At 37.5% G+C, this 1,049,168-nt stretch overlaps 3 protein-coding genes and 3 pseudogenes across 16 annotated transcripts; 3 read left to right on the forward strand and 3 right to left on the reverse strand.

Annotated features, from left to right (window-relative positions):
* The first annotated feature begins 312,901 nt into the window (after positions 1-312,901).
* ACVR2A (activin A receptor type 2A) lies at positions 312,902-396,630 on the forward strand. The gene is made up of 11 exons (XM_045782255.2): positions 312,902-313,660; positions 362,034-362,241; positions 365,818-365,927; positions 366,123-366,277; positions 380,749-380,892; positions 382,752-382,895; positions 383,935-384,080; positions 385,979-386,093; positions 388,532-388,670; positions 391,809-391,939; positions 392,860-396,630. Exons 1-11 carry the CDS (start codon positions 313,606-313,608, stop codon positions 393,052-393,054), a joined length of 1,542 nt encoding a protein of 513 aa, XP_045638211.1. The 5' UTR covers positions 312,902-313,605; the 3' UTR covers positions 393,055-396,630.
* Positions 396,631-398,997: 2,367 nt separating this feature from the next.
* On the reverse strand, positions 398,998-485,495 carry ORC4 (origin recognition complex subunit 4). 8 transcript variants are annotated; one of them, XM_045782284.2, is made up of 16 exons: positions 485,259-485,406; positions 463,237-463,278; positions 461,080-461,135; positions 449,865-449,938; positions 447,272-447,348; positions 446,596-446,686; positions 426,150-426,225; positions 425,609-425,694; positions 422,711-422,759; positions 419,805-419,956; positions 417,113-417,286; positions 410,125-410,211; positions 402,851-402,959; positions 401,874-401,969; positions 401,727-401,794; positions 398,998-399,470 (listed from the first exon to the last, which is right to left on the reverse strand). In XM_045782284.2, exons 4-16 carry the CDS (start codon positions 449,919-449,921, stop codon positions 399,282-399,284), a joined length of 1,311 nt encoding a protein of 436 aa, XP_045638240.1. In that variant the 5' UTR covers positions 449,922-449,938; positions 461,080-461,135; positions 463,237-463,278; positions 485,259-485,406; the 3' UTR covers positions 398,998-399,281. The 8 variants fall into 8 exon arrangements, with proteins under 8 accessions (XP_045638240.1, XP_045638222.1, XP_045638257.1 ...); XM_045782266.2 differs by lacking the exon at positions 461,080-461,135; XM_045782301.2 differs by lacking the exons at positions 461,080-461,135; positions 463,237-463,278; positions 485,259-485,406 and adding an exon at positions 485,455-485,495.
* Positions 485,496-485,577: 82 nt separating this feature from the next.
* On the forward strand, positions 485,578-933,912 carry MBD5 (methyl-CpG binding domain protein 5). Of its 7 annotated transcripts, none has more exons than XM_087860618.1 (16): positions 485,578-485,694; positions 656,806-656,899; positions 690,638-690,783; positions 697,214-697,361; positions 794,908-795,026; positions 860,100-860,273; positions 871,337-872,010; positions 880,591-880,693; positions 881,771-881,951; positions 886,588-888,723; positions 900,892-901,917; positions 903,541-903,749; positions 907,609-908,817; positions 919,643-919,716; positions 927,669-927,744; positions 930,666-933,912. In XM_087860618.1, exons 7-16 carry the CDS (start codon positions 871,898-871,900, stop codon positions 930,735-930,737), a joined length of 5,199 nt encoding a protein of 1,732 aa, XP_087716744.1. In that variant the 5' UTR covers positions 485,578-485,694; positions 656,806-656,899; positions 690,638-690,783; positions 697,214-697,361; positions 794,908-795,026; positions 860,100-860,273; positions 871,337-871,897; the 3' UTR covers positions 930,738-933,912. The 7 variants fall into 7 exon arrangements, with proteins under 7 accessions (XP_087716744.1, XP_087716738.1, XP_087716736.1 ...); XM_087860610.1 differs by lacking the exon at positions 485,578-485,694 and adding an exon at positions 485,731-486,315; XM_087860609.1 differs by lacking the exons at positions 485,578-485,694; positions 690,638-690,783 and adding an exon at positions 485,731-486,315 and having other exon boundaries at positions 871,337-871,447; positions 871,732-872,010.
* Positions 641,518-641,903, reverse strand: LOC123783325 (small ribosomal subunit protein eS24 pseudogene; annotated as a pseudogene).
* On the reverse strand, positions 689,451-692,287 carry LOC123783317 (prefoldin subunit 5 pseudogene; annotated as a pseudogene).
* A 21,147-nt stretch (positions 933,913-955,059) lies between the features above and the next one.
* On the forward strand, positions 955,060-955,881 carry LOC123783311 (large ribosomal subunit protein uL1 pseudogene; annotated as a pseudogene).
* The last annotated feature ends 93,287 nt before the right edge of the window (positions 955,882-1,049,168 follow it).

The raw sequence follows: 1,049,168 nt of genomic DNA on the forward strand, positions 1-1,049,168 counted from the left end.
ATGGCTCCTATCGGAGAATACCCCCCATGCTCCATTCACTACTGGTAATTGAAAGTCAGTACCTTTGCAAGCCATCTTTGCAACATGCTGTATGTATGCCTCAGAAGAGTTGGGATGGGGAATAAACATTGATACAGCCAGGGAAGAAGTAAAAAGGAGGTGAAATATGGTGGTAAGAGTGGAGATAAACATGGGCATAAGAGACATTGCCCAAACAGGACTTAGAAAGTCCATTCTGAAATATCTGGGAGCTGGTGCAGAATCAACAGATGTGGAGGAGTCAGATGGGGGCACAGTCAGGAGCAGAGGTGATTTCAGTGACAGGCATGTAGAATCTGAAGGGTCAAGCAGATTGTGCAGGTGAAGAGCATGCCAAAGACTGAGCACGTGAATCTGAAGCTTGAAGGGTTTAGGGTGAAGTAGAGATGTGGGCATCATCCAAAGGGAGGTGATGGTCATGGACACCATTCTGCTTCAGGTCACTGAGAAAGCATGTTCAGAGAGAAGTAAGTCCTTGAGGACCAGTCAAGTTTTAGTGCCATAAGAGGAAAGAGAACCAAGAAGGATCAGTTAGAGAAGAAAGGAGAGAAAAATTAACTGTCCCAGAAGGCAGGAGTCAGAGTAAAAGGGGCCAACAGGGAAAGTTTGGTCAAAAACCAAGGACTGAGAAACAGGTCTTTATACTGAACAAAGATGTCACTGCTCACCTTCGGGAGGACAGATGGGTTATAGCAGAACACAGACTGTGAGGGATGGAGGCTGAGCTGGGTGAGGAATTGCAAGTAGCAACTGTAAATCCTCTTGAGAAATTTGGGAGTGGTTTGTTCCTGGGATACTATAAATAACAGGAATGCAGGAAGCAGGAAGTGGGGAGATGAAAGGGACATCTTAGTAACAGGAGAGGAGTTTGCACTGGACAGTGTTAGGGATTAACCAGGCCCAAGGTTACAATCAGCCCATGGTGTGATGTGCAGGCCTTGAGATGTTTACCCCATAGAATATGGTGGGTTCTGGCTTTCAGTGGTGGGACAGCTGGCCAGCAGTCCCTATCATATCATCAAGAGTAGTTAGAAAGCCCCCGAGTGCGAGTCACATGCAGTTTGCTTAAGACAAAGTGTTTTAAACACTTATAGTGTGGAGAAATTAAGAATCTCAGAGAGAAAACACGAACTTTGACATACATATTAAAAAAAAAAGCAGTTGAGAACACATTGGCTAATTGAAATAATAACTATATATTATAGGCAAATGATGGAGACCATTCATTTTGTGAGGCGGAATGTGAAGACAAAGTTATAATTTGTACATGATTAAGCAGTGTTGTTGGGGGGTGGCTCCAATCCCTTTAGGGAGCCCAGAGAGTGTCATAACTGCCAGCCACCCAACAATTAACCAAAAGGATTCACAGGCCAGCTCATCTCAGTCGCTGTGTCAGATTTCTGGGTGTCTTGCCTGTCACTGCTGAATTCATTCCAGCCATTTCAGCTTCCTATTAGTTTACTCTTCTACAAACTCGTTTTCTTTTCTTTTTCTTTCTTTCTTTCTTTCTTTTCTTTCTTTCTTTCTTTTCTTTCTTTCTTTCTTTTTCTTTCTTTCTTCTTCCTCTCCTCTCCTCTCCTCTCCTCTCCTCTCCTCTCCTCTCCCTCCTTCCTTTTCCTCTCCTCTCCTTTTCTTTCATGTAATCAGAGCCCACCTGGACCATGCAATCAGAGTAGTCGTGGTAGGTAACACAGACACTAGGGAGAAAGACATTTCTAAAACACATTTCTATTCATTTGCCATTTGTTCAAAAGCCCCTGATCCTTGCCGAGAAAAGGAGTGTTCAGGATGCTGGGAATTCTGTGCTGTAATCGCAGAGCTCTTTCAGGGAGAGGTAAAGAAGCTGCTGCCTTTTCTCACTGGTCAGAAAAAACTCTTGAGTTGTGATGTGAGCCAAAGCATTTATTCTGTGTTCACTTTTTCACTTTGCCACAGTGTCCACACAGCTGAGCTGGGCAGATCTTAACAGCTCAAGCAATGTTGACTCTAGGCTTGCCATTACAGTGTTCACTTTTCCCTGCTAAAAAGTCTTCTTTCTCTTAGTTTTGTGGATAGAGCCTCCTAGATGGGGAGAGTGCTGGGTCTTCCCATCCCACCAGGCCGAGGCCTGGGGGATGATGACATCATGCCCTCTGACTGACTGCTGGGTTGGAATCAGTTGCATGATGAGGCAGACCAGACTGAGTGATATGTTGGAATGTTCCAAATGGTCATGTAACATATAGGCCTTCTGCCTTTGAAGGAGACCTTTAACATCCCTTTGTTCCAAAACATCCTCAGGCACCGCTGTCCCTACCCTGATCCAAACCATTCATTTCCAGGCCGGGTCACTGAAAAACTTCCAGATGGTGCTCCTAACAACAGAGCTCCATTCTCTTAGCATCTCCACCCATTTCAGTGAGATTCTGTCCTTCCTCTGAACAGAAATAATAGTAAACTCCATAGCTAATGACCTCTTCTGTACTGGATACCAGCCATATACCCTTGTTGGTCTTACTGGGAAGGCCAACAGTTTTATATGTGGCCTGTCATGGGGCTCTTTATATTCTTGGCAGAAGTGGAGAAGGCAACCATATAGTGACCACACAGCAATCTCTCCAAGACCACCCAGCAAGCAGCTTAGAAGCACAGCTCATCCACAGATGGCCTCTCGCAGGCTTGCGGGATATTCTCCCGTCCTGTGAGAAATCATGGGAGAGGCTGGGAGACACTTTCTATTATAGACTCATTAGCAAATGATCCACATACACTTCTGTCTCTTGGCTGCTTCTAATCCTCACTGAACTGATCTTGGTACCAAAATAAAACAGAAGCTGAGGCCCAATCTACCATCCCAGTATCTCTCCAATCGATCACTTCATGAAAAAATTTTAAGCTTCTGCAGAGCAAAAATAGCATAATTTCAGAAAAAAGAAAACAACAGATTGTCATCCATATTTGTTGAAAATATTTTCCCCAAAGAGTTAATATTTATATTACATAAAATCTCATATAAAATGATGAGAAAAAATATCTAACGACTGCCACTTATCAGCAATTCAACTTTGGGCATAAAATTTAATTTCTGCAAGACTCAGTCTTCTCATCTATAAAATGCAGTTAGGAATACCAACCTTCCTGAAGACGTATGTAGATTAAGGAGATAATGCATCTAAAATGCCAAGAACAAAGCACGAGCATAGTAGGTTCCTTTCTTTACCCTTCAAGGGCTTCAACATCAAAGTGGGGGAAATACCTTTATATTGGAGAGAATACAGTTAGGGGGAAAAAATGAAAAAATATTCAACTTTAGTAGCTATCCAAGAAATACAGATTAAAAGATACTTTACGTCTTTCACAGAGGATAAATTAAAAATAATGATACTGTGTTAACATTGTCAGTGGGGTTGTCAGGAGGACTGTACATTCATTCATTCTCTACTAGTGTCCACGCAAGTTGGGAGACCCTTCTGGAAAGCCATTTGGCAAAACCCTTAAAAACATAAAATACTCCTATCCTTTGACCTGTACTTCTATCCCAGAAATTCCTTCTAAGGAAACAGCCTGAAAAATTAGAAACTACAAACATAAAGATTTTCATTGCCACGAGAGTCATTAGAATGAAAAGATCTAGAGGGGTGCTTGGGTGGCTCAGTTGTTAAGGGTCTGCCTTCAGCTCAGGGCGTAATCCTGGCGTTCTGGGATCGAGCCCCACATCAGGCTCCTCCGCTGGGAGCCTGCTTCTTCCGCTCCCACTCCCCCTGCCTGTGTTCCCTCTCTCGCTGGCTGTCTGTCTCTGTGTCAAATAAATAAATAAAATCTTAAAAAAAAGAAAAAGAATGAAAAGATCTAGAAACAACTGAGAGTATAATATCAGATTATGTGATTTAATTACATAAGGGAAAAACCAGAGAATGCAAAATCATATCTGTCTTATGGTTATGTTTTCATCTGTGCATTAAACAAGGGGTGAATAACATGAACAACTTTGAAAGGACTGCTAGAACCTGAGGTAACAATTGTATTGGGGTAATTTTTGCTTTGACTTGATTTCTTGTATTATTGTTGTAATAGTGTTTGTACAATAAGTAATTCTTCTTTAAAAAAGATAACATCATTCCCATTTTCACAGCCTTTACCTTAACTAGGACCTCCTCACCCCTCGGCTGGATCAGGTGCTCACTCCCTAATATTTTTTCCCTCGTTGTGTTTCTCCTCCTGCCAATCCAGGCAACAATCACACCCATCATTGACTGGATACTTTCTCATTTGTTCCAGGCACTACATACAAAACCTTTGTCTACATACATCTTTGTCTTATGTAAAATCTTCACAACTCCACATGAGGAAGGTATAGAGAGAATCTTCATCATTCAGATGAGGAAGATGAGGCTTAACTACCCTGCCTGAAGTTGGAAAGTCTCTTGTGTTCTAGGATCTGAAGTCGAACCTATACTTATTTATCTAACCTCAGGTTTAAGGTAGACTTTTAGCTTATAAAAATTGTTTTAACTAGCAGTAAGCAAAAAGGGGTTTATCTTCTTATTTCTATAAAGACAAAATAGAGGCCTAATGCTATGAGGCCCACTTCAGGGATCTAAGGGCAAGAGAGTTTCCCAAAGGATTATCTTTATCCCTTTAACCCACAATCTCTAGCCTCTTACTTAATTACTTAGTCAACAATCTGGTCCAACTGAGAGGAAAATGGCAGATAATTTTGAACACACTTCTGAATTTAGAGTAGGTATTTAATAAATATTCCCTGGTAGAATGAATGACTCCAAAGACTTGCTTGAAGCCCAGGCAGGTTTATGAAGTCAGTTTTCAAAGTCCACAGCCTCCCTTGTTTCCCTGCTCATCTCTTTCCATCAATTCTATTTCACTAGCTCAACCTTTGCTAATGCCCATTATCCACATACTCTGTCCTCAAACCATAAGAGAATACCACAAGGAAAGGAAATATTAAACTTGTAAGTGCTCATGTGTGACTTTTTAAAAGATTACTATCACTTGAGGTTCAAGTCAAAGAAATAAATCTCTAATTGTGAAACATCAGCTTCCCAGGTATCAGCTGAAGAAAGAAATAGCTGGAGAGAGTCAGCTGTCAATAAATCCATTAAATGATAGTTGAAAGTATCCTACTTAGTTAATAAGGGGCATAACAGCTCAACCTGTTACCAAATGCATGCATTAAATCCCTTTCCTCAAACCATAAATAAATATAGTCCCCCAACTATACTTGGGTATCTTAAATATAAATTGTTGTGTACTTTAAAAAAAAAAACTTTGTGTTACACATTCGCTCTTAAATTTTAAAAAAATGTAATGCACCAGGAAGCATTTCTATTACACTGTACAAGTCAAACTAATAGAAAAATAAAAACTTCCCTGATTATGTATCTATGAAGGATAATTATATCTATGCAAACAGTGTGATGCATCAACTGAAAACAGCAGTAAGATATAAAAAAGGACATTTGCCAAAGTCCTTAAGGTCTGCAGATTGACTAAACCTGACATCTGTCCAACTTAATAGGACTGATCTTAAGGAATTCAGCTCAACTTCCCTTACCCATTGTTGCTCCAGTTGGACCTTGTCAACGGCTTTATTAGTGTCAGACTAGATAAGAGGGATTGACCTTTCCACCTTCATCCACAGTGTTTCCTGGAGTGTAGATTCAGGTGACGAGAAAGACCAAGCGCTTTTAGAATTTGCTTTCTCTAAAGAAAAATTTTCATGAAACCATTTTTGGATCTTAATTGGAAATACTGATTTTATTCAACCAAGAGAGTAGCCAACTATGTGAAATAAAATATATTTTCTGATGAAAGAGGTTCACCTGACCAGGATGGCATTCACATTTCGGGCGGAGGAGGGACTCAGTCAGAGACTGCAGGTGTGTGGTTGTTATCTTGAGACAACAGTCTGCTTGACAGGATGGGCAGTAATTGACCATCACGTTACACTAGCAGAACAATCCATACCAATGGATTGAGCCAGCTCCCTTCCCAGGGGCTCAGAGCATGAAGCAGACATCCTCATTACCCACGGCCAGCTGAAACCACACATACTGGGGCTTTTTCCTTTGGCTTCTTGGCTGTAAGAGATGCGGACAAGCACACAAAGTGTCCGAGCAGATGTTAGAACTACAACATCAACACCCAAGGAGTACGTAGCCCCATATTTAGCAGGGTGTTAGTCTAGTAGTCCTGGAGTCCGTGCTGGGTCTCTTCCCCTTGCCTCCGCAAGACCTTGACTTTGGAAGTAACTCCTGGAATAATGTCCAGGGCTAACTTATATACTGAAATTGAAAAACATTGCTAGAAATTCTCTCCATATACTTATTAGCAATTGCCATCAGTGTTCTCTTTCTCCAATCCCCCCCTCAGAGACTTTGACCTACACACAAATTACATGGAAGTCACAGTAATAGATAATCTTATGTTGATCTCAAAAGATAAAATAAGAACCCTAGCTTCTCACATAAAATCCCACTTACGATCTGACATTTCCATCCAGTGACCCCGCAGAAAGCTAAATGTCACAATGTACAATGTTTCTTAAATCCTTACAACCATGGAAACTCTAATAAGTAATCTGAATTTCTTTGTTTACAAACAAAGACATATTGTGAGCCTGTTCTCACAGCTCTATTATGATCAGGTTTTTTCCTCCAGCCTCACCTCAGACTCTAGCACGGCTGCTCTTCTTTGTCTGGCTCTACCTACCTATCCTTCTAAATGCCCCTCCTCCAGGAAGCCCTCCATGATCTATTTGCTTTTAGGCTTCTATGCATTACCATTGTGCTCTTTGCATTCCTCTATGATAGTACCCATCATGTTTATGGTGACAATGTGGCTAAATTTTTTGCCCACCTACCAAATTATGACTGAAAAAATCTATTATGAGGACTCATTGCTATGTCTGGCTTATACTAAGGACTCAATAACTCTTTAATCAATGAATCCTAACCCTCTTGCCTCTAACATCCTTTCCCTCTTCCTTTATCCAGGTATTGAAAACCTTCTCTCATAGACAAGCAAGTATGACCATACTAAAAAAACCAGAAGTGTTAAAACAATGCAAACAGGAATAGAGTTCTAAAATTGGATTACAGTGATTCTTGCACAACTTTGTAAATTGACTAAAAGATATTGAATTGCACCAGGGAATTTTAGTATGTAAATTGTACCCCATTACAGCTATTTTTTTAATGAAGCGAAAATAAAGGGTTTACATTACAGAATGGCCCAAAGTGAGAACATTTCAGAAGTAGAAAATGATGGGACATGAAAAGTGAAAGAAGTAATTATGGAAATTCCTCATTGAGTTTTTTTGTTTGTTGGCGAAATTGCTTTTCACCAGGACAAGAGGTTGCTAGGAACTTTGCATTAAAAATATTTAACGAGACTGTCAGAAGTCACATGCTGAAACTGGCCTATTTCCAAATTGGCAGAAGGGACCCACCCAGTTTCAAAGTTTGGTACATACATGGTTTGAAAAACAACAACTTTTGTTTTATTGGATTAATGAACTGAGTTCAAATTAATTTAACTCTAGAAAATGTATTGACAGGTAAATTAAAAAACAATAAATTTTTGTAATGAAACTTTATTGACATAATTTTTGTAGTTTGCTATTTCTAAGCAAATAAAGTGTTATCTGGTTTTAATCAGCCTTACCACCTCCTAATTTCCATTAAAATTTTCTTTGGGGTGTGCCAGGTCTTGTCTGCTGAGTTGCAGATGAAGGGATTTCTTCATACTGTCTCTAACATCTCAATTACATAAAAGTAGCCCTGTTTTCCTTTTAAGTTCTTAACTGTCTTACATTGAGAAGGGGTCCATTTTAAATAGATCCTCATTTATAAATAATAGTAGATGCTTTTATCTGTCCATCAAAATCATGTTGAAAATTCCCTTTCAAGCTCATTTTTATGACATCTCCACCTTTTCCGATAGAATTTACTATTAGGAAGGGAAATCACACCATAACAATAACTTCAGACCTCTTTTCATCATAGAGATAGCCCGAGGTATAAATTCAACATGCAAATAATTCTTTTCATTATCTGCCTGTTAAAACATAGAATAAAAGTTAAAGACAATGAATTCCTGTTGGAAACATGAAAGTTAAATACACTCTTTGACAGACATTTAATAAAATCAGATATGAAGAACAGGAAGGCTAAGTTGTTATAAACATCACTTGGCATGTCTTACAGTTCTTGGTGGTCTAAGATCACCGCTTTAAATTTCAAAGGATTTGAATAAAGACAGCTTCACAGTTGCTCTGGAGTCTTCAGATCTGAAAGAATCCTTTTACAGATCTAAAATGGACCGATTTGATATTTATTACAGCGCCATCACGGTCTTGCAAAAAATCAGTGATTTATATTTGTAACCATATTTCCAATGAGAATATCTTTTTTATGGGGTGGGGGAGGAGGAGGTGGGGCACGTAGATCATTCACAGCTGTCGTTGTCAAACAGTTGCTTTTTATTTGTGACCATTGCTAGATTCAACACTCTACTAGCATTTCCATGCTTGTCTTAGTAGGTTTTCTTGTTGTTACTGTTGTTCTGATGGAGAGCATGCATTGCATTCTTTCTAAATTATGTGTCACTTTGTTGTGATTGTTATTTCTGGCAATTTAACAGTCTGTGAACAGGAAAGCTTTGAAATGACTGTCCTCTGTCCTTTGGCATAAACCAATTACCAGGATTTAAACTTCTCTGACAAATCTGTAGTGACAGATTTGAGAACAAAGTGGTTTTAAATTGTCATTTTTGAATATTTAACCTTTCCTGTTTTCTATAACTAGACGTGTTCAAGTACAGTATGTAATCATGAAAACAGCACTGGCTTTTCTTATTTCCTTCATAAAGAGTGCGTCTTCCAGACTTTCCCATGTACTCTTTCACGATGAGCAATAGCTTCAATTCATGTAAATTAACTACTTCCAATTATTACAATAGCAATGTGTACGAAAACTTCAGAACCAAGATTGGTTCCTAAAAACAGAATTTCATTCTGGAAGAAACATGTGCAATCGTTTTTCAAGTTTTCTTTAAGGGAAAAGAATTAAAAGTAGAAATAATTTTTCTCTACTTAAAACTAGATCTGAGAGATAGGCAAACCAGGTTTAGAATGTGATGCTCCCAGGTTTTCCTGCAGAAGTTAGAGTGTTTTGTTAGCTGTGGCCGATTGTTATTCACGATGCACCTACAGCAGAATTCTTCTGGCCCTAGCTCACCAGGCATGCTGTCAGGTGAAGCAGCTCCTGGGCAATTTGACACAGTAACAAAAGTAGCTGAATTCCTTCCCAACCACATATTGCACAAAAGTTGACATCACTTTCCCAAGCCATGAAACTGGTGAAACACTAAAAGATATGTCTGGCTAATAGGATACGAAGTAAAATAATGAAAAGCACTTTTCTTTGGTTATTCTCAAACAGGTCATAAATATTTACATCCCATTATAAAACACCTTAATAGCTTGGTGAGATTGAATGCAATAGTGCTTAATGCAATATAACTCCAAACGCTTTACAACTCCAATGGACTTTATAATTACCCTTCAAGAGTTTACCATGCAGGGAAATCTGTGAGTTGACTGGTTAATGTTCTTTGTTTAAAAAACATGCAAAAGAAACACTATGTTCACTATACGGGCAGTATTTATTAAAATAACAGCTCTAGTTTATATACAGTTTCATCTAGAACGCCATGTGAGTCCTCAAGGAGTCAGACAAAGGCACTAGGTTTCTTTCCTAAGGGTTACTGCACTACTTATTACACATCTTACAAAAGGGAAAATGCATGTGCTTCAAGCAAAGCACCTTATGTCTCATGAACCTTATGTCTAAACGGTGCCTTATGGTTCACCAAACATTTTCTTGCTCTGAGATAAGCCTCTGAGATAAGTAAAAGGAGAAGGGGAGAAAGGGGTGCAGGAGGGAGGGAATGGATAATTATTGAGCACGTACTACGAACCAAACAGCATAGGAATGTAAAAAAATCTACTCGTTGGTTGCATTCTGAAGATCACATGGGCTACATGTTTTCATTGACATTTTATAGGTGAGGCTCAGAAATATTATCTCAGCTACTGTCGTATAAGTAATAATTCACTCCCAAATCTTATTCCAAAAAGAAAAGTATTCTTTCCTCTATTCAATTAATTGTCAATATTGACTCTTGAATAATTCTGAGGTTGTGGTCTTCCTAAGATTTTGTTGTTAAAATGTCTTTTCTTCATTAAGGAAGGTGCTTGTTGTGATGAGCGCTGGGTTCAACACGTAACTGGCGAATCCCTAAATTCTACTCCTGCAACCAGCGTTAATGCTATATGTTAACTAACTTGAATTTAAATAAAAACTTGGAAGGAAAAAAAAAGTCCCTTCTTTAATGAAGTGTGAAGCTTCTCGAGTACCCTTTAGTGGCTGCTCTTAGAAGTATCCATTCTTGGCAAAATAAGACATTGGGAAGCCCATATTAGTCTTTCGTGTTTCTTTTGCATTCCACAGTCCATGAAATACAGAATTCTGACAACGAGCGTATTCTGGTTTTCTTCACACGATGATCTGGCACAGGTCTGTCAAGTATGATCACAGACTAGAGTCCTCTACAAATAGGATGGGGAAAAGGGAGTCAAATTCTCTTTGTTCATGAGTAACATATGAATGATTCACAAGCGGATCAGCAAAGGGAAACTCTCTTTATCTTTTGACCCATTTACTACTGGCCCAGTTACCTACTAACTGTATGTGAGAGAAGGACGAGGATTCCACATCAAGGAGTTGTTAAAATTCCCTTCTGCACTTTTTGTCTCTTAGCCCAATGAAGCTCAAATTATGTTCCTTAGACCCCAAGAGTTTTGTTGAGGTACCTTCAGAGCCATTAAGAGGCAACTGTAGCAGGCAAAATTAAAGAGCTCTTCAGCCATTTCAGCAATATTTCTAACTATTTTACGTATGGAGGTTCATATTATGAAATCTTTCAAGAAAAAGCTTTGTACTATTTAAGCACAAACATATATGAATAGATATGTGAATAGATAAAGAAAATATCGAAAACAACCAGCCTTAGCCCTACGCTTATCAGGCTGAGGTCCTCACATGCTGAAAGATCTGCAAACCCGCAATAAAGTCTGGGAAACTCTTTTTAATATTACAAAAACACTACCAGTCAATTTTGGCATAATGAGTTAACTTTTTAAAAAAGGATACTTGTGAGTAAATGCTTGGTTAACTATTCTGCTTTATGTGATTTACATCTCAGGGTGTTCAGAACATCAATTACATAGGTCTTTGATGGCCAAAAAGAATAAAGGGATTAATTAACACTTTAAATAGAGAAGTTAGTTTGAAAGACCAAATGATTTAAAACATGAAATCTATAATGAAAGACCATTAAAAGGTCAGCAGATTTTCTCCATCAGGCTCTCTTCCTTCTCTATCAGGTTGATTTCTACTTTCTCTCTTGATCCTCACTAAACTCCAAAAGTTACTCAGAGCTTGCCGGGCTGTTAGATGCGAAAACCGGCATCCAAAGACTTCTGACTGGATCCATCCCAGAGGCAACTATGGGCAGAGCCAGGAATCCTCAACCTTGTCCTGAACACTTGTCCAAGGACTTGTAGAAATCCCCCCTTCTGGAGAAGTAATCAAGCAACCACCAGTACTGTTTAGCTGCGAAATGGGATTAAAGGTTAACATTAATGAATTCATATGAACAGTGCCAACAGTAACTGTAAATTCTTGACAGAGATTTGATATGAGTATCACAAGCCATAGGTGAAGAATACTGTTGACGTAATTACATTAGGACTTCACAGCATCCACCATCAGGTTTTCTCCTCCTCTGACAACAGAAGAAAAAGCCTTTTCCACCGTAAGTCAAGTAAATGCCACTGAAGGGCTTGCTCTCTGAATTTAACTTCTATATGTGACAGTCATGATTTGAGAGGCTTAAAAACGTTTTTAAAGTGTTTTCCTTTTAGAGAAGAAGGAAACTCACATTTCTTGATTTCCTAATATGTGTCAACCTGATTTAGTTTTCATGAATCCCAGTATGCAGGGGAGATTATTAAGGTTTTAATTTAAGGATGTGTTTCTATTACTGTTACTGTTGTGGTGGTTTTAGCTCAGTTGGCCAGGAGTGCTATTCTCAAGCAGCCGTTGACAAGGAGAACTGTGGATTGCTGAAACAATTGCAGCAGCTACCGCTGCCATTTCTTCTGCGAGGACCCTCACCTCTTCAACCGGAATGGGACTCCATATACTATCCCAACGATCATGTGACAACAGAGTGTCCAAATCCTTCTTTCCTGAGAGGTAGGTCAGGGTCAATCCCTGAAGGGGACATGGGGCTAGAGCAGGGACTCGGTGAAATTAAGAACACATCCAGAACCAAGAAGTGAGCGGACCAGAATGTTAGACAAGGAAATACACATGAGTCACCCAACCAAGTGGTATTTCCTGGCAGAAATCAGAAATTAGGACAATGGGCCAGGATGATGACAACCATGAAGCTGGCCTTTTTGACTTCAGGGACACAGTGAAATGCAGAGCAAAACGAACATAATTATTAAATAGACCCTCCACCCAGTCCCCAGAGCTCACTTCCCTACCTTGGCCGTTATGCCATCCTTTACTCTTTCCCTTTTGAGAGTAGGGAAAACTAAGATTGATTTGCCTGGACATGGCTCTGGGTCACAAGTAGAAAATGCCAAATCATTGCATAACTTTTCTCTAAGGATCAGAGATAAGGGTCTCTGCTGCATTAACTTCTTGTTAATGTTTTTCAGCAAAAAGTTCAATGGTTTATTTTTTAAGGTCACGAAATACTGAGAAACTCTCGTCTACTTTCTGTTGTTACCGTACAGCCTGATTTTATTATTTGCACTTCAAAATGTGGTCAGCACTGAAAGAAACCCATCAGGGAGCTATGGGATGAGGGAGTTAGAGGGTCCTGGGCAAAATTTGCATAATGCAAGCACCAGCCTCTTCCTCTCTGCCTTAGAATGTGTGCCTCTAGTAACCTCTGGAAAGGAATTCCAGAGGATTGACTGGCCTTACTAGTTCTCCAGCTTGGATGGCTGTACATATTCCCAGTTTCCTGGTTTGTTTTCTCATCTTGTAAATTTCGCAGCTTCATGTATTTGTTGAGTGTCCATTCTGCTGACTTCATTGAAAACCAGTTCTACCAAGAGTAAAGTTGATCTCTGGTCCGGGAAAAATGATTTTGGGTTTCTCATGTTGGGGAAGCCACCTTATTTAAATAACAAGGGACAGGCCCATAGGTAGAGCAGCTAGTTGAACCTCCATTATTAAAAATGTCAAAAATGAAGTGTCGAGAAATTGAATGACTTGGCCATGTGAACAACTACCAAGGAGAAAGATTTGGGTCTAGAACCCAGATTTCCTAACAAGAAATGCAGTCCTCTACCCATTATAGTCTTCTATCCATTACAAGACACATCTTCACATTCACTTCACAGAATACCTTTGTAAAATGCAGTGCTTTCACAGAGACTAGTAAAACAGAGGAGAGAGAGCGGAAGCCGCAAAACAAAATTTGGGGAGATATTTAAACCTTTACAGAGACCAGAAACCTCTGCTTCATCCACTGCAATAGCATAACATAATCCTATGAACTCTCTGAGAAACAAAGAATTTTCTGTTTGCTTTTTAGCAAGAAGGGATCAACAGTGGACCTGAAAGCACTGGGCTCTTTCTCCAGCCCCAGGGTCAGGCTTCCCTGGGAATCAGCTTAAGCCCAACACTAGTTCTTGGGGCAAAGTTTTATAGTGCTCTCTCTCAGTTCAAAGGTGTTGCTCTCAACTCAAGAATTGAGATAAAAATATTTCTCCTAATATAAGTTGCTTAGATATCCCTCTCCTACCCCAGAGGCACCAAGATGATGGAAACCTATAACCAAGAATAAGCTATACAATAGGTATCTAAGGCATCTGGTTTTCCCGGCCCCAGGCATAGATTAAATTTTTATAGGTCACTAGTAGCAAGATGAGGACTATAAATGTCTAACCTCAAGCTATAGGAACGTGAATCTTTCAACATTTAATCTACTTCATTATTCTCCTTGGGATGATAAGATAACTTGGCTTGGAGGAATTTTTATTATTTTCCAGGAAATGTAGACAACCCAGGATCAATACCATGAAAACAAAAGTCATTGAGAAACAATAATTAACAAAGGAAGAAAACAAGGTTTTGGACTAGCACCAAGAATGTAACAAAAAAGCTAAGGGAGTTTTATTTATCCTAAAAAATAAGTAGACAATTCTTAAGGTTTTATACACCAGTTAGCTACTTCTCCCTTCCCTATAGCTCCCCATTTCTCAGTGTGATATTCCTGCAAAAATCATTACTTTACTGCTATGACTAATTCCATAACTATTCTCAAATAATGCAGTTGACTATTAAACCATGACTGTGGCCTAATTCTTAACTGATTGACAGTCAAAGAAAGGTCATTGGTCACAAAAATACTCACTAAAGTCCTAGAAAAAATCACTTGACATGCACCGCATCTTTTGGTGACTTACATTTACAGTTGTTTCTTTTTTTTTTAAATTCAAAGGCATGAATGCAGATAGATTTCAGTTGTCCTTGAATTTCTTGCCTGAAAGAACCCTTTAAGTGCTCTTGAAATGGTTAGATGAGTAGCAGAAACAATTGCATCTTTTCAACTCTGTTCACAACAGTTCAAAGATTTTGATGAGTAAAAAGAATTGGACAGATTTTAAGTCAATAGTGGCCCTCCAATTTCTAAAGTTCTTCCAGAGTACAAACTATGTCGCTTGTACTCTTCTGGCATGGTTTTGCTCATTTGCAGGAAAACCATATTTTGCACCACATCCTCACATATTGATATGTTGAGGAAATAAACAGCAAACATCATTTCCCATCCATCTGCTAAGCTTGTTAGAAAGATGAACACCCAGTGTTCAGATGTTTTGCACTCAGGTTTGAAACTCCACACTCAGCATAATTTTCTTTAACTTTTCAAGACATATTTTAATCCAATAAGAGGAAATTCTGGTCCTTTGTTGAAAACAAGAGACATCAATAAAATAGAAAGGCCAGCCATATTGGACATTGTCACGATACACCTACAGCTTGGTTTCTGTTGAGACGCTAGACACATAAGCAACAATTTTGACAGAAGACAATTTTTTCCATTTTCTGATAAGCAAGTCTAAACATTACTGTTTATGTCGTGATAATGTAAAGCAAATTACCAATTGAAATACGAAAATGAGAGTAAAGCACTTAATCTATTATTTCTAACAAATTGTTTTCAGAAGAGCTTTACACTCATGCATTCATAGCCAGAATTACACAAGTTATTCTGGGGTTGCAAATATTTTTAAAAGTGTGAAACAAAGCAATAAGTCAAAGGAACAAGCAAAAACCTTGCAGTCACAGTGCCCAGCGGAAACTGAGCCAAATGCTCTTGCATAAAGAGAAAGGAGAACAGAAAGTACATGCAGTCCTGGGTTTATCCCTTCGGATATTTTTGCTTCCTTTTTTATTTGGAATTCCAACTCTTCAGGGGAAGTTTGCCTTTCTCTCCTGCTTTTGATTTACTTCTCACACCACAGAAGATGGAATTGGCGATCTTGAAATTATGTCAGTGGGAGAGAAAACGGCAACGAAGCAGATGCACAGCTGAGAATTTCTAAGTTATACCTAACACAAACCCTTGGGGTCCTGTGCGACATAATATTTTTATATCAGTGTTGGTTTTCTTTATGTGGTTATAAAATGAATATATTGTAGATCTTTTGCTTTTTTCATAATGACATGAAGAATGTCGGTTGAATGAGTACAGGCACATCTACGATTTCATAAAATTTAATATATCAAACTTTGTCATGGGGCAATGGTTCCTGGAAACACCAAAATGATCTTATAGGAGCCAGAGTGAGGGTCTAATGAAGAAGCAAAGAACAAGAAAATGCGGAGTTCTGAATAGGAAAGGATTCCAAAAGGTGCCTACAGTCCAGTGCTTCTCAGGCTGTAATGTACACTCAGATCACATAGAATCTTGCTACAATGCAGATTCTGATTCAGTAGATGGGGTAGAGGCAGAATTCTGCACTCTAGCTCCGGCACGATATGCTGATGCTTCAACTCCATGGACCCCATCTCGAGTGGCAAGTGTCTAGTAGCCCATCCCCCAGGAACCAAGAAATTCAAAACAGAAAACTATTTAACAGCAATTATTTATTAAATAATCGCTATGGATTAGACCTCATAAACTTTGCAAGGAAACAGAGGAAGTGTAAGAAAGATAAGCAGGTGAGTTTCGCACAAAAAGAGTAAAATATTATAAACCAACACACGTTCGTTACGGACTTATTTTGCGTAAGGCAATGTTGTATGAGAAATAAAGGATTAAAATATAAGTAAAGAAACAGTCTCTACTCAAACTGCTTGAGTCCAGTACTCTAGCTTGTCAGTTCTCATCTTTTTTCAAATATAGTACATAAACCTCTTTAGGGAGAATCCCTCTTATCTCTTGTACTGGATTGGATGCCCTCCTGCCTATTCTGAGATCTTGCTCTACCAATTGTCCCTCACTTTCTTGTATTGTTCAAATGTCCTCCCCGCCCTTTGCTTTCTGGCTAGTTACTCTCCCTAGCGTAATCTTATCTACCCTCTGCTGCCATGACTTCTAAGGCAGGGGTACCCAGCTCGCCATCTAAGCAGAGACTTCTTTCCTAAGATCAAGTCCTTATTTGTACTTGCCCATTGGACATCTCTTCCTGGCATGCACAACTGAACTGAATTTATTATCATATCTCCAGAAGGTTCTCTTTTTTTTTCTGTTTCCCAGAATCCAGCCTTTCTTCTGCATCTCACAGCTACAGTTTAGTCTCATAACTGGCCTCCCTGCCACCTGTCTCTCTCCACTGTGTCCATAATCCATATATGTGCCAAAATTCTCTTCCCATGAAATAAATCTGAATATGTCAGTACTTTTCTTATACATTTCAGCACTCTGAAAGCTAAATGTACAAACTGCTTAGCTCTGCATGGCAGATAAGGACCCTGACAAGCTGGCCCCCAGCTATCAATTTAATCTTCTTTCCCACCCTCCAAACCACATGCACACAACATATGCCTAAGCTCCAGCACTCAGTTCACCAGTCACCAACAACATCATGCCCTCTTCTAACTTTGCCTCTGCACATCTTGCTCCTCTGCCTGAAATATCTTTCCTCCTTCTCTGCCCGGAAAATTTCAATCCATTCTTTAAGATCCAGCCTAGTCCCCATGCAGCCTTTTCTGTTGGAGTTAGATATTTCTTTTAAGAGCCTATAGCAATCACTCCATACTTCTCTTAAGGGGCACACTAGATTGGAGAGTGCTACTAGCCTCTGTTTTCTCCGCGAACACAAGAACTCGTTGAGATCAGACACAACGCCTTACTCTTCTTGTTACCAGTGCCAGGCAGAGTGCCTGGATTAAATCAAAAATTCAGTAAATATTTATTGAATGACTGCATGGATGTAAAACAGAACCTAATAACGCAAAACTGCACATGACAAATGACTGGTACACATTAAAGGGGTTATAAGCACCCCAAGGAAGGAGCATTTGTTGTGTATAATTAATTACTAAAATGCATGTAGTCTGACCTTCCGAGTAGACATTCAAGGACAGCCTCACGCAGGAAAAGGAAATGTGAGCTGGGCCGTGAAGGATGTACCCTCAACACCCAAGGGTAGGTGGCATTACCTACCTCCAAAGAAGCCAGAGGGCAAGGGAAGATAGGCAATCATCTACTGTATGTAATAAGGTGACCATCCTGATTAGGGCGGGCAGTATTTTTTTAAAGAGAAATACAAGGTAAAGTTGAATAAAGGGCACAAGAAAGGAGGAGATAGGTATCAGACTTCAGAGGAAATTGGCTTGCCTGCGGTGGGATACAGGACTGTGGGTGGCACGCCACACCCTCCTGTGGTACCAAACCACATTTGTCATCAGGAGTTGTTGCTAGTTTCTTGACATCATTCTTGCAGCAGTGCATGTTTGTTCTTTCCGGTTCTGCCTCTCTCTACCTGCAGTCATAAACCCTCTCTGTCATCAACTTCATAAGAATGGAAACTCATTTAAAGTTAGCTTCACTTTCCTTCCTCAAAACGTACCACCACACATACAAGAGCTCATCATGGGGCCTTCCGTCCTCCATTCTTTCTACTGTTTGTTCCTGCTCCTAAAACATGGAAGCCCTACAGAGATTTGAGCGGAGCTGAGGAATGCTGACACAGACGCTGCCTGTCCAGCCACTTGGTTGACTGTGGTACTGGTGGCAGAGACTAACGCTGTGAACAGAGCCCCCGCCAAACCCCGCTTCTACCTGGGTGCCTGGGAAGCTATCTTGGTCCTGGAAATCTCCACGCCAGTCACTCTACTGGATTAAAGCTCTGAAGGCAGCTTCCAAACTGCTAATGACACCAGAGAAGAGAAAGAGAGTAAGCCACCGTCAATTATTCCTTCATTCCTGATCACTCATTTTTTGGGTTAGATGCAGCAGAAAGCAAGCCCTGTGGAAACACGGCACATGAAAAGTCAACTTTCAGGCATAAATAATTATCACACTGTGCAAAAAGCTGTCCAGATGCAATTAAAAGTGTACCCTCGGATCATTTGCTCTCTTTTTTAAAAAAAATCTTGGTTATGTAGAGGCTGGAAAACTGCCATTTCAAAAAACAAGGCAATTTTCTTTCAAAGTAAAAGGACTGAATTCACCTTTAGGATTGACTGTTCCTTTGATTTGGGATAATAGCTTCAAGTGGCCCCTTCAGCGACATGAATATAAAGGAAGTCCCCACCCATTATTGTCCTTGGGGAAAACTGTGAAGTAAACTGAGTGCAGGTGTTTTCAACTGAGAAAATAAGTGTTCTGTTTGGTAATATAAACCACGGGCTACAGGTTTATAGCCAGATTCTTCACACTCGTTTCTTTCAGGGAATGTTTCTTTTACCCTACTGTTTGATGCAGACAACCTGCCGCTGGTTCTTGTGGAGATGTGAGTATGCGCATGTGTGTATGAATGTGTGAGTGTGTGTGTGTGTGTGTGTGTGTGTGTTTTCTTGACCACTCAAAGGAGACAAGTTGGACAGAGTGAGAGAAAGCTCACACCAGCCCAGTCTTGACCTCATGATGGATGAGAGACCATGAAAAGAACTGGACTGGGAAATCTCAGAGAAACTTGGACTGGATCTTTGAAGCCTTTTATGAAGAATTGTTTGACTGAAACCAGCAGAAAGAGCTAATGTAACACATAGATTTTTAGATTTAATTTATAGTTTTTATTTTTTGTTGGAATTTGAGGACTGAGCCATACTCACCTGAGGGGTGGGGCTTGAGTTTCTTCCCAAGAGAGCAGCTATTGTCTTTGTCAATCACCCTGGGAAGATACAATCTGAGACTGCAAATAAGGTCTGAAGAGGTGAACCTTAGTCCAGAAAGGAGAAGCATTTTGGTCTCTTTGGGATACCTGCAGATGTGAACTCCAAGACCTAGACAGCTCTGAGCATTCCAGGAGGTATGAGTGGTGACAGGCTGGACGGGTGGGCAATAAAGCCGTGGGAAGGGGATTTTGAGGGTACTCCTGGTCTGTGGACTTTGAGGGCAATTCCATTAGGTCACAGTTATATGCTAGTATCTAGAACGTATTTCCCTCTCATTGTTCCATGGCTTTAGTAAAGCCTTGTGAAATTTTCCAACTTATTCTCAGCTATGCTTCTGGGGAATTTGAAGGATGATCCTAGAACATGCTGAGGAAAGGGGTAAAGGAAGGAACAGCACTCCTCTCTCCTGCCCAGGGCCATGGTGCAGGTCAGCAATGTCACCAGGACAGGCCAGTTACCCTGCACTGTAAGAGTACCTGCCTGTCCACTATGGATTGACAGGGAAGTAGGAAAGGAAGAAAGTACTGGAAGGCTTCTTATAAATACCTAGAGAGCATTTGAGGAGCCTAAGTTCCTGCATGGGTGGGGCAAAGTCATTATCATTTGCATATGAATAAAATACCATCTAGGTCTAGACGCACAGGCCAATGAGGGCGAGGCATACAGCAAATTGGACAGTTTTTGTTATTTTTTTTTTCTGTTTCTAAAACTTACGCATGTTCATTGCTAAGAAATTAGAAAATAAAGTTTTTCAAAAAGAAAATTAGAACCACCACAGCTCTACCAAGAGATGACCATCATTACTGCTGTACAGGTTCATAATCTACTTTCTTGATCAGTCATTTACCTCTAGGTTAAAAGAAATCCAAAACTATTTTCCACAAAAATTCTTTACCCCACCCATAGATATTCCTTTGATTCACCTCTAAGCCAAAGTGAGTCTTTTATTTCAGCCTCCATTCTAGTAAGATTCCTCAGTTCTCGAACAAGGATATCAACCAACCCCGCCTCAGCTCTACCTTACACTTAACCAGCAACATAGAAAGAGTGCATTCCAGGTGTCTGTGAAAGAGAGTGTGAGCTTGAAGTCATAATCCCCCACCCCTATATTTTCAAAATCTCCACTTAGAGAAAAATTCTTGACCAAGGATGCTCTGAGGCAACTGTAATCCAGTAATTCCCCTTCGCAGTCCAAAATCCACTCTAATGTGCCCACAGAACCACATGTCTAAACTATATCCTATTTTCTCATTTGACTCAAGTGACATGGACATTTTCTCAGGTTATTAAATATTTTTTTAAAACGTCATCTGTAATAGCTGCATGTTAGCCATTTGAGACCATCTCATAATTTTTTTGGATATTTAGCTTCATTCCATTTTTCCATCATCATAACGAAAGCAGCCAAGAGCACCTTTGTACACAAATCTTGTGTCAAGACAATTAGAGGGGCGCCTGGGTGGCCCAGTCAGTTAAGCATCTGACTCTTGATTTCCTCTCAGGTCACGATCTCAGGGTTGTGAGATGGATCCCCACGTCTAGCTCCAGGCTGGGTGTGGATGGAGCCTGCTTAAGATTCTCTCTCTCCCTCTGCCACCCCCTCTCTGTGCTCTCTTTCTCTCTCTCTCTTTCTCTCTCTCTCTCTCGCTCTCACTCAAAAACCCCCCCAAAAACCAAAAAAACAAAACAACAGCAACAAAAAAACTAATTAAAAAAAATTAGGGAGTGGAACAGAGAAAAAAGCAACCTATGGGCTGCTGTAGCAAAGGGCCTTGTCCCGCAAGGGCAGTGTGAAAGGTGAAGCCCTCACCAAGAGGCGGAGAGCTGCACAGGAGAGAAGTGTGAGTAAGAGCAACAAACTCTGCTCTCTTCTCAGTTTCCTCTAAGGGCAATATTGCCCTCCGCTTGTGAGGTATGAGATACCAACCAACAGTGTCACCTAATTCTATAAATTCTCTGTTATCCAGTACAGCCAGGAAATGGTATATCTATTTCGATCAATAATATATTCTGGTTAATAAAGTACTGCCACCAATGACTAAGCTTACAAGGGTTAGAGTATAATAAAGTTTACTAGCACTAAAGCTAAGATGAATAAAATTTACATTTTTGTCAGTAATTCTAAGGATTTGTCAGAATCTACCCATTAATTCATTCATTTCCCAAATATTTATGGAAGATCTATAATTATGTAGGGCACTGTATTAGGTGTTATTACGTCAATGATCCACTGCCTATTTATTCATATTAGTACATATTTCAATCTGTCTGACTCTACATAAGATTTGAGGTGGCCATGTCATGTCAGAGGGTAAAAGTCATAATTTACAGAGAATCAGGCTATTAAAATTATTTAAAAATCAAAGAGACTACTTTATAAAGCTGCCAAATATGTAAATCGAATGGACCTAATGTTATATTATTTTAAAAATTCATCTTCCCTCAAAGCTCTTAAACAGTGTGAAATATAGCCAACATCTAAGTGAAAATCTGTGGTGGATTTAATATTTTTAAGAAATATTGCATCTCTTTATTTTCTATAAAACAATTTAATTTCAAGTTCCCCTCCTGCCTGGGGGATGGGAAATACGGCTTCGGTCATTCTAAGGGTCCCCAGTGTTGGGCCAAGTCGAAAGGTCTTTCAGAGTTCCGAGGCATCATGAAGTCCCTTGGGGACGGCCGGCCCTCCGGGCAGAGCTGTTGGTGCTGAGACACCCACTGCCCCAGCCTACACAGTCTGTCTAGATCCATGGCTCCAGGCTTCTGAGTACCCTTGGGCCTGGAAATACTGAGCCAGGCCAGGACTCCAGGCCCACAAACTGTACGTCTGACCTTTTCCTGAGACTGTGTTTTCACCTCAAGATACAGACGGGTAGTAAGATATATGGCCCTTTGTCCCAGGCCCCAGAGATCTGCTCTCCCTCTGTATCCCCAGAGGGTACGCCTTTGGAGTCTCAGATCTCTACCTGTTTCCCCCAAAGCAGTCAGTCCTCCTCAGTGGGGTTCACTGGACATGTGCTAAGTATAAGCACGGTTTCAAGGCTATGTGTGTATCATCTCGTTGAATTTCGTTCATTCTTCACCACAGCTCTGTCTGTTAGGCCTGATTCCTAACATACAGGTAAGGAAACAGCAGCTCTGCGAGTTCAGGTAACTTGTCAGAGATCACACAGCCCGCGAGCCAGCCCTGCGATAGTCATCCCCTATTACTCTCAACCTGACATTTCTGTACCTTCTAATCAGTCTTCTCATCCTTCTAAAAAGACAGAAGAATTGAGACACCAAGAGTTTCGGTGGTTTATTTTGGGGCACACGATCCCATGTTCCTCTAGTTAAACATTTTTTAAAAAATCATAGGATTTAAGCTCATAAGCACATAAAATTTAAGTGAGACATCATCATAGTAGCGGTAAGAATCTAAACGTAGCCAGACTTGTCAAGAGAATAGGGGCTTATCAAAAGGACCAAAATGCATGACTTTTTAAAAAAATTATTACTATGTGGCAAATGTCTACCCAGTGGTTTCCTTGGGCAAAGTTCTGTGTTCAGAGCTCTGAGAGATAAAAAAGAGACACCACCCCTGTCTTCCCAGAGCTTATCGGCGATGGGAGACGCATAGGTATACAAATAGATCAGGAAAGTGAATGAAGGGAGGCAGGAGGAATGCCGAGAGTGGCACAGTGTAGGCTGAGCGTGGACACAGCCAGCTTCAAGTTTCCAAACCAGAGTGGAGGAGCGTGGGTATCAAGGCAAACAGTGTGGGTGACCCCGCCTTTCTCCTCCTCCCAGAGGATGAGAATGCTGGAAGCTCAGCTGTTGCAGAATGTAAACCATACGATTGCCCAGAGTTACTGACTTGCCTAAAGCCATAAAAAAAAATTTTTTTATGAGTTATTTTTCACTTCTTTTTCTGCCAGGATCAAGTATCAGCATTGTTATATTCAGAAACACACCACTTTTAACACACTAAAGAAGAGCTGGCCCAACCCGGGTAGGCATAAAACAGTTGTCAGAGGCAGGAAGTCTCCCAGACTCCAGCCCCAAGCTACAGCAGAGTAAATTTGAGACATTCAACAGATTTCTAATGCACTGAGATGCCTGAACTAGCCTTCATATTTACTAGTAAAGAGACAAAGAATGTTGTTTTGACAGAGCCAAAAAGAGATTTCAGGCAGATTTGGAATACTCACTCAGATGAGTTTTTCTAAACTCATCTAAAAATCTAAAAATTTTTAAAATCACTCTTCAGAATCTTAAAACTATTGCAAAGATTTCTTCTCCATCGCCGGTCTTCCTGAGCTCCTTCAGGGTGTCCCTGACAGGACCGGGGGCTTCATACTATTAGAACAAATCCTTACACTCCATCTGCCCCCCACCATTTGTTGAATTCTTCACCAAAGAGAAAAAAGTCAAGAGACTCCAGTTGCTTGGGTTTTAAGTTTTGACTGAGTCCTACCCCATCGGGGCCCAGGATCTCCATTTTCTTTGTCTTTGACTTTTCAGGAGACCCAGAGAATGAAATCCAATACTTTTGTCTGCATCTGCTGCTAAAAGCCTTTTTTCCCTGGCCATGCCACAGCTCCCTCGAGGCTCATTAAGCACATTTACATTTGGCTCTTAAAATCCTAAATAGCCCATTTCACGCCTAGCAATGGTGTATTGATGAAAGAAGCACTCAGTGATGGCCTGTAGGATGGGAGTGAGGACTCCTTTGACTCTAGATATCTCCCACAAAGGATTTGTACATGCTGTTAAGGACTTAAACAGAATCATGTGAGCAATAGACTATTGTTAGAAAGACACATGCACACAAACTGCACCGTTATATCCTGTCAAGTATACCCGTTCGCCTGCAGACAAAATGAGCAAGGGCCTAAAATTTAGTGGAAATGCAGAGGTGTTAGAGACAGAGAGAGAGTGAGAGAGAGAAAGAGAGTGAAAAGGAAGAACCAGGAGAGAGAGAAGAAAAGTAGAGAAAACAAGGAGTGTGCATAGGAAGGAGACTGTGCCTTGGATTTTAGTGTAAATCTTCGTCTCAGAGCTGTAAGGATAACAACGAGGAAATAGGGTAGGGCAACGAGTAGAGGCATACAAATGGTGTTTCGACTGCATGGTGGTGAGCGAGTATGACTGGAACATGGAAGGCCAGTGAGGGACAAAGGGGTCAAATCATCATGAGATTCAGGTGGAGACACTTGGGAAAGAAGAGGAGACCTAACGGTTGGGGCTTGACAATCTTTCTTTCCCACGTACACCTACATCAAATGCCCCGAATAAAGTGATATTTGTTTCTGTGACGTCATCCCCCCTGGAGGGAACTCAGCACGCACGAGAAAGTGACCTCTCACTCCTTCTAGCCTCCTCAAAAGACATTCAACTCCACACACTTTTCTCAAGGATAAGCAAGAAACAATTCTCGATGGTGGGGGCTTAAGATGGAAAAGAGATCTTTTATTTTTCCTTGTATACCTTTCTGTATTTTTTTTAAAAAATAAAAGTAATAGATGCATAAGTGTAAAGTTCAAAGTCAGTAGGGGTTTTCTGTGCATTTACAGATAATTTACATTTTGGTTTTCTTCATTATATTTTTCTGTATTAACAAACTATCAGTGAAATGTTTTCATGGGTAGAGTAGAGGGCTAGGGCTGTCCACTGTATCACCTGCATCTCCCTCTGCTGCGTATATAAGCTGAATAAAATGTTACTTCAGGTGAACTTCCAATTACAGAATAGACATGTTCCCGAAGATAAATGCATAAATCAACCTTTTGCCAACTGAACCTTATTTTCAATGTGCCAAGAGCATTTGCTATTTACAGAAATATTTCATGAAATCCTCCTATAAAAGTGAATAACCTACCTTTATGTATATAAAGCTGCGGTTGGTACCACTGTTAAAATGGAGTTCCTGTGTGCAGCGTAGAGAATTGATTATGAGGGCTGGTTCTGGAGTCAGACCACCGGGGCTGGAATCCCAGTGTTGCCACCGCCTCCGTCTATGTGCCCTGGGAAGGTGTTAACTTCCGTGCCTTCTCATCTATGGAATGGACTCAACTATTCATCTATAGAATATCAGCAACTTTTTCATGAGGTTTATGTGAGGATTAAATAACATAATCTACTTAAGTAACTTATGAGTTGGCACATAGTAAACGATCAACGTTAGCTATTATCCTTAGTGTTATTTCTATGACTTTTACTGTTCTGGTCACACTGTTACTAATTCAGCCCTTGGGAAGGTGGCAAACCAGTCTTTTTCCTTCCTCCAAATAGATCGCAAGCCTAGGAAGGCAAGACCGGTCTCCATCTAGGCTCTACGCCAGCTCTGGCACTAGAATGGAAACACAGTGACATTAGACGATGACTACTGAAACTGAATTAGTTTCAGCCGCCATGTAACTAACACATGGTACCTAGCAGCGCTCCTGGACAGAGTAGGGGCCCAACAAAAGCAGGCAAGTGAAAGAATAAATGAATGCATGCAAATATGGTGCGCCCCTGAGAGATCCTAATATATATGTCGTATTTTCATTTAATTAAACACTAATTTTATTTTTCTTAACAAGGCCTTTAGGAAATTTAGGGCCGTCAAAGCTTCAGCTAAGTGAGGAAAGGCAAAAGTGTAATTAGCAAGCCAAAAACAGATGATGTTTTCAGTAAGGTTTTTGTCTTGTTAAAAGGAAACAATTTGTAGGATCCTCACTAAACACACCTCATCTATCACTCTCCCCAACCCCTCTGTCCCCTGAGCTTGGTAGGCTTTCCCTCTGCAGTTCTCCACGTGCAGCTAACACACTTTAAGTGTCCGCCAACGGACAGTGAAGCCTGGACTTTGAAACTGGCCTCCCCCTCGACATCTACTGCCAAGGGGTCTCCTCAGCCAAAGCACGTGTTTTATAAGATGTGCCCCCCAATCCAGTGATTCCCACATCAATAAAGTCTTGGGCTGCCAAGGCCACAGTTTCCACATTAGTTGAAATTATCGAGGGTAAGCCAGGCCCTTGATGTTGCTTTTATTGAGCTGATTATTTTGTGCACATGGTGCCTGCGTGTAAATTGTTAAGACTGTTAGTTGTAACTCTCCTTGAGGTGTATTCTTCATGCAGCTAGTGTTGAAAACAACGGGGCTCTTTAGAAAGGAGGGGGTGGGAAGCAGAACTTGAGAGGGAAGAACCAGGCGTGGTCGGCCCCGTCCCCAAGGGAGTGTACCAAGCAAGGCAAATTCGTCCCTGTCTCCATTTTACAGAGGAGACTGAAGTACAGTAGGGGGGATAACTTCTCCAAGGACGCCTAACCAGCAGCAACAAGCAGGATTCGACCCCCACCTGCGCTCCCTCTTGCTTCCCTCGGCAGGATGTCAGAGTATTACCCAGAAAAACGAGGACGAGCTGAGAGGAGAGCCTAGGAGAAGGACACGTCCAACTTCACTGACACTCAGCTGGGCTTTGACAAAATTAATTTGTGTCTGTGTTAACAGAAGCCAATATTTATTGAGCAGCTACCATGTGCAACACTCAACGCTCTCTGAGATGGTAGGAAATACGGTCCCTACCTTTTTCAAAGGCCCCCAGAAACAGTCTCCGGTTCAGAGGCAAATGCAAGGAGATAATTACATTTCATGTTGATCGCAATCTTCCGCTGGCCTCTTTTCAAGGGTGACCTCACTTCGTCTTCACAGCATTACCAGCAGATGAGAACACTGAGTCTCAGGGAGATTAAGGAACTTGCCTCCACAGAACCAGTAAGTCAAGACACAATTTTTTAAGTTACAATGTCTGGCTTTGGAGCCCGGACTCCTCACCTGAGTTAGCTTCCTGGAGCTGCCGTAACAAGTGCCACAAACCAGGTGGCTTCAAACAGTAGAAATTTATTTTCTCAAGTTCTACAGGCTAGTTCAAAATCAATGTGGCAGCCCTTCTAAGGCCCTGCGGGAGAATCTGTTCTATGCCTCTCCCTAGCTTCGGGTACAGCAGACCACCCTTGGTGTTTCCTGGCTTATAGATACATTACTCCAATCTCTGGCTCTGGCTTCACACCGTGCTCTCTCTGTGCATCTGTGTTCAAATTCCCCTCTTCTTACAAGGACACTAGTCATTTTGGAGTAAGGCCCACCCTACTGATTTCATCTTAAGCTGACTGAATCTGCAAAGACCCTATTTTCAAATAAGATCACATTTATAGGTACTGAGGGTTAGAACTTCAATACATCGTTTTTCGTGGGACACAATTCAGCCTATAACATAACCACTACATCATGTGCTTCCCATAATCCCACTTTTGGAAAATATCTCCCATCAAATCCTTTCAAGGAGATATTTTGTACTCTTTGCATATTCTTTTTTATTTAACAAACATGAGATCACATCCCATCGTCTACACCAGCAACTAAACGATTTTCAAAAAAATACATATGTATATATTTATACATATATACATATATAATATAATCAATATATATATAAAACCTCTCTGCCCCAAGGCAGTAGTATCCAAACCCCTGATTTTGGTAGTGATTATTTGAAAATAAGTTGTCCATAGAGCCCTGAGCTTACTCTTGTATCTAGTTACCTTTCTAAAGCTGATTTAGCCCAAAGCTACTATAAGATATCTGGAAGCAAGTCCTACATAGAATTCTAGAATATCCCAAAGCTCCTGATGGGTCCACCCACAATATTTTGTAAGCGATTACCATGGAACCTATGACCTGTCTGAAGTCACGTGGCTAACTGGGCAGCAGGAGGAAGAGGAGAATGCAGGTTGACTGGCCTGCAGCTTGAATCTCTTTTCAGAACTCATAGGGCTGCTGGTTTTCTGTCTGTTCCAGACGTGCCCAGACGTGTTCCAGGAGAGGTGGGTATGTCCATCGAGGGGCACAAACATGTTCTGGGACAAGCAGGCTCTGCCTCGCACTTTCTGAAATATCCTGTTTGACTGGTGAAGCTGAGCAGCACCGGTCTGGGTGGCTCGAAAGTTCCAAGCGCCCGTGTTTTGCTCTCAGTCCCAGGAGCCTACTTTCACTCTAGAATCCTCCTCTATAAATGACACCTTAACAGCACTTCCTTTCTTCATTTCTTTCAATTTGACAATTCAGATACGAAAACATTTGCCAAAGAGAAGTGTAAAGTAAAAGACTCCAAAGAGAAAAAGTACACAGCTTCACTTTGGAGAATAGGATTCTCTTCATTTAGGCCCAGTTGGCAGTGTCTGATCAGAAGGCTGAGAGGCAGAGATCCTCAGTGACTGCCACTCTGAGATTCCCCAGGCCGGGACAGCAGGGGATAGAAACTTGCTCTCTCCAAGACTGTCCATAAGAAGCAGGGTGTGGCCTGGAGCAATTTCACCGTCCAGCTTTACGGATCATTCTCTTTCCCAGTGGCCTTTCCACCAAGGGCTTGGTTGCATAAGCCAATACTGAAAAGCTCTAGTGTACGACACCACAGAACTCTAGTTAATGGTCACTCAATAGATTGATTTAGATAAAAAATGTCTATCTCTATGGTTCTCTTCAGAGAGGCAAAACCCCAGTCCCACCTTACCTCATTTTCAGAATTCCGTCCTGTAGGGGTCAGGATGGCAGATATATTTATGCTCAGGTAATAAACTGGGATATGGGATTTGGGGAGGCTCGAGCAACTGGGGGGGGGGGGTCACAATCTTGACGTGACCCTCAGCTTAGTCATGCTTTGCCCTTTGCCACCTGAAGAGTGAGCAATCTATTCCTGGGGAGACAGGATGTACTAGAGTAGCTGTGGGTTGCTCTCCTGACTGGAAGTCCCTCCCAGTCCTTCTCCTGAAGAACGCCTGCTCAGCCCCGATGCTTGCTCTCCTGAAGCACTCCAAATGCTCCCACAGCCCTCAAATGACCCTTCCAGCGCTCAGGGGTCATCTCTCCCCAGGGAATGAGGATGGGGGCCTGCGGGGAAGCTGGGGGCTGCGTGGGTAGGAGGAGTTAGAGGGAGTAAAAGCAGCAGCATGCATCGTGCCCAGAGGCATGTCCAGAGTGAAAAAGCAGCCCTACCTCCATCCAAGGGGCTGGCACAGAATTGAGAGCAGAGCTACAATCAGAGATCGAGGGTCAGCTCCATGGAAAGCTACAGAAGGCAGAAAAGAGCATCTAGTGGGGAAGGAGAGGGAGGCAAAGCTGAGGGACTACGAGGTCCTGTAAGCAGGCTGTGCAGGTGAGGCCCAGGGTGGGCGGGGTTAGCCGCAGGCCTGAGTAAAGATACTCCTGGTGGAGTCAGGCAGGGCGTTGAGGTGGGTTGGGCAAGAGACTGAAGTTGAAGGCACAGCAGGTGTGACAACATTTTCCCCAGGGCACCCTATTTTTCCCTGCCTCTTGACATGACCGGGTCCTCTTTATCAGCTCTGTGTTCCCGAAGCCTAAACAAGCAATGCCTACTTTACATCGGTGCTCTGTAAGCAGGTATACGACACACTGTCGAACTCCCCCAACGTAAGAACTCCCTTTTTTTTTTAATTTTTTTTAATGTTTTTTTATTATATTATGTTAGTCACCATACAGTACATCCCTGGTTTCTGATGTAAAGTTCGATGATTCATTAGTTGCGTGTAACACCCAGTGCACCATGCAATACGTGCTCTCCTTACTACCCATCACCAGCCTATCCCATTCCCCCACCCCCCTCCCCTCTGAGGCCCTCAGTTTGTTTCTCAGAGTCCATAGTCTCTCATGCTTCATTCCCCCTTCTGATTACCCCCCCTTTCTTTATCCCTTTCTTCCCCTACCGATCTTCCTAGTTCTTATGTTCCATAGATGAGAGAAATCATATGATAATTGTCTTTCTCTGCTTGGCTTATTTCACTTAGCATTATCTCCTTCAGTCCCGTCCATGTTGTAGCAAATGTTGAGAACTCATTCTTTCTGATAGCTGAGTAATATTCCACTGTATATATGGACCACAACTTCTTAATCCAGTCATCTGTTAAAGGGCATCTTGGTTGCTTCCACGATTTAGGTATTGTGGACAATGCTGCTATGAACATTGGGGTGCATATGGCCCTTCTCTTCACTACGTAAGAACTCCCTTCTGACAAGACAGTCCTGGAAGGTGCTCACCGGCCTGCACTTGACCCTTTCGCAAGAATTCAGGTAAAGCAGCTCTCCTCTCCCAGGCAGGCAGCAGGCCTTTCCCTCACCTGGCAGTGCTAGCTGTTAGGAGGACCTCTCATCCCTTCTGCGTCCCTGAAACGTGCACGCTTGAGTCCTAGCTCTGCTCTCTGCAGCCGCTCAAAATGATTCTCACCCTATCTTTTTTCTACAGGGCAGTGCCCACCGTAAGGACCGAGGCCCATGGAATGCCCCCAGAGTTATCTTCAGAAGCTCACATGACTGTGTAACCTCACTCCTTTAAAGAGGTTGATGGCAATAAGTTCAGAAACCCATGATGGAGCCTTATCTCCCACAGTCTCCTCCTCAGCCCCTGCCCTTCACGCAGACCCGCCCCAGGGGCCCTGCCACTTCCCATCTCAGGGCCTTCTTGCCAAGTGTATTCTTCTAGTAGCAACATAAATGTTATTTCCCACAGGAGGTCTTCCCCAAGCTCCCCTGTCCCTCAACCTCAGAGGGTTCTCCTATTTTGTCTCACTTCACCCTTTCTTCTCTTCTGTAATGGGTCTCACAATCGCAGTTGAAGTAATCAGACATGGAACCAGTCATTAACATCTATACCCTCCACTAGGAGGCAAGCTTTACGCCTGTTTTACTCATCTTTGTATACACATCTAACGTCTGGCTCATTTTATTAGGTACTTAATTTTTTTTTATTGAACTAAAGTTTCTCAACTTTTTCCCAGAGGATCAGCCTCAGATTCACAGTCTTACAGTTTTTTCCAATAAATGGCATTGTCCCCGAAGCAGTTTATCAACTTCTGAGCTCTTAGCAGAAGGAAAGGTCAACAGACACCTGGACAGTAGAATGTGCCCATGGTGCCGCCATGTTTGGACTCTTCCAGCTGTTCCCAAGAGCACATGTCTGTTTTCACCTGGCCAGGGACTTACAACGTGCCCTCACCCCCTCACCCCAAATCACTTGTATTCACTCTCCTTTAATGTTTAATAATGTTCTGCACGTGCATTTATGCTTCAGTTGTGTAGATTGCCCAGAAATAACTGAGGCTCTAGGGCATGTCCATCATTTCTATTTCACTGGCTTCCTTTGAGCAAGACAAACCTTTGCATGTCATTCTAGATTCTAGCCCATAACATCCCAGTGTTCTTTGTGGCATTGGATTTGGTTCCAATGTTAAAACTTCAGGTTGACTTAATTTATTCCTTATAATCTGAGCTCATAAATATAGGTCTCCAACATCTCCCCTGTTATTTTCTTCCGTAAATTACTGAGCACCTCCCTCGTCACTGTGCATCCTGTGCTGTGCTGACTGCCTTCCTAATGTCTAGTTTATGGGCCTTTGTCCTCTTTCCCCTCAAATTTCATGTGCAAGTCTTCTTAATTAGACTGGTGAGCCTTCTTGCCCTTCTGTGTTATTCTTTACTCTTCCGGGTGTTTTGGTGTGTGCTCAGCCTGTTGTCATTTTGCTTTCATGAGCCGCAGTTGAGGAAACTCGGTCTTTGACAATGTCTCTGGGGCTAGCTGATACCTGTGCAGATTTTGTTTTCTCTTTAAAAATTATGGTCATTACCTTAGAAGGAGAAATGAAAATGGCATCCATGTTCAGGAGCTCTTGAGATTCCTGACCCTGATTTTTACAGATAATGGAGAAATTTGGGGCATGGAAAAGTACAAGGGAGGGTAGCTGGTGGAGCCCACCAGCAGAGAGAGAATGGGTTCGTGGAGTCTCTAAGGCCCCACCTCACATCCCAGAGCCTATGAAGGAAAAGTGATAATAATGAAAAGAATTCACACTTACTGAAGACCCGCCACATACCAAACACAGCTTTAAATACTTCCATTCACTAACCTGTCTCGTGCAAGTCATGGGAGACAGTGCAGTCTTCTGTTAAACCATTTTAGGTCCTTCATGCACCTTCTCATATCCCTCTTGGATCGGTAATGGAGTCCTAAAACCTGCTACTTGCTGTTAATCCTCTCCATTGCTCTGTAAGCAGAGACTGCCAGTTCTCACAGAGGATTCAGCTGCACCCCCTGAGAGGGATAAGCTCAGCCTTTCCCAGACCCCCAGGGGTACAGAGTTGAATATTACTCATCTTCCTTCTCCATGTCACATTCTTCTAATCGCCAACATATTGAATGCTTTTCATTCCCTCCTACAACCTTCAGTATCTTTTTTCCTTCTGGGATCCTCCCTGGGTACAACTTCCTGCCTGTGCAGAAAGGGTGCTTAAGCCCTTCCAAGCAGCCAGGTTTCAGAGCAGCTTTCTTCCTGGTGTTTGATCTTACATTTGTGCAGGGGATGGACATGCAGCAGTAGCACAAGAATGTCCATCCCCTGAAGCCACAGAGATGTAAAGAGCTAACGTAATTTCTCAAGCCCGAGAATGAGAATATCACTTTTCCAGTTAATCCTCTGGGATAAGCTATATAGACATGAAGAGGTAGCAAGAAGGAAGGAAGGAAAGAAAGAAAAGAGGGAGAGAGGGAGGGAAGGAGGGAAGGAAGCAGTCAAGATTTAAAAATCGTATTTCTTCTATCCCTCCAAGAGAAAGTCTCACCTTAGTTCTCCACTCACCAAAGGCAGTTCTCCAGATACATGTATAACTCACTGCCAATTGCCCAGACCACTTCTCAGTTATTATTTAATTGTTAAGAATTCCTTCCTTTAGGTTTACTCAGTTAGACATATCTACAGTCAAAGGTGCTCTGGAGGCCCTGCCGATTTCCACCTGCCATACCTTTCCTCAGGGGTTCCTAGAGGGAGGGAGGACGAGGCCACTGTGTGCTTCTGAGAGGAGAAATGGTAACCAGGTGACATGGGCGCTCCCTGCTTCTACACTGCCTCAGTCATCCTCCTTTGCTTTTCCCATTGCAGAGCAGGGTTATATTTAATAGCCAGTCCGTTCAGCCAACAGTAGTCACAAAGCTACCGCATGCCAGACTGAACTGAGGTGCTAGATACGAGAATGAATACGGTAGGCAAGTAAGGGCATCAACAAATGAACCTAGAGCTTAAAGAATTTAGCTGAAGAATAACACCATAAATATGCAACATTTTTAAAAACTTTGAAGGACCTAATATAGAGCCTAAACACTGCAGCTCCTCTGTGAATATTTCTTGAATGAATAAATGAATGAATAAATGAACTATAAATGTGGAGGACTACCTCTCTGATGAGCCTCCTGCCTGCTTGAGAACAGTGACGACGTTCCTCTGGGAGGGCTAAAGTGACTCACATGGAGGTGTTTCTCGATACATATAATGTTTGCAGGTCCTCTTCTCCGTGATGGAAACACCTTTTCAAAGCCCAGTAATGATTTTCCTGTTTCAAACTGTGGCACCACTGACATCGTTCAGACCCTGATCCGTGCAAGGACGCGCATCTGATGACGTCATTTCCTGTTCATCATTGCCATTAACCAGTTCTGCATCCCACATCCCCATCACATACCAACTCTGTATCAGTCAGGGTAGAGTCCTCGACAAGGCTAAGTGAGGCTCGAGGAGGTCTGTCGCAGGGAGCTGCTAAATACCCCCTACGTCTCTTTTCCCGCCCCCCTTACGATCAGCCAACACTTCCTGAGAATTAATAGTTCTGAGAGACAAAATAATGTTCTCACTTCTCTCTGTGTCTTTACATAGTCTGTTTCCTTTCTCTCCTGGGTAAAACCACTGGTCCTTGAAGATTCAACTTAAGCATCACCCCGCTCAGGAAGAAAAACCCAGACTGGCTTGAAGGCCTCTTTTCACAGGCTCCCAAAGCTTCCAGTACACAGAGTATTCTGAAATTGTCAGCATTTTTAAAATATATCTCATCAATTATACTAGCTGCTAGAGGGCCTGAACTGTGTCTTTTTCTTCACTGTACTTCTAATGTCCATTTCGGTGGCTGGCACACATTCGGGGTATGTGTGCCTGTGTGTATCCACACACACATATATGTAAAGATAATAGAAAAGAAATGTAAGAGGAAAAAGCACCTGGCCCTGGAATCTTTGCCTCCCGGAGGTAGCTGGAAGGCAGGCAGGAAATTGCCAACGTTGACTGAGTTCTCACTCTAAAGACTGGAAAGAAGCCAAAGGAATAGAATATTCTGGCACTTAAAGATGTTGCAGGCAAAGAAGGAGAAAGAAGTCAGGTATTTTCTTAAAAAGATAAACCTTGGAGAACCACAGGGATGGAGAAGTACAAAGTAACAATATGCAAATTGCAATATTATTTTGTTACCGGACTTTGAGAAGATATCTAGTGATACGCCCTTTGGCATTATTCCCATGTTGTAGGGAATGAGGAGCTGTAAGAAATACAGACCATCACCAGAGCCAACCTGCAACATCGCTGAGAGATAATCAAAGTCCGTGTTCAGAGCCATCAGCACCCTCTGGCAGCATTCATTCTCCTCACCCAGTGAGCTGGTCGGGGAGGGGGGTGCAGACAGATGGTCACCCCATAGTCAAAGCTGCCCTAAGTGGCGTTTCACTGACAGGGATAGTATGCTCTGTGCCACCAGCTTCCTGATCTCCCGACCTCTCTGCTCCTAAAATAACTTGCATGTCCAGCTCTTTTCCCGTGGGCCCTGTTCTCTGAAGGGAAACGGAACATTTGTTGAGCACGATCTATGTGCCACGTACATCTGATTTAATCTCCAAACACCTTCTGGTACAGAAGAATATGGCCATTTTATGATGATGAACCTTAGGCTCTGAAAGATGAATAATCCGTCTTTGATCACATCGGTAGTAAGCAGTAAAGCCAGGATCTGAACCCTACAGCTTGATTCCAAGGACTGAGCTCCTTTCATCATAAGGAGCTATGCTAAGGTAGGCTTAATGTTTCTCTTTCCCCTGGTAAAATTTCCACTGGGACCTTTGGTTCCTTACCCCCAAAAAGCGCCCAGCAAAGCCATGCCCGGTACCATGTAGGGCTGGCAGATGGGAGAATTTGGGACATAAGTGTCTTGCGGCATCTCCTCCAGTGACATCAGGCGGGCACCACAGACTCTAATGATCACTGTACCGAGTTTCTTAAAATTGTTCAGCATGTGCAATCAAAGGCAAAACTATATGGAAATTCATAGTAAGATAAAATAGAACACCTCATATATCCACAAAACTGCCTTTGTATTTATAATTTCATCAGGAAGGGCAAACTTATAGAAAGATAATGGCACCATTTATCCTCAAAAGCAGGTTTATACCTGTGACTACATATGAGTTAAGGTTAGTTTAAACATTGTAATCTCTTTTCATGCATTTTTAAAATTTTAATTTGTGTTTAAAATATTTAGATGACTTCTTTGTACCCATGAATAAATAATCCTATATACGCTTTTTTGGCCCACTTAACAAAAATTGACTGATCTATATTTTAATCCTTTCTTATAATATCACTGAAATCATGGCTTTCTTAGGAATGCAGAAGAGGAAATGTGGGCTCTGCCCTTTGCCATCCATTACTCTCCTCCCTGACTCCAGACCCGGGAAGAAATAAAAGCATGATCCTTCTGGACAGGGAGGGGAGCTTCGTATCTTGGGAGCCTCTGGAAGGATGATGTCACGTAAGAGAAGAGCCGCTTCCGGTCACTTGTCCATGGCAATTAGTTGTCATGCAAGGATTATCATGGAGCATTCAAAGAAACCTTACGTCACCTCTTTCCTCTAGGACTAGGGTCTAAACTTCTGTAAAAATCCTTCTAAGATGTGTCTGTTAGAATCACACTGTGGACCAAGGTGGTTCATTAGGACTGAAAGCTCAGAATGCACATGAAAGAAATGTGAGATACGGAGGGAGGTGTTAATTTGAGGCCTGGCGCTGGCATAGGATTACTTAGAAAAGCAGTCGGAGTTCAGTGTGTGAGCCAGGTTTATTTTTGCACATGACTAGCTTAGTTAACCAACATCAGATGCCCTGAAGCCAGCCCTCCCCACTCCCACCACCCAATCCCAAACTCAGAGTTTCAAGAATCAATAGTGGTAAAAAAAATAATAATTAGCTCACAGACATGATTAAGGAACTTCCCCTTCTTCTGAGAGTCTCTATACACCATGGCAAAAGAAATCTATGTGGCAATTTGCACAGCCTAAACTACAGTCAGGGAAACTGTTTGTATCAGAGCTATTCACAGTCATAGGTTCTATGAGATCCACAATTCCCACTTTACAGATCAAGGTTCGTGAGTCTGACACTCAAGCAGTTATTTGAGGGAGGTCACATTGCCAGCTCCCAAATAATGCCCCTTCTATGAAGGGTGGCACCTTTGTTAAGAAGTTGTGGTTTGATGACAAAGCCTAAGATTCAGCTAATCAATTCTCTAATCAATAGCTCTTGTCAAAATAAAACTCTTCATTAAAACAGGCCTACTGATATTAAAAGGCACTTTAAGAATATAGATATTTAGAGTAGGATATAAAGATATATTTTCATTGACTCAAGAACAGATTTTACTTTTGTCACTAATACCTCATTGAGGTTAAACAGAAAGCAACAGAAATTTATATAGAGATATAAAGTGGTTTTATTTAGTAAGAGCTTATGATCCCCCCTCCAAAAAGTTATACAAGGTCCTGAGGGAATGTGTTCCACACAAGGAGGAATTATAATTAAAATTGACAATATGCTCGACAACATGACAACATTGGTCTCAGGCTAATAATAGCTGGTATTTAAATAAAATAAATGTTATGAATGCACACTGCCTTTGATAAAAATATATCTCATCTGCTATTTTTTATATTTTTATAAAATTTCTCATGTTATATGTTAGGCAAATGTTACCTTTTTCAATTTTATAAATAAGAGTTACAAAAGACTAGAGGAAAAATCTAAAATGCGTAATAGTGTTAAATAAAAATACCTGCACAATATTACACAGATAGTTATTATAAGAGCTGGAACAAGATCCCTGGTCTCCTAATTCTCATTTGCTGATCTTTCCACCAGAGCAGACCAGCTGCTTGTACCTCTCATGTTCATTGCCATCACAGGGCCCTGGGAAAATAGTAGTGAGATGAGCCTAATAGTGTTAAATATTTCTAAATATGACCCTTGCACACTAAAACTGCATTTGACATGAGGCAAGGACACAATCACTGAAAGGTGGACGATAGAATTATGATCCAAAAAAGATCCTGAGAGGCCAGAACATAGAGCATGTTGAAAACACTCTCTTAAAGAGGTCCATCCATCCTTCAGGAGTTCTGATTTTCAGTTAGTGACCTACACTCTTTCTTTACTGTATACTTTTCCTCAAAAAATATGTATTAAGTGCTTACTCTGTGATAGCCAGCCATTTGTGCTAGGTCCTAAAGACACAACGGTGTATCAGTTAGCTATTGCCGTATAACAAACTACCCCAAAACTCGGTGACTTAAAGCAATAAGCATTTGTTATTATTGACAAATCCATAGGTCAGCTGGGTGGATCTACTGATTTGAGCCAGCCGCAGTTTGGACAGCTGGCAGTTTGGTTGGTTAGGCTAGTTCAAGACAGCCTAATTCACATGTCTGGCAGTTGACTGACTATTAATTAGGGCAACCATGACTAGACACATACATTTCTTCCCCCAGCCGGTAGTCACAGGGCACCAAGACAGCAAACAGAAGCATGCAATGCTTGCAAAGGTCTAGTCCCCGAAGTTATACACCATCCCTACCACTGCCTTCTATTAGCCAAAGCAAGGACACATCCAGTTCAAAAACAAAAGATGAGATGATAGACTCCATATCTTGATGGGAGGAGCTAAAAAGTCACATTGCAAAGGGTGTGGGACCAAAAAGGCATGAACAACTGGGATCATTTTTGTAATCAATCTGCTGCAAATGATGAGTCAGACAATTATTGCTCCTGTCCCATCAGAACTCAAGAACTAAGTTGCTATAACTTCCAACCATAAACTCTGGTTTATAGAACAAATCTAATCACTTTCCACATGAAAGGCTAATTATGTCAAGTTCCTTCCAACTGTCATGATGCAGTAGTAAGATGGGACTCTGAAGTAGTGAGAATGTTTATTTCATAAGGCTTCTGAAAGCAGAGAGGGAGAAATTATGGCAAGGATATGTTGCAACTTGTTTCAGCTTAAGAGATACACTCTCAAAGTAATACATAGCTGCCTGGCAGAATAGCTCTGGGACATATGCTTGCATTGGTAGATTTTTAAATGAAAACTAATAATGTCAAATAGCGGGTGAAATTAAATAAATCTTTAAGTCAGCCAGTAGAAATCACCTTCAAAAATGTCATGAGAATAAAGTAATCTCGAGAGAAAGATATTTTCACAGAAAAGATGTACATTGTATTGATTCATTACCTGTACACAGGACTAATGAAAAATGGCTAAAAGCTAAGAGATCTGGGGTCTTTCAAATCCGGAGCTGAACATGAGAATTTGGGCTCACTAGGTTATAGTAAATAAAGCAATAGGTTCACGGTAGGGAAAAATGAGTCAATTTGTTGTCAAGACTGTACCACTCAGAGATGACAGCATGTGTTTTTATCAATCAGGGAAAATTAATAACAACACCCTGTTTTTAAGAGCTGTAATAGTGATGAAACATGGAGTTTCCAGCATGACCAGAAAATAAACCACGACAGATTCCAGTAGAAAGCCCTAAGAACCCTTCAAAATAAAATGACTACAACAAAAATATATACCCAAATCACAAATACATGCGATGTTGAATTTGTTTCTCTGGTTTTCAGCGGCATTATTTGAAAGCGAATATATCCTTAACGCCAGATGGAGTATCGAATTTAATCTGAAACCATTTGAAAGGTTTGAAAGTGTGCCCCATACAAGACAGTGAACCTAATATGGGGCTCTGGCTTGCAATGAGCTTTCCCTGAAAACATTTTTGAGGGAAAACACCATGACCTGGCTTGATCACCCATGTTATTCATCAGCTGGGGCTCTGAATGACTAGTACAGGTATTTCCAAACTTCACATTCAACTTAAAAGGCACAGAAACGCCCCCACTGTCACCTCATCTCTGAAGGGAATTCCAAAGGATAAAACTTTCAAAGCATTTTGAAAGATAAAGCAGCATTAGAATTAGTAGGTAGCCCCCTCTAGGAACTACTTTGAAGGAAGTTTTGGATTATAGACTGGGTTGATTTCCATCTAGTAGACACTGGGAAGACATGCCAGGCAACATTCAGTTTTGAAATTTTTAATTAGGGGTCAGGAAATCAGCACCCTTAGGCCAAATCCAGTCCTCAGCCTGTTTTTATAAATTAACTTTTATTGGAACACTGCCCTGCCCATTTGTTTACATATTATCTCTGGCTGCTTTTGCCTACAGTGGCAGAGTTGAATAGTTGAGACAGAGACCTTCTGGCCCACAAAGCCTAAAATATGTATTATCTGGCCCTTTCCCAAAGTTTGCCCACTCCCGATTGAGATCACCACTGGTGTATAAACTTAATTGATGTTTGTGAGTTTCCAACCATCTCTTTAATTTTGTATTTCTAGCTCTATGTAGTTATTATCTGTTGGTTGGCTGGGTTATTTATTTGTATTGTTTTAGTTTGTTATGTTTAAAGCATTTTATTGAAAACGAAAGGAGAGATACAGAAAAGTAGACAAGCAAATATACAGTGTGGTGACTTATTATAAGATAAAAACTCTTGTACCACCACTCAGGTCCAGAAATAGAATATTGTCAGCCATCCCAGATGCCCTTCCATGTGTCCTCTCCCCAAATGCATTACCAATATCCTAACTTTTATGGTAATTCTTTCTTTGCATTCTTTTTTTGTTTTGTTTTGTTTTTTGTTTGTTTTAGATTTATCAACCCAAACACGCACCCCTGGGCACTAATTTTCTATCTGGCTCATTTAAAAAGTTGATATAGGTTTTAAGTTGTTTTATTTGTTTGTTTGTTTTTTTAAGATTTTATTTATTTGAGAGAGAGAGAAAGCATGAGCTTTGGGAGAGGGGCAGAGGGAGAGGAGCAGAGGGAGAGGGAGAAGGGCAGAGAGAGAGAGGAAGCAGCAGACTCCCCGCTGAGGAAGAAGCCTGATGCCCTGCTCAATCCAGGGACTCCAGGATCATGACCTGAGCCAAAGGCAGCCGCTTAACAGACTGAGCCACCCAGGCACCCCCTTTTGAGTTATTTTAATCTACAGTCACAACCACTGTCACCACCACCTCTTTGCTTCCTTACAGTTTGCCTGTTGAAGGCTCCAGGTCATCTGAGCCAGAGGATTTCACAGTTTGCATCTTTCTCACTGCACACTCATGGTGCAGGTCAACATGTTTCTCTGTCCGATGTATTTCCTACAAATTAGAGCCTTGAGCAGACTTCTTTGATTTATTTTTCTTATGCAACTTTAGAACAGGCTTTAGAAAGCAAACGGAGAACAATATACCATTTCAATAAACATGAAAAAATTATGAAAACCAATAAAAAGGTAAGACAGAGTGGCCTCTTGAGCCCTTCTCTCCGCTTTAAACAGTCCTCCCAGTAACTTTTAGGATGGATATGCAGTTGTTTATGTCCCTATTTACAAATGAGGAAAGGGAGGCGAGGAGAGGAGAGTAGGGGGCTTGCGCAACACTGCTCAGCCCATGGGTGAGGGAGGCAGGACCAGGACCAGCAGCCAGACCTGCTTTCCAGCCATCTGCCTTCATTCCACAACCTCACAATGTCTCCCTGCTTGTCTGTCTCCAGTTCTGATGATTAATTTAACTTCTTAAATGTGGCATGTATTAATTTAGTGCCTGCGATGACCTAGCGACTCTGCCAGGTGCTGAAGGCCCAGACAGACGTGGTCCCTACCCTCGAGTTACACAGCCATCTAGCGAAAAAGAAAAATGTCTTCATTATTCAAATAATCATTTAATCACCAATGTGCTTTGTGCAATAAGAGAAAAATACAGGGTGCTTTTGGAGTGAGTAATACGGTCAGTAACTCAGTTTGGGGTAATGGTTAGGGAAAAGTGCTATTTAAACGGACAGCTAAAAGGGTGATTGCAAGAGGCAGGCTGACTGGGAGGGAAGGAGGTGGTGCTGGTGGGGATGGGAGGAAGCAGGCCCTTGGATTCCTGGCAGAAGGAACTTATCTGTGAAGTCCCTGAAATGAGTAAGAGGATGGCAAAGCCCTGAAAGCAGCAGACACGTGCAGTGGCCTGGGGGGCGGGGGAGGGGTGTCTCTGGAGTCGGGCTGCTGGGTCACGCTACACAGCCTCTGAGGTTCTGGGCCCTACTCACAGCCTGACCTTAAGCAAGTTACCCATTCTGTGCTGCCTCTCCCCCAGTGGTAAGAGGGTACGAAGGAGGAACACAGTAACAGCCCTACAGGATAGGTATGGGGCCGAAAAGAGTTTACTGGATAAAAACACTTGGAACAGTCCTGGCACCCAGTCAGCCGCATATAGGTACTTGGTGGATAAAAGACGGTGAGTGTACTGAGCAAACAGAGGAGCTGGTGGTGGTTACATTGCCATTCTTGGACTTTATCCTAAGAACAGTGGCAGACCTTGAAGGCGTTACGCAGGAGAGTGACAGGATCCAAACGGCTGGAAAAACAAATGCCTCAGATTGCGACAGCGGGGAATTGAACACAAGACAGGTGATTATCCGACAACCCTAATATTTTTATCTGCCACAAACTGCTGAGGAAAAGAGCCATCATCGATTAAATAAACAAATGACTGGGTTAAAAATGAAAGTATCCGCATAAGCACCATCTCTTTCTCCACAGCTAATGAATCATCAACTGTAAATTCAACATTCGGCGAAGGATGACTTAGATGCTAGACAAGCCTGATAATTGAAATGTGATGTTTCTGTTTTTGCAAAAGAGTTATTGGTATGTGCGTCCCAAACCCAAGCTAGGTTATTACCCCCTTTCGGGGCAAAGATGAAGTCTTCCCTGTTTTTGTAACCTGTTCTGCATCTCGGGAAGGGTAGGCACTCAGGAAACTCTTGCGGCAGAGGGTTGAACAATTCTGGGGTGTTTGCTCTCAGAACTGTCTCCGTGCGTGCTGCTCCACGCCAGAGAAGAAGCTACGCAGCGCCCTGCTGGGAAATTCAGCTGCATTTCAGGGATGTGATCAGGCTAGAAGCCTAAGTGATTACAGCAAGTAATGGGAATTTCCAACAGGAGCTGCTGCTTGGGGGAAGTTCTAGGCTCATACTACACTGCCAGACTACCCCACTGACATGTTATAATCTACCCAGAAGCCTTTTGAGAATCAGCCTAGCATTTGGTTGTACTCTTGTGTTGAGCATAACTACGAAATGAAGAACACTTTCTTGATGAGCCCAGTACTTTCCACACCTTCCAAAAGTGTAGTTTTAGTAGCTGTGCTTGGTCCCAGGAGCCTTGATGTCATTAGGAAAACAGAGCTACCACCGGGCGCATGACCTCTCTTGTAGGCCTCAAACACAGTAAATGCTTTCCCTGCCTGAAGTAGGACCAACTCATCCTTCCCACTCCAGATTCGACATCCATGACCACTGCTGGGTGACCTTGCTGATGGACCTCGCTTCTTTCTGCCTGAAGTTTATCTTCTTTGCAATAGCGCTCATATACCCCATGAGGGGTATATGAGGTATATATCCCCCCTTGTAGGGGATAAGAGGATATAAATTGCTTTGACCAATGCCAGACATGCAGGCAAGAAATCAATCAATGTAAGCTGCTATTACCATCCCATGTTGTTTGGAGCAATGAATTCCAGCCCCAGTTTTATATTGTCCCAAATTCTGAAAACAAACCGTGTTGATCCACTTTACTTTTAAAAATGCCACACAGCACTTTTAAGAGGAGGGGGTGGGTGCCGTGAAGTCAAAAGATCTGGTGCTTGTAATTCCAAAAGAGATCAGGAATCATAGCCTGGAGGGGCCTGTTTACGTCTGGCCCCACTGCCCTAACGAGACACTGCAGAAATTATCTTTCCGGGTGATAGCAAAACGAGAAGCGACCCACAGAGAAAGAGACCTCTTCCAAGATACACAACGAGGACATTGTAAGAGGCGGAATTCCAGAAGAACGATGTGGAAGCTCTGGGTCACACATTGATCAATAAAACCCCAAACGTGCCTTGTCGATAGCCCATTTTTCGGTGTAAACTGAACACGCCTCATAAAGGAAGATAAACCTAACAAACACATACACTAATGCTGTAGTCTGTCTGTCTGTCGCTCTCTCCAACAGTTTAAGAATAGAAGATCATTTCTTACATCTCCTACAAATAGATAGTAATGCATTCATCTTTTGAAACTCTGGACAACAGAAAGCCCTGGAAAAGCTATCATGACAGCACATGTATTTACATTCAGTCCTTAATAAATTAAATCTGTTTTTTATTCACAAAAGCACAAATGTGGCCACTGACACATGGCACAATTTTTGCCTTTTGATTAAATTGTCATTTCTGACTAGGCTAACATTTTTTAAGCTTAGAGAACCGGGGTATTTTATTCTCAATATTTTCTAGAAGAGAAAATTCTCTATTTCATAAACTTTAAAGCCTGCAAAGATTAATGATAATACAGCTTAATTTGCTGCGTCAACCAACAGTGATTATTAGCATAGTGATAGTGTTTTTAATCTAAACACACAAAGGCACCAGCCATCCTTGCTGTTATTGCTTAGAAATTAAATGAGAGAAAAGCTAAGTACAGAGGAGAAATTTGGGCACAAAATCCTTTTCTTTTGCCCTACCTATTTTCAAATTTCCTGGAAATGCAAATGTTGGCCTTTAAGAATTTCAAAGGTCCCTCACGATTTTACACCATTTTACATCAACAAATCAGTGTGAGCAAGCCCGTAAATTTTTGCCAATGTTTACCCAAGAGAGTTGAACATAAGCAAATGTAGTTGCAGACTGAAACAAGATTAGTGAAGGGGAAGGTCTAAATACTCTTACAATCAGGTGGTCCTAAGGACAAATTAATCCCTTATCTTTGTAGGTAAATGAATAGACAGACAGACAGACAGATAGACGATCAGTATTGTTACCAGGCCAATGTGAGATGTTGTGCTGGAAGGTCCCTTTCCTATTCAAAGGACTAGAGTGTCTTAGTGTTTTCATTAAGGTAAGGAACCTCTGTCCATTGCCATAGGGCCCAGAACAGCTCTGAATCTGAGGAGAGCCTGGGGGATTTCAGGGATTGACAGACCTATTAGATAGCGGATCAAACTATGGTACTGAGACCTAAGAAGGAAAATGGGCACCCAACACCCCAATTACTGGCCTTTCTTGGCTGCTCACTGTCAGAGTATGAGGAGTCAGCTACTGGGCACAGCCGCCATTCTGTACAACTCCTAAGGCCCTGCATGCTTCAGAGTCAAGGTGTGCAGTCTACAGTCTACATGGCAGGTTACCACAGTTCTGACCAGAAATCTGTCCTCTGTCCAGTTAACATGATGACCAGAATGAAGCTCTACAATGGGCAAAGACACCCCAGAAAACACACACCTCTTCTGTAAAAAAAAAAAAAAAAAGGGACAAGATAGTCCAGTAAATGCTTACCATGTCACTCCTTCAAAGACAGTATTGCACTAGCCTAAGTAAGAGCTAAGAAAAGACATTGGCACACAGGACTCTCACAACTCAGGTAGCTAATCTCCACGTTTTCCAAGTAAAGTAGGAACTGAAGGACAATTCCCTGAAATAATCACCGGGCCCCCCTCACCTCTGGTTCTGATTCTGATCTCAAATTTCTGTATGAGTTCAGGGAAATCACTCAACTTCTCCTTATGTCATTTATACCTACCTTATATATGATGGAAGTAAAGATGAAACATTTTGATGGTTAGGGTTGTAAGTAATAAATATATATCAACTATTATTCTTACAATGGTGTTATTGCCATGGTCAGTATTAGACGGACCAAGGGATTTGAAAGATTTGCTTCAACTCAAATTTTTCCACTCAGTTCCTGGATAATTTACTTTTACCACTCCTTGACTCAATTTCCTCATTCTGTAAAATAGGGATAAAAACGACTCTATAATTTATCTCATTCAATCCTCTGTGAACTAAATTCTGGATGCAAAGGTAGGATTTCTTCTCTTCCTTTTGTCAATAGTATCCCAAGAAGGACTTCTATTTAATAAGGGTGATCATTCCCTCCCTCAGGAATCTTGTTTCAGGGAGCCCAGTGAAATCCTCCACAAAGGGCTGAGACCAGCTGCATGAAAAGGAATTTCCCAGAACTTGGCTCTTCCTCCACAGTCTCTTACTTAGTTGTGTTTTCTATCCCAGACATATTTAACACAAGCAGCTCAAGGGAATTGCATGATATCTCTGGCCTGGTTGAGACACGAAGCCATCTGGAGAACATAACTTCCAACACTCATTCCTGGTTGCATCACACCTAACCACAAAACCCCATCCAAGCCCAGAGTTTCTCCACCACTTTCCTCTCTCCATGGACTTAAATTCATGGGCCTGCGATGACCTTTTAAAGCTTAACAAAAGGAAAGCCATTCTCCCTTTAGTCTCCTCTGGCTGTTTCCCTAATTAGGGAACAGAAATATGGAGAAGGCAACATAGGAATAAAGCCAAACCATCCAAAGTAAGTCATTTCTGCATTGTTCTGGAATGTATGGCACATGTTTTCCTGGGAGCAAATTTTTCTTCTTAATTGGGTTTTACTTAGTCAACTATTGAAATTAATTTCCATTCTCTGAGCATATTCCATTTGATAACAATGGCAGGCAGCCTGAGATTAAATTTTCACTACGAAAAAGCTACGAAAGAAATAGTTTGTGTGGCTAGTCGAGAACAACACATCTTTGATAGAGACCTAAAGACTTCAAAACTCTAACTCAGAAACAGCAATCGGTGTCCTGCTGAGCAACCAACCATCCATTGATGTCTGCCTTCCTGCCTGCACATTCAGTCTTTATTCTTATTCTGGTGCCATTCCCAAACTTTCCATCCCCATTGGGCTAAAGTTACTTCAGAAATCCTTCCCCACGAAATGCAGTCATTCTGGTCTCTGCCACCCTGGCCCAAGCCAAGGAGAGCTGGCCCACTTAAAATGCCTGAAGGTGGCTTATTGTTAATAAAACACATTTTTCAGCACAGAGAATGGCTGAGTCTCCTGCAGTCCTGAGGTTTGGCTCTATTTGGTGACTGACTCTGCTTGTGACCAAAAAAACAGCTGAGTAGCAAGTAGCAAGGTGGTGAGTGTTCTGTATCAACATAAGGCAACCAGACATTTAGGAAAATGCAGTTATGAAATATATCCAATAAATATCCACATCCAATTGTGGTCTCTTTAGTTGTGACAGAGGGAATACAAACAAATCAACAGCACACAATTAGTTCTTCATGCATGGAATGGAATTTCTCAAAATTTCCACTTGTGACCCACTCTAAGACTGCCACATAAATCCAGACACTTGAAAGATATTGTCTGAGCTGTAAACAAGGTACTCCTTTGGTTGCTTATGCTCATTGGTCCAATGTATTCTCAGACTCTGAATTTGTTAAGCCTTCTTTGCCCTGGTAGTTGACAAAGGGCAAGATCTGCAGTTGTTTGAAAGAAACTGATTAGAGCATTGGGGATGTTTTTCCCAGAGCAAAAGGAGAGAAGCAGCTCTAACTGTATCAGCAGTTATCAAGAGATACGTCCATAAACATATAACACAAATAGGTAGTAATAGAACTAACATGGTAAGTTCAGCAGTCTAATTATCATTAGACAATTTGATCCAATGTACCCATGTGTTTTTATTCAGGGATTAGAGGTTGGGAAGAAAAATATTAGGAAGTCTGTAAAGACAGTGGTTAAGAAATGGGCTACCAGGTCAAATCTGGCTTCAAATTGAAACTCTACTATTTATCAGTTGTGTGGTCCTAAACAAGTAATTTATCCTCTAAGCCTCAGTTTTCCCTTTTTTAAATGTACTTAGTGGAAGATAACACATATTAAGAACCCAATAAAAGTGAGCGATAATAAGCTCCAAATACCAGAATGTTATGGAACTCTTTTGGTCTTAGTTTTGAGTGAGCTTACTAGAGGGGTACCAGTTATTCCCAATTTTCAAAGTGAGATACCACACAACCTAAGGAGGATTTGCAAAGGAGTTCTCAAATTGTTTTTGTGACCTTGTCCCCTCAGCCACTCATGGCATATAAAGAAATCATTTGCCAAGCCTGGGAGAATGGAAGGTTGTAAATTTCTACCCTCACCTCAGTACTAATGAGAGAGACTTCAAGGAGATAACCTGGTGAGCTTGTTAGCGGTCTCCTGGACAGTGAGTGACATAGTGAATGGAAACTGGGCCATACATGGGAAATATAAGGGGCCATACCTGGCTACAGTGGCCTGTTGAAGGAGAGTTGAGAGCTATAGCTGGAAAGTAACTATATTCCACAGAAAGAGAATCGTAAATGTGCGCCACAGGAGAGATGACGGAGGGGGTGGAGGAACTGTAGACCCTTCCCAAGAGAGATATGGACAGAATTCTAAGCCTTCAAAATTCCACTCCCTTGTGTCCACTCCTGTATGATCGCCTCTCTTTGTATAATCACCTCCATTGAGTAAGACCCAGGAAATTGATAGGATATCACTACCATGATTAGGCTACTAATCCTCTGAGTTATCAAAGGAGAGAGTTCCTGATTCATCTGACCTAATTAGATGAGCCTTTAAAAGATTACAAAGTGTCAGAGAGACAGCCTCCTGCTGGCATAGAAAACGCAGCCTCCGTGAGATCTAGAGATGCAATTGGAAGAGGACCCCTAGCAGCATTTGAGATCACCGCTCTAGCCAACACCTCGACTTCAGCCTAGTAAGACCCTGAGTGGTGGACTCAGTTAGGCTGTGCCTAGACTTCTGATCTACAGAAACTGTAAGACAGTAAATTTACATTGTTTTAAGCCACTAAGTTTTTAGTAATTTACTTCATGGCAATAGAAAACCAATATGAGGACCTTCCAGAGGAGCAAGGAAACCTCAATAAAAATGTGCTGGAGACAGATCACCAGATGCCTAGAGCTGAGGAAGGTAACATAGGCAACCAGTCAGAATGTACCTCACTTGTGAGGGAACACAGCAGGCAAAAGATCTCCAGTGATGCATTCATTGTTGAGAGAGGGTACTCCCAAAACCGAAAAGTACCCCACAGGGCTCCAGCACCAGCTGATAATATTCTAGTCATTCAAGACCTTTCCTCTCCTTCTATGACCCTTTTCCGTCATAGTCATTCTCCAACTTCAAGCTGACATTGTGGGGATGAGGGTCAGAAACCATGGTTAGCAAGCTGGGGGGAAAGGGGAAAGAATGCAACATGGAGAAATACAGAAAAAACCATTCTGGAACCCCAACTGAGCCTGCTTGCCCACTACTAGCTTTCTACTTGCATAGGCCTAAAGTTTTACCTTTGAGAGAGGTTTTCACATTTGATCATTACTCTAAACTAGGACTAAGAAAAAGAACTGAATTTAGCTTTTGGGCTTGTCCTAACTAAAGTGACTACAGAACATTTTATTATCTGAAAATAAGAAGATAAATTCTGAGCTTAGCCAAGATTTTATCCAAGGGTAGAGGAAGGACCAACCGCATTTACAGAGGCATTATTTTTTTTAAAAAAAATAGAGTTGGCTGTACAGTGGCACTATGCTAGTCTGTTCTTGGAACATAAGAGTTAATGAGATTTGGGGGCACCTGATTGGCTCAGTTGGTAAAGCATGCAACTCTTGATCTCAGGGTTGTAAGTCTGAGCCCCATGTTGGGTATAGAGTTTACTTAACAATACAATCTTAAAAAAAAGAGAGAGAGAGATTTTAATGATTCGACACACCAAGAAAAATCTTTCTGTCTTGTTTCTAGATAGAAATCATCAGGTTGGGAAAATGAAGTAAGAAAATTTTGTCCATGTGAGCTGAGGAGAGCCTTGAAATTGATCAAGTACAATGACGAATAATACTGATCAGGCCATGATCAAAAGTTCTGCCATTAGGTTGTGCTGAATTCTGTTCCAATGGGGATCTCAGATTCTTGATTTCCACCTTAGTGGGGAAAGGGAAGAAGGTTGGGGTACTCAATACCACTCTCATATTCAAACATAACATGGTGATGACAGTTCTCCTAGCAATTCTGCTGCCCCACTGAAATGAAAAGGATTTCTTGTACACTAAGAATTGAAAATTCTTCCACAGTATCTCATTATTTGTTCAGTGCAGGTACACTTGAGAGCTGTCCAAATAAGATCCATAATTTACTTAAAAGTCATGGTCCTCACTCTTGAAAAGACTGTTGTCTAATAAACGGTTTTTATTTTTTTAAAGAGAGAGAGCACAAGCAGGGGGAGCAGTAGAGGGAGAGGGAGAAGCAGGCTTCTTCCCCACCAAGCAGGGAGCCCCATGGGGGGCTTGATCCCAGGACCCTGGGATCAGGACCTGAGATGAAGGCAGACACTTAACCATCTGAGCCACCCAGGTGCCCCAATAATAAACTGTTTTTACTATAAATTATATTTATATTAAATTTATAAATTTATATGTATAAAAAATTATATTTAATATAAATTTATATAAATTCCCCTCCTGAAAAAAAGATGAGCATGAATGATAAATACAAACACACACTCAGAGACACCCCCTTATTAAAAGATGTCCATGTTTCATTGAAGTATGAGAAGTGGCAAAATTGCATTTTTATTTCTACTCCTACAGAGGAAAGTTGGAAGACATGTAAGGCCATTGGAGAGATGGAGGAGTCTCAAGTAGTAAGCAAAGAAAATAAGGATGAAGCAAATGGCCTAAGAAGAAAGCCTGAGACTACAACAGAGAAGAGAGCAGAGAGAAGCAGGCACAGAGAATTCACCAAGCCAGAAGCAAAGGGACAGTGTGAGGACCAAGGACCCCAGCACCCCACCGATCTCTGTGACTTAACTTCTGGTGAGGACTAGGCCTGGAGGGCAGCAGGGCGCTGGTGGGAAGGTTTTATCACTGCATTTCACTTCTTGGCATAAAGGAGGTGGCCACTGAGGAAGCCTCCTTCCGAGCAGTTTTATCTCCTGTCTGAGGAGCTGGGGCTGATCACTGCATATTTCTAACAGTGAGTCATCTGAAGCCTTACTCTAAGTCTCTGGCCATAGTCACGCTTCCTCCCACCTACATTCCCTGCCTGGAATGTCTTTCTACGACACCCTTTCATCTCCCTATTGAAACCTTGCCCTACCTATAAAACCCAACTCAAAACCCATCACTCCACAAAGTCCACAGGCATGTCCCTCTTTTCTAACATCCTATTGAATTTAGAAGGAAAGAAGGAGATGGACATACTCAGATCAGCTACCTTATACAAAGGACTGTGTTGGATGGTCTTCATCTGTTCCAGTTATCTCTCACTGTGTAACAAAGCATCCCCCAAGCATAGTGACCTGAAACAACAGCTGTTATTTATTAGGCTCATGAATGCTGTATGTCAGGGACTGGGAAAGTACACAGTGGGGACAGTTGTCTGTTCATCTTGTTTGGGGCCTTGACTGAAGTGACTTTCAGGTTGGGGATGACGCAATAACGGAGGGCTGGAATAGCTTGAGGATCCATACACAAGATGGCTTCTTCACTCACATAACTGTTGCCTAAGTTGGGATGGTGAAAAACAACCAGGACTCAGCCAGAAGGCCTACATGTGGCCACTCTAGTATGATGGCCTCAGGGTAGTAGTCAGACTTCTTATGTGGGAACTATGGCCATTTATCCCTCACTTTGGAGGTCACATAGTATCACTTCTGCTATACTCTTTTGGCCCAAGGAAACACAGCCCATCCAAACTCAAGGGGAGGGTACATAGACACCCCCCCCCACCTCTCAATAGGAGTAACAAAGAATTTGCAGATGGATTTTAATCCCACCACAGATAGAGTGACACATTTAAATCTCCCAGAAATGTTTAGAGGATATTAGTATTTGTATTTCACAGATGAAAAAAAGACAAGATTCAAAGAAGTTAAGCCAATGTATTATTAGGTCACATGCCTAGAGAAAGGTGTCCAAGTTTGTCTAATTTCAGTGCCATTGATAATTTCATTTAGACTTTCCGCCACCCTTGAGTCATCATCACATTGACATTGTCCTAATTCTAAACTCTTTGAGAGCACAGATTGTATCATTTCTTTCTTATTACATACATATGGCCTAAATACAGAAGTCAATAGTGAGACTTGTCATTAGTATTAGCCAACTGATTTTCAATCTTTTCCCCTGCCAAAAGCATTGTATCTTTCATCTTGCTTTCCATCCTTATGTTGCATAGGTAAATAAACTTGACTGACACCAAGGATACTCGCTCTCCAGGGAAAGAGGAAAAGTATGGCAGAAAGTCAAGTACACAAAAACAGAAGTTGTTTCTTTCTTTCTTTTTTTTTTCTGTCAAAGAAAACAGTGCAAAATGTACCATTCATTAATTCAACAAATATTTATGGAGCACTGCTATTGACACACACTGTTCCAGGCAATGAAGATAACTGATGGACTAAAGCCCCTACCTTCATGGACTCACACTCTAGAGGCTGAGTTAGACAAATCAATAAAAATAAAATATGTCAGGTAATGATGAGTACATAAGAAAAATAATGCGGGATAAGGGTGTAGAAAGTAACATGGTACTGTTTTAGATAGGGTGTCAGAGAACACAGTGTGAAAAGGTGACAAAGGAAACGAGGTTAGAAAGTCAATCAAGCGTTCTGCTGCATATGATCTGAGTGTGATGGGTAGACCTATAAGAGTTGTAAAGCAATGCGGAGTGACATGATTTGATTTACATTTTTTAACTTTGGCTTGTGATACTCTGAAAATAATTGATTAACGAAGGACACAGACTATTGAGGACAGTTACAAATTTTTGACACTCCTCTCATTGAAGGGTAGGATCTGTTTTTCCTCTCCTTGAAACTGGGCTGGCTCTGTAATTGTTGGACTAATAGAATGTAATGAAAGTGATGCTTTGCCAGTTGTCAAGATGAAGGCATTCAGAAGCTGGCAGCTTCTACTTCTGGTGTCTTGGAACACTCATTCATGTAACCCAGCCACCACGCTGTGGAAAGCCTCAAGGAAAGACCCTTTTTGGAGAGGAAGTGAGGACCCCAGATGAGAGCCCTGGATGAGCTCATAGCTTACCAGCTATATGAGTGAACCATCTCGAAAGCAGATCCTCTAGCTTCAGTCCAACTGTCCTGGGTGAAAATGCAAGACGTAGAGAAAAGCCATCAGGCTGAGCAGCTCTGAACTTCTGACTCACAAAATTGCGAGCAAACGTTTCAGTATAGTTTGTTAGGTAACAATTAATGACTAGAACAAAGACTGAGAAAGGAGGCAGGAGGACCAAGGAGGGAACTCCTGCAATAATCTAAGGGGCTGAGTCTAGGTTGTTGTCAGTAAGAGGCTGAAAACTATTAAGAGTCAGGATGTGTTTTTACACAGAAAGAATTACTATTTACAATGGCCTAAAATATTGCGCCCAGAGTGAAAGTACAATGATCTGAAATTAATGGTAATGGGTTGCATTATTAAGTATTTTACTAAATGTCAGGTATTGTTCTAAAAGTCTTTTGTATGATTTACCTGATTTAAGCCTCGTGACAACCTATGAAGTGGGTACCATTATTACCCTCAGTCCCATATGAGGAAACCAAGGAATGAAGGAATTAATTAACCCTCTGAAATTTCTTATTTGGGGACGAGTTTTCCTGGTAACTTGCATACAGGCTGGCTGTCTCCAGAAACTGTGTTCTCAACCAATTTTAACCTCTGTGTTATACAACATACACTGCAATCTGAGTTATTCCAGCAACTAGCTCTCTGACCTCTGATGAGTTACTTCACCTTCCTGGGACTCAGTTTTGTGATCTGTAAACTGCAGAGGCTAAAGAAGATGATGTATAATCTCTGAAAACTGTAACATCCTGTGATTCTAAAAGCCAGAATTCCTAGAATTGAGCCTGTTTTTTTCTGGAATTCAGAATGGATAACCTCAAGTGCAGTCACAAGAAATAAGAGACAGAAAGTTTATTACAGACCCTAGAGATACTCCAGGACCAACTCCCTCAAGACAAGAGCTTGTACCTAGAGCCAGCTGCAGCTTGTCTCCCTCCCTTCTTTCCTTCTGGCTCTATAGCTCAGTGTGACAGCAAGATCACCCACAGTTCAGCTTCTTCCCACCACTCCCCCCACCCCTTCAGGTCAGAAAATGCTGTTGAAAAAACTACAAGTTCTCTCTGGGGCCCAAAGACCAGACCAGCTCATCATGGATGTCCTTTTAGAAATTACCCCATTCCATGTAGAATGATTATTTTAGTGGGGAATGGAAAGATCCTGAGCCCTCCCTACCCACCCCCACTCACAAACCAAGAGAAAGCGTTGCTAATATTATTGGGCAGATTTCAGGTTACTGACAAAACCATATCAGATAGGGCCATTGTGCATTAAAAGATTCCACTGAAGGAATCACTTTTTTCTACTTCCAGCTTTTATGCCTTTGGGTAGTTAAGACCTGAACTGATTTGGTCACCTTGCTCTGGCCTCTGTCATTATCATGTTATATGGCCAGCAAGCTGAGCAAGATCTCCCCAGGAACCTGGCCACCTTGCTGTCTGTCATCCTATTTCCATGTGGCTAAATGGCCAGATAAGTAAGTCAGGCTCTACCCTAGACCCATGTTATACTTTGCCACTCTCCCCATGAGGTAGGTTTTATTGAATGGGCCAAGATCTACTTGGAAACTGGTCTTCTTAATGCTTTTCCTCCTCTTCTGTCCACTGAACTGTAGCATTCTCATTCCTCTGGTCAAGGTCCTAGCTGGCAATGGTGGAGTCATGGTTCAGTGGGTGGAATCCCTATACATTCTGAAACAGAAAGACTGCCCACAACCACCTCTGGAACTGGTCACTAGGCTCTACTTTTCCCACAACTGGACATGTCTGGGCTTGGAAACATTTTCATCCTGATCTGTCTCCTATGCCTGTCCTCATTCTACTCTAGAAGGCATCAAAAAATAAATCTAAGCCTTCTTACATTTCTTTTTGTCTCCTGGAGCATTTTAAATTAACCACTGTGCCCTTCTTGAGCCATCACCCTGAACTATCATCAAGTCTTCTCTTCAGAAAAATTAAAATTCCCAATTTGACTGAATGCCTTCTCATGGGACATGGTTCCAGACCTCATGCCATTTTGCTCACTCACCTCTGGATGTGCTCTACGTTGTCAAAGCCCTTGTTTAGGTGGAGAATGAGCTTCCACAAGGGAGCACAATTCCAGATATTCTGTGGCCACCACAGAGCAGAATAGCACCTTCCCCTTTGTTTATATAATTCCTAATTTCTCTTTTGTGCAGTCAATGATTATGTTGAATTTTAAGCAGCTATATGACACTGGTGGCTCCCTATCGGCAGGTAGCTAAGGACTTGGGCTTAAAAGGGATAATTTAAGAAAATGACTAGGTCCCTGACTCCTTCCTTCTCTGAGCCTAAACTCTTTCCTGGTCTAAAAGCCAATTTCTGAGGCTTCATGTACAAAGGCATTACCTGTTCTTGAGAAACATACTGTAGCTGGTTAGAATGGGAATCCAGGGACAGTATGGGGTAAGACTATTGAAGGGACAGGAGGGACCTCTAGAAGCAAAACCAGTGGAGCATTAACAGGAGCTTCTAGTAGCATTTCATTGGTCCCCACCCAGCCACTCACAGAGTTTAAGAAACTTGCCCCAGATTACAAAACTACTCAGTAATAGAGCTGAATAAATTTGTCTGAGTAGTGTTCTTGTTCACTACTCTATACTCTCTAATCTGCTAGTTTAAAACTTCTCAGATCACAGTCCATGGACCATTACATCAGAACCATAAAAATATGCATTCTTTGAAGCCATACCAGTCTTCTTGAATCAGATTCTCTGATGGGACCCTGAAATCATCTTTTTTCACAAACTGTCCAAATGATTCTTAAGTGCATCAATGTTTGGGAACCAGTATCTTAGGTAACTCCAGTTAAACCATTCTCCATCTGGAAGAATAAGAGGTTAAAGACCAGAAAGCCCTTCAGCAAACTAACAAATTCTCCCAGGTGTGTAAGTGGAACCCCCTTCTCTCCTAGTCTTTAAGATTTACTAGATGGAAAAACAAAAACAAAAACAAAACAAACAAAAACCCCCTAACTTATTCCACAGAACATCCAATAGGGGTTAAGCAATAGTGCCAACGATACTTTTTTTTTTTTCTTTTCTTTTTCTTTTCCTTTTTTTTTTTTTTTTTTTTTTTGGTGGGAAAAGTGTTGATAAAAGCCAGTTGGTCTCATGAGACTAAAGATAAGAAGATCAAAAGATTTGAATAATTGCTAGTTACTGTTCTACTGGCAAACAATATTATTACCTGAACTATCAACACCTCAGGATCTCTATGATTTAGTGACTTGAAATGGGACAGAGTTCAAGAGACAAGACACAGCTCTAGAGGTAAATAGGAACAAACCATAAATGACCTTGTAGTCCTTGATAAAGAGTTTAGACTTTATCTCCTTTGAGATAAAGAGCTGTGACAGAAACTGGTTAATTGTTCCCCAACTCTCTTTTCTTTCCTTCTAAGTAAGAGACTGCAACTGGACTACATTTCCCAGCCTCCCTTTGGTTAGATGTGGTCATGTGGCTATTGTCCAGCCAATGGGCTATGGGTGAAAGTTTTATAGTCCACTTCCAGGCCTGGGACATAAAAACCTCCCATTCTATCCTCCAGGTTCTTTTTCTCCCCATCCACCAGCTAGAAGTTAAGGACTACAGAAATCTAAAAGTTGGTAGAGTCAAAAGAAGGAAGGAGACTGAGTCCCTGGCTCACCATGTTGAAAGCGGCCTATTTGAACATTCATATTACACTATTGCTTGAACAAGAAATAAATTTTATTCCTTACTGACATCTGAGAGTTTATTCATTACAGCTAGCATTAACTAATACAGGAATTATAACAGGCCTTCGGTTAACATGATGAGTTCTTTGTATACAAAAGCCACCTTGATGTGACACCACTTGGCAAAAATTAGATTCAAAGGTAAACAAGAACTTGAGTTGCTTACAAGGAATCTTTCTCTGTTTAAAATAAAAAAGAACAAAGATCAAACATACTAATGATCATGTGGCTCAAGATGATTTCTATGGGTCATTTACTTTAGTAACCTGCCTGTGGGCAGGTGAATATCCATCAACCAACAAATCAAAGGGTTGTTTACATAATTTCAAAGAGCTCCGATAATTATACTACCTCCCATAGTAACTCAGAATTGTTGTTTGTCTCAAGATATTTTTCTTCATGTATATAATTTTGCTACATTTGAAAAATATTTTCTGAACAAACAATTGGTAACGGAAGTCTGCTAGTTTCTCCCAAAATCCATTCTTCCTTTCTTCTAAACTATCATAGCTCTTGAAAGGCCCAAGACCAAGCAGTTAGAAACTGTTTTGCAGCCTCTCTTGCAGCTAGGTAAGACTATTTGACTAAGTTCTTTCTGATAGAATGGAATGAAATTCTTGAATGTAACCAACTCCAGCCATAGAGAACATTTGTTCATGTAATTGACAGCAGAGTGCCCTTTCAGACTTCCTGGCAACTAGGTGCACTCAATAAATGTTAAATTACTTTCTACCCCTTGTTATCTCTGTCATAAACTCAAAACAATATGATTAATGTGATACTAGGGGTGCCTGTGTTGCTCAATCAGTTAAGCTTCTGACTCTTGATTTCAGCTCGGGTCATGATCTCAGGGTTGTGAGTTTCAAGCCCCTAGTCGGGTGTGGAGCCTGCTTAAGATTCTCATTCTCCCTCTGACCTTACCCCCACTCGAGATCTCTCTCTCTCTTTCTCTTAAAAAAAAATGTTTAAAAAATATCCTTAATGTGATACTATTTTCTGAGTGGGAGGAAATGGAAGTAGAGGAACGAGAAATTAACCTTTCTGGTACGTAGTACCATATTTTAAGATTCCCATTTGGTGCTCCATTTCTAGGCCCACAGTGTCTCCTTAAAAAAAAGAGAAACATTATAAAATATGTCTGAAGCAGCCATCAGTTATCCCCTCTTTCTCACATTTATAAATGACATTCATCTTCAAATCTTTATAAAACTAACCAGCATAATTTTTGTAATTGGGAAAAATACAGCAAGTACAAAGAACTGGAAAATGCAAAATTCTTATAATTTCATCCATAGTGGTAACTGTATTATTCTGGTTTTAAAATATATATGTATTTACATATATATAAATATTATATATATATATAATATATAATTATATATATTAAATATATAAGTGTATATACATATATATTAATATATTTAATTCCTTTTTATTAATATCTAATATATACATTTAAATATACTATATCATTTTTTCACAAAAATAAGATCATAAATGCATGGAGATAGGTAACTGTTCTTTTAGCCCTTTTTTTAAATAACAGCTTTATTGAGGTATAATTTACATAGTGTGCAATACAGTTTTAAAGCGTACAGTATAGTTTTTTTTAGTATATTTAGAGTTTGCAGGCATCCAATTGCAGAAAATTTTCACAACTCCAAAACAAAACTTAATATCCATTAGCAGTCACTCCCGATTCCCTCCTTTGCCTAGGCCCTGGAAATCACTACTTTCTGTCTCTATGCAACTGTCTGCTATAGACATTTGTATCAATGGAATAGTATATTATGTGGCCTTTTGTGGCTGTCTTCCTTAACATGTTTCCAAGTTTCATCCATGTTGTAGCATGTATCAGTATCAGTACTTTATTCCATTTTTAGGCCAAATAATATTCCATTGTATGGACAGACCACATTTTATTTACCCATTCATCAGCTGATGAACATTTAGGTTGATAACTTGCTTTTTGGCTTATCAAATTTTTATTAACATGGAATTAAGAATCTGTTTCATGCCTGTGGAGTATTCCACTGAAGAAGAACCAATGCATTGAATGAGACCCACCATGTTTCTTAATCCAATTCCCTGTTTACAAAGTATCTTGCAATAAACATCCCAATAGACAAACCTTAGCAATTCTGTCTCGCTTTAAGTTAGAGTTGGGCACCTAGAATGGGATTGACATTTTCCTTAATGCCACTGTATTCTGGGAGGGAAGGTAAGTGCAAATATGGGGAGTAATAGGGCAATGGGTAAGAGATCCAGGCCATTTTCTTATCCTCCATCAGGAAAAACAGTTTAGGAAGACACCCCTGAAAATGGCTATAATCCTACAAATAAAATTATTTGCCTGACCAAGGGCAGACATAGGTCACAGACTGCCAGCGTGTGGTTCTAGCCTCTTTCAGACCTCAAGCAGCCTGAGGCAGTACTCTCTCAGCCCCAAAAGGCTGAATATAAATTGTGCTTGTTGGCACTTTCTGCTGACATGCTGCCTGACACATGGCTAAAAGCCTTTCTCAGAGCCGAGAATAAATTCCAAGACAGCAATGACAGCTATAACAATGATGCCACATGTTAAAGCGTTTAAAAACCCTCATCAGGAGTAGTCATCCAACACAACATCCTTTCCATAGATGGATCCCGCGCACTGGAAGACAATGGGGAGGAGGCTGTGCGCTGCTAAAGAAGGGGAGAAGAAAGATTGTTCTGCAAAAGGTTATCAGAGGGAGGTTTTTAGGCACTATTTAGATGAAGTTGTCCCTGTTCCGCCCTTACCTCTCCAAGCCCAAAGGGATCAAGTTCTTCTAAGGCATTTCAGTCATGAGCAGATGTCTACTGTGCAACAAGAAAATGAGACAAAGGGGAATACAGCATCGCTTGAAAGAGCATAATAAACACAAATTATGCTGCCTCCAATGGACCGTACGGCTTTCATTTGCAGTCTGGCTTATTCCACGTGATTTGTTTCAGAAGGATTCAGGTTTGTTCTGGGAGGGGATGGCGGGAGGTGGGTAAGCTGACATTGTGTCCTGAGGATCAGCTTCTGTGGGGTGTCCACACAGGACATGTGCTCTAAGAGCATTTTGAGGGCTTAACATTAAGGTTTTGCAAAATCACGAAAGGGGAAAGTTTGCCAGCCTCTTTGAAGAGAGAAAATTTATCCCTTTTTAGCAAGAACTTGCCGCAGACTAATTTTTTAACCAATAAAACTATGTGTGTGCATGTGTATGTGTGTGTGTTTTCAGAGAGTTGTTTTGCAAAAGGAACATGCCTTGAGATTTACAAGAAGAATTGGCAACATGAAGCGAACTGAGGGACCTTCTTGAGTCAAAAGAAAAAAAAAATCCCCGGTGGTTTCTGGCTCACAGATACTCTGCAAAATGTCCTGGGATGGGGACCATCTGGACAAAGATATTCCCACCCCACCAAACAAAATGCAAGTTAGAAAACAGGAAAAACACACCCCCACACACAAAGCGAGCCAAGAAGCCAAATGATTGAAGGGCAACAACTTCGCACAATGCAGGAGGAAGTGGAGCTCCCCAGGCACCTTGGGAAGCAGAACTGCTCGCAATCCTGGGGGATGCCCCCCAGAACACCTCAGGAGAGGAAAGGAGCATAAGTCCTGAAGAATGTGGGGCTAGAGAAGACTGCCTGGCAAAAAGAGAAATGGGAAGATAGGAAACGGAGAAATCTCATTTTCGTAACCATCTTCCATGCTGTCTCCAAGCACTCAAAAACTGGTCAAAATAAAGGCTACTTTCTGGAATGCTTTGAATGATAGAATGACCATTTCTTGGGATTCTTTAGTATGTTTAAACTGTTATGAGGTCTAAAAGGGTGCAAGATTTCCTCAGCTGAATCAGATGAACAGTCAAGTTATCAAACATATAAACAAGCATGCAAGATAGTCACAAACACCCAAGAAAATTTCATCGGCATGATATACAATCTGTAAACCTAACCAAACCTTTTTATTTTGCTAGTGTTTACTATAACACTTCTAAAATTCTTCTACTGGACTAGATTTTCCAAATTTATAGATTTGAAAAAAAAAAAACTTTCATCGTAGTCATTAGAGGTCAATGGGAATAACACACATATGTGTGCTATGGTATTACTGTTGTTTTCATGGTGCTGGTTTTCCAAGTACAGTAAAGATATCAGGCTCCCCATTCTTTACATAGAAAAATTACCAATGATTTTATTTGGAGTGGAGTCTAAACACATAAAACATTGCTTTCCCATCAGAGTGGTGAAGGCATGCCTTCCTCTGCATCTCATAGCTGAACACCTCAATCTTCCCCCTCTTCCGATAAACCACTTCAACATCTAATTCTTGTCACTGTATCTTTGAACTGTGTAATCAGAGTCTTTCCTGCCCATCAGCAGCCCATCCTTCTCCATTTAAGAAAGCTGTTGATTATGGACTTCTGCTTTCTAGAACAGCTATCCGCAACTTGTGGTCCACCATTCTGTGCTGGTCCAAAAAGACTTGGCAAGTGATCCAAAGTGTCCTCCCTACATAGAGGCGAAGTAAAGGCAAGTTGACTGTGTCTGTCAAATGAAATAGCCTCACAAAGACACAGAGGGAATCACTGATCCAGACCACAGGATAGTCTCCAGCTATTATCAGAGTTTTAAAAAAGAAAATCAATCCATATGGCCCAGCCAGAAACACTGTGGTCCTGGTTGCTAAGCATCCACTTTCTAGTCAGGAATTTTGCCTCACCATCCCCCTTCCATTACTTTGTGATTTTTTTCTAAAATGCTTTTGTGTGTGTATGTGTGTATCTCTCCATCTTCCCCTCTGATAGGAGATAAAAAGATACAGGCACTTTAAGACTAATCTATTTAGAAAAAAGAAAGTGAAGAAAGTTCTGTGGTAGTCTTCCTTCCTTCCTTCCTTCCTTCCTTCCTTCCTTCCTTCCCTCTTTCCTTCCTTCCTTCCTTTTTTCTTTTTTGGCAATGGAATGCTTTTCCCCAGAAGAATATTAAAATTAACCCCACTATATACAAAGGTAAAAGTGGGAGTGCTCTGGTCAGATGGGATAAAGGAGCCTGGTCCTTACTCCATCTCCCCCTTCCCGTACTGCTTTCCTCTGTCAGCCACAGAGACTAATCCACTGAGTCCTAGGGATCCACAAGAGGTCTGAAAACCATTGGTTTAGTAGAAAGATCATTGGGTGGGTGTCAGGAGACCCAGATTTTCATCTAGAAATGGAGCTCAGGCCATTGTCATCCCATGTCAGGAACCAGAAGGACCAGGATTATCTAAGAGGTAAGAGACAGTCTCAACAGTCACCCTGGTGGAAGAGAGTTGGCATAGCTCCCATACTTCAACAAAAGTAGCTCTTCTTACAGCTGGTTCCTATATTGGGGTTTCACAGTGAGAATTTGTAAAACTCATCGAACAGGTGATCTCTAAGAGCACTTCAAATCATGAAATCCTATACTAAGGTTCTACTTAATTGTAGTCCATCTAACTTTTTTTTGGAGAAAATACTATCAGAATGGCCACAGAATATAGCCAATTTATTCATTTGTCAGCTGCTGAGCAAATATTAATAGTATTTTCCGTGCTCCCTCCTTTGTTATGCTTAAATTACCATAGTAAAGATATCTGGCTACTTCTTTCAGAAATGAAAGATAATCATGACAGTTCAGGAAGCAAGGTATTACTTAATTCAGTTCTCTTCCTTAAAAATGGTTTATTACAGCCATGTACATAAGATGTAATCACTTTAAACCCAGTTAACTTTATGAGTTTGACCCAATTCAAATTTCTTAGCTGCAGTGCTGCTCCCAAGCACACACATATTAGAAACTCATCTTCTTTGTGGTTCCTCAAATTATACCAAACATTAGTAGGTTGTTTGTATAAAAATTACATATTGAAGAAACGATGGAAGTATCATAAATAACTTTTTGGAAAAAAAATTAATCCCCAAATAAACTAACTTTACCTTTGACTATTACCTTCCAGTTCCTCTGTATACTTGACAAAGCTATTACCATGCTGTCCATATCAATTTGCAATACGATTTTCAATTATTTTGTAAAGAGTATTAAGTTCCTACATTTTCTTCCTGGCTCTGACTGGTAAAGACTGTGGAATATCCCATTGTGTTGATGCATTATAGTTTGTTAACCATTCCCTGGCTGTATTTCAGTCAGAGATCAAACAGCAAGAAAAGCTCAGAATCATAATGTCAGAGGTTGTAGTTCTGCTTATGAAGGCCTATCTCTGAACCACCAAAATACTTTGTTAGTCTCTGCTTGTCTCACATTACCACTGGGTCCAAGGGTCAGCAGGGCCTCGCTTAATGTTCTCAAGGCTAGAAAATATACATGGCAAATAGGGTGCAAAATGCATACCATAGAGGGACTTTTCAGCCTGCCTTGGTCTCTAAATACAGAGAAATTTGGAAATGTGAGCCTGCACATTTGCAGCAGGTTTTGATCAAGGATCCCAGGTTGTAGACACTACCATAGCCAGGCCATTCTTGGTTACCTCTGATTCTGCCTTCCAGGAAAATCTAAGTCAGAAATTTCTATACAGGTAACTCAGTTGCGAAGTAATTTCTTCTTTTAGGAAGGATTTTTGTCAAATATCATGTGAACTATTGTGAAATAAATTCCCAAGCTTTGGAGCTGGAAATTTTTAAGGATGGATCCACGGGTGGTAGCTAGGAAATATGTCCCCATCTAAACACACTTCGGTTTGGTGTTCTACGAGCAGTTGGACATTGTGAACAAAGCTTTTGTCACCTGTTAAAACATCAGGTGACACTGAGCCTTCAGAATGGATAGGCCTTGATTTCTTCTTCAACCAGAATGTGGTTTTCAGATGTAGTGGGTGATTATTTTGGTTATGTTCCACATATGTTCAGAGGGTTTGTCAACAAGAGCCTAAAAATGTCGCTTTTTAGAAACCTTCCTTTTGTTCTTCTTTTACTGTTAGTCCCTGTCATTCTTGCTCTAAAACATGCTAAAAAATTCCAACCTTCTAATGCTGTTTGCACCTTTCTAATGCTCGTAGCAGGTACATGGGGCTGTATAAATACTAACGAGGAAATCAGCCTCTGAAAAGTGCTAAATAATCACATTGTTGGAGTTATAACAGCAATACAAAGCACTTTCATTTTCACAAGTACATTTTGAATGTAATAAAATAAAGAGTGTTAGTTAAACAGAGACATTTGCACCATGGGAGGTTGTAGAACTATTCAAAGGTAACATTGATAGAGGTTAATATATGAAAGAGGCTGTTGGGAACAGATTATTATTATTTTAAGTGGAAATATACTTACATCATTCAAAAGGAATAGAACTGCAATCTTATTATGACGGGTCCTCAAGTTTGTGATTTAAAAAAACATACAAATTTGCATGTGATTAATATATCATTCACTAAAAGCTGAAATGCCTCCAGCATTTTCCCATCCTCTTTCTTTTTTCACTAAAAGACTTCCAAGTTCAGTACATCAACTTGGGACAGACTACTAGCTTGGACTGAACTTTGATTCTCAGCAACCACAATCATGCACAGAATAATGACCAGTTTCCTCAGTGGCCCCCAGAGCTCACGTGTCTAAGAAAATGGAATTCTGGCCTTTGTCTTCCCCTAGGGTATCCATTATTGGGACTTTGAAAATGAGAACTCCATTGTAATCAACAACAACAACTACCCAGCAGCATTTTGTGCCAAAAATAAGTATACTTTAGGCCTTCCTCTACACCCCTTCTTTTAAAATTTCAAAACTGCATTTGGACAATCGCTAATTTTTTTGAGAATTTTATTGACTCATCCAGTCATAGCAAAGATATACGCACAAAGTAGTACTTACCTTTCCAGAATTGTCCTAAATGCATTTAAAACTCTCTTTTTACTTTCCTTGCCTCCCAACCTTATGCTTTATACAAGGAAAATTTAAAGATATATTGGGTTCTTTTAGTACCTTGGGCCAGCACGATCTGTCCTTAATGAAGAGTATTCCTTCAAACATGTTTTTTAAAAACTTTCCTTGCCAAAGTCATTGTATACTAGAAAGGCAGAAAATGTCTTTATTATTGCCTCTACTCTTTCTTTGCAACCCTCACAACTCCTTAGTCATCAACTACTTCATTGTCAGAATGCTCAAAGATGTGTCTTTAATACTAGATATAATAATAATAATAATAATAATAATAATACCCCCTCAAAAAAGTTATAGTTCTGGGCCTCAGGGAGCTTACAAACATGCCTTATTATTCTAACTCGTAGGGTGTTCATTGATGGGCAAGAATCTCTAATTCTCTATCAGTTTGTCCGCATTGTAAACAGTTTAAGTTTCAGTAAACAAACATCTCGCTAGACCCTAGGAAAACAGCAGAGCGTATTAATCTAAAACAGACATTAAATCAAATTGCACTTTAGCTGTTTGATATGCCACAATCACTTCTCCAATCCTCAGTGTCATCATCTGTAAAATAGGATAATTATGCTTACTGGGATTCTTGTAAAGATTTAATAAAATGTTTGTGAAGTAGCTACCTCCAGACTTGACACAAAATAAGGCAAAAAATAAGGTGGTTTTTTCATTAGCTTTGTATTTAATCTTATCCGTGATGGCCACTTGCCCAAGACTAAATGATTATACCCTCTATGCGTGTTGAACTCCACCTGTCTTGTTATCTTCCTTCTGATGGTCTGTTAACTTATATTCTCAAATTACTGCTTGTTTGAACTTCTCAGCTGGATTATAAATGCATTTAGGAAAAGGACTGTATCATATGCTTTTCTGCGGGAGAATACCTGGGGAGAAGATCACTCGTGGAGCACTCTTAGGTACAAAGTGCTCCACACACTGTCAATCACACAGCAGGCCTTCCTGAGAGCTTGCTGTCTACATATGGATATATCAAGATGGCTCATAGGCCTCCAAAGGTTTACCTTGGGTAGAAGTAACTTTTCACATTTGGGTCCTTTTTTTTTGTAGAAGACTCGTGTTTAAAATAATGGTACCACTCCTTTCGGTGTAGTTTTACACTGCCAGCGAATCTTCCTGTTTAAGTGTAAACATCTCAACGTGAGCAGGAAGTTCAAGCTCTGCTAGAAAACGTTCATGTACAATAAACACAGAGTAATAAAGATATCACAATTTTAATGCAAGTCTGCAGGGAGCCCAAGGATCTCACAATCATATAATGTTATAATTGCAAAATACTTTTAATGAGCATCTGTAGGAATTGAGTTATAATGCCTTTTTTCAAGAGATTTGCAACATGACACGAATTCTTCATCGAAGTGAACCTCACGTTAGCATCTAACTTAAAGCGTTACAAAACCGACATTATTGCCCAACATCTGTTTTATCATCTGATGATTCTGTTGTAAGATTATAATGGTGAAGTTATTTCAGCAGAAGCCAAGAGAGACCTTTATGCTGCCATTTTCCTTAGATTACTTTCCCATTACTCCCACATCAGGCTCATGGCTGGGAGCATAGACAATCATCTGGTCAGAGGAGATAGTAGGATGTAACCTTAGCCCGTTCTCAGATTCCACGCAGGGCCCTACCTTATCTGCTCTAAAGAAATGATTGTCTATTTGTTAAGCAATATAGTTGTTGGGATGCTCTGAATGTTTGTGTCCCTCCTCCCCAGTTCTCATAGTGAAATCCTAATACGCAACGTGATGGTATTCAGAGGTAGGGTCTTTGGGAGGCGCCTAGGTCCCTAGCACCTAAGGGTAGCGCTCACATGAATGGGATTAGTGCCCTTGTAAAAGAGACCACAGAGAACCTTTGCCCCTTCCACCATGTGAGGATGCCAGGAGAAGGTACCAGCTACGAACCAGGAAGAGGGTCCTCGAAGACAACCACACTGGTGCTTGATCTTAGATTTCTCAGCCTTTCAAACTGTGAGAAATAAATGCTGGTTGTTCTTAAGCTACTCAGTCTGCCGTATTTTGTTATGGCAGCCTGAATGGACTAAGACAGTTGTCATTATCAAACACAAATTCTAGAAATTCAGAAAGAAAATGTGTTCTGATTTCAATTCTATTTTAATAAATTATATTTCTTTCTTTGGCCCCAAAGTGTCATAAGTTGAAAGATCCACAATAAATGTGATGATCTGTTTACTGGTAAGATATGGAGATATTCTTTCATGGATAGAGGTTGTTACTAAAAGCCATCATGCTGTTCTTTGGTAAAAGCAACTACTATACATGTGATTAGTAGAAAATTCTTTTTGCATATTTAATCTGTTTGAAATAATCCACTCACACTAAATTTGTAATCAGTGGCCTCCACTACCATACCTCATATATAAATGGGATTCAATTACATGCTGAAAAAATAAGTAACTTATATATACATGGAACTTTTATTAAAGCCTTGAATTTTATATTCTTGACATTAACAAACCAAACCTCACTAACTTTCATGGTGACACTAAATATTAAACACATATTCGCTCATTCGTATTTTTGGAAGACATGTTGTATGAGGAAAGGAATAGATTTCATGAATTTCTTGGAAGATACAAGGCTAAAGTATGAGCTTGGTATTTCCAGAATAAACAAGAAGACGGGAAAAACTTTTAAGGTAATGTGAGCATATTGCCATTACTGGAGAGAATAGAGTCACTCAAATAGAGGGACTGATTTTTCACCTCAGTTATAATTTTTATGTTGAATGTGTTCTGTTATTACATATAGGGACAGCCTATAGCATGCTGCCTCAGACACAGGAAAGACATGCAATAAATGCTAAGTGTCATCTTCCATTCAAAATTAGGGATGTCTGGGTGGCTCAGTCAGTTAAGCGTCTGCCTTCGGCTCAGGTCCTGGGATCGAGCCCCATGTTGGGCTCCTTGCTCAGCAGGGAGCCTGCTTATCCCTCTGCTTGCAGCTCCCCCTGCTTGTGCTCTCTCTTACCGTCTCTCTGACAAATAAATAAGATCTTAAACAAAAAACAAAATTAAAATAAGAATAGGAGCAGCAAAGTTCTCAAGCTATAGATGCCCTGCATCTTGCCCCCATTTTTCTGGTTAAGAAGAGCCAAAGTCAGCTGCTGGAGAGCAGGGACTGCCTCTTTTATTCCTTGCTGCATCTCTAGGATCCAGAGTGGTGTCTGGCACATAACAGGCATTCAGTAAGTGATTGTTGGCCAACTAACCATCTCCTCCCCTCCCACCCCCAATCACCCCATCCTTGCCTCTCCTCCTCTAATACCATTGGATGCTACACCCAAGAGGAAAGAGCAGGCAAGGAAGAGAGAGGAACGTGGGTCAGGGCTGGGTATCTGGATGAAGGAGGCATCAAGTCTTGGGACTATATCCTCTGACTTGGATTGTATGGTCTCTTTTTAGCTCTAAGTCACCTATAAAAGCATTAAAAATTAATGCAGAAATGCACATTAGGACTTGACTGTTCATTCTGGTAAGTAACACTTTGATTGAAAATTTGTTAATAAAAAATATTTCTTCAAACTTCACAGAGGTTTCCATCTTAATCAATAAGACCTTTGGGATAAGTCAGAATGGCAGGAGATTCAGATGAGAAAAACATTTTAAAATCAAATCAATATAGGAATCCCATAAAAAGATTGAAAAGCAGTGTTAGAAAAGAAAGAAAGAAAGAGAACGAACGAACAACTAAGTCCTTACTCTATTTTCTGAAACAAAAATTGAACCAGGCATGGTGTATTGAATCACTTCAAAGGGTCATCCATCTCCAGATTAGAAAAACATCACATTCTGGGATGCCATGGTATTGGCAGGTTTAGAAATCAGCCTCGTTTCTGCTCAATCATTTAAATATATATATATATATATATATAAGATTTGAGCCTGTAATCTTTGCGGCTGCTCCAGAAAAAAAAAAAAAGCAGTATTTATACACATTGTTATTTACACATGCTTACACAGAGACATATACACACATACATAAGGAAAAAATGTGCCTACATTTGATCCACGTTCTTTTTTTTTTAAGCCAATATTCAGAAAGATCCAACTTGAATTCTAAACTCCATCAGCATGGTTTTACTGCCTATTATTCCTCATTTCAGCCCACTAGATATAATACGTTTTTCCCTACAAATAATGCAGCACAAATACTCTGTCGGCAATGTGGGAATAATGCTAAATACAGCCAGAACTCTATTAAAACACACACACACACATACACACACACACACACACACACACACACACACACGTGCATGAACGCTTGAGCTTAAGCAACATGTAAGCCAGAGATTATTTTCTTCATTGCTTGAATCAAGAAGAATTTAACTTATTTTATAATGTTATATTCTTATGAGACATTCAGAATTTTTAGCCAAAAGAACGTTTATATTCTAACAGTTATATTTGATTTTTTAAAAGTCAGCTTAATAAGCCAGCCACATTTCTGGAAACATTTAGGTCCTCTCAGCCTGGTATTGTGGGGAGGAGGAGGAGGTTGCATTGCAATAATGAATTATAGATATTCTCCACCGAATTGAAATTTCACTGCTATTAGTAAAATAGGATATAATTCTAAAGGAATGTTGGAGTATTCTTGAACATATGGGGCAAATTATAAGATAAAATAAGTCAAATGAGAGATGTACTGTCATTATGTAGAAAGAATTGGCTGACTTCAAGAGATGTGAGTCCTGAAATCAAAGGCCAAAGGTCACTTACCCCACATGTATGCACTCAGTAAATGTTGCCTTAAATAATGAATAAATGTTAATTCAAATAATAAGTCTCCGCTTTACAGACTAACAAGTTGTGATGCAGAAAATACAAATATCTTGGCCAGATCACACTTTTGGAAGCTAGAGCTTGAAGCCCAGATCTGAGTCCCCAGCAGCAGCATGGCTCCCCACCATACAGACAGCTCAGGTGTAGACACACCCAATCTTGCAATGGGAAGAGAGGAAAGAGCTGTAGGGAAGGAGACGGGGAAAGAGAAAGGAAATGTATAGGATCATATGGGGAGGAATGGGAGCAGTCAGAGTCCAATATGACAAGCCCAGAGGATGGGAGCCAAATTCAAGTCCATCTCAAGCAGGAATGGTTTCCAGGCAGGAGAGAGAGGACTTCAAGACTTCTACAAGATGGTAGTGCTTGTTAGGGAGCAGGGTAATACAATAGAGATAAGACAGGTGAAAGCCAAGTCACGAAGAGACTCCTGGCCTACTGGCAAGGGGTCCAAAGTAAACCCCCAAACTCTGAGTGCATTCACCTTCCACATGGAGGAAATGCAGCAGAGAGAACAGAGGCCAGGACTCTATGCAGAATATCAGTTGGGATAGCCTGATCCCACATGGATGGTAAGGCCTCAGTATGAGCCATTGCTAGACCAAGACTACAATAGCTTCAAGACACTTGGAAAGCCTGTCATTTTTTCCAAACCCTACTTCTAATAGGAATGTGGCTACAGACACCATAACCATTTGGTGCCCACTGGTTCCACGGCTCTGGAAGGGCTGAGCCTGCCAGGGTGCAGGTAGGTAGGACTGATGCAACCCATCCAGAACCGCTCCCATAAAACACATGGCATCCGATGTCCCCATGTCACAAAAATGGGCATAAATGTTGGCTTGGTAATTTCAAGGCCACATAATAATCAGTCAAAAGGTACAGATACTAAGATTGCAGTAAAAATTGAGTTTCATTATAGAAGTCAACTAAAAGAAGCAAAATGATGGACATGGTGCTGTGGAAGACGGCATGAATGGAAAAACATGGAAAAGAAAGTTTAAACTCGGTCTTGCTAGTGTGAACTATCAATATGCATTTTAACCAAAAATTGTAAGGGACTTTTAATAATAATACTATACGCAGAGATTGATTCTGATACTCTCTTATTTGAAAATTAAGTGCATGTATTGGGAATACAACTTGACTATAAGTATACTAAGCCTTAAAAGTTGTGTTTATACCTAGTAATTCTGCTTTTAAGTATCCATCATGAAGAAATAATCTGGGATTCAGATACTCTTAAAACTACAAGGTTCACCACACTACTACAATACTGAAGAAAGCTGAAATCGCCTAAATATCCAAAACCAGGTGAATTACAGTACATATGTTCCATAAAGCATTAAGTAATCATTAAGCACGTTGATTTTGAAGAATTTTAAATACGATACTGTTTGTTAACATGGACTATAAAATTATTATATGGCACATGATCCCCATCACGTTTGTGTATGTACACAAAGAAATGTGTCCCTATGCTTTTGTCCATATATATTTCATACACATATATATTTATATACATAGATATAAAACAGATATAGATGAAAAAATTTATTTATATAAGACACAGGAAAAGACTAAAAGGAAATTAAACAGAACTTCATCAAAGCATAGTACTTTTTTAAAAAAAGGTTTTATTTAAATTCCACTTAGTTAACATACGGTATAAGATTTGTTTCAGGTGTACGTATACAATATAGTGATTCAACACTTCACGCAACACCCGGTGCTCCAGCAAGTGCCCTCCTTAATCCCCATCACCTGTTTTACCCATGCCCCAACCCTCCTCCCCTCCCCATCAGTAACCATCAGTTTGTTCCCTATAGTTAAAAGTCTGTTTCTCGGTTTGCCTCTCTCTCTCTCTCTCTTTTTTCCTTTGCTCATTTGTTTTAAAACATAGTACTTTGGATGATTTTTATTTTATTTGAGCAAAGTTTCCTACAATGAACCTTTATATATATTGCTTTTCACAGTCATAAACATACAGTACGTTGTTCCTTTATATTGGTCTGTTTTTCATTTCAGATGAAAGACATACCTTGGACTTTGGAGCCATGTAGCTTTGTGCTAAAGTCCTATTTTGTCCCTTACACCACCTTATGATCTTGGGCAGATTATTTATCTTCTCTGAGATGAATTTGCCTCATAAGTAAAATAGAGATAATATCACCTCAAAGACTTTTGCAGATTAAATAAGAACAGGAAAATATAACATCTATCATGATACCTGAAAACGGTTTAAAGATTCAATAAATGGCAGCTATTATAATATTATTCTTAGTGACCTTGCCCCCACAAATCTACCATTCTACCTCATTTACTTTTCAAATGTAGTCCTCCAGGTTTATAATAATGTTCAAGGGATCCTGGGTGGCTCAGTCAATTAAGCGCCTGCCTTGGGTTCAGATCATGGTCCTAGGGTCCCGAGATTGAGCGCTGCATCAGGGTCCCTGCTCAGTGGGGAGTCCCCTTCTTCCTCTCCCTCTCCCTCTCCCCCCTCCCAATCATGTGCTCTCTCTCTCTCAAATAGATAAAAATCTTTAAAAACATAATGACGATAAATTAGCACCCTATCCCAGACAGTATATTGCCTCCAGGGTTATAAGGGACTTGACTGTAAGGTGAGAAAAGAAATCTATTTAGAACAACATTATATATACAACTAAGTTCCAGCAATTTCCCTGGCAATTCATCCTAGCCCCGTGATTACCTTCCTCCATATCTGAGGAGGGATTTCTTTTCTTTTGTTTTAAGATTTTATTTATTTGTAAGTGAGAGAGTGTGCACAAGCAGTGGGAAGGGGCGGAGGGAGAAGGAGAAACATAATCTCCACTGAGCAGGGAGCCCAACATGGGGCTCTATCCCAGGACCCCGGGATCATGACCCGAGTGGAAGGCAGACACTTAACCCACTGAGCCACCCAGGCGACCCCCATATCTGAGGATTTTTAAGATCACTGCTACAGTAGTCCCCCCTTAACCACAAGGGATATGTTCTAAGACCCCCAGAAAATGCCTGAAACTGTGGATAGTACCAAATCCCATACATACTATGTTTTTCCTATGTACCTATACACAGCCTATGACAAACTTTAATTTATAAATTAAGCACAGTAAGAGATTAACAACAATAAATAATGATAAAATAGAATTATAAAAATATAGCATAATAAAAGTCATGCCATTATGGTTTCTTTCTTTCTCTCTTGAAATATCTTACTGAACTGTAGTTACCCTCCTCCTTGTGAGGATGTGAGATGATAAAATGCCTATGTGATGAGATGAAGCGTGGTGAACAACAGGCACTATCACCTAGCACTAGGCTGTTACTGACCTTCTGACAATACAACAGAAGGATCATCTGTCCCTGGACCGCAGTTGACCACAGGTAACTGAGATTGAATAAGGAGCGGGGGAACTGCTGTACTTATAAACCTAACTCATTGTTGAATTGCACAATGTCCTATACTCCCATACTCTGTAAGGTTACATTCATATGCCATAACTTGACCTCCATGCTAAAAATGTGATCTCCTTCATTTTTCTTTTTGGACATTTATTTGCTCTTTACACAATTCTGGGCATATGTTGAATTAAACAATTTGATCAACACACAGAGTCCCAGTTGCATTCTCCCAGAAGTAATATATCCAACCTACTGCTTCCCTGCGAAAAAGAAAGGTACATATAAAGACTAAAGACAATTCAGTTGTAAATAAATATTCAGCAAAAAAAACTCTGACACACACTGTTTCACCTGGGAAAGTGAAGACTATAGCCTGTTAGCCTAAGAGGTTTTGATGTCTAGAGCTATTGCTTACCCTGGCACAAGAGGGGAAGGGGGAGAGGAGAAGGAATAGGGGGAGGAAAGGAAGAGAAACAAAAAGACACAAAGAGAGAGAGACAAAGGGAAAATTCAACAGACAGTAAGATAAAAAGCTCTCAACAAAAAAGAAAAAATAATAAAATTTTTCAGGTGGCAGAGCTCTTTAAATACTGACAGAAAAGCTTGGGAAAGTTGTGGGTTCTTCTTAATTTGGAGAGGTAAGAGATGGTAGAAAATTTGGAGACAGATTTTCACCTACCTAAGTTGATGGCTGAAGTGAGGCTCATTGATCCCAGAGAGCATATTTATTTGCTTATTTTACTTTAATCCTCTTCTTGGAAGACTGTGTGCAAAAAATAACCTACACAGTGGAGATATGTTTGGATTTCTGAGATGTTTCTACCTGAGGTCAATATGAGAGAAAGAAAAACATGCTATTCTATGCAACAAGTGCCATTGGCAATACACTCTGATACTCTCAATGACTATTTTTTGAGCACCTACTCTTGTCTCAGGCTCTCTTTTCTGGCTAGGAATATAGCAGTGAATAAGACCTGCAAGTCCTTGTGGTACGTGGATGGCTCAGATGGTTGGGCGTCTGCCTTCGGCTCAGGTCATGATCCCAGAGGCCTGGGATCGAGCCCCATGTTGGGCTCCCAGCTCAGCGGGGACCTTCTCCCTCTGCTTCTCCCCCTGCTCTCTCTCTTTCTCTCATGAATAAAGGAAATCTTTAAATAAAAAAATAAAAGGACCTGTAAGTCCTTGATCTCAGGATGGCATATTTTAAATAGTCTTAAGTCCAGGATAATACAGTCACATTTGCCATATAGATTACCCCCAAATAAAGTGGCTAGGAATTCTCAGTATGCTTTATGTCCTGAAAATAAATAAAGGGATGGATGGATGGATGATAGATCGATGGATGGATGGATACAATCAATCCTAATTATTTGCAGATTCTGTATTTCCAAATTTGCCTGCTCACTAAAATTTATTTGTTACCTCAAAATCAATACTTGAGGTATTTTCACAGGTATTTATGGACATGACGAAAGCAGCAAAAAAAATGAGTCACCCACATACGTGTCCCCAGCTGCGGTTGAACAAGGCAGCGTTCTACCTTCTTGCTTTAGTTCTTGTACTGTAGACATATCCTTTCACATTCTACTTTGTGGCATATTTTTTACCTTTTTGTGCTTTTCATTGATGATTTCAGTGTTTTAAATAGCCCCCAAGCATAGCGGTTAAGTGCTGTCTATCATTCCTAAGTGCAAGAAGGCTGTGATGTGCCTTAAGAAGAAAATACGTATATTAAACAAGCTTCATCCAGGCATGAGTTATAGCGCTGCTGGCTGTGAGTTCAATGTCAGTGAATCAACAATACATACTAAATGAGGTGTCTTTAAACAGAAACACACGTTGAACAAGGTATGTAATAATGAGTTGGTGTGCATGGAACCAAACCTTGCATTTCCCCTACGAGCAATGGTTCAGCATTCACTAATTCAGTTTCGCAGCAACTATACAGAACATAACTACCATGTATGATAAGAATAGATAGATAAGGGGCGCCTGGGTGGCACAGCGGTTAAGCGTCTGCCTTCGGCTCAGGGCGTGATCCCGGCATTCTGGGATCAAGCCCCACATCAGGCCCCTCCGCTATGAGCCTGCTTCTTCCTCTCCCACTCCCCCTGCTTGTGTTCCCTCTCTCGCTGGCTGTCTCTATCCTGTCGAATAAATAAATAAAATCTTTAAAATAAAAATAAAATAAAATAAAATAAAATAAAAAGAATAGACAGACAGACAAATGAGTAGTGTTTAGTGATATGGGAGAGATCATATACAATGAGATAAAGATGAAGGGTTTTTGTTCTGTAGTGAAATGTCTTGCTTCTGAAATAGAAGTTTGCCTTGAATTCTTCTGCGGCAATCAGCCCCAGTTAGGAGGCTGAATGTCCTGAAGGAATATTCTAAAAAAGAAGGTCTAATCCTTAAATTTCTCCATGTGTGCCAGCTGTTGGCCTCTCCTGCCTGCCCCATCAGAAAGGAATATTTTCCCAGGCATGTGTTTGATTTCAGCACAATTATTTTCTTCAACCTCACCCACATGCTAGTACATGTCCAATAAAGTGTTGAATTTTTTCTCTTTAACTGTAAACAGTACAAATCCAACTCCCACATAGACAGTATCTGCTGCAAAATCATGTAGCACCCACATATTTGTTTAATGAAACAAGGCCCACATGGAAAAGTTACAATCTCATTTAAAGTTGAGATGCCTGGGGATAGTTCTGATAATGTTTAGAGGTAGGTAATTGTGGGAAACAGAAGAAATGAAAGATAAATATTGGCAGTGGCTGAAAGAAAAGGAAAAGTCTGTATTCAGATTCATGAACAACAGGAATAAGAGGCATGATGGAAAAAACAAGGGATTTCATGAGTATTTGATATCTAGGTATATATTTCCCTCAAGTGCCAGGAGCCTTCTGATTTCTACAAGGACAACTGCGTATGAAAGGAATACAAAGTATTTATTATTGCAGAGCACTCAACAATAGCCTTGCATTTACAAAATTTAACTGGATGTCCTCCTAAGAATATAAGGACTTCCAGGTAGATAACGAACACTCTACGAAATCTCGATATTGGTAGCTGGATAATGTCACAAGGTAAAAACAAGAGAAGATGCTTTGGAAATGCTCATTCCCAGAGAAAGCGACACCACATTCTACAAACTTAAAGTCACTGAGAAGCTAACACTTGGTAAGTAGATGAAGTACAAGGACTAATCACAAGGATCTCCTTTTGGTTTGGTTTTGTTTTTCAAGATTAAAAAAAAAAAATAGAAATTATGTAATTGGGCCTAAGTGTTTATGTAGTTTAGAAGATGACTTATTGCAACATTTTGACTGGTGTTTACAAGAAACCTTTCAATTTACTTACTTTCATTGAAGGATCCAAAAAATTCAAAATTTACTTGAAAGGGGAAAAACTTCTTGGAAGCATCTTCTGACCAGATTTGGCTTTAGCTAAAATTACACACTTCTATTATTCCTGTTTTTGCATCTGGTGTGTGTATATCTGATGGACACTGATGATTTTCCTCTCAGAAAAGGCCCTCTAAATATCCACTTGAATTTCAATGTTCAGTGACAGGGAAGAACATCACAGAAAAGCCAGTCACAGGGGGAGCAGGGAGTTAGGGTTTGCTGGAATGGGCAAAGATCTAGGATAAATAGATCATTAAAGACCACGGATTTAAGAAGTCAGTCTCAGGGACATCGGCTATGCTGCTTGGTTAAGTAGACCAAACTACAGGCTCTGAACTGATCAAGCACCACCCCTGTTTTGCTCCCAACTGTGGCTATAACAACCAGCCCCCACCCTAGTGAGGTCACAATGCTAACAAAACCAAGGTGCCCAACTCCTGTTTCACAACCAAAGACCTCCTTACTCTTGCCAGTACATCACTATCACCACTTTACCAAAGTCTTTATCACTCTACAGCTTCATTAGAGGATATAGTGGCTCAGAGTATGAGTTCTGGAGTCAGACTTCTGTTCAGGTCCTGCCTTTAGTACTTTATACCACCGTGGCCTTGGACAAGTTACTTTCCTCACCCATAAAGGACAGTCTATGAACAGTTTTCTTTTCTTTTTCAGCTGATTAAAAGCTAATCATTATTTGTAACTTTACTTACATCTGGAGAATCTCTACATTTAGGAGTCTTGATGCAAGGCAGAGAGAGCCTCCCAGTATGGAAACGGGGAAAGTGGGACATCCATCATGCCAGGCTTCCTTGCAGGAGGGTGCAGTCCCATGGTCAGACCTAGCTAACCAGACTCACTCCCTCAGGACTTTGACTCCAAGAAGCAGGCCTGGGAGAGAATCCTTCCAGGGTTAGGTGGCACAACTCTGACAAGAAGGTCCACTTTCTCAGGCAGCAGAGACAAAAGGGCCAGTGGGGACACTGGAGTTGTCAACAGCAAAGCGCAATTCGAGACATCTGGAGTTTAGTGGTGTCACTTCTGAGACATAATTTTGGCTGAGGTGAAAAGTAGTTGCTTAACAGAAATATATTAAGACTAGAAGGCAAACAGAAATAGAGCAAGAAAAACAGAACTGATCAAATCAGTCCTCTATTTTAAAAGCGTTTAAAGCTTTCTATCCTATAGAATAATATTCAATTAGCTTAACCATAAATCCCTTCAGAATTTGGTCAACCCAAACTTTCCGAACTGAAATCCTGGGGCTAGATCCATACAACTTAGTCTCAAACCACAACAGACTCCTCTCCAGGTTGCAAACATTATCATTCACATTCATGCATTTACCACCTACTCCCACTCACCCTTAAGGGCCCTTCTCCAAAACACCTTCCCTGGTGCAGCCTTTTATAACTCCTTTACCAAGGTAGAATCCATTGCTCCCTTCCTCAGTATTCCCCTAGTTCTCTGCAAGTGCCTAATGTAAGCATTTACCACAGGAAATTATGATTTGCATGCCTGCCCCAGAGTACATTAGTTTTTAAGTTTTCTTATTCCTAGAATCTAGCACATTGCCAGTCAATTGATAGGTATTCAACAAATAACTAAGTGTAAGTATGAACTGCAAGAATCTAGTTTGAAAAGAAACCAACAAGAAAAAAAATCTTTAATAATTAAGGCTTAGTTTGGTCCTAATCAGGAAATATATTTGGGTATAGAGGGTCTATTTAGGAAAAGCAGCAAATGTGATTTTTTTTTTTTAACACACAACTTGCTGATGGGGGAACCACATAAATACATAAATTCAGCTACCTAACTGGAAGCAGAATTAAGTGAACAGATCCTGACATTCCAATAAACATTTTTCTCCAACAAACACATGATCAGTGCTCCTCAGGCCACAGGAAAGTATGTTAAGACAAGAAGGCAAGACTGAGTGAAATTTAAGATAAGCTTATTTGTTTTACTCTTCTACTTTAGTTTGGAAACATGAGAATTTGCGTGGAGGAATTCTAAAGATATTTTGTAATACATAATGCAAATAAGGACATAGGGCAGTTGAAAAAGGAAGACCCTAGTATGCATGGATGAAGCCAACGTCTTGTGTAGGAAGTCTTGTCCAATGCACTCACTGTCTTCATCAAGTCTTCAAATCCATACACTTCTCCATTTCTCTCTATTCATTAATGCCCTCATGTCCTCACATCCTTCCTTACCCAGATCAAGATCATTGATCTATCACTAAAATCACTCCTTGGCAAATATCTGCAAACCCCCTGCTCCTTTTGTAACCCCTGCCTAGCAAAATCCCAACTCTGTTAACTATGGCATTTTGGCAGGACTCACTCTTGATCTACCTACCCCTTCCCACCTTCTCAGAGGGGCTGCCCCATCATTAATCCCTCTCTCCTGCATCCTCAAACACCTCCTCTTTCGTTTTCATTCCCATCAGTACTCAAACATTCTCTAATATCCCGCATCTTTTTAAAAGTCCTCCCTTGACCTGCAATCCTCACCAGAGACCACTCTTCTCTCTGCTTCCCTTCACAGCCAATCTTTCCCTAAAATGGGTTTTCTACACATTCATATCCACTTCCTCACTGCCCATTTACTATAGTCTAAACCCTGCCTCTACTTCTAAAATTACTCTTACTAAAGCCACCAAGGACTTCAAAATCATTAAGTTCTCATCTTACTAAACTACCAACCACATCCAACCAAATTGACCTCTCTATTCTTATTTAAACACTCTCTTCGAGCCCTTCTATGACACCATATTCTCCTGGATGTCTTCTTATTTCTTCTACTTGTACCTTCTTAGGCTCATTAAAGAACAGGACCTCTTTTATGTGGCCTTTAGATTTTAGAGTTTCAGGGCTCAGCCCTGGGGCTTCTTCCTTTATTTCCTATATGCCATTTATTAGTAATATCTTATATACTCATTAGTAATATCTTATACACTCATTAGTAATTTCTTACACACTCATACACTTATACGCTCATATAGATGCTTTAAGTGGCATCTATGTATACTGATCGATTTTCAACTTGTATATCTAAACGGAGACCCTTTTATCTAACTACATCTTTAACATTACCACTGTAATGTCTCAAATACGTTTCAACCATAATATATTAAAATTAAATTTTGATTTCCCCCTCAACTGTTCCAACTCCAGCCTTCCCTATTTCAGCAAATGGCATCTTTTCCACCCTCTTAATTGCACTAGCCAAAAATCTGGAAGTCACACTTGTCACTTCCATCTTTCTCATCCCCTCCTTCAAGGCATTTCCAAGTCCTGTCTACCTTTCTGACAAAATATACATGAATCCACCAATTCCTGTCCATCTGCATGCTATCCCTGGAGTCCAAGCTGCTATGATCTTGTCTTGGGCTAGACCAGTAATACTCCATTTCCCATTCTTGCCACCTCCAGTTGATTTTCCACACAGTAGCCAAAGTGGTCTTGACTACTTAAATCCAATTGTGTAGTTCCCTTGCTTAAAAGCTTGCAATGGCCTGTCATTTTTGTTAAGATAAAATCCAAAGTCCTTAAAACAGACCACACACCTTGCATGATCTGGCCCCTTCCCTTAGCTCTACCCTTATCTCCTCACCCTCACTCCCACACGCACACCACACTCCAGCCATACTGGTCACCTTTTCCTTCCTCAAATGCTCCTAGTTCTTCTCCTCCTTGGGGCCTTTATTCTTGTGCTTCTATCTACCTGGAACAATCTTCTCTCCAAGTCACTCCTCAGCTAATTGCTACTCATCCTTCAAATCATCTTCATGTCATTCTCAGAAAGGTTTTCCCTGACTTCCCAAACTAACATCAATTATAATCTTCAAAGACTGTACTTTCCAATTTTCCACTGCAATTCTTACATCAATTTGAAATTACATAATTTTACATAGTCTGTTTCTCAAGTAGATCATAAGTTCTATGAGGACAGAACTGTGTCCATTTTGTCCACTGTGATGTTCTCAGCACTGATAAACATTTGTTGATGGATGGAAAATGAGCATTTTTTTTTTAAAGCTGTGTTTCACTGTCCTCACCTGATTTAGGAGGGTAGGAAATTGCTGATGTCTAAAGAAGGCAAAATTGACTACACACCTTTAAGACACAGAAGGACAACACACAGAGCAAGGGACATGGCCAAGACAATGTGGAATAAAACCCCAGCTCAGTTATCTGAATGACTGCCACAGAGACATGGGGTCAGAATGTGAGATTAGAGCTGATTAAAGTTACACATTCTATTACATGGAGTTGCAACTATTCATTTTAATTTCTGCCCCTCAGGTCTCTCTTCCTATTGTTCATGAACTTAAAGATTCTATTAAACCACCAGACTGAAAGCTTTAAGTGCATTTACAAAAGTATGTACTTTTGTACTTTTGGCATAAAAGTATTAGGTTTACTGCTTCATTTCACTGAGCTGTACACTGGTTCCTCTGTCCAGGAGTGCAAACAAGAACATTTTGCTTTTGATTTTATGACTCATCTTGTTACAGACATAAAATAATGAGGCTGAAAGAGATGCTAGATGGATGGGGGGGGGAAATCCAGAGCTATGAATAATATTCTTGTAGACTCTCCAGTAAAATGAAATAATAAACAAATTTCATACCATTCTTGGGCCAGTCCGGATCTAAGGATTAAAATGTTATATTCCAGAAATCCTACCAATGATCATGGGAATTACATGAACCAATAATCAAAAGAGTCCTCAGAACCTAAAAATCATAAAAAGTTTGTTTCACTTTCTTGTTTCGTTTCCAGATACTTTCTCATTCTGAAGCTGAAAAACTATGTTAAAGGTTCTTCCTTTAGCCTGTTGGGTATTTCCTAAGCATAATTTCCTTCTGTTCTGCAGAATACTCAAACCAAATAAATTAAGAATGAAGTGGATATTAATTCCTTAGCTACCCTGGCAACTAAATCTAAATTTATATTTTAGCCTTCAAAACACACCTTAAATAACTGTCTTTCCTGCTAAATGGGAGGTCAGATACCATTCCATTCAAGCACCTAGCTTAACAGGATTTGGCTCTTTTTCTAAAGGGTAATAAAACTTAAATCAATCAGCATATTCAATATAAGATTTGATAATGAGGGTTGTTAAGCAAGAAAAAATGAGTTTCAAACTTTGCTATTCTTAAACCTTTCTGGATCTTTAATGATTTGAGGTTTTGCTTTGCCTTCAGTCATTTCTGAATGTTAATCATAGTCATAAAGTATAGTCAGAAGATAGCAGGTACAGGAGATTAAACATATTTCCACTAATCTCAAATCATGATCTGAAAGATGGTTTTTTGAACAAAGCACCAATAGGTAATTCATTGGCATTTACTTTTTCTCCTAAAGATAGATTATATGAAAATTGCAATCAACTAGAAATTCTGTTAAATTAAGGCCTTTGTGCTCTAAGAACAAACAAAATGTTCCTAGGCAAAATCCTGTAGAGCTGGGGAACTTCTAACACAATAATCTTTTGCTGCATTAAAACCAGTCCAAGAGCTCACCAGCAGTTTCTTCCCCTGGAATTCAAGAGCAGAGATGTAGTTGTTAGAAAGAGGAGTGGGCTTCAGATTCAGAAAGCAACTGAAGCTATTTGCTCAGACCACTACGATCTCTGCTTCCTGAGTCAAGGTGTCTCCATGAAGTATTATACTGTAAGCATTGTAATATTGCCATAAATTGATATGCATATTGAGAAACCACACATTTTCCCAACTAAACCCAAAGAAACCAGGACATTACACTTCAAACACTGCACATTTTTCCTTTGTACCCTATCTACTTCCCTAGCTTAGGCCATAAAAACCTGATCTGAAAGGCTTATTTTCATCCCCAGAGCTGAGTGCATGAGAATGAGCAATTTTTAAAATCAGCAGAAGTAAGGCAAAAAACTAAAAATAAATTAAAAAGGAGACAGGCTATGGAAAGTAAAGTAAGCAATAGGGAAAATCACGACCATCTGAACAGGGCTTACTCTTGGGCCCAAATAACCTACTCCTCCGCTCTGACAGACACAGATCAGCCATCCGAGAGCACGGCCGGGGAGGACTCCGCTTTCCAACGGTCTCTGTGAAATGGAATCTGCGCTCCCTCACTGGTGACATCGTTCAACTTTTCACCTTTGAAGACCCAAGGAAGCTAATGCCAAAGAGCCTCCCAGTGGTCTCTCCTCACCCGGCAGACCTTGCAGAATTCTAGAACAGCTTTCAAGAGGCTCCTGGGAAGCTGAGTTCCAGCCATTCTCTCCATTCCTCTTGGCGTACGTCTGGGCTGTCAGGGAGCCGGAGACATCAGGAGCAAAATCCTGAGCCCTAAAGAACAGCTCCACCTTGACCAGCACCCAGGACCCAGTCAGAATCAGAACTGGCCTCTCATTTTAAGATGATGAAATCCACAGTCCAGAAAGGATGTGATACTTAACCAATGTCACACCGCCAAGGAGCACTTATATTGGGAGATGAAGTGACAGTTTGACCCTGACCATCTCTTTTTCCTTTCCTTCTTTACTGCCATCCCTCAACCAAACCCGCCAGCTAGAAGAAAGGCTGGCTCCTGCAGCCCTATATTTTGCTAGCTTATTTGTCTAAAACTTGTGTTAATATGACATGAGCTGAGAAGCAGAATAGCCACGGAGGAAAGGCAGCAGTCTGCAACATGATACAATTTTACAGAAGTCACTTCTCCTTGTAAGATGGTCCAGCCACCAGCTCTCTGTTTCTCCATGTTTCCCAACCATTTTGGCAGAGTGTCATCTCTCCAGCCTCTAGAGTTACATATGGTGTAAGATCTCACTGTGTAAACTGACAGCAGAGCCACTCCAAGTTCTCCCCCATAGAAAGGGACTGGTAGGATCCCCCGTGTCAGAAAAACAGAAAGAATTTGGATTGCAAATAGCAAAGTATTCACCAGGAACAAAAGGTTCCTCTTTCTAAGTAAGGGTCCCTAATCATTTTGTGCATAAACTCCTTCGCAGTCAGGTAACGTCTATGATGCTTTCTCACAATAATGTTTCTTAAAGCATTAAAAAAACCCTAAAAGGAATACAAAGAAAACCAGTTATATTTAAATACTAATATCAAAATGTTAAAAAAAACTAATTACTGATATGATAACATACTCTTCAATGTAATGTAATGTATGAAAAAACAAGATCTATTTGTGGACCTAATTATCATATTTTCAAAGTAGTGTTGAATGTAAACAATATCTTAGGATATTGGAAACAAACGTAATGTGATACAAAAATATCTGTCGTTTCTATTAATGACTAAGTCACAGTTACCTTGAATACCATTGTAGGTAGGTGCCTATATTCATAATGAAAGAAAATGCTAAATTTCATTAGAAATTCAGGAAAATCAAGGTGTTCTCTCTTTTCAGTCCAAGTCCACAGAATGTCTGAATTTTTCCATGGACCTCAGGTGAAGAACCCTTGCTCTAAAGAATCATTATGACTTACTGATGGCCATTTGCACTGCCTAATGAGTACATATCATGTACACTTGAGCATACTCAGTTTAACATTTCTTAATGTCATTACCTTTAAATTGAAGGTTATCCAGGAGCCAGTAGGAATTAGATTACTCTGCCATCACTTTCACTAGACCAATAGCTAATATATTCTCATTAGCTCAATTAGCTCAGAAGCATTATTTCCCAGAGTGAGATCATTGCACCAGCAAATATTGATTATTCACATGGATTATAGCAGGTCTTAGGTGCAAGTCCGTCTCTGGGGTTGTATATGCAGGCCAATGTCTCAGCTGAGAATGTGGTGGTGAAGCACTGATTAAATGAGTTTAGGGGTCTCCATTTATCACAGGGAAGTAAAGAAAGATCCCCTACACAGGAAGTGGGGACCAGCTGTTGCCCGCCTCCATGTTACAGAGTTAGACAAAACCACAATGCTGACAGAAATTCAACTTGGTTCATGAAATTCACATTGCTTTCTTTGTGTTTACTAATACTCCTATTCCATTCTGCTGTCTTGTCTGTAAGCTTCAGTAGATAATAAATGCATTCTTCACTAAACACTATCCCTAAATCATTCTCTCTTTTTACCTCTGCATGTTAGTATCTGCTACACAACTAAATCATAAGTCATGTATAAGGCAGAATACACACTTACTTGCCGAAGCACTGAGCACAGCTCAGCTCTGGGCTGATTGTAGAAGTCTTTATAAATGTTTGCCTATTGACCAGAGGAAATGGGAAATACTGAAAAAGACAGGAGCAAATATATGACCTTCTTTGCTGACCACTTTGTTTATATGGGTGTTCTGTTTCTGAAAAAATTAAATACATCAGACAGGTCAGAGGGAATTGGTGCACTGGGGTTGTTTAGATAATAGTGGCCAAAGATGGATAACATTCTCTTTGGGGAAGCCATAGGAGCAAAATATTACTTAGAATCCATGTATACGTTGGTTCTTCGCAACCATAGCCAAAGCCTATAGCGTTCATTTACTCATTTATTCATTCATTCATTCATTCAACAAACATGTAACGAGGGCTCACTGGGTATGAAAGAGAAAGAAAACTTAGTGCAGGGCTTTAGGAAATCAACCTTGAAAAGCTAACAATAATCCCATCTGATTCCCTCCATTCCTTCCTTTGCTGCTACCCAAATTAGACATGGGATCAATGAAACTTCTTCCGGTCATTGCCTCCCATCTCAGTTATGTGGTATTTGTGTAACAACCTTCTTCTCTAAATCATGTTGCTCCCAAATGAATCTTAATTAAATGATTATAACAGTATTTAATAATAAATAGATAATAACTCAAATGTTCACAACAAGCAAATGGTTGAGAAAAAAAGTATTTCTACAAATACGGTACAACTAAAAAAAAACTACATTCATGAAGAGTTTTTAACAATGAGGGCATTAGTGTTGTTATATGAAGTACATAAACTGAAAATAAATTGTATACACATTGTAATCTCAACCATATAAATACACACAAAGAAATAGAACTGGACAGAAACAGCAAAATATTAACCAAGAGTAGGACTCTTGGTGACCATAGACATTTTTTAAATGTAGAAACTTACAAACAATAATGAGAATGTACAACTTTTAGACATCTTTAGGTCCACTATTTCCTTTTATTGACCAAAAAAGAATTCCCAAACTACAAATCTGATTTTGCGAATCATAATCCTGGCTCATCATCCTTCAGGGCCTTACTAGGACTTAGTGAACAGAGGCCAATTCTCTTGGACTAGACTAGTCTTCAAAAGCCTCTACACACTGACACCCCTCCTTTGTAGCAGTTTCTCCCACTGCTTCCTTACGGGTGATACTTCATATCCCGGTATGTCACCCCCAAGCTCTCCAGTCTCTGAACTTTTGCTCAGGCTGTTGCTTCTTTTCAGAAATGGATTAGGGAGAGGGCCAGATGGCAACTACTCCAGCAGTGTGCAAGAATGTAGTGAAATGGAGCAAACTGTGTTTACTAGGACTCCATTCAGAAACAGCACTGTAGGTGTTAGGAAGGAATAATTTAATAAAGCCACTTGGGCTTGGGGAGGATTGGCAGGGGTAACTGTGAATAACCACAGATGGCAGGTGGCTAGACTGCCTTCCAGGGGGAGTGGATCCAGGTAACCACAGGGCTTTTACCCTGCTAAATAAATAAGATACAAGCTGGGGACCAGAGCTAAATGACTTGGGGGCAGTAGAGAAGAGGCTTCTGCAGGTCTTATTTTCTCTACCACACAAATGTTGAACAGATATTTTTAAACCACCAGTTAGAAGGACTACCAAACCATAAACCCAGTCATGGGGCTTACACCTTTGTCCAGCTTCTCCTGGAAGGCTCTCAGTTCCTTTCTGCTCTGTCGTCTCCTCCTTACCTCTCCTACCCCCCACCATCTGAACACGGCTATTTTCTGAACTCTTCTTGCTCTTGGCTGATATGGCGCTTCTCATCCCATTTTGTTTTAAGACTATTTGAGGATGTTCCTTACCTCCTTTATCAGAGTAAAAATTTCTTATTTATTTTTTTTAACTGCACCTCGCAGACCACTCAACACATATTAAATAAATGAATGACTGAATAAAGTATCAGGATGCTAAGCCCAGAAGACAGAGATTGGTTAAGAATAAGAAGAGGTCCTACAGCTATGTTACAAAAGGGGATTCATTTGGACCACCTTGACTTAGGATGTGTGGGAAAAAAAGGCCGAGTTGCTGAAGATTCTACCTTGGTGTGACCATAAGCTAGAGAAATAAACTCTGTAGCATCCAGGGCTCATCTCAGAGCATGTGTCTCTGTCCGACAGCTGACTATAAACAGTCCTATATCTTTCGTGAGAAAATGTCATTGAAATGTGAATAATCTGAAGCTCCACTGGGATCCCCTATGTAATTTCACCCAGAAGAGCATCTCTCCAGCCTGATGTCACATTGAGTTCTTTGGGTGGAGGTGGGAGCTGAACAGACGCTCAGAACAGCGAGTTATAAATAGAAGACTGCCTCACACATTCTAATAACAATAACCACCACTGAACTATTTAGCCATCGCCTGCTATATTTCACACTCCCCATATTTCCCGACTCATTTGCAAGAGTCAGGCCTCTGCCATGAATCACAACTGTGTTGCTGGCTTAATCTATCCTTCCAGAATTAACCTCCAAACTCAGCAGAAAATCACAAGTCCCAAAGTAAATGGTTCCTCACACAGGTAAATTGGATCATCTCCCTTTTCAATCCTCTGGGGGTCGCATCTCCCCTGGGAAGCTGTTCCCAAACAAATGGCTGGCCAGCTCCTATCACAATCCTTCCACAATAGCTCCAGTGCTCTCTCTAGCCATGGCTGCCAAGACCCAATGTTATCATTTCCTATAGCTTGTGCGGTAGGAACTTCATTTGTATGGGCTCTGGCTATCCAGTTAGACTGGGATTTTTCTAAGATCCTGCTCAGATCTTCCCTTTCCCTCTCCATCCAGAGCCCTGTAAGTAATATCTGCTTAAAAGAATTAAATACTAATTTATAGTATCATTTGTTTTCAGTCTTGTGAGACTCCCATTAAAAATTCTATTTTGAAAGCAATTCAGAAACAAAGAGAAAGGAAAGTACAGTCCAAAGAAGATGTTTGGTACACATTAGGTTACATGCTGCCTATTAACTACAATTTATACATCTTAGGCCCATTTTGTCCGTGTCTAATTGGCCATTCTAACTTTCACAATGCTGGTGAAAAATATCCAAATGGACCCTCTTAGAAGGGCTGGATGAAGTCAGTATTTTCAGGTCTCCTAAAGTGAATATTCTGCTAGATAAAAATCTTCCTTCACTAAGCACCCGAAGTCAGGCTTTTATGAATCTAATTAGGTATTGGGATTTATAGGAGCTCTGAAGAAATTCACAGTTCTCATGTCTCTTTCCTACAACAAAAAGCTGCCATGGAACTAGAAGCTGCTCTAACCACATGTATTCCTTTTGAGTAGAGGCAGTGGGTTTCCCAGAAGCCCCTGCACTGGGTGTTTGGATGTCCCCTACAATATCCTGAACACTGCAGGAAAGGGAAACAGGCTGCCTCTTGACTCATTTCATCCTCTTTGAGACATTTCCAGTTAAAGAAAATCATTCACTGAGGTAGAGTAAAATAAAACACTCAAATTCCTACACTTAGATTCTACATTTTGATATTTTATCTTTTTTTCATTGTTATAAAAGAAATTAAATATTACAGATAAAGTTGAAATCCTTCCCCATTGGTCAGCCTATACTTCCTTCCCCAAAGAATTTAGTGTGATAAATTCATAAATATATAGAAGTTTTTAAACTTCTATACAATTAGTTTGAATAATATGCATTTGCTAATCTTCAACTGTTTTTGACCCAAAGAATGCAATTTCACATCGTTTTGTGAGTGTGGCTTTTAAAATGCACATAAATGATGTTGTACCATATATATTACTCTGTAATTTGCTGTCTTCGCTCAGTAGCATGTTTTAAAGGTCTCTGTATACATTTGGAGAGTTAGTGCATTCACTGTAACAGTTATATGGGGTCCTGTTTTATAATGGTGCTGCTTTGTATTAGTTTGTTTGCCGTTACAAATAAAAAAAAAAAAGGCTCACAATGGGCATCTGTGCCCATTCTATCCTTGAATACAACAGTGACAGATTCTCAAGAATATGTAATAAAAAGTAAATTTGCTCAATTATAAAATGCATTTTCAATTAAATAAAAGAGTGTCAATTTGCAGTCCCCAGTGACTGTACCACTCAAACTTCCACTAGCAATAAATGAGAATTCTTACTTTCACACATTTCCACCAAACTTGATACCATTCGAGTTTTTAATTTTTGCTGATGTGAGGGATAAGAAGTCATTTCTATCTGGTATTTTAACTTTTTCTTCCTTTCTTTCTTTCTTGCTTGCTTACTAGTGGGATTGTGACAGCTCTAATTTTCAGATAGTACTTCTTACCTTAAACTAAAACCTACAACTTACACCATTTCCTATGCCAGTAATTCTCAACCTTTCGTCCTTAGAACCTCTTTATAATCTTTAAAATTATTGAGTACTCCAAAGAGCTTTTGTGCATGTGAGTTCTATCTCCTAATATTTACTATGTTGGAAATTTTTATGGCAAATTATTTAAATATTTAGTAACAAATATAAAAATAAGCCAATTATATATTAATATAAATAAAATATTTTATTAAAAATAACCATATTTTCCAAAACAAAAAATTGAGTGAGCAGAGTGACATTATTTTGCATCTTGGAAAATAACTTGAATGTCTCTGACTTAATAGAAGACAGCTGGATTCTCATACCTGCTTCTGTACTCAATCTGTTGTGATGTATAAAGAAAATCCAGCCTTACATAATAGTTGGAAAAGGGAAGAGAATTTCAATAGCTTTTTCAGATAACTAGAAATTCTTTGATACTACCCAAAACTCAATTCATGATAGCGTTTAAAGGTTAGCAGTAATATGGAACCTGAAACCATATCAATGACCATTTTGTCTTCTGTTGCATTGAAATCCACTGATCTATCTTACACTTTAAATGGATCTTTGATCCATGAGTGGTTTTATGACGGCATGCATTGGTCATCTAGAAAACATTAATTCACTGGGTTATCAGATCTTCTAAATGTTGACACATTTCCTTATATAATGTCAAAAAGTCGTATTAGTGATATTGCTGTTAATCTTGCCAGAGAAGTCTTTAAGGATTAGGAAGCTGTCAAGTTCATGATGGGAGATATAAGTTTTCCAAAATTCTGATTTCCACTTGAAAGCCTGAATTTTTATCATTGCAACACATGCTCAGGTTTCTTTGGATGGATAGGCTCATTTTGTTCACTTTTAAGAAAATGTGAACCAAATACCCAAGTCTGCATAACCATAATAGGTTATTAGTCATTCTTCCCACTTAAAATACCATCCCATGATAAAAAGTAGCCAGTTCAGCTTGCAAATAAAACACCTGCACACTTGCTTTTCCTCAGAGCAATCATTATAATTGGATATACAGAAGACTCACTTTATGCATTCTTCCCATTCCAGCACACAAAATATTAAAAAGATGTGTATTCAAGGTTTGAAATTTCGTAAAATTAATCATTCCTACTGTTTCATCAAGGAGACTTTTAAAAGAAGTTATTTATTTGTATGTCCCATGGATGGTATTAAAGACTGTAATGACCATTAGTACATTTTTTTTGTATTTTTTGCTAAAGTGCCAGCAGTTTTACTATCATTGTTTTTGTACCATGAATGCCAATACCGTAAATAGGCAAATAATAGTTCAAAATTATCAAGAAAATAGTTTTGACCTCACAGATGCCCTGAAAGATCTCAGGGAACCCAGGGTAGACTTCTGGAAAGTTCCAGAGGACAGATTTTCAGCAAGCTCCACCAGCAAGGCACCACAACAAATGTTATCCAATGAGCCACAGCCATGCCCTCCAGCAAGATCTGGATCTCAGCCCTGGGGGGACTTTTCCTTGGGTGCTCTGGGGGTAGTGCCTGCTCTTTATATGTGTTTTTTCTATATTCTCTAGCATTCTTTAGTTTTTCTAATTCCTCACAACTCCAACCCTCTCGCTATAGCAAATAATTCCTTATATGCAACTTTACATGGTTCATACCTTCATATTGGATCCTGACTGATATAGACCATATAGAACAAAACTAAATTTTCCTATTTCTGAAACATCACCTTTCATAGTTACTGTCAGGGATGTTCTAATCTGTAGACAATGAAACTCAGGTAATTTTAGGGAAGAAAATAGAAGATACAGAGAAATTAAAAGTCCATGGCATAATGTTTAAAATGGGGAGGATAAGAATAAGGGCTAATGAAAATGCCCTCAGGAAATTCAGGCAATTTGAGGGATCCAATCAACCAGGAAGGGAATTAACTAGTAACCTATTAGAGTGACCCATTTTGTGTTCACCTTGTGTATTAGTTTTCTATTGCTGCAATGTATTACCACAAAGTTATGTACTGAAAACAACAAAAAATTATGATCTTACTATTTTGGAAGTCTGAAGTCTAAAATGGGTCTCCCTGCACTAACATCAACATGTTGAAAGGGCCACATTCCTCTCTGGAGGCCGTAAGGGAGAATCCATTTCCTTGCCTTTCTAGCTTCTGGAGGCCACTCATATTCCTTCAAAGCCAGCAATGGAGGGTTATGTCCTCATGTCACATCTCTCTGACCTTTTCTGCCTCCTTCTTTTGCTCTAAAGGATCCTTGTGATTACAGTGAATCTACCCAGTAAAACAGGATAACCTCCCTATTATAAGGTCAGCTGATTAACAACGTTAATTTCCCTTTGCCAAATAAGGTAGTATATTTACAAGTTCCAGGAATTAGAATGTAGACATCTTTGAGGGACCATTATATTGCCTATCACACCTTAGTGTAGGACGTCTTCTGGAGCTCACTCAGTCAGGCTTAAAGGAAGGAATGTTGAAGGCAAAAAAACGGTATCAAAGAAAGTCACCATTTTTTAAGACATTAGCTTTTTATGAGACTGTCTTGTGTTTTGTTTTTGTTAAGTACATTTATGACTATAATGCCAGTTTTTACTTTCAAGGAGGTTAAAATTTAACATAGAAAAATAAAACAGTCAGAGGGGTTGTTCAAGATGGTGGCGTAGGAAGATCCTGAACTCACCTCCTCCCACAGACACAACAAATTCACAACTACATATGGAACAATTTCCTCTGAAAAAGACCTGAAAATCTATGAACACAGCCTCCACAAGAAAGGATAAAAGCTCAGCATCATAACAGGTAGGAGAGGCAGACACAGTCTCACCAAAACAAACAACACACACACACACACACACACACACACACACACCAAGTTCTGTGATCCACAACTGGGAGGGATCTCAAAAATATGGCATTTTTTTTCCTGAGAAGTGAGGGGTCTGCACTCCACATCGAGCACCCCAATACCTACATACTACATAGGAGTCAAGACCCCAAAACACCTGCCATTGAAACCCAGTGAAGAGTATGTCCAGGAAAACCACAGAACTGTAGGGAACAAGAACCCCCTCTTAAGGGGTTCACACACAGACTCACACAACCCCAGGACCCAGCACAAAAACAGTGGACTGAAAAATGCCTACACTATCTGTGAAGGACCCACACTAATCTTGAAGTGTCTGCCGGAGAGACAGAATCTTATTGAGATGCCTTCTAGGAACAGAGACACTAACGGGGGCCATTTTTGTAATCTTATTCTTACTTGCTGGTGCCAGCGTTGGTGGGCACCGTTTCAAAACTCTTCCTCTGGCTTGTTGTTATGGGAGGAACCACCTTGCTCAGGGCCTTGCCCACCCGGTGCCACAGCTGTGCACTGTGGCCAGATCAAATGAAACTTCACCCACCCTCATCCCACAGTTGCCACCCCACCGCAGCAGGCAGGCACACACAGCTCACATAGGCCACACCCCTCGAACACCTGGCCCAGGTAGGGAGGAATAGTACTTTTGAGCCCCACGGGATATCTCCTTATCAATTGCAAACACAACAGTTAGAGACATACCTTTCTACTTTAGTTACTGCTTTACTATCCCAGTAGGAGGAAGAAACAGCTCAGCCAATGAGAGACTGTCACAGCTTAGCCAAGAGACAAACCAAGAAACAAACTCTTAATTATAGAGAACAAACGGATGGTGACCTGAAGGGAGGGAGGTGGGGGGTTGGGTTAAACAGGTGATGGGGATTAAGAAGTGCATTTGTGGTGATAAACACTGGGTAATGTATGAAATTGTTGAATCACTATATTGTATGCCTGAAACTAATATAACACCGTTTGTAAACTAGCTGAAATTAAAATAAAAACTTAAGAAGCCATTATACTTCAAACTCCCAGTTTACTCCAATGGACCTTTAGTTTGTAACAGCCCTCCTAACTTCCTTTTTTGCTCTCTAAAAAAATACCTCTTTTTTGTTCTCCAGACTTGCTGATCCTTTTACAGTAGCTTCCTTGTCCCAGATTGTAATTCTCTGCTATTCCCTATTAGACCCATTTTTGTTGGAAAAACAACTGGCATTTTTATTTTTAAGGTTAACATACTGAAAGGAAAAAAATTCCAACCAAGAATTCTCTACATGGCAAGGTTATCATTCAGAAGGGAAAAAGAGATAGTTTCCCAATTTTGCAAAAACTAAAGGAGTTCAGCACCATTAATCCAGCCTTACAAGAAATCGTAAACTGACTTTTTCAGGCTAAAAAGAAATTAAGTAAGTAATAACAAGAAAACATATGAAAGTAAAAATCTCACGGGAAAAGGTAAATATATAAAAAAGATAGTGGATCAATCACTTATAAAGCAAGTATAAAGGTTAAAAAATAATATCAGTAAAATGAACTAAAACTACAATAATTAGGTAAGGAATGCAGAAAATAAGATGTAGAATCTGATATCAAAATATAAAATGTGAGCTAGTGGGGAATAAAAATGTCAAATTTTGGAGGGTATTTAAATGTAAGTTCCTGTCAACTTAAAACTGACTGTTATATACTTAAAATGTTATACATGAACCTCACAGTTACCACAAAGCAAAAACTTATAGTAAATACACAAAAGAAAATGAGAAATTCTAAACATAACACCAAAGAAAGCCGTTAAGTACAAGGGAAGAAAGAAAAGAAAGGAATAGAGAGGAACTACAAAAACAACCAGAAAACAAATAACAAAATGGCAATTAGTACATACCTATCAATAATTACTTTAAATGTAAATGGACTAAATTCTCCAATCAAAAGACACAGAGTGGCTGAATGGATTAAAAAACAAAACAAACAAAAACAAAACAACAACAACAACAAAAACAAGACATCTATATACTGCCTTCAAGACTCACTTCAGAAGTAACAACACACACAGACCAAAAATGAAGGGATGGAGAAAAATATTCCATGCAAATGGAAACAAAAAGAAAGGTGGTATAGATATACTCATATCCAACAAAGTAGACTTTAAAACAAAGACTGTAATAAAAGACAAAGAAGGGCATTACCTAATGATAAAGGCGTCAATCCAGAAAGAAGATATAAAATTTATAAATATCTATGCACCCAACACAGGAGAACCAAAATATATAAAGCAAATATTAACAGAACTAAAAATTGACAGTAATGCAATAATAGTAGGGGAAGTTAACAGCACATTTACATCAAAGGATAGATCGAGAAACAATAAGAATATATTGGCCTTGAATGACACTATAGACTAGATGGATTTAATAGATACACAGAGAACATTCCATCTAAAAGCAACAGAATACACATTCTTCTCAAGTGCACATAGGATATTCTCCAGGATAGATCACATCATGCCAAAAAACAAATCTCAAGAAGACTGAAATTATATCAAGCATCTTTTCTGACTGCAATGGTATAAAACTAGAAATCAATTATAGAAGAAAATTGGAAAAACCACAAAAACGTGAAGATTAAACAACATGCTACTGAATAATCAATAAGTCACTGAAGAAATCAAAGGATAATTAAAAAAAAAATACCTAGAGACAAATGAAAACAGAAAAATGGCATACCAAATCTATGAAATGCAGCAAAAGCAGTTCTAATTGGGGAGTTCATAGTAATACAGGCCTACCTCAAGAAACAAGAAAAATCTCAAACAATCAAACTTTACACCTAAAGGAACTAGAAAGAGAATAACAAATGAAACTTGAAGTTAGTAGATGGAAGGAAATAAAAAAAATCAGAACAGAAATAAATAAAATAGAGACTGAAAAGACAATAGAAAAGATCAATGAAACTCAGAACTGGTTCTTTAAAAAGATAAACCAAATGGACAAATCTTTAGCTAGATTAACCAAGAAAAGAAGAGAGAAGACTCAAATAAATAAAATCTGAAATGAAAGAGGAAAGGTTACAACTGATACCACAGAAATAGAAAGCATCATAAGACACTACTATGTATAAGCATACACCAACAAATTAGAAAACCTAGAAGAAATGGATAAATTCCTAGAAATACACAATCCTCCAAGACTGAATCATGAAGAAGTAGAAAATCTGAATAAACCAATCTCTAGTAAGTATATTGAATCAGTAATCAAAGATCTCCCAAAAACAAAAGCCCAGGACCAGACCATTTCACTGGTGAATTCTACCAAACATTCAGATTTAATACCTATTTTCAAACTTGCAAAAAATTGAAGAGGAGAGAATGCTCCTATACTCCTTTTACAAGGCTGGGTTTATCCTGATACCAAAAATCAGACAAGGTTACCACAAGAAAAGAAAATTACAGGACAATATCCTTAATGAATATAGATGCAAAAATCTTCAATAAAACATTAGCTAAGTGAATTCAACAATACATTAAAAGGATCATACAGCATAAGCAAGTGGGAAAGTGGGATTTATTTCAGGTATATAAGGATGGTTCACCATCCACAAATCAATCAACATGACACAACACATTAACAAAAGGAAAAATAAAAACCATATGATCAACTCAATAGATTCAGAAAAAGCATTTGACGAAATTCAACATCTATTTATCGTAAAAAATCTCAACAAAGTCGGTGTAAACAGAATGTTCCTCAACATAATAAAGGCCATATAGAGCAAAACCACAGCTGATATCATACTTAATGGTGTAAAGCTGAAAGTGTTTCCTCTAAGACCAAGAACAAAGCAAGGATGTCAACTCTTGCCTCTGTTATTCAACATATTAGTAAAAGTCCCAGCCACAGCAATAAGCAAAAATAAATAAAATTATTCCAAATTGAAAAGGAAGAAGTAAAACTGTCACTATTTGCAGATGGCATGATAGTATATGTATAAAACCTTAACATCTCTACCAAAAAAAAAAAAACCTGTTAGAGATAATAAATTCAGTGAAGTTACAGTATACAGAATCAATATACAGAAATCGGTGGCATTTCTGTATACTAACAACAAACTATCAAAGAAATTAAGAAAGCAATCCCATTTCTAACTGCGTTAAAAAGAATAAAATACCTAGGAATAAATTTAACCAAAAAGATGAAAGACCTATGAACTGAAAACTATGAGACACTAACAAAAAAAAATTGAACATGACACAAATAAATGGAAAGATATTCCATGCTCAAGGACTAGAAGAATTAATATTGTTAAAATGTCTATACTACCCAAAGCACTCACTCTGCAGATTCAATGCAATCCCTATCGAATTTCCAATGGCATTTTGCACAGAACTAGAATAACTCTAAAATTTATATGAAACCACAAAAGATTGTGAATAGCCAAAGCAATCTTGAGGAAAAAAAACAAAGCTGGAGGTATTTACACGCCCTGGTTTCAAACTATAATACAAAGCTATAGTAATCAGAACATTATGGCACTGGCATAAAAACAGATTACACAGATCAACGGAACAGAAATGAGGGCCCAGAAACAAGTACAAGCAATTAATTTGCAACAAATGAGCCAGGAACATACAATAGAGAAAGGACAGACTCTTGGGAATGCTGCTGGGAAAAGCTGGGAAGAGCTTCATGCAAAAGAATAAAATTAGACTACTCTCTTACACCATACACAAACATTAACTCAAATAAATAGATTCGATAAAACTACATTCGATAAAAGATTTGAATGTAAAACCTGAAACTATGAAATTCCTAGAAGAAAATTTAGGTAGTAAGCTCCTTGACATCAGTCTTAGCAATGTGTTTGTGAATATATCTGCAAAGACAAGGAAAAAGTAAAAATAAACAAATGGGACTAAATCAAACTAAAAAGCTTCACACAGCAAAGGAAACCATCATCAAAATGAAAAGGTAACTTACTGAATGAAAGAAGGTATTTCCCAACTACATATCCAATAAGGGATAATATCCAAAATATATATTTTTTTAAAAAACTCATACAACTTAAGAAAATGAACAACTATACATGTTATATATGGACAGAAAATTGTAAGTTCTAAATGGGCAGAGGATCTGAATAAACATTTTTACAAGGTCCTATACATATGGCCAACAGGTACATGAAAAGATATTCTGGGCAGGATAGACATGGATGGAACTGGAGGGTATTATGCTAAGTGAAATAATTCAGGCAGAGAAAGACAATTATCATATGGTTTCACTTACATGTGGAACATAAGGAATAGCATGGAGGACATTAGGAGAAGGAAGGGGAAAATGAAGGGGGGGGGAAGTCAGAGGGGGAGAAGAACCATGAGAGACTATGGACTCTGAGAAACGAACTGAGGGCTTCAGAAGGGAGAGGGGCGGGGGGATGGATTAGCCTGGCGATGGGTATTAGGGGGGCACATATTGCATGGAGCACTGGGTGTTATACACAATGAATCATGGAACACTACATCAAAAACCAAGGATGTACTGTCTGGTGACTAACGTAACACAACAACAACAAAAACAGATGTTCAACATCACTAATTATCAGGGAAATGCAAGTCAAAACTAAAATGAGATATCACCTCAGCCCTGTTAGAATGGCTGTTATCAAAAAGCAAGAAATAACAAGTGTTGAAGAGGATATGTAGCAAAGGGGACATACTGTTGGAGGGAATGTAAATTCATACACTGTTGGTGGGAATGTACATTGGTGCAACAACTATGGAATACAATATGGAGTTCCCCGAAATATTAAGAATAGATCTACCATATGATCCAACTATTCCACTCCTGGGTATTTATCTGAAGAATACAAAAACACTAATTCAAAAAGGTATTTGCACCCGTATGTTTATTGCAGCATTGTTTACAATAACCAAGATACAAAAAAAAACCTAAGAGTCCATCAAGAGTTGAGTAGATAAAGAGGAAGTGCTTTATGTGTACGATGAAAACTATTGAGCCATACAGAAAAATGAAATCTTGCTATTTGTGACAATATGAATGGAACGTGAGGATATTATGCTAAGTGAACTAAGCCAGAAGAAGACATATATCATTTGATTTTACTCATACGTAGATCTAAAAATATATATAAGAAATGAACAAAGAAAACAATACAAAAATAAACTCATGGGGCGCCTGGGTGGCACAGCGGTTAAGCGTCTGCCTTCGGCTCAGGGCGTGATCCTGGAGTTATAGGATCGAGCCCCACATCAGGCTCCTCTGCTATGAGCCTGCTTCTTCCTCTCCTACTCCCCCTGCTTGTGTTCCCTCTCTCACTGGCTGTCTCTATCTCTGTCGAATAAATAAATAAAATCTTTAAAAAAAAATAAAAATAAAAAAAAATAAACTCATAGATACAGAGAACAGATTGGTGGTTACCAGAGAGGAAGGGGGTCAAGCGTGTGGTGGCGAATGGTAACTAGACTTTCGGTGATCACTTTGTAGCTCATACAAATGTCCAATGACAAGCACAGCGGAAACTTACATAATGTTATGTATCAGTTTTGCCTCAATTTAAAAAAGAAAGAAAGAAAAAAAAACAAACCAAATGTTTCTCCAAAAGAAAAGAAATTTGCTATTAAGGACAGAGACTATTTTATCATTCTTTGTTTTTCTGAGCCCAAAGCACACTGCCTCGCAGATAAGAACAAGTGTTTGGTCTGAGAGGAGGTGGAGAGAGGATTGATATAAAGAATAATATATTTTATACACACAAGCACACACATTCTGGAAGGCAAAGAAGAAGATGTAAGTAGACAGCATTTAAAAATAAAAGGGAACTGTGGAAATAGAAAAAATTTTAATGCCAAGCCCACATTACATTATCTTATTTCAGAGGTCTCTCAAAAATAGCCAAATGAAGTAGGGATTCTATGTTTCTTTTCTAATTTTAACATGGCCCAGGAGGGGCCTTCTCCCTCTTCAAAAAAAAAAAAAAAAGCGAAATATCATCAAAATAAGTTTCAAGGTGATAACTTTCAATTCAGAGGGTAAATGTTTATGGTAGCTTTAAGTTACAGTCACCTGAGGTCTCAGTAATGAAAATGATGATAGGCCCTGAAATACAGCCTGGTACCCAGGGCCTGCCTCTCTCAATATCTCTCTCTCTCTCTCTCTCTCTCTCTCTCTCTCTCTCTCCCCGTTTCTTTCTCAACTACCTTCTCAGTTGCTCCTCCGATTTCCACTACCAAAAGGAAACAGAGCTATTTTTTTGACGAGCTTCTGATTTCTGTACTCAAAGAAAACCCTACCTTGTATCAGTAAAACTCATAAAAATATTATTCATTTGCCAAAAGCTACAGTATCTTTGACTGACATGTCTGTCCTGGAACATGCTATCCAACAACATCTCCTTTGTGTGACCCTGACAGTCCCAGTTAAAGATTCGAAAGGGCAAAAACAGCAGCAATAACGGCCAACCCTTTATATCTGAGTCCCTTGCTAACTGTATAAGGGCCTCTGAAAAAAGGCAAGGGAGGAGCGGCGGAAGGGGGTCGTGAAGGATGCAGAGGGAGGTGTCTTGGGACACATTGCCTGTGACTGTTGCCAGAGTTTCCTTCCTCTTGGAAAGTTCTAGGATTATTATGGTCCCTCTGGATCACCCTCTGGGTTTGCATCCTGCTGAAGTCTTTTGGAGGATTTTTAAGGAAGTGAAAGCTTTTTAGAAATTCCTCCTATGTATAGAATCAACTCTTGCTGATCTGGAAAGAATGAATGTCCTCACAGGTGGTAGCCCACCCGGCCTGACAACAGGTGTCTTCAGTTCTGCCGGGAGTAATCATAGGGGCGGCACACAGGTGTGGCTGCATACATTTAGGGGTCTAGGTTGAGGGGTGGCAGTTCTGCATGCAGGCTTCAGACTGCATTGCAAAACTTCACAGGCAAGACTTTCTAGTTGCCCAGTGTTTTAAAAATCTCCATCTCTTCTGCCGGGAATCTTACAAAAGATGCAAAAAATATCTTTTGATACTGTCTCTTAGCAGCATCTTCCCCCAGGTGCCCTCTGTGTGGGACTCTGCCTGCAGGGCTCCAACTTCCCATCCTTCCCACAGGCCTCTCCCATTCAAAATGCATCCACCTGTGTCCCCCGCCCTCGAGGCCCTATTCCCAGGTAAAGGTAACACACTCCCTCCTCTTGAGAAAAAGAATATCTGCCTATATTAAGGGTCAGTTTCAGGCACAATACACATATAGTTGTGATTACTCTTTCAGCTATGCATTCTGGTCTCACTGGAACCCTAGCAAAGCTTAACCCCCGTCTCTGTTTATGGTTTAATGGCAGTAATAGCAAATGGAAGAAGAAAGTTATCTGATGAGAGAAGAAACACAATTATACAGCTTATAAAAGACCCAGGATGATTTTTTTTTCCTTCCTAGCTGTCACTGATCTCAAAAACAAAAGACAAATCTGTAATCTGATAAAGAAAGCGGAGAATTGAGCACTGATTTGATTTTGTAGGAGATTGAGAACATTTTTAAATGCATAGAGGCTCTTTATACTTAGTGTACTTTGGCCAGCCTGAAGGGCATCAGAAGCTTGTTTTACTTAGTTCTGCTTATCTCTATGTAGCTAGGATAAAATTTAAAATATGCATCAAAAGTCCATTTGGAAATATTACTGGTAGAGGAATAGCCACCCAGGCTTCTGGATAGTTTATTGTTATCATTTCAGAAATCTCACCTGCCTAGCAGATTGCTTTGCTTAAAGTGAGAAAAAAAAATTGTGGAATCTATTTTAAGCATGATCCTTAATTTCCTAATCTTCTGTTCTTGAGTTCTATAATAAATCCATTCAAAGCTGCACATATGCATTAAGAAGCATACAAAAGTCACCTTTTCTTTTCTCTCCAAAACATTAAAGCCTTTTCATTCCATTTTAAAAGACTCTTTTAAAGCAAGTTCTCTAAGCCAACTTTCTAACCCACTCATCACAGAACACTAGGGCCCAGTTTTTCTGGATGCGGTACCTGGTATAATATCGGGTGTAATTATTTCACCCATCAGCATCTCAAGGAACAGTAGCTTTGAGCAGGGCCCTTGCCAACTCAAGGAAAAAGGGTGGGAGTGTTGGGTTTCGGCGTGCACGCTCTCACGAGCGCACTCTCTCTGTCTCCGTTTAAAAAGAGCTCAATTTTCACCAAACCCCCAAAATATTAGCAAATAGTTATCTACTAAGAATTCATTAGAAATGCCTGAAGATTCATAAAGATTTCACGATATAATCTGAGAAGATGTCTCGAATCCATACAGGCTCCTTCATATGCCCAAACCCCTGATATGCCAGAATGCTCCCAGTACATTCTGGGATAGGTTCATCCAAAGTTATTGACCAGGGCAGAAAAGTTAATTTTCTGGATCACTAAATTAAAAAAAAAAAAAATCTCTCTCTGGAAAAAAAATAATAGATAACTATCTTGGCAATAAGGTAAAGAGAGAGACAAAGATCTGCAAACACCTCCCTATTGCTCCGTAGTAATAACATTTGCCTATCTCAGAAATTCAGAGATAAATTTTCTAAAAAACTGGCCTCTTTTTGCACCTCCAGTATTCGTTTGACATAATGCACTGTCCTTTAAAGGTTGCTGGAGCCAAGAAGCTATACCATTAAAGCAAGCCCCCAAAGCAATTTATATTAATAAGTAATACATACATTCGCACAATTGATAATTACAATCACTATTATACAGTGAAGTACATTCTAGGCAACCCTCCGTGGTTTGTCTCATGCTTTGCCTCATTAACTCTTCTGCTCTCATCACTCTATAACCCTCCTCTTAGGCCAGCCCATCAAGAATCTCTCCTGCTTTCAGGCTCAGCTCAAGTGCCACCTCTTTGATAAACACTTCCCTCATCAGTGCCATCCCCTGCCTCTTACTACTATCATTTAATAATTGCCCACAGGTCACAGCTTGCTTTGTGCAAGATCTGGTATAATTTAGAACATCTCATTCAGATCACACTCCTTCCACCCACTCGAGGACACTTCCAGAAGTCCTCATACTGGGTTCCTCTGGCAGCGCCAACATACTCAGTGACCGCAGGGTCCACACAATGATTCCTTCAGTCATTGGAGCTCCTCACTGATAAGCTCCAACCACTCCCTTGGGCCCCTGCAGTCATTCCCAAGTCTTGCTGCAGCCAGCACCTCCCAGCTTCCAAACTCACCACTCTGCCGCTGTTTGTCCTCCATCTGACACCAGCCATGCAGGCCTCCCCAAACTCTAGTCTATCAGCTTCACTTTTCTCCACATCCAACATCAAGATCAGGCATCACAAGTATGTTCTTACCAGAACCCCTGGATTCCTCAAAGTGTTTACCTTTCCCACCTACATAACCCAGTTTGCCAGCCCTCCATCCTGACACCAGCAGAAAAACTAGCAGCCAAGGGAGAGCTAACTGGCTCCTGTGCAAATGCACACCTGAGCGTTGAGAAAGGTCACAGGTTGCCCTCCACCTCTGGACAGGGAAGAAACGCCCTGAAGTGTTGTGCTAGCTTTGCTGACTCTCTGAAAGTCTCAACTTATTCTAGCTCCCATAGCTTCTTTCATCCTCTCCTTCGTACGGTAGACTTTCCCAAGGGTCACAGCTCTCCCTTCTCCTCTGGGAGATACCACCATGAACTTTTTCTGCAGAAGCCCAGCAGGAAGAGAGAGCACAGCCGTGTGAACAGTGCACGTCTTTCCAACCAGCGCCCTGAACGGAGGGACAGACTGTGTACCTAGCGCCGAAGCCCCAAAGACAAACTGCTGAGTTCAAATCCTGGATCTGCTGCTGCTTTGCTGTGTAACATTGGGCAACTGACTTCCCTGGGCCTCGATTTTCTCATCTGGAAAGTGGGAAAAGCAATAATATCTAACTCATTGTGTTGCTGTGAGGATAAAAGGTTAAATGTTAATACTTATAAGCCTACGGAAAGTGCTTAATAAGTGTTAATTTTTAACTAGCAGAAAGGAGCATTCATTTTACTGCATGAACCTTCAAAAAAAAAAAAAGAAAGAAAAAGCCATGTCCGCATCAGTGAATATCTTCATGCACCTCAACCCCCTTACCTTGTCTCCCAGGATTCTCCAGGGGGGCGCAGGAATCTCCCTTCGGAAGGCTGGATTTCTACAAAGTCTCTCTCCACCCATGGGCGTACTGCAGGTTTTCCCCAGCTGCAGCAGAGAAGAGGCTCGGGCCGGTTCACAGGCTCCTGCTGGTTCCACAGCCCAAACCAAGGTCTGTCTGCCCATGGCCAGATGCACAGGCAGGCTGCAATCCTCCAAGGTCCCCGCATACGTGGTGCTGTATCCCACAACTCTCACAGAAACCCTTCTGTTCATGGACGGATCCCTAATTAGTTGTTAAATAGGGGGACAAAAAGGAGCGACCTTTGATGAAGCTGACGTCACTCCCCAGGATTCTCAAGTGCACATTTAAATGCCCCTCCCCCCATACAAGACGATGTTCCCCATACTCCATCCTCCCTAAAGTTTTACTTATTTTTAATCCTTTGGCTTACATCAGTAAGTCTTATGTCTGCTGCTAAATGGAAGGCAAGAGCTTGCCTTAGACATCTTCATCCCCCAAATCACCATGACCATGGTAGGTGTCAGTAAGTATTTCTTGACCTGGCTTTAACTTGATTTTAGTACTTAAGTTAATGAAAATTCCCTAGGGGGTTCTAGTTATTCATCCCTCACATCTGCAGAAGCCCAGCCAATCACCCACAAGCCCAGGTAACTCCAAAGTCAAAGATTTTGTCCCTTAAGAACTCAACAGGGTTTGTTCCCAGTTGGGACACACAACTGTCCCTCCGTCTCTAACCAGGAATCACAAGACTCTCTCATATACCTTCTCTCAAACTTTATAGAAATTAACCTGGGAGGTTTGTTTTAACAGCAGTTCCCTGGGTTTAACCCCCAGAGACTCTGATTCCCCAAGTTCAGAAGTTCACACTGAAGCTCAGGTGTCTGGACTTTTATCAGGTCTCTCCAGGTGATGCTGATGAAGGTGATGGCCTTTGGAGGACAAGGGAACCGGTCTTATCCTTGGCTGTTTTTTCCAGCACCTAGCACAATGTCTGGAACATGTTTGCTGCTCTGAGCCCAAAGCAGCCAGTTCTATCTAGGGGCAAACAATATGGCATTGAATTAAAATAGGGGCATTCAAGATGAGATTAGAGACGGCTGGTCCTGCGCTTTACCTGTGCCCTTCTTTTCCCTGCTGGGAGCCACTCTCAGCCTCACTTTGCACTTTGTTTACAACCATCTGTCTGGTTCTGGGAGCATCCAGCAATCTTACATCACCATCTTGGCCCCTGCAGTTACACGTGGGCACACAGCTCTGCGTATCTGCGTTCCACCATCCGCACAGCCTCGAAAATAAACTCAGGTGACTAGAGAGACTACAAGCAATCTGGAGCAAAGAGAAGAAACTTGGGCCAGTTCCAAGAAGAAACTAAGCTGAGAGTGCTCAGCCCTCCTTTCTGCTTTCCCTTGGCTCTGCAGGAACTGGTGGCTTTGGGAAAATTGAGGCTATGGCTGCTGGCATTTGTAACGTGCTGTCTGATGGGGAATAAGATGATTAGGTGGGCAGGGAGGGAAGCCAATGCAAATGTTGTGGGCTGGAAAAAATGCTTAAGGAGTTTTGAAATCTTTTACAAGGCTGACTCCCATTGTGTCCTGACTTCCGCACACCCACCGTCCCTCACATACCCCAGCTCCAGCCAGAAAGCGAAGCAGTGGCCCGGAGAGTGGCCTCCATGCATCATCACGCAGAGCTTGGGGTAGCTCAGGGTGAGGCACGCTAAAGTTGAACAAAAGTGCACTTCAAGAAACAGTACCAGGGACGCCTGCGTGGCTCAGTCGGTGAAGCGTCTGCCTCCGGCTCAGGTCGTGATCCCAGGGACTGGGATGGAGTCCCACATGGGGCTCCCCGCTCAGCAGGGAGTCTACTTCTCCGTCTGCCTGCAGCTCCCCCTACTTGTGTTTGATCTCTCTGTTAAATAAATAAATAAATAAATAAATAAATAAATAAATAAATAAATAAATTTTAAAAAAGAAAGAAACAGAGTACCAGGGTTCTACCCATAGCTCTTCCACCCCCGAGTTTGTTCATTAAAACTTCGGTTGTCTCCTTTGAAAAATGATATGGTAGGAGGCAGTGGACTAGGGACTCTTGCATGTTGGACACCAAAATAAACCTAAATTCAAGTTTTTTCATCCACCCTTTCTTCAAAGTATCCCATCATAGGAAGCTCACTTCTGTGAGCTGCAGGATTTCTGGCTCCATGAAGTAAGAACAACTTTGATAGCCTCCATTTTGCAAATATTGATGTGCAGAAAACTAATATGTGAAAGTAAGCACCGAGAAATGATAAATTATTATAAATTTGTACAATCATCTCAAGAATGATGGTGTTCTGCTGTCTTCTTCATTATTAATGAACTAGACAACCTTATTTAAAATAGACAATGGTGAGTAGCAAGAAGATAAATATTTTACATTTTGCATTCAGGACCTTCTCTCTAGGAAGAGAAATTTCATCTTATAAATATCTCATGTTATTTATTCAATTACTTCATTGTATACTGCTCTTTCCCACCTGAATTTATATGGAAGACGAGCTCAGGTTGTTTTTCTTTTGTACTTGAAGCTCAGGGTCATTCCTGCCTTTTGCACTAAATAATAATTTTAACATGTTTTCCTTTGCCTTTTTTAGATTTTAATATTTGAAAATGGGCAAATGCTTATCGTCTACAAAGTGGTAATTAACTACTCATAGAGCTCAACTTCAAAAGTGTGAGTGCATAGAACTCATACAAACAATGTTACCGTTTTGCTGTGACAGTTTCAGCCAGCCCTTATACTCATTATGCTCCAGTTCTCAGGAAGTAACACAAGAGCACTAGGTGGAAATCTATCATCGCCCAAACTCTGCAAACAGTCAGTCTTAATAGAAGGCTTCGGACACAGCTGGAAGCCACTACATGCCCTTTAGCTAACCTGACCACTCTTGAAGCAGGTTCTAAATGAAGTGAGAGCGTAATGTCTTGTATTTAAATTGAACTTTCCAGTTAAGAAATGCTTTAACCTATCTCATTTGAGCCCCACATTAATCTAGCCATTAACCCATTTTACAGATTAAGATTCTGATAAGAAAGAGCACAAAGTCATTTCGCTGCTTTCCGTAAAAGTCTAAAATCGTGCTACGTGGCAAGTGGGAGATTTTGGTAACCCTCCCACTTCAAGCAACGTTTATATCTATAAGGCAAAGCAGAGTTCACTGTGCCGAAAGCCATCGGATCTGAATTTAAGTTTGGTTTGGCTGCTAACTAGCTGTGTGACCATGGGCAAGTTACCTAACCCTCCAGAAACCCCAATTTTTCATCTGTAAAAAAACGGAGCTAATAATAAGCAATCTCTCTGGGTTGTTATAATGGTTAAATAAAATAATGCAAGTAACAAGCCTTGCTTTGATGCCTGGCACTCAGTAACCACTCAGAAAAGGCTGCTTTATATCAAATCTACACAGTGCCACCTGCTCCTGCTAATTAGCAACCCTCCTAAACACACCCAAATGAAATAACAAACCAAGTAAGATTCCATCCATGTCCCTAGGAAGACATACAAACATGCCACTTTATAATCAGCAACCCTGTTCCTATATCTTTTATAATAATGAGGTCTTTTTTCCAAAAGGCGTACAAAAGCAGGTCTTCCTTAGGCTAGATGCAGGGAGGAGGGTTTGGAAGATGAGTCTCCTCCTAGGGCAATTTCCTTTGCATATTTGACCTACACACAGAAGCATTCTTGTTCCTCTTTACCATTGATTAATGGCATATTTGCAGGTGATTTACAAGTCTTTAACTCATGCTGTCCTGGGTGAAGCGTGACAAAGCCATAATTTTTGGTTTATCCACCCGTCACATTGCACTCACCTAACTTGGGAAACAGGTATCATTCTTTGTCAAAAGGAATCGCTTCATGCACTTGGGCACTCCGTGCCTAGTTCCAGGCTTCCTTCCTCCCTTCTTGGCCCCGCTCAGACACCAGGTAAATGGGATTCCTTCAGGGAGGGCTTGGATGGAATCCAATTCAAAGACATATAATTGGCAGTTTTTTCATCTTTCAAAGGCCTTTTCAATACTCACGCTGCTACAGTCAGACTTGCTTTGATTCTCACAAAGCATTGCCTCACCTCCAAGACTGTTGCTAGGATATAGGGATATCACAACTCCCGAATACATAGGCGGAAGGAAAAGATTTTCCTCCTCCTTACAAATGTCACTCCAGTTCTCGCTCTGCTTTTCTTCAAGGCCAAACTGAGGACAAAGAATAGGATTACCGGGATGAAGTATTCAAAATAAAAGTCAGAAACCAGAGCGACCAGTGCCTGACTGGGAATGGGGGTGGGGAAGGCCCTGTGGGAGAGAAAGTTTGGCTTGCAACAGCGGTCAGATGACTCACCAGATGTGGACCAGATCCAGAACTAGCGAGGGTGATTGCGTGTGTGTCCGTGGGTGTGTGTGTGTGTGTGTGTGTACATATCACGTACAGGGGAAGATATTAAAAAATCAACCAGAGACTAAAAGGTCCCCATTATTCCCTCTCTGAAGTCAGTAGGTCAGAGAAGGGAGCTCTAGCATTTATTAGCATTGAACAGCTTGAGGCCTTATTAATATGCAAATATGCTACGTGGAAGGGTTAGTATATTAAAGGATTATCCACTGCAATAGTTTTAAAACACTAGGTAAATTCTTTGATACTCCTCCCTTCAAAAGGTGGAGCCTAATCCCCCTTTGCTTAAGTGCAGACTGATTTTCGTGACATGTCTAGCTAAAACAATGTGGTAGACATAAAAGGAGGTGTGGCTTCTTCCCTACCCTCTTTTTTTTGTTTGTTTTGTCATTATTATTACTATTAATATTTGAGTAGAATTGACACGCAATGTAACAGTTTCAGGCGTACAACTCAGCGATCTGACAAGTTTATACATTACACTGTATTCCCACAAGCGTAGCTACCACCTGTCCAGTTACATCACTATTACAATATCTTTGACTGTATTACCCTCTTTTCTGTCACCCACTCTGTGGGAAGCCAGCTGCCGTGTCATGAGGGCACTCAAGCAGTCCTGTGGAAAAGGAGAGGAGCTGAGGCTCCAGCCAAAGCCATGTGAGTGAACCATCCAGGATGCTGGTCCTCTAGCCACGGTCAAGCCTTGAGATGATAATTGACAGCAATGTCATTAAAGACCCAAAAGGAACCATCCAACTAAACTCTTCCCAAATGCCTGCCCCAGAGACCTTCCCAAATGCCTGACCTGCTCAGTATTGGCTTAGTTTGTTTTGCAGCAATAGAGATCTCAGATATCCACTTTTCCTCCACCAACAGATTAATTCAGATTGGCTAACCACCCAGCCACCGAGGAAATCAGGCCTAGGTTGAAAGAATTTTAAAGACAGGGCGAAGTCAGATCGTTTGTTTCCTTTGACCATTTAGAGCCAATTCGTACTCTCAGAGCCAGGGTGGAGCACGGTGGGAAATTTCATGACAGCGGAGAGAGCAGGGCCCAGAAGGAGACACAGGAGGGATCCAGAGAGGAGCTTTGGCCTTTTTCCAATGTTGCCTAGAACTCGCCTTGTGGTCATTCCAGGTAGGAGCCCACATTCTAGTTCTAAAACATGAGGCTCCCCTGCACCCAATGAGGCAAGGCAACAAGCACAGAAAACCATCTCTACAGACAACCAGAAGCAGGAAGAGGACCAATCATGACCAAAAAAGTCCTGAATATCCCCATTTAAGCTACCTTAAGATTAAAGGACTGACATTGTTAAGAACACAAAAATTTCACAAACGCTAGTATCTAGCATGTACCACATGAGTTTAAATGAGACTAGTTAGTGTGACCATAACAGGGTTCCTACCACAACAGTTCCCAGACCCAGCTCCGTATCAGCACCTGAGTGGCTTTGGGAAAATGCAGATTGTTTGGCCCCACACTGGAACCTACTGAACTAGAATCTCTGGGAGCAGGGCCCAGGGCTGCAGTTGAGAAATCATAAATGTCTCAGAGTTAGAAAGCATCAGGGGATGTTGGTCATGTGGTTACCTTGCGGGTCCCAGATGCCCCATGTACAAAGAAGGAATGAAAACAGCCTCCCCACTTCCTCACAGGGACAAAAACACAAGGAGTTCGATAATACCAGACACCTTGAGCTCATCCGAAAAAAAGTAGCACATACGTACAGAGTGTGTTATTGCTGTTACTCTGCTCAAGGAACACATTTGTTTGTGGCCTCCTAGAGTTGCTGCACAAGCCTGCTTCCCTCTGGAAAGAAATCTTCGGAGCCTGTCGGTATCCACCTGCAGTGGACACTTTGCAGCTGGCACTTCCTCCAAAGACATTTACCTTGGAGGTGGCTTCGGGACAACTGGGTTTGGTGGTGATGGTGGTGGTGGTGGTGTGCACGTGGGCACATGTGTGTGTGCACATGCATATTTTGTTAGAGGGTCAAGAGGTCAAGAGGGTCAACTTGCCATATCTTGGCATTTATGCCCATCATCCTGAGAATGGGACTAATGTTCTGATAGCAAAGCTTTTATCACAGAAGCTCATCCACAAATTATAGCCCCAAGAAGCCACTAATAGCATCTAGTTGATGTTTCCAAAAACATTCCCAGGTTATATGTATTTATAGCAGAAAAACACAGGAAGGAAACAATTAATATGCTGATTATGGTTATTGCTAGATAGTGGGATTTCAGGTAATTCAAAATTTTTCTTTTCATAGTTGTTTGTTTTTTCTTTTTTGTTTTTTTTCCACAATGGTCATGCAAGATATGTAATCAGAAAATAATGGGGTTTTTCACTACAGATGGGAGGAGGGAGGCAGGAGGTAGTATTCTCAGATCCCAGAGGCTGGGGCAGCCTGGAGACAGCTGGATTTAGACAAGCCTGCCTGGGGAGGGAGCAGCTGGGGTCACCAAGTGGAGGTGTTTGGGAACTGGAAACGCTGCTGGAGTTGCTACCTGAGACAGAAAGAAAGCAGAATACCCAGGTCTCTCCCTCTCTTTGGCTGACCCTGATGACGCAGAGCAGAGCCTGAAAAGGGCAAGGAATAGGTCTGAGAGCAAACAAGCAAGTGACCAGCACCATCATTTCTCATAATTATTCTCCATTTTATCTTTGGACGTTTGGAAGCATAGAAAGGGAGGGATAAGCCCACACAATCCTACGGCGCTCCTGGCACCATCACACCAAAAGAGAATGCATTTTTAAAGCATGTGAAAACCACCAAGCTGGATTGCATAAGATCATTTTTTATGGAAAGGCCCTAAGGCATCAAAACCAGAGGTGGGAGGAAGGAGTACAGTTCACAAAATGAGCTGTATTGCTCATTGGAAATATTTTATACATAGGCTTAGATATTTAGGCCTATTCATAAAATGTATAAACAGAGAGCTCTTGTGGATAAGATTTCATCACTCTTTGCAAGAGGAAGGAGACAGTGAAGGACACAATGCTAGGTTTTCCAGGCAGGACATCACTGTCTTCATTGTCTTTGTTCTTTGTATAATCAGGCGGTGCTTTGAAACATTCAGACCCCGTTGCAACAACAATAATGATCCACTTGAAAGAAGGAGACAATCAAATACTCCCCAAACCAACTAAGAACATGCAGACTCCGTGGTTTGTGCTAGTTCTGGAAGAGGCGTAATTTATTTCTCCAGCACCTAGTCATGCACTGCACCTTCTAAAACATCAGATTCTATCATGTTTTATGAAATTCTCTGTAGCTGTGAGTTAACTAGGTTTCAGTTTTAATTCTCTCTATACACATCTCTCATTCATTTATTAGAATTTCTTAAACTGCAGCCTTTGCTAAAAGCCAGTCCACAAACACAATAAAAATTTTCATTAAAATATTTAAAACCCAGAACAGCAGCAATAACATCACACTGAAATGCTAGCAGCCTGCAACAGCAAATCTCAAGAGACCCTTCTACCACGCAGCACTGTGGAAAGAGGCAGCGGTTCACACTTTGTCCTAAATGTTATTGAGCCCAGCGTCTTGAAGGGGCGTGGTAAGAAGAGCTATCGAAAGTCTTGACCTGTCTAAAGAAAATGTCTGAAAGCATTCCACTCTCTCCCTCTATTTTCTTTATAATGGATAGTTGGATAGATGACAGATGATAGATAGATAGATAGATGATAGATAGATAGATAGATAGATAGATAGATAGATAGATAGATAGATAGATGATAGATAGATGATAGATAGATAGATAGATAGATAGATAGATAGATAGATAGATAGATAGATAGAGGCATCTGTGTGGCTCAGTCAGTTAAGTGTCCAACTCTTGATTTCAGCAGCTCAGGTCATGATCTCAAGGTCATGAGATAGAACCCTGTGGAGGCTGCTTAAGATTCTCTCTTTCCCTCTCCCTCTGCCCCTCCCCACTTCTCCTACCCACACTTGTGCACATGCGCACACTCTCTCTCTTAAAAAAAAAAAAGGTAGATAGGTCAAGAGATAGATGAAATTGCTGCATGGGGTTGAGCCCGCTGTGAATATGCCTAGCAAGGCACGATGAACTGTTGATACTCCAAGAAGGACAGAGGGTCAACACAGCACCAACAGATAGAGGCACCTGGTATGCTGTCTCTATACACTGCCATTTAACAAATCCACTGAAATGAGAATTCAGTATCTGCTATACACCAGACATAATTATGTTTCCCAAACCAAATCCAGCAAACCAAGAAAATGGGTTGATATGCGGAGTAGTATTTGAAATGAGGACTGCTCTGGTAAACATTGGCCTTGAGGGTTGTAAGGACAGGCCCAGAGAGCTAGCCCATGAGGCATGAGGACATGGCTCATTTCCAGGCTTCTGCCTATAAGACCCTGCTCCCTTGGGCTCTTTTCCAGAAAATTCTGGAATTGTCTGTAATCCCTTTAACAGGAGCAGAGTTCCACAACTTGCAATAAAAACCTCAAGTTGCAAACACACCTGGGAAAGGTAAATCTGTTAACTTGATTTCACGCGAAGTCTAAATAGCTGCTTTCTTGAGACTGGTTTGATGTGAGGATGCAGGGTGAGTGATCACAGGGAGGAGACAGAAGACAAGGATCCTGTGTACCTGAAAAGGAGTTGTCCTGCGGAGGAAGAAAATAAGGCAAAAAGGATGTCTGAAATAAAATTCCCTTATGCCACAGTTTAGTCCAGGGAAGAACTTCTCTTGCTCACTTTGAACATTCACTGACAAGCTGTAGACATCACAGCAACCGTTTTAATGACCCCACCCCAATTGAGCTTAAGCCTCAAAGTCAGTCTCTGGAGGGCGGCCAGGAGAAGATTCCCGAGCTTGGTGCCACAAGCTCACAGGGATGCTGCAGCCAGGGAGAGAGCATCGTCAACAAGAAAGACTGAGGGCTGCTAAGGAAAAGAGCAAAGAAACACGTTCTTTCAGACTATCTGTTGGCCTTGTAAAAAAATCAAAAACAACACCAAAAAAACCACTTTTCCTCCTTTGTTTTGGGCTTGGGTGACCCCAGCTCCACAGTGCACTTGTTCGTCGTGCTGCCGCGGAGTTCCTACCTCCCCTCACGAACCAGCTACCATTCGATCCATGCAGCCATCCTGTCAGGGAAGCTGCTAGCATTGTATTTCACAGGAAGCGTTCCACGACGCTCCCAAGGTCACAGCGCTAACTGCAGGTAACAGTATTTGAGCCCAAATCTGCCTTCCCTTTTGAAATCACCAAGCCCGTGAGAGCAAACATTATCAGGACCTAAATGATCTGTATTTCAACATACTTAAAAGCAGTTTTGTTAATACCAAGTATTCCATAAACACACATATTAATTCACCATGTGTTTTTACATCGTTCTCTATTTCCCTCCTCTGATTCTGTGGGATTCCTCTTTCACTTGTATCCCTCCCTGCCATTTCAATGCACTCATTCCCTTCTCTCCACCATCTGCTCTCTTCTTTCTTACCTCTCTCTGATGTTTCTTCCCTTTCTTTACATCACTGAATGTTCTCAAAGCAGAGATAATTCAGCCAATAAGTTTGATTTGACCAACAACTTCAAAATCCTTTCTCAACCATGATTCCTCATCTGAATCACAGAACACAGAGGGGCCTGGGTGGCTCAGTTGGTTAAGTGTCTGACTCTTGATTTCAACTTAGGTCATGATCTCAGGGTCCGGAGGTCGAGCCCTGTGTTGGGCTCCATGCTCTGTGCCGAGTCTGCTTGTCCCTCTCTCTCTCTGCTCCTGCCCCTGCTCACATGCTCTCTTGCTCCCTCTCTCTCTAAAATAAATAAATCACGGAACACAGAATGACTGTTTACAAGTTTCCCCAAAAATAAATAATATTATTCTAAATGCGTAAGTGAAAAGTTTATTCATTATACATAGTGGACGCTCAACTCCGTTCCAGAACCTTTACTCAGAAAAGGATGATACCCTTTTACCTAGTCAGTTAGTAAGAAATTAGTAGAAACTAATGATTTTGGCCATTTATATACATATAATTTAGGGGTAGTGAGAGGTCAAATTCACATTTAAAAAGTAGCAAGCAACTCCGATAAAGAAATAAGAGAAAATGAAAAGAAGTGTTAGGTTTAGCAATAAACCCAAAGAGTAAGGGAATCCGGTCATTCTCATAGACTAACTCTTATGACATACACGTACCACCTGTGCAGTTGTTTATTTAGTATTTTCTCTAAATATCTTCATTTTTTCTACCTAAATTTATTTAAAAGATACCTTATATCATTACCGAAAATGGAAAACCTGTATCATTTATACCAAAAACCAAACAATGCTATATTAAACAATGTTATATTAAAGTCTCTCTATATTCTATTGAGTCAAAGGCTGAGGGTTACTTTTTTTGTTTCAAAGGTGGTGCCGTTAAAGACATACTAGCACCCAGCTAAGCCTGTCTCCTTTACATAATCAGAAAAATGGAAGGAGAATTGGAAAAAGAATAACTTTCTATGTGATTCTGTTTTATGAAATGTAGGGCTCCAGCCCCATCTAAAATCACTCTGACCATCACCGTGCTACTCATCTCACTCTGGAAAATCCTGTATTAAGAAAATCAATCAACAAATACGTCCTGAGCCCAGTGATTTTCATCGCACCGTACTTGGAATTACAAAGTCTCTTTGGATAAAGAGCCCATATTCTAATTTTGGAAGACCTACTCCACTACAATATGGCAGGCGCTCAAAGTCAACTCCATCTGGCTCTTCAGAAGATACATAAAACCTTGCTACATGTAACTTGTTTCAAGTCTCAAGGACCCCGGGGCGGTGGGGAAGTGGTTGCCTAAACAAAACCCAGCTCCACAATAAAACTTCTAAGTCCAAGTGCTAAGGAAGGGGCTCCAAAGCAAGGGCTGCACAGGTCAAATTCGAAGATTAAGTTCATGTAACCAGTCTTTGATGACACGGATCATTTCCATGAATCTCATTATTAGCCAAAATTCTGAAACAAAATCATCTTATGTCATAGCTTAGCCCAGGGAAGAACTGACTTCTCTTACTCTCCTTCCCCAGTCCTTTTTATTACTCAGAGATGATACATATTCGAATAAAGAGAAACAAGAAAATTCCAATAAACAAAACTTAAAGTAAAACTCACTCTTCCTCCTCACAATTATTCCTATGATAACTAGAAACATAAATACAAGGATCCTTCTATTTCAGCAATTGTCATGGCGACAAAGTAATGCCAGACAGCTGCATATGATGTTTTTAAATGTTTTTATTTGTTAAAATAGTTTAAACACTGTTTGGATCCTTATGCTAGCTGGCTAGAAATGAATTGCAGTTCACTTCATGTTGCAATGTCTCTAAGGCCAAAGAGCCTCAGACTTTTTGAAGTTCCCCACACTAACAGGGTCCACATGTATAAATAAGGAAAGCAAGCTTCACAGCTTGGGGGTTTGTAGCCCTGGATCTCACTCCCACAATGATTGAAAAATTCCCAACTTGATTAACTTTCAGAGCCCGTAAAGTGCTTTGAGCACCTCCAAGAAAGACGCTATATAAATACAAAGTATTATTATTAGGTGGCACTGGAATTTATTAACAGCTTAGTTACTCCATCAGTTTCTGTTCTGGCTTACACAAATCCACCTGTAGGAATAAAACAAAATTCAGTACAACGATTCAAAAAGCCACCCTCCCTCGGATAATAAAAAAAGCAAAGATAACCTCATTAGAAATAATGAACTCCGTGTGCTATTGCAGCCTCTTGAACCAACTACTTCTCATAAGTAAAGTCATGCTAAGCCACTCCAGAGTCGGCCCCTCCCAGTTATTCCATGCCTTTCCAGTGATACATTTGGTGAGCCATCGCAATTACTCTCCATTATATCTACTGCAACAGTGAATGCAGCCCAAATACTCTTTATTTCCTAACTTGTTGTGTTCTCACCCCATAGCTTAGCTAAACTTTCATGGCCCACCCTTTTCTTACAGACATTTCTGGATATAATGATTTTTGTAACTTTAGTATCAACTATCAAATGTCACATTTTATTTGCCAATTAAGGAAGGGATATCTATGGATTTTCTATATAGTAAGTTAAAGAAAAACTCCCCCATGCACACTTCCATGTGTAAGGTATAGTGCTGTGTATTGTACCAGACAGTAGGGACTATGGAATAGAAAACACATCCACGGGAGAGAGGGTTCAACTAAAGAAGTGAGATGTATGTCCCTGGAAAGATGATTAACAGTACAAAGCAGGTAGTTCTTCCGTGCTGAATGAATGAAATCAGACATAATGTTAATTAGAAGTGAGTTTCTCAGCAGGAGGTCAGAGGAATAAGTGAATGAGAGCAAGGCGCTGCCACAGTACAGCTGGGACCGAACTGGTGGTCCTTCACGCCAGGTTTCCATTAAAATCACCTGGATAATAAAATAATACTGATGCTTGGGCCCCACCCCAAACCAACTACATGAGAACCTCTGGACGTGGAGCCTAGGCATAGCCTTTTTAAAAGCTCTCTAGATAATTCTAATATGCAGCCAAGGTTGAGAAACACTGGGCAAGACTTTGAAGGAATCAGTTGGACAGAAAAGCAGTAGGGACAATATAAAGGTGAGGGAAAGCGCCGCAGGTGCTGGGAAGGGTGAATCTGGGGAACAGTGGGCCAAGCCAGGGATGGCAAAGGGTTCTGATATAGGAGCAGAGAGGAATAGCCGAGGGAGGTGGTCTGGGTCGATGTATGGAGGGATTTAAAGTCCAGAAACATAGCTTGACTAGTCATTTCTTCCTTGGCCATAGTCATTCTGGGCCTAATCTCTGCTCCAGGTGTTAGACATTTTAATATTTAAAAAAAATTTTTTTAATGTTAAAATGGCACCCTACCTATGTCTAGAATCTTTACTTTTCTAGGCTGAATCTCTCCCAGTTCAACTACTTCTCTAAAGACACTCAAACACTCTAAAAACTCAAAGACCAGGAAACCTTGGTGTTGGGGACGTGGCCCTCCTTCAGGCTCGGTGCTGGATGCTTTCTGGGTGACACTGAGACACCCGGCACTTTCGCATTCAGGTCACATCGCTGCACGCACGTGGAGCTTGTAGTCAGCTAAAGCCTTTAAAGCTGGGCGGGGGCTGTTTGGTCTTGCTTTGTTTTCATAAACCACATAGCTGTTCTATGTATGTGCAGTTGATTTTTTTTAACTGCAGGACTTTGCATTCATCTCTGTTCTATTTCAGCGTATTTGTTTTGGCCCACTCTTCCAGCCTCCTTCCTTGAAAGTTAATTGTGTTTGATTAACATGATCTGAATGTGTCTATTTCCAAGTGCCAAAGTGAAGTGTTCATTAGCCCTTTAGTGAGATGCACAAATTACTCCACCAAACAGTAAGAAACCAATTTGGACTCTTGGGAATAATTTAACTCAACTCCAAGACACATCTATGCCATTTCCCTGGTATTACTGCCACCTAAGCAATTTATATTAAGGCAAGAAAGCAAGGAATCAATGTGCTAAACAAAGTGAGGACTCATGAGGTGAGAGACTCCTCTATGACTTTCCGCGAACTTGGATCACTCAGGCACCATCCACGCTTCCTCTGTAGAAGCCCGGCGTGCAATGGCGATGCTGGCCCCGAATCTTCTTTCTGCCCTTTAGAGTCTTTCTCACCACACACTGATTTATTTCATTCCAAGATCCCAAGCCTTCCTGTCTTATTTATTATAAGCCTCCTCGAAATTAAATCTATAAGAAATGTGATTTCTGTTCGGAAGGCAGATTGGAGAAAGGCACTGCCTCCGATTAGCACTACCGTCCAAATAGCAACCTCCATCCTCACCTGGACTTGGCTTTGGCCAGGGCCCGCTTTCCTCGACCTGTACATCAGAAATTCTATTGACCTACTTTACCCAGCATAGCTAATAAAAAGTTGTGCCATCCAGATACAACACGGCCCGCAAGTGCGTTCTGCTCTGCAAGCTGCATGGGACAGCCTTGCATTTTCTAAGGCTCAGGAGCCATGTGCCTCCAACGTTGGCATCTCAGTTACAATTAAGAGAATTCGCTATATCTTCCTGTTTACTTGGCAGGACCATTTCCTTCAATAAATAACATAATCCGAAGAAGAGTGGTTCTTTTTGTTCTTGTTAATTTTCTACTGTGTTCTTCTAAAATATGGAACAAGAAATGTTAAAGAAAATGCGAAGTGTCGGAACCTTTGGAACATCTCAGAGTTCAGAAATATACCCGAGCATGACCTCACACTGAAGGCTGAGCTTGCTGTGAACGTGCATGTACGTGAGTACGTTCTCCAGCAGACATATTTGGGGTGGTGGTTAGCGTAAGACTGACTCGCGCTTCACGTCTTTGAACAGTGATGACATAGGACAGGGAAGAAGGAAGGAAAGGCGCTCTAGACACCCAAACAATGAAGACAAAAGGCTACTTCACATTCCACCAGGAACACATGAGATGGTGCAACCAGAGAGTCACGTGGCACTATTTCAAACTTCAATTCTGCAGCCTCCAAAAGTGTTCATCGTGCTTACTTTTCCCGCTTTGCTGATATTAATAATGATAGCATGTAGCATTTCTAAAACACTTTTCATCTTCAAAGCACTATATGAACATTACCTAATTAACTAACATTAACTAATTATAATTAAACTTGCCCTGGGCTCACAAATCAGAAGAACTTTAGGAAGGGATGGGGGAGGAAGAAGAAAAGAAGAGAAGCTTTCTAGCCAGACAGGTTTTCCAAGTTTTCTCCAGATGAAATTTTGATTCAAATTATAACAGATTTTTCAACAATCCTTGAGACGATCTAATAGGGCTGCCTTGCTTCCCAATGTTTAAATATTGATGAGAACGGTAGAAAACAGTCTCCAGAAATGAAAATTGCCATTCTTACACCAACTGGTAATAGAAGAGTTTAAATGCCAATTAAAAGGTGCTTCTCTGAGGCAACATGCTCTAAAATATTGAGCCAAAGACATTGCTTTTCCTACAGCAACCTCCCACTTCACACACACACACACACACACACACACACACACACACTCTCACTGCTGAGTGGCGTCAGAATTCTGACTTCCAAGCTTTAAGTGCAGTGAGCTCAGTGTCCTAACTCATGAGCCTATTTCAGACATTTTAATGTATCTATTGAATTTCCTTTTTATTAACCTTAGCAAAAACTTTCAGTAATATTATAACCCAAGATCAAATAAAGCATCCTGTTTCCATAATTCCTAGACAGAAAAGCCATATAATCAAATGAGTCTATTTGGATGCTTATTTTCTGTACATTACACTTATCTAAATTTAAACTTGAAGGAGCGGGTGGGGAAATAGGGTTTAAGGCCTCTTAAAACTTCTCTCTCGTTTTCATTCTAGAAATGTCTAAATGAAATATGTAGCTATGCCTGACCGGGAGCCACCTCTAAGACTTTGTTCTAGTCAGAATGTGCTCAGAGTGTTCTCAAGTATTCGCTTTAGTAACCCGCAAGTTCAGTATTGTATCAAAAATAATGTTCCTCTTTATATAAACTCCTCTTAAAATGCCAGTGTTTAGTAGGGCGGCTGTGAAAAATGTGGCAATAATGGCATAATTTATCTTGTTTTTTTTTTAATTCACACTGCTTTGCATTGGTGAAATTATTCTATTTCCATCAATAAGGCAGACCTTCAAAATGTGATAGAGAAATCATCGTAGCATGCCTGTATCCCCATAGGTTTTCTGGCTTTAAAGGCCTCCCAGCCTGGAGGGGACGTACTCTTCACTCCTGGGTGAGGCTAGGAGAGACTGATCCAGCTCAGCTCACATCGGTTACTCTCAGAAGCTGCTTACTGATCAGTTAAGAGGATGGACGGGGTTTATCTCTGCTGAATGTGATCTTTTTATTGTTCTCCTCCAGCCTCGTTGTAATGAGAGCCTGCGGGCCAGTGCTTGGTGGATCTTTACGCACTGAAGTCACTTCCACCTTCTCATTCCGCAGGTGCCTCCCCGCTGAAGATACACTTCATCTTTCCCCTCTGTAGACGCAGTCTCTGAGATAAGAGAGGGCATGGGCGTGAACAAAAGCTGGAAGCACCATCAAACTGTCATCCGTGAAGAGGCCAGAGCCTCTCATCTTGGGCTGGATACGTGTAGTTATTCAACTGATACTTAGCTTCTGCTTTGCGAAGACACACAGCCATATCTGAGGGGTTGGCTCTCTTAAGAGGACTTTTGTTTTTGATTTGTTTTTTTAAACAGCAGAATTTATTCAGCGCTTGGAACGTGTCCAATATCCAAGAAAAAAAATGTGTGGATTATACAAAATTCAACATGTCAGATTATAAGAGGGGTGATCCCTTGGGCCCCCTGTCACGGGCCTCTTTCAGAAATATGAGACAAATAAAAGGGACCACAGAATAAATCAAAAGAGGACATAATTTTGAAAAAAGATATTTAAAACCCTCTCTCCATAAGGCTAATGGCATGTGCCACTTCTATTTGATAGCCTGAAGCAAAATCACCTCACAACTCATAACGCTCACAGAATCCATCTTTCTTTCTCGGCTTCTGCCAGGAAAGTTCTACAACTCCTTATGGCATCTTCTGAAAGCCCGATGCACAGTGCATACAAATCTGCGAGAGCTTGCTCTGCTACCTTAATCCCTTAGAGACATTTATTCACTACTGACGAAAACGAAAACCGAATTGGTGAGTCCCGCCTACCTGTGGAATCCGAAACCTCAGCCACACTCTTGATAACTGCTCTACATAATTCCAGTTTCAAATGGCATCACCTCTGTCCACGCAGCAAACAGCCTGATCCTGTGAGACCTTCCTCAAACATTCTTCTACGTAGAGAAAGAAAGGAGATATTTTGTACGCCATCTGTACTGAGCTTGACAATACATAATAAGACACAAAGATTTGGTGGGCAAAAGTAATACAAACCCAGTGTAAATACTTGGAGGCCAAAACTTGCAGGCGTAGATTCAGTACAGAGCCTATTGCAAAATGTTTTTATATTATTTGAATTTCTATACTCGATGCTGTGTGTAATTCCTGCAAAAAACTCATGGAGCTGTGACATGCCAAATCCACCTTTGTTTGATCTGTGCCGTTTGAGAGAGAATGAGGACTCCCATTAGAAGTTGAGTTTAAATAACTTTTTCCAAATAGAAGTAAAATAACTTCAAGAAAAATGAAATCGTCATCTTCCAATGAGAAAAAGTCTCAAGATCAAGGCTGTTTGTTCGAGGGTTTTGAAGCAAAGAGGGGTTGTGTGTGTAAAGTGGCTAGGAATGGAGGAAAGATCAATTTATAAGTTTGATTTTTCAGAACAAACTATCTAAAAATCCAGACTATCTGAATAACCCACACATTCCATTTGCCAGGATTTTCCCCTAAAAAGAGACTTTATGCTCAGAGCCTCCTTCAACCTACAATTTGCATCAAAGCAGAGAACAGAAGCCCAGCCAGGGAGTCATGCACACAATAAGGGAAATGGAGGACATGGATTCATGTTTAGTAAATGAACTAAGACAATCTCTGTAATGACTGTTACATTTCATTTGTGTACTCCAAGCAAAATCTGTTAAAAATAAATTATATATGTTTAAACTGGAAGTGTTCCTAGCATAATGGTATAAGGTACCCAGGGCTAAATTGAAATGATCATTCTAAAACTACAAAAATCTCAGGAACATAAATTATAATTTCACGGTATGCCTTGAAATGGTAGTTTTGCAATAAAATTAAAATATATATTCTCAGTGTTTGTCTGGCAAATGCAAATACATGAAACAAACATGGTTAGTAAATGAACCAACAATTTGCTACATTTGGAGAAATCTGTTTTTACACTGAATACTTCAATTGGCAAAAACCTAAAAATTTTATCTTTCTAAAGGAATTACCATTGGTATAATTCACATGATGGTTCCAAAATGATCAGTGAATAGTAACAATAGAGATTTGCTGTTGGAAGGAAGGAAGGAAGGAAGGAAGGAAGGAAGGAAGGAAGGAAGGAAGGAAGGAAGGAAGGAAAGAAGAGGAAGGAAGGGAGGGAGGTGGAGGAGAAGAAGGAGAGAAGGAAAGAAGGAGGGAGGGAGGGAAGGAAGGAAGGAAAGAAGGAAGAAAAAAGAAAGAAAGAAAGAAAGAAAGAAAGAAAGAAAGAAAGAAAGAAAGAAAGAAAGAAAGAAAGAAAGAAAGGAAAAGAAGAGAAAGAAAGGTGGGCAGAAAAGCCTTCAGCAACAGGAAATACTCTTCTCTACAGTAATTTTCTTGTTGTAGATACATAGACTTCAAACAAGGGCAAACCCAAACCAATTTAAGTTCCCTAGTGAAGGATCAAAAAGAGGTAAAACTAGAGGTTAGAATTACAAAACAAACAAAAACCAACCTTAAATTAAGAAGACATACTGCCCAGATGGTTTTTGCTTTCTTCTTACCTATCTTGTTTCCAAGTGTTGGTGGACAGCCCAAGGGCTAGGAAAGCTCAAATTGGGATTGCTAATGCCCCAGCAAGCCACCCATTCAACCACCTGCCACCCAAAGTGCTTATTGAATGTCGGTATCAGCAATTCTGGTTTTAAATGTAAACAAACAATCTTGATTGGCTCATTTTTAGAGTAATGATACAAATTTAGTATTCTTGCAATGGAAAAATCGCTTGGAAGTTACTTCATTCTTTTTTCCTTTCTCAAAAGTACATTTTATATATAGTACCAGCCGCTTTTCTCTGAAGGAACACTTGTGTTTTGGCCAGACATACTGGCCAGATCACACCGGCATCAATTCTATTTTAAAAAAAAAGATATTAGCTCATTAAAAAGATGCCGATTTATTATTGTTGTTGATATTTCCTGAGTTCTGCACCAACCAAGCCCAGATCCTCTCGCACAGACACTGTACAGACACCACACTATCCCATCACATGGATCCACAGAGTCATGGAGGGGAAAAAAAGGTCTCAATAAGCATACTTGTTTGACCTTTCCTCGAAAAGTCTTAAGACCATTGTGTTTAAAACTCTATGTAGTTCCAGCACTCTTTGCCAGAGGCAACGGTGATGAGTGAAGAGACCAGGAAGCTACTAATTTAGAGACCAACATTCAGGGGCCCAGCTCCTATAGACTGCCAGTGGAGTTTTGGCCATGAAGCTCCCACCCTTTTCGCCTCAGGACTGTCATCTATAAAATGAGGAGGTGTGACAGACTAACAGCGTAGCAGGGCCTCTGATCAGGGACGTGAGGAAAATGACTAACTAGGTTCTTTTTTTTTAAGACATAATTTTTTTAGAGCAGTTTTGGATTCACAGCAAAACTGAGAAGAAGGTACAGAGATATCCCGTGAATCCCGTCCCCACACTTGTATAGCCCGCTCCATGACCAACATCCCAACCAGAGTGATACATTTGTTACAACTGATGAGCCTACAGAGACACATCACAGTCACTCAAAGTCCATAGTTTATCTGAGGGTTCACTCATAGTGTTGTACATTCTATGTGTTTGGACAAATGTATAACGACAAGTACCCATCATTATAGAATCACACCGAGTATTTTCACCACCCTAAAAATCCTCTGTGGTCTGCCTATTCATCCCTTACCCCCTCCCCCCACACCAGTCAACCACTGATCTTACAATCTCTATGGTTTCACCTTTTCCAGAATGTCACATAGTTGGACTCAGATAATGTGTAGCCTTTTCAGACTGTTTTTCTTTCTTTTTTTTCTTGAATATTTTATTAGAGAGTGTGTGTGTGCGTGCGCACGCAAGCAGGGGGAGGGGCAGAGGGAGAAAGAGAGAATCTCAAGCCGACTCCACACTGACATGGGGCTCAGTCTCATGACCCTGAAATCATGACCTGAGCAGAAACCAAGAGTCAGATATTCAACAGATTGAGCCACCCAGGTGCCCCTAAGAGTGATTTTTTTTACTTTGTAATATGCATGTAAGATTCCTCCATGTCTTTTCATGGCTTAATAGCTCATTTCTTTTTAGCACTGAATAATATTCCATTGTCTGGGTGTGAAACAGTTGTTTATCCATTCACCTACTGAAGAAGACCCTGGTTGCTTCCAAGTTTTGGAAATTATAAATAAAGTTACTATCAACATCAATGTATCGGTTTTTGTGTGGACATGTTTTCAACTCCTTTGGGTAAATACCAAGGAGCATGATGACTGGATTCTATGGTAGGAGTATGTTTCATTTTGTAAGAAACCACCAATTTGTCCTCCAAAGTAGCTGTGCCATTTTGCAATCCCATCAGCAATAAATGAGAGTTCCTTTTGCTCTATATCCTCACCAGCATTTGGTATTGTCAGTGATCTGGATTTGGGCCATTCTGATAAGTACGTAGTGGTACCTTATTGTTTTAATTTGCATATGATGTGAAGCATCTTTCCTACATCTGTTTACCATCTATATCTCCTTTGGTGATGCCTCTGTTAAGGTCTTTGGCCCATTTTTTTAAAAATTGGGGTGCTTGTTTTCTTATTTTGGAGTTTTAAGAGTTCTTTGTATATTTTGGATAACAGTCCTTTATCAGATGTGTCTTTTGCAATATTTTCTCTGGTCTGTGGATTGTCTTCCCATCCTAACATTGTCTTTTACAGAGCATAAGTTGTTCACTTTTAATGAAGTCCAGCTTACCAATCATATACTTCACAGACCAGAACTTTGATGTTATTATATACAGTCATCACCATACCCAGGCTCATCCAGGTTGTCTTCTATGTTACCTTTTAGGAGTTTTACAATTTTGCATCTTACATTTAGATCTATGAACCGTTTTGAGTTAATTTTTTGTGAAGGAATGTAAGGTTTGTGTCTTGATTTGCTTTTTCCATGTGGATGCCATGTGATTGTCCAATTGTTCCTGTACCGTTTGTAAAAGACTATCTTTGTTCCACTCTTCCTTTGTCAAAGATCAGTTGACTATATTCATGGTTCTGTTCTAAATAAGTTCTTGATATTAAGCCTTTTTAAAAAAAGGTTTTTTTGTTTGTTTGTTTTTTTCAGAAGTCATTAATATTCTAGGCTACTTAGAAGTGCTGATGGGTAATATAAGTGGTGCCCTAGTAGCCTGGAGGAGTCCGTACATGTCAGGTGGTGAGTGGTTTACTCCTAGGGAGAATTGTATAATTTGATGTACACTACATTTACAAACTCAGAATTTTTGGCATTGAGAAAATACAACTTCCTGTTTTCATTCAGTAAATCTTTCCTTGGGTTTCTAGTGTTTGAATTAAATACTAGCTTGTTTAATAATTAACATAATAGTTTAACCTTTGTTGTAGTTTAAAGAGGAGGGAAATAACCCTACCATAGACCTACATCTTAGCACCTTTACCCCATCACTATAGGAGACCTATATTTAGTGACCAAAACATGTCCTTCCTCCCCTTGTTTGCTCCCAGCAGCCATAGCTGAGTGGAAGGTGATTCCTGGTGATTTTCTTTGGGATCCCTCCAGTGTGATTAAATCAGTTTTACCTCCAGTGCCTGTCTTATAAGATCTAGAATGATATCAGAAAACGGTCTTACCCAGTTTCAGAAAGATTCTCTTGCTGCTTAATGATGCTTGAAATTCCTTTAACAGAGGAGAAGAGCCTTTCATTTCCCAACAAGAAATAAAAAACCTAAAGTGCAAACACCAAGAAAAGGTAAAATATAGACAGCAACTTGATCATACTAAATCCAAAAACACGAATAAAAGACTGATGGCAGATTTCTGCAGATTTTGCTAGGGAAGAAGGATTTGAGAGAGAAGAAAGATATTCAGTGCTTGAAGGCTGTATACTAGGGAGATAACATGACAGAAAGAGGGGAATGTAGGAAAACAGAATTTAAGGCATGACGATTTTTGTTGGGCAAACACTACTTTGAATTGAAAAAAAAAACTGTTCACATAAATTTATGAAGATTTTTTAAATTCCAACTTTATCATCAAAGTACTTTATTCCCACAGTTTTGATAATCCAAGTATTATCCAGTAAACAAAATAAACTTACAGCACAGTGAACTACAATCTTAGTATCCACAATCCTATCTATCTGAGGGCAGCCTATTCAACAAGAGGAAGAGATAGCCCCGGGAGGCCATGTTGAAGAGGAATGCCCTAGTGGGTTTGCCATTTGGAGAAATTAGGACAATGAAAGCACACTTTTTCTGGAAACTCAACCTGCCACCAGCTGATAGTCATCTTAAGAGGCACTTTTCTATAAATCACTATAATTTAAAAGCCAAATGCTTTGAAACTCCTTTTGCCAGATCAAATCAAACGGACTCTCAGTTGGTGGAAGGCCCAGATGTGAGTTTCGTAACACACATCAATTACTACCTAATCCATCACTTTCAGATGCTGAATGTGCTGGTACCATTCCCAGAACCAGTGTCATGGACACAAATAACAGCATCAAGGTAGGAGTGGAATTAAAAAATGCTCTAGTCACTGTCTGCAAAGCACAAGTAGAGCATTTGTAAGCACATGCTTAGTTTGGCCTTTCCATCTCAAGCCATATCATCTCTTGAGCTACTTAAAAGCCTAAGTTGTAAGCAGTGATGCCTTATGTAAAGAAAATGTCAATTTCTCTACTAGCAATTTTATAATAGCTCCTTGCATAATTCCTCTGGTAATAGCCGAAATTTTCCAGGTAATGGAATGGTCCCTAACATGATCATTAACCCCACTGGCAGAGGTATGGGCTTCCTCCCACATGAGGAGTGTCGGTTTATTTGTATCCTTCACATTGCCACAGGGTGTTGTCAACAGAAAATAACGTCGTAAGTCTATATAACGTCAATAAACTGTCATAAACATGAAACAGTATACAGACCATCTAAACAACCAAACCACCCTTACAGCTGAATTTGTAATCCCACACAACCTGGTGAGGGGAAGGGGTTTTGTGTCAGCCATAACTTCATATTCTGCTTGAATTGGCTAATTCAACCAAGGTTAATTATCCTAAAGAGAGACCATCATCGTCACCATCACTACAATTTATCTAGTGCTTACTTAGTATGTGCAGGTACTGTTCTGTATGTTTTACGTGTATAATTCTTTATGCATATGTGGTAAGTATTGTTTGTGTCCCTATTTTAGAAATGAGGAAACTGAGGACAGCATGGTTAAGGAACTTGTGCAAGGTCATACAATTAACTGTGTCAGATGCTTAACAAAGTACAGGTCTCATCTTCCCACGTTGCATCTCCAACAGGTCCATATTTTGACCACCTCCTCCCACCCCCCGGTTTCCCGGACCAGCTAAAATGTTATCAGGAGGAGAGCCAAACAAAAAAATCATAGAGAGAGAAAATAGAATGTTAGTTGCCAGGGGCTGGAGAGAGGGCAAAATGGGGAGTTATTGTTTAATGAGTATGCAGTTTCAGTTTTACAAGATACAAAGAGCTATTTGCAGATAGTGATGATTATTGCCTTACACTAGGAATATATTTAATATCACTGAACTGAACACTTAAAAATGGTTAACATGGGGGGTACCTGGGTGGCTCAGTTGGTTAAGTGTCTGCCTTTGGCTCAGGTCATGATCCCAGGGTCCTGGGATCGAGTCCGGCTTCAGGCTCCCTGCTCAGCAGGGAGTCTGATTCTCCCTCTCCCTCTGCCACATCCCCCTCTCATTCTCTCTCTCTCTCTCTCTCTCTCTCCCCCCCCAATAAATAAAATCTTTTCAAAAATTTTAAAAATGGTTAACATAGTAAATTTTATGTTAATGTGTATTTTTACCACAATAAAAAAAATAATTGAAGGAAAAAAAAAAAAAAAGAAGAGAGCCAGCTGAGTAGGTGAGATGCGGAGATGCCCCTGGGGAGATTCTTTGCACCAATCAGTGAAGCTATTTAAAGAGAATGTCCACGGGCTGGCATTGTACATGTCCAAGTCTGAGGCTTTGGAGACACAAAGAATGACTGGGAGGCTGAACCCTCCTTGGAAAAGCTGCTTAGGAAGATGGCCCATATAGTAAAAGCACATGGAATTCACCCCAATAAAAGCATGATCCCACCAAGAATGTGCTCTTGTCCCCCTCGCCACTGGGCATCAGGGTCTTAACTATATCACTTAGGAGAGGTACACCAGGCTAAAGATTTCATGGAGACTACAAATGATTATCTGCGATGACAGACTTCTTTCTGCGGAATAAGAACCATGAGCAGTGTTCTATAAGTTTAATGTAAGCAAAAATTATACAAAGGAAATATAAAATTCATCTGACTTTGGACTGCCTAACAGTATATGGCCAATAGTATTCACTCTACAAATACTCTTGCTTCATCAACTCCACTCATTACGAATTGGTGAAGGCTCAGCCAGGAAGGCATGAGAGAAACGCCTCTGCTCTGAAGTGCCTGTCGAGGTCTCCCCTTACACTACGCCTCACGTTCTGGGTGTTCCACGCCATCCTCATCAGGCCTGTGTCCCATGACTTGGAGTGTCATTTCCTCATGTAAGTTCCCTTATGATGAACTCTGGGCAAGTTTTAGTCTTTCTTTTTGCCTTGCATGGGGCATAATTTCAGTGTGGAGTTTATAGCAATGGTATCTCTGAGAATGTTCGCTTCCTCCAGCATTTTTTACTGAGTTTCAATTTGGGGAAGACTCCTCTTCCCGTGTGCCTGGCCCTACAGTGCTGTTCTTGTCTGCATGTTTCTGCCTCGGGGGACTCCCAGTCTTGCCCCCATGTTTGACCACTCTGAGGCTATTGGAGAAATGTTTGTTTTATTTTGCAGATCATTTCGTTTGGAAAAATAATTTTCCCATTGGGGTTTGCCCTCCCCTAGCTCTGTTTAGGGAAAAATATACTGTCTTTCTTCACCTGCCCTTATACTTTATTTCTACAATAATTAAACATTGTTATTGGTTCTTATAAGACAGTTATATGATCTATCTCAAGCTTAGAGGAAATAATATTAAATTCCAAAGCTGCTTTAGGTGCCTGGAACAAGACACAGCGAAACACAAGCTAAGAAATCATTTGTGATTCACTCATGGCTCCCCGAAGGAGGAACCTGGCTTCGGTTAGCACTCTCGGTACCTTTTGCTGTGTTTTCAGCCCCCAGGGCAATATTTAATGTGCTGGGGTAATAAGCTTCCGTATGCTATTATCTGAAGAACTGAAAACATTTTTAAAAAATCCCATGGAGTTGTTAACTTTGACCAGGGAGGAAGGAAACTCAGGTGCCAACATCTGACCTAAAAACTAAACAAACTCACTAGAAAACAAGAGAGACTAACTTTTTATATTTGCGGACCTGCCAAAGAGAAGCTCATCTCTCAGCATCTGTGTATCCTTATTTAACCTAATTAATACTTTGCATTAGAAGTTGCTTGAAAACATCTTTGGTTATGCAGTGAAACAATGAAGCCACTGAAAAATCATACAAATAAAGCAGTAGAAAAATCAGAACAATTTAAAAACCTAAATCAGTTAGAATTCAACTGGATACAAGTAAAAGAAGTCATTCAACTCCGAACGGGCGAAGTTAAAAATAAGGAAAAGGAGGGAAACAATCGGCTCACACAATGGGAAAGTCCATAGACCCTGAACCAGAAGCTCAAAAGCGGCCTCAGGACTCAAGTTCTTTCCACCTCTTGGGTCTGCAAACCTCTGGGTTGGCTTCACTCTCAGGTTGACCCTATCCTTTTGGAGATTTATAGCTCAGCCTACCTCAGCCTAGAGTTAGCAATCACTGCAGAAAGGGATGGTGTCTTCCCTATAATCCTAACGAATGTCTCTGAACTGAGTGTCATCATCCTGGGTCAGGTCATATGCCCACCCCTCAACAAACCATATGCCAGGGGAGCAAAATAGACTAGCTCTGGGGTGGAGAGAGGTGCTGCATGCAAACCCCATCCTTGGAATAAAGGAGAGAGGTTCTGGGGAGGGGGGGCTCCCCAGATTAATATCAAGGTGCCATTACTAGAAAAAATGAAATAATTGCCAGACACCCAATCCAGCACTCAAATTAATAACTCCCCAACCTCAGCTTATGAGATATCAATAAGAATTTCTGAAAGAGGAAATTAAGTCCAGTGATACAATGTCACAATTCCAACTCTTGAGTGGTCAACAAACACAGACATGCATAAGTAAATATATTAGGACAGTAGCCCCTCTGTTTCAACAGCAAGAAAATATGTGGGTCAATCAGATGGAATTAAAATCTGAATCTATTCAGAAACAATTGTTAAGTCGGTTCTAAAGCCATAAGCATCCAAGTACATGATAATGCACTCTCACGTCAAAGAGGTCCTATTCCTCTTCACTTCCAATTGCATCTTGTTCTGACATTACACCATATGGCGTGGGCCAAGTGCTCTTGTATGCAAAGTGAGTTCAGAGTAAATGAGCTAAAAATGTCTTACATACATAATGGCTCTTGTTTCAACTTAGCTGTGACTACTAGATTGCTGCAAACAGCAAAATAATAGTGCTGCTAATGAGGAGATTTGTTCATAAGTTACTACACTGTCAAGTCTAATGTTCAACCGTAATGGTTATTATTTATTGACATGTGTGTATACAAAGCAATGGTGGAGGCCAAAAGCAGCCTCCTAACAGAACCCAAGCCTATTAGATCATGAATAATCTCCTAAAGATAACTATTTCTTAAAAATCTGCCCAAAGTCCCTGTTACTTGAGACATCTTAATTGAAAAGACAGAAGCCTGGCTTTACAGTCAGAATGCCAGGGTTTCTTCTGCGGGAGACCGGAGTGACAACTCCCAGTGCTGAAGAGAGTGCAGAGAAGCAGGCACTTCCAGACATCAGAGTGGAAAAGTGTTTGACCCAGCCTTTTGGAGAGGAATCTGACATGATATATTAAAATTTTAAAAGCACATATCCTTTGACTCAGCAATTTTACTTCTGGGAATCAACCCTGTAAAAATCAAAGTACCAGTACATGAGGACATACATACAAGGGTGTTTATTGCAGTTGTGTTCATGATGGCAAAACTTGACACAACCCTCATGTCCACAAGAATAGAATAGTTGAGGGGGGCCTGGGGGTGCAGTCTATTAGGGTTCAGGCTCTTGGATTTGGCTCAGGTCGTGATCTCAGGGTCCTGGGATCAAGACCCACATCAGGCTCCAGGCTCAGCATGGAGTCTGCTTAAGATTCTCTCTCCCTCTGCCTCTGCCCCTCCTACTCGTGCTCTCTTTCTCTCTCTCAAATAAATAAATAAATCTTTAAAAAAAGAAAAAGAATAGAATGGTTGAATAGACTACAATGCATCTCGACGGTGCAGGTTATGGTGCAAATACTAAAAGAACAAGTCAGATTCACATCTTAGCTGTAGAGATGTATATGACAGAGCAGTAAGGGACAAGAGAAAGTTGCAGAGAAATTAGATGACAGTTACACAGATACAAAGTACTAGGTATATATACACAGTATGTTTACATCTTTGTGTAAAAGAAGAGAATAGCAGGGCTTGGATTCAGGTTTTGCAATTTGAGTGCTCTTTGAACGTCTCTTTCTTCATCTGCAAAATAAAGGTAATCTTTTTGTGCAGATCAAATGCGATGATGAAAATGATGTGTGAACTGCAAATAGCAATCAAATGTCACATCATAATATTATTATAAGACAGTCTCATGTGAGTCTGAAGTTTAGGCTCTGTGAAGTACTCCAAGGGTACTATCACCTTGCAGAGTTGTATTTGGCTCAACCCACACTGATATCAGCCACCTCTTCCGGTCTCCACTTGTGTGTAACCAAATTCACAAGAGAGAAAACAAATGGTGAACTATAGTTAATACTACCATTGCAGATTATCCACACAGAGCCAGGAAAGCAATTGCATGCGTTCCCAAAAGGAGCCACACAACCCCTTTGGCACCTGGAGCCTTAACAAGGACCATGTTCCTTTACCTGGCTAGTGAAATAGATGACCACGGAAGATAACCGCCCTGCAGAAATATGGTTATATATAAGAAGTGTTTTCACTGTTTAAAATCAACATATTCACTCCTCATATATGCTTTATAAATAGTTTTAATCATACAGTAGATACAGTTTTATGCCTGTCTCTGAGGCCAGCTGGCTCTACTTCTTTCTGTGTAACCTTGGAAAATTACATAACCTTTCTGCCTGAGTTCTTTCATTTGCAAAATAAGGGAGATAACAATACCCCCCACTTAAGATTGTTGTTGATAATTAAGTGAGTTAAAACATTTAAAGGACTTAAAACAGAAATACTACCTAATAGAGGCTAACTAAATGTTAGTTATTATTATTTTAATCTTTCCATGTAACATAAGTTTATATGCTTTTTCCATGTTTCTTATATAGTTCGTATTACCATCATTTTGTTAATGGTTATTGGAACATAAATAGCATGCTTTATCAAATGGGTATTGCTGTAATTTCAAATTTTTTGCTATTTCACAATGGTAAATAATATGTTAATCAATATCTTTGTACATTGATTTTTTTCCATATTTAGATTATTCCCATAAGATAGACATCCCCCCCCCCCCCCAGACAGAGTTTAGAGAAAGAAAGAGTACAACAATCTTTGGGTATTTTGATATATCTTGAAGGTAGGCCTTTAGATTATAAATGTATCTTTACTTATTTCTTTCTGAACCCCCTTCAGAACTTGACATGATGTTCTTTACACAGCCACTCAGCACCTGCTGGTATTTTTATCCAGGCCATTTAAGAAAGGTCATTATAAGAAATTACCATATTAAAATTTATCTACAAAATTAAGTGAATTTCAGATTTTTGAAACATAGTTCCTTAAATATAATCACATCGTATTACAGTTTTGCTGCTAATAAGGCAAATTTGAACTCCCCCCCCTCAAAAAAGGAAAGCCCACTTACTCAAGACATTTATAGCACATAAAATTCCCCTTATGAATCATACGCTCACAAACCATGCACCCCTAAACATTTAGCTCCTTCTGACTCATTCTGAAACACTTTGACAACTTCTCCGTTGAAATTCAAAGTGTCCCAATACTGTAAGATCCTCTGTTCCTCTAATTAATTAGTTCCCTTTCCCACTGGCAAAATGCAAGAGTAATAATCTATTTACAGATTGTGGAATGAAGCACACAGCTGGAATCTTCCGCTGCCCACTAGCCTAATTCATTCCCATCTTGCAAGAGTGCCTCTCTTTAACCTAACACTGGACTTCGGTCGTTCTCCTTCCCTGCCAGCCCACCACCACTGCCCACAGGTAACTTCTGATCCTTCGAAATCCTGGGTGTTTCCTAAACCCTGTTTCCATCTACAGATGCTACCATTTCTGTGCTGTCTCTGCACAGTTTAAGGAGCCGCGCTGACCTCACTCATCTAGGTGGGTTGATTCAGGCTTCGAGCACAGTTAGCTGTCCCCGTAACAACCATGTGTTTACTTTGCTCCTCTACCAGTGCACGGAGCGCTTCGTCTTGAGCAGGGGGTCGCTCCACAAGGAGAGCTCCCATCATGCAAGAGAAAAACTGAAACCCTCATGTTTACTCTCGTTGGCCCCTTTCCCTTATTGCTGATTATTACTGTCCCCCCAAAATAAACATGAAACTCATTCCTCAGGTATTTTTCTGTTCTGTTGCTACAAATCACACTGGGCTGCTGGTCTGGCAAGCTTTCAAGTTCCTTTGCCACCAATTATTGAATTAATTAATTTTCCAGCAAGCTTGCTCTTTGTTCTGAATAGCACATAAGTGGCACTCAGGGATGGCAAGTTTATACTACGAAAGCAAGACAAGTGCTAATTTAAGTCAACAGGAGAAGCACTTAGAACCCCCACACCTTCCGAGTAGACTCTTACTGACCATTACCTACCTTCCAGGCAGGACCCAGTGAGTGACTCCACAGACATGGAAATTCCACCGAAGTGGCCTTACATGAACCCAGACTAAATCTGAAATTAAAGTCATCCTTTGAAGCCCCACTGGAAATTCTAGCAATATGGCTAGGGTGATGCTACTAGTTGGCAAAATGGCAAGTCACTTATCCTCTCTGCCCTTGTTTCCTCACACGTGAAATGAGGAACACTGACTCACTTCACAGGAAGGCTGAGTGCATTTCATTAATTAACAACACACATCAAAAATACAAACTGCAGAATACCTTTGCTCAGCCCCTAAGCTCAGTAAATCAGCCAACAGTATTCACTGCTTAGTTGATCTAACCTAGATCTTTCCTTAAGTGTGGTCTAGTCTGGCCCTGTAAACATGCTTTTGTCTATGCTTACAGATACTTACAGACACACGTGTGGATTTTAATTTCCTATTTTAATGTTTTCTTTCCATTGCTGCAATTGTTGAGGTCTTATGTTTTCTTCATCAAATGCGCACTCAGCTCCCCATTCACTGCAGAAAACGCTAGACACCCATGCCAAAAACTTGCATGTCCGACTAGCATATATCTAGCCAAATGAGCCCACATCAAGCTCGGTTTTACTTTTCTTACTCCAAAGTACCTTCTGTGACTAGACAAAAGATGATGGAAACTTCATCCTAGAACATCAAACCCTGCCAGGCACATTTCCATCTGTCCTATTGAAGATTGCCAAAAGCATTTTTTGAGGGTTTTTTTTTTTTTTATAAAGTCAATCAAAAATTCTCTCAGGCAGAAGTTATTTGAGGACTAGGAAATGTCGTGTTTCCTACCCTGACTGACCCCCTAAGGAAGGCACACCTGACCAAAATAGAAGGAAAAACAGCTGATACACACACATGGCTCCTTCAGACTCTGTCTACTTCCTTCCTTGGGCCACACACGACACTCAAAGACATTAAGCCCAAGTGTTGAAGAATCATGGCCATGAGGAGAGAGAGGAACGCAGACCTCTTAGACCCTAATGAGGTAAGGAGCTTCCCAGCTAGAGCCTGGAGCCAAGAAAGTTAGAAGAGAAATCACACCAATGCCAAGGAGGAAAGGTGAAGGCCAAGGACCTGGGGTTCAACAGCTCAGTAGCCTGTCATCAAAGTCAAAAAGTAAACTCACCATTTTGACACTGGGGCAAGGGAAAGTGTTACTGATAAGCAGGGGCAGAGATAGAAAACATTCATGTTAAACATGCTTGTCCTCTTCTTTAGAGAACACTAAGTTGTTAAAGGGAAAAGTTTTCTTAATTCCTCTCCTCGAACTAGCACTATGCTCATTCACTTACCTGTGCCAAGTTAATAGACATCTCTCGTCAATGAACCCTTGTTGGTCCTACTTTTCAACTTTCCCCAAAGGTTCTCAGGACCACCAAATATCCCCATGACCAGATGGCATCCTAGTTTAGGCCCTTGTCGCTTCTGACTGCTCTGTCAGTCTGTTCTCATGTTTCTCCTAAGTAGCCATACCACGATCATGCCCGCACATTGTCATTTCTAGATGCACAAAGATGTTCACGAGTCTCTACTAAGAAACCACGGAGCGTGGATCACCATGTTAAGTGCTGTGAGAATGTTATATATATACGGTCCTTCCCTGCACTAATAAAATTTGATTTTTAATTAAAAAATCCCTACTCCCACAAATACAATAGCACTGAACAAATGCGTTTCCCAAAGCAATTTATAGTCAAATGGAAGTCAAGATAGTACTGAAAAAGCAGAATCCAGAGGTCCTGAATGAGCACCCTCCAACCACAACCCCAGGAAATGAGATCAGGCCTAGCAGGGGAAAGTAACCACTCCAGCTGCCTTTATTTCTTACTTCCCATTCACTCCTTAACCCTCTAGAATCTGTCTTCCTTCTGCCATATGCTCATTACATGGAAGCTGGTGGTTCCCAAACTTAGTGTGCATCAGAATTACCTGAAAAGCCTGCTAGAGCACGGATTGCTGGGCCCCAACCCCACGGTGTCTGACTCAGTAGGTCTGGAATGGGGTCCAACAATTTGCATTTCCAAGTCCCCAGGCGAGGCTGCTGCTGCTACAAGAGGCCCCTCACTTTGAGAACCACAACTCTATGGAAGCTATCATGTGGCCTTGAGGAGGTCTATTTTCTGAAAGTGAAAATACTGACCCTCTCCCTACCTCAGAGAATTGCTAAGAAGACCTTAAACTTGTAAATGAAATGAAACACTGTGAAAGCACTTCATAAACTAAGCAGATATAGCATTAGTGGTCATCGATACCCGCCATATCGCCTCTTGGTTGCATTTGATCCCAAGGAACAATTTTTTCTTGAAACTATGTTCTCTATCCCACTGTTCTTTTTTGTCTCCTTCCCTCATTCTTCTCCTCTATGCCCTGCTTTTCTCTCTCCATATTTTCTCTCTACAAATTCATCTAGTGTTACTGGCTCAAAAAACACTTGTAAGAAAATAACCCCCAACCCCCAGTTCCATGTCTCTAACTTACCCTGTTCTGGTTCACAACTTCTCCAAGCTAAAAAATATATGCCCTCACCCCTTCCTAACACTTCCTCCCAGATATCAACCATCTTAAATGCTTCCTCTTACAGCCTTTAATGTCATCTGCCACGTTGCCTCCCTTCCTCCGCAATCCCAGTGCCACAACCCTGTTGGCCTCTGTCCCACGGACCTCCCACCTGGCCTCTCCAGCTCCCCAACCTCCTTGATCCAGTCCTCCTAAATGCTCTCTCCTTGAGAAGCTGCTTAAAATACTGTTTTCATCAAGTTCCCCTGCTCTAAAATGCACTCTGGCTTCTCATGGCCTAAATAATGAATTCCCAAAGGTAATTCAGATATAATGGACTTTGCAGTCTGCCCTCACCTTTGAGCAGAGGCCAGATAGATGCCTGTCAGGGCAGTGCTAGCACAGACTTCTGCACTCTCCAATTGTATAGGTATTTCCAATTTCAGTTGTATTATTTCCCTAATAAAGCCATGTCGTTAGTCAACCAATCCTACTAATTGTTTTTCACCAAAATACTATCTTAAATATCACAAATACACCTTTGCTGATGATGGTCCCACTTCTCTCAGCCCACACAAATTCTAATCACCCACTAAGGTCAAAGTCAATGCCTTCTTTTCTACTGGCATTCATAACTCCATGTGCTCTAAGTACTTTATACTTAGTCTTTGTCTTCTTCCCCTCCTTCTCCTCCCTCCTCTTCCCCTTCCTACCCCCTTCATTCTCTTCCCTGAATTCTTCCCATTACCATACAATGTGCTTTAGAACCTCTTATCCAAAAAAAAAAAAAAAAAAAAAAAAAAAAAAAAAAACCTCCATTGACCCATATGCACCATTATCTACCCACCATCTATCAGACCATTTCCTGGCTTTTACACCTTCTCTGCATAGCTTCTTTACTTTTTCACTTTGAATTCATTCCTTCTTGAACCCTTGCAGTCTACATCCAGCTCCAATGAATTTGCTCTTTTCAAATTACTAAGCACCAGGTCAGCTCCAAAATCAGAGAAAAGATCTGTCTTCTCATCTTACCTACCTCTCGGTAACAGTCAACACATCTAACCATTCCTCCTTTCTTAACTCTTCTCTTGGCATCCGGCACTCCACACTCTGATGTTTTTTTTCTTACTCCATGGGTCACTCACTCCCAGTCTTCTGTCATGACTCTTCTACTCAGCCTTTAAATTTGAGAGTGCCCAGGGACTCAGTCCTAGACTCTTCTCTTCCTATCTACAAACATTCCCTAGATGATCTCATCTACACACATGACTTTAGATGCTGTTTACTGGGGCTCCCCATTTTCCCTCCAGGCTTAACACCTACTTTAGGTCCCAGACTCTATCTTGGTATCTTAACTTAGATAGCTAGTATGCACGTTATACTTATCTAAACAGAACTCTTAGTTCACCTCTCCCATCTTCTTCTTGTTTCTACTCTAATCCTCTCTCTCTTAGTAAATGACACTATTTAACTCAAACCAAAAATTTAGACACCATTCTTAATATCTGCCCACATTCAATCCATCAGAAAATCCTGTGCGTTATACTAGCAAAATGTATCTCAAATATGCCCAATTCTCCCCATCTCCACTGCTGCCGCCTTAGACCAAGTCCCCAAAATCGGTTTTCTGAACTGTTGTAATAGTCCTCTAAGTGGCCTTTCTGCATCCAGGCTTGGCCTTCTTCCATAGCAAACAGAATGGTCTTTTTAACACATAAATGACATCACTCTCCCACTTAAAATATTGCAACAACCTTCCATTTTTACCTAAACTAAAAATTCAAAACTTCTCACTGCAGCCTACAACACTGGGCTCTTGACTCTCTGATCTTAATTGGTACCACATCCGCCTCCCTATAAGCACCTTGTTTAGACCATTCTGTTCCTCTTTTATTGCCCATATAAGCCAACTTCTTTCTTGACCTCAGGGTTTTTGCTCTTTTCTCCTTAAGGAACACTCTCTGCTAGGTTTTCACACGGTTGCTTCTTCCTCATCCTTGAAATTTTAGCTACAAATATCACCTTCTCAGAGAGGTATTTTTTAATCACCCTGTCTAAAACTATCCCTATTAAAAGGTATTCTCTATCTCACCAACAGTAAAAGTTACCAGAATCAAAATCTTACTAATTATGTGTTTACTTGTTTACCTGTTTGTTATTTGCCTCCAGCTTCATCTCCTAGCCTCCATGCAACCAGAATATAAGCTCTAGAAGAAAAAAAACTTGTGTGTATTTTTCTATGATTTATTCCTAGCACCTAAGCATAATGCTCAGAACTCCTCAATAAATCTTCACCAAAAATATAAATGAATGGAATAGTCAGAACGGGCTACAGAAACACACAATTCCAAAATCTCAATAGGCTAAAACCACAATATAGACCTTATAAAGGCTAGAGGACTGTATTCATCATGGTCCTATGGGGACCATGACCACCGGAGGCTTCCTCTCAACATATGGGTCTATGAGGATGAGCACACCGGTGGGATAAGGTGTGATTAATAGAATGAGGCTTTTAAAGCTTCCAACGAGAAGTGAAACATATCACAGCCACTGTGAAAAACAGCATGGAGTTTTCTCAAAAAATTAAAAATAGAATTATCATATGATCCAGTAATTCCACTATGAGTATTTGCCCGAAGGATATGAAAATACTAATTCAAAAAGATATGGCACCCGTATGTTTACTGCAGCATTATTTACAATAGCAAACTATGGAAGCAGCCCAGTGTCCACCAATAGATGAATGGATAAAGAAGAAGTGGTGTATATATACAATGGAATATTACTCAACCATAAAAGGAATGAAATCTTGCCATTTGTAACAACATGGATGGAACTAGAGGGTATAATGCTATGTGAAGTAAGTCAGCTAGAGAAAGACAAATACCATACGATTTTACTTATATGTGGAATTAAGAAACAAATGAACAAAGAAAAAAGAGACAAAATAACAGATCCTTAAAATAGAACAAATGGGGGCGCCTGGGTGGCACAGTGGTTAAGCGTCTGCCTTCGGCTCAGGGCGTGATCCCGGCGTTATGGGATCGAGCCCCACATCAGGCTCCTCCGCTATGAGCCTGCTTCTTCCTCTCCCATTCCCCCTGCTTGTGTTCCCTCTCTCGCTGGCTGTCTTTATCTCTGTCAAATAAATAAATAAAATCTTTAAAAAAAAATAGAACAAATGAATGGTTATGGGGGGGCGGGAAAGATGAGTGAAATAGGTGATGGGGATTAATAGTACGCTGATCCTGATGAGCACTGAGTAATGTATAGAGTTGTCAAATCACTATATTGTACACTTGAAACTAATACACTACTGTATGTTAACTATACTGGAATTAAAATAAATTTTAAACAAAGAAGTGACACATGTCAATCGTGTTTGCTTGGGACAAAACAAGTTGGAATAGCCAGGCTTAACTTCAAAGAGGGTGGGAAAGTATAATCTTCCATGTACCCAGAAGAAAGAGAGGTGGAGATATTTGGTCAGCAGCACTTATGATTCCATACCCACCTTCTACTAGAAAATTTCTTCCACCCAGAAGAAAGATAATAAAAATATTTGGTATTGCGCATTTTTGACTTTCATGTCTAGTCTCTACTTGAAGCTTTCTTCCACCAACCCAGAATAATATAACCTCTCCAAACACTTCTAGCAGTGATTTCTGTAATTCTCACTTGGTGTAACTGTTCGATCATCTGTCTCCCCATGTACACTGTAAATATGGAGGGCAGGGACCCATATCTCGTTCTCTCTGAACCTAGTATTCTGAGAAACTGGCTCAGTGCCTTTCACATAGTAGATTCTGAGCAAACATTCGTTGGAGGGACGTCTTCTAGTTTGTCATGTGTATGTGTTTTTAGCTGCACAATAGACTAGATATTTCTCTGCATATAGAACACAAAGGCAAGGATTTCTATTTCCTGTATCTTCCAGCTGATGCATCACAGGGATAGCCTCATATTGGCAAGAACACAGTATATAACTGTTGAACTAAGTTAATTAATAGTATTAACACCACTCGTTGAGGTGCAATGTGCAAAATACCCCTATAACAAAGGTACTCTCACAGCCCCAGCACTACCATCTTTTGAACACACACACACACAGAAGACATACATTGCCATCCCTGACTTCTGGCAAAAGGTCCACAGCCAGTTTTCCTTGGTAGAGAAAAACCAGCAGATGATTGCATGGGTTTTCTTGGGTCTGTCAGTGGTCAATCTGTGTCTGGAAGTGAAACTCCCCTCTCCACAGGATTTCATCACAGCAGTAACCGCAGGACTCAAATTTTGGTCATTGAGAGTATCTCAGCTCAGCTGTGTACCCTAATGTGAAAATGAAACTTGTGTTCCACTCCCTTATGTTCCCTTTCCTTACATTGCCAATTTCTAAAATGATGCTGACATTAAAATCTGTTCCTTCTCGAGTGGGGTCATCGTGTGTGATGACAGATTTGTCTCTAAGACCCTCACTAAAGGAGAGAGAACAGTGGTGGTGTTCAGATTTTTACATCAGAAAATATCCTTTGGTTACCAGGTGGTTTCTATTTCTGAGGAAAAGTTCAAAGTACATATATTTGGACATCCTTCCCTACTGCAATACCATGGGACTCGTTACCTTCTTCCTTAGGAAAATGCCATTTTGACTCTTAGTGGAGTATTCCAAATCACACAGGGCAGTGTGGCATAGTAGGAAGAGTCAGAGAGGCCATCTTTAATTCCACAGCACACCTTGGGCAAATTGCTTAACCTGAATTTCAGTTTCCTCATCCAAAAAAAAAAAAATTGAGGATAATAATGCTTACCTCATAGGATTAAATAACAGAGAACTGGAAGTGTTTATCTCTATTCTTGACACTTAGAAGATACTCAATATATGTTCTTTTCTAACAGCCACTTTAACTATTAGGCAAGGTACCAATTTAAAGTCCCTTCAAATAAAATCACCGAATAGTTACAGAACTGTTTTGAGTCAGTGAATCCGAGAGCCCACAACAGAGCCTGGAACACATTAAGCTCTATACATGAGTGTCGCCACCCACATCTTCTTTGCAACATGCTACTCTGCTATGATCTAATTTTCATACCTTCCCCTGATTTTCGTCTCTTATAGATGGCTTTTCTAAAATGTGCTGTTCTCTCTTCCATTGTAGTTGGGAGTGTATATCAGTTCTTTTTCCTATGGGGAGCAATTAGCAATAAGCGTCAAAATGGTAAAGCCACAAATTCTTCAAACCAGCAATTCTACTTCTAGGAATTTGCACACAGGACATTGCACATATGCAATATGACATATGTAGAAAAGCATTTATTGTAATATTGTTTATAATAGCAAAAGATGGAAAATAACCTATTGTTCATTAGTAGGAGAGTGGTGAAATGATGGTATGTCCACATAAAGACTGTTCCCATACTGCAAATGGGGCAACTATAAACCCTGGCATGAAACAATCTTCAAGATACATTATTAAGCAAAAGAGCACAGTACAGAGCAATGTCTGTGATACACTACCATAAAAATTATACCTTAAAAAATTATATGCATACACATTCCTATATAAGCATAGAACATGCCTAGAAAGACACAAGACTGGTAATGACAATTGTCTCTGGGAAGGGGGAGCAGGTAGCCCTGGGAAAGGGTAGAGGGATAGTTATTTTTCACAAAATATCCTCTTATAAAACCTTTAAAATTTTGTGGTATGCACATGAAGTTATTTTTCCAAAATACATTACTAAAACTGTTCTTCATCTTATGATACATCAATTAAATCCAGGAAGAGGGTGATAAACAAAGGAAACTTCTAGAATGCTTTAGGTTTTTGTTTTTTTTTATAAAAACAAGATGTTCAAATGACTTGTAATTATTTGAAACTCACTAAGAACAAGGAAAATACCTGGAATGTGAAAATACATTAACACCATAATGAAAATACATTAACCAAAGATATCAAACAAATATATACCAAACAAATATTTCACTACAGCTAGTGAAACCTCTGTCGCTTCCACACTACAATGACTATGCACCAGTCCACAAACATTTACTGAGTACTTCCTAAGACCCTGATGTTCTGTTGGGTGTAATAGGGGGGAGAGATGCAAGGGATGGGAGGCCCAGGCTCTCCCCTCACAGGTGAAATGGTGAACAGCGTCCAGGAGTAAAGGATTTATCGCATGCAGCAGTGAGGCTGGCCTGTGTGAGGACACTTTCTAAAGGAGAGATTTGTGGGATCTCAGCAAGAGATAATGATGATGTTGGGGACAAGTCATATCTCCTCCTTTCTCCAGTTCCTCGTCTTTAAAGCGGAATAATCCGCCTTGGCTCTCCTCTCCCAGGGATGCTGTTGGATTAATGAGCTAAAGTTTGTGCTTATGTAGCGTCTTTCTTCTGAGAACTCAGAGTGCTTTGCAAAGTATTCTTATTAATATTCATAGGGTGGTTTATATACTTTTCCACCTTTCACTTTGGAAGTTGCACATCTAAACCTAAAGACTCCGATTCTTCTCTCACTCTTCCTCAACATCACTTTCTCTTTTGCACCAAAATAGTGCAGTTTCAAGTCTTGCTGGTTTTATATAGCTTAGGGCTAATGACATCACACAGCTTGCCTGCAGGAGAACCCACCTGTACCTTCTAAAGTTTCTACAGTTTCCACTATATACATATGCATTATAAACCTTAACTCATGGTAAGATATCAAACAAATATATACCAGGGAAGAAAAAAAGCATCCATAGCCAAGACTGCTTCCTAAGAAGGGTGACTCACAAGAGCAGTAAGTGGTTTGAGGTTGGGCTTGCAGGTTCAGGGATAGAGGCTAAACCCCACCTCCCTCCATCAACCCCAGAAACAAACTGCCCTGCATAACAGTCATGACTTGGGGTTGGGGGTGGAAGACAGGGAGTGCAGAAGGAGAGAAGAGGAGGGAGGAGAGACAGGAGGAAGGGAACGGAGCCAGGAGGGTAGAAGGAGGCCATGCCTAGCAGGAAATGACCCCTCTCCTATACCCTCTCCCCAGTTATGAATAAATTCCATCAGTTGGCAAAATCCTAGGAGTAAGTGGGTTTCTTATGTAAACTGGGCTGTGTTTATAGCCAGAGAGATGGAGGTAATGAAACAGAGATGGGGTGATGAGCCTGAGAAATGATAGAAATCACGGGAGAACTGTGGACTTTCAATGCCTGCGGACTGACTACGATCCAAGTTCATTAGACTACATCTCTGCGGGGAAAAGGAGCCTTGGCTGACGTGAGGACATAGATATATGGTGTCTGTTGATGCTGGTTATTTATGCATGTATACCAATGTTTTTAAAAAAAGCTTTAAAGAAGAAAAACTTTAGGTTTCGAAAGATGGCCCTGTTCGGCTTGGACCAAGGGGAGAATGGGAGGCAGAGAAGCTTCCCAGTGCGTGGACATCCTCCCAGTGCTTCGACCGGCCTCGATCCCAGGTCTCCTGGGCTCTGGCCGCTGCTGGCTATACAGAACCAGTCCATGCCACCTCTCATTGTATCTTTCCTCAGGCTCGTTTCTGCCCTGTTTGGATGTTTGAGAATAGCACTGGCTGAAGCCTTCAATTTAAGAGTTAGTAGGAGGGCTGCCTACTCATATCACGCTACCTGTTTGGCCCTAGGCCAATATCACCAAACAAAGCTTCTTGCAGCAACTGAGAAGAAACAATTTGCATAACTTAAAGCTATGTTGGAGCGTTGTGCTTCATGTCTGAGCAGCATAAGTCTTGAGCTTTAAATAGCCCAACCCTAACATATATTTAAGAGCAATGTTCTGAAGACTGTGTTACATAAAGTGAAACACTTAGTGACACCACAGCAACGTGCCAGGTCCCCTTTCTTGCAGACTGACAGAAGCCAGCCGCCGTTAGGCAGCTGGGACGAAAACTTTCCCAGCATATGAAACCCAAAAGAGGTCAGCTCTGTCTACAGTTTGGAGAGTCCTACAGTGTTCCACCAACCACAGATATATCCTCCCCCGGTCTACAATGGCCTTGACAATCCACCGACAGTCACCACAAAGTCATTCCTCTGGGTCGGGCAATAAAAGAAGAGATGTGATTCCTGGAAGGACACTGATGGCACATTTAGGCGAACCTAGGTACAACTAAGGGCATTTAGTTGGTGGCCAAAGTTATAGACAACATCTTTCTCCTTCTGGCCCTCTCCCACTTGAGTTTCTTTTTGGTTTGCAAGTAATCACTTCACACATTTAGAAACAATGGAAGACCAGGTTGTATACCATAATAATTTCTGGAACTTTTATAAAATACAAACGCCCAGGATCCACCCCAAACTTACCAAGTCAGAATTTGGAAAGTAGTAGAGGTTTGAACAAATATGTTTTAAAAATGCTCCCATAGGGACTCTGACGCAAGCTTCCACCTTACAACTGATGGAGATAGAATAGGATGTAGGTCAAGGTTAGGGCTGGGAAAGAGGTATCCTGAAGATCTGGTGACTGGAAAAAATGGCAGCTGAGAAGCATGGTTCCCAAAGATTGCACCCCAGGCAAGTCTCTGATCTGAGGAAAGCACAGTCATTGAAATGATTTTCACTCTGGAAAGAGGCTGAGCGTTCCTGACCACACTGAGGACAGTCCCCACAAACGGACCGCCCGAAACAAATAGGAACCTTTGTCAGTGTATACTGCCATATGTATTTACATTTGTTTATGCATTCAGTTTAATATTTACTAACTACGAAATACCAGGCACAAAGGCACGTGTTGGGGATAAAATATGGAGCAAAACAGGATGTGATACCTGACCCCAAGGAGCTTACATTCTAATGAGGAAGGTAAAGAATTAAAGTAGTTACAGGAGCGCCTGGCTGGCTCAGTCAGTAGAGCGTGTGACTCTTGATTCAGGGTCATGAATTCAAGCCCCATGTTGGGCATGGAGCCTATTAAATAAATACCTACCTACCTACCTACATACATACAACTAAAGGTGACAAGTGGTATGATTCGGAAGTACAGGATGCTAAGGAATACATAATGAAGAAACCAACCTAGTCTAAGGGTAATCAAGAAAGGCTTCTGGAGCAGGTGTTCATTACAGACCAGAAGGGTAAGTGAGTATCAGCCTGAAAAACAGAACAGGGGATGAGAGTGCAAAGTCATGTGCAAAGCCGCAGTTTCTCAGCCTGAATTGGACATTAGAATCACCCAGGGAGATTTTAAAACTCCCCCACTGCACCCCTACAAGTTGAATAATAATTTCTAGGGGTGGAACCCAGACATCAACAATTTTTAAATCTCCCCAGTTTATTCCAATGTGCAGCCAAGGAAGGGGACCACTGGTCTACAGACAGGACTTTATATTCACAGTATGGAAAGAAATTCAGAGCACTTGATGAAGGTGAGAGATTGACAAGAGATGAGGCCGGAGTGACCAGATGATGTAAGCAAAGTGCCTTAGAACTCTCCAGAGAGTCAGAACCAAAAGAAGATGATAGATAGACAGATAGATATATGATAGATTAATTATAAGGAAATGGCTCACATGTTCATGGAGGCTGAGAAGTCCCCCAATCTGCAAGCTGGAGACCCAGCTCCAGTCTGAGTGCAGAAGATGATGTCCCAGCTGATAAACAGGCAGTGGCTTGAAAGACGAAGCTCAGGAAAATAATTGTGTTTGTTTGGGTAAAGCACCTAAAGCTAAGGTTATTAATGATTAGAAAAAAATTGTTGAGCAACTATACTAGTCTTGTCGAACTGCCATAACAAATTACTACAAACTTGGAGGCTTAAAGCAACAAAAATTTATTTTCTCACAGTTCTAGAGGCCAAAAGTCCAAAATCAAGATATCAGCAGGGTTGGCTTCTTCTAGAGGCTCTGGGGGAAAGTCTGATCCATGTTTGTCTCCCAGTTTCTGGTGGTTGCCAGCAACCCTTGGTGTTCTTTGGCTTGTAGATAGTGGACTCCGACCTCTGCTTCTGTGTTCATATTACATTCTTCCCTGGATCTCTGTGTCCTCTTCTCTTCTTATAAGGACACCAGCTATTGGATTTAGGGTCCACCTTAATCCATAATGATTTCATCTTGGTCCTTAACTAATTACATTCAAAAAACCCCAATGTCCAAACAAGGTAACATTTTGAGATTCCAAGCGGTCAAGAATTTTGGAGGGGTACTGTTCAACCCACTGTAGCTACATATCAATTTTTGTTATTGTTGAATAATGGCCACAACCAATTACATCTGCAAGTTCTGAAGCTTTTCTAAAAAGATGTCAATCCTACTCACCCTAGGTATCAAACAGGGAGTTTCAAAGAGCCTATAGTGTTTATTTCTGGGACTAGAATAAGACCAACAGTCCTCTTTTCTGGCCAACCACAATCTTGGCCCCCCTCCCCTCCTTTTTCCCAAATAGCCTTTTTTGTATGAATTAGAAACTTCCTTATTCTGTTCACCCCATCTGTCATCACCTTTCTTCCCTGGCCCTAAATTCCATTCTCAAAGGAACAAAACATAGCTGAGGTCAGGGGCTAAGCATTTCTGAACTAATCAAACAAAATAGATTGCCATGAGTTTTCCACTTCTCATATTAGTGAAACTATCTTAACATCTTACTGTCTCTTTTTTTTTTTTTTTTTTAGAGTGAGAAGGTTTGAAGATGTGCGGGGGTCACAGAATCTCTTCAGTAAGAAAGGGTGTTCAGAATGAAAAGTATGATCATCTGTCTTAGAAAGTATGACCCTCGTGTGGTAATACCTTCGGATACAGAGAGCAATGTTATCTGAAGCTATTCTGGTTGAAATGTTGAAATAGTCTAATACATCATGGTCTGTTTTAAATGTAATACATTAAAACACACCTCAACACAAGCCCATAAATGAAACAAATATGTCTTCGAGGAGTCGTTTAGCTGTGCTTCCTTGCGGCCTCAATGTAAACTCTCCTTTAGTCTAAAAGCATTAAAATCATAATAATGAAATTTTCCCATTAAGAGTCAGAAAGCACTTTTCTCTTTAAAAAGACAGCTGCATTAAAATTTAATTATTGTCTCCCTGATTATCAGACAAGAATAAAGCACATGTGGGGGGAAACTACACATATGTTCACCCAGCACAGGAGTGTTTTTAAAGATTCTTCAAGGAATTGTTCCCCAATACCCACCCGAGTAGGGGGGGAAAAAAACCCAAAACATAATTAGATAGATATGTGTTAAAACAAAAGCGTCAATGTACCAACTGGGTAAGCACACAGTTACAGATCAGGTGCCGAGGAAACGACTTCGGTTTCCTAATCCTGTCGTATTCTCACTGTCTCTGAAGAGTGTATGCGCAGTTGACTTGCTGTGGCGGCCCATCAGAGGGTCCTTGCTCTACATTTTCTTCTTCTTCGGGATAGGTAAGTAAAGATTCCTTTCTGGAGTGTGAAAGCTCGCAGCAGCAGGAACACAGCATATCTCATCTCTAATTTATGACTGACTAACTGAAACTCCTCACTGTCAGCAAACTCTGCTGTGTTTACTGGTTTGACAGCATACACACATATGGCAGAAGCCAGATGGACCTTCTCCCCCAGCTTCAAGCTAAGGGTGCTTCATTAGGAAAGAGATGCAGGCAGTCTTTGAGATCTTTGAACAAGGCTTTCCAGCACCACGGGAAGGAAGTCAGCCAGCAAACTGGAAAGAAAATGACCCTCCCCTAAGCAAGCTATTAGGTCAGAAGAGAATTTATAGTTGTCCCATTGAAGCCCATCAAGTTTTAAAGAACAAATGGCCTGTCCTCCCAACCAGCGAAATTGGGAAACTGCTTCCAAAGAAATCAGTTGAAATGAAGTTTGCATTTCTTCTACTTGGACAAGGGTAAATAGGACAATAAATCCATTTCCTAAGCTCTGATTCATAGTTAAGAGCTAATAGTGTCAAAAAGTTCTCATAAACTCCAAGAAAACAGTAGTGTCTTTTGCAACTACAAAGACTGTAGCGAAGAACCTTCCTGCTGCAATGAAATATTGTTCAGAGGTTATAAAATAAAACATAACCCTCTGAACCCAACTTTTCTTCTAAAATTCTGAGGAAAACAACAATTTTCTCAGTTTATCTAAAATTACTGTGTTTGTTTCGTTTTCTTTTTTCCTGGTGATGTCCTCTGTACTTTTTGACCTCTCAACGTGAGTTGTTTTTCTCTTTATTCTCTGGCCTTTGGGTTGTGGGGTATGTCTCAAGAGCAGTGGGCTTAGGTTCCCATCAAAGTCCTTATTATCCACACTTGAACCATCTGGAACAGAGATCTCTGCAAAGTAACCAGAGATCCTTCTTCTTCCTAAACCTGAAACAAGGGTTCCTGGAGAAGTAAAGGAGAAACAGGTAGAATTGAGAGAGAATGGATCCTTAACCAGGGAAGAAACTGTCCCACTCTCTAACCTATGAGACTGACCCTCTGATTCAGATCAATCCATTAATTCCATAGGTCTCAAACATTTCCAACAGAGAAAGATCTAATCCCGGGACCGAAGCAGGTGGCAGGGAGGGAAGAGGTTCATGGTTTAAGGGGATGGCCCTTTCTCTGGGACCTGGTACATTTTATAGGAAATCTAGACACCCATCTAATGCCTCCAGGGTCTTCTGGTAATTAAGCTCTGATAAAGGGAAGTAGTGTGGAGGAATCACTGGACTTTGCTGAAAACTACTTATACCCTACAATTAGTTCACACTGACTTAAAATTCTCCTCTCTCTTTCGACGAGGCAAAAAATTACATATTGTTACAGAATGGGCTGTAGAAGCAACTAACAATTTTCTCAACATTCTACACCACAGTTGTTTTAAAAAAAAATCTATTTCTCAAGAACAACCTTTTAATTGAATGTTGGAATATATAGGGCCACTTCTAGTTTCTGCTTTTCTATGAAGAGTAATTAGAACTAATGCTTTTTGTAGGCACATCAGGACTACAGGTTTCGTGTAAGGCATTAACCTTCTGTTTAAATGTTATTTCACAGCACTGGAGAGAAGCCCCTAGTGTGAGTCCGTAGGTGGATTTTAACCTGGTCCTTTTTACCTCTGCTAATGGGAAACTTTGATATGATTTGAAATACAGTGGCCATTGTTGGTGAAACTCCATGGGACCAAAGCTCTATCATCAACCAAACAGAAGTTAAACAGAGTGCTTAGGGGCAGTGCTGCCTGGGGTCCTCAGGGCACTGTACTTGATATGGGTCCAGAATATGATACTCCTCAAAGGGTTCCACACCCATCCTACCATTTGTACCCTGGAAGAACTCTGAAATAGCCAGAAACACAGTATCAGTCCTCTTTCAACAGGCAAAGAAACCAAGGACCAGAAAGCTACATGATATGTGTCCAAATGGTTAGTGGTAAGGACAGAATTAAATCCTTAGCTTTCTACACTCCGGAACCTAATAGGATCCTTGTACATAAGGTTTCTTCTGATGAGTGAGTACAACTGCTGTTTAAAGGTTAATGGGATTAAGTAACCAATGGATCGGAAAACATAGGCTATGCTTGATTAGTTTAGAGCATCTAAATATAATAAGACAACTCAGAATAAGGGGAAGGGAGAATAGGATAAAACCAGCGCAAGTTTGCCACTTAGCAAACATGTTCCTGAACGTCTCCATGGTTTACACCTCAGACAGCCGCAGTCCATGAGAATGGAAGTGAAAAGAAAATGCAAATTCAGCTGCATGTTACATCCACAGTAAATGCAAAGACAAATTAAGAATTAAAGACAAATGCAAATTACTCTGCTCATAAAAGAAACCTATACAAAAGACAGGGAATGAAAAGGCTCTGACAGTTATGGATGAATCTCTGAAGAGGCACACAGCGACCGTATTTCCAAATTCAAGCTTTTTAAAACTGGTTAGAAGAATGAGAACAGCTGCTGCAAAGAAGGGGGGGACGGGGATCTGCGGTTAACAGTAAACCAAACTACAGAGTAAAACTGAGAATCCTGTCCTTATTGTCAAGGTGAGGATGAAAAGCAACAAAGGGACGAAGCCAAAAGAATTCTGTCTCCAGAAATTCTATGGCAGACTTTAAAAGCGAAGCCCCTGGCAAGCCTCAGGCTGGGGGAGATGGAAACAGGAAGAGAACAAAAGAAAGAGGCAAGGTAGCAGAAGAGGCAGATGCTGCCTAAGAGAGAAAAAACGCAGGACATCCTAGCAGGAAGGGGGCCGGGAGTCAGGGGTCATTCGCTAACTCGAATGACCGCCCGGCTAGACAGGTACTAGAGAGCCTGCCTTCCTGGGAGTGATGGGGACTGTGGGAGAATGGCCACAGGCATTCACATTCATCCTTTTAAAAGAGGTGTTAGACATGGACACAGAGCATGTCTGCACATCAGTCTGTTTCCTTTTATAATTGAGTTCTCTGGCGCATCTGCAATTCTGTGGCGAATAGGGGTGCCTTCAATGGTCAGTTGAATGAATAAATGAATCAACGAGCCTTTCATTTTACAGATGAAGAAACTGAGACTCAAAAAATTGTGGCTTTCCTGAATTCACTCAGATAAAAGAAATTATCACCAGAGCCAAGTCCCCCACCTCACTCCAGGACTCCTTCATCTATGTTGGAATGCCTTCTCAAGAAGGAGAAAAAGAAAACAATTGTGTTCATCAGGGAGTGAAAGAAAAAGACTCAACTTGTCTCAGGGGGCTCCTATGGGCCTTCCTGCCACAGGCTGCCATCCCGGTGCTAGAGGGAGGCACCCGGGCTTCGACTTTGGTCAAAAAAACCAAACACCTACAGGGGTCAAGGAGGTGACATAGGGGAGCAAGGTGGTTCTCAGCCCACCTGTGCCAAACTGGAAAGGACGTGCGCCAGGTAAGGAGCAGCCGCTACCCACTTCCAGCGCATCAGCCCCAAATGGGAATGTGGCCAATTCTTTTAGAAACTACCCATTTTTCAAGAGTATCCAGAAATCTGCATTTTTATTTGAAATATCCTCATTTTAAGATGTTGTAATACATTCATTTCTAAACACAGTGAGGGCCAAACGAAGGACAACTTTTGGGTCAGAGACGGCCCAAACCTGAGCACTGCCACTTGACGACCTCTGACTTCAGTCACCATAAGCAATTTTAAGACAAGGTACAGTGTATTTGTTCTAAAACACTCCAACACTTCAGCTATTTAGAAGCTCTTGGTCTAAAAATGTCTACTTCTATTAAAGGATCAAATACATGAAAGCTGCATTTTAGCTGAAACAAGCACCTTCGATGAGGCCCCAGCATTTATATACTTGTCTATCGTATTTCCCGGAGGCTCACGTTCTCTTTATCCCCGGGCGGCATTAACCTCTGTTTGCTTTTCTTATCTACCTACAGTTAGTAAGGTTGTCAAAATGAGACTCTGTGGCTTCTTCCTTTCTAGAATTTGTAAAATACTTCACCAGCCTTTACACAACTTATTCAGTCAAGTTCAGGCCGCTGGTGGGTACAAAAGCAAGACAACAGAAACTTAATTTGAGTCCAGTCTTTGTAAAAGTACAATTTTTATTTAGTAAGATTGGATTTGAAATGAAAACTTGTTGCATTTATTATGACACAGACAGAAAGAATTCCAAAACTACTATCCAACAGATAGCAACTTGTCTTTTAGGACTGGTAATTTACTTAATTTAAGAGAAAAAAAAAATTTGTTCTCACCTGAAGCTATTAGAAAGTCAGTTTCGGGAATTACCTGAAAAGTAGAATTCAAGTTGTTTATGAGGTGATCAGACCCTGAAGAATGATGTCCATACAATTAGCTTAGCCCTCAGAGAGTTCGAGAAGCTGCAATTTAAAACCTGTAGGAATGCAGTTAAGGTGCCTGTGCCTTTCTCCTCACAAAATCCTGGGCTGTAGAAAATAAAAGTGGTAAATGTTATATAAATAGTATGTGACATTTGCAAAGGTTAAGAAGAGTCTCTTTACTCCTTTTCTTCTTTTCCCAAGTATTATATTTGAGCAGTGAACCCCAAGGTTTCAGCATTCAGGCACAAGCCCGCAGGTCAGATTACCGGTGATACAGAGGTAGATCAGGAATTTCCACCCGTTTGTTACTCGGAAGAAAGCAAGGCCTCACCCAGGAAAATTTTGCACAAACATCGCTCAAGCAAGGGGTGGTATGGCGTCCTGCCAAGGGGTCCTGGTGCTGCTGAATTTGCACAAAGCAGACTTGGCTTTATCCTCCGTTTCCACAAGGAATATGGGCACAGTTTGAGGCACTGTTTTACAAAACAAGCTCCATTCTGTCTATTCGTGGCAAGTCTCTGATTTTTTTTTTTTTTTTTTGTCTTTAATCCTCCTTTTCAAGTGACTAAACAAAGAGGGAGGGTGTTCCTGCTACCAATTCTGTGAAAAACATTCAGTGTCTAGGCTCTCTGAGCAGTTAAGGTGCTGGGCTTTCCAAGCCATGAACATAGCACTAACCTTGGAGCTGAAGATCACCGCGAGGGGCCATCTGAGCCCTGCCCTGCCTCCAGGCCAAGCAGAGTTTGAACCTGAAAGAATACTTGGAAATTTGCAGAGTAAGCCTCTACAGTGCCTTCCTTGGTGGCCCATCCTCAAAGTTTGGTTCCTCAAACTTTGGGGGAGGAAATTCTCCCTAATGTCTAATTCACTTTAAATTTGCTTTCTGCTTTTTCCCTAGAAAGGGACAAATGTCACTCTCATTGGTGATATGTCACTCTCATTGGTTCTGATCCGCGTCCACGTTCGTGCCCAGATGTGACTACGGAATGCCAGCAGATTGCCCCAGCACAATGTAACAGCAGTCAGTAATGAATCACCCGTGTGTTTTCACTATGAAGTGGCTTGGCGGATTGATTGGGAGCTCAGGGTCCACTCTCGGATGCAAGCGGGGTCTCTGCAAGTCAGGTTTCTTCTCTGACTTACAAACATTTACATGAATCATTTATCCCACACACACCCTCCCACAGAACACACAGCCAGCTCAGGACTGGTAGGTAGTAAATAGTGAACAGCTGAATATTGATTGATTAATGATTGCTGACAGCTTGGCCTCTTGAGACGCCATCTTGTCTCTTTCTAAGCCCTTGGTTAAACTTTAACAATTCTCTAACCCCTTGCCCTCACCTTCCTTTGCCCTCTTAACGCACCCATTACTGCGCTAGCTTCTAGACCCCAGCCTTTCCATACCCTCCATTGCCATACCCTCCATTGTGGCTTACTCTGAATTCCATGGTGTTTTGGTGGATACTATCTGCTGCCCTGATTGTTAGCCAAGGTCCTTTTTCAACTGTGCCCCAAGCTAGGTCTTTTCCTACTTTGCTTCCTAATCTCTGAAAACCAATTAGGAGACAACCACAGCCAACCGCCAGACCCAGCAGGAACATGATGGTGGTCAGGGCCACTCGGGGTCAAAGACCGTAGGCGCATAGAAGCTGAGTTGAACGGACAAAGGAAGCTGCATTTAGCTGTGTAGAGCTGGTGATAGCAACAAGTACCTTTGTTTGGGTAATTTAGATTTGGTCAGGTAGGATGCAGCTATACCCTCAGTATAGTCAGAAAACCTGTGAGAATTGCAGCATCTAGAGCCCCGCCTCCAAATTACTGAATCAGAATACTTCATTTAACAAGATCTCCAAATGAGTTATATGCATATTACAGTTTAAGGAGTACTGAGTTAAAGTAATGCTTCTTCGTTCTGGCTGCACATTAGAATCACCTGGGGAGCTCTGAGAAAGTACTGAGGTCCTGGCACCACCCCCACACCAGTGATACCGGCATCTCTCAGTGTGAGAGCGACACGTCCGTATCTTATAAAGGCTTTTCAGGGGATTCTAATGTGCAACCAGGGTTTGAGAACTAATTCCTTAGAGTTTAGCTTGCTTGGCAGCTGTGAAAATCTGACCATAATTTAGAACGGGAAACGAACTGCTTTGGATCATAGCTCGTCAGTAGCAGACTAAGGCTCGGATTCACATAGACTCTGCAGTTCAAAGGGCACAGGCGTCAGAGCCAGGTTTGGATCCTGGTTCTGCCACTTTCTAGAAGGTTAGGGCAGGTTTTTTAATCTCTCTGAGCTACAGTTTCCTAATCTGTAAAATGGGATGGGTCATAAACATCTCGCTTGGCTGCTCTGGGGATTAAAGGAGATAATGTCTGTAAAGCCTCACTTTCCCTGCAGCCCACACTGTACCTGCCGATGCAGTGTTTCGCAGGAGTTCCAAATTGGAATTATTTATTTATATATTCGTTTAAGAAATAAATATTGAGCACCTATTTGGTAACCAGACTGAAGAATCAGAAACAACGAAATAGTTCTTGCCCTCTAGGTGGAGAACCGACATGTAAACCAATTACTATGTGGGGGTGTAGAAGCAATACCAGGCGCTCGGGAAGGCTTAAAGGTATACAGAGAACAGTTTCCGTTTGTGATTTCAAAGAAATCCATTCAAAATGTAACATCTGAACAGAAGGAAGGAAGAGAAGGTTTCTAAGCAGACAAGGGAGAGGAACATTCCAGAAGGAAGGCATAGCATATACAAATGCAAGTAAGCATGAAATGTTAGTGTGTTAAAAGAACCACAAGCAATTCAGTGTTGCTGCAGGTGAAGTGAAGCGGGGAGGGGAAAGGGAGGGGGTTGGCAAGTAGGCGGGAGCCAGGGCACTAAGGGCTTTCTTTGCTATGCTAAGCTGCATGGACTTGACCCCATGCAAGAGTGTGAGAAGTCTCTAAGAACCAGCTTGTTCTGGTGGTGTCTTACAGAGGGAGAAAATCCATACCAGATCACTCTGATGTTTTTCCAAGAAGGGGGCAAGTCAGAGAATAGATGCAGCTCAGCGTCTCAGCTTGATCACCTGGATATCACTGAGTGGTCAGTCCTACAACATGGGATGCCGTAGGACTGACCGAATCTCAGCCAACGGAGAGCTGCACAGGCAAAGCAAGGGGAAAAAGAAAATCCAGAGACCCAGGGAGCATGTCCTTATTATTTGCAGATTCTGTTCCTAGGATGGTATAAACAACTATCTGAGGATATTTTCTTGAAAACCATTGACTAAATGGAGAAATAAAGAGCCAGCCCTTCTTTGTGGGTGAAGTCTTTCCTGCTACCTTCTCCAGTGCGGTTGGCCACCACCCTCGGTAAGCCCTCCCTGCCTGCACCCTGGATCTGGCAGATGCCCAACACACTCTTGGGTTTAGTCCTAGACCACCTGGATGTACTGCATGTATTTCACCTCATCATTTTATTCAATAATTTTTCACAATTACAAAAATACTGCATGGTAATGATGGAAAAGTACAGACATACTCAAAGAAAAAAATTTAAATCACACATAATCCTATCACATAGAGATAACCATTAAAAACACTTCAGTGTGGTTCTTTCCTTTCTTCTAAGCATACATACACGTACTAAAACTGTTTATAGAATAGGATTACACCATGTATGTTTATTTATAACTTGCTTTTTACATGTAATTATTCATTGGATAGGACTAGTTCTAGTGAGTCTCTTTTTAAGAATGAACAAGGAAGTAATGTACAGACAGAAGCTAGAGCAGCCATGTGCTCAGAGAAACCTAGAAAGCCACCCTTTAGAGAGAGGCACACATGAAGCAGATGAGCAGAAAGAGGCAAAGACAAGAGACTATGAGATTCCAGAGACCTAGAAAAAGTAACTCCCATTCTTGATGATTTTCCAGGGGGGATTCCAGCATCATATGAGCCCTGCCTGACTTCCTTCCCTTGGGTTCCATCCTATTGCTTTGTATGTCCCTAATAAATCTCTCAAGTCTGTCTTAAGGTTGTTTGCAACCTAAAAAAAAAATTGCTAACCAAGGCAAAACCTGAAACATACCAGAGAAGATTCAGACAGACATAAGAAAGCAGATGGATAATGGCTTGCTTAAGTAAACAAGTGATTTTGGTCTTGAAGGTAAAAATTCCACCAAATAGCCATTCTATTCCTGCTGAAGCTTCTATACCACGTCACTTCTCACCCTCAGATGTATAGATGAGAAATTTTATTTAACACACCATGACAACCTGTCAAAAAGAATGACTGCAGTATATTGTGTGGTCCAAGCATCTTGATTTGTTTTTCCCTGGAGCTGGATAATTGCCTTGCTTGTTCCTGACATCACTGGGGACCAGGTGCAATGAGAGACTAAATCAGTGTCCAAGCTGGGATTGTCCAGTGGTCCTCAGCATCACAGATTCCTATTATTAGCAAGGCTATAGAACTCTGCAGTATTTCAAGGCCAGGCTATGGTAGCTTTCTGTCATTGAGACCCTGTGACAACTCAAGGGTCTTTTCTGAATATCCATTTAATACTGTAGCCAAGTTCACATGAATTCCCATGAACTGTCTCCCTTAGCCATCCTATGACCTGCGTCCATAATCACACAGCACTTGTTATTTTGTACTCCACTGAATTTTGGTACAGACCAGTCCTTTATTCAAATAGTACCATTTGGGGACACTTGGGTGGCTCAGTCGGTTGAGCATCTAACTCTTGGTTCTTTTGGCTCAGGTCATGATCTCATGGGTTGTGAGATTCAGCCCTGGGGGTGGGCTCTGTGCTCAGTGGGGAGTCTGCTTCAGATTCTCTCCCTCAAACCCTCCCCTCACTCATGCTCTCTCTTTCTAATAAATAAATAAATCTTAAAAAACAAAAATCGTACCATCTCAGAGAGCCCTTCTCTAATCACTCTGTAAAACAGCACCTCTTCCCTCAACGTCTCCCTCAGCCTATTTCTCTCCCTCTCTCTTTTTTGAATAGCACTTAGCACCAGCTGACATAACACTCTATCTGTTGGTTGTTAATCTATCCCAACAGAACGTCAGTTTCTCGAGGACGGGGACTCCATCTAATTCCCGGCTGAATGCCCACTGCGTCCCCCGGAGCCCGACACCTAACAAACATCTGTTGAATGAACAGTCTCCTAGATATAGCATCATGAGACTACCGCAGGGATGACATTCCTGACAGAATGAGATGCCAGAGACTTCTTCTTTCCTGCGATTACAACGTTAATTCCTACTTCCATTTGGGCAAGAACCTCCAAGGTCATCACTCTTTCTACTGCTCTTTTCAGACCAGTCCTTTCAATCACCGAGTTTCCTTCCTTTTTTATCCTCAGCACTTAAACACTATGTCCAGCTGTTTCTTCTAAATTAAAAATGGAAGGAGGTAGCACGTGGGGTGTATTTCCATAATGCCATAATTCCCAGCCCTGGGACACCTCCCACCACAGAATGCCTCTAATTACCTCAGGGGAACATCATTAAAACTTCAGAGAAAGAATCATTTTAATTCATTTGAAGTTTTAAATAAACATAGACCACATATGACAAAATCAAACAACGATGCAAGTATTAAAATGGTAAAAATGCTAGGAAGCCCGGCTCTAATGGACTTCAGAAGTGAGATCCACAATTCCGAGCTGCAGTTAGTGTGATATATGCCTACTATCCATTTCCAAATGACTCACCTTTGAATTTTCTCTAATTTACACACTTCACCTACTCTCCTTCCAAATTACCAGGTCAAGAAATACCTCTCGTTTTCCTCCGTTAATATGCTGCTTTGCTCATTCAGCTTCACACATTAAGTTTTAACTTATTGGCTTCAGTGACACGCAATGATCCCAAAGGGGGTGGGCTAAAATATGTGTTTTTCCAAGATGCCTTCATGCCTGGATTGCAATTTCTAATCTCTTACTTGCTCTATGTGGAAGAGCTATTGATCTGTAATCTCACCAGTGCATTTTCCCCTCCTTATAAAATCCCAGGGACATTCTAATTAAGGACAGAGTCTGGCTACAAATTCCAGAAAAGGAGGCACCCAGGTACCCAAACAGAATTCAGACCTTTGGCCGTTCACACCCTGGGCAACCGAGCAGCAGGTCTGTGCTTAAACTCTCCTCAATTCGCCAGCCTCTGCTATGTCCCAAAGACAAGGAGAGTAGATAAATAATAAACAAATAAATAAACGCAATCAGACACTTGTGTTACTGCAGACAATGCTATCGATCCCCTGGTCTACAATTTGTGAGTTATGAGAGGCAACATGAGATAGGAAAACACAGGCTTGGGTGTCAAAATAATCTGGGTGTCTTTGAGTCCAGACTCCTCTGCCAGCTGTACGTTGATTTTCCCTCTGAGCCTCAGTTTCTTTACATGTAAAATAAAAATAGCAGTACTTAGCTCAAAGACTTGTTGTGTGAAAATTGACTGCATTATGTGTAGAGAAGTACTACCATGTGGGCTCAGTAACTGATGGTGACCGCTCTCACTTCAGTCTCCCAGGTTCTAGGCTCCAAGTCAGAGACTGTACAAGTACTTACATTCTGATCATTCAAAAGAATAGAAAAAACATGTGAAACAGTGGAGATGACTGAAATTGGCCATAGGCATAGGAATGTGCTGCTGAAAATACAGAAGACAGTTGAGGAAAGGAGGCTAGTTGGCCTGGAGTGTGAGTCGGTTGTCTGAGGCTATGCTTGGAAAAGGTGGCTCACCTCCCTTAGGCCAAGATGATGGGGCAGGGAGGAAAGCATTTCAATAAATGAATAACCACAGTTCTTCAGCGCGAAGCAATGTGACCATCCAGGTTACTAGTGACCTTGACCACAGGAGGGGTTGAAAGTCAGGCTGCAGGGGGCTAATGCAGTAGGAGAGGAGGAAGCAAAGTCAACAAGTGGAGACTATTTTTTCAAGTAGCTGAGTTGTGAAGGGAAAGCAATTCTCACCTTCCTCATTTTGAGTACTAGAAATTTTAATGCCAGAGATAGTGCAAATGGGAGTGTTGAGCTACCGAGGTCTCAATTATTAAGACAGTCTTCCTCCTGCCCCTAGCAGTTCCTCAGCTAGCGTTCTTTGGGTGCCACGAGTGGTTGCTTGAATCTTCCTTACCTTTCTGGAAACTTCTGAACCTCACTTGCCTGCCATTGGCCGCTGGCTGGGATCATCCCACAGTGTAGTGAAGGTGCTGGAAGTTTGGGGTCAGGAGTAAGACAACCCTGGCTTGTATCCCAGCTTACCACTCATGAACTGTGTGGCTTTGGACAATGTGCTAAAAATCTCTTAGAGCCTCAACTTCCCCAAGTATAAAATGGGAATAACAAAAACTCTAGATAAATGTGTTAGGAGGATTAAATGAGTTAATACTTATAAAGCACTTAAGATCAGTGCTTGGCACACTGTAAGTGCTCGATAAATGCCAACTATCACTGTTGTTGGGAGGAGACCTGTGCCAGTGTATGTGCCTGTTGCTTTGATGAGTCCCTGGTCTGTCTGATCCTGAGTCTTGTCTTGCTATAGTCTACTACTTAATCCTGTGACAGCTCTCTTTTCTTTCTGCCTACCTGAGCCAACCTTTCTCTTGCCCAGCCCTCCGCCTGGTAAATCCAGTCTCCAGCCCAGGTCCTGTGCCACAGCAGCATCCCATAATAAGAACAACTACAAGAGCTGCCTTTTATTATTGCTTAGCACATGTCAGGCATGGTATCTAAGAGTTTTACACACATATAATCCTCGCAAAAACATGAGATAGTCATTATAACTAAGAAACCCAGCTGGTCAACAACACAGTAAGGATTTGAATCCAGTTCTGTCTAATCGCATAGCCACACTCCTAACCTCTGGGTTACATTTCCTACAGAGGGGGTTCAGTTATCTTACCTCATTTCTACTTTAAATTAGATCTTTAGATGTCTGTGTGGTATATTGCAAAAACATCTACAAATTCACCTGCAATTTCCATCAAGAAATAAAATTTATTTTTTCACCTATTAAATCTGGGCTGGCTTAGTGACTTGCTTTGGCCAATAGATGAATGCAGATGCTTCTCTCTGCTAGTTCTAGGCCTGGGTTTCAAAGAGTGTCACACACTTTCACTCACTCTTTTGAGACCCCTGCTGCCATCACCATGTGAACAAGTTCTGGAGAATAAGAGACTGTATAGAGCAGAACCGAAGCACCCGGCCAAAAGTCAGTCAGCCCCAGCTGACTTGGCACCTATCACAGATGCCTGAATGAGCTCCAGCCAAGAGCAGCCCAGCCTGACCCAGATCCTCAGAGCAGCCCAGCTGAGCCCAGCCCAAATTTCCAAAGTGCAAAAGCATAAACCAAATACATGGTTATTGTTTTAAGTCGCTAAATTTGGGGTAGTTTGTTAAGCAGCAAAACTCACTGATACAATCTGTAAATTCTCTTTTTTTTTAATCACAAAGTAATTCATTCCTTTCTTTCTTTTCTGTTGGCATTCCTATTTACTATTCAATCTCAGTTTCTGATCTGATCTCCCTGGTCCCTGTCTTTATGCTGCTCTTGATTGGGCCTTGGGCAAGAGATAAAAGTATTAAAACAAGATTCCATTAGCATTCCAATAATAAACTTTTTTGAATGAGATCCAAACCTATTCTCTTCACACCAAATTTTGCGTTGCAATAGGTTGCATTACAGTAAAATATCCAGATAATTGCCAAATTTAGAGTAAATGCACCTCTTTTTAGGTAAAAGAAGACATACTTTAGTCAACCTAAGGTTAATATTTGGGGCTCCACAAAGTCATCAAGGACCCAGGCTCCTTCTTTTGTTCTACCACATAAGAGTTTCATAATCCAAAATGACAGTTTTTTCCATCTGGATTCCAAGCAGCTGGCAGGAGGAGATGACTTTCTTCCCACCCCCACCTCCCACTCATTAATGTCTCTGACCACACAGTGCTATTCTCTACATCTCACTGGCAAGCACTTCACTCATGGGGCCATATATCGCTCCAAAGGAGGCTAGGCAGGGTAGCCCAGATTCTGTTACTAAGGAAGAAGGGTGAATAGACATTGGGAGGCAGCTAGCAGGATCTGCAGTAGACACATTTCATTATCATCATAACTGGGTATCTGGTTGTTGGCAGTACAGAGCAATTTGGCATCCTACATCTAAAAGCCTGAAGTTTAACATGGAAGCATTGTAAATGTCTAATAGTCTGTCAAGAGGCATTGAAAATAATGATAATTGGAACACTCATTTCATGGGGAGGGCTGATAAGATGCTTTTGCCATCAGTCAAGATCTGAAGTATTGTTCCAGTATCTGAAGTGTTTAGCCAACAATGATTGAGGTAGTTAGTAGCAGCAATTTGCAGCCCAAACTTTACCTCCTGACCTATCCATCCACTTACCACAACATCTCTTTCTGTATGTTTTAAAGGCAGCACAAATCCAACATGTCCAAAACGAAAGTCATTTGTCCCCAAAACCCATTGCTTTTCTAGTATGTCTCATCTCAGTGAACCATACCACCTTTTACCCAGATGCTCGAGCCAGAATCCTGGGTGTCATCCTGGATGACCAATATCCACTCAGTTACCACATCCTGACAATTTTTACTCCCCGATATCTGTTAAATCCATCCACTTCTCTTTATCAGGCCACTACCCTAATCTAAGCTAACTCCATCTCTTGTTCTGGACAGCTGTGATAGCTTCCCACTTGATCTCTCCATATCCATTTTTGCTATAGCTCCAACCCATTGTCTACACTACAGTTTGGAAACATAAATGAGATCATACCACACCCGAGCATAAAACACTTCAACAGTTTTCTATTACTTTTAGAATAAGCATCAAATCCTTTACATGGCCTGCAAGATTACATACATCTCCAGCTCATCCTGTTCCCTGATTCCACTCACTCTCTGTGATTCAGGAATACCAATCTTTTCCTGTTCTTCAAATATGCCAATTTCTTTCCTGCCTTGGAGACTTTACACATGGTACTCCTCTGTATGGAATGTTCTTATTCACCCCCACCACCGACTAATTCCCTCTCTTACCCCTTATTATCCAGAACTCAGTTCAAATGCCTTCCTCAAGAAAGTGAACTAGTCAGACTAGTCTAAGTACCCCTATTAGAGACTCTACTAATATGGCACACTCTCCCTCTCTAGTCCTCTTCGTAATTATACTTGAATATTTAATTGTATCTATGGGCTCCCCTGCTGGAAAGGATGATCCATGAAGACAGGAACATTCTCTATTTTGTTCATATCTATAGCGTCATATCCTAGCATAGTGACTAGCATAATGTTCTCAATATATACTAGTTGAAAAAATGAGTGAGTGAATGAATGAATGAATGAATGAGTAAAGGAATAAAGAAATACCATGCTAGCAGAAGGTCTTTTCCCAGGAGATCAGAAGTAGATTTGACATATTCATGAGAGAAGACTCAATCATTGGGGAGGGTAGCATGAAGAAGACACCAGAAATGGGTTAAATATGGAACACTTTTGCTTACTGTAAGATCAGAGCTGTACAAACAGCATTATAGGCAGCAAGCAACTGAAACAGGGATCTTCATACCTATCCCATGTAGGACCTGCTAGGTTTCACATCCAAAGGCAAAACTGATGGATATTTGATAGACCCAAGCATAACCAGGAGGGTCACTTGAGCTTACTAAAATTTAAATTCCATGAAAATAGGAGCTTGGGGTCTGCTCCATTCACTGAGTACCCCAAATACCAAGATTGGTGTCTGGTATAGAGTCAACGCTCAGTAAATATTCATGGAATGAATCTCAACATGCACGGCCACGTGTAAGAAAGAAGGGACTACTAGCAACCACAAATTCAAAACAAGAGGCGGGGGGTGGTTGAAAGATGCACAGACTAGCATTAAAACACGCGCATGCACACACACACAAGTATTTACAAGGGGGCACTGTGCAATCTTTAGTCCTTTAGACCCACGCATAGAAGCTGTAGAACATTGCATTTTAATCACACTGTTGACATCTTTCACTTTCTCCCTTCCATTTTGCCAGTTTAATTTGCTTTAAGTGTAGTTTTTAAATGCCAGTTACTTCCTTTCACTTTATAGAGCATTCTTACACCATCTGGACCACACCACAAACCAATGAGTAAGGAATTTTCAGTCTTATGTGGTGTGTGAAATAACTGAGTGTCAGAAATATTAAGGCACTGGCCCAAGCGAGCACAGCTCACAGAAAGGCACAGGTGGGGCCTGATGAGGTCTTCTCCTGCCATTTTCTACAATATTCTCACTTCTAGTTAATGGTCATGGCAAAGGGAAGAGCACATCCAAAATCAATGACTAGGTCTGGGGAATGGGCAGAACTATTAAAAACAGAACGAGATCATAGATGAAAACCTGCCTATAACATTTGTATAACTTCTGACCCTCTGACAGCTTTTTCCACTGTGCTTTAAAAAAAAAAAAAAAACAATGCATGTGAATCTCATCTGAAGTTTACCGATGTGCAAAGGTCATAGTGATCAAATGTCCTACAATGGCTGATATAAGATATGGTCACGTTGGGAGAGATATTTACTTTCCCACAACATTCTTCAGTTCATTTCAAAGACCCAGTCCTCTAGGGCTCAGCTACCAGATATCCTAAAATAGCCAGCAGAGAGGCAGTGTTCTGGCTCTTATACCTGAATTACCCTAATCTCCACCCTCTTCTTCGCATTGGCCCTAGAGTCTGCCCTGCAGTGTTTGCTCAGGCAGGATAAAGAAGCAGGCATTGCAAAGTTTCTTCATTTGAATGGAGCTGAGATTTGGGGCCACCACTGATTCTGTACAATCCCAATAGACTAGAGCTGGGAGGACTATGTTATAGTATTCAGACTGAAAGTAGATGCCTTCCCTGGGTCACTCCTCTGAGCTGGGCAGTTTGTTACAATGCTGATTCTGAACCAGTTGTAACTGGGCTAGGGTCCGAGACTCTTCATTTCTAATAAGCCCTCAGGGGATGGCAATGCTCACTTGGAGTAACAAGACCTTAAACTACATCAACACAGCTTCCCACCCAGTTACATGCCCTCCTTGTACCTGTACTTCATAGCATGTCACAGAATACCATTATACATTTGTAGGACTGTTTGAATAATATCTGTCCCCCCCCCAAAAAAATAAAAAATACTGAGATCACATCACTCAAAATCTAGTCAGGAAAACAGAGAACACATAGGTAGTTTAACAGAAGGCATTTAATTTAGGAAAACAGATGCAAAGTTGTTGAAAAAATTGAGAGTGAAACAGTCCAAAGTTAAGCAAAAGCAGGAAATACCTACCACCCCTAGGGCTTGAAGGACAAAGGAAAGAAGGTCTATTACTTGATCCCAACATCGGGGCTGCCTAGTGGGAGCAGAACTCATGACAGAAGGTAATATCAAGAGGTGGGACACAGAGATGTAGCCACTTCCCAAAGTGGGAGATGGAAGCCACGATGAGAAATACCATTGCTTCTCCTCTTATTCCTGCTTAACTGTCTTCTAGTACCTCCCATTGGCTGAATCTAGCAAGAAGCCACTTGCAAGGGAACCTGGAAAATAGAGTTTGCAGGAAAAGATCAGGAAATGAATCTGCTTGTGAATCGAATAGCAGTGGGACATGTCTACTTTACCTTATAGCAGAGTACCTAGCATACGGTAGATATTTAGTAAATATTTGTTGAAAGACTAAACAACTAAAGGAGAAGTTGTCACACACATATATACATAGAGGCATACCTTGCACTTATTAAAACTGTGACACTAGCCATCTGTGGCCACTGGCCTGTTGAAATATACAGCCTCTATATCATCCAAAGTTACCATCATGCCAGACTCCAGCCAATGGGAGTGAAGAGTGGTCCAGGACCATGAATGTGGTAAGCAGCTTCCATAGTTGAGCAAATTCCTTTTCTGGTAGACTGTGGTACAACTTTGGGAGAGTAGGCATAGGCAAGCATCAAACATTCTCAGAACAATTTGGTTGCCACCCACACTGCACAGCAATGGTGGCATGACAGCATCATCTGCAGCCAACACAAGCCTCGTAATGGAATAAGCAATTCACTGTTAAGCTAAACCTCAGCTTCCCCTAAAGATTCAACTCTTGCTGACACAGAGTTATGCCAGTCATTCTCTTTTAGGACAAACTAGACCAGTATTGCTTACTCCCTGGCTCTCAAGGTCATCACACAGTGCAGAAATCACTAATAGTCAGCCACCATTTACTGAGAAATTATAATATACCGCACACCGTGTCAATAACTTTTCATGCTTTATCTCATTTTGGCCTTGCCTCAACTCAGTGAGGTTGGAACTATGTTCATTTCCATCTTCCAAGAGAGGAAATTTACCAAGAGAAAACCTAGAGACAGTCTCTAAGTTTTCCTGCTCAAGATCATGTGGCAGATAAGTAACAGAGCTGATTCAAACCCAGACAATGTGACTCCAAAGCCATTTTTCATCTCTGATTCAGAAGGAGGACTGTCATCATAAGGGCAGGGATTTCCTCATGTAGGCTTGGGTATGTGATTTCATTCTTCAGACCACAGCACTGCACCGACTTCACAAAGTGGACCGATATTCCTCACATCTGCCTGTGTGTGCCTTTCTCAGCATGTATGTATCACCCTGGCCTATTGACTTAAGAAAGGACTTTAGATGTTCAGTGACTCTTGATGATCTAGGAAAGTTTTCCACGAGATCTGAAGCAGAGACTAGCATCACTTCTTAGACGTCTAGTGGCATTCTGAAGTATAGCTACACAAAACAGAGTGTAGCTGGATCTTTTGAGCAGCCTCCTTCTCTCCTTTGGTGATGGAAAATGACTATGACACAATGCCATCAACTCTGACCCACCTGACCAAAGTCCATGAAACTCAGCAATTTTCTCTGGCAGTCTACTTAGCATCTGTCAGAGCCAAGCATTACTGGGAAGGACGGGCATTCTAGAAGAGCTGTCAAATAAGATTTACATTCCAGAAGTAGTACTGGACATTTCTCCTATGTCAGCTGCTTTTTAAAGACTGTGTGTGCCACCCTGTAAGGTCTCTTAAATCCTACTAGTACCTGGGGGTGGGAGCGGGGGGTTCTCCTTCATACAGAAAAGCCACTAAGCAATCACACTCGGCCTCCACATCTTTCCTCCCTCAGGGGCTGCCACTGGGGTCTTTAATAGAACAAAGGAGGAGGAAAGACTAGGTGCTGTCTTTCTCTTTGATGGAAAGTTTTAGCCAGGTCATCCACATTATCTTGAGAAAGCTTCCATTTTTTTCATTAAACCATGACATTAAAATCTTTGATCAACCCAAGAAAAGTTTAAATCTATCAATTACTACCTGATTATTGAGCACTGGGAAAAAGGTAGAAAAGACATGGTCCTGCCCTCAAGGAGCACACAATCGAGTTGGCTAGTGTATCAGTTACACATCCCCACGATAACACTGAGTAACAAATAACCATGCAAAATAAGCATTTAGTGCTCATATAGCTGGGGTTGTGAGGTGAATTTGCTGATCTCGGGTGCATTTTCTCACATGTCCAGGGGTTGGCTGACCATAGGCTGCTCAAGTATGGCCTTTGCTACGTTGACTGGGATGACTCAGTTCTGCTCACATGTGTTTCATGTTCCTTCTGGGACCAGCAGGCTAGCCTGGGCATGTCCATTTCATGGCAAAAGCAAAGTGCAAATGCACAGGCAAAATGCACAAGCACATTTTAAATGGGATCTGCTGATATCTTAATAGCCAAGGCAAGTCATGTGTCCAAATCCAGATTCGAGGGTAGAACACAGATGCTGCCTATTTAATGAGAGGTACTGCAATGTCACATGGCAAGGGGCAAGGAAACAGAAAAGGCTGAGAAGTGGGTCCATGAATAGAATCAATCTACCACAGAGAGCTAAGAGAGAAATCCACAAGAGTATATACGACCAAGCTCCACAGCACGGCTTTCCTGATCTGGCCATCTCTGACCTATAGCTTCAATTTCCTGTCTCCTTTCCCACCCATATCACTTTCTTCATCTCGCGAAGAGACCTAATGTTCTCTCACTTCCTGGCCTTAGCCCAATTTCTATCTGCCTGGAAGGCCATTTCTTCCCCATCTCACCTGACATTTGCCCGGCAAACTCCTACTCATTCCTCAGGTCTCAAGTCAGGCTTCAAGTCTTCTGCTAAGTCTTTTTTAAACTCTTGAACCTGAGCTGGGACCCATCTGTGTCCCCTCCTGCACCCTGTTCTCACCCCCAGTGGCACTAATAACCCATATTGTCATTTACTGTTTACTTGTCTCTTTCTTCCTCTAGACTGTATATTCCAAGAGGGGAGGACCGTAGCCCCAGAGCCCACGAGTAAAACCAGTAAATGAGAGATGAAGGAAACTGCTCAGAGCCTTGGCACAAACAGGGAAGGAGAGACAATGGACAGTAAACACCACCACCATCAAGGAAGGAAGGGGTAACTTCCTCCAAAAACAGTTAAATAGGAATGGTGCAGATGAGAGATGGCCTTGGAAGCTAACGTGTAGGTTATGTGGCTGGGATCAGAGTAGCACTGACAATTTCTAAGAAAGAACATGTAGACAAGATGCATTTCCAGCGGATCTTCAAGAACAGCGCCATCCAACAGAAATAGAATGTGAGCCGCAAATGCGGGCCCACGTAGGTAATACGACATCTTCTCAAATTCTGAGAATTTAAAATGTAAAAACAGGCAGGTATACTTTACTTTGCTAGCATGTTTTATTGAATCCAACATATCCAATATCCTATCCTTTCCACGTGTCATCAACATAAAAAATAGTACGGAGTTCATTTGCTCTTTTTTGCACATTACATCTTTGAAAGCTGCTGGGGGATTTTACATGTGAAGCGCGAGCCCATTTGAACTAGATACATTTCAAGGGCTCCACAGCCACTGTGGCTAGTGACTCCTGTATCGAACAGCTCAGGTGGGGGCAAAGAAGGCATCCAGGAGTAATCCAGGGTGATGAGAGCGCTGAACATGATGACAGCGTTGAGAATGGAGAGAAACACAAGTGTGTGACATTCCCCTGGCAGAATTAGCGTGTCAGTTTGTCTGAGAGCGAGCCTTCGCGCTGCTAACGTGTATTTACACATTTGGCCTTCAGTGTGCATTGGAAAGGAGAATCAGTTCACATACAAGCTGTGATTTTGTTTATATTTCCGTTCTCGAAGATAGCTATTTGTGAGTGAAACCTACCACCTTTATCCAAGCCATGAAAATAGAGAAAATACGTTCCGGAGGCTGATTTCCCTAGTGTGGAATGCAAGATTTGTGAAATTCAAGCATACTTGGTAGAATTCAAGCCCATTTTTATGTACTACGGGTCACAATCAATTCAATTCCACAATCATTGAATGAGTTCCCACTAATTGGAAGCTTGAGCTGCTGAGCAATTATCCTTTGCAGAAGAGTAAACAAAAGCATAATTTATTAATTTGCTATTTATTCTCCCAGTTATATAATTAGCTAACTGCTGCAGACTTATATTGTGGTGTGTCTGTGTGATATAAAGGTATGTATAGATACATTTTATTTAATTTTATGTTAAACCATACTTCGAGATTATCCATTCTATGTCCTTTCAGCTCTCATTTCTTCATTTTACAAATGAAAAAAATTTAAAAAAGAATAAAGGGCTTGCCTAAGCATAGTCAATGGAAGATTTAATGAGAGAACCCTGGTCTCTTCCTCCTTCCAGGCATGTGCCTCTGCTGGGGTTTGCCTGGATTTTTACTTAATGCACTGAGCTTTATAGGCTTTGCTCAATGCCATCCATTTGACATGAAAAAAAATTAAACATTCACAGGCATTAGGTTAGTTTTAAACATATTTCTATGGCTGAATGTGTGGTGTGACAAATGAATAAAACATACTAATTTATTAAATAACTTCCTATCTAGGGGACATTTTTAAGTGTATATATTTCTAATAAAATAGATTTCAAGCAAGGCTTCAAGCTCTTAAACAACACCAAACTTGATTTGTCCCAAAACTGTGTCTTCACATTAGCAGATAACTCTCTCATTCTTATGAGCATCTTTAACATATCTTTTTAAATGATCTGGATTGACTGTCTAGACTGTTTCAAGTTCCCTGGATAATTTCACAGCTCCCTCTTTGCTCTGACAATGTGCATATGACCTTGAGTTAAATTAGAGAGATTTCTTTTCTTCTAAATGCTTCTTATGCACTACATACATTACTTAATACTGGAGATTTTTGCTTTAAAAGTACTAGGGAAAAAAATTTCCTGTTGAGCAATATTAAATACCACTTATCTGAGATTATCAGGTTGCATGACTACACATTTTCCAGCCCTTTCTTTCTGAAAACGAATCCAGTTATTGAAATTTAAAGAAATTAATGCATTTTTAATCAAATCAATATACATTTGCTATAACAAGCACACAATCCATTTTTCAGTTGAGCACTCTGTTTTTTGAAACTAATAGAATCACTGCAGGTCAAAAAACAAATATATTGGAACTTAACTAAATGTGTATATTTTTGTTGCTAACACTAATGTGATTTCATCAGGAGTATCCGATAAATCTCAGGATTTGGACATTCCCTTTTCTGCTTTTTCACATAACAATGTGGGCAATTAAGAATTCAACAATTAGTTTAAGACTTCAGGAAATTACTTTCTCCCAGGATAAAACTCATCTCATGAGAAGTGAGGACCTGCAAAGGTGAGACCCTTTGGACCCAATAGGGAGTCTCCAATTTTGACCCTGAGGAACTTATATTCGGGCTCTGAAAGGTAGGGATGCACTCAGAAGCATCCCACAATTTTTTCACTAATTACATGCAAAGCCAGAGAATGTCAGAGACTCTTGACTCTTCTCTAACCCAAGTCTTTCAGGTGCAGATTCAGTGTGGAGCACAGACCTGAAGTCTTTTGCAGTTTATTCGTATGTCCAGTGAGCACCCCTTGAGGTAAACTCCCCATCAGCCTCTTCAAATTCGACTGTATTTTCTTTGTAACTAAAGAATGTTTGTTAAGGTGCAATTAAGTGCAGTGAGTTCTCCCTTTAAGCTTGAAGGCATTGCCCTTGGCTTTAGCTTTGAGATTTGGTGAGCAAATCTGTATTCACCCTGCTCAGACCCTTCGTGACTTTACAGACTTCAATCACATCCCCGCCAGCCTTCATCTTTCATATTATTCCATCCAAACTAAAGACATCTGAAGATTTGAAACATTTGGAAGCATTCCCTTTCAATTCCAGCCAAGATAAAAATAGAGGGTTCCATTGTGCTCTCAAGGAAAAAAAGTCTATGTTTTCAGTACTCGGGGCTGTCTCAAAAAATGAGATCTCACAGAGTATATCTCTATAGCAGGCATAGGGACAGGAGACACATAGGCCTACAAGAGACCCAAATCCAAATACCTACATCCACTCTCACCTTAAAAAGACTCCTCTTGCTAGCAGCAAATATTCCAGAGTGGGGATGCTGACCCATTTCCTTCTTTTGTATGTATTAAGGGAAACGTTGCCAGAAGAGGAAAGTATACGGTCCCAAAATATTTCTTCTTCTCTTTATATTCCACATAGATATTGCTGATTTCTTTGAATTAACAAATTCTACAGATTTTTTTTTTTAGGTAAGAATATTTCTCCTAGCATGAGTTGTAAAATACCCATATCTCTGAGTTAATCCGCCAGTTATCTGCATCTAGATCGTGAATTGCTTTAATCAGATCGCTTTCCTTGCTGATACTCATGTAAGATGAGCACTAAAAGAATTGTGAGTTTTTGCCCAGAAGAATCAAAACGGAAGCACAGGGCACTCACAAGAAAGTCAGGTTTGAATGGGCAGATCAATAAGGAGAATTAGAGCACCAGCAGATAACCTGAGGTCTGTGGTCCTCGGATAGGGGAAAAGAAGAAAGAGGGAACACAGGCAGAAGAGACGAAGGACTATAGAAAAGAAGCCAATGCACCCAGACTGTAGGTATTTTCAAAAGAACATTTTTTGAAAGTTTAGTTCTTATAATTGTCTTGCAAATTCCAGATTATTATGACAATTGACAGATGTGAAAACTGAGGCTCAGAGAATCTAATGACATTTCAAAGGCTACATCTACCACTTACGAATATTATATACTAAATATATAAATGTCCTCATAGAATCCTCATAATAATTCTACAAAGGAGGTATTATTACCTGCATTTTAAAATTGAGGAAACGAAGAGAGAAAGTAAGGTTCCAGGGATCCAGAACCAGTCAATGACAGAGCTGGGGTTAGAACCCAGGCTTTTCTGACCCCACAGCCAAGGCTCCCAAGCCCTAAGCAGCACAACCCTCTACCTCCGAGGCGAAACTTTTCTGCTACACCGCAGCAATCCAGTGCCTTGATGGTGATAACCGTAGTTTGCAGCTTGGGATGTTCAGTCAGTGATTTTTCTAGCAGGCTTTTTTGTAACTCCACTTCCCTTTTTTTTGTCCAGTAAGATTACCCAGTAAAGTCTCACACTATCTTCAGTTATGCAGGTTTGTTCACAAAAGCCTTTTCCAAGAAATCAAGTGTCCTGGGTATTGGTTCCAGACTTTCCAATGACTGGTTGTATCTCTTTGTGTCAACCACAGGGACCCCTAGGGACAAAGTCACATGGATGAAATGAGAGCACTAGAGCCCCCTTAGCACCAAAATTCTATAATCTTTTTGCAGTCTTCTGTCAACTTGGCGAATTGCAAATCTTCTCCTAAGCATTAAAAGTTAGCATACATTTAGCCTGAACTGGAGAAGGTGGAGAACAGGAGTTGAAGATCTGTCGTGAAAGCTTCATTGCTTCCCCCACCACACACAATGTAATATGGGGGCAATATATCTGTTGCTTCTTTGCGTGGATACTCCATAATATTAGCTTTGAGGCTTTGCTTGTGTTTGTTTAATTTCTTTTGCAAACTGGATTCCACACTGTCACCAAGAGTAAAGCATTTTTTTCATTCAACATCTATGGAGTCCCGGATATACGCCAGGAACTTGAGGAATAAGTATGAATATGAACATATAAATTGCACCCTGTGGGAACTCACAGTGCAGAGGAAGGGCCAGACAATTATCATAGCCAGCTAACTTTTAATGAACATCCAATATACGCCAAGCAGTTCTCTGAGCACCTTACGTGGATTGGTTCATTTAATCCTCGTGTCAGCACTGGGAGGTAAGTATTAGTGATACCCTCATATGACAGATGAAGAGACCGAGTCTAAGGGAGTTAATTAATTTTTCTAAGGTCACAGAGATGGCAAATGCTGAGTTTGGATTAGACTTCAGGCTTCAGATTTTAGCTTATATACTTGCCCTTCCTGCTGTGCTACTTTCTTTGAGTACTTTAGTAAAATTTGTGATAAAGGTTACCATGGGAAGCTGTGGGAGCAGAGATAAGGAACATATGAGCTAGCTAGGGCTTCAGAAATTTCTGGAAAAATATGTCTTGAGTTTGAGGCCATTGATTTTTTTCTTTGGAGAGGCTCTTTTCCCTACTATCGATTATAAAATAAATTTGAATTAAATATACTATTTATTTTTCATAACATTAATATTAAGAATGAGAAAATTTTCATTTCATTCCAAAAAAGGGATTTGGGGAAAGCCGTCCACATTGGATTTATTCAAGTTATTTGTTTGAATTCAACCCAAACTTTAAAATTATTAGAACAACTTACCAAGAGAATAAATTCTGCATAAGTGCAGAGCTACAGAGTAAAGAATAAACCAAATGACTTCACATGTAACATTTAACAAACCAGCAAAATGTTTCTTCTTAGAGCTCTCTTAATTGTACTTCAATAAAAAAAAATTAATAATGTGATTTTGCTTCATTAGGAAAAAAAAGGAATAAAGGAGGTGGCAAATGTTTTCTGAAAACACCAACCTGAGACTCTGGCAACACTGAAGTTTACTTTCGACATCCTAGGCCGATCCTATCTGACCAATTTCTGTTATTTTCCCTAAGCACGGCTCTCAATTCCAACTCCATCTTCTATTATGTTATGTTGTTCAAATCAAAATCAAAGATGAAGTTCAGACTAGAGAGTAAAAATGGACTTGTCCATGGGACACATTTGCAGGGGTCAGAAGGGCAAAGGACTGAAAGTCAGAACTCCATTGTCTATAATACTCTGCCCTCTGATACTACAAAGAACAGCCCTTCATGTAACCACTGAGAGATGATGAAATTGTGGAGAGCATTCTCACTACGGGAAGGTGGCAAGGAAGCCAAACTAAACCACACAGCTTGTAGGCTCAAGCCCATGCCTGCTTAGGACAAAAGGTATTGACAAACTCATCTTCTCTACCATCACCTCCCACCCTCCCCTGTACCCTAAGGCAGAGTTGCGAGCCATGCCTGACCTTGAAAACAATTCTTAGGTCATTAGGTACCCTCTGTACACCAAAGCCTAGGCACGGGCTACCTGGAAGCTTAGTGGTACCAAGTACCTATGGGTAAGAGCTTTAAGATTGATTTTCTTTACTTGCCTTCTCCTACTCAAACTGTGGCCCATCTACACCTCCACAAATCCCCAAGGACAGATTTTCCTTACCCACCTTTTACCCACCAACCTTCCAGGCAGCTGTTTATTTTTAAAGATGATTCCCTAAGGATAGCTGACCAGGAAAACTGTGTGCCTTGAAATGTCTCTAATTGCTTCCTCGTTTTTGTCTAGTTTTTTGTGTGCTCCAAAATGCCTTTAAGGCCTTTTACCAAACAAATCTTTTTATATTAGCTTTCTAATCATTTCACTGTGTTTTTGTTTTTTTTGTTTTTTTTTTTTATTCCACTCTAGTCTAGCCACAAAGCAGAGTACTAAATAAAACCATCCCTTGGTGTCACTTTCAATTCCAAGATCTCATGATCCCATAAAAATTTTTACTGGAAGTATTGGGGCCAACAAATAAAAGCAATTAGAAAAGTGAAACTGGATTTGTCTTAGGTTTAACGCAAAGAAGGAATTCCTAAAGATTTGGATAGATCAAAAGTTGGACTTTGTATAATACCTTTCTATGGTGGACCTTGAGAATGAATCTGTTCTGTCTTTGAGGATAGATTGGACTTGATTATTTCTTGAGCTCCTTCCTATCCAAAGACAATTTTATTTATACCTTAAATCAGTGTTTCTCAAAATGAGCTTAGGGACCATTGCTTTGGAATTAGGATGTTCATAAATATTAAGATTCCTAGGCCTCACCCCAGAATGCACATTTTTAGCAAACCCCCTAGCTGATAGATATTTATGCATCCTAAAATTTAAGAACCACTACTGAATTAAGAAGAGACTTTCAAACAGTATTTGAATGTTTCTAAAAAGGTGCAAATTAGGTATCCAGGTGGAAATCTGAGTTCTAAAGATTGGCCCCTTCTGTCAAGACCAAATCACAATGCTAAAGATCTCTGAAAAAAGAACGTGATCTAATAAAAATCCCTTAATCTTTTTGTATGCTAAAGTACTAAGTTGATTTTTTCTAACTCACTATGGAAGGTTTAAGCTCTAAAGAGCTCAGAGTTTGTTCTGATCCAATCCACTCACTTTACAGAAGAAGAAAGCGAGAATAGAAAGGTCACAGCTTACCCATGGTCAGTCAGCTAGGAAGGCCAAAAGAAGGCTTACAATTAACCTCTTGGCTCTTGTTCCAGTATGCATTCTACTTCCCAAGGTGAAATTCTATCTACATGGACTATTCCCACAATGTGTACTTTCAAAAAAAATTGCTCTTTATTTGTCTTCATGACAGAGATTTATTTTTAAACTAAAAAATGAGCAAGTCACAAAACGTACCATGCAGTATTACAATTAAAATTTTACTAAAATTTTACCAAGGTCATTCTGTAGCACCCAGAGTGGGTGGCAGCTACAACTCTATTTTAGATAAACTGATCTATCAGTCGGTCAATAGATACAGAGACGATACACATACATATATGGTGGCTAGGGCAACTCATAGAGACATTTCTAGCAGAGCTATTGAATATTCTAGAAAAGGGTCCCCTGTCTCTCTGCTCCTCTGTATCTAATTATTCCTACATTCATTCATTTAACCAATATTTGCTGGTTGCCAGCCACGTGCCAGGCATTATGCCATCCATTGCAGTTGCATCTCTTATAGAAGTCAGGTTCTAGGATCAACGCTAGAGGCAGAACTCGTAGAATCAAACTTACCATTGGGAAAAAATCTACTGAGAAGGTTTATAACCACATTTCCTCCTAGTTCCTTCTCTGATTGAGCACCAGATGAAGTTGTTAGCTTGCTTTTATTTTTTTTTATTTTATTTATTTATAGTCATTTTGTTATTGTTGTTAGCTTGGTTTTAGGGGCATGTTGTTATGAAAATTAAGTCTCATTAAACATTTGAATCAGGTAGGAGTTAAGATGGCGGAGGAGTAGGGGACCCCTTTTTCAGCCGGTCCCCTGAGTCGAGCTGGATAGGTACCAGACCAGCCTAAATAACCACGGAATCAGCCTGAGACGCAGGATGATGCATCTGGATCTCTACAAATGAACATCTCCAGCGCTGAGTATTGAGGTACCAAGAGGGGAGCTGTAAACCGTGCACAGATATCGGAAGATAAACGGAAGGGGGAGGGAGCCGCCGCGTTTGGGCGCCGGGAAGCGGCAGCCACCTGCACGGGGGAGCGGGCAGACTCACAGAGGGCACCCGCGAGAGAGCAGACTGAGACCGGTGAGCCGTGAACGCGCGCGCCACCAGGCATCTCCCGGAACACCGGAATCCCGGTGTGCTCACGGGATCCAGACTGAGACCGGGAACTCCCGGAGCGCGCGCGGGGCGGCTGGCGGCTGGCGGGCCACCTGCACGGGGGAGCGGGCGGACTCGCGGTCGGCACCCGCAAAACAGCAGACTGAGACCCTGAACCGGGTGCGCGCGCCACCAGGCTTCTCACGAAACTCCGGAATCGCGGTGTGCTCACCGGGCGTAGACTGAGACCGGGAGACCCGGGAGCGCGCGGGGCGGCCTGTGGCTGGCGGCATTAGAAACACAAAGGACAGAGACGCGCCGGCCCTGGAAGTGAGGGCAGGGACGCAGGGTTGGTGCGCACATCCCGGGACGCTGCAGGGTTGAGCAGCACCAACAGTAACAGAGTTAAAGTGGCCAGAACATCAGTGGAGAACGGGCCGCAATCCCTCTGTTCTGCGACAATGCAGCCTCTGCTGCTCTGACCCTCAGAAGAGGCATAGCCGGCCGCCAGGGAAAGCCGCCAGAGAACAAAAGCCTGGAAATACCGGCTCACAGCGTGCCCATCCCCATCCCCCCTCGCAGGGGACACGGAGACTCTACCCAAACAGGGCTGCCTGAGTATCGGCGCGGCAGGCCCCTCCCCCAGAACACAGAAGGCAGGCTGAAAAATCAAGAAGCCCACAACCCGGGCGCCTGGGTGGCGCAGTCATTGAGCGCCTGTCTTCGGCTTAGGGCGTGATCCCGGCGTTCCGGAAAGGAGTCCCTCATCGGGCTCCTCCGCTGGGAGCCTGCTTCTTCCTCTCCCACTCCCCTGCTTCTGTTTCGTTCTTGCTGACTGTCTGTCTCCCTCTCTCAGATAAGTAAATAAATAAAATCTTTAAAGAAGAAGCCCACATCTCTAAGATCCTTATAAAACAAGGGGCACGGCCTGGGACCCAGTCAATAATTTTGGGCTCTGGAAACCCCGCAACCTCTCTTCATCAGAATGACAAGAAGGAGAAGCCCCCCCCAGCAAAGAAAAGGCAGTGAGTCAGTGGCCTCTGCCACAGAAGTAACGGATATGGATGTAACCAAATTATCAGAAATGGAATTCAGAGTAACAATGGTCAAGATAATGAGTAGACTTGAAAAAAGTATTCAGGAAAATATTACTGAGAATATACAATCCCTAAGGGCGGAAATGAGAGCGAATTTGACAGAAATTAAAAATTCTATGAGCCAAATGCAGGCAAAACTAGAGGCTCTGACGGCCAGGGTCACGGAACCGGAGGAAAGGGTTAGTGAATTGGAGGATGGGTTAATAGAGGAAAAAATAAAAATAGAAGATGGTCTTAAAAAAATCCACGCCCACGAATGTTGGCTACGAGAGATTACTGACTCAACGAAACGATCCAATGTTAGAATCATCAGCATCCCCGAGGGGGTGGAGAAAAACAGAGGTCTAGAAGAGATATTTGAACAAATTGTAGCTGAAAACTTCCCTAATCTAGCAAGGGAAACAAACATTCGTGTCCAAGAGGCAGAGAGGACCCCTCCCAAGCTCAACCATGACAGACCTACACCACGTCACGTCATAGTGCAATTCGCAAATATGAGATCCAAGGAAACAGTATTGAAAGCGGCCAGGGCAAAGAAATGTCTCACGTACCAAGGCAAAGGCATCAGAATTACATCAGACCTGTCTACACAGACCTGGAATGAGAGAAAGGGTTGGGGGAGCATTTTTAAAGCTCTTTCAGAGAAAAACATGCAGCCAAGGATCCTTTATCCAGCAAGGCTGTCATTCAGAATTGATGGAGAAATAAAGACATTTCAGAATCGACAGTCACTAGCCAATTTCGTAACCACGAAACCAGCCCTACAGGAGGTATTACGGGGGGTTCTATAAAAGTAAAAAGGCCCCAAGAGTGATACAAAACAGAAAGTCACAGCCAATACAAACAAAGACTTTACTGACAACATGGCAGAATTAAAAGCATATCTCTCAGTACTCAGCCTGAACATTAATGGTTTAAATTCTGGTTTCAAACGCCACAGGGTTGCAGATTGGATAAAAAGAAATGACCCATCCATTTGCTGTCTACAAGAGACTCATTTCGAACCCAAAGATGCATTCAGACTGAGAGTAAGGGGATGGAGTACCATCTTTCACGCAAATGGACCTCAAAAGAAAGCTGGGGTAGCAATTCTCATATCAGATAAATTGGATTTTAAACTACAGACTATAGTTAGAGATGCAGAAGGGCACTATATTATTCTTAAAGGAAGTATTCAACAAGTGGATATGACAATTATAAATATATATGCCCCCAACAGGGGAGCAGCAAGATACACAAGCCAACTCTTAACCAGAATAAAGAGACATATAGATAAAAATACATTAATAGTAGGGGACCTCAACACTCCACTCTCAGAAATAGACAGAACACCCTGGCAAAAACTAAGCAAAGAATCAAAGGCTTTGAATGCCATACTCGACGAGTTGGACCTCTTAGATATATATAGAACACTACACCCCAGAACCAAAGAATACTCATTCTATTCTAATGCCCATGGAACATTTTCAAGAATAGACCATGTTCTGGGACACAAAACAGGTCTCAGCCGATACCAAAAGATTGAAATTATCCCCTGCATATTCTCAGACCACAACGCTCTGAAATTGGAACTCAACCACAAGGAAAAATTTGGAAGAAACTCAAACACTTGGAGACTAAGAACCATCCTGCTCAGGAATGACTCGATAAACCAGGAAATCAAAAATCAAATTAAACAATTTATGGAGACCAATGAGAATGAAAATACAACAGTCCAAAACCTATGGGATACTGCAAAGGCAGTCCTAAGGGGGAAATACATAGCCATCCAAGCCTCACTCAAAAGAATAGAAAAATCTAAAATGCAGTTTTTATATTCTCACCTCAAGAAGCTGGAACAGCAACAGAGGGACAGGCCTAATCCACGCACAAGGAAGCAGTTGACCAAAATTAAAGCTGAAATCAATCAAGCAGAAACCAGAAGTACAGTAGAGCAGATCAACAGGACTAGAAGCTGGTTCTTGGAGAGAATCAATAAAATTGACAGACCACTGGCAAGACTTATCCAAAAGAAAAGAGAAAGGACCCAGATTATTAAAATTATGAATGAAAAAGGAGAGGTCACGACGAACACCATTGCAATTGGAAGGATTATTAGAAATTTTTATCAACAGCTATATGCCAATAAACTAAGCAATCTGGAAGAGATGGAATCCTTCCTGGAAACGTATAAACTACCAAGATTGAAAAAGGAAGAAATTGATTTCTTAAACAGGCCAATTAATTATGAAGAAATTGAGTCAGTGATAAACAACCTTCCAAATAACAAAACTCCAGGCCCTGACGGTTTTCCTGGGGAATTCTACCAAACATTCAAAGAAGAAATAATACCTATTCTCCTAAAGCTATTTCAAAAAATAGAAACAGAAGGAAAGCTACCAAACTCATTCTATGAGGCCAATATTACCTTGATCCCCAAACCAGGCAAAGACCCCCTCAAAAAGGAGAATTACAGACCGATTTCCCTAATGAATATGGACGCCAAAATCCTCAACAAGATACTTGCTAATAGAATCCAACAGTTCATTAAAAGGATTATCCACCACGATCAAGTGGGATTCATACCTGGGATGCAAGCGTGGTTCAATATTCGCAAATCAATCAGCGTGATACATCATATCAACAAGAAAAGACTCAAGAACCATATGATCCTCTCAATCGATGCCGAAAAAGCATTTGACAAAATACAGCATCCTTTCCTGATTAAAACCCTTCAGAATGTAGGAATAGAAGGTACATTTCTCAATCTCATAAAAGCCATCTATGAAAAGCCTACTGCAAATATTATTCTCAATGGGGAAAAGCTGGAAGCCTTTCCCTTAAGATCAGGAACACGACAAGGATGCCCACTCTCGCCACTATTATTCAACATAGTACTAGAAGTCCTTGCAACAGCAATCAGACAACAAAAAGGGATCAAAGGTATTCAAATCGGCAAAGAAGAAGTCAAAATGTCTCTCTTCGCAGACGACATGATACTCTATATGGAAAACCCAAAAGAAGCCACTCCCAAACTATTAGAAGTTATAGAGCAATTCAGTAACGTGGCGGGATACAAAATCAATGCTCAGAAATCAGTTGCATTTCTGTACACGAATAACGAGAACGAAGAAAGAGAAATCAGGGAATCCATCCCATTTACAATAGCACCAAAAACCATATGTTACCTTGGAATTAACTTAACCAGAGACGTAAAGGACCTTTATTCTAGAAACTATAAATCACTCTTAAAAGACATTGAGGAAGACATAAAAAGATGGAAAGATATTCCATGCTCATGGATCGGAAGAATTAACATAGTTAAAATGTCCATGCTACCCAGAGCAATCTACACTTTCAATGCTATCCCGATCAAAATACCGAGAACGTTTTTCAAAGAACTGGAACAAATAGTCTTTAAATTTGTATGGAACCAGAAAAGACCCCGAATCTCCAAGGAACTGTTGAAAAGGAAAAACAAAGCTGGGGGCATCACAATGCCGGATTTCGAGCTGTACTACAAAGCTGTGATCACAAAGACAGCATGGTACTGGCACAAAAACAGACACATAGACCAATGGAACAGAATAGAGAGCCCAGAAATGGACCCTCAGCTCTTTGGGCAACTAATATTTGATAAAGCAGGAAAAAACATCCGGTGGGAAAAAGACAGTCTCTTCAATAAATGGTGCTGGGAAAATTGGACAGCTACATGCAAAAGAATGAAACTTGACCACTCTCTCACACCATACACAAAAATAAACTCCAAATGGATGAAAGACCTCGATGTGAGACAGGAATCCATCAAAATTCTAGAGGAAAACATAGGCAGCAACCTCTACGACATCAGCCAAAGCAACCTTTTTCATGACACATCCCCAAAGGCAAGAGAAACAAAAGATAAAATGAATTTATGGGACTTCATCAAGATTAAAATTTCTGCACATCCAAGGAAACAGTCAGAAAAACTAAGAGGCAGCCCACGGAATGGGAGAATATATTTGCAAATGACACTACAGATAAAGGACTGGTATCCAAGATCTACAAAGAACTTCTCAAACTCAATACACGAGAAACAAATAAACAAATCAAAAAATGGGCAGAAGATATGAACAGACACTTTTCCAATGAAGACATACAAATGGCTAACAGACACATGAAAAAATGTTCAAAATCATTAGCCATCAGGGAAATTCAAATCAAAACCACACTGAGATACCACCTTACGCCAGTTAGAATGGCAAAAATAGACAAGGCAAGAAACAACAATTGTTGGAGAGGATGTGGAGAAAGGAGATCCCTCCTACATTGTTGGTGGGAATGCAAGTTGGTACAGCCACTCTGGAAAACCGTGTGGAGGTCCCTTAAAAAGTTAAAAATTGAGCTACCCTATGATCCAGCCATTGCACTACTGGGTGTTTACCCCAAAGATACAGACGTAGTGAAGAGAAGGGCCATATGCACCCCAATGTTCATAGCTGCAATGTCCACAATAGCTAAATTGTGGAAGGAGCCGAGATGCCCTTCAACAGATGACTGGATTAAGAAGTTGTGATCCATATATACAATGGAATATTACTCAGCAATCAGAAAGAATGAGTTCTCAACATTTGCTACAACATGGACGGCACTGGAGGAGATAATGCTTAGTGAAATAAGTCAAGCAGAGAAAGACAACTATCATATGATTTCTCTCATCTATGGAACATAAGAACTAGAATGATCAGTAGGGGAAGAAAGGGATAAAGAAAGGGGGGTAATCAGAAGGGGGAATGAAACATGAGAGACTATGGACTATGAGAAACAAACTGAGGGCTACAGAGGGGAGGGGGGTGGGGGAATGGGATAGACCGGTGATGGGTAGTAAGGAGGGCACATATTGCATGGTGCACTGGGTGTTATACACAACTAATGAATCATCGAGCCTTACATCGAAAACTGGGGATGTACTGTATGGTGACTAACATAATATAATAAAAAATCATTATTAATAAAAAAATAAAAAATAAAAAAAAAAATAAACATTTCAATCACCCTTTGTGCCGAGAAATACTCAGTGTGAGAAGCACAGAAGGACTGAAAAACCAACCCAGGAAAAACCTGGGTTCACATCTCCTATGTCTCCCTCATTTATTAGATAAAATGGCAAGCAGATTCATCCACACCACTTAAATTATGTTTTCCCTCTCTTTTTCTTCCCCAAGTAGACCAAGTTGAATTCAAGTGATTTAAATCCAAGTACTTGGGCACCTCCGTTGTTATTTTGCATCGTCCTGCTCAGTCTACACACTGTTTTCTTAAACCGGCTCATCAACTCCCACTGCAAGGAAAAAACGTAAGAGGCTTTCTGTCAAGAGGGGGGGCCTCATTTTAGCCTCTCTGTTACTAAGCTCTTCAGACTGCTATTCAGGTAATTACTCTGTGTTTTACTATCTTTTTGGCCTTGACCCCCTGACCTCGCTCTGGCAACTCAAACAGCTGCTGACCCCTGGAACGAGGAGTGAGTTCCCTGGCTTGGAAAGTGCTGACCCCTTTCCACAATGCTCCCTATGCCATGAGGTCAATGGTGAATCCCAGTTTCCTTTGACTCTCACAGTATTCATTCGCTTCCTACCATTGCCCCATTCTCCACATGAGCCCCCAATCCTGGAACAACTCCAAATAACATATTTAGACCAGTAATAAAGTTTGGTGACACTCCTACAGTTTATCCTATCAAATTGCCTAAGCTTGGAGAAGGGAGGGAGAAATTGTTTCCAGAAACCGTCAATTCACAGCCCATTTATCAACCCTACAGAACAAAGGGTACCATGTGGCACTGAATTATGGGGATTCTTGTCCATTAAAAATAGGATTGACAGCAACAGCTTATTTCACAGGATCCTCTAACTGGAGGTCATTAAATCCAATGACTTCTTGATTGGCTCTGAATTAAGAACCAAAAGATGAAAGACTCCACATTTCCCATCTCTAATCTTATGAGCCACTCAACCTAAATCCTGGGCTTTATTGTCAAGCATGACACTACATGGAGCAGCATAACAACCCCCTACCCAGATCAGGCTCACTCAAGCTACAGCCTAACAGCAGCAGGACGAGAAACTTCCAGGCTAGTGACCACAGGCCACGAAGAGCTAAGATGTCTCTAGTTTGGGAAAAATCTGAAAATATCCTGCCACCAAGAGAAATAGTAATGGCAAGCACTGAAACTTGGGACTCAGTCGTATTTTATTTTGCTTTCAGTCCCCAGTTCTCATTATGTTTCCAGCCCCCATCCTCTTCAATAAATATATCTTAATGAAAGCCTTTAAGAAAAAAAAAGTTACTAGAAAACATGTAAAGAAATATTCTTTAATACGTAAGTGGTAATTAAAATGTGAGCATGCCCTGAGGGCAGAAAATGGATACCTCTGTTAGGGAATTTCAAAGCTAATAAATACGGCAATATAAATACGCCGTTAAATTGCATTGTAACCAACAAACAGACATATGAATTATTGAGCCATACATAAACTTTAGGACCTGACTGCAGAAAAGGCCAAAAGCAATGAAAAAAGGTCCAAATTAGTTGAGCAAGTAATAGGATCCAGGAGGGTAAAAGGTTTAAAAATGGAACAGCTGAAGCCCTGAAGTACGTCCTCAAGAGAAGAGTGCCCTGCGGAGAGAGGGAGCAGAAGAGAAGCCAGTGGGCGAGTTCAGAGGTTATTCTGCTAAATGCATACCTTGTGGTTTAGATCTCAGCACTGACGCCAGTTTGATTCTGAAGATGGGCTATGCTTCTGGAAACACAGCTGTAGAAATAAAATGGGATTCTGTTTGAAATGTAATATATAGCACTGTCTATGCACCTTTCTTCAAAATCTACTGTGAGCTTCCCCTTCTGATCCTGATGGAGTATCAGGGACCAGATTTACCCTCTCACCCCAAATAACTAAAAAAAACCAGATTAAACATACAAAACAGTAGTTTCCAGACAATGGATAACAGGAAGCACAGGTCAATGATGCCCGAGTGAAGGAAAACACACGGGTGAGTTCCACCTCGATTGCTCACTTTTATAGCCTCAAGAGGGTTTCTAGGCCGTAAGGAAAAGAGGAAACCCAAACAGAGCCTGGCTTTCCCCCAGAGCTGGGAAGATAGAGCTGGCTAAGAAGGGAGGCCAAGGTGGCTAAAATTCACAGCACATTGTAACAGAGAGGGGATCGCTGCCCAGCCTCTGTGCCTGGGAGATCTACACACCGTTTCTCTGTGTCTTCCACTGACAGCTGACCAGCCCATGTGTGTGAGGAAATAACTGAGGCCAGTTAAAGACTGCTAACAAGAAGCAATTCACAAGGCTCACACACATCGGAAAATAGTTCCATTTCTCCCCTGCCCCCACCAGAGTAGAAAACCTTATAATACACAGAATAAACAGGGCATCGGGCAGAGTGCTTATAAGGCTAGTGACTCAGTAGTGAGAATAAATTAACCCTAAAGGTTACCCCACTTAGCAAATTTTTAAAACAAGCCCACAGGATCAAACTGTTTCCAAGTCACTTAAATGTGTCCAGAACAAAGTACAAGCGTATTTAAAAGAATCAGCTCCCAACAAGATAAAATTCACAGTAACTGGCAGCCAATGAAAACTCACCAAGCATGCAAAAAAACATAATGAGGAGAAAAACAATGAAGAGAAACAGATTCAGAAATGACACAGATGATGGGACAAGTGGACAAAAATATTAAAACAGGTACTATAACTGTATTCCATATATCAAGGCCGGGCAGGATCTCTCAGCTTCGACACGACTCACTGACTTTGGGAGCCAGGTAACTCTTTGTTGAAGGATCTGTCCTCTGCATTATGGGATATTTAGCTGCATCCCTGGCCTCCCCCCCTACTAGATTCCAGTAGCAGTCCCCAACCTCCATTGTGACAAGCAAAAAACACCTTCAGACATTGTCATATGTCTCCTCAAGGGCAAAATTACCTCTGGTTGAGAACCACTAAGTAGAGGAAAGCATGACCAAGTAAGGAGAGACATGGATAATACCCCCTTCCCAAAATTAAAATTTCTGTAGATGAAAAATACAATGAGATGAACAATACACTGAATGAAATAAAGAGCGGATTAGAGGAAAAAACTTAGTAAACCTGAATCTGAATAGAAACTCCAAAATGACACCTGAATAGAAACTCCAAAATGAAACACAGAGAGAGTCTACCACGGAGCGCAGTTATTCACCATCATAGATGTTCCATGGATGGAGTTCACATATCAGCCCCAGGGCTATTGTAGCCAAGCAGTCTAATGAAAAAGGATGGGAGGGTGAACATAACAGCAGTGATGGTGGGAAACTAACCCAACAACTACTCCCACTGATAATAACGTAGCAGTATAAGGACTAGCTAACACTGAGGTTTTCGTACCACTTTGCTAAGTACTTTATATGCGTGTTTTCATTTAATATTCACAGCGATCCTGAGAGGTAGGAGTTGCCATCCCTTTTTTACAGAGAAGGAAGCTGAATTTCAAATACGCTAAATAAATAGTAGAGATCACACGATCATAGGTATCACAGGTCACAGATCACAGGTCACAGATCACACAGGTACTAATGGTAAAGGAGGAATTTGAACCTAAATCGAGTCTACGCTAGAGCCTGCACGTCTAACCACTGGGCTTCCTGATATGGAATGGCGGATGGAAAGGAAGACATTTGAGAGAGAATTCAAAGAAGAATCAAAGAGGAATCTGATGACTGACTTGGATATAGAAGAAAGAAAATACAGCCAATGGAAAGTATATTATCCAAGAAATAGCAGAAGGGTCAAAAATATAAATAAAGCTGGATACATGTACAGCCCATAGAGCCTTAGAGCTGGACAAAATATGAATGGTAATCTCTTCCAGACACAGACGCACATGCGTGCACGCACACATGCACGCACGCACACACACTTTCAAACGGTAAAATAAATACAGATCTAGAGGCTTTGCTTTTCTTCCTTACATTTGTTGAGTGTTTTAAATGACTTGTTTAGTTTTCCCAGCTAGTTAGACGCTATGCCAAGACAAGCTCTAATGGTTGTGCTCTTTCCACTCTGACACCCTGTTTCTCCTGATAAATATGTAAACATGCCTACCCCACGCCTAGCACGTGGCAGATTCTTAATAAATATTAGATGTTTCTATTGACAACCAATTAAGCTATTCGAACGACTTGTGCATGTAGACACAGCATTACTGCATGGGGGAAGACCCACTCCGAAAGTGCCTCAGCTTTTTCTTCATGGAATAATCATATTTACTATCAAATGATGTGGCCAAGTCACAGTGACTGGGGAAAGAACAGATGTTTTAAAGCTTATTTCCCCTCACATAGCGTGTCCTGAAACCCTCTCATGCGGAAGCGCCTAACAGCCGAGCAGAATGGAAATAGAATAACCGTGTTCACATAGACAGCATTACCCGTGTTTGCAATCCTTCACACAGGAGGGATCAGCTGAGGCAGCTAGCCTGAATGTACAATGCTAGGAGCATGATGAAAACCAGGTGAACCGTTCTCCGCAGGACCCTGTATTATTCAGACCCCGTTTCAGCCCCCCACACCAAAATGCTGGCCTTAATCCCTTTATCCGCACATTCTGCTCACACAATCGCTATGCCCGGTTAGAGGTGGCTTTCTCTGCATGCGATTGCTGTCCTGAGCCACATGTGACATGATTTGCCTTTAAAGAGCCTCTCCATCGCCCTTGGCACTAACATTTCCTAATGTTTATGTTTTTGAGAGAAGAGTGTTGGTGATAAAGCTCCCGGTCACGCGGAGGTGCCTTTTTGCTCTGGCGGTTCACAAGATATTCAGTTTTATTTAATGGCTTAACTGCTTCATAATTGCTCATATTCAGCTGCTCCTAAGCCTGAATGATCTCAGCTTTTAATATGCCTTGTCTAATTTTTAGCCACATCAATCTATACAAATAGCTCATCACTACTCTGAAATGCTAATGCTTGTCACATATTTCAATCGCCTCTATAAGACCTTGTTCCTGTGTTCATAAATCTTGTTAACATTTCAGGACCTTTATTTTCTTGTCCAATGATTCAAAGATATAGATACATATATATAAAAGGCCTCATCTTCTCCAAGGAGTCAGTATTTTTAAAATATGAAATAAAAAAAGATAAGTGACTTCTTTTTCACTAAATCTACATAACACTATTTATAATTATTTGTAGCATTTTACACCTTCTGCCTTCTTTTCCTGGTTCTTCACATATTTTTCTTACCTCCTCTTCTTGTTTGTAAACACCTTGGGATAAACCAAGGAGACAAGGCACAACTCGGTGGCGGTTGGGGGGTGGGGGTGAGTTGGGAGGCCAGAGGCCACTTTTCAAGATATTATCTGAGTGAGAGCTGAATAGTAGGCATAGTTAGCCACAGTGAAGACCGGTCCAATACTCTCACTTTCTGTAGGAGAACAGCAAGCTAGTCATCAGTCAGATGTGACAGTGACCCATTTCATCAGGATACGATTTTCTTCAGGAAGGTAAGTAATTACATCATCAGAAAGGGGCAGGGCAATAACAAGAAAACGTTTCCAGAGACATCTGAGTCAACTTGAAGTGTAAGGACTCCATTATAAAATGCCCCACAACAGGATACACTGGCTATCAAGTAGAGATCTACAGAGGTCCTCTAAATTGCTGATACTGTATTTCTATCTTATCTGATAAGTAGATGCTGAAATATTAGTCTCTCCAATTACATCAAGAGCTCCTCCAGGGTAGACACTATGTCTTAAAAGTAACCTCTATATTTGTATGTACTGTTTATGGTGTATCACCCCCACGAAAATATAAGCTCTGAGAATTCAGAAACTCTGTGGGTCTTTTTCACAACAGAATACCAAGCCCCAGAATAGGGCACATAGTAGGGACTCAGCGTGCCTAAGAAACAAGTGATACCAAACTTGTGCCAATGTGAGCTTAAATTGTTTGCCAGTAAGACCATATGGCCATTGGGTCTAAAGGGAGCTTTTTATAACTGATTAAAATAGTGGGTGTCTATTTTTAAAACCAATAAAGTGCCCCTCCATCATAGCAGCAATGTCCACAATAGCTAAATCGTGGAAGGAGCCGAGATGCCCTTCAACAGATGACTGGATTAGGAAGTTGTGGTCCATATATACAATGGAATATTACTCAGCTATCAGAAAGAACGAGTTCTCAACATTTGCTGCAACATGGACGGCACTGGAGGAGATAATGCTAAGTGAAATAAGTCAAGCAGAGAAAGACAACTATCATATGATTTCTCTCATCTATGGAACATAAGAACTAGGATGATCAGTAGGGGAAGAAAGGGATAAAGAAAGGGGGGTAATCAGAAGGGGGAATGAAACATGAGAGACTATGGACTATGAGAAACAAACTGAGGGCCTCAGAGGGGAGGGGGGTGGGGGAATGGGATAGACCGGTCATGGGTAGTAAGGAGGGCACGTATTGCATGGTGCACTGGGTGTTATACGCAACTAATGAATCATCGAGCCTTACATCGGAAACCGGGGATGTACTGTATGGTGACTAACATAATATAATAAAAAATCATTAAAAAAAAATAAAAATAAAAAATAAAGTGCCCCTCCAATAAATGACTGTTACAACGGTCCTATATTCTCCAGGCTACAAGTGCTAGACGTGGGAGCCCTGACCAGCACACCATACCTATCCCTCTTCCGACTCCATGCAGCCCAGACACCCAGGCTCAGGAAGAAAGCAAAACAACAGTGGCCCAAGGAACACTCTCACAGCAGCTGATGCTCTTCCAAAGCACCACTACTGCTCATTGGAAGGGTGACTGTCGGGCCCCTTCTCCCAGCTCTCCTTTTCCTTACACCCTATTCTAAAAGCTGAGAATATACAGCGTTTCTCTTCCTTTCCAGTAACGTCATAGCATATAGCACTGCAGATTGAACCTTCAATGTTTGTTTCAATTCCTACATGTAAATATCCATTTTCCTTAAACTCAGGGTCATTACCTTCAAGGGCATAATCATCCACGGGACCGTTTCAGTTGGATCTACCAGAATTCATCACTACCCAAGCACTATAAAATCATTCACAGATTGTGGTCTTCCCTGAGAGCTGAAAAGTAAGGTACTTGACATAATTCTTAACTGCATTGACTGGACTTTCCACAAATGTTCCAATAAAAGAATTGTTCTTTCTTCTTCCTCAAGTACTTATTACCCTTAATAACACCTGTTATGACTGAGGCCTTTAGCAAAAAGAATGTTAGCTTAAAATTGTATGTTGTTAGTTATAATTTGCCTGCTGGGAAAAATGTTGCCTAAGTAATAAATACATTTTATTAATAGAAAACTAGGTCAGAATTTTTTTTAAAAGTCCGCTCTCCAACTACCTTTCTTCTCTTTCCCCTAATTTGTGCTACTTTCCAAAAGCTGCAGGTGCTCCCAGGAATGGTTATAGCAGCTGGGGCAGGGCTCTCCTTACAAGACCAGCCATAGGAAAAATACTTAGATCGGTCAAATTGGTCTCCTGCGTTCTGGCTTCCCTTTCTGCAACAATTCACCTTCGTTTAGCCTCTCCCCACTTTCATGAATGTCATGTGGCATCGTGATCTATAAACTCATTTGTGGTGGGGCGCCTGGGTGGCTCAGTCTGTTAAATGTCTGCCTTCAGCTTAGGCCATGATCTCAGGGTCGTGGGATTGAGCCGGGAGTCAGGCTCCCTGCTCAACGGGGAGTGTGCTTCTCGCTTTCCCTTTGCCCTTCCTCCCCACTAGTAGTTTCTCTCTCCCTCTCTCTCTCTCCCTCCCTCTCTCAAACAACTTATTTGTGGTAAAACATCAGAGGACTGCCATGTCACCTTGCTCAGGGGTATTTGTGTTTCAAAGAAGGTGTAGGGAGGAAAGGAAACAAAGTAATGAGTTTCTAATGGAATTTCAAGTCTTTTCCATCTACCGGTAAGGTCCACCTCTGCGCAGATCTCAGAGATCCATTTTTTTATTCATTTATTCAGTCCATCACCAAATATTTATTGAGAGCTTACTATGTGCCAGTCACTGAGCAAGGTGCTAGAAATGTTCTAATATGGCAGACCTAGCTCCTGACCTCACGGAACTGAAAATACACAATTCTCTCGATCTTGATTCACAGAAGAACACTGAACCCTGATTCAGCATGTTAGCCAACACACTTCACATACCCTTACTTCTGTGGAGACCCCCAAACTCCTGTAAGTTTCCATCACAATTTTAGCTAAAAAGCATTACCTAGTTCTGATATCTGTCAAGTCTTTCATTTCTTTCCAGCCTCTACGACTAAAAAGATGATCTGCCAGAAATGTTCCAAAGCTCTTCTCTAAAACGCTTCAAGGTCAGCTTCCAATTTACAAACTGGGAAGGCCCCTTGAATAGTTTCTATGTAAAATGACCCTTGAGGTAAAAGTAGCAGCTTTCTTCAAAAAGGAAAGTCGTTCCGTACTTTAGAAAGTGAGACACCCCACATTGCAGCAGCCCATCCCAGAAATGAGTAAGAGACCAACTGACCAGAGCTGAAGAGACCCCAGGCAATACCAACAGTCTGGTAAAGGCAACCAGTATCCATAAGCACGAGAATAATTGTTCCAGATGTTTACACCCTGCCTCCATTCTGATTGTCAGCATCTGTGCCTTGCCCCTGGATACGCCCCTTTTAATCATTTCTCTTTAACTGTCATATAGATTCTTTCAGTTTCCACTCATATCACGAAATATGTTTTCTATTTTCTTCAGCCTCATCAATCTAAACATGGATAGTGCGTCTTGATCCCATCCTGCAGGAGATAGGGGAAAAGGGACAATTTGCCAGAGTTTGCCATCAAAATATGATGAGATTTATTAAAGAAGCCAGTGACAGGCAAGAGACTCGTTCCCGGATGATCTGAAGGTTACAGGTGAAATGTTCCGTGGCGATCCAGGAGCACTGTGAATGGCAATAGTGGTCAAAAGGGCACTGAACCGAAGTTGTGGTTTTAGCAAAGGAAAAGGATGTCATTTTGGAGCAAACGCCATTTGTAAATTTGGGGACGGCTGAATTAAATTAGTAGGCTGCACAGAAACTTATTTCTGGAGACAATTTTCAGGGCTGCTTTAGCAGACTTTGAAGACCAGGAATTAGAGATACTTTTAAAAACTGTTTGATCTATATATAGGGACAGCAGCCGTATAAAGGAAAAGGAAGTGAAATACTCGGCCGGTTCTATGTGGAGCGGAGCAAAGTCTTTTCTAGTAATTTTTTGCATGTGGAACCATGCTATAGTTACTTTAAAATGACTAAGGTTAATAGTTGGGGCATCCAAAAAACACTACAAGAATTTAGACGGCTATAAGTAAAGAGTTAAGAGGACATTTGGGAAATAAATTTAGACAGGTGTACAAATCTTAATGATAACTTAAAAAAAATAATGCTGGCAGGAGAAATAAGCCCTGTAGATAATAATACAGATTTTAAATTTTCCTCTGGATTTAAGCCCAAAAAAATCCACATCTAAATTTGACCTACAACTGTGGTCTTCACTGATCTAGTTTCAGTGGGCATCATCCATTTTCTGTGTTACGCTTTTATGATTACTTAGAGTATATGATCTTTTTTCACTACTATTCCTAACTTCTTTCTTGCAAGGAGAGAGACAGGCCATTTTCTTTACATAAAGGAAATTCCTCAGTGCCCCCTCCCTCACATACACACACGTCTCCTTTCCCTACAATGACCCTTTCCAGCCATGAGGAAGAGGTAGGCCTTGGGAACGGAAACTTTGCTCTACCCTGACCACATACAACCTCAGGAATCACAGTCCAAGTGAGTAAGGGGTCAAGAAATTCATTTCTTCAGAATAGAGTTGTTAATTCACGGTCCTTGATCATGAATTTTTCCCATCTCCAAGATCCAAAACATTCTACTCTGTCCCCTCCACCAGGCGAAATTCCGGCCCTATTTCAAGGTTCCATTCAAGTTCTACTTCATCCGCACATATTCCCTGACCCATCCAAACAACTTAAACACTTTCTTCTCTCTGAGCCACATGACTCTAAGGACAACACCATCAACAACAGAATTTGGGGCAAATCCAACCAGAATGAACGTTCCTCAACCACAGACTGTGCGGGGTTTGGTAGTGTCCATCCAGTACCTCCGAGTATGACTTTATTTAGAAATAGCGTTTCCAGATATAATTAGTTAAGATGAGATCATACTGGATTAGGGTGGGCCCTATTCCAATGACTGGTGTCATTGGGAGAGACACAGATACACAGAGGGAAGAAAACACAAAAAAATAGAGGCAGAGTTACACTGCCACAAGCAAAGAAAGCCCAGGATTGCCAGCAACCATCAGAAGCTAGAAGAGGCAAGAACAGATTTTTCCCAAAACCACAATGAGATACCACCTCACACCAGTCCGAATGCCTAAAATTAAACACTCAGGAAACAACAGTTATTGGCAAATATGCAGAGAAAAGAGAACCTTCTTACACTGTTAGTGGGAATGCAAACTGGTGCAGCCACTCTGGAAAACAGCATGGAGGTTCCACAAAGTTAAAAATAGAGCTACCCTACAACCCAGCAATTGCACTACTAGGTATTTATCAAAAGGATACATAGTGATTCAAAGATACATAGTGATTCAAAGCACATGAACCCCAATGTTTATTGCAGCAATGTCCACAATAGCCAAAATACAAAAGATGTCCATCGACAGATGAATGGATAAAGAAGATGTGGTATACATATACAATGGAATATTACTTGGCCATCAAAAGAATGAAATCTTGCCATTTTCACTGACATGGATTGAACTAGAGGGTATTATGCTAAGTGAAATAAGTCAGTCAGAGAAAGATAAAGATCATATGATTTCACTCCAGTGTTGAATTTAAGAAACAAAACAGGTGAACTTAGGGGAACGGAAGGAGAGATAAGACAAAAACAGAGAGGGAGAAAAACCGTAAGAAACTCTTAACTCTAGGAAACAAACTGAGGGTTGCTGGAAGGGAGATGGGTGAGGGGATGGGGTAACTGGGTGATGGCCATTAAGGAGGGCACTAGATGGAATGAGCACTGGGTGTTATATGCAACTAATGGATCACTAAATTCTACCTCTCAAACTAATAATATACTATATGTTCATTAAATTGAATTTAAATTAAAAAAAAAAAAAAAGAATGGATTTTTCCCTACAGCCTTTGGAGAGAGCCTGGCCCTGTCAACACTTTGAGACTCCTAACCTCAGAACTGCAAGAGAATACATTTCTGTTGTTTTACAAATTTTTAAGAATTTATTATAGCAGCTCTAGGAAACTAATACATAGACCTTATCTTATACTTGTATTTCTCCAGATTTCACAAAATTTGGGGTTTATGACTGGTAATCAATAATCAATGCTTACTGACCAACAGGAAGACACTTTATGATGATTGTAAAAGTCAGGGCAGCTGGTCCATTCAGCCATAACTGAGAGCTGGTCTTTAAGTGGAAATAATGGACCATCTCACGATACTTGCAAAGCCTAAGAGTCCTACTAGTGATTTCCCAGTGTCAAGGATAGATTCAAGTCTGAGGGGTGGAGAAGAGCAGGAGTTTTTACAGATTTCTTATTAGGAGAGGGGGATTACTACATCAAATATATTTTCTATTCAAAAGCATTTTCTCTTACCTACATACTATTTGTTTGACTCCTCTCTTAAATAGGAGCTATAAGATTGTAAGCAGAGGCAAAGATTCTCTTTAAGAATAATTTTGCTCTTAGCCTTTGATATGCTAATTTGATCATTAACTTCCACAAACATATATAGTTTTCAAATTTCCCACATTTATTTGATCATGGATTACTTTGGGTTGGAGAGCATATCTAGAGAGTAATATTTTGAGTTATACATTTTGCAAAGCTCACCTAATTAAGAACTCTTGCCTCTTGTCTTCAGATTCTTTGGACAGAAAGTAACAGAAAAAAATGATTCAGAGTGGCTTAAACAATAAGAATTATTATTCATATTATAAGTTCTTCATTAGGGGTCTTCAGGGATAGTGAATTCAGCAGATCAGAGTTGTCATCAGGCACCATGAACTTTTGTCTCTCCCTTTTCCTTTCTCAGCATGTGTGTGGTTCCCCTCATGACTGCAGCAGCACCAGCCATCACACCGTATATGCCAACATCCTCTGGAAAAATCAAGTATTCTTTTCCCCCATGTGTCATTTTTAGTCAGAGAGGCAAATCTTTCCCAGAAGCCCCCCGTCCAATTCCTCTTCCATCTCATTGGCCAAAATTGTGCCACACTTCCATGTTTACTCCAACCACTGGCAAGGGAATTGGGCCATCCTGATTGGCTTAAATCACTCATGATCATGATTCATTCTCTAGGACTGGGAAGGAAGCCCCCCAAAATGAACGAGTCACACTCCCGTGACAGTGTGGGGGAGGATAAAACAAAACCACAGTTCTGTTAGTGTGGCAGAACTGTTGCCTGGCCCCTCAACAGCCATCCACCCCTTCGTCCATACCAACAGAACCACCATTTTGCGCAGAACAATGATGTGTTCTGCCCCATCATTTGAATCATGATCAGTTAAGCCATTGCTAGCAATCCCATTCATTTTTGCCCAATACTAGCTTTCTCAGACTTGTCCTGTGAGTGGTGCAGGACATGATTCTGGTCAATGAGATATGAGTGAACATCTTGGGGGGGCTTTTAATATATCCATATACATCTATCTATCTATATATCTATCCATCTATCAATCTATCTACAGAGAAAGAGAGACAGAGACAGAGAGGGAATTACCTGAAGCCATTTCTTCTTCCACCTACTCCCCTCCTCACTCCCTCCTTTCTTTCTTTGAACATGGCCACGTTGCCATGAGTTGTGACAACCATCTTATGGCCCCGAGGTAACCAGCACGAGAGGCGAATACCAACACATTGAGAATGACTGGGCAGAAAACTGAAAGAGCTTGGCTTGCAGATGTCATCCCTGAGCCACAGAATCTACCCTGGATTCTTTATATGACACCGATTCGCATCAGGCTGAACCTCCCAGAACACAGAAAGGAAGACTCCAGAACGACTAACTCCTAGAGTGAAGATACTGTTACAGCTGAATCCCCTAAGCCCCACCCCTCAAGAAAAAAAGTGGTGGGGGGGATACTGGCTTGGGGAATAGTATGTCAAAGGCAGCCAGAAAAGCACCCGCAAAGGCAGGGTTTCCTAGGGCTTTGGCTCCCCCTGTGCAGTTTGGAGGTGCATCAGGGAGACACTCTCAGAGACACCTCTGCACTCCCCGTATTGTAGGGAAGGGATGCAGAGAGTATTGGGAGGGATGCTTCTCTGCTATGAAGAAAGGACTTGGAGCTCCAGGGACATCATGGATGGGGTGAAGAGGCAAGTGTTTCTCCTCGGGATTCCCATGATAATCATTTTAACCAGATCTTGTCTGTACAAATCTATAAGTAAAAAGAAGAGGCCCAACCGAGACCATCAGCACTGGTTCAACATCACCCACCTACCCCGACCTCCAGGATGGTCCTGGCAGCGAACTGTTCTTTGGGGTACCTCCCATCACTACCTTTCCCTAAACTCCTTCCAAATCTCCTACTTATCTGTGACCACAGTTTTATAAAGTACAGGCAAAGCACAGAACTTCAAAAGCATGCTTGGAAAGAGGAACTGAAAATGTCAGTAATGCAATGACATGAGCTGGCAGGGCAGGCACACGCTTGGTGCTGTACCAGCAGCGAAGAGGAACTTAGCAAGCACACAGGATCAGCCCGCTCACTTTCCTCAGTGTATGACCAGACCTACATTCTAACCAATTACAGAAACGTCACATTATACCTCCACTGTGCACTTTCAGCATGGGTCATGCAAGTTTCAAACACTTTCATTTATTTGTGTATTACATTATTCTAAGAAATACACATATGATTCATGGCTTCTGAAATTTTAAAATCTGAATTCATGTCAAATGAAGGAGGAGGAGAAGGAGTACAAGGCAAGAGTCAGAAATGGAAGATGAAAAGAAGGAAAAGAAACAAGTTTTCCAACTAGAGTCCTCCCTATAGATTTCCTCATTCCACACCCTTTCCTATTCAGAGAGGGACAAAGAAGTTAGTCTTGCAGCAGCATGAAAATCCCTATTTCTATCATTCTTTTCCAGTGCTTTTCTCAAGGGACTCCTTGTTTTCATTTCAACACCGAACTGTCAAACTGAAAGTGGGAGAATTTTAATCATAAATTATTTGCACGGAAGCACATCAAGGATTTGCCACCAAAATATATATTTCTTAAAACATATAAAATATTGCTTTTCACACTTTCTAGCTCTTTGATTGTATATCAGTGATATGTCTTAAGCTCATAATAGACCCATGGACTTAAGAAGGCTTCTCAGGCATGACCATGTCATCCCACACTGGGCTTTCCAACCAGGGGATAAACAAGACTGACAAATATTCAGCCAAAAATACCATCCAGAATCACAGTTTTTCTGGTAAAGGAGGTTTCTGTTTTATTTAATCACTGAGGTCTTGTGGGTACAGATCAGTTCCCCCACATCCTCAAGGAGGGGTGCAGGCAGGGGGAGTGGGAAGGAAGTTCCCCAGCTCTAAGGCTTCAGGCACTTCCTCCAGCTCTTCCTTCCAGAACTCCCTTCCCAGCTTCCTGCTCCTTACTGGTTTCTAGTCTGCATCATATGGACTTTGATCTCCAGCTCCGCTCAGTTCCTAGAAATGGAAATTTCAGTTTGGACTGAACATCAGATCCTCATCCGGACAGGCTTTGCGAGGTCCCTTGGCTCTACTTCAGGCAATCAGTGAGCCAATCCCACCTACCCAATGCTCCCCACCTCCCCTGGTCCTACGAGCCCAGGTCAAGCTCCTTTAACCTAGAGGGGGATCAAAAATTAGCAAAACCGAGTTCTGTCAGCTCTGCCTTGAATGGTAAGCAAAGGAAACAAATGCAGACTGAACATAAACTTGGCATTGATTTATGATCACCAGATCTAATTTGGAAAATCCTGTGTTTTCGCTGGAAATAGCACCGTCCTGGGAGACAAAGACCTCTAAATGGCTGGGACCCTGATCAAACTAGCTCAATTTCCTAAGGTCTATGATGAAAAGATTTGGACCATTCAGTCCCTGAAGTCCCTTTCAGATCTAAAATTCCACGGGTAGATAAAATGAGTGGCTCAGAAAGCACAGGTATATAAACTTTCTAGTAATAAATGCTCCTTAAACAACACAAGAGGCTGGGGGAGGCTTCGAGAAGGCATCAAGCAAGCAAAACTCGGGATAGCTGTGTTCTCTTCGGTTTTTCCATTTCTCTTCAAGAGAAAGAGACAAAGATTTGGTTTTAGGCAGGCTGATTAGCAACCAGGAGAAAATAAGGTACTTATTTACGGGATTCCTAGCCCCAGCCATTTTCCCAGTTTAGTGAATGTTAAATTGCAATGAGGAAGGTAGATTTGCAACATTGTAATCTGGTTCTTTTAAAGTTCCGGAGGCTTTAGTTCGAAAAGAACATCTTACCAATTTGCATCCCATTTGGAGTGTCTAAATATTAAGTTTTAAAAGGCCTAAACTTAAAGTATGTACAATAAAATAAACAACAATCCCCTGGGCTCTATTCAAGTACAGCAAAGAATATATATTTTGTTTTAATGTAATCACACTCGGTAGGAAAAGAAGTACAACAAACATACAAATGCCCGGATTTACCCTGTTAAAGTAAGGAGGACATCCAGAAAGCAGGGCTTGTCCTTGACAAATTCTGTCTTCCACTTCCTTGCCTTACACATCAAATTTCTGCTTCTCTCCAACTAGTTTTCATTTCCCAGAAGTCTTATCTTAGCTGTCAGCTAGTCTCTCTACAGATAATGGCTTTTAGCTGATATTGGTTTAAGGTGTTTCTTTTCCCAGGTGTATTTGCATCTATAAGTGAAAGCTTTAAAACCATCAGCCTTAGGTCTAAGGAACTAATTATAATATGGGGGAGGGGAGTGGAATGGAATTTAGGAAAGTGCTTTGGTGGAAAATGCTCAGTTGGCCCACTCCACTTGTCAAAGCTCAAGGGAGAGTTGTAAACAAATATCGAGATACTTAAGCCAGAAACTGTCACCTGCTGGACTTTTTTATTTGTTTTAGTTGCAAGTGACAAAAACACAATTCAAATCCACTTGAGTAATTATGGGACTTTGCTGGTGCATGGTATTCAAGAAAGGAAGAACAGCAAGACTTGGCAAGAGCAGGGATGCTGCTGACCCTCGGAAGTTACTGGAATCGGGGACTCAAGTGCACACTGCGCTTTTACTCTGTTCCTCATTCCTGCCTCTCTGTCCATCCACTGTATCCTCTCCCCCTGCAGAATGATTTTCTTTGAATGAGAGGATCCATGACCTTTGAGAGTTGCTAAGTTTTACATCTTACAGATTTAATCCCTAGAAAGAGACCCTCAAGCTCTCTGGACACCGGTCCACCCAAGGAAATGACTCATTAGCCCAGTTTGAATCAGCCTTGAACCATCTGGGTCCAGAGGGAGCATTGCTGGGATTGGCCCACTTTTCATGGCGGACGTGCCAGGGGGCCTGGAAAAGGATACTAAGGTGTTTACTCCTATGTTAACGATGAGGATGGAGGGAAGGGGTGGGGTGGGGGCACCTTTTAGTAAAGGGATCCTGGCAGACAATCCCACATGCCAGAATTCCTCTACAGCTGGGCACAGCACAGTGCTGCTCAAAGCCCCAAGTCTCACACTGGCAGAAAATCCTCACTCCTTCAATATGGAACACCACATGCTTTGAGCTCCCTGGGGACTATAAAGAACATAGCTTTCTTAGGTTAAACTGTTGTAACATAGAGGCAGCAGCAAGATAATATCCAGGGGACACCCAAATAGGAGAAAGGGATGTGGTAGGTACTATACATTACACTGATATGCACTGGTCCACACCTACTTAGTCTCTGGGAATTCCCAGAAATAATTAAGGGCGGGAGCAGTGGGAGCTCTGCTGGAGACTGGAGTTTCTGTAACAGCAGTTAGATGGTAGAGCTAGCAAAGTAAGAATTCATGCTGTCAGTATAGAACAGAAGGGCATGGGGCTAAGAGCTGGGGCCCTGGAGCCACACTGCCTGGGTTCAAATTCTTGCTCCACCACTTGCCAGCTGTAGGATCTTGGGAAAAGTGGCTAGCGCCTCTGTGCCTCAGGTTTCTCATCTGTAAAATGGGAATCATAGTAGTACTTAACTCACATAGTTGTTTTAAGGATTAGATTAATATATGTGAAAGCACTTTTAAATTTTTATTTCCCAAAGAGATGTAGATGAAGACCTTTTGGAAACTAAAACATCTCCAGATCCAAAGAATAAGTCTCCAGTAGTAAAATTACAGATATTAAGAGACTATTTCAGGGCAGCGAGCTATGCCTAATACCTCAGTCTGCCCACTATACGGACACCTCCTCACCCCGATTTTGGGTTCCCTGTGCCAGGCAAGAAGCAGGTATTTCTAACTCTTCCTGTCCTCTTATCATATCTCTAAGGGTCTAGTCTCAAGTAGCTTTCTGAAGGCTTAGGAATTCTTAGGCCCGAGCCTTGAAGACCACTCCCTCAAAGTTTGAGCCCCATCCCCACTGATTTTAGTCTCTAGAACCTGAGACTTCAGAGTCTCTAAGAAGTGTTGGGGAGGGGTGGGCGAGGAAGGGGAAATAAGTCCTGAAAGAACTGGGGAATAACTCCCAATGGCCACTGAGGGAGATGGAAACAAGAGAGCGTACACCTGCATGGCGGGGTGCCATGTGCAGGCGTCTCGGAGACAAACGCTAGCACCCAGCTGCCCCCCGGGACAAGGTCAGGGCAAACAGATTCATCCTCGGCTACCTGTCACGGCTCAGACGTAACAGGGAGGCAGAAGACCGGCAGGTTACTCCAGGGCCCTCAGATCAGAGCAGCAATACCCAGGCCCGCAGTCAGGGAAACGTCAGCGCACACACAACATGGAAAAGTGGACTCCGAACTGTTGACTGAAGATAACCATTGGTTGTGAGTGCAGTGAGTGTTTTTCTTTCTCTCTCTCTTAAAAGGAAGTTGCTAAACTTGTTACTGGAAAGAGTCAGATCCCTTAGATTGTTCCATATGCCCAAATCTGACAGTTACACTGGCACACTTTGATTCCCCATTTCAAAAACGTGTGTGGAGACACAACTGAGCGACTTGCATGTCACATCCTGTTCTCTCAATCCAGCTTTTGACATTTGCAGAGTACTCTTCCAAGGGAATAAACTCAGCGCAGATAGAACTCCGTCTTTTCCCTTTAAGCCATCTCTTCCTTTAACATATTCTTCATCAAAGATGCACTAGAAAACACTGTCTAGTGCGTAGAGAAGGTGTAATTTTTCAGTTTCTCACTGAGACGCAGGTTGGCAAATAGGTTAATTTTAACTTCACAGATTGCAAGGTGTGTGAATAGAACAGCTATATCAAGAACAAAATAGAGCTGAGAAGAAAGAGCTGCTCTGAACCACCAAGCTGTTTCATCCCTAAGGTCATAAAGGGCACCGGGGGCTACTGCATTAACTCCTAAAACAGCACCGGGGTGAGGAATTTCAACAACATGCGCCCCTTTGATTCTTATCAGGAATAGAGACTGGCGTGGAACATGAAGGAAAGAAAGGGACATCCGAATGTTTCATAGATAATAATTGTAACTGACACTGATTAGACGCTTACTGCATGCCAGGCAGCAGACTAGGAATGTAACACGCATGATCTCATTTAATCTTTACCACAACTGTTTGAGAAAGGGACAATTTCAGTCTCTTTTTGTAGATGGAGGAGCTAGGGCTCAGAGAAGTTAAGTAATCGGTTGAAATCACATAGCTGATAAGTAGTTTTCGGTGAGATTTGCACCAAGGTCTGTCTGGGTTCAGAGCCCATACCCCATGTCTCTCTCCTGGCTTGTGCCATAAACCCAGTGAAAACAGATCAATGGCTGGCAATCCACAGGTGCCCAAGGCCTCTCACTATGGACTACCCATCCTCACCATTTTCTTCTCAGCACGCATTGTTAGACCCTCCCTTACAAGAGCAAGCCCACAGTTGGGGGGGGGGGTGCCGAGGGCAGGGGAAAGAGGAAGAACAGAGTGATTGACTTGATGCACCTGGTACCAAATCCATGGAGGAAGTAATTAAAACCAATGGGTAGACTGAGATTTAGGGATTATCTGCATGTTTCAGTTATCCAAAGTATTCACTGTTCTTCATAAACCTGCATAATCAAGTTGGCTCCCAAGCAGTTTTGTTTGCTTTGCCCTTTTACCCACCTAATTAGCCTAGACAAAGACTTCACCTCTGATTTTAGATGAACAAAGTCATTCTATATGAAACATAACTGGTTCTGCAAGTCACACAGCAGCAAGGGCCCACCCTTAGATTAAATACAATTTAAGGCCAGTAATGAACAAGGTCATTAAGTTATTTTAAGGTCTCTTACTCCCACTGCCTATCCAACCAGGGTGTGCTTATTCATTTTCAAATGCCAGAAAAGTCCAAAGGAGGATATTATGTTCATCTTACTAATGAGTGGACCATAAAGGGTGTAGCTTCCGTACAAGTGACGTGGGTTCAGAGTTATGTTATTCCCTGGGTATAGACCCTAGTCTCAATGACAGAAAATACACACACACACACACACACACACACACACACACACAAATACATACTCAAACAAATGTTTTCAATGATACTGTATTGAATTAAGTGAAGCTTTGTTAAAGACTTTGTTAAAAAACTGAGTATTAGGCTCAGGATATTAAATGGCGGCCTGCTGCTCCCGCTGGGTTTGGACATGACAGAGCTGGGGCAGCACGGAGTGCTGATGTTTTGTAACTTTGTATATTAAATAAATATTTCTCCTTGGATGACGTCTCAGTTATCTGAATGCTTTGGAAAAGAGAGCTCCCTTTTACATCTTTTTGACAAATTTCCCTCTCTTGAATGAAATATGTCTATTCCTGGAGGTCACAACAGCCGCCGATTGATAAACAGACACTGGCAGAGCCTGCCGGCTGCTCACTCGCACCCAGGCTCTCCACTCCTCCCTGGGAGCACAGATAGACCCTGTTTCCCACCCTCCTCTGCAGTTAGATATGGCCATGGAGCCGTGAAATGTGGGCAGAAGTGACGCGTGCCACTTCCAGGCCCGGCCCACGAGAGCCTTCCATGCGTGCTCCTCTGCGCCTGTCCCCTACCAGCTGTGCACTTGGAAGCGCTAGAAGATGGCACAGCCTCCGTCGGCCCGGGCCCTACATGACTTCATGGAAGAGGGCCACCCTTCTAGCTTGTACACTTGCCCAGTAGCATCACATGAGCACGAAAGATCCTTCTACTGTGTCGTAGCCATAATATATTTGGGGTCTATTCTTATGGTGATCAGCCTATCCTACCTAATACAGACACATTTTGCAGGCAAAAATCAGCTCCAAATTTGTTAAATCCTTTCAGTTTTGACTGACCTAGGTATTACTCAGCAGAAGCATTAACCACCTATAGATAAGTTCTGTTATTTACCTAGAAGCCCAGCTACACAGAGTAGCTTGACTCTGAATCAACATCTATAAATCAGAACATGTGCCCTTGAGACTTTTCAAGTAAGACTCGTATTGAAACAACTGTTGGTTTTCTCTCAGGGAACCTTGACACATGCAAAGTGCCCTTCTTAATTCACAGGCCAGGAGTTTTCTAATGATGCCTCCGTTGCAGCCCGTCTGGAGAATGAATACCTATGTCTTTGAAGTGGCCCCCAGGAACCTCACAAAGTGAGTTTCTGTGATGCCATGTAGTAACTGTTTGAGTGAGATTATTTTATTTACACACATTATGCATCAATTCCCACCGCAACTGAAGACATAAAAAGGATGCTCCGTGTTTTGAACAGTGTAAAGACCAAGTCGAAAACAATGTGCATATAACCAGCGTAAGGTAGATGCTGTTTTCTTCAATATTCCATGCAATTACTCTGAAGTATTTTTTAAGTGGTTTCAAAAAAACGTTTTCAAATGATTTTTAAAATCTGCATCAATAGCATGCTTAAATTATCTGTTAAAGTATGCAAATTGCTTTTTTTTCCTACATACAAGAATATCAACCCCCCTCTTCCTCATTCTTCCCTCCCCATTACTGAAAAACAAGTATTTTGAGGAAGTTATTTGATTTCCTAGTTTCTGACCTCACAGATTGTTGGAAGAGGAAATCAGAATAGGGACCTGAGTAGAGGGCAGTCCTAGAAATTGGGGAGGGAGATTAGGAGGAAGATAGAAGAGAAGATGGAGGGGAAGGAAAGGTTATCTAAGCTTAAAAACAAGGGAAAGAAAGTGCCATGATCACACAACCAGGGAACATGGGGTTAGAAGGGGGAGCTGAGGGTGTGTCCCAGCTAGTTGTACAGTGACTGAAGGGAGGATGAGTCAGTGGACAATCCCCTCATAGGCTGCTTGAAGCAGTTCAGTAATGACACCAGTAGACTAAGATTTTGCTGACCTGGGAATTATAAATTCACATACTTTCAATTTTTTTTAGAGTACATTTACTTTAAATGCTCAAATCATGTTAGTACTTCCTACAAATGAAGTTCTCCGCCTAAACCCTGCAAAGTGCTCCCCCCACATTTTGGTGGAGCCTCCGAAGGAGTGAGTCCTATGTGCTTAGAAGCAACTGGCTGCTAGTCACCAACGGATGTCCTCTCTGGTTAATGTCCACTACCCTATCCCAAGAAGCCTCTTGGTTGCCACTGGTAACAGAGCTCTTACGAGATCACCAAAGAGCTCCCGGGTGGGAAAGTGGGGGCACTGATGGCTACCAGAAGATGAAAAAACCAAATGAATGACCTGGGGCTGGACGTCCACCTGCCCTCTCATCCAAACGCAGCTCACGTTGGTCACTGGCCAAATTAAGTAGCCCTTCGGTGATATGTTCTCTCTACACTTCAGTTCTTCCTCTGTTTCCTCTAATCTTGATTTCTTTATAAACATGTCTTGAAGGCAAAAGGAATCTGATCTCAAAATGGATTCCTGTTTTGGTTTTTGAGGTCTGCCAGTAATTTGTACCATCTAAGGACATCAGAAGCAGCTATTTTGACCATAACCAGATGGCTGCAGCTTCCCAAATTATCTGTATCTTCAGTGTAACATTTTTTTCCCATTTGTTTTATGGAACTTTTTGTGAGTCTATTGGTATCTTTTATTTCAGCAATGAAAATTCCCCCAAGGAACATCTTTTCAGCCTCCCTCTCAGCTTTTTCCTAATAGTTGTAAATTGTGAGGTTAAAATATGAATTGAATAATCTGTTTAACTTATAATGCTGCGAAGAAACATTAGTAACTTCCTGATAGGCCATGCAAATTTATACAGAAAAATTAGTCTGGGTCCAAGGCTTAATGCCTCAATCAACGTCCCTCCAACACCCCCAAAAACCAGACTCAAAAAAAAAAAAAAAAAAAAGGAAAGAAAGAAAAAGAAAGGAAATTTGAAAAATATTATAGACTGTGTGCATAAAGTTTTATATATTATATAAGAGGGGTGTGTGTGTGTGTGTGTGTGTGTGTGTGAGTGAGTGTGTGTAAAACTTTAGGGAAATAAGGTCATATAAGAATCTAAATTTCAACCAAAATTGGGAAAAAGATGAAAAGAAGACCCTAAACTCTGGTAATTGGATTTTATTTGGAGTTATGAATAAGAACTGGTTTGATTAGGAAAGGATTTATGTGGAAACAATGGGAAAACAGAAGTGACCATCACTGAACTGAAGCTTACTATGAGATTATACAAACTCTCTCTCTGCTTTCTTAGAGATATGCTCCTCTTTAGAAAGACAGCGAGCTTGATCAATCTCTTTTCCTCACGCAGGCCAAGGGTAGGAGATGGGGACCGAGCAGTCTACATAAGCCCAGCAGAACTATCTTTTGCACACATGCCAGTTCTTCAACTGCATCTTTGGGCACTGGTGTTACTCTGGTAACACAGCGATAAATAATAATGCCTCTTTCAACATAGCCTGTGCTGGTAAAGGCTTCAACTGGCCGCTAAGTAGGAAACCAGACAGAAAAGGGAAGACGGCTGTGAAGCAGGGTGGAGAGCTGAGGCTGGAGGAAATTATTGAACAAGCAAAGAGGGTTGCAGTATTAGTCTGCATTTTTCTGCACCTGATTTACATTTCTTATATAGTAGTCCTTAAGTCCGTGTGGAAAGATTCAACTTGGATTAAGAGACTGACCTGAGGAGTGGCTCAAGGTCATTCCTTTAACCTCCCTGTGCCCTTGGTTTTTTTCCAACCATAAATTAAGAACAATTCCTCATGATTTTTCCAGGGCAACTCTGAGAGTTTGAGATGCTAATGGACTGGCCATTAAACATTTCCATGTTGTACTGTCAGAATAGGGTAGATTATGCGGAGGTTAAAAGAAAAAACTAAACTAAAATCTTTGGGCTTTAACATGATACAAGTTATTTATCTCACAAAGTCCATAGCAGACCTGGGCCACTCTCCAGGGTAGCTGTTCTCCAAGGCTCAACGTAGCATCCGTGATGCTCAGATCCTCGGACTCTACCATCTCTATGCAAATCCCCTTCCATGACGGGGGTGGCAGGAGAAAAGAGACTGGAGAGATCTGTGGCACCGCCTCTCACAGCCTGTTGGCCAGAACTCGTCATCTGACCTCTCCCAAGAGTGATGGGGAGGCAAGGAAGGTACAGTTTTCTCACGTACCTAGAAGAATTAGGTGAGAACTAAAAGTGTCTTCTGCTGAGTTATGTGAGGAAACACATGAACTGTATATAAAATGATTTAAGTATTTTAGAAACCATGGATAACAGTGCAGTGAATTATCAATCAGCTGATAAGTACCTTAGGAAACAGAATCTTTGCGCCCAAGGCTCAGCCATATGCTAGGGTTGCGAAGATAATTCTTGTATTTCCTTCTCTGGGAGAACTTCCACTCTTGTTGGGGAGACAAGATATGCCTCAAAGAAATGAGGCAGCTAGACACAGTGCAAATAGCTCTGTGTTAGGAGCCAGAATACTTGGATTCTACTACCAGGTCTGTCACCGCATCACCTTGGGAAAGCACCTCGGTCATTCTTGGGTTCAGCCTCTGAAAACCATATGTAAGAGCATCTCCTTTATCTACCACGCAGGGCTGTGGTGAGGACCAGTTGAGATGACTTCTGTGCCTGAGACCTGGGAATGACAATGTGTTCTCCACATACAAGCTGTAACTTCAGACCGAGACAAAACAGAACAATAGTACTTCAACTTGAACCATTTATTGAGCACCTACTCTTTTATAGACTTTACAGAGGATTTCTCTTCTTGGAGTTTGGCTGTGGATTTAAACAGGAAGAGAGAAAGAAAAGAAACTCAATTCCATGTGTGGCAAGTGGTTTGAAACAGATGGAGGGGCTGGATTTGTGAGGAAGGCCTGGTGTTAAAGACAAAAAGAGATGAAAAGTTTCTGGAGATTTGGGGTTGCACAACTATGTGAATATATTTAACACTACTGAACTGCACACTTAAAAATGCTGAAGACGGCAAATTTTGCACTATGTGTGTTTTACCACAATTAAAAATTAAAAAACAAAGCAAAAGACAGAGAGAAGGTGGATGTGAATAGCACAGATGGTTTCTGAGAACCTGAGTGGTTCGTCAGTGGGAAAGGCCCATTGATAAAGAAATTTTAGATGCAGGCTAACAAGTGACCTAGACCCAGGTGTTAATACAAGCCATGATAGGTTCTTGAATAGGAGAGCGATATAACAAAAATGTTGTTTAACAAGATTAATTGGGCACAGTATTGAGGATGAATATTTACATCCAGAGAGAGGCTGGGAACACGGGCCACATGTGATTGTTTCCTGAATCCAGGGGAACATGACTAGGGCCTGAGCTAGTGAATGCAGAGGAAGGAACTTTGGTGGTGATTAGATAAGGAGGGTAATGGGAAGAGGAGAATCAAGATGCCCCGAAGTTTAAATGTGGAAGGTAACAAAAATGACTTTGCACCCTCTGCCATCATACAAGGAGAATCATCTTAAATACTTGATAAAATGGAAAATTTGTGATTACTTAATAATAAAATGAGAGCTATAGACTAATTATTCATTTAATCTATTTGAAGTGGCCACACGAGCTCTTTCTCTTGCAGGGTTAAACTAAGGTCTGAGAAGTATATGTCCTAACTCTGTTCCGTCCCCTCTCAGGGCCATCTCCTCATTACCTCTGAACAAATCCACAGTCCTCAGACTAACACTCAAGGCCTTGGACAGTCTGGCCATCCCATACTCTTTTGAAACTTTAACTCACTACACCCTCTCATATGCTCTTATGCTTCCCACACCAGACTGCCTAAGGCTTCCACAAGCAGGCCATGAAGTCTCTCCCCTCCATGCCTTTGCTTCTTCAGTTCCCTCTGTATGGAATGCTCGTTCTTCTTCTCTGTGAAGGAATTTGCCATGCATTGCCCTATGTCCCAGTATAACTTCGTTCTTCTAGAATGTAATTTCATTCATTGGATTTGGGATTAAGACTAACTGAATATAGGGGCTCCTGGGTGGCTCAGTCAGTTAAGCGGCCCACTCTTGATTTCCGCTCAGGTCATGATGTCAGGGTTGTGAGATCGAGCTCCACATAGGGCTCTGAACTCAGCTCAGAGTCTGCTTGAGAGTCTTTCCCCCTCCCTCTACCTCTCCTCCCTGCGTGTGTGTGCGTGCTCTCTCTCTCTCTCAGATATATAAATAAATCTTAAAAAAAAAAAAAAAAGACTAACCGAATATATGTTCTTCTATCGTTAGGGTGACCGCTTCATCCAGATTTGTCTGACACCAGTATGGTGGCTGGTCACCCTACACTTCCTCTGTTATATCACAAACCAAAGGACAGAGATCATCTGAGCTATTTCTATAAGCACCTTATTTATATTGTCTCAGTCCCCACAGCCTCCAATGAGAATGGCATTATTAGTCCCTTTTACAGATGAAGAAATCGAGGCTCAGAGAAGGTAAGTAGCTTGTTTGGGAAATGGCAGAGAGGGACTGAACCCAAGATGTCTGATTTTCTAGCCCATTCAATGGAAAGTCAGATATCAAAAGGAGTTGGAGCAGGAGGCTGACAAATGTTTCCCCATGTCTGTCCTTTAGCCAAACCCTGCTTTGCTTTAAAAAAAAAAAAAAAAAAGATATTATTTACTTATTTGAGAGAGAGAGAGAGAGCACACATGTGCAAGTGGGGGAGGGGCAGAGGCAAAGAGAGAGAGAGAATCTTAAGCAGGCTCTGCCCTGAGCACAGAGCCCAACTTGGGGCTCCATCCCACAACCCCAAGATCATAACCTGAGCTGAAATCAAGAGTTGAAGGCTTAACTGACTGAGCCACCCAGGTGCCCAAAACCCTGCTTTTCTTATTAAAGAGCTATTTATTCTACATTCCACATATGGCAATGACTAGTTAATAAGTGCTCAATAAATGTTCATTGACTTGAGGTTAACCAATTGATAGACACCAAACGTGAAGAGTACGAGAAGTGGACAAAGAATAAGGGAGTAATAAAAGAGAAATATGAACTAATTTTCAACAGTACACAGGAGAATAGACGGATAGCAATGGTGCTGCTAGTTCGAGCTTATGGTAAAATTATATATAGTCTGACTGCTCTCTCAAGTCTCACCTCCTTTCAATCAGATGGAAACCAGGCCCTTTTTCAACATTTTCTCAGAACATTTCCAAGTATTACTTCTCATTATTCTTATATTATTCCATTTGCATTTTAAGCATACAGTGTAAAGGCTGGAAAACAATGAAACATGCAAATAAGGAAGCTGAAAGTGTTCTTTGAAAAGTTAAGTGATGAAAAATAATGGCATTCGAGTTCTTTAAATGCAATACATTATCTCTTAAATCCACTTTTCTGTTCCCTTCCTACCTTCCCCCTGCTTTTGTTACTCTCTGCTTTGAAAAAAAAAAATAGAATTCCACAATAGTATTTTTGTAGGGAAAAGTAACTTTTAGAGCTTGAATTATTTGTTTTTAATCTTATAAACATACTGCTTTTTTGGAGAAAAAAAATTTAACCTGGATGGAAAATTTTATGACAATTCTCCATCATTTTTATCTTAAATGGATTATCAAATTAATCCAGATGCATTTAGTATTGAATATTCTGGAAATTTGGGCTACCAAGGAGGGGGGGGTCAAGGCAAAAGTTAGTGACCTAAACTCAATTAAGGGATGTTTGTAACCAATTGGATCATCACACAGTTGTTCAGGCAGGGCTTCCCTGAGAGAAGCTACATTTTATAATTTCTGTTTACACAAAGTAAGCTTTTAAACTATTCTCTTTCACAATCTGCAAGTTCTTAGGGGGAAAAAAGAAACCATTTCTACTTTATTAACCTGCCTTTTAAAGTGCCCAAAATAGCCTTCCCCGTGGATCAATTGAGAATGAATGTATCTTCATGATGACAATAGGGACAACGGCCACAGAAATATTCTTTCAGGATGCTGGAATGGTCAACAAAGCATTCTGTATCTATTTTCAAATAAATTTAGGAGAACTTGAAAGATCTCTACGCTCACAAATGCCTTATGTGAGCCAAGCCCCAACCACCTCATTGTAAACCCTGGGCTCCTTCCCTTCCCTCTCACAGCTGAGCCCTGGCCAGACTCTTTCCAGATATGGTTCTGTTTCTTCTGCCCCTTAGTAGATAATCTTGGATAGCATCAGCCCTCAAGCAATGAGACGTCAATGTAAGAAAATTATTTATCTCGGTCCAGAAATTTGTTAAGACAGGTCTTGCATGAACCGTGAGGTAGATGAAGCTTAACTTTAGCTTAACCTTTGGGGGTTTACAACCTCCCCATTCTGCACAGTTTCTCCCGCTCCAGGCCTTCTTTCTCAGCACCCTGAGGGGTATCTCCTACTCCTACCTTCACAAGATACTCTCCTCAGCTTTTCACCTTCTTCTCCCAAGAGAATTTGCATTTTAAATACAGAAAATTCCCCACACCTGGAAGCAAGTTTAGTATTTTTATTTGTAAAACAAATACACACTTATTTCATAAAATATAGGAAATTATAAAGAAGAAAATAAAAATCACCCATCATCCCGCCATACAGAGATGGGTTATAGCCTTCTAGATTACTTTCTAAGCTTGCATGCATATACAAGTGAATGAGGCCATGAGCACATTCTCTGCAGTAATCTGTTTTTTCCCTGTACTCTTGAATTAATAAGGGCACTCAAAGCTCTTTCTTTTAAGTGCCTTAATAAATGCTAGCAGGATCTGAATCTAACATTTTTTGTTTTCCTGGACTCTCACCCCACCACCACCACCATTTGGTCAGAATGATAGAGAGAAAGAAATCACGACCCACTCTACAACTAGATTCAGAACAATCCACCAAAAGGGCCAGGTCTAACTCCCGCCTACTACTGGGCTCTCCAAAGATACGGCTCCAGGCCCCACTCTTCCCCTTTGTCCTCCTGAAGTTCTCCAAACGCAGACTTTCTTCATTCACTGAGTAGGCCCTTCCAAGGTGACTCTGGGAAATAATTTTCTCTTACTGCTTTGGTTATTTCTTCCCCTACACTTTCCCTGTTCTTTTTTTTTTTTTTTCCTTAAGAATTTATTTATTTGAGAGAGCGAGAGAGAGCATGAGCTGCGGAGAGGAGCAGAGGCAGAGGAAGAAGCAGACTTTTCACTGAGCAGAGAGCCCAATGCGGAAATTGATCCCAGGACCCCGGGATCATGACCTGAGCTGAAGGCAGATGCTTAACTGACTGAGCCACCCAGGTGCCCTCCCTGTTCATTTTCTTCAAAGATGTTAGACCTCCTGGTTTGGCCACTTATCTCATGCATTTTCATCTATTCCATTTCTTTGTGTTACTGCTTCACATTCCAGGAGATTTCCTCAACTTCATTTTCCAGTGCTTGCACTAAATTCTTTTTATATAGGCAGTAATATTTTTATTCTTTAAGAGCTTTCCTTCCCTGATTGCTCTTATTTTATGTAATATTTTCTTGACTATGAGTATTTTTCTTCTCAAGTTTTATTCTGTTTCCTAAATGATCAAGGTTTCTTTCCAGGTTTCATTTTTTGTTTATCTTGGTCTTTCTTTTTCATGCTCCTAGATTTCTCCGTGTTCCTTGGCTGTCCTATCACACTCAAGAAAAAAGGATTGAAAGTCTGCTGAGTGTCCCACCGACTGCACAAAGCAGTCTACTTCTTGGGAGAGTTCTTCGCTGAGTAGGAAACCTAATAGAGACCTAAGACAGAAACATGCAGGCTTGGTTCAGGGAGTGAGGATAAGAGCCAATTCTGAGGCTGCAGACCCTCTCCCTACCCACCCACCCCATGAGCACCAGCACCCATGTCAAAAGCCTCCACTTTCCTCCAAGGTTCGTTCAATTGTGTAAGTGGTGAGGTCTCAGAATATTTCCCTGGGAGTAAATGACGCTAGGTTTCTAGCAATAGAAAGACGCCGCCTTAGCACCGGTGCGCGATCTCTTACCCCATTCTGAAACCCAAGGCTCTCTAAAAACCAAATGTTATTTTCCTAAGTTTGGAGCTGACTCATTAGGTAGCAAATCTGACCCAAACAGAATGCAGCGGCATATGGTCTTTATTGATTTACTTAGGCGTAGAAATACGAGTTTGGTTACGCGGTGCTGTCCCAGACCTACATGAAATATATATTTCTCTAAGACCCCATTCTTTCCAAGCGTTTTCTCAAAACAAAAGACTGGTTGCTCAAAAGGTAAACTGAAGAAAAAACTTATTCATACTTTTAAGTAGTCCTATCTTAAGAGCAGTTTTGTTGTGGGAGGTTTTTACTGGTTGTGGCTTGTTGTTTTGTGGTTGGGTTTTTTTTCCACCTACGCCTATGAAATGTAAAAAAAAAAAAAAAAAGTCTTAGGACTCAGTTTTAGCCAAGATACCCCACTTATACCCAAATGGTAACATTATCGGTGATCTATTCATTTATTTGTTTTATCACTTAGAGTTGATTGTACATTGAGTTTTCTTGTTCTCTCCCTGATTTCTTTTTATGCCTGGATTCGTTCTTTAAAGAGTAATTTTCCTGGCACATGTGTAATGGTGAGGCAAATGAACTTAAAATCTATAGTGAAATACCATAGTGAAAAAATGTGAAAAGGAAATATTCATTTAAAAATGATTCCTCAGGGCGCCTGGGTGGCTCAGTTGGTTAAGCACCTGCCTCTGGCTCAGATCGTGATCCCAGGGTTCTGGGATCAAGTCCTGCCTCCGGCTCCCTGCCCAGCAGACAGCCTGCTTCTCCCTCACCTTCTGCTGCTCCCCCTGCTTGTGTTCACTCACTCTCTCTGTGAAATAAATAAATAAAATCTTTTTAAAAAGCAATAATAAATAAAAAAATAAAAATGATTTCTCACCCAGAGCCATTTGTATTGGCCACACGTAATTCACCAGTTATCTCAGCTGGGCAGAATCATTTTTCCAGTTGTATGTGGAGTCATAAGGTGGAAATCAGATTAGCCTCCCTCCTAATAGAGCCCAAAGCTATTAATAATAAATCCTAGAGACATAGTTTAATTAAAAAAAAAAAACTAGAAACTATTGTCAGACAGAAATCACCTAATAAAAAAGTAATTTATAATGCACACCCTAATTAATAATTTACCTCCTAGGGTAAAAAAAAATTATCAAAAGTAATTACAATTAAAACACACTATTTCTTTTTTAAGGATAATAGGATAACACTAAGAAGCTAGGATAATCTTGAGCAACAAATTCAACTGCTGCTATCACCACTTTCTGTCAAAAATTATAATTAATTTTTAATGCCTTTTTTTAAAATACAGAGGCTCCTTTCCCTCAGCTCACAGTCCATTAAACTGGTAATTGTAACTTTACGAATGGTAAAAACTTCTAAACATTGTCTAGTATAATTCTAAGAAAGATATCCTCTAATTTAAAAGGATTTGGGAAACAACAACTAAGTGCTTAAGGCTCGGATGAGAGATTAAAATTGGCTTAAATTAGGCCACATTGAGTTACCGACCTAGAACCAATTTCTGATTAAACAAGAGACTTCAAGGAAGAAAATTAAATACAAATAGCCTCCCCCAAGCTATAAACATTATAAGAACAGGAACTTTGTAGATATTTTTCATTGTCATATCTTCAGCCTCTCATACAATGCCCGTGTAAAACTTTCACACTTAAAAATTATGTTGCTTGACTAAGTGAAAGAATAAAGAGCTACGATACATATATCAAATCATTATAATGTACACCTAAAATGAATACAATATTATGTCAATTATATCTCAACGACAACAAGAAATCCTTTTCCCAATAAGCAATTTTGCCAAATTAAAAAAATAATAATAATTACAGAAAAAAAAATGTATGCATATAAACAGTTGAGCTAGGCACTCCAACCAACTGCCCAGATCTTCCTTAAGGAACAAAAGATGTATTTTCCCCAGCTGGGACCAGGTGCTGCTGGCTGATAACTCCCAGTGCTCAGCCCCCCTCTGGGAGTGCTACCTCATCCCAAGCCACACCCCATCCTCCCAGGGTGGCCCATACCCAATGACAGATCTTTGTGGGTATAAAAGGTCCAGCCACTACCTCCAAACTCTAAAAAGGTGACACTAGCTTCAGATCAGGGCTGTCTGAGAACTCTGTTGAAATTCCATCAGAGCTCCATTTCTGTCCTCTGCCCAGGTCTGCCTCCTTCCATTCCCTTTTAAGGTGTCGATCCCAAGAGCACTCCCTAATAAATCTCTTGTATGCTTATCTCCATTTTAGATGCCACTTCCCAGGGGACCCAGCCTGTGATAAGATGTGCACTTCGGTTGAGAAAATTAAAGATTTAGAAAAATAATGTATTGTTAAGCACAATTCCTTGAAGCCCCTCCTCCGTTACCCAACTTACAACTAAATTTAGTGAGCCAGGAAAGAAGGGCTGGAGGATTTCGGTTGAAACAGACAAGAATCACCATGGGCAGTTCATCAGCGATGCCGCCTTATTGAAAGACTGGCTAGTTTCTCAAAACAAGTGTGAACCTAATTTGCTGGCTTGATGTCTGGGAGTAGTGATGCCTCAAAGAAGTACTAGCCTGGTCATTAGTAACATGGGATTAGGCATCCAACGGACCTGGATTTGAATCCTTCTCCACAACTTGCTGGCTGAGTGGCCTCGGGCAAGTTACTTAACTTTACTAAGTCTTATAATGAAGATACACAAAGTTGTGAAATGCTTAACAAAGTACCCGGCACATAGTAAGCTCTCACTAAATGGTAGACATTATTACTTTTTAAATATTTATCACTAAAAAGCAGAAAGATAATGCCCTTCCATTGTCTTCTCTCAACCTGCAAGCTACATGACTGCTGTTCTTGCCAAGGAGAAGAATCATCCTCTGCACCTTGGCTATCAGGACTCAGAAATGAAAACGCTCCATGTTCATTCACAAGGAAATAGAGGCAGAGGTGTGGGTAGAGCCTCAAACCTGTCTGCTTGTTAAAAGCTGGCTGATGAATGGAGTATTTCCTGGTTTGGGACATAATATCAAATACAGTGCATGACCTTTGGAACATGTGCCGAGCTCTTACACCCACATGCAAAGGGTATGGGCCACTTATCTTCAATGCAGATATTGTCATTAAAATAAAGTGTAGGAGACTTCCAACTTCCACCGTGACAAATAAGTCAAGATTTTTTTTAAAAAGTGAAAAAAAAAAATCCTCTCTCCCAAAAGCAACTATAAAGCTGGACAAAATAGTCAAAACCAATCATCTCAGCACCCTGGAATTTGACCAAAGACATATAACAAACTGAGAAGCATTTATTCATGACAACTACTAAACTTTGGGTAAGAACAGGACAAGTCTGTGGCATTTTGCCCGAGGCTGCAATCATCTCTCCTCAGTTCTCAGCCTGGTTGTACAACCAGAGTGGGTCAGGCCGTGAAAATTAGAAGTTGCTCTTCCTGCTGCTGCTGGATGGGGTTCGCTGGTGGCAAGGGAGGGCCAGGGCACCATTAGCCTCAGGTTGCTGGCCTGTTTGGGGCAAGCACTGGACTGGGGGACTAGCCAGAGCTTAAACAGATAGTTGTGGGAAATGAGACATCCATATGGGGTTGTGATAAACTCTGCAAATATCCTAAATTGACCAGAGGCTGTGCACATACACGGCCACCTACACGGTTCCTAGTTGACACAGCTGAGTCTGGGCATATGAAAAGGACATTCAAGAGAGGTCAGCAGAAGGCAAAAGATGATGCAGACTTGAAGGTGACCTGAAGTCTGAATACACTCCCGAGCCTACACAGATCCATCAGTGGATGATGGAAGCCATACTGATTCAAGGTGTTTGAGCACAACCTCTGACCAATTATTGGCTAACCCTAAGCTATGAAGGCATATGCCAGAATTGAACTCTCTTTCCTTCTGATAAAGATGATCCCTAGAAAGTCAGACTGAAAAATAAAAACAAGGAGGAGAAGAAGGGAGAGGTGGAGGAGAAGAAGGAGAGGAGGGAAGCAACAGAGTAGAGGCATCAAGGCCCACACCCTGCAGAGGAGAGAGACTTCATAGATTTAGACCAGGCAAGTTATTCAACCAACAAAAAATCCATCAGGGGGAAAAAGTCAGAACCCAGAGTTGCTACAAAAAATTATCTAAAATGTCCAATATTCAACAAAGAAATTATGAGACATGTAAAGAAATAACAAATTATGACCCATACTTGCAGCAGGAAGGGAAGGGGGAAGTAGTCTATGGGAATTATATCTGAGGGAATCCAGCTGTTGGATTTAGCAGACAAAGACTCACGAGTGGTATAAATATATTTAAAGAATGAAAGGAAACAAGAATTAAAGGAAAATATGATGACAATGATTCAGCAAATAGAGAATCTCAATGAAGAGACACAAATTATAAAAAGAACTAAATGGAAATTCTAGGGCTGAAAAGTACAATAACTGAGACGAAAACTTCACAAACAGGTTTCACCTGAAAATGTAATATGAAAGAAAAATGTGGGAATTTGATGATAGATCCGTAGAAATTCTCCAATCTGGAGAACAGAGAGGAAAAGACAACAATGCAATTAATGACTAACCTCTCATTAGACACAATGGAGGCCAAGTGACAGACTTAAATGACAAGCTCAAGTACCAGAATTATTGAATCGTGCAAGTACAACAGATGAAGTTTGAGGCAAATAAATGATAACTCAATAAAACTGTTTAAAAAAAAAAAACCCAAGAGTAAGAGAACACAGCACATATATACATATTTGGAACCATTTCTGGGAGTACTCTGCCACTCCCATTCTCTCCTGTTATTCTCCCCTTTGTTGTTTGTTTTTTTGTTTTAATCCTCCATCACAACATTTTCCTTTAACCAGACCATTACTTTTGTGGCACCCAAAACCCATGAAGCTCACTCAGGCCCAGAAATAATACTCAAAGACAGTCTTTGAGTCACAGCTATTTTCCAATAGACTTTCTCCATGTTCAGATCTCCTCCCTTCATTTCTTAAGAAAGATTTCTTTTTCCCACTGAGCAGTCTGACTTTATAAATCTTCAAAATAAAAAAAAAAAACAGAGATAAGTTGGACACCCAAATCGACAATTGTGAAAATTTCAAGATGCCTAACATTCAACAGATAGCTTAAGAAATCCAAAGGCTAGGTCTCAGATACATACTTGGCTTTCGCTCCGTGATTTAGCACAAGAGCAATTTTTATGTCAACTTAGATGTCTCAACATAACGGCCAACTAATTTGTTATTTATGTTTTTGTTATTTATGCCGAAGCTTTCTGCGGAAAAAATACGTGCATTACTTATATGCATTAATTTGAAACAGGTTTTGGGGGGGGGGAGGATTCCATGAAAATCACCATACACTAAAGGCAGCATCTTTCTGTAAGATTAGTCAGATACAGGAGGAATTGGGCAGCTTCTCAAAACTGAAGCTGAACATGACAGATAGGGGCTAGCATCAGGTGGGAAAAGTTACACAGTGTTCTTGGAGCCTGGTGATAATACTGTACTGGCTGGGCTGGTACACTTTGTTGGTGCAGTCTGCTACCAGGACATTCAGAGAAAGCTCCTTTTTACAGTGCTGAAAGGACATAATGTGATGCAGGCTTCACAAAACAAACTTTTATCAAAAATGAAATATCAATTATTAGAATTCTACCCCAGCCAGCAGCTTGATCCGGTGGGAAAATCTGAGGCAGCATGCCCTAATAACAGAGCCTTGGGCTGGGAATCAAGAATTCATTCTGGTTCTGCAGCTAAGAAGTTATGTAACCTAAATTATGGCATTTATGTTCCTCGGTCCTCAGTTTTCTCATCTGTAAAATGAAGGTGTTAGTCCATCTGCCTCCAAGTCCTCTTTCAAACTTAAATATAAATGAAGCTTATAAAATAGTATCCAGCCTCCCCTCCCCCCCGATTTTTAAATTGCTAGTTGATAAAGCATTTTTAAGTGTTTGCCCGGGACTGATTGTTACCCTTCCTGAACAGTTGGGCACATGATAATCCTACAGCAGATCATGAGGTCTCCAAAGACAACAGGGAGCAACTTACTATAAAATTTTACCAAATTCTTTATATTATTAAGGAACTTCCAGAGTCACATCATGACCGGATATGAAAAAGCTTGAGATTAACATCCACAAAAATGCCTTCTTCCAGACAACTTCCTCTTCTGTGGAATCATTGCTGAGTGTTCATAACAAGATACTCAAAATATTCTACCCACTTTCCATGGAGCTCTGTTTAGTCAGAAATGAAGCAGGGATCAATTCACCAACCTTTTCTACCCAAGTTACTCACCGCCTGTGTGCCTCACAAAATGTACCCCCTTATGGCTCCAACATTATTTTGGAATGCAGCTCCGAATGAGAGACTCAGGGAAATGCATTCTGTCAAAGCAGAGGTAGAGGGTCGACCCTAAGGTGTTCTCACTTTCAGCAGTCAATGTTGAGCAAGGAGAAGCCAGACAAGAGATGAGGAGGAAAACAGCCAGAGAATAAGCTCACAAATTGAGACTCTGGTCAATCTGCTCCATACAATGAGTAATAACCCTACAAAAGACATCTTGTTGCCCCCAGTGCTCCTTAGCTCAATCAAAGCTCCTACTTTTGTATTTTTCTGCAGAACCTCATTGCTGAGAGTTTTATTTTTCAAGCTATCTATTTCCCTGAGTCAACTGGTGGAAATTCTCTCATTTGTATTACCTCTTGCCTAGTCCTGGGAGCCTATCCAGTAAAACAGGAACAGGGAAATTTGCATTTGGGCTCAGATTTTTCACAATTTAATCAGCAGGTGAAAGTGAATCATCTTGCAAAATAGGTATTATTTTTAGATGGTCCTTAGCTGTCAATAACCAAGCTCAAGGATCACATTTGACAATAAGCAACATTTGTTTTGTTCTAAAACCATTGAAGAGTAGCCATGTTGTAAGAACCAAATAAGAAACCGAGGCTTTATTTTAGCAAATAAGCATTGTCTTTCTCTAAACCATCTAATATTAACTGTTTTTTTCTGTACAAATTCAACTCTTAATAAAACAATTAAAAATAAACTTAATTCATCAATCACTCTCCACCAGCCCCCCTGTAGATCCAAAGTTATCTTACTACCCTGGATTTTTATTGACTATATTCGTTCTCTCCAAGAATCTGGGATGGGGATTCAAGAATCTGGTCATGGGGATACATGGCCATTGGACATGATTCAGAGATGTTGTGCTTGAAGAAGCTCTTCGTGGTCATGCAGTCCTCATGCAAGCCTGACCAAAGCTTACAACAGGTCTTGTACTAAGATGGATATCCGACCATCTGCAATCGTTAATGAAAGCTGATCCCAGGCCATAAGAAGCAACTAACCCTCACCGCAGCAGCTGGACTCCGTCTCCAAAGAGAGTTATAGGAGAATTGTTGCATGCATAGCATTGCTTTGCAAGAATCTGATTAGATACAGTGTGGTAACCAAAAAATATGAACAAGCACAGCTTCAGAAAGTGAGATTTACTACTCTATTCTCAGTTCCACATACTTTCTGAATTTCGTGAGCAGAGAGGCATTGTTTCTCTAATGTCCACAGAAGCAATGATAAATTATTTTACATTATCCACCTGGAAGTAAAGTTATGGAAGGAGAAAAGTTAAATGGCATGACAAAAAGAAAGCCAAGGTCACTCCCCACCACTGCCCTGAAAGAGGCGGCAGGGAAGGACAAGCCATACGCAGGCGGAACAGAGCATACGCAGGTGGAGTGCTGTATCCTTTGTCAGAGTGTCGAGGCAGAAGGGAACCACAGGAGAACTAAGGCTTCATAAGATAGAAAAGAAAGGAATGTGTCTAATGAATTTTTCCCACAAAGTTTCTTGAAACAAAGCCCACAGAATCGCACCATTTTAGAGGATCAAGGGAACAAAACCTGGTCAAGTACAAGGATAGCAAACTGAGCAACGTACAGAGCCCAGAAAACTGGTGCTGTCTGAGAACGCAGGCCCCATGCTGCCAGGTCTTCCCATTTTATGCTAGAAATTATATGTTAAAATCTCCTGACTTTTAAAGCAGTAAGTGGTCCACACGAAACACCTAGATTTAAGCCATGAGCCAGCAGTTCGCAAATCTCTCCCTTCACACCATGAGGACACTGGGGCTCAAGCAGTTTACATTCAGGGTCCGATAACTGCCTGTGGGCAAGTCCAGGCCTGGAATCTAGATCTCGGTGTTCAGTCCATCACGCTCAGTAAAACTGGCTGACCCTAAATAGGTCAACAATACGAAGACTGCGGAGAGGAGAAAAGAGGAGAAAAAATACAGGTGGATGCGGACCCTTGCATTCTTTCATATTCGCTACTCAATTAGCAAATGCACTGCCAAAGAAAAGAACGGGAGTCTTCCCGACACGCGTGTGCTCTGCTCTGAGAAGCAAGATGCTTACAGACGTGCAGCCACAGAGCCGTTGAGAGATACGCAGGGATACACAGAACACTTCTCAGATTAGAATCAGACTCAAGGAGCGCGAACCATCTTCTTCTAGGATTCTGACACTTTCTCAAAATGACAAGCGTGTTGACATAAGGCAATAAACACAACTGACCAGTATTTTCTAAGAAGTTTTACTCGTTAATGCCTTGAAATAACAAACACTATTTAAAAGCCTTTAAAAATAACTCATACTGCAATATTTACTTGTTCCTGTTGAGAACGGAGAACAAAAATAGCCACTCATGGAGACTTGCATCAGAATAACGTGCTGCATTTTTTCAATAAAATCACAACCAGTTCTCTCAGGTCATAGGTAAAATTCACAAAACTTGCACAAAACAAGATAAAGCAAACTCAGGAGGATATTTCATTCCTACAAAGGAAAAAAAAAAGTAAGGCTGTGTGTAAGAATGTTACTGGGGAGTAGTGACTTGCATCTTGCAGGAGTGTGGAATGCATTATGCATGCATAACAGGTTTGCAATAAAGTTGGGGACTGGTATTTAACAAGCTTGCCTTAAAGGAACCTTCAGCCATGAGTTCTAGGGTAAGAATTATAGTAACTAAGACTACAATACTCTCAGTAAAAAATGTTTAAAATTTCTCTTAAAGGGCATATATTCCTATGCAAATAAGATGTGACGTAACTGATCCATAGACACTTAACATATTTTTACAATAAAGTTGACAAAGCACGGCTTTGCACATTCACTGGCTGCATTTTTTTTTTTTATCTATTTCGTTTAGAACTATATAATCAATAAGGGGAAATAGTTGGAAGAAATTCCTTTACAGAAAGGCTGATTTAATTTCTCATAGAATGTTACTATTTAGTTGGTCTGCTTTCTGCCATCGCAGTCTCAGAAGACTCTGAGAGCACGAAATAAATTATACTCACCACAGACCATACAACTAAATGTTCTCTTATGTTATCAGAAGGAATCAAATTAGAACAGCAGTACTTTGTAAATAGCTGATCACGTGATCAGACATTAAGCTAGGAGGTCATTCTGTAAGGACGTAGGAGCTTTAAAAAGATCTAAGAAGACAGGAAACTGAACCAATAACTAAATACTACCATGATCTCATGCTTCATTTTGGGAAACAGAGTAGTGGCAATAAAGAGAATTTTAGGACTATTTTAGATACAAGTATGCAAGGATGGTGAGCTTGCTGTCTGCAGAGAAGCTAACTGCTCCCTTATAAATGTCAGAACCGACTTCAGAAGGATCCGGGCCAATATAACATCATCTCAAAAAATAACAGCTATTATTATAGATCATACTGCAAATGGTAGTTAGAATCATACCATCCGTGCCAAATTCAGTTTCCAAAAGGTAAGTCATGTAATTCCATAATTTTGGTGGCAGATTCCTCACCAGGTTCTTAAGGCCGAGCATCCTCGTAAGCAACAAACGTTTGCTCACTGTTTTATGATTCTGTTTCCCATGGTGAGAAATAGTTTTGTTCTCCCAAACATGTCATACTTCTTTAATGAACATGACAGTTTTCATCCTTGTATTGCAGCATTTATCATCTCTCGGGGGTCAGGATTTATTCATCTTCGTATTTCTTACTATCTAATGATGCTTTGCACTCTAGATGCTTAATACATGTCTGTTGATTAACAGTCATCGAATCCCCTTTTCATGCATTAAATCAATCAGTCAATCTAACATGCATTTAGATAACTCAAATAAAAAATTGAAATATGAAATGTGTGCTGTTTGTTTTATATGCTTTCTTTGATACATTTTTACCAATTAAGGGTTTTTTGGACAAAGTTTTCTGCATTCCATGAAGTACATTCTCTCCCTCGACATTCCTAGATTTAGTGCTGCAATCAAGGGGAAATGAAATACCTATTTCTAATACGGTTTGTAACCGAAATATGGTCCTTAAATCGCTTCCTTACACGTAATGACATGTAAGAGTTCCATCTTCTCACGGAGAACCTACAAGGATTACAATACCAACCTCCTGTGTCATGAAACTTAATCCCCCAGTGTCTGGCCAAGTTTAAATCAGAGCGCATCCACGGTGCTTTCATAATCCAGCAAGATGCAAGTAAGAGTTCTGGGACCATTTATCTCATCCTTCTCAGTTAATGGGGGTCCCTTTCCCTTTTTACCCTGAGAAATACTATTTGGCATGGTCCTTAAGCCATCGCTGCTTTTGGATTTTCAGTTAGCAGCTTGAGCTGACAGTGTCAAATTCCGACTGTGTTAGGGCAGGGAATGTTCCCGCTCTCTGAGAATCACACCTCTATTGAATGCCTACCTCGTACAAAACCACATCAATTTTCTAAGCAGCATATGGCAACGGGGAGAGACCAGAGTTGCAAGATAGAAGACCTGGCTTTTGGCTCCAGCTGTCAGTACTTTCAATCAAAAAGAGTAGGCCTTTAAACATATTTCTTCATAAGTCAAATGCTGAGTTTGACCCAAAATGTTTTCTAAAGTACCTTCCAGACTTGAAAATCTATAGTCTCCATCTCTTAAAATCTCTTAGAATCATTTTCTCACCTATTAAATGGGGGCATTATAAAGATTAAACGAGACAGTAAACCTATTAGGTCAGGGACTTTATCTGTGTTGTCCCTCCTCTGGCCCCAGCGACCAGAACAGCACCTACCACTTTGCAGGCATCCAATAAGTATGTGTGGAGTAAATCAGTGGATGCTTTGAACAGGAACAACAGGAATGGAATTCCTTCTTAATAGTTGGCCACACTGATGCTAACCAAGGGAGGACCCGGTAGTTCTGCCCCTCTACTGAGCAGTACCAGCCACAACAGCTGTCCCACTTGACATCTTGCCTACTTATCTCTGATGCAATTTAACGTCATGCCTATTTTTGAAAGGCCCCATGGTTTCTGTTCCAAATCTCTTAACTCCCTAGGCAACAGCGACAGGGTTAGGGGATTGGTCTGGATCACCCCATTTTCAGTACTGTGCACCCACTTTTTTGATGATGCCGCCAACTGAGGACAACAACATCAAAGACCATTGTTTTCTGGTGGCTGCCTGGGAAAGGCTGTGCTATCCCCCCGTCGCCCTCGTGGCATAAGGTACTTGTTGATCCCACGTTCTGAATTATTTGAGGCAGATCCAATTTCAAATTGTCTTATTATCTGACAATATGTCAGATCATGTGTATCAGTTTTTGTTTCAAGATATGTCTCTTCTTCCTTTCCTGTTCCACGGTTCTTGTTTAAGAAATTTAGGACACCGTTTCCCAAAGTGTTTTCCCCAAAAACCTAGTCCTGAGAGATGCCTCTGCGAATAAAGAGAGTTTTATGGGAAAATATTGCCTACGTGACGAATACTACCATGTTAAACGTTTCTACAGAGGAGAAACCAACTTGTATTTCTAGTATTTCCCCAAGCTTTGTTCACCAGGAAGCATTTCCCTTTTTCGGTAACACTTATAAACACCCCTGGAATGAAGGAACATTTTTTGAGAAATGCTCACAAGTCTGTTTTAATTTTGGCCAAAGAAGGAAATACAACATAATCTATGGCGGAAAAAAATGACAGCCTTCAAATTAGTACTGATAAAAACATTGCAACCTTAAAATTTACCTGTGAATAAACTTCATAGGGAGGAGGCAGCTCTAGCTGTAATAGAGGCTGGCGTTAAGCTGTTAAAAGGCAAGGGCCCCAGTGAGGCATGCTTTCCTCCCAAGGGAACAGGCTGTAACCTAGGCTGTTACAGTTCGGGGGTGGAGGAGGGGCGTGCCTTTGATAACTTGAAACAGTAAACTGCCGCAGAGAAAAGGGCTTCTGACCAATAAGGGGAAATCTTCCAGGAGAAATGCAGACAGGAGATCATCTCCTCTCTGCCCAGTTAACTTCTCACAGATTTATTTCAGATATGGAAGAAAGTTTTGGTGTAAGCCTGTTTGAAAGAGTTATCCACATTAGAGGGAAAACACACATCCTACATTCCTCCCATTCAATACATTTGTACAAGAGCAAAGGCAAATGTTTGAGTCAAAGACAGATGCAACTGACAGAGAGAGGTCCTGGGGGAAGCAGAAAGCACTGTGCTGGGGAGGGAGCGTCCAAACAGGACTGATTCCTCTGCGGGTGCGCCAGCTCCGAGAGTGCATGTAGAGCATTGTAACTACAGGGGGACGCTCACAGCTTTCCTGGATTGCTTAGTACAGTTGTAGGTGGTCCTTGGCCGCTGCTGGTCTGACAAGGACCCCAGAGTGGAGTTCTAGGGCGAACTGGGTGAGCTGCCCTCCACGCTTTCAGCAGCAGGCACCTGGGCATCTGCAATTTATTAACGGCTCTATAACTGATCGGTCTGCAGCCAGAATTGAGGACCGCTGCTCTAGTCTCTTCCAGAAGACGCTTAATTTCCCTGGCAATGCAGGTTAAGAAAGAAAGGAAAAAAGAGAGGCCAGAGATGAGCAAAACCAGAGTCAGGATCCTGGGCAGACCCTTCACATGTCCTGTAGAAATGCCCCGTGCAAGTTGGTAATTGGTTGTGGGTGAAGGGTGATCAGAGACGGAGACGGAAAAGGACCTTAAATGACAGCAGTTTATAGAATGCTGTTGAACACGGTGAACCATGAGCGGAGGGAAAACAACAAGACTTTAACAAACCCCAAGAATGCTTTTGTAGTATAAGCTTATTCCTTGTAGCAGACTCATTGTAACCAAATCCCCAAAGACCAATTTCTTAATGCCGTGAACAGGAAAACATCTTTGTTTTACAAAGTCCGTCATTACAGTTCTCTAGTTCCAACGTAGTCTTCCCATCAGATAGACACTAAGAATACCAGCTAGCATCTATTAAGCTCTCTCTCATTACATGCCAGGCAACGTGCTAAGCACGGTAAGCACCGTGGCTGTTCCTCTCCACCACAACCCATTGCGATGAGTAATGTTCTTCCCCTTATACGGAGAGAAAAGTGAAGCCTGGAGAGGTTAAGTAACTTACTCAAAGTTACACTGCTGGGAAACGAGGCAGGGAGGCAGGGCCAAGCTGGACCCTGTCTGCCAGCGTCCCTGCTCTTAATCTTCGTGTGTCAGGCTGCCTGGAGAGAGCAAGCTCAATTCCTACCACACCACCTCGAGGGTATGTGTCCGGGTTCGTGGTGAGACGAGGCAGGGTCACAGCTTTCCCACTGTAAGAGAGTGGTAGAGCTGGTCGACTCTCCTTATCCCTCTGCTTTCCCGAGGCAGGATCGCCTTCACCCTGAGGGTCAAACATCTTCAGAATTTACACATCCAGGTGATCCGTCTTGCAGTTTTTCTTGGATTTGTAACCAAGAGCCTTACACAGCATCACGTGATCAGCATGTCTAGGGAGCTCTAGTGCATCCCTGCTGGGCCCGGGTTATCTTCCGCTCGACTTGCACCCCAGATCTGTATCTGGTGGTGTCCCTAGTTCCACCAATAGTCCGCTTTGATGCTCCCTCTGGCAGGGTCCCCTTTCTTCTGAATGGGTCCCCTTCAATGTTCACAGTTTGCATTTACCCAGTTAAGGAGGGAGCATGTCTGTAGACACAGATCACAAATCTCAGTTTCAGATACCACAAATAGTATATTCCTCTTCTCAATTACCTTTAGCCGACTAATGGCAACAATTTTCGGGAACAGATTGTGAGTTTCATTCCAAACAGGTAAAATACCATTTAATCAGTTCTGCTTAGTATAGCAATTTCCAGGTCTCTAAGGATAGACCATGGTAACAGTGCTTTGCTGATCTGGTTTTCACAAAAAAAAAAAAAAAAAAAAAAAAAAAAAAAAATCTATTAAAAGAAAATCCTTTAGAACAGATGTGTTGACAAATCCCTGTCCACAAAGCAGTCAAGCTATTTAACAAAAATGTTGGTTCAGTATTTGTTCTATCTGTTGTAAGTGTGTGGGTTTGCTGAGTCTCAGTGGGGGGTGGGCTGGAGGGGGTGGACTGGAGAGAACGGAGAAAGAAGCATTAGCAGAGCCAGTTAAGGATGAAAGAAAACGGCAGTGGTGCAAGGTGAGAGGAAGGGGGGGACAGGGAGAAAGGGAAGACAGGGCAGGACAACCACCGCCAAAGTTTCAGAGACAGGTACCAGAAAGCAGAAATCAGGAAACACTGGTGCTTACCCTTCCAGGCCCTGCTAATTTCAACAGTTCTAACCCCAACGCAGTCGTCTTAAATCATCTTCTACCTCACTCCCTCTCCTCCCCCAGGATATCTCTCTCAACTAAAGAAACCACTGGATTCTCAAGCCTTAAATCTGTGAATCTTCTAGACTCTTCCCTCTCACTCACTGGCTTTGAGTCAATCACCAAGTTCCAGTAACTCTTTCCCTTTACTGTTGCTCAAACCTGTTCCCTTCTTCCGGTTACTGCCCTGACCTCTTACACAGATTCCTCCCACCACCTCCCACTGCCCTCAGTCACACCCTTGTCCGATCCATTCTTCAGCCAGCAGCCCGGGGGGCTTTTATTTAAAATGCAACATTTATCACCTAAGTGCATCTACACCCACTCTTTCTACTCCCATCTTTTTGCCGCTCCTCCTGCCTCCAGTGCTGATATGATGCCTCGATGCCTTCAGTGTCACCCCTAGGGCATTCCAAATAAACCTGAGACTTTTAGAATGACAGACAAGACCCACTAAGACTGGACCCCACCTACGATACCAGCTTCATCTTTCCTTCTGTCTCTTTCCAGTTCCTATCTCCTCTCCAGCCGGCATCCTCAGCTCCCAAATGCTCTCATCTCTCTAACTTCGCACATGCAGGGCTGTCTGCAAAGAATGGCTCATCACCCTCTCCAACTCATCCTCCCAGGCGCAGAGCTAGGGCACAGATCGAGCACATTCTCCTGACTGCCCCTCCCCTCAGTTCCCGTCGTCCTTTAAGCCTGTCTCTCTAGAGGAGCCCTTGTCATCGTCACACCGTTTTTAATCTCCAAAAGATTTTAATCTCCTCAGGAGCGGGAACTCTGTCAGGATTTCCTCAACATAAACCTCAAGCTCCCCACACAATAGCTACTTAATGGTTGCGTGTAGAAGGAAAGAATCCATGCCCCCATCACCACTTTCAATGTTAGGAAGCTGTTATTTGCAAAGAGTGCACACCAAAGCAAAGGGGGAACAAGTAAACTTTCCATACCCTGCAGCACAAGGTTTTTACTTTAACATAATTTGAATTTAACAAAACCCTCTAAATAACCCATCTAGTTAATTCAAATGGAATTTTTACCTGCAAATATGAATAGGGGTTTAAAATAACTTTGTATACCATTTGAATTGGTCTCTCTGATGGAATCCTCTCTGCAGTTTAATCACAGTGTTTATTGATGTTTCCATAAATGTATCTGTACTGAAGCACAGTTTATTTTCCGGACCACAGGGCTCTAATTTCAACCACCCCAGAGAATACCCATCATTTTCATCCAATTCCTTGACTTCATAGGAGGTCTTCCTTTCTCCTCAATGGGACAAATGAACCATTTCCCATCATTTAAGCTCACAGTTGCTGTAGTGGAAGTCCTTTGCACAAGAGAGAACAATTCATTAGGCACTCAACAATACTACACTAAACACCAGGAGAAGAAATTAAGGACCTAGATAAAGACCCTGCCATTGAGGAACCTCCACTTTCAGAAGTGAATAGTCAGCATCTTGGGAGAAACTGCTGTTAGCATTCTATTCTTCTCAGACTGCCCACCTCCTCTCCCTGTTTGCTTTGTCTTTCCCTCTGCTGGCCTCTCTTGTCTACTCTCTTTTTTTTCCTTTCTGAAGGTTCCCTCATCCCTGTCCTGAGCCGTAGACTTGACACTGACAGTCCCAAAATCTCCAAACTCCCAGGCTAATACTAAACTTTTCTCATGCTCCTTCCCTCAACTTCTCCTGCCCCAGGCCCTTGGGAAGTCCTTGCATCCCCTCCCCTTCTCCTGCAAATGATTCGACTTCTCTGTGTTACAATTTCTATTGATGGAAGTCACATCTGCACAATCTTTTGCAGAGTATTGCTACATCAGACGAGATGAACATAAAAATATACTAACACCATAAAGTGCTACACCAATCTCATCATCATGATGACGTTTATGATCATTTTTTAAGTAAAAAGATAATAAGCATATGACTGTCACACAAACCAAAATAGCTCATTTGGTCTTGATTTGTAACTCTGCTTAAATTTACAGTCCTAAAGCCAACCTTGATTCTGAAGAATACGTAAGGGTGGGTGGGTGGGAGTGGTACAGGAAAGAGTAAAAGGTTGGGGGAGGGGTAAATTCAGAGGCAAGAGAGGGTTTTCCACACACTCCCTTTCAGAGCATTGCATAATTGACTATAGAGACTATCGTAATAATGCCATTAAGAATAATAGATAATATTTATTAAATAATTTACTATGCACTAGGCACTCTTTTCAGTGCTTTACATATACTAACTATCCTCTCCACAGCCCGATGAGCTAGGAAGTGTGACTACCCTCATTTTACAAGAAGGGAAACTGAGGCATGAGGTCATATAATCAGCAACCTGAATCTGGAGCCCACACTCTTGATCAGCGTGCTCCACTGGCTTGCAGCGTAGAGCTGTGCTCAATACACGGGTTACAGAGTGAAACCACCCAGCACTGAAGCTGCCGCAGCACTTACAATAAACCTCAGATTAATGAGTTAATAAATACCCAGCACATGATAAGCACACAGTAGAGGGTAGCTAGCAACACACTGCTTCAATTTGCTTTCTTTGCTTCCCAAACAATGAACTGGCTCTGCTGATTATCCCAAAGCAAAACAGTTTTTGAAGCCGATATATTTAAAATAAGATGTCAAGTGGAAACCTACACAGACACACAGTGAACCAAGTGAACTGGGATCATTAAATATGTCAGGCTCAGTCCCTCCCAGACTTGACAGCGGAATGGGGCAGCAAGAAATCAGAAGCATTAATTTTGCCATTTGCTCAGTACCACGACGGTCCTCTGTGAATAGAATTAATTGAATTTTTTGGCCCCAAATCAATCCATACAGGGTGAAGCAGACACAGCCTAAGGTCTGTCTCTCTAAACAGATAAGGTGAAATAGAGAGCAAGGCAATTTTAGATAATTTTAATGCAGTTAGTCCTGTTGAATAATTTAAGCCAAAAATCCCTGTTTAGATTTAATGAAGGTTTTTAAAAATGAAATAATTTAGGTAATTGTCCCAGATTTCCATTGCACTTTGCTTGTATCCACAAAACTTGAACTTGAAATGGAGAAACTCATTTTAATAAAGGATCGGGAACCCGGCGTCTGTTCAGGTGGAAGGAGAAATCCTCTGCTCACTCTACTTTGCCTGATCAGGACCCTTCTTAGCTACTTTCCTTTCACAGGTCCTGTGGCGGTACTTCCTGCGCAGTTCCTCCCATCATGGAAAAGACATGATCAATTATGTCATAATAGGGTGTGAGTTACTTGGTATATTACTCCTTCCTGGAGTATTTGCTTTAGAAAAGAACCACTATATGAGGGAAAAGCTTAACAGAAAGCAGTAAGTCATTATTGGTGGCATTTCAAATATCCACGGTAGGCCTATATCTTTGAGCAGCGAAACTTCCCAGCTTCCTGTCAAATCCACAGGCATCTACTTACGCCATATAAATTGAAACACTTCTAACTTTTGGGCATTTTAGGAATTAGAAATAATACATTTTGATATTATAAAAACCAAAGCAATATAAACTTTCCTTAATGGAAAATAAGAGATAATGGGAATATCTATTCAATATAATAAAAACTATGAAATAAAGGGCAATTCCTCACTAAAAATGTAGATTTTTTTCTCTATGTTATAATGTATTATATCAGCTTGAGAAGATATTCTTTTCAAATGTAATGAAATATGTAAGTCTAACCACAATATTTGACATCAGATGTGTAATGTTTCCAGATATTAGAAAAGAAAGTGTAAACAAGCACATTTGTCACACAGGGAAGGTACTGACTCACTACATAATATACATTTGCAGAATAAGTTAAAGGGTCAGAATATGTGTTCTATGGCTATGTGTCTGCATGCACATGATGGATATATTTATGTGCCCCCCCAAAACCACCTCTAAACAAGTTTTAGAGACATGAAACAGTGTCTTGAGCTTTCACTAATTTTTCTTAACAACTATTCAACACCATGATGATATTATAAAAATTGCCCATATGCATTTTTTATATAGTAAATTTTAAGTCCAGAATGTAGAACAATTGCACTGTATAAGGATTTGACTGTTGTCATCATGAGAACTACCATCTTTAATAGCAAAATTACATTGTGTATGTATTGTTGGACATAGCACAATACTGTATAGTATTTCAGTCTACCTTCTATGTGTAAGAATTTTTTAAATTGTGGTAAGATACACATAACATAAAATCTACCATCTTGACAATTTGTAAGTGTACAATTAAGTATACGTGTTTTCACATTGTCGTGCAACAGGTCTCCAGAACTTTTCATCTCACAAAACTGAAAGTGTATACCCTTTAAATAGCAACTTCCCTTATATTCACACCTTCCTTATAAGATCATTCCAGAGACTAAATAAGTTATTGTGAATCAAGTGCTTAGCACGGTGTCTAGCATAGAATAAGTGCTCAAAAATGGTACTTGATACTGATGTTGGAAGTGATGTTGGAATAAGAAGGCTTGAAATATACACTTGCAAGAACTTTACCATCTTGCTGGGAAGACACCACCAACTCACATGGAACATCTAAGCGAGGACAGTACACTTTGGGACATCCAGAATGTGCTGCAGGAGTTCAACAAAGGCAGAAAGCAATCCACAGAGTTCAAAGCAGTTAATGTTCATAGACCTTGTGAAATTGGTTGAAGGAGAAAGAGCTTCTTTCCTTCATCTCCATGATTTTTTTCCTCCAGGATCACACCCAGGCTAAAAAGAGATCAGAGTTGACTTTTTCATTCATTGTACCTCAATATAGGGAGTCAAACAGGAAGCCAGAGGAGGCTGACTGAAAAGGCAAACCAGAGGTGGCAGGACTTGGAGACATAGACATGGCTGGGAAGGAAAGAAGGAAGCCTGGGATGATGGGCAAGTTTTAAGGAGTCAGGCAATAAGCATGGGTCTAAGAAAAGAGATGATTAGGTCTGCTACTTAGTATGAGTATTCAGCCACAGGTGTGGAGACCAAAGGACTCTAGAAACCTGGAAATGGTTCAAAAGTAAGATATATCCCAGAGCAATTGCTATATCAGACAAACTATCAAAGTAGTCCTAGGATGACAGGGACTTGGTTACTGAAATTGGATACTGAAGCAAAACAAGAGCCTGGTTATTAATCCTACCACAGAAGGTAAGAGGTGGACCAGCAAGCTGAACATTTGAGTTCCTGAATCAATCCCTTAACAAAAATGACCCTAATAAAAACAGGCTCATGATGGCAGACTTAATACAGATTTTCAATCTGAGAGAATGAAAGAACTATGGAGTTAAGAAATCAGAATGCTTTGCTCTGATTGCCTGTGCTTTCTGCTAACATTAAATGACCTGGAATGCAGACTGTGAGGTGAGCTTATGCTCTAGACACTTACTAAATATCTGTTGAATGAATGGTTTGTGGCCAATAAATCATTAAGCTCTCTAGCATGATGCCTGTCACCTCCTACCAATAGTCTGGTCATTCATTCATCCATTCTACCAACATTAATTGAACTACATACTGGTCCCTATTCTGAGTGCTGTGGATACAGAGATGAGTAAGTCAGTCTTGCGTGTCTCTCAAAATGCTCCCAATCTAACAGGCAGTGGGAATCTTTTGCAACCAGGAATCTGTAGATCAAGCACTCTTCTTCATGTGTTATTTCAGCTTCCTGCCAATGTTCCACAATGAAACGGAGCATGTGGTCGGTGATTCTTTGATCCACGTGAGAACACACACTGTATCTCTGCACATGGATAAATCTGCAACAGGTTGGTTGGACTGGACTGCTGTAGTAGATGTTGCAGCAGTAGTAGAAGTGATGGTAACAGTTGTAGTCATCAGAATTGGTAGGTTTCAGGATATATTCTAAAGTTAGAGATGGTAGACCTACTGATGAATTGGCTGTTGGGAGTGAGACGGAGCGAAATCAAGGACAAGTTGTGTCTCAGCTTGCTCAACTGGTGGAGTGGCAGTTCTCTTCACTGAAATGAGGACTTGGAGAGAAAAGGGACTAACCAAGAGTTATACTTTAGACATGTTAAATTTGAGATGCCTATTAGACATCTAGGTGGACAAGCAATTAGACAAAATGCTGGGGAAGAGACCGGAGTTGAGGTGTAAGTTTAGAAAGTATCAGCTCTTAGATGGAACAGGAGGAGATCTCTAGACAATGAGTAGAAAATAAAAGAGGGCTGAAGACTGAGCCCTCGGGCATTCTACCATTTAGAGATCTATAAAAGAGGAAAGCCCAGCACAAGAGACTAAGAAGGAACAACCAGTTTAGCAACAGCAGGAAAACCAGGAGGGTAAGAAACGAAGAATTATAGAGTATCTAGAAGAAAACAAATGAGTAAAGGATATGGAAATACAGTGCATGCAAAATGAAATACAAATGGATCCTGGAAAAGAAGAGATGCTCAAAGAAAACAAAATTTAAACACCATTGCAAGACCATTGTTCACCCATTAGATTAGCAAAGATAAAAAAATTTAATAATATACCACATTGGTAAGATTGTAGAGAAGCCGTCTCATGTATTGTAGATGAGACTACTAACTGGCACATTCTCTTTGGAGAGCGATATCAAAATTTTAAGTGTGAATATACCCTTTGACCAAGCAATTCTATTTCTGGGAATTGCTTTTGTATATTTAGACTTGTGCAAAATGATAAATGTATGTGGGCATACATTGAAGAACTATATTCAACAGTAAAATGTTGGAAACAACTTGTATAGATCATCAGGAAACTGGCTAAATAAATTATGACTCATCCTGAAATAAATAATAAAATTATGGGAACTGGTTAAATAAATTGTGGTTCATCCTAGGATACTATTCAGCTATTGAAAAAAATGAGGAAAAAAAAAATGAGGCAACTCCATAGGTACCATATGGAAGGCTCCTGAAGACACACAATCGAGTGGAACAAGTCACAGTTTAGATTAGTATCTTTGGTATATTACCTATCTCTTGTATAAGTAAATAAAATAAATAAGCAAATATACACACACATATACATATATCTTTGTATATGCCTAGAATATCTGTGAAAGGGTATACAATAATCTTATGACAAGGTTGTCTCTGGGCATAAGAACTGTGTGAGGTGGAAGAGAGACCTACTCTTGGTTTATATTCTCTCATACTTTTTGAATTTTATAACATTTACATATACTATCTATTTTTTAAGTATTCTTAAAATTTTGAGGAAGGAGTGTTGCCAAGAGGTCAAATAAAATGAGGATTGAAAATCATGAGGCAAGATGGAGTTCCTTGGTGATCTTTGTAAGGGTGAGTCCGCTGGAGTGGGATGGATGAAAACCCAGTGACATTTAAGTGAGTGGGAGTTAAGTGGTGATTGTGAATATAGAGTTCTACGCTGAAAAGAACACTGGATATTCTCTCTACTTCTGACCCAGCCATTTCTTACCCTTTCAACCTGAACAAGTCGCTTACTTTCTGTGAGCCCCAGTTACTTAATTACTAAGATGAAGAAAGTTACATTTGCCCTGCCTACTGGAGAGTATTCTTGTTGGGCTCAAATAAGAGAATGTTCTTTAGCTGGTAAGCTATGAAACCCAATTAAGTAAGACAACATTATTGTTATCACTACCTTGTCCTGAAGAAAAAAATCCTAAAAAATCCTAAGGGAAACATTTTGGAAAGTTTGAGATTTAATGTCTGTTCTACCAGTCCATTTTTATAATGTAATCTATTTACATTCTAGATGTGTCTACATTGTGATATTTCTGCTTTCCCAAATGCCTCGTTTTTCCAAATGAAAATATATTTTATTTCTGACATTAAACTCATTGATGTTAAAGGTATAGCTTAAAAAAAAAGCTAAAAAATCCTCTTGGTTCTCTTTCCTTTGGCATTAATTTGATAATAGAAATATACATAAATCATAAAAAATAAAACGTTATAGTATCTCATTTCCCAGAGAAAACCACTATTAACCAGCACACTTTTTAAATCTTTTCTTTGATAAAGCAGGAAAAAACATCCAGGGAAAAAAGACAGTCTCTTCAATAAATGGTGCTGGGAAAATTGGACAGCTACATGCAAAAGAATGAAACTTGGCCACTCTCTCACACCATACACAAAAATAAACTCCAAATGGATGAAAGACCTCGATGTGAGACAGGAATCCATCAAAACCCTAGAGGAGAACATAGGCAGCAACCTCTACAACATCGGCCACAGCAACCTTTTTCGTGACACATCTCCAAAGGCAAGAGAAACAAAAGATAAAATGAACTTGTGGGACTTCATCAAGATAAAAAGCTTCTGCACAGCCAAGGAAACAGTCAAAAAAACTAAGAGGCAGCCCACGGAATGGGAGAATATATTTGCAAATGATGCTACAGATAAAAGACTGGTATCCAAGATCTACAAAGAACTTCTCAAACTCAATACGTGAGAAACCAATAAACAAATCATAAAATGGGCAGAAGATATGAATAGACACTTTTCCAATGATGACATACAAATGGCTAGCACATGAAAAAATGTTCAAAATCATTAGCCATCAGGGAAATTCAAATCAAAACCACACTAAGATACCACCTTACGCCAGTTAGAATGGCAAAAAATGACAAGGCAAGAAACAACAATTGTTGGAGAGGATGTGGAGAAAGGGGATCCCTCCTACATTGTTGGTGGGAATGCAAGTTGGTACAGCCACTCTGGAAAACAGTGTGGAGGTCCCTTAAATAGTTAAAAATTGAGCTACCCTATGACCCAGCCATTGCACTACTGGGTATTTACCCCAAAGATACAGACGTAGTGAAGAGAAGGGCCATATGCACCCCAATGTTCATAGCAGCATTGTCCACAATAGCTAAATTGTGGAAGGAGCCGAAATGCCCTTCAACAGATGACTGGATTAAGAAGATGTGGTCCATATGTACAATGGAATATTACTCAGCTTTCAAAAAGAACGATTTCTCAACATTTGTTGCAACATGGACGGCACTGGAGGAGATAATGCTAAGTGAAACAAGCCAAGCAGAGAAAGACAATTATCATATGGTTTCTCTCATCTATGGAACATAAGAACTAGGAAGATCAGTAGGGGAAGAAAGGGATAAAGAAAGGGGGGGTAATCAGAAGGGGGAATGAAGCACGAGAGACTATGGACTCTGAGAAACAAACTGAGGGCTTCGGAGGGGAGGGGGGGTGGGGGAATGGGATAGGCTGGTGATGGGTAGTAAGGAGGGCACGTATTGCATGGTGCACTGGGTGTTATACGCAAGTAATGAATCATTGAACTTTACATCAAAAACCAGGGATGTACTGTATGGTGACTAACATAATATAATAAAAAATATTATAATAAATAAATAAATAAATAAATAAATAAATAAATAAATCTTCTCAGATATTTCTCTATTATAATCAATATTCTTACACACATTTATTCAGGAATTGACCCCTCCTGACGCTTCTCAATCCAAAACTAAAACATTAGCTACAGTGTCCCTTCCAAACACATTAGTCATCGAGATTTGACTGACAATGAGAAAATCAAGAACACTTTTTCTGTTATGAAGAAAACCCACATAAAAAGTTGGAAAGAAACCATTTTGATTTTAGTTCCTTCATAAATGTTTAGACTTCCTACATGTTGAGCAGTTGTAGAGCTAATTTTACCTTGCTAGCTAATTCCTGTCTCATTGGAAGCTGGGGCAATAGTATGAATAGATGCCCTGCAGAATAAAAAATGTAAAACTCCCTTTGCTACTAACCCCTTTGACCAAGATAATTAGGAAGCACCTAATTTAGCCTTGAACATTCAGTAGTGAATAACATATTCCCACTTGAAAGAGAAATTTTAAGACATAATAAATATTCTTTTTAATCAAATTAATCTGTGTTTGCATAAGCAGCTCCATCTCCAGGGCAGGTCCAAGATAGAATTTGCACATGAATCACACAACACGTCTGTATCTACGAATGTGAATTTATGAGTTACAGAAACTTAGCACTGTAGGAACAAAGAGAAAGATAGAGACTTCTGTTTTCCTTCTCACCTTCTAATTGTATTTCATCAAGGCAACATCAGTACTTCCAACAACTCTAAACCAATGGGAAAGTAGCCAAATTTGGCCATATATAAAAAAGTATTTTTTCTTTTCTTTGTTATATTAGTCGGCTTGGGCTGCCATAAAAAAATAATATAGACTGGGTGGTGTAAACAACAGAAGTTTATTCTTTCATAGTTCTGGAGGCTGAGAAGTCCAAGATCAGTAGGCCAGCCTGGTCGATATTTAATGTTGGCTCTCTACTTGGCTTGCAGACAGCTGCCTTCATCTCCCTGTGTCCTCACATGACAGAGAGAAAGCCAGCAAGCTTTCTGGTATCTCTTTTTGTAAGGGCACTAATCCCATCATGAGGGCCCCATACTCATGACCTCATGTAACCCTAATTGCTTCCATAAAGGCTCCACCTCCAAAAACAGTCACACTAGAGTTTAAGGCTTCAACGTATAAATTTTGGGGGGATAGAAACATTCAGTCCATAACATTGGTCATTTCTGATGTACTCGTACAATTAAAAGAATTATAGAGCACAAAAAGTAGTGGAAAATGCCCTGGATTACAAATCAAGAGATTTGAGTTGTATCACAGCTCGCTGTGTGTCTTTGAATATCTGTCTCTTGCATGTGTAAAATGAGACAGGTGGACCACAGACTCACCATCAGAGTTAATATTCCATTTATTCAGAGCAAAAAGAATGTTACAGCACTTAATTTTTCTGACACCAGCTAAAATTAATTTCTGTCCAGCTGTGAAGAGATGATTGAATTATGACTCCCCTTCCCTTTCAAAAATTATCTTTTCCAAACAAAAATCCAGTTTTGTTGCGAGAAATAAGTAAATTCCAGTACCTATAGGAGAGATGGTTTAATGTTGCAAAACCATGTATAATGTATATCACATGATTGATGAAAGAGAGACATTGGGGAACAATCCACCAGAGAAAAAGTTGAAATGATTTCAGGTTTCTTATTAATTTCCTCTCATCATCTCACCTTCATCTCTGAATTTACTCCTTCATACTATGATAATGTTATCACCACCAGACTTAATACAATTAGTTAGTAATCTTTCCACTGTCATAATGATACATAATTGCCTACACCTCATCTGTGAGGGTAATATATAGCTCACGTGACTGTTATAAGACACTTTTCAGACTCTGTGAATTTACATAGTAAATATGTAGCAATTTTGTTAGACTTAGCGTTCAGATATCTTATAAACTGTAAGAATAATAACATAAACTCCGAAGTTATTCAATAAGTATTGAAAGTTTAATAGTGTCATGTAACTTAAGCAATGCTTAATTTCTTTTTTTAAAATTAGAGGTAAGCATAGAAGATGTTTGACTCTGACACCCAGGAAGCCATAGAAATTATTTCTACACAACAGCGGATTCTTTCTCAGGTTGAGTCCAACCACTAGCCACTCCATTATGTCACAAATCCATGAAAATACATATGATTTTTTCCAGTCCCACAATATAGGGCAAATCAAAAAACTCTTAGAGAAAGCAAGTTGCAGCATTGCTTTCAAAGAACAATCCTACTCCGAGGACTTTGTAAAATAAAGGGGAGGCACAGGAATCCCCTTTACATTTGGTGCAATAGTGAATTTGATGCAAATATATCTGACACGATTACCTAAGAAATGGCTTATGAAAACTCTACTTAAAGGCTTTCGTATGCAACTGTAAATGTAGCAAACATCCTCTCACAACAGTAATCTTGAGTCTGAGGCAATACACTCCCATTCCGAGGCAGGCAATTGTAGTACATGTGGACTGTAGGACCCAGAAATGGAGCCATGCAAAGGGACCAACACTAGGTCGGAGATACTTCTCTGATCCACACGTACCTAAATATTCCACCGATTCCTTCATGTGAAGAGATGAATGTCACTGTCAGAATAATGTTCAATATTCATTGTAATTTGCTGTATATGTACATAAGCTCAACTTAATTTTAAGTATAGTAGTACTAATTTCACACCATGGATTTAGTTATTCTCAGCTATACACAATTCTTCCAAACCTTATTAAAGAATGTTGCTTAGAAGAGGTGATTCCCAAGACCCCTCCTAACAACCACAGTCAAGATTCAGTTACCCAGGGGCTCCTGGGTGGCTCAGTCAGTTAAGCATCTGACTCTTCATTTTGTCTCAGGTTATGATCTCAGGGCTGTAGGATCAAGCCCCTGGTCAGGCTCCATGCTCAACATGGAGTCTGTTTGTCCATCTCCTTCTGTGCCCCCACCCTGCTTTTGTTCTCTTTCTCTCTCCCTCTCTCTTTCTCAATAAATAAATTAGTTAAATCTTTAAACAAAAAATAAGTGTCACTGCTAGCAGAGGGTGCTTGAACAGGTCGTATTCCTACCTGGGTAAATACATATTATGCCAGCCTTAAACTGGGACTAATCATGTGTCCTATAGTATATGTGGCATTGTCCCTGACTGTTTCTAGAGGCAAAACTGATATACACACATGCATAAATTTAACAAACAGGGGCCTTTGTACAGGACATTATGCTAAGCAGAATACAAAGAGGACTGAGATTCCATGCTCTTGACCTAAAAATGACTATAATCTCTAAGTAGGAAAGGACATAATAATAGCAATAAAATAATAATTTCAAACATATGTTGGGCCACATAATGGGTCAGGGACTACACCAAGAGCTTTATTGCACATTGAAGGATTTCATTTAATCCTCATAGTAACAGTACAGGATAGGTATTCTTATGCTTATTTTACAAATAAGGAAACTAGGCTCACAGAGTTTAAGTAAGTGGTTCAAGATTGTAAAACTAGTAAGTAGGACTTGTTGATCTGACCCCAAAGAGCATTAGCTCCCCTCTGTGATATCACACTGCGTCTCCCACAACACACAAACTGTTGTTACGTGGAAAACATCCTAAAGCACACCCATGAACTGCAGGTTTTTATAGCAGTCATCTGCAGCCAGAGGGAACTGGAAGTGTTTGGTGGAGGAGAAAGCCTTTGAGCTGGCCCCTGAGCAATGGCAAGGAATCTATTAGGAGCTAAGTAACTATAAGAAGTTGGGTCTTTCCAGGAGGCAAGAGGCATAGAGGTAGGAGAACATATGCTTTGTAAAAGAGACAATAATCTTTTGGGGTGGTAACCTAGAAATAATATTTGGAGCGGTGGGAAAAGTCAGTTGGAACCAGGTTGGAATCAAATGGTAATAAGCAGGAATTGAATGCTACTTCAAGAAGTTTAGACTGTGTGGTAGATACCAGTGATCTATTGAAAGGTGTTTGAGGAAGAAGGACATGAGCAAACACTGCTTCAGTGTGATTACAAAAGGAGACAATAATTAGGTGATGATACATGACAATCATGAGCAAATATCTCAATGTGGAGAAATATTCTGGCTGAAATATTAGGAGAGAACTAGTAGACTGTTTCAGGAGTGGCTAGGTAAATAACGGATCACATCTTGACCCGAACCATAGCAGTTTAGACAGGACCAAGAAGGTTTATACATTGTTTCATCAGTAACACCCCCAACAGTTTGATCACAACTGCGAGAAATGATCAAGTAACAAGGAAAATAAATAATAACTTATAATAATAGCTAACCTTTGTGGAGCTTATATGATGTGTCGGGCACTGCCCCTTAAGCTCTTCAAAATAATAATGTGGTGTCTGCTGAGCCCAGATTCCCCGCAGAAGAGGTTGGATAGTTCTGGGAACTATTTAAATCAGACTATCTGAGAGATCAGAGAATTCGTCACTTTTCAAGGGTTCCGATTACTAGTGATGTCAAATAGAGTCTCTTCCTCCTGTTGAGTTGTTATGGATAAACATACTTACTGTCCATCTTCCCCTTTCCTAAACTCCGTAAGGGCTATTTACCACGAGCACCCTTCCACCTCCAAGATTACAGTTTCTTTTACATGGGCTACATTTTACGGTGCCGTCTCTCCCCCACTTCCGTCTCTTCAGTGAACTCTCTCTCCTCCACATCCTAGGAGAGGTTATTCCTAGGAGAAGCTCTTCCAAGTAAACTGATGTTTACCCTGCTATGTACTCACTCTGGAGTTGTATTTCTGCATTTTGAAGCATTTCTGGAACCCTCAGCTCACTGTGATCGCCTAAACTTTCTCAATGTAAAGAGAGAAAGCCGGTGGGAAACAAAAAGCAAGAGAAAGATTTTATGGCAGCTCTCAACCTTGACTAGCAAAGGAGACTTGATTACCTGTGTTCTCGCTCACAAAACACCTACTGTAAGTAAGTATATGCTTGATAAGCCACCTTAAGACAGGATGGGGGCACTAGTTTGAGCCGAATTATTATACGTAAGTTCTTTAATGATAGAAACTATTTCTTAATAATCTTTGTATCTCTGAATTGCCTAAACACTCTAGACACTAAATAAATATCTGTTGAATAAATACATTTTTTAAATAAACCATAGATTGGTGAAAGGGAGAGGAAATAAAATTTAAACATGAATAATTGACTTGTTTTAACAGTTTGAGGTAACATACCTCATAAAAAATGAGGACGATGGCAAAATTTGAGCAGAATATTGGATTTTTTTTGAGGTTTAATAATCTATTCTTTTAAATGACCAATATAATGAATATCTTTAATAATAATACCTGGTTATTTAATTCAACAACTCAGGCTGTAATCAGGTCTTCTGTCAGGTAAAAGAAAAATTATATACATTCTTCCCTTTTGCCCACCCCCTGCTTTACCCACAATCTCCTCTATTTCCATGAATGGTGTAGTAGTTTGAATGATACCCTCTGCCAAATAGAGCCAAATCCAAATCCTGGAACCTATGAATGTTACCTTATTTGGTAAAGGGGACTTTGCAGGCATAATCAAGTTAAAGATCCTGTGATATGATCATCCTAGATTTCCCTAAAAGAGCCCTAAAAGACAGACGAGCAAGAGGCTACATGACCACAGAGGCAGAGACTAGAGTCATGCAGCCAAGGAACGCCAGTGGAAGCCGACAACCACCAACACAGGAAGACACAAAGAATGGCTTCTCCCATAGAGTCCTCAGAGGGGGTGCAGACTGGCCAACACCTTGTTTTGCAACCTCCAGACTAGGGTTCTGTCATTTTAAGTCACCCAGTTTGTGGTAATTTTTTTTACAGCATCCCCCCAAATCTAATACAAACGACAACTCTCCCCTTCAAGGGGCTCACCCAAACCCCCTGAGTCACCCTGGGCTTGCTTCTTTTATTCATACTGCCAATTCATCCAACAGCAGTACGTTTAACATACGCCACGAGTCTGACCACTTCTTAGCACTTCCACTTCTCCTCCTGGGCGAAGCCTTTGTCCTGTATCAGCCCCTTAAAGAGTCTTCATGATCCCACCCATGCCCTCTGCAATCTACTCCCAATGTACCAGGCAGACTGAATCTTTTAAAACTTACTTCAAAACACTGCAAGTGCTCCCCATTTCACACAGAATAGAAGCCCACATCCCCATGTTGACTTGTACAGACCCCCGTTGCCACCTGACCTCCCGTCCCTGTGCGCAGCTCTGCTCCAGCCCACAGCCTCTGCCCTCTTCCCTGCGCCACCTCTGAAACCCCAGGCCTGATCCCTCCCCCACCACAAGGCCTTTGCAGTTCCCTCTGTTTGGAAAGGTGTTTCTGTAGGTAACTGCAAAGTACGCTTTGTCATCTTGTTTAAGTTTTACTCAAGTGTCACCTTCTCAGAAGCGAGTAGAAACTTATTGAATAAATAATTAAGTGAAGAGAATTCAAATCAATCAGCAGGCACTTTTACTTTATAATTATTCTCTTTTCCCTATCGTTGTTCTTTTTAAAACCTGTGACTGGGTCTCAATGTCCCATGCATCTTTTCTCAACTTGTACAAAATGAGAATCCTTTATGTTTCGTACATTAAATCCACAATTACTTAATGACCTTGGATGTTTTGGAAACCTACAATAATGTCCAATATTTTCTGAAGTCGTATGGCATACTTTGGCCAAGTAATTAATTAGTTTCAGTTTGTGAAGTAAGTGAAGGAGTCTTTTCTTCACAATCAGGCAGACAATTGTGTATCTCATTTTTTCCAAAGTTACAAACTACTGTCAGAAACGTGAATGGTGATTAGTTAATGAATAATGTAGGAAAGTGGTTAGAATAACATAGAAAGTTAGTTTCAAAATGAACAAACCTATGAAAGCAAAAGCTATTTCTCCAATATGGTCAGGATGGTCGCAGGTATATTATCACCACAGGAAGCAAATTTGACTGTCAAGCTGATGAAGAATAGTTACAATTGTCAGGCAGAGAAATGATGAGATTGTGGGAAATTGAGCATTCCAAAATTCTCACAAAAGTGTTGACTTGACATTATAGTCCCAAAATTCATCTTAATGCTATAAGATCCAACTCACTTTTCCAGAAGTCATTGTTGCCAGTTTTCACCCTGCCAATTGTGAAATGTTCCAATGTGATTCTTGTGTTTGTTTGTTTTATTTGTTTGAGAATTCATTATCGCATTGTCAGATTTCTAGGTCATCTCTTGGAAAGGCAATTTTAGTAGTGTTTTAAATCACCCATGTGATAAACCTTTTCTTTGGAAACACTTCTGTCTCAATCATCCAAAATAATTTCATAATCTCTCTTGGATTGAGAGTTTATAGATTTGAGGCCTATACATAATTCTTTCCTTGGCTAAGATAATAAATTTTCCCAAGCTAAAAGGAAATTTCCCAAACCACGTTGAAAACAAAATTGTAATGCTCTGTCAATTTCAACAGCTCAAACACTTTTTAAAAAATTTCAAGCCGATCAAATACTTCTACAAATTAGGCGCCATGGGTGCCTTTCTTGTTTTGCTAGGTACATGGTTTGTGGTGTTCATAACAACACAGTACTTCCTTTGAAGTCAGTATTCTTGAAGTATCTGGAGGCACTGGGCTGGGAGAAGTTTCTCAAAGACAGACCTGGTATAATTTGTATAACAGCCCACGGCATTACCAGTTCACACTGTAATTTTGCCAGATTTTATAAACTAAGCAGGCTTGGCCCTAGTCATTAGAGAGATGGACAGCCTCCAGGGTAAACCCAATTGCTGTAGAAACTATCATTAAAACTATTATTGAACATCTATCTGGTGCCAAAAATACATCCAACTCATTGTAGTCATTCAGATCTGCAGCAAGACAATGCTTCTGTGCTTCACAAGGGACACATGAATGCATTGGAAATTTTAACCCAGGGAAATACTGAAATGGAAAAGCACTAGTCCCAGTAGGCACTCAGGCAACATCATCCTGCTCCCTCTGATTCTGGACCACTTCCAGCTCCAGCATCCTTTATCATCCTTCATGTAGTCAAAAGTCTAAAGGGAGGCCCAGATGTAATTTGATCATTTTTGGCCAATTTTATCTCCAAAACACTTCTCAAATCTATCTCCTTTTTCTCCATGCAAAATACCACTGCTTTAGTTCAGTCCTTCATTCCATTGACCTGGAATAACACAAGAACTTCCAAACAAGTCTCTCTAACTCTTATCTACCCCCAACCAAAATTTACCCCCCTACATACATCTTCCACATTGCAGCCAGGGTGACCTGCCTAAAACACACACCTGATCCTTTCACTCCCAAGTTCTGAATGGCTCTGAATTCATTCATCAATTTATTCAACAAATCCCCAGTGCTCCAGCACTGGCAATACAACAGTAAACAAAACACACACCTTTGCCTTCTCGAAGCTTACATCCCTGTAAGACAGGCAATAGAAGACAACTATACAATGACAGATATATACATATAGCAGAAAAAAGAGACAGAGAGTAATGGAGGTGGAGGACAAGTTTTACAGAGGGTAGTCAACGAAGGAGGGCCCTTTCTCAGCAGAGGGGAACAAGGGGAGAGGGTCAGCCATGAGAAGGAAGAAAGGAAGAGCACTTCAGGCGGAGGGATTAGCAAGTGTGAAGCCCTAAGTCAGAGATACACCAGCATGTCCAAGGCACGCCAAGGAGGCCTGCATGGTTGGAGCGCAACGTGGAAGGAGGGAAGGTGAAGTGAGGAGCCAGGCAGGGGCCAATTCAAATAAAGTCTTACCTTTTACACCTTGGTAAGATGTGGATTTAATTCTAAATGTGCAGAAGTCTTTGGAGGCTTGAGTATGCACTGGGGAATGTCATTATCTGATTTACATTTTAGAGAGACTGTTTTCACTTCTGTGAAGAGGGTAGACCTCAGAGGGGCAGAAATGGAAGGACACTGAGTCTCATTATCATTGCTGAGCTACTGCCATGATCCATGGTAGCTTGGACTAGTGGGTTATGGTGGTGGGTCAAGACAGTTTGCTGAAGGACTGGAAATAGGTATGACAGAGAGCAGGGAATGAAGGACTTGGCATCGCCTGTAGAATAAGGCCCAAGCTTATAGCACAGCACCCAAATCCTTCCCTACCTGATACCTGCTTCCTTCTTCAGCCTCATCTCTCACCATTCCACACCTGCTACATTTCCCTTCAATTACTGAATTCTGGGAGTTTCCATGCCCATATCCCCAAGCCATTTCACATCCTTCTGATATTTTTCAGGCTTTACTTTTTGCATAGATTTCTTTTCTCACCTATACAATTCTTTCTCAATCTTCCAGACTCCGCTCAGATTCCTTCTCCCTGGGAAAACTTTTCTGGATCCCAGGTTAGACTAAGTACCTTTCCTGTGCTCAGAATCCAGGAGTCTTATCTTGGCATTAATCACACTACATTGAAACTGTGGTTTTGTCTGTTTTCCCACTAGGCAGTCGCCTCTACAAAGGAGGGAGCTTGCATTATATGTCTCGGTATCCCCAGTGCCTCATTCAGTGTTTAAACACAGTAGAGGCTCAATAAATGCTTGTTGATCTGAACTGAATCTCCGAAGAACTCTTCATGCTGGCAGGTCAGCCTGATTATGGACCAGTGGGAATCATATTGCAAACAGAAATGGAGAGTGAAGCTCTTCTGGAAAAATCACATTGCACAGAAGGGCATGCTGCCCACATGAATCGCGTGTTCTTGGGGAGTGCTCAGGGCCTTTGGTCAAAGAAAGCCATCCGTAGACATCTCTACATGTGATAAGAACAGGGATCAAGGAGGAAAGACTTGAGGGGAAAAGAGAGAAAGAAGACAATTACCTGTCTTTTGCATATGAGGTAACAGGCTTCTAGAAAAATGAAACTACCAGGCCCTAGCCACTTGTTATCTCTGCCTGGGTCCTCAACATCAGCCCAAGCTGCTTTTTGTGGTGATTATGTCTGATAGAGAATACCAAGAGAATCAGTCTGCAAGTTGCAGGTACAGAACAGTGTTCAGGGGATCTATAATCATATTACATAAAGTAGGGTTTATATAAAGTTGACAGAATGTGCTGATGTGAGCCATTTACAGTTCAATTGTAACAGAGCAGTCTGGCAAGCAGCTAGCTTTATTTGGGAGATGATGTTCTTTGGATTCTGCCGTCAAGTTGGATTTAGAATAACAATCTGAAGGGAACGCGATCCCCCTTTTAAAAATCCTGCCTTCTCTTCCTTGGGTCCAGGAAAGCAAAAGAAGCTAGAAGAGTCTGCATGACCCCAGAAGACTTTTCATTACTTTTTACAGAAACGTAACTCATCTGAAGATTTTTTGTTAAGGGAAACATATTCAATATACAAAATTTGATTTAATACAATGAACCACAACTCTTTTTTTTTTAAAGAAGTATGTTCCTTGAACTTAAAAAAGTTGTCAGATGAATTAACCAAATCTTTTAAAATTTTTCAGCATAGCTGCTTTATTAGGTACTATAAAACATTCAGCCAATGGCAATTCTGTAAAGGGACTAAATTATGGAAGAGACACAGAGTATGTAATACGTGTAATATATATATGTATGTGAAGTGTATGTGTGTGGAAAGATTGAGAACTCCTTAAACACAGGACTGTACTGTCACCTGATTTTATTTTCATACACATTCTCAAAACAAAGTTTCAAATCTTTTTCCAATTTGTTCCGTAGTCTTTCTGTTTTTCATGGTTCCTTTGCTATACGGAATTTTTTTTATGTACTTGAATACTTCAATAGTTTCCTTTAGTGTATATGAGGGGGAGTGTGTGTGTGTGTGTGTGTGTGTGTGTGTGTGTGTGTGTGTCTATGTGATAGTTAAAGGCTTTTCTCACCACAAGAGTATAATAACACGAGCTTCCCTAGTTTTTGTTTTGTTTTTGTAATTCTGAGGTCTAATTTTTGAACTAAATCTTTGATCCATTTGGATTCTCTATTAACACAGTGATTGAAGTCAGTAGTGAGCTTTTTTTTTCTGAATGACTAATTAGTCTCCTTAACAGGATTTATTAAATAATCTATCCTTTTGGCACTGCCACCTTTGTCATATCTTATTCCTCTACTAACTTGAGTCTTCTTCTAAACTCACGGTTTATCTCATCTTTCTAGGCATTGCTGTGTTGGCAGGACCACACTGCTTTCCTTCCTAATGCCTTGACACCAGAGACAATTACCCCCGTTACTTTTCTTCGTCAGGATTTTGTTGGCTATTACATTCATTGACTATTATATTTTTCAGAATATTGTTGGCTATGTTTGTGATCCAATACAATCTTTCAAATTATTTAGTCAATTTCCCTCCAAAAAACCCATTTGGAGTTTTGATGGGGATTACCATTCATGCATTGAGTGACTTTGAGATCATTGACATTGTCACATTACTGAGTGTTTCCAGCCAAGAGAAGGTGTCTTTCATTTTTTTGTCATCTTTTATGCTCCTCAGCTCATTTTATCACTTTCTTCATAGGTCATGCATATTTCATGTTAAGTTTATCCCTAGGTATTTTGGATGTTTGCAATTTAGAAATTGTAATTTGTCCAAATCCTACACATCAAGATTCAAAAAAGATTTTAGCCTCCAACTTTTAGTCAGCACATCTGTTAATGTGTCACCTAATTTTAATTTCTAGCTCATCCTGAAATAAATGTGTCCTCACTGAGGTTCTTCAGTCATAGCCTTTGGAACTTTGTCATTTGTAGCTGTCTGATATCTTTCAAACGTTCTCCATATTTTGTTTGATTCTCAGATCATGAATCCAGGCCTGCCGAAGTGAAGTAAAAACAACAACAAAAAAACCCACTACTTCTTCCAGTCTCACTTGTAGCTACAGTGCAAGCATCAGACCTAGATTGCATCAAGCAAATACACCTATTATAAGACTCCGAAGTCAGTTGTGGACGGTAGCAACATGAAGCAGCGGCCACACGTGGGGAGATTAACCTTCAGGCAAACACGGGAGTGGAAGCATCTGAGCCTTCAGGAGGTGCGGGCATATGGCACCCAGGACACTCGCTGAAGGGAGGCGGCCGCGGTGTCGGTGTCGTGGTAATAACAATCCTGCAGCAACCAAGCAGATCTCCAAGCCGTACTGTTGGAGAATGTGTTGCATTCAAACCTGGTCCGCCTTGCAAACATTCTTTGAGCTACCTGAAATACTTTAATAAATCTTTCTCTTTAAACTAGCCAGAGTGTATCCTGTGGCTTGCAACTAGAAACTCTGCACAATTTATAGATGAAAGGTGGACATTCATGTAATAGCCACTGAGGAAAAAGAACTCGAAGCAAACAGGAGAGATTGTGCCTGTGTTGATCTTTCTATACCCTAGGCATTTATCTGATTTTGCCTTTACATCCCCCTGGCTAGTAAACACACGTTCTGTTTGAATTCCTCAAGTGCTGCTAAACTTGGCTCCCTGGTGTGGAAAGCAAACATACTTTCATAGCACAGGACTTTGATCCCTCAGTTGTGTAATGAACCATGTGTTATGGAGAAAATGTGTGAATTTGCTAATTTGGTGGTTTTTAATCCTTATGGATATTGGCCATCAGTATATCTAGAGGAGATTGAAGTAAACATATACTTGAACACAGAAATTAAGGACCCATACACAACTATTCATCCACGATAAAATAATATAGAAAGAGAGCTAAATTTCATATATATTAGCAATACATATTATATTAGTATTATGTTAGTATTATAAATTATATATTACATTAGTATTACATTAGTATATAGCTAAATTACATACTGTTCTCAGCTACAACATTTACCACCAATAACTCTACGTATTTTACTGAGTTTCCAAGGTCATTATTTCCAAGGTCATATTAATAAACTAAAAGAGACTAAGATTTCAGAATCAAATGGGGTTGGGATTTATTGCCTTTGTTATTGGCTTTTCATACTGGAACACCAACTGAAGATAGAAAAGCTTTCTTCAAGATTGCGAGGTATAAAATATGGACACATGAGGCTGAATATATATATTCCATTCTCTTTTTTTTTCTAATTCCATTTTCTTTTCCCACCTTATACAAATGATGACCCAACTTCTCTTGGGTCTCCTTTCCACTTCCTCAACTAGATAGTGAAATATCTGTTCTGCCCTTCCTTAGTCCAAGTTCAAAGATATCTAAAGCTTCTTTTCTATTTGTCTTCACCAAGACTAAGATAACCCTACTTGTGCCCGGAAGTGCACCTCATATCCTGTTCAAGGCATCTGTTAGTATTGGAAGAACAACTATTAACAGAGGATTAATTCCCTGAATGCTCACACACATCTCAAGTGCCATTTTATTTCTCTACTTTCAGAACCTAGCCTATAACCTCCATAAGGAAAAAACATTGTGTCTCTAGAGGTTAGCATAGGCCTTGGTACCTATAGGGTGCACAAGCATTAAATACTAAATGATGTTTTTGTCGTGGATTATCACTGATCAATTTTGCCACTGTATGTAAAAATGCATTATAGCTAAATTTCCGATTTCCAAAATGTTTAAAGTGGTCTGTGATCCGAATAGCAAAATGTTCTGAATAACTAGATATTTTTCCTTCTGAAATCTATTTTTATAATTTACTTTAGAACAAAGAAGATGAGGGAAAAAATTCATGTTCATTCCACAATTGCCTTAACTGAATACTTGTATAAGCAGAGCATTGTGCTCTGCTTATACAAGCCACTATATGCACTAGGGAAAGCATCTTCAAACGACGTAATCAACAGGGACCATCTAACAAAGAGTTGAACTAAAACATTTAGCCGGTGAGAGTCAGTGGGATTATCTTAACTATTTTATGTACTGGAATAAGTATTTCTAGACTCCATATTACAATATAATTATGTGGGAAAATCTCTATCAAACTGAAAAGTCTGACTTTTTCCTGACCTAATAGGCCCTGCTGTCTAGACAGGCTTTTCCTGTGAGGACATGGCTAAAAAGGGGTTTTAAATACTAGTTTCTTTGGCTCTAGATTTATCCAATTGCCCTCAGAAAGATAAGCCATAGCTCAGGTAGCTGCTACAAATTTTCTCTTTTGTGCAGTGATTAAATTTACTCCTAGTGACCTTCCTTTTTCAGTAATAATTGCAATAAAAATTTGTAACAATTGGGAAATCAAGAAGGATTTTACCCAAGAAACTTGAGTATGTGAGAAAAACTGGAAACTTCAAGGGTAGTGGCCTTTGTAAGTATTTTCTTGAAGTCATTTATTTATTGCTTTATATTAATCATGTTGCTTGGAATTATTGGCTTGCATATAAACACAATTAAGAAACCTTTTCATATAAAAAACAGATGGTACTTGTTTTCTAATAAAGCAAAAATGATGACAGAATGAAAAAGGAAAAAAAGGGGAACTCTCCCAAACCTACAAAATTGTAATTGCCTCTTCCTCTTAAAGAATACTAAAGAGTCTTTTTTTTTCTTTCTTTCTTTCTTTCTTTCTTTCTTTCTTTCTTTCTTTCTTTCTTTCTTTCTTTCTTTCTCCTCTCTCTCTTTCTTTCTTTCCCCCTTTCTTTCTTTCTTTCTTTCTTTCTTTCTTTCTTTCTTTCTTTCTTTCTTTCTTTCTTTCTTTCTCTCTCTCTCTCTCTCTCTCTTTCTTTCCCCCTTCATTGCACTGGGAATTTATCTCCTTGGCTCCAACCACATTTAACAGGAATCTTGCAGTTTAATGCCTGTATATCACATTGAAAAGAGGGTAAAACTGTGAATAAATAAGCATTGTTAAATGATGAGTTTGCTCTTAGGGGTCTTTCAAAGCCACTCCGAAGAAAATCAAGTCCATAATAGTTGGAAACAAAAAATAAATGACAGTTACTAATAGTAAGGGACCACTTACAAAGCAGGGGCTTCTTTTATGCATAAAGTCTCCACACTGTTGACTTCAGTTTGGATGACCCATTTCTTTGCTGTTTCAAATTTGTGTCAACTCTAGTGATCTCTTTTCTTTATGCACCACACTGCAGATTAAGGTCACTGATTTTGCATAGAGCAACATGAAGCAAACAAGAAAAAAAGGAAAAAAGGAAAAGGAATACAATTTCAGTCCGTTCCTGGGAAGGAAAAGATCCGTCTGTTAATAATTATCTATTAAGTTGACATTATGTGTGAAGTACTGGAATAGATTCTGCAGGAGGAAACAGGAAGCAGAAGATAAGAACCATACCTCTTGAGGAACTCAAAATCGAACAGGGACAGACCAAACCAAATGGAGACTGAGCAAATACAAAAACAGTGACATGCAAAAATCTAGGGAAAATATGTATGGCCAGCCTGAGTCTCCACGCAGGACCCAAATCAAAGATGAGTCTGATTTACCCTCCTCACTTCTGCGTGCCACGGTTCACCCCACTTCTCACTTCCCTTAGAGTCTTACCGCTTGACTGTACTTATGGAATACATCATAGGACAAGAAAGCAGGGTCAAACAGATGCAAGCCACATGATCAATCTTTCATCACACAGCTGTCTCAACTATCCAAATGTCACTGCAGATGTGTGCATTCAAAGGGTTTAAAGGAACTTTTTAATCCCCAAACTCTACTCTAGAAATTAATTCAAATCTTCATTGGAACGTGAATACCCCCCTCCCCACTGGTTTAATAAAAACAAAATTCATTAATATATCTCATTGGATTCCTTAAGAAAAAAGAATTTTCAAAAGAAACAATTCTCCGTTTGTGAATCTGGGCCAAGCAAGCAGAAGACAATGTGAAAAAATGAAAGATGGCTCTGGCTCCCCCATGCAGCATCAGAGACAGTGTGGTGTTACTTCCCGTTTCTCCTGATAGGGGGCTGTCCAAACAGGGCAATTTTTAAAAAACATTAGAAGATGAACACAGAAGAGCAACCTGGGAAAATCACCAAACATGCCAAACAGCGAGTGCTCTTAGCTTTTCCTTCCTTCTTTTTCTACATTTGTTGGCAATGAGAGTCACCAAAACACAGAATCACATGCATTAAATTTTTTCAAGATAAAGTTCCTATCTCAAAAATAGTAAATTCCTAGTGGGAGCAGGATAAGAGGTATGTTGATTCTTTTGCAGATAGACGGTTACTACCGTGGATGCCAGTGTTTTGTTGATTTTGTTTTTTTAAGTGCTTAAAAAAAAATGCCATCCATCTGTCCTTAATTTGGAAATGACTCAATGATTTAGAAGCTTTTGTTTAACACTCACTGAATTGCTATACATTGACTTATCTGCCTAAATGTGAAACTCAGGCCTTCAATTAGATACCCAAGTGAGAAAATTATAAGAGTAACAGAATTATGTTCTTTAATAACCATTTATTGTCATCCAGTGTATTTAACTTAATATCTTATGTCTTCCTTGACATCTAGTTAAAATGTTAGTCTCATCTAACTGAAATTGATGAAATCTAAAATGTATAATTAATGACCTCCTTTGCAGAAGAGTAGAAAATTAACTTTATTTCTTTTAGAAAAGGTGTTATTCTCATGAATAACCAAATTTCTCTAAGTTGTTGGAAGTAGTTTAGCTTAATAGTCTTATAAAAAAAGATCACAGAATTTTTATTCTTCCTTTTGCAAAAGAAATAAAAGCCACATGCACTGTAACACTAATGCTCAAAATTAGAAACTTTTGCTGGCTACTTCCATTCTCAGCCTCCACACTCATCACTTGCCATGCCCCCTTTTTTACCCTTTTGTATTATTTCTGTGCTTATCTGTCTCCCCCACAAAACAGGAAACTCTTTGGAAAGCAGGGAATAGAATTTGTTCATTATAAACTTCAGCACTTCCATCTCCCAGCCCAATGATGTATATATATATATATATAGTAGGTGCTCAATAAATGTTTCCCCACAACTATTTTAAAATCAAATAATTGTTCAAGATACCGCATTTGTTTCCATATGTACATACATAAGGGATTATTGCCATCATAGACCTGATGACATCAAGACTCCCAAGTGGGCATATGATATATGAGTAACCCTCACCCACTTCCCCCACCCCCAACCTGGCCTGAGAGCTGCTGTTTGATTGAAAGATGTAACATTCCTCCTTACCCTTAGTCTGCTCTTGATACCAAATATGTGCCATGTGCCCCAAGGTTGAGAGCCCCTGGGGGAAGAGCTGAGCTGTGAGCAATGCCTTACTCCAAGGACATTTAAAGTCCCAAAGAAAGCCCCCTGGGCTACCTCAGCCCTGTAATCTGTGAGGGAGTCAACTGTTGCCCCGCACAAGAAAAGGCAGAGTTTGTTAGGCAACATGCATGTGCTTTAAGAAGATCGTCCCATAGCCCAGGTCAAATTGGAGAAGGGGAGATTTCTCTGCTGAGAGTTGGTCTAGGGCGATGCTGGCGGTGAACAGCAGAAGTCTGCAGAGTGGTTGTCTAAATTTTCTTGGGGTTAACTCTGTTTCTGCCATCAGCAGATCCAGTGCTCCAGGACACATGGATTCAGGTGTTGATTTCTCATTGTCCATTTCTATTCCGCCCTAGTTGAAATCAGCCATCTCAACAAGGACTGAAAGGCTTCAACCCTTTGGGTTGAACCTCCTGAGCTCCAGGAGTAGTAGCGTCTTGGAGAACAACAGTCAGGGCTAGCTGGAGGCTGTGGCCAAAGGGGACTCAGAGTCCTAATTCCAGACCAGACGGCCCAAAACATCTAGCCCTGAGATCAAGCATAGAACCAGAAACAGTTCCAAGCACAAGATTTGCAGTAGGAGGCAAAGGGCCAGAGGGGTCAGAGAGAGCACTGGGAAGCCAAGAGAGGCAGTCTGTGCTGCTGTGCCATAAACAAACCCACAGGTGGGCAAGGAACTGTTAACGGCCCTGGCGGTTTGGACTTTCTGTTTTCTCCATTCCCAAGGATTTCATAACGAGAGTGGGAGCATATAGAATCCATGTGCATGCCCTTCTAGGAACAGTTTTTTGCTTGGACTTTTTGTTTGTTTCCAAACATCTGAATCAGGGAAGCATCCATTAGCCCTGGGAAGGAGGAAGAGCTTTGATGAGGGAGGTGGCAAAGATGATGGTGAAGACGACATTGGTGAAGACAAGCACAAAAAGCCCCAGGAGGTCAGACCTATCAGTGGTTCAAGGAGCAACACCTCTGACTGAGACCATGAAGGGGAAGGCAGAAGAGCTCGAACGGTTGTACTAACACATTACGTTCAGCAAGTACTAGTAGGTATCTGAGCAGGTGAGAGGCTCCTGAAAGTCCAAAGGAGCCACAGTAACACAGAAAGCAGAGTTTGCTAAAGGAAACTATGGTGCAAAAACTGAGCCTGAGAAGAATATGACTGTCACCATTGGATTGGATGGCTCAAACTAACCTTCAAGGAGTTATCCCTGTGAGACTGGGACTCACCTGAACATTGCACATAACGAAAGGGAACAGGGACTTTCATTTGTCAACTGCATCAACATTCCTCAGACACTCGTTGCATGACCACCAGAACAGGACATTGCTCTAGACATTGGAAATATACAGGAGTGAGCAAAAAAGATAAAATCTCTGCCGTCATGGAGCTTTTTTTTTATATGGAGAAATAGATCAGCGAGTAACATACATAATGCACGGGAATGGGAATAAATGCAATGGGACGAATATATCGGGAAAGGGGGTAAGGAATATTGGTAGAGGAGAGGGAGCAATTATGAATAAAGTGTCCAGGGAAGGTCTCACCGAGAAAGTGATGTTTGCAAATAACATTTTTTTAACATGAAAATTTATGGTATCTCTAAATGAACATTGAGGACAATCTAGAAGATAAAAGAAGAGGAAGAGATGTCACATAGAGGTAAGATGTTTCTTGAGAAGCATATGAGGAAATGGGGGAGGAGATGGGTTGCCCAGCAACCAGCAGCAGGTCAAAACTAAAGTATTTATAAGGAAACCAGAAGTTCCCTGGGGTTGCTACCTCCTTCAGGAAAATGGTGGCGTCTGTCCTATGGCTGCAATCACAGCCCGTTCTTACTACCATGTCCTCCCCAGGAGCTGCTCCTTCCCTGACGGTTTCTCTGTGGGATGCCCTTCACTGCTAGACCTCCATCCGCAACGCAGAGTATTCCTGGGAGAGGAAGACATAAGATGGATCTCCCTTCCTTTTGCCACACTAGCCTTTCTGTATCCACAAGAATAACTAACCAGGCTGCACAGACTCCGGCAAAGTTCCTAAGGAATTAGTGGAATTTCAGAAGGGAATAAAAACAGGCAGAACCAATATTAAAATTCCAGCAAACTGGGGCGCCTGGGTGGCTCAGTGAGTTAAGCATCTCCCTTCGGCTCTGGTCATGATCCCAGGGTCCTGGGATGGAACCCCGAATCTGGCTCCCTGCTCAGTGGGGAGCTGCTTCTCCCTCTCCCTCTGTCTCCTGGCTTGTACTCTCTCTATTCCAAATACATAAATAAAATCTTTAAAAAAATAAAACAAAATAAAATAAAATCCAGCAAACTTAAGACTTCCTCCTTGAGTGTCCAATGCACCTCACAAACAACATCTCAAGAATTAAACCTTCACAAAGAAAGGCTCCCATACAACCCTTACTTCAGCTCCTACCTTGGTTTTCTTACACATGCATATGCGCGCGCGCACACACACACACACACACACACACTCACAGACTCACACACCCACCTTCCACCACCAACTCCAAACAGATGCCTGTTGGTTCTAGAGAAAAAGGCAAAACAATAGAAACCAACCATCTCTAGTTTTTTATTGACTCCCAAACATTACCTGGCTAGGGATAGAGGGGTTAATTCCTCACTAATGGCTCTTCTGAATCCTTTTTTATTTCTTTATTGTTTAGTATTAGCAGATAGAACCATCTCCTTATTTATACTATCTCCAACCCATAACCAGTCATTTTTAAAACTCTGGGGCTTCATCCTTCCCCAAACTGACTATATGTATTTGAGAAAAAACTCCATGCAAAAGAATGAAACTTGACCACTCTCTCACACCATACACAAAGATAAACTCCAAATGAATGAAAGACCTCCTTGTGAGACAGGAATCCGTCAAAATCCTAGAGGAGAACAGAGGCAGCAACCTCTATGACATGGGCCAAAGCAAACTTTTTCATGACACATCTCCAAAGGCAAGAGAAACAAAAGATAAAATGAACTTGTGGGACTTCATCAAGATAAAAAGCTTCTGCACAGCCAAGGAAACAGTCAAAAAAACTAAGAGGCAGCCCACGGAATGGGAGAATATATTTGCAAATGATGCTACAGATAAAAGACTGGTATCCAAGATCTACAAAGAACTTCTCAAACTCAATACGCAAGAAACAAACAAATCATAAAATGGGCAGAAGATATGAACAGATACTTTTCCAATGAAGACATACAAATGGCTAACACATGAAAAAATGTTCAAAATCATTAGCCATCAGGGAAATTCAAATCAAAACCACACTAAGATACCACCTTATGCCAGTTAGAATGGCAAAAATTGACAAGGCAAGAAACAACAATTGTTGGAGAGGATGTGGAGAAAGGGGATCCCTCCTACATTGTTGGTGGGAATGCAAGTTGGTACAGCCACTCTGGAAAACCGTGTGGAGGTCCCTTAAATAGTTAAAAATCGAGCTACCCTATGATCCAGCCATTGCGCTGCTGGGTATTTTCCCCAAAGATACAGACATAGTGAAGAGAAGGGCCATATGCACCCCAATGTTCATAGCAGCATTGTCCACAATAGCTAAATCGTGGAAGGAGCTGAGATGCCCTTCAACAGATGACTGGATTAAGAAGTTGTGGTCCATATATACAATGGAATATTACTCAGCTATCAGAAAGAACGAGTTCTCAACACTTGCTGCAACATGGATGGCACTGGAGGAGATAATGCTAAGTGAAATAAGTCAAGCAGAGAAAGACAATTATCATATGGTTTCTCTCATCTATGGAACATAAGAACTAGGAAGATCGGTAGGGGAAGAAAGGGATAAAGAAAGGGGGGGTAATCAGAAGGGGGAATGAAGCATGAGAGACTATGGACTCTGAGAAACAAACTGAGGGCTTCGGGGGGGGGGTGGGGGAATGGGATAGGCTGTTGATGGGCAGTAAGGAGGGCACGTATTGCATGGTGCACTGGGTGTTATACGCAACTAATGAATCATCGAACTTTGCATCAGAAACCAGGGATGTACTGTATGGTGACTAACGTAATATAATAAAAAAACATTAAAAAACAAAACAAACAAACAAACAAAAACTCCAAGCACAAAAGCAGCATAGAAATCCAGACACATGAAGAAAATAACTTGAAATAAGAAAATTAACTTACATTTTCCTCAGTAGTTAGAAAATATAGTTTGAAATTTATCTCTGAAATTCCTTCCTTGAACGGACACCCAATGAATAAAGAAATTAAAGTTACCAATATATCAGGAGTTGAAGAGCTCTTGAATACTCAGAAGAGTGAAGGCAGAATGATTTGGTATTTTTGACCCAATAATCTATTACAGAGAAAAAAGGCCAGTTTAAACAGAACTCTCACTGGATCATGCCTCAGCATGGGAAAACTGATCAGCATGGCCACTCACATTTGTCAAGAATCATTTTAATGTTTAGTAGAGGAAAATTTGACAATTATTCTGACATTTAATGAGAGGAATACCACGTCTGAGAGCTCAGGACACTCATATATTCAGCTCTGTCTGATTTGATGAGCACTGTCCCTTTTTCTTTCTACAGATTGTTTTCCTATAAGTTTTTCTTGATAAAATTGCATTTTAATCTAACTAATATTCTCTTTATGCAAATGAATGTTATTTACATGTATAAAACTGGTTAAAAATCAAAATGACATCCAATTGATATTTACAGGCAATTTCATCTGCTTATTTTTCAGTTTCACAGAATTTAAATTTAGCATTTTCTGACTTGGATTCCATTAGATTGGTACACTTAAGAGTTAAGCTGATTTTCTTTCATTAAAGTTTAGTTTCTGTGGTTTAATCAGTGAACATGTAATTGCTTAAAGTATTCATTTTATAAGATTTTTCAATAAATTATCAAGGATGTTTAAATCTAAAAACTGGTGCTATTTCTGTACTTGTGGTCATAGATACACAGCACAAGTTTTGCAGCTCGTCAGCTTGCTGTACTTTAATCTAATAAACCAGCTGGAAAAAAAAATGGTTCTGGTTTCTCCCTGCTGAATTTTTTTCTTTCTTTTTTCTCCTATATGAATATGCCCCTTTCATACCTTATCCTTGTGTCTCAAAGGACACGAGCTTTTATTTTGAACCATTCCTTGATTCATCAGGTAATTGTTAGTATTAATGGAGGGCTTACTGTGTGCTAGGCACATAGTAATAGATTAATTCATTTAATCTTTATAATAATCCTAAGAGATACTTACTACTACTATCCTTATAAAGATAAGGAAAGTAATGCACAAAGAGGTCAACCTTGGGAAATAATGCCCACTTCCCATCCAGGTTCACCATATTCTCATGAAGTGAAGAGTAAATACATAAAGCATGTATCTATGAAGGTCTGCTATGTTCTTATTAAATGCAATGTGATATGTGAAGCATATAGCGTATGGCCTAGGATATTCTTTGTACTGTGTTTCAATTATTTACTAAACTAAATCACTTTGAGCAAAGTGCTTAACAGCTAGTAAGTAGCTTGGCAGAATTGTTACTCCCAGGCAGTTCCTGTAGAGAGCCCAAGTTCTCAATCAATACAATACACTGCTAGATAAATAATATAGCATTGATAATTCCAACAAACAACCACTATTCCACCTTATTACATTAGTTAAAACACACAAGAGATACCTCTCTTACAACATCGATTTGAGACTATCACCCATAGTTAAATCTAGATGATAATATATATAATAAATGTGGAAAGAGATATGAAAAAGAACAAGTACACACAGGAAAGGGTGTGGGTCTGCAGCAGGCATCTCATAAAAGCTGGGGACCTCGACTCAAGACTGGCTAGGACCAGGGCCTGAGTCAGCTACCCTGGAAAAAAGGGAAAGTACAGAATCTAAGTCCCAAAAAGAGAGAGGGCGGACTAAGTACCTTGTTCATGACCTTCATCTTGGTGATGCTTGTGAGTCAAGAAAGAAAGTAGCATTGTGGTTGTAATTTATACAACTCTTTAAGATATAATCATTCTTCTTAACTGCTACCAGTCTGCTCTTTCTGAAAAACAAATCTGATGTTCCTTTGCCAAAATCTTTCAATGGTCTCTCACCGCCCGCAGGGTTCATCATGATCTGGCCTCGTCTCTTGCAGTTCTCCCTCGTTACGCTAACCTCGCACAGACCATTCGATGTGGTGAAGAAAACTTGGGTTTTGAAGCCAGAAAGATGCAGATTTACATTTCTTACTCCACGACTACAAACTGAGTGATCTAGAGGAATTTACTTAACCTTTCTGAGTCTTATAGTCCTTCTGTGTAACTTAAGAATAATAATACATACATTTGGGGAAATACTATGTAGAGTCAATGCAATACTTATAGAGTATAATGCCCAGCGTACCACAGGCATTGCAGGCATTCAATTAGCTTTAATCCTATTGTCTTTTATTTGCATATTTTTTCTATAGCAGAATTTGAAATACTTACAAGTTCCTTAACTTCTTTCAACCCTGTGTTCCTCCCCTTCAAAATGGGCCTAGGAATAACTACCTACTAGAGTTTTTATGAGGAATAAAGAAAATAATGAATGCAAGGCATGCAGGAGTCACTCAATAAATGTTCTATTTTTCACTGTTGCTGCTATTAGTTCATGAACTCCTTGAGGACAACAACTGTGTCTTCTTTATTTTTTTTTAATATTTTTTATTATATTATGTTAGTCACCATACAGTACATCCCTGGTTTCTGATGCAAATTTCGATGATTCATTAGTTGCATATAACACCCAGTGCACCATGCAATAAGTGCCCTCCTTACTACCCATCACCAGTCTATCCCATTCCCCTACCCCCCTCCCCTCTGAAGCCCTCAGTTTGTTTCTCAGAGTCCATAGTCTCTCATGCTTCATTCCCCCTTCTGATTACCCCCCATTTCTTCATCCCTTTCTTCCCCTACTGATCTTCCTAGTTCTTATGTTCCACAGATGAGAGAAACCATATGATAATTGTCTTTCTCTGCTTGACTTATTTCACTTAGCATTATCTCCTCCAGTGCCGTCCATGTTGCAGCAAATGTTGAGAAATCGTTCTTTTTGAGTTTTTATTTATTTACTTATGTATTTTTAGTAATGGCTACACCCAGCGTAAGGCTCAAAGTCACGACCCCCCAGATCAGAAGTCTCATGCTCTTCTGACTGAGCCTGCCAGGCACCACTTCTTATTCTTTTTTTATCCCCAACATCTTACATAGCACCCGCTTATGCAGTGGGTATGCAACAAAATTTTAAAATCTCAACAAAGGAGTTTTCTCTGCTGTGCTCTTGAGGCAGGATTTCTTGGGACCCACCAACAACACTGGACTTAACAGCAGTTTCAAATCTTATATTCTTAGTCCTACTAGAGAGTTCAAAACCCAACTTCTTTAGTGAAGGTAAATAACCATAGTTGCTGTAACAGAAAAGCCCCAAACCTCAATAGTTCAACACAAAGAATTTATTTCTTACTCCTGGTACAATCTAAAGCACTTTGGATTCTCAGTCATTTGTGAGAGAATTGAAATTTCAATTCTTCCATAAGAATTGAAAAATTATTTATCATTTATTAATTGAACTACACAAGTTGGGCTTTTATCCAAATGTTTTAGGAAAAAAAGAAACTCTTATTAAAGAAAAATTGGGCATAAAAGCCTGTATTTGGTAATATTATTTAAATTAGTTAACCTTTTAAACAAATTGCTTAAATCGTATCCACATTGAAAAAAATCATTTTGTACTAATTTCTAGGATTTCTACATTAAAAGAAAATTCTCAGCTAGCTTAGTACGTGTATGACTTTATATGCACAGAAGTCTGAATCTTCCTGAATTCAATGCAGAGAACATATCAGAGTGTAATAAATACTGAATGCTTTCTATTTGTAGGCCTGAGCTAAGTGCTTTGCATGTATTGACTCAGTTACTCCTGTCAACAAACCCCATGAAAGAGGTGTCATTACTATTCTGTTTTACAGATGAAAGAACTGAGACATAGAGAGGTTGCAAAACCTGCCCAAGGACTTAGAGCTGGGCAGTGAGAGAGCCAGAGTATGAATTCAGGAACTCTAACCTAGAGACTATGCTTGTAACTACTTCCTCTCCTGTTTCTGTAACAGAGCAGAGACTGAAGAAAAAGAACATATTTTTGGTTTCCGATTAACGTCTAATGCCACACAGGCAAATTGTCATTATAAACAATATAGGCACAATTGTCTTTTTTTTTTTTAACTTTAAAAAAGCTAAAGCTTTAATATCGCCTAAGCCGACAGCACTTGAGTTATGAAGTAGCTTGGAGCTGCTTACTCTGATGCCAAAAAGGCATTTGATTTGATGTGGCAAAATAATACAATCCAGTTTTAAGGGGAACATTTGAGCTGAACTCAAGATTTGCTTTTTAAAAAACAATCTGTAATCTTCAGTTACCAATGGCTTATTTCCAGGTTCTATTTTGAAAGTGATAATTAGGCCTAGAAATTTTTTGCTAACTTTGTTATGTAAATCACACCTTTGGGGGAAAAATTGGACAAAATAACACAATAGCAATAGAAAACCATTTTACCCTGAATGATTTTTTTTTTATCTATTCAATCAGATGAGATATGTGCCAGGCTTTTGCCATACTCAATGATTCCTAGACCATTTAAAAATTCAGTGCCAAACTGGAAAAAGAATGGTCCTTACTTTAGTCTATTCCAACCCCAGATAAAATCTTGATTTCCTCAGATCTTGGGTCCCCACCTCTTGACAAGCTGGTGGCTCATTATAGAATCTTGAACCGCCAGAATCTTCATTACTTTTCTTCATCACATCCCCCACATCCCCCACCATTGTCAACAGCTCTTCTCTGGAAAGAATACAAATTAAACTCCAAATAATGCTTTTTAATTCCTATTTCTACACTTTTAAAAACTTTGAAAGTGATTAAATTACATGGCTCCTTAAGACAGGCAATCCCCAAACAAAACTCGGTAGCCTGCACAACAACTGAAGGTAGCTTCTCCGGGCCAGACAGAAAGAGGAGAATGGTATCAGCTCTTCCACTGCCATGCTGCTTCACACAGTGGAAGGCAAAATGAAAATGATCCCACCAAATAGCACTGAGCACCCTATTCTGGCTTCTCAAGAAGCAGTGTCTGGTTTTGATGGGAAATACCAATTCCAATGACAGACTCAAGACATTCACACAACTAAACACATCTCTAACTAAATACAGCACAGCTTAAAAAACAGATCAGATCTGGTTTCGAAACACGGTATCGCTAATCCTTTTCAAGTTGTGGAATTCCTTGAAATGATTATCCTCAAAGTTGAAGGGAAAAAATATCACAGAAAATCATTTTGTATCCAAATATTTGCTCGTATCTCAACATAAGATATTCGCGCAGGGGTGGCGGCATTCTACCTTAAATTACTTATTGTATGGCATCCAATGGCTTACAGATTGCTGAAGCCAAGAACAAAAGCAAATTGGATATAATTCTCCTATTCATATGTCGAGGTCAAAATAGAGGCTGACTCATCATAGAGTCCTTACTTAGCAAGTCACAGTCCTTTATGCCACCCATTTGTTCATTTGTTATTATGAGCTATTCGACTGCTGTTTTTCTTTCTTCATTCAGGGCAGAAACATAAGGTCTGGGCCAGCAAGAGCAGAGTCCTTAATGGCTCTTTCTCTCTCACTTCCCCTCTTGACAGGATAGCCAGTTGGACACAAACAATGTTGTCATCTCGCTGCCTCATGCCCTCCCACTTTACCACTTGTCAGTGTGCTTTTGTTTCTTGTCTGTTCAGAGGGTAGGCTTCTTGAGCATGCATGCCTTCTTTGTTGCTAGCTATGGCATGTATCATAATGCAGTTTGAGTTTAATGTATATTTTCACAATTTACCTACTTTAAGGAATTCACTTTCCCTTTATTCCTATTCTTCCCAATGATAAAGGTCTCACAAGAATAAGGGGAACCCTTTTCTTCAAACTCCAGATCCCAGTGTACCTTGCTTTTTGTAAACATGCTAACTCAAACAAATCTTCCCTGGTTTCAAAATGATATTTCTCTCTTTTGTCCCTTGGCAGTATTATTTGGAGTACATATTTAATGCCTTATTCTACTCTTTCTAACAGTGCACATCTTGCTGAGGTCACAGTTCAATGAGAGTTAATGAGGTTCAGAGGGAACAAAGGGTTAGGGGAGGCGAGGGGCTTGACTCTGCTCCATGTACCCATTCAGGGGCCCCAACTTCTTCATTCTTCAACTGTGGTGTCAAGACCACTCTGGTATCACCCAACAAGAGGATGAGGAAAGAGGGATTGTGGAGAATTTATAAGACATTTTAGAGGTTAGGCCCAGAAAAGATATATATTTTTTCCATACACATTCTACTGGTCAGACCTCGGTTATATGGCTTCATCTAACTGCAGAAAATGCTGGGAAAAATAATTTTGTTGCAGGCCAGTTGGACAGAAGAAGAAGAAGAAGAAGAAGAAGAAGAAGCAAAGAAGAAGAAGAAAAAGAATAGATTTGGTGAGCACATGAAAATGTTTCTGTCACACTCTGCCTTCCTGGTCATTGCGTATTTATTTCATCCTCTCCTCCCAAACACAGAACAAAATCACCACCTCCCCATATGATGCAGCCCAAATCCCCATTTAATCACTGCATCCAGCCCAAAGACCAGGATCTTTCAATAATGATCAAGCTGTCCATCAATTCCAGTGGATTTCTCAAGTTCTTACAAACTATGAACTAAAAAGAAGCACAAGTCATCTGCCTCTCAACTCACATACTCCCAAAACTCAGTGGTGGAATAGGCACAGAATCACACCAGAAACACTCCCATTTGGGAAACAGAAGCTGACTTGAGTTACAAACAATTCTTAAATCCTCCTGGTCAGACACTATGAGGGCCTTCTAGCATAGAGTAGGGGGTAGAGGAAGATTTCTCGTAAAGACCCTTACTCCCCTCTTTGGGAATACTCCTTTGACCATCTAAAATCTTCTTCCTTATGCAACATCTTTGGTCATGTCTAAAATTGGGAGTATTCCCTTCTTTTTTATAGGCTGCATTTTTTATAGGCTGCTTCCTGTTAGAAAAACTTGGGAGTCCAAGGTGGTCTTACTCCTTAAACAGTGAAGATTTTTTTGTTTTTAATCCAAGCTTGAAGTTTGCAGTTTCTCTGGTAATGCGGTTCACTCAAAAATATAGAATGTTCCTAATCTACTTTACTCATGCCATTAGCTAAGTAAGCACCCCAAAATTATATTCTAGGCATAACTCTCAAATACTTTTTTTTTTCTTCATTCTGCACCTGCTGTCTCAATTTAATGGCAGTTACCTCAGTGCCATCAAGCTCAGTTGGAAAACCCCATTCTTAATCTGATCTTTGCCAAATGCTTGGCTATTAATGGGTTTTTAATTTTTTCAATCTTATTTTCTACTGATTGGGGCTTAGAAATGGTCACCTTTGCCAACCCTTTAAGGCCTCAAAATTCTAAATTCCATTTGTTTCATTTCTGCCAGTTTTTTCCCGACTTACCTATTTAGCCAGCAGTAGTCAATACACATTGATAGTTCGATTCTTTTTACTATTTTCTTTAGAGCTATTTCTCAATGTAGACTTATCTGCTGTCCAAAATATAAGAGGTGACACTTTACTTCACTAAATAATTTGCCACTATGTTACATGGATTGCCATTTTTTCAGTCTTTAATACTAGTGTCATTGTTACCTACACCACACCACACCCACTGGTATGACGATACAATATATTTTAGGTTTTTATTATATATTACACAATATCTGTATTAGTCAAGATATCCTAACTGCTACAATAAATTAAACCTCAGTGAGTTAAATAATAAACTTTTCTAGCTCATGTCATAGTCGGTGCATGTTAGGGACACGGAGTATCTAGGCCCCCCCCTAACATTAACACATAGCTTCTGTTATGACCTTACTTGTATCTCGAGACCCCAAAGTTCATCTATTTGAGTACTTACTGCCGGTTATCTCAGGATGTGACCATATTTAAGATATGGTCTTTACGGAGGCAAGTAAGTGAAAATGACATTATTAGGGTGGGTCTTCATCCACTATGACTGATGTCCTTAGAAGAGGAGGAAACTTGACACAGACACATACAGAGGAAAGATGTGAAGGTACAGGATAAAGGCGGTCATCTATGCACAGTACAAGCCAAGGAGAGGCCTGGAACAGATTCTCCCCTTACAGCCCTCAGAAGGAAACAACCCTGCCAATACCTTGGTCTTACATTTCTAGCCTCCAAAACTGTGAGAAAATAAAATCTACTGTTTGAGCCACCCAGTCCATGAGACTTTGTTATGGCCATCCCAACAAACTAATATGGCTTCCTAGTCCCCAGGTGTCATCCAGCCAGCAGATTCGGAAAGAGAGAATGTAGAGAATCTTGCAGGACACTTCCGGCTCAATCCCTGGAGATTTGAGGGGCTATGGTTGTATATGATATCCACCCACATAACATTATCTATGTAACTCAGTCACATGGCCTCACTTTACTGCAGGAAAGGTAAGAAGATGTTGTTTGGCTGTTTGCCAGGAATAAAAAGAAAGGGTTTGGTGACTCCATGAAAGTGTCCTTGCTTTAGCGGCCTATCTCAAGTTGGGTAGCCTGAATATGAGGTGGAAATGAATCTCTGCTCTGACCAGAATTAGTAGAATTTCTGCAGAGACCTGGGACAGAAGCAAAAGATTTTTCCTTCATTTATGTATTACTCCCCTGTTTATACTTTTCTCAGTTGGTACTCAAGTCACTTATTCCTCCAAACAGCCCACTCAAGTATCCACTGAACAAATATTTGTTGAGTTCATTATACATGCTAACCATAAAGGAGACTCTCCCTTAACAATTTCCCAATCCATTAGATGTATGAGTGGACAGGTAGGTACATAGTTGGAGGGATATTATTATCCTTACTTTATATACAAGTAAATAGAGTCACAGAAAGATTGACTTGCATAAGTCATACAGTTAGTAACTAATAGTCAGTATCTTTTAACATATATATATAGTGCCTGGCAGGCATATAATAAATGCTAGTCATCTCACTCCACCCTTCGCTTTTATATCCAGTGTAGTTTTCATAGATTACACAGGGTAATCAAGTATATTAAAACCGTAAGTGAAAGGCGCATTACGAGAAGCATGATTATTTTAAATGCTTCTAACTAGACATAGATCACCTGTTCTGTGGCACCACCATTGCGTGCAGACTCCTCAGCTGTGTGATCAGACATGACTTCCACACGCTGGCCCATCCCACCTGAACTGCCCCACTGAGAAGACTGCTGTGCTCACCATTCTGTCCACAAAGCATGCTATGGAAAACCCATCCTCTTGTGTTTGCTCATGCTTTTCTTGCCTTCTGGAATATCAGCTCCTTTCCTCTCCGCTGATCTATTTAAATCCTACCAATTGCTCAGATCTCTTATGTGGCCTCCTCATAACTTCCCCTGCATATTTCAGCCTACCTCAAGCCTCCACTCTCTGATCTCACTATTTATATTATTTTGGCATACCATCCTTAGACTTACCTTATATAACTTTTTTTTATGCTCAATGGACTTAGAATAAAGCATATATTTATATTTCTAAACTTCTGGGGCTTTCAAAATTCATTTTGTGGTTAGAATAAATTTGCATGAATCATCTGCTCATTTACTTCTTACAAAGTCATAAGTTGGCAGATCTTTTTTCAGTGTGGTGTCTAGATATGGCCTTCTCTGGTCAGAAATGTGAAATAGATAACCTTGTGTACCCTTTCAAATCTCTTTTTTTCTGCACTTTTTGCCTTTTTTTTTAAATGAACTTTATAGCATCTTCCTCCCATTATCAAGGTAGCAGGGCTTCCTTGGCCCCATAAGAGAAGCCTTGTGGCCACAAACATTCTCATTTTTTCTCATCTCTTTCCCAACAAAATGTACCTGTCCTCTCCCCCATTTCCAGGTGTCCAAATTTAATCAGAGAAATTTACAATAAGATACATCTGCTGAGGGGCGCCTGAGTGGCTCAGTCAGTTAAGCAAACGACTCTTGGTGTTGACTGAGCTCGTGATTTCAGGGTCGTGAGATGGAATCCCGTATCAGGCTGCACACTCCGTGCAAAGTCCGCTTGAGATTCTTTTCCCCTCCCTCTCTCTCCCCTTCTGTTCCTCCCCCCCCCCCGTACCCACTCTCTCTCTCTAAAATAAATAAATAGACAAAATCTTTTTAAAAAAAGGATACATATGCTGAACATAGTTTCACGGTTACAATTTTATGATATACAGGGTTGTTTGTGCAAATTGTGGTCAGTGAAGTAACACTAGAGGTAAGGAGGCAGGATGTGAAGAACTTTTAATGTCCTTCAAATGATGAAACATATGTATATAATCAAAATTCTGTGGTCCAGTAGAGTATCATCAATGTTGGGGGGAAAATCCTCCTTAACATTGATTTGAGTAGTAAAACATCATAAAGCATGGAATCTATAGAAATTATTTTAGTTTTGAGGTTTTGTATCCCTATTGTAGCTTTTCACAGTTTTTTTTTAGTTTTTGTGCTTTTTACGGTTATACGGCATAATTATATAGAAGCTGGCCAGCTGCTTGATATAAAAAGTTCATTCTTGCAACAACAACAACAACAACAACAAAAGAAAACTGTTTTCTGACTTAGCATTTAATGAGAAAGACACAACAAGCAAGGCTTTAGATGATGACTTTCTGTTCAACAGGAAATAAGTCTAGTAAAAAAGTAACGAATAGATTTAAGCAGGAAAAGCATCTACTTTCTCTGCAAGTCTGCTGGCTGGCAGGGCCACAAACATAGTGGTCCAAACCCTAGAAGTCATCTAGGCAGGCTCTGACCACTTCTGAGAGAGAACTGGAAATGGGCAGGTTGTATTTTTTTAATATGAGCCTCAGTTAACTGGAGATCATGTCTTGTTGATTCTCTTGGCACGCTCCCGAAAGTACCATGTGCATTTTTGATACTCAAATGTCCTTCAATACTGATACCAGAAACCCTTCCATATTTGGTCATGAGCCTCAAGAATAGAAGACAAAACCTCACCAATACTCAAATGTTCCTATTACCATTTACAGCCCAGAAGCTGAGAAGTCTTTTCCCACTCCATCATGAAATATTTTATTATGCAAATACGGGAAACCCAGTCACTCAAATAATTCATGGTGAGATGGAACAAAGTACCTGGAGAATCATTGGGAATAATCATAAAACTGGCCACGGATGTGAATACAAGGACATATATCTCAATAATTTCTAATTCCTGAAAATAAAGGAAATTAATCATTCATTCCTCTCTTTTAAATACAAATACAGATATAAAGGCATTTAGGGGAGTTAGCTTATGCATAATAATCACAAATTTTCATTAGGATGAGGCCAACTCAAAGAAAGAGGAAAAGGATAAATACTAGCAGCATTCTCTCCCTCTCTCTTTCCGATAGTATAATAATTTACTATAAATATAAAGTAAACCAAGCTTCACAAATTTTTATTTAATTTTTAAATAAAATAATTTATGTGTCCTCATTATGAAGTATTATTAAACATCAAGATGAAAAAGTAGAGTTAGGCTATTTATTTATTTATGGAACACGCCTACCCATTTATAGGTTATTTCAAACACATCAAAGGGTAGTTTGTTAAATACAGAACTAAAGCTCACACTGATTACCTGAAAAGTTTCTTAGTTCTATTTTCTTCTACCACATAAAAATGGAGAAAACTACTCTTTTGGTTTTTATTTTTCCTTTTGTTTTCCAATTTAACAACTTTACCACCAACTGAATTAATATTAACGTTTGTGAATCTTAGAAACAAACAAAACCCTGTAGTCTGCTTTAAAAACAAAAAAAGTCTTCTTAATAGCTTTTTGTTAGAAATTCTATTCTGCATCTCTGCTGTGTTACAAAAAAGGCAATCTGAAATCTTATTATAAATGACAAAAAATATTTAAAAAAAACTCATTTCAACGGTCTCTTTCCTATTCATTGCAATAAAACTTCTCTGATACACCAATGGCAATGCTTTTGCACAATTTCTCATCAGCACTTTCATCTGTCCATTACCTAATGGCTAGCTCTCTAGCCAAATATGCTAAAAGATGCAAAATCGCAAAGAAGCACCCCTCTGTGCCTTTTGGGACAGGAGGAATGAAGTTCTGGGGCTCCATCTCTGAATGGGAGATGAGTTTTGTCTTCCTTGTATTTGCCCCTCAGCCCTGTGTATGTCCACAAATGGAGGTGGTAAAAACAGGTAGGGGGCTGTCACAGGATCATCCGCACCTACTAACAGCTGAGTAAACGGGATCGGTTTACGGCTCCATACATGCGTGTGAGGGCAGGAGAAAGAAATACAAAGAAGGGACGTCTCCAATCCTGGTTATTGGGACACTTAGAGATGCCTTATATTCACCTCTGACAATTTACTTACTGTACATTCCTATAGATCTCTTCGCAAATGAAAACGTTAAGCCCCAAAGAATGGCTTTGCTAATGCTTCCAATAGACAACCCACATCCTCACAAGGAAAATAAATTCTCGTTTATTTAAAAAATGTCTTATGTGCTTGGAACCAAAACACTACTCTAAACAATATCATGTGGTGGAAACGAAAGACACAAAGGATGTTTTAGTAACTGGGTCTTGTTGTGTTAAATAAATGCAGCATGAAGTTTACATATCTATGTGGGCGTAATGATGTAATTCAATCTCAGAAAACTCATACATTTACAAGATGATGTTGGGATATATGCATTCCTGAGCACTAAGATTAACCATACATTTATATAAAACTATACACGTTGTTTATAAATAAAAATATTGCCACCTTCCTGAAAAAAATGACAAAGACAGCCATTCATGTAAAGTATTTTGATCAATTTTCTGTTAGATTAAAATTGAATTACTCCTTTTTCTCTTTGCAGTTTAAGAGAGTCCAACAAATTCTCTCCAAGCCTTACTAACCCAGACTAAATCTTGTTTTCCTATTCTTATTTCTTTAATTTTACTCTAAGATTTCCTCTACTTTTTGTCCTATTGTGTTGTGTAGATGACATTGCAAATCCTTTTTGCATACGTATATGAAAGTATAAATAATCACATTTATCTTTCCCCAGTCCTAACAAGCAGGTGGACTTGACTCTACCTTGTTCAGAGGGTCTGTGACCAAAGCTTACCACCAGCTGCCTTAGGAAAACTACTCAGTCCCATGTCAGCACATTTAGCTTCACATTTGCTGTGAAGGATTTTGGCGTGGTATATGTGTGTGTGAGTATCAAAAATCAGCAGGCTTAAAACAATCTTGAAAAAGAAAAACAAAGCTGGAGGTATCACAATCCCAGATTTCAAGTTATACTGCCAAGCTATAGCAATCAAAACAGTATGGTACTGACACAAAAAAAGACACACAGATCAATGCAACAGGATACAAAGTCCAGAAATAAACCTTCAATTATATGATCAATTAATTGTTGACAAAAGAAGCAAGAATATGCAATGGGAAAAAGATAGTCTCTTCAACAAATGGTTTTGGGAAAATTGGACAGCTACATGCAAAAGAAAGAAAATGGACCACTTTCTTACACCACACACAAAAATAAACTCAAAATTGATTAACCTGAAACCATAAAAATCGTAGAAGAGAGCACAGGCGGTAATTTCTCCGACATTGGCCATAGGAATATTTTTCTAGATATGTTTCCTAAGGCAAGAGAAATAAAAGTAAAAATAAACTATTGAGACTACATTAAAATAAAAGCCTTCTGCACAACAAAGGAAACAATCAACAAAACTAAGAGACAACTGAGAGAGAGGGAGAGAGAAACAAGCCAAGATATAGACTCTAAACTATTGAGAACACACTGATGGTTACCAGAGGGGAGATGGGTAGAGGGATGAGCGAAATAAGTGATGGGGAATAAGGAGTGCACTTGTCATAATGAGCACTGGGCGATGTATGGAATTGTTGAATCACTATGTTGTATACCGGAAACTAATATAATACTATATGTTAACTGTATTGGAATTAATAAATTAAATTTAAAAAAATTAAAAGACAACCTACTGAATAGGAGAATATATTTATAAATGATATATCCGATAAAGCATTAGTGTCCAACTCAACACCCAAAAAACAAATAATCCAATTAAAAAATGGGCAGAAGACACAAATAGACTTTTCTCTAAAGAAGACATACAAATCGCTAACAGACACAGGAAAAGATGCTCAACATCACTCATCATCGGGAAATGCAAATCGAAACTACCGTGAGATGTCACCTCACGTCTGTCAGAATGGCTAAAATCAAACACACAAGAAACAAGTGGTGGTAAGGATGTGGAGAAAAAGGAACCCTTGTGCACTGATGGTGGAAATAGAAACCGGTGCAGCCACTTTGGAAAACAGTATGGAGGTTCCTCAAAAAATTAAAAGTAGAACTACTCTACAACCCAGTAATTGCACTACTGGGTAATTACCCAAAGAATACAAAAATGTTAACTCGAAAGGATATATGCACCACTATGTTTATTGCATCATTATTTACAATAGCTAAATTATGGAAGTAGCCCAAGTGTCCTTTGATTGATGAATGGATAAAGAAGATGTGGTGTATATATACAATGGAATATTATTTGGCCATAAAAAATGAAATCTCGCCATTTACAACAACATGGATGGAGCTAGAGAGTATAATGTTAAGCAAAATAAGTCAGTCAGAGAAAGACAAACACCGTATGATTTCACCCATATGTGGAATTTAAGAAGCAAATAAGCAAATGGGAAAAAGAGAGAGAGAGAGAGAGACAAACCAAGAAACAGACTCTTAACTACAGAGAGCAAACTGATGGTCACCAGAGGAGAGGGAGCAGGGGAGATGGGTGCGATAGGTGTTGGGGATTAAAGGGTACATTTATCACGATGAGCACTGAGGAATGTCTAGAATTTTTGAATCACTATATTGTACAACTAAAACCAATACAACACTGTATGTTAACTATACTTGAATTAAAATCAAAACGTAAAAAAATCACCAGGCTTGAGGTACCTACACAAAACCTGGCTTGAAGTCCCTAGAGAACCAGATAGTGTATGTTAGATTGCTACAGTTAAGACTTACCTCAGTTCTGTCCCTTCTCCCAGGTAACTTTAACAAACTGAATCACCCCCTTCATGCCCCTTCCCCCATAGTGTTAAACCCCTAAGTGGCAGGCTTATGGCCCTAACATTCTTTGTATCCCTCTTCACATTCCCAGTCATTCATCCAGTGCTGTATACATATTAGCTAATATTTATTAAGCTGTCACTAAATGTTCTACACATTTAACATACATTATCACATTTAATCATTTCAACAGTGGTATAAAGTAGTGTTATTTTTATCCCCACTTTACAGAGGATAAAACTAAGGCACAGAGATTTTCAGTAAATGGCCTAAGTACAAATCCACATTTGTAAGTAGCAGAGCTAGAATTCAAAGCCAGAGTATACACTCTTGACCACTAAGCAACACTTCCACTAAGCATACCGTAGATGTTTAATCAGACTTTGATATGAGAATAGATGATTTCAGTGAACAGGTTCATGAAAATGTGGGAAAGCAGTTGAAAGGCCAATTGTTCAAGTAAAAAGAGGAATTTGTCCTTGATAACTCTGAAGCTCTGCCTTCTATCATATTTGGCCACTGAGCAATGCCATCTCTTGCGTGAGACTGTAGTGTAGACACTGCCCTTGTCTAAATGATAGCAGTAACTTCCTCCCTGGCCTCCCTGCCTCCAGTCTCTCCACCTCCAGACCACAGCTTTCCAAATCAATGACATTAAGGATTCTAATATAGAATGAATCAGAATGATTCAGTAAAATCATTTGTCTCTCTTACTTGTCTCAAAATTCAAGCTTACTGATGTAGGGACTATATTTTATTCATTTTTATTTTGACTATATTGCCTTTTAAGTAGTAGACTCTCAGTAAAGGTTGAAATTAGTTCAATGAGGGCCTTGTCAAGTTCGGCTACTCTTTAGGACACAGAGTAGGGTGATCCTGATTCACAGAATATTCTGGGAAGATGAAGGCATAGACACAGACATAGGCAAAATTATGCATACATAGGAAATTTTCCTTTGATTCTATATTGTTAGCAATGTGTTCAGCTAGAAATAATAGAAAACCCAACTGTCTCAAATCAATAAGGAGTTTCTTTTTCTCACATAACAAGATCAAGGGTAGCAGTTGCCAGAATTAATTTGGCTGCTCCAGGATGAACTGAGGTTCAGACTCTTTCTATTATTCCTTACCATACTCAGTGTACTGGCTTTTCTTTGGCATGATTTTCGTCCTATGTTTTAGGATGGCTCTGAACATTACATCTATACTCAGGGTAGGGAAAAGGGGAGTGGGCAACATCATGACTTTTACCAGGAGAGCAATATTTTACCAGAAGCCTCTCCTCTCACCCAGGGCAGACTTTCACTTCTATCTTACAGGTTAGCATTTTGTCACATGGTCACTCATCTACAAGGAAAGCTGAGGAAGTCAATTAGTTTTTTCCACTTCGTTAGTGAAAGGAGACAAGAAGGGAGGGGGTTGGAAATTGCTGTGGGTCAGCCAACCAACAGTACCTGCCACACATAGATTCTTCCCTTCTTATCTTCTTTGCTCCCATGAGAGCATTATTCCCAAGAAATTAATTTACATGTGCTCTTCCCACCAGCTCTTACCAGTCTGTTCATCAAAACTAGTTCCAAGGAAAGAATATGGCATTTATGATAAGTTCTGAGTGACAACTCCGGTACAGTAGGTCCACCTTGTCCATCCGGGTGCATTCTAAGTCCCCTAGTGGATGCCTGAAACCGCAGAAAGTGCGGACCCCCGTATATACCATGTTTCTCCCATACATACGTACCGAAGACGGTTTAGTTTATAAATTAGGTAGAGTAAAAGATTAACAACAATAACTAATAATAAAATATAACAATTATAACAATATACAGTACTATAATAAAAGTCATGTGACCGTGGTCTCCCTCAAAATATCTTACTGTACTCACCTTTCTTCTTGTGATGATGTGAGATGATAAAATGCTTGCTTGATGAGATGACGTGAGGTGAAAGATGTAGGCTTTGCGACATGGTGTTAGGCTACTGATTGACCTTCTGATGATTCGTCAAAAGGAGGATCACATGCTTCCAGATCACAGGTGAATACAGGTAACCAAAACCACGGAAAGCGAAACTACAAATAAGGGGAGATTGCTATATTTACAAGTTAAAAGGAACCAAAGTTTTAAGCTAGGCTCTGTCAGTGTCTCTCACTCCGTGCACTCTTAGCATTTGGGTAGGATAATTCTTTGTCCTACATGACTGACAGCTCATGAAAGACATTTATCTTCATCCCTGCCCCCGCTCCAATTGACCGTAGTAATCCAAAAGGTCTCCTCTCCGTACCAGATGCCTCATAAGGAACTCCTGGTTGAGAACCATTTCCCAGGTGAATGTCAGAAACCAACAGCTAAGGGACTGGGTAAGAAACTGAGTTGGGAAAGAGTGTGAAAAGGAAAGTTTGATAGGTTAGCAGGACTTCTTCAGAACCCCTGAAAAGTCAATGCCGTCTGATAAAGAGAAAAGCCTAAATAACCTTTCTTCATCGCTTGCCTTTAGCTCTTAAGAAAGAAGAGATCATCTAGGGTTCTTGTCTGACCAACATCACTGCATTCCACGATACATCAAAGACCACAAATGAATGAGAACAAGGTCAGTGAAGTAGGTTTGCCATGCAGTTTAGAGAAGACCCAAAGAAGCAGACATTTATACACACCACACAAACGTATTTGCTCATGCAAGTGTTTTTTTAAAAACCAGTTTTATCGCCGTATCGTTCATATACCATACAATTCACCCATTTATGTTTTTTAAAGATTTTATTTATGTACCTGAGAGACTAAGTGGGAGAGAAACAGAGAACAAGTGGGAGGGGGGAGGCAAAAGGAGAAGCAGACTCCCCACTGAACAGGGAGCCCGAGACCAGGGCTCAATCCCAGGACTCCGGGGTCATGACCTAGGGCTCCGGGATCATGCCCTGAGCCCCAAGGCAGACGCTTAACCAACTGAGCCACCGAGGTGCCCCTACAGTTCACCCATTTAAAGTGTACAATTACTGTTTTCTTTTCAAAGTGGATTTTACTTGTGTCTGGGGAATGGGAAATGAAAGCTTGGGCTTCGGCGGTCTCAAGGCATTTGCAGCTCAGGGATTCTCCATCTTGCTGGGCTATCCCACTCACTCTCCTTCTGAGGTGTTGGAAGGTAATGGACAGGAGACTGCCTGGTCCTACAATCAGCGCTGTAGGCAAAGACCCTTCAGCTGCTTCAACACCCTTGCACCAAATACACGGTGATCGCGGTGTCACTGAGTACTGATCACAACAATTATAAATTGCCCTGTCCTGCAAAGAACTCAAAGCGAATGTTAGCTAATACTTCCAGGAGTCTTTATTTTCATGTCTGCGTTAAGTAGGTAGGGGTTAAGTATGATTATCTTCACTTCAGTAATAATGAAAGTAAAAGACATTGGTTTGGGGTGACTTAGTCAAAGTCCCACCATTATCACTGGGTTAACTGAGCTGAGCTTTTCAGTGGGAGTGCTCTGCTTTTATCTCTTACAAGAATAAACTTTAATGGCAGTTTTGTACAAAGTTGAAAAGCAAAAATTACAATAAAATACAATTCCTTTGTAAAATATGCTTGATGTGTTCTTTCAAACTTGGTCTTTTGTTACTAACAATAAAGATTTAGCACTTATGTAGCACTTTTAATCCACAAAGCACTTTTCAAATGTTAACTAATTAAACATCACAAGCATCCTGGGAATGAGAAAGTTATTATATTAGACTTATGTGCTTCCTGTAACATATATATTAAATGCTTTGTTTTTTAGTTCCTCAGAATATTAGTGACACAGATGAAGAAAATACCATTTTCACTAATTGATTATCTTCTTTCCATAATGCAGTAGAAAGTGTTATTGAAAGTATTGATTAGATATTCTTTAATTTCATTTAAATAGAATAACATAAGGCTTGAGACTCAATGTATATTTGGTGTGACATACTGTGATTTAAAAGCATAATAAAGTAGTAATAATTGGATTAGTTTAAATCAACCCTTGAGAGAAGGTAAAAATCATCAAAATTGTTAATATTTATTGAACCTCCTTTATGCCAGGCACAATTCTAAGTGGTTTATATTTATCAGCTCATTTAATCCTGGCAACAGCCCTATAATGAAGTATAAGATTATGTCCATATCGCAGATGAGGAAACTGAGAGAAAGGAGGTCTAATACTATGAACTTCGTTAGATATCTAGTAGAGAGCTCAGCCAGGCAGCCTAGTTCCAGACTTCTTGCTCTTAAGTAAATGATTTTTTAAAAAGATGGTAGGTTAAAGGTTCATGGACAGTTATTAGGATACAATCTGTTCATGCCTCTTCAAAGTCTTAAATATACTTAATTATGAATATGGAAAATGAGCTAAAGTTCTGGCACCATTTCAGATTTGGGGAAAATAATGATAGATTTCATATTTTCAGGATGGATTTTAATGTTCAATAATTATTTTAAATGCACATATATTAAAAATATTCTCTGATACTAACCACAGTTAATTTTATGAATTTTTATGTGTCAATTTGTTAATAACTTCTAAAACAACTGTTAAACTTAACACTGAGTGGGGAAAAAATGCCATATGTAAAATTTTTTCTTTAGTATGCAAAGTAACCTAAAGATGTGTGTGTGTGTGTGTGTGTGTGTGTGTGTATTATATAGTATAAGCTAAGAACAAGTGGAATAGAACCCTCACGTCAGGAAAGAATGAAATCTAACTAACCTTGGTCAACATTTATGGTTTCAAATTTCATAGTAAATTCAGTGGATACTCGATAAGCCTCCTCCATGCACAAAGCATCTATTGAATTTCTGTTATGAATCTTTGGCAAGAAAGAAGAAAATTGTTTAAAATTTTGCCTATCATCTTATCTATAATTGAGTATATTACTACAAATATCTTGATAGAAAAGGAAATGCTCATTTACCATAATTTAATGTGCCAAGATACATGACTTAACATCTAGGCAGAATCAAAGTATAATATCATCCTGCAATAATTCCATTTTACTGTGGATCAGATTTATACTCTAGTTCAAATAATGACCTTGAGTACCTTTCTCATTAAAATGCAGAAAAAACCTAAATGATGAATGTAAATTTTATCTCTGTCACCATTGTTATAACAGTGGCTCCATTGTATCATCAGTGCTTTAAAAGTCCAACTTTGAGAAAGCTACATAATTCTCCCTGTTGAACCAATACAGAGCAAATTCCCAAGGCTCCCTTCTACTTCTCTGGTCTTCCTTCTCTTAGCACATTCCCCCCACTCCCACCACCTCATCCCGTTAAAGGGCCAGGGGTGCAACCCTAAGAAGCCATGTATGGTCAAAGACATTAGAAAATAACTCACATTTTTAAAAACACCCTAGTGATTCTATCACTCACTAGGAAGGTGTATGACTTATACCCTTTTGTTACTTTCTTCCCTCCTGGTAACAATTCCATCACTTCATTTGTACTCCTAGAAGTGTAAACATACTCTCCTGGCAGGTAAAAGCAACAAAATTAGTCATGGAGCTTACAAATCAACCATGTCAATGATATTTCAAAATTCTAATTAAATTAATGTCAGCTTTATTAGCCCTTGGTTTGGAATAACTTATTTCGTTGCTTTGTCAGAACAGCAACTCTTTTAAAGATATATGTCAAGATAGGAACAATAAAATTTTGTAGTGATTAGAGAGTGTATATAAAATAATTAAGACATTTTATACTTACCTTCAAGTGGAAAGCTTCTCCTTCTCTTTCTCCTTGTTTTTGAACTCACAACTTCAGGAATAAGAAGTCTAGTAGCTGATACGTGTGTTAGGTAAGGCCAGTGAAGATAATGCCATTCTCAGGCTCTTATAAATCTTAAGCAAAACTCTCTAAGTCAAGATATGGAGCCTAACCATCAAACAAATCTTCCAATTTAAGAGTCAATCATTTTGATAAAAGCACCAAATTTGGTGATGTTAAAAGAAAGTTACAATAAAAAGAGGAAAATGTGACAAAACAGCAGGGCACACTATATTCTAACTTGTCTCACTAGGGAATTAATGTGCTGTAATGTTTGATCACAATCTAGTTGTTAAGAGAAATGATTGTGTGACAAATGAGCATAACAGAAGTGTCACGAGGACCATCTAGATAGTGAGGGGGTGTTTCATGCCTAAAAAGACAACATCCTATATTACTAGTGTCATGGTAGGAAAGAGTATTTTTCATAATATTAATTTTTTATTATGAAAGTAATATTTTCCTATGTGTGTCCACATAGTTGAGATTATACTATGTATAGAATTACACATGTATTGTATATGTGTATGTATATATGTATATAGATAGAATTTTTTTGCCCTGCTTTTTTCATATAACATTGCATTTTACATTCTATTTTCTTAAAGCATTTTGAAAGTGTGATTAAAGGATCCTTATTCTGCTATACAACCCAAGTCAAAAGGAAGGAAAAAGAACAGCACAAAAGGGGGGCAGCCAGCTGAATGTGCCACAGTGCTAAGCAGGACCTTTATTTATAAAAATTCATTAACTTCATCATTATTATTGATCACCTGAGCTCTTCATGGGGCCTATGAATAAGGGTGTGGCATGTAGGTACATTACTCTTTATGCTGCAGATAACAGAAAACCAAATTTAAACTGCCTCAAACAGTGCTTAAGGAGCACTGACTTCAGGTAAGGCTGAATTTAGCAGCTTCATTGATTTTATCAATGAGCCGATTTGTCTCTATTTCCCATGCTTTTTCTTCCTCGCTGTTGATTTTATTCTCCAGTTCCACATATTTGACCCTGGTGGCCCCCTCTACAGCAGCTGTAAATGTGGTATCTTCATATCACTCCAGCCTAGAAAAGAAGGCCTCCAACAGTCAAATACAAATTTTTGTTTCAGGATTTCCTTGGCCTAGATTGGATCATATGCCTAACTCTGAACCAATCACAAGGGCCACAGCAATGAGATATTGACAAGCCAAACAAGACCCAGTCCAGGGCCAAGAATAGGGCCAATGCCACCTACCACATCTTTGACTAAGAATAGAGAAGATACAATGGTAATGAATACTGCATGACAAAATAAGACAAAATAATAAAATTAGGTAGTAAAGTATGTACTCTGTACCCACCTGTTATTGTTCAGCCTTGGTTGGCTCAAATCAGACCTTCCTTAGTCTTCACAAAATAAATGAGAAATATGAAAAATCAATAGGTAATTCATAGGTGAACAACAAAGTTAACAAATGTATTTGGATTCCTTAGCCCAAGGAAAGGAAATCTGAAATCTGATCCAAAAGGCTCCATTAGAATACTTATAAAAAAATTATAATCCACATTATTTTCTCTTTCATAAGAACTAAATGCTGCTCTCCTAGTTTGTCCCCTTAATGAATTCTTCTTGCTATGAGACTCCCCGTCCAATCATGGAGCCAAGCTGGAATGCTCTATCACTTCGCTGTGTGAGTGGCTTCGAGTGGCAGAATTAGCCTGGCAACTTGCCTAAGCATTCTGCCACTCACAATAATAACAACTGTAACAAGGGCTAACTTCTATTGACTGCTTATTATGTGCCAGACAGTGTGCTAAGAGCTTTGTATGCATGCTTTCATTTAGGACTCACAATTCCATTGGGTGGTAACTATTATTATCCACCTTTTAAAGATGAGGAAATGAAGTTGAGTTTCTTCTCCAAGGTCACAGCCTCTAAGTAGTGCAGAATTCTTTCTACATGTTTAAATGATAAGCAACACAGTGACCCTATACTGAGCCACTTGCAGAGCTCTGAGATGAGGTACATTTTAAAAGAAGATTCCCACTTTTCTTGAGGACATATTCACGTACTCTTTGAGGATGGCCACCAACTCTTGTGCTCTTCAAATACACGTTACAGCCATGCCAGAACTAGCACCAGAATTGTACTCATGGATTATGTTAGTGGATGGATTAATCTGGCCAAAGACTGTTCTAAACTATTGTTCAAATCTGTTTATCTAATTTATAATAGGCACATAAACCCAATCGAGTTTTGAAGTTTTTTTACATGCTAAATCTATAAATATTGATTCTATCTTTATAATTAAGCCCCTCTGCATCAGTCAGCAATTGTTCCATAACAAACTACCCAAATACTCAAGTCATAGAATAATAAGCTTTGATTCTTAGTCACATGTCTATGGGTCAGTTGGAGTGTCTTTGCTTCAGACTGGACCAGAAATGCTTTGTTTTACTCATTCAGAAGCCCAGTCTGAAGGAGCAGTGGCGATTTGCTGTATATTCTAACAACCCATTGGCCAAGGTAAGTCACATGGCCAAGATCAATATTAATGAGACAGGGAAATCTGCTTCTCCCTTGGAGGTTTTTTGGGGGAAGAAACTAAATATAATCTAAGAAATAATTACTCTACCATAACTCCTCAAATAAAGAATGAGGAGAAGAAATTAACACGTATTAAGTACAAACCTCTTTATCCATCAATTTAGAAAAGATTGTGAAGTAGGTACTATGTACTGATTTTTTAGCTAGATGCTAGGATTACAATAGTGAACAATAGTCCAGTGGCAAAACAGATGTTATTTCCTTGTAAATCTTAATACCAATCCCATTGTTAGGGGGATTGGTATTGTTCATATATTGTTAGCTCTTCCCCATTTGACAGCTAAAGAAACCAAGGCATCAAAAGATCAAACAACTTGGTCAAAGTCATACAGACTGCAAGTGGAAAAGGTAGAATGTGAAGAGTGAGTATAAAGCCTAAATTCTTTCAACCTCATCAAGGTTGATGCCCAATAATAAATAAACTCTTATAATGCTTCAGAAGTAAATAATCAAAACAGGCAACCCATCAGTTAGAGTTCAACCAGGCAGTCAGAACCAATGAGCAACAAAAAACAAGGCATTCACTCTCACAGGCATTAGCCCGTACACAGTCATAGATATCTGCCGCCTGTAGGTCTGGTACCGAACCTGAGCTCAGCAGTCAGGAAGAAAAGGTGGGTGCAAAGTAGGGGAAACCAAGGACAAACCAGAACGTGTTACGAGAAACTGAAAGATCACCTAATCACTGCCTTCCATCCTGATAATTTGGGCAACTTGTGGGATCAGCCAGCACCTTTTACCAGAGCTGTCCATGCCCCTAGCCCAGGATTCTCAGAGGCTGAAGGAGTTGGATGGGAGCTAGAGGTGCCATGGGCCCAGCAGCTGTCCCTTGTCAACAGCAGATCCATGACAACGTGCTACCCCAACAGTGTCTGCCCTGCAGCAAACCTCAGAGCCTAGAAATGGGTGTCCTTCAATGCCAAATCCTGCACAAATTTCTGTCGTGGCAGATCCTAACCCGGAGCCATTATAGGAAGAGAATTTGGGGAAATTGACATGGTACAAAGCCATCACACCATGTTAGTACTTTTGTTTGTGAGTTAACTGAAAGTCTGTTATCAGGTGCTTCTTTATGTCACTGTCATGCTTTCTAGAAAAGAGAAAAGGTTAATAGCATAAACTTCAGCATCTTCCTTAATGAAGACCCTACAATTATTTGATTTAAGGTACATTTGCATTAAACATCCGTCATTTTAATATGGTCAGAACCCCCTTCCTATGGGTTTTGGTGGAAAGGACAGTCTCAGTATTTGAAATATTGAATTTGAAATAAAATGATTTTCTAGAACTTTCAAATGTCTAGAGTAGAAAATACTGAGAGATGTCAGGGAATTCAAGTCCAGAAGCTTCTTCCCATGCAGTGACAGATCGTGAGCACTTTGTATTTATTTAACCCTGACATTTCATACTTAAGGAGCCATAACACTTAGTTTTTCTCAGCATAATGTCACTCTGATATATACTATTTTGGCTGGAAGAATTCAAACCAGCTTAAGCAGAAAAGAAGGAATTTATTGGCTCATATACCTGGAAATTTAAGGATGACTCTCACCTCAGGAACGGCTAGGTACTAGGGTGTAAATAGTATCATTAAGGTTTACTTAACATCTCTCAACCATGCTAGTCTCTGCTTTCTTTGGTATGTAAGGTACATGTTTTCCTACTCTGAACAGACTATCTTCACATGTCAGAAAACATAAGTGCCAGGATTTCCAAGTGTGCATCTTAAAATCTGGAGAAGCAAAAAATAAAAAAGCCCTTTCTTTCACCACATGCACACACACACACACACACACACACACACACACACACACACTTTCTAAGTTGCCTTGTCTGGGTCACATGCTCACCACTTGCATCAAACACTGTAAGGCGGAAGGGTGAGATAGCATGATTGGAGAGGCTTGGGTCTCCTGCCCACTCCTGCAGCAGGAGCTGGCAAGACACTAAGACTGTCCTTTCTACCAAAACCCGTAGGAAGAGGGAGAAGCCACTCCTCAAATAACATGGGGGTTCTGGCCAGATTAAAATGATGGATGTTTAATGCAAATGTACCTTAAATCAAATAATTGTAGGGTCTTCATTAAGGAAGATGCTGAAGTTTATGCTATTAACCTTTTCTCTTTTCTAGAAAGCATGACAGTGACATAAAGAAGCACCTGATAACAGACGGAGTGTAGAAAAAAAAAATGCAGCACATATTGGCAATAGAACCAAATGCAGTTTTCTATAGATAGCACTGGCCTGCTGCTATCTCAATTTAAAATACATTGAAAAAATTGCCACCAGATGAACTTTATGGCCAGCTTTAGCTTTGAGGGAAATAAAAATTCAAATGTCCAGTAGATATCCTGTAACGGTTTGCCTTGCTGGGGATGTTTTCTTAACAAATCACCATGCGTGCAGGTATTACCCATTGGTCATTCACACCTCACATTTTTTAATACCAAAAAAGGAAAAGAAAAGAATCCCTAAGGATGAAGAGGCTTTCTAATAATGAAGAATGACCTCTCATTGTAATGGATGTTACTTTCAGGTAAATTGGCTAAAAGCTAATTTTTATAGCATGACTTAATATTATTATTTTTCTTAATGGTTTTGTTTCAGACAAAATGTGAATCCATGAGTAATAACACTGAAATTGGTTCTCAACTAAAAGTACTAAAGAATATATTCATTCCCTCATTCCTTCACTCTGTATTGACAGCCCACTGTATTGTCATGTACTGAACTAAGCACTAAGGATACCAAAAAGAATGACATATCCTTGCCCTAGCGAAGCTTCCAGTGTAACAGAGGAAAGCTCGAGAAACACAGACAGTACTACAAACCTCTTATGTCCAGACAGCTATGATAGCACAGAGGAGCAAGCAATGAATTTTGCCTGGGGGTGTCAGAGAAGGCCTTTTAGATCAAGGTCTTGATGGAGAAATAATAATTTTCTAATCGGAGGCCCTAGAAAATGATATTCCAGGGAGCAAAGGCAGCACCCACTATTACTGGACTCTGTGAATTAATCGTGTCACTGGCCAGACAGTGCACAGTGGAAAGGAATGCCCAGGAAACTAACAGGGTGAGACCAGACAAAATGGGACAGGAATTGTATGTCATGCCAAGGAGTTTGAAAAAGTAACTCTGGAAGCAGGGAAGAGGGTGGGTGACAAAGGAGAGAGACTAATTACGCTGGGGCCTTGGGAGGGTACAAAGAAGCCGGAGATGGGGCTGGAAGTGAGACTGGAAATGACTAGCAATGGAGTGAATGAAAGGGCTAAGGAAGAGGAAGGAATCAAAATACCTCTCCTACACTCAGTTTCGGAGATTAGCTGGATGGAGAGACGATGAAAGATAGTAGGGAAAACAGAAAAAAATGGACATGGGCAGGTCTGGGGTGGAGGAGGAGAGAAAACGGAGCTGTGATTGCCTATGTGCCCAGACATTAATTGGGTGTCTTAGTACATAGCTATCTAAAATAATCTGTTTTACCCATACCATGTTATTATTTAATAGGTTTTGATTAATGCCTCCCTTTAAATGTATTCATCCTGTCAAAACATATGTTATTAAGTAACAGTACAGACCATGTCTTCTGTTTCTATATTTCCAACATTGCATTATTCTGAGTAGCAGTACAGAAATCTCATGTTTAGGGGCACCTGGGTGGCGCAGTCGTTAAGCATCTGCCTTCGGCTCAGGGCGTGATCCCGGCATTCTGGGATGGAGCCCCACATCAGGTTCCTCTGCTAAGAGCCTGCTTCTTCCTCTCCCACTCCCCCTGCTTGTGTTCCCTCTCGCTGGCTGTCTCTCTCTGTCAAATAAATAAATAAAATCTTTAAAAAAAAAAAAAAGAAAAGAAATCTCATGTTTAGTATTCCAGCTTTATGAGTGTATTATAGATGGTTTGGGGGGAAAATACTGTCTCCATGTGACTGTGTAATATTTTGAGACAAAAACCATTTTCCTAATCTCAACTAGTGATCTCCTCAAAGCTGAGAACTGATGCAGTTCATACTTCCTAACCTTCCCTTTTCATGTGAAGATATGTTCAGCTCCAGGAGTGTAACAATGCTAAACCTTTGCAAATGATGTCTTTTGGTTTGATTCACAAGACTCCAAGACTGCAGATGCTGACAGATTAGGAGTAAACTATTCGCCAGAAACAATAATAGCTACTACTTGTTGCATATACATTGCATTTTTCAATGATGTTTTAAGAAACTTGCTTACTACTATATTATAAAACTTTTACAGTGATTTTAGCTAAGGCATGAACATGAATTACAAGAAAGGAAGCTGAGTTTTTTTCACATCAGATGTCAGGGGTGGGGGGTTTGGATGTCGAGTCTTTTTTCACACTGAGTCCTTTTCATTTACTTTTCTTAATGCATTCAAAAGTTGTTAAAGTTTCTTATATAAAAATATGATTGATTGTTACAGTGACAGTAATTGCATTTTAGCAAAAGTAACCATTATAGTAATTTTCTTCAAGGAAGAGAAATCTAACTAACTAAAGTAGCTAGTTACTTCCTCATACATTAACTTTGAAATTTTTTAACATAAAAATACTTGATAAGGAAAGTACAGATTGAAGAACATAAAGTGGCAAGCAATATTTATAAAACTTCTTCCATTAGATGGCTCACAATTTTATGCAGCTGTTAATCACAGATGAAGTGAAACAAAATAAAGTACAATTTCTATACTGGTCGGTCAATTAAAGTAAGGCCTCAACTGAAGCCTTTTAAAAACAACTCTCAGGTATCTCTTATTTTCATTTCTAAGCTACAGAAAGTAATCATTTATTTGTAACCAAGATGAGTTATTCATATCATGCCCTTAGAAGATTGAATCAAACGAATACATGAAGATATGATGATTACAAAGAAAAAAGAAAAAAGCAACAATTATACATGTGCATTGACAGGGTAATGTGCATATAGTAATAACTTGTACATGTTAAATCACAAATGAAACAGCATTAGCATTTAATTTCATGTATTCCACTGCACACCTGAATACTAATTAGCAACTAAAATAGGAAATGTGTGGTACTGCATGTATTGATAAAATCTCAGTTCTGTATTCTTCAGACACCAGCGATTTAACATGAATTGCATACTAAGAAAAGCCACTTTACCATTTTTACAGGCTCCTTTCTGAACTTTTTTTCCCCTTATTATTGAAAGCAATATCCTAATTTCAAAATCAATCAAAGATAACTGAAATGTTGGCTAAATCTGGAATTGAATTTTCTAATATTTATTGTTAACGATGTATAGACAGTAACCGCCACGAGGAGTATAAAGCAGAAGCCTCAAATTCAATATGCAAATAGATGAACAGTAATCCAAGGTAACCCAAATCAATTGGCTCACCTCAAATTTTTCATTTTTAGGGGGCCACAGAGGACACTAGTACCTTGTTTCTGCCCCTCCTTAGCCCTGAGTTTGAAATGGCCACTATAACTGCAAAAGAAAGATTTATTTTGAAGGCTGAGACAGAGGAAAAGGAGTTTAAACCTAATGATTTTTCTCTGGCTGCCTCTATTCATCTCTCTCCATCTCCATTCCCTTGCTAGCCTCTGTATTTAAATTGGCCCTTGCACTACCATTCAATTTATTCTGGAATTATTCTTATAGAAGAGAATTTCATTCACAAAGCCATATTTCTTTGAGTTAATACTTTCCTTTATTTTTCAACTATCTCCCACAGATTCCAGATCCTCTCCCGTGTGTTTGTACCATTTTGCCCATCAGTAGCAACTGTAATGCAAGTTAGTTTTTATTATGTATGGTAAGGAATGCAGTGAGGGAAATTGCAGGTGTGTGTGTGTGTGCACACACGTGTGTGTCTGCATGCACATGCGTGTGAGTGCACACATGTGCATGTGTTTGTGTGTCTGTTTGATTTTAGGTTGTATTCTAACATAAGGATTCAGTATAAAATTGATGATAATAGACTTTCAGCAAAATCCTATTTCCTTGAAACTTGGCTGGTGTTTCATTTACTAACAGAACACAAACGTAAAAGGTAATTACAAAATAATTACACTAGCAGATATCAAAATAAAATGTTTCAGAGGGAAGGACCTAATAAATATCTGCTAAGAAAGTCACAGGGACTGTATCAGTTAGGGTGGTTCTAGTTATAAACACAGAAAATCCTACCCAAACTTGCATAAACAATAAAGAGCATTTGCTGGCTCATGTAACTAATGGTCCAGAGGATGGGAGAAACTCAGTGCAAACGACCAGAGTTCCAGATGATTTAACTGCAGTTGTCTTGGCTCTTTCCTTCTTTGATTATTGGTTGTGCCCTTAGGCTTACAAGGGCAGGTTACAAAATTTTAGCTCACAGCAACCAGGATCACCTTCTTTCCCATTCACACCTCCCAAGACAGGGCATGTTCTCCCAACGCAGAGAAGGAAAGTCCTGAGCTTCATTCTGACTGACCCAATTTGGACCCGTCCTGAATCATCTGTAATGGCAAGAAGAAAAGATGTCTTGGTTTAGACCAACCAAGACATGTGCTTGGCACACACTGACATAGCTCCATAAGTTTTTAAAATACTGAAATGCTTCTAAACCAGGTGATAAGTAGCCAAGGTTCTGTGACCCCCTACGTGTTCCTTGCTGCACAAGCAATCCATCCTGGAATCCTCCTGACTTACCTCTCTCCAACAATGATGAAGTTAACATCTGCACAGCGAGGATCCAGTCAGTCCCTGCTCCTACAATGCAGAAGGCATCTCTCCTGTTTGGATGGCTCATATCCTGGTTGTGAAACATATTGAATATAATCTCAGCCTACACCTGAGGGCATTGCCGGCCCCACTGTATTAGTTTACTAGGGCAGCCATAAGAAAGTACCACAAACTGGGTGGCTTAAAACAACACAAATTTATTCTCTTATAATTCTGGAGAAATTCAAAATCACGGTGTTGGCTGAGCCATGTTCCCTCCAGAGCCTTTGGGGAAGAATCTCTCCTTGCCTCTTCTAGCTTCCGGTAGTTGCCAGCAGTCCTTGGTGTTCCTTGTTTTACGGTAGCGTAACTCCAATCTTGGCCTCTATCTTCACATGACGATTGTCTATGTGTCCATGTCTAAATTTGCTCTTCTTATAAGGACACCAGTCACTGGATTAAGGCCCACCTTAATCCAGCATGACCTCATCTTAACTTGATTTTATTTACAAAGACCCTATTTCCAAATAAGGTCATATTCACAGGTTCCAAGTGAACATGAATTTGGGAGGGACACTATTCAACCCAGTATACCGGTCCAAGTGGGAGGGCTGCTATGCAATGGGAAAGTGGTGAAGTGATGGGGAAGTTCCCACAATGTCCACCAGATGTTAGACCCTCTGGTCCTCAGCATTCTTTTTACCTGCTCAAGGGAACAGTTGCATAGTTGCCTGACATTTGAGATTTTTTTCGCACCTTATGAGCTAGATCCTATTCTGTCTAACCTCATTTTTAACTCTAATGCCTAAGTCCATGGACTTCAAAAAGTAGTTTGGTGAAGGGGCCTGACAAAGAGTCCTCAAATCCACATACCAGTCCAAGCATTATCAAGAGAGTGACTAAACAATATATTTCACCTAGGTAAGGACTATAGTTTCTCAAATGTACAGAGCTGGGATTAATGAAATAAAAATCCATTTAAAGTCTTCCTGTATTTATAATAGCTCTTTGTCATTATGTATGTTCTCTATCAACAGATAATAAAGGGCGACCACTATTGTATTTCAGCACACTGGCCTCTAGTAGAAGGGCCATGAGTAAACTGGAATAAAAGTTGGCCTGCTGTCACAAAGGCCAAAAAAATAATAGCTCAAACAAATAGACATTGATTTCTTTCTCACATAAGAGCACAAATAGTCCAGGGGTTGTACGGTAACTCCTCAGTCTTGAGGACTTAGGTACTTTCTACTTTGTTGTTCTACCATCCTCAAGACGTGGCTTTCATCCCCTGGGCTAAGATGGCTTTTGCAGTTCTCACCAGTGTGGCTGGATTCTACTCACATGCCATTGGCCAGATCCTAAAATTTATGGCCAAACAAGGCAGCAAGAGTAGCTGGGAAATGAAGTCTTTATCTAGGCGGCCAAATGCTCAGCTTAATGTGGAGGGTTCTAATACTAAAGAAACAAGGAGCAAATCAATATCAGGGGAGAGTCAGCAGTCCTTCACAAAAGCTACATGCACATGGGAGAAAATATGGATCTTTGCAAATTATTTGCATATTCTTAATAGGTTATGAAGTTTGTTCTAAGACAATTTTCAGGATAACTTTATACATTCTTAATATTATAATTTTGTGATATGTTTTCTTTAGCCTCTACCTCATCTTACTAATTCTACTTACGTAGTTGGCTGAATATGTTCATTAGATGTCTATGGAAAGAAGGTTTTAAAGTCATAAGGAGAATGGTTGCAGATATTGGAGTTAACAAGAAACAGTGTATGGAAGGGGAGACATTACAATTTGGAGAATGACTATTTTGCTACCATGAGACTTTTAACTCCCTATCTCTCTTTACAAGTTATCCAATTACAGCTAACAGGAAGAAAAGTTAAGCTAGGGTATCAATATTGAAACTATCTGCACAATGCTGCAGCCAACCAAGACTGTGTATTGCTTAAAACCTGGTACCTGTTTAGCAGATTCTTTTTAAATGGGAAGAGGCAAGTCAAGGTCTTTATAAATGTTGAACAACAAATTCAGGCAGAACTTTGCCTAAACAAAATGAACGAACAAAACAATTAAAAAAAAAAAGGAAATGGAAATGGAAAAAAAAGTGGATGATTTTTTTTTTAATAAAAAGAATTAACATTGGAGATTGGGAGTACACTATTCAATTTACAATTGTTCAAATGTCTTCTGCTGCTGAAATTGTCACAATCCTTTGACTTTTCACAGAACATTATTATAACTTTTTTATGGAAACAAGTGTAAAGTGAATATGGATAAATTTCCTCAAAATGTATTCCTCTACACTTACACTGTGAGAAACAGATCAGATAGTTCCTCTCCTCTCTAGCATCTCTTAATGCAAGAGAGACCCAGGACTTAGTCTCTTGTCTACGTATACTCTTTCCCTGGTAGTTCTCATCCAGTCTCATGACTTTTTCAAAATTATTTATTCATTCATTTATTTATTTATTTATTTGAGAGGAGAGAGAGTGGATGTGAATAGGCCAGGCAAAAGCTAAATGGCGATTAGAAAGGCAGAATCACACACTCAAGCAGACCAAGAGATTGTAGTTAGAGAAACTGCTCTGAAAACTCCATCTTTTTTTTTTTTTTTTTTTTTTTTATGGCCATTGCTGAAGTCGCAGTAACCAAACTGAAGTTCAATCCCTTTGTGACTTCTGACCAGGGCAACAACCATGAAAGGCAATTTCAATGCACCTTCCCACATTTGCAGGAAGATTGTGTCTTTCCCACTTTCCAAAGAGCTGAGACAGAAGTACAATGTTCCATCCGTGTGCATCTGAAAGGATGATAGAGTTCAGGTTGTATGAGGACACTACAAAAGTCAACAAATTGGCAAAGTAGTCCAAGTTTACAGAAAGAAATGTGTCATCTACATTGAATACGTGCAACAGAAGAAGCCAATGACACGACTGTCCACGTGGGCACTCAGCCCTGCAAGGTGGTTATCACTAGGCTAAAACTGGACAAGCACAGCAAAGAGATCTCTGAATGTAAAGCCAAATCTTGTCAGGTGGAAAAGGAAAAGTGCAAATATAAAGAAGCAACAACTGAGAAGATGCAGGAATAAAGTAATCTTATATACAACCTTCATTATACAAACTGCTAAAATGAAAAACAAAACAAAACAAAAACCCTCTCCAACCTTATCCCTGTGATCTGCCAGCTGCCCTGTACTCCCACTGCACAAAAGGATGGAAGATGTTTCCAAGTTCTTGCTAATTGATTTGATATCAATTTGCATCAGAAAACTGAGATAATCAAATAATCAAATAATTCCAGAAATTCTTTTTATTAAAGAATTCTTCTATCTTGGTCAATTAGAAAATAGTAGAGGGAGACTTCCTTTACTCTTCTGCTGACCATGTGAATAAACCGGGGAGTGCTTTGGCCTCTTCTTCTTTGTCTTCTTTCTTTGAAAGATGCACTGTGTTCAAAAAATAATCCAGAAAAGAAAAAAATAAAATAAAATAGGGTAAATGTCATAGTAGACCCCAGACACAAGGAAATGTTCTTGGGAAACATAAGTAAATATCTGAAACTTTTCAAAACCACATCAATTAAAAAAGAGGTTACATGAATGACTTCTGAATATTGAAACTTCAAGTGTGTTAGCAAATCAGAAAGTCTATAAAACAAGACAACATTCTTCCTAATATCCCCTAAGATCTCTATCATATAAACAGAGGTTCTGAAGGGACATTTACATAAGTAATTCACGTTTGGAGCCAACAGAAACCTCCAATTGATAAGAATATTTCAATTGCCAGCATCTCTCAACACACACAGAATAAGTCCCTTAAGATTTTAGTACCTCATGTTACTCGATCCAAAGTTTCACTGGTTTTTGGACAGAATTAACACCTTAAATAAAACAGAAATTTATATAAAACTTAAGGATTTTAAAAGCATTTTGTATTTTGGCTTTTTAAAAGAGAATTTTGTAGAAGAGAAGTAAACTATTGAGATTCAATCATACCAGAGGGAAGGTAATAAAGTTGAATTACTAGGCAAAGTCAGGGTTTCTGTGCCAACAGGTACAAATGTTCATACTCACAACCTGTGGTTTCTCTATTGTACATTTTTACGTTCATTGACATACTGCCCAGTATGTATATTTACATTTTTTCTAATAGTTAGAAACATGGCACAACTTGTGATGTACCTCAAATTTCATGTTGTAGTGGCTAGCCCAGTACTGAGACTTGGGGGACAGATGCAGCTCTTCAGACACTAACACTGAAAGTACTAATATCTTAGGAAGCACTAAAAGAAGATTGAAAATTGTCTCTACCTAATCTAAGGTTGAGTACAGTATGTACAAAAAAGGCTGGCAGAAATTCAGCAACCAGAAGTCTATGTCTCCTGGCAAAAGACAGCTGGACAACTCCTCTAAAGGACAGCAAAATATTACTCAAAGGTCAAGCAGTTACTTCTCCATTTACACGGGGAAAATTATATTCCCTCATCAAATCTAGTATGTGTTATTTTAAAAAATTTTATGCCTATCACTAAACGGCTGAGTTCACCTACATATTTGAGCTAACATATCAAACAAAGAAAACAGGCTTGGCCGCAAAGTCAATGAAAGTCAAATAAAAGGCCAAACTAAACAGATGAGACACCGTGCCCTGAAGATCAACAAAGAAGATCATTGTTAGTTGAGGAGGGTTTAGCAATCAGCAAGGAGGATTTGCTGTGCCCATCATAAACACAAATCAACTCATTTAAGCTACTTAAATACAAATCCCACTTCGAGACTGATGGGTAGTTGCTTGCATACAACTGGATTTTTTCCTTTACCACACTGTTTTAAACTCCATGAGCCATACGTGAATATCCTAAAGGTGTTTTTGAAATGCTTGTAATAACAAAAGTGGTAACAAATAGGTAGCTTTGTATTAGTGATGTTTAAAAATAGAGTGCTCTGTATAAATTTAAGATGTGATGGCAATTATGATGACTGAGATTAAGATAATACTGAATTACTTGTTTTAAAAAAATTATTTGTCCTCATTCTCGTATATCCCTTGTAAAATGATAGTACATTTTTGAACACTGGACATTCATTATGTGGTCTGGTCTAGAGCACCCAAGAGTCCAGAATGTATCTGTATTTGTCCTTCCCGAGATTTATCAGAAGGAATTTCCATCCGCTAACTGAAAAGCACAATTTCTTCTTCTCCACAGTGTCCATTAGGAAACTTCCTACCAGGTATTATAATTATATACCTGGAAAACTCAAGAGACTCAAATGAAAAGCTATTTAGCAAAGTAGTTGGGCACAAAATTACTATACAAAAGAAACACAACAAACAGTATGAATATAGAATGGAAAAATACTCATCTAAGAAAGAAAAGAAGATAAAAGGCAGGGGAATAAACTTAATAAGAAGTCTTAAAACCCTACTGGAAGACACATAAGAAATTTTGTACAAAGGGAAGATGTATCTAGTTGGTAGAGTTAACAACAAAAAGATGTCAATTCTTTCTGCGTTAATTTATAAGTTCAACAGGAGCCCAAAAGAAAAATATTGACAGTGAGTTTTTTGAGGCTAGGCAAAGTGATCATAAAGTTTATATGGAAAAATTATCAAAAATGGGAAGGAAAACTGGAGGAGGGGAGGGGCAATGAGGGGGAACTACCACTCTATGTTTTATAAAAACATAAACATAATAACCTGAACACTTCAAACAGTGTGGGACTGGTTCATCATTAGACAGACTGACCAATAGAATATTATACAAAGTCCAGAAATAATTCCAAACGCATACTGCAATTCACCAGATGAAAAAGATAGTGTTTTTAATCAGTAGGGAAAAGACAAACACTTCAATAAATGGTGACAGAATGTGTGGGGAAAAGATATTGTACTCATACCCCATATCTAGTGATCTAGTCAAACTAGGATAGATTTCATTTGAATCGACGATGGACAATGGATAAGTATTAGAAGAAAGCACAGGAAGTTTCATTTTAACATTTCAATGAAGAAGGTCTTTATAACTCAAAAATCTAGAATCCATGAATAAAAAATTAACAACATATGAAATTATAAAAAGATAAATGGCAAACCGAGAAACCTATGTCATAGACAACTACTAACCTCCCTAACATATGAGGAGCTACTAGAAACCAATAAAAACTAACCACATACTAGAAAAATAGGCAGAAATACACACACACACACACACACACACACATATGTCATAGGAAAAAATCAAAATGGCTTGTACATATAAATAGATGATCAAGTCCACTTATAATAAGAGAAATACATTGTTAAAACTACACTTATATATCACTTTCTAGTTTGGTAACGGTCTAAGAGCTTGACAACACATTTCATTGTTTGTAGGAAGACAGGCCTTCTCATACATTAGGGAGAATTGAAATTGGTACGGCTCTGATGGGAAGACATTTTGCGAGGTTAATCAAAACTGCGTATACACGGCACTTTTAGGAATTTATCCTGCAGATATACTGGCCCACACGTGAAATGACATTATGTGTAATGTTATCTAGACCACTATTGCTTTAAAAACTGGAAACAACTCATACACCCATCAATAGGAAACTAGTTAAAAAGTCATTGAGCATTTACAGAGTGAAGTACTACACAATGGTTTAAAAAAAAAGAGGACGCTCTCTAGTATTAATCATCAAAATGTATTGTAAAATGCAAAAAAATGTATAAAACAGTGCATATTGTGTGCTACTTTTTATAAAAAGAGGAAGAATAAGACTATATATTCATATTTTCTGGTCAATGCGTAAAGAAATCTGCCAAGAACATGTAAGAATTAATTATGGCTCTCTGTGTGTGTGCGTATGTTTGTGTGAAGGGAGCTGTGTAAACAGTGGACAGGATGAGAGCACAACTTTTCACTGCATGCCTTTCTACATTTTTGAAAAGTTTGCACTATGTGAATATATGCCATTTTAGGTCGAGGGAGGCGGGAAGCCAGCGCTTGCCTGGAGGACCTGCTCTACAGCCCTAGTTACCAGCAAATCATTTGCTGCTGAGGAGAGTGGGAAGTCAGTTAAGACTATCAGAGAGCGAGAGAAGCCATGAGGGACTCTGGACTCTGAGAACCAAACTGAGGGTTACAGAAAGGAAGGGCGTGGGGGGATGGGGTAACTGGGTGGTGGGTTTTAAGGAGGGCACGTGTGGTGAAGCACTGGGTGTTATACTCAACTAAGAAATCACTGAATACTACATCAAAAACTAATGATGTACTATATGCTGGCTAGTTGAACATACTAATAAAAAAAATTTTTTTAATAAAATAAAGAAGGACCAAAATTGACCAGAAGAAGAAGAAGAAGAAGAAGAAGAAGAAGAAGAAGACTATCTTTTTCATTGACAGAGGACTCTTTCTATTAAAAAGTACACCATGAAAGCCACACGTTGGAAGGAGAACCAAGGAAAACACCTTTTTCGCTTATTTTTGCTGCTTTATTGAAAGATAAAGGGAATTAGGCCCCAATACAGTGTGTCCTCCTGTGAGTCTCTTGTTTTTAACCCTTTTTAAGCACACACACACAAACACACACACACATAAAGCAGTCTTTTCCTTGTCTTAGTGCATTTGGCTGCTTTAACAAAATATTACAGACTGGCTTATCAACAAGAGAAATTTATTTCTCACAGTTCTGGAGACTGGAAGTCTGAGATCAGTCTGCCAGAATGGTTGGGTGAGGACCCTCTTCCAGGTCACAGACTTTTCATTGTATCCTCACATGGTGGAAAGAGCTGGGGGTATCTCTGGAAGCTTTTATAAGGGCACTAATTTCATTCGTGAGAGCTCCACCCTCATGACCTAATCACCTCCCAAAGGCCCCACCTCTTAATACCACCATCTTTGGGGGGGGTACGATTTCAACACATGAATTTGAGGGGGATACATACATTCAGACCATAGTATTCCTCCTTATGTACTTTATGCATTTAAAATTTTATTTTGTAAGCTGAATTTTTCTCTACTTCTGTTGCTTTTGCCGCTAATCTTTGAAACTCCTTAATTTTGTCTACAAAATCTTAAAGTTTTCTGATCCAGTTGTATGCATTGTTTTAGTATGAGTCTAGCAAATGAAAAGTATGGTGGAAGGATTATCTTTCAACCTGATTCATGGGAGTGTCTTTGAAGTTAAACCTCACCTTGTGTTTGTGACCTCTGATTTCAGACTAACATAACTTTCAAGTCCTTTCTCTCTCTGTTCTAGGATATGAGTAAACCACCTCATTCAGTTCCCGTGAGTCTCACAATATGCTCTGAATCTTTTCTCCAGAATATCAATAAAGATAGGAAGAAAACTATCCTTATAGCATGTTTCCACTAATTGCCATTTGATTCACCTCATCTAGAAACACAACCATGGCTAACTACTCTTTGTTGTAACTTTGTCAAATTGTTCGGGTGCCTGGAAGTGGCACAAACTAGACCTCATTACTTTAGTTCTTCGAAGGCTTCTTCTCTTCCTGCAGATGCTGCAGATATCCCCAGCCTAGATATAACCTGCCTAGATTGAAATGGATTCAATCTTTGTCCAGAGGTTTCACTGAAGAGTACAAGGTAGGGAACTTATGACAACACTAGTGTGCTAAAAGAGAAGTTACTCCAGTAAGATAGAATTCCCTTCAGCCATTGAGAATTTATAAGACACCCAATCTGCAACTTGTCTTATATGGTAAAGATAATATGGAAGAGATACTCCTGGAATTAAAAGAACTGTATTCAATTTGTTCTTTTTTCTTTTTCTACCCCCCCCTTTTTTTTTGCTGTGTTTAATTTGGTTTCAGGACTGGATTTAGGATAAAGAGCTGATTGGTCATGGGGAATAATAATTCTTAAGAAATCAATATTAATACAATATAGTGACCAAAAATATTTCTTTTAAAAATAACATAAACAGACTATGATAACTGTAGAAGTTGGGTGATGGATACCTGAGAGTTCAATATAATATGCCTCTACTTTGGTATATTTTGAACATTTTCCACAACAAAAAATTAAAATAAGTAAACATTAAAATATATTCCCAATCTCTTTTGCTGTGGCACATCTTTTCAGATATCCTCTAAATTATCCTTGGCCTCATCCCCCAAACTGGATCTATGTTCAGAGACAGAGATGAAAATATGATTGAAGTAAAATGTGTTATTATTTTTCTATATTTAATAATATCATTAGAAAAGTAGAGAGATTTAGCAAAGTGGGGGTATCCCTGAATGTCAGAAACTGGGGGCTACTGTGGTGGGTTGATGATCTTGTTTATATGTATAGAGGAGGGGAGGAGGAACAGCGTACGGACTGCACACGCGTGCTACAAGGAAATAAAATTTTAAAGAAACTCTGGGTCTAGATGGTAAAGAACATGAGAAAGGAAGGGAAAAAACAAACCCAGGAAGGGCTAATAACTAAAAGCTGAACTTCGGCGATCTCTGCATATTATCATGTGTGCAGAGTAAAGGGAAGAAGGTTGTAAAGGGATTTCTGTGGGTTCGATCCTAATGTCCCTACACAGGCCGAATACTCTGATGACTACAACAACAGCAGTTGTAAGCCTAAACTGATCCAGGCAGAAAAGAACCCTGCCTTCAAGGATAAAGTTTTCAAGAAAGAAAGAAAGAAAGAAAGAAAGAAAGAAAGAAAGAAAGAAAGAAAGAAAGAAAGAAAGAAAGAAAGAAAGAAAGAAAGAAAGAGAGAAAAAGATCCATCTGTCCTCAGTTTGGGAATGGAAGCAGACTGAATTAGGAAAAAAGGCGGTGACTTCAAGGGTTTAGACTCAAGGAGAGAGCAGCAAATGAAGTAAGTGAGCTCGCTTGGGAGAGAAGAGTTACTGCTTTCAGGCTGTACTGTGCTGATGAAGCAGTTACCCCAGTAACTCACCTCATCTATCTATAGCTTTTCCTAAAATTGCCCAAGTGGATAGTAGTATTAGTCGTGGAACCAAACAGATTCTGTGTACTGTATTTTGGTGGATGTAATGGGAAAGGTGTGCTCTGGGCGGGGGGTGGGGGTGGGGCGGGGGGAAGAGTATCAGGCTGCAGAGATATATTTGAAGGAAAAATTGCCACCACCCCCTTAAATCTTAAGTGATTGAGAAGTTAAGTTTTTTGCTCAAGATGAGGGGCAGAGAAAATCCAGCTAAAGTTGCTTTCTGTTTGGGATCTGGACTGGCATTTCATCAGCCATTTAGAACTTAATTGCAAAAGCATAAATAAATTCTCCAAGCCCCTTATTCTCTTTATAAATAGCACTTTCTCACTTGTATGCTATTCTTCATTTTCCTGAAAAGCAAATTAAGGCTTTCTAGTAGCTATTCACAAATACATAGCAGCTTTGTGGGTCCTGCTTTATTTATTATTCTCATTTGTGATCCCAGGATTTATGTTGAGAGTATACTTATTAAACTAATGAAAGATGCAAAGTTAGCTGGCATGCCTATTTCTTAAGGAAATACAACTGAATTCAAAGTCATCTTCACAAATCTAATGACCTTTAATTCAGGGAACAAATGCAGATTAAATCACCTAAATAAAAGAAATAGATGTTAGAAATTTACATAAACATGGCAGAATATTATATAGTAATCACAATATATCAGAAACAATAAAAGAAACAAAACCTTTACATTAACATTGACCAGGTCTTAATCAGAGCACTGTTTTCTAGGATAAAGCTTCATAGCATAGAGGAAATTTCAAGACAAGGATCTTTTCTGATAGGGAGAAATTCAACCAATATGCAAATGTTTAGTAAGTAAGAGGAGGAAAGCCTAATTGAAGTAGGGAAAAGATCGCTAATGTGAGGATAGCTTTAATATTCCTCAGATATTTAGAAAGGAATCATAGATTGTGATCAATTACTCTGTATTTGAGTAGAAGTCAGGGTAAAAGCAAGCTGCAGAAATAGAAACTTAGTATAACAATGGGAGGAGATCTTTATCATAAAAAGTATGTGATATGTAATAAGTGAGCATTGTGAAATCTCATCAAAAGATATGTTCAGGGAGCCTTGGTGGCTCAGTCAGTTGAGCGTGGGACTCTTGGTTTTAGCTCAGGTGGTGATCTCATGGATCGTGGGATCAAGCTCCATGTCAGGCTCCATGCTCAGCAGGGAGTCTGCTTGAAGATTCTCCCCCTCTGTCCCTCCTCCCACTTGCTCTCTCTCTTAAACAAACAAATAAATCTTTTAAAAAATATGTTTAGGTTGTATAATAAATACTCTTGTATCTCACAGAGAGACTTAACAGAGGAAGTTCAAAATTCTATTTCTAGAATCTTGTAATTACCTATAGAGTCAAGAATTAATATCATCCTTTAAGAATGATTTAAGAGAATTTTAGAGAATTCTAAAAGCATGGGCACACATCTAATTTTGATAAGTTGGTGGCTAGCAATATTATGAAGCCCATGTGATAAAGAAACATAATAATCTAAGAGCTAGACACGTGAAGTATCAATTCTGACTCTATTATTCACAAATTCTGATTCTACATCTGAGTCTCCTCATTTGGAAAATATAGCACTTGACCTCCAAACTTCAACGGCTGTACAGATGACAAGATAATGTATATGAATACAGTTTAAGAATCAGAGCTTTGCAGCCATATATGCTTCTATTAGCACTAGCAACAAGATTAGAAATAAATCATTCCTATGTTTCAGTGGTACATAGACAACTCTCTTAACTACAATATGAGAACTTTCACTCCTTGCATAACACTCTGAAAGGGAATCTATATCCAAGAATTAAAGAAGGGCCTGAGGTTGACCATTTACTTTTATTTGTTTTTAAAGTTTTTTTTTTTTACAAGAGTATACATTCATACGATAAAATTCACATTGTGTATTGCTCAAAAAATTGTAGTAAATGAAAACATCTATGTAACTAGCACCCAGGTCAAGATATAGAACATCACCAATATCCTACAATATTCTTTCATGTCCTATTCCAGTTAACCATCCCAAAGATAACCAATATTCTCACTTTCATCACTATAGATTCATTTTAACTCTTCTTGGAAGGTCGCATAAGTAAAATGAAACAATATGTACTCTTTCTGCCTGGCTTCTTTGGCTCAATGTCATTTCTGGGAGATTCATCAATGTGGTTACATGAAATATTATTCATTATTTTTATTTCCTTATACTACTGCACTTCAACAAAATCTCAAAACAAAAGCACTTCTGGAATGGCAAAGTAGGGACCTCTGATTCTCTTCTATAAAAGCAATGAGAACACTCATAAAAATTGTCAAAATTAACTTTTTCAGATCTCTAGAAATAAACCAAAGACTTGCAACAATCAAAAAGCATTTATTCAAGAAAAACTGCCGAATTTTGGTAAAAACAGTGAGCTTTGTGGCATTTTAACTTGCCCTGGCTGGTTACCCTCTCCTCAGGTTGATGGTAGCCCTGAAAATCAGCAGCCTATGACCATAGTAGCTATGAAAACCACCCAGGTAGACACTGAAGGGGGCAGAATGAGTTTGGAGATCCCCTCAAATCTCCAGGCAGTTGTCATTATTTGACCTATCTCCAACTCCCTGGAAGAGCCCCATTCATAAGACTTGCCTTTATTTTACCTGAACCAGAGTTTGTTCAGTGAAGAGGTCTCTATCCCCAAGGCATTGTCAAAAACATTCAGCAGCAATTGTTTAACATCTCAGCTACCTAAAATAGAAATATTACTTGACAGGAAAGAAAGAAGAAAGAAGAAAGAAAGAAAGAAAGAAAGAAAGAAAGAAAGAAAGAAAGAAAGAAAGAAAGAAAGAAAGAAAGAAAGAAAGAAAGAAAGGCTGCTTGACAAAAATAAGGGGCTTGCCAAAAGTTGAAAGGGGGGGCACCTGGGTGGCTCAGTCGTTAAGTGTCTGCCTTCCGCTCAGCTCATGATCCCAGTGCTCTGGGATCGAGTACCGTGTCAGGCTCCCTGCTCAGCAGGAAGCCTGCTTCTCCCTCTCCCACCCCCTCTGCTTGTGTTTCCTCGCTCACCGCCTCTCTCTCTGTCAAATAAGTAAATGAAATCTTGAAAAAAAAAAAAGTTAAAAGGGAAATCTGGAAATGAGATGTGCATAGTGGGTTTTGAAAAGCTTCAAAATATTTCTGGGGATCTAGATGACCACATGCTTGTGCAGGGTTGTGTGCATACCTCACAGAAGACAAAAGGCCCTATTTTCTCACCTCTAACACAGCCTGAGGCCCTGTGCAAACAGGAAGTGAAGTTAAGGCAGACTTATAAAATGCCAGAGCATTGAAGGCATACCCCAACACAAACATATACAGAATCTCTTGGCAAAATTTTGGACATCTATTGTTTCAAGGCTTTTAAAAAAATCATCCTGCAGTTGTTAGATGACCACTAAGCTCACCAAGCAGACTTCAATGGCTACATATAACAAAAATTACAAATTTTATAGAATTAGTCCAGGAAAGTCACTAAACAACAACAACAAAAAAGCAAAAACAAATAGCAACTACAGTAAATCCTGGGGTATGAAGGTATCACAGTGTATTACATAAAATTCTAGTTTTCAACAACAAAAAATAATTACAAGATTTTCTAAAACACAGGAAGTTATGGCCCATACACAGGGGTAAATAGCAGTTAATAGGTCCTGCCCCTATCAGAAAGAACGAGTTCTCAACATTTGCTACAACATGGACGGCACTGGAGGAGATAATGCTTAGTGAAATAAGTCAAGCAGAGAAAGACAACTATCATATGATTTCTCTCATCTATGGAACATAAGAACTAGAATGATCAGTAGGGGAAGAAAGGGATAAAGAAAGGGGGGTAATCAGAAGGGGGAATGAAACATGAGAGACTATGGACTATGAGAAACAAACTGAGGGCTACAGAGGGGAGGGGGGTGGGGGAATGGGATAGACCGGTGATGGGTAGTAAGGAGGGCACATATTGCATGGTGCACTGGGTGTTATACGCAACTAATGAATCATCGAGCCTTACATCGAAAACCGGGGATGTACCGTATGGTGACTAACATAATATAATAAAAAATCATTATTAAAAAAAAAAAATAGGTCCTGCCCCTGAGGACTCTTAGATGTTAAATTTACTAGACAAAGAATTAAAATCAGCTACTGTAAACACGTTTAAAGGACTAAAGGAAATCATAGCTAAGTAGTTAAAGAAAAAGATGACTCACCAAATAGAGAATATCAACAAAAAGATAAACACACACACACACACACACGGTAAATATAAATTTGGAATTGAAAAGTATAGTAACCAAAAAAAAAAAAAAATCACTAGAGGGGCTTACGACCATTTTTAAGCTGGCAAAAGTAGAATTGGCAAACATGAAGATAGGTCAATAGAGACTGTCCAGACTGAGAAACAGAAATTTTTTTAAATGAAAAAAAAAAAAAAACAATGATGAACACAGCCTCACAGATCCACAGAACACCATAAAAAGTACCAATATATGCATGATGGGAATCTCAGAAGGAAAGCAAGAGAAGACAGAAAGAATATTTGAAGAAACAACAGACAGACATTAAAACATTAATCTATAGATCCAGAAAGCTCAACAAACCCAAAGTATGATGAATAAAAAGAGATTTATTCTTTTTTTTAAAAGATTTTATTTATTTATTTGAGAGTTAGAGTGTGAGTGGAGGGGAAGAGGAACAGGGGAGAGGGACAAGCAGACTCTGCACTGAGCACGGAGCCTGACCTGGGGCTCAATCTCACAACCCTGAGATCATGACCTGAGCCGAAATCAAGAGTTGGTCACTTAACCAACTAAGCCACCAAGGTACCCTGAGATCTATCCTTTCACATAGATAAATGATGGTCATACTGTCAAAAGACAAAGAGTAAAAATGCATTTTTGTTTAATAACATTTTTCTTCTTTTGCATGAATTAAAAGATATGTGCATAATTATGAAACTTTGTTAATGGGCTTTAATATATAAAGATATAACTTGTATGACAATAAGAACACCAAAAATGGGGAGCAGAAAGGAACTAACTAAATAAATAATTTTGTACATTATTGTACAATAAAAGAACTATTTTATTATAATTTTGTACATTATTGCAATTAAGTTGGTATTAATCTGAAGTAGATTGTTTTAAGTTAGCATGCTAACTGTAATTCCCATGCAAACCACTAAGAAAATTAATTCCAACAATATAATAGAAGATAAAACAAGAGAATTAAAGTAGTACACAATAGTACATAAAATACCTAACACAAAAGAAGGCAGTGACTGAGAAAGAAAAAGACATAAGACATAGAACACGAATAACAAAATGATAAATGTAAATCCTACCTTACCAGTAATTATGTTAAATGTGAATGGATTAAGCGCTTGAATCAAAAGAGGGATATTGGCAAAATGTATTTGGAAAAAATGACCCAACTATAGGCTGGCTATAAAAGACACACATTTGATTCAAGAAACAGAGGTTGAAAGTAAAAGAATGGGGATGAAAATCTCTTTAGTTACTATAATCAGAGACCTAGTAACCAAAAGAGACCTGGAATGGCTATACTAGTATTAAACAAAATAGACTCAAAGAACAAACTGGTGACTAGAGTCAAAGAAGGCCTTTTATAATAAAAAGTGAGTCAATTCATCAGGATGGCGTATCAGTTATAAATACATATGCACCTAGCAGCAGGGTTCCAACGTACACAAAGTAAAAGCTTACAGAACTGAAGAAATGGACAATTAAAAAATAATAGTTTGAGACCTCCATACCTTACTTTTAATAATGAATATAACAAAAAGAGAGAAGACCAAGAAGAAAACAGAAAAGTGTAACAACATTACAAGCCAACTAGACCTAACAAACATCTATAGACCACTCTACCCAAAAACAGAAGAATTCACATTCTTCTCAAGTGCACATGGAATAATTCTCCAGGATAGACCATATGTTAGGCCATAAAACAAGCTGCAGTGAATGTAAAATAATTGAAACCATACAATATAATCAAAGGGTTGATACTAAAAATCAATAACAGGGGCATCTGGGTGGCTCAGTTGGTTAAGCAGCTGACTCTTGATTTCAATCCAAGTCATGATCTCAGAGTCCTTGGATCTAGCCCCACACCAGCCCGGAGTCTGCTCTAGGATTCTCTCTCTCCCTTTCTCTTTCCCCCATCTCTGCTCTCTCTCTCTAAAATAAATAAATACATATTAAAAAAATTAATAATAGAAGGTAACATTGAATGTCAAGTACTTCAATAAATAAATCAATAAATACCAAAAAAATCAATAACAGGAAAAAAATTAAGAAATTTACAAGGATGTGGATTTTAAGCAAAACACTTCTGAACACTGAAGGGTCAAAAAAATCACAGGGAAAATTAGAATATATTTTATAATAATTTATATATTTTAAGACTGTGTTATTAGGTACATTTAAATTTAAGTTTATATTCCTATTGATTCCTTTATTATTATGAAACACTGTGTTTTACTATAGTAATACCTTTTGCCTTAGAGTTTGCTTTGCCTGATATTAGTGTAGCCACAACATTTTCCTTTGGATTTCATTTCCTGTTATATTTTTCATACTATTACTTTCAACATTCAGTAGCCCTTATATCTAAGGTTTATCTTTTATGAGCAGCATACGATTGGTTGTCTTTCTCCTTTGACCATCTTTGTCATTTAATTGGAGTATTAATCCAACTACTTAAGTGTAATTATTGATGTATTTGTATTTAAATGTACCTTCTTACTATATATTTCATACTGTACCATCTTCTTTTAGATTAATCAAGTGTTTATCATTCCATTTGTCTTGTCTATTAGATTGTTAGTGATATATTTATTATTTTACTGGTTACCCTAAAATAAGAGTTTCCAAGATTCATTCTTTGTTCATTGTAGTCTAGTTTAAGTTCGTACATTTACAATTTCTTGGATAATATTTTTGTGTGTTATGTATGTTAATCCTATAGCTATTTTAAATCCATAGTGCATTACTTACTATTATTTGTATTTAGATTTACTCATTTACTGTTCCCTGTGTTAATATTTTTCCTGAAGTTCCATGTTTAAATCAGAAAAAAAAAAAAAAATCCCTTTAGACTTTTGTAGTGTAGGACTACTAGAAACAAATGTTCTCTGCTTTTGTTTGTCTGAAGGTGTATTTTACATTCCTTTCTGATGAATATGTTTGTAGGTATAGAATTCTTAGTTGGCAGTTTTGGTCTTTCAGAACTTTAAAGATGTCATTCCATTGTCTTCTGTATTCCATGGTTTCTATTAAAAAGTCAGCTGAAGTCTTTGCTCCTTTGAAAGTAATATATATATTTTTTTCTCTATTTTCAATATTTTCTTTTTATCATTGTTTTTTAGATGTTTGACTATGATACTCTGGGTGTCGCTTCCTTGTATTTATCCTGCATGTGGTTTGTGGAGCTTTTTGAATTCATGACTTGATGTCTTGATGACTTGATCAGTTTTGTAAAATTAGTTGCCAATAGATTTGAAATGTTTTTTTTTTTTCAATTCATACTTTCCAATTCTTCTGGGACTCCAATTATTGGTATATCAAACTTTTAAAAGCTTTTCCGTATAGCTCTTATTTTTCTCTTCTGTATTTTTCATCACTTTTAATCTTTATACTTAAATTTGAATATTTTCTACTTCTCCCTTAGTTCACTATTCTTTTCTCTGATGTGCCTAATCTATTATTAACCCATCTTATATTTGTTTTAGTTCTTGTAACTTTTCCTTCTAGCATTTCCATTGGTACTGTTTCTTGCACACTTGGAATTTTTTAAATTGGATGCTAAATGTCATGTGTAAAAATTTGCAGACTCTACATGAAGTTATCCTTTTGCCAGAAAGGATTTAATATGCTCCAGTTATACAATGTATGGACTGATCACATTACTCAAGTCAATGCTCGGTTTCAGACTTTGTTAGCCTTATTGATTTCCAGTTTGTTCTAACTCTTAAAACATAGCCTTTAATTTTTAAGGAGTAGCATACTTAGATTCTCCTCTAAAATCCAGAAGTGTTTACTTAGGCTCCAGCACCTTGGTGGTTTCCGAATTTTCACCTCTGTCTCCCAAGTTCTCCAAGGCTGCCAAAATCTCTGCTCAGTTATTTAACACCCAAGCTATTTATTCCTTTACACTTAGTTTCTCTGCATTTTACCTTGCACATTTAGAAGTCAGCCCATGCCTTGAGGGGACATTATTCATAAGTTTGAGCTCACTCCTCTGTGGTTTTCTCGACTCCTGGATATTAGTCTCTCAAGTCACAATCACCTTGGTAGTCTCAAACTATAGCATCTGTCTCCCTAACCCAGTGAGACTGCTGTAAGCCCAGGCTGACCCTTTCTTATCAGGCTCTATTACCCATGCCAGGAGTCTGCCAATACAAGTGAAAAGCTGAGGTGAATGTGGGCTTGACTCATTATGGTTTTCTCTTCTCTGGATCTTGGATCCTCCAGTCCTGGCTTCCTTAGCTCTTCTCTAGTGACTTCAAATAGTTGTATATATTATTTTTAAATAGTTCTTCTCAAAAGGAGTTAAAATATCATAGCTAGAAGTGAAAGTTGAATCATTCACTTTTAATTTGCAATTTCCATAATCTCTACTTTCAATATAGTCTTTCCTTTGTGGTTTTAAAACTGGAGAGTTAAAACTGAGTCAGAAAAAGTATGTACCTGGATGAACTTGGAATAAGAAAAACAAGTCAAGGGGCGCCTGGGTGGCACAGCGGTTAAGCGTCTGCCTTCGGCTCAGGGTGTGATCCCGGCGTTATGGGATCGAGCCCCACATCAGGCTCCTCTGCTATGAGCCTGCTTTTTCCTCTCCCACTCGCCCTGCTTGTGTTCCCTCTCTCGCTGGCTGTCTCTATCTCTGTCAAATAAATAAATAAAATCTTAAAAAAAAAAAAAAAAGAAAAATGAGTCAAGAAAGCATTTATTCAAATATTAAATAAAATTTACACAATTGTTGTTTATCTATGGTTAGCCTAAATAACAAAGGGAAATGGATTTCTGAATTATGTAGGTATTAGTCTAATGCTGCAAATTCACATTCTGTGTATCCCAGGTCTAATGTCAGTACTGAACAACAAAATTAAAACACCCTTTTGGTTTTATAAGTATAAAATTAGGTGCCTTTCTATAGCATATATTTTGTATTACTTTTTGAATTTCTAAAATATATCGCCTCTTTACAGAAAGGTAAGTTTGACAATTTGGTATGTAAGTTTTTTTTAAGTGAAAGAAATAGGTCTCCTTACTATGTTGTGTAGGTCTTCTGGATGGGACATGCTCCATTTAGCGCTCTGTTTCCTGCTTGGAGGGGCAATTAACATGCTTACTACTTGAGAAACAGCATGGCTCATTGGACTAAGCTTTGAGTCAGTAGTTTGGAGTTATAATCCTACTTCTGCTACTGATTCAATTTATGTCCCTGGGCAAACCATTTAACCTTTGCATTTGTTCACCTAAAAAATGGGATAAGATTACCACTTATTTGCACAAGTAGCTAGTAATAACTGAATTTGAATATAAAGAAATGCATACAATATATTGTGACTAGTTAAAATTACTACAAACATTCCTACAATTCAGTTTCCCCTAAAGCCTCAGTATTGCTTTGATTAAAATTCTTCTGATCTAAGTTAAAATGAAGCACAATAAAGTGCAGTTAAGTGTTTTAATTTGCATGCTTAAACAGATGGGAAAATCCAGTGTAGTCTAGCCAGAGAAAACAAAAATTTTTTAGAAATAAAAAGAAAAATAATTTTTCCTTCCCCACTGTTTTTTAATTATAAAATGTATTATATGGTATACACATGTATTATTCTCTATTGCATAAGGGCAAAAATTCACATTTACACACAATAATAACAAAAAACTCACATCTACTCTTTTCTTATTTATAATTCTTTAGAATTGGAGTTGTAATAATAATTATTGTTAAATTTTATGATAATTTTATCTCAACACAGATTTTTTTTTTTTAATGCCCTCACCATATCATAAAAGGGGGAAATATTCAGATAATTCCTTTGCCTGGTACTTTGCATAGTACATGCTTCTGAAAAAATGTAAAGATTGACTTTTTTTTTAATACAGAGAAATTTAAAATATCCTTGTACTTAGGAAAGGTGCCATTGAAAGGAAGCCTTAAAAATAATGCCTTTAAAAATTTAATAAATGATCCTCAGTTTATTTCATAAATTTGAGTTCAATTTAAAATAGAGGACAATAAATTGACTCTCTTTACCATGTATCTCCTTATAACCATTTTTTTAAGATTTTATTTGTTTATTTGAGATAGAGAGCAAGCCAGTGAGAGAGCATGAGCTGGGGGAGGAGGAGGGCAAAGGGAGATGGAGAAGCAGGCTCTCTACAGAGCCGGGAGCCCAACCTGGGGCTCAATCCTAGCACCCTGGGATCATGACCAGAGCCAAAGGTAGATGCTTAACCTACTGAGCCACCCTGCATCCCTCCTTATAACTAATTCTAGTACACTTGCAGTTACTCTGAGACTAATTTTTTTTAATCTACATAATGCTAGTAATGTTATCAAAGCTACCTATTTAACAAAGTTGTAATGAAAATCAAGTAAGTATGTAAAACAAAACTTTGAAAACTTGTTGAAGATAACATTGAGGAATGCCGTCATCCAACAGACTCCAAGAAACATCTCTGTGTTCTTGAAGTCTTAATGTTTTTACTCACTTGTCTGATATTTGTCACCACTCTAGGTAGTTTCAACCTCCTGATCACTGGATGCTTTGACATCCCATTTTTGGATCTCCTCATTGCCAGTGACCATTTTTTTTTTCTATCACTGCAGTGGCAACTCCCCGGCCAGATACAACTCCCTTCCAAAACTTTGAATTCTTATTCTTAGATCTTAGCTCCTATCCTTCTGGTTGCTTAAATATTGACCAGGAAGTAACAAATCCTCTTAATGGTGCCAGCCAGGCTTCTAATCCGTTGCTCCTACTACTCCTCTACCCACAACAGCCTCTTCGACACTACACTTTCTTCCTATCCAACTCAAATTCCATTATTCAGTGTTTCAATTCAATTCCCATATGTTTCTTGTTTTCCTCTTCCTCAAAATCACTTATTTAACAAACCCAACCATGGTAGAACTCAATGATCTGCCTGACAACTCTGTGCCTGAAAACCACTGTGCATTTCAGGAAATAACCACATACACAGCTGGACAGACTGGAGTAATGACAAACGTGATCTCCAACTTCAAAAAGGTAATCGACCCTGAGAATTCTATAATGCTTTGCTCTCCAACCTCAGTTAGGACTATTTCGCAATTTTTCATCATGCCTCCTGCACTTTAAGCTGAAAAGTTGCTTCATAATTTGTGGAAATTAGAGCTCTCACTGGAAATACCATCACCCTGCAGTGTCTAGTTCTACAAACTCAACTGCTTCTGCTTGCGCTTTCTTCTTCCTGCCTGCCTCAATCTGGCTTCTGCTGAAATGGCTATCAAGGAGATAGATTCTCTCTCCATGATGCCACATCCAATGGCTCCTTATTTTTTTGCTCTTCAATTTATTGATGTCTCCATAGGATTCAATACTGTTCCTATCTCCCTTTTGTAGAACACTCATGTATGACATCTTTCTCAGTTTTTATCTCATCTCTCTGGCTGCGACTTTTTCATCCCTTTTCCTGGCTCTCACTCCTCCACTTGCTAAATTTCTTCTCTGTCCACTCTCTATTTGGATGCTTTCATTCATTTCCATGGCCTTAAATATCATTTATGGGCTGATAATTCCAAATTTATATCTGCAGCATTGCCTATACCTCCAAACTTCGATCACATCCAATTGCTTACTTTACGTCTCCATTTAGATGTCTTGCAGGCATCTGAAATTTAACGTTTTCAAAATTGAGTTTTTTCATTATTCATCTCTTTACTTCCTTCTCTATAATATACTCCCTCTAAATCTTCCCCATCTCAACAAATGACACTACCTCTGCACATTTGCTTAAGAAAAAATTTGGAGTCATCCAATCCATCAGCAATTCCTGTTGATTCTTCTTCTAAAGTATATCTTGAGTCTGTCCACTTCTTTCCATATTAGTTCACAGTACCATAATCTCTTGCCTGACTTACTGCAACACCTTTCTCACTAGTCTCTCTGCTTTCTTTGTTAATTTCTTGCAACCTGTTCTCCATATAAAAACAAGAATAATCTTTAAGGGCCTTAGTTAGAACATATAACTTCCTTACTTAAAAACCTCCAATGGCTTGATACTTACTTTGAATAAAGTCCAACGACCTTACTTTGGCCTACTGTTGTCTGGTGCTTGTATTCTTCTCTCTCCTTATTCATGCCACTGTATTCATAGCCACAAGAACCCCCTTTCAATTTCTGGAACACATCATAGGCTTCATACATACTGTTCCTCCTTAACTAGCTCCATTCATGGCTATCTCCTTTTCATCTTGTGGGTTCAGCTTAATGCCACTTCCTTAGTAAGTCCTTCCTGAGTCACTCTCTCTAAATAGTGTCATTTTCCTCTCAAATTCCACCACTCTTCTTTATCTCGGCACCCTGTCTTTTATAAATAATCCTTCCCATTTCATAATTACTTGTTTACTTGCTATTTTTCTGTCTTCCTTATGATACTATAAGCTCAATGAGGGCAGAGACAATATCCATTTCCTTTATTGCTATACAACTGATACCTAGGACAATCCTGCAGCTAATAACTACTTGTTGAATAGATGAATACCATAGATAAAGATGGATAATGTAATGAAAATGAATGATTCTTATGCAGGTTTGCATTATAGAAAATTTTAGGACAACAGCATCAAAGCTTTATTCAAGATTAAGCACTTGTCAAAATGGATGGAAAGTACTACTTTTGAGGGAGGATCTTAGGTATATAGTCTATTTTCTACTCCAGTGCCTCTCAAGTTATCTATGGTGAATTCCCAACCTATGAGACTTTTATAAAATGCAATAAAATTGAATTACCAAAAACATGAAATAAAAACAAAAACAAAATATAAGCCCAATTTTTTTTTATTAACTTTAACAGACTTAACATCATTCTGTTAAGTTTCTACTTTTTTTTTTTTAATGAGAGGGAGGGAGAGAGGGGAGGGAGGTAGGAAGAGAGAGCATCTTAAGCAGGCTCCATGCTCAGTGTGGAGCCCGACCCTGGGCTCTATCTCCTGACCCTGAGATCATGAACCTGAGATCATGACTTCAGCCCAAATCAAGAGTCAGCCACTTAACCAGCTGAGCCACCCAGGTGCCCCTCTACAGAACTTTTTATCGGTTGTTGTCTATGCTAATCTTATTACAGATCATTAACAAAGTTTGAGACCAACGTTGGTTTGAGAACTGCACTTTTGAGTAGTGTTGTTTTACTCCAACTTGAATGAATGGCTGAGGTCATTGGGATTGATTTACTCACTGTATCTCAAAGCTGAATCTGTTCTGTTACAGAAAGAAGAGTTGAAAACTATTAGAAATAAAACAAAACTAAGAAATAGAAGTTGTAAAGTTTATAAAACAGTTGAAGAATTTAGAAGTAAAATAGAAAACTATTAGAAATTAAAGTTCTAAAATTGTAGAAATTAAACAGAAAACTAAGTCTCTGTGGTCACGAATACAAATTGGAGGGTGGGAAAATACCTTCCCCAAGTACCTTGACTGGATTTTGAAGGAGGTGAGAATGAGAGAAAAGTCAAATAATACCCTTGGGATGTTCCACAGGAAACAACTGGTTGTTATTTCTATTACTAGTTGGGTTAATACAGCCTTTTTATCAAAGTGCTAGACATATTATTTTTACCACAGCTAGTTTCTCCTAACTCATTTATCTGCCCTAAAATAATCTGCCTTAATGTTTTGTCCCTCATCCATTCCCACATCCTTATTCTTCTCATTACATCTCTCCCCCCACTCCACCATTGGCGTAGTGCAATGCTATGATTAGACCTAAGTAAAAAGGGAGGAATAAGAGTAGCAAAAGCTAGGATAGAGGGAATTTAATTCCCACCTTGAGCATTTGGGGAGAGGAGAATGTTCATGAAAGATATGCTATTATTTGCCTTCCTTTGACTTACCACATTACCAAGTTTTTCCCCATGTATAAGAAATTCATTACTTATGTCACTTCAGAAATATGTTATTTGAAATTTGAACACAGGAGTAGACTTTTATAGTACCTTTATAGTATACTTTTATATACTTGCACAAATGTATACTTTTATAGTGTGTAGAAAGCAGCAGAAATTTTTAAATCCTTCATCTAAGGGAAATCCAACATCCTTCATACTCCAAAGGAATTTAGTCATCTTTCTGAAGATGAAGGAGAGAGATCTGGCATACCTATACTTATATGTGGCTGTTGGTATGTCCAAAAGCAGGTGAATACCTTACAGTGAATTTCTTCACAATATATGGCATACCATCCAATATCAAAGGCAAGTTCAAATCTGGCCTAATTCAATTCCAGCTCTATTTCAGAGGTGAAGCTTTAAACTTAATCCATAACTTTTTGAGCCATACGAGTTCCTAGCAAAAGAAGTCATCCTTTATTTTGGAAGCAGTCTTTAACACTTGTTTACCTCTGTCTCCTCATCTAGCCAACACCCACTTGAATTTCTAGATTAAACTGGCCTCTCAAGATTCTTCCAGGTGGGAAAGACTTGCAGTTCAATTGAACTTCTTGTCAGAACTCTGGACCTGAAATTCTAGCATTGTAGTGGCTATAAGACTGAGTCTCAGGTATGGGGATTGAGTGATGTTAGCTAAAGGTGTTTGACACGTAATTGTCTAATGCTCTGGCAGACCAGAGTTCCTTTCATGTTTCCTTTCCCTTTCTTCTTCCTCCTTCCTAAACTCAGCTTGTACTGCTTGTACTGTTAGAGAGATGTTGGATTTGTAGATGAAGAGAAAGTGATTCTAGAATAGGAAAGAAAGAGGTGCAGTAGGGTTAGCTGCAGCTACCTCTGTCTTCTTTTTAAGCTTTGGAATTCCAGTGGGAATTAGTCACATACTCTCATGTCTTATTAGGTTAAATTATTTTTGAATTTTTAAAAATATACACAGGATGGGGGATTTTAGGAAGAAAATAGGTAACTACTGCTACTGGATATTAATAACTTCTCCCATGGGGTTAAACTCTCTATAAGAGTAGTTTAGTGCGGACTTCAACTTGTTGCTCCCCTTTCATACTACAGAAAAATGATTTCCTTCTTCTCTTACATTCTTTTACTGGCATATTTAGGTGGTAAAATAAGGAATATATTTTTGAGTTTTGGTCCTACCACTGGTTATTCCAGTTATTCCACTTGCTCTGGTTTCACAATTCAAGAAATATGGAAGTGATGCAGAGATAAGACAACAGTGAGGCCCGATCCAGGGTATAACTGACATCAAATTCCTGAGTGAACTAAATACACGCTTCCATTTCAGAAACATTAGTGGCAACTTTTAATGCAACTAGAGAATGGATGAGGGTTTATATCTATTCCTCTGACCAGCTCATAAAGTCCAGAGAATTACATAATATGAGATCATTTAGATACCCTGAACAACTTGGGACTTTTCTTAACTGTTGCACAATATCAGTCAAATTCTGAGCACCACAACTTGAGAACTGGAAATCTTGGAGAGAGTTTAAAGAGTCACAGTAATTACTAATAACCTTGACAAGTTGTAGAAATGGGCAGATAATTACAGGATGAACTTAATAGACAGAAATATAGAGTAATTTAGAGGAAAAGAAAAATAAAACACTATAAATACAAGGGAGAAGGCTTGGCTTTGTGGGAAAAATGTGGGAATCAGTAAACCACCAGTAAAACATGAGTTAGACATACGGTACAGTTGGTTTATTATTTTTTATTAATAAAAATCAAAAATTTGTATCTAAGAAAAATGCAGTAATCCCCTAGTCATCTATACAATTATTTAGTAACCCACCTATCACATGCTAGATTCTTTTGAATGCTGGCATAAAATGGAGAATATATAGGATCCCTACCTTCACGGAGCTCGCTAAAGTGTGGTAAATGAGAAAGCTATTACCCTTGACACTGTAGTTAGTTCGTATTCTGCAGCAACTTCAAGTACAGCAAATACTGTTGGTTCCTTGAGGTAGGGATCCTATTTTCACATTTGGTATCCCATTCTGTGCCTAGCACAGCACCTTGTAAACAAAATCACCTTGCATTAAGAGGTAAAAATAAGCCCCCAAAGAACTAAAATTTGAAAAAGTAAACACTTGTCTGACCATCAAATATGTCGATCGAAATCTGCAGGTTTTCTCTTTGGCACGTACTATTTGCGAACCCATTACGTGGAGAACAGTTCTCAACACAATGCTTTGTGTATAAAAGGGATGGTAGGAATGGACTCAAATTGCACACCGTGATAATTGCCATGGACATCCTGACCGGGTGACAGCCCATCCTCCGCGAGTTTTTTCCCTTTTCTCTTTTAGCCGAAAGACAAAACGCTTAAGCAGCGGCTACAAGGGTGGGACGCGGAGCTAAGGCTCGGGGCACAGACACCACCAGCTCGCGCACACCGAGCTCGCTAGGGCAGCTTCGCGGGCGCGGCGGACAGGCTCACACCCCCCAGGCTTCCCGGCACCCGGAGTCTCCGTGCGGACGAGGCGTCCCCCCAGAGGAAAGACAGGGCGCCGCAGACGCCCCTCGGAGTCGCTGGCCACCCGCCCCGCCTCAGGCTCCTGTTCCTCTTAGGTTCCCATTGATCAGGCGGGTGTACGTTCCAGAGAGGCCAGTGGGGCTCAATTAGAAAACCAGGCGCCCCACGACCCCGACCGCATCTAATCACCCACTCGAGCCCCACAGCCCAGCAGGCCAAGCAGGCCGGACGCCGAGGCCTCGCGGTAACGAGTCTCCGTCCGCCCCGCCTCCTCGCCCTCCAGCCGGCCCCGCCCTCGCACTCACCCCTCCCCCGCTCCCGCCTCGCTTCCCCGACAATCTCCTCGCGCTCCCGGCCCGGCACGCGCGCTGCGCCCGGCCGCTGCCGCCGCTGCCGCCGCCGCCGCCGCGGCGGAGCGTTTCTCCGCGGTGCCTGGCTTCCAGCTTCGGGCCGGAACCGGAAGTCTGGGGGGCGGGGCCGGCGGAGGCCAGGGGACCGAAAACGCGGCCGAGCCCGGAGCCCGGAGCCGGAGCCAGAGCCTGGACCAGAACTTGGCCGCCGCTTGCACGGCTGCTGCCGCCGCCGCCCGCTGCTCTTTCCCCGCGCGGCAGCTGCCTCGACCGCCACGGCCGCGAGTTCGGCCGCCAGTGGTCCGCGGACTTTGGGTGTCCGGGTTGAAGGTCGGTCCGGACGTCGGACCCAGCTCGGTTCCCGAACTGTCCGGGCGGCAGCGGACGCCACCGCCGCCGCCTCCTCGTCGCCTCAGCCTGGCGTTTTGTTCCGAGAGACCCGAGAGGCGAGCGGAGCTGACAGTGATTTTGACAGTGATTTAAACCCGCTTTTGTTGTTGTTGGCTTTTCGTTGTTTGGTTTTGTGTGTTGTGCGTGTGTGTGGCGGTTTTTCCCCCGTGGTGCATTTTTTTTTTTTATTGTTGTGCTCTCCCCCCCCCCCTTTTTTTTTCTTTTTCTTAACCCCGTGAACGTTTTTTTGGTCGGGGCTTCCGAATATGTTTTATGACGGTTGATTTTACACCAGGAGGTTTGTCTCCGAGGAAGACCCAGGGAACTGGATATCTAGCGAGAACTTCCTACGGATTCCCCGGCGCCTCGGGAAAATGGGAGCTGCTGCAAAGTTGGCGTTTGCCGTCTTTCTTATCTCCTGTTCTTCAGGTAGGTGCATGGAGCGCGGCGCGGCGGGGCTGCTGCTGCTGCTGCTGCTGCCGCTGCCGCCGCTGCTGGCGGCCGCGGTTGTTGTTGGCCGCGGTTGTTGTTGGGTCGGCGAGCTTCAGTGGAGCCCGGGGAGGTTTTCCCGGACCCGGAGCCCCTCGGCTGCGACCCCCCAGGTCTGATTGTGATCTGGAAATCTCCATGAATTTTTCTCGTTTTGAGTTAGGTTGGCGAACTGATAAGAGTGACTGCTCTGTTGTGGAAGTGAGAAAGTCATGGTTTGTGGCCATAACATTGGATGACAGCGCTGGTTGGGTTGCAGTTAAGCCACATATACCACAAGTGACAATCCATGCAAAGGTTTGAGACCCGAAAGGCGTTTTCCAAAATGTCATTTAGTGTGGCATCTCCAAAATAAGGGTGTTTTATTTTAATCGTCTTTTAATTAGTGCTTCACCAGTGACTATCACGACAGAGATCTAGCCAGTTGTTACTTAATTTTGACCGTGAGAAACAATGCATCATATCAGCAATTTCATCTGGGTCTCCCCTTACGTTTTCTTCAACTTCAGTGTCCAGCAGTGTTAAAAATAGTTGTAGTTGTTGTTGTTGGAGTATTAACAATAACCCAGTGCAGAAGAGGTATGCCGCTGTGTGTTGGTAATGTGCTGGCTTTCAACCACCATTTATGTGCTCTTTTCTGGCATAGATTTTGCTTACCTACGGAATACTTATTTTAAACGCGTTGTATTGAAGCATTGTTTTTGGTTTAGAGCAGCCATTTGAGATTGTTCATACTGTCAAATACATTATAATCATAAAATAGGTTTTGGCCCAAGGTTGAAAGAATAATTTGGTCCTTTTATATTTGAAATTTGATTTTGTGAGAACGTTCTATGCTTGCAACCAGTGGTTGGAAAACTATCTAGTCTTTTGTATTTGAAATTCCGTAAATGAATACAACCTAGCTCAAAGGTGTGCAAATGTACGTAACAGGAGAGTTAGTTTGATATATGAAACAATTTTAAAGTCGCAATGGATCTATTTATCATAAAATTCAATATTCAGTTACTAGGTTGTGAGAGAGAATTAAGGGGGTGAACGAATTGACAGGTTTCATGGCTATGTCTTTATCTCCTTTGCTACAGGGAAATTAGAGGGTGTTAGTCTTTTCTTTGTGTACCTCTGTGGTGTGTGTGTGTGTGTGTGTGTGTCCATCCTCCCAGCCCCCTCTTTTAATAGAATCTTTTGTAATGTATAGAATTTTGCTGAACGGTACATTTCCTTGTGGTTAATAAATGGATAAAGTCTAGTCTTATGTCTGTAGTGGTATTGATCAGTTCCGGGTGGGCTAAATGTGTTGTGAAATGGCGATCATTGCCAGAGATTAACCAAAGAATCATGTCTGTTTAAATGGAAGAAGGAACATGCTTAAGGCAGGCTGACAGTTCTTTTTGTGCACGGTTTGGGGAGGAAGATAAACAATGGTGTCTCTGAAATGAATGAATACCTTGATAACATTAAACCTCTTGCTTTTGTGACATGACTTAACTGTGTAGTTTTTATTTTTCCTGTAGTACTCTCTCTCCTGTGTTCCTGTATGTTCTGGTTGGTGAACTCCTCTTGTTCAAATCCCTTTCTCTGATCTCCTGCCCTTGAGGAGGAGGGGCATCATGGCCACTGACCAAGGAATTGTGGACATTATTCCCTCCCAAACCCACCTGAGTCACACTAATTGGTGAAGGAGGTTATTCTTGAGCAGTCTCAAGGTATTACTTCTGGAAAAGCAGGCTGTCGCTACAGATCTTACAGCTTCCTGTGCTTGGTTTAGAAGTAAAAAGAATGGAGCATTAGTTTTTTGTAGGATTACTTTCAGTGGGCCAGGAGGTTAATAGCTAAAATTTTGAAACACAGTAATTTTTATTGCTACAGAGCATATAGATATATATAGCAGAATTACATAAAACTGGTAATAAATATTGTTGCATAGTTTTTTTCAAATAATTCCTAGTTGAACTAAAATATAATTCTATTGAAGATAATTGAAATCATCTTAAAAGACTTTAATCCATGTTTATGTGTGAAGATTTTTAGTACTTAAAATATCTGATTTTTAAAAAGGCTTTTGTTATGAATCAAATGTACTCTAAAAGATTATGATGTTTCTTTTCCTAATTGATTTTTCTATGTAATATGTAATCTGGCATGCTGGAAGTATGAGGATGGCTGTTTTTATGAGAATTTAAAAATTTTTCAAGTTGTTTTTTGTTTCTGGATATTTGATTTTTTTTAAGCAAATTAAAAATAGTAGTAAAGAGCTGTTGTATTTCAGGTTTTTAGGATGGATGTTTACTGTTAGTATTTTGCAGACTTTGATTTTTCTGTTTCCATCCCATGGTATGTATACTGGAGACTGATTTTGCAGACTGTTCCTGTAGGATATGGCCAAGTATGTAATTTCTTAATGTAATTCTAGGGGAAACATTTTTGAGTTTTGCTCTCATCCTCGAATACCTTCAGATTCCTTTTGTATTTGAATTTTTTCATTCTTCTTATCCTTCCTTAGATTCTGTTTCAAAACACAGATGTATTTCTTAGGGTTTTTTTGTTTGTTTTTAAAGCATTGTAGTTAATTTGTATCTTTCTTCACCATTTGTAAACTGAGTTTAATACTTGCTCTAATACTTAGGTTTATCTTACCTAGAATGATGCAGCTATTGTGGTATTTGAGTTGCACTGAATAAGTTGAGAATTTGTTTGAATTTCTGTGGGAACTGGAGCAGTCTGGTCCATATATTCGATGAAATAAGAAATGGAAATAAAGTAATTATGTGCATTTCCTTTACTTCAGCTAGGCAATAGTGTGTGTGTGTTTGTGTGTGTGCGTGTGTGTGCGCACACGCCTGTGTATGTTTCTGTGAGTGAGTATATGTGCTGTTGGAGGGAGAATTGGCAGTAGAGTGAATCTTCTGGGACTCGGCTGAACTTTGGCTAACAAGTGATAGATATTAAATGCTTTGTTTTCTACAGGCAGAATCTCTTAAATGTAGTCTGTGATCAAATTCAAATACAATATATTAGAACATCAAAACCAGAAGAGAAAACAAACGCCCTCCCGCACCAATTCTTGTTGAAATTTTTTCTATTTATAAGCCAGTAGTTCTCAAGCTTGGGTGTCTTTTGCTCCCTCCCCTGCACCTCTCCCCCAGGGGACATTTGAAGACATTTTTCGTTGTCACAACTGTGGGGGATGGTATGCTACTTGCATCTAGTGCATAAAGGGCAGGGATGCTGCTAATCATCCCGTAATGCACAGGAGAGCCTTCCAGAGTGAACACTTATCTGGCTCAAAATGTCAATAGTGTTGAGGTTGAGAAGCTTTGTTTTAAACTCTTCATTTTTAAAAGTATTAGTATATTAGTAAAAGGGTCGTGCTTCCCACTCCCACAGTCAGTCATCCAGATTTTACAAGGATATGCTATTGATCTTCAGGTGACTTTATACTGAGAGCTTTCATCTTTTCATTATCTTTTAAAATTAGAATGATTATGTTAGAAAAACAGACTAAAGGTGTATACATTATTTCATCTTATTATAGTTTAATAAAAATATTTTACTGAGTTATGAATAAACTCTCCATACCCATTGCTTTGCTATAATGGAGAGCCCATGAAGACTCTATATTCCTGAATAGGATGAATAATTGGTCAAAGTATCAGGTTTAATTATATTTGCTTTTGATCCAGTAGTCTCTTTGCTGTGATAATCATCTTTAAGGATATTTCCTTTTATCCTTATTAAAATCACTGTCTGGACTGTGTGGTGGCAGCTGGGTTGTGTGTGTGTGTGTGAGAGAGAGATTAACATGGTGCAGGAAAGTTTTGTAAGTTTCATATGAAATATGTACACTATTACATGTGTCTGAAAGGTTGCAAAGTATGAATTCAGGGTCTTTTTTTTTTTTAAAGGATATTTCTTCTCTTCTTCTTTTTAATGACTTTAATATGAAGAATGTTTTAAAGCGGTTTAATTACATAATTTTCTGGAGAATTATTGGCTGGGTTTTGGTTATCATTAGACTCATTTAGGCTATACTAATTAATATTCTATGATCTATGATAGACCCTTGTCCTTTTTAAGGTTAAAATTTGACCATAATTAATAAGTGCTTACCTTGTTTTGAACTCTAGTTTTAAGGAAGTGAACCAGAATTAAAGTGAAAAAGTGTAAGTAGCATTACACCATTGAAAGGAAAAATTCTGAAATCACTCCCACAAAAATATGCAAATAAGCCTCATACTATCTTTGTAACACACCTTCTCATACTCACATATCTCTGATACTACTGACATCTTCACCTTTTGGGTTCACTGTTTCGTGAGAAGTAAAGCATAACTAAACCAAATGAGATTTTAGTAATCTGTAAACTTTCCTTTAGATTCTAAAACTATTTTTTTGCTTTTTTACTTTTGTAAGTAGTGTACTCTTATTTCTCATCTTTGGTGTCTCAAAAATCTGTGATTTATATTTGTCTTTTCATGCTCTCTTATGTTGCCACTTGTCCTGCATGGTTCCTCTTAGATATTAAGTTAGGTAAGGTTAGCAGTGTTTGATATTAGGGGCACTAGTACTCTTTCACTTTTTATTCCATATTCTATAACTCATAATTTCTTCCATTCCCTTTCATTATGCTTCCCTTTCCACTTCATGCCTTCTTTGTTTATATTCTTTTTTCCTTCGGTACTTCCCTGTACTGCAGGCTGCTTGCTTATGGAACCTACTTGTTGCTTAGCATCAGGGGTGGCTCAAGAGGGTTCACACATGGTTTAAATGAAAACAGATTCAATTTAGAGTGTTTGAGAATTGACCAGATAGTCTTTTCCACTGTTCTTTCATTTGTTGGTTTCTGGACTACCACACACACACTTGGGAGTAGTTTTACTCTTTTGGAATCAAATGGCTTCAATTGTGGATTGCTCTTACTCCCTCCCCCACTACCTTTTTTTGGGGGGGGGGGAGGGGCAGAGGAAGAGAGAGAATCCTGTGTGGGACCCAACATAGGGCTCGATCTCATGACCCTGAGATCATGACCTGAGCCGAAATCAAGAGTTCAACACTTAACCCATTGAGCCACCCAGGTGCCCCACTGTTATAACTTTTTTAATATTTCGGTTTTCTTCAAATCTTTGCCGCTTTCAAAAAGTCTGTGTTTTGTTATTGTTCATTCATCATCTCTGTTTAAGCCAAAATTTGACCAGACCAGAGAATATATTTATTGCCACAGCTGGGACCACATCAGACTTCCTCTGTGGTAGATTTAATTTTGTTAGGTTATAATAGTCATGTCTAGACAGAACATTGATTTCAAATTGACTATTGAACATGAAAGTTCCAGGAATAGTGTATAGAGGAAGGAGAAGGAGAAGTCAAGAAGGTAAGAAAACTACTGTAGATAGCAATTGACTTTCTGTCATTCTCCAGCTGGATTTCTGTTAGTCACTTGCATATACCCAAATGCATCTAGTCGTCACATTTTGTTTAATTAAGGGTCTAAAGGAAATGTATTATCTCTGAGGTTGGATTTTTAAAAACTGTTAGACTAGTGGGCTTAAAAGAAAAAATTTGGAGGTTCTTATGGATACTGGGCAAGAATGTGATCCCAGTGGTCAGTGGACTTTGGTTCTGGTGTCAGCACTGCCACTGTCAGCTCATCTATTATTTTTCTTACCTGAATTATTGTAGTACTTTTCTAGTTAAGACTAGATCCCTGTCACTACTTCCTGTTCCAGTCTGTCGACATATAACTTCCAGATTGACCTCATTAAAAAATAAATCTAAATATGTCACTCCTGCTTAAAACATTTCACTGTGAGTCACCTTTAGCATAAAATCTAAAGTCTTAGAATGGCATGTACTTAGAATGGTGCTTTATCATTTGGTTCCTGCTTGTGTTCTCTAACCTCTTGGTATAGTGGCTTAAGAGGATAGGCTTTGGAGTAAGACTTCCCCGTTTTACATCCTGGCTTCACAGTTTAACCTTGGGCAAATCACTTCACCTTTTGCGCTTCAGTTTTATCATCTACAAAATGGGGATATTAATAGTGACTACCTCAGAGAGTGGTTTGGAAGATTAAATATCACATAAATACTAGGTATTTGGCTGTGGCTCCTCCTTAGCATGAGTTCTATGTTCCAGCTATACAAACTTGACTTGTAGTTTTTTCAATGTGTCATCCTTATTGTATATCAGTATGGTACCTTTGTATAGGTTAGTTCTTCCTCCTTTACCTGGCTAACTCCTTGTTTTTAAGACTGAGAAGTATTACCTCTTTAGAAACAATTTTTCTGCCACCCAACCCAGATTGAGTTAGTTGCTTTGTATTCTAAACGACCTTGATTCCAGTAATTACTACAAATGTTTATTTACCTCTATACATGTTAGACCATGAGCTCTTTGAAGACATCTCTACCTACAGGTCCAGTCCTAGAACCTGGCACACAGTAGGTGCTGAGAAAATGTTTAGTGAATGGATAAAATGAATATTTTTCATTTCTGGGCCTGGGTTTTCCTTTTTTGTATTAAAGCAATAAAGTTGGATTAGATTATTTCTGAACTTTTTTCCTCTCTAAAAGCTTTATGATTCTATAATCTTAAGGTTAGAGTTTAATAATGACATTTTATTAAGAAAAAATGATTTTGCTGGTTGTTTTTAGGGTATCCTTAAGTTCTGTTCATTTTTTTTTTTAAATGCTGTGTTTCTGATTCTTAGATTAAATCTTTTAATATAATTTGAATCACACAGATTTAGAAGGCATTTTAGAGATCTTCCAGTTCTGTTTGGTTTTTTGACCATAACCCACAGTAAGAAATACACATTGCATCATAACTCAGTTCCCATATAAAAAGAAGTTTTGTGAATTAACTCTTACTTTGTGTAAGATTTTTATTTATTTTTATCTTCTGTTTCACTAAAATTTTTTTTTATTGTGATCCATTAATTAATTCAGTGATCAACTAATGGGTTCTAAACTCCTAAGAAATAGTGACCTATTTCAACAGTCCCTTATTCTCTCTACCCAGTTCTCTGAGAAGGAAGCTGCAAAGTAAACATGTGCAGTGAAAAGTATGTGTACTGAAAAATGTACTCATTATTTAATTTACAATAGAGAATGTGTACTTAGATACAGAATATAGGGAAAACTGGTCCCCAAGAGAGAACATGGACCTGCCCTGGCTGAACTCTTCTCTCTTCTGGATTCTCTGGATAAATTAAGCACACAAAGGTGCTAAAACAAAATTAGATTGTAATTTTGAAGAGTTCAGATTTTTCTTAATTTAGAAAAGGCTTGCTGGAGGACATAGATCCTAATAATAGGGAAAAAAATGTCTTGGCAGTGGTTGAGAGGGATGTTCATCTTAATATGAAGGAAAAGGCACAAAACAGGATCCAGGAACACAGAGAGCGTTTGCCAGTAAACTAGACCATGGATGGAAGGCAAGTGGAGATGAAGGAATTTTGACTAAGTCTGAGGAAGAGATTTATGTGATGAGAAGATGTTTATAATTGCTTGGAGACGTAAAACAATCTCATTTGAGGGGGTTAAATCAGAGGAAAAGGAATTAAAACTAAGAGAGATACAGATCTTGGTGGTTGTCCCAAATATATACATGTGGAATATAAGATAGAAGAGCAGTTTGAAGATTAAGGTAGAATGGTAGGCTACTAAATAAAATTGGTGAAGAAATATCAAACCAGAAGAAAATAGGAAGCATTTTCATAACTAAAGAAATTCTACAGGCAGATATGGATTTAGATTATAAGCATGAATGAAAATACAGACATAGATTTGGAAAAATAAGAGTACATAGAAAAGATGAGCACGTGTATTCTTTTATGGGGGCAGAGACACTACGATGGATATGTCTTCATTGTGAAGTTAAACAATTCTGAGCACTTGTGGTGTGGTATGTTGCTTGTGTTTAAATAATAGTCACATTATAGTAATCGCAGTTACTGCTCATACTGGCCATCCAGATTACATTCTTTGAAATCTATATAAGGCATTTTCCTCACAGTAAATTAATTATACTGTTGTATAGAAGTAGATTTAGAAACTTTTTTTGACTTGGTATATGTTATTCATGCCTGAATCCTAAACCTTTTCAATATTGTTCTTTTGGACTAGATGCAAGCACTTTTTTCTTTGGTTCACTATTTTCTTAGTAGCTATAGTCACATTGGGAATCATTTTATTCTCTAATTTGCCAAAGAAAATAAATGTAAAGTAATAATGTAATTATTAGAAGTTCCCATTAAGGAAGTGGTTGCTTTTTAAAACATTTAAAAAATGAACCATCTTTACGTATTGTTATAAAAGTAAGCCTATCCGTATATAAAACTTGGAGGGAGGAGTTTCCTACTTATGATTAGTAACTTTGCAATATATATTTTATAGAAATGAAACCTTTATTAGGAAAAATCTTGGTCTTCACATCTTGATGATTATATGTGGTCTTCACATCTTTATGATTATACATGATAAATCAAGCTTCTTCCAAAGCATTATTTTAAGAGGAGGAGGCATGGGTAAATTATGAGATCTTGGCAAGTTTCTAAAACTCTAAGATTAATTTTTTAAATTTGTAAAGCAAGGTGTATTTAATGAAGTGATATGCCGTATAACACAGTAGCTGGTTCATAGTAGATGTTACATACATATATTCATTTGTAACCTATTTTAAGTCTCATTATTAACAATGTAGTGTGTAAAACATTTAAAAATATAGATTCAGTTCTTGGGAGATATTTTTAAATTTGCTGGTAAATTACTTATCAGTTAATATGAACTAATATTGTGAGTAAATGATTTAGTCATGATTTAAAATGATTTGCCAAAGAAAATATCAATATAGAGTGCCAAAAAGGAGCCAGGAAATATCTAGAACATTCAGATAAGATCTTTTTTTTTTTTTTTTTTAAACAGAGTTCTTTAAGGTCTCTTTGTTGTAGAATGCATTAAAAGGAAACATTGTAGTAAATTCTCATTTCTATTTATTGGAATTTAAAATATTTTCTTAGACAGTTTTACTTAAAACTTAAGTGTTTTAAAATTTTTCATGTAAAAGTAAAGTCTTGAAAGATCCTCAGGTCTGTTTTTGGGTAACACTACAAGCTTTGAAAACATAATCATTCAAGTTTTGAGATCAGTATTTTGAATGTGATATAATGATATCTTGAACTAAAACTTAAGAGTCTCAGTGAAATTCCTACTTTGCTACTTACTCTTCTTTGACCTTGGCAGCCACTGAGACCTCACTTTACTCAGCTTTAAATTAAAGAGAATGAAATAAGTATTCATTTATTAACAAATGTTGAACTACATGCTAGACACTACTAAGTGCTTGGGATGCAGCAATGAACAAGACAGATATGATTATGTGCTTATGGAGCTTATAGTCTTAAAGTCAGTAGCCAAATGAGTAAAATAATTACAGATAGTCATATGAGTTCTGACAGAAGCAAACAGGGTACTCACAGGATAGCTATTGGCCTCACATCCATACCACAAATCTCTAGTTACTTAGCTTATCTACATATTTATTATCTGCACTTTTCACTGCAGGAGTATAAGCTCTTAGAGGGGTGTGTCACCTTTATCACAATAGCATCAGGGGATAGCACAGTTTCTGGCACAAAGTAGAAACTCAGTAAATGCCTACTTGCCTGCCTGAAGAAGTGAATCCAGGCTTGTGACTGGAGAGATAGACAGGGACCAGATCATGCAGGGCTTTGATCTAATGTGGGAAGGAGTGAGAATAAAATTCAAAGGGCAGTGGGAAAGAGTTAAGGAGGAGCTAGATCTGGGTTATATGTTGAGATCACTTGGGCAGCTATCTGGAGAATATATTGGAGGTATGTAGGAGCGAAGAGGTGAGAGTAGGAGACTGTTATATCAACCTAAACTGAACTAGAGAGATTCTCCAAGACCCCTTCTAGCTTTGAACATTCTCTGTATTCTAAAGCTTGCCTACACTTAATCTTCCTCTCAGATTTTCATAGTCACCCCATATTTGTCCTACTTATTATTTCTTAAAAAGAGATGGATAGGCTTATTGTGTACCTGAAAACTTGGAATACCACATCTCAAAAAAAAAAAAAAAATCCAAAAAAAGGAGATAATAAAACACAGACCAGAGTTTATTGAATTTTTGTGGCAAGTTCCTATATTTAGATTTTGTGCATTTGCTAATTTATATTCTTATTTACTAAGCATTCCTATTTCTCTGTGAAACTTTGACTTTGCTTCTTTTCAATATGCCTGTTTTCTCACAAGATCATCTCTTTATTTTAAACATGTAATGTATTGTTGGTGTGGTTGAAAATTCAGAAGTAGAAACAGCATATTTTGTATCTTAATTCTTAGGAATTTGATACTTTACAGGTTATCAAGGTCTTAAAGGCTGAAAGGATAAATAGTTAATACTATGGGTTCTTATTTTTACTCAGGGCTATAGCTTCTAACTCTAAGTAGTCAGCTTGAATATTTTTATCTGTGAAAGATTTCAAGCCTGTACTGTTGGTAGGAGGGGGAGGTGGTGCTTGGCACAGGAAATCAACTCTATATTGGCAGAAGTTCAGCAGCATCATCTCTGACTAGGAAAAACTGTATTATTACATAGAGATAAAGCCAGAAGAGACATTAAACTGTACTGAATTTAAAAATATAATGGTGGCTGCCTCTTTTCATTTGGTTTCTCTCATTATGGAAGCAGGTAAAGATAACTGTCTTTGGTAAGCCACCTTCAATAAAGAAGTGCAGTTTCATCCTGTAAATATGATAGGCCATTTTATTTCTTATTACCATAAGTAAAGTAGTTCTAGAAAAATAACTGGTTTGCTAGGTTTTGTGTTCATTGGTACTAGAGTTTCATACTACATTATTTATGAATAGAATTTGCTAATTGTTTTTATTTAAGCTAAGACTTGAAATTACTTGTGCAGGTACACTTTAAAATGATATGGGGAGAAATGAAAAGTCAAAGTTAAAAGAGAATGATAAATAATGAATAAGGGCAGTTGTGAGATATTAACTTATGCAAGATAGGCAGGGTAATAGTAAAGCAATTTGATTAGTAGGCATTCAGAAGTAGGATAAAACACCTTTCTTTGTGACTGGGAAAATGATTAAATAGCTACTGATCATCCTTTTATTCTGCATAAATGTTACATAACAAATCTTACTGGCTGACCTTTTTTTATTCTCTTATTTCTTTAGAGATACATAGACCTGGTTTGGGTGTTGAATTAGGAAATTCATTGCTAATTGTTTGTTAAAATGTAAATAGAGATTGTCTACTGGCTGAGAGGGCTAGAAGTAATAGAAATGATTAAATTAGGAGGCTTTAATTGCTGAGAGGACCTAACAGACTGTCAGGTACAACTACCTCTATCGGAATGATTTTTATGAGGAATGAGCTACTCAAGCTGATCCTCACTTCAGAAAGATGGAGTAAAATTAAAAGGTTAGGGTCAGAGAAGAAGAGTGTTGGTTATACTTTTTTCTTTTTGAATCAGTGAAGGGTGGTTTTGATCTTTTATCCGCAGATCTTACCTTTCACTATTGTAGTCAGAGAATAGCCCCACATCAAGAATTGTAATTCCTAGTTAGCAACATATATTTAGCAGTTTTGATTAAACAGTATTTTTAAAGTAATAGTCTTGTTTCTGTGATAGGGAAAGATATCAGCTCACTAAGCCAGAGAGCAGATGAAATTAGAAGAGCCTAGTCTATTACAGAGTATAGAATTTTCTTCCATTGGAATCTGTTGTTGGCCACTAAGAGCTAGTTAATAGCAATAAAAGCTAATCTTGTTGGTACAAATGTAGCTGTTGGTTAGAAAGAATGATTTTCTCAAAAACAAACAAATAGCAGTAAGAAGGTCCTTCATCTCAAATTCAGTGAAGGTAATTAATTATGCAGTTTCTTGGACTGGTATACTAGAAAGAGCAGACATTCTGTAGGGAGAAAACTTGGGTGTTGGGCCTTTTTTTTTTTTTTTTTTTTTTTACCATGCTGTGATAAACCATGTGAACTTGGGAAAATTCTGTAACCTTAATTCTTCATCTGTAAATTGGAGTTTATAAATATTTACCTGATAAAAGTACAGTGAGGATCAAAGGCTACATACATAAACACAAGCACATTTCACATATACACTTGAAACTTTTTAAGTGTTGAATTATTATTCCAAGTATTAGTAATTAATGCAGTGATTTTTTTTAAGGAGAGCAATAGAATGCTAGGTTCAAGTGAACTGTAGTAACAGTTCTAATTCAGACTTTGTGATTCTTCATCAGTAGACATTTATCTTTACATTGTGAATAAAGGGGTTAATTCTATAAACAACTGAATATATAGTAAAATATTAGAGGATTGCCTGATCCTTACAGTGACCTTAAAGGCATTGCTTGATATAGCCCTTCTCCAGTCTCATCTTTTGCCATATTGGTTCCTACAACAAACCAAATGTTTTTTATTCCTAGGAGCTTTTGTTTTCACTTGCCTTCCGTGAATACTTATGAGTGGGGAACCATATCTGACTTATTCACTGTAGTTTCCTCAGCGTCTGACACATAAAAGGTGTTTAACCAATATTTGTGAATGAATGTTGAATGCTTTCAAATACTAAGGAGTTCACAAACTTTTTTTGTAAAAGACCAGATAATAAATATTTTAGACAATTTCTTTTGCAACTGTCAGCTCTGCCAGTTTTAACACAAAAGCATTATAGATAGTACATAAATGAATCTGTGACTGTGTTCTAATAAAACTTTATAGATACTGGAATTTGAATTTTATGTAATTTTCATGTGTCATAAAATATTCTTTTGATTTTGTTCAGCAATTTAAAAATGTAAAAACTATTGTTCAGGGGCTGTCCAAAAACAGGCTGCAGGCTGGATTTGACCCACAGGCAGTAGTTTAGCAGCCTCTAACATAGACATGGTGTAAATAGCACCCCTCCTCCCGACATAGAAGTATTTTATGTTTTAAAAACTTTGTCTGGAACCTGGGAAGAATTTTCTTATAGAATCATTGTCATATATGTTGGGTAAGTTCGCAGACTAATCTACAAGCCTTTTTTACCTCCAGTGTTCTTTATTCCAGCAGTACAATTTTGCCCCCCCAGCAATAACATTGTCTTTGAGAGAAAATGGATATAGTATTCTTTCTTGGACCAGAAGACAGACAGACTCTCCTCAGCACCTATCAGAATTTCCTCCTTCCGGGATGCCACTTTTTCTACCTGCTGGGCTTTGCATCCTGGAAAGTATCTGGCTCCTTGGGACTCCAGCAGGGTGGTATGATGACAAGACTAAAAAGAGATTTGTGTATGTGATTAGGGAGGAGGGCATGGAGGGAAAAGGGTTGCAGGGGGAGCAGAGAGAAGAAAGGAAATAGAAAATATTAGAGTGATCATACATAGTAAGGGTAGTATTTTGTGAAACTTCAGTTATGTGTATGATTATATGTATATGTATACTGGATCACAATGAAAAATGTATTTCTTACTGTGGTTTGTGGTCAGAAAGTTTGAAAGCCTATACTTTAAGGGTTTGAGGGACTGATCCTGAGATCTCCCCCCCCCCAAATTTTATTATATATGAGACCCAAATGAAAAATTGAAAGGAAGTCTTTACTGCTTGCTGTAGTGTGTTTCAGGTATCAAGTTACTTTATGAGGTAGTTATCTGTCTTATAGATGAGAAGACAGGGTCTTAAACTAATCAGCTTCCTAAGTGAGATTCATACAGACACCGTATTTTAGAATATGCACTTCTTCCATTATACCATGTTGTTTTTACCGTAGGGAAAGAAGCTATGTATGACTTCCATTGTGTTTCAGAGGACAAAAAACATCTTAGTAGGTGGCAACTCACCAGATTTCTTGAGACAAGGCATTGGCTTAAGTATTAGGACAGGCCACTGGAAGAAAATGGTTAGGAACGCTGTGTGAAGAATGATATGATGTGTAAGAAGGAAGAGGCTGTCATTTTGCCCGTATTTTTTCTTCTTCCCTCTCTGTACTGCTAGCCCTGCTCCTTCATACCTGAACACCAGTGTGGGCTCTTAACTCATACCAGAAGCAACAAGGGCTTGAGGATGAGGTTTAGTGAGGAAGAGTAATATAATCTTGTCTTTAGTTGAAAGGAGAATAAGGAGGGAAACCCAAGTAGCAGGGCCACCTGGTCACATGAATGGGTTGGCTATTCCCAGGTGGCAATTTATAAGTGGGTATAGGTAGAACAGGGACTGCTGTTAATCATGTTACAAGCAGAAGTCTTGGCGTTGGAGACTAGTAGCTTTGATATGCTAATTGAAAATAGTTCTTTTCTAGTTATTAAGGAAAGCTTCTCTTAAACAATACTCAGTCCAGATTTAGTTACCCATTTTAAGTACTTAAAAATTATATTAAATGTCTAAGACATATCTGTTCTCTTATATATTTTGTTAGCAAATATGGCGAAAACTAATTCATGCTAATTCTGACCTCTAACTTGATTTGGAATTGTGTTGGGAAGAAAAAGATTGGTAGGAAGGCTATTGTTCTTAACTAGAAAAGTAACATAACCTAGCAGACAGATAGATACCTGGTTAATTGAATGGAAAGATGACAAACCCTGTAAAATATGTTAATTTTTCTCAGGCTGATTTGGGGGTCTTGATTTTACAATGGGAATTACTAATGTATATAGAATTAGCTTCAGCTGGTAATATCTGAAGACTTGGACTTAATATTTTTATCCCTATGGTTACCCCTGTGGTACTGCTTACCATATTCTGTATTAGAATTGCTTGTTCATGTGCCCATCTATATCAGCTGATCCTGAGTTCTTTTAGATTCTTTCAGTGTAGTGCTTGGTGTTCAGTGTAGGTTAAGAGCATTGGAGCCAGAGCGCCTTGTTTTGTATCTTGGCTCCATTATTTTCTAGCTCTGTGATCAACTTATTTTTCTCATCTGGCAAATGGAGATAATAATAGTACTTTATACAGTTGTTATAAAGTGTAGATGAGTTAATAATGTACAGTGCTTTGAATGATATCTGGCATGTAGTAAGTGTTCTAAATAACTCAGAAACAATAGTTGAAAGATAAGACTGGGAGAAAATATTTGCAATATTTGATAATATCTGATGAAGGACTGTTGTCCAAAATAAACAAAGAACTCTTAGAACTCAATAAGAAGAAAACAAACAACCAGATTTAGAAATGGGCCAAAGACCTTAACAGATACCTCATCAAAGACGATGTAGAAATGGTAAAGAAGCATATGAAATGATGCTTTTACATCAAAGTCATCAGGCAAATACAAATTAAAACAGTGAGACAATGCTACATACCGATTACAAAGATCAAAATCTGGAGCACTGACACCACCAAATTCTGGGAAGGATGTGGAGCAATGTGAACTCTCGTGCATTGGGAATGCGAAATGGCACAGCTACTTTGGAAGATAATTTGGTCGTTTCTTACATTCTCTTGCCATAGGATTCAGGAATCATGCCGCTTGGTATTTACCCAAAGGAATTGAAAGCTTAAGTCCAAACAGAAATTTGTACATGGATGTTTACAGCTTTATTCATAATTGCCAAAATTTGGAAGAACCAAGGTGTCCTTTAGTAGGTGAATGGATACATAAACTGTGATGCATCTAAACAATGGAATGTTATTCAGCACTAAAAAGAAATGAGCCATCAGGTCATGAAAAGAGAAGCTTAAATGCATGTTACTAAGTGAAAGAGGTCCATCTAGAAAGGCTACATACTGTATGATTCCAACTATATGACATTTGAAAAAGGCAAAATTCTGGAGACTAGTAAAAAGATTAGTGGTTGCCAGGTGTGGAAGGGATGAATAGGCAAAGCACAGAGGATTTTGGGGGCTATGAAAATACTCTGTATGATATGCTAATGATGGATATGTGTCATCATACATTTGTCAAACCCGTAGAATATGCAACACCAAGAGTGAACCCGAAGGTAAACTATGGGCTTTGGGTGATTTTGATGTGTCAAGGTTCATCCTTGGTAACAAATGTAGCATTCTGGTGAGTGATGTTGATAATGCAAGAAGCTATACGTGTGTGGCGTCAGGGGGTATATGAGAAATCTCTGTATTTTCATTTTGTTGTGAACCTAAAGCTGCTATAAAATTAAATCTCAAAAAGTTGCTGCTGCTGATTTCTGTCTAGCACAGTGTCTAGCTTGAACTAGTTATTGAACATGAACAAGTACAGTGTAGTGAATCTAAAATTGAGGGAATTCTGGTATATTTAGTGAGAAACTACTTTTGCAGATGGCCATGCTGTTCAGGATACAATAGTGTTTGTTTTATTTATAATAGTTATATATATGTGTGTGTGTATATATATATATATATATATGTATTGGACTCTGGTTTAATTCTAGAATATCATTTGGTTTTCAGGGAAGAGTACTAACATTTTCAATTATGTAATTTGGTGTTATTTTGTATAGAGATTTGGGAGGGATCTTTTCAGAAAACTATAAAATAGAATGGAGTAGTGTGTCATTCAATAGTATATTCCCAAAGGGGAGCACCTCAAAATCTTTCCAAAATGAGATGAAGACAAAAGGGATGTGAGTGTGGTAGGGGAAATGAAATTTCCAAAAGTGTATCTTACTTGATTTTTTTCAGTATTTGAGTATCAACATTTCTGGGAGGATAACTTCCATTTATTAATGTTTTCTAATTTTCCAAGTGATTTCATGTATGTTCTGATGTGATCCTATTTGAACCTGTTTGAGATATGTTTTTGTTTTGTTTTTTAGTCATACTCTGAGATAACAGAATTTGCTTAAATTCACTAATCAGTGGAGCTAGAGCTTAAACCCTCATTTTTAAGTTCAGTGTTCTTTTGTAAAAGTAAAGAATGCTTACTAACTTTTTTTTTCTCATTCTCCTCTGCCATTCCCCACTCTTAGTGGGGGGAATCTTTACAGTCATTTACAGAGGTAGTTGTTTTGTAAATAATCCTTGTATTACACTTTGAGAAATCCGTGCTTGGTGGGGAAGTGGGGAGCTGGAAGTAGCAGTACAGCAGTAAAAAAACACCAAAGTGAGCTCTAATTCCAGGGCAGTGGTGGTTTTGCTCTTTGCTTGATAGCTTGCTTGATGGCAGCTGCAAATCCACATATGTTAATTGTTGCTTGGGTAAATCTTGCCTTTGATTGCTGCAGATGTGCTTTTCTCAATCACTTTTGCTTTTGATGAAGAATGGTTAAAATTTTTTGTCCTGGTGGGTCATTAATAGGTGAGTCCCATTACACATGTGCCAGAATTTTACATTATTACGTTCTTTGGTCAAATTGGAACTGGCAAGTTATGTCATAGCTCAGTCATTATGTAAAACGATAATGTTATTAATGATTAACATTTGTTAAAGCTGCCATTATTAATAGCCACCACTTATTGTATGCCCTGGGCTAAGTGCTTTTAAGTTTTAGTGATAATGTGTGTGACTCACCTTACAAGATAGATATTACTCCCATTTTATAGATGAAGAACCCGAGACTCAGTGGCTTGCCTAAGGCTACATAACTAAATAAATGGTAGAGCCAGGATATTTTACTAAGGGCTTCAATCTGTTCTTTCTATTGAATCAAATATTCTGAAATGTATATTAAAATAGAAGTTACCAATTACGGGGCAGTGTGATTTTCTTTGAACCTGTTCTGCCAAGGTTCCTGCCCCATGTTTCCACCCTGACAGTAGCTGTTGCTGCTGTTACCCCTTAAAACCTATGGTGTAATAAACAATGCCGAGTTATCAGATTGAGTTTTTGATGGTCTACCATGGTTCCTGTAAGCTGATAAAGCAGAGCTTTCTCCACCTCTTAAGTAAAAGTCCACAGCTGTTTAAAGACTGAGGAACAGACGTTGTTCCTTTTGGCTACACCATGAGCCAGAATCAGAACTAGGTCAGAATTCATTTGCTCTGATCACTACTTGAGTAATTAGTGAATGAAAGGATCAAAGTAAATGCATCTTTTAAAAATGATTATACTTTGATTCAGAGAGGATGAATTAATTGAAATTTGCTTCTGTAGAAGAAAACAAATCCAGATTCTTCTTGACTGATATTTGAAAAATAATTTAATGGTAGTAGCAGTTAATTGCTCACTTGGTGCCTGTTACCTATGTTGGCTGAGTGAGAAAGAACATATTAGGTAAGTATGAATGGTTCTGGCGTTTGGATTTGTGGTTCCCCTGCCCACATTCATATTAAGACAGATTGATAAAAAGATAAAACACATACTTTGTTTTGCAAAATCTAAGAACTTTATTTTTCTGTTACTATAACTTTTAAATTACAGGTTAGCCTGCAGAAAACTTGAAAGATGGTGAAGAGAATAGGAAGAAAAGGAAATCCCTTATTTATTCTGGGTTTCTTAGATTAGGAAGAATGAATAAAAGGTGACAAATGAGCAATCAAAACTAATAAATCCATAGGAATTTGGTTTGAATTTAAGTGACTGAATTTATAGATAAACGAATTTTGTCATACCCGTCATCTGTTTTTCTATAATGGAAATCAGCCAACATTTAAAGGGTACCTGCTGTGTGCTTCTGAGTATGCCAGGTACTATGGAGATTGTAAAAGGAATATGAAGTCTTTGTTTAAGAAATAATCACTTTGGGGGCGCCTGGGTGGCTCAGTCGTTAAGCGTCTGCCTTCGGCTCAGGGCGTGATCCCAGAATCCTGGGATCGAGCCCCACATCAGGCTCCCTGCTCCGCTGGGAGCACTGGGAGCCTGCTTCTTCCTCTCCCACTCCCCCTGCTTGTGTTCCCTCTCTTGCTGGCTGTCTCTCTCTCTGTGTCAAATAAACAAATAAATAAAATCTTTAAAAAAAAAAAAAAAAAGAACCCTAACTTACAATGTAATACAAAAACATTTGAGATAATTACTAAAATTAATGGTGTTAGGCACTAAGGGGCATTTCTCTCTCTCTCTCTTTTTTTTTTTGGAGTCTTTGGTTATCTTTTACAACTTTACTAGGTAAGGGATGCCTTTCAGATTCTCCTTGGTCTAATCTTTTTGAGTCCCTCTTGGCTTTGTTTCTTCCTGAATTTAGTGCTGCACCATGAGGATAGGGATTACGGCCTTTGTGTTTATCATTGCATTCCTACTGTCCAGTGCTCAGTATTTTTTGAATACATTAATGTGAAAGGGTCTCCCTTTTTCCTCTGTTGAAGTTCTTGAAAGGTTTTTATCCTACTTTGGCTTCACATCTGTACCTTTTGTTTTCTCTTCAACACATTGTCATCCTGAAGTAAGTAAAATAATTCTCTTAAAGATTAATGATTTTCTAATTGCCTAATCTAAAGGATTCTTAACCTGTATTTGGTTACTACTTGACTTTCCTATAACTTTAATGCTATGGTCTACCTGTTCTTGAAATTCTTTTGTTCCTTTATTCTCCCAGTTTTTCTGACTGAAGCCTCCTCACTACCTCAGTACTCAGTCTGCCCATTCTTTTAGTTTTATGTTTCTCAAGAGTTAAATCCTTATGGAATTCCCTAATCTACATACCCTTCCCTGCTGAAGTAATCCCATTTCTCATTTTTAACTAAATATAGATGTCCAAAATTATATCTCTCACTTTGATCTCCTTGAACTCCAGACTTATTTATTAGTCATCCAGTAAACATTAAGTACATGTCAGAACTGGGAATATGGGGATGAATAAAACACAGCCTCGATCCTAGAGGACTCACAGTTTTGTTGGGGAATGGAGATTAGTAAAGTAGCCATTATGCAGCACATTGTATCTATATTAGAGTGCCTTGGGACTACTGAAAAAGGTGGCCTAAATTCAATTTGGAGGGAGTCAGGTAATGTTTTCCCTCAATGATGCTGAAAGCATTTTTGAAGGATGATTAGGAGTTCACTAGGGGAACAGAGTGGGAGGAATATTTTACGTTGTCTTTGTCAGGTCTGGGGGGTATGCTTCCTGGTGTTGAGACATCCCAGTATGGAAGCCTCCAAGGTGTGGGAACATACAGCCTCAGGGCAGAGAGTGAGCATCTTTCAGTGCAGCCAGTGTCATGGCCAGCAAAATAGGATCGAGCACTAAATCCAGAGGGAGAGAAGAGACTGTAAGAAGTGGAGAGTTAATAACAAAGTCCATTACTACTCAGTCAAAAGCAGTGTGTGTAAAGGAATAATTTAGATTAAGACTCTGGAAGTAACTAACGTGTTAGATTTGTCCTTTTCTGTGTTACCTGTTGTATATTGTAGTAATGGTTTTGATAAAGCAGTACTTATCAGGCTTTAATATGCATATAAATCATTCAGAGATAATGTTAAAAATGCAGATTTTTGATTTAATATGTTTGGAGTGGGGCCTGAGGTTCTACATTTCTAACAAATTCTTAGTGAATCTATGCTGTCTGTCCCTGTACTTGGGAGTAGAAAGGGACTAAAGGAGACAAGAATGACTAGACACATGCAGAGGAAACAACTTATACATGGACATAGATCATTATTACATCTTTGAGGAACTGGAATTAGTTCATGAGACCTAGGTCATGAGACATGGGGCACGAAGCAGTGATAGGCTTAGTGATGGTGATAGGCTTAGTGATGAGTCTGCGGAGATGGACAGGGATCAGATCATGAAGGGCTTGTTTTGTGTGGGAGCGTTAACTTCGTGCTGAAGGCTGTGAAGGGCCATTTTGAGCTGGAGAGTGCTTTATCAGATTAGAACTTTAGCATAAGGATATCTCTTAAGTTTTCATCAAGTTGAGGTCAAAAAGTACTTGTAGCTTATCCTGGTAGGGATATCAAATCAGTAGTTGATAATACAGATCTTAGCTGGAAAGAGATTTGAGTCTTCAGCTAATAAATGTATAGGCATGAAATCAGCTAGGCAGACGGAAGAATAAAGAGTGCCAAAGATCAAACTAGGGAACACTAACATTTTCAGGGTAGGGAGAGAGGATAAAGGAAGAGCTTGTAGAGGAGACCAAGATGTGGTCAGGAAGGTAGAAGGAAACAAATATAGTGTCATTGTAAGAAATCTGGATAGAGGAAATATTCATCAGTACCAGAGAGACCAAATAAGACAGAGCCTGAAAAGTCAATACTAGATTTGTCAATTTGGAGATTATTTGTAACTTTAGCAAGAGACATTTCAGTGGAATGGTGGAGACAGGAACCACTGTAGAAGATGAGGAGTGAAATGTAGATGAGGAAGTGGGTTCAGCTGTGGTCCATAACTTAAGAAATTGTAAACTGAGAAGGGATGAAAAGAGATGGAGAGAGTTGAGATATTTATGTACTTAAGGGGTTGGTTTAGGAGAGAGATTATAGAAAGGGGAAGATTAAAATTGAAACCTTTTGGAAACAGAAACTTGGGTGCCATCTTCAACACTTCTTGGTGTTTTGCCAAATCCATGAAATTACTAAACCCTGTAAATTTTACCTTCTGAATATTTCTTGAATCTATTCTTGCTTGCCCATTCCCATTACCAGAGTGTTCTACCCTTATCATCCCTTCCCTTGACTCTTAAAGGGACTGGCCCCCTTACCCCTCACCAAAAAAAGCAAAAAAAAAAAAAAAAAAAAAAAAAAAAAAGGACAAGGGAAAAAGAAAACCTGTCTTCCACACAATTTGCTGGAAACCATGGAGACTACAGAAGCTGAGAGATCTGTCATGAATGTGCAGATCTGACCCTGACACTCACCTGCTTACATTCTCTGTACTGACTTAATCACCTACACAGGATGAAGGCCAGGCTTTTTAACATGACATACAGTACCCCCTGGGACTGTTCCTTTCCAACTTCATTTCCTGCCACTCACTGTCTCCTACTTTGATCCTGTGACACTAAAAAAATTTCTAATCTCTCCCCTCCCCCCATATACTTTGATTTTGCCTCCAAACTCCACTCATTTTGTACTTCCTGCAGTTCCTGTGGGACCTCCCCTAGAAAGTTGTTAGGTACTCCTTTCTGTGTTTCCATACCATCTTACTCATTTAGTTATTGTTATACTTCCTACATTATTGATATTTTTTCTTTTTACATTGGATCTGTAAGGGGTTTGTCTAATTCCTCTCTGAATTCTTGGTGCCTGGCTCAGTGCTGCTAGAGTAGGTAGGTAGGTGTTCAAGCTCATGTTCAGTGATCAGACATAAAAAGAATTATATGTGGAAGTAGTGACATTTGACCTAACCTGTGAAGAACAGGATTTCACCAAGTATAATCCCACTGGGCTTTGATGGGGAAGAAGATGGCCACAGAGTGGCCAGCATATGCAAGAGCATTGAGGCAGTAAATATGATAATATTTATAGATATGCTGAATACCCCTTTTAGACAGGAGAGAAAAGGTGGAAAATGTAATGGGAGATAGGGTTAGAAAAATAAGTTAGGTACAGATGAAATGGAGTCTTGGGTCTGTACTTTAAGATTTTACTTTGTTCCCCCTGTAGCAACCCTTGGGGATTGTTAAACTGAGAAGTAACACCAACTCTTGAATTTTGAGGAAAGACTCTCTATCTTCTTGAAATATTAGATGTAGATAACCTGTCTTTTTTGTTCAAGGTTTTAGTAATTTGTTTTTTGTTTTGTTTTTTATTCCTTCCTAAAGATTATAATATATTGCCCTTTATAACTTAGATCAGTTCTTTCTGTCATTGTCTTTTAATATCTTTAAAAGCAATCTTTGATGACTTCTAGATGTTTTTCCCTCAGGGATAATCAGTTATTAAATGGGTAAATTAAAAAGGTAGTTTGTATTCTTCCTTTAATATTAGAAAATATTCTAATATTACATTTTTATACCCTTTAAAAAACTTTGTAAAATTGCTCCCTTTTGGCATGGTAACTTGCTTCCTAGAATTGCATGTTGAAATCTCTAAGTCTGAAGGTTCTGCTATACACATACTTTTCCAGGTTATTTGTAAAAATGTTAAAATTGATTTTGCTTCATTCATAAGGGAGACTGTTCATTCTTGCCTTTTGTGTATTCCCTAAGCTGATGTCCAATTTATGACTGCAAGACCCTATTAGTTGCATGTTTAAATATGATATTGGGAGATTGCAGAAGGAAATTCAGGGATCGAATGTATTTGGGGAACTATTAGACAACAGTAGATCAAAATGGGGAATAGCTTATAGGGTAACAGCCCTTCAAAAGGGGTGTGTGTGTGTGTGTGTGTGCGTGCCCTGTATTGTGTTCCTGTAGAGAAAACAGAAAGCTGTCGTCTATGCTTATGCTCTAGTTGGAGAGAATTCTATATATAAATCAACAGTAAATGTTACAATATAGTTTATATTTAAATGCTGAATTGCTTGAGAAACTAGCTGAATACTAGCTGAGTAACTAAGAAATTCAGGACCAAGAAAAATCATCAAGAGGCAAAGTAGCTTGGAAAGCTTCATAAAGGAAATGGGACTTCAGTGGACCTTGAAAGATGAATTAAAATTTAGATAGTTGGGAAAGTGTGTGTTGGTGGCGGGAATGTTGAGAGGTGAGTGTAGGGACATGAGCTAAGATATGGATATTGGACATATTTGTGCTGAATGAGGTATAAATGTGCTCGGGGGTGTAAGAGAGGGTGAGTGTGGGGGATGTGAGAGCTCTTTGGGGGTGTGGAGGTTGGGTTTGTGTGAGAGGATATGAGGGTGTATGAGTTATGAAGGTGTGTCGGGGTCTGTAAGAGGAAGGTATGTATAGGGGTATGAGGGTATTATGGGCTATGTGAGGAGAGGTTGGGTGAGGGGGGTATGTGTGGGAGGGTGAGAGTGTGGGTGGAGGGTATGAGTGTAAGAGTGTACTCTTCAAGGCAAGAAAAAGTGGAATGAAAATGTCTCAAGTATAAGGAAACCTTTAATATTTAGACATGTCTGTTCGTCATTGTGGTTCTCTTGTATAGCATAACATCAAATTCAGTGTTGGCCTATTTCTTCCTCCCTTTAATACCTACTTGGTCATCTCTGCTACTTCTTTAATCAAAAATGTACCTTTCATTTCAAACAAATCTACCTATCTGTGCTTCTTCTCAATGTCTCGAAGTATACGTTGCCAGAATGCTAAATTTAATAAGCCACATCTGATTTTTCTTGTTTGCAATTTGAGAGCAGGTATCACAGTTTATTCAGTTCATGGGTCTTTCTATTACCTTGTAGGCTACCTAGGATGGAGTTTTACCCTTTACACCCTCTGGCCTAATTTATAAAGTCAGTGTGCAGCAACTCTGAATATCATAGGTAATTATCATAAGTCTCTTAGTTGCAAGAACTGTTTACCCTGATTTTTCTCATTCCTTTCTCCACTGACTCCCTTCTTCCTTCTTCCCTTTTAAAGAACGAGCTTCCTTTTTCATTATTTCTCAGTACAGACTGCTTTCTGCACATGGGCCCTTCGTTTTCCTGCATATGGGCCCTTCTTTTTACCATCTTCCTTCTTTAGATGATCAAATATCTTTACTTTTCTAAATATGGCAAGAGTCTTTTCCATAAACGTTTTCTATTAAACCTTTTCTAATTAATCCTTTATATTCTGTATATCCCTTTAAGTCTTCACCTTCCTCATGAAATCCTCACGTTTCTCATGTACTTGGTTTGCAAATAAGCACACAAATTACTTTAAATCACTTCTAAATTTTTGATATGTTTGATATGCAGAATGTATTGCCGATTCCCCAAGGGCAAAAATAGACTTGTGGTGTATTTCTCTAATGTTTTGAGTGTTCTGAGTACTTAGATATGGTTATTGTCTGATGTTTGGTACTCCTCTTTAGGGCCCAAAGCTCATGTGTTGGAGGGTGTTTCCCCTGTTATGTCACAAGTTCTGGCTCTTATACTTGTGGATTTTTATGATAATAGAAATTTATTAGGAAGACATTTTTTCCTTGCTTTTGGTCAATATTGAGTAAATGCCAAGTTCAATACATTATTACTAATTAAATTGAATAAATAAGCTTTTTCTAACACTTACCTTCTGCTAATCACTTTTGAATTCTAATACTTAAATTCTAAGGACCTCAAGGAACATCAATAAATAATTTGGTCAGCTTTTTAAATCAGGGTTTTATTTAAATAAAAATTTTCTGTGTTATCCCTCATAGGAAAATTTGCAGATATGTAGCCTAGGTGCCTGTGTGTTAGAGTATATATGATATATTTAATTGTAAATTGGTTTTGATAGATAACATATCAATATTTTGTGGAGGAAGAAAAAAGTAAAAAGTTGTGCTGTCTGCTTCAGGTAAGTCCTAACAACCAAAAGTGTGGAATAGCTGCTTTTAAGCCTTTAGTGTCAGTGGAATTGAGCAGATATATACTGAAGAACTCATCTTATAAATATTCTGAGGACTAAGTCCCCTACTTAACCATCTGTTAAGATTTCATTTTAAAGAAAAACTTGCCTCCTGCTTTTTGGGACATCTTAAATTGCTGCTCACATTGCCTTCTTGTTCTTCTTCAAGTTCACATCTTGTTAATTTTTCTGCTCTTTCTCTTGTTACTTCCTCCCGTTTACATATCTTATGACTTGATTTTGTTTGTTTGTTGGTCTTTGGCATAAGTAGGAGAAAAACAATTTGTTGAGCGCCTACTGTATTAGGGACTCTTACTGGTGGAGCTTGCTTGTTCTCTGATGCAAGGTTTTTTTTACCGCATATAGTGGCAGACATGATCACATACTTTCCATTCCAACTCCTCTGAATTCACATTGAAAACATGGAGCCCATGTTTTAGTATGTATGTACTCTACCACAGTAAAATTTTAATGATTGATAGCTAACTTCTGAAATGTGGCTCACCTGTGTTTTGTATCTATCAAAAAGGAGTTATGCATTATTTTTTCCACATAGACCATATTTTGTAAAGCTCAATTAAAACTGTGCCTCAATGCAAAAAAGCTTCTTATTATGTTTTAATGGAAAGTTGGGTTCCATGGATAATCAACACGTTGAGTAGTTGATTTAAAGCATTAATAGCTTGGATTTTGTTTTACTTTATATTTGCAGGGTATTTCTCAACAGAAACCTCTTTTGCTCCTTTTCCTTCTAGTGATAGCAGTTATATTTGTCTTTCTATAGTTGCTAGGATTTTCCTTTCTCCTTTGTTAGAGGTAGCATTGCCTTACCTTCTTGGGGTAGCTTGTAAGTACAAAGGAGAGAAGGCAATAAGAAAGGTTCCAAGTATAGGAGAGGATAGTTTTTAGAATAGGAAGGGTAGTTTACTTGCCTTTGAATAGCTCATTTACTTGACACCTAACTTGTAGTTCTCACTTTGGAGGCATTCATGGTAGCTTCGCTTCTAGGTGGTGTTCCTTGAAATGGACATGTATACAATTTGTAATGAAATATTGTTTTAGATTTTTTTTTAGAGGGATGAACTAATTGATATAGCTTTGAGGAGATGGTTGAATAGAGAGAGTGGGTATATTTTAAAAAGGTGTCATAGGGGGGCGCCTGGGTGGCGCAGTCGTTAAGCGTCTGCCTTCCGCTCAGGGCGTGATCCCAGCATTCTGGGATCAAGCCCCACATCAGGCTGCTCCGCTGGAAGCCTGCTTCTTCCTCTCCCACTCCCCCTGCTTGTGTCCCCTCTCTCTCTGGCTGTCTCTGTCAAATAAATAAATAAAATCTTTAAAAAAAAAAAAAAAAGGTGTTATAGGACGTGTTATAATGAGGGCATTGGGCCAGTCAGGCTCAGGATTTTGGAGTGTACAAAGCAGTACTGCAAAGGAAATACAATACAAGACATAGCTGTGAACCACAAAATATAATTTTAGATTTTCTAGTAGCCACATTAAAAAAGGTACAAAAAGGGGCACCTAGGTGGCTCAGTTGGTTAAGCATCTGACTCTCAGTTTCATCTCGGGTTATGCTCTTGGGGACATGAGATTGAGCCCCACGTTGGGCTCTGCGCTGAGTGTTCAGCCCACTTGAGATTCTCTCTCTGCCCCGCCCCCACTCGTGCGCACTCTCTCTCTCTCTAAAAAAAATAAGTAATTTTACAAAAGATACAAAACCAAAACAGAACCCCCAAAATGAAATTAATTTTAATAATATACTTTATTTAACTCAGTATATTACAAATATTATTTCAAGGTGTAATCAATATGAAAATTATTGATGAGTTTTTTGGTACTAAGTCTTTGAAATCTGGTGTATGTTTTATAGTTACGGCACATCTCAGTTCAGATTAGCCACATTCCTAGTGCTCAGTAACCACACATAGTTAGTGGCTACTGTATCAGATAACTCAGGTCTAGAGTGTTTGGTGAAAATATGGTAATGCCAGGAAATTGGTGAAGGCATAAGATGACGAACATGAATCTTTTAAGATAGACTTAGTTCAGGGAATTCGGTATGAAATGGTATGTAATTTCAGGAGAGAGACTGAGAAACTAGTGTGAAACAACTTTTTGGTAGATGGTGAGGAAATCATTGGGAAGATGAGAAAAAAAGAGATTCAAAAAGAAAAATTAAAATAGGAAATGGCAGGACTCGACAGTGGACAGTATTCTATAAGAAGAATAAAATAATTATCATTTTAAGGAAAACATCTTTCCCAACCAGGGGCTTTTTAGCCTAGGCTGTGCCACTACTGGAGAGCAGTAGTTACTCATAATGACATCCAAGAGAAATCGTTGAGATCAGCAGGTAAAATTGCAGAGAAATAATGTGGGTAGCAGTGAGGCAGGGGAGGATGATTTACAATAATATAGTAGAGAGGAAGGGTCTGAGGTGTAAATGATTGATTTTAATGAAATAACTGGACAGAGTTCTTGGTGACTGAAGAGCAAGTGAAAGATTATGCAGATTACTAGATCAAAATTTATTGCTTAGGCAGTGAATTAAGAGGACCTAGTGATAGGGACATTGGTCACAGTATATAAGTGATGTTAAGAGTTCATACTTTTAACTTTAGTCAGTCCTGGCCTGACCGCTGAATATATATTCCTTAGCAAATTACAAACATGCAAGTGTCAGTTTCTTCATCCATAGAATGGGCAGAAATAGTACCTACTTCATTGACATATGTGGACTAAATGATCTTGACTAGTATGATCTTCCTGTTATTTCTCTTAGTTTGGAATATCCAGATGGAGGAAGAAGAGTTACCATGGGCTTTTCTTGATATACGTGTTCATACCGCATCGTCTAACCTGTGACTCCTTAAAGCAGTTTTCAGAGTTCAGCTTGGTGAAACCTCTTGATTAATAGTTGATGAAAATTTCTTTACACAGAAGTCCTATTAAGTGGAGAAAGACTTTCTAAGTCTTGTTTCGTGAATGGTGTGCATAATGAAAATGAGAGCAGAAGTCTGGGATTGAGTCCCAATTCCACCATATAAAGACTTAATCACTTCATGTCTTTGGGACTCAGTTGGGACTGAATTTTTTCATGATTCTCAAACTATGGTTTGAGGTCCTCCCAGCATTAGAATCACCTTGAGTACTTGGATAAAAACGCAGATTCTTGAGCTCTTCCATAGACCCACTGAATCAATCTCTGAGGGTAGAGCTAAGGAAGTTTTATGTAGCGCTCAAGTATAACTGATCCATACCACATCCAATTTGAGAAGCACTGGAAATGATGTAATGGATGATTCTAAGATCTGTTTTGGTTCAAGTATGAATCTTCTGATTTTATTGAAGTCTACAGTAGGAGTTGGTAGGATTGTTGTGAGGATCAAGTAAGATATCTTTGTAAAAATCAGTTTAAGTAAAAAGATAATTACATTTCAGACCTCTGTAGGTCATAACATATAATACATAGTACATATGAATACACTGAAATATATATTGTGTATTTTATATGTGTATATGACAGTGACTCTTAGCTATAAATCGATCATGATTTCTGTATTAGGTGAGTCTTGGTGGATCACAGGTCTTATTAAGTATTTGATTGTAGATTTCTTAGGTACAAAATGATGAGTTTTTTAAATCTCCCCCATTTCCATTTAATTTTTTGCTTTTATAAGTTGTGTAGAGGCTAAGCAGGATTACAGATATTCAAACCAAGTGAACATATAATTCGAAGGAAAGACTAATGTCCATTCTAATTTTTAAATATAGAGGCTTAAAGTGTTTAATGTTAGGAATATTAGTATTAGTAATAATTACTAAGAATAATTTTTAAAAGTAATTTCTGTGACTCTTCATTGTTTAAATGGAAATCTTGTTTAGGAAAAAAAAAACCGGAAATCTTGTTTAGGGATTATTTGAAGTCTACCTTTAATACTCTTTACCATCAACAAACAGAAGATTCCAACCTAGAACAAAAAGCGACCCCTACGGATCCAGTACCTTGCAGGAATAATAAAATGTAATTCTGCATTTTCTCCATTTCCAGAGGGAGCAGATTATTATTAAACATCTATTCTGTGTTAGATTCAGTGTTTCATGCTTTAAAAATTGTTATTTTTGTATCTCATCCCTATGCAAAATATATAGAAATGCTTATTAGAAATGCAGCATAACAGACAACACACTTTTAATTTGATTTAGTGGGTCTGGATGGGGGTCCAGAAAATCAGCATTTTGGTACCCACTTTAGAAACACTGCTGAGTTTCTGGTTGCCTCCAGAGGCATAAATTGTAGGCCCTGGCTGCATGGCATAAATTAGGAAAAGTATGCTTTCAGCTTGAAAATGAACATAAAAATGTTGCACATCAGAAGTGTGTGTGTGTGTGTGTGTGTGTGAGATTGTGTGTTTTCCCTGGAGACTCAAAATGATATTAACACAGATGTCAGATTAGGGGACAAACCCATCATCACCTGCTGGTTAAAGCACAGAAAACATTAGTATCACAGAAACCATTTTATTTTAAAAAGAAAATCATAGAACATAGCTGGCTCTAAAAGGAGTCTGTACTTCTCAAGAAGTCTTCCTTTTTAAGTTAGTTTCAGGGATCCAAAAATGTTACAGTCCATTGGTGAAAACTTAAGATTATATGGCAAAATAAATAGGAAAGCAGAAAATAGGATCGACAGGCAGTGTCTGGTACTTCTATTAAGAAAAATGAGCATTATTGTATGTCTAGTTCTGGTTCCTCCTGCAGGCATCATCTGTGACACTGTCTCACTTCTTGAAAGGGTTAAATACCTTCAGTCCCATGAACAATCCTGGTTTTGGTCTTTTTTCCCCTATTTTTCATTTGAGCAGTCTGTTCACTGTTATTTCTGTTTTTCTTGTAAGGTGTCATTTTTTTGTTTCTCTTCTCCTTTACTGGTTTCCCTTTTTTACTGAATGAAATAATGATAAAAATGAGTGAAACACTTTATAAAAAATTTAAAATTTCTGACTACCAAAGTAAGCAAAAAGCTAAAATTTGAAATTTTCTTTTCTTATACTGGTGCTACTGTTATATTTCTCTTATTTACTCCCAAATGTCTCCTCAGGTGTTAGGAATATGCCATAAATGCTTATTTATATTTGAAAATGCTAAATATTAAAGACAAATCTTGGTTTATGTGGCTCCTAGGACATAATTCTCATCAGCCTTTCACTGTCATTCTCTTCATTAGACTTATGAGGCTTTTAATACCTAAAGATATGTAAGTCCCTGTTGGGTTCAAAGTTTCATTGCAGTTGTTCCCATTCTTGATTTGTTTTTAAAAAGCAAAATTGTTCTTCACTGAAAATTGGGGCAGGTGGGTATAAGTGCTAAACGGAAGGAGGGTGTGTGAATTCCACGAGGAATTGGTCTTCAGACTTAGTGGAAAGCTAGGGATTAGAATTGTTGACCCCTGAGTCAGCAGCCAGCCAGCTGCTTAACTGAGAACAACTATGATGGGTGCAGTTGTTGCCCATGTCCTTTCAACTGCTTTTTGTCTCCATCCTTTTCTTCTGTCCGGTTGCTCCTGTCCCTTCTCCGTCTCCTCAGTGCACAAATACATCACTGAGTATGGAAAGGGGTAACAATAGTAGCATTATTATTAAAGTTTCTGTGTCTCTGAATTCCTTTGCTTTCTGCTACGCATCTTGATCCCAGACTTCTATTCCGAGGGTTGATCTGAACCCTAACACTGGCCAGCTGTGACCCTTGTTTCTGGTATTGGGAAAGTGGCTTTTAACTTGGGAGAAAAGTGCCCTATATTTGGACGTCTTTGAATCTTATTTTATAAGTATCATTCAGTGGCTCATTAGTATTTTTGCCTTATGTTTTAATGTTTCACAAATAGAGGACTGCGAACAGTCCGAGTAATTTTTAGGGTTCTGTAGATCTTTGTTCTTGAACATGACGACAATGGGTATAAACATATCTAGGAGGAAGGATGTTGAAGAAATGGTAAAATGTCATTCAAGGTGGGCTAACAGATGTCTTTTCAAGATATTTAACTTACTAGAACGTAAGCACAAGGTGCTAACTCTCACACTATTGGATTTAAAAGTAAATAGTTTATTTACTATTCTTCAGTTTTACTTTTCTAAGGTGGTGTGTCATACTCCTGAACACAAAAAGTTCCTTTTACTATTAGTGTAAGTGAACAGTAGTTTTTCTGGTTTCATTAATGAGATATAGGTGGTGGCGTATTAGAAAATAATCATTCACATAGGAAGACCGATTAATTTTTTATTTTTTATTTTTTTTAAAGATTTTATTTATTTATTTGACAGAGAGACAGCCAGCAAGAGAGGGAACACAAGCAGGGTGAGTGGGAGAGGATGAAGCAGGCTCCCAGTGGAGGAGCCCGATGTGGGGCTCGATCCCAGAACACCGGGATCACACCCTGAGCCGAAGGCAGATGCTTAGCTGACTGAGCCACCCAGGCTCCCCAAGACCAATTAATTATTGATTATTGTTGAAGTAACCATGGCTTGTTTTCAGTGTAAACATGACATTTCAAGTGAACATTATATTAGTGAGGGTGATAAAATTTGTGTACTAAATGTAAGTAATAGGCTTTACAGATGTTTATGTGAAAGCTTTCTGAAGGAGGCTCATTGTAGATTATGTTTTGCTGTAACTTTGATCCTTGATTAAAACTGTTAGTGTTATGAAAAAAGTTGCTGTGGCCAATGTCAAAGAGGTTGCTGCCTATGTTCTCCTCTAGGATTTTGATGGATTCCTGTCTCACATCGAGGTCTTTCATCTACTTGGAGTTTATCTTTGTGTATGGTGTATGGTGTGAGAGAGTGGTCATTCTTTTGCATGTAGCTGTCCAGTTTTCCCAGCACCATTTATTGAAGAGACTGTCTTTTCCACTGGATGTTTTTTCCTGCTTTGTCAAAGATTAGTTGCCCACAGAGCCGAGGGTCCATTTCTGGGTTCTCTGTTCTGTTCCGTTGGTCAATGTGTCTGTTTTTGTGCCAGTACCATGCTGTCTTTGTGATCACATCTTTGTAGTATAGCTTGAAATCCGGCAATGTGATGCCCCCAGTTTTGTTTTTCCTTTTCAACAATTCCTTGGTGATTTGAGGCCTTTTCTGGTTCTACCTAATGTTCATAGCAGCATTGTCCACAATAGCTAAATCGTGGAAGGAGCTGAGATGCCCTTCAGCAGATGGCTGGATTAAGAAGATGTGGTCCATATATACGATGGAATATTACTCAGCCATCAAAAAGAACAATTTCTCAACATTTGCTGCAACATGGACGGGACTGGAGGAGATAATGCTAAGCGAAATAAGTCAAGCAAAGACATTTATCATATGGTTTCACTCATTTATGGAACATAAGAAGTAGGAAGATCGGTAGGAGAAGAAAGGGAAGAAGAAAGGGGGGGGTAAACAGAAGGGGGAATGAACCATGAGAGACTATGGACTCTGGGAAACAAACTGAGGGCTTCAGAGGGGAGGGGGGTGCGGGAATGGGATAGACTGGTGATGGGTAGTAAGGAGGGCATGTATCGCATGGTGCACTGGGTGTTATATGCAAGTAATGAATCATGGAACTTTACATTAAAAACTAGGGATGTACTGTATGGTGACTAACATAATATAATAAAAAATATTACTAAAAAATAAATAAAAACTTGAAAGAAACTGTTAGTGTTACATTTATCATGCTCCTTTTTTTATTCTTTGAAAACTCTATTTCTTAACTACTCTCTGGTTATACAGAGAAATATGAATACAGTAAAAATTGATGTCTGTAGTATATATACTTATTGCATTAAGTTGTGGAGGGAAAACTCTATTGAGATACTATTAAAATAATTCTTTTGTGGTGATTAGCATAGAACAAAATTGTTATATTTGGGCTAGTATTAATATAGCAAGACTATTAAAAGTGTTGAAGAAAAAATTTTTCTTTCGGTTTAGAAGGTAAAGATTTAAACTATGTTTGGAAGAAATGTTTTAAAATTGTAAATGTGAAGGATTTAGATTAAATATATTTTGTGATATTAAAAGTGTGTTTATTAATCTAATTGTATTATTCCTGCTACTCTTTTATAGCATCAGACAAGCGAATGTCTTAAAACAACTTTGGTAATTACTGAAAGATATTGGATAGATGTATTTGTCTTTAAAGAGGACAAATGTGACTTACAACTTTTTTATTTTTACTAATAAGCAAGAGGCCAGTGACTAAACTAGAGTCAGGTACTTCTTTGATTTGGAATGTTTATCTGAAATTTTTGCTTGGCTTTCTCTGGGTTTAGGAGAAAGAGTGCTTGTTTTGTATTATTGTGACTAGGGATTTTTAGAGAAAGGTTATTAGATTTAAGCACTTTTCGTTGTCTCTTATGAATCAAGTAGCAAATAAAGCTTTCTTTTTTAGAGGGCTAGAGAATGGGTATTAGAAATATCATAGAAAAATAACTGATTATTTTAGTTTTTTGAGAGCTTAGAGATCAGTAGTTTCTTGGGAATGGAAAATTTGATGGTAAATATATATTTTTTAAAAACTTACTGAATGTAATCAAATTGTGTTTTCAGTGGTTCAGAACTCAGTGATAGTTCTCAGAAGTGTCTCCAAATTAGAGTTGATATTTTGCCCTGATCTGGTAACTTTTCTTCAACTTTTTCAAGCATTTTTCAAAACATTTTCTTGATGTTTTACTCCACTCCATTATCTCAAACATTAAAAGGGGTCTGAAATGGGGGGGGGAGTGGCAGAAAGAATGTATCAAGGTTCGAAAGAGTTTGTTCTTTGTCTGGTGTGAATTGAGGCTGTGGAGGAGCCAGATTGTGGAAGGCCTTAGAAGATTTGTTCAAGTTTTATTTTAAGGCCCAGGGCAGTGGGAGACCATTGAATGGCGTTAAGTTGGGGGAGTGACGTGATTTTGTTTGCTTTAAAAAAGGATCTGACTTCTGGATGCGGAAGTGCTTGGATGAGATAGAAGTGGAAGCTGGGAAATTGTTAGGGAAGCCATTGCTCTAGCCTAGGAAGAGATACTGGTAACTTAAAGTAATAACCTTATTCCACTGACACCTCTTTCAAAAACTAGCTTAGACTTTCTCAAATTCTATTGCTTATAACTTAAATCTCTGAAGCTGATTTTGTTCTTTTCTTTTTAAAATTTTAATTATCTGTAAATACTCTTTTGAAAGCACAAGCTGGGTGACATAATTTTATTTTATTCAGTTAGGGGTGCTAATGTGAATGGATGGTTTCTTTATAGTTAGTATGAATGCATTTGTAGAGGGTTTATTTACTTTTTAAAGTGTCCTTACTACCTAGCAATAAGGAGTTGATGTGGCTGCTTTTAATATCAAGCAGTGATTAGTAGGGAGCACTTTTGTATGTATCTTGTTTGATTTATATATATATATATATATATATATATATATATATATATATATATATTTTTTTTTTTTTTTTTTTTTTAAGATTTTATTTATTTTAGAGACAGAAGTGGGGAGGTTGGGGGCAGGGAGAGGGAGAGAAGCAGACTCTGCTGAGCAGGGAGGCCAACACAGGGCTGGATCTCAGAACCCTGAGATCATGACCTGAGCCGAAATCAAGAGTTGGAGGCTTAACTTACTGAGGCACACAGGTGCCCCTGTATTTCTTTATTCATCATTTCGTCTTGTAAATTCAGTTCCAAGACAAAGTCTACATTTTTAGTGGCATTAATATGATTTTTTTCCTTTAAATAAAATACGTTGACAAAGAAGCATACTTGAAATCCCCTAGACTTTGTGATCTTCTGATTATTAACCTATCCTGCCTTCCTTTACTGCAGAAATTAGAATAAGCTTCAATTGAAGTTCAGAAGTATCTAAAGATATGTGTGATTCTTTCTTACTTTCTACTTTAGTGTCTTGTTTTAAAAATTCAGCCTCTCATTTTTTCTCTTCTTCCCAGGTTGAGGTTAAAGATTTCTCAAATTTTGAAAATACTGTATTTTTCACTATTTCTGCCTGGTATCCAAATGTCAAAGTGCCTGGCACATAGTATGCCAGCTCTCTATATATATTTGTTGGATGTAGAAGATGCTCTACCAGTGTGAAAGACATAATATCCTCTAAGATTCCATGTAGTGTGCCACCAAAATAGACTTTAAAGTGTCCTGCCAGGGACAGAAGGGGTAAAAGGGTAGAATTTTCTCATTGGGGAAGGGGAAAACATTGGGCTCCTATTTTTCCTGTTCTTTTTTGATGGAAATCTCTCCCCAGTAATGTAATAAGACATCTATTTATATTGTTTAAAATGAGAAGAAAGCCAGTCTTTTCTTATAACCATTACCCCTCCCCCCTTTTTAATTAGGAGGTTGAGGTTTGGAAGTTTGCCAGGCTTTCTTGAGCTATCCTAGAAAAGTGCTGGTCAACTGAATCAGAAATTTGGAGTTTTGTGATTTGCTCTTTTCTTGGTTCCTGTTACTCTATATATACTTTATGTATTTAGGAAAATGAAGTTCTTTGGTAGTGGATGATAAAATCAATGCTTTATTCCTGACGACCAACCAAATATACCAACTTGAAGTATTTTTCTTTTGGTAGAAAACATTATAATGGGTGGCTTTAGTTAGTTTAGTAATCAAGTGCAGGTTAGTGTCTTTTATTGAACAATCCCTTTGTAGAGTATATTCTGTATTTAGAGAAGAGTTTAAGAAATAAGGTCATCTAAGGGAGATTCTCAAGAGCAAGAAAGAGTCTGTTATCTGTGTCTTCCATGTGACTTGGCACAAAGTAGATTCTAAAAAGGTTTGATGTATGAATAAACATAGTGGCTTTAACTGGCATTAAAAAAAAAAAAGAAATGAGGTCCTCTAAAAGTTTTGCTAATAAGTGCACCTTTTTGTATGATTAAGTGAATCAAAAAACAAATTATTAGGAATTTATTTAAAGAGAGCTCCTTGCCTCTTTCATAAAAGGAAATCCTACCATTACAAATTTGGTGATCTCTTGGGTGGTCTAAAACTTTATTTATGTAGAGGCTTTTTAAGAAGAGGTTTGAGAAATTGAGAAATTGATGTTTTTCTTCAAATCTTCGTCTTTTAAAAAAAATATTTATATATTTATTTAGAGAGAGCACACATGCGCAAGCAGGGGTAGGGGCAGACGGAGAGGGAGAGAGAAAATCTTAAGCAGGCTCCATGCTCAGCGTGGAGCCAGACCCAGGGCTCAGTCTCAGGACCCTGAGATCACCCTGAGCCAAATCAAGAGTTGGATGCTTAACTGACTGAGCCTCTCAGGTGCCCCTCGGTCTTTATTAACTATGGAGAACAAACTGATGGTTACCAGCCGGGAGGTAAGTGGGGCCATGGGTCAAATAGATGGTGGGGATTAAGGAGTGCACTTATGATGAACAGCAGGGGATGTGTGAAAGTGTTGAATCTCTACATGGTACACCTGAAATTAATATAATACTGTTAACCATACTGAAATTAAAATAAAAAAATAATATTAAGAAAATCTTGGACCTTACAAAGTAGATATATACTTATTTTGGGAATATCTATATGGGAAAAATTAGTCACTTATGAGTTAACAGTGTTGTAATACATTTTGGGTGATTATTTTAGTAATTTGTCAGCAGTTAACATTAGGAGTCCTTAAATAACCAGTGGTTAAATGTTTACTTATAAGTACTTCTACTCTTATACATGCATGTACACACTGTGTCTGTTGTTGCAACATACAACGTTTAGATTTTTAGTTTATTCCATAGTAGTAGTGTTTCTAGTTGATATTACTTGAGCTAGGTGGACAGAATCTTGTAATATTGTGTCGGACTGCTAGTAAGTACTAAGCACAAAGTGTAACAGGTAAGGCAAAAAAAAATCTGGGAAGAATGCTGGAAAGTGTATTTTCCTTTAGAGGTGATTGTTTGGTAGTGAGGAGGTGCTTAGTTAAAAAAGATTGATAAGGCCTAAAATGTTTTTATTATCGTGCAGAAATTGTATTTGAAAATTTATTCTCCTTCCTCATATTTCTAGTATGTTTATCAGAGGGCTTTTGTCACATTGTGGATTTTTCTTCCTAATATATAAAAACAGCCCAGGGCAACCAAATAGGGAAGGTGATTTGTCTTCTATGATGTGTGTTAATATAGAAAAGAGAGGATGCTGGAAGACCTATGATGTGTTTACAGTTGCATAGAAACATTATTAAAATGAGTTTAGAAGTGGGACACAAATTACATAACACACAAAAGTAATAAACAAGAATTTTAGATTTTTTTCTTTTCTAATACTAGGAATTTTGGTTATAAATATGAAAAAAAGCTGTTGGTGATTTAAGGCTACTTAGGTTGATTCTATATCCATTGTTATTTAATGTCATAGTTTGTTTTCAGTGTGCATTCTTTCCTTCAGTACACTTGTATTACTAGTTAAAGCTACTCTAATAAGTATTGCTAACTTTTTTCACTTGCTGGTTTTAAACTACCAGATATTACTTTGATGAAAACTTTTGTGATGAGGTGGTTTTTTGTTTTTATTTTGTTTTGTTTTTTCAGTTTCTCACTCTTGATACTACTGGCTCCTCAAGGGTGATATTTCACATTACTTTCATAGCAGCTAAAATGATCCATTTTTAATCTTTTTACACCGGACAGAGTTTGATGGTTTACTGAAAAGAAGGCTGCATCTTCCCAAGTAAATAGAGCACTAAAAAACCTTAATATATGTAGTATATGTCACTGTAATTGAGACGTGTAGATTGTTTTTGGTAGGAACTACTCTGTGTGTGTTTCCTTAATCTATGTTAAGAGCTCTGTTCTGATTTTGAGAATTTACCTTTTATCTCTTCCTATTCTAAATTTATGCCCAGTTTTGGCTTTCGTACAGTTTCTAAAATAGCCCATTAATTCTGATGGGAGTACTGGCCTCTAGCTGAAGTCACGGTGATCTCCCCTGCCCTCACAAGATGAACATCTAATATCAGAAATCTATTTTACATAGTCTAGGTAATACTTGTATCTACTTGTATTTGTTTTGATGTAATTCATATTTCGAATGAGTGCCAGAGAACTGGGTAGAACTATTTTAATCTTGCATCCTGGGCATTTATAGATATCTCACACATTTTGTGGCTGTAGGCAAAAACATTTTGCTATTGTGCTTCATCTTTGAAGATATCTTACTTATCCCTGAAAATATGTATCTTTCATGACAGTAGGAATAAATATCAGGACGAGAGTTAGCAACAGAGAAACAAAGGGTAGATAGCATGGAAGCCAGCTTTTTTTGTCAGATGTTCTAAGATGAACTTTTAGAAACAGCCAACCATCTAAACCCAAATCACTTTTATCCCTTACTTTCTTACACTAAGAGAGACCAAATAAGGGACTATGGAAATCAAAAACTTGATCTCTGTCTTCTAATTTGCCAATCCTTTTGATACTTGTGGCTGTCTGGTCAGCATGTGATACTATAGACCCTTGGTTTTTATTGGGTAGTTGGTGTGGCTTACTGAGTTTTTTTCCATTCCAACACACTTTAATAGTCATTGTATTCAGATTGATCTTAGAAATATCACTTTTATTCTTTTTCTTAACTTCTGATGTCTTACAAACCTGCCTTGATAATACCCAATACTAAACAGTATGGAATGTGCATGTCTCTTAAGAACAGTCTTGTCAAACACTCTGATTAATTCACATCCCTGCTTATTTGGTCATTATCTTCCCTGCCTCTGTTTGCCATAGTTTTGTCTCTCCTTAATAGTTTACTTTAGTCCCACTTGCTTTGTAAAGCCTTTCTTTTTTCTTTTTTGTGAATTGATTTTGTGTACATTGATTGAGTTCCTGTATTGTGCTGGGCACTGGTGATACAGAAGGGGTAACAGGGATTATTCTAGAAAGCTCATAGTCTAATGGAGGTCCTAGGTTATCATCTCTAATTCCTACAGCATTTATCTGTAGCCCTTATCTTGGTGTGTTAATTTATAGTACAAGCATATGGTCAGGTTTTTTTTTTTCCATCTGTAAATGCTCAATATAAAGCATAGTTTTCTCTAAAAGATTATTCCTTAGAAGAAGAGTAATTTTTTATTTGAATCCTTACAAAGTTTTTCTGTATTTTGAGGCGCTCTCAATTTTATTTTGAATGAAAATATATTGTTAGGAAAAGGCAGACAAGCTTGAAATGATGCCAGTCAGTGCTAGATTGAATGTTTATGTCCGTTTCCTAAGGGAATAGGTAGAAGGGAATAAAGAGTTTAACAAATAAATTATTCTTGGGGGTGGTAGTAGTGTTGGTGCTTTACTATCATTTGTTATAAACTATTTACAGAGGATGTAAAAAAAAAACTTTAAAAGCTCGTTTTTAAAACAAGTAAAGTAAGTAGTTACTTTATGAAGATCACAAAATATACCTATAGAACAGTGAAAAAAATCACTGTCTTAATATTATGTGAATGGATATTATTGGCTTGGAAAGACATTCCCGGTGACAATATTATGTATGACTTTAAAACGTATTGCTTCTCAAGCAACTTAAATGGAAGTGAAGATGATTCATTTTTTGATAGTTTTTGATGACTCAAAAAGAATAATGAGATGACAGTTGTTGGGAGATGCATGTGAAATTTTTACAAAATTGTTTTGTAAATTTTTTTTTTCTTTTAAAAATTTTATTTATTTATTTGACAGAGACAGCCAGCGAGAGAGGGAACACAAGCAGGGGGAGTGGGAGAGGAAGAAGCAGGCTCCCAGCGGAGCAGCCTGATGTGGGGCTTGATCCCAGAATGCTGGGATCACGCCCTGAGCCGAAGGCAGTTGCTTAACAACTGTGCCACCCAGGCGCCCCTGTTTTGTAAAATTTTTGTACTTAATGATTTTTAAATATTTGTAAAACTAATATTGGCCTGTTTCATATAAATATACAAAGGTTTGTATATTTCAGGTTGGTCAAAATTTTAAAAATACCTTATTGGGGGAAATTAGGGAATCCTTCAAATTTGAGGGTTTGTATGATATTCAAGTTGCAAGTTTCTGGGTAGTTGGATGATTGATTACCTAGTGTAGTGAGACTGTTAAATAATATGTGTTGAACTAATAAAATGCTGTATATATTTACTTACTTTAGGGTTTCTTGGTGCTATGAAGGGTTGTACTATACTAGAATTTCCCAGTTACTTATCTAAAATCATTCTTTTGTATAATGCTTTTGATACTATTCGTTTTTTTTAAAATTTATACTATAAAATGTTTTGGATTAAAAGCATCATTCAGTTTAATCTACCTGCTGTTGCTGATTCTCTTTGGATGCGTGTTTTACCCCTAGAATGCCAGGAAGCAAAAATATGTGAAAGGGAAACAAGAATTGCTTATCAGGTTTTATTTATTATTTTTGACACTTCATTAACCTTTCCTAGAGGACTACGTTGCCTATAGGAGGAACAGGTTTAGGGAAGGCCTTCAGTTGCATGCCTGTTTATACTGTAATCTCAATGACTTACTGATAGTTTCAGACACCATTAGAAAACTTTTTCAGAAGTGAGCCTCAGGGTACCTGGGTGGCTCAGTGGGTTAAGTGTCTGCCTTCGGCTCAGGTCAGTCAGCCCAGGTCATGATCCGAGAGTCCCAGGATTGAGCCCCTTCTCAGCTCCCTGCTCAGTGGGGAGTCTGCTGCTCCCTCTGACCCTCCCCCCATCATGTTCTCTCTCTCTCTCTCTCTCTCTCAAATAAATAAATAAATAAATAAATAAATCTTTTTTTTTTTTAAAAAAAAGGAAGTGAGCCTCATATTTATAAGATGTCAACAATTCTTTCTGTTTAATGTTGGTTGCATACATAGGAGAATTGAGATAGGGTGATGCAGGTCACAGGACTGTGAAAAACATTATCATCATAATCAGAAAAGAAATTAATGCAATTCTTAGTTGTTAAAGATATTTTAATTCCAGCTACCTGTTTGAAGCTGGGAAGCAGCAGTAGTTGGTGGATTTTTTATTCAGTTGTCACATTGCTGTTTTGCATTTTATCATTCATTAAATACTGTTTGTATTTGGAGGGCAAGTAAGATGGATAGTTTTAGAACCACTGGCATTCTGATATGTAAATGAATGTATATAGGCAGTTGATCAAAAACAATAAATAAATGTAAAAGAATACATTTTTTGTTGAATTGCAAGTGGTGTACATTTGGGGGGAAGAAGTAGTTCTGATTAAAGGACTTCTAGGATTTTGTTATATCTACCTTGAGAAAACATGAAAATTGTCACATGTGAAATTTAGCCTGGGAGGTTTTTTGCAAGAGATGGGCTTTCAGGAACTATTAAAATGATGATAGATAGCAAAGGGGAGGGCATTTAAGACATATTTGCTTGAACCATGTCCCATTGCTCTAGCACTATTTATTGAAAAGGCTTTCCCTCCTCTATAGAATTGCTTTTGTTCATTTGCCCAAAATTAATCAGGCATATTTGTGTAGATCTCCTTCTGGGTTTTCTCTGTTCCATTGATATGTGTCTGTCCTGCCTCTATTACCACGTGGTCATACTTCAACTTTATGGTAAGGCTTAACATCAGTAAGCATGAATTCTCCCACTTTATTCTCTTTCAAAAATGTTTGGAATAAGTCCATTTATGTCTGCAAAGAAATTTGATGAGATTTTGATATGAATTGGGTTAAGCCTATACATTATCACAGTATGTCTCTCCAAGTGTTCAAGTCGTCTTTTTATTTCTTTCATCAACATTTTATAATTTTTATCACGTAGATTTTATACATTTTGTCAGATTATATCTTAGGTATTTTATAATCTTAGGGGCAATTGTAACTGGTATTACATTTTTTAAAAAAAAGATTTATTTATTAGAGTGTGCTCAAGCACACACAGATGTGTGCAAGACGGGGGAGGGGTGGAAGGGGAAGGGGAGGTAAAGGGCAAGAATCCTAAGCAGATTCTGCACTGATTGGGGGGCCTAATGCCGGGCTCGATATCAGGACCCCAAGACCATAACCTGAGTGAAAATTAAGAGCTGGATGCTTAACTGAGCCACCAAGATGCCCCACTGGCATTACCTTTTAAATTTCATTTCTACTGCTTCATTGTTAGTATATAGAAATGCAATTTTTGTGTATTGATCTTATGTCCTGTGACCTTATTGAACTCATTCTAACATTTTGTTTGAAGGTTCCTTGGGATTCTCTCCAAAGACAATCATGTCATCTGCAGATAGAAATAGTTATATATTCTTTTCCATTTGGTATGCCTTTAATTCCTTTTTCTTGCCTTATTGCAATAGCTAGAATTTTCAGTACAGTGTTAAGAATAGTGGGAGTAGACATCATTACCTCATTTTTGATCTTAGAGGGGAGGCATTCAGTCTTTAGCCATTAAGTATGATGTTAGCTGTTGGTGTTTTTGTAGGTGCTCTTTGTGATTTGGAGGAAGTTCCCCTCTATTCCTGCTGTACTGATAGATTGTATGATTTTTGTCTCTTAGTTTCTTGATTTGGCAGATTGCATTGATTGATTTTTGAATATTGAACCAAGCTTGGGTACCTTAAATCCTACTTGGTGTGGGCTATTATTTTTTTTTTTTTAGATATACCGCTGGATTCTGTTTGCTAAAATTTGCTGAGAACTTTAACATCTAAGTTAATAAGAGATATTGGTCGGTATTTCTCTTTTTGTGCTTTGTTTTTGTTATCAAGGTGATAGTGGCCTCATAAAATTAGTTGAAGTAGTCCCTTTTCTGTTTCTGAAAGAGATTGTGTAAAATTAGTGTTGGTGTATTGTATTAAAATTTACTGCTTTTAAAAAATAAAACCCTGATTGTCCTCAGATGTAGTCACTTTAGGGTGAAATCTGCTTTTTCAGAGGGGTATTTTAGATTAAAATATGACTTTTGCAGGCTATATTATGGTCAGATGTTCTAACAAATTTCAGATCCAGTATGTTGCTTTTTTTTCTTTTTCTTTTTTTTTTAAATGGTAGGAAAAATGGTACTAGTCATTAATGCATAAGTAGTACTTCGGAAATAGAACTATTATCTAAATTAACTCTGATACTGGATTCTGTGATTAGACTTACTGATTTACTATAACTGGGCTAAATGTGAATTATGAAATGATGGATAATAATTATGAAATTATTATGGAAATTGAATCAGTTGTGGAAACAGGGTAATGAAAGTTTTGGTAATTTACTCAAGACCACAGTTTGTGAACTAAATTCCAAATTCAGGTCACAATCTGGTAAGCCAGTGGTACTTAAACTAGGGAGGAACATTAGATCACCAGTGGGTCTTTGTCAAAAAGAAAAAGAAAACACACACACACACACATTCTCTGGATATATACCCCTCCTGTTATAGACTTTTCAGTTCTTCATTCCCAGGGCTACAAATGGCACTCAAACAGGAATTTGAGAAAACATAGAGGAGTCTGTTGTACATAATTAGTTAAGAACCATCATTCTAAACCATGAACACATACCTTTGATGTCTGTTTATTTCTTTTGAAAATAGTATGAACTATTTGGAGTTACTTTGATAGAATAAACCTATGGGTAGAAGTTTTAAGTTTCAGAAAATTTTTAATTGGAAGTTGCTGTTAAAAATTTGTACATATAAACAACTTTTGCCATTTTTTTTTTAGAACTGCACCTTTAAAGTCACAATGCAAGTTTAAGAACATAAAAAATGTGTAATTTTATTTTATTTTTATAATTATCATGTTATTTAGTGTTCAGTTAGAGATATGATGGAATGGAGACTGATTACAGGATCAGCTTGAGGAGGGGGTGATGAGATTGTCACAATTTTCCATATAAGCAGTCTTCTTTCTATCTCTGGAAAATATCAATCAAATGATAGTCTAGATCCAGAAAACCATCCTGCAATCTTATTTGCCTTTAAAACTTAAGCGAAGAAAGTATTTTTTTAAATGAAGAAATAGTCATTTATCTTTTCTCTAGAACAGAGTTGACAAATACTAATTTCAAGACCCTTTTACATCAGAATCCTTCTCAATATGCTACTCCAGGCACCTACGATTAATTTATTGGAATTGACAGCAAAGATGAAACCTATTTGGCATTTCTACTCTAGGCATTATTTTATTTTTGTCAGTTTCATTTGGTTTAAGTGGTGTTATGGTGTTTCTATGCTTCAGTGGCATCTTCTTTGGAAATTAATAATTAATAGTCTTTTTTTAACACAAATTACATGAGTGGTAATTTACAGAGGAACCATCCCCAACAAAACAAAACAAATCAAACAAAAGGCAGGTTAGCTAGACTGTTAGAATTAGGACATTGTTTTAAGAGATAGCTGACCACACAGCCTGTGAGCCAAATTTATAGCCTGTAAACAAAGAATGATTTTACATTTTTTAAATGGTTGGAAAAAGAATAGTATTTTGTGACATATAACAATTACATGAAATTTCATTTTTAGTGTCTATAAATAAAGTTTTATTGGAACATAACCATGCTCATTCATACACTGTCCTATGGATGCTTTTGTGCTATGATGGCAGAATGGAGTAGTTGTGGCAGAGACCAGGTGGTCTGCAAAGCATCCTTTGCAGGATTTTTCTTCCTTCTGGCCTTTTACAGAAAAATATTTACCTTCTGGCCTTTTACAGAAAAAGTTTGCCATACCTTGTTTTAAGATAATTGACAGTGAAAGATTGCTTTTGGGTTATTTAGTAAAGGAGGAAACTTATTTTGCTGGTATTTTCAACGGATTTCTGAAAATGAATAACTTAGAAAATAGCTGTTTCTTTTAATACAGGTAGATAGTAGAAGCAACTTTTTTTTTTAATAGAATACAAAGAACATGGAGTTACCAGCCTTAGTTTATAATGACTCCTGCTATTACTTCTTCCATAGTTGAAAGGAAGTCCATAGCACTAATACTGCCACAGATTTTAGCAGCTTATAATTCCATCTGTGTACCTAGGACATTGTAGAGCAGCAGCAAGTTCTCACACTTTTTGGCCTCAACTTCTTTTAAGACTTTTAAACATTTAGAACCCGAGTTTTTTTTTTAATAGGGGTTATATCTGTCATCCTTATCACATTAGAAATTGACAAAATTTTAAAATATTTATTTAACAGTAACAATAATCCATTATATGTTCACAAAAGAACATTTTTATGGAAAATATTTTCCAAAACAAAAAAAAATAGTGAAATTTTTGCAGATCTCTTTAATGATTGTTTTCGTGGAAGACAACTGGATTCTTGTATCTCTCCATTAAGTTTGCTGTGATATGTTCTTTTGATATGAAGGAAATCTGGTCGTACACAGATACATTGTTAGAAAAAAATGAGTATTTTTAGATAATTGTGGATGTTTTTCTTTGATACTACACCAAAACTCAACAGGTGGTAGACTTTGTGCTTTTTTTTTTTTTAAAGTCAGGCTTATTGAAGTATAATTTACATAGAATAAAATGTATTTTTTTTGATAATACAATTCTGTCAGTTTTGATTAACCCATAAGTCGTATAACTATACCTCTGACCACAGTTACCATGTGGAATATTTTGGTCGCTCCGAAAAATTTTCTCACGCCCTTTTGTAATCAGCCCTCTCCCCTCACTTCCAGCTTCTGGCAATGTCTGATCGGATTTTTGTCTCTCATAGTTTCGCCTTTCCCAGAAAATCATATGAATGGAATCACATATAGCATAATATGTTTGCAGTTCATCCATGTTATTACAGCTGTCACTAGTTCATTTCTTTTTATTGTATGAATGTTTGTTTATCTATTTAGCAATACTGGATATTGAGTTGTTTCCAACTTTGGGTTGATTGTAAATAAAGCCTTATTCTAAGCGTTCATGTACAGATTTTTGCATGAACATATGTTTTTATTTCTTAGGTAAATGCCTAGGTATGCTATTGCTAGGTAGGTAGTATGGTAGGTGTATGTTTAACTATGAGAAGCTGTCAAACTGGCTTTTCCAAAGTAGGTGGACCATTTTGCATTAGAGCCACCAATGTGTGAAAGTCCCAGTTGCTCTACATATTTACCAACATTTGAGATTGTTTTTGTTTTAGCCATTTAAATCAATATTAGAATTTCAGTTTGCATTTCTCTAATGAGTAATGATATTGAGAATCGTTCATGTTAGTGTTTTCCATTCATATCTCTTCAGCTAAGTATGTTTTTTTGAATCTTCTGCCCTTTTTTTTTTTTTTTTAGAGATTTGGTGCCTTTAAAAAGTTATTAGTGAGTTGTGAGAGGTTTTTCTATATATTGAATATCAGCTTTTTTTTAGAAACATAATTTGCAGCTATTTTCTCCTAGTCTGTAACTTTTTTTTCCTTGAACTTTCAAAGATAAGTTTTAATTTTAATGAAATGGAACTTAACAGTTCTTTCTTTTGTAGTTCGTGTTCTAAGAAATCGTTCATAATTTAGGATCACGAGAGTTTTCATGTTTTCTTCCACGAGTTTTATACTTTTAGATTTTATTTCAGGTCTTTGATATGTTTAGAATTAATTTTTGTAAATGGTGTAAGATACAAGTTGAAGTTTGTCTTGTTGTTTGTTTATTTTTGCATAAGATGTCCAGTTGTTCCAACATCAGTTGTTGAAAAAACTGTGTTTTCTCTATCAAAATATGTTGGCACCTTTGCTGTGTGTCGGTTGGTCATTATGTGTGGGTCTATTTCTGGATTCTCTGTTCTGTCCCATTGAAGTGTGTGTCTGTCTTTTCACTAAGACCACACTGTCTTGGTTGCTGAAGCCTGAGAGTGAGTCTTAAAAGCAGATAGTATGAATTCTCCTTTGTATATATTTTTCAGAATTATTTTGGGTATTCCAGCACCTTGTTTTTCCATGTAAGACAAGAGATAGTTTTTTAAAAAGTTTGCAGTGCAGAATTTGAAACCATTGATGAACTTTTTGTCCTCTGTAACATTAAAATCTATGGGACTATTTTGAACATTGAATGGATTTTTTTTTAACCTGCAAATGCTTTTATAACATCACACATAAATCATGTAGAGGATATTGGTTCTCTGAATTATATAGAGCTACTAATTATTAGCACATTTCATTACTTAATATTTAAAGTTTACATGTATTAATATCTCCACTGATCTCATGAGAGAATTCTTTTTTTTTTTTTTTAGAGAGAGAGTGCTCATGCATGCATATGCAAGTAGGAGTAGGATGGGGGAGGGGCAGAGGGACAAGGGGAGAAAGAATCTTAAGCAGACTCCATGCCCAGGGCAGAGCCTGAAGTAGGGCTTGATCTCATGACCCTGAGATCATGACCTGACCCGAAATCAAGAGTCAGACGCTTAACTGACTGAGGCATATAGGCGCCCCTCATGAGAGAATTCTTTAGGCTTTGGGAAAGTGTCAAGCTAATGGAGGTGATACAGATTTTCCAAAATTCTTCTTTTGCTTGAAAGATCAAATTTTATCATTGGCATTGCATACTGTCAATTGTTTTTCTTGAATAGGTTTAGTTGGTTCATTTTTGAGAACATGCCTGTCAGATACCCAAGTCTGAATAACCATAGTACATGTCTGTCAGATACCCAAGTCTGAATAACCATAGTACATGTCTGTCAGATACCCAAGTCTGAATAACCATAGTTGATTTAATTCCCAACTCAGTCATACACAGGCTTTTTCTTGAGGCAGCCATTGTACTTCAGTATGCAGCAGAAGTGCTTTTGCTTAGTTCCATTTTGTCACACAGGATATTGAAAAGAAATCTACCCAGCGTCAAAATTTAATTAACAATTTTACTGCTTTTCATCAACGACATTCTTAAATGAAGTGAAATGTCCTTTTTCAGAGAAATTTTTGATTTATTTGGTCACTTTCCATTATTATGTTTATTATACTTCAAGTACAGAGGTTGATGTGGAAACTTAAATCCAATGTTACAACACTAGGAGAACAGTAAGTTACTGACGTTTTAGGCACGTCTAAGTTTGGTATCTGGTGAGACAGTCTCTTAAGAGCTAATACAGTTATATTAAGTTCTTGTTTTATTATCTTATAGGTGCTATACTTGGTAGATCAGAAACTCAGGAGTGTATTTTCTATAATGCTAATTGGGAAAGAGATAGAACCAATCGAACTGGTGTTGAACCCTGTTATGGTGACAAAGATAAAAGGCGACATTGTTTTGCTACCTGGAAGAATATTTCTGGTTCCATTGAAATAGTGAAGCAAGGTTGTTGGCTGGATGATATCAACTGTTATGACAGGTAAGGAAACATTTTCTTTTTTATGAGAATGTTGAATAATCCCCCCCACTCCCGTTTTAAAGGGGGAAAGCTCAATGCATGTATTTTCACTTAAATGTTTCTTTTTAAGATGGGATTATGAAACCATTATAACATGCTCTAATAACAAGATACATGTTTTAAAGTAATAAGATAAATATGGCATGTTTATATTTTATCTTTGATACACTTTGAATAATCTACCAAGTAGTAAGAACTATAGATAAGAACCATTTTTTCCCCTATGTTATTAGGATGATAAACTTTTTTTTAATGTCAATTTTAAGGAAAAGGGATTTTTAAAATTGCTTTTTAAAAGACAGTATATCAGTTGAAAATCTATCCTGTATCCTCAAAGAGAGTAAAGCTTAATAATAGTATTTAATTTCCTTTTAGTTTCCCTCTTTATGTATCTGGAAGAAATTGATCTTACTGAATTTTTTTCCTTTTTTTTTCTTGCAAAGTAGGCCTTTGTTCTTTACCCCTGAGAGACATTTTAACTTGATGTTCAGAATTACATCAGTACTAACAGAGTCCTCATAGAAAGCTACATTTTATTCAAAAGATTTTGCTTAAATTGTTTTATCCTGTATTGGAAATAAAATACAGTAGACATGTTATTGACTGCCTGTGATCTTTCTGTAAGGAGTCCCACAGATGTTTGGCTGATCACTTAAACTGCCTGGGCCACAGGATTTCTACTGTGGGTGGGTGCTGATGACTGGCAGGGCTGCAAAGTCCTAGATAAACAGACATTTTGGAGCCAGAAAATACTGATACACTCACGGAACACTGGATACTTGCCTATCCACTTTCAGGGGCCTTAATTGATTACCATGAACCTGTGGTTAATTAGCCATATGCAATTAATAGCAAAATGTGTTGAATAAGCCCATGAAAATGGAATTATGTCAGTTTTTCATAAGAAATTAAAATCTTAGGTATATATTTAGTATTTAGGGTATACTTCTAAATCTCTGAATTTTCCAGGGATTAAATTTCTCTGTAATTACACATTTTAGCTACATTTCTGATTCTTAGCCCATCTATTAATAGTGGTGATCATCAAGTGATATCTGGTATTATGAAAGGTAAGTAGGGCCAGTAGGAAAACAGGATGGAGGTTCCTCAAAAAATTAAAAATAAAACTACCCTATGATCCAGCAGTTCCACTTCTGGGTATTTATCGAGGAAATGAAAATACTAACTTGTAAAAAGATACATGCACCCCTGTGTTTATTGCAGTATTATTTATAATAGCCAATATATGGAAGCAACCTGAATATCTGTTGATGGATAAAGAAAATGTGGTGTGCGGGGCGCCTGAGTGGCGCAGTCCTTAAGCGTCTGCCTTCGGCTCAGGGCATGATCCCTGCGTTATGGGATCGAGCCCCACATCGGGCTCTTCCGCTATGAGCCTGCTTCTTCCTCTCCCACTCCCCCTGCTTGTGTTCCCTCTCTCGCTGGCTGTCTATCTCTGTCAAATAAATAAATAAAATCTTAAAAAAAATGTGTGTATACGTGTACACACTGGAATATTAGCCATTAAAAAGAAAGAAATCTTGCCATTTGAGGCAACGTAGGTAGAACTTGAGGGTATTATGCTAAGTGAAATTGGTCATATAGAGAAAGACAAATACCATATGACCTCATTTATATGTGTAGTCTTAAAAAAAAAAAAAAAGAAAACAAAAAATAAAATGAACTCCTAGATGTAGAGGCCGGGAATGGGGGGGGGCGGGGGTGGGCGGTGGGTGGTTAGATGAAATGGTTGAAAGTGGCCAAAAGGTACAAACTTCCAGTTATAAAACAAATCCTGGGGTTGTAAGGTGTAGCATGGCAACTATAGTTAATAAAACTATGTTGTATATTTGAGAGTTGATAAGAGAGTAGATTTTCTTCTTCTTTTTTTTTTTGGAGAGGGGGCTGGGAGTGGCAGAGAGAGGGAGAGAGTGAGGCTCCATCTCACACACCGAGATTATGAACTGAGCTGAAATCCAGAGTCATACACTTAACTGACTGAGCCATCCAGGTGCCTTGATAAGAAAGTAGATCTTAACAGTTCTCATCACAAGAAAAAAAATTTGTAACTATGTGTGATGTTGGATGTTAACTAGATTATTGTGGTGATCATTTCACAGTATGTACAAATATGAAAATATTTTATACATGAAACTGGTGTAGTGTTATGTCAATTTTATCTACATAAAAAAACAGTGGAAAGCATTTGGGGGGAAAATCTTTATACAAATTATCTTTTATTAATTAGTTGAAACCAGGGATCGTTGTTCTTTTTGTGGTAAAAACTACTGTTTGTCTCACCTGAAGGATAGTTAAGAAAAAAGAAAAGATTCAAGAAATGTCAAAGTATGGAGGAAAAGACAATGATAAAAAGAATGAAATTGGATAGCAAAAGTACTTTTTTGAGTTAATTAGGCTAGGTGCCTAATCATTTTCACCTCCTAACTTGAAGCATGATTCTAAATATTAAAAATTTAAATTTATATATTTTTATAACTTGTTAATAAGATTTAGCTTTCAGTTGTCTTTTACTTTCTACTAAATAGATATTGGCGTAGATTAAATTTTAATGTTTGATTTTGTTAAAACAGACTTCTCCCTGAAATTTCTTAAGCTTTCCATCTTAAATTCAACCTTATTATTCTAACAGCCATCACAAAAGTTTGCAGTTTACTCGTAAGATGTCTTTAAATTCACCTGATGTTTATTAGCAGTATTTAAAGTTTTATTTTTATTTTTATTTTATTTTTATTTTTTTTTTTAGCAGGTATAGCTGTTTCTTAGGAGCTGATTAGGATTTGTTCTAGCAGCTAAATCCCTTTCTCTTCAGCTCCCCAATCTAACTCATATCAGTTTTGGAGTTACTAGGTTCTGTATGTTGTTACATATTTTTCTCTACTTGTTGGTTCTCTCAACCCTGTTCATTTTGTTTAGGGAATTTAAATCTACTCCAAAAATGACCACTCTTAATTCTCAAACCTAGCTTGGGTCTCTTTTGTTGAGATAGGTTCTGCCATGAGAGGAACTTGCATCATTTCGTGTGTGAGTATTTATATGTATACATATGTATATATGTATGTATTGATGTGTACACACACATAGGTTTATGTATAGTGTTCAGTTTTTGTATTCATGCAATGGGAAAGCTATATTTCCTGTAAGAGAAAGTACTGTCCTAAACCAAATTTCTTCATTAGTTTTATGTTCCTTTTCAAGCTTTTCTAATAATTAAAAAAAAAAAAAAAAAAAGATGGTTGCCTCAGATTGATCATTAAAAACCAAATTAAAGCAGTGGTCTCCTGGAGCTAGTGTGATTGCTATAAAAGAGCTGTTTTGTTTTTGTTTTTGATGAGATTTAGTAACAGGATTACTGGAACGTTTCTGGCTTTTAAGAATTGATCTTTGGATATTAATAAAAATCTTGAAGTTGACTAAGAATGACTTTTTCATTATTTTATCTCTGAGAAGAATTTTAGAAAAACACCCATTGTAGATTCAGTTTAATGTTGATTTTAATTATTTCTCCTTTGTTTATAGGACTGATTGTATAGAAAAAAAAGACAGCCCTGAAGTGTATTTTTGTTGCTGTGAGGGCAATATGTGTAATGAACGGTTTTCTTATTTTCCGGAGATGGAAGTCACACAGCGTAAGTTCACAGGGAATATACAGAGGTCTGTTCAGCTAGTGCACTGAAAACAAAGTATATTTGTGTTGATGGAATAATTTACTCCTGTCTTCTCCTATTCTTATTTTTCTCCTAAGATTTGATACTATATGAAATATTTATTGTGGAATTTTGTAGACCAAATCTGAATTGTTTTTTTCCTTCCGTTTTCCACAGCGACTTCGAACCCAGTTACACCTAAGCCACCCTATTACAACATCCTGCTCTATTCCCTGGTGCCGCTCATGTTAATTGCGGGGATAGTGATCTGTGCGTTCTGGGTGTACAGGCATCATAAGATGGCCTACCCTCCTGTACTTGTTCCAACTCAAGTAAGTTATCGCCTTGTACTGTACGCGGTTTTAAGTTGTATATTTTAAAGAAATATTACTGTGGTGAAACCCACTGGGTTGCTATAAATCATTTTCTTTTGGTGTTACTTTCTGAATGTTTATTGTTATGGCAACTATGGCTAATTTTTCAAATTTACTAACTTGCTATATCCTAAACTTTTTCTCACTTAGAAATTGAGGTAAAGTAGAACAAAGGGTATTCTGTTCTTTGGACAGTTTTACTGTCACTGTAGGACTTTCAGGTGTGAGATTCACCCTGCTTTGTTTCTTGAGAAGTAATCGATGATGGAGAAGTGATATCATAACCCATTCTTTCCGTTCTAGTCTTTCTTCCGTTCCTAAATTTTTATGCCTTTTTCAGGACTACTTGCCAAAATATCCTTTTAACCATAGGGAGGGATTTAGTAAGGTAATCAAGAAAGTGTGGAAAAGAGAGGTTTCACAAAGGCATCAGGAAGATACATCCCAAAAAATGTTTCTGGGAGGAGGAGCAGATGAGCAGTGCTTCTCATCATTTATTATTGGTAGTTCCAAGTGTTGTTTTTGTTTAGTTTTGTTTTTGTTTGGGGTTTTGTTTTGTTTTGTTCTGTTTGTAGCAGATCAATTGTGTATAGACTAAAAGCTTTTTTTTTTTTTAATACCCAAAACTTCTTTAATGCCCTTGATTCTGCCTCTCCTGACCCTGAATATACCTGAAAATGTAGATGTGGTGGGTAACCAGATTAAATTCATGAAATTTTCCTCATTCTTCATCATGTAGACAGTTGGCACTGGTACAGTGGTTTACGGGCTCTTATAGTATAAGTAGTTAATATTCTGCAGGCTGAGGCAAGGTGAAACTGTAGTTACACTTGTTCGAGATACCTTTAAATAGTTTTTACCGTGTTTCTTTTAACTCTTAAGATCAGATTACCTTGGCCTTCTGGATCTCTTGGTTTAACTTTGGTTCTCTAATACCACTAGGATTAATGGTTAAAACATGATAGAAGAATGGTAAAGTCCTATAATTTAATGACCAAAACAACTTCTTCCCTGTAAGCTTTATTTACATAACATACTTCTTTCTCAGTACTTGCAGCGATCTGTTAGCATTGGGTTATTGATCCACATAGTCTTTGTAAGATGTGTATATGGAGAAATAAACCCAAAGGTAGAATATCCTATTCAGTAAATTAGGTAAACAGTTGTGTGCAGCTAAAATATTTTAACTTTTAAACATTAGTAACTAAGTTGTACATTTATTAAAAATTATCTCTGAAAATATTTTTAAAAATAAATAAAAAGTATTTTAAAGTGTTAGTGCCTAATAAATATATGTAATTTATTCCAAATGGCCATAGGATCCACTTTATCTTCTTTTGGTGGTAACTATTTTTTATTTTATTTCTATATTTAGAAGAGAGAGTGTTTAGTACTTAGAGTAGTGTCTGAATTTACCCTGGATTTGTGTTGTGAAAGGAACAAACTGAAAACTAAATTTAAAAATAAATTTGTTGTTTTTTAATAGAACTTTAAAAATGACAATGTACTCTTATAGGTAATATTAATATTTATGTAATATTGGCACAAAGATATGGTTGGACTTTTTTTTAAAGGGCTCGGTAGCTACTTTATTTAGAAATGCTAATTAATTCAAGGGTTTAGACTTTTAAAATGGAAAGATGCAGTTATTATTCATAAAACCAGGAATCTTCAATGAATCCGTGGATTTTAGATATTTGTTGCCATGTTAATGTTACTGTACACATTTATTTAGCACTTGAATTGCTCTGTGATCAATTTTCATACATTGTATGAATTACTGAAAAACAAGAACTAGATTTAAGGTTTTGTGATGGAATGATCTGTAATGATCAAGCTTTGTTAGGAAAAATATAAAACAGGCCGAACTATACTTTCTTTCTGTCATAAACTGTGTTGTAGAAGAGGGGTTGTCATCAGTTTGGAGCTTCACGTATGTCATCTCTATGTCTCAAACGGTATAGTGTCGTGGTTTAAGTCTCGTTTTTGGTGAGAGGTTTATACAAAGTAGTTCTGCAACTGCTTAGTGCCCATCTTGTTCCAAAATAATTATTGATAATAACAGCAAGCATTTATTTGAACACTTAGTACTAGGGTACTGGTAAGTTACACATATGTATAAATACACAAGTTTTATAGAAGAATATGTAAAAACATAAAGTACATAATTTTTTCCCGTGATTCTCAATTGTGACTGGTATATAAGGCTCATCTTTAGAATTTGTTAAAAAATACAGACTCCTGGGCCATAGCCCTGTAAGTATGGAGTGGGGCCTGAGATACTATGTTTCTAATAAGTTTTCAGGGTGATTGTGGTGACCATCCAGGTGTGAAAAACACTGATTTCATTTTACCTCACAGGGTTGTTTATGTAGTTTTAATTTCCATTTTATTGATAAAGAAATTGAGACATAGCAAAACTCACAAGTGTCAGAATCTGAACCAAGGACTCCGACACTAAAGCTTTGCTCTTCTTACTGCTTATGCTGTTCTGCCTCTTTTTTTTTTTTTTTCCAGAAAGCTGTTGTCTCTGGTGTTTTAGGTAATTCAGTAAACATCCCTGCCATTTCAAAATCATTCTAATGATTTAGAATCTAATGATTCTAAATTAGGCTAATTTATTTTCCTACTTTGTCTGTTGAAAAGTTTGACCACTAAAATGAGCAGTAATATTACATTGTCTCACAGAGGACAAAAAAGAAAAGTCATGAATATATATAAGAGCATATTCATGTGTCTTTCATTAAAAAATTTTTTTAGCACATTTTAGAATAAGGTTTATCAGCATGAGTGGGATGTAGGTAAGGATTCCTGTGCCGCTGAGTTGATAGTGCCAATGCCTACTAGTGATTTAAGACTTTGATGAGGGATAGGAGTAGTAAGTAAGGGAGACATACATTTGAAGTTTTAAGGTGATTTCTGTATTTCACTCCATATTCATGTCCCTGTGTTCAAAGCTTAATTCCAAGACTAGTTAGGAAAAGATCTTATATTCTTGTGGATTTCTGAAACATTTTTCCCTCCAAAACTTCAAACACTTAGTGACATGAAATTTTTCATTCCTTTTCTTAGGGAAAGTTTTCTTTAAAGCTTTGGCTGAAGGCTGGTTTGTGAATTAACTGGTCTGCTATATGACAGTCTCATTGTGGTAGTATCTTATTGACAAATCTTTCCTACAATAAGAACTATACTTGAAGAGATTTTTATAATGAATCTCACAGAGCAAGCTGAAGTTATGTATACTGTGATCATTCGTTGGTCTGATTTCAGTCTTTTATTCTCATTGGGGGATAAAAGATCAGTCTTGTGGCATCCTGGAAGACAAGAGATATCCGCATATATCTTCTTACTAAGCTGATTCTGACAGCTAAATTGTGGGATTCTTTATTTCTAAGACACCAAGTTAGAATTTCTTCTGGTGTTAGTATTTTATTGTGAAGAAATAATGTAAGGATGTACGTGATTTAAAATCTGGTCTTATGGTTCTTAGTAACCAGTAAAAAATATTAATTCTCAAATCTAGCATAGTTAGAAGCATGGAAAAATAATTTTGATTGTTTTTTTAAATTGAAGCCATTCTTTTTTCTTTATAACCTATAACTATTATGTTTCTAGCATATGTTTCTAACTATTAGGTTTCTAACATTATAACCTGTAACTCTTATGTTTCTAACACTGTCTTCCTCATCACCCTGGATGAAAGCCTGGGAGACAACTACTACTTTTTGTGGCCCTGTCATTTACCAAGTCCTGTTCATTCACCTTTTCATCCTTCTTGATCCTATTGTAGTTTTAGGGCATTATTACATCTGAGGCTGAGATTATTTCTGTAATCTTATAGTTGGTCTTCTCTCTCTCTCTCCATCGTATATTGCTGTAGAATAGCATTTTACATGTCTGATTATGTTGCTTCTGTTTTTAAACATAGTTGAGGGGGCTCTCAGTGATCCATAGCAAAGAATACAAAGTTGGGGGTATGACACGGGGGCTTCCATACCTCCATACATTTACCTCTTTATTCTTCCCTTCCATTACACCCTAAGCCATCCGTCATATGCATCTAGAATGGTATTAGTTATGTACTGTCCTTGAAAGAATTGAGAAAATAGTGCTGAAGTCAGTTTCTGTTTTGTGTAGTTCAGACGGATAACCCCAGTTGAGAGAGGCTGTAGTCATTTGTGTACATGTTCCAATCTCCCACTTGACTGACTGTAAGCTCCTTGAAGACCAGCTGTGTATTGTAGTCACTGCTGTATTCACGCAGTGTTTGTGTGTATAACCGTTCTGTAAGTGATGAATTGTCTAATTTGACTTCGTTGCATTTAGAGTTATACTGAGATGATAATGTAGCATGCCCAGGGATTCATTTAATAAAGAGCTTTAGGGATTAGTTTTAAGATAAATCTAGAGGCCATATTTCTTTAGGGTAAAATAAGTTGAAGTATTCCAGGCTTTCATAAGACAATGCCAGTATTCAGTTCTTCCTGGAATCACAAGCTTGAAGCATCTTTTTAATTTGCATCCCATAGGTCCTTTTCTTTTACCTTTGCTGAAACTGTCTTTCCCCATGTAGGACTTTGCTCTGGTAACCTGCAGTGAGTAAACTGAACACAAACTCGTTTTTCTAGTGCCGGTGAGTCAAGAACAGGAGGGGATGGGTGCCTTGACTCTGTGATTAAGAAGTCTTACTGTGGTTAGAGTTAATGTGGTTTCAATAAAAGTGTTTGCATCGCTCTCAAAACCATATGTGAGCTGAAATTTCCTGTTAATAAGATCTATATTTATGCTGATAAAAATCACTTGATAAGAAAGCGGATTTTAGGGGCTAGAAATTACCTACCTTAAACAAGGTATGAAGTTAACTTCGTGTTCATTTTTAAAGGCTATTTAAGTAGCGCTATAGTGTTGCAGCAGTAATGCCTGCTTACATGACATCAGTCTCTTCAGTTCTTTACATCATGACATTTTGTCTAGATTTTGGTCTGATAAAGAGTTAAGACTTTCAGATGTTTGGGATACTGATTGGGGCATACAAAATAACCCTGCTGACCTTAATATTAAAGTAATAATAGGTTGTCATTTCATGCTATGTCAGATAACTATCCAGTGAGAAACTGAGCCATCTGTGAAAATGCTGTGTAGGATTTCCTGTTGAACATGAGTCTATATATGTACCCGTTTAAAATTAATAAGATACTGAAAGGGTAGCATAGCATCATTCAGCCAAGTCAGTTTAGGAAAGGGTACTGCTTATTTGCAGAGGATGCTGGAGAAATTTACTAAAATTAAATGAGTATTAATATGTTAATACTAAGTTATAATTGCAAAATGAGTATCACATCTATAGAAGCACATCTTGAAATACAGGTTGACTCACTTTCTCTTTCCTTTTAAATTTTTTTTCTTTTTAAGAATTAATTTCAAATACTTGTCTGTTATAAGACAAATTATACAGAAGGAAGTGTGTGCAAAAGAAAGGAGATAGAACCATTTGTTCTTCCTTTTTTTTTTCCTTTATCACTTTCCTGAGATAATCAATTTTAACAGGTTGGTATGTATCCTTTGACACCTTTTTCTAATCTCATTTGTTTGAGTATATGCTTTTTCCCCCCTTTTATAAACTGCAAAATGTTATTTCACAATTGGTTTCTTTTAATTTAACAGTATACTGAGGACAGCTTTTCAGCTCAATACTTTTCAATCTCATTCTGATTAAATGATGTGTTCTTAAGTGAAGTTTAGTGGAGCTTTAATCTAGGCTCATGAAATATCAAAACTTGATGTTGTATTAGCTTAGAGTTGGTGTTAAGTTTCTGCTAAGACCTGGAACCTATCTTTCACAAGTATTTTTAGGTGTCGTGCTTTATTTCAGCGTGTTCAAAGTCTGGTGATACGATGCTCTTGTCTTGCAGTTGATCATCTTGTTGGTTTGTTTTTGTTTTGGATATGCCTAAGAAATAGTGCAGGACTACTACAAACGTCTCTTTTCTTCTGTGTTCCGTGTGTGATTATTTTTCCTGCAACTTCAATTACAACTTAGTTTTTTGTATACTTCTACACTAATTGTGGGGGGGAAGTGTCATAAACTATTTGTAGACTTGCAGCTTGACAAAAAACTACTCTCTTAGGCGTATATGAGCTGTCTTACTTAATAAATGCATGGACAGGCCCACTTGGAGATTTGCTGAAATTCCGTGTCCAAAAGCAAAAAGGAAAGGAAGGGGAGAAGGAAAAAAAAATTCAAAGCTTTACCCAAAGCTTAAAACTACTTAAAGCTATATATTAAAGTTAATAATGAAAGCACTTTATTTCTAAAGATGACTTCCATTTAATTTTTAAAATCTTGAGTTCTGTTTTCCTTTGGACTCTGGAGGGCCCCATCTTCCAGTTTACAAATGGAACTGATGCCTGTAGAACAGAGTACATAATTTCTCCTTTTTTCTTGTCTGGCGAGGAGAGGAAAGATTGTAAGAAGGGACTTTGCTTTTCTCTCAATTCTTTATTTCCTGGACCTCATTGTAGATCTCTTCCTTCATTCCTAGTTACTTCATCACTGTCAAATCTTTTCTGTTAATCTGAGATAATAAAAGTGAAAGAGCCCATTTGTTAGTGAAAGCTGCTTGTATCACATAGGCTGGTGGGTGTTCGGGTTTGTTTGTGTGGTTTCAGCTCATCCACTGATCTAATGCCTGAGTGCCCGCTTTGTGCCAGGCATCATGCTGCTGGGTAGTGGCGAGCAGCAGAGGGACAGTTCTTGCTGGCCCTTTTGAAGCCCACAGTTAATATGTAAGTGAACAAAAAATAGGTTGGTTGGTTGGTTGTTTGACTTTGCAGCTTGGAAGTGAAAGGTAAAGGTTGTAAGAAAGGAGTTGCTTCAACAATTTTGGTCAGAGGTGGAGGAGAAGAGGAGAAATGTCTGACTCCAGTTCTGTAGTGACTGGAAGCCACACCCGGAGTGCCTGTCTAATGTTAAGTGCTCAAAACATGCTAGCTGTTATTACTAACAGAGTAGCAACTTGAAAATTGTACTCAGAAGGTATCATATTTATTGAAGCCATTGTAAATATGTATTTATATGTCAATACTTTGAAATTAGTGCAATGAAAGATTTCATTTTGAGTACTCTGTCAAGGACTACACAGAGCCCTTTTTTTACACTGATCAATCTTTCCACACCCCATGATACAGGTTCTGTTTTATTAAATCCATTTCATAGATAAGCAAGGCACAGATAGGTTGAAGTGTCTTGGCCTGGTGTCAGTCTGCTGAGTGGTAAAGTCTGGGCATTTAAACCCAAGGATTATTATTCATTGAAGTAATTTTAATAGAATGGCTTATTTCAGTAAATAATTGGGGGGGGCATAAAAAACTGAAGTAGGATAAAGGGAGGGATCAGTATATAAATTATATTTAAAAGTTTTTATTGTACATATAGCCTTGTTGATAAACATAACCATTTTATCACATCACAATTTATATAATGGATAGCACGATCCTTTTCCTTTTTTTCAGCTTTACTTGCAGAATACAAATGCTAAAATAAATAAAAATAAAATTTCTTTTACCAAACCTGACGCTTCTGAGCAGTGGCCAGAAGGAGAATGGATATCCCTTACATCTCGTTCAGACTTTTAAACCCCATTGCTAGCCACCCTGAGGAGCTACCTTCCTCTTAGGGAACTTACTCAGAATCCTGTTTCATCCACCTTGGTCTGTCTTTGCCTTGCTTTCAGGAGTTAGATGAGAGAAGTGGAGGAAGTAGGAGTTGATATATCACAATGGAATTTTGAAGATCTAATTGGATAGAATGATGGCTGTGCATTTGGCAGTATCAGTATTATTGAATCTGTTAATGTATAATGTCTTGCTCTCCCTAGCTCAGAAGCATTTGTTCTGATATACACACTATATTACTTCTTTATAGATTCTATTTCAGTCCACTTGGCAATAGTCTTTTTTAAAATTAGCAATTGTAAAATTTCTTAGAGCATGAGATAATTAGATGACTAAGATGAGACAAATTCAGAGTTTGTCAGTCTTCAAATACTTTGGGTTGGGGGGGGGTCTTTAAATCTTCTTGATCGTCCTAAGAAGATATTTAGTGAGGTATCGAAAAATATATATATATATAAATCTTAAATGGTTTAAATAGTAAATAAGAAAATTTATAGTATATGTCATATATGTTTGTTTATAATATATAAATGAACCAAAATCCGTATTTCTAGAAAGATTTCTTTGTGTTCCTGTTCTATACATCTAACTGCCTACTAAACATTAGCACTTAGATGTCTCCAAGCACTTAACATTCTGTGGTAATGAGCTCTCCAAACCGGGTTCTCAGTAAATAGAACCAGTAACCATTTGGTGGCACAAGTCAGAAATTTAGGGTGTATCCAGTACCATTTTCCCACCTCATCTGTCTCCCTCAAGTACTTACTGCATTTTCAAGGACGCTCTCCTTAGGAAAATCTTCTCTTATTTAACATGCCCGTGGAAGTCCGCTTTCACCTTACAGGTGCTGAAGGTACTGAATTCCTTTGTACTGCTCTTACTTTAAATTACGCATTCATCAGTATGGTGTCTTTGACTAGTCTTCCTTCCCCCACACTACAGTAAGCACCATGAGAACCTGGGTAGTCAGTGCCTGGCACAACTAGGCACTCAGTAAAGATTTGTTGAGTGAATGGAGAAGTTCTATTCATTCTTTTTTGATGTTTGGCAATATAGTTAAATTTCTTTACCCCTTAAGGAATAAGCACAAGTCTCTTTCTCAAACAGCAGCCTAATCACTTGACATTAAAGTGCTGATTTGGTTTTCAGTGTTATCTCCAGTTATAGCACATGATACTCAAGTTTCATTTTCCATGTTGTGAATACAGATGGTTTATTTGGTTACTTTTTATCTATGTATTTCAATGATTTAATTTTTTTGGATTCTTTTTTGACCCTTTTATTTTGTAACATAGTTTACGCATTGAGGCCTGTTCTTGGCGTCTCTTGTTTAGCTTGATCATTCTCTGACTTACTCTGATGTTCATTTGTTGGGAAGTATATTGAGCAGAGATACCCTTTTTGGTAAGATGCATGGATAGCACCTCCTTGCATAGTGTTATAGTGGCAGGTTTATCTCTGCAGTACCTGTAATGGAAACAAAACCTGAGAGATACGTAGGCCTTGGGAACCTGAAGTCTAGCTATTCATTTGGCATGTATTTCTTTCAAGGGATGAATTTTACTCTGGAGTACTGATGAGATGTTTTGATAGTAGGATTAGCTAAGCCTTTTAGATGAATTATAAATAATCCTGAATCATTATCACAAGAGAAAATCAAGAAGGAAGCAAAACTAGTTAAACTACTAGTACAGATAAAGGAGTTATCAAATTTTTTTTGTCAGTGCTATTCTCTGTATAAATATTGTAGAAATACTGGAAATGGCAGATATACTCAATGATTGGAGGGATTTGAAGCCTCCTTTTGCATTGGTGACAGTCTTTCTCTTAATTTTAAATTTAGGCCCTATTTTAGGATGACTGGGAAAATGAAAATCTTGTTCTCTATCAGTATCTGAGTGTCCTCAGACTGAAAAATATGTATGGATACTTGTTCCCAGGGCCACCACTTCTTGACTTCTTCACTCTTGATGTGGCTAGTAAGTCAGCAATGGGCCTGGCCTGTCACTGTATTCTACTTAATTCTCATTTTTTAATTCTTCCCATCTTATTTTCTTACCCTAGTATATTATGTTGCACACACAAAGACACTAGAAACATTCTTCTATTACGATTCTACTATCTTCCATGAAAAGGGAGTGAGGCAGTTCAGGAAATAGGAGATTTTAGAGATTCTTAAAACAACTGCGAGAGTGTGGGCCGAGGAACTTATTCTAGTTACATAAAAATTTCTTCTCTGCTGCTTCTAGTTTTTGTTAAAGGCAATACTGCCCTCTGGTGTCCAGAAGCCAATTGCAACGCATATTTTCTTAATTAAATTGCTCATTTTACTCTTCCAGTTTAGACTTTAGAACTTCTTAGAAAAACAAGTAACAATTATTTAAGATTCGGTGTAGTTTATTTGCTAGCTTGAAGTTCATTGGATCAGGTAATTTGGGCTCATACTAGACTCGTCTATATAATAATGCCCCTCATCTGAAAGGTAATACCCAAGTTTTTGTTTGTTTGATATTGCTTTCCTCTCTTTATAAGGAAAGTGTTCCCAATTCTCATTTTAAAAATATGATACATTGGATCATTGCCAACTTTTAAAAAGCTAAATCATTTTTCTCCTTCCTTCACTTTTGTAACTGATGTGTCATTTTTCATTTCATTCTGGATATAAATCGTAATTTCTTTTGCCTGTGTTTTTTCTTCACAAGCACGCCTTTCATATAATGATAGAGGTAAGATGCATCGATGTTTGTTTTATGGTTGTGGACTTTTTGTGGACGCATATTAACATTTTGTTCTTAGATTTTTGTTGTTGTTGTCGCTTTATTGTGCATCCTTTATAAATTTATGTTATGAATTTTGTTTTTACCACTCTTAGTATTAAAAACATGATTGATTTGCTACCGTAATAGTTTGGTTTTCAAAGAGTTGTTAACCGCATTTATACTTTCCTGGGTTGGAATGTAGAAACAACTGTTTTTAGTTGATGAGATGTTAACACCTAATGGCTAGTATGTCACTAGCTTAAATGTCAGCAAATGCTGGCATTTTTACCAGGAGCTGACTTTCTGGTGAAACCCATTATCCTTTAATGTGAAATCGGTATTTTCAGATAGTTTCTTTCATCCTTAGCCTCCTCATCAAACGGGCTAGCAGGAGAAGTATAAGTTGATCTTTTGCTCTCTAGAGATTGAAGGCTTTATTTTAGATTAGAATTCACCCTTCTCACCTGAGAACTCAGAAGAAATCAAATGATCACAGACTACTTAGAAGCTCTTGACTTCTGCTAATTTATTCCAGTCTTGAGTACAGTAATTCTGTTGGGTAGGGTGTTGGGATGGGGGCACGGTTTTCAGTGATTCTCAACATGATGTATTCGGATGGAGTAACTGTCATATACAAATGGGTAAAGAAGAGCTGTAAGTGGAGGCACGTTCTACTGCGTGTCTTCTTAACAGTGTAACACGGCGTGGGGATTGCAAGAGAACTGGAGACTTAGGAAAAGTTTTCAGGGATTCCCCAGTCCTTAACGGTTGATCCCCCAAAGCTGGTTTTCTGTGTAGCAGGGCAAAGTCGTGTTTTATGATAATATCAGAACATTGCTGTCATTATGAAGTTCAAGCCTGAATTTGTCTCGCCAGGTGTTGATATGTTTTAAAAGTATAAATCTTTATTCCTAGAATCAAATACAGTTGATCCTTAAAAAATGCAGGGTTTAGGGGTGCCAGTGCCATGCACAGTCAAACCTACATATAACTTTTTACTCCCCCAAAACTTCACTAAGTTTTGTGACTAATAACACAAATGGTTGATTAACATATATTTGTATGTTATAATATAGTGTATTCTTAAAGTAAGCTAGAGAAAAGAAAATGTTATTAAAATCATAACGAAGAGAAGATACATTTACAGTACTGACTGTATTGTATTTATTAGGAAAAAATGCACATAGAAGTGGACCCCTGAAGTTCAAACCCATGTTGTTCAAGGGTGAACTGCATTGAGTTTCTTGTGGGTAAATTAGTATAATGATGCTCATAATTTCAGATATTCTCAGAGGATAAGTAAAAGCCAGATATTAGCGATGCAGTTAAAGCTTCCTATAAATTTCATGAAGAACTGAAAAGTACGATATAGAATATTCTAGTAATTTTTCATTAAAAAAGCAAAAAGTTATATTAATTGGCATTATGTATTTCATAGTTATGATCTGTATTTTAGTTACTCATTTTGAGTCTCACCTTTTAAGTATTATAGAATATTATTTAAAAACACATAACATATTTCTAAGCGTTTGACATTCTATAGGAATGTGCCTTTGTAGACCTTTTCCTCACCCTTTAAAAATTCACCAGTATTCTTACTTTTAACAACAGCCTGTTTTCAGGCTGTTATGATATAAAGCTGAGTAGAATGGTAATATCATTAGGAGAGTGATCTAGGATTTTTTACTGATAATGGTAGCTTAGAAACTTGCCAAACAAAGACTTGGAAACTTATGGGAACCTTGAGGTTTATTTGTGCATTTGGAAAATATTCAGTGATCTTTTTCCTCTAAATATAGACATTGAAAGTTACTGTATGTTTCCTAAAATTAAGGTTAATATTATATTAAAATTGTATTTTGAAATGCTGACGTAGTCTTAATTTGAGAAGTGAATTAAGTCCTCTGAATCCTGTTTTATAGACTGCATCATATCCATGTGGTTGGTACACTTTAGAACACAGATGGGTAATGTCATATGTTATCAAGAGACATTATCAATTTATATAAAAGTTACTAAACATCTTAAAGTTAAGAGCCATTTTCTTCTTTACCTGGTAATTTTGCCTCTTCCGCTTTCAGCTCTTACCTGCATACTTTAGTTTTTGGTATCCCTGTTTTGAAAACTTGACATTTCTGACTTAGTTCTAAAGAAGGGGGGAATCATTGATTTTAACTTCGTAGTTAAATTTTTTCAGATTGAACTTTTTCTGTTAGCATGATTATTTTATGCAGTAATCTAATAATTCTTGGACTTGGAGCAAGAGTGGTTTCCTCTGTCTCTGCAGTCTTGAAAACAAGACTAGTTTTCAACCTTGTTTCCTCCCGTCTCCACATCCACATCCGCGGCCCACTCCTGTCAGTAGCATCTCTTATTACAGGTATAAATGACCAGTTGAGCAATGAGATAGGCTGGGTTTAAGTTTGATAAAACCTCTCCCTAGATTCTTGTGTCCCTTCCTACTGGGAATCCTAACTTTAGGGGCTGTACTTCTCTAAGATTTGTATCTGACTTTCTGGACTCGTCACTCTGTTAAACTACAACACTCTTAATTCTGCTACAACCTTTCATCTTTCGATCCTGTGAAGGCAAAGCAACTTTTTGTAGACCTTTTAAAAATAAATATCTGAGGTTGAAATGAGTCACAGGAAGTTTTCTGGTTTATCTTACTATTTTAAAGTAGGAATTCTCAAGCCATTTTATAAAGGATTGCCTACAAAGAAATTGTACGTTTGTCCTCTTTAATACCTTGCAGTGTTTCTATTTTTGAGGTCTTTCTAATGTAGATGTCAACTTTTTAAAATCTTGAGTGACTCTGGTGGGCTGAATAACGCCTAAAGGGAGCACTGACAGTCTTGGGGCATAAGAAGAGGGGATTTTTTTCTGAAAAGGGGAGGAAAGGGAGAGGGAGATGCATTGATACAGGATGACATACTATTTCCAAGCAACTTAGATGCCACCCAGTGTCACAGTGTCTATTGCTGTTGCCACAGAAATTTTAGTTCTTTCTTATAATACTCATTATGCAGCCCTTCATACATTTTTATTACTTTTCTCTGGAAGCTTTTCAAAAGGCTTCCTACATCTTGTTTTAGTTGCAGATATTGAACTGATTACAATGCTTCCAGTGAGGGGTTGCCTTTCTGCTTTGTATAGGAAGGATGCCTTTGTGTTTTGTAAATGTCGTACCCCTATTTATATGCTATTTTTGCTCCATTTTCAAAATTAACTATAGCAGTACACTTCTCTTTCATTTATCTTACCATCTACTACGATGAACACTCATTTTCTGGATTATAATTTGTAATTTCTTTGCCAATCAGACTAATAATTTTTATCTCAGGTCAATTTGGGGAAGTAATTATAAGCAAAGGGATAGTTAATAGGTTGAAAAATTAGAACGCATAGAAGAGTTTGGCTATTAACATTTATTTTATGTGCTTTGTATTTGATACACTTATCTGCAATGTCTTTGAGAATGATTGTGTGCATTTCTGAGATTAATGAAGAAAAGATTTAAAGATAAACAGTCACTGGAGGAAGTAGTGGATTTTGAGGAGTGTTTTCCTTTGAGAAACAGCCATAATTTGCTGTTGCTGCCACTTTTAAAATCCTCATCTTCTAATGAAGTATCAGCTGGATGAAATGGTTGAAATACTGTTAGTAATATCCTAAAGGTCACAGAAGATCTTAGTCCAGAAAATTAGTGAGACTGACTCAAAATGATTTGAGGTCATTTCTCCTGCTGTTCTTATATAGCAATAGTGCTGAATGTTATTATGAAAACCCTCAATTCAAGTGGCTTGCCTTACGATCACTATAAATAATTGGCAATGCTTGAGAACTCAGTTTTGGCAAGATTGAAGTTAGTGTCATTTGTATGTGTTTCCTGTTTCTGTCAATTGATTCCTCAGTATACTCACTTTTTTCCTTAAATTTAGCATTGATCTGTATCATGTGCTGCTTTCTAATACTATTATTATTGTTTATCTGTAGGACCCAGGACCACCCCCACCTTCTCCATTACTAGGTTTGAAGCCACTGCAGTTATTAGAAGTGAAAGCAAGAGGAAGATTTGGTTGTGTGTGGAAAGCCCAGCTGCTCAATGAGTACGTGGCTGTGAAAATATTTCCAATACAGGTATGTTATTGCATATATTTTGTAAAAGACACAACTGGCTCGGTTTTCATAATTCAGAAACAGTCCGAAAACACAAACCATATGTTTCCAGATGGCTCTTTGTGATATTGAAGAAAGCGGTTAGCCCTTTTGTCTGCCTTCTCATCTGAGAAATAGAACTCATGGTACAGCAGTCATTATGTCTGTTTGGAACAGTGAAATTCCAGTGAATGAACCTATAGGAGATCTTTGGCCAATAAAAATACTATAGGAATGCGAAGTGAAGATGAGTATTCCAGTAATAGAATTTCGGTGGTTAGCTTTTAATTATCCCCTGGACATTATCAGAAAACAGAAGAAGGAAAGAATGGCATACTTGTTTCAGAGTTGTTTAGAGGTATATTACCAGACTGATCCATTTTTGTCTTACTTTGAGTGCTCATGTAATCATTTCAGATTTTGTTTGGTGAATTTTCAGAGGCAGTGAATCAAGATTCCAAATAATTGGTTTCCTGTTGACTTGTTTTTCTTTTAAAGGGGGCTGACCTCATAAAACCTTGGTCTAACGCACCTCTGAGCTGTTCTTATGTTTTGTTTGAGTCCGTCGGTGGTATGGATCTATGATGATTTCTGTATCCCTGTCTCTTGCTTTACGCCCCTCGAGCTGAGAATGCGTTGTGTGCTCTTGCAGTCCTGCTTGGGTTTGGTGACAGAGTGGGTCTGCCTTATTCCAGAGTTATGGTGTCAGTTTTCTGTGTCTTTATGTACCTAGCTTTTATCTTTCTTCCCTCCTCTAAAGCCTCTTAGAGTTTGTGAAGAATGTTATTATTAGTATTATTTTTTTTGGTAGCAATGCAGGTACTTTAAAACTATAGTTCTCAGAGGAAGAGTCTAGTCTGTTCTGCTAAGATTGACAAATTCACGGTTCTTCTTTCAGTGTGGGAAGAAGCTTAAAAATTAGAAAGGCCTTTGGATATTAACATAAGGGTAACAACAGCAAGAGTAATAGTAGCTAATATTTTATTGAATGCTTCTTATTGTCAGGAAGAGGTGTTTACATAGGCGTACTCAGTGATAGGTGTCAGTGTATTACTCATACAGAGAAAATAACACACAGTATACATATAATACAACCACCCTGTGGGGCAGACACTATAGTCCCTGTTTTGCTAACGAGGAAACTGAATGTCACTTGGCAAAGGTTCTTAAGATAGTTTGGATCCAGAGGGTTCCTAACCGTTATGCTATGGTGCCTCCTGCTTTCATTATTCTTCCATTGTGAAGAGAAACTAATCCTTTGTAAGTAGACATGCAGTAGGCACGGGTCACAGGTGCAAATGAGTATATAGCGTTTTAAATTATTGTATTGCCTATTGCGCTCCCTGTTGAGCTTTCATTGACTTTGCAGGGTATTCTCAACATTTTGTTAAGAACGTTTGATACAGTGTTAGTCTTTGAACAAAAAAATTGTTTTCTACTGAGATGAAGTCATTCTACCTGAAATTCGTATCTCAGGGAGATTATTCTGAACAAACACAACTTCACACCATGATGAAATGACACTGTATTACGAAATTGTTAGCAGAATGTGTTGCCATCGTTAGATACAGATGTGCAGCATTTCCCATGATTATTCCTGGATTTACAAACTGGAAACAGAAAAGTATGTCTCAGGGAATGGGGCAGGGCAGGCATTTGTCATAGAGTTGTTACCTTATTCTTAGATTTATGAAGAAATAAGACAAAACCAAACCAAAGAATCTTTTCATGCTTAGCTTTATTTTTAAATTTTGCCTTAGAATCTACTCGAGTAATCTCTTAGATGTGGTTTATTTGCCTGTGTTATTTGCACTCTTACTACTCTTTCTTTTTAACTCTAGGACAAACAATCATGGCAAAATGAATATGAAGTTTATAGTTTACCTGGAATGAAGCATGAGAACATATTACAGTTCATTGGTGCAGAAAAACGAGGCACCAGTGTTGACGTGGACCTTTGGCTAATCACAGCATTTCATGAAAAGGTAAAACTACCTTCCGTTTTAACTCGGGAAAGTCAGGGTTGGTTTACCTACTTGATGTTGGCTACAAATCCCTCAGACTTGTTCTTTCTGGGAATAGTATGTTGTTATAGTTGGTTAATATTTATAAATAAAAGTCCTTTAAAAACTAATTCATTTTAATAAAAGAGCAAAGTTGGCAACTTTTTCACCTAATCCTCTGCTATATATAAAACCAGTCTTTCGTCCCTTATTTCTCGTGCTCCAGTTACCTCTCTTACAAGTAATTATTTCAGTGTTGCCGGTGCTTAGTCATTTTCATTTATCATTCATTTATCATTCATGATCCGTCTTGATTATGTGGACAATTTTTTAGGTTGAATTTTGTTTCTTAAAACTCTTTAATTAGGGTAGCCTAGTGATAAAACTAAAGTCAGGAGATTTATCTGCTCTTTGATCTGTTACTAATCTGTAGAGTAATTATCACCAAAACACAGTTGCTGTTTTTCCTCACTTTTTCTACTTTCGGAGTTAGTATGAAAGGACATGTTACTGAAATAGGAAATTGTGTTCTCCTTGGCATCAGTTTCATCATTGTCAGATACAAGGTGGCTCTTAAACTCTAAATTCTTGACCAGAAGGGTAGCAGTAATCTCTAGAGGAAGATTCTGACATAGCTGCTTATATGTCTTAATTTTGTGTTTTCCTAGTCCTATGATATAACTAACATCTTTGTAGTCAGTATATTTTAACTTTTTAAATATTTTCCTGAACTTTAGATTTTCAAAAAAATTTTTTTTAAACTTCTGCCTTCAAAATGGGAGGAAATTGACTATGCCTTGTAGCAAATCTTTAAAGATTAGAGGTATTCCATTCTAGTCAAATGTTTACTAATGTGAAACTTGAACCATTCCAGAAAGATTGCTTTTTTGGGGGATATTATTATTCAATAAAGTAAAGATATGTTGCCTTCCATAATCTCTTAAAAGTAAAAAGGAAAGTTCTCCATGTCATATGGCTTTTGTCCACAGCATAAGTTGTTTTCTTCCCCCCTTTTCTTTAGGGTTCACTGTCAGACTTTCTTAAGGCTAATGTGGTCTCTTGGAATGAATTGTGTCATATTGCAGAAACCATGGCTAGAGGATTGGCATATTTGCATGAGGATATACCTGGCCTGAAAGATGGCCACAAACCCGCCATATCTCACAGGTACAGCTAAATTTATATTATTTTCCCAAATAATTCAGTATTTATTATTTAAACTTTTAATCTGTGCAAAATTTATTTTCCCCCTAATTACCTAATCATGCTAGAGGAGGCAGTTGATTTTCATTTGTTTTTCAAATTAGCTTTGAGATTGGCCAGGAGGTATTTTGGGTAATGTATATATTTAATATCATTAGCAAAGTTTAATTACGGACCTGTTTTAATTTTTCTCATTTCTGAAAGCATGGTTAAGAGTGAAAATGTATTTTGTCTATCTCAAAGGAAAAAGAAATTTGTTTTGCATCAAAAGATGATTTACTTCAGTGATAACTGTAAGATGTAATTAAGGAGACACTTTGAGTATCTTTTTTTCTTGTGTTTGTAATGACCATGTGATCATTACCTGAGCTGAGGTGGAGGGAGGCATCATTTGAATTGGCCTTGAAACAATAGTACTTGAACCCAATAGTTGTCATACCCTCAAAAGGGAAAATGTTAGTTCTTTTCAACATGGGATCAGTTTGCCATTGTGTATTCAATTTATAGATAGTGGTTTTAGAAACAGACCCATAAATACAGAGAACAAACTGATGGCTGGCAGAGAGGGTGGGAGTGGGAGTGTGGACAAAATGGGTGAAGGGGAGTGGGATATGAGTTTCCATTTATGGAGTAAATAAGTCATGCAGATAAAAGGTAAAACATTAGGGAATATTATTAACGGTTTTGTAGGGTAACAGATAGTAACTGCACTTGTGAGCACAGCATAACGTATAGACTTGTTGAATCACCATGTTGTACGCTTGAAACTAACATTGTGTGTCTGTTATATACTCCAGTTAAAAAAAGATGGTTGCTTTAAAAGTAGATATGAGACGATTCATTTAACAGATAATTAATTGAGTGCCACCAGTTGGTGTTTTAGGTTGGTGGGAGGCATTGCTTTTAATCCAAATCTCATATAGATTCTGATTTTGCAAACCTTTAATGACTTCCGCCTCAGAAACAGCTCCCCTTTTTTCTCACCTTCCTGCATGCAGTCTGTCTCTTCCTGGATTTTTGCTCACCTCACCTAGTCCTATAGAGAACTAATCCTTTGGCACCCCCAAAGGTTATTAGGAGTAGGGTTCCTAAAAATCTTTTGAGGCTAAAACTGATTGGTTTTTGCAGCATTTGTGGGTGTCTGCCTGTGTCTCCTCTGTCCCACTCTTGGTCTCTGTGTGCACATAAATTTAAGCACTGCTCATGGCATAGATGTATGTAGCTAGAGTACAGTAATCTCTAGGATGAACCAGTTGAAGCTAGTGTATAAAAGAGGTTATCTGATTGCTTTAAAATGGTTACTCTTTTCAGAACACCAGGATCTAGCTGGAACAGTTTGTTTATGGTGAAAATTTTCTGATACACCTTCCTAGAGATGTTTTTCTACAACAAAGCTGATGAATCTAAGAACCCCTAAAATAAGGGACTGTTCTAATATGTAGGCCTGTACCATTAGACAAAAGGCCCCAATTCATTTTATTTGAATATTCTTTCAGTTTGGTTTCTTAAATTTCAAGTTGCAATGGGAGTTTCCAACTATAAACTCTGAAATACTCATTTTACCTTAAAAACCCAGCAATTTTATGATTGGTAGGTAGGAATGAATAGATCACATGTAGGCTAGACAGTATTTTTGGAATAGCAGCTCTTTATAAAACTGCTTTATGGAGAAAGTTCCTTCTTATTGTCCATGTTATAAATAGGAGTTTGTCACTCTGCTCTTGTGCTTCAAGCTTTTTTCCCTCCTTTTTCCTGTTTATCATACTTCTGTAGTGTTTTCTCCTTCTTTCCCACTTTCAGTGAAAATTTTTAAAAGATAACTTGTTTAATTTGAATACTTTGTCTATCTTTCTATTTGTAAGGGACATCAAAAGTAAAAATGTGCTGTTGAAAAACAACCTGACAGCTTGCATTGCTGACTTTGGGTTGGCGTTAAAATTTGAAGCTGGCAAGTCTGCAGGTGATACCCATGGACAGGTAAGGATGGTAACTATAAACTGTAAGAAAAAATAATCTTGTCCCATATTTTCTTAGAATAGCTTATCTAGATTGAATTGATCTAAAATTACTGTGATGGTTATTAAATCAGCATCTAATATAAAATGACTCTCTTAAAAAAGTACTATGTTAAATTTGCTGAGGAAGATATTTTCACGTGGTGGTGGAGGACTGTTAGGAACTCAGGTGGTTTAGATCAAGTCATAAAACAACCCAGACATGTGTCTTGGGATTGTGTTTTTAAAACTGATCAAGTTAGACTCAAAGACATTTATATAGACCTCATTCTTAGGGAGTCCTTAGTAATAATGCAGTTTTAATTTGTTAATTCTTTCATCATCCTAAGAGGAATGGCAGAATAATCAGTTACTATTCATGCTACTATGTTTTAATATCTATTGTCTGATTTTTCCACACAACAATTACAGTTTCTTGCTTCTTGGTCTTTAGTGCTTCATTAACTCTTTAACCAACTTTATAGCTTTTTCTTTGAATTATCTCCAGAGTTCAGAGCACAGTGGAAATCTTTAGGAAAGCCGAATAAAGGAAAAACATTATCCGTACATTTTATTCTCAGAAACTGTGAGGCGAGGAAAGGTGCTTTCATGCCTACAAGATCACTTTTTTATTAAGAAAACCAGTTTGGCCTGAAAAGTTACATTTCCTTACAAAGTTGGCATGATTATTTCTTTATCTTTCAAATCATGGAAATTATTTGGTCATCTAATTCTAAGCTTTGGTTTTTCCCAGCATATCCTATTGACCTTCAAGAATAGTTATTAAAGAATCACAGCATAACGAATTTTAGGAATACCGACTGATGATAAAAGAATTTCGTTCACAGCAGTGGTCAGCAGTCAGAGTTCTAGAAGAGTTGACACCAAATGTGTTTGGGAATGAAGGCATTCTTATGGAGTATATGATGGAGGTGGGAAACTGTGCAGGAGGCCTAGGGACAAACATCTGAGGTGACTGTGTGATCATCATAAAACTAAATTAGGGGAACAGTTTAATCCTCTCGCACCTCATAACCTCCCCCCCCTTAAGAAAAAATTGGGGACTTATTCCTATCTTTTACTGCCCTCTCAATTGGTTTACATGAGGAGGTAAAAATAATTTACTTACATCACTTGGTTCCTAGGCTTTAGATTTCATGGACCAGAAAATTTCAAAATTCATGTTATTGTACATTTTATATATTGCAAAGAAAGAACAGTGGAGAAAAATAAGATTTTTATCTTATTAATTCACAAAAGAGAGGACATTTTACACAAGAAGGCTGTTGTCACTTTATAAGAAAAGTACTTTGGATGGCATACATTCATCTTTAGGAGAAAAGTAAACTTTTGAGAAATGCTTGCTTATAGTACAGTTAAAGGAGCAAAAGAAGCAGAGCCACTATTCTTTTGTCTAAAGTGTTCTCCTTATTAAATGAATTAAAAACTTGCACCTTGGCTTCTTGGTGATCTATTCCTTTTTTTTTAGACATTTCTATTATATGTGTGTTCTCAGATAATTGTCTGACTTCTAGGCTAGAGATCAGTCACCTGAGGAGAGAGCTTTTTGAAATACCATTCTCGGCCACTCCCTAGATCTCCAAAAACTCAATTACAGTATGATCCACCCAGCTATCCTATAAGAATTTTTTAAGCATTCATATGTGAATATAGTCAAGCACCAACCAAAGCTAGCTGTAGTAGCTTAGTAACCATAGTTACGATACTAAGAAATACCAAATTGCTAGGGACAGATATAAATAAAGAATGCCAAGACAGAATTCATGAATAAATAAATATGTAGACTTTGTAGAAACAGAACTTTTAAAAGTTTATCCATTCTTTGCTTGGCTAATTCTTTTTAAGTTTTATGTTACTACTTTTTGTTGATACAGAGCAAGAGAAATCTCCCAAAAGGAGTGTTTTTTTTTTTAAAGACACATTTCAAACAGGATGCAAAGTTTCAATTGAGAAATAGTTTTCTTGTCCTTGTCTGCAACAAAACCACCATTGTTTTTGTGATTACTTGCAGAAGGGGGAAAAAATTCGAAGCCAACGCCAGCATAATGTCTGCCGATATTATTTATTAAGTGTACCCAGAAAGGATCTCAGTATATGTACTGCTTTGTTCCTTGCTGTACAGTGTTTTTGGAAATTCTTCCTTATCAGTTCAGATTTACCTCATGGTTTTTTAAGAGCTGCATAGTACTCTGTTTAAAGTCTCTACTGATGGAAACTTCCCATTTCCAGTGTCTTGGCTGTTATTACTTGAATACAGTGTTCCTTGACTCTGTAGTCTGGTGGTCATAATTTAGTTACCTCACCTGATATGATAGCAGACCACATTTGGTTTTGATTCTTTTTACAAAATGTTTGTGAAGTTAATGAATGAGTACTGTTTGCTTTCACCATCTTTTTCAGGTTGGTACCCGGAGGTATATGGCTCCAGAGGTATTAGAGGGTGCTATAAACTTCCAAAGGGATGCATTTTTGAGGATAGATATGTACGCCATGGGACTAGTCCTATGGGAACTGGCTTCTCGCTGTACTGCCGCAGATGGTAAGGGAAAACATATTTTTTTTAAAAGATATGCCTCTTGCCTACTACATATATATGAAAAGGGATGATTATACTCAAAAGGTAATATTTCAACGTACACAAATTTTTTTTTAAGTAGCCTCCAAGAGGTAGTGCTTAAAGAGAATTCAGGAGGCAGGGGACGGGGCAGGCTGGAGAGGGAAGGTGTGGGCATGCCCTGATCTTACAACCATGTAGTATTGCCAGGTACTTTGCACTAGGCACTTCTCATACCTTTACCTGATTTCCTAAAACTCCTTTGGAGATATATTAAGTTTTATACATGAGCAATCTGAGGCTCAAATTTTGAGTAGAAATTAAGCAGATTGCCAGTTTTAGCTTCAAGGGGGTAAATGGCGAAACCTCGATTTGAGACTCTGATCCCGATGCAGTCGGACAGGGCTACTACTTTGGTAGGTCCTGCAGGTCCTGCCTGCCCCCAGCTTGTAAAGTCAACTCTTGGCAAGAGGAGATAAATGAGGAGTTGGGGGATTTTCCCTCCCAGGACACTCAAGGCTGAGTCTATTCATCACTCCCGTAATGTCAACATATACCTAACCAGATTGAATTTCCAGTGCATCCCTCCACGACCCAAAATTGAGAATGCCTTTGGTTATACCACAGGTTAAATTCTGCCTCCTTAGAGCCTTGAGAGTCTGAGCTGATGTAGATGTTACTAAGAACTCTAGTTATATTCTCTCGCCCACCTTGGTTCTAAAGGATTCTTATTCTTTGTTTTCGTTGTGTAAGTCCTTGTTCAAGTCCTCTAAATATTTGCACTGATCGATTGATTATAAGCTTGCATATTGTTTTCCTGGTGTGACAAAATTATAGTGTGCTAGGTATTGTCTTTAGTGCCTCTCAGAAGGTCTCCATTCTCTTCACTTGTGTTACAGCACTTTGTTTTGGACGTGAAAATATAAAGCAGACATCTTGACAAATGTAAATTAGCTTGATCCTTTTTTTTTTAATTTATAATTACCTAAAAACTTCCTGCAGATTATGAGAAGACCATAGAAGAAATTGTGTAGAATATTTAAACCAGCTGAAGGTATATTTATAATACTTTGTTTTCTGAGTCCTGTAATGGTGTCTCAGTGTAGGACAGACTACCTCTGGTGTATGAAATTTGATTTGGGGTACTGTGCTTTTAAAGAGAACTTAGTAGAGTGTGCTCAGGAACGGACAGTTATTCATTCTTCTAGGACTGGGGGTTTGGCACGCTGGTGGATGCAGACCTAAGAAAGTCTGAAGCAGTTTAAGTTTAGATGTAATTCTAGCTTAGAAGTCTGTAGGAAGAGTATGCTGTTCAGTGTAGTTTGGCTCAAAGTGGAAGGGGAAGTACATTTATTATGTGCATTTATGGAAGCAGAAATAGGTTTGGATGGCAGATGTTACAGGAAAATATATTTTGTAAGAACTTTAATAATGTTAATTCTCCAAAGCCAACCATTAGATATGGTATCATAGGGGATATGTAAGGCCCTGCCCTTAAGCAATGTATAGTTTAATTAAGGGGATAAAATATATCCTGGACAATTGGCTCTAGAGTAAGGTAAGTGTGAACTGTCTAGCTCTGTGCTCAGTACATAGATAATAAATTATTTTCAATGAGTGTAATACCTGAGGAATATAAAAGAGGGTTATGGGAGTTTAGAGGAGTGACAAATGCTTTGTTTTGGGGTAGAGTGGTTATCAGGGAAGTTTTTATGAAAAATGAAAAGGACAGATGCTGTTATTTCTAAAATGCTTTGCATGTACTATGAAATAATTGCAGAGTTGGGGATTTCTGACCCTTAAGTCAGGAATTGGGGCAGGAGGGACAGTGTGAACATTGCTAAAGTTGATAGCTAACTGTTGATGGTTAAGTTCAGTGACTCTCAGACTTCAATGTGTACTTAACTCCTGATAAAGTTCATGTTCTGACTCTGGGGTGGGCCTGATACTTACCATTTCTTGTAGGCCACCTACCAGTCAGTGCCAGTGCTGCTGAGCTGTGGATCAGACCACATTTTGAGTAGCAAGAATTCAACAGACACTTTAGAACGTCAGTGCTCTGAGTCACTGGAAGTGCTTAAGCAGAGACGGACTATCCAGGCATCAAGGAGTTGGTGCAGTTGGATGTTCTCCTTCATGATTCATTGTTTATAACTTCTATCCTAATCCAGGAGTAGGAGTATCTCTACAGGGTTTAGGTCTATATACAGACCCTTTACATGAAACTGCTCTTTAGTGAACGCTTTCTATCAAGGGCAGACAGTACAGTGATTGAAAACACAGGCTTTAGCGGCAGAGATGGATTCAAATTCCAACTCTACCGCTTAACAGCTGTGGGCCCTTGTGCAAATTATGGAATTTTTCTGAGCTTCTATCTGTAAAATAGAGTCATGTCACCTTCACTCTGTGGAGGTGTAAAAGGGAAGGAAATAACATGTGAAGTTCCTAGTCAGGGTAAGTGCTTATTAAATATTAGTATTAACTCGTAACTGCATTTTCCTATTTGAGTATGCCTAAGAAAAAAGGAACCATTTATTTTGTTGAATAAATTTTGTCTGTGAAGGCACATTCCTGAAGGCTTGCAGGGAACCCTATTTGGAGTGTGCTTGTGATTTTTTTTAAGAATCATTTTTGGCAGCTTCTGGGAGGGCAGAGGTGTGACTCTGAGGTACGTAATTCCTCATGCAGAACGTGTAGAGGGTAAGGATTTCACAGAATAAAGATGGTTATGAGAGACTGGCCCGCAGATTGCCAGATGGAAGCACCACTATTTCTAGTCTGATTTGAATTGTAAGAAGTACTTAAAGGGATACTATAGCCTTGATTTGCAAATATTGTTGGTTCCCTGTGGTCCTGTCTATATGTGGAGATAGGCATTCCTCATACGGTAGATGAGAAAGCTCCTTACACAAACTTAGCAGGCTTATATGTCAAATTGTAGAGTTTTTGATTTCTCCTAAATTAGCATTTGGGTCATGCTGTGGTAGAAGTAGTTGAGAGTCTGTTTCTCTCCTGTCATTATAGCATTTAACAGTTGGAAAAAGGTGATACAGAGTATGTTTCAGAAAGGTTGTTCCAGTTCGGAAGTCAAGAAGATTTGAATTATTTTTTTTTCCATTTCAGGACCTGTAGATGAATACATGTTGCCATTTGAGGAGGAAATTGGCCAGCATCCATCTCTTGAAGACATGCAGGAAGTTGTTGTGCATAAAAAAAAGAGGCCTGTTTTAAGAGATTATTGGCAGAAACATGCTGTAAGTTACAGTTAGCTTTTCATTTGAAATTCCAATAAAATGCTTTTCAGAGGAATGATTCTAGTAGCTCTGCACACTTCTGGGACGATTTTCTGGGGAGGTTATCTTTGTACAGGATATTGTCTGGAGTTCTACAAACAATAGAATTTTAGAGCTATGAGGGAAGATGGTGAAGTCATAAAACTGAAGGGGCTCGCCCCGCTATGGTCCTGTGTTTGTCTCTTGTTTGGAAAGCCTCCCAGGGAAAGGAGTACCTGACTCTTGAGCGTGTGGATAGGTGGGTAATCTTGATGATCACCAGCTTCCCGTTAAGATGCTATTTTTTAAAAGTAAAGAAGTTTTCTGCTCTCCATGTTTTTGATTTCGGATCGGACATTGTTCAGATTCGTAAGAATGCTCTAAAACCTAGAGACTTAAGTAGGTGAAGAATGGAACACTATTGCCCTGGTTATTTTGGTCCAAATATAACTGGAAACATGGATAAAACCAGGTGGAGAATCTCAAGGATACTTTTCTAACCTTTTTTTCTATTTAACTGCAAGACAGAAATGCTATATTAACTAAGAAAACAATAAAAACTGGCAAAAAAAAAAAAAAAAACCCACAAAAAACCTTGGTTTTGAGTCCAGATCAGGGGTTAGCATCGAACTGACTTGGTTTATAAGCAATGGGGAATAAAAAAACCTGCCTACCTCCTGTGATAGTCTCGTGCGCTGTAAGAAGTTTGATTTTTCTTAGTGCTTTTCTTCCATTTCCTGCATACAATATTCATAAGTGAATGGTGACACACAACATCAGACTTGGCTAATCTTGGAACTCTGACTCAAAAAAACAGCAGTTTCTTTATGGACATTTTACTGTTTACTAATAAATAGAAAACAAAATCTGCTATGGTGTTTGAACATGTTTTTCCTTTTCAGGGAATGGCAATGCTCTGTGAAACGATAGAAGAATGTTGGGATCACGATGCAGAAGCCAGGTTATCAGCTGGATGTGTAGGTGAAAGAATCACTCAGATGCAAAGACTAACAAATATCATTACCACAGAGGACATTGTAACAGTGGTCACGATGGTGACAAACGTTGACTTTCCTCCCAAAGAATCTAGTCTATGATGGTTGCACCATGCGTACACAGTGCGGAACAGGACTCTGAACTGGAGCTACTAAGCTAACGAAACTGCTTACAGTTTATTTTCTGTGAGAGATGAGTAGGAGGTCTCCTGGACCTGTCAGAAAGAAGACCCTCATTTAAAAATGTGGCTCTGGGAGACTTACGGCATTGCCTGCGGCAGAGATGCGAAGGACACGAGGCTTAGAAAAGTTGCAGGCTCTATAAAGAAACTTTTGACGAAGTGTACATGAAGAACGTAGCCCTCTCCAAATCAAGGATCTTTTGGACCTGGCTGATCAAGTGTTTGAAAACTGACATCAGATTTCTTAATGTCTGTCAGAAGACACTAATTCCTTAAATGAACTACTGCTATTTTTTTTTAAATCAAAAACTTTTCATTTCAGATTTTAAAAAGGGTAACTTGTTTTTATTGCATTTGCTGTTGTGTTTCTATAAATGACTATTGTAATGCCAATATGACACAGCTTGTGAATGTTTAGTGTGCTGCTGTTCTGTGTACATAAAGTCATCAAAGTGGGGTACAGTAAAGAGGCTTCCAAGCATTACTTTAACCTCCCTCAACAAGGTATACCTCAGTTCCACGGTTGCTAAATTATAAAATTGAAAACACTAACAAAATTTGAATAATAAATTGATCCATGTTTTGTAACAAGGTATTTCAAATTCACTGTGTTATTTAAGAAAAAAAGGTAAGCTATGCTTAGTGCCAACACTAAGTGGCCATTCATAAAGCAGTGTTTCAGCTTTTCTTGTGCTAGCTTGTAATTTAAGGAAAAAAAGTGCTGTTTTTTGAAATGAAAAAATGATGTCATTTTCCCCTTCTTCCCATGTTTTAAAGCTTCATCTTCTATCCAGTTCCCAAATTATTGCATACTTACCTAAGTATTTTTTTTTTAGGTGTGCCGTGTTTGGGGAATATTTGAAAATTTAAAGCATGATTTAAATTTTTTAAAGTGAGCTGTGACACTGGAAAGCTCTTCATTTTTATTCTTTTAAAATAGATTTTTGTTTTCCTATTTATATATGTAAAATTGTAGTGTATTTCTTTTCACCAAACAGTGTGTGGGACATTCTTAATCACTGTTTAAGGATCACCTCAGGAAGTGTCATTACCCAGAATTCCTCACTCTCTGCTTTGAGACTTGTAACTTTATCACTATATTTCTGCTTGGTGCCATCTTGTCAGAGTAATATTTGATGTCTGTGATATGTAAAGAATTATCCTAGGATAGAGGTTTTAAATTTTAAGCACAGATTTCAGATGTTACTGCTTTAAAAAATCAGGGATAACAAGTTAAACTTATAAACTTAAAATATGCAATGACATTTAGAGGTAACCGATGTTGATATAGGTAATCTAGCCTAGTCTCCTCCCGCAAATTGCTTTCACAGCTATGATTTTTAGAATAGTTCATGCCTTATCCTTGATAAGAAAATGGAACTGATGGTAGGCAGGTGCCAAAGTGCTTTTCAAAACAATACTGCATTAGAATATAATTGGATTGTTCCTCAAATTTATATAGGCCAAAGTAAAACAGTAATTTCCCAAATTTCCAGATTACTGACCAACAAATAGCCAGTATTATGCTATGTACTTTTGTCAGGTCATTTGAAAATTCATACATTGATTTTATAAAAGAATTTTTTACATGTCACTACCAGGAGCTCACTGTGAATGTATTAACTTCAAATGGCTACTTAACCACACAGTACACTACATTTTACATATAATGTGCACTTAATCTCTGGGAATAATAAATTATATTATTTATAAATGATGCATAGGTCAACAGACTCTAAAGCAGGGAGGGAAAGAAGAGTAATAGCATTGTTGTCTGTGTGCCACACACCATGCAGAAGACCTTTGTGCTCTTGGGTCACATATGTACCCAAGTTTTCATTGTATTCCTAAGAATTCCCTTTTCAATGTTGAGTTCACCTCTTTATTTCAAAAAGTACTTGACATCTCAATTGATTTGGTTTAACTTCCACTTTGAAACTGATCAAGATGGGAAAGTGACAATGTTCACTGATGGAAATTGTCAATCTCCTGAAGACTAAGTTCTACCTGTTCTAAACATTTAATCCTATTTTTAAAAGTAAGAAAAACAAATCAAAACAAAAACAAGGAATATTATGATGAATGTTCGGCTTATGTGAGCACTAGTGATAAATTTTATAAGATCAGTTATTCAAAAGATAGTTTTCTCTTCATGTTAGAAAAAATTTTTAGAAATCCTGGGTATTGTACTTAACTCTAGCTAACCAACTTTAAGACTTGTATCCTTTTGAAAACTATATTAATAGAAAAACACTTTTTATAAGCAGTAAAATAAGAATGTTCCAGTGACTACCTGTCCTGATACCTAGTCTTGTTAAAACTTTCATTTGCAGGGCATTTTAATGTTTGGTTTACAGTCAGCGCAGAGTGGGCAAGCTTACAAAAAAGTTTGAGCTAGGGATACTGAAAGAAAGATCAAAGAATGAGAAAAACGATGACTTCTTTGTTTTGGGGTGAACTGAGACCCCAATTATTTTTCCTCATGTGTATGGTGCTCCTTCTGATTCGTCTTGTATTTTGCCTTTCTGACACCCATCAGAACTGCTGCTCTAACTTCCACTCTTCACCTTGCCCAAATCTCCGTGTAAGGAATGCTTTATGATCAACCGCCATAGGACTGACGGATCAACCAGTGTTTGGCTTTATTCGAAGTCTCTGCCCTGCACAGCTCTTGTATGTATTTTAGATGCTAGGAAGTTTTTAGCATGTGAAGTGTGACTCTCGTTTGAATGTTAATTACAGGTACCTTGTGAATTCCAGAACAGAGACTGTGCCTCAAAATTGTTGGTCCCATGAACTTGCACTATCTTTCATGGTGATGTTTTGAAAATAAGATCAGGAAAAACCCCAACAAGTTTTGAATTGAAAAATAGAATCATCTATCATGAAGTTTAAAAAGAACCTCTTCTTCCTCCTTTCCTCAGTCCTAAGTAACAGCTACATTTAACTAAAATGCAGGCGGATAGAGGAAAAAACGCCCTGGCCAGATGATTAGTTTAAGTGGAATTAAACTTACTATTAAAAAAGAAAATGCTTCTTCACAAATATTTTCCAGTTTCTCTTTTTTACCTTTTTAAAAAATTACTTTTTAGAAACATTTGGTATGATGTGCATAAAATTATTTACCGATTTATGGGCAAAATGATACAAAAGTAGCATCTTGATTGAACATCATTTACCTCAGATATTCAACCAGCAGTACATTTTTTATGCAGTCTCAATCCATATCCTATTTGTTACCTCTCAAAATATTGGTAAGCAATTATTTTAGCTTTACTCTGTACGTCTTGTCAGTGTTTTGGGCACAGGTTGTTGTACTACTGTCAAATTGTACTTGCTATTTTTTTCTGCAAGTATTTAACAAAAAGCTAAAAAAAAAAAAAAAAAAAAACCCCATAAAACCCCACCTTGGATAAGTGATTGTTAAATACTGTACAATAAAATGTATGCTATCCCCATTCCATCCCCGAGTTAAATAAAAAAAATGAATATGGTATATTATTTGCTTATGCCGTTTTTCTTTAGCTATACATTGTTCTTAAAGGAAACAGTAGCTTTTTCATTTATGGCAAGGCTCACACCTTGAGATATGCAAGAATGGGGATAGTGGTGAAAGAAGTTTGTCAAGGGTGGCGCTTCCCCCCTTTACTGTCTAAGCAGACTGTATTTGCAAAGTATGTATGTTAGTCCTGCCAGTTTTAGGAAACCAGAGGCTAGCAGCCATTAGTTACACCTTGTCTTTTCATATGGAAACAGAAAAATGTGGCTTAGGAAATAGTCATCAAAGATACAAACCACACTTCCTAAGGATGTTAACTGACCTACTGATTCAAGGGAAGAATTCTGGTATTTTTCACTTAGAGTAATTGTCAAGGAAGCTAGCTTTCATTTACATTTTTAATGTTGCCAAGGCTTTTGTTTATCCTGTGGCTTTCAAAAGAAAGGGGATGGAAAACCCCACGGTGGGAGCACTGTCACAGTTCACACCAGTGGGATTCTCAATATTTTTTAAGGTACAGGTGAAGGAAAGAACGCTTAGGTAACGGTGGTTTGAAAGAACATGCACACCTTCTAAACCAAGTGAAAATGTAAACTATGGTGGAGTATGCATTGAATCTCTACCAAAAAACTGAAATTGTTTTCCAGAGCATGTTCTGCAAAACGGATTCTTTCTTTGGGAAGTTAATACATAGTATATCCTCAACATACATAGCATTAGGATACCGTCAGTTTGGACCAGCAAGTTTTAACTCCTCAGAGCCATTCGCATGCACTGCACATGAACTGGGGGTGTGGGGTGGTTCTGAAGAGCATCCTCTTTTGGATAGGGTACTTGGAGGGGTTACATGAGTCAAAACTGCACTGAAGCCTCTAACACTCTTCACCTGTTGTGCTAACCTTTTTTTCTAATTTAAGAATTGTTTCACTGAAAATGAAAACCCACCCTGCTACTTAGAGTTTTATAATCTGTACACTGGGTGCTGATGGATCTTCTGCAGGTCTTCTGTAACCAGGAAGGCAGATGTGAGCTTTTGGCCTTTTAGTGGCATCTTAAGCTAATGATTTGCAATCTTGAAATCAAGTTTTTTAGATGCTTTTCACAGTGAGTGCCTTTAAAGCAGATAATACTTCCCTAAAATAGTTCAGAAAATTTTCTTAAAGGGAAAACTTTAGCTCAAGTGTAAAATCCCTGCTTCCAGTAATAGTGATGCTACCATGCTAAGTATTTTGGTAAAACTATCCCCTAAAAATCTGCAGACTATTGCAGAGAACCAGTATGCAAGCCTTACCTTTACTGAGACACTGCTGAAAAGTAAATGACAGTGATCTGAAGACTTAGAAGGCAGGGAAGAACAGCTACATCTGCAAAAAAATAGGTTGAACTGAAGAGCTACCTTTTTACGCACAGAAATATTAGATAAATCATTTCTTAGAGCATACTTTAAAAAATACGTGGCAAGAACCTGTTAATGAATTTTAGCTCTTGATATTGGGGCTTTGGTGTCAGTCAAACCTGAGTTGATTTCTAGGGTCTGTCGTCAATCATTCTCTACCTGCGTGATTCTGAACACTGCCACTGCTATGTTAGTTTTCTCAACTGTAAATAACACTCCCTGAATATCACAGGGCGTTTGATAGTTAAACGGATTATGAACTACACAAGGATAGGGACTGTCTTTTGAAAACAATATGCAATCAAATATTCCTGAATAAAGTCATTAACACTTAGCAAATGCTTATTAAATTTCATTTTAAACAGATACCTGAAGTAGTTCCTGGACTCCTGAATTTATAAGGTGAGCATTTCTACATTCCCTTTAAGGATTTACTTTTTGATACAAATAAGTTTAGTCAATAGTGCCAAACACTTCCATTAATTGAGGGAATGTTTTTCCAGGCATTTCCTAAAGTCCCTGTTAAAAAGACAAATTCTGATCTGATAGGCCCAAGAGTTTGTGGGGTTTTTTTGTTTTGTTTTGTTTTTTTAACATTTCACGAAATCTTTAATGAAACTGGGAAGAATGTGCTTTTTAAAAAAATTCTACAAGGGATTCTTCCGTAGGTGATATGAGTAAGTACCACCTTTTGAGAGGCCTGGAAGAAATTCATGTTCAAACTTTTCTCCTTTTTCTTCCATGTGAACTACCTTCTGGCCAAACTAGAAGACCTGGGTCTGGGATAGAATCCAAAATTTCCATGGATGGAGAAAAAAAAAATGCAGCACCTCCCAGTGGACCAACAGATTACTCACTACACCTCAACTCTTCCCATTGTTTCTTTACTGCTTTAGGATTTGTAAAAACACTTGGCTGCTGGGTTGAAATAAACTCTTCAAATATACCGCATAAATACTTGACAAGTGTTAAATAAGCATATGGTTCATTCCCTAAAACAGTCACATTTATTTCTTTGAACTGCTACTTACAACATAATCTCAATCACTGGAATTATAAATCCTGTAACTGCTCACGATTCAAAGGCAAGACACAGCCAAGACACTACACGTGTAACAGTCTCCCACAAATACAAAAATACAGATTTATAAATATTAAGAAAATGTAATAACATATCTTGTTAAAGGACAATAGCTTTGAGTTCCTTACAGAATAATGCCTGAAACTTTGTAACTGAAGCCGCTGGTTATATTCATAACCAGCTTAGTGAGGATGTTGCCCACTGCCTAACATCTGTAGGACAGTTGGGGTATTTCTGCAAAGCATTCATAATTTGAGTATTATCCAAAAGTAGTTTCATTAGCTGGTACTCTCTCTGTGTATTTACCGAAGTCCTTTCCATGGGCCTTATTAATTCTAATTGTTGTAAGTGTTCAAATGCCTGGAAGATGAAAGAAATAGTTTAGGTTGAATAGGGGAAGTAAAATAATAACGTTAATCCAGAGAACAACTAGGGTTGTGGTAACTATAGAACAGAGTGCCAGGAAACAAAACTTAACAGAAATCAGTAGGGATTGAAAACAACTCTCATCGACCTCATAAAAACTTCATCTATCAGGTGAAGCAGTGTCAACATACAGTTGTCTGTCCCTGCACTGTTGAATGTGAACAGGGCAAACTCCAATTCAGTCTGCACAATATGGTTTTTCTTCCAAACCTCATTCTGTATCATACCACTTGCTAGTACTTAAGGGAAGGGCTTCTAGTTCTCTCTAGAAAAACCTAACATCTGCTAAGACCAGTACTTTTAACTAATTACCTAGGTTATTCAAATTTGCATTTACATTCTCCTTCTAGTTTCGTAAGACTTTGCTACGTAGAAGGTTAATACTACTACAAAAAAAGCCCGAGGCAGGAAATACCCCTAGGAATACACCAAGCCTGTTCAGCTGACCTTATAAATAAACGATTCAGCAGAGTGGTATGGGCATGAAGGAAAGAAGACAGGATCCTTTTTCCCTAAGAAGTCTGAAGAGCATGCCACAACCTGTCAAAAAGTCCCTTTCTTCCATCCTCCCCACTTAAAAGGGTTGATTACTATCTGTTTCCTCTCACTTCTAATATTCATGTATTATGTCTTTTCTAACCCTGATTGTTGTTTTAGGTATTTTATTAGCGTATGAAAAAAAGGAAACCATTAAATCATGACATAGTAACCATTAAATATTGACACAGTGAAATAGATTCTGGAGTCTTCTATTCTTACCACCACATTGTAAAAAATATCATTGGACTATATTCTTTATGTATCATAAAAAGTCTTCTGATGAAAAGAAAAATAACTCAGATACCATTTCTGAAGAAGAAAATACCAGAGGCTGCAGGTATTATTGGGGCTGAATAAAATTGACATTTAAAATTTTTCTAGGCAGCAAAATACTTTATTTAAAATGGAGAAACAAGCAGGTACAAAATACAAATCACTCACAAGAACTGAAATGTTCATGTAACCCTTTGTACTCATACAACCTCCACAAACTATGACTATCAGACAGACATAGACATTAGGAAGGGGAAAACACCAGCCTCTAGTAGGATAAATACTTTCCCTGTTGTTCTGAAGAAATGGTAATGGCCTGTACTCACATTTTTATTTGGTACAAGAAATCAAATTCTGACCACTAAGGCCTATAAAAAATGATAAAGGACTTACGGGCGTACTGCTAGAAAGAAAAGAAGAGAGAGAGAGAGAGAGAGGGAAGGAAGGGAAGGAGGGGGATGTTTTGCTCCATAAAGTCCTCTAGAGCTGCATGGTCCAGTAAGGTAACCACAGAGGACTACTGCTCTCTGTGGAACTTGATTTTTAATTTTACTTATTAATTTTAACTTAAAATTTGATACTCGAGTCAATTAGAAAATTTTATGTTAGTTTGGAACAATTCAGAATGTAAATCTACTTTAGCTACAAATTGTATGAAATCTAAAGAGCAAGTATTTCCAATGAATATTTAGTGAATTAAGATGTGTTTTAAGTGTAAACACACATGAAATTTCAAAAACTTAATACGAAAGAAAATAAAGTAGTTCACTAATAATTTTCTGTATCGATTATAGATTAAAATGTTTTTGGTATATTAGGGTTAAATAAAATTTATCATTAAAGTTAATTTCACCTTTTTTAACTTTTTTGTTCCTACCAGAGAATCCAAAATTACACTATGTGGCTCACGCATATTTCTAGTGGACAACGGCAGACTCTAATGAAGTTCCTCAAGTTTTAAAACTCATGACTTAACCAACCGCTAATAAAACTTTGTATGCCCTCACCCACCCATATTTTATCCTTTAGTTTCTTAATGGCTAATATCTGCATTTTGTCTTTTTACTGCTAAGATTATAAAACCAGCCCTTGGGTTGTAAAGGGAATGAATTTTACTGATGAACTGTAATGTAAATTCTTTGCACCATGCAGTGCTAGAAACAGACAGTAGAGGGCAGTAAACTTGCACAAACTGAGGAAAAAACTGGCTGCTTTAGAATTATTCAAACATTTCATTTTGAGATTTTTGTCTATTATGCAAAAAATCTCTATGATAAATACCTAATGTTTCAAAATTAATAAGAGTTCAACTATTATACAAACTGGATGTAAAAATATACTTGTAGGCAGAAAAATAACAGTGAACTTAAATCTTACCTTCATGACAACAGGTTTCTCAAAATTATAAACAGAATGGGCCTTCCTTTGAACAAACTTCTGAAACTCTGGACAGAAAGCAATAACATTAACACCCTAAAATAAGCAGTGAGGTACAGTTAGAAAGAAACAAAAGTCTCATCTCACCATTATAGACCATTTGAAAATTAAAGGGCTCCTCTTCATATATGTCATTTAAATGTTTCATTGCTATTATAAGACAGATTTCCAAGACTGACAGACCTACGGTAAAAGGAAAACAAATTATGAGTTGTATGTTAAATTACTGATCCATAAGATTGAAATAACTGTCCTCCAAAGAGAATGATAAAGTGAAAGACCATGGTTTTAAGGGGTGACAGGAGATCAAGACCTCCCCCAGGTTCAAACGTGTTTCAGTTACTATTACTTCTACAATCCTAAGCGAACTGCTCAACCTTCCTGGGCTGAGCTTTCATATAAGCAAACTAAGAATCTTCTTAAGCTTACAGAGATGTTACAAGGAATAGAGAGAATATTATCAAGCACTTATCACATGGCCCATAATAAACATAAACTGACACTGCAATTATGTATTTTATTTTTTAAAATTTTATTTATTTGAAAGTGCGAGAGAGAAGCAGGTTCCCCACAGAGCAAGGAGCCCGATCCAGGGCTCGATCCCAGGACCCTGAAATCATGACCTAAGCCAGGCAGATGCTTAAGACACTGAGCCACCCAGGTGCCCCTGCAATTAGGTACTTTAAATCACAGGGGGTCCTTGATTATTCAGAGAAACCCTAAACATTTGGTCATTATATCTAATTTTTTTTTTCCCCTGGAGAGAAGAAAAATTCATTAGATTCTTAAAAGGGATAGTGAACCTTCAATGCCAAGGTTCTTTAGTAGCACTTGATGCAATGTGAACGCCTGCAATACAAGTCTCAGCTGGATTTCCAATGTAGTAAGGGAGGCAGAGCATCAAGATTCCTTCACTTGAAATGGGAGTGACAATACCTTTTGCACAGCTTAGTTAAAGGCTGCCTGGGTATAAAAGTATTCTGTTATACCCGATGTTAAGTGTAATTTTGAAAGAATTCCATTATATTAACTTAAACTTAAAAAAAATAAAGCATGCTTCTCACCATGTACAATATTTGCTTTAGAGTCCATGCTACACAACTGGTTTGCCTCCATCAGATCTGCTGCAGTCACAAACGGGTGTGATGTCGTTACGCGATTTAAAGCGAGCATCTAGGGAAATGTGGATCAGAAAAACATTTACATGTTTACTTAGGCATTCTGGAGATATTACTGGACAAAACTTCTTAATTTGGAGTCTATTCTTATGGGAGAATTAATACTAATGCTTGGGAAAGGTATTCTCATACTCGGCACTATTAAAATATAGTATTTCAATACATATGCTATGTAACTCTATAGATGTGAAGCATAAAAAAAAAGTTCTTGCTTTCTCTACCTCTTTCCACTTGAATATCTTACTTACAATTCCTCAAAAGAAAAACACTTAATAAAGGAGTTGAGCAAGAAGAGATCCAAAATAGGTAAGAATGCTATTCAAAGGTTATTTTGATTTCATGGGAAGTACCTGAGCTCACTTCCTCCCACGGACACAAGACTGCAACGACATACAAAGCAACTCTGAGAATGCTCTGAAAACTAGCAGCTGAGGATTTTGTGTGTGTTTGTGTATGTGTGTGTGTGTGTGCAGCTGACGATATTTTAAAAAGCCACATTGACAAGGGTAAGAAGAGGCAGAGATGTGGTTAGGGTAGGAACCAAAAATAGCCAGTGCAGCAACCCACAGCAGGAGATGTGGAGGTCCTTCTTGAGAAGTGAGGGGTTCAAACCCTACATTGGACACCCTCTGCCTTGGGTATCTGCACCAGGAAGATGAGCCCCCATCATGTCTGGCTTTGAAAATCAGTGGGGCTTAATTCTGGGAGAGCCAGAGGGACTACAGGAAATGGAGACTCCATTCTTACAGGGCCCACACACAATTTCAATTGCTCAGAGGCGGAAGTTTGAAAAACGTCTGGGCCATACATGAAGGTCTGCTGACTAATTTAAGGTATACACAGTGCTGGCGGGACAGGGATCTGTAGAAGCTTCCTTTGGGAATGGAAGTGCTGAGAGCACTATTTTTCCTGTTTTCCTTCAGCCAAGCTAGTTAGATGCTTCCAAGACCCAGTTGTGACACTATCTACCTACCATATTAGCACCACTGTCTATGCCAGGGGCATTCCCTGTGGAACTGCACTATACGACTCCACCCACCTGGTCCGTACCCCTTCCAAATAAGTCCTACCCAAGGGAAGGGGAGCCAACCCCACCTACTAGCAAGCACACGAGAGTCATGGTGGGATCTCACAATGAGCCACAGAGGGGGTGCCCCACCCACCGGCCCTCAGCAGCTGTAAAGGGCTCTCTCAGCCACCGGGGCTGGGGCCAGCTCCACACACTGGTGTGCCTGCAATAGTTGTGATGAGGCATTGCCACCATTTGGGCCAGGAACCAGCCCTAACAAGTGTGCCCTCAGCAGTACTGGCCCAGTGATGAGAGAGGTGCAAGCAGCCCAAATGAAACAGCCCTGAAGCTCCAGGTTCTAGTGACCCGAAAGGATTGTACTTCTGGGTTCCAGAGGATACCCTACACAAGGCCATTACTTTCAAGACCAGGAGATGCAGCTATCTAATATAAACAAACACAAAGTCTGATAAAATGAAGAGCCAGAAGAGTATGTTCCAAATGACAAAAGACAAAACTTCAGAAAAAGAACTAAATGATGGAGTTATTTAAGCAATCTGACTGACAAAGATGTCAAAATAATGGTCATAAAGATAATCACCAAACTTGGGAGACAAGCAGATGAGCTTAGAACGTCAATGAAGAGATAAGAAATATAAAAAAGAATCAATCACAGCTGAAGAATGCAATAACTGAAATGAACAACAGATTAAAAAATGCAGAAGCATGGACCAGCAATCTGGAAGACAAGGTAATGGAAAGGACCCAAGCTGTATAGCAAAGAAGAAAAAGAATTAAAAAAATGAGGATATGTTAAGGGACCACTAGGTCAACACCAAGCATACTGACGTTCACATTACAGTAGGAGTCTCAGAAGAAAAAGAAAGAGAGTAAGGAACAGAAAACTTATTTGAAGAAATGACAGCTGAAAACTTCCCTAACCTGGGGAAGGAAACAGACATCTAGGTCCAGGAAGTACAGAAAGCCCCAAAGATGATGAATCCAAGGAGGTCTACAACAAGATACATAATATTCAAAGTGCTTAAAGGAAAAAACCTACAACCAAGAATATTCTACATAGCAAAATTACCATTCAGAACTGAAGGAGAGAAAAAAGTTTCCAAGATAAGGAATTCATCACCACTGAACCAGCCTTACAAGAAATGTTAAAGGAACTTCTTTAAGAGAAAAAGAAAAGGCCTTAAGAGGAAATTAAAAAATTATGAAAGAAAAAATTTCACTAGTAAAAGCAAACATATAGTAAAGGGAGGAGAGCGATCAGTTATAAAGCTTATAGGAAGATTAAAGAGTAATAAAATCAACTATAGCTTAGTTAAGGCACCACTAAATAAAAGTATGTAAAACATGAGATCAAATACATAAAATGTGAGAATGGGATGAGAGTAAACATTTAATGCTTTTAAAATGTTTTGTTTGTTTCTTATGTAGGATCCATGCCCAGTGTGGTGACCAATGTGGGGCTTGAACTCACAACCCTGAGATCGAGAACTGAGCCAGGATCAAGAGATGGACATTTGACTGAGCCACCCAGGCGCCCCTAAAATGCTTTTGACTTTAAGCAATTACCAACTTAAAATAGACTGCTAACATACAGTGTTATATATATATGAACCTCATGGTAACCAAAACCCAACAACTTAAAACAGATACACAAAAAATAAAGAGAAAGGAATCCAAACATAATACTAAAGAAAATCATATAATCACAAGAGATGAGAGCAAGGAAGAAAGGAACAGAAAAGAACTACAAAAACAACCAGAAAACAATGAAAGGACAATAAGTACATACCTATCAATAACCACTTTTAATGTTAATGGACTAAATGCTCCAATCAATCTAATTCTTGTTTCCACTCAGGTTGTGATCTTAGGGTCCTGAGATCAAGCCCCCGTCGTGCTCCCCGCTCAGCGTGGTCTGCTTGAGATCCTCTCTTCCTCTGCCCCTCCCACTCGTGCTCACACCCTCTCTCTCTCTCAAATATATTAATCTTTAAAAAATAATTAAAAACTCCCAAGAAATAAAATTCTAGGACCAGATGGCTTCACAGGTGAATTCTCCCAAACATTCAAAAAGTTAATACCTATACTTCTCAAACTATTCCAAAATTGAAGAGGAAGGAATGGCTACAAGGCCAGCATTAGCCTGATACCAAAACCACTATAAAAACAGAAAATTACAGGCCAATATTCCCAATGAACACAGATGCAAGTATCTTCAACAAAATATTAGCAAACTGAATACAATACATTAAAAGGATCATTCATCATGATCAAGTGGGATTTACTCCAGGGATGCAATGATGGTTCAATATCCACAAATCAATCAGCACGATGCACCACATTAACAAAACAAGGCATAAAAATCATATAATCATCACAACAGATGCAGAAAAGCTTAGAAAATTCAATATCCATTCATGATAAAAGCACTTAACAAAGTTACATAGAAGGAACATACCTCAATACAATAAAGACCATCCATACATGAAAACCCACAGCCAGCATCATAAAAGCTGAAAGCTTTTCCTTAAAGATCAGGAACAAAACAAGGATGCAGACTCTCACACTTTTAATCAACATGCTACTGGAAGTCCTAACTGCAGCAATCAGACAAGAAATAAAAGACATCCAAAGTGTTTAAGGAAGAAGTAAAACTGTCACTATTTGCAGATGACATAATATTAGGAATAATATTAGGATAGGAAATCCTAAAGACTTCACCAATAAAAACACTAGAACTAACGAATACTTCAGGTAAAGTTGCAGGATACAAAATTAATATACAGAAACCTGCTGTGTTTTTGTAGATTTATAACAAGCTAGAAGAAAGAGAAATTAAGAAAACAATCCTATTTACAACTGCATCAAAAAGAATAAAATATCTAGAAATAAATTTAACCAACCAATGAGGTGAAAAACCTTTCCTCTAAAACCTGATTAAACACTGATTAAAGAAATTGAGGCTAACACAAATAAATGGAAAAACATATGATGCTCATGGACTGGAAGAACTAATACTGTTTATGTTTGTTCTACCCTAAGCAATCTATAGATTCAATATAATCTCTATCAAAATACCAACAGCATTTTCCACAGAACTAGAACAAATAATCCTAAAATTTGTAGGAAACCACAAAGGACCCTGGAAAAGCCAAAGTGATCTATCGTCAGAAAGAACAAAGCTGGAAATATCACATTCCCATATTTCAAACTATACTACAAAGCTATAGCAATCAAAACAGTATGTTATTGGCATGGAAATAAGACATAGGTCAATGGAACAGAATAGTGAAACCAAAAATAAAGCCACACATTTATTGTCAATTAATCTATGACAAAAAAGCCAAGAATATATAATGGGGAAAAGATAGTCTTCCATAAATATATAATGGGGAAAAGATGGTGCTGGGAAAACTGGACAGCTATATGCGAAAGAATGAAACTGGACCACTATCTTACATCATACATAAAAATAAACCCAAAATGAACCAAAGACCTAAATTAAGGACTGAAACCATAAAACTCTTTAAAAACAAAACAAAACACTGGTTGGTATCTGTCTCAGCAATATTTTTTTCTGTCTCTACACACGAGGACAGCAAAAAATAAACAACTGAGACTACATAAAACTAAAATACTTTTGCACAGTAAAGGGAACCAACAACAAAACAAAAAGTCAATCTAATGACTTCTCCCATATTTGCAAATATATCTGGTTAAGAGATTAAGGTCCAAAAAAAGAACTCATAGAACTCAATACCAAAACCTAAAAAAGTTGGATTAAAAAATGGGCAAGGAGCTGAACAGGCACTTCCGGAGACATACAGATGGCCAACAGATACATGAAAAAGTGCTCCATTATCACTCATCATCAGGGTAATAAGGCAAATCAAAATCACAATGAGATTACCCCATGCCTGTCAGAATGGCTAGTATCAAAAAAGGTAAAAACAAGTGTTAGGGAAGATGTGAGAAAAAAGGAACCTTCCTACCGTTTGTGGGAATATAAATTGGTACAACCGGTATGGAAAACAGTATGGAGTTTACTCAAAAAAACTAAAAATGGAACTGTACAATCCAGCAATTCCATTTCTGGGTATTTACTCGTAAAAAACAAAACACTAACTCGAAAAGATATTTGTAACCCTATGTTCATTACAGCATATTTACAATAGCCAAGATATGAAAGCAACCTACATGTCCATCAACAAATGAACAGATAAAGAAGATGATACACACACACACACACACACACACAATGGAATATTACTCAGCCATAAAAAAATGAAATCTTGCCATCTGTGACAACATAGATGGACAGAGAGGTACTACTACACTAAGTGAAGTAAATCTGACAGAAAATGAAAAATACCATGATTTTACTTACATGTGGAATCTAAAATAAAAACAGACTTGTAAATACAGAGAACAAACTCCTAGTTGCCAGAGGGGAGAAGGGTAAAGAGATGGGTGAAACAGGTGAAGGGGATCAAGAAGTACAAACTTCCAGTTATAAAATGAGTAAGTCTCAGGGATGTAAAGTATAGCATAGGGAATATAGTCAATTACACTGAAATACCTTGGTAAGGTGACCTATGGTGACAATACTTATTGTGGTGAGCATTTTGTAATGTATAAAAATGTCAAGTCACTATGCTCATATGACTGAAACTAACATAATATTGTATATCAACTGTACTTCAAATAATAAAACAAAAACACTATTATTCAAAGCCCTAGACCAAACCAAAAAGGCAGACATGTGACTTGTATAAGCTTTTTTACTAATTGTTACTGAATAATTAACCAGTTCAGGTTAGTGTTACGTGACAGAAGTTACCTACTTTATGTTCAACTGTACATAAAAGAAAAAAATTAAAAACCAAAATTATACCTAGAGACAACTTTTCATGTAACGAGTTGCCTTTCCAACAATTTGAAGATTTAAGTGTAATTTTCGTAACATTTGAGAATTTAGTCATTAAACAGGGTAAGCAGAGTTAGCAGATGAAAATGTATGATCCTTGGTTAAGTCTGAATTCCAGCTAAATAATGAGTAATTTCTTAGGTGTAATTAAGTACCATGTAATAATGAAGAAATATTTATACTAGAAACTCTCTCCCACGTTAACCAAGGCCCAGGATCCTTAGTTGAACAGAAGAGTATGGAAATCCTTGTCCTTCATTCCCCTACTGGGAGTGAAGCTGGTACACACTAACTCCTTCCCTTACTCTTCCCTTTACTTTTTTTTCCTATTACTGTGAAATATTTTTGACATAAAAAGGCAAGATAATGATGTACTGGATATCTATGACTACTTCCCTCAGCTTACAAAATATAATCTTATAGGATCTCTTTCTTTCCCTGGTTAGATTCTCTACTCTTCCTCACACAAAAGACCATATTGTTTTACTTTACTATGTATGTATATATTCCTAGACAACACAAAGTAATTTCCAAATACTTCTACAACTCTCTCTTCACTGAACATGTATTCTGAGAATTAATCATGTTGAGGTATCATTTCCAGTTCATTGATTTTTTGTTGTATTACATTCCTTCATGTATACTCACAATTATTCTTTCCCTTATTGATAGATATCTGTCATTTCCCTTTTTTTTGAAATTATAAACAAGGTTGCTGCAAACAATCTTATACATGTCTTGTGCATCTGAATTTCTCTAGAAATTTAATTTGCCAAATTGCTTTCCAAAGTACCCAGACATATTTACACTACTAGCAGCCATAAATTTTAAGTCACATTTACTATATCATTAAGACATAAATTTACCATTAGACATAAACATGTTTCTATATACTAACAATGAGCATGTTGAAAACATAATTAAAAACAAGATATCATTTAAACATGATATTTACAAAATATCGGTTCTAAAGAAAATTAAATACTTAGGTATACGTTTTAAACATATATAAAATCTGTGTGGTAAAAATTATAAAACGATGATTAAACAAAGAAAAACTAAATAAAAGGAGAAATGTACCTTATTCCAGATTAGAAGATTCAATGTAGTAATCATGTTAATTCTCCCAAAATTTACCAATTCCCATCAAAATACAATTACTTGGTGAAATAAAATGAGTGTAAAAACAAAACGAATACAAACCAATAGCATGTGTAATGACCGCAGGTTTTTGCTGACATTGAAATGCTTTTGTAGTACTTCTCGTACACTTCTATCTTCTGTGAGACACTAGACAGAGAAAAAAAGTCAAAACAGGTAAGGAAAAAGGCAGTCTAAAACTGCCTCACTAGTTGGTGTACCTCGTTAACTCTGATATTTATTCATTATTAAATAGGTGTTGGTTTTATTTGTAGAATACAAAAATCAAAATGAAATTTCCAGTCTATTAATTTTATTCTTATCCCTGTTAAGTAAATATACACAAAAACAAAACATAATACCTGTTACCCCAAACTTTCTGGTCTACAAAAGGAAACCATAGTCATACCAGTGGGATGATCAAAATTCAGCACAAAACACAACAGAGTAAGAGTTACCATATTTGGGAACACAAAGTAAAGCAATACAAAGAATGCTTAAACTATATGAGTCAGTGAGCTAAAAAGAAAGAGCATTCCAGTTATAGGGAACAATATGAGCAAGGTAGGAAGATCATGGCATACTGACAGAAAATGAGTAGTCATGTAACCCTGAGTTTCAGTTATTGGCGAAGTGATTTCATGGAAAGACAAGGACAGAAAAACATAATTGTAGGCCACTGCAACTGTCCATTTAAGAGACAAAAAGGATCTGAATTAATAGTGTGAATAGAGAATTAAGACATTTATAGAACACATAATCTGATGGAGAGTCAAATGGTGATATGTGGAGAAGCAAAGGCTTGAGAGAGGGAAGAAAAAAATTAGAAATGATTATTTTGGGGACAGAACGTCTCAGGAGGAATGAAGAGTGAAATGTGATCAAGAAGTAAAACCTGGTTATCAATATTTAAAAACAAAATGGAAAAAGAAGAGCAAAGAGACTGAGAAAGATACTGAAGACTGGAAGAGAATCCAAGAAAGAGCAATTAAATCAAGGGAAGAAAACTTCAAGAAGGAAGCAGTAATCAACAATGTAAATTACTCAGTATAATTAAACTAAAATATATTTTGAGAAGAAACTAATCGCGCTGGAAATTTGGAGACCAGTAAGGTCCTTTGAAAAAACAGTTGTGACTGCAGTGAATCAGAATTAATGAAAAGTAAGGTACATTTGGCATTAAAGAAAAAATTAGATGTAGGAAGAGTAAATTCACAGTTGGCAGAGCCAAAAACAGCCTGGGGAAGACTGACACTGATTTTCAAAAATCATCTGTAAGGAATGAGGAGTCTTTTTCTTAAAACAAACAAAAAACCCAGAAAACCTTATTTTCTAGAGGTAAAACTGTTATATCTCTACTTCTACTGCAAGATCCAGATTCAAGAGTAAGTTCTAGTATAATGGAATAAAGTTTTATGCTCTCAGTAAATACATTATCCTCGTTATAGTCCCCATTCCATTGTCATTATTTTCAGTACTCTCTTTAACAGCATTTGCTTGCTGTTACTATACATATGTTTTTATCATAAATAGGATCAAATACCCTTTGAGAGTACACAAGATGAACACAAAATAATAAAGCAAAGTAGTATGCATAAAAACTTTTGGGAATTAACTGTAGTCCTGTTAAAACTAAAACTAAAAAAATCACCTGGAACAAAAATATTAATAGAAGAAATTTTCAATTATTTCTAAGAACAGTTAGTTAACTGCTTTTCTTTTACAAGATGCTTCAAAGGGTCAAACTATACTCTGCTTTTCTTCTTATATTTTTAGAGGTCTGAATCCAACTCCCCATCTTTCTGAAAGCTATCACCTTCTTGTTTCCATAATTACTTAATGTCCTTTAAAAAAAAAGTCTAGAAGATCTATATGTGAGCCATTAAAAAAAATCTCTTAATACACTTTCACCTTGATCCCAACACTATAAACTACTTGGAGATAAGGCTATTATAAAAAACAAAACAAAACAAAACACTACTCTTTGGATGTCTATTGTATTTAACTATGATAGTCATTGAAGATACCAGATCTCAGGTTCTGAAACACAACTAAATTTATTTCTCTGGATTGAAAGTTCCCTAACAGTTGGCTCAGGAAATGATGCAAGGGAAATAAAGACAGAGAATGGCTGACTGACATCACCCCTTACAGGAACATGGGAAAATTCCCAGAAACAAAGCAGACCTCCCCTGTTGTTCAAGGAAGCTGAAACATTAACTTTTCACCGACGAACACATGAGTAGCAGTTGCAGAAGCAAGTCTTTACTGTACTGATTGTACAGTTTGCTTGGTTGGTGCCCTCTTCACAGGCAGATTCTAAGCAGAATGTAACAGAGTTTCAGTGGTACCTCAGAACTCATGATGCCCCAAGGGATAACTCAGCGGCAGCAGTACATGTACTAAATCTACCAGTCAGTTCCTGCTAAAGCTTCTCACCTTAACTACCAAGGAAGGTTATGACAGTAGGTAAATGTTCCTTGAACTTAGCTATAGTACTTTGGGGGAACTTCCTTCGAGGAGAATTAGTTATGATCTTTTAAAATGCTCTTTCATACAGGGATTTCTCCTTATACTGCCATGCTGAGATGGTATTTACTCTGCTTAACTTATTTGACTCATTTGGGATATGGCTAAAACATTCAAGTTAGGGAGACGTCCAGGTTCAACCCTATCCTGAAAATATTTCTTGGATGATTATTCCATAGGCCACCTGTTATCTCTACCATTGTTTTTATTTTAACCTGGGAATCAGAAAAACTTGCTTGGTAGTCAGTACTGAGAGAAAGGATAGCTCCCTCAATGCAACTCCCCCTTTGCTGGGCATGGCCTCTGGCCATGGTGCTGACATATATTTCAAGTGAAGCTCACATTAGCATACCAAAGGGAAGTGGCAAATTAGGATGAGGATAAAGGGAACAAAACACTAGAATAAAGGGAACAAAACACTAGAATTAAGAGACACAAACTCCAGTGGTACTAGTTCTACATTATAAAAGAACTGTAAGATTGTAAAACAAACAAACAAAAAAACCCTTAAGAAACAAAAGGATAGTGCTCACATTCATTTCTACCATCTGCCCCTAAATTCAGTGATACAGGATCACCAAAAAAGGACCAAAAACCTAAGGGTTAGCCACCCTCCTGCTACATGGTTATTTTCCAAGTCATCCAGAATTATGCTTCACCAGTAATCCCTTTCATCTAATTCCTTTATAGACCCACTCAGATGAACAGAATGCAATATTGTGTGAAGAACAGAAAGATGGGTGTCAGCACTGTACAACCTGGGCTGTGTAGTCATCTTAGGAAAAGAAAGGGAGCAGGGACAGAAATAAAAGTCATGGCAAAGCAAAGACATTTAAATACTATGAAAGACTGCATCTGAATCTCTAAAGCAGTCAGAAAAGCATACTGTTGTAACAAGATAATCAGTTCAGGAACTAAAGAAGGTGAAAGTCTGTGAGGCACTAAAAAGTGGATTCGGAGGCTGAAGATGCAGAGCTCTCTGTTCCACACCAGACCTAGGTAAGGAAAGGGACAATATGAGAGTACCAAATGAAAAGGGTTCCTAAAGAATAGAATCTTATAATGAGAGTATCAAAAAAACTTCTCTGGGCTAACAAATATCTGAGTCCCAGACAAGATTAATCTGTAGAGAAGGGGAGAAGGAAAAACCCACACCAAATTATACCATAGCACAATATCTGAAATTTCAAGATAAAGATAACCATTTTTACATACAATTCTGTATAGTTATACTATGAAAAATAATACAAAATTGACAATCAGAAAAAAATGGAAAAGGTAAAACAAAATTATATGCAAAGTTTGAACTCTTTCTGTAAAAATAACTTTAGAATGTATATGTTTGAAATGCTATAAGCCAAATAATTACTCTGTAGTATAAGGAAGTAGAATGGGCATGAATATAAGGGAAACTTGTATCTTTTAACATGTATTCTCATGCACTGATAACATTTTGATTAGTGAACTTTTAGTAAAATCTCTACACCCAATGTGAGGCTTGAAACCACAACCCCAAGATCAAGAGTTGCATGGTCTTCCATCTGAGTCAGCCAGGTGTTCTCTTGTTCAGTGAACTTTTAATAAAAAAAAAGTGCCAAAATTAGTAGTGCTTAGATGAGCAGACTATATTTTATAATCAAAACAAGAATCTGGGGCAGCTGGGTGGCTCAGCTGGTTGAGCGTCTGCCTTCAGCTCAGGTTATGATCCCAGGAGTCCTGGAATCGAGTCCCACATTGGGCTCCCTGCGCTCCTCCTTCTGTCCTTTACTCTGCTTTTGCGCGCACTCTCTCAAACTAAAAAACAAGAATCAAGTTTTAGTTATGCAAGATGAGTAAATTTTGGAGTATAACAGTAAAAATGTGACTATGGTTAACAATACAGTATTGTATGCTTGAAATTCACTTAGAAGACAGTTCATAAGTATTCTCACCTCTTCCCACAAAAGAAATTAAAAAGAGAAAAAGAAGAGAAAGAAAATGATAACTATTGAGGTGATGGATGTATTGAATAGCTTCATTGTGGTATTTCAGGATGTATATCAAAATATCAACTTGCACACCTGAAACATATAATTTTTATTTTGTCAATTATAGCTCAACAAAGCTGGGAAAAAATAAATTGTTTAAGAACAAAATAAATGCAAAGTTCTCACTTTAATTTGGTATTGATATTTAAGATTAAAACCATGTCTGCTTTTCGAATCAGTATTTGCATATCCTTTGGGTAAATACCTAGTAGTGCAATTGCTGAATCGTAGGGTAGTTCTATTTTTAACTTTTTGAGTAATTTCCATACTGTTTTCTACAGTTTCAATTCCCACCAACAGTGTAAGAGCATTCCCCTTTCTCCACATCCTCACCAACATCTGTTGTTTCCTATGTTAATTTTAGCCATTCTGATAGGTGTGATGTGATATCTCATTGTAGATGTGATTTGTATTTCCCTGATGATAAGTGATGTTCAGCATCTTTTCGTGTGTCTGTTAGTTATCTGTATGTCTTCTTTGGAAAAATGTCTATTCATGTCTTTAGGCCCATTTTTTAACTGGATTATTTGTTTCTTGGGTGTTGAGTTTGGTAAGTTCTTTATATATTTTGGATACTAACCCTTTATCAGATATGTCATTTGCAAATATCTTCTCCCATTCCGAAGGCTGCCTTTTAGTTTTGTTGACTGTTTCCTTTGCTGTGCAGAAGCTTTTTATCTTGATGAAATCCCAATAGCTCATGCTTTGCTTTTGTTTCTCTTGCTTCAGGAGATTTATCTAGTAAGAAGCTGCTATGGCCAAGGTCAAAGAGTTGCTACCTGTGTTCTCCTCTAAGATTTTGATGTTTTCCTTTCTCACACTTAGGTCTTTTATCCATTTTGAATTTATTTTTTGTAGCATTACTAACAATAGCCAAATTATAGAAAGAGCCCAAATGTTCATCAACAGATAAATGGATAAAGAAGTTGTGATGTGTACATACAATGGAATATTACTTAGCCATAAAAAGAATGAAATATTGCCATCTGCAATGGTGTGGATGGAACTAGAGAGTATTATGCTAAGTGAAATAAGTCTGTCGGGAAAGACAAATACCATATGATATGACTTCACTTATGTGGAATTTAAACGAAACAGATGAACATGGGGGAAAAAGAGAGGAAACCAGGAAACAGGCTCTTTTTTTTTTTTAAAGATTTTATTTATTTGAGAGAGTGCGTGGGAGCGAGAGGGAAAGGGAGACGTAGAGAGAATATGAAGCAGACTCTGTGCTGAGCACAGAGCCTGATGCAGGAATTGACCTCATGACTGCAAGATCACGACCTAAACCAAAACTAAGAGTCGGACACTTAAACGACTGAGGCACCCAGGTGCCCCCAGACTCTTTACAAACTGAGGGTTGCTGGTGGGGAGGTGGACAGGGGTTGGGTTACATGGGTGGTGGGTATTAAGGAAGGCACTTGCTGTGATGAGAACTGTGTGTTATATGTTAGTGATGAACTGCTGGATACTACACCTAAAACTAATATTACATTGTATATTAACTAACCGGAATTTAAATAAAAACTTGAAACTACAAAAAAATAATAAATTATTGCTTTGACATAAAACAATTTTTTTTAGAGACAGTGCATATAGACTTTGCAAATTTAATTATCCAAAGATTGAATCATCCTCATCAGTATTTAATATCATAGACTAGTTTTTCCCAATTCTTTCAAAACCAAGGACTCTACATTATTTTCTACTTTTAGAAGACCCATATTTTTGAAAGATTCTACCATGTGGGATTTATTCAGCAACACTGTTTTTCAATTGTGTTATTAAACGCACTCCCACACATATACCCTCTCCCTTCTCCCTGCCAACTGAAAATTCTTGATAGCATAAGATAAACCGATGCTAGTATGTTGAGTTGACATGACAATGGCCTATGTAAGTTAGGCTATTCAATTTAGATAAATTTACAGAGTCCAAAGGTTTAGTAAACCTTTAAATCAACATGTGTGTGTGCCTGGGTAGCTAAGACCCTGAGGGCTCCAGAGACTACAAGATGAGATTGCAATATAGACAATGCAACCACAGGTGTCAAGCCTGGTTTGACTTAAAAGACCTCATCAGATAAAAGCTGAAACTGTATGAGAATTAGGGGGAAAAATCCATACTGGATAGTTAGGTATGAATTACTAAGCTAAAAACACTGCTGAACTTGTAAGTAATGAAAATATTATTTTTTATAATATTCTAAATACTAACAGAATAATCTAAAATATAAGCCAGATAGAAATAGAATAAAAAACTTATTAAAGTTCTTTTGAGAGAAAAAATTTAGGATATGACATTTCAAATGTCTTTTAAAACAAAGTACCACACAAAAGTGTACAATTTGTATTAATTCAGTTTTATGCTACAATAACATTAGAAACTATGTGTTAATTTACAAATTTGTTTAAATTTGTAGGTTTTTATAAGCTTTCAATGGTATAGCAAGGGACAAAAATTATTTAAACATTATTGCCTCTGTTCCAAGTTACCTGAACATTCTCATTCCACTTTTCAGTGAAGATCTTGTCTGGAAATTCTGCAGGTAGAGATAATTGTTCTTTAAATATTTTAAGATACTGTGGAAAACCAAATGAATTCATTAAATGTATCTGCCGGTGAGAAAATCGTGACTTCACTCTTTTTTCTAAGAGTTCCAAAATATCCTTAAAAACGAACAAAAATCCATATAAGAATTATGTTTTAAAAAAATACCAATATTAGAGGTATACATATTTTAACTATCACTATAATTAACAATGCTTATCCTATAATACACAATTAAGCATTTTATGCAAGCCTCCAGAAACTCAAATCATTCCCTTGATTTTCTTACACTTACACAAGCCACTTTTAATAATCCCCTTCTAAGCATCTTTAGGCCTGGTGATATCATGCCTTTTTCCTACTATGCTCTTCTTAGTTAATCTTTAACATCCCACAACCAACAATTGCAAAAAATTTTAACTATTATTGAATAGCTCTCTGCCACAATAACACCAAGAATTTCAATAAGGAATTTCATACATTCTATGAAGAATTCAGATGAAAAAACCAGCAAAATGTAATAAGACTTATTACATTCCTGAATATTTAAAAATCTTCATTGTATTAGGTAACAAAGACTCAAGAAGCAGCATATGTAATGGAGAAAAATTCAGTTCACTAAACTATCTATAAATTCAAGCTGAAGCCATGTTGAACTGAAGGAACAAACTACAGAAGAGGAAACTTGCAGGAACATAGCATGACACTGGTAAGTTATTCTGTCTTTTGGCTTTTTTACAGTGATATTTTAGAAACTATTTGCATTCGTGCTATTTTTCCTTAAGTTAGGAACCAAGTTTACTGTCAATTTTCTAGAGGATAAAAAGTAAAAAAAAAAAAAGAAAAAAAGAAAAAAGAAAGGAAAAAAAGCTATGGTGAAGCTCTGAAATATGGATTTTTAAATCTACGTGCATGATTTTCAATAATAGCTAGGTTAAGAAATCAATGATATAGAGGAAAGAATTCAAGTGATCAAAATGGGATCATGGTTAGTCTGGAAAAGAAGACAGGAAATATTACTAGCTTGGGATTGGTAGGGAGAAAGTGAATGAAAAACCTGGAATGTTTTTATAGGTCAAAGAAAAATACAGTGCCAGCATAATTAAAAGAGAATGAAGTTAGTTCAGAGACAGCAATATTATAAATTTTCTATTAATGAGCAGTTCTAGATCATCCATGTAGGTAGGTGGCTGAAAGGTAGTGGAAACAGCACTCTATGCCAGCAATAATTAAGAGCTTGAACTTGGGAATGGAAAGAAAGGTGGAAGTAAAAGATATTTTAGTGGTGGACAGTCATGACTGAAGTTGGCAATGTGGGAATAAAGGGTATAATACAAAAAGAACTACTTCCACAGAGAAGAGGTTGTTTGTTAGCGAAGTCACTAATCCATCTATCCTTTTGCTTTTCCCCTATGAACATAGACAGACAGACAGATTTGCACTGCATAGTTGGGAGAATTAATCATACAGAATTTTTAAAGGGCACAATAACACTGCTAAAGAGCAGCTGATTCTTTATTTGGTCCTTCATTGGGTCAGCAACATTTGCCACTGCTACTTCCAGCCAAAGGAAGATTTTTTTTTTTTAACATGAATGAAGACGCTTCCTTAACTCCTGTGGTACGAACTGCTGCTTTTGACAAAGGAATAAAGATATGTAAAGAGCCAGGCAGATGTTCTATGAGGAAGTCTTATTATGAAGGCATATATCATAAACTCTAGAGCACTTGGGAAAGAGGACAGAGAAAGACACTCCACAGAAAAGCAACACTAGAAGGAAAGGCTGTTGAAAGATGACTTAGTAAAGCATTTCACTTTTCTAAGAAGGAAACAGCTACAGGAAAAGAAAAGAAGTAAATGGCGCTGACCACAAACCTGCCAAGAATGAAGGAGGGAAAAGAAGAATGAAAACAACATACTCATGGCAGCCATCTATGAGAGGAGAGATGACTCTTAAATACCAGTTTTATCTGAATTCAGTAAGAAAGTTTATGAGGTAAAAGAAGATAAACAAAAAAAGGCCTGTGCAGCCATCCGAAGTATGCAAAGTTGAACATGCAGAAAGTCTTCATAATGTAATGTGACAGTGACATTGAGACTATGGTTAAAATCATTCTAAAATCACCCCCAAGAAGCAAAGAGTCACTATGTAATAGCAGCTTGACAGAAGTAATCCCTTCCATTTCCGATATGAATACTTACAAAAATGGGATACTATCATTTTTACTCAATTCTAAACATTTTCAAAATATAGGAACAATCTTAAATCTAAAAGTAGATCATGATTTTTCTTTTTTTTATTATGTTCAAAAACTATTAATGAGTTTTTATAAAATAGTGGTATGATTAATTTTCTCTTTACTTGCTAATGTAGAAATTATACTAGCATCTGACTTCACATTTTTTATTCAGTGATTCCACTGGAGGGACAGAGGTTATTAGTTTATGAGCATGCGTGATAAATGTTTTCTTGTTTTCTTCAATCTGAGTTGAAAAGTAGGATAAATGCACCAGGAACTAGTGAAACACATTTGAAAAAATGCCTGATCTAATGACCTTCATAAGTGACGATATCAGTAATCAAGCTTTAATTTTCTAAATATGATAATCAATTTTTTAATAGAAAGAAAAACTTACCAATCTACATGTAAGACCAATAACTGCTAGTGGAGTCTGTGCAGACTGTGAAATGTCAAACAGATTATAGAGGAGTGTTTGATTTTTATGATGAGCAAAAAGATCAAATTCATCTAATATGAAGATCACTGGGCAACTACTAGACCGGTCACCTAAGATAAAATAAGAGTTTTATATATTAACAAGCAACTGTATCAGCCTTTCTTAAGTTTCCAAATTATTTACTACACTTTAATTGTTAAAACTCAATTCAACAAACATATATTGAAAACCTACTTTGCACAGGATACTTACCAATGCCTACACTTTTATTCAACAACAACAAAATTATTCACAGGACAAGATAGCCCCTACTGCCCTCAAGCAGTTCACAGTCTAATTACGAGACTCTAGTAGTTAACTGATGAAAAATTAAGAACATTATTTAAATGACTAGACTGTTGTTTTTAAAATTATGTAAATATAATCTTCTGTCAGAAAACTGACAAGGATCTCCTAACACCTATACAGACCAAAATACTTTGGGATTACTAATAAAGGGCGTCACTAACTTATGAACAAAACTTCTGCTTCAAAAGAGATTTGTTTAGTTAGCAGAAATGCAAACTACATCTTCCCAAGTATTTACAATTTTTATAAATAATTGTTAAACTATGAAATTCAACCAAAGCCACTTTTAACTCCTAACCACAATTTTTTAAGCCCCCCCCCCACCACCAAGTTTTAATACTTCAACAACAGGGGAAAGTCAACATGACTCTGAATTCATTTTCCTCATTACAATGAGGGAAACTAAGATGGCAGAAGACTCACTATTACCTTAAGGTTTAAGGTTTTATATTTACATAAACAAGTAAAAAAAAAATCTGGTAAGGGGACACTTAACAAAATGTATACAGTTAACCAAAACATCATGAAAACCATAAGAACTACTCAAAGAGTCTATAAAAAGAACTATATAATATAGAAATGTAGTATTTGAGGGACACCTGGGTGGCTCAGTCGATTAAGCATCTGCCTTCAGCTCAGGTCATGATCCCAGGGATCGAGTCCCACAGGGCTCCTCGCTTAGTGGGGAGCCTGTTTCTCTGCCTGCCGCTTCCCCTGCTTGTGCAGTCTGTCTCTCTGACAAATAAAATCTTAAAAAAAATGTAGTTTTTGATAAAATATACCATTATAAATCAATGGGGAAAAGTGGCTTATACAAGATTAGCTCTCCACTTTACACCTTATCAAAATAAATTCCTCCCAAATTATGAAATATATGTATTAGATGAAAACAGAAGTCAATGCCTTCAGAATCTGGAGAGGAAAAATTTGACTATGTAAAAAATTTAAAATTTCTTTTCAGCACAGAAGTCCAAACCAAATTTAAGAGAAAAGTGCAAGAATTCCCATAAATCAGTATGAGATAAACACCACCAAAATAAGGCAAAGAACCAACAAGAAATACATAAACCAGGAAATATCAGTGTCTAATAGAAATATGAAGTGATGAGCATTATCAATACCACAATAATGCACATCAAAATAAGAGATGTATTTTTTCCTTTAAAAGGCAGACATGAAAATTAATAATTGTGAATGAAAGTTGTAAAGGAATAGGTACTCTTGATTTGAAATGGAACTTCTAGGGTAGTTTAGTTATAGTCTTCCCTTTCCCTCTTTCCCCCTTCCCCTATTCTTTCCTTCCTTTCCCTTTTTTTTCTCTCCTTTTTTCTTTCCTTTCCTTCCTTCCTCATTCTTTCCTTCCTCCCTCCCTTTCTTACTTTCCCCACTTCTCTCCTTCCTTCCTTCCTTCCTTCCTTCCTTCCTTCCTTCCTTCCTTCCTTCCTTCAAGATTGATTGATTTATTTGAGAGAGAGAGAGACAGAAAGCAGAGCAAGGCGAGGAGCAGAGGGAGAGGGAGAAACAGATTCCTTGCTGAGTAAGGAACCTTCCTGGGGCTCAATCCCAGGCTCCTGAGATCATGACCTGAGCCGAAGGCAAACACAACTGACTGAGCCACCCAGGTGCCCCTATAATTATTCTTTTATTTTTATTATTATTTTTTAAAAATTTTATTTATTTGACAGAGAGAACACAAGTAGAGGGAGCAGCAGGCAGAGAGGGAGAAGCAGGCTCCCTGATGAGTAGGGATTCTGATGGGGGGCTCAAACCTAGGACCCTGAATTATGACCTGAGCCAAAGGCAGAAGCTTAACCGACTGACCCACCCAGGCATCCCTGTAATTAATTATTCTTTAAAATGTGGTACTGTTTAATCTAGAATTCTACTCATTAATATCTACTCTAGAAAATATCTAAATGATCATCTAAGCATTTCTTCCTAATTATACAAAGTTAGAAATCAAAGTTCCTAACTAGTGATTAATAATTTATAATTTATTATATTTTTAAGTATAGTTGAAAATAGAATATATGAGAACCATAAAAATGATGATGCAGCTATTTACTGACATAAACAGATGCTCACAACATACTGTGATGTAAGTGAACAAGATATACATTATACAATATAGAAAACCATTTTATTCTTATAAAAAATTATGTCCATCTGCATCAGTGATACACTGCAGGTGAATAAAGATATGAAACCAAATGTTAATTGGGATAATCATGGGGTGGCGGGGTGGCTCAGTCAGTTAAGTGCCCGACTTTTGATCTAAGCTCAGGTCTTGATCTCAGGGTCATGAGTTCATGCCCCACACTGGGCTCCATGTTGGGCACAGAGACTTCTTAAAATATAATTGGGATAGTCATTATAACAGTTATGGGATTACAGTGATCATTATATTATGGTTTTTTACATTATTTTTTTTGTAAAAATATGTAACGCCTTTATAATCAGGGGAAAAATAAAGCTAACAGATACCTTCTAATGGTGTTAAATATGCTAATATTTACCTCGTTTTAAAGCTTCCAGAAGAAATGAAAGGTTTTCAGCAAAACTTCCCTGAATAACAAAAAAGACACCATAACTAAAAGTTTAATGAAATAACAAATAAAAGAGGACTACCTGATTCTTAGACATTATATAGGCACTATGTCTCTATTTTTTCCTAGATTAGTCAGTAGCCAAATTCTGAGCTGGATACTTCCATGTGCACCATTAAAAACTTAAATATAAAAGGAAAGGTGGCATAGTTTTGAAAATGGCATTACCCTGTCATGCTCAAAATTTTGTATTTTCTGGAAAAAAGTCTGTAAAAATGTTAACTTCAATTTAAAGGTAGTTTTTAAGACTTGCTGTATTCTAAACACAGAGAACTAGAAATCACTGCATTTTATATTTTCAAATAGATTAAGCTCTTGCAAGTCTCAGATTAATTTGTTTCACTAAAAAATGACCATATGATTTCACTCATATGTGGAATTTAAGAAACAAAACAGATGAACATAGGGAAAGGGGAAAAAGAGGGGGAGGCACACCATAAAAGGCTCTTAACAACAGGGAACAAACTGAGGGTTAATGGAGGGAAGGGTGGGCAGGGGATGGGTTAAATGGGTGATGGGTATTAAGGAGCACTGGGTGTTGTATGTAAATGATGAACCACTAAATTCTACTCCTGAAACCACTATTATACTATATGTTAACTAACCAGAATTTAAATTAAAATAATAAATAAAACATACTATTAAGAAAAAAATGAGCACGAATTTAAATGAGATCCAAAAGGAAATGGAAGAAATTTACCTCAATTATTACATACTATGATAGTTTTTCCCTATTCAAGAGCTTATTATAGAATTTGTATATATCATATCAAATTTGGCTATGTTTACTTGGAACACAGCCAAAACATTTTTGGATACAACTTAAATGTTCTACATGGAAATTAACAGAGTACCAGATGCATTATCCAGATGTTCCAACTTGTGGGTAAGGGCCCTGTAAAAATATTTTTTCATTTAAGTCATTAATTTTTACTTCATTCAGATTTTTTAATTTAAAGAAATAGCCAACTTTAAATTTGTGAAGATGTACAGGAGAAAAGAAATCCACTTGTTTGTTTCCCAATTGACAGAACTGATATAAAATAGGCTAATAGGTTTTTAAGAACATCCACATATTTATAATAACTGTATGTTGTCAAATCAACATTATTTCCAAGGTAGTTAGGGCAAGAGGTATTTACATAATATAAACAAAAGCTCAGAGGCAATCTGTGGGTGAGTAAATCAGTGGCTGAAGTTATTCAAAGGTTGTTTGTGTTTTGCTTTTTTTTAAAAAAAGACAAGTTAAAATTGGCATTAAGTCTAAGTATGTAATTATATAAATACATATGCACATATTATAAGAATATCCTTATATAAATACACATATGTATGTCTATATGTATAGGAATATACAAATTTTCTATAAGTATATCAAAACAGAAAGGCTCTGGGTTAAGTGACTTAGGTTCTTAATGTCTTAATATCCATTTTATGATTTTAGGCAAGCTAATTCTGCTCTCTGAGCCTCAGGTGACTTACCTATATAATGTAGAGGTTAAACTAATAATCACTACATATGATGATTACGATAACAACAGTAATGACTAGGAAGATAAACAATTGTGCCTTTTATTATTTCCTATGAATCCAATAAGAATAGGTCAATTAGGAAAGTTAGAAACCCCAGTCTACATCAGTTGCAAATCAAAAGCCAAACTGAGCCTACATAATAGTAATCTCCTTGACTAAGTAGGCCCTGTATTCAACATTACGTTCTGAACAGGAGAAAGAACAACAGACTTATAGAAAGGGCATTCTGAACCTGCAGACAGTGTGGAAGGGTAACACATGATTGGCTTACATTTTTATAGGTATTATTAAAGAATGAAATTACTAAATGCTAAGAGGCTTACACAACAATGGCTGTGTTGTTGCAGAAAAGAGTAGACACTTAAGAGTGATAAAACTATGATCACCAGTGAGCAGAAAATGAACTTGGGATGCACACAACCCACTTCAACTGCATAAGCAGTATGAGGTTAAGTCATTTCATTATGAGAATTAAAGTAGCTGTAAATTAATTTAATCATATTTCTTTTCAACCCTATAAATCAAGTGATAGGGTAAAAAGTTTAATGAAAGTTCCAGAACATTTCTAATCAGTTTAAGTTACTGATGTTCACTACCCTGAGGTTCCAAACTGTTACAATAATGAGATATAAATTAAGTTTCTGAAAACATTTTAATAATAAGAGATAACTGATATTTGTATAGTACATTACCAATGCAGCATTTTTAAAACATGAATTATGTTTAATGCTTTCTTTTGTCTTTAGAATAAATCTGTGAAGTATAATAAAGATAATGCACATTTAACACAGATGAGAAATTTGAACTTCAGAAATACTCATTAGCCATGATTATCAAGTAGTCAATGGTTTTAAGACAAGACTCAAATTCACCTTTTGTAGCTTTAAATTCAGCACATTTTCCATTACTCCCAGGTACCCACGTCTAAGACTAAAAACAGGCTGCTACAGTGTAGTGATTTAAAAAAGATATTAAACTATCTCCAAAGATAGGAAATCAAAGTATTTATCTTACAGATAAAGAAACTCAGATAATATCTACATAAACATGGATTTCTGGGCTATTTTATAGTAAGTATAATCTACTTCAAAAAAATCTAAACATAAAGATATGATGAATAAATGCATCCTAGTACATTATACTTTCTTATGATAAGAATCTTTCATATTTCAATTTAGAATCTCTGAACCTTCCCTAGCCTTCCAAAAATATGAAAATATCTATGGCATATAAAAGTTAAAGCCTATTTAATAGAAGAACAGAAATGATACTCACAAAAACTTTATCTCCAACTACATTTTCCAGATTTAACTGCCTTGTGATTTCCTTTAGGGCAATTTTATCATTGATCTGCAGCAGTCCTGAAATAAAGCCCAATTAAAAGTATTTAATTAAAATGAAATATCTGATACAGTGCAGATTATTTTCCAGTCAAGTAAGCTTTCTAATGGTTTTTAAAATTTAACTAGAAAGAAAAAAGTCAAAAGTCTGTTAGTTAACATTACTTCCTTTTTGAAACTCAGCAATGAAGAGATTTGGTAAACTAAAAGAACTATCTTCCTTGGGGTTCTTTTATTTTACAAAAAGAAAAGAAAGACCAAAAAACAAGAGTCCTTATGTACCTCCTTTAATCTTATTTTTTTAATTTCTAAAAATATTGTGTAAGGTGTATTAAAGTGAAAGTTGTTAAACACTGATCAAGTTCTTAAATTATGACTATCACCCACCTTTAAAACATACCTGTAAATCAAATTTTATATATAAAAAGCTTACATAGCTTGTATCATTTCCAATGGCAAAATGATGACATACTTACCATTTAGGTGAACTTGTAATACATTTTCACTCACTTCTTCTACTTCCATTAGTTCTTTCAAAGCATGGTTTATTAACTAAATGGTATTAAAAAGTTTATAGAATATTTAATAATAGATAAAAAAGCCCATATTCTTTTTTAAACTATGAATAATGGGAACAGAATATAATAAAGATTGTCATTTTAAACTAACAAATAAATCTGCACAGCATTCACAGATAAAAGAAAGGTTTAAGGAGAACATCTAATGTCTGACCCAACATGCCAAAGCCCTGTTCCCAAACTAATAAATGTTTAGAAACAACCCTCAAGTTTTCAAAGACGTATTTCTCTATAAGTCACATAAAACTATAGCCACTTAAGAGCTTCATGTCTGAGTCAGTTCATTATCTATCTTTAACACTTATTCTATTAAATATTATTGAAATCACTTAAAAGCTTTTGAAAAACATGTTTTAGAATAATGTTAAATGATTATAAAAAGTCTACCCCAGTCAATATACCAATTTCTATGAAATACTGTTAACAACTCTGTATGTCATCATGAAATAAAAATTGGAAAAGAAATACCAAGGGGTAAGTTGAAAAAGAGTTTTCCTCTATTAGTTGCTAGGTATTAACAATCACTCCTTATCCGCAGTTTCAATTACTTGTGGTGTGGAAGCAGATGAATCCTCCTTTTGACATTTTGGGCAGAAGGTCAGTGGTAGCCTAATATTACATAATAATGCCTACATCATTCACCTGACTTCATCTCATCACAGAGGCATTTTATCATTTCACATCATCACAAGATGGGTGAATACAGTACAGTATGATATTTTGAGAGACAGAGACACCACACTCACATAACTTTTATTATATTTGTTGTAACTGTTCTATTTTATTATTAGTTATTATTTTAAATCTCTTATTGTGCCTAACTTATACATTAAACTTTACCATAGGTATATATGCATGGAAAAAAAATAGTACATATAAAGTTTGGTACTATCCGTGGTTTTGGGCATTCACTAAGGTCTTGGAATATATGTCCCATGGGTTGGGAGGGCTACTATATATAGAGAAAGACCTTATTAAAGAAATGTAGAGCTTGCAATGAAAATAAAATTACTAATAATAATATAATTACTACTAAAAATACACTCACAAGGTGTTATACCACCTTAAACTGTTCAATTATAAAGTTTCAGATTTTTATAACTACAGATTCCTATGCCACATACATCCCATTTTCTATTTTATTGACTTGTAACATCTTATTACAATTATATTGCAATAAAATATACATCTCTTCACATTAATATTGAACAGATTTTTTAAAAACTTAAAAATGAACAGAACTAAGAAAAGCCAAGAAGCTTTTAAAAGGAAGAAGAATGATAAAGGACTACTAATATTAAAACTACTTCTAGGATTAGAAAATAAATGGTCCCTCAAAATAGACTGTGTATAAAAAAAAATTAGTAAAGATTGCATCAAAATTTAGTGAGGACAAAAAGGATATTCAAAAAGGCACTGGAACAACTGGCAAACCATTTTGAAAAACAAAATACCATTTGTATTTGCAATATTGTACTTCTATTTGTCACTGCAACATCTCTGTGAAATAGGAAGAAGTATTTTAAATTATTAGGTTTCACAATAGGATATCAAACATACTAACTATTCTGATATATCTGTATTGTTTTTAAAACAAATGGAATTCTGGGCTGCCTGGGTGGTTCAGCTGGTTAAGCGTCTGACTCTTGATTTCTGCTAGTGTCATGATCTTAAGGTGATGAGATCCAGCCCCACATGTGGCTCCTTGCTGAGCATAGATCTCTCTTAAGTTTCTCTCTCTCCCTCTGCCCCTCCCCCGATGTTTGCTCTTGTGTGCATGTGTGCTCTCTCTCTCTCTAAATAAATAAATAAATAAATGTAAAAAAAGTGGAATTCTACCTCAGGTCATTGGTAACCTAAGTCCTCTTAAAAAGGGAAATCTCAAAATATCAAGTGCCATACTGTGAAATAAAGCCCAACTAAGAAGTGACATTCTTTATAGATAACTGTCCAAAAATGAAGTGGTACTTCTTGGCCTTCAGAGGAAGTATGAGTCTATCACAAGACTTTGCTCCCAGATGATACAAATGTGGTATCTCAAACTGTGGCCTTTGCCATAGCTTCTTAGTAATCTGCAATGTTCTTCCTCCCACCAATTGGTATCTTATTTACGTAATATTTCTATTTCCCTGGGTCTGATTATATGTTTTAAATTATTTTATGTTTGGCAAATTGTTGAAAACTATTTTAAAGTCTTTGCATAATGAAATGGGTGCAATAACAATACCTTCATTTTACATATGCACAGAGTTATAATAAGGAAGGAAGATGGCAGAAGAATAGGAGGATCCTAGGGTTGTCTCCTCCCACAAATACAAGTAGATGCCAATCAAATCATCCTAAATACCCCAGAAATCAACCTGAAAAGCTCCACAAGTAAGGGTAGAGAAGAGGACAGAGGACACATCAAAGATGGTAGGAAGTGCAGAGACTTGGCTTAGGAGAGAAATGAATCATAGCCAATACAGTGGGGAGGAAGGCACAGTCCCAGAAAAGTGGGAAAAAGAGACTAACATACAGGGGAGTACGCAGTAAATGAATCCTCATGGGATTAGTATGGAAAGCTAGAGGGCTTCAATTTCTTGAGTTCTTGCAACCAGGCAGGCTTAAAGTCTGGAGTTCTAAAGGTCAGCATGTGTGGTTCTGGGAGAGCTTGAAGGACACTGAGGATGCTTTTGGAGAGAAGGCAGGGAAACAGTCTGTGGACATACAGCAAGCTGAAGAGGGCCTGGGGCACACAGTGGTGAGGTTAGTTGCTCATCTGAGAGTGTCCCAGAGAGGGTATTCACAGAGAGAGACCTCTGGGTAAAAATGAACTGGCAGGTACCACTTAGCTCCAACGCTCATCAGCATGAACTACAGAGCTACCCACAAAAAATAGCCTAGCACCCACACTTGCTACCAAACTTGCTTACATTAAGCCCTGACCCACGTCCTGCACTGTGTTGGAATTGCCCTTTCCAGTCACTCTTGCCTCAGTCCCAGCACATGGGCCTCCTCCCTCAAAAGACTGGCTCAAACCCCCTGCCAATACAATGTTGCCCCACACTTTGTTCAGGTGGTGGTGGTTAAAGGTATCATTTCAGAAGCAGACCAGAGCACATCTACTTAAAATGCACCACATTCGGGCCAGGGACCAAATGCTACCCACACCAGGCAAAGAGCATCTGTGGTAGATGACTGCCCTGAAGGATAAAGCAGCCAGGACAACACAATAGCAGAGTACATATGACACAAACCAGAGACATTCCTGGATGTGTCAGGCCCTGGAGAAGAGGAGATACTACACGGCAGGGCACTACAGAATCTCTTATTCATAAAACCATTGCCCTCCATCAGGGAAATACAAATCAAAACCACACTGAGATACCACCTCACATCAGTCACAATGGTTAAAATGCACAACTCAGGAAACAACAGATATTGGCAAGGATGTGGAGAAGGGGAACCCTCTTACACTGCTGTTGGGAATGCAAACTGGTGCAGCCGCTCTGGAAAACAGTATGGAGGTTCCTCAAAAAGTTGAAAATAGAGCTACCCTACAACCCAGCAATTGCATTACTACGTATTTACCCAAAAGATACAAACATATTTATTCAAAGGGTATATGTACCCTGTTTATAGCAGCAATGTCTACAGTTGTCAAAACATGGAAAAAGCCCAGATGTCAGCCGACAGATGAATGGATAAAGAAGATGTCGTGTGTATATATGTATGTGTATGCACGCGCGCTCACACACACACACACACACACACACACAAAAGAATATTATTCAGCCATCAAAAAGAATGAAATCTTGCCATTTGCAATGACGTCGATGGAACTGGAGGGTATTATGCTAAGTGAAATAAGTCAGTCAGACAAAGACAAATGCCATATGAGTTCATTCATATGTGGAATTTAAGAAACTAAAAAAGTGAACACAGGGGCAGGAAAAATAAAATAAGAGGAAGACAGAGAGTGAGGGAAACCACAAGAGACTTTTAACTATAGGGAACAAACTGAGGGTTGCTGGAGGGGAGGTGGTTGCGGGGATGGGGCAACTGCCTGATGGGCATTAAGAAGGGCACCTGAAGTAATGAGCACTGGGTGTTTTATGCAACTGATGAAATACTGAATTCTACCTCTGAAACTAGTAATACACTGTCTGTTACAGAAAATTTAAATAAATAATTTTTTAAAAAGTTATTGCCCTCAAAAACATGAGATGCAGTTGACTTTCCTAACACACAGAAACAGATACAGAGACACAGACAAAATGAGAAGACAGAGGAATTTGTCCCAAATAAAAGAACAGGACAAGGCATGGCCAGAGAGCAAAATGAAACAGATGTAAGTAACATACCTGATAGAGAATCTAAAGCAATGATTATATGTATAACCCACTGGACTTGAGAGGAGTGGTGCATATCAGTGAGACTATTAACACAGAGATGAATAACATGGCAGAAATAAAGGGCTCAATAAATGAAATGAGAAAAATGCTTGATGGAATGAACAGCAGGCTGGAGAAGCAGAGGAACAAAGTAACAACCTAGTAAACAGAGTAATGGAAAATAATCAAACTAAACAAAAGAAAGAAAAAAGAATTATACAAAATGAGAATAGACTTAGGGAACTTCAGTGTCTCCATCCAACATAGTAAATTCAAATTACAGGAGTCCCAGAAGAAGAGGAGAGGAAAGACGCAAAGAATTTATTTCAAGAAAGAAACAGGTGAAAACGTCCCAAATTTGGAGAAGGAAATAGATATCCAGATCCAGGATGCACAAACAACCCCCAACAAAATCAACAAAATCAACAAAAGTAGATCCACACAAAGATACATATAATTAAAATGAGAAAATGTGATAAAAAAATATTAAAAGCAGGATGACAAAAAAAAAAAAAAAAAAAAAGACAGTTACATACAAAGGAAATACCATAAAGCTATCAGTGAATTTTTCAGCAGAAACTTTCCAAGCTGGAAAGGAGTGTCATGTTATATGCAAAGTGCTGAATGGGAAAAATATACAGCCAAGAATACTCTTTCCAGCAGGGCTATCATTCACAATAGAAAGAGAAATAAAGAGTTTCCCAAACAAAAACTAAAGGACCTTATGACCACTAAACCAGCCCTGCAGGAAATATTAAAGGGTCTCTTTGAGTGGAAAGGAGAGACTGAAAGTTAGAGGACAAAGGTAGGGAACACAAAAGCAGTAAAAATGAATATTCCTGTAAAAAATTCACAAAATAAAAGGATGTAAACTATGACACCATAAACCTAAAATGCAGGGAGGAGAGGAGTAAAGAGTGGGTTCAAACTTGAACAACCATCAACCTAATATAGACTGGTATATGCAGAAGATGTTATATACAAAGGTAATAGTAACCACAAATCAAAAACCACTAATAAATATGCAAAGAATAAAGAGAAAGAAATCCAAATCTATCACTAAGAAAAGCAGCAAACCATGAAAGAAAGAAAGGATAAGAGAAAATCTTCAGAAAAAAGCAAAAAAATGTTATAAAATAGCAATAAATACATATCTATCAATAACTACTTTGAATGCAAATGGACTAAATGCTCCAATCAAACGACCTAGGATAACAGACAGAAAAACAAGACCCATCCATATGCTGCCTACAAGAGACTCATTTTAGACCTAAAGATACCTGCAGATTGAAAGTGAGGGGATGGAGAAACATTTATGATGAAAATGGATGTCAAAAGAAAGCCAGAGTAGCAATACTTTTATTGGGAAAAATAAACTTTAAAAAAAAGATTGTAACAAGAGACTAGAAGGACACTATACAATAATAAAGGGGCAATCCAACAAGATATAACAACAGTAAATATTTATACACCCAATATGGGAGCACACCAATACATAAAACAGTTAAAAACAAACACAAAGGAATTAATAATAATAATACAATACTAGAGGACTTTAACACCCCACTTCCATCAATGGAGAAATCATCTAAACAGAAAACCAACAAGAAAACAATGGGTTTGAATGACACACTGGACCAGAAGGATTTAAGTCAGAACATTCCATCCTAAAACAGTAGAATACACATTCTTCTTGAGAGCACATGGAACATTCTCCAGAACAGATCATATATTAGGCCACAAAACAAGCCTCAACAAAATAAAAAAATCAAAGTCATATCATGAATCTTTTAGGACTACAACACTACAAAACTAGAAGTCAGCCCAAGGAAAAATCTCAAAAAACCACAAATACATGGAGGTTAAATAACATGCTACTAAACAATGAATGGGTCAATGAGGAAATCAAAGAAGACACAAAAAAGTACATGGGAACAAATGAATATGAAACACACAAGGGTTAAAAACCTTTGGGATGCAGTGAAAGCAGTTTTAAGAGGGCCTATAGCAATATGGGCCTACCTCAGGAAGCAAGGAAAAATCTCAAGTAAACCTAACCTTATACCTAAAGGAATTAGAAAAAGAACAAAAACCTCTAAAACCAGCAGAAATAAGGAAATAATAAAGATTAGAGCAGAAATAAATGCTATATAAAACAAACCAAAAAAAAAACAAAAAACAAAAAACAAAAAACCCCACTAGGTCAAATCAATGAAACCGGGAGCTGGGTCTTTGAAAAAAAATAAAAAATAAAAAAACCTGATAAACGTCTAGCCAGACTTATCAAGAAAAAATAGAAAAGACCCAAATACACAAAATCACAAATGACAGAAGAGAAATAACAAACACCAAAAACTACAAGCCATTAAAGAAGAATATTACAAAAAACTACATGCCAACACACTGGGCAACCTAGAAAATACGGATAAATTCCTAGAAACATACAACCTACCAAAACTGAAACAGGAAGAAATAGAAAATTTGAAAAGTCCAATCACCAGCAAGAAAACTGAACCAGTAATCAAAACACTCCAAAGAAACAGAAGTCCAGAACCAGATGGCTTCTCAGGCAAATTCCATCAAACATTTAAAGAATAGTTAATATCTATGCTTCTCAAAATATTCCAAAAAATAGAAAAGGAAGGAAAACTTCAAATTCATTCTATGAGGGCAGCATTACCCTGATACCAAAACCAGATAGACACCACAGAAAAGGAGAACTACAGGCCAAAATCTCTGATGAACATAGATGCAAAAATCCTCAACAAAATACTAGCAAACCGAATCCAACAATACATTAAAAAGAACCATTCACCATGATCAAGTGGGATTTATTCCTGAGTTGCAAGGGTAGTTCAATATCTGCAAATCAATCAACGTGATACAACACATCAATAAGAAAAAGGGTAAGAACCGAGAGAGGAGTTAAGATGGCAGAGGAGTAGGGGACCCCTTGTTCAACCGGTCCCCTGAGTCGAGTTGGATAGGTACCAGACCAGCCTGAACATCCACAGAATCAGCATGAGACGCAGGAAGATACATCGGGATCTCTACAAATGAACATCTCCAGCGCTGAGTATTGAGGTACGAAGCGGGGAGCCTTCAAACTGCGCACAGATATCGGAAGATAAACGGAAGGGGGAGGGAGCCGCTGCGTTTGGGCGCTGGGAAGCGGTAGCCACCTGCACTGGGGAGCGGGCGGACTCGCAGACCAGCACCCACAAGAAAGCAGACTGAGACCATGAGCCGGAGAACGAGCGTGACCAGACTGAAACGGAGCTCCGGTGCGCTCACTGGAAGCAGACTGAGACCGGGAGCTCCGGAGCACGCGGGGGGCGGCTGGTGGTGTTAGAAACACAAAGGACAGAGACACGCCGGCCCTGGAAGTGAGGGCTGGGACGCCGGGTGTGGTGCGCACATCCGGGATGCTGCAGGGTTGAGCAGCATCAACAGAAACAGAGTTAAAGTGGCCAGAACATCAATGGAGAATAGTCCGCAATCCCTCTGTTCTGAGACAGAGGCTGAGATTCGGCCAAAATCAGAATATGGACTCCAAAATTCTCAACAAGATCCTGGCTAATAGAATCCAACAGTACATTAAAAGGATTATCCATCATGACCAAGTGGGATTCATCCCTGGGATGCAAGGGTGGTTCAACATTCGCAGGTCAATCAGTGTCTTAGATTTTATCCAGAAGGAAAAAGTAAAAAATCATATGATTCTCTCAATAGATGCAGAAAAAGCATTTGACAAAATACAGCATCCTTTCCTGATTAAAACCCTTCAGAGTGTAGGGATAGAGGGTACATTCCTCAATCTCATAAAAACCATCTATGAAAAGCCTACAGCAAATATCATTCTCAATGGGGAAAAGCTGGAAGCCTTTCCCTTAAGATCAGGAACACGACAAGGATGCCCACTCTCGCCACTATAATTCAACATAGTACTAGAAGTCCATTGGCAAAGAAGAAGTCAAAATGTCTCTCTTCGCAGATGACATGATACTGTATATGGAAAACCCAAAAGAATCCACTCCCAAACTATTAGAAGTTATAGAGCAAAACCAGTGCGGAGGTCCCTTAAAAAGTTAAAAATTGAGCTACCCTATGACCCAGCCATTGCACTGCTGGGTATTTACTCCAAAGATACAGATGTAGTGAAGAGAAGGGCCATATGCACCCCAATGTTCATAGCAGCATTGTTATAGAGCAGTTCAGTAATGTGGCGGGATACAAAATCAATGCTAAGAAATCAGTTGCATTTCTATACACGAATAATGAGACTGAAGAAAGAGAAATTAGGGAATCCATCCCATTTACAATAGCACCAAAAACCATACGTTACCTTGGAATTAACCAGAGACATAAAGGATCTATATTCTAGAAACTATAAATCACTCTTGAAAGAATTAACATAGTTAAAATGTCCATGCTACCCAGAGCAATCTACACTTTCAATGCTATCCCGATCAAAATACCGATGACATTTTTCAAAGAACTGGAACAAATAGTCCTTAAATTTGTATGGAAACAGAAAAGGCCCCAAATCTCCAAGGAACTGTTGAAAAGGAAAAACAAAGCTGGGGGCATCACAATGCCAGATTTCGAGCTGTACTACAAAGCTGTGATCACAAAGACAACATGGTATGGGCAGAAAAACAGACACATAGACCAATGGAACAGAATAGAGAACCCAGAAATGGACCCTTGGCTCTTTGGGCAACTAATCTTTGATAAAGCAGGAAAAAACATCTGGTGGAAAAAAGTCTCCTCAATAAATGGTGCTGGGAAAATTGGACAGCTACATGCAAAAGAATGAAACTTGACCACTCTCTCACACCATACACAAAGATAAACTCCAAATGGATGAAAGACCTCGACGTGAGACAGGAATCCATCAAAAACCTAGAGGAGAACATAGGCAGCAACCTCTACGACATCGGCCAAAGCAAACTTTTTCATGACACATCTCCAAAGGCAAGAGAAACAAAAGATAAAATGAACTTGTGGGACTTCGTCAAGATCAAAAGCTTCTGCAGAGCCAAGGAAACAGTAAAAAAAACTAAGAGGCAGCCCACAGAATGGGAGAATATATTTGCAAATGATACTACAGATAAAAGACTGGTATCCAAGATCTACAAAGAACTTCTCAAACTCAATACGCGAGAAACAAATAAATCATAAAATGGGCAGAAGATATGAACAGACACTTTTCCAATGATGACATACAAATGGCTAACAGACACATGAAAAAATGTTCAAAATCATTAGCCATCAGGGAAATTCAAATCAAAACCACACTAAGATACCACCTTACGCCAGTTAGAATGGCAAAAATTGACAAGGCAAGAAACAACAATTGCTGCAGAGGATGTGGAGAAAGGGGATCCCTCCTACATTGTTGGTAGAATGCAAGTTGGTACAGCCACTCTGGAAAAGTGTGGAGGTTGCTTAATAAGTTAAAAATTGAGCTACCCTATGACCCAGCCATTGCACTGCTGGGTATTTACCCCAAAGATACAGATGTAGTGAAGAGAAGGCCCATATGCACCCCAATGCTCATAGCAGCATTGTCCACAATAGCTAAATCGTGGAAGGAGCTGAGATGCCCTTCAACAGATGACTGGATTAAGAAGTTGTGGTCCATATATACAATGGAATATTACTCAGCTATCAAAAAGAACGAGTTCTCAACATTTGCTGCAACATGGATGGCACTGGAGGAGATAATGCTAAGTGAAATAAGTCAAGCAGAGAAAGAAAATTATCATATGGTTTCTCTCATCTATGGAACATAAGAACTAGGAAGATCAGTAGGGGAAGAAAGGGATAAAGAAAGGCAAATGAAGCATGAGAGACTATGGACTCTGAGAAACAAACTGAGGGCTTCAGAGGGGAGGGGGGTGGGGGAATGGGATAGGCTGGTGATGGGTAGTAAGGAGGGGCATGTATTGCATGGTGCACTGGGTGTTTTACACAACTAATGAATCATCGAACTTTACATCAAAAACCAGGGATGTACTGTATGGGGACTAACATAATAAAAAAAAACATTAAAAAAAAAAAGAAAAAGGGTAAGAACCACATGATCATGTCAGTAGATGCAAAAAACGCTTCTGACAAAGCACAACATCCATTCAGGATAAAACCCTAACCCTCCACAAAGTAAGTTTAGAGGGAATACACCTGAATATAATAAAGGCCAAATTTGAAAAACCAACAGCTAACACCATCCTGAATGGGGGAAAAACTGAAAGCCTTTCCCCTAAAGTGAGGAAAAAGATAAGGATGTCTACTCTCACCACTTTTTTTTTTTTTTAAAGATTTTACCCATTTAATTTATTTGAGAGAGAGTGAGAGAGCACAAGCAGGGGGAGCAGCAGAGAGAGAGGGAGAAGCAGGCTCCCCACTGAGCCAGGGGCCCCATGTGGGGCTGGATCCCAGGACCCTGTGATCATGACCTGAGCCAAAGGCAGATGCTTAACTGACACGTCACCCCTCACTCTCACCACTTTTATTCAACATACTACTGAAGTCCTAGCCACAGCAATCAAAAAACAAAAATAAAAGGCATCCAAATAGGTGAGGAAGCAGTAAAACTTTTCACTATTTGCAAATGATATGATACTATATATAGAAAAACCCAAAAGACTGCAACAAAAAACTGGTAAAACTAATAAATGAAGTCAATAAAGTTGCAGGATACAAAAATCAATGTACAGAAATCTGTTGTATTTCTATACACTAATAATGAAGCAATAGAAAGAGAAATTAAGAAAACAATACCATTTACAATTGCACCAAAGATAAGATATCTAGGAATAAATAAAACTAAGGAGGTGAAAGACCTATACTCTGAAAACTATAAAAAACTAATGAAGGAAATTGAAGACAACACAAAGCAATGGAAAGAAATTCCATGCTGATGTACTGGAAGAACAAATATTGCTAAAATGTCTACACTATCCAAAGCAACTACACATTTAATGCAATCCCTGTTAAAATACCAACACATTTTTCACAGAGCTAGAACAAACAACTCTGAAATTTCTATGAGACCACAAAAGACCCCAAATAGCCAAAGCAATCTTGAAAAAGAAAAGCAAAGCTGGAAGCATCACAATTTGAGACTTAAGTTATATTACAAAGCTCTATTAATCAAAACACTATGATACTGGTAAAAAATAGACCATAAGATGCACAGAAAAGAATAGAAAACGCAGAAATGAACCCACAATTATATGGTCAATTAATATTCAACAAAGCAGGAAAGAATATCCAACAGGCAAACAAACAAATGGTCTTGGGAAAACTGGAGAGCCATATGCAAAAGATTGAAACTGGGACACTTTCTGGTTTCATACAGAAAAATAAACTCTAAATTGATCAATGTTCTAAATGTGAGACCTAAAACCATAAAAATCCTACAAGGGAGCACAAGCAGTAATTTCTCGGACACAGGCCATAGTAACTTCTTTTTAGATAGGTCCCCTGAAGCGAGGGAAACAAAAGCAAGAATAAACTATTGTGACTACACCAAAATAAAAAATTCTGCACAGTGAAAGAAACAACGAAGAAAACCAAAAGGCAACCTACTGAATGGGAGAAGATATTTGCAAATGAGCAATCTAATAAAGGGTTAGTATCCAAAATATATGCAATTCAACACCCAAAAACCAAATAATCTGATTTAAAAATGGGCTGAAGACAGGAACAGACGTTTCTCCAAAGGAGACATACAGATGGCCAATAGACACATGAAAGATACTCAACATCACTCATCATCAGGGAAATGCAAATTAAAACCACAATGAGATATCATGTCACACCTCTCAGAATGGCTAAAATGAAAAACACAAGAAGTAACAGGTGTTGGCAAGGATGTGGAGAAAAAGGAACCCTCTTGTACTAATTCAAAGGGATACTTGCGCCCCTATGTTTATAGCAGCATTATTTACAACAGCCAAATTATGGAAGCAGCCCAAGTGTCCATCAATAGACGAATGGATAAAGAAGATACAGTATGTATGTATGTACACACACACAAACACACACAAACACATGAATATTATTCAGCCATAAAATAGAATGAAACCTTGCCATTTGCAATGACATGGATGGAGGTAGAGAGTATAATGCTAAGTGAAATAAGTCAGTCAGAGAAAGATGAATACCATAATTTTACTCTAATGTGGAATTTAGGAAACAAAACAAACAAGCAAAGGGTAAGAGAAGGCAAACCAAGAAACAGACTCATAACTACAGAGTACAAACTGATGTTACCAGAGGGGAGGTGGATGGGGGCAATGGGTGAAATAGGTGATGGGGATTAAGGAGTGCACCTGTGAGCACCAGGTGATTAAAAAAAGAAATGAGAGCCGAAACAAGGTTATAGCACTCTTTCAACGGAATTTACTTCAAACAAGTTATTATGATTGGCCTAGATCAGCTCACAACTTTTTCATGATGTGTTTATATGGTCTGAAACGATAACTTAATGTATTAGCATATATGTCTTCAAATGATAATTTCAGTTCCAATCTGGATATGGCTAAAACTTACTCTGTGTTTAACTACCTAAGTAACCAATTATATAATTTCAGTATTTTTCACAAATACAATATCTTTCCAAATATTTTAAATTACATTATACAGTAAAAAAATTTAGTTGGTTATTTGATGTTACACCAAGCAGGATAACCAATACAGCTACTCCAATTCCACAGTCTTTGTAGCTAACAATTTTACGAACATACTGGCATAGTTCATTTAGACCTGCCAGCAATCAGGGATTTTTATGTTTATCTACTATTACTATTCCCAAATACTTGTTTCTTTGTCTACAGTAATTTCTATATAGAAAAGTATTTTCCAGGGTACAATCTGTCATTTGGAACCACATCCTGTTTTTTTAACAAAATGTTTGAAATACAGTAAGCCACACTAACTGTTACAGGCTGATTTAATACAAATCAATTAATTGTAGACTCCAAATTTTTGTACTTCAAATAACTTGGCCAAGGATAGTGTTATAAATATAGTGTAATCCTATTTCTTATGTTAAAATTTACACGAGAATTCTTGTCTAAAACACTCTATTTTATGTTTCAGGATACTCGACACACAACAAATTACAAAAGTGACAAAAGTTAAACAGTGCTCCTTAGCTCTTTGACCTCTCAATATTGGAGTGTAGCAGTCAGTATAAATCAAATAGTACTGAAATGGAATACAAAGTACAGGATTCTTCCATATGCCACTGAAATAACTACCTAAGTAACCAATTATAAAATTTCAGTATTTTTCACAAATACAGTATCTTTCCAAATATTTTAAATTACATTATATAGTAGAAAAATTTAGTTGGTTATTTGATGTTACACCAAGCAGAATAACCAATACAGCTACTCCATTTCCATGACTTGGTCAATGGCTTCAAAGAACCATCACAGGGTTCTCGTTTAAGATGTAACAAAAATAGGACAAACTGTCAGTATACCAAGAACAATCTGTCTGTTTTATTAACTGATAAATACTCCATCTTAATGGCCATCATCTTATTAAGCCCTAAAGAAACAGAAAAACTGACGTAGGCGTTTATATAAAGATGATGTAACACGAAAGAAAGGAAACAATAAACTGATGAAAAAGATTAATTACTACTGAAAATGTGTATTTTAGAAAATAACTATTTTGAGCCATTTAAGCCAGACTTAGATAAACACAAAACAATAAACTAAGAAAGTTCATGACAAGAAGGTAGACAAAGAAGGATTATTAGAAACTAAAATGCAGTATCACATTAGAAGAAGCAAACGACTGAACGGATGGTGAAGAAAATCACACTGATGATATGGCAGAATGCTGAGGGAGCAGAAAAAAAGAAAGAAACATGGAGAAATAACAGAGAAATGAGAACAAAGGCTTAATAACTGGATACTTTAATCCTAAGAAAGGACAAGAAGAAATGAAAGAGAGGAAATACTCAAAAATAAAATTATTCTTTAGTGAAAACAGACCTAAATTCGTACTAAGAGGGTGTGTATAATATCAGTTAATTTTATGATCAATGCTCAAACATAGCCTGTGAATAACAAATGCAGTAAGACAAGAGATAGAAATAAAAGGTATAAAAAGAAACAGGTATGAAAGAAATAAAACTTTATTCTATTTGCAGATGACATGACCATCTGTAGAAAATTCCATGAACTGACAAATTTTTGGAACCAATCATCAACTATAGCAAGATTGCAGGATACGAGATAACACACAAAAGTTATTTGCTTTCCTCTATATCAGCAATGAACACCAGGAATCTGAAATTTAAAACTTAATGCTATTCTCATTAGAATCAAAAATATTTAAAAACTTAGGTATAAACCTAATGAAACATGTGTAAGACTTATATAAGGAAAACCACAAAACTCTAATGAAAGACCTAAGAAAGATAAAAGGAAAGATATTCCATGTTCATGAATGTGAAAATTCAATACAGTTAAGAAACCAATTTTTCTAATGTGATCTATAGACTGAAACTACTGAACTAAAAAATTCCCAGTAGTTGGAAATTAACATATTAATTCTAAAGTTAATATAAAAAGGCAAAGTACCCAGAATAGCCAAAACAACATTGAAGAAGCACACAAAGTTAGAAGACTGACACTGCCCAACTTTAAGGCCTACAATAAAGCTACAGTAATCAATACAGGTACAAATAGACTGACACAAATACAATTAACTGACCTTTGAAAAAGAAGCAAAGGTAATTCAGTGAAGAAAAGATAGCCTTGTCAACAAATGCTGAAACAATTTAAATATTCATATGCAGAAAGAAAGAAAGAAAGAAAGAAAGAAAGAAAGAAAGAAAGAAAGAAAGGAATCTAGACACAGCTTACACGTTTCAAAGAAATTAACTCAAAATCAATCACCAAATCCAATGTAAAACACAAGGAACTATAAAACTTCTAGAAGGAAACATAGGAGAAAATCCAGAAGAGCTTGGGTTTGGTGATCAAGTTTTATTTATTTATTTTAAAGATTTTATTAATTTATTTGTCAGAGGGAGAGCAAGCGAGAAAGACAGAGAGCACAAGTAGAGGAAGGGGCAGGCAGAGGGAGAAGCAGGAACCCCACTGAGCAAGTAGTCCGATACAGGACTCGATCCCAGAACCCTGGGATCATGACCTGACCCAAAGGCAAGACACTTAACCAACTGAGCCACCCAGGCGTCCCAGTGATGAAGTTTAGATATAACACCAAAGTCACAATTCATGAAAGAAACTGCTGATAAATTGAACTTTTTTAAAATGAAAAAACTGGGGGCGCCTGCATCGCTCAGTCCATTAAGAGCATGGATTTGGCTCAGGTCATGATCTCAGGGTTCTGGGATTGAGCCCCTGCGTAGGTAGGGCTTCCTTCTCAGCAGGGGGTCTGCTTCTCCCTCTCCCTCTGCCACCCTCCCCCCACTTCTGTGTGCTCTCTCTCAAATAAATAAAATCTTTTAAAAAAATGAAAAACTGCTTGCCAAGGAAACTAATAATAGAACTAAAACACAAACCACAGACTTGGAGAATGTATTTGCAAGACGCATATCCAAAATATATAAATAACTCTTAAAACATATTAATAAGAAACAAATCAACCCAATTCACAGTCATAAAAATACCTTACCAAAGATAGATGAAAAATAAGCACATAAAAAGATACTTAATATCATTCATAATTAGAGGACTGCAAATAAAAACAGCATTAAGATACCACTACCTATCTACTAGAATAGCTAAAATTAAAAACAATGACAATACCAAATGCTAATGAGGATGCATAACAACAGAAACTCTTATTCAGTGCTGGTGAAAAAAAGCAAAACAGTACAGTTACTTTGGAAGACAGTTTAGTAGCTTCTTATGAAGCTAACCATGGTCTTACCAAATGATCCAGCAATTGGTGCTCCTAAGTATTTACCCAATTAAGCTGAAGACTGTCCACATATACAAGTGTTTATAATAGCTTTATTCAGAACCGCCAAAAATTGGAACCAACCAAGACTTCCTTTAATAGATAAATGGATAAACAGTGGCACATTCATGCAAGGTAATATTATTAAGCAAATAAAAGAAATGGACTGTCAAGCCATGAAATTACATAGAGGAATCTTAAACTCATACTGTTAAGTGGAAGAAGTCAATCTGAAAAGGCTATATATTTTATGATTCCAACTATGTGACATTCTGGAGAATCGAAAAATATGGGGGACAATAAAAAGATTAGGGATTGCCAAGGGTTGGGGATAGGAGCATAAGTAGGTAGAATTATTTGTATGACACTGTAATGGTGGGTACATGACATTATGCATTTGTTAAAATCCACAGAATTGTACATTACAAAGAGTGAACCTTAATGAAGACTATGGGACATTAGTTAGTAGTAACATATTAATAGTGATTCATCAATTTCAACAAATGTGCCATACTAAGGGAAGATGTTAATAATAGGGGAAGTTGTATATATGTGCATGGGGGGTGGTTATAATATGGGAACTCTTTTTATGCTTAATTTTCCTGGTAAAAAATAGATCTACTTTAGCCAATTTACTAATGAAATGGGGTATAGTTATAATTTGTATTTAAACATCTTTGTAAGTGTTTACTAACTCTATTTCCTTTTTTTCTGAACCTTCTCCATGCTTTTAGGGACAAACTTCCAAGATGAAGTTCAGAATAAATCCAGGCATTAGCTGTTCAAGTTATATAGGCTTGACACTTTGATGTACATATCACTGAGATTCAACTTCCCTGTTGTAATGCCACTTTGTTTCAAGAGGCATAGTTTAGTATGGAATAATAGGTCTAATGTACTGATCTCAAGATCTCATTTTCTCAGAGTATCACTATGAGCTTCTTGAAGAATTAAAGTACTACCTAAAAGTGTTTTTCAAACATTTATATGATGATGTATTTTCCAAAGATAATAAAACAATGAATACTGAAAAAAAAAAATCCTGTCCTGAAAAAAGATCTAAATTCATATTAAGGCAGTTTACAGAAAATCAGTTTTTATGACCCAAGCGTGGATACTGGTCTGAAATTTTCATACTGCTAAGATAAAGAAATTCTGTAAGTATCTAGACAGGGAAAAAATCACACACACACACACACACACACACCCACACACACACACACACACATGAACTCAAAACAAGTTAGCTGTCATGGACATCAGTGACATTCACCAAATATTTCTGGTTAACTTTCCTTCTAGTCACCTAGGCAGAATGTACTTCTTTACTCTCCTGAAATTCGGTGTGACCATATGACACATTGGCCAGTGAACTGTGAGGAGATGTGCTCTGTATCACCTCTGAGTAGGAACTCTAAAATGGAGTGTGTGTCCATGACTCATCATATGTTCCCTTTCCCTACATCAGCACTTGCTGCTTCACCTTGCACTTTTATGTTTTGGAGGCGGCTACTTTCCTTAAATCTCATGAACCAACTACTCCTAGCTTCCAACTTTCCTTCTGTAGCTTCCTCACCTCTTTAGGCCTTCACAGAATTGAACAGCATCAGGGCCTTGCTCTGCATTAGGCTTAGGCTAAGGGAATGCGTAGGCCACTAAAACTTTCTCCATATCAGCAATAAGGTTCTTTCATTTTCTTATCATTGGTGGGTTCACTGGAGTAGCACTTTTAATTTCCTTCAAGAACTCTTCCTTTACTGCTTGGCTGCTTGGTGTAAGAGGCCTAGCTCTCGGCGTATCTTGGCTTTTGTTATGCCTTCATCACTGAACTCAATCATTTCTAGCTTTTCATTTAAAGTGAGAGATGTGTGACTCTCCCTTTCATGTGAACACCTAGGGGCCACTACAGTGTTATTAATTGGTCTAGTATCAGTATTGTTGTAACTCAGGGAATAGGTGGGCCCGAGGAGAGGGAGAGAGATGGGGGAGTGGCCAGTGAGTGGAGCAGTCAGAACCAACACATTTATCCATTAAGTTTGCCATCTTACACAGGAATGGCTCCTGGCACCCCAAAACAATTATAATAGTAACATCAAAGATCACTGATCACAGATCACCATGACAAATATAATAATGAAAATGTCTGAAATATTTTGAGAATTACCAAAACGTGACATAGAGACAAAATGAACAAATGCTGTTGGAAAAATGGTGCATGCATACTTGTTCAATAAAGGGTTGCCAGAAAGCTTTAACTTGTAAAAAAATGCAATTATCTGCAAAGTGCAACAAAGCAAAGCAAAATGAAGTACACCAGTACAAACCAATAAAAATATGATTTCTTTTCCCTCATCCCTTTTTTTCTGGCCTACAGACAAATGTTTCTTTTCACTGATGCATAATAATCTACTATATGGATGGATGTACTAGCATTTATTAACCAGTACTCTGTTGATGGGCATTTATGTTGTTTCTCATCTTTCACTATTAACAAATTGTGTTGCAAGGAATAACTGTATATACATCATTTCACAAGTTAAATTCCTAGAAATACTGTTGCTGAGTCAAAGGGCATATGACTTTGTAATGTGGTTAGATACTGTCTCTTATTCTAGTTACGTCAATTTATACTACCAGCAGGAACACATGTCTATCTTCCTGTAAGTTCATAATTTTAGTGTGATTGATTTTATAGGTCTGTCAACCTAGTTGACAAAACTGCTCATGTTTTTAGTTAATTTACTTAAATATAAGTAAAACTGAACAACTTTAAAGTTTAAGACAGATCTGTATTTAATTCTCTGTGACCTTTCTGTGCATATCCTTTGCACAGTGTTTCTATTGTTAATAGTATTATTATTAAAAATTTAAAATATTCTAATAGCTCAAAGGCATACCAGTCACATGGTTTTCCTGTCAAAACCACCCAAACAGTATTGAAGTCAAATACAAAGGAAAATCATACTAAAGAATAAAGAAATAGTGGTTGTATAAAATGACTGAGCATAAGGACTGAATCACATTAAATACACTCAAAACTAAAAAATTATTGTAAATATTATAATATGATAAATGTGAAAAATTCTTCAAAGATTAAAAAAGAGGAAATTACCTAAATTTATCTCCCCACTGGGTGATACAGTAAAACTGTAAAGTCGTTATTTCCTTACCTCACCTAATATACAGTCAACATTTATTGCTTTAAAAACAATCTTACTTCTAATTTATATAACTTAATACAAAATTTTACTTCTACACATAATAAAAAAAAGTATGTTAGTAAGAAATCTAAATTCATTGCATGGAATATAGCAGAAAAGAGCTTTTATGCAGCCCAAGTACTGAAAGTTAATAGTAATATATTTAACATAAAAATCATAATTTATCTCATATACTGAATAAAGAATGTGAAAAGAAAAAATGAGGGGGAAAAAGCAAGAGTATCTTTTTGAGGTAACTAAGCAAATAAAGAGGGAAAGTAGAAAATAATTCTAGAAGATGTGACTGTACATATGAAAAAATTACTTGAGTTAAGGTTAAACAGTAAACAATAAAACAAGAGGGGAAAAAAGAATGCATGTTATGACGAGCTACCTAATTCATAAACAAACAATGCCTACCTTGCAGGGTCAGTATAAAGAATAAATGATAACACAGATAAAAAGTATAGGGTAAGGTAGAGAACATAGATAAAAGACACAAAGAACATGCTCAATAAATGCTAATCTGCTTTTTCTACTGACAATCACAAATTCTTCACGGACAAAAGACCATGACAGAAAAAGCATCAATTGAAAATTTGTTACTGAGGAGAAAAATGAGTTAAAAACGATATCCTCAACTCAAATATACCACCCTAATTTTTAAGGCCTTGCATGTCTTCTATGATTTAAAGAAAGAAAAAAAAGGAAATTAACAAGATAATGAAAATAACAAATATTTTCAGTACTGTCTATAAGAATTATCACATGCTACACAAACAAGAAAATGGCAGAAATCAATAGTTTTACCATGGTCTTTCCTGATCCTCGGGGTCCAATAATGAGAACAGAATTACTTTCTCCATGGATAGCAGTTCTTTTTAGCAGCTCAATTAAATGTCTGAAATGACATAAATAAGCTAAAGCTTAAAAAGGAAGCTGGAATAATTTGCTAGGTAATACTATTTAAAAGTTGAATCTGAATATGCACAAAAATAGGCATCCCCTTTTTCTCTCTTTCTGGGCACCTGACTTATGCTCTATATAGTCCTACACAGAAAAACACGGAAGAGAGGGTAGGTCAATATGGATTCTCTGGAAACCTCAAGAGGAAACCAAGTAAGTCTGAAATATCTTGGCTTCATGATAGTATGGGACAAGGGACGACAGTGGCAAATCTTGGAGCTTTTACTCTACAACTGGCTGTCAAGTATTAGGTGCAAAAAGCTCAGAATTCTCTCCCTAATACAAGTTGAAAGAAGCAACACAAGACTGAAAGGTAAGGAGCTTTCTCATTATGGAAATATTTATATCTGCTCTTGCTTTATAATATTCAGTGTTTCTAAAACAGAAAAAGAATTTTTTTTTATTTCTATAAAAATGTTTGTTAGCCTTATTCAAGATAAAATCTGTACGGATAATTTTTGCAAAACCTAAGGGCATCTTTAAGTAGGTTCACAGCAGACAAAAGGCTAGCTAAACTTACTTGTATTGTACTTGTACTCCAAATAAGTTACTATGTGGGCTCTGATGACAAAATCTTTCTCGTAAAATTCTTTGTACCTGATAAAAACAAAGTGAATAAATATAAATGAAAATGTTATATATGAAATAAAAAATGAATGACAATATACATTTACAAAAGTCAGAATTAGGTATTAATGAATCTATCCAACCCTCCCTAAATAACTTGTCTTCGCGTTCTGGTACCGTTTCATGAGTTGTAAAATTAACGGTTCTTTTAACCTATCTTAAGTCCCACAGGAAGGATGAGAATTTACTTGTGAGGTTCAACAAGAGAATTACTTACTTTGGCCACATCAGCAATTTGAGGGTTGTTTTATTGCATGTGAATAAATGAATACTTCACTTTGTATGTTACATATCAGCCAAGGAAAAAAGACAGAAGAGATGCAATACTGTAATCTTACCTAATAATGCTCATGAACCATACCTCAATCTCTAGAGATGGAACAAATCTAAACTGGCTTCGCCCAAGCCCTATCCATCTGCACTTGATATAAAAGTCAGGATTCTGAGAAAATAAAAGTTTAAAAGTCCATATAGTTACTGAGGACCTATCAGAAGCAGAGCATGCTACTATTTAAAAAGCATGACCCATGCTTAAACAGTGCAAATAAATTAGAAAGAATGACACACTGAAAAAAGTAGTAATTCGGCATATAAGGAAACGCTTAATTACATGGAAGAAATTAAATTCATCTGTATCTATAAAATAAGGAATCACTGGAATGAATTAAGAAAAAAATTCTTGTAAAATTTTGAGTTTGCCTTAGAATAAAGTGCTTAGACTGAGTTATGTCAGATAATCTAGCACATTCTTTAAAAAGACCATTAAAGGCATTCCTTTTCTGCATCTGCTGCTAATACAGAAATCTTTCAAAGACAAAAACCTTTGGAGGCTATTTCAGATCTGGTCCCATCATCAGAAACAAGAAGCTTCTAAGATTACTTGCTTCTCTCGGACTGACAGCATGGGACTAATTCTTCATGTACCGAAAAGATAAAATCTGAGCTCTGTTTATATATACCATAGGCTAAGCAAAGCAAATTATTCACTGCAGATAAAATAACTCTAATTATCATTATATAAGAAGGGGAAAGAGGAAGAGGAGTGATGCCTAAAGAACTGATTATGTGGTTTTAAAGTTAGCCTTATCTAAATCTTAAAATTTTTAGTCTATAAAATAGAGACAATAATAGTTTCTTGGCAGGCCTGTTCTCAAGATTAAATAAGGCAGTCGTCTGTAACATAAGTATTATACAGGTAATAGCCGATACCTATAAAACATTTAAATAAGCATATATAATTGTAATACTAATCATATTGTGTATTCCACTACCTAGATAAGATCATTAGAAATCAAAAGATAAACCTCAGTCCTTTTCTTTTTCAAACTTCATTAAAGTCTAATACAGAGTCAATAACTGTGTATAAAATCTAAGGGATAAAGTGAAGTGAAACTGTAGTAAACACTGAAAGGTTCAAAAATCTCAAAGTGATCCGAGATGAAGGTTAAATAGGTATACACGTATACAGAAATTAAGCTGTATGTGGAAGATCTGTACACTTTACTAGGATATGTAAATTATGTCAGCTAAAAATTTTTCATGAAAAGGAGTTAAACATTTTCTTTCCAAAAAAAAAAGAAAAGGAGTTAAACATTTTCTTTCATTTCTTACATGAAAGGATACCAATAACATACATTTAGTTTTGATTAGAAAAAACTATAGTTCTGATTTAGCCAGATAAGCAGAAATGCCAGGGCAAGTTAGTATAACCATTCCCTACTATATTTCTTAAGAGACAGACACATAGCTATATGCTCAACACTTGGAATACCATATGCACTTCAGATAATATTAAATTCGCATGATAAAAACACTCAACATACTAGGAAAAAAAGGCAACATCCTCAACCTGATAAAGGGCATCTATAAAAACCTATAGCTAACATCACATCAGTGGTGAAAGAGTGAATGTATTTCCCTAAAATCAACAAAACAAGAATGTCTGTTTTTGTCATTGTTACTCAGTATTGTATTGAAAGTTCTAGCCAGGGCAATTAGACAATTAAAAAAAAAAAAGTCAACCAGATTGAAAAGGAAGTTAAACTATATTTGCAGATGACATGGTCTTATTAAAAAACTAAAGAATAAAGTAAAAACTATTAGAACTAATAAGTAAAGCAAGGCTGCAGAATACAAGATTAATATATAAAAATCAATTGCATTTAGATACACTAGCAATGAACTAAAAAAATTAAGAAAACAAATTCCATTTATAACAGCATCACAAGAAATAAAATAGGAAGAAGTACAGAACTCTTAAGTAAACTAAAATTAGGACACATTTGGGAAGACAGGAATAAAGTTAGGATTCCCACTATCTAAAGACTTACAAAGGGTCAAAGTAGTGTAACACAGTCTCTACTTGAGAATGGAAAGGGTGATTCTTCATAAGTCTTAAGGGGAGAATTCCAATTAAGAAGATAACTATTTCTCTGATCAGCTTTGCATGATAACAGACTTTGAGGTTAACGAAAATATATACTAACCTGTGAAAGGTACTCTGCATGTATTAAGTTGTTACTCTTTGATTTACGACTGCTCATTTTAACAAACTGAAATCCTTAAAAAAAAAAAAAAAGCATGAATATAAAACATTACTGGCTTGAAGAGATTCTTTAAGAATTTACTATTACAGAATCAAAATAAACACAAGTTTTAAAACATGAAAATGTCCAATTTCTCAAACTTCAAAAACTCTCAGCTGAATCTCTTGGGGTAATCATTTCACAATATATGTATATCAAACCGTCATGCTGTATACCTTCAACTTATACATTAATACATGTAAATTATTTCTCAATAAAACTGAAAAAAATCTCAACAGTTCCTTAAGTACGGCTTATTTGACATTCCCATACCACATGGTATATGGTTCTTACAGACAACTAACTCCTACCTTTCGCTTCAATCTACTATTCACATTCCCTTCCCTTTTTTTTTTTTAAGCCGATATGTTTCCTTTATAGTGAATGTTTCCCTCCCATCCATCCCATAGGATCATCACCTTCCAGAAAGCCTTCGCTTTCTTGTTCTACTCATCATACATACACAATCATTAGAGGGTAGGTAAAATGCCTCTTCTGTGAACATCCATAATTGCCTTTATTTCTCTTCACCCATAATCAAATTATATTAAAAAAGACTGTCCATTTAATTGCCAGTATCCCCAAACAGGTTTTAAAATTCTGAGCATTTTAGCACAATATCCAAAACAAAGTTGGCAGTGATAACGTGAATAGAAAATATATATTATAATAATAATAAAAAAAGGTAACTTTTGTAAAATTCTTCTTCAGGGCAACACAGTCACAGATTAATACTTCTAGCTAAAAGATCTAATTTTCTTAGCACTGATTTCCAATAGCAATCCCTCACTAGTCCGGTAATAAGAACTTAAGCAATGTTTGCTTATATACCAGGAATTGTTACAAGTGATTTGTATTTAATTCATTTAATAACTCATTAATCAACATTTATTAATTTTATATACTGATAATTAGACACCACCCCCTGGAAAGCTGTTTTATTCTTCTCTGGAAGGATAGTATCTGAGCAAGGCTTTGACAGATTGATAGCAAGCAAATCTGTCCTCCCCCTTACTGTATAAGCCATGTAGCCAGGGCCTAGAGTCCAAAGGGCTTCTGGCTCCAAGATCCCAAACTGGAAACTCAAGAGCATTCAACTGTCTTATCCTTTAAGAATATTTCTTCTCAGGAGAAAAGTGGTCTTCTCAGCTGCCCTAGGGCACCTTCTAGAAGCCTAATGTTTATGCAAGGCACTTTGAGACTCTTTACATTAACTATTTTTACTTTATTCTACTTATTTTATTATATTTTCCCTTAAGTAAGAGCTGTATGCGGGGGGAAAAACCCTTCTGGCAACATGAAATGATATCCTCACTGTGGCTTAAAATACTCCTAACTGTGAAAAAGGTCTATAAATCAACATCTGAACTCACAAGTCAATTATTGTTAGACAAGGAGCATCAAGTATTTGTGTCTTTTTATAATCAATTGACAGCTTACTAGTAACACATTAAAAAAATGATTAGTAATATATTCTCCTTTCTGGAATTAGGGTAGTATATTTCATCTTTTATTTGCTGCCATCAATTAAGACTTGGGGCTTAAGAGGAGTATTTCAAATGAAGACTAAAATTACCAGTCAGTATATACACTTATACTTCTTTTAACATACTTCTGCCATGATTGTAACAGTCTCCCTACTTATTTCAAACTTGAAGTTACTAAATGCATTTTAGTATGTCTGAAAAACTTCTCAATATAGACTCTAAATTTTTTACTGAATATATGAAAAGGTTTTTGTTTTTTAAATTAAACCAGAAAAAAGTAAAAGCAAAGGAAGTGAAAACACCGAAATTTTTCTAGAAATTTTAAGTTTTAAGACAGTCGCAAGTGATGAAATTTAAAAAAATACATTATTCAAATCAGAACCGTAAAAACTCCAGAAAAAAAATCTGCATATCAAATTTGAGATAAATGCAAATTCTTACAGAGTAAGGAAAAGCAGAACTAGAGAAATGAGATTGATGGTAATACTATGTTTAAGAGCTTTGGTACTAACAGGGCCTAGATCTGGGTTCTTGTTCTGCGGTGTCACCTTCACAGATTAACTTTCCTAAGCCCCAGTTTTCTTCTCTGCAAAATTTGAGATAAAACTATTACCTCCTTCATAAAGTATTTTGGGGGCTAAATTAAATGGTTTACCTGATTTGCAATTCTGTCAAATCCATGCATAGTGATCAGTGTACCCGTTCTAAATTATCACATTACATTGGCGAGAAGAACCAAGAGGAGGATGGGGAAGAGTGGGAAGCGAAAGCACAGAATCTTGTTCTAAACAATTTCTTTGACAATACTTCTTTGACAATGCAATAAATTATCAAGTCCAAATTCAACTAAAGTACTTCAGAATTATGAGAGAATACTTCAATGGTATACATTCACTGAGATCTCCTTAATATAAAAAAATACAATTTTTAATACAGGTAATAAAAAGAAATGATGGGTGGGGCGCTTGGGCGGCTCAGTCATTAATAAGCATCTGCCTTCAACTAGGGTCATGATCCCAGGGTCCTGAGATTAAGCCCCATGACAGGCTCCCTGCTTGGGGAGCCTAATTTCCCCTTTCCCTCTGCCTGCTGCTCCACCTGCTGTCCTCTCTCTCTGTCAAATAAATAAAATCTAGAAAGGAAAGAAAGGAAAGAAAGGAAAGAAAGGAAAGGAAAGGAAAGGAAAGGAAAGGAAAGGAAAGGAAGGAAGGAAGGAAGGAAGGAAGGAAGGAAGGAAGAAAGAAAGAAAGAAAGAAAGAAAGAAAGAAAGAAAGAAAGAAAGAAAGAAAGAAAGAAAGAAAGAAAGAAAGAATGAATCTACAGCTACATGGATCTCAAAGACCTCAAATCACTAATGGTTTAAGAAGCCATTCAACACCTGGAAGAGATGATGATTGCTGGGCAGCATACCCAGAGTTTCTGATTTAATAGATTTAGGGCAGCACTTGACAATTTGCATTTCTGATAAATTCCCCGATGACGCTCCTACTGCCAGTCCCAGAACCATACTTCATGAGCTACTGAGAAAATTGATGATTACTTTTCATTCCATACCAAACCTGATAAAACTGATAAGATACTGCAGAAGATAAAGAAACCCATGGGTATACATAGCACCTCTTCAAGCTAAGCCTAAAGGTAAACAGTATCTAAGTATTATACTGAGGTAAACAGTATCTAAGGATCATCAAAAGAGGAGAATTTGGAATAGGAAAGACACCACGAAGCCAGGGGACTATCATCATGGTAAATGAAATAAGCTAAAAGGCTTCCTATTAGATAGAAAAATAGATTACAAAGCATAAGCCACAAGTGGAATAAACAAGTCAGTAAAGTTTTTCTTTCCTCCGTTACTGAAAAGCAAAAAAGTTTTTGTCTTCTCATCTGGTAATTGAGACAGCCTTCAGAGGATATTCATATAAACTCTTCAAACAGGGGTGCCTAGTTGGCTCAGTCGGTTAAGCATCTGCCTTCGGCTCAGGTCATGATCCCAGAGTCCTGGGATAGAGCCCCATATGGGGCTCCTTGCTCAGCGGGGAGCCTGCTTCTCCTTCTCCCTCTGCTGCTCCTCCTGCTTGTGTTCTCACTCTAATAAATAAATAAAATCTTTAAAAACATTTTTAAAAAATAAACTCTTTAAACAAAAGAATGAAATATAGAAACACACTTGGCTGGATGTTTTATATTTATATGTCATCCCCTGATCAAAAACAAAAGCCCTTCTTTCCTGCAAAGAATTATTAAATTGTTTTGATATATATGTTTTAACAGTTGTTTTTACAAATAGTTTTTGATTCATCATATTTCTTGGGAAAAATTAAAATCCCTAGACTAAAAAAAATGAGCAAAAGCAAAAATTAGTATGTAAAAAATACTTTAGAAAATAGTTATCGACTTTAGAAAATAGTTATCTCAGAGTGGTGTTAAACGACATGAAAGGCGCCTAATATAAAAAGAACAAAAAAGATGTGCTTGATTCAGGAGATGAGGACAAACATTTGCTCTGATAAAGCCAGCTAAATAATGGTGCTAACTGAAGATTACAGTCTCACAGTTCCAATCATAAGATGAAAACTAATGGTATAGCACTGTTGGACAGGCTGTGTCAGTTACTGTGATGCCAAGTGGGTGGTCAGTGGCAAAGAACAAGCAGTATTTAGGAAGACATGAGCAAAATGAATGAAAGCTCATTAAAAAAAAATAAATCCCTGGGCAACAGGGGATCTTTAGGGGTAGAAACCTCCTCCACTACAAATTATTATTCTAATATGCAGAGTTGGAAAAAAACTGGATTTGTGTCATAGAACATGGCTACAGGCTTCCTGGTAAATGACAAAAGGGTTCTTTTTATAAAACCTGAGCAACTTAGATCTGTGTTAGTTTGCCCACTTCCCTGGACATTGATCTCTTGAGCAGTGTCACATATGACATTATTATATCTGTAGTGAAAATATAGAGAAATTGATTGCTAATAACCACAGAAGGCAGATACTTTTCTTTGGCAAAAGCCAGGTGCTTTAAACACTGCCCAGAATAAGATGACTGCACCTGAAATCCAGGTAGACAATCACAGATATCCTGTTAAGAGCAGTAAAGTAGGAAAAAAATAAAACAAAAACCATACCTTCTCTTATTTACTTAATGTTTCAATGCATCGGTCTTGGTGAATACATATTTAACCTAGTAAATTACCTGCTTTTATTCACTGTATATTTTTATGTGAGAGTTAAAGTTGACTCTGGATTATATAACCTTTTCTCTATATATTACCACCAAACCAAATGGTTCAGAATACAAATACAGCAATGAGTACTTATTTTTTAAAAAAACTTCACATTTGGAGTGCCTGGTTGGCTCAGCAATTTGAGCATCCGACTCTCCATCTCAGTTCAGGACATGACCTCAGGGTCATGAGATCTAGCCCCACATTGGGCTCTCTGCTCAGTGGGGAGTCATCTTCTCTCTCTTTCCCCTTCTCCTTCTGCCCTTCCCTGCCCACCCCATTGGTGTGCACACTCTAAAATAAATAAATAAATAAATAAATAAATAAATAAATAAATAAATAAATAAATAAATCTTACAAAAAAAATAAAACTTCACATTTGGAGACATTAAAAACTCTTAGCCAGATAACTAAAAATAAACAATGTCATTTTACCCATGCATAAAATGAACTACCCAAGCCAGTATATTCATTCATGTAGCAGCCAAGTAAAGCACATCATTTACTGAATGTTCACACATACAAACAATGGATATAATTTGCTTTTCGTTAATGGTCTTCTACATGTTCTTAAATGTCCAGATCTAAGGCACTAAACTGAAAGGCTTCCTGGTTATGCTATCCAAATATTTTATTTTCATTGGAAGCTGTCTATAGAGAAAAAGCCAAAGCTACATAGAAAACTAACAAGCATCTTTAAAATATCTGAATGTTAATCATTCTTCTCCTCTCTAATTACACTGTTAACATGCTTCAGGACTATGTAGTATAGTGGAGTTAAACTACAGGGCAGTTAGATTATAGCCAATTCATCTATGATGAGATTCTGCTGTTTATAATTTCTTATATCCCCATGCACCCAATGAGGTACCTTTACTGTGGTACATTCAACGAAACGTGGTAGGCCCAATGAAAGCATTCTTCCTCATAAAGAGTACTAGCTCACAAATTGTTGAACTTTTTATTTTAAAAAGGCAAAAGAAAATCACCTGGCATTAATGAAATTTTGGACACAAGAGTAACATTAAACTATAATTAGAAACATACACAGAGAAATCGATTATTTGCTTTACTCTATGTAAGTTTCCCAAATATCTTAATCACCTGGAAAAATTTTTCTAAAACATTATTTCTGTGTCTTGGTCATAAATCTGGGATCTACAGAATATTCTCTGATTGATAGGCTGTACTACCAGGTCTAGGAACCACTGTTCTACACCACTGGCTCACGTAAGTGAGTTGCAATGTAGTTCTGACTTTTCCATCTTAGGTCATTCTACTCAGTTATGACACACACATAAAAATGGATACATATATAGGGTGGGAAGATTCTCACTACATCAATTCTAGAGTGCTTCCAAATTGTAAATCAGAAAGGTACTGGCTACTGAAAATTTGTTTCTGTGTTGACAAACGACAAAAATGACAGGAATTATCAAAATATGGCACATGAAACTGCCTGCTCATAATAGCCTATCTACATTTTCCATGAACCCTACAACTCACACTCTTATAATTGAGGAAGAAATATTAAAAGGTGAAATACTAAAATATATTCACTGACCACTACTTAGCATACTTATATTTGGAATTTTAGGCTTCTTAAAAAGATGTTAACCAAAGCAGGATGACTAAATAAATGAATTTAAGACCCAATCATGTGTACATTCAGTTTCCACTTACCAAATGAGGTGGCTTATTTATCACAATAATCACCCATTTCTATGCTTTCCAAAAACTACATGTTGATTAACTCCTAAACTTAATGAAGCATGTCCTTTACTGCTCCTGAGATTTCATCAGCACTTACAGCTCTTCTTTCTCATAGCTCCAAACCTCACTCAAGAGACTCTATATATACTTCATTGTCCCTATATCATACACTTTACTTATTTGAGAGAGAGAGCAAGCACAGAGGAGAGTAAGAGTGAGAGGCAGAGTCCCTGCTGAGCAGGGAGCCCCATGTGGGGTTTGATCCCAGGACCCTGAGATCATGACCTGAGCCAAAGGCAGACGTTTAACTGACTGAGCCACCCAGGTATGCCTATATCATATATTTTAAATTAACTCTGGCCAATAATAAAAGTGATTTAGAAAAATCTCTTAACTTGTAAAAACACAACAAGAAAAGAAATGACACTAATAATGTATTCCCAAATAAAGCTCAATATCCAGCCAGATGTCAAGTGTTTTCCCACCTTAGGGATGGTAAACAAAAATCTACCAGGTATGTACAGCCAACCTGACCTCTTCATCTTAGGCTAGTTCTAATGATGATTGTCCTTCAGACTAACAGAATACAAAACCATCCAGGGACAATCAAGGTGCACAGACTCCTAGGATAGCCCCTCAAATCAGATTTTTTTAAATTGAACTGTAGTTGGTACATTACATTACTTTAGTTCCAAGTGTAAAACATAGTGATTCAATTAAGTCTATACACTATGCTTTGCTCATGACAAGTGTACCTACCATCTGTCACCATACAACACTATTACAATACCATTGACTATATTCTCTATGCTGTACCTTTCACCTCTGTAACTTACACATTCCAAAACTGGAAGCCTATACCTCCTATTCCCCTTAACCAATTTTGCCCATCCTCTCACACCCTTCCCCTCTGGAAACCATCAGTTTGTTTTCCGTATTTCTTTGACTGTTTCTGATTTCTTTTGTTGTTGTTGTTGTTGTTTATTCATTTGTTTTGTTTTTTAGATTCTACATAGAAGGGAAATCATTTGGTATTTCTCTTCCTTGGATTTCACTTAGTATAATGTCCTCTAGGTCTATATATGTTGTTGCAAATAACAAGATCTCATTCTTTTTTATGGCTGAGTAATATTCCATTATAGACATATACCACTAATCTGAACAAAAAAAGTCAGTCTTCGGACGCCTGGGTGGCACAGCGGTTAAGCGTCTGCCTTCAGCTCAGGGCGTGATCCCGGCGTTATGGGATCGAACCCCACATCAGGCTCCTCCACAATGAGCCTGCTTCTTCCTCTCCCACTCCCCCTGCTTGTGTTCCCTCTCTCGCTGGCTGTCTATCTCTGTCAAATAAATAAATAAAATCTTTAAAAAAAAAAAGTCAGTCTTTTTTTAAGTCTAGACAATTGACAAAGTATCTTTCAGACTGCTAATTAGCAACAGCATACAACATCTGCATAAGATAAAACCTGATTTTGACTATCACTGTCTTAAAGAACCCAGAATTATCAAATCTTACAAAGGCAGAGAGTATGACACTAGCTTTGTTGTTTTTAACTTTTTAAAAGATTTTTATTTATTTGAGAGAGAGCACACTAGAGAGAGTGTGTGTGTGCAAGCATGACTAGGGGGCAGACAGAGAGGAAGAAGAAGGTTCCCTGCTGAACAGGGAGCCCAACATGGGGCTCGATCCGGGATCATGACCTGAACTAAAGGCAGATGCTTAACAGATTGAGCCACCCAGGCACCCCAATAATTGCTTTGGATAACCACTCGCTTTGGCTGAGAATAAGCTGCTCAATAAATTACTGAATTGATTTAATAAATATTTTAAAGTAAAAAACATACTGCTTCACCAAAATAATACTGTTAAGTCACTTATAAATCCTTTCATGCCACAAATTTCAGATACTCAACTTGTCAGCTGTGTAAACTAGATATAAATTTTTTTGGTGATATTATATAGTGATAACAGTTCATGACTAATTTGGCCCAATAAATTATAAGATGGCTATACAACATATATTTGGAATATTTCCAATTTCCATATGTATATGTATGAATTTCTGTATGTGTATGGGTGACACATATATGTGTGTGTCCGTGTGTGTGTGTGTGTGTGTGTGTGTGTGTGTATAAATGAGTTTACCACCTCAGTTTCCAGACACTGCTTAAAGGAATATTTTTACCATATTAAACACAAATTGTTACTGGGAATGACATTACAAATAAAACAGAAGATAAATGCAATCTTAAAAAGGATTAAACAGGGGCGCCTGGGTGGCAAAGCGGTTAAGCGTCTGCCTTCGACTCAGGGCGTGATCCCGGCGTTGTGGGATCGAGCCCCACATCAGGCTCCTCCGCTAGGAGCCTGCTTCTTCCTCTCCCACTCCCCCTGCTTGTGTTCCCTCTCTCGCTGGCTGTCTCTATCTCTGTCAAATAAATAAATAAAATCTTAAAAAAAAAAAAGGATTAAACATTTATTTATTTATGTAAAATGAATGTAGAAATGCCTCCCTGTATCATAGTTAATGAGAAAACCAAGAAGCATAAAACTGATATAAGGATTCTCAATCATACAAATATTTAGCCAATCAGTACTTATTACAAAGGCCCTGGGAAAACCACTATGGGAAAGATGAATATTAAAGTTGGTCTCTATCATCAAAAAGCTTAAAGTCTGACTGGAATAAGATATATGAATATTAAAGTAGAAAAGGCAGTACAAGTATAAAACAAGGGATAAACTCATGGATTCAGTAAAGAAAGGGGCCTTAAAGAACATACTGGCTGCTTTTTATTAGAGTAGAAATTGGGCAGAGAGATTTTTAAAAACCTGCCAAGATCACACAACTTACATATAAGCAGCAGCTGTTACCTCTAGTGACACCCAATGAAGTGTTCTGTTAATCTGAAGTGGCATTAAAACAAAAAACAACAACCCTGTAAACATCAAAAAGAGCCATCAAAATCATCACTGGGCTTTTCTTTAAGGGAATAAAAATACCAGATGAATGCATTCTGAAAGAAAATTGCTAGTATCCCAGATGTTCAAGACTGACAATCCAAATGTGTACCTGCATAATTTACATTAATAAACATCTGTATTTTTAAAATAATATACTTCTTTGAACATGAGAAAGTAATACGCGTTTATCATATGAACTTTGGAAAGCCAATAAGGAGTCATGTGGATAAGGATCACTGAGCAAAATGAAATCAGAGAATCCTTGCAATATCTAATAAAACAAACAAATAATTAAAAAGAAATGTCCTAGGGGGATTATGGGAAGATGGATTATGGAAAGTAGGAAGCACCAGGAATTTATCACCACTAGAAAGCAATTGTACAGGACAGAATGTGATATAACTATTTTGGAACTCTAGAGTCTATTTAAGGTTTGTAATATCCAGAGGAAGGCTTGGAAATTGCCATTAATTTCGGTTAATTTCAGCTCTTTGCTCAGTAGCTACCCATCTCCCACTACTGAATCCAATGAGAGGCAGCTATGAAGCTGATACTAGAGGATCTTACACAGCTTGTGGTGACAGAATGGGTAAAAGGGATCCTGTTGCCCAATGTCAGGGATTTGTGCTGATGGTGGCTTCTCATCTCAGAAAAACATATTACACAGGTTGCCATCGTTATTCCATTTCCTCTTATTGTTGGAAGTCCCTCTTCCTCCTGAGTCATAACTTCTATGGAATTTAAAAGGCCAGTGCCCCTTTTCCCTCCCTTCATTTTACTCTTCTTTTTTTTTTTTTTTTTTTTTTTTTTTTATGATAGAGTGGTTTTGGGCGTGCAGGGGCAGGGGTGGGGGGGTGAGGGGGTAAAGAAGTCAGAGGGAGAAAGAATCTCACGCAGGTTCCACGCCTAGCGCTCAGCCCAGTGCTGAATCCTACATAGGGCTTGATCTCAGGATCCTGAGATCATCACTTAAGCCTAAACCAAGAGTCTGCCGCTTAACCGACCGAGCCACCTAGGTGCCCCTACTCTTCCTCTTTTTGGGAGCCAGAGATTACAGACTAGGATATTCAAAAGAAACTGCATAAAATGAGAGGAATTAAAAAGTCATGATGCATGTCCAGGGGAAGGTACAGGCTCACAGACACCTGAGAGACCTTAATTTTATACCTCAAGCTGATCTTTGGTACAGAGACACACTACAATTAAAAAAGTAGAATAATAAACAAAGACAAAAAAGCAGCAAACCCTGCAGAACAGGAAAATCTGATTTCCAGAGCTACTAAATTATTAGTTTCAAATGACAGTTTTTAAATAGAAAATATCAAGACATACAAAAAAAAAGTATGCCCCTAATCCTCATGTTGTTCAAGGCCCAACGCTTCTATTTCAAGGGAATAGCCTGCAAAGTGACAAGGAGAAAAAAATTAATGAAGCCTATACTAGTAATGTGAACAGAAACTGTAACACTGTAAACCAAAGAAAGCATTTACAAGAGAAAACAGGTGAGACTATGTCCTATTTACTTAGTTTTCAAGTTGTCCAAGTAGGTCAAAGATACAACAAAGAATTTTTCCTGCCCTGCAGATGAATAAGCTCCACACTAGTTGGTGCAAAATAATCCTCTCAGATAAAACAAGTATTTAAAGGCTTTTACTTGAAATATTTACCTAAAAAGTTAGAATTACATGAAACTTAGATAATACTTAATATATAAATTGACATTAATACCTTCACTTGATTCTCAAGTCATGTCATGTCATGTCACTAACAGCAACCCAGGAGCCCTAAGGAAACAGTGGGAGTTAAGTAAACCATAGGGGTTACAAATGGCACCATCACATGTTTATTCATGTTCAGCTTATTACTATACAACACAGGCATATGGGCCCAGTTGGTGGAATTAATGAATGCAGCTAACTTGAACTTAAAGGTATTATGATGTTTTTAAATGAAAGTGAAATAATTCAGACATTGCAAAAAAAAACCAGTCGATCTTTCCTGGAAAGAACAGTGGCTGCCTGTCTAAAGCGTATTGCTTAGGAAAAGAAAGAAAAGAAAAGAAAAGAAAAGAAAAGAAAAGAAAAGAGAAGAGGACAGGAGAAAGAAAGAAAGAGAAAGAAAGAAACAAACTCTATGTAGAACTTTAAAATAAAGGTAGGCAAGAAACTGATTTTTGAAAGAAACTTGTGCTATGGAGAGAGCAATTTGAAAACGTTTTTATCTCTGATTTTGTGGCTGAAACTGATGTATTACCTATAAGAAATTCTCATACATAGGCACTTAAAACTACTTATAAAAAGAACTTTCTAACATATATTCCTACAAAGAGCATGAATAGGCTTTATTATGTCCATTTGTTAAAAATATAAAAACACAACTTTCCAGTTTGGAAAAACAATTTACATGAGAAAAGAAATTTACTAACAGAATTCCTACAAAATCTGTGTAAAATTGGTGAGATTGAAAATGAAAAATGTACAAATTATCATTATTTTTTTCAACAGCCCTCTTTTGGTCAAAACCCTAAAGTTCCAGTACAGAGGAGTAGGACTTTGTGACAAGAACTCATGGTAAAATAAAAAAAAAAAAGATTTCCCTCTGATAATAACTAAAGAAAAGAATATATACTATATACTATCAACCTTTGTTTAAATTAGGTAAAAGTGAAAAATACAAATTCTACTACTGTTTACTTAGTGTCTAACTCAATATGGCTGGCATTTTTCAAAGAACAGTAACAATGGACAAAACATTAGAACTTTGCCTCTCTTCAGTTAGAAAAATTATCTTGATTGGATAAACAGTCAAATAAAATGTAAAACGAAAGATATTTTAGGAAAATCTGTGGGTGGTTTCCACGTTTTGTTATTGTTCTTTGAGATGAAACTGAGGTAAGAATATATTTAAGCTGTTTTTCAGCCAGCTAGAATTAGTTTCCACACTTATCTCTTGTCAGCTGGAGTGTTTGTAGCAAGGAAAAGATTAAAATAGAATTAAAAGAAAGGCTGAAGGTGGGACAAATAAGGGACAAAATAGGTATAAATTCCAGTTTTAGAATTTATAGACAAGCAAACATATTCTTAGTACTTCCTAAAAAGATCAGGTGGAAATGCTGTCTATAAAATTATGTGGATTTAGTTAAGTCAAGTTGGGGCAGAGACTGGTGAGATGTTTCCTTGAGTTCATCAGAGCTGAAGAGTAATCCTAAATAATTGCGTTTTTGAATGTGATTTCTAGATAAACTTGTCCACAGTGGAATAACTAGTAACTCCTGACAACTTTATAAAATCTTTTTTTCTCTCCATTTGTTCCCAGTGAATATAGAGGTGACACAATTTACTTAGAAACTCACTCAGATCAAATGAATCCAAAGTTTAAGCACCTTTAGTCTAACTATATAATGACATGCTATTTTTTTCATTGTTATTTTACAATGTCGATTATTTTTAAAAATTTATAATGTCTAATACTCAAAACTCACAAAATAATTCATACAAAAAGTCTGTAATTCTCCAGAAAAGCCATGTTCTCTCTTGCATCTCAGTTTTCAATACTACATAGCAATGTGCCTGGAACCACATAAACACATGGAGACATATCCACACACTTATATGTGTATATACATGCATATGTACACACATGTATGTGCAGAGATACATACACATATGTATCTTTTAATAAATGTATTTACTTTGTAAAGAACCTATCAGAATCCTAACCTTAATGAATATGCCCCCAGAGTTGTTTTTAATAACACTGGTGGATCAATAGTCAACAAAATAAGTAAACAATCTCAGTGGGAAAATGATTAAGTTTAATGACACAAAATCTTCATGTAAAAAAGGCAATTACTTATAAGTTATTACAATATTTATAACTACTGACCATGAAACATCCCATGATGTATCCCATGTCAATTTTGTATTACTGTAAAACAATAAAAAAAATTGAGAGAATTTCCTTAAAATACACATTTAAAATATATTCACTTCTGAATTATATAGGCTAATGAAGACACAACACATTTGCAAATAATCTAGAAATCTTTTCAGCTTTTGAAATGTATTATATCTTTTTACTGGCACTGATTTATCTCGTAACTACATCTTAAACGTCATATTAGCCAACAGTACTCTGAACGCAGGAAATTCTCTGAGCACAGGGAATTTGACTAGAAATATGCGGAATAGGAAGAGGAATGAAGGCTGTGATTCAAAGCTAATGTGTTTACTTGGATGGCTAAACAGTATAAAGGAAACAAAGATCTGAATCAACAAAAACATCTTATTTTTGGATGGAGGAAGGTATCATACGTAGGACTCAATATTTAAGACCTGTGCACTAAAGTCAGTGAGTAAGAAGAGAACGAACACATAGAGACTTTCTTTGGAAAAGTACATAAGTATATTTCATACTCATAAAGTATAGTATTGTACAGTACTGTACTTACAAGAGCAATTACTCCAGGGCATATGTTCATTTAGGAAGAATAATGAATAGAATCCTTCCCACTATTTTGTTTTTTCCCTTTGACATACTCACAGTTGAATTCCTGTAAATGTAAATATTATATGCTACGACCCCAGTGAATCAATTAGCAAATATTAAACTATTTTAAGAAGACAAATCTGAAAATACTGCCTTAAAAAGAAACCACTTGAGAATTTCTAGAAATTATCCCATGTAAACCCGAAATCTTATAATTTACCCTAAAAACTTTAAGAACAGTTTGTTGTTTCTAATGAGACTCTTTGGTTTATGCAGGAAACAAAAGGACCATATCCTTACAATCTGAGTACTAAGCCTGAGATTATATTCTCCCATTGTGTCTACTAAAGAATACTAATGTATATACACCCCTTAACCTCCCCATCAACATGCTTAGATAACTTTGCCATGACAGTTGAAAAATCTCAGTTTAAACATTTATACCGTAATAAGATCTCCACAAATAGTTGGATTTTTTTTTAAAAGAGAGACCTTATCGGAAACATTTTTTTTTTTTTTTTTTGCTTTAAAAAGACAGCTTGGAATTTTTTCTTACACAACGTTGTACAATACACAGGAAAACTTTCTTTTTGAGACTCCAAACCAGAATTTTCAGTTACTTACATTATTCTTTGTACTGAAAAATAACTGTTCATCATGATGACTTTAAGATAAAATACCCAAAGTGTCTTCATAAAAGTTATAGACTCACTTATTTTTAGCAAGATCATCAAACACAACTCCCTCATTTTCACATATGAAAACAGAGACACAAATTTACTCACAGATCCAGTTACAGTCAGATTCAGGTTAAGCACTCAGATGCAATATATCTACCCTTCTCAGCAAACCACCCCCATCCAACCAAGGCTAACTTATGATCAATTGTGAACAGGCAAGTTCAAATATACTGTTTCCTATACTGATGTCATTCTTTATATACCTCTCATATATATACCATTCTCTGTTCTGAAAAAATTGCTATTCTTTTACCACTGAGGTAAGGAAAACAATAAAAACCACCCTCATTGAAACAAAACTCCCAACAATAAACAAAAGCACCAGTCTAATTAACTGGCTACAGGGAGAACTAACTCTTCTACCTGAAAAAAGTTCAAATACACTCAACCAATTAATTTCCTAATTCTTAAATAAAACAAACCTAACTCAATATACCCACATGTATTTCCTTGAAAAGGTAAGAGGTAAACAAACACAGAATGTCAACATTAGATCTGTGGTACAACATACTTGTGGTGCAATATACTTGTTAATAAAAAAATGGTCTTTTCTAAGTAAATGCACGAAAAAGCACATGCAGGACTAGTCTTTTCTTCCTGTGGAGGCAGACCACACTGCGTAATTGTGAGACAAACCATTAGGCTCCTGTTTAAGAAAGCTAACTGAGCACATCAATTTACCCTGACTTCCTTCAAAAATGTCACCAATGTCACAGAAAAAACAATAAATAGAACAAATCTATGCCATCAGGAAAGCTAAAAAGATGAGATGACCAAAATGCTGAAAAACTTCTATAAGATACAAAGCACACTGACTACACAAAGGGTATTATAACCTAGTATCTGTAAAAGACTTCTGTAACATGTAAGTTTTCTCAGAATTCCAGAATAACCATAAGATCTAAAGGAGCAGGACAACAATCATAAAACATGAGGAAAATGAATGGTAAAGGAGTTTACCAATCTCTAATTTTGGAAACTCAGCAGAAGTTCCATTTATCCTAACTGAAGGCCACAACTATAGTTCTCTACGTAAAGTGACAGCTTCTTCTGAAGATACCTGGGATAGCCACTGAGACCTGAGAAGGGGAAATGGTACCCCAGGTAACTTTCTGACACTAATAGGAGGAGGTCTCATACTCAAAATGCAAGGTTTTCCTTACATCCTAAAAGAAAACTTGGTAATCCCACTTTATTTTAACTAGCTTCCAAAATGGTCTTCGGTGGTTCTTACCTAAGAACTTACCTTCATATCTTTGAGGAATCCCCTACCATGTTATAGAGCTGACCAGTATAAACAAGAGGATATTGTAAATAATGGAGTGTGACTTCTGAGGACAGGCCTTGATTTCACTTAGACCACCTGCCCTGAGGGAAGTCACCTGCCATGTAATGAGGATAGTCAGGCAATTTTATAAAGAGGTTCCTGTAGTAAAGAACCGAGACCTCTTACCAAGAGTCAGTAATAACTTGCCAACCACATGAGTGAACTATTTTAGATGCAGATTCTCCAGCTCCTGTCAAGCTTTCAGATGACCGCAACCCAATTAACATCTTGACTCTAACCTCATGAGATCGGAAGAACCACAACCATCCACCCGAGCTGCTCTTGAATTCATGACCCACAGAAACACTGTCAGAAAATAAATGCTTTTTGTTTTAAACCACTACTGGTTGCAACTGTTCTGGAATAATTTTCTACATAGCAAGAGATAACCAATACATCCTGCTTTAAAATTTATAGGAAAAAAACCCAACCCACTAATAGTACTGATAATCCATGAGAATTAATCATAAATACTGTTAATTTTCTCTACCAAAAAGAAAAAAAAAATCACAAAATCCAGAGAATGGAATCAAGGTAAAATTTAGAGGAAAACGTAGGGTATTTGTGAGTTAATGAACAATACATATTAGTCTCTAGCCCTGGTTCCTGGCACATACTACTCCTGAAACACTTATAACTTCCTCAGTGTTAAGAGCACCAAAAGCATTTTTTGTTCAAAAATTTGATTTCTGACTCTGGTTCCTACACAAGACTCCTGAAACCCTTTTAATTTCCTGGTTGATAGGAATGTCTTTTGGTCTAATGAGGCAACTCTTGGATACATCCTGGATAAGGAGTGGTTATCAAAAGAGTAAGCCATGATTAGAAGAAGCTTGGAATTTTCAGCCCCAATCCCATTCTCTTGAGAAGGGAGAAGAACTGGAAATGGAGCTGATAATAGATCATGCCTATGTGATAAAGCTTCCACAAAAATCCCACAAGTACAAATTTCAAAGAATTTCTGCGTTGGTGAACACATGGAGATTTAGGGAGAGTGGCATGCTCAGCGAAGACATGAAACTCTACACCCCTTCCAACATTCCTTGTCCTATGCATCTCTTCCATCTGGCTGCTCCTGAGTTACACCCTTTAATAACAAACTGGTAATCTAATAAGTAAAATGATTCTGTTTTGGGAGCCACTCAAAAGGAGCAGATCGTTGGAACCTCTGATCTATAGCAGGTTGGTCAGAAGAACAGGTGACAACCTCGACCTGTAACTGGAACCTGAAGTAGTGAGCGCAGGGGATAGTTTTGTAGGACTGAACCCTTAATGTGTGGAATCTGATGCTATCTCCAGGTAAATAATGTCAGAATTCAGATGAACTGTAGGACATCCAGCTAGTGTCTGAGAATTGCGTGGTGGTGTGGGGAACACTCCCTTCCTAACACTCTTGCTAGAATTGGGTACAGAACTACTTGGTATTAGACAAACTTACACCCTTATTACTAAAGAAACTAAATATGAACTTTGCAACATGTAACTTATAAAACTAAACTGGAATTAAGATGAAATTGTGTATGATGAAAACGAAAAGCAGAAAAATGACAAAATAATTAAGACAAACAGTGAGAAAAAGTAAAGGCAGAAAACATTAAAAAAAAATAGTGATCACAAAAGAAATGGGAAGTGTGTTAAAAATATGCCAAAAAATAACTATAGCACCAAGAAGTTCTGAAATTTAATTTTTAACCAAACATTCAAAAAAGAAGTTGAAAGGGATTTAAACAATTTCAATATCTAGAAAAAAATACAAGCCTTTGGACTTTTTCCTATGTAACTGATACAACCTTTGTTAATAAAACTAGTCAAAAGACCAAAAAAAAATCATTATAGATATAACGCTCACACAAAATTCATAAATAGAATCAAAGATTCTGGATCAAATATTTATTAGATAATAGCCTAATAAATAAAGTATCTTTTGGAAAGTTAAAAATCTGGCTCTTTAATTTATAATAGGATAGGTATCAAAAACCCACTATAAATAATGTTACAAATAAAACCAGGAACAATATATCTGCTCTTACTACTAATAATAAATATTATTCTAGAGAAAGCAAGTAACAACAAAAAAATCCCACTAGAACAATTTCATGTGGTTCCTATATATTAAAGGGCGTTAAGCTCTATTTCTCTTCAAAACAAAAAAAGCTAAACTGCAAGATTTCTTCAATCTGCAAAATGCTAAAATTTAGTACCCCATTTTAATCACTGAAACAATGCGTTTACATATACTTTGTTAAACTATGCATGCTAATTGATGAAAACATGCATATTTCTTAATCAGAGATTATTGTTAAGTCAAGAATCTGTAAGAAGCTCTTATTTCAGTGATTGACTGTAACATCAGTCAAACCGACTGGATGGCTTAGTCGGTTGGATATCCAATGCTTGGTTTTGGCTCAGGTCATGATCTTAGGGTCCTGAGATAGAGCTCCATATCGGGCTCCCCACTCAGGGCACAGTCTGCTTGGGATTCTCTCTCTCCCTCTGCCTCTGCCCCTTCTCCTGCTCACATGCATGTGCGCACTCTCTCTCTAAAGTAAATAAATTCTTACCAAAAAAAAAAAAAAAAAGTCCAAGAGACCACTTTGGAGATGAATCCTACCAAACATTTAAAGAAGAGTTAATATTGTTTTTCTCAAACTATTCCAAAAAGTTGAAGGATAACCAAATAAAGACATTACAAAAAAAAGAAAACTACAAGCTGATACCTCTGACGAACACAGAAACAAAAAACCTCAATAAAATAATAGCAATACAAATCCAACAATACATTAAAAAAATCACTCACCATGACCAGGTGGGATTTATTTCAGGGATACAAGGATGGTTCAGCATTTACAAATCAATCAACATAATACTTCACACTAACTAAAGAAAGGATATAAACCATATGATCTCAGCAGATGCAGAAAAAGCACTTAACAAAGTACCACATCCAGTCATGACAAAAACTCTCAACAGAATAGGTTCTGATGAAACATATTTCAACATAATAAAGGCCATATATGAAAAACCCACACCTACCATACTCAATGGGGAAAAACTGGGAGCACTCCCTCTCAGGTCAGGAACAAGACAAGGATGTCCAGTCTCACCAATCTTATTCAACATAGTACTGGAAGTCCTAGCCACAGTAATCAGATGAAGAAAATAAATAAAAGGTACCCAAATTGGTAAAGTAGTAAAAAACTTTCACTATTTGCAGATGACATGATATTACATATAGAGAACCCTAAAGACTCCACCAAACCACTAGACCTGATAAATGAATCCAGTAAAGTCAGAGAATACAAAATCAACACACAAAAATCTGTTGCATTTCTATACACTAGTAATGAAGCAGCAAAAAGAGAAATCACGAAAACAATCCTATTTACAATTACACCAGGATAAATAAAATATCTGGGAATAAAATTAAGATTAATAAGTGTGTTACACTGAAAACCATAACATAATGATGAAAGAAATCGAAGACAACACAAATTAAAAGATATTCCATACTCACAGACTGGAAGAACTAATACTATTAAAGTGTGCATACTACCCAAAGCACTCTACAGACTGAATGCAAATCCCTATCAAAATACCAACAGCATTGTTCAGAAAACTAGAACAAATAATACTACGATTTGTATGGAATCACAAAAGATCCTGAATAGCCAAATCAATCTTGGGAAAGAAGAACAAAGTTGGAGATATTACAATCCCAAATTTCAAAGTATACTACAAAGCTGTAGTAATCCCACAGTAGAGTACTGGCACAAACATAGACAAAAGATCAACAGAACAAAATAGAAGATCTAGAAATAAACCCACACTTTTAGAGCAAATTAATCTATGACAAAGGAAGCAAGAGTATACAATGGGAAAAAGTCTCTTCAACGAATGGTGCTGGGAAAACTGAACAGCTACTTGCAAAAAAGAATGAAACTGGACCACTTTTTTATGCCACATACAAAAATAAGATCAAAATGTATTAAAGATCTAAATGGGAGACCTGAAACCATTAAAACTCCTAGGAGGAAACACAGGCAATAATTTCTTTGACATTGGCTGTAGAAACATTTTTCCAGGTATGTCTCCTCTGGCAAGGGAAACAAAAGCAAAATTAAACTAGTGAGACTATACCAAAATAAAAAGCTATTGCCCAGGAAAGAAAACCACCAAAAAAATTAAACAACCTACTGAATGGGAGAAGATATTTATAAATGATATATCTGATTAAGGATTAACATTCAAAATATATAAAGAACTTACAAAACTCAATACCAGAAAACCACAATCCAATTAAAAAGTAGGCAGAGGACCTGAGTAGTCATTTTTCCAAAGACATACAAATGGCCAAGAAACACATGAAAAGATGCTCAGTATCACTAATCATCAGGGAAATGCAAATTAAAACCACAATGAGCTATCATTTTATACTTGTCAAAATGGCTAAAATCAAAAACACAAGAAACAACATTTGGAGAACATGTGAACAAAAAGGAACCTTCCTGCACTGCTGGTGGGAATGCGAACTGGTGCAGCCACTGTGGGAACAGTACGGAAGTTCCCCAAAAAGTTAAAAATATAATTACCAAATGATCCAGTAATTGCACTACTAGGTATTGACCCAAAAAATACAAAAACACTAATTTTAAAAGATGTAGGTACCCCTATGTTTACTGCAGCATTATTTACAATAGCCAAGATATGAAAGCAATCCAACTGTCCGTCCACACATGAATGGATAAAGATGATGTGGTGGACATATATATATTGAAATATATATACATAACATAATGGAACATCACTCAGCCATGACGAAAAAGTGAGATCTTGTCATTTGCAACAACATGGATGAACCTAGAAGATATACCACTAAGAGAAATTAAGTCAACCAGAAAAAGACAAATACCGTAAGAGACCTCACTCATATGTGGAATTAAGGAAACAAAACAAAGAAAAAAAGAAAAAACCAAACTCTTTAAGTACAGAGAACAAACTGGTGGTTGCCAGAGGGTAGATGGGTTGGAGGATAGTTAAAATAGATAAAGGAGATTAAGCCTACACTTATCTTGATGAGCAATAAGAAAGGTACAGTGTTGAATCATGTTATACACCTGAAAGTAGTAACTGTATGTTAATTATACTTGGAAAAAAAAACTTAGGAAGAGAATAAAGTAAATTTCATCTTTAAAATGTAGTTCTTTCTCATTAAAATTAAATTTAAAAAGACTAAATGATATCATTTTTGGCATACAAAATTAAAATGTTTGCTCTGTTTGAGTTAAGACGATAGTCTGTATTGGTGAGGTTGTGGATAATAGAAGCAACACAGAAAGATAGTACAACACATATAAGTAGAAGGCTCAATTTTATACACACTTCAATCCTGCAATTTCACTTCCAGAAATTTACTCAAAAGAAATAGTTACAGACATACACAAATATCTAGCTATAAAAATGTTTATCTTTGATTACAAAAAGGAAAATTAAATATCCAATGATAGGACGCTAACTATGTTATACGGTACAATGAAACACAATTACTCTTCAACTATAATCTTGACTAACTTGGTTTTAAAATAAAAAACAAGAACCAAAAAACAAACAAAAAACCCAAAAAAACCCTACAATTTTTTGTTTGAAAGGATCAAAGCTTTCTGTTCAGCATTTAAGGAGCTTGGAGGCTGACACTCCTGTCCTCACAGCAAGAAAAAAACTTAACGAAGTGAAAAACAACTCTTCTTAGATCTGTAAGAATGAAGTAATAGGGCAAACTGTTTCTTCCAATATTAGATATACATAGGCATATAGAATAACAGCTTATTGGAGCAGAAGCCCAGGAACAGATACTGCATTGAAAGCAATTTCAAAGTACGAAAATTTAAAATGCAACTGACAAATTGCTGGAGGTTCAATGTTGATAAGTTTGAGAATTAACTCCAGGAGGGCCCAGTCTTAGGGAAGACCCCACACTTTTCTGAGTTTTACCTCCAAAAACCCTACTAGGTTTGCACCAAGGATCAGAAAAAAATTTCCTCCTGTTTTAACAGGGATAAAGGAAAAACAGTCATACTGAAATACATCTAGAGTATTCTGTCCTCCTTAGCAAGGCATGCCCACAAAGCAAGGTATTTTACCAGAGCCGAACAGACCTGGGGAAAGGAAACACCCAACTCCAGCCCCTTCTTGCCTTCCTGACTCACCTAAGGGGAATAATGTGTGTTTATTTATGGGGGAAGCTGAGAAGTACCTGTAAAGGTCATAGCCCAGGGGCACAGACTCTCTCACACACAAAACTGAAACCTAATTATAGTAATATATAATGTTTCCCCTCCACCAACATCTTACTACCATACTAATAGGGCTCCTGTATTAAAGCAGGAGTAAAAGAACTCTCAAGAATCTGTTTATGAAATCTCTAGGGAATTCCAAAGAAAATGATGGAGACAAAAGCAAAAACACAAGAGGAAATTTTAGCTTTTGACACCTATGGGTACAGCAAACAATAAACACAGCCTACCATTAAGCTGAATAAACACAAAAATCTCACACTAAAGACTTATTTACCTCAGTACTTTATACACAGTATATCATTTCTAGCTTTCAACATAATGTTACAAGGCCTACCAATAGGAAAAAAGAAAAAACATAGCTTGAAGAGACAGAATGAGACTCAGATGTGACAAAGATTTTGGAATTAACAGACAGGGAGTATAAAACTTTGACTAATATGTAAGGGCTCTAAAGGAAGAAGCAGGTAACCTACAATCAGAGAGGGACATTTTAAGCAAAGATGAAATTTCTAAGAATGAATCAAAAGGAAATACCAAAAATCAAAAACACTAAAAGAGAAATAAAGAATGCTTTCATATGGTTAACAGTACACAAATGACTAAGGAAAAAATATTGTAAGGAATAGTAGTAAGAAATTACAAATACCCTGTTACATGATACTAACCATTAAATGGTGTAGTGTTTTTTTGAAAATGGGTTTGGATTGCTCATACATGTAAACTGCAAACTCTACAACAACTGCTGAGAGAAATAAAAAAAATATAATATAGCCTGAGTGAGAGAGAGAGAAAAGCCCTGAATAATGTAAAATGCTCAAAACAAGAAAAAGCAGAAAAAGAGTAGAGGACAAAAAAAGAAACAAAGAACAAGGCAACAAAGGCAAAACAGCAATAAATCTGGTAGCTATTAATCCAACTATGTCAGTAAGGACTTTAAATATCAGTGGTTGAAGTAAATACAACAAATACAAAAAAGACTGTCGGAGTGGGTAAAAAAACAAAACCGAATTATATGTGGTCTCCAAGAAACTTACTTTAAATATAATGGAACAGATGAAAGTGCAGAGACAAAGATATACACCAATCAAAAGAAAATAAAAAAGCTGAAGGAACTACACTAATTTTGGACAGAACAAATTTCAAAGCAGGCAGACATATCAGGAATAAAGGGTAAAGGATAATGGAGTTAATTCTCCAATAAGATATAATAATACTTAATGTGTGCATGCCAACAGAGGGTCAAAATACATGCAGTAAAAAAGTGGTAGAAATGCAAGAAGAAACTGATGAATCATTCTTAAACTTGGAGACATCAATATCCCTCTATTGGTAATTGATAGAAAATCAGAAAAGACATACCTGAATTGGACAGGACCATCAGTCAAATGGATCTAATTGATATTTATAGAATACTGCATTCAACAAGAACAGACTACACAATCTTTTCTCAAGCTCACATGGCACATTCACCAGTGAAGACCACATTCTGAGCCATAAAATACACCTCACATTTGAAAGACTAGAAATCATATAAAGTATGGTGTAACATCATGATGAAATTAAACCAGAAAGAAAGAATAGAAAGACACCAAGAATATCCCATAATACAGAGATGAAATACATGACAGAATACAATTCTAAATAACACATGGGCCAAAGAAGAAAAACCAAGAAAAACAAAAATTGGGAAAGAAATGAAAATGCATACAGAATGCAACCAAATGTAAGAGATGTTGCAAAAGCAGTCCTTAGAGGACAACTTATAGTACTGAACAAATATTATCAGAATAGGAAAAAAAAAAACCCTAAAAAAGCAATAATCTAAGTTTCTACCTTAGGAAACTAAAAAAAGAAAAGCAAATTCAACCTAAACTATGCAAAAGAAATAATACAAATTAGAGCAGAAAGCAATCAGGAAAATCAACAAAATAACTGGATCAGTTTAAATTTAAAATTTATTAACATCTTGCCAGGCTAAGAACAAAAGATTTTAAAAAGACACAAATGACTAATACCAGAAATGAAAGCAAGACCATCAGTACTGACCCTATAAACATTAAGATGATGATAAGAGAAAATTATGAACAACTATGCCTGCAAATTTAACACCTTGATGAAATGGACCAATTCTCTGAAAGACAAAACCTAACAAAATATATGCAAGAAAAAATAAACAATTTGAATACATTTATATGTATTAAAGAAAGTGAATCAGTAAATAACCCTCCAAAACAGAAATCATCAAGCCTAGATTGGTCCACTGGTAAACTCTACCAAACATTTAAGGAAGAAATGATATCAATTCTCCACAAATGATACCAAGTCTCTTCCAGGAAATAAAGGTGAAGGAATACATTCTAACTCATTGTATAAGGTAAGCATTGCCCTAATAAGAAAACCACACAATGACATTACAGAAAGGAAACCTACATATCAATATCTTTCATAAATACAGATGCAAGAATTCTCAACAAAAAATTAACAAATTCAATCACACACTATATGCAGATAATTACACACAAAAAATAAGTGGGATTCATTCCAGGTATGCAAGGCTCATTCACCATTCCTAAAGCAAATGATGCAATCCATAACATCAACAAGATTAATAAAAAGAATAATATTTTATCAAGAGACGCAGAAAAAACATTTCACAAAATCCAACACCCATTCAAAAATACACTAGGAATTGGGGAACCTGGATGGCTCAGTTAGTTAAGCGTCCAACTCGTGATTTTAGCTCAGGTCATGATCTCAGGGTTATGAAATTGAGCCCAGCATCCAACTTTTTGCTGGAGGTGAAGCCTGCTGAAGATTCTCTCTCTCCCTCTTCCTCTGCTCCTCCCCCACACGCTGTATCTGTCTCCTTCTCTCTCAAAAACAAATAAAACAAAAACCACTAGGAATAGAAGGGAACTTCCCAATGGAAAAAAAACTTAAAAAAAAAAAAAAAAACTACAGCCAACACCATTTTTAATAGTGAGAAACTACATGCTTTCCCACTCAGATCAAGAACAAGGATCACCACTGGTATTCAAAATGTTACTTGAACCCATAGCTAATGCAGTAAGACAAGGAAAGGAAATAAAAGGTATACAGACAGGGAGAAAGAAAGAAAACAGTCTCTGTCTGCTGATAACAAGATCATGTATGTAGAAAATCCCAAAGAATACATACACACAAACAACTGAAGCAAAGTTGCAAGATACATAGTTAATATACCAATATCAACCACTTTCCTACACACCAAAAATGAACTGGAATTTGAAATTAAAAACACAGTACCATTTATATTAGTACTAAAATAGAAAATCCCACAAAAAACTTACATATAAATCTAACAAAAGATGTACATAAGGAAAAATACAAAACTCTGATAAAAAAATTAAAGAGGACCTAAATAAATGTACAGATATTCCATGTACATGCATAAGACAACTCAGTATTGTTACTATGTCAGTTCTTCCAATCTTGATTTATAGATCTATTCTGTGGATAAATAAACTGATTGTAAAGTTACATGGAAAGGAAAAAGACACCGAACAGCCAACACAATACTGCACCAGAACAAAGTTTGAGGCTGGAAACTACCCCACTACAAGACTTACTATAAAGCTAGGCAAATATATACAACTGACCTTTGAACAACAAGAGTTTGAACTGCTTGGGTCCACTTATACACACTTATTTTAATATATAAATTCAGTACCGTACTGTAAACGTATTTTTTCTTCCTTATGACTTTTTTTTTTTATTTTATTTTTATTTATTTGACAGAGACAGCCAGTGAGAGAGGGAACACAAGCAGGGGGAGTCGGAGAGGAAGAAGCAGGCTCCTAGCAGAGGAACCTGATGTGGGGCTGGATCCCAGAATGCCGGGATCACACCCTGAGCCAAAGGCAGACGCTTAACGACTGCGCCACCCAGGTGCCCCTCCTTATGACTTTCTTAATAACATTTTCTTTTCCCTAGATCACTTTAGGAATTAAGCATATATTACGTATAAAATATGTGTTACCAACTGCTTATGTTATAGGTAAGGGTTCCAGTCAACAGTAAGCTAGTAGTAGTTAAGTTTGTGGGGGAATTAAAAAGTTATACACTCATTGTGAACTGTATAGGGGGGCTGCAACCTGGGTTGTTCAAGCTTCAACTGCATAATGTCGCAATGGTGAAAGAATAGAAAAATAAATAAATGGAACATAACAGAAAGCCAAATATAGACTCACATAAATATTTTTGAAAAAGAAGAAAAGATAATTCAACAAATAAAGTCTAATACCACTGGAACAAGTGAACAGATGTGGGCAAAAAACTGAGTTGACAAAGAACTTAAAACTTTCACAAAAATTAACACTAAATGGATAATAGACCTATACATTAAATGTAAAACTGTGTAACTTCTAAAAAGGAACACAGAAAAAAATCTGTTACTTTGGGTTTGGCAATTTTTTTTTTTTTTTTTAAGTAGGCTCCATGCCGGGCTCCAATGCAGGGCTTGAATCCATGACCTGGAGATCAAGACCTGAGCTGAGACTGAATCAGACGCTTAACTGACTGAGCCAACCAGGTGTCCTTGGCAATGAATTTTTAGATACAACATCAAAAGCACAATCCAGGAAAGAAAACATTGATAAACTGAATTTTATTTAAATTAAAAACTTTTGCCCTGCAAAAGACACTGTTAAGAGAAGACAAGCCAAAGACAAAGAAATATTTGCAAAACACATATATGATAAAAGACTGGTATCCAAAACATACAAAGTACTATGAATTTTCCTTAATAAGAACATATCAATACTGGTTCATCAACTGCAACAAACATAACACTCTAGGCAAGATGTTAACAATAACGTAAACTGGGTTAATACTAGGGGACCTAGGCCAGTGGGAATATATGGGAATTCATTATACTCTCACGTCAATTATTCTGTAAATCCTAAAACTGCTCTAGAAAATGAGTCTATTAATTTAAACAAAATCCAAAAAGGAAAAAAAAAAAAAAAAAAAGGATGGATCAAAGTCACAGTCTTCACTTTTCCCTGCCGTCAACTATGGTGATTCTCAAACACGTGGAAAACTATAGGCCCAAAAACTCTTTACTCCCTTTAATGACAATTTGTGAAAAACCCAGGTGGGAACACAAACTTATGAAAGATTTGTGAAAATGAAATGTTAAGTACAAAAGGTAGTCACTTTCAAGAACATAAAACAAACAACCTATAAAATGAAGTAAAAATCTCTGTAAAATACAGTGTATGGGCAAAATCTGCTATGAGAGAATATGACCCTATAAGGATGTTTCCTGTAAGGATGTTTGCAAAACAATGGTAAAAACAAAAAACAAACAACCAAAAGAACAAAACAACAAAAGACAATAATGGTAATTCAAAGGAAATATTAACTACTTTAAAGATATTTTAAAATTAATTCATCTGTTTGTTCTTAAATCAGAAGACTAGAATATTTACATATGAAAGTAAGAATATTTATACATGAAAACAAGAAAAATTTCTGTATTTTATTCATCCTTGTCAACACTGATCATGGTACTATTCAGGAACATAACTAATATATAATTTGACTATATAAAGTTATCAGTGCTGTGACACTAAACATTTTATTTTAGCTTCTAAACATGTCACATATAAAATTTGTTTCAATATAATTTTTAATACATGATGCCCACCAGACATTGCATCAGAGTGGTCTATATATAACACATTGGACACGATTCAACAACAGAGGTCTAATGGCTATTAGTTGCAACACAGCTTTTAAAGGAAGTATTTTTGGTGTTTATTCATTGTAAAGTAAACTAAGACATACACAAACCTAGAAGTGATTATTTTAAGAAAACAACATAAGTTGACATTTCTAGGTCATCTACATAAAAAATGTATATTCTTATAATGGTGTCAAGATGAAAGCATATGGGAGTAAGTGAAAATGTACAAGTGCACTAAAAGAAAAGCTAACACACTTAGACCTTTAATCTTGTCAAATCTGACCTCAATCTTTTGGTCAAAACTTCATAGTAATTTCATTGCCTTATTAATCAAAGAAGCAGTAAAATATCTAAGATTTTATTGCGTTTTTACTGAAGATGAGAAGGGACATTGGAAGAAGAATGTGATATTAAGGGGAAAAAAGAAATGAAGAAAAACTAGCAACCCCATCAGATGCTTCTTTGAAGATAAGCGCCTAGGAAAGAATCTGGAGTGAAAAGAGGGAATAAAGCTGAAATAGAAAGGGAAAAACTGTCAATTCCAGATTTCATTTACCTCCTAATTTATAATGTTCAACTCATTTTCCAATTTAAGCATCTCGTAAAATGTAGTCTCATGGGCCAATCCTGTTCAAATAACATAAACACATAACAAGGAGGTCACTTAATAACCAGTATTTTAATTTGGGCTAGAATTCATCTTCAAAAAACTGAATTACTAAAATAGTTAAAATTAAATGGAGACCTCTATCCCACTCCATTAAAAGACAAGGTTCTATAGAGTAACAGAGGAGAACTCTACATTGGGGAATAGCAGGCACAACAGAAGATGAGAGTATCATTTAAAAAAAATCAGGGTGGCTCAGCTGGTTAAGCAACTGACTCTGGATTTCGGCTCAGGTCATGATCTCAGGGTTGTGGGATGGAGCCTTGTGGGAAGGAGCCCCATGTAGGGCTCCATGTGTGGAGTCTGCTTGTCCCTCTCCCTCTGTTCCTCCCTTCCCCCACCCCTCCACTGCTTGCTCACTCTATTGCTAAAATAAGGAAATAAATAAAATCTTTAAAACCAAAATCAAATGTTGTGATTCTTGTGCTGTTTTCACTTGGTTCTCAGGCTTATGCTACAAACAGGGTTTCTCATTGTAGGCACTAATGACATTTTGAACTAATTCTTTGATGTGGGCAGCTGTCCCATGCATTATAAGATATTCAACAGCACCTGCAGACTATCCAACAATTTTCAATAGCAATTCACACTTAATAATCACACATGACTCTAGACATTGCCAAACGTCTCCTGGGGGTCATAGTGTCAAAGCCGAGAAGCACTGACTTAGAGGCAAAAGACTGGAAAATTCTTTTCATTGGGCTCTTATTAGTCCAAGAAAAGGCTTCCAAATAACACCAAAAAGTGGTTCTTAAGGTTCCCCCACCAAATATGCTCTAGTCAAATACTTCCACAGGGAGATCCATTAATATCTAGCAAGCCTTAGTCAAATTCACAGAGCATGAAACAACTTCTTAAAGCTCTTTACATAAATTTGAACACAACCAAGGACCACAAGATAGCTGATGAAAGCCTTTAAAACGTCCTAACAGAAAGGATAACTTGGAGAAAAGAGAGTAAGTAGGGAGAAAAACTTTAAAACATAACTTTAATTAAATTCATAAAGAGAAAAATATCAGGATGACATTTAAAAAATGCAGAGATCAAAAAAAGTACTGCAAATTAAAAACATAACAATAGAAATTAAAGTCTCAAATGTTTAAAAAATTAAATAAGTTTTCAAGAAACGGTAAAGCTAAAGACTGGCAAAAGATCAAATATGGGAGAAAAGAAATACATTTAAGAATATAATGTCTAGGGGCACCTGGGTGGCTCAGTCGTTAAGTGTCTGCCTTTGGCTCAGGGTGTGATCCCGGAGTCCTGGGATCGAGCCCCACATCAGGCTCCTCCTATGAGAGCCTGCTTCTTCCTCTCCCACTCCCCCTGCTTGTGTTTCCTCTCTCGCTGGCTGTCTCTCTCTCTGTCAAATGAACAAATAAAATCTTTAAAAAAAAAAATGAAAAAAAAAAAAAAAAAAGAATATAATGTCTTACTGCTACTTCAGAACCAAAAACACAGGCAAGGAAATTATAGTAAAAGTATCAGAAACTTCCTCAGAGCTAAAGAATACAAGTTGCCAGACAGAAAGAACCCATGAAATGCACAACAAAGTGGATGTCTATAGACTCAAACTTACCTCACATCACTGTGACATTTCAGAACACAAGGTACAACAAAGAGAACGTTCTATAAGCTTCAAACAAAAAGGGTGTAGGAGCTTCCACTGGGAAAAAAAAAGTTAAATGCAAATTGCTGAAAATATGGCCTCAGATTTTATATCAAACACTAAGGATTCCTTCACAATTCTGAAGAAAAACATTTCCAACTTAGAATCCTACAGTTGAACTAAATTAGGGTAATCTAAAGATAATTAGAGGTACATAACGCCTCAAAACATTTGCCACTTAGCTACTGGAGACCGTGACCAAACAAAATGAGGATAACCATTAACCTTAATAGGTAACTATTAACCCTTTAATGATGATAACCTACATTAAAGAAATTCTAAAGCATGTACTCAAAAGAAAAAAGATCCCCAAAGAAAATCCAGAGATGCAAACATTAACACAAGCAAAGAATTACATGGGATATAGGAGAGGATCCATACAGAGAGGCTGCATGTGGGGCAACCACATCAAGCAGCCAGCCTAACCTGGAGATCAGAATGTTATAGGAGAAATTTTTCAATAATGGTTTAATTGATTAAAAAAAAAAAAAGATAATTCTGAACCTATGGAGAGCAGATGCTGACAACACGCAGATTTTTGGGGACTGAATTAATGATAAATATTGAGAAAATATAAAACATAAAATGGTTATCTACCAAAAACTAAGGTATCACTGGAATGATGGGGGAGGGCTTGGGTATTTGTGGGAAAAACCTAAATTTACACTATCCATAGACGAAGTCAATAGATTATACCTAAAATGGAAAAATCAAGTGGTGGCATATGTTATCTAGAAATATGGGAGTTAAGTATCAAAAAAATCTGCCAAAAAAGTTTAAAAAGTGTTTCCCCCTAGAGATGGGGAAATGGGGGCTTTAACAGCCACCCTGCCTAACATCACACCCTTCCTGGGGCTTAGCAAGATGTGGGCATAAAGGCCCAACCGTTTCGGTCCACCATGGTGCAACTCTGGTGGGCCACATTCTGGAGAATTAAACTGGTGATAAATAAATCTAAGCTGTTTTTAATAAGCCATGTAGAAGTAGTTAATATTTCAAGAACATGTTCTTTTACATTTTAAACTATTTAAACTTTTGAACTACCTAAACTATTTAAAATTTTACATTTTAAACTATTAACTCAAAAACTGCTTGAATTATTTTCTAAATTTTAAGTAACTTGGGGGACACCTGGATGGCTCAGTTGCTTAAGCGTCTGACTCTTGATTTCAGCTCAGGTCATGATCTCAGGGTTGTTAGATTGAACCCTGCGTGGGCCCCACAGGCTGAGAAAGTAGAAGAAAGGATGAACTCCTGGTAGCTTTCCTGGGCTAAGAGGGAAAAAAATCAAAGCACAGGACCCACCAAAAGTGGGATGCAAATAAACCATCACCCAATTTAAGTTGAGATCCTAAGGGCAACATCATTAGGATCAGGGAGAATTGAATGCAAAACAGAACTCATGACTCATGACTTGAAGCCTTGCTTAATGGCCTGTGTGTGTGTGTGTGTGTATACACAAAAAAAGACATATATATATGTACATATATATATATACACATATATAAAAACATATATAAAAATATATATATATAAATAAAACAAGTAATCTTAAGTATTGAACATGAACTAAGTGACTTGGGACTGGTAGCATGCCTAATCATCTTCCCTAGGAAAACATGCCTTCTTGAAAAAGACACCATTATCCTAAGATTTAAATAATCCTATAATTTTTCAAATCCAACAACTAGCACATAGGCACACAAGAAAAAAAATCATGAACCAGCAGAAAGAGACCCTTAAAAAATTAAGAAACTGAAATTATCAGTCAAAAACAACAACTTACAAATACTGTGCCAATAAAAGCCACAACTGTAATTTTTAGCAAGTAGCTAGAAACAGTAAGAATTTGGGTGATTTACTGCTTAAAAAGACACTGATCCAGAGATTCAAGCATCTCAACTATCCCAAAACAGGAAAAAGAATTCTATATAAAACATCATAAAGCAACAGCAGAAAACAAGACAAAACATTTTTTAGATATTTCTTTCAAAGCAGCAAATATTAGATTGACAGCTGACTTCTCAAAATCACTAATGGAAGCCAAAAAAATCAAAAAGCAAAAAACCCACAGTGGAACATTATCTTCAAGATTCTGAAAAACAACCACAATCTACAATTAAAAAGACCCAAAACATTCTTCAGGATTGAAGATGAAACAAGACACTGAAGGTAACCAAAAAATTAAGATAATTGGCCATCAGTGTATCTGTATTAAAGATATTCTAAACAGTGTATTAAAAGCAAAATGAAAAAGTTCTTCAAAGAAAATTCAGAGATTTAAAAATTAATGAACTGAAAATGGTAAAAGTATAGGAATATGTAACTGAACACTGATGTTCAGAATAGTACTGTCCAAGTGAAATACAATACCACTCACACATGTAATTTAAAATTTTCTAGTACCCGCATTAAAGAAAAACAAGGTAAAATTAATTTACTATAATTTCAACATGCAATCATAATAAAAAGCTGAATTATTTTATTGTTTCCATACTAAGTCTCAGAAATCTGGTATTTGGCATTTACAGAACATGACAATTCAGATGCTAAATTGTCATCAGAAATACTTGATCTTTATTTTTACAGTTTCCAGCTGAAATGTACATTTACATATCCAAGTTGTTACAAACAAACTTAAGGGTTTTTCAACACCTGAATCAAGTATCAATTTTCAAATTTAAATTAACACTACATAAAACTAAAAATTCAGTTCCTCAGCAACACTAATCACATTTCAAGTGGTCCATGCCAGCTACAAGCCGGCTACGGTACAGAACCTCTTCCTTTGAGTTAAAATTACAAATAAATTTAAAATAATACTAATAACATATAAGCCAGTAAGAAATGAAATGATAAAATCATCCAGGAAGCAAGAAATGCTCCAAGCACAGAGAAAGTATTTGCCACACTACACTGGTCAAATCTTTAGGTAATAGAAACATTGTGATAAGGAAAAGACATTTCAAATAAGAAATCAAAATAGCCAATAATTTTTTTACAAAATGTTCAAAGTCCTTAATAACCAGAGCACTGTAAATTAAAACAATAACATAAAGCCACATTCATCAGGTTGGCAAAAATAAAAAACATCAACTGTTGGTGAGACTGTAGAAAACAAGTTATGTATCATATACTGCTGGTAGGAGCATAAATTGATATATCTATTTTGGAAAAGTTTGACATAATCTACACTCTATAAAAATGAATGCTATGTGCATAGCATTTGTTAAACACTGGGCACAATCCAAAAGTCCATCAATCTTAGATTAATTAAATTGTGGTTTATTCATAAAAGGACTTACTACACCACTTACTATAGATATTACTATACAAAAAGGAAAAAAAAAACATGTACTACAGCTAAATCTACTAACAGGGTTAAATACTGGTAACATGAAAGGCAAGTAATACATAATGTTTAATTCTTTTCATATAGGTAAGATACAGGCAAAATTCATCTACATCGTGTAGGAATGCTGACACTGGTAGTTAAAAAATACTTGAAGTAAAAACAGAAAATAATTACGATAAAAAATGGGAAATAATTACCATAAAAATTCAGTTAGTGTTAACCTCTCCAAGTGGTGAGCAGAATATTCAGGAATGGATGGGGGGAGGAGGAGGTCTCCAGTGCCAAGAATGTTCTAGTTCTGACTTTGGTAGTGATCACCAGAGTGTTCACTTAGTAATTATTCATTATACTGCGTACCTATGATTTGTGCATTTTTTGCATATTTAGTATCTTAACATAAAAAATTTAAATTTGTTACTGAAGGCACTTAAATTGCTTTGCTATAACTTTTTTTCTTTTATAAAGTAGTAAATGTTTAGTTGCAATATGAACAAAATTTTAAGGCACAAGAATCTAGTTTTTATTCCATTTGACAAAACCACTACACACAGAGAAAGAAGCACTAGGCAATGATGTATAAACAGGGTCCACTGACAAAATGTAGAAAAGTAGCAACTTTGATAGTGTATCCTAAAGAACTCATCACAGAATTAAATAATACCAATACAACAAACATGAGGAATTTCAGATTATTGGTCTTAAAAGAAACCATGAAGGGTGATAATCTTTCAAAGTACTTTTACCAAAGGTAACTGAAAGACCGCAATGGTTCTAATTAAGATTGTGTGAAATGAATATGAAAAAGAAACGGTGATATTTTACTTAAAAAGCCTTACTAATGTAAATTCATGAATTCTTTATAGTTCGAATTATTATCTTATGAGGGAAACATTTCCAGCAAAAATAGTTGGCATTTAATTGAGAAACCAAAGGCTCTAAATCCAAGACTAGTAACCAAAGAAACTTAAAATATCCATTTAAAAATCTCTCATCTACACTACAGAAAAGGGAAATTTTATGTTTCTTCTCTATAAACCGTAACAACATCGAGGACAAAATCCCATATCCCTTTTTGAGAACAAGCATAGGAGCTGGGTTGCAGCAACAACGTCAAGACATGGTAGGGAAATTCCATGCAAGACTTCTCAGCTTGCTCCCTCCTCCCCAAAACCACTCCAGAATTCTAAGGAGCATAGCGAAGTAAGGAATGATGGTCAGAATACCCAATGCAAGTAATGCATCTAATGCCAGAAGTTGTCAAAATTCACACATGGAGCTTTTCTCTCCCCCTGCTATGAACTGAAGAAACAGTCAACACAGTCAACTGCAGAGGCTCCAAAGATCCCATTTCTCTTTAGCAGCAGGATCATCAAATTTCTCACCACCACCCGTTGTAGTCAAAACCCCGCCAGAGATCTACTTTCATGAGGAATCCCTGCATGCTTCAGGGACCTGTCGGTAACCTTACAGGAAAGCCACGAGACCGAAGGAGCCTGCCTGATTTCCGGCCTGCCTGGCCTAACCAAGCCTGCCCCCTTCCCGCATTCCCAGTCTCCGCAACCCTCCGTCCTCATTCTTTCCGATTCGCCTTTCGCCACCGGCTACCTTGGCCTTCGTTTTGAGGCCAGCCTACCCCATGTTACCTCTCACAGAAAAGTCTGCCCTTACGAGGGCAGACTGAATCTGGCGACCACTGGAATCGCTTCGCAGAAGCCACTCGCCGCGTTGTCTGCTCAGCTTCACCTGCTACTGCCAACGGTACACCACTACTCCCGGCATTCCCCGCGCACGCATCGCGTCTCCAACCCCGCCCCACTCCCGCCCAAACACGTGACTTACTTGCGTCTCCGTTCACGCCCACTTCCGTTCCTCCACTTTCCCTTAGGAGAGAGGAGGGGGCAGGGGGTGTTAAAGAGTAGCGACTTCCTCCTACTCCCCGCCCCCGCCCCTCTACCCCCCGCTACAATGTCTTCCGGGTCGCCAGTACCTCGGAGCCTTCTGGGAAACCGTATCATTTCCTCCCCTCCCCCTCCTCCTGCCTTCAACCAACCAGCCTCCCGTCAGGGAGGGACATGCGCAGTGAGTGCCTCCCGTCTCTTCTACCCGAACCCCCCCTCCCCCCCCCCCAGCAGAGAGACCCCAGCAGCAGCAGCAGCTGATGATGAAGAGAGAGGCAGTGGCAGAGGGGGGGCACCTTTTATTTCTATTTTTAAAGGGACAGGACACTAATTTTACCCCACTTCAACCTTGAATTGAGGGGGGTGGGGGGAAGGCGGCTGAGTTCCTTCCCCCACCCTCAAGCCCTGAGACCTGAGAGGGGGATTGAGCCTTAGAGAGAAGAAGAAGGAGTTTCTTCTTCTTCGAAAACCCCCATCCACGACTCCTACCCCCTCACCCCTCCACTAGCCTCCCTCCCGAGCCCCCTCCACCCTCCTCCTCTTTGGCCGTGAGAGGAGGAGAGAAAGAGACCAAAAGCCTCTTAGCAACACAGACCCTTCTCTGCTGCTGCTGCTGCTGCTGCTGCTACTGCTGCTGCTGCTTGGCCCTGGCTGGAGACATCTCACTACACCCAGGAGCAGCCACTTCCCCAGCTCTCCTCCTCCTTCGCCTCCTCCTCCTCCACTCCCCCCCCCCTTTATTACCCTTTGTGTCATCCTCCACAGCTCCAGGGAAGGCACTCAAAAGTGGGGGGCAGGAAAGGTAAGTGTGTCTGTGGGGGCTTCATTGCCTTCCTCTGGCTCTGACTTTAACTCCGGGGCAACAGTAGCACCAAACCACATACGCAGTGGAGCTCCGGGGTGAGGAGGGGGTGGTGCTGGGGGGGGGAGTGAAGGAGGGGTTGGAGTGGGGAGGGGTGTGTGAGGTGGGTGCCCATCCTGTCAGAGGAGGAAGGGCACTTTTATTTTTATTTGCTGTTGTCAAAAGTGGTTTCTCTTCTCCAGCTAACATCTGATTGTGTCTTGCTCCAGTGGGGGAGAATACAAAAACAACCCCCTCCTTCCTCCAATGAGGCGCCAGGGAAAGAGACAGAAAGAGGCACACTTTCTAGATGTCACTTGAAAAAATTCATTTGGAGAGCTTTTTTCCTTTTTCCCCAGGAAAAGCTCCACTGCATTTGTTTCTGAGTGGGAAAATGTCGGGATCTAGATTGTATTGGAACTGCTTATCCATTTGTAGACCTGAGTGTTTTCCCCTTTTTGGTTCTGTATGTGATTTGGAAATTGACTTCAGTGTTGGAACAGACTTGATTGGTTTTTGCTTTCTGGGTTTAATTTTCCTTTTTTTTGTTGTTGTTGTGTCTGACTTGCATGGAAGATCTCAAATTTTTAGTTGATAGAGGCCTTTGGTTAGGTTTTGACTTGTATTACTGCTTTTTTTTGTTAAATGTTTGTTTCATATATCAGCATGTAAAGTTCAAAGCTTAAAATGCTCAAAGTTTAAATACCACCGGTATTATCTCTCCCTACATACGTTCTTGATATTTGTTTTCCATAAGACGAGAATATAAGCTATTTCCTAATTAATCTGGGTATTTTTCTAATCTTTGTAACTTGCCTGAACAAGTAATCCCCATTGAAAACTTTATGTTGTTCTGGCTTCATGGAAGGCCAAACCTCTCCATCAATAGTTTGCTGGATTGGTACCACTTTCAGTTTTAACTGAATTATTTATTTAGTGTTGTAAATTGAGATGAGTTTTTTCATCTCTTGAGGTACTGAACCAAATTGCTCACTGTACGTGAAAGGAGACAAATTTCTAAAATATATTTTCATGAGTCAAATCATGAAGTCGTAGTTAGTATATTCATTGTAGTTAGACATAAATTGAAAGATAAATCCAGGTTTAGGTTTATAGAATAACAGTTTTCATAAAAATCACTATGGCTTTCAAATTCAGTGCTGTATTTTATTTTACAAATGCTAGAAAGTGTATTTCCAATGTAGGCCTTTTACTAGGGCTTACATTGGAAAGTAGCATTTTGTTTCATACATACATTTCTTTATTCTTTCCTTGAAGATGGATGCACACATTCATATATACACTCTCTCTCTCTCTCACACACACACACACACACTCTCTCTCTGTCTCTCTCACACACACACACACCCTTTTTTGTAACTGCATTGGTATCTCTGATCCCATAATTTATGTCAGCAAAAAATATTCTTCTGTAAAGCAGCAATTTTATGATCAGACTGGTAATATGAAAACAGCAATTTGATCAAATAGAAAGGATTGAAGAAAAATAAATCTAGATGGATATATTCTTAAAACATGGTAATACTTTTAATTTTTTATTTTCTTGATGGTAAAGCCGAAACATAATATGCTTCTATTTTAGTGCCAGAAACGCACTGCAAATGTAGAAACTTGTTCTGTAAAATTTTCATTAATGTGTGCAAAAGTAGACATTTAGACACGGAAAAAAGCTGTGTAGCAGTAAACAATATGGTCTTATTTCCCTCCTTTCTGACATCGATTTGAACAATTTCTTACCTTTCTCTGAGGTGTAATTGGTGCACTTCAGCAGAAATCTGTGTCAGGTTCAAGTTTTTCTCCCAACATCAATACTAACTATTTCAGGTCCACCTAGGATTTCTCGTCCTCACCCTAATTCCTCAGCAACCTTAACATAGAGGGAGAAAGTAGAACTTAGTGAAGAAATCAATTTTAAGTAAAGCAAATTGTGTATATAATTGGGTGGTAGTTGCCCCGTCGGCAGCTGAGTGAAAATTTACAGTCTTAAGTATAATACCTTTGCTTAATTTATGTCTGCTTTTCTTTTGAAACTGTTCCTTTATCCCACCACTCCTAGGGTAGCTCTGCGTGGTTTGAGAATTCTGAACTTCCTCTAAGTGGGATAATGATTTATATTTAGACAACCTTTTTTATTATGACTTATTTTTTAGACATTAAGACATTTTAGGATTGTAATTTTCATCTAAGTGATATCTTGGAGGTCACTGTATCCAGCTCTTCATTTTCCATATTGCTGAAGTTCAGAGAGCTTGAGGAACTTGCCTAGGTTCCAAGACCTCTGAGTGGACAGAGCATGGACCCGAGAACTTAGGTCTCTTAACATTCACTGTGCTATACTACCTCATTTTCTTTTGTCAGAAATGAAACTGTCATTCACAATTTTGTGTATACCACTTAGGGATTTTATATGGAGGCATATTATTCTAAGAATATTTAGGTAAATAGCTTTAAGCCAAAATTTTGTCTATTTATAATTCAATTATTTGTTGTTGATTTAAGAAGTACTGATTTCTCTCGTTCTGGATAGTTACTATTTTGAGAATTATTTCAGCTTTCCCTGATGCTTATTTTTTCTCTGCACTTCTAATTAATCAGTAAATATACTTCTTATTCTTGGATTAAAGACATATATATAAGAATGATGAATATTGTATTATAAACGTTTACCTGTTAGTCTTGCTCTGTGAACCACTTAAGACCAAGGATTTTTGTCATGTTAACATTTTATATCCCTCACAGCAGGGTCTGATGCATAGTAGGCCCTACTGGTTGTTTGTCATAATTAATAGTAGAGTTAGGCATGTTTGAATTTCTTTACTCCCATATGTGGGATTCCTTTCCTTTCTTCCTTTTTCCTTTCTTCTCCTCCCTGCTACAATTTCTCCACTACCGTGAATTTTTAAATTTATTTTTACTGTAGCTCTCACTTTTTCTGTTAGCCAAATTAAATCCCATTAACAATATAGTACTTATAGAAAGAAAAACATATTCCCTTTAATCCTTGTACAGGATGCAATTTAACAAAAGTAATTTATTTTTAATAAGAGATTTCAAAAAAATTCCAATTAAAAATATACTAGCAAATGTTCAAGATACACTTAAATTTCATTTCATTGAGTGACTAATGCAATAGGTTATTGGAATGATTAGGCCACTTTTACCAGCTCTATAAAGCAACTGTTACTTAGGTGACATGTTTCCCTGACTTTGTTTTTTTGGTCCTTACCCAGACAATTATCAACTTTCCAGTTTTCTATGGATATGAAGATTTACTCCTAGTCATCACTGGGACCCCATGAAGTCAGCCAGAAAGCCTATGTCCAACTTATGTACCTTTGCAAACTTGTCTGGATTTTGAATGTATGTGCAAAACAGATTGTATTTAGGTATTCGTTAAACATCTACTGAACATCTACTGTCTGTCAGGCACTGTGCTAGGCATCTGAGAATCAAGGATGGTCCCTACAGTTTAATGTGAAGAGATATTTTAATTGTATTCCACACGTACATTGGTCATAACTTTAGTTTGATGTTTTTTCCTAAATAAATTTTATATTAACTAAATGGATACTGTTAGGTGGAAAAATGCATATTTAAGAAGGATTTTGCTGTATTTTATTAAAATAGAAAAATATAAAGAAAAATTTTCCACTTAATACCGTATTCTGGGGATTTCTATTCTGTATATAATTCATTAATTTTAGACCATAAAATTAGTTTATGTGGCTATCATTGCTAGTATTTTATTGATATATACTTTTATTTGAATATTATCAACATTGTTCATTGAAATATCTCATTAAATTATTCCCCCAAAAAAACCAAATGCAAACTCTCCAAACTTAAACTTTTTTTTTTTTTCGCAAAAGTAACTTTTTTTCATTTACATTTCATATAACAGGTTATCTTTCATGGCTCATTGGAAGACATGGTACATTATCATTTTGATCATTTAGTTAATTTCTATAGTTTAAGCTAACAGTATAATTTAATTATAATGGAATAATTACAGTATATACTATTTAGGAGTTTTGGAATTTTCAGTGTGTACTAGATAAATTCCTCCAATAACCTTATTAGAAGCTTCCAGTTCTAGCTCTAAATTGATTAGTTGCAATTTTTAATCTTGATTATGTGATACAACTTCAGTAAAATGATTTGGAAGTTTCTTAGTTATGGATGTTTCAAAACCAAAGGATACTATCTTGGTTCCTATCATGGCTTTCATATGTAATTTAAAAATATATTAGAGAGAAATTTCCTGGATTTTCTTTGTCCCCCTTAAACTGTACTTTTTAGAATAATATTGATTCACAGTTTGAAAGGAGGGACTCTCTTGCTGGTACAGTATCTTGTGAAGGTACATAGACGTCTGAAGGTCAATTTGGATCTTTTTCAAATTCATTCATAACTTTTTATTCTAGTAATAATCATGGCTACTATTTATTCTAAGTGCCTAACACTGTGATAAATACACTGGTCCTGTGAACTTTGAACATTGTTCCCATATTACAAATGGGGAAACCTATTATTGACAAAATAGCATTTTACAGATAGGAGCAAAATAATCACAGTAAATTCATAACACTTTTTAAATTTAAAACACAGTCACAGTAGCTTTTATCAGTCAGTAAGTACGCCGGTAAACATTAGTAAAATCATGGCCCCAGCAGCTTATTGATAGAGTGATGGAAAATTTCTAAAAGTTTACAAGGACAGAAAAACAATAAACAAACCCAGTTCTTTATAAGGAACATAGATGCAGACCAGTGTGCAACTTGAAATAAAAATACACTTGACCCTTGAACAACACAGGTTTGAACTATGGGTCCACTTGTATGCAGAATTCTTACAGTACTCTAAGTATACTTTTTCTACCTTATGATTTTCTTAACACTTTTTTTCTCTAGCCTTATTGTAAGAGTACAATATGTAACACATGTAACATACAAAATATGTGTTAATTGATTATGTTATCGGTAAGGCTTCTGGTCAATAGTAGGCTTTTAGTAGTAAAGTTTTAGGGGAGTCAGAAGTTATACGGGATTTTCAGCTGCACAGAGGTCAGCACTCTCATTGTTCAAGGGTCGGCTGTATACATAAAGTCAGTCTTCTCTCGGGGCGCCTGGGTGGCACAGTGGTTGAGCGCCTGCCTTCGGCTCAGGGCGTGATCCCAGCGTTATGGGATCGAGCCCCACATCGGGCTCCTCTGTTATGAGCCTGCTTCTTCCTTTCCCACCCCCCCTGCTTGTGTTCCCTCTCTCGCTGGCTGTCTCTATCTCTGTCAAATAAATAAATAAAATCTTAAAAAAAAAAAAAAAGTCAGTCTTCTCTCTGTATGGCAAAAATTACATTTAGGCTTTCCATATATTGAACTTCCTTTCTCTTGCATGGGTTACATTTAGCATTTTGTTAGGTGAATCTTGAAGGTTCTAACAATTTGTGACCCAATGAATATTTACTGTAAATATTAATGTAAATGTTTTAATGGAAAACCTCTACAAGAGGGAACATATATTGCCTAGTGGTTGGGTGTGTATAGATACATATCTTCTGGACCCTGTACCTTGTAAGAGTTTCATAATTACTACATTACACATATAGAATTAAGTTTAATGTACTCTTTTTTTTTTTTTTAAGATTTTATTTATTTATTTGACAGACAGCCAGCGAGAGAGGGAACACAGGCAGGGGGAGTGGGAGAGGAAGAAGCAGGCTCCCAGCAGAGGAGCCTGATGTGGGGCTTGATCCCAGGACTCTGAGATCACGCCCTGAGCCCAAGGCAGACGCTTAACGACTGAGCCTCCCAGGCGCCCCTAATGTACTCTTTTTAGTACTATGTAAAGTCAGAAATATTTTTGGTACGAGAATGGACAACTTGCTGGATTCTCTAGATGCCTAAATTATTATATAGTTGTTCTTTAAAGCAGCTACTAAATTAAAAAATGTTTGACCCAGCTAACCAGATTTGCTTTTACATTCTTTGCTTCTGGGAGAAAAGAGTAATTTCTAAAAATTCTATGTTGTTAATCAAGTAATTTTCATATGCATCCTAAGTAAATACACATTCATCCTATATGCATAAATTGACTACATTATTCTATAAATAATATGCCGATACATTATGACCTGTAGAATTTGGGAATGTTTTTAAATGATAAAGAACCATTCTCTGTAATCTATTATATTTCAGAGAGGAAACTTTATAACAAATTGGTTTTATTGCTTTAACGAATAATCTCAGTAATCGGTGGGATAGAGTAAGTCTATGGTCTCAAATAGACCATATCCTTAGATAACCTAAAGGTGATTCCTAACAGGCAAAGGCAATACCTAAAGGTAAAGGTTGGAAGTAAAGATTCTAACTCATCATTGTTTCTGTTTGAGGTATTTCTATAATATCATGTAAGATTTCAGAAGTTGGAATGACTCATATAATTTTTCAGAGAGCCAGGGTGAGAACCAGGCTTGACATATATATATATTAAGGTATATCTTCTAATGTAGCTGCACATGATGGAAAAGAAAATCACTAATGATATCATACCTGGTGAAAAGCATATATTTCATACAAAGTTGTATGTGACTAATTCTAAATTGAGTCCTACTTCAGTTGGCCTATATAACCTTTTCTCAGAACTTGTAATTAAATTCTATGTTATTGAGTAATTAATAGAACATATTGTTTTAAAGGACTAAAATGAGTTATATAAATCAGTCACCTGCCTTGTAATGGTGAAAATTTTTGCACATCCATGCTTCGCTGAGTTCTTTGCCGACCAACCAAGGTTTAAGCAATTAGAGGAAAGATTTCTGTATGGTGCTAGTGTTAAAATATACATTCTTGTGCTCCCTTTTTTAAAATTTAAAGTCTGTATCTTGAAAGTTGGAAGTAAACCTAAAATGTTTCTTAAGGTTGACTGAATGCTAAATTATATTAAGATCCATCCTTATATCCAAAGCTATTATTTTTTATATACCTTGAGTCCAGAAATGTCTCCTGATTGGTTGGACATTAATTAACTCAATCCATACATTCTTAATATTACTCTCTAAAAATAATAATCTTGGCTGTATACATACAGTCACTAATGTTGGGGGAGGCAAGTATTCCACATTCAACAAAAGAAAAGTATTGATTTCTAAATAGCTTCTTTACTTGGAATATACTGATATAAAAAACAGCTGCTATGTAAGATAAAAAGGATTTTTACTTATTTGGAAAGTTAAATGTAAAGTTTATCATTAACGAATATTAAGCCAATATTTGAAAAGTCAAATACATGTTCCAGTAATGACAGAAATATAGAGACTATTTTTTAGCATTGTTCCAAAATCATTTTCCTTCTTCCACATTTGTCACACAGGAGTTTGTGCTGAAGGATTTCTTGGCCATTTTAGAGACTGTAATCTAGTTAAAAGGTTTGTTTATACTTCCCATCTCTGTTCTGCTGATGGTATTAGAATGCAGGCCAGAGCCAGACATCTAACTGTTTATAACATTCAAACTTCAATTAAAGCTGCAGTGTTCAGTTCACTATATATCAGAAAGCTTTATACCAGCTACAAATATCACCAATAATGATGGCAATGATTTTGTGTAGCCATAGGCTTTCCTAAATCACGCCATTCCTTCTGAATACTTTTTTCATTTGGGCGGTATTAACATTAATTCTTTCAAAGAAGTCTAAAAATGAAGCTTATTTTCTACCAGAAGTAATATAGCATTTCCTTCAGCAGTTTCTTTTGATAATAAAACCTAACAGCTTATATTATTACATATCTCATTTAAATGGCCCAGTTTAGTTTTTTTTTTAAATTAGTAAATTCTATAGTAGATGTGTTTGTTTGCTAATTGATTCAACTCCAGTTTCCAGTTTGAAGAGCATAGCAATATGTTGCCTATTAGAAAACAAAAGTAACAATCCCATTACTCCAGTGTTATATGTATGGGAGGAGACTAGACCTACATAATACAGATTTTAATTTAATTTTATGTTGCTTTTCTGGTCTGCTGCTCCTGCTGTTTGTGATTTCTGTGTTCTAAGTATGTTGGTAAACTGTTTTAAAAGGTTGTTTTCTTGTTTTATTTCGTTTTGTTTTTTTTGTTGCTGTTAAGAATTCTTTAAAAACATTTCTTCGGCAGCTTCAATGTTTTTGTGCAGTCTACCTCATTAATTTAGAAAATGAGTTATATGTGTATGTGTTTAATTTTTCTAATGAGTAGGCAAATTTGCTATATTTTTTCTCTTTTTATAAACTAAATTTTACTTTTTACTAATTTTGGACCTTGATTCCTAAATGTGTACATTCTTTATGTACATACATATATTTTTTTATTAAAATACAAGTTTATAAGAGGTTTAAACATTTAAGGAAAGATGAAAAATCATATTAAATTCAATGATTACTTGCTAAAATGCTTTTAATTAAAATATATTACGATGGAAAAAACTACATTACTCATTTTCCCAGGCACTGAAAGAAATGATTCATTTATTTTGAAATTTTATAAGAAAGTTAGAAAATGCTACCTGTGGTCTCTGAGGATAAGAACTACCAACAACCATGCAAAATTTGGATTTGTAAGCTAAAAAAACATGGAAAGATCTCTAAGATAAGCTAAATTGAAAACATGTCACAAAAAATATGTACACTATGATCCCATTTATGTAAAAAAATGCACACAGAGAATAATATGCATGTACTATATAAGACTATATACTTATGTACATATAATACATATGTTATACCATGTGCACATATATTTATAAAATAAAATAATGTATAAGATATGTCTTATGTTTATGTAAATACATTAAGAAAAAGTCTGGAAAATATGTAGCAAATTATATCCTTGGTTTATAGAGAGTGTGTAAATAGGATGCTGGAAGATTAAGAACTCTTATAATTTGTATACTTTAGCATTACTTGGATTTATTTTTAACAATAAGTTTATATTCATGTAGTAATTTTATAATGGAAAAATATACTTACATATTAAAGGAATGATCCAGGAAAATTGCAGTCCTATCACCTAATCGTCACATGAATATATCCCTTGAATATCTTGAAGAGAATTGAGTATTGGCTAACAATCATCATAGCTTGATACAGAATAAAGTCTGTTAGACTGATCTAATCTTATCTAACAGGGTGAAAAGTGTAGTCAGTTGAGGGAGGAACAATGGATATAATCTATCCTGACTTTGAAATACTTCGCTTCTTATTGCAAAATACATTTCTCACTTACCTGGGAAAATATTGACTAGGGAACTGATGGTGAAGAATGTCAGTCACAAAGTGGTGACAATAAGTCAGTTTTAGTCTGAGATAAGATATATGTTGGACCTAAGATAGACTTTTATTATTTTAATCAGTGCTCCAAATTATATGCTCATTCAAAATACAGATGGCATAGTCACTTAACATTTTTATAATTTTTCTGTATTCAGGTAGTGGTTTGAATAGAAGACAAAGATAAAGCAAGTTTTTAAGATTAAGTCTTTTTTTTTAAAGTGTCTGAAACATGTACTTGAAAAACACTTCAGGAGCTTTTGTAAAATAACATCAAACCGAGTATGAAAATATGCAGAGTAAAGAAGCAATTAGAATTCTGTAGAGTTAATCACAGTGGCTTCTTGGGAGGACATGAGTTAATCAGAGTTTAGGTAGAGGAGAAATCGTAGGTTGGTTCAGGAGAGAGTAATTCAAGTTAAGACAAAGCTTGCAATGCAATGAGAAGATGGGGAAGCTTATTTTTAGTAGCTTGAAAGCTACGATTAAAATTCAAAATAGCCTGGTAAATTAAAAAAGGTGTTAGAAATAATACACCTTGCATTTGTGTTTTTAACACTTTATTTCCAAGAATGCAGATCAGAAAAGAAATAGGGAAAAAATAACTTGCATGAAACATAGGGAAGTGAACAGTTCTTTGCAATTATAACTGGAAAATTTGTCAAGAGTCTAAAGCAAGTATATTCTGAATGAGTTGGAAATGAAACACTATGTAGTTAAAACAGGAAAAATTTATCCAAGGATACTAGCTGAGGTTCTTTTTCCTTTTATAATTAAAATTAATACCCAAGTTGGTCCCCAGGATCAATAGTAAATAGTATACAATTAAAACTATGAATCTTATATATAAATTCTAAAAATAGCAAAGGTATAGTTTGTTTTCTCCATTTACTTAAGTTTTACTTGCATCTGGCATAATTTATTTCCAGCTGGCCCCATCATGTCAATTACCATTCCCCCTCTTCCTACCATCACAAATTGAACTTTTTTTTTCCTGAAAAATGTCAGTCTTAAAGAGTTCTATCAAATATGGCTCTGTATTGTTTTCACTTGAAAAATCAGTGATTTTTCTCTTATGTAGGGGTCATTGACTCAGTATTCTATCTCTCTCTCTCTCTCTCTCTCTTTTTTTTTATCCGTGGTTTGCCAATGTCTTTTTTTCAACAAATATATGTTGAAATCTATTATGTGCTCACTGGAACAGTGACCAAAAATAGACATGGATCTTGCTCTTCTAGACTTATCCTAGAGATACGGATATTAATCCGATAATCATATAAATAAGTGCAAAGTTGGAACTATTCTAATTGCTGTGGAGAGATACATGGTATTAATATGAGCGCTTTTAGAAGAAGAATTTAACTGATCAGTGGGATCAAGGGAAGTTTGTTTTTGTTTTTTGGAGGAAGCGTTTAGTTTTCTGAAATCTTGATGAATTAGTTAACTTGATCAAGAGGGAGAAAAGTTCTCTAGAAGGAAGATTCGAATAGTATGTACAAAGGTACCAAGGAGGGAGAGAGCATAGTACCTAACATTAAATGATGGTCAGAATGACAGAAATTGTAAGAACTAGGAGTGCATGTTAAAAGGTGATGCTAGAGATTTATGTAGGATTCAAACTGCAAGATATTGTAGGCCAATGTTTTCTTTATCCTTAGGATTAATATTTATACTTAGTCTAATATTCTTTATGCTCAGTGCAAAAACTACTTATATAAGGGTTGTGTTATAAGAGTTCATTTTTATTTCCCCTTAAATTCACAGTGCTTTTTCCCATGGAATCATGGTTATAGTGGTCAGGTCGTATAAAATCCCTTTAACACAGAAAACAATAGAAAGTAGTGACCATAACATTTTGCCTTAAACATAAGTAGGTAGAGGTTAGAAAAGAAAAGCAAGAAAGGGCATTAAAATGAATATGTATTCAAGAAAATATCCTGGGCGTGATTGACTGACTTGTAAATAATGAAGAAAAAGAAAAAGCCTTCAAGTGTGCTAGGCTGGTGTAGGATATCATAGCAAATGATCTTAAGGCATATATTCAGTGGGACAACTTGAAAAGACCTTTAACTGGCACCTGGATATATTGCATTGTGATATCTGGAGCAAACCAAGAGAGACAGAGTAGAAGACAATATTCACAAATTGAGTATTCTGAATCTAGGGCATATTTATGTTGATATTATTAGAATACAAAAAATTTTTTAATTCCTTTAAGAAAAGCAAACTTACAAACTAATCACAATACAGTGCCAACTTTATTTTGATTATCTTTAAATTAATTTATATAGTCAGAATTAATTATAAATTATCAAGTTCCATTAACTATTTCAGGCCTCAATGTTATCCTTGAAAATATGTATCTCAATTGGAATAGTAGTTTTAAAGACAAAGTTGAAGAGATTTAATTTTTAATTGTTATTTTCCATTTAACTTATATTGCTGATAAAATATATTCATGTTGATCTTTAAGTTTTAAGCCTCTTTGAACAACAATTTCTGTGTTACGTAATAAACAATCTAATAACAAAGGTTCAAGAAATGCCCCCAATGCTAGAGCATTATAAAAAGTGGGTTAAGTCACTTGAATTTTATTTAGGCCAAAATATCGCAAAGATGTGTTAAATTGTAAGGATGATGTAAAATATATACAAGCATTCATCGAATAGACAAGGTGCATCACATTACTGTTGGTTGATAAATTCCGCCAGTGCGTCATCCATCAGGTTGATTTTGAATTTAACTTTTATGGCATTCTCAGAAATGGCAGACCATGCTTCTAAAGCAGGTTAACATCTAAAATTAAAAACTACAGAATTGAGTTTAGTGCTGCTTTATTCACTTACTTGCTTTTTTACTAATTTATAGGACATTCTTACTGAGACGCTATCACTAGCATTGGTTTATTTTTCATACAGTGTCTAGCAGACCACTTATGATTTCATTCATAGAACATAAGTGTTTGGGAAGCTTATTAGTGTTGAAAAGATGGTTTCCAAAATTTATTTAATAACTCTAGGGAGTCGGGATACCTTTTAAACAGAAATGAAGAATCACTTGGGAGTTGTTTAGGGATTGACATGTTCCTTGTTTTACACCTTCCTACTTCTCTTTCTGTCTAAGTGTATTCCAGAGATCCCTAGTTCTGTGATAAGCTGATTGGTATGAGACATACCCCACTAAAGTTCCTTTATCAAATAAAGTTTAGACAGTAACAATTATGATTAAAGAATGCTGGATAGGAATTTTTACTGCAGTAGTAATCACTAACATGTATTGAGTGCTTCCTTTTTGACACTCACTTTGCTAAGCATTTTACATACATTATCTTATTTAATCCCTTTAACAACCAAAAAAAAAAAATTGGAAGTATATTCTTCATATAATATCACTGCTTATAAGCACCATTGGCATAAATTCTGTTAAGAACATAAAAGTGAGACAAATACCATTTTAACCTGTTATAACCTTAGCTTTGGAAAAGGAAGATTATGAAATTTATGCTTAAAATTAAATATTGAATTTAATAGTGTATTTCTATATATTTTTTATCTTTGGAATGAACTGTGTAATTTTTTATCTGAGTGTAGTTGACACATTATGTTAGTTTCAGGTATGTAACATTGATTCAACAACTCTATATGTTATGCTCACTGCAAGTGTAGCTACCATCTGTGACCATGCAACACTATTAGAATGCCATTGCCTATATTCCCTATGCTTTACCTATTATTCCTGTGATTTATTCATTCCATATCTGGAAATTGGTTGGATTTCTATATACTAACAATGAAGTAGCAGAAAGAGAAATTAAGAAAAAAGGTCCATTTACAATTATACCAGAAAGAATAAAACACCTAGGGATACACTTAACCAAGTAGGTGAAACACCTGTACTCAGAAAACTATAAAACACTGATGAAAGAAATTGAAGATGACACAAACAAATGGAAAGATAACCCATGCTCATGGATTGGAAGAATTAATATTGTTAAAGTGTCCATACTACCCAAAGCAATCTACAGATTCAGTTCAATCCCCATCAAAATACCAACAGCATTTTTCACAGAACTAGAACAAATATATTACTGAAATTTGTATGGTTTCACAAAAAACAAACAAAAAAAGCAACAACAAAAATGCCCAAATAGCCAAAGCAATCTTGAGAAAGAAAAACAAAGCTGGAGGTATCACAATTCCAGAATTTCAGACATACTACAAAGCTGTAGTATAACTAGAGTATTCACAAATGATCAATGATAACCATAATTTTTTTAATAATAAGGAACAACTTTTAGAGCTTCAGAGAGTCCTGAGTTAGAACAGTGGCTCCATATACTGATTGTATAGTATGCAACCTTTGGTGAGCTGGTAAGGTTCTGAATTTGGGGTTATCTGTAAAATTTATATACTGACTCATTTCTCACAGAGTTGTGACTATTAAAAAATGCAAATGAAGTCCTAGCATGTTGTGGACAATCACTAAAATTTAATTTCCTTTCCTTTTCTTTCTCTGCTTCTATTATTAGTAATAACCATGTTTCAGAATCTTTGTGAAATTATGAAATAATTTAAATTTTTTTCTTTTTTAAAAAATAAAATTATCCATTATTCCTAAAAATATTTTAAAACTTTCTCTGAAATTTTACACATGGACCTGATCTACTCTTATCTTTTTGCTTTCCTGCACTTAGCTAATAAAATGGGCACCTATAATATTATGGAACTCAGATATTAGAGAAATTTGAATAAATGGTCACACTTTGTTAATTTAAATATTCTACTCCTAGCTTACGCAGTGTTTTTGGTAATTCTTAAGTGAAATAAAATGTAAATAGGTTACTTTTCTTTATCTAGTTTCCCCACATTAAATAGGCAGTATTAAAAAAAAAGTTAAGAGGGGGTGCCTGGGTGGCGCAGTCCTTAAGCATCTGCCTTCGGCTCAGGGCGTGATCCCCGCGTTCTGGGATAGAGCCCCACATCAGGTTTCTTCACTAGGAGCCTGCTTCTTCCTCTCCCACTCCCCCTGCTTGTGTTCCCTCTCTCGCTGGCTGTCTCTCTCTGTCAAATAAATAAAATCTTTAAAAAAATAAAATAAAATAAATAAAATTAAAAATTTAAAAAAGTTAAGAGCCTGGGCTTCAGGGCCTGGCTGTCTGGATTCAAATCCTCATTCTCCCATTTCCTATATGTATGACATTCTCAATTTCCTCATTAGTAAAATAGGTGTAACAACTGTGCCCACCTAGGGGTTATCTGATAAAAGATATATATATATACACATATATGTGTGTGTACGTATATATGTATATATGCACCTTTAAAAATGCCTGGCACATGTTTCTAAAAGTATTAACTGTTCTAGTGATTATATGTGTTGTCTGTATATTAGTCGTAATATTGAAAAATTGGTGACTTAAATGTCATGGTGAGTGTCTAACTTGGTAGTTTCTCATTTGGCAGAATAAATCAAATTCAGTTTAACTTAACGAACCAGTTGAAAATTATGTCACACTTTTATTTTATATTTTCCCAATTCTTTACATTACTTTTAAATTTTTTATCTTATTGTTGAAAGATAGTGGGAAAAACATCCCCATTGTTTCCTGTAAAGAAACAGACATACAGAAAGTGCAGACCTTTTAAAGCATGGCACTGGAAAAGTCAGTAGAAAGACTAAATTAGAATTCAGAATATTTCATGTGCCAGTATTTTGAGCCGAGCTATGTCTACTCCTTATTAAGTATTCAAACAACAAACCTATTAGTTGGCAAAATGAATAAAATAAATGTTAAAGTTATATTATTCTGTTCTTCAAAAATTTTTTTGGCTTGTGTTTCCTTTGGATGTGTCCTCTTAAGTTTTATTCACTGAAAACTTATATAGAAAAAATTGTTTTAAATGGGATTAGATTAATTATATCTCTTTGGATATATAAGGATTGAGTATTTTTTTTTAAGTTATCAGTGTCTTCTCACCACCACCCCCAACGAACTAGTTCAAAAACTCCTTCCCTATTTCTCATATTATCAGTGTTCTCATACTATATATTATAGGTTCAATGTGCTTTTCCAAGCGGTCCTAGAAACTTAACCATCAGTGTTAATATTTAGTTTCTATGAAAAACAATTCCAAGTTTCAGAGAATAAATTATTATTTTACAGTTAACTTTTGAAGAGCACTAGGATTATAAGAATGGCATATTTCTATAAAGATACATTAGAGGAACATTAAAAAGTTGTTTTTTCTTGTTTAAGATATTATGTAGTGTCTATAATTCATCAATTTAAGAAAGCAATAAACAGTTTTGTTGGGGTCTAAAAAATAATAACTGGTGATGACCAAAAGACTCAGAATTATTTCTTTTGAGAGATCTATAAATGATTTGTTAGACAAATAAGTAATAGAAGAGTATCTAATATCAAATTTGTAATTATTGTTCATAGTAGCTTAAGAGGTAAGATTATTATGTAAAATAATTTATTATGAATTTTCTTTTTAAAAATAGCAAAACTTAAAATTTAGTATTCCATTCTAATAATTTGCAAATATTTATTTACATAAATGCCACTTACATTATAGAAAATTAAAGATAATTCCATATGTTTCTAAAATAGCAAGATATTAACTCAAAGGCACAATAGCCTTACTGCCTTCCACATGAAATAATGTTTGAATTTTGTAAACAAGTTCTACAAAATGTTTATCTCTCTCTCTCTCATTCTCTCTCTCTCTTATATTTTGATACGTTAATTCTGCTGATTGAGGGCATAGACTCAGGGATCCAATCACCTGATAACCGAGTCTGAAACTCAAATTACTTTTTAAATCCTGATGTGATTAAACTACTTTTAAGTTTCTGCTAAAAAATACCAAGTTATGTTTAAAGTCTTTAAGTTCTGGCTTGTGAAAAGAATTATTCTCTTTAAATGAGATTGTTGTGGACATTTTAGGTTATTAAGGCTAACATCAGCTGCTAAGGGACATCAAATCCTGACTCAAGGGAGCAATAATATTTTTAAAAGCAGGAATTTTTCTGAGAGAAAGCATACATTGTTGTGTTTATACTTACTATATACATAGTTAGGTTAAGAGAGACCTAGGACTCAAGAAACAATCTTGGGATTTTCATAGTGGTATATAGAAGCATAAATATTCATTCATTCAGTTACTTGTTCTACAAATAATATTTGCTATATGTCAGTGATTCAGCAATAAATAAGACAGGCAGGGACCATGGCATTTAAGAGCGATCAACATTACAAAGTTTCAGGTACTTAGAGAATGGATATATGACTTGAGTTCTAAGACAGGCATTTCTAGGTGATAATAATAAAGTCATGTAATTTTCAACCTCTTAGTTTTATTGGTGAAGAAATAGAGACCCATGCCAGAAAAGATAAATGATTTATCCAAGATCATATAGCAAGTGGTATATCTAGGACTGAGGTCCCCTGCCTCTTGGTCTATCTACGTTTGCCACTTGGGTTAAAACAGGAAGCTGAAAGAGAAGAAAGGCAAGGTGCCTAGCAATTTGGACCATCCACTTTGGGCTTGAACATAATTAATGTAATATGAGAAATTATACTTTTTAAACTTATTTGTTTCTTTGTGCTTGTTTGTACTTTATTTGAATTTCCTTAAATTTCCTTTGGTTCTCCTTTAACATTTCCTTAAATAGTTTTTCAGGGTTTTGCTATGTCCATATTTGTATAAAATTTTTAAAAAGGAACTCTGTGCCCCTGGAAACCACATATGTTGGTTCTATGGTTCCTGAAGCTCTTGTCTGCTGTAACTTTTTAGGGGTATATTTGGGTTTTTTTCTCAGTAAATAAAGTTGCTTACTTTAATTACCTTGAATTTGCTAACCTATGGTATACTTGTTGCTGGAAAAAAAGAAAAACAGGATGGTGTAAGATTAAAGACACAATTTGTCCTGGGACACTTTTGATCTAACACTGGTTTGAAATCCTGTTCCCATAGACTAATCCTGGATATGTCTGATAAGAAAGGCTTCATAATAAATTATCAAAGGTTTTCCAATTACAAATAAAGTTTTGATTAAACTAATAAATAAGTTACAAGGATTTGTTAAAAAGTTATGTGGTTTCATCTTTGTTTCCATTGTAATTTTTGTATCTGTTTTTCAGTGTTACTGTTCCAATTCCTTTAAGTTAGCAAAAAGTTTGATTTTTTTCTTAAGGATATTAAATAGAAAAACTAAGTACACATCCTAGTAACTTACTTTGACTTGGGGACAATAAAAGCACAATTATAGGATCACATTTGAGAAGTAAATAAGGTGTTTGAAAGTTGAGTCTGCAAAGCTAGACATAGTAACAAGGGGAAGCATCCCACCTACAATGCATATGGCAAAGGAGAAAGATGGTGCAACAGCCAAAGTACCTGGGTCTTAAAAACACATATTCTGCTTTACAACCTTAGATACATCATCTCAGAAATAATAATACTGTCTTTCATCCAGGTATCATGATATGAACATATTTTTATTTATAAGAAAACTTTTCTAAAGTATCTACTTCATATTTATACATTATGTATAGTTAGGTTGTAATGTTTCCTGTATGTTTTATATTTTGGGGGGTATATATTTGTGCTTTTGCCTCTGAGGAATACATACTATAGTCACTTTATTTTGCCAAATTTTAATAAATTTGTTACATGAAAAATTGAACCTATAAAGCTATAAAGTAAATGATGAAAAGCTTTCACTGAAGAATTCCTTTAAATAGAAAGCTCTTCTGACGTACTTAACTGTTTTTAATATCACTTCCTACCCTGGACTAAAAGAGATACAGGAAAACTCAATGCTGAAATGTCAGAAGCCACTGCTGCTTAAATAGTAATCAGAAATGAGGGTAAAACATTTCTGAAATTTTAATAATAAACTAATGAAAAAATATTCTGCATACTCCATTTGCATCTAACTTCTGAATATATTCATTTTATTGAGTTACTACTGTATATTCTCTAATTTTGTTGTCTTTGAAATTTATACAGTCTATATGAAAATAATATATGGAAAAATGAGTTTTATATGTAAAAATGACATCATGTGAGTATCAAATAAGCAGAAGAGCACTGGACTGTTAGTTATGTTTCAAAATATTTAATAGTTTGGGTATGTGCTATTGCTCCTCATTTAATAAAAGGGAAAACAGTGGTCTATAATATTCAGCTATTGTCTGGTTCAATATTTAATCAGAGTACCCTGCTGATGGGTAATATCTTCTTTAAAATGATGAGTAAGTTCATGTCCATTAAATGTGAGCAGATGGTATATGTGCAGGTAAGTATCCAGTCCTATGATTCTGTTTCTATATTTCTGTAATCTAATTAATTAAAACTAACATGGTTAATTTGTAAATTTAATGGTATTCATAATCGTTGAAATTCATAATTAGGCAAATATAATAAATAATTGCTCTAAATGACAATAATAGTGTTTTTTTAATACAGCCGTGTTTTTCTGTTTGTCCAAACACCAGTATCAGTTTTTATAACATATTTTAATCTTTATCATATATATATATATCCATTATTGATTAATTGCTTATCCCATTCTTAACAGTTTGCCCTATCAAAGCAATACTTTTTGTATGCGCACACTTCTTTCTCCTAGATCCAAGATAGTGTTTCTAATGGATGCACATTAAAATCATTAAAGACCAACCCCTAACATTTAAATCAGAATTTCTGAGAATGAGGATCCTTGTATTGTTACTTTTAAAAGTTTCTCAGATGATGGTAGAGTGCAACCAGTGTCAAGAATTATTGTTTTAGGGCTAAGGTCTGCTAGGTTAACATTCTCATGCCTTGCTCTTGAGAGATCCTTAAGCACGAGAGTCACAGGTTGCTAGAGTGCTGATGGCACTGCAGAATCTAGACTCTTAACTTGTTTTTGGACTGACACTAGGATGTGATGAGGAACTCCTGTGAGGGTGGCTTCTGGATCCTCAGCTCTAGTTGCTTACGCTAAGGCAGGATATCTGAGAGCACTCCTCATGGCTCAGCCTAGGGAAGAATTAGAAGAGGGGCCTTCTGACTGGGGAGGTGAAATTGAAGTGAGTTGAGAAGTTCAGAAAAGTAATAGTTAAAAATAGCCAATTATATAGACATTCATGTCCGGAAGTTCCTTGAAATGGACCTCTAAAAGAGCTACCCCTTGCAGTAATGAATGGTCTTTCTTAGGGAGAAAGACGAGAACTGGGTATTAACAGACTGTCCTATTTAACAGTGCTCCCCCTCGTCCCAGTGCACACATGCACACTCACACATATCATACACACTGTCACGGTTATTCTAAATCAAGTATGGTCTCACATGTTTTGATGCAGAAATTGATTACTGAGGCAAAAGATTCTTCCTTGTCTTCTGCTTTCCCACGCCCTAAAAGCATAAACAAAAAACTTTTAATACCTGTTGGCTTGTACTTGAAATTCCTTATGGGAAACGGATTTTCTCCTTAAACAGAGGTGAAGGAAGCATACATATTGCCCTTTTCTCACAGGATAATGTAGTCTTTTAACAAGCTGAATGTGTCTTTATCCTTTCCTGTATTTTACTCCGAGAGAGAAGGAAAGGATAGAAAAGCTCTGGCCACTAAAGGAGATGGCTCACTTCCTGGTTTGCTGCTTATCTTTCACTGTGAACAGATACATAAAAGATATGTACAAAAATACTGTTAGCCTTCTTAACCTCAGGTGAGCAGTTGAGTTGCAGACAAGTGATTAGCATATAATATTCTTCTTAAAAAATGCAGAATTTCTCTTTTATAAGAATCTATGTGGGTTAAAAATAGTAAACACCATTATAATAAGAGTTATTAGGTGGATGTTACCATGGCTCAGAAAAAATATTTTCTTCCTTTTTTCTACATAATAGTCATTAGAATAACTAAACATCTATACCCTTTCTTGGCAATTTTTCCTACCATTTATTTTTAGTGCCTAAGTAACACTTTAAAGTTAAGTCTTCCTTTACATGACTGATGAGAAGCATATGCCTCTATGAGGAAGAAAAGGGGTGTATGACTTAGAGATAAAACATTTCTTAAGCTATGAGTAAGCTATAGGCAACTTCCAAGTAAAAAGCCAAAGAGCCTCCCCCCCTTTTTTAATAATGTCATTGGATACCTAAAATTATTAACCTCTCAAAAACAAGGACACTATTTAAAAGTTTACATTATCAAGGCACATTACATTATTTTTTTGAAAAAGCTATACATTTCTTTTAAAATCTACGTTGAATAAAGAGTAAAATGAAATTTATTTTAACAAATCTGGGAAGATCAGGAAGGAGCCACACACACAAGAAATTGAAACCCTGCAAATAAGAGAAGTTGCAGATCTCAAAATCTCTTGGAAAGAAAACAGTGATGTTTGATAAAGTTTCTGTTCTAGCATTTGGTAATTTTTATAAAAATTGCACAGTGGTGACTGCCTCTAAAGATAAAAAAGGAAAAGGAGGCCAGACTAGTAGTGCTAAAAGAAACCTTAGCAAGATGTGGGAATCCCATTGCTGGCCAAGGATTATTTTACTGGGGCTTCAGTGCATCTTCAGGGAAGGTGACTTTTGCCCTCTTGTGGGTGTTGGCTCCCTTTGAAAATCTGATAAAAGTATTGGACCCTCAAAGGAGGGTATCAATGAAAAACTCTGTATGACTTTTTTTTTTTAATTTAAATTCAATTAGCCAACATATAGTACTACATCATTAGTTTTTGATGTAATGTTCAATGATTCATTAGTTGCATATAACATCCAGTGCTCATCACATCATGTCCCCTCCTTAATACCCATCACTCAGTTATCCCATCCCCTCCACCCACCTCCCTTCTGAGACCCTCAGTTTGTTTCCTGGAGTCAAGAGTCTCTCATGGTTTGTCTCCCTCTCTGATTTCTTCCCATTCAGTTTTCTCTTCCTTCCTCTATTGTCCTCCGTATGACCTTCTTTATGTATCAGGGAGTTTATGAATCTGCTGAAGACTAATCATTAACCCCCTAGGCCACCTGCTTCAGAAGCACCTGCGTTGCCTATTTAAACTGCACACTATACCCCAAACCTACTGTATTGGAATTTCCAACGACTTGGCTTCTGGAATCTGCATTTTAAGAGGAATTCCCACATGATTCTTCTGTTCACTGTTAAGCTTGACAATCACTGCTCCAGAGCTTTATGTATTATGGGAGTTCTGCCCTTGGCCTAGGAACAAGGTTTTCAGTGATGCTTGACTTACAATACATTGCCTACTAAATTCTTGACTTACCTACAAAATATCAAATTGGTGCCATTAATGAGACCCAGGATTGTAAAGAAATGCAGTTATTTGTGCTGGGTTGATTATTTTAATTAAGTAAGTTATGAGTAATAAACATTTTAGCCTCTGGGCCTGTAGGTATACATAATATCCAAATTAATATAAATTTCTTATTAAGACTTTAAGACTTATTTTAGTCTTAGTATAATACACATATTTGCTCTTAAAATATATCTGTGGTTACTGAAGTGTTTAATAGACATCAGACTAGGATTTCCAATGATAGCTACTTGAGAGTACTGCTAAATCAGAATAATTGAGGTTGGATCCAGGACTTTCTCAATTGTTTAAAAATGTGTACAGCTTTACTTCAGATGTATATAGTGATATAACTGTTTCCAAGAAGAATCTTCTCTATATCTGAATGAATCAGTCTTACTTGTAATGCACATATTAAGTAGCGGTATGTAAATTAATGCTACTAAAAGAGTTTAAAGACTGCTTGAAAATAGTATGTAAAATTGGACAAACATTTCCTTCTAAATCTTATTATGGTCTTAATTTATTTTTGCTGGTTTCCTTCATAGATAAATTCAGGGTTGAACTTTAGACTAATAGGGACATGCTGTTATCTCATTTCAAATGATTAAATCTGGATTAATGAGCTAGTATGCCCATGTTGCTGAACTATTTAGTATTAATGCATAAACACTTTTGCACCCTGGCACTGAGAGACAGGTTATGAGTCCAGTTTTCTTATGACTTTTTGTTTAAACACAGAAGAAAAAAATTCCCTAGTTAAGGATTATAACATGTATTTTAGTCAACTTTCTCATCAGACATGTTGTTTGGAGTCAAGGGAGACCAGGTAAAATAATATAAATTGCTCAGTGAAGGATCTATTGCTAAGAGAAAAAATTATAAGGTGATCAATGATAAGTCAGAAATATCATGTCTGTGTGGGAAAAATACTTGTGCTATTGTTACATTATTTATTGGTAAAATAAAAAGACCTATAAATGTTCATCTGCGTATTTCTTTCTTAAAAGCAGATTAAAGTTAGTTGGGTAAATATTATCAGTGTATAATCTGTTATTCCTAAGGTCCTTATTTCTGAAAAATGCATGAAAATACCCTATGAAATTTTGTTCATGTCTCCTGTGATCATCCAAATTTACATAAAAATGGCAGCTAAATTGTTATTCTACAAAGGTTAAAATTTAGTTGATAATTTTATCACTGCATCTTATTTCTGACTAAAAATTCATTTGTTGTTTTCCTACAATATACAACTTTTTATAATTATTTTTTGGTGTATTGAATTTAATTTCTTGGTTCCCTTTGATTTCCTCCTCACATGCATGAGGGCATACACACATGCATCTACACACACACACACACACACACACACACACACATATATGCTATTTTATCTCTGCAATGAGAATTACATATATTTTTATATTTGACAAAATGGATTACAGTGGTTATAGTTGTGATGGCTAACGTTTGGATTAGCATACTAACTGGTATATAATATTACATACTTTATGTACTTCATGGTTATTTAATCCACACAGTCACCTTCTAAGTAGGTGTAATTTTTATTCCCATTTTATAGATGAGAAAGCTTATTTAAGTGAACTAACTCCATGAAGGTCACATGAAAATAAACTTTAAACTAGATTTAATATCAGTATTTGACTTCTTAACCAGTATGCTCTACTAACTTTGAAGATGACTTTAAAATATAATATCCAAAGTCTTACATTAAAAACAATATTTTAAAAATGTAGTCTTCTCTCTACTCATGAAGAACACATTTAGGCAAAATATTAACTTGCCTGCTTATTATATACCAGAGTAGTTATAGACACTTTTATATGTAGCATTTAATCCTTATTTATGAGATAGGCCTTGTTATCCTCTTCTGCAGTTTCAAAGGGTCCACTTTTTAACTTGCTTAGGGTCATACATGATCCGGCAGAGCCAATATCTGACACTATAGTCCTTGTGACTGGTGAAAAAAAGACTGAACTTGGATTGCGTCATCTTCTCAGGTAGACTGAATACTAATTATTCCAGGATAAAAAGCAGATAAACCAGGAGTTAGAGGGAAAATATCCTCTAGCTACTAGTAAATGTAAAGAAATGCCATTTTTCTTTCTTCTTTGTCTTTGTACTACAAAAGTACATTAGGATTCTTTGTATGTCCCAATCTAGAATTTTGATGACTTTTGCTTCTTAATCCTTTAATGGATAATAAAATTTTGTCTTGATTTAGGTACAGAATCATGCTCCATACAAATCAAATCAGTTCACCAGGGATTTGTTGTTATTGTTGTTTTAATGAAGCCTTTCTATATGCTAGTGATGTTGCGAAGGAAATAAAATACAAGGTCTTCAAAGATTTTAGCATTGGTTGAGAGGTCTACATAAACACATCAAATTAATTCTACAACATATGATTAAGTCCTATACTAAGTGGTTAATATTATGTCCCAAAAGTCCTTCAAAATCATCATTTATGTAATTAAACTCATTAGCATCTCTCATAAACGTCTCCTCTGCTTATATTTACTCTCTTGGATGGTGTCATTCTGTTCCCCCCCATTCCCAAGTTAGAAATGTCACAACCTTCTGCTACTCCTTGCTTTACCTCCATAGCCAACTAGTTATCAAATCATATAGAACTTGTTTCCTTCATAACCCCTAAGTCTATTCAGTTCTATCTTCATGTTATGCTTATTTCTGTTGCTTTAGCTCATTTCTTGGCTAGACAATAATAGTAAGTAGCCTCATTAGCTAATGTATCTGCCTCTGGCCTTCCCTCCTCTCCATATTCTATCTTTTGCTGAAGTTAGTTGTTCCCAAACATAAATCTAGTTATGTTGCTACCCTGATTAAAGACCTTCAGGGGTGTCCCTTCATCTCACTTTATATAAAATCGTATTTTCAGTCCAGCATATAAGTCCATTATCTTTATTTTACTCCATCTTAGACCTCCAGCCTCATCTCCTATTACTTTTCCCCTTGTCTTGTTGCAGCTCACAAAACTGCTTCCTCTTCAAGATTATGTTGTGCTTCTTCAGGTCTCCTTGCCTTTACACATATGCTATCTTCTGTACAATGCCTCTTGCCTTACCCATTCCTTGTTGCCTCCCCCCCCCCCACCAAATGAACATGTTTTACTATAAGGTCCAATTCAGATGTCACTTCCTATCAAATCATCCTAACCCTCCTCAGGCACAATTAATTTGCTGCTTCTTAGTTAAGGGCACACAGATTTATCTTTTTATCATCAGATAAAGTTCTCTCTATACCTTTAGTATCTACCAACCCACAAGATTATGAAGTGCTTGCTTTGTTTTTATTTGTGCTTTGAAACCTAGCCCAAGCCACAATAGATGCATACATGTCCTGGATATATTAGTCATTAAGGCCATGGCCTTTGCAAAGAGACAAACCTGAACTGAAGTAAGAGCTCTGCAACCAAAACGAATGGAATACATTTTGTGTGGAGAAAGGGGAAGTTTTAAGAAGGAACGTGGGCAATAGAAAGTGGATGTTTTTCACATCCTGCTTGGCTAGAGTTAGGGGCAAGTAATACCTCAAACCTACCCAAGGACCAAACGGAGACATAGAAATGCAGTTAGACAGATTTTTACTAAGCACCTCAATGTACGTGTGGTTTTGTGTTACACAAGGACTACAGGCACAAAAACGAGTAAGAAATGGACTCTGGATTTGAAAAAAATCAGAGTGAATAGGGAAAATAGGTAGGTAAATAAATATAATGTCTAGAAATGTATGTTAATAAACTAATTCTGAGTTACAGAAACCCCTTATGATGACAATAAATTCTTTGACAGAAAAACTTCAAATCCAAAGTGATGCCCTCACAAAGTTTTAAAGTATGAATTGGAATTCTACAGATGGATAAGATGGTGAGGACTTTGTAGACAAAGAACGCATGTACTAAAGTATGAGATAGAAAAGCAGCAAGACCAGAGAAACCATTGTGTGCAAGCATTCATACATATGGTGATTTATTTTAGAAAGCCTCACACAGGAACCTCCATTAAGATACCTTAGATAATTCCCAACTTAAATGTTTAAATATCTCTCTTGAAAAAAAAATCCTTTAGTATCTGTTTTCCTTTCCCTTTGAGTATAAAGTGGATAGGAGTTTGAACTTTGGAGATCAGATTTTGAGTTCAAATCCTGAAATAGTTTCTCTAAGCATCATTTTAGCTATTCAAAAAAAAGGGATATTGGAGCACTTGGTCAGTAGAGCATGTGATTCTTGATATCTGGGTTGTGAGTTCAAGCCCACACTGGGTGTAGAGATTACTTAGAAATAAAATCTTAAGGTGGGGGCGGGGATCGGCTGAGTGGCTCAGTTAGTTAGGCATCTGCCTTCAGCTCCAGTCTCAGGTCATGATCTCCGGGTTCTGGAATACAGCCCAGGTGAGGCTAACTGCTCAGCGGGGAGTCTGCTGCTCCCTGTCCCTCTGCCCCTCCCCCGGCTCATGCTCTCTTTCTCTCTCTCCCCCTTTCTCTCAAATGAATAAAATTTTTAAAAACAAAGTGGGATATTAACTCCACCTACCTCTCAGTGTTTTTAGGAAGATTCAGAGAGAGAATGCATACAAAGTTGTTGGCACAGTGCCCAGTCCATAAGAAGGTCTCAGTAGGACTCCTGATAGGCTTTTTTTCTTTTTTTTAACTCATGTATTTAAGAAGTGATTTATTGAGTGCTTACTATTTATTAGGTACTGGAATTACAAAGATGAGTAAGGCATGACCTCTGCCCTTGAAGAATTTGTAATTTAGGATACGTACTATATTCTACTTTATATTGAGAATCAACAGTTATAACCTGACACATACTTTAATGGGTTTTATAAGAAGGTAAGAATTGAGAAAGAGTACCTGAAACTACTTGGAGGCATTAGAAAAGTCTTCATCAAGGAAGACTGTGACCGAAGAACAGCTTGCTGGTTTAGAGTTGGAGGATGGAGAGGAGTTAGGCTTCCCAGGGAAAGAGAGAGCATATTTAAAAGGAAGGTTAAGGTAACATAATTTGTTCAGATAAAAACAAGCAATATGAAAACCGCTAAAAGAAAAGGATGGGAGTAGAAAACATACGGGGGACTGAATCTTCTCAGGTGGAACTCACTGGTTGAAACATCCCCTGGAGTGCCTGAAGTTCCACCTTTGCTCCTCTGAAAAAAGAGAAGTGAAAATCCCTCTGGGTGAGTATAAGAGAACCTCTCTGAAAAATTGCTCTGTCACAGCCTGGAATGCTGACATGGTCCATCCTAAGGCATGAAGTCTTGCCTGGGTCTGAGAAAACACCGGCAGTGCTCTGAACAGTGAGCATTGAGCACTGAGTCAACAGGTGAAGCAGGAGGAGCAAAGGAACAGGATTTCATTAGTGATACTACTTTCTGAGAGGTGGTGCCTGCAGCAGATATAAAAGTATGTTGTAGAAAGATGGTAAGAAAGAAATCTTTTTTTGTGGTTGCTGAAAGTTTCTGATGTGAAAGATTGACTGACTAGACTGTGGCTTGACTGGATGGTGGTACATTTACTGGTTTTCAGCAGCCCAGTGATTTGTACCCAGAAATTGGACAGCCCCTTAGCGGTCCAGAAGCTAGAAATCATGTGACATGTAGATGTGGTGGGATATCCCAGGGAGTCAGCTATTCTTTACCTTTCTTTTAAACCAGGGGAGGACTTTGGATAGCACCAGAAATCCCTGAAAATCTTTGAGTATGGACTATCCATAGAATAATCATGCTATGGTTTTATACTCCAACTGTTTCCAAACTATGAGGCCTATGGCAATATCTTTTAAACCGGAAAGCAAAGAAGAAAAAACAAATTTGTTGAGCATTTATCTTGCTTTTTTTTTTTCAAAGATTTTATTTATTTATTTGACAGAGATAGAGACAGCCAGTGAGAGAGGGAACACAAGCAGGGGGAGTGGGAGAGGAAGAAGCAGGCTCATAACGGAGGAGCCTGATGTGGGACTCGGTCCCAGAACGCTGGGATCACGCCCTGAGCTGAAGGCAGACGCTTAACCGCTGTGCCACCCAGGCGCCCCTATCTTGCTTTCTTGATTGGTTGGGACAGGAGTAGAGGAGGATTTATTGTTACTTCTTTTAATTGAGATAACATTTACATAATGTGAATGTCACCATTGTAACCATTTTAGAGTGTATTCAGTAGTTTTGGGTATATAAATGATGTGGAACCATCACCACTATCTAATTCCAGAATATTTCTATCACTCTATAAAGAAACCTGTTAACAGTCACTTAAAATTTCCCCCTCTACCACCCCTGGCAGCCTCTAATCTGCTTTCTGTTTCTATTGATATGCTTATTCTGGACATTTCATATTAAATGGAATGATATCATTATGTCTGGCTTATTTTATTTAGCATAATGTTTCATCCATGTGGTAGTGTGTATCAATACTTCAGCCCCTTTTATGGTTGAATAATTTTTCATTTATGGATATAGCTCATTTTGTTTATTCATCAGTTGATAGGCATTTGGGTTGCTTTCACTTTTTGGTTATTATGGATAATGCTGCTGTAAACATTTATGTACAAGTTTTTGTGTAAATGTATGTTTTCAGTATTCTAGGTATATACTTTGAAGTGGAATTGCTGGGTCATATGGTAACTCTATGTTTAATATTTGAGGGACTGCCAGACTGTTTTATGAAGTGGTTGCTCCATTTTACATTCCCACCAGTACTATATAAGGGTTCTAGTTTCTGCAAATGCTTGCCAACATTTATTGTGTACCCTAACCCTAACCCTAACCCTAGTTGGTGTGAAGTGGTATCTCATTTGATTTTGATTTGACTTTCCTGATGGCTAATGATATTCAACATCTTTTTATGTTTTTAATGGCCATTTACAGATCTTCTTTGCAGAGTTGTATATTCAAATCTTTTGCCCATTTTTAAAATGAGTCATTTATCTTTTTATTGTCTTTTTATTGTTGAGGTATAAAAGGATTTTTATATGTATACTTTGGACACTAGACTCATCAAATATATATATTTGCAACCATTTCTCCCATTCTGTGTGTTTTCACTTTCTTGAATATATCCTTTGATGCACAAAAGTTTTTAATTATACAATTTAACTATTTTGTTGTTGTTACTTGAACTTTTAGTTTCTTATTTAAAAAAACAATGCCTAATCCAAATCTGAGGTAACAAAGATTTATACCTCTGCTTCTAGAAGTTATATATATAGCTCTTACAAATAAGTCTTTGATCTATTTTGTGTTAACTTCTGTGTATGGTATGAAGTAAAGATCCAAATTCATTCTTTTGTGTATCCCATTCTCCCAACACCATTTGTTGAAGAAACTGTTCTTTCCCCCATTGAATGATCTTGGCACCCTTGTCAAAAATCAATTGATCATAATCGTATGGGTATATTTCAGACTCTTCATTCTTTTCCATTGATTTATAGGTCTCTCCTTATGTTACTACTATAGTGTTTTGAGTACTGTAGCTTTGTAGTAAGTTTTAAAATCAGGAAATGTGAATCCTTGAACTTTTTTTTTTCTGTTTCTAAGACTGCTTTGGCTGTTTAGGATCCTTTATATTTCCATATGAATTTTAAAATCAGCTTGTCTGTTTCTGAAAAAGAAGAACGAAATTAGAAAAGAAAAAGAAAAGGCTGGGAATTTTTATAGAAGTTGCATTGAATGTATAGATCAATTTGGAGATTTTTACAGTCTTAATAATATTTACCTTCCAATCCATCAACATGGGTTGTCTTTCCATTTATGTAGGTCTTCTTTAATTTCTTTAAACAATGTTTTGTAGTTTTCAGTGTACAAGTCCTAAACTTCTTGGTTAAATTTATTCCTATCTTTTTTATTCCTTTTTATGTTGTTGTAAATGGAATTATTTTCTTAATTTCCTCTTTGGTTTGTTCATTGCTAGTGTTGAAAAATACAACTGCTTTTTATATATTGAGCTTATATTCTATAACTTTGCTGAACTCACTAGCTCTAATAATTTTTTAGAGACTCATGAGAGTTTTATATAGATAGAATTATGTTATCTGCAAATAGAGATAGGTTTTTTTTTTTAACTTCTTCCTTTCTAGTGTAGATGCCTTTTTGTTTTCCTCTTACCTAATTGCCCTCGCTAGAACTTCCAGTATCATTGAATAGAAAAGAGGTACGAGCAGAGATCCTTCTCTTGCTCCCGATCTTAGGGAGAAGGGTTTCACTATCTCAGCATTAAGTATGGTCTTATCTGTGGGTTTTCTTGGTTTGTTTTTTGTTTTGTTTTTTAATGCTTCTTCAGGTTGAGGAAATTTCTCTTCTATTCCTAGTTTGTTGAGTGGTTTGTTTTGTTTTGTTTTTTGGTCATGAAAGGTTGTTGGATTTTGTCATAGACTTTTTTGCATTTATTGAGTTGATCATAAGCTTTTTCACTTTCTTCTATTAATATGATGTATTACATGCATTGAGTTTCAAATGTTGACCCAACCATGCATTCCTAGAATAAATTGCACGTGATTATCATGTATAATGTGTATAAGTGCTGCTGGATTTGATTTTCTATATTTTGTTGGTGACTATTGCATTTATATTCATGAGAGGTATTGGTCTATAGTTTCCTTGTGATTTTTTTTTTTCTTTTTTTGGCTTTGGTATAATGGTATAATGGTCTCATAGGATGAGTTAGGGAGTATTCTTTCCTATTCTTTTTTGTGGAAGAACTTGAGAAAGAGTAGTGTTAATTTTTCTTTAAACATTTGGTAGAATTCACTGGTGAAGCTATCTGGTCCTGGACTTTTATATTAGAAATTTTTTGATTATTGAAATTAATCTTTTAATTTGACTTAGGTACATTCAGATTTTCTATTTCTTCTTCAATCAGTTTTGGTAGTCTGTGTGTTTCTAAGAATTTGTTCATTTCATCTAGGTCATCTAATGTGTTGGCATACAGTTATTTATAGTATACTCTTATAATCCTTTTTTATTTAAATGTCCTGGCTTTCATTCTTGATTTTAGTAATTATAATCTTCTCTTTTTTTAATGTGGTCTATCTAGCTAAAGGTTTGTCAATTTTACTCATCTTTTCAGAGAACCAACTTTGGATTTGGTCATTTTTCTCTTTTGTTTTCTAGTCTCTGTTCTTTATCTCTCCTCTAATCTTTATTATTTTCATCTCTCTTTGAATTTACTTTGCTCTGTTTCTCATTTCTTAAGGTAGAAGATTATGTTATTGATTTGAGATCTTCTTTTTTAATGTGAGCATTTACAGCTACAAATTTCCCCTTTAACAATGCTTTTGATGCAAGCAGGCTGGGTCTGAGGACCCAGAGAGGCATCTCACAGGACCAGACAAGAGGATCCTTGGCTTTAAGCAGGCTGCAAATCAAACATGAGCCAGACAAAGTGGAAACAGAGTTTATTGAATAGTGTAAGCAGAATGTAGAGAATAGCAGACAAAATCTCTGGGAGGCCTGGAAAAGAAAGCAGAATGAGTCTCGTTGTCATTTGGTGCTAGGGGTTTATGTTGGAAAGGGGTCTAGGGTATGTGTTCCTTCAGGAATCCAGAGTAGGATCCAATCAAAGAAGAGTGTCAGGTGAACAATAGGTGTTATTCCATAAATTACTGAAGGTAGGAGGTTGATGCTAGCCACAACTGAGGTTTGTCTGAAGCTAATGTCCTGGAACATGTTTGGTATCTGGCTCTTCTTCTGGTGCTATCAGGTGTTCGGGGCCTAAGACAAAACTCAGAAAATGATTCATTGGAACATAGCTTCTTTGGCTCATTCACAGGCAAACTGTGGAACATGAGTAAATGGGGCCTACCAGAAAAACAGTAGAGAGGGAACCTTTCTAAAATGGAGACCCTTCAGCTTCCCTAGTTCACTCTCACCGTATATCGTAAATTTTATATGTTTCATTTTCTTTTGTTTCAAAGTATTTTCTAATTTTTCTTGTGATTTCTTTTTTGACCTATTGGTTATTTAGACATGTGTTTTCTAATTTCCACATATTTGTGAATTTTTCAAATTTCTTTCTCCTATTGACTTCGAATCTCATTCCATTGTGGTCAGAAAATACACTTTGATTTCAGTTTGTCAAGCTCAGATATACAAAATTTCTATTATCGGAGATTTTCTTGAATAGCACTGCTCTAACATAATGCTTTTTAAAATGTGTTTCATGAACCAGTACTGATCTGTAAACTGTCACTGTTTTGTGACAAAATAAGTATAAAAGTTGAAAAAGAGTAAAAACTTTAATGGCTGTAACATCCAAGCACATGACTAGTTATCTAGCAATTCATTTTTATTGTATTTTAGATGAGTATTGATCTGTAACAGATCGGAAATTTTAACAAATGCAATGGTTGTTCACAATGGATAGTTTGAGGAACACTACTCTAAGGTGGGTTTACATAGAATTGCAGAATCACAGTCTATGCATATGTTCAACTTCACAAGATCAGTTCATTCTGTTTTCCAAAATCATTGTATCAGTTTATTCTACCAGCAAGGTATGAAAATTTCCATTGCTCTGCTGTTTCTCTGACCCTTGGTATTTCCTCCCCTGACCCCCGTTTTTTTAAAGTTTTGCCATCTAGTAGGTGTGAAATTGCATCTTATAATTTTAATTTGCATTTCTTAAATTACTAATGAGGTTAAGTATATGGTACATTTGTGATTCCATTTTCATATTTTAGGAATTCTTTATATGTCTGGATACTAATTTTCTATGCATGAAGCAAATATCTTCTCCCATTTTATATTTTGTTTTTATAGTGCTTCAATGAAAAGAAGTTCTTAATTCTTTTTGTTTTGTGTTTAATAAATTTTCCTATAACATTTTTTTAAGTTTTAAACTATTGTCTTCTACATTTTTTTATACCTACCTGCACCTGAATATGATTTCTGTGTTGAATTTGAGATAAGGATCTCATTTTATTATTTCCTTCAGTGGTTAAGTATACCAGCATTGTTTATTGAATGGATTCTCCTTTTCCATTACTTTTCAATGCTCCATTGGTTTTAAATTGTGTTATATGTATGGGTCAGCTTCTGGACTCACTATTGCTGTTTATTGGTCAGTTTGTCTAACTCTTGCCTTAATTGTTACACCTTTAAAATAAATCTTGATAGCTGATAACAGAAGTGTTGTCACATAGTGCTTCCATGAAAATTTGATCCATGTGTCATAGTCTATAAGAAACCTCATGTGGATTTTTATTAGAATTGACATCATCTTTATAACAAGTCTTTAAGTATAAGACTATAGGATGCTTCTTGTATTTTAGTCTTTTAATGTTTCACAAAGTTTTGAGATTTTCCCTGTGCATTTTTTCTGTATAGTTTTGTTACTTTAAAATACATTGTATCTTATTTTCATACAGAAATGCAGTTCTCTTTTGTATATTTGTTATTTATCTAGGAAGCTTACTAAGCACTCTTTTTCATTCTAATTATTTGTACATTCTCAGAATATTTTAAAATAATCTTTCTCAGCAAATAGTAAAGCTTCGTTTGTTCCTTTCAAAGCCTTATACCCATTATTTCTCCTCTTTGCTTTTATATGGGGACTAGAATCTCCACTGCTGATGATAATGGACATCCTTGTAATTTTGCTTTTTTAAAAAAGTGCTTTCCACATGTCACCTTTTAAGTATGACTTTTTTTTGTGGATGAGTTTTAGATTTTTAAAGTCCTTTTCAGTTCCTAGTATTAAAAGTTTTTACCACGCACAAATATTGAGTCATATTAAATGCATCGAGTTGTTTATATGATTTTTCTTCTTAATCTGTTAATGCAAATGTTAAATTACATTTAAGTGATTTTCTAAACTAAACTGACTTGGCATTCCTGTTATAAACCAACTTAGTCATGTTGTAACAACTTTTTTCTACATCGCTGGATTAGATTTTTAAATGTTTAGTTTGGGCGTTTTGTATCTGTTCAGGAAGCAAGACTGCTCTGTATTTGTCCTTTTTTTTTTTTTTTAATTAGTTGATGTTTTCCCTTTTTCTTTTTTTTCTTTCTTTTTTTTTTTTTTTCATTCTCTGGAAGTGTTTTTATAAGATTAGAATTTTGTTTGAACGCATTCTAAAAAATACTTGTAACCCGTCAGAGCTGTTGTTTTTGTGTGTGTATGTGAGAGGTGTTTAACTTTAGATATAAGTACTTTAGTGGTTAAAGAACATTTAGAGTCTTAGTTTTATTCTTTAGATAATAACGTTAGAGTGTTCTAGGAATTCATCTATGTCTATGTTTTCTTGTTTATAGGCATAAAGGTGTTCCTGATCTCTTATCTAATATATGCCTTATTTGTTATATTCCACTTTTCATATATGACATTTTTTATTTATGCTTATTTGTTGTATATGATTAATCCTGTACTGGCATTATCAATTTTGTTAATCTTTTTGAAGGACTAGCTTTTGGTAATACTGATAGTATTGTGTGCTTATTTTCTATTTAATTTATTTCTATAACTATCTTTTATTATTTTTATTCTACTTTTTAATTTTAATGTAGTCATTATATATTCTGCTGACTTTTTAACTTTAGATGCTTTCTCATTCATTTTCAGGCTTTCATCTTTTTTAAGATAAGTATTTAAGACCATTAAATATCCAGTAAATAGTGCTTTAACTGTATCTCACAAATTTTGAAATGTAGGGTTTGGTTACTCTTTTCTTGTAAATACATTTTGATTTCTATTGTGATTTCTTCAGTGACTTCTGTGTTCTTTAAAAGTGTTTTGTCTTGTTTGCCTCAAGCCTTTGAAAATATCTTTTTTTTTTTGTTACTGATCTCTGTATTTTAAAGGCATGTGGTCATGGGATGTGAACAATATGAGGACCTTGTTACTTAGTAAAAGGATCATGATTCTTAGAATGACATACTGTACTACTGGGATCGATTTTTTGGAGTTTTAAATCTAATATGCTAAAAAAAAAGTACATCTAGTGTGCTTTAGGGTTTGTAATTTAGTCAAAATGCATTTGTTGTACTATCATTACTTAGGTTTCTCCCCTAGAATCTTACTTAGGTCCTAGATATTAGCAGCAGCATGAAGGAAATGACCACAAAATTATTCCCATGCTTAAAAAAAAATTGGATTCTAAAAACTATATTGAGTTGTGCTGTTGTTTTATTTTTTAATTGGTTTGTTTTGTTTTCTGGACCCTGAAATAAGCACTAGTGTAAATGTGGTTCAAATTTATTGATTAAAAAGAACAGACATTTAAATCTTCAGTGTTCCTCATAGTTCATTCCCAGAGACATTATATCAATGATGACATTTTTCACCCGGTATTTAAATACTTTAAACTCTACAGTGAATATTGTTCTTAGAGTGCTGTTTTAAGGGAGGGAATGTATAACTCTTATCTCCCTACCTTTTACCTCAGAGTTTGAGTCAGCATTTTTCCTCCCTCCCACTTCTATCTTACAATACATATCAATTATTTATCATTTATGTATCATTTAACAGTGTCATGAACTGTTTTCCCCAAACTATTTCTTGGATGCTCATAGATAACCTACAAATTAGGTAGCGTCTGTATATTCCAGATAATGAAACCGGTCTGAAATGCTAAATTTAATTGTCAATGTCCCTTAGCCAGTAGGTGGGAAAAGCGAGAATTCAAACCCATCTACCCCCAATGTTGTCAACTCTTATGTTTGTATAAGTTTTATTTTGTAGATCTTTTGTAATATGTGTGATCTTACAAGAAACAACTTTAAATTATGGATGGCTTAACATGTTCCAATATATGAATATTTATTTTTACATTCTAGATTGCTTTTATTTGCATTGCAAATGCTTTAAAAAAAAACTGTTCAGAGGTTCTTACTTGTTTACTACTAAATATTCTCCACTGTCATTTATCTTTAGTTTTATTACTTCATTAAAAAAAATGAGCAAAGTAATCACAAAATTTGATTCTGTCTCTGTACATACTTTTCCATTTATCTCTAACATCTGTATAGGATAGACACAGTGCTTAAAGTTTTCCTCAGGTAGATTTCATTACTTCTGTCTGACTTTAAAAGTGTGGTTCAAAGAATATCTGTTGGGCAAAAAGTATGAGTGAGTTAATAGCTTAAAAACTTCCTGCCAGAATGCTTTTTCTTTTTTTTCATTGAACGTGGCATTGCAGAAGAACATAGTAGCCTTATGTGAGCTTGGTCAGAACTCCTGGCTATTTCAATATTTAAGTCATTGGAACACAATGAAAGTGTTTTATAGAATGTATTGGATGGATGAATGGATGGATGGATGGATGGATGGATGGATGGATGGGTGGATGGCTGGATGGATAAGTGATGGATGAAACATTTGCATTTAAGTTTTTATAGTATCTAGTCTCCTGTATGTGTACTTTTGTGATGTTGCTAATGTTAAAGACACAGCAGAAGGAAGACTTCTGCATGAAGAACCCTGGCAAGAACTTACAAATCCCTGATGGTGGTACTGTTTGCTTGGATAAAAAGTTATGTATCTATTTCTGTAGTTTGCATATTTGCATCTTAGCATAATTTATAAATACATATTTAACTGAAGAGTTGTCAATGGCGTTTTTATTATGAAATGTTTGTACATGAATGAAAGCTGGTTCTGACAAGTGAAGAAAAGTGTAATTTATTATTTGCCTTCTATATATACAATAAGCTATAGTATTGACATATTTAGTAATGGAATACCCACTTAGTAACTGTTTTATCCTATTGGCATCACCATGGCCTTTTTTTTTTTCGGCTTCATTGAGATATAATTGAAAATAAAGATTAGTGTGTGATGTGATGATTTGATATACATATACATTGTGATTGGATTTCCTCCATTGAGTTAAGTAATACCCATCACCTCACGTATTTGTCTTTTTGGTAACAACATTTAAGTTCTACTCTCTTAGCAAACTTATGTTTTGCGATACATTGTTATCAACTGTAGTCATTATGCTATACATTAGAGCTATCACCATAATCAGGTTTGGATGGAGGAGTTTGACTTGATACTAGTAGAAATGTAATTAATATTAAGTGAGCTATGCAAATATACTAATATAATTAAAATGTTTAATAGTCTGAATTTAAATACATTTAAAATTACTTTTCAATTAAAAAATAATTAATGGAAATTCTTCTAATTCCTTAAAGGATTTCTCTAGCACAGGGCCAGGAGGAATCTTGGTTCTTGGTGATTGATGAGATGCTTTAAGATATTTGGAGGCCTCAAATGCATGGAGTCATGCCTTAAAATGCCCACTTTATAAATCTTTTAATTATATGGTTTGTATGAAACCAGTTTTCGTCATTCATTCTTGTGGTACTTGATAAATTTCCACGTTATGTTTTCTTTCCACAGTAGTGAGGGTTAATCGAACCAGTCTGTTTTTATGTTGCGTATACTTATAAGCTGATTATTCTAGGGCCTAAGTTAGGTATGGACTGCCAAATATTTCAAAATTCATTGAAAATTTTTAAGTTAAAAATGTTTGTTTTGGAGGCACCTGGGTGGCTCAGTCAGTTAAGCAGCTGCCTTCAGGTAATGATCTCAGGGTCCTGGAATTGAGCCCCATGATGGGCTCCACCTCAGGGCGGCATCTGCTTCTCCCTCTGCCCTTCCCCCTGCTCATGCTCGCTCACTCTCTCCCTTTCTCTCAAATAAATAAAATCTTTTTTAAAAATATGTTTATTTTGTTGTTAGTATCCTTAATAATGCCTAAAATTTTGTTAACGTGTTAAATGGAAGACTTCACAGAAGAAATAGAAAAATTTACTTCCAAGTTTCTTTTTCTTACGACTGATAGTGAATGATTATTTGTTCTATAAATATGCTTTTGTCATTTCTCCCTTAATGACAAAACCTCCCTAACCTCAGTCAAATCATATGTACCATTTTTGCCTCCTTTCATATACTTAGATATGGTTCTGCTAATGCTTATCCTATTTATTACTTTGATATTTTACTATTTGTTCATTACTTAACCAAAGAGGCTCTGCACACTTCCACCAAGATTATAAAAAGCTTAGATAGGACTAGTTTCTGATGCTGATACTCTTTAACTCTCCCTTTATTCGTTGTATTTTACATATTTTCTTCTCCATTGCAAAAAAGTTTCCAAATCTCAATCTTGAAATAGTTGACTCAATTTTTGAAATAGTTTCCGAGGTTTGATTTTGTCAAGGATTTTAAAATTTAAAGTAATATAAATAATTTCTTCCAGTTTTCCAATTTTTGGACATAATTACAATCCCTTAAAATTTTTATTTAGAATATTACTCTTTTACAAAATGCTCTTCCGTATATCATAAATAACTCTGGTTGCCTACTGGAGATGTAGGTCTGCCTGATCTGTAATTATAAGATTATTGTAATTATAAGTAGCTAGTAATGGTATTTAAATGATCGTTGGCACAGTGGCGAATTTTTCTTTTTATGTTTCCCTTTTCTGTTTTTAAGTGTACTTCATACTCACTCTGGTAAATCTAGGAAGTACATACAATTAGAAAGAACCACTGTTAAGACTTTACCATGTTTCTTTTCTTTTTTGAACCCTTTCCCTTTCATAATTGAGATCATATTGTGCATCTAGTACTTCTTATTCAAAGAAAGGGAGAAATTTACCTCAACATAAATATATTGTCATGTTATTCAACTTTTTTAAATATAGTATTTCTTGTGTGTACAGAATAATTTACTTAACCATTCCCTTAATGTTAGACCTTATATTGTTTCTAATATTTCATTATTATTACATAGGAGTGAATGCTTTATTGCATAAATCTGTCAACATCTCAGTGTCAAAAGACTAGAATTCTTGAAAATGAAATTTGTGTCAAAGTCTATGAAAAACTTTAAAGCTATTGACTCATGTTGTCAATTTACTTCTTAAGAAAATGAAACTGATATATACATCCCATCTGGTAATATATCAGCATGGCTTCCTGTACTATTGAAAGCTTTGGATTTTCTCCACTTAAGATCTTCAGTTTTTATTTATTGGCTCTCAGGATGTTAAATATTTCTCCTGTGTTCTTTACCATTAGTACTTCATTTTGTTTTAATAACATATTTATTCATGAAATACACTTTGTTCTTTTCATTTATTCTTTTGAGGCCTTAATTTTTTAATTTATGAATATGGAAGACTGTATTTTATAGTATGTGTATTAACATTTTGTCATGTTGGCTGAAAATATTTTCCTAGTTTGTACAATTGACCCTTGAACATGTGGAGATGAGAGGTGTCAGCCTTACACATAGTCGAAAATCTGCTTATGACTTTTGACTCCCCAAAAGCTTAACTACTAATAGCCTACTGTTTACTAGAGCCTTACCAATAACATAAACAGTTGATAAACACATATTTTGTATATGTATTATATATAGTATTGTTATAATAAAGTAAGCTAGAGAAAATAAAATGTTAAGAAAATCATAAGGATGGGGTGTCTGGGTATCTCAGTCCATTAAGTGTCCGCGTTTGGCTCAGGTTATGATCTCAGGGTCCTAGAATCGAGCCCTGCATTGGGCTTCCTGCTCAGTGGGGAGTCTGCTTCTCCCTCTACCTCTGCTTCTCTCTCCTGCTCATTCTTTCTCTCTCTGTTTCTCAAATAAATAAAATCTTAAAAAATCGTAAGGAAAATACATTAATAGTACTGTACTTTTAAAACTGTATATGAGTGGACTTGTGCAGTTCAAACCCATGTTCAAGGGTCAACTGTATATTAGATTGAAATCAGAATTATCATAAAATTGTTCTACAAATTCCCTTTCTTTTGGCAGTCTTAACCTTGAGATGGACTGATGTGTGTGGGGGGAGGCGCGTGTGCGCGCGCACGCACGTGTGTGTATATACACATCATCGTAGCTTTTTTTTGGAGAGAGGAAGGTTGCAAGATGTTAAAATTTGACGTTATTTACTAGAATCTCAATTTGTAAAAAGTAAAAACTACATGGTTCCTGCTCTTAAAGCATTTGTAGTCTTTATTCAAAATGTGCATACTTTTAAACTACACTCTTCAGAGCTTAAACCATAGAAAGTTTGGGTCCTTTAACATGTTTTCAAAATGTATATAACTCTATATGTTGCATTCAGTAATTTAAACATTTAACACTTAACTGTCTATATTCTATAAGCTCAGAGTAATATATAAACTTTTGCTAAAGTCGTTTTGTTTTAATTTCATGTAAACAATGTATTGTTTTATAGATGTGTGATTACTGTTCAGGCAGAGAAATCTAGTTTGAACTTTGGTTTAGGAGTTTTTAATAATTAATGGTATTCAAATTATAAAATCACTCGAGTTTTAACTGTTATGATTTTTTAATGTTATTTTTACTTCCTCTACTGACATACTCTGACAAGGATTTTTCAAATATTATATTGTATTTACAAGTCTACAAGGGAAAAATTTTGTAGACTCTTTTCTAGAGGATGTTATATATATATATATACATATATATAGAAACTTTTATATGTATAAATATATAGATATATTTATATATTTAAACATATATATATAAAGCAGGTATGAACTCAGTTTCTTAACTCTTACATAGCTGTAACTACCACCCCCTCCATTAACAAAATAAAGTACAATCTAAAAACAAAATTACACATTGTCTTGGAGACCACATGAATTTCTCTGAACATACTCACAGGTTCCTTGGGACCTATGACCCAGTTTGAGAAGCAGTTCACTTATCCTCTCTCTGTCTCAGTATTCTAATACAATTTTTGAAAATAATTATCTTGGTCACTAATAGGGAGAAAAACCACAACTATTTTTAAAGAAATTTGAGGTACATATTACTTTAAGAATTTATTTTAGGGATTGTGGATGGATTGAATACCAGTGTTGCTTTCATTTGTTTAGAATTTGTTGTTCAGGTGTTTTGAATCTGTATTTTTCCTGAAATCTTAGAACCTTTATTCATTTCTTGTCTCTCTTTTAGTATAAATCTTGCCTTTAAAAAACATCCAGGTTTTAATTTACCTGAGAAATAGGAGTAAAGAAATGGCAGGGATGGAAGTTGGAGATCCTTTGGATTTGTTCTAGATAGTATTACCCTAATGCACAATTCAACACACTTTTTCTGTAAAGGGCCAGATAGGAAGGCCATTTCTGCTTTCTGCTTTGTGAGCCAGATTCAGCATTGCTTCTGTAGTGTGAAACCAGCCATTGACAAAACACAAATGAAGAGGGTATGCCTATGTTCCGATACAATGTGTTTGGGGGGCGGGGGTTGTGTTTGCTTGTTTGTTTTTTGTTTGTTTTACAAAAACAGATGATGTGTTTAATTTGCTGACTCCTGTGCTAATGTATATTTTGGATGATACTGCCTATGTGTGAACAAGGGCTCACTTATTTTAAAAAATTGCAGTTCTTGATAGGGGCCTCTCTAATGGCAGGTTTTGCCACCAGTACAGTTTACACACCCTGAAAAACCCATGAATATACCAATTATAATATTGCTGCTTTCTTATTTATCAATATTTTAGACTTTTTACCTACATCCCTACCCAACCCAGTTCCTGAGCCAGGGTATTAGTGATCATTGTTTCATGGGCATTAATCTTTCTGGTTTTAGCCCAGTATCTAGGTGCTAAGTTGACTCCATAAATGCTCTAATGTGAACAGGCTATATAGCCTTCTCCCACCATTGCCACCTTGATTGCTCAGGTTGACTTGATAACTTGTTTAGTACTAGTAAACTTCCTGTTCTTGAGATCTGATGCTGGATCAAATCTATATTCTTTTCATAACACCTCGGACACTCTAATTTGGCTGATATTCACCTTTTTCTCATGATAGCTAATGCCCCCAATCCCAACTATTCCCAGCAATTTTGCATAGGGCCCATCAAGCCTTATGGCTGAACTCACCTTCCTTCTCTTACCTAATGACAAATCTATTAAAGGAGCTATAATTTTTAGGTAATACTGCAAATAAGTAGAGGCTATTTATATTAGCCAATTTTTCCAATATTCTGTCCCTTCTTGCTTCCTTCTTCCTTTTTTCTTCCCCTCTTTCCTTCCTTTGTTCCTTTAGTAATTGATGTATGAAAAACAGAATACTTAAAATATTGACAGCAATTCATACTTATATGTAGCCCACTACTTTTATATTAATGTATTTCTGATAACCTACTTGAGAGCTGAAATTATACCTTATGGTCGGTCACTTCCTGATACCTAAAATCATGGTTCCTCTTGTCTTACTTTCTACAGGCCCTAAAACCCAGTAGACAGTTGAGATTCTTCACTGCTTTGTAGTATAACAGAGGTAGAGTTGCAGAGCCATCATCTGAGACAATAAATTTAGGCATCACTACTTTCCAAAAGGAAAATTTGGGGCTAGATAACTCCCAACCTCATCCCCAGTTTTTTACATGTATAAGCCCCACCTGCTTTTAGCAGGAATAGGGAAAGGGTAAAACATCTTTGCTCTCCTCTGGAACATATATCAAGAAGGGTGTAGAAGGCCTCTTTCCAGCCATATAGGCCTCCATGAAGAGGCTTTCCTATTTCCAGATAGCCTAGTATTTCCTAGTATTATTAAAGTAGGAGGGGGAATAAGGTGAAGTAAGAATGGCTTTAAGATTGGAGGAAGCTGGAAGCAGTAGGCTGTGTGTAGGACCAGACGTTCTAGCTATCAGTTGAAAAGGGCAAACCTATCTATGAGTTTGTGAGGTGCTTCTGTGTTTTCCTAGCCTGTGAGCATTCTCTGTCCCATGGTTGAAACCAGACTGTTTCCTGTAACAGTAACAATTCTGAAGCAGCATCATGATCATTTGAAATCACCATTCATCAAAAGATGTAGGAAAAAACCAATCTCAGGAAAGGAAATTAATATAGGAATATCACAGTATAACGTAATAAAATACGAATTTTTTCAAAGTTGAATGTGTTAAAGTTAACGACTATCTGTTAGATAAACCAGGGATGACATGAAAAGTGAGGAATGAGAATGTCATAAAATGCTAAATATGAATTTTTGTGGATTTTTCAGTAGAAAACACTGTAAACTGAGCCTTGTGTGGTTTTTTTTTTAGAATTTATTTTTATTCTATTTTATTTTATTTATTTTAATTTCAAGTTTTTATTTAAATTCTAGTTAGCACACATGGTAAAATTGGTTCTAGGTTTAGAATTTAGTGATTCATCACTTACATATAATACCCAGTGCTCATCTTGTGTGAGTTTTCTTAAAAGTAGGAAGATTGTCTATGTATGCTCATTGTCTGGAATATATACAAAGCAAAGCTAAAAATGTGAACTTAGTATTTAATTGATAAGTGATTGTTAAAGCATATCTGTTATTTATATGTTCCAAAATTAAGCAGGTGCTGTTGTTACAGTTTTGGGGTGGGGAGGGGGCAAGAGACACGTGCAGCATTTTTTTCATTGGGTATATTTATAGACATTTATTCGTCTTAAATGCCATGTGCTAATAGGCAAATATTTTATGTTCATCTCATGATGAATCCTCATCTCTCACTACCTCCTCACTTTAGTATTTAATATTTCCTTCAGCAATACTAAGCTGTTTTTAGATCTATCACATATACTGTGTTTTTTCTCACCTTCAGGCCTTTGCTCAAGCTATTCCTTCAATGAAGAATGCATTTCACTTATATGTACTTTCTTTCTTACTTAATATTTAAGATTTGGCTTAGCCTGTGGAGCTTTCTTTTGTCCTTCAATGACCTAATAGCATCATCCAGTTTTGTACTTTTCTGTCATATTAGAATTTTCTGGGAATACCTAGAGACCAAAGATGGTGTTTCCAGCAACTAGCACAGATCATGGCACATAGAGATGCTTGATGAATATTTGTGGGATTGAATATAGATTTAAGAATATCTGTACCGATTCTGGTTAATGTTAAGAATACATTAGTTGATAGAAGTTTTGACTATTCATAGTAACTATGTAAAATAGAATGTAAAAGATACACTCTCTGAGTAGTCATTAATTCAGTACATATATTGAGCACTTACTTTGAACCAGACGCTATGATGGACATTGATATGTCTAGGAGCTTTAAATGTATTGACATCAAAGAAGTATTTTGAACTTCCCATTTAGAGTTACTCAGTAATTGTTAGGTATTTTTGTTATATTTTATTTTCTTTACAGATTATCATTAGACATAGATCAAGATACAATCTTCAAGAACTCAGTAAACATCTTATTTCATTTGCCAAGACATAAATTTTCCTTAAGTTCCAATACCTCTTAAAACTGAAGAGATGAATCTGTGTTTTATAGATTTATTCTAGATGACTTGTTTCTTAAGTGAATATAACTTAGGATCTCACTCTATCTGCTTACCTACAAAATAAGAACATTGAATTTAGATTCTGTTTTTATTCAAATGCTAACTAGAATTAAAACAAACAGAAATAAATGGTGTGCAGGATTACAATATAATTTCATTCATTTCTTTTCCCATATCTCACACTACTCCCTACTTCTTCGTGTTCCCATCCCTATTCCCCTCATCCTCCAAAGCTGACTTAAAATTTCATGGTAACTGAATGGTCATTCTTACTGTCATCTCTTACCAGTGCTACAAGAAAGTATCTTGCCCTATATAGGCAAAGGTTTAACAAAAACATTTTCCCCTGAGGCATGAGAGTTTGACCTTCTGTTAACTCTCTAGCTCTGTTTCCTTGGTTACATGATAAGAGTAGTATATCAGCTGAGTCAATAGACAACATTACTTGGTACAAATGTCCCCTAACTTCATTTATACTATTGCACTATAAATACTTGGTAGGAAGCCATATCTTTGGGTTTCCTTGCATGTAATGACTCTTATAAATGGATGTGTCCCTTGGACGAATCCTGGAAACTTTGTCTCTGAAGTTGTTACAAGAGATACTGACTGCAGGTGGTGCAGGAGACCTCTAAGTCAGTGCAACTTTCTCATCTGTTTGATGTGGGTCTCATCTTGTACCAAAGCTGTGATCTAGGAGGCCAGGAAAGAAAGCTCCCAGATGGCTATGTGAACCACTATGTGGACTGCTGCAAAGACTCCTGCAGAAGAGCAACAGCTGACTCTGCCCTGCTGGCAAGCATTGGTGCTTATCCTATAACATTCTGGATAGACTGGTGTTCAGAGTAGCCCATGGTTATCCTGAGTCTGCATCTTCAGTTGAACCTAAGAAGATTTCTTAGTGAGTATTGATGATCTGACTACCTTTGTTTCCAGAATTGTACTAAGGAGAGATTGTATTGAAGAATAGAAGCAAAGATCTTAGGTTAGTTATTTCACAGTGATGCTGTCTGTGATCAGAGTACCCATATCTTCTTGAATCCAAGAGTTCTTTACGCAGCAGATTGTAGAATACTTAAAACAAATAATTTCTGTTGGAGAAAGTCTGATGTAGTTGTACTTTGCAATATTTGCTTATTTATCAAATATTCCTACTTATAGTGCATTGATAGGTTCTTTTTGTTTGTTTGTTTTTATGCTACAGGGACAATCTTAAGAGGTGAAGAGATAATGGGTGATAATTGTAACTAATTAGCACTTTGTGGGTACCTTATTTCACTTTTCACTATATCATTGCTCTCTGTACTGTATTGATAGATTCTTCATCTAATTTTACTAGTAGGGTTATTCAATTATTTTACTTAAATCTTCGAAGTCATTTTTAAGAAGCTTTTCAGTCCTTGGTTATAATTTTAAGTGATGTGCTGTTACTAGTAGGTAAAGGAAAATGTCATAAATTTTTAGAAATTAGAAAACACTTTAAGACTAACACCCAAATTTTCAGCTAATGCAGGTTTCAGTCATTTAATTTTTTTTGATGTTATGGAAACTGTGTTCTCTTTTGAAAATTTTCTGTCTGGATAAATAAAAGTTTCAAAATGTATAATTCCATTGTTCAGAGATATCTAGTGGTTAGCATACACGTTTCTCCCTCAAAACCTTTTATATACATAGAGAACGGGGAGGGAGGAAAGAAGGGAAGAAGAAAGTGAGAGAGAGAAAGAGAGATGTATTTATTTCTATTTTAATGGGATCAAAATTGCATACTGTTATACAGCCTATTTTCACTTGATACATCATGAATATATTTCCATGCCAATACATTTTCATCAACGTAATTTTAAATTACAGAATAGAGTTCTAAATGGAAGAACCATAATTTATTTGACCAATCCACTATTGTTGGCATTTATGTTTTTTCCTTAGTGACAGGAATCTCTCTTAATAATTCACAATAAATGATCATCCAACCAATGCTTTTTGCTGGATTTAACATTTATATAAATGTCACTGTATAGTATGTCCCTGTGTTTAGCAGCTATGTCGCAGTGCTGGATAATAAGGAGCTCATGGGGAACTAGAGCAGGCAGTTCCCATTTATACAAAGTATTGCTTAATGATTTTCCCCCTTTCAGTTACTTCATTAATTAAATAATAAAAACTGAATAAGATGAAAGGACAAAAGTATGTGACACTTCCCTAAAGACCCCTCTCTACATTAACATAGCACTGTACTTTAGGAGTAAGATTATTAAGCCAGTGGTGCTTCTATATGATGATAAAAGTAGTATCATTCTAGTAATTTGATATTGATAGTCCATTTGCTATATACTATTTAATCCCAACGGCACTATCTGAAAATACCACCAGAATTGTTAGAACTTACATCATTATCAGATCCCTTGGAAAAACAAATCAACAAAAATTCCTCAGGCAAATTGGTCATTCTTTTTTATCATGGTGGTACCAAGGTTCTTTGATGCAGAGAAATTGGTAGGATACAAGGTATGAAAGTTTGAGGACCATATCTCTAGTTCACATTTCACCATTTTGTCCACAAGTATATTTTGGAAATTTTTTGCCCATTGCATTATTGAACTTCATGCCATTCTTCTGATACTACCGAATGAATTCTGGATTGTTAGAATTTAGGAAAGTCTGGCAACTTCCCTAGTATAAAAATTGGAAATACAGAAATAACATTAATCAAGATCTTAATACTATTTTCTTTATACAACAGCCTTTTAAAATGTAAGTGTAAAACTAAACTCTAATATTACTGTAAGTTCATAATAATTCTGAGTAAGGTAGTAATTTAACAAATTAATAGACATGCATGCTAAAATATTGAGAAGCATTTTCATTTAAAGTCAAAATCAATATTAATCTAGTATATATGATTTCTCTCTCTGACAAACTCCAACTATCTTACATATATAAACATACATAGATATTTATTTATAATGTATTTTTTCTCTATGTGTGTGTATACATGTAGATGTGGATTTATGTATTTGTGCATATAGCTATGTGAATAGTTAGTAGAGTACCAGTTTAGGGAGGCAGACTATGTGCTAAGTCCCTTTATAGTTTCATTTAGTGCAGCTAATAATCCAATAAAATAGGCATTATTCTTATCCCCTTTCTTTTGAGATAAGGAAACTGACGTGTAGAGAGAAATACCTTGTCCAAGTTTACACAGTCATCAAATAATACACCTTAGGACTCAAATTCAGGTCTCTCAGGGCTTTCTGGTATTGTAGCTAACATATACATATATGCTTAATATGTTCCTACCTGTTGGGGGATCTATTCATCAAAGATGATCTGAGATATTTTCTCTTTGATAATTTAGCATTGCCCATTTCTCTTCTGAGTCCTGTCTGGCTGGCCTCTGTCTTTAAAATGCCTTTGTTTTAAACATTTTTAAAGAACAAAGTTTACTGGTTTTCTCCTACAAGTTTTATATGGTTGTTATGTTGGCTATCTTTTTAGTTGAAAATGGAATAAAACATTAGCATACTCTGAGTTTTGGAATCATTAAGTTTGAAAATAATGTTCATGGTGGGTTCTTTTTTTTTTTTTTTTTTTTAAAGATTTTATTTATTTACTTGACAGAGATAGGAACAGCCAGCGAGAGAGGGAACACAAGCAGGGGGAGTGGGAGAGGAAGAAGCAGGCTCATAGCGGAGGAGCCCCATGAGGGGCTCGATCCCAGAATGCCGGGATCACGCCCTGAGCCGAAGGCAGACACTTAACCGCTGTGCCACCCAGGCGCCCCTCATGGTGGGTTCTAATACTAAATTTGAAAGATTATATGAAGAAAATTTTAAAAGTTCATTGGACAGTGCATTTTTACAAAACATCTCACATGATCAGGTGTTCTGATTGTCTGGAGTAACTCATAGTGAAGCTTACATGTCTGTACTCCAAGTTTTAATCACTGTATGCCAATGTACATTCACCTAGAGAATTTATGCTAACCGGAAGATAGGTTCTACCTTGCTTATACTCTCCAGTATAGTAGCATTTATTGTAGTAGATGTAATGTCTTGAGACGTACTGAAAATTCTAGTAACAAATACCTCTAAGCAATGGGACTGGGTAAACATAGTTACCTGAAATCTGCACAGTGAAAATGAGTCATCATTTAGTTAAAAATAAGTTTATTAAATTATACTGTCTTACACAATGTCATCCCTCGGGATAATATATTTTTTGATGCAAAACAGATTTCTGTTTTACCAGAAATCAAACATTTAAAAAATGTATAGGCTAAAATGCAGACTTTAATCTTTATGGGTAAAATTTCTATTTTTTTTAAGAGATTGATTGATTGATTGATTGATTGATTTGAAAGAGAGTGCAAGCAGGGCAGGGGCAGAAAGAGAGAGAGAGAATCTCAAGCAGACTCCTGGCTGAGCACAGAGTCCATCTCTGGGCTCAGTCTCACAACCCCGAGATCATGACCTCACCCAAAACCAAGAGTCAGATGCTAAACCAACTAAGCTACCCAGACACCCCTAAAACTTTTATTTTAGAAATTATCAACATGGTTTTCCCTGTATTAAAAACAAACGACCAAACAAAAAGAAAAACTTTTCCAGGCGCCTGGGTGGCTCGGTCAGTTAAGTGTCCCACTCTTGATTTGGGCTCAGGTCATGAACTCAGGGTTGTGAGGTTGAGCCCCACCTGGGACTCTGTGCTAGACGTGGAGCCTGCTTAGGATTCTCTCCTTCTCTGCCCTTTGTCCCCCAAAAACTTCTGAAGTGTGTGTGTGTGTTGTGTGTGTGTGTGTGTGTGTGTGTGTGTGTGTGTGTGTGTGATACATGATAAAGAAAAATACTAGCTCTTTTCATTAAAGTGATTTATTTAGGCTTAGCGTTATATTTTTTTGGAGACAGATCTCATATATGTACCAACCAAGGGTTTGATTGAGTGGTAAGTGGAATACTTTTAGAAATCACTTTAATTCTGTAGGGGGTACGTGAATTAGTTGTTTGAAAACTGAATAAAATGGCATTCAATTACTGCTGACAATAGATCATTACTTATCATGACAGGCTCTTGTATTATGAATGTATCAGATTTATTTATTATGTCAAAAGTTTTATCATTCCAAATTTTCATATCCCATGAAAGTTAGATCAGTTGGATCTGAGTGGGGGTAGTATTTCCTTTCACCAGTGGTAAATGTTTATGTATGCTTTCTATAAGCTTTCTAAACAACAGTGATTTGATTGAGAAATACAGATTTCTGTTTTATTTTGTAAATGTTCTGGGTTACACAAATGCAGCTCTAAAGTTTATCCTAGAATGGCATAGGAGATGAAATGAAGTGACAGGTGGAGTAAATACTCCATCTACGTTTCTTTGCAAAGAAATATTTTAGTTTCTTAGTATCTGATGTAATCTAAATATCCTGCACTCCTTAGAAGTGTGATATTCTCACAGTGATGAGTTTTTGTCACTGTGACAAGAAGATAGATAAGATTAAGACTCTTGCTGGGGTGATGAAGTCAATTTAGAAGAAAGAAAGGTCACCATTGTCTTAATTTTAGATTTACTTGGTTTGGGGTGGGTGGGTGAGATATAGGTAAGTGAGACCGCCCATCAAGCCTTTTATCTTGATGTACAAATAAAACTCTTGGGAGTTAAGGGGAGGGTACATTGCTAAAATTGGTGGATTTCAAGTTAATGTTAAAATTCAGTGTCCTAATTGTTTTTCATAAATCAAATTAAAACTGTGTAAATGAATTTGTTATCGCTCTTACTTCCTTGCTCTTACACTTGAAAATATTCCTTCAGTGGAAGCAATTTTAATGTCCATTAATAGAGGGTAGTTGAATACCTGTGGTTCATTCTTATAATGGCATACTATGTAGCATTTAAAATGGCAGATGTAGACTAATAATACAATAACCAAGACATGGAAACAACTTAAGTGTCATTAACAGATGAATTGATGAAGAAAATGTGATCATATATATATATATATATATATATATATATATATATGCTAAAAAATATATATGTATGTACACGCTCCAAGAAAAATGAAATATTATTCAGCCATTAAGAAAAAGGAAATCCTGGCATTTGTGACAACATGGATGGACCCTGAGGGCATTATGCTAAGTGAAATAACTCAGACAAAGAAAGCCAAATGCTGTATGATCTCTTATATGTAGAATCAAAAAAAAAAAAAAAAAAAAACCCCAAACTCCTAGATACAGAGAACAGATTGATGGTTTCCAGATGTAGGGGGTGGGGATGCGGCCGTGAAATGGTTGAAGGTGATCAAAAGGGACAAACTTACAGTTACAAAGTACATGAGTTCTGGGGATGTACTACTGTACAGCATGGTAACTATAGTTAATAATACTGTATTGTAGGGGTACCTGGGTGGCTCAGTTGGTTAAGAACCTGCCTTCAGCTCAGGTCATGGATCAAGCCCCACGGCAGGCTCCCTGCTCAGCGGGGAGTCTGCTTCTCCCTTTCCCTCTGTCACGCCCCCTGCTTGTGCTGCCTCTCCCTCTCTCTCTCTCTCTCAAATAAAATCCTTAGGGAAAAAAAAAAGAGAGAGATGCTTAACCAACTGAGCCACCTAGGCACCCCAAACCTGCCCCTTTTAAAGTGAAGTCTTCTGAGGATCCAAATAAACCCCAAATTTCTTTTAAAAATAAAATATAATAATAATAATAATAATAATACTGTATTGTATGTTTGGACATTGCTAAGAGAGTAGATCTTAAAAGTTCTCCTAAAAAAATTAGCTATGTGAGGTGATGGATGTTCACTAAACTTATTGTGGTAATTACTTGCAGTGTATACATATATCAAATCATTGTAATAAGTAATATGAAAATGACATTTAAAAATTAGTTATTGAGCACATATCCTTAATGTCTAGGTACTATTCTAAGCAATTAGCATGGGCTATATCTCATCCTCAGAACCCCATGACATAGGTACTATTTTTGTCATTATTTTAAAGATGATTTACCTTAGACAAAAATAACTTGCCAAAGATCACCTGGCTATTGAGAAGAAAAGCTAGGTTATGGATCCAGACATCTGATTCCAGAGCCAGTGTTGTTAACTATATTATATATAGATCTTTGTTGCTGATATGGAAGTGTGCATTATTTATAAAGCAACAGGTAAAAATAACATATAAAATATAGTATGATTCTATTTGCTTACAATTGTTGACCCTGGTTATTTTTGGCTTATAAGGCATCATAATTTTTTTCTTCTATGAATTTTTTTATAGTTCATATTTATGATTTTTCTGATCAGAAAAAGTAAATGAAGCCTCGTGTTTGGGAAATAAATAAACCACTGCCCAAAGCATCCTCTCTTCCATTTCTCCATTTGTGTTTCTTCCCTTTGCCATCAATCTTGGTGCTTTAACTTCTACAAAGCAGCAATAACACTGCTTAGTCTGCTTACCTTCAAGTCTGTCATTGTTACAAGGACCTTTTACATTTGTAATTTGTGTGTATCTTATTTCTTTCCATTGGATGCTTCCTCTTTCCTTTGTAAAACTCTGTATAATTTAGCTTGGTGTGTATTGGACTTCTAATAAATATTGAGGATGAGGAAAAAAACAGTAATGTGAGCTTTCTGATTAAACAGATTTATAGGTATGCTGTTTCCTTTTTAAAAGAGTAGTGAGTATAACTGGAAAATAATAAACCTCAAAGGAATAGAACTTTTTACATGAGGATATGGCAGTAATGATTTGGAAATGATCATGAGTTGCTTAAGGAATGCTGACCTCCTACTTCCCCCAGACTCTGTTATAGCATTATATGAGGGTGTTGGGAGAATAAAGATTTCTTCCTTTAGAAAGGCCCACCAGAGAAAGCTGTCCTCTGGGTTTCTACAAAGTCAAATAGGTCTCTAGAGGGAGAATTTTGTCAAGAAGATGAGGCACAAGGGGATTGTAAATTGTTAATTAGTAATTATAGTAGTAGGAATAGAGGTACAGTAGAAAAAACACTGTGGGAAGGAATTATTCAAAAGGTGGTTCGGGGAAGAAGCCCAGAGTAGAGTGAGGCAACTAAGGAAAACTCTTGAGGACTCTAGAAGAGGGGTTTATATTTCAGGGGGTGACCGAAGATGACAGGCTATGAGACATACTGGGATAAACCATACTTAGGTTTGTTTCTTTGGGGTTTTGTTGTTGTTATGGTTGTTGTTTATTTGTTTGATAATGATAGTCAGAAATAAAAAACGAGGTACTCTGTTTGAAATCAGAACGAGAGTCTAGAAGCCTGCCCACTGCACCTCTTTTCCTTGTCCGATCTCTATCCCATTGCCCTTGGCACTAGACTAGGCTAAGAGAAATGGGAATAATTGTCCTGAAAGGGTTATAACACTAGCTATAGGACTTTTTTCATCTATAGACATTTTTATGTGTATATCTAAAAGACAACTCAATTTAAAAATAACCACAATACCATTACCACACTTTAATAAATTGGACACAGTCCTAATTATCATTGTACATCAGTCAGTTTTCAGGTTTTTTCAGTTGCCTTATCTAGTCGGTATTTTTGTGATTTTTTGTTTTGTTTTTTTGTAGCTATTCATTTGAATCAAGGTCTAAATAAGATCCATACAATTACAGTTTGAGATATTTCTTAAGTGTTTATGAGTCTATAGGTTTTCTTTCTCCAGATTAATAATTGATTAGACTTTTATATTTACAATTTCTCTAATCATGGAAATTTTAGAAAGTAGCAATCTATATTGTAAGAATTAAATTTATAAGGAAGTACTTAGTTTTTTATACAGTCCTCACATAAATGTCTTAACAATGAAAATAAGTAGTTTGCAAGAATCAGGAGCCACTAGTAATTATCCAACTTATTTAATTGTAAATAATATCTATATAGTGTTTTCTTAATTTGCCCTACAAGTGTGTTCTTAGAATATAAATATGATCGTGATTATACTATCCTGGTTAGGAAACCAGGTCACAAAAATGAAAAAATTAGTGATTTATCCCAGATCACCCTTAGAAACTAGTTTGAAAAGTTAGAGCACTTGATTTTTTTAGCAGAGTGATAAAAATGCTTTTGTTCTGCTGTGTACTACAGACAGGTGTGAGTTTTAAAATAGGTTGCATGTAGCCTGAACATGAGAGTATGATTGGTAGTGTATCAGTCAGGATAGACTATATAATGAGGTAGTGAGAAACAACCACAAAACCTCAGTGGTTTCAAACAATAGAGGTGTATTTGTCATTCTTCTTGCATGTCCATCATGGTCAGAGGTATCTATGCTCATAATAGTCACTTAGGGACCTTATGGAGCAGCCACCATTCAATCATTGCTGATCATCACACTGGAAAAAAAGAAAAAAAAAAAAAAGAGCCCTGGAAGATCTTACAATTAAGTGTTCTGCCCCAGAAGTCACAAATCCAATCACAAAGAGGCTGGGAAGTTAGTCATCTCTCTGCCTCAGAGAAGAAACCAGCTATTGGTGAACAGTACAGATACTTAATGCTAAAAGTAATAATTTTGTTATTGAACTGCTAACAGATTTACTCATTCATTTATTCACTCAGTCATTTGTTCAGTGATCAAATATTTTTTGAATGGCTGCTATGTGAAAGTCACTGTACTAGACAGTAGAAATACTAAAGTGAATAAAATACATTCCATCCCTCCTCTCCAGAATCTCAGTCTAGTAGGGGCCTCTTGGCAAGTAATTCTATATAAGGGATCAATAGACTAGTGCCCACAGGCCAAATCTAGCCTGTAGCCTGTTTTTATATGGCCCTTAAACCAAAAACATTTTACATTGTTAAAGGTTTGAAAAAGTAACCAAACAAAAAGAATATGCAACAGATACTATAAGAGGTCCACACAGCCTAAAATATTTGCTATCTGAAACCCTTTACTGTAAAAAAGTTGTCTGGCATCTGTTCCATAGCATCTGCATTTAAATTGGAAGCTCCTCAAACTACTTGCTATCTAGCCCATTGTCAGATAAAACACAAAATTATATTGTAAGCTCTGGATATCTCTTAATAGTGTGCCTTTTGTTTGATCTGATACTGCATTTCTTTTTTTCCCCATATATATTTTTATCTTAATTCCAGTGTAGTTAACATACAGTGCTATATTCAAGTGTACAATATAGTGATTCAAGAGTTCCATATATTACTCAGTGCTCGTTAAGAGAAGTGTGTTTCTAATCCCCTTCATCTGTTTTCACCCATCTCCCACCCACCTCCTTTCTAGTAACCATCAGTTTGTTCTCTATACTTAAACAGTCTGTTTTTTTAGTTTGTCTCTTCTTTTTTTTTTCTTTACTTCATTCATTTGTTTTATTTCTTAAATTTCACATATGAGTGAAATCATTTGGTATTTGTCTTTGACTGGTTTATTTCACTTAGCTTATACTTTCTAGCTCCATCCATGTTGTTGCAAATGACAAGATTTCATTCTTTTTTATGGCTGAGTAATATTCCATGGTGTATATATGCCACATCTTCTTTATCCATTGATATATCAATAGACACTTGGGCTACTTCCATAATTTGGCTATTGCAAATAATGCTGCAATAAACATTAGCGGTGCATATATACCTTTGAATTAGTGTTTTTGTATTTTGGGGGTAGCTACCCAATAGTGCAATTACCCAATCACAGGGTAGTTCTGTTTTTAATTTTTTGAGGCATCTCCATACTGTTTTCCACAGTGGCTGCACCAATTTACATTTCCACCTATAGTGTAAGAGGGTTCCTTCTTCTACACATCCTTGCCAACACTTTTTGTTTCTCGTGTTTTTAATTTTAGCCATTCTGACAAATTTGAAGTGTGTCCTTATTGTGGTTTTGATTTCCATTTCCCTGATATTGAGTGAGGTTGAGCATCTTTTCATGTGTCTGTTGGCCATATATATGTTTTCTTTGAGAAATATCTGTTCATGTCTTCTGCCCATTTTTAAATAGGGTTATTTGTTTTGGGGTGTTGAGTTGTGTAAGTTCTTTATATATTTTGGATACTAAGCCTTTATCAGATATGTCATTTGCAAATATCTTCACCCACTCAGTAGTTTACCTTTTAGTTTTGTTGGTTGTTTCCTTCACTGTGCAGAAGGGTTTTATCTTGTTATAGTCCCAATAGTTTATTTTTCCTTTTGTTTCCCTTGCCTCAGGAGACATATCTAGAAGGATATTTTGACGATCATTGTCAAAAATTACTGCTTGTGCTTTCTTCTAGGGTTTTATGGTTTCACGTCTCACATTGAGCTCTTTAATTGATTTCAAGTTTAATTTTGTATATGGTATAAGAAAGTGGTCCAGTTTTATTCTTTTACATGTAACTATACAATTTTCCCAACACCATTTCTTGAAGAGACTGTCTTTTTCCCATTGCATATTCTTGCCTCCTTTGTCAAAGATTAATTGACCATATAATTATGGGTTTATTTCTGGGCTTTCTCTTCTGTTCCATTGATCTATGTGTCTATTTTTATGCCTGTACTATAATGTTTTGATTATTACAGCTGTGTAATATAACTTGGAAGTCCGGAATTGTGATACCTCCAGTTCTGTTTTTCTTTTTCAAGATTACTTTGACTATTTGGGGTCTTTTGTGGTTCCATACAAATTTCAGGATTATTCTAGTTCTGTGAAAAATCCTCTTGGTGTTTTTTTTTAAAGATTTTATTTATTCATTTGAGAGAGAGAGACACACCCACACCCACAGAGAGCACAAGCAGGGGGGAAGGCAGAGGGAGAAGCAGACTCCCCACTGAGCTGGGAGCCAGACATGGGGCTTGATCCCAAGACCTGGAGATCATGACCTGAGCCAAAGACAGATGCTTAACCATCTGAGCTACCCAGGTGCCCCTCCTCTTGGTATTTTGATAGGGATTGCATTAAATCTGTAGATTCCTTTGGGTAGTATAGACATTTTAACAATATTTGTTCTTCCAATCCGTGAGGATGGAATGAATGTCTTTCCATCTCTTTGTGTCATCTTCAATTTCTTTCATTAATATTTTAATCTTTTCAGAGTACAGGTCTTTCACCTCTTTGGTTAAATTTATTCTTAGGTATTTTATTGTTTTTGTTGCAATTGTAAATGGGATTGTTTTCTTAATTTCTATTTCTGCTGCTTCATTATTAGTGTATAGAAATGGAACGGATTTCTGTACATTGATTTGTATCCTGCAACTTTACTGACTTCATTTATCAGTTCTAGTGATTTTTTGGCAGAATCTTTATAGCTTTCTATATATAGTATCATGTCATCTGCAAATACTGAAAGTTTTACTTCTTCCTTATTAATTTGGATGCCTTTTATTTTTTTGTTTTCTGATTGCTGTGGCTGGGACTGCCAGTACTATGTTGAATAAAAGTGACGAGAGTAGAATCCTTGTCTTGTTCCTGACTTTAGGAGAAAATCTCTTAGTTTTTCCCATTTGAGGATGATGTTAGCTGTGGGTTTTTCGTATATGGCCTTTGTTATGCTGAGGTATGTTCCCTCTAAACCTAATTTGTTGAGGGTTTCTTATCATGAATGGAGGTTGTACTTTGTCAAATGCTTTTTCTGCATCTACTGAAATGTTCATATGATTTTTATTCTTTCTCTGATTGATTGGATGTATCATGTTGATTGATTTGCGAATATTAAACCACTCTTGCTGACTTGATACTGCATTTCTATGGAAATATAAATCTTTTCCTGTGTTGTTTGAATGGTGATTTTTATTGGTATCTTGAGTGATCTTGTTACTGGGCGTTGGAGACATTCAATGATGCATGGTTGACCACAAGATGGTCACACTCCTAAAATGTGTATATGCAGATATAAATTAATGATTTGTTAGGAACAGGAAGTGAAACAACCATGAAAATCTCTGTGTCTTTAGAGAAAGAAGACCTAAATTTTATGGACTTTAAAAAATCAAAATCAATGAATGGAAATACACATAAAAGTAGATTTTTAAAATTTTCTGTACTATGGACTGGACTACCATATTATAGAATATAATTTTAGATATTTCTGAAACCAAATAAGAGGCTGTGCTTCAAAGTATATAGAGTTCAAAGACTATATGTAGATTCCCTGCTATGAATGAGGCACCTGAGATAATAGGACAAGTGAGAATCACTCCAGATACTCAAGTTTGGAATGAAGGAAAAGGGTATTCTGATTCAGTTTGAGAGGAATAACATTGTATAAAAATAAATCTGGTTTATTCTAAAACAGTTTTGGAGGGAAAGCATCCACAGTATGTAACTTCTAAACATGAGAGAAAAGATGCCTTAAGCTTATACTTGATACAGTCTTGTACTGACCCTTAGAGCTCAATTCCATTATATACCTCCTTTTTTTTTTCTTCCATGTTAGATTGTAGATTTTACCAGATTCCACACCAGCTTTAGGATCCACTTGAGGTATTCTTTTATGTGGAATGTAGACTGTCAGTGCCACAAACACCTGTCTGACAACAGTCTATGGAACTCTAGTCTTGGTCAAGGTCAGCGTCTTTCCTGTTGAGTCATTTATAGGGACCAAATTTTTATAGATTTGGAGAAAACCCTCCTTCATAACTGGTGCTTCAGAGTTTAAACTCTTAAATGTTACTCTCAACTATTTTATAAGCACTCGAGATACTTTTCAAACAACGGACAAGCACATTTTTCCAAATGATTCCTGGGGTTCTTTCTAGTGTTATGACTGATTATGACTAGATGGCAGATGTGGCTCAGATCTGTGGATTCAAGTAACTAATCAGATTCTGAGCTTGTATACTAAATAGCCTGTGGTACCCACTGAGTGCTGTTTACTTCTGTGTCAGGTTGGCATAATATTTTACCAGCTTTCTATTTATTTTAGGACTGGCAGATTACTCTAAATACACTGAATGCACTAGTGTTTACTATGGATTTTGTATGGTCCATTTCTCATGGCTGTTGACTGCTGCCATATATAATTCTGAGATTATCATTTAAAATCACTTTTCCTTATGTAGTCATTTTGTTGTTAATTCCATAAAGTGAACGGCCCTACAGCTTATCCACTGCAAATGCGTCATTATATAACAGGGTCATATGACTGACTTCCCTTTCTACTGTAGCTAAAATAATCCAGTTTAAGTTTATATTATCCATTGATACTTAAAATACACACCTTCTTTGACCCTTTCAATCTTTGATTTCTACTTCACAAGTTTAGCTTTTTTGTTGGTAATTGTGAGCTTTGGTTAATGCTAATTACAAATGTAATTTTCACATAACTTGGTATCATAGCTATAATTTGGAATTGGCCAGTAATCCTGCCATTATGTTGGAAAATTTAATACCAGAAAAGGATAAGTTGTTAATTTTATCATCAAAATATTTTATTCATGGAGACGAGTGCTACGTAGACTGAAGCAAATGACTCCATAGCTAACTTTCTTAGACATGTATATAGAAAAATAATGTTTAATATTGTTAACTCATCTCTCTCATCTATTCTTGATGTATAGATTCATTTTGAGTGATCCACCGAAATATATTTCCAGGTTGACATCATTAAAGTTTTTAAAACAAAGTTGAAATGATCATGTTTCTGAAGTTATTCATTACCACTTATGCCACTTCTAATTCATGAAGCTGACTTGGAATCTCAGCAGAATTGAGAATAATTTGGCTCTATCAACCAATCTCAAAACGACTGCCTTTGTATCACAAACATTTTGGGTATTGGGTTTGGCCTAGCCTCATTCAGCCTGTCTTAAATCAGATTTTCAGGTGTTTTAGAGGGTAACAGTAGTGTTGTAAATAATAACAGCCTCTCAGGAGATTGTTGGAGTTAGAGAAGCTTCAGTTTCGCTAGTATAAACTAGCGAAAGTGAAGCTTCATGGAATTTTCTTGGCGAGTGAATGAGTACAGAAAATATACCATCTTCTATGTGCCTGAAATTCTCAAGTTAGAGAGGCAGTCCCTGCCCATTCACTGCACCCCATCTCAGTTACAGTTGTGACCACTCTTCCGTATTAAAAACTTGTCTGCCTATTTTCCTTAGTGTCCAGATCCTGAAGGTAGTAAATTTAATAAGCCATGTTGTCATGTTAATAAATATTACTTTATCTCTAGTGAATCTTTCAGAATTATTAAAATAAAGTCAAAATAGAAAAAAAAATCTCATTGCATAAAGGAAGGTTAGAGTCAAGATGCAGTCTGTAGTCTGGAGGTATGGAATTAGGAGCAGGTGATTAATCTAATCTATCCCTCAGAGCAGACAGATATCATATGCAGGCATACCCATTTTATCGTGCTGTGCTTTCTTGCACTTTGCAGATACTGAGTTTTTTTTTTTTTAAGATTTTATTTATTTATTCGACAGGATAGAGACAGCCAGCGAGTGAGGGAACACAAGCAGGGGGAGTGGGAGAGGAAGAAGCAGGCTCATAGTGGAGGAGCCTGATGTGGGGCTCGATCCCATAACGCCGGGATCACGCCCTGAGCCGAAGGCAGACGCTTAACCTCTGTGCCACCCAGGCGCCCCGCAGATACTGAGTTTTTGACAAAATAAAGATTTGTGGCAACCATGAGTTGAGCAATTCTATTGGTGCTATTTTTCCAATAGCATTTTCTCATATTTCTGCATCTTTACCACATTTTGGTAATTCTCGTAATATTTCAACCTTTGTCATTGTATTTGTTATGGTAACCATTGTATGGTTATGGTTATGTAATTTGTTATGGTAATTTGTTATGGTAATCTATATATGTATGGTAATTATGATTACAACTCACTAAAATTTAGATGATGGTTAACATTTCTTAGCAATAAAGTATTTTTTAATTAAGGTATGTACATTGCTTTTTAGACTAATGGATTGCACACTTAATAGACTACAATGTAGTGTAAACACAATTTTTATATGCATTCAGAAACCAAAAAATTCATTTGACTTGCCTTATTAAGATATTTGCTTTATTTCCTTGGTCTGCAACCAAACTTGCAATATCTGTGAGGTAGGTCTGTACTAAATTTATGAGTAAGTTGTGGTCCAGCTGAGGCATTTATATCAGGTAATGCAAGAGATTTTAATGATTTTAATAAAATCATAATTCTTCAGCAAAATCAGTATATATGGAAATTCACTGTATTCTGTATTTAGTTTTAAAGACGTCTTATACAGATAACTTCAAAAAATGATCCAGGAATGTTGAGTCATGAGAGAAGCAGAAGTTTAACTTAGATAAATATTCTTTTCTTAAAAAAGTGTAATCCTTTAGTTTTCTGAACTTTCAAGTTATATGTTTGGAACGTGATATTTCACTAGTTGCTAAATAAATGTTTATTATTGAAAAATGATCCCATTAATTTTCTCATTAACTTTATTCAGTAGCAGACCTAAAGTAGAAATTGTGGTAATGTAAATGCGGTATTTTGCCATATATAATAATGCTTTTTAAAAAAATGTGTAGCATCAGATTTGAACCTAGCATTGTTTAGGCTTAAAACCTTTAGTATTGGGCCTCAATTTAAAGACTAATTATACTTAAAATAGACTTTTTTAGTTTCATTCTTAAAGTTTTTATATGGTCTGGGAGGATGATAAATATATATGCAGTTCTTTTGCTAATATGTGGATCTACTAAGTTTGAAAGTAAGAAATTATGAAGTAATGAAAAATGTTTTTGAAAAATCACAATTATATAATATGATTGCAACTATGTAAATATACAACTATTTAAACATTAAAAATATTAGAAGAAAATGTATTAAAATGCTATATTAAGGTGCTAATATTAGGGCCTTTTTTTCTTCTAGATCCAATATTTCTATAATATGGTTGTTACTTTTATGATGGGAAGAATAAATATGTTTTTGTAAAATGCAATAAAGGAAGCTAAGATTAAATATAGAAAAGCATTTGCTGCTTCTAATTATGGCAAATGTTTCAAAGGCACTTACATTAACTATAGGGATAATTCATGTACCCAAAAGACTACTTTCTTTAGGGTATATTTCAGCCTAAGAAGCAGCTTACAATGTCGGGGTGCTAGGCAATTTTTAAAATTAAAATCAAATAAATTTTAATGCAAAAAGGGTTAAATAAATGTTAATTTATTTATTGTCTCCTTCAGCCTCCCCATTCCTCCAAACACCTTGAATAAAAACTACTCTTGTCTGTCATTTCAAATTGTTGTATCCCTAGCATTTAGAATAATTTCTGGGACATAGTAGGAGCTTAATAAGTGTATGTTGAATGAGTAAATAAATAACAAATGAGAGAGATATGCAATTAACTCCTAATTAATTATGTACAGATAGTTCCAATGTTATGTTATGTTCCATTCCTTCACCATCTCACTTGGTTTAAGCTATAAAACCAGAGGAATATGAAACTACTGATATCCTGAATTATAGGGTATATGGCAACTTGGAGCCAAGCAAGATCAACCTTGATAAGGAGATATATCCCCACCACTCATAGGAAAAGATGTGGCTCTAAGGAGGAATGAGGTACAGTAGGTAGGACAGAGAAGTGATAGGTATATCCCATAATCCTGGTCTGTTTTCCATAAAAGGACCCTGTAATTCAGCACAGTCCAAGGTGGCCCCATTCACAAGGCTTCCCAAGTGGTTCTGTGTACAGAACCATTAGATGACCTGTTGCAACCTACTCTCGGGTCTACCCCAGAATCATAACTTTAACCCTTTTGTTTCTTCTACATAGTGCCTACTACAGTGTAACTCATAGTTTTGTGGGTGAATTCCTGGTATCTTAGAACACAAACTATATAAAATATCAGTAGCTCCTCATTTTGAATGTGGTTGCATTAATTTAATTGGTAAATCATTTAATCTTGCTCATGACCAATATACTCATTATTTCCTTTCATTCACTTCAGCATGATTCTATTAAATGATTTTTAGACTCTTTTGAATCTTTCTGCTTTAATTTATTCTGTAGCCTCATTCTTTTTGGTTGTCGTGTCCTTCCATCCTTTCCCTTTTGAGAAAATATTTCACACTTCATATGCAAAATCAAAGGCATTTTTCATGGATCCTTTAGATTCTGAGACCCCATAATTTTCTTTAGTCCTAGACCTCTACAGTCTTAAACTAAAACTGCTCTTTCCAGAACTGTTTGAATATTTATGTAATAGCATCTTACTTTGAGTTCTGAGTTTTCCAGTTCTTGTCATTCCGTGTCTCCTGTGGTATCTTCTTCTAGATCATCTATCTCTCTGTCATGCTTTTCTCAAGTCTATTCCTTTTGGCTCTGATGGGTTCTCTTAAGCTCCTCAGGTCTCTGCCATTTGCCCAGGACCACCAGCATTTCATTCTGGATTATTCTTCATCTCAGATGGTTATGTTTCTCATTTTTTTGACCCTTTTATATCTTCTCTGAGTGACATTAATGCATTCAGTTATTTATTCAGTCATTCAACAGATATTTTTTGAGTCACTACTATGTGCCAGAGTTGTTCTAGGTGTTAGGATAAATTGTAAACAAACATGGTCCAAACCCTTGTGGAATTTTACTATCCAGTTGAAGCATAAAACATTAATCTCAGACATCTACAACTGTTACATTTCCATTACTGACTTTGCATGTGAATTCAGGGGAAGGAAGTTTTTATTACAAAACTGTGTGTACATTTGCAACCGAAAAAGGAATAAAATAATCTTGCCTTTTTGCTGGTGGCTTTGGCACAATTTCAAGACCATTTGGCATGTTTCCAACAAAAGGAGTCCGTTATCCTCTATAAAAATCTTGTTAATAACTAAATCTAATATTTATAAGGCATTGTGCTTATTACCCATTATTAGCATTATTTCCTATGATCCTCATAGCAAACATATGAGGAAACAAGCACAAAGAAGGTAAGTCACTTGACCAAAGTTATTAAGATACTAAGTGAGAAAGTGAGATTTCAAATCCAAGTCTGTTTGTTCCCCAAACCTGAGCTCTGTTGTCTCCTTTTTGTTGGTTTCCATCACTAGTGAAATTAATCAAAAGTCAAATGTGTAAAATTTGTGTTCCCTTTCTCTTATTAACTATCCAATACTTCTACTCTATGAAATGTTAGGGAATCTTAGTTTCAAAAATCAAGATATAACTATATTCACAAAGCCACTTTTGGGTTGGTTGGTTTTGATTATGAAAGAGATTATGACTTTTGGGAGACTGGGAAATATTTACTGTTAAGTGGGAAATGTTTTTGTGAAAAGATTGATTACATGTTAGTATTATATATGATTTTAAACCATAACCTCTGCTTAATTAGAGTCAGCAAACAAAACTTTCTTCATTTCAAATGAAATTTTTTAAAATGAGAAGATGAGAAGATTAAAAAAACACCATATATGATTTCCTCTGAACTATATTATGTTTATTTTTCATTTTTTAAACATTTGCTTAACATAGTTCATCCAAAAATAAGAAATAGAGCATCCCAATAAAGGCTATATATTTCACCCTGCCCCTACTGAAATTTCAAGTTCCCTTTTTATCCATTGTTTGTATCATTTATAAAAAATATTTTTGTATCCTTCACATTTTCACTACCAGGAGACTTTTTCTGTAGGGGTGCCTGGGTGGCTCAGTCATTAAGCATCTGCCTTCGGCTCAGGGTGTGACCCCGGGCATTCTGGGATCAAGCCCTGCATTGGGCTCCTCCGCTGGGAGCCTGCTTCTTCCTCTCCCACTCCCCCTGCTTGTGTTCACACTCTCGCTGGCTCTCTCTCTCTCTGTCAAATAAATAAAATTAAAAAATCTTTTAAAAAGGGGGGGGGCTTTTTCTCCGAGATAAAGATTGCCCCCGCCCCCCCGCCGCCAAAGGAAAACCTGGCATAGAAATACTATTATATAAACTCATTTATTTTGCTTCTTTGCAATTTAATACTTAGTTTTATGTTTTAGAATATAGATTTATGTAGTATTTAAAAGCATTGGACTGGAAATTAAACAAGATCGCTACCATGCCTTATCATTAATTCTGGGCAAAGTACTTAATCTTTTGCATGCTTTTGGTCTCCCTCATATGGGAAGTCACCAACTCATTGTGACATGCCTAACTAGAAGCTTCACCTTTTATGTTGGGATTATAAAATTTATTCAACCAGAATTTAATTCAAAGGATAAGGATTTATAATACAAAAGGTAATGTATTATAATAGCCATTGAAAAAATAAAACAATTTTGACACAGATCTAAGGTAATACCTACACTTATTTTCTACCTGTTAAAATAGAGTTTAAACATATTTATAGATATTTCAGTACAATGTTTGCTGACTTCCAAGTGATTTTTTTTCATCATTGCTACATTGATCTTTCAGTGGAAACTTTGGCCTATTGAAATCTTTGTCTCAGATGAAAAACAATATCTTTAATAGATTCTGCTTTTCTTTTTAGGACCAGGTACGCAAATATATATTTAAGATCAATTCAAGTTAATCCTATATTGGTTCATCTTTTTTTAAAAAAAAATTGTCTTCACTTTAAAAAATATATCACTATGAATTATTTGGAAGACAGCCATTATATAAATACAGGGTATCTTGTTACTATTTATAAAATATTTTTGCCATTTCTTTTAATGGTGGCTTTTTTCTCCCATTCTTAAGCAATCCACTCCCCTACCCCCACCCCCAACTAATATTTCCTTGTTGCCATCATTTTTCCTTATTTGGTTGGAAGTTGATACTGTTAGTGACAATGAGTTTTTAAAAAGTTGTATTAAATATTTTTGATTGTCTTTACATTTGTCCTTTACTTTTTTTCTAATACAATAATTTTGTCTTTTTTCAAAATATTGGCTTCCATTTTATTTGATTAAGGAGATTGATGGGACATCCATAAAGAAGAGAAAAATAGAAGGAAGACATATTTTATAACTATAAACCAATACTTTCAGAAGAGTTAACAGTGCTTTTATCACTACCCATGTTACAGGATGGTGCAGGCCAAGAGAAACAAGGATTAAAGTTGATTTAGGCTGATAAGAGGTTACAGAAAGTGATGGTCTCAGTGAACACAGAGCTTTAGTCAGAATGTGAGTTACTCTGGAAAAAAGGAGAATATAAATTCTTAAACAATGGAAGATGGAGTCTAATATGAAGTCAGAGAAGCTCCTGACAGCAGTAGTGAGTAGATTCCAACTATGGAAATAGAAATTGGCAGAAAAGGGGTCAGTAGGAAGGAAGGAGAAGGAAACTCTAGTCTGGTTGACCCAGGGATAGCAACCACTGTGCTATGTAAATATATTTTGTCTGTGTAAGCAACACAGCAGGTCATGACCACTGAAAAAGGGCAGGGTCGAACAACACTGCCTGCCTAGGTTTAGGGCAATCCACTTGAGTGTGAGGAAACAAGGAATGGCAGGTTTTGTTGGTAGGCGCTATAAAGCAAGGTTTCCCACATCATTATTATTATTACAGTAATTGTTGATTGTCCAGAGAGGCTAATCTAAATCTCATATTTTGGTTAATGGCATTTTCTAACATTCAGTTAAAGAGAAACTTTGTTCTCCTCCTATTACCTGAGGCCTTTTGAAACCTTTGCAAGAATCCTTGGGCACTAGAACAATTACAAGGGTTTTTTAGAGCTTTTTGTCTATTGTCAATTAGTCTTTAGTTAGGAAGCCCCCAAATTTTCTTTTTCAAATGTGGCAGTGGATCATCCATGCAGGTATGTTGAGAGTATTGACAAATACTGATATAAGTGTCCATAGTCCCTTAACTGTAATTCAGAGCTTCAAAAAGTTTGGAGGGAAAACCCCACACCTTTTTTAATAAGAAAAAATTAAATAAAAGTATTTTGGGTTCAGGCAGCAAATTCAAACTTGAACTTATTTGGTGGCAAATTCAGAGCTGAATTTATGTGAGGCTATTAATAGGCTTTGTATTTCCCCTATGTGAGTATTCCTGTATTTCACACATGTTTGATTCTCAGGTGCTGCTCCAGTCCCCCTGGGGATGTTATATCATATATAGTATAAATATATAGTATACATATTTCATACTTTAAATTTCTAAAATTAAAAAAATACATGTATATCAATTCTGAAATTTTGCTGGCCCCAAGCATTTTGAGTGACAGATATTGTGACCATTAGTAGTTTTACTCATGTGATCTTGTAGTCACATATTTAGTAACTGTTAACTATGATAGGCCTCATCATCCTAAAGAGACTAATACAGGTAATCTCTAATCTGTATATCAGTTTTCTCAGAATCTATTTATCACAGAAATGCTGTTTTACATGGTGGTTATGTTTGGTGGTATTATGTGCTTTAACCAATCTGTAAGGTATGTAAGACATAATAGTAACAGTTCTGTGGATCTTATGGCAATGTTTCTATGAAAATATTTTTGGAATGTACCTGTCTCCTTTACCCTAGCCTGGCCCATCCTCAAACATGAAAACAGACCTACTGCACCATTCACACGACTTCTCAGGCTCACTTATCCCATCTCACAATGAGAGTGAGTATTCCAACAGGCTGAGTCCATTGCTAGAGGCTCCTTTAACTGACAGGAAGCAGGCAGGGATGAATTGTTTTTTTGTTTGTTTTGTTTTGCTTTGCCTCTCACAGCTTCACTTGGTTTGCATTCTTTTCTTCTGTAGACTCTAGGAACTGCCCTACCTAAATCCTTTTTTCATTTATACCATCTATAGTTCTTCTATATATTTGGAAGTAATGGGACTAGGTTCCCTCCTTTCTTATCTACCCTTTCACTTTATCTTTAATTTTGAATTATCCAAGTCTCTCAATTTTACTTTCATAAGGAAGGCTAATAGTTTTTACTCAAAAACACATGATAGATGATTAGAGCTATTAAGTGACTGAGACTGGGTAGGAAGAATATTGAAGTACTACTTCCAAGAAGTTAGAAAAGCTGGAAGCATGACTTCTTGTCTATCATAACCTTTTGTTTTCTTGCAGACTATTAGTTTATAGGACATTCAGTTTCCTAAGGGATACTTTTCCTGTAAATGATCTTTCACTTTCACTCTTATGTTACTCACATACAAATAATGCACACATTGGTAGATTGCTTTTAAACAAATATCCTAGAAACCATCCATGCAAACAAATATCTGTTCTTAGAAAGTAATACATGGGAGGCTATGCACTTATTTCATTGCTGCTGCTTTGGTTAACTACTTTTGGAACTCCTTAGGTTGTCTTCACAGTCTGTGCCATTATTTTGAATGTTATCTGTATTATTAGTCACTTTTTGAAAGTTAATTGAGAATTTACAGACAACTGTCTTTCTGAGTAATGTCTGATGAGGAAGGTTTTGTGTTTTGTTTGTTTCATTCTTGGTCAAAAACAAGTGAAAGCTAAAAAGCAGATTTTTGGGGGGTCTTTTAAATTCGTTCATTCTTACACTAGTTGTAGAACAAGAGGTTTAAAGCTGTTTGGAACAATTATATTTCTGTAATCCTATACTTGAATGGAGCAACATTTATTTGGTGTGTAGATTAATGTATGTTGATTTAAAATACAATACTCTTTATTCTTAGGTTTATTATTGTACAAGTGTATTTAAAATTCAGATATAGACACATATATGGGATCATTGGGAAATTGAAGCTATGAAAATTCAGATACAAAAGAAAGTTTTCTTGAAAAACTAGCATATTTCAATTGTTCTTTCGTTTTTTGAGCTGATTAATTTTTCTGGAAGAGCAGAAGAGACTGATCTGGAATAACATTTTTATAAGTTCTATAACATTTTATAAGTTTTATAAGTTCTGTTTGTGAAGTACAAAATAACAGGTAATTATTGGGTATTCATTGCACTATTTAATATTCATAACAATTTTTAGAGATACTTGTTCTCTTTTAAAGATGGAGGAAAGTGAGGTCCAGAAAACTGAAGACTACCATGCCCTTGATCACATGGCTAATAAGTAGCTAAGCCTTCTGAGCTTCTAACTTTTTTTTTGAAACTGCTCTAAATTCCTTAAACCATGCCTACTGCTATGGGCATGATCCTTTGACCAATTAGAAGTGTATTCTGTTATTTATATGATACAGATACAGTGCCAAGAGATTAATTGCAGTATTCATTGTTTGTATGGTATATTGGAGCTCTCCAAATTTCTTACCCTGGCCCAAATGACACTACATGATTGATGTGACTTCTGACTATCTCTCCACCCTCAAGTGTAATCCAAATTAACCTCTCTCAACACACCAAATTTATTCCTCCTTTAAGGCAGTTATACAAGTTGTTTCTTCTGCCTAGAATGTTCTTGCCTTCAGTCTTTCCGTGGCTGACTCTTGTTAGTCAGGTCTCAGCTTAAATGTTAACTACTCAGAGAAGTCTTCTCCAACCACCACCAAAGCTAAAGAAATCACTCACGTCACATCACTTTGTGTTAATTCGGTTTACGGCACCTGCTACTATCCAGTATTTTCCTGTTTACATGTTTATTGTTTCTCTTACCAGTAGATTGTAAGCTCCATGACAGCAGAACCTTGAAACAACCTGGCCAAGAAATTGTTGTAGGAATAAATGAATAAATTGGGTCGAAAAAATTGTATAACAGATTATTCAGATTAAAGAAGACTAGGAATAATAAAGGTTTAGGGATATTTGGAATAATGGTTCTCAAAGCTTGCTAAACTAGCCAGCAGCAGCAGCATCACCAGAGAATATGTTAGAAATGTAATTCCAAGGACTTTCCCATGAACTGTTGAATCGGAAACTCTAGAGGTGGGGCCTTACAGTCTGTTTTAATCTCTCCAGGTAGTGATTTTGATGCAGAACCACTGAATTAGACATTTCTTTGTATCAGTTAGTTGTCAGAATTATCAGTTTTGTTTTGTTTTTAAGCCAGATTGCCATATTTAAAATGTATTTTTTTCTGTGCACAATTTTGTTAGTAATGTATTTTTTTAAATTTTCACACATGTAGAAGTTTCAAAAATGTACAACCCTAATGAGAGTCAATATAGCTGATTCAGTGACTTGAGGACATATTCTAAGGATTAGTTTAGTCTGGTATCTCCCATAGATCTTTAGAGAGCCCTGTATTTGAAACCTACTGCTCTAAAATGAAGGTTTACTCAGGGACTTTAAAAGTGTTTTCAAAATCCCACTTATATATTACCTCTTGAAATATTAATTTACACTGTCATTTTCATATGTACCCTTTAAGTAGTATTTAACTACCTTTAGTGGTATGAGTACATAATAAGTGGTTCAAAAAAAGAATGAGTCCAGAATAGCATCTGCATTAATATTTTGAGATATTGATGTTTTTCCTGTCAGGCACAGTAACAAAGACTTTTTTTTTGATCTAGAAGCGAATACTGTGAAAACTAGCATGTTTAATTTTCTGAAACTCTAAACATTTTTGAGGAAGAAGAACTACAACTTATGGAATGCTGGCCACAAACCAGTTATATACAGATATTAGAGCTAATAGTTCTAATAGCTATAGAATCTGCTATTCAGAGAGTAAGATAAGTGACTTAACTCAAGTTTATGGGTACTATGCTACAGAAACAGGATTCAAACCTAGGTGTGTCTAATTCCAAAGCAGTGCTCTTTCTACCTCTCAGTGCTGCCTTATAACGCTAGTGTATAAAAAACCAGATGAATCATCTTAAATCATTATTAGAAGCTAGCAGGGTGTAAATAATAAATGAATAAATAAAATTATGGGAAGTGATTGCTCTATACTCATTAAATGGAGTTAAAAGGTTGAGATTACTCCCAGCACATGCCTAATCACTTGAAAATGTTGGATCATGATTAAGAAATCCAGGTTCAGCAACTCTTTTTAACAGGTGGAAAAATGTTGTTTGTCATAGAAATGTTCATTTTCAAATTCCTAAAAGGACACAGTGAATATTAAAATAGCACTTTAAATATTTGAAAGTAAACAAATTTTCCCTTATTCTATTGCTTTAGAAATTAAAACTATAGCACTTCATTACATTATTTCTACGTTAGATCTTGAAGGGAATATAAAATTAAATGAAATTGCTGAGAAATGATGTAGAGTTGACTTCCTGTCATACTATATATTGTTGGTTGCATAATACCCTTTAACATATATACAATCTGCATTTAAGTAAAAGTGTGCTTGATTTACTTACCATCAAAGTGCTATAGTAATATAGGTTGTATTTTAAAGAGATACTTTTATTTGAAGACTCATTTTCAGATGCTTAAAATTTATTCCCCTCTTATAAAAGGTGGGAACATTTAATTATTAGATTTAACATTTATAAAGTGTTTTGAGAGTGTGTGGTGTAGTATAAATACAAATTACTTACTATGAGTAATATATGTCTGTATACATAATACTCATTTTTAAATTAATTCCATTACTATGAGTTAGGTTCTTTTTGGAATGTTCTTGCTACCTTCAACAGACTTGAAAAAAAAATGTTCTGAATGAAGAAACAGTTTTAGATGTTGTTCAGTGTTTGCAGTGTTAAATGCTAATTGGAATCCCTGAGCCCTAGCGCCACCTTAAATGGTCTTATGTGTGGGAGAGGGGAAATCGAGGTACTCTTTTCTTCTTAAAAGAGAACAGAGAAAAAAGTAATTGAAATACTGCTAAGAGTTAAAAGAGCAATATTATGAATATTTAATTACCCCAGGACAAATCAGTTTAACATTTACACTTTTCCATTTTCTTTCTTTGCTATGCTTTTGACTATTTAAAAGCAAATTACAAGAGACCAGAGAAGGAAAAGGAAATTACAGAGGAAGAAAAGGAAATACTGCAGACAGACTATAAACATTTAACCTAGTAATTTGTTAGGAGTTCTGAAAAAATTTGAGGGATAAGTTGCTGAAATAACAAAGCTATAGGATTATAAAGTATTGTTCTTATTTTAGGGCAGCAGTTCTCCACTGCCGGTGATTTTGCCCCACAGGGCACATTTGGCAGTGTGTGGAGATATTTTTGATTGTCCTCACCTGAGAGAATCAGGATGTTGCTCCCGGCAGTTAGTGGGTAGAGGTTAGGGAAGTTACTAAACATCACACGGTGCACAGGACAGCTCCCAGCAACAGTTTTCCAGTTTAAAATGTCAATACTGTTAGGGTGAGAAACCCTGACTTAGACACACCGCTCTTATTTCAAAAGCAACAGAAATACAGGGAGATATGCATAAGGCCACACACCTGTTAACTGAAGTAGCCAAAACTTGAACTTGGATCTCCTGACCCCAAGCTGTTGTGCTTTCCTTGTTTCTCATTGTTCTTAGAATCAAAACTTCAGTTAATTTCAGAGAATTATGGAGAACAAAAAGGAGCAAGAGAATTATCAGTCAAAGCTGGGTCTCCATTTCCGTTTCTCTTAACTGTAGTGTAACTGGGTTTATATTTGTTTGTTCAGATGTCTTGCTTATAAAATATCTAAAGTACCTTTTGCTTTGATTGGTAGCTTCAGTTTTTTTCTCCATTAAAAGTTAATCAATACGTATTATCCATGTTTATTCAGTTCCAGGCATCTAGCAAGGCATACCAAAAGGACCTAAGAATTTAAAGATGAAATTCTAGTTTTCAGGGGAACTACAGGATAAAAGAAAATGAGACCTTTAAAATGTGGGAGAAATTATTCAAAATGTAAGTTGAACAAGGATAGAAACTGTCTTGCATCTAAAATTGTTTGCAGGAAACCTTCTAAATGTCCAAGAATTGGAAATGTTTGGGTATATGACAGTATTTATATATAAAGGAATATTATGTACTTATTATAAATGATGTTTCTGATGAATTTGTTATCACAAAGATACATCCTTATGTTAAGTGAAAAAAATAAAAGATGCTAAACAAGATATACGATGCAAACTTCATACAGCTGCTTTTAACGAAAAGGCCTATAAAAATACTGGCAGATAAAATATCTGGTATATAGTATTACTTATAAATTCAGGGCAGTAGTACTACAGCATTCTATTTAATGCAATAGATTATACTGATCCATTCATTCATGTAGCAAATAATTCCTCAATGTCTTCTATATTTCAAACACTGTGCTAGATTCTAGGGACAAGGCACTGAGCAAGAAAAACACAAAATTTTTCCTTAAAATGCTCGTAGTCTTATCGGGGAAACAGATAAGCAATAACAAATTGTGTTAAGTAGTAAAGGGGTACAGTGGGAGTATATAGCTGAAGCCCTGTATTGTTATTAGTAAGGGTAAGCTAGGCCAAACTGGCTAGCAAATTAAACCAGAAATCTCCATAATTTATCATAAAAGGAATTTTTTTCCACTTAAGTAATGTCCAATTTGTATCAGGCGGCCCTCCATTATCTTGCAGAAACATGTGGCTTTTCACTCTGGAAAACAGTTTGGAGGTTCCTCAAAAGTCAAAAATAGAACTATCCTATGATCCAATAATTGCATTACTAGGTATTTACCCAAAGAATAAAAAAAAATACTAATTCGAAGGGATACCTATACCCTGATGTTTATAGCAGCAGTATCTACAATAGCCGAAGTATGGAAACAAGCCAAATGTCCATTGACTGATGAATGGATAAAAAAGATATGGTATATGTATACAATAGAATATTATTTGAGCATAAAAAAGAGTAAAATCTGGCCATCTGCAATGACATGGATAGAGCTAGAGAGTATTACGCTTAGTGAAATAAGTCAGTGAAAGACAAATACCGTATTTCATTAATGTGGGATTTAAGAAGCAAAACAAACTAGCATAAGGAAAAGGGAGAGAGGCAAACCAAGAAACAGACTTTTAAGTATAGAGAACAAACTGATGGTTCCCAGAGGGGAGGTGGGTGAGGAGAATGGGTTAAATAGCAAATGGGGACTAAGGAGGGCACTTGTGATGAGCACCAGCTGTTGTATGGAAGCGCTGAATCACAAAATTATACATGCGAAACTAATATTAAAAAAATAAATAAATGTGGCTTTTTCGGTTGTCGTGACAGTGAAAGGGAGAGCTAGAGAATCCCATTGGACATTTTTAAAGACCAGTCCTGAATGACTTTTTCTTCCACATCTTACTGGCCAGAAATCAGCCTCATTCCTCCAACCTAACTAGAAATGTTAGAAAATGCAGAAGAGCTACATTTGATTATTTGTTGAGCACCAGCTCTGCCACTGGTCTTTACCACAAATTGGACAAGTCAGGAAAGGCTTTCCTAGAAGCTGTGGCATCTAAATTGAGACCTGAAAATTAAGAAGCAGTTAGCTAGACCTGGAAAGATATAGGTTATTTCAAGTAGACATAATTTTGTGCCAATGCCTAGAGGAGAGAGAAGGATGACTCTTCTAAGTACTGGAAATTTAGTGCTTGAACATTGAATGTGGGGGGAGGGCAAGCAGGAGCACAGTCATTAAGGACTTTATAAGATGTTTTAAGGTATTTTATTCTGAAGGCAATGAGAAGCCACTGCAAGGCTTAAAGTATGACAAAGTTTAAATAATGTGAGTAGGGTAATGTAATAAGCTTTGCATTTTAGAAAGATCATTCTGGTGCAGTGAAGAGTGTGGATTGGAGGAGAGCAAAATTATAGGTGGGAGGCCAATTGAGAAACTCTAGTCTCAGTATAGTTAAGCAATAATGGTGACTTGTATATGGAAGGGGGAGAAAGAAATAGATTGCAGGGATATTTAAGAGGTATAATTATTGAAGTTTGGTGTTTGTTTATGGGCAGTAATGAGGAGTGGGTTATATGGGGGATGGGGAGTGATTGCTTCAGTTTGGAACATGTCAAGGTTGAGATATACAAGTCATCAAAGTCTTTATGTCCAAACAAAAGAGTTGAATACATAGGTCTGGTAATCAGAAGAGAGATCTGAGCTGAAGATATGGATTTGGAATTTATCAGCATATAGATCATAACTGTAACCACAAGAGTAGGGGAGTTTGCATACAGCAAATGCATACTGTAAGAAGGGAAGAGGGCCTGTGGCAGAGCCCTGCAGAAAAGATTTAAGACAGAGGTTCTTACTTTCTCAGTGTATCTGAAATGATTAGCTTTCTGAAAACATGGTATCTGGTTTCCACACTCTAGAAATTGTGATGCAGTTGGTCTCAGTGTGCCCTATTTCAAAGCTTCCTTGGTGATTTTAATGTACAACCAAGATTGAGAACATGCATGTAGGTTAGCCAGAGAATGAAGAGAACACAAAGGTGACTAATAATTAGTGAGATAGGATGAAAACTATCTGTTGTCTCCAAGCCAAAGAAAGAAAAATTTTGAAGAATGAGCTGAGTCAGAATTGTTGAGATGTGATGAAAAATAATGATGAAAAAAGTATCATTGGATTTGCCAATGAGTATGAAATAATGACTTGAAATAATGGTCATGGAAGCCTAATTGCTGTAATTTGTGAAGTGAGTAGTAGAGAAAAGGAGACTTGGTATCACCCTTCTTTCAGGGAGATTGATTATGAAAGGGAAGAGGAAAAAAGCGTAGTAGCTAGAGAGAATTTGAGGTTGGAGGAGGCCGCTTTTTCTAATGGGAGAAACTTAAGCAAGTTTAACTGCTAAGGGCTGTAGAGAGATGAACAAATTAGTATCAGAAAGGATAAACAGGTAAAGGGAGTAAAACTAGAAAAGCACGTCACAAGAAGAGAAACACCTTTCTGTTCTAAGAGGAGGGGAGAATTGGAAACATGTCAGTTTTTAGCATTGGTGGGAGAAAACTGAGAGTTGAATTCTCATCTCATTTAAAGGCAATTATTTTTTTCTGTTAACCAGCACTTTATATCATCTGCTAAGAGTGAGAGAAGACATGGTAAGGACAGAGTTTTTGAGAAGTGATTAATATTGGAGATGATCACCGTGGAGGAATAGAGAGCTAAATAGAGAAAGCTAATAGGATTACCTGGCATCATTGGGGCCCAGGGGATGCTGACCAAGGATTTATGGTGGCCACTACCTGTAGAGTTTTATATTTTGTCATTGTTCTCTCGAAGCACTCAGGACCCAGGTACAATGGAAGGACAGAGGGCAGGGGAATTGAAAATATTGACAGGCAAGTGGTTGAAATGATGAACAGTGTGATAAAAGCAGAGTACGAAAGGGACTGAAGGGAAAGGACAAAAGGTGGATATAGAGAAAGCCTCTGAAAGTAAGCAGGTTTTTTTAAAAACACACACCACCAATGTATATATGCAGTTATAAATTATGTGTATTTATCTCTATGCTAATATACTTTATATAAGCTTCTATCATCTTGCAAATCCTACTTTAGAGAGTACTTGCCTCGGGAATCTATATACTGGATTGTAATTAGAAGAGAATGCTGGACGGTTGGGAGGTCATGGTCAGAGTAAAATGTCCGAATATTATTTTGTGGGTATAGCAGTATGATATCTAGGCATGTCTATGGAAATGGTTAATTGAACCACCAAGAAAAATGAAGTGGAAGATAAGTATGGGGTCATTCATGTAGCACACTGAACTGATTCTGGTTGATGGCAATATTTGGATAGGAGGGAAAACCTTTGAACAATGTGCCAGAGAATAAAATATGAAAGGGGTTTTTGATGAGGAAGTTACCTTATAGGTGACAGTAAGAAAGAGAGGTAAATATAGGAACCTGGAAAAAAGCATGGGTTTGTACTCCCTGAGAGACTTTTTGTATAGAATACCAGGAGTACACAATGAATACTGACAGTCTTCCTAACTCAAAAGTAATTATTCACATCTTTTGTAGGTGTTTCATTGAGGTAAACAAGTCCCTCATCTCCTGTTGATAACCCCAGGGAGGGATAAAGTGATTTGCACTCTAGAGTTAATTGTTATAATGAAATCAATACTTTGTTTAAATCAGTATTAAGGAGTAGAAGTAAAAACTTACAAGAATTGGAGAGAGTAATTTTAGAATCATTAGTTAAATGTCCTTATTTTCTTTCTAGAAAATTGGAATTCATCTTACAGTTTTGTTGATTCATTAATGCGTTTATGTGATAGTTTTTATAATGATATTATTTCATTATAAAAATTGTAGACTGAGGTTTAACTTAATGGAGAAAAAAAATGAATGAAATCAATATTGCCTTGAATCCTACCAGGTGTGTGATCCTAAGTATAGAGCACTTATAATGACAAATCTGGATAAATTAAGAGATTTTGGATTTCTGGAGGTTATCAAGAGTCTACAGACTAGGGTAACATGAGGAAGTGAGAAGAGTGTTAGGAGAGACAGGAACAGAGGGAGAACTGTGTCTGATTTGCAAAATTTTCTAGAACCAGAATGGTTATTATTTTACCTCTGATATTCATCAGACATGATGCCTTTGGCATATTTTGGATGCCCTGAATTAGAAAGATTCATTTGGAAAGTTGCTAACTTCAGTGTATCTTTGTTCATTTCTATCTAACCTACTGCAGTTTCTCAATATCCACTTCTTCCAGTTTTCCAAGGTCTTCGCTTTCAATTCATGTGCTTTTACAGCAGGGTTGAGGTAGAAAAGAGCACTAATTCATTCATCAAACCAATGTTATTAATCATGTAGCACTATTTCATGCTTGGTATGCAGTAATATGTTCTCAAGAGCATGTATGTTCTCAAGGAGTTTTTAGGCCAGTGGGGTGAACAGATAAACAACTGGAATATGATATGATAAAATCACTGTAATCACACAGAAGGCACCCAAACCCAATCCTTAGCAGTTAGATGCATCTTCTGGGAGAATGTCACATTTCATAGGAGACATAAGACCTTTCAGACGAGGAGGAAATTGCCAAGTGAAGATCAGAATGAGTGTTGGGTCACTGGGGAGGATAAAGTTCAGGTTCAGGGAATATAGTAGAATGTTCTTAAGACAAGAGAAAGCAAACAGCCATATACTATGAAAATTAGATCAGATGTTAACGTCCCCTTGTTTCCCCCATCTCTAACATTGTATAAACAGTATAAACCTATGTCAGGGCCTCAAACTTGTGTGTATAGAAACACCTGTTCCAGTTATCTAATGCTGCATATCAAATTACTCAATGGTTCAGAATAATCATTTATTACACTCACAGATTCTGGATCAGGATTTCAGACAGGGCACAGTGGGGATGGTTTTTCTCAGTTCCATAATGTTTGGAATCTCAATTTGGGGACTGGCAGGCTGGGACAGCTAAAATCATCTGCATTATTGTTCATTCACCTAATGTTTGATTCTGGCTGTTGCCTGGGGGATTTAACTCTTCCCCAAAAGGGCCTCTCCATATGGTCTCCTCACGGGCTATTTGGTCTTCCTCACAGCAAGGTGACCAAGATTCAGGAGAGGTATCCCAAGAAGGAAAACTAGGTGGAAGCTTTATCCTTTTTATGATCTAGCCTCAGAAATTACATAGCATCATCTTTATCATAATATATCTACTGCAGTGGTCGGTCATGGTCATAAGCCCTTACCCATGTTCAAGGGACGGGACATAGAACCTACCTCTCTGTGGGAGGAGTGTCAGTCACATTGTAAGAAGAGAATATGAGAAAAGATTGATTAACATCTTTGGAAAGTAGTCTTGCACACTCCTCACTTAAGAATGTTCACAAATAAGAATGAAAATATGTTCCACTGTTCTAGTAACAGTCACTAATTGCCCTTTATAGCTTACATGTTGGTTATTCATCCATGATGTCTTTGACATTATTTTTGAGTTATTTTATAAATGTTAGTAGCCCCATCTAGTCCACTATGTACAAAAGCAGAAAGAAGGCTAAAAGTGGTACTAAGAAAAATTATATGATTCCTTTGGAAATCAAAGATTTTTAATTAAAACAGTAATAAAACTGTACAGCTTGTGTGTTGTCACTGTAGACATATAAATAAATGTAATTAAATGAGCATCCTTTCAGAACCTAAAACAGTTTTAGGTATAAAGGAAATTCAGTAATATTTTATCATCTTTATAAGTCTGCTAGCTAGGTAAGACAGTTCTAAGTTTGTTTTTTTAACCTCATTTCATTGCATTATACTGTTTACTAGCCTCAGTATAAGATTAAAAAAAAGAATACTAAACTTCAAAAAAATTGTGTTCTTTCACTAAAAATAGATGTTAAAATTAAAACTACAACTCATTACATTAGTTTGTTTTTCTCTGGCTGATGCTGATTTTCTCGTGTGCATAATTGTTTTATATATGTGTTTGTGCAAGATGTGTGTGTGCCTGCACGTGTGCACACATGCATGTATATATACAGAAATATGTCGAAGAATCTCTATATACATACATAATAGCCATAAACTCCCAAATAATCCCTTTCTTGTTTCACTTGCCTATCTTTTTTTTTATTTTAAAAGATTTTATTTATTTATTTGACAGAGATAGAGACAGCCAGCGAGAGAGGGAACACAAGCAGGGGGAGTGGGAGAGGAAGAAGCAGGCTCATAGCGGAGGAGCCTGATGTGGGGCTCGATCCCAGAACGCTGGGATCCTGCCCTGAGTCGAAGGCAGATGCTTAATGACTGAGCCACCCAGGTGCCCCTTCACTTGCCTAGCTTAACCATCTGCTGCATCCCCTGATTTAAAGTGATCCAGGAGGGGTGCCTGTGTGGCGAAGTCAGTTAAGTGACAGACTCTTGATTTTGGCTAAGGTCATGATCTCAGGGTTGTGAGATGGAGCCCCACGTCGGGCTCCGTGCTCAGCACAGAATCTGCTTGAGATTCTCTCTCTCCCTCGCCTCCTACCCCCACTCTCTCTCAAATAAATGTATGTATGTATGTATGTATGTATGTATGTTAAAAATACAATACAATAATCCAGGAAGGGGCACTTGGGTTGTTCAGTTGGTTAAGTGTCAGACCTTTTTTTTTTTTAATTTTTATTAATTTATTTGACAGAGACAGCAAGAGAGGGAACACAAGAGGGGGGAGCTGGAGAGGGAGAAGCAGGGACGCAGGGCACGATCCCAGGACACCGGGATTATGACCTGGGCCGAAGTCAGACACTTAACGACTAAGCCATTCAGGTGCCCCATAAGTGTCAGACTCTTGACCTCAGTTCAGGTCTTAATTTCAGGGTTGTGAGTTCAAGCCCTACATTTAAAATAAAATAAAATAAAATAAAATGCTCCTGGAAGGTTCGAATTAAACTGGAAGAAAGGTTTAAAGAATCATGTCTCTATTCTTGATGTCAAGTTTGCTGTTCTAATCCATCCCATCCTCCCTTCTTCTGCATCAAAAATATTGTATGAATAAGGGTGAACTGGGTGTGAAGTTAAGCAGGATATCACTTTCACTTACTTAGCCAAATTGCAGAGTCTCTGACCTAAAAAATACCTTCTGATCAGTCTATTTTGATAAAAAGTTGAGTTGAAAAATTGTGGTGTCCACTGTTTTTGTCGGGTGCCAAACATTTGTTACCTCATTTAATCCTCAAAACAAAGAAAGCAAAAGGCTAGAAAAAACGAAATAGCTTGTCTGTTACACAGCTGTGATATAGTGGTGACAGTAAGATTCTAAGCCAGGTCTAAGTCTAAATACTGTGTTCTTTCATTTTGTATCAGTATCTTTAGTTTTTCTACATTTCTCAGGTGAATATTACTTTGATTTTGGTTTAATATTTATGTGAATGATCAGAATTATATTGCTTGTTTCATTCAGCTAGATGTGTTATAAATCTGGATTATTTATATAGGACTTTTGAAGGGCAGGAGAAGACTTACAAGAGCAAGAACATCGGCCCTACTAGGAGCTCAGTCTGTTCATTGGTAAATTTTTTATGACCAAAAATTTATACAAAAGAAACTATAAAGAGCATAATTTAATGTGTTGAACAAGACCACAACATTCCAGCTCACCAAGAAAAAAAGGTGGAAAAATTTAATCAGAGCATAAAAAGTTGCCTGTAAGAAAATGTAACATTCTGTGAGAAATCAAACTGTTGCCTTAGAATAAATTCCTCACATATCCATGTAGGCAGCATGAAGAAAATAAAAAGTACATTATCCACTTGCATTATGTTTTTCTTTATTGTGCCAAAGCCAAACACAACCCCAGCTGTGTTGCTGCTTACTGCTTTCTTTCTATTATTTTTGCTTTCCATCAGTGTCTTTTTTTCCTTTTCAGAGTAACATATATCCCTAACGGTGGGGTTGCACTTCTTACAGAGATCAAAATTAATGTGATTGAAAACATTTCAGCCTTGGAAATATTTTAGTATTTAGTGTAGTGGCTCGTGGGTAAATATTACTGGAATCATAGAAAAGTTAAGATAGAAATAGTGGTATAAAATCACACCCCAAAGCTAATCACTGCCAGGACAGTGGCCTTAGTTAAGAGAATCTTTTTAGGAAGCTATATAGCCTATTGAAGTTGTGATACATGCTGCATGCTAAAGTGGCAAGTTAGTGTGTGGAAGGTCAACCCAATTCAGTGCAGTGCCCTTTCTTTGTTTCTGGACCAGAAATATGACCCATTTTCCCATCCCACCATAGATTCCCTGACTTCTTATAATTTCTAGCTATGCCAGTACATGGAAAAATGAAACAAGATGAGCATCCTTTTTAAAGATTTCTTCCTATTTTGGTCAAACATAGATCTCTGAAGTTTGATTTCAAAATAAGTTTAAGGTATCTTGTCAGAGTTAGAATAATTTAAATACATTATATAACTCCTATCATTAAAACCCATTGTTAACATTATTCAATAGTAAATTTAAAACCCTGTTCTTTATGAAATAATTTTTGTTGCAGGCACCATGCTTGACCAATGCAGTATAACATATATGTGCATGATGAGGTTGTAGGGAGGAATTTGAGGAGCAATGACAGCAGTGACCTGAGTTTCCTTCTTCTGGAATGGCTATCCAACTCCTCCCTTTCCCATAGCTCACTCTTAAGTTCTTCTTTAGTATATGGCTTAGAAGTCATCCCTTCAGGATATTCTCTGATCTTTTCATTTTGCATTAAGTGTACTCCTCTGTGAACATCTGTAGTATTCTGTGCATACTCAGGTACTTTCTCTCTCTCTCGCTCTCACTGGACTGTAAAATGGTTGTAAGCCTCACTGTTTTCATCTTTTTATCCTCATCAACTAATCCTGTGCCTGTAACTTGGTAAGCACTAACATCTTTGATGAATGAATGCATACATGAAAAAATGGATATGAATAGATTTATAGGTATTTTATGAAGCACACATTCATAGAAGATTGTGTTTCGGGGCAAAAAAACATTAACTCATTACCCATGAAACATTGAACTACTGTCTTTGTTATGCTGCTTCTTCCCATCCTGCAATATTATTTTTGTGTTTTGTATCTTAAGCCTATTGCACTAAAAAAAATTGCTGTTATTCATATTTTATAACTTAGTAAGATCTTAAGACACAATAGTGACTTTCTGAAAACATGAATTAAAAGTTTTTTTAGCATTCTTAATTTGCAGTTGTATTCTTTTGTGGCCAGTTTTCCTCCCAAAGAATATGCCCTTAGTTATTTAGTGGATACAGTAGCAAAATAAGATTTGCCTTATGGTGAAAACTTGACTTTTTGGTGGGTTCTTTGGAATGTATCTATTTTTAAAGTTACAGGTTTCCTGATTTAAATCCAAAGTTAGATAAATAATATAGTTTTTATAACACTCTAGAGTTTGGAAATTGCCTTCATGTACTTTATTATATAATCCTCAAATGTTTGTGAGAGAGTATAGTAATTATTATATAATATAATGGCACATTATAATATCCCATTTAATAATTAAAGAAAGTAAGACTCATAGAGATTAACACCTTCGATTATACAGCTGGGCCTGGAATTTAATTCGTGCGAAGATTTTTACTATTGATTCAATTTCTTCAGTAGTATTGTTCAGATTTTTCTATTTGAACTTGAATCAGTGTCAGTAAGGTATGTTTTCCTAGAAATTTGATCATTTCATCTGTTTTCAAATGCATTGGCACAAAGCTGTTTTAATATCCTCTTATGATTTTAATGTCATAAGCATCTATAGTTATGTAGTTTCTGTTAATAGCTCTTTCTACATATGTCTTCCTCCTTTTCTTCCTTTCTTTTCCTCCTTCGCTTTTTTCCTTCCCTTCTTACTGTTGCTGTATCTCTCCAGATGTTTGCAATTTTATTAGGCTTTTCAGAGAGTCAACTTTTAGCTTTGCCGTCAGGTCTATTTTATTTTTGTTTTTTATTTAATCAGCTTCACTTAATTATTTCTTGTCCTCTGTGTTTTAAATTTTTTTTGAGATATAATTGACTCTTCTGCTTTTTTAAAGTTTATTTTGTTTCTCTTATCAAGCCCATTTTATTGGAATGTCATATCACTGATTTTCATCCTTCTTTTCCATGGTAGGCAGTTAAGGTTATAAAATTTTCTTCGGGGCGCCTGGGTGGCTTAGTCAGTTAAGTGTCTTCCTTTGGCTCAGGTCGCGATCTTGGGGTCCTGGGATCGAGCCCTACATCAGGCTCTCCGCTCAGCAGTGAGTCTGCTTCTCCCTCTCCCTCTGTGATCTCTCTCGCTTTCACTCTCTCTCAAGTAAATAAATAAAATCTTTAAAAATTTTTTTTTCTTCAGTTAATTGCTTTTGCTATGTACACTTTTCATATTAGATTTTATTTGTTATTTAGTTCTGAATATTTAGAGCTAATGTTCATTTTGAGTTATTTAGAACTATGTTTTTTATTAAATTCTATCTTAATCTTATTTTGTTAGAGAATGTGGTTTGTATAATGTCAATTATTCAAAAGTTTCTGAACCTTGCTTTTATGGCCTAGTGTGTGGTCAGGTTTTTTAAATGTTCTATTTTGGAAATGAAATGTATTCTGTAATTATTGGTGCCATTTTGTATATATGTCCATTAGATAAGGGTAATTGTTCAAATCTTCTGTGTTCTTTTCTTGTCTTTTGGTCAGTTTTATTTTTTTAAATTTAATTTAATTTTATTTACATTTAATTAACATTTGTATATTATTAGTTTCAGAGGTAGAGTTCAGTGATTCATCTGTTGTTTTTAATATCCAGTGCTCATTGCATAATGTGCCCTACTTAATACCCATCACCCAATTACCTCATCCCCCTCCCCTCCTCCCCTCCAGTAACTTTCAGTTTGTTTCCTATGGTTAAGAGTCTCTTTTGGTTTTTCTCCCTCTCTGATTTCCTCTTGTTATTCTCCCCACCCCCCATGCTCCTCTGTTTTGTTTCTTAAATTCCACATATAAGTGATATCATATGATAATTGTCTTTCTCTGATTCAAATCTTCTAAGTTCTTATGACATTGTCTTTTTGACCTTTCAATTACTAAGCTATATTAAAAAGCTTCCATTTTGCAATATTTAGTTCTCCATGTCAAGTTTTCTTGATGTATTTTGAGGTTATGTTATTAGTTGCATATAAGTTGGATATTGTTATGTTGTCCTGGAGAATTAAACCTTTTATCATTTAAAAATGGTCCTTTTTACTTCCAGTATTGATTTTTGCCTGAGAGTACATTTTGATTGATATTAATATAATTTTTGGTAATATTTGCTATTACTGTATTTTTCTACTTTGTGGTTTTATTTATGTCATATATCTTTTAAAAAAAGACAACAGTATAGCTAAAAAAAAAAAAAAAAACCTTAATGCAACCTGACAATATTATCTTTTAATTGGAACATATAGTTCATTTACATTTATTTTAACTATTAATATATTTGGGTTTCTTTTTACCATTTTATTTTGGGTTTTTATTTCCCTACCATTTCTTTGTTTCTTTTCTTCCCTTTATTGCCTTTTTGTATACTTCATTATATTGTTCTCTTCATTATTTTGTTGTTGTTGTTGTTGTTGTTCTGCTAGTTTGGAAGTCTTACTCTCTACTTTTACTTCGTTACCCCAAAAATGTTATCAGCTGTCATTTCAAATTATGTACACATCCTCACTCTCTGCTCAAACAAAAAAGAAAAGTCTTAGAACATTTTAGGGTGCCTCCCCCCACACACACATACACCCACTCCCTCTTTCTCTAAAATAAATAAATAAATCTTTTAAAAAGAGAGAGAGAGAACATTTTAACTCTGCTCACCTTTTCCCAATTTATATATTTTTTATGTATTATGCTATTTTTAATTCTGTAAGAAATAAATATCATTGTTTTATAATGTTATGTTGCTCATATTTACCACCTTTTTCCCCCTCATCATTCCTCTGGCATTTCAGATCTTCCATCTGGTATTATTTTCCTTTCGCTTGAAAGTATATTCAGTGAGGATAGGAGAGTGACAAAGCCTCTCAGTCTTTATCTTTAAATAACCTTATTTCATTCTCATTATTAAAAGAATATTTTTGAGGATAGAATTCCAGGGTACTAGAGAATTTCTTTTAGCCTATAGAAGGTATTATTTCGCTGTCTACTGGCTTCTACTATTTTTTTCAAAAATTTAATTATTGGTTTGTCAGTCTTTTGAATGTAATTTATTTTTTCTTTGCTTTTGAGATATTTTCTTTTTCTTGTATTTTCTGTAGCTTTGCTCTTCCACTTCCTTCTCTTTTTGTTAGAAGTATAGCCTCCACTTCCTTCTCTTTTTGTTAGAACTCCAATTCAGACACATGTTAGATCTTTTCACTGTATTTCCCATGCCTCTTTACCTCTCAGGACTACATTTGACATGATACTCATTTCTCTATTCCAGTTTTCTAATTCTCATTTCAGCTATATTAAAATTATTGTCTAACTTACTGATTGATTTTTCCTTTGATTTGATTATCATACTTTGCATTTTTATTTTTAAAGCTTTATTTTGCGGGGGGGGGAGAGTGAAAGAGAGAGAGAGCAAGAGAGAGAGTGAGTGGAGGGGCAGAGAGAGAAAAATCTTTAAGCAGACTCCCTGCTGAGCAAGGAGCCCAACTCAGGACTCCATCTGAAGACCCATGAGATCATGACCTGAGTGAAAACCAAGTGTTGGATGCTTTACTGACTGAGCCACCGTCCTGCCCTGTGCTTTGCATTTTTAAAAATTCTTTCTTTTTCTAGAGTTCATGTTCTTATATTGTTAAATTCTTTATTTCTTGAAACATATTAAGCATATTTATGTTGTGTGTGTGTAGTAATTCTAATACCTAGAAATTTTTTAGGTATGATTCTGGCATATATTTTTGTTTTACAATATAGTGCTATGTTTTTTTTATGTATATAAGTGATTATTTTTAAAATCTTGGACTAGCTGTGATGAAAGTGGATTTTTCAAGGTTTAACTTTGTTTCCATCAGATGCCTGAGAACACTATTAGTATGATACCATTAATATAGGACCACTTTAAATTCTTGGCTTGAGTTTTTATGAAGCAAAAGAGTATTGAGTCTTCAGACTGCAGACTTCAGTGAGGGTTAGCTTGTGGTTGCAAATGACTTATTTTTCTCATCTACCCAGTGCCAAAACTCTGTATAGACTATTTCCCTCGCATTTCCTCTGAGTGGAATTGGGGGGATTGGTATGGCATAGTGCTTAAGAGCATTGTCTCTGGACCCAGACTGTCTGATGCATTTTGGCTTTACTACTAACCATGAACAAATTCCTTAACTTTTCTGTGCTTCACTCTCTTGACCTTTCAAGAAAGGTTATATTGGGGCCTATTTAATTATATTGGGTTCTTTTGAGGATTAGATGAGTTAATATCTTTGAAGCACTTAGAACCCAGTAAGTTCTATATGTGTTTGCTACTTTTATCATGATCATCATTATCCTGTGTAGTTTACTCTTATACTGAGTAGTGCTTTATGGTAGCAGTACTATAATGGGTCTGCTGTTGAATGTCCTACTTTTGAGGCCACAAAAATTAATACTCAGGTTCAGCTACTTCAGCAAATATTCTCAAGGTAAAAGACAATTTAAGTGCTTACCTTACTACTCTGAATACCAGTCTTCACTTAATCATCAGAATTCCTTACTTTTTTGTTAGCTCATGGGAATATTTGAGAAATACTTTATATGTTATTTTATTTTAGTTGTTTTAGTTGTTTTCAAGTGGTACTTAGGTGACAGGATATAGAAGCCCATTATATAGCTTGTAAATGGCAAAGCCAAGACTAAAATCCAAAATTGACTCTGAGCGTGTGCTTCAAGAAGTAACTGAACAAAGGACATAAAGAGACACAAATGTTTCACATATTCATGATCACTAGTAATTCAAGAAATACTGAGGGAAGTAACCATACAATGCTACTTTTCTTATCAAGTTAGAAAAGTAAAGGACGAAGGAAGGAGGAAAGGAAGGAAGGAAGGAGGGAAGGAAGGAAGGAAGGAAGGAAGGAAGGAAGGAAGGAAGGAAGGAAGGAAGGAAGGAAGGAAGGAAGGAAGGAAAGAAAGAAAGAAAGAAAGGGAGAAAAACAGAATTTGAAACCCTAAATTAAGCATTCAAGAATCTAGATAACTTTATATCTCTTACTGGCAAGAAGTTAATTGCTACAGCTCCTATGCAGAGCAATCTGACAGTGTATATCCAAGTTGTTAAAATATTTATATTTGTGACACATAAATTTCACTTATGAGAATTTATAAAAAATAAAGTTATGTGCAGAGATTTAGCCACAAGGGTGGTCATTACATCACTTTATAGAAAATTTAAATATTGGAAACAGGTAATTGCCTCACAAGAGAATGGGTTGAATTAGGTGTGAGTTGTCCATATAATAAGATGCTAAAGAGCAGTTTTTTAAAATGTCTTTGAAATATATTTATGCAATCAAAAGAAGTTCATGATAATTTGTTGAGAAGAAACGGAGATGTTTGCAAGCTGAGATAAACAATCTAATTTTGTTAAACAATAGAGTATATATAACCATTATCAATATCAAAAGTTTAAAAGTAATAGCTCTTGGGAATGAGGTTTTGGATGATTTTTAACACATTTTCTTTTTACTTATTTGTATTTTCTACAGTGACCTAAACATTACTAAAAATAGATAACATACCATTAAATAAATTCTTAAATAAGAATAATTTAAAATGCTAGTACTCTAATATAACTATTTTTGCATATGGACTTTTCAATTCTATGATGCTTAGGCACTGCATTTTTCTGTATTAAAACTATTCTGTACATATATTTTATGATCTCCCTTTTTCTTTGGCATTTTCTATTTTTTTTCATGTTTCTGCATGGCTTTGCAATTATCAGTTTATTAGCCACTTATACTGTATTTCATTAATTACTAAAATGTAATATACTTTCTTCAATTGTTTAAATATTTTTTTAGCATTTATCTAATGGTTGGGGCATCAACTAAATAATAAAAATGATTATTCTGAAGATAATAGTAACATATAATTTAAGTACTTTTTGTTGTTTTGTAAAAGTTATATTTAATTCTTAGGATAACTCTTTGAGTTAGGCATTATTATTTTTTATTAAGGATGAAACAGGTTTAAAGAGCTAAGTAACTCACTGATTACAAAGCTAGTGAGAGGTTGAGCAAGAATTCAATTCAGGTTTGTCTGATTGTTTTTCTGATTTGAGCTTTTTCTGGAGGTATTTCTAAAACTATTCTGTAATTGTTAACAGGAAATATTAACAGGAATGAAACTTAGTTTGCATTAATTCCTGAATACCATGTCTATTTCAGAATTATTAAGACCATTATCTTTTAGTTTCCAGTGTTGTTGAAAAGACATTCTCATCCTGTACATAGGAGCTCCCCTTCATACTCTCCGGAAGCTTTTGTAATCTTCTCTTTTTCCTCAGTGTTTTATACTTCCTTAATGATTCACCTTGTGGTTGTTCTATTTTCATCCTTTGACCTGGGTACTCCATTTGAAATTTCTCGTATGTTATTTTAATTTTGCTATTGGTAATTTTTTAATTTTTCTTTTAATTTTGCTATTGGTAATGTTTTTTCATTTTTTTTTTAGTCTGCATCTTTTTAAAAATTTTTTTTCTTATAATAATTTTTATTTTGTTATGTTAGTCATCATACAGTGTATCCTTCGTTTTTGATGTAATGGACCATTCTTCGGTCAAGGGTATACAAGTAGCTGCGCTCCCCTGCTAGAACCTCCAAACAAGCTCTCAAGGTCCATGGTAATGTTTTTTCATCCTTCTGGAGCTCCTATTTTTTGAATATTGGACCTCTTAGATTCTACTTGTTTTATATTTTGTTTCCTGATGTTCATTTCTCTTATATTCTTCTACCTTGTGCAAGCAGTCTTAGGTTTTATCTTTGAAACTTCTTTTTATACATTTATGGGGTTTTTTTTTTTTTTCATTCCTGTTCTTTATTCTCTGAGAGTTTCTTTCGTATGGCTTCTGATTATTGTTTCCTGGATGCAATATAGTTTCTTATTTCTGAGAGCTTTCTAAATATATTTTTTGAAGTTTCTTCTGTTTCCTGAATTGTATCAATTTCTCCCACTTCGCTGTTTTTCTTTCTGTGGTTTGAATCCTGTCTCTGTTGACTATAAGCAAAGCTTGTTCACTGAAGAGCTTCCCTAAAAGTTGAATGAGCAATGAAGTGATCTCTTTGTTGGGTGATCACCAAAAGTCAGTAACTCAAGGTATTTATTCTTGGGTATTTCAGATTATACTCAGAAATTTTCTAGTCTCGGGACACCTGGGTGGCGCAGTTGTTAGGCATCTGCCTTCGGCTCAGGGCGTGATCCCGGCATTCCGGGAAAGAGTCCCACATCGGGCTCCTCCGCTGGGAGCCTGCTTCTTCCTCTCCCACTCCCCCTGCTTCTGTTCCCTCTCTCGCTGACTATCTCTGTCAAATAAATAAATAAATAAATAAATAAATAAATAAATAAATAATCTTTAACCCCCCCCCCAAAAAAAAAAAAACAAATTTTCTAGTCTCTTGCCTCTGGGATAAAAGACTGGATGACAGCATTCTGGGAAGCAATCAATGGAAAGGGAGTGATGGTAAAATAGACCTTTACTTAAACCCACTTATTAAACAAGGCACATTATTCCACTTTCAGCTCTTCTGGGTGTCTCACAATGAGACCTCTCTGGTTCAACCTTCTAGAGAATAAAACTCCAGTCACCTACTCAAGTAGTCACTTGGCTCCATATTAGGGAAGGAGATTAGTTTATTTGGCATCCTCTTTTAAAAAAATTGTGAACAGATACTTACACTTAAAGCCTACCCTGTTATATACTTATATCCAGAAGGACAATTCCTAAGCTTTTCTGAGGTTCTACGATAGAATTTCTTTCTATCCCTTCCTTTTCCCTTCTTCCTCGCCTCTTTCTCTTTCTCTCCCTTCCCTTCCATAGCTTTCCTATCCCTTGGGTTATCTTTAATCAATCCAATTTCCAGTTTCCAAAATTGTACTGATAGATTTTATCTGTTTTTTCTTATAGTATTATAATTTTTCTAAAAATATGTTTACTGTTATTTAAATGGTGTTTCAGGAAGGAATGGAGATGAACACATGTGTAATCCATTATGTTTAACTAAAAAACTCATTTTGTAATATCATGGCCACCCATTCAAGAATATGACATTTTCTCCATTTATTTAAGAATCATAATTTAAATCTCCTAATTAGATTTAATGGTTGTCTTATATTTAATAAAGATTAAATGTATCTCTCATTAAATTACATTATAAATAATGCAGTTTTTCCTTGTTATTTGGAATGAAATCTTTTCTTCCTTTGGATTTTCTAGCTAGTTATTACTTGGTGATATTACTTTAGTATATTTAACTTATATCTGGAAAATATATTAAACTCATTAGTTCTATAACTTCTGTGCTGCTGATTCTTTCAGATTTCATAGCATATAATCATTTTATCAAAATAATATTTTGCCTTTTCCTGTTATATTAATTCATTGCGTTTCTTTTTCTTTTTTTGCATTTGTAAAAATATTTAAAACCATTTAAAATAACATTGGTAATAATTCATATCCTTATTTCATCCCTCAGAGGAATTTTCTAGTTTTCTAGTTTGGAGGGAATAATCTAGTAGAGGTCCACTATTGGATATAATATTGACCTCTGTTTTGAAGTAACTCATTATTTTTAAAGTATTTTTTAGGACAGGCTCAAAAACTGAGGAGACATGTCCAAAGGGCTCAGAAGCCAGCTTTCTCCCTCTGGAGAAGTTTGGGACAATCAGACTATGAAAATAAATAATGGTAGAAATGGATTATGACACAGTGAATTAAAGGTAGCAATCAGTGAGTCCGCACTGATACTTAAAAGAAATTAGAAGAAGGGTGAATGTAAAGTGCTTCTTTGCAGACAAATGCCAGCTAATAAATGTAGAAAGAATAATAGAAATAGGAAATCACCTTTATTTACAACCATTGTAATAGCTGATTCAAGCAACAGTCACCAATTGATGCTAAAATTATTGTTTACTAGACTATTTGCAAATAGGATATTCACATGGTCTCAGGTTATCACCTCATAGATTATTAATTAGAAAGGAATAGGTACCTTTAAATTGGAGAAATTTGGCAGATATCATCTAAATTAAATTAAACTTCAGAACACCAATAAAAGATGGTCTGGCATTAGGTATCTCCTAATAAACACTTAAGAAGGAAAAGCTGCCACTTTTGTTGTAGTCCTGCCAATAATGTTTAATCTAAATCTAATCATTAGGAATTAACCAGACACATTCAAATTAAAGAAGTCTGAAAAACAATTGACCTAGACTCTTCCAAAATGTCGTAATGTAAAAAACTAAACTAGCCTGGAGAATTTGCTCTAGGTGAAAACAGAATGAATATTGATTGAATCCTAATTTGGAAAAAAAAAGCAAAAATAATAAAAGGTTAGGATATTTTGGAGATAAATGGCAAAATGCAAATGTGGATTTTAAATTAAATCATATTAAATATCACTGTTTAATGTCCTGAATGTCATAATTATATTATCACAATTGTGTAGAGAGTATCATTGTTCTTAGGAGATACATACTGAGGTACATATGGGTCGAGTAGCACATTGTATACAACTAACTCTCAAATGTTTGAGCAAAAAAAGTACATGTATATGTACAGATATGCACACACACAGAAGCAAATACTCAAGACAGAGGAAGTGCAAATGTGGCAAGAGGTTAAAAATCATTAAATTAGGTGAAAGGTAATTGGGTGTTCCGTGGGGATACTATGATTGGAACTTTCCTTAAGTTTGAAATTTTCAAAAGGTAGAAATATTTTGGTAACTTTTGTATATAATGTCAAAAAATTTAAATTTAACTATCTTATACCTCCAACTACATCACCTTAGTAATAATTTCTCTAACCATTTGTTTTAGTTCATATTTTTTCATAAGAAGTTGTGCATGTGTATGTATACATAAACACTTGTGAGAACCTTTACTGTCTCTACAAATCCTATTCCCCAAGGAATCTCCTCAGCATGTCTTTTTTATTGGAGGTTTGGCTCTGTCATAAATATCCCGAACTAAAATATTCTTTCTTTAAAAAACTATACGTTTTATTAGCTTTTCCTGAAATGTTTTCCAAAACGGCCTAAGAAAACTTTGTACCAGATACTTTCTACTTGGTGCAAAATGAATATGTCTTTGTGAATTTTTCACACATTGCAAAACAAAATCAACATGAGGAATTGTCACATGAACCTCTTTGCAATTCCTGGTTTCCAGTACTTAATTTAAAAAGAATCTAAAATGCTTTTCTTAACAAATTTACAATTTTTAAATGCTTATCATTGAGTCATTATCTATTTTCTCTTTGCTTTTCCACACAATTATACTCATTTGTATTTAAATCTGATTCCCATCATATTCTGTTTATGGCTTGTCAGTCTCATTTGGTGTATTATAATAGTGCTGAACTTGAAGAAAAAAATCCTTCATTCAGACTCAAATCTTAGGAGGCCCAGTTCTGCCACTGACTCTCTCAAACTCAGGCATCTCTTTGGTCATCTAAATGTCTGGGTCTGTTTGGTAATCTGAAAACTTCATTAGATGAGATACGAGATACGTAGGTTAGAATCACTGATGTTACTTCTGATTGAGTCAGTCATGCAGCTGTGTGCTCTCAGACCTTACCTAAAAAACTTGCTCATTTTATTACACAAATCTTCTCCAAGTCTAACGCTTGAGGTGAGGTTGGGCTTGAGCAATAGGTGGTATGACTTGCAACTTCTTACATTTTTCGTAATTCATTCAATGATCTGGTAATTCATGCTCCCCTTTTGCACATAAAGTTTAACTCTTAGATAATGGCAAGTACATTGTATTTCATCTGCTGGTAATATTACCTTGTAAAACATTTTTTTTAAAACTTACTTATTTATAATATCTATTCTCAAACTTGTACTGTTGATATTTTTGGTATTTACTGTTAACAGCTTCTAATCTCTAATGAAAATGTTGTTGACATCACCAGTTTTGTTAGAGGTTTAGAGAACCCTAAAATGGAACCATTTCACTACCTTCCTGTGTTGCAGAAGAGTGTGAATAGCTTAAATACACCTTTTTCTGTTGTGAACAGCCAATTTTCAGCATGGAAAGAGGGCTGCCAGGAAAAGTAGGACAGGATGGTGAAACTGGATTAATAAATGATTGCCCATCACTTTGCTTTTGTATTCCATTTTTCTTCTCTCTACGAATAACTGAAAGATGACTGTATACAGCCATATGGTAAACATATCGCAATACGGGATTTTGATTTTTTTCTACTTTTAAGCTAATTTTGTTATTGCAAAGTAATATTTATTTCTTTTAGTAGATATGGAAGAGGAAAGTAAAGATCACATGTAATTGTACTCTATAGAGATAATCATTTTGGTTCTTATTCTCTCACATCTTTCTCTTTAGGGATTTTTCTCATTTAAAAAAAAATGAGTTCATATTGTATATGCCATTTTGTTATTTGAATTTTTTCATTAATAGTATATAGTAAACACCTATCCTTGTTATTTAGTTTTCTTGGCACTATAAGTTTATATGACTCTATGATATTTTGTAGTTGTACCATGACTTGTTTAAACAGCCCATTGTTGGTTTAAATTTTTTATTATACTAGTGCTCTTATGTCATTGATGAAATAAATCTTTGGGCACCATTTCTTTTGAATAAAAATGCAATAGCTAGATCAAAGAAGATTGAATTTTAAAATTTTTGGTACATATTGCTCAACTACTTTTTAACAGTACTCTGTACTGAAGTAGCTTAATATTTTTTAGACAAAAATCAATAAGGTGGCTGGTTTAAATACTGTCTGAGAACTTTAGATAACCTGTTAGCAAGTTGTAAAATGATTGGTTAATGATCTGGAGGTGAGAATAAGTTACTAACTGCTATCATTAGGAGTAACGTATTAGGAATTTCCAAGATAAAATAAAAGTAATACCTATGTGACAGCATTGGACATTTTACTAATTTATAAAAGCTTTAAGTTTCTATAGGAAATGATTTAGTTAGTGTAGTTTTCCCTTATTTTTTCCCCAATATAGAGGTGTTTTTATTGCCCCATTATAAATAATAAAATGTATGTATGCTATTTTAAAAAATATAACTATACAAATATAAAACAGTAGAAAGTAAGAATTCCTATCTAGAATTATATTCCTTAGTGATATCTCTAAGTTTATATATAGTGTATACACACACATATTTACAATTATATATTTAATTTTTAAAATTATACAAGTGAGATCATACTCTAAGTCTGTTGTGCAAGTTGCTTTTTAAAAAATCTACCGACAAATTGCTAACATCTCCCTGTATTGCCACATATATATTTACCTTACTCTTTTTAATTTCTGTATGATATTGCATGTTATGAATAATTATTTTTAGTAAGTAAATTTCCTATTGAAAATTATTTAGATTATTTCCTTTTCTTCTCATTTGCAAGTAGAGAGTTCCCTACTGCCTCATACAGATATCTATGTGCTTTATTATTAATTCCATAAAATTAATACACCTGCAGCAGTGAAATTGTCTGTTAATTGTAGAGAGAAATGATAAGACTCCGGGCTGGTATTAGAGCTTGAATCCCAGCCTCTACCACTAACATGCTGTGTAACATTGACAAGCTAATTGACCTTACTATAAAATTGATGTGAATCTAGAAACTACTTCAGAGAATTGTTGAGGACTCTCTATCCTCTCCTAATGAGGAAATTCATGTAAGGTAGCTACTAGGTACTTGTTGCACTGGCACATAGTAAGAGCTAATATATCTATGTAGTTCTAAATTTCCTTCTTTAGTGAATTTCCTCTTCATTTCTTTTGTTTATTTTTCTTTTGGATAGTTTCCTTTTCATGGATTTTATGGAAGAATTTTTTAATATTAAGAATATTTACTGGTCTCTTTTATAAGTATAAATATTTTTCCCAATTCATTGTGTCTTTTGCTTTGTTTTATATATTTTGCTGCATTTAAGTTTTACATTTTTGTTTAGTCAAGTGTATTAGTCTTTTATGATTTCTGGTCTTTATATCATGGTAAGAAAGGAAATCACTACTGCAAGATTATAGAATTATCTTCCTATATTCTGTTTTAGAGATTTTTATCATTTTAATTTTCTACACTTAAATATTAGCTGCATTTAAAAAAATATGGCTAGTTTGCTCTTCCTCTACTCTCCCAAGGGACATATTAGAAATGTTAGGGTCCTTTTTAGGTTTTCACTGACTGAGAAAGCACTGCTGGTATTACTGATGAGGAACCAGTGATGTCTGCCAGACTCCTTCAGTGTATAGCACTTCTTCCCTCAATAAAGAATTCCTTATTTGACTTTGAAATGCCCTGCTAGATCTCTGAATCTTACCATTGCTTTCTGCCAACAACAAACAACTGAAAACTAAACATTTAAGAATTTTAAATAAAAATGAGAATGGATTTAGTCTATTGCCTCTCCGATTAACTGAGTTTAAATAATAACACCTGAGTGGAGAAATTCTAACTTTCATGAAGTACTAGGGGAATATGTAGATTATATAACTTCTTTTGCTGTTTTACTGTTGATTATTCTGTTTCCGTGACAGTATATTCTTGTTTTATTGACATAATACCTTTTAAATATAACTGAAAACAAAATTAGAAAATTTCAATCACTTCTCCTGTTTCTTGCATAATTTCTCTTCATTGGGCACCATTTGCACATTTGTAGCCTTGGTCTTCTCTTTTGAACTGCTGATTCTCCTTTTATATTAAGTCATTCTTATTTGTATAGGTCTCCGTTAATAACTGTTGCCTCTGTTGAGCTTCTTTAGCACATAGGTACATATTGGCTGCAGGGGTTCCCTGGCAGGAGTGGGCTGGGAAACAGTGAATTTTTACCACTGAATATGATAAACTTGTAGAATAGAAGTTCAGTCCTGTGCATGCATTATAATGGTCAGAAAAATTGTTTCTTTTAATATATTTTTTATATATAACAGGTAAGATAATATAGTTTGAGTTTACAACTCTCTGGTGGTGAAAGTTTGTTTAAGAATAATACCTAAAAGAGTTGAAAAAGACCTAGCTTATAAATAATTTTCCACGAATATCATTTCTCTCAATTTTTTTAAAGTAATTACTCCAAGAGAAGCTAAAAATTTCTAGAATGTGAAAGCATCTTTTGGAGATTATGATGAAAAGGTATATAGCTATAGCTTCTACAGATTTCAATAACAAGTGCATAAATAGTTTTTTTATGGCACTTTATTCTTTTTCAATTAAAAATGGGGTTTCTGCAAATGGCTAAGATATATATATAGTCCAAGTTTGTAGCCTTTGGGAGTTGTGTTTTATGCAACCATAGAATTACAGTACATAGAAGAATGGAAAAAATTACATGACCTTCAAGTAATTTCCTACAAATCAGTTTTTGTTGCTAGACATAGCATAGAGGCTGGGTTGAAACCAGTTATACATAGTTGCTAATTCAGGATATATCCATATATTTTTGAAAGCCAGATGAACAAAGGATGAAATTATGTGTTTTTATAAATAAATAGCTGAACCAGAACACAGACCTGGAGGGAGATAGAATTCTCCCCTGTATATAAAGGAACACCCATATGTAAATTACTACCATTGCCACTGCTACCACCATCATCATCATTATCATCATTATGTTTACTGAGTCTTTACTCAAGTGCATAGGCAATAATCTGTGTGCTTCAAATGGATTATCTCATTTAATTCTCATAAGAACCTAATAAGGTAGATTCAATTATCCCCATTTTGTGGATATGGAAATTAAGACACAGAGAAAAAAATAAAGCCATGCAATCTGAATTAAAATTCATGTTTATAGCATGCTGCATCTTTAGTAAAAAGTAAAAATATTAAAAAAGAGTTTTGGATCTGCTCTACCACTAGGAAAAAAAAAATGTTGACTGAGTCCTGGGAAATTTTCACCATAAAACACCATAAAGCATCTTGTTTTGCTTCCTATCAGAGTAGGCATTACCATTCTTATAGTACACCCCTCAAAAAAGGTCAGCATCAAATACCCAACACTTATCACAGTACCAAGCTCATAATCAGTACTCAGTAAATATTCACAGAGAATGTGTGAATCTCTGTGATAATGTTCCCATGGACTTATTTAAAAAGATGGGTGACAGAGTCTCATTCTATCAAATAAGTTAGTTTTAAAATGTGGCCCCAAATTGCAAAAATGAATTAATTTGCCATATTAGATTATTGCTATAAATCAATTACATTTCCAAGAAAAACTATTAAAAGTTAATAATTTTAGTTTTACCTTGATTAATATTAAACCATTTTATCTGATGATTGTTCAATACTAGGATTGCTCTTGCTTGGTTTTGGTCAATCTAGGGAGCACATGTCAAAAAGGATTTAAACTTTTTATTCTCTTTCACAAAGGGAGTATTTCCCAAGGTCACCATCTAAGGTAGATACTATTCACAAGTAGTTTATATCAGGTAAAAAGATGATATTTAAGTTATTTTAACAGCTTTATTGAGATATAATCTATACCATGTATTTCACCTATTTAAAGTGTACAATTCAATGATTTTTAATATATTCATAGAGTTGTGTGATGAAACAACCAGTTTTAGAATGTCTTAATTAGCCCCCAAAAAATCCATGTACACATTAGTGATCACTTCCTATTCCTCCCCTCCCACACCTCCCAAACTTTAAGAAATCACAGATTTACTGTCTTTTTCTATAGATTTGCCTATCCTGGACATTTCATACAAATGCATACAAGATGTGGTCTTTTGTGACTGGCTTCTTTCATGTTGTCCCTGTTATAGTATATATCCTAACTTCATTCCTTTTTATTGACAAGTAATATCCCAATATATAGATATACCATGTTTTGTTTATCCATTTGCCAATTGATGGACATTTGGGTTGTCCCTTATCAGGTACATGATTTACAAAATATTTCTCCCATTCCATAGGTTGTCTTCATTTTCTTGATGGTATCCTTTACAGCACAAAAGTTCCTAAGTTTGGTGAAGTCCAATTTATTATTTTTTTCTTTTCTTGCTTGTGCTTTTGGTGTCATATTTAAAGAAGGCTTCACCTAAGCCAAGGTCACAAAGATTTCATTCCTATGTTTTCTGTTAAGAGTTTTATAGTTTCAGCTCTTACATTAAAGTCTATGATCAGTTTTCAGTTCATGTTTGTATATGGTACAAGGAAGGAGTCCAGTTTCATTATTTTTCATGTGAATCTCTAATTGAACCCGTCACAGTTTCTTGAAAAGATAATTCTGTTCCCATGAACAGTCTTAGTTTCTTTGTCAAAAACCAAACAGCCATAAATGGAAGGGTTTATTTCCTGACTCATAGTTCTGTTCTATTAATCTGCATGTCTGTCTATCCTTATGCTGGTACCACATTATTTTGATTGTGTGAAGTGTGCATTCTCTAACTTTGTTCTTCTTTTGCAAGATCGTTTTGGTTATTCCTAAATTTCCATGTGAAATCCTAATCACTATGTCAGTTCTATGAAATGAACAGCTGGAATTTTATACAGATAGTGTTGAATCCATAGATCAATTTCAGGAATATTATCATCTTAACAGTGTTAAGCCTTTTGATTCAAAATGTAGCATATCCTTTAACTTATTTGGGTTTTCTTAATATCTTACAACAGTGTTATCAAATTTTAAATCTTACACTTTTAAAAAAGTTTATCTCTAAGTATTTTTTCATGCTATTGTAAATAAGATTGTTTTCTTAATTTCATTTTTAGATTGTTTATTGCTAGTGTATTGACGTACAATTGACTTTTGTGTATTGGCCTTTTATCCTGCTACCTTATTGCACTCTTCTAATAGTTTTTTAGGATTCTCTCTCTATATAAGATCATGTCCTTGTAAATAAAGATCAATTTACTTTTTCCTTTCAAATCTGACTGTCTTTTCTTTCTTTTTCTTGCCTAATTGTCCTGGCTAGAAACTCTGGTACAATACTGAAAACAAGTGTTGAAAGTTTTATTCCTCATCCTAAGGGGGAAAGCATGAAGTCTCTCACTATTATGTATGGTGATAGCTGTGGGTTTTTCATAGATGTGTTTTATCAGGTTGAGGAACCTCCCTTCTATTTCAGTTTGTTTCATGTGATGTTTAAATTATTGAATTAAAAATGCCCAATACTCCATTTTTACACTGGATTCAATATTTTGTGTTTCACAATTCACACCATATAGACTGTACTAAGATATCCTTAAGTTATATTAATAGGTCTTCTATTTTCTATCAAACAGTGCCTCTACTTTCTAGTTGTGGGGTCTTGGGCAAGTTTAACTTCTGTGGACCTGAGTTTCCTCATTTGCAAAATTGGGTTTGACTATTATAGTACCTAACTTAAAGGGCCTTTTAAAGACTGAACTGTTTACAAGTAAAACATTTAGAATATAGTTGGCCCCATTGTAAGCACTAATATATCTAATGTTATTAAGAATATGCATAATTTATGCACAAAATCACAATATGTTCACAGTATGTTTTTTCACATGTGTAACATACATAGAAAGCATTTCTTTAAGAAAAAAAATGTTTCATTCAAAGCTTTACTTTAGTCTTTTGGTGTTTTGTTTTTCGTTTTTACAATGATATGCACATATTCCTCTTGGTAGAAGATTATTCAAGCAAACTTTTCTAAGGCTATTTTCTTGGCACCTACAAAATTAGATAATATAAGATTCAGAAATCATTGTTCAATTTTTGAAAAGTTTTTAAGTAAGTTTGTTTTGTATTTGTCCCTTGCCTATTATTACAGGTGACTTCAGTTCTTCAGATCATGTTTCTTTTAAGAAGCCATGCACCATGTCTGTAAAAAGACTTCAGAGGCATCTTCCCAGTTTTGATATTTAGTTTAGTTAAGCTACTTTTTTAGAGAACATGAATGAATAGCTGTGAAAATCAACACATCTTGCCATGAGGGACTAGATTCATTAAGGACATCCTAAAATTTAAAGAACTAAGTGTCTAGGCTTTTTATATCAGAGTAAAAAACACTTTGTATTCTGAAAATTCCTTTGGACATTAATTGAAAGAAAGAAGACAGATATAATGTTTTCTTATTTCCTGTTGTTGAGTTAGACATATAGATTTGAAGTTTCAAAATGAAATTCTTTGGCTTTCTTTGGAGTCAACTATGAAAGCATCAGTTTCAGTTTGTTAATTTCCTTGTGAACAACAATTGTATATGATTTACTCTCATCTTATAAAATTCGAATCCCATTTTGTAATCATTCTTTTAGCTACCAGATAAATTCTAGATTTAACTGACCTCCCCACTTTTTATAAGAAATAAACTTTAGCACAAGCAGCCATTTGAATACAACTCCTAATACAGAGATAAAATAATATAAAGACCCAGAGCACTGCAAATACTTATCACAAATTTCTTGTATTAAAGCAGCTCCCAGGGCTCCTGGGTGGCTCAGTCAGTTAAGCATCTGCCTATGGCTCAGGTCGTGATCCCAGGGTCCTGGGATCAAGCCCCACTTCTTCAGACTTCCTGTTCCATGGGGAGCCTGCTTCTCCCCCTCCTCCCTGATTGTGCTCTCTCTCACTATCTCTGTCTCTCAAATAAATAAATAAAATCTTTTTTAAAAAATAAAATAAAAATAAAGCAACTCCTTTTCTCCTTAGACCTTCATTAATTTTACTGACTCCTAACATAGTTTTCTAGTTTTTTAGAACAAAAAAGCTAAGAAGAAATACCTGAATATAGAGGAAGTATTTGGATAGAAAAGAAATGACTTCCATTTAAAGAGGAATCTAAAACAATTAGAGACACAAAATTTTATTATTATAGGGTATCATTGTAGATGTGCTTGAATTATTGAGTAAATTTAAAATTTTTCTTTGCTTTTCTACTTAGGAAGGCAGGAATGCATATGGTATACAGGCATACTTTGGAGATAGTATGGGTTCAGTTCCAGACCACCATGGTAAAGTGAATATTGCAATAAAGTGGTTCAAATGAGTTTTTTTGTTTCCTGGTGCATATAAAATTTATGTTTATACTGTAGTCTATGAAGTGTGCAATAACATTATATCTAAAACAAATGTACATACCTTAATTAACAAATACTTTATTGCTAAAAAATGCTAACTGTTGTCTGAACTTTCAATGAGTTGTAATCTTTATGCTGGTGGAAGATCTTGCCTCAAAATTGAATGGCTGCTGAGTGATCAGGGTGGTGGTTGCTGCATGTTGGGATGGCTGTGGCATTTTCTTAAAAAAGACCATAATGAAGTTTACCACATCGATTGACTTTACCTTTTATGAACAATTTCTCTGTAGCATGACATACTGTTTGATAGCATTTACCCACAATAGAACATCTTTCAAAATTGGAATCAATCCTCTCAAACCCTCCCGTGCAATCAACTAAATTTATGTCATATTCTAAATCCTTTGTTGTCATTGTAACAATCTTAACAGCATCTTCAGCAGGAGCAGTTTCTATCTCAGCCATTTTCTTTGCTCATCCATAAGAAGCAACTCCTCATCTGCTCAAGTTTTATCATGAGATTGCAGCAATTCAGTCACATCTTTAGGCTCCATTTCTTTTTTTTTTTTTTAAGATTTTATTTATTTATTTGACAGAGATAGAGACAGCCAGCGAGAGAGGGAACACAAGCAGGGGGAGTGGGAGAGGAAGAAGCAGGCTCATAGCAGAGGAGCCTGATGTGGGGCTCAATCCCATAACGCCGGGATCACGCCCTGAGCTGAAGGCAGACGCTTAACCGCTCTGCCACCCAAGCGCCCCTCCATTTCTAATTCTAGTTCTCTTGCTGTTTCCACCACATCTGCCATTGCTTCCTCCAAAGTCTCGAACCCCTCAAAGTCATCCAGGAGGGTTGGAATCAACATCTTCCAAGCTCCTGTTAATGTTGATATTTTTACCTCTTCCCATAAATCATGAATGTTCTTAGTGGTATTCAGGACAGTGAATCCTTTCCAGAAGGTTTTCAATTTACTTTACCCAGATCCATCAAAGGAATCACTGTCTGTGGCAGCTATAGCTTTACTAAATGTATTTCTTAAATGCTTGAAAATCAAAGACTTGAAAGTCTTTTTTAAAGACTTGAAAATTAAAATTACTCCTAGATCCATGTGCTGTAGAATGGATGTTGCATTAGCAGGCACAAAAACATTAATCTCATTGTACATTTCCATCATAACTCTTGGTGGCCAGGTGCATTGTCAATGAGCAGTAATAATTAAAGGAATCTTTTTTTTCTGAGTAATAGGTCTCCACTTCGGGCTTAAAATGTTCAGTAAACAGATACAATTACAAAATATTGTAAACAGATGTGCCATCATTCAGGCTTCTTTGTTCCATTTTGCTCAGGCAAAAGTGGATTTAGCATAATTCTTAGGGGCCCTAGGATTTTCTGAGTGGTCAGTGAGCATTGACCTCAACTTAAAAGTCACCAGTGGCATTAGCCCCCAACCAGAGAGTCAGTCTATTCTTTGTATCTTTGAAGCCAGGCACTGACTTCTTCTCTCTAGCTATGAAAATCCTACATGGTTTCTTTCAGTGGATGGCTGTTTTGTCTACATTGAAAATCTAGGGTTTAGTGTAGTTACCTTCATTACTTAACTAGATCTTCTGGACAGCTTGCAGCTTTTGTATCAGCACTTGCTGTTCCACCTTGCGCTTTTATGTTATGGGGAAGGCTCTCCTTAACCCTCACGAACCGACATCTGCTAGCTTCAGACTTTTCTTCTACAGCTTCCTCACCTCTCTTAGCCTTCATAAGATTGGAGTGTTAGTGCCTTCCTCTGATTTAGGCTTAAGGGAATGAGGTAGTTGGTTTGATCTTCTGTTCAGATCCCTAAAACTTTCTTTATATCAGCAATAAGGCTGTTTCACTTATCATTTGTGCGTTCACTGGAGTAGCACTTTTAATTTCCTTCAGGGCTTTTCCTTTGCATTCACAATTTGGCTGTTTGGTGTAAAAGGCTTAGCTTTTGGCCTATCTTGGCTTTTGACATGCTTCCTTACTAAGCTTAATCGTTTCTAGCTTTTGACTGAAAATGACATTCATGTGATTCTTCCTTTCACTTGAATACCTAGAGGCCATTGTAGGGTTATTTATTGGCCCAATGTCAATATTACTGAATCTCAGGGAATAAGGATATCAGAGGAGAGGGAGAAAGATGGGGGAGCAGCTGGTGAGTGAAGCAATCAGAACATACACATCTATTAAGATTGCCATCTTGTATGGGCACAGTTTGTGGCCAAAACAATACAGTAGTAACATCAAAGATCACCAATCACAGATCACCATAACAAATGTAATAATAATGAGAGTACTTGAAATATTGTGAGAATTACCAAAATGTAACAGAGACTTGAAGTGATCAAATGCTGTTTTCCAATGACACTGATAGATTTGCTTGATGAAAGGTTGCTACAAACCTTTAATTTGTAAGGAACACAATATCTGTAAAGGACAATAAAGCAAAGTGCGATAAAATGAGGTATGCCTGTATTTTAGAAAAAAAGTGGTTAAATTTATTTAAAGTTTGACATTTGAAATGATAAATATCAGTTACTTAGAAAATTAGTTATGTCAAATACTTTCTTTCCTGAAAACTGCATAAATTAGGTATTTTATTTTTTAACTTTTACTTAGGATGACTTGATGAAAATAAGATTTATGCTTACCTATTCATTAGGTTGACTATCTTTTGTCTGTAATCAGTGAACTATGCTATGTTAGACTCTAAATGTCAAGTAAATGGTCAATAATTACGTTAAATGCAGTGAATGTGAAAGCAGCCCTTGTAAATTGTTAAGTGTTATATAGAGTTTATTTTTAGCCATTTTCATCACCTTTAAAGCTATGTTTTACTCTTCTATATCCCTTAGAGAAGGATAGGTGAATAAAAGAAGCCATATATGGGCCAAATGCGTTGGCCTAAGGCAGAGAGGACTAAGGATAGACAGATGGAGATAGGCAATGGAGGGTCAGGTGGGATGTAGTAATACCTAAGAATATGCAATTTTGTGGTCTCATCAAGTGCTGCTCTTCTCCTTAGCTTTTACCTCCAATCCCAATGTTCTTTTTTTTTGAAGTCTTTCTCCTGTTTGTCACCTATACAAGCACGTAATAAGTATTTATTAAATATTTGTGGAAATGTTAAAAACTGGAGTTTGAGCTTTATAATGTGGGAAGCTTTTTCAAACTTTTAAGTTAGTATCAACTGAATAGACTTACTATGTTTTAGGAAAATGATTTAATATGAATTGACATAGAGAGGTTAGAAAGAACTCAGAAAGCTCTTATAGTCTAAATGAGAGATGTGTGCAAGTTATAGGATTTGAAAGGGGGAAACTGTTAGAAACAATGTAGATATAAATTCAACATTGTTTGCTGGACTAATGATTACCTAGATTGGGACCTTGTAAAAAGGACAGGAGTCAAAGATGATTCTGAAGTTTCTAGCATGAAAATTTGTGATTCATTAACCAAGACATAAAGAAATTGTCAAAGTATGAGAATGAATAAAATGGGTTGTGTTTAAATATGTTCATTGTGTGTTGACTATGGGATATCGACTTATAAATCCATCAGACAACTGGTAATAGACTATTTCCAATTTTATTTATCTACTATTCGTGTGTGAGAGGTGAGGCCTAGGGAACATTTAGATATGAGCTGACACCATTAAGATAGGTAATGTCTCCAAAGGAGGTATCTGCAGGAAGAAGACTGCTAAGAACTGAAATGTGGAGGAAACTCTAATTTCATGAGTAATACATTATGTTATTTTTAAAAATTACTGAAAGAGTTTTAAAAGGTAGAAAGTGAAAAATAAATGCACCTCTCCTAACTGCATTCTTCCTGTAGTAGTAAATGTTAAGTTTCTTCTGCATCTTTCTAATCATTTTTCTTGCATATGCAAGTATTACTGTATTCCTGCCATTTCAAATGCAAAAGGTTACACATTTGAATGTTTCTAAAATTAAGATGTCTTACAATTGATGTAGATGTTAAATTTAATGGATTTTTTTTCTTCTTTTTTATATAATGTATTATTTATTTCAGGGGTACAGATCTGTGATTCATCAGTCTTACACAATACACAGTGCTCACCACAACACTTACCCTTCCCAATGTCCATCATCCAGCCACTCCATCCCTCCCACCCCCTCCACTCCAGCAACCCTCAGTTTGTTTCCTGAGATAGAATCTGTCATGGTTTGTCTCCCTCTCTGGTTTCTTCTTGTTTCATTTTTTCCTCTCTTCCCCTATGATCCTCTGCTTTGATATGTTTTTCAAATTCCACATATCAGCGAGATCATATGATAATTGTCTTTCTCTGATTGACTTATTTCGCTTAGCATAATACCCTCTAGTTCGATCCATGCCATTGCAAATGGCAAGATTTCATTTTTTGATGGCTGCATAATATTCCAATGTGTATATATACACCTTGTCTTCTTTATCCATTCATCTGTTGATGGACATCTGGGCTTTTTACATAGTTTGACTCTTGTGGACATTGCTGGCATAAACATTGGGGTGCAGGTGCCCCTTTGGATTACTACATTTGTATCTTTGGGATAAATACCCTGTAGTGCAATTGCTGGGTCGTAGGGTAGCTCTATTTTCAACTTTTTGAGGAACCTCCATAGTGTTTTCCAGAGTGGCTGCACCAGCTTGCAGTCCCACCAACAGTGTAGGAGGGTTCCCCTTTCTCCGCATCCTCACCAACATCTGTCGTTTCCTGACTTGTTAATTTTAGCCATTCTGACTGGTGTGAGGTGGTATCTCATTGTGGTTTTGATTTGTATTTTCCTGATGCCGAGTGATGTTCAGCACTATTTTATGTGTCTGTTGGCCATTTGGATGTCTTCTTTGCAGAAATGTCTGTTCATGTCTTCTGCCCATTTCTTGATTAGATAATTTGTTTCTTGGGTGTTGAGTTTGATAAGTTCTTTATAGATTTTGGATACTAGCCCTTTATCTGATGTCATTTGCAAATATCTTCTCCCATTCTGTCTGTTGTCTTTTGACTTTGTTGACTGTTTCCTTTGCTGTGCAAAAGCTTTTTATCTTGATGAAGTCCCAATAGTTCATTTTTGCCCTTGCTTCCCTTGCCTTGGCGACATGTCTAGGAAGAAGTTGCTGTGGCCGAGGTTGAAGAGGTTGCTGCCTGTGTCCTTCTCAAGGATTTTGATAGATTCCTGTCTCACATTTAGGTCTTTCATCCATTTTGTGTCTGTTTTTGTGTACAGTGTAAGGAAATGGTCCAGTTTCATTCTTTTACATGTGGCTGTCCAATTTTCCCAACACCATTTGCTGAAGCGACTATCTTTTTTTTCCATTGGATATTCTTTCCTGCTCTGTCGAAGATTAGTTGACCATAGAGTCGAGAGTCCATTTCTGGTTTCTCTGTTTTGTTCCATTGATCTATGTGTCTGGTTTTGTGCCTGTCTTGATGATTACAGCTTTATAATAGAGCTTGAAGTCCAGAATTGTGATGCCACCAACTTTAGTTTTCTTTTTCAACATTCCTGTGGCTATTTGGGGTCTTTTCTGGTTTCACACAAATTTTAGGATTATTTGTTCCATTTCTGTGAAAAAAATTGATGGTATTTTGATAGGAATTGCATTGAATGTGTAGATTGCTCTAGATAGCATAGACATTTTCACAATATTTGTTCTTCCAATCCATGAGCATGGGACGTTTCCATCCCAAAGCTACAGAATACAGATTCTTCTCTAGTGCACATGGAACATTCTCCAGAACAGATCACATCCTGGGTCATAAATCAGGTCTCAACTGGTACCAAAAGATTGGGACCATTCCTTGCATATTTTCAGACCACAATGCTTTGAAACTCGAACTCAATCACAAGAAGAAAGTTGGAAAGAACTAAGAGGGAAGTATACAGCAATACAAGCCTTTCTCAAGAAACAAGAAAGGTTTCAAATACACAACCTAAGCCTACACCTAAAGGAGCTGGAAAAAGAACAGCAAATAAAGCCTAAACCCAGCAGGAGAAGAGAAATAATAAAGATCAGAGCAGAAGTCAATGAAATAGAAACCAAAAGAACAGAAGAACAGATCAATGAAACTAGGAGCTGGTTCTTTGAAAGAATTAGTAAGATTGATAAACCCCTGGCCAGACTTATCAAAAAGAAAAAAGACCCAATGAATGAAAGAGGAGAGATCACAACCAACACCAAAGAAATACAAACAATTATAAGAACATTATGAGCAACTAATATGAAACAAATTAGACAATCTGGAAGAAATGGATGCATTCCTAGAGATGTCTAAACTACCAGAAGTGACCCAGGAAGAAATAAAAAACCTGAACAAAACCATAACCAGCAAGGAAATTGAAGCAGCAATCAAAAATCTCCCAACAAAGAGCCCAGGGCCAGATGGCTTCCCAGTGGAATTCTACCAAACATTTAAAGAAGAATTAATATCTATTCTTCTGAAACTGTTCCAAAAAATAGAAATGGAAGGAAAACTTCCAAACTCATTTTATGAGTCCAGGATTACCTTGATCCCAAAACCAGACAAAGACCCCATCAAAAAGGATAATTAGAGTCCAATATCCTTGATGAATATGGATGCAAAAAGTCTCAATACTAGCCAATAGGATCCAACAGTCTATTAAAAGGATTATTCACCACGACCAAGGGGGATTTATTCCTGGGCTGCAAGGTTGGTTCAACATCCGCAAATGAATCAATGTGGTACACTACATTAATAAAAGAAAGGACGAGAACTGTATGATACTCTCAATAGATGCAGAAAAAGCATTTGACAAAGTACAGCATCCTTTCTTAAAACTCTTCACAGTGTAGGGATAGAGGGTATATACCTTAATATCATAAAAGCCATCTATGAAAAACCGCAGTGAATATCATTCTCAATGGGGAAAAATTGAGAACTTTTCCCCTAAGGTCAGGAACATGGCAGGGATGTCCACTCTCACCACTGCTGTTTAACATAGTACAGAAGTCCTACACTCAGAAATCATCCCTCCTACATTGTTGGTGAGAATGCAAGTTGGTACAGCCACTCTGGAAAACAGTGTGGAGGTCCCTTAAAAAGTTAAAAATTGAGCTACCCTATGATCCAGCAATTGCACTACTGGTATTTACCCCAAAGATACAGACATAGTGAAGAGAAGGGCCATATGCACCCCAATGTTCATAGCAGCATTGACCACAATAGCTAAATCATGGAAGGAGCTGAGATGCCCTTCAACAGATGACTGGATTAAGAAGATGTGGTCCATATATACAATGGAATATCACTCAGCTATCAAAAAGAACGAGTTCTCAACATTTGCTGCAACATGGACGGCACTGGAGGAGATAATGCTAAGTGAAATAAGTCAAGCAGAGAAAGACAATTATATGATTTCTCTCATCTATGGAACATAAGAACTAGGAAGATCGGTAGGGGAAGAAGGGGATAAAGAAAGGGGGGGTAATCAGAAGGGGGAATGAAGCATGAGAGACTATGGACTCTGAGAAACAACCTGAGGGCTTCAGAGGGGAGGGGGGTGGGGGAATGGGATAGACTGGTGATGGGTAGTAAGGAGGGCACATATTGCATGGTGCACTGGGTGTTATACGCAACTAATGAATCATGGAACCTTACATAAAAAACCAGGGATGTACTGTATGGTGACTAACGTAATATAATAAAAAAATATATTATTATAAAAAAAAAGTCCTAGACTCAGAAATCAGACAACAAAAAGAAGTAAAAGGCATCCAAATTGGCAAGGAAGGAGTTAAATTCTCACTCTTTGCAAATGATATGATACTTTATGTGGAAAACCCAAAAGACTCCACCCCCAAACTGCTAGAACTCATACAGGAATTCAGTAAAAGTGGCAGGACATAAAATCAATGCACAGAAATCAGTTGCATTTCTATACACCAACAATGAGACAGAAGAAAGAGAAATTAAGGAGTCAATCCCATTTACAGTTGCACCCAAAACCATAAGATACCTAGGAATAAACCTAACCGAAGAGGCAAAGGATCTGTATTCAGAAAACTATAGAATGCTCATGAAGAAATTGAGGAAGACACAAAGAAATTAATGGATTTTTTTAAATAAGTGAATAAATTTAATCATTCCCAAAACACTTATTTTGATTCCAGTCTTCCCATTGATAGATACAGTTCTTAGAAATCACAACTCACATGAGTCAGTAATGCAATGTGATCAAAGTCAAAGAGCAATCTCTGAAGCTTAAATAAATTTTTTAAAGCAACATTTTCTTGTCTTCGTCTCCGTGAACAATATTTTAGAAATACTTATTACAATTTCCATTATCAGTTTTTATATGCATTCCTCAAATACTGCACACATCACAGCTGTCTTTATAATTTCCCCAGATCTTTCCATTTTGCATTCACCTACTCTCACCATATGTACCTCTATTTTCTTCCATCGGAATTATTTTCATCTTAATCACATTACTGGAGGAATTAAGTGGCAAAAGAATATCACCTATATGAGTTTCATGTTCTATAATGTTCTTTCCATATGTATATATCTCTGTAACTCTCTGTATATCCGATATAAATTTCTAGCATGTAATTCCATTAAAGTACAGTAAAAAATAACCTGTAAGATTTCTTTTTTTGTTTGTTACATACTTTGTTTAAGGTGTGTGTGAGTTTGTGTGCACACACTTACACGTGCATGTGAATAGTTTATAACTGGTCAGATTTGTAATATGATATATATATATATATATATAGCTGATTATACTTGTATATATACATATATATATATATATATACTGTTAGAACATGCTTTTTAAATTTAAGATGCTTTTGAAATACAAAAATTTATATATATATATAAAATTAGTATGTTTCATCAATATAAGAGGTACTTTTTAAAAAATTTTGACATCTCTGAATACAGGTTATATTTTACCATTTCTAGCATCTTAGACTATTAAAATATAGTAATCAATTCTTTCTCTTAGTTGCATTTTATAATTTTTTAATCATTCCCTTATTTATATGCTAGGATTTTTTAAATGTTTTTTATGGTTTGGGGGAGATTTTTTTATTTTTATCTTTTTACTGTTATCAAAAATGGCTTAATGAACATTCTTTTTCTACCTTAAATGTTGTTTATTTCACTTTATGTAAGTTCTTATAAGCTATATTGTGAATTTACATACATTATCAAAATGGAATAGTGGTTTATATTGTTTTGCTTTTTTCGAATCTATTCTATATATTGCAATTATAGTCCTTTTTCTAAAAGGTAAATGTGATCATGACAAATAAGTAATGTAGGATGTAAATTCTTATATTCCCTCTGCTTGAAATACCCTTTCTGAATTTTCACTTTCTCACTCAGACTTCAGGACTCAACTCTGGTGTCATCTTGAAAGACCTTCTTCAACCTCCAGAATATCTCCAGCATAGCTCTATAGCCCCCTATGCTTAGCTCCTTTCAACATCTATCATATTTTACTACAGATGCCTTATTAATTTTTCTATCTTTATATTAGTCTTCCTAAGGTCTGGGACTCTGTAGGTAGTAAAAGTAGTAGCTGCCACTTAATAGGTCAGTAAATATTAAAAGAATGAATCATGCTGTGAAATCTTTTTTAAATGTTTCCATATATTTTCTAAAGATTGACTATGAAAATTTTTTTCTATGCTGAAAAAGAAAGTAGAAAGAAATTTAGCAAGCACTATGACTAGCTTAAAAGGAAATGAAAAATGTGTTGGCATTACATGTACATGCTTTCTTCCGTTTTTAGCCATCCTAAGGGGAAGCAGTAACTAAAATAAAAATCTGTTCAAGGGATTTTTTATCTACTCAACCTGGGTATTGAAAATTATAGGTCAAGAAGTAGGTACCTTAGGAAGGAAAAATTACTAAAGGTTTTGAATGGGAAATATAATTTTAGTAATTAGATGGCTAAATATTACTTTCCGTGTTGATAACCAGAGTGCTTATGGTATCTCTCACTATACATAGTCAGTGCTTTATCCCAGGTGTTTCCTTCCCATGCTCCACACAGGCCAAAAGGAAAAAAAACACAAAGCAGTCCTTTGTACTTACATTTCACTGAATGTATGAATGATACTGCACGAATTGTATAAATTATAGCGTTAAGAGGAGACCTCTGACCTGGGCTATTTTAATAATAGGAACAATGATAATACCATCTTTTCCCCCTAGCTGATTATACTTAAATAGCAATTGACAATCTCTTATCCCACATGACTGTGTGATGGATGGCAGTCATATGTACAACACATTCCTTACTCAAAAAAACATGTCAGAATGCACTTGAAAGAGAGTGAGAGAGAGAGAGTATGACTTATAGTATAAGGGTATACTAAATGCTTCTTACATTAAGAATAAATAAAATTATTTTGCAAACTTTGGACTTAATTAATAGTAAAAAATTATATAGTTGAAAACCGTACTTTAAAAAGCATGTCTCTCTCTCTCTCTCTCTCTCTCTCTCTCTCTCTCTCTCTATATATATATATATATATATATATTACTTTACATAAATATAATATATACAATACCCATATTATGATTCCTTACAATAACATTGTATTTTTTGTAGAAAAAGTCCTGGTATCCTGAAGTTCAATGACAAACAGTCATCTAAGTTTACACATTACATAGGCTTAGAGCAGAAACTAAATTCCAAGTTTTTTGCTTCATGGATTTGTCCTTTTTCCTTTATACCATCTTGCTATGTAATGGACTGAAAATGACAATCAGCACAAAAAAGTAATGCATAACTTTTCAAATACATACACACAGTTATGTACACACATTCATGTATTGCCAAGTCACTCTAAATATCTAAAAACTCTTCTACCAGCAGCAAATATGTAAAGCTACCCTTCCACCTCTGTCTTATGAAACCTTATTTAAAATTAATGGATTTCATGTGTGTAAAATGTTTACACTTACCCTTATTATACCAGTACAATTCCTGTTTCTTTAAGAAAAAAGTTCTGACATCAGATTGAATATTACCTATCAGCACAATTTTAAGATTTAGCACAAAGTTTTGATTTCATAAAAGTTGAAGTCTTTAGCTCTATTTTTTTAGCTAGCAATTTCATATTGCCTTTTGTCAGTTTTATAATGATTTCCAAAATGCCTTTACTCATTCAACTCCAACTTTAAAGATCTTCCACTCCAGAAGAATTAAAAGCATAATATAATAAAATATATATTATTAAAAAAAAAGACAAAAAAAAAAAAAGCAGCAAAGAATTGTTAAACAGCCTTAACAAGAAAGTGGAATACAAACTATGGCTGAAGGAAATTTAAGGAGCTTCTTAACCAAAATAGTGACTCAAATCGTAGTCTTATGTCTAAAAAGATAGGTCAGTGGAAATACAGCTGATACAATGTATAAAGAAGGTTGTGGGGGGACACCTGGGTGGCTTAGTCTGTTGGGCACTCCACTCTTAATTTCAGCTCAGGTCACGGGGCTCTGTGCTCAGTGGGGAGTCTGCTTGAGATTCTCTCTCTCCTCTCTCTAAAATAAATTTTTAAAAAAGAAGGTTTTCAGTGTATTTAAAATATCACTGAGCATTAGCAAAAAGGAACATTTCATCGTTAATAAGTTTTAAGCATATGGCAATTGATGAAAATGTTGAAATTTGGGGGAAGAACTCATTAGTTCTACATCCACTTTTTTGTGGCTTTACACTACAAAAATTGATAACTCAGACATTATAAATATATTTTACTGGATAATTGAATAGGTAAATGCAGAATAAGGCATCCATGTTTTATTTATTGTTAAATAATACGAGACTTTAAATTCTTTTTACTTTCTGTACTAACTTCTGTCTATAGTATAAGTATCATTCGATACCATTTTGAAATTTGGACTACCTCCCTGACACTTCCAAAAATTTTAAATTAGTATTTTTTTCATTGTTGAAATGTTTGTGATTCAAATACAGTTTTCAAATTTAAGTAATTTTGTGGCATTGCAGACATTTTGGTGGCTTCTATAGGCTTTGACATAACTTTGTTATAGAACCATGAATCTAGAAACAAAGTCTCTAAACATATAGGGAAAAAATAGTTTCAAATCTCATGCATTTATTTATTTTTATTTTTGTTTATGTATTTATTTATTTATTTGAGAGAGAGAATGAACAAGCAGGGGTTAAGGGGAGGGCCAAGGGGAGAGGGAGAAGCAGACTCCCTGCTGAGCATGGAGCCCATCACAAGGCTTGATCCCGGGACCCTGAGATCATGACTTGAGCCAAAGGCAGACTCTCAACTAACTGAGCCACATAGGTGCCCCACACTTCTTTTTTACTGAAGTATAGTTAAAACACAATGTAATATTACTTATAGATATACAACAGTGATTCAACAAGTCTCTACATTATGCTATACTAAGCACACGTGTAGCGACTATCACCATACAGCACTATTGTAAAACCATTAACTGTATTCCTTATGCTGTACCTTTTATCTCCATGACTTACTCATTCCATATCTGGAAGCCTGTATCTCCTACTCTCCTTCACCCATTCTGCCCATACGCCACCCACCATCCCTCTGGCAGCATCAGTTCTCTGTACTTATGAGTGTGTTTCTGCTTTTTGTTTATTTGTTTTGTTTTTTAGGTTCCCTATATAAGTGAAATTATATGGTATTTGTCTTTGTCTATTTCACTTAGCATTATACCCTTTACTTCTACTCCTATTGTCGCAAATGGCAAGATTCATTCTTTTTATGGCTGAGTAATATTCCATTTTATATATATAAACACATCTTTTTTATCCATTCATCTATCAATGGACATTTGGGTTGCTTCCCTATTTTGGCTATTATAAATAATGCTGCAATAAACAGGAGTGCATATGTCTTTTCAAATTCGTATTTTCATTTTCTTTGGGTAAATACCCAGTAGTGGAATCACTAGGTCATACGGTATTTCTCTATTTAATTTTTTGAAAAACCTCTGATGCTGTTTTCTACAGTTGCTGCACCAATTTGCATTCCCACCAACAATGCACAAGAGTTCCTTTTTCTCCATATCTTCGCCAACACTTGTAATTCTTATCTTTTTGATTCTAGCCATTCTGACAGGTTGTGAGGTGATATCTTATTGTGGTTTTGATTTGCATGTCTTTGTTTAGTGATGTCGAGCATTTTTTCATGTGTCTGTTGGCCATGAGTATGTCTTTTTGGAAGATGTCTGTTCAGGTCCTCTGCCCTTTTAAAATCAGATTGGTTTTTTTGGTTTTGAGTTGTTTCAGTTCTTTATATATTTTGGATATTAACCCCTATTGGATATATTGCAAAAACCTTCAGTAGGCTCCCATTCAGTAGGCTGCCTTTTTATTTTGTTGATTGTTTCCTTTGCTGTTCAAAAGCTTTTTATTTTGGTTTAGTCCCAATAGTTTATTTTTGCTTTTGTTTCCCTTGCCTCAGAAGGCATATCTAGAAAAATGCTGTGATGACTGATGTCAAAGAAATGACTGCTTATGTTGTCTTCTACTAGTTTTATGGTTTCAGGTCTCCCATGTAGGTCTTTAGTCCATTTTGAGTTTATTATTGTGTATGTATGGTGTAAGAAAGTGGACCAATTTCATTATTTTGCATGTAGATGTCCGGTTTTCTGAGCACCATTTGTTGAAGAAACTGTCTTCTCCCCATTGTATATTCTTGCCTCTTTTGTTTTAGGTTAATTGACCATATAAGTGTGGGTTTATTTCTGGGCAAAGCCCATGCTTTTTGTCTTAAAAGAGAGGACTGTAACCATTGTTACTATTTAAAAAAATGTTCATACACAATTTTGGTAAAATGTTAATATAAGTTTTAGCTAAATTGATTAAATAAACTTTAACTATGGTTTCTTCTGACAGCTCTCAATTCCTATATACTACATCAGAAGCGCTATACTTCTTGATGTTGATACAGTTTAGCAATGACCCTGTACACCTCAAATGCCTCTAGAGTACCATTATTTTATAGAATGGTACAGTAAGTGAAGAACAAGGTCAATGAAACCATGCAGAATTGTTTTTGATATATTGCTTAGTATGACATGGATATTTTTGTTACCATACAAACATCTAGAAAAAAAAAACATGTAGAAATTTTCAACAAATTTAAAATGCTTGTTTGAGAGTCTAACTGAAAACATGAGATATGTAATATAAACAAAATTTACTCTGGAAACTCCTGATCAGGAGAGACAAGCATGTGTATTAAGACAGAAAATAGTGGTGTTAAATGTGAATCTCCAATCGAAAGTTCCAAGGATGGACCTGCTAAGTTGCAGACTTTTATTTGCTATCCAGCTCTTTCTCATGTAGAATGCTGCAGGGTGAGTAGCAGCAGGAATTTACTCACTTAATATTGGTTAATGATTGGCCTGGGCAAGGTTGGGGAGACCAGGTAATATGTATTAAATTTTAGAAAGCTCGCCAAAGTGATTAGAGTCCAAATAGTTTGGTTACTTTTTAAGTGAACTTCACTTACCTAAAAACTACATTCATCTACAACATCTCATAAGAGATGAATGAGAAGTTCTTTGTCCCAAAATGCAGTAAGAGGTCATTCAAAAGGACTTATTTTGTTGCTATTTTCTTAAAGAGGATTTATGGATCAAGTTATATTAACTAATTGCAATGATCACTTGTTCATATTCTAGAATAGAAATTAATTAGAACTTATTTGGTGAAAAGCCTGTTGATTTATCTATCCTTATAAACACTAGACTGAGCTTTTTGAGTTCAGGGACTATCTCTTGGTCATCTTTGTATTACCAACATCTAGATACATTGTGTGACATGTAATGAATGTTCCATAAATCATTAATGAATGAACAAAAGAATGACCTTTGTATGTAAAAAAGATAGAAAATCTATTTTAACTTTTTGTAAGATTATTTTATTTCTAATGTAGCTTCCAGTTATAGCTGTTTATTATAAAAGTTGATTTTAGATTCTTAGAATTGAGTTTCTTAAAAATGAAGATTCTTGGGCTTAGGCCCCAGTTTCTCTAATTCACTAGATCTGGGATAAGGCTGAGGAATCCATGTGTTATTAATAAGCACTATAGGTGATTATTTTACAGATATTAAGTGAACTATACTGAGAAACGCACCCAAACCTGTGCCCGGGTCATACCAGGACTACCACGGCCATTTTCTTTTTCCAATTTATTGAAAACCTTACGTTTATTTTTCAAGTGTAATATCGATATTATTTTTACCCCAGTGTTGTATAATATGGTATTGAACAAAATGTGGATACTGGAACACCAGCACAGCATCGGCTGAGTGATTTAATAAAGCATTCCAATGCAGAATCTAAGACCAAATGAAGACTATGAGGTTGGAGCCCTTGGTCCAGTGATCTGACAGACCAGTGCAAGTGGCTTCTGACTTACTTCTAGATTATATTAGGAGTATATGATTATATAACGTATAATCATAATCATAGGCTCCAAAGGTTTCTCTTTTTTCCCCTCTCTCTCTCTCTCTTTGCTTTTGTTTACATAGATGCCTTTATCTTACTTGTACTCTTATTTGGGACTCCTCTGCTTCTAAGGCTTCACGTGCACATTTTACGTTATCACAGTGTCCTTCTTTCTACCTAGAAAGAAGGTATTTTACACTGCAGAGGTATAAGGCCTAAGTGGAGACTTCATAGACTTATCCTGTCTGGTAGCTGCTCCCTCACTGTGTAGGTACTCTATATAATGTTGAACTATGTGTCCCAAAGGCAAAAGAGTTAATATTATAGAGGAATTGTTTCTGAGTCATTTTCACGGTTATTATAACCTAAAATTTAATTTTAACCAACATCTAATACAGTGCCTGGCACCTAAAATAGCAACATAACATTTTGAATTCTGAATGAATAGACAGAAAAGAAGATGAAAGTTGGGAGGTTTGAAAGATTAACTTCTTCTATTTCCCAACCTGCAATTGTTTTGGGATTTTTTTTTTTTTTAATGGACTGAGGAACATACTGGGCAGAGGTAAGCATGCTTACAGTAGCCAACTAATAAGAGAAAATAGGAAAATATTAGAAAAGATTTAAAAAATCAAAAAGCAATCCAGGTCCTATTACAATAAGAGCAAATAGCAGCCCTACATGCATTGACAGCTAAGGCCATCACTATAATTACAGCACATTCACTGAATTTGTTAACCAGAAGAGATCCCAATTTTCATAAGAATAAGCTTGCATTATCAAGAAAAGTTATGTTGTTCTTCAAAGTTCATTCTGTTAAGAATATAGGAAAATATATTATTTGTATTTAGAAAATTTTCCTTAAATATTAAGAGTGCTATGTTTTAATTATCTGAAAAAATCTCCTTTACTTAAAGTTTCTAATTCCTTGATGGTTCTAGATGAATGAAATATTGTATCTTTTCAGCATGCTGGCCTCTACTCCTAAGGAGAAGTGTGTGTGTATGTGTGTGTGTGTGTGTGTGTGTGTGCGTGCATGCGTGTGCACATGGGTGCACACATTCTTCTTTGGGTACTATTCAATAATGACTACTTTGCACATTGTTATCTTAGAGTTAAATGTCTTTGATAATAACCTTTACATTATTTTAGATAAAAGAGCTTTGAAGTCAGACTTGAGCTAAGATTCTGCCATGTGATCTCCAACTTCGTTACCTTACTTAGTAAAGTGGGAACAATTATGCTTGCCACATAGAGCTATTATGGGAATTAAGTGAGATATTCCACAGGTCAATGCCTGGCACATGGAGAGTACTCAATAAGTAGTCAAAACTATTATTAGAGGATGACAGAAAGAGAATTTTATGTGCATTGTGGTGATTTTTTAGGATCTGCTCTTCCGTGTTTTTATTTTTCTGGAGACTAAGTCTACTTAGTCTGCTGTTCAAAGTCTACTGTTTAAAAACTGGAATGGAAATAAAATATACATAGACAATGTATAAATTATCCTCTGTTGCTCTACCTCTTATTGTAAACAAAAGTTCTCCAGGCTTTCAGTAGGAATGGATCTTCAGTGAAATATATCCATATGGCAATTCTAAAATGTAAAAATGAGCTGCTTTTTTAATATTGAATAAGCATAAAAATCAAATTATGTTGCTTAAAAAGGAATACTCATATATCTTTTCCCATCTTGCATAACACAAAAATAGCTAACTGCTTTTGCTCATAAAAATCATATTTGGAGAGTGACTAAGCATGAGACAGTTCCCAAACAAATCTTTGAGAAAGTTATGCAGGAGTGAAAGTGAGATTTCAGCTGTAATCAGTCTCTTCATCTAGGTTAGTTAAGAGAGGGTGGACTGGTAAATTTTTTAAATCTTCAATTAGTCATACATCATTTTTCAAGATATTTTTATTTCACTGAAATATTAAAATCTAATATGATTTCCTTTTAACCAGAACTTGGTTTTGTGGGGTAAGGCTACTATGAACTTTTTTTTACAGAGACATGCACATATTTACATATTTGTTCATTTACATAAAATGCATGAAGCAGTGAAACCTCCCCTGAAGGGTAACTTAGTAATGTAACATATCTTGTGTGTTCATATGCTGTCCTTGCTACCTAAAAAGAATTGGGTGGTCCATGATTAACAACATAGTTTTAATTGGAAAGTTGAGATAGTACTATACCAGAATGTCACTTAAAAAAAAATTTGAGGGGGGGCACCTGGGTGGCTCAGTCGTTAAGCGTCTGCCTTCGGCTCAGGGCGTGATCCCGGCATTATGGGATCGAGCCCCATATCAGGCTCCTCTGCTATGAGCCTGCTTCTTCCTCTCCCACTCCCCCTGCTTGTGTTCCCTCTCTCTCTGGCTGTCTATCTCTCTGTCAAATAAATAAATAAATAAATAATTTTTTTGACAGTGTCTCAGAATACATAATTTGAAGGGATTATGTAATCATTTATAAAGGAAACCAAAAAGTTTACTTCTATCATTTCTGAGATCCAATAATAGTTTAATTTCTGTTTCTTCATCTCTTAAAGGAGCATATCCATCATATTTTTTAGAACAATCTTTATATACATTTTTCTTGGGGTAATTAAATGTCACTTAGGGTAGAGTATATTTTCTTTTTTTCATATTTCAAGAGATTTGGTATTACCTTATAAACCTCAGATTTGCAAATTATATCATTCCAAGTAAGTTATTCTCAGAATATTGAGGTATGAATTTGCCCTTGTTTACCCTCGAGTTTTTAATCTCCATTTGGATAAGTTTTCCTTGTCTGACATTTCTGCCTTCATTTTGTTTTCTTCTTTGTTTTTCTTGTAATTCTGGTTGTCAAATATAGAAAACGGCATGTTTAAATAAAACCGTAGTGTTTTCAGGAAAAAAAAGCAAGTTAAACATACTATTTTTAAGTTATTTTGAAAGAAAACAATTGTCCCCAAATTCACATTACACTAAGGAAAATTTATTGGCAGAGCAATGTTAATGATGGTAGGTATCCAAATTGCCATGAATATCATAAAGAATATATTCCTCTCGAGTATTCTGACATGTTAAAAAAAAAATGTTTCTGCTAAATGTCCAGTTATCATCTATCTTTGTGCTTAGTACTTACCATGCCTACCTCTTATTTTATCTTTTTTAGTTAGTTGAATAGATAGATATAGAGATATGCATATATATGTTTACATTTATATTTTTACATTCTTAGCACACAAACAAGAAATATATTTAGTAATTTCTTTTAAATGTGCTTTTTTGTAAAATGCCATATAGCTGGATTTTGCTTTTAACTCAGTCTGAAACTCCTTATTTAAGAGGGATCCTCTTATCACTATGTAGAGTGACAATTTATATACCTCATTATGTTTTTTTTGTATTACTTTGTGTTCATTATTCTTTTTGTTTGCTCTTTTCCCTTTATTTTTGCTGATTTGTTAAAGTTATTATTAATTTCATTTTCAGTCCATTATTATTTTGATTTGTGCCTTGTTAATCTGGAAATAATGTGCTTTTTTATTCTGATACTTCTGATACTCATTACCTAACACATATTTCTCCACAATTGTATGATATTATATGAAAACCAAAAACCAAATAAATTCTCTACCAATCTACTCTGTTCCCTTCTCCTAGATGAACCCTTTAGAATATTTTAATTCCCCATTCCATTCCCCTTGGCCTTAAGGGTGCTTTTACTTTCTTTTACCCCCTTCCAACTCCTCAATTTTGCTGACAGAGTTCACTACATTTGGTTCCAGATCTATTAGATTTTTCCCTAGCCATATGTCCCTTCTATTTTAAGAATCCTTACTTGGCAGTTATGTTATCAATTCCCAGTCAGACAATCATTATCCATTTAGTTTTAACACGTATTTTGCAAGGTTTGTTACACTGTTTTCTATTCATCATCTTCCATATTGAGATTTCTATTCTGGTTCTTATGTTATTTGATTCAGGTGTTTTTCTTGAGTATTTTCATCAGGTGGGGTGAAGAGTGGTATTATAGCTCATCTTTCCATATCCAGAATTCTTTCCGCTAGCCTGCAAGATGCATGATAACTTGGGTGGGCATAGAATTGTTTGTTGGCAGTCTTTTCTCTCTGTCTTCAGTATTGCAGTATCTTCCAGCTTCAAGTATTACAGGTAGAAAGATGTCAATCTGATTGTTTTTCTTCGCCAAGTAACCTGTTCTTTCTGGAAATTTGTAATGTTTTCTTTTAATCATAATAAAGGAATTTTACCAAAATATATCTAACTGTACACCTTACTCTGATTAATCTACCTAGAACTTAGCCCTTTCATTTACAAACTCAATTCTTCTTCAAACCAGGGAATTTTACTTCTGTCATTTCTTTATTCCTAACCTTCCTCTGTTTTTTTTTTTTTTTCATTTTCTTTTATGATTATTATCTTCCTTATGGGAAATTTCTCTCGGAGAGTTATTTTCCAAGTCTCTTTTCTCTAAAAATTTCCCTCTTTCTATATTTGCTCCATATTTTGAGATGTTTCATTTGGTTCTAGCTAGTTTCACCATAAGCATCTTTGCTACAAGCATTTTTGCTGTAAGCACTTTCATTGCAAACATTTTTGCTATGTAACTATTTGGCCATAAGGCAATTTTGCCATAAAGGCAGAAAAATAATTGGTTGAGTTTGGTTTGACAGTTGGTTAGTTTTATTAACTTGTTGACAGGTTGGGTTTTTTCTCCATTCATGCAGTACTCCCATTTTTATATTATATAATCTAAGCCCTCATACTGGTCTGTACACTGGTGCAATTTTGAACCCACTTTACCCATGGAATTTTGGAATATCTATCCACTGACATATAGCAAGATGCCAACAACAAACAGTTCAGAAGGTTTTCATAATGCAATAAAAAGGTCAGTTACAAATGTGCTTTCTTGTATTTGGAAACTGATATTTGTCTTAATGAAGGAAGAAATTGTAGTGAAAAAAAAAAGAAAAGAAAGCACTTTGCCAAACAAACAGGTGAATCAGCCAGCTAAGAAAAAATAACAACAACATATAATAGTATGAACAAAAGAATTTGAAGACAAGTGCTTAGATATAATCCACAAAATAAAATCAATTATTTGCTCAGTATTGCCATGAAATTATACATTTTGAATGTATTCAAATATTTTGTATTTCACGACAGAGCCTTTTTGTTATTCATTTTCATGTTTCATTGTGTCAGTGAATGTCCCTCTTTTGTTTTTCATCATTTTCTATCTTATGGAAAAACTGCCTTACAGCTGATTAGTTATGCAACAAAAATGTCTATGGCAAAGATGCTTATGGTGAAAATACCAGATGCGATTTCTTCCCCTTGGTCTTATAAGCCAGTAATTCTGGGTTCAACAGGAGCACACCTTTTTTCAATTATTTTAGTTTTAAATTTAAAAGTCAGGGACGCCTGGGTGGCACAGCGGTTAAGCGTCTGCCTTCGGCTCAGGGCGTGATCCCGGCGTTATGGGATCGAGCCCCACATCAGGCTCTTCCGCTATGAGCCTGCTTCTTCCTCTCCCACTCCCCCTGCTTGTGTTCCCTCTCTCGCTGGCTGTCTCTATCTCTGTCGAATAAATAAATAAAATCTTTAAAAATAAAAAAATAAAAAAATAAAAAAATAAATTTAAAAGTCAGATTTCTGGGGCACCTGGGTAGCTCCATTAGCTAAGTATCAGACTCTTGATTTGGGCTCAGGTCATGATCTCAGGGTCATGGGATCAAGCCCCACATTCCTCAGAGTGGAGCCTGCTTGGGATTCTCTCTCCCTCCTCTCCCCCCACTCATGCCCATGTTCACTCTCTTTCGGAAAAAAAAAATGCTGTGTATTTGAGCTAGGTGAGGCAGTAGGAATGCAAAAAAAGAATTTGAATGTTTGAGATAAAGAAATTGATTATATATACATCCTGACATTGAATGGATGTGAAGGGCAAGGAAGAGAGAGTACCTAATTCAAATCCTCAAATTTTTTGTCTGCTGAACTCCACAAGATAAACCCTTTTAGGAAAATTGCTAAATAGCATTGGGTTTTGAAATTTCAAAAAAAAAAATTTACCTTGGAAGAATTACTAAACAATTTTATTGGGTTTCAGTTTGAGGCAACAGTTCAAGTGCAGTTTCTACTGTTGTTTTGTTTCTTTTTAAAAGCTTAATTAATACTTTGTAACTTCATTAATACATTATTTGGAAAATACTTTTATATGTTGTTTTAGAGATACTTTTTCATTTTGAGTTATGGTTTTTAGCAAATTTGAGACTAGCCATACTTGCCATGGAGTATCTATAATTTATAAAATTATATCCCCTGAGGTTGGGGGATGCATTGGTACAGGGGAAATGGTTGATTTCATGAGCATTTCGTACCAAAATGTTTTCTTTGAACTTTTTTAAAAAAGATTTTATTGATTTATTTTAGAGAGAGAGAGAACAATGCAAGCAGGGATGGGGGGCAGCAGATGGAGAGGGACAAGCAGACTCTGTGCTGAACACAGAACCCAACATGGGACTCCGTCCCACAACTCTGACATCATGACATGAACCGAAGCCAGGAGTCAGACAACTAACCAGCTGAGCCACCCTGACTTCAAACTTTGTTTTTTTTTAAGGCAGTATGTAGACACCATGATTGTTAAGTCTCAGATGCGATAATGTTAGAAAAAGTTAGTGTGACATCTAGGCCTTGGTGCATGCAGAGAAAATGACCACAGATGGTGTCTTTTTTATGTCCACTCTCCCGAGAAAACCTAAAGTGCAGACCCAGTCATTCTTGTGCCTTTCCCCCCAAGATGGCTTGTTTCTCCAGTAGACTCTTATGACCCCTCTCCTCCTATTGTCTCTGATACATTCATTGGACGTGTGCCGATATATTCACCTCCGAACTTTGGTTCCTGCTCTTCCCTGGCTTGCTGGGCCCCAATATACCCTGTTTTTTTTTTGTTTTTGTTTTTGTTTTTAACCAATCTTTAAGATCAAGTTCCTATTCCATGGTGATGGCAGAATGAATAATTAGACAGAACTTAAACATCAGAATTGTAATACTAAGTCCATCACTCCAGTTTTCAATTAGTAAATAATATTGTTGCTGTGAAAATAGTTGGGTTGAAGTAATGAAACTTTCAGTGATAGAGAGGCCCTAAGAGAGATTATCTAGTCTAACTCTTTTATTCTTGAAGAACCGAGGCCCAGAGAGGTTAAGTGATTTGCCCATGTTGAAAATACTAGTAACGAACTAGAACCCAGATTCCTTTATTCCCATTTCAGTGCTCTTTCACCATATCATATTGGACTTGTGATTTAAATATCCCAAACACATTTCATTTCTCCATGTATAATAAGAATAAATTTTTGCTTTAAATTTTAGAAAAAGAGGGGCACCTGGGTGGCTCAGTTGGTTGATCATCTGCCTTTGGCTGGGGTCATGATCTTGGGGTCCTGAGATCTAGCCCATCAGGCTTTCTGCTTTGGTGGGGAGTCTGTTTCTCCCTCTGCCTCTGCTCCCCCCGCCCCGCTCCTGTGTGCACACTCTCTCTCTTGCTCTGTCTCAAATAAGTAAAATCTTAAAGAAAACAACACTTTGGAAAAAGAATGTATTTTTTATATAACTAAATCAAAAGAACTCAACACCACTAAAAAATTTGGGTATTGACCAAGTTCTGTAAGTATGTATGTTGTTTCGTTGTGCATAACTTTAAATATATGACTACTTTTTTGAAAGTTTATTTACATTTTGGCATCTCATATAAAGATAGTTAACTAGTCACGATTCTCCATTTTAGTTAATCTCCTGAAGTAATGTTCCAAATGCTGTTCCCTCTTCTATAAAATAAGATAGTTTATTTGGAATGATAGCTCAAATTCCTTTCTAGTTCTATATTTATCTAAGTCTCGTTATCTAAAACTTAAATTTTACAATGCTGTGTCATCCTTTTTTGCATTTAGAGGTAAGAAAGATATATAAAACGTGTCTAACATATTGCAAAAATCTGTGAAGATGTCTTAAATAATTTGAACTTCATTTTAGCTAAAGCATTTTAAATTGACAAGTTACTTAAGATTGTATTCAGAATTAATTATAAAATTATTTTTATAATGTCAGATTAGATGAATATATTTGTGAAATATCTTTGAGATTGCTATAGGTTTTAGAAAGCCTGTGCTCAAAGTAGAATTTCAACCTGTATAGTAAAACAGAGTAAGGAAATAGTACTTTACTGTTGAATAGCACTTTAATATCCCCAGAGCAAAAGATTTTCAGATCCTGACATTTGGAGATTCTCCTACAAATAGGACACTTTATCTTATTAACTTGATTAACTCTCGGTGAAAGCCATCAGTTGACAGGTCCTACCCACACATTTCCTTTTGGTGCTTCATTCTTAATATATGAGTGAATGTCCAACAGTTCACTCTAACAATTGTCCAATAATTTAGGAAAAGCTTCCAACATGAAAAACATGATAATCCAAGTCAAACAGTATACTGTGATCCAGAGGAAACTGACAATGAAGGTAGCTAGAAGATTAAAATACAAAAGCAAAAAGAAAAAGAAACGTATATAAGTTAAAGACAAACTATATTTTCAAAGAGTCAGTGAAACTATTGAGTTCGTTAAATAAGAATAAGTTGCTATTTAAATTTTTCAAAGTAGAAAAAGCGGAACTTTGAAATTAAAAATATAATAACAAATAAAATTTAATTATAAACTTAGATTGGAAGAGAAAGTTGTGAAGAGCCCCTAGAAAATTAAACAGGAATCAAAGAGGTTGAAAGAAACACAGAAGGGGAAGAAAGAAAAAAGGAGAGGTGGGGGAAGGCAAACCATAAAAGACTTTTAACTAGAGAGAACAAACTGGGGTTGCTGGAAGGGAAGTGGGCGGGGTATGGGCTAAATTGGTGATAGATATTAAGGAGGGCACTTGTAATTAGCATTGGGTGTTATATATAAGTGATGAATCACTAAATTCTACTCCTGAAGCCAATATTACCCTGTTAACCAAATAGAATTTAAATAAAAACTTGAAAAAAAAAATAAACAGAAGGCATAAAAAACATGAGACTCAAGGCTTAACCCAGGAGGCCCATCATATTGCAAGTAAGACTCCCATAAAGGAAAAAGAGAAAAAGTAGGGTGAACAAGAAATTATTAAAGAATAAATATGCTTATTTTTTTCTCAGAACTGAAGGAAATGAGTCTCCACATTGAAAAAGCCCACTGAATATCCAGCATAATAAATGAAAAATACTCATACCAAAGAAAAAAAAATCATAAAATTGCCACATACCAAGGTTAAAGAAAAGTTTGTAAGAGATTCCCAAATGCAAGCAATGGGGTAGTTCACACCCAAAAGAGTAGAACGGCATTGGAATTCTGCACAACTACATTGTGAAACAATTTCTTCAAAATTTTAAGGGAAACAATTTCAGTAGTTTATTCTGTACTCAGCCAAATCAAGTGTGATGGTAGAGAAGAAAGAGTAGTCCCTCCTTTCCCTAAAATATACTTTCCATGGACTGATGCCGATGAAATTATTAGAGGATGTGATTTGTCTAGATGCTTAAATAAATTAAGAAAGAGAAAGATACAGACAACTGAAAAAAAAAAAAAGGGATCCCACTCAGGAAAGGGATAAAGAAGTGTCAGCATGGCTGCTATTCAACAAACCAAGAGGGCAATCAGTTCCATATTCTACTCTCTAAAAGAGAACCTTAGGAAGGAGCTCTCCAGGAAACTAATGAAAGTGACATGTTTGAGCATATAGAAAAAATATTAACAGGCATGAAGCAGTGGTGTTGGAAGAATTGTAATAATTGTATTAGATACATAGAAAACTAGATGGGTGAAAAAAATCACTTAGTTATTAACTCCAGGAGAAATAATAGGCATGATTCTAGTTCACTCCTTTGCTTACAATATTTACAAATATTTGCAATTCATAATAATGTAGACAATAGCTATTTATATTTATGGCTATTTATATAATCGCGCACTATGACTTTATTTTGATATTAGAGATGGGTAGAAATGTGGGATAAGGATACAGAAGAGTGAAATCTTCGTATATGATTGGGAGTTAACCAATAGTGTTTTAAATTGATAAATGAAGAAATAAAGTATAAGGATGTCATCTAGGCCCACAGTTATATTAATCTATGACAAAGGAAGCAAGAGTATACAATGGGGGAAAAGACAGTCTTCAACAAATGGTGCTTGGAAAACTACATGCAAAAGAATGAAATTGGACCACTTTCTTACACCATACATACACAATAATAAAATCAAAATCAAAACTAAAGACCTAAATGGGAGACCTGAAAGCATGAAACTCCTAGAAGAAAATATAGGCAGTCATTTCTTTGATATCAGCCATCACAACATCTTTATAGATCTGTCTCCTGAGGTAAGGGAAACAAAAGCAAAAATAAACTATCGGGACTACATCAAAATAAAAAGCTTTTGCACAGCAGAGGAAGCCATCATCAAAACAAAAAAGGCAACCTAGTGAGTGGGAGAAGGTACTTGCAAATGATATATCCAATAGGGATTAATTTCCAAAATATTTAAAGCATTTATATGACTCAATACCAAACAAACAAACACAACCAAATAATCTGATTTTTAAAAGAGCAGAGGACCTGAATAGACATTTTTCCAAAGAAGACATACTCATGGCCAACAGACACATGAAAAGATGGTCAACATTACTATACAAGGAAATGCAAATCAAAACCACAATGAAATATCATTTCATACCTCTCAGAATGGCTAGAATCAAAAAGACAAGACATAAGGGTTGGAGAGGATATGGAGAAGAAGGAACCCTTGTGTGCTGTTGGTGGGAATGCAAATTGGTACAATCACTGTGGAAAATAGTATAAATATTTCTCAAAAAATTAAAAATTGAAGTTAAAAAAAGGAACCCTTGTAAATTGTTGGTGGGAATGCAAATGGGTGTAGCAACTGTAGAAAAGAACATGGAGGTTTTTAAAAAAATTAAAAATAGAAATACTATATAACCCAGTGATTCCACTACTGGGTATATAACCAAAGAAAATGAAATCACTAATTTGAAAAGACATATGTACTCCTATGTTTATTGCAGTATTATTTACAATAGCCAAAATATGGACACCCAAGTGTCCATTGATAGATGAATGGATAAAGAAGATGTGATATATATATTATATATATGTGTATGTATATATATACACACACACATATATAATATACATGTTATATATACATATATGTATAATATGTATATTATATATGTATATATATCTATGATATATATGTATATATATGATATAAAGAAGATTTTATATATATATATAGGCAAATATTTACAATTACAAATATTTACAATTCATAATAATGTAGACAATAGCTATTTATATTTATATTGGCTATTTATATAATCGCACACTATGACTTTATTTTGATATTAGAGATGGGTAGAAATGTGGGATAAGGATACAGAAGAGTGAAATCTTCGTATATGATTGGGAGTTAACCAATAGTGTTTTAAATTGATAAATGAAGAAATAAAGTATAAATAAAGTGTATATATATATATATATATATATGTATATATATATATATATAGAATAGAATATTGCTCAACCATTAAAAGAATGAGTTCTTGCCATTTGTGCCAACATGGATGGACATAGAGGTTATATTCCTAAGTGGAACAAGTCAGAGAAAGACAAATACCGTCTGATTCTCCTCATGTGAAATTTAAGAAACAAAACAAAGAAAAAGACAAAGAAACCCAGACTCTCAAATACAGAGAACAAATGAGTGGTTGCTAGAGGGGTGGTAGGTGGGGAGACAGGTGAAATAGATAAAGGGGTTTAAGAGTGCACTTATCGTGATGAGCACTGAGTAATGTATAGAATTGTTGAATCATTATATTGTACACCTGAAACCAATATAACACTGTATATTTATTAACATATGTATGTATATATGTGCATATGTATATATATGTATATATATGTGTACGCATATATATATGCATGTATGTATAGCCTCATATATATGTATATATATGTAAAGCCCAGAGGAAAAAGCCAGAAGAGTTGAGGACAATTGGTCCAGAGACCAAGTAGAGAGGGATGTGGCAGAAGAATGCAGTTTTTCACTATAAGACTTTTAATATAATTTTACTTCATAAATTGCATACATGTATTACCTTGATAAAAATAAAATCAATTTTAAAATACATATCTCACCTTTTATGAAGGCAGGAGCTAATTGTGTGTTGATTTGACACTTTGCAGAGCTTATGATACACAAACATTTAAAAACAACAACAAAAACACTTTAATAAATGTGCATTTTATCTAGGTTTTCTAATTTCTTGAAATATAGTTGTTGTTAGTATGCCCTTATAATCCTTCTTATTTCTATGTGGTTGGTAGTGATATTCCTCTTTTGTTCCTGATTTGACCTGAGATTTTCTTCATTTTTTTAAAATATGGGCATTTATAGCTCTAAGTTCCCCTCTAAGCACTACTTTAATTGAATCCCATTAGTTTGGTATATTTTGTTTACATTTTTATTCATTAAAGTATTTCTTAATTTCTCTTGGGATATTTTGTTTGATTATTTAGAAATACATCATTTAATTTCCACACATCTGTGAATTTCCATGTGCATTTGAGAAGAATGATATTCTACTGCTGTTGGTTGGAGTACTTTACAGATCTCTGTTAGGTCTAGTTGATTTTTTTTTTAAAGATTTTATTTATTTATTCGACAGAGATAGAGACAGCCAGCGAGAGAGGGAACACAAGCAGGGGGAGTGGGAGAGGAAGAAGCAGGCTCATAGTGGAGGAGCCTGATGTGGGGCTCGATCCCATAACGCCGGGATCACGCCCTGAGCCGAAGGCAGACACCCAACCGCTGTGCCACCCAGGCGCCCCTAGGTCTAGTTGATTTTTACTATTATTTCAGTCTTCTATTTCCCTGTTGACCTTCTGCCTGGTTATTCTATCCATTATTGAAAATGGAATACTGAAGTCTCCAGCTATTATTGTTTAATTGTGTATTTTCCCCTTTGGTTCTGTAAGTTCTTGCCTCAAGTATATCTGGGCTTTTTTGTTAGATACATGTATGTTTATAATAGTTATTACTTTCTGATGGGTTGATCCTTTTTTTATTAAAAAATGTTCTTTATCTCTAGGGAAAATTTTTTTTCTTAAAGTTTCTTCTGTCTGATATTAGTATGCACACTCCAACTTTCTTTTGATTATTATTTGTATGGCATAATCTTTTAAGAGTTTCATTTTTAACCAATTTCTGTGTTTGAATCTAAAGTATGTATCTTACAGACAGCATATAGTTGGATCGTTTTTTTATCCATTCTGCGAGTCTGACTTTTGATTAGAATGTTTATTCCATTTACATATAGTGTAATTACTGTTAAATTAAGAATTACATCTGCCATTTTCCTGTTTGCTGTCTCTGTTTCTTATGTCTTCACCCATTTTTCCCATTCTTTCATTATTGCCTTCCTCTGTATTTGACAGATTTTTTTTTTAGTATACTGTTTCAATTTCTTTGTTTCTTTTACTATATATTCTAGAATTGTTTTCTTAATGGTTGCCCTGGTGATTATTATTAGCATTTTAACATAAAACAATCTAGATTAATACCAACTTAATTTCATTACAAAAACTTTGCTCCAATATAGTTTCATTCACTTCCCTTTACTTTGTGCTATTATTGTCATATATATTACATTGTTATAACTGTGAACCCATCAGCACAGTTTCAAAATTGTATAGCTGTCTTTTAAATCATATAGGAGAAGAAAAGAATTGCAATGAAAAAAATGTATCTGTACTTTTATCTTTACCTATGTAGTTACTTTACCGGTGCTTTTTGTTTCACCATGTAAAACAAGTTACGTCTAGTGTTAGCCTGAAATAGTCTCTTCATTTCTTGGGCACAACTACTAGCAACATGTTCTCTTAGTTTTTGTTTTTCTCTTCATTTTTAAAGAATGGTTTTGCTGATGTAAGATTCTTTGTTAACAGTTTTGTGTTTTTTTTTTCTTTCAGCACTTTGGATTATGTCATCTCAATGCCATTTGGCCTCCATGGTTTCTAGTGAGAAGTCAGTTTTTACTCTTATTGAGGATGATATTTTCCATTGAAATTTTCAAGAGTATCTCTTGTCCTTACCTTTTGACATTTTGACAATGAAATGTTTGAGTGTGGATCTTTTTGAGTTTATTAAGTTTCTTGGATTCTAAGATTAATGTTCCTTTCTCTTTTTTTTTCTGCAGTTGTTTCTGGAGAGTCTCTAGTCATTATTTCTTAAGATATTCTTTCTGCTCCTTCCTCTCTCTCCTTTTTTTCACTTTTTCGCCCACCTTTTCCACCCACTCCCTCCCTCCCTCTCTTTTTCTGGGACTCCCATTTTGCATGTGTTGGGATTTGGATGGTGTCCCTCGAGTTTCTGAGGCTCTGTTAATTTCTCTTTATTCCTTTTGCTGTTTCCTTCTCACACTGGGTAATCTCAATTGACCTGAATTCAGGTCATTGTCTTCAAGTTAACTGATTCTTTCTTCTGTGAGTTTAAATATGTTATTCAGCCTAGTGAAATTTTTCATTTTAGTTTTACTTTTCAACATCAAAATTTCTCTTTGATTTAAAAATAATAGGGGTGCCTGGCTGGCTTAGTCAGTAGAGCATGTAACTCTTGATCTCGGGGCTGTGAGTTTGAGCCCTACATTGGATTAGACATTACTTAAAAATTAAATCTTTAAAAAAATAAAAATAATAATAATTTATATCTTTATTGTTATTCTCTATTTGGTGAGACATCATTTGCATACTTTCCCTTAATTATTAGACATGATTTCTTTTAGTTCTTTGAACTTATTTATTATAGGTAATTTAAAATCTTTGTCTAATAGAAGTCCAATTTTTGGACTTCCTTAGGGACAGTTTCTGATAACTGCTGTTTTTCCTGTTTATAGGCTGTACTTTTCTGTCTGTATCTTTTTTTTTTCTTTTTCGTCAAAACTGGACATTTAAAATAATTTAATTGTCAACTCTAGAAACCAGATGTCCTCCTTCCTGGGGTTTGTTATTGTTGCTCTTTGTGTTTGTTGTTATTGCTGTTTGGGTTTTTGTTGTTGTTACTATTTGTTTTTTAAGTGATTTTTCTGTAAAGTCTGTTCTTTGTTGTGTGGCCACTAAAGTCTCTGTTCTGTTGCCTTAGTAGTCAGCAAATGATTGAAGGGAGATTGAACTAAGAAGTCTCTCAGCCTTTGCTGAGGGGCTCTGTATATTTGTTGGGGCATAACCTTAGTGCTCCACCAGGCAATTTACAACTCTCCCTTACCCTTAGCCTTCACTTTCTGCTTGCCCAGAGTCTCAAAGTCAGCCAGAGGTGAGAGCTTAAAGCCTTCTCAAGTCTTTCATGGTCATGTGCTAAGCTCTTTGCATGTACATGATACTCTAGAATCCCAAGAATATGTTGGAGTTTTTCATAGTTCCATGTGGACATCTTAATTCTTCAATTTTCCCTTCAATTTCTGTTTGCTTGATCAGCCTCTTGTTAGCCCCAAGCGTTAAAGCCCCCCCCTCAAGCAGCTTCAGTGTTAAACAATTGCCACTGATTTTCTTCAGTAAGTGCTCGGAAGTAAGATTGTTTGCACAGAGGCAGCTCTGAGTCATGAAATAAAATGTCTTGAAAATGGAATCATTTGGTGAGATGCCAGATAAGGCAAATAGTGATAGTTCTTTAGGTTTGGACATTTCAGGGAATTCTAAACCTACCCTAATCCTTTATGTGTTGATAGGCTGCTAGTTCATCCAGCTACCAGAGTTGTGAGGCTCTTAGTTTTCAAGACTACTCCAGAGCCTGAGAGGGGAGTGGGATTAAGAGAAAAATGAGATAATTAACTGAAGTTAATTTGCAGGTTTGAAAAAGATGATTTTGACAGTTTTGCCAGTGTTATCATTGCCTTTACTCTACCATTCCAAATATTAAGCTATGCTTTTTAAAAGACAAATACAATATGATTTCACTTATATGTAGAATTTAAAAGACAAAACAAATAAACAAAAGCAGAATCAGACCTAAATACAGAGGACAAACTGATGGTTGCTAAAAGGGAGAGGCTGTGGGGGGATGAGCAAATGGATGAAGGGGCGTGGGAAATACAGGCTTCCAGTTATGGAATGAATAAATCATGGGAATAAAAGGTACAGTGTAGGGAATATAATCAGTGTATTGTAATAGCAATGTATGAGGACAGATGGTAGCTACACTTGTGGTGAGGAAAGCATAATGTATAGAGTTGTTGAATTACTATGCTGTACACCTGAAACTAATGTAATGTGTATCAACTATACTGAAATTTTAAAAAAATTACAAAGTAATTCAAATAGTACAAATAGAACAAAAGAGTATTGTAAATAAGATTTCTATCCTAAACACCTTGACCCTGGATCCCAACCAGAATATTAACAAGTATTAACAGTTACTGTGTATCCTTCATAATTACATGCCTAGAGAAGCATGTATATATAGATAGATAGATAAAATATCTATATTTCCTTTTATACATATAGAAATATACTGTACATTCTATTATTCATCATTTTTTTTAACTTGGTAATTTACCTTAGATATTGATACATGGAGCTATCTCAGTTTGTTGCTGTTATAGTTGTTTGGTATTCCATGGATGGATAGTCCATTATTTACACATTTTCTAGTAACAAATATTTGAATTGGTCTACTATTTTGTTATTTCAGACAATGATGGCATGAACACTATTACATTTACATCTTTTTGACTTTGTGTACCTGTATGACTATAGAATAAGTTCCTAACTATGAAATGTAAGGTATGTTTGTTTTCAGATTTTGATGGATGTTGGAAAATTGACCCTACAATGACGTTTCATCAGTTTATACTTCTGTTTGTGGTAAAAGAGAATGCTTTTTCTCCTCACTCTTGCCACATTAGATTATAAAGTATATTTTGCCCATTTCAAAGATGAAAATTTTCTCCTTATTGTTTTGATTTTTTTCTCTTAAAATATTTTTCCATGTATTTGTAAGTCTTCTTCTTCCACTCACCACACACACCACACTTAAGAGTGCCTCTTTTCATATCCTTCTCTCATTTTTTATTGCATTTTGATTTGTAATAGCTCTTTGTGAGTTAGGGTAGTTGGACTTTTGGTCTGTTTTATGTATTACAAATATTCTTTTCTCTAGCTGATTATTTGTCATTTGGCATAGTTTACAGTACTTTTTCTTTGTTAATTTTTTTTAAGTAGTCGGATTTTCCAGTCTTCTTCCTGTCTTTATGTCTTGCTTAGAAGGGCATTTGCTTCTTCTCAGTTTATAAAAATTCATCTCTTATTTCTTCCAGGAACTTACTTTTCCATTTATTTACTTATTTGGCTGGTTTATTGTTTGTGAGTGTTAACCGGTTGTCTCTGCATCATTCTCCTCTGATTTAAAATGCCTCTCTTGTTAGGTACTAAATTCCTTTATGTAGAGAGAATATTTCTGGACTTTTTATTCTTTTCCATTTATTTCTTTGCCAACTTGTCCTTTCTGTAGTGCCAAAACTTTAATGTGTATTTTTCCATATGACCTTTAGAATCAGCTTGCCTGGTTCTACTTCCTTCTTGAGGAAAAATTTCTGTTGTTACTTTTGTTAAAATTACATTAAAACAGTAATCTCAGATTTTTGCATGAATCAGTCAGAATCATGTGGAAAGCTTGTTAAAACATATTTTGCTGGGCCTCACCTTTAGAATTTCTGATTCACTGAGTCTGAGTTGGAGCCTTGGAATTTGCATATCCAAAAAATTCAAAGGGTGATGTTGATGCTGCTGGTCTGGGACACCCTACTTTTGTAAAGTAAAAATATTTTAATTTTAAGAGAGTTGTCACCCTTCCAGTATTCATTCTAACAGCAAGGTATGTTATTCCATTTAAGTCCTATTTTCCTAGTGGAGTTTCAGTGTTTTCTTTATATTGATGCTACTTATGTTTTAAATTTATTCCTATGTAGTTTATCTTTTTGTTGCATTGTAATAAAGATTAGTTTATAATTATTACTTAATTACAGAGATACCCTCCCCTTATTTGGCAATTTGTGAATTATTTTAAATAATTATGGTTAGCAAGTCTTCCTTGTTCAACTTCTTGCAATGGAAGTGGGAATAATATTGTTACCTTCTGAGAAATTGGGAGAAATACTGGGGAAAGAAGAAGGTGAGCTGTGATAAGCAGATGTTACTAAAACTTTTTCTGCTCATGGCTTAAAAATGTTTCCTTCATCTGATTCTACTGCTGGAAAAATTAGTCGGAATAATTAGCTTTTCTAAAGTATAGTAAAACCTCTGAAAATTGTAGGCTTCACTCACATGTAAGAGAAATTACTAATATCAAGGATGTGTTACATTCATACAGCTTAAATTTTGGTTATGTATGTAAATTTAGTGGCCAAAGGGCATTCACAGGAAGGGTGAAAGTCTTTGTAAATTGTAAGGGCAAAGGATAAAGGAATGGATAAAGACTAACAAAAAGATACTCTTACTTTTATAGAAAGCAAGTACCTTTCAGGACCATAGAATATACCCCTATGTTTTATTGCCTAGACTGAGGATATCTGAAGATTATTTTTAATATCTGCAAGATAAAATTTAAAAATTCGATCTAAATATTTCTGCAAGATAGTATAATCCAAATTAGTATTTCCCAATCACCCTAGCATCTTTTCCCTCTCCTTCTATTAGTAAAAAAATAAAAAGAAACGGAGAGCACATGTTCTCCATCCTATTCTTCAATAATAGGAGCACACTACGCTATAGTTGAGAATTTTCTTATTTACTGTGGTATACAGAATACTAGTTCCCCAAAGATGCCCATGTTCTGATCTTCAGAACCTGTGAGTATGTTACCTTACACAGCAAAGAGGAATTAAGGTTACAGGTGGGGTCAAAATTGCTTATCAGCCAACCTTAAAAGAAGGAGAGTATCCTAGATTATCCTGGTGGGTCCAATGTAATTACAAGGGTTCTTAAAAGAGGAAGAGGAGGGCAGGAGAGGAGGTAAGAGAGATTTCATGTGAGAAAGACTCATTCTGTTCTTGTGGGCTTTGAAAATGGAGGAAAGGAACCATTAGCCAAGGAATATGGGCCATCTCAAGAATCTGGAAAAGACAAGGCAACTGGTTCCCCCTAAGAGCCCACAGAAAGGAATGCAGATGTGCTCAACCTTAGCCCAGTGAGACCTATACAAGGTTACTGACCCTACAGAACAAGGTAATAAAAAGCATTGTTTTAAACCATAAGTTTGTGGTAATTTGTTTTGGTAACAAATAGGAAATTAAAGCAATTATTAAACTATTACGGTAGAGCACTCACAAATACTGATGCTTCCTCTTTTTTTTCTTAGTTAGAATGTGTCCAGATATCTAAAAGGTTAACTTTTTTTGTCCAATTAACAGCAAAATTTTTGGAAATTGAATATCTCAGAGTTCATTTAGTGCAATACTTAATCTGAAAATCTCGTCTATCTGCAAAGTGACTATGGACCTCATTGACATGTCACCCTGGAAAACAGCGGAGTCAGAATAAGATTGAGAGCTTTGGAGTTGGAAGCTCAGAGACCTAAAACCTCTGCTAGAATGGAATATGTGACATTAGATAAGTTATTTAACCTCTCTCTGCCTCTTTTTCCTTATAATAGAACTTAAATCATAAGGTTGTGGTGAGGATTACCTGAGAGGATATATGTATGGTACTTAACATGGTTCTAGCCCATAGGCAGAAAAATTATAAAATGAAGACACAGATTCTCAAAAAATTAAAAAATTGTAGTGCCTTTCATCATAAAAGCAAAAAATCTGAACAGCTCAACTGTTCCCAAAGGCATAAATACAGCAATTGATATTCATAATGGCATTCATAAGTTACCAAGTATAAGGTTTTTAAAAAATTATTTTAAAGATCTTTAAAATATGTGATTGTTTATGCTTAAAATGGCAAGCGTTTTGTACCTGGAAAATTAATTCATGTGGAATTTATATCAAGGGTGTCACATGAACAAAACATGTATAAACTATATTTTTATTATCACTCAAACTTTAGCTCCTCCACTTTTTGTTCATCTATAAGCTGTGAGCCACTTCACCTTACTTAACCTAAGTTTCTTCTATAAAATTTAAGTAATAGAAGAGCTACTTGGTAATGTGGTTGGGAGGATTAGCAACAGTATATTTGAAGCACCAACCAGCTGGCATAGCCTGTAAGTGAGTGCTCAATAAGTGGTGGTCATTCTTGATTGTTATTTTGTGCTCCTCTAAAACTGCTTTGACTGAAGTCAGTAGTGACCTAATTATGATATACTATGGGTCTTTCTCTTCCTATATTTTAGTTTCTATGACACCTGTTACTAATGAACCTCTTAAAATTCTCTCCTTTCTCCTTTTCTTACCCTTTATTTTTTTTCCAGGTTTTTTTTGCTTACTCTTCTTCCTTTGCCCAGTCCTTTAATATTGGTGTTTCCCAATTTCTGTAGATTTTTAAAATTTTCTTTTTCCCCTGCACATTGTTTATGGGTATGATATGCTTCTTATTCCAGCTGAAATCTTTTCCCTGAGCACCAGTTTTATTTCTCAGAGACTTCTTTATTCTTTTCTTTTTTTTTTTTTAGGTAAGAGAAAGGAATGCATTTTATTTAAAAGTTTGCTTCATTTATAGCCTTAAGCATTTATATGGTATGTGGGTATTTGTATTGTGGCTTTAACCCTGCAAAAATTAATTAGGTGGGTCATTTCCAAATTTTTAATCTCTACTAATCTGTTGGTTGAAAAATGGTACATGTAACTGTGATGGGCATGTCTTTAAAATTTGTCAAACACATTTGCAAGTTTCTTAACCATTTACTTATTTTTCTTTGTGCTACTTCTTTATATTCTTTGTTCCTTTGCGTCTTTATTTCTTTCTTCCTCCCTCCCTTCTTTCCTTCCTTCCTTCCTCCCTTCCTTCCTTCCTTTCTTCCTCCCTTCGTCTTTCCTCCTTTCTTTCTTTTTTTAAATTTCAAGTTAGTTAACATAGAGTGCAGTACTGGTTTCAAGAGCAGAATCCAGCTGTTCATCGACTACATACAACACTCAGGGCACATTCAAACAAGTGCCCTCCATAATGTCCATCACCCATCTAGCCCATCCCCCCCACCCACCTCCCCTTCAGCAACCTTCAGCTTGTTCTCTATATTTAAGAGTCTCTTGTGGTTTGCCACCCTTTCTGTTTTTATGTTATTTTATTTTTCCTTCCCTTCCCCTATGTTTATCTGTTTTGTTTCTTAAATTGCACACATGAGTGAAATCATATGGTATTTGTCTTTCTCTGACTGATTTATTTCACTTAGTGTAATATCTTCTAGTTCCATCCACGTCATTGCAAATGGCAAGATTTCATTCTTTCTGATCACCAAGTAATATTCCATTGTACATATATACCATATCCTCTTTATCCGTTCATCAGTCGGTAGACATCTTGGCTCCTTCCATAATTTAGCTATTGTAGACATTGCTGCTATGAACATTGGGGTGCAGGTGCCCCTTCAAACCACTATGTTTGTATCCTTTGGATAAATACCTAGTAGTGCAATTGCTGAATCATAGGGTAGTTCTATTTTTAACTTTTTGAGGAACGTCCACTTGTTTTCCAGAGTGGATGCACCAGTTTGCATTCCCACCAACAGTGCAAAAGGATTCCCCTTTCTCTGCACCCTCACCAACACCTATTGCTTTCTGAGTTGTTAATTTTAGCCATTCTGGCAGGTATGAGGTGGTATCTCACTGTGGTTTTGATTTGTATTTCCCCAATGATGAGAGATGTTGAGCATCTTTTCATGTGTCTGTTAGCCATCTGGACAGACGTGTCTATTCAAGTCTTCTGTCCATTTATTAACTGGATTATTTGCTTTTGGGTGTGTTGGGTTTGGTAAGTTATTTATAGGTTTTGGATACCAGCCCTTTATTTGATATGTTATTTGCAAATATCTTCTCCCATTCCAGCTGTTGCCTTTTAGTTTTGTTGATTGTTTCCTTCACTGTGCAGAAGCTTTTTGTCTTGATGAGGTCCCAATAGTTCATTTTTGTTTTTGTTTCCTTTGCCTCTGGTGATGTGTCTAGTAAGAAATTTCTATGGCCACGGTCAGAGAAATGCTGCCTGTATTCTTCTCTAGAAAGTTGATGGTTTCCTGTCTTACGTTTAGGTCTTTATCCATTTTGAATTTATTTTTGCGTATGGTGTAGGAAAGTGGTCCAGTTTCATTCTTCTGCATGTCGCTGTCCAGTTTTGCCAACACCATTTGTTGAAGAGACTATCTTTTTTCCATTGGATATTCTTTCCTGCTTTATTGAAAATCATTTGACTGACAGTTGTGGGTCCATTTCTGGTTTCTCTATTCTGTTCCATTGATTTATGTGTCTGTTTTTGTGCCAATACCATACTGTCTTAATGACTACAAATTAGTAATATAGCTTGAAGACTGGAGTTGTGATGCCTTCAGTTTTAGTTTTCTTTTTCTATATTACTTTGGCTATTTAGGGTTTTTTCTGGTTCCATACAAATTTTAGAATTGTTTGTTCCAGCTCAATGAAAAATGCTGGTGTTATTTTGATAGGGATTGCACTGAATGTGTAGATTGCTTTGGGTAGAATAGACATTTTAACAATATTTGTTCTTCCAATCCATGACATGGAAGTTTTTCCATTTCTTTGTGCCTTCTTAAATTTCTTTCATAAGTGTTGTATAGCTTTCAGAGTACAGAACTTATACTTCTTTGGTTAGGTTTATTCTTAGGTATCTTATGGTTTTTGGTACAATTGTAAATGGGATCAATTCCTTGATATCTCTTTCTGCTACTTTATTATTATTGGTGTATAGAAATGCAACAGATTTCTGTATGTAGATTTTATATTCTGCAACTTTGCTGAATTCATATATCAGTTCTAGCAATTTTTTGGTAGAGTCTTTCAGGTTTTCTTCATAGAGTATCATGTTGTCTGCAAAGAGTGAAAGTTTGACTTCTTCCTTGCTGATTTGGATGCTTCTTATTTCTTTTTGTTGTCTGATTGCTGAGGCTAAGACTTTCATTACTATGTTGAACAACAACAGTAAGAGTGGACGTCCCGGTCATGTTTCTGACCTTAGAGGAAAAACTCTCAGTTTTCCCCATTGAGGATGGTATTAGCTCTCAGTCTTTTGAATATGGCCTTTATGATGTTTAGGTATGTTCCTTCTATCCCTATGTTCTTGAGGGTTTTATCAAGAAGAATGCTGTATTTTGTCAAATGCTTTTTCTGCATCTATTGAGAGGATCATATGATTCTTATCCTTTTATTAATGTGGTGTATCATGTTGCTTGATTTGCAGATATTGAACCATCCCTGCAGCCCCGGAATAAATTCCACTTGATCTTGGTGAATAATCCTTTTATTTTACTGTTGGATTCAATTAACTAGAATTTGCTGATAATTTTTGCATCTCTGACTATCAGCGATATTGGTCTGTAATTCTCCTTTTTAGCGGGGTGTTGGTCTAGTTTTGAAATCAAGGTAATGCTGGCCTCATAGAATGAGTTTGGAAGTTTTCTTTCCATTTCTATTTTTTGAAACCGCTTCAGAAGAATAGGTATTAATTCTTCTTTAAGTGTTTGGTAGAATTCCACTGGGAAACCATCCAGCCCTGAGCACTTGTTTTTTGGATATATTTTTTATTATTGATTTAGTTTCTTTGCTGTTTATGGGTCTGTTCAGATTTTTCTCTTCCTGTTTAGATATTTCTTTTTTTTTTTTTTTAAAGATTTTATTTATTTATTCAACAGAGATAGAGACAGCCAGCGAGAGAGAGGGAACACAAGCAGGGGGAGTGGGAGAGGAAGAAGCAGGCTCATAGCAGAAGAGCCTGATGTGGGGCTCGATCCCAGATCGCCAGGATCACGCCCTTAGCCAAAGGCAGACGCTCAACCGCTGTGCTACCCAGGCGCCCCCTGTTTAGATATTTCTAGGAATTTATCCATTTCTTCCAGATTTGTTGGCATATAATTGCTTGTAAGATTCTCTTATAATTGTTTGAATTTCTTCATTGTTGGTTGTGATCTCTCCTGTTTCATTTGTGATTTTATTTATTCGTATCCTTTCTCTTTTCTTTTTGATAAGTCTGGCCTAGGAATTTATCAATTTTGTTAATTCTTTCAAAGAACCAGCTCCTAGTTTCATTAATGTTTCCTCCTTTTTTTTTACTTGTATATCATTTATTTCTGCTCTAATCATACTTCTTTCCCTTCTTCTGCCGATTTTAGGCTTTATTTGCTGTTCTTTTTCCAGCTTCTGTAAGTGTAAGGTAAGGTTGTATATTTGAGACTTTTCTTCTTGAAGAAGGCCTGTAGTGCTATAAACTTCCCTCTTATAACCACTTTGCTGCATCCCAAATCTTTTGGACTGTTGTGTTTTCATTTTCATTTGCTTCCATGTATTTTTTTATTTCTTTAATTTCCTGGTTAACCCATTCATTCTTTAGTAGGATGTTCTTTAACCTCCGTGTATTTATGGTTCTTCTAAATTTTTTTCTTGTGGTTGACTTCAAGTTTCATAGCATTGTGGTCTGAAAATATGTATGGTATGATCTCAATTTTTTTATACTGCTGGAGGTGTGATTTGTGATCCAGTATGTGATCTATTTGGAGAAGGTTCTGTGCACACTCAAAAAGAATATGTATTCTGCTGCTTTAAGATGAAATGTCTGAATATGTCTGTTAAGTCCATCTGGTCCAGTGTGTCATTCAAAGCCATTGTTTCCCTGTTGATCTTCTGCTTAGATGATCTATCCATTGGTGTGAGTGGGATATCAAAGGCCCCTGCTATTATTGTATTATCAATGAGTTTCTTTAAGTTTGTTATTAATTCATTTATAAATTTGGCTCCTCCCAAGTAGGGGGCATAAATATTTATTACTGTTAGATCTTCTTGTTGGATAGACCCCCTTATTATGATACAGTGCCCTTCTTTATCTCTTATTACAGTCTTTGGTTTAAAATCTAGTTTGTCTGATATAAGTATGGCTATTCCAGCTTTCTTTTGATGTCCATTAGCATGATAGCTGGTTCTCCACCCCCTCACTTTCAATCTGGAGTTGTCTTTGGGTCAAAAATGAGTCTCTTGTAAGCAGCATCTTGATGGGTCTTGATTTTGTTTTGTTTTGTTTTATCCATTCTGATGTCCTATGTCTTTTGATTAGAGCATGAGTCCATTTACATTCAGAGTAATTATTGATAGATATGAATTTAGTGCCATTGTATTACTTGTAAAGTTGCTGTTCCTGTAGATTGTCTCTGTTCCTTTCTAGTCTTTGTTGCTTTTTGTCTCTATTTCCTGCTCAAAGGGTCCCCTTTAGTATTACTTGTAGAGCTGGTTTAGTGTTCATGAACTCCTTTAGTTTTTGCTTGTCTTGGAAACTCCTTATCTCTCCCATTCTTAATGACAGCCTTGCTGTATAAAGTATTCTTGGCTGCTTATTTTTCTCATTCAGCATGTTGAATATATCATGCCGCTTCTTTCTGGCCTGCCAAATTTTTGTGGACAGGTCTACTGCTAACCTTATATGTCTACTCTTGTAGGTTAAGGACCTTTTGTCCCTAGCTACTTTCAGAATTCTCACTTTATCTTTGTACTTTGCGAGTTTCACTCTAACATGTCTTGGTGTTGACCTGCTCTTGTTGGTTTTTGAGGGGAGGTCTCTGTGCCTCTTGAACATGAGTGCCTGTTTCCTTCCCCAGATTAGGGAAATTGTCAGTTATAATTTATTCAAATAAACTTTCTGCCCCATTTTCACACTCCTTTTTTTTCTGGGACTCCTATGATACGGATAGTATTGCACTTTGTTGAATTGCTAAGTTCCCTAAATCTATATTCATGATCTAATAGTTTTCTTTCCCTCTTCTTTACAGCTTCATTATTTTCCATAATTTTAACTCTGTATCACCTGTTTGATCCTCTGTTTCTTCCATCCTCATTGTGATTGCATCCAGCTGGCTTTGCATCTCAGTTATAGCATTTTTATTTCAGCCTGACTAGTTTTAGGTCTTTTATCTCTGCAGTGAGGATTTCTCTGGTGTCTCCTATGCTTCTTTCAAGCCCAGCTAGTATTCTTATGACTGTCATTCTAAATTCTTGTTCAGATATATTGCTAATATCTGTTTTGAGCAAATCCCTGGCTGTGATTTCTTCTTAATCTTTCTTTTAGGGAGAATTCCTCTGTCTTGTCATTATGTCCAGGTTTCTGTCTTTTGCATATTATGTTATGTTTCCTACTCCTGAGAGTAATACTGTATTAAGAATGGGTCATACACTGTCCAGGGCTGGTGCTTCAGGAAGTGTTTCTGGTGTATGCTGTGTGCACTCTGCTATAGTGTTTTGGCTGCTCTTTTCCACAGGTCATTCCTCTCAGAGTTCCTCCTTACTTGCAGTGGGGAGTGTTTGGACCTTTTACTAGGTGTGCTTTCATTTGTTTGTTAAGATAAGCTTAATTAAAAAAAAAAAACTAAAAAAAATTAAAACAGAAGGCTGATCCAAGAAAAGAGAAAAGGAAAAGGAAGAAAAAAGCAAACAAACAGACAAACAAAAAACTATAATCCTGATTCCAAAGAATAAGAAAGAAAGAAAGAAAGAAAGAAAGAAAGAAAGAAGAAAAAAAAAGAAAAAAAAAAGGCTGATCCAAAATATGAGAAAAGGAAACAAATCGACCAACAAACAAAAAACTATAAGCCTGATGCCAACGAAAAAAGAAAATAAAGCATAAAAAAATGAAAGAACAAAAAAAGAAAACCTGGTCCTATTTCCACCAGAACTGAAGCTGAGGCTTTAGAGCATTCTGTGATTAGCAGACCTGGTACATATGGGGCGGCCTGTGTTCTTCTGAGGGAGAGGCCCACTGTGCTGGCTCACAGTCAGACCTGCCTTAGCAAAGGTGCCCCTGCTGGATGCAGGGGGAGCAGTGTTTGGTGTAAGGGACTCCAGCCTCCCGTGGAGATGCTGTGTTTCTCTGTGAAGTCCAACCATGGTGGGGGGGAGGGGATGTGTGGAAAATGACATCACCCCACCCTCTCATCCCCAGGGAGAACTCACAGCTGCTGCTTTTCAGGAGGCCCTTATAGAAAAGCAAACAACCTCTTCTCCTGTGTCCTAGGCTTTCATCAGATCTCTGCCCCTCAACCTGTCTGTGCCCAGCTGTCCGCACACCCCGTGCCACAGTTCTGTGTTTTATCTTTGTCCCATGGCTGGTATTCAAAACTCCAAATCTTAAAGGACCCAGCAAAGTGTGGACCCGCTTCTCTCCCTAGGAGGAGAGGCCTGAGGGCGTCCAGCACCATTCTGTCCCAGAAAAGCAATTGCACAAAGTATGTGCACACAGTGGCTGGAGTGTATTGTGACCCACAGAGGAAGCTGTGACCAGCATTTCTGCCCTCTGCACATGCCTCTGTCCCCTGCTGCTAAACAGCCACTCAGTGGCTCCTTGGGGGGGCCTTTTGTCCTTGGAAAAGCAAAATACCCTCTTCCAGATGTACTCCAGGAGGGGGAGTGATTCCTCCAGTGCGACTCAGGGGATCCCTCACCCCAGCATATTGTGCGAACCCTATGCGCTGTTCTTTCTCCTGCTCTCTCCCTCTCACCCTGGCTTCACTCTGCAAAAATGGCTTCCTCTCCTTCCCAGCACCTCATCTTTTCTCTCCCCAAATTCACAGCTCCAAACCTCACATCTGCCATGTTCTGTCTCTTCAGTTGTGCAGATTATTTTCTTAATCCTCAGATTGATTTCCTAGTTGTTCAAAATGATTTGATGTTAATCTACTGTATTTGAGGGATGTGGTAAGCCCAGGGTCCCCCTACTACTCTGCCAACTTTATCTTTCTTCTCAGAGACCTCTTCTAATTGAGCATATCTAAAAGTGAACATAATCATCTTCTACATACTTTTTTCCCCAATCTGTACTGATGTTGGTGATACTGTTAATTCATTTGTTCAATCATTAATTAAACATATATCAAATGCCTACTATGTTCTAGGCCCTGACGGTACAGCAGTGAAGTAAACAAATTAACAAATATTTACCCCTCAGGGAACATATTTATAGTGGAAGAGACAAAGCAAATAAATATGTTGTGTGTCTGATATAAATTCTGTGGGGAAAAATAAGAATAAAGAAGGGAAGAGAACTAAGGAGAGCCAAGATGTGGATAAGGTTATAATTCTAAGTAGGATGCTTAGGGAAGTCATTACTGTAAAGGTACCATTTGAACAAAGACCTGGTGAGGTGAGGGAGCAAGCCATGAGGACATTTGGGGGAATATTGTTCCAGGATGAGGGAACAGCAGCTCTACATTGTGAGGCGAGAGTATGTCTGTCATTTTGGGAAAATGGAGGTAGGAGCAATAGGAGAAAGGTCAGAGAGTTTATAGGGAACTATGGCTATGTTGTTCCGTCTACCTATTTTCTTAAAAATTGGTAACTATCCTTCACTACTTAATCTCTCATTTTCCTTTTTCTCTTCCTCTTTAACTCTGGTAAGTCACCAAGTTTTATTGATTCCAACTCTCCTGTTTATCCTGTTCATTCTTCCTGCCTTTGCCTCAGTTCAGGCCTTTATCATTGGTCACCCAACTGATCTACGGCTAGCTGCACACTTCATTTTTCAGCACCCATTCAAGAGCTATTTTTTGTACAACGTCTGTATTGCAGGTCCTGCAGTAGGTATTGTGGATATACAGGTCATCAAGCTTACCCTTAGAAAATTCATAGTAACTGGAGAGAAAATCATACAGGCAGTTAGTCACATGACAGCGAAATACTTGCTTTGAGAAGGAAAGTACAAGCAGTAGTAGCACATGGTGGATGGGTAGCTGCAATTTATGAGGGTTAGTGCAAGCTTTCCAACAGAAACTATCTTCCTGTTAAGATCTAAAAGGTAAGTAGAGGAGTTAGACCCTCAAAAAGAAAAGAAAGAGTTTCCAAGCAAAGGGACCACTTGTGCAAATGCCCGGAAAATAGAACTGAATGTGGTTTAGTGTTGCCAGATAGAGGACAGAGGAGGGTGACTCAAAATCAAGCTGGAGAAATACAAAGGAGCCAGATCATGTATGGTATCTTCAGTCCCTCTTAGGGTATTTGGTTAATCCATCTGTTACCAAAATCATCAGTTTCAAACTTGAATATAATACATAGTTTATCTCCCAGAACTAAAACCCACCAATGATTCCTTATTGGTTTTATGTTAAATTCAAACTCTGTAACATGCACATGTGAGGTTCTTTAATCTGACTTTTGCCTCTTCAGCATCAGCTCCCACAGGCCCCACTCTTACTTTATACACTAGTAGTGCAAGACAGTTTATAATTACACTCCAGAAGGGAGAAGTCTCCAGGCCCTACAAAATGCTTGGAATGCTCTTTGGCCCTTCCCAACCTCATGAATTCATTTTTATCTTCAAAAATAATCTCAGAGGTCATCATTTTTATTTTTATTTTTTTTAAGATTTATTTATGTGAGTTAGAGTGAGCGAGCACAAGCAGGAGGGGCAGAAGGAGAGGGAGAGAGAATCTCAAGCAGACTCTTCGCTCAGTGAGGAGCCTGACACAGGGCTCCATCTCTCAACCCCAAGATCATGAGCTGAGCTGAAACCAGACGTCAGGCATTCAACTGACTGTGCCAGCCAGATGCCCCTCAGATGTCATCTTCTATAGGAATCTTCCCCAGAAAATTCAAATGAAGTTAATCCTTTCCTCTTCCATGCTACCACTTCACTTCAGTGTGATCTTTTCATTGCAGTTGCCTCAATCTATAACAGTTTGTTTATATATTAAACTTCTCCACTAGTTTGAGCTTTTTGAGGGGCTATGGGTTTGGTTTGGTTTTTTCTGTGTATCCTTAGCCTGGCAGTTAGCCACACTTAATAAGGCTTGGTTAATTTAGACTAAAGAACAATGAGAATTATTTATAGGAAAGAATTAACACTAATTTATAGCTCAGTGAAGTCACACAATTGTGATAGGGCTCAGCACATCTTAGCAAAGGAATCACAGACTTTTTAAAAATTCTTTACTTAAATTCAGTTTAGTTAACATATACTGTATTATTATTTTCAGAAGCAGAATTTAGTGATTCATCGGTTGCATATAACACCCAGTGCTCATTACATCAAGTTCTGTCCTTAATACCCATCACCCAGTTATCCCTTCCCCCCACTCCTTCTCCCCACCCACCTCTCATCCAGCAAACTTCAGTTTGTTTCCTAGAGTTCAGCGCCTCTTATGGTTTGCCTCCCTATTTTCATCTTATTTTTCCTTCCCTTCCCTTATGTTCATCTGTTTTGTTTCTTAAATTCCACATATGAGTGAAATCATATGGTATTTTTCTTTCTCTGACTTACTGCATTCAGCATAATACACTGTAGTTCCATCCATGTCATTACAAAGGGCAAGATTTCATTCTTTTGATGGATGAGTGATTTTCCATTCCATACACAAGTGTGTGTGTGTGTGTGTGTGTGTGTGTATAATACACAATATATAAATTATTTGTGATTTTCCATTATATAATGGAATATCACATATAACACACACACACACACACACACACACACACACACATAACACATCTTCTTTATCCATTCGTCTGTCGATGGACATCTGGGCTCTTTCCATATTTTGGCTATTGTAGACATTGCTCCTGTAAACACTGGGGTGCAGGTGCCCCTTCAAACCACTATGTTTGTATCCTTTGGATAAATACCTAGTAATGCAATTGCTGGGTCATAAGGTAGCTCTCTTTTTAACCTTTTGAAGTACCTCCATACTGTTTTCCAGCTAGTATAAACTACCTGGACCAGTTTGCATTCCCACCAACAGTGTAAGAGGGTTCCCTTTTCTCTGCATTCTCACCAACATCTGTTGTTTCCTAAGTTGTTAATTTTAGCCATTCTGACTGGTGTGAGGTGGTATCTTGTGTTGGTCTTGATTTGTATTTTCCTGATGATGAGAGATGGTGAGCATTCTTTCATGTGTCTGTTAGCCATTTGTATGTCTTCTTTGGAGAAATGCCTGTTCATGTTTTCTGCCCATTTCTTGACTGGATTTTTTTGTTTGTTGGGTGTTGAGTTTGGTAAGTTCTTTATAGATGTTGGATACTAGCCTTTTATTTGATATGTCATTTGCAAATACCTTCTCCCATAGGTTGCCTTTTAGTTTTCTTGACTGTTTCCTTTGCTGTGCAAAAGCTTTTTATCTTGATGAGGTTCACTTTTGCTTTTGTTTCTCTTGCCTTTGGAGATGTGTAGCAGCTGTGCCTGTGTTCTCCTCTAGGATTTTGATGGATTCCTGTCTCACATTTAGGACTTTCATCCATTTTGAGTTTGTTTTTCTCACATTTAGGTCTTTCATCCACTTTGAGTTTATTTTTGTGCATGGTTTAAGACAGGCTTTCATCAGAGACTATCCTGCCCAATTCAGTCTGATCTATGATTATGAATTCTGCCTTTTTAAAGAACCTGACGGCACTGCATTCTCAATTAACATATCTTTAGTTATGATTTTCAAAACTGCAAAAACTTCCTTATCATACTTTGTGCATTATTATTGTTTTTATGATCTTTAAAATTATTTTACTCTCAGTCAAACGATATGATCACCGTTAAATATTTAAATCTTTTTATACATTAACATATCTGAGTCAAAACATTTGTTCATTTTGTTTTCCTATAATCTTAAAATTTTCCTTTTCTGGTTAATATTTTTAAGAGTGTAGTGGTCTATTATAGGCAATGAATGATTTTGCCAGCATAGGTATTAAGTGCCCCAAATCACAAAACTAGTCTTCCTGGTACTTCCAGAGACCTTGAATAGTCTCAAGCTCATCTTCATCCAGCCTAAGCCCAGGTATGCCTTAGATAGAAGAGTTTAAAGCATCCATGATAAAAACTACTGCAGATACTTCATAGGATATCTCAGAATTATCTTATTACCGTGGACAGTTCTGAAAAGAAGAAACGTAGATGGAAAGTAACATTCTTAAAAACTAAAACCTTACTAGTAATCCTTGAAAATGAAGAGATATGTTTTTTATGCCTTCCTCACTGTCAAAGTTTATTTTTTAATACCGATTATACACTTGAAAATAGTGTGCTATGAAATGGGTTCTGTCAAATACTGCTGATAGAAGTGTAAATTAGTCTAATTATTTCTGAAGTTTAACATTATGTATTGAAAACTTTGAAAATGTTCATACTCATTAATACCTCAAAATGTTTATCCTGATAGAAATGTTTTAGAAGTTTGGTTGGTGGTTATACAACATTATTGAATATACTAAATGCCACTGTTCATTTTAAAATGGCTAATTTTGTTATGTGGATTTTACTCCAGCAAATTATTATTTTAAGTATTCATCCTAAGGAAATAATGTGCAAATATTAATGAATAGAGATGTTCAGTTCAGCATTATTTATAATAGCAAAAATTTATAAACAATATCAATATTTAATAGAAAGGGAATGATTAAATGTGATATATCTATATGCTAAATCACTATGCAACCATTGCAAATAATGTTTGTGAAAGATTTTTAATGAGGCGGGAAAATGGTCAAGAGAATATGTCATATAAAGAACATTAAATACAAAATTATACAGTTGGACAGTTTTGTAAAGTAAGCATACATAGAATAAAACTGGAAGAAAATTGTAAGTCTTCCTTAAGCTCCTTTAAGCACATGAAGCCCCTGTCCTAAAGAGTTTAAATGGCAGTTATTCCTTTGGAGTCTCTTGCAGTTGTCTCTGTGTTAAAACCTTCAGCCGTGAGGGCTCCGATTTTGTCAGAGGCCTGTTGATTATACCCACAGCTTTAACCATTGTGGTACAAAGAGCCAGGACAGAAAAAAATGTTATTAACATGCTGAGTGGGGAGAGTATACTTGGCAGTTTGTACTGTCTTTTAGCTGTAAATAGGTTAAAAAAGATTTGGGGGAGCTAGTGTAGAACCTTAAATTTATTTAATATTTACCGTGTGTACAACTATCTACTAGATACAGCCACATCCATCATCTCATGTAATCTTCAGGGAAACATTAAAAAGTGAAAACTGTTTGTATATCCACTTTACAGAGGGGAAACTGAAAAATCCAGTGACTTGCTCTGGTTTACAGAGGTAGTAAATAGAACTCAAACACTAGTACTCTGCTTCCAAATCCATGCTTTTTCTGCTACACAACATAGCTTTTTTTTTTTCTGTGCCATCACTACCACAAACATCACTACCACAAAGCCTCAAATATAAACAGTCCTCAGTGTGCAAACAAATTGTGTTCTAAATGAGTTTCTAAGTCAGAAACATACATATGTAATGTTTTTTCTCATAGATATAGCATTAAACTTACTAAGATCTAGCCCACAGGAGTGTTTCTCAGATGTGAGTTGGCAGATGGTACTTCTGATGCCACTTCCATGACAATTGCTAATATTTATTAAAATTTTCCTTGTGCCAGGCACCATTCTAAATTCTTTATATAGTAACCCTTTTAATCATCTCAACAACCTTAGTAAATATCAGTATTATCCTTGTTTTCACATAAAGAAGCTGAAACACAAGTTCACACAGGTAATTAGTACCAAAGCCAAGATTCGAATCCAAGAAACCTGAGCTTGCACTGGTCTTAGTATCCTTCTTTACTTGGTATACCAGACAGTCCCTGAGTAACCCAAATTGATGCTCAAGGAGACAGCTGTTTGCTATTTAAAATTTGTCTGGGTTCTAAAAGTATGTAATGCTTAATAGCTTTCAGCTCTGGATACACATCAGAAATGCCTCTGGGATTTTCTAGACCAACAGAGGCCCAATCCAACTTTGGACAAAATGAATCTGTACCTTGTATGCATGAGGCAAACGGAATTGTCATGGTATCTCCAAGTTCTCATATCCAAGAGATTTTAATATAACATTTATAAAAATGTTAAGCAAGGTAGTATTGCTTTTTGATCAGTAATGTGGGTTCTGGAGCTAGACTTCCTGACTTCAGTTCATTAATTTTGTTACTTTGAGCATGTGACTAATCTTACCTTAATTTCTTGATGCATGAAATAGGGTACATTTTGTTAAGTAGCTTGCAGTGTTGTTGGGAGGATCAAGAGAATAAATACAAGTAAGGTGATAGAGCACAGTGCCTGACACATAGTAAGTTCCCAAAGTTTAAGGTAATTATGTAAATGTACACTGATATTACAGTAAATAATGTGAGTCATGTAGTCATTACATGCTATAGAGAACAACCACAGCTCTTGGGATCAAGTGAGAGAGCCTCCTAGAGGTGATGGCATTTTCAGGGGTCATGTGAAATATGACAGGAAGATGTTGAGTGGAATTATTCCAAAACATAGGATATAGTGTAGGAGATACCTTTGAGAAGGATAAGCAGGAAAAATTTATAAGTTTTTGTTAGAAGTTATAATTAGGAATACTTTTGTGTCTAAGCTCCTCAGTATTGGATTTTGAATCTCAGTCTACCGTAATTTACTTTGCTTTGTATCAGTTCTTTAAGAATGACGAAGGAATTATTGCCCCCCACCCTCTTGACTTTCATGGCATTTTTATTTGTACCTCTGCTGTTAGAGTGATTTGTGCATATTTTATATCCCCAACTGCTTGTTTTCCTTAAAACATTCAGAAGCATCTAACACCTGTCTTGGGCATAGTAGGGCTTCAAAACATTATTGTGTTGAATTAGGGGAGAAGACCCGGTTGTCTTCTTTAATGTTAGTTTAATAGAGGAGCTATGATGTATATATAATGCTAACAATATGGAGGTCTAAATTACAAACAAATCCAATTATCTATGGAGTTTATTAGAAATAATAAATCATTTATAGCTTCAAGAGCCAGGTTTTATTAACAAAACAGGAAATGCTTTTTGTAAGTGGGCATTTGTTAGTTCTTCAGAGCTATATTTCAGTCATACTATTTAAATTTCAGTGTTAAACTAGTAGTATCCATTTATTTCCATAGTCTGTTTGGAGAAGGAAGCAATACCATTTCTAATCTCTATCCTTGAAGCAAGAAAGAGGAAAGAAAGAATGAAAAATAGGCAAGTAGGTAAGCAGAGAGGAGAATTTAAAATGTGTATCATGTGTAATTTTGTCTGCTCACAAGATCTTAACAGTTGCAGGCTTGGAAGCAGAGGACCTGGAATGTGAGATTCTTAGTAAACAATAGAACTCCATGCCCACTCAGAAAACCAAAATTGAGCTTATTGGGAGAATACTGTACAAGTAGAACTGAGCTGGGGTGGGGTTAAACTTCTTTCCCTTTGCACTTTTTCCCACTATATCAGTCACTTCAGAGCATGTGAATTTAAATATTGACAGATGTACTTAATACTCTACCTTTTAGCCCAGTATGTTAGCTTTCTTCATAGTAATGAAGAATTTGTTATAAGATCCAAAAGCATTTATAGGATAAAAGTGAAGCTTGTAAACACTGTTACATTGTACACTATTTTCATACTATGTTAATACACTCTGCTTTTTCCCAGGAGGAAATTATGGTTTGATTTCTAATTAATAAATACTTAATTGAAAAGATGTGTTCAAAATGCATTTTACAAGTGTTATTTTGGAAAGTGCTGACACTTAGGAGAAGTTTGACTTTTTCATGATTTCTTCCTTCCATCTATAGCATGTAATATATCTTCCAATTTCCAAAATACATAGTATGATCAAAATTGGTTATTGTATTAATATAATCTGTTGAAGTGCATTTGATCTGATTTGAATTAAAATCTCTTTGGAAATAAATGCTAGAAAGTAGAACTGTCTGTGTAGATGTTCTTGGTCGTTGCACAGGTTCTCCCAGAGACTTTTGGGGTTACTTCATTAAATAGGCAATAACTGAATCCCAAATCCCAAGTTATACTTTATTTTGGTAATTTACTGTTTTGGAATTGGGAATATATTTCTGACTTCAAAAGGAACTAGTATATAGAACTGGGTTCCTAAGGCATTGTTCCCAGAGATCACATTATCCTAGTCACCTGGAAAAGGGAGGCCTTGCCTGATTTTGGATAATTGTTGACAACTACATCACTGGAAAGGAGAGCAACTCGTAGAAAAGAGAATTCAGAGGGAATTTACCCCGTTTAACGTAACTGAGCTTCCCATGCAGTTTATATTTTGGTAATGATATTTTGAAAAAAAGTCATGTATTATTATGTTGTTATACCATTATCACAATGAGGGGTTAAAACATTCATTTCCTACAACTCTTTCTTAAACTTTGCCCAATCATAATTTTTCTTTGTCTCAATTTTCTTACTTATTTACACTTTAATATATGGCACTGGTATTTTATAAGCTTCCTCGATCACTTTGTAATAAACAGACAAATAATCACTTTACAATGTGGTAAGTCTTCATTTCAGTACCACTGTAAGCCATTATCAGTGGTATAACAGCACTGTGGAAAGGTGGAGTAAAGCATTAGACTTGGGTTCAGGTTCTAGTTCCACAGTTTTCCAATCCAGAGCCAGAGTTTTGTCTTCTCTTAATCTCTCAGTTCTCTCATCTGATAAATGAGGATGATAAAACCTATATGCTAAGATTTTGGTGATGATTAAATCACATTATATTCAGGAAAGTATATGACTTAAACTAGAAACTTAGTTAGATGTTAATGGGATCCAAGTCAGATTTTTACAGGTTGGGAAAAGAAATTTTATTTTGTCCCTTTGAAACCTGTAATTCCTATGGTCACATTATTATAGATTGTCCCAGTCACTAGTAATATGAGTCTAGGTATTATGGATTCTGAGCATCTGACTTGTGAAGACATAACTAATGCTGTCTTTGTACTGTGCTCATTGTGTGTTCCTCTGGAGAGGAAGGCTTATTCCTTGAGCCTCCATATTGCCTTTACGACAATGGCCATCAGCCATGGCAAAAGGAGGACAGTTCCCCAGCTTCCAAAGCAGGAACCTAAAACATATTTTCTTATAAAAACTGTGCTGTGAATTGGATTAATTTATTATTATGGTTTCCCCCAAAAACTATTTTATTCTTAACATAAACAGTTTTACACTTTTAAGAATACAAGTGTACTCTCTATTTTTTTTGAAAATGGGTCTTTTTCTCAAGTGGATCTAGACTAGTTTATTGTTCTCTCCATGTTGGCCTTTATTCTGAGCCAGCTGTTTGAAGACTGAAACTTCCTTCAATCTGCTCCATGTCCACACCAAAAAATTCTGTACCCAGAGGACTTAATGAAGTAGTATTACATTGTTGCTTAAAAACTTTGTATGTATTGATGACGAGCTTTTCTCGTATTATTTATATGTAGTTTTGAGAAAAAGTGGAAAACAACAAAAACAGTAGAAGGGGAAAAGGCTGAATTAGAGTGCTAGGTAATTTTTTAAAAGATTCTTGTTCACTTCCCCTCTTTGCTTGATTTTTAGAAGGTATGACTTTTAGAAAATATCTCTATCTTTGAGATTGATGGTTGCTGTAAATTTTAAAAATTACAGTAATTCAGATGTATTTCATGTTAATGAAATTGGTAAGAATATCTAAGGCATAGTTCTTAATATATACCCATATACAAACATCTTTTCCCACTGTTCTCTTAGTAAGAAAATGAACTAAAAGTAGAGATGTATAGATTTGAAATAAGTTCGTGTTGGGATGTGGTGCAATGCTAATAATACTTCCTACAAATATTTGTGAAAATGTGTTGTGCAGCTCAAATGAAAAGCTCTGCAAATTGAAGGAAAAGGTTAATATTTCAAAAGTATTTGTGTAAAGGACATCTGAGAGGAAATGATGAGACCTGGATCCTAGCCCTTTTATCACTGACTATATCTTTGGCAAGTCAAACTTTTAGCTTTTAGCTCTCTTTCCTCTTCTTGAAAATGAAGGCAAGGTCTGGGAGATTGCTAAGATTCCTTCTAGCTGTAAATTTCTATTATTGTTACTAAATTTTGATATAAGAAATTAGTCATGCTGTATATTAAATTGTTTTACTCAAGAGTTAATAATAGTATATAATTTTATATTATAAATTGGTCTTTAAAAATATATAAACATTTGATTTTATTCAAATTTCAGACTTCTGCTTTTTGAGAAAGAAAATATTCTTCTTAGGTAAATCTCCTACTCTTCATATTTCCTGTTACCCCTCCCCCTGCCCACCTCCCACCCACCCCAAGCACCTTCTCTATGCATACATACTGAAAGTAAGTCTGACAACCACACAACTCACAAAGTAATAGCAGAGGTACCCTGACAAATTCCAGGCACTACTCTCTGCAATAGAAATAGACCAATGCTTGGCAACTGTGTTGTGAAAATATAATTCAGAGGAAGTAAATGCAGGCATAATTGTCCCAAATAGTATGATTTATAGCCTTGCACAGTTTAGGAGGGAAATGGCATTTCTTCACTTACACACACACACACACACACATGTTTTCCACCTTTTTTCTCTTTTCTCTGTAAAAAATAATGAACAAAACAGTTTCCCATCTACAAATATTAATCTTGGGTACAGATACATAGTTTACATACACTTAGCTTTTTCACTATGTTTAGCTTTCAGGAGATCATTACTCTTGAATAAACTCACCTTAGTGCACAGTGTGTGACGAAAGGTGCCCTTGTGTGGCCCACACGGCCCAAGGCTTAGCCATCTAGTCTGTTTTAGCTGTCCAGTGGCTGCAAGCACTAATCCAGCTTACAGAGTCGAGATCCAGAAATAATAATCCATCAGACTTGGCATTTCATTGACCAAAGGAGCTTTGGAATTATGGTGAAGCTGGGACCTGGACCTGAGCTCTCCTAGTTGGCACCTATTACCTGACCTTGAGAAACATAAATGCTATGGCACACCCCAAAGAAAAGACCCCAAGATTCAAGTCAGAAAAATACTGAGAGGAACCAGAAAAACTTTAAAGATGAGAAGGAATTAAATCAGAAAAATTATACTTAGGTTGGGGAGCATTTCTTTGAGAAAGTATTTGTGAACTCTACAAGTGACTTTAATCCATAGTTCGTTTCTTTTAGAGCATGTGCCTTCAAGTTGCAATAGGTATGTACCCAGCTACTAGGTAAACAGATTGATTATTTGAGATGATGCTTTATATCTCTCGATTATTTGAGATGATGCTTCACATCTCTTGTTCTGGTGGGTGTTAGTCCTTGCTATGGTTTGGTACATTATAGGGATCTATAAGGATTCTTTCTTTCATTTTTTTCTTTAATTCCTGGTTTATTAATCCTCTCATGAAAAACCTGCACAATCACCACAGATAAAGTCACTGCAGAATCTTTACTTCTTCTGTTGTTCAGTCTCCAGTTCAGTTTTTGCCAGCACCAACATTGGCTTTGCAGTCCCCCTGACTTTCTTCATTCTGTTCTTGCGTTCCTTTCACTGTTTTCTTGAGATCTTTTTCTTCTCATACAGGCTTGCAACTCAATGTTTGGGTTCATTTTTCTTTGCATAATCTAAAGAATCCTAAATCATGCCAAAGCCACTTGTCTTGCCACCACCAAAATGAGTTCTGAATCCAAATACAAAGATGACATCTGGTGTGGTCTTGTACATTTTGGCTGGTTTTTCCCGAATTTTTTCTCTGGTACTATTGCCTTTCCAGGGTGAAGAACATCAATGACCATTTGTTTCTGCTGAAGTGGTCTATTGGTCCTCAACTTCCTGGTCCAGATAGTTACTGTGTCATTCATGATAGTAGCTAATCTTCAAGAGCCGGGGAGGAAACGAAGATTATTTCTTGAAAGAGTTAAATCCTTGGTCTTTAAAAACTCTTGAAAGAGTTTTTTCCTTGTTTCCTAGTGACTTAGTACCAGGCTCCTGTTTTGTTAACATTTTGAGTTGAGAAGTTACACACTATCTTATCATTTGTAATACTTAAGTATTGTTAGCATACTTTCTGCTTCCAGGTAAAACTGGTTTGCCAAAATTTTGGCAACATTCAGGGCTAAATTTACTTTGTCAGAATTACTAGGGCGCCTGGGTGGCTCAGTTGGTTAAGCATCAGACTCTTGATCTCAGCTCAGGTCTCAGTCTCTGGGTCATGAGTTCAAGCCCCATACTGGGCTCCATGAGCATGGAACCCATATTTAAAAAAAAAAAAAAAAGATTACTATGGTGATTGGGGGGTACCTAATAGTTTTGCTAATGTAATAGTTAATGTGGTACTCTATTCATACACCCTTGTAGCCCCTTACCATTTTGTGCACATCAGCCTTCCAAAGGCCAGCACCTCCATGTAAGCCACAGGACTGCATTTGAGCTACTAGAAGCTACTGGAATTAGACCATAAGCAATGACTGACAGGTTTCGGCTTCCTTGGCCCTGGCTTAAACTGTTCTGAGACCTATATCTTACCCTATTTGCCAGTTTCCCCCATGAGACTAAGTTTCAGTTGGCTTCTGTTTTAGCTAGCTTAATAATGTACCCTGTATTAGCTGCCTGCCCTTCTCTTATCACCTTCCCCATTTCCCTGCCTGTTCCTCTGAACCTTGCAAATAAATTAGTATACTCAGTCTTAGTCTCAGAGTCTGCTTCTTTAGAAACCCCTCTAAGACAACTACCTAACAAACCTAAAGAATTTTTCCCATTTAGTCTGGTATTATTTATTTTATACTGTTATGATATGTTGTTTAGAGTAAATGGACAGTTATAAAGATGATCCATTTGTATATGTTTGGGACTGAAAATAAATAGTATGATAGATCTCTTTTCATCTTTTTGTGACCCCACACTGTTAAAATGATTTATTAGCCATCAAATATGAGTAAAACTTAATAAAGTTACATAAGTAAAATGATCTTGCGTAGTCACCCTTTTACTGAAATTAGAAACATAACTGTAAAATACTAAAGTCATGTATACAGTAAAGTCTTAATAATGGAGGTAGGAAAATAATTCATTTTAACCAAAAAAATTGAATGTAATTCCAGCAAAAAATTTAGTGAGATCTACAGTCTAAACTAAAATCTTAATAAATATAAAATGCTCAAATATAAATATTTAGGGATACCTAAAATGCTAAAGAATTAAAAATGAAATAGTAAAGTAATATGATTCTAAGATACTGGAAAGTAGTAGTCAGAACGAATAAACAAATAAAATACTTAATCACTTTGATACTAAAAATAAAATATAGCAGAAAGCTCAAATGAAAATATTGTGAACAATCTAAAAGTACTAAGAGCATTAGATGGAAACCATTTTAGCACACCAAAAACTGAATTTAAAGAACAAGCTTTCAAAGCCAGAAGTGGTCACAGGAAGAATTCAGAGTCTCAAGGATAAAAGGTGAAGAAGATAGGAGTTGGGCAGTAGCTGAGCTTAAACTCCTTGGAACAAATATTCCCATTCTCTTGATCTTTGGGAAAGGTGCCAGAAAGAGCCTGGTCACTGTTGATAATCCAGACTTGGGAGCCCAGGTCAATACCCATTGGCCTTGGGGCTATTTGCAAACAGTCTTTAAAAAAGACACTTACTCTGAAAGATAGGTATGCAAATACGGGAAGGAAAGGAAACTCAGGAGCTTTAGCTATGATGAAGAAGCAATGACAGCATTTAAACCTTTGACAGTAGACAGCCTTTATCTCCACAAATCTAATCTATCTCAGGCTGCTTTTCTTCAAGCCACCAGTATGCAAGATAAATTCAGTATACTTTTTTCTTCTTTTACTCAGTTTGATTTCTATCACAAGTTGAAAACTACCATGTAATTTTTCTCAATGTTTTGATTTTTATAAATGTTTATATGTTTTATGGTTCAAAGTCCAAAGACAATAGGGTATAGTGATTAGGAACATAGGCTCTTTTTTTTTCTTTTTTTTTCTTTTTTTTTTTTTTATTTTAAAGATTTTATTTATTTATTTGACAGAGATAGAGACAGTCAGCGAGAGAGGGAACACAAGCAGGGGGAGTGGGAGAGGAAGAAGCAGGCTCATAGCAGAGGAGCCTGATGTGGGGCTCGATCCCCTAACACCGGGATCACGCCCTGAGCCGAAGGCAGACGCTTAACCGCTGTGCCACCCAGGCGCCCCAGGAACATAGGCTCTTGAGCCTGGTTGTTTAGGATAAATCCTGGCTCTGCCACTTACTAGCTAATACAACCTAGAGCTTGTTGTTTCACCTCCCTGTCTTGATTTTCTCATTTGTTAAGTGGGTGTGATAAGAGCATTCTATTCCGTAAGGTTGTTTTGAGGATTAAATAACTTAAATGTAAAATTCTTAGAGTAGTGCCTGGCATATATGAATACTCAATAAGGTTTTTTCCATGTATGAAAACAGTATATTATAGATGAAATTGGAATTTATAAAATTGTTGAGATACATACGCTTTTATATAATGATCGCTATGAGGAAAATACATTCTAATTACTAGGCTACCGACTTCAAAAATGAGTGTTTGAAACGTAACCCATTTGTGAGTAAAGGACTGCAGTTTTTGCCTATTTTCCTATGTAGTATTTACAGTTCGTCTCAGAACAACCCAGGTTTGAACTGTGTGGGTCTACTTACATACATGCAGAGTTTTTTTTCCTGATAAATACAGTACTATAAATGCATTTTCTCTTCTTTAAGACTTTCTTTTTTTTTTTAATTTTTAAATGATTTTTATTATATTATGTTAGTCACCATATAGTACATCCCTGGTTTCCCATATAAAGTTTGATGATTCATTAGTTGCGTATAACACCCAGTGCACCATGCAATACATGCCCTCCTTACTACCCATCACCAGTCTATCCCATTCCCCCACCCCCCTCCCCTCTGAGGCCCTCAGTTTGTTTCTCATAGTCCATAGTCTCTCATGTTTCATTCCCCCTTCTGATTACCCCCCCTTTCTTTATCCCTTTCTTCCCCTACCGATCATCCTATTTCTTATGTTCCATAGATGAGAGAAATCATATGATAGTTGTCTTTCTCTGCTTGACTTATTTCACTTAGCATTATCTCCTCCAGTGCCGTCCATGTTGCAGCAAATGTTGAGAATTCGCTCTTTCTGATAGCTGAGTAATATTCCATTGTATATATGGACCACAACTTCTTAATCCAGTCATCTGTTGAAGGGAATCTCGGCTCCTTCCACGATTTAGCTATTGTGGACAATGCTGCTATGAACATTGGGGTGCATATGGCCCTTCTCTTCACTACGTCTGTATCTTTGGGGTTAAACACCCAGTAGTTCAATGGCTGGGTCATAGGGTAGCTCAATTTTTAACTTTTTAAGGGCCCTCCACACTGTTTTCCAGACTGGCTGTACCAACTTGCATTCCCACCAACAATGTAGGAGGGATCCCCTTTCTCCACATTCTCTCCAACAATTGTTGTTTCTTGCCTTGTCTATTTTTGCCATTCTAACTGGCGTAAGGTGGTATCTCAGTGTGGTTTTGATTTGAATTTCCCTGATGGCTAATGATTTTGAACATTTTTTCATGTGTCTTTAAGACTTTCTTAATAACATTTTCTTTTCTCTAGCTTGCTTTATTGTAAGAATATAGTATATAATACATATAACATACTAGATATATGTGAATCAACTGTTTATGGTATCAGTAAGGCTTCTGGTCAACAGTAGGCTATTTATAGTTAAGTTTTTGGGGAGTCAAGCATTATATGTGGATTTCTGACTATATGCAGGGTCGGCACTCCTAATCCCCTGTTGTTCAAGTGTCAACTGTTCTATATTTCTCGTAAGGTGAGGGGAGAGTAAGTAGTCTGCCTACCATTGCTCATAGGCACTTCGTGTCATTTCACATAATCCACAATCAGCTCTACCAAGTAGTTAGTAATACCTATTTCAAAAAAGGAAGTTGGCATTTTGGAAAGGTCCAGTGACTTACCAGGTTGAAGAGCTACTATAACATTGTCTGACTTCGAATACAAAGCTTCTGCAACTATCCCTGTTTTATTAACAGAGGAGAGATTTGAAACATATAACAACTGGTAATGGCATAGGTACCAACTAATTTGAGTGGATCACAGGATCTTATAGGCTCCCTGTACTGCCAGGTGTTACCTCCTTAGGGGTTAGAACATGGAAAAGTCTTCTTGGTGGGGGTGAGGTCACTAGAGAAGGGCACATGTGGAGAGGAATGGAGAGCCGTGGCCATTTTCTAACAAGTATGGAAGCCTTTTACTTTTTAGTATTTTAACAACTGGTACAGCCACACTCTTCATTCTAACCAATCATTGGATATATCAAAATATGTAATTTTGATACACCCAATGTTACAATTAGGTATATAAAACTTTAAATACGGCATTAATTTTTGGTTTTTTGGGTTTTTTTTAAGACCTTTTTAGGATCAGGCAAAGTTGAGAATTCATTCCTTGAAATTTCTGCTAAACTAATATTACATAAATATATGATCCTTTTTCAATTACATTAATTAATTAATCACCAGTTAACATAGATTGTCTTTATTTATAGTAAACCATTTTTTAAAATTATGAACTTACAATAACATGGTGGAAGAAGTTCTCACCTTAGAGTACTTGGCCAAAAAATTTATTAAGCTATTGTAAATATAAAGGACTTTGTTGGTTTCCTTCTCTTATAAATGTGAATTTGCTCTCATTTATAACCTTCCTCTTATTACATCTTCTTTCCACATCTAAGAAGAATAAAACAGTGATGATGATTTTTTTGTACCTAATAATCTACATAGTATATGATCAATTTTGCTAAAGACCTAATCTCTTAATTTAATAATCTGAGAGGAACAGAAATCACAGTGTTTATTCCTTTTTCACCTTTTTTGTTTGGTAATAAAATTATTTGAAACACAGAAATTAGTCAATGAATTGACATTGTTTCTTCATTTGTATTGCAATATTTCATAGAATTAAATGAATTAAATATGTTAACTCTAATGCTTTTAGTCTAAACCATATGAAATTTCCAATATTCAGTTTTTTTGAACAATAAAACAATTTCACCTGGTTCAATCCAAAAGAGAGGCATCCCAACATATTGAGATAATTTGTTTTTATTATTTTCTGTATGAGTCAACTGAATATTTCATTTTATTTTTTGCTTCAGTTGCTCTCTGTTGCAACCAATCCATCAGCAGGTATTTTAAAATGCTTTATATTTAATTTTTACTGAACATACTAAGGTTTACTTCCATGCACTAATTTGCAGTTCACTATACCAAGTTAAAATTCTATATTATATATATTTATATAGGGTGCATTTTTTTGTATCTGTATCTACAGTGGTATCTACAACTATATTCTCAGTGCTAAGGAAGGAATCATCAGAAAAATCACAGCATTATAAATGCCAGCAATATAGGGAACATTTAATATTTGATTAATTTTAAATAGCATTTGAGGTTTTATGAGAGAGATGGTATTAAGACTCAAATCAGTCTTCTAGAGCACAATGACCTATAATGTTGTGGTTTAAATGTTTAAGTACTTCTTTTTCTGCGTAGTCATTTCAGTTCATTATCAACTGAGAAGTGGAGCAAATCTTTGGAAATTCTTAGCATTTTATATGTATAGTTTTTCATTTGTTATCTTCGAAAGATCTAAAATGATATTCCACTTATCTTTTGTATATCTCAGAAAAGAAATTTGACAAGGCAATCCTCTAAACATGAAAAATTTCTAAGGTTGCACTTGCTCCTGTTTAGATTTCATTTTTTGATTTCTCAATTATCTCTCACTTAGTCAGTAAGGACCCCGTCATTGTTTACTCCTGGAGGTAATTTGTGTAATCCAGACATCCTTTTCCACTTATAAGGATTTTATTCTTGTGTCAATGTGTTATTTTCTCTAATAAAACTCTTTATTATTTGGCAGGTTGGCATAATACTGAAATGATCTTGGTAGGATTTGAAATATTGTTCTCTTTTGGTAAAAGCTGTTTCCAGACATCATAAAATCATGCATTATTACTACTGGCTCATAAAATTTTTCATGTAATATGGTTTCTTTTGCTGTTATGAGTGCCTGCACAAAAAAAAAAAAAAAAAAAAAAGGAAAAATTCAGAGCCTGATGTTTCCCCCAAACACTCACTGGTGACTTGATATTCTAGTCGTATTAACCTCCTTTTCAGAAATCACTGAGGATGATACTCCTATTCTTCTGTGTATTTATTTGTGTTATCCCTCCTTGTCATTTTATTATCTCAATGTGTTGACATGTGAGGATTTCACCTCCTTGCACAAGTTTCTGACATCTCTCCCTGATATCTTTCTGTTTTTATTGGAAATAATGATAAAATTTGATGTTCCCAAGGTGCAACTACTTACTGCTTTTTTGTCAATTATTCTGGCTAACATCCTTCTCTTAGGACAATATCGTAGGATTTATTTCCATTAACGAGGACCCTTCATTTTCATAAAACCTCTTTGTTTTGTTTTGTTGATAATTTGAAAAGTCACTTTGGCTGAAGTATGCATTATATAAAAAGATTATGCTTTATATTATCAATGCCATAAATACTAAAAGAAGGGTATTTCCATATTAAAGAACATTTAAAAGGTCTTATAGCATAAATTTGACGTTCTCTATAAGCAGTTTATATGCTGATTTTAATAATCTATAGCTGCATTTTGAAACTGCTTATATTAAAAATCTTATGAGAATAGTTTTAGTCTCTATGCACACACTTTAAAATTATATTTAAAATTTTTATAAGTTAATTTAAATATATCTTCCTTTAATTAGTTTCTTTTAAATTAATCTTAATTAACAAGTACTAATTAATAAGTCTACCATATTATATCAATTTTTTTAGCTAACATGATTTTCTTTTGTTTTTATACGGAGAACATCTTCTAAAAAGAATTTCTCTGAGTTCTGATGCAGTATTTTCTACTTAAGCTCCTACAACACTCTAGTAGCTTGATTACTCAGTACAGTGGAGTCACTTTTAGGCTTGTTATTATCTTCATTACCACCACATAAATAAAGCATTATGGTTTATAGTCAGATCTGAATTTCTTTTTAGGTATTGAAGTAGATTTATGATTGTTTCATGAAATCTGCCTTTATAATAGTTTTTTTTGTTTAGAATTATAGTGTCTTATGTATCAAATGCCCCAAAATGTTATATCATAACACCATTGAAATACTTGAAAATATGTGAAACTTCTTAAAGACTCCTAGTTTTTGTGCACAAAAGCAATAGTCTCTCTCTCTCTCTCTCTCTCTCTCTCTCACACACACACACACACACACACACACACACACACACACAGGGTTATGGACCCATTTTCTGTTTCATCATCGACAGAAACATTTTTTCTTGGGCTAAATTCCAGTTCTTTTGGAATTTTTTATTTGGTGGCAAGAATTTCAGTATCAATTCCAAGGTTTCTGTTTTATTCTTCATGTTGGCCCCCCATCAATTTATATTATTTTATTCTTTTAAACACTGGGGTTAGTTAAGTATGTTAAGGAATAAATTGCTGACTGCTACAACTAATGCCTATATTTTACCATACTGCTTTAGAACTTAAACATATTAGTGATATCCTGTTAAATGTTTATGAATTTCTGTAGTCTGCCTCCAAAAGGGGGCACTACAACTTTGGTATTTGGTTTGTGAATGCTTTTTTTTTTTTTAATCATTCTCTTGTTTGCCCATAAAATTTCTCGTGATTCGTAGTCATAGATTCATAGAATCATGGATTTGGAAGGGACCTTCAAGGTTACCATGTTTCAGAAGAAATTTAAGCATACCTTCTGATGTTGAAATTCCTCCTTTGATATCCCCATCTCTTGTCCAGTAATTCTATCAACCACCTTACCTCTTTTTATTGCACTTCGCAGGTATTACTTTTTTCTTTTTTCTCACACATTGAAGGTTTGTGGCAACCCTGTATTGGACGAGTCTCTCGGTGCCATTTTTCCAACAGCATTTGCTCACTTTCTGTCTCTGTGTCACATTTTGGTGATTTTTGCAATATTTCAAACTTCATTATTATTACATTTGTTATGGTGATCAGTGATTATGACTTGTTGAAAGCTCAGATGATAGCATTTTTTAGCAATAAAGTGTCTTTTAATTAAGGTATGTACATTGTTTAGACATAATGCTATTGCACACTGAATAGACTATATATAAAATTTCTACGCCCTGGAGAACCAAAGTTTGTTTGACTCCCTTTTTTGTAATATTTGCTTTATTGTGGTGATCTGGAACCAAACCTGCAGTATTTCCAAAGTATGCCTGTATGCTTTTAGCATAATCCTGAACAATGAAATCAGCAGTAGTTATCACCGTTGCTTTTCTTCTCCCTCTCTCTCTTTCCCTTTCTCTCTCTATTTTTTTCCTCTGTAGACCTTTTTACTATTGAAAAAATATTTTATTTCCAGCATTCTGGAAATATAGGCAACTCCTGTTAATAATGATAATGAGAAAAAGAGGAGCATGATGTTTTTAAAAAGAAAATGAAAGTGATGTCAGTGGTAGCAATTTCTAAAGATACCATGAAAATAACAGGTATATATTGCTAGAAATGTCTAATAGAGACTACTGAGTCAGGAATCAGAGAGGCAAGAGGCAGAACCTGAGAAGATGCGATGATAGCATCAATATAATTCTAGTCATAAATTTTAACAGTGCCAACATTTAGAGCAAGGCAGAGAGCAAGGTCACTAGTATATTTATCATTTCCAAAAGTAAAATAGATTTACAAAATATAATAAAGCTATGTAGAATAGTTTTATAGTTTATTTCTGTAACACTGCCACAGAGGAAATCCTTGAAAAGTTCTGGTACATGAAAGAATAAATGCAAATGATTTCTTTAAAACGTCTTTGTTTTATTGAATGTAAACCTATTAACCTAGACCTTCATATTCACATGATTTCAATCTCCAAATTCCGTTTCTATTTTTTTCTCTACAAAACACTTATTTTCTCAACCTTGAGTTCTCAATCCATAGTGGTCTTCAAGAACCTTATTTTTGAAGTTGGGAGAAACTGCATAGAATTAGAGTCATAAATGAGCTCCCAACCCACTTACTAGGTCCCAGCCCTATCAGTTCATTAATTGTCTATGAGTCAGCCCAATAGGATAACCACCATAATGAATTTGTTATTGCCAGAATATTAATATGCATGTTCTTGGTACTGTATTTGGCAAAATGTTGTACGTAATTGTTTCTGCCCAAAAGGTTAGCTCTCAAGGTGTTTGCATATTAATGAACCCAAAAATCACTCACTGGTATTTCCCAAATAACAGATGTAATTAAGGTGGTCTGTCAGAACAAATTGATTATTTATTCCAGTGAAGAGATTCCCTGTCCAGATCAGATAGACAGTTTTAGAGAATGCTGGTGGGGAAAGAAAATAAAGAGAAACAAAGATTGCTGCTTTCCTTGCTCTAATGAAAAATAAATGTCATTTACTATTATATCTTGAATAGCCTAGTTATTATCAACTTTTACAGAAAGAACTTTAGTTTCTTTGGACTTTATAGTTTCTCAACTGAAGCCAGATCGTCTGGACAAGTTACAAGAGGGCTAAAGACAAGGCCTAATTTGGTGGACAGGATTTAGAATTACCTATGGTTCTTTGTTTTTGACAATGACTGGGGCATATCCATTAAGGAAATTTTATGCTGTTCAACATAAATAGAACAGTTGCATTAAAACCATAAATAAAAGTTATGCAAGGTGCACTAAATAATTGATCGGGAAAAAACCTAGTAACGGACTTAACTGGTACTGAGCAATGGCTTGAATACACTCAGGCTAAGATTGTTCTGTATGCTGAAAACAGTTGAGAAAACAAACCTTCCATTCATTGCATGATTAGAACTCTTATCATACTGAAGAAATTTGGAAACTTTAAAAAAGCAGACATGGCAAATAAGCAGACAAGGGTTACGTATATTTTTAATTCTTTGACTATTTGTTTTTTATTGAAATAAAAGACTGAAAGCTTTTATTTTATTCCTTAATATTTTGCTGTAATCTGTTTCCATTCAGCCACATATGAAATTTGTGCATTAGATTTTTTTTTAAGTTGCCTATTAGAATAAATAGGATCTTGAGGTCTACAAAATTGCATTCTGCTAATGCTGTGATAGCAATTACCTATAAAAGTTTAGGTTTTGAGGAGTTCCTGCGGTACTTAGTCAGTTGAGCGTCCAACTCTTGATTTTGGCTCAGGTCATGATCTCAGAGTTGTGGGATTGAGCCCTGCATGGAACGCCATGCTGGGTGTGGAGCCTGCTTGAAATTCTCTATCTCCTCCTCTCTTTGCCCCTCCCCTGACACTCACACTTTCTCCCTCTCTTAAAAAAAAATAAAAGAAAGAAAAGAAAAAGAAAGAAAGTTTAGGTTTTTATATAGTCCCATAGCTTAGGGAAGTAGAATGCATGTTTTCTTCCTATAAAAACTGCCATATTTCAAAATTAGTAGTGCAGTAATATTTTAAGAAGGTATAGTTTTTCATAAAAATTTTTAATGAGTTAAAACCATAGATATAATATCCCAGCATTGAGCCGTACTTAATCTTAATGTCGTTAGGCTTATAGAACATCACATTCGAAGCAAGACAGCATCTTAGGGTAAACCTTTAGTATTTATTATGGTTTATTATGTAAATCGTACAGGGACTTTATCCTTTAAATTGTATGGAAATAAGAGAATGTATGGTAGCACTAAATGAGGGCTTAGAAATCATCTCTTTGTTAGAAGAGTTGGAAGTGGACCCTCATGGCATTCTCCTTTGAGTGGGAAACCTGATAAACCTTGCGAAAGGGTGGAAGGTGTCCGGCAGAAATTTATATGAAGATACATTAAGTAAGGGTTCCAGAGCTGCTGGAGATTTTAGTTTAATGGACAGTGACTTCCAAAAAATACTGTAGGGCACCTGATTGGCTCAGTCAGTTAAGTGTCTGCCATCAGCTCAGGTTATGATCCCAGGGTCCTGGATCGAGTAGCACATTGGGCTCCCTGCTCCTCGGGAAGCTCGCTTCTTCTGACTTTCTCTCTCTCTCTCTCTCTCTCTTTCTCTCTCTCTGTCTTTCATGAGTAAATAAATAAAATCTTTTTTAAAAAATGCTGTAGATAATTGTAGACCGCATGAGTTTGAAATCCAGCTCTGACAGTTATTAACTGTGAAACCTTGGACGAGTTAATCTCTCTGTTCCTCAATTTCCTTATCTGTACAATGGAGATGATAATAGTACTTGTTAGGATTGTTGTAAAAATGAAATTAATTAATGATGGTTAGATTTAGAAATCAATAAATGTTAGCTGTCATTACTGTATTTCAAAGCAAGGAAGAAGTGTTAGCATTTAAAAAAATGTTGCAGACACAGTATTATCTATACGTTTGTATTTTTAGTTATTAAAGAGTAATATGTATACTTTGAATTCTTTTGTGATATGTTGTGTTATTTACAGAGTTATTGGTTCTTATTAAATTATGTAGTTTTTCTAAGGAAAGATTAAACCTGTCCCCTACGACTTCTATGTTAAGTATTTTTAAATAGAGTCTAATTTATTTTTAAATATGTTCATTCTTGTTATTTCAGTTGTTATTATTAACGGCAATACTTGTGCCATTACCCTCAGTTGACTAAAATTGCCTGGGTTATGAGACGTTAAGAGAGTTGGGTATGGTAGCCTCAAAAGAGATAGACAAGTTCTTGTAGCATAGGGAAATTACAATTTTTAAATCATTAATATTTGTAAAGCATACTAAAGAGAAAAGCTGGATGCCTCACTCAATCACTATAAAATGCTATACTCAGTTACTGGGAAGACCAACAAATAAAATCATCACATATTTATTAAATGCTTTCAGGCTAGGGCTTGCTGGGAAATTATAATTTAGTTGAGGGAATAAAACAAACATGCCAAATCTTAATAATAAAAGATAGAAATAAGGGACCATAAGTGAGTACCTGATTAATTACCTAAGTAATTTGCAATAATTAGTGCTGGAAATCAGAAAAGAAAGAAAGCTTTTAGTGTCAGATTGATGGAAATTTCCTTCAAGGAGGAAGCAATATTTGAGCCAAGTTCTGGTTGATGAAGAGATGAGAGATAAACAGCAAAAGGCAGCTGAGGTTAAATAGTAAAAGATCATGAATCTTGCCAGAAGACGTTGTGACTTGATTGCATAGCTAGCTGTAAACCAGAGGCCAACTTGCATCTGATCTGCAGATTCGAGAGGTGGAATAGATCCGTGTTCATGAAGACATTTGTGAAGTCCATGATTGTTTACTAGCTATTAAGCAGCACTAGGTCTGGGAAAAGAATCAACTTTAGTCATAAACTAAAGATTGATGTTAACTTAGAAAAACCTGGTCTTTATCAGCACATGCATGTAGAAAGAACACTTTATTAGAAGCACCTCCATACTAGGTGGGTAAGTGAAAATGAGTATAGTTTTCTTTAAAGGTTTAGTAGTTATTAAGATCACCATCCTTATTATGTAGAGCAGAGACTTGGATATTTACCCCTGCTTATTAGACTTTTCTTTCTCAGAAAGAATCTAAAGAATATGTGCGTATGACTATATTATTTTATTACAAATTATTTCTGGACCAGTTTATAAGAAGTTTCAAAGCTAAAATGTTAACAGCCTATTTCATGTTATTTTTAGTAAGTTAGTGTGTGTGTGTGTGTGTGTGTGTGTGTGTGTGTGTGTGTGTGTTGAAGGAAACGACTCAAGACTTTTTCTTTAAAAAAATTTTAGCTTTGCTCTTAGAGCAAATGATTCTAGAAGAGCTTTTCCCCCCCCTGCTATGTTAGGGCCAAAAAATTTTTAATTCTGAGACATTGAGGGCATGTTTGTGGTTATAGATGTAGTTTTAGGTTAAATTCTCATTACAAAGTATAATCTAATTTTCTCTTTTTTGCCACAGTATTTTGTTGATGACCTATGCAGTTTACTTAGAATAGCACAATTTACAAAATATATTATCCGTAAACATTATTTTAGCTTATCTACATTGATTTATTGCTAAAGTCTTATTTACACTTAAAGTTATTTCTTTTCCTGAGCATCTCAGGATTATCTTTTAAGATTAGAAATATAACCTGGGAATAAAACTCAAGAAGTATTTTTATAAATTCTAATAATGAAGGTCTAGTAGTAGTGTTCATAAATTCTTATAGCACTGTTTTATAGGGACTATAGACCTTTTGCATTATAATCACCAGAGATGTTTGTAAAAATAGACAATCCATGGCCTTAGCCTAGTTTCTCTGAGTCAGAATCTCCAGCATGATACCTGGCAGGAATCTACATTTTAAAGTAGTACCTTTGGTCCTTAAGTGCATTGTACTTTGAAATTCACTGCAACCACCATTTATGTCATACTTGTTAGTAGTCAGATTAGCAAGTGTTCAGTAGTTTTCATAAATATCTGTAGACAGTATTTTTTGAAGTTATTCTTATTGATCTGTAGAAATTAAATGAAATAATTGCAGTGAGATTGTTTCTTTACCTGAAGAACAGATATCCTTCCTTAGTGGTTTTTAAAAAAAATATGTACACCCTGGCCCCACATCATACCAATTAAATCAGAATATCTAAGAAATATACCAAGTCTCAATATAGTTAAAAGTATCCCAAATGTTTTTAATATGTAGCTGCAACTGAGAAACTACACTAATGAGAGATCTATACTAATGACCAAAAGGAACAATCATGTTGTTTAATCTAGAAATTATTGATGTTTGGCTTGGGAATCCATAGTATTCAAAACTACGTACTAAAGGTATGGCACTATAGCCTCCAAATCCTATTTCCCTAACTGCTTGTCTTAGGTTTCTTTAAAAAATCAAGGAGAGTCAGAATCAAAATCTTTCGGCGAAGAACATTTTCACTGGATAATCCTAATTCTCTGTTAGTGGCAATTTCTCTTAAAAGACCTCTGCAAAGCTTCTCTAGGTTAGTGTACAGTACTGTTTGGGTGGTTTAAGTGATATTTACCTTTTTTATGAGGGCAATAACTAGTTGATCTCTATGATACTGGCATTTATAAGCAACTGAGATGTAATCAAGAATATATTTTTGTAATCAATTTTGAATAAGAAAAATATTTTCTAGGGTAGGGCTATGTTCATGTAGGTCATCAGAATCAATGTATTTAAAATTATATTTCTTTTATTTTTTTTACAATGTTTTATTTATTTATTTATTGAGAGGCGAGTGGAGGTGTGGGGGAGAGGGAGAGAGAGAATACCAAGCTTGCTCCACACACAGCGTGGAGCCCAACTTGAGACTCAATCCCACAACTCTGAGTTACAACCAGAGCTGAAATCAAGAATAGGAAGCCCAACCAACTGAGCCATCCAGGTGTACCTGAAATTATATTTCTTAAAAATGCTCGTAGAAACTAGGTAGCCAAATAAAATTAGCACTGTAGAAAGTACAAAATTTTATGACATGAATCAAAATACGTGTTTCATAGAAATTTCTGATTCTTCTAAATGGAAAAATCTCATTACTACTAGTTTATATAAAATATGTCCTATGAGATACACGTCCCCTTGTCCAAACTTACTAAATAAAATCATAAAGAATAATTTTGACATCTGCTTTTATATTTAAAATAAATGAAACAATATTTATATCCTCAAATTAATGATATTTTCTTGTTTCTTTTTTAGATGCTTTTTGAAGAAATCAGTTTCTACCTGTGGGAAGTAGATATTGAAGGTTACATGGTTTACAGACAAGATCTTTAAAATACAGATACTCAAGGTAAGTAATAAAAAGAACCTCATAAATAATCTCATTTAAATGACTAGGATTTCCAGTCTGTACTTTGACTTGCTAAACTGGCTTTATCTCTGGCCCTACCTAAGGAATCTCAAAACCACATTCATTGATATTCAGACACAAATTTGTATGCCCTAGCACTATCTTGACAGGAAGTATCATATTTCATTTATAATAGGCAGTCGATAACATTGCTATATTATTATGGAAGTGTGCAAACCAATTAAGAAGAATGGAGAAGAAATGAAGTAGCTTCCATTAAAACTGTGAGCAGAACTCAGTAGTGTTTAATTTGAAAGAGTAATGAAACGAAAAGTATCCACTGCACTTTCTTCTTAATGTACCATACTCATTAATCAGTTCCTGAACTACATTAGAAATTTGTTCTTTAACCACTCCAAAACACCTGACATACTTTCAAATACTCACAGTATAACATCTGAATACCAAACCTCTTTTCACTATTTCTCAAGTCCCCAAAGATTTGTCTTGACCCATCATATCCTTTCATTTAGCATGTTCTGCTCATAACAATTTTACTCGTTACAAAATTACTAAGTAAATTTTTGAATATATTTTGGTTAAATTTTGAGCGAGATATGAGGAGTACAAAATGCAAAAAAGGTAACTTAAATAATGTTGTATGTCAGGAGGGTACAATGTAACCTTGGAGAGTATGTGACCAGTAAGTGGGGAACTTTTGTTCAGCTCTAGAATCCTCTCTAGGTGGAAATAAGAGACCTGTAAAATCTGATTTTATGATTTTTTAGAAGAAACAAATACGGATTTTGAAAAGTCTTTATTTTTTAATATCAGCACAAAATTTTGCCTGTGAAAAAAACCTACTTTTGCCAACTGTGTGAACCAAATAAAACAGTTTATAGCCTCTGGTGTGGAAATTTTTTCCCTTTGTTCTATTTTTCTTTATTCTTTTAGAGTGCAAGTACTTTAGAGTCTATTTTTTCTCCTTAATTTGTGGGTAGCAACTTATTGATTTTGCTAGTTTTTTGTGATGAATATTGTCAGAAATGACTTACCTTGAAAGTATAAATGACGTTACTTATTTCTAATTCATTTCTATAATTAAATACAGTAAGTTGGTTACTTGGAACAGCTATTCAGTTGTTTTCTGAATTACAATAATTAGACAATTATTTTTGTAGTTCCTTCATCTCTACAAGCTAAAACCAGATCCTTCCAATTTAAAAAAAAATAGTTATAAGGAATCTTTTTTTTTTTTTTTAAAGGACCTTTTGCATAGTGAATAGAGCTAAACATGCTCCTTAGTTCATTGCACACTGTCATCATTGGTCCATGCAAAGTACTGATATTATTTATTTATACATTTTATTTTTGTTTCTAGTCCCATGCTCCTAACCTTGACCCATAGGGAACCATTCTAATATGATAGTCATTATAATAACAACCGAAACACTCTCCTTGGTTTATATGTATTTTCCTAATGTGAGCATTGTTTTATATACATGTGTTTTTAAATATTTTAAACAGGAAATTTCAAAAGAAAAGAGTATATTATGAACCTTCATGAGTCTCTTGGTTGGGCTTGTGTTAATTATATCTCCACCCTGCCTCCTCTCCCATTTTATGTATATAAAATTTTATTATGAGTATATGACATTGTGCTGTGTATCTCGTTTTGTTCCTTACTATTTTATTTTTACTTAACCTTATGTGTTTATCATTCACTTATTTGTCATGTTTACACTGCTTCTAACTGCTGCATAGTATTCCATAGTTTGTAGCTACCATGTTTTAACTACCCATATTTCCCAGTAATTGGCACCCAGATTTTCTGTCACAACAAACAGTGCTATGATGAATATTCTCATACTTGTTTTATCATGGAACTTTGCAAGGATTTCTTCGAGATGTATATCCAGGAGCACAATTGCTGGTAATAAGATACGTGTTTATACTTAATTTGACCAAGTCCTGCCAGTTGCTCTGCCATATAATATACTTTGTCCACACAAGCAGTAACCCTCTCATTCCCATCAACCCTTGATATTATTGAGCTTGGTAATATTTTCCATCTCATGTGCATAATTTTATAGCTTATTGTTTTAATTTAAATTCCTCTTATCAGTAATGAGTTTGAATATCTTTTCATATTTTTATTGGCCTTTTGGCTTCCCTTTTCTGAAATTGATTGTTCATACTCTTTATTTTTCATATGGGTTCTTGTCTTTTGTTAAATGCTCTTTAAGAGTTTGTTATATATTCTAGATATTCATTTCCTGTTAGTTTTAGGTATTAAAAAAATATCTGCTTCCATTATTTCAACTTTTTAATTTTATGCATGATGCTCTTTGAGTAGACATCAATATTTTAAATATTTAATTAAAATATTTTCTTGATGTCTATTGTTTGTGTAGAGAAATAGTACCGATTTTTTGAAACTTGGTTTTAACAACATTGCTGAACTCTCTAATTCTTAATAGGTTGCTCTTTTCTCTAGATAGATGATCAAATATCAATTCCAAATAATGAAAGTTTTCTTTCTACCTCTCCCATCCTCATACTTTTACTTTTTTCTTCTTTCTAATACCTTTGATCTAATACCTTTTAAATACCTTTGATCTAATACCTTGGAAGTATGTTAAACAAGAAGTTGTGGCAGTGGGCATCCTTATCTTATGCCCAGTCTTAAAGAGGATGCATCTAGTATCTCACTTCTCACTGAAGTATAATGCTTGCTGAAAGTTTTTAATATACAACTTTACTAAGTTAAGAAAGTTCTTCTGTCTCAAGCTTGGTATGCAGAAATAGCTATTGAACCCTATAAAATGCCTTTTATGCATCTTTGAAATAATCATATGACATTTCTCCTGTGGTATATTAATATTGTGAATTATATGAATAGAATTTCTAATATGAAACCATCTCTGCATTTCTAGTTTACATCCTACTTGATCATGGTGTATTATTTTTAACCCGTTGTTTTTTGGTTAGCAAATATTTATTTAGGAATTTAGAATCTACATTTTTAAGTGAAATGTGTTGTAGTTGTTTTCCCTTCATTTTCCTTGTCTTATTTTGCAATTAAGATTACATTAGCCTAATAAAATAAGATGGGCAGCTTTTACTCTTCTATTTTCTGGAAAAACTTTACAAGATATGAATTTACTATTTCTTTAATGTGTGTGTGTTAGAACGCATTTAAAACTTTCTGGTTCTGAGCAATTTTTTTTTTGAGATTTCTTTGAATGCTATTGATGTCTTTAAGTGCTTTTTGATTTTTTCCTCCATTTCTTCCAGTCTCCTCCCATAAGTACTGATGACATCTGATGGTCTCCCCACCTGCATGTATAGCCCAGACCCAGTTTCCTTTGACTCAGGAAATACCTAGACAGTCTCAGTGTATACATCTAACTGAGCCATAGAATGGTCACCCCCCGCCTTTTGAACTGACCAGGGATTCAGTGTTTTAATCCTGACCAATGAACTCTGATGTTACCAGTCTTGCTTCACTTAAATTCCCACTGCCACATACCTAAATTAATTCTGTACTCCATTAGTTCTCTACTATCCCACAAACAAAAACTTTGGTTAATAATGCCCTGTATTGACTCATTACATCTCCTAAAAGTTTTGCCATACTTCTGGTTACATGTGTCAAGGTTATGTAAAAGGTAAATATTTTGACAAAAGAATAACTAAGATGTATAAGTTCAGGGAAGGTGTGTGTTGGTAAAAGTCATATGGTCTAATGTCCTTTACAGTAGATACCAAATTGTAGTTAACTCTAGAAGATTTTCACTTTATCTTCAGAATTTGAAACTTTATAGTAACCGTGTATTATTAAAAGAAAAATTAAAGGTATTTCCACTTAAAAAAAGATAAAGTAGAGATTATAAGCAAGAATTTCATAGACACATTAACAAGAAACTGTCAGTAAACATATAATAGTTATAATTTTTTATATAGTTGGGTGTTTCTACCATCTTATTTCAGTTTTTTTCACACACTTTGTGTATCTTCTTTTTAATCTTTTCTTACTTAAAAAGTTAAAAATTGAGCTACCCTATGATCCAGCAATTGCACTACTGGGTATTTACCCCAAAGATACAGATGTAGTGAAGAGAAGGGCCATATGCACCCCAATGTTCATAGCAGCATTGTCCACAATAGCTAAATTGTGGAAGGAGCTGAGATGCCCTTCAACGGATGACTGGATTAAGAAGATGTGGTCCAGATATACAATGGAATATTACTCAGCCGTCAGAAAGAATGATTTCACAACATTTACAGCAACATGGGGGACTGGAGGAGATTATGCTAAATGAAATAAATCAAGCAGAGAAAGGCAATTATCATATGGTTTCACTCATTTATGGAACATAAGAAATTGCAGGAAGATCAGTAGGAGAGGGAAGGGAAGAATGAAGGGGGGGTAAACAGAAGGGGGAATGAACCATGAGAGACTGTGGACTCTGCGAAACAAACTGAGGGCTTCAGAGGGGAGGGGGGTGGGGGATTGGGACAGGCCAGTGACGGGTATTAAGGAGGGCACATATTGCATGGTGCACTGGGTGTTATATGCAAATAATGAATCATGGAACATTGCATCAAAAACTGGGGATGTACTGTATGGTGACTAATATAACAAAATAAAAATTAAAAAAAAAAAAATAACAACTTAGTATTTATATATCTTCCCTAAAAAGATCTTATACATTCTGACATCCTGTTGTCTCTCTCACCTCCCCCAACTCCATCATGTTGCAACTATCTACTTTAAATAATAAACTATTGCAGTCAATTTTTCTCTTTTTCTTTGCTGCTAGCTATTTTTAAAGACAACAAACTTTACCAAGATATTCTATCAGCATTACTTTATACACCATTGTTTAAATAAATGTAGTATTTTTTTTCTCTTTTTTCTTTTAAAAAAATTATTTGAATTCCAGTACAGCTAACATACAGTGTTATATTAGTTTTGGGTGTACAATATAGTAATTCAACAATTCTGTATATTTTCAGCACTCATCATGATAAGTATACTCTTAATCCCCTTCATCTATGTTACCCATCGCCCCACCCTCCTCTCCTCTGGTAACCATAAGTTTCTTCTCTATAGTTAAGAGTCTATTTTTCAGTTTGTATCTTTTTTTTTTCTTTGTTTTTTAAATTACACATATGAGTGAAATTCTATGGTATTTGTCTTTCTCTGACTGATCTCATTCTTTTTATGGCTGAGTAATATGCCATGTGTATATAAACCATATCTTCTTTATCCCTTCATCTGTAGGTGGACACTTGGGCTGCTTCCGTATCTTGGCTATTGTAAATAATGCTGTAATAAACAGAGGGGTGCACATATCTTTTCAAAATAGTGTTTTTGTATTCTTTGGATAAACACCCAGTAGTGGAATTACCGGATCATGGTAATTCTATCTTTAATTTTTTGAGGAACCTGCATACTGTTTTCCACAGTGGCTGTACTAGTTTGCATTCCCATCAAGAGTGCAAGAGGGTTCCTTTTTCTCCACATCCTTGCCAACACTTGTTGTTTCTTGTGTTTTTTATTTTAGCTATTCTGAGAGGTATGAAGTGATATTTCATTGTAGTTTTTACTTGCACTTCCCTGATGATTAAATATGTTGAACATCTTTTCTTGTGTCTCTTAGCCATCTATATGTCTTCTTTGGGAAATATCTGTTCATGTCTTCTGCCCATTTTTAATTAGATTCTTTGGTTTTTGTTTTTGATTTTTATTTTATTTATTTATTTATTTATTGGCATTAGGTTGTATCAGTTCTTTATATGTTTTGGGTTTTAACCCTTCATTAGATATGTCATTTGCAGATATCTTCTCCCATTCAATAGGTTACCTTTTAGTTTTATTGATTGTTTCCTTCACTGAGCAGAAGCTTTTTATTTTGATGGAATCCCAATAGTTTATTTTTGCTTTTGTTTCCCTTGCCTCCAGTGACTTGTCTAGTAAGAAGTTGCTATGACCAAGGCCAGAGAGGTTGTTGCCTTGCTCTCCTCTAGGATTTTTATGGTTTCAGGTCTCACATTTAGGTTTTTAATTGATTTCAAGTCTAATTTTTTGTGTGGTGTAAGAAAGTGATCCAATTTCAGTCTTTTGCATGTTGCTCTCCCGTTTTCCTAGCACCATTTGTTGAAGAGACTTTTTTCCCATTGCATATTCCTGCCTCCTTTGTTGAAGATTAATTGACCGTATAATTGTGCTTTTATTTCTGGGCTCTCTATTCTTTTCCGTTGATCTATGTGTCTGTTTTTGTGCCAGAACCATGATGTTTTGATTACTACAGCTTTGTAGTATATCTTGAAATCTGGGATTGTGATTCTTCCAATTTTGTTCTTTTTCAAGATTGCTTTCACTATCTGGAGTCTTTTGTGGTTCCATAGAAATTTTAGGATTGTTTGTTCTATTCTGCAAAAAATACCTTTGATATTTTGATAGAGATTGCATTAAATTTGTGGTTTATATTCTGTAGTATGGACATTTTAACAATATTTGTTCTTCCATTCCATGAGCATAGAATATCTTTCCCTTTGTTTGTGTTGTCTTCATTTTCTTTCATCAATGTTTTAGAGTTCCCAGAGTACCAGAAGGTCTTTCACCTTCTTGGTTAGGTTTATTACTAGGTATTTTATTATTTTTGGTGCAATTGTAAATGGTACTGTTTTCTTAATTTCTCTTTCTTGTACTTCCTTATTAGTGTATAGAAATTCAGTAGATTTCTGTATGCTGATTTTGCATTCTGTGACCTTATTGAATTCATTTATCAGTTCTGGTGGTTTTTCTATATACAGTGTCATGTCATCTGCAAATAGTGAAAGTTTTACTTCTTCCCTATCAGTTTGGATGCTTTTTATCTCTTTTTGTTTTCTGAATGCTGCGTCTCAGACTTCAACACTATGTTGAATAAAAGTGGTGAAAATAGACATCCTGATCTTAGGGGAAAACTCTGTTTTTCACCATCGAGTATGTTGTTAGCTGTGGGTTTTTCATATATAGCTTTTATTATGTTGTTTATGTTCCTTCAAAACCGACTTTGTTGAGGGTTTTTATCATGAAAAGATGTATTTTGTCAAATTCCTTTTCTGCATCTCTTGAAATGATCAAATGGTTTTTAATCCTTTCTCATTGTTTATACATCTTTTAAATACATTTTGCATAATAATAATATAAATAAATAAATAAATAAATAAATAAGTACATTCTTCATTTGCTTCTTTAAAAAAAAAGATTATTTATTTGAGAGAGAAAGGGAGAGAGAGAGAGAGTGACAGCAGAGGATAGAGGGAGAGGGAAAGAGATTCTCCAGCAGACTCCCTGCTGAGTGCCAGGCTCCATCCCAGGACCCCGAGATCACACCTGAGCCAAAACCAAGAGTCAGACGCTTACCAAACTGCACCACCCAAGTGCCCCCATTTGCTTCTTTCTATTTGAGTGTTTCATCAACAGCTGTTTGGTGAGGTCCTGCATGCTTGAAAATATAATATCCTCATATTTGAATGACTACATAGCTGTGTACAAAACTCTAGATTTTGAGTTTCCTTCCATACTTTGAAAATCCATGGTATTTTGTCCTGTTTTCTCTATCATTTCTATAAATACATGCTTTTTAATATTTTTATTTGTTATTAATTTTATTTTGTTATTTATATTACATATATTTTATTTATTTGTTTATTTATTTATTCATTTTCCCTGCATCTCTGTTATTCAGGTATTGGTAGTGGCAATCCCCTAATCTTTCTTTTGTATTTTCTATTTCCCTGTTCTTTCCTTAGCCTTAAAGGTTTCCTGAAACTGGTCTTCAACTTCATTAATTTATTCCTCATTTTAATTCTACTTTTTATCAAATCTATATGTTTCAAGTTTTATAGTTTTCATACCTCATAGTTCTGCTTGATTCACAGTTTCTTGTTCTTATTATATGTTGCTAATATGTTCCCTTATGTAGTTTAGGATGTTTATTACTCTATTTTTAAATTCTTGGGCCATCAGAACTAACATTTTTGCTTTTCTTAGAATCTGTATGGCAATGTTATTTTTCTTTGGAAATAGATGTGCTTCTTCAAATGTCTTGATATTTGGGCCTGTAAGATCATTTCCCCCTGCACTGGCCACTGTTTCTGGCACTACATATGGCGACAGGCCAGCAGTCAGTCCTTATCATTCTCAGTGAGCTCAGAGGATGGCAGATAGGTAGAAAAGCCTCAGGCTACGAAGAAATCACAATAATTTATCAAGTCAGCAAAGTGATACCTCAAATCTGAGCTTCACCATCTCCCCTCACTCCCCCATCCCACCAGGAGAAGCAGCACCTAAAGATGATGATTCTAATTCACCAGCTCTATGATTTGATAGGAAGGGCAGGGATATGACTGCCCAAGGTTAGTTAGTCCCACCATGTTTTTCTCAGCTCTTAATTTTTTTTTAATTTAAATTGAATTAGCCAACATATACATCATTAGTTTCAGATATAGAGTTCAGTAATTTATCAGTTATGTATAACACCCAGTGCTCATTATATCATATGCCCTCCTTAATAGCCATCACCCAGTTAGTCCATCCCCCCAACCACCTCCCCTTCAGCAACCCTCAGTTTGTTTCCTATAGTTCAGAGTCTCTTACGGTTTTCCTCCCCCTCAGGGAGTTTACAGATTTCCCTCCCTTCCCCTATGATCCTCTGTGCTATTTCTTATATTCCACATATGAGTGAAACCATATGATAATTGTCTTTCTCTGATTGACTTATTTTGCTCAGCATAATACCCTCCATCCACGTCAGTGTAAATGGTAAGTATTCATCCTTTCTGATGGCTGTTTCTCAGCTCTTTATAAGTACTCTGTTTACTCCTGAGGGCATTTGTATAGTAGTCTGAGCCCCTGCAGATATGGAGGCAGTCAATTTTTGTTTTAAGGCAATGATAGAAAAGAATCAAAAGCAGAACTCTAATAGTTGAGTTCCAGTTTTATCCTCCCACAGCCTATAGACTGCCTCCTGCCCTAAAGCCCTGTGTTCTAAGGCCCAAGCACATTTACTGGTTCACAACAGTCCTCTATGCCACCCTGCCTTCCCTAGGAGTTTTCAAGTTTTCTTATTCTTGGCTTTTTCTGTCTATAATTCCTACTGGAGTAGATGCTTAGAGAGAGATCCAGCTGTTGTTCTAGTCCAAAATCTTGGTGTTCTCTTCCTGGAAGAAACTCTAACAAAAGAAATAACTCTGGAGGAAACTCTAACAAAAGGTTTACATGTGTGTACTGATTTATCCAGGGATCCCATTTCTCAAAATTTTTCCTAAGTGTATTATCAAGAATTAATTGGTGTGCCTGGGTCACTCATTAGTTAAGTATCTGACTCTTGGTTTCAGCTCAAGTCATGGTCTCGGGGTCCTGGGATCGAGCGCTGCACTCAGCGGGTTGTCTATTTGAAATTTTCTCCCTTTCCCTCTGCCCCTCCCCCTGCTGGCTCTCTCTCTTTCTCTCTCTCTCTCAAATAAGTAAATACATGTTTTTAAAAAAGAATTATTTTGTCATGATGCTGAAAACAACTAAAACAGCCAACAAATGTCCAACTAAAATGTCCAACATATATTGATAGAATAAACTATTCTGAGATACTAACTTTTCACTACTTATTTTTGTTTTTAAAAAAAGTGAATGTCTACACTCATGCTCCAAAATGTAATAGAGATTATCTTTTATATAAAATAATGGGCGAATTTATTTTTGCTGTCCTTTTTTATGCTTTCCTAAATTGCTATAATAAGCATATGTTCCTTTTGTACTCCAAATTACTGAATATATATATATATATATATATATATATATATTTTAATAAAGCAGAAGCAATCAACTGGAACGTGAATTTAGTTTGCATTTTTCTTCTCTATTTGTTTACTTGATATTTTTTCTGAAAGTTTGAAATTGAGGGGAAGAAGTAAAAAAAAAGATTGATTTATATAATTTTCATTGCCTTATCAAAATAAGGAAACTAATTCATCTGAATAATCAGACATTTTTCTTTAGAGCTATGAAGAACAGAGGACATCACAATAACTTGTACTATTTATTTAGAAGGCTTATTTGACCTTTGTGGGCTTGCATAGATAGCCCTTATATGTGGATATTTAGCATTAATTATATATCTCTATTAAAATGCTTTTCAAACTATTTTGCTTCCTGTCTCCAACTCTAACATTCTAAGAAGAAGGTATTGTATCTACTTGATCATGGATCCTCATACATATGGTACATATGTCCTCTGAGCTCACTGGAATGGCATGGACTGAGTGCTGGCCTCTCCCTATATGTAATGCCAGATACAGTAGCCAATCCAGGGGAAAATAGACCAAGAATTGACAGGGATGAAGTAATTAGCATAAAACAGCTAATTGTTTACATTTTCAAGATTTAAAGAAAAATATTAAAATAATGAGGACAGTCATGGAAAATATGTTCTTTAGCTCTAGAAATTCCCGCATATGAAATGAAATATCCACTGAATGGGTTAAGTAATGCATTAGATGCTACAGGTAAAAATATAAACAGACTTTAAAGAAATTTTCCAAACAGCAACAGAGAGTAAGACAAATGAAAATAAATAAATAAATAAATAAATAAATAAATAAATAAATAAATAAATAAATAAAATGAATGACACCTCAGTGTCCTGATACCATGTAGTCTAAGAAAATGTGTAATTGGAGTTCCAGGAGGAAGAAATATTTGAGAAATAATGACCAAACTTTTTCCACATTTCATGAAAAATATAGTTGAACTTCTTGGTTTTGTGAGTTTAATTTCAAACAGGAAAGAAAACCACACCAAGACATCATTTCTGAAAGCCAGTAATAAAAAGAAAAATCATAAAGGCCCAGAAAAAAGACACATTACATACAAAACACAAGAGATAAAAAAATTTACTGACTTCTATACAGAAACAATGAAAATCGGAAAACCCTGGAATGAGATCAGCAGCAAAAGAAAACTGTGAACTTAAAATTACATATCCAGCAAAAAACTCAAAATAATGGCATTTTCAGATAAAACAACAAAGTAATTGGGGGAATTTATTGCCAGCGGACGTTTGTTTTAAGAAATATTAAATAAAGTCTTAAGGCAGAAGAAAAATGGTATTAGATGGAGCACAATTCAACAAAGGAATGAAAAGCTCCAGAAATAGTAAATACATAGGTAAATATAAAAGACTGGTTTTTTCTCATTACAATTTTTTAAAAGATAATTCAAAGTTAAAAATAGAAATACCATATGATCTAATAATTCTACTGTGGGTATTTACCCAAAGTGAATGGAAACATTAATTTGAAAAAAAAAAGTGCACCCCTGTATTTATTGTAGCATTATTTATAATAGCCAAGATATGGAAGCAACCTAAGTGTGCATCCATAAATGAATGGATAAAGATGTGGCACATATATGTTGCAGCTTTAGTCATAAAAAAGAATGAGATCTTGCTATTAGCAACAACATGGATGGACCTAGAGAGTATAATGCTGAGTGAAATGAGTCAGACAGAGAAAGCCAAATACTATATGATTTCACTCATGTGGAATTTAAGAAACAAATGAACAAAGAAAAAAAAGAGATAAACAAAAAACAAGACTCTTAAATACAGAGAACAAACCAGTGGTTGACAGAGGGGAGGTGGGTGGAGGGATGGGTGAAATAGATGATGGGTGAATAGATATATAGAATTATTGAATCATTATATTATACACCTGAAATGAATATAACACTGTTAATTATATGGAAATAAAATATATTTTTTAATCTAAAAAATAATTGCTTAAATAAAAAAAGTAAAAAATATGAAATATTGTGAGGTTTTTGATGTATATAGTGGTTAAAATGTACGATGATGGGGCAAAAAATGGGAGGGAGAATTGAGGTAAAATGTCACAAGATTTTTAATGTTATTTGGGAAGTGATATGGTATTATTTAAGTCTATGCTGTGATAAGTTAAAGTTGCATATCTAAACCCTAGAACAACCACTAAAGATATACAGAGGGATGGCTAATAAGTCAATAGAGGAGTATAGTGGGATACTAAAAAATTGAATTTGTTCAAAAGAAGGCAGGAACAGAGGATGAAAGAAGAGATGGGCCAAATAGAAAATAACAAGATGGTAGGTTTATATCCAACTATATAATAATTATATTAAATGTAAACTGTCTAAACACTCCAGTGAATTGGTATATTTTGTTAGATGAATAAAAATCTAGCGAACAATTCTATACCACAAGGGTTGGCAAACATTTCATCAAAGGGTAGATAGTAAATATTTTAGGTTTGAGGACCATACAATTTCTGTTACAACTACCCAATTCTGCTGTTGTAGCCCCCCCAAAACATAGACAAAATGTAAAGTGGTTGTATCTGTGTTTCAATGAAACTTCATTTACCAAAAAAAGTAGCTCTCCCATGGGCCATAATTTGCCAACCCTTAGTATACTGGATAGAGGAAGTACATTTTAAATATAAAGACACAGGTAGATTAAAAGTAAAATGAACCATGCTAACAAAGATCATCAGGAAGTTGAAGTGGCCAAATTAGTATAAGACAAAATAGACATCTAAACAGGAAGAAAGACAACTTTACCATAAATGAAGGGGAAATTTCATACTGATAAAAGACATCAAGACATCAAGAGGACATACTATCATGTGTATATACCTAACAATAGATCTTAAAAATACATGAAGCAAAAACTGGCAAGTGTTGAAAGGAGAAATAAACAAATCCACAGCTATAGTTGGGTGTTTCAACTGTCCTCTTTCAGCAATTCCTAGAACAAGTAGACAAATTAGCAAGTAGAGACCTTGAACAACAGTAAAAACCAATCTGACCTAATTGACATTTATGGAACATATACTTAGTAACAGCAGACTATGAATTCTTTAGCACTCTGCATGGAACATTCATTATGATAGATTATATGCTCGACCATAGAACAAGTCTCAGTAAACTTTAGATTAAAATCATTCAGAATATGTTCTCTGCGGGGGAAGAAAAAACAGGATTAAGTAACAAACTAATAACAAAAAAGTAGGAAAAATTCCCAAGTATTTGGAAATTAAGCACCATACTTCTAAATAACCTATGAATCAATAAGAAATCATAAGGGAAGTTAGGAAATACTTTGAACTGAATGATAATAAAAACACATAGAAAATTTGTGGAATATAGTTAAGTGCTTAAAGAGAAATTTATAATTTTAAGAAAAAGCAAAGCAAATTAAATCCAAAGTAGCTAGAAACAAGGAAATAATATAAAATCAGAAATCAATAAATTAGGAAATACCAAACAATAGAAAGACTGGTGAAAGCAAAAGGTGGTTCTTTGGAAATATCAATAAAACTGATAAATTTCTTGCTAGACTGTTCTAGAAATAAAAGAGAGAATGAGGAAAAGCCATTAAAATAGCCTGTGGGGAATCTTGATGAAAGTCCTCAACTTGAGTCACATTGCAGTCTGGTCTGGCTGGTATCCCTGATGGCACAGGTATCATTCTGGGATATCTCTTCCTTGTTTGGTTCTTCCAGAACCTTTCCACTCTCTCATTAAGAGGTGAAATGGTTCCCTTTCCCCTGAAATTTGGCTGCCTTGATGAGTAGATGGAGTGGAAGTTACACTAGGTAGCTGCAGAAGCTTCGTCATTATAGATAGTACAGCTATGCCTGACTCTGTTTCTCTTGGGGTGCTCACCCTTCAAACCCTAGCCCCCATAGTGTGAAGAAGCCCAGGTCACAGGAGAGGTCTTATCGGGCGTGTGATTAAGCAAATTTCAGATGATCCCCCTCCCAGGCCTTCAAGCTGCCCCAACTGGCACTGAGTTGAGCAGAAAGAAGCTATTATTGCTGAATTCTGCCTAAACTTGTAAACAGTATGCATCGTTTATTCTGCAGCAGTAAGTAACTGGTACACAAAGGGTTCTGTTTCCAGATAAGTTTGGAAAATACTTAATTGAACATCAAAGGAAGTTTCTTTTCTATAGGAAAGCCGTCAGTGTGCTAATATGTGAGATGCTCTCCAGGAAGATCATAGAGTACTTTGTATAAAGCTTCTCATATGTTATCATTGGAGAATGCTTCTCCATAGTCATCATTTTAATGGCTGTGTATTCTATTGATAAACCATCATGCTTCTTCATTTATCTTTGCTTGAACACAGGTAATTTACAACATGTTGCATGTGATTTAGGGAAAGATTGTTTTTCCTTTTTGTTGTTTACAGAGACTTTATTCTTTGCAGTAGAATTATTATGCCATAGCATCTGAAATTTTTAATGACTGGCTACACTAACTTCTAAAAAATGAAAATATTTTACATTACCATAATCAATACAAATTACATCATTTTCTCCCAAGCCTTGATAGCTTTTAACATTATTCTTTTTAAAAGTGTAAAGTTGTACTGCAGAGTTGTTGTTGTTTGAATTTCTTTAACTTTTACCGAGATCGAACAAGACTGAACTCTTTTTAGATGCCTTTTTGTTTTGTTTTGTATCCTCCATGTTTAGCACTACAGTTGCCTGGGTTCTCATGGTCTCATGACAGTCTACCTCTGAATACCTAGTTTTGTTTCTCAGTATCTGTGCTTTGGCTTCCTCATCCATAAAATGGGAATATGAGTAATACTTATGTTTTTGTAAGGAGTACATAAAATACTGCATGTAAAGCACTTTAGTTTTTTAATATTATATTAATTTAAACACTCAAAGAATGCTCAGTAAGCTTAGATTTTCTCATACAGAGAATTTTTAATTATTACATATTTTATAGACTATGTGGATTGAAGATGTTAACATCTATAAAAAATATGTAAAATATGTCTGCAGCAGTACCTACAAGAGTGTTTAACTGAATAACTGTACTCTAGCCTATCCAAACTGATGCAAAAAACTAACCATCAGAAAGGCAAATAATGTGGCAGGCTTTTGATGGTGATTTTAATATTAGTACATTTTAGCATTTCAGTATTAATTCATACCTTCAACTGTGACATTTAAAAGAAAAACAACAAATAATAAGTGCACTAATGTGTTAAAGGGGAAAACATTTGTTATCAATATAGAGTGTGAATTTCTTTATTGACACAATTCTCTATATTGCCTATGAGTGTTTACTCTACAAAGATATCATGTATACTATCATTTAAAATATGACTAAAGTGATTTGACTTTTTAAACAAATATATGCCATGCAAATGAATGTTAAGTCCTCTAAAATAATCATCTTGAGAAATTGCATGTTATCTCATGCTAACATTCCTTAAAAATTTGAAACCGCCCTTCTAGAATTGTTTTCTGAGTCTGAAATGCTTTCTTTTGACTACATTGATAAGTCCCCTCATCTTCTTCAAACATTTGCTTAAATTTCACCTCTTCAACAAGACTTATCTGACCATTCTATTTCTTTTTTTTTTTTTCAGATCTGCTCTTTTAGCAACTTTTGAAAATGGAGTATGGTATTATTAACTATAGTCACTATGCTGTATATTACAGTGCCATGACTTATTTATCTTATAATTAGAAATATGTTCCTTTTGGGGCGCCTGGGTGGCTCAGTCGTTAAGCATCTGCCTTCAGCTCAGGGCGTGATCCCGGAGTCCTGGGATCAAGCCCCACATCAGGCTCCTCCGCTGGGAGCCTGCTTCTTCCTCTCCCACCCCCCCCCACCTATGTTCCCTCTCTTGCTGGCTGTCTCTCTCTCTGTCAAATAAATAAATAAAATCTTTAAAAAAAAAAAAAGAAATATGTTCCTTTTGACCCTTTTCACCTATTTTGCCCACTCCCACCCCCACCTCTGGCAACCATCAATCTATTGTCTGTATCTGTGAGCTCATGATTTTGGGTTTTTTTTGTTGTTCGATTCCACATATATGTGAGATCATATGGTATTTGGTATTTGTCTTTCCGTATCCAACTTATTTCATTTAGCATAATGCCCTCAATATCCATCCATGTTGTCTCGAATGGCAAGATTTTATTATTTATGGCTGAATAATAGTACTCCATTATATATACACCACATTTCACATTTCCTTTTTTATGGTTCAGTAATATTCCATTATATATGCATTTTCTTCTTTTCAACATGTTCTTTTTTATTGAAGTATAATTAACATACAATGTTATATTAGTTTCAGTTATACAACATATTGAGTCATCAATTCTATACATTATTCAATGCTCATCACAAGTACAGTCACCATCTGTCACCAAGCAACATTATTACCATATTACTGCCTATAGTCCCTATGGTGTAATTTTTATCTCCATGATGTATTTATTTTATAACTGGAAGTTTGTACTTCTTAATCCCCTTTATCTATTTCTTTTTTTCTCTCTTTCTTTCTTTTTCTTTCTTTTTCTTTCTCTCTCTTTCTCTCTTTCTTTTTTTTTTTTCACTTCTTAGATTCCACACACAAGTGAAATCATATGTACACCACATTTTCTTTATTCATTCATCCATTGATGGATGCTTAGTTGTTCCCATGTCTTAGCTCTTATAAATAATGCTGCAATGAACATGGGGCTGCAGACATATTTTCAAATTAATAGGTTTTTTATTTTCTTTGCAAAATTACCCAGAAGTGGAATTGCTGGAAAATATAATAGTTCTATTTTTAAGTTTTTTGAGGAACCTCCGTATTGTTTTCCATAGTGGCTGCACCAATTTACATTCCTACCAACAGTGCACATATTTTCTCCACATAATCACCAACATGTGTTACTTCTTGTCTTTTTGAGAATAGCCATTCTGACAGGTATGAGGTGATATCTCATTGTGGTTTTGATTTGCATTTCCCTGATGATGAGTGATGTTGAGCATCTTTTCATGTACCTGTTGGCCATCTGTATGTCTTTGGAAAAATATCTAATCAGATCCTCTGCCCCCTTTTAATCAGATTTTTTGTTTGGTGTTGAGTTTATAAGTTCTTTATACATTTTGGATATTAACCCCTTATCAAATGTATCATTTGCAAATATTTTCTCTCATTCAGTAGTTTGCTTTTCATTTTGGTAGTTTGGCAGGGCAGAGCTTTTTAGTTTGATGTAGTCCCACTTTTTTAGTTTTTCTTTTGTTGCCTTTGCTTTTCATGTCGAATCCAAAAAATCATCACTGAGACCAACATCAAGGAGCTTACTATCTGATTTTTTTTAAGAGTCCTATGGTTTCAGATCTTATACTCAAGTCTAATCCATTTTAAGTTAATCTTTGTGGATGGTATAAAATAATGGTCCAGTTTATTCTTTTGCATGTGGCTGTCCAGTTTTCCCAACATCATTTATTGAAGATACTGTCCTTTCTTCATCATATATTATTGGGTCCATTGTCACAATTAATTGACCCTATATGAATGGGTTTATTTCTGGGATCCCTATTCTGGTCCATTGATCTATGTGTATGTTTTTATGCCAATACCATGCTGTTGTGGTTACTACAGCTTTGTAATGTAGTTTGGAATTTGGGAGCAGGGTGCCACCAACTTTGTTCTTTCTCAAGATTGCTTTGGCTATTCAGAGTCTTCTGTGGTTTCATATAAATTTTAGGATTGTTTTTTCAATTTTTATGGGCTTGCATTGAACCTATAAATGGCTTTTAGTAGTATAGCCATTTTAACAATATTAATTCTTCCAATCTATGAGCACAGAATATCTTTCCATTTATTTGTGTCTTCTCCAATTTCTTTTACTAATGTCTTATAGTTTTCAGTGTACAGGTCTTTTACCTCCTTGGTTAATATTCCTAGGTATTTTTATTCTTTTTGATGCAATTGCAAATGGGATTGTTTTCTTAATTTCTCATTCTGATAGTTTATTTGTGTATAGAAATGCAGTAGACTTTTGCATATTGCTTTTCTATCCTGCAACTTTACTTAATTTATTAATTTTTACAGTTTTTTGGTAGATCCTACAGGGGTTTTTACATATGATGTGTCATCTACAAATAATAACAATTTTACCTTTCCCTTTTCGATTTGGATGCCTTTATTTCTTTTTCTTGCCTAATTGCTCACACCAGGACCCCATTTACATACTATGTTGAATAAAAGTAATGAGAGTTGGCACCCTTATCTTGTTCCTCATCTTAAAGGAAAAGTGTTCTGCTTTTTACAATTGAGTGTGCCATTAGCTTTAGGCTTGTCATATATGACCTTTATTATGTTGAGGTGCATTCCCTCTACACCCAGTTTGTTGAGAGTTTTTCTCATGAAAAGATGCTGAATTTTGTCAGGTGTTTTTTCTGCATCTGTGGAGACGATTATATGATTTTATCTTCTAACTTGTTAATGTGGTATATCACATTGATTGATTTATAGATGTAAAAACATTCTTGTGTCCTTGGAGTAAATCCCATTCGATCATTATGTGTGATCCTCTTAATGTATTGTTGAATTTGGTTTGCTATTTTGTTGAGGATTTTGCATCTATATTCATCAGGGATATTGGCCTATAATTTTCTTACGGCATCCTTGTCTGGTTTTTGTATTAGGGTAATGCTGACCTGGTACAATGAGTTGGGAAACATTCCTTCCTCTAATTTTTGGAAGAGTTTAAGAAGGACTATGGTATTAATTCGTCTTTAAATGTTTGGTAGAACTCATCAGTAAAGCCAGAGATCCTGGAATTTTGTTTGTTTTTTGGGATGTTTTGATTACCGATTCAATCTCTCTACTAGGAATCATCTGTTCAGGTTTTCTATTTCTTCATGATTTACTCTTGGTAGGTTGCATGTTTCTAGGAATTTATGCATTTCTTCTACATTGTCAAATTTATTGGTATATAATTCTTCATAATTATGATTCTTAGCACTTCTATGGTATCAATTGTAATGTCTCCTCTTTCATTTCTGATTTTATTTCTTTGAATCTTCTCTTTTTTTGGTGACTCTATCTAAAGACCATCTATCTTGTCAATTTTATCTTTTCAAAGAACCATTCTTAGTTTAATTTTTCTTCTCTATTGTATTTTTAGTCTCTATTTTATTTATATCTGCTCTGATTTTTGTTATTTCCTTTTTTCCACTAACTCTGGGCTTTGTTACTCTTTTTCTGTTTCCTTGAGGTGTAAAGCTAAGCTCTTTCTTTGAAATTTTTCTTGTTTCTTAATGCAGGCCTTTATTGCTATGAACTTCCCTCTTAGAACTGTTTTTGTTACATCTGGTAAGGTTTGATATGTTGTATTTCCAGTTTCATTTGTCTCAAGTATCTTTTAATTTCTCCTTTGATTTCTTCTTTGATTCATTGGTTGTTTAGTAGCATGTTGTTTAAACTCCACATATTTGTGAATTTTCTGGTTTTCTTCTTGTAAGACCATTCTACTTTAAACTGCAACCCTTTTTCATCGTACCTTGTTTTTCTTTTTTTTATAAGCTTAAATTTTCTAATGCATTATGTAATGTAATATTTATTGTGTGCCCACGCTAGAAGCTAAATGACACTGAGGCAAGGATTTTGCAATTTATTACACTTACTTTCTCAAGAAGGTTATAGATATAAAATCTCAGTTTTTATAAAAATATAACATGTAAAGCAAATGTAAATCAAAGTTAAATTAAATTGTTTTCAAATACACATATGATCTGGTCTCCCCACAGAGGAAATTATATGTTATACATATACTGATGGGTTTTAAAAACACTTAGAACATCATAAAGCCAAAATTTAAAAACAAGAACTTCTAAAGAAGTGCTTTTGATCTAAATAGTTTGTTTTCTTATGCCTTTTTTTAACTAATGGGGCAATTTTTTAAAGCTGCTTTAAAACATTTTTTTAAGATTAAACACTGGAAACATCATTTATTTATTCATTCATTCATTTAAAAAATATATTTGTGCACCAACTATTTACTCGGGATTATCATAGAAGCTGATATATACAGTGAAGGAGACAAAGTCCCTGCCCTCACGGAGCTCACTACCTATTTCGGAAGATAGACAATAAGCCAGTAAATAGTTAAATAATGTAATTTCAGAAAGTGACATGTTTTAGAAAGAAAAATAAAATATGGTAAGCAGATAGTGGGTGATGAAGAGCCAGGAATGCTATTTTAATTTACATATGGTGGTCAGGAAAGACTCTGAGGAAATGATATTGAAGCAGAAACCATCCAAATGAGGGAAGTAAAAGCCATGAATGGAGTAAGAGTGGCCAGAGTAGCAGAATGGAACAGCAAATGGACAGGCTGGTTGGTCAGCAAGAACTAATGTGTCTGAGGCATAGCAAGAAATTTCATGTGCTGGTATGGAGAAAGTGAGAGAAAGAGTAGTTTGAAATGAGACTGAAGAGATTGAAGGGGTCACACATGTAAAGACCTTAGAGGTCATGTTAAGGAATACTAAATTTAGGTTTTATTTTAGCCATGACAAGAAGCCATTTGTGAGTTTTAAGTATGGGATTTGTGGAATTTAAGACATCTTTACAAAACATTGAGTGATAACTTCAGGTGTTTGTTTAAAAAGCAACTCCTAAAAAGCCATGAAATAATAGACAGATGTTTTTTTACTATAAAAATGTCTAAGTAATTAGAAAAAATCCAAAAATTAAATTAAAAGTTACTTGAAAACCTAAGAATTAATACTTGGTAGCTATAATAAGGAAGATGCTGATTTTCTTAATATGGAAAGAGTGCTAACAATTCAATATAGAAAAGAAAACTCATTTGTATAAAAGACATGAACATGCAGTTTATCAAAGAAGAATTGCAAATGGTTAATGAAAATATTCAATTGTCCAACCTCTCCCTTGCACTGTAGTACCATTTTCTAGTGATTGATTGCTGCCTATTAATATGTTTTGCTATTCTTTTCATCTTCTTTTATTATAGTATTATTTTAACAGTGCATAGTAGTTCCTTTTTTATTACATATGGCTGATTATAATGGTTTTAGCAGGCTAGGCATTTTTAAGAGGGGTGTGTGTGTTGGTAGGAGGGTCCAGAGTACTGTTTCATGTTTGCTAGTCTTCACAAAGGAGTAGCCTTATCTGTGTATTCTTTGTGTAGCTCCTACCCACTCTGCTTCTTTAAACCTGAGTCTAGTGGATTCTGCTGACAACTCAGCTTATCTCTTCCCATACCCGTGGTTGTAAACAAGACAACTTAGGTATGTTATATACCTTCAGGGCATACTTTTTGCTCTCATTTTTTGGGATCTGTACTACAAGGGTCCTTTATCACTACATTTCTCCAAAACTTTTTCCTCATCCATTCTTATGTGGTTTCTGCTAGTCTCTGCTACTTTTGCCTATTTTAGGGTTTGGGGATTATATCTGAATCTTAATATTGAGGAAAATCTTTCATATGGGCTTCTCCATGAAAAAAGAAAAAGGAAAGAGGAAGGTGGGGAGGAAGGGTGGGAGGGATAGATGGATAGGTGGATAGGTGGACACAGAGGCAGAGAGAGAAGAAAATGAATAAAGCAATTACCTCAGATGAAACTCATGGTCTAGAAAGCAAGATGTCTGGGAAAATGTTGTAAAGATAGTAGGAGATGAATTATGAGTTGGCCAGATTTATGAAAGAAGTATTTATTTCAAAGATAAAATTGGAAAGACCACAAGGGAGACTAAACATTATAGAAAGTACATTAAGTAACATGTTGGTGAGGATGCAGAGAATGGGGAACCCTCTTCACTGTTGGTGGAAATGCAAACTGGTGCAACCACGTGGAAAACAGTATGGGGATTCCTCAAAAAGTTAAAAGTAGAACTACCTTATGATCCATCAGTTGCACTACTAGGTATTTACCCAAAGGATACAAAATACTAATTTGAAGGGATACATGCACCTCAATGTTTATGACAGCATTATCTACAAAAGCCAAATTATGGAAACAGCCCAAATGTTCATCAACCGATGAATGGATAAAGAAGATGTGATACACACACACACACACATGCACAATGGAATGTTACTCAGCCATAAAAAAGAATGAAATCTTACCTTTTGCAATGACACAGAAGGAGCTTGAGAGTATAATGCTAAGCAAAATAAGTGAGAGAAGACAAGTACCATATGATTTCACTCATATGTGGAATTTAGGAAACAAAAACAAATGATTAAAAGGGGGAATAGACAAACCAAGAAACAGGCTCTTAACTATAGAGAATAAACTGATCGTTACTAGAGGGGAGGTGGATGGGGGGCGGGGAATGGGTTAAATAGGTAATGGAGATGAAGGAGGGCACTGGTGATGAGCACTGGGTGTTAAATGGAATTGTTGAATCACTAAATTGTATACCTGAAACTAATATTATACTCTATGGTAACTAACTAGAATTCAAATAAAAACTTAAAAAAAGAAAAATAAAGTGCTTTAAGGAACATAAAAGATCAAAATGAGAATGAATAAAATAAACCAAAGAAAGAACAAAATAATTAGGGGAAAAAATGTGTGTATATGTGTATAGCTAGGTAAATTGAGGCTGAGAAACTAAAGAGAAAAACCAAAATAATAGAAAAGAATATTTGAAGTTAAAATGTAACAATTCTTCTATAGAATAGGGAACAGTTTGAATCTACATACTGAAAGGGCACACCATGGGCCAGGGAAAATTAACCTAGAGCTATCAATAAGACATATCCTCATGGACATCCTGGACTTTAAACATGAAGAAAGAATGATGAAGTCACTGATACAAGAGAAGAATATTCAGGCTTGTCTCTGATTTATCCACATCAACATTTAGTGACAGTTGACATGGAATAACATCTACTGGATCCTGTAGAAAAGAAAGGGTTTTGTATTTTAAATTTATTCAAACTGTCTCTAGACATAAAGTACAGACAGTTTTGAACTTGGAGAATATTGTTTCACGTATGCCCTTTTTGGAAAAGTTTCTAGAAAATGAACTGCCAATCAGATGGAAATAACTAGAAAAATTACCACAGAAGGATAAGTAGTGAGTATTAAAACGATTTAACTGTAAAATAAAGACTAAAACAAGTGTGGGAATTTAAGAACAAAATATAAACACTATATTCCCTAAAAACTGAAATGATAAACTACCTTGACTATTTTCTCCTTTCCTCCCAGGTTTTTATAGTTGTAAGTTTGTTGATTTCCTCCTCTTCAACACTTTCAAGTCAAAAACTGTCCATTAAAGCTGCAAATAATAAAAATATGAGCAGAGTTTAACAGTGCAAAGAAAAAACACTGAAAATATTAGCTGAAATGTGACAAATGAAAGAAAGAGCAGGACACAGCAGTGGAAAATATGTTAATATCATAATTGATTATGGGAGTAAACAAATAGATCTTATATAAGGAAATAAAAACAAAGTTATAAAAAGTTGCATAAAGTTGTAACTACTGGAACAAAGATAGAGAGCAACTAAACATGGAGAAAAATGAGATAAACAACAATGATAAAATATTTTCTTTTTTGAAATCCAGAAAATAAGTTGAGATAATAATAGAATGAAGATCATTTCTACCTACCAGATGCCCACTGTCACAACAATCATTTAACATTGTACTGAAGGGAATCAGCCAAGAGCAAAATTAATGTAAATGGGCTTAATTCATGTTAGTTTTTTAAAAAGTGGATTTCCAGCTAAAGCACAAAGCAAAATTCTACTCTCTGATATATGCAAGAAACACATGTAAATTAAAGAATTTTAGGAATATTGAAAACTAAAGATAAAAATTAAGCCAAATAAAAGCGAACAAAATACTTCAGACCAGAGGAACCAGTCCACATTAACATCCCATGAGATGAACGAAGTTATTTTTTAATGTAAAGAGTGTAATTCAGTGATGATGTAGCTGTTATGAGTATCTACAAACCAAATAACATGACACCAACAGTTATAAAGCAAAAACAGTGCAGCTACAAGAAAATAGTCAAAAACACTCTAGATGTAGGAAGTGTATTCGTTCTCCTCACAGTTCATGACAGATTAAGCAAGTGTTGGGGGAAAAGGAGGAAAGAGGAAACACTGCAAATGCATTTGTACAAGTCAAGAATGTTGTAAAGATGCCCACTGTCACGACTGTCATTTAACATTATAGTGAAGGGAATCAGCCAGGAGAAAGATACTAGAAGTTTTTTAAAAATCAATAAGGTGAAGTTAAACCCTTGCATACAGATGATATGATTATATACCTGGAACTAACACCAGAATTAAAATCAGCTGAGTAACTACTATAAATAATAAGATATATTGTGGTACAATATTAATAATGTATCCATATGAGTAACTTTCATGTATACCAAATAACTTTAAGCCTTAGTGCCCATACTGTACCTAGGCATATTGTTTGGGTATTTACAATAAGCTTAGGTACATTGTTTGTGTGTTAATTTCTTATGGCTGCTATGACACATTACCATAAGCTTTGTGGCTTAATACAACAGATAATGATTTTCTCACTTTTCTAGTTGACAGAAATCTGATATATGTGTCACTGGGCCAAAATCAAAATGTTGGCAGAGCCTTCTTTCTCTAAAGATTCTAGGTGAACAATCCTTTTCTTGCCTATCCTAGCTTCTAGTGGTTGCCAGCATGCTTTGAGTTATGGCCACATCACTTCAATCTCAGGCTCTGTGGCTGCATTGCTTCCCAGTCTTCTGTATATATCTGCTTTTCTCTTATAAGGTCCTTTATGATTGCATTTAGGGCCCATATGCATAATTCAAGATAATCTGCTCATTTCAAAATCCTTTAATCACATCTGAAAATACCCTTTTTCCTTGTAAAGTAATGTTTACTGGTTCCAGGCATTAAGACATGGTGTCTTTGGGTGGCCGTTATTCAGCCAATGAATATAATGAATTAACTTCCTTTCTATGGAATGTAAAATGGTACTAGCTGTGTACCGTCCTTGGGAGAATCAGAAAAGTACTGCCTGTGGGATAATTAAGAAAATAGTCACATATCACTTTTTTAGAGCTTAATTCTCTCACAGAACCCTAGTTGGAAAAGGCTGTATTGGTATATGAATTGACAGAACAAACAAGATTATAAACTCCAATAGACTTGATAAGGGAAGAAATATTGAAAATGATACGATGGCATCACATGTCAGTGGAGAAAGATGGACTATTTAATACGTGTTGTTTGGATAACAGGTTAGCTGTCTGAATAGAAAAATTGAATCCATACCTGCATATCAGAAAGAGTTAGATGGATTATCAGCCAGAATGAGAATCTACTGAACATAGCTGGTAGGAGATCAGAAAAAGAAAAAACATAACAGTTGAAGATGAAAAGAGGAAAATATCAAAGGATGAATGAAACATGTATAAAAGATGTCTGTACTTAATAAGCTATAATCAATGGCAAAAGAGGGAATGTGGGATACATCCAGAAGCAATGTAAGGGATGATACTGGAGACAGTAGTTAAAGACATTCAATGAATACACCATATGCCATCTAATAGAGCATCTTCAATTGACCCACTATCTGAATTCTCTGCCGATCTCCTAGGAAATATATACAAATCCAGAAACAACTGAGGAATAAGACTTTTTTCTAGTGGGTACTAAATTACTAGCTGTATTTAGTGAGAGTCAAATATGTGACATTCTCTATAGATTTCAGTCATTGAACATTGTGACAGGATAAGATTGTGTTTCATTCATAGTGAAGCAAATGAAAGAACAAAAGTATACAATTTATCATTATACATGTAGTGTATTGTGTTTTATGGATAGTATCAGTACAGGTTTATAATTACAATTCTAAAAGGCAAAAAGCTCTGCAATCCAAAAGTTTCATTTTCCCTCAGCACATTTGGGCAAAACCTAACTGACCTGGGGACATTACAGGCCTATTTAAATTCATTATGAATTTAAAAGCTGTTCATAACCGTATAACAGACAAGGAGTTAATATTCAAAACACAAGGAACTCTTACAACTCAATAGCCTAAAAACAAATAATCTGATTAAAAATGGGCAGAAGGGCGCAGATAGACATTTTTCCAAAGAAGACTTACAGGTGGCCAACAGGTACATGAAAAGATGCTCAGCATCACTCATCATCAGGGAAATACAAATCGAAACCACAATGTGATATCACCTCACATCTGTCAGAATGGCTGTTATCAAAGAGAGAGGAGATACAAGTACTGGTAAGGGTGTGGAAAAAAGGAAACTCATGCACTATTAGTGGGAATGTAAATTGGTACAGCCATTATAGAGAAGAGTATGGAGGTCCCTCAAAAATTAAAAATAGACCTGCCATATGGTTTCATTTCTAGGTATATATCTGAAGGAAATAGATCACTGTCTCAAAGAAATATTTGCACCCCTATTCTCGTTGTAATATTATTCACAATAGCCAAGACAGAAACAACCTAAGTGTCCATCAGTGAATGAATGAATGAATGAAGAAAATAAATAGAATTCAGCCATAGAAAAAAGAAGGAAATCCTACCCTTTGTGACAACATGGATGGACCTTGAAAGTATTATGGCTAAGTGAAATAAGTCAGCCAGACATATATGATCACACTTAGATGTGGAATTTTGAAGAAAAATTGTGACGAGCACAAGGTGTTGTATATAAGTGTTGAATCATTCAATTCTATACCTGACACGAATATTACATTGTATGTTAACAAACTGTAATTTAAATAAAAACTTGGGGGAAAAAAGCCCCAAGTCATAGAAACAGAGAATAGAATGGTGCTTGTTTCCAGGGGTTCGCAAGTGGGAGAAATGAGGAAATGATTTTGTTCAAAGGGCACAAACTTCCAGTTATAAAATGAATTAAGTTCTTGGGATCTAATATTCAGCATGGTGCCTATAGTTAACAATAACTATTATATAGTTGAAAGTTGCTAAGAGAGTAGATCTTAAATGTTCTCACCACACACACACACACACGTAATTAAGTGAATTGATGAAATTGTTAACTAATCTTACTGTATAATCATTTTGCAATATAAGCGTGTATCAAATCGCCATGTTATATACCTTGAAGTTACTAGTCTTATATGTCAATTATACCTCAATGAAGTTGGAGAAAAAAAGGACATATCCTCTGAGGAAAAAATAAATAAAGCCTGTTCGAAATTATTTATGTTCTATATTTATATCAAAGGGTGAATACTCACTACAGAAATATTGACGTATTTTTTTGTGAGATGCATCCTAGATACCATTGGCTGGTGTTAGGTAAAATGCAGTAAATGCATCAGATTAGCTTTCTAAATCTGGAAAACTTCTAAATAATTTGTCCCAGAGTTTCTAAGAGGTATATAAAATTTGTAAAAGGAGACATGCAAGAAATTATTGGTGGTGTTTATCTGTGGCAAGAAGATTGGGGCTTTTTTTTCCCCTGCTTCATATCCTTCTATGCATTTTGAATTATATTGATCATAAATTACTTTAATTTAAAAAGTTATTTTAAAAATGAACTATGGTATAGCTCTGTGATAGGAAAAACTGTCAATGTATCTCATAATTTTTAAGTGGGTGGTATTCTTAACCAGGAGTCTAGAGAAAGTGGAGATAACTATGAGCTGGAGTGGATAGGATGGACTTTATGGAAAATTTGGGGCTTGGGTTAAGTCTTAAAATATGTTAATGAGATAGGCAATGGAAGGTCATAGCAGAAGGAAAGATGATATAAGGTAAAAATACATATGGTATATACATTGGTTGGTCTGGCCTTCTTGCTAATTGTACAGATCTGTTAATTTTTACTTTATAATACCAGTTATACTTTATATTCCTACGTATAGGACTTGAAAATATTCTGCAATGGAAACATAGAATGTAGAATTTTCCTTTCATTATTCCATATTAATTAGTTAATTAATCAATTGATTTTAGTGTAGCTCACATGTCATACAATTTTGAAAACATGAAATAAGGGCACCATACTGTGTTTTTGCTTTACCCAGATAGCTACTTTAATAAGCTTAAATTATAAGACTCTTCATTTCTTCCAGGTGAAATATGTAACTGGAAATAATTTTGTGATCTTGCCACATACCTAATTCTTACTCAACATTTTTAGTTACCTGTGTTTTTTTTAAGTTACTTGTAAAGATCATTTGACTATTACAATTATTTTTATAGATTCTTTTTGTCTGTTTGTCACTTATAAGAGATCTTCATTCCCCAGCTTTTCTCTTTAATTACTTATTTTTCTTTTAAACTCTCAAACTAAGCTCTTAATAACAAAACAAATATTTCCATGAATTATAAAATTAATAGAAATAGTGTCACCACATGCCTCTATTCTATAAATTATAGTAAAAGAATTTACTTGAAGCAAATTAAATTTTAATTAAGTGTCTCCAGTTATGTTTCTGTATGGGATTTATTAAACATCTTTATATTTAATACAAAATTTTTCTAAATCCAAATGTGATTTTAGCCCTTATTGTTACTTCTGTCCTTTAGTTGGTATTAGCATAATATAATGAACTTCACTTAATTTTACCATGAATGCATAATTTTTTTCTATCACCTTTTAAAACTGATTGTGTTGACATAGTAGTCCATATAGCTGAATTTGCTACACATGACCATTTAATTATATATAGTCTTATGCTGTTTGAGATTTTTAGTTTCACATATTACTTATTAATAAAAATATAGGGGGTGCCTGGGTGGCTCAGTGTGTTGAGCAGCCAACTTTTGATTTCAGCTGGGGTCATGATCTAGGGTCATGAAATTGAACCCCATGTTAGGCTCAGCACTGGACGTGGAGCCTGCTTGAGATTCTCTCTCTCTCTCTCTCTCTCTCTCTCTCTCTCCCTCTGCCCCTTCCCACCTCCCACCTCCCATCTCCCCCTGTGTGTACATGAGCACATGCCCTTTCTCTCTCTCAAAAAACAAAATATATATATGTGTGTGTGTGTGTGTGTGTGTGTGTGTGTGTGTGTGTGTGTGTGTATAAAATAAGCATGAGAGACTTTGGACACTGAGAAACAAACTGAGGGCTTCAGAGGGGAGGGAGGTGGGGGAATGGGATAGACTGGTGATGGGTAGTAAGGAGGGCACGTATTTCATGGTGCCCTGGGTATTATACGCAACTAATGAATCATCGAACTTTACATCAGAAACCAGGGATGCATTGTGACTAACATAATATAATAAAAAAACATTAAAAAAAAAAGAAAGTTGAAAGGACAAACATCTAAATGTAACTTTTTTTTAGTTGAAGATAATTTATTGTTCCTATTTTTTATCTCAATTAAAATAATAAAAATTTTTTAAAAACTACCTATTGAAGGAAGGCATTTGGTTTTTATTTCTTTTTCAGTTCCAACTAAAATTCTAATGTGAACTTTATTTAAGAAGCTTAATAAATACTATTTGATCACAGTATCTTTATGTTATATAATAGATCTTAATACCATTTTCATTTCAAAAAAAAACTTTATGTTATATAATAGATCTTAATATCATTTTCATTTCAAAAAAGAAAAGAAAAGCCATGAAACTACTTATTTCCAGCTGCAAGCATTAGCTGAATTTTTTCATCGTAAATAAGACCTACAGACTAATTTTCATACAAATCAGTTGCTACTGCTACATTATCTTAACGTATATGTACCCTTCCCATTATTCCCTTCTACCTCCAATGTTAAGAGTATACAATTTATGAAAGATAGCTGAATTATTTTTTTCTAATACTTCAAACATGCCATATTATTTTACACAGACTGTTCAGGAGATAGCAGGTTTTATAAAATGGGAAGCTCACATTTTGCTAAATTACCTAGATCCAATTATATTTTATACTTTATATTATTAAATATTTTCATAACATTCAACATATTCTGATCTTAAAAGGACAAAACAACAAAAAAGAATTTTTAATGTTGTGATTTACCACATACTGGGATAAATATTGGGAACAGCTTGAATTTAGCTCATGGTTATATAACAGAATCTAGTAATTATATTATCATGTTGTATTTATAAATTGAAGCTTATCCATTTTACTTATATTATTCAATGTGAACAAAACACATAAATTATAAAAAATAATTTAGATGACTAAATAAACATTGGTAATTTGATAAGAATTTTATCCTGTTATAATTTATTTCCTAGGAATAGTTGGTTTCTTGCTACATGTAGTCAGGTTTTCTTTTTTTTAATTAATTAATTAATTAATTTATTTATTTATTTATTTATTTTATTATGTCATGTTAGTCACCATACAGTACACCATTAGTTTTTAATGTAATGTTCCATGATTCATTGTTTGTGTATAACACCCAGCCCTCCAGGCAATAATACGTGTCCTCCTTAATACCCATCACTGGACCAACCCATCCCCCACCCCCCATTCAGGATTTTTTAAATAAATTTTCAGTTGTACCTATGTTTTATTACTTATATTCTAAAAAATTTTTTTCGTTATTTCCTTTTATATATATAAATGTATACATGTATAAATATATACGTGTATATATGTATATATACAAGAGGAAACTATGCCGTATAATGTTAGTGTAGCTTTTCCTAATCTACTGAAGAAAATTTCTCTTTTTACTCTTTGTTAACTAGCTGTGATCTGCTACTGGAAGGGGCCATTTAGCAGATCTTAATACCCTAGCCATCAAGCCAATTTATGTGTTCTAGTGAGTAACAGCTTCAATGTAAAATGAACATCAAGTTCAGGAACCCAAATAAATGAATATAGATTTTGGTGGATTTTGCTTTCTCTTTGTTTTCTTTTTCTTTTTTCCTCTATAACTCATAAGTTAAAAAAATTTAAGGTTGTTCAAATGCAGACGGATTCCGGTTTCTTCATTCTTTCATTTTTCTGGTTGAGTATTCGATTTTAAATTTTCTCGTTTCCAAAAGCCATTGTTCACCAATATAAGTAGCTTTATATTGGTTTATAAACCAATTCTCTAACTTAAATTGGAATTAAAATAAGCTGGACTTTATATTTAGGGAGAAAATTGCCAGAGTAACTTTCTATAACTATTTTCAGCATTTGATAGAAATTTGTAACTTTTGTTAGTCTTTGCAATAAGGACATACTATAGTCTAGCCCAGCCTTATTCTATTATTTGGTTCTTTCCCTATGTTTCTTGTCTTATCTATGCTAATTATGTGTGTTCCATGTTTAGACTTATTTATGTATGTTTAGATTTTTAAACATGAAATATCTGAAGAAATATACTACTATTTTCTTTTAGGTATATCTTATAAGATCAATGTAGTTATTCACAGTCATGAACAGAAATATTTCCCCAAGTCTCTTGGCAGCTTATTTTAAATACTTTAGAAACAGAAGATTATCTGACAAAATGAATTCATTCTTTTTTAACGAAAAAATTTTAATGACAGCATTATTGAGATACAATTCATATACTGTACAGTTCACAATTTTAAATTGTACTATTCATTCGTTTCTGTATATTTACAGTGCTGTACATCAATCACCACCGTCTACTTTCATAACATTTGCACCACCCCAGAAAGAAACCCTACACCCTTTAGCAGTCACTCTCCATTCCCCTCTACTCCAAGTCCCTGGCAACCACTAATCTTTTTGTCACTATGAATCTGCCAATTCTGGCCATTTTATATACATAGAATCATATAGTATGTGGGTTTTTGTGTCTGTCTTTCACTTAGAATAATGTTTTCAAGGTTCATCCATCTTATAGCATGTCAGAATTTCATTCCTTTTTATGGCCAAATAACATTCCATTGTATGGATTATATTACATTTTGTGTGTCTATTCATCAGTTCATAAGAGTCCATTCTTTTTGAATCAATTATTAATCTTCAGTGACAAGAAACCTGAAATTATAATTTGGTACTCAGCAGTCTTTGATGTATGTTTTAGACATTAAAAATTTGTATGTGTGGTTTTTTTTAAAGATTTTATTTATTTATTTGACAGAGAGAGAGACAGCCAGCAAGAGAGGGAGCACAAGCAGGGGGAGTGGGAGAGGAAGAAGCAGGCTCATAGCAGAGGAGCCTGATGTGGGGCTCGATCCCATAATGCCAGGATCACGCCCTGAGCTGAAGGCAGTCTCTTAACGACTGAGCCACCCAGGCGCCCCAAAAATTTGAGTTTTAAAAAAAGCTTTTGCGTGTCTGTTTGATAGTTGTAAGAGATTTAAGCTTGCCTTTCAAAATTTTAAAAACTTCTTAATTCCAAAATGCATCTGGCTCCCAAAAATTTTGGGAATTGAGGGATTGTCTGTAATATCTGGAAATTAAGAGGGAAGGAAAATTTGGCCATCTGTAGAGAATATTCAATTTATCCTTTTTTCTAGGTAAGCATTCACTAGACCTTCTTTCTTTATATATGTCTAAGTAAAGGACATTGTTATTGGCAATAATTTTAAATCTTTGTCTTACTTTCCTCATCTAATTGATCAGTATGCCCAATGGATTCTACCTTATTAATACCTCTTACTTCATTCTCTCTTTTCTGTTCTTACCTCTAGGTACTGAGTTCATTTTTTTTCTCCCAGCGGGTACACTTATTAGCATTAAACACAAGACCCTTCTCTTCCCTGACCCCAGGAAGCCACACCCACAAAGTCACAGGGTCCCTCTGCCCCATTTCTGAAACAAGCTCTCAGGCCTTGGCAGTAGTCTGAGTTGCCCCCAGGGCTGTGAGCTGCTGAATCTTCTGGCTCATTATCTTCATGACAACCTGTTTCATGGCATGCTTCTGCTGCAGAGCTGGCTGGATTTTCTCCATTTGCCTGTTGAGGAAGTCTATCTTCTTGAAAATGTCCTTGGCATCTTCAGCTGTCTTTTCTACATAGTAGCCTGTTGCCACGTCGATGAGTACCTGTGCTACATCATGTAGTTTCCCAGGGACATACGTAGAACTCGTCAATGGGAAGAATAGTTCTTTCCCTTTGTTCTTATTCAGCATGTTCAGACGTTCCTTGGCTTCCACATACTTGGTCTGTACCACCCTGGACTGGGTGATGGATGTGGACAAGAACTTCACTTCCTGGTCCTGCTGGTTCTTGAGTATTTCTAGCTGCAGCACGTTCAGCTCAATGATGTTAACTGAGCCACGTTGAGAAGCAAGTTCATTTTTGTTCTAAATTATAATATAGCAGCTTCTTTATATCTATCAGCAGCTTACCTTACATGAATTACAGAATTTTAATCAAACTATATTTTAACTTTCTGTATACTTGTCTATTTTCCAGTCACTGGCCTGTAAATTCCTTCAAAGCAAAAACTGTCATTTATTTCTTGACTTTTCTACAGTAGCTGCCAAAGAGTTTATGCTGATCTGTTTGCTGAAGGAATAATGAATGAATGAGTAGAGTGAATAAACATTATCACTTAAACTATATTGTTAAAACTTATATCATAAAATTTATTGTAGGGGTACTAGGGTGGCTCAGTCGGGTAAGCATCTGACTCTTTTTAAAAAAAAAATGTTTTTATTTGAGAGAGAGAAAGAGAGCGGGGGGGGGGGGGAGTCAGTGAGAGCAGGAGAAACTCCCTGCCAGGCTCGATCCCAGGACCCCAAGATCATGACCTGAGCTGAAGGCAGATGGTTAACTGACTGAGCCACCCAGGCACCCCAAGCATCCAGCTCTTGATTTCGGGTAGGTGTAGAGCCTGCTTAAGATTCTCTCTCTTTCTTTCTCCCTCTGCCCCGCCCCTCCTCTTACAAATAAATAGATAAATAAATAAATATTTACTTTAAATGTAAACTAATATTTAATTTTTGGAAGATTTTATTTATTTGTTTGTTTGTTTGACAGAGAGAGAGCACAAGCAGGGGGACCAGCAGAGGGAGAGGGAGAAGCAGGCTCCCCGCTGAGCAGGAAGCCTGATGCGAGGCTCCATCTAGGACCCTGGGATCCTGACCTGAGCCAAAGGCAGATGTTTAACCAACTAAGCCACCCAGGTGCCCCTATAAACTAATATTAATATACATAATTAAGACATTCAAGTGGTTTCACTGCTAGTAAGTGACCTGCTATTTAATTTATCTTCAATATGTGGAGAGAAAATGATTTGACAATAGTAAATTTAAAATTATGACAATATTTTAAATAACACTTGACTTTGTGGTCAAGTGAGTATTTAAATGTATACCGAAAAGTAACTCTAAGTTACAGCATCAAAAGTAGGTACCATATACGCAACTAATGAATCATCGAACTTTACATCAAAAACCAGGGATGTACTGTATGGTGACTAATATAATAAAAAAATTTAAAAAATAAAAAAATAACATAAATATATTATACATATCTATGACCATTAAACATATAAAATTAAAAAAAAAAGTAGGTGCCAAACTGCTTTTATGATCTCATCTTTTGGAGTTCTTCATCTTCTATGCTTTTGAAATCAGCTGGTTTTAATTCCTAAATAATAAATTCTGCTCAAGAAAATTGGGGATAGGACCATATTCCTTTTAATTATGCCTTTTTTTAAAAGTATTTGAGACTTTTAGTTTATTTTGATTAGATAAGTGCAATTTACAGATTTGATGGTTGTCCTAATGCATAGTTACAGGCTTCATAGGAATTTTATGCTTCTCATTAATTATATGCCAACAAAAGTTTTTTGTGCTTGCTATCTTTAACCAGCAATCTATGTGGCAATAAGTTTCAAAAGGTAGGACTGAGAGCTAAACAATTTAAACTTCTGTAATAATCACAGACACCACGATGTCAAGGAGGTCATCCACGTGAATAGCTGAGTGGCTTAGAAAGAAGCATGCTCCTAAAGTCCCTATGATAGTCATTCACTCATATGCTCTTAACGGGAAGAAGTATTTAACTATACAGTTATTAATTTTTTTAATTACAAGTTTAAACAGATGTCATTATTGCTGTTAACATTATGAACTCCTTGGAAAACTGTGATCTTCTAGATTGGGGTCAACAAGCTTTTTCTGTAAAAGGTCAGTAGTAAATATTTTAGGCTTCACAGACCAGCATGTCTCTGGCACTTCTCAACTGTGCTACTAAGGTGTGAAAGTAGCCATAAGCAATACATGAACAGATGAGTATGGCTGTGTTCCAGCTGTAGTTATGGGCACTGAAATTTAAATTTTATCTAATGTTCAGATGTCATAGAATATTTTTTTCTTTTGATGCTTTGAAACATTTAAAAATGTAAATACCATTCTTGGCTCACAGGTCATACAAAAACAGGTGTCAGACCAGATTTGTTTTACAGGCTGAAGTTTGCCAGCTCCTGCTCTAAATGGTTAAATCCACCAGTTAAGAAAATCTGCTTTAAGTAATGAACTCATAAACATCCCCACTACCAAGTCTATCACACCATTCCAAAGTTCTTACTAATTTGAGCATATGCCTAATGATGAAAGATGTTCCATTTGTCACCAGCAGCGTCTGTGTGACCCCAATAATGTTGCTTCTCAAGTCCCGCTCCATGAGTATCTCATAGAAGTAAATAAAAAAACTTCATCCCTGCCGGCCGTGAGACTAATCGTCTTTTGTAAAGATGATGTGATGTAATGGAAATAAAACTAGGTTTGGAAACTAGACAGTAGCCCTTGTTCTACCACTACTCAAAGTGGTCAAGTTTCTCAAACTTCTGAGGCTCCATTTTCTCACTTGCTCATCTCAAGGAAGTATTAAGAGGTCATATTGTAATATACGAAATCACTGATCTATGAAAATCACTGGTAAAGTACAAAGTGTAACATAAATATGCCGCTGTGCTGGTGGTTACACTTTTTATTTACTCTTCCCTATGATTTCTGGTAGAGCTCCTTGTGCTGATATATCCCTCTTAAAGATTAGGAATAGAATAAGGATTGCACATACATTTTCTTCAGGCATTTTGCCTCCATACTCTTATACCTTTAAGCCACTTTTATCTTTTTACTGTATGGATCTATCAGGTTCATTACTAATAATACTAAGAAATTTTCAAATTATATTCCACATATTCTTTCTTATCACTACTCTGTGAAAGCCCAGACTATTTTGTTCTTGCTGTATCCCCAGGACCCAAAACAATGTCTGGAATATATTTGGGGTCTCATATATAGTTTCTGAGTTGAATTAGTGATGAAAATAATCCCATATGTTTACTTGCTTTTTGTTATCAAAAGGAATATAGAAAGTTCATCATAAACAAAATGGGTTTTAAATGCATAAAATAAAACACATAGGGTTGCAAAGAAAAATCGACTTTATTCAACTTTACTGAAATGTAATTCTATTCACAGACAGTCCATAGATGCTGGCTCTTAAAATACAGAAGGATTTCTAACTAGTTATCAAGAAACACACAATCCATAACTATAAATTCCAAAATTACTTTGATAGCATGTAAAACAAATGCAAACTTTATCAGGTCTCTTCTTTAAGAAAACTTTGCACTTAAAATTATAATAAAAACAATGGATTTTTTAAAAAATCTGTTTTGTTAAATTTCTTTTGGTTACAACAAGAAAAATAGGTTTTTAGTAAGCTTACTCGAAAAGCACATTTGTCTGGGAAGACACCATCAGCGAATTGACAGGTGAGAAAGAACGTAACAGGGGTAGCTCTGGAGATTTCAGCTTTCTCCAGAATAGGGCCATTGATGGTGGCTCCCAGTGATGGGTCCACATTTCAAAATACCAGAAGAGAAACCTAACTGATCCAGTTTGAATCACAGATGCATGCCTGAATTAGCCAAGGTCAGAAGATGGCATCATGTAGCAGAGATATCAGCACTGAGGGCTACTATATGGTAGCAGGGTGAGCTGGAAAGCCACCTCAAGGCACATATAGTCTTATTAATCTGCTTCTAGGAAATAGTACATTTATTTTATACTTACTAATTTTTCCAGAAGAAACATTTCACTGCAAGATAATTTTGTCTATTGATAGTTAGTCTACCTAAAATTATGAATTTTAATCTATGCCAAACCACCTGCTACTATATTAATAAATGGCTTAATATCATATAATACAGCCAGTATAATGTAGTGGCACTATAGCATAGGTGTTAAGAGAGTGGCCCTTGAGCCAGAGTTGCATGGCTTCATATCCCATATCACTTAACTAACTGAAAGATTGGATAAGTTACTCAGTCTCTGCCTCTCATTTTTATTTTCGATGAAAAAGAAGTTTATTAGTGAGCTTCTGCTGTAGTACAAACCATAAAATCTGACTGGCATACCACAGTAAGCTTTTAGTTTTTGCTCAGGAGTCTGTGGGTAAGTTGAAGTAGGTATGATCCACGCTGGCCTCAAGTGGACGTGGTTCCAAGTGGAGGATGGGTCTAAGTCTGAGCCAAATATCTCTCATCTTCCTTGGCACTAACTAAAGCATTTTTTTTCCTCAGGGTAAAAAGCAAGAGGGGAGCTTGGGTGGCTCAGTCAGTTAAGCGTCAGACTCATGATCTCAGCTTAGGTCTTGATGTCACGGTTTTGAGTTCAAGCCCAACATTAGGCTCTGCACAGGGCATGGAGCCTACTTAAAACAAAACAAAACAAAACAAAACAAAACAAAACAAAACAAAACAAAAAAACAAGATAACAAGGGAAAAAGTGCAACTGCACAAGCATATTTCAAGGCTCTGTTTGCGTGATGTCTTCTGTTACTCCATTGGTCAAAGCAAGTCCAGACCCAAAGTCACAGAGCAGAGGTGTATACATATACTTTCCATGGAGGTGTGCTAGGGAAAGGGGACATGATCCAATCTACCACAGTGGGGAAAATTACTACTTAGATTTAATAGAATTGTTATAAGTTCAATATATGTAAAGAGCTTAGAATAGTGCCTGGCACGGAGTAAATGCTCGATAAATATTTGTTATTATTGGGCATACTCTTATGCAGAAACTCACACAGAAGTTTAGTGTTGTGTGTATGTGACATAAAATATATATTTGGCACATATGTCATTTCCTTGGCATTGAATATACATGCTAAATTTAATTTAAAACTAGTCTCTATTTTTGTCATTGTGATTAAATGAACAAGATTATGTGTCTTTCAGACTGGTCAGCCAACTTCTGGGATAGTCAGAGTGATTGCTACCTCAATTATTTAACTGTTAGTGGAATCATAGAACTGCTAAAGACCATTGAGTTCAATCCTCTTGTCTTACAGAAAATACATTGTACCAAGAATGGTGAGATATCCAAATGAAAGAGAGAGAGCTAGATGGATAAGGATGGATGGATGAATGATAGATAAGGAATTAAATAGAAAATGGGAATTCAAAGAAGGGCAAACCTAGATCTGTGGAATTTCTTAACACTGTATCACACAGCCCAGGTGTAGTTTCCAGTGGTTTTATCGAAATGCCATTTATCATATTGTTTTCTTTTAGTGAACCTTAAAAGAAGAAAGAATTTTAAGAAGCTTTTAAAATGCTTTCTTTCTATTCCTTCAGTTGAGAAGAAATATAGGGTGAGGCTTACTTATAATGTAAAAAACAAAAATAACTAGTCCTTTTAGAAGCTTTCATTTATCAACTTAACTAATATTGATTGAATACTTATCTGTTAGGCACTGGGCATACAGCAGAAAAAAAAATCCTTGGTCTGGTGAGCATACCAGGTGGTCATTCCTTTGTCTGTGGTGGAACACAAACACACAGGAGAGACAGGCAATAAACAAATTAATATGTAGAATATTCCACCAACAATAGATAGGTTATTCCATAATCTCTTAAGTGCAATTCCAAAATCAAAAAGTTCTGAAATTGAAGCTGTTTGTAATTCATATTGTGGTAAAATCTGACCTAATCTTATCTCATTTAGTAGTAAATGTGAAATGAGGCTATTTGTTGCCTTTTAAGAAAACCCCACTTTGAATATATGTTTTTCTGTAGATGTATTAACCTACTAGACCCCTACCTCAGATATGGAGGGAAGAGGAGAGTTACATAATTATGGTACATGTACCATATTACCTTTAAAAACTCAAAAAATGCTTAATTCCAAAACATATCTGGTCCCTATAAGGATTATGTTGGACTATATAAAATTTAGAAATTATACATACCATGAATGAAAATGAAGCAGGGTATAAAGAACAGGGGGTCATTGAGAAGGAGGGTTGAGTGTGGAGGTTGCTTGGCTAGATAGTAAGAGAAGGCCTCTCTGGGAAGTGACTTATGAGCAGATTCTCAAAACAGACAATGGAGCTCTCAGGGGGGAAAAAAGAGTGTTTCAGTTATTGGGAACAAACATGTGGCTATCTGGGGAAAAGTGTTCCAGTCAGAGGGGAAGACCAAGGTCAAAGACATAAACCAAAAGTGTGCTTAGCATATTTGAGGAAGAACAAGAAGTTCACTAAGACTGTAGAATACCAAACAAAGGGAGAGTGGTGAGATAGGCTGACAGGTGAACAGGGGCCCAATCATGTAACGTAGGGTAAGACTTTATCCTAACTGTTACGGGAAATCTTTGGAGAGTTTTGCGCAAGGCAGTCTAAAATCCAGTTTTCTTTTTAAAAATGTCACTCTGTTACTCCGAATAATAAAATTACCTTTCTTTTGCTATGCAGATGATAGATTATTATAGTAGTAAGGATCTGGAGAAATGAATGATCATGGCTTTGGGTGAAATTCAAAAATTTAAAGGTGAAATTTTATTTTATTAATAAAACAATATCTTAGTCATACTTTAATAAAATATTTATTTGAGCAAGTCCTGTGCTATGAATTAATCTAAATATTATTAAACTATTGTGGTTTTTGTTTGTTGTTTCTAGAATTTCTCTAAGCATTAAGGCTAAGAAGTTAGCTTGGTCATGGTAATGCTTTTCCCAGTCTCCCTTCCTCTTCCAAAGATTCTTCTCTTGGGGCGCCTGGTGGCTCAGTTGGTTAAACGTCCAACTCTTGGTTTCGGCTCAGGTCATGATCTCATGGGTTGTGGGATTGAGCCCCGCATTGGGCTCCTCGCTTGGCAGGGAGTCTGCTTGAAAGATTCTCTCCCGCTGCCCCTCCCCCCACTCATTCTCTCTTTCTCTCTCTCTCTCTCTCTTTCTCTCTAAAAATAAATAAATCTTTAAAAAAAAAAAAAAGATTCTTCTCTTGTACCTGCTGAGAACTGTTTTCTTATGCTGGCTCTGCCACTAATTGTAACTTTGGTAGAGTTGTTTAACCTCTCTGGATTTCAGTTTCCTATAGTACAAAGTGTGGGGATTGAATAGTCTGATTGACATAGCTCTTTCTTACTTGCATTCGTGAATTTAGCAAGTCTTGTGTGTAAGGCTAAAATTCTATATGATTCTTAATGAGAACTCGTAAAACTCTCAAAATGTCCTTAAATATGAATCTAAAGAAATACAGAATAACTGACTATATGTTGAGAATTGGTAAGTTCACTCTTCTTTCCTTTTTAACAGGACCAAGGAAATAAATACCAGAAGCCAAGAGCACAGGAAATTTTTTTTCGTCAATCCATAGAACCCTGATACTTCTCTAATTCCATCACACACAAAGGAATGATCACCTTGGCAGATGGCCACAGAGGATGTCAACAATTTTTTGGAGGCAAGCAATGAAATATTTATATTATAAGTTTTCTGTTGTTGAGTATGTAGAAACAGGTAATATTATCTTACATTTAGATGAAGAAAAATAGTGTTCTTTAATGTAGAAATTATATATATTAAGCATAGCTAATATAGCTATTTCTCTATAGCTAAGCTATTTCTCTCTTCCTTTTCTTTTTTCCTGAGCATTATTGCATGTCAAAAACTACATTAAGCTCTTTTTGCATACTGTATTTCATAGTATAAAGCTGCATTAAATCCCTAAATACAAAATAAAAATTTAAATAACAGAAATTAAGTACCCATGTTTGAAAACAGTGCTGTTTGTATCCATCTTGGACACATTATCATCTAATGACAAATATCAAATAGTTCGGGAGGTTAGAATTATTTCCTATTTATTTTGGAATTATCCACACCATTTATGAAATTTTTTTGTTTAATTCCAGCATTTTTTCTCACTTATTTTTAACAACTATTCTGAAGTGCTCCAAAATCTTGGGAAGTAATCCCTTTACATTCCTCACAGCTTTATATTTTGTAAGAATCCTGCATCAAAAGAACTCATGGAACTTTTAGTTCCTTTCTCAGCAGCTCTTATTGCCCTTGGAAGAACAGTCAGCCAAGGATTGTGGACCACAGTGCCGTATTCAAAATTGAAATTAATTACATTTCCAGTTAAAGGGAAAGTTTGCTTGGAAAGAAATTGACTGTATTTTAAAGAAAAAATTATAAATATAAGGAATCTGCCTTCTCCACCTTCATGAAATATAAAGACTTAAGTAGATGAATATAAAATGAAATAAAAATAAATTCATAAAAATTTAAGTAGAATGCACTACAATTGAATTTTTCAAAGGATTTTATACAAACAAAGAAACTGTAGATATGCTCAGATTTTTTATTTAGTATTAATTCAACTCATAGGCCTAAGGTCATCTAGCAAACAAGTCTGCTTTTTAAGTTGTACATAGAGGAACACTTTCCAAGTAAAGGAGGACATAAATGTTTAAAAAGCCCAGTGTAGGTCTTCTGAGTTTTCTTTCAGTTACTAAAGTCAAAATTAATTCTTGCTTTTCTGTTGGGGAAAATTTCATCTAATTACATTCAAATTATTCTGCAACTTTTTGGACAGCAAATCCTGTTCACCAAAGAAAGGAAAAAGCAGCTGTGTTGCCCTCGCCTCACAATTATAAGAATAGCATTATTATGCAGTCACTGGGCTTTATAGAACCAAGAGTGGTTATCCACCGGGTGCCTCCTGGCAGAGACACACCTAACCCTTTCTGAACTGTTGGTAATATATGCCTTTTGTTCCTAAGGATCTTTAAAGAAATAGTTTCCATTGCTTCCTTCAGCAAACCAATCTAGTAAAACAGCTCTCAGGAATAGGAAGTTCTTTCTAATAACCCTTTGCGCTGTTCTAGTAATCGTTTCTAAAATAGGTTTTCTTATACTTGAATCACAATTTAAATCTTTTCTTAGTTTGATATAATCAACGTAACTATTTTAAGAAAATTCTTAATGGGGCCCCTGGGTGGCTCAGTCAGTCACTTGCGTGTCCAACTCTTGATTTTTGCTCAGGTTATGACCTTGGGGTTGTGGAATTGAGAGCCATGATGGGCTCTGCACTCAATGGGGAGTCTGCTGGAGATTCTCCCTCTGCCCCTCCTCCCACTTATGTGCTCTCTCTTTCTAAACTAAATAAATAAATCTTAAAAAAAAAAAAAGAAAATACTTAAAATTGACTATTTGTAAATTAGTAGAAATAGTTTATAAACACTCCTTCTCCAAAAGCAACCTATTTTGTCAAATTTTTTCTCTAATATTTCCTTTTTTAACTCATTCACATATCATATCCTATTTTGATTTTAAGTTATTCTTTAACCACAGCAACATATCTTATGTCAGATAGCTCTAACTTATTTCTTCCACATTATATTAAGAACCAGCCCTTTGTTCTCTTTGAATTGCATTCTATTTATGACCATGTCACTAATAAGCTGCAGATATTTATAATTCTCATCAAAAGTGCTATTTCATTTATTTCCCATATTTTAAGGCTTATTTGAATATTATAGTTGTAAAAACGTTTAGTACTTAGAAAGGCAGTTAGAACATACCAGGTATGACTTATAAGTCTGCTATATAAGAACACAAATTCAAAGAACATATTTAAGACTGACTAACCACAACTCAGCCACACCTACCAGCTGTGTGACCTTTGACAAATTACTGATTCTCTTTGACCCCCGATTTGTACATCTTTAAAATTTGGATGCTAATAATAATATAATTTCAAGGATTAAATGGGATAGATGATATAAGTAAATATCTTAGGTATTTAGCACCTGCCTAGATCATAATTCAATAAATAGGTGATATAGTTATTCTATTTTTTGCAAAAGGATTAAAAACAGGTTCCCTCATGGCAAGCTCAACTCTTACAAAAGAAATAATGAATTTGTCCATTATATTCACACCAAATTTCTTTTACATCATTATGTTGTTGTACTGCTACTAAATTTTGTTCATTGAATTTTCCCAATAAGCACTTCATGTTTAAACATGTGAAAATGCAATTTATAAAAAAATCACTGTTTAGATTCAAAGGGGGTACGTGTTCCCTGATGTCAATAGCAGCATTATCAGCAGTAGCCAAACTATGGAGAGAGCCTAAATGTCCATCGGCTGATGAATGGATAAAAAAGATGTGGTATAGATATACAATGGAATATTATTCAGCCATCAAAAAGAATGAAATCTTCCCATTTGCAACGATGTGATGGAACTAGAGTGTATTATGCTAAGTGGAGTAAGTCAGAGAAAGACATATACCATATGATCTCATTTATATGTGGAGTTTAAGAAACAAAACAGATGGGGTGCCTGGGTGGCTCAGTCAGTTAAGCATCTGCCTTTGGCTCAGGTCATGATCCCAGAGTCCTAGGATCAAGCCCTATATTGGGCTCCTTGCTCAGCGGGGAGTCTGCTTTTCCTTCTCCCTCAGCCCCTCCCCCCTGCTCCTGCTGTATCTCAAATAAAGAAAGAAAATCTTTTTAAAAAAAAAGAGTCACTTATGGCTTGTTTCCCTCTCTCCTTTTTTTCCTTTACCCCTTTCCATATATTCATCTGTTTTCTTTCCTTTTTTTTTTAAAGAGTTTATTTATTTATTTGAGAAAGAGAAAGCAGGAGCAGGGGGGAGGGGCAGAGGGAGAGGGAGAAGCTGACTCTCTATTGAGCAGGGAGCCTAACATGGGGCTTGATCCTAGGACTTTGGGATCATGACCTGAGCTGAAGGCAGATGCTTAATTGACTGACCCAACCAGGTGTCCCCAAGCCATAAGTGACCTTTTTTTTTTTTTGAATCCTTGGCATTCTTTGGTTTATAAACTCATTACTTCAATCTCTGCCTCCCTCATCACATGGCTTTCTCCCTGGGTTTCTATGTCTCTTCCGCTCTTCTTCATAAGGACACAGTCATTTTAGATTAGAGCCCACCATAATTCAGTATGACCTCATCTTAACTTGATTACATCTACAAAGACCCTATTTGCAAACAAGTTCACATTCAAGTGTCAAGAATTAGGATTTAAACATAATTTTGGGAGGTGACACAATTCAAACAATAACCCTTCTAACATATGTTTTTGAACTGAGAACAAAGTTAGGGCAGAAAAAATTGATTCTAAAAACAAGAGAATTTTCTTTTCCTGGGAAAGAAGTTGTTTCACTTGTGACAAGATATAGTCTATGAGTAGATGTACATATGTTGCTTATAATGATTTGGCAATACCATTTCTTGACCATAGATAGTTTCTTGATAACACTTTTGCCCATATACTCTATAGCTATGTTTTTTAAAATTATAAAACAATATCTACCATTTTGTTTGTTTACTTGAGCTCAGAGTTCAAATAATATGGTTACAGTTTTATGATTAAGGCTTGTATCCATATTACATATATCAACAAATAAAATTCTCTAAAGACTTGAGAGGTTGTATCATATTTACATTTATAATTGTACTGATAGTTACACTTTGTAAATGAACTGAGTTAGTTTTTCCTTTGGTAACTTTGATTCAAACTAGAGCCACTTTTTATTTTCCTGAGTAAGAAATTCACTTTAAATTCAAATTTAAAAACATTCTTAATCTTTCAAAATGAACATAGCCACTATATACTTTTAACATTAATTCTACAGCTTATTCTAGTAAAGCTAATTCTAGTGAAGTCTTTCTAATATATAATTTGGTATGTGGTATATAGATTATCAGTACATTTTTATCTTCTTTATGATCATCTTCCATATATTTAGATAACTGTCACAAATTTTTCATGTAATAAAACTTACATAGAATGTACACTCTTATTTTAGAAGTTCAGTGAGAGGATTTTATGTGCATTTTCTTGTCTTTGAGCTTATGACAAGGGAGGTAAAGCATTATAAACTCCTGTTTTGGGAGTGAAGAAAGATGGAGTAGGAAGGTCCTAAGCTCACCTTATCTTACAGCTACAACTAGGTAACATCCACATCAGTATAAATAACCTAGAAAATGACCAAAAGACTGGTAGAACAGACTCTCCACAGATAAATATAGAGAAGAGGCCGTATCAAACAGAGTAGGAGATGTGGTCAGGAGGCAAACTGACCCACAGGACTATCTGCAGGAGGGAAAGATGCTGAGGGCATGGATAGAGGAAAGAAACAGACCCTGACACCAGGAACCTCATGCACAGGAACCCACACAGGGAAGGCAAATCTCCATATCATTTGACTTTGAAAACCTGTGGAGCATAATTCCGTGAGTTCTTATAATTAGTGGGACTTAACACCTAGAACTTTAAAAATCAGCAAGCTCAGCTCTGGGAGAGTCAGGAGGGTGAGAGGAAACTGAGTCCCCACCCTTAAAGAGACAGCACAACAAACAACCCTGCTGAAATACAGCTTAGAAGCAGCATTAAAAAATGCCTGGGGAGGGAGATTTGTTTACTAATTTCAGAGTATGTGCTGGACGGGCAGGGATCTGTTGGAGACTTCTCCAATAACAAAAGAGCTAGTGGGCACCATTTCCCTCACCTACCCCCAACCTACGTAAATGGACACCTGTAGGAACCAGTGCAGCATAAACACTGTCTTGCTAATAGCACATCCCACTCCCACTCGTTTCTGCAGATTTGCCCTTTCTATCCTAGCTTGGGCAGGAGTTTTCCCAGGTAGCTGCAGATCTCCTCCCGTAGCAGACCCCCGTGAACCTTGCTAACAGCATGTCACCTTCCCCCCAACCCCCATGCTCTCCTACAGACTCACCCCCTCCAGTCCAGGGTCAGGAGTTTTCTGAAGCAGGAGCAGATCCCTTCCCTACAGCACACTAGTGCAAACCTTGTTGGCCCCACATGCCTTGCCCCTGCATTCTCCTGCAGACCTGCCCTCAGGAGGAGTCAATCCAAAGTGGTGCCACAAGTGTGGCATTGTACAACAGGGGCGAGCATGAATTCAAGGTGACTCTTGTCCCAGGGTGAGAGGGAAAGATAGCCACACACACCAGTCCCACTCTGACCCCAGTGGGCTAGAGGTAGACTTCTGGTCTGCCTGCGGGCCTCACTCATCATTAAAAGCTTCCCAGGGAATAACACAGGGAGAGCACACTGCAGTTCACTCTTACCACAGCTCTGGCAAATGCCTGTTCTGATTCAGCTCAAGCCCGAGGTGGCCCCACACTAGCGCACTAACAACACAGGGACCAAACCATGCCCCTAACAGGCAAAGAGTGCCATTGCAGACAACTGAACTGAAGACAAATGCAGGTGAGCCACAACAGCAGGGCACATGCAACACACACAGGAGATACCCCTGAAATGCCAGGTTCTGGTGAACAGGGGACACTACATTGCAGGACACTACAAGATCTCTTATTTATAAGGCCACTACTTTCAAGAGCAGGAGATAGAGCTGACATTTCTTATCACATAGAAACACATACAGAGAGTTAGACAAAATGAGACAGAGGAATATGTCCTAAATGAAAGAATAGGACAAAATCACAGCAAGAGAGCTAAATGAAACCTAGGTAAGTAATATACCTAATAGAGAATTTAAAATAATGATCATAAGATACTCACCGGACTTGAGAAAAGAGCAGAAGGCCTCAGTGAGACCCTTAAAAAAGAATAGAAAGCATAAAAAAGAACCAGTAAGAGATGAAGAACTCCATAACTAAAATTAAAAATCACTAGACAGAATAAATAGTAGACTAGAGGAAGCAGAAGAATGGATCAGTGTGACCTGGAGGGCAGCAATCAAGCTGAACAGGAAAGAGGGAAAATTATTTTTAAAATGCAAATAGATTAAGGGAACTCAATGACACCGTAATGCATAATAGCATTCACATTATAGGGATCCTAGAAGAAGGAGAGGGAGAAGAGTGGGCAAAAAATCTATTAGAAGAAATAATAGCTGAAAACTTCCCATATCTGGAGAAGGAAACAGAAATCCAGATCCAGGAGACACAGAGAGCCCCAACAAAATCAAGCCAAAGAGGACCACACCATGACACATAGTAATTAAAATGGCAAAAAGTACTGATAAAGAGAAATTTTAAAAGCAGCAAGAGAAGAGAAAACAGTTACATACAAGAGAAACTCATAAGGCTATCAGCTGATTTTTCAGCAAAACCTTTGCAAACCAGTGTTGTGATATAGTCAGTGTTCAACGGAAAAAACAAAACAAAACAAAAAAAAAAACAAAAACAACAAAAAACCTGCAACCAATAATACTCTACCCAGCAAGGCCATCCTTCAGAATAGGAGAGAGAGAGAGAGAGAGAGAGTGTTTCCCAGACAAACAAAAGCTAAAGGAATTCATCATGACTAAACTACCTTTACAAGAAATGTTAAAGAGACTTTATTTTTAAGGTTTTATTTGAGAGAGAGAGAGAGCACATGAGTGGGGGAAGGGGCAGAGGGAGAAGGAGAGAGAGAATCTCAAGCAGACTCCTGGCTGAGCACAGAGCTGGATGCAGGGCTCCATCTCACAACCCTGAGATCATGACCTGAGCTGAAATCAAGAGTGGGATACTTAACTGACTACACCACCCAGATGCCCCAAGGGGACTCTTAGGGTGGAAAGGAGAGACCATAAGCAGGAGTAAGAAAAGTAGAAAACACAAAAGCAGTAGTATTAACTGTATCTATAAAAATCAAGAGATTCACAAAATAAAAGGATGTAAAGTATGACACCATATACGTAATGGGGGGAGAGGAGTCAAAATTTAGTGCTTTTAGAATGGGTTTAAATGTAAGCAACCATCAACTTAATATAGACTACTATATGCATAAGATGTCATGTAGAAACCTAATGATAACCACAAATCTAAAATGGGTGATAAATATGCAAAAAAAGGAATTCAAGTATATCACTAAAGAAATCCAGCAACCCATGAGAGAAGAGAGTAAGAGAAGAAAGGAGCAGAGAACTACAAAAACAACCATAATATAAGAAATAAAATAATGACAAGTACATACCTATCAATATAATTACTTTGAATGTCAATGGACTAAGCGTTCCAATCAAAAGACCTAGGGTGACAGAATGGATAAAAAAGCAAAACCCATCTATATGCTGCCTACCTACAAGAGACTCATTTCAGACCTAGACACAAGCAGATTGAAAATGAAGGAATGGAAAAGCATTTATCATGCAAATGGAAGTGAAAAGAAAGCCAGGGTAACAATACTTATATCAGGCAAAATAGAATTTTTAAAAAAGACTATAACAAGAGAAAAGAAGGACACTACATAATCATAAAGGGGACAATCCAACAAGAAGATAGAACAATTGTAAATATATATGCACCTAACATGGGAGCACCCAAATACATAAAGCAGCTAATAACAAACATAAAAGTAATCAATAGTAAAACAATAATAGTAGGGGATTTTAACACTCTAACGCCCTACTTATGTCAATGGATAGATCATCCAGCACAAAATCAACAAGGAGACAGTGGCTTTTAATGACACACTTAGTGACCAGATGGATCTAACAAATATATTCGGAACATTCCATTCTAAAACAGTGGAATACACATTCTTTTCAAGTGCACATGGAACATTCTCTAGAATAGATCCCATGGTAGGCCACAAAATAAATCTCAACAGATTCAGAAAGATTGGAGTCATATAGCATGCATCTTTTTTATTCTCCACACTGTGAAACTAGAAATCAACCACAAGAAAAAAAAATCTAGTAAAACCAAAAACACACGGAGCTTAAATAATATGCTACTAAACAATGAATGGGTCAACCAGGAAATCAAAAAGGAAATCAAAAGGAGACAAAGGAAAATGAAAACACAATGGTCTAAAATCTTCAAAATGCAGCAAAATCTGTTCTAGGAGGAAAGTTTATAGCGATACAGGCCTACCTCAAGAAGTAAGAAAAATCTCAAATAAACAACCTAACCCTACACCTAAAGGAATTAGAAAAAGAACAAACAATACCCAAACCACTAGAAGAAAGGAAATAATAGAGATTGGAGCAGAAATATACAAAATAGAAACTAAAAAAACAATAGAACAGGTCAATGAAACCCATAGCGGGTTCTTTAGAAAGAGCAACAAAATTGATACACCTTTAGTCAGTCTCATCAAAAACTGAATGGTTGCTTACATTTAAACCCATTCTAAAAGAACTAAATTTTAACTCCCCTCCCCCCTCCCATGTTTTAGGATATGGTGTCATACTTCACATCCATTTATTTTGTGAATCCCTTGATTTTTTGGTTTATATTTTCATCTCCTTTTCCAAATGAATTTTGAAACTTTGTGAAAAGAAAACATAAAGTGCAAGGTTAAATGAGTAGTTGACTATTTAAAGAGTGAGGTTTGATTTTCTAAACTATGGATCAAATTACTAGAGCAGTGGTTTCTCCACCCTGACTATGCTGGAAAGCTTTTTAAAAATGTAAATGTTTTGGCCCTATCTCTACAGGTTAATTGCAGTTCTGCTAATTACTACTTGACTACTTATGTGACTGAGCATTTTTTATTCCATAAAATTGGATTCTCTAGAAGTGGAGATGATACAAAAGTACTGGACTTTTGGATAAGAATGTGCCTCACAGAAATTGGAAACAATATCTACTTAGAGGTGTGCTGATCTAATTAGGAAAACTTTGAACTGAAAAATAAGGACTTTAGGGGCGCCTGGGTAGCGCAGTCGTTAAGCGTCTGCCTTCGGCTCAGGGCGTGATCCCGGCATTATGGGATCGAGTCCCACATCGGGCTCCTCCGCTAGGAGCCTGCTTCTTCCTCTCCCACTCCCCCTGCTGTGTTCCCTCTCTCACTGGCTGTCTCTCTGTCACATAAATAAATAAAATCTTTAAAAAAAAAAAAAAGAAAGAAAGAAAAATAAGGACTTTATAGTTTGATAGACATCAGTAACAGTAAAGTAAATATCCCATATTACTGGCAAAATACCTAGGGAAAATATGTGGGTATTGTACTTTTGCCCTCAAATGTCTGTATTCCAAGGCCCAGGATATGTCTGAAACGGGAATGGACTGATTTCTTAGATGGAGGATTTAACATCAATAGTGTGTTCGCAGTGAGAGTGAATGAGCATATTTGCTAGCAGTATGATATGGGTAGTTATGGTGGTGAGTAGGGATAGGGTAGGGGTGCCTTATGGAATTCTTATAGATTAGAAAACCTCTAAGGCCTTTTCCAACTCTAATATGGTATGTTTGTAAATAATCGACTGTCCTTTCTTTACATGGATTTATTTATCTATACGTTTTGAAAACTTTTATGTGCCAGACACCATACCAAAAGATAAAATCTGTGGACATGAAGAAAAATAGAACATACTAGGTTTAATAGTCGCTACGATAAGGTATCATGGAAATAATTCAATAATTGTATTTCATATATACATGTATTGGTTACTTCTATTACCATTTAGGTGTTAACCGAAATGCATGAGCTTGGAATTCCAATATACTTAAATGTTCAGAACGAAATTGCATTGTGATGATTAGAAGAAGTGTCATCTCAATCCAGGATGTTTGAGAAGAAACTTCTTGAAAAGTCTATACAATATGCAATACACTGTATCTCACTCAAACTACGAAAGGCTAACACCCAGATTCTAACATTCATTACTGTCATTGTTCCTTGCCTGCATGCTCCTTTACTGAATATGCAACCGATCAAGTTGCTTTCGATGCCTCTATTGCTTGTTAATAGCTAGAATCTTGGGGAGAGAGGCCAGTTTCCTGGAATAAAAACTGCTGAGGATAGAGAAACAGCATCCATGAGAGAAAGGTCTGAGTGTAATGGGCTTTGGAGGATAGGACTCAATTGATTCTGGAGCCCCAGCGGGAGTGAAGGGAAAGGAGTGTCTAGAGAAAACTCTGTAGTTCTGACTTGAAGCAATTTGAAAACAGCAATAATTATTTCCTTTTTTCTGCCATATATTTCAAAAAGAAAAAAAGTCTACAAGTAAAATTGAGTTTACATTTGTATTTAGATAATTTCCCTTATTCCAGATTTTTACTGCTTTTTGTTTTATTGGATTTCGGTTAAGTCACTCCCTTTTTTGAAATGTTTTAGCTCCATGATAGAATTCAGTATGTAATACTGTCAGTGAGTGAAGAGAGGGACCGCATATATTTGTTTAAACAATCAGCATATTACTGGTGAGTTTCTTCAGAAGGAATATGTTTTGTTAAATTTTGCTTTTGAATAATTAAAGCAATACATACTCATGGTTTTAAAAATAAGAAACAAATAATATGGAAAAGTATAAAATGAAAAGTAAAATTTGAAACCATCCTGTTTCTACTTTCCATAAGTAACCTGTATTAGCTTATTTTATGTATCATTTCAGAAATCTTCTATCAATGTACAAGTTTATTTGTGTACATACATGTAACACGCACATGTACATTCACATGAAAATGCTGTATATGCTTTTTTTTAATATAAATGTAGCATATCCATTGTTGCTTACTAATGGCCTTTCCTTTGTCTCTTTATTATTGATTTCTAAGAGCTCTTGTTATACTAATAAAATGTATCTTTCTTAGGTATTTCAAGCATTTTTCTGCTGTTGAATTTGCATTTCAACTTGATTTATGGTAGTTTCTTTTTTTCCCATGCTGAAATTTTAATTTTTAGTTTAGTCAAATAATCAGTCTTTCCTGTTATGGTTTCTGTAGTTTATGTCCAAGACTATAAAATATATAACACCATTTCTTCTATCCTACCCTTATGGATTAATTTTTGTTAAGAGATTTTATTATAGCAATTTTAGGTTTAGAGCAAAATTAAGAGAAACATATACAGATTTCCCATAGACCCTCTGCCCCCAAACATTCATAGTCTCCCCCATTTTCAATTCCCCCACCATAGTGGTGCATTTGTTACAATTGATAAATCTACATAGACACATCATTATCACCTAAAGTCTGCAGTTTACCTTAGGGTTGGTTCACTATTGGTGTTTTACATTTTGTGTGTTTGGACAAATTTATAAAGGCATGTACCCACCATCACCGTATCATGCACAGTAGTTTCACTGCCTTAAAAATCCTCTATACTCTGCCTATTCATTCATCCCTCCAAATTTTTAAAAATAAAATATTTTATATTTAAATCTTTAAATCATCTGGAATCTTGTTAGTGTACCAGCAGCTACTGATTAATCTGTTTATTTTTATTTTTATTATTTTTTTGGCATTGATTAATTTTTTAAGTCACCTTTATCATATAAAAATCTTATGTATATTGGAGTATATTTCCGGATTCTCCAGTATACATTTTCTTTTTTTTTTTTTAAGATTTTATTTATTTATTTGACAGAGAGAGAGAGACAGCCAGCGAGAGAGGGAGACAGCCAGAGAGAGAGGGAATACAAGCAGGGGGAGTGGGAGAGGAAGAAGCAGGCTCATAGCAGAGGATAGTATATTTTCATATACTATGTAACTAGCTACCTTTCTAGACTCTTTTCTGGAGGAATTTTCATTGACTTTCTTGGGTTTCTCAAGTATACGTGCATGTCATCATGGAAATAAGGACAGAATTATCTCTCCCCCCACCAAGTTTACTGAGTAATAATTGACACATAAGTTTAAGGTGTACAGTGTGATGATTTGATATAAGTACATATTGCAAATGATTACCACAATAAGGTTAGTTAACGTATCCATCACTTCCTCATATAGTTACCCTGGGGAAGGGGTGTGTGTGTATGTGTGTGTGTGTGTGTGTGTGGTGAGAACATTTAAGATCTGCTCTCTTAGCAAATTTCAGGTATACAATATAGTATTGTTAACTATAGTCACCATGCTGTGCATTAGATCTCCAGGACTTACTCATAACTGGAAGTTTGTACCCTTTGACCAACTTCACCCATTTCTCCCACCTTATCTCCCATCCCACCTCAGCAACCACCAATCTACTTTCTGTTTCTATGAGTTCAGTTTTATTTTAGATTCCATGTGTGAATGAGATCATATAGTATTTGTTTTTCTCTGTTGGATTTATTTCACTTAGCATAATGCCCTCAAGGTTTATCAATGTAGTCACAAATGGCAGGGTTTCCTTCTTTTTATGGATGAATAATATTTCGTGTTATAAGCACACACACATACACACACATCACGTTTTCTTTATCCATTCATCCATCCATTGATAGACAGGTTGTTTCTATGTCTTGGCTATTGTAAACAATGCTGCAATGAACACGGAGGTACAGATATCTCTTTGCTATAGTGATTTTATTTTCTTCAGATGTAAACCCAGAAGTGAGGTTGCTAGATCATATAGTAGTTCTGTTTTTAATATTTTGAAGAACCCCCCCCATAGTGTTTTCCATAGTGCCTGTACCAATTTATATTCCTACCAACAGTGCCCAAGGGCTCTTTTTCTTCCCCCATCCATACCAACACTTGCAATCTCTTGTATTTTTGATAATAGCCATTCTAACAGGTGTGAGGTGATATCTCATTGTGGTTTTGATTTCCATTTTCCTGATGATTAGTGATGTTGGGCCATTTTTATGTACCTTTGGCCATTTGTGTGTCTTATTTGGAAAAATGTCTATTTTCTCTGCCATTTTAAAAATCAGATTATTTGGTTTTTAGCTGCTGAGTTGTAGGAGTTCCTTGTATGTTTTGGATATTAACCCCTTATCAAATATAAGATTTGCAAATATTTCTCCCATTCCATAGTTGCCTTTTCTTTTCTTTTCTTTTTTTTTCAGTACAGAAATATGTTTAAGGTAATCTCACTGATTTATTTTTGCTTTTGTTGCTTGTGCTTTTGATGTCATATCAAAAAATCTTTGCCAAGACCAATGTTAAAAAGCTTCTTCCCTGTCAGTTCTAGAAGTTTTATGGTTTCAGGTCTTACATTTAAGCATTAAACTCAAATCAAGTAAATTTTTTTTGAATGGTATAAGGGCCCAGTTTTATTCTTTTGCATGTGGATATCCAGTCTTTCCAACACCATTTATTGAAAAGACTATCTTTTCCTCACTGAATTTTCTTGGCTCCTTGTCAGTGTGGGCTCTTATTGACCATATGTATGGGTTTATTTCTGGGTTCTTCATTTGATTCCATTGGTCTTTGTGTCTGTTTTTATTCCAATACCATACTATTTTGGTTACTTTGGCTTTGGGGTGTAGTTTGGAATCAGAAAGCATGATGCCTCTAGCTTTGTTCTTTCTCAAGATTGCTTTGGCTATTCAGGGTCTTCTGTGGTTTCATACATATTTTAAGATTATTTGTTCTATCTGTAAAAAAAAAGCCACTGGAATTTTGATAGGGATTTCACTGAATCTATACATGGCTTTTGGTAGTATGGACATTTTGACAACGTGAATTCTTCTAATCCATGACATGAGGTATCTTTTCACTTATATGTGTCTTCTTCAGTTTCTTTCATCAATGTCTTATAATGCTCATAGTACAGATCTTTTACCTCCTTGGCTAAATTTATTCGTAAGTATTTTATTATTTTTGATGCTACTGTGAATGAGATTGTTTTTGTAAATTTCTTTTTCAGGTTGTTCATTGTTATTCTATTGAATTGTAACTAATTTTTATATATTGATTTTCCTCCTGAAACTTCACTGAATTCATTTATTAGTTCTTAAAGTATTTCGATGTAGACTTTAGGCTTTTGTATATATAAGATCATATCGTCTGCAAACAGAGGTAATTTTACTTCTTCCTTTCTGATTTGGATACCTTTTATTTCTTTCTTTTGCCTGATTGCTTTGGCTAAGATTTCCAGTATTCTGTTTAATAGGAATGGTGAAATTGGACTTTCTTGTCTTGCTCCCAGCCTTATAAGAGAAGGTTTCATTCGATGTGAGCTTGTCATATATGGATTTTATTATGTTGAGATTTTTGTTGAGGGTTTTTATCATGAAATGATGTTGGAATTTGTCAAATGCTTCTTTTGCATCTATTGAGATCATATGATTTTAATCTACATTCTGTTAATGTGATGTGTCACATTTATTGATTTGCATATGTTGAAGTGTTCTTGCATCCTGGGGATGAGTCCCCCTTGATCATAATGTATGACCCTTTTAATGTGCTGTTGAATTCATTTGTTAATATTTTGTTGAGACTTTTTGTAAATATATTCATTAGGTATATTGACCTATAGTTTTCTTTTCTTATAGCATTCTTATCTGCCTTTGTAGTAGGGTAATGCTGGCCTTGTAAAAATGAATTTAGAAGTCTTTCCTCCTCTTAAATTTTTTCAAAATGTTTGAGAAGGATTGGTATTAATTTTTCTTTAAATGTTTGGTAGAATTCACCAGTGAAACCATCTAATCCTCGCCTTTTGTTTGTTATAAGGTTGTTGATTATTAATTCATTCTTCTTACTCATTGGCCTGTTTGGGTTTTCTGTTTTTTCATGATTTAGTCTTGGTAGGTCATACGTTTCTAGGAATGTATTTTTCTAGATTGTCCAATTTATTGGCATATTATTATTCATTGTCATCTCTTATTTTCCTTTGTATGGCTGTGGTTTCTATTGTAATGTCTTCTCTTTTTTTATGATTTTATTTATTTGAGAGAGAGAGAGAGAGAGTACGAGATGGGGAAGGGTCAGGGGGAGAAACAGACTCCCCACTGAGCAGGGAGCCAGATGCGGGGGTTCAATTGGGATCATGACCCGAGCCAAAGGAAGACACTTAACTAACTGAGCCACCCAGGCGCCCCTGGTCTTTCATTTACAATTGTATTTATGAGTCCTTCCTTTTGCTTAGTCTAGCTAAAAGTTTGTCAATTTTGTCTATCTTTTCAAAGAACCAATTCTTAGTTTTGTTAATCCTTTCTATTGTTATTCTCTATTTCATTTATTTCTGTTCCAATCTTTATTATTTCCTTCCTTATGCTAACTTTGGACTAAGCTTGTTCTTTTTCTAATTCCTTGAGATGTAATATTAGGTTGTTTATTTGAGATCTATTTGCTTTATGTACGCATTTATAACTATAAACCTTCCTGTCAGAACTGCTTTTGCTGTATCCTATATGTTTTAGTATGTTGTGTTTCCATTTTCATTTGTTTCAAGATGTTTTTTAAATTTCTCTTGACTTTTTCTTTGATCCATTGGTTGTTTGGGAGTGTACACTTTAATTTCCACATATTTGTGTATTTTTCAGCTTTTCTCCTGTTAATAATTTCTAATTTCATACCATTGTGATAGAAAACATATTTGATATAATTTCTGTCTTATGAATTTGTTGAGATTTGTTTTATCATACTTGATCTGTCCTTGATAATGTTCCATATGTGCTTGGAGAGAATGTATATTCTGCCTATTGGGTGGGATGTTCTTTCACATCTGTTAGGTCCATTTGGTCTATAGCATTGTTCAAATCCACTATTTTCTTGTTAAGTCTCTGTTTGGATTGCTCTATCCATTGTTGAGAGTAGTGCCTCTTCCTTTCTAATATTTATATATCCATTTCTTTCTCCCATCTAATTAACTAGTACATCCACAATATTAATATAATTGTTTTAACTTTTTGGGGGGCCCACAAATACTTTTCCCACCATAGATAAAACACATGTTATTATAGCTCTCATAACTCCGAGTAAAGGAAAAATAGGTAATTGCAAGTCAAAAAATTCTTTAAAAAATGAAACAGAACTGAATGAACAGTTGAATTTCTAGAGTTATGTGAATTATAAGAAACAATTCTCTGATGACAGAATTGTCTTTTTTCCCCTTAGTGGCTACTCTAAGATTTACTCTTTATCCATGTTCTTCAGCAATTTGACATGATGTGCCTAGATTATGTTTCTTCATATGTTTCCTTCTTCAGTTTTGCTGAGCTTCTTGGATCTGTAGGTTGATACTTTCTCACCAAACATGGAGAATTTTACTCATTACCTCATCAAATATTTTTTCCTGCCCCATTTTCTCTTTCTTTTTTTTCTGGGACTCCATACACATATATGAAAAATTACTTGATATTGTTTCTTGGCTATGTGGGTCACTAAGACTCTTCAGAAATTTCTGTTCATCTGTCTTCAAGTTCTCTGGCTGGCTTCCCTGTCATCTTCAATATGTTTTAAGTCATCCAGTGAATTTTTTATTTTGGTATAGCACTTTCAGTTCTATAATTTCAATTTAAATCTTTAGAAAAATGTTATTGTGGTAAAATATGCATAATAAAGTTCATAATTTTAACCATTTTTAAGTGTACTTGATTCTTTTTTGTTTCCATTTCTCCTGATTCTCTTTGTGCATTCATCATGATGATATTTTTTATGTTCTTGATAATATTTATTTATTTATAAGATTTTATTTTTAAGTCATCTCTATACCCAACATAAGGCTCAAACTCACAACTCCAAGATCAAGAGTCACATGCTTGACTGATTGAGCCAGTCAGGTGCCCCACATTCTTGATAATAAAGTACTTGCATTGAAGTACTTTCTGAGTCATTACAGAATCTGTTCTATTGCTGTTTTTTCTATGGAACTTGGGCCACATTTTGTTCATTTTGTTCATTTGTTGAAATTTTTAATTCTATACTAGGTATCTTATATACTTTAGAGACTCTAGATTCTGTTATCTTCCTCTGAAGAATATTGACTTTTTTTATCTAACAGTTAAATTACTGGCTGCTTATCTTTGCCTAATAAAGGCTTGGTTCTATGTTTTGTTAGAGTGGGTGTCTTTTGGTTTTGCTTTAAATCTTAGGGTGACTCTTTTAATACAGGGATAGAATCTTTACTCCTGAAATATGGCCCTTTGCAGATTTCTGTGGAAAGCCTAAGTTGTTCACCAAGCTCCATCAGTTTGATAGGATTCAAACTCCAAAGTCTTTCCTCATGCAATGAGCAACAGCAAAAATCCCTTTCAGCCTTTCAGCTATTATTTTCCAGTAGGTTCTTTGGAGTCTTCACCATATATATATAGTTCAGAAGTGGGAATGTATGTGCAAATTTTTAACTCCCCCTCTGTGCTTCCCCACTTTCCAAAATCTACCTCCCTCAACCCCCAGTTATCAGCCATTCTTTGAGCCTTGAACTCTGGTCTTTAATATCTCAAGCCAATAGGAATGTGGCTTTCTGCTTTAGTTCTGGCTACTCCCACAACTTTTTACCTCAAGGAAAAGCTATATAAATATAGATCTTGTCCAGCAATGTTCTATTCTTTCAAGGGTCTCAGTCTCTCTGTATTTGCCTACTTTTGGTTGATCTCCAAATAGTTGTTTTTTTATTTATTTGTTCTAGTATTTTTTCACAGTTTATAATTGTTATCATGGGAGCAAGTCGGTTCAAGTTACTCCACCATTATTGGAATTGCAGTTCCCAGGATTTTTTTACTTTTATATTTACCTATTCACTTCATTATTTTATATTCATATATATTATTTCACTTCATGATCAGTTTAGTCACTTAGACTTAGGTTGGATTCCTGGTTCTGCCATTTATTATGGCGTTACTTCAAATTTCTGGTTTTTAGTGTCCTTATAAATAAAATGGAAATGATCATATTTACCTTATAAGGTTAGTTGCACTTGAATATTAAATGTGGCAATATATGTAAAACATGTGGCAGAGCTTAGAACTTCACTGGCATTCGTACATGCTGCTACCCTTTATTATAATTATTCTATAAGGTTGGAATGTCAAATATTACTATGTGGGATGACTTACCTAAGATCTTACTACTAATAATAGGAGTACAGATTAATTCTGCAAGATAAGTTTATGCCTCCCTGGAATTCCAGTTTCAATATTATCCCACATAAAACAGAGAAACTGCCTGATTGTAATTGTAAGGTTATAGTATATGAAAAGCAAATAAAGTCTATTTACATACCAAATGAGATTTATCAGAATAGATTTTATATTTGTTCCCATGAGGAGGAACAACAAAACAAAGATTACTAACGATAAGGGCTACATGGTCAGTGTATTGAGTGATGTCCTTTTCTCTTCCGTGAGCCCATAGGAGCCAGCCAACTGACTGGTAACCAGATGATCACCACAGTAGTATTTTTTCCTAAGAGAGAAGAATGAGTCTAAGTAAGTTTTCAATTTTAAAACCAGACAGAATATTCAGTGAGAATACTCAAGCCTAGTAAAATAAGTAGCATTTGTGTATATGGTCATTAAAGAAAATAGTAAAAAATATACTGCTATGTAATGAACTATTCTGTTGTCTAGGTTTACTTGTAACTCACAAATGAATGATTTGTACCCTGGGCAAACATGTAATTTCAGAAATTGGTTATTGAATGAGGTTTTCTGTGAATAGTTAACATCATTGTTTTGTCTACTGAAATCATGTTATGGATGTGTATATGTGTTATTATGTGTTATATTTTAAGTAATGCATAGGACTTTGTGTGTGCTTTTCAAAAACATTTTGCTATAGAGGAAGCAATTTAATGCTAAAGGTAAAAAGGGAAACTGATTGAGGTCACATCCACTCTCTCTGGTAAGCATTATTACAGTTACTATTCACATTTATGCCTATTCAGATAGAAACCCATCAATCATGTAAACTCAGGACCAGATTCTGATCTCTAATGCATAGTATGAATTGCCACATATCTTTTTTCCACCAAAAATAAATAAATAAATAAATAAATGCTCAGTATCATCTGAGATTAAAATCTGTCCTTTCAAACTGATTTTATTTTTATCCAGACTAAGAAGCAAAATGCAGTGTCAGAGAGGAAATAAAATAATTCCTGTCAGGATGTGGTTTCTTTTTTTATATATAATTCTTACAGAATCAAGTATTCATATAGTTCTGTAATCATAATAACGGCTGTGAGAAAAAATAGAAAAATTATTATTTATCCTTTTTAAAATGGAATCTTTTTATCCTTGTGCAATCATATGTATTAACTTGGATTGTAGGGGAAGGCCACATTATAAAAAGAACATTACCTAAGGTTATAATATATGAAAAGCAAATAAAGTCTATTTACATACTAAATGAGATTTATCAGAATAGATTTTATATTTGTTTCCATGAAAATTTAACAATTTTATTAAAGCTTACCAATGAAATATTTAAAATAATAAAACTGTCTTGTTTTTGGAATTTATGTTTTTTTTAAGTATAAGATAATTGCACAGAAGATTTGAAGATAAAATCTTCATTTACATTTTCTCTCAGCCAAGGAAATTTAGTTCAATTTACACATAGTGTTATTTTTGAACAGTGTTTATTAAGAACTTTTTATGAGCAAAGCACTGTGCTAGGCATTTTTAGGGGATATAAAAATAAACCTGGTACCACCCTGCCTAAAAGAAGTGTGTAGCTTAGTAAGGCAAACAAAAGCACACATGTCACACATGCATATGAATAGAGTGTGTAAACTTTCAGAGTATGACTCTCAACAGTATGGTTCCAAGGAGCGGTGTTGGTATGTGCCATTTTTTATTGTATTTCAGAATTATAAGTGATCATTAGGAGAGCCTAGCGTAGCACCAGGAGCATAATTGGTGTACAATAGATGCTGAAAGAATAGATAAAATATTCTCTCATGGTTGGGGTCGGGTAGCAGGCTAGATGTGGTGTGACTATGTCTATGTTAAGTGTCCCTATGGTTAAACCGGTTATTTTAGAATTAGACTTTTTTTTAATCTGGATTTTACCATCTTTATGACCTTGCACAAATTACCTCTTTAAACTCCATTTTCTTCATCTGTCAAATGTGGTGATAATATCTGTTCCGTAAGTTTGTTGTGAAGTGTGAATGAGATAATGTATGCCACACCTATAGGACAGTGACTATAGTATTTTAGATTAAAAACCCTGTTACATTTACTATGACTGTTTACATTATTTTTGCTATTAAGGGATGGGTGAACGTACCTCATTATGAAACAGAAGTAGTGAAGCTATAACATTGATGTTACGTGTATGCAAGTGGCAGAACTTTTACTCCAAATAGTGGCACTTCACTTAATCTCCATTATTTTATTTTGGAAAAATAATTCATGAGTTATGAATAAAATAAATTTATCATTAATTTTGTACTTGGTCCTTTTATCTTTGCCGAATGAAAACTCAAATAATCACTTAGGAATTATTATTAACTCTCTCATACACTTATTTATCCATTTTACAAATATTGACTGAGCACCTGTTGTTTGTCAGGCATTGTGGTAAACACTGGTGATACAGTGGTGAACAAGGCTGATCAACTTTCCTGTCATCAAAGTTTAAATTTAGTTGGAATTCTAGTTCATTGTTCACAGACCTGGATTTCCAAGTCCAGCCCTTCATAGGTGGTTCACAGGTGGTTAACAGTGTCCTAGACACTGTGCTTGAGATTTAGGGAGTAGATGTCATATGAATGAAGCTTTCTTTCTTTGATTCCATGAATTATAACAAGGCAAGACAGCATCAGACTTGAAAAGTTACATTATAGCCCACCTTCCTGTAAGTCTGTCATTTTAAAGGGATGATAAATTCTTGAGCATGCTTTACAAAATTATGAGGGCTTAGGTACAAATGAATAACAAAGTTAGGTCAGGAAGTACGTGATCACGGTTGAATCTAAACTACTATTAGAGTTCTGTTAGTTCTATTATCTAGGCTACCTTAGGTAAAAATAATTAAATTTCTCTCTATCTTTTGAGTATTAGGAAACCTTGGGCCTGGAACTAACATCTAGAGTCACAGCTATTTTCTCTTTGAAACTCTTCTTGTATCTTCCCCACGATTAATTACCCTATTGCTAACTATAATGAAAGAATTTTGTTGATTTAAACATTCTATTCAGAAAAGTTCTATTCTATTCTCTGTCTGTCAAATAAATAAATAAAAATCTTTGAAAGAAATTTAAAACTTTGATAGTTTGCTATTCATTAGTAGTAGGAGATAATGATTAATTATAGCAACTACTATTAAATAAGCACTTTCTACGTGCCATATGTTTCACATAGATTATTGGTAGTCCTTACAGTATCTCTGCCTGCTAGAAATCATTATTGCCTAATTATATACAAAAACAATATGGTCTCAAAAATATTAACTGACTTTCCCACAGACATTTGAATCAGTCAGTTGCAGAGCCAGAATCCAAACCCATATTTATGTGGATCCATATCCAACCCCGGTCACACCACGTTGCCTCTCTGTTGGATACTAGAATGCAGAAGTGAAGTGAGAATGCACATGCAGCCCTAGATTCCCTGTTATGACCTTATTCTTTTCCCTTTAAAAAAATATCATATATTATATGCACATGTTAAGCCAAATAATATTGAATGTTCCCTCCCTATGAGTCCACCTAGACCTAGAAATAACTGCTTTTAATATTTAAGTGCTTTAATCTTTACTTGCTTTTGATTCCCAGAGTAATTCAGCTACCTATTTGTAAATAATATGGGTTTTTTTTTACTGCCAATCTAGGTTTGCCATTATTAGACATTGTTTATAGATAGAAATTGTAGATAGGAATTATAGAAATTATAAACATAATGTATCTAGTCTCATTAGATGATGACTTAGCTCACCACTTGTAGCTCTCTGTCCCCCCACCTTGCCAATATAGTTTAAAAAATAAATGATTAGCTTATTAATGTTGTATAAATATTGTTCATTGTAAAACCTAGTACACCATAATTACATTTCCTTTCTTGTAGAGCACTTTTTATGGCCTAGAGTTTTTCTCTCATTCTCTGTCATGAGCTTTTTATAATTAGAAAGAACTTTTCTTTCCACCTATTCTTCTTCCTATCTCTGTCACTGTTCTTTGAAACCATGGTTGATATAAATGTTAATTTTTATCCAGTTGTTCTCTTTTTTTTTTTAAGATCTTATTTATTTGAGAGAGAGGCAGAGAGAGCACAGAACAAGAAGGTGAAGCAGACTCCCTGATAATCAGGGAGCCTAACACGGGGTTCAATTCCAGGACCCTAATATCATGACATGAGCTGAAGGCAGTCACTTAACCAACTGAGCCACCCAGGTGCCCCTATCCAGTTATTTTCTTTGTTAAACTTTGTAGCAGGTTTTGTTGCACCCTCTGCAACCCATCCCTGCTAGAAATGGGTTTTAATTCTTAAAGAGCTTTTTCCTTTGTTTCCAAAAGTTTTCCAAAAGCCTTGTTTAAAACCTCTTTTGATAAAATAGACAAAATTTGAAACAAAGATCTTTGATCTTTTCCTACAACAAATAACTTCTATAGTAGGGGGAATATTTTATTTTAATCAGTAAGTACTTTAAATAAATTAGTATGGGTTTTCAGCACATCTTAAAAATACGTGTAATATCTACCTTCTTGGATAGTGGACATTCAAAATATTGAAGATGGCAAATGCCACTAATTGTTCATTTGATCCCTCAGAAGAGCTATTTTTTTTGTAGCATTTGAGAACAGCTAGAGAAGATGGTAGCTCAAAGCCAGTTAGAATATTGAGTCCCTTTCAGGAGTATAACAATTGCTTTAAGTCTGCTTACAGTCATTTGAAATAACACTTGCTTAGCATGTTGAGAATATTTTGTAAGCCCACAGTACCTAATGACATAAAATTCTAAATCCATTGAGGTTAATAACTTCTGATCATGCAGTTTTATAAAGAGAGATGAGAATATCAAACTTTGAAAATATGTCATAGTGAATCTATTTTTTATTGATAAATAACATAGTTATAAGTGAAATGTGGATCTGTAACGAAACATTGCATATTTAATAGAACAAGTTAAAATATATTTTCAGAATGTCTTTCAGGAAATAGGATTTTAAATTGAAGAAAAGAGAAAGACATTCAATATTTGCAAGACAGTGTTTTCTTTTGAAAATATTCATGAAGTAGATCTATAATTAATGACATGTTAAATTCTACCTGGTATATGTTTGTTTATTTTTTTAAACCATGTTAGGGGATAATAGGGGAATATTTGTAGGCATAATACTATTTTTGTAAAAAGAAAAATATATATTATATGAGAGCAAATGATAACAGCATCTTTTCCTTAGGGTTGTGGGGAGGTGGATTAGGGGGTTGTGACTTTTTACTTTTCTACTTCATCTCACTTCAGGTTTTCTCAAAATGAATATCTAGTTTTTTGAAACCAGGGGGAAAAAATACAGAATAGAGACATTTTAAAAGAAATAAGATAAAGAATAAATAAAGATGAGAGGGGAAATAAAATTTAACCTTTGTATCTTGTTAGTATGGTGAACTAGATATCCTACATCTCATGGTAAACAACTAAAAATGATACGATAGATATCAAAATAGTATTGCATGCATTTATGAACTGTAAAGATGGTGTGAAAGACGGTGATGATTTGTTTATCCTAAAAGGCTAAAGCAAAATAACAGGGGAGCCTCGGTGGCTCAGTTGGTTAAGCACCTGCCTTCAGTTCAGGTCATGATCCCAGGGTCCTGGGTTGGAGCCCAAAATCAGGCTTCCTACTCAGCAGGGAGTCTGCTTCTCCCCCTCACTCACCCTCTGTGTGCTCGCTCGCTCTCTCTCTCTCTCAAGTAAATAAAATCTTTTTAAAAAAATAAAACAAAACAATAAACAAAGGTAATATAAGTGCCATCCAGATCAGTAAGTTTTAGAGTATTTGTTGAGACTGGCAAACCCTGGGTTAAGGTTTTCACAGATTCTTTCCTCATTGAAAGAGGAACAGGAGTCAAAGCTCAAGGTTCTTTATAAGCATAAGGTCCCCTCAGCATAGACTTACAATGTCTGCACCTTCGTTGTGAGAGTGTATAATAAAATCAGCCTATCACCTCCCGTAGCACTTCAAGAATAACTAATTGCTTCATATCTTGGCCCAGAGCATAGTAAAATATCTCCCTGTTCATTTGTAACCACAAGCTGGTCTTGTGGGTTTGCTACTGAACTTCACACTACATAGATGATAGGAAAAAGAAAATTAAAGCCAAGAATTTAATGTGGTCCCAAGTTTAAAATCCCCCAAGCAGCTATTAGAAGCAAACAAATTCTCTCTGAAGGAATCTTTGAATATAGGACTCAAAAAAATTTTTAAAAATTAAAAAATGAGATTACAATAAAAAATTACAGTACAAGGTATCAGGAAGGAGTATCAGAAATAATAGAAGAATAAGATTTCAAACATTCCACCTATTAAAATTATTAAACTGTATAAAACAAATCTGTTTAATAAATAAAAGATGAGATTAAGGTAATGATATTATCTCCTGAAGAAGAAGAAGAATTAGGGAGATCTGACCTGCCAGATATGAAAATTTGGTATAAAGCTTTAGTAACTTATACACTATTATAATGGTGCAAAGATAGATGGATTGGCCAGTGGAGTGAAATAGGACAGCCCAGAGATATCTGTGTGGTTGGAAACTTATATAATAGAGCTGGTATTGTGATAAAGGTTGATTTTTCAATAAATGGTATTGAGTTCATTGATTATTCAGAATAGGAAAAAATTTAAGATACAAAATTTAAAAAGTCATTAAGGAAAAGATTATTAAATTTTATTGCATTATAATTGTGATGTTTCTTCTCTCAAAAGTCACCTTAAAAGATTGAAAAAACAAGTTACAAACTGGAGGAGACATTTCAACACATATAATTGAAAAAGAATTATCACAAATCAATAGCCTCTCAAAAAAGAGAAAAGAAAAATGGACAAAAGACTTTTTATATTTACTCTGATTATGATTCCAAGTAACTATTCCTAATCCTTTTTTTTCTTCCAAGATTTTATTTAAATTCAAGTTAGCTAGCATATAATGCAGTATTGGTTTCAGGAGGAGAATTTAGTGATTCTTCGCTTACATATAACACCCAGTGCTCATCCCAACAAGTGCCCTCCTTAATATCTATCACCCATTTAGAGACCCCACCTTCCCTCCAACCCTCAGTTTGTTCTCTATAGTTAAGAGTCTCTTATGGTTTGACTCCCTCTCTCTTTTTATCTTATTTTATTTTTCTTTCCCTTCCTCTATGTTTATCTGTTTTGTTTCTTAAATTCCACCTATGAGTGAAATCATGTGGTATGTGTCTTTCTGTAACTGACTTATTTCACTTAGCATAATACACTCTAGTTCCAACCATGTTGTTGCAAATGGCAAGATTTCATACCTTTCTATGGCTGAGTAATATGCCATTGTGTGTGTGTGCATGTGTATCTCACATCTTCTTTATCTATTCATCAATCTATAGACATCTGGGCTCTTTCCATAATGTGTCTATTGTTGATAGTGCTGCTATAAACATTGGGGTGCATGCCCCTTGAATCAGTATTTTTGCATCCTTTGCATAAATACCTAGTAGTGCAATCACTAGGTCATAGGGTAGTTCTATTTTTAACTTTTTGAGGGAACTCCATACTGTTTTCCAGAGTGGCTGCTCCAGCTTGCAGTCCACCAACAGTGTAGGAGGATTCCTCTTTCTCTGCATCCTTGCCAACATCTGTTGTTTCCTGAGTTGTTAATTTTAGCCATTCTGACAGGTGTGAGGTAGTATCTCATTGTGGTTTTGATTTGTATTTCCCTGATGATGAGTGACGTAGAGCATCTTTTCATGTGTCTGTTAGCCATTTGTATGTTTTCTTTGGAGAAATGTCTATTCATCTCTTCTGCCCATTTCTTAACTGGATTATTTGGTTTTAGAGTGTTGAATTGGTAAGTTCTTTACAGATTTTGGATCCTGGTGCTTTATCTGATATGTCATTTGCAAATATCTTCTCCCATTCCATCGGTTGCTTTTTAATTTTGTTGATTGTTTCCTTCACTCTGCAGAAGCTTTTTGTCTTGATCAGGTCCTGATAGTTCATTTTTGCTTTTGTTTCCCTTACCTCTGGCGACGTGTCTAGTAAGAAGTTGCTGTGGCTGAAGTCAAACAGGTTGCTACCTGTGTTCTCTTCTAGGATTTTGATGGTTTCCTGTCTCAGTTAGGTCTTTTATCCATTTTGAATTTATTTTTGTGTGTGGTGTAAGAAAGTGACCCAGTGTCATTCTTCTACATGTTGCTGTCCACTTTTCCCAATACCATTTGTTGAAGAGATTATCTTTTTTCCATTGGATATTCTTTCCACTGTGTTTTTTCTTTTTCCATTTCTTTGTGTCTTCTTCAATTTCTTTCATTAAGTGTTCTATAGTTTTCAGATGTTGAGCATCTTTTACCTCTTTGGTTAGGTTGATTCCTAGGTATCTTATGTTTTTGGTGCAATTGTAAATAGGATCGATTCCTTGATTTCTCTTTCTGCTGCTTCATTATTGGTTTATAGAAATGCAACAGATTTCTGTACATCAATTTTATATCCTATGACTTTGCTGAATGCATGTATCAGTTCTAGCAATTTTTTGTTGGAGACTTTCAGGTTTTCTGCATAAAGTACCATATTGTCTGTGAAGAATGAAAGTTTGACTTCTTCCTTGCTAATTTGGATGCCTCTTATTTCTTTTTGTTATCTGATTGCTGAGGCTAGGACTTCCAGTACTATGTTGAGTAACAGTGGTGACAGTGGACATCCCTGTTGTGTTCCTGACCTTAGGAGAGAAGCTCTCAGGTTTTCCCCATTAAGGATGATATTAGCTGTGAGTCTTTCATGTATAGCCTTTATGATGTTGAGGTACGTTCCTTCTATCCCTACTTTCTTGAGAGTTTTTATCAAGAAGGATGCTGTATGTTGCCAAAAGCCTATTTCTAATACTTTTACCTGTCCATCCACCCACCCACTTATCTAAAAGGGCAAAATCTACTACGATGTTTTTGTCAGTTACAGTTTTGGGGGAAAAATTTAAGAAGAAGATTAAAATTGGCAACTGAAAAAGCTACCCCGACCTGATTCACTCCCATATCAACTCATTATTTCCTTCTCTTACCTTCTGACTTTTGACACAGTCATTATATTACATGTATTCTTCTTCTATTCATTACATTATCTACTTGAGAGCTACTGCTGATAGTTTTTCCCAGACATGATTCATATAAACATATATCATTTTTGCGTTGATAAATATTTAAAATTGTGTGGTTTTAACTGTGAATCTTCTGGCCAGTAGTTATCTCACTCTTTTTCCCCTTTCCACTGTTACCATCTAAATCAGTGATTCTCAATCAGGGGCAGTTTTTCCCCTTAAAGGAACTTTGGGCAATATCTGATGACATTTGGGGTTGTAATTATTAGTGGGCTATGACACAAGGCCAGGGGTGCTCCTGTGCATCTAACAATGCACAGGACAGCCCCCCACAACAAAGAATTAAAGCGCCCAAAATGCAGTGAGTGCCATAGTTGAGAAACCCTACTCTATAACTGCCTTTCTAGCTACTTTCCTATCATGCTTGTCTACTTTCTATTTTTGGCTGTTCTGGACATACTGCCCTTGTAGATCATTTTCCCAATGTAAAAAACAGTATGTCCTGAATTCTGCTACTACAACCAACATCTGTCCATATGATACACGTTTTTCTTCACTGGGTCTCGTAGAATAGTGCAGAAAGTGGAGAATGACTTGGCAGAAATAGGTTTGAAGATAGCTAGGGCTTTCCTGTTCTTGTATAGATTATGACAGTGTGTGTTTTCCCCCTGTAGATTATGACATTTAGGCAAATTAACGAAACTGTATAAAAAATCCCACCAGGTAGTGATACAGTCTGGTTTGTATTCCTAGGCTTTATGGAAAAGAAACATGTAATGGTTGGCAAGTTAAGTGTACTTTCAAGGATTTAGGTCATTAACTCTCAAAACAACTCTAAGAGTAGTGTTATTATTCTTACATTACAATAGAGAAAACTGGGACTTAGAAAAAGTAAATATAAATGCCTTGCCCAGTTTCACACAAAAATTTATTTGATCCCAAGTTTTCTAACTCGAGTTTAGTGTTCTTTCTACTGTTCCACTCTGCCACTTTACGCTTGATTGCTTGCAGCATGCTTGCTTCATGTAGTATTTTTTTTAGGCTTTATTTATTTATTTATTTAGTCTAGAAAATAAGCTATTTGAAAAATAGTGTTTTTAAAATAGGTCCTTTTTTCTTACTTTCCTTATTTTTTTAAGCTATATTTAAAGCAGTTTTACATTCACAGCAAGATTGAGAGGAAGGTACTAAGATTTTCCATATACACCCAAACCGCACACATGCATAGCCTCCCCCATTATCAACATCACTTACCAGAATGCTACATTTGTTATTAAGGATGAATCTTTTTACTGTCTCCATAATTTTGCCTTTTCCAGTTGTGGTATAGTTGAAATCCTAGACTATGTAGCCTTTTCAGATTGGCTTCTTTCATTTAGTAATATGCATTTAAGATTTCTCCATGCTTTCATGGCTTAATAGCTTTTTAGTAGTGAATAATATTCTATTGTCTGGATATACCATAGTTTATTCATGTACTGAAGGACATTTTGGTTGCTTCCAAGTTTTGGTGATTATGAATAAGGCTACTATAAACATCTGTGTGTTTTTGTATAGGTTTTTGTATAGACATAAGTTTTAACCTCCTTTGGGTAAATGCCAAGGGTACAGTTACTTGATCATATGGTAGGAGTATGTTTAGTTTTGTAAAAAATCACCAAACCGTCTTCCAAAATGGCTGTATCATTTTGTACTCCCACCAGCAATGTAGGAGAGTTCCTTTTGCTCTACATCCTTGCCAGCATTTGATGTTGTTAGTGTCCCAGATTTGGGGCATTTTAATAGGTGTGTAGTGGTAGCTCACTGTTGTTTTAATTTCCATTTCCCCTTTCCTTCATTTCTTACCCTGACATGATTCAGAGTACATAATATGGTGCTGTGGGTATAAAAAAATGCTCAATAAATATTCTTTTTTTTTTTTATTTGACAGAGAGAGACAGCCAGTGAGAGAGGGAACACAAGCAGGGGGAGTGGGAGAGGAAGAACCAGGCTCCTAGTGGAGAAGCCTGATGTGGGGCTCGATCCCAGAACGCCGGGATCATGCCCTGAGCTGAAGGCAGACACTTAACGACTGCGCCACCCAGGCACCCCTCAATAAATATTCTTTAAAAAGAAAAAAGTAGGGGTCAGATGGGTACAAAAAGGAAAGTAGGAATGCCTGACTTCTTCAAAACAATGTAAGAAATCTGCCAGAGCAATTATTTCAAAGCAGAAAAGGTTAGGTTTGCATTATAAATTACGACTTTGTTCATATTTCCTTTTGATTCAAGAAATACTGTACTTCAGAAGTCTTTATTGATGTATATGGATCATTTTTCACACTGATTTTCTTGTTGCAGTGAGGTTAAGTATCCTAAGTAAATAAAGGCAAGATCTGGGCACCTAGGTGGCTCAGTTAGTTAAGCGTCTTTCTTCAGCTCAGGTCATGATCCAAGGGTCCTTGGGATAGAGTTCAACATTGGGCTCCCTGCTCAGTAGGGAGTCTGCTTGTCCTTCTCCCCTTGCCTCTCCCCCCTGCTCATGCTTTCTCTCTCTCTCTCTCTGTCAAATAAATAAATCTTAAAAAAAAAATCACTCTCAGTTCCTAACAACTAGGAAAACCAGTAAAGATTTAAATTAAAAAAAAGAAAGAAAGAAAAGAGGGGCTCCTGGGTGGCTCAGTTGGTTAAGCGTCTACCTCCGGCTCAGGTCATGATCTCGGGGTCCTGGGATCGAGCCCTACATTGGGCTTCCTGCTCAGCAGGGAGTCTGCTTCTCCCTCTGTCCCTCTCCTCACTCATTCTCTTTCTCTCTCTCTCTCTCAAATAAATAAATAAAATCTTAAAAAAAAGGCAAGAACTCCCATGCATTTTGTAATTTTTTATCATTTTTTAAAGATTTTACTGTAGCAGGTGGAAGAAGAAGCAGGCAGAAGGAGAAGCAGTCTCCCCACTGATCAAGGAGCTTGATAAGGGACTGGATCCCAGGACCCTGGGCTCATAACCTGAGCTTAAGGCAGACACTTAATTGACTGAGCCACCCAAGCGTCCGAACTTCTTTATTATTCTTATTATCATCAAAATAAGAAATGATTGGTCTTCATTTTTATAATATTTTTAGTTTGTATGACCATTTTGATGAAAATGACAGAAAGGTACTTGAAAGTATTCAATATCTATTCATAGTATTTAAAAAAGACTTCCCATAATTTTATTAATTTGGGTCCTTTCTCTATTCTTTTGGATAAGTCTTGCCAGTGGTCTGTCAATTTTATTAATTCTCTCAAAGAACCAGCTTCTAGTTCTGTTGATCTGCTCTACTGTACTCCTGGTTTCTAATTCATTGATTTCTGCTCTAATCTTGGTCAACTGCTTCCTCGTGCGTGGATTAGGCCTGTCCCTCTGTTGCTGTTCCAGCTTCTTGAGGTGAGAATATAAAAACTGCATTTTAGATTTTTCTATTCTTTTGAGTGAGGCTTGGATGGCTGTGTATTTTTCCCTTAGGACTGCCTTTGCAGTATCCCATAGGTTTTGGACCGTTGTGTTTTCATTCTCGTTGGTCTCCATAAATTGTTTAAATTGATTTTTGATTTCCTGGTTTATTGAATCATTCCTGAGCAGGATGGTTCTTAGTCTGCAAGTGTTTGAGTTTCTTCCAAATTTTTCCTTGTGGTTGAGTTCCAATTTCAAAGCGTTGTGGTCTGAGAATATGCAGGGAATAATTTCAGTCTTTTGGTATCAGTTGAGACCTGTTTTGTGACCCAGAACATGGTCTATTCTTGAGAATGTTCCATGGGCATTAGAATAGAATGAGTACTCTTTGGTTCTGGGGTGTAGTGTTCTATATATATCTATGAGGTCCAACTCGTTGAGTATGGCATTCAAAGCTCTTGTTTCTTTGTTGATTTCTTGCTTGAGTGATCTGTTTATTGCTGATAGTGGAGTGCTGAGGTCCCCTACTATTAACATATTTTTATCTATATGTCTCTTTATTCTGGTTAAGATTTGGCTTGTGTATCTTGCAGCTCCCCTGGTGGGGGCATATATATTTATAATTGTCATATCCACTTGTTGGATACAACCTTTAAGAATAATATAGTGCCCTTCTGTGTCTCTAACTATAGTCTTTAGTTTAAAATCCAATCTATCTGATATGAGAATTGCTACCCCAGCTTTCTTTTGAGGTCCATTGGCATGAAAGATGGTATTCCATCCCTTTACTTTCAGTCTTAATGTATCTTTAGGTTCAAAATGAGTCTCTTGTAGACAGCAAATGAATGGGTCATGTCTTACTATCCAATCTGCAACCCTGTGGCACTTTATGGGAGCATTTAGGCCATTTACATTGAGACTGATTATTGAGAGATATGATTTTAATGATGCCATGTTGCCAGTAAAGTCTTTGTTTCTATAGATTGTGACTTTCTGTTCTGTATCACTCTTGGGGCCTTTTTACTTTTATAGAACCCCCCTTAATATCTCCTGTAGGGCTGGTTTAGTGGTTACGAAATGGGTCAATGACTGGCGATTCTGGAAGGTCTTTATTTCTCCATCCATTCTGAATGACAGCCTTGCTGGACAGAGGATCCTTGGCTGCATGTTTTTCTCTGAAAGAGCTTTAAAAATGCCCCCCAACCCTTTCTCTCATTCCAGGTCTGTGTAGACAGGTCTGACGTAATTCTGATACCTTTGCCTTGGTACGTGAGAAATTTCTTTGCCCTGGCCGCTTTCAATACTGTATCCTTGGATCTAATATTTGCGAATTGCACTATGATGTGACGTGGCATAGGTTTGTCGTGGTTGAGCTTGGGAGGGGTCCTCTCTGCCTCTTAGACATGAATGCTTGTTTCCTTTGCCAGATTAGGGAAGTTTTCAGCTACAATTTGTTCGAATATCTCTTCTAGACCTCTGTTTTTCTCCACCCCCTCTGGGATGCCAATGATTCTGACATTGGAACGTTTCATTGAGTCAGTAATCTCTTGTAACCTACATTCTTGAGAATGGATTTTTTGAGCCCAGATTCTATTTTAGCTTTCTCTTCTACTAACCCATCCTCCAATTCGCTGATACGTTCTTCTGCCTCATTCACCCTGGCCTTCAGAGCCTCTAGTTTTGACTGCATTTGGCTCATAGAATTTTTAATTTCTGCCAGATTCGCTCTCATTTCCACCCTTAGAGATTCTATATTCTCATTAACATTTTCATTAATACTTTTTTCAAGTCTACACATCATCTTGACCATTGTTACTCTGAATTCCATTTCTGATAATTTGGTTATATCCATATCCATTAGTTCTATGGCAGAGGCCACAGACTCATTGTCTTTTCTTTGCTAAGGGGGATTTCTCCTTCTCATCATTCTGATGAGGAGAGGTTGCGGGGCTAATAGAATCCAACAGTACATTAAAAGGATTATCCATCATGACCAAGTGGGATTCATCCCTGGGATGCAAGGGTGGTTCAACATTCGCAGGTCAATCAGTGTCATAGATTTTATCCAGAAGGAAAAATTCAAAAATCATATGATTCTCTCAATAGATGCAGAAAAAGCATTTGACAAAATATAACATCCTTTCCTGATTAAAACCCTTCAGAGTGTAGGGATAGAGGGTACATTCCTCAATCTCATAAAAACCATCTATGAAAAGCCTACAGCAAATATCATTCTCAATGGGGAAAAGCTGGAAGCCTTTCCCTTAAGATCAGGAACACAACAAGGATGCCCACTCTCGCCACTATTATTCAATACTGTACTAGAAGTCCTTGCAACAGCAATCAGACAACAAAAAGGTATAAAAGGTATCCAAATCACCAAAGAAGAAGTCAAACTGTCTCTCTTCGCAGATGACATGATACTCTATATGGAAAACCCAAAAGAATCCACTCCCAAACTATTAGAAGTTATAGAGCAATTCAGTAATGTGGCAGGATACAAAATCAATGCTCAGAAATCAGTTGCATTTCTATACATGAATAATGAGACTGAAGAAATAGAAATTAGGGAATCCATCCCATTTATAATAGCACCAAAAACCATACGTTACCTTGGAATTAACTTAACCAGAGACGTAAAGGACCTATATTCTAGAAACTATAAATCACTCTTGAAAGACATTGAAGAAGACACAAGAAGATGGAAAAATATTCCATGCTCATGGATCGGAAGAACTAACATAGTTAAAATATCCATGCTACCCAGAGCAATCTACACTTTCAATGCTATCCCGATCAAAATACCAATGACATTTTTCAAAGAACTGGAACAAATAGTCCTTAAATTTGTATGGAACCAGAAAAGGCCCCGAATCTCCAAGGAACTGTTGAAAAGGAAAAACAAAGCTGGGGGCATCACAATGCCGGATTTCGAGCTGTACTACAAAGCTGTGATCACAAAGACAGCATGGTACTGGCACAAAAACAGACACATAGACCAATGGAACAGTATAGAGAACCCAGAAATGGACCCTCAGCTCTTTGGGCAACTAATCTTTGATAAAGCAGGAAAAAACATCCGATGGAAAAAAGACAGTCTCTTCAATAAATGGTGCTGGGAAGATGGGACAGCTACATGCAAAAGAATGAAACTTGACCACTCTCTCACTCCATACACAAAGATAAACTCCAAATGGATGAAAACCTCGATGTGAGACAGGAATCCATCAAAATCCTAGAGGAAAACATAGGCAGCAACCTCTACGACATCGGCCAAAACAACCTTTTTCATGACACATCTCCAAAGGCAAGAGAAACAAAAGAAAAAATGCACTTGTGGGACTTCATCAAGATAAAAAGCTTCTGCACAGCCAAGGAAACAGTCAAAAAAAACTAAGAGGCAGCCCACGAAATGGGAGAAAATATTTACAAATGATACTACAGATAAAAGACTGGTATCCAAGATCTACAAAGAACTTCTCAAACTCAATACATGAGAAACAAATAAACAAATCATAAAATAGGCGGAAGATATGAACAGACACTTTTCCAATGATGACATACAAATGGCTAACAGACACATGAAAAAATGTTCAAAATCATTAGCCATCAGGGAAATTCAAATCAAAACCACACTAAGATACCACCTTATGCCAGTTAGAATGGCAAAAATTGACAAGGCAAGAAACAACAATTGCTGGAGAGGATGTGGAGAAAGGGGATCCCTCCTACATTGTTGGTGGGAATGCAAGTTGGTACAGCCACTCTGGAAAACCGTGTGGAGGTCCCTTAAATAGTTAAAAATCGAGCTACCCTATGATCCAGCCATTGCACTGCTGGGTATTTTCCCCAAAGATACAGACATAGTGAAGAGAAGGGCCATATGCACCCCAATGTTCATAGCAGCATTGTCCACAATAGCTAAATCGTGGAAGGAGCTGAGATGCCCTTCAACAGATGACTGGATTAAGAAGTTGTGGTCCATATATACAATGGAATATTACTCAGCTATCAGAAAGAACAAGTTCTCAACATTTGCTGCAACATGGATGGCACTGGAGGAGATAATGCTAAGTGAAATTAGTCAAGCAGAGAAAGACAATTATCATATGATTTCTCTCATCTATGGAACATAAGAACTAGGAAGATCGGTAGGGGAAGAAAGGGATAAGAAAGGGGGGCAATCAGAAGGGGGAATGAAGCATGAGAGACTATGGACTCTGAGAAACAAACTGAGGGCTTCAGAGGGGAGGGGGGTGGGGAAATGGGATAGGCTGGTGATGGGTAGTAAGGAGGGCATGTATTGCATGGTGCACTGGGTGTTATATGCAACTAATGAATCATCGAACTTTACATCAAAAACCAGGGAGGTACTGTATGGTGACTGACATAATATAATAAAAAAACAGTAAAAAAAAAAAATCCCCCCCCCAAAAAAAGACTTCCCAGTAGCATACTATACCTAATAAGATAGATAGAATTGTCCATATAAATTTATTTAAAACATAGATTTCAAGGGTACCTTGGTGGCTCAGTCGGTAAAGTGTTCCACTCTTGGTTTTGGCTCAGGTCAAGATCTCAGGGATCGAGCCCCACATCGGGCTCCTCACTTAGTGTAGAGTCTGCTTGTCCCTCTCCCTGTACTTCTCTCCCTGCTCACTCTCTTCTCAAATGAACAAATAAGATCTTTTTTAAAGAATTAAAAATAAAACATTTTACATAATTTATATTCAATTTAAAATATCTGTTCATAATGGGTCTTAAAGAGTCATCATTTTTCAGAGGAATTCCTTCATATTTTCAGAGGGAGTGCCAAGTTCAGTAGGTTTAACTGAGTACAAATAAAAATAGTTCAAAGATAATATTTAGCAAATGTATACCTCTTCAGCAATTAATGCAAATGTTGAACTCCCCTAACATCTTACTTCTCTATATCAAAAGTACAATTCATTTCTTTTTTTTTTTTTTTAAGATTTTATTTATTTATTCGACAGAGAGAGACAGCCAGCAAAGAGAGGGAACACAAGCAGGGGAGGTGGGAGAGGAAGAAGCAGGCTCCCAGCATAGGAGCCTGATGTGGGGCTCCATCCCAGGACTCCGGGATCACACCCTGAGCCGAAGGCAGACGCTTAACAACTGAGCCACCCAGGCGCCCCTACAATTCATTTCTTGAGAGAGAAAATAAGTAACCATTACCTTTGCCTTGATTTCATCAGTAAGATATCAGGGCAAAGTAATAAATATATTAGAGAAATGGATATATTTTAAAGGTCAGGTGAATGATCTAACTGAAAATGATTCTCAACTAAGTGTGATCGTTTTTGTTCCCCTGACTCTCACTACCTAGAGAGAGTTTGGAAATGTCTGGAGGCATTGTCGACTGTCACAGTGTTGGCAAAGTGTTACTGCCATTGGAGAGTGCTACTAGAAGGTCCAGGAGTCTCACGTTTCTTGCAGATCATGGAACAGTTCCATCTAACCAAGATTTTTTGTATCCAAATTATAAAAGGTGTCTCATTAAAAAACCCTGAAAGATAATGATTCATATTCATATTCTACTTAAGAATATGTATAAAATACCAAGTATCTTTATTAGAAATTTCTGAGAGTTAAGGAATCTCCATGGCAAAATTTTTAAACTTAACAAAACTCATCTAGTCCATGAATATGTTTAGTGGGGAAAAAATCAAGTTTATCAATGTCACCATGGTACTGTAGTGTTTAAAGAATGTACTCTGACTTGGGACGTCTGGGTGGCTCAATTGGTTAAGCATCTACCTTTGGCTCAGGTCATGATCCCAGGGTCCTGGGATCGAGTCCTACATTGGGCTCCTTGCTCAGTGGGGAGCCTGCTTCTTCCTCTGCCTGCCACTCCCTTGCTTGTTTTTTCTTTCTCTCTCTATCTGACAAATAAATAAATACAAATCTTAAAAAAAAAAAAAAAGAATGTACTCTAACATTGTTAGAGACATTTTTCTTCACTGTAGGCCCCTCAGAAAAAGGCCCAGATATGGAAATAGTGACTGAATTTCTTAGGAGATTATTGAGGTTGGGATACTGAAACTCAAGAGTGACAATTGGCTTAGATCCAGGTAAAAGGGTTTATCACCAATGGCCTGGTACTTTGGTAGAGGTTAAAACTAAAAGGAAAGGGAGTTCTAGTAGGACACTGTCCTACCACCATACCCACCACAGACTGAGAAAATTGATAAAGAAAATTGACATATATTGACCATCTATTATTTGCTAGGCATTGGGAAAGACAATTTATATATATTCATTCATTCATTTGTACAATAAAATTTTGCTATGATGTACAATAGGAGAACCACTGGGGGATACATATGTCCTGCAATCCAAGAACATCCAGTCTGGGGAAGGAGACAGAGAAGCAGTCAGTTGTAACTACCTGTGTTAAATGCTATGATATAGAGTACATACTGTTGCAACGGGGTCATGTACATTTATTCTTGCCTTGGGGAATTGGGAGATCACAAAATGTATTAACAGAAGATGTGACATCTAAATGAGTCCCATTATGTTGTCTAATATCAAAAAACCTATGCCATGACATATTACTTCTATTTATAGGTAGGGCAACTAAAGTACTGAAAGGATATATAATCTATGTAAGGCCATGTAATACTAATAGCAAACATTTACATGGCTCTGTCCGAGCTTTCTGTTTAATGTAGTCCTCACAACTTCTCTATAATATAGATTCTTTTGTTATTTCAGTTTTACGGTTAAGAAAACTAAGTCCTGCAAATTTAAGTAATTGTTCCAAGGTCATATATTAATAAAGACAATGTTGACATTTGAACCAAGGCTAATAGATTGTAGTGTCTGTGTGCTTAAGCAATGTAGCATAAACTTTCCCTCCTCCCTAGTTGATCATTAAGTCTGGTTCAAAACTTAGCAGTCAGACTCCAGAACCCATGTAGTTAAGTGACGGAATGAGGCTGACATCTTAGAAAGATTGTTTTAACAATAGTAAAAACAGTGAACTAAAATAAGACAGACCAGGAGACGGGAAGACCAGATAGAGGAAAACACGGATCCTAGTCTGATTTGGGTAGTGGCAACTAATGTGTACAATGGTGTACAAATGCAAGAGATTAAAACAATTAGAGAGATCAGGACTTGGTGATTAATGAATGTAGAGTATTAAAGAAGCAGAAAAATCAGGGATCACACTGAGGCTTTTTGTTTGACCAAGTGAAAGCTGATGTTGGGTTGGAGAATACAGGAGAAAAAAAGATTTGGGGAGAAAGTTGCTGAGTGTTTCATTCACTTTAAATTTTGTATTTGACATGCACACAAGGCACCCAAATGAAGATGTCCAGAAGGTAGAGACATTTGTGAATCTGGAGCTCAGGAGAGAGATCAGAGCTGAGAAATAGAGAAAAAGACCAAGCAGGAAAACAGAAGATTGCCAAGCATGTGTAAAGACATAATTGTGGTTTCAGATCAAGATATATCATGGCTCAAATCTATACTGTTGTGGTGTTGGGAGGAGAGAGTGGGAGGGAAAGGAAGAGAGGAGAAGAGGGAAGGAGAAGAAGAGAAAAAGGAGAAATGTTGGAAGGCATGGGGGAGGAAAAAAGATTATGAATACTTAAAAGTTAGTAAGTCATTTCCTGTTTGCTCAGCTTCAGGGCCATTGTGTGTGTGTGTGTGTGTGTGTGTGTGTGTGTGTGTGTGTGTGTGTGTGTGTGTGTGATATATGGAAAGGGAGGAGAATTAAAAGCTGAGAAAGCTTGATTGACTTACATTAGGAAGTTAGAGGGAGAAAATAGTCAATCCAGAAAGACTGGAGGAGGGGATGTGTTGAAGGAAAAAGTTATATTGGGCGGAGCTTAGAGTGATAATTTGAGGAAGATTTAGGGGTCTGAGATGAGATTCTGGGGCAGCTGCCCTACCGTGTAATTTAAGGAGATTAACAAAAGAGAATTTTAAGATTTTTTACCATGCATTAGCAATGGAATCTTACATTAGTTCTTCTTCATGAGAGTTCAGTAAATATTTAAATTCTTTTTCCATTTTTCAGTGCTTTTTTGGATGTGGGCTGCCATTATGTTTGTTTTTATCTGCATACAGCATTGTGAATCTGGCCAAAAGGCAGTTTGACTTTATATGGGTCATTCTAATTTCTCTACCAGACTGCAGTAACCAATGCATAGTATTGAAGAAAGCAAACATTTAGATTTATGCATAGGTTTCAAGTTCTGATGAAATAGAAAGAGCTGATCATATTGGCAGTGGTGTTTATGGCGGAAGTATACATGAATTAAAAGTGTAGGTAAAATGTAAGCCATGAAATAAGGGAGCAGACTTAAGAATTTAAGATAAATATGGGATATGTGAAATTTTAACATGAATCCTCAAAATAATTTACATATGAAGAGATTAAGGACTATAGAGATTAGATCTTTTGTCCAAGTTCACACAAATAGTAAATATCATGGCTGGTATTCATACCTGATCTCTCTGTTATTTATACCCATGCACTCTCTAGTAACCTTTGAGCTATCTAGAAAAATAGTGTCAATTTCTGAAATGCAAGAGCATTAATTGGTGATAATTGCTACGCTGTTGTACCAGTCGCCGATTGTATGAATTGAGAATTATACCAGGATTCTTCGTTCTAAACAGTAGAAACTAACTTGTCTAAAGCAGAAAAGGACTGTTTTGAAAAAATACCATAGTAGAGCTCTACAGAATCTGTAAGGGCACTGGAGAACCAGGCTAAAGAACATAGTAGAAATCAAAAAAGGCAAAGCCCAGTCAATATCATATGATAAGAAAATTTTGCTTTAGAAATTGCTGCTGATGTACCACTGGACATTCTTTGTCATGTTGCTATGCTCTGCTGCCCTTGGACACTCTTGGAGTTTGGTGTCTCAGTTTGGCCACAGGTTCAGTGAATAATCTCTATTTTCTCTGTCTCTGCTCTGATTTTCTCTGCTTTGCTCTCACAGAATTCAGAGTTCTGGATGGAAATGTTAGTTTGGTTGAACCTAGGTCACATTACTGCTCATTAGTAATTAGTTTCGAGATTCCCCAAAGAAGTGTGTTCAAATACTGGGAAGCCTTCAACAGATATCATTTATACACACACACACACACACACACACACACACGCACACACACACACACGAATGTTTGATATTATTTCCCAATGCCAGAGACTTTTCATTAAATTGGTAACAGCATATTAGAATTCTTTTCTTTTTAAATTTATGCTTTGTGACCAAAACATAATGTTCATGATAAAAAGGTAGAAAAATATAGGTAAAGAAAAAAAGCTTTGTTTATCCTAGTACTGATGGTAAATAACAGCAATATTTTTGTGTATGTACTTCTACGCTTTGTTCAATGCATAGAAGTAAATTTTTACCAAAATAAAATGATAATACACATTATATTACTATCTTTTTAAAGTTTACAATTGTCCAAAACATCTTTCTATGACAATTTTAGAAGTACATACTGTTCCACTGTATGGGTGTATCATAATTTATTAACAAATCATGTATCACTGAACAATCAGGTTGTTTACCATTTTTCCTGATGAACAATGTTTTGATAAAAAATATTTTCACATTATTAGATCACATCAAAAAAATAAATTGCTAGCAATACACTTGCTTGGTCAGAGGTATCATGTTTTAAAGGCTTTTGGTTTTTATCTTCAAATTACTCTTTAGAATATATGCATATAAATGTGTGTTCATTTTTCTCCTAAGTGTCAATATGGACATTTCAAATTTTTTGTCTTTGCCAGTCTGATAGATAAAAAGTAGGATTTTATTTCTTTCATTTATTCAACAGATATTTTGTTATAGGCTTGACAGAGGCCAAATTTCTGGGGATAGGCAAGCTCCTTGTTCTTGGAACTTACATTTTAGAGCATGTGTGAGGTGGCAGGATGTGGGAAAAAAAGATGGGGTCAGGGAAGAGAAAAAATAAATTTGAAAAGAAGGGAGAATTAGAGGATAATTCAGATGGTGAGTTGGACTAGGGTGGAAGAGGAAAGAAGTGTTTCAGGAAAAGTGGGAAAGAATCTCCCTTTTGATTTTAATATCAAAATCAAGCAAAGACAATAAAGAAAGAAAACTTATGGACCAGTTTCACATGGAAACTTTGATGCAAGAATTGTAAATAAAACTTTGGCAAATTGAAGTGAATAATGTTTATGTGTGTGAAAATTATCTCCTGACCATGTAGGCTTTATCCGAGGAATTCAAGAATGGTTCAATGTTGTTGTTTTTTTTAAAAACCTGCCAAGGTAATCTAGTACCTTGAATATTAAAGGAGAAACACCCTGTGTTCATCTTGATAGATGTATAAAAAACATTCAATAAAATTCAACAATAATTATAAGAAATACTTAGCAAATTAGGAATAGAAGGAAAATTTCTTAATCTGATAAAAAGGTATCCATGAAAATCTAAAAATAAAATATATAAAACAGCAAGCATTCCATTAAAAATCTGAAAAAAAAAAAGGTGCTTTTTGTCATTTCAGCTTCTCAACATACTAGAAGTTCTACCCAAAGCAATAAGAAAGAGAAAAGAAGAGAAATATACAGATTGGCTAGCAAAAGACAAAATATCATTATTTGCAGATGTTACTATTATCTATATAGAATTAAAAGAAGATAGCAAGTTTGCAGGATAAAAAACTCACAAAATCAGTTACTCCCCATATCTGCCAATAATCAGTTTTTAAAAAGAAAGGAAAAGGATATTAATCATAACAAAAATCATATCAAGGATAAGCATAAAAGGAATTTCATGTACAGTTTAGCTGAAGAAAATTATAAAATTTTGCTGAGAGATATTTAAAACCACATTAACAAATAGATAAATGTTGCTTTGACTAAGTACAATAAAGATGCAAATTCTCCTCCACGTTAGTCTATAAATATAATATAATCCTAGCTTTTCAGAGTTTTTATGTTTGGTTTGTTTTGTGGTGTTTTTTTTTTTAATGAATTAATTCACTGAACAAATATTCAGAGACTGCTGTGTGTCAAACCGTGGAAGCTGTTGGGATACAGCAAAGAATAAAATGGAAATCCCTGTCTTTATGGAGCTGACATAAAGGATTCCAGGCTTCAGGAGTTATTCCTAACATTTACTTTGAATGCTTTGAGAAACAATAAACACAAAGGAGGTACCAGGGAAATGTTGATTTGGGAGGGGAAGAAGGGCGGGGAAGAGAAGTGATGCAGGTTTGGCCATCTATTCGTTTGCAAACTTATTGTAGAAGTTTTAATAACTAAAACAGTGATACTGAGGCCAAAATAGACAAAAAAGAATAGGATAAAAAAGACAAATAGGCCCAGTATAGAAAAATTTATAATATGACACAGGCATTTCACTTGATTTTAGCCAAAAGGCCAAAAAGCAATGATATAGGCATTTCAAATTAAAACAGGGAAAGCATGAATTATTCAATAGCGTAACAATTGAAATAAGTCCACTAATCTCACAATTTTCACCAAAATAAAGATTAAATGGATTATAAATGCTGTAAATGTTCTACTCTTCATTATGAAATATTTCAAACATACTAAAAAAGTACAGAAAATAAGTAACTCAATCAAATCAAACTAAACACTTAATCCTGATTTATCTCCGACTTTTTTTTTTTTTTTTTTTTAAGTAATAATATATACAGGCATCTGGCTGGCGCAGTTGGTTAAGCAATTAACTCTTGGTTTCAGCTCAGGTTGTGATCTCTGATTGGAGATTGAGCCCCCATCCACAGGGCTCTGTCCTCAGCAGAGTGCTGGCTTGAGACTCTCCCTCCCTCTGCCTCTGCACCACCCCCCTTTCTCTCTCTAAAATAAATAAATAAATCTTTTAAAAAATATTCAAAGTAATGATATATTACTGACAAAGCTAAAGTCCACTTCTAGCCCTTCTCCTGCCCTCTGTCTCCAAAGGTAACCACTGTTCTGAAATTAATGGGCTCATGTGCATGGATAGTTTAATATTTTTACTAAATATATATATTATTAATAAATAATATATAATATTCTTTAATTTTTAAAAATCTTGTATTTAAATTTGCTGTTCATGTGTCAGTCTTTAATCCACCCAGAATTTGTCTTAGATATGAATTTGCGTATGGATCTAATTTTATTATTCCATATAAATAACATATTGTCTAGAAAAGCTCTTCCTATTCCCACTGATTTTAATAGTGCGGCTTCTGTGAGATTTATTACCATTACTAATTATGTGTACTTTTTGTTGCTCTGTGAATGATCTCTTTTTTTCTATTACATGTTCTACTATGCTTCTGTTTGTATAAAACTCTTCTTATTCTTATTTTTTTATTGTACATTTATTTTTTAATAGGCCATGAACTATCTTACTTCATGAAGTATCTTACTAATTTAGTTAGTACACTTGGGTTTTGTCATGTAGATAATTTTATCATTAGCAAATGATAATTCCAAATCCTTTCCAATGTTTGCATCTCATATAATTTTATATGGTTGCATTAGCTAATTCTTGTAGAATAATGTAAATAAGTGTATCCTGTACAGTTTCTAATTTATTTAAAGTATTTTAAATTGAAGTTGATATTGGACTTTATCAAATAACTTTAATTATTTATGATGATAATCATAAATAATTTTTTGACCTATTAATAATATATTTTATTAACTTTCCCAACATACATATCTCATATTCCCCGTATAAACTATACTTGATCATGTATTGATTTGCTTATTTTCAAAATCTAATCTCCATGGAGGTGGGGTAGGGATTTGTCTTTCTATTTACTGCTTTATCTGTGTTGCCTGGTGCAGTACCTGTAGTAGAGTAGACACTCTCTATATATACTGAATGAAAGAATATGAGATTAGTTTTCAGTTTTTATTTTTGCTTTGTCATTGTCATCTTTTATAGCAAAGTACATCAGTTTCATAAAATAAATTTAAAGGCCTTTATTCTTTAAGATCATTTGAAATATTGAAATAACACCAGAACTATCTGTTTTACTGGGCTGCAGAAAGGGCCAGCTTTTGTTGTGGTTGTCCAAGTCTACCATCTTGGTTTTGTTTCTTTTATTTCTGTTTTTATCACTGCATCTTTATTCTCTTTAGGTATATATTATTTTTCTTTTCTGGATCCTTGAATTAAATGCTTGGTTCATATGTTTCAAACTAGGTCTTTATTAATACATAGACTTAAAGCTTTAGGTTTTCTTCTGATGTCAGTTATTTCTAAATAGTCTGTAATGTATTTTTTATTTCCTCTTTAATACAGGCATTATTGAGGAAAATACTTTTTTGTTGTTGTTCTACAGGGATATGGGTTTAGCTCTTTATTGTGGAATTATAGTGTTATTTCTTTGTTTAGATGATGTGGTCTTCATAATTTCTACTTGGGAAATTTATTGAAATTTTCTTTATAGGCTAATACATAATCATTCTCTATGGGCATTTAAAAGCAATATGTATTTTCTGTTGATGAAGCTTGGTATTTCTGTCATTTATTTTTGACTACTTGATTGTTAATTTATGAGAGCACTCTATTTAATTTACTACTGTGGATATAGATGACTATTTCTCCTTATATTATTAAGCAATATCTGTGTGTGTGTGTGTATACATACACAGATATATTATGAATAGTATTTATATAATATATATTATACCATATGCTGTTATATACTAACATATACTATATACTACATAATGTATTCATATACCACATAATATTATATAATATATACTATATATTATAAACTATATATATAAACTATATATAATAGTATATAATGTATACTATTATCTATATACACATATATACTATTAATATTTATTATAATATAATATTTATTATCTATTATATTTCTAATATTTATAATATACTATTAATATTTATTATAATATATTTATATAAACTTATATAAGTATTATATTGTATTTATATATTATAATATTAATATATACTAGTAGTATATATTACTATATATACTATAATACTATATATACTATATAGCATATATTACTATATATACTATAATACTATATATACGATTAATATATATTAATAAGAATATAGAAGAATAGGAAGTTTTCTATAAACAGAAGCATAATAAGAATAAGCAAATAAGAATGAGTTTTATATAAACAGGAGCATATATTAATAGTATCCGTGTATATAGATATTAATAGTGTACATAGGTGTGTATATAGAGAAGATATTTTTCTAAATATGATCAAATTGTCAAGATTATTATACATTTTTGTTGGAATTTGACTTTTATCAACTTAATATCCTTGTTGCAGTTAACAGATTTTGTCTTCAGTTAAAAAGTGTTTTTCTGATACCTGCTTTCTTTTGTTAGCATTTTTATGGCTTATCCTTTTTATCTTTTATCCTTTGATTTTCAACATTTCTTCATTATATTGATTTAAGTGTGCCTTTTTAAACTAGTTTGTCACTGAATTTTATACCTTTCTTCCTTTTTTTCCTTCCTTCATTCCATCTACATTCCTCCCTTCCTTCCTTTTCTTCTTTATTTTTAGTCAGAGTCTTTGTCTTTTAATGGAAGAATAAAATTTGCTAGGATGCAATATGACTGTTGATATATTTGCACTATTTCCTGTGCTGTAGTTATTTAGTTTTCTACTTATTACTTTCTTGCATATTTGTCCATCTTATTTCTTTTCCTGCTTTCTGTTGAACTGATCTAATTTTCTTTTTTATCCTGGTTTTCTTTTAGTGGTTTGGAAATTTTGCTTCCTGTTTTAATTTTTGTCCACATACATATATATGAACTTTTATTCTCTAATAAATAGAGAGGTCATCAGTACATCCTAACAAAACAAAAGCCTTAAGGTGCTTGAATTTTCTCTCACATATCTGTACACCCACAACCATGGTAGATTATTACTAAATTTTCCTTTGCCAACATACATCAACAATTCGACTTAACTCTAAGTTTGCGTGTGTTTTGCTTAATATTCTTCCTTGAATTACTCTTCTTTCCTTTGGTCACTTCATTTTTTTTTTTTTTTTGCATTTACTAGGCTGTATTTTAGTCCAATAGTTAAACATGTGTCTAATCAAGTGTCCTGAGTGAGAGTTATTTCTTTGATCCCCAAGTCATCCTCCTTCTTGATTTCCATTCTTCTTTTGCCAGATTAGATGCAAAAGCTCACATAATCATTCTAGAAAGGATATATAGATTAACTTTATAATTCCTATTATACCTGTATATCTGTCTTTATTCTACTTCCATTTTTGAAAACTGCTTTTGCTTGATACCAAAATTTAAAATCATTTCCTCACAACTTTTAAGACATTCCTCCATTTCTTCCAGGATGGCTGACCAGATAATTGATATGTGACTTGTACCTTCTTACTGGAAGCCGTTAAGGTCTCCTTGCCTAGTGGTCCAAAATCTCATAAAGATATGTCTAGTTATGGATTGTTTTAATCTCTTATATTTGGCATACGAGGATCCTTTAATCAGAAGTTTTATATCCTTTTTTTATTTCTGGATCTACCTTTTATTATTTCTATGATTATTTTTCCCGTATATGTCCCTATTTTTTCCATTCTGAGACTTCAGTTAGTTGAAGGTTAACCCTTTATAATCAATCCTCTGTGACTCTTTTTTTTTTTTTTTTAAAGATTTTATTTATTTATTCGACAGAGATAGAGACAGCCAGCGAGAGAGGGAACACAAGCAGGGAGAGTGGGAGAGGAAGAAGCAGGCTCATAGCAGAAGAGCCTGATGTGGGGCTCGATCCCAGATCGCCAGGATCACGCCCTGAGCCGAAGGCAGACACTTAACCGCTGTGCCACCCAGGCGCCCCAATCCTCTGTGACTCTTAACTCTATCTCATATTCTATCTTGTGCTTCTATTTTTTGAAATTTTTTCTTGACTTTATTTTACAAACTCCCTATTGAAATTGGTAATCATATATTTAATTTCCAAGGGCTCATCCTTATTCTTTCTTAAAGATATCCTGTTCTTGTTTTATGGATGTATTAGAAGTTTTTCAAAGTTACTTTATAGTCTGTAAATATTCTACACTTTCTCATAGTCTTTGGTTTACTCCCTTTTGTTGTCTTTATTTTTCTCTTCATTGTGGTAGATATACCTGAAGTATTTGGTGATCTTTGGCTCCTGTTTACTTTTAAATAGAGTAATGGAAGGGCTCTGAGTTCTGTGTAGACTAGTTTATTGGCTGGCTTCACTTTAAATGAATATTCGTGAAAACAGTGATTGTGTTTTAGAAATCCTAAATGCTGACGTCTCTGATAGGGAGCACTGCTTCTCATTCTAGCCACCTTGATTCATACCAGATGGTGTGTGAAATTTCTTTGGACAATAAAACTCATTATTTTTTTTTTTTAATTGAAAAAGCAGTGGAAGTTGACTGCTGAGTATCCTAAGATGACAACTGGCTGGGGAATCCATAGCTTTGTCTTCTGACTTTCAATTGTTTCCTGCTTTCAGCCCTATGTCTCTTTACTAAAGTCAATCAAACTTTGTGTTTTCTGCCTTTGCAGACTTCCTCCAGTGTGCTGGCCCCTGCTCTACTGCTCTGCTTTACCACTTAGAACTTCTACTTTCCTTCTCTCTAAAGTTGTTAAACTCCTTTTTCCATTGATAGGTACCCTTTTCCTTATTGTATGTTTTTCCCTTTAAAAATTATTTCTTTACTAGTATTTTGATGAGATGTCAAGAGAGAGGAGATAGAAATATGAGTTCAACCTATCATTTCATAACAGAAACCTATCTTAAGAACTTTTGACTGCCTTTACTGTTATTTTTTAAATATGGAATCTCTAATTTATGGCTTTATTTTCTCTTTGGAGAATGATTTTTAGTCTCTAGATAATGTTATTTATTCTTTTTATCTTTAGTCAGTAGTTTCTAGTTTTATTGTCCAGTGATTAGTTGCTGGCCTATAAATTTTTTAATTTTTGAAGTTGAATGAAGTTGTCATTGTGGCATCGAATATAATCAATTTTGATAAACATTACATGGACACTTGAAGAAAATTATGTTCTCTGTTATATACAAAATTATGCACATCCATTGTGTTGGTTGATTCTTTAATTAACTTCTGGTTGCTTGATTTGTAAAAATGACTGTGTGAGAAAAGTTATTTTCCCAAAACAGTTATTTTCCATATTTTCATGTTCTTCTTGAATTTCAAATAGGCTTTGTTTCATATTTCAATTCTGTGTTATTTGTAGCATAAATCCTTGCTGTAGATTTATACTTTTTAATTAGTTAAAAAAGTAATTCATTCTGCCCATACCATATACTTTGCTTAGATTTCTACAAGTATGCAATTAATATTGCTACTCCTGCTTTTTGGTTTGTATCATCTGATTTATTGTTCCCTGTTCCTTTAATTTTAATCTTTACTTACAAATTTTTAAAATGTGAGTCTTACAGCATAGAATTGCTTATATAACATAGAATTGCTTTCTTATAACATAGAAATCAGCAAAGAATTGGATTTTGTTGTTTATTTTTTTATTTTTTATTTATTTACTTTTTTTTTATTATGTTATGTTACTCACCATACAGTACTTCATTAGTTTTTGATGTAGTGTTGCATGATTCATTATTTGAGTATAACAACCAGTGCTCATTGCAATACATGCCCTCCTTAATACCCATCACTGGGCTAACCCATCACCCCACCCCCCTCCCCTCTAAAACCCTCCATTTGTTTCCTGAAGTCCATAGTCTCTCATTGTTCATCTCCTCCTCTGATTTCCACCCCTTCAGTTTTCCCTTCCTTCTCCTAATGTCCTCCATGCTATTCCTTATGTTCCATGTGAGTGAAACCATATAATTGTCTTTCTCTGCTTACCTTATTTCACTAAGTGTAATCTCCTCCAGTTCCATCCATGTCGATGCAAATGGTGGGTATTCATCCTTTCTGATGAGTGAGTAATATTCCACTGTATATATGAACCACATCTTCTTTATCCATTCATCTGTTGAAGGGCTATTGTGGACATCGCTGCTATGAAATTGGGGTGCATGTGCCCCTTCTTTTCACTACATCTGTATCTTTGGGATAAATGCCCAGCAGTGCAATTGCTGGGTCATAGGGTAGCTCTATTTTTAACTTTTTGAGGGACCTCCATAGTGTTTTCCAAAGTGGCTATACCAACTTGGATTCCCACCAACAGTGTCAGAGGGTTCCCCTTTCTCCACATCCTCTCCAACATTTGTTGTTTCCTGCCTTGTTAATTTTTGTCATTCTAACTGGTATAAGGTGGTATCTCAATGTGGTTTTGATTTGAATTTCTCTGATGGCTAATGATGTTGAACATTTTTTAATGTGTCTGCTAGCCATTTGTATGTCTTCTTTGGAGAAGTGTCTGTTCATGTCTTCTTCCCATTTTTTGACTTGATTATTTGCTTTTTGAGTTGAGTTTGAGAAGTTCCTTATAGACCTTGGATACCAGCCCTTTATCTGTAATGTCATTTGCAGTTATTTTCTCCCATTCTATGAGTTGCCTCTTAGTTTTGTTGACTGTTTCCTTTGCTGTGCAGAAGGTTTTTATCTTGATGGAGTCCCAAAAGTTCATTTTTGCTTTTGTTTCCCTTGCCTTTGGAGACATGTCGTAAAAGTTGCTGTGGCTGATGTCAAAGAGGTTACTGCCTATGTTCTCCTCTAGGATTTTGATGGATTCCTGTCTCACATTGAGGTCTTTCATCCATTTATCTTTGTGTATGGTGTATGAGAATGGTCGAGTTTCATTCATCTGTGTATGGCTGTCCAATTTTCCCAGCACCATTTATTAAAAAGACTGTCTTTTTTCCATTGGATATTTTTTCCTGATTTGTCAAAGATTAGTTGACCATAGAGTTGAGGGTCCATATCTGGGCTCTCTGTTCTGTTCCATTGATCTATGTGTCTGTTTTTGTGCCAAGGCCATGTTGTCTTGATGATCACAGCTTTGTAATATAGCTTGAAATCAGGCAACATGATGCCCCCAGCTTTGTTTTTCTTTTTCAACATTCCCTTGGCAATTTGGGGTCTTTTCTGGTTCCATACAAATTTTAGGATTGTTTGTTCCAGCTCTTTGAAAAATGCCATTGGTATTTTGATAGGGATGGCGTTGAAAGTATAGATTGCTCTGGGCAGCATAGACATTTTAACAATGTTTATTCTTCGAATCCATGAGCACAGAATGTTTTTCAATTTTTTTGTGTCTTCTTCAATTTCTTTCATAAGTGTTCTGTAGTTTCTAGAGTATAGATCCTTTACCTCTTTGGTTAGGTTTATTCCTAGGTATCTTATGGTTTTTGGTGTTATTGTAAATGGAATCGATTCCTTAATTTCTCTTTCTACAGTTACATTGTTAGTGTAGAGAAAAGCAACTGATTTCTGTGCATTAATTTTGTATCCTGCCACATTACTGAATTGCTGTATGAGTTCTAGTAATTTGGGGGTGGAGTCTTTTGGGTTTTCCACATAAAGTATCATGTCATCTGCGAAGAGAGACAGTTTGACTTCTTCTTTGCCAATTTGAATACCTTTTATTTCTTTTTGTTGTCTGATTGCTGATGCTAGGACTTCTAGCACTATGTTGAACAACAGTGGCAAGAGTGGGCATCCTTGTCATGTTCCTGATCTTAAGGGAAAGGCTTTCAGCTTTCCCCCATTGAGAATGATATTTGCTGTGGGCTTTTCATAGATGGTTTTTATGAAATTGAGGAATGTACCTTCTATCCCTACACTCTGAAGAGTTTTAATCAGGAAAGAATGCTGTATTTTGTCAAATGCTTTTTCTGCATCGATTGAGAGGGTCATATCACCCTTGTCTTTAATTTTATTAATATGTTCTATCACATTGATTGATTTGAGAATGTTGAACCATCCTTGCATCCCAAGAATAAGTCCCACCTGGTCGTGATGGATAATCCTTTTAATGTACTGTTGGATCCTACTGGCCAGGATCTTGTTGAGAATTTTGGCATCCATATTCATCAGGGTTATTGGTCTGTAGTTCTTTTTGATGGGCTCTTTGCCTGGTTTTGGAATCAAGGTAATGCTGGCCTCATAGAACAAGTTTGGAAGTTTTCCTTCTGTTTCTATTTTTTGAAACAGCTTCAGGAGAATAGGTATTATTTCTTCTCTAAATGTTTGGTAGAATTCCCCTGGGAATCCATCAGGCCCTGGACTTTTGTTTTTTGGGAGGTTTTGATCACTGCTTCAATTTCATTACTGGTTATTGGTCTATTCAGATTGTCAGTTTCTTCCTGTTTCAGTCTTAGTAGTTCATAGGTTTCCAGGAAGGCATCCATTTCTTCCAGGTTGCTTAATTTATTGGCATATAGTTGCTGATAGATATTTCTAATAATTGTTTCTATTTCCTTGGTGTTAGTCATGATCTCTCCCCTTTCATTCATAATTTTATTAATTTGGGTCCTTTCTCTTTTCCTTTGCATAAGTCTGGCCAGAGGTTTATCGATCTTATTAATTTTTTCAAAGAACCAGCTTCTAGTTTTCTTGATCTGCTCTACTGTTTTTCTGGTGTCTATTTCATTGATCTCTGCTCTAATCTTTATTATTTCTCTTCTCCTTCTTGGTTTAGGTTTTATTTTGTTCTTTCTCCAGTTCCTTTAGGTATAGGGTTAGCTTGTGTATTCGGGATTTTTCTACTTTTTTAAGTGAGGCTTGAATGGCTTTGTATTTCCCCCTTAAGACTGCCTTTGCAGTATCTCATAGGTTTTGGGCTGATGTGTTTTCTTTCTCATTGGTTTCTATGAATCATTTAAGTTCTTCTTTAATTTCCCGGTTGACCCAAACATTCTTTAGCAGGATGGTCTTTAGCTTCCAAGTGTTTGAATTCCTTCCAAATTTCTTCTTGTGATTGAGTTCAAGTTTCAAAGCATTGTGGTCTGAAAATATGCAGGGAATAATCTCAGTCTTTTGGTATCGGTTGAGACCTGATTTGTGACCCAGTATGTGGTATATTCTGGAGAAAGTTCCATGTGTGTTCGAGAAGAATGATTATTCTGCTATTTTAGGGTGGAATGTTCTCTATATATCTGTGAAGTACATCTGGTCTAGTATGTCATTTAAAGCTCTCATTTCTTTGTTGATCTTTTGCTTAGATGATCTGTCTATTGTTGAGAGTGGAGTGTTGAGGTCTCCTACTATTAAAGTATTATTATCAATATGTTTCTTTATTTTGGTTAACAGTTGGCTTATGTAGTTGGCTGCTCCCATGTTGGGGGCATAGATATTTACAATCATTAGATCTTCTTGTTGGATAGACCCTTTAAGAATGATATAGTGTCCCTCTGTATCTCTTACTGCATTTTTTAGTTTAAAATCTAATATGTCTGTTGTAAGAATTGCTACCCTAGCATTCTTTTGAGGTCCATTGACATGAAAAAATGATTCTCCATCCTCTCACTTTCAGTCTGGATGTATCTTTAGGTTCAAAATGAGTCTCTTGTAGCAGCATAAGGATGGGTCATGTCTTTTTACCCAATCTGCAACCCTATGCCATTTCATGGGAGCATTTAGGCTGTTCATGTTGAGAATGATTATTGAAAGATATTATTTTAGTGCCATCATGTTGTCTGTGAAGTCCTTGTTCCTATAGATTGTCTCTGTAAATTTCTGGTCTATATATTACTCTAGGGGTCTTTCTTCTTTTATGGAACCTCCCTTGATATTTCTTGCAGGGCTGGCTTGGTGGTCACGTATTCTTTCAGTTTCTGCCAGTCTTGGAAGTTCCTTGTCTATCCATCATTTCTGAATGACAGCCTTGCTGGGTAAGGTATCCTAGGCTGCATGTTCTTCTCATTTAGTACCTTGAATGTGTCTTGCCAGTCCTTTCTGGCTTGCTCAGTTTCTGTAGACAGGTCTGACATTATTCTGATGTTCCTCCCTCCATATGTAAGAAATCTCTTACCCCTAGCCACTTTCAGGGTTGTTTCCTTGGATCTAAGATTTGTGAGTTGTACTATTATATGTCAGGGGGTTGGTCTGTTCTTTTTGATCTTGGGAGAGGTCCTCTCTGCCTCTTGGACATGAATGCTTGTTTCCTTCCACAGATTAGGGAAGTTCTCAACTACAGTTTGCTCAAATATATCTTCTAGACCTCTTTCTGTCTCCACCCCCCCAGGGATCCCAATAATTCCGACATTGAAACATTTCATGGCGTCATTAATCTCTCTCAGTCTGATTTCTTGGGCTTTAAGCTGTTTTTTTTTTTCCAGTCCTCCTCACTTTCCTCACTTTCTATCATCTTATCTTCTAGCTCACTAATCTGTTCTTCTGCCTCATTTTCCCTGGCTGTCAGATTATCCAGTTTAGACTGCATTTCATTCATAGCATTTTAAAGTTCGGCCTCATTAGATCTCATTTCTGCCCTCAGAGATTCTATATTGTCGCTAATGTTTTTCTCAAGCCTAGATATTGACTTCATAATTGCTACTCTGAAGTCTATCTCTGATATCTTGCTTATAACCATATCTATTAGGTCTGTGGCAAAGGCCATAGTCTCTGATTCTTTTCTTTGTTGGGGGTTCCTCCTCTTAGTTATTCTGTTGGGGGGGGGTGGTTGAAGGAACATACAAAGTCCAAAGTATTAACCATGACCCAAGCAAGATGTACCTGTTTTATAGGGACCCTAGGGTTATCGTCCTCTTGTTCTTCCGGCCTGTCTTCTGGGGGAAGGGTCTGCCATGCTCTTACTCAGGCAACCCTGCTTGGGCAGAGTTGCCCTGCCCCCTGTTGTGGGGGTGGACTCAGTGAAAAATGCTTTTTTGGGCTTTTGTTCTCTGGCGGATTTGGCGTCTCTTCCAAGAGTCAGAGCAGAAGTGATCGCATCCAAACCTCTGTCTCAGAACAGAAAAATTGCAGTCTGCTCTTCACTGAGCTCTCCAGGCCACACAATCTCTGTTTCTGTCTGCATTGCTAAATGCCGCAGCCTCCTGGGATGTGCGCCCCACAGCAACACTCCCAGAGGTCGAACCTAGAGCTGGGCATGTCTCTGCCCTTTGTGCTTCTAAAACCGCGAGCCGTTCCGGTTCACGTGCATGCACCCGCAGCTCCTGGATCCTGTCAGGGGGCTGGACTAAAGTCCTTTCCCTGCCGCTACCAGTCTGTGAGTCTGTGCCCAGTCCCCAGCGCTGGTCGCTTTTGTGCTCCGGTGTTATATCACCTTCCCCGCGCTAGCTTATGGTGGCTCCCTCCCTCTTCTGTTTATCTTCCGATATCTGCGTGCAGAATTACGCTTCCGCCCTTCATACCTCTGGACAGGTGGTATTTTTCTGCTTGTAGAGATCCAGATATATATTCTTACATCTCAGGCTAATTTTGTGGGTGTTCAGTCTGGTTTGGTAGATATCCAGCTAAGTTCAGGGGACCAGTTGAAATAGGGTCCCCTACTCCTCCACCATCTTCCTCTTTCCCCAGGATTTTGTTTTTTAGATAAGCCTAATAGGGTCTTATTTTTTTTAGACAAAGAACTGAATGATCTTACTGTTATTATGGGAAAAATATATTTGTTCTTATATTATGCTACTTTTTATACTTCTTTTTAGAAAAAAAAATTATCTTCTCTTTATCTGATCTCATATATGCCCTGGAAAGTGAAAGTACTTAAATTTGCCTATATTCCTCATGGATATGGGAAGTTCACTTTAACCATATGTATTTAGAGCTGGACTTTGTTTTTAATACTTTCTGTGGTCTTTCCTATTCTTTTTCTCTTCCTGTATGTGCTGCACCTGCCACGTTTCTCTTGATCTTTATTCTCACTCACATTTGGAAGTTTTATATTATATTTTACTCTACAAGTGCTACATTCTTCTTTCAGTGTCATGAATAAAATTATGTAATAGTTCCCTGTGTGTACAATGAGAGACTCACCATAATTTTACTTCTTCCCATTCTTACCCTTGCCCCCCCTACATGCATGCACATATGCATGCACTACACACACCACTTTTTTGTGGAAATAATTTTGACTTTCAGCTTTAGATTGGTATTTTTTATATTATTTAAATTTTGTAAATGATTATTTTCACATATGTATTATCTTAGAACCATATTAATGTAGGCATGTGACCTAAAGTTATAATGGATTTATTGTTATGCTTCCTCATAATTAAAATATTTTGCATTTTGTAAGGTGTTTTTTTTTTTTTCAGGATAAATAGTAAAATTTCTGGGTCCTTGAATGACTAGGAAATACTCTTGTGTCTGTAGAAATTAATGATAGAGCTAGGCTACTTTTAAATTCTTGGGTAGAAATTTTTTACTTCTAAAAATTAATTGAGCATGCTCCATTTTCTTCTGTTACATATGGTTGTATGAGAGAAGTCTGATGTCAACCTGATTTTTTTTAATTAAATGATATTTCTTACAGTATAGAAAGCAACAATAAATTAGTTATTGAACTCAGAAAATTTAACTTTGATACAATACTATCATCTAATATACAGTCTTATAGTCAAACGTTGCCAATTATTTTGATACTATCCTCTTATAGAATTTATTTTCTCTGAGTTCCAGTCAAGAATTATACATTTTCATGTAAGAGATTTTTTTTGAAGTGGTCTGCTCTTTCTTGACATGTATCGGTTTCATAGGGAAATATTTGATATGATTCCTCAGAGGGAGCATCTTCTTTATATGATTTTTCTTGGTTTTCTCATCATAAAGAGTAGTTCTATAAATATCCATTATCAGGAATTCAGAATTTTGGTTAAGATTGTATTGGTCCTTTAAAAATTTAAACCCAGAGAAGAGGAAAGAAAAAGTTTGTTTTTTCTCTAGTTTTAATATACTCAACTGAAGCACTCTTAGCTGTATAACTTCAAAAAACAATTGTGTCTCCCTTTATTCAATATCACTCTTAAAGAAACAATTTTCATTTGTCATTCACAATATTTATAGAGCATTGTGTTAAGTCCAGTTGAGAATAAATACAAAGTAAATGTAAGCTATGGTTGACTGGACAGTAATCATGTAGGTAAGCCAATTAGAGAGCAGTTGTGAGAAATGATAAAAGCTTATGGAAAGCTCAAAGCCTTAGGACTGAAAAGATGGATAAGATTTTAATAATAAGGAAAATATTCCTAGTGAGAGTTTAAGACAAATACAAATCATTGAAATTTGGTTGTACTATGACAATGTGAAGCATTTTATAAAACCCATTCCTTTACTTGAATTCTACCAGTAATTACCCAGGCGTATATATGTATAAATTGTTTAATTCATCCAAAGTATCAAGTATGTCTAAAGTTGTTATTAATAGACTGGGTTTATACATATACTGTATTTTAATCATGTCCCTTTTTCACCTATAATGTTTTTTTGTTTGTTTTGTTCATCTGTCTGGGTAGAGATTGGTTTATATTATTATCTTCATCATTTCTCTCCTTGTTTCCTGTATTTACTGTTTTTTCTCTCTTCTTTGATTAAAACATTTGATTGATTTTTAATCATTTTTCTAATTTAATAAATGCATTTGAGGCAATGCCTTTATCACTGTTTTAAGTAATTAAGCAGAGTGTTTAAAATCAAGTTAATTAAGATATAGTTTACATAAAATAAAATCATCTTTTTAGTGTGCTGTTTTGAGCTTTGGCAAATTTACCTATACATTCAACCACCACTGTAGTCAATTTATAGAACCTCCATCACCCCCAAAAATTTTCCTGTGCCCTTTGTAGTCAACCCCTCTCCTTTAGTCCCTGGCAAGCAATGGTTTGTTTTTTGTCTTTATAGTTTTGCCTTTTCCAGAGTATACTTATTAGTGATGATTAAATATAATCATACCATGTGTAGCCTTTTGATTTTGTCTTCTTCCACTTAATATAATACATTCAAGATTCATCTATATTGTTATGTAAATCATTAATTCATTGTGATCAGAGGTCTGTTTCATATAATTCTGAATCTTTAACACTGAGGCTTATTTTGAGCTTTAGTATGTCATCATTTTTCATGATTGTCTCAGGTATGCTTACAAATGAGATTGGAAACAGGCTTGATGCAATGAACAGCTAGCTGGAAGAAGCAGAGGAATGAATTAGTGACCTAGAAAACAAAATGATGGAAAATCATGAAGCTGAGCAAAGGAGAGAAAGAAGAATTATGCAACACAAGAAAGACTTAGGGAACTCAGTGACTCCATCAAATATAATAACATTCATATATTCATATTATTGGAGTCCCAGAAGAAGGAGAGAGAGAAAAGGGGGTGGAAAATTCAAGAAGTAATAGCAAAAAACTTTCCTAATCTGGGAAGGAAATAGATACTCCAGATCCAGGAGGCACAGAGAACTCCCATCAAAATCAACAAAAGCAGGCTAACAGCAACACATAATGTAATTAAATTTGCAAAATATAGTAATAAAGAAAAATCTTAAAAACAGCAACATAAAAGAAGTCCTTAACTTAAAAGGGAAAACCCATAAGACTAACTTGAGATTTCATAACAGAAATTGGCAAGTGAGAAAGGAGTGGCATGATATATTCGAAGTGCTGAACGGGAAAAATCTGGGCCAAGAATTCTCTATCCAAAATGCTATCATTCAGAATACAAGGAGAAGAGTTTCCCAGACAACCAAAAACTAACAGAGCTTATGACCACTATACCAACTCTGCAGGAAATATTAAAGGGGACTGTTTGAGAGCAAAGGAGAGACTAAAAGTGAGAGAAGAAGGGATCAGAGAAAATCTCCAGAAGTAATGACAAAACAAGTAATAAAATGGCAATAAATACATATCTATAAAATTACTTTAAATGTAAATAGATTAAACGCTCAAATCAAAAGTTGTAGGGTGTCAGAATGGATAAAAAAAACAAGACTAATCTATATGCTGCCTATAAGAGACACATTTTAGATCTAAAGATACCTGCAGATTGAAAATGAGGGGATGGAGAAACATCATGCAAATGGATGTCAAAAGAAAGAGTAGCAACTTATATCAGACAAATAGACTTTAAAACAAAGACTGTTGGGGCACCTGGGTGGCTCAGTCACTTAAGCACCTACCTTTGGCTCAGGTCATGATCTCAGGGTCCTGGGATCGAACCCCCATTGGGTTCCATGCCCCCCTTTGGGTTCCATGCCCAGCAGGGAGTCTGCTTCTCCTTCTCCCTCTCCATTTGCCCCCCCACCCTTTCTCTCTCTCTCGAATAAATAAATAATAAAATTTTAAAAATATATTCCATCCCAAAACAGCTGAATACACATTCTTTTCAAGCTCCCTTGGAGCATTCTTCAAGAAAGATCACATGTTAAACCACAAAACAAGTCTGAATAAATTTAAGAAGATTGAAATCCTATCAAGCATCTTTTCTGACCATAGTGGTATGAAAATAGAAATCAATTACAAGAAAAAATCCAGAAAGAACACAAATACATGAAGGCGAGACAACATGCTACTAAGCAATGAATGGGTCAACCAGAAAATCAAAAAAGAAATGAAAAAATATATGGAAACAAATGAAAATAAAAACACAGCTGTTCAAAACGTTTGGGATGCAGCAAAAGCAGTCCTAAGAAGGAAGTATATAGCAATATAGGCCTACCTCAAGAAGCAAGAAAAATCTCATATAAAAAACCTAACCTTACACCTAAAGGATGCAGAAAAAGAACAACAAATGAAGCCTAAAGCCAGCAGAAGGAAGGAAATAATAAAGATTAGAGCAGAAATAAATAACATAGAAACTAAAAACAAAACAAAAAACAACAGAACAGATCAATGAAACCAGGAACTTGTTCTTTGAAAAAATTAATAAAATTGATAAACCTCTAGCCAGACTTGTACAAAAAGAAAAGAGAAAGTACCCAAATAAATAAAATCTCAAATGAAAGAGAAGAAATAACAACCAATACTACAGAAATACAAACAATTATAAGAGAATATTATGAAAAACTATATGCCAACAAATTGGGTAACCTGGAAGAAATGGATAAATTCCTAGATAAACTACCAAAACTGAAACAGGAAGAAATAGAAAACTTAAACAGACCAATAAACAGCAAAGAAATTGCATCAGTAATATGTATGCTTCGTAAGAATGCTCTGTTTTTTGGTGCTGGGTTTTTTATATGCAGCTATTAGAAAAGCTTATTAAGTGTGTTGTTAAAGTCTTCTATATACTCTCTTTGCACTAGTACTTGCCTGGAATATCTTTTCCATTCTTTTTTATTTTTATACCACCGAACCACTTGTTTCTAGGTGTGTCCCATCTGAGCATAATAAAGCTAGGTTCATTTTTCTAATCCCATTTTGTTACTATTTTTCTTTTAAAAAGTTAATTTAATACATTTATGCTTATTATAGTCACAGATACATTTGGACCTATTTTTACCATTTTATTGTGGTTTTATTTTTTCTTTTCTTTTCTCCTTTTTTTTTCCCTCACTCTGTTGGTTTGGAAGTTATAAATTTGCATTTCTATTCTTTTAATTATTACCCATAAATTTTTTTTTACTTTTTTATTATGTTATGTTAGTCACCATACAGTACATCCTTAGTTTTTGATGTAGTGTTCCATGATTTATTCTTTGCGTATAACACCTAGTGCTCCATGCAATATGTGTCCTCCTCAATACCCATCACTGACCTATCCCAAACCCCCACCTCCCTCCCCTCTGAAGCCTGCAGTTTGTTTCCCAGAGTCCATAGTCTCTCGTGGTTCATTCCCCCTTCCATTAACCCCCCCTTCATTCTTCCCTTCCTTCTCCTACCGATCTCCCTGCTATTTCTTACCTTCCATAAATGAGTGAAATCATATGATAATTGTCTTTCTCTGCTTGACTTATTTCACTTAGCATAATCTCCTCCAGTCCCATCATTGTTGCCACAAATGTTGGGTAATTGCTCTTTCTGATGGCTGAGTAATATTCCATTGTATATATGGACCACAACTTCTTAATCCATTCGTCTGTTGAAGGGCATCTCGGCTCCTTCCACAATTTAGCTATTGTGGACAATGCTGCTATGAATGTTGGGGTGCATATGGCCCTTCTCTTCACTACATCGGTATCTTTGGGGTAAATACCCAGTAGCACAATTGCTGTATCTTAGGGTAGCTCTATTTTTAACTTTTTGAGGGACCTCCACATTGTTTTCCAAAGAGACTGTACCAACTTGCATTCCCACCAACACTGTAAGAGGGTTCCCCTTTCTCCACATCCTCTCCAACATTTGTTGTTTCTTGCCTTGTCAATTTTTGCCATTCTAACTGGCATAAGGTGGTATCTCAATGTGGTTTTGATTTGAATTTCCTTGATGGCTAATGATTTTGGACATTTTTTTCATGTGTCTGTTAGCCATTTGTATGTCTTCATTGGAAAAGTGTCTGTTCATATCTTCTGCCCATTTTTTGGTTTGATTATTTGTTTCTTGTGTATTGAGTTTGAGAAGTTCTTTGTAGATCTTGGATACCAGTCTTTTATCTGTAGTGTCATTTGCAAATATCTTCTCCCATTTCGTGGGCTGCCTCTTAGTTTTTTTGACTGTTTCCTTGGCTGTGCAGAAGCTTTTGATCTTGATGAAGTCCCACAAGTTCATTTTTTCTTTTGTTTCCCTTGCCTTTGAAGATGTGTCATGAAAGAGTTGCTGTGGCCGATGTCAGAGAGGTTACAGCTTATGTTCTCCTCTATGATTTTGATGGATTCCTATCTCACATCAAGGTCTTTCATCCATTTGGAGTTTATCTTTGTGTATGGTGTGAGAGAGTGGTCAAGTTTCATTCTTTTGCATATAGCTGTCCAACTTTCCCAGCACAATTTATTGAAGAGACTGTCTTTTTTCCATCGGGTGTTTTTTCCTGCTTTGTCAAAGATTAGTTGCCCATTGAGCCGAGGGTCCAAATCTGGGGTCTCTATTCTGTTCCATTGGTCTATGTGTCTGTTTTTGTGCCAGTACCATGGTGTCTTTGTGATCACAGCTTTGTAGTATAGCTTGAAATCAGGCAACGTGATGCCCCCAGCTTTGTTTTTCCTTTTCAACAGTTCCTTGGCAATTCGGGGCCTTTTCTGGTTCCACACAAATTTAAGGGCTGTTTGTTTCAGCTCTTTGAAAAATGTCATTGGTATTTTCATTGGGATGGCATCAAAAATGTAGATTGCTCTGGGTAGCATAGACATTTTAACTATGGTTATTCTTCTGAACCATGAGCATGGAATGTTTTTCTATCTTTTTGTGTCTTCTTTAATGTCTTTTGAGAGTGATCTGTGGTTTCTAGAATATAGATCCTTTACCTCTCTGGTTAAGTTAATTCTGAGATATCATATGATTTTTGGTGATTTTTTAAATGGAATCAATTCCTTAATTTCTCTTTCTTCGGTCTCATTGTTTATGTATAGAAATGCAACTGATTTCTGAGCATTGATTTTGTATCCTTCCACATTACTGAATTGCTCTATAAGTTCTAGTAATTTGGGGGTGGAGTCTTTTGGGTATTCCATATAGAGTATCATGTCATCTGCGAAGAGAGACATTTTGACTTCCTCTTTGCCGATTTGAATACCTTTTATCCCTTTTTGTTTTCTGACTGCTATTGCAAGGTCTTCTAGTACTATGTTGAATAATGATGGCAAGAGTGGGCATCCTTGTCGTGTTCCTGATCTCAAGGGAAAGGCTTTCAGCTTTTCCCCATTGAGAGTGATATTTGCTGTAGGCTTTTCATAGATGGTTTTTATGAAATTGAGGAATGTGCCCTCTCTCCCTACACTCTGAAGGGTTTTAATCAGGAAAGGATGCTGTATTTTGTCAAATGCTTTTTCTGAATCAATTGAGAGGATCATATGGTTCTTGACTCTTTTCTTGATGATGTGATCTATCACACTGATCGATTTGTGAATGTTGAACCACCCTTGCATCCCAGGGATGAATTCCACTTGGTAATGGATAATCCTTTTAATGTACTGTGGGATCCTATTAGATAGGGTCTTGTTGAGAATTTTGGCATCCATATTCATCAGTGATATTGGTCTGTAGTTCTCCTTTTTGGTGGGGTCTTTGCCTGGTTTGGGGATCAAGGTAATACTGGCCTCATAGAATGAGTTTGGTAGTTTTCCTTCTGTTTCTATTTTTTGAAACAGCTTCAGGAAAATAGGTATTATTTCTTCTTTGAATGCTTGGTAGAATTCCCCAGGGAATCCGTCAGGCCTTGGACTCTTGTTTTTGGTGAGGTTTTTGACCACTGCTTCAATCTCTTCATAATTAATCAGTCTGTTTAAATAATCAATTTCTTCCTGTTTTAGTTTTGGTAGTTTATAGGTTTCCAGGAAGGCATCCATTTCTTCCAGGTTATTTAATTTATTGGCATATAGTTGTTGATGATAGTTTCTAATGATCCTTCCTATTTCTTTGCTGTTGGTTGTGACCTCTCCCTTTTCATTCATAATTTTATTAATTTGGGTCCTTTCTCTATTCTTTTGGATAAGTCTTGCCAGTGACTTATCGATCTTATTTATTCTTTTAAAGAACCAGCTTCTAGTTTTGTTTATCTGCTCTACTGTGTTCCTGGTTTCTAATTCATTGATCTCTGCTCTAATCTTGATCAACTGCCTTCTCGTGTGTGTGTTGGGCCTGTTCTTCTGTTCCAGCTCCAGCTTCTTGAGGTAAGAATATAAAAACTGCATTTTAGATTTTTCTATTCTTTTGAGTGAGGCTTGGATGGCTATGTATTTTCCCCTTAGGACTGCCTTTGCAGTGTCCCATAGGTTTTGGACTGATGTGTTTTCACTCTCATTGGTTTCCATAAATTGCTTAAGCTCATTTTAATTCCCTCATTTACCCAATCATTCTTAAGCAGGATGGTTCTTAGTTTCCAAGTGTTTGAGTTTCTTCCAATTTTTTCCTTGTGATTGACTTCCAGTTTCAAAGCATTGTGGTCTGAGAATATGCAGGGAATAATCACAGTCTTTTGGTATCAATGAGACCTGTTTTGTGACCCAGTATATGGTCTATTCTGGAGAAAGTTCCATGTGCATTCGAAAAGAATGAGTATTCTATTGTTCTGGGGTGTACTGTTCTGTATATATTTATGAGGTCCATCTGGTCCAGTATATCATTCAAAGCTCTTGTTTCTTTTTTGATTTTTCTGCTTAGGTGATCTGTCTATTGTTGAGAGCAGAGTGTTGATGTCCCCTACTATTAACATATTATTATCTATATGTCTCTTTATTCTGCTTAAGAGTTGGCTTGTGTATCTAGCTGTTCCCCTCTTGGGGGCATAGATATTTATAATTGTCATATCCACTTGTTGGATACATACTTAAGGAATAATATAGTGTCCTTCTGTATCTCTAACTACAGTCTTTAGTTTAAAATCTAATCTGTTTGATATGAGAATTGCTACCCCAGCTTTCTTTTGAGGTCCACTGGCATGAAAGATGGTTCTCCATCCCTTCACTTTCAGTCTGGATGTATCTTTAGGTTCAAAATGAGTCTCTTGTAGACAGCATATGGATGGGTCATGTCTTTTTATCCAATCTGCAACCCTGTGGCGTTTTATGGGAGCATTTAGGCCTTTCACATTGAGAGTGATTATTGAGAGAGATGATTTTAATGATGTCATGTTGCCTGTGAAGTCTTTGTTTCTATAGATTGTGACTTTCTGTTCTGTATCACTCTTGGGGTCTTTTTACTTTTATAGAACCCCCCTTAATATTTATTGTAGGGCTGGCTTGGTGGTCACATATTCGTTCAGTTTCTGCCAATCTTGGAAGGTCCTTGTCTCTCCATCAATTCTGAATCACAGCTTTGCTGAATAAGGGATCCTTGGCTGCATGTTCTTCTCACTTAGTGCTCTGAAAATGCCTTGCCAGCTTTTCCTGGCTTGCCAGGTCTCTGTAGACAGGTCTGACGTTATTCTGATGTTCCTCCCTCTGTACGTGAGGTTTCTTTTCCCCTGGCCGCTTTCAAGATTGTATCCTTGGATCTAACATTTGCAAATTGCCCTATGATGTGATGTGGTGTAGGTCTGTTCTCATTGATCTTGGGAGGGGGTCCTCTCTGCCTCTTGGACACGAATGCTTGTTTCCTTTGCCAGATTAGGGAAGTTCTCAGCTACAATTTGTTCAAATATCTCTTCTAGACCTCTTTCTCCACCCCCTTGGGGATGCCGATGATTCTGACATTGGAACGTTTCATCGAGTCAGTAATCTCCTGTAATCTAATCCATTCTTGAGATTGGATTTTTTTGAGCCAAGTTTCTGTTTTAACTTTCTCTTCTACCATCCCATCCTCCAGTTTACTAATTCGTTCTTCTGCCTCATTTACCCTGGCTGTCAGAGCGTCTAGTTTAGACTGCAATTGATTCATAGCATTTTTAATTTCTGCCAGTTTCGCTCTCATTTCCACCGTTAGAAATTCTATATTCTCATTAATACTTTCGTTAATATTTTTTTCAAGCCTACACATCATCTTGACCATTGTTGCTCTGAGCTCCATTTCTGACAATTTGGTTATATCCATATCCATCAGTTCTGTGGCAGAGGCCACAGTCTCTGTCTCCTTTCTTTGTGGAGATTCCTCCTCCTTGTCATTCTGATGAGGAGAGGTTGCGGGGATGCCCAGAACTCAAATTATTGACAAGGACCCAGGCAATGTGCACTTGTTTTATAGGGACCTTAGGCATGTGGGCTTCTTGATTTTTCAGCCTGCCTTCTGGGGGAGGGCCCTGCTACAGTGATATTCAGGCAACCCTTTTTGAGTAGAGTTGCCCGGTCCCCTGCAACGGGGGGTGGGGATGGGCACAATGTGAACCAGTATTTCTGGGCTTTTGTTCTCTGGCGGCTTTCCCTGGCAGTTTTCTGTGACTCTTCTGAGAGTCAGAGCAGCAGTGGCTGTATCCTAGCCTCTGTCTCAGAACAGACAAATTGCAATCTGCTCTCCACTGAGCTCTCATGGCCACTTTAACTCTGCTTCTGTTGGTGCTGCTAAAAACTCCACAGCATCCCAGGTTTGGTACCCCACAGCCACTCTCCAAGCCCTCGCTCCCAGGTCCAGCACATCTCTGTCCTTTGTGCTTCTAACACCACCAGCCGCCCCTGGTTCCCGCGCATGCTCCTGAGCTCCCTGTTTCAGAATGGTTCACACGCGCTCCAGAGCTTTGGTTTTCAGTTTGGTCGCTCGCGCACTCCCAAGCACCTGGTTTCGGTCTAGCTCAAGTGCGCACTCCCAAGCTCCGGGCATCAGTCTGGTTCCAGTGAGCACTCTGGAGCTCTGGTTTCAGTCTGGTTGCATGCATGTTCCTGGGCTCCCGGTCTCAGTCTGCTTTCTCATGAGTGCCGGTCCGCAAGTCCAGCCTGCTCCCCAGTGCAGTTGGCTACTGCTTCCTGGCACCCCAGCATGACGGCTTCCTCCCTCTTCCGTTTATCTTCCAATATCTGTGCGTGGATTCACAGTTCCCCGCTTGGTACCTCAATACTCATTGCCAGAGATGTTCGTTTGTAGAGATCCAGATGTATCTTCTTGTGTCTCAGGCTGATTTTGTGGGTGTTCAGGATGGTCTGATAGATATCCAGCTTGATTCAGGGGACCAGCTGAAGAAGGGGTCCCCTACTCCTCTGCCATCTTTTTTCCCCTCCTCTACCCATAAATTTTTAATATACCTAAGTACTGTAGTATTTTCTCATGAAATTTAAAAGCACTTAGAATATCCTGTTTCTAAAAAATCTCCACATTTTATCTGTCACCTTTCTTAACAATTTTGTTTAGAATTGTAATTCCATCTTTGTGTTTTGTTAATTTTATTTTAAAAGAGATATTAGTTTGATTTCTGTGCTCACAATTATCTCTTACATCCCATGTCTTTCCACAACGTTCAGGGTTTCTTTAGCTATAACAATTAGTTGTTTCAACAAACATGCCTAGTGGTAAGCTAGTTTTTACAGGCCTAAAAATATCTTTATTTTGGCCTCACTACTTAATGGTAGTTTAGCTTGTTTTAAATGTTTAGGTTGCAGTTATTTTTCCATCAGTACTTTGGAGATATTACTCTAAGATCTTCTAGAATCTTTTAACATAGATGAGAAGCCTGCCATTTAATTATTGTTCCTTTACAAGTAATCTTTCTCTTTCTCTCTCTCGTGGTATTGAGATTTTCTTATTAACCATGACTTTTGCACTTGCTCTATGGAAGTTTGAGGTATGGATTTATTTTCAGATATCTTTCTATAGATTTAATGATTATGATGCTTTTTATCATAGATATCATATTGACCTTTAGTACCAGAAATATCTCAACCATTATACATTCAAGCATTGCTTATCTGCCATTCCTTCTGTCTTCTATTTCTGAAATTTTTGTTTGGATATATGTTAAAGCATCTATCCCCCATGACTATTAGCTACTTTTTCCCAGTTTTCATTTCTTTGTATCTCACTATCTTGTTCTTTTTTTTTTTTTTTAAGTTTTGTTTGGGAGAGAGAGCGTGTGCAAGTGGGAGGGGTCAGAGAGAGAGGGAAAGAGAATCTGAGGCAGAATCCTTGCTGAGGTCAGAGCCCGACACAGGGCTCAATCCCATGATGCTTAGATCACAACCTGAGCCAAAACCAAGAGTCAGACACTTAACCAACTGTGCCACCCAGGCACCCCTAAAGATTTTAAGTAATCTCTACACCCAACATGGGACTCAAACTCATAACCCGAAAATGAAGAGTCATACGCTTTACTGACTGAGCCAGCCAGGTGACCCCCCTCTGAACATCTTATTCTTTGTGAATTTCTCAATCCTGTTTTCCAGTTTACTGTCTTTTCTACTATATCCAGTTTAGAATTTTTGGTGTTTAGTAGGGTTTTCTTTTCCAGTTAATATATTTTCCTTTTTAAAAATTTTTGGTGTATATTTTCATATACTTCTATTCTTTTGATTTTTTATAGTTTCTTGTTCTTTTTATATGTGTTATTCTTCTATTTCTTTGAGAATCTTAAAGCCTTAATTTTTAAGATATTTTCTGATTGCTCTGTGTACGTATTCGTTTTGCAAATTTCTTTCTTTTTTAAGTTTACATATTCTACTAATTGTTGAGGTTTTGTCTTTCTTGGCTTTAAGTTTTCCTTTTGTGCTTTGGAAATTAGTTTGCAGGCTTATCTTGAGGGGAAACTTTTTTCTCTTCTCTCATGTTTTTCTTTTTACTCTAATCACTGACTCAGAGAGGTGGGGAGGATGGGGGGGGGAGGTTGACCTGCGTTTTAAGAAGTAGGCTTTGTCTTCATCCTCCGGCTTCCTGGGTTTGTATAAGCTTTAGCTGAGCTTTTTTCTAACTTCTTTTTCAGAGTTGGGGGAATCATACCTCAGTGCAGATTTTATGCAACGAGACTGGCTGATTGTTCTTTTTAATCTCCACTACTGTGTACTCTCAGCCACTGGTGCCTCTGACTGCTACCAAACCTGGAACCTAACAAGTCTACACTGTCAGCTTGCTTACTGCTTTGTGTTCTGCTACATGGGGATTTTTCTTTTTAGTACACATATATCTTTTAATTTTTTTCTCTCTGTACTTTATAATACTAAGTATTTGAAACAGACTAGTCTCTAAAATCTGTACTCACAGTGCCATCTTGACCAGAAGTCCTATTGTCATACTTTTCACATAAAAATTTAGAAATTAGGTTATAAATCTTGGTCAAACTTATCATCTTTGATATATATAAGATTCTTTCTGCTGCCTTGTTTAATGCACAGTTATGTGCATCCAAACAAGAATATGAACACCAATTCATATTCTAGGGGTGTGACTTCTAGACTCAAGATGAATAGGTTTAAACCGTAGCATTGGTATTTACTTCCTGTGTGACTCAAACTTTCAAAGACTTTTGTTTCCTCATCTGTATTTATGAGTTTGGATCTACCTCATAGACATCTGTAAAGGATTAAATATGGTAATATATAAAACATTAGCATAATATGTGACTCACAATAAGCTCTCAGTGAACATTAGCTATTATTTGTACAATGGAGTTGCGTGATATTTACATTTAGTTGTAGAAATTCATCTATTATCATTGTCTTTTGTGAAGTACATGTAATGTAATATTATATCTAGGTATATACTCTAGTGTGTGTGATATATTAATTTGTACTTTGCAATTTAATATAACCAAGGTTTTTAAACCACCCACAGTACATGTTTTTTTACGTGGTGGGTGATTTAAATTATCTCCAAAGGTATTTTTGACTACTGAGTATTTTTTTCCTTACAGACCAACTTTAAGACTTAACCTTCTCATCAGATATAACTATCATTAGTTATCTCTATACTAGTCATGTGTGTATTTATGACAGACATTGATAATTATATATGTATATACATATATATTTATAACTGTGTTAAAATAGACAATCAGTTGGTCTCAGAATCAGATCTGCATTCTAGTCTGGACTCTGCCAATCTCTGGAGATTGGATCTTTTTTTTTTTTTAAGATTTTATTTATTCTAGAGATAGAGTGAAAGAGAGAGAGAGCACAAGTAGGGGGAAGGAGCAGAGGGAGAGATACAATTAGATTCCACGCTGAGCTCAGAGCTAAACGTGGGGCTGGATCCCACTATGCTGAGATCTGACTTGAGCCAAAATCGAGTCAGATCCTCAACTGACTGAGCCACCCAGGTGCCCCTGCAGGTAGGATCTTAATCCATTTGCCTCACTTCTCTGAACTTCAATTTCTTAATTTATAAAACAGAGCTAATAATACCCATATGCCAGGGTGTAAAGATGAAATGAAATAAGATATGAGAATTCAGTCTGTACACTGCAAATCATTCTGGAAATATAAGCTATGATTGCTTATCATTATTTACAGCAGCTTTACAGAGCTCCTATGGAAAGCAGGTAACCCTGAACCTGGAAAGTTTGTTTCACTTACAAATCATTCTGTACTTTTTACAATAAGGAAAAATTCTCAGTGAGGGTTCTGTGAAGAATGATTCTTAGGGGATGGCAGTGAAGTAGATATAGATTATCTAGTATTTGTATTTGACAGTTTAACTGCTGAGACCAAGGTTTTAAAATCCTTTGCTCTTTCAAACACAGCATACAATATTTAGTTCTTAGCAGTTTGAAATAGAAATAAAGGAATCCTAATTTTAGTTCTGAAGTCAGTTGAGCAGGTATTTCCTTCACTATTCAGATAAAATTAATACATACCTTTAGTGGACTATGCTGAACAAATCTAGGAACTAAGCTGCTTATCCTTAGTTGATGGCTCTTTTTAAGTTACAATAAATGTGTTCTCCACCTAAGTCCCCAATACAGATTTCCCCTTCCTTCTTCAGACTCACATGCAGCAGAAACTACTCTAAGTAGAGCATGCTTTGTTCTTGCTAGAGCCAGGGGAAAGGTTAAGGTAAAATTGCTGTTTCTGGGAGCAAAGCAAAAGGTTAGCACATAAATTTATAGCTCCACTCAGCTGTCTATAATCCCTTTCTTTCTTAACTGTCTTCTTAACTTTTCACATATGGTTCAAACCTCAAATCAATATTGAAAAATACTCACCGAGAATCTCACTTCCACCCTTGTCCCTATTTTCTCCCACCACCAGCCCATTCTGGTCAAAGCTATTACTAGTTTCTTACGTACCATTTTGTGTTTGTTGTACACACAACATACTAATACAGATAGATACAAATTCAGATATATTCTCACCTTTCTTACACAAATGGTAGCATACAATATATTTTGTTTTGCACTTTGCTTTTTTTTTTTTTTTTTTTTTTTTTACTGAACAATCTGTCTTGGAGTTCTGGGAGTTTGTGTTTGTTTTTGTTCTTGTTTTTATTTTTAATATTCTTTTTTCCTGTTTAGAGCCATGTGGTTTTCCATTGGAAGTATGTTATAGTTTATTTAATCAGCCCCTGTGGAGGAACATTTGAGTCACTTTCAATCTTTGGTGATGTGAACACTGCTACAGTGAAAAAAATTGAGTATTACTGTTTCGTGCATGTGTAGGATATCTGTAGGTTAAATTTCCAAAGCAGGATTACTGGGTCAAAGAGTTAATGCGTTAAAAAAAAAAAAATCTTTAGGGGTGCCTGGGTGGCACAGTCGTTAAGCGTCTGCCTTCGGCTCAGGGCGTGATCCCAGCGTTCTAGGATTGAGCCCCACATCAGGCTCCTCCACTATGAGCCTGATTCTTCCTCTCACACTCCCCCTACTGTGTTCCCTCTCTCACTGGCTGTCTCTCTGTCAAATAATTAAATAAAATCTTAAAAAAAAATCTTTATTGTTCTAACCATCTCAGAGCAACAGAGAGTGGGGGCATTGGGGATGGAGCCTGTTTCAAACTGTGCAGACAGGCCTACATTTGTTCTGGGCTTCATTCTTCCATTGCTGTGTGGCTGTAGGCAAGTCACTTACCCTCCCATGGAGCCTTGGTGTGTACTCTTCTGCGAAAAAAAAGAAAAACTAGTTTCTGCATTAATTGGGTAATTGTAAAATCAGATGAGATAATGGATGGGAACTGTCAGCATTGCCCACCTTTAAGGTGCTGTAATTATTAACCTGAAAGTGGTCACAACCCTGGTACTAGGTTATACTAGTATAGTAGGCTCACTTGCTCTTTTAAAAAAATTATCATGTAGTAAAACTGACTGCTTTGTTTTGATGTACCATTCTATAAATATTAACACATTCATAGATTTGCATAACCATCACCACAACCAGAATACAAAATAGTAAATGTGTTTTTTGTTTTTTTGTTTTATTTTTATAATAATTTTTATTATATTATGTTAGTCACCATACAGTACATCCCTAGTTTTTGATGTAAAGTCTCCATAAAGATTGTATACCCACACTAGACTCCCCCCAACAATATATGAGTGACTTTTTCTCACAGCTTGGCAAAAGTTAGGGTCAATTGTCTATTTGCTGTAATTGTTTGTTGTTAGAGCATTTCCCATGCAGAGACATAAGCATTGGACAAGGGCTACAGCAGCTGTCTGGTCCTTCTTCCCTTGATTAAAGTTGCTTAAGCCTAAAATCTGAAGCTTAAAAAGAAAAATAAATACTAAACAGAGGCCTCCTATTTTAATCACATTTTAAAGCAGCTACTTTTCCCATCTGCTCCTGAAACAAATAGACAGCTCAGTTTACAGCACTCTGTCATTCTGAACAACTAAGGGATAACTGAAAGAAAACAATAAAAAGAAGTCTAGATTGTAGTTGTGTATCTTTGAGATTGTAATTGTTCTTCACTAAATGTTCATAAGTCTGGATGCATTCTTAACTTCTCTTTTCTGCCTCCTACCCAATGCCAAGACATTTGGAAATGAAAGCATGATTAAGAAGATCTTACAATTTTGTATTTCCATTTGTAAACTTACTAAAAGAAAGAATGATATTAACAGGATTGACATCAGAAAATTGGACTAAAGTATTTAAAACATTTTCTTTACTATAAATGTAAATCAACTATATATAACCAAAATAGCATTAGTTTATTCTAGATTTGCAAAACCGCTGGCCAACAAGTCAGATTCATCGAGCAGATTTATGTCATTTGTGTCACGTAATCTTTCAAAATTAGGAAATTTTACATTAAAATTCACATTTTTGACATTGCTTGAATAATCAAAATATCTGGCCACAATCACCCATAATATCATATGGCATGTATCAATTGGTACATGTACTCTATCTAATTCACTACATTTTTATACCTGGCCACTTTACTCATTTTTTTCCTACTTATTCTTCGGAATACTATATACTTTAGTTAAAGTTTTAATTGTTTAAACATCAGCAAACACTTGTTTCTATTAGCCATATTCTCAAGTTTCCATATAGTATGTACCAATATTATTTCAATAAAAAAGTACAGTTACTATGATTAAAGTGTTTGTTCTTACAAACATGAAATCTGACATTTTATTTAACAGTTGGACTACTTAACATAGAGGGTTTTTTTCTCCTCTAAATAAATGAATATATTTTCCTATCATCTTGGAAAACTATCATTGATTTTTATCACTTTCCATATGATCCTTGCTTTTCATATGATAGATTGATTATTCCATATCCATGTCATTTGACTTTTCATATATATCTTTAAAAAGACTTAGTTGCTGAGAAATATTACGGCAAGGTTAATCAGAATTATGATCATATTTCTTCGTATTTCGATCCCTGAGCTGATGAGCTGACTTACCATATAACTTTTCATTGATTTTAATCTCCCAGGCTTTGCAAACCTCTGTTTATTTAGGTGAGCTTTAATTACTTGTTCATCCAATACCCTACATTCTGCATTGAAATCTCTCATGGTATAAACAAAGATAGAGGATGATGATTGCTTTCTTTTTTAACACACTACTAGAACTATGGAATGCTTTGTTTATGAGCACATGAAATTAAGGTTCACATCTGTTTTAAAAAGGAATTCATTTAATCTGTTCATTTTTAAGAATCAAAATTCTTTTTATGGCTATCCTATATTATTATTGTTGTTATCTAAGAATAACAAAAGTTGTGTAGTAAAATAGTAGGAGCATGGGGTAGAAAGGGAAGGTTTAGTAGGACTTTACTATGAAAAGTGTTAAACCAAAGGCTATTAAATAAAGGTTATAATTTTAACTGTAGGAATAATGAAAATCAATAAAGAATGAATGACATTTTAATTTTCTTTTTTTTATTTCTAACACAGTTGATAACACAATATGACATGTAACTCTTAATGTTTAAATTTCTAGGATGCTTTTAAAGAGGATTCTTTTTTGCAAAAATATTCAGGGTCTTTTTTGTTTGATTTTTCAATTTTCCCAAGAGTCTCCCCAATCTTTGATATTCAAATTATTCTACTTTGGAGCATGTGTTGAGTCATAATCCTTGCTGATTTTCTCTATTTCACTTCTTAACTGTTTTAACTGACTTTATGTGCAATTTGAGTAATACTCAAATATCACTTTCACTAGCCTCGTGAAATCCTACATTTTTCCTTGATATTGATGTAGAGTCAATTTATATCATATTATTTTCAATTTCATTATATTATTTATAGCCATAAATAGAATCCTAAAAGAATAGATACATTTGCAACATCCAGTAATGAAGGAAAGACCAACTAACAAAACTGTTATCATAATAGGTAAGGACAGGCTTTTTAGTGTTGAGGAAGGAAGAATATTTGAGTTGGAACAATTAATGAGTGATGTATAAATTAATCAGTATTTTATGATGTGAGAACTTTTGTTTGTGTGATGAATATTCAGGTAATGGTAACTCTCTGTGTTGTCTTTAGTCTTCAGATATGGAACCGTGGCTTTCTGGGTGGCAAATGCTGAAGCTTTTCAAGTTTAATGTAAAAGCTTCCCCATCTTACAAAAACTCATGAACTGTTTCTTAAAAGTACCATAAAAATGTGTTTTGTGTGTGTGCACATGTGTGTGTAAACATCAGACATTGCATAAAAGTGAATTGATTTCTTCAGAGGAATAAGATGGAAATTCATCCAGAGCATTGACCAAACTGGGTTGTCAGTGTTGATAGTGATATTTATTTAACATGAATAATATTCTAATTCCCAAGAATGTTATTTTTCTGTGTGATAAATATTAAACTAAAGAATGCAGTGCCAGTTGACTCACTATTACATTATAATAGATACCCCAAGCACAAATCCATACCAAGGAAAAGAAAGCCCGATGACAGGACTAGATGAACCACTGGTACAATTAACCACTCACTGCAGGGATCAATTTAGTACCATCTATCACAAGCTAATTTGTTAGAAGTGAGTCTTGAAGTAGAAATAATGAAAAGAGAAAAAACAGTAATCTAGAAATGAAAGCTACTAATGCCCATATTAATGGTCAAATGTTAGAAACATTAATTAAACATCAGAATTTTTAAAATTCTGACATTTATTGTTTAAAGACTTTTGAATAATGTTAAAACAGTCTTTTCTAGGTTTCCTATTTATGTACTAAGTTCTGTGATTAGAAAATGAATCTCATCCTAATTTAAAGTGATTTCTGTCTCCTCTGAACTAGAAGCTTTGTTTTCCATGTTGCTTTTTTTTTTAATTTAAATTTTGTTAGTTAACATATAGTGCAATATTGGTTTCTAGAGTAGAATTTAGTGATTAATCACTTATATAAACACCCACATGTTGCTTTTTTGCCAAATAATTTTGTACCAACCTTCAGACCTTTTGTTATTTTCTGAAATTTATTTAAATCTCATATTGATATTGAACTGTTTTTGTGCTTATACCTTTCCATCACATTCTCCTACTTCTACTGCAGTGGTTTGTAGGCAAAGCCGAAATATTCATTTGATCTTACTGATACAAACTCATTCTTTTCCAGAATAAGAAAAATTACTTTGACTTCTATTTAATGTATGGTACATTAATCTCATAAAATTAGGCAAAACCTTATTTTGTTTGTTTGGTTTTTGTTTTTGTTTTGTTTTTGTTTTTTTTTTATTTTGTTTTGTTTTTCTTCCAAGATTTTATTTAAATTCAAGTTAGCTAACATATAGTGCAGCATTGGTTTCAGTAGTAGAATTTAGTGATTCATCACTTACATATAACACCCAGTGCTCATCCTAACAAGTGCCCTCCTTAGTACCTATCACCTGTTTAGACCATTCCCCCCACCTCCTCTCCATCAACCCTCAGTTTGTTCTCTATAGTCAAGAGTCTCTTATGGTTTGACTCTCTCTCTCTTTTTAACTTATTTTATTTTTCTTTCCCTTCCCCTATGTTCATCTCTTTTGTTTCTTAAATTACACATATGAGTGAAATCATATGATATTTGTCTTTCTGTAACTGACTTATTTCATTTAGCATAATACACTCTAGTTCTATCCACATCGTTGCAAATGGCAAGGTTTCATTCTTTTTGATGGCTGAGTAATATTCCATTATATATATATATATATATATATATATATATATATATATATATGCCATGTCTTCTTTATCTGTTCATCTGTCAATGGATATTTGGACTCTTTCCATAATTTGGCTATTGTTGATAGTGCTGCTATAAACATTGGGGTGCATGTGCCCCTTCGAATCAGTATTTTTATATCCTTTGGATAAATACCTAGTAGTGCAATTGCTGGGTCGTAGGATAGCTCTCTTAACTTTTTGAGGAACCTCCATACTGTTTTCCAGAGTGGCTGCACCAGTTTGCATTCCCACCAATGGTGTAAAAGGGTTCCGCTTTCTCTGCATCCTTGACAACATCTGTTGTTTCTGAGTTGTTAATTTTAGCCATTCTTACAGGTGTGAGGTGGTACTTCATTGTGGTGTTGATTTGTATTTCCCTGATTATGAGTGATGTTGGGCATTTTTTCATGTATCTGTTGGCCATTTGTATGTCTTCTTCAGAGAAATGTCTGTTCATATCTTCTGTCCATTTCTTACCTGGATTATTTAATTTTGTGGTGTTGAGTTGATAAGTTCTTTATAGATTTTGGATACTAGTCCTTTATCTGATATGTCATTTGCAAATATCTTCTCCCATTCCATTGGTTGCCTTTAGTTTTGTTGATTGTGTCCTTTGCTCTTATGTAAAACCTTTATAGCAAATATTAATATTACCCCCATTACTGAACTTATAATGAGTTCTTCTTCCAATGTAGGTTGTGGGTAGAATTTGAGATTCATGCTCTAAAGACTCTTAAAGATGATAATGCTCATGAAAATGAGGTATGTTTGTGAAGGTATGTAGAAGCAGGAACAATTGAACCTTGAACAACATGGATTTGAACTGCATGGGTCCACTTACATGCAGATCATTTTTGATACAGTACAGTACTGCAAATGTATTTTCTCTTCCTTATGATTTTCTTAATAACATTTGCTTTTGTTTAGCTTACTTTATTGTAAGAATTCAGTATGTAATACACATAACATACAAAATATGTGTTAATTGACTTTATGTTATCTATAAGGCTTCAGGTCAAAAATAAGCTATTAGTCAAGTAAAGTTTTGGGAGTCAAAAGTTATAAATGGATACTATGCAGGGAGTCAGTGCCCCTGACCCTCATGTTGTTCAAGGGCCAACTGTATTTTTTTACACTGCTGGTAGATGTAAATTGGTGTAACTCTTAGAAAGCAGTTTAGATATGTATGTATACCAGAAGCCTAAAGATATTATTATCCTTGACCCAGTTTCTAAAAATCTATTCCAAAGAAGTGTAGAAAAAGCTTTATCCCAAGGAAATTTGCAAGATTATTCATAATAATTAATTTTGGAAAGAAACTAAATGATAAACAGTAGTGAATGGTAATAAGAAATTACAGGGCAATATTATGATATTATTACACATAATGTTTGCAAAGACTTTGTTGAAGCATGGGCTTTTTGTTAAAAATGCATAAAATGTAGATACAGTATTATCAGTGCTTTATAAGAAAAATCATAGGTAAAATTCCAGAAGAAGATATGCAAAAATCAACAGTTTAACAGTGAGTTGTGTTTGAGTGATAGACCTGTTTTCATTCTTACACTTCACTTGTATTCCCTAATAATCCTATAAAATCATATACAGTTGTATATGAGTATCTGTCATAGCTCCATTTGGGAAGTTTATTTCCACCTTCGAATTTCCTTAGCATTCTTGTTGAAAACTATTGACCATAAATATGAAGGTTTGTTTTTGGATTTTCAATTGTATTCCATTGATCTATGCCTATCTTTATGCCGGTACCACACTGTCCTAATCACTGTAGCTTTGTGATGATTACTATAAGGAATTGAGTTCTCCAACTTTGTCTTCTTTTTCAAGATTGTTTGTCCTGTTTATTCTGGGTCCCTTGAATTCCCATATAAATTTTACGTTCAGCTTGTCAAGTTCTACAAAGAAGCCAGCTGTGATTTTGATAGAGATTGCATTTAATCTAAAGATCTATTTGGGGAATGTTGCCTCTTAACAATATTAAGGCTCATGTTCATCCATGAACATGACATGTATTTCCATTTAGTTAAGTCTTAGTTTTCTTCAATAATCTTTTGTAGTTTTTAGAGTGTAATTTTATACTTCTTTGGCTAAATCTATTCCTACATATTTGATTCCTTTGATACTATTTCAAATGGAATTGTTTCTTAATGTCATTTCATATTGTTCATTGTTAACATAGAGAAAGTGACTGATTTTTTATGTTGATCTTGTCCTGCAACTTTGCTGAACTCATTTATAAATTTTTATAGTTTCTTGGAGAATTCCTTTGGATTTGCTACATATAAGACCATATCATCTGAAATAGAGATAGTTTTACTTATGTCCAATCTAGATGCCTTAGATTTCATTTTCTTACCTGGGTTCCCTGGCTAGAACCTCCAGTACAATGTTGAATAGAAATGTTAAGAGTGGATATCCTTTGTCTTTTTCCTAATCTAGGAAGAAAGCACTCATTCTTACACCATTAATTATGATATGAGCTGTGGATTATTAATAGGTACTTTTTATTGTTTGAGGAAGCTCCCTTCTCTAATTCTAATTTGTAGAGTATTTTTTAAAGATTTTATTTATTTATTTGAAAGAGAGACAGCAAGGGGGGTGGGCACCGAGAGAGGGAGAAGCAGGCTTCCTGCTGAGCATGGAGCCCTACATGGGGCTTGATCCCAGGACCCCGAAATTATGGTCTGAGCTGAAGGCAGATGCTTAACTGACTAAGCCACCCAGATGCCCCTGATTTGTAGAGTATTTTTATCATCAAGAGGTGTTGGATTTTGTCAGATGCTTATTCTCTGTCTGTTAAGATAATGACATGTGCTTTGTCTTTATTCTACTGATATGGTGTATCAAATTAATTGATTTTGGATGTTAAACCAACCTTACATTCCTGGGATAAATTCCACACAGTCATGGTGTATGATCCTTTTTATATGTTGCTAGATTTGGTTTTCTACTACTTAATTGAGGATGTTTGTGTCTTTATTCATAAGAGATTAATCCATAGTTTTCTTGTGATGTCTTTGTCTAATTTTTAATCAGAGTAATAATGACTTCAGAATGAGTTGAGAAATGCTCTCTCCTCTTCTACTTTTTAGAAGAGTTTGTAAAGAACTGGAATAAATTGTTCTTTAAATGTTTGGCAGAAATCACCAGTGAAGCCATCTGGGCCTAGGCTTTATTTGTGGGAAGTATTTTGTTTTAGATTTTATTTTCCTAGAGCCATTTTAGGTTCACATCACAGCAAATTGAAGGGAAAATACACGGATTCCCATATACCTCCTGCTCCTATATATGCATATGCTTCCCCATCCACCACCAGAATTGTACATTTGTTATAACTGATAAACTTACATTGATGATGCATTGTGGGAAGTTTTTAAATTGCTAATTCAGTCTTTACTTGTTGTAGATCTATTCAGATTTTCTATTTCTTCTTGAGTCGGTTTATTTCTTCTTGAATAGTTTGTCTCTTCAGAATTTGTCCTTTTCATCTAAGTTACCTAATTTTTTGACTTTGTAGTCCCTTATACTCTTTTTTTCTGCAGGTCAGTAATAATGTCATCTCCTTCATTTCTGCTTTGATAATTTGAGTCTTCTTTCTATTTTCTTGATTATTCTAGCTAAAGGCTTGACAACTTTGCTGATCTTTTCAAAAAAACCAAATTTTAGTTTCATTGATTTTTCTCTATTTTGTCCATACTCCATTTCATTTATTTCCACTCTCATTTTTATTTTTTAGTATAGCTTCCTTTTTTAAAAGATTTTATTTATTTATTTGACACAGAGAGAGAGAGAGCAAGTAAAGGGAGCTACAGAGGGACAGGGAGAAGCAGTATCGCCACTGAGCAGGGAGCCTGACATGGAGCTCAGTCCCAGGACCATGGGATCATGACCTGAGCTAAAGGCAGACACTCAACCAACTGAGCCACCCAAGTGCCCCTAGTATTGTTTCTTTTATTGTTCCAGTGTCTTAAGGTAGAAGTTTAGGTTATTGATTTAAGATCTTTCTTCTTTTTTAATGTTGATGCTTCTAGTTATAATTTCCCTCAAAGCACAGCTTTATCTTCATCTCATATGTTTTGGTATGTTGTATCTTATTTTAAGTCATCGTAAAATATTTTCTAATATCCCTTTTGATTTCTACTCGACTCATTGGTTATTGAGGAATGTGTTGTTTAATATCTACATGTTGTTTTAATTTACCAATTTCTTTCTGTTATTGATTTCTAATTTAATTCCATTATGATTAGAGAACATACTTATATTATTTCAGTTATTTTAAATTTATTGAGGATTTTTTATTCTCTAGATATGGTCTATCCTAGAAACCATTTCATGCACACTTTAGGAAGTTTCCAGCTGTTGTTTCTTTGAATATTTTTTCAAGTCCTTTTTCCTTCTCCTTCTGTTACTCCCAGTTAGGCATATGGTGGTGTGTTTGGTGGCATGCCACATTTCTCTGAGACTCTATTAATTTCTCTTTATTTTTTTCTCTATTCTTCAGAGTATAAAATCTCTGTTGATCTATCTTCAAATTCATTTATTTCTTTTTCTTCTGCCAGTTCAAATATATTGAGTCCCTATACTGAATTTTTCATTTCAATCATTATATTTTCAACTCTGGAATTTCCATTTTGTTCTTTTTTAATAATTTTTATCTCTTTATTAATATTCTGTATCTGTTGAAATGTTGTCATCATACTTTGCTTTGGTTCTCTGAACATATTACATATTTTTACTTGCTCCTTTGAAGTCTTTATTAGGTATGACAACTAGGCTCTCTCACAATTTAGTTTCTATTCACTTTTTTCCCTGTGTTTGGATCATACTTTAATGTTTTTTGAATGTCTTGTAATTTTTTTGTTGTTGTTGAAAACTTGACATTTTTGATAGTATATCAACTCTAGATACTGATCCTCTCTTCCAGGACTTTTTGTTTTTGTTTGCTTATTTATTTGTTTAATTACTAGACTATTTTAGTGAAGTCTATTTCCCCCATTGTGTCAAGCTTCTGCTAATACTCCTGAAAGGGTTTGGACTTGCCCAGGCACATGGTCACCATGTAATGACAGTATTTATAACAGAGCTCTTTTTGACTGTCTTCCTTGATCTTTGTTATGTTTTCTGCCTCTATTGGTGTCTCACACATTTGTTGAGCTTCACTTATTGCCAGTGGAATGCTCTATTGTTTTTGATAAGGCTTAAGGACACAAACTACTCCACACTCTGATCCAATTAAATTCTGGCCCCTTTGCTAGAGTGGTTTTGAGGCCATTCTTTGAAGCTTGTTCCCACCCCAGAAGGACTCTTCTTAGCTGTTTCTATCCTTGGTTCTCTCTGGGAAAAGTCCCATTACCTGGGGTATTTTTTGTTTTGTTTTGTTTGATAACTGATAAATCCAGCTGTTTCTAATTCATTTATCTTGTTTCTGATGGAGAATTACTAGCCTTCTCTTACTTTCTTACTTGTTTCAAGAACACCCTTAATCTTGAACTTTTCTATATTCTAAATAAAATTACTTATTTTGGAGAGAGCTTTAAAACTCTGCTTTTATGGCCTGCATCTATCCCTGGGCAAAATCTCTGAGCCACTGCTCTGAAGCTAAGGACAGGGACAGTGGCCCAGTTTTTTAGGAGTGACACCCCTCTTTTATGAGTGGGGCAATTGGTGGAACAGTAGACTCTGATCTTCTTGGCTTGCCCCTCCTAGTGTGGAACTTCTACCCTAAAACTGACCTGGGGCAAGGGTGATTTGGGCCACTTGTTCTCAGCCTTCCTCACCTGGAGTAAAACCTCTGCTTTATAAGTAAGGGCTAATTACAGTTACAAAAAGGTTGTTCATTTGCTTTTTGCCCGTAGGACAATTTCTAGAAATTTTAAATGATTGTGTTTTTATAATTTTTCTGGTTTTGATTGTTTCTCTGGTAAGCTCCTTACACCTCATCCATTCCAGAAATGGATCTGGGCCATTAACTTTTGGATCTCATCAACATTTCTCTTCTTCTCAGAAGAATCTTTGTTACGGTGTGATTTATTATTTATCAATCTGTTGGTTTTAGCTCCAAAAATCAGCATCATCATGCCACAGACCACTTTGTACACTACAGGGCAATGAATTACAACACCCCAAATGTCAATAATACATGTTTAGACTTAAAGTCAACATGTGTGAATAGGTGCAACCTAATTTAAGATCATCTGTTTGGGGCGCCTGGGTGGTGCAGTCGTTAAGCATCTGCCTTTGGCTCAGGGCATGATGATCCCAATGTTCTGGGATAGAGCCCCACATCAGGCTCCTCTGCTGGGAGCCTGCTTCTTCCTCTCCCACTCCCCCTGCTTGTGTCCCCTCTCTTGCTGGCTGTCTCTCTCTGTCAAATAAATAGATAAAATATTAAAAAACAAAAGATCATCTGTTTATATAGATGATATTCTGTAGGTCATCTACAAGGAAAGGGAGTAAGTAATTCTGGGTCATAGCCAATCTCAGTTTTTATCATGTTATTGCCTCCATCCATACCAGTGTGACAAAACAGGGATAGGAAAACTTTCTCTTTCTCTGATAGAAGACTATCCCCCAATTAACTCAAACTACACCACTACAGGCAGGGTTCTCCTTCCTTCTACAGCAACCGTTCTTTTCCCAGAGCTTCCCTGGCAAAAGGTGATCTTAACCCATCCTCTGTTTAAAGAACTTTGTCTAAAGTTCAGAATTTTAAGAGTTCCAATATTTGAAAGCTTAACTCCAAAAAGTTGAAGAATTTTAAGAGTTCTTACTTCTCCCCTTCCAATTTCCATTGATGAGTCATGTACTCTCATTCACCTACAAAAACTGGAAAAAACATCTTTTGGTTCTATTGCTTGGCTAAACTTTCAGATACCTACATATAAGGTATATAAAATTTCAGGTTTTTTAAAGAGATTTTATTTATTTATTTTAGAGAGAAAGAGAGCATGGGGGGAGGGCCAGAGGGAGAAGGGGGGAGAATTTCAAGCAGACTCTATGCTGAGTGCAGAGCCTGATGCAGGGCTCAATCTCATGACCCTGAGATCACAACCTAAGCTGAATCCAAGAGTCAGACACTCAACTGACTGCACCACCCAGGTGCCCCTGTAAAATCCCAGTTTTATTCCATTTCCTTAAGAATATTTTTGTCACCTGTTTAATAACTGATGTGCAGTCATTTCCTATTTGTTATATTGTATTTCTCCCACATGCAGGATTAATAGGTTTCTATATTGTTTCATTCCTATTTTCAAAGATGTCTGATGGCCTGTGGAATAAACTTCATAATCTTCCCTGTTTGGCCACAGTGTACCTTTCTTGCCAAACCTCTGATCTTCTGCAGGTGTTCCACTCATACTGGGCTAACAACTTACTACTTTCTCCAAACATACCATTTATTTCACTTGTCCCTGCTTTGACATCAGAAATGCTTAACCAAGTGATTGTAAGAGTCTTCTGATAATTATATGAGGTACCAGAGCCTCAGTCCACTCCTATTGAATCAGAATTCTTGTGTGATGATTTATTTAAAAGCTTCTCAGTAGATTCTAAAGCTACTTAAGAACCATTGTTGTAATCTTTTCTTTCCCTGCAGTGTCCTCCCTATCACTTGCTTTCACTTTGTCTGAAAACGTCTTGCTCAACAAAAGCCAAAAAAGAGAGAGAAGGAAAAAGAAAATAAGAGAGAGAGAGCAAGAGATCCAACTAAAATACTACTTTCCTGAAAAATTTTCCTCATTTCTATCTCCATTTTTAATCTAGTGGATATTTGTTGTTGTTCTTGGTGAATTAGTATCAGAGCCCTCTTTCTGTATTTAGGGGGTCCCTTAGCTTCTGAATTAAAGAGAGTTCCTACCTTAGAGGCTCAAAATGTCAACTAGTTACTTTTCCAGCCTCCCTCACACATTGAGCAGGAGTCTATAAGCAAGAGTCTGCCAATTCAGGCATATACACCACAGTCTTTGAAGCGAAAACTAGAGACATGAGAAAACAGGCCATAGACTCCATTTTTAGAGAAGGTAAACATGTAGCAGTGGACAGCTACTTCCAATTTCCAAATACAATAGGAAAGTTATTCTTGTGGCAGCATCTAGCTTGCAGCTTCCAAAAAGGAGCATTATACACTGTGGCCCCTTTTTCTGGCCTGGTAGCCGCCGAAGCTGATTCTATAGCTTCCTGGAGAATTCTGTGAGGTCCTCTATCTTTTAATAAATTTATTTTCTGCTGAAATTACATCAAGTTGGTTTCTATCACAGGTAACTGGGATACAGAGACATCTAATAAAATAATCACCTTTCTATAACCCCCACAGTACTTCATTCACAGGCCAAATGGGAATAAATCATACTGTCTTATTGTTAATTGCCGGTAGAATATGGGTTAACTGTCAAAAGGGAAGGAAAGAACATTCTAGGCATAAGGCCTAGCAGGAAGCCATGTGGCTTGAAGCAACATAGAGAATACCAGGACCTGAAGGGACCCTTTGCCTAAAAGATAGATAAAGTGAACTAATTAGTGAGAGGTGTCAGTGAATAGAAAGCTGTTAGAGGAATTAAATAACTGGATCACAGTAGCCCTACAAGACCATTTGAAGACATTTTCATTGTTATTAAGTTCAGTAACAGTGTAAAGCTATTGAGGTTTTTTAAATGGCAAATGTTATGCTCAGATTTGTATTTTGAAAAAACCTCCTCTGTGGCATGAATAATAAATTGGAGGTGGGGAAATGCTGGTGATTTTACTTGGATTTGAGTTTTGCTCATAATATTTAGAGGTCTATAAAAATTGTTCTAAGCTGATCAGTGCGTTCTGGCCATGTCCTCCTACTCATCCTAAGTTTTTTCTGTTGGGACATTTCAAGGTGAAGACCTCTCCTCTCATCTTTCAGTCCTTTAACCTTTGAAGCTAAAACGCAGAACAGGCTAGGGCAATATTTTTTTCCATGTATCTTACTGTTATTAGAAACAGTTGCTAGTGAACAGACTGTAATTTTTATCAAGTCCATTTAATTTCACATGGATCTATAACTCATATTGGATTCTTTTGATATCTAGGTATTTAAGCAGTTCCGGGTTTGTTTGTTTATTTGTTTAAAGAGTTGGAGTAGCTTTTATCTTATTCTTTCAAAACTAAGACTGCAAACCAAAAAAGGACATACCACACCAAAACATATGCTAATAGTGTGTCTTTATAGTATTATAGATATATTATATATACATATTAATGTCTTTATCTCAAGAGCTATTTCAAAAGAAAATTTAAGTTTTGAAGATGCTATTTGTATTTTTATTTGGTTTCAGAGAGTCAGATAATGATTGCAGATGGCCAGGTTGCTGATGGCCAGCCAAATAATTAGAGCTGCCACTGACTGATTTTTATAAGTATGACCTTCTGAATTTTAGTAAATCCCCCAAATCATTACAAAAGGCATCCAGTGGTAAAGCAGGCAATTTGGTTTTTCATTCATTAGTATAGTCAAAGGCCTTTAATTTCTGAATTCCAGAAAATCTTTCTAAGCATACTTTAAAAAAAGCAATATCCCAAACAAAGACAAGGCATGTGGTGGCTCATATATGCAAAGTTGGTAGGGACAAGACCCGAAGGCCACCCGTGGGACCAGCCTGCTTACCACAACAGCACAGCAGGGGCAAGGACAGGAATCAGTTTCAAGGCAAGGACAAGAGTTTTCCAAATTCCAGACTGTTATTTTATATGAGTGGTTTGTTGATCTTATTTGTCCACATTATTTCTTGGTTATTTTAACTAACAAACGAAGAAGATTGTGGATTTTGATTAAGAAAATAAATGTATATATTCTTTGTCCAAAGTATATTTGAGGAAATTTAGGTTGAACCATATGAAATTGTCATTTCTGCTAGTCAAAAATGATTGATATGGACAATTTCATTTGGTTCAACCTAATAAAACCTATCAATGCACTGTGACATACCATAACATACAGCATATCATTGAGTTTGCTCATTCTGAATAGATGTGAATACATTTTTTTCTCTGTTTTGTATCAACAATTAATTTTTACAGAAAATATTTACTTTTTCAAATAAATATAATCTTATTAGGTGCCAGAAACACTTACTATGGACATTTTAAAAACAGATTATCAAATTCAAAAGAGACTTTTAACTGTAAAGAAGGAACAACATGCTACAAATATACTGGTGAACTGACTCAGCCTATAATGTTTTTCATGCCCTCTTGGTTGAGATTCTAGAATCCAGGGATTTTCCAGAGCCATCACAGAATTAGATAATATATACTTATACTGTAGCTCTCCCTAATTCCTAGGAACTGAAAGTCTCAGGAAAGATGGAGGCCACTATAAATAGTTTTTAAAATAATAATAATATATTTATAGCAGATAACACTTAAATAGTGTTTACTGTGCCAGGCACTATTTTAAATGCTTTACATATATTAACTCATTTGAACCTCACAGCACTCTAATGAAGTAGCTGATAGCAAGTATCATTATCCCCATTATACAAATGAGGAAATAGAGATACAGAACAATTAAACAATTTGTATAAAGTCACACAACAAGTAAGTGCCTGAGCCAAAATTTAAACCCAAGCATTCTGGCTCCAGAGTTGCTACTTAACCAATAATAAACTGCCTCTCAGTATAAAGAAGGTCTAGTATCACTGAATCAATTTTAACACTGCAACACTGTTGCAATATTGGTTGAAACACTAAGTTCTTTAATGGAGCTTTCATGTTTCTTTCCATTCCAATAGCTGCCATTCCAGATTGTTGCAGTAGTTCTCTAGCTAGGATACAGATTTCTAAACTTCTCCCCATTCTGGGCCAGCCAGCATCCTACTGCTAGATTAATATAAATAAATCATCACTTTAATCATGTCACTACCTTGCTCAAATCCCTTTCGTGACTCCACTGCCAGGAAAGGATGTAAAGAAGCATGGATCTGGTAGTATAAATTGAAAGCCCTTTACCACAAGCTCAACATTTCTTTGAAGTTTTTTGTTTATTTTAAAAATACACACAAATTTTATATCCCACTCCATAATACATGTTTGTTTTAATATAAAAATAATCTTTAAAATTAGATATCACATAATAACTTAATTCTAGATTTTCAAAGAAAATTGATGAGTCAGAAAGATGCTTCTGTGTACCATGGTCTTTCTAGTGTCACATAAAGTACACATACTCCTGTTTGAAGAGCCTGGGCGTACAGGATAGATTTTGGGTGGCTTGCCACATATTTAAGAGCCAATTATCTGGTCCCATTCCAACTTTCCCATCTTATAGCTTGCTATTTCCCTGCATTAATTCTCTGATAAATCCATCCACCTAATCATCCAGTTATTTACCACATACTCACTATGTACCAGGCACTGCCTCCTAAAGATGTCTTGTACTATATACCACCTGTATATTTTAGCTTTTGTTTTTCTCCCTGCTTGGAATACCTCCACACCTCATTTCTATTTAAGTGCTAATCCTTGAAGACCTAATTCAGATAGCTTTTCCTGACTATCCCAGTCAGGAATCTGAATTCCTGTAAGACTTACTTAATGCTTATTGTATAAAAGACTTTTATATTTGTATGACTAGATCTTACACATAAATTTTTTAAGTAAGAGTTCAACATGCAGAGGAGCAAAAAAAGGACACAGGCAGAGGAATATGAAATAGCACAGGGCATTCTTGTAAATGCTAGGTTGTTTCAAATAGCTGAAATGTAGAACATACACTGGTAATGTAAAAAAAGTAGGGACCAGATCATGAAGGGATATATAACACATGCTAAGAAATGGACATCCCACCCATCCCAGCTCCCACTGTAATTAACGGGAAACCAGCAAAGAATTCAGGAAGGTGGTAATTTATTATTTTGGTCATAATGAACTTTGATGTAAATTCTATAGTTTTTAATATTCTTCATTTTCTTAGATCTTATTTTTATTTTACGTCTACATAAAATTATGATCATGTCGTTATGAAGTCTTTTTTTAACTTAACCCACTGTATGTCTTCCCTGTATTCAATGGATACACACTTAGAGAGACAGGAATTTTGTTCATTCGTTTAAAAAATGGGATCTCATACACACACACACACACACACACACACACACACACACACATATACACACAGCCCCGCACTTTGCATTTTTTCACTCTACAGTACTTTGGAGAAATAGCTCTAATTTTTTTAATGACTGTAATGTATAGTATGGATGTACCAAAATTTAATCAACTATTCCTCTGTTTATGGACATTCACCTTGTTTCCATTTTCTTGATATTTTTAAGGTATTATATCTAAGTCAAACTTTATGTTTATTTCACTAAGTTTCACTGTAGTCTTGATCAACCTATCATGTACTATTAAATATTTCAGGTAGGTTTGGGTATAAGACAAAAGTAAACTTATGTTGATAATCTTATTTATTATGATCCTATCTCGTATCCTCTGTTGCTACCGAATTAGTGGATATTTAGGAGTTGTTCCTGTAGTAATACAGCATCAAAAGGCTTGAAACAGATCCATCTGATGACTCAAATTTAAAGTATTGTGATAACATACATATTAAACATAGGGAAATTACAATAGTATTTTCCAAACTGAGATGTTAATAGGAATTTCGAAAGGATTCCATGGTCAAATTATTTGGGAAAATACAGTAGATTGAACTGGGCTCTGCAAGCATGCACTACATTTCTCTGAGTGTATTATTCCTTGAAATACCATTTAATAAACAGTGCCCTACATTATTCTTAAACAGTATAGACAGTTGAATTGTGTTCAGTCATGTGGTAGATTCTCAACGGCCATTTTCATGGCACCTGTATTGGCCCCGAAGTTGTACAGGTATGGGAAAACAAACCCACTCAGATTGCTACTAACTTGTCTTGGTGTTTCTCCCACTATTCCTCTTCATACCTTTAATACATCTATCATTCAACCACAAAAGCTTAGAATTCCAATGATACTAGATTATGAAAAGTTTTAAAGCATCCCCAGTACTTCTTTACTTTCATGCTTTTGCAAACCTTTCCTGTTCCATCTATCTATAATCCTCTCTTTCTTCTTATATTTCTCTATATTGAGATCTCAATTTTCTTTAAATGCTACTTTTTTTTTGAAGATTTCCAAGCTCTCCAGTGAAAATTGAACGATTCCTTGTTTCGTTTTTTCATACCACTTTGCATTTCTTTCAGTGATAATACGTTTAACTTCCTGCCTTATGATTCAAAAGTTTGTTGTGCATGTGTGTTGTATTAGACATTGTGCTATGACCTCTAGTCCTTACTGTGGCGGAGCTCATAGGCTAGCTGAGGGGGCAAATACATAAACAGATTTATACAATTTAATGTGATAAGTATTTATAAAGGTACACAATGGTAGTGGGAATAGGGTAGACATGAGAAAATATGGACTAAAATGTTTAAATGGAAATAAACGTATACAACTAAGATTTTAACTTCATTTAGATGAGTCCAGTCTGGAATTAAGGGAAGTAGATGTTGTAGTGGTTATTGTACATGACTTCTTCTATTACCTTATAAGTGCCTTAAGGACCTGGCCTTGTATTCTATTTATTTCTCATTGTACCTAGCACTACTACGAATACATAGAATACATTCAATAAATGTTTGTTAAATTGAATTAATTTCCAGGAGTTGCTCATTTTTAAAAAAAACTTTATTGCACAGTCTCATTATGCCTGCATAGTTGACTAATTTATTCCTAATTTAAGATCTAATTGTAGGGAAGGTGACAAACACAAAATTTTTAAATCTAGATTATTATTTGACTCTTTCTCAGTAGAACTTTTGAAACCGTGGATTTATTCCATGGGTACTGCCTTCACACAAAATATTTATGGAATTGCTTTTGTTCTGTGACACACTATTTTGAATATACGCACTAGTTTCATCTGAATTCTGAAACCAAATAAATGTCATCTCCAACTAAGTTTAGTGGGTCAAAAGTTATGTATGCCTTTTTGGGTTAAAAACAAGCGATCTTGTGTGGTGCAAAGCTAATTGTAAAGGCAATTACAAAACAGAAATTCCAAAAATACTTTGAACAATTCCAGAATTTCTGGGCTAGCCTTATAACTTCCCAAAGTAGCCATTTTGAAAGACAAAACTGATCTAAAGTATATTTATTCAAATACCAGACTCTTCATAGGCCCAATTTGTAACTCTGGTTTCTTAAGAAGAGTTATTGGTTTAACTGACTGGAATTTAAGCATTTTATTATCTTCTGACTAATAAATAGTCTCATACTATTTGGAATTGGTAAGAAACTTTTACCAGTGACACTGATATTATAACTTATTTTTAACTAGAGAATATCATTCTTACCTCATCATTTTAGTTCTGTAAAAATGCGATTATAGCTCAGTTTTTTCATTTTTTATTAGATATTTTTCCTCATAAGAAAATGTGTACATTCACGCTCATGATTTTCTCATCATTATATTCATTGTTGTCATCAGGTAATGATAATGGAGGGTGAGACCAAAATCACCCTCATTACCTGATAAGCTGATCCTTTAACTAAAGGAACCTAATCTGGAAACAAGACCAAGGACATATCAGATGGAGCAAATACTTTAAACAGCATTTATTTCAACTGCACTTATTCAGTTTCTGAGAAATGAAACAGGAATTGAGCTACAGTTTACTTTTGCTTTAGCCAGAAAGAAAAGAATTGCCAGTCAAATTAATCCTATAGACGTGAAGAGATAGATCTATTTAAGAAAACAAACGCCTTTATAAAGCCTTTGAGCTCATTTGAAATATCCATTTATTTCCAATTTTTACTCTAACTTCAAAGTATTTTATTTTACAGGTTAATAAAATCAGCTTTTATAGGAAATAGTTACCATTTTTCAATTTCCCTTTAGTGTTTTTTAATAAATAATAAAAACAATTATAAAGTATTCCAGACTTAACTAATTATCTGATAAAATTCAGTTTTAAGAAACTACTACAGAATACATATTTTCAAAGGGATTCCCACAGGTTTATGGAGCATACAACCATAAATATCAAAGGGTAAAAGAGAGATTTGGGAGTTAAGTTCGATGAATAAGGAAGCCATTTGAGCTGCTGTCACATGCATGACCTGGAATGATTTGAACAATTGCCTATTCTTATGTTTTCGTACAAAATATATATTCACAAATAATATCCAACACATCCAGACTTTAAATAGGGTACTTTGGTTTTTGTGAAAATCTTTTGCAAGACCATTGCAAGACAGAGTTTGCTTTGTGAAGAAGTTGGGCTTATGTTATTAAAAACTGTGGTAATAGCAGTTAATATTTGTATACTGCTTTATGTTTACCAAATTTTTAATTTATTTATCATTTTGGTTGATCCTAGAAATAGTGAAGATAATACTTATAAGGTAGGTTGGAGTTAGGACTCATTTGGTTGCAATGAAGAACATTCTCCCTCTCTGCCCACTCCCTCCCATCACACATTCACACACACACTGGCTTAGACAAGAACAGGGTATTTTGGCTCATAGCATGGAATGGTCTTCAGCTAGGCTAATTTGGAGCTGAACTGGCTCCAGTGTCAGCTCCACACTTGGTGACACTGAGAGTTTTGAGTGTCACTGGTCCTCATTTGGTTAAGTACTCATCCTTGAACATGTAACTCTGGACAGGGGATAGGGTAATATGCTGACTCGCTTCGCCAGTTAGACCCTCCTCCAGAGCTGGGAAATGGGTGAGTTGTCCAAGGGAAAAACAGGATACAGTTACCAGAAGTACCAGGAAAACGTGGTAGGGAGACAAGCATCAAATGTCCTTTCGAAACATCAGGTATTTTCACATCCACTTTACAGGCGAGAAAAGCAATACTCTGAAAGGTTAAATAACCTACCCAAACATAGGTCTTCTGGCTACCAATCCTGCTCCTAGCTGCTGTAAAAGAAAGGGAAAGAAGTTTGGATAAGAAAAGAGAGGTCGTTCCAGGTATGACATTTATTTCTAGTCTATGTTTCAAAGTAGACCAGACATGGTTGATTTTAGGCTAAAAATTGAGTCTGATTTCTGCGGGGTAGATGAACAAGACATACATGGGGGATACATTGTCCCAAAGTCCCTGGAAGGGAGTGGAAGGAGGTACAGTGGATGTGATCCTTACAATCCAGAGTTAGGAATTTGGAATTAAAATTAAAATAACAAACATTTATTAACTCTTCATTATGTCTCAGGCTCTGTGCTAGGCACTGCTCCTGTGTCAATTAACACTCACAACATATTATGAAGTAAGGATTTTACACTTAAGAAATCTTAAGCAAAAAGAGGTTTAATATCTTGTCCAAGATTATATAACTAAAAAAGAGGTAGAACCTAGAAAGTCTAGGACCTTGTACAGTGCCTGTTTTTGTTTTTCATTGTTGCCAGCTAAAGCAGCGATGGTTTAGATGCCTACCATGGGCTGGCTGCCAAAGCAGATGTTTGTCTACCTCAACATTTTTTTCCCAGAAACTTACCCCATAAGGCTATATAATAAAACAGTTCATCTAGAGGACACTTAAGAATTTATAAATGCCGGGGCACCTGGGTGGCATAGCGGTTAAGCATCTGCCTTCGGCTCAGGGCGTGATCCCGACGTTGTGGGATTGAGCCCCACATCAGGCTCCTCTGCTGGGAGCCTGCTTCTTCCTCTCCCACTCCCCCTGCTTGTGTTCCCTCTCTCGCTGGCTGTCTCTCTCTCTGTCAAATAAATAAATAAAATCTTAAAAAAAAAAAGAATTTATAAATGCCTACTAAGTTTCCACAGATCATTGTTAATGGCAATCTTATGCTGTTTTTTGTTTGGTTTTGTATTTATCAAAATTACACATGGACATGGTTTAAAAAATCAAGTAGTCCTCTGAGACTTGAAAAAAAACAGCAGCAGTCCTGTGCTCTACAAACCTTCCACCATTTTTCTAATTCCCAGAAGCAATCATTTTCAGTTCATTTTTAGCTGTTTCTTTTTATATTTATGAAAAAGAATATCTCTAAATAATATGATTATTTCTAGTTTTTTATTTTTTTTCAGCTTTGCATATAATCTATTAATTTCTCACTATGGAAGCTGTAGAGTTAAATCCAAATGCATCATCTTCTCAATATAGTTTTATCATGATTTTGATGTTTAACATTCAAATAAGCACATTTTATAACTATATAAAATTAATTTATGGCTGAACCAATCTTGTTTCTGATTCTCTGTTTTCCCTAAAATTAATAATTGTCTTGTTTTTCGTTTGCTTGGTCCTATGTACTTGTTTCTGATTCAGCTACAACCTCTGTCCCACATAGCACAGATTACTTTTCATTATCACCTTGGGGCTTCTTTTGTTCCTGTTTTGAGTTGAAATTCCTGTTTTTAATGTCTTCTCCTTCTTCATTTACTCTCATTTACATGGAGCACATGTATAATAGCTTTGATCTTGTCTCTCTGAAAATGTCTTTCAGCTTTACTGATATTTGATTGATATTGTGGCTAAGTACAGAATTCTGGTTTGGAATTTATTTTCTTTCAAAGTTTTTATGGTCTGTCTCCATTGTCTTTTAGTTTCCAGTGTTGAAAAGCTGAAAGACATTCTACTTTCTGTTTTATATATTTTTCCTTTCTGGAAACTTTTATGATTTTCTATTTGTCGCAGAGTTCTGAAATTTTGTTATGATGTGCCCTGTAGGGGACCTATTTTCATTAATTCGGCTAAGCACCCCGTGAGCCCTTTTAATCTAGAAATTCGTGTTCTTTAATTCAGGAAAATTTTCATGTGTTATTTCTTAGATAATGTTTTTTTCTGTTTTCTTTTCTCTTTTTCTGTTATTTGATGTTGAACCTCCTTTGATTGGTCTTCTAATTTTTTTATCCTTTCTCTCCTATGTTCTTTCTCTCAGTCTCTTTACTTGCAGGGGCGTCTTCCAGCCTTCCATTTCTATCATAATTTTGTTTCCCAGCAGCACTTTTCTCATTTTCCTGAATTTTTTTTTTAAGCAATCTGTTTTTGTTTCATGGATGCAGTTCTTCTCTTACCACTTTAAAGATAATTTTTTTTGAGGGGCACCTGAGTGGCTCAGATGGTTAAGCATCTGCCTTCAGCTCAGGTCATGATCTCCAGGTCCTGGGATCAAGCCCCACGTTGAGCGGGGGGTCCCAGCTCAGCAGGGAGTCTGCTTCTCCCTCTCCCTCTGCCTCTCCCCTTGCTTGTGCTCTCTCTGTCTCTCTCAAATGAATAAATAAATCTTTAAAAAAAAAGGTAACTTTTTTGAAATTCTTTTTTCCTGAACAGTTCTATTTTCTGTTTTTTTGTTTGGTTTTTGTTTGTTTGTTTGTTTGTTTCAGGTTCCATCTTTCCTATTAGAGGCTTTCCCCAGATGTCTAGCAGTCATTGGCTGTCAGTTCATATTTCAGATAGTAAGAAAGGGGGATGCCAGGATAACACATAAGTGGAGCTTAACGGCTGTGAATTCCCTAGATCTGAACATGCTGTTTTGTTCAGGAACCCCTAGTATGATTTCATTGAACACCCATTTTTTTTTATTCCAGTTATATTCACCAAAGGAGAGTCTTCCACTCTCTTGCCTAGAGGCTTTATGATGGGCTACTAGCATTCTGCAAACCCAGTAGTAGAGGACATAAGAATATTTATCATAAAAAACTTCATTGAATTCTGTTCTCAGTAGAATACTCTGCCCTCCAGAATTCTTCAAAATTTCCTAGTTTGGGAATCTTCTGTTGTACACACTCCAAAGAATAAACATTTAGTTTTGTGTCAGGATTAGAGAGGGAGGAGTACTTGTCTAGTTGTGAATGGTAGAGAGGGAATGCAAGAGATTAATTCTTAAGCTGATTTCTAACCAGGCTTGCTCTTATTTAACCTGCTTCCAGAAGTTTAGGTGCCACCAATTCCCAAGGTTTTTTTGGAAACTAGTGCAAATAAAATTGCTTCACGGCTTTACCTACTGCTGGCTTAGGATTCTATTTGTTTGAATCTGCTGTCAGTTAGCTATCATCCTTCTGTCTTCTAGCTTCTGAATTTTGGTTACTATCATTCATTCATTCATTTCTCACTCTCCTTTTCTTCCTTGGTTTATGCTTTTTAACAAAAATGTTAATATTGTATTTTAGTATGGTTTTGAAAAGGAATGGAGTTAAAAGTATATGTCCAATCTACCTCTTCAATCAGAAATCAATATTGATTGTTGATTTTATTATCCACTGAGTAGTTTCTTTTTAACATTTGTTAGATTTGAGATAAATACCTTTCTTTAAAAAGACAATTTCTATTTAGAGGAAATGGGAAATAATTATAGCTAATCCCTATACTCAGTCTCAGGGTAGGGATTTAAGAAGATTGCTGTTTATGTTTATATTTTATATTTAAATGCTTTTATTATGACAGAGACCTGCTTCCTTCACGGTATGTGGGGATGTTTATTACTCCATCAGCCTGAAAATAACTAGGAGTCTTATTTTACAGAGCTTGGTCTTGTATAGTAAGGACATACGACATGATCAAACTTTCCAAATCAAAAACTGGGCAACACAGTTTAAACTTTAGAGAAATTAGTAGGTTCACCAACCATGGGCCAAACAATGTGTTATAGTTAATACATACATGTAAAATAATTTTTGATTGTCACATATTTTTTTGAAAATACATGTTGTTTATTGGATAGGTTTGTATTGAGAATATTGAAGAGGGATATATTTTTTATTGAAGTATAATTAACATACAATGTTTTACTAATTTCAGGTGTACAATGTATTGATTCGACAATTCTATACATTACTGAGCGCTCATCATACCATGTTATTACAGTATTAGTGACTGTATTTTCTATGCTGTCATACTGGTTCATAACTGAAGATCCAAGACTCAGGGAAGTTAAGATATTTCCTCAAATTTATACAGCCAGTGGCCACAAAGGTAGAATTTGAAACCAGGATTCATTTAAAAAGCTAATACTTTTTTCGAAGTTAATGTGTATATAAAATCGGCATTATAGGACTGCATTAAAGGGCCACAGAACTTGGGAAGAAGTTAAAGGAAAGTTACTGTGAGAAATCATAACCAGAAAATCACACCATTTATTAGTTGTACATTTTTACACAACCATTTCATTGAATTTGTGTAACAGCCCTATAAGATGGCTATGTAGATTTAAATGTTACAGTTGCTTATCTCAAATGTGTAAAATATAGTTTGCCTATATTTAAAAATTGACTTATCTCACAAACCCCTTTTCCTGGCACTGCCCACCACCACCATTTCCACAGATAAGGAAAAATTAATCTTACCAACTGGTAGTTGCTTGGTTACTTCTAAATTAAAATTGAGTCAATTTAGGCTTTAAACCAAGATTCTTCCCCTTAGCTTAGAAAGATTCTCTCCATCCCTTCTACTCTTCTCCAGGTTCCTTGGGAGACTTATATCCTCCTGGCATCAATGGTTGAGTGTGGGTTTCCATACTCTCCTCTCTGCTTGCTTGTCTCTACTGAGTTATTGCTTGACCCTTGACATTTTGGCCCATGTGCCAGGATCCACAAAGACATAATTCCACTTGCTTGGCCCCTGGACTTCATGTACTGGATCTACTGCCATGATTCTTGCCATGGTCTCCAGTTATAAGGACCGTGCTGTCTTCACCCTGTTTCTTTAAACCCCAGGCTCCTTTGTGTCTGCCAGCTCAGTCTTAGCCACTTTTGCAACCCTCTCGTGGAAGAGGTTTCAGCAACTTTTCAGATGCTCTGTCACAATACCCTGGCATGCTTAGAATCCAAAGATGTCTTCAGACAAATCCTCCCAGGTACATTCCTTAGTTATTGTCTTCAGTACTCTACACTCACACACCTCAATGCTCTTTGCTTCCTGGTGGCCATTTTCTTATTTCCTTTGCATGAGAAAACATCTGTATGTCCTCTTGTATTCTTGTCTATAGTTTTTATGGTATAGCTTTATAATAATAATATAAAATAAAGCAATGGTACTGGAATGATCAATTGAAAAAACATACCATGAAGAAAGCAAGAAAGCAGGTGTGTATAACCTGCTCCATTTCTGTAAACTCAAGTGTAGATACCACAATACATTAAACGTTTCTGGAAGAATACATGAAATCTGTTAGCAGAGGTTGCCTTTGAGGAAGTAAAACAGTCTTGTCTGGGGGCAAGACTGGAAGGGAAATTTTCATTGCCCCTTCGTATCTTTCAAATTCTACATTATGAAAATAGCCTAGTAAAAAATAAGTAAAAGATAATTACAAAACACTTATAATTTGGCTTTGTCAACCTGCCAGGCTTCAGATTATCTGATTCTCAGGCACAGACAGAGAGTAGCTCTTTTGGCAAAACTGTCTTTTTTTCCCCTTCTCTGCTTCCAGATGTGCCGCTCTTTCTTATAGGACTTTACTGAAGGGTGCATGAAGCACTAGCAACCTGCTCCAACATTCTTAATTTTTTCCTTCCCTTAGAAGGGAAAATACTTCAGTAGGAAGAGGGCCTGAATCTCAAATATAACAGATACAGTTTAACTATTTTGCTAACTTGCCAGACTTAGATAAAAATGTCCTCAGTACCCTTCACCTGACCTCTTTGGCAAAGCCATGTCTATGTTTTAGGGTTTGTTACTCCCAGGAACTTTTGTTATCTTCAGGTCTATCACACTGAATAGGTATTTAATAAATTGTGATGAATATAAATGCATAAATGAATAATTTTATCTCTAGGTACAAACCATCTAAGTTAATTTTAAATTTATTCACTGATAGAGATTTTGGAGTCTGCATTTTAGATTTCCCAACTGTCCAGTAACTATAGCTGTCTTTTTTTCTCTAATCCAAGATCCAATTAAGGGCTATTCATTGTATTCCATTATCATATCCATTTAATATCCTTTAATCTAGAAAAAATTGCCAGCGTCTTTGTGTCATTGATATTTTTTAAGTCTGGGTCAATGTTTGCAAGATGGCCCTTACTTGAGATTTTTCTGAATTTTTTTTAATTATTAGATTCAGATTAAATATTCTTGGCAAGAATACTTCATTGGTGATGCTGTGCCTTCTCAAGGTATCATATCAAGAGTAAGAAGAAATTGGTAACACAGTAGAAAAGCATATCTTACTACTATGGCTAAAGGTCCAATATGAGTTTTCAATTCTCCTTGCTTTAATTTTATACTAATCAGGTAATGTCTAAGTGGCTCAGTACTTAAATAGACCAGATAGATATTAGTACATAGTATTTTATCCAATGGATATCATTTTGGAAACACAAAAAAATATTCCCTTTTAAATTGATCAGTTTTTCATGAGTTTGTATCAGTTTAAGGGAACTAATAAAATTAAGTTTCTGGCATGCGCAACTGAGGGCCAAGTAGTAATAATAATAATACCTCATAGGATCAAGATGAGAATTACCTGAGATGGTAACAGAAGTAAAATATCACTGATAGTAACGTGGTCTGTGAAGGGTCTCTATTAACATAATCAATCCCACTTTTTATTTTTAAAAACCACATATATAGCAACAGTATCTGGCACTGTTATGAGTACTTTGTGAATATTAGTCTTTATAGTTGGTGAAATCATTATCCTCATTTACAGATGAGGAAACTGAGGTATGGAGAAAATAAGTAACTTTTCCAAGGTCAGAAAGTAGGTGGCAATATTTCCAACTGTTTTCCTATGAGATCCCACTCGAAAACAGGAGCCTATATAGTTCCAAGCTATACTTAAGGATGATTTTTCCTTCAGCTGCTCCTTTAAATAAATGTGTGTGTTTATGTTATTTCTGTTACAGAGAGAAGTACTCCCTTATAGGGACTCATAAAGGCATAGAGCATCTAGAGATTTACTGCCTCCGTTACGCTGCTGGCTCTCACAGCACTTGTTATGTTTTTATCAGTTTCTCTCCAGAAGGTAGGAGTTGTGTTTTCTCTCTATGAATTCTTTATATAATTATAGTTTTCTTGACTGTGAACTTAATTTTTATTAAATATGAAAAGCATCTGATACCTACAGAATAAAATCCCAGATGTCCCCAAACAGTTAAGACATATGAACACATAGCCTTTAAAAAATATTTCAATTGTTGGGGCGCCTGGGTGGCGCAGTCGTTAAGCATCTGCCTTTGGCTCAGGGTGTGATCCCGGCGTTATGGGATCGAGTCCCACGTGGGGCTCCTCCGCTGGGATCCTGCTTCTTCCTCTCCCACTCCCCTGCTGTGTTCCCTCTCTGGCTGGCTAGCTCTCTGTCAAATAAATAAATAAAATCTAAAAAAAAAAAAATTTCAATTGTAAAATTAATAGACGTTTATTGTAAAAAAAAAAAAAAAAAGATAAAACAATACAGAAAAGTATAGTAATCCTACCACCCTGTGATAACTACTCTTTATATTTTGTTGTCTTTCTGAATTTATTGATATATTTGCATATAATACATAATAATTATATAATATCTATGTAATTATTATGATTAGAATTAGGAACAATAGATTATAAATACTCTTTGGCTAGGTTGCTTCTTTTACTTAGCAGTTTATTGCAGTATTTTTCATGTCTGTAAATATCCGCATTTCCATTATTAATGGTTATATAATATTCCAGTTTAAGTATATAACATAAATTATGTAACCACTTTCCAATTATTTAGTATATGGGATCTTTCCAGTTTTTTTTTTCCTGTGTTAAGCATGATTTCAGTGAACATTCTCTTACATACATCTTTGTACTTGTGTCTAATGATTTTTTTAGGACAGTTTCCAAAAGTAAGTGTTGCACAGCCTTAGTTCCTAACCATGCTGTCTGATAAAAGGGTTCCATGGCCTGTAACATAAAGAACCAGATCAATTAATCTCCACCTTGGAGAATACCAATGCATAGTCATATACAATGGTCTTAGTAATCAAACATATTTGACTACAGAATCCTTTCTTAAAATAGCATCTGTCTGCAGGATGTTGATAGTTGGTGAAGTTGTATATGTATGGGGGCAGGGAGCAAATATGGGAATTTGCTGTACTTTCCACTCCATTTTGCTGGGAGCCTAAAACTTCTCTGAAAAAGAAAGTTTATTTTAAAAAGGAAAAGAAAAGTTTTTAAATGCCATTGTATACATTTACACTTAAAATTAAGTTTAGACTTTTATATACACACATACACACAAAATAACATCAGAATATGTCAACATACCACTGAACGCTTTGGAAAATGATGGCTTATAGTATATTCTTAAAAATGGAATTGGTAGATCAAAGGGGAAATACATGGAAAGGCTCTTCCAATTTGCATTTCTACCAACAGTGTATCAGAGTGCCACTTTCTCTGTAGTTCTGTCATTGGTATTTACTATCTTTGTTTTTAAATAAATCTGAAATGAGAAAGGTATATGACATTCTAATTTTCATTTATGAGTGAGATGTATATCCTTGTATATTTTTATTTGTCCATCTATCTCACGCCGCATTCCAGATTTTTCTTGGGGGTCTTTGATGTTTTTTCTTTATTGATAAGGATCCAGAATCATATTAAGGATGTTAACACTACAAATCACCTGTGATACAATTATGTTCTCTTATTTTTTCATTTTTTAATGTTTTGATATGTTTTGCTTTAATTTTATATGCTTCATTTTTGCCATAAAAAATAGCAGTTTTGAGTAAAACTTTACCTATGCCTCTCGAAACATAACAAGTTTTTTTAAATCCTTGGATTAGACAGAACACAGATTTTTATATATTATATATAATTAGTGTCTGATTCACTTTTAAGGCATCAATTCAAAAGGAAGCAATACCTTCTTAGGGTCTTCTGTGGGGTTTGATAATGAATGTAGTACTTCATCATAAGCAATTAGAAAAATACCCCATGACTACTAAGGCCAGTAGAAGTACAGAATATCATCACATGGGGTTCTTATTCAAAGAAGAAGAGTACAAAAAGCAATTTAGTCTCAACTAGAAACAGAATTGTCAGTACACATTAAAAACAGAGAAGGAAAAAAGTCTGAACCTTAGCTATAGCTAAGTAAAATTATATAAGTTTTTATAGTTAAGAAAGACCTTTAGATTAATATCATCAGATTATTTCATTTTATGAATGAAAAAACAAAAGAGCAGAGAGTTTAACTCAACTTTGTCCAGTCATACAAATTTTTTTTTCTGTTTCATCAGAAGACCTTTATGAAGTAAAGAAAAGGTTCTAAAAATTTTCATTAACAATGACATTTATTACTTACTATGTACCAGGCAATCTACTAAATACTCTAAGTCCACTTATCCTCACAATATACTTTGAGGTAAAAATTATTATTATCCCCTTTATAGAGATAAGGAATCTGACTCTAGTCCAAGCAGTCTGAGACATATAACTCTCATTTTTAATTGCTGTTCTTTAGAGAAGAGACTCTTAAGTGTTAAAATCAGTAAGAAATTAGAGGTCACTATCAACTAAAACAGACAGAATTACTGGAAGAACAGAGAGAGGGTTGCAGTGGTCAATCCTAGAAATAAAGCAAGAGTGGAACATTTTGTCAGAATAGATAGCAAGAAATACTTTTTACAACCTAAGTAAAAAAAAAAAAAAGTAAAAGATCTAACCAAAGAAATTTGTGGTATGATTTGACTCTAGCTAATTCCCTGATTTTCAGAGACTGTTGCATCCCTCAATTCATTTTTGCATTTATAAAAAACATTTTGGTTTTTCAAATTAAAAATGGCTTAGGAGAACTGTATTACAAAATTCTAAATTTATAGAACTCTTCTCCATTATCACTGCTTTTCATACCCCCTTTAAATAAGGACTTTACATTTTTAGGTGCATGTATTATGCAATGTAGTCCTTAGGCATTTTTACTATTAAAACAGCTTTTTTTTTTTAAAATAAATTGGTAAAGAAAGCAACATTCAAAACAGATGGACTATTAGCTCTAGGTTTTAATGCTTGCTATAGTTGATCTCTGAAAGTGCACATGAATAAAACAAATAAAATGAAATCATGAAAGAAGAAAGGATTTTCAAAATTGAATTTGCAAGTTTAGTCCTAAATAGCAATCACAATTTTAGCTGGAGGCTTTTCTGGGGGGTTGTGAATAATGATTAGGTGAGATTATAGGCCCCAGGCAAAGCCTCGGGACTGTGGCACTCCTAGCCAGTCATTTATCCTCAAAAAATGGTCCTCAGGTTGTGCCAGTACTGTTTGAAATGCCAGTGGGAATCAAACCTAAGTCTGTCATTTTATCCCAAGGGTCATCTCAAGAGTCTGAAGCTTAGATGGTAAGATAAATGCTTGCCAAAATGAAAACCTTTGGTAGACTTTTCAGTTACTGTTGCTTTACTATATTTTTACTGCTTTGGGGTATGTATTTTTATTTAGTGGCAGAAGGAATTATGTATAAAAAATTGTAACTCCAAGAAAGTAATATCACTATTGAAAATTGTGTTCAACTCTGTAGAGCATCTATTTAAGGGAGATAGGTGAGATTTCTTTTAAGATAATAAATTCTTCCTCTCATTTTTATTAGATTTTCATAGAAATTTATGTTTGAGAGAATTCGGATTTACTATTTTTTGCTAAAAATGTTCTTCTAGCCTGATCTTATCATGTAAAATTATGAATTGGTGGGTATGGATATTTTGAAAGCCCTGACGTCTTAAATTCATGGATAATTATGTATTTTCAGTAGCCAAAACTTCAGTTCTCTTCTTTCTTTATAGTTATTTGCTCTAACATTTTCCTGAAAACTTGGGACTTAAGTTGTTAAGATGGCATCCACACTCTTTTAAACATATTTACGTAATAGATAGTAAAAGGGAGGAAACTAACAAAACAAAATATTTACCTAGTTCATCCAGTATATGGTATAATAATGATGATGATAATAGTAATAAAAAATAGTATTGTAGTAGTAATAATCTAATGAGGAATAGCTAGGGTTTTTTGGGTTTTTTTTAAGCTGGGCTTTAAATAGGCTTTACTGTTTGTCAAGTACTGTTCTCATTCTAACTCATAACTCCCATTAATATTCCCATTTTTAAAATGAAGAAACAGTAAGAGATTAAATAGTAGTAAATCTAGGATCAGAAAACTGAACAAGGGTTTGAGAGAGCCACAGTAGAAAATTCTGAGTCCTTCAGGGACTGACATCACTGCATACAAGGTTTTATGCTGGGGATATAGTGCTAAATGAGGTAAATGCAGTTCCTGATTTCATTAAATGCAAATTTACACAATTATTTATATCATTTCCGTATTACGAGGTGATGGGAGAACATGTATCAGAACCTCATATTGTCTGGGAGAATCAGGCAGAGTCCCTGTGAAGCGGGAGAGTGAGGTTCCTGTCTCTCAGAGTCAAAGAATGAATCTCGAGGACAAAGGAAAGTTAGTAAAGCAATAGAGTTTTATTAAGCAAGGATACAGAGAAAAAGCTCTCAGGAATGAGAGGGGTCCTGATGGGGTTGCCAATGTGGGTCTCCACTGACAGTCTTTTATTTAGAGCTGACCAGGGAGCTTGTGGCCTTATCATTCTTGTGATGTCTTGGTTCGAGTAAGGACTGGTGATAACGTCTTTAATGGCTTACTTCTTCTTTGGGGTCTGGTTATTCCTTGTGGTCACAATGTGACTGCCATAGAAAGACCCCACCTCTAATGGCCAGGGCAGGGTGGTCTAATTTGTTCCCTTATCTCCGGTTTCCTTATGCCTCAGCATTTCTGGGATTTCTGTGAGCCTGATCACGTAGCCCCCTTATCTGTCTCTTCCTACCTAGCCCCACCTGTCCCTTACTCACCTGAAGAAGGGACAATTTAGCTGAGATCCGAGGGATGAGTAGGAATCACAAGGTCAGTAGAACTGGGGAATGGGAGATTCAGGGGCCACACTATGAACTTGGTATTAATACTATGGTATAGTAGTGTTCCATATACTGGGTGAATTAGGTAAATATTTTGTTTTCTTAATTCCCTCCCTTTTATTATCTATTATATAAATACATTTAAAAGAGTTGTGGATGCTATTTTAACAATTTAAGTAGACACTTTTGCTTTTATGGGCCCCTTCCTCCGTAAAAAATATTAAAAATTGTATTTTGTTATTATAATGGTATGGAGATAAATATGTTAATATGGTATATTAAAATATTTTCTTTGACCTAAAAGGGTTGTTTTTCTTATTTTGAAAGAAAGCATTTTCGTGGACCCCTAAGAGTATTGTGGGCCCTAAGCACTTGCGCCTACCGGTCCTAATGAATAAGTCAATCCAGGAGTGTGGGATATTGGGCCAGGAACATTTCAGATGAAAGGAATAGCTTAGACAGAAGCTGAGGTCCTTGCTTGCTCAGGAAACTGAATGGAGGTGTGACTAGAGCAGAGAGTGCGGGGGAGGGGGCATGAGGTGAGGCTGCTGAGACAGGAAGGGCCCTATAGGCCTTGTTTAGGGTTTTGGTATTTATCCTAAGAGTAATGGAAGCTTCCAAAAGGGGTGTGTGTGGGTGTGTGTGTGTGTAAATCAAATTGAGCATATGGTTAAAATCAGTTCTGTAATCCAACTTCTCCCACTTAAGCCTCACTTCTCTTTCTACTTTTCCTTCTGATATCTTCATTTATTCAGATTAAAGTAATTTGCTTTCACCTCAGATTTTTTAATTTATCACTTTTAGGTATCATGTAGTAACATACACATAAATAAAAGAGGCATTACATACTCACTCACTCACTATACCTCTACCTTTTCTCTATCATTCTTCGGGTAGTTTCATTTTTATGTTTGGTTTTGTTGTTGTAACTGTGGATAATAAACTAATACCTTTAGCTTTGGGATTGTCCCCTCTAGTCAGATGAAGATATTAGCGCACCCACCTTCTCCATGGTTCTGCCCTCACTTCTTTCATTTTTGCATTTCTAAAACTAATGCCATTTACATCTACTTTATCACCATAATTATGTTATTGTGTGAAAAGACCCTTTGCCTTTGTTGCTTCCTCCACCTGGAACCTCCATTCACCCAGATGCATTGCCTGATCCCTCCTTCCATAAATACTCAACCCAAGTGGCAGCTGCTCAGTAGGGCCATTCCTGGCCATCTAACTGGAAAAGCAACTCCCCTACCTGGGATTCTTACTGTATTTTCCTTATGTTTTTCTCCACAGCAGTTATTGTTAATACAAATTATATATTTTATTTCACTTAATTTTTGAAGTTATTGACACTCTTCCCATTCTTGACTGTAGCTTCAAGAAGACCAAGGATTATCATCTACTTTATTTTTTTTTTATTTTTTGTTTGTCGTTTTCCCCCTCACCATAATTTCGACAGTTTAAACAGTACCTGATACAGAATCATTTTAATTAATGGCAGGTTGTAGTCCCAAATAGACTTCTTTGGCGTATGTCCTTACTGATGGAATTTTTCAGTTTTCTAAAAATTTCTAATATCCTTTTTTGGGGTTTTTTTTTTTTCATTATTTTTTCTTTATCATATTCCCAGTTCCTTCCAACTTGCCATTATATAAAACACTCTGGCGATCTCTCTCTTTTTTTGTCCTTTTCCCTGGGAACTGCTCTTCTGGAGCCTTACATCCTCTGGCTGCACAGCTGTCCTTCTTGGGCTTCCCTTTCCTGTCTTTTCGTTGGCACTACAACAGACAACCTACATTTTTCTCTTTTTTAGTGTACATCCACCTTTAATAAAGCATTGGGCTTCCCTTTCCTGTCTTTTCGTTGGCACTACAACAGACAACCTACATTTTTCTCTTTTTTAGTGTACATCCACCTTTAATAAAGCATGTCCCTCAGCAACTCTCTATGAAAAAAATATTTGGATGACAAATTTTTTTTTTTAGCTTTCATGTTTAAAATGTTTTTTTATTTTGTTCTCACTAGAGATATATTCATGTTCTAACATCATGAAGTGCAGGTTTGGGGGCAGGGCTCCACTGGGAGGAAAGGGGAGAGATGGGTGTGTGTGCATCAGCATTGGAGAGGGAGAAAACGCATTAGAAGGTGCCATGTTTTGACTGCCTTCTTCACATGAGACACTGTCTAAAAACTGGCATTTTGTGCCACTTCTACTCACTCCTTTTTATAAAAGTCTTAACAGTCATTGTGTTAAAGTTTGTAGGGAAGGCACCACCTTTAAAGAATATGCTGAAGAGAAGCTTTTGCAGCCTTTTTAAAAACTGCTTCCATCTGAATTCTAGTTTCTCTGGAATGCTAGAGCACAAATAATTTTCTCTCTGAACTTGGAAAATGATGGTCCACAGTCTTCTAAAATTCATTAACACCAGCCTGAGACTCAGCTCATCGTTTTTTTGCTTGGCAACTTTTGGGAACCATCTTTGTTTTTCTTGGTGCTTTTCAATTCCTGATGATGTGTCTTGGGGTAAACTTTTTTCTGTTCATATTTTTCTGTTGAATTCAGCGAGCATTTTCATCTGAGGAGTTTCATTCCTTGAAAATTATCTTGTATTATTTCTTTAGCAATTTCTACCCTTTTCTTCTTTATTTTTTCTTCTTCTTTCCTTCTGTAGCTTGTTATTCTATGAAGGGCTACATGGCTGAACATCTAATGTCTCATCTTTTTCTATGATACTTTCTTTTTCAATCTATCCATGCAGTGCTCTCCATTCCTAAAAAGAGATCCGTAGGAGGGTATAAATACAAAATTTTGTTTTTATTTTCCAAGAGCCTTTCATATTTTCTCGGGTTCTTGTTTAATTTAAGTTGAAAAGGGTGGTAATTAAGTACACAGATTCCGGAGCCAGACTGAGTTTGAATCCCAGTTTCCCACACTTAACCTCTGTGATCTTGAGCAATTTTAAGTTCTGTGTCTCTGTCCTAACCTGAAATGGAGATAATGATAGTATGCCTGTCTCAGAGTTCTGAGGATTAAATGAGTTGATAAACCTAAAACACTGAGAACAAAATCTGGAACAGAGTAAGTGTTATACATATTTGCTATTATCACTACTATTATAATTATTGTCATTGTTATTATTTTGCAGATATGATGTCTGCCCACTGTCCCTGAAGATACTAGCTAGAGGTCTTCTTAAAGTTCCTTTTTTTTACTAAATTACCCATTTCCTCCAGTTCAGCTTTTGTTTTCTGTTTGCTTATTTTTATTTCTCTTTTACACAGGAAGCTCTTTTTTTTTTAATACCTGGCAATTCTTGGTTAAGATTCATATTTAACAGTCAGACAATAAACAGCTGATTAGGTGTTTTACATACAAAGACAGCTTTTCCTGATTTCAGGTGTTTAGGGTGATTAGGCCAGAGAACTAGCCTTTGCAGTGGGGCATCTCATAAATGCCAGATTCTAAAGCTATTCTTTGCTCTGGGATTGATTTCCTCCAAGAAGAACCCTTTGATTGTTGCTTTAGGAATGCCTTCCTTCAGGGGCGCCTGGGTGTCTCAGTGGGTTAAGGGTCTCCCTTCAGATCAGGTCATGATCTCGGGGTCCTGGAATGGAGCCCCACATCAGGCTCCCTGCTCAGCGGGGAATCTGCTTCTCCCTCTGCCTGCTTTGCCTGCCATTCCCCTTGCTTGTGCGCTTGCTCGCTCGCTCGCTCTCTCTCTGTCAAATAAATAAGTAAAAACCTTAAAAAAAAAAAAAAAGAATGCCTTCCTTCAGTGGATATGGATGCCAACTGTTCCTTATACAAACGTTCAGTTAATCTCCATTTTCAGCCCCACCTCTCTCTCCTGCTCTCACTGTCCTCTTACCAGGCATCTGTGAGATTCACCCTCTGACTCTCCCTGCGATTCTACAGATCCACGGGTCCTATCTTAGCTTTTGCCACTCCTTGTCTACCAGGCTGTGGTTTCTTGTGTGCCAAGGCTACAGTTTTTCTCTGTTTTCTAGCTCACATTAATTTTTTTGGAATTTCTCATCTGTCGATGGCCCATCCATTGTGGTGTTATTTATTTTTTATTCCTGTACTATTATTTTCATAGGTCTTAAGTAAAAACATGTATGGTCTACTTACTGTCTTTGGAAGTCCTTGCAAATTTCTAATCAGAGAAATGACCAAATCAAATGTCATTTTAAAAAGATCCGCTCTAGCTGAAGTTTAAATAAATTATAGCAGCATCAACTAACAGACTAGGTTTTCCTGATTTAATTATATGTTATTCTTATTACACTTAGCAAAAGATATATTATTAAAATACTGATGTAAATAGCACATTCTTAGATATAAATAAATGGGTTTATATTTAATAAAATATAATCACCTAGAAACAATTAAATACTTTCTCTTATAAAAGCAAAATATATGTATTATTATATTATAAGATATATTAACAAATTATATATATATATATATATATATATATATATATAAAATACTATTTTCCAGGCCAAAACAGAAATGACTTCCTTCGGAAATAATCAAATCTGTACTCTAGCAGTGCTTTTCATCTATCACTTCAGACCATCCCATCTCATATCATTGAATGTAAATGTGATTTTGCATAGAATAGCACTAAATTAGTCTTAACCAACCTTTAACTTCTAGAAGCTTAAAATCTTTTATTTGCAGTAAATTGACAACTATGAGGATGAAAATAAACTTTTAATGCCACTTTAGTTAACGTACAGTGCTATATTAGTTTCAGGTGTATGACCCTTCCGTACATCACCGGGTGCTCATTACAAGTGTATTCATTAATCCCTAGCACCTATTTCACCCATCCCCTCTGGTAACCATCAGTTTGTTCTCTTATAGGTAAGAGTCTGTTTCTTGGTTTGTCTCTCTCTCTCTCTCTCTCTTTTTTTTTTTCTTTTGCTTGTTTCGTTTCTTAAATTCCACATGGGAGAGAAATCAAATGGTATTTGTCTTTCTCTAACTGACTTCATTGCAGTTAGCATTATGTTCTCTAGTTCCATCCATGTTGTTGCAAATGGCAAGATTTCTTTCTTTTTGTGGCTGAGTTATATATATACATATATATATATATATACACACACACATAAATCTCGCATCTCCTTTATGCATTCTTCTATCAGTGGAAACTTGGGCTGCTTCCATAAATTGGCTATTGTAAATAATGCTGCTATAAACATAGGGGTGCATGTATCCCTCTGAATTAGTGTTTTTATATTTTGTGGATAGATACCCCGTGGTGCAATTACTGGATCATAGGATAGTTCTATTTTTAACTTCTTGAGGAGCCTCCATACTGTTTTCTACAGTGGCTGTGCCAGTTTGCATTCCCACCAACAGTTTAAGAATGTTCCTTCTCCACATCCTAGCCAACACTTGTTGTTTGTATTTTTTATTTTAGCCGTTCAACAGGTGTGAGATGATATCTCCTTCTAGTTTTGATTTGCATTTCTCTGATGTTGAGTGATGTTGAGCATCTTTTCTTGTGTCTGTTGGCCATCTGGATGTCTTCTTTGGAGAAATAAGGTTCATGTCTTCACCCCATTTTTAATTGGATTATGTGTTTTTTTGGTGTTGAATTGTACAAGTTCTTTATATATTTTGATTAGTAACCCTTTTTCAGATATGTCATTTGCAGATATCTTCTCCCATTCAGTAGGATACGTTTTGGTTTTGTTGATTGTTTCCTTCGCTGTGCAGAAGCTTTTGATTTTGATATAGTCCCAATAATTTATTTTGCTTGCATTTCCCTTGCCTCAGGAGATATATCTAGAAAAATGTTGTTACAGCTGATGCCAGAGAGATTATTGCCTATACTGTCTTCTAGGATTTTTATGGTTTCAGGTCTCACAGTGAAGTCTTTAATCCATTTTGAGTTCATTTCTGCATATGGTGTAAGAAAGGTGGTTCAGTTTCATTCTTCTGCATGTAGCTGCCCAGTTCACCCAACACTATTTATTGAAGAGACTGTCCTTTTCCCACTGGATATTCTTTCCTGCTTTGTTGATTAATTGGCCATATAACTGTGGGTTTATTTCTGGATTTTCTGTTATGTTCTATTGATTTATGTGTCTATTTTTGTGCCAGTACCATACTGTTTTGCTTACTAGAGCTTTTTAATATAACTTGAAATCTGGGGTTGTGATACCTCCAGCTTTGCTTTTCTTTTTCAGGATTGCTTTGACTATTCAAAGCAATATTCAAACCACAAAAAATTGTGGTTCCATACAAATTTTAGGATTGCTTGTTCTAGGTGTATGAAAGATGCTATTGGTATTTTGATAGGGATTGCACTAAATCTGTACATTGCTTTGGGCATTGTGCACATTTTAACAATATTTATTCTTTCAATCAGTGAGCATGGAAGGTCTTTCCATTTCTTTGTGTCTTCTTCACTTTCTTTCATCAATATTTTATAGTTTTCAGAGTACAGGTCTGTCACCCCCTTGGTTAAATTTAATCCTAGGTACTGTATTATTTTTGGTGTAACTGTAAAGGGTATTATTTTCTTAATTTCTCTTTCTGCTGTTTCATTATTAGTATGTAGAAATGCAATAGATTTGTGTACATTGATTTTGTATCCTGAGACTTTACTGCATTCACTTATCAGTTCTGGTAGTTTTTTGGTGGAGTCTTTAGGGTTTTTTCTACATAGTATCATGTCATTTGCAAATAGTGAAAGTTTACTTCTTCCTTGCTAATTTGGATACCTTTTATTTCTTTTTGTTGTCTGATTGCTGAGGCTAGGACTTCCAGTACAGTGAGGAATAGAAGTGGTGAAAGTGAACATCCTTGTCTTTTTCTTGACTTAAGGGGAAAAGCTTTCAGTTTTTCTCCATTGAGTGTGATGTTCACTGTGGGTTTTTCATATAAGGACTATGGACCCATTTTTTAACCACCTCTAAAATATCACCATAAATAGAGTAAATTTTCTAATCCAAATCCCCTAATGTGTATCTGTATGAAAATTTTGGTGCCTTAAAGAGAACTGCTGCCAACTAATGGTATGCTATATGTATAAAGTGTTTTTCCGGCTTTCTTGCATGCAGTCTGAAGCAGCTCCTTTGTGTACTTGCAAGCTTTAGCGTTGTTAAATAATATACATTGATTATAGCCAAGTCTTTATAATGTGAATAATCTCTTTATCAAAGTTCTGTCTCTATATATCCTAGTCATTTAAATGTAATTTTTCAGTGTTTCCCATCTTAATTGTTGTGCCGACGCATGTGTGATTTCCCTCTGGTGTTATTGAATAGATTAAGAAAAATGCACTCAGTCAAATTGCTTTCATTTTGTCTCTCTTAAAAAGAACTATACATGTATAAAAATTATAAATGGTAGCAGAGCTTTATTATAGATTATTAGAGTCTCTCATTTTACTGAGAAACATTTACTTCCTGTTTTTCATGTAATAACTTGGGGAAGGGGCAAGGGAAATTTTTAAATTCATAACCTAATAAATACAGTAGATTTCAAGGAAAATAATAAAAACTACAGTAAAGACAATTCTAGGCTCTAAATATATGCAACTATATGTTTATGGATAAGAAAAATTACAAAGCCACTGTGCATTTTTCATAATTAAAATATATTGTCAATCTTCTATGTCTCTTTCGTATAAATAAAGATCATAACTTCAGATATCATTATCATACTTATTTGCCTTTATTGTCAATGGAACCTATAGTTTCTGATTACTGCTAACTACTGCAGGATTTTTTTCCTAAATTGCATGTGCTTTTTGATTAACAATAAATATATTTTCAGTATTTTCTTCTTCTCCATTCCTGACTATGCATTGTGGACACACACACACACACACACACACACACACATCCGAGGGAGCAATAAAAACAAAAGATATTTTATTAAGTAAATAACACTCCTCAAAGGTTTTATTCAGTTTACATAACAGATTAGAAATTCATTTTAAGGCACTATTTTCTATTTTGTCTAGGAATTATTATTTTAAAATCCATGTTATTTTTTTCATAATTTGAATGTTGTTATGATTTCTTAGTGGCTCTACAGAAATCTTCCTGCTTGTTTTTTTTTTCCTATTCACAGTATTCAAAGTGGTCCATGTGACCTAGATATTGAAAATCGAGGTAGAGTGTGCTGCATTGCTGATATTTACTGTGAAACCTCAGAAACATTCTGGTTCCACATGCTACAATTATAGGATGCACACTCCTTAACATTGCTTGTATTTTAAAAGGTATCTGAAAGTCTGCACAATAAATTTTTAAGCTGGCATTAAAATATTGTTTAAAAAGATTCAAATAATAAAACATAATGCTTTTACATTCCAGTTAAAAATGCACACATAATCATTTTTCATTTTTAAATGCTAGATCATGTTTGATATGACTCATTATGGATTTCTCCCCATTATTTACCTAGTGTAGTAATCTGCTAATTTTGAAATCTAACCCCAATAAGGCTAAATTAGTTTTCATTTCCTAATTTTGGGTAAACTCTGTTAAATTATTAGAAAAATAAAATAGTATCTAGAGACTGCATTATGAATTTATATTCATCAGGAGAAGTAGATTTTATCATCTGTCAATTTGGTGTAGAGCATCTCTTCCAAAAAGTCAGCTTTTACATTCAGGAAGCCATATTCTCCCAGTGTAGAAGCTAGTTCACCCTTTAATACTTCTGCATAAAAAATAAAACCCTAAAAGGAAAGCTCTGAATGAGTTAAAGCGTGTACACGGGTGACTGACTTTCAAATAAAGAGTCCAATATATATTGTGAGAATCTCATTTGTTTTCTTTCCTCGTTGCAAAAATATTATAAAGTAGAAGAAATAACAGATTACGTCACAATTCTCAGCTAATAAAATTAAAGCAAAGATGTGCTAAGGATCAACCATGTAGTTTTGTTTGTCCTCTTGATGATAAAAAGATTTGCTTGCCAAACTAGCTCATAGGTTTTTTTTTTTTTCTTTTTTTTTTTAATAGCCAGGGAGAACTACAAAGTACCAGGGCAGATGGCCAGATTCCATATTAAGGCGTCTAAAGTCATAATCTGGAAACCCAGTGCTGAGAATCAAATCTCATGTACAGGGGGAGACAAGAATGAGTAAGGGCTGCAACTAAGTGAGGCAGAAGCTGAGCAAAATGAGATGCAAGAGACAAACAATAAACAGATACAAGAGAGTGGCCCAGAAGCAGTTCTCTGAACAGAAAGTGTGGGCAGAGATATTAAGGCATTTTGGGGGGAGTTCACATGAGAGATTTATTAAGTCTAGAAACTCACTCTAACTGAACAGTAAACCTAGCTCTGATTTGTCTCCAGTTCCTAGATGATTTTGTTTTTCCTTATTAATGAAATCAGTGTTTCCCAAACTGGTATTTCATACGACAATCTTCTAAAAGCTTTATCATGAAGGTGGGGAGAAAATATCAGTTGTCAAGTAAATTGGGGGAATTAAAATCATGCACACGCGCCCACACATGTTCTTCATATTTTTCTCTCTTGAAAATTCACAATGTCCTTTATTATATAAAACTTTCTGAGTAGTACTGAAGGGAAAAAGTTCTGTAAACCCAACATTTCCCAAGCTTGTTTGACTTTGACACTATTTTGCATCCTATCAAATCCCATCATTTGGAACTGTGTTCTTCAGGACATCAGTTTGGGGAACTGAGTATCCTGTTTAGTTAGTTTATGTTTCAGTAAGCCAAATGGTTGCAAAACCATTTTTGAAAGGGAGAGTATATGCTTGAGTGAATGAATGACTTTGTATAGTATTTACTAATATAGCTATTGCACCCTTGCATGGGGTCCAGTCTTTGACACAAGAAGGGCTCACATTATTTATATAGTCAGACAAGTAGGAAAATACCATAGCTACTTATTTTTAAAGATCACAATATGTTAAGTCATAGAAGCTAGACTCCACAACACAGAACCACTGATCCTGCATTTTGAACAGCAGTGACTAGACATTAATAAGAGCTTCAAAGCATGTTTTATAAGTATATTCTGCTCTTACTAATTCTTGGTATAGGATTCCAACTGAAAAGATCTAGAAGCGATCTTATGTTAATACAGGAAGCAGTATGTTGTAACAACAAAACTGCTTGTGGCCAGGAGAATTACATTTTCTGTTCTGGATCTGCTATATATTAGACATTATAAAAGATAGCTCTTTTCTGAAAAAATGAGAATGTCACCATTGCCCAGCTAGATATTAAGGGTGAACTTCTAAAAAGATTCTAACTTCCATGCTGAAATTTGGGGAATTCTGGATTAAACAAAGTTAAGCAAGTTTTCATACCCAACGTTAATGTGTATTGTGAATTTCCAAAAGATGAATATAGTATTAAAGGTTTCTGTATTACCCTATGTCTATTCCATGTGTATTAAGTGATCCTCAGAGCATAGTTTGGGACATACAGGACTGAATATGTTTCAGACTTAGTTGTAATTCTGAGATGTTATAGTCAATGATTTTAAATTCTCTTTTTACATTTTTAACCCTTAAAAGAAAAAGAAGGGGCTTCAGCTCAGGTCATGATCCCAGTGTCCTGGGATCAAGCCTCACATTGGGCTCCCGGCTCAGCGGGGAGGCTGCTTCTCCCTCTCCCTTTGCCCCCCCCCCCCGCTTGTGTGCGCACAATCATGTGCACACGTGCTCTCTCTCTCTCTGTCAAATAAATAAATAAAATCTTTATTAAAAAAAAAGGAAAGAAAAAGAAGATGTACATTTATAACCAACTGTGTGCTTTTGAAAGACCAGTGTTATCTGAAAAATGTCTTAGTTTGCAGCATTATAACAACTCCACATTTATTTAGATCTTTTTAATTAATTAAAAATAATATGTGTATGTTTTAAAATATTTGGGGTAAAGTGTTTTTAAAGATTTTTAAAGTTGTTATATAGTGTTAGTTTTTATGGTTTCTAGATGAAATACTCTAAAATCATGCAAATATTATTTTTTACTTTAAAAAAATTGCACACGTTACAACTCTAAGGAAATAATAGCAAAAGAAGAAAGAGCTTTTCCAAAATAGGGACACAGTTGTTTTCATCACTTAATTTAGTAATCATCAGTATCATATCCTTAGCATGTTCTTCTAGAACATTTTTTAACTTGACATTATAGTAACTTTCTGCTGTGAAAAAAAAAAACTGATGGAAGACTATTTTATTTCCTTAGGGATAGAGTGAAATGTGGGAGTTTTTAAAGGAAAATTTACTTGCATAAATATTTGGAGTAGGAGTCAGCTTGAAGAAACTCTCACTGGCCAAATCTGGGACAATTTGAACATCAAAATAAATAATGATAATAATGAATTATAACATATTCAATAAAATAAAAATTCATCAGCCCATACTAATATAAGTGAATAAAGAAATGAGAGAGAAGAGAAAGCTCTTCCTTATGCCAACTAATACAAGGGATAATGGAGTTAGAAATCATCAACACATGCTAAAATTAGTGGGTAAAATTTTATATAAAATAGTTTCAAAATATTTTCCCACAAATTACTTTTTTTTTTAAAGATTTTATTTATTTATTTGACAGAGAGAAAGACAGCCAGCGAGAGAGGGAACACAAGCAGGGGGAGTGGGAGAGGAAGAAGCAGGCTCCCAGCGTAGGAGCCGGATGCAGGGCTCGATCCCAGGACTCTGGGATCACACCCTGAGCAGAAGGCAGACGCTTAACAACTGAGCCACCCAGGCACTCCACACAAATTATTTTTTAGTTATAAAGGAAATTTGCTAATTTGACAGTGGGGAAACTGGGTTAGACATCACATTAACAAACATAATCAAAACCACCAATATTGGATTAAACTAACATTTCATGTGTTTCCTGATATGATGTACTTGAAAAGGAAAAAGCATTGCCTCTATAGTATTCCCATCAAGATGCATAATCTAAGGCTAATCAAGAGGAAACATCAGACAAACTCAAAATGAGGAACATTAAACAAAATACCTGGCCTGCGTTCTTGAAAAATGTCAAGATCGAAAGGACAAAGAAAGGCAGAGACAGTTTCCATTTTTAAGGAAACTGAAGAGATTTTAACAGCTACATGTAATGTGTGATAATAGATTGGATCACGGCCCATAGGTTTAAAAAAAAAAACAAGTATAAAATGCTACAAAGGGCATTACAGGACAGTTACTGAAAATTGAATATGAACTGTGGATTAGATATATGAAATTTCTTCATTTCAGAAATTGTATTGTTGTTATGTAAAAGAATATCCATGAAATGCTTATCAAAGTTTTTAGAGGTGAATTGACAGATTATTCCAATTTACTCTTGAAAGAAGAAATTAGATACTTAGAGGACAAAGCAGATGGGGCAAATTGAACAAGCAAGGAATCTGGATGAAGTTTCTGGAGAGTTCCTCATCCTATTCTTGTAACATTTCTCTAAGTTTGATTTATACTGAAATAAAAAGTTGTAATACTTTCTTTGAGTTTGAGTATGCCCACTGAGAGTTAAAACCTACTTCAGTATAATGAGTCAAATTATTCCAAGTATGTAAAGGAAAAGGCCAAACCTTAGATATGTATCCCTTGCTCTTTGTCCAAACTGATAAAATTATGAAGCAAAATTAATATGATGGTTAATAATTCCCCTCCGTCAAGAAAAGGTCATTTATAGTATATTTGTGAGCATGTTAAATTCTTTCTGTTAAATGTACCATATGAACTCAGGGTATTAATATTTTAAGTGAATGCACTTAGAGGATATACAATAGACAGCTATTTCAAGAGACACATAAAGCTGCTACATCTATTCTCTCCCCAGCCTCCACCCCACCTGCCATACATTTACTTATTCTTCATGCCCCACTTTACCTGGCTAATTTAAGTGTAACAAAAGCTTTGTCCAGGAACCTTTTTTGCCCTCTACAGTTTATAATAAATCATTGTCACCACTCTATAAAGGTGATAGATTATGTATTAAATTGAGAAACATGTTTTTTAAAAGGGCTTTCTATTAAGAAATTGCCTAGTTTTTGATACTTGCTTTGTGTCATAAATTACTATAGTACATTTTATTTCTAAAGGAGGATAATTATTAAAATAACCTCAATTTTTAATATTTTTTGTACTTCACAGTTTTTTCACTGGGCACTATATGTGTATTTATAGTATGTATGTTATTCACATATATTATGTATATATTTATACATATATACATATAAAACATAATTTTACTTCCCTTATCTTTCTCAAATTCTGCCTTCTTTGTATTCATAAGATATATTGTCTTTATAAACAAATCAGTATTTTTTTTCTGTTCAGAAGTCAAATATTACTTTTTAGTTGTTTGACATTGAGAGTTGGCAAGTCAAAGGAAAATCCAGAGGATTAAATTGTACTTTAGTTTAACTTTTTGAAGTTATTTACCATTTAATAGACAATCAAGAGGCAAAAGCTGTCATAGATTCAGATATCACCTGATTCATTTTTGAATACAATTGTCTACACCAAATAAAAAATGTAAGTAAGAGAGGTAAACTAAGAAGGACTATGTATGAAACTAAGAAGGACTATGTATGTATGAATACGTGAGTATGTTTGAAGTAGGTTTTTTCATTTTTAGTTTTTCATTTATTTGAGTAATCTCTACACCCAACATGGGTCCAAACTCACAACCCCAAGATCAAGAGTTGCACGCTCTCCCGACTGAGCCAGCCAGGCATCCCTGAAGCAGGCTTTTAAAATTGTTTTGATGCTTCTGTGTAGGAAGGAATATTATTACTCTTAGCATTATAAATATTAAAAGAGATGAAGGATTGTTTCCTCACAGAAAATTTAATAGCTTTCTAAGGAAAAGTAAATATATAAGCCATTTCAGCAAATAAACTAGGTTTTTATTTTTGTTTTTTTTTAATTCCACCAAGAACTTTATAGTCTACATTCAAAATGTATTATATAAAACATGTCAATAATACTTTTGCCCTTTTAATGACTGTATAATTTATCTGAGAAAATGGTCATGTGGCATCGTGTAAAATTATTTTATAGAATTAAATCTTGGAGCTCTTATTTACATAAGAAAGGATTCAGCTCCAATATTGACCTACTTTTTTTCATTCAGATTTTTTTAGTGAGTGTCTCACACCAAGATTTGAAGCGAGAATTTTATTGCAATATATTAAAAAGAGAAACTCATTCTTGCTGTGTTTCTGTAATCTGAATGTAAGGTTATATGGTATCAACAACCAGCAGATGGAGGGAAAAAATGCTCTAGGAATCTAGGCTATAAATACTAGGTTAATTCCAGAACTTCAAGATTTTCAGAATTTTGCTAAAGCTTCTCTAAACTGTTTCATCTTTTAGTAAGAATTCATAATTTAGAGTGGGAAAGAAAGACACAGAATCTCAAGGTAAGGTGTGTGTCACTTCAGATGTTTTTATCATTTTCTTATACTTCCTATGCAGGCCATTTTTGGTTCTTTAACCTCCTAACTGGTTTGGGTCCAAAGAAATAGCTCAATTGGGAATATAAAAAGTGATTTTTTTTCCAATGATTTTTCCCCCGTAATAACATTATAAGACTTTCTTAAGACTCTCATCCATCTAGTGACCTTCCTATAAAAAAAAAAAAAAAAGAATGTATTAAATTCGCTAGTTATTGAATGCCCTGTTAAAAAAGCTTCTTTGGCTTGTATTCAATCATTCATTCATTCATTCAGCATAAATCACATACATTCATGCTAAGTACTATGGTTGGATTAAAGTTTCAGGCATAGAAGATATATCCCCATTCTCAAGTTGCTTGTGACAAGCAAACTGAACCATGAGAATGCAGTATAATAAATGTGATAAAAGTAATACAATGTGCTATCAAGATATGTAGTAAGAGTTCCTAACCTATACTGGGTAGTTTTGGAAGTCAGTGACTTTGATTACCAAAGATGGGATCAAAAAAATATGAGCTGAATTTTGTGATCCAAATCAATATATTTCAAAATAAACATTAATCTCATTAACACTAGCAATTTATTTAATTTATTGAATGTCTGTGATATGCTAAATGTAAGAACAAATACAATCTTGTCATTTGTGTTAGATACCTAAAATAATAATAGTGGACTTTTTTTCCTAAGAAAATATTTGCCTTATTTCTTCTGATTGTTAAGCTCTTTCTGGTCAACCAGTATACACCAATTCAGGCCATACCATTCAGACAGATCATTGGCTTTCTGAGGTACCCAGGGAGAACAATATGAGTTCATTAATGAAAATCTATCTATTACTACTAAAAAGCCAACTCCAACTCATGGCATACTAGTATAGTTGGATCATTACCTTCATCCTTGTGTGTGGAGGACAGTAAATCAATATTATACTGTGAGCCATCACCAGTAGGAAAACTGTTATTTTGCAGTGTTTCCGAAAAGTAGTGGTTATGTTAGAGAAACAGCCTTGAACAGAGGGAGAGATTTCTAAATATAAGAAAAAGTGGGAACACAGAAATTAAGATGAAAGGTAAGAAGGTGGGAAAGATTAGCAAAGAGAACATAAACTCAAGTGAAGTAGGTAATGAAAGAAAATAAAGTGGGCTCAAGAATTTTGAGGAGTTTGATGGTTAAATATCATGCAGAAAGACTTAGTGGAAAGTCACCAGTACTTAAGGTTGAGAGGTTGGGCAGCGATTTTTGTTTCCTACAATTCTGCCTCTGATTTCCAGCAGCTTTGCTAGCAGGGGAACTGAGGAACAGCAGTTTAGCCTTTGAGTGGTTATTCTAATTAGCTTTCTCTAGTGTAATGAAAACTTCCTGTAGTTGCATACTGGAAAAAAACACATAGTTTAGCTGTATATAGTCCTTACCTAATTTTTAAAAGAATTATGTGTTGATATGGATACAAAATTAAATTTTAACTTTGGTAAAAACAGACTTCAGTAAACACTGAAAATTAGTTCTATCATATCACAAGAAAGCAAGCAGACCTAATTTTTGAATAGGATTAACTATTCAAATTTTTGAGGGAGCAGGGGCACCTGGCTGGCTTCATCAGTAGAGCCTGCGACACTTGATCTTGGCGTCATGAGTTCAAGCCCCATGTTGGATTACTTAAAAAGTACTTTCTAAAATAATAAAATACTAAATAATAATAATAAAATAATAAAATACTTTCTAAAATATATATATGTATGAATTTTTCAGGGAGCAGATAGTATCTTTTCTTTCAACTAACATCTTTATTCATGGAAAAAGAAATGTTTTCAAAAGTGTGTGGAAGCATAAGGAAAGGGCATATACTTAAAGAATCTAGGCTATGTAGAAACCGTCTTTCAACTAAGTCTTCTTTCAAGAAATAGTTTTGGTAAGATTTTTTGTTTACTTATTTTTTATTTCTACTCATGACTTTGGTAGATTTCAGTCTATTCAAGCTATAATAGCTCTTGTTCAGTGATAGTATTTCATTACAGTGAAAAGTACATATTGAATAACGAGATAATGACCTAATGTAGTAATGATCCTTGTTGACTTGTATCTGCTATGGGGAAAAATACAAACGTGTTCTTCTGTATTCGTTATTGAAAGAAGAGGCCATACAAATGCCATTTTTGCTTTCATTTATTATACATTACATCCATTATCTTTCCAATAACTGATAAACCATAAAACTTTCCGGATCAAAGTATGTTAGAACCTTTAAGATTTGAAAATCTCAAACAAACAGTATTGATATTATATAAATATTGATGATGGCTGAACGTAGATGGACAAGCTTCCATCTAAATGCAAGTCACTTTTTTTGGGAGACTCTGAAACCAGTTACATTTATTGGAAGTTCCTCAATAAAAACATTAACCAAATAAAATACTCTCAGTAGTCATCAGGTAACTCAATCCTTTTTTTCTTTTTTTTAGTACTTACTAATTAGAAGTATTCATAATACTGTTATTGATTTTGTGGCTTTCCTCCACACTCTCCTTTTTCAGCGCAAAAATTCCTTTTAAATGTTGAATCTAGGCTTAGCTGATTACCTTACTGACATAATATACTGAAATATTTGATTGGGTTGGAGAACCATATTAGATGCCAGTTTGCCAGTATTCAAGGCCATTACATAACACACAGGACTGTTTGTTGCAGAGAAATAAGAATCTTTATATATGTGAATGTATTTACAGACATGAATTTGCGTGTACTCATGTATTTTTTTATTACAAAGTCAGAACAATTCTGAATGTGTAAGTAGGTATTTAACAACCCTCAATCATCTTATCATTTATTAATGTAAAAACCCCTTGGAGCCATACTAAGCAGTATGATACCAGGTTCTGTATTTTCTTTTTTATGAGTCTTACTAAGGTGTCCTGTTTGGGGGGGGGGGCAGTTTAACCTCCAAAAATTACAATTAGTTAGCAATTGCCTATTGAGCACTTTCTAAGTAGAACCTAAAATTTAAAGTGATATTAAAGAGAAGATAATGAAGGCTTAGCCCCTATTGACCTTTCATTTTAGTATTTTCCCATAGTAGGAGAGCCTGAAGGTGACCATTCTGTTCCCTTGCCCTGGGTTGAGGTATGAAAGACAGAGTACATCCTCTCAGGATGCTGGGATACTGAAAAAGATGATTTCTCATGCAGATGTACTAGAAAACAATACTATTTTAAATACTTGATCACTATTCCAATATAGTGAATTTATTTTGAATTCCAGGTAACCTCTTAGCTAACCTTATTTAATGCCTGCTCTATATAAATACTATGTTAAATATTGATCATGAATGCCACAGCCTTGGACTTTTCTCTTATTTTAGCATCCTTTCCAAAGTATTATACATGTTATTAATGAGAATACTATAAGCACAGATCCAAAATACCGTAGTTTAATAGCATGTCTTAGGCTTACTGTTGATACTTTAGTAACTTTATTAGCAGCTAAGGAGTTTAGGGAAGAAATATTTTTAAATCATACATTTTTGTTCAGTCAAGATTCTTTATTACAAATAATATAATCCTCTCTGGCCAGTTTAACAATAAAGGAGACATGTTGAAAGTTATTAATTAGGTAGCTAATAGACTCCAGCAGGCCCAGAGAGCAGCTCTGAAGTTACCCAGTCAGTAACATTGCACAAGCATATTCCAGAAGCTCTTTGTAGCAAAACACTGTTTCCACCAGCACCAAGCACTTAAGATGCATCAGTCTGAATGCCACTGTCATCCCCAAAGAACCTGACATCTCCACCAACAAATCAAGTTCTCCAAAAGGAGTTGTACCCTCAGGTTGCTTGCCTCCAGTTGCAAATCATACTCTGTGAATTCGATTGCTGGAACCTAAGGTATTTATTTACGTAGCTGTAAGAAAGTCTGGGAATGCCAGTTTTCGGATTTCTGCCTTAAGAAAACTGGAATCATACTATAGAAAATTAACAAAATACAAGCATACCTCAGAGATATTTCAGGTTTAGTTCCAGACCACTGCAATAAAACAAATAGTACAATAAGATGAGTCAAATAAATTTCTTTGTTTCCCAATGCATGTAAAAGTTATGTTTCTACTACACTATGATTTATTGGGTGTGCAATAGCATTCTGTCCAAAAAAACAACGTACACACCTTAATTAAGAAAACTTTAGGTCTAAAAAATGCTATCCATCATCTGAGCTTTCAGCAAGTTGTCATCTTTTTGCTGGTGGAAGGTCTTGCCTTGATGTTGATGGCTACTGACGGATCAGGGTGGTGGCTGCTGAGGTTGAGGTGGCCGTGGCAATTTCTTAAAACAAGACAACAGTGAAGTTTGCCACATCAACTGACTCCTTTTTTCATTTGAACACTTAGAGGCCATCATAGAATTATTAATTGGGCTAGTTTTCATATTACTGTATCTCAGGGAATAGGAAGGTCCGAGAAGAGGAAGAGAGACAGGAAAACAGCTGTCACCAGAACAGTCGGAACACACACAACAGCAAATACTGTTGGAAGAATGGTGCTGATAGACTTGCTCAATGTAGGGTTGCCAAAAACCTTCAATTTGTAAAAGACACGGTATCTACAAAGCACAATAAGACAAAGTCTACCCGTATAAGGAAAGCGTTCAAAACCATAGGTAACCTATATCCACAGATAATAGTGTACTAGATTAATTTTCATCTTAAATCTTCATTGCATCATTTAAAATTTCTAGGGGTCAGGTACAGGTCATTGTCTTTCTCTGGGAAATTTGTCCCAATTTTTGCCTTCAGTCAGCACCTAAATTATTTTCTTAGTGAGCCACTTCTACCAAATGTTAGCTCTTCTAACCATCATTCATGCTTGAATGAGAGGAGCACATCTGCAATTATAAGGCAGGGTTTCTCACCCTCAGCACTATTGATGTTTTGGCATGGACAATTCTTTGTTGTTGGGGGCTGTCCTGTGCATTGTAGCATGTTTAGCAGCGTCTCTGGCCTCTACCCACTAGATGCCAGTAGCATGCTTGCAAGTGTGTGTATACACACACACACACACACACACACACACCTAGAATGATAATCAAACTTGCTTTCAGACATTGACAGATGTTCCCTAGGATAATAAATCATTGATGGTTGAAGGCCACTAAGAAGCAACTCTGTCTTTGCTTATGAACAATTTATGCAAATAAATAGATGCCATCTTTGACTACTTTTTCTCTGCTTCTTGGAGTCTGACCATTGATGTTGTAATTGTAGGTCTCTCACTGCTTCCTCTAAATTCTTTTCTTAAAATGTATGAAATTATATAAATCTAAATAGGAGATTGAAAAGCTATCTCTTCTTTGTAGGCCTCTAGTAACTCACTTGCTTCCTCCAGTACTTCCCTTTTGCTTTGTCTTTCTCCCCTTCTGTCAGTATAAATATTCTGTATCCTCTCCCCTCTCCAAGGATAGTCTTGATAGTGGGAACCTATAGAAAGGAAGGAAGGGAGGAAAAGCAGTTGGATCATAGTTTGAATTTAAACTTCGTGCTTCAGAGATTGTTGAATTGAGTACGTATTTCTTAAGGTTATCATGAGAACAAATGAAATAAAAGTATCCATTTTGTCATTACATTACATTTACTTGAAAAGATGTTCCCACAATATAGAAATTATCAATTATGTAGTCAGGACTTGGGATTGAGCCTGAAAACTCTCTTTTAAAAATGTTCTTGCATTTCCTTTTGAAATTCAGAGCATTTCAAGGAACTATAGATAAGCCATATAAATTGTCTTTTTCTTTTAATGCATTCTGCAGCACTCATTAATTTATATATATTTTCATTCCTTAAAAAATGATAGTTTATGTGAGTGAAATGGTTTTATATATTAATCCTTAATTATTCTAAGCAAAGATAAAATAGTAAAAAATCAGTTTAATGACCTTTGGTTTCTTGATAAATTTCAAAGTTGACCTGAATCATATTGCTACTTTTTCAAATTAACCTCCAAAATTGCTAACCTGTTTTGAGTTTAGGAGCATACCTTTCCAAAATTGAAGAGTAACATCTAATTTCCTTATATTAAGCATTTCTTTTACAGCTTAATACGTTATAGCTTTGCAAGTATGAGGGCATGATTAAATTTCTTTTCATATTGCTTTTAAGTAGGATAAATAATTCAACTTTTTATCAGCGTAGTTTCAGTTTTTATACTACATCATAAATAGCTCTTCAGCTGTGTTAGAGAGAACTTTCTCTTCCTTACCAGAAATACTTAAGGTTTTTCTATTATTAAAAAAGAGAGAGATAAATGTTTATCTTGTATTATTCTGAAATAACTCACTAATTCTAATCAATACATTTTTATTTATTAATTTTGGCAAGCTTTATTATAATGCATCTTCGTAGTGTCCATTAATTAATTAAAATTCACTTAGAATTTGGTATATCTTAGATATTTTTTAATAATATATACATAGGAAAAACACTTATTTACAAATTTGTGATTAGATAATTACAAACATATAATTATTGGCTATCTAATGTCGTATTTGGAAAGTAAATTTTTTCGTGTGGCTTACATCTTCTATTTTTAATCTTTGTGAGATTTAAATTTTACATATTATTTTACCAAATGAAAAAGATTTAGAGAAATTGAGATACAACATATAAAAATATTAAACATAAGAAAATGATGTTAATACTTTATTTGTTGTTGTTAAAATGAAAGGAAATATTTATTTGGAAAAAATAATGTAAGACATTTTTGCTAAAGACTGCATTTCTACATTAAAGTTTTTTAGGAACTAGAGCTTTTATTATAAAAATAACACCAATTTCAAAATATTCAAATAGCACAGGAGTGAAATAAGTAGAAAATCAGTATGAACACATCTATTTTTAGCAGTGTTAACAGGTTACTCTGAAGAGCTGCCTTAATACAAAATAATCAAATCTTCTGTAAAACATAATGTTACCTCATTGCTAAGTTCCACAGGTAGAGATAAAATCTTAAGCAAGGAAGGAAAAAACTTGGACTGAAACTAAAGTATAAGCAATAAACATATGACAGTGGGGTCTTCTCAATGGTAAACGAGAATAACAACACTTAATCCAGGAAAAAACTATAGGCCAGTAACAAGACAGAAAAGCTAGAAGAAATAATTCTCCCTTAAGGCGCGGGTTTTTGTCCTCTTGTTTTGTTTTGTTTACAGATTTTGTCAACCAAAAATGAGTTCATAATTAAAATCCACCAAACACATATGGAAATAAGCCACCATGAGTGAGAGCAGAAAAGACAAATTTCAGATGTAGACCCCCCCCACACCAAGGACTGAAGGTATTGCAATTAGCTGATACAAAATATATAAGAACAAATTTGAAATGTTTAAAAAAAAAAGCTGGCAGAATAGAACTTAACAAAAGTAAATATATAATTGCCAATGAAAAAGAAAATTTTAATAAATAGATATATTGGTCAGTACTTAGTCAATAAAATAGAAATTATTCCAATTATCTTAAAGGGACAATTTAATACAGGGAATTGGCTATACAGGTTATGAGAAAGAACTAGAAAAATGAAGGGAGGATAACTGGCAGAGCAAATAAAAAGGAAAAAAAAGTAATATTTAGTGCTCAGAAGCAGCTAACATTCCTTGGTTGGAGCCTGCAAGCCTAAATCCACTGAGATATTGTTGTAATTACTTTTAGAATTCACCAAAGTGGTATCACCTCAACAAGAGCTGGAATTGCCAAAAAGTTACTGCCTCTTCTGTAACTACTGGGTTCCAGAATCACCTTATCCCTACTGTCCCACTAACAATTCATTCCTTATAGTCTTCCACCAGTGACTCTTACTGGAAGAATTTAATTAGGAAACTTGTCAGAGGGGGCAGGCATTTGCAGACTCCTCACCTCATTCAATACAAAGCAGAGTATAGAAGAGTGGGAATGAGGCTGTAAGAGTCAGCAAACAAGAAGACCTCTGAGTGGGTTATATATCAGTATAGACACAGGTGAAGAGAGAATTAGCAGACTGGAAGAGATGTTTTAAAATGACAGAATACAACAGAGAAAGACAAATACATGAAAAACATGAAGCAAAAGTAGAGATTTGTAGGCTAAAATGTGAAATTCTGGGACTAATCAAACACTCCTACCAAGATAATAGAGGAAATGAAGGGCAGACAATATTTAAAGAGCTAATAACTGATAATTTTTCAAAAATGGTGAAGAATAGGGCTACAGATAGCAGATATCTACAGATAGCAGAAGCACAATACATAACAAGCAAGAGAAATAAAAAGAAATCAAGACCTTGAAATTTTGTGGTAAAACTACAGGAAATTAAAAATAAGATACTAAAAGCAGCCTTGGGGGGCGACATCATCTAAAAAGAAACAATGATGTGGACAACAGGCTTCTCAGCAGCAATGATGGAAGCTAGAAATCAATGGAATATTAAAGTGCTGAGAGAAACTATAGCTGACCCTTGAACAATGTGAGTTTGAACTGCACAGGTCCAATTATATGTGGATTTTTTTTATATATATGCAGTACAGTACTGTAACTGTATTTTCTCTTCCTTGTGATTTTTTCGTAACACTTTTCTCTAACTTGCTTTATTATAAGAATACAGTAAATATAAGACTACATATAACATACAAAATATGTGTTAATCAACTGTTAATGTTATTGGTATGGTTTCTGGTCAACAGTAGGCTATTAGTAGTTAAGTTTTGGGGGAATCAAAAGGTATATGTAGATTTTTGACTGTGGGGGATCAACAACCCAACCCCCATGTTGTTCAAGGATCAACTATACTTTTCAACCTAAAATTGGGTGCCTAGCTAAACATTGTTTCGAGTCAAGGGTATAAAAAAGGTAGATAACCAAACACATAAAGTTTACCACCAACAGACATAAACTAAAGGAACTTATAAAAGAAAATGATAAATTAAGAAAAAAATCAGTGAAATGACAGGAAAAAAGGGAAGTAAACCCAAAGGAAATTTGAGATACTAGAAGGAATAATGAGTGAAAAAAATTGGCAAACGGGAGTAAACCCAATAAAAGGTATATAAATACTATTGCTACTACTAATAATAGAAATTATTATTTAAGGCTTCAGGGGTTGAAAAAAATGACAGAAATATAATGTTAGACAACAACAGGATAAAAGCCTGGGGAGGGATTCAGCAGGGATTATCAGTGCATAGGAAAATTTCTAAAGTAGCCCACTAAAACAATATAAAAGGAGTATCTGATGCACAATCTTATAGAAGGGAGAAAATGGAATAAGTTTCAAACAAATAAAAACTTTACCAGTCCATTTTTTTAAGGCAAGAAGAGAGCTTTTCTTTTTTAAGTGTAGGAAAAGTAGAACAAATGAAATGTAAAAGGTAAGATTTTCTAAACAAATCTAAATACATTGGCAATTATAGTTAGTGACACTCTGGAAACATAAAGACATGAAAAGATTGAAAATAAAAGAATAGTAAAAAGTTATTCTGGGCAAATGCCAAATGAACAAAAGCTGGGGTATCAATTTTAATTTAACCAGAATGACTAGAGATAAGGAGACCTTAGTGCATAATAATAAAAGGTTTGGTTCGCTAGAAAAATACAACAATCTTAAGCCTGCATACATGTAATAACTTAACCTCAAAATATATTAAAATTCAATAAAATTAAAGGAAGAAATTTATCAGTATCTTAATAAATTTTAATGTACATTTGTCTACATAGAACTGTGTACCCAACAATTAGAGAATATGCATTCTTAAGTGATTAACCATTTACAAAAATTGACTATATTTTTAGTCCAAAAGGTCAATAAATTTCAAAGAATTGTCTTACAGACCACATCTTCTGACATAAAAGTCAATAGCAAAAAGATAAATTTTTTAATGATTATACATTTGGAAATTTCTTTTAAAAAATAATAACTTATGGGGGCACCTGGGTGGCTGTCGTTAAGCGTCTGCCTTTGGCTCAGGGCGTGATCCCAACGTTCTGGGATCGAGCCCCACGTCGGGCTCTTCCGCTGGGAGCCTGCTTCTTCCTCTCCCACTCCCCCTGCTTGTGTTCCCTCTCTCGCTGGCTGTCTCTATCTCTGTCAAATAAATAAATAAAATCTTTAGAAAAAAAATATAATAATAATAATTTATGAACCAAAAAAATGTACTTTTAACTAGACAAAAACTAAACATACTGAATTTATAGGGTACATAACCTTAAATGCTTAGATTAAAAAGGGAGGGTGGCTGAAATTTCATGACATAGGCTTCCAATTCAATGAGTTAGAAAATGAACAACACCTTAAAAAAAAAAAGTAAGAATGAGATAACAGAGAGCAGAAATTAATGAAAAGGAAATGGGATCAACGAAGCCTGAAATGGCTTTTTTTAAAAAGATCTATAAAATCAGTAAACCTCTGAAAGTTGAATCAGTCAAAAATTAAGGAGAAAAATCATAAATAAACAATACTATGAGTAAAACTATGCTACTTACAAATCAAGTAGATATTTAAAAGATAAGAGGATTCTATGGACACTTTATACCACTAAATTGTGAAAACGTAGGTGAAATGCACAAGATCCTAAGAATTATACCTTATCAGAAGTGACTCAAGAAAAAATTGAAAGCCAAGGTACTCCAATAAGCATTAAAGAATTAAATATTTTGTTAAAATCTTCTCATTTAAAAAAAATAAAACACAAGTCTTGCATGGTTACAACTGACCTTTGGTCTTTCAAATATTTCTTATATTTCAAATTTACATACTTTAATAGAAAAGAGAAAAAGGAAGAATTATTCCCAAACCCAGCTATATATATCTATATCAAAACAGTAATATTTAAACCAAACAAAAACAGCAAGAGGAAGGAAAAGTACAGTTCATTCTCATTTATGAATGTTAATATCAAATCCTACACAAATAACAAACAGAATATAACAATGTATAAAAAAAGGAAAATACATCATTATCAAGAAGGACATCAAAAGAATGCAAGTATGGTTTAACATTGATGGCGAAGGGTGGGAGTATCCATCATTTAGCATAGCAAATTAAAGGAGAAAAACATGGTAATCTCAATAGATTTTTTTAATTTAAATTCAAGTTAGTTAACATGTAGTGTAGTATTGGTTTCAGGAGTAGAATTTAGTGATTCATCACTTACATATAACACCCTGTGCTCATCACAAGTGCCCTCATTAATACCCATCACCCATTTAGCCCCCACGTCCCCTCCATCAACCCTCAGTTTGTTCTCTATCTCTAAGAGTCTCTTATGGATTTCCTCCCTCTCTCTTTTTATTTTATTTTATTTTATTTTTCCTTCCCTTCCTCTATGTTCATCTGTTTTGTTTCTTAAATTCCACATATGAGTGAAATCAATACAATCATATTTGTCTTAATAAGTAAATGACTTATTTAACATAATACATTCTAGTTCCATCCATGTTGTTGCAAATGGCAAGATTTCATTCTTTTTGATGGCTGAGTAATATTCCTCTGTGTGTGTGTGTGTGTGTGTGTGTGTGTGTGTGTGTGTGCGCACGCGCGCATGCGTGGACACGTACACACATGCTACATCTTTATCCATTCATCAGTCAGTGGATATTTGGGCTCTTTCCATAATTTGGCTATTGTTGATAGTGCTACTATAAACATCAGGATGCATGTATCCCTTCAAATCAGCATTTTTGTATCCTTTGGATAAATACCTAGTAATGCATCGATAGATTTTTTTTTAAATTTTAGTTGACTCATTCATGGAGGAGAAAAAAGACCTCTTAGCAAAACTGAAAAGGAAGGGAAGATTCCCTAACTTGATAAAGGGTATCTATCAAGAATATGCAGCAAATATCATTTTTACCAATAAATTACTAGAGGTATTTTCTTTAAAATTGGAACAAGACAATTTAACATTGTGGTGGAGATCAGAGTCCCTACAACAAGAACAGAAAAGAAATATCAAATATAACCATTCAGAAAGGAAGAAATTAAACTATATTATTTTGTAGATGGCATGCTATCTACAAAGAAAGAAAACTCAGGATAATTTATAGGTAAACCCATTATAAAAATATAATGAGAGTTTAGCAAGGAGACTGACTATAAAATCAGTATACAATAATAAATTGCATTTCTGACTCTAAAAAAAAAGTTAGAAAAGATACTACTTACTACATCCACAAAGACATAAAATACAAGGAAAAAAAGTGTGCAAGATCTTTATGAAAAAGCTACAAACTTTATTGAGGAACATTAAGTCTAAATGGAGAGTTGCCATAGTATTTTTGATTTAATATAGACAAGATATAAATTTTTTCCAAATTGGTTTATAGATCAATGTGATTCCAGTGAAAAATCCTAACGAGGTGTTTGAGGAGCTCTACTTGAGTCTAAATTTTACATGGGAAAGCAAAGAGTCTAGAATAGCCAACAGAATCCTAAAGAAGAATAAGGTAAATGAATTTGTTCTGTCAGATAACAATATTTGTTACAAAGTTGAGAGCTGAGGAAAGTGTGGTATTGGCAGAAGGATAGACAACTTGACCAACAGAACAAAATATATTGTTTTGAGATCACTAAATATGTAGTAAAACTTTTTTTTTTTCAAAAGAAAAGGAATGATGAATACAAAATTTAAAGTAATGATGCTTTCTGGGGCAGTGATTTAGAGATTAGAGGTTAGGTATGTGTCCATGGGCATTTATTATTATGCTTCGTAACTTGCATATATGACATATATGTTATATACATAATATAATTATAATAGTTTTATAAGGCTGCCGTACAAACTACCACAGACTGCATGACTTGAACAGTAGATACTTATTTTCTCATAGTTCTGGAGGCTAAAGTCCAGGACCAAGGTGTCAGCAGGACACCTTGCTTTATCCTGGAGTCTCTCTCCTTAACTTGCCTCAGATAGCTGCCTTGTTGCTATGTCCTCACATGGCCTTTTCCGTGCTTTCCCACTCCTAATGTCTCTTTCTCCTCTTATAAGGACACTTGTCAATTGGACAAGGACCCCACCCTTATGACTTCATTTAACCTTAATTACCTCTTGAAAGGTCCTCTCTCCAATGCTATCATAGATGGGGGGAGGAGGTTAAGGACTTCAACATAGGATTTTAGGGGCACTCAACTCAGTCCATAACAATAATTTTTAATTGAAAAATTTAAATAGAGGGGCGCCTGGGTGGCACAGCGGTTAAGCGTCTGCCTTCGGCTCAGGGCGTGATCCCGGAGTTCTGGGATCGAGCCCCACATCAGGCTCCTCCGCTATGAGCCTGCTTCTTCCTCTCCCACTCCCCCTGCTTGTGTTCCCTCTCTCGCTGGCTGTCTCTCTGTCAAATAAATAAATAAAATCTTTAAAAAAAAAAAAAGAAAAATTTAAATAGAACATGCACCCCACACTCTTACCGTTTTTGGTTTTCAGAAGTTCTTCCTATTAACCTCTTTGGGAATTCCTTTTAGTATTTCTCTAAGAAAAGCAAATAAAAGAGCGTGATTAGGATAGGAATGGTTATATCCCTTAACAGGCATATTCATAAATCACTCTGCATAAGTTTGTAAAGTCTACATTTCAAATCAGTAAGTTGAAACTCCCAGGATCCTTTAATAAACCTTATAATAGAAGAGACCGGAGAAGAAAGTGTTTTGAGATTTCTGAATATTTTATTTAATCTTAGATAGTCTCAAGGTATGTTTCAAGTTGTTTTTTTATCTTCCATAAAGGGCTTAGAGAAATGTTGATTATTTTTTAGATAAGTTTCAGAAAACAATGTTAAAGAACAGTACTTACTAGGCAAAAAAATTCATATCTAAAAATAGTTGTATCACATGAGTTTATATTTTAGCACACTAACAAACAAAAATATTCAGGTTCAGTTTGCAGCCCAGCTATATTTTTGACATATTCTTGCTTTGCTCAGACTGAATGACTCAATGACTTAGTATTTCTCTGCATTGAATTTTAGCAAATACCCAGATGATTTAATGTAATTTATACTATTTAAATCTCTTTTTCTGGCCTGAAAGTAATTTTTGATTCTAGAATGCTTTTCTTTTGACATCATATATTTCATAAGTAATGTACTTTGGGCGTCACCTAAAACAAAGAATGAGTTTCTTATCAGCAGGCAGCATTCCCGTCTAATGTGTTCATCTGCATAATATTAGTAAGCATGTAAGTAAGAATTAACGGAAGCTTCCAGATATTTTTCCAGTAGTCATATTTCTTCAATTAGTCTGTATCTTGTCAAAGCTTAATAGCCTGAAAGCTAATAGACATATTGATAAAGTTGTCAGATAAAAGCAAATATTTACAAATCATTATTCTGAAAACAGTTAATATTCATTTGTCTTAAGTTTTGCATTTGTTCCTCAAGGAATATAAATATACAACATGTATTCTATAAAATAATATTTGTTGACCTTTATATGTATTTTTTTCTGTTCTCTCTAACTTGAATTATTAAAAAACAAATGAAACATTTAATAATTTGTTTCTGTAGCTTCCTTCAGTCTGGTATACTACAGTATGTAAATTTCTGTTTTACTTTTTTATCACAAAGTAGAAATTACTTCATTTTTTTCTGAATATAAAAATGGTGCTATTTATTGAAAATGTCTATTTTTCTAATAATGTAGACAAAGTTCATGTTAGAATGGGCTTTCTGGAAGACATGATATTGCATTTCTTTATTGCTATAGCTATTTCTGTAATAAGAGCAGTGTAGACAAGACACAGTAACACAGCATAAATCCAAATTCCAAGTCTTTGTTATGGGGTTTGATTGGTTTTTTTTTGACAAAATCAACTGGAGAACTGCCAAACATTTTATTCCTTTTTTATATTATAGACCAGTGTTTTTCAACATACTGTATCCAAACTTTGTGTTCTATCAAAATTACCTGGAGGTGCTTGTTAAAAATAGAGATGCCTAAATGCTATGCTATAGCTTCTCAGTCAGAATACCATCAGTCTGGTCTGGACATCTGCATTTTAACAAATGACAGTGGTAATTCTTAAGCACTCTACAGTTCAGGAACCACTGATGTTCACCATACCCTGAGTACTGAAAGACATTTGTTCCCTGCCTTTTTAGTTGTGTCTCATCCTTCAAATTACTACTTTTTGTTTATTGAGGAATAATTCACATAAAATGTTATATTAATTTCAGGTATACTTTATAATGATTTGATATTTCTATATACTATATAATATATAATAAATAATATATATATATTAAATATATATATCATACTTCATTCATTCATTCATCCGTCAATAGACTCAGGTAATTTCCATATCTTGGCTATTGTAAATATTATTGCACTGAACATGGAGGTACATACATCTTTTCAAATTAATGTGTTTTTTTCCTTTGGATAAATACCCAGAAGTGGAATTGCTGGATCATATGGTAGTTCTATTTTTAATATTTTGGGGAACCTCCATACTGTTTTCCATAATGGCTGCAACAATTTACATTCCCACCAACAGTGCACAAGGTTCTCCTTTCTCTACATCATCGTCAACACTTGTTATTTCTTGTCTTTTCGATAGCTATTCTAACAAGTATAAGGTGATATCTCATTGTGTTTTTAATTTGCATTTCCCTGAAGATAAATAATATTGAGTATCTCTCCAAATTACTTCTTACTAGTATTATATCTATATTGTGGCTCTAAATCAAAAAAATCAAACAACAGCTTAAACCAAAAAGAACTAGCTGAGCTCTGACTTGGTGCTAAATGGTCTGCCCTACACTAGCTCACCGGAGGAACTGCCCTTCATCCTTTACAGGATGGCTGCCCTGTATTTGTCTGTGTCAGGCCTGGAGTATAGACAGCATTCGTAAAATCTGCCCCATTCTTTTTCGTTACAATGAGTTTTGGAATTATTATCTCTTGATGTATTTAAAGAAATATTTTAGTCTAGTATTCATTTATGGGGTAATATTTACAATGAAAGATTCACTTTCATTTCTTCATTCAGTGTAATTGCAAATTGAAGCAGTTTAAAACTAAGTTTAAAAAATTCACTGCCAGGGCACCTGGGTGGCTCAGTTGGTTGAGCATCTGATTCTTGGTTTTGGCTCAGGTCTTGATATCAGGGTCGTGGGATCAAGCCTTCCGTCGGGCTCTGCCCTCAGTGAAGAGTCTGCTGGAGATTCTCTCTTTCTCTCTCTTTCTGCACCTAAAAATAAATAAATAAATAAATCTTTAAAAGAAATTCACTGCCCTTCAACTGCTTATATATCCTGTAATTCTCTACTAGGAATTATGGTGTATTTCTTTTAGCTTTGCATTACTGGGATGTCATTAGTTCCAGAAAAAATATAAGCCACAGACCTTTGATATACTTTTGGTTATATAGAGACCAAAGAGGGTAAAGATAAATGCCTTCTAACAAATTATTCAGCTCTCACTCCTGTGAGAGTTTCTCGACAAAGGGAAAAAGAAACTACCTGCATGTTTTAGGGAACTGAGAAGTTTGACAATCCTGTGGGAAAATATTCCTGTCTAATCTTTTAAATTTATGGCCACCTAATCTGTTTTCAGTAGGCTTCAGAATCTCCTCTTTAACCCCTATAATACTAATGTAAAGAAATAAATCACCTCAAGTCAAAAGTGTAGAATTAAGTAAAGCAAACAGTACATTAACCAGACTTTTCTGGTTCCCTACTAATTAAAATAACAAAACAGAAAAGCAACATGGTTTGTGATTGACATTTCTTTTCTAAAGACATCTCTACCCTTGTGTCATCTTCACAGGTTAGCAGGAAATAGATGGTGAAGCCATGATGAGAAAGATTGTACACCCCAACAATCAAAAGGAAAGAACATATTGCTAATTTCATTCATTCCCATGATTTATAAACCAGTGCTTCTAAATTAATCTAACTCAAGTTAACTAGACATACCAGGTTTGGGGGGCGGGGGACACTGGTAGCAGACATCTTCCTGTCTAGGACACTGATCTCTTCTCACTTTTATCCTGGTTTGGGAAGTCTGATCTTCTAACCTGAGAAGTTCACCAACTTTGAAAGGAAAGCCCAGCCTCCTCCCCACTAAACAGGAGACAGAACAGATGTTCATGATGTTCATGATGTTCATGTTCAAGCCTAATACACATAAGGGATTAGTAGCAGTGGCACAGTACAGTGGCAAGGAAGGGAAGTGGACAGATGGGGAGTAAAAAGAAGAGTTGTTGAAAATCACTGAGAATATATTATAATTCTGAATTAGAAAGAAAAGGTCATGCTTATAACTAAGGTAGAAATTTAGGCAATGTTATTATTACTGTCTAGTATATTAGTTATATATTTTACTGCTTTATGTTACAAATCTGATTTAAGATTTTGCAAATAGTGAACACATTTTTACCTCAACAAATATGAGGTCCTATTCTTATTTTCTGCCATACTACTTTCACCATGTGGGTAGATTGTTTTTTGCAGTATTATTTTTATCTTGTATTAGGGTCAGAATTATATTAGCTTTTATAAATAATTCAGGTACCTTTTACTCTTTTCATATTTTCTGAAACAACTTACATGAAATAGGAATTATATATGTCTTAAAAATTTGGTAGAACCTACAAACATAACCTGGTCCTGAGGTTTCTTAAGAGATGTGGTCTTTGGGGTGCCTGGCTGGTTCAGTCAGTAGAGCCAATGATTTTTGATCTCGGGGTCATGACATTTAATCTCTACCCATGTTGGAAGTAGTGTTTACTTAATTTAAAAAAAAAACTTGAAAGAAAAGAGAGAAGTGGTCTTTGACTACCACTTCAATTTCTTTTTTTTTTTTTTTTTTGAAGATTTTACTTATTTTTTTGAGGAGAGCAGAAGCAAGGGGAGCAGAAGAGGGAGAAGTAGGCTCCCTGCTTGGGAGGACAGTGGGATCATGACCTGACCTGAAGGTAGATGCTTAATAATATTTTATTTTAATTCCAGTATAGTTAACATACAGTGTTATATTAATTTCAAGCATATAATACAGTGATTCAACAATTGTATACATTACTCAGTGCTCATCACAGGTACACTCCTTAATACCCATCACCTATTTTACCATCCCCCACCCACCTCCCCTCTGGCAACCACCAGTTTGTTCTCTATAGGTGAGAGTCTGTTTCTTGCTTTGCCTCCTTCTCTCTCTGTTTTCTTTTTTGTTTTTTGCTCATTTGTTTTGTTTCTTAAATTCCACAGATGAGGGAAATCATATGGTATTGTGTTTCTTTGACAGACTTATTACACTTAGCATTATGCTCTCTAGCTCCATCCATGTCATTGCAAATGGCAAGATTTCATTCTTTTTTATGGCTGAATAATATTCCATTTGAGATATAGATATAGATATAGATATAGATGATATAGATATAGATATAGATATAGATATAGATATATCTCACAGCTTCTTTATCCATTCATCTATCAATGGACACTTGGGCTGCTTCCATAATTTGGCTATTTTACAATAAACATAGGGGTGCATGTATCCTTTGAATTTGTGTTTTTGTATTTTGGGGATAGATACCTGGTAGTGTGACTACTAGATTGTAGGATAGTTCTATTTTTAACTTTCTGAGGAACCTCCATACTGTTTTTTACAGTGGATGCTCCAGTTTGCATTCCCACCAATAGTGTAAGAGAGTTCCTTTGTCTCCACATGCTTGCCAACACTTGCTGCTTCTTGTGTGTTTGATTTTAGCCATTCAACAGGTATGAGGTGATTTCTTCTTGTGGCTTTGATTTGCATTTCCTTGATGATGAATGCTGTTGAGCATCTTTTCAGGTGTCTGTTGGCCATCTGTATGTTTTCTTTGGAGAAATGTCTGTTCCTGTCTTCAGCCCATGTTTCAATTGGATTATTTATTTTTTGGATGTTGAGTTGTATAAGTTCTTTATATATTTGAAATACTAACCCTTTATCTGTTGTATCATTTGCAAATATCTTCTCCCATTCCATAGGTTGCCTTTTAGTTTTGTTGATTATTTCCTTCATTATAGTAATCAAAACTTTATAGTCCTGGCACAAAAATTGACACATAGATCAATAGAACAGAATAGAAAATCTAGAAATAAACCCACAATTATATGGTTAGTTAATCTTCAACAAATCAGGAAAGATTATCCAATGAGAAAAAGACAGTCTCTTCAACAAATGATGTTCAGTAAACTGGTCAGCTACGTGCAAAAGAATGAAACTGAACCATTTTCTTACACTATATACAAAAATAACTTCAAAATGGATTAAAGACCTAAATATGAATACTTGTGGTTCTTTTCCAACTCATTTAATTTTAATCTTTCTCATTTTTTGAGAAATGTGTTTGAGCTATGGACTTCCTTCTGACTCCTGCATTAATACCCATTCTTACTTTCTTTCTTAAGATCACTGAGGATTGGATTTTCCCTTCTTGTTCAAAGCAACCCTTTGCATTTTGACTCCTCCATGACTTTGCTTTAGTCCTTGTCTTAGGGTTGGAGTTTAGGATGCAAGGAACAGAAACCTATTCATATTAAGGTAAAAGAGGAGTTAATACATGGACATCAATAAACCGTAACTTGAAAGATATCAGGGTAGCTTTTTTTCTCTCTGAATCTCCTTTAGAGGGTCGTGGTCTCTCAGGGAGACTCTGCCCGTCTCCACACATCTCTGTCCTCTTCTGTTTCTCTAAGAGCTAGACCTTATAGATGCTTCCTTTAGCCACTCATGGTTTTTATTTTTTTTAACTTTAGCTTTAACATGGCTCATTGCTGCTACACTTTTTTTTTTTTTTGAGTATGCTTGACACACAGCTTTACATTAACTTCAGGTGTACAGGTTAGTGATTTGATATGTTTATATATTATGCTATGCTCACCACAAGTGTAGCTATCATCTCGCCTGTTACATCGGTGTTACAGTATCATTGACTATAACCCTATGCTGTGCCTTTTATCCTTGTGACTTATTCTTCCACAGCTGAAGGGCTGTATCTCCCTCTCCCCTTCACCCATTTTGCCCAACCTCTTCCTCTCTGGCAACCATCAGTTTGTTCTCTGTATTTATAGGTCTAATTCTGCTTTTTGTTTTTTGGGTTTTTTTAGATTCCACTTATGAATGGAATCATATGGTATTTGTCTTTCTCTGTCTGACTGATTTTACTTAGCATAATACCCTCTAGGTCCACCCATGTCTCAAATGGTACAATCTTACCCTTTTTATGGCTTTCTAATATTCCTATGCATGTCTGTGCATGTGTGTGCATCGCATTTTCCTTATCTATTCATCTATTGATAGACACTTAGGTTGCTTTCATATCTTGGCTGTTATAAATAATGCTGCAGTAAACATAGGGGTCCATATAACTTTTCAAATTACTGTTTTCATTTTCTTTGGATAAATACCCAGTAGTAGAATTTTTGGATCATATGGTATTTCTATTTTTAATGTTTTGAGAAACTCCATGCCATTTAACACATAGGCTGTACCAGTTTACATTCCCATCAACAGTGCACAAAGGATTCTTTTTTCTTCACATCCTCACCAACACTTGTTATTTCTTGTCATTTTAATTTTAGCCATTCTAACAGGTGTAAGGTGATATCTCATTGTGGTTTTGATTTGTATTTCCCTGATGATTAGCGATGTTGAGCATCTCTTCACGTGACTATTAGCCATCTATAGACCTTCTTAGGAAAAATGTCTATTGAGGTCCTCTGACCATTTTTTAATTGGATTTTGGCGGGGGGGGGGTGGTGTTGAGTACAGTATCCTTTCTTTTTATATTACCACCCTTACATCTGACTTTATACTGCTAATCAGCCAATTATTTACATATTTCTTAGTTCATACTCCTAATAAAGAGAATCCAATTGGCTCAACTCATCTTTTCAAAATAGATAACTAACTAATGTGCCTACCACCAGTCAATACCCTGCATTGAGGGGTGAGAAACTATACCCTATTACCTGTGTTATGGTAGACAGGGACTGTGGGCAGGACATATTCCCTCAGGGATGCATTGGTAGAACAGGCTCCAGGCATCTCTAGTAGTCCTCTCATTCTGATATATTCAGTTTTACTCCATTAGTTTCTACTCCTCATACTTTAGTTTTATTTGCTTTGTCACTCTAAAGAAAAAATCCTCTTTAATCCTATTTTCATCCAGCTACCATCAACTCATTCTCCCTTTCACCTCCTCCATTGTATTCAAAATGTTATTATTTGCTCTATTTGCATTCTTACTCTCATTAATTACTCATTCCTTTGAAACTGGGCTTTCTTTCATATTATATTCCTGGAACTACTCTAACCATGGACTCCAGTAATCTTCTAATTGTCATATACTGTAGAAATTTTTCAGTCTATATTTCACTCCCTTTTCTTCGACATTTGACATTCGTGGCAACTTTCTTCTATAAATATTCTGCTTTCTTGGTTTCTATGAATCTACTCTTCCTTGGTGCTGCTTGTAACCTTTTAACTTTCCTTGCTCTTTTTCTTTTTGTGGGCTTTTTCTATGCCCTTTACTGAAAATGTTGATATTCCCCTGATTTCATACATAACTACTACTTTTTTTACTCTGTGTTCTGTTCATTTTTATGGTTTCAACTATCACATATAAACTACTGATTCTAAAACTCCTATTTCCAATCTAGACTTCACATAGAACTTCAGATTCATATATCTATAGATGATCTTCGAGCATCTCAGAGTCAACACATTTCAAAGTCAACATACCTTAAACTGAATTTATCGTCCTCACTCCCAAATTTGTTCTTTTGTATTTTTTTTTTTTATTCATTGTTGGTATAGCCATTTACCATTCAGGCAAACTAGAAGTGTGAAAGTCTTCATAGTCCAGGGTTGGAAAACTTATGACACATGTGCTGCCATTTCTTCATCCTATGCTTATTACAGACATAGAACTCACGAGCACACATGCTAAGCCTCATCCAATTCTCATAATGGGCATATGCCTTTCATGCTTATGTGTCCTAATGAGGTTGGATGATATCACAGAATCCTTTTCTACATGACGTTTCAGGCAACTACTGTCAATCAATTAGGATTGGTACCTGCTTATTCTCTACCCTACTCTTTGTGAAGTCACCTTTGTGCAAGACTACTTCAAGAGATTTCTTGCCCTGTCTTCCAATTGGGTTTGCTCAGAGGCATTCACAGAAGATGGAAAGTGGGACAAGAGTGATGTTAGGATATTTATTCTTACATGGGGTTGCCACAGGTTGGCTGCATTTCTTTACTGAAAGACATAATTCCTATCAACAACCTCTTCAATTCCAGAAACTGGTCATTTCTGACTTAGGGGTGATAATAGGTCTCCTGTTGCTAGCCCTGGGATCATACACTATCCCTTGTCAGTTCCACTAAATCTTTCCCACATCTTCATAGGTAAAGTTTTCCACAGATTACCCAATTTGAGTGTACTATCTTGTTTTCTGCCAGGACCTGACTGATATAGCATGTGAATTAAAACCTATTTGCCATCCCTTTCCTACATTCCGTACATCACTATCAAGCCCCACACAGCCATATGTTTACTAAGACCTGCTTATTTCAGATCCCAAATATTACTCAAAAAATTGAGTAAAATCCCTTCTCTCTACTCTCACTCTCAGAATTCTAGTTCAGGCCCATAGTGTGTGTCTATGAAATAAATGGATGAAATGGAAAAGGATTTATATTGAAGCAAATTATTTAGCAAAGACTGCCAATCCCTGGCAAGCTGATTACATGGCCTACTTGATTATATTTGTCTTTATTATTCTCTGGTTAATTCAGGGATGTCTATCCTGTGGCCCCTATTCTTCTGTCTTCTAATCCTTATATTTTAAAAGATTGATTTTATGGAATCCTAATATATAAAATAAAGGTAGAACTGGTTCTAGTTAAAGTAAGGCTAGCACTTAAGACACAACAGGAATATGACTTCACAATCTACCAGTGATTAATAAGGATTTGTCTTTTCCTGTCATTTTCTCTAGCTCATTGTTTTCATAGCTCTTGTTTCACAAAGATTTATTTATTCTCATTTTTTCTATGAATTAAAGAAATTTGATGAGTGAAATATCAAAATGCTTCCAGTTTATCAGAAGAATTTCACATTCTGATTTAGGGTGAATATTACTCTCTGGTAAGTATGATCTTGTTAATCCTTTTACCAACTGCATTGTACAGAAAGACTTAGTGAACTTGCAGTTAGCCAAAAAAAATCTTTTTTATATCATATACTCTAAATTATATCTCCTCTTTCTTCCATTTAATCTTATTTTTTAAAGATTATTTTTTTCAAAATTCCTTTAAGAATATTTGGATCCTAATTCTGTTCTGTAGTTATCAACCATTTTTCCAATTCAATTTATCTTCATACTAGTTAATGGGAAATGTTTACCTAGCAGGACTGCCAAGAAAGCCTTTTGATCTGCCAATAGAGAATTCTAATAGGAGATTGAATCTAGGAATTGAGTCATAAACCTGTAAATAGTCATTCAGTGAATAACGAATATATACAACTTTTGAAATATCATCTAGCTCTTATTTTACCATCTGGTCCACAAGATTTCTAGTGATTTTGCCAAATACCTTCTTGAAATCAAAGTTACCAGGTCTAGAGTAGAACATTTATTTTATATCTGCCAAGCAGGCAATCCTTTCAGAAAGTGATTAAGGTTAGTCTGATATAACTTGTCCCTGGTGAAGCTGAACTAGCTCATGGTTACTACTGTCTTCCTTCCTAAGTACATGTAAACCTATCTGTTCATTAATTCCTTCTAAAAATCTTACAAAGCTAAAAAGCATGATTGAAAGCCTGACTGGTTTATAATTTAAAATCTCCACATTATTTACCTTTTTTAAAAAAATTAGAAACTGTTTCATTACCTAGTCTTCTAGCATCTCTTCTAGTCTCTATAGTTCTTCAAAATTACCATCAATCCAGTCATTTCATCTCCAGGTTTCTCTCATTAATTTTTTTTCAGGCAGTTACGTAGGTCAAGATACAAATAAAAGATCTGTTAAAGTAGGTAAGAGATCTGTTATTACTTTTTCACCTATCCAAGCTTGTGATTTAGTCTTTAAGATTTTTTTAATTTTGCAATAATTTTAGACTTGTAGAAAAGTTGCAAAAATAGTACAGAGCATTTCCATACAGCCTTTACCTACCCTCCCCTAATATTAACACCCTACATAACCATCATCCAATTATCAAAACTAAGAAATTAATATTGTTACAATATTCTTAACCAAACCATAGCCTTTATTCTGATTTCACCACTTTTCCCATTAATGTACTTTTTCTCCCCAAGATTCAGTCCAGGATTCCATATTATATTTAGTTTTCATGTCTCTTTAGTCTCCTCCAATCTGTAAGAGTTCTTTAGTCTCTCCTTCTCTTTTCATCACTTGACACTTTGATTACTAGTCAGGCATTCTGTTGAGTGTCCCTCAGTTGTGTTTATCTGATATTTTGTCCTGATTAAATTGAGATTATTCATTTGGGGGACAAATATTGGAAGTGATGTACCCTCCTCAGGGCATTATAGCAGCTGGCACATGATGTTGATACATATTATTATTGATGATGTTAAACTTGATCACTTGGTTTAGGATGTGTGTGTCAGGTTTCTCCACTGTGAAGTTGCTATTTTCCCCCTTTGTAATTAATAAATATTTGCAAGGAGATCCTTTGATACCATGTGGTTATCTTCTTTCTTCTTAAAAATTCACCTACTTTTTTTAGAATTTATTGATGGATCATGCCTGCCTCCATTACTAGTGTGGTGTTCTAATAGTAATTTTCTATCTCCCTTATTCCTTCTGCCTATATTGATTGGAATACTTCTGTAAAGAAGAGTTGTTCCTTCTCTTATTTATTTATTTTTAACAGTTTTATTGAGATATAGTTGACATACAATCAGCAACACATATATAAGGAGTACAATTTTATGTTTTAACATACATGAAACCATCACCACAATCAAGAAAATGAACATATCCATAACCACCAAAAGTTTCCTTATATTCATTTCTTTTTTTTTAATATTTATTTATTTTGAGAGAGAGAGACAGAGAGAGAGAGAGAAAGAGAGTGCAAGCCTGTGAGTGGGGGGAGGAGCAGAGGGAAAGGAGAAAGAATCTCAAGCAGACTCCCCGCTGAGTGCAGAGCCAGGATGTGGGGCTTGAGATCTTGACCTGAGCAGGAATCAAGAGTGTGACACTTAAGGGACTGAGCTACCCAGGCGCCCCCTCATATTCATTTCTAATTCCTACCTCCCTTTTCTTCCCATTCTCCTTGATGTCCCCAGGCAACCACTGAGCTGCTGTCACCATAGATTAGTTTGCACTTTCTAGAACTTTATATAAATGGAATAATACAATATACACTCTCTTTTCATTTGGCCTCTTTCACTCAGGAGAATTATTTTGAGATTTATTCTTGCTGTTTCCTAAGTCAGTAATTCTTTTTTTTTTTTTCTGAGTTACATTTTGCTTCTCCATATATCAAAATTAGTTTATCTGTCTATCTGTGATGAATATTTGGGTTGTTTTCAGTTTTGGCTATCATAAATGCCCCTTCTAGCATTCTTGTATTAGTGTTACAGAATTTATTTTTGTCCATGATTTTATTTTTGACCTATTATGTCATTATATTTAAGTTGTGATTTTTATAGGCAGCATACATTTGGGCTTTGCTTTTTTATTATTTATTTGTTTATTTATTATCATGCACAGTATTTTATTGCATTTTATTTTATTGGGGCATTTATCCCAATCTGTTTTTTACTTATTGAAGTATAGTTGACACACAATGTTACATTAGTTTTGGGGGTACGACATAGTAATTTAATAACTCTATACCTTGTGCTTTGCTCACCACAAATATAGCTATTACAGTACCATTGACTATATTCCTTATGCTGAACCTTTAATCCTACTGATTTATTCATTCCATAACTAAAAACCTGTACCTCCCACTCCCCTTCACCCCATCTGCCCACCCTTCTCCCCTTTGGTAACCACCAATTTGTTCTCTGTATTTATGAGTGTATTTCTACTTTTATTGTCTGTTCATTTGTTTGTTTTTTAGATTCTACATATAAGTGAAATCATATGATATTTGTCTTTCTCTGACTTATTTCACTTAGCATAATACCCTCTAGGTTCATCTCTGTTGCAGATGGCAAGATCTCATTTCTTTTTATGGCTGAGTGATATTCCATTGTGTGTGTGTGTGTGTGTGTGTGTGTGTGTGTGTGTGTGTGTGTGTGTGTATGCCCCTCCCCATTGTATATTCTTGCCTCCTTTGTTGTAGATTAATTCACCATATAAACATGAGTTTATGGGGCACCTGGATGGCTCAGTGGATTAAGCGTTGCACTCTTGGTTTTGGCTCGGGTCATGATCTCATGGGTTGTGAAACTGAGCCCCGAGTTGGGCTCCACACTCAGTGGGGAGTCTCCTTGAAGATTCTTTCCCTCTGCTCCTCCCGCCACTCATGCATGCTCGCTCTCTCTCTCTCTCAAATAAACAAATAAATCTTTAAAAACAATGGAAAAAATGAGTTTATTTCTGGTGTCTATTTTGTTCCGTAATCTATGTGTCTGTTTTTGTGCCAGTACTGTACTGTTTTGGATATTATAGCTTTATAGTATATCTTGAAATCTGGGATTGTGATACTTCCAGCCTTGTTCTTTTTCAAGATAGCTTTGGTTATTCAAGGTCTTTTGTTATTCCATACAAATTTAATATTATTTGTTCTAGTTCTGTAAAAAATGCTATTGGTATTTTGATAGGGATTGCATTGAATATATAGATTGCTTTGAGTAGACTGGACATTTTAACAAATATTAATTCTTCCAACCCATGAACATGGACTATCTATCCATATGTTTGTGTCATCTTTAACTTCATTAATGAATGTGTTTTAGTTTTCAGAGTACAGGTCTTTCACTTCCTTGGTAAAGTTTATTCCTAGGTATTTTATTCTTTTTGTTGCAATTATAAATTGAAATTTTTTTTCTTAATTTCTCTTTATGCTACTTTGTTGTTAGTGTGTAGAAATGCAAACAGTTTCTGTATATTAATTTTGTATTCTGCAATTTTACTGGCTCATTTATTACTTCTAATAGTTTTTCGATGGAGTCTTTAGGGTTTTCTATGTATAGTATTATGTCATCTAGAAATAGTGACAATTTTACTTCTTTCTCACCAATTTGGATGCCTTTTTTTTTCTTTTTCTTGTCTGATTGTAGACCTATAATCTGATAATCTCTGCCCTTTAATTTGATGCTCAGACCATTTACATTTAATATGGTTATTGATATAGTTAGGTTTAAATCAATCATTTTGCTATTTGCCCCATGACTCCCATTTTGTATTTGTCCTATCTGTTCTTTGTTTTTTATTTATTTCTTTCTGTCCTTTTGTGGATTGAGTACTTTCTGTGATTCCATTTTTATCTCCTTTAATGGCTCTGTAGATACAACTCTTCATTTTGTTATTTATTGATTGTTTTGGGTTTGTAGTATATACATCTTTAACTTCTCATCATCTACCTTCAAGCAATATTGTATCACTTCACTCATAGTATTAGAACCTTATAATTAGTGTACTTCCATTTCTCCTCTTTTGGCTTTTGTGGTATAGTTATATATTTTACTTTTTCATGTGTTATAAACCTTATAATACATTTTAAAAATTTAAATTGTCAGTTATCCTTTTAAAACTTTAAATATAAAAATCTGTTTATAAGATAAAAGAAATGGGTGTTTAAGGACACCTGGGTGGCTCATTCAGTTGAGTGTCTGACTCTTGATCTTAGTTCAGGTCTTGATCTCAGGGTCATGAGTTCAAGCCCCACCTTGGGCTCTGCACTGGGCATGGAGCTTACTTACAGTAAAAAATAAAAGAGACAGAGAGAGATGTATGTTTGATCATATAATTACTATTTCTAATGCTCTCCATTACTTTGTCTTACATCCTTATTTCAATCTGGTTTTATTTTGCTTCTTCCTAAAGGGTCTTCTTTACCGTACTTGTGGTCTGCTAGTGATAAATCCTTTCACGTTTTGTGTATCTGAAAGTCTTTAAATTATCTTCATTTTTGAAAAATATTTTTGCTGTATATAGAATTCTAGGTTGACAGGTTTGAGGGGATTTTTTAGTAGTTTAAAGATGAGAGTCCACAGTCTTCTCACATTCATTGTTTTCACTGAAGACTCTACTATCATCGTTATCTTTGTTCTTATGTATATAATACCTCCCCCCCCCCCCCGGCTGTTTTTAAGACTTCTTCTTTATCTCTGATTTTGAACAATTTGATTATGATGTACTTTAGCGTAGTTTTCTTTGTTTTTTGTGCTTGGAATTTGTTTTGCTTCTTAAATCTCTGAGTTTATAGTTGTTGGGTTTTTTTTTTTATCAAATTGGGGAAAATTTCATCCTTTATTTCTTCAAATGTTTTTTGTCCCCCACTCTCTTCCCTCCTTTGAGGATTCCACTTACATATATAGTAAGCCATGTGAATTGCCCCACATATCACTGATACTCTTTTTTTTTTTCAGTCTCTTCTTTGTTTGATTTTGGATAGTTTCTATTATTATGTCTTGAAATTTACTGATCTGCAATGTCTAACCTGCTGTTAATCCCATCCAGTGTATTTTTCATCTCATAAATTATAATTTTCATCTCTGGAAGTTCAGTATGGGTCTTTTTTTTGTGCCCTCTTGCATATCTCTCTATACTTTTGAGTATATGGAATACAATTATTATAACTGTGTTAATGTTCTTATCTGTTAACTATAAATTTTGTCAATCTGTTTTAACTAATATTTTTAATTGAAATTTTTTTTAATCGTAGATTCATATGCAATTGTGAGGAGTCATACAGAGAAATCCCCTGTGCCCTTTACCCCCTTTCCCCTGATGGTAACACTTGTAAAACTAGTAATATATCATAGCCAGAATGTGTTGATGCAAAGCACTGATCTTGTTCAGATTTCCCCAATTTTACTTGTATTCATTTGTGTGCCTGTGTGTTTTTAGATCTGTACAATTCTATCCCATGTTTAGGTTCTTTCAACCACCACCACAGTCAAGGTACAGTTCCATCACCACAAGAATCCCTCCTCTTGTCCTTTTATAACCAAACCCACTTCTATCTTGCCCCCACCTTACTGCCATCCCTACCCCTGCAACAACTAATCTGTTCTCCATTTCTATAATTTTGTCATTTCAGAGGTGCATGGGTGACTCAGTCGGTTATAATTTTGTCATTTCAAAAATGTTAAATAAATGGTCTCCTATAATATGTAACCTCTGGGAACTGGCTTTTTTCACTCAATGTAATTCCCTGGAAGTTCATCTAAGACTGACTGTTTTTCGTCTCACTATGTGTTTTATTTTTCTGCTGATTTCCATGTGTGATAATTTTTTTAAGATTTTATTTATTTGAGAGAGAGAATGAGAGAGAGAAAGAGAACATGAGGAGGGGGAGGGGCAGAGAGAGAGGCACAAGCAGACTCCCTCCTGAACAGGGAGCCTCACAAGGGGCTCAGTCCCAGGACCCTAAGATCATGACCTGAGCCAAAATCAGAACTTAACTGACCAAGCCACCCAGGTGCCCCCATGTATGGTAATTTTTATTTGATGCTAGACATTGTGAATTTTCTCTGTTGAGTCCTGGGTATTTGCATTTAAATATTTTTCAGGTTTGCTCTGGATTGCAGTTAAATTACTTGGAAATAATAATTTGATCCTTTCAGGTCTTGCTTTTAAAACTCATTGGGCAATACCAAAAGTGTTTTGTCTAAGTCTACCTGTTCCCCACTACTAAGCAAAACACCTGAATATTCTATGCTATATCTCATGAGTTATGAAGTGTTCCAGATCCTAGCCCAGTGTGAGTGTCAAGTGCCATTTGCTTTATCCTCTCAGGAAATTCTTTCCTCAGCCTCAGTTAGTTTCCTCATTGCATTCACTGCCCAATACTCTGCTAAATACTCAAAGGGAACCCTCTGAGGCACCTGGCTGGCTCATTTAGTAGAGAATGTGACTCTTAATCTCAGGGTCATGAGGTCAAGCCCCACGTTGGGCATAGAGCTTACTTTAAAAAATAATAAAGTATAGGTCAAGTCCTGTATTTAAAAAGTGGGGGGGCGGGGGACCCTTTGCAGATCTCTGCAATTCTCTCTCTGCAACTCTTCTCCAGCACTCTGTCCTGAAAACACAAACTGCCTTGGTCTCCCCTGACCCTTTAGCTATATCTCCTTAGCTTAGAGAATCTGCTGAGCTCCAACTGGGTTCACCTTCTCTGTACATAGACTGGAAACTCACTCAAGGCAATAAGCTAAGGCAGTTCTAGGGCTCCTCTCCTTTGTTTCCTGGTTGTCTCCTTTGATTGCCTGGTGTCTAGCATCTTAAAAAAAAAAAAAAAACCAACAACATTGTTTCATATATTTTGCCCGTTTTTTTCTGGGTGGGAGTTCTTTCAAGCAAGAGGGCAAGTCTTACTCCTCTTATTCCATCTTGACTCTAAGCCAAAAGTCCTTTATGATTTATTCTTAATCAGATATATTTTTTCATTTGACATAAGATTTATTCTCTTTGATCAAGAAAATAGAAACAAAATTGAAATTTAGTTTTCTTTTCATTTCATTTTATTATTGCAGTTGTTTGCCCAAGTATCCCTTAATCTTCCTGTTCCATTTATAACTATAAAAGTACCTTTTATATCTTTAGGATTTTTTTTTTAAAGATTTTATTTATTTATTTGACAGAGAGAGAGAGACAGCCAGCGAGAGAGGGAACACAAGCAGGGGGAGTGGGAGAGGAAGAAGCAGGCTCCTAGCGGAAGAGCCTGATGTGGGGCTCGATCCCATAATGCCGGGATCACGCCCTGAGCCGAAGGCAGACACTTCGCTGTGCCACCCAGGCGCCCCTAGGATTTTTCTAAACTCCACTTCGTTCTGGATTTGATAAACCTTTTGACATTTTTCTCAGATGCCTTTTCATGTCTCCCTCCCTTCTTCTACCTTTCTTTCTTCTTTCCATTCAATAAATATTTATCAAAAGCCTATAATGTGCCAGATGCTATGCTAAGCACTGAGGATAATGCCATGAAAAGGATAGACAAAGTCCTTGCTCTCTTGCTGAAATTCTAGTGATGGGAGAAAGGCAATAAATACATAAACAGTAATTTTATTTAAGTTAGGAATATATGCTATGAAGAAAATAAACAAGGTGACATTTTGAGGTGATATTGGAGCTCAAATATTAGAAGAGTTAGAACAAAGAACAGCAACTGCAAAAGCCCAAAGTCAAAAATAAGTTTGACATATTCAGGGAATAGAAAAAAGGACATGACTGGAGAGACACTTATAAAGTATGGTCAGGGAAAGACACAAAATGTGGAATTCAGAGGTCAAAATCACACAAGGTCTTGAAGGCTGAATCAGGTTTATGTGCCTTTCCTTTTGCCTTTTATACACAGCTTCTTTATACCTAAGCAATATAGAAAGCTCCCTGTACAACCCCTTGAGCTTCTACAGATTTCTCTCTGGTTTCTTTATCTTTGGGCTTAGGCTGTTTGGATGGTTATGGTCAGAATGTTCTTTTTTTTTTTTTTTTAATAACTTCAAAACCTTTTTTGCCTTCCTTATGATAGATGCTTACAGTGCACTTTTACCTCTTTGAATACTTTGAAATATGCTTTCCAAAGTCTAAAATACCTATGTAACCACTCCCAATGTGCATTTCCTAGACTATTACAATCCCCCAGATTATATGACCCATTTCTCCAATTATTCCAATTGTGCCTATTATTATTCAGTTAAATACAAAGAAGTAGTTTTAAGAGGCCGTTGTGAATAGGCATCCAAAATTTTGTCAGCATTTATCACAAAGACTTCTAGCAGATTGCTTCTACCAGTCCATTCTTCACACAGCTAAAAAGAAATACCTTCTTCAAATGCAGTTAGGGTCTTGTGACTCCTCTGCTTAAACTCTTCTGTTTTCCCATTGCAGTTAAAATAAAATAAAATACAAAACATGATTATGAATAAGGTGGCCCCACATGGTTCCTTCCTTGCCTGTTTCTCTAACTTCATCTCATGCCACTCCCCCTTTTCCTCATTACACTCCAGCAACATCAATCTTAACTTCAGTTCTAGAACACACCCAGCTCATGTTCAGCTCTGGAGTTTTACACATGCTGCTTCCTTTGCCTGGATCACTCGTGTGTTCCTCCCCCACCCCATTCTTATGTCCAGTTTCTTTCTCATCCTTCAGGCCTCTCAAATTTCACCTCCTCAGAGAAGACTCCCCTTGTCTCTAAGGGAGATCTCTCCTTCTACCCCTCCACCCCAAATCCTTGTTTTCTCTTAGGCCCTTGTTTATTTCTTACATAGCACTTAACATGACCTGCAGTTATTTTGTGTATTTGCTTATTGGTTTTTGTTCTGTCACCACCATTACAATGTAAGCCTCCCAAATACAATGTCCCCAGTGCCTAGAACTATGTCTGATATATAATAGGCCCTAATGAAAGATTTAAATAATTTCATTTGAGTTGATACCTGGTTGAGTTTTTGGATGAGAAAGCAAATCATAAAGTTTAGAATAAAATTCACTTTATAACAAAGATTTTCTTTAATACTAAAGTATTAAAAAGTCCAATGAGGGGGGCGCCTGGGTGGCTCAGTCATTAAGTGTCTGCCTTCGGCTCAGGGCATGATCCCAGCGTTCTGGGATCGAGCCCCACATCAGGCTCCTCCTCTGGAAGCCTGCTTCTTCCTCTCCCACTCTCCCTGCTTGCGTTCCCTCTCCTGCTGGCTGTCTCTCTCTCTGTCAAATAAATAAATAAAATCTTAAAAAAAAAAAAAAGTCCAATGAGGGGGAAAAAAGACATAGGTATTATAAAATTCTCATTATCCAAATTACTAATTCACTGTGACCCAATTACTCTTGTGCATCTATTGATGAACAATGAAAAAGATTAACATCAACATCATCTCAAAACATGCATTTTTGGGGGCGCCTGGGTGGTGCAGTCACTAAGCATCTGCCTTCAGCTCAGGGCGTGATCCTGGCGTTCTGGGATCGAGCCCCACAACGGGCTCCCCCGCTGGGAGCCCGCTTCATCCTCTCCCACTCCCTCTGCTTGTGTTCCCTCTCTTGCTGGCTGTCTCTCTCTGTGTCAAATAAATAAATAAAATATTTTTTAAAAATGCATTTTTGCTGGGGCGCCTGGGTAGCGCAGTCGTTAAGGCGTCTGCCTTCGGCTCAGGGCGTGATCCTGGTGATCCGGGATCGAGTCCCACATCAGGCTCTTCCGCTATGAGCCTGCTTCTTCCTCTCCCACTCCCCCTGCTGTGTTCCCTCTCTCGCTGGCTGTCTCTCTGTCACATAAATAAATAAAATCTTTAAAAAAAAAAAAAATAATAAAAATAAAAAAAAAAATAAAAAAAATAAAAATGCATTTTTGCTAAATATACTTTCATTTTTAATTTTTTATGGTATCTTCTTTTGTATTTTGTAAGATTAATGAAAATTTTTATATTTTATATATATTATATATTAAATTGTATTTATATGAATATTTATATGTATGAAGTAGATTGAGGAATTTTCTTTTAAAAATAGAACTTACATAGTAGTGAGCTGTTTGACAATGTTTATTTAATATAAAACCATGGTTGAAAATATGAAATAGTGTAGAATTTTATTTCTTTATTATTCAGCATTAGTCATATAATACAGGTAAATCATAGCACTTGTATTACAATATCCTGGCATTTTTTTTAGTGATTTCATCTGTTGAAGTGTTCATGATTAAAATACAAAAATTATTACTGCAGTTGTCTATTGAAGTGTTCATGCTTGAAGCATTAGAATTATCATTGCAGTCATATCTTCAGATTTATCTATTAATTGTTTATCGCTAGTAGGAAATGACCTGGTAGTCTGAATTTGAAGTTTGCTTGAGGGTTTCAGAATTATTTTCTTACAAATTTGACAAACTCCTTTTATTTGTCCCTCTTGTTTTTAGTGTAAAAATTCATAGCTATGTTTTGTAGTTGACTGCTGTGTTTAATAGATGATTTGTCAACATCTGTTTTCTGATTCTAATTTAGGTATCTTTCTGACCAATATAATGAATCAATAACTAGTAATACTGCTCAGTTAATATATGCTCGGTAAAGCTATGTAATCTTTTTTAGATACTTTGTAAGTCAGTAGAGACTAATTTATTGGCTGATAGGTTAACCTGAGTCATCAGTATCCATCTAGAAAACTATAAAAATAAAAATATTAAATTAATATTAATAATTAATAATTAATTGGAAGTTTGAAAACAGAAAGCTGCAATAAAAGGTAAAGTCTTTAAATGGTACCTATGGTTAAAAGTAAAAAAAGTTTTTTCTTTTTTTTCTGTTCCTTTGCCTCTGTTTTAGGTGGCCATGAAATCTTTTCGTTAGCATTAGATTGATTTCCCCAGAGATGAAATTGTTTGCATCATCTTATCTCCCATGTTTCTAAAGCCTCCTAAGCCAACTGTAGTGTTTTAGAGTCCCAGCTTATTCGGATGCCCAACAGTTTCTCCCATGCTGAGTATTCTTAAAACTCAAATATAATACATTGATGTGTTCATTGTTACTCTCAAGGTTGCTGTCGTGTTTTCATTCTTAGTCCCCAAAAAATTCTTTTAAGCATTTTAAGTCATGGAGGATAAACTTTGAATTATAAGCTAAAGAATGCTGAGGAAATTTACATAATAAAAACAAAGTCAAATGCTTTTATAAAAGCTTATGTTTAACATTCCAGGCCCTTTTGCTATAAAATATTAAAGTCTGTGGTAATGAACATTGAAAACCAGTATGTAAAATGAATAATTGGACCTCATATACCTCTGTTATGTGTTAAAATTTATTCCTGAGTCGGTTCTTGAAAGTAGAACTCTGTGTCCATTGCTGAAAATAAACCTAATTCTCTTCTAAGTACTTGATTGCTTCATGCCACTTGAGTGAGGCTCCCAAGTGATTTCCAAAAAGGTCTGGAGGAATTATACCATGTAGTATTTGTTTTTGAGCACTTATATAGTGGGTACTCAGTACATGTTTGTTGAATTAACATGTAATTTTAGTCTCTGAAGATTAAGATACAAAGATTATTTTTACTAAGACCACCCAAGGAAGGAAAGGTTGGAAATTCATGGTATTTTATGTAAGAGGGAACCCAATTTCACTATCTATAAATACTAAAAGTACTACAACGTTATGTGTGATATTTAAATGTCACTTAAATGTTTTTACACTCAGAATATGTTCTTCAACTCGCTTTTCTTCACTTGACAGTGTGTCTTGGAAATCTTTCCATAGCAATTATAGAACTACCTCTTTTAAGTGTTGTATTATCTTCCATATTATTAATGCTATATTATTTATTTACCTATTCCCTAATTAATAGGCATTCGGGTTGTTTTGTGTTTTTCATTCTAATGATCAGTGCTACTGTGAATATCATTTTACATAATTCTTTGTGTACATATTTGATTATTTTTCCTTGCATGATGAAGAGGGATTGCTGTTTCAAAGGTTATGCATGTTTTAAATTCATATTGATACTGATACATTACCCTCCTAAAAGGAGGTACTAGTTTGTCCTTCTACCAGTGGTTTATGACACTAGTTTTCCCATGCTCAACCAAACTTGACATTACCAATTTTTTTAAAATGTTTACATGTCTTATGAGTGAAAACTGATATTTCCCTATTGCTTTATTTTGCATTTTCTGATTGCTACTAAGATTGAGCATCCTTTCTAAAATTTACTGGCCTTTGCTTTAACTCTTCTCAGCCTATCCATATTTACTGTCCATTTTTCTTTTGGGCTTTTTATCTCTTTATTACTGATTTTAGAAACTCTTTATACATTCCAGATATTAAGGCTTCAACTGTTAAATATGTTGTGAATATTTTCCCCAGCCTATCAATTATTTTTTTAAGTTTTTTGGTGATTCTTTTGCTGAATGGAAGTTTTAAATTTTGATGTAGTCAAATTGAGCAGTCTTTTTCATTATGGCATTTGCTTTTCATCTCTTTTAAAAGACCTTCATGAATATGGCACAAATAAACATATTCTTTTATATTGTCTTAATGCATTTATATTTTAGTTTGATTTAGTGTTTTTTACATAAGTCTTGAATCATCTGGAATATATTTTGTGAATTACATGAGTTATGGAAGTAACTTATTTTTTTTTCCAAATAAGTATCCAATTGTCCCAACTCTGTGTATTGAATTGGCCATCCTTTTCCTATAAAATTAAAATGACACCTATATGATGAGCTAAATTTGCATATCTATGGGTTTATTTGTGGCCACACCCTTTTATTACACTATCTGCCTATTCTTGCATCAGTACTATAACTTTTTTTTTTAATTTTTTAAAGATTTTATTTATTTATTTTAGAGAGAGAGAGAGTGTGAGATCAAGGGGAGGGGCAGAGGGGGAGGGACAGGGAGAGGGAAAGAGAATCTCAAGCAGACTTTGCACTGAGCACAGAGCCTGACACCTGGCTGGATCTCAGCACCCTGAGATCATGACTGGAGCTGAAATGAAAAGTCAGATATTTAACCAACTGAGCCACCCAGGTACCCCAATACTGCAACTTTTTAATATAATTTACTATTAGATAGGGCAATTATCCTTTTCTTGTTTTTGTATGTTCGTTTTATACCCAGCTACCCTCTAAGTTGGTTCTAATAATTTTTCAATGTGAGGTTTCTGAATAAATGACCACATTGATTTCAAGCACTGACAGTTTTATTTCTTTATTTCTATTAACTATATCTCCTATGAGTTGTTTGTCTTGCTAAATATGCAAAACCAATTCATTAGTCAATATTCAAGACCAATCCAAGTTCACATAAATACCTATGAAGGGGCCCATTTCTATCAACTTCTCCAGAAGGTTTTACCTTCTCTACCTGTTCCCCCTCCCAAATTCCGTCCTCCTCCATTGTGCAAGAATGATTAGAGTTATTTTTCTCAATTTCTATAGCCTCCACATATTTCTTTTCCTTCTTTCTTTCTCCCTTCTTTTTTTTCTTTCTAAATAGTTCTTTACCTTAAATTTGAGTCATTCCAACCCATATATGAGGCTGAGGGAGTTAGGCAAAGTAAGGAAGAGATTCAAAATTACAGTAGCCCTTTATATTAACCTTTTCTAACCTTATACAGAATTTTACTTTGCCCCTTATTTATTTGAGCATTAATCACTTTGCCTTATAATTTTCATGGGTTCATATTTTATCTCCCCAACATTTTAACTCCTTTAGGTCAGACTATTTCTCCTGCCTTTTATCTACTTACATTTCCTTTTCTCCTTCTCTTATACCTATCCTGCATGTTCTTTAACTTATATAGACCTTTATTCCAGTTTAGATTCTATTTTCCATATCCTCAGTAACACATTTGCCATATCTCAAACTTCATTGCTCCTCTCTCTTTTGCCCACCCTTCTCCACAACCCTGGTCCTGTTTTAATTTTGTTTGTGTTTTCCCTACATTTTAAAAAAATTTTTTAAAGATTTCGTTTATTTATTTAAGAGAGAAAGACATAGTGACAGAGCAGGTAGAAGAGGGAGAAGCAGGCTCCTGCTGAGCAGGGAGCCTAATGTGGGGCTCGATCCCAGGATCCTGGGATCATGACCTGAGCCAAAGGCAGATGCTTAACCAACTGAGCCACCCAGGTGTCCCTGTTTTCTCTACATTTTATAAAACTTTTTATTTTGAATTTATTTCAGGCTTACCAAGAAGTTATAATAGTTTATGCAAATTATCTATTCATTAGGTACTCTTTTTTCTATTTATCTATGTATCTATTATCTACACATACAAATTCAACAATTAACATTTTGCCATATTTGCTTTATCATTCTCTCTCACACACACACTGTGTGGGTATTTGTGTATATTTTTTAGAACAGTTTGATACTAAATTGCAAATGTGATCTATTCTGTTTTTGCTTTTTCCATGTCTATACTCAATAATGCAGAAATCCAACTCTATTCATACTGCTGTCTTGTCTAATAAGGCATGTTCTGGCAAATAAGGTCACATTTTGGATTATGCTATAAATTTATGATCACTGACCTCATATTGATTTTCAAGACTGCCTATATATGAGTCACTGTTTTTCAAATTTGCAAACACAGGGGTATTTGAAGATATTATTTTCTTAAGATGTTTTTTATTTATGGAAATTAATGAGATGATACATTCTATGTGATTTCAGTTGTATGGAATCTTCGAGATTGTCTTTATGGCCAGTTATTTTTATTTATTTACCAAATATTTACATAATCCTTACTATGGGCCAGACACTAAATACTTAACAAATCTTCATTTATTCAATTTGCTCAACACTATGTGGTAGATATGATTATTATCTTCATTTTTTTTAATTTTTTTAATTTTTATTTATTTATTTTTGTGAGAGAGTGAGCATAAGCGGAGAGGGGGGCAGAGGGAGAAGCAGACCCCCTGCCGAGCAGGGAGCCTGATGCAGGACTCGATCCCAGGACTCTGGGATCATGATCTGAGCCAAAGGCACACCCTTAACCACTGAGCTACCCAGGTGCCCTGTTATCTTCATTTTGCAAATGAAACTGAGGGACATAAATGTAATTTATCCTAAGTCTATACAAGTAATAGAGCTGAAATTTTAATTCCACCAGTCTAGGTCCAGAATCCATGCTCTCAACCACCATGTTGTGCTAATTTTTCCCATCTCATGTGCTCTTCTTTAAAATGTGCATTTATAGGGGCACCTGGGTGGCTCATTTGGTTAGGCATCTGCCTTTGGCTCAGGTCATGATCTCGGGATGCTGGGATCAAGGCCCACATTGGGCTCCCTGCTTGGCAGGAAGCCCACTTCTCCCTCTCCTGCTCACCCTGCTTCTGCTCTCTCTCTCTCTGTGTGTCAAATAAATAAATAAAAATCCTTAAAATAAATAAGTAAATACATACATAAATACATAAATAAAATGTGCATTTATAATTCATACTGATCTGTATAATCCTCTGTGTATTTCCATTAGATGGAGCATTTTATGTAGTTTTAATCATTTATATCAGTTTCTGAGAAATGTATGTAGACTGTAGTTTGATTACTTTCTGATTGTAATTCTGTCATTTTTTTGGTGTCACTTATTTTTAGGATATTGTTAGGTATATCTGTTTTCAAAGTTCATTTCTCACTAAAGATTCTTCATTCAATAATTATATAATAACTTCCTTATCAGTATGTTTCTAAAATAATGAGGATCAAAAGAAAATAGACTTTCAATCCCAAACAACTTCATCATTTCAACATGAATTTATAAGAGAAGGCCTCTTATCCATCACAATCTGTACCTATAGTTGATTTATTAATTGAAAAGATGTGTTAAAGCAGAGAATCATTAAAAAATACTTACAATTAAACATTTCAATCTGTAATCTATAAATATACATTCAGTCAATAATCTTTTTACTTTTTTAAGTTTTTTTTTTTAAGATTTTATTTATTTATTTGGCAGAGATAGAGACAGCCAGCGAGAGAGGGAACAAGCAGGGGGAGTGGGAGAGGAAGAAGCAGGCTTCCAGAGGAGGAGCCTGATGTGGGGCTCGATCCCAGAACACTGGGATCACTCCCTGAGCTGAAGGCAGACACTTAACGACTGAGCCACCCAGGCGCCCCATACTTTTTAAGTTTTTATTTAAATTCTAGTTAGTTAATATACAGTGTAATATTAGTTTCAGATATACAGTTTGATGATTCAGCACTTATATACAACACCTGGTGCTCATCAGAACAAGGACAGTCGTTAATCCCCATCACCTATTTCCCCCATCTCCTCACCCACCTCCCCTCTGGGAACCATCAGTTGATTATAGTTAAGAGTAGTCAGCAGTCTTTTTAGGCCAAAACCTTTCCCTATGAGTTTACTTGTTGGAGTACAGCAGTGTCTTTATACCAAGGTGGTTTGTTTTTGTTTTTGTTTTTTTAGCTTTGGAGAAGAACAAGAATTCGAAGATACTTGCAAGATAATCTGAATTCAAAATTATTCAAGGTTTTTAGGGTTGCCCCCACCAAGATTCTCCACTCTCCCATCCTATTTGACCTCATTTTTAGGAGGCTGGTATTAAACGTTATGCTTTCAACTTAATTTTCACGGAAATAGTCATTCTCCTTTTATGCTTACATTTCATTAGTTTACAAAATATTTTATTAAATTCCTAAATTATAACAACAAGTGTTGTTATTGACTCAGACAGCCTTGGAAACAACACAACTAATATTGGAAAGCATACAACTCAAATGGTAAGAGCAGAGGTAAACATTAGTCTGTTTTCAAATAGAAATGCTGTTTTGATTAATTGATGGATTGTTTAAGTGGAGGTCAGTTAAGAGAGTTTCCTTTGCAGTTCAAATCAGAATATGTTCCTCAAGTAAATAATGGCAAAATCGCTGACAAGTTTTTCTCCTCTGACAGATGTCATTGTCAGCAAATGACTATATAAGAATGAGATTGCGTTTATAAGTTAAGAAAGCTATAGACCAGCAATGCTTATGTTAGAATGTCATGAATTTATGACACCAAAACTTTTTTGAGCTTATGTACGTAGTAGAGATTTGCCCTATACAAGGAAGATGGACATATTTTTTAAAGCTATATTCATGATACTTCCTAACACAATTCTCCACTTCAATCTAATCAGGCTTTTTCCTGTTCCGTGAGTGTCTTATCTCCGTAAACATATATGAGATTGAGTTGAAAAGTTGAAGTCATCTTTATGATGTCTCTCTCACTTTTCTAGCTTAGGTAGAAATGATAGAATTGGATGGACCAGAAGAACATCCAGCTCAGAAGAGACTCTTCAAAGTTTTCCAAATGTTGGACACAAATTTAAATTTTAAAAATATATTAACACTGCAATAAATGTAACGTGTGCATTCAAAGTGTGTTATACCAAGTTGTAAACACATCATGAAACAAACACATAAACATCATGAAACAAAAATAAACCATACTACTAGTTTATATTTTTATGGACTGCTGACTAAAGTTTTCCTACCAATATTCATATACATATTTGAACTTCTTATGAGTATGCATTTTTATTTTTAAGCTTTATCTGGGCTTTTTAAAAACTTGAGTTATGATATATCCAAATCAGGTTATACAAGTGAGAGCATTGCTGCAACATGTATGCTTCATTGAATAAATACAGACATGACAGAGGGGCATCTCTCTGCCATGTGTCCTTATCACTCCTCAACAGTTTTGCAATGGCAAATTAATATGATAATATTGTATTAAAGGAAGTTTTCTTGCTTAATTTTAGTTTTGAGTATTTCTTGCCCATATTTCACATTTATGCCCAGAAACATGAGTAATGATTAGATACACTCCTTCAGTCTTGGAAACAAGATTTTCTTTACTCTTTCTTCCTTCAAGCTTCTGGACCATTTTAATTGCAAGAGATCTTAATGTTGTCAAAGCCAAATTTAATATTTAAAAAAAAAAAGGTTGCTTTTGGCAATAGCTTTTCTGTGGTAATCAGAATTGTATCAATATTAGAAAGCCAAAACAAAGTACAAAAATGACGCTTTTGAAGATGATTTAAAATTGCAACTGTCACCCATATCTCTTGACTTCATACTTTTTACTAGTCAAAGTAGTGCCTTATTTTTATTGATGGATTTTAATAAGTAATAGAATTTGGTCTTACACAATGAATTATTACCAATAAGTCTCTTTTTTCTGTTTTATATAATGGAGAGTTCATTTAGACTTCATTAGATAAAAGAGACCTATACCTAAAATAATTTGAAAAATACTAATCTAGTCCAAGCCATTAATTTTACAAATTGAAAAAGTAAAGCTCAGGTTGTCTTACTCAAAGTTATATACAGCTAGAAAATTTCAGATGCCACACTTCCTAACCATTAGCTCACTGTTCTATCATTTGTTACCTCATCTCTGAGTTTCTATAGTACGTTTAGTTTATGCCACGGCATTTAGTTTGTATACAAGCATTCATTGCATTTACTCAACAAGTTATGCTCTGTGTGCCAGGCACTCTTCCAGGCACTGTAGACAGTCCCCAAATTTAGAAATTGTACTTCACATAAAATAAGAAAAAAGTAGATTCTGTTCAGCCTCCTTTGATTGTGGTGGAATACACACCTGCAATTAGCCACCTTCATACACCACTGGGTGGTTTTAACATATGACTAAAAAGAACTTTACTATTTTATGACATTTCAGGAGAGTAAAAAAGTTCTTTAGCATTTTGAAAGGTGAGAAAAACAAATAATTCAACTCAAAGCACATTGCATACCATGTACCTGGTAATGTGTTTGGCAACCACAAAAACAAAGCTATATGAAACAAGGAATGTGTGTACATAAAACAGTTTGGTCAGCATGTAAACAGCACTGTAGAATGAGAGAGGAATGAATAAGTAACTCTGAGCAGGAGACTAGAGGGGGCTTCATGGAGGAGTGGACCCTAGAGTTTAAAAAGCATGAAGTTGTTTTAAGAATGCAGAAGGAAGGGGCGCCTGGGTGACTCAGTCGGTTGAACGTCTACCTTCGGCTCGGGTCATGATCCCAGGGTTCTGGGATCAAGCCCCACATTGGACTCTCTGCTCGGCTCCCTCTCCCTCTGCCTGTTCGACTCCCTCTCCCTCTGCCTACCACTCTGCCTATTTGTGCTCTCTCTGTGTGTCAAATAAATAAATAAAATCTTAAAAAAAAAAAGAATGCAGAAAAAATCTTATGTCCAGGGAATAACACGTGCATAGACATGGAGTTGTGAACAGTCCTGGCATTTCCACAAAAGTTTAATGCAGCAAACTACTAGGGTGTCTTGGGAGGAGTGGTAAATAAGCATTTTCAGACATCATTAGGTTGAAGAATGGAAGTAATGAAATGTGAGTCCTTCTTATTTTGTACCCCTGCGTATTCCTCATGCATCTATCTATTTCTGTTTCTCGGTGTTAAGTTCTCTGAGAACACTGATGGTATTTTGTACTTCCCTATCTGACAGTGACATGTGCAGTGCTGAGCATGACAAAGGCTCAGTACATGCTTACTGATTAATAATGCTCATCATTCACTCAACAAATATTTTTAACTCCAGCATGTGTAAGGTTCTGTACTTTGTGCTGTGAGAAATAAAAAAGTTGTGAGACAGCCAGCTTTCAAGGAGTATTAAACCTAAAGCAGTAAATTATAGGGAAGTCTTTCCGTTTTGATGACTTATATGGCCATGTACTCGCAGAGCCTATGTTCTTATCAGAGGAAATAACAAGAGGGTAAATGTTAACAATGTAGAGGAAATAGCAATAGGGTAAATGTAATATAGGGTAAACACTAAGGAGAAAAACAATAAAATAGGAAAGGGGGATATAAATTACCGGAGAGGAAAGAGAAGGTAAAGTTATTTAATTTCTCTTGCCTCCATTTCCTTAATTCTAGAAAAGAAAAAATAATAGTACTTATATACAGGGTTGTGACAAGGATTAAATGAGTTAATATATATTTGTATAAAATGCTCAGTGCTGTTCCCAGAAGATGGTAGGAAGTCAGCTAATATTCATATATTTGTCTAGAATAGCTTTAGAATAGTAGTCATCTTATTTTCATCACTTATGAACTTCTTTTATTAAAAGATACACTTCCAAATGGTTTTTAACTACTTTATCTACAGGCTGAGACTCCTTCATCCATATCTTGCTCCTTTTAGCTTCTACTTCCAGTGCCGCCACATCTAATAATACTTTCTTATCGAAGTGAATCATTGTCCTTTGATAGTATTTCTTCTAGAAAACAATATTTGCTTATCTGGACGTCAGGTCACCGTTTTCTATTTCAGGCATGAGGCAGGCATCCAGATCTTCCTGTGGAAAATATTCATTAATGCTTCATCACTTAGCCCATCTGAAGGTTAAAAGGTCTGACAAAATGAGACCTTTATGCTCGCTTACCAGCTCAAAAAAAAAAAAATGTTGGAATTGTTATTATCAGACAGAAATGTAAAATCTTTAATATTAATCTTTTGGAACTAAGATCATTTGCATGGATGAGGTGAAGTTTCAGGTCTCCTACTAACCTTTCTTTGTCTAACATCAGTGCACCCCTAAATGTATCCTGCATCCCCCTTTCTCTGATCCCTGAAAACTAGACTAGCTCTTTCTTTGTGCTCGTTTATCACTCCTTATTTAGCCCTGTTGTAGCCAGTGTGATTCAGTGTTGTACTTACCTGTTTCCCTGATCGTCCCACTCCCTGCCCTCCAACTCCCAGGTATGTATGCTATTTATGTCCAGTTCCTTTGTATCCATTACTGTGCTTCACATGTAGTTGATGCCCAGTAAATATTCAAAACACTTAATCTAACGTCTGGAGTACTTTAATATATCAGGATTATAAGAATATAGTTATTTAATCTTGGTTCCATATCCTTTAGTTGCTCCTTTGTTCCTCCTGGCCGCTTTCTGAGGAATGTTCAAGCATATATACACCATGTCCTATACACATTCACCTGTCCTCCTTTGACCTAAAAACAAAAAGAAAAAAGAACAAGTAGGCTATCAGGAAATACCCAAAGATGGAGAAGCACCCTGTGGAGTAATTATGGTCTAGGATATGGTCCCTACTCTTCCAACTAAAAGAAAAAGTTGAGGGAACCTGGCTGGCTTAGTCAGTAGACATGTGACTCTTGATCTCAGAGTCATGAGTTCAAGCCCCACGTTGGACATAGAGATTACTTTAAAAAATAAAGCAAGAAAATAAAGAAAAATTTATTTGCCATTGTTCTCATGGGTAATGGGCCTCTAAGGTCTGATACAGATCACCTGTATTTACAAGAAACTAATTGAAGCCAAACATAACCCATTTGTCTATTTACTTGCTTTCATTGACTGAAATACTTGTGCCTGATATCCAAATTATGAACTTGATGCTATCAAAGCACCTGTGAAATCCAGCAAAAATCAGAAGGTTGTTCATTAGCCATGGAAACAGAACAAAATGAGCTATACTGTCCCAAAGATTATTTTGCCCTGACCGAGAAAGAATCTTGTCAATGTCTCCTTGATGGCTAGGAGAAAATAGAGTAAGGGGTAATAAGGTCTCAAATACACTGTTGAAAGTCCTTATAATATTTTTTCTTATTTGCTGAAAGGAAACAATGTTAAAAGTCAGAGGGGCTGGCATTTTATAACTCAATAATGGTAATGTACAATTTGTTTCTATAATTCTTTGATCCCCAGGTGAATTCTTGAGATAATGCTAATGTGGTATAACTGATGATGGGGCTAAGAAAGAAGGGGCGATAGAAGATTGAAGTTGAGTGAGAATTCTGTGTACCCTCTGCCTCCTCTAACTCAAAAATCACCATGGTTTCAGCCATCTCAGTTTTATCAAGAAAATTAACTGTTTGCTCTTGGTTTTAGCTGCCTTCCTAGCACTCCTTCACATACTAATAATGCATGATGATCCACCAAGAGTTCATTCTCCACACTTGTGAAGAAACTATGAAGTGTAGGTTAAGTGGTCGTTGAAAAAAAATAAGCTGTACTTCTTGTCAAGGGCTACAGTGAGTCCTTCAAGCCTTATCTCAAGGTCCTTTCTATTCCAGAGATTGGAAACCCAAGTGCCTACAGAGGCCAGGCTGCTGGGAATGAAGCAGGAAGCTACTGCACTGAACTGGAGAGCCAAGTCCTTTCTGAAGGAGCAGCCACTGCTCCGTTCCAGATAATTGTTGCCAGGCAGGAATGTTGACCTAGTGTCATCACATTGTCCAGTTTCTCAGGTAAAGCAGGAAATGCAAATTTTCATGTGAAATCTTTTCATTTAAATATTGTCAACTATTTCGCTTTTATTATTATTCTCAAACTGTGTACATGCCAAACACTTCTGCAGGTGGGATTTGAGTCCTCTTGTTTGTAACTTGGTCTTGTATTTTGCTTAACTACTTGTTAAATTAGAGACTTTATTTTCTACAGGTTTTGCTTTTCTTCAGCATGTTCTCTAAAATACTTTATACCTGGCTTTATGATACTGAAAAATCCCTTCCTCTCTAACCTGAATACTTTGTGCATAAGTTTTCTTTGGCTGCTACGTGTTCTCTGACTCCCTTACCATTCCAGTGAGCACTGCAATGCTAAATGGCGTTTCCTTGAGACACTTTTCATATGACACCACAAAATATCTGCAGGTATTACTACTCATTCATTTTGTTCCTGATGTATGAGCTACAAAAACACAGTAACAGTTCACTTATTTCATGGGACTTAAAAATTGTATGCTTTGGACTCCTGTTTTTAGAATCCACACAAAGACGATATTCCTCTTCTTCCTTCTTGAGAGACCTTATTGAACAACTAGACTATAGTTATCTTTTACATTTAATTACATTTGTTGGAGGCATTGATTGGACCTGAGTGTTCCTAGATACTGATACATATTTAGAGACAATGTCTTTGGGTGGGTTTCTACAATGGCTGAGGAGTCTTCCTATTTTCGCATTGAGTAAACTGATTTTCAAGGTTACTAGGGGACACCATTACCTCTCTACAGAACTGGTTACTCCAAGTAGTAACTGGGTATCCATTGCCAGATGAATTGAAGAGTGCTAAACACTTATAAGTAAAAGAATATGTAAATATTAGTTGTTTAAATATGTTATGCAACCCCAAGTGGGCATAATTCGTAATTGTCTCATTCTTTTTTTTTCCAACAGTGATTTCTTTAATTAATTTTAAATTGAAGTATAACTGATATACAATATCCTATTAATTTCAGGTGTACATCATAGTGATTAAATATTTTCATACCTTACAAAATGATCCCTATGATAAATCTAGTTACCATCTGTCACTATACAAAGTTAATACAATATTATTGACTATATTCCCTATGCTGTACATTAAATCCTCATGACTTATTTATTTTATAACTGGAAGATTTACCTCTTAATCTCCTTTATGTATTTTGCCCCCTCTCCCTTCTGGTAACCAAAGGTTTGTTTCCTGTATCTATGAGTTTGTTTCTGTTTTGTTTTGTTTGTTCATTTGTTTTTTTAGATTCCATAAGTAAGTGAAATCCTATAGTATTTGTCTTTCTCTATCTGACTTACTTCACTTAGCGTAATACCCACTACGTCCATTCATGTTATCACAAAGGGCAGGGTCTCATTCTTCTTTATGGCTGAGTATATTCCATTGTCACCTCACCTTCTTTACTCATTCGTCCATTAACGGACACTTAGGTTGCTTCCATATCTTGGCTGTTGTAAATAATGCTGAACAGAACATAGGGGTGCATATCTCTTCAAATTGGTGTTTTCATAATTGTCGCATTCTTAGTACAGTTTGGGAAAAAACAATATTGATATACATCATTTCTCAGCAATGATTTGACCTGTATATATTGAGCTGTTCCTGGAGTGGCCACAATACCAGTAATGTATGCATGAAATGTGAAATTTACTCCTTAAACTTGCTTAGTCTACTCTAAAATAGATTATGTAAATGCAGACAAATATTTTTTATAAATATTCTCTAGGAGAAACTTCACTATACTATAGAAAAACAAAAATAGCAAACTCTGCTGGTGGCTAATATACAGAAAGAAATCATAAATAATTTTTCCCTCAGCAGTATAGTAAGTTTATCAGTTAGTTTATAGATGTGCTGGTATAACCTATTATTATACTTAAAACATTTCTCTAATTTTTTTTTAACGGAATACATATTTGGGAGCTGGTGATTGTATACTTTTTAGCTTTTAAGAAAATAAAATGGGGGTACCTGGGTGGCTCAGCCAGTTAAGCCTCCAACTTTTGATTTTGGCTTGGGTCATGATCTCAGGTTCATGAGATGATCCCCACCTTAGGCTCTGCACTAAGCACCCATCTGTTGAGATTCTCTGCCTCTCCCTCTCCATCAGCCCCTCCCCCTGCTTGCACACTCTCTTTCTCTCTTTCAAATAAATAAATAAAAGAATGCATGGTAAGCATTTTCTAGATATGTATACCGACCCTCACTTTCCACTTCCTTAAATATTTTTATTGTTTTATTTATTTATTTATTTATTTATTTATTTATTTATTTATTTATTAGAGAGAGAGACTGCATGAGCATAGGGAGCAGAGGGAAAAGGAGAGAGAGAATCTTAAGCAGGCTTCACGCCCAGTGCAGAGCCTAGTACAGGGCTGGATCTTACAACCCTGAGATCATGACTTGAGCCAAAATCAAGAGTTGGTCACTTAACTGAGCCACCCAGGTGCCCCTCCTAAAATATTTTTAAAGGCACAAAGGGAAGCTCTAACTTGAAATTAACTCTCTCAATTGCTCTTTCTTTGCAGTCATGTAGAATGGCAAAGATGAAAAGAAAGCTCAGTTATGTGTAGTAATATATGTGAATTACTGCATAGTATAAGGAAGAATTACAAGAGGTACCCAATTTAGACTTGGAAAACCAAATAATGATTGGGGAAACCAGGGAAGGCCTCTCTGAGGAAGTGACGTTTAAACCGAGATAAACAGAAGTTGGTTTAATGAACAAGAATGTGGGAATGGAAGATGTATTCCAAGCAGAAAATTAAGAGTGACAGACACTCTTAAGCATTTTAGAACCAACCAAAGGATGATCTTTTTTTTTTTTTCTAGTATTTAGAACATTCAGGTTAATGCAGCGTTTTGTATCTTTTTCTCTACTTGGCTAAAACAAAAAGAGAAATAATAGCATAATACTAGGCACATAGCTTGCGACTATTTCCAATAAAAAGTTTCCCTAATGCTTTCAAAGATTAGGAAAACATTAATTGGCTGATCTATGGATATAATATTTAGTTTTTTGGAAATAATATTTCTCCTGATTGCAAAGCCAATGTATTTTTACTATGGAAAATTTTGAAAATACAGAAAAACAATGAAGAAAATAAAAATCATTCATTTTCCTGCTAGCCAGAGACAACCACTGAGAGGGTAGTGCTGCTCTATTCCACATCTACATATGTAGCAGCATCTTTGTAAATGAAGATTTATAATTATACATGCAACTTTGTAGTATGTTTTTTCACCTGACAATATCACGGATCTTTTCCAGCGCTATTAAATTTTCCATAACATGATTTTAATAGCTATGCATAAATAATAACTTGGTTACTTACTGTGTTCTGGCCACTGATTTAAGACTTTTAACTTGCATCTGCAGAACAATTCTATAATAGGGCTATAATCTCTATTTTATAATGGAAAGAAATTTTAAAACTTGCCCAAGGTCACAAGCTAATAAAGGGTAGAGCTACATAATAGCTTCTCAATACAGTAATTAATTTACATAAAGCCCTATTTTTAGACTTTCAGGTTGTTTTCTGTATAATTTTTGGTTATTTGAAAAAATAGTCATGATTTTGTGGGTTGGCAGTGTAGGTTGGGTTCAGCTGGACCAGCTCATCCCTGTTCCACATGGTGTTGACTGGATTCACATGTCTAAGCCCTTCGCTGGACTGGCTGGACTAGCTGGGCTTGTCTCTCTCCACCCGGACTCTCATTCTTAAGTGGGCTAGCTCAGGTTGTTCTTGTCACAATGGCATTCCAAGAAGCAAGAGTGGAAGATGCAAGGCCTCTCAAGGTTTAGACTCAGCACTTGAGCAGTAATATATCCATCATATTCCATTGGTCAAAGCAAGTCACAAGGCCAGCCCAGATTCAAAGTGTGGAGTAATAAATCCTACCTCCTGACAAAAGGAGCTACAGAGTATTTGAGGCCATTTGCAGTCTACTATACTCAACACTTAGCTCTCTGAAGGCTTCTACGTGACTAGAACATATAAGTTACCTAACATTGGTAGCTAGAAATGGATATAAATAATTCCCCTGCCCATAGATGGGCATAGGCCAAGATGCCTGTTACCTTGACTTTAAGAACTGGCCTCATTCTGAGGAGCCTATCCCCGTACCATCAGAGTTTGGGAAAAAAATGTAACCTTCCTATGTGAGTATGATCCCTCATGTATAGGTTGTGAACGTTTACACCTTTCTGCCCTAAAAGGGCAAAGACATTTGGAACTAGAGAGCTTCAGTAATCAGGGCTGGAAAGATGTGCTTATGGTACCCCGACACAACTGTATAAAACAAACGTAAATGTGCTGAGGGTAGTTTGGGGTAAGTAGAGCCTGATGGGTAGTAGAGCCTGATCGAGCCTTACATTGGATGCATCCGAGAAGTATGTTTTAGAAGAAGTGGCTGCACAATGAAGATAAGAACCAAATGACAGTAATAACCAGAATGACTATAGGGATAATCTACGGGGAATTTTTTTAAAAATGAAAAAAGATGTAACTGCAAGATAAGTGTGCTCATAAATAAAAATGCATGTAGCTTGAATAAATAGGTGAAAGGTGAAACAGATGGGAAGGTTGGATGGGAGGGCTGGCTAAGTGCTGTGAAGGAGCTGTTCGAATAACTGATATGAGGGTGAAAGATAATTGAAAAGGAGAAACGTGATTTAGGGTTGCTCTAACAAGCATAATTTAACTAATAATGATGGAAAGATTATGAGTATATCCATTTATTACCCAATCAAATGATAATGTTGTAGCCACTCAGACATTACTCTCCAAAATGCTAATGCTGATGTTACTTTTTAATCCAATCATATCTGTTATGTGTACATATTATTTTGGAATTTAAGTATAGAGGTAGGTTTTATGTGAGACTTGTTCTCAGTTGGAGAACATGAGGCGTTCACTTGCAAACTTTGGAGTGAACAGACATCTTACTTAACTTTAAATATTTCAAGGGCTAAGATGATAATCATAGCATAAAAAGTATAAATGATGACTTAGAATTATATAATAGATGAAATATTGGTATTTTACCTGAATTACATAGTCTTATCTTGATAAATCAGCAGTTCATCTGGTATTCATTTTATCCTACTACACATCCAAGGAACTCCACTGGGCACAAGATCAATGTGTGATGTCATTATAAACATTTTAATAGAATTTACTCACGATATCACATGACTCAAAAATCAATTTATTATTTTTACCATTAGTCAAGTTTGTGTGACATAATTCAGAAGAATTTATAATGTTTGATGTTATTCAGAAAGATTTATGAAGAATAGCTACTTATTAGTTTCCATGATGTCATAACCTGATAGTCTTCATGATGTTTTAAGAATACTTTTAAAATATACATTTAACACTGCATTAACTAGTGAGTGTATTCTTAGGTTGGCAAGAATGTCAGTAAAGCAGATGAAAAAAAGGTCTATTGCATTAATTAGCATCCTATTGAAATATAAGTTTAATTTTTATATTGTTGGATTCATTTAATGGTTTCTTTATTAATCCAATTAAAATGTGTATATAAACTACTTCATAAATAAAACTGATGCACTTTACAAATGAAGCATAGTCAGTTTGTTAATTTTCTTAGAAGCCCTGTCATACTTTCTACACAGAAATTATCACTCAGAGATTATGAGATCATCAGGGACAGATCTAAAGCAAAAAATCTTTTGTATATTTTGTCATCATTAATACTCATTGGCTTCTATGGGCTTCTTTTAAAAACCTCTCTTTCATTTTAGATGCATGTATTGCTAAAAAATCTTTGTAAGCTACATGGCAAAAATCAGAATATAAAACTATGCTGACTAATTAGAATATGCATCGTCTTCAGGAAGCACTTAAGTACCTGCTGCAGGCCAGGCACTACCAGGAGCCAGGAATATAGGAAGGACCTAGAGAGACACATCCCTGCTGTGAGGGAGTTTACATTCCACTGGAAAGAGATAGCCAACAAACAAACAAATAAATGACAACAAACAAATGGATGAATTAAAGTCTGAGAGATTCCCTATGGTGTATAGTGTAGTCTCTTGGAAGGTGTGACATCTAATTTGAATTCTGAATGGTCAGAAAAAGCCAATGCAAAGAAGTCAATCAAGCCACTAAATTCAATTCACCAAAAGCCAATTCTCAGACTAATTTATATATTGAAAGGAAGTAGGAAAATAAAAATGTTGGCAGATTTGTGGTAATCTCCTGAGAACATCTCACACACACACACACCACTTTTTGAATTATATTATTACTGCTGCCAGAATTGTTTGTGAAATAAATTTCAATTCTGTCCTAAGTGTCAGATCTATCCCTGATCCTGACTATTAGTGAGATGGAGGTACCTTTCATATCACGATATATTTTCTGTTTTAACTTGTGTCTATTTGGCTTAAACCAAGCCATATAAACAAGGTCATAACGGAATCTCCAGGGGAGATGAAGGAAAAATGTTGTAGATACGTAGTTTTTTATGTTAAATTAAGAAAAGAGGAGAAACTATTGTTTTTATACTTTAAACTATAAAAATAAAGCTCGACTAAATCTTGAATAATGGGTCCATGTAAGTGATAAAGTTATCAGAATCTTAGAGGCAAAGAGAAGATTTTCATATTTAATAGAAGAGGACATACATGGGTTTCAAAAGTTTGAACCATGGCCTAAAGTGCTTTTCCAAAACTATGCTTTTGTCACTTTAAGAAATTTATCAACGCTCTTAAAATTATGCAATTCTGTTTTGGGGTGCCTGGGTGGCTCAGCTGTTAAGGGTCTACCTTCGGCTCAGGTCATGATCCCAGGGTCCTGGGATCGAGCCCCGCATCAGGCTCCCTGCTTGGCGGGAAGCCTGCTTCTCCCTCTCCCACTCCCTTTGTTTGTGTTCCCTCTCTCACTGTCTCTCTCTGTCAAATAAATAAATAAAATATTTTTTTAAAAATTATGCAATTCTGTTTTAACAAATAATTCTCAGTAAATTAACAAAATGGCTGTTGATTTATGTACAGATATATTTGTCTCAGATTTATTTGTAGTTGCAAAAATTCAGGAGAAAATCTATGTTCACAAAAGGGAAGTAAATAAATTATAGATATAGACATAGATGTATCCCCAAAAATTCTATCCAGCAATTAGAAGTCATATTTTCGGAAAATATTTAATGCCATAGTAAAATGCCCAGGGTGAAAATAAAGTATAAAGTGGTAATGATTCAGTATTTAAAGGAAAAAGATGCGTTTATAACATGGAAAAAACTTGGAATCAGTGCAACTTTGGAGAGCAGTTTGGCAATATGTGCAAAGTTGAGAATGTGCAGACCCTACAACCTAACATTAATATGATAAATATACCAATAGATGAATAGTTCTATACTCATATGGTACGATACCATTCAGATGTTAAAAACTAACAAATTGGATCTATATATTCTGCAAGAGAGATAGATTTATGTATCTCAACTGAGATAGCTCTCAATGTGTTGAATTTTAAAAAGCAAGTTGCAGAATGATACATATGTGTAATTGTGTTTATATAAAAATTTTAAAACACATATAAAAATACCAAATATTGTTTACATATACACATAGGGAATAAACCTATAAAAGCATAACCTGGAAGAATGAGGACCAGAATCATGATGGTGCTTGCCTTTAAGGTAGAAGAGGAGGAAATAGGATTAAAAAAGATGGGGTGGAGGAGGGAGATAGTATTTAACTCTATCTGTAATAGTGCTTTATTTTTAAAAATAAGCAAAACTGACAAAATGCTTACATTGTGAATTTGAAGTGGTGGTTTATTGTTATTATAAATTCTTTTTTTAAATGTGCTTTTAAAACTTTCTAAAAACAATGATTGAAAGAAAGTATGTTCAGGTTTGCAGTGGTTATTATTCAAGAGTGAGATTTTATCTCACATTTTATTTCAATTTTAATTTTCACCTTCAAACATCTCTGAATTTTCCAAATTCACAAAATGAATGTTGAGAAAATCAAGGCCACTTACAGATAAATAAACGATAACTGTGTAGTTCCTGGACCTCTGCTCTGTGAGGAGTCCCTAAGGCGCTTGCAACTGAGCTGCTTCTAGAAGGCTGAAATATCAGCAAAAAAACGATGACCCTCCCAGGGCCAAAAGGGAGTAGAGGGCTGGCTGCCTGCATAGTGTGGAGATATAAAATGGCCATGTAGATATGAGAAGGAGGCAAGGGCATTAATCTAAGCCAGTGGGTCTCAAACTTGAGCATGCATCAGAATCACCCGGAGGCTTCTTAAAGAACAGAGTGGCCCCCAGAGTTTCTACTTCATTAAGTCTGGGGCCAGGCCTGTGCATTTGTATTTCTGACAAGTTCCTGGGCATTACTGACAATAATGATGTTTGTCCTAGAACCATGCTTTGAGAACTGCTGGTCTAAGCAAAACCCAGCCATCAGATATTTGTTTTTCATTACTGAAATATGAGAGAGACATTTGGCAGGAATCAATCCAATGTTATTATCTGGCAGATCCACAAATTACTTAATGGAGTGAGCCAGCCTGTCTCATTGAAGTTGGAGTCACATGCAAGAGGCAGGCAAATGAAAGAAAGAGAGAGAGAGAGAGAAAGAGAGAGAGAGAGAAAGGAGAGGAAGGAAGAGAGGAAGAGAGGAAGAGAGGAAGAGGAAGGAAGGAAGGAAGGAAGGAAGGAAGGAAGGAAGGAAGGAAGGAAGGAAGGAAGGGAGGGAGGGAGGGAGGGAGGGAGGAAGGGGAAGGGAAGGAAAAAAGAAAGAAAAAAGAAAATAGGCATCAAATGATCAGAAAGCTCAAAACTAGGGAGAATGAGAGCCGGTCCAATCTAATGATCACAGACTTATTAAAAATTTTAATAGGGAAAAGCAAGGCAATAAAATAAGCATGAAAAAGGACTGTCAAAAAACAGGTTCAATAATCAGGGTCTGTTACTATTTGACAAAACTGGGAGTCCAGTTTAGCACAAATTTCATGTCTCTTTCCCAACTTTCACTAGTACTGGGAACTCCACTAAGGCAGAACTGACCCTTCCTTGCTTTCTCCATCCTTTCTCATCCTTCCTCCCTCCTTTCTTTATATTCTTCCACACTGAACAGCTCTTTAGTGGCAAACATTACCCTGGGCATTACCCTGGGCTATGGATAAAGAGGTGCCTCCCATCTTTGTACTCCAGCCACAGCATAGTACCCTGTACCTAGTAACCGCTGACTGTCAAATGAAATACAAAGAAACACATACATGGTTAAAGGTGCAGTGAATGGGAGACAAGTGGGTCATTTCCGTGAGAAGCATAGATGCAATGGAGTGACCCCCAGCAATGTTAAGTTAGCAGCTTGAGACACCATTGGGAATGATACAACTGGGCACTTTTCTTTATACCCCACATTTTTCCCAATGAATTTTTGCTACTTTTCCCATTGCTTGTTGATGTTTACAACACGATGCACATGGTTTGTGACTTTCAGCTAAATGAGTATATGCTTTGATATGTCTCAGAGCCCAGGCTGCAAATAGAGCATATGCCTGAATACATGATGCCTTTTAGTATAAGGCATTCTCCTGTTTTCTCAATAAAGACAGTCCCAAAAATGTTTGGGGCTAACTTAAATTGTAGGCTTTTAGGAATGTAGGTAAAATAATTATGTGTCTATTTACACTGTTTAATTTGTTAAGTCATGCATACATATTTTGAACATCTAAAATACAAATCTTTTATTTAAATTTTTTGGAACAATTTAATATGTTTATATGAATCTTAAGTCCTTTAACACAGTTTTCCAGAGCATATCATCTTCACCTTTAGTTAAGTTGTTTGAATACAGCTTTTTTGAATCTGTGGATGATGCTGTCACTGGACATTTTTATTTCAAGCCACATGTCCCACTCATATACATTAGAATGATTTTGTTCATTCATCCTTTAGTATAGTTTCATGAGTTCCATAATGTAATTACATACTACATATTAAATTGATTATGGAAAGGCTTGTATACCACCAGAAATAATGCTAACAACTGTTACATCACATTCTCCATTAGAATTGAGTACTAAATGTTTTTAAAATTTTATTTGCCATCTTTTTTTACTTAACAATTCCATTAAGATGACCTCTTTCAAGCTTTGCACAATAGCACCGATTGCCATTGTCTCAAGCCAGTATATTTTGCCCAAGCAACACCTTGTGACTTAATAAAGGAATTAAGAGAGTACCCCATAATAGACAGGAATTTATAAATCTTAACTATAAAGTAACTCCCATTCTTATATTCAAGAACAGTGGGGGAAAATCTTTTGTACTTGAAAATGTACTGTATATTTTCTTTTAATTTTTTCTTTAAAAAAACACGAATATGTAGGGGCGCCTGGGTGGCGCAGTCGTTAAGCGTCTGCCTTCTGCTCAGGGCGTGATCCCGGCGTTATGGGATCGAGCCCCACATCAGGCTCCTCCGCTAGGAGCCTGCTTCTTCCTCTCCCACTCCCCCTGCTTGTGTTCCCTCTCTCGCTGGCTGTCTCTAACTCTTCAAAAAAATAAAACTAAAATCTTTAAAAAAAAAAAAAAAAAACCAATATGTGTTTTAGGCCAATATGATGATTAGAAAAGAAAAGTAAATCATAAGGGTATATACAATTAAAAAGTCACAAAATGTAATTGGATTAGTATAAAACTCTCCAATTGTCAGAACATAAGAGGTGATAGATACATTTTTATTGTAAGAAAGAGGTTGTGTGTGTTGTGTGTGTGTGTGTGTGTGTGTGTGTGTGTGAAATGCCACTATTATGCATCTATCTCTAATAATTAGAAAGTCACATGTGGTGAAGAGAAGCAAATTGGTTAATTAGAGTAAGTGGATCAAGTTGGAAGAAGAAAACAAGACAAACTTGACATGTGATTTTGACGGCAGAGAACATCAAAGCAGTTTGGTGCACTTAGCAGTTTATTCTATTTTTAAAAGTGTGCAGCTTCTCAGTTTTTCAATATTAAATATAAGGTTTACACATTTACATATGTTTCAGGCTACATTATTGGAATTTTGAAGACATGAAAACATCAGATGAACCAACCTGCAACATCTTGGATTCAGATTGGAAGATGAAGAGAAAGTTTAAAGAATGTGGCCTCTAAAGGCGGGTAGTACCTGGAAATATTAACCGACTCACACTGTAAAAATGAGACCGGTCTCTAGACAATAGAGGTTATTTTAGTCTGACATCAAGGTTCAAGAAAAAATGTTGAACTAAAAACTTTACACTCCTCCCCTCCCCCAATTCAGGCAGGTACCAGCATTGGTGAATATGATTTTCCTTAGTCAGAAGCACTCATTTTTACCCATGTAGACCATCCTTAGGAATTAAATATTGTTTATTTAATGTAGATTATAATGGGAAACTGATTTTTTCCACAATGGCAGATTTCAAGGACTTGGTTCCAAACTGAGCCGAAGCTTCCCAATGCATTTTGTACAGTCTGGGAAAAACTGTGCTGCATTGGCCTTTTTTGAAGGCCATCATGCCCTGTAATATAAGGATATCATCTTATTGCTGATATCTTTGGAGAGTCCCAAGCAGACACAGAAAATGAATGGAGGCAAGGACTGTGACGGAGGGGACAAAGATGGAGGTCTTCCAGCTATACAAGTTCCTGTGGGTTGGCAGCGTCGTGTGGACCAAAATGGAGTGCTTTATGTCAGGTGAGCCGCCTTAATACCTGTGTCACCTCTAAGTGTGCAATCCCAAAATTAAGGAAGTAGAGTCTGTTCCTTTGAGGGAGCAACGTACCATCACTGACAGCACCTCACATAAATTTGAATAAATGACCTCCCTCCTCGAAATAGTCGAGTGTTTTATTTTGTACTGTTTTGCAATGTAAATTGCCTTAGGTTACAACAGAGAATTTTTATGCCTTACTTGTGTTTATATAAGGTGTCATTCTGCTTATCTCTGTACAAGGATAAAGAAAAATATGAAGATTTCTAAAAGAAACATATAAGCATCATTACCAGATTCACAGGAGAATGTAAAATACTGGAAATTGACCTGATATCTCTTGACAATATTATCCTGTCCTTCTAGTGTTTCAGCTGGCTTTTCTGATGTAAGGTTGAGTGTTTTTATCTATAGACAGTTTCAGTTATGAGTCTTCTTAATTCCTGATAGTAATTAAAAATAATTTCCCTATTTTTTTCTGTGCAATTTTTAATCAATGTCATTGCATATAATAGTAAAAAAGAAAAAGTCATAATGGAGATGGCTCTTCATCTCACAAGTAAAAATCATACAAATAAAATGCAAATGCCTGCTCTTTTTAATTTTGGGGACATATATCCTGTGGCCAACAGTTGAATGGAATAACTGAACTGTTGACAAGTTTCAGGGGTTTTCTTAACTGACATATAATATTGTATTAGTTTTATTAGTACAACCTAGTGATTCAATATTTGTATACATTATGAAATGGTCACCTCAAAAAGTCTAGTTACCACCTATCATCATACAAATTATTACATAATTATTGACTATTCCCCATGCTGTCCATTACACTGCTGTGTCTTACTTATTTTATAACTGGAAGATTGTACCTCTTAATCACTTTCGTGTATTTTGTCCATCCCTCCACCCATTCCTCTATCAACCACCAGTTTGTTTTCTATATCTGTGAGTCTGTTTCTGTTTTTTGTTTATTCATTTGTTTTTTTCTTTAGATTCCACATATAAGTCAGGTCATACAGTATTTGTCTTTCTCTGACATATTTCGCTTAGCATACTGCCCTCTACATTCATCCATGTTGTCACACAAGATCTCATCCTTTTTTATAACTGAATAATATTCCAGTGTGTTTGTGTGTGTGTGTACCACATTTCCTTTGTGCATTCATCTATCTATGAACATCTAGAGTGCTTCCATATCTTGACTATTGCAAATAATGCTGTGATGAACATAGAAGTACAAATGTCTTTTAGAATTATTGTTTTCATCTTCTTTGGTTAAATACCTAGAATTGGAATTACTGGATCATATGGTATTTCCATTTTTAATTTTTTGAGGAAGCTCCATACTGTTTTCCAAACTTGCTGCTCCAATTAACGTTCATACCAACAGGGCACAGGGTTCCTTTTTCTCCACATCCTGACCAATACTTGTTATTTCTTACCTTTTTAATGATAGCCATTTTGACATCTGTGAAGGGATATCTCACTGTGGCTTTGGTTTGCATTACCCTGATGGTTAGTGATGTTGAACATTTTTTCATGTGCCCGTTGGCCATCTCTATCTCTTCTTTGGAAAAATGTCCATTCAGGTCATCTATACGTTTTTTAATCTGATTATTTGGTTTTTTGATATTAAGTTGTATGAGTTCTTTATATATTTTGGACATAACCCCTTATTGGATAGACCTGTGGTGAATATCTTCTCTTATTCAGTAAGTTGCCTTTTTGTTTGTTGATGGTTTACTTCAGTGTATAAAAGCTTTTTAGTTCAATATAGTCCCATTTGTTTATGTTTATTTTTGTTGTCCTTGTCTAAGGTGATAGATCCAAAAAAATATTTCTAAGACTGATGTCAAAGAGCTTACTGCTTATGTTTTCTTTTAAGAGTTTTATGGTTTCAGGTCTTACATTCAAGTCTTTGATTTTGAGCTTATTTTTCTATATGGTTCAAAAAAGTAGTCCAGTTTCACTGTTTTGCATGTAGCTGTCCAGTTTTCCTAGCAACACTTATTGAAGAGATTGTCTTTTCCCCCATTGTACCCTCTTGACTCCTTTGTTGTAGATTAATTGATCATATAACCATAGGTTTATTTCTGGACTCTCTATTCTGTTCCATTGACCTGTGTGTCTGTTTTTGTGCTAGTGGTAGTACCATATTGTTTTGATTACAATAGCTTTGTAGCATAGTTTGAAATGGGGATTGTGATTAGCTCCAGCTTTGTTCTTCTTTCACAAGATTGATTAGGCTATTCAGGGTCTTTTCTCCTTTTTCATTTGTTATTTTGTTCATTTGGGTCCTCTCTCTTTTTTTCTTGATGAGTCTAGCTAAATGTTTATCAATTTTGTTTATCTTTTCAAAGAACCAGGTCTTAGTTTCATTGATCTTTTCTTTTTTTCTTTTTTAATTTTCAGTCTCTATTTCATTTATTTCTGCTCTAATGTTTATTTCCTTTTTCTACTAACTTTGGGTTTTATTTGTTCTTTTTCTAGTTCCTTTAGGTGTAGGATTAAGTTATTTATTTGAGATTTTTCTTGTTTCTTGAAGCAGGCCTGTATCACTCTAAATGTCCCTCTTAACATTGCTTTTCTGCATCCCATAGATTTTAGAATGTTGTGTTTATTTGTCTCAAAATATTTTTTGATTTCTTTTTTATTTCTTCCTTCGCCATTGGTTGTTCAGTAGCATGATGTTTAGTCTCCCTGTATTTGTGTTTTTTCAATTTGTCTTCTTGTAATTGATTTTACATTTATTTTATACTGTTGTGGTTGGAAGATGCTTGATATGATTTCAATCCCTTAAATTTATTGAGACTTATTCTGCACCCTGACATCATGCTCCATGTGCACTTGAGATGGAATGTTCTGTATATATCTAATAAGTCCATCTGGTCTAGTGGGTCATTTAAGGCCAATGTTTCCTTACTGATTTTCTGTCTGGATGATCTATCCATTGATGTAAGTGGGTGTTAAAGTCCCCTATCATTATAGTATTGCTCTCAGTTTCTCCCTTTGTGTCTCTAAGTATTTGCTTTATATATTTAGGTACTACTGTGTTGGGTACCTAAATATTTTCAAATGTTATATCTTCTTGTTGAATTGGTCCCTTTGTCATTTTGTAATTTCCTTTTTTATCTCTTGCTACAGCCTTTGTTATCTCTTGCTACAGCCTTTGTTATAAAGTCTATTTTGTTTGGTATAAGTATCTCTGCCCCAGCTTTGTTTTTGTTTCTGTTTGCATAGAATATCTTTTTTCATCTCTTCAGCTTCAGTCTGTGTGTCTTTAGATCTGAAGTGGGTCTTTTATAGGCAGCATACAGATGGGTCTTATTTCTGGTTTTTGTTTTGTTTTTTAATCCATTCGGCCACCCTGTGTCTTTTGATTGGAACATTTAGTCCATTTATACTTAAAGTAATTATTGGTAAGTGTGTACTTATTGCCATTTTGTTGCTTTCTGGTTGTTTTTGTAGTTCTTCTCTGTTCCTTTCGTCTCTTGCTCCCTTCCTTTGTGATTTGATGATGTACTTTAGTTTTATGTTTGGATTCCTTTTCCTTTATTTGTGTATCTATCTCAGGTTTTTGGTTTTTGGTTACCATGAGGTTCATATATAACAACCTATACATATAGCAATCTATTTTAAGTTGGTGGTCACCTAAGTTTGAAAGCATTCTAAAAGCACTACATTTTTGCTCTCCCTCTGCCCACGTTTTACGTTTTTGACATTATGTTTTACATCTTTTTATTTTGTGTATCCTTCAATTAATTATTGCAGATCTCATTGATTTTACTACTTTTGTCTTTTAACCTTCATACTAGCATGTAAGTGGTTGATCCACTACCTTTCCTCTATATTTGCCTTTACCAGTGAGATTTTTTTTCTTTCATATATTTTCTTATTTCTAGGCATGGCCTTTTCTTTTCCACTTAAAGTAGTCCCTTTAATATTTCTTGTAAAGTCAATTTAGTTGTTTTAAACTCCTTTAGCTTTTGCTTGTCTGGGAAACTCTTTATCTCCCCATCAGTTCCCCTTCAAATGATTGATAGCTTTGCCAGGTAAAAGTATCCTTGGTTGTAAGCTTTTTCCTTTCAGCACTTTGAATTTATCATGCCACTGTCTTCTGGCCTGCAAAGTTCTGCTGAAAAATCAGCTGATAGTCTTATGGGAATTCCCTTATATGTAACTAATTGCTTCTCTCTGGCTTTTTTTTTTTTTTTTTAAGGATTCTCTCTTTATCTTTAATTTTTAACATTTCATTATAATGTGTCTTGGTGTATAGATCTGTAGGTTCATCTTGTTTGGGACTCTCTGTGCTTCCCGAACCTAGATATCTCTTTCCTTCCCCAGGTCAGGGATATTTTCAACTATTCTTTTTTCAAATAAGTTTTCCAGTGCTTTCTCTCTTTCTTCTACGTATGCGACCCCTAAATATAATGTGAATGTTAGTATGCTTGATGTTGTTTCAGGGATTTCTTAAACTGTCCTCATTTCTTTAAATCATTTTTTCTCTTTTGTCATTCAGTTTAGGCTATTTCCATTACCCTATCTTCCAGATTGCTGATCCATTTTTCTGTGTCATCTAATCTGCTGTTTATTCCCTCTAGTGTATTTTTCAATTCTGTTATGGTATTCTTCAGCTCCGATTGGTACTTTTATTTTCTCTCTCTTTGTTGAAATTCTGTGTTGTTCGTCCATTATTCTCTCGGGTTCAGTGAACATGTTTATGGCCATAACTTTGACCTGTGTATCAGAAAGATTGTTTATCTCTTTGTTTAGTTCTTTTTTTGAGGTTTTGTCTTGTTCTTTTGAACATAGTCCTCTGCTTCCTCACTTTGCCTACCTCTCTGTGTTTGTTTCTATGTGTTAGGCAGTTCAGCTACTTTTCCTGGTCTTGAAGGAGTGGCCTTATATAAGAGATGTCCTATGGGGCCCAGAAGTGCAATCCTCCCTCACCACCAGAGTCAGTATCCCTTGTGTGGGCATTGCGTACCTTCTATTGTGGTGGGGCCACAGTTGTTGTGGGTGTACTGCTAGCTGGCTGTATGGCAGGAAGGTAACTGCTACAGGCATGCTGGTTGGCAAGATTAGTGTCCTGTTAGCTTCAAGGCCTGGCGGAGGTGCAAGGTTGTGTAGAGCTCTCAGCAAGGCACACCCCTTTGTGTTAGTAGTCTAGTAGGAGGATTCCAAAATGATACCCACCAGTGCCCAGATCAGCATGGCAGAATGAGGTGCAGAAATGACTGTCACCAGTGTCTTAGTCCTTGGGGAGAGGCCCTGCTGCCTCCTGCTTCTCCAGCAAGCTCCCCCAGATTGGTAAGTGGGTATCCTTCACTGTGGCCTATGCACTTTTCAATCTAGTGTTTTTGCTCTGGTTTCTGGGTCAAGTGAGTCTATGCATGAGCCCTTTGAGAGCACTTCCCCCCCCCCATAATTATGTAGTTTTTCTGGACATATTCTCTATTGGTTTTCAAAGCCAGCTATTTTGAGGGCTTGTTCCTCCTGTGCAAAATCTAAGGTTTGGGTTGCCTGATGTGGAATTTAAATCTCTTGTTTTTTACAGAAGAGTTCCATACCTTTGAGATCCTTCCTGACTGTGGGACTTCATGCCTGGGGTGTGGTTTTTTTTTCCTTATTGAGACAGTATCTCTGCCTATTCCACCCATCTCAGTGCTGCCCCTTGTTGTGGAGGCCCTCTGTTCATCTAGTTTCTAGGTCTTTAAGGGGGCAATATTCCATATGTAGTTGTAGATTTATTATGTCCATGGGAGGAGTTGGGCTCAGAAATTTCCTACACTATCATCTTGAACCCTTAACCAAGTTTTAGTCTTATTATTAAACAAATGGCACCTAAATTACCTATTTTGTAGTTTATCAGGAAGTATATGAAAGGTTATGATAACATAAATCTTTCTCCGTAATGTAGTAAAAAAGAAAACTATCAGAAGCAGACTTAGTACTTTTTAAAAGATACCACATTGTATTATTACATTAATACTATTTCTTTCAGTGTGGTTATTTGTATCCCAGCTTCAGTGGAATTCTCTATTTGTACAAAGATGTATATATATAAATGAGATATTTTCTATTATATAAATACAAATGTATTTCATACCTTAACAACTCAAAAGTCAGTTCAGATTCTATCTCGAGTTTGTTTGCTTTGTGTAAGTTGTTTGTTGAAGTAAGCTCAATTACCTATTGAAATTGTTTTGCACATAAGTATTTTATTTCTTTAATAATAAAGATGTGCTCTATATTAATTGGAGTGAAGGGAAAAGAAAGTAGGGAATGTGGAGCTTATCCCACAGTAGATAAGATGGACGAGGACACATAACTTTTTCAAAGTGTTCCTATTGCCAATGCTGGTGTTAAAAAACTGCTAAAAATACTTTGTTATAAGTATAATATAGCAAGATATCGGTGTTACTGTTTATATTTATGGTTATCCTAGCCTGTAAGGAGCAAATATATATTCAGTTTAGAGCCAATGACTCTAAAATCTTAATAATTTAATTTTTTTTACTTCATCTTCATCCACAAGAAAGATATATCAGCTTTTCAGATTGCTGAGACCTAAGTTAAACCAAGTCTAAGAATCTGTCATCTTGTTCACTCATGATTTTCCAAGTATAAGTAGACTTCATTATCTGTTACTGTGAGTTCTCCAAATCCAGATCTATACACTAAGAATTATTTTGGAAACAAATTTTGCTGGATAAGGTTAAGCACCATCAAATAAATTAAGTCGGCATGGTTTTTATTTGTTTGTATATATAACCGGTTAAATTACTACTTAAACATATATAAGAGGCTAGCCCTCCTTCTGTAGCTCCCTTCTCACTGTGCAGTTAGCTTGTAATTTTTAGGTTAGTCTCCAGCTGCTCCTGCCTCAGGGCGGCATTGAGGCTGCACATTAAATTTCCCACCTGCTTCCAATCTTTTGAGCTTTATCTGTGCTGTAAGACTTGTAACTATTTTTTACATTAATTATTACTCCCAAAAGTTAATTAAAGAGCTACAGCTGAAGGAAAGAACTCAACTGACTGATTGAGAGGAAATGTTTTTAAAGTGTCTAGAGTGGAGTACTCTAATAGAATTCAGGGATTTTTGTCTTCAGGTTTAATTTTACAGTTAAATTCCTCTAGAATTCAGTCCATACGCTTTCTTTAACTGTAAAATGCTAGGCAGTTTCTTTTCACAAAATTCATGAATTCTTCTTATGACAACTGATTGGTAATCATGTTTTATCTAAATTACCAGACCTTTAAAATCATCTGGTTGCCCCTACCACTGGGGTGAAATGCAAGTCTGTAATATGGGAATTATTTTTTGCATATCATCTGAAAAAAATTGTTAGTCTAATCAAATGAATGAGTCAACAATGTTGAGGATTTTAATTGAGATTTTCTACATTCATAAGTCCCTTATATGATTGTCCATAAATATGAATTGCCTTTCAAAGCTAGTTTATTTATAGATCTAAAACTATTACCTATGTTTTTTTACAGGCAGTCTGCCCCCAGTAGAGTAATGCTTTGTATACAAAATGGAGAGTATTGTTTCTGGATAAATTTAATCAGAAGGCTAAAGTGAAGGTTTTAGTAAATAGTCATAAATAAAGGATATTCTTGAATGAAAAATATATAACAATTTTCAAAGCATAATATGCATTTAAGTTGTAAAATCAATGTATTAATAGTAAAAGTCCTAAGGTGCAGATAGCCCATTTTAAACTAACTCTCATTGTAAATAAAAATCAAAGACTTAACCTGTCATCTGAATTAGTACCTAATCTGTAGACTTAAACTTGATCAGCATTCATGTATCATACTGACGTTTTGAACCACAAAGTAGTAACATTGAGAGCACCACTCCAATTACCAACCAGAAGACCTGCAAGGCACCTTTCTGCCTGTAAAACCCTATTTTCTTAAGGAGTTCCCCATCCTTTGTCAGTTCTGCATGGCTCCTCTTTCTTGCCAGTATGGTTTGGTTCTTAAGTACAATTTGAGTTGGGCCACACTTGTCTATCTTCAAAGAAACACATGGATCGGGAAAGAGAAATCTGTTTTTACATTGGGGCAGTTTGGTTCTAGACTCCAAGACTGAAGGGGAGAACTTGTTAGCTCCAACTTTTGTAAACTTTCTGGTTTGACTTCCATGTTCCTAAATTTGTCTTTCTTCAAACAGCTTTAAAAGTAGATCTTCTAGTTTAGAATAATGATTACTTTCATGTAGTTTTCTTGGTCTTTTCTTGCCTGCTTCTGTACTTTCTTAAGAATAGCATTTTCCCATCCTTAGTCCACTCTTCATTTTCAAAATACTTTTATTTAATTTTCTATGAAAATCTCCATTTTTCTGAGAAATAGTTTGGTTAAAAGAAAGAGCGATAGTGTTAAAGGCTATAATTTAGTAGATAACATAATATTGACAAAGCAAATGTTTTTCCTTAGTAGGAAAATGTTATCTTGTGAAGGACAGTAAGACTATAAATTATGCCTTTTTTTCATATAATATGTGCAGTCGGAATTATTTCCTGATGTTTTTTTAAACTATTTTTACAGTCCCAGTGGGTCTTTGTTATCTTGCTTGGAGCAGGTTAAAACATACCTGCTTACTGACGGAACATGCAAGTGTGGCTTGGAATGTCCTCTTATTCTTCCCAAGGTAACCATTTCACAATAGATCTATTGGCAGTTTTGTATTTTTTTAGGTGTTTCATATATTTGCTTTTCTCATTTGGCATTTCATTTTTATATTACTTCTCCAACCATATATGCATTTTAAAGTCTTTATCTAATTAGATATCTTTTGCATGCATTCTGGAGTGCTTAAAATTGTAGGAAATAGTTCAAGTCCCAGTCATTTTCAAAGGTTACAATACAAACCTATATTCATATTAAATATTTCATCAGAATCTTTTTAGCACCTTTTTGTTTGAGCTATACCCATGCTCACTGTTTAACAGTGCATTTTCCCCCTACTATAACTGTTCAATCTGCAATATGATTTTTTTGGACTGGTGTTGATAAATCTGCCACAAATATTTCTAAAATCACAAAGCTGAACCCTCTGAGCCAAGAGTAACTGTTTTAGTCCTTTGCAAGGTAAAAAATACAGTTATTTTAAATAATAAAATATTTTAGAATAGAATAGAAACAGGTCATTGTTCTCTGAATATCTATTATGTGCTAATCTTAGAACTAAAGTTTAATAAACAGTTTTTTCCTTTTATTTGTGTCACCTCATTCACCCAGCAAAAAGCATTTGAAACAGCCTATAAGTATATACACAATAAGTAATAAGATTTTTTAAATATAGAGTAATAGACTTTTTAAATCCGTGAAAAAGTAATGCTAATATAGTAATAAAATAAAGCCAAAGGAAAAGTTAGCATGTAGAAATGTCAGCTCTTGGGGGTTTTAACTGTGCTTCATCTGTTTTTGTACTGTTATAACATCAGGAAGTATCTAAAATTGGAAACGTCATCAGATATTATACCTTTCCATATAGTTATCTTGGTTGTCTTATTTTCATTGTTTACTTTGTCACAAAAAACCAAGAGTTCAGCAGAAGTATTTATTACACTATATATAAAGTTGTTTTCTTAAATTTAAAAACTGGAGACAGTTTTACTCAAATTTATGGCTTAATCTATGCAAAACATTTCTTTTAACAAGGGGATTTTTTTTTTAATTTAATGTTTTTGCAGACATATTCTAAACAGAGAATTTTTTCTCCCAGGTGTTTAATTTTGATCCTGGAGCTGCTGTGAAACAGAGAACTGCAGAAGATGTTAAAGCAGATGAAGATGTCACAAAGCTATGCATACATAAAAGAAAAATCATTGCAGTGGCCACACTTCACAAAAGCATGGAAGCCCCACATCCTTCTCTGGTGCTCACCAGTCCCGGGGGAGGAACAAGTATGTAATGTGGTGAAAGGTTTAGAATTTTCCTCCCCAACTTCTCTCCTAGAGGAGTCACTGGAAATCACTTTGCCAAACGTTTTCTGAGTCCCCTTTTTAAACAGGAAGAGTGCTTTTAGAGTTGTATGTGTTTTATCATTTTTTTGCAAATAGCAAATTAGTCTGAAAAATCTCTATGAAGTTGTCTCCCCAAATTTCCTATTTAAGTCATTGAGTTAACTGAGCAGAATAAACACCAAGTAACACATACAAATGCTATGCAAGTACACAGAGCTGAGCTAACAAATGAGAAAGTGCCATTGGTTTTTAGGAAAGACATGTAACCTTTCTCCTAGAGCTGGTTTGGATGTGTGGTATCCAGTCCTCAAACAGAACCAGCAATATTGTCCAGAGCTAGCAGTGTTATTCTTTTTTTTTTTTTTTTTAAGATTTTATTTATTTATTTATTTGAGAGAGAGAGAGAAAGCATGGGGGAGTAGGGAAAGAGGGAGAAACAGACTCCCTGCCGAGCAGAGAGTAGGGCTCATTCTCAGGGTCCTGGGATCATGACCTGAGCTGAAGGCAGATGCTTAACCGACTGAGCCATGCAGGTGCCCCCAGTGTTATTCTTTCAGTCACTTAATAGCTATTTCTTGAACACCTACTAAGAGAAATCACCTTACCAGGAACTTTGCATACCTCCACAACACACACACACGCTTTTATTCTTAAAAATTGTCAAAGCTGCAGAAAAATTACATAAACAGTTCATTGAGCACCCAAGTACCCTTCACTTAGATTTAACAATTAACATTTTGTGGCAAAAGTTGCAAATATTATGACAATTCATCTCTAAATATTTCAGCACACAGGGATGTTTGCCTATATAAATCACAATCTAATTATCACATTCAAAAAATTTAGCACTTACTATCTAATATGCAGTGTATATAATTAGAAAATTGTTGTCCTGATAATTTCCAATTATTCCAGTTCTCCTAATAAATTCCAGTGGTCCTAATAGTTTCTTCAATTTTTTTTAAACCCAGGACACAATCAAACATCATGCAACTGCACTAAATTGTTACACTTCTTTAATCTACACCAATTTCCCAGTCTTTTAAAACCTATTTTTAAAGAGTCCGGTTCAGTTTTACAGAGACTCCTCAATTTGGATTTGCCTGGTTATTTCTTCGTATTTATTTATACTCAGGTTAAACACGGTTTGGTAGAATACTGCATAGGTGACATTATGTCATGAGGAGGTACATAATGGCAACTTATCCCATATTGATGACATTAAGCTTGAGTGCTTGGTTAAAGTTATGTATATCCAATTTCTCCATTGTTAAGTTAACTTTTCCCTTTATAACTAATATGTAATTTGTGGAACTATACTTTAAGACTCAGGAACTTCCTTTTGTGTGAGCTAGGATGTGAACTCCCTCCAAAATATTACAATCAACTTAATAGTTGAGTAATAATTCAAGATAAAATATGGCTGAGCACCAAAGCATTTGTTTATGAAGAAGAAGTGATATTGTTCTGCAGAGTTCTGAAAAATAGGAACAATGAGTATAACTTGTAGTGATCAGAGAAGGCTTTATGATAAACCTCGGATTTGAACCAGCCCTGGAAAATGGTAAGATTTGGACATATGAGGGAAATAAGAAAATTCTTATTCAATATGAGTATAGCATAATTAAGAGATGATGTGGAAACGAATCTGACTTGAATGAAAGATTAAATTTGCATTGGGGGTTTGGGGCCAAATTACTAACAGCTTTAGCTACAAAGAGGAGCAGTTGTGACATCATACAGATAATTAAAGAGTCACACTTAAAACTCATGTGAAGCTAGCAGGAAGAGAAAAATTTGGCAGTTATTAGCAGAGAGCTCCTCTTCAATAACCCTTTAACCTTTGAACTTAACAGGAATGATCAGAAAAAATTGCTCCACTAAGGTATGTAAGAAAAAAATTTTAGGGAATTTTTCTTTTTCTTTTAATGAGCTACATTTTTTTTAATTCAAAGACATAGTTAATAGTAATAAATTATTTGAAATTTACCATTCTCTTGCCACCTTGATATAACTACGTTTTCATTTTGCATATTACTTTGCATGTATCTGCTGCTGTTCTCATATCACATTGTATCAATTCTACTTCTTCCTGCAAAGTCTGCCTTGTCACTTTTTTAATGACCTTAGCAGAATCTTGATCTAGGTCCTTTGTCATACTCTATACATACAAATTTTATTATTGAAATTAAAGGTAAATCTTTAACCAGTATAGGTGTAAGAGGTATATCTCCATCCCCTTTTTAAATGATATGCTTTATTGGATTAATTGCTACCCTTTTACTAGCTACAAAATAAATAGCATTTATTTTAATTTCCTAATATTAAACTGTATTATAGGGTTGGGATTTTAAATAAAAGTTAAGGAGACTCAGGTAGTAGTTTTCACCCCTCTTTATTTTACATGCGTGAGGATATATTTCGTTTCTGTGTATTCTTTCGAAAGGTCTACTTGAGTATACATGAAAGCACTTGATGAGTGCCCAGCATTTCCATTTGCCAACTCTTGTAATACTTTATCGGCATGATATTTGCTTGTTTATTCAGTATTCCTGTCATTTTAAAGATGGTAACTATTTTTTCCCCAGGTATGGAAGAAATCCTTGCTAAACCACAGCTGTTTTCTAAATTCTGTTGAATATAAGAATGCCAGTGTCTGTATTTTTAAGCATTGAACTGTACATAATTATATAAATAACCAAAAAAAGACACAACTCAGTGGTTTTGTTACTAATAAGGACACAGTTCATCACATAATAATGCTAGTGATGTTAATACAGACAACTGTGCTCTCTCTAGATGCTAGGTGCAATGCCCCAAATATTTTCCATATATTTCTTTAACTATCAACTTTAAAATTCTGTCTTTAACAAGAAAATAAGTTCAATTGGGTTTATATTCTGTAATTCTCTTGTATCAATGGTTCTCAACTTTTCATATATTATGTGCAGAAACCACTCTGTCAAATAATCTCTACCATACCAGAAACAGAAACCAACTTTTCCAAGAAAAATATATGTTCACTTCATTCTCTTATTTCTTTAATGCAACCTACCTAGACTTCTGTATACCTCAGGTTGAGAACCACTGTCTTAGAAATTGTTATAATTTTACCTGTATACTATCTAGCAGGTAAGAGAAGTATATTTATCTTCTTAAGTGTGTGATTATCCATTTAAGTAAATATACCTCTGATTGCAAGTGAACCCAAGTATACTAGCTAATATATTGCCAGTCTCAGAATTGGGGTGGCCAGTGTATAGTATAAATGGTACCAATTTCATCACCCATGCCTGTAACAGACTGATTGGCACTTTCTCACAGAGCCCAGCCAGGGTGCCACATCCTTTCAACATAGCTCTCTAAGCAGCCACCACCAGTTGATGGGAATTGGTATATGAAGCTGATTTTATTTGCCATCTCTGTTTTAGAAGGCACAACTTTATAAATTGTTAAACAGCCGCAGGAGCTAAAAAACTTAAACCTAGAATTCTGACATGATAGAATGAAAATTCTGTATGATGAGCCAGCTTGCTTTTGTTGCCTATATTCTGTCTGATCTCCAAAAGAACTGAAGGGATTCCAAAAAGCCAGGGAGGGAGCAATGCTTGCTGTAAAAAGAGAATACTTGATTGGAACCCAGTACTGAAGATTTTAGCATTCTGAGTAAATTTTGCATAGGAATTCTATCCTAATAAAAGACTCACAATCTTTTACCTAAGTTGGTTGGCTAAGGCTGTTTTCATAATGATGTCTGATCCAGTACAAAGAAATTGCGATGTTATACTGTTATAGACTTGATGAAGCTGAGCATGACTGCAGTATCACTGCACTTAGTACTATTATCGCTCCCATTTTAAAAGATTCAAAATCCCATTCACTTAATTCACTAAGGTTAAGGCTCTTTTGCTCTCACAGTGAGAATGTTGAGATAAGGAAGAGTTTTTGTGGCTGTCCTGAGGAAGTTTCAGTAAGGTAACAAACATTTATAGGGTAACAAATTTTCTGGTAAAAATAGCAATGCAATACACAACTAGTGAATCATTGAACACTATACTGAAAACCACTGATGTACTACTATATGTTGGCTAATTGAATTTGAATTTTAAAAAATAGCAATGCATTTAAATTACAAGAAAATACGCCATACAGATGATAATTTTCTGTGGTAACCCTCTTCTGAAAAAATTCAAATCCGACAAGATAGTAACATCACCATTTCCATATAGGCTGTCAATCTTGATTTTTCATATTATAAATATTATTAGAATAGCTAATGTGAGTATTATGATTCAGATCCCCATCCTTTCTCAACGGATAAGAGGTAAACAAGCATAATGAGCAGTTATTGAGAACCTTTGGTCAACCGAGGGAGAATAATGTGTATTTTTTCCATCGAAGTTTCCTGTAGAGTACAGAACTTTTTTTTTTAATTGCATAGAGTCACAGCTTCTATTTGCAAATTTCTGTTTCCAGATGCCTTCCCTTCCTGAGTTCCTCCTTTCCTTCCCTCCCCCCATGCCAACACAAAAGAATCGAGACTACTAACAGGATTTTTGTTTGTCTTTCACATCAGATGCAACTCCAGTAGTACCTTCACGGGCAGCAACTCCAAGATCCATAAGAAACAAGTCGCATGAAGGAATTACAAATTCTGTAATGCCTGAATGTAAAAATCCTTTCAAGTTAATGATTGGATCATCAAATGCCATGGGAAGGCTATATGTACAGGAATTGCCTGGAAGCCAGCAACAAGAGCTCCACCCTGTCTACCCCCGGCAGAGATTGGGTAGCAGTGAGCACGGACAGAAATCTCCATTCCGTGGCAGCCACGGAGGCCTGCCCAGCCCAGCATCGTCAGGTTCCCAGATATATGGAGATGGCTCGATCTCTCCAAGGACTGACCCACTTGGAAGCCCAGATGTTTTCACAAGAAGTAATCCTGGTTTTCATGGAGCTCCCAATTCTAGTCCTATTCATTTGAATAGGACTCCTCTTTCTCCACCTTCAGTAATGCTACATGGTTCTCCTGTACAGTCATCTTGTGCAATGGCTGGAAGGACTAATATACCTCTTTCCCCAACCTTGACTACAAAGAGTCCAGTAATGAAAAAACCAATGTGTAATTTTTCAACTAATATGGAAATACCACGAGCAATGTTCCACCACAAAGCACCCCAAGGCCCACCTCCCCCTCCTCCACCTTCTTGTGCTCTTCAGAAAAAGCCATTAACATCCGAGAAAGATCCACTTGGCATTCTTGACCCTATTCCTAGTAAACCGGTGAATCAGAACCCTGTTATCATTAATCCAACTAGTTTCCATTCAAATGTCCACTCTCAGGTACCTGTGATGAATGTAAGCATGCCTCCTGCTGTTGTTCCTTTGCCAAGTAATCTCCCTTTGCCAACCGTAAAACCTGGTCATATGAATCATGGGAGTCACATACAAAGAGTTCAACATTCAGCTTCAACCTCCCTGTCCCCTTCTCCAGTGACATCCCCAGTGCACATGATGGGGACTGGAATTGGAAGGATTGAGGCATCGCCCCAAAGATCACGCTCATCTTCCACATCATCAGATCACGGAAATTTCATGATGCCACCTCTAGGACCCCAGGCCACTTGTAGTGGTATTAAGGTTCCACCCAGGTCACCAAGGTCAACGATAGGGTCCCCAAGGCCATCAATGCCATCAAGCCCTTCTACCAAGTCCGATGGACATCATCAGTACAAGGATATCCCTAACCCATTAATTGCTGGAATGAGTAATGTACTAAATACCCCAAGCAGTGCAGCTTTTCCTACTGCATCTGCCGGAAGTGGTTCTGTAAAGAGTCAGCCTGGTTTGCTGGGAATGCCTTTAAATCAGATCTTGAACCAGCACAATGCTGCCTCCTTTCCAGCAAGTAGTTTACTCTCAGCAGCAGCCAAAGCACAGCTAGCAAATCAAAACAAACTTGCTGGTAACAACTGTAGCAGCAGTAGCAATTCTGGAGCTGTTGCTGGCAGCGGCAACACTGAAGGACATAGCACTTTAAACACCATGTTCCCTCCTACTGCCAACATGCTGCTCCCGACAGGGGAAGGGCAAAGTGGTCGAGCAGCACTAAGAGATAAGCTGATGTCTCAGCAAAAAGACTCGTTGCGGAAAAGAAAACAGCCACCCACCACAGTGTTGAGTTTGCTCAGACAGTCTCAAATGGATAGTTCTGCAGTTCCTAAACCTGGACCCGACTTGCTAAGAAAGCAGGGTCAGGGGTCCTTTCCCATCAGTTCAATGTCTCAGTTACTACAGTCTATGAGTTGTCAAAGCTCTCACTTGAGTAGCAATAGTACCCCGGGTTGTGGGGGCTCAAATACTGCTTTGCCTTGCTCTGCTAACCAGCTGCATTTTACAGATCCCAATATGAACTCCAGTGCTCTTCAGAATTCACTGACACAGAACATACCTTTGAGAGGGGAAGCCGTGCACTGCCACAATGCAAACACTAACTTTGTTCACAGTAACAGTCCAGTCCCAAACCACCATCTTGCAGGTTTAATAAATCAGATTCAGGCTAGCGGGAACTGTGGGATGCTCAGTCAGTCGGGCATGGCTTTAGGAAATTCATTACATCCCAATCCACCTCAGTCAAGAATTTCAACGTCCTCCACTCCAGTGATACCAAACAGCATTGTTAGCAGCTATAATCAAACAAGTTCTGAAGCAGGTATGGTTTTATTAGAAAAAAGTACCCCAAGGTACTAAACTTTTCTACGTTTTTTAAAATTTGTACCAAAATATTTATTATGATAAGAAATGATCCTTTCCCCGTTGTGAAATTGTCATCATTTCTTTAGTATTTATAATTTTATTTACAGAATGCTAGGGATTTGTCTATTAGAAAAAAAGAACCACCGAGGGGATTCCATGTGTTTCCGTTATTTGTTGTCAATCTGTGTCGTTTTGAATTTTGTTTGACTTTCAGTTGGTTATATAACCATTGGACTCTAAACTACAAAAGAAGCCATAGAAGGCAGGGTTTCCCGGTTCGTGAGACATGTACTTACTTGGTCTATGCCGACATAAAGCCGTTTCCCCTAGCTCTTGTTTGTATTCAGGTAAATGACGCTCATCTTGGAAAACCCAAAAAGGCAAAAATAAATGGATTTTTTTTGTTCTTGCTGCTGACCAGAAATAGGTGAATGGATAGGAAAAGGTAACTAGTTGTATGAAGTAGAAAGCTGCCTTCTAATGTGTTCTCTTATCCTAGTTTGCTATCCTTTATTATTATTTGTTTGAGAAAATTCAAAAATGGATATTGGCTACTCCCTTTTAAAAAAGGTAATAATTTAAGTTTTCTAATAAAAAAGGCTTGAAAACCTGATTTCCAGAATTTTTGATCTTGAAATTGTTTTACAATTTTCTTCTAGAAGTTAACCATTATTTTTACCATTGACATTAAGCTTTTGAACCCAAATTTATTTTATCTCTTCATCCACTATAATGACGGAGACAAATTTATTTAAAAGTAGACACATTAGAAAGAACCGTGTTTTGTGCAATAGAGTCATCAGAAATTGTTATAAAAATCAGTAAAGAAGCACTAAAGAGGTAAATTCATTGAGACATCAGAAAATCTGACCGTGAAAATATTAGAAAGAATATCCAGAACCCAGCACTAATGATTTGACAGGTTTGTAGGAAATGACAGGGAGGAAACAAAAGATAATTGTAGAGATGGTATTACTCAGATATGAAAACAGCGGGCTTTGCAGACAGATTGCTACTGGAAGTAAGAGAACTGGTGTGGCTTTACTAATAAGCTACCGTGTGGATATGTATAGACTGTAATATAGCATCACGCTGGAAAAGCAGTAGAGCCTACATGTCTGTGTTGCTGGTAGTAAAATCCAGTGTTTTCTTTCTGGGTGTCACCACTTACACCTGCCATCCTCCACAACTTGTGTTATGTTTTATGTCTGGATGTCAGTGTTTAATGAAGAACTGCTCATTGGCCCTCTCGTGTGAAAAAGAATATACGGTGGAGAAGATAATCGAAACGATTAGTGCCTTCTTGATATTCTTAAAGAATCCCATGAAACTATTTTGTATGTGTTTAACAGGATCCTTCTTCCAAAGGGGCTTCCAACTTTTCAATGACTCATATTCCTTTTTAAATAATTCCACATGAGTGAAAATTTAATCTTATGCTTTTAGCAGATTAAAGCCACATAAAATCCGTAACTATTTGAAGATATACCGTATTTATTAAGCATGCCTTCAATCATTTAGATGAGACATTGTTAGTCTCCTTGTCTTATATATCTTTACATAATTGATACCCCTTACCTCAACTTACTTTGTTTCAGGTCTGAGTTCATATTGCAAAGTGTATATATTTTATTAATGATGTATTTCAGTTCATCCATAATGGAAAAGACCAACCTTTATTTATATTTTTGTTTCTTCTGAATGTTAAGTTTATAGACTTATTTTATATCGTCTTGGACATGTATTTTCTTGTTCCATGAACCTCTGTAAAGCATCAGCTCGGAGTGTCAAACACACAGGTTGAAAATTTATTAATATGAGAAAAGTGTTAGCATAGAAATAGCTAAATGGGAATAAATGTCTAGTAATGATATGGATGTGACCAATCATGTGTAAGCTAACAGAAAGCATATACTTGATAAAAATCTAGGTCAGTAAGAATTTTTTAAATATTAAACCTAATAAAATTAAATACTAATTAATGTACATAGATCTGATGTGCAGCTGGTTGTGAAAATGGGTAGATTTACTAATTAATGTAACTCTTTTGATGAGTTGAATATTGAAGAGGTCTCTAATGCCATGTTTCTTTTTGATACACAGTAAACTGTGTCAACTGAATGTACTGTCATTATAATTGCTTAATCTAAATATTTATTTACACTGACATTTATTCATCCATTAAATAAGTACCAAGCTAGGCATTCAGAGTGAGCTAGCAGATGACGGTCACAGCTATCCCTGTAAAGTTCAGCTAGGTATTCCTCACATACCAGAAAGACATCAGAAGAAAAATGCATTTTATTCTTAAAATGTTGCTTATAGCTCTCGAGAACCTATTATGTGCCAGCTGATTTACCTCTATTATTTCTAATTTGTGTAGTTTTCCAAAGTATAAGGTATTCTTGCCCCCATTTTAGAGATGAGTAACTGAGCATCAGAGAACTTAAATAACCGCTGGAGATCATGCATAACTGAATTAGGATTTTAACTCTGGTTCATCTGATTCTAAAATCCATTTTCTTCCCAGCTGTGTAAGTTCTAAAACATTTAGTAATCAAATATGCTGTTTTCACTTTCAAAATCTTTAAAAATACCCAACAGGTGATGAATTAAAGCACATCAGTGCATGTTGAAAGCCACATTTGTAAACATTTGATGCACTTTTAGACAAAAGTCAGTTATTTTTGCCTTCTCTCTGGACTCTGATATCATAGTGTATAATGATTAGGATATTTGTGTCAACACAGATGAAATGTCCACACATATCAAGAGAACTGCCCCTCGTTTGTGAATCACATTTGGTGACCTTTATTTTAATGAATTTGTATCACCTCACTTAATCAGATAAGAATGTGTTTCCTAGTGAGTGATTTATCACTAGATCTTTGAAGGAGGCAACTATGCAGATACTAGTTCTGCCTTTCCAAGCATGATAACGCAGTGAGGGGGAAAGAGCCCCGCAACAACGTGGTCCTACTCTTCTCTATGGTAACGGAGCCTGGACAGAACTCAAGTGACCTGCTCAATCCAGTGCCTTTTCCTGTCTCCTAAGCAGCTCAAAAATGTTACAGTAAGACATCGATTAAGAGAAGAAATCACTTGCTCTGAGAACACTTAGAGTGGTAATTTATTTTCAGAAACTTCTTTTAAAGAGTTTTTCTATTATAAACAACCCAGATACTGATTTTTTTTTTTTAGGCCTATATATGAATTCCATGGGACACATTTAAAAATGTATTACATCTCAAATATGGGAACTGCAGGCAGAGGTAGTAAAAAAAAAATCAGATAAAATATATAAAATGCTTTAAAAATATTTCTAAAATTTAAGACTATACAAGGCTTTATTAATTCTATTTGGTGTTTTGAAATTGGCTTCCCATGAAAGCTCTCTGAACACTTTGCATTGTAACATTTACAGGTTTCTATTAACTTTTTGGATATCAAATTACAAGTAAAGTTTAATATTTCCATGTAACAGATTTAGAAAATGACCAGTAGGATACTTGCTGACATTCCTCAAGTTGTAAAGCAAAGCCCTGGTGGATCTGGCAACCACACCCCAAAGTTCCTGATTCTCAGTCCAAACACTCACACTGCTGAATGCAGGTATGTGCTGAAATCCGTCAGTAGTGTACATTTAGAGCAAAGCAACTTTCCGTTTGTGAAGAAACCAAGTTTCAGCATTTAAGTGGTTCCAGCACGTGTCCTGTGGTGTTTTGGTTTAGGGAGGAATCCAAAATCAAGTGCCCTTGTCTGGCAAATTTTATCAGGCCTGTGCTTGCTGCCCGCTGCACACCTGCTGGCCGGAGAACAAAACCACACCTGCCAGGAACCCTGGCCTCTGCAGAGGCCCTAGTCCTGTCAGTGTCCATGTGGCCTGTGGTCTTCCACAATTTTCAAAGAAGCAAAAAGATTTAGACTACTCTGCTCACCAACTTAATAACTGAACCTTACCTTCTCCATTGTGATGATCATGAAATACAACTTTTTCACCTTAAAAGCCCTTTTATAGTCTCTTATTTTTTTAATAAAAAATATTTAATCAACTCTTCTAAACACATGAAAATATAATCCTCTGAAGAGGCAGAGTAAGAGTTTGTACCAGAAGAGAAAATAATTCAAACACTGATTTGCTTTAACCCTTAAAGAGATACATTGACTAACAAGAATATAAATAAACCTATGAGTAAATATATGTTCATGGATATTTATATATATTTTTTAAAAACTCTGGAAAAGAAAGTGTTTCTCTTTCAGCACAGAATACATTTGATTGAAACTCAGTACAGCCATTGATATGGTAGGTATAAGAAAATGAAATAGAGACCACAAAAGAACACTTTGGGTAAAAGACTGCAAAGTAATGAGCTTGGTTTTTTGTTCTATGTATTTATTTATTCTCAGAATATGCCAGTAAAAAAATAAATAAATAATAAAGGGAAATTGTCATTCCCTACATTTGAAGTTACAGGTGCAAAAAGATTATGGGATAAAAACGCTCAAGGATGGATTGTACTGTATGTTGCCATCTCAGGATTCGGGAAGTTTGTGTAGAAATAATTTTCTAGTCTTATAGAGACTAATGTAGAGGGAAGAAGGGCAAAGGCTCCTTTAAGGTTGTGACTGAATTAATAATAGTTGCTATTAAAAGTATTTCCACCCAAATTTTTTAAATGTCTAGGTTTTATCCCTTATTTGATGCACAAGGCTTCTAGGTTCAAAGTTGCCTTCTGCTGTGTTTTTTAACCAAATACCAAAACTCTATTAAATTCTTGATTGTGTGATAAAAATCTATGTCTGTTCTTTCAGTTAAGTTTTTGCAAAATGAGCCATTTCTTCTTTGCTGTAAGATATTTTTACAACAATGTCTTGCTGTTTAAGAAGGTTTCCTATTATCAGGGTTACACCACTTGTTTTGTTTACGTATTCCAGGTTTAATGTTTCCTTGTGTACAAAAGAAGGAGTTAAAATATGTTTGACTTTAGACATTGAGTCTGTATAATCAAAAGGTGAACACAGAACTCAGAGTGGTGTGATATGTTTGCTGATTCAATGATCTATTTTGTACCTTTCAAGAAATAAATTGTCCCAGTGTGCAAATTGGGAGAATTTTATTCCATTGCAATACACTGAACTCACTTACGAAGTCACAAGAAATCCTTGAGTTCTCTAGGACATGCCTAAGCTACTATTTACTAAAATCAAGTGGTCTGAAAACATTGACGCAGCTTTAAAAGTACCCAAATTCTAGGCAGTAAATGTTAACTCTACAAGAATTTGACTCATTAAAATTATGCTTAAAAATATTTCTATGGTATCATCAAAATAGATTTCATTTCCACATGCATATAGTACTAAATAAATCAAATCATAGAGTTCTTCCTTTATAGGAACTTATATCAAAGAACATTAATGCCAATCAAGCAAAGAGTAGAGTAAAAATTATTGTAAGAATTATACTTCTTGAAAATTCAAACTAACAACTCACCTTCTTACAGATTAAAAATGGAACTAAACAACAGAAGTCTGAAGGAGTTGCTGAGGTACTTTTGGGGGAGAGCTGCTCCGAGTATCTGTCCAAGACCCATGGGTACAGGTATAAGGGAGCATATTTATCGTAGAGACCCTAGAGCAGGACTCTTGTGCTGCACAACTCCACGGGGACACCTCTCACACTAGATAGCCTGATAAACATGCTTCCTGGAGCACAACTCCATAGACCATTCCCCACAAAGTTGAGCAACTCAGAGGCCTGGTTCTAAAGCAGTGCTTTTCAACCTTTTCGTACTTCTTCCTACAGTGAGAAATTAAGTTGCATTATAATCCACTAGAGATATGTTTTTAATGTATAACAAAAGTTTCTTTTAAAAAACTTGTATCATATGTGATGCACTCTGATCTTTTTGATCCCATCCTGTCTTATCCTATCTTATTCTATTTTTTTTTTCCTCTAAGACAGTCATGACCCACTGAAATGACTTTATCACCCACTAATGGAACAGTTTGCACAAAATAATACCCTAGTTATACAATGTATGCTTTTATTTTTCGATTTCATTTATCAAAATATAATGGCTGGAGCATGCTAAATTGGTTTTGCAGCCCCAAATAAGCCTAAACTGTCTTAGAATATTCCTGAGGTAATTAACTCAGCAAATATTTATTGAGCACCTATTATGTGCTAAGCACTGTTTTAGCATTACAGATAAAGTAGTATACAAAATAGAAGAATACAAAGTTAATTGTATTTACAACTCAGAAACTCAGTTTGCTCTGCTCATTAAACAAAATAAGGAGATGGAACTTCTGAATGGAATATTGAAGCCTTTTAACCATGACTGTACCCGCATATTCAGAGCAGAAATCCCACCAAGCAAGGGACTTAACCTCATTTCTCAATATTTGTTTCCTTACAATAAATATTTTATAAAATGTGATAGAAAGCATTTGTAAGAAAACCCAAAACTTTGTTACTTGAGTAAACGATGGAAAATCTCAAGCATTTTTGCATTTATTCTAACAGTTTTCAGAGTGATTCTATGTGTTAAGAAAGGAATCAGAAATGATCAGTAACCAAAAAAAAAAAAAATCGCATCTCTTTTTCTTTCTTTTTTTTTTTTTTTTTTTTTTTTTTTGCTGAGTCCATTACCATCACAAGACTGATCTTGATGATGACTCAAACATATTCCAATATTCAAGCTGCATCCCTTCCACTGGTTTTCCTCCTTCCCAGGGGGTTCGCCCTCTTAAGGGTGGAGAGCATTTCTTTAGATGCTGCCATCAATCCCCTCCCCCTCTTCTCTTCTGAGTGCTTTGGTTTGGGGCTCCTCCCTCCCTTCCTTTTAGGGAACAAATAGCCACTAGTCCCTAGATCTTCCTGCCTACTTCTGGTAAAGAAATGCTAGGAATTTATATCAGGATCCAAAGCATGAGGGTAGAAATTGATGTATTTTTGTAAATACATATACCATGCCATTAAAATAATGTCTTGTTGGAAGATCTAGACTTGTCATACAAGTTATCTTTCTATCTTTCTTTAAATCAATCCTTTAAATATAGAGGAGAAAATTTTACCATTTCCATGGGATTGAAAAGTGAATTATATTTATTAGACTCACTAAGGCATGATGTTTTCTCTTGCTTCTACAAGCATTCATTTTTATTAAGGATTACCATTGACCTTGTTTGCATTTAAAGTACACTTGCCAAAGCAAATGATAAAGGTCAAATGGTGAAAGCATATCTTTCATATGACTCATTTCTTAGTTCTTGAATTTTTTATGGATAAAAATCAGTATTTGGGCATATTAACTAAGGAAAAGTTTTCTAACATAAAGTAATATTTATTCTAAATTGGAAATATAGATCAAACTGATATAATGACATTTTTAAAAAACCTTATTTGTCCATTTGCCATCTCTGTGCACATCCAAAGATGTGTACAACAATATTAATACTTAAGAGCCAACCATAGAAGAGTTTAGCATAATATAAACAATGAGTTTTTTTAAAGAATATCAGTGACAAGAGAAATAAATCTAAAGGGATAGACATTACCTTTGTTTTAAAAATCAAATTTTTTTAAACAAGGCAGAAAAAAATCTGAAGAATGAAACTAGTAATCGTAGGAAAATATCCTTTAAAAATCCTTTTAAAAAATTTACTGGTATTATTTCAGTATGTACATTCACATATACACTCACACACATCATAAATTACATGTGGGGAGAAAGAGTACTGTTTATATCTAGAAATCTACCCCACTGGGCAAGCTACCACTGCCGTTTCTTGATTGTCCTGGTTTATCTCAATCTCTGATTGGGTGTCTAGGCACGTGATCTTGCACCAGGAAAGTTATTTGGGTGGCTTTCCAGTCTTATCTCCTACTTCATTAAAAGCAACAGAGACAATGAGAAAGAAAAATTATACCAGTTCATGGTGCTGCTGGCTGGTGTAAAATAATCATTTTTTCCAATTAAAGGACTTCTTCAGCTTACTAACTTGTTCCAGGCTCCAGCTGCCTTTTAGTTGTTTAACTACTAAATATTTAGTGAATAGTTTGTTTAAAAAAAAAAAAAAAAAACTTAGCAACTGTCCCTTTCATTAGTTTAAGCACAGAACATTTTGGCTGGAAAAAAAAAAAATTCAGCTTTAAGAAAACATTTTTCTCCACATGCTTGATGAGACCATATGGTTTTTATGCAGAACTATGAAGTAGTTTTGCCAGAGAGTGCCTATTCAAGATTAAGTGGTTCAAAAATAAGCAAGCTCCAATTTTGGTCTGATATTAAAATTCAAGGTCCTCTTTGGATGAGCACAAGCATTACTGAGTGACTTGAAGAACTCAAGAGTACTTGGAGATGGACCTTTTCCTCTATGAGGGGAATTTAACTCCCTGGAACACGCAAGAGTCTAAAGTAACTTGTCCTCATCTAGGCATCTCCTTTCCTTTCCCTTATCTCCTGGCTTTGGACCAATACTGGAGAGTCACCTTTCACTTTCTCCGCAAATGGGTGGTGTGCTCTTCCTTACTTCCCATACATATATGCTACACACACAGCATCAAAAGCTCTGATTTCTAGAAGTTGAATGCAGGTTTTATGATCTTAATAGATTCATTCAACCAACATTTTTGGAATGCCAACTAAGTGTTAGAGACCGTGTTAGGTCTTGGAAATAAGAGGTGATCCTTGCCTTTAATGGTTTACAAAGATGATTTTTGAATTTTTGTGCTGCTTGTTTAAGGCAGCAGGTTTAAGCATGGTGGGAGGGTAGGGGGGTATGGAAAGGCAGCATACAATATTTTCAGTCACATGTCTTTGTTTTCAGGGTACGTACCTCTATGCACTTTATTATCTCCTTGTCTTTTTTTCTAATGGCCTTATTTCTACTTGGAAGCCCTTTCTATCTCCTTTTCCATTCTCAAATCCCCAATCGAATGTTACCACTTGCTTAGTTTACCCTAACACCTTCAGTTTTACAGTTGTCCTCTTGCCATATACCTGTCAAATCTCCTAGCATATTGCATTATAGTTACACTAGCTATATGAACAGAGCTTTAAAATTTCCTGATTCATATAAGCTCTCAATATGTGTGTATTTGAGAAAGGAAAAAGAAAGACAGGGAGATTTGTGTGTTTATCCCTTTTCCTAAACTCTGACTTCCTGCGAGAAAAGGGTAGCATGCTGTTTTTGTTGTTGTTGTTTTATATTACCATTTCTATCCTTTTGTTCAGCAGAACATTCCTGTTTGTTATTGAAAATTAGGGAAAATAAAAAATAGGCCTTGTTTTACATATTACCCTTAAGAAGCATGTGGTGTTCACCACCTTCTTGTTTGTAATACAAAAATACGCACAGAGTAACCATATTTCTTTATTGTCATTCCTCAAGAATATTTAGATGGAGAGCTTTTAGAATAATGTCCCCAAATGTTTACTTTCTTGTACCCTAAATATGGATGCTTCTCTCTTACCAAAAAAGACAAAAATATTAATAATAGAAACCTCTAAGGAAACCCTACATCTATAAAGCCTTGCTAAAGTATTTTGAAAATTTGTGATCTGACTGTGGTTAGAGGAATGGTGATCTGTACATTTAAATGTGTCATTGTTGGTTGACAGATAGGAAAAAGGCCACAGACAGCGATTACCAGTAAATAAGAGTTGTTATTAGCTTGTTTAAAAAAGATGGTTTCCAAATGCAAATAAAGCATACTGCCTATTTATGGAAATAGCAGCAAGCTTTCAGAAGCAATGAAATGTTTAAGGTGTTGATTGTTTTATTACAAATCTGAATTAACATTTAAAGAATTGTACACCATATGCCTACTTCAGCTTTCGAAATGTTCTTACTCTACTCTTTGTGAACAGAGTCATTGTTTCGTGATAATATTTTATAAATATTTATATATTTTTAAGCAGAGCTTTTTTTTTTAATCATTCTTTAAATGAAACACTGAGAACTTAAAAAAACAGACATGACAGCCAGGAAAAATTGTAAAGTCGTGCAATATAGAGAGATTCTAGAAGGTGTGTTGGATATACTGATGTATACTTACTACTATTACTACATCACCACTACTAACTTCAACTACTAATGTAAATAGTAATGCTGACACTGATAGCTCCTTTTATTTGTATAGACTTTGACACATTACAAGCCTTTCACTTACCTATTTTTGGTTCTCGCAATAATCATGCCATTATACCAGTTTTTCCTGAGGAAAGATTCAAAGGAAGCAAAGTATCATATGCAGGAAGATGTTCATCCCTGTGTTACATATAACGATGAAAACATGAAAATATAAATGCCAAACTTTATCAAGATGGTTCAGTAAATATGGTCAATCCATCTGCTACAAGGCTAAAAAGATTAATACAACTGTCTGTATATCAAAAAGGAAAAATTCTGGTGTTACTCTGTTAGAAGAAAACAAGAAGAATATAAAATTATATCTGTGATACTACTATGACTATGGAAACATTTCTGTGTGTTTGTATTTGGACAGGCCTCAAGGGTAACATGGTCAAATATAAAGTTTCTTACGGCATAGCACAGCAGTACAGTGTTTGAATTACTTTAGAGTTTCAAAAACACTGATGTCGTTCATTATAGCATATACATGTTTAAAATAAAATTAAATGCATAAGCCTGTAACAGTATTTGCTGAATGCATATATTACAGAATGCATCTCTTTAGGGAAAGTCCTCTTATGAAAAAATTGATTATAGGTTCCTTTTCAACAGAATGTGATTTTCCCACTCCATCCCTTGTGCATCTGGATCACCAGGGGTGATTTCAAAGAATACTACTGCTCAGGCTGTACCCCTGGGCGATGAGTTTTCAACTGCTCTGGGACAGGGCCCAGGCATTGTTTTGTTTGTTTGTTTAAAATTCTCCAGGTAGTAATTCTGTTGTGCAGCTTGGATTGAGAACAGCTGAAACCATTATAATAAACAACTGAAAGTTTGTTTTTAAATGTTAAGTTCCTTGAATTTTCATCTCTGGCGTAAGACTTTCAAGATTAAGAATGCGATTTGGATGGTAGCGTTTGGTCTGATTTAAGGAATCCTAAGTACAGAGTATCTTTATGCTATCAGAGTGACAAAGATTAAAAAATAATGATAAAATACAGTGTTGGTGAGAAATGAGCACTGCCATACACTGTTTATAAAAATGTAAATGGAATGTGCATTGATCAACTTTGCTGTAAGGAGATTTGACAATATGTTTCCAAAGCTTTAAAAATACATAAACCCTTTTACCCCTGGAATTCCACCTTTAATCATTTATCCTTAGAAAATAATTGAGCATATTGGCAAAGATGAGCTAATAAGAATGTTTATCATAGTGTTGCTTACAATAGTAAATGTAATTTGATCATAAACAATCAAATATCCACAACTGTGGATTGATTGAATTTTGGTATATTGATAAATGATGGTAGTAAAGTGGCTCTGAAGCTAACATGAGTTAACATGGAAAGATATTCAAAACATTTTGCTAAAAAAGTTACAAAACAGCATGATTCCATGTGTATATATGTGTATATATGTCTGCATATGTATAAACATACAGGTGGGAAAAGCTGGAGAACTATACACTAACATATTAACAGTTATCTTCATAGGTATTTTTTATTTTCTGTTTTGTACTCTCATGCATATTCTAGGCTTTTTTTTTTCCACTAAAAGCAAGTGGTAGTATTATAAATAAAGACCAAAACCTTCTTAAATAAAAAAAATATTTTGAAAAATAAAGTCTTGTTACCCTTATCTAGCCAATTAAATGAACTACAGCATAGATTCCTCTATCCTCACTTTGTCGAGCTTGTGAAAAACAAGCTATTTGTTAGAAACAACTATTTCTTTATATTTTTTAATATTTCTAAATTTCTTCAATATATGTATTTTCAAAGCAGATTAGGAAGTATAAAGTTAAACTTAAGTTTTAACAGATCCCAACTCATCTCTGATTACAATTATTCTGAATTAAATCCTCAAAGGTGACATGTAACGAATTGATTGAAATGTATCTGAATGTATTTTAATGGAGTCGTCTTGCTTAACATCCATAATTAATGAGTGGTTTGGTTTTTTTCCTTCTTCACTGTAGGCGGTTCAGGACCATCATCCTCCATAGCCATAGCTGGCACCAACCACCCTGCCATCACAAAGACAACATCTGTTCTTCAAGATGGCGTCATAGTTACCACCGCAGCTGGAAACCCACTGCAGAGTCAGCTGCCTATTGGGAGTGATTTTCCTTATGTTGGCCAGGAGCACGCACTTCATTTTCCATCCAACAGCACTTCAAACAACCATCTTCCACACCCCTTGAACCCCAGCCTCCTCAGTTCTCTACCTATCTCTTTGCCAGTGAATCAACAGCATCTCCTAAACCAGAATCTATTAAATATCCTCCAGCCTTCAGCAGGAGAAGGCAAGTCTGAGATCAACCTCCACCCTTTAGGTTTTCTCAACCCGAATGTAAACGCTGCTTTAGCTTTTCTCTCCGGTGACATGGATGGGCAGGTATTGCAGCCTGTTCACTTTCAGCTCTTAGCAGCCCTGCTTCAGAACCAAGCCCAAGCAGCTGCCATGCTTCCCCTGCCATCTTTCAATCTGACCATCTCAGATCTTTTGCAACAGCAAAATACCCCTTTACCCTCATTAACACAGATGACAGCCCCACCAGACCATTTGCCAAGCAATCAGTCAGAGAACAGCCGAGCTGAGACCCTTTTAACCAGCCCCCTGGGGAACCCTTTACCAAGCTTTACAGGCAGTGACACTACTTTTAACCCCCTGTTCCTCCCAGCTGTCACTGGGGCCTCAGGATTAATGGCCTTGAATCCCCAGCTGTTGGGAGGTGTCCTGAACTCAGCATCGGCCAACACCGCTAATCATCCAGAGGTTTCCATAGCAACTTCCTCCCAGGCAACCACTACCACAACCACTACATCATCAGCAGTGGCAGCACTGACTGTCTCAACACTTGGTGGGACAGCAGTGGTGTCAATGGCAGAAACATTGCTGAATATATCTAATAATGCTGGGAATACACCTGGTCCAGCTAAACTCAACAGTAACTCTGTGGTGCCACAGCTACTTAACCCTCTACTGGGGACAGGTCTGCTTGGTAAGTTAAATTTTTTCACAAATTTTTACAAAAGAAACGTTTTTCTAATTCTATTTTCTCCTTTTTAAAAACTCCATTTTGTCACACTATTTTTAAAAATGTTTTTGTTATGTCACAGCTTGCTTAAGGAACTAAATATAATAACACCCACACACATCCATAGTTATACAAACATGAAAATGACTTTTTCCTTTTCCCCTATTCTAGCAGGACTAAATATCATTTTAATCTGCTTTCTCTGATCTTCTAATTCTGATGCCACTTAAACCTAACCTACCTTTCATTCTCTTAAGCCAAGTAGAGTCTTATTTTTCAAACAATAAAGCACAGGTCCATCTTTAAAGTAACTTTTATTTGAATTTTAGTTGGTGTGGCATCACAGGGTTAGTATGAGCAGCTGCACTGTGGATGGAAAGAGCTAGAGGAAGTGTTTTTTCCAGGTGACCCCTGAATAAACAAAACTAAATGTTTATCTGGCAAAATAAGAAACAAGGCATAAAAACATTCAAAGATAAACTTTGCCCAAGTTCAGAGAAACAGACAGTCTCAATAGCTGCTGATAGAGTTCCTCAGTATAATTCTTTAGAACTTTGTGGCTTAAAAACAAAATCCTTCATGTAGATTATTCTATCACAAAAAAAGTTAGAAAATAGTGTCAAGTATATCTAACTGACTCATGCAGGTAACTATAATATTAAGAACAGAAATGGTGTCCATGAAGTCTGGAAACAGGCAAATACACATGATATTGCCACAAGGGCATCTTCAGTACATAAAAATTAGTAATAATGTATTTCTAGATTTTATGGACACCTTTATAATACAGTTATTTTATAGTTTCCTAGTTGCTATAGCTTATTAGTTCTATTTGACATTGAAATCAACAGTTAAATGATTTAAAAAGCATTACATATTTACATATCTCAAGTTACAAGACATTTCAACGACATTGTCTTCAAGATCATTTCAGTGTAATTTCCAAACAAGTTAAACATGAACTCTGAGTATAAACTTAGTTATTAACTAATCCCATCTGATTGTATAACATTTTTTTAATGATTATGACAATGAATTCTTTTGTATTGTTAGCTTTCTTTACAATTTTAATTTTAGGTGACCAACCTTTTACTTAAAAACGAAATATGTGTTTCTAGGCCAAATCTGATTTTATTTGGTGGTATTTATTGATGACTGTGGCTTGAGAACTAAATTTGGTAAATAATGCCTATTCAGACCCACTCGTTTTAATAATTTAATCAAAGACTTATGATTACTAAAACATTTTATGACTAATTTCAACCTTTAGTTTCAAGTGCTCTAACAAAAGTGATTTTAAGGAATTATATAACACTGAAGCTCAATGTATAGGGATTGGCTAATAGCGCAAAGACTAAGTAGTGTCTCCAGGATATAAAATAAAAAAGTAATTATGATAAATAAAATTAAGTAATAAAACTCCTCTTTATTTACCACTTAGTAAGACCTTGAGGAGAAAAAGAGAAAAGGATGACCATGTCAGATCTAGTTTTCAGTTTTTGTTTCAGGAATCCTCAGGTACAAAGATAGGCATAGGATCTCCAAAGAGTCACATTGACTTACATTTTATGTCTTTTCAAACTATAGGTGACATGTCCTCAATAAACAATACTTTGAATAACCATCAACTGACTCATCTGCAGTCGCTGTTAAACAACAATCAGATGTTTCCTCCAAATCAGCAGCAGCAGCAACTTCTTCAGGGGTACCAGAACCTGCAGGCATTTCAAGGACAGCCCACAATTCCTTGCACGGCTAACAGTAACCCCATGGCTTGTCTGTTTCAGAACTTTCAGGTACTCTCCTTCCCTGGGTTCCTCCAATAGCAAACAATGTCTAGGTCTGTTAAAACACTTAACTGTGGGGAAAAGATAGGAGCAGAAGGTCATGTGCCCTCTCATCTCCACTCACTATTATTTCCCAATAATGAGTGTTGTTAAACATTCCAGTCTTTTCGTGAAGGTTATTTTGTCTTAGGCATCTCAGTGGTCCTTTTGGAGCTGATAGTAAAAGCTGATCATATGGTCCTCTTAAAACCTTTCATGGTTCCCATGGCTCTTATGATTGAAATCCACATCTTTCACCTGCTGGCTCAGCCTCACTTGCCAGCCCCAGCCCTTACCACCCTCCCTGGCTTCAACCACTTAGTCTTCCTTTGGTTCTACAAGCTGAATACATTCCTGATAGATTAAGGAGATGGAAAGAGTAACACTTAATAAATATAAAAAGAAAATATTGAATTATTTTTTAAATAATCTTGAGGTAGAGATGTTTCTTTCAGTAAGACAGAAAATCAAGAAGTCAAAAAGAAAGAAGTAATAGGGTTGAATATATAAAACTTTAAAATCTCTGTATGATAAGGGTATTCTAAATGAACTTAAAGACAAGTGGCACTTGGCAGAAAATACTTGCATAATAATGGCAAATAATTGACATTCATTATAGAAAAAAAAGCTCCTACAAATCAAGAAGAAAAAAGATAATTGATTAGAAAAACAAGCAAAAGATATGAACAGAAAATTCACAGAAAATGAAAAATAAATTATTAATGAACATATGAAAAGAGTAATCAGAGTTATACAAATTACAACACTAATGTGTCCATCAGATTGATTGATATCCCTTGCTGACAGTGGTGTGGGGAAATGGATTCTTTTAGAAATATCGTTGGTCTGATTGTATGCCGATACAGTTCTTTTGGAGGTTAATTTGATAGTTTATCAGGTTTTTAAATATACATATCCTTTGATGCAGAAGTTCAATGTCTTTGTATCTATTTTAGAGAAATCTTCCAATGTGAACAAAAGGGCACATGCTAGAATGTTCATTACAACATGATTTGTGGTGGCAAAAATTAGAAACCTCTTAAGTGTCCATCAGTCTGGAAATAAATATATTGTGATATATCTGTCTTTTTAGTAGTTTAAAACGTTTAGGTAGATTTACATAACTGATACGGAAAGATCCACAAGAATGCAAGACTGTAATACTATGTTATTATAGAACAATAGTAAAATACTATACCCTTTATGGCAAAGAGGAAGAAAAGAAAACTAGATATATACCTACACACCTTAATGTATTAAATATAAGAGTCTGCAAGGATGCACTCCAGCACTGATTACTTCTGAGAAAGGAAATGGAATCGGAGTGGGATGAGAAAGTCAGGTTTGGGTGGGGAGCAGTGGTAAAGAACATTTTTATCTTTTTTGACCATAGATACATCTTGTGTAATAAAATAATTTAGAAGGGAAGAGAAAGTGCTCAGCCATGTCACTGAGAATCTCAAACAAGTAGATCAAGCCTGAAGAGAATCCCCTAGATTTAGGACATCACCAGTGATGGTAGAACGCAGTTCTGGTGGAGTGGTAGGAGCACAGCACAGATGGCAATGGATGGAAGGATGAAAAGATTAGGAATTAAAGAGTGTGGATTACTCTTTCAAAAACTTAACTATGAAGAACATAAGAGTAAAAGGATGGTTCCCCAAGGCAGACATAAGTTGAAGAAAACTTTTAAAATATGGAAGCTATGCACATGGTTGTATGCTAAAGGGAAGAGCCAAGGGGGGGGGCGGAGTGGAAAAGATTGAACATAATGAAGAGAAGGGATAACAGATGAGGCAAAATCCCTGAGGAGTGCCTTGGGATGCAGAGCACAAATGGAGGCCTTTCCTGAGAACGCAGAAGAGGCTCCTCTTACACTGGGAAGCAGGGCAGGGTTTGGGGCATGTATAGTTGCAGAGAAGTATGTGCTGTGAGGGGTAGGGAGTAGCGGAGTATAAGAACTAGGAGAATTCTTAACCTACCAATTCCATTTTCTCTGTTAAGTGAGGTTATCCACTAAGAATGGTGCTAGAGATGGTGGAACAGCCAGCTTGAAGAAGTGGATAAAGATTTGAATTGTTGTGAAGCAGAATGGTACCTAACTAGCGGATCATCAGACTGATGGAAACAAGAAGCCCCCAGCGGTAGTTGAAAGCCCTAAATTCCTAGACAGATACTCAGCATTCTCACTGTGGATATAGATAAGCAGGCAGTTAAATTGATCCCAGATTGAGATTTTATCTGGTAGGTGTAGACAGGGAGAGAATAACAAGAGAGTAGTTGATACACTGATGGATCCCAGGTTCTGGTTTAGTGGGAAAGGATGCAAAGACAAGGGAGAAATCATTGAGGGGAAAATCCAAAGTAGCAAGCATCTGGAGCAGCAATTTTTAGGTGACGTTGGTGCAATTAGAATAACCTTGGGGACTTTTTCAAACTACATTCATCCTTCCTGTCTGAGCATTAATATTCTTACCTGCCGGGCATTCCCTCCCTTCCCAATTAAGAATCATTTCTGTAGCGAGCCATTGTCACTGCTGACAGCATGGGGGTGTCCCCCAGTCAGTAGCCTGGTAAGATTAAAGAGTAGGTGTCACTATTCTATCTGAAGTCTCCAAAATACAGTGTCATATCAGAAATATTTTATTGTTAAGAAAAGAGTGTAGAAATAGAGAGAGAGAGAATTTTCTTTTAGCTTATGTTGTATTTCAGTAGAAATATCAGTGAGTTAGAACTCCTTTTCAAAATTTGGTTCCCATTGTAATTTGAGCAGTGCTGGTGACTGACTTGTTTCTCTCTTTGATTCCCAAGTTGCAAAACCTGTAATGACACTTAAATATGTGGAGTCATTACCTGAAAACAGTTGTGTCCAACCACCTCAACTTTAACTTTTCTAGAGAATGTTTGGTAATGATGGGTTATTTATTTATCTATCTATCTATCTATCTATCTATCTATCTATTTATCTACTTATTTATTTTTTTAGAAATGCATCTTTTATTTTTATTTTTTATTTACTTTTTAAATTTATTTATTTATATATATATATATAAAGATTTTATTTATTTGTTTGACAGAGAGAGAGAGACAGCCAGTGAGAGAGGGAACACAAGCAGGGGGAGTGGGAGAGGAAGAAGCAGGCTCCCAGTGGAGGAGCCCAATGCGGAGCTCGACCCGAGGACCCTGGGATCACGCCCTGAGCTGAAGGCAGACACTTAATGACTGAGCCACCCAGGCACCCCTTACTTTTTTAATTTAAAAAATTTGTTTTTATTTTATTATGTTATGTTAGTCACCATACAGTACATCATTAGTTTTTGATGTAGTGTTCCATGATTCATTGTTTGCATATAACACCCAGTGCTCCATGCAATTTTTATTTTTTAAAAAGATTTATTCATTTTAGAGAGAAAGGAGAGAGTACATGAGCCGGGGAGGGGGGGGCAGAGGGAGAAGGAGAGAAGCATGCTCCCCATTGAGCACAGAGCCCTGACCAGGGGCTTGATCCTAAGACCCGAGGATCAGCACCTGAGCCAAAACCAAGAGTCCGACACTCAACTGACTGAGCCACCCAGGTGCCCCAATGATGAGTTCTTTAAAAAAAAATCTGTGAAATGATTTCAACTAAAGAAACTACCCAAATATAATCAAGACACAAACTTTTCTATGCAGAGTGAATTTTTATTCCATTTTGAGCCTTGTCTTTTCTTTATATTTCTCTCCTTGTTATACTTGTTTGCCTTTCAGGAAATCTTAGAATTATGGTCTTTCTCCTTGAGGTCTTTAAAAACTTTTCTCTCTCTCACTGCTTCCTGTCTGTTTCTTCAAGGTGAGAATGCAGGAAGATGCAGCTCTCCTAAACAAAAGAATAAGCACTCAGCCGGGGCTCACAGCACTTCCTGAGAATCCAAACACTACACTTCCACATTTCCAGGATACATCTTGTGAGTTGCAACCGAGGATTGACCCATCTCTTGGTCAGCAGGTGAAGGATGGCCTCATCATGGGTGGCCAAGGTGATGCTTCTGTGGACGCCATTTACAAAGCAGTTGTTGATGCAGCCAGCAAAGGAATGCAGGTTGTCATTACCACTGCAGTCAACAGTACAACTCAGATCAGCCCCATTCCAGCTCTGAGTGCCATGAGTGCCTTCACTGCCTCGATTGGTGACCCATTAAGTCTCCCCAGTGCTGTCAGTGCGGTCATTCATGGACGAAACATGGGCAGTGTCGATCATGACGGTAGGCTGAGGAATGCAAGAGGGGCTCGGCTGCCCAGGAATCTGGACCATGGGAAAAACTCAAATGAAGGAGATGGGTTTGAATATTTCAAGTCAGCAAGTTGCCACACATCCAAAAAACAGTGGGATGGGGAGCAAAGCCCTGGAGGGGAGCGAAACAGGTGGAAGTGTGAGGAATTTTTAGATCATCCAGGCCATATCCACAGTAGTCCTTGTCACGAGAGGTCCAACAATGTCTCTACACTGCCATTTCTTCCTGGGGAACAGCACCCAGTACTGTTACCACCAAGAAACTGTCAAGGGGATAAAATTCTGGAGGAAAATTTCAGGTATAATAACTACAAAAGAACTATGATGAGTTTTAAGGAGAGACTAGAGAACACTGTGGAAAGATGTGCACACATTAATGGGAACAGACCTCGACAGAGTCGAGGCTTTGGAGAGCTGCTGAGCACCACAAGGCAAGACCTGGTCCTAGAGGAGCAGTCTCCAAGCTCCTCAAATAGTTTGGAAAGTTCTCTAGTCAAAGACTACATCCATTACAATGGAGACTTTAATGCCAAAAGCATTAATGGGTGTGTGCCTAGCCCTTCAGATGCTAAAAGCATTAGTAGTGAAGATGACCTAAGGAATCCAGATTCCCCTTCTTCAAATGAGTTGATACATTATAGGCCAAGGACGTTCAACGTTGGCGACTTGGTCTGGGGCCAAATCAAAGGACTTACTTCTTGGCCTGGAAAATTAGTAAGAGAAGACGACGTTCACAATTCATGTCAACAAAGCCCCGAGGAAGGGAAGGTATACCAATCTTTATCCATTGTCAAATACTAACCTTTGTTCAGATATCAATTGTTATTTTTTGTTATCATCACTTTGGATTCTTTGGATTTGAAATTAGGATTCTTCATGACTCTTTGAGGTCTCACAAACTTCTGGAGCATAAAATGAAGAGGGGATGGTTATAGTCAACAAAATGTCATATCAAGGGGTGAGTTGTGAAGCATTTGTAGATCCCACTAGGACCTCTGACCCAGGAACCAGATTTCCAGAATTTTGTTAATTCTGCCTTCCTTCCCTGCATGTATCTAACTCTTAATTCCATACACAGAGGATGAAGGCAAGTGGCAAGGATTGGGGAAAAATCTGGTGGCCTTTGGAGTCCAGGAGTGTGGCAAAGGTAGGGCAACAGGAAGTGCTGGGGGACAGCGTCTCCCCCATGTGCTCACACGGGACACGTAGAGCTGAGGAAAGGGTAAAACCCGGTGCAATTGCAGCCATTTCTGGAAGCAGCAGGTAACGTCTGTGTTCAGAATGGTGTCTCCTTTCAGGAAAAGTTCTCAGCCTTTATAACATATGGAAATGTTTAACCCCACAGTCTGGTTCTACTTAACACAATCTGATCATATAAATTAAATGAAAACTTCTCCATGAAACTACCATTCAATTTAGAAGAAATTAGTAGGGGTCTTCTGGGTTTTCCCCCCCTTCACAATTGGTAGAATTGTCTCACTAGGTGAGAAATATGCAAAATGTTTAAAGCAGGTAGAAAAATTTATATCTGACCAGGAGGAGATAATTATGCACATTCCGCACATATGATGAGGAAACATAATTTTTCATCTCCTTAGGAAATAAAAATTACTCATACAAATATACGTGATTCTCTTAAAGAGTATATTATATAAAGCTATTTCAACTCTGTTCAAACTTCTACTGGCACTTAGGTTTAATGGCAGGAAACCAAAAACATTTTTGCCAGCACAATAAAAAGATTGTCTTTCTCCAAATGACCAGGAGGTCCTTAAACCCTTTGCTTATAATGCCTAATATATACTTGTCAGGATACGCTCTGGGCATAGTGTTTCTACGTTTGATAAGAAAATGAATTCCATACCCCTATTGACAAAACATTTTATTCTCTAATCTCTCTGAGACGAGACAAAACATTCTTTAGGTTGATAAACCTAAATATTTTTGACAGTTTATTCAAAAAGTAATTAGAAACAGCAAAATTGGTCTTTTATGATATAAATGGACTGCTCCAAATATAAGATGTAGACACTGAATTGCTTTACAATCTCTGTGCAAATGAAACCAAGTCTTTTTTAAGTGCCATTTTACAGAAAGCTTAACGAAAGAAAAGATTATGGCCTCCCTTTCCTGGAAACATTCTTCCTGTCCTAAATGCCTTGTCTAAATATCTTTTTATGTCCTCAGGAGAATAAAAGCATGTACTTTTAACACATTTCACATTAAACAATGGTCCTAATCTTCTGATTAGTCTGTGTTTGCAAACTCCTGGGATTGAGTTACTCACTGATGTTTGGGGAGATACACTTAAAAAAAATCATTATCCGAGAGTCCAAGAAACATTTATTTTGCCTCATTAAGATGCTTCAATAAGCATCTGGTTTTCAGTCACTATACAACAAGAAGTGTTTTAAAAAAATCCAGATTCTTCTTCCTTATTGTAGACAATAGATGAATTTCTAACAGGGAGCATAAAATTGTTTCTGTCAACTCAAATATTGCCCTCACCCCCCACCATCTGACATTGTAATTTTGCATTCTGACAACCTTATTATCAAGACCTTGATATCATGATACACTAAAAATATTTTTAGTAATTCAAAAAAAATAATTTAAAGCACACATTTAGAGGTATAAAACTGAAAACATACAATAAAATATGAATGATAACACATGAAATATTTATCTATCATTAAAAAGGAAGGTATAGCAGCCTTAAAAGCTCTAGGGCACTTAACATTTTTAAAAACTTCTGGTCTTTCCAGGACCTACCTCACTTTTGCATATTAAAAAAACAGAACAAAGTACTATTTCACAAGCACCCTTTTTTCTTCTCTAGTTCACAAAACAAAGGATGGGCTTCCTCATACCTTATTTAGTGATGCCCAGCACACCAAGCAGTGTTCTCAATTTATAAGACCTGAAAAGGTGAAATTTCAAACGCAAGTCTGTCTGACTTCAAGCCAGATGGCCTTTGCTTGATGTCTTGGTAATCCTGGTTCATCAAGAAAAAATTAAACTATGTTCAATATCTGTGTAAGACAAAGCATGATCTATTTGAAAAGATTTCCAGTAAAACATTTTTAAAATTTGTACTCTCGGTCTGTTGAATGAACCATTGATGATGTAAATTTTATTTACATAGAGCCCCTTAGTCCTCAGCAATGTTGGATAAAGTCTTGTGCATTAATAATCAGATTTCTGCTTTTAAAAAGGTAAGCAGTGCATTAGGCTCTCTTCTATTTCCTGTGGCAATGGCTGACATTTTAATAAAGTTGAGAGAGAGAGAGAGAGAGAGAGAGAGACTGACTTCATAAACAATTTGTTTATTATAGTAAAATCTAATTAATTCCACCTTGCTAATGTGTAATGTGGGACCGCATCCCCCTAGTGTTTATCTTTGTAGTATCTCAGAAGAAAAAGTTTAGTAAACCATTTTCTTACACATTATCATTTTAAACCTTCTTAGAATCTCAGTTTTTCACAGTATTTCCATTTCCACAAAGTAAATTAATCCAAGATTCTGTCAGATCCCTCCAGATAAAATCTATGTTAACTCAAGTGTTAGAATAGATTTATTATCTTATCTCTTCCATCCCCTACATCGCACAAACCTATCATTTATTTTCTGTTACAGTCTTTGTTCTCAGCAAAACACTTCAAATTCTTTTCAGAAGCAGGCAAAATTAAAAAAAAAAAAGTAATGAATTAGCAGTATTGCAGGTTACTAATTCAAAGTAAGTGGGCACCTCTCTTGTTTTTAGGGTATATGGGTGGTCTCTGGACTGACAGATCAATGCTGTGATTGGAGCACTGATATTGGCTGGGGGCTGAGATGTCCCTGTTGTCCTTAAGTTGATACGTCAGCCAGCTGTCGTGATAGTAAATGACCTGGTCGGTTTATGATCTTAGAAAGGCGTGTTAATCTTTGGTAGGGTGTTAAGTGTAGCAACGTTACTAGGAGTGCAGTAGACCTGTTCTGCACTTTTGGAGATTGCTTCCTAAGAGGTTTTATTTCAAATATCAAACACCGTATGAACACAGTCTGCAGAGAACTAGAGAGAACTCAGAGTGTGGCAGAAAGAGGCATGGGCTTTGGACGTTCTCACGTGAGCTTAATCCCAGCTTTGTCCGTTCCCTAAATGCTCCTGGATAGGTGTACCAATCTCCCTGAGCTTCAATCTCTTCACCTCTCAAGTGGGAATGGAATATTAGTTCCTACTCAGAAGACGTTTTAAGAGTAAAATGAGATACCATAAATAGATTATCCAGCACACAAAAGAGGCTCAGTAAAAATTAGCCTCCTTGCCCCTGTTCTTTTTATGTTAAACAACCTTATTAATTTGGATGGCACCACTCTGGAATCGTGGTAATTTGAGTTTAGTTATTGTTTACCTATGCATTATCCATGAATAAAGGATTTACTAACCAAGTTGAGGGTGAGAGGATGATAATGGATATATTTAATGAATGAAATAGTTTATAATCATTTTTTAATGAAGTTCAGCACGTCACATACAAATTGGCATATCTGATTATAAGTTTTTATTAGCTGTTCATTTCAAGCAGGAGTTCTACTTGGAAGCATTTTCAAGCACTTTGTTCAGTGAGCCTGAAAGTCCCACTCCCAACAAGGTTTCTAAAGAATACAACTCAGACTTTCTTCCTTTACTTTCCTACCCCACCCCCATACATACAACAATATTAATTAGGAAAGATGTTGAACAGTCCATGGAAAGTCGGGCTGAATCGCCCCTATAGAATACTGTCCCAGTATTGAAGCTCTGTGAAACACTAAAGAAATTATATGTCCAGTATTACACTGTTCCAAAAGTAGTATCTCCTTACTCTCTAACACATTCCTTCCTTTGGTTATCAGTTTGTAATGAAGGATGGTCTGAAAGATATTTATATTTTTTCTGAATACATGATGCAAGTTTCTCTCTGAACCATGAATCCTTTATAGTTAAGGTTCAGTGGCCAAGAATAAGACCTCAGTGCTGTGTTCAGTACCTCATCGCAGCCAGAGAAATGCACTGCCAGATCTTGGCACAGTATTAGGGAATTCTTGGAAAGGGAAATGGCTTCCGCTGGCATTACACCTATCCACCATAAAGTGCAAACATTTTTTTTAAGATTATTTATTTTAAAGGGGCGGGGGGGGGGAGGACGGGCAGAGGGAGAGAGAGAGAAATTCTCCAGCAGACTCCCTCCTGAGTGCGGAGCCTGATGCGGGACTCCATCCCAGGACCCTGAGATCATGACCTGAGCTGAAGTCAAGAGTGGCTGCTTAACCAAATGAGCCACCCAGGCACCCCAACGTGCAAACATTTTAAGCCAATGCAACTGTGGGGGAAAGTGGTTATCTTTATGTACTTGTTTCAATAATTACTTAAAAATAGGAAAAGTACCCCTGTTTTATAAAGTATATTTTGTAATTATCATCTGCCCTCTCTGACCTTAAACTAGCCTAAAAATATTGACACTCGAGTGATCATCAAAAAATACAATTCTTTTTTTTAGGACATGATTTTTGAACATTTCCCATTGGTCTTCATATTTCATTGCTCTTACATTCGATGTGTATTCTGACTTGAGCCAAATTTAGAAAAGGATTTATTTCTAGGCTGGCACCCCAATGTTTCTCTCAGGGAAACTGGTTGTTGCTGGACAGGTAGAGACCTCTGATTACCCAGAAAAGTTGTACATTTCAGTGCAACCCTACATGAATAAATGGAGACAAGTTTTTAAAAGTAGTGGGCAGGGTGCTCTCTCTTTAGAATCACACTTTGCCTTTTTTCACGTGGTTATATTTGACAGGTAGAGATAAAAATAGTTCTCTGAATAGTCAGTCATTCAAATGAGACAAAACTCATCATTATTAAAACTCATAACCAAACTTATTTTGGGACAATACACTTTCTATATGTCAGGTGAGTATCTCACACACACGTTTTGACAGTGTGAAACATAACCAGAGACAGCTGACCATCACATTTTAGGGATGTATAACTAAAGTTTGAGCTCTCTTGTGATGTTTAAACATTCTTTGGTGCTACAATTTCCTGTTGAAAGTGTGCTTTTTATATTGCCCTTGCCTCATATATCTCCTTAATTCCTGTTGGGCATGAGTCCCTGTTTCCATACCCGATCACCAACCACAGTGTTTGGGTGGTACTGTGGCTGGTGGGATGGCAGGGACAATCAATGCTCTGTAGCAACAGAATCTCTCTGAAAAGGGAAGAAAATAGTTTTTGAAAAGTAATGTGCAAGATAGAAGCCAGGCTGATGAAGTCAGTACTTGATCAAAATTTGGAAGATAATAGCTATGAAGAACTGGGTAAAACCAAAAGTGTGAATATTAGCAAAAAGACTAAACAGAGTAAAATCTTAGGTAAGACTGTGAACGTCCCTGAAGTGAATTGTGGAATATTGTAACCTTTTTCCCCTGAACAAGGTTAAAGAGGAAAAGGAGGCCTATCTCCATTTACAGATAACTGGACCCACACGAAGTTCTTGAGCTCGTCGGTACATTTTTCAAATGGGTAGTAGCAAATGGAGTTTGGCCTGAGGCAGGTACATACTTTTGACATGAACCTTTAAACAGTGCTGCTTTAGAAATAGGAGCTTACCCAAAACATTTAATTCCATGTATGGGTGGTGGATTAATATGAAATTTGTTGTACATTTAGAATAGATTTACTCTAGTCTGTGGTATAATTTTCTACAATTTAAAAACACTGCTTCCAAAGTAAAGAGGAAAGGAAGCACACACACATACACATGCACACAGAGCCTCAGATAACACCACGGACAAAAATCATTAATGTGTATTTGGTTAATTCATTTGAAAAAAAGAATGGGATTCACTTTGGGAATTTTTCCATGAGTACTATTGATGGAAAATTAGGTTCACCCTTTACTGTCACAGGTGAGTCAACTCTTTATTTATTTATCATTAATTCCCATTTAAAAAGATATTTCAATATGGCAGTTTAGTTAGCAGGACTTTTTTAGGTGGAAGATTTTTAAAAATATTTATTGTTTAATAAATGTTTGACAATAATGAACCTAATAAATGCCTCATATTTGCTCATTGCTTCAGGGCTATATTTCTCAGGCTTCAGCTGAAGTTGCCTGCTCCCTGACTCCCTCTCCACCCCCCCAAATCTCTCTGTAAAAAAAAAAAAAGGAAAAATGCATGTAATGCTCCTTTAGGGGCTCCTGGGTGACTCAGTCAGTTAAGGGTCCAACTCTTGATTTCAGCTCAGGTCATGATCTCAAGGTCATGAGATCAAGCCCTGTGTCAGATTCCACACTGGGTGTGGAGTCTGCTTAAGATTCTCTCTCCCTCTCCCTCTGCCCCTCCGCCTCCAAGAAACAAAAATAAAGTTGTGTGCTACCTGTGCTATTACTTAGTTAAAAATTTTATTCAGATTTATTTATTTATTTATTTATTTATTTATTTATTTATTTATTCAACAAAGACTTTTTGGACTCGTAGTATGAACTAGGCACCATTCAAGCCACTTTTAAATAACTTCTTCAGTCTTACTCTAAGATATAATATGTATGCAATCATAGGTATAATGCTTTTTGTATTTTTCTAATATAAACTTCTATGAATATAGAACTATTAAAAATGTTTAAAGGTCTGCCCTTATTTCACATGCCACTAATGACACTTTGGGAAAGAGTGCTTCGGTGTTCAGAAAGCGCCTTCATCTTCATTGTCTTTTTAGAGTCTCTCAGTGACGCAGAAAGATGTGCACAACCATCCCATTTTACAGCTGAGGGGCTGAAGCTCAGCGAGGTCGTGTTCCTAAGGGCATAGTGACAGGCAGTTCAGCCAGGCCCCATCCCTGGTCTCCTAACTCTAAGCTTACTTAGTACCCTTTTAACAGCACTATTCCCCCAACAACAGGAGCTGATGACATGAAAAAAGACGTAAAGAATGATAAGGCAGCTTGAATTCAGCTGTCCTGCCTCTTACAAAACCTGGGACGTGGCTTATTCTCTGCCCTTTGACCTTTGTGTGACAGCTTTGCCTCACCACTAAATAGCAGCAAAGCAAATCACCCAGAAATTCAATCCTGTTACCAGGTGTAAAGCCTGCAGGAAATTTTTACATCATGTTTACTTAATGGACTCTATTAAAAAGTGATCTAGGATCTTTGATCCAGGCTCTTCTAACATACACTGTCCCTCACTTTCAGAGGGTCAGTTTGGCTCTCTGAAAGGTTTGCGTCTCCCTTTGTTGTAGATTTAAGCTACTTCTAAGATAGACTACATGCAACTGTGTTGACCCCAAATCAAACTTAAATTGCCAAATTTTAATATGTGCCTTGTGAACAAAATAAGCAACCAGAGATTCAGACTTGTTCAGAAAAGTCTTAAACTTCCATGCTCTAAGAGTGTATGGGTATGTTTCTGGGTATGTTTCCAACCCCACTGAACAGGCTATAAGACTATGCGTGTTGAAGAACTGTGATATCTAAAGAATGTGAATGAGTGAAAGAGGGTTTTAGGAGTCAAAATATATTCAATATGTGTGCATATTTATACATGAGGTAATATGTGAACTATAAATACATATAAATTTTGGTAATTTTTTCTAATTCTTAAATGACATATGTGCAAAGACTTATACCATGTTGGTCATTACCATTAGCATCATCATTATTAGAGTGAGAGTATGGGACAGTTATGAATAAAGATACATCATAAAGTCCTCCCGTGATTTCTCACCAAGATAGGAATTAAATAATTTATGGAACTCCTGGCTTACGAATGTATAGGGATATAAGGTTATAATTACAGATCAAAGTATTAAGTATTTTAAATTACTTGCTCCTTCAGTGTAAGGTTTATAGAAATATTCGTGTTTATCCTTTTTAATGTTACATTTATATTTTTGATTTCTCAGTACTTTCTTCATTTACGAGTTAGCTAAGTAATTTATGAGGGAGTATTCATTAAATCATTAAATATGATTTCTGTTTGACTAGAAATTGAATTTATTTTGTTCTTCTCCGATACCATCTAAGGGGGCGGCGGTATCTTTAAGGAGTTTCTTGAATATTGCATAAGTGCATGAATAATTCCCTATAAACAACATATGTTCTTCATATATTTCACAATTCAGTAGAGTACTAAAATTCTGAAACAAAATAAGCTAAACATTTACCTCTGGTTATGTATGATCTTGTCATATCAGAAATAAACAGTGATCTGTATCTTATTTGTATTTAGTTTCAGAAAGCACCATCATTGCTTTCTCTTTCAAGGTTATTGAATCCTTTATAAATAATATAGTTCATTATAAAGTACCTTACAGCCTTAGAGGCAATTTAAATGGAAAAAAAAATCGCAATAGAAAATTGGTTCAGAAAATTATCCAGGCATAAAAAATTTTTACAGATAATTTTGGGCATGTGTTATCTAAATTTCTGTAAAAATCTAATTTGTTTTAAAATAATTTGACCTAATTTTTTTTAGTATATCTGTGTGTGTATGTGTGTGTGTGTATAAAATGATTGTATGCTTCCATGTATATTGTACTGGGTGTGGTGGAGAGAAGTTAAGCACTTTGGAGTCAGACCTGAGTTTCAGTGCTAGCCATGTTACTTAAATTCACTAAATCTCATCTGTAAAATAACAAAAATAATACTAGTTTGCAGTATTACCATATTAAATGATAAAGCAGTGCCAAGAAATGTTTTTATTGCCCTTTATTCCTTACTTAATTAAAAGTAAAAATTGGAGATTAAAAAAAGTTTTATCTAACTTAGTTTTTAAGAATTAAGACCAATGGGGTAAGTCTTCGTATTGGTGTCTTGCTTTGTTTCACTGTGAATCTGCTTTCTGTTGCATCGATCCCTTCTGAGATCTTTCACTACACCAGTTTGAGTCTACTGTAAGTTTATGTTACAGGAGAGCTTCCTTCCTACTGCCAAAGGGGGGGGGGTCATTTAAATATAAGTGGAATTAGCGGTAGATTACATAAATGTAATGTGTGAAATATCTTTCATCTTCTGTTCGTATGAGTGAATACAAGATGAAACCTCTTTTCTAACATGAAATGTGAAAATGTTTCCAGGCACCATTTTTTTTTTTTAACAACACATGGATATATTCATCTTACTTAAGCTTTTCCAGTTATTTCAGCAGGACGCTTTTCTTCGTGGCTTCGTGAAGGGTTATTAGAACAAAATTGTCTCTTGTTCTAGCACACAAGAAATTGGGTGTCCCCAGTGAACTTGTGTATATTAGATATTTCTATCCTTTAGGACAAAATACAAAAATTGTGAAAAGGAAACTGTTTTCATTATTCAACTGTTTTTCTCATTGAATACTTAGAAATGCTTGTTTTCAAACTTGATAAAGGAAACCCTTTGTTACTCATTACTGGGTACTCAGTTTGAAGGGGTCAAAGAAAAATTATTTATAAATGATATTCATGAGTCAGGAAGATTTCAAGAGAAAAGTTAATAATTTCCTTGCTTCTTAGTACTTATTTTCTTACCCATGAGGCATTTTGGCAAACTCTCGAATTTTGTATAAAAGTAGCATAGAGTTGGGGAGAAAACTGGGTTAAGGGATGGCTGGGAGAGCTGCCTTGAAGCTGTGTTTACACAGCAAGCAACACTGTTTTTACTTAAATTGTTTTTTTTTAAGATCAATAAAAATAGCAATGTTTTTCTAAAGGTGTTTTTATTCACAAGTCACATACAAGTTTTCCTATTTATTAATTGTTTATCTTGGAGGGGTGGCTTCAAGAACCATGATAGAGATTATTGCAGGAAAGTGGCAAAGACTGCACCTCCCCACCCCCTAGAAGTCCCCCAGTCACCATTTGGTGGCCACAGGTTGATGAAGTAGCAAGATTCTTGGCAGTGATAAAGCAAGAAGGGAGAGGCACACCCACAAGGTGTAGCCACACCCTCTTCCCTTGACCGGAAGGACAATGGTGGCCTCCTTCCCACTCATTGTGTGGCCTCTGCAGAGCCTAAAACTACCAGGTAATAATAGCTGCTGTACGCTTAGCTATGTTCAACCTGATTTGTTGCGTTTTGATTGTCTCAGCAACTCTAGCAGGAAGGTAGGTATTATTGTCCTCATTTTAAAGAGAAGGAAACTGAGGCCCAGAACATTTGAGTGTTTTATTCATGCTAGAAAGTGAGGAGGTCAGATTCAAATCTCGATCTGCTGGCTCCAAAGCCCACCCCCTTCACCAGCCACTGCTCTTGTCCTCCCCTGATGGAGTACAGATAGGCAGTTGCTGAGTTCTAGGCAGTAGAGAAAGTAAACCAGGGATCTCTGATTTATATGATTTTGTGAATTGAAGGTTATTTAAAGTCCAAATTTTGTTCTTAAAATATTTTCAAAATGTTGACAATAGGAAAGCCAAATGATCTCTCATTTCCATTGATGTTACAGCCTGAAGCCACACAGTCAACCTCTGCGTGAGCAAAGAGAGGACATTTGACAGGGCAGTGAAAGTTAAGCCTCCCCTCCCCCAGCAGGAAAGTAAAAACGGTGTTAACAATTGCAGGTCTGGGTAATATGGTTTGGTCTTCATGCCTTCACTCAGGTGGAGCCCGAGAAGTTGAAGACACTAACAGAAGGTTTAGAAGCCTACAGCCGAGCCCGGAAAAGGAACAGAAAGTAAGCACCGATTTTTTTTTCCACCATTTTGTTTTCCACAGATATAATTTACTGGTTTTTGTTCATAGGGACAAGAAAATCTCACGAATTTTGTCCATCTTCGGGCCTGCCTAACTACAGTTGAGTACTTGTCACCCAAGAGGACCATTATAGTTAAGCCAAATTAGCTTTTACAGAAAATATTTTCTTCTCTTAGTTTGTACTGTTGTGTGGGATTTTCCTCATGAGCTCTTTCCTCACTCCCACCATTTCCATCCCTCTCATTTACTGGGAAAGAAACACTCTCAACATGTAGCAATTAAACAGTTTCTGAAAGTGTAGCAAGGGACGCCTGGTTGGCTCAGTCAGAAGAGCATGGGACTCTTGATTTGGGAGTCATGAGTTCCCACCCCCTGTTGGGCACAGAGATTACTAAAAATAAAAATAAATAAATAAATAAATAAATAAATAAATAAATAAATAAATAAAATAGAAAAATAAAACTGTAGTTAAAGTCTATCCCTTTGGGAGTAGGAATGGGGAAATAACCCCAGTTATACACAGGTAAACAATTTTGGCAGAGTAACTATTAGTCAAAGTGATGGTAAGTAATTCTTTTTTCTTAGGGCAAGAATAACAGGTTTTCTTTGGAATCATAACAAGAAGTTGTACGTTGAGACATTATTTTTCAAGTATTTCTAAATCTTTTTATTCTGGGTAAATGTTGTATGGACAAATAGATAATGTTTGAAACATAGTTTCCACTGTAATACGGTGTAGTTTTGTGTATCGTAATTATTATTTCATTTTAAGGTAGAGAACTACAAATGTGCTTTTGTATATGCACATGGAAAGTTATTCAAAAATACATATATTTTACATTCCTGTTCAGTTACTAAAATGTTCATATTATCAAATGTCCAAGAATTATGAGATCAGAACGATTACTAGTGTATCTTGTGTACATAATATCAACAGTATCTGTTAAAGAGCACTCTTTCTCTTGGTGGTGCCAGAGGTAAAATTTCAGAACTCAACAACTCTTGAGGAGACTCTTTATCTCAATAAACTGCCTCACAAAAAGATGCCAACCACATCCTATGTTGGGGACTTCTTTGGAAGGTGGCAAGTTGGCGCTGATGGTAGCGATGGCCAAGTGAATTGCCAGATTCGCTGCAGATAAGATGAAGAATACGGTGAGGCCAGCCCCCTCTACTCTGACTATTCAGAGCTTTGTAGTAGGATAAGGCCCACAAAATTAATATAAATTCTGGATGAAAGGAGGGAAATTGCAAATTACCTACATCACAAATTTACAATGGGCCATTTGCTGTGGAATATTCAACAGTACTTGTTTATTTGACGTAAAAGATCCCTAAAATCTTTCCTCCAGTGAGATAGGCCAGTTAGCGGAGTGATGTGTAAAATATCCAAAACAACAACACAGAAATGAATTAACACCTCCAAATATTTAAATATACTGCCTTGAAATGAGCTGTATTTTCCCCATAAATTTGGTATTGATCAATTTCTGAAAGGTAGTAAGTAATAAAGAGCAATTTAAATTTATTTTTCTCCAAAGCTAGTTTACTAGTTATGGTGAATTTACATGGGTCCTAAGTGGCATAATCTAAAGGAACTGTCATGAAACCATAAACTCAGAATATGGATTGGAGATGTAAAAGAAGGAACTATGAAGCAAACTTCAGTACAGACAGCCTTATTTATCATGATATTGTCTATGCAGGCTGACTTGTCTTATAAATGCCCAGTAGAATACTGTACATTTTAAATAAACTATTTAAAATCCATTATTTTATTCTCCCAATCACAGAATGGGCTAGAATTACTAAATTCATTTATGGATGAGGACACTCAGACCCAAACAGTTTAAATAATTACTTGAAGGTCACATGAGTGACAAATGATGTATTGAACCCAATCATGTATTTATTTATTTATTTAATCATTTAGTTATTCCCTAATTTAAGGAGACTAACTGAGCAAAAATCTGTGCTGCAGTCCCAGGAGCTCACTGTTGAGCAAAGGAGACAGATCCAGAAACAATTAAAATGTTAAAATTGCAATGACAGCAATATGTATAGGATCTTTGGGGATCATTGAGAAGTGGCATGAAACTAGGGCAAAGGAAGACTTTCTAGAGGAGGTATCTGAGCCAAGCCTTACACACTACATGGGTATTAGCCAGGCAAAGGAAATAAGGACCACACTGGCATGGGGCAGGATGGTGTTTAGATGAGATCAGCAGCAGGATTTGGGGGACCGTAAAGCATTAGACAGGAAATTGTAAGAGATGCAGCCAAAGGTGTAAGCAGCAATCAGATCTTGAAGAGCTTAGTGGGGGCCCAGAGGACCTTATCTTATTGGAAGTGCCTGAGGGGACAGGTGGTTGCATTTTCACTTTAGCTATGGCTGCATGGAGGATAAATTTTAGGGGAACCGTATTGGAGACAGCGATATTGTTTAGGAGAACAAGGGAGGATGAGGACTCAAACCAGAATGGGAGCGATGAGAATAGAGGGGGAGGAATGAGGTCGAGAAATATTTAGGAGGTAAAATTCACAGAATGTCATGGTGATTGATTGGAATGAGAAGGGCAAGCAATCAAGGGCAACTTTCAGGGTTTCAGCTGGGGTGACTTGGTGGGTGATAGAAACACTGACTGAAGTGGAGAATTCGGGGGGAACTGTTGAGTACATGTGGGGTGCCCGTGGACTGTGTGGGACACAAGTCTGACACTGGGAAGAAGTGGTATTTGACTATGGAAAAAAGGTTGTGATCACACGGAGATCCTTTGGCCCATTTGAACAGTGGACTAAGGATTGAACCACTTGGACATTTGAACATTTACTAGAGATAATGAAGAAGATGAGAAAAATCAAAAAGGAGGAAGAGAACGGGGGGGGGGGGGCAGCAGAGTAGGGTGTTAGAAACCAAAGACCAAAAGCATCCAGGATGATAAAATGATGCACAGCAGCCCACTGAGGCAAAAACTGAGAAGTTTCCATTGGACTGCGCAATTTCGAGGCTGTTGGCAACCTTAGTGAAAACAGTTTCCAATAAAGTGGAAGGTGTAAAAACAAAGTGGCCATGGGTTGAACAGTGAATAAAAAGGGAAAAGAGAGAGCTGATATAAATTAATTTCCTATCCTTAATATGAAAATTTCCTAAAAAATAACTGGAAGAATTTTTTAAATGACAAAGATTTGACCGCTTTTGTAGACAAAGGAAAAGGAGGGAGGAAACAAGTGAAAAAGGATGGCAGCATTTGGAATAAGATGGCTTAAGAGGTTGCTTTGGGGCCTGAGTTCAAATCCTGTTTCCACCACTTTAGAGCTGTGTGCCCTTGAGCATGTTGCTTAACCTCTCTAAGCCTAAATTCTTCATTTCTAAAATGGGCATATTAATAACTACCTCTTAGCATTGTTATAATATAGATAATTTAAAGAGAGCCTTAATGCTGTACTTGGCACATGGTAAGTAGTTAGTAAACAGCTATTTTTATTGTAAAGATACAGGTGAAGCAAACACAATTATGAGATATTTTTGCCGGTTGAAACATTCTACCACCCTATTAGATGTTTAGAATTTTATGTATTCATTTTCATTTTGAATATGCTATAATCAAACTGTACAATAAGTATCTTTAAGCTGATATGCCTATTACAGCCTAATCACAAAAGAAATATTAACATATGTATTGAAGACATTACTTGGGGTCATTTTATACTTAAAAGAAGAAATAGCTTCATTAAAGAAAAAAAAATTCCATCGCTTTTAGATTTGTTATGATTTTCACTGAAATGAGGACCAAATCTTATATCTATACATACATATAAATTTAAAATTTGGTAATCTGATTTTTGTGAAGCTGGAAAGTGATAAAGTGATAAAATAAATCATGCTTTCACTTTAAAACCAAGAAATTGTACTTAGCATGTTAAATTTTCTTTTTTTTTTTAAGATGTATTTATTTATTAGAGAGAGCCAGAGCATGTGAGCACAGAGGGGAGGAGCAGAAGGAGAGGGAGAGAATCCCAAGCAGACTCCCCGCTGAGCGCAGAGCCTGAAGAGGGGCTCGATCCTACAACCCTGAGTTCATGATCTGAACCAAGACCAAAAGCCAGATGTTTAACCAACTGAGCCACCCAGTTGCCCCAGCATGTTAAATTTTCTTCAATCTTCACACTTTCTTTATGGATTCGGTTTCAGAATCTAAGATTCTTGACATTTAGGTGTCACCCAAATTTGTTCTGTTCTACACGAAGTGAGTTGCTTAAATTCTAAACTGACAACGTAGAGCAACATGCAGCTTCTCATTTCCCTCACTTCTTGTACCGTTCACGGATGCGCACCTGCCTTTTTCCTCAGTTAGTGAAGATAAGGATAATGTGTGACAATACAGGCAGTGAAGAATAGAAGTGGCAATTATCTCCATTAATAACTAGAAATGTGATTATAGGAACATCTATTGCTTAATCAAGTAGGTTTTAAAGTGTCCATTAGTAAAAATGTTTATTATTAAATGTCAGCAGGGAATTGAAAATAGTGGAGGAGACTCCACAGGGAGGCCCTCGGTACTGCAAGACTAAATTTTGACTAATTATTCATTTCATGAACTCATGGAAATTTTTCTTCCTCTTTTAAGTTCATTCTTCCCTGACCTGACCAGTTAGTGTAAAAATTAGTCTGCAGTCTTGAAACTCATGATGCATTCAAGTAATTTCATGCCCCACCTCTCTGTATCTATTCTCTCTTCCACAAGTAATCATTTCTCCCTCTATTAACTGCTTAAGTTTGTTAAAGGAAAAACACTATTAATTTAGCTTAAATTAATACAAGCTGTTTACAAACATTTTAAACATCTTTTTGAAGAATGAGATCACAAAGTCCTAAATTCTAACTTTTTATTCAACAACTAATCTTGAATTATTTTTATACTTTAATGGTGATGTTATTGCAATTTTTCATAGTTTGGGAAAATTTTTTTCATGGCTCTTTGAATGTATTACTTTTAAACACTATTGTAGTTAAATATCCATTTTCTTCATTACCAAGTTAGAACTGGTTTCACCAGTTCTCCTAAAAAGTCATGAAGTATTGCATATAAACGGTTGTCATAAAACCTACCTCATAGGCTTCCTGTTAGGATTGAGGTAATGTATATGAAGATTAAACACAATTCTTGGCACATAGACAATTTTCCATAAATAGTAGCTATTTTTGCTATTAAGATAAAAGTGAGAAAACCAAAATTCTTTGGTAGTTTTTCATTGAAATGTTTTACCTTCATTTTAGACATTTAGAACTTTATGCAGTTAATTGTAAACCCATAAGATATTATAATAAGTATCCATAACATAAATATCTTTTGAAATATATATTCATATTTTTAAATACAAAAGAAATAGTAAAGATAAATCTATTTAACACATTATTCAAGGTGTAATATTGTTAAGCAATTAGACAACGTGGTACTGTCAAGACCTTTGCCAAACAGCCCATAAATGTTGCCCCAACCCAACCCTAGCCAAGCTTACATGGCCTGCGGAGTCCTGGGTTCAGATGGCCCTCCACCCCCTCCTCACATGACTCAGAATCAGGCATAGCAAACTTCTCACTAGGAAAGCAACCCAGACTGACTCCACAAGATGCTCATGGTCCCTTAAAACTGGAATGGGTAGGTAAATAAAAGACTGTATGAATAGATGATAATATCAACTTGGACAGTGCTCAGTGCTTGGATAGTGATAAGGGAGAAAGAGACAAGTTGCAGAATAGTATGTATACCATATCATACCTCATGGACACCTTTGTGTGTATGTTTTTTTAAAAAACCACAGGTACTGTTCGTGGACATGTAAAATATAAAAACGGGGGCACCTGGATGGCTCGGTTGGTTAAGTGTCTGCCTTTGGCCCAGGTCATGATCTCAGGATCCTGGGATCAAGCCCAGCGTCCTCAGGCTCCCTGCTCAGTGGGGAGTCTTCTTCTCCCTCTCCTTCTGCCCCTTCCCCCGCTTGTGCTCTTGCTCACTCTCAAATAAATAAGTAAAATTAAAAATAAAGGGGCACCTAGGTGGCTCAGTCAGTTAAGCGGCTGCCTTCAGCTCAGGTCATGATCTCAGAGTCCTGGGATCGGCCCCATGTCGGGCTCCCTGCTCAGTGGGGAGCCTGCTTCTCCCTTTCCCTCTCCTGCTTCCCTGGCTTGCGCAGGAGTGCGCTCTCTCTCTCTCTCTGTATCAAATAAATAAATATCTTTAAAAAAATTAAAAATTAAAAAAATATGAAAACATACTAGGAAGATACACAACACAGTTGCCTTTGGGGAGGAAAGGAAGAGAGAATGGGACTAGGAACTGATGACAAATGGGAATTTCAGCTTTTTTTTTTTTTTATAAAAAAGACTTGAAGTAGGTTATTTAGTATCAGTTTATTCTTGGAAGCAGGTTTGTTAGGGGTTAATTTATTCTATGTACTTTTCTGCATTGTTTATATTTCTAAAAATAAACAGGAAGAATGTAAAAGCTAGAGCTTACAGGTCTGCAAAAGGTAGGAGGAAGGAGTTGGTGCTGTATTGCCCACACACTTTTAGTTAAAACCATTACATTAACCTTTTTTTTTTTTTCAGTTAAACTGACTTAAATTCATATATGTTTCCCAAAATATCGAGACATCGTGTTAGCTTTGGACCACATTTTTAGTTAGTAAATCCGTGGCGCCTGCACGGTGCGCCTGGCAGCCACTCGTCCGGGTGTACGCAGACACTAAATGTGTGAATTGTCCAGCCGCGGCGTACGAGGGCAAAACCTGGTGCGGGCTGCGGTAAACCGAAAGGCCTCATCTAAAGGCATTCCGCTAAAGTTCAAATATGTTTTTAAACACGATGTGAGCCAAACTAAATGGGACTGTGAGCCAAATTCCTCCGCAACTACAGATTTCCAATCTCCGTGTAGATGCTGAGGTGGGACTTAACTCTTGGAAAACCACGCCGACTGCCTGTTTTGAAAAGGTGTATGTCTGCACGTTTTCTAGTAATTGTCGCGACAAGAGAAATGAAATGAATCACCTTAGTACTCAGAATAATTGGGTAATGATGTATATGCATAAAAAAGGGGAAAGAAGTTAGAGTAGACAAAGGGCACATAACTACAGAAGGAGAGGGTGTGGGTTTGCCTGATCTTAAGTCGTTAGTTGCACAACGTCCTATAGTTTCAACAGTGGAAGATGTACCGTTTTGTGTTACTCAGGCCACACGTGCGTCACGCTAGGCTGAGTAGAGAAAAAAAATCCGACAAGTGATGGACACTCTGGGAGAGTCATTCTTTATCTGTTCAGATACTTAAGTCATTTTGGTTTGGGGGAACATGTGGTGGGCTCAGGCCTGGAGGGAGCCTTGGGCGTGACAGTGAAGCTGTTTGCCACCCAGAACGTGCGCCGTGTGTAGGCACTCCAGATTTCAGCCTTCACTTGCTCGACTCTGGAAGCCGGGGCGCGCCAGAGAGGGCAGAGGGAGCTCCCTAGTGGCCAGAGTCTGCAGCTCAGCCCCTCCACCCTCCCCGCGGCCGCACCGCGCGGCTGCCTGAGGAACAGACAAGCCGAAAGGAGACGCAATGCAGGGCAGGCTGGAATCCCGGAGGACAAGCGGCATCTGGGGCAAAGGAGACCCAGGGCCCAGTTTTCTTGCAAAAGCATCAGACGGGGGAAGAAGCATGTGGAAGGGGAAAGAATCCATTGTCCCCTATCATATGTTCCATTTTTTTCGTTGTTCAGTGACTTTATTAGTATGCAGTGATGAGAATCCTGGAGCGTTTGTCGTCTGACTTTTTCAAATGTAAATATAAATTGACTTTCTCTGGTGGAATTGGTACTTCTGTTTTCTGATTAGGGGATTAAATTGAGACTTTGTTTCCTTAATTTATTAATCTGGTGTGTTGTTTTCATTAATTCCAGAAGTGGAAAGCTAAATAACCATTTAGAAGCTGCTATTCATGAGGCCATGAGTGAACTGGACAAAATGTCTGGGACTGTAAGTTAATTTATTTTTCCATTATACTGTGTTTCTTTGAAAATAAATTGTATTGCACTTTCTGGTAAAGTCTCTTAAATATTGACAAGCAACTCACATAGCAATACTAAATTACTAGGCTCAAAAAAAGACTGATATCAGAAAAGATTCAAAGTAATTTAAGAAAAAAGTAACTTAGTAGTATTATGTATGTCTTTTTTCTGAGATAACTTTTGTGTTCTCCACATAACGTTCTTTCTAAATGTGAGCAGCAAAATATTCGAGTTCAAACCACAGGTTTCTGCATTTGGCTCTCTGAATAACAGTGGCCACTACTACTGCCTAAATAGCCAATAATGCAAATTTCACTTTGTCCATAGAACAAAAAAAGGGAATTGAACAATAGGGTCAAGATCAACAGTGGGTAGACCTCTCATTTCCTTTCTACTGTTACCTAAAAAGCAAAATATTTGGCACAAAATCGTATTGTTAAATTATTGAACACTGTAACCTCTGGTTCTTGAGAAGTTGTGTTTATTCTTTTTTTACATTTTTACTGAGCTGTTCATACAATAGTATTGAATGTGAGAAGTTTAATCGTTGTCCTCTAATTCATATATTAGCTAGTGCTAACACTCAAAATATAACTTTGGTAATTTCTTTTAAAAATGTAAATTATCTAAGGCTATTCGGCAATGAAAGCTAATTTCTTTTACTTCTACTCAACACTTCGTGTTAACAAGGTTATCTGGATCCTAACAACCCATTCAATGGCTACTGATTGACAAGATATGGGTTATAGATTCACAGAATCTTGGGGTTGGTATGGGCTTTAGAAATTTTGTGATCCAACCCATCATTTGCAGGTGGGTGAATGAAAACCCTAAGATGTTAAATTTCCTGATAGAATTTAAGAAAGGTCTAAAGCAGGGATTATAAACTTAAACACCTTCTAAGGCCAGGCAAATACTATCAATAAGTAAAGTGGGTCAGATGTAAGAGAAACAGCAACGCAAGGGGATTGAGAAATGCCAACCAAGGGGCCAGCGTAGGCTGCCTTAGAAACTCAACCCAGTAGAGGCTGTTGCTCACTTCAGTCTGGTGCTGGTTGGGAAAGGGCTTGCTGCACACAGTCATTCAGAGACTCAGGTTCTTCTCTCTCCATCTAGTGTCCACCATTCCTTAGGGCCTCAGAGGGTTCCTTCATGTTACTTGCATCCATCCAGCAGGTGGGAGAAGAGTATATGCAGAGGGCTGCCAGGATAGGCTCATCGCTTCTGCTGATTTTCCTCTGGTCTGACCCCATCATATGGCTTTCTTAACTCAAATGGACTGGGAAATGTAATATATGATGTGCCTGTTCCGGAAGAAGAGAAAATGGGTTTGGTGAGCATCTTGCTCGTCTTTGCTGCAGGACATTTGACCTTTGTGGCCAGCATGCAGTCAGGACTGGTGGGAATTGTGGCAACCTGGAGTCCATGCTCTCTCCAGAAGGAGCTCCTTCCTCCACGCTCCAGCAGATCTGAACCAGATGGGAAATTATGCCAGAGTTGCAAGGTCTTCCAATTTTTCATAAGATGCTAGAAGTCTGGAAGTGAAATTTCCCCATTTTTTTTTAGTGTTGACAACTATTTCTTAGACATTAAAGCATCATACAGCTAAACAAAATACCTTTTCAGGCCACATTTGGTCCACAGATTACCAAAACTTGTTTGCAGTCTTGGATAAAGTCTTCTTTGCTCAATTATAACTAGTCTTCAGTTGCGGCCCTTCATCAGAAACTAGTGGTTTTAAAAAATGTATATGGACAAGTTAGGAGGAAGAGGCAGTTTGAGAAACTTAAAAATGTTACTTTCAAAATTTAATTATTTCAAAGCTTTTTCCATTTGACTTTGAATAGTATTGGCCTTTGCTGTTATCTAAACATTGTTTTTAAAATGTACAATTAAGCCAACTTGTAGTGGGCCTTGAGAACTGATTGGACACATCGCCTAATGATGAGTTCTGTGACATTATGTTGGTAGCTTTGAAATCGGCTGTGGTGGAAGGATTTACACCATGGAAATTGGCCAATGCAGCAATAAGCTTGTGTCTCTCCCCAGGGAGCTGGTTGTTAAGCATTAGCTACACCACTTCCTTGGGACTAGCCTGCCTTTCCTGGGTCTTGATCGTGCCCTCCCCTATCAGTAGCCACACACAATGTGGGGCACCGGATCACCTCCCTAGTACCTGTCCTCTGCCCCTCAGAACCGCACCTGCTGTCTGATACCTGGCGATCATGCCCTGCCATGCCCCACCCCTGCTCAGTCTGACACGCAGCCATAAGGGCTACAGCTTCTGCATTAGCATATAAAGATGAGTTGTACTGCTTGCTCGCCCCAGACTCTACAAGCTCAGATCTGCCAACAGATGGTAGTGGTATTCTCTTTCGCACTCCAAGTCTTCTCGTGAATAAACTGAGCTGTGTGCGTGCTCTTACCATCTTTGACCTTCTTAGTAGTTGTAAAATAAGTCGGGTGACGAAGGAAAGAAGAAAACATGTTTGGTACGTATTTTTCTACTTTTCTAGACTCTACTGAAACTGGTGATCTAGGGACCGCTAACAGGAAAGGCTTTATTTCTGTCTTAAATGGACAGCAGGGGTAGCAACTGCACACTGCATTTCCCACACTTGATTTTCTCCGGTTCCTCCTTGGAGTTCCACCGTTTATGGGGTTCTCACAGTGTTGTTCTCCTTGTCAGTTCCTAGGATTCCTCCTTCTCTGTAGTGACTGTGGGCACACTGAGATCTGGGGTCTCGACAAAAAATGTAAATGCTTCATGATATCAGTGATTGAAAAGGAAAGGTGGACTCTATTCCCTCCCCGGTTGCTTTGTCAGAAATCGTATGGTGTTTGTACTTTCAACCTCTGTTGTTTTTTTTCCCACCTCTTTATCTCCAGGTTCACCAAATCCCACAGGGAGACAGACAAATGAGACCCCCCAAACCCAAGAGAAGGAAGATCTCCAGATAACAGGGACTACTCCACCAATGCGCAGTGTTTATTAAGGAACGTGCACAGATAAATCTATCTATAGATAGGTATTGATATGGCCACTGTTATATCAGTATTTGTACTATGGCAGATCGCTACCACCACCACAGGGTGCTAAAAGAAACAGTGATACAATATTTTTTTGAACAGGAAGGATAATGAAGGCTGGAAAACCAATCAAAATCCCTGACTGATGAGAGTAATAAATGGTCAAGAGATTACGGAGAAACTTTTTCTATAATACTAAAATTGTGATTATAAGAAATGTCCAAATGTTTCTGAAGACTTTTCAATGTTGTATATAGAAAATACAGAATTTCATGGTGATATCAGAAGTGTAAATATTGTACAATATTGTCATGTACAAGCGTACCTAATGCACACTTTATCTTTTATTGTACAAAGAAATAGTGTACAAAATTCTTTGGTTTCTATGGAGTACACCTACCAGAGACTACCAGTGTAAAGTGATAAATAAAAATACAACCTAAATGCTTTTCTATGATAATGTAACAGATGCTGTTTTTGTATTTAACAGCAGAGAAAAGGCATGATGATGTATTACCTGAATGATGACATACACTGCACACCACCGAGTGTCCATTTATATTGTCTGTTTGGAATGAACCTTGCCTGGCAGCGCTGGACTCGATTTCGGGTGCCTAGGAAATCAAAACCTTGCAGATTTCTCAAGGGATGAGGGCTCACAGGTCTAAATTAAGAATTCAGAAACTGCAACCATTTGTTGCATATTTTTTTTACCTAAGTTTTAAAGTAGAATAGGTTTTATAAAAAAAAAATCTTAGATGGAATATTTTACTCAGTCGTTTCTGTAGTTAACGTTTGATAGCCACCTGCTGATCTAGCTAGCTTATGCCGCACCACCGTTGACGCTCAGAGTGGAATTTGTTTGCGGACAATACCTGATGAGATAAAACTCTCTGTTTCCATACATGGAGGCAAAAGCCCCACTTCGAAACCATTATCAGAGGTAAGGTTGACTACGATTCAGTTTTTTTGTAGTGGCAAAAAGAAATACGAATCATCAAAGCAGGTTTCATAGCCATTCATCAGTATTACTCAAACCAGAAGTGAAGGTGGCTTACAAAATTATTAGCAATGGTAATTTTTTATCAGTATTATGTAACATATCAGATTTATTTTATTTAAAGAATTATTTATACCATTAACAGATTCTTATATATATTAATGTGGCTGAAATGTGCAGGTTAAATCTATTAACCAAATTATTTATATTATATTAAGTAAGAAAAAAATGTGAAACAAATGTAGAGAGAAAATACTACATTACAAGTATACAAACCTAAAACTGTGAGCCATTGTAAAGTACAAGGTTATTAATAAGAAATGTAGCACAACATAATTTTCCGTCTTTTTTTCACAATTTTTGTGGTGGTGTTCTAACCCCATCTCCCATGCACTTGAGTGAAGTTTCAGGACTCCAGGCTGACTTCCATTGATGGATTGTCAAAAAGAAGGGATCCATTATCCCTTTATTCTTAGAATCACCAGCCCCCACCCCCAAACCTTTAACACCCCCACTCCCTCCCTGAGAGCACTCGCTGCTTGTCCCCTAGCCTGGGGCTCACTCAACAGCTTAAAGCTCCAGTTACTGGGAACCTTTCAGTAGCAGGCTCTGGACCCCCAAATGCCCACCACCTCTGTTATCCCTCCTCTCTCATCCACCCCCCCCCCCATACTCCTCAGTCCCACGATGTAGCAGAGTTCCAGTAACTCAGGAAAAAGGAGACCAAGGTCATTCTTCCAGTTGGTTTCTTGGGGCCACAGCACAGAGCACTCCACCTGGGCTCACTTTTGATAGCAAGAGCTCTTAGTTCTTCCCCCGGTCTCCTGTCTCACTATCCTTCCACTCCCACCCTCACGCCTACCCCCAAGCCTGACAGAATGCAACTGGCTACCCTGGGCTTCTGGGCCTGGAGGCAGGAACCCTTCCTTCTGGGGGTAGGTTCATTGTGTCTTTCGTGTAAACGTGGGATTGCCTGCCGGTCCTTCATGCAGTCACCCTGAGTCATCTTTTGTGTAGTTTAGTCGACTCATCTTTGTGTGTTTGGTATGTTTAAACCATAAATGTCCTTTTTTAAAAAATTTTTTGCCACCAACCTGCTTTTCTACTCTTTCGTCTACATGGTGGTTTTTATTCCCAGGTAGACGCACATGTATGTTTGTGTGTTGCAGTGTCTGCATGTGTGTGTGTGTGTGTGTGTGTGTGTTGATATGTAGAAGTTTTTTTAGCCCTTGCTGTCCGTCTTCAGACTGAGTTTGTGTCCACCAAGCCTTCTTTTAGATAGTGCAAGCTAATTAGGTGTGTGCTTCCCCACCAATGTGTACTTTACATCAGCAGACCACGTAAAGTATGTTTTTGCCCATGATTTCACCGGTTGCTTTCGGCTTTGATGTGGCTGCTAGGTGTTGTTGTTTCAGTCCACATGGGTTTTTTTTTTCCCTCTCTTTTACAGTTCTATGGTTTCGTGTAAGCAGTTAATGTAAATATTGTTAGCATTACAGGTCATGCAGTGCTGTAACATTTTTTAAATGTTGCACCGACTTTACAATTAAAAAAATTGGTCACTCATACTTGAATTTTGCCCATAGAGCCATTTCTTTCTCTTTGTATTGAAGCCATTCATTTTTTGAAAATGAAGGCTAGCCCTTCTACATTATTACATTTTTTATTCCCTAAAATAAACTCTTTTTTTTTCCCCCAACAAATCTGTCAATGGAAATAATGAAAAATTTTTGCTCCTTTAAAGAACATAATATCCCTCTTGGAAAAGAAAATCTAATTTCATTTTGTGTCCCTTAACAGTCTTAGGAAGCACAAGGAGAATAAGCTACACCTTTAAATAGTTTATTTAAAGATTATTTCAAATGAATGAAAATTAACCGAGCAGCTCTTGTTTATCTCATTTGTAGCATTAAAAGCTATCAGGGTTTTTATTTACTTAAAGGAATATTTTTGGTTTGTAGTTTTCAGTCTCATCGTGAATGTGAATGCTTTAAGAATATTCATCCCTTGTGATATTATGGGCCACTTTTAGTCTTGTATTTGGACCCTGACTTTGAGTTATTTGCTATGTCTGTTTTTCAAGTAAACACAACCTTTTTTTTTTTTTTAACTTAGCACTGCAGAATTGTGGAAACAGCAGAGGGTTGTTATGTTGCTTTCTGTAAGTTTTATGAAGATTCCCAACTGACTTATCCCATGAGGTGATTCCTTTTTCATTTCAGACCGTGATAACACATTGTAGTTAACTTTGGTAATCTTCTCTGCAGTTTGCAATCTGTCCTTGTAAGTCACAAGCGGTTTTGCACTAAGATTTTAAAAATCTAAGATGCTTAAGATGCTGGTGACATTGCTCTTTCTGACAAGAAAGCCAAGATTCTAGACCTTACCGAAAATCTGATACCTTGTTTACTTTGCCCATTTATGCCCAAATGGTATAACACAAGTCTCAAGACTTTTCAATGTAGTGTATAAAATAAGTTGTGCGTTACTTGATTCATTTGGGGGCTACGAAAAAATAATATCAACCAGCCAGAACTGTAATATTGAATTAATTTATCTTTTTCTTTCATTCACTCTATCACATTTGCATTAGCCAAAGAGATAAGAACATTAGTAATTCATATGTGTAAACAACCCAGAAGTGAATATTAAATCAGTGAGCCAAAAAGCAATAAACAACTCAAGCATGGGAAATCCTGCTAACAATGGGGAGTCTGATACAGAAAAAATATATAAAAAGCATTATCTTCAAATATGAAAGATTAATTTGTATCTACTGTAAATATGTATTATCAGCCTTACCTGCTTTTATACACACTGTGTGTGTACCTCAGCGACCTTTTATAAACCGGAAAAATGGTTGATTTAATAACTTGTTATGTAAATACAAAGTTGTCTATAAATTGGAAAATTTGATGCCAGATGGCTTCACAATATACAAATGTGTTTTGTAACATCATGCCTTTATGGATTAAGTATAAATACACTGGATTGTCTGTGTAGAAGAGTAGCAGCTTACATTTCACCCGCATTTCAAGTGGATATTTTTGTCCAAATGGTTATCTTCTTAGGAAAAGAAAATGACCTGAACATATTCAATGTGAAAAACAAATATGGTTTTGAATTCACCAAAACTTTTCACACTCAAGGGTCTCTTCAATTCCATACTAAATGCCGTTTGTTATGTTTCTGTAGGAGATTCTTTGATCCAGGACTGGGATCTACCCAGGAAACCTCCCCAAACGGAATTATTCTACTTTAGAAACAAGCTGTGCGTCTTAATTTCTAAATCATAGGCAAGGGAAGAACCACAACCTTCTTACTTCTTTTTAACTTGTTTCTTTTCTGCTTTGTTTCCACACATCTTGGAAAGCACTACGCAGCTAAACAGGGCCTAGTTCTTGTGCACCAAGGTATCTACAGAGTGACCTCAGTGCAGGTCTCTCCACCCTAGCACAGTTCACATTTTGGGTGAGCTCATTCCCGATTGTGGGGGCTGTCCTGTGCATTGTAGGACCTTTGGCAGCCTCCCTTGTCTCTATCCACCAGATACCAGTAGCATCCCTTCCAAATTGTGACAATCAAAAATGATGCTAGAAATTGCCAAATGTATCCTGGGGGTGGGAGTAGAGGGCAGGGGGAGGGGACAAAGTGAGACTTGAAAACCACTGCCTTAACGGAATCAGTTAGGGAACATGTGTCTGTGTGAAATACTGGCATGTTTTGCATGCTGTAATCAACAGGCAACTGATTCCTATCAAAATCCAAAACAAAATCCATGCCAAAGTAGCTCTTCTCAGTCCATCATCAAGGAAGTGAATCCAGTAGTTTCAGCCTCATTTTGAGCACATTTGACACTTTCGATCATGAGACGCAACACAGTCATGTTTTGAGAAGTCCCATGTAGGGCTTAGGAAAGTTACCTAAATATCCTGGTTCAGTTGACGAGAAGACTAATAGCCCACTTTGGATGTGTGTAAGGAGCTTTAGTGAGTGGAAGGCTTCTCGACCATAGTATAGTTCCCTGCTTTGGGTCAAAATGAGGACTTTGGCTGAGGGGATCATGCTATGTATATGCTTTAACACCTTTCTCCAGCAGCTGGTTCAGGTAGCAGTAGTTTTTGCCCGCTCCTCTGATAAGTTCTGATGGAAGCAGTTCAGTAGATCTTGGAGATATCATTGATCTATTTATTCATGTAATAAATATTCTTGCGTTCCTCTCTGTGCCACACCCAGTGCGCAGCAGTAGGGAGACGATGATGAATAAGACAGACCCCATTCTCTGCCTGCACAGAGCAGCCCAAGGAGCTGGCCAGTGGGACATGTAAGTACAATAAAGGGTGAGCAGGGCTGGGCTGGGCAGCACATGGCAGGCCCCTGACCTGGCTTAGTGAGGACCCAGGAAAGATGAATAGGATTCAGGCAAAGGAGGAGTGTGTCGTCTGGAGAAGGGTAAGGGAATGTGTTGGGGCAGAGAGAACGGCGTGTCTAAAGCTAGAGGCTGGCGGAAGCCAGAGAGAAGAACAGCCGAGGAGTAGAGGGCGTGAGGCAGTGGGGAAGAGAACAGGGGCAAAGCACTAAGCGCAGTCTGGGGGTGTCTTGTCCAGCATGGCGGTGATGGGGAGCTACTGCAGGGTTTCAAGGTGGGGCGTGATAGGAGCGGGTCCGTGTTCCAGAAGGATTATTCTGGCTGCAGTGTGAAGAATGGGCATTGGGGGTGACACAACACGGGGGAGCAAATATCTCATTTCGAGTGCAGCATTTTTAAAAAGCACCTACATCCTCAAAAGTGAAAAACATTCTAGGCCCACCATAATTCTTCATATTACATTTGTTGAGCAAGTTCCATCCCAGTCTTGTGGTACGTATATAAATATATATGTGTAAATTCATTTTAATAATCCTAAGTAAGTGCTATTCAGCATGCTGACAGTTACTGCCCACAGCGTCAGTTCCGTTTCCATCACACGAATTAGTGCTCTATCGGCAGACCGATCGTGTTTCTACTTTGATGATCCGAGGCTGGGGAAGTTTAAAATCCCCAAACATTGAAGTGTTAAGTGTTCAGGTGTTAGAAAGTAAGGCCTGCTAACCGGAATGCAGAGGTAAGTTAGGTCAGGCGTCGAGCTTTGGCATGCCAGCGGCCTCCCACGTCCATGCATGGGAAACAGGAAGGGGCAGAGGAGCCCACAAGATGTCAGAGGGGCCAGGGAAGTACTGAGGGTTGAAAAAGCCCTGGAAGGTGGGCTACAGGGAGTTGGGGACAAGGCCATCTGGCTTCGGGAACCTCTGCCCCACAGCAGGGGAGACCACAATGCTCTTTTATCATCCATTTCAGCCCATTATTATGCACATACCCTTGAAAGTATCCCCAACCACATTATTCACCTCCTACATCCAATGAACATTGAACATAAGGGCTTTTTAAAGCTAATTATCAGTTAAAAAAAGAAAATCACACAACAGAGACAGTGCAATAGCAGGCATTCAATCCTATGATCCAGAGCCCAGCAAATAGCCCTTCTTCCCTCTAGCATGGGGTGCTGCACACAGACGATGGAATCATCGAACTTTACATCAAAAACCAGGGATGTACTGTATGGTGACTAACATAATATAAAAAAAAAATTATTATTATTATAATAATTTTAAAAAAAGAAGATGGGCCGTCAATAGGGAGGCAGCCCCTTGTAGCCTTTACAAACTAGGTCCTGGAGAGAGATCATCTACAGTCAAATCTAGACTGTGCCACTAACTCATTGTTGAACTTTGGGCAAGTTATTTAAACTACCTCTGCTTAGCTTCATCTACAAAAGGGGATGATATTAGCACTTTCCTCATGGGGTTGAGGATCAAATGAGGTAATGCAGACAAAATTCTCAGCGCCTGGCACAGAGCAGGCCCTCAGAAAACGGTCATTGTTAAGCTGTCCCAGGAAAGATCTAGATCAGAAAAGGGAACTTCCTGCCAGTGAAAGGTGTCACACGAAGGAGGAGTTGTGTCTAAAGTCGCCGTGTCTCTCTAGGAAGGCCTTAAAGGTAGAAGAGAGGTATTTACCCAACTGCTTTACCCAAAGCAAACTGTGTCTTGAGGGCCTTTCCTCGTTCTCCCAGTCCAGCCCTGAGCTTCTGGATCTTCTGCCCAGGGTTTTTCTTAGATGAATTCAACTGTCCGCAATGCCACGTGCAGACATGGGTCTACAAAATGGTTTTCTAATAAACTGGTCTGGAAAATGATTTCTCTGAGAAGTGAACTGCATTGACTGTGGCAATCAGAGCAAAAACAGAACTTCTAACCCCCAGCCTCAGAGTGAAGTCAGACACGGCCCTTCAAATAAGTAGCTCAAGGTATGAAAAGTTCAAACGACTTAAAATCCATCAAATCAGGGAATGCAGAGCTTAGTACAGAGAAGAGCATGTTTAACTTAAGAGACTGAAATTTGGGGTCCCAGTTCTTACCACTGACTCCATGATTTAGGACAAATCACTAAAAAGATTCTGGCCCCAGGAACCAGCTATTCAGGGGTCGTGTGACCTCAGGCAAATTACCCACCTGGTGCCTTAGTTTCATCATCTGAAAACTAAGGGATAATAGAATCATCAGTGTGCTTGAGAATTCAATAAGCCAATCTATGTGAAGCACTTAGACGAGTGTCAGGCATCAAGTAAATACTATGCAAGTCTGGATATTGTCATTGTTATTACTGCTAATAATAGGGGCTGAGCCCACTCGCTTCCTTCGTCCACAGATGGGAATGACTGAGCCCTTATTTGTCTTAAAGAAAGATCCAGTCTTCTATGGGATGATCCCTCACAAGGGTCCTGCTATTCACATTTAACCATTTATTTCTCTTCCCTGATTTAAACGGGGTGCTCTTGAGAGGAGTAAGACTTTGAACCAAGCAAGACTCAGGAAGTTCCTAAAAGATACGAAAATATGGAGGGTGGGAAGAAGGTGTTCATAACTGTCCTAGAGTTAGCTGTACTCAGAGGACTAATAAGAAAATGAAAAGAAATAATACACTGAGGTGTGCTTTCAAAAGGGGAGAGGAAAGAACAAATAGTCCTGACGTGGTAGTGGTAGTATTTTCAAGTGCTATTAAGAATTATTTATTTTTAAATTGGAAGTTTAGGTCTAAATACTGTATCTAGACTCTTCAGGACTATGAATTCTTCGTCACATCTTGTTAAAAGAGGGGGCAGAATTTGTTAAACACTGATGGAGTAGATTTAGCTAAATACTTAGGTCCCAGGGGCAGGGCCTCTTCGGGGTTTCCTGGGCCGCTGTAGAGCAACGCATGTGGGAAAGTGGCCAGGCGGACTAGTTGCCGGGGGCTTTCGTCCCTGGACTGTGACTGAATCCCCCCAGAACAGAGTTTTTCCCTGCCAAGTTAATCTTAAATAGCTTTCGTGATTAGGGAAGATATCCTTAGGAAATCTTCTGTGACCTTTTACAGGCTCTGTCCCCGTTTTCCAATCAAATCGAGATTATCTAGAATCAATAAGTTCCTTCAAATTTCAAAACAAGCATGGAGGTTCAGGAGCCTGTGATTTCAGGCTGAGTCTCGCTGTGCTGGTTTATTTGGTGAAGAATGGGAAGCAAACACTCACAGGAGCTGGAAAAGGAAGCACGGGGATCGGAGTGGAGAAATGCCCTGGCTCGCTCTGGATAAGCTGTCGGTCTGAGCAAGGGCCACCAGGGCAAGAGAGACCCTTCCCTCCCCTTTGCCTTGCTCTCCAGCTCTTCCCCAATGTCCGAAGCAATCACAGAGCAGGTGGGGCATCCTGGGAGGAGAGAAAGTGTGTGCATTGTGCTTGTGTGCATCGCAAGGCAACCAGGTCAGCCCCAAGAGATCAGGCCGCGGTGACGGCCAAGGCGGGGAGCCCGTAACTTTCTGAGTGGAGAACAACACACTGGAGAGGTGTGGTTCCTCCCTCAAAGAAGAGATTTCCTTGTTGTGAGGCAGTGGTTTCCAGACTTTGAGGACATACTATATACAAATGTGTGTGTGTGTGTGTCTGTGTGTACTACTGAATTAATTACATATGCGTGTCATAAAACACACAAAATAGAAACTAAGAAAGGCTGAGATGAACTGAACAGAAACAGAAGTCTTTCTTTTTCCCTCTCTCACCCTAGTGGATGTTCTTACCCTGTACCTAGGGTGTGAGCACCCATCTTCGGAGATTCCCCAAGTGACAAAATCCTGGGAGGTCAGTGATGGAACTGAGCCATGACAGGGAGCTCCTGGAGGGGGACCCAGTTTCTCTTATTTAACTTTCTGTGCTCAATTCCACTTAACTGGTAGAGGAAAGAAAGCATTCCTGGGTATCTGATAACTGACATGGAATCCATGTTTATGTTAGGTTATATGAATAACTTCCATCTTTCTATAAGTTCAAAGTGTCTATTAAATATGTCTGTTTGGATGTGAGACTGGGTCACTGCCAGATTCTGTCACCTGCTCAGGAGCACTGCCGACCCAGTGTGCAAGGGCCTGACTGGAGACCCGGCGCTGCCCGTGCCACTCCTGGTGCAGTGAGAGGACACACCCATGCTCACAGACCTGGGTCAGGTATCTTCCCTGTGCATGTGCATATGTACTCCATGCACTCCCAGTCTCAGGAATGTTCTGGGGCTTTCTTGACAAGTAGCCACGGTGTGTAGTTCTAGGCAGCTCATTCATAAGGTTATGAGATTGTGGAAAAGGAGCTAAACTGGGTTCTAGTCCCAGCTCTGCTGTGTGACCTTGGGCAAGTGCCTTAACTTCTTTCCACCTGAGTTTTCTCATCTGTCCCCAGAGGAGCTGGTATCACACGGCCTGCCCCACAGGGTTATCAGGAAGCTCGCATGAACACACCCATGCAGGCATTTTGAGAATGACAAAACATTGTACAAATGAAGTCATAAGGTATTCAGATCCACTTGTTAAGGTCTTTTCAAGGCGTGAAGACAAACTTTTCCTAGAAATCTTGGAGTCAACTCTCCTGTGGAACTTTGTCTTGAGGAGCCCAGCTCAGAGGGAAATTGGCTCATGGTGGATTTCTCATCTGAACTCAGAGCCCTAGAGGCTTTATAAGCCTAAAGAATGAACCAAGTGGACATTGATGACTTCTAAAAATGTGCATACATTTCCATACTTCCAGATAATGCCAAGATTTCCAAGAGATGTGATTTTTTTGTTCATTCATTCAGCAAATAGAGCGCTTATCTCTGAGATAAAGTTAAAAAGGCCTCTCCTTCAAGGGCTCCTGTTCCAGTGAATGAAGAAGGCCTGTAAACAATCATTGCCATACACTGAGAAGAGCTGCTGCAGAGTGTGAATTATGAAGAGCTTTGGAATACTGGGGGATTTAAATATTGGGGAATCAGGTTAAGTGACTTACAGAAGAGTAGAAATTCAGGCATTGCCAGCAGGGGTAAAGGACATCAAGAGAGAGGGAATGAAGTGAAGGCCTGGGGTTGGGTGAAGGATGGAACATCATGATTTTCAGGGAGCTGTGAGGCACTCAGTAAGTCTTGAATTAATTTCCAGGAAGGAGAGAGGGAGTCAATAAGCCCGGAAAGTAACCAGAAGCCAGCTTATGGTGGAAGTGGGGTGTGGCAGATCTTCTAGGCTGGCGGAACATGGAAAGCTATTTGAAACATTTACATCAGATGAGCAACAACCATTTATCTATACACGTATCAACAAAAAGTTTTATTTATTGTGTACTTAGCATATGCCAGCAGTACTCTAGGATACCAGGGCCATATGACTGCCATGTTCCTACCCTCATAGAATGTATAGCCCAGGGTCAGAGACAGACACCAAAACATTATTAAAGTGTGATGAGTGTTAAGATGGCCATTGGATTCTACGCCACCATATAATGTTGTTTTAGAACGGTCACTCTGACCACAGAATAGATCAGATAATTTTTCCTATTCTCCTGGAAAAATGACAACAGCTCAAGTTTTCTCTACTGACCTCAAAGTAAAAACCCAGCTGCTCTCTGAGATGCTCAGTCAAGATCTCTTTGACCCCCAAAATTAAGGCATGGGGAGTGGCCAGGTTAAGGTCAGCAACTTAAAAGGGTTACATTTAGAACCCAGAGCCATAAGGTTGAAATCAAAACCTTGTACTGTGCTCTCAGCTCTGTTCCTGTTTGCCCATGTGACCTTGGGCAAGTCACACCATTCACAGGGCTTAATAATTTTAAGGGAATAATAGAGTTCTTCTCAGATTAATGTTCTAAGACTTTATGGGAGAGGTCTGGTAATCAGCATGTTCTAGCTAATTCGTGTTTACAAAGGAGACTTCAGCTAGAGCTTTCTGTGTTAATCTTTGTCAGATCTACCTACCCGTGGACTGACAACAAGAAGACAATTTCTTGAAGTACTTTTTCTTTTTTAAAAAATTTTAATTTTAATATTTAATTTTTATTTTTTAATTTAAGTTTTTATTTTGAAGCACTTTCTCCATATAACTTGCCTTCACCCCCAACACAGTCCTGCACTTCACACTGTCCTTTTTGTTGGATGGAATTAAATCAAACAGATGGGGTTACAAGGAACAAGCCCACTGATGTGTACATGTTGTCCTTACACCTCTCAGCAGGCTATTAGCTCCGTCGGACTGGATTTTGCCTTTCTCTTTTTTCACTACAAAAGATTATATGAGGCACAACTCCTGAGACAAGAAGATAATACTTCCTCCAGGACCAGAACAGCAAGTTACATAGGATGAGCTTTGATGGTCACCAAAACCCCTTACCAGCCCATCCTCAGTGTCTGTAATTTCCATGGCCAAGATTAACACATCCCCATGAGAGCAAAGAAATTACCCAACAGCCTGATAATTGTAGCAAGGATGACAGGGAAGATGGGTGTGGAGTATCCCAGGGTCACATTCTGTCATTTCAGGGAACAAAATGGTGGTGTACTTGTCACCATGCCTAAAAATGATGCCACGTAACTCATACGTTGTTCTACATCGATGAAACTCACTTGGTTTTCAAGCTAGGGATAAGAACAAGGAACATAAATGGCAAGTCCTGAATTGAGAACATTTTTATTTTTATTTTTATTTTTTATTTTTTTTAATAATAAATGGCAACTCCTGTCAAGACTCACCACCACCATGTACACATCACCTGTGTGTGCCTACCCTGACCTCAGCTAGATGGCTATCATTTGAGATCTTGGTTGTAGTCAAACAACGCCGGAGGAGTCATGATGAAGGCTTCTCCTCCACATGTTCAGTGGCTGATTGATGCTAGCTGTCAGCTGGAACCTCAACTGGGGCTGTTGGCCAGGTCATTTACACATTATTTCTCTGTGTGGTCTGGGCTTCCTCACAGCATTGTATTTGGCTTCCAAGAGCAAATGTCTCAAGACACAAAAGAAAGAGCCAAGTGGAGGTTGTATTGCCTTTTCTAACCTAGCCACCAAAGTCACATGTCATTGCTTCTGCCCAATTTAACTGGTTAGAAACAAGTCGCTGAAGCCAGCCCATATTCTTGAAAAGGGAAATTCGACTGCCTTTCTTGATAGAGTGACAAAAATTGGCAGACACATTTAAAACCACTACATAAGTTTGGAACAAAATATGTGATCAGAACATATTCTCCCTGCTCTGTAAGTATGGCTAAGATAAAAATAATTGCTAATGTTTTTGGAGCACTTGTCTTATGCCAGGAAGAATGAGAAGCACTCTCCATGTTGCGAGAGTTACATGACAAATTTCACCTCTTCTGTGGGACAGGTTCTCTTATTGCCCCATTTCATCACTCTGCAATCTAAAACTTGAAGATCCTAGATAATTTGTCCATGGTACCCAAGTAGAAAGTGGCAGTCTCAGGACAGGAACCCAGGCAGGCTTGGCCATTAAGCCGAACTGTCAATGTTTTCTCAGTCTCTATTTTACTTATGGAAGATGAGTTTCAGGTACATGAAATAGACTTCTCGAAGTTAATAAGTACATGTATAACTCTATCCAACCTCACACACAAAATATACTTGTACAGCTCCTAATGAAATGGAGAAAATATCTTCTTGATAGCTGTTATGTGAAGGTTTTTGGAGGGAGGAGGTTGGATTTGAGCGAAAGATGCTGTGATAACACCTTTGTGGGGTAAAAGGAAGTCTCCCTAGCCAGATTGCAGGGCAGGAGGGAGCTTCTTGAAGGGACAGGTATTGACAGTTGTGGGAAAAGGGTGAAGAAATAGAGTGACCCTCCAACCCACCCTATTTCCCGCAAGAGAATCAGGAGATTTTAGGAGAACAGACTTATCTAAACTCCCCCATACACACACACACACACACACACACACACACACAGGCCTCTGAAAATCTTCAGTGAAATTGCAAAAAATCACAGTGGGTTTGGTGTAGTTGAATTTATTGTTTTAGCTAGTTTAGAGGCTGAGCTTTGTATCAGGGATTGCTCAGAATTAGCCCATACAAATAAAGGAGGGCACTAACCTCTGGGTTTTTAAATTGTGCCCTATAACAAGTAGTTCATGTCCTTGACAGAGTGATGGAATTCATTAACTGGTTTCAGTCCCACTAGAGGCCTCTTCATCCTTCCCAGTAATTGGCATCAAGCCCAATCTGTTCCAGGAAGAATGAATTTCCTCACTAAGCATATGCTTACCGAGTGCCTACAGCACTTGTCATACCCAGATATGAACAAACCTCAGTAAGACTAAATTCTGGATTGCGGGGCTATTCACCTTGTTTTGCTCACTCTGGTTACCAGGAATCTACTAGGAAGGTAGGTCTCACTTGGACCAGATACATAACAATTCTGCAATAAGTCTATGAAGCCAACTCCAGGTACTCATTAAGACTAATGCAACACTCTCTGGTGAGAACCAAATAAATTTTATTCCTCGTACTTAATACCAAAGAATCTCAAGGATTGTCTCTGGTTCCCTTTCATTAGGGAAGCGACAATAACTCTCAACCTGCGTAGCTGAAGGCATAGATCAGGTCCAATCTAGGCCAATCTGGGGTTTCCTGTGTTGTTCTTGTCCATGGTCATCTGCTGCCTCTTGCCGCAGATTCTTGGTGTAAGCCTCAGCCTTGGCACGAAACATAGTCATTGAACACTAAGTGTCAATTGTTTCCTCCAAAATGCTTCCATTTCCTCCATCACACTCTGAAAAATCTGGCCCTGGTATTGTGAGTTCTGTAGCTTCCTGTCACTAGCACCTGCATTCTCTGATGGTTGTTGGGTTTTCCCTGTGGAGATAGACAAACATTCACAGCACCAAAAGGAGCAAAAGCTTTATGCCCCTTCTCATGGAAGGAATTAGTTATATTCTGATTGGAGTCATAACTTAAAATGGATCCCTTGTTGTGTAGAAATGTGGATACCATGACACTTCCCTTACAATACCTTTAAGTCTCTCTTTGTCAAGGTCCCCTTGAACAGTACTGTTTCATCTCTTTGTAGAATGCTGTATCATTTCCCCAATTATTCACAACACACTTTCTATAAAAGGACTTCATTGTTACATGCTTGTGGTGTCTTCCTACTTCTCCACCCTGCTGACAATCAGACTCGACGGTGGACTAGTTTTGGCCAATGGATTATGAGTAGAAGTGACAGAGCCTGTTCCAAGAAGGAGTCTCAAGAGTCATTGTGTGTTTCTGTCATGTTTCTTGCAGTTTTCTGTATCCACGAATTTATATTTTCGATGAGGAGTATTCCTTCACTCTCAATCTCCACAGTGGTTGAGACATGAAGAATGGAGCTGGACAGAGCTCAGCAGAGCTGGCGCTGACCTCCAAGAGTCATGAAACATGAGCAAGAAATAAACCTTTGTTGATTGAAGCCCCTAGAATTTGGGGGTTGTTACTATAGCATAACCTAGCAAAAGCTGACTAAAACACTCATAAAGTAAGCTACATGCTTACTGTATGGAAGCCTTTGTGGAATATGGAGTTGTACGAGACACAGTGTCTGCCTTCTAGAAGCTTACAATCCAAGACAGAAGATTAGATGCCCAAGTGTCTGTTAAAGTGGCAGAAGTGGCTAAGCTGATGAGTGAGGCAGGAGGACCATAAGGCTGGTTAGCAGCATGAAAAATAAGAGGGGAGAACTTCACCAAGGAGGGGTGGTCCTCTGGGAGGCTCAATGATGCAGGCACTTCGAGGAGAAAAATGGCTGAGCAGGGTCTTCAAGGAATTACTTCCTTGAAGTAATGAGCAGGTAGAGGGGACAATCAGATGCAAGGGGTTAAGGAGGTGGAGAGGAAGCAAAGTCATCATAAAAGAACACTCTTTCAACGTGTGGTAAGAGGAACTGTGGTCATGGGGGATGTCAGAGATTGTGGCAGTTTTACAGAGTAATGCAGCAGGCATATTTGGGGGTTTCTGCCTTTCCTTCACTCCCTTCCCATAGAGCCTACACATGCCCAGGGGGCCTGCTGAGGGAGAGAGAATTAGTTAGCCCCATGCTCCCAGCCTCAGATGATTGGACCAAGGTGGGCCCCTGATTTGAGCAGAACCAATCTAAGTTGCCAATGGCCTATCATTTGAATAAACAGGCTCAAAAAGATGACTGGGGACAGTCACAGTTCTTCTCGTAGGAGCCCCAAACTAAGAGGTACAGATGAAAGAAGCTCCTTGGGAATGGATACTTGGTCTGAAAGTCAAGTAGAGGAGAATACGGTGTCTACTATCAGGTCATACACGTACCTAAGTCATGAGGGCCCACAGGAAGTGGTTGGGAAAGAAGAACAAGGGAATAACAGATACGGGGAGAAAAGTGGAAAAGCCATGAGTAAGAGTAACAATAAGTAAACTATGGTGCTTCATATACACCAAGCGTTGTCCTAAGGCCCTTATGTTGATATTACCTCATTTATTTCCCATAACAATCCCAGGAGATGGGTGCTATGATTATCCTCATAGTATAGTTGAGGAACCCAAGACACAAGAAGTGGTGCCCAAGACGACTCACAGTAAAGCCATGATAGAAAACTAAGTGGGCTGACCGTTGACTCCCTCCTTGTAGCCACCATGCATTACTGCCCCTCGAAAGGGAGATGAGAGGCACTCCCTGCAGCCTCTGGGAGCCAACTCTTCCTAAGCTCAGGCACTTTCATTTTATTGGTTTTCCTGAGATCATCCAAGCCATCCAGAATGGGTTTCAGCTCCTGGCAACCAAAATAACCCAAACCAAATCAAATGGGGAGATCTGGGCTTTCCAAGCGAGAGAGCCTAGGGACGTTAGAAAAAAGGAGCGTCAATGTAGCAGACCTACAAGGAAGCACAGAGGGATGGGATTAGGGCAGGGGAGAGACTTTTCATCTCCCATAGCCAGGACCATATGGCTTAGTCTGACCATCAGGCGCCCACAGTGCCATATGGCAGCCAGCTAACTCACCAAACAAGACTGGCTCATAATTCAGGCTGTACCTTTCTGGGCAGCTCAGCCACTAACACAATGCGTGAGGTTGGGCTTGCATGTCTCCTCCTTTCTGGGCCTTGGTTTCTCTGTCAATTAGAAAGGAATGATGATTTTTTTTAAAATGGAGAGAATTTGACTTATCAGGACTTTGTGGAGATTAGGAAGGTGTAGATCACCCTGTGTCAGCCAGACCTGGCATCTTGGGTCAGGTTTTCCAGAGCCGTCCCCTGAGATGGAGGTATAAGTGCAAGAAGTTTATCAGGGAGTCTTCTCGGGATCAACACCTATGAGGACTGAGGGCCGCTGACGGAGCAAAGGGAGAAATCACAGCAAAGGCAGTAGCCTATTCCATAGGGAATTGAGCTCTTCAGAATTGCCCCAAATGGAGTCATGGGGCTGTGCCTTTGTACCTTACCCCACCGAGAAGTCATCGGGCCTAGGGTGCCCTGTGAGGTGAGGCAGCTCCCTGAGTCAAGGGCGTTTCAGGAAGCAATGCCCCATGCGGATGGGGGATGTGGGACTTGGGCCTGAAAGGAAGGATCTGGGCAGTATGTCATAGCATCCCCTAGCACCAGAACTGAACCCCACTTCTCAGGGGCCAAATAGGGCAGGGGAGACTGAACGTTGGGAAAGGTGGGGAAGCTGAGAGGAGCCAGGAAGGGATTGCAGAAGGTTGTTCCCTACTGGTACAATCTCACTCTCTCCCTGCCTGGAATCAGGGAAGTAAGTGACCATGGAGAAAGCTGCATGAGTCTGGATATGTGTGGGAACAGTAAGTATAACCTAAATCTCCAAAGGACGGGGAGGTCCCACATGGGTCACCTTAGACAAGGGTACATTTCCTACCACCCAGCTGAATTTTGAGGATTTCAGATCTCCAAGAGCAAAATAGAAGGAAAGAAACAGCTCACTGTGGGGCATGTGTTCCCAGCCCCTAGCTGGTTGTTGAAAGAGCTACTGAGTGTGTACCAGGCCTGATTCAGGTGACACATGACAAGATGTGTGAGAGGGTGAGCCTCTGCCCAAAGCACTCTCACTTCAGGAGCTGAGGGACTGTTACGACTGATCATGTCCCCCAGAATGCATATGTTGAAGCACTAATGCCCAGTGTGACGGGCACATAGCACCTTTCATGAGGTCATAAGGGCGGGGCCCAATCCAATAGCACCGGGGTCCATATGAGAAGGGCAGGCGCACAAGCACAGACAAAAGGCCACGTGAGGACACGGAGAGAATGTGGCCATCTGCAAGCCCAGAAGAGAGGCCTCAGGTGAAACCAAACTGGCCAGCACCTTGACCATGGACTCCAGCCTCCATTCTGTGGAGAAAATTACCTTGTGTTCTTTAAGCCCCCAGCCTGTGGTGCTGTGTTATGGCCGCCCGCGCAGACCGACACAGGGGGATGGCCAACCAGGCGAGCAGCGGGCTGAGGAGGTTGGTGCCGCAGGCAAAGCCCATCTGTGTGTCCTCCTGTTTCTCCCTCTTCTCTGTCCTGCCTAGCACAGTCCAACGCCAGAGGGACCGGTGAGTGGCCAGGGGACACCTACCTGGCAGAGTGGCGTTCAGAGGCTATGCGTAGACTCTGCGTACGCAAACGTTTACCACGGGAACTCAGGGCCTCCTGGGTTGCTTTGCAAACCGGCTCCAGCCCGGTGTTCCCAGCTGCACGCACTTGAGGAAGGACAGCCAAGAGAAGCAGCCTAGACGCGTGCCTTCTTCGCTTCCGGCTGAGGCCCTGTTTGTTTGCTGGTCACCGCCCATGTCATGACCTGAAGTCGGCTCTCCGAAAACATTTGTTTCACTGTAATTCTTTTGGTTCCACTTTGGAACTTGGATAGAAAAATACGATCCCCTTTAAGAAAATACCCAATGCCCAAATCAAAACTGAAAACTAGGAGGTGAGAGTTTACTTTCTGGGCCTCCGTATCTGAAAAATGAGGCAGACATACTAGATTCGTGGTTAAAAAATTTTTTTTCTTTAAACCACGAGAAGCCTGTCTTCAAAGGAAGCCTTACCGGCAAGCAGAGACAAAGGAGATACCTGTGAGCTGCGCTGCTGGGATCCAAAGCAGAGGAGCGAGTTCTAGAAGCTTCCTTACCAAGGTAGGGCTTGACAAAGCAGGCTCCGAAAACGATTTGCTGTCATCTCCTAAGGCAGTTAGTAACATGGAGCCAGTGATGGCCACCTGCCTTTGTCCCTAAGAGGACAGCAAAGCCAAACATGTTCACTGCGGCCTCCCCTGGGGAAGAGGATGGTAGGTGGGGCAGGCCCGTGTAGACTGGGGTGAGGGAAAAGGTGAGAAGGTGTGGGGGCTGCTGGAGGGGCCTGGCAGGTCCAGGGGAGGAGGCAGGAAGCACCACTGTGGGGCCCCACGGAGGCTGGCCAGCCTGGTCTCTGTGAGGAGTCAGTTGACTGGCTGATCGGTCCTTGCCCTCCTGCCGCCCACAGTGATCCAGGGTCCAGAGGAGGGGAAAAAAGGCAGTACACGTGGAAGGATCAGGAAGGCCAGTCTTTGCATCCTCTGCCTCCCTTGCGAAACTGGAATCCCGACCTTCCTTCGTTCCTGGCACCCTTTTCCTTAACCACACTCCCCCGACCCAATGTTCTAGAACAATTGGGTGGGGACAGACCTGCCTCCCCAAAAGGTGACCCAGGCTCCAAAATGATTTTGTTCTCAGGCTTTGCAATCCAAGCCCTCATCACTGTGATTCTGGGCATTAAAAAAGCTTTTTCCACGGCATGGCTCGCAGATTACCCCATCAGCCTCACCTGAGGAGCTCATTTGCAAACTTCCTAGACCCACCCAAGAGCTATCATCCTTGAGGCGGGGCTTCAAAACCTGGATCTGTAAAGCTACCCAGCCCAAGTGATTCTGATGCACTTTGACATCTGAAAGCTTCCGGAAGCCCTTTAGATGCTCTGGTTCTGCTGTGTGTGTGTGTGTCTGTGTGTCTGCGTGTCTGCGTGTCTGTATGTCTCTGCTATTCTGTTTCATATCTCTTTCCCCCTGGCGCCCCTCTCTTCTGCAACCGGAGCTGGATTTGTCTTCACTCTGGGAATGTGCCCATAGGGACGGTTGTGCCTCCAGGCTCTCGTTGATATCAACCTAAAAATGCAACCGCAGATGCACCCAAATTAAGATTAAACTATTGCCACACCCATGCGTTCCCTCGCCAATCAGCTGCCTCTCTGCATGACCTCTGGATGTCACTACAAGCCAGATTTCTGTAGCTGCAGATCTCTCAGAAAAGGGCTCTCCTTCCAGCAAGCTCCAGCTGGAATGGGAGCGTCTAACAGGCACGGCCCTGAGGGGCCTCTGAGCACCAGACAGCAGGCCCTGCTTCCTCCAGACCACAGAGCCCAGGAGTACTCTCATCCCCTGGTTCTTGTAACAGACCCAGGGGGTGCTGGAATGGAGGGGGCTGGGGTCCTAGTGCCAGCCAGGCTTAAGGCAGAGCAGCGCCACCCTGAGAAATCCCAGGGGGACGCCCTAGATCAGCAACTCATCAGGCAAAAGAAGAATGGAGAATTCTCTCTGCATCTTTTTATGAAGTCAGAGACTCTCAATCTCCCAAGCCCTTCCCAGACCCTAAAGGCAGCAGAAAACATGCACAAATTAGAGATTTCATAGCCCTGCTCGCCCCCGGTCCTAATGCCAAGCAGCAGGGTATGGAAGACATGCACCCTTCGAGCACCAGGGCAGGGACTTGGTCTTCAGAGCGTCTCACATGTTCATTTAACAAACATTTATTTAGTGCTGACCATATGGCAGGCTCTGGAGGCTGTCTCAGGAATAATACTTTTCCGGGCAGAGATCACACAGGGGTTTCTGTGGGCCAGGAGCTGAGCTAACGTATCACAGGCCTCATCACACTGGAGTCCAAAATGTCCAAGGAGGCAGGAACTTCTCTTACTCCAGGGGAAGCTGCCCCTTAGAAAAGTCTGTGCAGAGTGGCAGAGCTGGGAGGGTGCTCTGGTCACAGGCCCAGGCCCTGCTTCACGTCCTGTTTCACAAGTAAGAAAATGAGGCTCACAGGGGCAGGAATGGCTGGTTCTTAGTCTTGGCTCAGTCTCCAAACATTCCTGAAAATGCCAACTCCTTTAGTGAAAACTCCTTCAGCAGGCACCCGCAATGTGTGTTTGTTTACTGGTACGTGAATCCATGAACTACGTTATACACTCTACCATATAATACATTAATAATGTAGGTAAAACATACGTTAAATTATAAAGTTAAAAATACAGATGAGTAGGAGTTCTGATATTTTCTATGCACCCCGGCCTAAGCTTTGCTAATCACATCGGGTACATGTCTCTGATTCCTTAACTATTACAATGTTTAAAGTGAGGATGAAAAAGGAGAACTTACTTTGAAATTAAAATGACTAATAGGTGCAAATCTAAATCATAAGCATAATTTATTCCTAAAGGAAGTATCGATTAAGCCCCGATGCATGTCAGGACTTGTGCTGAGTACAGTGGGGAGGTCACAGATAGTCCCAGTAAGAGCCTGTCCACAAAGGGGCAATCGTTAAGGAGATGGGAGCTATCAATACGATTGTCTCGAGTGCAGATGCAAGGATGGGGATGGCTAAAACTCTAGGCCCTGTGAGACTTTTGAGGGGGACAGGCAACCTGCCTTGTGCAACCATTAGTGATATGGTTAATCCTTATTCTCCTAACTACGAGTTCACAATGCTTCCTAAACATACTGGAGCAAGAACACAAGCTATACCATAAGGGGTTGAAAGCAATACAGTGTGTCAACTGTCATCATCAAGAAAGTCTGATCAGTTCCCATGTGTGAGCCCATCATGCCTGCATGAGACAAGGCACTAAACCTGTCTAGGAAACAAAGCCAATCCAGAAAATCCATGTGTCTGTGTGTTGTGCCAATGTAGTCAGAAATAAACTTAGGAAGGCGAGGTCCAACTGGATTAAGCCACCGATGCTGAGAAGAAATGGAGGTATAAATATTTGGTGCATCAGTTGCCTATAATGGTAAATGTGGGGACCAAGGAGGTGCATCGAATACATGTGGGCCCTTTCCCCCGGAAGTTCCCCTCCATGCGATGTTCCCCAGCCAGAAGCACCTGGTAAGCCTTTGTTGCTTCCTCGGCCCTAGAGAGAGTCCAGAGAAAGAGCATGAGTGGATGATTCCATGGTCATTCTTGGGAGAGGACTCCAAGCACACAGCTACTGGGGATGTCCTCGTCACCACCTCTGTATCCAGAAGACAGATTATCAGCGGTGCTATCAAGAAAAAGGGCTGGAGAACAGAAGCAGGAACTTGTACTACCAGCTGGTCTAGAAGGAAGGTCTATCAGTCCACTAGGGGTGCTGTAACAAAGTACCACAGGTTGGGTGAATCAAACAACAGAAACTGATTGTCTCACAGTCCTGGAGGCTAAAAGTCCAGGATCAGGGTGTCGGCAAGGCTGCTTTCTTCAGAGGCCTTGCTCCTTGACGTGCAGATGCTCGTCTTCCCCCTGTGTCCTCACACGGTCTTCCCTCTGTACATATCTGTGTCCTAATCTTTTCTAATAAGGACAGCAATCATACTGGATTAGGACCCACCCTAATGTCCTCATTTTAACTTGATTACCTCTGTCAAGAACCAATCTCCAAATAGAGTCATATTTATGGTACTGGGGATTAGGACAGTAACATATGTATTTTGGAAGAGGACGTAATTTTTTCAGCCCATAACAGAAGTGTTTTCTTAACTTTGTTAAAAATGGAGCAATGAGAGAAAAAAAAGAACTAACCAGCTCACTGTATGAAATGTCATAAAGTCTTCACCAAGACCTGGTATGAATGATGGGAAGACTGACCCAACTTGGCCACTTTGGGCCAGGACCCCAGGAGTGACCAGCTGCTACCAAAAGCCTTCTCTATAGCAAAATGATGCTGTGGACTGAATATCTGTACTCCCCTCAAATTAATATGTCGGAATCCCAACCCGCAGTGTGATGGTATTAGGAAGTAGGGCCTTTGAGAGGTGATTGGCCATGAGGGTAGAGCCCTGGTGAATGCGATTAGTGTTTTTATTTTTAAAAAGACACAAGAGCTTGCTCCTTCTCTCTGTTCTCCAGCATGTGAGGACATGAGAAGAAGGCCATCTGCAAACCAGGAAGAGGGCTCTCACCAGAGCAGAAACTGCCAGCATCACGATCTTGGACTTCCAGCTTCCAGAACTGTGAGGAGTAAGTATCTGTTATTTAAACCACCCGGTCTATGGAAATTTGTTACAGCAGCCGGAGCCCAGACAGATGGTGAGCATCTCGGAGTGTGATGACCCAACCACACATGTGAAGAGGAAGAACCTCCTTAATCACAAAGCGTTTTGGCTCCATCGTCTGGTGGGTGGAGCTGTGTGCAGGCAGCAGCTGCGCAGGCCCTGCGGGGTCTGACCTCGAGGTAGAACTTCCAGGCGGTGGGTCCTGGTGCTTGCTCTTCATGCCCCTAGATTCTTATTGACCCATGGGCCTCCAGGCAGTCCCCATCTTTGAAACGCGGTGCCTCCAGGATGCAGTGCAGCCCAGCTTTGAGATCTCTGTCCCTGTGGGGGCCTGGATCTCTAGCCTCGTGGGGAGTGAGCTCTAGCTGATGTGACAGCAGGGGTTTTCCCGGGTGCTGACGCCAGGCGGCGGCATTGGTAACCTGGTAGCAGCCCTGCGTGGCTCTAATCTTGTTTATGCAAACCCAGTCATTTTGCAGCCCACGAGGAAGGCTAGGAGGAGGGATTTGCTTTGATCTATTATCAGAGAAGGTTTTGCATTTATGTGGGAATGGCTAATGCTAAAAATATTGCTGTTTGGGAGAAACATGAGCCAATCTATGTCCTAAATCCAGATACTTTAACTGATACTGTGGCACCTTGGAACACCCAGCATTAAAAAAAACAAAAACCAAAAAAACGTGAAACTCCCTGTTTCATTCTTCAGATAAAGACCAAATGAAGGGAGGTGCCAAGCATCCAAACGCTGGTGCAAGTTTCCCGCCTCTTCTCTTGTACCAGAGTCTTCCTTGACTCTGTGTTCCAATCTGGCCATAGCTGCTCGAAAGCATAGGAATACTTTCCCTCAAGGCCCCTGGCACAAGACTCTATACATGAAGGCTAGGGGGTTCGAACCATTGTTTCAGAAAGAATTTTCTTCCACATTCTACTCTAGCCCAAGGGAATGGGATTCAAGTCAGGAGACTGGGTCTGAATGTAAGCACTGCCTCTCACCAGCTGTAAGGGATTAGCTTGCACGGTCTCTTAACCCCTGAGTGTGAACTTCTCCTTTGTAAGATGGACCCCCTAACCCCCCCTCCACCTTCCTCCTGTTATGGGGCTTTTGTGAGAATCAAATGGAACAGTGTAGGCGAAGGTACTTGTAATGATAAGGCATCATATATCTTACAGGGGACATCTTTGGGTTTTGTCACCCGACATCTTTTACCTCTCCTGGTAACAGCATATTATAACCTAAATTTAACCTAAATTATAGCCTGTAACCTAAATTTCCTCTGGACAACAAACTTGATTCCATGATTACTCCCTAGGCTACAGGTGTACTTGACCCTGGACAGTCCCAGAAGCTGGGGATGTGACTCCTTGCTAGGAGAGTCTTGTAACCTCCCAGACTCCTCCTGTGGTAGACTGGCCCTTAGAATCCTTTCCAACTGCCCCCCACTGTGCTATCCATATTGCAGTGGTTATACAGCTAAAAACCACCTTTCTAGACTTTTGTACAGGCAATTTTGTAACCAAAATTTTTCATTCAAACTAGATTTGGAAGGCAGGAGTGCAGAAGAGAGAGTTTCCCTACAACATTCACAGTTTCTGTAGGCATTCATGCTCATGGACACTTCCCATGAAGCAGTGGTTCGACACCTGGTCAGTCGTGTCTTGGGTTTCAGAAGCAGTTTGGAGGCAATGTCACCAGCTTCCCGGCCTCCTGATCCCCAGATCACAAATATGACACGTGGTCTTGAATTCAACTCTTCTCACGGTGGCCTCCTGATTCCCCTTCCTTCCTGAGTGTTTCAAGAGTCACAGCTCTCCCCAGCAAGTTAGTTCTGCTGTGTTCTGGGAGTCATTTCTAAAGCTTCAGTCTAAAACTCACTCCTTCAGACAGTAGAGCTTGAAGAATTGCGACTGTCAGAAGGACAAACCCTTGGCAGGCACCGTCAGGCTTAAGTCTACTCCCTGCCCCAAGTTCTCCATTTGTGTTTTAAGGGACCAGCAGCACGACGATGAGGCCAAGACTATGGATGTTCCCCACACGCACACGGAGGCACAGAAGAAACTCAATAAGAATACAAAATTGTCAAGAAGTTGCCAAGAAGTATGACGCCTCTTTGGCTTCAGAATCTTTGATCAAGCAGATACCACAAATCCTGGGCCCAGGCCTGCACACACTGGCAATTCCCCTCCTTGCTGAGCCACAGTGAGAACACGGCAGCCAGAGTGGATGAAGTGAAGTCCACCATTCAATTCCAGATGAAGAAGGTGCTGTTTCTGGCAGTGGCCGATGGCCACAAGAAGATGATCGATGGTGAGCTTGTGTACAACATCCACTTGGCTGCCAATTTCCTGGTGTCACTGCTCAAGAAGAATCGGCAGAACACCCAGGCTTTATCCATTAAGAGCATCATGGGCAAGCCTCAGAGCCCATACTAAAGCACAGCTTAATAAACCCTAGTGCTACCATTTAAAAAACAAACAAACAAACAAAACAAAACTCACTCCTTCAGACCATCCAACAGTTTTGCAAGCAGTCAGTACTGGAATTAAATTCCTCTCTGCTTTAAATATCTTGAGTGGCTTCTGTATTCTACAAATGAACCCTGCCTGGTACAGAAGAGATGGATACTTGGGACCCCAAGTGGACCAAGGGGAGCCAGATCACAGAATTTCATTCCAACAGTTGATAAATAGAGGCTAACTTTCCAATAGACTTGGCGGTTATGAGGCCAGAGCAGCTGGCAGCCATCTTGCCTGCACAAAAGAGCTTGTCTGAGAAAAGCACCAACATGAGGGGGCCAAGCCAAGAGATGAGAGAAGCCTGATCTTAACATCATTTGGGTAGCTGAATCAAGCAACATCTTGTGCCAAGCCCATCCCTGGACTTTCCAGTTAATAAGTTCCTCCTTCTATCTGAGACAGAGTTGAACTGGTCCATCATTTGACCAAAACATAACTTATCAGGCGTAGCGGTGACCACAGGAGAGAAATAACAGGGCAGTAGTAGTCAGATGGCTATAGATCACATATTTTCAAAGACAGGTCTGCATCAGAATCGCCTGGGAACATTTTACAAGGTACAAGTGAACAGGTCTGGGCCTGGGCCTTCCAGGTCACATGAGGGACACATGTGAGCAACTGGAAAATTCTCCCAGGTGAGCTGGTTTCCACATGTACCACTAGAGAGTGTGGCTAGTACAAATCAATTCACAGGGAAAGGAGAGCAAGGCAGTGGCCATTTCTTGAAAATACTTGAATGTTTGAATCTCAGTTCAAAGCACTAACATTATTTTTTACTTAATTTTTATTTTCTCCTTTTAGGGTTAAAAAACCTTTGCATTAAATCACCCAGTAGTATAACCACCAGATGAGAATACTATCGAGTGAAATATTTCAGCACAGCTTGTGTAAGCTGAAGAAGCTGGGCCATTTTTTAAAAATTATAATAACTAAGTGAATACATAATCAATCCCTCGAGTGCCAGCTCTCTGTTCTGTGTGCTCCCAGAGCTGTGATTTTTCATCTTTATTCTGTGACCCCCAAAAGAAAAGCAACATAGGGAAAAATGTTGATAGACTGTTCTCTGTGACGTCAACCAACAGAAAAAGCTGAATTGTTGATGCTCATTCCAGAAGGCATTTCTACTGTGGGTTTTTGTGGGTGCAGATTTAGAACAACCCTTCCTTTTCTGGAATAAATATTAACTATTTAATACCAAAAAGCCACCTGAGAAGAGAAGTCAAACATTTCGATGTCTGCAATGTGTACAAGACACAACAGTGGTGGAAATAGGCCTATGGCGTGGAGTGAACAAACGCAGACCTAAACATCGATCAAGCATTTCTCAGGTCTCAGGTCTTGTGTAGCCAAAGATGAACCAGACATGCTCCACTGGTCCAACAAATGTACAGTCTACAGAGAAACAGACTTAGTAAAAAAACATAATCATTTGAGGAACGATTTTATATTTGGAATCAAACAAAAATCATTCAAAGACAAGTCTGAAGAATAAGTTGGGTAATCAAACCAGCTGACTGTGAGGTCTGACTCGCAGGATGGCTCTGAAGTTAGTTCCCAAAGATCAGTCTTGCAAACATCATGAGCATCTTAGAATATGTGTGTGACCGCCTAAGGTACCACTTTGAAAGGGCAGATTCATACCACATGTAAGTTTCAGTTTGTTTCTTTCTTGGTTTTGTTTTCAGGAACATACATAGGCAAAAAAGTCCCACGATTAAATGCTTGGTCGACAGAATTCTTCTCTAACCTGAATTTCCTCAAGCCTTCCCTAGATGTGAATACTTATTAGGTCACATAAGCATTAACATTCAGTTATACTGGCCCATTGCCTGGGCCCTGGCATCCCCTGGAAGGCTCCTGCTGAGTATTGATGGAGACTTCTCTGTGTGAAAGAACAGTCTCTGCTCTCAGGCCCTCCTGCTTGGCCCCTCACTGTTGACTGCTGCCCATGAAGCCACTCATGGCCATTTTGGCCAGGATCTCTGGGAGCAGTGAATTCTTCCTTGAACCCCTGGATGCACTGTAGACGTGGGCAGATAGATCTTCAGCCCAACCCCGTGTTGTATTTTGTCCTCAGGACCTGGGTATCGGAAGCCCCCATTGCAAGCAGGTCACTGACCTGCCCATAGCTTCTTTCCAGTCCCAGCCCCTCCTCTAAAGGGCAGGAGTTCCAGACAGCATGACGTCCAGCTCCACCCTCTCCACACCACGCTGTGAACTGAAGTCCACATCACGTCCTCTCCTGATGCACACTGACCCCTGAGTAGCTGGCCACCAGCTCATGACCTACCGCACAGCATGGTCCCATTGGGTTCAGCTACTTCTTAAATAAAGATCAGGCAAGAGCCTGAAGAAGTTAGCTTCCCTCCTATCGCTTTTCTTTGTTTCTGACAGAGCTGACTTGAGGCCAAAGTTTACATTGAGTTAAGAGAATGGGTTCCGGGCAGGAGGCTGCTGCTCTCTGTTGAAAGGGTAGGGACAGTGTCTGTGAGTGACTGTACAATTGAACAAATCTCGCAGACTCCAGGGGGCAAGGACATCCAGAAACACTCAAGGCCAGTGGAAAGAGAGATGCCACAGATACTGTTCGAGAGGGTTTCTTCTAGGAGTTACCCTGTGGGGAATGCTCACACTCTGCTTTGTACTGGCTGTAATGTTTTAATTCTTTTTTAAAAGTCTCTACCTTGGAGCGCCTGGGTGGCTCAGTAGGTTAAGTGTCTGACTCTTGGTTTTGGCTCAGGTCATGATCTCAGGGTCATGGGATTGAGCCCCGAGTTGGGCTCCACACTGAGCACGGAGTCTGCTTGAGACTTTTTCCCCCTTCCTGTCCCTCCCCATCTGCTCCTCCCCCCACTCACAGTCTCTTTCTCTCTCAAACAAGTAAAAAAAAATTTTTTAAAGTTTCTACCTCATAAAATTATGGGGAGAATGAAACAAGGGTTCAAATGTGGGGGCCAAGTCCTCCCGACTCTTCCTCATTGTCCATTTTCCTTTTTCCTAGCAACTTCCTAGAACTGTGCATTTTATTTGAATAGTTAAAGAAAATAATATATTTATATTAAATAAGCATGACTATATTACAGATTAAGATACACAAATTCACATGACTTTTTAAAAAAAGATTTAAAAAAAAAAGATTTTAAGTAATCTCTACATCCAATGTGGGGCTTAAACTTACAACCCCGAGGTCAAGAGTCTCACGCTCTACCGACAGCGGCCAGGTGCCCCTAATTCACACGAATTTTTAAGACGGCACGAGGGACTTAAAGGAATTTCACCTGTGCTGCTCTGAGGCACGCATTCACTCTTGTTAGGGACCCTTGAGTGGAAACGTTTGAGAATTCTGATGTGGAGCCCAGGGAGGCCCTGAAAGCTCCTTCACTGAGGGCTGACAGAGCCAGCTCACGTGTTGGGAAAACCACTCCAGAGGAGGCATGGTGAGGTGGAGGGAATGGCGGTTAGGTTCCTGAGCTCAGCCCCTGTGTAATAATTATACAAGTTGCCTCTTGAATCTAGAGGCTTCTGTGTGCTAGGGCATCCACATGCATTTCTCTTCAGGTTCCCAGCAAGACCTACACTATCACGGGACACTGAGGCTCAAAAAGGTGGAGAGCTCTCAGTTGCATGGCCTGAATTCAAGCCTAGGCCGACTGCATCTCACCACCCCTGCACCTTTTAAAACCTGTCACCATGCTTCCCACCTTCTGGCTTTCCCCATCTCCAATACAGCAGGCTTCCAGAGTCTCTGAGGCAGGCCCACCTGTAGGAAGTCAGGATGCCTTAGGCATCCTTTCCTGACAGAACAGTCTCAACCATGCCACATCTGACCGCAGGATAAAATGACTGCATGATTTCCCAGAGGGACACTTGGCAATGAATTTCTAGTGGTTACAGCTGACTCTGAAGAAAATGGGGGTGTTCTCCCGCCCAGAGTGGAGATGAGGCTTATGTAATCCTAAAAAGGGAAGCCTGACAGCCTCGTGCGGAGGAGGAAGAGTGCACTCCCCCCACCCCGTCACATCTCCTTTCGGGAAGTTGAGCTACTTGAGTGTCTCAGGGAGAGAAACCAGCAGTTCCCAGCCATGGTGCTTCATGTGGGCCCCACCCCTGGACGTCATACCTGTGGCTTCTCCCACCAGCCCTCTGCTCGCGGTCCAGGAGAGAGCACTGATGGGGGGACTCAAAGGCTTCTACTTATTGCCAAGGCAGGAGGAGGACAGGGACACTCTCCCCCGTGGTGATACTGCCCATGAACAGGAAATGGCTCTGACTTTTCTTCCTCTCAGCCTTTGCTTTCTGTTTCAAGCCTTTAGTCTGTGTCTCTGAGTCACACAAAACATTTTAGAGCAAACAGTAAGAAACAAGAGTGCTTGGGAGGGGAATGTCCTGAATTCTAATAAGCCATTTTCTCTGTAAGGCAACAACTTTCCTTTCAGGTTCCAAATCGACTCTGGTCTGTCTACACTTGTCCCTTTCTGTGCTCTGTCCTGTAGAGCAGGAACTTGGTAAGTGTGAATGATGGATGCTAGAGGTCAAACAGGGTCTGGAGGGGTCACTGGGACCGTACTTTTGGGAGGCCTCGGCAGTGGCCACAGCTGATAGGCAGCCAACCAATATTTATTTACTAATCCTTGATTATGTGCCAGACACTGTGGTAGGTCCTTGGGATGGAATGTGGAGCAATGTGGACAAAATCTCTACCCTCTTTAAGCTTAAAATCTAAGGGGGAAGGCATGTAAAGCAAAATTTCCAATTACATTGAATACTGTGAGGGAGAAGGGCAAGGTACTGTGCACGCAATAAAGAGGATGTAACTTGGCTGGGGGATAAGAGATGCAGTAGAAACATTCTCCCCAAGAAGGCGACATTAAGTCCTAAAAGAGTTGCCTATGTGCAAATGAGAGGGAAGGATGGAGTATAGACAGCTCCAACCTGGGGGATCAGCCTATGTGGAAAGCCCTGAGGCAAAAGAATGTCCAGGATTCTGGACTGGACAGAAGAAGGGAGGGAGCAGACGGAAGGTAGGCAGAGGCACGGAGACCGTGGTTGGCAGTGGAAAGGGACTGACAGGTTCTAGGAAAGGAAAAGACACCATCAGATTTGCATTTTTAAAGGTTCACTCTGGCTATCGTGGGAAGAATGGAGTTGGAAAGAGGCTGGAATCCACTCAGGGAGACCGTTTTCCCACTATAGTCGGTGGTCAGGTGAGAAGTGGTGGTGATTGGCACTGGGGCTGCGGCATAGAAGGCAGAAAGGGGAGGAGGAACCGACAGCAGACAGAGCAAGGAGTAACAGGTGGAAATGTTCACCAGCTCCCACTGGAAACTGAGACGACACTCTCCGCTTTATGAATGACCCTGGGCTCATTCACTGGATTTCAGTCTACTCGAGGAGGACGAGAGAACACGTGGACGAGGAGAAGACCTGCAATCCCATCTCCGAGGTGTGGGGAAAGGCAGAGCCCTCCACAGGCTGCACCCTTCCCTGCCACCTGCTCCGGCTAACGGCTCTCCTCAGCATCCCGTGACAATAAAAGTCGATTTGCATAATTTCTGAGATGAATGTTCTGCCAAGGAATGCCACCATATTCCAAAGGCAATCCACAGCAGCACGGGCCGGGCGTAACTTTCCTAAAGGGCCCTGATCTGTGTCTGCAGCTTTAGGGGACTACCATTCAAAGCAGAAGGGCCCGACATTGGAAAGAATGCTCTATGTGGGCTGAAAATGGTACAAAGTATGACAACGTTTCCAGCTTCTGAAAGACCCCTCTGACCACCGCCCTTCTTTTTTCTCCTTCCTTGACTGCTTCCTGCACCCCTGAACAATGGCAGTGACTGCGGGGGGGGGGGTCCCCTCCCTTTAGCTCAGTCCCCATTCCACCACTGTCAAGATGAGTATTCCTGGAGCATTGCATCTGTTAAGATTCTCATGGTTGTAAATACTCTTGGTTGTAAAAATCAGAAAAAGAATAAGAACATTTATTATATCATGTAACGAGGAGTCCAGCGAGAGGGTGGACTTCAGGCTTGTTTGATCCAGCCGTTCAGGATGCTTATCAGCGACTTATTTTGTTTCAGCTCTCTGCTCTGCTGGTCAGCATGTTGGCTTCTTCCTGGGCTGGTTTCCTCTAGGCCACAGCATGGCTGTTGGGCATTTGGAGCCGCCTGCTTCCTTCCAGCAGGAGAAAAGTGCTTCCAGAGGCCCTCTAGGAGTAGGGGGGACCTCCTGGGAGCCCCGGCAACACTCTCCTTCATCCCTTGTCCTTCTAGAAGCACTCACTAGTGAGAAGGTTGTCAGGCAGGTTCCTCTGTGTGGTTTATTTCACTTAGCAGGCTTGCCCTGACCTGTCGAGACTAATTAGGGCCAGAGGTGGGGATGGGGTCATCTTGCCTTGAGTCACAGGGGCTGTGTGGAAGAGTGGACACTTGGATAGAATTGAAGGTTCTTTTAGGAAAGAGCCAGGGAGCCAGAGATGTTGGGACAGCAACTACCAGGGTCCATCGCAAGTTCTGGCTGGAATGGGCACCACAGGAGCTGCAGGAAAAGAGAATTGTGAGTTTTTAAAAAACATTTCAGTATGGGGATTTTCAAACATATAAAAAGTAGACAAAACAGTGCAACCGACCCCCGTGTATGCACTGCTAAGCCTTGACAATGATCAACTCGGGGCCTTTTTCATCTATTTCCTACCTGCTTTCGTGCTCCAATTCATTATGAAGCAAATTCCAGACATTGTATCATTTCATTCAAAATTATTTCAGCATGTATCTTTAAAAGACAAGAACACTTTTATTTTGTTTTGTTTTTAGTTTTAATTACGGTATAGTTGGCATAAAAAAAATAGTTTCAGGTGTTTAACAGTGATTGGACAATTATATACATTACAAAATACTCACCATAGTGAGTATTATACTTACACAATAGTAAGTGTACTATTGCCTATGCTGCACTTTTTATCCCTGTGATTTATTTTATAACAGGAAGTTTGTATCTCTTAATCCTTTTCACCCATTTCACCCATCCCCCCAACGCCTTCACCTGGGCAACCACTAGGAGTGGTTTCTCTGAGTCTGTTTTCTCTGCTTTGTTGTTGTTGTTATTGTTTGTTTGTTCATTTGTTTTTTAGAATCTACATCTATGTGAAATCATATGGGATTTATCTTCCTCTGTCTGGCTTATTTCACTTAGCGTAATGCCCTCTTGGTCCATCCGTGTTGAAGGGCACATTTAAAAAACAAACCATATCATCATTTCTCTCCTTAAACAATGATTAATTAACAGTCATTCCTTAACATCATCAAATTATTGGGTCAGTGTTTAAATTTCTAATTGTCTTACAGGCGACAAAAATCCTTTTTGCAGTTTGTTCCAAGGTAAATTCTTAGAGAGCAGCTGAACTTGCAAGATAAGGAGAGTGAGGTGTGGGAGCAATGAAATAGCTTACCCCAGGGCCCTCAGATTTTATTTTATTGGTTGATAATTCTATCCTGCTTCATCTCTTGATGTGTTTGAGGCAGGTGATTACATACTGGGAGACCCAACAATTCATTCATTCATTTTTTTTTAAAGATTTTATTTATTTATTTGACAGAGATAGACAGCCAGCGAGAGAGGGAACACAAGCAGGGGGAGTGGGAGAGGAAGAAGCAGGTTCCTAGCGGAGGAGCCTGATGTGGGGTTCGATCCCAGAACGCCAGGATCACACCCTGAGCTGAAGGCAGACGCTTAACGACTGCGCCACCCAGGCACCCCTCATTCATTCATTTAACAAATATTGGTTGAGCATCAGCTGTGTGCAAGGCACTTAATGAGGCCAGTGCATCACCAGCACTTGGGTCTATAATCAGAGGAAATGAACTTTGACTCACTCTTGGGGCTTCCATCTACGACTCAGGCAAGTCTCCCCAGCCACCATGGTAGTGCCTGAAATCTCCAGGAGAGACGCTCTTTTGGAGCCAGGGGCTGTCTTGGGAGGCCCTTCTGCATATTCACCGTATGATTTTAGTGGACAGTTGTTCTTTTGAGCTTCCCACATGGAACACTCTTCCTACCTCAGAAGAATCCTAAAATTGGAAAAAGGACTCTACTTTCTACTACAGAGCCTGACTCTATGGGTGGTCTTTCCCTACCTCCGGAAAGCCTGAGAGACCTAGGAAGGTCCTCGAACCAAAGGCTACAGCCCAGGACCAGAGGCGCAGGCCCGGTGGGGATTACCCACAGGCAGAACAACCAAGTCCAGGGGAACAGTGCCAAGCATCCACAGCCACCGGGGTGATGACCGAGAAGACCCCTTGCCAGGAGTCTTTCCAAGAGTCACCTCTGCTCAACCATGCTTCCCACAGTGGCCTAATCCATTCCTTCCGCCCATGCTCTGCCTGTCCTCTCTGTAAGCGACATCCACTTCAGAGCCTAGAGTTGCTTCCTGCTCTGGGCAAGCAAAATCTCTAAGGGAGTCAGTTGATAATAATAATCCATTAATCCATTAACATGTTAGGCCTTTTATAACACTGCCTTATCAAATTAAATATTTGCCAACCATTAGGAAAGAAAATAGAACACAAGATAGGGACATTTAGAGGGATACTAAGGGGGGCCATGAGAGGGTCAGAACCCACCATGAGGACCTGGAAGTCTGGTACGTTAGCCCAGGATGCTGGGGGGCTGGAGGCTGTGAGGGAACTGCCACCTCCTTTCTAAACCTGAGGTGTGACCCTGAAGAATAGATCAGTGTTCCACAAAGATCTGGAAGGAGGAGATACGCGGTGCCCTATAATCCCATGCGGAGGGATCTGCTCTTCACGTCCTAACTCAGTTGTTCTCAGCCAAACTACAGCCAAGTGCCCTGGGAGCACAGATGGACAAGGTGGTATTGGAGAGTCTAGCTGGCTGCTAGGAGGGGTGTTCTTCCTGTGTGGAGAGAACTGGAGGGTCTGGGGGGCCACTCCCTGCTCTGGAGCTGGACAGGCAGTACCCCAGCCAGGCCCTGGGCTCAGCTCCCCCCAGAAGCAGCTCTGCTTTTCCAGGGCCTTCTGCCAACCCCCTTGCTGGGGCATCTATCATTCTGGTCTCGGGTCCACAGCTCAGGTGGACTGGCTTAAAGTGCCATCCATGATCCTGGGCTTCTCCCCTGTGCTCTTCCACCTTTTAAATCCAGATGAAGCAAGATTGTCAGCTCTCTGGACAGAATATCCACTGCCCTTCTAGCTTTGTACAGGAAGTTGCTTAATGAACTCCAAAATAATTATTTGCAAAGATGAGATTTCTTACATTCTGTCCGTGGTTTCCTGTCCTTCAGAATGTTCTTCCTGCCCTCCCTTCCTATGCTTCTCACTGCTTGCGTGTCTTTTTGGGCTCAGGTGCCCCCTCTTTCCCACAACCTCCTCTCTCCTTATTCTTGTTTTACTTTCTCTCCCCTTCACTCTGCTCTGCAAGATGTTATTTTCTTCCTAACCCATGCCCTTGTGTTCGTGACTGCTTTCTGAAAATATTTCCACTTTCAAGGGAGTCTTGCGGCCATCCCTGGCTCTTTCTTCTGTTGGATTGCCAGCTCTGAGGACACATCTATCTTTGCCTCTATTTCTCCTCAATACATTGCTGTTATGGTTGAATTGTGTCCCCCTAAAAAAGATAGCTTGAAATCCTAATTCCCAGTACCTCAAAATGTTATTTGGAAGTAGAGTTGTTGCAGATGTAATTAGTTAATATAAGATTGTACTGACGTAGGATGGGCCCTCCTTATAAGGAGCCAATACAACATGACTGGTTCCTTATAAGAAGACAACCATGTAAAGACACAGAAACACAGGAAGAACACTCTGTCACAACAGAGGCAGAGATTGGGGTCATGGAGGTACAAGCCGTGTCACCCCACAGATGGCCGGCACCCACCAGAAGCTAAGAGGAGGCGAGGAAGGAGTCCCCTACGTGCTCAGAGGGCGCGTCAGCCAGCCAACACCTCTTTCTAGCTCCCAGAACTGTAAGACAACACATTTCTGTTGTTCTAAGCTGGCCAGTTTGTGCACTCTGTTTTGGGAGCCCTGGGGAACTAGCACAAAGACCATCGGGAAGACCCCAGGAACTCCCGAGTGTGCTTTTCCTACCACCAACCCCAGGCTTTCCGGGGCTCCCAGTTCCTATCTGGAAATCTCCTCCTGATTGCTGCTAAGGGCGATGTTTCCATAAATGAAAGAGCTGTTGGCACTCTGTGACACACGAAAGCCGAGGTGGCTCGTTGGCCCTCGGTGCCCAAATGTGTTTTCCTACCTCGTTGCGGATGTTTTGTTGGTGAGCTCCATAAGGGCAGGGCTCTGTTTCGTCCACTGACACAAAGGAGGCCCTCCATAAACCTTTGTCGAACCAAGAACTGAACTGAGACCTTTCCACCCCTGCCCACATGGAGGGGCTAACGCTCCTTCGCAGGAGACGGAGGGAAGGTGGCAGGGCTAGGACCAGGGGATACAGTGGTCATGTGGCAGGGAATAAAAAGATGGTTTTCATTTATCTGAGAAATTCAAGTGAGAGATACAGCAAAGGCAGGGCCTACCTCGGTTTTCTATCTTGTGATCTCAATTTCCCTCCTGCTTGAGGGCTTCCCAAGTGTGGATTTTCCCTGTGAGCCCACCTGATAGAGCCCGCCCAGGTGGTTGCCATTCAGTGCTCCAGCATGGGGTCCCCAAGGGTCACCTTGGCCTGCACAACCAGAGGATCTATTTGGTTCCAGAATGGAACAGGGAGGCTGGAGGCTGGAGTTGCTGTGGAACCCCAAGTCACATGCTTGGAGGCCGAAGTGTCTTTCTCGAGCTCTGGCCCCGGGGGGTGCGCAGGCCACACAGCTCCACCCATGGACAGAGCCCTTACTCTGGGAGGCTCGTGCCAGCCATGCTGGTAAGGAGGGTGAGGGGATACCCAGAGAAATAAGCCAAAGTCTGTGCTCTGAAGAAGGTGGAAGCCCGCCAGGTTAGGAAGCTGAGAGCTGTCCGTAGGAATGCATTAGCAGCTCCAAGGTAGAAATAGGAATTGGGCAGCTTGGAAGGGCTATTGGAGCTCAGAGAAAGAAGGTGTCAGCATTGGTGCAGGGAGAGAACGGTTGGTGGGTGTCAGAGCTAAGAATGCCCTTGCCGAGAACGAGGCCTTGGAGGAAGAAGAGGAGCAGAAGGGCGCTCACAGGGACACAGTGTGAGCAGAACTGTGAATTGGGCGTGAGGACAGGTTTCAAAGCCAGTCAGGCCCTGACCAGGTGTGGGCACGGGCCAGCTCATCATTCGACGGCAGACATGCCAACGCGGATGGTGCTTGGGCCTTCTGACTCAGGAACACGTGTGCCCTGATGCTGACAGAGAGGCAGAAGGGCGGGGTTCCAAGTTACAGAGAGAAACACCAGCCTTTTTCCTACTCGGATGCATAGCATCCTGACAGTTTGGTAATGAGTCCTTCAAATAAAAGCCAGTGACAGAGGAAAGAGAGCGTCGGTCAGGTTATTCAAAATATGAGGAAGCAGTCATTGGTAGTGTTGGACCAGAAATACAATTCCCCTGAGGAGTCACGTCACTTGCTCTCTGGCTGCTTTGTCCTTGTTTCTTCCCCGGCATCTGCAGGGCGAGATGGATATTTAGGTAGTTGACCAAGGGGGGCCTTGCTGAGAGCTTGCCTCTGCACAGCTTCCCACGTGGTCTCTGGGAAATAGCCATTGTAAGTTTCAGGATGGGGAGCGGGGGCAAGAGAAAACAGCGTGTGCATGACAGCATTACAATGGAATCAATTTCCAAGAGGAGCGTCCATGACTTCATGGAATAAACACAGACGAGTCTTAGAAGCTACTGAACCAAACATGTTCACAGTAGGCACTTGCTTTTCTTTATGATGACACTTACAGGTCCATTGATGGCATGCCGTAGAAGTTATTAACTGATGTTTTACATGTCACCCCAAAGCAGAAAGAGGAAATGCATTGCCGGCTTAAATTTCTTCCACTGAAGATCATCACAATGGCACCCCTCTCGGCAGATGAAGTGCCTTCATTTTCCCAGACTTCACTTATCTGTCTTCATTTTCAACTCAACTTGTTCAGCTGCTGTGGGTCTGGGAGCTTCTGCCGCCCCCCCCAGGGCAGGCTCCATTCCTCTCTTTGGAGCACTGGGCATTTGATCACTGACACTCTCGCCACCTGCAGCAGTCTCGGGGGCCCTCGTGTGTGAGAAGTGGGCGAACATGTCTGCCTTCCTAGGCATCCACCTCTTTTATGGCTCTGCAGGTACATGGAGGAGAGTCTCCTTTAGGTGGGAGGGGTGACCTTGAGGGGCTTACACGCTAGCCAGCCGCTGTCTGAAAGATGAGCCCAGGCTGCTCAGCGCAGGGCCTGGCATGGAGCAGCATTCCAGAAGCACCCACTACCTTCCTGAGATGACCCAAAATAGGGAGTGCAGCAGACCTACCACACACAGATGTGGACTTACAAAATTACAAAACTGCAGGCGCTGGGCCAAGAAAGAGGGGCAGGGGAAGGTTTGTAGATGGCCATGTAAGTGCTTTCAGCGCCTATGCCTTTGAGTTCCTGCAATGCTCATCTGCCCTGGGGGGAGGGAGGGTGAGAACAGAGCTCTTGTCTGCCCCCAGGGTCTCGGCTCCCTCCAACCTCTCACCTTGTCAGCACCCCACAGACGTGGTGTGATTCCTGGGTTTGAGGAAATACATGTTTCACACACGGTGATCTTAGGCGTAAGCCAGCTGCACATCTAGTAACTGACCAAAGAAACACTGATTTATCCTTCCTTGGCCAGAAGGAAAAAGTGGTTTCTATACCGGAAGTTTTGAGAGATGCTGTATTCGTCTCCAGCTTTGCACATAAATACCACTGTGTGAGCTGTATTCAGATGCTGATTTCAGAGACTTTTTAGTGACTACTTGAAGTTTTCTCCTTGTAAGTAACCCCTCAGGTCAGATAAACAGCACTGTGAGGAGGACGCTCTCATCTGCCCCCAGTTAGACTACGGTCCATGTTGTTGTACTGGTCAGGCCCCCCCCCCATTCCTGTTCCCCCTATTCTAGTGAACCGTGATCTTCCAAATTCATCTCCAGTCTGTATTCCATCTGAAGTAATTAGAGGGAGAGGGGAAGAGGCACAGTCATGAGGGGGAGGTGTGGGAGCAGAATTGACTGGTAAAAAAACACACTAAGTCTGGCCTTGCCCATTCTTCCCAAGTTTGGGAAGCCCTGCGTTTGGCCCTTTCCATTCGGAACAGGCTTAATGATTCCAGACAAGGAAAGGGAGCTCCTATGGAAGAAATCCAGGCAATCATTCCATCGCAGTGACAAACAAGCCTTGGAGAGCAGGCTGGAGGCTGTGGCAGTGACGCCAAGAGGGCCACCCCATGTCCGCTTCAGGGGCACCACGGACCTGTCTTCATCTTTACTTCTTGGCGGGTCTCAGTAGAAACTTTCACAGCAGCAGCAGGCAAACGGGTGCCAAGTCCAGCTTCCATCTTCCTATGGCAGCTTCTGCAAGCCGGGGTTCAAGTACACCCAAGGGTCTACTTTCCAGGGAAGAAATGTTCATGACTGATCTAAGAGGTTTCGATTCCAAAGTGTTAACTTCCAAGCACAGATTTCTAAAACTGTCTCACAAAAGTTCCCATGTCCCCCTCACCCATGATAATCTCACTGCGAAGCTTTGCTCTGGGATATAAAAACCTCCTCGAGCCAAAGAAAGGGAAGATTGATATATTGCTTTCTGGAGAGTCTCTTTAATGATTCATCAAGGCATCTTCGCCTCTTAGGGCTTCCTGTCTTTCCCTGTCTGGCATGTATTTCCGTTAAGGGTGAAGCATGGCCCACATTGAGATACTCTAAATTTAGCACAACTAAAGCAGATAGGTTAGTGGTGCTAAATTTTTTACACGACTTCTCTCAGATTCAGTTTGCATTATTCAGTAATTAAACCTATCTTATCAAACCATCTCATGAAATATTTATTCTAATTATAGTTAGTTCTCATCTTATAAAATGTTGAATCTTTTGTAACTCCTAGCAAAAATAAACTTGAAAACTAAGGGTAAAGCATTTAGATGTCAACTTTAATTTTTAAAAGGGGTTACGAATATTCTTAAAGTTGTTTTAGGAAGTACACGTGTGAAAGTGAGACCACTGACCCAAGGAATCTCATGAGCCCTATCGTCATCCCACTTGTGTAAGCTCCTCCCATTTTCTTGAGCTGGACTATCCAATATGGAACCACTAGCCACATGTGGTTAGGACTTGAAATGTGGCTAGTAGGAGTAAGTAATTAAATTTTAATTTAGTTTAATTTTAATAACCACATGTGGCAAGTGGCTGCTATATTGGACGGTGCAAACATAGAATATTTCCATCACAGAAAGTTCTGTTGAACAGCACTGGTCTAGAGTACCCTAGAAACTGACAGACCTTTAGAGGCAGGTACTGCTCTAGGCAAAGCTGTGACTTGGAGAATAATATTTAATTTTTTGAAAAGGTAGTTCAGGCACATGACACAAAATTCAAAAGATACAAAATGGCTTCTAGGACAAAGTTAGTTTCTTTCCTGCTTCTTTCCCTAGTCAACCAGTTTCTCCCCCTACCAATTTGTTGTGATTCCCTCCAAAGACATTCTCCTCGAATGCAAGTGTTAAGTGTACGTGTCTCTGTGGCAGTTTTAAAGTATAGCCACATATATTCTTTGCCATTCTTCCCATTTATGCCCCCTCCCTCTGACTCTGGGTGAACCTTTGACTACATCAATCGACACAATGTGACTTCCCAAACAAGGTCCAAAAGACCATATGGCTTCCACCCTGTTTGCCAGAATACTCACTCCTGAAGTCCTGAGCTATGATGTGAGAAGTCTAGCTACTCTATGACCACCACGGTAGAGAGACCAAATGTAAGGCCACAGGTCAACAGTCCCAGCTTTGTGTACTTCAGCCCTGACAATCAAGGCTCCAGACTCAAGAGTGAAGAAGCCATCTTGATTGGTTACCTGTGACTCACGAGAGGGGTTTTATAATTTGTTGGAAAGTTTAGTACAAAAACTTTGTAATGGGTACTTTAAAAACTAAGCAATGATAAAATGAAGTAATTAATAACCCCAAGAAAAACAAAGTCGATGCATATAAGAATAACATCTTACAATGGTTCAGCTGTGAGTCTGGTGGCAGTAATGCAAATACTGAACACTGACTTAGCTAAAAATGGTGATGTAACTACATTGGGAGGGTGGAAGGAGGGGAAACGTGTATAAGGGGGGTGCAGGAAAGCGACTGAAAGTGTCTAAAATTGAAGAAGCTAAAAATAGTTGTATTACTTAGAAGTACAGATATAAATCACAGAAGAAACAGATGCAAGCTGCTAAAGCATGTGTGTACACCAGTGGGGATGACCCAATAGAGGGGGAGGCACTGCTGAGGGTGACTGCATGAATGAGGGGAGGCCGCTCCGAGCACCAGTGGAGTGGTGGCCCTTTAATGGGGCTAGACACATCTGACTAGAGGGAAGGAGAAGAGGCCAACAAGGGACTTGGGTCGATTTCAGGGAAAATGGGGAAATGAGGGAGTTCACATGTGACAGCTTCTCTTTTCTTAATGAAATATGAGAAGTGTTCATCAGCTCAGAGTAAGAAGCAGGAAAGGATGAAGGAGTTTTAAAGATAAAAACGATGTGAAAAAGTTGCTATACAAAACATGAATGCTGGTTTACCAGGAAAACACAGCAATATTGCCTAGCAGTTTTGAATACTCCGTTGAGGTCTGTGATCATGAACTTGAAGTGAAAACACTCTGCTTACAGGGCAAACATGGTTTTCCATAGCAACATTAAATTACTTGAGTGCAAGTATGGAGCAAGGGATGGTTGGATCCATTTGGGGTTTTGTAGGGTTCTGTACGAGAAGACGAGGGGATTATGCGGATGAGAGGGTTTGATGGGAGTGTTTACAATGATGGACCTTACACTGGAAAAGACTGAACACAAGAGGAGGCTGGAGAGGCAAAAGTGTTGGAGCCAATGGAAAGGAGATCTGAACAGAGTTGAAGAACTGTTACAGTGGCTTGAACAAGTGCCCTGAAGGAGAAGAAGACAGTAGGCATGTGGGCTTGCAGGGGACTGCCAGTTTCTGGGGGTGACGAGGTTCAGACTATAATGTTGAGGTGGGATGGAGGAAGAAAAGGCCATTAGAGATGAAAAGGTCAAGGGAACCGAGAAGCCAGGGTGCTGGAATGGGCATCCATGTGGTTAACCTCACTGACGTTGACTGAGCTGTGTGGAGAGGAAGGTGGAGAAGCAGGGACTGTAGCCCTCGGTGAACGAGGACATGTGATCTCGTGGTAGAGTCAGGCAGGAGGACCTCCTAACAGGGCCTTTAAGAGAGGGAACAAGAGTTATGATCTGGGAACAACAGTGGAGAACAAGCAGGCACCAACTCTACCTCCCGGCCTTGAAGTTTGTGCACTCTAAGAGGTCCAACAGCCTCCTCCAGAGAGAACTGCAGGAAGACAGTGTCCTTGGGACCAGCCTGGCTCTGCCCAAGACAAGGAGTGGCAGGGAAGACAGTTACAGGTTGAAGATGTGTAAGAATTACATAGGTCAGGGAATGAGGGGGAGGGGAGGTTCCAGAAGACACAGTGGAAATGTTTGAGACACATGGAGGGGAAGGGTGGGAAATTGGGTCAAATCAGGTGATGAAAATATCGTATACCTGAAACTAATATTACACGGTATGTTAACTGAGTGGAATTTAAATAAAAACTTAAAAAAAAAAAAAAACACCACCAAATCAGGTGATAAGCAAAGCAGGAAAGGGATGCAAGTCCAGATGATAATGGTTGACAGGCAAGGTCTGCTCCTCTTCTGCTGGTGGTGGGGGGAAATGAAGACCAGAGTGTATCACTCCCTGGCTTGGGATCCTCCAGTGGCATTCCATCATACTTAGAATATAACTGACTCCTTACAAGGCCCACAAGGCTCTATATCAGTGGTTCCCAAAGTGTGGTCCCAGGACCAGCAACATCGGGATCAGCTGGGACTTGGGCCCTTCCCCAGGGCTGCTGAGTCAGACACGCTGGGGGTGGGACACAGCAATCCCATCCAACAAGCCCCCTCCAGGTGACTCAGCTGCATGCTAAGTTTGAGAACCACTGACGTGCATCATCTGGCCCTTCCCCACCTCTCTGACCTCTGAGTTTCCAAACTGACTAAGCTTCAGCCACTCTGGCCTTTTTTTTTTTCTGTTCCCAAGCTCCTACTCTCCGGGTGGCCTCTGCTCCAGCTTGCCATCTGCCTGGAATGCTCATGCCCCAGACCACGGTGAGGCCCCCTCCCTCTCACGGTGCAGGGCTCTGTTCAGACAGACCCTCCCTGACCCCTGCATCTCACCCCCAACTCCCACTCCGTGTCTAGCCCATGATGCTTATTTCTTCAAACATTTACTGCTTCCTGAAATCCTTCGTTTTAAACTTGTCTATGTCTGTCTCCCCCTTAGAATGTAAACTGCATGAGAACTGGGAACAGTTTGGCTTTTTTTTAACCATGGCATCCTCAATACCTAGAAGAGAGCCTGTTGTACAGTGGGGTACTCAGTATAGCAAATGAGAAATAAATGGGTGAGTCCTGACATTTCCTAGACTCTGATGGACAAGTGTTACAAATGCCTGGGGGATCTGTTCAAACACAGAATCTGCTTCTGTGGTCTGGGGTGGGACCCCAGATTCTGTATTCCTGACAGGTTCTCAGCATATAGTTCAGGGAGGTCACTTTGAGGAGCAGTCTTAGAGTGAGCCCTTGGCTCTGTCTCTTGTGGTCCCAAATACGTCGTGGTTTGGTGGCTGCAGGCAACATCCTGAATACCCAGTTATATCTGTGATGATTCTATTTGAAATATTTTCAGTCCAGGAATAATAGTAGTTTTCCTGAACCAGTTCTCCTTGGAGAGGAGAGGTGTTTGAGCTCTTCCCAAAGATTACAGAATAATGAAAAGACGCTTACGAAGGGAGGCTACTGCTTTTAAAGAAGCCAAGTTTTGCTGAGAACAACTCACTAAAAGCCAACTTCCAATTCTTCCAGGCTAATGAAGAACTGAGAGTTGAGATCAATGCAATCTGTGGCTAATATGCTAACTTTAAAGCAAGGAATTGTTTAAATCTATTCCAACTGAATCGTTTTTGAGGAAAGCCAACAAGGAATAGCTGGGGGCCCAGTGTGGGCATTTGTCCTCTTCTCTTTCCTGATCCCGTGCAGTGAGCTAGGGAAATGGCAAAAGAAGGAAGTATAGGGCTAGATTATCTGAAAACGCAGGTGACAAATACGGCCATCGAGCATTTCTCAGAATACGCTGCTACGTCATGGTAATTCACATGCACTAAGGATTTCTTTGATCAAAAAAGTTTGGAAAATGTTGGATTATATATTCACAGATTAGGATTCCTCACTGCGGAACCAGAAACAGAGGCATCAATGTGCTGAGCTATTTGTAACTCTCCGCGGGCTCTGAGCACATGGCATTTTCTAAGGGAATCTCGGAGAACCGGTGTTCTACGGAGCGAAACTTGAGAAAGTTTATTGCTTGAGGTTGGCTCCTATTTAAGAATTCCTCAAAAGAGGAAGGCGAAGCAGAGATGAGAAATAGGGCCTGGAGAGAGGAATAAGCGGGTGGTTTGTCTCCAGGCCCCTCACTCAGCCTTCTGCCTGCCAGGGATCCCCAATCTGAACGTCCTACCTGTACCAGACTTCCCAAACAACAGTCCCTTAATCTCGCTCTTCTTCATGCTCAGTGTCCCATTCTCTCAGAGCACTGTTGAAAAACTGAAAGAATCAGCCAGTGTTGTGAATTATTTGAATACCCCTCCTAAGAGTACTAGAATTTTGAAGTGGGTTTATGGAGTCAACCTACTTGATCCAAAGAAAAGGTTCTCTGTTGAACTATCACACTTGTGGGAGTGGTTTTTGATTGAGGAATGTCCATTTCCTGGGCCTGGAATTAGGGGGCAGGGGTGTCAGCTGGTGGAGACAAGGCCCCATGGCTCCCTGCGTTACTCTGTGAAGTGTGGTGGGTCAGCCCGGCACACTATCACAGCTCCCCCAAGCCTCAAGCAATTCTCTTCAAACTGGGCCCTGGGAAATACCTGTAACAGTTCCAACTAATACTTTATCAGCGGAACATAGTTTTTCACATTTTGGGGTAAAAATCAGTGTTGTTCTCATTTGTTTATGTGATCCTTCTGAATCAAATTCCTTCCTATTTTTCTGCCTCCGAATTGCATTTTGACTGTAACAGCCCATTTCTTACCGAGCGTATAATCAACGGCAGTAGAGGTGAGCTCTACAAGTATTGCTAGAGGGATAGTTTTGCGTTTATTTTTCCATGATTTGGATAAAATATAACCTAGAAAAAAATGTGTTTTTTTTTAAAAGCAATCTATGAGCTCCTCAAGGAAAATGACCAGTGTCTCATTCCATTCGATACCCCCATGGTAAGGGCTGGGCGTGCAGCTGGTTTCATAGTTGTTTGCTGAATTCACTGTCCAGTTGTGTTACACTGACTTGTTTTTATTTGACCTTATTGTTACGTCAGCCCCTCTCCCTGTTTAACACGGTGGTTGACTCTAAATCTCTACCCATTTCGCTTTCCTACTATTTGCCAACAAAGTGTAAGCACATTGAATATATCGTGATTTTTTTTTTTTTATTAAAGAGTTTTCAACTTTTGAAAGTTTTCTTTTAAAGGTGCTGGGGTACTTAAACCATTAGACCAACCCTGCTGAAGGTCGCATGTGACCAATCTGATTCTCTATCATTTAGTAGGCTTCCAGCCACTAATAACATAGCCCTAAATCACAACAAGCCATACAGAAATACGGTATTTCATATAACAGGAAGGCCAGAGCAGGACCACTTTCCGGAAGAGTCGCTGGCTCACTTGCTGACAGCAGCAGCACTTGTAGGCATTGTGCCCAGACAGGCCCAAGACCAGAGGAAGGAGGGGGACAGAAGGACCATCTCTTCCCATGACTCTCTCACAAGAGTAAGGATCTGCCCGAGAAGCCCCTGTGTTGCCCTCTGATTTGGCCGGAGTTAGGAGGAAAGAGGGGAAATGGGTGCTTTCAGGCAACTAACAGTGTCCACTGAGCCCCCGTCACGCTGGCTCACAGCTCCCTGACTCTTTGCACTTTGCATAGATGGAACCAGCGCTATTGCGGAAGTAAACAGTTACTGTCCTCTCTGTTTACAAAAGCAAGGCATGCTGCTTATAGAAAATTTGGGAGCTATAGAAAAACGAAGAAAATAAACGCTCCTCACAATGCTACTACACAGAGAAAACCAGTGTGGATGTGTTGGTGTGTATGTGTGTGTCTGTGTGTGTATTCGGCAGAGAGTGGAATCTGTATGTACAATTTGTAGTACTAGCTTCTTTTCACTTACAAATGTCTCATGAGAATTTCCCCACATAAATATTCTTCAAGCATAGTGGGATATTTTAGTAGCTATTTAGCATATATATATTTGTGTGTGTGTATATATATATATATATAATTATATATGAGGGGTATCTGGCTATCCTACACTTGCCTAGGGCTTCAGCTTTTGCAATCACCTGGCTCTTCCGCCGCCCTGGCCCCTGGAGAGGTCGAGCTGTCAGCAGTGACAGTGTCTGGTCGCCCCATCCATCACCTGCCCCAGCAGCTCAAATCCAGCCCAGCCCCCAGGCCTGCCTTCCTCTCCAAGGCACCAGGAACCGGGCCTAGGACTGGGCTCACCTCTCAGCTTGGAGTTTTACTATCGTCCTTTCTCTCTTCTGCCTCCGTTTTACCCTGAAGTGCTCCCCTGGAGATTCTCATGTGCCCATACTGCCTCCCGATTGAGGAACACCCCTCCTAAGTGACCCCTTAACTGAACGCATAATGAACTTGGAGTCTCCGTATTTATCTTCACACTCTCCTCTCCCATGCCAACTTCTCTGCTGGCTGTACCTCGCAGAAGGTCCCAGACAGGCTCCTTTTAGTAAGGTGCTCTCAGCTTAAGATTACCCCCTCCCCGGGTTTTTGCAGCCATCAGGAACAGCTTCTTAATATCCCAGAAGAGTCCATTTTGGGAATTTGGGGGAGGAGCAAGAAATCCATGTCCCTCTGCTCTGGTGAAGTCCTAGGCTCTTTAGGCTGAGACCTGTCTCAAAGATCATCCCTTGTGGTTAGAGACAGACCTCATGCCTGAGGCCTGCCCAGTAGGCCTGCAAGGCCAAGAGGGGAGGATGACCTCTCCGCTCTCCCCGCCGCAATCTCAGTCTCTGTCTCCCCACACTGTGTGGAGATGCCCCAGCCACGGTGCAGCCTCCACCAGGGACCAGCAGCATTTGCTCTGTCCCCAGACCTGTCCACAGTCACCTAGGGAAGAGCTCAGGTTTCAGAGCCGTTTCTTCCCAGAAAGGCCCAACAAACTCAGGACGGCACAGCTGGGAGTCATTAACCAGGAATCAAAGGGCAGCATCAAGGGGAGGCAGGGCCTCAACACACTCAGCCTCCAGGAGTTGATGAATCAGCCTCAAGGCAGAGTTAAGGGGGCCCCAAGGGTTGTCAACAAATGGCCCCGAGCAGTGCGAGGCAGGGCGGGATCTGAGTCCCAGCCTCTCCATGCCCAGGACAGGGTGGCTGAGTGGGCCCTCAGGGATGGGCTGGCTTGCGCTGACACCTCTCCTTACCCTTGGGCACTTGTCTCTCTACTGTCGAATCCATTGCTTTGGCTTAGAAAACTCACTGGTCTCTCAACAGGTCAAGAGAAAGCGGACGCTGCGACAGACTCCTAGCAAAATCAGGGCTGGTCAGGAGGTCCCAGTCAGAATCAACACTCCAGGCCACCAGCCAAGCTGCTCCCTCTCTTTCCCAGGGTTCATATAGGGTCCTGTAAAGAATTCAGCTGACACACAAGGCTTCACTTAAGCCTATTTGTGTTCTTAAGAAAAATAAGTGATTCTTAACTGCAGTTTCCTTGCTGCTGGCCTGGAGGGCTATTAGGGTTTCAGCTCCTCTCAGGAATAGCCCCACTAGAGGCCTCCTCCCGCAGGCCTCCCCCCACCCCCCCACTCCCCCCCCCCCCCGCAGCCAGCCGGCAGCCTCTCTTCTGCCCTCCCCAGCGGCCCCTCACTCCTCGAGCTTTGTCCTGTTCTTTCCCCCGAGCCCGGCCTGAGTGGAGACGCTTATAGCCCTTTTGCTCCTTGCCAGGGCTCCTTGAAGCCCCTTAAGCTCTGGAAGGGCTCCCAGCAGCTGTGAGCAGCCCCTCCTCCGTGCCCCTCGAGAGAGAGAACCTGGGAGGGCCAAGAATGTGCTGTTACCGACCAGACTTCCTGCCTCAGGTGCCCTCTGACCTTCAGTAATTACAGCTTCGGAAGTGGTCGGCTCCCCATCCAGAAAATGGAGATAATGAGCCCCAACTTCTTGGGGCTATTGAAGGTTTAATTGATTCATGGTGGCGAAGTGGTGGCGATCCTGTCCCAGAATTCCACCAGAGCTGTTCTGTCAACAAGGTAAGGGGGCCGGAAGCAGCCCGTGAAGAAGCAGCTCGAGCAGGGGGGCTGGCTGGCAGCCTGCCTTCCCCAGCCCCAAGTTCCCCTCTGCCCCCCAATTCTTCAGACTGTTCCTCGGTGTTCTGTTCGCAGAACCCTCGGTCTGGCCCGGGGGGTCTCTTACTGGGCCTCTCGTCTTGCCCCTCCCCCCGCCGGCAGCGCCCTCCCCACACTCCCCTGTCTCCGTAACTGGAGTCGCGCCCTGCTGCAACCCCACCTTGTCTGCGTCTGTTTCTGCCCAAAGCCCCACTCCATTCCTTTCCGTGAAGGGCTACAGACCCGCGCCTCTCACACTCCGATGTGTGTAGAGTCTTGCTGATTCGGATTCAGGGGCTTCGGTGCGGGGCCTGAGATTCTGCATCTTGCCGCCGCCTCGGTGCTCCTGCTGCGGCTGGGCTGAGTCCTGTGCCCTGTGCTTCCCAAGTTTCTTTTTAGTACACGGGCCTTTTGTCTCTTTCCCCACATGAGCTCGGCGTGTCATTAACTCAGATTTGTAAGTTCAAACTTAACGTTTACTTTCAAAGTCCATCACTTGGGCTGTTTGATAAATACAAAAATAGGAAACTTGTCTTGTGTCAGCCCCTGCTTCCAAATTTATTCCTGTATTTTACTGAGAAAACTCTGATACAGACTCGTAATTACAAACGGTTATGTTGAAAAAAAAAAATGCTTATCTGGAAATTGTAGGCTACTCCTCATGTCAGGTTACGTTGCTAAGTCGTTCTCCCTCACAATCACCACGCCAGGAAGATTTAGTCCAGGTCTCCACAAAAGCATTTGATTTGGCAGCATGGGTGAATCCTTTAGTGACCACAATGTGCTGCAACTTAGTATGTAATAATTTTCAGCATATCTATTGTTTTATTACTCTTTAAAAATAAAGTGTAATTTTAAAAATGCAATTCAAATCTAGTAATTGTACTACAGCCACGCCAAGCTGGGTAATTCTCCGTCACAGGGGCCGTCCTGTGCCTTGTGGGATGTGGGGCAGCATCCCTGCCCTCTGCCCTCTAGACGTCAGCAGCACCACCACTCCCAACGTTGGGAGAAGCCAAGAAGTCTCGAGACATTACCGAATGTCCCCCTGCGGGCAAAATCATTCCACTCTGACAACCGTTGCTCTAGAGGCACTGGGATCTGGGGACTGTCCTTTGAAAACTAATGGTTTCCCATTTAGCACTTAGCACGTGCTCCCGCTAGCCGCCCGTAGCAACTCTTTACAAGATGGTAAACCTCTTGTGAGCAAGACCGTGAACGAGTTTCAGCAAACACCCTGTGAACAGTGACTTGCAATGCCCCGCAGATCGATCCGTATAAAGACTAGCTCGCTGGGGACTTACTTGCTTCATTGATTGATAGAGATGCTAGCATCGGTCTTGGCTGCTTCATGTAGACACTTGGGGAGAAATCTGAGATCAGGTTTTGAAAGCATGAACATATAAATGTAAGGTGTTAATAAAATTGCCAAAGTGCATTTGTTCATCTAAATTTCTTATCAGCCTGTCTTCCCCCACCCCCAGAAATATGAACAATGAAAAATTCTTACTTCTTCTTTCCTGAAATTTTCTTTATCCTTATTGAGTGGTATCAGCTCTATCATTTATTAACTGTGAGGCTTTTGAATCCCTTTGAATCTCAATTTGTTCATCTGTAAACTAGAAGTGATAATACTCATTTTATAAGATTGTTTTGAGGCTCAATGGAGTAATATAGGCAAAGTACCTAACACCCACAGAAGTCACAAAGGAAACACTTAGTGTTAGTTGCTCTGCTCTTGGAGTGTCTTTAAATATTCCCTCTCCAAAGAAGAGGAGAGATGGCAAAGATCATATAAAACAGCAAATAGGCTGAATGTCTCGTCCATTTCGCCTAGGAAGTTGTCTTTCACTAACTCTGCTCCTACTCACATTTACGCACATTGCCCTCTCCACTCAGCCCCTCCTCTCCACCTTGCGTCCACACAGGATATTTTCTTCCCCACTTGCACGAGTCTATGGCCATACCACTCTGAATGTGCCCCATCTCGTCTACCCCACTTGCACGAACTGTCTCTTGAACCGCCATCCTCCCCTCAGTCACCCAAAGCAGAACCCAGGGAGTCATCCCTTCTCTTATTGGTAATTTCTCCAAGTTCCACTGATTGCACTTCCAGAGGGTAAATTCCCTGTCCCCTGGAATCCTGCTGCAGCTCAGACCTTCGTCAGTCCCGCTTGAACTAATGCAGGGGTCCCTCATACTCCTCCTACTGTCTGGTCACAGCCCCTTCAAAACCATTCTTCACTGTGTTCTAGGCTGACATTCCCAGGCTCAACATCATTCAGTGATTTCTCATAGCTCAGAAAGATCAAGTCCAAGTCCCCAGGCAGGACCCCCAGTGTCCTGCCTCGCCCCAGCTCTCAGCCTCATCTCCCTCTCCTTGCACTTTATCCCCAGGTAATACTTTAACGCTGGTGCATTCCAAGCTGTTCTTCATATTTGCACTTTTAGACACCTTCTTCCTCCTGCTTGGTATGCCTGTCCCTTTCCTGCTTATCTACCTGGAAACTCCTCTTCATCCCTTGGATGAAGGGAATTCACATCAAGCAATTTTTTTAAAAAGATTTTATTTATTTATTTATTTATTTATTTATTTATTTATTTATTTAGAGAGGTCTAGCAGGGGGAGGGGCAGAGGGAGAGGGAGAAAGAATCTCAAGCCGATGCTAAGCTCAGCACGGAGCTGACATGGGGCTCGATCTCACCTCCCTGAGATCATGACCCTAGTCGAAACCAAGAGTCAAAAGCCCTTCAAGGCATTTTTTAATCATACACTTACCATCAGGTCATCAATGGCATGGAATGTAGTCAAATGACAGTGCTTTCTGCACTTTGCCCCAGCATTCCTGAATATATGAATTACTGGATTGTTGTGTCATAATTATATCAAGAAATTTATTTTTAAAATTTTTTTATTATGTTCAGTTAGCCACTGTATAGTATATCATTAGTTTTACATCAAGAAATTCAAACAAAGAAAATTCTGTATATCATTTAACAACACACATGAAAACAAATGTGAAGTGCACGGACTGACTTCCCCAGCCCCTGACCGCCTCCCCCTGCGATGCTGCCGCATTATCCTGGGCCGACATGTCAAACTGGGGGGGATGTATCCTCCACAGTTGTGACCTCACAGCTTCTCAGTTTTCTCAGAAATCCTGTGACTATTCTCTTTTTGGTTCTCGTGAGAGCTTGGGCGGTGCATCTTCTCTGGAATATGTAACTGACTCCTTCTCCACGGGGAGAAGCCTCTCCCTTGGCCGCAGAGGCCTGAGGGGACCCAGCCATCCACCCCCAGGATATGCCTACTGCTTCTCCCCTTCCCACCCCTCTGCCAGCCCCAACTTTTCCCCTCCCATCTTCCCTCCCCATCTCTTGGGTTTTGTTTTTTCTCTGCTTCTTTATCTGCCTCGGCCAGATGAAAAGACTCTTGTCACAGGAAGGGTAAAGGCGGAGATACTGAAATTGTCTGTGAGCTAATGTGTGTTGAACACTTAACACATGCCAGGGACCGTGCTAGGAGCTTCACATGTGTTCATTCAGCCAATCCTCACAATCGGCCTGGGAGTCAGGAACTTCTGTTTCCCCCAGTTTTATAGATGAGGTAACCCCGACAAAGGAGGTTAAGTCACTTACCCAAGACCCCACAGCTAGCACGCGGCAGAGGCAGAATTGAACCTCGATGTCTGGCCCCAGGGCCCATACCGCCATATTCCTAGCAGTGAGGGCTGCAACAGTTTTGGGGGTTGTATTTTAACATCCCACGCAGCTGTCTACTACACGGGGCTTCCTGACCACCTCTCCTTCGAAGGAAAGCAAAAAAGAATAAAGAAAATGTAAAAAAGGGTAATGCAGCTCTTCCTCTATGCTGTCTCTGTACACGCTTTTATCATTGCACGTGCCAGACCTCAGTGGTAGGACTTTAAAACGGCACCTTCTCAGCCATCTTCCTAGTCTGAATTAGCACGGAGACGTTTGTCAAGGTGGAGAGATTTTTCTAGAAGCAGCCTAATTGCAGTGATCTTTGCCAACTCATTCTACCCCAGCCATGGTCTTGTTTTGTCTTTTCGTAGGCCAGCAGACTGAAGCCACAGTACTGAAAGAGATTGCAGGACCCACAGATGGTGGAAAGGCTTCTGATGCAAGGACACGGCAAATGAGGTAAAAGCAAAGAAAAAATGTTTGAGGGGAAAAAAAAAAAGATCTGTGCCCATGGTAGATCACAGTCCTCTTTGTTTTTCTTTTGAACCAGAAGTCTTCCTGGGCCCGAGAGTGGGCATGGTATTAGACTATGGCCATGCCCGGGAATAAAACAATTTCTAAATGAACACAAAGACTGGCTGGACTGCAGTAGCAAATGTCACCAGTGGGGCCAATGTTGCCAGACCCAGGAGTGAGCTGGTGGAAGCAGCGTGGGCGTCTGTGAACCCGCCTGGTCGCGCCACCCGGGTGGGGTTTTGCAGCATCACCACATCCGGGCTTTGTCAGTGCTGACAGGGGCAAAGGGACTCTTCCCTAGGGCTAGCCTGATAAAAGAAGGCTCCTGGCCTTCTAGAAACATCCCCGCCCCAGCTTTTGGGCGAAGAGTCAGAGAACAATACGGGGGGGAAGAAAGGAAGGCCAAGGCTGGGGACCCCACAGAGGGAGAGCAAGAGGCAGGGGGCAGGGCAGGGCTCTGCTGTACTGGTGCCTGTTCCTGTAACTGTGTGCTCCAGCCTTGAGATGCAGAGTCGTCCGCCGAAGGAGGAGTGCCTCTGGCAGCTCGGTCTTTGTAAGGGAGGAGAGGAGAGTCAGCGTATTAGGAAATTGACTGCAGCCAATGAAATGCTGCCTCGATGCATCTTGTGGTAAATTGGCCCTTTAGTGACCTGAACATTCTCAGCTGACACAGACAGCATCCACCCTACAAATCCGTCCTTCCCCATGTGGCAGGCATCGGGGAGAGGCCAAAGTAAATACCTCCAGTCATCCCTTCCACTTACCAGTTGGCATTCACAACACTCTACTTTCTGCCTGACAGGAGAGAATTATAATACAAACCAAGGGACAGTCTCCTGTCCTTGATTCCTTGGGCCTGGAGGGTGAGCCTCAGAGAAGACACTGGAATGGGGAATGGGGTAGAGCATGCCGGCAGCCAGATGTCTTGGAACCTATGTGTTAGACGGGCCCAGCCTCTCCAGTCCCCTTTGCAGGACGGTACGGTGGCAGGGAAGACGCAGCAGCAACCCTCTATCTACCACTGTTTCATTCTTCTGCTTGCCCTTCGTGCCTGCTCCACCACCGACCTTAAAACATGGAGACCTCTACATCGGGGACTCTGGAAAATCTGGCTAACACATAGCCAGCCGAATTCTCACTTTGTGCCGGGCCCCCAAACCACAAGGACTATCTTCTGAATCATTCATTGTCTCTCTAACTTTGTTTCTGGTCTGCTCAAAATGTCTTTTTGATGACTAATAGCTTTTAAGGACATATTTTTAAAAGTTGAAGAGAATCGAAGTGTGAAGAAACGGTTTTGAGGTTGATAAAGCTTCTTTTTGGATAAAACTACCTTTTAGTGTAGGCTGCTAAAAATGTATTTTAGAAGAAAGATGTTAAGCCACATCCTGTTTAGGAAATATCCCTTAGTTTCTCTTCTAGGAGACATTTAAGAGCAGAATGGAAGGAGCACTTTTATTTTCACTTCTGGCAGTAGTTCGCTCTTTTGCTGAGTGCTTAACAGGAGGCCTCTCAACGATGCCACGAGACGCAGAATAACAAGCGCAAAAGAGCAATGAGCCGGGTCCTCTGGCTTCAGGCTCTGCAAGAGCCGTTGACAAGAAAGGGAAATGTCTGAGCTTGTGGAACTCCTGGCTTCACTCCTGCCACTGCCGTTGCTGTGAAGAGCCACCTAGTAGCTGAGGATGTAAGGGGTATCTCTGAGATTTGTCCATCACCTTTCAGCACTCCCCACCCTCAGCTTCCCTTTGGTGGGTACCCGCAAAGGGCAGGTGGAATCAGCTTCTAGAGTGTCCAGTCGCCAGGACTGTGAGTTGGGTTTCCTAGGAAACAGACTGGGGTGGAGCTTTGTGTGCAGGTAGGTTGTTGGAATGTGCTCTCAGGACCAACACTGCAGGGGAATGGAGGAAACAGGGTGACAGAGAGAAAAGGTGTATTGTGATGCAGTCACCACAAAGGCCTCAGCTCTGAAGCTGGGGGGCGGGGGCTCCCTCCAGAGATGTCTCAAATTGAAGCTGGGGGCCAGGCTCCCGAACCCTCATGTCAGTTATATCCTGGCTGACCAGCAAGGGGCATAACTCAGGGTGAGATATGTCCCCTCAGCCAAGGGCAATTCTTGGGGAGAGACTCTAGTGAGAGCCAAGCCTCCACAAATGGGCCTCCCAGAGCAGCTGGTGGAGTAAGCGCCTCAGCCCTGCACCGGGATCCTAGGCAGTGTGCTACAGTCCACCCCTTGTGCATTAAGATCTACTCTTTAGTGTAAGAAACACATCTCATTGGAAACTGGTTCCCCAGGATTCTTCAGTTCTCTGGGAAACTTGAAAGAAGGTTAGTGGCACAAATTACAGCCCCACTGCTACAGCTGATCTTGATACACCTGGTGCTCGTTGTCGACTGTCCACTCTCAATTTTTCTCAGCCTCCGCTAGTGCCCCTCCTAGTCTAGTTGGCCATCCTCTTGGGGGAGAATGAGGATCCTCAACCCTAAGCTTTCTGAGTCCCTGGTTGCCATGCTTTCCTTTGGCCAGAGTTGCTGCCTTGTTGATTTACCAATTTACATTGTAATTGGTCAGAGGAGTATCAAGAGACACCCAGTGAATTACCTAGGTGCCAAATACAATCCACCCTGCCCCCTTGTGTAAAAACTGGCCTCTCTGCTCAAGGAACCCAAAGTGAACAAGCTGCAGTCACAGCTTAAAGTTGAGTGGGACATTTTTCGTGACTCCTGGTGGAAGGGTTTCTCCATCTGGGAGCCAGGACCTCTAAACATGCAGACAGAGGGTTGTAGGAGCTAGAAGCATAAAATTCTCAAGTGGATCACTGGGAGTGATGGTGAGCACAGCCCTCTTCTCCTACCCCACCCCTCCCCCTTGACTCCTGGACCCATGAATTCTACCTACTGGGGACACAATCCTTCATAACGGTCACTACCTTAAGGCTCATGCTGCATCCTAGAAGATTATGTTTCTAAGGCACCTTGGCATTAAGTCATCCCATTATTCAATCAGGCTAACAACTTTTGGATGGAGTGGTTGGTAATAGGATCAGTGGATCCCATGATGTGCCCACAGCATGCCTCCCTGGCGGTTAAGTGAGTCCCTTGATCCTTTATGATACTAAGCAGCATTCTATAAGTGGAGAAAACAGCGAAAGGACAGTAGATGGATAGTGATGCTGTAAAGGCAACTGAAAATCTGTACTATGTGATCATTGTGGTCAAGAGGAATCACTGACCCTTGCAGGGTGGGCAGATTCCAGTGTAACCAGCTTACCACCAATTGGTTGGTTGGTCGCCATCGAGGGACGGTGCTTTATTAGGAACTCAGTATTGCTCCTCTTGGGGTAGTTGGACATTCAGGAGTGGCAGTAGTTAGACCAGCCCTGGTGAGTAGAAGTATAGATTACCTATTGTATTTTTTATTGTTGTTTAATAATCAGCTTTTGCATTTATTTATATTAGTTATACTACTTTCAGTTCATTAATTTTTCTTTATATTTTTATTAATTTCTTCTTCTTGATTTGCTTTAGTGCTGTGTTATTTTGTTGTGGTGGTTGTTCTTTTTCTGAATTTCCCTACCAACCCTTTAAAAAAAAATCAGTGTATCTCTTGAATGGCTTGTCACAGGAAGCTTTTGGGTCTGGTATTGGCCAAAAACTGCAGAGTCTGCTACCCCATGAGCTCATAATGACTCCCTTTCTTTCCTTCACCTTCTGAGGTGGGTAGTCATTCTTGGCTAGATGTCTTCATCTTGCTTCAATTCAGGGACACCCAACAGTTTGTTGGGAAGGAATCAAGTTTTCTTGCTAGGATAAGAGGCCTATTGTGCCTTTTGTGATTTTGGTGTGTTTATGGAATCCAAGGAAGGAATTTTTCCAATGCGTCCTTGAATCTGCCCTTGGCTTAGAAGGAAAGTAATAGAAAACATAATCTTGGACCTTAGGGTCCAAGGAGTAGCTTCCTAAGGATATCAACAAATGGACAGGGGCAGATCCAGGTTGTCTTAAATGCTCTTCAAGTTTCTGCAGATCAGCTGCGGGGGGGGGAGGGCTTTCCTTTCATCTGCCTAAACCTCAACTCCCTGTTCTATAAAATGGGTCACTGTGTGGATTAAATGAAATACCAAGCACAGAGCTCAGCACCTAGTACCTGCCCAATAAATGTTTATTGCTATGGACGTTATAGTCATCCTGAGCTCTCTACACTACTGGCAAGCCATCCTGAGGGCAGGCGGTCCTCTAAGCCATTTCCCCTACTCACCCCAAACATTGAGTATACATACCATTCTATAAATGCCTGTGGAGGCTAACTGAATAATTTCTATTGGGGAAATACGGTGTCCCTGAAAAATGCCTGGACCTGGATTTTATAATGCAGCCCTGTGCATGGGTGTGGTTGGCAGGTATCTTATCCGAACACAGCCCTATACAGCAGCATTCAATGAGGTCCTGTTCATCGGGATTCCCATCTCGGTCCTGTTTGGCAGGACACCCTAGGTAGGTCTGTTTACAAGGCAAAAAGTGTGCTAGATGCAGTATTATTTTTAATTGCCCAAACTCTGAAGTAACTAAGATGTCCTTCAGTAGGTGAACGGATAAATAAACTGTGGATAAATAATAGACAATGGACTATTATTCAGGACTAAAAAGAAATGAGCTATCAAGCCATAAAAAGACGTGGAGGAAACTTAAATGCAGTAAAAGAAGCCAAACCGAAAAGGCTGCATACAGTAGGATTCCAGCTATCTGACATTCTGAAAAAGGCCAGACTATGCAGACAGTAAAAAGATCTGTGGTTGCCCAGGGCTAGTGGGGAGGAAGGAGTGGATAGGCAGAGCACAGGGGATGTTTTAGGGCACTGAAACTATCTTGTCTGATACTAGGATGGTGGATACACGTCATTATGCATTTTTGTCTAATCCATAGAACCTACAACACCCAGCATGAGCCCTAATGTAAACTGTGGAGTCTGGGTGCTAATGACGTGTCACTGACGGTTCATCTGTTGTAACACATGCGCCCACTGGTGCAGGAGGAACGTAGTCGGGGAGGGTGTGCATGTGTGGAGGAAGGGCAGATACGGGAGCTTTCTGAACTTTCTCCTCAATTTTTCTGTGAACCTAAAATTTCTTTAAAAAAATAAATTCTAGTTTAAAAAAGGCAGCCAGATGAATGAGTGATGGATTTATGTGATGACGGTCCTGTGTGGACCCTGTGAGAGGCGGCACATCCAGGGAGTGAGCAGGGAACGTGAAAGCCTTGATGATGGGCCTAGCTTTCCCAATCTTTTCTTGAAAAGAATCAACTCAGGAAAAATTTTAAAAGGTTATAGCCATACCTTTTTTTTTTTTTTTTAATCATTCAAAATGAAAGTAACTCCTTCTGGGGCACCTGGCTGGCTCAGTCAGTTGAACACGTGACTCTTGATCTCAAGGTCGTGACTTCGAAGCCCATGTTGAGGGTTGAGTTTACTTAAATGAAAAATAAAAAGCCACTCCCCTCCTCCAAAAAAAATTAAAGAAAATAGCTCCTTTTGGACTCCGATAAGTGAAAATCATATTCTTATAACCGAGATGACCCATTTTACTGAAAAAGATGTCAATAACAAATGGCACTAACCAAACTTTTTAAGTTTGATTATGTGATCATTTTAGAAAGTAGCCACATAGAGGCAGGTATCTAATTTTTCAAACCGAAGTCAGAGAACGGGCTCCTGACACGCAGTGAATTGCAGTTAGTTCAGTGGACCTGCCATCGCGCTCGCACTCGTGTTTTCACACAGCGTGGGGAAGCCCAATCACAACTTCAGTAGGGAGGGATTGATGGCTCATGGGAGCTACTGGGAACCAATGTGGTTAAAGCTGTATTTTGTGAAGATTAATGCGTCAGCTGTGACCAGAATAGATTCAGCTGGGGAGGCAAAGAAATCTATTACATGATGTTATTACATCGATGGGAGGCGACAAGGACCCAAAGTCTGGGGAGAGCCATAGCGTGCAGGAGAAGAGTATGAGACGTAAGGAGAAGTGGAAAGTGCAGACGGGGGAGGAGCACAGTGGAGGCTGGGCGTGGAGTGTGGGTAGAGGGCCTTCTCCCTTGGGGGGGGTGGTGTAAGGCCTAAAATGAAGACTCAGTATTATGTGCTGCCTTGACAACTGGTAAAATCGAGAGAGGCTCAAATGGCCTAACTGCAAGTTCCCAACCCCACTCTGCTCCTACAGGTAGGAGTCTCTTGGCAAACAACCCTCCTTATCAGAGGGACCAGACACGGTTCCTGCTTATCCCTGAGAAGTGAGTTCCAGCTCCCTACCAGCCCACAGTACATTTCAAACAAGCCAATCACTATCAGGGGTCATTCCTCTCTCTTGATACCACAAAGACTGCTTCCCACAGCCCTGGTTTTTCGCTCTGTTCCCGAGTGCAGCCCCCTGCATGGTCCTGCATGGCGTGCACTATCTTTCTTCCCTCGGCCATGAGTCTGTGTGGCTCCGGGTGTATATGTGCTGGGTGTCCCCTATTCAGTCATCCCCACAACCGTAGGCAGGAATCCTCCCTCAGCAGCCAGGTGAATAAGAAGTGATTCAAAGAGGAGGCAGCATGACCTGAGGCCCAGGCCAGTTTCACACACAGACACAGAGAATTTCAAAGCTGGATAAACCTGTCTCACCCTGTAAATAAGGAAACAGACCTGGAGGCCAAGGTTTCTGCCTCCCTATACCTTTTCCATGCCTCACCGGCAGGATTTGAAAGGCAAGTGCACAGGAGGTGTAAAAAGGTAAATATCATTGAACGGCTGTAGGAGAAAGTATAGCAGTTGCTATACTTCTTCCAGAGCGGATTTACTTTTGCTTCTGGAAGGCAGTTAGAATAGGGCCGTGCACCTTAATCCAAACTCGGATTGATCCGAACTGAATTGGGCTGCAGTCTTGCTGACAACAGAGCTATTTCTCCTTCTTCCTTACTCCCTGGTGCAGCCCTTCAGCGATCACAACTGTGAGCCTGAAGTATTTATTAGGCGCCTTTTCCTTGCAGCTCCAACTTTTATTTCCTCAACCTTGTGAGACTGCTCAGCTTCTCTGTCCCTTAGCCAACCCCCTTTAAAAAATTCTTCTTAGAGTTCTAAGAACATTTGTTGGGGGTTTCCCCCAGCTTTATTGAAATAGAATTGATTAGCTCTCCCTCTCTGGTTGTATCCTCAGCTCTCAGCCCCATCCCTCCTATGATTCAGCAAGTGCCTGGAGGGGACAAGGAGCCCCATGCTGGCTCTCCCCTCAGTACATTTCCTGTCTCTCCGGGACCCTGGTCCTAATTGCTGTCTGCGGTGGTAACTCTGATGACTTCAAACAGATGGATCTTTTTAAAAAATCCAGCTATTCTGGTTGTGTTTAGTGGAGTTGGTCTAATACAAGCTGATTGTTTAGCCAGAGTGGAAATCCAATTAATAAAACATTTGTTAAATATCTATTATCTGCTCAGCATCGTGGCGCTTCAGTCCATAAAAGAGAAGTAAAAGACATGTTCCCAGCCTTGCACGCACATGGGGAGACAGGACAACACAGGGAACAGTTAGGGCACACTACAGAAAGAGAACACCATTGGGAGAGAAGGAGACACGAGAGCGAGCTGGAATCATCAAAGGCTTTTTTGTTCCTCCACTCCCACACCAGAACAATAATGAAGTCTCCCTATCAGTCCGTATTCATGTGCGTGCAGGCGGATGTGTTTCTGTGCACAGAAATGCACCTTTAGATGGAGAGATGGGGTTCGGATGGGGAGCCTGAGGCCAGAGCAGCGTGTGACAGAGAGCGTGCGTGTTGTCCCAGCCAGACCCACACCGAGGCATGCGTCAGCACCGGCCCTACTTTCCTTCTCTCGCTTTGTCTCTCACTTTCCTACCCATTCCCTTCCTGCCTTGGAAGCCGAACTATAATGAGATACTTCTATTGAAATGAGCAGAAGAATTTGCCTCCAAATGATCTGTTGAGGCAAAAAACATTGTAATTCTGCATCATCTCAATATTCACCCATGAGGCAGGACTATTTTCCTGTTTGACAAGTTTAAATGTAAGCAGAGAGTTGAAGTCACAGAGTGGTTAAGCGTTGCTACTCCAAAACGGTCACCCTTTCCTCCACACCCAGGCTAAGCCCTGTGCCCAGACCTCAAACAAAGGGGGCTTTCTCTCTTTCATCTCTCCCTCGTCTCTCTGACTCCCCTCCTAATCACCTTTCTGCAAGGTGTACTGGAAGATGATTTTCAATGAGCTCTCCCTGTCTCTGTAACTCAGCTTACAAGTTTCCCTGAGGCAACAGGACCTTTTATTTTGGTTGATGTCAAAGCATCAGAAGAACACAAAGATTGCAAACGGTGCAGGTGTGAGCAGAGTGCTAGCTTTTCTATTGGGCAAACAAAAACAGCTATCTGAACCATGACTCCGCTTTGCAGCGTCATTCCCCTAGGTCTGAGAGACGGCCAAGGAGTACACACTCCTCAGAAGGAAGGAGGAGGCCAACAGGACACATGGTGGGGGCTTGGGGAAAATGAACTGAAACTTGGAGGATTTTCTGGATGGCTACGTGGACCCTTCCAGTTATTTTCATTTAACTGCATATGGCCCACTGACCCCCAGGTGTGGTATTTTCAACTCATCACACTGAACTCTTTACTCACAGATAAGCCTATTGCTGATCTCTGGAGCAGAGAAGGTCTTTCTCTGTGGTAATGGCTGAGGGGGACAAAGGCTTCCCAGCAGGAAGGCTCAGCAGTTCTGCTGTTTGAGAAAGAGACCCAGCTGAGCTGCTGCTTTGGCTCTCTGCACAGCAGCAGGTAGTGTCAAGCCAGAGTGACTTCTGAGGAGGGTCAGAAGAAAATGTCAGATGGGGTTACAGCTTGGAAGAAGGAGTGGGGCGTGGGGAGGGATGAGGAGAGACAGGAACAAGGAGGTGCAGAGTGTGAATGAGTTTTTGTTCTCCCATCAGGATGATGGGCAGGTTCTTTAAAACCAAGTCACTATTTTCACCCTCTCCAATAAGACTATTTCCTTTGAGGGATGATACCAAATGAGACCAATGTCATGTGGTCAAAAGGCAGAATGAAACTGGGAGTAACTTGCCCACTGTTTAGTCAAGTCTGCTGTTGAGGAAGCAAGACATAGCCCAGTCCAGCCATACAAACAGAGAAAAAGTAATCCCCTTCATAGTAAGGGTTAAATGGCAGTCCCCCCAAAATGTGAAGTCCTAACCTCCAGTACCTCAGAATATAACCTTATTTAGTGATAGGGTTTGACAGAGGTAATCCAGTTAAAATGAGGCCATTAGGATGGCTCTATATGACGATGTCCTTATAAAAAGAGGAAATTTAGAGATAGACACATATACAGGACACCATCTGAGGTTGAAAGTAGAGATTGAGGTGATGCTTCTATAAGCCAAAGGAACCCCAAAGATTGCCAGCAAAGCACCAGAAGCTAGGAGAGAGACATGAAACAGATTCACCACAGCCCTCAGAAGCACCAGAAGCTAGGAGAGAGACATGAAACAGATTCACCACAGCCCTCAGAAGCAGCCAGTCCTGCCACCATCTTGATCTAGAACTTCTAGCCTCCAGAACTATGACACAATGAAGTTCTGTTGTTTAAGCCACCCAGTTTGTGGGGCTTTGTAACAGTAGCTCTAGCGAACTATTATATCCCGTCTGGTGTCCAACTCTAATTGTCGGACATATTTCCCTTGGTGATTGCAATCATCTTCCTTTTGGTACAGAAACAGAGAAATTGAAGGACTGTGAAATTAAAAAAAAAAAAAAGATTGGACTATAGACACTGTGGTTAGTCTTTTATAAACAAATTCCCAGGAAAGATTTGTTAGGAAAATGAAAACCATATGGCTGGCACCTTATCTGATTATCTTCATCATAACTATTCCCTAGCAGTTAAATATTAGTGAGGGAGATGGAAAATGTTGGTTTGGTAAATGGGTGGTGGAAGATTTTGAAGATGCTACAACAGTAAGAGAACAGCTGTTATAAAGTGACAAGAGGAAGGAGTAAAGAAATGCGGTAGAAGAGAAGTTGATAAAGAGGCAGTCTACAGGTGAAACGGGGTGAACCATAATAACAAGTAATCCTCAAAGAATGAGATGTTTGGATCTATGTATTGTTATATGTTGTAGAATATAGATACATATTCATTTGCTACCTCCTCATTCTAGAAATCAGGTGTATTTTTAGATGTAATCAAGAACACACAGTGAAGTTTGGGTAAGAGCGTTTGTGAGAGATGGACCAAGCAAGGAGGCAAGAGCTAAAGAGATGCTGCTTAATTTGTTCGTAGAATCCTTCTCCTGAAGTTGTAACATCCAGAAGTGAGCCCTCTCAGTGCCCATGTCCTCACTTCCTTTCCAGATGGTATCATGGAACAGACCTGTGTGTACTCAGGCTCCCAGAATCCGGAGGAACTTCTTGCTGCCCTTGTGTATATCCCCAGTGGTTGCTCTTTGCAGCCCTCAGTGGATGCTTCTGTTTGAGATAGTATCTTCCCTGGTGAGACACTTGGAAACTCAAATTACATTTGCAATGTCTGGTGCTGCAGCATATGACCACCTCCTAGAATATCCTACCTAGAGCCTCACACACCAGATACATAGATTAGTGTCAAACAGTGGGCAGTTCTTTTTCATACTGGTATTGGGGGAAGAGGCTAACATCCACCAAGGAGGCTGAAAGTGTTAGAACATGTCTTTTATAGTATTATGGGTTTCATGAAACAATTCTCAATGTACCCCCCAAACTGTAATAAGATATCGTAATGTAGTGGGATGCTGCTATGGGAACAGTACAAGTACGTAAGATACATCTTACATGGTATGTACTAAGGCAGCAAGATATGTTACATAGATTCTGGCATCACAAATCGTTCAAAGGACTCATTCCATAGGAGGTGACATTTAAACCTAACTTGGAGACCACGTACATGCATAATATCCCTTGATCTTCTGAATCTCATTCAGTGCTTGGGAGCTCAGTCCCACTGTAGTTAGTCATATCAAAGAGGGAAGAATTTGTAAAAGGACAAATGTTTGACTCCAAGTAAGAAAGTAAAAGAGATACTCTTACAGCAGAATTCAGTTACTAGCTACCGAAGTCAATGGAACTCTTTCTTCGTCTGTGGTGCTAATGTCCCTATCTAATCCCCCCACAGAAGCACATCCTACCTGGGCTCCCTGCCTGATCACAACTTGATTCTGGCAATGAGGAGCCTCAGATGAAGCAAGGAAGGGTCCAAGAGACAGGCTAGGGCTCTGTAGTCCATCTGTGGCAAAGAACTCATTCTATCCATTTGCTGCTGAGGAAGGGTAGTAAAAGTCCCGTAGAGCTAACAATAGTGGAGCTAGCAGAGCTTCTGTCTTCCTTGTTTCCAGGAAGTAAGGTGGTACCATGTCATCTCATCATCATTCCTTCATTAATTGAAGCTTTTTTTTTTTCATTTAAAAAACATATGTTAAGTGCTTGACCTGGGCGGGGCAGTATGAGTGTAACTTCAAGAAGCTTTCCAATCATCAATGTTACAATCTTTTTTTTTAATTAATTAATTATTTATTTATTTGAGAGAGAGAGAGAGAGAACACAAGCGAAGGGAGGGGTAGAGGGAGAGGGACAAGCAGACTCCCTGCTGAGCAGGGAGCCTGATGTGGGGCTCTATCCCAGGACCCCAGGATCATGACCTGAGCTGAAGGCAGGCAGGCACCCAGGTGCCCCAATGCTAAGATCTTTAAAACACGTTTTTTTTTTTTGTACACTGTGAAAGGTACTAGAGATAAAAGACTTGGCCCATGTTCCCAAGAATCATTTAAAAAAATGTTATATCAATTATTTACACTGACATCTCAATAAATTTACCACTCTGATTTACATATGGATGATATTAATATAATATTACAATACACATGTTTCAAAGCAGTGGTTCTCAACCTTGGCCCACAAGCAGATCAACTAGGGAATTTAACAAAACCCTTGATATACTCAACCCCACCCTAACAAATTGCATCAGAATTTCTGGAAATGGGGTCCAGACATCATTATATATTTTTAAAGACTCCAGGTGATTCTAATGTACAGCCAGAACTGAGAACCATTACATTAGAATTTCTGCCTTAGGTACTTCAAGTTTGAAACAATGCCTTGCACATAGTAGACCACCAACAGTATCTTTCATTCTAATATTCTGTTCACATTTATTTCTTACCAGGCTCCCATCAGAGTGCCTAGCACAGAATGGGGACATAGGAATTGGCTACTCCTTTTCACTCTTCCTTCTTGGTAGAAAGTACGTAGAGCAAACTAAAGTAGAGTAATATTTAGGCTTTGAAATGTACTTGCCAAAATGTCCGTATTGAGGGAGATTTAAACTCAAATAAATGTCTGTCCTCTTGTTCATATGGATATGTCAAGGTTCATTATCATATATAATTACATGAAGTAATATTCAGACAATAATATTTTGTCACCCTCAACAGAAAACAGAGGCTTGTTGGGAAAACTTTTGAATATGCTGATAAAATATGGCTCAGAAATACAATGTTGACAGTCTTAGAGCCTGGTATATTATGGGGTCAGAATGGAAACCTGGGGATAAAGAATTTGAATCCACTAAAAATAAGACAATTTTCTCTTTTATCTAAATATCAGCATGTAGCTTATTTAAAAAGAAACTGTGTGACCATGGCTATTTGTTTTCTGATTGGCTCACTTCATTTGGCCTTCTTAATAAACAATTTCTGCTCAGTCACTAAATTTTTTTTTTTAATATTTAAAGATTTTTAAAATTTATTTGAGAGAGAGAGAGCATGAGTGGGGAGGGGTCAGCAGGAGAGGGAGAAGCAGACTCCCCGCTGAGCAGGGAGCCCCATGCGGGACTCGATCCCAGGACCCTAGGATTATGACCTGAGCCAAAGGCAGACACTTAACTGACTGAGCTACCCAGGCACCCCTAAAATGTTTTTTATTTTATTCTGTTGATGGGATGGCAGAAAACATGCTATCACCCAGGCTTTGGCAAAAATCCAGTTTCCAGAGCTGCTGAGAGGGGAAGGAGGCCTTCTAAGCCATTGCTCATGAGGGGAAATGATTTCATTCATTCACTCAATAAATACTTGTTGAGTATTGTCTAAACAAATGAAGGAAGGAATAGGGATCCTGTGATGAATGAAGGAGTCCTCTGGAGTAATGCTTTCCAGGGAAAATGTTTTTTCATAGAAATGCCTGGGACTGCCCCAAGTAAAAAATGACATTTTCTTTTTCACGCGAGTAAATTTACCCATAAATATTTCCTTTATATGGATCCGTATCACTTTAGGCGTCCACACTGAGGCTTGCAAGTCTACAGTGGAGGACAGATGGATTCTGGGTCAGTGAATGCAGGGGAGTGAGATGGTAGAAGGGGTCGGAAGAAGGAAGTAGATGAGGGCTGTCATAATCTTATTCTTAGCCTCAGTCAGCTGAAGAACCACAAGTTATGACTTGGGGTTTTGATTTTAGTTTAACTGGTGTTTATTTTTCCCCCTGAATAAAATAAATGTTCACTTCCTAAGTCTGCTGGGTAATGTGGTGTCCCTCAAAGATGGTAGAGGGGAAACACATGAATGTAATGTATTTCATCGATCAGGCACCTCTGGTCTCCTTGCTGCCTGGCTTGGGAAATGTCACGGAAGGATCATTTTCAGATAGGCAGTGGCTAAGGTAGGCTTGAGTGGTTTAGAGCAGTGCTTCTCAAACTTACGATGCATGTGAATCTTCCTGGATCAGGAAAAATGCAGATGTCCGTTCAGCAGGACTGTGGCTATGACCTGAGAACCTGCATTTCTAACAAGTTCCCAGGCCATGCCAATGTTCACCAAACATACTTTGAGTTGGAAGGGCTGAGAGGACCTCGGGCTGGTGATAATAAAAGAAAGAGTTTGTATAATTCTAAAATCTTTTCTCCTTTAAGATGTTTTCCCAGACTACTCAAAACAAAGCCACTGTCTCTATTTTCCAAACAAAATCTTCCCCCAAAATATTTGAAACAAAGATCTTATCTGAAATTCGTCAGGTGTGTTTCCAGGTGTTAAGAGATCTGAAGCTTTTGCCAATATAAAGTTCCAGGGACTCCAACACAATTATTCTTACTTAAAAGCCATATACATAGTTAATAGGACCTGTTTTTGTGTTTAAAAATATGTATGATTGTATGTTTTTCTTCTATTTGTTCATATCAGTCTTGACCCTTAGATCGTAAACTTTAGGGTTAGACTATGTCCCTCTTAGAACCATAGAAACTACCAAAGGAGCCAAGAAGACACCTGGGAATCCGCTAGTTCAGGGTTGTGCAAGTGTGGCACAGCCACCACTGGGGAATAAGTAAGATGAGTTTAGATATGGAACATGAACAATCATTTTATAATTTTGTATAGTTGTATACATTTTTAATATATTTTAGGGAAAGTTATAACTAGCATATCTTGCCCAGGGTTTCATAGACACTACTATGAGGAGAAAGATACATTTACTTAAATTTTCCAAGTGAGTGCTGTAAAGACAAATGAATATCATTACTGTAGCACACACATATAACAAAAATCATGAGAGTTTTATGCAAATAACTGTGGTTTGGGAAATAATGTTTAACCTACCACTAGAACTCACAACTGAGGAAACTGAAGAGCAGAAGTATCCCCATGTTTCAGAGGATTTAAGATGCTGTGAATCCTAGGATATGTCCTAATTTCAAAGGGCTAAAATGTGAGGAAATTCAAAGAAAAAATAAAATATGGAAGTGGGTTCCTCAAAGTCAAACATCTGTGACTGAGTATTTGTGCTTTAATAGTCATTAAAGTGTTGACTTAAAGGAATAACATTCTCATGGTGGAATTTCAGGTATTATCTATGGCAGGTAAGTAGGTGAAATAGTTTCAGACAGGAGCCCTTGTACAGTCCCCTGAAATCACCCTTGTAGAAGATGACCTATTACCCCTGTCAATGTCCTTCAGCTAAAGGCCAACAGGAAGACATCTATAGATGAACGAGTTGGGTCTGTTACTCATTTCAATGAAAGAGAACTGTGGGGGCATCTCAGCAAAAGATATTAGAAAGGACTTACGATAGGATTTGGCTTGCATTATATGATTTTGAGGAGGGTCAAAGAAGTGGAGCCTTTCTCTGGATTGGTTGCTATCAGAAAGCAAAGGTCGTTCTGTGATTTGACATTTTAATAAGTCTTATCTAGAAGGTGAGAGAAATGGAGATAAGCGAAAACTGGGATTGGTAAGGAAGGAGCACTCCTACTGGCCAGAGTAGGAGGATGTTTGGCCGTCTTTGTGATCTGGGCAACATTCATGTTTAGTCCATGTTCGGACATAATCACATAGTGTTGTGATCTTTGTCTTGATCCGTCATGGTCAGAGAATGGCCTTGTCTGCTGTTAGGGTTCTGTGGAACTGTTTGCGTTCAGCATAAGAACAAGACCCAGCTGTGAGGACCACATCAACTCCTGGAGTTCAAGGCTGCTTTTCTTCTTATACCTTCCTATGTAGTTCTTTCCTGAGCCACCTTGCTCCATTTCCAGACACAAACTGTCAGCAAGTTAAGAGTTTTTGTACTACAATCACAAATTTAAGACCCAGTCTTGGACTCTGCGATGGCAAATGTCTTTGTTTAACTCTGAAAGAAATTGCCCTGCTATTTTATCTCTTTGAGAGAATGTGATCTTCAGCCATCCATGACAATCAATACTCTACTTTAGCAAAGGCAATAATGCATGCGTTCATCAGTTAATCCTTCCCCAGTCACCACACCACACACACACTCACACACACACCACACACTTTTTATTACATATATGACAAACAATAATTGCCCTATAGAGAATTCCCTGGGATGTCTGTGCTTGGTCAATAGCATTTACTGATGGTGGCAGAAAGAGAAAAGCATCTTGGGAAACAGAACTCTCCCAAGGCCTCTGATGCTCATGGCCACTGCTGCTCCCAGGCTAGAGGCACAACCAACTAGAGGTAAATAAAACAAGCTCAAGGTAGATTAGTGGTTGCCAGGGACTGGAGGATGGGGATGTCTTTTTGGGGTGATGAAAATATTCTGGAATTAGATGGTAGTTATGGGCGAATACACTGAAAACTACTAAATTACACACTTGAAAGGGTAAACTTTATGGTATGTGAATTTCAATTTAAAAAAATTTTTAAAGGAAGTAAAAAGCAAGAGAGGTCAGATAATACTTCAGAGAGACTTTTATTGATCATTGTTGGGTTTGCTTTTTATTTTTTGTCCCCTAACTTGTGGAGTTTTCAAGGTAGGCAGAAATCTGACGTTTGATATGATCAATTCACTTAGTAACAGACTTCTTATTAGTAATCAAAACTTTCCCCTCTGAATGAAGGTAACTAGTAAAATTGGGAACAGTGGTTAACCCAGTCTCCACAACACTACAGACGTGTAAACTTTCTCTCTGGAATAGTATCAGCTGAACCAGGGTAGGTGGTTCTATTCTGCACTTGTAATAGGAAGCTTCACTTTTAAGAAGTCAGTTAGTTGTGTTTTCAGAGAGAATTTGTAGTGGTCTTTTTAAATATTTTGTCCCCAATTCCAGCAACAAGCCTAAACCAAAAACTCCTATGCCAGTTGTTTCTAAAAGGATTACTCTAAAAGCTAAACCCCAGTTAGGAGTGACAATGATAAAGGTATTAGCACGTCACCCTACACAGGTGTACAGAAGGACAATGGCGCTCATCATGATGCTCATTCGTTCATTCATCTGCACGTCACGAATCCTGCCGGGCCTGGGGGACACGAGGAGGCAGCGGGCACGTAGCCCGCCGTCAAAGAACTTCAAGTGCATTGGCACAAACTGAGCTGCCTTTTATGTCATTTGGGTACATGGGCTGGGCTGCATTTTTTTAAGGTATAGTGATTCCACAGTAGTGGGAATTAAGACTCAGGAACTTGGACACGAAAGAGACAAAGGATATCTTTCTTCCTCACTTAAGGAAAAACTTCTTCTATACTCCAGAAACCAATATTGCCATGTATGTTAACTAACTAAAATTTAAGTAAACGAATTTTAAAACTTCTTTTAGAGAGGAACCCCATCTTCCCTTGAGACCTCTCTGAATCTAGGGGCAGCTAGGTGGTATTCGTGTCAGGACAAAGAGTAAGGACAACTGCCACGGTTGCCCCATCCCAGGCCTTGCTCTGCCCTTTTCTCTGCATTATATTGGGTAGTATTCTCACGTAGACCAGAGCCCCAAATAATTGCAGGCTTCCAAACGTATTTTACTCTGAGCACTCTTTTTTGAAAGAAACAAAATCATCAACTTCTGCATGATAGTGGTTTAAGTAGCTGTTACGGAGAAAGTGGATGATGATAAATTAACACAGTAACACTTTCAAGTGATTTTGCATTTGAATAATCACAGCAGCATTGTATACATTTGAAACCTAAATGACCATTGACTCAGTTTACTCACAATTCTTCTTAACCATCAGTTTTCCAAAGTTTTAAAAGTTCTGGGACACTCTGTTGATGAAAGTGTGGCCAGACTTCATACCCTGTGAGTGGGATAGAAAATTAATACCACCTTTTTTGGAAAGCGAATGGGCAATATCTATAAAAAATTGAAACATGCATTCACTTTGACTCAGCAAGTCCACCCCTATAAAATTACCCTACGCAAGTTTACAGAATGCACAATAATGTTCATCACAACATTCCTCAAGAGTTTGAAATCTGGAAACAAAACTGTCCTAATGAGGGACTGGCTAACCAGTCACATAATGGAATACTTTATAGTCATTAAAAAGAATGAGGTCTGTGACATTAAGTAAAAATTCAAGTTACAGGGGCACCTGGGTGGCTCAGTTAGTTGAACATCTGACTCTTGGTTTCGGCTCAGGTCATGATCTCATGAGTTGTGGGATTCGAGCCCCTCGTTAGGCTCTGTGCTCAGCGGGAAGTCTGCTTGAGATTCTCTCCTTCTGCCCCTCCCCTCACTCACTCTCTCTCTCTCTTTCTCTCAAATAAATGGATAAATTTTTTTAAAAAATTTAAATTGTAGGGGCGCCTGGGTGGTGCAGTCGTTAAGCGTCTGCCTTTGGCTCAGGGCGTGATCCCAGAGCTCTGGGATCGAGCCCCACATCAGGCTCCTCCGTTGGGAGCCTGCTTCTTCCTCTCCCACTCGCCCTGCTTGTGTTCCCTCTCTCCCTGGCTGTCTCTCTCTCTGTCAAATAAATAAATAAAATCTTTTTTAAAAAATTCAAATTGTAGTACAGTATAGTACATATATGGGAGGATTTCACTGATATAACAAGACCGTGTAAATATGTATACACACATATACATATATATATATATATATATGCTTCTTTTGGAAGAAATAAAATCATATACGTATATATATACACATATATACATATATACACATATATACATATATATACACATATGTGATTTTGTTTCTTTCAAAAAAGAGTGCTCAGAATAAAATATGGTTGGAAGTCTCCAATTATTTGGGGCTCTTATGTACATGAGAATACTACCCGATACATATATACATACACACACACACATATGTACGTATATATGTATACATATGTACGTATATGTGTGTGTATACACATATACGCCTGCAAAGGAAGCAAGAAACCTTGTTTTAGCCTTACACCAGGATCTCTCCAATTCGAGTAATACATGGATCCCTTAAAGGAAAATAGTTCTTTGGGTATTCACTATTAGCTTGAAATTTTTAATCCTAAATTTTACTTAAAGTAGGTATAAGTTTGGAAATCAGTGTACTTTTCGTGCTTTTAGCATCAACTAGGGGATCCCAGAACCTTATAGAATTAGTAGAAATATAAATCCAAAGGCAATTTATAAATTATATGCCAAAAAAATCTATGTAATTAAAACTCAAACTGACAGATGATGTTGTTATGCTGATATGAGATCTCTGATGAAATGTAATTGTAGAAAGATGTACCTCAGTACAAGTCTATATTAAATCTTTTTGCATTTGACTTTGATAATACTCGGGTCTTGCTATTATGTTATAAAAATATGAAAAACTTCATGTCTGTATTTGAAATTCAAGATTCTCAGACCACATTTTACCAAAACTATGAATCAATTTTTAATGATATGACACGTGATAACTATTTTTCTTTGTAAAAGTTTTTATTGAAGTGTAATTAATATGCAGTGTTATATTAGTTTCAGATGTACAACATAGTGACTCAACAATTCTATATATTACTCAGTGTCCACTACAGTAAGTGTAGTCACCATCTGTCACCAAACAACATTATCTCAGTCTTATTTACAATATTCCCTATGCTGTACTTTTCATCTCTGTGACTTATTGTGTGACTGGAGGTTTGTACCTCTTAATCCCCTCTATCTATTTCACCCATCACCCAACCCACCTCCCCTCTGGCAACCACCAGTTTGTTCAGTCTTCAAAAGTTTATTTTCTGATTCGTCTCTTTTTTTCTTTGTTCATTCTTTCATTTCTTATATTTCACATATGAGTGAAATCATATGGTATTTGTCTTTCTCTGACTGACTTATTTCACTTGGCGTAATACTCTCTAGGTCCATGCATGGTGTTGCAAATGGCAAGATTTCATTCTTTCTTATGGCTGAGTAATATTCCATTGTATATATACACCACATCTTCTTTATCCATTCATCTACTGATAGACAATTGGGTTGCTTCCATATCTTGGCTATTGTAAGTAATGCTGCAATAAACATAGCATTTTTGCTTTGTTTGAGTAAATAGCCAGTAGTGGAATTACTGGGTCACATGGTTGTGGATTGTTTTTTTGTTTTTGATTTTGATTTTGATTTTGTTTTTGTTTTGAGAGAGAGAGCATATAAGAGAAGAGGGGTAGGGGCAGAGAGAGGGAGAGGGAGAGAATCTAGAGAATCTTAAGCAGGCCCCATGCCCAGTACAGAGCCCAGTGTGGGGCTTGATCTCACAACCCTGAAATCATGACCAAGCTGAAATCAGGAGTCAGACGTTTAAATGACTGAGCCACAGAGGCACACCCATATGGTATTTCTATTTTTAATTTTTTGAGGAAACTCTGTACTGTTTTTCACAGTGATTGCACTGATCTGCATTCCTACCAGCAGTGTACCCAAGTTCTTTTTTTCTCTATATCCTCACCAACATTTGTTATTTCTTATCAACACTTGACAACTCTTAATTGATTTTATTCCCTTAAAAGTAAGGTTACTATGGTAGCTTTTTAAAAAGCATCAAATATTTGGAAGAACAAGAAAATAATATCTGAATCTGCTCTATTTTTTATAGATATTTTTTAAAATATAGTTTCAACACAGAGTTCACGAGGTTTGGGAAAAAATGATAAAAACTGGAAATAAGTCATTTGTATCATTTAGAAAACAACTGCAATTCAAAATTTCTTATCCTTGTTGCTATTTGTCTGCAAGTGAAATGTTGAAATGACCACCAGTATGGCTTTCAGCTAGCCCAAATACGTCATCTTCATGCTAAGTCTGCTTCTGGTCTTTTCTTTTATTCTTCATTAATTAAAGTAGTACATTACTCATTTGGGGTGAAGTGGGTGATGGGAATTAAGGACTGCCTTGTTGTGATGAGCACAGGGTGATGTATGGGATTGTTGAATCACTATATTGCAAACCTGACCTAATATTACACTGTATGTTAACTAATTGGAATTTATTTTTTGTAAAGATTTATTTATTCATTTATTTGATAGAGAGAGAACATGCAAGTGGGAGGAGGGGCAGAGGGAGGAAGAGATCTCAAGCAGACTCTGCACTGAGCATGAGCCCCCACAGGGCTTGAGCTAAAATCAAGAGTCAGACATTTAAGTGACTGAGCCACCCAGGTGGCCTAAGTCTTTGTATATGAAAATGCCACTCAAGTGCAAATTATCACAGCCTATGGGAAGTTTTGTCTTGATAAGTAGAAAAGAATTCAACATAAAGGTGACAGTTACCATTTTGAAGTTGGGACCTGCCAACCTTATGGCAGTTAAATGTATTTCCTAATTCATGAAATGTTAAAAAACAAGAAATGATGGTCAAAATGTTTATGACATGAGCCGTAGGATTTTGAGTGATTTTTACCTTTTTTTCCCTTTCATGTGTTATTGGACTGTTTTTGAATGATTATGATTACTTACCTAAGCTTAAAAGTAAATGATAATGGTGATTTCATTGTGGAAAAAAATTAAAAAGATAATAGGCTGTCACTTTATCACTTGGCTCCTGAAAATTATAAACACAAATGAAAACAAAGATGATAAAATTGAGATCTAGCTTTAAGTGGCATGCGGTCATCTTCTAGAATCTGGATGATGGTGTTTTCATATTTAATCACTAAGGTGACTCTCCAAATGAGTAGATACAATTACAAATAATTTTGTGTAAAAAACTCACAGGCCTCAGACAACATGTCCAAAATCCCGAGGGGTCCCTAGACCTGATTGAAGAAATATCTTATATTCTTCCATGTTGTCTAGAGTTTTTATAACGAGCAAGATAAAAATGAAGTGGTTCCATCTTATAGTCATCCACCTTCTCAGCAGCCCACCCTGTGCTCCCTGTTTCCTTTTCAAGGTTTTCCCTCCCCTTGTGTGTCTACTAGGGGTGCTCTTGTCTCACAGGCAGGAGCTTTGGTACCCTGATAGGACTGATGCAAAAATGGCCAGCTATGGAGCATAACCATGACCGAAAAGAATAACAGACCAAAGATTTGGTGCCTAGTAGGAAGCCCAGTACAACAGAGTCTAGGCTGTGATTGGGAGGTGGGAGAGAGTGCATAGATTTATTTTATTTCATTTCATTTCATTTCATTTTGAGAGTTCATAGTTTTAAAGCCAGAAACCACACACAGTGGTTCCATGTTAGGAAAGCAAAGTCTTGAATGCTGCTGACTGGCTGCCTAGGTCTAGATTGTGATAGGGGGAGCACTGGGCCCCCAGGGGGCTCTGCTGCACTGTGGGTGCCCACCTGGGGGTGACAGGTCTAACACCTCCATTACATGGGTAGTATGCCGAAGTCTGAATTTTGGAGCCCAGCCCAGTTTGTGGGCTAGATGGCTCAATCAGTATTAGTCAGCATCAAGAAGATGGTTTTAACCACCCACTTCACGAGGAGACTCAGAAAGTTAGAGGAAACCTTAAAAAATTGGCTAGTCTAACTCTTTTTCAAGTCTGGGAGAATGAGTCTTACAGAGATTACTGTTTACCCAGTGGATCAGTTGGAATTGGAATCCAATTCTCTTGTCTTATCCCAGAGCTCTTTGAAATTACAACACATTGCAAATTCATCTTCAGTGAGAAAACCACCTTTCCCCTTTCTGAAAACACCAACAGCATGCAAAGAGTCCACATTCAGCAAGAAAGGTTGGTGACACCCACGGAGCGAGAGTTTTGTCAGAGAGTTGCCTTTCATAAACTTCTCCCCCTACTCCCTCTATCTGAGTCTGGGTTCCCCAGAAGGTGACTCTGAGACTGGGATTCATAGGACCCCAGTGTTAAGAAGTGCTCCAGGAAATCTGAAAGGGAATGGGTTAAGTAGGACAGAGAAGGGCAAGAAATCGAGCGGAAGTGTGATTCTGGCGAATTCTAAAGGACACCCGTGGAATGGTAGTGACCCTTCACAGTTTTGTCCTCATGACTCTAGGCAAGAGCATTAGATTTGTGCCCTTGTCTTTTGGCCAAGGGTCTGCGTGCAAGAGCTGAAATGCCTGGGCACCTCTACTCCTACCCAGGTCGGCAAAACTGCTCCAGGAGCCCAAGGGCAGCCTCTGCAGAGGCTGCCGGTGCAGGCCACAGAACGCATAGGTACCAGAGGAGGGTCACACGAAGCAGGACAGGGGACCCCAGGGGACATGGGAAGCGGCAACAGTGTCCATATGACTCCCAAATTACCATACTCCAATAGTGTCAGGTAGTTTCCTTATTTCTTCTATAAACCAACTTAAACAGATACACAGAGTTGAAAAAAGGCGTCATAAAAATGACTCCTCTAGGTCAGGGTCAGTAATCTTTTTCCATAAAGATAGTAAATATTTTAGGCTTTATGGAGCATAAAATGTCTATTGCAACTGCTCAACTCTTGCAAAAGCAACCACAGACAATACATAAACAGGTCAGTCTTCGTTCCAGTAATACCTTATGGACACTGAAATCTGATTTTCATGTGTCATGAAATATTCTTCTGATTTTTTTTCTGAACATTTAAAATGTGAAAGCTATACTTAGCTTGCAGTCCGTACGAACAACAGGCAGTGAGTCAGATTTGTTCTGGGAACCATAGTTTGCTAACTTCTGCACTAGATCAATGGCTTTCAACCTCTTTTGACCATGACTGTAAAAAAGGCATTTAATATTATATTATAACTTACAACATACATACACATACGTGATTTAAAACTCAAGTTTGAGTTTCTTATGTTTTCTATGAACTGTTAACTGATTTTTGTTTTCAATTTATCCTACTTGGTTTTATTTTTAAATGCTGCCACAATCCACTGAACTGTTTATAGATCTAAAACCATTTATACATATATATTTATTTATATGTAAATATATACACACACAGTGTAACACAGTGTCGAATAAGTTTCCCACTGAATTGTTTTTTCAATTCACCAGTGGGTCATACCACCTCCAATCTGAAAAACTCTGCTCGCGATCAATCAGTCTGCTCTAGGGGTAGTGATAGCACAGTCACGGCCTCTGTTTCGCAGTCATCCGCACTGATATTACTTGGAATTTGCCAGTAAATAACATAAAGACTAAAAAAAGATGTTATCACAAACCCATCAAGGGCAGCATGACAGGATTACCTGCCTCAACCTGCCTGGCACCAGGTGTTTCAGGAAATTTCAGATGGTTCTGGTCTTTCTCGATGCAGGCAGCGTGAATTCATTTGAACAGAGCAGACTCAGAGCAAAGAGAGAATTCACAGCTCCTGCAAGCCACAGCCCAGACCTCAAGTCTGGCAGGTCCAAAGGAGACTCTGGACCACTTGCATTAGAACTGGCTGGTCAGCAGCCGAGGTGTATGAAGAGTGTGACGACATCACATAGCAACATCCTGGGGTAACTCAGCTAAATGGTGAAGACAGACCAGACCTTGGCTTTGAAAACAGACAGACAGTCAAACACAAAAAGGCAAAACGGTTTGCTGGGATTGGAGGACAAAAGATTGAGTGCCCGGTACTAATCGAAGTCAGCTTCACACTCTCTACCTTGCACTTCAGGTGTCCTGACTGGCTCTGGAAAACAAGGACTAGGTGAAACTTGCCTTTGTCACGTCCTATTTTCCATTTGCCTCTTGTCACACTTCTCTGGCCTTCCCGTCTTGCCTTCCTTTCTAGATTTCAAGGGTGGGAGGAGAGAGGTGGGAGGCAGAAACGTGAAATCCTATTAAAAGTGTTATTCCTATTTTCAACATTCTCCTCCTCACTTCCTGTTTTTCCTCTAATGCAAGTGGATAATTGGGATCCTTGGCCTCTTTCTCTCTCCAGCTTCAGCTCAGTTTAGAAAACACCAGTCGTGCACATTGCCTGAGCTAGGTCCTGGGGACACAGTGGTTAATGAAACAGGAACCTGCTCGTGAGGCGCATAGAAGAGCATTAGGCCCCCAGTTCAGCGAGGTGAGATGTGCAGTTCATTGTTAGCCATGAAGTTATTGATAATTGTGGTGATGTTAGCCATCCATCATCCCTCACAGGCATCGCTGTCCTCTCTGTGTCAGGATTACGGTCTACTAGTAGGAGCCTCTTAACTTCCAAAGCCCCAGCTCTTTAGATAGAAAAAGATAAAAACTTTTAGTAACTGTGGGAGAGAAAAAAAAAAAGTTAACTGGAGATAAGAATATATAAAGCAATATGCAAAAAAAAAGTATTCTAAGATATCCTAAGTTGAAGATTCTAAGAAATTTTATTTTCTTCTCTAAAACGGTCTCTTTAAAATAGCTTAAAAATATGCCATAATGTACATACATTATGTTTTGAGTTTTTGAGATATTCACTAATTTTTATAAATAGTGATTAATTTTTCTGATTATAGAAGATCCAAATATATTCATTTGTAAAAATTTAAATAATAATGATAGGAAGTAAAATTTCTTCCAAATCTCATCTTACCCCATCCCCAGCAACGAACATTTCAAAGCATGTTTCTCTAGTCTTTATTTTACAAATTGACATGCTTATATATGTACATTTTGGACAAAAATGGGGGCCAACTATATTATATGTATAATATTTATTTACGGTAACTTTTTAAACTTTATATATTGTGAGCATCTTTCCATATAAACCTACCTTATTCTAGCAATAGCTTAATATTTTATTATACGGCTATACCATTAAATGGGGTTTTTTGCTCTTTTTTTTCATATTTTAAAAACTCAGATTTATTGCTTTTATAATTTATATGTATAATTAATTGTAAATTATATGTAAATATATAATTTACATACAGGAAAGCTTACTCTTTTTAGGTATACAGTTTATGTGTTTCTTTTTTTTTTTAATGTTTTTTTATTATATTATGTTAGTCACCATACAGTACATCCCCGGTTTCTGATGTAAAGTTCGATGATTCATTAGTTGCGTATAACACCCAGTGCACCATGCAATACATGCCCCTCCTTACTACCCATCACCAGTCTATCCCATTCCCCCACCCCCCTGCTCTCTGAGGCCCCCAGTTTGTTTCTCATAGTCCATAGTCTCTCATGCTTCATTTGCCCTTCTGATCACCCCCTCTTTCTTTATCCCTTTCTTTCCCTACCGATCTTCCCAGTTCTTATGTTCCATAGATGAGAGAAATCATATGATAGTTGTCTTTCTCTGCTTGATTTATTTCACTTAGCATTATCTCCTCCAGTGCCATCCATGTTGCAGCAAATGTTGAGAACTTGTTCTTTCTGATAGCTGAGTAATATTCCATTATATATATGGACCACAACTTCTTAATCCAGTCATCTGTTGAAGGGCATCTCGGTTCCTTCCATGATTTGGCTATTGTGGACAATGCTGCTATGAACATTGGGGTGCATATGGCCCTTCTCTTTACTACGTCTGTATCTTTGGGGTAAATACCCAGTAGTGCAATGGCTGCGTCATAGGGTAGCTCAATTTTTAACTTTTTAAGGGCCCTCCACACTGTTTTCCAGAGTGTCTGTACCAACTTGCATTCCCACCAACAATGTAGGAGGGATCCCCTCTCTCCACATCCTCTCTAGCAATTGTTTCTTGTCTTGTCAATTTTTGCCATTCTAACTGGCGTAAGGTGGTATCTTAGTGTGGTTTTGATTTGAATTTCCCTGATGGCTAGTGATTTTGAACATTTTTTCATGTGTCTGTTAGCCATTTGTATGTCATCATTGGAAAAGTGTCTGTTCATATCTTCTGCCCATTTTATGATTTGTTTATTTGTTTCTTGCGTATTGAGTTTGAGAAGTTCTTTGTAGATCTTGGATACCAGTCTTTTATCTGTAGTGTCATTTGCAAATATATTCTCCCATTCCATGGGCTGCCTCTTAGTTTTTTTGACTGTTTCCTTGGCTCTGCAGAAGCTTTTTATCTCGATGAAGTCCCACAAGTTCAATTTATCTTTTGTTTCTCTTGCCTTTGGAGATGTGTCATGAAAAAGGTTGCTTTGGCCGATGTTGTAGAGGTTGCTGCCTATGTTCTCCTCTAGGATTTTGATGGATTCCTGTCTCACATCGAGGTCTTTCATCCATTTGGAGTTTATTTTTGTGTATGGTGTGAGAGAGTGGTCAAGTTTCATTCTTTTGCATGTAGCTGTCCAATTTTCCCAGCACCATTTATTGAAGAGACTCTCTTTTTTCCATTGGATGTTTTTTTCTGCTTTATCAAAGATTAGTTGCCCAAAGAGCTGAGGGTCCATTTCTGGGTTCTCTATTCTGTTCCATTGGTCTATGTGTCTGTTTTTGTGCCAGTACCATGCTGTCTTTGTGATCACAGCTTTGTAGTACAGCTCGAAATCCGGCATTGTGATGCCCCCAGCTTTGTTTTTCCTTTTCAACAGTTCCTTGGAGATTCGGGGCCTTTTCTGGTTCCATACAAATTTAAGGACTATCTGTTCCAGTTCTTTGAAAAATGTCATCGGTATTTTGATCGGGATAGCATTGAAAGTGTAGATTGCTCTGGGTAGCATGGACATTTTAACTATGTTAATTCTTCCGATCCATGAGCGTGGAATATTTTTCCATCTTTTTGTGTCTTCTTCCATGTCTTTCAAGAGTGATTTATAGTTTCTAGAATATAGGTCCTTTACGTCTCTGGTTAAGTTAATTCCAAGGTAACGTATGCTTTTTGGTGCTATTGTAAATGGGATGGAATCCCTAATTTCTCTTTCTTCCGTCTCATTATTCATGTATAGAAATGCAACTGATTTCTGAGCATTGATTTTTTATCCCGCCACATTACTGAATTGCTCTATGACTTCTAATAGTTTGGGAGTGGATTCTTTTGGGTTTTCCATATAGAGTATCATGTCATCTGTGAAGAGAGACATTTTGACTTCTTCTTTGGCGATTTGGATACCTTTTATCCCTTTTTGTTGTCTGATTGCTGTTGCAAGGACTTCTAGTACTATGTTGAATAATAGTGGCGAGAGTGGGCATCCTTGTTGTGTTCCTGATCTTAAGGGAAAGGCTTCCAGCTTTTCCCCATTGAGAATAATATTTGCTGTAGGCTTTTCATAGATGGCTTTTATGATTGAGATATGTGCCCTCTATTCCTACACTCTGAAGGGTTTTAATCAGGAAAGGATGCTGTATTTTGTCAAATGCTTTTTCTGCATCGATTGAGAGGATCATATGGTTCCTGAGTCTTTTCTTGTTGATATGATTTATCACGCTGATCGATTTGCGAATGTTGAACCACACTTGCTTCCCAGGTATGAATCCCACTTGGTCATGATGGATAATCCTTTTAATGTACTGTTGGATTCTATTAGCCAGGATCTTGTTGAGGATTTTGGCGTCCATATTCATTAGGAAAATTGGTCTGTAATTCTCCTTTTTGATGGGGTCTTTGCCTGGTTTGGGGATCAAGGTAATATTGGCCTCATAGAATGAGTTTGGTAGCTTTCCTTCTGTTTCTATTTTTTGAAATAGCTTTAGGAGAATAGGTATTATTTCTTCTTTGAATGTTTGGTAGAATTCCCCAGGAAAACCGTCCGGGCCTGGAGTTTTGTTATTTGGAAGGTTGTTTATCACTGACTCAATCTCTTCATAATTAATTGGCCTGTTTAAAAAATCAATTTCTTCCTGTTTCAGTCTTGGTAGTTTATAGGTTTCCAGGAAGGCCTCCATCTCTTCCAGATTGCTTAATTTATTGGCATATAGATGTTGATAAAAGTTTCTAATAATCCTTCCAATTTCATTGGTGTTGGTCGTGACCTCTCCTTTTTCATTCATAATTTTATTAATTTGGGTCCTTTCTATATTCTTTTGGATAAGTCTTGCCAGTGGTTTGTCAATTTTATTGATTCTCTCCAAGAACCAGCTTCTAGTCCTGTTGATCTGCTCTACTGTACTTCTGGTTTCTAATTCATTGATTTCTGCTCTAATCTTGGTCAACTGCTTCCTCGTGCATGGATTAGGCTTGTCCCTCTGTTGCTGTTCCAGCTTCTTGAGGTGAGAATATAAAAACTGCATTTTAGATTTTTCTATTCTTTTGAGTGAGGCTTGGATGGCTATGTATTTCCCCCTTAGGACTGCCTTTGCAGTATCCCATAGGTTTTGGACCGTTGTGTTTTCATTCTCATTGGTCTCCATAAATTGTTTAAATTGATTTTTGATTTCCTGGTTTATCAAGTCATCCCTGAGCAGGATGGTTCTTAGTCTCCAAGTGTTTGAGTTTCTTCCAAATTTTTCCTTGTGGTTGAGTTCCAATTTCAGAGCATTGTGGTCTGAGAATATGCAGGGGATAATTTCAGTCTTTTCGTATCGGTTGAGACCTGTTTGTGTCCCAGAACATGGTCTATTCTTGAGAATGTTCCATGGGCATTAGAATAGAATGAGTATTCTTTGGTTCTGGGATGTAGTGTTCTATATATATCTATGAGGTCCAACTCGTCGAGTATGGCATTCAAAGCTCTTGTTTCTACGTTGGTTTTCTGCTCTGGTGCTCTGTCTATTGCTGATAGTGGAGTGTTGAGGTTCCCTACTATTAATGTATTTTTATCTATCTGTCTCTTTATTCTGGTTAAGATTTGGCTTGTGTATCTTGCTGCTCCCCTGGTGGGGGCATATATATTTATAATCGTCATATCCACTTGTTGGATACATCCTTTAAGAATAACATAGTGCCCTTCTGTGTCCCTAACTATAGTCTTTAGTTTAAAATCCAATCTGTCTGATATGAGAATTGCTACCCCAGCTTTCTTTTGAGGTCCATTGGCGTGAAAGATGGTAATCCATCCCTTTACTTTCAGTCTGAATGTATCTTTAGGTTCAAAATGAGTCTCTTGTAGACAGCAAATGGATGGGTCATGTCTTACTATCCAATCTGCAACCCTGTGGCGTTATGGGAGCATTTAGGCCATTTACATTGAGACTGATTATTGAGAGATATGATTTTAATGATGCCATGTTGCCAGTAAAGTCTTTGTTTCTATAGATTGTGACTTTCTGTTCTGTATCACTCTTGGGGCCTTTTTACTTTTATAGAACCCCCCTTAATATCTCCTGTAGGACTGGTTTCATGGTTACGAAATTGGCCAATGACTGGTGATTCTGGAAGGTCTTTATTTCTCCATCAATTCTGAATGACAACCTTGCTGGATAGAGGATCCTTGGCTGCATATTTTTCTCTGAAAGAGCTTTAAAAATGCCCCCCCCAACCCTTTCTCTCATTCCAGGTCTGTGTAGATAGGTCTGACGTAATTCTGATACCTTTGCCTTGGTACGTGAGACATTTCTTTGCCCTGGCCGCTTTCAATACTGTATCCTTGGATCTAATATTTGTGAATTGCACTATGACGTGATGTGGAGTAGGTTTGTCGTGGTTGAGCTTGGGAGGGGTCCTCTCTGCCTCTTGGACACGAAAGCTTGTTTCCCTTGCTAGATTAGGGAAGTTTTCAGCTACAATTTGTTCAAATATCTCTTCTAGACCTCTGTTTTTCTCCACCCCCTCTGGGATGCCGATGATTCTGACATTGGAATGTTTCATTGAGTCAGTAATCTCCCGTAACCTACATTCCTGTGTGTGGATTTTTTTGAGCCCAGATTCTATTTTAGTTTTTTCTTCTACTAACCCATCCTCCAATTTGCCGATTCGTTCTTCTGCCTCATTGACCCTGGCCATCAGAGCCTCTAGTTTTGATTGCATTTGGCTCATAGAATTTTTAATTTCTGCCAGATTCGCTCTCATTTCTGCCCTTAGAGATTCTATATTCTCATTAACATTTTTGTTAATACTTCTTTCAAGTCTACACATCATCTTTTTTTTTTTTTTAAAGATTTTATTTATTTATTCGACAGAGATAGAGACAGCCAGCGAGAGAGGGAACACAAGCAGGGGGAGTGGAAGAGGAAGAAGCAGGCTCATAGCGGAGGAGCCTGATGTGGGGCTCGATCCCAGAAGGCGGGGATCACGCCCTGAGCCGAAGGCAGACGCTTAACCGCTGTGCCACCCAGGCGCCCCTCAAGTCTACACATCATCTTGACCATTGTTACTCTGAATTCCATTTCTGATAATTTGGTTATATCCATATCCATTAGTTCTGTGGCAGGGGCCACAGACTCATTGTCTTTTCTTTGCTGGGGGGGACTTCTCCTTCTCGTCATTCTGATGAGGAGAGGTTGCGGGGTTGTTCTGAGCCCAAATTATTGACCGGGACCCAGGCTGTGCGCCCTTGTTTTATAGGGATCTTAGAGATGTGGGCTTCTTGATTTTTCAGCCTGCCTTCTGGGGGAGGGGCCTGCCACGCCGATACTCAGGCAACCCTGTTTGGGTAGACTCTCCGTGTCCCCTGCGAGGGGGGATGGGGGTGGGCACACTGTGAACCGGTATTTCCAGGCTTTTGTTCTCTGGCGGCTTTCCCTGGAGGTTTGCTGTGCCTATTCTGAGAGTCAGAGCAGCAGCGGCCGAATCTCAGCCTCTGTCTCAGAACAGAGGGATTGCGGCCCGTTCTCCACTGATATTCTGGCCACTTTAACTCTGTTACTGTTGGTGCTGCTCAACCCTGCAGCGTCCCGGGATGTGCGCCCCACACCTGGCGTCCCTGCCCTCACCTCCAGGGCCCGCACGTCTCTGTCCTTTGTGTTTCTAACACCGCCAGCCGCCAGCGGCCCCCCGCGCTCCAAGCTCCGGCCCTCAGTCTGGTGGTGCGCGCTCCCGGCTCACGGTCTCAGTCTGCTCTCTCGTGGGTGCCAGTCCACGCCCGCTCCCCTGTGCAGGTGGCTACCGCTTCCTGGCGCCCGAACGTGGCGGCTCCCGCCCACTTCCGTTTATCTTCCGATATCTGTGCACGGTTTCACGGCTCCCCGCTTCGTACCTCAATACTCAGTGCTGGAGACGTTCATTTGTAGAGATCCAGATGTATCTTCCTGCGTCTCGGGCTGATTCCGTGGGTGTTCAGGCTGGTCTGGTACCTATCCAGCTCGACTCAGGGACCGGCTGAAAAAGGGGTCCCCTACTCCTCTGCCATCTTAACTCCGACGGGGGTTTTTTGCTCTTAACAGTGCTACAGCTAACACCTTTAAGTATCTGTTCTTATATATATGTGTGTGCAAATACAAGTGTAGGATAAATTCATGGAAGTGAGGTTATTCAGAGTATGAACACAATATGCAGATTACTCTTCCTCCATCAGGATATAAGGGTTTTTCTATGATCATGAAATACTGTGTGTATTATAGATTTTTAAGTTTTTGCCAATCTCATTATGGGAAAATGAATCCTGAGTGTTGTTTTAATTCACATATTCAAGGTTGCTGTGAATTTGATCGTCTATTCCCATGTTTATTAGCCACTTGCTTTTTTTCATTTTTTATTGAGATACAATTCACATACCATAAAATCCATCATTTTAAAGTATACAACTCTGGTTTTTAGTATACCTACAAGACTGTACGATCACCACCTCTACCTGGTTCCAGGACATTTTTATCATCCCAAAAGAAAACCCCATACCTATTAGCAGTCACTCCCATCCCCCTCGTCCCAGTCCCTAGCAGAGGCCTCTTATTTCCAAAGTCCCAGCACACTATTCACTAATCTACTTTCTGTCTATAGCTTTGCCTATTCTGGACATTTCCTATAAATGGAATCAAGTAATATGTGAGATCAACATCATGAGATACATTATTATTTTTTCTTCAACTTCTAGTCACCTTTTCAGGTAAAATTCTTCTAAATTTCAGGATGCTGCAGAGCGTTTGAAAAAGTCTGGAAATACAGAAAAAATAAGTACTTCCTGTATTTTTCCAGGTGCACAATTGTCGTTGTTGCTTTACATTTAGAAGTTCTTTACCTGAAGAGGTGTCTGGAGATTGAGATGATACAGATCAATATTATGAGATATCTGTAGGTGATAACTGAAGCCATGAGAATAAATGAGTTCTCTGGAAGAGAACAGAGACAGACAGAAGGAGGGCCAAGTCCTGGGCCTTTGGAAATATCTAAATCAGAGATTGGGGGAGGAGATGAGAAAGCAAAGAAAATCCCGAGGAAATAGATGAGTGTGGGGGAGGGGAAAGGAAGTGCCGTGGGTCACTAGCCCACAGAGGCAAGAGTTGCAAGCCAGGAGTTACTGAGAGTGCGGCTGCAGCCGGACATCCAGGAGAGCGGCTTGCTGGGCTGCGGGGAGTCAGACCGCCAGGTACATGGTACCACTGTGCAGGGAGGAAAAGGAGACAGCTCCTTTAGAATGTATGGCGGTAAAGAGACAGAGAAAACCAGAGGGGGACAAAAGGATCTAACAAAGGTTTCTTTTCTTTCCAAAAAAGAAAACAGGGGGAATCTTGACATGATTTCAGGTTAAGAACAAGGAAAATTTTGTTGATAAGAGTAAGGATTTAGGAAGTTTAGTTAATTCCCATGCTGCTGGGATTTTATATCATAGGACATTTTGAAAGCTCTATGAGTAGAAGCTAGAAGGGAGAAAAAGCCAAGCATGTAAGTGAGTTAATATACATAAAGCTTTTCTAACACTACTTGTGTTAGTTTTGGTCTCTGGGAAGCAGACACTGAGGTGAAATTAGGAGTGCAAAAGATTATTGGGTATAATGCCCATAAAAGATAAAAGGAAAAGGAGGCCAGGTTGGGTAAGGAAAGCCTTCAGACTGTGGTGCAGTTCTGATGGCCCTCTGTCAACCCACTGGGGAACTCTGGGGCAAGACTGCCCACCAAGAGTCCCGGGCTAAGCAGAAATGACGTGGCTGTCAACAACGTGTGAGGTAGTGATGAGTGCTAGGGATATAGGGATGAGTAGAGGGTTCGAGGGGTTGTAAATTTAAACAGAGACAAATAGGTGAGTATGGAGCTTTGGGGAGGACTGGGAGGTAGGGATGGGATGGGTGTAGAATAGTAGTTGATGACATCCAACAGGATGGGGGTGGGGAGGGAACATCATATAGAGTCACTAAGAATTTGGCTTTTATATGAGTAAAATGAGAACAAATGCAGGGCTCTGAGCAGAGGAGTGATGTTATCCAATTAATGTCTTACAAGGATCATGGATGTGCCATTAAGAAGAGACTGAGGTAGTGCAGGCGTGGAAGCAGAAAGATGATGATTCAGGGAAGTGGCGATGGAGATGGTGAGAGATGGTCCGATTCTGGATGCATCATAAGCGGAGCCAATAAGATTTTATGATGGATTAGGTGTGGAATGTGAGAATTAAGAGGCATCAAGGATAAATCTGTGTAGTTCTCTACTGCTCTGTAACAAATTACTCCAAAACTTACAGAACTGTGAGGTAATAAATGGGTCTTTGTGGTGATTTCTTATGGCAGCCGTAGAAAATGAATAAACCTTCCCAAGAAGCTTGCTCTATCTTTGAATAGCACCCATTGCAAGGAAATGTTTCCTTATTTGTTGCACTAAGATCTGTCACTGCATTTCTCCCACCATTAGACCTAATTTAATTTCTTGGAGCCATGCAGGCAGCCCATCCTATATTTGAAGATAGCCCTTCTGAGCCTTTCCTTCTTTGAACCAAAGATCTCATGTGTATTCTCCATCCTGGTTACTTTTCTCAAATTATATTGTGTTTAATTTAGGTCCCTGGATTTACATTCTAGATAAATGGGAATTTACTGTAACAACAACGTGTTTGAAAAACCTTTGCAGATTTGGAGTATCTTACACTTCTGCTATAAAGGAGAAATTTTCCATCTTTATTACCAAAGATAAACATCATCGTATTGGTCATTGACCATTCTATTTTTCCATAATAGAAAAGCATCATTTAGAATGACCTGGAATTGAGGAAAATGAAGTAGAAAATTGTCAGGAAGGTTTCAGAAGTATAAATCTGCATGGACGGTATAGATTGTGATACTTAATTTGGATTAAAATTCGATGCTTTGGTAGTTAACAGAAATTTCCCCAAGTGAAGTAAGTTCAATGAAAATCAGCAATATCTGGGCATGAAAATGTTGAATTTCATCTGTCCAGCTGGGCATCAGAAGGAAGAAGTTTCCTTCTTTGGTTCTTGGAACATGGGGCAGTACCAAGAGCTTTGCCAAGATACTGGGGAAGATAGGTGGGACCAATTCGTGCCATGATCCTTAACCGAGAGCTCCTGATAACTCCCAGATGCATGATTCATGGTCAATAAGAACAAAAAATGGATAAAATGAGAGGAAAAAAATCCCTTAAAAGTTGAAAAACAGAGGAAAACTAGTGGGAACAACACCCAAATGATCGTTAAAATGATTAACTATTCCATTAAAAGGTAACTTTGAAGATACATTGACATGAGAGAAGTGGGGCTATTGGGAATACTTTGAAAGAAAAACTAGATTCAGTAAGTAGAGAGAGTGGGTGATTGTCCTGTTTGCTTTGTATTGCAATTGAACGGTTTCCAGTTTCATAGAAATACGGGCATTTTTCCTCAACTAAATTTTTAGCTCTTTTGGGAGAATGGTTGTGTCTTATTATTTCTTTGGATAGTACTCAATTAATGAAAATACTTGAAAAATAATTGAACTGAATGAAATGCGTGTTGAGTGGCTAAATAACAAATGAAGACATTGTTGTTCTGATGAGACTACAGGTCCTTGGAAGAAAGCTAGATTGAGTCTGAAGAAACCATGTGTTCCTGATTCTTCCATCCCTCCTTCTTAAATGACCCATTGCTCTGGGGTGTTTTTCCAAGTAGGGTCCAAGGATTGTCTGGGGATAATTGTTAAAAATAAAGGATCCTACATCCTACTGTCCAAGACCCACTGAGTCAGAACCTGAGAGGTAGGGGTACTTATGATTTTCTAAAATCGAGGTATAATTTACAGACAATTAAATGCTTATCTTTTAAATACACTTTTCAATGGGATTTTACAGACGTATACCCCCCGTGTAAATACCACCCCAACAAAGACTTCTATCACCTCAGAAAGTTTCCTTAAGCTCCTTTCCAGTTAATTCCTCCCCCTCTACCAGAAGCAATCACTATTCTCATTTCAATGTACTCAAAAGATTACCACGTTGTACTCTTTGGAGTCAGGCTTCTTCCCTCAACGTGTTTTTGAGATTCAGCCATGTTGTTACGTGCATCTGTACTTAGTTCCTTTTTGTTGCTAAGTAGTATTCCGTTGTAGGAATGTGTTATAATTTGTTTATACATTCCCCTGAACATTTAGGATGTGTATTCATTTCCTATGCTGTGTAACAGATTACTACAAATGCAGCAGTTAAAAACAGCATCCATTGATTATCTCACAGTTTCCATGGTTCAGGAGTCCTGTCGTGGCTTACGTAGCTGGGTCCTGTGCTCAGTCTCACAAAACCGCAACCATGGTATCGGCCAAACTGTATTACTCTCTGGAGCTTGGAGTCCTCTTCCAGACTCACATGGTTGTTGGCAGAATTCAGATTCTTGCGGTTGTAGGACTGAGGATGTTGGCTTCTTACTGGCTGTCTTACTTGCCCAGCTGCCTGCGGCCTCTCCCTGCCACACGGCCCTCTTCATAGGCAGTTTACTGCAGGGCTCTCTTCTCCTTCAAGGCCAGCAGGAGAATCTTCCTCTTCAGTCTGCTAATACAGACTCTTATAAAATGTGAGAATAAATAATATATAAACCAAAGGAGTGACATCTTGTCACCTTTGCCATATTAGAAACAAGTCACAAATTTCACCCAGACTCAAGGAGAAGGGATTAGTACAAGGCTGTGGATTAGTGAGGCCACTTAGAGGATATCCACTGAAGTTATTTCTAGTTTTTAGCTAGTATGAATATTAGTGCACAGCTTTTTTGCGGACATATGCTTTCACTTCTCTTGGGCAAATACCTATGAGGGGAACTGCTGGATTGCAGTGCAAGTGGATACTTAACCTTGTAAGAAAATGCCAAGCAGCTCTTCAAAACAGTTGTAGTTTTACACGCGCATCAGCAACGTCGTGAGAGCTCCAGGCAGCCCCCCCCTTTCTTTTTACTAATATTTGCTATTGTCTGTGTGTGTCATTTGAGCCACTTTCTACTGGATGTCAAATCTGCATTTTTATTAAGCTCTGTGGGTGATTCTAACACATATTCAACCACCGCTCTAGATGTGAGTCAGAGAGCACGTGCCTAGGACTACTCATTACAGGTCCCTCAGAAGTCAGTCCCCAAACCTCACAGATCAACTGAATCACAAGGAGCATTTGCTGAAAACGGATTCCCGGTCCTTCCTCCAGACCTCCTGAATCACCATCTCCAGGAGTATAATTTGGGAATCCATATTTTCCAAAAACCTTCTAGGTGATGCTTTGACCTGCTGGGGTTGAAAACCACTTCCTTCACTGCTTCCAGACCTCAAAGTGTCTCTGGTGGGCTACTCGCACAGAGAAAACATCTTTGAAGCGGACCTAGGACTCTGAGATGGCAGCGTGGCACTCTCTGCTTCGTTAGTAAACTCCGCCAGCACATTCCTGTGCTCATTGTTTCCTCTGTATCTTCTCACGTTCCTGACACAGCTGTCTGGGAGAACAGAACTCGGGGAATTGGAGCGCCCAGGTTTGGCTTGACTAACAAGACTTATTTCTTACTAGAGGAAGTTTTCGCTCCAGCTATAACTCCATAATCTCAAGTAACCACCCACGTCCATTTTCAGGAGGACATTGCGTTTCTTTAAGAAGTAATTGTTTGGAGAATACGTGCCGAGCACATGCTCTGTGGCAAGCAGGGCGATGAGCTGCTGAGTACTGGACGTGCACCAGAGGGGAGACAGAGCACTAACCCAGCAAGGGCAGTGCCGGGGCTGAGCGCTCAGACGGAAGGAGCAGAGCTCTCCGGGAGCACACGACCCGAGCACTCAACCTGAGGGAGGAGTGACAACGACTCCTCCGGGCTTCTTATTCTCTAACCATCATCTTTTAAACACCATGGTCATATGAACAGATGCAACTGAACTCCTCTCTCTCTCACCAGCCGTCTTTCGCCTCGGGCCGGACCCAGGGCATTATCTGTCAGGGATGAGTGTGTGGAGAAGGACCACCAGACAACCACAGGCCCCTGGAGTTGAGAGAGACGGACAGAGGGACAGAGGACGGACGCATGTGGCCAGCCATGCACTCGAATGCTGGCAGTAAGCCCATGACAAGATGTAGACCAGGGGTTAGGAGACCCTAGCTATGCTGCTAGCTAACATCTCTGAGATTCACGTACCTTCGCTTCTGCCGCAGAACAAAAGATAACTAAATGGTGTCTCAACAACCTGTATATAGAAGGTGTCGGAAGAGTCTGAGCATATAGGATAAGCCTATTTTTAAACAGTGTACTACTGCATTTAAATGATATGCTTATTTTTTCCTCAACCTCAGTCACCTTTTCAGGTAAAATTCTTCTAAACTTCAGGATGCTACAGAGCATTCAAAAAAGTCTGGAAATACAGAGAAAATAAGTACTTACTGTATTTTTCCGGGTGAACAACTGGCCTCGTTGTTTTACGTTTAGAAGCTGTTTACCTGTAAAGGTGTCCAGAGATTGAAGAAAAACATATTGAGCAAGTATTGCAAAATATAACTGATAAGCTGTGTAAAACTAATCTGTGCTGGGGCGCCTGGGGGGCTCAGTCGGTTAGGCATCTGACTCTTGATTTCGGCTCAGGTCACAATCTCAGGGCTGTGAGATCGAGCCCCGTGTTGGGCTCCGTGCTGTGTGTGGAGCCTGCTTAGGATTATCTCTCCCTCCCTCTCTGCCCCTCCCCTGTGTGCTCTCTCTCTCTCTCTAAAAAAAAAAAAAAAAAGAAAGAAAGAAAATCTGTTGTGTTGCCCAACATTTCAAACCCCTTGCACGTTGTTCTTCAAATTCTCAAAGCAAGTGAAGACCTGAGGTCAGGGAGGTTACACAACTTGACCAAACGCTCCCCCTGGTTCGGTGGCAGAGCCAGGATTTAAAACTCACCTGGCTGAGGCCCAAGCCCACCAGCTTTCTCCTCCAGGGCATCACCATTGAGCTCTGACCCTTGCATGGGGTTGTCAAGAGAGCACAGCACTTTCCTGACACCTCGACTGCAGCCTTATTCTATTAAGTCACATCTGTTCTATTAAGGCCCATCTCTTCACAGTGTGGGCTTCAGGAAACTTTTCGAGACACAATGAAAGCTGCAGCTCCTCCCACCAGACAGCCGGAATTTGCATTCAAGGTCAAGGCATGTGCCAGACCTCTGAGGGCCATCGCTGGAGTGCCTTGAGGATCATAGACCCAGGTAAAGAACCACTTCTTTTGCCTGAAAAGCTCTTAAAGACAAAGACAGAGGCCTCCATTTCCCTGCTTCTGTGTAACTACAGGGCAGGTGCACAGCAGACGCATGGAAATGTTTGGTCTTCGTGCAAGTGCGTTAGAAACTGTCGAAGGGTGTGCAAGGAGTCAGTGAGGCAGAGAAGGAGGAGAAAGCCTTCCGCATAACAACGATGTTATAAGGTAAAGGCTCAAGAAATGATTCCCCTTCCCTTTCAGCAGAGTGCACGTACTTGCAAGAGCACACGCATGAGGCCGTAGCTGTTGGTCATGCATGTACCCCAGCCGGGGCCGTCCCTCGGGGTGGTGGCCCAGGGGAGCACAGGGACATGAGCGTAGGAGTCTCTCCCACAGGGTACCCAGAAGGCTGAAAAGCTTTATTTCCTACCTGCTATCCGAGGAGACACCAGCCCTCTTTGAGGAGCTACCCTAATTTTTATTGCTGAGAGTCAGAAGGCTCTGTTATCTTTAATTTGCCAGGAAAATGTACAATACTAAACCAACCTTCAAATCCCTCTGGATATAGAATGTTCACTCCCTCCAAGCGCAGAAAATATGTTGAGAATGAATCGTATCTCTCAAATTTCCCTTCTGAGCACCCCCCTGTCCCCATCTCCCTCCCACTAGTGCCCCAGCATTCCCTGCCAGGCCATACCCACCCCCTCCTGATGGCTTTATTGTCCCTCGGGTGAGCATTCCTGACAAACAGAAACAAGCAAGGCTCTCAGCTCACATAGACATCTTCCATCTTGGCGTGAGGTGCGCGTTTACTAATGAACACCTCCCTCGGGTTTCACCCACAGTGAAGGTAAACGCAGGCCCGGGGACCAGGAAGTGAATTACTGATCCTTTGGGCAAAAGCAACTTAATGAAGTGAGAATGAGCCAGCAACCAGCCCCATCGTGGGAAGGTTATTTCCGAGCTGCACTGTCTACATCTTTAATAAAAATGTTCTGTGTGGTCTGGTACCAGATCAAGTGGACAGCTGCCCACAGGAGATTTCGTGAGACACAAGGAGTGCATTCACTCATTCACGAAATCAACATTTTGAAGTACTTAATGTGAACTAGGTTCTGTGCAAAGTGTGGATGCCGTGAGCTTGGGGTCTCATGGAGACACACCAGCATCTGTACTGGAAGGAATCCAGGGGCTTGGAAGCAGGTAGGAGGAGCGCTGCTCCCAGGCAAGGTGGCTACAGCTGGGCCACAGGTGAAAGCTCTGTAGGAATTAGCCTAAAAGTGTTGTGGAGGCGTGGTGTGAAGGACCCTTTTGCAGGAGGACCTGCAGAAAGAACAGAACGTGTGAAGATCCAGAGAAAGTGATGTGCTGGAGCCTGCTTCTGCCCACTGGAAGAAGGGACTGTGTGCCTCTCTTCCCAATTCCACGTTCAGTGACATCACGTTGATAGCCGGAAATCAGTCGTGGTGGGAGTATTTACACCACAGAAAGTGGCAAACGCTACTGACCAGGGCTTCTTGCCCTTAAAGAGCCAGGTGATAAACATGGGCCAACACGCCACTGCCCAGAGGTGAAAAAGAACATGGTAGTCTAGGGGAAACCACCAGGTCAGCGTGTCTGCTGTTGGTTCTAATGAGATTGGTTTGTTGTGATAGGTGTGGCTGAGTGGGTCATCAGGAATCAGGTCATGAAATGCCTCAACATGACACAAAGGAGTTTGGGAGTAATGCTGTCTTGCCAAGGCATTTGAGTGGACATCTATCAGTTAATACTTGCCCAGCATCCATTTCTCTTTCTTCTGGGGGCAGCAGGTTGGTTGATAGAACATAGGTCATGACAGCCCTTGATAACCAAGGGAGGAAGCTCTGATCTTCCCCGTGCCAGCCCCCTGTCATCTCATGTTTGTCTTTATATTAATCGGGTGGGGAATTTCGAATCAGAGGTCTTGCAGGTTCAACAACAACAGTGTTTATCAAAATGTGGTCCTTGTACCAGTCATATCAGAATCACTCAGAGTAGTTGTTTACAATGACGAATCCTGGGCTCAACCCCAGAAACCTCAATCAGAATACCTGCAAAGAATCTGCATTTTTAAGAAGAAACAAGTAATTCCTATGTTCACTAAAGCTGGAGATGTAAAGCCTACATGGTATTTTTTCTCTTATGCACTCCATTTATTCATTTATTTAACAAATATTTATTTGTGTCAGTCACTATTCTAGGTGCTGGGAGTAAAGAGGTAAATAAAATCAGGCAAGTACTTGCCTCAAGGGCCTTTTAGCCTGGCGGCAGGGGAAAGAGAAACAATACATTATTTTTTAAAAAACAATGTAATTTCAGATAATAAGAACTAAGGAGGAAATAGGGTGATAGGGAGTTGGAGTGCAAGTGGCTTATTGGTTCCTTTAGACTGGGTGGTCAAGAAAGGGTCCATGAAGAGGCAACATTTTAACTGAGGTGCGTGTTCTATGGTACTTTTTCCCTCTGAATTCTTATTCAGGATAAAACACACACATACACATGTACGAACTTTAGTCCTGTCAGACAAATCAAATAAAAAAATTCCTTAATGTAAGTTTAAATTAAGAGGCCATTTTAACTGCATACTCACATACTTATATTAGACATATCAGTCATGGTACCCACCATCGTTAGTGGGACCATTGGCAATCCCCTAACAACATCCTATTACCTGCCTCATCTCCTGCCCCCACACAAGAGACTACCAAGACTGCTATGTTTTGAACCATGTGATCCTATCCCTAGGTTACAACTGGCTGTGCCCAAGGGCAAACAATCTTCAGGATATCCAGAAACATAGGCAAAGACTAACAGGGCCGCCAAATTCTCTCCCAGAACCTGGAATGAGGAAACACTTGGTGACTGAGGCAGGGGGCTGAACTGATGCCTTGGGAGAAATGGAGAGGTACAGTTAGATCTATACACAACCAGAGAAGTTAAAGGGAAACAGAAACTGTGAGCAAGATGGGGAAGCCAAAACTCTGAGAAAGCAAAAATAAGAAGATGGTGGCTCAGACCTACGATGAGTAGCTGACTGGGGCACAAACAGCAGGCCACGTGTGTGCAGCTGGAGAAATTCCTTCTCTCCTCTCATTATTCCAATTCCTGCTCTTCCTACCACAAGGGTATTTGGCTTTTTCTGGGTTCCCATCAGCAACAGCAAAAGCACTGCTCCCAACGCACATATGTTGAGGTAACTTGAGTGCGTCTCTGTCACTACAACTATTTATAGTCTTATTTTGAATGACGTAATTGTAGTATGATTGAAGCTTATTAAACACACACGTGTGCACCTTTTTTGGGCCTGCTTCCTAGATGGGAGGGAAGGGAGGTGGCCATATTGTCACTCACTCAGACATCTCTTCTAGAATTCCACTCACACCCACCAAATAAAGTCCATGACTCTCGAGTGGCCCTGGCACATTCTTGCCTGCTCTTCTACAGAGAGACAGGTGACTTTCGTGGGTCTGTGTCAGTTTTAAGAGATTTGAAGTTCATTGACCCTAAATAACAAGAACACTATGCAGTTACTCCCCAGCTTCCTGAAGTTGATTTTATTCTGATGAACTCTTATCAGTGAGCAGTCGTTCCCTAAAAATCATTTCTGAGAAGGCTTAAGTATTGGCTATCTCCCTAAAGAGAGAGAACTAGAATGTATAAATGGAAAGTGCATCTGATGTTAGATCCCATCACCAATCCTTTTACTAATATGAAAAAGAAATGTTTTGGAGCAGCTGAGATATTTCGCTCTGAAAATTAGCCAGTAAGGAGCTACTTGGATAATGTTGAATTTTTTTTTTCTACAAACCCCCCTTTGAAATAAACCAGACAGAGATTCCTTTCACTTCCATGGGAGTTTTCAGCAAAAGGAGAAAGGAGGACTTTATAAGCTCTAAGCAGCCCGGGAGGCCATTCATAGACTTCCTAGCATTCTCTGCCATTTCCCAGTGTTGAAGGCCCTGAGTGTGGCTTCTCACTATCGTCATTGTCCCTCTTGGGCACTAGCCTGGCAGCTGAGCTCTCTGAAGCTTATAGCCTTTGGGGTATGGGAAGAAGTTGCCATCAGACGCGATCACAGCCCGTGTAGAAAAAGAGATGAGCCGGAACTGTGGTGCTGGGGAGATGAAGCACATAGGGCTATTTTCATACCGTCCTGAATCACACTTCCTGTCTCCCGTACCCAGTGCTCCTACAGTGAGTCTGGAAAAAACCCTGCTGTGGGGGCATGCAGGGAAACCATGCGGAAAGGCAGAGATTTCTCTGACTCCGCCTCCGGGCTGCTTCCAGGAACAAGACCTAGGTCACCTACTTCTTTGGAATGTCCTCCTCTGCTCCATTGCTGCTGGCATTCCGCAGACTTGGCTGAAAGAATCCCCGGTCTTTCGGGGGGTCATAAGCAGATTCTGACACCTGGCCAGTACACTTCGTGCTAGTTCACTATTTCCGCTTCTAGAAAAGTGTCATCCTCTTCGGGTTCTTATTTTCTCACATGTATAATGACATGTTCTTTTCCAATCTTGTTTGAAAGGGTAACAGGTACAGAGTTTAGCGCCACCCCCATCTCTACCACTCCCTTAAAACCTTTCATTTATTTGGCAGCTTTGAGTGAATTTCCCAGAATTCCTTTCTGGTAAGCATTTAAAATAACTCAGGATAAAAAATTCTAAAAAGATCCAAATGATATTGTGCCTAGAGGAATACCCCATGAGCAGGATCTCAAGATGCACCAGTCCCTTTAAGGACCTCCAAGTGAGGTCCATCCATGCTGGATTCAAGTATAGGAAATGAACAAATCTACTGGGTCCAAGGGGAAGTCCCCAGACCTCCCCATTCCATCCCTGTCTTCTCCTCACCATAATAGGGTCCTCTCTCACTCTGAGCCCTGTGCCCTGTGCTCTTTGAGATTAGAGCCAGGATGGGCTTTATAGGTAGATACCAAATACAGAATGTAATTTAGAGAACTCTGAAAAGACAGCTGCTTTTATAATATATTACTCTCCCCATATTAGATTAGAATGCTTTTGGCTGCAAGTAATGGAAACATAATTGTGGTTGCCACCATTGTTATTGTGAAAGACAGGTCCGGGCTTCAGTCAGTGGCTCAGTGATGCTGGCACGGAAATAGACACTCTCCACGCTTTCCCTCAGACATTCTCGGCGAGTTGACCTTTTTCCTGCTTGCCTGTTGCCATATAGTCACATGGCATCACATCCCCATACCAAAGTGAACGGACAAAGGACTCAAGGGCTTTCTTCTAATCGGGGTCTGTTTTTTTAATCTGAGAAGTCAGGACTCAGTTTGCCCACCGGTAAACCAACCACTGGTGAAGGAGAATCACATTACCATGTCTGACGAGCGCAGTGGGGACCCATCTCTGGAGCTATAAACTAGCACTGTGGCCTACCTTGCCTGAAATCAGGGCATCTAGCTCTGTAATGAGGGAAGAGAGGCTAGAGCAAGGAAAGGGGTTGTTGGGGTGGTCGCCAACAGTGTCTACCATGACCACTAAACTTGCTGATGCCTGCAATCCCATTATTTCTCATTGACGTTTTAACCAGCCAGAGGCTTTATACCAGAAGAAAATTTATTCCATTTTCAAGACATTTATAACACAAAAAAATATTTAGTTCATCCTATTTTTTAGAATAGTATTGAATAGGAAATTGAAAACCATGAGAAAAACGTATTTATTATGAGCAGTAGTGGTGTGTTTGTAAATCTTTAGCCGCTGGCTGGGAAGGAACCCCCATTTATAGTTTGCTGATTTCCACGGTATGACTACTCTTACCATGGTTGGTTTCCAGCTGCCAATGGCTCAGCAACTGGTTCACGAATTTCCCAAAAATATAATAATCAGCTCCTATGAGCTCATATAAATCTTTCGCACACCACCAAATGAATCTACTCTATACTAATGTGCCAAGCAATGACGCTGTATACTTCGATCTGTTTGATATCACCTTTAATGTAGTACTTATACCTGGTGAAGTAGATACTACCATCACATTTCACAGATGGGAAGCTTGGCCTCAAAGAAGTTGAGTCTTTTCCCAATTCTTCTGACTGTAGGTCCCAGCAGGAGGCCCATGGGAGCTTAAGGCTGAGACAGCTCCAGATGCTGGCAATTGCATCCTGGTACCAAATAAGTACTTACTCCTAGAATTGTGTGCACTGTCAACTCTTAATGCCCTTGGAGTAGTAAAGACGAAGGAATAGTGAAAGTCACAGGAAGCCTTTATTCTTGTTTTGAAGAAAAGAAAAAGGAAAAGAAAAATGTAACGATCTCATCAGAAACATCCAAAACAGAACGCCTTCTGTTCTCATTGTGAATGTTCTACGTTTGAGAGAAAGGTTAGGTCCTTCTTGTTTTTTATGACATCAAAAAGAAATTTTTCTAAAAGAGCTCACATTGGCATTCATTTCTACCTTGAGTTTTATATGGAGGAACTGCCTTGTGGCTTGAATGTATGGGCAGCTCTTATAACTTGCACATTTCCTTATTAGAGAAAAACTCCCCAGGCTTTCCATGAGCTGCGACCCTCACTCTTCCCTTTGCCTATCTCCTTGGGTCGTAGTGAGGTGCAAGGGTGGCAGTGTGAAATGTGAAAATGCTCCCTAACTGTAAAGTGCTTTTGAAAATATGAGGCACCACTGCTTTTGTTTCAACAAAACCCTTGGCTCAGGTTGAGTTTTCTCCAGTCAATGAGCCTTCCCTCGCAAGAGGAGAAATATTCTGGCTCCCTTTCCCCTTCTCCCGATGGTTCTTAATTCATAATGTTTTCCCTCCTGGCTATTGACACAGCAGGTTGGAAAATCCTCTTGATTCCAATTTATTGGTCAGGGTTCCTGGCAGGGTCCATGTCCTCCACTATAGGGGCAGGGAGATGAAGCAGCTGTTGTCACATTTCTGGGATTTCACTGCCATGTCTGTGCCAGGGCTCTACCTGCACAGTCTCGAAGTGAGCCCTGCTGGTCAGCACCTCTTCCAGCCTGTTGCTGGCTTGCAGGCCTGGTGCTGGTGTGGAGTTTGGGTGCCAGCTGATCTCCGGGGAGGGCCTGAGGTCTGCCCAGGAGAACTCTGCACCACTCAGGGCCAGGAAGATGTCAAAAGGACAGAAAGTTTTGTGATGTGATGTGATACATATGGCCTGTTCTCTTCCCCTCTCTCTCCCATGTCATCCAGCTCTACCTGGATTACCCTCTCCAAGGTCCCTTCCCCTATGGCCAACTGTGCCAACACAGGATCCCAGGTTTTCAATGTTACACAAAAGGGCTTAAGCGATGGGCTCCCCTATTCACTATCCTTGGTCGTGAACACAACCCATTTGCTCTACTTGCAGCAACTCAACAGCTGCAATATTCTTTACAGGAACGATTAAGCTCTTCATCTAAAAATTAAGCCCACTTCCCCAGACAAATGACTGTCTTACTCATAAAGTAGACCTCTCCCAGATGTCATGGCATTTACTGATGAGCCACCAAATACCAGGGACAGGTGAGAACTCAACTCAGACTGGTAGGAAGCCACGGAATTTGTGCTAAAGGCAAATTCTGGTTACAAAGTACAACATCTCCTCCCTGAATGCCTGTTCCTTTTCCCTCAAAAGCAAACTCACACTTCTGTGTACTCTGAGAATTAGGAACTAGAAGCAACCAGCAAGACACAGTGAGCGCTGGCATTGTTCTTGAGACACTTACGCCCAAGGAAGTGCAGATTTAGAATCAGCGCCAGTGTAACGCATTTGTATCCAAAACACATTGTAACAAAAACTGCTTGTCTTGTCTATAACGGAGTCTCTCCTCTCCCACTTCTTTTTCGTCTTGTGATTTTAGAGCCATTTTCCAGTTTCAGGCTTGTCCTGTTTTACGGGTGTGCTGTCCGGTCACATTATACTGGAAGATAATGCCACAGCTCTGCAGACGGCTTTTGGAAAGTTTTAGAGCAGACAGACTGCTACAGCCATTCTCAACGAGTGCTCTGTAGACTCCTGAGAACACACAAGCCCCTCTGGGGGGATTAGAAAGGTCAAAACTATTGTCATTCTAATACTAAGATGTTATTTGCCCTTGCTGCCATGTTGACATTTGCCCTGATGATGCGAAAGCAATGGCAGGCCAACTTGCTGGTGTCTTTGCACAGACCAAGATAGTAGCACCAGGCAGGAAAAAAGAAAAGGAAGGAAAAGAAAAGAAAAAGGAGATTCACAGTAAAAGAAAAAGAAAAGAAAAGAAAAAGGAAAGGTAGTTTCAGTTAAGGGTTTCCTTGGTGGGGCCGTAAAAATTATTCATTTCATTCACTATTGATTCTTGAGTTCACGTCTTTTTAATATTTGGTCTGATACAATGGGGAGTATGCATAAAGCACTTCCCTGTGCTGAAGTACACTGTAGCTCAAAGAAAAGCACTTGTGTGAGGATTTGAATTGCCAGCTAAGCTACCACTTTTACATGGTTATTTTGTAGAACTTTTCTTGAAAATGAGCAAAGTGGGCCTGTCATGATAGAGGAAAATAACTGACAGTATTGTTGTCAGTAATAAAATTCAAGCCTTCAAACAAAAATTACTAAAATAACTAATTTTGGAAAAATTGTATCTGCCACCGTGAACTTGACAGCTTTCCAATACTGAAAGAATTTTCTGACAATAGCAGTAGTGATATTAATGAACGTTTATTTCTTTGATATTGCATAATAAAATGCATGAACATGTGGAAGATGTGCATAACTCAGTGAGCCACTACTTTTCAAGAAACCAAATAATATGATATTACAAAATCATGCATGGGTCCGAAGTACAAGATAGGGGAATGTACCAAGTTACAAAAATTTCACTGGTATGGTTTCATACTTCACACTGAACTAATCTTTAAGAAACTACCAATTGTTGGGGTGCCTGGGTGGCTCAGTTGGTTAAGCGTCTGACTTCGGCTCATGTCATGATCTCGGGGTCCTGGGATGGAACCCCACGTCCATCTGGGCTCCCTGCTCAGTAGGGAGTCTGCTTCTCCCTCTCCCTCTGCCCCTCCCCTGGCTCATCCCTTCTCTCTCTCTCTCAAATAAATAAATAAAATCTTTTAAAAAAAGAGAGAGAATGAAACTACCAGTTGTTGAGTTTGGGAATAGTATCAAAGAATATCCATAATTATCTGAAAAGGCTACTAAAATACTTCTTCCTTTTTCAACCAGATATCTGGGTGATGCTGGACTTTTTTTCATACACTTCAACCAAAATAACCTGTCAAAAGAAATATTATTTTTAAGTGATATAATAAATTAATGTCTTTAACAGATCTCAGTTTTAATTTTCAGTATCGTAAATAGTGCTAGATATATAACTCTCATTACAAAAGCTCTTTAGAGATCCTCAATATTTTTTAAAAATATAAAAGGGTCTTAAGTCCAAAAAGTTTGAGGATACTTGGACTAAACTAGCATGTTGGAAATCTAATTAGAAAGCCATAAAGCTGATCTTGAACAGATGTGCAAGAATTTATGCAACCAATGGAATTGTTGCCTGTAGATTGCACACTAGTTGAGACCACTGTCATTGGGCAACCATTAGAATCCCCCTCTGCAGCTTCTACAGTACATGCACACACAGTCCCGGTACTTTATGATCACAAGGCATTTTGAATCAAAATTAGGTTACTTAATTGTGACAAACTTGTTCATTGCAGATTTGACCTCAAAAGAATTATCTGTCTCTGGAAATAAAATCTACCTTCAAAGGATGTTTGGGATGCCTGGGTGGCTCAGTTGTCTGGGAGTCTGCCTTGGACTCGGGTCATGATCTCGGGGTCCTGGGATTGAGTCCCACATCGGGCTCCTTGCTCAGCAGGGAGCCTGCTTCTCCCTCTGCCTGCCGCTCCCCCTGCTTGTATGCCCTCGCGCTTGCTCTCTCTCTGACGAATAAAATCTTAAAAATATATATCCAAAAAAAGGATGAATGTTTGCTCTCTCAACACTAAACAAACAGTAAAAAACATTTGTCACAAGCTCAACAACATAGGTAATAGATGGAATTTTGGAAGGTTCCAGGCTAAAGAGAGTGCAGGAGGAAGTCTAGTCATTTATTCTCTTATTCAAAAGATATTACTGCTGTGGGTCAGTTGTTGAGAGGAGTGTTGGGGGTATGGTCCTGAGCCCACAGACCCAGTTCTAGCTCTTGCAGAGCAAGACAAAGCATTAGACAAGTAAACAGGCAAAGGAATATTTGTTGGGATAAATGCACCAAAGGCGAGAAGAAACGGGATGCATGGGAGACTAAAAGCAAGGGACACCATCTTTAGGCTGGCAAGCAGGGAGGCGTCTCTGAGGAGGAAACACGACCACCTGAAGACTGAGAAAGAGCTCATCAAGTGCAGAATGAGGGAGGGTGTTCCGGACTGGAACACAGAGCTCTGGGAAGGTCTTGGATCATTTACTTTCTGAAGGGTTAGGAACATTCCAGGCACATGTAGCACAGTGGCTAAGAGCATAAGATCAGAAGTCTGATTGCCAGGGTTCCAATCCCAGTCAACTACCAACTGGCTGTCTGACAGAGAATTTACTCAGCCTGTGGGCAAGGGGAGGGTGTTTTATGGATGTATAATTGACATACAGCCTTTCTGTGTTTTGGTATTTCCATCTATAAAATGGGAAAGGCAGTGTGCTTTTGCAGATAGGTATTTCCTGTGTATTTCATGAGACAATTCACGCAAAGTGCTAGGCTCATGGAGGAAAAAATCAATCAGTAGTAGTGATGTAATACTGGTTTGTAGGAACGGAGTTAGTTGGCCAGGGCCAGGCTGAAGTATCCTAAGGGCAGCGTCATAGACTTGGTTTAGCATCAGGCCCCAAGTGATCCTTGTTATAATATAGGAATGGTATGTATCTCAAGCCAAGCCAGTGTCAAGAATCCCGAAGAAGATCGGAAGAAATATATTGGTGAGAAAAGCAGTTATCAAAACTCTTGATTCACATGCATCCTTAGGGCTACAGCTTTCAGAATGGCCTCATCAAAGGCACAGACAGGTGGAGGCTGAGGTTATGAACAGGAGAGAGTGCCAAGCAGTGAACAGGACAGATGGGAGCATGGGCGACAAGCCCAGATCAGGACTCAAGAGATGGGGCAGGCATAAGCCAAGGCTTGGTCTCAGACGGCAACTAGAATCATCCCTAGTAGGCTTCATTACCCTGAAACGGGATCTAGTAAGATCACAGTTATTAAACATTTGTGCCTGTTAGTATGCTGAGCTAGGCTCCACTTTCTTCACCCATGAACTTTTCACATTGCCCTTGATGAAAGTGCTCTCTCCTCCTGGAAAATGGGGTGAGGGTAGGGGAGAGCTCCCCTAGGCATCGTGTTGAGGCTGGCATCTCTGAGTTCCCATGCTCTTTGTATTTTCCTTCTGGCTCTAGGGCCCCTGTCCAGATGGCCATCTGTTCTTTGCTTCTGCAGCCTATGAAAGGCTGGGAAGACTTGGGGTCTTTATCTGAACACTTCACATTGAAATAAAAAATTAGGAAGCAGTTTAAATCTTTACTTGGGTCTCTCAGAAAATTCCGAGGAGTGAGATCTAATATTGCTTGACACACCAGCAAAACATCCTAACATTCCTTTTTATCCACCTACTGTCCCTCCCCGTCCCAACAGCTGCTCTCTCCCCACTCCCAACCTTCTTCAAAGGGCCGTGATGACTCTTCTCACTTTGGCCACTTCTATTTCTCTCGTAGGGAAAGGTAAGAAGGCTCCATTGTGTGCTCCTATCACACTCCTCAAGGAGAGAGGCCGCGGTAGATTGTTTTATCCAATCTCTCTCACACAGCCATGTTTAAGAGTAAAATGGGGGCTTGGAAGCTAGTGTTATTGTAGTTTTTAACCTAAGCCAGTTCAATGACTATCAAAATTAGCAAGTCGTGTAGGATTTTGCTACATTGTATCTACTTTCAAGTGTGCATATATTCCATCTCCCCGTAAAAAACTATGTCACAAAATCAATGTTATTTTACAAATCCTTGGTATTAAGTCTGAATTAATGTTATCATTCCCCCTTTGGGAATGATATGTAATGATACACTATGCTGGATATTTTCTGCTGCCCTTCCACATCCTCTTCGCACCCTTCTCCTCCCTGTCTGGGACCAAGGAAGCTCACCTCTGTGGACTTAATCATCAGGTGACCTTGCCTCCTTGATTGCTACCAATAAGGAAATGACAGCAGATGGGAGAGAGAGACAGAAAGTGAGAAAGACAGAGACATAGAGAAGAGACACAGAGAGATAGAAAGGGAAAAAAGAGCAAGAGTAGGTAGCGCTTCATTCTCTGTGCTCCCTCCCCGCCTGGTCACTGCAAGCTGGCTGCATCCTCTTCTGTGACCACAGTTCATTGCAGATGGCTTTTTCTTTTCTTTTCTTTTCTTTTCTTTTCTTTTCTTTTCTTTTCTTTTCTTTTTTTTAAGATTTATTAATCTGTTTTAGAGAGAGAGAGCAGGGGGAGGGGCAGAGAGAGAGGGAGATAAATCCTCAAGCAGACTGCCCGCTGAGAGTGGTGCCCATGGCATGGAGGGGCTCCGGGGGCGGGGGGGCTCGATGCAGGGCTTTATGCAGGGCTCAATCCCAGGACCCTGAGATCATGACCTAAGCTGAACCAAGAGCCAGAGGCTTAACCAACTGAGCCGCCTAGGCGTCCTGCAGATGGCTCTTTCTGTCTATATGGCTCTCTCTTTCCCTTCCTGTAACCACTCTTCCCTCCTATACATCTTCAGGCCTAAAGCGGACAAGAGTGACTCACTCTTAGATCCAGACATGGCACTCTCCTTTGATTTCCCAATACATCCTGTAAACAATTCCTTTGTCAAGTCCATCTCCTTCCTGTCAAGACCCTGCCTCTAACACCCCTCTAATAAACAAACAACAAACAAATCAAAGGGAAAAGTTTAGAGCAGGTAAAAGATGAGAACAGTTTAAGACCCCTCATTTAGAGGGTGCTGGCAGCAGATAGAGAAGAGGATATAGTTTAGTTCTTATCTTGCTTACATCTTCACGAAAGAGAATGGTCTGTTATTCATTAAAGGAAAGGGAAGAAATGTTTATTTTGTTTTGCCTTTAGTTATGGATACAGAATGTATCAGAAGTGGGGAGTGATGATTCCACACATTCTCCCCTAGCGTCTCCCTGTCCTGGGTTCCCTTAAAGAGCTCATAGCTGCTGCTGTTGCTTTTCATGCAGGTGGAGTCCTGCCATCTGAACATGGGACTGTGGAGTCCTTCTGGCAGTCTAGGGCCTGAGTCTCAGCTCCTTCTGGGCATTAGCTCCATGGCACAATTCTTGCAGATGACTCCACGCCTGTCTGTGTCCATCCCTTCAATCCCCCATAGTGTCTCAGCAGAGACTTTCCTGCCACATCATTTCATAGCCACTCTCCACTGTCTTTCAATCATACAGAAAGAATATTATTTAAAAGCTTTCATCCATTTGAATTGCATTGTTTCTTAGATACTTCTAGTCAATGGTTCACACCTATATTTCCTCTGAATTTTTTTGAATTTTGTTACTGAGGGCAGAGATTACATCTTCAATCTCTGCATCTCCATTCTCTATTTTTTACAAACCATTTGTTTATGGAGTGCCTAATATGAACCTGGTACTGTGCAAAGTACAACAGTGAGCCAAACAGAGCCAGTTTCCATTTTCATGGATCTTACAGCTAAATAGGAAACTAACAAGCAAGCAAGCATACTGATAAATGCATAACTGCACATCTTGATATGTACTACGAAGGAACGGTGTACAATGTTTTAATATGTAATGGGTCATTTGATCCACTTCGAGGGGTCATGGAAGGCTTCCTAAAGGTGGAGACACATTAGCTAAAATGTGCAGGATGAGCAGGAATCACTTATGTCAGTAAGTCTCAAGTAGGGCTCATTTTGCCCCCTAGGGGACATCTGGCAATGTCTGGAGATATTTTTGGTGATCACGATTGGGGTAGGAGTACTGCTGGCATCTAGTGGGTAGAGAGGCAAGGGATGCCTGTTCAATATCCCAAGATGCACCAGAAAGCTCTCAAAAGAAAGACTTATCTGGCCCAAACCCCCGATTGTACCCACGTTGAGAAACCTGAAGTAGGTAAATGTCACTCAAAGAGAAGAATATATGCAAAGACCTACCTCACACTTAGCTTGGCTCAATATTGAACTGAATTTCCAGTTTAAACTATTTTGGATATCATCTCTTTTTAAAAATTTTCTGTCTTTACTTCTGTTGGGTAAAATTCTCTTCTATAAAGCAGGGGTAAGAATGAATATGACAAAACCATTTCTCTCCAAAGTGTATGTGTAACCGAAAACTTGATTAAGCGAGAGAGTGAAATATAGTTGATGGATTTGAGGATTTTTTTCTGCTCTAAACCACTTGAAAATAGAAAATGGCCTCTTCATTGTGAGTAGTAATATGGCTTCCTAAAAGTGGACATTTGTGGTTGGAGTCTCCATATGGTGACCAGGGTTGGGCTGAAAATGGAAATTATGATTTTTAGGAACTAAATAAAATAGGGGTTAGGAAAAAGAGCAAAAGGGTTGTAAGCTTTGTAGAGCACTTTCTAAAGTCAAGGCCCCTGGATACATTATTCATTCATTTGACAACTATTTATTGGACTCAACTGGCCCAGATATCTGGGCTTGAAAAAATAAAATTGAGGCAAGAGATGAGCAAACAGTGATAATATTATATGACTAATGTCCCAATAGAGTTAATCCTGCATGAAGTACTGAGAGAAGGCCAGAATTAATAATGCCAGAGGTCAGGGAGGATAGGAAGACCCCTCCCCCCCACCGAGTGTCTTCATAGAGAAGGGATTGATAGATATGAGCCTTGGGTAGAATATGAGGATACTGAGCAGAAAAGCGGAATAGCATGTAAAGAAGCAAATTGTGAAAAAGCATGGCTGACTTGGAGTGCAGCAAGTGTGTGGTATGGCAGAAAGGATGTGGATGTTGGGGCTGGGGGAGTGAGAGATGGAGAGAGGTGGCAGAGGGTGAGGTGATGGAGGGCTGTGTGTCATGCTAAGGAAGCAAAGGAAATGCACAAATGGATTTGCATGTTTAGAATGACCACTCCAGAAACACTGTAGAGACTGGATGGGAAGAAGGCAGGCTGGGCAAGAGTATCTAGTTAGGAGATCACTGGAGTTAGAATACCAAAAAGTCCAGAAAAAAAGCATCTGATCATGGAGAAATGGTACTTCAATTGAGAGAAGCCAGTGAGTGGGTCATGGGAATGAAGAGGCCACCATATACATAAAGAATTCATTTTCTTTTTACTTTGAATAGTCTTTTTAAGAAGACTTTTATTTATTTACTTGAGGAGGGGGCAGAGGGAGATCAAGAAAGAATCTCAAGCAGACTCCCCACTGAGTGGGGAGCCAGATGTGGGGCTCTATCTCATGACCCCAAGATCATGACCTGAGCTGAAATCAAGAGTCAGACGCTCAACCAACTGAGCCACCAGGTACCCCTGAGTGGTTTTAATTTTGCAAATAATCCACTGTTAATGACAACAAAAAAGTTGAGCATAAAATAAAAGCCAACAGAAATTTAGAGCCAGGGGCACCTGGGTGGCACAGCGGTTAAGCGTCTGCCTTCGGCTCAGGGCGTGATCCAGACGTTATGGGATCGGGCCCCACATCAGGCTCCTCCGCTATGAGCCTGCTTCTTCCTCTCCCACTCCCCCTGCTTGTGTTCCCTCTCTCGCTGGCTGTCTCTATCTCTGTCGAATAAATAAATAAAATCTTTAAAAAAAAATAAAAAGAAAAGAAATTTAGAGCCAATGACAATGACATTTAAACTTCTACTGCATGTCCTTTGAAATATTGCAGCATACAAGTATCCTCACCCTTAAGGAATTTGGACTGTTTTCTGCTGTGTGAAGCAGGAATTCCTTTCAGTGTAAGGTGAGTAGTGGACTCTGTGCCCCAGACCAGGACTGAGTCTTATTCTCTAGGAATCAGTAGAGTTGGGAGAAATGACCTACTAAGTGCCTGAGAGGGTGTGGTTGTGAGAACAAGAAATCCAAAATGGTGACCCCAATATCCTGGCCAAAGGACAAGCCTGTCAGCCTATTGAAGAGGAAAACAGGGAAACCTCGAAGGCTGTACTTAAAACTTTGATCCTGCAGCAAGTTAATTTAATAACAAGAGTTACAGGCATGTAACCTGTACTAGTTATCAAATGTGAATAGAGAGCTGGTATACCAGATTATATTCGACTGTGTAAAAGAGATAATGAAACTTTCCCTGGAAGCAAGGGGAACTCTCAGTGGAGAACCTCTGGGTGTGATGCACGTGGCTCATGCAGTCCCCTAAGCCTTCCTTCATTGCACCCAACCTACCAGTAAGAACTCCTGATACTTGTACAACTTTTGTGCTTTATATATCATTTCCACACATTTTGCTGTATTTGACATTCACAGTAACCTTGTAGGGTTGGCAGGTTTGCCATCTGCAACAACAAAAACTGAGGAAGAGAGAAGCTGAGGACTTTGACCAAATAGGCTTTAGTAGGCAGGACCAAGTCTGGAAGATTCATGGATGTTTCCTAGATCTTTCCATTTAACATGCTTCATTCTTCAGGTTCCTGATCCTGGAATGCATCCTATCCTTTCCTCCTTCATTTCTTTGCTCACACAGTTCTTTCTGCCAAGAATGTACTTCTTGCCCCATTTTCACCTGGTCACATATTTTTCAAAGCTCAGGTAATATTTCCCCCTAAAGCTTTCTCTGCCATATAGCCAAGCCGATCAGCCAGAGTTATCTCTCCATGCTTGCTCTTCCCGTAGCATTCTTTGTGTGGGTTTCTCTAAGATATCTATCATTTTCTATGCTGCACCATAGTTAACTGTGCACAAGTCTTGTCTCCTCCACCAGGCAACAGGCACCTGGAGCAGAGAGTCTCATCTTTAATCATCGTAGCTTTTCTCCTTAGTAGAAAGCCTTACTTACTTAGTAAGAAAGTAGAAAGCATAGTCGGCATTACTGAATATTTGAATGAGTAAATAAAATGAGAAAGGTGAAAGTCTTAAGGACCTGGTCTTTGGAAAAGAAAATGTTTCTAATGCTTTCCTCCCTCCCCCATATCTCCTCTTTATTTCAGAGTTGAGAGCAGAAACATACTCTAGAAAAGTTCAAAGATTCCCGGTCAGTGTACCTTCTGTTTAATTTTTATGGAGGGTCACCCAATTACTTACAAAAAGTCAATCAGGCATGGAGCATTAAACTTAGGTCAAGATATATGGTAAACCAGTGTAATGTTTGCGAGTCTTAGACTTTTTAAAATAGGCCCCATGCCAGTGCGCAGCCTTGAACTCTCCACCCTGAGATCAAGACTTGAGTTAAGATAAAGAGTCGGACACTTAACTGACTGGGCCACGCAGGCGCACCTATGAGCCTTGGACTTTTAACTTATCTCTAAGAACAATGATTCTAGGCCATGATAGGGAAAGTTGGCCGTTGAATTTCCCAGGGTTCTTTCCCGCTATTTTCTAGTTCCACCTTCCTCAGCACGCAGGTGGAAGGCCGCCAGGAGAGGTCTATATCATAGTTTGGAAAAGAAAGATTCCCATCGATGATGGTGTCCCAGCTCTGATACCTGGAAACAGACAATGTGTATAGTATACTGGGGTATGGCAATTGGAATTGGCTCCACAAGACACTGCAAAATTTATCTCCAACTCACAGTTTGATTTTATTCTCTATGATTTTTAATAGGTGGTCTCTAAATTCATTCTGTGTTTTTTCTGTTGGTGCAGACAATATGTATTTTATAATGCTCAAGCAAAAACAATGTAGAACTTAACTCAAGAACTCTTGGGCCTACTTATTAATGGCTATTTGGTCAAGGTACTATTTCTCTCATTCTCTGTTTTTGTTGTTGCACATGGCAAACCTCATGGAGTTATTGTAAATAAAACACAGCAAAACATGTGAATGCTATATCAACTTCAAAAAGCTATACAATCAGGTTACTTATTTTTAATCAAATAATTTACTTAAAAAACGGGCCAGAACTTGAACAGATATTTCTCCAAAGAAAATATACAAATGGCCAACAAGCATATGAAAGATGTTTAACATCACTAATCATTAGGGAAATGCAAATCAAATCCACAATGAGATATCATCTCACACCCATCAGGATGGCTACTATTAAAAAAAAAAAGCTAGAAAGTAAAAAGTGTTAGCGAAGATATGGAGAGATTGAAACCCTTGTACGCTGTTGGTAGGAACGTAAAATGTTGCAGCTGCTATGGAAAACAGTACAGAGGCTCATCAAAAAAGTAAATATAGAATTACCATGTGATCTAGCAATTCCACTTCTGGGCATGTACTCAAAAGAATTAAAATCAGGGTCTCAAAGAAACATTTATATGTCCATGTTCATGGTAACATTATTCACAGTTGCCAAGAGGTGGAAGCAACCCAAGTGTTTATTGCCAGGTACATACATATAATGGGCGATTGGCTTTAAAAAGGAGGAAATTCTGACACACGCTATAGCATGGGCGAAGCTTGAGGACATGATACTAAGTGAAATAAGCCAGTCACAAGAAGACGATACTGTATGATTCCATTTAGATGAGGTACCTAAAGTAGTCAAATTCTTAGAAACAGAAAGTTGAATGTGGTTGCCAGAAGCTAATGGGGAGGTAGAAGGGGGAGTTGCTTGTTTGGTATAGGGTTTCAGTTTTATAAGATGAAAAAGTTCTGGAGATGACTTGCACAGCAATGTGAATATACTGAACAATTGAAAATGGTTACGATGATAAATTTCACATGTATTTTACCACAATTAAAAATTAAAAATTGAAACAAAAATTACAGAATTCTATGAAATCCAAGAAAATTTCAGGCTGTTGTTAATTTTTCTGATCAACTTCTCTGGATTGATGGTAAAAGTTGGAGGTTAATATTCTTATTAATGTAATTAATTGAATAAAAGGGGGTAATGGGTACTTTACAGATGCTGACTAGCTCTCTACTCAATAGCACTTAATTCATCACCAATACTAGATATAGGATGGAAAAGGAAAGGTATATTTATGTCCTACGAGGGATGGGAGGAAAAGTTAAGTTTGTGAATTGGAATAAAAGCAAGGTGAGCGGTGCAAAGAACATGGATCAATAATATGGACTTCATTTACTTTTTTAGAAAGATTTTATTTTTAAGTAATCTCTATACCCAACGTGGGGCTCAAACTCACAACCCCAAGATCAAGAGTCGCGTGCTTCACCGACTGAGTCAGCCAGGTGCCCCAGTAATATGGACTTTTAAAGATTGTTATGGAGTTAACAGTGTTGATGTTTTTCTTGCTCATATTTCATGCTCAGCTCCCAGGGTAGGCATGGAAGGGATTCAACAGTAACCGAACTAAAAGTGCCTAGTATAGTGCCTGGTAAATGTTATTGTTCAGTAAGCGTTAGTCTTCCCTCTCTCTCCTCCCTCCCTGCAGCTCCCTGTCTCTTCTTCTGGGGAATATTACCATAAAGGATGATACCTTGTGTCCGAGAGAAGAAAGATTTTCTATCCTAGGAACTCCATATGTCTTAATTCTATATCATAAAACCATTTTTTCCTTAAGTAATTCAGGGGGCATCTAAATATGGGTTGTGGTAATAATAACACCACTGTTTTAATCCATTCAAATTGTTTAATTTTAAAAAAGCTTTCTAGTAGTTACTTTAAAAAAATAATTATAATAAAAATATATCCTGAATAATAAGGAAATTTAAGAAACCAGTAGTTTAATTTAAAACATTAACCTCTTTTTAGTTTTATATTTTACCATTCAGACTACTTTTGAATATATTCTAATAAAGCCAGTAGGAAATTTGACAGCCATTTAAGTTTGACTCTAGATACGATATGCTAGTCTTAATTTTTTTTTTAAGGACAAAACAATTGCTTCTTTGAATGCTAAAAGCATTATTATAATTTCACCTGGTCTCATTTATCTTGAAGCATCATAGAAAAGGAATCTTACTTCTTTTTATTCTGTATAATTTTAGAACCAAATTTTGCAGATAACCCCTCACTTTACAGCAAGGACAGAGACTGGAGAGGGTGCATGACTTGTCCAAGGTCACAGGGTAGCTAATGCCACGGCCAGATGTGAGTACCAGCTTCCTGTGTCTTAAACTGGGGATCTTCAAACTATATTGCTTCACTCATGTTCAATAAAATAGTCCATGGCAGAAGTAAACAAAACAGGACACCCAGGTGGAGAACGGCGGTGGAAGACAGAGGAAAGAGATGACCACAAAGACTGGAGCTTCATTATTTACAGAGACCGTTGGTGGGAAATTCAGGCAATAGTTGCTCCAATCCCAGTTTGCTATAAGTATTTTAAATGCAGCACCTTCTAGTTGGTGGAACCAAACGTGGACAATTGCAGGCTCAATCCAAGATCTCTGCCTATCTTCTCTTGGCTCCTGGTGATCTCCCTCTAGGAAGCATGTCTGCAGCAAATTTGGTGGCATGATCTTTGTATTATAATTAAAGGGGCACAGGGAATATAGCAGTATCTTATATGGTTTTGGAACGTGGCTTGAAGCTTATGAAATTGGCAGAATTTTCTTTCTTCTCCAACCCTGCCCATACCTAGAGAAAAAAAAAGAAAAAAATTAAGGGAAGAGGATAGAGTCAAGGAAAGAAAGAAGAGAATGGGAGAGGAAACATAGGGAGAGCAAAAGGAAGATGAAAATTAGAGAAAAGATGAGGAAGGAAAGAGAAACAGTGGGATGAAGCTATATAAAACACTCTGATGCGGAATCACCTGGCATAGCTGTTAAATGTACATTTCTGGGCCACATTCCAGATCAGCCAAATTGGAATCTTTGAGAATAGCATGTATTAAAAGTAAGTGAAAAGCTTTTTGATAAAATAATTAGCCTCCTTTTTGTTAATTTGATTTCAAATTTTGTTATTTTGATTTCAAATTTGCAAATTCATTTGCTTCTTTAAAGCTGGCAAAAAAGAAGTATTTCATTTATTTGCCTAAAAAGCTTTTCTTTTTTTATTCTACGCAACTGTTGATAACGTTACTTTACACAAAGAAGTTGGTGTATTTTCACATATATCAAAGCAGCTCAAAGACACAGCACCTTCCAACAAAAGGACGTACTCTAATGAGAGTAGCAGGATAATGTGAAATGCATCCTCTTCTGCCAGAGGCCCTGGTGGTGTGGGTGCAAGAAAATCCGAACTCCACATAAAATGGTGTGCTCCTTGCCTTCTCCCTTGGGCCCGTTTGTCATGACATTTTTCTGAATTACAGATCTTTTGCTCATCATTAGGCTTTTGCTTATTGATACCTGGCTGACATCAGAATATTGCCTGCCATCTTAACAGTCCTTTGGAAAGTCCTATCACATGTTGCCTGCATGGCCAAATCTATTTCTACCATGTCCGTGGTCAAATTTCTGTATGGCAGAAATCGCTGTGCGAAACAACCTTGTGCAGGGTGTCTATACCCAAGTGTACACCTGCAGTTAGGTATGATATGACATACTCCCATTAGGCTGTTTCTGCGGGGATGGTGGATGCAGTTTGGATGCATGTAAATTGCCTGGTGTATTAGTCATGGCCACGTTAGGAATCCATACGGAAAGGGGCCTGCTGTGTCGTGATCATGTTGTCTAACCATATTGAACGGTGCCTACTGGGTAAGTGATCATGTTGTGTATCCATATGTAGCTGGGCCTGCTGTGATAGTGATCACATTGTGTGTAATTGCACGGCCCCCCTGGGAATTTATTGCTATAGATCAGGCAACAGGGCACAGAAGTCAATAACTGTGCCTGCTCTGGGCTCTTAGCTGTACTACTGAGAGCAAGCATCACCTTCTAGGGTAGGAAACAAACCTTTGGTTTGTGATAGAAATGAGGTTGACATTCTCAATTCTAAGTATCTTGGGGCTATTCCCTCTTTTGCTACTTCATATTACTTCAAATTAGGACAAGGTGACTCTAAAAGTGATAAAATTTATATAGGCTAAAGGCTATATAAAAATTAACAAATAAAATCAAGCTTGTATACTCTATCTTTTTCAAATAGAATGCCTTTAGAACTGTTTGTAAGTTTGTAAAATTAATAAAGAAGAAATATCTTATCAGGCAACACAGCACTGAGAAGGATGTTTACTCTTTTTTGGTTAAACTGTGGAGAATTTTCTTTTATCTCGGCAGTCAGGAAAGGTTGGTAAAACCAAGGCTACCAGTCATGTGCTCCAATATTTTCCTCTAAATTAAATTATATCAGTGGATAAAGAAGAGGAGAGAAGGTCAGTGGGCGAGGGGCCTGGGTTAATATGTACACCAACATACAAGCATCCAAATCAGAGTGGTCCTCCAAAGCGGAAAACTGGATGAGCTCCCTGTGTTTGTGGAACTCTTCTTTTGGAAAGGCCCACAGAGATAGTTTACACATCATGCAAGCAAACCCGGATTACTGCCTTCCTCCTCTGTGGACCCCCCACCTCCCAAATTCAAACGGCTCACGTTCTAGTCACCAGTTTGACTCTGAGAGACACCTGGCTCTTTACAAGGTAAGGTGGATGTATAGAAGGGCAGACGTTAGGGTGGATACATTCTGACAGATTTATTGGAAACAGTCAGACAAACATTATTTTCAAACATCACTTGTAAATTTTTTTAGAAGTCCCCCAGTATGTTATATTATGACTCCTGCTAATATCCTTTATGATCTCACTTGAGAACATGGTAGCATTATTTTACGGACGAGCATAAACTCAGAGACAAGCTAGCTCATGGATTATGGTGGCATTTTTCATGGGTAAGTAGCCCATCTCTTTACGATTTTGAACAGGAGCTAATCATGTTACTGCTCAGACAGAAACTTTAGCTTCTAAAGATTAGCTTTAGAATTTTCTAGAATAAGAAGAGAATGGAAGCAAGGGAGCGAAGGAGGGAGGATGGGGGGTGAGCAGAAATAAGGAAGGAAAAGCAGATCTTTCCCCTCAAATCTGGATCTTATGGTCATGTGATTCATCTTATCATAGTCATCAAAAAGAACTTTTAGAAAATGAAAAATAAATTGGACTTTTCAGAGAGTTCGATTAGGTATTTAGATATATGCGTGTCCATCCTTAATAAAGACAAGATCTTCTCTCTTCGAAGGATCTAACGTTGCCTCTTTGGCAGGACCCTATGACCATGATGACTTGAATAATAGTTCCATTCCATGGCTTGAAACTGAAATAGGGCCAGAGAATGAGGTGTTATTGGGGGTGTGGGTGTGGGTGGGAGAAATGTCCCATTTAGTTTAGTTTCAAATTAAAAAGTTCAAAATAAGCCGTAAACCAGAGTAGAAACTCAAGGTTTCATCTTATATGTGCTACAGTTCTATTTTGAATCATCTCAAGCCATGTAAATAAAAGGTCAGAGTGAAGGGAAAAGAAACCGTAGCTTTAATGTTGACTGGGCCTCTACTATTTCTCAGGAACCATGTTAGTCAATTTGTACCGTGTTGTCTCATTTGTTCTCATCAGGAGCCTATGGGACAGGCAGATTATCTCCATTTTACAAATAAAGTCACAGAGGTTAAGCAATATAGTAAGGGTCATAAAATACAAAGAGATAAGCTTTGTCTCTCTCCCCAAGTGTGCTCCATTATCTGACTTAATATTTTTAATGATTTTTTTTCAAACATCTATGTAGAATTGTTATTATTTAACCCTAAAGAAGGGCTTTACGAAGTGAGAGGTAAGGATTTCTCTTTACCACCACCCCTTTCCCTGCACTCTTATTTCCCTCACTAGAGGGAATATTTTGGTAGAATATTCCAGAATTATCTCTGTGCTTAAAATAGGTTTCACATGTTGTTTTCTTTGGTTAGCCACTCTGGCACATTTTAAATAGCTGGAGCTATTGCATACATGGGTTGAAACATAGTACTTAGGCCATTTTCTCCCCATGAAATAGAGAAGTAGTAGGAGAAAGGACCAAGGAAATCAGTAGGGCCTTCGAGTAGCAAGCTCCAGACTGAACTACAACTGCCCCCAAGCTTAGTGGAAGGCATCAATGTGGGGGAAGAATTGGCCTTCAAACCAACATCTACTTCCAGATTCCCTTTGTCCATGGAGTTCCGCTAAGTTAACCTAAAATGGCAGGTTTGGGTCATCTGTAGGCATGGGCCTGTGTACCGGTGCTAGTGCTGTGAAAGATCGCTGGAGTGAGTAAGCGTGGAAGATGAGGGACTTAGTACAAAAGTGTCCCCTGTATGGCGCTGAGCTGAGGAGCTGCTGTTCCTTTAAGAGAGGATAGTCTGAAGCTCCATTTCCTTCAGAACCAGCCTTGGCACTGCCCCTGGGCTACAAAAGCAGCCTGTGGTGAATAGCAGCGATGGGGCTGCTCTCTAAGTAAAGGCACAATAACATAAGTACTAGAAGCAGAGTCAGAGCTGGAAAAGAAAACTGGCAAAGAATAGCTATTGCCACCAGCTAGAGGACAGCCTTCACGTGGATAGTGTGCAAGAACACCCTTTCTCCATGGCCCTCCTAAGCACACCATCTAACCTGAGATAGCAATGCACACCTTGTTTATGCGAAGGCAGAATTACCTCTTGGCCCTGCCAGAGCACAGATATACCCTTAGCTCACTGCAAAAGCAGGAGGGACAACTTTCTATTCAGGCACTTGTCCTTGGTAAGCCTCTTCCTTTCCAGAAAAGGACATTAACTCTATACTGCACGACACAGTCATTTAAGCCATATGAGTCTACCCTTAATCGGGCATTTAGAAGAGCCACACTTTAAGCAATTGTAATAGGACACAATTTTGAGCTCTTAGCCACACAGTTTATCAGGAGACAGTTGAGAGAAAGACACTCTGCAGGGAGGATTGCTTGGAGGCCATGGAGTTGATTCACACTGTCAGATCTGCATGGGGTGGGGCTCATGGCATCAGACATTCTAACCACTGCAGAATTGTTTGTGTTGGATTGCATAGGATGCCATCAACTTCTATGGAGAATCACTATAAGAAATAGCCCTGGGGTGCATCTTTTGTGTCTTTTGTAAGGACACGTTGAGATGTCTGTCATACCACCTAGTTGCTCTATTTATGAACTCTGGAATATTCTCATTGGGAGCAGAAACAATTATAAATCTTCTGAGCAATCGTTTTATCTAATGGATATTGTGAACTGTGAAGCCGTCAAGGTTTCCCATTTTCACATGATTAGGAAATTTCGCGTTACCAGGAAGTTGAGAGCCCAAATGCTATCCTTGTACATTTTAACTACTCTCAAAAGCCACCTGAAATCCTTTCTCAAACAAGGTGAGGCGTGTGGGTAAACCAGTAAATATCCAGGTAATCAGTGTATTTTATTTCAATGGTTTCTGTTTCTTCCTCTGCCCAAATCACCTTTTAATAGCTGATGAAAGACAAGCAGACCTGTTTTTTAACTTGGGAGACATAAAATTGTTTTCCTTTCTGTCTCCTAACAAGTCACTCTGGAGCTTAGGGGCCTCTCGGTATGCTAATACCAGAAGCTTTTGTTTAGGGGCTCTCAATATGCTAATGCCAGAACCTTTCCTTAGAAAACAGGCTATTTCGTTCTTGGGAACAACAAACATAAGATCAATAAGGCGTGGCTATTACTAAATCAGTTCACCAATTTTCTTTAATTCAGGATGCCAAATGTATTTTCCATTCACAAATCTGTGTATATAAACACTAGTCCTTTAGTGGTGGGAGAGATTAAAAAATCAGGTGAGGGAGCCACAGGTACGTACATTAGCAACCCAGAGTTCTTGACAATGAACTTCTCTCAGCTAACACTTTGGACTCCAGCTATCTTGGTGCTCTGAGCCTGCTTCAGTTGTCTGAGATGTGCCGGTGAGACTAAACTGCCTTCCCAGGGAGAGAGAAACCACCTTTCAAGTTACGTTTCAGAGATGCTTGAGAAGAAAAAGATGCACTGATAGAAGAAGCCCGGAAAGGCAACTGGGAAGAATAGATGTTACAGGAGACCTGAACAGACACAAGTGGTGTACCTGTAGCCCCCAACCCCAGGCTCTTCAACTCCTTCCTGGAAATGATATGAAAGGTCCAGTCACTTCCGTGTATGTAATGGTGGCTTCAGCTGAATGGAGGCTGTACTGAATTTAGAGAAGTATGCAATTTCTCGAGGGCAGGGTAGCTAGCTGAATTGGAAAGGATCCTATTTGACCTCCCATGGCCTTGCTCCATCAATTGTGTTTCCCTGTTTCAAACTCAGCACTTTATTAAGGGTAAGTAGGATCATATTCATCACACTGATGGAGCCTAGTTCCTCTCAGAAGTCAAAAGTCCTGAAATTAAATCTACAGAGCTTGCTTGCTGTTTGAACACAAATAGTTGTCCTAGTTGAATTCAGTAGCTTTGCCACAGAGCTTTGCTAGTTTCTGGTATCCCCATCGAAGAGCTTGAGTGAACAGCAGCAATCTAGTCCATGTGTGGGACACTGGGGGTGTTTACGGGTCAGGGTGGGGCAAGAGATGAGACAGGTCGTGGTGTGATTCAAAAGTGAGGGTCGTGGACCCTCTGGAGCTATATGTTTTCAAATCTGTTTCCTTTAATTACATCTGTTCCATTTTGCCTTGATTAATAAAATATAGAGCTTTGGGGCTGATTATTTTTGAGTCTATCTGGATCCTTTGTGGAACTGGGAAGTACATCGTCAGCTTATACACAAGGTGGCACCCTGTGATTCCAACCAGGTCTGAGAGGAGCGATGCTGCTAAGAGACTGAGCTACGGCCGTAAATTTTTATTTAGCATCTTGTTTTTTTGCCGTGGCGAATATAAAGATGGTAAAGGTGTTTGGCATGTCACCTCTGAGTTGCAGTCTCTGTCCCTATGTCTCAAAGATTCAGAGTTGCCTCAGTGAAGGGCCCTGGGACCCAATTCTGGTTGATTGTAATGAATGCAGACCCCACATTCAGATTACATATGGAAAACAACGGAGCTTTATTGGTACTGGGCTCATTCCTGGGAACATAAGGGGAGGGGAGGGATGCAGTTCACATACCAACTCAATTAACTTTCAGTTGGGTTTGCTGAAATAGGGAGCCAATTAAAAAGAACGTGACATTTACAAAACTCTGAAATAGTTGAATAGCAACTGTGTTTACTAGTTTTAAGGTTTCTTTCAAAAAGTAATTTGTTCATTATTTGGAAGCTGCCTGCCCTGATTGCAGTACAAGGAAATGGAAATTGGAATATAATCCCAATCCTTACAGTTATTTGACCTTTATTCTAATCTAGACTACATTTAGAAAGCAGTTTTAAAACTATTTCTAATTCTTGGGTGTTTCTATATTACACTTGCTTGGCTAAATGCATGCCATTTGGAATTGGTCCAGAGCATATATAAGTGGTCCGATTTTAGGATAACTGTACTCAGT

Source organism: Ursus americanus, chromosome 1, assembly GCF_024610735.1.
Source record: "Ursus americanus isolate L20-20 chromosome 1, mUrsAme1.1.p, whole genome shotgun sequence".
Classification (NCBI taxonomy): Eukaryota; Metazoa; Chordata; class Mammalia; order Carnivora; family Ursidae; genus Ursus; species Ursus americanus.

Excerpts from the sequence above, each read along its gene's own strand:
- ACVR2A (XM_045782255.2), top strand. The coding sequence starts at position 313,606 with ATGGGAGCTGCTGCAAAGTTGGCGTTTGCCGTCTTTCTTATCTCCTGT. Across the intron at positions 382,896-383,934 it reads TCACAGCATTTCATGAAAAG|GGTTCACTGTCAGACTTTCT; the intron begins GTAAAACTACCT and ends CCTTTTCTTTAG. Across the intron at positions 384,081-385,978 it reads AAACCCGCCATATCTCACAG|GGACATCAAAAGTAAAAATG; the intron begins GTACAGCTAAAT and ends TCTATTTGTAAG.
- MBD5 (XM_087860618.1), top strand. The coding sequence starts at position 871,898 with ATGAATGGAGGCAAGGACTGTGACGGAGGGGACAAAGATGGAGGTCTT. Across the intron at positions 881,952-886,587 it reads CAGTCCCGGGGGAGGAACAA|ATGCAACTCCAGTAGTACCT; the intron begins GTATGTAATGTG and ends CTTTCACATCAG. Across the intron at positions 888,724-900,891 it reads TCAAACAAGTTCTGAAGCAG|GCGGTTCAGGACCATCATCC; the intron begins GTATGGTTTTAT and ends TCTTCACTGTAG.
- ORC4 (XM_045782266.2), bottom strand. Across the intron at positions 425,695-426,149 it reads ATTACAAGTTCACCTAAATG|GACTGCTGCAGATCAATGAT; the intron begins GTAAGTATGTCA and ends GCTTTATTTCAG. Across the intron at positions 422,760-425,608 it reads TAGTTGGAGATAAAGTTTTT|GGAAGTTTTGCTGAAAACCT; the intron begins GTGAGTATCATT and ends TTTGTTATTCAG.